This window comes from Ambystoma mexicanum, chromosome 7q, assembly GCF_040938575.1.
Source record: "Ambystoma mexicanum isolate Mex_15411 chromosome 7q, UKY_AmexF1_1, whole genome shotgun sequence".
NCBI classification, from domain to species: Eukaryota; Metazoa; Chordata; class Amphibia; order Caudata; family Ambystomatidae; genus Ambystoma; species Ambystoma mexicanum.
The window spans coordinates 36,478,275-37,631,707 of NC_090941.1; the positions used below are offsets into that span (position 1 = coordinate 36,478,275).

Consider the following 1,153,433-nt stretch of genomic DNA (forward strand, 5'->3'; position numbering starts at 1 on the left):
ATCACTTTCCAGAGCACTCCACTTCAAATATACCAGGACCTCTCACCACTTACTCTTCAGAAAAGAAGAGCACTCCGACCTCTGGCAGTATTCCTTCAGGAGCAACAGATCCGTTACAGGTGGCTGTTTCCGACGGCTCTCCAGTTTACATATAAAGGCACCCTACGCCGGATCAGCCACCTGGAAGACGCAGAGAGAATCTTACATCCAGCCTCGCCCCGAGATCCTTCCACGCCAAACCCGGAGAGGACCGAGGACTCTGGACCGACTCCCTCCCCAAAGCCCAAACGCACATCATGGTCATCAACCCAGCGACAGAAAGAGATGAACGAGGACGCTTCCACGGTCCCAGGTTCCGTCAGCAACTTAGCCTGGACGCAAGTGCCCTTACCTAAATTAAGACCCGCCACCTTTGTCTCGAACTGAGGAACCTTGAAGGCGGTGGCGGCGGGCCATACCCATGGTTCATACCCACTCCAAGGATACTTTCCAACCTTTGTTCCTTGGAAACCCACAGTACACAATACATTATGGGACAGTTGGCCCTGTTGGCCGAGGGTATGCCCGTACTTACAATGTCGGTCTACCCTCCAGTTAAAGTTGCGGCCCCCCGTTGGGGTTCCGCGTTAAAACCTCAAGTGCAGGATGATATTAAGGGATTCCCCAACAGACATGGCAGCTGAATCACCGGCCAACGACCCCCCCCTAACCCAAGGAAAGGAGAGTGAGACTCCAGCGGACCGCCAAACGCTTCGGGTCCTCTCCCTGAATGTTAATGGTCTGAACTCCCCTAACAAATGAAAGGCAATTCTACTGAAACTCCGGGACGAAGACGCAGCAATAGCCATGCTCCAAGAGACTCACTTGCTGCCGGTAGACGTGACCCGGCTTCGCTCCCGGTTATTCCCGCTCCAATTCTTTGCCTCTGGCACAAACAAAAAAGGAGGTACGGCGATCCTCTTCAGGAAAAACTTTAACCCACAGATTCTGGAAACGAAAATCTGCCCAGAAGGCTGATTTACAGCGGTCAAATGCCTCCTAATGGGAGATCTATATACTCTCGTCTCGGTGTACGCCCCTAACACTGGACAATCACACTTCTATGACGCCTTGGGCACATCTCTCGCTGGCTTTGTGGAGGGCCAAACAATAGTCGGTGGGGACTTCAATGGGGTTCCCGACCCCACCAAAGACAGGTCACACCCCCCGACTCCAAGCGACTTCACCCAAGCACTTAGCCTCCTCCAACTCTTCAGGTGCCTGGAGATAATAGACTCATGGCGGGTGTTCCACCCCGACGAAAAAGACTTCTCTTTTTACTCATTCGACCATCGCATCTTTTCAAGGATCGACCTGTTCCTGATCTCCCCGCAAACTTTCCCTTCAGTCAAAGAAGTCTCCATCAGCACAAGAGCGATATCCAACCACGCCCCAGTGCTCTTGGAACTCCTTGTTCAGAATCTCAACCTTAATAACCCACGTAAATGGACGTTGTACGACCCGATCCTGAACGATATGGCTACCAGAGACAAGATCGCAACAGGGATAAGAAATTTCTTTAACGAAAATCCAGCCTGGGACACCTCGTTAGCGAACAACTGGGACGCCATGAAGGCAGTAATCAGGGGCTCCCTAATTGCCCTAGGAGCGGCCTACCACCGAGACAGGCGTCAGACCCGGACGGCTCTAGAGGACGAACTAAGAGAGGCCGAGGCACTCCACAAGGAGAAAGGCTGGTCCCCCAAAACGCAACGGATCATTCGTACAGCAAGGAAAAAACTGGAAGCCCACTATGCGGAGCAAACCGCCCAACTAATGGCGAAGGCCAAACAGTCATACTACGCGAAGGGTAACAAGGCGAACAAGTTCCTGGTGGCCAAGCTAGCCAAGCTGAGACGTGTCAACACGATCACTGGTCTGCATGATCCCAACGGGGTCACACTATACTCAGAGCCCGAAAAGCAACGACTCGCAATAGATTATTTGACCCAAATCATGAAGGCAACCCCACGAAACTTATCACAACAGAAGGAATACCTGCAGCAGGCAGCAGTGCCCCGTCTCTCCGACACAGTGAGAGACGAACTGGAGGAGCTCATTACAGGGGAGGAAGTTGAGGAAGCCATCAAATTACTTAAAACACGGGCCCCCGGCCCAGACGTCTTTTCAACCAGATTTTACAAACTATTCAGAGCACAACTGACCCACCACCGGGTTCCCTATTCAATTCCTTCAGGGAAACGGGAGCAGTGACCCCATCGATGCAGGAATCAACCACCATCCTCCTGCCCAAACCTGGAAAAGATCCAAGAAGCTTAACGTCCTACAGACCGATTGCACTTTTAAACATCGATGCAAACATATACTCAAAAATTCTAGCAACCAGCTTAAATCGCATCTTGCCGAAGATCATTCACCCCGACCAGGCAGGTTTCATCCTACACCGGACAGCAGGTGACAACATCCGGAGAACCCTGAACCTGGTGGACCTTGCCTCCCGGAACTCCCAAAAACTAGTCTTAGTGGCTCTCGACGCAGCTAAGGCATTTGATAGGGTGGATTGGACATTCATGAGACACACCCTAGGGGCCTTCGACTTCGGATCAACTTTCCAAACGATGGTTCTAGCCAACTATAATAGCCCTAAAACTAGCCTGAGAATCAACGGACACTGCTCCGCTCCAATCCCTCTATCATGCGGAACCCGGCAAGGCTGTCTGCTGTCGCCCTTGCTTTTCGCACTCACCATGGAGCCCTTTGCACAAAAGATCAGGCGAAACGACCAAATCAAGGGTATAAAAAGTGGCCCCACACATCACAAAATCGCCCTATACGCGGACGACATTCTGCTCACGATCTCAGAGGCCCACTCATCTCTAAAACACGCGATACGAGAAATCGCCAGCTACGGGGAGGTCTCAGGCCTCACCATAAACTTTGATAAATCATCCGCCCTGGGCATTGGCCTCACCCCAGCAGAACGGGAACCACTGACTAAGATGTGCCCGATAACATGGGAAAAAAGAGCCATCCCCTACCTAGGGGTCCACATACCGGCTGACCCAAGAGACACCTCCAGAGCCAATTTCCCCCGACTCTTTAAAGAATTGGAAGGCGACTTGAAACGCTGGGAGACCCAAGAAATCTCATTGCTCGGGCGCATAACTGCATGCAAGATGAACCTCCTTCCGAGGTTCCTATACGCCTGTGCCTCCCTACCAGTAGCGATCCCCACACCAACTCTTCGAGGGATCCAGAGAAAAATGCTGAACTTTATTTGGAAAGGTAAGAAAGCGAGAATCCCTCTCAGAACTATGCTGGGGAGCTCCAAATTGGGAGGACTGGGGGTCCCAGACTTGCAGGCCTACAGAGTGGCAGCTCAATTGGCACAGGTCCAGGCTTGGCAAAATACAACAAACCGCCCTAGATGGGTAGAGTTGGAACAATCACAAGTGTCCCTACCCTTACGATTTCTACCACACATCCCGCCCCCCCTCAGGACACAATGGGGAGATCTCCTACTATCAACCAAAGACACCCTTAGCTCCTGGGACTGGGTGCTAAAACGAAAGGGAGTGCCAAGAGGACTAAGCCCACGCTCCCCGGTCTTCCATAATCCAACGTTCGCACCTGGAACGAATCCTCACAATTTTCGTAACTGGATTAAGGGCGGGCTGGAGACCATAGACCAGCTGTATATGGGGGGGAGACCTCTCACATTCGCCCAATGCAAAGAGAAATTCCAACTCCAGGAAAGGGACAGATTCACCTACATTAAACTACGCCACTGGTGCTCACACCCCCAAACTCTGCAAGCAGCGACACGCCCTCCTACTGCCCTAGAACTCACTCTGGGAGACCTTCCAACCCGCGGCAGAGTATCCACCCTATATAGGCGCTTCCTAAGTGACGTCCTAACCACAAAGACCCGCTGCATGGCCCAATGGGAGACGGACCTGGGTCATCCAATAGAGGATCAAACCTGGGTGGACATATGGTCCAGAACACACACCTCATCCACCTGCATTACCAATAGGGAATGTGCATACAAGATCCACGCTGCGGTGGTACTATCCGCCCTCCGACTTCACCATATGAACCCCCAGGTGGATCATTCTTGTTGGAGAGGATGGAGCCACCCAGGCTCTTTCTTCCACATGTGGTGGGCTTTCCCAAAGATCCAACAATTCTGGAAATCATGCCTGGGGTCCATCACACGAATTACCGGAACAACGATTCCCCTGGAACCAGAACCAGTCTTGCTGATCCAATCCCCGAGATCTACCCGCGCTCCGGGATCAGATCGAAACTACTAACTCACTGCCTACTAGCAGGGAAAACGGCGGTGGCGCGAGCTTGGAAAACCCCGGATGGCCCTCACATAGCCCAATGGTGGACTAAACTTTGGGACATTCTGGTAGCGGAGAAGGTGACGGCAGCACAAGCGGGAACGCTCCATCGTTTCCAGAATGTTTGGGCCCCAGTGCTGGAATACGACCAGCGCTTCCCCGCCCTGACCTATAAACCTATCTGGGCCCGCTGGATCCTGAAAAATCAAGAGACCCCCTGAGGAAGATACATAGACGATGAGGCGCAAACTGGACAGCCCAGGAGGGAAGATTCCGCCTACAATGCCTAAGAGACAGAGGGACCAAAGGGAGGTGGGAGGGAGGAAACTCAGGGGGGGATAAAGGACTGGGGATCAACATGCCTAAATAATCACTGCTTATAATGTTTGTAATTGTCATCCTGCCTTGATTTAAAATAAACAAATTTTGTCCTGCCCCTGGGCAGGACAAAGGCTGATATGCGGGGAAATTTCTTCTCTGTGAAAAGGACAGTGAGCTAAAGACTTGGTAGAGTCTCTCCCAGGGGTTATTCACCCAAGAACAGGTCATTGGGCTGTGTTCGTGCTGGTAGAGAGATTCCCAGACCCCCCTTTGTTTGCATACATTAACTTTGGGTTTCACCCTAAGTTAACAGGGCAATCCAGACGTGGACCCCTTGCTCACTGTTCTTAGAGAGGCAACAGTTTCACCTCACTGATGATGCCCAACAAGGCTGAAGCACGTGTATGGGGTTAATGATGGTACTCTTGTTCAGAGGAGAATTGCCTAGCATTTCGGTGCTGGACTGCCACTGGGCAGGACAAAGGCTGATATGCGGGGACATTTCTTCTCTGTGAAAAGGACAGTGAGCTAAAGACTTGGTAGAGTCTCTCCCAGGGGTTATTCACCCAAGAACAGGTCATTGGGCTGTGTTCGTGCTGGTAGAGAGATTCCCAGACCCCCCTTTGTTTGCATACATTAACCTTGGGTTTCACCCTAAGTTAACAGGGCAATCCAGACGTGGACCCCTTGCTCACTGTTCTTAGAGAGGCAACAGTTTCACCTCACTGGTGATGCCCAACAAGGCTGAAGCACGTGTATGGGGTTACTGATGGTACTCTTGTTCAGAGGAGAATTGCCTAGCATTTTGGCGCTGGACTGCCACTGGGCAGGACAAAGGCTGATATGCGGGGACATTTCTTCTCTGTGAAAAGGACAGTGAGCTAAAGACTTGGTAGAGTCTCTCCCAGGGGTTATTCACCCAAGAACAGGTCATTGGGCTGTGTTCGTGCTGGTAGAGAGATTCCCAGACCCCGCTTTGTTTGCATACATTAACTTTGGGTTTCACCCTAAGTTAACAGGGCAATCCAGACGTGGACCCCTTGCTCACTGTTCTTAGAGAGGCAACAGTTTCACCTCACTGATGATGCCCAACAAGGCTGAAACACGTGTATGGGGTTACTGATGGTACTCTTGTTCAGAGGAGAATTGCCTAGCATTTCGGCGCTGGACTGCCACTGGGCAGGACAAAGGCTGATATGCGGGGACATTTCTTCTCTGTGAAAAGGACAGTGAGCTAAAGACTTGGTAGAGTCTCTCCCAGGGGTTATTCACCCAGGAACAGGTCATTGGGCTGTGTTCGTGCTGGTAGAGAGATTCCCAGACCCCCCTTTGTTTGCATACATTAACTTTGGGTTTCACCCTAAGTTAACAGGGCAATCCAGACGTGGACCCCTTGCTCACTGTTCTTAGAGAGGCAACAGTTTCACCTCACTGATGATGCCCAACAAGGCTGAAACACGTGTATGGGGTTACTGATGGTACTCTTGTTCAGAGGAGAATTGCCTAGCATTTCGGCGCTGGACTGCCACTGGGCAGGACAAAGGCTGATATGCGGGGACATTTCTTCTCTGTGAAAAGGACAGTGAGCTAAAGACTTGGTAGAGTCTCTCCCAGGGGTTATTCACCCAAGAACAGGTCATTGGGCTGTGTTCGTGCTGGTAGAGAGATTCCCAGACCCCCCTTTGTTTGCATACATTAACATTGGGTTTCACCCTAAGTTAACAGGGCAATCCAGACGTGGACCCCTTGCTCACTGTTCTTAGAGAGGCAACAGTTTCACCTCACTGGTGATGCCCAACAAGGCTGAAGCACGTGTATGGCGTTACTGATGGTACTCTTGTTCAGAGGAGAATTGCCTAGCATTTCGGCGCTGGACTGCCACTGGGCAGGACAAAGGCTGATATGCGGGGACATTTCTTCTCTGTGAAAAGGACAGTGAGCTAAAGACTTGGTAGAGTCTCTCCCAGGGGTTATTCACCCAAGAACAGGTCATTGGGCTGTGTTCGTGCTGGTAGAGAGATTCCCAGACCCCCCTTTGTTTGCATACATTAACTTTGGGTTTCACCCTAAGTTAACAGGGCAATCCAGACGTGGACCCCTTGCTCACTGTTCTTAGAGAGGCAACTGTTTCACCTCACTGATGATGCCCAACAAGGCTAAAACACGTGTATGGGGTTACTGATGGTACTCTTGTTCAGAGGAGAATTGCCTAGCATTTCGGCGCTGGACTGCCACTGGGCAGGACAAAGGCTGATATGCGGGGACATTTCTTCTCTGTGAAAAGGACAGTGAGCTAAAGACTTAGTAGAGTCTCTCCCAGGGGTTATTCACCCAGGAACAGGTCATTGGGCTGTGTTCGTGCTGGTAGAGAGATTCCCAGACCCCCCTTTGTTTGCATACATTAACTTTGGGTTTCACCCTAAGTTAACAGGGCAATCCAGACGTGGACCCCTTGCTCACTGTTCCTAGAGAGGCAACAGTTTCACCTCACTGATGATGCCCAACAAGGCTGAAATACGTGTATGGGGTTACTGATGGTACTCTTGTTCAGAGGAGAATTGCCTAGCATTTCGGCGCTGGACTGCTACTGGGCAGGACAAAGGCTGATATGCGGGGACATTTCTTCTCTGTGAAAAGGACAGTGAGCTAAAGACTTGGTAGAGTCTGTCCCAGGGGTTATTCACCCAAGAACAGGTCATTGGGCTGTGTTCGTGCTGGTAGAGAGATTCCCAGACCCCCCCTTTGTCTGTTGAGTAAGTTGCTTGATGTTATTGTAAACATGAAATCAAGGTGGAAAAGTCAAATTGTGGACCTTGCTCTGTGGAGTAATTTACTTGATGTTATTGTCCAAATTTAAGGACAATGGGCCCCATTACGACCCAGGCGGTAAGGGGTTAACGGCAGCGTTAACAGCGCCGACCCTTACCGCCTGAGTACGAGGTCCCTTAGCGCCATGGCGCTTTTAACACCTGCTTTTAGCAGGTGTTAAAATCCATGGCGCTAAGGGACCATGGAGTTAATTACGCCACCGTAATTTACGGTGGCGTAATTAACGCCTTCCCCACTCCCATTATGCCCTATGGGGCAAAAATGGGAATGGGGAAGGGTAAATGGGGATTGGGGACTTACCGCCCCGCCAAGGTCGGAATGGGGCGGTAAGTCCGCCAACCACCATGGCGTAAACGTAGTTTACGCCATGGTGGTAAAGTCACGGCCCAGGCGGTAACTTACCGCCTGGGTCGTAATGAGGCCCATTACTACAGAAAAGTGTAACTGTAAGCATTGTTCCTCTTTTGTAAATCTTCCAGGAATATTGTCATTGTGGAATGGTTTCATTTATCTTTCTATTAAATAATGAACTCCATTATTTCCTAGCCTGGTGAGAACATCCCCGGGGACCTGAAAGGGAAGGAAGGAAAGAGGGTGCCACTCCATACCCTCCGACTGAAAGACGGAAGGAAATCCTGGAGTGTCGCTCCATGAGGAAGGAGGATTCCGCCAAATGAACCCCAATCTGCCCTACTCTCCTTCAACAAAAAGTCATGCCAGAACGGGGGGGGAGGGTGGTGGGATATGTGGGGTACATTTACCATCCCCAACAGAAATTCCCTTAATCACAAAACTGCATTTCAACATTCACCCAAAAACGGCTGTGCTTTTGTCTGCTTAGTACATGTGTGGCGAGATTTGAACACAGCCACCCCAAGAATGGCTGCATTTTGTTCTCCTTCACATGAATCCAGAGAAAATATCCTGAATTCAGAATGGCTCTACATTGCTGTTCTGTCATTTAAAGACTCAAGGCTGCACAAGAAAATTACCTGCATTCAAGACGGCATCGCACTTGTGCTTCCTTTCATTTTAAACATCACACAGTTTTGCTCCATTATAACACAGCCCTGCATGTGTATTTCATTTGATTGCCATAAAATAAGGCAATCCCTCCCAGAACAGCATTGTTTTCCTTAATAAAGTCCATGAAGATCAAAGAATTCTGTTTCAAGGCCGCACGGCTAGGATTTACTTTTGAAATGAACCAGCACATGCAAATCACTGCAAAGGAAAGCTATAGCGTGGCTCTTTCACTTGCCTCGTGTCAATAACAAAAGAAAACCTTTTGCAGCATATCTTTGTGTCCAGAAACTGACCATGGGCCTCATTACGACCCTGGCGGAGTGGGTTTACGCCAGCGGTATTCGCGGCGGACCCGTCCGCCCTACTACGAGTTCCCGTAGCGCCATGGAGCGTTTTCCGCCTGGTTTTTCCGGGCGGAGAAATCCATGGCGCTACGGGACCTTGTTGTTAATTACGCCACCGTATTTTACGGTGGCGTAATTAACGCCTTCCCCACTCCCATTATACCCTATGGGGCAAAAATGGGAATGGGGAAGGGTAAAATGGGGAATGGGGATTTACCGCCCCGCCAAGGTCGGAATGGGGCGGTAAATCCGCCAACCCCCATGGCGCTATCGGCAGCTTTCCGCCGTGCTCTATGGTGCATTTGGCGCCACGATTTCCGCCAGGGTCGTAATGAGGCCCCATATCTTTAGAAACCTTTCAGAAAGTTAATTCAAAGAAAACTGTGTGTGGCAGAAACCGCATTTGGTGAAATTAACATGAAAGAAAATGAACACGTGTAAATCTGCTTTTGTAAAGCAGGAAAATGCCTTTGAAAACTAAACTTGAAATAGTACTGTGGCTCGCACAGAAACACAATTGTATATGTGGGTAGAGGGGCTACAAAGCCATCTATATTATGCTCTTCTCCCCTTCCCCCACCAAATAAAAAGAATTCTGTCAGCTTGGCTGAGGCCCAGAAATTCCTGTCAAACTAGTTTGGCAGAAAGGCTAATTTTGCACCTACCAGTGAACTAATGCTGCAAGGGCATGTGCTCTGTTATTATGGGACTGATAGTGTGATAATTACAGGTTCTACCAGACTGGACAGCAGGACCGCCATCAAATACAAAGGAGGTGACTGGGCCCTGTGTGTTGAACTGGAGGTGTGATTTCCACTACATTCATTCCCAACACCCACTAGGGAGTCATGGAATCCCTTTGTTCAGGCTGACCTAGGAGGAAGACAGTTTAGCTGGGGGAGTGGATGGACCGCCCACACAAGGGACTAATCTGACCCACTGATTTTAAAAACTGTTGAACATCAAGACATTTTGCCCAGGACCCTAAATAAGCAAGAATTCAATATTATGCTGGTATTTTGTGGGGTTTTTGGACAAGCACAATGAGACCATATGCAACTTTCTGGCAACTGGGGAATGGGAATGGCAGACAAAATGCATTTCTGGGTGAAGCATACATGGCACAGACATTAAACTTGGGGAAAATATGCCAAATACTAGTATGCATATGTGTAGCCATTTTAGATATTATGTTTCTCCTGAAAATTGTGAAATTGTGCCAAAAGGCGATGCACCATCACACAGAATTGGCATTTGGACTGGCCAATTCCTTGTGAAATATGGGATTTGCATATCTGCTTTTTATGATGGTTACTAGTGCAAATTTGAAGTTGTGTTCCATAACTCATTTTTGTCAAATATAGGCTTGTGAGACAAAGGTAGTCATAAAATGCACACACATAAAATGAGGTCAATTCCCCTGAACCAATCAGCCTGGAGGGAGGAGGAGACAACAGTGGCCTTTCCTATCCCATTTGAGGGGTAAGGCCAGAGTACTTCCCCCAGATTGTAAAATTCTATGATGTCACTCTGGCTATATAGGCAGGAGACAGAGAGACACAAGAGATATTCAATATTCAAGATTCCATATACAAAGACTCCAAAACCAGATCCAGGGGCAGCTGACTCCATCCAGGCAGGACCATCCAGACCCAGGCATACACAATAATCCAGGGAGAAAGGAGGAAAGGCAGCTGGTCCTCTTTAGGAGAATCCAGTGACCAGACCCTTGGCCAGCTAACCCATCCCACTGTCCACAGTGACCAGACCTTGCCCATCTGTTCCCATCCAGGAGATCCCAGCTGTCCCAGTGAACAGGTCTCTTGACCCCACTGTCCCAGTGACCAGATCCTTGGCCCGCTCTCCAGAGACCTTGCTGGCTGTCCAAATTACCAAACTCAAGCGTACTTTGTGAGTATCACATCACCCAGTACCCAAAAACTGCATATCCCGCTCTTTTACCTTGAATCCTATTCAAATTCTTTGAAAATCCCATAAAACCCTAGTCATTTCCCAAATTTCCAGTATCCTCTGTTTACCCTTTCCTTAGAAGAATCTCTGTTAGCCTATATCTTTTAGCATATTTCTGTTCCAATTATTTCAGTTATCTGTGTAAGTCCCTAGTATCATTTAAAATAAATCAATTAATTCCCCCAGAAAGAGATTCACGGTGAACTGGTTGCAATTCGAACTCAACCACCTCATGACAAGTGTCTTTCTCTAATGATTATAGTCCTTAAAATATAGTCTCAGTAGAACTATTCACTGTGCCAACAAAACCGAATTTGCCTGTGTATTTTGCTCTTTTTTAAAAAAATCTGATGTGCATTTCCCATAGAAAAGCCTATACTATCATCCTATAAAGAGTCATCCCTTACCCTCAGTATCCTATCTGTTCTGTGCCTTTGTTCCTCATCCCAAAAACGGATTTCCGATTTTGACTGCTAAGGCCATTTTCTTAGCTGTTTGCCATTTTAAATCCTGTGTGAAATAAGAAATTGCAATCCTGCGCGTGTTCTTTCCTGTGCATTGTTTTTCTCCCAAAATCGATTTTCTCACCAGTGTTGACGTTGCTTTAGTGCCCTGATCAGTAGCCTGTAAGCTTCCTTGTCTCTTTAGTGCAGCCACACGAATGCCTGTCCTTGCTATCCTACCGCAAGTGTAAACTGACATATAAGTAACAAGTAAAATCTGAGTATGCCATTTTGCTCATTTTGAGGGTTTACATTTCGTTTCTGGCCTCCCATTCTGGGGTGGTGGGTTGAATTTGAATTTTCTGACTCCTTGCCACTGCTTTCCATCCACACAGAACTTAGTCAGCAGGTGTTTGGGGGAAGTGTTGCAGGGGGAGTGCTTAACATATGTGCCATCTGGGTTAGTGAAGAAAAGTGATTTTGTTTCCATTTCTATAAAAGATGTATGTATATTTTGTTAGAAGTTGAATTAACTGTGTTATAAGGTTTTGCATTTGTATTGCCACACCGTGGTGGCTGCTGCCCTAGATTTTGTTTTGCTCTGATATTTCATTGAAATTCTAAAAATAAATAAATATCTCATTGTTACACACCGGCCTGGTTCATGGTCCATTGCGACATGGGGTATGTGTTAAGGTGGGTGTGAGAAGGGTTAGGTGCCTTTCCAAGAAAGAACCCAGGGTTCACATAAAAAGAAAAAGGTGTTTTTTTTTGTGCACCACATTCATGGTCAGTGGAAGAAGTCCATGGCTGGAGTGTGCCGTGTCATAAAATCTGTTACACACTTGAATGACCTGTGATGGGTGGACTGCATGGTCCGACAACTGTGCCTAGGCTGAGAAGCCTAACCTGGGAAAGAGCCAAGAAGAGCCCAAAGACAATGACTGTGCAATGAAAAGGCTGAAGTGAAAGAGTGCATTTGTTTTATTACGAGTCAAAAGGACTACCCGTTCAAGCTGACAATATCAGAAAGAAACAAGAGACTTTAACTGTTTGAAACGGTGCTGACCTTGGGGAAGGGAACCCTTAGGTATATTCAAACTGTGTTTGATCTTGGAGATGGGAATTCTGCGATATCTTGGAACTGTGCATATGGGTGAAAACCAAGAGCCTTGAACCATTTGGAAGTTTTTTAATCTTCGGGAAAGAAACCTTAAGATATCCTGGAGCTGTGGTGAACTTGGGGGGGTGTATTTTTTGGAACTGTTTTTCACTTGGGAAAGGGAAGCCCAAGTCTTCTTTTTTGTGTAATTGTTTGAAATTGTGGAAGGGGAAGCTGAACCAAGCACGAGCTAGAAGAAGCTCAGAACTTTATTTTGAACACTGTTTCTTTTGGTGCCCCCATCCCTACACATTGGATGTCTTTAGTTGTGAGGGCTAGTATAGGTTTTGGACAAAGACAGACTTTTAAGTTGAACTCACTGACACAGACAATGCTTAGATTTTTTTAGCTAGGGGAATCCCACCTTAGTAAGTTAGGCCCTCATCTGAGTATTTACCTGGATTCCAAACCAATTACATTCGCTTTTTGTAACTGGTCAGTCTGATTGTCCTGTTATAAAATTCCAAACACAGATTGGCAAACACGATATGGTGAAGCTGGCCCCATAAGTAGTCCTGTAGGTTTGCTAAGATGGTCCACAAGCTAAATATTTCTAACAGAATCTATGCCACTTTTGGGGGAAAATGCTGGATGGAGTTCCACACGAACAAATGATTGCTAATCAGATCAGCACATGATTTTTGCACAGGTCTGATGCTTACTGGAGCAGCAGTTTTTCATGGAGGTGAAAGGAAAATCTAGCCTATGAGAGTTTGCATTTAAACTATTTTTGGGGCCACCCCTATATATGTGCCATGCTGAGTGAACCTTCACAAAACCTTCCTAGCAAACCAATTCACCTGCTGTGGCCACTGGGCATGGCCTGCACTGAGGCCCATTGACCACTTTGCCCAGGGCAGGGCCTTCGACATTGGGCACCCGAAGCCACCCCCTTTAGTCACTGAGCATGGCCTACAGCACATTCAGTAGCCTGTTGCCCTAGGTATGGACTTCATCCATGCTAAGGCACCCTAAAGCCATCCACTGTGGTTACTCGAATTCAATTATCCAACTATGGCCACTGGGCATGGCCAGTTCTAATGCCAGTTGGAGCTTTGCCTGGGGCACGGCCTTTAGCTTTGCTTGGGGCACGGCCTTTAGCTTTGCCCCAGGCATACAAAAGAACCCACTGTGGCCACAGGGAATTATCTGCCTCTGCACCCTCATGTCTCCCACTTGACCACTGGGTATTGCCTGCAGCGATTTCCAGTGCCCAGGTAGGTCCGCTGCTGTCCACACTATCAACCACCATCAGGATTACTAGGGTATTAAACGATTAAATGTGGCATGAGATGATGTGCTTGTATTCTAAACGTACAGATTAATTGGGGAAAATGACATTCAGTGCAAGAAAAGTTTGTTTTTCCCCCACAAAGATGGTGGCTGTCGTTAAGGTTGATGTTGCAGGGTTAGTTGCAAGAGAATTGTAAAATGATGAGTGGCAGATACGGTGTCCACTTACTGAACATAATTAACTAATTAGTACTTTATAACCGAAAGGTCTCTAAGGGACAGGGATTCGAACCTGTGATGCTATGCGTTTTCTTGTTTCCAAGACAAAAGTTGCCCCTGAGCTGTCCTCCTGGCCTAAGATAGAACACAAAGGTTGGCACATTTTTTGTTCACTGTACATTTCTTTCGACAACACCTTCTACAGAACATGCATTTAAGAGTTGTACAAAAATGTCTAAGTGACACTGGTTATTTTTGCAGAATGTTAGAATTGAGAGTGTATATTGTAGGATAGAAAATGATTAATGTAAGTAACATAGCAGAGTTACAGGGGTGTATGCATTTTTTGAGAGGTAATTATTTGAAAGACAATCATACATCGGCGGATTGTCTTTGAAATATTGTAGAACAAATAGGAATACTGTTAGATAATAAAAATAATATATATAGTGCTACGAACCCTCAGGTATCTGTGCTGCGTATTATTACCCATGGTGTGTGGTGATTATTTATCGACCTCGGAAGGATGAAAGACTGAGTTTGGCCCTGCCAGGATTCGAACCTGCGTCAGCAAGCTCTGTATGGATGTTAAAGAAAGTGCTCTACTCGCTGTGCTATTGGACAGGCTAGACGTATTTGTTTATGAAAGGCTAACTGCTGTATGTTGGCACAGAATGGGATTCTACCAGATGCAGAGCAAAAGTTATTTAATTTACATGTTAAACGGAAGCGCAACATCATTTTGGGGGAATAAATATGAAAGAGCTCATTGAATTGTTGCAAACATATGGTCAGCACAGAGATTACAGTTAGGAATGTTGCATATATTTTCATAGTACCTGTGTGTTGGACTCTCTCCTGACAGAACTCCCTATCAGAAAGTTCTGGAGCTTTTCAGTTGCCTACATCTGCATTTAATCGTTGTCGTAGTTACAGAATGTTGTGAAATAGAGAGAGGAATGTGAGGGTGAAACTAGAGCTGTGGCTCGTTGTCAGTTACAGGCTGGCAAGTAGGTGAGAAGCAGCTCAGCCGATAAGACCTGTCGGTTGTACCACCTTTAATAAACCACTGTTTGGTTCATCTGTGTGTCCCGTCTTCCTGACAGATCTCCATCACAACATTGGCAACAAGTGGTCTCAAGGCCAGAAAAGCAGTGGAATATCCTGTTAAAATGCAGAGACCAGTGGCAATCTTCCTGCTTTGGGATCACCAGCTGTGGGCCCACAGTAGTGGCAATCGGAAAAACATTGAGGGCTGTGAGTACAACATCTAAATAATATTGGAAAGGTAGTTCCTGCACACGGGAACAGAAAAAATGATCTGTTGAAGAAGACATTACATGACTGAGGGGTTTGGCTGGTAATTGTCATTTTAGATAAGGTCATGATGACCACATAAGAGATTCATTTCCATCATGTGCTCGAATGACAAAATCAATTTAGCATTATGGATGAAAAGGGGCGGCCCCCTAACCTTGCTATTGGCATTGTCAATAAAGTTGTGCTCAGGGTTCATTGTTTAAAAGAGCCTGAGAGGGCTGGGAGGGAAGGGCCCAGCAACTTTGCTCCATACATGAATGCCTTAGCCTGGGATCCTGTGTACGAAAAGAAAGTCCAACGAAGGTCACTAATATCAGGGCACAGAGGAACCAAGGTGCTAACACAGGCCCTGTTCCGAGGCATGTTTTAGCTTCAACATCACCAATCACATGGCACACGATAAAGACTGGTATGCACACAGGGTGCCCTGTCAATTTGCAGCTATTTCAGGTTTAAAGAACTTAGTGAGGTTGATGAAAGAGAGAGAACGATGTTGTTTTGTCCATCAGCAATGTTAGAAGTGCCAGGCTGAAAATTACACCATACACTATTGTCAAAATCAACAGAATTGATACCCACCTTCCTGTTGAAAGCAGGGCTGAGTATACACTCATCGGTCAGAAATGTTGGTGGTGAGGTAGTTCAGACAGTGCCCATTATGGCAAGCAAACATCATCACCAATGCATATGGTGATTCCGCCATTCACTTTCTGAGAGAACTTGATGTCTTCCTTGAATTTAAATGTGGGAAAGTGGATAGGTGCATGAAGGTGGTTGCCAATGGAGGTAACCTGTTTCATTATGTGTTCCCTGTTTCATTCTTTGGTCTCTGTTAGTCCCTTTTTGCCACTGGGTGCTACAAGCATGGCACAAACAAAGCTCACAAACAACATCCAAATAGACCTTGCATTGACACCCTCAGTCTATCTAGCTCACCAAAATCAACTCCTGCCTCTCATATGGTACTATCTCCTCTGTACTCAAAACTGGACAAATCTCACCCCCTCCCCAAATAACCACCTCTCAATGCCACTCTCCCCAACAACTACTGCCCAATTACTATCCTGCCATTTCACACCAGAATCATGGAATGCTTTGTCACGATCCAACTCCAACAGCATATCACCACAAACAACCTACTCAATCCCTACCAATCTGTCTTTCAACTTGGTCACATCACTGAGACTCCATACTTCACATCCTCAATGATCTCCACAACATCACTGACACAGGACACACAGTGGTAGTCATACTCCTCGACCTCTCTGCAGCATTGGACACCATCAAGCACACCATTCTACTCAACATCCTATCTCACAGGATGATAATCTCAGCACCATCCTCCACTTGTTCACCTCCTCCCTCACTTACAGAACACACTTTGCCCCATTCCCACTTATCAATCAGTCAAGTACAGGGTTATGTAAGGCTCCTCCCTGTCTCCACTCCTCTTCATCCTATATGTAGAATTCCTTGGACAAACTCTTAGCAAATGCAACATCAGTTTTCACCAATATGCAGACGAAACACAAATATACTTCCAAATCTCATCCCCTTCACAACTCCACACCCTCAAAAGCTGCCTCTCCACCATCATCACATGGAAGGCCACACACTTCCTCGAGCTCAACCCTTCCAAAACAGACTACCTCCTCATCAGCCCCACGGGCACCAACCCAACCTCTCCCCATTGACCAAAGAACTGACTACAGACAGCCCAAACATATCCCACTCCACACCTGTTAAATCCCTTCGCTTCAACATCGACCCCCACCTTTCCAATACACACAACTTATCTGCTGTCACCAAAACATGCAACCTACAGCTACACCTCCTATGAAAAATCTGAAATATTCTTCTCCTAATGACTTCCACAGTGCAGTCCAACCACTGGTTCTATCTAAGATGGACTCTGGTAATGTTCTTCTCACTTGATTCCTCACCAGCACAATCACCCCCATGCAAGCCATCCAAAATGAATCTACCACACTCATCCTCCCCCTACCCAAACATTTACAAATCACTTTAGCTCTCACCCAGCTCCACTGACTCCCGTAGCCCAGAGAAATGCCTTCAAAGGACTCTCCATTGTATTCAAACCCATCCACTTCTAAACTCCATCTTAACTTCATGACAAACTCAAATCCATCACCCACACAAACACCAGACAACAGTGTCACACTAAAACAAGAATGTACCCGTTGGGCACCCAGAGAATAGATTACCCAACAACTTCACATCTACTCTGCACCATATATGACCCCTTTCAAAAAGGGCCTCAAAACATACATGTTTCCCCATACGTAACCCTTCACATCCACTTCCACTGCTACCACTTTTCTATCCTAGTTTTCCTATCCTAGCCTAAAAACATTTTGTAACTTCTGTTTCACCTCCCATTTTTTTCAACCTTTGAGCCTTGTATGGCGCATCAAGACCCACTGGGTAGGCCTAGCACTGAACAAAAATTCAAATCAAATAATAAATGGATATTGGTGAAATTACCTAAGTGTAAGCAGACTGTTGTTCGTATGTGTTAGTAGCAGCCTCAGCATTTTGGGTGGGCAGCAGCCCTGGCAATGGACATCTGTTGTGATGAGCTCTCTGGTTGAAATTATGTTTTGGAGGTTAACGAGTAGAATTTGAATGTAGTTATGATGGATGCACACTTGTTTTAGATTGGGCAGATCGTGATGTGACGCCTGTAATAAGCTTGAGTGTGCATGCAAAGGATGCATGTTGTGACCTCTGTTAGGGGTTATAAGGCAACAGTGATATATGTGTAGACAGTGCACTAGGGTTTAATTTTGTGTAATTTAACTATGTCTTACACTACAGGTGCAACCTTAGTCGCAAACGTTAGGTGTCAACAATGGACTCATGAGAGCTAAAGAGAAGCCGATGTGTTCCATTGTACTATTTGCATCTACTTATTGTGCTAGAGTAGGTGGAGTACAAACTTGTGCAATGTAAACCTACGAGTGTGGTGTGAGAGGTGAAGTGAGGAATGGGTAGTTGGGGTATTGAACACCCGTACCATTTTTGGGTGTTGGACACCCAGCCATTTAAGGGTGTTGGACACCTGGCCCTTTTGGGGTGTTGGACACCACGCTACTTTAGGGGTGTCGGACACCCAGCCATTTTGGGGTGTTGGACACCCAGTCGCTTTAGTGGTATTTGGCACCCGGACATTTTGAGTTGTTGCACACCGAGTCACATTAGGGGTGTTGGACACCCGGCTACTTTGGGGTGTTGAACACCTGGTCATTTTTGGGGTGTTGGACACCCAGCCATTTTGGGGTGTTGGACACCCATTCACTTTAGGGGTGTTAGACACCAGGTCTTTTTAGGGGTGTTGGACACCAGTATCATTAGGGGGTTGTTATGGTTGGGCTCCTGTGTTGTTCTGGAGCTCTCCACAGGGATTTGAGAACGACACAGGAGAGCAGCTGCAGCAGAGATCTATGCGGGACTGCTTCCTTATGTATAAGTAAACGTACTCTAACTCCACTCCTGTGTCAGCCGCCTCATATCTTAACATTTGCCAATGAGCTGCAGTCAAAGGAGAACGGTGCGACACAGCACAGGACAACCCCCAAGCACCATCAGGATGGGTGTGGCTGACCCGATCACTGATGGGAGGTAGGAGCCGCTGCTATCCCTGAGTGGACAGGAATGACTTACACACATTTCTACATAGCTTGGGGGTGGTGGGGCTTGGAATCCCAAGTGAGGTTTAGTACTCCCCACAATGTTTCTCTGTGTTATAGTGAGGGCCAGGCGCCGCGGACAATACGTCTGGGGCGATCCTAGGGACCTGTGCCTTCCTCAGGGGTTTGGATGGAGGGGGGAGGAGGAGGGGAATTCAAGGTGAGTGTGTTATAGGTTTGTTGGGGGAAAGGGGAAGGGTAAAGGGAAGGGGGAGGTGTCAGAGTGAGAAGTACCAGGGTTACATGGTCAAGGGGTAGTGGGGAGATTTAGGGATCACAATGATGGCAAAGTCCTTTAATATATTGGTGTTTAATCTAAGGGGACTCAATACCCCAGTCAAGAGGAAGAAGCAAGAAGGCTGGGTGCAGGGAGAGAACCTGAGTATTATGTACCAAGAACCCCATTTACGCAAAAGGGACAGAGGGAAAATGAGGATCAAGGGGGTTTTCTCAGTTGCATCAGTTGAACTCTGGGGAAAAGAAAGCAGGGGTGCTAATAGCATTGCATGATAGGCTGGGGGGGGGGGGGGTTCTTGAAACCCGTTTAGATTAGGAGGTGAGATCTCTGTTTATGAACGTCATTTTGGATTCCTACAACATCACGCTGGCAACAATATATGCCCCTAATACGTATCAGTATGGATTCTTAAGTGGGGTGTTATCCAGACTGTAAGAATTTTCTAAGGGGGACATCATCTTGGCAGGGTATTTCAATATAGCGTGGGCGCCTCTAATAGACCGGAGCACCAGATGCAATGGTCCCTTCCAAGGCTCTTAAGCAAAAAATTAATACGATCGCCCTCCATGATGTGTGTAGAGCAGTAAAGGGACAGACACAGGGTTTCACATATTATTTGCATGTTTATTCATCACTTTCCAGGATAGACTATATTTGGTTTTCCACAGGTTTGGTGGGAAAAGTAAATAAAATGGTGGGTTCAATATCCCTGTTGGATCACGCCTCTGTGCCAATGTCTATTATATCAGGGATTTCCTGGGGGGGGGGGGGGGCTATGGAAGTGGAAGTTCCCATCAGAATTACTGCATGATTGAGTCCAGGCCGAGCTAAAAAAGAAAATTACTTTGGGAAGAATGAGACCCCAGATTCTACAGCAGAGATGGTATGAGACACATTCATGAGACGCATTTAAGGCAGTATTGAGGGGCCAGGTGACAGAAATCAAGGCAGCTACGGAAAAACAGAGATGGCAATGGGAGAAAGAGCTAGAGGGCAATCCAAAGGAGGTTCAAGAAGAAATAACCAAGGGCCCCAATAAAAGATTGGTGAGAGGATTGAGGCATATTCAGTGTCAATTAGAGACGCGTTCTACTAAGCATGCAGAAAAAACGTTATTACATACGAAACAAACGTGTTATAGTAAGGCCAACGAGTCAGATAAGCTTCTGGCGAGACAGTTGAGGGGTAAGGCCTGGTCTAGGACGATCATGAAACTTCTGGATGCAGTGGGGAAGATAGGACTACAAACGAGGAAATAGGATAAATATTTCGGGAGTACTACCAAACCTTGACAACACCTCGAGATCTATGCAGGGGGAATATTTTTCCAAGGTCTCACTTCTGCAACTCTCAGAGATAGTAAAAGAGGTACTAGACGAGGACATCACAGAAGAGGAGGTGAGAAAAGCGATTAGGTTCCTTCAAAAAAATAAAGCCCCCATGCCCGGATGGGTAACCGGAGTGCTTTTATAAACAGTATCAGGATATATTATCCCCTTGGCTTACAAGCATATTTAATACTTTCAAGTTAAGGGGACATATTATGCAGACTATGAATGAAGCCAAGATGATAGTGCTTCTTAAGCAGGCCAAGGACCCCACCCCTACAAGCTCTTACAGGCCAATAGCACTGATCAACCTGGATGCCAAATTGTATACCAAGACCATGGCAAGTAGATTGATGGAACTGTTGGCGAAACTAATAGTACAAGACCAATCAGGGTTCATACGCAGAGACAAACGCACGACAATATTCACAGGATTTGTCACTTGATGGAGAAAACATCCAAGACTCAGAAGTCAGCGCTATTGGTGTAATTAGATGCCGAAAAGGCGTTTGATAGAGTAGAATGGTCATTTCTATTCGGTACAATGAAGGCTACGGGGTTCGGTAGTGAATATATTCAAATGGTTAAAGCAAATTATATTTCCCCAACAATTTGCTTAGCAATTAATGGGACACTCTGAAATAGGGTCACTATTGGGCGGGGCACTAAACAAGGTTTTCCATTGTCTCCATTATTTTACACCAAATATTTAGAACCCTTGCTTGCCAGGGTCTGGGAAGCTGTTCAGGTGCATGGGATAGCTATGGCAGGAGAAGAGCATAAGGTAATAGCATTTGCCGATGACATGTTGATAGCACTAGAAAATCCGGAAACCTCTTTGCCAGCATTGAAGGAACTAGAGGGGTTTGGCTTAGTGTGAGGGGTAAAAATAAACAGACAGATGTCAGAAATGTTGATCTTATCGGTCAATCCGGATATGTTGACGAGGTTGAGTTCCAAAACGCAATTGAAGATTGCTGATAAGGGAATTTTGGATTTGGGAATAACCCTCACCAGAAGGATGGGACAGATGTACCGGGCAAATTACCCTCATTTACTGGGCAAGACTAAAACTGATTTTATGAAATGGAGTCCACTAACAATTTCCTAGTTTGGAAGACTGACTTCAATAAAGATGGTAGTGCTTCCGAGACTACTGTATTATTTTCAAGCATTGCCCTTTTTTGCAAGGTCTTTTTTGCTCACAGAAACTCTGACTTTTTATACATGGAGGAATAAACTACTCAGCATGGCTATGTCTACCTTGATGGCACAGATAAATCGAGGGGGCCTGAGATTTCCCCATTTTTATAGATATTTCGAGGCAGCTCAATTGAGAGTTACGCAGGTGTGGTTTGCAGACAGGCCACAGAAAATGTGGGCACGGCAGTATAGGGCAGCGGTGGGTTGATCACTATCGGGACATTTGTGGCTAAATAAAAAACACAGACATCCTAATGTCTTGGACAGCGAAATACTGGGTTTGGGGGTTGAGGTGTGGGGCTCAGCAGTAAAGCGGGGGCTCTCACAGATAACCCCTCCCTATTTTTCCCAATGTTTGAGAAGCTGGAATTCCCTCCGGCAATGGTAAAATGGGCATTTAAAGAGTGGAAAGGGGCTAGATGCCAAAACATTTGGGATATGTTTCAGGGACAGACCCTTCGTACATTTGAAGAGTGCAAGCGAGATCTGGGGTCAGGTGAAAGGGACAGGTTTCAGTTTAAACAATTGAAACATTGGCTGAACGATCCACGGATTAGGGATGCTGCTATAAAACAGCTGGCCCGTTTTGAGGGAGATGTTACGACCCACATGTTATCAAGAAAATTGGTGTCTACTCTTTATAGACATCTTAATGACAATGAAGAGATAGTTCGATGGAAATGTATGAAAACATTGGAAAAAACTCTGGTGAAGACTATGCCTGAAGAGTATAGGGGCTACCTATGGGGAGCTATTCCGAACATTAACGCGCTCTATCCAGATGAGCGAGATGTGGATTCAAGTTATATTTCCGTGGCACTACATGCCTTACAAGCTGCACGAAATGTACCCTTTGGTAACAGGAAATTGTTGGTGGGGATGTAGGGCTGTGGGGAACTGAGGGCACATTTGGTGGGACTGCACGGTATTGCAACCCTTCTGGGAGGAGGTGAAACAGCAGTTGCAGGGGATGTTTCAAGGGGTGAAGCGAATTGAAAAGAGGGTGTGGGTGTGTGGTATGTGGGACCCAAAGTCAAGGGTGTATACCAAATCCCAGAAACGTAGTTTCATGACCCTTATAATAGCAGCCTGGTTGGTAACAGCTCAACACTGGAAACAGCAACGGATCCCAACGAGTCAAGAGTGGCTTCAGAAAGTTTGGGTTTTGTGGCAGTGGAATGGGTTACTTAGAAGTTACAAGGGAATCAGGCTTTTAAACAGGATTGGGGTACGGTCCTGTCGTACTTACAAAGTGACTATATGCTGCAAATGTGCCCCCACAAAATCAGAATCCTGGACATTCTATGAACCCATGGTGATACTCTGGACTGAAAGAAGAAGAGGACTCTCTCTGAAAACAAGGAATGGGGTGGAGGGGGTAAGGTGTGGTGTTGTCATGATCTCTGCTTCCAAAAGGTCAGGGTTTTCCCAACTCCCTCGGAAGCAGATCCATAACCCAGGTTCTGAGTGCCAACCAGTCCCAATTGGGACCTTTTGGACCCAGTCCTGGCGCCAGTGGCACCAGGCTCATAAATATGCCCAGTCCCAGCGCTGGAAGCGCCGGGCTCATAATGCTTGGGTGGACTTACCTTCAGCAGACCATGCTGCTTACTTGCCTGCCAGTTGAGCCTCTGATCCTCTTCTGTTTGGAACTACTTTTCCTGTTGGGTGGGGCTGGAGCCACTCCCTAGATTCAGAACACTGGAACTCTTCTGGAAGGCAGGAACTCTTTTCTTACCAGGAACTCTTTTCTTACTTAGGCGTGGCTGTGGAAGGAGACACCTAAGCACTACAGGAGGCTATTTAAACCACACCCGGTGGATGAATCTTGCTTTGCGTTATTCTGCAACCTCTGCAGCAGAACGCTCATCGTGTCTTCTGCATCCGGTCCTGGGCTTACCATCCTGAATCCAGTCTTCAGCAACACCTATAAAGACAAGAAAGAACAGGTTAGCATTCCGGCATCTGAAAGGCAAAGGCTTACCATCCTGAATCCAGTCTTCAGCAACACCTATAAAGACAAGAAAGAACAGGTTAGCATTCCGGCATCTGAAAGGCAAAGGCTTACCTACTCTTCGTGCTCTCCGGAGGTCTTCACACTGCATTCCGGCATCTGAAAGACAAAAGTTTACCAACTCTTCGCACGCTCCAGAGGCCTTCGGCGCTGCATCCCGCATCTGAAAGACAAAACAAGGTGCGTTTAAAGACATTGGGGAACTTTAATACTCACGTGCCATTACTCCTTTCCACATCTAATCCAGTGGGTATTCCGGCACCCTGCAGCCGCTCCGAACTCGTACCTGCAAAATAAAAAGACAGTTAGAGCGCATAGTGAAGCAGGCAACAAGCGCTTACTTACGTGCTTCCAGGCGCTTCTATTCATCACACGGGCTCCATCTTCAACTCACTTCAGCCCGTCATCCGCCATCGCCGGAACCCTGCAAAACAAGAGACATCATTACTAAAGACTTTAAAGACATTTGAATGACTCGAAACTTACCGTTCGTGCAGTAAACGACGGACAGCAGTCCTCTGAAGTCAAGAGGCCTGCGCTACCTATCCAGTGAAGAAACTGGTTACAGCACCCTGCCCCGAGGCAGATGGAGAGCTCGGCATTCACTTACCTAAGGTGAGAGCGTTAACCTTTGGGGGTCTACAGGAGAGGAGAAGAGGAAAGAGATAGGGACACCCCAATAACCCCAGTTCATTAACCCCATATTTTCTATCTGCAGACATCTTACTCTACACGTCAGGCATACAGTGCACAGAGGTCCAGCCCAAAGAGCCAACCGGGTGCTACACATCACCTTTGAAGATACGGTAGTCGCCCAGTCAAGACCGGCGCCTCTGCGAGAATCAGGTGAGCGTTACAGGTGTTTATTGGTTTTTTTTGCTGATGACTAGAAAATCAATAAAAACACTATATAAAAGAAAAAAGGAATGGCCATGGGAATGCATAGAAGTTAATACCATTCTGATGGACAGCATAGTGGATACATGATGGTGGAAGTTCTTACTTATGAAAAAGAGTTGAAAGTACAGATCAGCAATCTGAGAATTACTAATGTTAGAGCCACATGTTATGACAAGAACCCCATTAACATCCTCAGGAACAAGTGGGTCCATCTCAAATTTAAATACAGAGAAACGTACTGTAAGCTATATGTAGCTGAAAATTGATCATCTGTTGTAGGTTGGGAGGAGCAATTAGCTCTTTTCGGATAAAATAACATTCAGGTGAGGTGACTCCAATTTTATGCATGACTAACCAGGATTTCAAATCCAGAGAGCATTTATCCAAATAATTTCCTCTAGTGTTCAATGAAAAAATAGGAATGCTGAAAGGGTTAGAGCATAGAATTGTACTGAAGAGAGGGGCTAGAGCAGTTACACATAAAGTAAGACATTTTTCCATTGGCACGAAGGATGCCTTGCAAAAGGAATTGTCAAAACTATTCGAACAGAGCATCATCATACCCATTGAATCTTCAGAATTACTTCCCCCTATTGTAAAAGTGCACAGGCCTGACAATTACATAATAATGTGCGTAGACCTCGGGGATTTCAACGCCAACATCTGGATAGACAGACATCAACTGACAAACATAAACAAGATGTTTGTTACTATGAAATCAGCCACATATTTTACTACATTAGGTCTATCTTTGCCATATCACCAGGTGGTGTTGGTTGAAGATTCAAATCATTTAACCTAATTTGTCACACCCCTCTGAGCATTCAGATATAGGCATATGGCGTTTGCTCTAGCGTCGATAGCAGCATTTTGGGGATGGGAGGATCGACCAGCGAAGAACGCCTATTTTGGACCAGAAAATTCACCCTTGATTGAGTATATCTCTGTTTAGGTAGGGATTGGGGCCTGGTAAAATATTTTGAGGTTGTGGAGAGGCACTAGAGCGAACAAAAGCCAACCCACATAACATTTGTGAATCCCTTTAAGCGAGTGTCCATTAACCCAATGAAAACACAGACTTTGTTGTTAACTGTAGTAGGCCAGGCACGTAAGGTGGTAAAGTGGGCTGATTTGAGTTTAACCATTATTAAATCTATCATCTATTTAACACTGCTACCCAACCTGAAATTCTGGTCGGGTTGGACCTGTTGGATTGTAAAGTCTTGGAGTTTTTTGATAAGATTATAGTAGTTCTCCAATAATTTGGGCTCAATGGGAATGGGGAGGTCGGATGCACCGGCACCATTCAGAATGGTGCCAGTGCATCCAACATGCTCTGCTTGCGGGTGCCTTTCTGCCTGGTGGGTGAAAAGGCACCCGCATGCAGAAATCGTAGTTTGCCGTCCGGTAACTACGGTACCGGCAACCTTACTGGTACCCTAGTTACTGGACCTGCAAACTTGTAATGAGGCCCATTGTATTCTACTCATGGCAGGGGAGCTAGCTCTCCGGGACTTTAGATCTACAGAACCCAAGTGAAATCTGCTGCTCTATATGGCTCTGACATCTGGGGCTACACAAATTGCGATAAAATTGCTAGGGCCGAAAAGGCCTTTTTGAAAACTTCCTTAACCTTCCCCCTAGTTGCCCAAATTCTCCACTCTTTTTGGAACTTGTTGTTAGACCAATTGTTGATGACTTAAACTTGAGCCAGTATTATATTGGCTCAGGATCTGGGCATGTTCAGACCTAATTGTTTATAGGGAATCAAACTCCCATGTTTTAAGTATTGAAGGAGGGAGGTCAATGCCCTGGTTTAGTCATGTAAAAGGATACCTGCCACGTTTGAAACTTGATTCTGTATCTATCACCAAGTCAAGTGTGATGATAGTGAAGAAATTGGCTGCTGAGCTGTCTGGGAGGAATCTGTTGAATGTATGTTATAGATTGACAATAGGGTCAACCTATATCTCAGGGAAGGCAAATGTGGGTTTTAAGACATATTTGGACAAGATACATCTGCCTTCTGCACATACATTCTTTTAAAAACTGAGATTCAACATCCTCAATACCGCGAGTGTTACTTGCAAATGGAACGAGGATGGAATTGATATCTGCCCAGCATATGGTTTGGGAAATTAAACACTAGTCCACTTGATGTTTTTATGTACTAGTTATAGGATACCATAGGTCAAATACCTGAGACCATTCCTCAATGCAATGAACAGGCCTTGACTCTGGTCAGGCAAACAGAGGATATGATCATTGCACATAATGTGGCAACATTTGTGAATAGTGCTTGGCGTATAAGAGCGAAAATTTGCCAAGCTCCATGATTTTATTGCCTATTCTTCATGTTTTGTACTTAATCATATTTTTTTTTGAATCAGGGGCCTTTTAGTAAAGGTATTGCATGGTTTTACTATGATTTTATTTCTCTTTATTTGGATAATTTCTTAAGTGGCATTTGTATAATGAGTTTTGATTGCTTATGATGTATATGTTTTTATGTATTTTTTATGTATGCCAAATGGCAATTTGTCAAGTAAAGTAAATATCTTGGAATTAGTTCTAATCACCATCAGTGTTGCAGGATCTTAACTCTGACTGCTGCAGGCCATGGGGCCAGTAGGAGTTATCACTTCAGCTACATCATGTGGAAACTGCTGCTGTCTGACCCAGATGTACCCCAAATATTTGCAGTCGTTGTCTCCCACACCCAGAAGGTTCCGTCCAGCCAAGGGCTCCAATGGGATCTGTGCCACATGTTTTCTGTACAATGTCTCATACACAATGGTCCCCTGTGATCCGCTATACAAAAGCACTTGTGCCTGTCGTCCAGCGATGGCAATTTTCATGGTGGGTGGGGGTCCTATGAGCTCATCAGGTATTGCCCATGATGTTCGGGTGCTGCACTTGCTGTAGTTTAACAACTTGCTTGTTCCCAGATGACTTGCCCGCCGGTGGTGCCACTCCAGCCTTGGGCCCGTCTGGTGACGGAGATGCGTTGATTGTCTCTACTCAATAGGAGCATAATAGTATTGAGGATTCAAGTGCTCTGCTTCTTAGTCCTTCTTGGCATTTCCCATCATCGTGTGTGCTGGAGTTTTCAAGGCCTGGAACCTCTCCACAACTCAGATGTAATCTGGTGGGTCCATGCACATACGGAAAGTGTGGTCCTTCTGTCACACCTGTGGCAGAACTGCAAAAGCTTGAGTGATGCAGTATGCCATTGGTTTAATTGGGGCGGCCGTGACTCTTGAGCACAGCAGAAGAGCTAGTGTTCTCACTATTGGGTGGCAATGTAGAGCCTCTTCCATGCTCTGGTGGCCTGGATTTCATTACAGGTGAAGGTTTGGCCATCACCCTCTGCGGCTGCATCACTTGGATGGTTTGGTGCAGCTCCTCCACTTGATGTCGCAGGCCATAATCCTAAGCAGTGTATGGCGACACCAGTTGACTCAGTAGACTGTACACTGCATCCTCCATCTCATCTTCCAGAGTACACACCTACCGGACCAGTTCGGCAAAGTGTGGTGGTTTCTGGGTCTGTTCCTGGAGTTATGGCTGCAGAGGCATCAGCAGCAGTGATATGACGACACGCACAACCAGTTCCATCCTGACCAGGTTCAGGATGTTCGGCTCAATCCCCTTCCATTTGAACTGGGGACCGACCCCGCCCTTTAAGACAAGGTAGCAATACATTGAGATGGTTGGAGATGCAAAATATACTCAAACATCAATAATCAAAGCTGACTCAGGAAGTTGGCAAAATATGACTGTTTTAATATCAATTGTCTAAAACAGGGAGTTACAACGAACTTCAAGGCATTCGCTCGATCTTCACACTCAATTCAACACATAAAAAAACAGGTTATGTACTACAAATTCGTCATCATTGACGTCTACCTACGTTGCAAATTAAAAAAAACTATTTGGCATGGTGTTAGGCTTACAAGAATCATCTAGGTATACGTTCCATACAGGTCAGAGAAAGTGATTGGGTATCTAACATCAGGTGGGCAATTAAGCCCTCCCCTAGTGCAGGTCATTCTGAACATCATCAAATACATGACGTCCCATTGGTTACACAAACTATAGGGCCCTCTATTATGTGTCCCTCTATATTTGGTTGGCACCCTTGTACCCCTCTGTAATATTCAACATGTGTAAGCAGCACACAGGCTGGCATCCAGGTACCAGTGGGCTGATCATAACCATAGCTTCCCACCAATTAATTTTTCTTCCATCATCACTCTTGCAGTTTGTCAGTCAATTAGCCCTTTGAAGATTGGCCTTGGAACTGTTCTCTGTGCTTGAGAATAAGAGGGAGTATAGCATACTGTGTGTTCTTGGTTTTCGATACAACGCATCCTCATGTTTATTTTCATCCAACCACATGACTGCAGACCACGATTTTGAGTCTTACTGCTTTTAAAATACTATTATTCGATGAACCTCTGACATCTTCAATGTTCTCGGCCCTCACTAGAAACATGAGTTCTGCTCTTTCACACATTCTGTAATTGTTTGCACGCATATCCAGGCCTAAGCTGGTTTGACTTCTTGGTGTTGATCCAGCCAAACTGTTCTTTGATTCACCTCTATGGTTCAGCTTTCAATTTCTTACTGCGACACACTGAAAAAGTATTTCTGTTCACGGAATCCAGCTCGGCTAAAAGTGTATTGTGGAATATCTGAAGTCTGTTTATTTCCGATACATACACGTTGGCGCATCGCTGCAATCTATTCGCTACATAGCCAGCCTTAAAGAATACTTTGTCTACTTGCGTTGCTGCTTCTGTACAATTGTGAAATTACTTAATATCTTCTTTATTTATTCTGTAGCATGAGCAGCTTCATCTCGATCCCGAAATGTTGCTAATCTTTGACATCTCTTCTTTAGAGCCTATAGAATGTCTACGTTCTCTCGCCTCTGCATTTCTTCTAGGTACGTTGACTCTGCTTCTCTGTGACATCACCAATCTGCTCTTTTGCTCGGTTTTACCACTTCCTCAGGATTTCATTCAAATGCCCAACTTATTGTCGTGTATGCATGTACGGCTTTCTCAATGGAAACCTTACTTCCAAGACTCTCTTTGGTATAGGTACCCTTACTGGTACTGCATGTGTCTCACACTCTGGCTCCCAATATATAGGCATCATGGAGGAGGAGCTTTAGGTGGGGGTACTTGGCTCCACCTCTACATTCGCCGTGTGGGCGATTCATCAACCACTCTCTCATCAGTCATTATATCTAGACATCCTTGTTTGAAGAAAGGCTTCTTTGGGACCCATATCTTTATGGCTCCCTTCAGGCATCCTGCTGATTTCACATGCTCATCCTTACTCGAGTACATAAGCATGCATTGTCCACTGGGACTGCAGTAAATCCATTTCCCCACATACTTCTTATGATTCTTTGGGTACAGGAACTTCGTTCCCTCAGGTGCATGGATGCAGGCCTTCATGTAGTCTCTGATTCCTTCATCTGTCAGCTCTTTAGTCTTCAATCCTGATTCAACATCAATCATGAGCTTCATTCCTATAGCTTGCTTTGCAGTCTTCTTGCATTGTGTGATTATTATCCTGATCACTCAGAATCCAAGCAATACCATCACTATCAGGGCTCCAAGGAACTTGAGCATGTCTGCCATCGTTTGAGGAGCCCACAAAAACATTGCCCCAAATGAACTGTTTTCAGCAACGTCTTCCTCTTTGTCTATCATTTGGACGTGTAAATTCCTCAGCATTTCTATGGCCTCTGTTAAGTGTCATTCTCATCATCATGAGCAGGTATGAACGTGCAACGTGATTCTCCGGTTTTGGCACAAACACCTCCATCCATAGCTGTGATCATGTCCAGGACATATTTATTCTGAAGAGTCATCAGTCATATGGCTCTCAGCTCTTCCTTGATAGCATTGAATCCCTTTATGGTAGTGTTGATCATCTGCAACAATTCCCATATGGTTATTTGCAACCACTTAGTATTTGCCTCCGTCTAGATCCTGGGAATGAAGATTATTGTGAATATTAATGAAGTCTTACTAAACAATCTATGCTCATATGGTATGGCATCAAAGGCTTCTATCGACTTGGCTGAGAAATTGCTTCTCTCTTCATTGAATTCAAGATTTCAGCAGATCTCTTCTTTCTCAAGTGAGCATCTGCTTTCGGGAACTCGCCAATATCCAGGTCACTCTTAGGAATCACCAATGCTGGAATATGGACATTTACTATAGAACATAGTCCTCCCCAATCTTTGGGCAGTTACATATAAGCTCTGGATCCACAAGCCCAGTAGTGATCTGTTACCACTGGTGTTCCAATGTTTATTCCTGGCATGTCAAAGATTCAACCACAATTCTAGTTTTCTCCAAGCTTTCTTGTGCCATTAATTCTGAAGCACAGCTATGCACTTTCTAGAAGCACTATCTGCAAGGGCCCTCCTTTGTCTTCGACCCAAGTGAGTTGTTTAGCAAGTTTCGACCATAGAGATTTGCATGCATTTTGTACAATGTCAATGGTTGGTTTGTAGTCTCCAATTATCACCCAAGCTCTGCAGATCACTACTCGTTCTTCCCATCCATCTGGAGGATGTACTGATCCCCAAATCTGCATTTGGCCTCAGTTTTTTTATCTTCAAATTTATTCTGCAGATTTTACTGGCCTCTCAAGTCTTTTATTCACTTCCAATTTGATTCCAGCTCCTTTTAATCCAGGTGCTTTGTATCTTATCACATGATTCTTGGTGTCGGATCTTGCTCTTGTCTCTTGCAAATAATCATCTTCATCTGGATCCGACCATCCTGTTGCCCACGCTAGATAGGCTGTTCAGCCCATAAATTAACCTTGTGTTCTATAGAGTGCCATGTGGATAAACAGTGGGATGCCCGAACATCTATTTCAATAGCTATGAATATCTTAGACTTCCCCATACCATAGGGCATGAGTGCAACTACATAGCATTCCTCCTTAGACGTTTGTTTGCCCACCTCGTTCATGTGCTGATACCACATGTTGTTTACCAAATGTTCTGTGCTGTCTAGATAATCATTCAAGTCATGATCATCTTCCCTTATATTTCTCTTAGGTCTCCTACTTGCCTCATGAGCTGCTATGATCATCTCATGAAGTATGGCTGCATAGTTCTTTCTTGATGGGGGAATCATAGAGACATGTATCAGTGGAACTGGTGTCATTACATGTGATACTGGTGTAGGATCAATCACAAAATGTGTCTTTCCTTTGGCATAATATGAGGGTACCCAAATATCCTGGAAAACCTGCAAGGCTGTCTTCCCCCAATAGGGAAGCTTTGACTTATCAGTCCCAGTACTACGCTCTTTCATATGCACTGTCGAAGTATGCACTTGCCATTTCTGTACCTTCCTGCTGCATAGGAAGATACACAGGAACTACTGCTTTGTTTGGTTCTACATAATAGACAGTATGTACTGTGAGAGAAAGTAGAATAATAATAAGCATGATACATGTATACATGAAATACCAATAGGTCCACCGGATGCAACAATAGCCTCTTGCACATTGTGGTGGTCTCTTGTTGTTTGCCACATTATTGTTACTATCAATGTTACTCATTTTCTATTTTTACTTTTAACGAAGGAGAAACCAAACTTTAATCTGGCAATCTCATAAAATATTCTCGCAATATCTGGATCTGCTCTACGAGCTCCACAAGCAACTGGCTCATGGCAGGACGGTTAATAGGGTTCCTGATTAATACAAAAGTGTTCTCTTTTCGCCAAACCAAATGAGGAGGTGCTTCCAGTAGATAATTAAAGGCTAGAGCAAGTAAGTTTTGAATGTCTTAATTCGTCAACACCATAGGATGCTCGCTGTGTTGTCTCAGAAAATAAACATACTTGTTCAATTATATCACGTAGCAATTGATTGATTGCCCGCTGATTCCTAGGAAATCTCAGAAATGTATGTGTATCGGTTTATCTTCCGACAAGGTGCGCAGGTTCTTCAATCAAGAAATAAAAGACCATTCCAACTAGTCTGTTAGCGTCTTCATCAGACAGGGGCATTTCTGTTTTCCATACAGTACTCAGGAATTTGGAGGATTTGCTCAATTATAGCTATGAGCAGTATTCTCACAATTGGGACATTTTTAGGACCTTGCACAAACAGGTGTATGTCAGCAGTTCTCCCAACCAACGCAGAATAAGCATGAAGTATGAAGAGGAAAACAGCAAAAATGATCTTATTAACATTGCCATTAGGCACCAGCATGGGCACCTCCAAAGAGAAACTCAGTGAGAAAGGAATAAGGATATTGCTCTCTCTTCCAATTGCTGACACGGAAATCCAATTTTGGCATTCTTTGCTTCAATCCAAAAGTCTCTGATCAACACATTTCTGTGGCTCAAGAATAATAGCCGTTTCACTCCTTGCTTAGCAGCTGCAAAGAGTGTCTCGACTGAACCACAGTCCAATTAACCCTTTATCTGTCTACTGGATAGTCTCTGCATCCTACTTCCTCGTCATTGATCTAGTCTGCACATGCTGAACTTCTTCTCTGTTGCTTGCTTCCAAATGGGGTGGGGTGTGGTGAACTCGCCGCTGTGGATCTTCACGTCTCCCAGGAATATCCAAGCGCATCTTCCTTGCAGCTTCACTGCTGATGGAGTAGCATCCTCCACAATGACATGGCCATCAAACTTGGGTTGATGCCATTTGCGGACGAAATTACGGATCAGTACCTTATCTCTGGGGAAACGTTTTGGCAGTAGAAGTTCATTTGATCCGGTTGCTGTATTGTCTTCATCTGTGTTCTGAAACCTACACCCCGTCCGCTTGACTTGTTCTGAAATGACAGAGATACTTGTAGTCATACATGTTAAGTAGGCACGTAGCTCATCTCCTAACAATTCTGCTGTTCTCTGGGCATCACTTCTAGCCCTTGTTGGAGGAGTGAGAGGCATTCTCATTCACCTCCCTGTTACTAGTTCATGGGGCGTAAGATGATGGTCAGAGCCGGGTTGATGCCTCAAAGCATATAATGCAAGAGGCAGGCCACGCAGGCATCATTTTTTCAACGTTAACTTAAGCTTGGCTATTCTTATTCTTACTTTAGACAGGCCATTGAGACTCTCACAGATCCTGTTGGCTTGCAGGTGATAAGCCGAAGAAAAGGTCTGCTTTATGCTGTCCAATAAACAAATCTGCTCGAACAATTCATTCACAAAATGGGGGCCATTATCTGATCTTAATACCTCACATATTCGCCATCTAGGAAATACTTCTCGAACTAAGAACTTTGCAGCGCATGTGTCTTCTGGATGTGTACATGGCCAGCTTCGACCCACCTTGAGGAAGGGCACACTACCAATATCCTATATCTGTAACCATTACAGACCTCCAGCATATCAACATAGTCAATATGTAAATGCTGAAAAGGACCATTTGGTCGAGGAATAACATCTCTGACTGTTCGCAGCGTGTTCCTCAGCAGAAATATTTGACATACGATGTAATTTACTACATAAAATGCAACGCGTTCTAACAAATCTGGTACGAACCACTCCTCCGCAATAGTTGCTCTGAGGCTTTCCCTAGTGACATGCGCAGAGTAGTGTAGCTGTTCCAACGCCACCCTTAATAAGGCTACAGGCATCACTGGTTTACCAGTGCTTTCCTGTCGCCACAATGCCTCAGAAAGGATAAGGAACATCCCCTCCGTGTCCACAGATCTTTCTCATCCTGTGGTGCTTCACCGTGAACTTCCATTAGTTGTTCTTCTCTTCTCGACAAGGTGTTAAAACTTTCATTTATTATCATCATCACCACCATTCTTTTATTCACATCAGGCATATCAAAACTCATAATCTCCTCTGAATATGCAACTCATTTTGATTCTTCGTCTGCTGCTTGGTTTCCGCGTGAAATAAAGTCTGGTATTTTAGTGTGTGCTGCCCACTTAACGATCATGATGGCTACTGGGAGCTGTAGTGCTTTAATAAATCTGTCCAATAAGCGGCATGTTGCACTGGAGTGCCGTCTGCTCGGAGGTAGCCCCTCCTTTTCCGATGTGCTAACCCTGCGTGCACTGTTGACGTAACATAGTCGGAGTCACTGTACACAGTTACTTCCTGGTCTGCATTATTCTCGAGCGCAATAATCAACGCCATTAATTCTGCCGTCTGTGCTGAAATGTGGGACAGTAGTCATGCACTTATCAATACTTCAAATTCCCCATTAGCGATGTACCTTACCACAGTGACACCTGAATATCTCCGCCCATCAGTTTGATCGATTTTCGAAGAACCATCAACAAAGAGAACCTCTCCAGCTGCTAGAGCATTTTCTTTCACTATCGGAATCTCATCATAAAACTCCTCATAGTTAGAGCAATCATGTACATGTTCGTTCTCTGCCAGTGGTTCGGCTACAAATGTGGCAGGATTCACTGTTTTACATCTGACTATTTTAATCACCGGATGTGATATGACCACCTCATAAGCAGAAGCTCTTTGAGACGTTAGTGTGCCCTTAGGCTTTTCCAAAACAGCAAATAATGCATGCTCACCAAACATTGTCATGGAACACCCCATTACTATGCTGGCAGCCTTCTCAGAGATTGTTCACAGTGGAAGTGACCCCTCATTACTGGGTCCAAAATTCCACTGTAATGCGCCAAAGGCTTGTACCCCAACGTAGTTCTCTGTGTGAGTACTGCCGTCATAACTGTTGCATTCGTGTGCGAAAACAAAAAGAATTCCACTGAATAATTAGGAATCCCTAGAACTATAGCCATACAAATTGCCTTTTTCAACTTGTCAAACCCTTCCTCCATTTCCTCAGTCCATACAATCTTTTCCTGACTTGCTTAAGCCTTTTTCCAGGGCTTGCAACAATGGCCTTGAGTATGAACAATAATCAAATACCCATGACCTCACATAATTGCACAGTCCCAAAAATTGCTGCATGTGCTTTATCGTGTGTGGTTTTGCTGTTTTCGAAATGGCCTCAGCCCTTTCAGGTATAACTTTCTTTCCTTCATGGGAAATTAACTGACCTATGCATAACACCTCTTTTTGGCAATACTGCAATTTTTCTTTGTCCACTTTATATCCTTTTTCTTCTAAAATAATCATTAGCTGAACTGAGTCACGTCTACACTATTCTTCTGACATGCTGCAGACCAAAATATCATCTACGTATTGCAACACAACACTCAGCAAAGCAATATTGCTTAAGCCCATGGGCAGGACTCTATTGAAAATTGATGGGGACTCACAGTACCCCTGAGTTAATCTTGTGCTTTTTGACTTTGTCTGTCTGAACGTAAATGCTTCTCACAGGCATTTGTTGTGGTACCCAGAATCTGTGTGGATGTGTGACTAAGCCCCAGGGAGACACTATTCTGTCAATATGAAATACCATGCTGCATAATTGGAATGCTTGTCAAAATTCATGAAGTTTTTCCAGTTACTTAAGAACTTCACCAATCCATACAAAAGGAGATGGATGCAGGTGTCTTTTCACTTTCATACCCCGGGATCAGTGGCATGATTAATGCATTGTGCACTGAGTTTCCATATAACGGGAACCACTCCTGATAACATTATTTAGGCCCCTGTCACTTGTAGCACAGAAAGGCTGAGGATTCAATCCTGTGCTGACATCACCCCAAGATATGTTGGGGCCAGATGACATCTTCCACCCTATAACTTCGGGCAGGCTTTATTCTTTGAACCTACCCGCATCCTGAAGAAGGTCGCATTATGTTTTTGGGCTCATTTGTAGCCTTTTACGATGACCGAAACATATGTCAATTTTGCCAAATAAGCAGAGCCCTATTTGATTTGTATATGAACATCAATGTTGAATGGAAATAGGTGTTAGGAATTGGTTTATTGTTTGAGTATTTTGGGGTTCTTGTAAAACCCATTTGTGTAGATACGTGTATGTGAATGAATGATCATATGAATGGTGGAATATAAACAGTAGATGTCCAAATATATGTTTTGTTATTGAAGTGAGATAGTGTATAAATCAATAGTGTGGATATTATATATAAATAAATATATTTTGTGATACTGATAAAATGAACAGTGTCTATATGAAGAAAGGTTTCAGTTTCATTTGCCGAGATCCACTTTTTCTTTGATTCATGAACATAAATGACGTCAGATCTTGAGAATTTTTATGCAACCGGATTGAGAAAAACACATTTTTCAAGTCAATCACATTTCTCGTCTCAATTCAGAGTCAGCTTGTCCAAAGGCAAAGCTCTATGCTCGAGGCTAAACAACCTTCCATTTTTGCCTTGTGACTGCATACTTTCAAATCAATCGGGTTTTCCCTTACCTTTTGATTCTTTTTTGGCCCTCATATCATGATAAACCTTATCGACTTTCTCTCCTATATCTCCCATATCAAAATTGTCCTCTCAGTCTGTTCTAGACGGCCCTGGCAATGGTTCATGTGTCAGGAAGAACTCTTCTAGGTCCTCCCATGCTACTACTGGATCAGGTTCCATTTACTCTTTCTCTAAGCGATCAATGTCGTGTGCCCTTTGCCTTCTTTTTTGTTCTATTTCCTCATCGACTTCTCTTCATTTCCTTGCTTCCTCCCTCATGCTTTCCTCTTCCTGTCTTTTCACCTCTCTTCTCTCATTTGCCCTCCACACCTCATCATCCCTTTGTCTTTGTATTCTTTTATCTCTTAATATTTGTTCTTCCTCTTCCTCTCTTTTCTTTTCTAGCTTATCTCATTCTTCAATGGCTCTCTGCCTATTGTCATACTTTCTTTGCTCCTCTGCTTTCACCTGCTTTCTCAACTGTTCATCTTGATACAGCTGTTCCCATCTCTGTCTACTCTTTCTTTTAACCTTGTCTTCTTTCAATCGTTTCTCTCTTTCTTTATCTTTTTCTCTTGCTCGTCCTGATCCTCCTTCTGCCTTACTTCCTCAATGCTCTTTCCATCAAGTTTGAGCAATATCTGACGGCCCATCCATTCGTTCTGTATGAGCGCTGCTTCGTCAGTTTTATCTTTCTCTCCTTTCCATATCTTGATTTCTCTCTCTATGTCCAAAGACATATTTGGTGTGTCACTTCTTCCCTTGTTCCTTTTCTCCTTGTCCCATGGGATTTTAGGAATCACATCTCTTTCCGGAGTCTTTTCTGGACTCTCGTCACTGCTACATGCAGGTGATTTATACGTTGGATTGATATATCCTGTCGCTGCCTTAAGCTCTCTTAAAAGATGTAATCCTTCATCTGTCGTATTATCGCCATTTACTTCAGGCACGGTAGGGGAGCGGAAGGCATCCAGTCTTCAGGGGGCGGGTCTTCCCGTTCCTCCTGGTACATTTTTCAGAGCTCTAAGTTTGCTAACTTTTTTTCTAACTTCTTTCCTGTGTATGCTGCGTGCAAATATGTTGTCATATGTTGCAGGACCGCTTTGGACAGCGATCCCCTTTGTGGACATGGCCGTTGCCATGTCATGAACATTTTGTCACCCGTACCCTTAACCCATCCTGCATTGTATTGCTTAAGCTTGAGTGTGTGTTTTGGCAGCTGTCTGCACAAGTGTGTAAGTGTAGTAATATCCTCCATCATGACTTAGTCACAATCGACTGTCACTACTTACCGTTATTTTTACACAGATTAAATACTTTCCAGAAAAATAACACAATATGAGCGTGCACCAATCGTCGCAGCTCCAAGCCTCTATATCCCTTTTACTTTAATCTACTTATTCACTGAACATCATTAGTTACTAAATAAATAAATAAATATTTTTTTCAAATCTAAACATTTTCACCGCAGTTTATTTCTTCCTTGCTTTTTAAATATTTCATTTCCTTACCACATATATCTCATGCAACATATAAACAGACAGACAATACTGACAGACTAGCTGGCTCACATATACTTTAGTACACGCTCCTCGTGACTATTTCTGCCCCTAAAAATGACTCAGATGGAGTATGAGCTGTCCTCTTTAACGACACCTTGGTCGTTCGTATCCTATCTATGACCACTTGGACTTTAGGACAAGCTCCTTCTAAACATCCTTGACGTAGGTTAACGGGCTTCCTTTGTCTCTATACCTTAAACTGTAATGCTCATCGTCTCACACTTATGACGCTGATCGTCTTAAACAAATAATAAAATACACCAACCAACCCTCCATTACTCATATCCCCATTATCACTCTTCCCCACTCAGTGCTCATTCAGTTTGCCACCTCACTCAGCCTACTCACCATTCGTTTTTTCAACTTCCGACCCTCGGGATCGTCTCCTCCTCAAACCAGCCACTTCAGCCTTCAGTTCGCTCAGCTTCCTGTAGATGTCAGGAAGGCATCTTCCACTTGAAAACGAGGGGGCCGTCCCACCTGTACTTGCAAGATTTATTTTCAACTAGTGGACGCTATCTACAAGGAGCTTTACGTTCTTTCAGCTAAATGGCGGAGGACGTCCAATATTATCCGGACCCCAAAACTTACTAGATTGACAGATTTTTAACCATCATCTCTCTGCTACCACGTGAAGTGGGGTAACCCACCCAGCCCTTTAAGACAAGGTAGCAATACTTTGAGATGGATGGAGATGCAGAATATACTCAAACATCAATAATCAAAACTGACTCAGGAAGTTGGCAAAATACGACTGTTCTAATATCAATTGTCTAAAACAGAGAGTTACAACGAACTTCAACGCGTTCGCTCAATCTTCACACTCAATTAAATACATTAAAAAAAGCAGGATATGTACTTCAAACTCGTCATCATTGACGTCTACCTACGTTGCAAACTACAAAAACCTATTTGGAATGGTGATAGGCTTATAAGGAACATTTAGGTATACGTCCCATACTGGTCAGAAAAAGTGACTGGGTATTTAACATCAGGTGGGCAACTAAGCCCTCCCTAGTGCAGGTCATTCTGAACGTCATCAAATATACAACATCGCATTAGTTACACAAACTATAGGGCCCTCTGTTACCTGTCCCTCTATAATTGGTTGGCACCCTTGTGCCCCTCTGTAATATTCCACATGCGTAAGCAGCATGCAGGCTGGCATACAGGTTCCAGTGGGCTGGTCATAACCATAGCTTCCCACCAATGAATTTGTCTTCCATCATCACTATTGCAGTTTGTCAGTCAATTAGCCCTTTGAAGATTGGCCTTGGAACTGTTCTCTGTGCTTGAGAATAAGAGGCAGTATAGCATACTCTATCTTCTTGGTTTCGATACAACTCGTCCTCGTGTCTATTTTCATCCAACCACGTGACTGCAGACCACAATTTCGAGTCTTACTGTTTTTAAAATACTATTATTCGATGAAACTCTGACGTCTTCAATGTTCTCGCCCTTCACTAGAAACAGGAGTTCTGCTCTTTCACACGTTCTGTAATTATTTGCACGCATGTCCAGGCCTAAGGTGGCCTTGACTACTTGGTGTTGATCCAGCCAAACCCTTCTTTGATTCACCTCCATGGTTCAGCTTTCAATTTCTTTTGTGGCACACTGAAAAAGTATTTCTGTTCACGGAATCCAGCTCTGCTAAAAGTGCATTGTGGAATATCTGACGACTATATATTTCCTATACATATGGGTTAGCGCATTGCTGCAATCTATTCACTACATAGCCAGCCTTAAAGAATACTTTGTCTACTTGCGTTGCTGCTTCAATACAATTGTGAAACAACCTAATATCTTCTTTATTTATTCTGTAGCATGAGCAGCTTTATCTCGAGCCCGAAATGTTGCTCATCTATGGCATCTCTTCTTTAGAGCCTATAGAATGTCTATGTTCTCTTGCCTCTGCATTTCTTCTAGGTGCGTCGACTCTGCTTCTCTGTGACGTCACCAATCTGCTCTTTTGCTCGTCTTTCCCACTTCCTCTGGGATTTCATTCAAATGGCCATCAAGTGTTTGGCTTTCTCAATGGAAACCTTACTTCCAAGACTCTCTTTAGTATAGGTATCCTTACTGGTACTGCACATGTCTCACACTCTGGCTTCCAACATATAGTCATCATGGGGAAGGAGCTTTGGGTGGGGATACTTGGCTCCCCCTCTACAATTGCAATGCCACTTGTAGAATCGGCTAATTCCTGGCCAGATATTCTGAGAGTTGCTCATGCTGTGGGAGGTAGGTGGTGTAGTATTTCACCATCAGATCTATGCAAGTCTCAGTAGCTCCAAACTCTCCATCCAGCATGTATATGATGTCCTTCCATGTGGGGTATGAATGCGTGGCAGAGAGCGCCTGGATGACTCTCCATGCAGGGATGTGCAGACTCTCAATGACGCAATGCCTGTTCTGCTGGTCTGAAGCTCTCCAGACATGTATCATCTGATTTGTCTGGTCTGCCTAAAGTTGGTATTCTTCTTCATTCCTCAGGGTTGGTTTCTCCCTGAAGAAGGGTGTCAGGCAGACATAGGGGCCATGCTCAGGTGGTGCTGTGATTGCCTTGTGTAACACATCCTTGAAGGCATCCACCATGGAGGAAGCAATCGGTTTGGCCCCTCTCTCCTCTGGTGTAGCACTGGCATGCATTCTAGACCCCGGTAAAATAGGGGTGCTTACAAGCGCAGCCATGATGGCACCTACACTTGGCAAGGCAAGATTTGGGCTGAGCATAGCTGGTATGACTCATACACTATCTTGCAACCCTGTCCATGTGTTCAATTTCCAAAGATTATATGACACCACAGGGTCCGCCCATTGATGGTAAGGGGCAATGTCTCAGGGTCGACCTCCTTAGGTCCTTCGAGGTCGAGAATACTGGTTCACGCTAGGTAAGGGGCATTACCCAGGCATTTGAGTTGACCAGTGAGGAACTCTAGAGACTCTGTCAACTTGAGTACCTATGACGCTGTCCTTCTTCAGACCATCTCTCTTCACGTTGAGACCTGCATGAGCAACAACAGGATGTGTTTTAATGGGGATAAGACTGAGCTGAAGTAAAAGGCTTACACTAAAAAAAAAGAAAATATTGCCAAATCCTTACAACTAATTACAGAAAGAGTGTGGGATAGAGTTTTCAATAAAGAAAAGAGTGTCCACAAACAATAAATCAGGATGTGATTGCCAGGGGTCTCCTTCCCCACATTTTGAGCATGGGACAAAGTGTACGTCCTGAGCACAGCACACGCTTGAGCTTTCTGAGCACAAGATGACAGTTTGGTGCCAGCTATCAGGTTCTCTGATGGTTAAGTCTCTTTTCAATACAAAGTATCTTGCCTTCAATGGACTGATGTATTCAACAACAAACAAACAAACAAACAAACAAAGAGTTCCTTTCCAAATGTACTTTGAGTGATAGCTTGTCACCCCTGGATCTCCCTCGGCCGGGCTTGGACCCAAAATACAAGGGGGACAATTTACTTCCCCTGGTCTTCCAATACTTCTTGCATTCACAAATCTTAATGGCTTTTCAAACAATTCACTGTGGACATCCGTCGATCGGGTTCACTCCTGTCAACACATTGCTCATGGGACTTCAGGCTTCGCCGCTTCTTGTTAGCATCCCTCTGCCGGGTTCTTCTTTCCAACCTTTGCAACACACTGTTCATGCGCTCATTTCACCAAGCAGGATTCATTCCCTTAGCTTTGCAATTATTTGTTGGTCAAAGACTTTCGACAGTAGAGAGGATTTTACAAGACCACTGTATGACCACTTTGACCTCTTTTCACCTCTTCCAAAGGGCTTCTGGTTATGGTAGTTTCTACCATCGGTTAATCGCCCAGAGATTCCTGCTTAAGCACCCACATGGTGATGGACTGGTTTTTCTCCTTTCATCAATAGTTTTTTTAAACCTTTCAAAGTTCAAATTAGCCGTTGGATACTTTCCACTCAACGCAGTTCTTTTTTTATCGACTCACAGGCTGTGATGAACCACTTGCCTTTCTTTCAACATGGAGTCAAGATTGCTACCACATCGACAAGCGTCTCTCCCCGGCTTGGTAATCAGCGGAGGAGGATATTGTGTACCATTGACATCCTCCGCAACACACGCTGGCTTATGTATGCAGTCTTATGATTCCTTCTGTGGAGGTTTCACAGGCCTTGGTCGGAAAGGGCAAGGTTGCTTCTCTCCTTGTCACCCTCTCGTTATGCGCCGTCTTTCTCCTCCTCTTGAACTGCCATGCTGAGTTAGCTCTCACATCGTGTGGTCTGCCTTGCTCGTCTTGTGCTCTTGTGCTCCACCTTTTATCCGAGTGGGGAAGGGAAAGGGCCATCAGGTGTGTGTGATTCTGGTCAATTGCCTGACTTTGCCTGACCCTTGTATTGGGACATATCAGGTAAATGGCTCAGGTATTAGTCCGTTGTCTCTCGTGCTGTGCTAAAGTGTTTGTGTGGGAAAAAGGGGGGCAGTGTTTTGGAATATCCAGCGTGGTAGGATGGGTAAAAGGTGTTGAAAGAAGGGGGATACCGTGTCTCACCCACTAGTCTCCCACTCCCCAAGGATCCCCCATCCAGGTGATCCTCCCTCACTGGTCCACCCGCAGGAACTGGATCCAATAGCGATGGCTGTGTCCTGGCCACCTGGATGACAGATCCCCGGGGACTAGTTAGGGAGACGCCTTCAGGTTTCTCACAATACCTGACATATCCCAACACCCTAGTCAGGCAAGATCAAGCAATTACTAATCATTGCACACACATGACTCCCATCACACTTCCCCACACGGCTCAAAGGTGGAACACAAGAACACACTCTGAGCAAGGTTGAGCACAGGAGAAAGCAGCAGTTCCAAGGTTGCAATTTAACACGAGGAGAAAGGCTGTGAGACCAGAGGATTGCAAGGAGGAAAGAACCCTTGACCCCTAGAAACCGCTATTATCACAACCCTTGAAAAAGTGAGAAGCCTAAGACAGGAAACTGAAGCTGAGCAGACCTACGCTGTGCATCAAAGGTATCCGGGTGCTCCCGTGTCGATAAGCCAGGCCGGGAGGAGCGATTCCCACTGTGGTACTGTCCTTGGCTCCTACAAGAAATCTGCACCAGTAAAAGCAGCACAGCTGGTGAGTCGGAGAAACCAATACAAAATCACCCTATGTTTGAATCAAGGTTACAAGCGTTGACATTGTATGAAGAATTCCACAAAGAACTGTGTTTGAAGAGCATGTGTTAAAGGGTGCAAACAGGTGCAAATTAAAGGAGTGAATGAACTGTTGAAAGCTAAAACAGATGCTGTATACAGAGTGGTCCGGCACCAAGGGGGTACTCATTCGAAGGTCTCTGTTGACTATCTCACTGAAAGGAAACTGCACTGTCAGAAAATAACTTTGAATTGAAGTGCTCCTGCAGCAGGTCAAACAGAAACCTGTGCACAATCGAAAGTCTTCGATATGTATAAAAGTGAATTACAATTGGTCCGAGCCCAGTTTAGGGAGACTAGTTGAAAGTGAAGAGGGATCTGAGCCTGGCTGATGGGGATTCAGGGTGAACCGTGAGTCACCCAAGAAGGAACAGTTTTGGAAATTATACAAGGAAAAGGGATCTGAGCCAGGCTGAGGGGGATCCAGGGAAACATCCAAGATTGTTTAGTTACAAGAAGAAAGGAACTTTCTACGTTTTTGTTTTGTATATAAGGCCCTCCGAAACAAGATACTTTGATGAAACAAGAGACTTGACCCTGGAAGGCCCTGATTCTTGAACTGCCCTTATATCCTCGTACTGCAGACGTCAGAGTGTGCACTTTGCTCAGAGTGAACCGCATTACCCCGTGATGAAAACGTGGGGAAGGGAAGCCAACAGCCTAAGTATCCTGATTATCATTTTTGAACACGTCCTTCTTTACATGAACTACACCCCACACTATTTGTAACTAGTAATAAGGATTGGCAACAGTTTTCTTTTAGTATAGGTCCTTTTATTTGACCAGACTCCCCTAGGACTGCCTTCTTTATTATTTTATGGTCGTAGCGCGATCCTATCTTGGATTTAAGTTTAGATAGGCATTTATCACCCCTCTTTGAGAGTTCAATAAACACCCTTGCATCTGTCTTACTTTGATACCATGCCTTCCTTAAACTATCAAATTGTTAGATTTTCATAACCCAAAAAGGTAAAAGCCACCTGTCATTTTTAGATGATGTATTGTTCCTCCTCCTTCAGCTTCCATACCCCATACTTCCCAACTCCTGCTCCTATTAGCAGCCGGTGGGCGTCTTGGTGGGAGGTGAAGAGAGAGTGCTAGCCAATCCTTACCGTGGGAATTATGAAAATTAGGAGTGTCATCAGCCCAATAAGAGGTCATTTTTGCATCATACCAGGGCTTTTCCACTTTATTCCTGGAGGTAGTGTCAGGCTTCAGGTCTAACTCCCCCTTCTCCTCACCTGATTCCTCAGAAGTGAGATCCTTAAGAACAGCTTCAGTCTTTCTACGGTCCTGATTCTTCTTTTTGGGAATCTGAACCTTGAGTTTCTGTACCTTTCGCTCGTGTAAATAAGGTCTGGCCCCTCCGGAGGCCACCTTGGCAGAAATGAGAACCTGCCCTCCGGGAACCCCGGGGGGGGCAGCCTTGCTCCCAGGGAAAAAGCCAGAAGGCAGAAAAAACCCTGGAGATGATAACGATACTCAGTGATAGTGCAGGTTTCCAAAGACCAATGTCCAGCAGAAAAAAAATACTTCCGTTCAACTGGAGGGCAAAACTCTTAATTATGTATAGAAGATCCAAGGTAAGAAGAAATAAAGGAGGATGTGCAGAAGGAAGAATATCTGAAGGAAGGAAACCCGAGAGCAGGTAGGAGAAAGCCTCAATGGAAAAGACAGCTGTTCAAGAAAAATAAAGTATACAAAGGCACAGTAACGTAAGATGAGTTAGAATAGAATGGATAGATGCAGTATAAGGAAAGTCAGAAATAGGAGAGTACAAGGCGAGTACAAGCTATAGAGCGAGACAATGGCAGGCGCCACAAATACAGATAGGAAAAATAAGGCAGGCATAGAGATTTCCGCTTGCGTCCTAGACGTTTGCAGGCGCCGCAAAAAAAGGTAAGTCTGAGTATACAGGAGGAACTATGTCGCCACTCACGTCCAAGGCGGGCGTGGGGAGCGGAGCAAGAACGGGCAGGCGCCGTGAAAAGGTAAGACAGAGTAAACAGGAGGAAAGATATCACTGCTTACGTCCAAGGTGGCCGTGGGCTGCGGAGCAAGAACGGCAGACTAGGATCAGGTAGAAAACAAGGAAGGACAAGTGAAGGAAACAAGACAAATGCTACTAGAGTAACGGAGCGTCATAACAGGAAGAAACAGATACAACGCATCGACTCGGGGGCGGAGTCGGAACTTATAGGGAACTACGCCATATTAGTTGAGGACTAGAACGTTACCATGAGTAAGTCAATGCCTCCAGCAGTTCCATATTTTCCACCCGCTGTTCCTGACAGGTAGTCTACTGCCGGACTCTTGCGAGGAACAACTAGCAGAGAGCCCTCCATCCTTGCATTGGAGAAAGAGGCAGGGAAAACTAGAAGCTAGCTGGGACCCCATCAGAGGAGCAAGAGGAAGTCTGGATGCAGGAGAAAATCCTTGACTGAAGTCCTTGACCAGATCTGCGCTGTCCTCATAGGAGCCCTGCTGTTTCCCTCAATGCCCCATAATCAAGGCCTCCCATGTAAGTAGATTACTCCAAAAGCAATCAATTGTGTGGGAGCTAACTGACTTTATCCCTTTCCATTAGTGGGATGGGGTGAAACTGGGTAGGCCCTTGGCACATTGTATTAAATACAATCCAAATTCATTCCACTGCTGTGGGGTACATTTTCCAGCCCCACAGCAACCCCCCTACAACAAAAACCACATTTCCACATTTCCCTTAAAAGCGGCTGTGCGTTCTTTCCCTGGCACAGGGGTGGCAAGCATTAAACACTCAAATTAACAAGGGGGGGTCCTGGGAGTCCCTCTGCCAGACATTAGTCCTGGTTACGAGAGACTTGCCCAGAGTCTTTAGCTCACTATCTTTCACAGAGAAGAAATATCCCAAACATATCAGTCTTTGTCCTGCCCTGGGGCAGTCCACCACCAAAATGCTAGGCAATTATCCTCTGAACAAGAGTACCATCAGCATCCCCAGACAAGTGTTTCGGTCTGGTTGGACCTCATCAGTAGGGAGGAGCTGTGCCTCTCTAAGAGTAGTGAGCAAGGGGTCCACGTCTGGATTCCCCTAGTAACTTAGGGTGAGACCCAAAGTTACTTAAATATGCAAATTAACAAGGGGGGGTCCTGGGAGTCCCTCTGCCAGGCATTAGTCCTGTTTACGAGAGACTTGCCCAGAGTTTTTAGCTCACTATCTTTCACAGAGAAGAAATATCCCAAACATATCAGTCTTTGTCCTGCTAAAGACTCTGGGTAAGTCTCTCGCAACCAAGACTACTGTCTGGCAGAGAGACTCCCAGGACATAAAATAATACTGAAGCACGCACTCAAGCACAACTGTACATTGGGGAAGAGGGGCTGCAAAGACATATGTATATTGTGCTATGTGTCCCCCCACCCAACCAAAAACAAATAAGAACTTCAACAGCCTGGCTGAGACTCAGGCATTCCTGTTAGACCAGTTTGATTTAAAGGCCAATGTCGCACCTCCCCGTGAACTGATACTGCCAGGGAAGGGGCCCTGTTCTCTGGACCTGACAAGTGTGATAATTACAGGGTGTCTCAGACTGCCTGGCAGAAATGCTCCCAAGGATAAAGGAAAAGTCCAGCCCTGTGTTTGCCTCAGAAGTGTGAGTTCCCCTGCCTTCAAATTGGAGGAATTCAAAGAGGTGAGTCATGGCAACCCCTGTGCAAGCTGACCAAGGGAAGTCATTTGACTGGGCGGTTGGAAGGACCGCTTACATTTGGGGACAAATCCAGCCCATTTGATGTAAATACTTTTTACATCAAGACATTTATTTCAGTAATCCGAGTAAGCAGTAATGTGAAATTATGACAGTTTTAATTTAATGTTTTCATAAGCAAAATAAGACTATTTGCATCTTCCTGGCATGTGGTGAACGTGAATGGCAGCAAAAAGGCTTTTCAGGGGAAAGCGTAAATGGCCCAGATAGTAAATTTGGAGAAAATCTGCCAGACACTATTATGCATATGCAGAACCATTTGTAGAATTTTAGGTAAGATGTTTCCTGTGAAAAACTGTGAAATGGTGCCCAAAGGGCAAAGCAGCATCACACAGACTTCGCGTTTGAAATGGCATATTCCTTGTGAAATGTGGCATCTGCCTATCTGATTTGTATGATGGTGATGATTGTACATGTAAGGGTTTTGTTCCATAACTTATTTTGGTAAAAGTAACTGGGGTGAAACAAAGCATGTCATAAAATGCACACACTAAAACTGATGTCACTTCCCTGGAACCAATCCGCCGGCAGGGGGTTGGTGACATCCATAGCCTGACCTATCCCATCCAAGAGGTTTGTCCAGGTAACTTCCGCCCACTTTGTAAAAATTCTCTGATGTCATCCGATCTATATAAGAGGGAGGCATAGGGCGATAGAGACATTCAACATTCAAAATCCACCCTGCAAGATTCCAAGACTCCAGAACCACCTATCCTGATCCAGAACTACCTATCCAGAACCTCCTATCCAGGAAGAACCACCTGTCCAGAACCACATACTATGAAAATCCCAATAATTCTGGAAAAAGGAGGAGAGTCTGCTGATCCCTTGGGGAGAATACAGCAACTAGTCCCTCTGCCCAGCTGATGCATCCCAATGTCCAGTCCCTTTTGCCCAGCTGTTCCCATAAAGGAGAGCTCAGCCGCTGCCCAGTGACCAGACCCTGGCTTCGCTGTCCAGAAACCCGGTTAGCTGTACAAATTACCCAACTCAAGTGCAATTTGTAAGTATCACCCTCCCCAGTACCAAAAAGCTGCACACAGCACTCTGTTACCTTGCATTCTGTTCAAATCCTATAAAAATCCTATAAGAATCCTAGTAATTTTCCAAATTCTCAGCATCCTATCTTTATTCTGTCCTGAGAATAATCTGTGTTAGTCTCCATGTTTTAGCGTAATTCTTATCAAATCATTTCAGCTATTTGTGTAATTCCTTAGTACCATTTTTTAAATTTAATGAATTCCTTTCCCATAAGGATGAACGTGGCACACATTGGTTAAAATTGCAAATTAAACTCCTTGCGTGCAGTGTCTTTCTTTAAGAAACTAGCCATTAAAATGCTGTTAAAACAATTTTTGCCCGTGTGATTGCTTTCACTATAAAATCTGATTTTCCTTTCCTATAAAGAAACCCATACAGCCACCCCATAAAAAGGCTTCTTTTCACTGCAGCAGCAAACCTCTTATGCGCCTTTGTACCTCATCAGAAAAAACGATTTCCGATTTTGACTGTTTAGCCCATTTCCTTAGCTGTTGGTTTATTTTGAATCTGTGAAAAATATGAAATTGCAATTCTGCAACGTGTGATTTTGGCTGCACTGCTTTCCTTCCCAAAGTTCACCTGCATGTATGTTGTTTTGAGTACCTTGCCTTGTAGCTTGTAAGCTTTCTTGCCTCTCTAGTACTGTCACCCAAATTCCTGTCCTATCCATTCTACTGCACATGTACACTAACCTCTAACTATTCAGTGAATTCCGAGTGCCATTTTGTTCCTTTTTCAAGGGTTCTCATTTCACTTTGGCCTCGCATTATGGGGTGGTAGGTCGGATTTCAAATCTGATTTTTGCCTCTTATTTCTGACTCCTTGCTATTCCTTTCCACTGACTCAAAACTTGGTAAGCAGGTGTTTGGGGAAGTGTAGCAGGGGGAGTGCATAACCCCAGTGCAATCTATAAGTATGACAAAAAGTGATCTTGCTGTTATCCCCATTTAAAACTTCTGTATCTGATGTTAGCAAGTTAAATTCATCGTATTATAACATTTTGCTGTATCTTATCATCCCACTGGTGATTGCTGCCCTAAATTTGATTTGTTTGATTTTGCATTTGATTTGAAAATTAAAATATCATTATTACACACCGGCCTGGTTCATGGTCCATTGTGACACGGGGTGTTTGTCAAGGGGTGTGTGCCTTCTCAAAGCAGAATCTGAAATTAATAAAATTAAAAGCATTTTTATTGTGCGCCACATTCCTTGCCAGTGGAAAGAGTCCTGGTTTGGAAGTTGCCACTTCTTTAAACACATGATACTGCCTTAATCCTTTTCATTAAATTGTGGGGAGGAGGGAAGCTGTGTAGATCCTTAGCGCATGGAAATTAATTTAAATCAATTATTTCCCATTTAGAAAATCACGGGATGGGTGTTGTTAGAGTTCAAAACTAACAAAGTTCATGCCCAGTCTGTTAGAGCCTGTATAGACAATAAAGACTTGGGTGAGTGTCCTTCTGAAACCCCTGACTCCTGTCCAGAAGAGGGGGGTCCGGAATCCCAAAAGAAGTAATCCTAAAATGCTACCTTTCAAGTGTATGCGGAGGGGGTCAAATGATATTTCGCTTTATTCCCTTGTATCCCAAACCAGAATTACCAGGCATTGCATGTCCTTTGAATGTGTGTTGAAAAACGATTTTCCAATTGAATTCCTTTTCCCCCAACCTTGCCTTTCAAATAAAAGCCTAAAAATGATTTCCCCATTTGAATTCCTTTTCCAGACCTTACTTTTGAAATAAAAGTCAAAACGATTTTCCCTTGGAGTTTCTTTCTCCAAATAAAGCTAGAACATTGTTTCCATTGTATTGTGAATGTTTTCTACTGTTTTTTTTTAAATATCTTTATTGGTTTTTCAACAATTAGTGACCGACAAGGATCATAGATAAATCAATGCAATATGCACAATCCAAAAAAAACCCCAACATAACATTCCCAACTTTCCCGCCCCACCCCCCTCCCTCCAAGACCTCCGGTACATCAGTTTTATCCTTCGCGTTGGGCCGGGACTGTCCATACTGACCGATGTGCTATCTGGAGCCACAGGGTGGAGCAGTGGCACTGTCAACGCCACCCAACGGAGTAGTTCATCACTGGAGTTCAGCCTCTGTACCTGAATCGCTGTCTCCCAAGCTGCGGTCTCAGTGGCAATCCATCTTTTGAGATCACCCCACCAAAGGGCCTCGCTTAGACCTCCGCCGCTGTTCCATCCCATGGCTATGCGTCTTTTCGCAGTGATGTATATCAACTCTTTGAGTTTATTTAGGGGCTTATTCTTACTGTCTCGTTTATACCTTCCCAGAATACAGGCTGCTGGTTCGTGAATTTCCAATTCAATCTCCGCGTATGCAACCCTCTCCATCACCTGGGCCCAGAACCTCTGGACCGTCGGGCAGCCCCAGAAGATGTGGGTCATTCCCGCCCTTGGCTCATTGCATTTGGGGCATATCTGGGTAGTGGCTCCTTTGAAGCTTGATATGGCATTAGGTGTGAGGTAGGCTATGTTGGTAATGTACAGTTGGATGAGTTGGAGGCGGGCATTTCTAGAAATGTTCTTATGGTAGAGTGTTACTCTCTCCCATGCTTTGTCCTCAAATTCAAGGCCCAATTCCCTCTCCCACCTCTCTCTGCATTTAAGTTCTTTTTTGGTGGTGCCCTGCAGTAGGGCTTCGTATAGTCTGGAGGTTGTGTGGCCCCCCTCAGCAGTGTCCAACATCGACTCAATGGTATCGTTCTCCATGATTTGGTCGGTGGCCTCCGGCCATCTGTCCTTCATGGCCTGTGTCACTGCTCTGTGGAGCAGAAACTGTCCTGTGGGCAGGCCTGTGGACTCGCAGAGGTCACTAAATGTCATGAGCTCCTGTTCGTTCATGAGGTCTCCTAATACTGCCACCCCATAGGGTTCCCACTGAGTGCGTATTTCTGTGTGTCCCCATGAGAGTTTAGCCATGATTGCCGCAATGGGGATCTGCGGGAAATATGGGTCTGTCGCCCCCACTGATTTACATGCCCGCCTCCAGAGCTGGGATCCAAGTCTAACCAGGTATGGGTAATGTCTCAGGGCCCCCTTGTAAACCCATAGTAAGTCTCGGAGCAACCGACGAGGCAGAGCTGGTTGGAGGAGTCGGGTGTCAGAAGTGGTTTCATCTGCCATCCAATGCGTCACATGCCTTAGTTGGCTAGCCAAGTAGTAAAGTTCAAAATCAGAGACCTTTAAACCCCCCCTCTCATATGGTCTATGGAGAATGTCCAGCGCCACCCTGTGCCTACCTCCCTGCCAAAGGAACCCCCTGCAGAGTTTGTTTATGTCTCTGAAAAAGGAGCAAGGGATGTTGAAGGGGACGTTGGAAAAGCAATGCAGTAATCGGGGGAGTGCCACCATTTTGAGGAGAGCTGCCCGCCCAGCCACCGAGAGAGGGAGCTTACCCCAGAATTCCATTGATTTTGCAAGGGCATATTTGGCCCTAACCGTGTTGAGAATGTGTTCGGTGCTAGGGTTACGGTGTATGGTAACACCCAAGTATCTGAACGATGTCACCTGCCATTGAAGGTCTAAAGGGGGCAGGGATCTATGATCCTCTCTGTACAGTGCGGCGAGGGGATAGAGACAGGACTTATCTTTATTGATCTGAATGCCCGTGTTTTTGTGGAAACCATCTAAAGTCTCTAAAATGTAGGCCAGGAGATGCTCCGGGTTGTGCAGGTACAGCAGCATGTTGTCTGCGTACATAGAGACGAGGTGTGTCTCCCCATCGAGTTCGATGCCTCCGTCTCCGTACTCCTGCCGGAGATACACAGCTACAGGCACCGCGGCAATAATGTATAGCATAGGGGACAGTGGACAACCCTGCCGTGTGCCTCTGTAGAGGGGCCATTTCTCTGAGTATGACTTATTGGTGCACACTCTGGCCATGGGATTGGTGTAGACCAATTGGGTCCATTTCAGGAAGGCGGGTCCGATCCCCATCCTGTCCATGGTGGCATATAACCATTCCCATCTCACCAAATCGAAAGGTCTTGGTGGCGTCTAGTGACACCACAGCATATTTCTGAGGCCCTCCCTCGGTGCTGTATATTATGTGGTGTAACCTGCGCAAGTTTTCGGTGATAGAGCGCCCAGGCACGTAGCCAGTTTGGTCCTGGTGAACCAACAGGGGGATCGCTCTACGTAATCTATTAGCAAGGAGTGCAGTCAGTATTTTGTTATCCACATTTAACATAGACAGTGGTCTGTATGACCCACAGTCCGTCCCATCGTTTCCCGGTTTCAGCAGGGGAATTATTATGGCTTCTCTCATGGAGTCGGGGAGGGTACCGCGCTTGTAAGCCTCGTTGTATACCTGTGCTAGCAGTGGGGCAAGGGTCTCCTCATATGTTTTATAGAATTCCCCAGGTAAGCCATCCATGCCCGGTGCTTTCCCAGATGTTAAGGATCTAATTATTGCTCTTACTTCGTCGGGGGTGATTGGGTCGTCTAGGGCTTCAGCCATCTGTGAATCTATTTTTGGTAGCTCTATGTTATCCAGGACGTCCTCTATCTTGGTGTCAGTGGGGGGCAGGGTCTTGGAGTATAGGTCACGATAGAACTTGGAAAAGACCGAGTTGATCTCTGCCTGGGTGTGCGCTGTGGTGCTGTCAGGTCTGAGTATGTGGCAAATGGGGGTCCTAGGGGTTTCCTTTTTGTAGAGCCAGGCTAAGAGTTTACTGGGTTTATCTCCCACCATGTGCGTTCTTTCAGTGTGCTTAGCGTAACTTAGTTTCCCCAAGGTTTCCCAGTGTGACAGGCAGGTCTGTCTCAGTTTGGTAATTTCCTGTAGATGTTCTGGAGTCGGATCTGTCCTGCTCTCCAGCTCCCTCAACTCCCCTTCTGCGCCCTCCAGGGAGTTAGTGATGGACCTCTGGGCACCCCCCACCGTGGCTATCATCTCCCCCCTCATGACTACTTTGTACGCCTCCCACGCGGTACCGACGCATTCAACACTGTCTAGGTTGTTTTGCCAGTATTCGTCGGTACTGTCTTTTATATGTTCGTGAAAGGCTGCATCGAGCAGGGCTTCGGCCCTAAGTCTCCACGTGGGAATCGGGGGTCTGGGTGGGTATACTTCCCAAGTGGCCAACATGGGGGAATGATCTGCCAACACCCTTGGCAAATACTGTGCTTCACTAAACGTGGCTTGCTGCCCCAGACTGACTAGAATATAGTCCAGCCTAGTGTGGACGTTGTGTGGCGGGGAGAAGAAGGAGAATTCTCTTCTCTCAGGGTCCTGTTCCCTCCACAGATCACATAGTGATAGCTGGCTTATTAACTTAGATAATATCTTGGCTGGGGGGATGGGCGGGAGTGTTTAGTATCGGACCTGTCTTTGAGGGGATCAAGTGTGCAATTATGGTCTCCCCCCCAAATCATGCAATTTATATAGGGGCTCAGTCGCGAAAACAGGGAGTGGAAGAAAGCGGTGGCATCATGATTAGGAGCATAAGTACTAACCAGGCATAGTTCCTTCCCTTCCATGGTACCTTGCACAAGTGCCATCCTGCCCTCGTCGTCCGTTCTGGTGCTCACCACTCTGAATGGGATGTTCGGTCGATCCAGATCAGGACCCCTTTTGCATAAGAGGAGTAGGAGGAACCGATCAGGGTTCCTCGCCATGGTTTGGCTAGCACCTTCAGTTTTTCCGTCGTCAGGTGTGTTTCTTGAAGCATAGCAATTCCGACCTTGCATCGTCGCAAATATGCGTGTATCCGGTGTTGTTTCACAAAGCTGTTCATGCCCGTGACGTTCCACGTCATTACTTTTATTTTTTCAGCCATAGGCGCCGTGGTGTCCGTTGCTCCTCCTCGGCCTCGGTCGAGGTCCTGTCGATGCTGTATCTGTCATGCAGTTATCCTGAGGCCTCGGTGTTCTTCGTCCAAACTTCCCAACGTGGGTGCTAACTCTACGTTTCTCCCTCCCATTAAATAAACTTCCCAAACGTAGAACTGGTCCAGCGAGGTGACCCTCGATCTGACTGTCCCGTTTCCGCTCCTTAGGACCAGGCATGGTCTTCGGGTGCCCTACGGGCGGATAAACGTACCCTGAAAAAGAAGCTCCTGGGGGCTTGGGGGAGCACTTGCTTCAGTTTCCGCAAGTAGGATCATATCAGCCGATTAATAGGCTAGGTCTTTCTGCTGATATGCAGTTGTATTAAGAAGAGTTCTCCTGCGGCTTTAGGGAGGTGGTTCGGTGCGGCTTCCGCCTATTGTCTTCGACGTTGGGTAGTTGCTGCCCGTCCATCCAGTCCCGTGCTTGTTTCGGGGTGTCCAACAGGAGGGCCCTGTTGTTGTGTATTACCTTTAGTCTTGCAGGGTATAGAAGCATGTACCGCAATCCTGCTGCTTTCAATCTGGCTTTCGTATATATGAACTGAGCTCTGCTCATCTGTACTTGGAAGGTGTAATCGGGATAAATCGCAATCTTGGCGGCATCCCTCTTGATCTGGTCACCTGATCGTGAATGTGCCAAAATGACCTCTCGGTCCCTGTAGTTCAGTACTTTCGCTATCATGGGCCTAGGTGGACCGCCTGGTGGTGGTATCTTGGCCAGTGACCTATGAGCCCTCTCTATGGAGAAGCCCTGCGACAGCTTTTCTGCGCCAATCTCCTGCAGCAGGAGGTTCTCCACGTAGTTGGTGGGATCTGGGCCTTCAATGCCCTCCGGCAGGCCGAGAAGCCGGATGTTGTTGCGGCGAGCCCTACCTTCTGCCTCCTCCGCTCTGTCCTCCGAGTTCTTGACTCTCTGCTGAGGGCCATCTACGTCGTGTAGGAGTTGTGTTTTTGCTTCCGTATTTTCGCGTACCTTGGTCTCCAGCGCTTCGGTCCTGCCAGCCAAGGAGCGGGCATCCTGACGCAGGAGGCCCAGATCTGTAGCCATGGTGTCAATTTTGTTCACCATTGTTCCTTGGAATGTCTTAATGGCCTCCAGTAGTTGGGTGTTGCTAGGTTCAGCCGCCGTTACAGTGGGGCCAGTTTCCGTCCCAACAGATGCTGTGTCCGAGGCCTCGGGGTCAGGGAGACCGTTGGCCGTGAAAGCGTCTATGGTGGTTTGGCGCTGCTTGGACCTAGCCCCCTTCAGCGTCGATTTGTTCGAGCGCGACATTCTCCTGGATCCGGCTACGTCTGTGGGCTACGGGCGCTGAGGGCTGTTGCGGTAATGTGCGCTTTCTTTTGTGGCATCGGGTGAGGCTCGCGGCTTCAAGGTGCAGAGGCCTGTGTCGGGCCTATCGTCCACGGTCACTCGGGTGTCTCGGTAGCCCATACAACGCCGCCGATGCTCCGTTTGGCAGCTGTGCCTCCCATTCGCTCTTCCTACTCCTCTCCTGAGCGGTTGTGCGGGTTTGTAGTCTTGCGGTCCGTTGGGATGGCGCTGGGTTCCCCGGGCTCAGTGTGTGAGAGACGCCATCTTGGTTCCTCGCCAAGCCGTAATCGGCGGGCGGCCAAAGCGAGTCTTTCGGGCTTACACCCTCAAGTATGGAGGGTCCTGGTGCTTTCTGTAGGCGTCCGCAACAATCGTGGTGCTTCGCAGGGTCTGTTGAATGTTTCAGAGCCGTAGAAAACAGCTTATAAATGGCACATCAAGCAGAGCTCGCCAAAGTCGCGTCCTCTCTACATGGCGGTTAGCCACGCCCCACGCGCAAAGAAACAAATGTACATATCTGCATACAGAACAAACGACAGTGACTGGAGAACATTACAACATAGACATGTATACCAAATGCAATGTGATGTCCAATTATATTCAATGTTAGGTTATGTTAACCTCTGGTCCATGTGCCTTCTCTTCTAATTCCACACCTTGGGTACATTCCTGATAACAGTTGCAAATGAAGAATTGATTTTAGTCGACGTTCCAGCATCCACCATTTGGATACTGGACGTGTCTGTGGTTTCGTCACTTGTCAGAGGCTGCGCTTCCATCAGTGTGCTACGTGCTTTGTAGTGCAGCAAAGATGCAAAGGGTTTTTCCCCCCACAAGGGTTTCCCTTACGCTCTCTCTTCATGCCAGACTTTCTGGTAAGGTGAGGCACAGTGAGGTGAATTACTCTATCCTCCAGGTCCAGGGCGAAGACAAGGTCGGTGCTCTGCCAATTATTTGACTGACGTGCTTTGTAGTACAGCAAAGATGCAAAGTGTTTTTCCCCCCACGAGGGTTTCCCTTACGCTCTCTCTTCATGCCAGACTTTCTGGAAAGGTGAGGCACAGTGAGGTGACTTACTCTATTCTTCAGGTCCAGGGCGAAGACAAGGTCAGTGCTCTGCCAATTTTTTGACTGCTCTTAAGGCACGTTGCTAAGTCACAGTGGGAAGGTCCTCTCTGCCTAATCTTCCTCTACACTGCAGACCAATTCCGATAAACAGAGGAGGTGAGTAGTGACTGCCACGCGGTAACAACTGTCAAGCCTTCTACTGGTTAATTTGCAATGAAATCTGATGTAAATTGTGGCTGACAAATTCGAAATTTTACCTGTGTCATATTGAAACTGTAATCCTTTAAACATGTGTTAGTCAATTGGTGCAAGAAATTTGAATTTGTTATATTGTGTAATGCTACAGTGGCTGATGTTTAATCGTTATTACATTTTGTCAAACCTTAAATAAATAAATATTCTTACTATACACCGGCCTTGTTCCTAGCTTATTTGTGGTACATGGGGTATTTGTTGCGGTTGGTGCGAGGCAGGTTGGAGGTCTCACTAAAGTTGAATCTGTATAAGCGCTTTGGGTGCGCACCACCTTGCTTGGGGGCAAAGGAACTCCCTGAGTTGAGTGTGACCACCTAATATAACGCAACAGGTCTAGGCCAAGTGTCAAGAGGTGGTGAGTTTGTAAAGGGTCCACAATGAGTACACACAATGGGAATCACAAATTACGCTTAGACAGTATGTTTACAAATGCAGTAATTTACTTATGGCCAAATATCACTATAAAAATGACTACTAACAGGTAGTAGTATCACACAACACTAATAATAGATTACATATATGCAGCCAATGAAGTAGGGCATAAAGCAAATAAAACCCCCGTAAAAGAAAGTGCAGATTATGTTATGTACTACAGGTCCACAGAGAATTAACCCTATGTTCAAAAGTCGTTCCCTCAGTTATCCCGAAAAGTTCAGGAAAGTTCCAACACACTTTGTGATGCAGGAACAAATGAAGGTAGTGTCTGTGGGGTGCAGTGAACAGTTCCAAGGGTTAAAGCACAATGGATTCTAACTAATAGAAGTGTCCCCAACTCCCCAACTTTCAGAATGCTTGCGCCAGCAAGCTATGGTAAAACCAAAGTATAGTAAAAGTTTTGTAAAAGTTAGGAACACTTTGAAATGGGAGCTTAGGGGCAGGTAAGAACCACGGTAACTTACCCCTGTACTCTGATTCTTCCCAGGACTTGGCAGTTCAATGGAAGAAGGTCTGAAGTTGCTTGAACCGCCATCAGTCTCAGTCATTGATTCGCAGGGGTTGCAGGATTGAGTTGATCTCCGGTCGGTGTCTTTCTCTGGTGCAAGCACTCTCAGATAAAGAAGGCAGAAAAACGCAATGCAGGACCCCTCTCAGGACTGGACTCGAGGCAGGTAAGCTGTTTCGGATGGTGGTCACTGCAGCACAGCGACGCAAAGGGCCTCACTTATCAAGGTTAGACTTTCTTCCCTATCTCAGGTCCCCTTGAAGCTAGGACTCCGAAATGTTGCTGATGTAAGACTTGTAGGACAAGCTGCAGATCCCCCAAGTTCCAGGTTGCAACTCAGACCAGCGACCCTGGGACACTTCCGAAGGCTCTTCTTTGCAGGGTACCAAGTAGACGTCAGGAATGGATGTTCTCTCCACTTCAAGGGTCGGAGCTTCCTCGCAGAACTGCTGAAAATCACAAACAAGACAAGGCTCCACCAGGACAGCAGCATACGTTGGTTGCCAGGCCTCCTTCAGTTGGGTCTCCGGTCTTCTCATGGATCTCACAGCTGGACAGGAGTCTTGGCTCCTTCAGGTTACTCCAGGATCTCTGAAGAGTGGGCTCAAGGGTCCTCTTATCCTAAAAGCCAGTTAAGAGCCAAAACTCCCACAAACCAATAGCAGGAGTAGCCACACACACACCCCAGTAGTGGTCTAATCAGGACCACTGGCAGAAATAGTGATTCATACCACTCAAGACACACTGAAACCAGTTGGTGGATTGGGACCAGACAGTACCAGTCCACATCCTGCCAGCAAAAACACATAGCCCTCCAGTAGCCTGCTTTTCTGGGCACTGGAAGTCCATATATGGATTTTCGTTGGCCTCACAGGCCAGGAAAAAGGCTAAATAACAAGATTGCCAAAGGACAAGCGAAAAACTCTGTGGCACAGCCATGTTTTGACACTAGCCACAGTTAGTAGCCAAACGCGGTAGGGTTAAAACAAAAAACACCAAAAAATTGTAAAAAGTGACTGCTGCCACCAGCTGGTTCATTTAGCACACCTAGAGTAACCAAAAATTATTTGAGTGTTAGTCTAGGGAAAAACAAAAAGTGTACACCAGTGTACTGCATTGTAAGATGCATTGTACAATGATAAAAGTTACCATAAGTGACAACAAGTTACTAAACGTAGTAACAAAGTTGCAAGACTAAGGGAAACAATGTTTCCCAGTACTGAAAGCCTGAAAGACATGTGAATTTCCCCCTAACCAATCTACCCCCACAGTTACTCCCACATGCTCCTGAACGTTCTCTAATTTAAGATGGTCAGAAAGATTAGGCCTTCTTTCAAACCACATCCAGCGATTATAGTCACCCTTTGGTGAACTGGGGAATGTTAACAGTGCCTCTTCATCATTTTCAGCTTCTCTGTATCCAGCCCACTTCTTCAATCACTCTGCAAGACCGCTGGAGGAAGCACACCTGCCTCTTCCATACGACTTTCCCATAGACCTTTGTCGTTTCCACCCAAGTTGTGAGTATACCCAGGCTTTTATAGTAGAACAGAAACATCATAGTGACTGGATGGTGCATGGAATATTTTTTTTAAAGTTAGGTTTATTGGTCAAATACCATTAACCTATAAAACATAAAATAAATAGTGCAAGGTAATGTTAAAGGAATAGAAAAAAAAATTGAGAGAGTTGGTCCACTGCATAGTTGCCAACACGACCCCTTCCAATTGGTAGGTTTGTATCTAGTCCTGGGGTTTTATTTGCATTTTGGGACTTGTAGGAAAGTGAACTACAAGTCCCAGAATGCAAAGTCAAAATACAGGACTGGATAAGCACCTACAGAGAATGTATCATTTGTATTTGTATTTGTATTTATTAATCTTATATAGCGCTTTATACCAAAGCGCTGTACAGTTACAACAACAGGGTACAGTTAACATAACAAAAATTGTAACAACAAAAGCAATTTACAAACATGAATCAGTCACCAAAAACAGAATGTAGAGCAATTATTCAGAGGGGGAAGGGGAGAGTAGGGGGGGGGCTAGGAAGAAGAGGGAGGGAAGGTAGGAGGAGGATGGAAGGAGGGGGTTGGGAGAGGATAAGGAGGGGAGGAGGGGAAAAGGGTAGGAGAGGGGAGTGAGAGGAGGGGGGTGTCATGGCAGGGAATGGAGAAAGAGAGATTTGAGGGAGGTGCAGAAAGAGGAAAGAGTAGGAGAAGAGCAGATAGAGAAAGGGAAGGAGTTCCAGTGGAGGGGGGCCAGGAGTTGGAAGGAGCGGAAACGGGAGGAGGCACAGGGGGAGGGAGGAACAGTGAGGAGGAAGTGGTCAGCGGAACGAAGGGGATGAGAGGGCATGTAGAATGAGAGAAGGGAAGAGAGATAAGGGTAGCAAGATCGTGGAGAGATTTGAAGACCAGACAGAGGAAGTGAAATTTAAGTTGAGAATGAAAGGGAAGCCAGCCAACGGAGGAAAGGGAAGCAGAGATGGAGTCACGGGGGGAGAGGAGACAGAGAGTACGGATGGCAGAGTGATAAATAGATTTGAGGGGGGCAAGATGTGAAGTAGGAAGGCCAAAAAGTAAGAAGGAGCAGTAGAAGAGGCGAGAAAAGACAAGGGAGGAGATTAAGAGTTTAGTAGCATGAAAAGTAAGAGAGGGGCGAACTTTGCAAATATTGTAGAGGTGGTAGCGACAAGCACGAGAGGTGAGTGAGATATGGTGGTAAAAAGTGAGAGAAGAGTCAAAGTGAAAGCCCAGGTTGCGAGCGTGGGGGGAGAAAGTGAGGTTAGAGGGAGGAAAATGAATGAAAGGGGGAGGAGAGAGAGGGGGAAGGGAGTTGGAAGGGAAGAAAACTAATTCGGTTTTGTCAGAGTTAAGGGAAAGAAAGCGGGAAGCCATCCGGTTTTTAATAGCAGTGAGACAGGATTAAAGTTTAAGGTGGAGGTCAGGAGAGGAGATCACAGGGGCAAGGAGGGAGGTGTAGAGTGAGCATAGGAAGGGACCAAGCACAGAGCCTTTGGGAACTCCGTATTCAAGAGGGTGGGAAGGAGAGGAGCGGCCACCCCAGGAAACAGTAAAAAAGCGGGAGGAGAGGTAGGAGGAAAGCCAATTGAGTACAGAGCCTTTGAAACCAAAAGAGGAGAGAGTGTTGAGGAGAAGGGGGTGATCAACAGTGTCGAAGGCAGCCGAGAGAAGAAGAAGAATAAGGACAGAGGATTGCTTAGAGTGTCGGGCAGAGAGGAGAGAGTTAAGGATGTAAGTGAGGGCTGTTTCAGGAGAGTGTTTCGGGTGAAATCCAGATTGAGAGGGGGGAAGGAGAGAGAGATTAGTGACAAAGGATGAGAGCTGCGAGTAGGCAAGGCGCTCAAGAAGTTTAGAGAGGAAAGGGAGAAGTGAGATAGGGCGGAAGTTCTAGGTGAGCAGGGGATCAGCGGTAGGTTTCTTCAGAATCAGAATGATAGTGGCATGTTTGAAAGCAGAGGGGAAGGAGGCCGAGGAAAGGCAGATATTGAAGAATGAGGTAAGGTAGGGAATAAGTAGTGGGAACATCTTATGAATAAGAAGGGAGGGGACAGGGTCAGATGGGGCAGACGAGGGATGGGCTTTGGAGAGGAGGATATTAACGTCAGAGGGGGCGACTGGGGTGAATTCAGTCATGCAAGTAGAGGGTGAAGAGGGAGAAGGGGGAGGAGGGAGAGTGAGGAGGAATTGATTGTCTGTCGAAGGGCAAGAATCTTTGTGGAGAAGAAGTTTGCAAAATCAGAGGGGAGAGGGTGGAGGAGGTTGAGGGATCAGGGGTAGGGGGAGGGAGAAGACGAGAGAGAGTTTGGAAGATACGACGGGGGTGGGAAGCTTGGGAATGAAGAAGGTTTGAGTAGTAGGATCGTTTAACTGAGGTGAGACAGGAGACATAGAGGGAGTGATAAGAGAAGTAGGAGCCAAGGTTGAGAGGGTTTCCAGATTGGATGGAAGAAGGAGATGGGGTGGAGGAGATCAAGAGAGGAGGAGATAGAAGAGGAAAGAGCAGAAAGTGCATCATTGGCTGAAAGAGAGGAGAAGTCGCAAAGAGAGGGGAGAAAAGAAGAGCAAGTTTCAAAAAAGAGAGAGAGATCAAAGTTACGAAGGTCACGGCGTGAGAAAAAAGAAGGGGAAGGTTTAGGGGAAGAAGGAAGGGGGAGGGGGTAAGAGAGAAGGAGGGTAAAGCATGATCAGAGAGGTGGAGAGGAAGTGTAGAGACAGAAGAAGAGGGATAGGAAGAGTTAAAGATAAGGTCAAGAGTGGAGCCAGAGGAGTGAGTAGGAGAGGAAGGAAGAGGGGAAAGGAGGTAGGAGGCAAGGATGGACGATAGGGGAGAGGGATGAGGGAAAGAAGGGACGTGAAGATTAAAGTCGCCGAGAACAGTAAGTGGGGAGGAAGGGGGAGAGGGAAGGGGGAGTGATGAGAGAAAGGAGGTGATCAAGGTCGTCATAGTAGGTAGAGAGAGGGCCAGGAGGGCGATATATAATTAGAAAGGAGATGGGGTGAGCAGTGGAGAAAGAATTGTAAAGAAACTCAAACGAGGGGAAAGAAGGAAGGGAAGGAGATGAAGGTGTAACGCTCACCTGTTATCCACGGGGATGTCACTCAGCCTGTTCTGACCTCTTACGACCTCAAACCCTTCCTTGGAGACTATTCGGCTGGAGACTGGGCCTGAAGCACAGGATTGGTAGAGTTTAATCCCTATTGTCTCTGTGTGCTTGAACCCCTTCTTCCGTGGGGTCCAACCCTTCCCTTTGATCCACAGCTCACCTTGTTTTCTTGGATAGTCTACTTTCCATCCTGCTTTCAGTGCAAGGACGCGTTGATTGATGCGGGCTCGTTGCTGCCTAGTTACTTCACTGGCAAGAGTCTGACAGGTAAGTATAATGCGTCTTTTGAACAGTTCTCTAACTTTGTTCCTTTCCTTCCTTAGATGATGGCCAGCGTCCGGGAATGGCGGCGTGCTGCTGAGATGAGTAGCGCTGAAGGTGAGTGAGAGCGTGATGCGCGATGCACCCCTTTCGTATTGGCATCTTTTTCTGTGTCTTTTAGGTGCCACGATGTTTTCAGCGTGGATGCCCGTTATGACGAACAAATGCAGTGGGTAAGCGCAGTATGCAGCGCCTCTAGATGTTTCCATGCTAACCTGGAGTGTCTTTTCCCTCTTGCAGATGGATGAGAAGTTCCGGAGACAGAGTTCCCCCAGAGAGGCTGGGATTCAGGTAAGCGTTTGAAGCTCGTACAGTATTTAAAAATAAGCGAAGATTTGCAGAATGCTTACTAATGCCTTTTTTCTGTTCTTTTCCCTTTTCCTTAGGAAGTGGCGTGCCGGGATGGGAATGACACCGCCGAAGATGCCCGCAGAACAGAAGGAGCAATGAATGATGGGCAGAAGCGCCGCAAGGTAATGCTGTTCCTAACGGTGTTCTTGTTCTTGCAGGAGCTGAGCGCAGAAGAAAGATGCGGGCCTACAGGAGACCTATCAGAACACGGTGAGTGTCACGCTGCAGGTGCAGAAAAAGCAAAGCATGTTTCTCAGCCTGGGTGTGGCTTAAATAATCTCTGGGTATCCCAGGTGTCTCTGGGCTGAACCACACCCAAAAGACTAGACCGCACATGCAGTTCTGGGAACCGAAATATGTGGGGGCATCCATCTTGTCCCCATCAATGCACTACAAGTCCAATCCCCAATGTTATCCTAAGGGAGTGAGTGAGTCTGGTGCCACAAGCGCCAAGTCTGACTCCAAGTGGGTCTTTGGAGGGATGGAGAGGCCCTTGAGGGCCATGTAGGTGATTGTGGTCTGGCTCCAGCCTGACATCTTGGAGGGCTGGGGACATGAGGGGCAGGAATCATGACAGCACTCCCCCCCCCAAGGCCCCTCTCAAGGTGGCTCTTCCAAGCGAGGTGCATGGATGTACTCACAAGGCTATCCTGTCTTGTGGACCATACCCCTTCCAGTCTACTAAGTAGTATAATTTGGATCTGACGTACTTTGAATCTGGGATGTCCTTGATTTTTTTGGCTCCCCAGCGACTACTACTGGCTGCGGTGGCGTTGCTACCCGGTCTCAGGTTGAAAGGTTTAAGGAGAGACACGTGGAACACAGGATGAATCTGCATGTTTGACGGCAAAGCTAGTCTGACTGCCACAGGATTTATCACGGAGGTGACGGTGAATGGACCCAGGTATCTTGGACGGAAAGTTCAGGCACCTTTAATGGACACGTGTTTAGATGCCAGCCAGACTTTGTCTCCCACTTGGTAGTCGGGGCCTTTGCTCGGTGTTGATCAGCAAACTTCTTTTGCAGATTCTTAGCTTGAAGTAGGTGTTCAGCTGCCCTTTTAAAGGTTTGAGAAATGGTCGTGTGCAAGGGTTTGACTGCTGGCATTTCGAGGGTTGTAGGAACGTCCAACTCAGAAGTACGTGGGTGCCTGCCATACATGGTATAAAAGGGTGTCTGCCCAGTGCTAGTGTGTAGGGAATTATTATAAGCATATTCAGCTATCCATAATAGGTCAAACCAGCTTCCTTCAGCTTGGTGTAACATGCAATGCAGATACTGCTCGAGCGTCTGATTTGTCCTCTCAGTTTGACCATCCGTTTGGGAATGGTGACTGGTGGCTAGCTGGATGTCGATCTGGGCCATAGAGCAGCATTTTCTCCACAAGTTAGATACGAATTGAGTACCTCGGTCTGAGACCAAAACTGAAGGAAACCAATGGAGCCGTATGATGCCTTCAAGAAATACCTTTGCCAGAGTGGAAGCATTTGGGAGCCCCTTAAGAAGAATGAAATGTGCCATTTTTGAAAATAGGTCCACGACCACAAGAATAGTGTTAAACCCTTGACTGGGTGGTAAGTCAGTAATAAAATTGAGGGACAACGTGTGCCAGGGTGCTGGTGGGATTTCCAATGATTGTAATAGCCCAGCCGGTTTCTGCTTGGATGACTTGTTTTGAGCACACACTCCACAAGATAGGATGAATTGGATAATGTCTTTACGCCACGTGGGCCACCAATAATTTAGTTTTACCTTAGCTAGGGTTTTACCGATTCCGGGGTGGCCCTCGATCAAGGAATCATGATAACCGGACAGGACTTGTTCTTGTAGTTCTTGGTTTGGTAAGAATAAACGATTCCTGAAGTAGGGCAACTGATCTTTTATCATGTTCTCCTTGTGCACTCCACGCTTGTAATTGCTCCGGACTCATCAGGTTTTGGATTTCTTCATGTAATTCTTTCTGAGTTATGGTTGCTGTGATTCCTAGGAGCTTGTCACTCGGGATGATTGCTATTGGGTCAAGGGTCTGATACCCTTGCTCTTCCACCCCGATAAGGGAAAGGGCATCGGCCTTCCTGTTTTTCACCCCTGGTCAAAATGTAATCACATAGTCATATTCAGCAAAGAAAAGAGCCCAACGTAGTTGTCGTGAGGATTGGGCCTTTGCCGTTTTTAGGTACTGGAGGTTCCGGTGGTCAGTTATTACGGTGATTGTGTGTCTGGCGCCCAAGAGGTAGTGCCGCTATGCCTTAAAGTCTGACCTAATGGCCAGGAGTTCTTTGTGATAGCGTAATTGAGTTCAGGAGGTGTGAATTTACGCGACCAGAAGGCAACAGGGTGTAACTGGCCCGTTTCGGGGTCCTTTTGTGAGAGGACGGCTCCCATAGCCATGCTTGAGGCGTCCGTTTCCACCAGGTATGGGAGATCAGGGCGAGGGTGGCGTAAGATTGGGGCAGATGTGAATCTTGCTTTGAATTCCTGGTAAGCCTCCTCGGCTTCTGTTGTCCACTGGAACTTTTTGTTGCTTTTCCTTAGTAATGACTTGATGCGATGCACGATTTGCGAAAATCCTGGGATGAACCGGCGGTAGATGTTTGCAAAACCCAGCATACTTTGAACCCCCTTGAATGAATTTGGGGATGGCCAGTTCAGGATAGCATCTACCTTGTGTACATTCATTCGGATTCCATTCGGGCTGAGAATAAAGCCCAGGAATTCCACCTCAGAGACGTGGAATGAGCACTTTTCGAGCTTGGCGTAGAGCTGGTGTTGACGGAGTTTCTCCAATACGGATCGGACGTGTTTAACGTGGTCCTGCTTTGATGTGGAATATACTAGGATATCGTCGATGTACACTAGAGCACAGACATCAATCAATTCCCGTAGGACATCGTTCATGAAGTATTGAAATGCAGCAGGCGCGTTGCAAAGGCCTTGTTACTTGATATTCGTACAAGCCGTATTTGGTGCGAAAAGCGGTTTTCCATTCGTCCCCCTGTTTTACGAGAACAAGGTGATATGTCCCCCTCAGGTCTAGTTTTGTGTAGATTTGGGCATCTTTGACTTGGTCAAGCAAATCAGGGATCAGTGGCAGGGGGTAGCGATTTTTTACGGTAATCTGGTTCAGTGCGCGATAGTCGATGCACGTTCTCAAGTCCCCCTCCTTTTTCGGTACGAAGAATAGAGGACTGGCTGCTGGAGACTTCGAGGGACGGATGAACTCCTTGGCCAGGTATTGGTCAAGATAGGCCTTCAGGTGCTGGTTTCCGGTTCCGTGAGTGCGTAAATTCGCCCACAAGGGATTTGTGCGCCGGGTATCAGGTCGATTTGGCAATCGTATGGCCTATGCGGTGGCAGGGTATTAGCCTGTTCTTTCTGAAAGACATCTTGAAAGTCCTGGTATTCACTTGGTAGGGTGCCGATTGCCACAGTCGCAAGCGTGGAGGTTCTGGAGTCTATTGTTTGTTTCTCTTGGTGATTACATGTGTGGACACAAGTCTCGGGAAAGGCCAATTCTTTTGCTCCCCAATCGATTCGAGGATTGTGAGCTACCAACCATGGCATTCCCAAAATCAACCGGAAATGTGGTGCCTTAATGAGGTTGAAAACGATAGATTCTTGGTGTCCATCCTGGCACAGAAGGGTTAAAGCTGCAGTGCATTGGGATACTGGACCGGAAGCTATTTCTGTGCCGTCGACAGTGGTAACAGTGTCGGTGGTTGATTTAGGGTGTAACGGAAGCCCCATCTTTGCCGCAAGATCCTGGTCTATGTAATTCCCAATGGCTCCACTGTCTATGTACGCTCTTACTGCGTGCATCCGAGATGGTTGTTGGTGATTGATCAAGACCACAGATAGTGCAAAATGGGAGGTCTGTAGTTCACTTTCTTCGCTCGACAAGTGGACTTGCCGGGCTGGGGAGTTTTCCGATTCATTAATGGTATCTTCCTTGTCTGTGGCCCCTACCGTCCTCCTCGGTGGCTTCACAGGGCACTCTTTAAGGAAATTACCTGACCTTCCACAGTACAGACATAACTGCTGCTGTCTCCTTTTATCCCTTTCCGCTTTAGTCAAGGGTGATCTGACCCCCGTGATTTGCATTGGTTCTCCTGAACCTTCCGTTGTTCGGGCAGTATTGTCCTTTGAACGCACATACATAGGGCGAGGGTTCGGTCTGGTTCGATCTGCTCTTCGGTCCTGCAACCTATGATCCAGTTGAACAACAAGGTCAATGAATTTTGAGCAGTCTTTCGGGGGGTTCACTACTTGTGCGAGAACATCCTTGAGCTCCCCCCGCAACCCCTGATGAAATCACGTGGTTCTCTTCTCCACTGGCCATTCTGCTTCAACTACGTGTCTATTGAACGTGGCTATGTATGTTAATAGGTCTTGATTCCCTTGGCGTAGGGACACAAGTTTGATGTCTAATGCCTGCCCATGAGTACAACGGGCGAACAGCTTTTCCTTCTGCTGAAAGCCCCTGAAGTCATGCAATAAAGGATCGTCTTGGGCCACAAAGGGTACAGACCAGTCCGCGGGGCTACCACTCAGGTAGGATAGCACAAAAGCGACCCGAGATTGGTCATTCGGAAAGGCCCCTGGCCTACAAAGGAAGTGCAGATGGCACTGGTTCATGAACATTGCAAACCTCTTGGGATCCCCCGTAAATCGTTCGGGTGGGGCCAAGGGAACTGCCCCAGGACGGGTTATCTGAACGGGATTGGCTGATGGCGCTGGCATCGAGGGCACGCTTCCCGGCAATGGTGCATGCCCTGCTTGCGACTGGAGAAGTTGCCGGCTTAAATCATCAGTGTGTTCTTTGGCTACTATCAGCTGTCTCCTCAGGGTGTTGGTCTCCTGCCTGGCTGCATGTACTTCGGAACGTAGCTGCCCCAACATGTGGGCTAACTGGTCAGTTTCTGACTTTTCCATGACGCCCAGGTGGATTTTGATATGAGGCTTTGTGTTCTGTAACGCTCACTTGGTATCCACGGGGACCTCACTCAGCCTGTTCTGACCTCTTACGACCTTGAACCCTTCCCTGGAGGCTATTCAACTGGAGACTGGGCCTGAAACACAGGATTGGTAGAGTTTAACTCCCTATTTTCTCTGTGTGCTTGAACCCCTTCTTCCCCGGGGTCCAACCCTTCCCTTTGATCCACAGCTCACCTTGTTTTCTTGGATAGTGTACTTTCCATCCTGCTTTCAGTGCCAGGGCGCGTTGATTGATGCGGTCCCGTTGCTGCCTAGTTACTTCACTGGCAAGAGTCCAACAGGTAAGTATAATGAGTCTTTGGAACAGTTCTCTAACTGCGTTTCCTTTCCTTCCTTAGATGATGGCTGGCGTCTGGGGATGGCGGCGTGCTGCTGAAATGAGTAGCGCTGAAGGTGAGTGAGAGCGCGATGCGCGATGCACCCCTTTCGTATTTGCATTGAACTGAGTTATTTTTCTGTGTCTTTTAGGTGCCGTGACGTTTTCAGCGTGGATGCCCGTTATGAAGAACATATGCGGTGGGTAAGCGCGGTATGCGGCGCCTCTAGATGTTTCCACGCTAACCTGGAGTGTCTTTTCCCTCTTGCAGATGGATGAGAAGTTCCGGAGACAGAGTTCCCCCAGAGTGGCTGGGATTCAGGTAAGCGTTTGAAGCTCGTACAGTATTTAAAAATAAGCGAAGATTTGCAGAATGCTTACTAATGCCTTTTTTTCTGTTCTTTTCCCTTTTCCTTAGGAAGCGGCGTGCTGGGATGGGAATGACACCGCCGATGATGCCCGCAGAACAGAAGGAGCAATGAATGATGGGCAGAAGCGCCGCAAGGTAAGGCTGTTCCTTACGGTGTTCTTGTTCTTTCAGGAGCTGAGTGCAGAAGAAAGATGCAGGCCTACTGGAGACCGATCCGAACACATTGAGTGTCACGCTGCAGGTGCAGAAAACGCAAAGCATGTTATTCAACCTGTGTGTGGCTTAAATAGTCTCTGGGTATCCCAGGTGTCTCTGGGCTGAACCACACCCAAAAGACTAGACCGCACATGCAGTTCTGGGAACCGAAATATGTGGGGGCATCCATCTTGTCCCCATCAATGCACTACAGTTCCAATCCACAATGTTATCCTACAGGAGTGAGTGAGTCTGGTGTCACAAGCGCCAAGTCTGACTCCAAGTGGGTCTTTGGAGGGATGGAGAGGCCCTTGAGGGCTATGTAGGTGATTGTGGACTGGCTCCAGCCTGACATCTTGGAGGGCTGGGGACATGAGGGGCAGGAATCATGACAGGAGAGGAAAGGTATTTAGGGTTGAAGAGGAGGCCATTCCCTCTGCCACGACCAGAGGCGCGAGGGTTGTGAGAGAAGCAGGAAGAAGAGGTGGTTAGGGAGGCTGGGACAGAGGTGTTGTGAGGAGGGATCCAGGTTTCAGTAAGACAGAGGAAATGAAGGTTGAAACGGAGGAACATGTCAAGAACAGCTGCAGTCTTGTAGCAGAGGGATCTAGCGTTCCAGAGAGCAATGTTACTGTGGGAGGAGGGTTGGATAATGGGGGGGTAGAGGAGGTTAGGGCGGTGGAAGAGAGAGGTCATAGTAGGGGAAGGGTGGGAGGGGGGTTAAAGATGGGAAAGGATAAGAGGAGGAGGGAGGAGTAGAATAGGAGAGGACAGGGGGTGCGGGGAGGGATGGGGAGGGGCAAAATAGGACGGATGGGGGAGATTTGGATAAGCGCATAACCGAGCGGGGGGGATATAGGAGGGGGGAATAAGGAGGTGGCTGGAGAGCTGGTGGCAGAGGAAGGAAGGAAGAGAAGGGGGGTGGGGTAAGGTATCAGGAGGGGGGAGCAGGTGAGGAGGAGTACTTAGAGCTGGAGGAAGAGTTAGGCAGGTGAGACTGAGGGTAGGGGAGAGTATATGAGGAGAGTTGGTGGGAACAGGAGATAAGTGGTGGAATCAAGACAGGACTGCTAGAAAGGTTGGGAAACAGGCCTGGGCAGACAGCAGTAACCGCAGCCGTACGGGAGTAGACCTTAACCAAGGCGAAGGACACTTGTCACTGTTGCAGATAGGAGGAGTGAGAAGGATAGTCAGGCAAAGTAGCCAAGCCGGGAGCCCATAGGTGGAAGGGGGCAGGCTGCGGGACTCAGGACAGATTGCAGCACCTCGCACAAGATCACTGGAGGCGTGGGTCGATCAGGGATCCACAGAGAGGAGCCTGCAGCGGGATGGAGGCGAGCAGCGGCTACGTAGGAGGACCCAGGGCCAGATGGAGTACCACCCAGCAAGGCCACTGGTGGTGTGGGCCTCTGATGAAAAGGGGCCACAATTGGATGGTGGCGGACGGGGCTTAGCTGAGAGGATCCAGATGAAGCAGCCCACACCGAGGCCAATGGAGGTGCAGGCCAGGTCGGGTGCTGGTGAAGAAGGAGCCAGCCGTAGGATGGAGGCGGGCAGCGGAGCCGAGATCCCCTGAGAGGGGCTGGGATCAGTAGTAGTGACTTGCTCCGAGGAGAGTGGATTTGCAAGGAGGGCCTGGGCTGCTGCTTTGCAAGGAGGGCCCTGGGCCGGTTGGATCACCACACGGCAAGGGCACTGGAGGCAAGGGCCTCTGATGAAGAGGGGGCCGCTAGTGGAAGAAGGCGGGCGGCGGCATAGCAGTGAGGATCCAGGACAGAATGGAGCAACCCATACAGGTCAATGGAGGCGCGGGCCGGGTCGGAGCTGATATAGGAGGAGCCAGTCGTAGGAAGGAGGCTGTGGTAGCTAAGCAGCAAGGGGCCGGGCTGGTTGGAAAACTCCTCAGCGGCCACTGGAGGTGCGGACCAGGTCAGGATCTGCCAGAAGGTGCCCGCAACAGGACGGAGGCGGGCAGCAGCGAAGTCGCTACGGCCCGGGCAAGAACACCACCACCAACGTCACTGGAGGCCCAGGTGGAGGATGAATCGGGGGCCGCCAGTGGATGAAGTCGGGCGGCGACGTGGCAGAGAGGATTGAGGACAGAGTGGAGCACCCCACACAGGCCAATGGAGGCAGGGGCCGGACCGGAGCTGCTGTAGGAGGAGCCAGCCATAGCAAGAGGCCAGGCTGGACGGCATACTCCTCGGTGGCCACTGGAGGTGAGGACCAGGTCAGGTCATGTCATGTTGGCAACTATGCACTGCAACCATGGGCGTAGGAAATGGGGTGACTGGGGGGGACAAATCCCCCCCACAATTTTAAGTGGAGGGGATATAATAGCTTTTATCCCCCCCAGAATGTGTGTCTCGAGAGCCTTCACCTCAAGGCCACGTGTGTGTGTTTCATTGCTGCGGCAGGGTTGGATTGGCCCCGCCACCTCTCGGCCCGTAGCCGGGCCAAAATCGTCCCTGGGGAGTGGGGACCGGTTTCTGCCAATGGCTGGGCCTGTTTGAAAAAAAAAAAAGTAAAATAAATATATATATTTGAACAAAAAAAATATTTTGCAGATGAACTTAACTGGTCTGCTGTTAAATTTCAGTTACCAGTTTAATGGTATCCACTAAAGAATAATTGCTCATTTTACTATAGCCAATATGATAGCTCAGTGGGTTGAGGGCTTGCTGCTGAGATGTGTGTGTGATCTGCAGGTTCGAATCCCAGCAAGGCCATCTCAGGCTTTCATCCTTCTTAGGTCGATAAATGAGTACCAACACATGTTGGGTGATATTGTATGCATATTTGTTCTATTTCTGACTTGAGTGTCGTGTACCCACTAGGCGAAGATGACGTGAAGACAACCAGACCCTAGAACCCACCACCAAAGGAGGAGCAGCCAGACGTTTGCCATCCACACGGGCCTTCATAGAAGCCTTTGCTTCAGTGAGATGGACCACAGTACTAGCATGTACAGCAGACAGATCCCTAAGACATGTCGTGGCCGCAGGATTCGAAGAAATAGAAGCATCAGGGACCGGCAAGACCTTGGGATGTTGGCCGTAGAGGGCGTAGAAAGGCGAATAACCCGTAGCTGAATGAGCCGCGTTATTGTATGGGAACTCCGCAAGCCGTAAAGCGGCCAACCAGGAGGTCTGGCGTTGCAAAATAAGGCAGCGAAGATACTGCTCCATGGATTGATTCGTCCTTTCAGTCTGCCCATCAGTCTCAGGATGATAGGCCGAAGAATACCTGGTATCAATGCCCAACAATTTAGTCAACGACCTCCAAAAACGAGAGGTGAACTGTGATCCCCGATCGGATATAATGACCGAAGGGAGTCCAAATAACATGAATACGTGTTCAAAAAACAAGTCCGCCAAGACCGGAGCCGAAGGAATACCTTTACAAGGAACAAAACGAGCCATTTTTGTGAACGTGTCCACCACTACCCAGATGGAGTCAAAACCTTGTGACTTAGGGAGATCGGTAACGAAATCCATAGACAGTGTATGCCAAGGTCTGGGAGGTACCGGAAGCGGAAGTAGTAACCCCACCGGTCGGCCTCTCCGATGTTTAGCCTGAGCACACACTGCGCACGAATTGACATAACACTCCACATCGCGCTTCATAGAGGGCCACCAACACCAGCGCTTGAGAAGATCTAAAGTGCGCTCCTGACCGGGATGGGCATTAAAAGGAGCATCATGAGACCACTCAAGAGCCAGATTACGAGTGTCAGGTGTGGGAAGAAACAGGCGTTCATGCACGAAAGGCAAACCATCAGAATACACGGGGTCCCATTCTCGCAACTGTTCGGAATGAATGCTAGTCCAGGATCGGACCGAGTCTAATAATGTCAATGAGGGCGTACAGAGACAAATTACATGACTCTTTCCGAGAACAGTGTCAGGGAAGGTTGGCAACTCGACCCCACGCGGGAAACGTGACAAGGCGTCTGCTTTACCATGTGATGTTCCCGGACGATGCATAATATGAAAATCAAATGAAGAAAAGAAAAGATGCCACCGAACCTGTCTGCTATTAATGCACTTCAATGAAGCCAGATCCTGTAAATTTCGATGGTCTGAGTATACAGTGATCGGATGTTTAGCCCCCAGAAGATGATGGCGCCAAACACGAAAGGCGTCCATGACAGCCGTTCCTTCTCCGTAACGGTGTAGTGAGTTTCAGTACTGGAGAACTTACGGGAATGGTATGCCACTGGGTGTAATTTGCCTGTTGTAGGACATGATTGAGACAATACCGCACCGAGAGCAAAAGAAGAGGCATCCGCCTCAACTATGAACGGGAGCTCAGGATTGGGGTGCTGGAGCACCGGTGCGGTAGTGAAAGCGGTTTTCCACTCATCCCCTTCGCGAACGCGCACTAGATTGTATGCGCCACGCAGATCAAGCTTGGTGAAAACAGAAGCATGTGATAAGTGGTCCAGAAGGGGTGTGATTAACGGAATTGGATACCTATCTTTTTTTGTGATGGCATTAAGACGCCGATAATCCACACAAGGACATAAATCCCCCTCTTTCTTAGGTACAAAAAATATAGGGCTTTCAGCTGGTGAAGTAGAGGGGCGGATATGTCCTAAACGAAGGGTGTTCTGTACATACTCTTTCAATGCTTGTTCCTCCAAAGGAGATAAAGAATAAATCCTGCCCGAAGGAATGGTGGAATCAGGGATTAATTCGATTGGGCAGTCGTATGGTCTATGTGGAGGAAGTACCTCGGAAGAGCCACGATCAAAAACTGATTCGAATGCTTTGTACTCGGATGGAATCCCAGACACCAACCCCCCAACGGTATGAGGATTCACAAGCTCAGATCCATCAACACTCAGCGTGAGTTGAGCTAAGGTTCCCAAGGCCCTAGAAGGGGTATCAGTCGTTTGATGGGTCGGGAGACAATAATTCTGACAGATCTCGGATTCGAAGAGCACAGTGCCTGATTGCCAATTAATCAGCGGATTGTGTTCACGTAACCATGGTATCCCTAATATGATACCGAATTGAGGTGTGGTGATTAAGTCAAAACTTAATGTCTCTGTGTGAATATCTTGTATGGTCAACAAGAGAGGTGCAGTTTGGTGTCTAACAGGACCAGAAACTAACGCAGAGCCATCTACGGCTTGAACTGGTTCAGGTCGGGATTTCACCACTAAAGGTAGATTGAGGGAATGGGCTAAAGCAATGTCTATGTAATTTCCAGTAGCACCTGAATCAATGATGATTGTGACTGCATGAAGAAGGCCTGTAGAGGGACACAGAGTAGCGTTTACAGAAACGGGTTGGACACGAGCAAAGGCAAGAGGGGTACCCGGAGATGGAGACGGAACACTCGACCTGTTCTCTGGATCTAAGGTCGAGCTGTCCGAAAAACCTGGCTCTTCTTGGGACGTCGAGGACAGTCTTTCACATAATGTCCCGTGGTGCCACAATAAAAGCATGCATCATCCACCCTTCTACGTTCCCTCTCTGATGTAGTAATAGGGCTACGTAAACCTCCCACTTGCATAGGTTCTTCCGTACTGGAAAGAGGAGTACTGGCAAGTGTAGGATGGGAAGAAACCCCCAACTCGGCTCTACGCTCCGATCGCCGTGCATCTACTTGCAGGGCAAGATCGACTAGTTCCTGATACTGAGTGGGCATAGAAGGGATCACTGCTAAAGCATCTTTCATTATGTTACTCAACCCTCTATAAAAGACAACTGCCCGCTTGCTTTCTGGCCATGATGTTTCAGCAACTAATTGATTGAACCGGGTGATGTATTCTATCAAAGTCCTTCTACCCTGAGTTAATTCTAACAACTCCAAATCCCTAGACTGTGCCTTGTGTCGGGTATCAAATACTCGAGACATTTCTAGAACCAACAGATCAAAGTCATAAAGGACTGGGTTATTATTCTCCAACAGAGGATTAGCCCAAGCGGCAGCTGTCCCGGCTAAGTGGGAAAGGGCAAAGGCGGCTTTAGCAGTGGATGTAGGAAAGGCCAAAGGTCTGCACAAGAAATGTAACTTGCACTGATTAATGAAGGTCCTGAATTTCTTGGGGTCACCTTGATAACGTTCAGGAGCGGCCAGGGGGGAAGGGGTTGGGAGGATCACTGGAGTTGGGACTGTAGTATAAACCAAGGGAGGAGGTGTGGTTGAGGAGCTAGCATCTCCGAACTCAGGGTCTGCAGGAAGGGAATGCTGAACACTCTGTATGGAGTCTAACCTTTGGTGGATCACCGTATTAGCGGCGGCCATGTCTGTCCTTAATACTGTAATCGCCTGGACTAAAGCAGCTATGGGTTCTTCCGTGGATCCCTGCATTGTCTAACACGACTATACGGCTTCTCAGTCTGTTCTGACTTGAGTGTCGTGTAGACCGATGAGACCTCCGTCCCCAAGTGACGCACAGGGGAACTAAAAAGAAACCCGTTGTGCGACCTTTGAGGCCACAGGTGGGAGATGACTTCCCAGATCCACGGAACCTCTGGAACACTGATGCTGCTGTCAAAGAGGAACGAGGTTAAGTACCAGGCAATCACAATACATATTAAGTAAACCAAAGGATCTAAAAGGTCTTACCTATCGGGTGTTAGGAAAACCCAGGAAACCTAGTAGAGGTTCGAGACTCAGATGATGCGGCGGTCCCTGAATGGTAGAACCGTAGGTCAGCGTGGATGTAGGATCAGCCACCTGTAGGAGAGAAGGCGTGACTTGAATTCCCAGAAGGGAAATGGCGTAGAAGTTCAGTGAGGTACCAAGGGATGATCCAAAGACAGGTCAGAATGTAGTCCAAAATCCGGCAACAGGTAAACAGTTCCAAGCAAAGGTACAAAGGGGTATCCGAAGGAGCCCGAGGTAGAGTTCCGTGATCAAAGGGTAACAGTGGAGCAATACGTAACGCCAAACAGAGTCTGAAGACAGCTGAGAAGCAATGAGTGTTCTGTCTCTCAGACCTTTATACTGTGCGTCTCTGGGTCATGTGACGTCTCTGGGTCATGTGACGTCCACCAAGGTCACGTGAGGAACGCCACTCTGGATCACGTGATCGACGTGGAGACGTAACACCGCCCCTTCTGCTGTATGCTCTCCAAGGCAATTGCCAATGCAGAAAGGGTTGCAATCGAGCCCGTACACCATAGCTGGTACGGAGTTTATGGTCCTTTGGGTTCACCGAATCAGTTGAGCCTCGAACCGTGGAGGGAGATGTTGGGGAAATGTGAGCAGTGTTCTGGTGTGAAGTGGACTGGTGTGCAGAGGATCGCCTAACAGTTCTATAAAAAAAGAGCTTAAGCGTAAGTGCTATCCAATAACATATTATCATTTGGCCTTGGACATCTGCTTGCATTCACAGTAATTTGACAATATGGATCTATACACACAGATATTAATGATACATATGGTTGTCCATTCTTGTATGAAATGTATATCATAACCATATTTTTCGTAGTGTATTTAAGAACAATGCTATTTGATGCCACTTCCTGTTTTGTCAAGGGGTGTCAAGGGGTGAAAGGTTGTGTTTCATCGCTTCCCGGGATGTCACTTTGGGGTTGGGTCAAGTGACATCCCTTCTGGTGATGTCATCAGCAGTCAAGGGTCGTGAGGCGAGGGGTGGAACACTTTGTTGAGGTGAGGAGTGGAACACTTTTTTTGGGTGTCTGGGCCTTTTTCTTGTCCCAGTCCGACCCTGTCCCGCGGTGCCATAAAACACCTCACTGGGTCCAGGACCAGAACTCCCCCACCCCTCACCCGCAGTGACAGAGCACGCTAGGTGTTCTCCCTGCTGCCCAGTACACACAGTGCCAGAGCACGCACACCTTTTCATCCAGTGTCTTTGTCGCTGTAGTCCTGGGTTAAGGGCTGTGGCCCCGTTCACAATCGCTCTATCTTCCTTGCTTGCATGCAGTGTCAGACCACACCATATTTTTACCACTGCATTCATTGCCCCAACAAAACCCATCTTTCTTTCCACAATGCATGCAGTGCCAGCACACACACCATATAACGTTCTTCCACCAATGCATTAATAGTTAGATCACCCGCACTCCCCAACATAATGCATGCAAGGCCTAAAGAAAGCACCCCAGAACACACGCACCCTAGCTCCCTTTAACACTTGAGAATGCAGTGACGAAACACAGCCCATCTATTTCACTGCACCCCCCACTACACGCAGTGTGTGAAGACACACCCTTTCTCTCCCCCATCAAGCGCATGTAATGCCAGAACACACACCCCTCCGACTCCTTTCACCCTAATGCGGCAATGCCCCATTGCTGGACCTGCCTCCTCCCTTCACCCCTTAGCCACGATGAATGCACTGCCACACGATGCCTCACCCACCGCTCCCTGCTCTATGTAGTGCCACAGTGGCACCTGTGCACCTTCCACCCCCCTTCTACTGCAGTGGTGCCACCCTTGGCCCACCCTGGGCGCTCCATCGCCTCTGCATGGAGAGCTGCGCATGCCAGTGCCACGGATGCCCCCACTCCCTCGGCCAGTCAATGCGAGAGTGCGCTTATGTTGCCAGGCCGCTGTGTCAGCGTTGCTGTCCCTTTTTGGCCACATCAGTCGCCATGCCGACACTTTGTGTCGCCTCCTGTGAGATATTTTTGGAAGCATTTTGATAACAAATTATTCACCTTAAAAGATGAGCCTAGTCCCAAAAGAAAGAAATGTCCCCTTGTGCCGATATTGTTGCGCTTTTGTATATTCCTGGCACTATACAATACTCAGATAGTCCAATATTTGGAGAACCATCATACGCTGCCTCGTACAAACAGGGGGCGATACACGGCTAGGAGAGAGAAGGGGGGAGGATATAATGGAACTGCAGCAGCACTGGTAGGTGGAGGGGGGTCGCATAATATTGAAATGCATGCATTTCTTAAGCTGTCATTGAAAGGTGGAGCTGGGGGAGTAGAGGCAGTCGCGTGTCAGGTCAGGTGGGTCAGGTGCATCCATGTATCTTTCTGCGGGCAGCAAAAGAAAAACTGATTTATAATATTCCAGAAGTATTATAGATGCTAGGGCTGTGGCAGCTACATGTTGGGTGTGCCTACATAACCTTCTGTTCTTCTGACGGCCATCAAATGTCTGCCACAGGATTGTGTAATGTATGAATGCATGGGTTTTATAAAGCATAAACCTATGTGGAAAGCAGCCCCTGTACATAGGTGATGCGCCCAGGTGGCCATTATTAAATAGGTCCCTCTGGAAGACCAGTAGAGAAGAGGAGGAGTCAATCACATGTCACATGTGCCCAAAGGATCCCTTTATCTCGCTTAGCTCAGTAAAATGAGAGACATTGAAATGGGGAAGATTAACATGTGCAGGCTTCCTACAAGGTAGTACTTAAGACCATTCTCAAATGGTGCTGACTAGAATGGCTTAATTGCGCCCATGACAAACAGGTCAAAATATAATAAAGATTTCTCCAAAATGTGTTTACGCAAAGCGCAAAATGTAAGCACCACACCTCTCACATCAACCTCGTTTCAGGAGTGCCACCAGCATCCTCCTTGGGATCAGCTTCACCCTCACGAAAAGCCAAAGGTTTTTCATAATCTAGAAAGGGGTGAGCGGACTAGTAATCCCTCATTACCGCGGGAATATATGTGATCTAATTTGCTTTTAACGGGATCACCACCACCAACATCTGAATTCGACCATCTTGAAGGGACAGGTGGTTTAGCTGGCCCTGGAACACCAGGCAAGTATCTGCAGTGTGTAAAATATGATGTCAGCTTGCAAAAGTTAAAAGTAGACTGTCTGCAACTTCTGCTGCGGTTCCCCGCGCCTGCGCATAATGAACATGCCCAGGCTGGAGAACAAGCTGCACGTGCACTGCCTGCGCAGTGCACTGCAGCGCAGCTTCAGCCTTTGTTTTTCCAGAATGAAGGAGAAGCCAGGCAGCGACAGGTGCGCCAGTGAATCTAGGACAGAGTGTGTTATCGAGGGAGACAGTGTGAGACAGACTCCGAGTCTGACTGCGATTCGACCTCCACCTGAGACCTCAGCTACTGTAAGGTAAGTCAAGTGGCGTGGCCCCCCTATCCTAGGTGCAGGGTGGCAATGGGAGGATTTATTAAAGGGAATGTGCCACTGTCAACGTCAGATATACAGATTCTAAACATGTGCGGCGCGTTGCGAAACTGATGGGAATCCTGGCCCCTTAATGTTTTATGATGAAACTTTAAGAGGCCAGGATTCCCTGATCAGTTTGCAATACACTGTGTGTGTTTATAAACTGTATATCTGAATTTTGGCGTCTTTAGTGAATTGAAAAACCTGAGGCCCTGCCGCCCTCACGTTTTTCGATTCTTGAAAGGGTGTCCCTGCCAAAGAGGAACATCACATTGGAACAGCTCTTTGTTCCTTACTGTTGGGCAGCCAGGGCTCACGTTTAAGGTCCAAGCATTGGCCAACATGGGCATGCAAGGCCGCACAAATAAAAAATACGGAGGCCATTCACTGATACAGCGGAGGATAAAGTGTGCACAATGGGAGCTGGTGTTTGTTAAGATGTATTTATGAACTCTGACCTGATGGGCAGAGGTTCAGAAGGCCAACATAGTTTCTTGGAACAGGGTAACCTTCTGGACAAGCCAGACCAATCAAGGTAGCTTGGCGGCGGTCAAGACTAGGTCTCAGGAGGGGTGAGGGTGACTGAAAGACCTCAATGAGCACACAGAGTAAAGGACACTTACAAATCACTCCCAGTCAGGTGAAGATATATTACAAATACATATACATGTATTTCAAGGCCTTTTAGTTTTAAACACACAATCAAATCACAGTAATACTATTTAGACCAACACAAAACTATCAAAATACATGTATACACTTGTGCGTAAAAATGGACGGAGGCGCTAGGGGCCACCAGTAAGGGCTGCGATTACTCACAACCCCCTGCGCACTCCGGACCAAACTTTGACAGTCGAGTCCACTTCGGTTGCAGGTTCAACAATTTGGCAGCTGTGCGGCTTTCAGCGACGAAGATACAGCGATGATTCCCAAACAGGACAGTGGCGATTTTTCCGATCCTGGTGGATGGATCAGGCCAGTTTCACTGCAGCAGGCTTCAGGGGCAAGAGGGGCACAAATGCAGTGCACCTGCAAAGATCGTCACCACGGCTGGGTAACACGCTAACTGCGTATGCTCCGGTTCTGGCGCACTCATCTCACTTCAGACATGGGAATGCCAAGTGTACGAAATTTGGTGTGAGGGTGCCGCGAACACAGAGCTAGCAGTATACCAAGTTTCGAGGGCCTCCTCAATACGGGTGTGGAGACAGAGCAAAGGTCCTGCGTTAGCTGGTCAGCCCACTGGTTGGCCCAGGGACACTTTAGAGAAGGCTTACTTACAGGTTTTGGTGAAGGTGCCGAGAATAGTGTGTCCCACTATTCCAATGGGTCGAAGCATCTTCACAGACCTTCTAGGACGACCAGATGCAGAGGGGTCCCACAGGACGACAGCGGGCTCAGGGTGCCAAACCTTCCAGCTGGTCACCGGAGGTTCCTCGACTCAGCTTCTTAGCTTCAGGATACTTGGATCCTATCCTTCATTCATTGGGAACTCCAAAGATCTTCATTGTATGGCTGTTTGGGGGCTTCTCTTATCCAGAATCTCCTTCGCGCCAAAATGAAGAGGACCCAATGGGAGATCTGCTCACATTCAGGCATACCATACGTGGACCAATCACGGACCATGGTGGTCCCAGGCATTCACAGCACTCCAGACTCTCTGGCACCCAGGATGTGTATTGGGGACAGACACCCCAGCCCACATCCTGGAGGCACACACAAGGCATGCAGAGGCCTGTGAAAGCTTGCCCAAATAAGGACTGACCCGGGTCGGCTCGACCTGGGGAAGGCGAAGGAATAAGATTGCCAAAGGACAGGACAAAGAACGTCGTGGCATGGCCATTTTGGAGCCAGGCCACCTATTCATGCTAAAGATGGTAATCGCGGTTTACCTGGCAGGAAAGGGTTACAATTATATGACACGATAAGTTGCCAGCAGCCCTGTCTGTGACACATCTGCACATCTCCTAAAAAATCCTTCAAGAGTATCTAGGGCCTTTGGAAATGACTAAGAGACCAATGTGTAATGTACTGGAAGGTGCATTGTGCACTTTTTACATGTTGCAGAAAGGTTGCAACAAGTCAGACTATGGTGTTAAACAGCAGCAACAAGTTGGGGGGTACACAACTGGAGGGAAAATTACACATAAATGGAAATCTTTCCTAACAGTATTGACATGTACATGCAGTTTCTATACAAATGCCAGGCACAACACTGTTTAATATATTATGTATTGCCTTTTTTAAGGAGAAGGGTGTGACAATAATTGTTGCTGCTTACACTAGTGCTCCTTAACTGTCAGGTTACTTTGAGATTTTTTCTAGTTTATTTCCTTAGAGTTGGATCACGCTGATTGCACCTGACATGTTTCTCTGCAAAAAAACATTACAAATTCTATGAATGTATCTATATCTGCTTCCCAAAATGAGACCCGGTCCCCCAGCTGGAGGTGACATCTATTGCTGTGACACTTTGTCCCTCTTCGTACTCACTCAACATGGTTAGCATACATGGAGCAACAAGAAACTCTGTTAGAACATTTACGAATTAGGCATTTCGTAATAGTGTACACTGCCAACTCAGTCACTTCTAGGTGATCCCAAGTAAACCTATAGAGACAATAATGCACAGTGGGATTTTCTCCAAGATGTTCCTGTACCCCAGGCCTGGTTTGCTAAGTGCAGACACAGCCTGAGATATGTTGGGTATTTTGTGTAGATTTGGGGCCTAACGGTATTTTCTTACCGCCAAAAATAAAAGTAATTTAGCAATAATCACCCCTTACATTTAGATTGGGTTGGTATTATGGTAGTATAGTGGTGAGCATTATTTCAGTACACAGATATATTTAGTTGGTGTGCATTTTCACTTGTGGGCATGATTTCTTTGTTTTATTTGTGGCCCCAACATCCAGATCCCCTTATTTTTGTTTAGATTGTTTGTGTGATCACTAGAGAGACCTCAGGCCTACATTTCAGAAACACCACATTTTCATATGGAGTGCCACCTTGGGCTATTCTCACTGATTTATCTACACCAGCGAGTTAAACATGTGGTATATTACTAATTTATTTACATTAGTGAACTATATCCAGAAGTCTCTCTTTCTGCTGACTCATTTACCTCCAGCAGACTATTCCATGATGTCCCACTCAAAGGCCACACACACATATACACTGAGTAGAACCATGCACACAGCTATTTCACTGCCAAGTCTGATTTTTAGCTACCTTGTTCTTTCTGTTTTATCTACATGAAAATTGACAAATGCACTGTCATCTTACCCATATTACCAGTGCTATAATGATAGATGCACCAAGAAAATAAAAACAAAATAAAAAAACACTACCCGTCTGTTTTCAGATATTTTAGTGTATTATAAACAATTGCATTTCAACACCATCTTACCCTTTTTACAGAAATAACTGGAAGTTTCACAGCAGTAGAAATATTCACTTTACTTTATCTGTAACAAAATGAAAAGGAATACAGCAAGAGAACACACAATTTGCAACATTAGACATGTTGATTAAATCCAGGAATTTCCTCTTCTACTCTGCCTGAATAGGTTTCGTACACACACACCGCCTCCGCACTCTGCAAGATATTTACCGAGCTTGTTCTGCATGCGAATTCCTTAGGCTGGTCGCCTTGTGGAAATGGCTCAGTGCCCTCTCTTAAATCACCCCAGCAAGGACGTGCAGCTGCCATCACTCAAGCCAGGGCTTATTGACTGGAATTTCCCAACCTGTGCAGCAGTGCACTGGGACCTTCTTCTCAATCAGGAAACTCCCCAGCCACACCAGCCAAGTCTTTCTCTGAGCTGTGCAAAATGTCTTCTCCCTTTCTTTCTCTCCGAGATTCTTCAAGAGACCTTTGTTACCGCCTACATGATGACATTCAACCAATAAAATTCTATCATGTCCTACCCTCCTTTTTAAAACAATGGCTTACTTTTACAGCAAGCAACTGTAACAAAACTGATTTCCTGCTTATTCGAGTTTTTGCTTCCTGCAAATACTGTGGACAGAGCACAGAGAGAAGCAAAAAGAAAAAGAATCAGGATGCACGTTTAAAATGAGCCTGTCTTTTCTGCCTCATTTTACACTGGAGAACACATTATGATGTTATTTGATTATTATTAGTGATTAGTATTTGTTAGTTGTATTAGTTCATTAATTATCTAATGTGTCTCCTGCAACAGAGGAGAAGGAAAAATGTGCTTTTAAAAGGAGAAAATGGTTTGCTTTTGACCTGTGCAGCCTGTCTTCATTTACATGTCCATATGTTACACTGGCAACACATGCCTTGAAACAATTGCATCATAGCAATACCTTGATCCCATGCAGTGGCGCTGCACTCCAAGAACACTCTATACATTGATTTTGTGTATTGGTGCTATGCTCCCAAAGCACGCTAAATAATCCTACATATCTCAGCCTGACATTGTATACGAAATCCTCATGAAACCATATAAAGTAAAATGAGGATGAGCCAATCTCAAGAAGGGCCCCTATGTGGGATGTGTGCTCTTTTCCATAGTAGTGTCTACGGTAGGCAAGGGAAAACACTTGGGGGCTGATTCATGGAATTTGTGCACTGAAAAACAGGGATTTGTGCGCCATTTTGCCCGCAAATCCCTGTTTAACACGTGGGGATTTGCGGGCAGAATGGCGCACAAATCCCTGTTTTTTTCGGCGCACAGATTCCGTGAATCAACCCCTATATGTATACTCTAATATCAGTAGGACTTAAGGCACACCCCTCAACCTCTTCCCACCAACTCACACCTGCTTGAGATTTGGATGGTACCACATCTAAAGCTTGGTCTCTGACATGAGGGCTACCTGCATTTCGCTAGTTCAAACCCAGCAGCAGCCGTGTCCACTTAACCTTTCATAAATTCAGTACCGTTCAAATGAGGGTAATAATACCTGCTATTACATTGCCTAGAAGCAGAAAGCATCTAGCATGAAGCGCTATGACCAAAGTGTTATTATATTCCATAAAACAAACTATTACCAGCCTAGACCTGAACTCTGTTCCTGCCCAAAATAAACCATTTGTTGGTGCCCATCCTGCGCATCTCTCAAAAGAAATCAAGCGCTAATCTTCTTATTCAGCGTGGCTGTTTCTGTCAGCGTACTTGAGTGGTTGCAGTGCGATCAGATTTTTGGGGTAGAGCCTCGGCAGTATGTGGATTTAATGACTTCTGTGTCTGTCCCCCCTTCCAAATATCCATGCTCCTAACTATTTCTTAAGAGTTAATGCTTGCAGGTATCAATGGGCCCTTTTAAGGTCATGGATCTGGCATGCCTGCTCCAGCTTATTCTGAGAAGCTATATGGAGTGGTTGGTTATGCAAGGCATGCAAGAGAAAACCTGTGAAATGCAAGCCAGGATATCGAGGGTCCTCTGAAGACTGAGGAGAAAGTGCTGAGTAAGTGTACAGATGAGAGTTGTGTTGGGTGCTGGCCATGGGGGAATGGGAAGCTAGGGGCCGGGGTGCAGTAGAGTGTGGGACTGCAAAGTGAAAAGGGTAGAAAGGGTGCAGAGGACAGAAAAAGAGAGGAGCAAGGGAGGGGAGAGATGGGAACAAGAACAGAGTGCAGATGAAAGATAGAGATGGTTTGCCACAGAGTGACCAGTGTGTGCTGGGGAGAGAGGGGTCCAGGAAACACCAGAACACAGGGAGAGTGGCTTAGGGCAGAAATGGCATAGGAGGTGCTTCGGGTTTTGCAAATGAGAGAAGTACAGACAAGTGAGAAAGTGCAGAGGGTATTGTGTCAGAGGAGTGACTTGGTGTGGGGTGCAGGGAAGGGACTTGGGAGAAAAGGGTGTACAGCAGACAAGAATGTGGAGTAGAGAAGGGCACAGAGGGGAGATTTGTACAAGGAAGAATGGTGGCTCGCCTCATTTTCCTAGATAAAGGGTGCAGTCAAAAATGCGTCTTCTTCTAACACTTGATCCATGCTCACGAGACCTGCACGAGGACGATTAGAAGTCGTTTGTTAAAATAATTGCAGATATATACACTAGACCATATCTGTCTGTGCATTGATTGGGCCTGATAATACACACAGTGGCCCCTCTCTCCCAGGTGCAGGCCGGCATGGGGAGGATTTATTAGAGGGAACGTGGGAGCTCAGACTCGGCGCTCTCCCACTGCCCCAGTGTCATCTGCATTCCTGTCTGGATCCTCTCCAGGAAGAGACAGTCACAGCAGGTTGTTGCTGCATCAACTCCCTTTTCACTCAACCCTACCTGCAGCCTAGGTCTGAAGTCAGGACTAACCTTAAATGAGGTATATATTCACCTCTGACCTGTCCTGTAGAGGGTGCTGGTGCCTGGGTGCGTGGCATCTTGCCTCGCGACACAGCATCGTGGTGTAATACAAATGTCTTATCCAGGGATGCCTTCAGCCACTCTATTAGCACTATGCATTTCCTTCACTGAAGTCCTGCTAAAAAACAGCAATGGTAAGCGTTTGCTTGTGTATACGTATTGGGCATCTGCCAGGCACTTCAATTACATGTCCAAGTACTTACAACATTTTGCAGCTGCCACCATCAGTGGGAACCAAATACCACTATGGCTGTGCTTGGCAAGTGCCTTTTCTATGCCTACATTGAAGCCCAAATGGTTGGCGTTGCCAACGCTTGTTTCTAAAATAGGGATGCAACTGCATTTTTGGTACCCACCACCAGCTGAATAATCAGTTGTAGACAAGTTTTCATAGAGGCCACCATAAGCCATCTGGGTGATCCAGAAAAAAATAAAGCAGAGCCTCGAGATTCAGAACAGCACTTGTTCCGCTATCCATGTAAATCTAGTTAATACCCTGGTGCCAACGTATGATTGCAGCCCATACACTGCTGTAAAGGCCATCATTGAGGGTGCAAGTGGAATAGGATAGGATGGGTTGGCCAAACTCCATAAAGCATCTGCACTTAAAGCGCAGGTGGGAGTATTATAAAAGATCTCTCTAAAGGTCCATCGCTAGGAGGATTTTATACTCTGAACTGCTTTTCTTTTTTTAAATTTTCTTCTGTTTCTTTTCTTTTTTTCTCTTGTTTTAAACAGTGATGATATATGTAATTTAATACGTACTGCTATTTTAATGTTGTGAAAAGTCAGGTTCTTTGACTAAAATACAATAAATACATTAAAAAGCAAAGTCCCTAAGATGTCCCCTGTCTCCCCCTAACTCCCAGAGTTTATGGGTCTCCTACGCCCCTGACTCCATCCCTCTCTTCTCAGACCTTGTGGATGACAGTGTCATAGGTCCCGTTATTGGAGGACTATAGAAAACAATCAACTCCAGCGCTTTCCAAAGAAAGGGGAACCACATACCTAGACACAGCAGGGCATTTCTTTAGGCTGGTAAAGGGAATGACCAACAGATACAGACTAAGTACACTTTGGGAAGGAGGTGAGGGCTCTTGGTTTACAAACTGCATACAATGCGGGACTGAGACTCGGCAAACATTACCCCCCTGTTCTGCACCTGGATTTCTTTAATGAAACAGGTTCACTTTCGTGAAGATGATGAACTTATAAAGTCAACAGGGGATTTTTTAAAACAAATGTTAGGTAGTTTAGAAGGATTCCGTGTAGACCTCAGTTGTCCTCTGGCAGGGGTTGTAAGGCGTGGTCTGTTTGCCCTTTATTGCATCATAACAGATCTGACACACGTTTGAGGTATGAATGCTTTTCTGTGTTGTCATGATGATGAAATGTGATGAGGTTCCACGGTGACACATTAAGGATATAAAAAGCGGCTATCCGGCCGGCTTCAGTATTAGAGAGCTGGACATCATGATGTGAACAGAGAGTGCGGGGGTGCAGGGAAAGAAGGTAAGCTAAACTTCCAAATGCCCCAAACTGGAAACCTATTTTAAAATTCAAACCTGTTCTAATACTTGAATCTTTCTACTTGCTGCCATAGCACTAAGCACACATACTATATCGCCCCTCAAACCCAACTTTTCTTCAAAAATCCTTTTTACCACACGGTGCCTCATTTCTCTTCCCCCATACAAATGCACTTCTTTACTCAAAATGATTTCCAACATCCTTTTCTTACCAAAAACCCTCCTATATTAGATACAAGTCTGCAAGCTTGACCCTTAAACCTACCCGCTACCGCCATTTTCCCAATATTACCCCAGTTTCCCCTCTTCATTATTCCAATGTTCCTATAATACCCACATCCTTTCGTTCTCTTGGCTCAGCATGTTCCCTGCTTCTCTTGCCAACCGTATAGTCCGCCTAGCCACCTGCATGCATAGAAAAAAAGTCCACACCTACCATTCACGTTAACCCTTTTCCCCCCAAATATGCTTCTATCACCCTTAGGGAATTCCACCATAATATCTTGAGTTTCTATGAACTGAAACCCTTACTCTCCCTTAAACGATAACCAGCCTTTCCTAAAATGACCATCCACCCCCCACCGATTGTATCATAACAAACGTATCTTAAAGCTAGGCCAGCACTTTCTTCAGAGTTCCAGCACTTTTTTTCATTTTCAGTGTTCCCTCACGTGCCCTGTTCAGCTGAACATCACATTTCCGGTATTACCAAAGCGTTCCCCTTCATCCCACTACCAGGGGCCTAAACAACCTCACACTTTGGCTTGTTTCAGTCAACTCCTGTGCACCGTTCTCAGTCATACCCACCTATTTCCCGACCACATCTCTCCACATGTCCTTCCAGTTGCTCCCTTAAAGCAGTGGCGTCTCTTGGGTGAGCCAGGGGAAGCACAGACCCCCCCCCCTTTCATAACGCCTGGCCACCCCTATCCCTCCCCACCCGCCTCCCCTTGCACTGAGCGGCATGAGGCCAGGTGCTGGGCACATGCAGCATACAGAAATGGTGACAAGCATCACATTGTGAGGAGTTGCCTTGTCCACTGAAATCGATGAAATGCGCACCTGGCAGATAATATGGGATGCGCGATGTCACTCCTACCACACTGCCCTTGCCAGAGCTCGAATGTGCTAGATTTGCAGGGGGACCGGTAGGGGGCAGTGCAGGAAGACTGCACGCTCCTGTCCTGGAGCTTCTTATCGAGGGCCCGCTTGTGAGTTTTCATAAATTCTGAACTGTGTGACGCTGTTAACATTTTCCAGAATCCCGCTGGAACAGTTCATAGGAACACATGTATGTATGGCCTTTCACGGCCCATTGCCCCCCCCCCCCCTGCGCCCCCCAATTCTAGGCTCTGCAACAAAAGATGTTATTACTTCCAAATGTAATAAGCAAGGTTTTGGCCTGAAGATGAATGGCTGCTTTGGTAATGCTGAGAGTTGAACTTTGGAAGTGCAACCTGACCCATGCCAGACCAGTTAAGTGTTTAATCCCTGAGCCATCCACTCGCACTCCAGTATGCTGTTTGATCACAAATCAGTAAGGAGACATTCCAAACCCAGGCTTCGAAGCATGTCAAAGCATTCAGTTCGTGTTTAAAGTGGGACATCTGCGTCTTTTATTCACCTTCAGACAGCGATATCCCGAGCTTTACTTTAAAGTACAATACAGTACTGTCCCCGTTTGAAGAGGAAACCACCTTTATTGCTATTCATCAGTCACCCTTTGGCAAATTGGGGGAATGTTAGCAGCCTCCATACATTTCAGCTACTCTGTCTCCACCCCCACTTCTTGAATCAACAGTAAGTCCACTAGAGGAAGCACCCTCCCCTCGCCCATCTGACCTGCTCTTTGCCCTTCCCTAGTTCGCGATCCACCTTTCTGTTTCCCTAGGAACAAGCCCTCCCCCATGCACCCACGGCGTAATGGAAACCTAAACATAAAAGTGATTCCCGTGCAGGAAAATGTCAAAGGAGCAGTATGAAAAAATGTGTCAGAGACGACCCCCTACACCTTTCCCTTCTCAGACCTTCAGAGGATGGCAGCATCTTATATAGCCTTGTATTTGCAAACTATAGAACACAATCGGTCTCCCAACTGTTTTCACAAACGGCGAATCACACAGGCAGAGCAGGATATTGTTTTGTGAACGTGGAGGCCCCATGTCCTTACCGCATACTAGAGTGGTGAAAGGAGATGAGGCCTCTACGTTCATAAACTGTATGAGCTGCAGGACTGAGAACTGGCAAACATAACTCATTCCCTCCACATGGTTTTCCTGAATGAAACGGATTCAGCTTCTTGAAGATGATGAACCCATGCAGAGCCAACAGAAACATTTGTGACGCAAAGGACACACTCTTGAAAATGATTTCAATGGAGTCCTCAAGTTGTCCTCGGCATATTTTATGCGTGTCCTTTATTTCATCACAACACATCCGACAAGCAGTTGAGTGCCCCAGTTGGGCCTGCTCTTCTGTGTTGTCATGATGATGAAATGTGATGACATTCAATTGTGACGCACTTACGATATAAAAAGCAGTTACCCAGCGCGTGCTTCAGCATTGGGGAGCCAGGCATCAGCTTGGTCAGACCACTGCCAGAGTCTGTAGCCAAGACAGCAAATGGGCCAGAAGTGGCATGATGTGAACAGGGGCAGACACGGAGGTGCAGGGGAACAAGCTAAGGTAACTATCAAATGCTCCAAATGTTAAAGTAATTTGAAAATCCAACCCAGTTCTTTTGCTTTAATGTCTGTTTGCTAAAATCTCACCACCAATGTTATCTCTTCCAAACCAACTTTCCTTCAAAAGCACGTTTTTTTTACCCCAGGTTGCCTCATCCCCTTATTTAAAAATACTTTAATCAAAATCATTCTTTCCAACACTCGTTCCTTACCATAACCCCTTTCAATTCAGATACAATTCAGAAACCTTGAGCCTCCTAATCCTGTTTTGTTACCAGCCATACAGGTAGCCCAATATTCTAACACTACCACATGCTCCCGTCGCCACCATTCCCATATTGTTATGATCCCCAAATCGTTCTTTTGCCTCAACATATGCTCCCTATTTCTCTTGCCAAAGGTATAAGAACGCATAGAATAAAATACTGTGCCACGCCACTCTGTTCCATTCCTATTCAAATACCTTTTTCCCTAACCGTGCCTCTATCTCCCACCATCACCCTGAAGTAATTGGACCATACCCTCCACAGAAATCATAAAGCTTTCCATAAAAAAATAACCACGCTTCCTTAAAATGGCCGACCAACCCACGCCTATTTCATTCTAACGAGCCTGCAGTTAAGCCAAGCCAGTACTTTCTTCAAAATGCCCATGCGTGCCCTGCTTTATTCATCCTTACGCGTCTCCTGTATTAACAAAACCTCCACTTCCTAACTTCCCCATTGACCCCCCTTGTGCATCTTTCCTGTTTCTCTAGGAAGGAACCCTCCCCAAAGCCTTACACAGGAACGCAAAGATAATCGAGACTCCCGTGCAAGCTACGATGACTACATTTCAGGTGAGCCCCCCCACCCCGACCGTCCCTTTGTGGACGACAGATTCTCCTGTCATATAACAATCAGCCTAAGCTCTTTCATAGAAAAGGCGACCCTCATCCCCATAGACAGTGCAGGATGCTGCCGAACACAGTACAGGGTGGAAAGGAGGCCCATAGATTTACAAACTGCACACATCTTTGCATGAATGGGATAGAGCAAACACAGCCCCCTTTCACTGCACCTGACTTTCAGGAATGCAACAAATATTTCTGGACACAAAATGCCATACAGTATCAAATGACTGCTGGCGTGAGTGGTAAGAGGTGTCATTTGCTTGTCCTTTATTGCATCTTAGCTGATGTTATCAAAGGAGTTGGGCATCAGCATGGTCAGATCACTTGGAGAGTCTGCAGTCAACAGGGGCCAGAAGCGGCATGATGGGAAAGTAGGGTAAGCCAAAAACCCAAAATGCCTGAATTCTTCAACCCAATTTGAAACCCCAAACTTATTATTCTAATTTGTGAATGTTCTGCTTGCTGCTACCTTACCAGGAGTGAAGACAGAAGACTCCTGCAGATCCAGCAAAGGGAGACGCACTGGCCCAGGGGCCAACCCCGATATACCAGGTAAGCAATGTTTCACTCCCCTTACGATGAGACTATGGAGGGTGGAAAGGAGCCCTCTAGATTTACAAACTGCACAAACTCCATGAATGGGGCCCATCAAACACTACCCCCTTTAACTGCACCTGACTTTCAGGAATGAAACAAATTCATCTGTTTGGACGTGCATTATAGAAAGCCAACACACATCTTTTAACACATGGCATGCAGTATCACATGATTTCTGGCCGGAGTTGTAAGACGTGTCATTTGCTTGTCCTTTATTGCATCTTAGCTGATGTCACAATGTTATGATGATGAAATGTGATTGGTTCCTTTGTGACAGTTATCTAGGGGCTTCAGTACTGGAGAGTTGGGCATCAGCTTGGTCAGATCACTTGAAGAGTCTGCAGTCAACAGGGGCCAGAAGCAGCATGATGGGAAAGTAGGGTAAGCCAAGAATCCAAAATGCCCGAATCGTTCAACCCAATTTGAAAATCCAGACTTAATTCTAATTTGTGAATTGTACTTGCTGCTACCTTACCAGGAGTGGAGACGGAAGTGCCCATACAGGGAGAAGACAATGAGAGTGGAACATATATGGCTCTGACGGCTCCTGAAGATGTAGCAAAGGGAGAAGCTCTGGCCAAGCGGCCAACCCTGAAATACCGGGAGAGCAATGTTTCACTCCCATTACGATGAAGAGATTATGGAGAGTGTACAGGAGAGGAGGCTTCTAGATCTACAAACTGCACAGAAAACCCTACCCCCTTTAACTGCAACTGACTTTCAAGAATGAAACAAATTCATCTGTTTGGACGTTAATTATAGAAAGCCAACGCACATCTTTTCACATACATGCCATGCAGTATCATATGATTTTTGGCCGGAGTTGTAAGACGTGTCATTTGCTTGTCCTTTATTGCATCTTAGCTGATGTCAAAGTGTCATGATGATGAGATGGGAACCTGATGTCACAATGTCATGATGAGATGTGATCAGGTGCCTTTTGGGCACAGTTATCTAGTGGCTTCATTACTGGAGAGTTGGGCATCAGCTTGGCCAGATCACTTGGAAGAGTCTGCAGTCAACAGGGGCCAGAAGCGGCATGATGGGAAAGTAGGGTAAGCCAAGAACCCAAAATGCCCGAATCGTTCAACCCAATTTGAAAATCCAGACGTATTCTAATTTGTGAATGTTCTGCTTGCTGCTACCATACCAGGAGTGAAGCCAGAAGTGCCCATACAGCGAGAAGATAATGAGTGGAACACATAGGGCTATGATGGCTCCTGCAGATCCAGCTAAGAGAGACGCTCTGGCCCAGCAGCCAACCCCGAAATACCAGGTAAGCAATGTTTCACTCCCCTTATGAGACTATGGAGGGTAGAAAGGAGGCCTCTAGATTTACAAACTGCACAAACTCCATGAATGGGGCCCAGCAAACACTACCCCCTTTAACTGCTGCACCTGACTTTCAGGAATGAAATGAATTCATCTGTTTGGACGTGCATTATAGAAAGCCAACACACATCTTTTAACACAAATGGCATGCAGTATCACATGATTTCTGGCGGAGTTGTAAGACGTGTCATTTGCTTGTCCTTTATTGCATCTAGCTGATGTCACAATGTTATGATGATGAAATGTGATTGGTTCCTTTGTGACACAGTTATCTAGGGGCTTCAGTACTGGAGAGTTGGGCATCAGCTTGGTCAGATCATTTGAAGAGTCTGCAGACCAACAGGGGCCAGAAGCGGCATGATGGGAAAGTAGGGTAAGCCAAGAACCCACAATGCCCGAATCGTTCAACCCAATTTGAAAATCCAGACTTAATTCTAATTTGTGAATGTTGTACTTGCTGCTACCTTACCAGGAGTGGAGACAGAAGTGGTCACACAGAGAGAAGACAATGAGAGTGGAACATATATGGCTCTGACGGCTCCTGCAGATCCATCAAAGGGAGCCAACCCCGAAATACCAGGTAAGCAATGTTTCACTCCCCTTATGAGACTATGGAGGGTAGAAAGGAGGCCTCTAGATTTACAAACTGCACAAACTCCATGAATGGGGCCCAGCAAACACTACCCCCTTTAACTGCTGCACCTGACTTTCAGGAATGAAACAAATTCATCTGTTTGGACGTGCATTATAGAAAGCCAACACACATCTTTTAACACAAATGGCATGCAGTATCACATGATTTCTGGCGGAGTTGTAAGACGTGTCATTTGCTTGTCCTTTATTGCATCTTAGCTGATGTCACAATGTTATGATGATGAAATGTGATTGGTTCCTTTGTGACACAGTTATCTAGGGGCTTCAGTACTGGAGAGTTGGGCATCAGCTTGGTCAGATCATTTGAAGAGTCTGCAGCCAACAGGGGCCAGAAGCGGCATGATGGGAAAGTAGGGTAAGCCAAGAACCCACAATGCCCGAATCGTTCAACCCAATTTGAAAATCCAGACTTAATTCTAATTTGTGAATGTTGTACTTGCTGCTACCTTACCAGGAGTGGAGACAGAAGTGGTCACACAGAGAGAAGACAATGAGAGTGGAACATATATGGCTCTGACGGCTCCTGCAGATCCATCAAAGGGAGCCAACCCCGAAATACCAGGTAAGCAATGTTTCACTCCCCTTATGATGAGACTGGAGGGTGGAAAGGAGGAGGCCTCTAAATTTACAACTGTACAAAATCCATGAATGGAGCCCAGCAAACACTACCCCCTTTAACTGCACCTGACTTTCAGCAATGAAACATTCATCTGTTTGGACGTGCATTATAGAAAGCCAACACACATCTTTTAACACAAATGGCATGCAGTATCATATGATTTCTGGCCGGAGTTGAATGACGTGTCATTTGGTTGTCCTTTATTGCATCTTAGCTGATGTCACAATGTCATGATGATGAGATGTGATCAGGTTCCTTTGGGACAGTTATCTAGTGGCTTCAGTACTGGAGAGTTGGGCATCAGCTTGGTCAGATCACTTGAAGAGTCTGCAGCCAACAGGGGCCAGAAACGGCATGATGGGAAAGGAGGATAGTCGAACCCAAAATGCCCGAATTGTTCAACCCAATTTGAACCTACCAGGAGTGAAGACAGAAGTGTCCATACAGCGAGAAGACAAATGAGAGTGGAACACATGGCTATGACAGCTCCTGCAGATCAGCAAAGGGAGAGGCTCTGGCCCAGTGGCCAACCCCGAAACACCATGTAAGCAATGTTTCACTCCCCTTATGATGAAGAGGCTATGGAGACTGGGCCCCACCAGCTCAAGATGCATTAGATTCTGACACCCCCTCTAGCCCTCCCACAGGGAAAGAAGGAACAAGATGGTTTGGTAGTGGCTCCTAGCTCTGCAAAAATTGTGGCCATTGTGCCCCTACGTGTCTGGAGGGAACGGCATGTACAGATGAACAAAAATGATGGACATTCTTAAATTTGTGAGGAGTAGGATGACATCCAGCCCAAGCTTCGAGAATTTTGAAGAGATTTGTGCATAGGCCAATGAAATTCAAGGGGAGAGAACATTGTTAACTAATGACACCTCCAAGCAGTAGTGCCAGCAGGATTTCCTACTGATTATTCCCCTTGAATGTCACCCGAAGACACTACTCAGCATTTCAAAGGACCTTTGTGATTCTCCAAACCCTATGTGCTAGGCTCCTTATCTTGCCAGTGCAGCTAGTGCAGACACCTGGAAGTCTTTTTTCTGCACACAGATGTTTCAGACATAGGCGTGAGACAGTGATCAGCTAGAAGAACAGTGCCAAGCCTTTGAGTACTACTCTACTTCCTATCATGAATGGAAGCTCGTGTGAGTTTCTGCATGGGCACACAAGTCGTTTTTTGCATTGAATAATCCTGACCTACTTGACCCTTTTAAGGATGGCCGCTACTGTCCAGAAGAGCCACAACTAAACGACATATGGCTAAAATAGTTTGGAGACACACGGGGACTCTTTTCGGTTGGATTACTGAGGTATTGATTCAGAGTTACCCTAGACACGCTGCAAGAACGCCAACCCTAAGGTCCATCCTTACTGCCGACTGGTGATGCAGGTTAGAGACCACTCGAGCTGCCTTGTTAGGCCCCATGATGGACTTGTGTACGAGGGAACCTGCACATCTCAATGACAAGGTAGGTGGCCTTGCTTTAATCTATCCCCTTTTAGAATTTATAAGCTCTCTGGGATATCTGGATGTGTCTGTGCATGGCGTTGACGATAGGTGGGAACAATTACACAGCAGTCTTGGTGGAAATCATGCCCGGGAGGAGGGGTGCCTTGAAATGTGTCTGGGAACTGATACCTGCCACTGGGAAGGCTCAACGGGGTACAGCAGACCCCTTGGTAGGTTTCTGTATGAGAGGATGTAAAAAGCCCAAAAAGCCATAAAATGCCAAAGCGCCTCTCCCCTGTCAGCCACAATTAGTGTTTTCCAGGGAATCCTACAGTGTTTTAGAAAGTCTTGATGTTTGCTTCTTTGCCTATCATACAAGGGTAGATAATAGACAGGACAGCACTGCAGTAGCTGGACAAGATATACTTTGAGCTTTCTCTTCTGAGTAAAAGCTGTACCTTGTGCAGCTGACCCTGGATAGGGTGCCAGGGACGCTGGAGAGAAAGACGAGAAATGTCCATTTGAAAGAGGCAACCTAACTGGAGCACATGTGTTTCTGTTGGGCTCCTTCCTTGGCTTGAAATAAGATACATATGTCCTTGTGTTTCTGTTGGGCTCCTTCATTGGCTTGAAATAAGATACATATGTCCAAAGCCTGCCTCCACCAGAGTGCACATCACTACACAGTGATAGGGTGTCGACCCTCAGGGGTCTGCCAGGGAAGACATTGGTGAATTAGCCCCCTGGCAGGTTTCTATTTTTTAAAGTCTGCTTGTGATGTCAACCTAATGGAAACTGCTTTGCTCCTTTAGGGGTGCTGTCCTGTTTGCCACTTAACACAGAGACAGCCACAGGCGAGGGGAAGAAACAGTGCTTCACACAGTAAGAAAATATTTATAAAAGGTGAGGGCCGCTTAGCTCCCTAAATCTCCTGCATATTTAGTCTGGGTATCGGGGTACGGGGTACATGGTGGGAGAAGGGGCCGGAAAAAGTGAGCTATCTTTTTATCTTTTAAATTGAAATAGAGCATGGGGTGAAGAAGCAAACCTAATGGACGCTCATTTTTCGCTCTAGGGCTCCTCTCCTGCCTGGATGCCACTTGAAAAGGACCCTGACTCCAGGGAGAACTTTAGCCATACAAGGTATGGAAGCATTCGCTTCTGTCAGATAGGCATATAGTATGTGGTGGATATTGGTCACCAAAGGTTTGTAACCTTCGAGGCACTGAAACCCACTGACCTGCATAGGGGAACATTTGGGAGACGAGACACTAGCGGTAGCCCAGGGGAAAACATAGGCGGATAGTTTCCTGAAAGCATAAAACGTGTCATCTATTTTGCCTTGTGTGTAACCTAACAACCTTTTATAAATCCAAGAGAATCGGGAATTAAGTACTACAGGCCCTTGTAGTTAGGTTGTGGATAGCAAATTCTGTTTTAAAACATTTTTCCTAACCAAGACACCTCTGTTCCCCTAGGGCTGCTTCCCTGCCTGCAACTCAACACTGAAGCGCACCACAGTGCAAGGAGTCCTGTGATGTTTCACAGTAAGCAAACTTAGGGGTTACTTTGTCTATTTTTCTAGGATAGCTAACACTCAGATTGGGGTGCCAGCACTGAGCTTGGGTTGAAAATATTCTCTAGGTCTGCTTTATAAGCATCTCTCGAGATGATTTTAAAACTAGGCTGGCCAGCCCCAGGAACTGCGGGGCAGGGAGTAAAGTATGGTGAGTAGCTAGATCTCCAGTTACGAAAATAATTTCCAAATTTTAAAACAAAGGGCCAACAAAACCTCCTCTGTTCCCATAGGTCCCCACCTGCCAGGATGCATCGTGACAACAGACCAGGCACTAGGGAGTCATCAGGTCATTCCAGGTAAAGAAACATTGTCCTAGGTGAGAGTAGCATCCTGGGGCTGTATTGGACGAACTAGGGGTGCAGTACTCTTGTGCTAGGGACACACAGACTACACCTTTGAATGCCCTGCTTCATTCAGCACACATTTCTCACAACCTTACGTCGCCTGCTTCACCCTGGGTGGGGGTGGGGGCATCACCAGGTGCTCTGTAGTGATGCATTTAACGTGTCCTTTTTCTGAGCTCCCCTGATTGCCCTTCTGGAGGTGAGGACCTGGCCCTAACCTAAACCCGATAGCCCCTAAACCCGATAGGTTCTGGTTTCATTTAGCAAACGTCATCTTTTAAGATTTGCAGCCTAAAGGAATCTTTTCTTGTCTTAGGCCTGCTGTCCAGAATGCCACTCTGTACTGGAGCCTGCCACATTGCAAGGAGTCAGTGTTTACCAGTAAGCATATATTGGATTTGATTTTGGTTTTCCTCAACTCTACCAAGAGCGGGAGGATTGCACTTGTGCTCTGGATGATGTACTTGCAAAAACATTCCCATCGCCCCCCCCCCACACTCCTGCCTACCTGCTATTCGAGACCCAAAGACCAAAACTATTGGTATAGTTACCCGAACTCAGATCTTTGCTCATTCACAGCATTTCCTCGAGTTCATTGGGGTCTCAACCCATCAAAGTGGGATTAGCGCTGTGGTTTCCCCTGAGTGATGTAATTGGCTAATACACTGGCTCATCCGTGCTTTGCTTCTCGGGCCCCCAACCCCTTCTCATAATTGGATATATCAAATGCCCTGGCCATAAGGGGTTGGGCACTTCTGGTCCACTGAGGCCCTGTACCAGGAAGTATGATAACACATCTCTTTTAAATGCTCTTTAGTTCCCTCAGGGCTGCTTCACTGCCTGAAACCAACACTGAAACTTGCCACCAGCCAAGGAGTTCTATTGTGGATCACAGTAAGTGGCATTAGGGGTTTCCTTGGTCTACCACGTGTTAGAACATTGACGGGGTCTCTGCCTGTTTAAGCATCTCAAGAGTGCACAGCTAGACTTACTAGATCTTGGATCCTAGGGGGTTGGGGGAGTTGGTACAGCTTGACCACAGACATTGACTTAAATTGAAGACATAGCATTTCCAAATATGTTAACAGGTCAACCTAACGCTCCCTCCTCTGTTCCTATAGGGCTCCTCTCCTGCCAGGATGCATCTTGACAACAGCGTAGACCCCAGAGAGGCATCGGATCATTCTTGGTAATGGGACATTACAATATGTTGGGTACCCTCTTAAGATTTGCAATTAGTGCACAAAAGCTGGTTGCATTGCTCTTGTGCTCGGGACAGCCCGAATATTTATCTGGGCCACTGCACAAGTGCCTCTAATGACATAAAAACCCGTTCGTGGCACGATTGTCCACGGTAGGGACTGTAAAGTAATGGGGGGAGACTGAAAAGTAATGCCATGGGCTTCAAAACAAAAGGTAGTCTAACAGACCTCTACTGCCCGGATGCAACTTGGCATCTATGACACTAGGGAGCACTTTCCATACGTCAGATTTACTTGCGTCACTTGGTACCTTTTGGAGTTGCTGCCCATGACATGTTGTTGTGGTCATAGTGCTTTGGAGGGTGTCCAGTCAAAGGATCGATTACAAAAGGCTCGAATGCAAAAGGTGAGAGTCAATAGGGTCGAAAACCAAAGGTTTGAAATTTTTTAAAATATATTTTTGGGTTTCCGTGTAGGTAAAAAATGTTTTATCACAAAAACGGGGTTTGGGGGGGACCCCCCAAAAAACAAAAAAAATATAAAATGTTTTTTTTAACCTTTTTTTCGAGACTATTGACTCGAACCTTTTGTCATTCGACCCTTTGCAGTGCATCCTTTGACCTATAACCCTTTGGAGTGGTGCATTTGACCCATCCTTTCTATGGGTTCCCCCGGGCCTGCCCCTTTTCCTAGTCTGTAAACACCGGCATAGCCAGAGAAGACAGACTCTGGTACAGCGCGTGTCCTGAGAGCTTGCCGTTAAGATGTCCTGCCTAACACAATTATTTGTTAAAAGTACTGTTGTCCTGACTCTTAACACTGAAGCCTGCCACCTTCCAGGGGAAGCCTAGCGTGGTTACGAGTTTGAAAATATTCTTTGGCTCCCCTCATCTAGGGATTCATACCAGTGCTCGAATCTCCGTGCCTTCTTGCACCCGTGTCATTTGAGACACTAATCCCCTGCATGCTTTGATGGGAGGTAGTGTTGGTTTTAGCTTCGGTCTACTTGAAATGGAGAAAAGTAAATGCAATGAACCTAACAGAAGCTCTTTGGTTTTTGCAGGGCTCATCTCCTTCCAGAAGAACACCTAGGAACAGCCCTGGTATCTGCAGAAAGGATCGAATACAAAAATTCCTAATGAGAAATGACGGAATTTCTTTGGTCGAATTGGTTTGGGATTTTGTTCATTTTTATCAAAAATAGATGAGGGATGGGTTAAGGGGATAAGCGGAAGGGGGGAGTGGCTCTGGGGGAGTCCCCCAACTTAACTAAAATGAAAATTCGATCAAAAAAATTTCGCACATTTCTATGTAGGTCTTTTTTTCTGATAATTTCATGGACAACCTCATTTCCTTCCCGGATGCAACAGTCAACAGCCCTTTTGGGAGACCTTAGTTTGTTCGAGGTATGGAAACATTAAAAATGATATCTGGTATAATACAAGGGTCTCACCCTGTCATCAAAGTGGAATGTGGCGCTCTGGGGCCCCTGGGTTATGAAATTGAGTAATTGAGTAATGCATGGGCTCTTCATGGGCTTGCCCTTATTGAGCCCCCAGTTGATCTACAGTTATTGAAAAATGTTATGTCCTTAAAAGTGTTGGCACTCAAGACTGATGCGGGAACGCTGGATCGTGAGAGGTTATGTAAGAGGGACGTTGATAACTAATGTAATTTGTTGTACTTCTTGCCTGACAGATTTCTGTTCCCATGGGGCTGCTGTCTGACTTGTCACGCAACACTGAAACATGCCGCCTTCAAGGTAAGAGAATATATGGTTTGCTTTTTTGTCGACTTCCTAGGACAGATAATAATCACCAACATTGTGATAGAGCAAAGAGATTAGGCTAGCCATGCACTTGTAAAAATATTCAGTATTCCTCATCTATACGTGCCTCCAAACTTTGGAAAATGACACTGGGCTAGATCTTAGAACTTAGTGGATCTTGGAACTTAGTGGGAGCAAATATTGGGTGCATCTGGTCCTAATTGCCAAATATTTTAAAACAAAAGGCCAACCTAACGCACAATCTTTTGTTCCCATAGGGATTTCCTCCTTCCTGGAAGGCATCTGGACAACAGCCCGGACGGACCCCAGGGACTCATATCATTCACGGTAAAGGAACAGAGAATTGGGGATTAAGTACTACAGGCCATTTTATGTAGGATGTGGATAGCGAATTCCCTCTGTTTTAAAACATGTTTCCTAACCGAGACAACTCTGTTCCCCTAGGGCTGCTTCCATGCCTGCAACTCAACACTGAAGCGCGTCACCGTGCAAGGAGTCCTGTGATATTTCACAGTAAGCAAATGTAGTGGTTACTTTGTCGATTTTCCTTGGATAGCTAACAATCAAATTGGGGGGTTGCCCGCACTGAGGATGGGTTGAAAATATTCTCTAGGTCTCCTTTATAAGCATTTCTGGAGACTTTAACACCCGTTTATAACTAGGCTGGCTAGGCCCCGGAACTGCAGGGGAAGGGAGAAAAGTATGGTGAGTAGCTAGATCTCCAGTTACTAAAAGAATTTCCAAATATTTTAAAACAAAAGGCCAACCTAACACAACCGCCTCTGTTCCCATAGGGCTCCTCCTGCCAGGATGCATCTTGACAACAGACCAGGCACGAGCAGGGGTGGACTGGGAACCAAAAGAGGCCCTGGAAATAATTACTGAGAACCAAAAGAGGCCATGGAAATAACTACTGAGAACCAAGAGGCCCTGGAAATAATTACTGAGAACCAAAAGAGGCCATGGAAATAATTACTGAGAACCAAGAGGCCCTAGAAATGATTTCCAAAGTGGCCCCATATTAACCATTTTCATAAAACCCAACTCTTTTCCTATAAGAACATTTGCAAATATCACACCAGAGGCCGAGGCTGAAGAGACCCACCGTGAAAATCTCCAGAGTTCCATATAGGCCAGTCCACCCCTGGGCACCAGGGAGTCACCAGGTCATTCCAGGTAAAGTAGCATCTTGGGGCTGTAGTGGCCGAAATAGGGGTGCAGTACTCTTCGACAAGGGACACACAGACTTCATCTTTGAATGCCCTGCTCCAGCACACATCTCTCTCTTCTGGAGGTGGGGACCTGGCCCTAAACCCGATAGCCCCTAAACCCGATAGGTTATGATTTCATTTAGCAAACGTCATCTTTTAACATTTGCAGCCTAAAGGAATCTTTTCTTGTCTTAGGCCTGCTGCCCAGAATGCCACTCTGCACTGGAGCCTGCCACATTGCAAGGAGTCAGTGTTTACCAGTAAGCATATATTGGATTTGATTTTTGTTTTCTTCAACTCTAGATAACGATCACTAAGAGCGGGAGGATTGCACTTGTGCTCTGGATGATGTACTTGCAAAAACATTTCCATCATTCAAAGCAATTCCTCGAGTTAACTGGGAATCATTCTGGGGTCTCAATCCATCAAAGTGGGGTTAGCACTGTGGTTGCCCCTGAGTGATGTAATTGGCTGATAGACGGGCGCATTCGTGCTTTGCTTCTCGGGCCCCCAACCCCTTCTCATCATTAGACATACCAAATGCCCTGGCCATAGAGAGAGGGTTGGGCACTTCTGGCCCACTGAGAGGCCCTGTAAGGGGAAGCATGATAACACATCTCTTAAATGCTCTTCAGTTCCCTCAGGGCTGCTTCACTGCCTGAAACCAACACTGAAACTTGCCACCAGGCAAGGAGTTCTATTGTGGATCACAGTAAGTGGCATTAGGGTTTCCTTTGCCTTTCCTACAAGGATAGATACACATAACCAACAGGGGTGTGCTTGACCAGAGACATTTACTTAAATATAAGACATAGAATTTCCAAATATGCTAACAGGTCAACCTGACGCTCCCTCCTCTGTTCCCATAGGGCTCCTCTCCCGCCAGGATGCATCTTGACAACAGCGCAGACCCCAGAGAGGCATCGGATCATTCTTGGTAATGGACATTACAATATGTTGGGTACCCTCTTCAGATAAGCTGGTTGCATTGCTCTTGAGCTCGAGACAGCCCGAATATTTATCTGGGCCACTGCACAAGCGCCTCTAACAACATAAAAACCCGTTCATGGCACAATTGTCTATGGTAGGGACTGAAAAGTAATGGGGGGGGGGAGAGACTGGAAAGAAATGCCATGGGTTTCAAAACACAAAGGTAATCCAACAGACCTCCTCTACTGCCCGGATGCAACTTGACAACATCTATAACACTAGGGAGCACTTGGTTCATTCATGGTATGAAAAGATGTCCATACGTCACTTAGGTACCTTTGGAGTTGCTGCCCATGACATGTGCTTGTGGTCACATAGTGCTTTGGAGTGGTGCATGTGACCTATCCTTTCTATGTGTTCCCCTGGGCAAGCCCCTATTGCTAGTCCCAAGAAACCTGCATAGCTTAACATTCACGGGCCTCGGTCTTGCAGAGAGGGTGAGGCACTGAAGATAGACTATGGTACAGCACGCGTCCTGAGAGCTTGCTGTTAAGATTTGCTGCCTAACATAACAATTATTTGTTAAAAGTACTGTGTGCATGGTTTAGAGCAAGGCAGGCAGGTCCCTGGGCCTCATAGTACTTGATGGGAGGTAGTGTTGGTTTTAGCTTTGGTCTACTTGAAATTGAGAAAAGTAAATGCAATCAACCTAACAGAAGTTCTTTGGTTTTTGCAGGGCTCATCTCCTTCCAGCAGAACACCTAGGAACAGCCCCGGTATCTGCAGAAAGGATCGAATACAAAAATTCCTAATGAGAATTGACGGAATTTCTTTGGTCGAATTCGTTAAGGATTATGTTCATTTTTATCAAAAATAGATGGGGGGTGCATTAAGGGGATAGGTCAAGGTAGGAGGAAGTGGGGGGAGAGGATGCAGGGGGTCTCTACCCACATTACTAAAAAGAAAATTCGATCAAAAAAAATTCGCTCATTTCTAAGTAGGTCTTTTTTTCCCGATCATTTCATGGACAACCTCATTTCCTTCCCGGATGCAACAGACATCTGCCCTTTTGGGAGACATTTCGTTGTTCAAGGTAAGTAAACATTTAATTTCCTTATATTTGGTATAATACAAGGGTCTCACTCTGTCATCAAAGTGGGATGTGGTGCTCTGGGCCCCCCCTCTGTGATGAAATTGAGTTAAATCGAGAAAAGTAAATGCAATCAACCTAACAGAAGCTCTTTGGTTTGTGCAGGGCTCATCTCCTTCCAGCACAACACCTAGGAACAGCTCTGGTATCTGCAGAAATGATCGAATACAAAAATTCCTAATGAGAAATGACAGAATTTCTTTGGTCGAATTCGTTAAGGATTTTGTTCATTTTTATAAAAAAATAGTTGGGGGGTTAGGTTAAGGGGATAGGTTAAGGTAGGAGGAAGTGGGTGCAGAGAGTGAGGGTGCAGGTGGTCTCTCCCCACATTACTAAAGAAAATTCGATCAAAAAAATTTTGCTCATTTCTAAGTAGGTCTTTTTTTCCTGATTTCATGGAGAACTTCATTTCCTTCCCGGATGCAACAGATAACAGCCCTTTTGGGAGAAATTTGGTTGTTCAAGGTACGGAAACATTTAATTTCTTTATTTGGTATAATACAAGGGTCTCACTCTGTCATCAAAGTGGGATGTGGCGCTCTGGGGCTCCTGGGTGATGAAATTGAGTAATAAATGGGCTCTTGATGCCTATATCTTAAAACTTAAGTGGGAGCAAATATGGGGTACATCTGGTCCTAACGGCAAAATATTTTAAAACAAAAGGCCAACCTAACGCTCAATCTTTTGTTCCCATAGGGATTTCCTTCTTCCTGGAAGGCATCTGGACAACAGCCCGGACGGACCCCAGGGATTCATATCATTCACGGTAAAGGAACATTTCCTGAAATGTATTGGCTAGTATCGCGGAGCTGCACTCAGTGCCTAAATGTGCGGTGAAGTGTTCTTGCTTTCGGGAAAGACAGCCTAAATATTCATGGGCCACTCGAGTGCACACAACTCTCATTGGCCTCTCTTGATAAAGATGTAGGAAATTGAGTAATAAATGGGCTCTTGATGCCTATATCTTAAAACTTAAGTGGGAGCAAATATGGGGTACATCTGGTCCTAACGGCAAAATATTTTAAAACAAAAGGCCAACCTAACGCTCAATCTTTTGTTCCCATAGGGATTTCCTCCTTCCTGGAAGGCATCTGGACAACAGCCCGGACGGACCCCAGGGATTCATATCATTCACGGTAAAGGAACATTTCCTGAAATGTATTGGCTAGTATCGCGGAGCTGCACTCAGTGCCTAAATGTGCGGTGAAGTGTTCTTGCTTTCGGGAAAGACAGCCTAAATATTCATGGGCCACTCGAGTGCACACAACTCTCATTGGCCTCTCTTGATAAAGATGTACTTGCAAACACATCTGTATGGATCCCCCTGCATTGTTAGGATGGAGCGTGTCTCTGGGCCTTACAGGAGACTCAGTGGGGGGTGGGGGTGCTGGTTTGAGCAAGGGCTACTTTGAATGAGGAGACAGAAAAAATGATTTGTTTCACAAGAAAATGTCAACCACAAGAAGCTCCTTGCTTTTTATAGGGCTCATCTCCTTCCAGCAAGACACCTTGGAACAGCCCTGTCGGGAGAACTTTGATCATTCATGGTATGGAAGCATTTCCTTAAATTTGGTATGATCCAAGGGTCTCAATCTGTCCTCAAAGTGTGGTGTAACGCTCGGTGCCTCTGAGTGAAGAAATTGATTGCCCAACCCATACACAGTTAGACATATCAAAATGTCAGGGCCCTAGAGGGTGAGGGTAAGGGCACTGCAGACAGATAATGGTACTGACGGATCCTGATGGGTTTTGGGAGATTAAAAACAAAAGTCATAGTTTTTTTTAAACGTGTTGCCTGATGTCCTGCCAGATACTAAACACTAAAGCATGCCACCTTACAAGGAGTCATGTGTTGGCTCAAAGAAATATGTGGTACACTTCCTTGTCTAGCTTATTATTCTAAAATAATAGTCAAGTGTGATAAACACAGGGCTTGAGAGACATACACTTGAGAATATTCTGTCATCTTGTGTGTAAGTGCCTCCCATACCATTGTGCAATGACTGGTCTAGGCCTTGGACTGCAGTGGGAGAAAGTATGGGTTACAGCTAGGCCTCATATTTGCTTTACTAGATGATACAAAAGAATTGCCAAATGTTTTAAAACCAAAGGAAAACCTAACACTCAATTTTTTACCATAGGGCTCCTCTCCTGCTTGGAGGCATCTTGACAACAACCCAGACCCCAGAGAGTCATAAGGTCATTTACGGTAAGGAACAATGTCCTTCTGTGTATTGGGTAGCATTCTGGGATTTCAATCAGTGTCTGAAAGTGGGGTGCAGCATTCTTGCAGTCTGCATGGACCATGTGGGTACCCTCTAATGAAAGATCTGTGGGTCTAGCCTTGGGTTACTATTACCTTGAAAGACAGATCCGAGCACAGCTGGAGCTTGGGGAGGAAATTCAAAAACAAATGTCAACTGTTTCAAGACAGAATGGCAACCCCCTCTTTTGATCTGTCCTGACTGCCACCCCTTTTCTGCCATACTTATGGGTTGTCACCCTCTTGATCGCTTAGGGTTTCTGTCCTGACTGCCACCCCTTTTATGCCATACATATGGGTTGTAAACCTCTTTTGATCTCTTAGGGTTGCTGTCCTGGCTGCCACCTTTCTCTGCCATACTTACGGGTTGTCACCCTCTTTTTGTCCTGACTGTCATCCCTTGTATGCCATACTTATGGGTTGTAACCCTCTTGCTTTTGATCCCTTAGGGTTGCTGTCTTGACTGCCATCCCTTCTCTGCCATAACTATGGGTTGTCACCCTCTTTTGATCCTTTAGGGTTGCTGTCCTGACTGCCACCCCTTCTCTGCCATACTTATGGGTTGTAACCCTCTTTTGCTTTTGATCCCTTTGGGTTGCTGTCCTGACTGCCACCCCTTCTCTGCCATACTTATGGGTTGTCACCCTCTTTTGATCTCTTTGGGTTGCTGTCCTGACTGTCACCCTCTTTTGATCCCTTGGGGTTTCTTTGCTGGCTGCCACCCCTTTTATGCCATACATATGGGTTGTCACCCACTTTTTATGCCTTGGGGTTGCTGTCCTGGCTGCCACCCCTTCTCTGCCATACTTATGGGTTGTCACCCTCTTTTGATCCCTTAAGGTTGCTGTCCTGACTGTCACCCCTTTTATGCCATACCTATGGGTTGTAACCCTCTTTTGCTTGTGATCCCTTAGGGTTGCTGTCCTGACTGCCACCCCTTCTCTGCCATACTTATGGGTTATCACCCTCTTTTGATCCCTTAGGGTTGCTGTCCTGACTGCCACCCCTTCTCTGCCATACTTATGGGTTGTCACCCTCTTTTGATCCCTTAGGGTTTCTTTCCTGACTGGCAGCCATTTTCTGCCATACTTATGGGTTGTCACCCTCTTTTGATCCCTTAGGGTTTCTTTCCTGGCTGCCACCCCTTTTATGCCATACTTATGGGTTGTCACCCTCTTTTGATCCCTTAGGGTTGCTGTCCTGACTGCCACCCCTTTTCTGCCATACTTCTGGGTTGTATCGAGGAAATGGGAATGGGACTAGATAGCAGAGATCCTGTTTTTCTCGCAATGTCTTTACGTGAGGGTTTGAAAAGAAGGCATTTGAAGCCATGGCTTCTGCCGACTTGCAGTGGGTCCCACTTAAGACATGCTTCTCCGTGGCATGGCATCGGCCCCCAGGGTTCCCTTAATGGCAGGCTAAAGAACACTTTTTAGACCTTCACAGGGAAAATCCGCTCAGCCCTTAGTAATATTTAAGGGTGTCTCTCTGGGTTCAGCCTCAACAGTTGTCGGCTGGCTAGTAGTAACCCTTTTAAGAGGCCATCAGGTTAAAGAATAAGACTCCTCAGTTGTCGGCTGGCTAGTAGTAACCCTTTTAAGAGGCCATCAGGTTAAAGAATAAGACTCCTCCAGTAAGACTTGAGGCCCGTTTCAAAACTTTCGAAAACGGCTTAAAGCCTCAGAACATTATTCAAATGAAACAACTTAATACAAGCATTTACAATGTCATTCTCATTCTAACAATCCGTTCATGCCTATAAGCAAATCAGGACTGCATAATAAATTCAAGGCATCCTGTGTTTATATTAGGTGTCATGGGACATGAACAATATGTGAATAATATCTCGAAGAGCCCCCTTACAACATACTTTCTCCATGGAGTAAGTTTTTCCAATCCACAATCATTGCCATAACGTTCAATTTGCCCATTTTACATTATGGAAAGAATCCTCCAACTTAATTCTCCAAGATGTAGGTATTTCCAGTGTCAGCACTGTCGAACAGACGCTTTCCAGATTTTGGCATGTCCTTCATGTTTACTGTTTTAGGGGAAAGGAGTCAATGGGTAATCCTAGTGTTATACCAATGTGGTAAAGAACTATGCTTCCTCAGATAAGATACCTAGGTTACTGGATGTAAATAAGCCAGTAATACAAGCCACATATTCCTCAGATAAGACACATAGGTTACTGGATGTAAATAAGCCAGTAATGCAAGCCACATTTTCCTCAGATAAGACACATAGGTTACTGGATGTAAATAAGCCAGTAATACAAGCCACATACAATAGGAATAAACTCACTGGGTTCCTTGAAAGTGTGATAGGTCTGGGGAGTTCTCTACAGGCGACCCAGAGGTATTCCAATAGAGAGGAAAGCTTTGTTTTATGATGGGGCAATAGTATAAAAAAATATGCTCACCACTATACGACAAAAATAAGGTAATTCTGAAAATACCACAAAAGCAAGATACCACTAATTACTGCCAACACAATGAAATCTCTTTGTGGCAGAGCATTCGTTTTGAAACCTCCCAACCTCCCCCGCTTAAAAGGTGACCAGGTCTGACCATTGAACAAGTCTCACTGGATAACGGGACTGACCATTGAGCCAGGCGCAAAGGGGAGGAGCTGAGCAGATCCTGTCCTTGTCATGTGTACATCCATGCAAGGACATTTCAAGGAAATAGGGAAAAGGTGACCAGGTCTGACCATTGAACAAGTCTGACTGGATAACGGGACTGACCATTGAGCCAGGCGCAAAGGGGAGGAGCTGAGCAGATCCTGTCCTTGTCTTGTGTACATCCATGCAAGGACATTTCAAGAAAATAGGGATCTCTGCTGCTTAGCAATAGGCTCTGATCCTGTCCCAGTTTCTCAAAAGTATGGAGAAAAGGGGAATATGAACTAAGAAGAGTAGACACTAACTATGGTGAGTACATTTTTATAATGTTATTGGGCTTCTTTGGCTATGGGGAGTTTGGCAGTGTATGTAGGGAGGAAAGTGTAATACGAGACACATGTTTGTGAAAAGGTTTGCATGTACGCCTCTTACTCAGCACCCTAAATCTACTTGGTTGCTAAATGTGCCTGGGACAGTGGTCCTTTCGGAACATGAAGGGGGTTCTTGGGATAGTCCTCAAACACGTTTATGTGTAAGGGAGACAGCAAGGAAATGTCAGTCAACTGGTTTGTGTGAAGTATACATTACATTACCTTTTTACACCAAAAGTAATGCACAAACCCCAGTCTGAACTTAAAAATGAACGTAATGATTGAGCTGTCTGCAGGGTCACCTGTGAGGAGGGGGGCGGTCGGTACTTTTGGGAGCAGAACTTGCACAATGCAGAAGGGGTTTGCGGGGGGGGGGCTCGGGATGACTGCAGCATCTGACCCTAAGTGTTTAACTTTGATTACAGGCTATAATACCTGCAAGGTAAGGTTGCAATGACTGGGAAAGTGATGGGACGACTTGACTTGGCTGTCCACTGACTGGTAGACTGTTAAAGACCAACACCCCACCAATAGTCAACTGCCTCCGGCAGGAGAAGCAAAGACATAGGGGATTTAACCTCATACAAAACAGTGATGATGTGTTTGACAGTTGGCAACATAACAATTCTTTTGGAGGAAAACAATGTTCAAAGTATCCTCTGCCTCAAAATCCAAGAACTGTGTCCTAGCTTTGGAGACGTGGATCCGACATTTTGAAACCTGAACCATCTTATAGAGATTGGAATGGCAGGATGCCCGAGCCCACTAATGGCTTTTTTATGAACTCCTGAACCAATCACTTGTCCCTTCCCTCCTACTCGAGTCAAGAACCTCAGGGTTCTTCTCAACAAAGGCTTTTCATTCACCCCAGAATAGCCAATTCGCAAAGACAGGTTTCCATCACTTGCTAAAGAAAACATTTGTCACTTACTCCAGCTTTCTTAATGCTGGTAATTGTTGCTTGGGTTCTAGTGCATTTGGATTATGCTAATGAAGTGTACTAATGTATACTTCATGCCGTGGGGAGAAAGCAGGTCCCCTTTCACTGTGAAAACAGATCTCATTTGGATGTCTAGGTCAGGCCCATCAGCGATCTGGTGCAACCGTTCTAGCTAATCTGCTTGCCCCGAATATTTCCCCAAAGAAACCTTGCATCTGTTGGACTAAAATTGCTAATGACCAGTTTTCCTGCTCCCTAATAGAAGGGCAAGCTTCTTCGAACAGTTGCCTCTGTAATAGGAGCACTGGAAGATCACAAAAGTGAGCTCCATAAATCTACAATTAACATACAAAGTAAAGACAACCAGAAGTTGTTTCCATACGGTACATTGTGATCCCTGTATTTGTAATAACCTCAAAGATGCATGTAAATGTGAGGTTCACTTGGTTCTCCAACATGGAGAGTTTGATGCTGGCTAACCCAGATGCTTAGGAGTATTCTGGCTGTTTTGTTGTCTCTAGCGGTACAAGACAATAAACAAGACAGGATTTTTGCAATAATGTGAAGTACCCGAAAATCAGCTGTGATTGAAAACCAGTCAGCAAATTATCAACTGATTGTTTTAAAAGCAGGCCACATAGTTGGGCTAATAAGGCAATCAGAAACAGACTGCGTCTGGTACACCAGTCTGCAGGCATTTAGTGGTTTAGCTTGGGTTCAAACCTGATTATCCAAAACTGCTTGTTAGGGCAGCTAAAGTAAGGCTGGGTGACTGTTGTCCTGTCTTTAAACCAATGCTTGAAGGAATGTGTTCTGCCTATAATTCATTTTTCTTTTCTCATGGAAAAATGTGCCTGAAACAGTGGTCAGGGCAGGGGTACTTTGCCAAGCAACAAGCAATAAAGGGGGGTATAGAGGGGCTGCTGGTAGCTGTTTGTTGCTCTTTTACTAATGCGCCAATAGCTGGGTGACTTTTAAAAGCAACCACCTGTTTAGCAAAGATCATTATTTTGTACTTTGGCATTCTGGAGACCCAGTGACAGACTGTGACAAATTGTGACTTGATCTAAAAAATTTAAACTCTTGACGCTATCACAGTTTTAAGGTTATAGACAAAGGGATGTGTAAGACTGTGGCTCGTAGAGGTCAGATAGAGGGAAGAACCGCAGCAAGGTGGCGGGGAGTGGGTGGGGGCTCTAACAATGCATCTGTCTTCGCCCTCGTCCAGGAAACTGTAGTACATCAAAGTCGAAGCCACCTGTCAACAGCAGGGCAGCAGGCAAAAAGGTACTGGGTAAGCATTCCAACACAACCTAAAAGGGGATTTGAGTTGACCAGGGCTAGAGGGAATTCTCAAGGCTAATCGTTCAGCCCCACTGATCCAAAAAGTGGTACTGGACACTATATACTGATGCTTGGGAGTGATGTACTTGACACATTGATTTTGCATGGGTCCCCTGGATTCACCCCTTGATGCATTCAGACTCCCTGCATCAGTATATGTTCCTGGTCTACATTCGAGGGCGAGATGAGAGAAGACATATCTTGAAACATCTAGCACGGAGCTCTATAGAGATATATTGGTGAAAGTGTTCACTTTATCCCCCTCTGCCAAACCCAACGTCATTACATAAATCGACTGGCCTAGACCATGACCCACAGAGGGGAAGTAGTACAGGGTACACCAGGGACCTTGAATATGTGAGATGGAGTAAGAATTTCCAAATGTTTAAAACAAGAGGTTAAACCGAGAACAACCTTTGTTCTCCTTGGATGGATCTTCATAACAGCTCTGACCCTACGAGGTCAGGTCATTTGGGTACAGTGCTCTTGTGCTAAATCTGACAAATGTGCCTTTGTTCCAACAGGAGTCCTCTGCTGCCCGGATCCATCTTCACAAGAAACCTGGCCCCAAGAATTCATAAGGCCATTCAAGGTAAAGCAGCATTCTCTTGAGTGTGTTGAGTAGCTTTCTGGGCTTGCTATCCATGACCATATCCATGTTGGGTAGCTTCCTGGGTGTCTTAACAGACTGAAACTGGGGTACAGTGCTCTTGTGCTTCTGCTACTGGTAAATCTGACAAATGTGCCTTTGTTCCAACAGGAGTCCTCTGCTGCCCGGATTCATCTTCACAACAAACCTGGCCCCAAGAAGTCATAAGGCCATTCAAGGTAAAGCAGCCTTCTCTTGAATGTGTTGAGTAGCTTTCTGGGCTTGCTATCCATGAGCATATCCATGTTGGGTAGCTTCCTGCGCGTCGTAACAGACTGAAACTGGGGTACAGTGCTTTTGTGCTTATGCTACTGGTAAATCTGACAAATGTTACTTTGTTCCAACAGGAGTCCTCTGCGGGCCGGATCCATCTTCACAACAAACCTGGCCCCAAGAAGTCATACGGCCATTCAAGGTAAAGCAGCATTCTCTTGAGTGTGTTGAGTAGCTTTCTGGGCTTGCTATCCATGACCATATCCATGTTGGATAGCTTCCTGGGTGTCCTAACAGACTGAAACTAGGGAACAGTGCACATGTGCTTCTGCTACTGGTAAATCTGACAAATGTGCCTTTGTTCCAACAGTCCTCTGCTGCCCGGATCCATCTTCACAACAAACCTGGCCCCAAGAAGTCATAAGGCCATTCAAGGTAAAGCAGCCTTCTCTTGAGTGTGTTGAGTAGCTTTCTGGGCTTGCTATCCATGAGCATATCCATGTTGGGTAGCTTTGTGCGCGTCCTAACAGACTAAAACTGGGGTAGAGTGCTCTTGTGCTTGTTACTGGTAAATCTGACAAATGTGCCTTTGTTCCAACAGGAGTCCTCTGCTGCCCGGATCCATCTTCACAACAAACCTGGCCCCAAGAAGTCATAAGGCCATTCAAGGTAAAGCAGCATTCTCTTGAGTGTGTTCAGTAGCTTTCTGGGCTTGCTATCCATGACCATATCCATGTTGGGTAGCTTCCTGGCTGTCCTAACAGACTGAAACTGGGGTACAGTGCTCTTGTGCTTCTGCTACTGGTAAATCTGACAAATGTGCCTTTGTTCCAACAGGAGTCCTCTGCTGCCCGGATCCATCTTCACAACAAACCTGGCCCCAAGAAGTCATAAGGCCATTCAAGGTAAAGCAGCCTTCTCTTGAGTGTGTTGAGTAGCTTCCTGGGCTTGCTATCCATGAGCATATCCATGTTGGGTAGCTTTGTGCGCGTACTAACAGACTGAAACTGGGGTAGAGTGCTCTTGTTTTTATGCTACTGATAAATCTGACAAATGTGCCTTTGTTCCAACAGGAGCCTCTGCTGCCCGGATCCATCTTCACAAGAAACCTGGCCCCAAGAATTCATAAGGCCATTCAAGGTAAAGCAGCATTCTCTTGAGTGTGTTGAGTAGCTTTCTGGGCTTGCTATCCATGACCATATCCATGTTGGGTAGCTTCCTGGGTGTCCTAACAGACTGAAACTGGGGTACAGTGCTCTTGTGCTTCTGCTACTGGTAAATCTGACAAATGTGCCTTTGTTCCAACAGGAGTCCTCTGCTGCCCGGATCCATCTTCACAACAAACCTGGCCCCAAGAAGTCATAAGGCCATTCAAGGTAAAGGAGCCTTCTCATGAATGTGTTGAGTAGCTTTCTGGGCTTGCTATCCATGAGCATATCCATGTTGGGTAGCTTCCTGCGTGTCGTAACAGACTGAAACTGGGGTACAGTGCTCTTGTGCTTATGCTACTGGTAAATCTGACAAATGTGCCTTTGTTCCAACAGGAGCCGATGCTGCCCGGATCCATCTTCACAAGAAACATGGCCCCAAGAATTCATAAGGCGATTCAAGGTAAAGCAGCCTTCTCTTGAGTGCGTTGAGTAGTTCTCTGGGCTTGCTATGCATGACCATATCCATGTTGGGTAGCTTCCTGCGCGTCGTAACAGATTGAAATTGGGGTACAGTGCTCTTGTGCTTATGTTACTGGTAAATCTGACAAATGTGCCTTTGTTCCAACAGGAGTCCTCTGCTGCCCGGATCCAACTTCACAACAAACCTGGCCCCAAGAAGTCATAAGGCCATTCAAGGTAAAGCAGCATTCTCTTGAGTGTGTTGAGTAGCTTTCTGGGCTTGCTATCCATGACCATATCCATGTTGGGTAGCTTCCTGGGTGTCCTAACAGACTGAAACTGGGGTACAGTGCTCTTGTGCTTCTGCTACTGGTAAATCTGACAAATGTGCCTTTGTTCCAACAGGAGTCCTCTGCTGCCCGGATTCATCTTCACAACAAACCTGGCCCCAAGAAGTCATAAGGCCATTCAAGGTAAAGCAGCCTTCTCTTGAGTGTGTTGAGTAGCTTTCTGGGCTTGCTATCCATGAGCATATCCATGTTGGGTAGCTTTGTGCGCGTCCTAACAGACTGAAACTGGGGTAGAGTGCTCTTGTGCTTATGCTACTGATAAATCTGACAAATGTGCCTTTGTTCCAACAGAAGCCTCTGCTGCCCGGATCCATCTTTACAAGAAACCTGGCCCCAAGAATTCATAAGGCCATTCAAGGTAAAGCAGCCTTCTCTTGAGTGCGTTGAGTAGTTCTCTGGGCTTGCTATACATGACCATATCCATGTTGGGTAGCTTCCTGGGTGTCCTAACAGACTGAAACTGGGGTACAGTGCTCTTGTGCTTCTGCTACTGGTAAATCTGACAAATGTGCCTTTGTTCCAACAGGAGTCCTCTGCTGCCCGGATCCATCTTCACAAGAAACCTGGCCCCAAGAAGTCATAAGGCCATTCAAGGTAAAGCAGCCTTCTCTTGAGTGTGTTGAGTAGCTTTCTGGGCTTGCTATCCATGAGCATATCCATGTTGGGTAGCTTTGTGCGCGTCCTAACAGACTGAAACTGGGGTAGAGTGCTCTTGTGCTTATGCTACTGATAAATCTGACAAATGTGCCTTTGTTCCAACAGGAGCCTCTGCTGCCTGGATCCATCTTCACAAGAAACCTGGCCCCAAGAATTCATAAGGCCATTCAAGGTAAAGCAGCCTTCTCTTGAGTACGTTGAGTAGTTCTCTGGGCTTGCTATCCATGACCATATCCATGTTGGGTAGCTTCCTGGGTGTTCGAACAGACTTAAACTGGGGTACAGTGCTCTTGTGCTTCTGCTACTGGTAAATCTGACAAATGTGCCTTTGTTCCAACAGGAGTCCTCTGCTGCCCGGATCCATCTTCACAACAAACCTGGCCCCAAGAAGTCACAAGGCCATTCAAGGTAAAGCAGCCTTCTCTTGAGTGTGTTGAGTAGCTGTCTGGGCTTGCTATCCATGAGCGTCTGGGCTTGCTATCCATGAGCATATCCATGTTGGGTAGCTTCCTGCGCGTCGTAACAGACTGAAACTGGGGTACAGTGCTCTTGTGCTTATGCTACTGGTAAATCTGACAAATGTTCCTTTGTTCCAACAGGAGTCCTCTGCTGCCAGGATCCATCTTCACAACAAACCTGGCCCCAAGAAGTCATACAGCCATTCAAGGTAAAGCAGCCTTCTCTTGAGTGCGTTGAGTAGTTCTCTGGGCTTGCTATCCATGAGCATATCCATGTTGGGTAGCTTTGTGCGCGTCCTAACAGACTGAAACTGGGTTAGAGTGCTCTTGTGCTTATGCTACTGATAAATCTGACAAATGTGCCTTTGTTCCAACAGGAGTCCTCTGCTGCCTGGATCCATCTTCACAAGAAACCTGGCCCCAAGAATTCATAAGGCCATTCAAGGTAAAGCAGCCTTCTCTTAATGTGTTGAGTAGCTTTCTGGGCTTGCTATCCATGACCATATCCATGTTGGGTAGCTTCCTGTGTGACCTAACAGACTGAAACTGGGGTACAGTGCTCTTGTGCTTCTGCTACTGGTAAATCTGACAAATGTGCCTTTGTTCCAAAAGGAGTCCTCTGCTGCCCGGATCCATCTTCACAACAAACCTGGCCCCAAGAAGTCATAAGGCCATTCAAGGTAAAGCAGCCTTCTCTTGAGTGTGTTGAGTAGCTTTCTGGGCTTGCTATCCATGAGCATATCCATGTTGGGTAGCTTCCTGCGCGTCGTAACAGACTGAAACTGGGGTACAGTGCTCTTGTGCTTATGCTACTGGTAAATCTGACAAATGTTCCTTTGTTCCAACAGGAGTCCTCTGCTGCCCGGATCCATCTTCACAACAAACCTGGCCCCAAGAAGTCATACAGCCATTCAAGGTAAAGCAGCCTTCTCTTGAGTGTGTTGAGTAGCTTTCTGGGCTTGCTATCCATGAGCATATCCATGTTGGGTAGCTTTGTGCGCGTCCTAACAGACTGAAACTGGGGTAGAGTGCTCTTGTGCTTATGCTACTGATAAATCTGACAAATGTGCCTTTGTTCCAACAGGAGCCTCTGCTGCCCGGATCCATCTTCACAAGAAACCTGGCCCCAAGAATTCATAAGGCCATTCAAGGTAAAGCAGCCTTCTCTTGAGTGCGTTGAGTAGTTCTCTGGGCTTGCTATACATGACCATATCCATGTTGGGTAGCTTCCTGGGTGTCCTAACAGACTGAAACTGGGGTACAGTGCTCTTGTGCTTCTGCTACTGGTAAATCTGACAAATGTGCCTTTGTTCCAACAGGAGTCCTCTGCTGCCCGGATCCATCTTCACAACAAACCTGGCCCCAAGAAGTCATAAGGCCATTCAAGGTAAAGCAGCCTTCTCTTGAGTGTGTTGAGTAGCTTTCTGGGCTTGCTATCCATGAGCATATCCATGTTGGGTAGCTTTGTGCGCGTCCTAACATACTGAAACTGGGGTAGAGTGCTCTTGTGCTTATGCTACTGATAAATCTGACAAATGTGCCTTTGTTCCAACAGGAGCCTCTGCTGCCCGGATCCATCTTCACAAGAAACCTGGCCCCAAGAATTCATAAGGCCATTCAAGGTAAAGCAGCCTTCTCTTGAGTGCGTTGAGTAGTTCTCTGGGCTTGCTATCCATGAGCATATCCATGTTGTTTAGCTTCCTGCACGTCGTAACAGACTGAAACTGGGGTACAGTGCTCTTGTGCTTATGTTACTGGTAAATCTGACAAATGTGCCTTTGTTCCAACAGGAGTCCTCTGCTGCCCGGATCCATCTTCACGAGAAACCTGGCCCCAAGAAGTCCTAAGGCCATTCAAGGTAAAGCAGCCTTCTCTTGAGTTAAATGTTTTGGGTAGGACTTGACAGGGCATCAGCAGGAGAATCAGCAGCCAGTGGGTTTGGTATAGGGTGGTATTGAGGTGTTGCATATACTCTAAGGTTGCCAAGGGCATCAGTGTTCAGATGCTTGAAACTGAAAATGTGTTTTCGGGTTAGTTGTATGCAGTGGTTGGTGTAAACATAAGACTGATGATGCTCTATTTTCTTTTTAGATGGAAGGTTGGAACCTGAATATGATTAACTCTATTGCACCTTTGACTTGGTGGGTATGTGGTAGGTATTGAGGAATATGGTAAAGTGTGGTACAAGAAGGCCACCTTGGGAAGAGACCAGATTAGTCAAGACGCGTGGTGAACACTGGGCCATGCAGTGGCAACTATTTATGCCCACCATGTATGACCCGAGAGTACTTAAAGTCAAGCTAAAATAAGTATCTTCACACTGATTATGCAACATGGTTGACAAATCAGTTCAGCCCCATTTTATTGTGGGCTCTTGTTAGTGTGGTTTAGGTCACGGTGCACCACCATCCACTCTTTCAGGATCAGGCTTAACTCGGGGTGGCTGGGAATGGGTGAGAGCATTATGAATATGGGGTGGTAGGGATAAAATAGTTTCAATCGCTATATGCACCCCTTGCTAGAGATTATGCAAGGATTCCCACCATCTGCCAGCGATTGACAAGAGCATGAACCTTGGGGATACTGGTTGCTATTAGGGGGCCCTGGGGGAATTCCCCCTCCACCTTTTCCACCAAGTGGTTTTTGGTGGAGGGGTTTTCGCCCCCAGCAAGGACATGCAGGAGAACGTTGGCGGATGGAAGGCAAATAGGACTGAGTGGGCCACGGGCATAATACGTTACAAGCTCCATTTGCTTTTTTCCCACCAAGTGGGTTTTTTTTTACTACAGAAAGAGCAAATAAGATTTGACAGAAGGTTGGTTCAAGGAGAATCAAGTTTGCAAGTGCTTCTGTGCATCCTTACAGGGGTGTATCATGAGACATAAGTTAGGAAGACATTTGTATCGACCTTTTTAATGGCATTCTATGGGGACACATGCCTGAGAAGGGATCAAAGACAGGGTGGTTCAAGTGAAATCTTGTTAAGTTGAGGTGGATAGATTGGGATATCTAAAATGGCTCTCTAAAATGGATCAGATTACTTTAGGGAAATCGTGAACACTGGGGCCATGCAACAGTAATCGTTTATGCCCATCCAGTATGACTCGGGAGTACTTAAAGTCAAGCTAATCAGAAGGAAGCTTGTTTCTGCACATTGGTGGAGTGTAATGGTTGGCAAATCAGTTCAGCGCCCTGTTAATGTGGCTCTCGTTAAGTGCAATTTAGGGCAAAGGTGCATCAGTACCCACTCTTTGAGGATTGGGGCTGTATCAGACTTAACTCAGGGGCAATAGGTGAGAGCATCATGAATGTGGGGTGTTGGGGATCAAATAGCTTAAAGCTCTATCAAGGATTCCCACCATCTGCCAACGATTGAAGAGGGCATGAACCTTGGGGATACCGGTCGCCATTAGGGGGCCCTGGGGGAATTCCCCCTCCACCTTTTCCACCAAGTGGTTTTTGGTGGAGGGGTTTTCGCCCCCAGCAAGGACGTGCAAGAGAACGTTGGTGAATGGAATGCAAGTAGGACTGAGTGGTCCACAAGGGCATAATAAGATACTACAAGCTCCATTTGCTTTTTTCCCACCAAGTGGGTTTTTTTTACAATAAAAGGAGCAAATAAGATTTTGACAGCCTGCTTTTACCCGTTAAAGGGTCGCTTTGGCTTGTCAGGATAGGAAGGGCGACAGTCAAGCTCCAACATGAGCAGGATGTTGTATGTGTGGTTAGTTTGCTAATCATTGGTTCTGCAAGAGTAAGTCTGACTCAGTCAGCTCTTGGTCAAACTGCCAAAAATAAATCTCAAGGCTTTTTCACCACCATTTAATCTTCTATCATAATAAATATTAGGTCGGATTCGGCCGATTTAAAATCTAAGCTAACGTGTAGCGTCTTTATTTTGTCTATTAAAGTGATTTTGTGTCTCCATGCTTCTGTGTGTGTTAATCATCTGGTTGTAGGCTAACAATTCAGGAAGGCCAAGCAGAAGGAACACTGCAGCCTTACAGCCTTCCCACAACTATGTTACAGGGCATGTCTATCCCATGGGAATTATGTGCAGGAGTGAACATGTTTTTCCCACTCAATGCCCCTTAGCACAAATTGTAGCTCAGCTGTGGCAATTATTTTGTCACTACCAGGATAAGGGGGAAATATACAGACTGTCATCTAGTGCGACCTAGGGATGGCACGGATCGGTGGAGGATCCAAACCAGTGGGGAATGATACCTTTAAGCTCCAACTTATCAAGCAAGCACTGGTGGTTGCATCATCCTTTCAGAGTGGTGCTAATGTTATAATGTGGCTTGTGAACAAAATACCTTGAGTTCTTGAGCCAGGAGTGCAAACAGGTAAACCAAACTTCAACATCAATTCGCATTGCAGCTGGTTCAAACGTTATTGGTCTGGCTGCTAGAGATGGGAGGCTTTCCAAGCCCCATGAGAGAACAAGACCAAGCAAGGGTGACGGACTCCGAGGGCTATCAGCAACTTAGAGGGCTCCCATGCAACATGGTTAGTAGCAAACATGCACTCTAAACAAAAAAGGTAAAGGTGACAAACAGTGCGAGAAAGGAGCCTCTTCCACGGATATCACTTCTGTCAAGCAACCTTAGTCACTAAAGGAAATGATGAATAGACAACAAGTAAAGAGCACCTGGGAGTCCCATCAAGATCTGCTGTGGAATGTGCTGCAGGGGAGCCTCCCACAAGTGGCCTTTATTGTCTCTTAAATGGAATGGTCGACACAAGACATCTTTGGTGTGGATAGCTGTGACTGAGGACCACCAGTGAAAATGTCCAATTGGTTATTCACCTTGGGCTTCAAAACATGTACTTGCTCCTTGGCCTAACTGACTCTCTTTGTGGGTTTGGTAACTTCATTAGCTTTGGGTTTTGTGAGCTCCCAGGCCTTTGGGTTAGTGTAGACAGACCTAAGCCCATGGAGCCCCACAAGGGGGGAGAATCATCAATGACCGAGTAAGGTATCTAGTTAGGCCAACCTTCTCCCTTGCTACCCCTTGTGGTCTCCCTTGCTATCCCTAAAAAAAGAAAATATATATTTCTTTTTTATTGAAGCTCATGGGCTGTGGCCAGTGCCATGTGGCTCTTTGTTTCTTGAATGGCTGGCTTTTTTTTGTTGAGGCCTCTTAAAAAAAACGGGGTTCCACAAGTAACGCTTTGAGCAGTGACCCTAAATAAGAAAGAATAGGAATAACAATGTGTCTTTCTGGAAGTCTATTTCAGACACACTTCAGGGGGTGAGTGACTGATTTAGTCTGTTCTTAATTAAACACCTCATATTCACAATGCAGACAAAAACGTCCAAAAAACATTTAGAGTAGAATAAGCATCCATAAGCATCCATTTCGGACAATGGCCCTCATTACGACCCTGGCGGAGAACCATGGTGCAATTTGCACCATGGTCCATGGCGCTAAGCTGCCAACTCCGCCATGGTGGTTGGCGGACTTACCGCCCCATTCCGACCTTGGCGGGGCGGTAAGTCCCCAATCCCCATTTACCCTTCCCCATTCCCATTTTTGCCCCATAGGGTATAATGGGAGTGGGGAAGGTGTTAATTACGCCACCGTAAATTACGGTGGCGTAATTAACAACAAGTCCCGTAGCGCCATGGATTTTTCCGCCTGCAAAAATCAGGCGTAAAAATCACCATGGCGCTACGGGAACTCGTACTCAGGCGGAAAGGGGCGCCATGGTTTACGCCGGCGTAAACCCCTTTCCGCCAGGGTCGTAATGAGGGCCAATGTATTTTGCAAGTTGCAGTTGTATCACTTTTGTCTGGTGTTGTCTCTGTTAAGACTATCACAAGACATTCAATCTCGGTGTCCTCGGTCACTTGACAAAATCCTTGTGCCTAAAAGCTTGTGTACAGTGTAGAATTGTTTGACCATTGCACATAAAGTGGCACTTGATTTCCTTGTGCCACAATTAAAGCCTTGTTGTAATGTGTCCATCTTGCCTATCTCCATGTCATGCTGTTCAGGATGTTTGTTTGCATGTATGAGGTAACGAATGCCCAGAGCACGGGATGCCATGTTAGTGTGCTGCTTCCAAGCGCTACTCTAATTTTTTTAATACACAGTTATGAACCCTCCCAATGGTATTGCCAACCTCTGTAGCCTGAAACGTAGATCTACGCAGGCTTGACATGTGGCCAACTTTGCACCAGACCTGCAGATGAACTGGCCAGCTGTTAAAGGGATGGTCTAGTAAAAAATTTTATTTAAAAAATAGATAGGCAACATAAAAAAAAATACTAGCATTCTCTGTTTTAAAACTTCCTATGTCAAATTTTGAGCTATTCATGCTCAAAATTCGCAAAAGCAAGCACATGGGCGCATCCATTTTGTGAAATGGAGGCCCTCCTGTGCTGGCTTTTGCTTTTGCGACACTAATGAAGGAAAAGCCAGCCAGCTGTAGTAAACAAAAGCTACCGCTGGGTGGCTTTCCCTTCATTAGTGCTGTAGGCAGAGGACGGGGACCGGAGACCAGAGCAGGAAAGTTGCAGCTAAATCTCGGTAAGTGCTATTTATTTTGGAGGAGCCAGGAAAACTTAGAAATAAAACCGCAGCTTTAAAAACGTATTTATGTTTGCGGTCACTTTTGAAGCAACCGCAAACATAAATACAACGTTATTGTGTTGGAAAACGTTGCGGTTTTTCTTTCCAAGTTTCTCAGGCTCCTCCGGCGCGGAGGAGCCTGAGAAACTCGGAAAGAAAAACCGCAGCGTTTTCCAACACAACCGCGTTGTTTCTGCCTGAATCTGCTTTCCCATTTGGGGCTCTCGGGCTCCCCACGGGGAGCCCGAGAGCCCCAAATGGGAAATCAGCTGTAGGTAGAAACACTACGCGGCATGTAAACATAACCACGTTGTGTTTCTGCCTGCTGTGGCTTTCACTTTGGGTCTCCGGTGCTCCCCTGGGAGCACCGGAGACCCAAAGTGATAGCCACAGCAGGCAGAAACACACGCGGTTGTGTTGGAAAACGCTGCGGTTTTTCTTTCCAAGTTTCTCAGGCTCCTCCGAGCCGGAGGAGCCTGAGAAACTTGGAAAGAAAAACCGCAGCGTTTTCCAACACAATAACGTTGTATTTATGTTTGCGGTCGCTTCAAAAGCGACCGCAAACATAAATACAACGTTCTTAAAGCTGCGGGGTTTTATTTCTAAGTTTTCCGGGCTCCTCCAGCCCGGAAAACTTAGAAAAAAAAACGCAGCTAGTGCTTATTTTTAAAAAAAAAATAAATAGCACTTACCGAGATTCAGCTGCAGCTTTCCTGCTCTGGTCTCCTGTCCCCGTCATCCGCCTACAGCACTAATGAAGGGAAAGCCACCCAGGGGTAGCTTTTGTTTACTACAGCTGGCTGGCTTTTCCTTCATTAGTGCCGCAAAAGCAAAAGCCAGCACAGGAGGGCCTCCATTTCACAAAATGGATGCGCCCATGTGCTTGCTTTTGCGAATTCTGAGCTTGAATAGCTCAAAATTTTACATAGGAAGTTTTAAAACAGAGAATGCTAGTATTTTTTTTATGTTGCCTATCTATTTTTTAAATAAAAATGTTTACTAGACCATCCGTTTAAATCTCAGTTACCAGTTTAATGGTATCCACTACAGAGTGTAATTTGCTTTCTGACTTTGAGAAAATTCAGACATGTAATTGCTCATTTTATTATAGCTGGTAAGATAGCTCAGTGGGTTGAGCACTCGCTGCTGGGAAGTGTGTGTGATCTGCAGGTTGCAGGTTAGAATTTGGGAAAGACCAACTCAGCCTTTCATCCTTCTGAGGTTGATAAATGAGTACCAACACAGGTTGGTAAGTGTAAGCTCCATATTATACTCCACTTGCATTCACAATAATTTGGTAATATTGGCCTATACATACTGATATTAACGATACATATGGTGATCAATTCATTCTTGTATGAAATGTATATCACGTTATGTGGTATCGTAACCATATTTTTCATAGTGTACTTAGGGACAATGCTACGTGTTGCCACTTCCTGTTTTGTCAAGGGGTGAAAGGTTGCATTCCATCACTTCCTGTGATGTCACTTTGGGGTGGGGTCAAATGACATCACTTCCTTTGATGTCATCATAGGTCAAGGGTCGTGTGATGTCACTTCTGCTACCCCAGGCATTTTGTTGAAATGACATCTCTGGCAAAGTGTAGGCCTCCAGTTGCTTATTGGGCATGACATTCAGGCATGTGACCCCACCATAGTCCAACAGCAAGACAGCCCCAATCAACTTTGGCCTCCATTCGACTTTCCAGATGCAGGAACCCCATCGATCCAAAGGGTGCAGATCATCACAGCAACAACTGGGGTCCCTGAGAGCCCTTCAACAGGAGTAGCCAGAGAAAGAGTGAAAAACCAATAGTTGTAGTTAGAAATTAGCTTCTTCATTGCAGGAGTACAAAGAAGAGCAGACAATAAAGCACAGACTCAGTCAGCCCTTGCACTTCTACAAACCAAGAGCCAACATAATCATAAAGGTAAAACTGGTACAGTTAAGAGATATACCTCCTTCACCTTGTGTGGTAACATGGGCCGAGAGTAGGCTACACTCTCAAGAGTTGTCTGAATATGGTACAGAAGCAACACAAATAGCGAAGTATAACACTCCACAGTGAATGAAATGTCAAGGTTTTATAAAAATGTATACTTTAAACACTATTTCCAATAATATCTAATGGGAAAACACTATGTAGAATAATATCTAATGGGAAAAAACACTACACAAAACCCACCCATGAGGAAAGCACAGAATAAGCAAAGATAGCAAGGTGCAGCACTCCAAGTAATGAATCATAATTAGTGTTTAAAAGGATATGGTCTTGGGTGCAAACGAGATAAAAGTGACCTAACCATTCTCTAGGGCCCAAAAATGAACTAAGGAGACAGCAGTAAATAGTCAATTTTTCCTGTTCTTGGTGGTCTGGCAGTGCCAAACCAGACTTCTTGGTGCCTTGCGAGCAATCCTTAGACCTGGAGAGTACAAAAGGCAGCAACAGTGGGTCTTGGTGGTTCAAATGTGTCAAATGGTTCTTGAAACACAGCTCCAAGTAGTTCCCAAACACAGAGGTGGCTGGCACACAACTGCAGGGATCCTTAAACACGGTGAGGTCGTCGGAACCTGTGTGGCTGGCAGAGGCAGGTCTTGCTCCAGCAGTAGGTCACTCATGTTGCTGCAAGTCCCACTTCAGGGACTCAGGGGCAAGATTGCCCCTTGCTCTCAGGCTCCCAAACATGGGGGAGACCACCACATACATTCAGAGGTCCCTAAATATGGTGAGATCCTGAGTACTGCTGTGGCTGGCAGAGAGGCAGGTCTTTTCCAGCAGATGGTTCACCCCCAATGGTCCCTGGAATGTTTAGGGACAGAGCACGTTTCTGCCTTGGAATACCTACATACACCGACACTGGAGGACTCTGGAAAGGACTGCTCTTGGAGCAGGGTTTAAATGAAATCTTCTTGATAGTCCAAAAGCTGATTTCAAGATGATTCAAAGAAGTGGTGTAAAAGGTAAAAGCCCACGTGTTTAGACTAAAGCTAGCCTGCCTTAGTGGTCCAATCCCTGTTCTTAAAAGAAATGGGCTTTGCACTTCTGACATCACACCCAAACGTCGATGTCAGGTTCCTGTCCTCTCACTTTGGCAGGATCAGCCTGACTGGTCAGAATATGTATCATCTTCTACAGTTGAGATGCCTCAGAGAAGCTGACACGTGTGATATCAAATTGGATATGGCAGCAATGATTATACGTACACCCATGCATCATGCTTTACCTCGGGCATGGCTTATTTTAGAGTTTACCCTGCTAACTCCATGGGCTAATCATGATCATCATAGCTTTGGTGCAGGGGTTCATATTTTAAATGCAGTCCCTGTGCTGCAGAGACTTAACTGTCACTGCCGTTGTCAAATGGGCACCTGTGGCCCCTGAACCTTCTCTGTGCCACTGGTAGATCAGGTGCTGAAAATCAGGATATTGATGCAGCACGGCAGAAGTACACCCTGTGCTTTTGGCATGTAGCTTTTGAGAGGGGAACCTGATCAGCAGATTACCCTTTCAGACATAGAATTACCTGCATCGTTTTATTAATAAAAAAAATTTAAAAAAAGCCAGGGCTTTCACTTGCCAGATGGCAGTTCATCACATGCCAACAGCCAAAAGGTATGAGAACCACCCTTTTAAGTCAGGAGTGACTCACCCGCAAGGTGAGAAAATAACTGGTTGCCACCTACACTAGCATGTTGAGATCCAGACTTAGGCAGCATATCCATTTTAACTCTGTAGAGATGTCCCAGTGCCCAAGCTCTGGACTTTTCTCAACCATGGGCCAGTTTTTTCTCTAATCCAATTAGCCACCTGTGAAGGCAGGTAATGGGCTGATCAGCAACATTTAGGTTCAGCTGCACTCAGCCCACTCCAATTCTTGTTTTACAAGTGCCGGGCTGGCTTTTATTTCCCTGCCAATAGTGTGAGAGTTCTACAACTGGAGCCCTGCTTATGGCAGCTTTCCAGTGCTGGAAAGTGGTTTGGCAGGCAGAGGCCTGTCGAGGTTGCAGTGGTGCCTGCAAAGCCACAAAGATGATATGGGGTCCCCTGTCAGCAATGAATCTTGGGGAGATCCCACCTGAGAGGAGTTACTTTTCTCTAACAAGACCACCCAACCACAGGTAGTGGATTTAACGGGGTCTGGTGTGCCTTTCCTGTTCTGTCAGTACCTAGGCTGGTCTGGACTGAGTGCACAGTTTCCCTTTCGGAATCTACGCCGGGATCACAGAAATGATCTGACAAGCTGTCAGATGTCTCAGCCACCTCAGGTTTGTCAAAAACCAAGTCTGGTGCGAAACACCTGGGGCCTGGGTGAACAACTACTGGCTGGGCCCTGCACCAGAATTCTTGGGATCCTTGTCTTTGAATAGCCCAGGGTTGTTGCTCTCCACCTGTTCCCTTTTTAGAAGTGGTTCAGGACCTGTGGCCCTCAACAGACTCGCAAGAGTGGGATATCCCCTCTGTTTCTGGTCCTGGCAAATGTCAACCTGTCCCAGGCCTCCATCTGAACACAACTACTCCACACTGGCAGGCCCTTTAGGTCTGAAGCTTTCCTGTCCACTATCTCAGGTATCTTCGCTATGCTCTCGATGACCCTGGGATCACAGAATTCTGTGCTAAATTAATGCTCACTTCAGTAGCTGCTTAGCCCTATCTCTCTGAAGTAGGAGTAGGAGCTTCAGGGGAATTCATGGATTGGGAGATACTGTTGAGACCAGTCTATTGCACTCTCCAGGTGAGGAAGCCTCTGGGATTCGGTCCTCAAGCGCAACCTCCTGTGCTGCTCTTCAAGCTTGCCTCAATCATGTGTGGTAAAAATGCAAGTTCAGTGCAGTAAAAATGTGCAAATGTATCAACTGCGAGAGTAGTGCTCTGAACAGGGAGGGGGCTTCCTTGATAGCTACACAGTAATTTGAAGTAAGCAGGAGAATCCCTAAATAACAGTGTCTCACATTAAAGAAACAGACAAAAAAGATGGCTCATAGGTAAGCATAACAAGGTGTAGCATTAGGCTGAGACGTGGTAAAAAGGCCGCTAACAATGCTTTTTTAGAAAAGTGTGCTTCTTTCATTAATTTGCGTAGAAGCCCCAGCTGCTGGTAGCACACTGCAAATCCCACAATCCCAGGATTGCATGGTAGGAAGCAAACTATGTTTGTTTCTAGGTCATAAACTAGAGCTCACGTGTTCCGCCAAAATGCTATGAATGCACAACCATTTTTTATAATTCGGCATATTTAGTTTACAAAGCCTGATCTATGGATGGTTTCAGATTGCCCCTGACTACATTTCTGCCTGGGAAGAAGGTCTAAGAGTTCTTAATGTGCTACATTTACACAGCAACTTGTTCTTTGTTCAAGAATCTGATAGTGTTTCATGGTAGAAGGCTTTCTCATGAGATGACCGGGACAGATGAAAAAAGTTCAGCTGGTCCTCTTAAATATTTCGATGAATTGGCATTATGATGTGGAAATTGGGGGTTGGATTGTGACGTCATGGGAGAAACAGGGGTGGTGTGGTAAAGTCTGCGGGACCCAATCATAGAAAGTAATGTATACCCCTCTATACGGGTTTGTTATGTAACTACCAACTAGCTACTCATTGAAGACTTTTATTTGTTGCAAGTGACTAATGTTAACTAGCTTAGATGATTATAAAAGCTTTTGATTTAGGGGTAGTTCCTTGACAGTGCCTTTTCATGCAGTTCTGTTCCGCATTCTGTTTGAATATTGCTGTCACAGCTGTGTCTGGAGCCCTGAATAAAACTGTGTTACTTCTAGCCTGGCGTACACTCCTTTTTGACTACTTCTGTAATTATTATTGGTGAGTTCCGAGGCGACCCCCTGAACACATGTCTGGGTAAATGAGGCTGTTTCCTAACAAACACCCTACTGGAATGGAGTCCTTGACTGCAACACAGTGCAGGAGGGAATACCCCTCCAACTAAGCTCGACCATTGCCAAGGGACCGTAAATCAGACCATCAAACCCTCTTACCAATTTGTTTGGTCCTGGAATGTACTGCCCTTCCTTCACCCATTGTCGCCTGACAGCTGTGATACTCACAGCAGCATTATGCAAATCGGTAGACTTCACCCCATTTGTGAACACACCTTCCAGGAATATCTGAGTATTGTCTGGAACTGAGCCCCCTCCACGGACCCGGTGTCGTTCCAACTTAGAATGAGGGAACTTTCAGCTACTCCCTGGCCAAGTGGGACTTTATCTGTTGAGATGCCCACATTAACTATGGCCTCCTCTCACAGGAGTCCAACCATTGCCATAGCTTGCTAAGGTCTTCCCTTGCAAGCTGGATCTCCCTTTCTGTGTGTCATATTTCCACAAAACAACCTCTGAGTGTTGAGGATAAGGGCACCTGAGTGTTAGAGGGGCCCTCATTCTTCTCTGTGGGCACTGGCCACCCATGGGACTGGGATTTCTTTCATGTTTTCAGGGGGCATTGCTTTGAACAGGGGTCATGTGTATGTTATCACTCCCCTTGTCATCTGATAAATTAGCCTGAGCCTTTTTTTGAACTCGAGCGCTCACTGTTAGGGAGAATTCTCCTATAAGGCTAATTTCCCAAACCTAGTGAGTCCCCCAGCAGCTTTGCTGGATTTTTGGTTTTTTTTTCTCCTGCTAAGAGTGAGACTCTTTTCCTCCCACTCTTAGGCATTATTTGAGGTATGTCTTTGACTTATTGTGTGCTTATGGGCTATGGGGTCTTTTACTCCATAGGGTATCATCTGTTTTAGTGTATGTGTTACACAGCACCCTCAGTGCAGTAACACAGGGGTGTCATAGTGACCCCCAAACATAGACTCCATACCCTGGGACTGACTACTGTCTCCCAGGGCATGTAAAGTCACCATTGACTTTACTAGTCCAAAATTGTGAACAGAACCAGTACAAACCATCATATTGTGGAACTACTGGAAGGGGTTAATTAGATTGCCCCTGGGTCTGTTTCCAAGGGGGCACTGTCCAGTCCCCCCTTGTCGAGTTTCTGACTGGTGGCAGTGGTTACCATGCAAAATATTCCACCAGAATATTTCCTATGGGATTTTCCCATTGATTTTAAACGCACCACTTTTTTGGTGCAATGTTAAAGATACCGCCGGTTTATTTATTTAATATAAAATCACTGGTTGGGTCTTTTCACCAGAACTCTTTTCCAAAATAGCGTTTGTGTCCGTCTCTGTAACTCCAACCAAGGTCGGGCCCTTTGTTCCACTTTTTGGCAGGATTCTCCACAGAAGCCGTCCAACTGGTGCCACTCTGTCTGGGTTCCACAGGATGTGTGGGTGGGGGAATTGGCACCCTGGACTGCGTTGCCTTAGCAAATCAAGTCACACTCTGTTCTGATTGGCCCAGTGGTGAGCCGCTGGGCCAATCAGACACACATGAGTGTGTCAGGACTGACTAGTTTCATAACAGGAAGAGTAACTAGATTAACATTGTGCCTTTAGAGCTGGCTGGGTTAGTTGTGCTTTCAGAACTGGCTAGTTTAGTAACAGGAAGAGTTTGTTCATAGAATTAACATTGTGCTTGCCCAAGTCAAGATGGAGTGAAAGAAACTTAATCTGATTGGTTAAAGAAACAATGATATGTTGGGTTGCCTGATTGGTGGAGAGGACAATGGGTTTGATTCTTGGGAGATGAGCAAGATTCTAAACTGCCTTTCATCCAGAGAAATTCAGTGGCTGGTTGTGTTTTAGTTAAGCTCCTTAAGTAAGGCCTTTTCAGAGCTCAGAAGATCAACTAAAGAAGTAAGAATTTCATTTGCTGATCCATTTGAAAGAAGAAGTCATCAGGTGGGATCGTTTCTTTAAAGATTTAAAATTGTCACAGTGAACTTTCATTTTTTTAAGAACATTTAAAAAGTTAACCAAATTTCAAAGTCATTTTGAGAAAAGAGACATTTACAGTAGAAGTTATTATTAAGGAAGACAAGTTTGAAGATATGCGTAGGAGTTAAAATGAAATTAATTGCGTGTAATGCTCTTAAAGACTGTTAAATGTGTGCGCGAGCTCGCAAGTTGTTGTTTACGTGTTTTTTGAAGACGCGCGGGTATTCGGAGCGATAGAGCGCGTGTCCAAAAGATTGCGCGAGTGAATTTTAGCGCGTGTCCATTTTAACGTAAATGACGTCTCATGGAAAATTGCGTGTGGGTTTGCGATAGAGCGCAAGTCCATTTTGGTGAAGCGCGAGTGGTTTTAAGCGCGTGAACTGTTTTACGTGAAATCCATTTCGTCTCTCCGCGTGAGTTCGGTAGCGATAGAGCGCGAGTCCATTTTTAACCAGCGCGCGTGATTTTTATCGCGTGTACGTATTTTTTCATGCGCGTGTGTTTGTTAAGAATCGCGTGTGGATTTTAAAAGCGTGCGCGTGTGTTTGTTAAGAATCGCGTGTGGATTTTAAACGCGAGCGCGTGTGTTGCTAGGAATCGCGTGTGTATTTTTAACGCGAGGACAATTCTTCACGTCTTCTGATTTTTACGTGTTTATCGCACACGCTATCTAAGGAAGAAACTATACGTTCTTATGTAAATAAAGAAAACTATTCACACGCATAAGGAAGCAATATTCCAGGAAGTTGAAGAATGCTTATTTTCTTAATGTAATTTATGCAAATGGACTTCAGTATTTCAGAGAAAGACTGCCACTATGAAAGCATTGAAAATTACATAAGGTTAAAGAAAACTCTGAAGCAAGAGGAAAGTTTAGTCCAGAAATGGTGTTTGCAAAAAACCATCACTTTAGAATTCTAGAGAGACTAAGTGGTTTGAACTCTATGCACAACACAGAGACATTTACAAGATATCACACACAGATTAATAGCCTCTAAGTCTTTTACTGAGGTTAAGAGGTAATGAGTTTAGAGTTTATTTAGAATACTTTTAGAAAATAGAATTTTCTTATTACATAAATAACCAGGTGTATTTGTTTACCACAGATACCAGAGCCTACCAGACGGTTGCAGGGCTGCAGTGTCTCCGTTGTTATTTTATCCAAATTCCCCTTTCCCTTTCTTGGGGTTTTCAGCTCAGCTTATAATTAAGGGTTGAGAGGTGAACTCCTGGTGAGGGACTGTGGGGCCAGCATCAGCTCCTGTGGAATTCAGTCAAGCCTGACCCTGACAGAGTGAATGGGGGTTTTTCCGCATAAAAGCAGGGCTTTTGGGACTGGAACTTCAGAAGTCACCACAGGACTTAAGAAATCCGAAGAGGGGAGAAGCTGAGCCATCTGCAACAATGACACCACCGGTGGAGCCCTGCTGCAACGACCTCACCACTTTCCCGACGACAAGAGAAGATCTTCGGCTGTAAGAGTCTTCTCCCTTTGAGATGGTGGGGACAACCAGTTCGCCATTCGCCTTCCAGGACGTCCCTTGGTCGAATCGCCCGTGCCAAGCACCCCGGCGGCCGGATAACCAAGCTTCACCACTGTGACCTCAAATAAAAGGAACGCACCTTTTAACCGACGAACTCCGCGGCTGGTCTCTTCCCTGGGCAGTGCAACGACTCCAAGTTTCCTCCTCGACGAGATCTTCTCTTCCCCTGGTCGACACCATGAACTGCACCCGCTGCCAGGAACACCTGCCACCGCTGGAGCTTCCTCACTCTTTAAGGTACTGTGTTCTTCCTGGCCTCCCTTTCTGCGGATTGCTAAAGGTGACCCTTAAATCCTTGGCTTTCCAACTGGGTTAGCCCCAGACCTTCTAACTTTATCTTTCCCATCAAACCAACCTCCTTTGAACATTTCTGCAAAGACTTGAGTGCTTTTTAAACTGTGTGATCTTGGGCACATTTCGCCTTGCTCCATTTAAAGTGGGCCTGGTCTATGAACTTTGGCTCTACAGTAGACTCTGCCTTCACTAACTTGCTGTGGTCTTAGAAAAGTGTTGGGAACTGTTTTATTTCATGACCTGCCTTTTACTCTCCCTTTAAACTAATTATTGGAGTGCCATCTAAGTTACTCGCTCACATCTGTTTTTACAAATAGTGGTGTTTGGACCCAGACTTGTCTAATAATTATTAAGGGAGGTGTGTATACTTTATCTGACTGTGTTTGAACTTGCTTTGATTTAGAGTGCTTAGTGTAGTTCCTAAAGTGTGTTTAAAAAAAATAATTATATACTTTTGATACCAATCTCTGGTCAGTGTTTGATTGCTCTCCTGTGTTTTTAGCCCTATTGTGTATCCTCTGTATACTGCCCTACTCATCTTGAGAGAAGTCTGACTGCTCAGCCACAGCTACCAGGTAAATCTGGGTGGTGCAGACTGCTAGCAATTGGGTTTACTGCTTACTCCTGTAATCTTAATCTTCTTGCAGTGTTCCCTAAGGGAACTGCACAGGATTTTGCCTAACACTCACATACCTGTCAGCAGCCTTGGCACGTTCCCTAAGGTCTGTGATATTCTCGTACACTGAATGCTGGAGTAACTCCCTCTCACATGTTTCGAGGATGCTCTCACATGCAATCAAATCAAACATCTCCTCAAATGTGTCACCCTTGTTATCTGTAACCCATCCGTTCAGACATTTTAGAGAATAATGCACAAATGCCTCAAATGATTGACCTCCTTTCTTTGTGAAGCTATCAAAGCATGCCGCGGGTACTGTTCCTGGGTCTTGCAGGACTTCCTGAGGATGGTAGCTTTCATATTGTTATAAAAGGTTATCTTTCCCATCACGAGTCAACTGAATAATTACACCAGGCCCATTCATCGGTAGGCGACTCATAAGGTTTGCACCCCACAACTCTTTCTCCACATACTGCATGTTTAACGAAAGTTCCAGTCCATCAAACCAATAAATGATGTCTTTCCCCACCTCATAAGGAGGCCTTAAGGGCTTTGGGCATGTGGCACCTAGTATGTCCTTGGCAACCACCATTATAGGTATTTCCTTCCCCACTGGAGGCCCTCCTCCCTCTGGTTCTCTAGTTCCTTTTGCACAGTAGCACAAAGTCATGCTCTGCTGCTCTTTTAGAAGAACAGCAGCCCTGTGCCTTTGCTCTTCTAAAGCAATATCAGCCTTATACTTCTGTTTATCCAGAGCGATAGCAGCCATGTGCTTCATTCTTTCCAAACAGTAGCATCCTTCTTCTGTACCTCTAAGGCTAGTCTCTCCTTTTCAAGAAGGAGTTCCCCATCAGTTAGGTCCTCCCTCAGTTGATTATACCGGGACCGAACAGAAAATATGGACTTTACTGAAGCATGGGACTTAACTGAGGCCTGTGACCAGTGGGACCTTAGGGAGACTATGCTAGCTTCTCTGTGGGGGAATGGTGGGAAGAGCTATCACTGTTGTTCTCCCCGTCCACTTCCACGTCTTCCATAGAAAGTGGCTATTGAGCTGGAGCTTAGCACTACTGCTGGCCTACAGGTCATCTTCAATCCCCGTGGCTTGCTCAAAAGCTTGGAGACTTTTCAGCGGTTTTCTTTACCTTACTGCCACAAGGGAGACCCCTGGCTTGATAAAGCTTTCGCAGTTCACCTACTGACAAGGTGGCTGTGGAGCTCATGTCAATATCCAATGAGCATTTAAAAATATGCCCTGACAGTAAAACTAACGTTAACTGTACACTCTTCATTTGGCCAACTATGCTGCAGGCACAGTCTGTTACAAATCCGACAGCGGCCACCAGTGTGAGGAATTGACTTCTGCCCTGCAGGAGTACAAGAATGACCAGGGGCTAAAGAGCCTTCTCAACCCTCACACTTCTACAAACCAAGAGCCAACACAATCATACATGTAAAACAGGTACAGTTAAGAGATATGCCTTCTTCGCCTTTTGTCGTAACGTGGGCCGAGGTAAGGTTATACTCTCAAGAGGTGTGTAAATGTGGTTCAGTATCAACTCAAAAAGCGGAATATAACAGCCCAAACTAAAGAAATGTATAATCAAGGTTCTATAAGAATATATATACTTAAAATTAAAACACACTATTTACAATAATAACTAACTAGAAAAACACTACACAAAACCCACCCTGAGGAAAGAACACAGAATAAGCGTAATGACTCATGGGTGTAAGGTAAGTAATAACCACAATGGGCCTCATTACAACATTCCCGGTGCGTAATTAACGTGCCTGTATTACTGTATACTGGCACATTTCTGTACCAACAAAGTACAAGTTTGCCAATGGGTTGGAGGCATTAGCTCCAGCTAAGAGCTAGAAGTAATTCCAACACTGTACCGGCACAAAATAGCTTGTATTAACGGCACCGTTATTGCCAGTGCCAGTAATACTGACAAACCCTGTGAAGTCCTATGGGTCTCTATGGAATAGGGATGTACCACCCTTACTGGCATTCATAATCAGGCAGTAATTCTGCCAGACTGAGTGCCGGCAACGGTAATACACTTTGTCGGTATCCTGATGGATTTACACCTAATGAGACCCAATGCACTTTAAAAGGATAAGGTATTGGGTGAAAAAGGGATACAAGTGACCTACCCAGTCTCTAGAGCCCAGAAATAGACCAAGGGGGCAACTAGCAGTCAATAGTACCTGTTTGCAGTTCTTGCTGCTCTGGCAGCACCAAACCAGACTTCTTGGTGCTATGCAAACAATTTGATTAGGATAGTGCAAAAGAAGGGTCCTGGTGGTTCAAATGTGTCAAACGGTTCTTGTAACACGGCTCCAACAGTGGAAAAACACTAGGACCCCAGCTTTCTTGGCTCTCAGGGTGCTGTGAGTACTAATACAGTACCAATACAGGGGCTCAGAGAGAAGGTGTAATTTTCTTGTGCTCCCAAACATGGGGGAGTCTGGCACCCCTGCAGTTGTTCTTCAACACAGTGAGGTCGCGGGTACCACTGTGGTTGGCAGAGAGACAGCTCTTGCTCCAGCAGCGGGTCATGCCTGAGGTTTCTCCCACTCCAGGGACTCTGGAAAAAATGTGTCCTTGTTCTCAGGATCCCAAACATGGGGAAGGTTGTCACACAACTGTAGGGATCCTTCAACTCAGTGAGGTCCTGGGTACCGCTGCAGCTGGCATAGGTAGGTCTTGTTCCAGCAGCAAGTTCACTGCCTCCCCCAATGGTCCCTGGGGATGGTTAGGCTTAGTGATTGCCTCAGCCATGGAACACCTCACAACTGAGTTAGCCATGGAATAACCAAGAAGGCATGCAGTTGAGGAGCATCAATCATTTAAAAAAGTATGTCTTCTCAATGGCCACCCTTGATTTCTATAACTAATGTCTTGGTCCCATGAGCCATGGGTCCCGATAACTGATTCCCAGTCACTGCTTTCACTTGCTCGCCTCTTTCTTTACAGCCAGCCGAAATACCCAGGCAGGAGTCATGGCACTCTCAACAGGGTTCAAAACTGCATTTTATTTGAGGCAGCTTGGAAACTGCTAATAATTGTGAATCTGCTGAAAAAAAAGGACTGATTTGAAAATAAATGTTGGTGGGTGCGCAGTGACTTGCATACTACAGAAACAAGATCTATTTGTTTAATAGAATTAGTTGCACATAGTGAGCAAATGGACTAAAGGTATCTGAGAACTAAAGTCAGTAAAAACCTTTGCTGGGCGCAGGCCTGTTAGGAAAGAGTAAGTGTTGGAGGGAGCACAGATGCAGTGCACGTGAGCAGTTGTGGGACCTATCGTTAATGCATTTTGGCCCACTAGGCTGTTACGCATGATTAGTAGTGAAATCTTTTTTGTCAGTGTAATTCAGTGGACTGATCTGGTGCGCATGAGCGAGTGATCAGATGCCGAATTCACTATCTTTGGATTGCACTCAAAACAATGCAGAGAGATTACCTCAACAAGTGAGACGTGTTCCCAAATGAGCTATGTGCCTTGAGGTTATCATCAGATAAATCCAGGTTAGCCTTTATGGTTGCATAAAAGGATCTCATTATTTTTGTCCTTCTTTCCAATCTTTAGATATCCACAAACTGTGGAGTCTCTGAGTTTATGTTATCCCATTCCCCTTTCTCCTGAGGGAGTTTAGAGTGGAGAAGGTAGTACAAATTCTGTTCCACGGTGGACACTGGCAGAGGTCTGTGGGGCCAGCGTCAGCTCCTGCAGAACACAAGTTACCAGATCCCGACAGTTCTCACCTCTTTATTCTATCTTGTTCTGCTTCCTTATCCACCCCTCCTGGTGTGATAACTCTTACTTTTGCTCCACTTCCAATAGCCTCTTACTCCATCTCTCTGGGTGGCTGTCCTCCCAGTTGTCAGGTCTCACAGACCCTGGCAGCAAGAAACTCCTGTAGCAAAGTAGCAGTACGTAAGGTGAGAGGTTATTTCACTTCTGTAAGGTTTTAGTCTGGATTCTAGTGTTTTTAAAGCAGTCAAAAGGGTTTCTGGTAAAAATTGTAATACAACGTTTTGCTTAAATGAGAATTCGTTTTTGTTCCTTAATTTTACTTACCCAGCAAATCAGGCCCTTCCCAAACGAAGATGGCGGTAACGGACCGGAGTGTTGTGACTTTGGAATGTGCTGACAGAGTAGAGCACTGGCAGGCATTCTATAGTTGCCTTCCACGCATGGCTTTCAGGAGGCAGGGCCTGCCCCTTTGGCCTTGTGTGGTAGGGCCTAACCTTCAGTTATATGGTTGTTAATCTCCATGATGTTTTCAAAGCTTTATGGGACAAGCTTTGGTTCTGCAAGGTGGGGTGCAGCAGTGTTGCAATTAGAGCTAGTCCTGAATCATGGAAGTGAGCCTTCATTGCCTCTCCTGAATACTCCGACTATTCACCTTCCAGCAGTCAAAACGAAATGCCTGAACCTATTCTCTTCTTTGATAAAGTTACCTGCTACAGAATCAGTGAAATTAAATGTGCTGCAGTGCTCTCAGGCAGACATGCAAGGTGTCCTATGTATGCTGTTCCCACTCTAAGATTAGTGCCCCTGCCTCCGTACAATAAATTATAGACTGAAGAAAAGATGCTACTTTTTTGAATTAGTATTTGTGAAGCCGCTTAGCTCTCATGCAAGTATCATGGTAGTAGGTCATAGAGGTAGCACTCCCCCGAATAAGTGAACAGTGCAAGATACTTTGAATATTTTATGTAGGAATAGGTATTTTGAGCAATGCACGCACCACACGATTTAAGTGACTGAAGGTGCGGGTAGGCATTTTAGTACAGTTAGCTCTGACCTAGTTAAGTAGAACACTTAAACAAAATGGCAAGAGTGCCCCAGCTGTAAACTCCATTGCTAAGTGTGTAATGGCACAGATCAAGAGGCAGCATTTCTCTGACAGTTCAGAAAAGCCATAACGTATTCGGACACAGATTCTCTTCAAGCTATCACATTAGGGCATGTATACATGACACCTGTAAAAGGATTTACCCAGGCAAGTTCTTAAAACATCTAAAAATGCCAATTCAAGGTTTTGACTAGTTCGATTTAGTAGTAAGCATAGTTAGTGATAGCTCAGTTAGAACACCTCACCTCAACGCATATAGTTACATTGTCAGGTATCTAGGAAGATAGTGAGCAATTATCGCCTCAATATTGAACAATTCTGCAAGTTCTTGATTCATCTGTTAGATTTATCTGTTAGCATATCATGAGAAGGTAACAGTAAGAGCCTGCCATAGCGCGTACCTCAATGAAACACTCTGCTCAAAAGCTGCAGCAGGACTCCTACAGGCTTGTGGCAGAGAACAGGTAAAGTGTGTTCCCAGACAGTGGTGGCAGTGAACAATAACCACCAGCTTAAACTCACCTAATGGTTGGTTCTTTTCTCTTTGCCTGAAGATTGCAGAATTAATTGAAGTGAGCTTCTTTTTTTAATTTAATCTAATGTCTGCTTCCCTCAGGGGTGTTTGAAATGCAGCAGTGAGATCCAATTACTTTGGGTGAGACACTCTCACGGTTTCGTTTCGCAGCTTCTGTGAAATGACAGGATGAAATGCCCACTGATCTCTTCTGCCTGAACTGTTTTGGACCCTAGCAATATTTCTCTAGGCTCTCTATGAGAGATCCTGTGAGAGATGAAAGGAGGAAAAAAATACTTACCTGTAACTCCTGTTCTCCAGCATGGGTCTTACGTGTTCATGAATATTGACTGTCGTCAGGCTGGGAATCCTCGGTAATATTAAAGCAGTTTTGCTTTAAAGTTAAAAACTGAACATCGCTTCTATAGCCTATTGCTGTCAGTTTGGGTCACACTGCCACCAGCCAATGACATACGTTCTACTAAGTTCCACCCCTGGTGGCCATCTTCAGATTTGTACTGCATGTTCTCATTTTGAGAGTCCCTTGTGTTTCGCACCTCGAAATTCGATCACTGTTCTGCCTATTTTTGTTATTTTTGCTAGAATTCATCAGATTTTGTCATGCATGCAGGAACCAAGAGGAGCCAGAGAGGGGAAGGAGGGAGGAGTTGCATGTGAATTCATGTAAAACCCATGCTGGAGAATAGTAGTTAAAGGTAAGTAACGTGTTCCTTCTCCAAAAAGGGGTCTTACATGGATTTGTATGCTCATGAATGCGATTACACAGCAGTACATATACACAACCAGGGGAGGTGACAAGGCTCAACACAAGCAATACACTTACCCCTGGAAAATACCTCATACAAACAGTGGTTACAAAGCACTACTTGGCTGACCAGGGACTCCTCCCTGGAATCCCTGTCGACACAGTCATGAAGGTGTTTGTAGACCTCCACGGAGCAGCCCTGTGGATTTCGAACAGGGTAACACCAGAGAGAAACGCTGTAGTCCCTGTAATGGCTCTGGTGGAATGGGCTCTCGACTGACCTGGTAGCGGTCTGTTGGCCAGATGATGGCAATGTGTGATACAGCCAGAGAGCCACCTGGAGATGGAAGCCTTAGACAGGGCCTTCCCATGTACCACAGGTCAAAAATTGACGAAAAGCTGAGAAGTCTTTAGAAAGTCTGTGAGTGCAACATAGAACCTCAAGGCATACGTAACTTCCAGTGAATGCAAAGATCTTGCAGCAGGTGAAAAAGAGTTTGTAAAGAAGACTGGTAGAACCAAACGCTTGTTTAGATGCAATTTCGACGGGACCTTTGGCATGAAGGAAGGATGAGTTTGCAGAATCACCTTAGCTGAATGGAATGACAAATATGGAGGATTACAGCAAACAGCCTGCATTTCCCCCAAACCGCATGGCTACCAGGAAGGTGGTCTTCATTGACCGAAACTTCAAGGAGGCCCGATGCATAGGTTCAAACGGAGGCCCCATTAGTTTTTGACAGTACCACATTCAGTTCCCACACAGAGGCGGGAGCCTTTACCGGAAGGGAATGTTCGGAACAGGCCCTTGAGGAACTCCTTAACGAGCCTCTGCGACCACAGGAAGAACTTGCCTGGAGCCTGGGTGTACCGGGATATGGTGGCCAGGTCAGGATCGAACTGGCCTATAGGGCACTAGGCCCATGGCCGAACCAAAAATGCTAAATGCTGACGTGGGCTGTTTTTTTGGTCAAAGTGGACCACTTTTTGGGCCAATGTGGACCAGTTTCATGCGTTACTTCACTATGCGGCTAGTAGTTTTGACGATTTTCTGCTATATAAATATTCTTTAAAATGCATAATTGACAACACATTTTATTTAAAAACATCCCTTGGGAACTATTCGAAAAGTGTCACAAAAGGAATGAATAACCATTTGCAACAGTGGGACACTTTTTCATTGGTGCCTGAGACAGTTGTATGGCCCAGTCCGTCCCTGGGCCAGGTTAACCTTGATAGATGCATGGGCAAGGCCAGACTTGCCAAGCGAGAGCAGGGATAGAAGAAGCTGTGCCGCCATCATGGGTAGTGAAGAAATCCTCTGTGGCCGGCACCACACTGTAAAGCATTTCCACTTGTGCTTGTAGCAGGCAAGTGTAGAGGGGACCCTGGCCTTGGCTAGAATGTTCCTGCATTCAAAAGCTACCAAGTAGTGTCCGAATTCTAGGGCTGCAGGAGCAAGGCCTAAGACTCAGGGACACTGGGTCATGATGCAGGATTGACCCTCCTTCTCTGGAGAGCCGGTCGGGGAGTGGAGGCATTTGGATGGCTGGAACCGCTGACATATGGAGAAGGTCTGGGTACCAGATCTGCCTGGGCCACACTGGAGTAATGAGGATCATCTCACAGTGGCAATGTCTGAGTGTGTTGATCACTCGTAGTAACAGAAGAATTAGAGGGATTGCATACAGGAAGAGGCCCCCCAAGGGAATACGAAGGCATTCCCCAGACTCCTTGGCTGAGGATATTGGCTAGAAAGCCTATGACACTTGGCGTTGGTAGCCATGCCAACCAGATCGATTCAAGGGGGACACCGCTCGTTGAAGGGACGAGACACTTGTGTCTGCTGGAGCTCCCATTTGGGGCAGGACCGCAGCTCTCACTGCTGAGAGAATCTGTTACGGTGTTCTGAATGCCTGCCAAGTGAAACGGGATGAGAAACATCTGCTGAGCAATGGTCCAGTGCCACAGATTCTGTGCTTCAAGAGAAAGAGCGGGGGAGCATGTCCTGCCCTGTTTCCTGATGTAAAACATTGTGGTGGTGTTGTCTGTGAAGTTCTGCACCACCTTCCCCTGGAGCTGAGGTTGAAAAGACTTGAGAGCCCAGAAAACTGCCAGCAGTTCCAGGACATTGATGTGCAACTCCTTCACTTCTGGGTGAGAGAGGCCTCAACACTCCAGAGAGGCATCGATCGTGACTGTCGCCCGATATGCAGAGGTCTGAAAGGGAACACCCTGCAAGAGATGTGGGCAAATTGACAACCATTGTAGGGTCTGACGGAATGCCAGATTGACTGCGATCTTTTCGTTTCATGCGCTAGAGACTTGCTGCCATCTGGCATCTAGGAACTGTAGCAGGGATCTCATCCTCAGTCTGCAAAAGGGATCCAAATGGATGCAGGAGGACATCATCCCCAGTAGGGACTGGATGGATCGGACTGTTGCAACGGAAGCTGTCAATAGCCATTAGACCTTTCCGAGGATGGCCCTCACTCTCTCTTCCCAAAGTCAGGAGAGTGTGTTGAGGCGTACATCCAGGAAAGGTGCATTCTGAGATGGTGCTACAAAGGACTTTTGATGATTGATCGAGAACCCTAGAGAAGTTAGGGCTTGGATGGTCTCTGTGGTGTGCTGGATTGCCAGTGCATGAAAGTGGGATCGGATCAGACAATCATCCAAGTAAGGATAGATGTGGATACCCTTACAAAGCAGATGCGCTGTCACCGGGCCAAGCATTTGGTGAACACCTTTGTGCTGATTTTAGTCCGAATGGTAGTGCCTTGAACTGGTCATGTCTTCTCTGAATGACAAAATGCAGGAACTGTGTGGAAGAAAACATCCTCTGAGTCAAGGGTCATCAGGAAATCTCCTTCTTCCAGTTAGTCAAGGACGTGCTGCCATGTGATCCTGAACTTTTGGGATTTGAGGAATTTGTTGAGGTGTTGCAAGTCTAGAATGGGCCTCCACCCTTTCGACTTCTTTCTCACCAGAACATATCTGAAGTACACTCAGGAGCTCTGGAGGCCCTGCAGCACAGGCTGTATTGCCCCCTTTCTTAGCATGGTTTGAAACTCCTTTAGCAGCTGTGCCATTTGTTGTTCTGGTCATGAGATGGTAGGAATGTTTGTCCTGGAATTCCAGAGCGTGACCATGTTCAAGAATATCAAGTATGCATTTGTCTGTGGATATTTTGCACCACTGGTCGACAAAATGTGATAACCATCCTCCCACTGGGGTGCCGAAGTGGGGGTATGGGCCCTGTACTGGTTCAGGCCTGCTTTGCCATCTGTGTCCTGGATGGGAGGTGACGCTCACTAACAATCCCATAAGGCTGCAAGCGCCCCTTATATGCTTTCTGGGTGGCTGAATGGGAGGGCTGACGATAGGGCGAGGTGTGCCCTTTGGAGGACGTTGAAACTTTCCCTTTAGAGCAGCGAAAGGATGGCCTCCTCTGCTGAAGAATGCCCAGAGAACAGACTGTCTCTGTGTCTGATGATTTTATGACCAGTAGGTTGTCGTTGACTGCCTTCACCATTGAATGGCATATCTACCACCTTTTTTTGCACATCCATGTGGAGGTTAGTGGCCTTAAACCAACCCTGGCGGCGGAGGGCCACTCCATTGTCCATCTGTCAAAAACCTGAATCAGCGATGTCCAGGGAGATGGTGATCGCATGGTTGCAGGCTACCTCCCCTTCGTGAAACAACGCCAAGGCCTCTGCCTTCTTGTCGTCCGGAAGTAAGTCTAGGATGGGTCCCAACTTGTACCATAGCTCTCTGTCATACTTTGAGAGAATGGCTAGTGCATTGGCGCCCTTGATTGTAGCTGCTGCTGTAGTGATGATGCACTTTCCAGTGCTATTCAGGCTCTTACCTACCACAAAAGAAGGAACCATAGCTGAGGAAGATGGGTTGGAGGACCTCTTTCTAGCTAGGGTTGTGCTAGGGGTCTTTATGACCAACAAGCCATCCTCCCAAATGTCATCCATCGGGGGAACTGAAATGATGGTCCTCTTGAAGGACTCCCGTCGCTCAAAAATGAAAGCTTCCTTCTTTTTCTCCTCAGGCATGAGGTTGAATAGCTTTGCTGCCCTTAATATCATGGAGTAAAATGACCCAATCTCGTCTGGTGGAGAGCCCTGAAGGGTACGGTGATGTCAGGAGGCTCCCCATCAGCTGAAACATAGTCTTGGAACTCATCCGTCTCTTGCATACCCTGCGTATTGACTGTATCAGTGTTCGTGTCCGCTGGACTGCTTTTTCCACTACAGGAGTGGGTGCCAGCTGCAATCGCTGAAGGGTAACAGGAGCTGGATGAGGCGGTTTCAGCTGAGCCCTGGGAGCCCTTGGAGGGCTCCTTGCTGGAGCAGGTATGGAGCAGCTTGTAGACGCTGCTGTATTTCAGAAATCAATGTCTGCAAAGGAATCTATGTGATCACTGCGCCACCCATAATGTCAACATTTTTTTTTCTTTATTGAATATAGCTAAAAAATTCAACTTTTCCAATATTTAAACAAAATTCATTTACATATTAGTTCATCAATATATTTCACAATAAAAATGGAATACAAATGGAATAAAATAAGAGAGAAAACGTATGAACAAGAGACAAACACGAAAACTTAATAGGCAAAAAAGAAAAGAAAAAAACATAAAATATGATAGACATTCGTATACCACATATTAGGATTATCTCTCATAATTATAAATTGTTTCCAATGAGCAAAAGACATAATGTAAGTCTCTTATTTATAGACCAAAAGTATATCATACGTTGTCTCTGTACAACCTTTACAATTTTTAAAACAGAATAATTCAAAGGAGATATTGCCTGTGCCGTCAGGAGAAGTTACAACTCTTGGAAACCCTTATTTTTCTAGTCCGGTCGGGGAAAGATGATTCGATTCCAATTTTATTGCTGCTAGAAAATTATGGGTGGCAATATGGATACTTATCGAATTAGTGGATAGTATTACCGACCAACAAGTGTTAGGGGGTATTGCACTAAAATAGGGCAAATGCTTCTCAAAGTATTTTCTTCTTAAAGCACTTACGGCCGGACATTCCGTTATAATGTGTTGAAGGGTTTCTTTGAAGGCCACATCCTGACAGAAGGTGCAGTAATTCTCCTTCTGAGGCAATAGCCTCCTTCTCGCTAGGATATCACGAGTCGGAAATAGAATAAACCGCAGGCGCAAGATGGATGTTCTCACTTGCGGGGAGGGAGATTGGTGTAAGTATGACACCAACACTCTAAAACGTTTGTGTTCGTAGGCCAATACTTGAAAGTCTTTGTACGAGAGACACTTAGTTCTTGTTTTAATCCAATCCGACCTAAACATTTTTACCTTTGCATGTGTTGGATTAGTAATAAGGGTTTCCAAGGTTATATCTGCATTAGCCATGATGCTATAGATATATACATCCCACGTTTTGACGAAAGAATGTTCAGAAGTCAAGATATACGAGGATAATGTTGCAAGTATTTTGTCAGTTCTTATGAAGGTTAAGCACTTGCGGAACAAGAAACAGAGCTTCCAGTGATATTCCGCATTCAAGGACGTCAGACCCAATTCATGTCTTAACCAAGGCCCAGGTATGCATTGAGGGAGATGTAGCACCCCTCTCCAAAATGTAGCCTCTAATTTGTGTAGGACTGTCGAGAGTACAATGTTTCTGGTCTCAAGGCCATACAATATGGTAGGCAACACTTTTTGTCTCCAGTAAGTGATCGCAGGCCTGATGGCGAATTTGCCGAATTTATACAAAATAATTCTTGTCTGGGAGATGGCAGTCACGATCTTGTGGTCTAAAGTTCTGGAATGTGAATCAATTGAGGGCGGGCCATCAAATTGAATTCCTAAGTAAAGATACGTAGGGACCACCTCCACTAACCTATTGTTAATTCTCCAATCAAATTGGGTTCTCCTGGAAGCTCTTGGAGCATAGATGACAACTTGCGTTTTGTTGAGATTGATTATTAACTCATTTATTTCCAAATATGTATTTAAAGCAGACCATAATTTCTGCAGGCCTACTGGGGTTTTGGAGATCAGCACCAGGTCGTTTGCGTACCAAAGGGCTTTGATGCTTAGACCATTAATTCTTGGTGAGTCAGAAACAATCTCAAGAAAGGACTGTCTCACATCGTGGATGAAAAAATTAAAAATGGCTGGAGCCAGGATACAGCCCTGTTTCAGCCCCCTAAATGTTGGTATCGCCGCTGATAGTAAGCCAAACATGGACAATCGCACCCTTATCGTAGTTGACGAGTGTAAGGCATAAATAATGTCACACAGGCTGGTTGGACAATTGTCAAATTGTAGCTTTTCCATCAATTTGATTCTGGAAACAGAATCAAAAGCTGAATGTAAATCAACAAACGCAAAATATAACGGTTGTTTTGTAGATTGTGCTTTGGCTTTTATTGCATTGACGGTCAATAAATTAACAGTGGTACCTAAACCAGCCACGAACCCAGTCTGACAAGGATCCCGTTGATTGCAGCTCTCGGTCCAACGGTAAAAGTCTCTCAACACCAGTCGAGCAAAAATCTTCCCTGGAGCATCCAACAATGCAATAGGGCGATAGCTTGCCGGCGACTCCCTGTCACCTTTCTTAAAGATCGGTACAAGTAGCGAAGACTGCCATGAAGTCGGAATGGTTTTGGAGAGAATAATGTTATGAAATACATTGTTCAAAATTGAGGCCCAAATTGATGGATTCTGTTTAAACATATAGTTGTTAAGACCAATGGGTCCAGCTGCACGCAAAGACAATGATTTCTTAATTAAATCTTCAATAATTTTTGGCGAGCATTCTAGACTCCAATGGTTCGGAGCCGATTTAGGATAGATAAACTCAGCATATTTGGGGTCTGCATATAGTTTTGAAAAATGTTCAAGCCATTGTATTTCCGATACACCACACAGTTGGAGATTGGCCTGCAATTGATTGGACCCGCTGTTAAGCAGGGACCACATTTGGGCAGAGTTTTTATTGTTTGCAGTGCACAAGAAGGCTTCTCTATCCTGCTGATAGAGAATAGCCTTTCTGGCCCTGCACCAATTTCGGTACTGACATTTGATCTTCTGGCGACTACACTCTTGCTCACTTAACGCAAGTTTGAGTGAGGCTCTTAATTATTTCCTGTAGATGCGTTTCACCTGTTGAAGGGTTTGATCATTTTGATGTTTATGATTTGATACAAGGGAGCGACTTCCACTATGTGAGGAACCAAAAGAGGGGAGTATGTCTGCATAGAAGTCAAGCTTCGAGAGATATAAACCTTGCGTAACAGAATTAAGAACATTTAATGATGCATTTGACCATTTAAATCGTGTCTTCGCATTGTTCATGGTTAGGGCTTGCTTAGACCAACGTTGTTTTGATAAAGTATGATCAGGAATTTCCTGCCACACAAAAGTCAGCATGTGATGATCACTTGCCAATTGGGTCAGAATTTCAAATTTGATGGCTTTATGGAAAAGTCTATCAGAGATAAAAACATAGTCAATTATTGAACTGGAGGTGCCTCTCGCCCAAGTCACTTTAGGGGGAATGTCACCCGCAATTGCGCCATTGGCCATATGTAGGCTATGTTCCTTAACAAAGTTAAGCCATCTCACACTCTCGAGCTTTTGACAAGTTTTGTTAGCACGTATGCAGTTAAGATTTAGATCTCCTACCATCATGGTGGCGTCAATAGACGGATCACAGGATATCAACTCTAATATCATGGATAAATCTTTATAGAAAATCTCATCGGTCAACCCAACAGGGTTCCGATATAAATTGATTAGCGCTAGTGTTTGAGAGGCATACGAGATTTTCACTAATTGTATGAATTTGTTAGGAGACGCCCACTTGGCAATTTTTAATCCTTCGCTAATTTTTACTGCCACTAGAAGGCCAGAAGTGGGTCTTCCTCTGGCCGCTGTTAATGCCGGTAGAAGAATGATATTGTGGTCGTCCCAAACAGGTGTCATCACAAGCCATGTCTCCTGTAGGGCCACTATATCCTAATTGTGGATATTTAAGGGTGAAGCCCATTGAAGATGAGAGTGACCTCTAGTGTTCCATGAAGCTAGTGAATAATTGACATGAGAACACTCTGTTGATGGTTATGTCTGAAGAGCGTTGGGTGTGGACTGGGGAGGAATTACAATCGGGGCACAAGTACACACAGCAGGACATTTTAAAATAGACCTCGGGGGTTGGGACTGTTCAATCAAGAAACCCATTTTGAACAATTCCATTTTTTCTTTCCATATTGAGTTCAGGACTAGCCTAGATTTGATCCACAAACGCACAATTGCAAGATTTTGATCACACACAAATTCGACTTGGTTAATATCACTCGAGGCAATGTCTTGCAAATTGCTCACATCTCCAAAGATGTTTAAAATGCTAGACCTGCACAAATCATATTTTTCATATGGGGCATCTCTACATTTAAGAATGAGTGAGTGGTAATTGCTAAAGGTGTTTCTACACACTTGTTGGCCACCTCTAGTAGACTCCTTGTTTGTAGGTTTTGATGGATGATTAGCACTTTTCAGAGCAGGACCTGAGCACGCAACCTTCCATTCACTCAGCAGTTCATTAGAGGAGTTGGAGTTAGACTTAACCCCCATTGTATTGATATTAGAGTTAACTAGAGTCTTTTTAGGCATAGGGTCAGGGTTGACCATGTTTAGTGAATTAACAGGAGGAATTAAGGCTGCTCGCTCGATTAAATAGGCATCTACTGCAGCCTTTATTGACTTCATACGCTCTTGTACACCCTCTTCATTTGAAGGAACCCCCACTTCAATAGAAGACGGAGAGACTTGGTTGTTTCTAGCATCACTCACACCAGACACTGGGGCCTGAACAGACGACAAGGCAGTTGGAATTACAGGAGTATCGATTAAGTCAATAATCTCTGTAAGAGGAGCGTACTCACTCGGACAGCCAGAAAAGGCGTTGTCCGTGGCTGTCACCAGCCTTTCAACAGACATGAAAAGAGAGCTCTGCGGATTCCCTGCAGGCAGAGTTGAGGGCATACAATGGGGAAAGAGAGAGGGGGTGGGGAGGGTTGTATGTTGTTGGGAGACCTGAGATTGGCATACAACACACGCTCTCTTTCTAGGTACAGATTTAGTTTTCGTCTTATTTACTCTTAAGCCTGGAGCGTTTGATGAACTTTGCGAGTCGGCAATTATAGTTCTCAATTGCCCACTCGAACAGATCTTTTTAGGATTTCTGTCCAGACTAATCCATGAGCGTTTATATTCATAGCATGTGGTGTGGGGGAGATGACTGGACGGATGATATTAGAAAAAGTAGGTAGTACTGGGTTTAGTCCAGACGCCCCCCCCAGCACCATTTACTTCGACTCAAGGATTGTCAGGGCCCACCGCAGCATCTACCATGTTTGCAGATTTTAGTTTACTCATGTCAGAGACTGATAATTTAACTATGCTTTCAGCAATTTGATTAATCTGACCTGCTTGAGTTGAGATTTTTGAGTCAAGGGATTCAAACAGTTTGTATAAACTGGCTACAGTAGTATTTACCGCTGCCAGCGTAATTTCAATCAAAGCAACATTTTCTAATGGATTTGCAAAGTTATCAATGGGCAAACAACATCGTGGCGTAGGCACTAGAAAGGAATCATGAATGGAATGAATGGTAGAACCCATGGAACTTTGAATGGCGTCTCCACATGGAAGATCCTCATGGGACCTACTCAAGTTCCCTTCACTGGCATGAATAGAGATGTTAGAGACATCCGCCGGAACGGGAATATGGAAACAGTCGCTAGAGTTTGAATAATAGGAGGAAGACTTCTTACATCAGGACACACAGAATCTGGCTGGACATTTGCCAGGATGGTTGTGTCAGAAACAATCGGCATACGACTTTAGTCATTCAAACCTACTGGTATGGACAAAGTTGGAACCTTCAAATGTGGCATAGACAAAGATTCGTCCATCATACACTCTTTACATTTAGCGCAAAAGGTGCGAATATCTTTGTTAGCCAAGGGAGTTCTTAAAATTGGCGTCAGAGTAATGGATCTCTTAGAGATACGCGAGAGTTTCTTTTGTTTAGGGGTAGCCAGAGAGGTGGTGAGGGAGGCACTCAAAGAATCAGGCATGTTTGTTTTCAAGGTGTAGGGACAAAAATGCATAAATAATACTTTCCTCAGAAGTGAGAAATACAACGATGAACTTAAGCCACAATACTGGGAGACATACAACCATTCCTCACTTGAAAGTAATTGCACGCCCCCAAAATAACAAAAATTACACTCCACTCGGCCTCTGCCCGCAGCGCCGCAGCGGAGCGGCAAAGCGGGACTTTACCGGGGCTTTCTCCGGTGCGCGTGCGTTCCAAATTTTATAGTCACGCCCACAGTATTAGACTCACAGCCTAAAGTAAAAGAAAAGAGCGTTATAAACGTTCATTCTTAAGTGATGGGAGATGAACTCCTTGCAAACAAAGTTCACCTTCTGGGAAGGAGAGTTTTAAAGTCCAAAACGATCCAGGTTGATGTATATCCGCTTTGCAAAATCGTCAGTGCACAGCCAAGGAAGCAGCGTTCAGCGGCAAAGCGGGACTTTAGCGGGGTTTTCTCCGGTGCACACGCGTTCCCAATTTTATAGTCACGCCCACAGTATTAGACTCACAGCCTAAAGTAAAAGAAAAGAGCGTTATAAACGTTTGTTCTTAAGTGATGGGAGATTAACTCCTTGCAAACAAAGTTCACCTTCTGGGAAGGAGAGTTTTAAAGTCCAAAACGATCCAGGTTGATGTATATCCGCGTTGCAAAATCGTCAGTGCACAGCTAAGGAAGCAGCGTTCAGCAGCAAAGCAGGACTTTACCGGGGCTTTCTCCGGTGCGCGCGCGTTCCCAATTTTATAGTACGCCCACAGTATTAGACTCACAGCCTTCTGGGAAGGAGAGTTTTAAAGTCCAAAACAATCCATGTTGATGTATATCTGCGTTGCAAAATCGTCAGTGCACAGCCAAAAAAGCAGCGTTCAGCTGCAAAGCAGGACTTTACCGGGGATTTCTCATTACTTAAACACACCATTAAAATAGTTTGTGGTCATCGTGACAGGTGCCCAGAATCAGGAAAACAATCCATTAGTCAGGCATTGGTTCTTTAAAAGGCAGGCAGCAAAGGTAACGTCGTTAAATGAATCCGGAAGTCAGAGCTTCAAAGACGAGTCAGGATACTCAGAGGAAAGCATTAATGAAGTTAATCATAAGCCGACAATTAATTTGCTGACCCCCATTATGGCACTGTGATCAGATAGATCACTTAGCCCTGCACATCCCCTGCAACTGCCTCCCCTTACCCACTTACCGTTACGTGGGTCTGAGGGGTTCTTTTTCTTTTTTTTTTTGTTTTCTTTATTGTCCCTCGCTCCCATCTAATGGAAGCAGGGAACACCCACATACCCCCCCAACCCCACTACACCAACAAAAGGGAGCGTGGGAGACCCCTGCAACCCCCGCTCCTATTTGTCAGTGTAGTGGGGGTCAGCATTTTATTACCACGCAAAGGCACGATATTGAAGGGGTCGACATTTTCATGTAGAAATGTTAGTATTTTTCCTGTGCAAAGTAGTCAAAATGCCCAATGACATATCCTTTGGTACAGGAGCCGGTTTTGGGCCATGAGGCCATGATGGACGATGAGATGGCGCCACCCTGAGGTGAAGCGCTAAAATGCTGGAGTGGCTGGCGAGATGGCGCCCCTGCAAAAATGGGATACAGGTCCCCTTGACCACCTTCCTGGTCTGAGTGCACACCCTCTGGCAGGTTCTCCTCAGAACCGGGAGAGTGCAGTATTGGTAATGGTGACATCCTGCGAGGTCCCAAATGAGCCAAGGTGAAAAGTGGTGCAGCGTTGGTGGGGCTAGGGAGAAAATCAAGGGCTGGAGGCAGCTCGCTATGCAAATCTGAGCCCTTGGGAAAATAGGTTATGACTGATGCCTGCGGAGCAGGGAAAGGTGCTGTCGTCAATGGGGGCTGTAGTCCGTACCGCAGACAGAGGCCTGGCCGGTAAGGCTACTCTGAGCATGCAAACCGTCATTGTGACAATGGTGATGCACGAGCCCCTTGACGGGATGGAAGTTGTCAATGTAAGACCAGTCTTCGTAGACGAAGTCCTTGAAGAGATTGAGAAGGCCTAGTATATTGAACATCCATCGGCATCATGGCCAGGATGTAGGCAGTAGATGCACTTGAGGTGCTGATCTTCGATGAAAATGTTCGTCAGGCTGCAGTCTTTGCAGGGCCCTGCAGAGGCTTTTCAATGATGCCAAGGTGCGAATAAAAAAGGCCCAAGCCTGGGCCTGCAGTGCCAACGGGTCAGAGATCCGACGATGTACAAGGATCTCCTCCGGCAATGGGTCCCTGCCACCGGTAGTCACAATGTGACTCGAAGATGGAAGAAATCGGGACAAATTCTTGCAAAAAAGTGATTGAATTTCAAGGAGCGAAATACGAGCACTCCAAAATGAGAATGTGCAGTAAAGATCTGAAGATGGCGACCAGAGGTGCAGTTTAGGAGGACGTATGTCATTGGATGGGGCAGTGTGACCCAAACTGACAGCAATAGGCTATAGAAGCGACACACAGTTTTTAGTTATAAAGTTACTGCCTTAATATTACTGAGCATTCCCAGCCTGACAATGGGGAATATTCATGAGCATGTGAATCCAGTTAAGATCCCATCCTGCAGAAGTTGAAAGCTTCCCAAAGGGAAAATGTTACCTTGAGAAAGAGTGTAGGAGACTCTGTGTCTGCCAGTGACATACATGTTACCGGAAATTGTCCAGATTTTAGCCCCAGGACAGAACCCTTAGAGATATTTCAGGAAGACTCGGAGGTGTATTCTGATAAAAGGGTGACAGGTGATTCTGCAAACAGGTCAGCTTGTTACTTGAGGCAGCGTCCTGCACCCATTTCAATTGCAGCCCCCCGAGTACTACAAGGGAATCCCAAAACGTTCCAGGTGTTCCTGACCCAGCACGTGTTGCACTTCATGCTTTGCCCAGAAGCTTTCTAAATGCTGGCATCCAAAATAGGTTTTATTCTTTATTATTTCAATCAGGATGCTATGGCATGGTCTGTCCTTTCAGTAGAAAAGAAAAATCCTGTATTGAAGGATCCTATGCTCTTTAATTCAGAATTTAAGAAAATATTTGAAAGGCGAATCATGTTGCAGAAGATAGATGAGGAATAACTTGCTCTAAAAACGGGGGCAAAGAAGTGGTCTCTTATATTACTTTGGTTAAGTCTTTCATTTTGGAAACCAAATGGCCAAAAGCCCCTCTGGCTTCCCCTCCTCACATTTCTCTCTCAGGGCTTCTCCCGTGGGTTGTCTCTGGTCTTCTGTAGTTTCCACGTACTCCCGGATTGCCCCTTTGATATCCTCCTCAGTGACCAGTAGCGTTGGCCCATATACTCAAAGGAGAGCAAGAAGGGGTAGCCCCTTCGGTACCTAATGCCCTTCTCCATTTTGCATTGCGTCAGGGGGCCGCACATCCATCGGCTGGCCAAAGTGAACGCTGAGGGTCCTGAAAAATTGTGATTGTCGCATTCTTGTATGTGATCGTGGAGGCTCTCCTAGCCTTCTCCAAGTTTTTCACCTTTTGGGCATAGTAATGGAAGCTGACTAGGATCCAGTGCGGGCCCCCAGCCCGCCCTCCTGCCCTATGCGCCCTGTCAATGGTGGGGTTGGTTGTTGTTTCACTCCCAAACAGGAGGCGAATCACACCTTGACCACTTGGCATATGTCCCTCTCTGTCTCCCCTTCTGCCTCTGGTATGCCAAAAAAACTAAGTTGTTTCTCTGTTCCCTGTTCTCAAAGTTGTCCATTTGCAGGGCTCCCTCCTCGTCCTTTTTCTTTAGGGAAGACAACCTGGTGTCGATTTGTGTTTCAAGGATTGGCCACCAGTCCCTGGAGCATGTCTTCAATTTTGTCCACTCCCTGATCCATCTTTTCGATCCTTTGTCCGATATCCGCTCGCATGTGTCTGATTTTTTGCAGTATGGCTGCAATGTTTCTTTGCGTGGACATAGCGTCCTCTGTTCGGTCTGCCATTCGGTCTGTCTTTTCATCTGGGGCCGGTGCGCCTTGGTTTCCTGTGGTGTCTTGGTAGCAGAATTCTTGGAGGGTCTCCCTCCAGTTCATTTACGCTCGTCTCGCTGGGGGCTTGGATCTTCTTTCTATGAGGGTAGGTAGCGGGCTGTTTTTACCTTCAGGGGATCCGAGAGATTGGGATTCTCACCTTTCCCTGTTCTTTTTCACTGGTTGCCTGTGTGTTAGATCCGCTCTCTCGGTCCTGGGCGCAGATAAGAGTTTTGCTGTAGGGCCGGCACATGCCCCAGGGGGAAGTCCTGGGGGCCCACACCCCAGCTGGTTCCATCCGAACCCTTCGGGCCCTCAGTCCCTTCCTTTTATGATGTCCTCTCTTTTCTTATTGCGCACGGGTGAGTCTTGTACTGGAGGTATAGGTTGTAAGGCTGGTCTTGGGGATGCTCCACCCACAACTGTTGGGATCTCAGGTCTCCTTCTCCTTAGCCAGACCCACGATTCAGTCCCACCCCCAGCTCGTACTTCAGTAGCTTTATCCCGTTGCCCTGGTTTCATCTGGGGGTCCTAGGTCACTTCACGTAACGCCTGGCAATGCTCAAAATATCTGCCCCGGGCCGGGGGAAATTCTTGACCCCTTCTTTGTAGCCAGTATGGGGGGATACCCCTTGCCTCTGTGTCTCGGTGTCCGTTGATCGGGTTGATCTCTTTCCCCGAAGGTCGGTCCGGAGTTCGTTTTCCCCCAGTTTGGGTGCAGAGCGTTTCTTTGCCCTACTCCCTCCATTTGGCTCGCCCAGCTGGTGGGCTTTCGTGAGCCCTCTGGGGGCTCTTTATCCTCTGTGCGCATTGCTGCGGCGCGGGTGGGGGTGATTGATCTATCTTGCACTGTTAGGGAGAATTTTCTGTTAAGGTTAATTTCCCAAACCTAGTGAGTCCCCCAGCAGCTTTGCTGGATTTTTGGGGTTTATTTTTTTCTGCTGCTAAAAGTGAGACTCTTTTTCTCCCACTCTTAGGCATGATTTGAGAATGTCCTTTGACTGTAAATGTGTTTTATGGGCTATGGGGTCATTTACTCCATAGGGCTTCATGTGTTTTTGGTATGTGTGTTACACAGCACCCTCAGTGCAGTAACACAGGGTGTCATAAGTGACCCCAAAACATAGACTCCATACCCTGGGACTGACTACTGTCTCCCAGGGTATGTAAAGTAACCATTGGCTTTACTAGTCTCAACTTGTGAACAGAACCAGTACAAACCATCATATTGTGGAAATACTGACAGGGGTAATTCGATTGCCCCTGGGTCTGTTTTCCAAGGGGGCACTGTCCAGTCGCCCCTTGTCGAGTTTCTGGCTGGTGGCAGTGGATACCACACGAAATATTCCACCGGAATATTTCTTAGGGGATTTTCCCATTGATTTTAAACGCACCACTTTTTGGTGCAATGTTAAAGATACCGCTGGGTTATTTATTTAATATTTATTCCCCGGTTGGGTCTTTTTGCCAGGACTCGGTTTTAAAATGGTGTTTGTGTTCGCCTCTGAAACTCTAACCCAAGTCGAGCCCTTTGTTCCACTTTTTGGCGGGCTTCTGCACAGAAGCCCGCCAAATGGTGCCACTCTGTCTGGGGTCTACAGGATGTGTGGGAGGGGAATTAGGCACCCTGGACTGAGTAGCCTTGGCAACTGAAGTCGCACTCTTGTGTGATTGGCCCAGTGGTGAGCCTCCCGCGCACCACTTAGCATGTTTGAGTGACAGCTAGGCTGTTGAATGGGGGTTTTTCTGCATAAAAGCAGAGCTTTGGGGACTGGAACTTCAGAAGTCGCCACAGGACCTAAAGAATCCAAAGAGGGGAGAAGCTGAGCCATCTACAACGACGACACCATTGGTGGAACCCTGATGTAAAGAACTCACCACTTCCCCGACGACAGAGGAGATCTTCTTCCCGGAGAGTCTTCTTCCCTTTGACCTGGTGGGACCAACCAGTTCGCCTTTTTCGCCTTCCAGGACGTTTCATGGTCGAATCACCCGTGCCAAGCACCCCGGCGGCCGGATAGCCGCGCTTCACCACTGACCGTGAATAAAAGGGTCGTACCTTTTAATCGGGAACTCCGCGGCTGGTTTCTTCCCTGGCAGTGCAACGACCTCCAGCTTTCTTCCTCGTCGAGATCATCTCTTCCTCTGGTCAAAGCCACTACTTGCACCCACTGCCAGGAACAACTGCCCCCGCTGGAGCTTTCTCACCATTTCAGGTACTGTGTCCCGCCTGGCCTCCCGTGCAACGGACTGTCCAAGGTGTCCCGTAAATCCTTGACTTTCCAACTGGGTTGGCCTCCAAATCTTCTAACTTTATCTTTCTGAACTGATCCAACCTCTTTTGACATTTTCTGCAAAGACTTTGAGTGCATTTCAACTGTGTGATCTTGGGCACATTCCGCCTTGCTCTCTCCAAGAGTGGGCCTGGCCTATGAACTTTGGCTCTACAGTAGACCCTGCCTTTCTTGACTTGCTGTGGTTTCTTAAAAGTGTTGGTACCGTGTTATTTCCATACTCTGCCTTTTTCTCTCCCATTTTAACGAATTATTGGAGTGCCATCTAAGGTTACATGCTCACCTCTGTTTTGCTAATAAGTGGTGTCTTAACCCAGACTTGTCGAATAATTAACTAGGGAGGTGTATATACTTATAGTGACTGTGTTTGAACTTGCTTGATATATTAGTGCCAGTGTATTTTCATAAGTGTGTTTTAAATAAATAATTCTATACTTTTAATACCAAAGCTCTGGTCAGTGTTTGCTTGTTCTACTGTATTTTTGGCCCTATTGTGTATACTCTATATACTGCCTAACTCTTCTTGAGAGAAGTCTGACTGCTCAGCCACAGCTACCAGGTAAATCTGGGTGGTGCAGACTGCTACCAATTGGGTTTACTGCTTACTCCTGTGGTCTTAAACATTTTGCAGTGGTCCCTAAGGGAACTGCACAGGTTTCTGCCGAACATGCACCAGCTATGGGGGGCTTGTTTGTACCTTGGGCCACTATGTTTTCTTCCCCTTCTCCCCTCTGGGTCCAGTGCTTGATCCTGGCCTCCTCCCCCTGGGAGGAGGGGAGTGCTGTCTAGGCTAGAGGGGGGTCCCACTCCTTCCAATCTCTCTGGGTTTCACCTCTGTGGTGCTCATCTTCTATGTCACGCTGTGGGTTCCAACCCGCGTACTCTTCGTCCCCCTGGTGGCCTCAGGAAAGCTCTTTTAGTCTCACGCTACTGGCGGTACCTTGTTTTTGGGTCTCAGACCCCTGTCGCTGGTGGTGTTGTTCTTATTGCAGGCCCTCTGCCTGGCAAAGGGGACCCCCTGATGGTCGGGGTACGGGGGGTCAGGGCATGCCAGGGGCTACCAGCAGGCTCACTCAGGGTTGTGTACCCCGTCTGCAGTTGTGTCTGACGAGGCAGACAAGTGGGGGTTGGAGTTAGATGTTCGGCGAGTGATGGGGGCAGGGAGCTCCCCCGCCATCCTGCTCTCCACCTTCTCACCTTCTGGGCTCCCGGGGGTGGGGGGAGCCTCCCCTCTTCTGGGGCTCTGCGGGCTTCACTTGCGTATCTTCCTCGACGATTGAGAGGCAGTCACCTCTGGAAAAATGAGGAGGTACCGGGACGCCACCCGCCGTTCTACAGCAGCCTCCTGTGAGTTGCCAAGGTCATGGGGTTTCTGTTTCGTGGACATTCTGCTGGCCACAACCCTGGGCACCCTTGCTGAGAGCGGCCTCCCTCTGCACTCCCAGCTGTAGGCAGGCCGCCATGTCCCCTCTTCCGTTGTCCTCTGCGTTGTGGCCTCAGTGCTTTGGCTGTGCCTCCTGCAGGGGTTTCTTTTGTCTGAGGGGGCCACACAACCCACCAGGACACCCTGGTATGCGAGGGGTAGCGGACCCTCCATGCACCGCACCTCTGATGTGGCTACTATGCTGGCTTGCAGCCAGATGCCGCCAGCACCGCGGCTCCTCCCTATCCACGTCGCTCGGCGTGCCGAGAACACCCACTTGCAGGGGGCCCCGGGCGGTCCGGGTAGCATCTGCAGTGGGTCTTCCCCACCTGAATCCGCCAACTTTTCACCAGAGGGGGGCTCAGGTCCCATAAAGCTCTGGTGGGCGCGGGAGCGGTACACTCAGGCTACCATTATCTGTGCGCCCCCTGGTGTCCTCTTTAAAAATAATTTTAATGGGTATTTTTTTCACCTACAAGAATGGAAAAGTCATTCTTTGAATTAATAGGCTTTGATTATACTATGAAGGTTAATGTCTGTGGTGGAGAAGAATATAAAGAAATAAGCTAAGATCTGTGACAGAAATAATAACGTATCCATTCTTTCAAAAAACAAAATGTTCCACCTATGTGATGCAGGTTTCCGATTGAGACTCTGTGCACCTATTTAAAGAATTTGTAAAATAAAAAGGTGAGAAGATTTATTATTCAGCTGAGATTAGAACTCCACCCTGCTTTTTCAAAACTTGGTGCATGGACTGCTATTGCGTATCAGGAAAGACGGCCGAATTTGCAAGTAGGAGGTTGAGACGCAGAGATATTTATTGAGTGACTGTCCGGGAATATATGACCTTTATGTCAAAGCCTATTTTAATTTGAGACATTGTTTGGAAAATTTCAATTTGGATCAAATATGTATTTTTAAATATTCTGCTCCTAGTACACTTTTGAATTTTTAATTTTTTTAAAAAACTTTTATTTATCATAGAGAGTTACATCATAGCGGAGCCATAATATCGACATTTCAAGGAGCACCAGACATAATTACATTATACATTTAAATATATGGTGACAGGTACGTTGAATTATGGAGAAGTTGGAGGTGTTGTATTTACTTCGGGTAGCAGATTACATAAATATAGCCGATACAGCGTCCATATGTCCTTGGGTCAACAGGTTGGTGGGACAGTCAATACAAAGTGTTCCTCATTCTTGTTCACCATTGACAAGTCTTTAAGAAAGTCAGCTCGATTAGGTCTCGCTGAGGACTTCCAGCATTTCAAAATACATCATTTTGCAACGCCACATGAGATGGTAAACAGTCGCCTTGTGGTTTCTGCCACCTTACCAATATACCCAAATAGGTATTTTAGGGGAGACAGGGATGCTGAGATCGACGTGATTTCCTCCAGGAGCTCTGCAACTTCCCCCCAGAATTCCAAAACTAAAGGACATGCCCAGTACATGTGGTAAGCATCTGCATTTGGTGCATTGCATTTCGGGCACTTCCCCGTACAGCACTCCACAAATTTAGTTAATTTGGCTGGAGTATGGTGCAGTTGATTTAATATTTTAAATTGTATCAGTCGTAGCCCCGAGTTCATGGACACAGTTTTGTTGAGTTGGCAGCAGCGCAGCCACATGTTTTCGTCTATCTCAATGCCCATATCCCGTTCCCAAACCCCTTTGATGGTGTTGCATGAGGTAGAGTGTGCCTGTGCTAGAGAGTATAACATCGAGACCCCTCTCCTCTGCCCCCCTACCGTCACCATGGCTCTTATACATTCATGTGTTGGATGTTCCAAGGGAAATTATGGCCATCTAGCGGCAAATGCAGCTTTCATTCGGTGGAATTGAAAGCGTTTGAGATGCCCATCCTCCACTGTCTCGACAAAGTCTGTAAGCTTGCAGTATGTACCATCAGGGAACATATCCCGCATTTTAAAGAGTTTGTTCGGGTCCGATGATTCCTGGAGTGCCCTATCAAATGTAGGAGCAATATTTGGGAAATTCCATAGGGGAATCTCTGGGTCATATGGGGTCTCCAGCCCAATCCTCTTATATATATTGGACCATGCCTTTATGGTGATGTTTACCGGGTCAAATGCGCAGGTGTCTTTGTATTCGAAAATAACAGATCATATATCCATGGGAAGAGCCGCATGTTTCTCTAAGGGTATGTGGGTGGCTGTATCCTCCGGGTCGAACCAGTGTTTTGCGAACTGCGCCTGAGATGTTAGGTAGTATAGTTCAAAATCGGGGGCCGAGATGCCGCCGTGCGAGAACGGTTTCATCATTTTGGCCCACCCTAACCTAGCTGTCTTTCCGCCCCACACAAAGGAGAGGAGGTGGCAAGCGACTGGAGTTTTGCAAAGAAGGTCTTTCTGGGCCAGATCAGGATATTATTAAAGTAATATAGTAGCTTGGGGAGCACTACCATCTTAAGAAGGGCCACTCGACTATACATGGATAGTGGGAGGATGGCCCATAATTGGAATTTGACCATCAGGTTTTGAAGGAGTTCCCCATGGTTTTGCATATAAATTGTTTGTTTATCCCTGGATACCATTACTCCTAAATAGCGAACCTGTGTAGGGCCAAATTTAAACCTGCTTATCCCAGATATATCTCCGGTAATAGGGGTCAGTGGGAATAATTCGGATTTTGACACGTTAATTTTGTATCCAGAGTAGTTTGAGAATGTGTGTATGTCAGTCACGATAGGTTGCATGTTCTCTTGTGGATTTCGGATGTACAGCAGGGTGTCATGGGCGTATAGTGATATAATCTGCAGGTGTCCTGTCATCCTGAGCCCTCTGTGTGAATGGTTCTTCCGGACATATTCTGCCATTGGTGCTATTGTGAGTGCAAATAGGATGGGAGAGAAGGGGCAGCCCTGTCGGGTGCCTCTGTTTAACATGAATGTGGGTGACATGGTATTGTTGGTTAGCTGACAGTTCTGCGTACAGTAAACACACGCACTTGACAAAATACCGACCCAGCCCGAACCGCTCAAGGACCAGGAATATGTATGACCAGGAGACCGAATCAAAGGCCTTTTCAGCGTCTTATGCTGCGATGGCTGCATTTGCCCCTGGGTCGATCTGTGCCATCACACCAAAGAGGCGTCTTAGATTTAGGGCCGTGATTCGAGTTGGGATAAAGCCGGCCTGGTCGGGGTGTACCAGGATGGGCATATAAGGCATAAAGTCTAGTGGCGAGTACCTTGGCAAAAATCTTTGCGTCAGTGTTTATCAGGGAAGGAGGTCTATAAGAGGCATTGGGCCTCATTACGAGTCACCGGGTATGGAAATAACGGTGGCCGGAAACCCGCCGCCACTGTTGTTTCCATACCGGGTGATCTCGAGTCCTGCAGGCGTAGGTGTCACTCCCGCCAGGTCTAACCTGGCGGGTTTAACACCACCCGCCTGCAGGCGGACGTGGAAACACCGGCACAACCACAAGATGGTGCCGGTGTTTCATGGTCCCCATACCCATTGAAGCCTATGGGACTCAATTGGAATGGGGATTTATCGAATTCCGACCTCTGGAATTCCCGGGTCACTGGGGTTGTAATGCCCTGGTAATTCTGGGAATCATGGAGGCGGAATGGTAATATGAGTCCGGCGGTAACCGAGCCGGAAAAACCGGCAGGTTACCGCCGGACTCGTAAAGAGGCCCATTGTCTTGTGCCGGTCGGCAGGGTTTAAGAAGGACTGTGATTACTGCCTCACGCATAGATTCAGGGAGAGTGCCATGGTCCATCGCTTCTTCCCATACCTTTAGTAGTGCAGGGGCTAATTTGCCATGGAATTCTTTGTATAATTTGGCTCCTAGGCCGTCGGGCCCGACCTGAGGTTAATGCTTTGATCACTGTGGTGAGTTCCTCAAGCGTGATGGGTAAGTCTAGTATACTGCGCATTTCAGGTGTTAAAGTTGGGAGATCTAGGTCATCTAGGTACTTAGTTGTGTCTTCCCTGGATTTCAGATTGTGGTTGGAGTAAAGGGAAGCATAGAAATCGGCAAATGTGGCATTAATATCTTGCTCTCTGTTGACTATCGTCCCCTGAGGTGTCTGAATGCTGGGGATGGGAGCGTGGTGCCTATAGCTCTGAGCATGTTGGCTAAAAACTTGCCACTTTATTGCGTCCAGGATAGTAGTTTAATTTTTAGCCCCCCACTGGCCTGTGTCATAGCCATAACTGGATTTGTCTGCATGTCCCATATGGTGATGTGCCTCTGTCCACTGCACGGCGTCTGCCACATTTTAAACTTGTAACAACCCCAAACAGGCCTGGCCAACTGCCAGGGGTAACCATTCCCCGATTTCCCCCCTCCCCCACCCGCACCATCAACCCCAACAAGATGATGTATCCCATTTCCCATAACTTGTGGAATTCTCCTGAGGGTGCACGTTGCATTCACTCCACCTTAAACAAGTGATGGTCGGGGCCACCCTTCCTACCCTCGGATATCAAACTTTATAAAAGGATATGATTTGAATGTCTTTTCAGATGGCAGGGACGTTTCTCTCCTCGCCAGGTCATGGCTGCATGTTTTGGTCCATTGCCCGGTCTCTCGGGGGCAAGGGGATGGAGGCCTCAATATATGCCATGGCTTCCATAGGATTTTCAAAAAAGTCTGCCCTGCCCCATGGTGAATTCTCATTTTTGCCGGGAAGATAAGAGCATAGGGGACGTGGCGTAGTCTGAGTTGTCACTTGACTAGTTCATAGGATCTCCTTAGTGTTTCACATTGGTTGAAAAGTCTGGGTAAATGTGTATTCTGCTTTCCTCATAGTGTAAGGTGCCTTTTCCCTGGATATCCTCAGAATCCTGTCTCTGTCTCTATAGTTGAGGAGACAGGCTATTATCGTGCAGGGCGGTGCTCCGGGTCTGGGGATTGGTGCCAGGGTGCGGTGGGCCCTTTCAGCGAGAAAATGATCTGAAAAGGATTCCGTGCCTAGGAGTGTTTTCAGGAGGTTTTCCACCTGACGTCCCATGGAGCCTTTACCAAAGGTTTCTGAGATCCCGACTATCCAGATGTTATTTCTTCTGGATCTCGATCCGAGATCTTCACATTTATTTTGAGTCTTTTGGAGTTCCCCTTTCACTTGCGCAATGTCTCGGCTGTGCTGTGTTATCGTGTCCTCATTTGTACTGATCCTATTTTCTGCGTCAGTAATTCGTGTGCTCTCCTTGTCTACCCTTGCCTTCAGGGAGCTGATTGTTGCCACAATGTCATCTAATTTGACATTCACTGATACGAAGCCGGTTTGAACAATTGTCATTAGTCGGTCCTCCCTCTCATCTGTAGGGGTCTCGGGTTGGCTAACCATCGTCATTTGCGGTGTTCGGGTCGACCCATGAGGTTGGGGGCTGGCAAAGGAGTCCATTGGGCTGGTTTTCTTGGCTCCTAAACCCCTCTTCTCGTGACAACCCATATGTCATAGAGTGGGTTGTGTTCTCCCACGTCTCTCGGCTCTATGAGATAGTGTTATTTTAGCGGTCTCAGGACGGATTGGAATGCTCTCGTTCATGGTGTCAGTGCTCCTTTCTGCCGCACCTGTACGACTTGCTAAGGTCAATCTCAGTGGCACGGTCTTGTCTGGGTTCCCCCGGGGTGCCAGCTGTAATCACTGGGATGGACTGGACTAGTCTGTATCTATAGGGCCACTTGCAGTTGTAATTATTTGGGCTCTGCTGGGTTTTTAGTCACTGTTTGATTCAGGTCTCAATATGTGGCATTACTCCCCTGTGTCCTGCGTTACTGAAGCAGAGGGTTCTTCCGGGGTTTGGGTCTCGTTGTGCTCAGTGCCCACTGGTAGCTCGAGGTAAGTATACTGTGTGCTTGTTATGTTATAGGATTGCTTACAGCCGGGGGGGGCGTGCCGACCCGTATACATACAATGGAATCAGATGTCTTCCCTTAGTGGTGCAGGAGCGTGGTTTATCACATAGGGGTAGATAAGGCGATAGCAGGCCTCGCGCCGCGTGTCTTCTCGACTCTAGTTTGGGAGGGTGCCCTCTGGTGTATGTCAGCTCCCCCAGGTATGTCTGGTGCCTGGTCCGTTTGTCCTGGCTCCGAGAGTTTAAGCTCCTTCTATGTACTGTGGATGTTCCATGGCTAATGTGTCCTGAGCATGAGGCCGGTTTGCCGATGCAGGAGTCCTCCGAGGCACTTGGCGGCGGCCCAGAGGTATTGGGGAGCAAAGGCACCCTGGCAGCATCCGTTTTCCTGTATGGTTTGAAACAAATTTTAAAGGGCTCCTCGGGTATGATGGGTCGTACTGGCCTTATTAATCTAGTTTGACCCCAATTTCTTTCCTAGGGTAATGTTACCAGTGGTCAGTGCAGATTTTTGCAGTACATGTATTAGTTCCCGCTGTGATTCTTCTGCAATCACACTTCAGGTGTTAGAACCCCCCTTCCACCTGTGTATTCGGCGCTCAGTGCGCAGGAGGCCCCAGGGGTGTCTCTGCAAACTTGCCCAATGTGGATAGTTTATATTTGGAGTTTTGGCTTACCAGGGTAATGCGGCCAAGGTTCTCCACTCAGTCTCTCCCTGGGCTGCCTCACACCGTACACCAGGTGCCACACAGATCGTGTCCGATTACCATCCCCCTGAGCCAGCACGTGTGGGACAGCTCACATCAAGCCTCAAGCGACTGCTATGTGTGGTTTGTAGGGGTTCCCCAACCCCAACGTGGATCCACACAGTCGAGGGATTATTGCTTAAAGATGCGCGGAAATACACTAACATGGGTCCATACAAGATAAGGGGTTATTTTCTGACAATACGCGGCACGACACCAATGTGGAGCTGCACAGTTGCAAGGATTACTGTTCGAAGACATGCAGTACGACACCAACGTGGATCCGCTCGATTCCAGGGGTTATTATACATAGATACGCGGTATGACACCAACATGACAGCACACCTCCCGGGATCCCCGCGAGACCACAGGCGTTCACCGCAGGGGCTGCAGCAATGTGGCAGGGGCTCACATTTTGGTTGGCCGTGCGGCCGCCTGTAGGGAGTTCAAGCTTCTGCTCTCCGATTCTGTCTCACCGAGCACGCAACTTAATTTGTCCTGGTCGCTTACGTCTGAGGTCCCTTCCTTTCGGTGTGGTGTGATGAGAGGAACTTTCACCTCCTCACTGTACTTGGCGCCTCAGTATCGTGGCGTTGTTGTGTAGCCCTTTCCCCACTTGGCCTTTAGAGTGGGTTCCGCCTCCGATTTATCGCAGGTTTCCCGTGGAACTCCCACACGGCTGCCACCTCACCGCTTACATGCCGTAGATTCCAATTGCAATATCTTCAGTATTACGGGGCAGTTTTCGACCGCGACTTGACGGATCAGCACTGTAGATCTTCTGCTGCTACCTGCATGTTTTTTCCGGTGGCAGGGTGGCCCCTGACAGGATTAATTTCAAAAAGGATGTTGTACGGGCCAGAGCTCTCATCTCAGGTAGCCATCCACTTCGTGTACAACAGCGCCCCTGTCCACTTTTGAATTTTAATATATACCATACTTGGTTAATGATAGAGAAACAATTGAGTGATATGGCATTGGTATGTTTAAATGGGGTTGAATTTTATTGGGCCTCCTGTGTATTGCCTCTTGGCTTTAAGATGGAGGAAAATCTCTGATTTTTAGAGAAGTTATTTTAATTTTTATTTTTTCTTGTAAGGAAATTGGTATTTGGGTTGTTTGACCCAAGTGTAAAGATTCACAGCAAAATTTACTGTAGTCAATTTTGCTGCAAATCTGTTTTCTCTTGAGCCAAACAAATCAAACATGCCATACCCCGAAACCTCACCCCATACCACTACTTACCTTTTTTCTCCCTGCCGCCTCCACCGCTTCTCCTGCATCCCTGCAGCGTCGGATCCGTCCCTCTAACAAATGGTCCCACTATTGAACAGGTGAAACCTCCCGGTTACGTTTTCTTCGGTAAACACAGAGAGGAGGGCCCTGGAGGTGGCATAGCAGTTATATGCAAAAAATAATTCAGAATATATCAAAGAAAAACAGAATGTGCAGGCTATGATCTTTTACTTATCAAACTGCTCTCCGATTTTAATCATAGCATCAACCTAATTCTAATTTACTACCCTCCAGGTGAATCCCCCAAATGTAATGATGATTTTGTAGATATTATTGCACCTCTGTTGACTACTAATTCTGGTGTGGTGATTTTAGGAGATTTCAACTTGTGGAATGGACATGCTAAAGATAGCAGAGCGTGATCTTGAGAAATCCTTAAATAATCACCACATAACAATTCATAATAATGAACCTACGCACACAAAAGGACACATTCTGTATTGGGTGTGAAGTGGAAATATTTCAATTGATAACGTAATTACCACACTATGGGCCTCATTACACGGATGGCGGTAAGGATTTACCGGTACCGGTAAAATACCGGTACCAGTAAATCCTTACCGCCTTACTACGAGGTCCCTTTGCGGGTTGGGGGATTTAACGCCTGCTTTTTGCAGGTACTGCAATTTGCGGTACCGTAATTAGTGCCTTCCCCATTCCTATTGAGCCCTATGGGCCAAAAATGGGAATGGGGAAGGGCAATGGTGGAAGGGGGAATTACCGCCCCGCCAACCTTGGAATGGGGCGGTAATTCCCCTTTCCGCCAAGGCGGTGCCGGTATTTTACCGGCATGAACCATGGCGCTAATAGCGCCATGGTTCTCCGCCATCTGTGTAATGAGGCCCTATGTGTCTGGTTGGATCACTTCTCCATCCATTTCCAGTTGATACTCCAGTTACCCATCCTAGAAAACACAAACCTATGCATAAAGTGCTTGGTAGGAATATGAAGGCTATTACTTCACCTATCCTCTCAACATGCCTAGAGGTCATAATGAATAAAACTAAGAATTCTGATAGCCCGGAAGTCCTTATTAAAACTTATAACGATGAAATTCTAAGGATGTTCGATCAGGTTGCCCCTCTGAAAATTAGAACTGTCAGAGATACTCCAAACCATTACAAATGGTTCACTCCAACGCTGGCAGAACTAAAAACAACAAAAAGACAGGCGGAACATATCTGGCTAAAAGACAACACCCCGGAATATTTTGAAATCTGGAAACTCAAGGCAAAAGAATATATAATGAAAATTGTAGAAGCTAAGCATAACTTCTACAACAATCAAATCACCCAGGCTGGAAACCAAACTAAAGAGCTCTTTGGTCTTCTGAGGTCTTGGGAGAAGCCCATTACATAAGTCCTGTTATTAAACCTACTAATGATGACTGCAAAAGAGTGCAGAAGGCCTTTGCTGATAAACTAAAAACTGCCCAAAAGAAAATTCTTCAAGAATTAGCTAGGACAACCCCCACCGTTACCTACAGGGAACTCAGTCGTAATAGTACTGAAGAGGCACAGATTAATCTTAAAACTGCCTTAAAACCTCTGGCTGATGGAGAGCAATCTCTTCAATAATCTCAGGTCGAGTTTAACTTCAGGGAACACACTACGACTGATTTTTGTAACATTATGCGACCCATGCACCATACAAGCTGTCCGGATGAACTTCTAACATTATACTTGAACATAAAGATGTGTTTGCCCCTTTTCTCTGCGGATTTGTTAATTCCTCTTTCCGCACTAGTCACATCCCTTCTTCTATAAAACATGTAGCAGTCACCCTGCTGTTAAAAAAGGCCGGCTTAGATCCAAATGATGCGGTCAATCTTAGCCAATCACCAATAATCTCTTTTTTTTTTTAACTTGTGGATAAGGTAGCCACACTACAACTACAAGCACACGTGTCAGAAGGGGGTATCTTTCATAAAAGACAATCAGGGTTTTGCAGCTTTTATGGCACAGAGAGTGCCTTGTTAGACTTACAAACACATATGCTTATAGGGTTGGAGTATGGCAAGGCGGGGCTGCTGATGTTATTATATCTATCGGCAGCCTTCGACTTGCTAGACCATGGGATCCTGTTGGGCCGGATGGCTACTGTTGGAGGTCTTTCAGGGGAGGCAATAACTTGGCTCAAATCTTTTCTTGAGGGACATAGTTACCCAGTACACTGGGGCGACAGTGCATCTGATGCCGAGATTGCTGTCTGTGGAGTTCACAAGGGGGCCTGTCTTTCCCCCTGCTCTTTAGCATTTATATTATTACATTATCTAGGGATCTTGAAAACTCTGACCTCTTCTTCTGCAACTATGCAGATGATTTTCAGTTGGCACTGGAGATCTGTGGAGACCATAACAAAGACTAACAGACATTGGACCTGGTCTATTTGATGGTGAAAGGCTGGATGTCGACTAACTGGCTTTGCATTAACGCCACAATGATGGAGCTAGTGTTATACGCCCCAGACAAGCCAGAGAGAAGCTGTGTTCTCTGTATAGCAGTTTCCTGGTTGATGGACGCCAGATTCCAGTGGTACACAAGGTGAAGACACTCGGTACTTATTTGGAGGCCAACGTGTAAAGCAATGCCCATGTTGATGCAATTGTAAAAAGCACTAACTACCATTTGAAAGTGCTTTGCCAAGTGGCCCCTCTGGTTTCAGAGGATAACCGCAAGAAATTGGTTTGAGCTGTAATACTACCAAGAGTGGATTATTGCAATGTTCTCTTGGGAGAAGCCAAGAAGGCAGACCTTCAAAAACTCAAATAAATTCAGAATGCTGCGGTACGTATTGTTTTTCAGATGAACTGCCTGGAGTCCACATCAGCAGCCAGGAGGACTCTCCACTGGCTGCCAGTCTCGACTAGAGTACAGTTTAAGCTACTGACCATCTGTCACAAGTGTGTCTATGGTTACGCCCCTATATACCTTAAGAACAGGTTGAGACTATATATACCTAGTAGAACCCTTCGATCAGCTAAGGCCTGTTTTCTACAAGTAGACCGAGTCAAAAGAGCATGTGGAAATGGTCGTGCTTTCCATGTACAGGCCGCACGGGCCTGGAATGCCCTGCCTAAATCCTTGCGCAACAAAGCCGATCTTTTGGTTTTCCAGAAACAGTTAAAGACTATTCTGTTTTCGTAATCCTGACTTGGCTGGCAGCTTTTATTAGATAGGGCTCAGTTTTTCTTCCAGCTTTATGGCACCTTGACGCCTTCAGGCTTTGGCACCTTACAAATAAAATAACATAATGTAATGCGGGTCGGATCAGATGCTGCAGGGTTCCTTTTTCATTTTTCTGTTAAATCTTTAAGCAGTCAGATGCGGGGGTACGCTCCTGCACCCCCCACTGACATTATAGAGAACAAGGGTATGGGGGACGCCCGGCAGCCCCCACCCCTTTGTTCACTATAATGCCGTTCGAATGGGAGATTTAATCGTAATTATATTATTCGATCAAATCTGCGATCAAATCTCCCATTCAAACAATTATCTTCGGTCAGAATGGTGTAAGGAAGACATGGTATCAAACAGGGAATACAGACACAAGTGATCACAGTTCAAGGGTGTTTATTGAACTTCAATGGGTTGGTTGAACGCTGATCTAACCCTAAATCTAAGAATGGGAGCAAGCTACTACGATCAAATAATAATAACGCAGTCCTAGTGGAGTCTCTGTCAAAATGAAAGGCCTATACAAAAACACCTATTGCCAATCCTTACGTCTAAATACAAAGGGTGTGGGAAAATTATGTATGCGGTCGGTCATTAAGATCCGAAAACAAAGGACCAATCAAGGCGGACACATAAATAAAGCCAACGGTCTAGGTTGAGCATTCCCTAGTAGAGCCACTACCAAATGGAGCAGACTCCCACTCCACCTTAGACTTGAATCCAACTATCTGAAATTCAGAAAAAACCTAAAAACCACATTGTTCAGATGAAGTAACCATGACTAGACTGCCAAACTAAGACTGACTGTATGTATTAACATGTCCTGTCTCCCTTATGTCGTCCATGTCTCTTTGTCAGCGCCCTCATGCTTATGGGCTGCAGCGCTTTATAAACATTTAAATAAAATAAATAAAAAGAAAGAGTGGTCAAGAAACAATATGTCAGGACAGCCAGACAATTAGCTTCCCTTTTCCACGTTTTTAGCACAGGGCAAGCTGGCACACTCGAGCGTAGCACACACTCTGGCTTCTCCAGCCATGAGGATGCAGTTCAGGATATAAACCAGGGCCTTCTGCGACAAAGTCTCTTTCTGTTCAAATGTCTGTAATTCGTAGAATGCCTTAGATACAAAACACAACACCAAAGTTCCTTTCCCCTCAGGAGTCTCACGCTTACCAAGTCTCGGGGGCACTGTTCACCTTGGGTCTTCCTAACCCAGGCTCAGACCCTTTTATACACAAATACACAATAGGTCTCCCTCGTCCGGGCTCGGACCATGATGCATTTATTCATAATTGAAGACTTTTGACTGTGCAATGGATTTTACATTCACATATTACAGTTCCTTTTGCCACTTCGTGTGAGATACATCTGTCGGAGACCTTCGATTGGACACACACGCAGTGCTATCTTGCATCTTATTTCACGTTTAATGTACAAACAATTCATCAAATGCTTCAAGGCTCGTTCTTTTGTGTAACAATGTTGCCGCTTTCAAACTTCGCTTCAACATAGACCGGCCTCATACAATTTCCTTCAACTCACCGGCTGTGTTGATTTCTCTGCTTGCGGCTTTGATCTTGGAGCCAAGGACGATACGGTTAGGAACGTTTTCCACTTATGTGTAATTTTCCCTCCAGTTGTAAGCCCCCAAACTGTTTGCTGTTGTCTGACCATCCTAGGCGGACTTTTGCCACTGGAGTCCAGCCTTCTGCTGTACTCAGCTGGGTTTTTGCTCACTTTGTTATGGGGAAATTGACATGCCCTAAAAGACAGTGGGCCTCATTACGACCCTGGCGCTAATGGGTTAACAGCGCCATAAAAGGCTGCGGCGCCGTTAATCCATTAGCGCCTGATTAGGAGGTCCCTTTGCGGGACCCGACCTTAACGGCTGGTCTATACCAGCTGTTAAAGTAGGGACCCGCAAAGGGACCTTGGTGCTAAGTACGGTACCGCAATTTGCAGTACCGTACTTAGCACCTTCCCCATTCTCATAGAGCCCTATGGGGCGAAAATGGGAATGGGGAAGGGCAATGGTTCAATGGGGAATTACCGCCCCACCAACCTTGGAATGGGGTGGTAATTCCCCATTGAACCATGGCGGACCCGTTACAACACCGGCACCAACCATGGTGCTAATAGCGCCATGGTTTAGCGCCGGTGTTGTAATGAGGGCCAGTCAATACTAGGAGACATTGTTTCCCTTAGTCTTTAACTTTGTTGATAGTTTTTAGCAACATGTTACCAGTGCACAAAGTACCTTAAAGTGCGCTGGGGTCTCCCTTTCATTTTTAAGGGCCTAGACACCCTCAAAGGATTTTTCAGTAGAAGTACAAATGTGCCATGGACAGAGCTGGTGGCAGCTGTTATTTTTCATAGATTTTTAACCCTTTCTTTTGGTTCATATCGCGTTTACCGCGTTTGGACCAGGACAGAGGCTTGTCCCCAAAATGGCCATTCCACAAGGTCCTTTGTTTTGTTCTTTGGCCATCTTGTCCCTTTGCCTTCCCCAGGTCGAGCAGCCTCGGGAAAACCCTTATTTGGGCAGGCAGATCCCTGCGCAAACTGAAGCTTTCGCGGGCTTCTGAATGACTTGTGTGTGTGCCTCCAGGATGTGGGCTGGACTGTCTAGTTCCAATACACTTCCAGGGTGCCAGAGAGTTTGGTGTGCTGGGAATGACTGGGACCACTGTGGTCTGTGATTGGTCCACGCCTAGGATGGCTGTATGTGAGCACATCTCTCAGTGGATCCTCTTCGTTTTGGCGCTTAAGAAGATTCTGCATAAGAGAAGGGCCCAAACACCCATTCCAGGTCGATCTCTTGAATTTTCACCGAACTTAGGATCAGATCCAAGTATCCTAAAACCAAGAAGCTGAGTCAAGGAACCACTGGTGACTCGCTGGAAGGTTTGGCACCCTGAGCCTGCTGCTGTCGCGCTGGAGCCCCCTGCTTCTGATCAAACTTAGAAGGTCTGCAAAGGCGCTTCGACCCATTAGAATAGTGGGACTATCTATGCTCGGCACCTCCAACTTACCCCGCAAGTAAGCTTCTAGGGAAGTGTTCCTGGGTCAACCAGTGAACTGACTAGCTTGCACGGGACCTTTGCTCTGGAACCGCCGCCGTCTCAAGTTGACACTTGAGATTTTGGACATCGTAAGCACTGGGTAAACGGCATACACCAGCCTAATTTTTCGTACACCTAGGCAACATAGGTCTGGATTTAGGAGAGTACGCCTGAACCGGAGTGCACACGGTCACTGTGTCGCCCAGCCGTGGTGACAAACTTCGAGGGTGTGATGATGCAGTGGATTCAAGATGATCCCTTCATCAAAGGCCGGAGAAATCCCCACTGTCCTGCCATGGAATCATCCCAGGAACTCAGCCGCTGAAAGCCGCAGAACCGCACAATTGCAGCATTTGAACCAACAACCGAAGTGGTCTTGACTGCCGAAGTTTGGTCCGGAGTGTGCCTTGGGTCGGTGAGTACTTGCAACCCTTACCGGTGGCCCCTGGCGCATCCATCCATTTCTATGCACAAGTGTCCCCTGAGGGCCAATCTTCTTTATCGAGGTTGCCTATGCTACCGAGCTATTCCGAACTCTTGGATCCTGTTCTGCCTTCTTGGGGAGACCCTCCTCGAATAGTGGGAACTTATTCTTCACTGCCTCATCCGCCTCCCTGAGTTGCTACAGCCCCTACAAGAGATCTTGTTTTTGCCTAACCGCACGATCGCATGCACCTGCATCCAAAAGTACTTTTGAGCATAAGGCTCCTCTCATCATAGGGATTGGATTACTTCTCAGTTAGGGTTTGATAAGTGAAGGACCGCCTAAAGTATATTTGCACTGTTTGCTCCCTCTCTTGGCAGGTTGTGGACCCTTACTGTGCACTATTGCTTTAGGCCTTTGGCATCTGTACATGTGTGTGATAGTAGTATTGTGTTCGTTTAAGTTGTTACTGCTGATATTTGCTTTGTGTTTGATTTAAAAGGCCTTTAATAAATGTATAGGTATTTTTTATATGTACACCTGACAGATTAATTTGTAGTGTTGTTTACTGTGTGTGCTTATTGTGGGCTTTCCATCACGCTCACCCCTCCTGAAACCTAGTCTTGACCGCCGCCAATGCTAGCTTGATTGGTCTGGCTTGTCTAGAAGGTTATCCTGTTCCAAGAAACTAGGCTGGCCTTCTGAACCACTGCTCCCAAGGTCAGAGTTCAGAAATCCATCTTAACAGATACCACAGCGGCTGCTGCTCCACCCCAACTAAGCCAGTCATGCAGGAGGGCCCGGATAGCTCAGTCTTGGCCTTACACGTGCTGCATTCAAGTTCCTAGGAGTATAACGATCACTTATCGAATAGGTCAAGGGTATCTCCTTCCTTGTTCTCCTTTCTCAGTCTGCCGTCTCCCTCCATCGGCTCAGCTGCTGCCTGGGAAGAACTGCTCCTTCATATGCTTTGACTCGCTCAAAGAGTGCTCTCGTGCTCTGCCTTTTATCCATGTGGAGAAGTTCAATTGAAGTCAGGTGTGTTTTATCAAAGGTAATTGCCTGACTCTGCTTGATCATGGCAGTGGGACAGTTCAGGTACATTGCTCAGGTACAAGTCTGTTTTCTCCCAGAGCGGGCTGTCTGTGTAACAGTGTTCGTGTGGGGAAATTAAAGTCCCCGGTATCTTACCTGGTAGGAGTGGTTAAAGGTGTTAGAGGGAAAGGGATACCGCATCTCGCAATCAGGTGTCCCACTGCCCAAGGACCCCTCACCCAGGTGATTCTGCAGCACTGGTCCAGCTGAGAGATCCCCGGGGAGTAGCAGGTGAGAGACCCTCTGGTTTTTCACATTTGGTATTACCAGAAATTGTAATATCAAATAGGTTTTGAGTGATTTAAGTGTTGAATATGAATTGTATATGAATTATTTTAAATTTTGATTATTATTGTAATTTAAATTTTAGTTTTTAAAAGGTTTATTTAACCATACAACACTTTAATAAAACATTTTTAAAATATGAAAACAAAATAAAGATTCAATGCATTCAGCCTTTATGGATCTCTCTGCTGCTTTCAATATGGTGAATAGGGCTAGGCTCTTGCCGGTGCTAGAAGATACTGCCCCACCTTTTATTGCTATTAAAGCTCATGCATCATGACACTCACGGCGGCCTACACAATGGATTGGGTGGCAACTGTACGGTTTACTTCATAAAAAGTAGGGTAGTGAAACACTGGTCTGTCTCTTGTGTAAGGAAGGCATGGTATCATAGTAAGACAGACACAAGTGATCACAGTTCAAGGGTGTTTATTGAACTTTGTCAAGGGTGCGATAAACACCTATCTAAACCTAAATCTACAGATGTGAACAAGCAACGACCATCAAATAATAATAATGCAGTCCTAGTGGAGAATTATCAAAATAAAAGGGCCTATACTAAAAAAAAAAAAAAAACACTACTGCCAATCCTTACCGCTAAATACAAGTAGTGTGGGGTAATGTTCATAAAAATGAGAGAAGTGTTCACAAAATGTCAGAATGTTCAGGCCGTTGGACTCACTTCCCCATGTTTTCAGTATGGGGCAAGGCAGTTCACTCGAGCATAGCATACTCTTGAGCTTCTTCTTCGGCACAAGGACACAGTTCCATTACCAACATCAGGGCCTTCTGTGCCCAGGTCTCTTAAGATATTACAGTCTCTTGATTCAGAGGGGCTGATGTACCATAACAAAGAAATTCTTCCTTTACAAATATTCAAGTTGGGTGATTCACTCTTCACCCTGGATCCCCCTCTGCCAAGCTCAGATCCCTTTTCTACCACAATCTTTAGTTTGGATCCCCCTCTTCCGGGCTGAGATCCTCTTCTCCAATGCTTATAGAATATCTTTTCTCAAGTGACTGACAGTTCACCCCATATACCCCTCATCCGGGCTCAGATCCCTTTTACACAATTGGTCTCCCTCAGGCTGGCTCGGAACAATTACAGTTCGTATCAGCTATCAAATACTTTTGAATGTGCACAGGGTTTAGCTTGACCCGTTGCAGGACCACTTCAATTTCACAGTTCACATTTTTACACTCTAAGTTGGATACCTAACAGAGACCTTTCGAATGAGCACTCTGGTGGTGCCAGACCACTCTGTATATGGTATCTGTCTTGGTTTCAAAAGTTCAGTCACTCCTTCATACAATGTTGCCGCTTACAACCTTGGTTCAAACGCAGACTGGTCTGCTATCAGTCTCTCCGACTCACCGGGTGTGCTGACTTCACTGGCGCTGCTTTGTTGTAGGAGCCAAGGACAGTACCACAGCAGCAATTGTTCATCCTCGGCTATTGATGCAGCAAATCCCCGGGTTCCTTTGACACACAATGCACCAATTCCCGGTCTTATGTTTCTTATTCTCGAGGGCTTGTGAAAGTAGCGGTTTTACTCCGAAAAGGACAAGGGCAATTCCCTCCTTTCCACCCTTTCTGGTCTTGCTGTCTTCGTGTGTTGCTTCCTCGTGTGTTTTGCCTTGCTCAGAGCATGCTTTCATGCTCTGCCTTTTAATCAGTATCTTAAATTGTATGAGCCGAAATCTCACGTTGAGCAAGAACTCTCTTGTAAGGAGACAGTGTCTATGACACTGTGTTTCTTCAATTTCCAATGCCAGGTTCTCACTCCCATTTAGCTTTCGCTGTGTTCTGGGGTGGTTGGCCAGCCTGCATCAGTTAGTAGAGCCTGGACACCAGTCTCCTGGGATCTCCATTGGATACTATCACGTCAGTACATCCAAGGGGGGCTGGCTCATGATGGAACGATGGCCATCTGCGGTGTACAGCCATCCTCATCTGGAAAAATTGCAAGGCTTTAGTGGGGTGGTTGTCCAGTTTCGCAGTGAATTTGTCTAATGTCGCACACCTCCCTTCCGGATAAAAGTCTCCCAGGACCATTTCCTCACCCGCATCCCAGGATGTCTGCCCGTCTGGAACATATGTGAGGTGCGGGGGGTGTGGTGGGGGTATTCTGGGGCAGTTCCACAGGAGGGATCGCACTGCTATAAGGTGTTTTCCCTAATCTTTTGAACAGACAGGACCACGCATTTACGGTTGTGCGGACCGGATCAAAAGTGCAAGAATCAGCATATCGATCATCAGGACGTACTGTCTTAAGATCCGCTGGTGGCGCCCCATGTCGCTCGAGTGCTCAATGTACAGGACCCGGATCCGGGGAATACCAGTGACTGGCATACTGCGCCTGTGAAGCAATATAGTATAATTCGAAATCTGGGGCAGCTAGCACCCCATGTTCGTTGGATTCTGCCAGCTCTTCACAACTCATCTGAGAAACCCCCCTTTGTTAGACCAGAAAAGCAACACTATAGTAGAGTTATATGTATAATATGTTGGCCAGAAGCCAATCGTATCATGTGACAAACATCGCAATCTAAGAATCGTCAAATTAACCAAAGGGCGTCCATTTTGTGAAATGTCGGCCATTTGCTTTTTTGGTTATCTGTCAAAATGCTTTGCAAATGTATTCTATGCTTTAGACTCGTACACCGGGCGAGGCCATGGCTTGAACGCTGAAATACAAACACAGACAGGAATGTCAAACTGTGCAGAAATACATTGTTTTTCTCTTTCACTATGTCCTTGAAGTCGAGCAGAAGCAACATCTAATCAGTAGTCTAAGTGCCGGTTTGTCTTGCAAGCGCTGTTGTAAAAGGCAGTTAAACATGAATTATATTCTCCTAGCGGTGCTCCACAGAGAGTGGTATTTTCTGCTTCAGAACTATCTGACCCTTAGCTCATGAGCCGAAACACACAGTTAACGTAGTAAGGAATGTTTCCCTGTTAAGAACACAATATCCTTGCCCAGCCAGAGCTCCATGTTCCCCATAACAGAAAGCTGTCCCTGCTGCCTTTGCTAAAATAACTATGTTTAGGCTGAATGAAAACTTGTCATAACATGTCATAATTGTCAATCACTGCATCCTAGCCTGTATGACATGTATGAGGGCGGGTCGAATTGCCTTAGCAAAGGATATATCTAATGTATATATTGCTGCTTGAGCGCTGCTCACTCTCTCTCGCATCTCAGGTGTTTGGGAACACATGTCGTGAGGCGGTGAGACCCAGTCGGCTGACTGAGAATACTTTCAAATAAGCCAGACTTGTTTGGAAAACTAACCTCGCGTCTGACGTGTCATTTTAGTATATGGTTATCGTGCCTTAGTTTCCATGTGCGGTCTTTATGGCCTAGCAAATATGGTGCCCGAATAGGGACCCTCCCACTAATGCTCCATTGTATATGTTGAAGTTGAAGGAAGGCAAAAGTAAAACGAGTCAAGGACGAAGCCGTCGAACTGGGATCGGAAGGAGTTTGGGCGCCCCTGTAGAAGTGATGAGACTCCTCCGCCGATCTGTACAAAGACGATCCCTGATTGACGAGCAGCGCCCAGAGAGCATCAAGGCGAGGGTCCTGGAACAAGGCAGATTGAGCCAGACACGCAGTCACAACGATTCTTGGTTGCGTCTGTATACGGGGGAATTGCGTCCTGAGTGACGAATTGGTTGATCAGGTGAGTCGTGCCCCGATTCTTAAATGTCCTGATATTGGTAGAGAGTTGTACTTGCAAGTTCAAACGCCCAGGGTAATAAAGGGGTAAGGAAAAACCATGCCTGTGAAATTGTGTTCCTGTTTAGTGAGTTTTTTTCACGGCGGTAGACAATCTTTGGAAACTGGCCAGGTCGCCGGCACATGAAATGTATATCAAGTATGGTATAGGGGCAATAGTGTTTAATGGGATTTGGCATAGGCAAACCAGACGTGTATCAGACCTTCAGTGGCCTAATAATGGGAGCTTTGAATTAGCATGTATAGAACACCTAGAATCAGTATTGCTACGGAAAAAGGCCCGACCTGCAGCGTTCGACGTTGTAAGAGACTGGAGGAAGGAAGCTAATCTCCGTTTGAGAAGTAGACAGAAACACGCGCATAGACATAAAAGAAATGTAGAGAAAGCGCTAGAGCATGATCAGCATCAGCAGACAGAAGCCATTAGCAACATGGGCAGAGCTTTGCAATTAGATGTACAGAGAATATATCCCCAGCAAGATTTGCATACATCATATTAAATGAGCGAAGAAATGAACATCAAAATACTGGCCCAGTTGCACCTCCTCCTTATGTACCTCCCATTCCCGTTATTCCATCTGCACCTGCAGTAAGCACTTCCTCTCCCCCAGTGCCTGTGACATCATTCCCTCCACCGCCTCCAGAGCATGAGTTAGCCTCTTTAGCAGGTAGTTCTACAGAGATGGGGCCTGCGCAAGGAAGCATTAGACAGACTCGTAACATGATTAGCAAAGTAATGAAAGAAGAACTGAAACAATGGACCGAAACGTATATTGATGATGACAATGAAGTGGCTGTGCAAAGTTCTATATCTGATCATAGAGGCCTTGGCGAACAGCAGGTATTGTTAGAATGCAAGGGGAATTACCTTGTGAAAATATGGAGTGATTATACCGATACAGTGGTACCGCAAGAGTTGCGTGATTTGGTTGTTCTTTCGAATCTGCGAGATAATGCGGCAAAAGTACAAGAACATGTAGGCCGAATATTTGTGTTTAAGTGAGAACTTGATCAATTGCATAAAGAATTATTGAAAAAAGATACACTGCATATGTTGTATGTCCAGCAACGGGTTTTACCACCGTTGAAACCTGTTAGTGAAGAGACGCAAATGTGTACGCGAGATGCGCTTAGATGGATTACGGATGCCTCCATTTCCCCAATTGAAGTGCATGATACGTTTAGTCAGTATACACCAGAAATGCAGAGAAAGGTATTACAGGTTATGGTAGAGTACCTACAAGATGAATCTATGAAGAATAAGGTATGTTGTACCCCTGATCTAATGACAATTTATAAAAGAGCATTTTTGCCTGAAACTGGAACGACTGCCTTTTCACTTGATTTAGCTTTGTTGCTTAATAGACGAACAAATGTAGAATCGCCTAGTTTGCAATTACCCATGGGGGAGGTGCCTCCCACGTTTGTCCGAAAAGTAGAGGTTGCTGCCGCTGGAGGAGCTCCAGCGCGAACGATAGAGCTCATTATATCGCACAGTTTGTGCATGTCCCTTTTTCTAGGCAAAAGGTAAATACTATAAAGCAGACGATCCCTGATATTAGGAAAAACCCAGCAGGATTCTATAAGGAAATTGAATCTGTTTTGAATTCATCTGTTTTTACATTAAGTGACATTGATTTACTGTTTCCTGTGATTCTTCCTGTAGACATATGGAAACAGGTTAGAAATATAAATGATGCGCCGATATTAGGCGAAACATGGGAGAATTTGATTAAAATTGATAGTGAGAGAAAGGCTGGAGAAAAGCCACCGCAAGTAATGTTGGCTTTACCATCGCGAATAGTAGAGACATTGAAAACTTTAGTGCCCGAAAAGAGAATAGTTTGGGATAAATTGACTGCCTGTTTACAGGGCAAAGAGGGAGGAGCGACAAATTATTTTAATCTCGTTTGAAGAAGTATTTGCAGATTTCAGTGGTCAAGATCTACGTACTGAACCCGGGAAGAGATTGTTTGTTGATAGGTTTGTTCGAGGGTTGTTACCAAAAAATTCAAAGTTTAATAATTACTTCTGAAAGTGCATAGCAAGCAAAAACACAAAGTGAAGCATTATGAGAACAGAATAAATTCAGAAAAGAATAAGGAACTAAGGGACAAAGAGAATTTGAAAACAAGAGTATTGTTACAGCAAGTAGCGAACAATAATAGAAATGGTGGGAACGCACCAGAGTCCAATTTGCATTAACATCCAATATGCAACGGGGGTCCAATAGGGATTAATCAATGTGCCTATTATAGACAAGAAGGCCATTGGTGAGCATAGTGCCCGCATATACAGAATAGAAATGGGACTTTTCCAAGAAGGCAGAATAGAGGTCGTCCGGGAATACAAGGACAGAATAGAAACCAAAAGGCGTCACAATTTCAGGAAAATGAGGGTAACCAGAATCAACAAATAAACAACACAAATGGTGTGAATGTTTTTGGTAATCAGTCAAATGCATATTACTCTGGCGACTTTACATCTGACGATGTACTGTTCTACTAGGGCAGCCCGAGACAGAGGTTGGAACCAGTATCTATTCCCATTGACCAGAAAGGGCCCTACGTATAAATGAAGGTTGGGAATAGGGAGCACATTTTTTAGTGGACACAGGTGCACACAAATGTTCAATTGACCATCAGCGGGTTCCAGAAATACCACTGTAAGGGCATAAAAATGTCTCAGTAGGGTTCTCAGGTATGCCAGTAATTAGTCCAGTGTCACAACCAGTACCTATAACACTAGGTCCATTCACAGAGTCTTGCCCATTTCTTTTGACGAAAAATTGCGGCAAAAATGTGTTGGGATTAAATTTGTTGAAGACATTGAATGCAGTCATTTTTTGTTCTCCTAATGGGTGTATTTGACAATTTCACCACAAAAGACTCCTGTATCACAATTTGTATCTATGCCACTACCGACTGAATTGAGTAAAGTACCAGTTTGTATATGGGCAGTAAACAACAAAGATTTTGGTTGTTTGAAGGTAGAGCCAGTAAAAATTGTTCTGAAAGAAGGAATTACATTGCCGCATATTCTGCAATATAAAAGTTCGACTGAGGGAGAAAAAGCGTTGAAATGCATTGTACCAGATTTAATTAAAAGAAACGTAATTGAAGAAACTTCTGGTAGTATTTTCAATAGTTCGATTCTTCCGGTTTACAAGAAAGGAGGTAAATATATACCTTACCGTTTTACAATTGATTTACGCAGAGTGAATAAAGTGGTTGATCCGCAATTTCCATTAGTCCCGGATGTGACTACAATTTTGACTATGATTCCAGCTTCTGCATCATATCTTAGTGTAATTGATTTGAAAAATGATTTTTTTAGTATCCCAGTGCATCCGGATAGTAGATATTTGTTTGCTTTTACAGTAGGAGGACGTTCAATTACATGCACACGAATTCCACAGGGCTACACTGAGAGTCCAAGTACTTACAGTAGAGCATTGAAGGAACAACTAAATATGCTTGAACTACCAACAGGTTGCGTGTTACTAGAATACATAGATGATTTAATGGCAGCAGACACAAAAGAAATTTGTAAAGAAAGCACAGTTGCATTATTGACACATTTAGCAGCGCATGGACATAAAGCTTCTCTAAAAAAATTCCAGTATTGTCGAAAGGAAGTGGCCTACTTGGGCTACCTCCTTTCGAAGGAGGGAAGAAGATTGACACCAGAAAAAAAAGAAAGCATCTCTGATATGCCTATTCCAAATACATATAAAGACGTGAGGGCTTTAATTGGCATGGTTTCATATTGTAGGCACTGGATCGCTAATTTTTCAATGATCGTGAAACCGATAATGGCATTGATAAGGAAGGATGTTACCTTACCTTTGCCATGGAACACGGAATGTCAAGAAGTATTTGACCTGCTCAAAGCTGCATTGTGTTCAGCTCCAGTTTTGGGCACGCCAAATTACAAGAGTTTTAAGTTATTTGTGCATGAAAACAATGGATGTGCTTTGGCTGTTTTGACTCAGGAACACGGGGGGAGGAGAAATAGACCATGCGGCTACTTCTCTTCCACGTTGGATCCTGTTGCATGTGCTTTGCCGCGTTGTTTGTGAGCTGTTGCTGCAGCTGCTGCGTCAGTAAAACAAACCGAGGGAATGGTTTTAGGTCACGCTTTAACCGTAATGGTACCTCATTCAGTGGACGTTCTTTTCAATAGAACGTAGCCGCAACATCTTACATCAGCCAGATTAACAAGGTATGAAATTGTTCTATTTGCACCGCATATCCAAATTAAGACATGTTGCGCTTTAAATCCGGCCGACTTAATGCCGCCTCCAAATGAGAAAGGGGGTGAAATACGATTCCCCCATGATTGCTTAATGGTTACTGAACAAGAGACAAAAGGAAGAATTGACCTAACTGACACCCCACAGAAAGAGCCAGATGGAGAACTGTTTTGTGACGGTTCTTGTTTTAAATTACCAGATGGCACATCAACTGCTGCTTATGCCATCACTACACTGAAAACTATTATAGAAAGCAAACAAATCCCATATAACTTAGCACAAGCTGCAGAAATAATAGCATTAACAAGAGCATGTGAAATTCCTGCAAACCTCAATGTAAACATATATATTGACAGTCAGTATGCCTTTGGGGTGGTACACAATTTTGGTTGATTATGGGCTGAAAGGGGTTTCCTGACATCACACGGAACCAAAATCCAACATGACCTTTTGATAGTGAAACTGTTGTCAGCATTTGCGCTTCCAAACGATTAGCGATAACGAAATGTGAAGCACATAAAAAAGTAACATGTAATGTAGGAAAGGGAAACGCATTTTCAGACAAAATTGCGAAACAAACTGCCACTGATTTACACATAAAAATGTATGTCGAAAAAAATAGAAGTACCCTGTATGATAGAAAATGGAATTGCAACAGTTAAGGAAATCCAAGCAGAAACTACTGTAGATGAAATTAAAAATTGGTCTGAGCGTCCAGCAGAATTAGATTCTGAGGGTTGCTGGGTGGACAAGCAAAATAACCGATGGATGTTGCCAAATGCCTATGTAATGGCCATGGTCACTATGGCCCATAGTCCGAGACAAATGTGCCAGAAAAATTATTCAACACCTGGATTCTGTATGGCAGAATCCACATATTAGAAAAACTGCTAAAAGATTGGTTCAGAATTGCATGACTTGTTTACAACATAACATTGAAAAGGGAACAGTGACATCAGTAGGAATTTTGGCCCACCGTCCATGCCATTTGAAGTCATCCATTTTGATTTCATAGAAGTGGAGAGGTGCCAAAACTATAAGTATGTCCTCGTGGTGGTCTGCATATTCAGCAAATGGGTAGAGGCCTATCCCCTGAAAGATTGTACAGCTATGTCCACAGCTAAAGCCATGCTAAAAGAATATTTTTCCAGATTCGGGCTACCCCGTGGCATATAGTCAGACTATGGCCCGCACTTTATTGCGGCCGTGATATTGCAAATTTGCGCAGGTCTCCAAATTGATAAATGATTCCATTCGGCCAGACACCTGATGAGTGCCGGTTTGGTAGAACACCAAAGTGGTCTCTTGAAAAACAAGCTAAGTAAAATCTGCACAGGGAGCAATTTGAAATGGCCCGATGCACTACCCCTAGCTTTACTTTGTATGCAAACAGCTGTACAGGCAAGGACTGGTCTCTCCCCATATGAAATCATCATGGGGAGACCAGCAAATGTCTGGAACGGGCCTCGACCAAAACAGTTGAGGGATATTGAATACCCATTACTTATTGATTACTGCCAACAGTTGTCTCAAAACTTGCATTTGATTCATCAGCAGGTGCACGAGGCTCTTCCTGTCAGATATACCAGCCCAGGACATTGTCTGCAGCCTGGAGACTGGACTCTTGTGAACATTTTTGAAAGAAAATCTTTGCTTGCACCGCACTGGACGGGACTCTTCCAGGTGCTACTGGCTACGCAGACTGCAGTCCGAGTGAATGGCCGCAAGCACTGGATTCCTGCAACACCCACAAAAAGAGTTCAGTTTCCTTTGCCACATGAGAAAGAGATTGATGATCCTGACGTCGAAAGAAATCAGCTGCACTTGATCACAAAGATATCATTGCAAGTTCTCTGTCAGAAGTACTTCCTAAGCCCGAGAAAGGGCCTGAGGAGATTGCAACGAAGTCCTAAGTTGCCTCAACTTTGTCCGACTGCTGCCTTATCATCATCACGCAGTGCATCACATGTTGGCACTGATCCTGCATTTGGAAATGAGAGCGCATTGTTTATTGATCATACTCTACCTGGAACTGTAAGGTACAATCTACGTTCACAAAATCGGAAGTGATCAGCTTTTGTTTAGCCTTTGTTCCTAGCTCACGGATGAAGCTGGGAACAGAGGCCGAGGGAAAAGGAGCGTATGAGCTGTAACAAGTTGAAAGCTCCGACACGTGGTTTCCCGGTGCTACCATTGAAAGTGAAGGACTGTTGCAACCTAGCACGGACAAGCGGGGGCAAATGGTAACAACACTATAAAATTGATACTTGCTCCTGCCTTTTTGGAGCTCTGTGAAGATTAACATCAGCTTGCTATCATCTATAAGCAGGCTAGCCTGGTCTGGCCTGAACGTTTGTTGCTAACGTGTGTTGCTGTGGAGAACTTTCCCAGACGGACACTGAAAACATTTCCTGAGATAAACATTACAGACAATACCTATATTCGCTCCTGTTCCCTCCTGCACAGATGCTGTTGATGATATAGAGAGAGAGAGATTAAGCCTACTCCAAGAAAGTCTTGGTTCGGAAAGAATAATATGCTAATGATTATGATGCTGCTTTGCATTTTGATTACACTGATCCCAATGTTTTGGTATCTAGAGGCTGTGCATCCTTTGAACTCTCTCTTAACTGCTACCAATGCTCCTACTATGAGCAGCCAAGTACATGTGCTCTCTTATACTCTCCCCTCACAAGAAGTGAAACATAGAAAATTGTATGATAATAATACATTGCTACTGATTATGAATATGACCCATTCTATCTTGAATAGGCCCAATTGTTGGGTTTGTTCCCATTTACCTCAGCACAGAGAAAGAGGAATGGGTTGGTATGTACATTCTTTTCCACTTAATACCGCCTGTTATGCATCATTAAGACAACTATTTTTGGAAAATTGAATGATAGTGTCACTGGTCAGTTTGATGGAACAAACATAAATGAATTTGAAAGAGGGTTGTTCCGTATTTACAAGCGGAAGCAAAATAAAACCGGTAACAACAAGCCCAGTAGATAGGCTTTCTAGGCCTTACCAGTCCCTAATCACTTTTAAAATGGCTCCGGTAGGAAATAACGATGCTGTGCCTCCCTCTTATACTATTAATCAGAGTCCACATTCTGTCCCATTTTGCTTACGGAAAAAGGGTTCCCACCCAGTGGGAACATTCACTAGATGCAATAATACTGCTGTACTTGAACGAGAAGAAAAACCATTATATATAGGAGGTTCTGTCTATTTTATATGTGGAGATCAGGCCTATCCATGGTTACCTAGAACTTGGGAAGGGACCTGTTATTTAGGTATACTTTTACCTGGTGTATTTCTTTCCAAAATCTCGGCCACAATGAGATGATACCGCAGGACAGTTCGTAGGGGATATAGCAAAATCATTTATACCATTTTGGGGACAAGCAATAAACTCATGGAATATAAGAAAACTGTCCAGGGTGTTAGAAAAAATGTCAAATGGGACAACAGATATACTCTATAATATGACATTGGAACAAAAAGCAATCAGATTAATTGCACTTCAAAATAGAATGGTGCTTGATGTAATTTTGGCTGATCGTGGAGGAGTATGCAAATTGGTGGGGTCAGCGTGCTGTGTATTCGTAAGTTACTCCTCCCCCACGATATTTGATGCAATTAAGAAATTGCATGTCCTAAATTCTGAAATTCATGTCCCCACATGAGGTTGGAATCTGAATATAAATTTATGGTTTTGGGAATTGCTACGATCATGGGGATGGAAACTAATTGCAATTTTGGTTATGATATTTGGAATCCTCATATTCTGCTGCTGTTGCATACAATGCCTGCCAGTCCTCTGCTCCCAAATTTCAAATGAGTGTGTTCATGCAATTAGAACGAAACCTCCTTGCATGTTAAGGGAAGGTGCACAACATGAAAATGAAATAATTAAAGAATTTATGGCAATTAATATTTCTGATGACGATTATAGCAGCATGGGTAGTTCGGAATTGGACACGTGGTCCGATGAAGACACGATGTATGGATGATGCTATTGGCTTGAGGCCAGAAGGAGGGTTTGTTAGACCATAAAAGCAACCCTATAGTCGAATTATATGTATAATATGTTGGCCAGAAGCAAATCGCATCATGTGACAAACATCGCAATCTAAGAATCGTCAATGTAACCAAAGGGCGGCCACTTTGTGAAATGTCGGCCATTTGCTTTTTTGGTTTTCTGTCAAAACGCTTTGCAAATGTATTCTATGCTTTAGACTCGCACACCGGGCGAGGCCACGGCTTGAACGCTGAAATACGAACACAGACAGGAATGTCAAACTGTGCAGAAATACATTGTTTTTCTCTTTCACTAAGTCCTTGAAGTCGAGCAGAAGCCACATCTAATCAGTAGTCCAGGTGCCGGTTTGTCTTGTAAGCATTGTTCTAAAAGGCAGTTAAACATGAATTATGTTCTCCTAGCGATGCTCCTTTGCGGAGAGTGGTATTTTCTGCTACAGAACTATCTGACCCTTAGCTCATGAGCCGAAACACACAGAAAACGTAGTAAGGAATGTTTCCCTGCTAAGAACACAATATCCTTGCCGAGCCAGAGCTCCATGTTCCCCATAACAGAAAGCTGTCCCTGCTGCCTTTGCTAAAATAACTTTGTTTAGGCTGAATGAAGACTTGTCATAACATGTCATAATTGTCAATCAATGAACCCTAGCCTGTATGACGTGTATGAGGGTGGGTCGAATTGCCTTAGCAAAGGATATGTCTAATGTATATATATTGCTGCTTGAGCGCTGTTCGCTCTCTCGCATCTCACAGTGTTTGGGAACACACGTCATGAGGCGGTGAGACCCAGTCGGCCGACTGAGAATACTTTGATATAAACCACACTTGTTTGGAAAATGAACCTTGCGTCCGACATGTCATTTTAGTATATGGTTTTTGTGCCTTAGTTTCCATATGCAGTCTTTATGGCCTAGCAAATTCGACTGCCAAAGATCGCAGCTTGGAAAAGGACGCATGCCCGGGTCACATCAGGATTAGACTGAAATAATATAGTAGTTTGGGGACCACCACCATTTTGAACAGGGACAGCCGCCCTTATCGGGACATGGGGAACCTGGCCAATAACCGCACCTTGACAACCAGGAAATGTAGATATGCCTCGTGATTGTTCGCATATGATGAATGATGTGACCAAGGCACCAAAATACCTAGGTATTTGCAACTAGTTGTGGCCCATCTGAATCCCATAAGGTCACCTGGTCTCGATTTATTGTCCATAAAAGGAAACAACTCTGATGTCATGCTGTTTATTCTATAACCGGAATAATACGTGAACCTAGTAACTTCCTCCATTATCAGTCCCATGTTTCGTTCAGGGTCCCGTATTTACAACAGGGTATCATCCGCATATAGTGAGATGATGTTATGTTATGTACACAAAGCCCTCAGGCATCTAAGTGCTCCTTCACAAGCAGAAAGGGTCAGTGAGGATGAACCGAAGATTAGATAAAGAGTACTGTTTTCAAAAGCTTTCGAAAAGCCAGATGATTGCTTTCTTTTCTGAACACCAAAGGAAGATTATTCCATGCCTTAGACACAAGCACTGGAAAGGAACGTCCATTTCCACGAGCTCTCTTTGTCCTTGCCACCTGTAAGAGTTGGGTGGATGTGGAGCGAAGGCTTTTTGGGGGTTGTTATATAGCGATTTTGTCCTTTAGGTAGCTCAGAGCTGTACCATTGACGCATTTATGACACAGGGTGAGCATTTTGAAGGAGATCCTGGCTGATATAGGTAGCAAGTGTGACTATTTTCTGGCAGAAGAAGTGGGTTCATACCTTTTCATGCCATAAATTATGCGCACAGATGCGTTCTGGATTTTCTGCAATCTGAGAAAATCTTCTCTACTAGCAACCCCCAATGAGGCATTGCAGTAATCCAGGCGTGGTAGAATAACGTCCCTAACTAGTTTGACTCGATTATTTTTGAGATTAGTGGGGCGACCTGTCTCAGTACTCGCAGATGGTATTGGGTATTCTTTTCAATGGCATCTACTTGAGCTCCTGCGTCCAAGGAGGCCTCCAGGTATGCGCCCAGAGTCTTCACCTTATCGACCACTTCAATGAGGCTATCCTCAACCAAAAAGCTAGAAAAAGCAGGGACTAAGGCCTTTCTAAATTTCTTGGACCCATAAATCATATGTTCCGTTTTCCCAGCATTTAGGCATAGCCAGTTTGTAGTCATCCAGTTCTTTATAACTCTATAGACTTCATCAAGTTTGTACTGATCTTCCTGATGGTCTCCTGATAGCTCCATTGACAGCTGGAAATCATCAGCGTCATTTGTAAAAAAGAAGCCCAACTTTTCCAGTTATCTACAAAGAGGAACTATATAAATGTTAAAGAGCAGGGGTGACAGACATGCTCCCTGAGGGACACCACACATAATGGTTTCTACTTCAGAGAACGCGTCTCCCCAGTGTACCCTGGATCTTCTACCCTCCAGAAAAGATCTGACCCAATTTATAGGCTCGGTAGCCAGTCCACCCGGATCTAGCAGCCTATTCAGTAATATCCTATGGTCTAAAAGATCAAATGCTGCACTAAGATCTAACAATATTACCAGGCCCGGTCTACTTCTCTCCACTAAATGGGTCTGGAGGTCCACCAGAGCACTCTCTGTACCGTGAAAGCGACAGAAACCTGATTGTCTCTCATGTAACCAACCTGTATTTTCAATATAGAGTTGAAGGTGGGTTGTGGCAACCTTATCTACCAGCTTTAAAAAGAAAAGAGTGTTCATAACAGGCCGAAAATTGGTGGCGTCTTTAGGGTCTAAGCCTGCCTTTTTTAAAAGGGGGGTGACTGCCACTGGTTTGATGGCCTGTGGAACAGTGCAGTGCCTAAAACATTAACGAATCTACATAGAAATGGGGCAAAAATGCCCAAGTGGTCCAGGATTATCTTTGAAGGGATGAGATCCCCCGGACAGCTAGTCGGGTTCATGGCACTCATAATATTTTCAATCTCAGTGATTGAAATCTCTGGGAATTTGAATCCTATTTGTGTTGATTTCAGCTCTTCCTTTTTGGGTGCTGTATGATCGGTCAAATGATTTATTTCTCCATTCTCTGAGATGGAAGGATTTACACCTGGAGTTTGGTTCTGTAATTCTCTCCTAATTTTATCTTGGGCACATAACAGTTTATTAGCAAAAGCTTTCTGTGTTCGAACACAGTCCTCTTCAGTGGGTGTAATCGTGTGACTTCTGGTTTCTCCCAGGACCTAAAGAGACGAAAAAGCTCCTTTGTATCATTGTCTGCCAATTCAATTTGATCATTATAATAGGTCCGCTTGGCTTCCATGATTGTTTCTTTATATGCTTTCTCATGTAGTTTCCAGGCGGCCTTGTAAGTGCCTCATAATTCCTATGTATAGTTTTACACAGTGGCTCATGTTTAGGCCTGTTAGAAGGTGGAAGCAATATTTGACTAGAAACAAACAGGTGGCCGGACCATATACATGGTGTAGTAGTGATCTCTGATAGTACGATATTATAGCTAGCCATCCAATCCAAAGTATTCCCTTTGATATGTGTTGGATCGTTATTATGCACCAGGATGTTATTTTCTTTAACAACTTTTCCAGTTCCTTAGCTTTTTTGTCCTTGGTATTTCCTTTCCATACGTTCAAATCCCCTACTGGTATAATGGCAGAATTTGTAGTCTGAATAGCATTAAACACATTAGTGAGTTCCTCATTGAAGTTATGTAGGACTCCTGGTGGTCTATATACTGTTATCAGATGTATGCTAAAGTTAGGATTAGGAATACATTTAGTGTGTAAAATGTTGCATCCTTCACAATCAATTTTAGTTTCGTACATTTTCAAACCTCCTTACAAATTACTGCAGCACCACCCCCATGACCATCTTTACGGTGTTTAACGAAGAATGTATAGCCTGGAGAGGGCCCGCTATGCTAATTCCTCTATGCCCATGCCGCTCCCTCATCAGTCGTGCAAGTGTCTCTATTGTCAAGGCGAACAACAGATGGGACAGAGAGTGGACACCCCTGTCATGTCCCGCAACCCAATTTGAAAGTCTGTGACAACACGCTGTTAGTGCAGACCCTGTTAACTGGGGTAGCATACAACAACTGCACACAATCCACAAAGTATTCTCCAAACATTTTCTGCATCCAGGGAGGCGGCTATTGCCCTAGCCTGTGGGTTAATCTGTGGTAAGATGCAGAAGAGATGTCTTAGAATTAAAGCAGTAGATCAAGTGGCAATAAAGCCTGACTGGTCCGGGTGTACCAATAATGACATATATGGAAGCAATCGAGTGGCCAGTACTTTCGCAAACACCTTAGCGTCTTCATTAATCAGTGACAGCGGCTGATAGGAGGCTGTTGTGATTTACCATTCCTATTTATGTGGCTATTCCCTGTATGAGTGAGTGTTTGAGTCTGGAATGTTTGGTGTGGTGTGTTCCACTTAGAATGTTATTGTGTGAGTGCCAAGGTTCTCTCTGTGTCAGTTGGAAACTGAGCTGGGCACAGGGGGACCGGTGGATGTTCTTCCCCTTAAGAACTTGTCTTATTTGTAACCTTAATTACCTACCTGTATACGTCGAACACACTAAAGTTACATAACTTAACTAAGGCTCCCGAGTCATTATTCCAGCCCATAACTGCTACTTCAACACTGGCGACGAGGATTTTAGGTGACAGTGGAACCAGGAACAGGAAAAGAGCAAGGAGCATACAGGACAGTAAGGGACTTGGACCTGAAGACAAGGCTGGCAAAGAGGTAGGTTGCCCACCTGGAAGAAGCAGGGACCCAGAAGCATCCACCGCCCCCCCCCACCCCTTGGCCCCAAGGTAAGCGCGCCCTGTGCCTGCATTGGTAGTGGCAGTCTCAACTCTGAGCTAAGAAGCGCAGCACACCTAGATTGAAGCTGCTGCAGAGCTACTAGTAAATGCTCTCTGCAAAAGTGTCATGGAAAGTATGTTCAGAGCTGACAGTGCATGATTAAATAGTTTGGCAGTTTGCAGCCCAGCTTCAAAGTGACAGCACGCACAGGAGCCGGGGAACATTGGATAAATGTTGTTTGGACAGTCAAATTTAAAAGCAGGACATGAGCAAAGTGTGCGTTATTACGTAAAAAGGACCTCATGTTTACCGGAGTGCTGGAGGTGCCACAGTGTGTTTTTTTCATGTGGTCTTGAACGAGTGCCTGGCTGTTGCACAGTCGCTCTATCAAGCGACGGTTGGTCCGCAGAGCACTTCACTCCACGGTTGCTTTGCGGAGAATGGTGATGTCATGAGGATACCTGTGGCATCGGCGAATTTTGCTCAGGTGGAATCCTTATGCCAGCGTTCCATGAACCTACAACAAACAGCACCACGTCACAGCAGAGTATCAGAACTTTGGAAAAAAGCACCTTTCAATGTGCTTGCAGCGTGCCCTATTTCCGGTTCTGACAGAGGAATTCAACTGAAAAGAATGAGGGACCTGGTAGAACATGTACTGCAATTTGCCCTGAACGTCAGATGGCAAGTGTTGGACTGTCGTAGCGTGGGAAAACAATTTGGATCAAAGCTTTTTTTTTGATTTGTCCAACAAAAGAGAAACTACATGATGTGGAACAAAGGAGCAGACAGTCATTGTGGACGTGTTTGTTTTTTTGTTTTGGTTTTGGCTTAATACAACTCGGCTGTTGCCGTTTCGGAGACATGAGGTACTGTTTCAATGTTTATTATGAAGGAGCTGAAAGCTGATTTTGTGGTGGGATGGTCACTACATCCTATTTAACTTTTAATGTATGGTGGCACTATGATAGATTTTGTTGTCACACAGTGGTGTTGTGGGTAATGCTGCACTTGTGGTATGGTCACAGTGATTGTGCTGTGAGTGATCGAATACATTAATTTGCAATGTGTTTAAGAGGTTTTTAGTACGTGGTTCCAAAGTTTGGTAGTTGATAATGCAAATTGGTTTTGGTTTCATTTGGTGTTGTGGGAATGGTTCCCAAATTAGCTAGTGCCTTAGCATGAGGTATGGGACAGCTCTTGCTTGTGCAGGTTTATGGATGGTATTGGAGCCATATGCTGGCAATGTGCCTACATAAGTGGCTTTTATACTAAAATAGTTGGCATGTGTTATGCTCAGGTGTGGGCATTTTGCTGGAGCCATATGGTGGCATGGTGCCACTGCAAGTGGTGTTTTGGCAAGTTTTATCTGGAAATTGCATGGTTCTAAGGTTATGGTGCCAATGTGGTTTTTGGCACTTTTGAACCAACCAAAATGAAAAAATGTAAAAATATTAAACCTTTCAAAACAAATACAAGTACAAGAACAAAATCACTTTGATTTTCAACGATTTGATTAACACACATTAATATTCTTCTTTGCTGAGTCACATTGGATCATCAGTACTGGATAAAACATATAAACTACATAAAATTCAATACATAAAAGTTGAAAGAGGATAAAACCAAAAAAAAAGAAAAATACATGATCTATTAGTCAGTTTTAAATAGTGCATTCTGGTATTGTACAATTGCAATTCGAACTGACAGTTTTGTGTTGGTAAATAACCATTGCCACGCTTGCATATGGTTCATAGGAAGTAATAAAAATGTCACCCTAGCAAAATGTTTTCTCCTCAAATCTACTAGGTCTGGACATTCAGTTAAACAATGTTGCAGCGTTTCTTTCTGAGATGGTAGTTTACACCATCTACAGAAATTCTGATTTTGTGAAATCACCTTCCTTTTAGCTAGAACATCTCGAGTGTGCCAAAGATTAAATCTAAAGCGTAGATATTCACAGCGCGTTTGAGGAGACGGCCACTTATGAAGATAATCGGCCATGAGTCCCAATTTTTTGTGGCCAAATAACATTATGTCAAAATCCTTTGCACGTGAGCATTGGTTGATGGTATGTATCAAATCCATTTGGAACAATTTTATTTTGGCTCTATCGGGATTGTATAAGAGTGTATCCAATGGGATGCTAGCGTCGGCGAGGATATTTAGAGTGTGCTGAAGCCATTTACTTGGAAACAAGTCCTCAAAAGATGTTAAGTAACGAGCTAGCACACCTACTACATTTGGTGAAGTAAGTTTTATTAAACATTTTCTAAAGAGTGCACATCTTAACCACTGGACTTGGGAGAATAATGAAGGCAAGCCAACTTCGAAGCGTATCATTGCTCGAGGCGTACACTTGGGGAAACTGTTAGGATCAATGTTACATATATAGATGGAAACAAGTTGCCCAGAGTTATTGCATATTATAATATTAGTATGTTGCAGTTTGTCCGTGCGCTTGGAATGTGGATTCTCAATCCCAGAGGTTCCAGGTTCCGAGCACAAGGAGAGAGGGCAGAGAAGACAAGGCTGTGGACGTTGGTTGAGTCCCTCCCGGGGGTCGTCCCACAGACTTAAATAAAAGACTTCTTGATGGTACACTACTGAGTTCCTGGTGATTATTGAACATAACAGCTGGCGACGAGGATAAAGGATTTTTCAGACGACCCCCGGCACGATACCAGCTAGAAAGGCTACGGATCGTAAAATAAAAGTGAGCGGCCACGCATCGACATACGCTCGGGAGCCACAGGATAAGAACTGTTTGAAATACAGGTACCGGCGATAATTATATTAATCACAGAAAATGACATTTTGAAGGAGCGGTAGAAAAGAAGCCAGCACGCGTAGTGTTTACATTTAAAGTTGAAATACCTGCGCGCGTATTCCAACGCGACTTCGCTATTCGCACCGATAGCGTTCCAAAGCAGGACCCAGTGACGTGACAGAGTCAGCTGAAAAGAGGACCCTACGGCATGATGGACGCCGTGATCGACGTCTACACGCAACAAAAGAGAATGCACATACGGAGCGGTAGCCAAATGTAAACAAACGTAGAACAACTCAGCACAGCGGAGCGCTCATCGACGCATTGCGAGACGATTGACAGAGAGTGGCAACCAGCTGGACGCCGGGCGAGTTTGCGCTCCAACGAACTTTGCAAGGCTGGCAGAACAAGCGGACAGCCCCACATACTATAACCTAGCTGGTGAGTTACAAATAACACAGTTATTTACATGAGTAATTGAGGGAAATTTGGCAAATAAATAAACCAATCGTACCACAGCGTAGTAACCACAGCCACTGGCATCAACATAATGGCAAATGTTCCAGCTCCAGTGTTTTTCTTACCTTCACCGGGAGAACCCAGAGTACGATGGATAGATTGGAAAGAAGGTTTCCACAAATATGCGTTAGCAGTATTTGGCCCTAATTATTCTAATGAACGGAAAGAAGCCTTGTTATTTCATTGTCTTGGGACAGCAGGTCAGGAAGTTCTAAGAAAATTACCAGAACCTATAGATACACCAGACACAGGCCCATATGAGAAGGCATTAGCCAAGTTGGACAAACATTATAAAGTAAAGGAAAACATCATTCTAGAGAGGTACAAATTTGCTACCAGGGGGCAAAAGATTGGAGAGAGCATAGAAGATTTTATTACGGCTCTGAGGGGATTGGCGGTGAAATGTAGATTCAATCACTGTCAGGAAGAACATATATACGTGATCAATTAATGATCAAATGCAACAACGACAACATTAGGAAAGAACTATGGAATGAGAAAGATCCCACATTGGATAGAGCTATAGAGATTGCAAAGATGGTGGAACACACTGATAAATGTATAAAGTTACTCCAAGCAGACAATCATTCAAACATTGAGAAACCCAAGTTGGAGGAAAATGAGGGTGCAGTTCAGAAAGTATCAAAAGTTAATCCGAGGATGGGCTCAGGTTTTCCAAAGAGACAGTTGCAGTTTGGGAAAAAAGGCGAAGATCGACAAGAGAGTAGACCTTCAGTGGGGAAAAGTTGGAATCGCCAAGGGTTAGTAAAAGACAACAGGAATGTTTCCAGAGAGCCTAATTTCTCCAGAGGTTTTAGAGAGGCAATGACAAACAGAGATTCCACGACAAGAAGGTGTTTCCGGTGTGGGAGTTTCTCACATGTAGCATCGGACAAGGAGTGTTTTGCAGTGCACATTATATGCAACAATTGTGGCATACGTGGACACATTGCCAGATGTTGTAAAAATTTTAATTCCAATTCAGGTCAAGTTTTTGATGTTAGTGTAAATAATGAGGAAGATGATTATATTGAAAGTGGTAGAGAAGTGGTGTTTATGGTGAACGCCATTGATGGGAAAGTGAAGAAGAAAAAGCCTTATGCCATAGTATTGGTTAATGGGATACAAATATCGATGCTTATGGATAGTGGGGCAGATTATACATTAATAGGAGTGCAGGTATGGAAAGAGAGATTTAATTGCTGTACATTACGAGAAAACAAAATTAAGGCGAATGCATATGGTGACAAACCAATAGAGATAATAGGATATTTTCACGCTAAACTGCAGTTTAAAGATAGGAAAGCCACCACTACTATATATGTTGCCAACAAACGGGGAGAGTTACTCTCGTGGAGCGATCAAGCTGAGCTAAAAATCAGACTTGAAGCAGGTCATCCTGAACAGGTCTTAACAGTGAGTGGTGAGAGACTGATTGAAGAGGAACATAAGCTTGGATGTTTGAAAGGATTTGTTCATAAGATACGACTAAAAAAGGGGGCGGTTCCCAAGATTGCGAAATTGCGCACCATTCCCCTGGCATTCAAGGAGGGTGTAGAAGATGAATTAAAGAGAATGGAGAATGAAGGGGTTATTGAGAGAATAGATTCTTCAGAATGGGTGAGTCCCATTGTGGTAGTCAGAAAATCCTCTGGATCTTTGAGGATATGCATTGACTTAAGACATCTTAACAGTATGGTGGTGGCAGATAGATTTCCATTACCCAGGATAGATGACTTACTGGTGGGTGTCTCTGGATCCAAAATATTTTCAATTTTAGACCTCAAGTCTGCTTATCACCAGATTGAGTTACATCCGGATTCTAGAGATTTAACAGCATTTATCACTCCTAACGGTTTATTTAGATGTGTACGCATGCCGTTTGGCTTGGTGTCGGCTGCGAGTGTATTTCAGAGTATTATGTACAGGTTACTAGGTGGAGAAAAAGGGGTGATGTACTACCAAGATGATGTTTTAATAGGTGGCAGTGATGAGGTGGAACATGATAGACGGTTAAAAAGGGTGCTAGACATATTAGGAGAAGCTGGTCTAACAATAGCATCAGAGAAGTGTACATTCAAAGCAAGTAAAGTGGTTTATTTAGGTCACGAGATCACCGCTGAGGGAGTCAAACCCAAAGAGGACGCCATTGAAGCGATAAGGAAAATGGAAGATCCCAAATCAAAAGCAGAAATGTTGTCGTTTTTGGGGTTAGTTGAATTCTATGGCAAATTCATCAAGAATTTGTCAGGCATGTCAAGACACATGAGAAGACTCACTCGCAAAGGCGTGATATTTAAATGGAGTGAAGACTGTAAGTTGGAGTTTGAAATGATAAAAAAGTCCATAATCAATGCTCCCATTCTAAAGACATTTGAAGAAGGGAAACCCACATTACTTTTTGTAGATGCTAGTGATTATGGCATAGGTGCGGTTCTTATGCAAGAAGATTCAGAAGGTCTGCACACTATAGCATTTGCCTCAAGGTCTCTTAAAGATCCTGAAATTAGATATTCAGTAGTTGAGAAAGAAGCTCTTGCTTGCATCTGGGGAGTTGAAAAATTCAAAAGGTTTCTGTGGGGAAGGAAATTTGAGATTTGCACTGATCATAAACCATTAGTTAGTATTTTTACAAAAGGTGGGCTGGAAGGAGTATCGAGACGCATTATGAAGTGGGTCACAGCTCTTCAAGGTTTGCAATTTACCATGATTCACATTAGTGGTGAAGTCAATGTAGTAGCAGATGCCTTGTCAAGATCTGTTCACAGAGAAGGCCATATCAGTATAGATCAATCAGATCAGGAAGAAACATTTGAGATTTTCCAAGTACATGATTCCCTAAAAAAAGACGAGTGGGATAAAGCTAGTAGTGAAGATTTAATGTACCAGAAAACACTAACATTGGTTAAAGAAAACAGAATAATGAACTATAAAGGTGACATGGGTGGATTTGCCAGAGTTAAAGGGGATTTATGGATCAATGACAAACATTTACATAGAGGGCATCAGATGATAGTTCCTCAGGGTATGAGGAAACAGGTAATGGAACTAGCCCATGAGGGACATTTAGGTCTAGCTAGGACTAAAGGTATAATAAGATCTGAGTTCTGGTGGCCTGGAATTGATAAAGATATTGAAGAGCAAGTTAAGGAGTGTCCAGAGTGCCTGGAGGGAAACAAGGGTTTGAGCGTACAAAAAGTGCCTATGGTTATCAGGGAAAGTCCGCGGATACCATGGGATAAGATTGCAATAGATCTTTTAGGACCATTTAACATAGGAGGGACCAGAGATAGTTATCTGCTGGTGGTCATAGATTTATTGTCCAAATGGCCTGAGATATGTCTACTTAGAGATATTTCCAGCAGCAGTATTACGAAATTCTTAGAACAATTATTTTGGAGAGAGGGTTTTCCTAGAAAATGTTTGTCGGATAATGGATCCCAATTAGTATCCAAGGAATTTAGAGAATTTTTGGATAAGAATGGAATTGAACAGGCAAACACCTCTCTCTATCATCCCCAAAGTAATGGTTGCGTTGAACGCTTCAATAGGACATTGATGGAAGCCATAAGGATTGCGGTAGCAACTGGTGGGGATTGGTTCAGGACAGCGATGGAAAGGACATTCCAGTATAGGATAACACCCCATAGTGTCACAGGATTAACGCCATTTGAGATTTTGAGAGGTAGGAAACCTAATTCACATTTATGTCCTGGATGGATGGGAAAATCCAAGATGGTTGGTGTGGATGTGGAAAAAGTGAGGAGTAGAATGTTTGAAGCAGGGGTTAAATCTAAGGAAAGATATGATCAAAAAAATTGTTGTAAGGAATTTAAGATTAATGAAGGTGATTGGATCAAAATCAAATTACCTACCAAAGTTCGTAAAGGAGCATCTTTATATTCTGAGCCTAAACAAGTGGTAAAAGACTTAGGTTCATCGGTATTGGTCAGAGGTGGTGGTATTTGGAACAAGGAGAGAGTAGCAATTGCCAAGTTCGTCAATGGAAGGGAGTGATGGACTCGCATATAGGGCCACGGATACCACCATCACCGATAGACATATAATATTATCAGTACAATGTAAGACATTTCACTTAGTCAGAGTTCTACTTTATCTTAAGTTTATAGCACATGTTTCAAGCAAATATGTTTAGACATTGTTTTCAATTATTAGTTCAAGGAAAGGAAGGAGGTGTTAGGATCAATGTTACATATATAGATGGAAACAAGTTGCCCAGAGTTATTGCATATTATAATATTAGTATGTTGCAGTTTGTCCGTGCGCTTGGAATGTGGATTCTCAATCCCAGAGGTTCCAGGTTCCGAGCACAAGGAGAGAGGGCAGAGAAGACAAGGCTGTGGACGTTGGTTGAGTCCCTCCCGGGGGTCGTCCCACAGACTTAAATAAAAGACTTCTTGATGGTACACTACTGAGTTCCTGGTGATTATTGAACATAACAGAAACACAAAACATTTCTCCAAAATTTGGCTTCGATGAAATCGCAAAATGCACGTTCTCGAGGTAATGAAGTCTCCTTACCATACGTTAGTATGGGTACTACTTTCTGTTTATAAAACATTACGATGAGATTGTATGAGAATTTTGCAAATTTATACGTTAGTAACTTTGCTTGGTTGGTTGGTTAATGATTGCAACTTTTGTTGAAGTTCTATTGTACCATTATCTATTCTCAACATGTTTGTAATCGAGACTCCCAAGTACTTATAAGTTGAAACTTTTTCAAGTTTGTCTAATCCCAAGTGCAAGTCCAAAGATTTGGTGGTCGTCTTAGATATGCAATCTTGCACGAGGACTTGCATTTTCAAGGTGTTTATGACCATATTATTTAAAGAAGCATAGACATCCAACTTATTCAACATGGTTTGCAGACCACTGGGAGTTTGTGATAACAGGATTAAGTCGTCTGCATATAGTAGATAGTTAATTAGTTGTACACCTAATTTTGGGGCGTCACAGATGGTATCTTGAAAGGCATTTCTTATATCCAATATAAAGAGATTAAATAAAGTTGATGCCAGGATGCACCCCTGCTTAAGCCCTCTTTGAGTTCGAGTATGTGAGGATAATAGCCCATCCAACGTTAACCTTACTTGCATGGAAGTGTGGGTGTGCAAAAGCATAATTAAGGCTAGTAATGAGTGGGGACAGTTGTACTTGCTTAGCTTCAGATATAAGAATAGCCGGTCGATAAAGTCAAAAGCAACTCTAAAATCTACAAATGCCAGGAACAAATTTTGGCCACGCTTTGCATATTTTGCTTTGATAAGATTTAGAATCATGACATTCAGAATAGTGCCCACTCCTGTTACAAATCCCGCTTGTAAAGGATCAAGCAAGTTTGAATTGGAGATCCATCTATTGAGCTCTTTAAGAAGGATGCGAGCAAAGATCTTACCTGGTGCATCCAAAAGGGCTATTGGACGATAGCTGCTTTGAGCTTGACGGCCTCCTTTTTTATATATGGGTACAGTTACCGAATTTCACCAGGATTGGGGGGATAATTTGGTATTTATTCACTAGAGCAAAGATATTGTAAAGGATTTGGGTCCACAGAATTGGATTTTGTTTAAATATGAAGTTAGAGAGGCCATCTGGTCCGCAAGCTCTCGATCGCTAATTGTTTTGATGCATAATTGAATGTCCAAAAGATCGAATTTAAGATGGAACTTAGAAGGGCAAGACAATTCATCAAGACTCACATTGTTTATAGGAGGGGCATGTAGAGTAGTAAAATGACTAATCCAATTACTTTCTGTTACGCTATTGGCTTGGACGATTGCCTGCGGTCCAGTATGACTACCATTTATAATGGCCCATGCTCTTGAAGAATTTTTGGCTTGTATCAGAATTTGCATATTGAGACCATCTTCTTGATATAAGAACGCCCGTCTCGCTCTTAACCAATTTTTGTATCTGGTTTTGATATTGTCAAGAGCCAGACTTCTTATACCTATATGAAGTTGGATGATGGTTCTTTTCTCTGCCCTAAACTCCGATTTCATCACTTTTAGCTCACTATCATATTGATGCAACAGATGTCTCAGGTGTGTGAAATTTTTGGACTTGCCAGTCAGAAAGAGTGGCATCTTCGTGTAATATGATGTGTCTAAAGTAGAGTAGTGATCTATTGGAAAAAGATTCTGTTCCAAAAACTTGTTCTAATTCTGCAGATGTTGCTCCGAGCATCATAGTCTATTGCCTCTTGCACTGGCACACAAGTTCGAGTAATGTAGCCTTCTCAACATTCCTAAATCCTGTACCAGGTCGCCATTTGGCAGTCAACAATTTATGATCACTATAATGAGAGTTTATCATCTGAAACACATCCACTGCAGGAAACAGGGTGGCACTCACAACAATATAGTCAATCCACGCAACAGATCCCCCCCGACGCCATGTCGGGTTGGCGGGCATATCAGACGAACAAGATTCATTGAGCATCACCATATTATGAGATGTAATAAATTTGTTCCAGAGTCTCAGTCTCAAGGTAGATTTCAGTGTGTCTTTGCCTAGACAGTTAAAATTTAGGTACAAGTTGATAAATGCATAAGCATACGATATGGTTGTAACCTTTAACATTTGTACAAAACCATTGGCCATTGTTCAGAGGTGGTTCCCGTTTAAGTTTTAATGGCCATAAGAAGGCCTGATGTAGGGCGACCATTGGATGATTTGGAAGCAGCGTTGAGGAAGACATCAAAGCCATCCAACAGTGGGGGATTCATAAGCCAGGTTTCTTGGAGCATTATAAAGTCATCATTCATAAGATCCTTAAAACTCACTGCCAGATGCTTGAAGCCCCTCGTGTTCCAGCTGACCAACGCACATATATCCCCTGAATCGAATTGTGTTAGCTACTTTTGAGCCTGTAATCAAGTGCATACCGCTAATTTTTTTTTTAACATTAGCGCCACCATTGACAATAAATTTGGGTGACTTTCCACTAGAAGGCTCCTGCTTTGGGTTCAATTGCTGATTTTGAACATCAACCACTGCAATTACGAAGCCTAAATTGTAAAGGGATTCTTTAGCTAGCCACATAGTGTTTTGTACAACTCTGGAATTCATCCAGAGTTTTATGGCCAAAATCGCTTTGTTTTTAGGGAATTCGACACGTGCAATCTCAGACGACCTGATGTCTTCCAATTGGGGCAAGTCGGAAAGAATTGCCAAAGCCGCACGTCGATTCAAGACATATTGTGGCAATGGTGCTGGACGACATGTTAAGGTCAATGCATAGGTCGCTGGTCGCTTTGTTACTAAAGGAAACAGCGCTTCTTTGGATTCACAAGCCAAATTTTCTTTACTTTTGTTACACCCCTCTATTTCGGCTGGATTCAATAGCCCTGCCAATGCAGACTGGAGCAATTGAATCACTTGGGTCAAGCTTATTGTGACCGACTCACCAATTTGAGGTTCCATTGAAATAGCGGGGGTAGCTTCACAATTAGTATGCTTGGGATCTTGTTTGCTAGATTTAGGCACTTCCATTATCGTAGAAGACGCCAGAATCGTTTTCTCACAATTTCTTTCGGCTTGGGTATAATTGGGCTCTGATTGCTTAATTGGAACGGCAGAATTACAACCACTCACAGATTTTAGAGCTTTCACCTTTGAATCCAATGTGATATCAGATATTCTCTTGGAGGGGAGGTGTTCCGACATAAGCGTCCACAGCTTTGCGAATCTCTCGACGCTGCAGCGCTTGCGAGTCACTAGCCTGGGATCGGGTGTTTAATTCGGCGTACCTCACAAGATTGTTGCTTTGTGACAGCATTCACCAGACTATCTAGTGGGGCATAAGGTATAACTTCTTTATTTACTGCCTTGTTGGAAAAGAAGGTCACCTTTTTAGCCACATAAGTCCTTGATACTTTTTGGAAATTGCTTTGGAGGTCAAAAGAGAGTTCTTCATTATTTGGCATTGATAATGCTTTAATAAATTGCTTAGTTTTCGCTCAACTAGTTTTTGATTGAGACTTCTGATTTTTTGAAAGTTTTGAGCACTGGGGAGAATCTAAAGGTGTTACCTTAGCTTTATTAAAAATAGTATACGCAGTTTTTTTATTTATTAGGAGTTTTGCTGGCAACTGCTGAGAGTCAGGCGACGGTTGGGATTCTGTCCCTTGCAAGTTAGTGGGTATAATCAGAGGGGAGTTAGCACGGTTAGCAGCTACCTCCAATGGTTTTGTGTTAGCGCAGACTTCTGTTATAGGATCCCGGAACGCAGGGAGTACAGTCTGCATCCCTAATTCAGATGCTGGTTCACAGATCGTCTGCGAAGAGCGCAATATCAGTGATGGAGACATTTTTGGATTTGATGTGTGTGACAACCGGTTCCTTTGCAGAAGGACTGATGTTTCTCGTTGCCACTGCAAAATTTGTTCTATTTGAGTGTGTTGTAGAAACATTTTCCCCTTCTAGGGTTTCAAAGAGTTTGGTCATAGTTTGGAGGGCTAAATTCATGGTGGTAAAAGTGATTTCAAGCAATTTTGCAATGGAGTCAGGGGGAGACGCTCTAGGGGCTTCTGATAAATCCCGTACTTTGCGCGGGGTTTGCGCAGTATAAGATGCTATAGAGCTGATAGAAGCATGACTTGAATCTAAAAACAACACCGTAGACCTTGATAACATATGAGGAGTCACGTCATTGTTAGCCCTCGATGTTTGGTCATCAATGTTGATTACATTTAACTCACTTCCTTGATACAACACCTCCAATACCGGACCTGTAAAATAAGGCACATTAGTTATGAAGTCCAAAAGAATACTATCAGAGGGCGCGAGGTGAGATAAGAAAACCACTGACTTGGTTGGCTCATGTGGTAAACAATTGGTCTCACATAATTTCGCATGCGGTATCGGCGGGGTCAACACGCCCGCAGGACTCACCGCCTGTACCGCTTGTTGGTCGGCTAAGGCAACCGACTCCGAATATCCGAAAGTACCTCAGGCTTGGATGCAGTTTATTTTCCTTTAGTCATCGAGAACAGTTTCGCAGGGGTAAAACTCCTTACAACTGTAGTTCGCTTCATGCTTTTTGTGATAGATGAGCCCGAGTTCGAAGGATTAGAGAGCGTGTGGGCAGTCACAGGCATGCCTGTTTTTAAGGATTGCAGTCTAGGCTGCAAAATTAAAGATGTATTCAGTAGCGCAGGTAAAAAATCCTACGTTGGCATGCGCCAAGCCGGCCCGCTAAATGACTCCTCGCCCTCACGCACTCGGCAAAGAGGCACTCTGCAGGGACTCTGCTTGGTGCGCATGCGCTGGTGTGCGCGGGTGCCCGCTTTAAAGTTCTTCCCTGAAAAGGGGGACGTGGCCAAAATGACACCGGCACAGTACAACTTAAAACAAAGAAAGAAAGCTGTAATCTTGTATTACAGAAAATCTGATGGACTCTAACTGTTCACAGTACAAAGTACCATATATACCGTGCTGAAATAGTCCACTGGATTCACTTGGAAGTAGAAAGCACACAGAGTAGCAGAACACACTGGAGCAGCCGGGAAGGCAAAGAGGCACTCAGCAGGCACTCTAACTAGCAAGTTATTAGGGAATTGTATGGAATTTATACAACCAAAAAGAAATGTCAGTCAATGAATGGAATGTACAGTGTTGTTTGCACTAACTCAACCTTTTATCCACAGTTACTTCTCAACAAAGACTCTGCAGGCAAGGATATACTGTGGGACTTTTATGTGGCGCACTCAAATTCGGATAACCACAATTATTTCTGCTGAAATCATCTGGTTGTTTTTGTGTGGACACTAGGTGTGAGGGTGAAAGTACCAGAATTATAGTAACAGTATTGTGTATTTTAGACCTACTGCATTTCTAGGATATGTTCACTCATGCAATGATTTATATTAACCTAATATTTATCCACAGGTACATTACATAATTGAACTCTGCAAGCATGATATTTGGGACTCGTTCTAGTGGTGTAATTTAAAATGTGTTATATTCTCAAATTTCAAGCTGAATGTGTTCATTTGTTTTGCTTAAAGGATATTTTGTGGGTAATGATTTAAGGCCAGTAGTGAGATTGTGTGTGAACGTTCTGAGTGCCTGTATGAGTGTGGCTGCTTTATGGTGGGCATTAATGCTCAGTGTCCAATATTTAGTTGTTCAGGTATGAACCTGCAGTGGTGCCAATGTTAATGTGCTCAGTGTTGAGCATTTGTTTTCTCAAGGTTGGTGCCTAGGTTAGAGACCTGGCATTATGTTGGCACACTATTAGTGTCAATGTGTTGGTACTATAACATTGACGATTTTATTTGCTATCAATGTTGGTGTAGGTGACACTGACATTGTGGTTGGTGTCCAAGAGGGTGTTTAGTAGGTGCCTATTGGCTCTCAAGATGTATATGCGTTAGGCAGATAGTGGGGTTTAACCCTGTGTTTTGGTCAGGAAATCTTGATGTTGGTGTTTGTTGATACAGGGTCAAAGCTGTGATGTAGGTGGTAACGATTGTCTATGAGATTGTGGGCTGGTCCCCTGTAGCAGAGTTCCATAATTGGCCATTATGGTTCTGGTGATTGTATTGAAGTGGATTAGCAGTTTGATAGCCATACTATGGACGTTGAAGGGAATAGCATTTTGCACTTAGTAGTTTGCTGGAAGGGTTTCTGGAAGGTTATTTGTTTGAGATATATATTTGTTTAGTAATGACTTCTACTTCTGTTTCCTTCCCTTATTGCATTGTTATGTAAGGGGGGAGATGTGTTGTGATTTACCTTTCCTATTTGTGTGGCTATTCGATGTATGAGTGAGTGTTTGAGTCTGGAACGTTTGGTGTGGTGTATTCCACTTAGAATGTTATTGTGTGAGTGCCAAGGTTCTCTCTGTGTCAGTTGGAAACTGAGCTGGGCACAGGGGGACCAGTGGATGTATCTTCCCCTTAAGAACTTGTCTTATTTGTACCCCTAATTACCTACCTGTATACTTCGAACCCACTAAAGTTACATAACTTAAGGCTCCTGAGTCCTTATTCCAGCCCATAACTGCTACTTCAACAGAGGCCATCACATGTGGGGGCCTGCCCGGCTTTAGCATCACTGAGATAATAGCTTCTGAAAGTGAAGACGGCAGCTGTCCCAGTTCCAATGACTCCTCCCATAGTACGGCCAGGGTCTGACGGAACTCTTTGTAAAGTTCTATCCCTAAGCTGTCGGATCCCTGGGCCTTCCCGGACGGCAGGAAGTTGATTGCCTCAATCACCTCCTCTATCGTCAGAAGCCGCTGAAGCACCTCACGAGCTTCCAAAGGTAAGCTCGGGAGGGCCATTTCCCCCATGTACCGGTCCATCTCCTTGTCCGTGCATGTATTCAAATTACCATATAATGTCATATAGTAATGTAGGAATTCCTCATTAGTCGACTCAGCCGTAGTCAGGACCTCCCCTGTATGCCCCTTGATCCCAGTAATGGGCTAGATCTGTACCTCGTGCCCCTCACCACTCAGGCCACAAAACCTCTGGATCTGTCTGTCTCTCCATATCTGCGTGCCTGGGTGGGTTTAACTATGCATTGTACCGCCTTGTCTGCCAGCTCCTGAAATTTGAGTATATTCCCCTTGATGACCCCCAGCAACATCTTACTATGGGATGTACCATATTCGTTCTTGAGGTGGCCCAGCTGTGCCTCCACCTGTCGCAACTCACGCTGGTTCTCTTTCAATACTCCAGTGGTAACTGACATCAATTCCCCCAGCAACCACACTTTGAACGTTTCCCACACTGTAGCACATTGAGGTACTGTGCCCTCATTCATTTCGAAAAACCAGTCTATCGTCTCCTGTAGGGATGACATAAGCAACCAGAAATCTATCCTGGATAGTGTATTGTGGACCGACGAGTTAGTAGTATATTCCCATACCCATAGTTGTTTATCTCTCCACGCATCCATCAGTCTCAACTGGGCCATTATCTGCCTAATCATTTGCGCTGCACCGGATAACCCGCGTTCTGTAGATTTTGAACGGTCCATCCCAACATCGAGGATAGTGTTAAAATCACCCACCATATAATAGGGTTGTTGGCTGCTTTCAGAAGATTCTCAGCATCGTGACCATAAAAATTTGTATCGTCCACATTCAGACCATAAGTATTGATCAGCACTACTTCCGTGCCAGAGACCCTGCCCCAGTAAACTATGCATTGCCTGTCGGGGTCTACATGACTTTCATTGGCCAGGAAGCATAATGACTGGTGCACTAGAGTGAGCTTGTGACAAGTAGGCCATATAGAACAGTTGCTTACCCCACTTAGGTGCAAACCATTTCTGTAGCGGTCCAAGTGCATGCGTCTCCTGCAACATAATCTTAGGGACAATGAGGGTCAAGATGCGCCTGGATCTTCTTGGCTTTAATGGGATTGTTAAGGCTACATACATTCCATGACAGAAAAGCAACCAGTTCGCTCATACACTCCCATTAAGCGATAAATTGCATATGCATTTGACTCAAGACTCACTTGTCCGTAACTTGTCACGTAGCTGTCAAACAACATCTGCCAACTTTCGCAACTAAACTTCCCTGTCACCCCCCATGCCCAGCCAACAACAGCCAGCCTGCCCTGTCCCTAACATGTGGTTTAACCGACCCCTGACAGAACCTACCCCATACCCCCCCTTGCCTCGCCATCGCCTCCAACTTGATGTAGCCCCATAACGTAAATTGAAACATCCTGTGGTGCATTGCAAACAGCAACGGCATTCATAAGATGACCTTGTGCCCCGGCTTTGACAAAACTGCAGTTATGTGTGCCACTGTGTGGGTCTGTCCTAATTCAGAGCATAGTTGCTAGGATTTCCTGCTCAATCCCCCAAGTCGTTCGGCGTGCCATCTGACACTTTATTGGGACTTGTTCCTGCGCTTCCCTGGTGGCAGCGGAACTGATGCCTCCACATAGGCGATAGAGTCAGCGAGGTTGTCGAAGAAGTGTGCCCGCCCTGCATGTTGTATGTTCAGTTTGGCAGGGAATGTAAGGGCATATAGGAGGGCAAATCTGGATGTATATGAACGCTACTGTCCTCATAACTGAGCCTAACCTGCTCTCTAGACAATTTCAGGGAAAGGGCTCTGTCTCCGTAATTTAGCAGCTTTGCAATGATAGTGCGCGGATGGGCCCCATCCTTGGCACAGGAGCAAGTGCGAGGTGGGCACGCTCAACTAGAGAGTGCGGAGAGAACTTTGCCACCCCAAGCAGGTTTCTAAGCAACTCCTCCACAAATGGTTCCATAGGCCCTTTGAATGCTGTTTCAGGCACTCCAACTATCCGGACATTATTGCGTCGCGAGTAATTCTGAGTATGTAAAACAAATTCAACTGCTTCACCAGAAGGCAAGGTACAAAGATGCAATCTGACACACTGAAGAGCACCACTAAGCGTTCCCTTTACAGTCTGGAAACTTGTCACTGGCTATAAATGCTTGTGAAGCTGTACAAAGTAGATGTGGTATCAGATATGGTGATGCGGTATCCAGGCATTTTACTGAATATTTTCACTGCAGTATTTAACTACCAATTATTTTGCCACATACTGCAGGGGCGGTGTTTGGGTACGGGATATGGGGTGGGAGTAGGTGAGGGAGTAAAAGTGGGCTGTGTGCAGGTCTTTCCGTTGCATTTTGCTAAAAAGAATTGGGGAAAAAGAGGCACAAAATATGCAGTGAAAATTGAGCACCCAGCGCTTTGAGGTCATACCAATGACACATAAGGCGCTATATAAATGCCAAGTAACATAACATAACACTAAAAACACACAAAACTGACAGCGAGAGTAAACGTGGCTGCAGTGGTGGTATTTGTAACATCCTTCAAGTCGTTGGTGCTGCCACCAAACCCATCATTCAATGTTCCAGCAGATGCTGAGGAAACAGAGTATAAAATTAAAATCTGCAAAAGAATAAATGTGTAATGTATGCATTACACTTTGCCATTTGGGTAGCTCTTGCGAGTCCTGCATGACATTTTTCATTACACCATGCAGGGGTTGTGTGAGGCTACTATGGCTGTGGTAAATATGTTACACAACAAAGGGGCATGGTGCGATAACATGGGGTAAGGCTCTTCTGTTGGTTTCACTTCATGGAATTTTGAGAGGTATGTGTAAACGTAGATGGAGGCCCATGTGGGCTATCTTGCTTATGACACATTTTGCACTCCACATATCTTATGTTCATCTCCACAGTTCAGCATGCTTTGGGCACACACACACACAGCATCAATATGTTCTATGTGCTTAATGTAGATGCTCCTGCTTACAGTTCCGGACTGCCCAAACTTGAAAGACCACCGAGGTCCAATTTTGACGTTACCTCCTCCTTGCACAAGCGCATGACAGAGGGAGGCACACCTGTACCTCCTGTGACCATGGTCTTCTGCAGTGCTCAGTCACGATCCCTTGAACTCTCCCCTCTGGGACATTTCTTCACTTCGTGACAGCCTTCAGAGTCTGAGCAGGTGCAGACAGCAATGATTCGACTCCAGGTGTAACTTCGCAGGGTTGTCTTCTTGAGAGGAACCATGTATTGGGATGACCCAAATTGCTGTGGTGCTGACTTTGCAATCTCACCCAACAGGACCTGCAACGCTTGGTCAGTAAACGGGACCTTTCGTTGTCCAACACCCTGTACAACGTCGCTTGCAATGGTCACTGCTGCTGGATGGATATTTAGGTTGCTTGATTCAGAATGGATTGTGCTATTATATTTTAAAATGGAAGCAGCCACTTTTCCTGCATTGTGTATATTTTGGAAATGCGGATTACTGCATGTAGCCTTTCTGATTTTCCACGTGTGCACTCTTCTTTTAGCCACATACTATGATGGTTATTTCTTTAAAATCATTGGTAAAATCATAATGACCCCTGAAAGGTTCACAGCAGTGGCCATGCTGCTCTTCTATTTGATTTGGTGAGTAGTACTCGGTGTCTCCTCTCTGATGCCATTACGCCAACTTGAGAGTGAACACACATAGAAAGTGACCCAGGCGAGTGAACATCAACATAAGGAAAAAGCACTAGGAAGTAAAATCCTCAACATGAACAGGCCTGAGGCAAATCCAGCGCTAGCCCAGCGAAATTACAGATTGGATCCAAGAATCCCCTGAAAAGGCATAAGAGGCTACCAGGTAATGGGATAGTCTGCCGTTGAAGAGGAAGCTGTGGGTCTGGACGAGCACAACATTGTTTCATGGGGTCCGACGTAGAAGGTGCTCAAGAAGTGAAGCAGCCCTTATTGGATATATATTACTCTTTTCACTACTGGGAGACCTCGGGGCTAACTGCTTTTCACTGCTGAGCAACCTGGAGGCTGTCTGATGTATAGAGTCACTTACTCGTGCGTGCGCGCGCGCGTGCTTGCTTGTGTGTGTGTGTGTGTGAGAGAGAGCGACTCATGGTGACAACAAGCAAGACAGACACAAGTGATCCCAGTTCAAGGGAGTTTATTGGACATTGTGTATGCAGTTCGGAAAAACGCCTAATCTAAACCTATATCTGAGATGGGAACAAGCGTCGACCATCAAGTAAAAATAAAGCCGTCCTAGTGGCGTTGTGTCAAAAATAAAAGGTTCTATACTAAGAAACCTATTTCCAAGCCTCACAACTAATACAAAAAAGGGTGTGGGATATTTCTCAAGAAAAGAAAGAAGGGTTCTCAAATAATATGTCAGGATGCAGTAGCCTGGGTCTTCCTTCCCCACGTTTCGAGCACAGGGTGATATGGGAGTTTGGAGCACGGTAGAGTCTCAGGCTTCTCCAGCACGAGACGACAGTTCCAAAAGAAGTACTCTGGTGCGTTGATGGCCAAGTCTCGTTACCTTAGAAAGTCTCTCGCCTCTGGGGCCTGATGTGTTCAAATAACACAAATAAAAGTTCCTTTAACCAAATAAAAGTTTGTTAGGGTTAGATTCACCCCTGCGCCCCCCTCTTCTGGGTGTTGCCCCTTCTTAACTGTAATCCACAGTTCAGATAGAGTGATGGTTTCACCCCAGGGTCCCCCCTCTTCTGGGCACTGACCCTTTATGTATCGTATTTCAAAATATATCACAGTTCCTTTATCAATCAACTTTGGGTGACTGCTTCACCCCTGGATCTCCCTCGGTCAAGCTCAGATCCCTCTTGTCTTTTGCAGGGTGTCTCCTCCCTCAATTTCTCAATGTCTTTTGTTTGGGTGAAGGCTTCACCACTGGATCTTCCTGGGTCGGGCTCGGACCTCTCTTGACTTTAACAGGATTCAATTCCCTTGGTTTCTCAATATTCACTTTCACTGTGGGATTCACTTCCCTTTCTCTCGCACTGCTTGTAGATCAAAGTCTTTCGATTGTACATGGATTTTGCTTGACCCTTTGTATGACCACTTTGACCTATTTTTCTGGCCCTCCTACGGCTTTCTGATAACTATAGTTTCTCTCATATGGGGCTCGACCAGAGTCTTTTGCTTTATCGACAACGTGGTGCCGGTTTCCCTCTGCAGCTGGTCTCCCCTTCACACTTTTCCCAGTTCATTCAAAGTTCATCTGCTTTGGTTCAAAACTCGCCACTTTGCGATTCTCACTCAAAACAGCCTGGTTCTTATCGCTGCTCCGCTCGGCTCACTGGCTGTGATGAAGCGCTTGGCTTTTGGGTTCTCTGGAGTCAAGGCAAGTTCCAGGGGCACGGGAGCTTCCCTCGCTCATGCTTATCGACATAGGGCTTTCCCAGTGTACCGACATCTGCTGCAGGACACTTGTGCTACTGTTCGCAGTCTTAGGCTCTCGTCCATGAAGGGTCTGCGGGCCTGGGACGAAAAGGGCAAGGTCACTTCTTTCCTTGCCACCCTCTCGATTCCTGCCGCCTTTCTCCTTCTCTTGAACTGCTGCAGCCGTCGCCTCGTGCTGTCTGATGTACTCGCCTTGCTCGTACTGTGCTCTCTGGCTCCACCTTTTATCCCTGTGGGAGAAGGGAAAGGGCTGTCAGGTGTGTGTAATTCTGATCAATTATGTGACTTTGCCCAACCCTTGTATTGGGACATGTCAGGTAAGGAACAAGTTACTTACCTGCAACTGTTGTTCTCCAGCATGGGTCTGGCATGGATTCACATGCTCATGAATATTCCCCGTCGTCAGGCTGGGAATCCTCGGTAAAGAAAAAAATCAGTATCAGTTTCGTTTCTGATCTGTCTTTCTTAGTAGTAACCAATCACTGATCTCTGGGTCATACTGCCCCCAGCCAATGACTGCCCTCTCCCTAAGCCCCGCCTCTGGCAGCCATCCTCAGATTTGGTAGCACGCAAAGTGGCAGTATGACCAAGTGAAGAGCCGCAGAGGGGTAGGCGGGAGGTTTCTCATGTGAATCCATGCCAGACCCATGCTGGAGAACAACAGTTACAGGAAAGTAACTTGTTCCTTCTCCAGCATGGGGTCTGGCATGGATTGACATGCTCATGAATAAAAGAATATATAGCAGTACACACATGCACAACCACGGGAGGTGGCAAAGGCTCAACATTAAGCATTACATCCAAAACTCAACATTAAGCAATTCTTACCTCCTCACCAGGCTCACCTTAGGCGAACAGGTTGCGCAGCACTGCTTGGCTGACCCTGGACTCCCGATCAACGCAGTAGAATCTTGTGAAGGTGTGCGTCGACCTCCATGTAGTAGCCCTGCAGATGTCCAGCAGGGGCACACCAGACAGGAACGCTGTGGTAGCAGCGATCGCTCTGGTCGAATGGGCTCTCGGACAGCCGGGCAGCGGTCGGTTTGCCAACCGGTGACAGTGCATGATGCAGCCGGAGAGCCATCTGGAAATGGAAGTCTTCGAGAGAGCCTTCCCTTGATTCACAGACCCAAAGTTCACAAAAAGCTGTGACGTCTTCCGAAAACTCTTTGTGCGGTCCACATAGAACTTCAGCGCTCTAGCTACATCCAGCGAGTGCAAAGTCCTCTCGGCCGGCGTCGAAGGCGACGGGAAGAAAACCGGTAACACCAAGGGCTCGTTGAGGTGGAAGTCCGACGGCACCTTGGGCATGAAGGAGGGGTGCGTCCTCAGCACCACCCTTGTGTCATGAAAAGTCAAGTATGGAGGCTTGCAAGATAGGGCTTGGATCTCTCCCACTCGTCGTGCGGAGGTGATGGCCACGAGGAACGCTGTCTTCCATGACAGGATCTTCAAAGGCGCCAAATGCATAGGCTCGAATGGGGCCCCCCATGAGCCTGGTCAGCACCACGTTAAGCTCCCACGCCGGGGCAGGAGCCTTCACCGGCGGGAACGATCGGAATAGTCCCTTCATAAATTCCTTCACCAGGCGATGAGACCACAAGGACGCCCGTCCCGTAGTCCTGGTATATCGGGAGATGGCAGCCAGATGTATTTTGATGGAGGCGTGAGCCAGTCCAGCTTTGGCCAGCGACAGTAGGTACGGCAGTACTTGAGGGGCCGTAATCCGCAGAGGGTTAATCTTCTGTGCACGGCCCCAGACAGAGAACCTCTTCCACTTATGACCGTAACACTTGAGAGTTGAGGACGCCCTGGCTTTTGCAAGAACCTCTCTGCAGTCAGCCGGGATATCGTACCCTCCAAACTCTAGTGCTGCAGGAGCCAGGCCTGCAAGTTAAGCGACTATGGGTCGTGATGAAGAATGGCGCCTCCTTCTCTGGAGAGAAGATCCGCGTCTGCCGGCAGCTTGACTGGTGGGGACGTTAACAAATCCAGAAGGTCCGGGAACCAGATCTGCCTCGGCCACGCCGGTGCGACGAGGATCATTCTGCACCTGGACTTCTTGAGCTGGTTGATGAGACGGAGCAGCAACGGCAACGGAGGGAACACGTATAGAAACAGGCCGTCCCAAGGGAACGAGAAAGCATCGCCCATGCTCCTCGGCTGCGGGAACCTGCTGGCGAACCTCTGGCACTTGGAGTTTGTGCCGTCGCGAAAAGGTCGATCCGGGGTTTGCCCCATCATCGAAAGAGCCGATCCACCTGGTCCTGACATAGTTCCCACTCGTGGAACGAGCGCAGCTCCCTGCTGAGTGAGTCGGCAATGGTGTTTTTTATTCCTGCCAAGTGGAAGGAAACCAGACACATCCCTTGGGCGACGGCCCAGTGCCACAGATCCTGGGCCTTCTTGGATAGGGCTGGGGATCTGGTGCCTCCCTGCTTCCATATGTAGAACATTGTGGTGGTGTTGTCGGTGAAGATCCTCACCACTTTATCCTTGAGTGACGGAAGGAACGACTTGAGCGCCCAGAACACTGCTCGGAGCTCCAGAATGTTGATGTGGAGAGACCTCTCCTCCGGGAGCCAAAGGCCTCTTGCGTGGAGATCTCCGGTGTGGGCCCCCAACCCTCCAGAGAGGCGTCCGTCGTCACCGTCTCCTGAAACGCCAGGGTCTGAAAGTCTGTGCCTGTAGTGAGGTGCGCACGAGTATCCCACCATAGGATCGCCCGACGGAACTCCTCGTCAAGAGGGATCCTGTCTTTGAAGCAGCCCGTCGCCTGAAACCAGCGGTCATCGAGGAACTTCTGTAGCGGACGCATCCGAAGTCTGCAAAGGGGTACAAGGTAGATGCATGAGGACATCATCCCGAGGAGGGACTTGATGGACCTCACCCTGGCCATGTCCGTGGCTAGCAGGCGCCGCACCATGCCCAGAATGGCCTTCGTCCTCTCCTCCGATGGGGAGGCAAATTGCCCCACTGTATAGAGCTTTGCTCCCAGAAACAGTGCTACTTGCGACGGAACCAGGTGGGGTAGTTGATGGCGAATCCCAGTTCCGTGAGCAGCTGGACGGTCCTCGCTGTGTGTTCGACGGCGAGTTCTATTGTCCTTGCCCGGATAAGCCAGTCGTCCAGGTAGGGGTAGACGTGGATCCCCTGCAGGCGCAGCCACACCGCCACTGGTGCCAGGCACTTGGTGAATACCCTGGGTGCCGACTTTAATCCGAACGGCAGGGCTCTGAATTGGTAGTGGCGTTCCTGAACCACAAACCTGAGAAACTTTCTGTGTCCTTTTAGAATGGGGATGTGGAAGTAAGCATCCTCCAGGTCCAACGACGATAGGAAGTCGCCCTCCTCCAGCTGTCCCAGCAGGTGCTGGAGGGTGACCATCCTGAATTTCTGCGCCTTGATGTACTTGTTTAACCGACGCAGGTCCAGGATGGGGCGCCAACCGCCTGTCTTCTTTCTGACGAGGAAGTACCTTGAGTACACTCCGGAGCCCTGGAGCCTCCTGGGGACGAGCTCGATGGCACCTTTCTTGAGCATTGCCCTTACCTCCAACAGCAGTTGAGGGACGCGATTCTCCTTCCTGGCCACGGGAGGAATGCAAGGACACTTTTGGAATTCCAGCAAGTGCCCGTTGGCCAGGGTGTCCAGCACCCAACGGTCAGTGGAGATGGACTCCCACACGCTGACGAACTTCGTCAGCTGGCCTCCCACCGGGGTGCTTCGGTGGGGGCCCGACACCACGGCCGGTTCAGTCTTGCTTGGCGGAGGCCTTGCCGCTCTGGCCTCCTTGACGAGGACGGCGGGATCCTCCTTGCTTGCTGCGACCTCTGTAGGCCTCCTGGGACGAGGAGCGGGCCGCCTGGCGGTATGTAGAAGAGCCACCGCTGGATCCCTTGGAGGCACCCGGTCTGCCTCCGGAGCCCCGAAAGGGCCGTCGTTGTTGAAGAACCCCTAGGGCCCGGGCCGTCTCCGAGTCGGTCTTGATGGCCTGGAGCGACTCGTCCACCGTCTTCCCAAAAAGGTTGTTGCCGTCGAACGTCATATCCAACACTCCGGTCTGGACGTCCTGGCGAAGGTCCGTCGCCTTGAGCCATTCTCGTTGTCGGAGGCAAACCCCGTTGCCCAGTTGGCCAAATCCGGTATCGGCAATGTCTGTTGCCACCGTTATGGCGTGATCCGACACCACCTCTCCTTCCTGCAGAATTTGTAGGGCCTCCACCCTCTTGTCGTCCGGTAGGAAGTCTAGCAGGGGAGCTATCTTGAACCAAAGCTCCCAGTCGTAGCGGGCCACGATCGCTAAGGCATTGGCCGCCTTAATCGTCGTCGCCGCCGCCGAGATGACTCGTCCCATGGAGTCCAACTTCTTGCCCTCGCTGTCCGGCGGGGAAGTGGAAGTTGAAGCAGGCGCACCCACTGCTTTCTTCTTGGCCGCTGCCGAGACGACAGAGTCTGGCGTGGGCTGGGCCCCGAGGCACAAGGGGGCGGCATCGGGGACTCGGTACTTCTTCTCGTACCTGTCCTTCTTGGCGGGTGTCGAGGAAGGGTTCTTGAGGATAGCCAGCCCCTCGTCCCAGATGTCGTCGAGCAACGGCACCGCGAGGACCGTCTTCCTCTTGGCCTCTCGTCGTTGGTAAAGAAACCCTTCCTTTTTCTGTTCCTCAGGGCAGAGCTGGAAGAGCTCGGATGCCCTTGTTATCATGGCGTGAAAGGAGCCAATTTCGTCGGGTGGAGAAGCCCGAGGGGGGGGGGTGATGACGGGTCGTCGGTCCCCGTCGCTGTATCCGTCGCCGTATCCTCTCTAGGGTCTGCTGAGGGGGGATGAGGGGTCCACAGGCCTCGCGGGCACTAAGGGAGGAGCGGGGTGGACTTTCCTCCGCTTGTTCGGAGGGCTTCCCGACGGTCCTGGTTCTGGATCCTCCGTCGGGGTTCGTGGTAACCTCGTCCTCATCTCAGTACATAAAGATTGGATCGCCAACAAAATGGCCGCCGAGCTATCCTGGGGCTTGGGTAATGGCTGCGACGGATGGGATGGCTGCTCCACTGGGCCCTCTTCATTGCCATCGTCGCTATCTTCGATCACATCAGCGGGAACCGTCCCCTGGGATCGAACCTTCTCTAACTTCTCGTTGAGGCCTATGAACCTCTCGTTGAGGCCCTTCCCGGTTTCCACCAGATCCTCCACAGAGGCTGATTCCGAGTCTGTAATGGCCACCGGCACCACCCCTCTTTTTCCGCCGGGGTCTTCACGGGGGTCTTAACAATGGTATACTCTGGGCCCAGAGGCCGTTTCCACTGCCGTAGTCTCAGCCGGCTTCGCCAGGGTCGCAGCAACCACTTCGACAGAGGCCTTTGCCGGCTGGATCAAAGCCCTCACCACCTTAGTTGCGTCCTGGGCCTTCGCCTTTTCAGCGCCTCGCTCCCCCTCGAGTCCCTTCGAGATCGACCGGGGCTGCTCCAGCAGCTTACCCGGGTATTAGGACTTCCTCCTCCCCGAACCAGAGCGCTGGCTCGTGGTTGAACGTGCCGGGGAAGACGCGCCCTGCCTGGCAGCCGAAGAGCCCGACCTTTCGGTGCTCCTGGTGCCCGCGGACTCGCGGTGCTTGGCCTTCTGTTGGGCCCCTGTCGCCGGGGCGCCCTCACAGGACTTAGAAGCCCGCTCAGACTTTTTCCTCGCCTTCTCACCTGCTGTGCCCTTCTCCAGCCAGGAGGCGAGGCGGGAACGACGATCTTGTTTGGTCCGTTCCGAAAGGTTCTTGCAGAACGCAGTCCTTCTCCACGTGCGTCTTGTCCTCATGAAGGCAGTAGAGACATTGCGAATGCTCGTCCTCCGTGAAAACATTTTGTAATCCGCATCCAGGGCAGCACCTGAACAGCTTGGATCCGGGCGTCGAGCTTCCATTGTCCTGGGCAATGTCCGTTGAGGTAGGCCGCAGATCTTCTGGAATCCTCCAAGAAGCGTAAACTCAACAAAAACTTCACCCTTGGGGGGGGGGGGGGGGAGTAGAAGAATTCCGATAACGGGTCCCCGTTATCGGAAGTAGAAACGGTGGAGCTTGAGGCTCGATTAAACCGAAAAAATGAGGAAATCTCCTGAAAAAGCACAAAAACGCAGCAAAAACTCGAGAGCTAAAGCACGAGGACTCCCAACAATTGAACGTGCGGTAAAAATCTGAGGATGGCTGCCAGAGATGGGCTTAGGGAGAGGGCAGTCATTGGCTGGGGGCAGTATGACCCAGAGATCAGTGATTGGGTACTACTAAGAAAGACAGATCAGAAACGAAACTGATACTGATTTTTTTCTTTACCGAGGATTCCCAGCCTGACGGGGAATATTCATGAGCATGTGAACCCATGCCAGACCCCATGCTGGAGAAGCAGCTCTGTCCTTTGTGTTGTGCGAAAGTGTTCGAGTAAGACGGGGGGCAGTGGTTTGGAAGGTCCTCCATGAGAGGATGGGGAAAAGGTGCAACAGGAAGGGGGATACTGTGTCTCACCCGTTGGTGTCACACTCCACGAGGACCCCCCCATTCAGGTGATCCTCCTTCACTGGTCCATCCCCAGTAACTGGATCCGACAGTGATGGCCGTGTCCTGGCCACCTGGATGACAGATCCTCAAGGTTTAGACAGGGAGATACATTCAGATTTCTCTCACAGCGAGTGCGTACCTGTCTGTGCAGGAGAGGAGAGGGTGTGTGTGTTGGGCTGGGTAGGAGGGTGGTGAATGTGAGAAACCTGAGGGTATTCTCCCAAGAAGATTCCAGGAATTCCTTATTCAGGTGGCCAGGGACGAACTTGCCCTCTCGGAACCCAACCCTAGGTGTCTACGAGCAATGGAGGATCACCTGGGTAGGGAAACCCAGGGTTATGCTCAAGGGAATGCCAAAAGGGAGACACAGGGCCTCATTACACGGACGACGGTAAGGGTTAACCGGTACCGATAAGGATACCAGTGCCGGTAAACCCTTACTGCCTTACTACGAGGTCCCTTTGTGGGACCCTACCTTAACGGCTGGTTTTACCAGGCATTAAGGACGGGACCCGCAAAGGGACCTAGGAGGTAATTATGGTACCGCAATTTGCGGTACCGTAATTACCGCCTTCCCCATTCCCATTGAGCCCTATGGGGGCAAAAATGGGAATGGGGAAGGGCCATGGTGAATGGGGAATTACTGCCCCGACACACCTTGGAATAGGGCGGTAATTCCACCATTCACCATGGCGGACTCCGTAAAATACCGGCGGCAACCATGGCGCTAATAGCGCCATGTTTACCGCCGTCCGTGTAATGAGGTCCACAGTATTATATAGAGGAAGAAGGTGGGGGGGGCGACGAAGTCCCGGAGTTTTTTTTGGGTTATTCCACTTCTACCTCCCTTCCACACAAAGAAGCCCTCTTAATAAAATCCAATCACCCCTATACCTCTGGTAAATCAACCAGAAGCCCAAACCTCGTTACCCTCAGAAACTACCTCTCCCAGAATCCCTTTTTTCCTATGTCCTATCCGAATAATCCAAGTCATTCTCCTTCCCGTCCCTCTGATTATTATCTCCCGCACTCCCAACCTGCTCAAATAAAACACTACCGTTCCCACAATTCCCCTTGTTTAGTTCATGATAATACTCCTGGTCATTCCCGTTTGCTTCACAAACCCTACCAATCTCACCCCTCCGAGTTTACTAAGCACCCAAGGACGAAGAATATCCTTTTTTATGACAAAACACCCCCTTTTGACACAAACACTTTCTTACCCCATGGAAAACAGCAGACTAACCCTAAAGCGGTTTACTTGACATGTCCCAGCACAAAGGCAATTGACCAGAATCGCACACAGCTGATGGCCCTTTCCCTTCCCCACAGGGATAAAAGGTGGAGCAGGAGAGCACAATACGAGCAAGGCAGACCGCACAATGAGAGAGCTAACTCAGTACAGCAGTTCAAGAGGAGGAGAAAGACGGCAGGAACCGAGAGGGTGACATGGAGAGAAGCAACTTTTCCCTTTCTGACCAAGGCCCGTGCAACCTCTGCAGAAGGAATTGTAAGACCGCGAACAATAACCAGCATGTGTTGCAGCCAATGTCAACGGTACACATGCCCTCTTCTGTGGATAACCAAGCCGGGGGGAGACGCTTGTCTCCGTGTTATCAACTTTGACTCCAGAGAGAAGAAAAGCCAAGCGGTTCATCACACCCAGTGAGTCGAGGGGGGAACCGACCAGAAACCGAATTGTGTTGAATGAAAGTAGCAAACAGCTAATTGAACTGTGAAAGTCCAAAAGAACAAGCAACAGAGGAGTCGGGCACCAGGCCGGTGCTCACTCTGGAAACTCTGGGTGATTACCAGATTGTGGAAACTACCGTAACCAGAAGACCTTGGGAAAGGGGGGAAAGGGGTCAAAGTGGTCATGCAGGGGACAAGTAAAATCCTCTGTACAGTCGAATGTCTTCGACCGATAGATGATTGTAAAGCTAAGGGAAGTGAATCCCATCTCTTAAAGCTGATGACAAAGTTGGCAAGAGTGAACCCGAAGGAGGGATGCCGATAAACAGGGGGCAAAGATTAAAGTCCTGATATACAGTGTATTGACAAGAGTGAACCCGGCAGAGGGATGCCCACAGTGAACTGTATAAAAATACATTACGATTCGTGAATGTCTGAGACAAAGTTGCATTGAAAGCCATAGTGAGCCCGAAAGAGGGAGACAGTCAAGCGAGATTTGAGCCCGTAAGAGGGGGATCCAAGGTCAGAAGCCAACACCCACCAACCCGTGAAAAGGACAGAGAAAGGTGTAACAGAGAAAGTCTTTTGAATGCTTGTCAGAGAGAATACGACAGAGGGAAGCTGATAGTTTAAGAGAGGTCTGAACCCAGATGAGGGGGTGCCAGGGGTGAAGAGCCATCACCCAAGTACAACCACAGAAGGACTTTAGAACTTTTTGTTAACCTTTTGTTTGTTATGTTGAATCGGTTAGACCCTCAGAAATAAGAAAGGTAACTATTGAAAGTCCTGATCTCGCTAAGAAAATTTGGTGGGTTTGAGGCCGGAAGAGGGGGTTCCTGGGATGAAAGGCATCACTCATTCTTCAAGCAGAAAGGAACTTTGTTTATTATTTATGGGAAGACATCAGGTCCTTAGTGACAAGAGACTTTTTGTAGAAAAGAAACTTAACCACCGAAGGCCCCGATAGCTGAGAGGGGAACTGTTAGCTCGGGCAGAAAAAGCTCGAACATGAGCTGTGCTTCAGAATCCTACCTTGCGCTGTGCTGAAAACCTGGGGAAGGGAGACCCTGACTACTGTATCCCGACTTATTTTTTGTGAACACTTCCTTCTTTCTGATTAACATTATCCCACACTTCTTTTTGTTATTTAGTTTAAGGTTTGACAATAGGATTTCTTTTTGTATAGGCCCTTTTATTTAACAAAGACGCCACTCGGAGGGGGGCGTGGCTTGGCAGCCATGGAATAGGCTGGAACTCCTGCGAGCTCTGTGATCCGACAACTTGATCGACCAAGAAACGCATATTTTTTATATCAGTGGCGGCCTAAAAAGGATGTGCTGGCGTGGGAAGGTACAGAGCAGAGCATGAGCAGGTTGACTGCAAAATTACGGCGGAGGAACGACCGCTTTGTCACTTTGTTCTGAGAGGCTGGCCGCGTAGAGGGCATGAAAATGGCCGCGGACGAGAACAAAGAGATCCTTAGGGGTGCACCCCTAAGACGGAGAAACTGTCTCCGTTCGACGGCAGCAGAGAAAGATCGCTAGGGATACGAAATATTTATCACATTGCCCAGTCCGGGTGGCCGCGGAGAAAGAAAAGCAAAAGGAAAAACACTGGTGGAGTGCTTCGAACGAAGAGTGGACGAGTGAAGGAACTAGCAGATATCACCGGCCCTTAGAGGACAGTGAGAACCCACCATTGCTGGGACTGAGGACCACGGGTGAAGGCGCTGATCCAAGACTCATAGACACTGCGCCATGTCTTACAAACCTCCAAGGCTGAAGAGTAAGCAACCCACATTAGAGGAATACACAAAGACGCCACCAGGCCCGGAGGGAGCCAGGAGCAAAGACAAAGCCCCAGTTGGGAGCAGTGCCACCATGGGCGCGAATCAGGAGGTCCTCGAAGCGATCGCCGATTTGAAGGCGGCTTGGGAGACCAAGCTCGAACTGGCGGTGGCAGAACTAAAAACAGCAAAGGAGCTCCAGGTCGAGGCAGTGCAGGAGGATGTGAATCTGCTACGGCAAGACGTAAGGTCTCTGGCGGAGCGCACAGAGAACCACGAGAAGGAGGTGGGCCCTAATACGGTGGACTGTGCTTCTCACCGGTCGGAGCTCCACGCCCTGGTACAACGAGTGGGTAATCTGGAGAGTAGAGCGGAGGAGGCAGAAGGACGGGCCCAGAGGAATTAAATCTGTATTGTTGGACTACCAGAAGGAGAGGAAGGCCATCCATTACCCCACGGACTTCGTTGAAACAATGTTGCTACAAGAAATCACTGGAGGAGTGCTGTCTCGGGTTTGCGGTGGAAAGGGCACACAGGGCCCTAACGAGGAGACCGCCACCAGGAGGCCCACCTAGGCCGGTGATCGCTAAAATACTTAATTACAGGGATCGAGAAAGGATCCTGGAACATTTCCGCAAAGGTGGGACAATACAAAGAGGTTCGGCAAGCATAACGGCTTACCCGGATTACACCCTGACGGTGCAGCGGAGCAGAATTAATTTTGCGGCAGTCAAAAGGAGATTGCGAGAAGCGGGTCATAAATACATGCTGCTTTACCCGGCCAAACTGAAGGTTTTTCATAAGCACAGAACCTTGTTTTTTTGAAACTCCGGAAGAAGCCATGGGATGGCTCGACACGCAGGGATGCCCCCAGGAGTCGGACATCCGGACAGGAGAAGGAGGTGATGTGGATAAGTAATGAACGAGAGGGGCACCATGGGGTCTCAGAACTTAAGACTATGGGACTTGAATACAGTCACTCATGATTCGTAAATGTTGCGATTTAGACTTTAATTAGGGGCCTTGCAGGACCAACCTGTACATCCCCCATTTAGGTTTAGTTAGGTCGCCGATAGTGCGGTGATGCCCTGCTGGGGTCTTGCCCGGGATACGAGGGTAGACCCAAAAGCGGGGGAGCCTGAGATCCAGGGATGGAGCTGGGCAACAGTTGGGGTTGGGGTAGGGTGGGGAGGAGGGAGGGAAGGGGTTGTGTGCTGTGGTTTGTTATAGTTGGGGGAAAAATTATAATAGGTAATGATGTATCTACGCAGACAGAAAGTGGACATAACCCTGTTACAAGAAACTCATTTAATGAAAGATAAACTGGAAGTGATACCGAAAAAATGGAGGGGGACAATGGTGGGGGCAACATACTCCGCCTATGCAAGAGGGGTGATCACATGGGTAGCCCCGCATGTTCCGTTTCAGTTGCTGAGCTCGCAAGTAGAGTTGGATGGTAGGATGATGATTATAAGGGGGATGGTGGAAAACAGAGATTTGCATTGTGGATACTTATGCTCCAAACCAAGATACAGCTGCGTATTTTAGGACCCTGTATAGTAAACTCAGTGGCAGCGTGGGGGGGGGCATACTGTGGGGGGGGTGGGACTTCAACTGTGTATTGGACCCCACCGTCGATAGATCAGACACTAAAATAGTTAGACCCACCCCGGCTGCAAAGGCACTACATGCATTATTTGTGGAGTTTGAGATTACAGACGCATGGAGAACATGCCATCCGCAGGATAGAAACTATTCACATTACGCGGCCCCACAGGGCCTACATAGAAGATTGGACTATATATTTGTCACGCAGGAGTTGCTGACCGAAATACCGCAGGCGGAATATAAAGCTAGAGTCTTCTCAGAGCACTCGCCGTTGTTGCTATCATGGCAATACCGACCCCCTAGGGGAAGGATACCCACATGGCGATTGCGCGCAGAGGCTCTTAAAGACAGCGTATTTAGGGAGGATATGCGAGAGGAAATATTAAGTTATTTCGAGATTAATACTGGCAGTGTTAAGACAGCGGGCACACTCTGTAAAGCCTTTAAAGTGGTGGTGAGAGGAATAGCCATAGCCAAGTCTAAAGGACTGCAGGATGGGATTCTGACAGAATTACAGGACTCTGAGAAGGAATTGGAGAGGGTATTGGAACGGGGCAGTAACACTAAGGCAGATATAGAAAAGGCTCTGGGCCTGCAGCAGAAATGTGCAGGATATTGGGATAGATTATGCAATCTTAATTATAAAAAATACATAGAAAGACAACATGCTGGAGGCGACAAACCAGGCTTTACAAAAACAAGACTCCTAGGCCCCCAATCAGAACAATGGTGAGAGATAATGGCGATGTAGTGGATACACAGGAGGGGGTTAACCAAGAATTTGTAGACTATTATAGACGCTTGTACGGAGACCAGGCGGGAGACAAGGAGGGGGAAATAGAGAACATATTGGAAGACATTGGGCTATGCCAAATTAGTGTAGAAGAGAGAGAGGAGCTAGATGCCCCGATCACTCTAGAAGAGTTAGAGGAAGTGGTGAGGAAGCTGCCCGCGTGTAAAACCCCGGGAACTGACGGACTCCCGAGTGAATTTTACCAGGCATATAAAGCAGAGATTCTCCCCCCACTGCTGGAAATGCTTAACGAAGCATATGAAGTTGGGAGACTGCCGGAATCACTGCGCGAAACGGTCATTGTGCCACTCCCCAAGCCTGACAGGCCTGGTAGTGACTGTAGTTCCTATAGACCCCTATCGATGTTAAAGCAGGATAGTAAGATCTTAACAGCGGTGTTAGCAAACAGATTGAAAAAGGTCATAACCAAATTAATTCACACTGATCAAACAGGATATGTCCCAAACTGGAATATTTCGAATAATTTGAGGCGACTCCACCGAGTGATTGAACATACTTAAGGGGACACTAGCGAAATGGCGATAGTGTTGCTGGATGCGATCAAAGCATTTGATTCGGTCCGGTGGCCCTGGCTGAAGGCAGCCCTAGCTAGCTATGGTATGGGACCAGGATATCCCCACTGGGTAGAACTCCTATATAGCGAGCCATTAGCGAAAGTGAAGACAGGAACTGTGATTTCTGAAAGGTGGCGGCTTTGTAGAGGGACCCTGGTCTCCTATGTTGTACATTCTGGCTTTGGAAACTCATCTAAGGCAGCAATATGACGAAATAGGCATTGTAGTTGGGGAAACATCACACTTAATTTCGCTATACGCAGACGATATGTTATTGTATTTGCGGTACCCAGAGGAAAATCTGCAGTATGTATTAGAAGTAGTAGAAAGGTTTGCGGAACTCTCAGGTATAGCCGTGAACCCAAGCAAATCCTGTGTGTTTCCGCTGGACAGATAGAGGGCTCATGGCTGAGAATTTGCCGGTTCTTCAGATACCGTGGGAGACCACAACCTTTAGGTATCTTGGGATAGGTATCCATCACACAGCAGAAGACGAACATAGGCATAATACAGTTAGAACGGTTCGGAAACTGGAAAATAGCATGAAGTTCTGGGCGAAACTCCCCCTGGCAATGATGGGAAGGGGGGGATGCTCAAGATGGTGGCATTGCCCAGACTGTTGGATTGCTTTGTGAACATCCCATACTCCATACCACGGCAATTCTTTACTAAGATGGATAGCATATGCAGGGAATTCCTATGGCACGGGATGAGGAACAGGGTAGCCTTATGGAAACTCCAAAACCCGCATGAGAAAGGAGGCATCAAATTACCCAACTGGGAAGTATATTATGTAGCGAGCCAGTTGCAACATGTAGCCAAATGGCTCTCTGCGGAGTCCACCTTAGAACATAAGCTGCTTCAGGGGGATTGCTCCCCATACTTTTTGAGAGAAATGATATGGTTACCCAGGAAGGAGCTGAGAGGCCGCCCAGGGATGTTGGGTCTTGGGTGGGGGATGTGGCAGAGGGCGTGCCGGTTGATGGACAAGCCGGCCCTGTGCTCGCCGCAAATCCCACTGGTTACAATGATGGGAACAGATGTGCAACTTAGATAATTGATTAGGAAGTATTGGGAACCGGTGGGAATAGCAACATTGGGGGATGTGTGGCAAGAGGGGAAAATACTGGAATTTGAGGAGCTGGTAGAGAAAACGGGGTTGAGCACTGGGCAATATATTACATACCATGGGATGGTGCAATGAATTAAAGATACCTGGTCCGAAGTGGAACTTGCAGAGGAACCGGGTACCACATTAGATGTGATATATGATATAGCGGAAGGTGGGCATGAAACGTCTAGAGTGTATGAGATGATGATGACTCCGGTGGGCAAGGAGGTGACGCCCCTTAGACTGGCCTGGGAGGAGGAAGTAGGAGATGTCATGAGTGAAGGGATGTGGGAAAAGGCTCAAGGGTATCACAAGAAAGTGTTGAGGAATGCTAGGCTGCAACAAATACAGTTGTATATAACGCACAGAGCATATCTGACGCCACTGAAGGTTGCTAAATTTAAGAATGCTGGGAGCCAGGTGTGTCCCAAATCCAATGAGGAAAGCGCAGGAATGGTGCATATGTTCTGGGCATGTCTGCAGATAGCGGAATATTGGAGAGATATAGCACAGAAAATGGAAGGCAAGGGAATCCGCATGAAGGTGGATACGGCATGGGCTTGTTTGTTGGGAGGGTTCCCCAGACCGCGGAAGCTTAAACATGTGAGCAAATTAAAAGATTTGGCATATATATTGGCGAAAAGAAGGATTGCAATGGGATGTAAAGCGTGCCACAAGCCCAAAGTGGAGACGTGGTGGAAGGACTTGCAGAAGTGGGCGGAGGCAGAAATAGTGGCATGGCAGGAAGTGTGCAAAGGGGACATAGAAAGTGAAGCCGGAGCCCTAGAGGGTTGGAGACAGCTAATAGCAGAGCTATTTGGGCCCACGTATAATGGACCAAGTGATGATGATTCAACAAGCATGACGGGAGAGGTCTCCCCACCACGAGTGGTGGAGACTAACGATGGGAGAAAGTAGGCTTGGGTAGGGGGTGGGACGGGAAATACAGTGGGCGGAAAATAACAATGTATGTGTATTTACGAGCAAGATATGTAACCACTGTAAGTTGAGTTGGGTTTGTTAATTGTTTGAATAAAATCAATAAAAATTGTTTTAAAAAAAAAAAAAGACGCCACTCGGACTGCCTTATTATTGTTTGATGGTCGAAGCATGCTCCCATCTTAGATTTAGGTCTAAAATAGGCATTTTTCCAACCTACCTATACAGTTTAATAAACACCCTTGAACTGTGATCGCTTGTGTCTGTCTTTATTGTTGCCACCATGAGTTCCTTACATGAATGATGAAAGGGGAGGGGTTTGGGAGTTAAAAAAAAACTATTTCCAGGAAATTCAGCAGGAGACAGTGGGGGTGGGGTCGCCTTCCTCGATGTTAAGGGGTTCTGAATGTAATCTTCCAGCATTTTAAACGCCACGCAAAATCGGATGGAAAAAAAATCTGTCTTTTTTGTGTTCAGCCTTTAAAATGCGGTAGTATCACATAGAACCCTGCTTTTATGTTCATGATGGGCACGAAAATCTGAAGTTCTTGAACATGGAATCAGGATTGGGTTAATGCTGTGAATGAGAACATCTGTGTAACGGCTTGGTAAGGACAGTCAAAAATGTGGCTGTGCTGTCTTTCCTCAGTTGCTCATCAGTGCAGGAGTAAAAGAGTTCCCCAACTTCGAAGTACAGCGCCAAGGTTTGTTCCACAACTTATACAAGCAAACGGCACATGTCGGCACTCGATCAAACGCTCTAGGTGTGCTGTTAAGATGAAAAGTGGAAGAATCCATGAAGTTATGGGAAATCTGTTTAGCCTTTAAAAGATAATTTCCCTCCAAAGGAGACGATTGGCAATCACAAGCACGACATGAGAGTTTGTCTGATGCAGACTGAGAGCCCATTACAATAGACCTTTTTGCCCTTTCCTCTAAAAACTTATCCTTCTTCGACAGATGAATTGTGGAATGTTTAGATGATGTTGAAACTGTTTAGAAAACAAGGTGGAAGCAGTCACAACTGAAGAATGTGTATTCAACTGAGATGCTAGACATATTTTTTCCAAAGGAAGGAGGCAATAATGATCCTCATTTCTACTGCTCCTGGCCAGCAAAGAGTAAGGATTTTTCCAAATTGTACATGCGTTGACCAGCACATTCTTCTGTAGTGCAATTCCAGATTTCTCTGCACATTTCTGGTAAAGAGTCCCATAGAGAACACCATGCTCAGTTGGAGATTCCTCAGGATGCAAAGCCCCAAAAACTCCGTTATACCCAGATCATAAAAAAGCCTTCGTTCAAGAGAGAGTTCCTTTTCATTATCTGCATGGTCTCCTGTATCAATTGAAGGCTCAACTGGTCCAGAAGAATCTAATGTGTTGTCTGGTCCCAATTAATGGGTAGGAGCAGGCCGATCTTTGTCAACTTGTGAAAGGTTTGGTTCTGAAGCCCCTGGGGTAGGCAATAGAGGAATACATCTTACTGAGGAAACCATATGTAAGGCACATGCACCAACACTGGTAACAAGAAAGCTAAGATTACAAAGTATCTATCCCCATGCCAGAGGGGATTGCCATGACACTACCATGGGGGCTGAAGGATGAGAACATCGTATCGGTTATAGCGATTTAGCCCAATCCTCCAACAATCACCACAGATGCCAGCTACATGGATTGGGAGCAACATTAGGTACAAACTCTATTCAAAGCATCTGTTCTCAAACAGAAGAAAACTTCATAAATGTGCAGGACTTCTACAAACAAAACCAGGGATGTGGTGCAAATGAAAGAGGGAGACAAGGAAATTAAAAGACCTCAATATTAAAAAAGGATATTTTTTGAGATTGCAAACAGGGATTCAAATGACATAGCCATTCTCTAGGGCCCAAAGATGGAACAAGGGGGCAGATATCAGTTAGCAATACTCCTGCAAATGTCTTGGTGGTTCAATGGTGTCAAAACTGTTAATGGGTTATTTTCAGTTCGAGGATGCAGCACTCCCGGTGGTACAAATAAAAAAAAGTCAAGGCTTTGATACCCTTGGCAGATTGCAATTCATTAAATTGTAATTTTCAAGATTGTGTCAGAAGATGAGAATCCCTCTGTTAACATGTGACTCTCTCTGATCCTGGAATTCATAAAATGTCTTTGAGATGGGTTTAGGGGGTCTCGCCTCCTTGTGCTGCTAATTGACAGTTGTGAGAGCTGTCGGGAAAACCGAGGCCGGTATATCACAAATGGAGACTTCCGTTGCATGCATGTATGCTTTAAGGTTTCCTATGCAGACATCCCTCCTTCTTAGGTATTTCTTCTTCTGTGGGATCTTCCCCAGGTCATATCCACCTTGCAAAGGCTCCATTTGTTCCCATGGAAGCCATTTCTATGAAATTGTTGCCATTTAAAGTTTGTTTTATAGCAGTGTTTACAGCAGATATAAGGATCGGGGGAATTAGCGACTTGCTAACTTTCTCCATACCGACAGTTCTACTTACAAGACTGTGGCTAAAACACCTCACCCTTTCTTTAATACAAAGGTTTCTACAACTTTTCATAGAGAATAAATCGTGTTTTGCATTTTGCTTTCTGAGAAGTGTAGTCTTCATCCCCGGATGGAAGCGGGCTCTACAAATAAACATGAAATCATGTGACTAATACTGGCATGTACAATTCACTGTTTGCAGCCTTCTGTCAAAGGTATCAAGGGGAAATACCCCTTAAAAGGTGCATAAGACAACCCATATCCTTGGCCATTGACCTGGACAAAACTCAATTTCCCCTACGGGCCAACGCATATCAATAAGCAGGGTGACTGCTTCCTTCGCCGTGATCAAGAGTATCTTCATGTTTGAAATCTGCTGTGTTACTACCTGGGCCTCTCCCTCAGCATGTGTACCGCGCTACAACCTACAAGCAGCAGGGGGATTTCCATTGCCACGTTCTTAAGTAACTTCTGTCCATTTTACTCAATTCAAAGGGGCTCATTTTGGCAACATGAGAAAGTTGGAGTGCAGGAATTGTAACCTATGTTTCGTTATAATCACATCTCTTCCACAGGCACATTTCCCACTGAACCATCTTACTTGCTTTATAACCTTGGCCTGCAGGCTGAATACAGTTCTTTGCTGCAGGCAAACTACCCCCGGAGCATTTTAATTCACGTTTTGGAACTTACTGAAATCTCTGCAACAGCTATATTAATCCACTAAAAAAATAGTATTTGAATTGGGAAATTGTGGATTGGAACCTGTAACTTTCAGATTCCTCACACAGGACATCAGCAAATCAATTGGCGCCTACAGAAAACACCATTTTCCAAAGAGGCTTCATGAGCTACTGTTCCAGCTCAGTGGTTTTTATCTGAAAAATACAGGAGAGATCAGAGATGCATTCAAAATATTGAGGGCCTGATTCATGGAAGTGATTTATAATGTCACAATCTCATAGGAAAACATTCCATCAATCAGGCCCTGAGAGTTTTGCAAATCACCAGATGAAAGACTGTCTGTCCAACATGTGAAGGGCAGCAACTTTGTTTGCACTATCACACCTCTGGCCTGCCTGTACTCAATCAAAAAAGTGCCAGCAGCATTTGTTTAATGATCCTTTAAAAAGAATAAACATGACATGCCTGAATGATTCCAGGCACACAGTTAAAGCAGCACTTAATGTATTGTGTAGGGGAATCTATTCGGCTTTGAGTGATCAGTAATAAAGTATTCATACTGACAACGGACGAGCCACTGAAGCAACCTCATGCGCAGCTGGGCTTCTGAGACCACCAGAATCCAGGAGGCCATGATACCCAGGAAGTATGAGGCCGGAATCTGTTCCCAAGATTGGAGGACTTGGGCCATCTGAGAGATACTCACCACTTAGTCCTCGGGCCGAAATTCTCTGTCCACACGAGTGTCCAGGACCACCCAGATTAATCGGAGGGACTAGGATGAAGATACCTGAAACTTTGCATTTCAGGGAAAACCCCAAGCTGTGCATTATGTGTGGAAGAGGTGTGCGGATGCGTGGTCGGTGGCGCAAGCTCGGACAAGTCCATCACCCAAGTAGGGAAAAACATGAATGCCATCCTCTGTCAGAATGCACCTGAAGATTTCCATATGCGGCTGCAATGCGCCACAGTGACCTTCCAAAGATGGCAGCAGCGCGCTTCCACTTCTGGACACTGCTCACGGATGCAGAGGCATTGCACGGCAGTCGGGCTACAAGAGAGCTGCCTCCCGGTAAGATAGGGCATCACAACTCATCCTTCTGTCGCCCCTGACACTGGTTTCTCCTAAGCCTTTCCTCCTAGTACCTTGCTTCTCTCCTTTCTCCTTGGAGTCCTTAGCCCTCCTGCTTTGCTCTGTATTGATTCTTTTCTACCTAACTCGCTTGGAACATTCCCTTGCGTGCTGTTCTGACGAACTACCATTCTCCTGGCCCTGATCTTCATATCCCTCACCTGATTGCTGAAGCTGATGACAACTTCCTGCTAGAGTACAAGTTGACTTATTTGGGGTCCCTCCCAACCCCTGACTTCAGTGTTCGTCCTTAGGTGCGGTCCCCTTCCCTTCCTGTGTCTTCATGGGGGTATGTGACCTCCCGACAGAATAGACCTTATCTCTTCCCTGAGCATAAGCGTCAAACGACTCGGGTAAGGCACGCCCCTTAGATGCTCCTGAGGCGAGCCGCCACCACTGCCGGTAGCTTGGTGAAAACGCTGGGTGCCAAAGAAAGACCCAACGGCAGGACTTTAAACTGGCAGTGATGTTGGCTTACCAAGAATCTCAGGTACCTCCTGTGCTTCAGATGGAAGGAGGCATACTGAAGATCCAGTGAAATCTGCCCATCCTGTCATTCAAGGGCTTGCTTGATCTGAGCTAGTGACCATCTTGAATGTGTCCTTGTGCAGGAACAGATTCAGAAGTCTAAGATCCAGGATGAGATACAAGCCATGTCTTTCTTCGGAACCAAAAAATAAGTTGGAGTACCATCCTTTGCCTCATTCTGAGTCTGGCACCAGTTTGATTGCATCCTTTGTAGGAAGCAGACAGGCTTCCTCCAGAAGAAGGGGGCTTGGAGGCAAGGCAATGTTGAGAAAAGGATGGTCTGGGGGATGTTAAATGTAATGGAGACAATAAACCTGATGCAAAACCGGTAAGGACTTCGCATTGGACATGGTACAGAACAATCCCATGCTGAAATGGGAAATTCGTGCTCCCACTTCAGACTTGGGGAAGAAGATCCCTTTCATGGGGTTTTTGCAGCTGAGGCAGCTGAGAAGACTGAGGAGTGGCCATCCTGCCCTCAGACCTCCTCTACACTTACCCCTGAGGAAACTGCGAGTTTGCTGCCTACCTGGGGGGAGCTTGACCTCTCCAACATGGGCAAAGGAGGCAGAGGGTCAAAATGAGCAACACCTGCTGGATGTAATGGACGGTTGTTGGACAGCCAGACTCAAAGATTTGGAAGTCACCTTAGATAATTTAAATCTCTGCAAGGACTTGGTGGCTTTGGCACGAAAGAGGTTGGGCCCTTCAAAGGGCTTGTACAGGAGCTTTACATTTACATCCTGTGCGACGCTCAAGTCCTCATCTAAGAATGTTACCTCACCACTGCGCCTCTAGCAATAGCATGCCCAACAAAGTCGGCCGTGTCTAGTACTGACTGCCAAGTCTGTCAGGAATCTTCCTTGCCATCATAAATGAGGTCCTGGAAGTCCGCTCGCATCACCCTGTCGGGAAGGTATTCAGCTGCACCACTCACCGCTGACCAGAGGCCAAAAGAAAATGTGGCCAGGACACAGCAGGTGTTTTATCACTCTGAGGGCAAGGCCGTCTGAGGGGAAACTTTCTTCTCCAATGTGTCCAATCTCTTGAGTTCCCTGTTCGGGAGCAGAGGGGAAAAGTGAACGTCTGCAGGTTGGCGGTAGCCACCTAAACAACCAAGCGCTCACTGGTGGATAGGAAGGTTGGGTCCGAAGGAGCTGGACTATGTTTCATTGCCAATTCTCGATCCACTGCTGGAACAGAGGGAGGTTTCTCCCAGGCCTCCAGCACTAGGGCTTTAACTTCCACACTGAAGGTCACTAAGGTTTCCCTCTTGGGTCCATCATCCAGGATATCCATCAGTTTAAATTGAACTGTATGCCTGGATTGGGCTGATAACATTAGGGTATGCACCACTTTGGCCATGAAGTGTTGGAAAGAGGCATGGGGTATAACCAGAGGTGAGCCTGATATTCTATCCATGATATGGAGAAGTATCAAGGCCACTGGCTTCCTGAAGTCAGTTCCAACACATTCTCTCACTCACCACTAAACTCCTCTGGGAAGTCCATTTCCTCTCTCTGGCATAGGATTTCTATTCCAAAGGGAATTGGATCACCTTCCTTGTCAAAGATTTGGCCCATATTAGACACAAATGTCCTCATATAGAGTGGGAAATATTCGAGATGAGTTTGGCACTGAAGTTGAGGGACGAAGTGCTGGCACCAAGACATTGATGCCCAAGGGCAGAGTGTATCGACACTTTGATGGACCTTCAGCTATTGGAGTCAGGACCACATGCCTTCACAGGATCCCGGACGGCCTGTTCTGGTACAGTGGGTTCCGACAGCGCTGTAGGCGGCCGGGCCGAGGCAGTCAGTGCCTTGTTAAAGTATCTTTACCCAAAAGGCTTGCTATTTCTCCAGGGTGGAGGACTGGGTGGGAAATGGAACCTGATGTGCCAGTTCCAGGAAGTCCTTGGGTCAGTGGCTCTTCTTCAAAGATTAAGAAGGATGATGCCAAAGAGACCTGCTCGGGTTGCGAGACCTCTTATGGTGCTTCTTCCACTCCTTGCAGGTTGCTGACCTGTCTCCAGACCTATGTTCCGCACCCTACAACAGAGATCTCTCATCACCTTTTTCCTTGTGGAAATAGTTAAAAAGCTTTGTGCCCGCTCCCAAAGGGCCTCAGAGGACATGGATGGGCAGAAATCGCAGACCTAGGTGTCGTGATCCTCCAAGAGGCAGTGTAACAGATCCTAAGGTGGTCGGATACAAACATTTGATGGCCACATCCTGCACAGGGCTTGTAGCCGAAAGCCTCTGCATGGTTGGTCATGTAGTTGAAAAATTATTTCGAATGAAGTAGCGCGTTTCCGAAATGAACAAAGTGCATGGAAAAAAGGAACCAAGTTAACACAGAGAGATGCCTTAATATATAATTGCCCCAACGTTAAATCCAGCGCAGGCTGTGTAGTGTCATTGTAGAAGCAGTGGTGCGTTCTGTGATCAACTGCGCTGGGGATAGGATATCATGGATGAGGAATCCATAGGAGAAAGGAATCCATTGGAAAGTAGAGTCATCAACACAGAGGCATTGTTTCCATTGAATTTAAAGGGATGAAACCCATTCTGAACGAGAGGAAGGAGGCAGAGGTACTCCAAATAGAATATAAACTAGGAAGTAGTTTAGATAAGAGGGGAAGAAGGGACACTGTATGAAAAACAGCAGGACGTGATGTGTCAAGAGAAGGTTTTTTCAAGATAGTAAAAGTTGAGCAGGAAAAATAGAACTAGAGATGGAGATATTGCAGAGAGAGATGCAAGAAAGGCAGAAGTAGAGGACACAACTTGGCAATAAGAGAGGAGGTTTAGGGAATCAAGTGGTGAGGCGGGAAAATGGGAATGATTTAAAGAGGACGCAATGCCAGATTCAGAGAGAATTGACAAATAAGAAAATAAATCAGAACAGGAAGTAATTAATATACTGAAGAGGCTGGGGGGACGGGTGAGGAGGGAGAAGAGCACATAAGAGCCCTTAGTAGTGAAGTAGTTAGAAAAATCAAAACATGTAAGAGTAGAAGTTTAGGAAGGCTCATGAGGGGGTAGAAGATGAGATTAAGAAGTTGAAATGTCCGGCCCGACAAATAGAAGCATGAACGCCAATTGTACTATGGTTTAAGTTACTTACTTGTAGCTATTGTTCTACAGCATGGGTCTGGCATGGATTCACATGCTCATGAATATTACCTGTCAGGCTGGGAATCCTCAGTAAAAGAAAAACCAGTTTCACTTTAAAACTGTTTTTCTCATCGAAACCAATCACTGTCCTCTGGATCATACTGCCCCCATCCAATGACAGTCCTCTCTACGCTCCATCTTGGTGGCCATCTTCAGATTTGATAAGCAAGTAAAGCGTAAGTATGAATCCCTGTCGACGCAGTAGAACCTTGTGAAGGTGTGCGTGGTCCTCCACGTAGCAGCCCAGCAAATATCGAGCAGGGGTACACCATAGAGAAACGCTGTTGTTTTTTGCAATTGCTCTGGTGAAGTGAGCTCTCAGCCGGCATAGTAGCGGCCTGCTCGCCAGTCGATGACAGTGCATGATGCAGCCAGAGAGCCACCCGGAGTTGGAACTCTTCGGTAAGGCTGCTCCGTGATTTATAGGCCCAAAGTTGACAAACAACTGAGAAGTCTTCTGAAAATTCTTTGTACGTGCCACGTATAACTTCAAGACATGAGCAACGTCCAGAGAATGAAAGGGCCTCTCTGCTGGCTATGACGGATTCGGGAAGAAGACGGGTAACGCCAAAGGTTCATTGAGGTGGAATTCTGATGGTCTATTTGGCATAAAGGTGGGGTGTGTACGCAGTACCACGTTTGAAGCATGGAAAGACAAGTCAAGCTGCTTGCACAACAGGGCCTGAAACTCCCCGACCCTCCTGGCTGAGGTGATAGCCACGAGGAAAGCCGTCTTCCACAAGACGAACTTGAGCAGGACTTGATGCATAGGTTCAAAAGGACCTCCCATGAGCTTAGTCAGTACTACATTGAGTTCCCAAGCCAGTGCTGGAGCCTTTACCGGCATACAAGTCCTGATTAGCCCCTTGAGGAACTGTTTGACAAGTCTGTGCGGCCACAGGTAGGGTCTACCCAGAGACTTGGTGTACCGGGATATGGCAGCGAGGTGCACCTTGATAGAGGTGTGTGCCAACCCCGCCATGGCCAAGGAAAGCAAATAGGGTAGGAGTTGAGAGGCTGTGACCCACAGAGGGGTAACAGACCTCACATCACCCAATAACTACAGGCCCATCACCACCGTCCCCTTCTTACTTAAGATACTGGACAAAGCTGCGTATTTGCAAGTGCAACACTTCATAGAAGAAAAACTCGTAGGGCTACGACAATGCAGCTTTCGCCCCAGGCATGGGACAGAGACCGCATTACTTGATCTCAAAAACCAGATGGACGATGCTAGACACCAACTGGCTCCTACTTCTGGACCTCTCTGCGGCATCTGACCTTATAGACCATAATGTGCTATGCCACCACCTCACCTCCACAGCCAAATTCTCCCCTGACGCCACTGCATGGATTACCTCCTTCTTACAAGGTAGGACCATGCAAGTTTTCTCTGATCTAGCCTCGGCCTCACCCACCATCATGCTCTGTCGAGTGCCCCAAGGCTCCTGCCTCTCCCCTACTCTCTACAACATCTTTACACGCCCTCTCTTTCTCATCCTTGACGCCATGGGTATCTCCTACACCAACTACGCTGACGATACTCAGATCCTCCTCACACGCACAGGCAACTACGACACGGACTCCACGACTCTTAACAACATCTACAGCACCATCCAAACGTGGATGGCTGTCAACGGACTCTACCTCAACTCTGACAAGACAGAACTCCTGCTGTTAGGATCCACTGATATGCTAAAAAATCTTGACAACCAGTTCAGCCACTTCACCATTGACTCCATCAAAATCCAAGTATCTGACACAGTGAAAACCCTTGGAGTCTATCTGGATTCCATTCTTTCCATGACTAGACAAGTCAATGCAATTGCCTCTTCTGCAGCCTACCATGCAAAACTCATTAACGCTGCCAAGCCCTTTCTCTCTAAAGAGAACTGCACCAACATAGCCAGAGCTATCACCGGCTCTAGGTTGGATTGCTGTAACATGCTCTTCCTAGGGACCTCCACTAAAAATCTAGAAAAACGGCAAGTAATCCAGAACAATGCTCTGCGTGCAGCCCAAGGTATCTCTAAAAGAGAACACATCTCGGCCGCCAGAAAATCAGCCCACTGGCTCCCTAAAAGGAGAGAGTTATCTTCAAAGCCCCGACTCTTACCCATAAATGCATCCACCTCGCCACATCTGCAAGACCAACCAGAACACCCTACACAAACATGCTCACTGTGCCCAGGGTAAAAAGAGCCAGGGCAGGAGGCGCTAGCTTCCCCTACCTTGCTTCCCTAAACTGGAATGCCCTTCCCATGACGCTTCGTGCCGAAGCCTCACTTCTTGTCTTCCGCAAAGCCATGAAAACCGCCACCTCTCCCTATAAACCTGCAAATGTTTCTGCAACTAGCTGACTGCATTAATGTGTTACCAATGTAAATTATGTAAAATGTAAAATATGTATATTGTACCTCCCTTATTTATATTGCACCTCCCTGTAACTAAGCTCCCTGCAAGTAACAGCGCCGCGATGCCCATTGGCTGTTTGTGCGCTATACAAATATAAACAATAAAATAAGTAATCTTCTGAGTCCGGCACCACGCAGAGAAGCGCTTCCATTTATGCCCGTAGTATTTGAACATTGACGAGGCTCTGGCTCTGGCTAGAATCTCCTTACATTCCGCTGGTAAAGCGTAACCCCCAAACTCTAGGGCTGCAGGAGCCATGCCCTCAGGTTCAGCGACCCCGGGTCGTGGTGCAGAATCGCCCTTCCTTCTCTGTTGAGAAGGTCTGGGAACAGCGGTAGACTGATTGACGGGGCCACCAACAGGCGCAGCAGGTCCGGATACCAGATCTGCCTCGGCCACGTTGGGGCAACAAGTATTATCTTGCAGTTGTATTGTCTGAGTGTGTTGATCATACATAGCATGAGTGGAAACTGAGGAAAAGCCTATCAGAACCATCCCTCCCACGGGAACGAGAATGAGTCCCCCATACTCCTCAGCTGAGGGAACCTGCTGGCGCACTTGGCATTCGTCACTGTCGCAAAGAGATTGATCTGGGATTTGCCATAAAGAAGGTCCACCTGGTCCTGGCGTTGATGTGGAGGCCCTTCTCCTCCGGCTGCCAGAGGCCTCTGTCGTGCAACTGTCCGGTGTGGGCTCCCAATTCTTCTAGAGAGGCGTCTGTGGTGACTGTCTCCTGGTAAAGCAGAACTTGAAACCGAGTCCCCTAGAAGAGATGCAGTCTTACACCCCACCACTGTATCGTCCGACGGAACTCCTCGTTGAGGGATATCTTGTCCATAAAGGTCCCTATTGCATTCACTAAGCATCCAGGAACTCCTGGAGAGGTCTCATGTAAAGTCTGCAGAGGCAGACGAGGCCAATGCAGGAGGAAATCATGCCCAGCAGCGACTTGGACTGCACCGTCCCTAGCGGTGCCAATGACAGGTGCTGGACTTTGGCTTGTATGGCTCCTACCCTCTCCTCCGAGGGAGATGCCAAAAACATCACTGTGTTGAGTCTGGCACCTATGAATGGTGCACCCTAAGACGGTGTCAAGCAGGACTTTGCATAGTTCATGGAAAACCCCAACTCTGTCAGCAGATGTTACGGTCCTCGATGTGTGCTTGCTTGCCAGAGCGTGTGAGGCAGAACGCACCAGCCAGTCGTGGAGGTAAGAGTATATGTGGATGCCTTGTAGACAAACATGCGCCGTCACTGGGGCCATGCACTTTGTAAAGACACTCTGGCTGACTTCAGGCCGAAGGGCAGAGGCTTGAACTGGCAGTGCTAGCCCCGAACTACGAATCATAGGAACTTGCAGTGTTTCTTGTGAATGAGGATGCGGAAGTAGGTGTCCCCCATATCCAACAACATCAGAAAATCCCCTTCCTCCAGTTGGCTGAGCATGTGCTGCAACGTGACTATCCAAAGGTATTTGTTGAGACGACGCAGTTGTAGCATTGGCCTCTAACTCCCCATTTTCTTTTGAAATAGAAAGTATCTGGAATATACTCTTGAGCCCCAGAGACGAAGGTGGACTTTTTTTTTGCCCCTTTCGTAACGGGGTCCGCACCTCTTGCAGACGCTGTGGTGGGGTTCTTGTTGCGGTATCGGCAGAATACGAAGACACCTGCGTTGGAACTCCAAGGTAAGCCCCTGTCCGAGAGCATCCAGAACCCATCTGTTTGTGGTGATCTTTTTCCACATGCTGATGAACTTTGCCAGTTGTCCCCCCTCTGGGGTGCATAAGTGGGGGCCCGAGGCCACGTCCGGTTCAGGCCTGCTGGGGGGGTCGGAGCCCTGTGGGCGGTGCCGGTGCTGTCCTCTGCTGCCTTAAGAGCGACCCCTGTACGCTTCTTGTGTGGAGGAGCCAGAAGGCTGCCGGTATGGGGTAGTATAACCCTTGGAAGATCTGTCGGGTTTTCCTCGGGATGAATGAAAGGATGACAGCTGTCATTGTTTTAAGGTTCCCAGGGAGTGCACCATTTCTGTGTTGCTTTTTATTGCCTGCAAAGACTCTTCGACTGCCTTGCCGAACAGGGGTTTTCCCTGTCAAAAGGCATATCCAGCACCTTAGCCTGAACGTCCTGGCGGACGTTTGTTGCCTTCAACCAACCTTGCTGATGCAGGGACAGCCCGTTCCCCATCTGGCGGCAACCCGTGTCTGCTATGTCCACTGCAACTGTGATGGCGTGGTTCGAGGCCACTTTCCTTTCTTGAAAAAGTTCTAGTTCCTCAACCTTCTTGTCCTCTGGCAGGAAGTCTAGAATAGGGCTCAGCTTGTACCATAGTTCCTGGTCATATAAGGACAAAATGGCTAGGGCGTTAGCTGCCTTGATGGTAGAGGCTGCTGTACAAATTATTCTCTTGCCCATTGCATCCAGCTTCTTCCCCTCCTCGTCCAGAGGTATCATGACAGCGGGTGACAGATTCGCTGAGTGCTTCCTGAGACCTTAAGCACCTGGGCGCTGAATCTGGTACCCTGTACTTTTTCTCCACTCTGTCACGCTTGGGCAGGGCCGTATTCGGGTTCTTCTTTAACGCCAGGCCTTCCTCCCAGATGTCGTTCAGGAAGGAAACAGACATGATGGTCTTTCTTCTTGACTTGTGCCGCTGGTGTAGGAAACCCTTCTTTTTTAGTCTCCTCAGGCACCAACTGAACCAGCTCGGAGGCCCATTTACATCATGGAATGAAAGGATCCAACTTCGTCCGGTGGGGAGGCCCCATGAGGTTTGTCTGCGTGTGGTGTTTCTCCATTAGCCGGGACAAAGTCGTCATCCTCGTCGGTGCCCGTAGCTGTGGTAGCCATGTCCGTGCTTGTGTTTGTGTGTGGAGCCAGGACTCCGGGTGGGGTCGCAACGAGGTGGTGCGGGTGGAGGGGTCGGATTACTCCGAGGACCAGCGTCCCCCTTAGACTTTCTCTTCCACTGCAGCAGGCTCAACCTCAGAGACTCTTGCGGGTCCTCTGGAGGTGTAGGCCCCAATGCTGCAGACATCCTCGGCTGGAGTTCTGTGACCAGTGTGTGCAGAGTCATTAGAATATCCAGCGACACATCCCTAGGTCTAGGGGTGAAAGGAGCCAGTGGCGTAGGGTCTGGACTGACGCATCTCCTCTTGCGACCAGGAGACTCAAGCCCAGCGCCCCTAGATCCTCCCCTTTCGTGATCTGTGTAGTAATCGTCAGGGAGATTATCTTCTCCCTCAATCGAAACTTGAGTAAATCTGCTAAGGTCTATCTGGAGCAGCTCGTGGGTTGACGTACTGAAGAGGTTCCAATGGTGGGCCTACTTTACTTTAGTCAATTTATAATGCGCAGGCATGATGATGTGAACACAGAAGACAGTAACAACAAGTCTCTAGAGGGTCAGACCGAGGGAAAAAGGTGAGAAAGGCTAGCTTAATCAATCTCTCCCTCTCCCTCAGGCGGCGGATGGGTCAATGCGTTCGCCGGGTCTTTACCCGACCCCCGAGTGGCCGCTTTCTTCGTCACTGCCTATGCATTCGTATCTCGCCTCAGGGGTAAGGACACCCATGGGGTTGTCGTGGCAGACACTTCCTTTGCAGATTCACTCTCCTTCAACGCTGTTGTGGTGGACATCGACTTTTGTCGGCGATGTGCTTGTCGAGGCCCTCACTGACGGCGCCGTTGTTGAGTCAGTTGACCTTGCAGGCTATGAGGTCTAAGTTGGCTTTGACGAGCCCTCTCCAGACTTGTCCCTCATCAGATTATCGACTGACACAGTGTTTGGACGTGGTTAGGGACTTTCTCTTAGAAGAGGACCCTTTCGTCAGCAGATTCACTGTGGAGGCTGATGGCAATCGCACTCTTCCCGATGCAGAACCCGCATCAGAGAGCTTGACCTTCTCTTGGACCCCTGCGAGCGGGGCGTCCTCAAAGGATCTCGACCTCCTCCCAGAGGGAGTTCGCTCCTCGGACCGGACGGTCCTAGTAGAGGCCTGACCCTGCCCAGAGGCCTTGCTCGACTTGAGCCATGCTGACAGTCTGCTATAGCAGTCTTTTTTTGTTTTCTATGAGAAACCACGGCACACCTTGTATTGCACCTCATTGTGGTCTGGATGCAGAAAATATAAGCATTTATGATGCCGATCCGCCACGAATACGTTCCTTAATCCACACTTCACACAGAGTTTGAAGAGGCTTCTACCGTTCTTCTTCTCCTTAGACATGGCTTAAAGGCGTGAAGTAGGCCCAAGGTCAGCCTTCATGAAACTTCAATGACGATCCGACGGTGGATGAAGATCTTCGCGGGCCGCGGATCCCCACTGCTGGTATCTGCAATTCGTCGAAGACGATCAAGCAAAAGTCATTAAAAAAATCTAAAATCTTTTATGAGAAAAAATCGAAATGCCACAAAAATAGCTCGGAGAGCAACTTGAGAACTCCCAACACTGAAGCGTGTGGGAAAAATCTGAAGATGGCCCCCAGGGGTGGAGCTCAGGGAGAGGACTGTCATTGGATGGGGGCAGTATGACCCAGAGGACAGTGATTTAGAGGAGAAATGGTTTTAAAGGGAAAGTTAAACTGTTTTTTCTTTTACAGAGGATTCCAACCCTGATGACAGGGCATATTCATGAGCATGTGAATCCATGCCAGACCCCATGCTGGAGAAGAACACAACCAACAAGCCCATTCCTATCTGTTTGTGAATGTTCATATTGTAACAATGTGATTAAAGATCATCATTATTTGCACCCATGATCACGTAATTGATTAAACAAAATGCTTGACAGACCAAGTTCTATACTTACTCAAACGTCCTGGTGACAATATTTATATAGGTCAAACAGCAAGTAGTATGAAGTAAAGATTTCTTGAGTTAAAGTCCAATGTAGGAAACAAGAATTACAAATTCATTTGCACAAACTTCAAAGAGAAGGAAATCGTATAGAATGTTTTAACACACCCATGTCGTAAGAACTATCAAACAAAATTGCCACAAAGTCAATTCTACTGGATTTTTGTATAGTGTGTATAATGGTTTTTAATGAATGGCCATATTTGCTGAAATGTTTCTATTATGGATTTTTCAGCTGTTGTCAAGTTTAGCGAGGCGTAAAGAAACTATGTATTTTTCACTATTTATTACTCTTTACCACATAGGTTGAGTAGTATTTTCTTCTCGTCGGTTTTGGTTCCCCATCATTGTTTGGCATTCCAGGAGTAGGAAACGTCCAAAAAGCCTGTAAATAAAAGCCTGAATGGGAGATTTGTCGGAATTTCGACCGTTCGAAAATTCTGAACGGCCGAAAAGTTCGACCAAATCCCCCATTTGGTGCTAAGGATTGCAGGGGTGTTCCCAGCATCAGTGATCACTATATTATGAACAGGGATTGCAGGGGTATCCCCCGCAGTCAATCCCAAAAAAGTAAAACATTTAAAAAAGGAAAGGACCCTGCAGCGCCGGTTCCTGATCACGGAAGTGAAAGGGAACAGGCGTTGCAGGGACACAGCGAGCAGGTAAGTAGGGGTGTGAGCCAAGTCGGAAATGTTCAGGGGAGAAAAGACCGAAGGGTATTTTCAGAACAATAATCTTTCGTCTTTTCTCCCTTGAACATTTCCATCACGGGATTCCAACCGCGATCCCAGGGAGTACACATGCCATGCTTTGTTCATGCTAGGCACAAGTTAAAGAAATGGAAATTTAGCATTTGTATGTTTATAACCTCAAAACATATCTTTTTTATTATGTGTTTAGTATTTGATAAAGACGAAGGACATCCTCAAAACATGTTGACAATCCCATTGGTTGTGGGGAGTCAAACTGATTAATAAACTTTTTAGTCTGAAAAAAATATTATTGCATAATTGAACACGAATAAAGAAATATCCTGTTGATGATCTAGTGTGCACACTAAGAAATTCGACATTCCATTGATTGTCAATTGTGTGGAGACGACAGCAACTTTCATTAATAATGCATCTGCTAAAGGGATTTTGATGTATTCATTTTACCAGCAGAGATCGATCTGGCCCGACACACCTATCTTTGAATATGATTCTAATGTCGAAGATAGGGACAGTTTAATGAATATTACTGCTAAGTAAACTGGTGTTCTGGCCATAGGAAGGAAAACAATGTTGGAAGTGGGCGTCATCAAACTCCCCTAGCGGCAACAAGTAAACATATCAGGTAGACTAACAAGTAAAGCATTGCCAAAAACCACTAAGCTGAGCAGTTTCATTTTTATAGGCTATGTTTTTCAAAGCTGGCGTTCCAGTTCTTGTGAGCAGCATAGGGAAAAGAATTAGAAAGACTCTAGGATTAGAAAGACTTTCGTTTTGGATGATAAGGTAACTGAATTACTATATGATGCTGAAATCAAGCATCGCTTAGAGATGCTTCAGTGTGTCAAGGATCCTTGAAGACCAAATCAAGTCAAATACAATACAAGTATTAAGAGCGTACCTTTATTCAAACATAGGTACTGCACTAGTGCAGTAGATACAATGCCAACAGTCTCCTTACAGCAAGTCAAATTACTAGCAATACAAATTTAAATTATCACATTTTTCGATGGAAGCAGCATTTAGTGCAAAGAATCACAAAAACATGCCAATCAGCAGTTGGTATCAGTTTGTGTGTGCAATTTAGAACGTATTGTGTGCTGCTGTCCAAGACACAACGGAATTTCTTTCATCTTTTTTCAGTGGACATTTCTCTGAATCTCAGATTTTCTTTTCTTTTTAAATGTATTCTACAGCAGAACAAACTTAAAATGGATGACAGTGCTATATTTTCAAACACCATTAAAATTGTAATCAACAGTAAATACGAAATAAAAAGGCCAGTGTTAAGGATGGCTTGTTTTTTTTTCAGAGACCAAATGGTAGCAAGTAAAAAAGAGAAAAATGTGGGTTGAAAATGGTAAAAACATAACAGGAATTAGGCGCAAATGTATCTTTCACAAGAAATAGGGGAGAAGAATGTTAGTGCAAGCTACAAGGAGAAATTATCTGACAAAAGAGTGGTGGAGGGCCAGCTAGGACTAGGAGCACATCTTTCCGTGCAGCACTGTGGCCTCATTTCACTGTTTGGTACAAAATAAACATTGCACAGTGTGCGCTCTATGGTGTACAATATTCTGAAAGCAAGGGAAAAAGCGAACAATCTCAAAACATACGTGTTCCCTCAAGTCAGACTCAATTGAAACTACCCGTAAAAGAGATGAACATATAAGGAACTCCTAATGACTAAAAGTTGTATTTTTTCAACATAGTGAACTTGGTGTTTTGTTAATGTTGACTGGAAGCACTATCTCATTTACTGCGAAAATATACAAGGCTAGCACACAGCAGCCATGCCGCTGCAAACCACTGCTTTCGTTCAGGTTATTTGATGGGCTACTCCAAACATTGTGCAAGAAAAACAAAATAGTATTTCCAAAAGCACACAATCAATCCGGAAGCATGGATACAATTCAGACACGTCATCGTTTTTTTTTTTAAGTTCACTGTGCCTCACAAACATGGTTGTTTGTAACGTATTCAAAACAACTTGTTTCTGTCATTATAAAAGAACATGGCCAGTCAGAACTTGTGCACAACTTTCTCAAACCACAGTTTTGACTATTGCGTAGTGGTAAAATAGCTTGCTTTAAAGCACTGTGCCATGGTAAAGGGCCCCTCCTTGCTTGCATACGTTGGTTGGTTGATGCTTTGCTGCATTGGAGTCAGAAAGGAAAACATTTGGACAAAAAGATGCCACCTGCGACCACACAACTATTAACTGTTGCAGGGCCAGACCTGTAAAAGTACATTTTGGTAAATCTATCAAAAGGTGTAAAATGCAAGGGAAGCCTCTCGAAAGCAAACAGTACCTACATGTTCGCGCTCCCACACGCTTCAATCTAAGGGAAAAAGCCATGTGCTTGTCAGGCTTCACGTGATAGTACCCACGCTGTTTGTATTTGACGTAAACAACCACCCCTAGCCTTTAAATACGCCACAATAGGCTGGTATAAACCTAATCATTAGACACTAACATTCCAAATAACTGACCAATATTGGTAATTAAAACATTTTAAAATGTTTAGTGAAATGTACAATCAACACTTTAGAATGGAATGAATACAGGAATGGGGGTGCAGGTAAATCATTTAGTCTCTGGAAAAATTCGAGAAAAACAAGTCCTTATTTTTATTTGTATGAACTATACTACTGCATACTAAACATATATTACTGGCTGTATGACAGAAAATATTTCAGAACATTAAGGGCCTGGTCACTGCTATATGGAAGCATAATTTATACAATTCTCTGTCTACCAGGATTACCATCAAAGTGTATTAAAATAACTGCATTCTAAAACGTGAAAAATGCCTGAGGTACTAAAGTTACCTTCAATGAATCAATAAGAAAACCAGGTAAACCAGTGTGACAGAGGGCAACACAGACGTGGTGATCAGCCAGACTCCTTTCCACATCTTCGCTGCCTCCCACCAATCCTTTTTGCCAACCCAACATAGGGAAAAAAGCAGTGCATCAAGAAAACCCAAACTCCAAACAGAAAACCTGCAGTAGGTGTGACCTAGTAGAACATGGACAAATGCAACCTGTTCTCACACTTTATACTGAAATGGAAGCACTATTTGTTCAATACGAAAAAATACCTAGTCCTTTAAAAGCACAATAGTTCTGCAAACGAAGATCAGAATGAAGCTACTACAGAAACAGCAGATGAAAGCCGAAGTCCTCCCTGAGGGATTAATTTCTCAAGGAGACCTGCTTTCCAGGATTATGCGAAGACCTACAATAAAAGCCATAACCATGTAATAAAAGGATCACATTCTAGAGGTCCAGTGCATTCAGCAGCTCTAGTGGTGCTGCCAAGGTCGTCCTTGAGTTCACTTTTTGAAAAACAAAATGGAAAAAAAAGTCCCTACCCATCAAAGTTTACATTTTCCTTTTCACTTTTCTATTTTTAAATTAAAACCATAAAAAAACTATTCATAAAAAAGGCAAGGAATTCACAATCAAAAAAGCAATGTTAGTTTTCAGGATCATCTACAGCATATATTTTCAGAAGTTTCAAGATGCACACATGCAGCAGATGGCAAAAGTGTACTACTACGCGTGTTCATTCCGCATATTCCCATCTTCAGGAATCACACTGCTTCTTCCAAACAGTGTAAAACACCCATCTGAAGCAAAATGTCAAGGGAAATCAAAATAATGCAAGACTAAAGCATTAAAGAGAAAGGAGAAAATCTAAAAATACAAAAATGAGCAAGTGAATGTCAACAATATTAGACAGTGTTTTGAGCTCCTTGTCTGTACATTCACTGAGCACCAATCCAAATATACTGAAGTATTTGTAGTCAGATAAACAAAGATCGACATGCGAGCCTTAATAATTGAATGGGCTTTAGGGACATTTTTTCAAAAGTACAGTAGAAGCTTTCTTATCAAGAACTGCATTAACCACAATACTCTATTAACCCACACCTTGCTTTGGTAAATGAAATGCTGGAAAACAAGGACGGATAATAAAGGTTTCGGATGTTAGTGTCCCAATAAACAAAGTATAGGTATATGAAAAACAAAAATATCCATTTTCCAACAGTGTTAATACTGTACATGGAATAAGTTAATTACCTGTAACTGCTGTTCTCCAGCATTGGAATCTTTCATATATTCACATAATGTTAAAATGTTCCCCATCGTCAGGGTGGGAATCCTCAGTACATTGCATTTCTTCATTTCATATGAAACTACTTTAATCACGTTAGTGTTCTCTCAGTGTTGTTTTGGGTCAGTTATCCATCAACCAATAGGCGGTGCTTCCCATTGTTTCTTCAGATTCTTACTGCACTTTCAAGTGTTGGGAGTCCTCTTCAAGTTCTCTACATTTATTCAACAATTTTTTAATTAATTTTATTACACTCAAGACTGGAAATCTGAGATCAGTACCTTTGTCTTCTGGGGTTTGGAAGTTCTACACCCATTTGGCGCTCCCCTACTGGGCACAGACCTCTGTGTTCTCCTCAGGGTTGAGTCATGTGGAGTGTTTCTTCTTGCGCCAGCATGACTGATACGAAGACTATAAGAAGTCTTTTTAAGGCATTTTCTACCTGCCACCAGGAAAATATATAAATCGAAGATCAGCATGAGAAGTGTTTGTATTGTCTGTATTCAGACCATGAGGGATACATAGCACCTTGAAACACTTGCGTTATAAATGCCTTATCATATCATGCAACCCCTCCTGCTCTATATACCAAACCTTTTCAAATAAGACCTTAAAAGAGCACCATAGGAGGCTTGTGTCCTGGCTGGATGAGGGGACTGTCGCCTCAGACTCGACATCATTGAGAAGCCTTGCCTCACTTCGCCATAGCAGGCGCCATGAACCTGCTCCCTCTTCAAAGAGGTTGAGTTCCCACAAAGAGTCTTCCTTTCAGAATAAAGGGTGAGGAATGGCGATTCCACCAATGCTCTTTCTGCCCCAGATAAGGCGGCCTAACTGCGTAAATCCTCATGACAAACAGTCAACTTTGACAACTAAGTCCACAATGATGGCATCGTCATCGACTCAGTCCCCTGCGCGTTAACAGTCGACAACCCAATCAACGCCTTGCTTGTCTACAATCGACGAATCTGCCTCTTCTGCAATTCAGACTACGACTACAAAAAACCTATTGATGACTGTACCTTGGGCAACCATTCCGTCGACAACTATGAAGCCTCTAGCACAGATCACTTCATCAACGACATCTGCACATCCACAGACAGTGCCTACTGCTCTCGGGTCTTGTCTTGAGGGTGAAGAGACAAAAATAGCTGCTCTTCATTCTCAAGCCCTATGTTCCCCAAGTCTTGCTCGTACCTCCAAATGTGCCTCCAGAGGACATTTTGCAGCACGTGATTGACAGACATTGCAGGCCTAAAAGGGGGTTTTCTCTGAAGAGAAATATGACTTCTACATCTTGCTTCCAGCAAAGCCACCTTGTGCGACGCCTTTAACTGCACAACATGTGCCTTCACCCGGTTTTTCAAGAGGCTACCTCTCCATTTACATTTTGTCCACTTTGCAAACACTGGTATGGTAGCTGCAGAAACAAGTTCCCTAAATTCTTCCTGTGGAGGAACAGACTCCTGTTCCACCTAGGCACAATCCTCGCACCCTTCCATCCACATCCACTCTCCTAGGATCTTTCGGTCTCTGATTCACGACTCTGACAACCTTGATTTAATTCCAGCGGGCAGCATGCCTGAGGACCTTCCATTCAGGGACTGTCCTCCCAATGAAATTGGGACATATCACAACATGCCCAAAGCGGCCAAAATGTTTAACCTTCTCCCAATGGAACAGAGTAAGGAGGATTTCCTCTAGCAATTCAGGGAGCAAGCTAGGATGACTGTGGTGTCTATTCCTGTTCTGCATGAGATCGCGGAGGACGTTTATTCCTCATGAAAACATTTCTACTGCACTTTCAAAAAACGACAGATTTCACACATTTTGCACTGTCCCCAAATATCTCTGTACTCACCCCAGTCCTGATTCAGAGAGATCGCTCAATCCCTCTTCTATGTGTGCTGGACCGCCGGACAGCGAAGGGAGGCAACTGATGCCCATGGCGAACAAATCATATCTACTGCTGCTACCACCATCAAGGCCACAAGTACCCTTGCCATTTTGTCTATATACAATCAGAGATAAATCAAATATGGGACCCATCTCTGGCCTGATAAGAAGGAAGAAGTCTGTGTCGCTCCACAAGGGTGAGGTTCAGTCCAACAATGCCATATCAGTGGTGGTTGTCATCGCTGATACACCAAGGGTTGCTCAAAGCCACAAGCTTCCTTCCGGGCGTCCAGTCCAACGTCGTTGATGGTGGTGAAGACCTCTTTGGTGAAAAAGGTTAGACTATACCCTTCATGCCATCAAGACGGACACCGATACAACTCAGACCTTGCGCATCTTGCAATCATGTCGGCCATGCCAAACCTTTTGGTCGAGCAAGTCCCTGTTTCCCAGTCTGGGCGGTGTTTATCAGCCAGTCCTTCATTCCCAATCATATAAAATGAATACATATGCTTCCGGTGATCACTTCAAGGCCAGTTCCCAGTCGTGAAGAGGCAACCAACAGTGCTGTGGAACCCCCTCTCCCCAAGCGATATGCCAGTCCAGTAAGAAAGCCTGACCACAAAACAGCCCTGTTCCTCCACTTCCACACACCAGTGGGAGGGTGCCTTTCCAGCTTTCCCAATCATAGCAACGAATTACCATAGACAAGGGCTTTCTCTACTACAACAAAACCATACTCGGGATAATAGCTCATGGGCAATGAGCTTGCCTTGGAAGCAAGACGACGCAGAGCAACACAGGTTCGATCCCTGGGTCCCTGCTTAGAAACCTGGGTATTAAGCGTGTCATAACCAATTATTATTATAATAACTCTGGAGTTTGTACAAACCCCTCCCCACACCACCTGCAAAGGCAGAAAAACAGTTTTGTACAGAACAGCAGAAGGTTTGTGCTCTCCTTTCAAAAGGAGCAATAGAATGCCTCTCGCATGGTCAGATGGGTCATGAAATGTACTCCTTTTCTTCTTGACAAAGTAATGAACAGGCGACTGGAGACCCATTCTGGACCTCTGTTTTCTGAACGAATTCATTTGATCACAAACCTTTTGGACAGTCATGCTGCAACACATCCGCAGTCAGTTAAAAAAGGGGATTTCGTATCTTTAGACTTGGAGGATGCATCCCCATCCATTACTGCCACCGGAAGTTCCTCCGATTTACCGTGGCTGGATTTCACTACCAGTTCAAAAACCTGTCCTTGGGCCTCAAATCTGCCCCAAGGGTGTTCACAAAATGTCTGGCACCAGCAGCAGCTCACCACCCGAAGCCTGGTATATAAGCCTACCCATACCTGGACAACTGGTTGGTCAGAGCTACGTCTCTTCCCCTAGTTCACAAACGCACAAAGGTCACTATGACCTGCCTCTCCTTGTTGGGTTTCTCTGTCAACTACAGCATGTCCTTTTTGATGCCCTCCTCCCTACAAATGTTTTTCCTGAGAGCGCAGTTAAACACAGTCTCAGGCACCGCTAACTCGGGTCAAGGCCATTCTCTCCAAGGGACACTCACTGTCACATCAGTCCAGACTCTTGTTATCCCTCCTAGGGAAGATGTCCTCTTGTATTGCGCTCATTCAGCACTGCGGGTTTCACCTGAGGCGTCTGACCAGGAGTTCCTGGATGCCTATTGGCAACAAGTCACTGGCCAATGGAACGGCACATTGTTCCTCATGTGTCCGTTTCACAACGCTCTTCGTTGGTTGTTAGAAGGATCCAATCTCACATAAGGGGCTCAGTTTGTGACATTCAGACACCAGGTAACAGTTACAACAGATTTGTCCACGCAGGGTTCAGGGAGCCCATAACAACAATCGCATCTGGGCAATCTCGTCAGAATAAGAAAAGTCCCTTATATATCAACATCCTGGAGTTGATTGCAGCGTTCTGGTTCTGAAATACTTTTGCTTCCATTTTTAAGTGAAAGTGATTCTGGTGTTCACAGACAAAACTACCCATATCTTTTATGCGTTCTATATTCGGAAACAGGGCAGCACCACATCTCCTATTTGCCGAAGCATAGTTCCTTTGGAAATAATAGGCTCTTTCTAACGGTATGTTCTTGTCTCCTTTCCACATTCCAAGCATCCACAACTCCATATCAGATTCCCTCTGCAGGGAATTATGTTCCTGGCATGAGTGGGAACTCCTCCACAGTCGAGCTCTGCGCATATTCCCGACATGGGAAACACGGGACACCAACCTCCTTGTGCTGCACTAGTGGTGTCTGAAGGAAGGTTCTGAACAGTACCCCAGTATTGTTGGATAGTACTTTGTGGCACCTCATATACTGTTTGCCTGTCTGAAGAACGGCCTCAGCCTCTGCCCCTAAACAAAGGAGCATAAACGTGAAGGTAAATGGACTTCGGCACCAACAATGAGAAGTCAATGGGTTTGCCTTACTGAGGTATGTAACAAGAGGAAAGAGAGAGAGAGGAAAGAGAGAGTCACGATTATGCTGGTGACGCGAAAAAGTAAGGCTTCTAGAAGTGGTACTAGGATAATGACTGTGCAGGAGGCAGCAAAATTGCAGGGATAATTGCAAACATTACTTTGTATACAACTTGCCAATGCAAAAAAGCAACCAAGCTTTACAGATAAGGAATATCAATAAAGATTTACAAACATGAAGTACCAACTCACACTCATTAAGGATACAGTTCCATGTAAGACGGAACACAAACAGTCTCCTTTGTAAATTCCACAGGACAATAAAGTCTGGTTAGCTCTTCTTCATATAGTGTCAAAGCTTCAGTCAGGTTCACACAGTTTCCCTGTAAGAAAAGCAAAAAAAGAGTATTGGCTGAAGAATGGTTTGTAGCCATAGATCAAATGTTATTGTGCATAAAAAGTAAATGAATTTCACATTATCATCTATGGCTTACTTAAATAGGAATAAATACTGTGTACTATGTGTACTACTGTGTACCGTATAACTATAAGATACAACATTCCTAATCCCACAACAAAACCGGTTTACCACCCGGCCTGATTGCACCACAGCAAATACTCCGACCCAGCTCTTTAGAAAAATAAAGCTTTTAATAAGAACCAAATATGATAAAAACAATGCATACTCTGGTCTCCAGGACTCAATCTCCTCTTGTTAAACAACACAAAGAATACTTAAATACATACAAATATCGAAATCTGATATGTGGGGGTTAGTATGTGAGTCTACTGTGTCACTCCCAGTTTTAGAAAGACACAACTGGTTATCTCACTTATTATGTAGCATTGGACAAATATGTCGTCTTCCACAGCTAGTTATGCTCAATTTTCAGATACAACTGAACAACCTTTTTTACTCCTTAGATCATCAATCCTTTACAGTTGCTTGGTGAGAGCTAAACCTGAGAAAAGCAAAGACAAATGTGGGGTCTCCGACCAATGCTGAGAAACTGCAGATGCGGGGGTTGCTCGGTGTGTGACCTCACTGGAAATATGACAGAAAATGAAATTAATGGCACTAATTGGAAATTAAAAGCATGGTCGAATTGCAAGAGTAAATGGCTCATTTAAGGCATACAATGTCCATGCAAACTTGTGTACCTAGCAAAGACCAAAAGGGAAGTGAGGCAAAGGATTTGCAAGCACCGCTCTTGCTTAAAAGATCAAATACCGGAAAAACCATTGGTAGAGCATTGGGTCAGCAAGCGACACAAAGTAGAAGACCTTTTATGGTTTGTTGTCACACAAATCCAGACAAAATCTGGCCTCCATGAGGCAGAAACAACATCTGCACAGAACGGAACAGAGGCTTATTAAACAATTTGATACTGTGAAGAAAGGTCTGAATGTGACTTCAACTTCTATGCCAGTCGAGTTCAATACTAGAGATACTAGCTACAAGTTGACAGAATTTCTAGAGACACAAGATGTGACCAGTGATCCAAGAGAGTGCCTAATCACAAAGGCACTGTTGACATTTTGGTTATAATGAACAGGATCAGCACTTTAGCAGAAGAATTGTGTTTTAACAGAGAAAAAGTGTATTGGAAATATGCTTTTGTGCCTTGAAAGAAATATGGGTGTTTGAGTAAAGCAAAATTTTATGCAAGTACTTTTTAAATGTTTCTTTGGCTACAGTGAGACTATCATTCCGATAACCTGGTTTTCACTCGGATAAAGAAATGGCAATACAAATCCAGAGGTTATTATAAAGAAATGACTTCCATTAATATTCAGGTAGCCCGCCCATTAAACAAATTAGATTCTTTACCTCGATCAAGTGTTCATGTGAGCCAGAGGTTGGAAAGCTAAGAGAGATCTTTTGAAACCTTAATGGGTCTGCCACTTATAAGGACCATCTATAAGATGGCCACCGTGTTCACCCTCAATTCCCTGAAACTAGAGGCATTGCTCCGGTCGGAGCCAACGTTACTTAGGTAACGCGGACCACGCCGGCAAGCGAGTGAACAGTTTCCATGGTGAGCAAAAGCACTCAGTAACAGCCGAGACGGACACAGGAGCGCTGCCAAGTTGAAAAATATCAGCGTTGCACGTAAGGATGCCTCGAGATGCGCCGGGCAGGCACATGTAGTAATGACTATCCTCCCCTGCACGAGCTGTTTTGTTGCAGGTTGATTGACATATCTATTATCTCACCGGCATAGTGGAACAGCATTTAAGCTGGATTTTGAATTAACTCAGTATAAAAGGGAGTGCTAGGAGTGGGAATCCTTAATGAGACCACAGCGATTTGGAGGCTTGTTGAGATCACGCACAAGTCAAAATATAGTAAGTGCACTGGCATTGAGGCTTAGGCACGAGAGACAAAACTTGTATCGGTATGGCTATCACAAAGTATTTAGATTAAGCACTTTAGCAGTACTAATGAGGTGCAAAGCCTCTGTTTCTGCTGAACAGAGAATGTAACACCTAGGCCCACGATATCGCCAACAGTCCTGGGTCACGCAGTATAGATGGGCACGAGCCGGAGAATAATCCTCACTTATCCATATAAAAAGTGCACTTAAACGACCCTTACACTTTGCGAATTTTGGGCTGCTCTGAGAGTATCAGGATGGACATTTTAAAATAGGAAATTTTTTTAATTTTTTTTTATTTGAAAAAACTGCAGTTTTTACATAAAACAGAAAAAACTTTTGTTTCAAAAAGAGAGTCGAACAGGAAGTTCCAAGTCTTCACAGTATATAATCAGAATTTCTTTTTATAATAGGAAATTGACCTGACATAACACATACAGCGTATCTTTCTGTGACAGATTTGAGTGTATATGTTTTTGCCACAAGAGGAGAGGAAGCCGGTCCATGATATGCTCCTTCAATAAGTGATTTTTCAATTTAAAAAAGTGTTGAGTAATTTTCGGCCGATTAACACAGCAGCAGTAAGAAATAAATGATGCAATCAAGCATTTCACTATGCCTTTTCTTTCATGAATTCAGGATGCAGAGTATGTTAAACATCTTGATAGACTTGTGGCTTACAAAAATGAAAGAAGAAGGCATTTGAAACCAAAGTTTTTTTAATTGGATATTTTCCAGACGTGGAGTCAGTAAGAGGTTCTGAGTAAGTGACATTACTTTTCTGGGGTGAAGGGAACACAGCAGTGATCTATCACTAGTTCCAGTTTAGACACACATTAATATACCCTATTTGGGCTTGATTGTAGGCATTTTCAATGGTACAGTGTAAAAGTATGTAGTGTCTATGGTGTACCACACAGCTGCTAAGAAACCTAAGAAAACAAAGCAGGGGATACAGTGTTTTTTTATTGTCCTGATGAAGGCCCAATTGCAGTAGACCCACAAAATATTTGGGCCGAAACACAGCAGTGCTGATATTTTTGTTTCTAACATTGTACGAGATGACATTTAATGATATCAGAAGTTTGTAGGTGTATGCAAGAGCAGTATAGGATTGAAGAATGTTCTGATGCAAACTCAGCTTTACAACTAACGGATTGATGATCTGAGCAAAAAAGGTTGCTCAGTTGCTTATCAAAATTGAGCATAACGAGCTGTGGAAGACCACTTATGTGTACATGCCATGACCCTTGCCCCTGGCCCTCACTGGCAAGTCAGCCTTCCAATTAGGGCCAGGTCAAAGGCCTTAAAACCTCATCCAAGACTCTCTTGGAGTCAGTCCTGGCGCCTCTGGGGTTCAGCCAACATGGAGGCACACACATAGCTCAGTTACAAGGAACTGAGCTATGTGGTCTAGTCTTTTGGGTGGCAGGCCTGGGACTACTTTACCTGCACTACTTTGGGTGTGGCAGGCCTGGGACTATTTTACCTGGACTACTTTACCGGAGACTATTTAAACCACACCCAAACAGCAGAACATGCTTTGTGTTATTCTGCTGGGGGCAGTGTAATGCTCACCGTGTCCAGTTCTTTGATGCCAGCTTAACTGAAACCAAGGACCTGCAGAGAAAGAAAAAACAATATGAAACTTACCTGGAACAGTATCCCGTTTTCAATCCATCGCTGACTTCAGTTCCACTCACCTGAAGGTACGAATTCCATCATCCGGCACCGCATGCATCCTGGAAAGAGGAGAAAGAAAGACACCATTAGTAAGCGTTTACTCACGTTTCCTCCCGAAAGAAGAAAGCCACACAATTCTTACCTGGGTAGTCATCTCCCGGTCAGTATCATTGCTTGAACATTACCGCGCTCGGCGAGCAACATCGTAACCTGCAAGGAGAGAAAAGACACAGGTTAGCAATATAAAAAGCGAAACTGCGTCGCGCATCGTGCATTACTCACCGGACAGCATCACGCACACCGCGCTTTCGCCTACCGGCCCATGCTCATCTTCAAACTGCATGATAACACCAAAATACCTTTCCATAGCTAAAAGGAAAGAAGCAAGACATTATTGTTCGAACTAAACGGAACATAAGAACTGCATATAAAGACAGTAAAGCAGCAAACCTACGGGGTCGCAGCAGACCTGGATTCCCACAGGGAGGCTTTCACCAGTGAAGCAACTTGGTTGCTGCTCGCCCCCACACCTACGCACCCCTGCCATGAGGAGCAGGACAGAGAATCCACCTTTTACAATGTTAAGGTGAGGAGAAGGCCCAAGGGGGAGGAAGGAGTTGAGGCCAAGAGAGGTAGGAAAACAAAGACAATCTGGTATTGAATCCAGCTCTCCTATATTGCAGACCCATCTGTAACCAGTGGCATTACCAAGGGACCAGGAGAGGGTTCGAGAGTGCAAATCATCCAACCAGGGCTGGGTGGCGTCCCCGTGGATACCAGGTGAGCGTAACAGTACAATGCTACATAATAATTGAGATACCCAGTTTTGTCTTTATAAAACTGGGAGTGAGGCAGTAGACTCATGTACTAACCCCCACATATCAGATTGCGGTATTTATGTATTCTTTGTGTTGTTTAACAAGTGGAGATGGAGTCCTGGAGACCACAGTATGTCGTTTGATCATATTTGGTTCTTATTAAAAGCTTTATTTTCTAAAGTGCTGGGTCAGAGTATTAGCTGTGGTGCAATAAGGGCGATAAAAAGGTTTTGTTGTGCGATTAGGAACAATCCAACAGTAGTACGTAGTATTGTTTCTGATAGAGTGGTGGGAGTGCATCACTCGATTCCCACAGATATTCTGAATTACTTCAATAGGATACTGAACACCACACCATCTTTAAGGCTTAATGGTAAAGCTCCAAAATATCATAAAAGCAATGATTATGCAAACCAAATATGCACTTATATCAGAGACTCCGGCAGAGGTCTCCAGCAGCCGCAACACAAGGCCTGCAAGAAGTAAGCAGACAATAACCCACTGCATACTCTTTAAAATCCTTTCTGGTTTGCAAACCCATATTCAAATGATAACTGGGAAACTAATACTAGTGCCTCCAAAAATAAATGCAGCAGCATTAGAGGGGCACAGACAAACATCAGATACACAAATTGGATAGTTTTCAATTTGGAGCAAACATGTACAGTAAGGAGCCTATTTGGCACTAAGGAGTTGCAGCTTGTTATCTGAGCAATGGAAAGACACTACATGTTAATGAAATCAATGCTCTTAAGAGTGTGGCTTGATGGAGAAAACATGAGACAAAAAGGAACCCAATCATTTGTTTAGGTAGTGTTATGTGGCGGAGTGTGGTCCACAATGAATCCAAATTCAATCTTAGGCAAAATAGATTTTATTTCCATTAACAACTCTTTTTCGAGGTTAAACTCTGAAATTAAGTGTCAGGACAGATCCACCAATTAAAGGGTCTCCATCCAAAATTCACAAGATTTCAGGGCACCTCTCCAACACTCACAGTCACTAGGCATCACTCTCCAAAAGTCCCCTGGCTTGTCCGCTGCTGATAGAAGAATACAACCACCTTGGCTCTGTCTCCATCATGAGCCAAAGATGAAGTTTGACCTTCTCTTACACATACAAAGAGCCGGCTGAGTTTGCCAGCCCCAGTTTCATAAAAGGAGCTTAAGAATGCCTTCCTGACCTCCCTTTCCTAGAGTCTTGATTTCTTCCATCCTCACAACCTCTACTCCTTCTCTGGTCCTCCTCGAAATCACATGCTTATTCCTCCTCCCACTGTGTTTTCAACCCCTCCTGAATGGGGTCTCATCCCTATCCTGTGTCCTTAGGCTAAGCATGTCTTCCTGTTCCTTACTGCACCTGCTAACTACTGCATCTGTAACCCTTGGTACTTTCTCTTGGCTCCAAACCTCCCGCTGATGTCCTTCTCATACCACTGCCTACTGTAACCATCCTGCCAAATCCAGATGTCCTCCTTCTAACCACCAGATGCTGTCTTTCTCCGGTAACCGACTGTGACCCTCCTACCACCTCTTAATGGCTCTTCTACCCTTCTTGTATCCAGCCACCTTCACAGTCTTTCTCTAAATTCCCTCCACAGCCTTTTTCCTGGATTTATCAACTCAATCCTAACTCTGCTGAAACCTTCTCCAAATATAGACCCCTCCCCTTCCCAGGACATCACTTTTGTACTTTAATGGGCCCATGGGATTGGTCTTGGTGTTATGGGCTGCAAGTGTGTATCCTTATTAGTGGTGCTGTGAAACTGCCCCCGCACCCCCCAGGTGCAGCGTATATCTTAGCAAGTGCTTTGACAAGCGGCTGGACGATGGCTTTAAGCATATTTGGAGCCACATCTGCATAGGGACCATCATGAACACTGTCAGTGTTATAATTGCTATGGTAAATTCTGGTGAGGTTAGGCAGGTATCTAGGTGAGCCTCAGTCGGGAAGGGGGTGCACTGCCCCGCATGAGGATGCAGATCTCCTGCTAAGGCCTTTAAAGGGACAGTAAGACTTTTATGGCATGTGACTGTCTCCTGCCAAGTGAGAGGGGCTACATGAGGATAACAAGGGGATCCCCCGCCATACCGTCTCACATACTGAAGGCAGCATGCAAAAAAACCACACGTTTTTGCAGATTTTGTGCAAACATCACTGTGGGATTGGGACGACTTTGAGGAGCCCCTTCCCCAACCGTCCCACCAGCCGAACCCCTGCAAGCCCCAACCCTCACCCGCTCCTGTGATGGAATGATTTCTTTTAAATTAAGGGCGTTTTAGCCATGAGCTCCTCTTCGTGCACCCAAAACTCTTCCTTCGTCTCCACAAAACATTCCCCCTGTAGCCGCTTACACGTACCTGCTCCCCATCCCCTCGAACACCCCTTTGTTTCCCCACCCCCTCCTTTCCACGCTACAGGAATTCCACCACTCCCAACCTTCCATGCTTCAAACATTCCCCCTCAACCGCCAGACACAAATTTACACTTACCTTTCACACCCGCGACCTCCGTCTTCCAGCTCAATCACACCTTTCTTGCCACTGTGCACACTTGTGTGCGGCAAAGGGTGTAGGCGGGCAATTTAGAAAGACTGCTTTTTTAAAATGGTCTGTCTAAATCACCCTTTTTTATGCGCGAAATAAATAATTTGATTTTGATACTCAATATTACCCTTCCCCAGGGCCATCATCCACCAGCTCAGGGGGCGTGGGTGTCCTAGCCCCCTTGGTCACCCCACAAAGGTCCCCAGAATAAGGCAAAGGACTTTGTCACAGAAACTACCTCAAATGATCCATACACTGAGTTTACAGGCTACCAGATACAGCACCTAAGAACCCTTTCAGAGCCCAATTTCTGAAAATGAAGCTGGATGGTACTGCCACAACCCAATTCTGTATATTTTGCTGTCTTTGAAGCCTTGCCCACATAAATCTAGTTTTTGACACCTTGGCAATTATAGTGCAGGTCTTTATTCAGTAGGTCAATTTATCTTCTACTGCTCTACTCTCTACTAGGCTTATACAAAATGTAAAGCAGTAATGGAAGGTATCCATTGAACGAATGTAATGCCTTCTATAAATGATGGGAATTCAGAACTATATTCTCTAGTGAAATAGCAATATTTCAAACGCAGGAATTTTAAAACCAAAAATAATATGTGACTTGTTTGAACAGAAGAAATGTTTTTTAAATTAACATAAGCGATTGGTGAACATGGCCTATTGTTGCATTAACATTCACAATGTTTGATTTTCCACACATGCCACGTCTTCATTATTTTACATAAAACAGAAACACTATGTTAGGACGTGAGCAATAACAATGTTAAACTGTGGCATGTATTATCTCGAATCAAGAGACTAAGTCCTCAAACCAACAAACGATTGCCCAAGGAACAAAACAGATGTTAATCTGCCAGACACGGATTTATTTAGCTAGAAATTCCAAGATATCCGGTAGTCCCTTGAAGGAAGAGTGGGAGACCTCCGATTGTTGATTAGTTATTTGGATACCGACGCAGTGGTAACAGGCAAGTTATAATAATGCCTTGGGACCAGATGTCATCACAAAATACACACAAATAAGGGAAATTCAATCCAAAATTAAGTCAGATCATTGGCAAGATTTTTGGTCTGCTCTCATCTAATGAGTAATCACTCCAAAGTTGCAATAATTAGAGCCTGCCATTTCCTTGGGAAGGTGATACATGTGTATTATCTCACTTAGGGTTACAAGGTCAGATGATGGGTGCATACCTTCCTACCTGCCAGACTGAAAACGCTAAAAAAAAATAATAATCTGAAGCTTCCAAGAGTATATTATTACAACTTTGAAGTTTGAGGGAGTCTGCCATTAGCCCTTAATATCTGAAGATAGAGGGGCAAAAGAGCCTTCCTTACCAGAAGAATGACTGATTATTATCTTCAGAGAATCAGACTTGTAATCTGTATATGCAACAATGCATTCCAGCCTTGAAGCTGAAACACGATTAAAAGACGAAATAAGGAATGCATGGCACTTTAAAAGCAAACGCCTGATAAATTTGATATTTACAGGAGAATAATCGAAGATATGACTGATCTGCAGAAACAGGTCTTAACAACAGCCCACGTTGAAAAGTCCAATGCTGTTACTGTTCAAAGTGTCACGTTTTTGCAAATACCCATTTAGTAACTGCAGACTTACTTGTAACATTGTGTGCTTGGAGATGTCCGTTTGCTGAGAGGAGGGATGAAATGGAACGTGTGATCTCCATTCCAGTAGAGAGGAGGTAGAAACCTGAAAATAATCCTCACAAACCAAATGATTCTCATGCTCCTAGCAACTCAGAGCTAAGGGGTGTAGTTTTTTGATGTGTCATAACAATCCAAGCATCCACACGAAATAGAGAACCAATAGAAAATAACTTCATCACAGATGTGGGTGATGCTCTTCATAGATAACACTTGCAGAGAAAAAGGAAAATAAGAAATTTGAGAAACAGCCAGGGCAGAAAGAAATAGGATCCAGAAAGAGAAAGACCGATTATAACAGAAGATAGAAAGGAACCTGTTCGGAAAAGGGGTTCCTGAGAATAGTTGAAGGCAATGCTGCTACAGGGAGTGAGAAGGGATTGTCCAGAAGGAGCCAATAGTGTGACTGGCCTGTAGATGATCCTCCGAATGTTCTTTTGTTGTATGGTTTTGGTTCTAGGCGTATGTCATTGCTTGATCAAAGTGGGCTTGCCGGGTGGTAAACATTTAGTTTTTCTTTTAGGAATTCTGCTCCTTGGCCGTGGATTGCCCTTTGCTTAATGCACATCGATTTTACCTTTATTCACTGTTTTATTGGTAGCCAGTGTAGCATGTTCAGTGCTGGGGTAATGTGTTCTCTTCGTGGTCATTTGAGCAGGAGTCTGGCTGCAGCATTTTCGATGCACTAGAGTTTCTTTAACAGTCGTTCTGGTATTCCTAGGTATAGGCTGTAGCCGTAGTCTACTCTGGACACGAGTGTGATGATGGTGAGTGTTTTGTGGGTGAAAGAGGAATATTAGGATCCTTTTTACTGCATGGAGCAGGAAGAAACATTTCTTGATTAAATAATTTACTTGTGGCTCAAGTGTTAGTTTGTTGCCCATCAGAACTCCCAAGTTTGTTTACCATCGTTGATGGAGCTGCCGCTGTACCAAGTGCTGTCGGCCATGGGATGCAGTGTTTGTTTTCTCTGCTTTTGGTTGAGTTTGAGGTTGTTTGAGTTCATCCAGCTGTAGAGTTCTAGTAGGTAACGTTCCAGCGTTGTGTTTTCTTCATGTGTCCCTTGTATTTTGTAGACTATTTGTGTGTTGCCTGTGTAGTTGTAGCATGTGAGCCTGTGTCTTTTAATGAGCTTGATTAGTGGTGCGAGTTATATGTTGAAAAGTAGTAGGGAAAAAGATGATCCTTGTGGTACGCCACAGGTGGGTTCCCTTGGGGTGGATTTGAAAGGTTTGATCCATATTGTTTCTGTTCTGTTTGTTAGGAAGAGTTTAATCCATAGTAAGGCTAGGATGATGATTACTATTTCTTCCAATTTCCCAATAGGGATGTCGTGGTTGACTATCAAATGCTGCGGACAGATCCAGATGTATTAGCGCTGTGATTTTGTCGGAGTCTGCATTCGCCTTTAGATCATCCCAGATTGAGAGCAGTGCCATTTCCATTCCTCTCACAGGTCTGAAGCCTACTTGTGCCTGATCCAGCAGTAGGTTTTCTTCAATGAATTGTTGTTTTATTCTATAGACGTATGTTTCTAGCAGTTTCGCTAGGTACAGGATGTTGGAGATGAGTCTGTAGTTGGAAAGGTCCTCCATGTTCCCTGATGTGTCCTTGCGGAGCAGCTTGATGTATGCTGATTTGAAAGATTGTGGTACTTTCCCTGTTGAAATTGATTGGTTGCAAAGGTTTCTGAAGTATTCAATGGGTGATTGTTGTGTGAGGACTGATTTGCGTATGTCGGGGGGGGAGGCAGGGATCCATGGGGAGCCTGCTTTTTTGCTATTGTTTACCAGCTTGACGAATGTCTCAGCTCATATTTGGGGGAAGTTTCAGAGTTTGTTCTGGCGATCCTCGGATGGCTGGGTTGCATGTTGAGGTTGTTGGTCTGCTTTGTATGATCTGTTGAATGGTGCCGATTTTATTTTTGAAGTGGTGTGCGAGGTCGTTGTAAATGTTTCATACCTATAAAATGTAATATAGTGCAGGGTATTTTGGCATCAGTCAATAAGAAATTAATATCCCTGACATTTGCAGAAGCAACATTATATCTGAGTCTATGATTTACAGCATAACAGATTTTACATATTACCAGTGATTTAAAGGTAACACCTAATTAGATCAGAAAAAAACAGACTGTATGGCCGTTTGGATCTAATTAGGTGTTGCCGTTTTGCTTGAATACAAAAACACTGAACATGATGAGCGGGGGCTGTGGGGGTGTCCCCTGCATATGTAAAATTGGCGGCAGGGGACGCAAATTGCGCAGTCCACCCGCAAACAAAACATTCGCGGACAGACAACCCAGATCCAATTTAAAGACCTTTTGGCTGTGTGAGGACCATAGCATTTCAGACTTATAGGGTGCAAGGAGGAAAGTGCAAAGTTCAAAAGGAGGATACGAAAAAGGATGCAGGCATGGAAGAAAATGAGAAGGAAGGAGAACAGAGCAAGGGCGAAAATGATTAAGAGAGGGTGCTATCGGTGATGAGCAAGAGGTTGGTCCTTCTCCCATCAGGCCCCGCTGTGATGGAACTTCATCCCCCCAACATTTTAGGGACATCAGCTGGCATCTAGCTTTTAAGAAAACCTTGAAGAATTGACTTCCCTGTCACCTCCCATTCCTTGCTCTTATTCTGTTTTATGTCTGAGCTGCCAACACCACAAAGCCACATTGTTAAAAAATGGTGCAAGTGTTTTTAACATAGCATAACACAACATAGCAAGGGTGATGATGTAAGACTGTAGGAGCTGAATTCGGACATGTAGAAATAGTGATCGATACATTATGAACGGGCCATGCCATTTAACTGGCGTCAACAGTTATATGAAGGCTTTTGGTAGTGGAAGCTTGCAATGTCCAACTAAATAGCAAGCAGGGGTCTGCAAACTGTGGCGCGCGAGATGTGTTGGACTACAACTCCCATGCTCCCTCACCATTGACTCTGCTGGCAAGGACTGATGGGAATTAAAGTCCTAAACATCTGGAGAGCAAAGCTTTGCCGACGCTTAGAATAAAATGTACGTTTCTCCTGGAACCGCTGTCAGGGCCAGTGCTGCCCAAAGTAATGTGCCAGTTTAACCCCTCCCACATACATTGAAAATGGGGGTGTTTTAAAAGTTACTTATCACAAAACCCAATAAAGCAAAATAATGTCCGATTGTCGACCAACCTGGAGAAATGTCTGCCCCCCATACAATTATTTATGCCAAATGTCTAATGAACATTTCGAAAAAGACACAGGGAGAACATTCTGCTTATTACTAGGAACCCTTCCCATCTTCACAATGCACTGGTTGGTCTAATCTATAAGGTAGTGCAGGTCTACGTACCACTCCCCTAAGCAGTCTGCTGAAAGGTCTATAGCTTACAGTAGAGGTACTCTTGCATGTAGGTACCGATCCACAGTTTTCTCCCCAATATGTTCACTGCAGACCTCACTCATGCATTGGCACAGTAGTGTGTGTGACACGGTAGAAGTAGATTGCTTTTTAGCCAATTGAGTTTGCATAACAGGACTTTTAGATGCTCAAATTAAGGAAGAAAGGTTAAACTAAAAATCCCAGAATGCAAATTGGAATAAAATACTGGACTGGTTATAGGTGTCAACATGACCGCACCAGCAAAAGGGAGGTTAGTGACTGCATGTGACAGCCACCTAGCAAAATTAGGTGGAGATAAAAGCATGAAATATAAGTACAACAATGCAGGATTGCAGTGGGTATGTGTGCCGTTCAGCCTTCATTGGAGTGTACCTAGAGTATACCGCCAAGTACGGCGGTGTAGGTTGTTGGGATGAACTGTTCGTGTGTCTGTGTCCTGTGTCTATTTAATCGCTAACAGGTGAGTTTGGGGTAGACTGGATAAGTATGTGGTGTGTTACAGAGGCTGCTGATGTGGCATAAAGATTTCCCTGGAATTGGGCTAAGGGATTGTTGGGAATAGCAATTGAACCCAAACCAACCCAGGGGAGGGGAGGTGCAGTGGGGTGTGGTAGTTGGTGTGCATAGAAGATTATATGCAGGAGCACTTGTGATGTCACACATTTCCCACTTATAGCCCCCCCCTACTTTTGTCTGTCACCCACCCTCTCCCCCCTAAAGTTGATTCCCGACGATGTCACTAGGTACACTACAGTATTTACTGGGACAACAGATGACCTTTTTGCAAAGACAATATGACTGTTTTTTGGCCGGATCACTGCCTCCTGCAAAGATGCAAAGATGTTAAATCGGAAGTAATTTGTGCAAGGATCACAGCAGAGTATCTGTAGATACTGTGGCACCTGCACATTCCAATGGGTAGATCTTGCTCCAACGATTTAGACTCACTCTAGTCCCCAGGTGCTTTTGTTCAAATTCTTCGTTCGATTGTAAGTTACCATGTTTGCAATCCCCAGAATGTACACGTAAGTTAAGCGTGAGCCCAGTACTGGTAAAATGCTGTGCTGTTGACACAGAGTGAACTGGTCATCCAGTGAATCAGACAGTAAAAACCTAAGGCTTCTGAGTCCAAGGTATTGCTCTTTAATCAAGGGTGTGCTTTCCACTCAACCCAAGCACCCCCCCCTTTGAATGACACGAATAACTACATTGTGGCAGAATACAAAACTCACAGTCGATACAGGTACAGAAAGTAACAGAACTCTGTCCGGCCCTCACCTTCTGTAAAAAGCTCAGCCTGTCCATCACCGCCATCACTAACGGGGGGGGTGGGGGGTGGGGAGGATCACTCCTCCAATCAGAGAAAGGGCTAGTTACTGCTGCAGCAAATCCCGAGAACCACGTCACCGGAATATGGAAACGCAGCTGTCCAATCACAGGAATATAAATAAGGAGCAAGCCAATTAAATCTACTGCTCCATTCTTTGTTTTCTGTACAAATTGGAATCGTTATTGGCCAAGCGTGGACATGCTCACAATTTATGAAAAGGTACTAGCCCAATACGACAAAAACAAATCCAACTTCAGTGCCGAATAACTAGCATTATGAGTGATATGTCTGAGAGCGCCATCAAACATGTTAATGCAATTACAATCACAAAGGCAGAAGCCGATCTTCCAGTAACAGCTGTGCTGGCAAACGAAAATACAATATTCAGATACTCGTGCTGTTATGAATGTGCTATCGACGTGTACAATCTTGCAAGGGAGTGTTGTGATATATTTACATTTTTAGAATTATGGAAGCAACTTGGCGGTAAACAGCACAGATTGAGACTTGACTGGTCCTTGTCGCTTCCAGCGAGGCTTTGTGTATCAAGCTGTTTTTGAGACCGAGGCTTGCACGGCATTACGTTCCTCATCAGTGCAAGTTTTGGTCATCGGAATCAATGTGGGACGGTACCTAACTGTGTCCTCGCGAGCAAGGAGGCCTGCATCAGAGTATGTCTTAAAAAGATATCACTGCGCCAGAGGTCCGAGGCTTGCGACATAAGAACTCATTAAAGCACGCAACAAGGAGAAAAATATACGCGGACGATGTGATTCTCATCGACCAGACCAAAGTGGGATTACAACGGAAATTAACAAATCTGAAAAAATACACAGAAGAAAACCGCTTGGAGATAAACAAAAATAAAACAAAAATCATGATCCTTGAGAAACATCGAAAGAATCCAACAACAACGGAGTCATGGTATCTGGATGACATAAAAATTGAAAAAGTAAAAAACATCAGATATTTGGAGTTTGAACTAGACAACACAACAACAGACAAAGCTATGCCAACAGGACTCGGGGACAAAGCGAAGAGCCTGATAGCGCAAATGAGAACACTAGACAAGAAATTTGGCAAATTCACCCTAACTCCGGCAATCAATTTCTATAAAATGAAATTAGTGCCCTCGCTGACAAGCGGAATGGAAGCCTCTCTATGTATTCCGGAGAACATATGGAACAAAATAGAAGGTACGGTTTGGAGATCAGTTTTGGGGCTGCCCAAATCAACTGCAATTGCGGCCATTAGAAGGGAACTTGGGCTAACATCTCTGGCCTCGATAGTCGACGTCAGCGCAATGAGGTTATTTAGAAAAATCATTCTGGCAGACTCCCTTCCAATCTATGCTGTAGTCAAAGAAGAAATGGTAAACGGAAATTGCACCGTATTCAAAAAGTGGGCCGAAACCAGAAAAGAAAGATTGTCGCAAATAATGTGCACGGAAACAGACTTAAAAGAAAACCCCGACAAAATCAAGCGGAAACTGCAGGAAATGGACTGGATTAGAACCATAGAGGTAGCAGCAGACAACAAATTGTTACAACATCTTCCGCCCACGTTCAATAAACCAAAGGTGCCTATAAAATATGTCAGCAAATTCCCAGAAAAGAAAAAAAGACACTTATTTATGAAAGCGAGACTAAATATACTTCCCACAAAACAAATACTCGCCATCCGAGGTATGGCGGAAAATCAAGTATGTAGGTTTTGTAAAAACGTGGACACTGTGGAAACGATCAGGCACCTGGTTCTAATCTGTCCACACGCCAAACAGAACAGAATTACCTACCTATCGCCGCTGATCACAAATCCCTGGATGTTCGAAGAGGACAACATATGGAATAGACTAATCTCAGGTGAAGCCACCCCGTGGACCATGGCCATGGCAAACCTCATTGGATTGGCTTTCAAACAGATAAACGAAGCTCTTCCCACTGAAGCTATTTCATCACTACCAGCTTAAGGAGCTCCTGGACAATCACACTTGAAACGCACCTACAGTCTGTGAAAGGACGTACTTCGATCTGTAGAAAAGTCAATTTTCGAAGATTTTCGAAGAATCTCGGAGGGTTAAATCTGCCGATCTTTTTGACAAAATTACAGGTTCAGCCTGAAATAGAAGTCAAAAGAATAAAAAAAAATTTAAAAAAAAGGAAACAAATGCCAGTGCCAGTGCCAATGCCAGTGCCAGTGCCTGGCCGTTCATGGCCAAGCACTGGCAATGCTATACACTGCTCCTGAACTCCCATGTTCCTTTTCTCATACAATATCAATGTTTTTGGTGATATTTTGGTGGCTACACCACCCAAAATGCCCCAAAACCAAAAAGGGGATGGTGGTAGATTCCCCCCTCCATTTTTGCCTAGGAAAAGGGTACTTTTAAAACTACTAATTTCAACTGCATTGCAAGGTCTTTTGCCTTAAGTGAACTTGTCACTATTTTACTTCCCTAGTCCAGTGATTGTGCAACATTTCAAAAGTGATTACCCTTTTTGTACAATTATTTAAAAGGAAACCGTTTGAAATGACACGTGTCCTTTTACACACAAGGCTAAGCAATGTATTATTCAGAATACATTTCACCTATTGACCAAAGGGTGTGTATTTGTACTAAATAAGTATCACAAATTGCATTGTTAATTATTCATAGAGAGATAGGACCAGGCAAACTGTAGCATTTTGGCATTGTGATTTATTCTGCTTGCCTATGTCAACAGTGTTAAAGTTGATTTTCCTTTGCCTCAAGAATAGGGAGCCACCTGTCAATTACTTTGCAATCTATTTTAAATGAAAGAAATTGATGTCACAATAAAGATTGTTTCTTGTCCCAGAGGATGTGAATGAGGTAATTAAACTCAGGCTTAGACCTCTGTCTGGAAAAAAGGACCTAGAGAAATAATTGTCTGAATGTTGTTTGGGTGTGGATGTGCAATTTTCACTGAATATGATCCTACTCAATTGACATTGTTACAAAACATGGGGGCTGCATTGTTCAAACAGAAAACACTGTTTAATACAGATATGTGTATGTAATTATAAGGTATGTAAGAGTTTTGTTTTTTTGTGGAGAATTAGATGGTTTAAAGACACAGACTCCAAGGATACAAGATCTGTAAGAAAAGAAAGCATCAGATAAGCAACTGTATTGGCTATAGATTAATTTCAAATCAAATTAACGAAATGTATCAGAAGTAATTTTGGTGCGCGATTGTGTGGAAATATTTTATGTTGTGCTAAATGGTTGTTACCAATAGTAAAAGAGAATGATCAAGTTAGACTGTATTTATGTTCCGGCTAAGGTATTATATTAGTTATTTCTTCTAATCCATAATAACATATTTCATAAAACTATGGTTCAACTCAGGGTTTTCACAGAGATGATACAAAATCTGCCCTGTCCACATTAGATCTTCACGAGGGAGCAGACAACACAAGATCTAGGCCTCAGGAAGGACCAAATGAATGGCAGAGCAGCATATCTGCGAGGAAAATGAGCCATTAAATCAATCACTACAGAAATTATATATGGCCACTACAAAACACACCATAGTGCTGCAAGAGGCAAAGGAAGCACATCACACATACATCTAATCCATTGATTCAAAATACACCTAAAGATCAAACAAAGTCTTGATGTTTGGATTTTGAGCCCCCAGTGTGATTATAATCAGTTTGTATAGACACAGGATCATTTACAAAGTGGCCTAAAGAACTGAATGGCCATACTGCATGCACTCATAGCTTACCTGATAAAGGTGTGACTCTGAAATTACTATTTAAAGCCAATCAAACAACTGCAAAACTACTTGTTAGAGAAGTCAACTCAAAGTCTGAGTTTGATCAGCAGTAACACAATTTAAAGTTGAACAGCAGAGAACTCAACTGGCCATTGAAAGGGGTGCTTCTTATCAAGAAGGCCATCAACTAAATTTACAATTGAGAGACACACACACACACACACACACACACACACAAAAACAAAACAGGGTGTCTGAAAAGTTGGAGATACAAATGTGCGATTAAAGGAGCGATTAAAAACCTGGCTGACCTTGCACATGGAGTTCACCCAAAAATGGCAACTGAGCCCAGAATTAATCAGCAGGAAGTCTAAAAATATCAAGAATCAGTAAATGACTTCATCAAGCAGAAAACCTACAGAAGGCCTTACAAAGTAAAATAGAATCACTGGCCTCAAGGAATAAAGCATAGGAGTCCAGTCAGGCCATTCTCCATGAATCAAGAGAACAACTAGTGTAGAGTAAACAACAAATAATGAATTATTGGTACGGAACAGGATGCTAAATTGTGACAGGAAATAAAAGAACATATGTACATTTCAGGGAAGTAAAAGTGTTTCTAAGAAGAGAATCAGTGAATAAATACACGACAGCGAGTTAAGGCAGCAGAGGGTGCAACACATGATTCAACAAAAACTATTTAGGGCAGATGCCAGACAGCTGTCTGAAAGACAAGGGATGCAGCCCAGGAAAGGCACTTTGAAAAGCTCTTCCTGTTTGAGAGACCAGGAGGGGCATTTAGAACAACACATTTAACATCAAAAGGAAGAAATGACATGTCGCAACCCTTCAAAAGGGACTTTGGGCTTATACCGCAGGAGAGCACAGGAGAAAAGACAAGAAAGGGGAACCCCTTATACCATGCATGTGAAAAGCCATGTCCATGGTAAACTACAGAGTGAGTAGATCTGCTAGCGGGGAAGGGGGTTCAAGTAGCAGCTTTGACTCTAATGAGGGAACCTGGACCCAAGTTAAAAGACAAAAGCACAATAAACAACAAATTCAATTAGTAAAAGAGCCATTTAAACACATTTGGACTGAAAAGTGATTGAAACATGAATTAATGGTATGGTTCTTTCTATGGATTCTCCTCACACAGATTCCTCATCTTGATAGATGTCGCCCAGCGCCAGCTGTTTTCAGGAAGGGGGTGTAGAGTAGCTCATCTTCAAAGACCAGCTTTGTCGACTCAGGACATGAAATCGCCAAAGGATAAACGGAGCACACTACACCCCATTGCCTCAGTTCACACCTTTTATTCTTTCGCACTCAGCAGCCGAAGGAACCTCTGCATGAGAAGAATTGAGGGAAGCACAAGCTTTGAAAAATCTCTATCAAATTAAGGAACATGAAAACTGCCGGTCTTCTAATTTTTTTGATCCTTTTTTTGTGTTGCTTTTAGAATCGAGGCATGATGATAAATCTGTGGCAGGTAAATCCCATAAAGAATATTACCAGTGAGCATTTTTCCCTCCTAATGGATCGCATTCCTCCATGAATTACTCATCTTGATAAGACTCCTGAAGAAGTGCAGACAGCAGGAGGAGGTCCGATTGTGAACATTTTCAACAAAGAAGTTCTGTAAAACAACTCCACTAAAACTGACTGCTCTACCTGCCAACAACTCCAGACAGTAGAGTCTGGCAACTGTATGCAGTGGAAGGGTGTGGAAGGAGGAGACTATCACACAGGTGGCATGGTTTTGGGCAAAGACTTTTATTCTCAAAGAAATCAAGAGGAAACTCTATATTTACCTAACTCTAAGAGGGTGTTTCTCTGCCTAACTAAGTGTAAAACCCCATCTATTTCAGCGTGGGAGTTTATTTATATAGAAAGAAGGTGGATTCATAAGTGAAAGGTCAGTCCTGTTTTTATGTCTACTGCCTTTCTCTTCCTTGGCCCGGGGGATGACTTGGTATGAGCCGTAGATGAGGAGATCCTGTCCAGAAAAATCCTGTCACTGTCTCCCCGCTCTGGGGAACAGGACCATTGTTGTACAAAACAGCAACCCAACGCAGGCTGCAGGGAGAGAGAGGCTTCCTGAGAAGCAGGCAGAGCGTCCATGATCTCCGTGCCTACAAGGTCCATGGAGGGCAGCAGCATGCCGGGCTGCGCTCTTAACCTCCATCAGGGTTGAGGCAGCGTGCACCGGAGTGCTTGTGTGCAGCCCAGCTCGGGCTGGTAGAACCTGTGGGTTCGTGCAGTCTTTGGGTCTGTCGTAGCTGACGGTAGTGTTCCCGTCCCCTCGCAGTGACTGGAGGTAGGAGAGGAAAAGTATACCGAGCCGGTCGATTAGTAGCCATCTGCTGGAACTATAAAAGCTGTGTGTGTGTGTCCTGGCTCTTGCAGCCGCATTGGTGGACTATGTCAATTTCTTGTTTGCTTCATAACTTAAGAGAAACGTCAGAGACTGTAACGGGTATGGTGGGTAGCAAGGTATTGTGGAGACTTCAGTCCGCAACAGGCTCCCGGTTAGACAGAGTTAGAGATTGGGGGTTAAATTAGAATAGACTGATGGGGCTAGGGTTGCAGGATTAGGCCCTCTCTGTCTTACTGCGGTTCAGTAGAAGAGAGATTAGATTGGCAGCTCCTGACATCTAAGAGCGCGCTCGAGGCATCCTGACTGTCTTGGCACCGCAGGAGGGGGTCTAGATGTTCGCCAGCATTTGAGGGGAAGTGTCCTGACGTAAAAAGTGTTTATCTAGCAAATGTGACGAAATCACACTTGCATATGTCATTCATGAAGTAACAAGTGTTTATTTAACAAATGTGACCAAGTAATGCCCTCAGGTGCCGCTCATGATTTAAAAAGTGTTTATCTAGCAAATGTGACCAAATCACGCTCACATATGCCACTTAAAAAATAACGGTACCGTGTGTTAATATCCCCGCAAAAATATCACAATATTTGTGCGGGAAATATTGAGGCATGGACCCTGCAGGGGACACCCCTGCAACACCAGCATTATTTTTAAATGTCTGGGGGACACCCCCGCTTCCACAAATTACCCCCCCCCCCCAAATTATCGCCTAAGGTGTTCCCGACGACCATATATACAGCGATATTTTTGGTGGTGATATTACCTGATACCGAAATAACAAGTGATTATTTAACAACTGCAACCAAGGCACGCTCACAGTTGGGCCCAATGTGCGCCAAAGTACCCCATGAAGTGAAAGAGGGCTAAATGGTCTATTGTTTAATAGCACACTCACCCATGTTCCCCAAGAAGTAAAGAAGGGTTATTTATTTAAGTGGCAAGTCTTTCCAGCAAGTACCTCACAAGTAGTAAAAAGGGGTTGGTCAGGTACCGTATTAGAGTGATCCCTGGTATCACTGCAACACAGATGTGAATGAGTGTTGAGGTAATTCGTATTGACATATTATGCTCTCACCAAACAGGCTACCAGTAATGTAAAGTGTTCAGGTCCTGACAGAAGTACGTTTACGTGCTAGCCCAAGTTATTATTGGTTGCAAAGCAGATGGTCACTAACCAAATTTGCTGGTTTTCCCCCATCTGAAGGGTGCCCATTATGAGTTTTATACAAATGAAACTGTAGTTAAGTCATTTGTTATCCTATTGTGAAGGGTATTGCATCCTCCAGTGTCATACTGGTATAAATGAGAAGTACACCCATAGGAGACGAAATTAAGAATAAAAAGAAATTATAAGACCGTTCCTCCATTTTAATACTGTGTAAAGTATCCACTATGTAACCTGTGAATCCTGACAGGTAGCTTCTCTCGCCATTACCCTTTTTCCCTTGGGAAAACCACCTTACAACCTTTGGAGGCATTGCTGAGATCCCAGGGAAGGGGGAGAGTGGAGGGGGCAGCAACATTATAAGAGAACCGCTGTGTATTCTATTCCGTTTACCAAACAGGAGAACTGGGTCATATTAGTAGTAATTACCTGTAAACCAGTGATACTCAAGAAAAAAAAAAACGAGAATGGGGCATGATGTGTTACACTAGGTAAAAGCTGAGGGGCTTAGCCCAGAGACTTGTGTTATAATAGGGGAGGTCCCGTTACATATTACAACCGATGAGATCCTAGCCATAACTGGTGCCTTGGAACCCATCACGGGTAAAAAGCATAGGCCGTATACCTGGCCAAGATACTAAATGTTATATGCTATGTTATGGTACAGGTTCTCTTGCCCATGGAAATCCAAAGCGGGGAACCTTTAATCACCTGCCCGGTTTGCAAATTAGATCCATGCCCCGTGATTCCTCATAGACCAGAGTTTCCCGCCACCACTAAAGACCCAATAGTCATTGCCGCAACAGTGGCTGAAGCCACTACAGAAACTATGGCGAGACAAGCCCCGCCACCAGCACTCAGTGGACAAGGAGCCTACACATGACTACGGCCCTTTTCAGGTGAACAGCCAGTGCCCAAAGGGGAAGAAATGGGTCGATCTCACTCAGCTTATGCTCCAGGATTGGAAAACGTCAGACCAAGAAAAGAGAAGGCGGGTGTAGAAGCCTTACGAGGTCCTGCATTACAGACGTTACAGTCCCTGTGCACCATGACCCCACCTCCATGCAAGTGATGGGTGCACTAGAAGGAGCATTTGGCACCAACGAACCAGGGGAGGATTTGCTGATGAAGTTCCATGCCACTTCATTGAAGCAGGGGGAGAAGTTATCTGAATTTGTAATACAAATTGAACAGATATTGCGTTTGACCCACCAGAGAGGAGGAGTAGAGACTTCCCAGTTGAACCGGTGTCGTTTGAAGTGGTTACTTCGAGGGGCCAAAGATGCCACCATACCCATCTTGCAGTTGAGGCTACAGGAGAAGCTAAACATCCCGCCGTCCTATGAGGAATTGCTAAGATCAATAAGGGCGCTGGAGGAAACAAGTGATGTCAATGTCGAGAGCCACCCTATGCAATGGGTGACTCGGGTGCTAAATCATACCTTGGCCCAACAGAGACAGATTGAAGAGTTGTAACGATTAGTGAAGGATTTGCTACTAATAAGTGAAAGTTCCAATGCGCAGCCGCGGCGAGCCAGAGAGGCGTTTCCTCCATCATGTGAAAGAGAACAGCAGACCTTTCGAAGGGCACACAAGCCACGAGAACATGTTGCCTCCTCTTCTCCGTTGCCCCCATGGAAATTCTGCCATAGATGTGGAGATGACACACACTACACCCGGCTGTCTGACCAAGACGAGAACTATGCCCGAGTGGCGGCCCGTTTTAATGCACTGAAACCAACTCCAGCCCGAACAATGTCGGGAAACGCCCAGGAGGTTGTAGCGGGGGACCAGCTAGAACCTCGACCACAGGAATAAGCTCCACTGAAACCCAGAACCACTGATCTCTCCATATACAGCATTGATTTTGAATATTTCTAAGGCGCACCAAACAGATTAGGAACAAGTTACTTACCTGTAACTGTTGTTCTCCAGCATTGGTCTGGCATGGATTCACATGCTCATGAATATTCCCCGTCGTCAGGCCGGGAATCCTCGGTATAGAAAAAATCAGTATCAGTTTCGTTTCTGATCTGTCTTTCTCAGTAGTAACCAATCACTGGTCTCTGGGTCATACTGCCCCCAGCCAATGACTGCCCTCTCCCTAAGCCCCACCCCTGGCAGCCATCCTCAGATTTGGTAGCACGTGAAGTGGCAGTATGACCAAGTGAAGAGCCGCAGAGGGGTAGGCGGGAGGGTTTGCATGTGAATCCATGCCAGACCCATGCTGGAGAACAACAGTTACAGGTAAGTAACTTGTTCCTTCTCCAGCATGGGGCCTGGCATGGATTCACATGCTCATGAATATAAGAATACATAGCAGTATACACATGCACAACCATGGGAGGTGGCACAAGGCTCAATATCAAGCAATACAACAACTCAACATTAAGCAACTCTTACCTCCTCACCAGGCTCACCTTAGGCGAACAGGTTGCGCAGCACTGCCTGGCCGACTCTGGACTCCTCCCTGGAATCCCCGTCGACGCAGTAGAATCTCGTGAAGGTGTGCGTCGACCTCCACGTAGCAGCCCTGCAGATGTCGAGCAGGGGCACACCAGACAGGAACGCCGTAGTAGCAGCGATCGCTCTGGTCGAATGGGCTCTCGGACGGCCGGGCAGCGGTCGGTTTGCCAACCGGTGACAGTGCATGATGCAGCCGGAGAGCCATCTGGAAATGGAATTCTTCGAGAGAGCCTTCCCTTGATTCACAGGTCCAAAGTTCACAAACAGCTGTGATGTCTTCCGGAAACTCTTCGTGCGGTCCACGTAGAACTTCAGCGCTCTAGCTACATCTAGCGAGTGCAGAGTCCTCTCAGCCGGCGACGAAAGCGACGGGAAGAAAACTGGCAACACCAAGGGCTCGTTGAGGTGGAAGTCCGACGGCACCTTGGGCATCAAGGAGGGGTGCGTCCTCAGCACCACCCTCGTGTCGTGAAAAGTCAAGTATGGAGGCTTGCAAGACAGGGCCTTGATCTCTGCCACTCGTCGTGCAGAGGTGATGGCCACGAGGAATGCTGTCTTCCACGACAGAAACTTCAACGGCACTGAATGCATAGGCTCGAATGGGGCCCCCATGAGCCTAGTTAGTACCACGTTGAGCTCCCACGCCGGGGCAGGGGCCTTCACCGGCGGGAATGATAGGAACAGTCCTTTCATAAATTCCTTCACCAGACGATGAGACCACAAGGACGCCCGTCCTGTAGTTCTGGTGTAACGTGAGACGGCAGCCAGATGTACCTTGATGGAAGCATGAGATAGGCCAGCCTTGGCCAAAGACAGTAGGTACGGCAATACTTGAGGGGCCGTAATCCGCAGAGGGTTAATCTTCTGTGCCCGGCACCAGACAGAGAACCTCTTCCATTTGTGTCCGTAGCACTTGAGAGTTGAGGATGCCCTGGCCTTTGCAAGAACCTCTCTGCAGTCGGCCGGGATGTCGTATCCTCCAAACTCTAGTGCTGCAGGAGCCAGGCCTGCAAGTTCAGCGACTCTGGTTCGTGATGAAGAATGGCGCCTCCTTCTCTGGAGAGAAGATCCGCGTCCGTCGGTAGCTTGACTGGTGTGGACGCTGACAAGTCCAGAAGGTCCGGGAACCAGATCTGCCTCGGCCACGCCGGTGTGACGAGGATCATCCTGCACCGGGACCTCTTGAGCTGGTTAACGAGCCGGAGTAGCAATGGCAACGGCGGGAATGCATAAAGGAACAGGCCGTCCCAGGGGAACGAGAAAGCATCGCCCATGCTCCTCGGTTGAGGAAACCTGCTGTCGAACCTCCGGCACTTGGAGTTCGCCGCCGCCGTCGCAAAGAGATCGATCTGGGGTTCGCCCCATCGTCGGTCCACTGGATCCTGGCGCAGTTCCCACTCGTGGCACGAGCGCAGCTCCCTGCTGAGTGAGTCGGCGATGGTGTTTTTATCCCTGCCAGATAAAAGGGTACCAGGAACATCCCTTGTGCGATGGCCCAATGTCACAGATCCTGGGCTTCCTTAGACACGGCAGGGGATCTGGTTCCGCCCTGCTTCCGAATGTAAAACATTGTGGTGTTGTTGTCGGTGAAGATCCTCACCACCTTGCCCTTGAGGGACGGAAGGAAGGACCTGAGGGCCCAGAACACTGCGCGGAGCTCCAAGATGTTGATGTGGAGAGTCTTCTCCTCCGAGCACCAAAGGCCTCTCGCGTGGAGGCCCCCGTGTGTGCTCCCCAACCTTCCAGGGAGGCATCCGTCGTCACCGTCACCTGGTGGGCCAGGGCTAGGAAGCCTGTTCCCGCTGTCTGATGAGCGCAGACACCCCACCATCGTATCGCCTGACGGAACGTTTCGTCGAGCGAGATCCTGTCCTCGAAGCTGCCCGTCGTCTGGATCCAGTGGGTGTCGAGGAATTCTTGCAAGGGCCGCATCCGAAGTCTGCAATGGGGCACCAGATAAATGCAGGAGGACATCATTCCGAGGAGGGACTTGATAGACCTCACTCTGGCCACGTCCGTGGCCAGTAGACGTTGCACCTTTCCTAGGATGGTCCTTATCCTTTCCTCCGACGGAGAGGCCCGCTGCGCCACTGTGTCGAGCTGGGCTCCCAGAAACAGGGCGACTTGCGACGGGACCAGGTGGGATTTGGAAAGTTGATGGAGAACCCCAGGTCCGTGAGCAGCTGGACGGACTTCGCAGTGTGTTCCACGGCGAGCTCCCTTGTCCTTGCCCGTATGAGCCAGTCGTCCAGGTAGGGGTAGACGTGGATCCCCTGCAGGCGCAGCCGCGCCGCCACCAGTGCTAGGCACTTGGTGAACACCATGGGCGCCGATTTTAATCCGAACGGGAGGGCCTTGAACTGGTAGTGCCGCCCTTTGACCACGAAACTGAGGAACTTTCGGTGCCTCTTTAGAATAGGGATGTGGAAGTAAGCATCCTCCAAATCCAACGACGACAGGAAATCGCCCTCCTCCAGCTGTCCCAGCACGTGCTGGAGGGTGACCATCCGGAACTTCTGTGCCTTGATGTATTTGTTCAGTCGTCGCAGGTCCAGGATGGGACGCCATCCTACTGTCTTCTTCCTCACGAGGAAGTATCTTGAGTAAACTCCGGAGCCCCGAAGCCTCTTCGGGACGAGCTTGATGGCACCTTTTCTGAGCATCGCCCTTACTTCCAACAGCAGTTGAGGGACGTGATTTTCCTTCCTGGCCACGGGAGGAATGCGGGGGCACTTCTTCTGGAACTCGAGGGCGTGCCCCAGGGCCAGGGCGTCCAGCACCCAACGGTCGGTGGAGATGGACTCCCACACGCCGACGAACTTCGTCAGCCGGCCTTCCACCGGGGTGCTTCGGCGGGGGCCCGACCCGACAGACGGTTCAATCTTGCTTGGAGGCCGCTTTGCCTCCTTGACCACCTTGGCGACGACGGCGGGAACCACCTGACTTGCCGCGTCCCCTGAAGGCCTCCTGCGACGAAGACCTTGCCGCTTGACGGTAAGTAGAGGAGCTGCTGCCGGCTCCCTTGGAGGCACCCTGTCTGCCTCCGGAGCTCCGAAAGGACGGCCGTCGCTGTTGGAGCACACCCAGTGCACGGGCCGTCTCCGTGTCCGTCTTGATCGCCTGAAGGGATTCATCAACCGCCTTGCCAAAAAGGTTGTTCCCATCGAAGGGCATGTCCAAAACCTTGGTCTGAACGTCCTGGCGGAAATCCGTCGCCCTGAGCCATCCTCGTCGTCTCAGGCAAATGCCGTTGCCCAACTGACGGAAACCGGTGTCGGCGATGTCCGTAGCCACCGTAATGGCGTGGTCCGAGGCAATCTCACCTTCCTGCAAGATTTCCAGGGCCTCAGCCCTCTTGGCATCCAAAGTCCAACAGAGGGGCGATCTTGAACCACAACTCCTTGTCGTAGCGGGCTACGATGGCCAGGGCGTTGGCCGCCTTGATGGTCGTCGCTGCAGATGAGATGACCCGTCGTCGCATCGCATCCAGTTTCCTACCCTCGCCGTCCGGAGGGGAGGTTGAGGCCGATGCCCCCCCCCCCCCGCTTTCTTCTTGGCCGCCGCTGAAACGACCGAGTCCGGGGTAGGTTGCGCCCTAAGGCACAAGGGGGCAGCGTCGGGGACCCGGTACTTCTTCTCGTACCGGTCCCTCTTCGCAGGAGCCATGGCAGGGTTCTTGAGGAGGGCAAGCCCCTCATCCCAGATGTCATCAAGAAGCAGTACGGCGAGGACCGTCTTCCTTTTAGCCTCACGCCGCTGGTAAAGGAACCCTTCCTTCTTTTCCTCGGGGCAGAGCTGGAAGAGCTCGGATGCCCTGGAGATCATTGCATGGAAGGATCCAATCTCGTCTGGCGGGGACGCCCGGCAGGGGACGACGGGGGACACGTCCCGTCGTCGCCTCCGTCGTCATCCGTCCCTGTCGTAGTCGTGTCCATGCCTGTATCATCCCTGTGGGTAGTGGACCGGGGGGAAGGCAGAGAAGGCCGCAGAGGCGGGAGAGGAGGCCTAGGATGCTGCGTCCTCCTCTTAAGCGGTGGGCTCCCCGAAGGTCCTGGCTCCGGATCCTCCGTCGGGTCTGGCTCAGGCTCCTCCGTCAGGGAAGGGGCAACCTAGTCCTTATCTCCGAGCATAAGGACTGGATGGCTGACAAAATGGCCGCCGAGGTGTCCTGCGGCGCCGGAAACAACGGGAGCGAGGGCTCTTGAGGAGCCTCGTCTGCGTCACCGTCGCCCTCGTCGGGATCCCTCCCGATGGGCTGGGTCTCCTCCACGACTTGGATGAGCTCCTCTTCAGAGGTCGTGTCCGTATCCACGACGGCCACCACCCCCCGCCCCCCTTTCCAACGAGGACTTCGTGGGGGTCTTCTCGATGGGCCTGAAAGACGACTCCCTCCGCGGTGGCAGGGAGACTGGTACCTGAGGGCACCTCCACAGGCTGAGCCAGGGCCGCGGCGACATCCTCAATCGAGGTCCTAGCAGGGTGAATCACGGCCAACGTCACCTTCTGTGCGCCTGGGGCCTTCACCTTCGGGGGAGGGTCCGAGCCTCGCTCCCCCTCTGCCGGAGTCTTCGAGATCGACCGGGGCCTCTCCAGAAGCTTAGCCGGGTTCTCGGACTTCCTCTTACCCGAGCCAGAGCGTTGGCTCGTGGTCGATGGCGCGGGGAGGATGCGCCCTGCCTGGCAGCCAAGGAGCCCGACCGTTCGGCGCTCCCGGTGCCCGCGGACTCGCGGTGCTTAGCCTTATGTTGGGCCCCCGTCGCCGGAGCATCCTCACAGGACTTAGAAGACCGCTCAGACTTCTTCTTCTTCTTCTCGCCTGGCGGGCTCTTACCTTCCAGCCAGTTGGCGAGACAGAGGTGGCGATCCTTCATGGTCCGCTCCGACATGTTTCCACAAAACGCGCAGTCCTTCTCCTTGTGCGTCTTGTCCTCATGGAGACAGTAGCGGCATAACGAATGCTCGTCCTCCTTGAAAATGTTCTGAAGCTGGCATCCAGGGCAGGTCCTGAATAGCTTCCCGGGCGTCGAGCTCCCTTTCTCCTGGGCCAAGTCCGGGGTAGGCCTCGGAACTTCTGGAATCCTCCAAAAGCGTAACCCGACGAAATCTTCACCCTTGAGGGGCGTAGAAAACTCTGAAACAGATCCCCGTTGATCGGAAGTAGAAACGGTGGAGCCTGAGGCTCTTTTAACCGAAAAAATGAGAAAATCTCCTGAAAAAAGCGCAAAAACGCAGCAAAAGCTCGAGAGCTAAGCACGAGGACGCCCAACACTTGAACGTGCGGTAAAAATCTGAGGATGGCTGCCAGGGGTGGGGCTTAGGGAGAGGGCAGTCATTGGCTGGAGGCAGTATGACCCAGAGACCAGTGATTGGTTACTACTGAGAAAGACAGATCAGAAACGAAACTGATACTGATGTTTTCTATACCGAGGATTCCCTGCCTGACGACGGGGAATATTCATGAGCATGTGAATCCATGCCAGACCCCATGCTGGAGAAATCTAGATACGGGCACAGATGTCAACTATTAGATACAATTTCATAGTATGAATTCATTATGTATTCTGTATAGACAGTAGACTATTTAAATAGAAAGGTTTTCAAACTCTTTCTGGACAATATTAGGTATTTGCAAGACCTAATCTCTAATGGTAGTTGGTTCCATAATTTCAGGCCAAACACTCCAAATCTTCTGTCTCCCCTGGAGACCAAATTGGACCTTGGCACAAAAATCAGGAGTTTATCTCCTGAGCGGAGATCTCTGCGTGGACAGTATCGAGTGATCTTATCCACCAGATATTCAGGGGCAAGTCCATTCAAACACTTATAGGTCAGACACGCCACTTTAAATTTTATTCTGTTCTCTACCTTGAGCCAATGTAGGGATCTCCGTAAGGCAGATACATGGTCCCTTTTCCAAATGCGTCCAATTAGCCTAATTGCAGCATTTTGAGCCCTGTGCAATCTGGCAATCTGTTTGGCTGGGACTCCTGCCGGCATAGTCCAGGTGGGGGTTGGTCAAGCCTCCCACCACTACTGCATGATCTTCCGCCTGGATAAAAGGAAGTACATTCCTCAACACTCAGAGTGCATAGAAGACAGCTTTGACCTTAGCCTCCACGTGGGCTTCACTGCCAAGGTTTGCATGCCATATACAGCCCAAATTCCTAATTTTGTTGACATATTGGAGTTGTTCCCTCAGGATCAGCAGTGGTAACATCTGTCGCTCCAATAACATTTTCCCTTTTTGGGCTGAACAGTATCACCTCGGTCTTAGCAGCATTCAGCTGTAGTTGATTATCTGCCATCCAACCATTAAGCTCATTCATAGACATATTCAATTTCTAAAACGCTTCCTCCATATGACATGTGAACTTCCAGGATCCGTCAACTTAGCCCCTGCATCTAGGTCACCCCTTCCTCCTCAGCTCACAGGTGTGGTAACAGTCCTAACCTCTTGGAGAAACGAGGATACCATCCCCACGATTCTGTTCCGAGGAAACAAGTGGACACTGGTGGGAGCGGAATGAAACTCAGAAGTGTCACGCCTGGACAGGGCATCTGCCAGACTATTTTGAGTACCTGGTATGTAGGTTATCGTAAAGTCGTACTGGTTGAAGAAATGGGCCCAACGGGCCTGCCTTGAATTTACACATTCCATGTTTCTGAGGATCTTCAGGTTCTTGTGATCAGTACGTAGCGTGAATGGGTAAGAATGTCCTTGCAGCAAATGTCTCCACTCTTCAAATGCAACTTTGAGAGCCAATAGTTCCTTTTCTATAACTGAGTAACTCCATTGGCTTGTAGTCAGGGTCTTCGAGAGGTATGCTACCGGATGCTCCTTGCCGTTCTTAAGTTGAAGGAGTACAGCTCCTAATGCACTGGCAGAGGCATCAGCCTCAACAATGAAGGGTTGGTCTTGATCCGGTTGGGACAGAACAGGAGCGTTGCAGAATCTCTTTTTAAGTTCAACAAAAGCTTGATTTGCCGGTTCCGTTCACTGGAAAGGTCTGGCCCCTTTCTTAAGGAGAGCTGTAATGGGCAATACAATCTGAGAAAATTGTCTGATAAATTTCCTATAAATGTTGGCGAGACCCAGGAATCGTTGAACATCCTTCAAAGATGCAGGTGTTGGCCAGTCCAGGATGGCCGATACTTTCCTTGGGTCCATGGTGATACCCTCCTGAGACAGGATATATTCCAGATAAGGAACTGAGGAAGTATAGAAGAGTCACTTCTCAGGTATCACCAATAGGTGTTGTGACTGTCCAAAGATGTTGAGTATGTTCAGATGTAGACTTGGAAAAAACTAAGATGTCATCCAGGTATACTATAGTACTGATGAACAGTAAGTCTGAGAACAAGCGGTCCATAAACTGCTGGAATATGGCAGGAGCGTTGACCAAGCCAGACGGCATAACCCGATACTCAAATAGACCAAACGGGGTCCGGAAGGCTGTCTTCCATTCATCTCCGTCTCGAATACGGAGGAGGTGGTAAGCACTCCGTAGATCTAACTTGGAGAAAATGGTTGCGCCCTGAACCGCTTCCAGTATGTCAGCAATTAGAGGCATCGGGTAACGGTCTCGAACCGTGACCTTGTTTAAGCCTCTGTAATCTATACAGGGTCTTACCTCAGAGGAATCACGTTTAGGTATAAAGAATAGTGAAGCCCCGGCAGGGGATCTTGAAGGTCGGATGAGGCCGTTTGTCAGATGAGAGTCCAAATAAGCTTGGAGGGCTCTTTTTTCCGGCAGAGACAAGGGAAACATGCGACTAAATGGCACTAGTGCTTCTGACACCAGCTCAATGGCGCAGTCTTCTGGCCGATGCGGAGGTAGATCCAGGACGGGGTTGTCTCTGAAGACTTCCTTGAATTCCGCTAATTCTGGAGGAACACAACAAACCTCATTGACTCCCTCTTGTTCAGGAGTAAGGACCCGTACAGAATCTTCTGAAGGTTGGCTCAGACAATTCTGCTTGCAAAAGGGCGAGGCAAAGGCCAAGGTATTCTGGGCCCAATCGATGAGTGATTTGTGTCTTCTCAGCCAGGGAATCCCGAGGATGATCGGAAAGTGAGCCGCTCGAATTAGATCAAATTGCAATCGTTCTGAGTGCTGGAGAATCTGGACATTTATGGGTTCGGTGGAATGGGTGATAGGGCCAGAAGAAAGGGGGGAGCCGTCTACTCCTTCCACCTTCTGGACGTCTTCTCTTTTCAACAGGGGGAGACGCTGTTTATGAGCCCACAGTGTGTCCATAAACACCCCTGCTGTACCACAATCCAGAAGAGCCATAGTTGTAAGTACTGATGTCAGCGTTTCCAACTGAATCGGAACCGCCATAAGGCGTGAGTCCATGGTTGTGGGGTGTGAAGCTACGGTCACAGTGACATAGGGACTAGGGTTTAAACCTCGGAAACTCGTCCGCATTAGGTCCGAGGTCGATCATTTCCCGCTCGCCTAGGCGGGACCTCCGGACAATTACGGAGTAGATGGGAGTCTAAACCACAATACATACAGAGCCCTGCGTCGTCTTCTTTCTTCAGGCGTCAATGGTGCTCTCATGGATCCTACTTGCATAGGTTCTTCCTTGCTGCTTAGGGGAGTCGGAGGAGGCACTGAGGGGGTACCCGGTAGATGGACGACAGGGGTCTTATGTCTCTGTCTTTCCGCTCTGCGTTCGCTGAGACGGTAGTCAATCTGTGTTACTATCAAGAATAAAACAGACAGGGTAGTAGGGCGGGCTATCCTTGCAAGTTCGTCATTTATCTCCTCCTTTAGCCCTCGGCGAAATATCGTATATTGGGCATGTTCTGGCCACCCCGCTTCCGTAGCCAACCGTTTGAAGGTGGAGATGTATGTCAGTAGGTCACTGGATGCCTGCTGTACATCCAACAGCTCCTCAGCGGCTACATGTGTTATTTCAGGTTGTTCAAAGGTCTGACGCAGTAAGGCCAGAAAGGCCCCATGATCTCGGATCACCGGATTGTTATCAGTTACCAGTGGGGTAGCCCAGGCTAGGGCATTTCCTATCATGTTCGACAGAATGAACCACACCTTTGTGTGATCGTTAGAAAACATTTGAGGTCGAAAGGCAAAATAAATTGAGCAGGCTTCTAGGAACTCTTTGAGATGCTTTGGGGTACCATCAAACTTGCCTGAGGACAAAGCCATGGGAGGCAAGTCAGTATCCCTGGTTTCGCGAGTAGTCACCATCTGTCTCAAGACGGCATTGTCTGCCTTCACATTCTGTAATTCCACATTCATGGCTTGGACTGCCGCTGCTAGTTCTTGTATCTGTTCGGGGGTGGCTATTGTTACCTCTAGGCGTTGCAAACTGACATGCAAACCTCCAGGATCCTTCAACTTAGCCCCTGCATCCAGGTCACCCCACTCCCCTTCCTCCTCACCTGTGGTTTCTTGCTCAGGATCGACTCAGAATCTCTTCTTCCAAAGGGCCTTCTCTCTTGAATGAAGATAAGGTCTTCCTCGGAAGGAAACACCCTGCCCCTCAGGCCCAGGGTCAAGGGGGGCCCCCGTACTGGAGCAGAGCAGACCAGGGGAAAAAGCCGTTAGGCAAAAAGAATCTTCCTGGGCTGGGTCTGGACAGTCTGGTACCACAATGAAGAGCCGAATCATATGCAGTGAAATGTCCCAGAGGCTTGCAGAGTCGGAGTAGATCTGGTGCTCCAACCTTCTTCGGAGCTGACGAGTACAACCCAGGTAAGGGAAAATACCCCCAAGGGTAAGCAAAGGATGGCCAGGTAAGCGGGTAGGATAATAGGGCGAGACCACTGGAGTACAAGCTGCAGGCAAACATACACCGGAGAAGGCGTAGCGTTAAGAGCACAGGTATATACGGAGCACAAACAAGGGAAATTCAGAGGGCTGGGTAAATCAGAAGAGGGAGAAATCAAGTGGCGTACAGCCGAGAAGGGAGAGAAAACACAGGGTACCAACCCGGAAGCCTAACGCGAATAGGTTGCAACGCGCGGGCTTCCGGGTTGGGCCACGTAAAAGGACTGCCGATGAGCCGAACGCCAAAAAGACTAGACCGCAGGCGTGGGAAGTGGGGAAGCGCGACGGCCCCGTCTAATGGCCGCCCAGATGCCAACGGCTCCACACACGCCAGCAGTCCCTGCGTGTGACACCATATTCTTTACGATGTATTTCTGTGTGATAAACGAGGGAATAAATCATTTCCTCATCTACATTCTGAATTACCTACCACTAAGTACCCCAATCAAAGCTCAGTGGGGTCCCACAGCTGATCATATCCGCCTAGTCCAGGAGCACTGAAACTTTAAGAAAGGGACAACAGCGACCTGCCACAAACTCTGACCCCAAGAGAAAAATGTTCCCAAAGGCATTCCGACTGGCCTTATTGGTCCCACGATGATCATCCCTCTAGATCTGGAAGGGCAAAGAACTGTTGCAGTGGCTCACAGGTCACCATAGTGTATGTGCCAAACTATTACCAACATATGTCTCACTTGCCGCTGCACCCTTTGGAGGGGTTAAATCTAATGGGGGTCAGAGATGCGATTTGCCGGTATCTAGGGTATGTCAGAGTAAAGATCCACTTGAATCAGGATGTGGCTGGGGTGAGTACAACATTGTCCACACTAGCGTCGTTCTGCACCAACAAGAACCCGAATCCAGAGGTCCCCCTGGTTTTAGGCACCAACTCTGCTTTGTTTAGTACACTCGCCAAGATGTGCATGGAGATGGCCGGGCCCACTTTTACACAACATTGAACATGCATCCAGCTTGACAACAGGCATATCCCAATCGAAGTCAAGAGAAAAAAAAACTGACGGACCGGTGGGAGATGTAGCCACCACCAACCAGAGTCAGCTGGACATACTGCCTGGTCAGACGATGATGGTGCTGGCCTAGTACAGCTTCAAGAGGTTTACCGGTGCCGGAGAATGGTGATGGAGGCGCCGGAAAGGAGAAGAACTGCCGGGAGGACTGATAGTCCTGCAAAACTTAGTTTGTGATACTAAGAAGGGGGTGACTCACATGCGAGTCCCTATAACTAACAGCACTGAAAAAAACAGTACACCTCCCAGGGGGGCAGACAATCGCCCAACTTGACCTGGCTGAATCGGTGGCACAGGCCGCCAGAATCAGGGGCCTAGACCCTCCTTTGGAAAGAAGTGCCGTAAACATTGGTAACTCACCATTGTCTCAGAGGGAAAAGCATCATCTACGAGACCAATTGACTCTGCGGGCCGATGTGCTTTCGACCAGGGGCTGGGACCTGGGAAAAGCCAAGGGAGTGCAACACCAAATACGAAATGAATAATACCACCCCTTTTCGAGAAAGGTCATGAAGACTAGCTCCGGCTGATGTGGAGGACGTGCAGCGCCATCTTTAAGAGTTATTGCAAGCAGGGGTTATCCAGGAGTCTAGGAGCCCATACATGTCACCAATTGTGGTAGCCAGGAAAAGGAACAGCAATGTGTGTCTATGCATCGACTACCGACGATTGAACAGCAGGACGGTGCCAGATCAATAAACTACTCGCAGGGTGGATGAGGCCCTGGATTGTTTGGTTGGGAGCAAGTGGTTCTCGGTTTTGGACCTAAGGAGTGGATGTTACCAGATTCCCATGCTACCTGAGGATAAAGAGAAGACCGCTTTCATCTGGCCCTTGGGGTTTTACCAGTTCAGTCGTATGCCTCAAGGTATATCCGGGGCGACTGCCACAGTTCGACGCCTAATGGAGAAGACAATAAGAGATATGCATTTACTTGAAGTACTGCTCTACCTAGACAATGTGATTGTGTTTGGTAGGACTTTAGAAGAGCATCATCAACGGATACTGAAAGTTTTGGACCGTCGACAACAGCAAGGGCTAAAAGTTTCATTGGAAAGATGCCAGTTCTGCCGCACCAGTGTGAAATACATTGGCCATGTGGTGTCCGAGGCAGGAGTGCAAGTGGATCCTGCTAAGATGGAAGCCCTTGAAACTTGGTCTAGGCCGCATAACCTATGAGAACTGAGAAGCTTCTTGGGTTTTTGTAATTACTACCGCAGGTTCGTGCCCAGATTCGCCAAAATAGCCCAACCTCTCACTGAATTGACAAAGGGTTATCCTGCCCCAAGGAAGAGGGAGGCAAATAGGGAAAGCCGTCCACCCCCCCCCCCAACACCATCCCAACGATAGCTTTGGCTCACGCTGGAGTGAGAAGTGTCAGCAGGCCTTTGTTCAGGTAAAACAAACTCCTATGGGTGCGCCCGTACTGGCATATGCAGACCACCAACTGCCCTACATTTTACACGTGGATGCCAGCTTGGATGGGTTGGGAGCCATACTTTATCAAGAACAGCAAGGTACCACCCGGCCTGTGGCTTTTGCCAGTCGTCGACTGAGCTCGTCTGAAATTAATTACCCTGCTCACATACTGGAGTTTCTAGCCCTGAAATGGGCCATATTCGAAAAATTGCATAACTATCTTTATGGAGCTACTTTCATAGCGAGGACGGATAACAATCCTCTCACATATATCCTCAAAACCGTCAAATTAGATGCTACTGGCCATTGCAGGCTGGCCGCACTGTCTACATACAACTTCCGGTTAGAATATTGCCCTGTAGTCAGTCATGTGCATGCAGATGCCTTGTCCAGAAGACCCCCAGCTGATGATCCCTCAGAGTACATCCCTTTTGAGACAGCCTCAGTAGCCACGGTGAAGGCCATTTGCCAGAAGGGGATGTGTCCGACAACCGAATCCGACCGCCACATTGATTGCCTAGGAGGAACAGAACAGAACAGAATCCCTGTCAGTTACTGCAACGCAACCAGCCTATCAGCCCACTAAATGCCGCACATGAACCTGACAGAACTTAGACAAAGTCAAATGCAAGATACAGAGATACGTGAAGTGATGCAGAGAGGCCGGTGCCCCAGGGCCGCCGGCCAGAAAATAACTAGCATAATCACTCGATATATAGCAAGGAATGGAGGATTCTAGTGCTAAAGGGAGGTGTATAATATAAGGAGAGCATTGATTCAAGGGAAACTCATACACTGACTTGTGCTACCCCAACTCACTACGCGCCCAGGTTTTGCGTTCTCTCCATGATCAGCATGGACATCTGGGAAGTGAGCGGACACTCGAACTAGTACGCAGTCGATTCTACTGGCCACGCTTGGGCTCCGAAGTAGAGGAGTATTGCTACACCTGTGCAAGATGCATCGCTAAAAAAACATTGAGTTTTCCTGCAGCTGCACTACAACATTTACAGAGCTCTGGACCCATGGACTTAGTTTGTATGGACTTCCTGAGCCTTGAAATTGATAACAGTGGGATTCAGAACATTCTAGTGGTGACTGACCACTTCACCTGCTATGCCTAGGAGTATCGCACCAGGGATCAGAAACCGACAATAGCAACTCTACTCTGGGATACATTTTTTGTGCATTGGGGCTGGCCGGCTCGGTTGCATTCCAGTGGGGTGAGACTTTGAATCCAAAATAATTAAATAACTCATGTTGTTGATAGGGGTGAAAAAGAGGACATCTCCCTACCATTCTTTCCAAAGCCCTCTGTGAAACAATTGCCATGGATCAGCTCGGAGGCTGAGATTGAACTGCCTGAGTCAATATAACTCCCCGAGGATACATCTGAATATCATTCGGAGGGACCTTGTGAACTGTGGCGATCTCAACGAGAATTAAGGCCGGTGAGAATGCTGAGTTACGATGCGCCAGGAGAACAATCGGAAGCTATCAGAAGAGGATTTCAGGTGTCCTCTAATAAATTTACAGGGTTATTAATTAATCCAAGGTGTTATTCACAACATTGGTGGAGTGTACCACTTTTATGGAATGATACATGCCATATGCTACTGTATGCACCCAAAGAGGAGGTAAACCCTTAGGGACAAGGGTTTTGAAGGACCGGGGGCAGAGTGTAAAACCCCACCCATTTCAGCATGGGAGTTTATTTATATAGAAAGAAGGGGGAGTCCTGTTTTTATGTCTGCTGCCTTTCTCTTCCTTGGCCAGGGGAGGACTTGGTATGAGCCGCCCGCAGGGGGAATGGGAGCGTAGCTGAGGAGATCCTGGCAAAAATCCTGTCACCATTTCCCCGCTCTGGGGAACAGGTGGACAGGACCATCGTTGTACAAAACAGCAGCCCAGCCCAGGCTGGAGGGAGAAAGAGGGGTCCTGAGAAGCAGGCAGAGCATCCAGGACCTCGTGCCTACAAGGTCCATGGAAGGCAGCACCGTTCCGGACCGTGCTCTTACAGAGGCAGCGTGCACCGGAATTGCGGTGTGTAGCCCAGATCGGGCTGGTAGCGGACATAGGTTTGTGCAGTCTATATGTCAGTAGTAGCTGACGGTAGTGTTCTCGTCCCCTCGCAGTGACTGGAGGTAGGAGAGGAAAAGTATACTGAGCTGGCTACTTAGTAACCGCCCACTGGAACTATAAAAACTCTGCGTGTGTTGCACCTCTTGCAGCCGCGTTGGTGGACTTTGTCAATTTCTTGTTTACTTTATAATTGAAGAGAAATGCCAGAGAGTGTAACGGGTATAGCAAGGTATTGTGGAGACTTCATTCCGCAACAGGCTCCCAGTTAGAGAGTGGGGGTTAAATTACAATAGACTGGTGAGGCTAAGGTGGCAGGTATAGGCCCTCTTGGTCTTACTGCGGTTCAGTGGAAGAGAGATTAGACGGGCAGCTCTTGTCATCTAAGAGCGCGCCCCAGGCATCCCGCCAGTCTTGGCACCTCAGGAGGGGGCTTAGATGTTCGCCGGCATTTGAGGGGAAGTGTCCTGACGTAAAAAGTGTTTATCTAGCAAATGTGACCAAATCACGCAGCATTTTCCATTTATGAAATAACAACTGTTTATTTAAAAAATTTGACCAAGTCACGCTCACAGGTGGGCCCAATGTGTGCCAAATCAACCCATCAAGTGAAAGAGGGCTAAATGGTGTATTGTGTAATACCACGCTCACCCAAGTTCCCCAAGAAGTAAAGAAGGGTTATTTATTTAAGTGGCTAATCATTCCAACAAGTACCTCTCAAGTAGTAAAAAGAGGTTGGCCAGGTACCGTATTAGAGTGATCCCAGTTATCATTGCAACACAGATGTGAATGAGTGTTGAGGTAATTAGTATTGACATATTATGCTCTCGCCAAACAGGCTACCAGTAATGTAAAGTGTTAGGGTCCTGACACGTACGTTTAAGTGCTAGCCCAAGTTATTATTGATTGCAAAGCAGATAGTCACTAACTAAATGTTCTACAGAATGTGCTGGGGTTCTCCCATCTGAAGAGCCCATTATGAGTTTAATACAAATGAAACTGTAGTTAAATCATTAGTTACCCTATTGTGAAGGGTATTGCATTGCATCCTCCAGTGTCATGCTGGTATACATGTGAATGTAAAGTACCCCCATAGGAGACCAAATTAAGAATGTAAACAAAAAATTATAAGACAGTTCCTCCATTTTAATACTGTATAAAGTATCCACTATATAACCTGTGAATCCTGAATTGTGTTTCTTGTTCTTTGAGATGGTTATATAAAGAAGGAGTTGAAGGCCATCCAAATTTTACCAGGCTGTGACTGTTCATTTGACCTGGTGCTAAACATAGGGCAGTTGCCCATGTGGCTGGACAGCCCATAAAGCAATTATTAGACCATCTCCCCCCCAAACACCCACTCCCCTCCCGGGTTCACATTCGGTAAGGTGTAGTATCCCTCTCTCAGGACTCCTACACATAGCTACTCTCGCCATTCCACTTTTTCCATTGGGAGAACCACCTTACATAAATAATAAGGAAAAATGTCACAATGTCCAAAAAGAAAGAGTCCACCATCCAGCGTCAGAATCCTACTTCTATCCCTTACACTCGAAAGGAAACTAAATTTGTTTGCTGTCCACTGGGTCCAGGAGAATGACACCCTTCTTCTGGGCAGGCACAGTTCTGTATACCTGGGGCAAAGTATCCTTCCCCTGTTTGTCTCGATCTTCTGGTCCTCGGCAGAGCAGTTAGGAATGTTGCATTACCACCATCTGTGTCACGGTCAGCTGTTTCTCTCCCAGCCTCCCAGTTTGCGATGTTGGGACTTCGCCGTGGTGCCTCCAGGGGAGGGACTGACCATTTTATACATGTTTCTTCCATCTATAACCTGCTTGAGGTCGGACGTCTAGAATGTCCAATCCAGTTCTCAGAGCGTTTGGTTCAGGTCTCCATGCCTCTTCTTCGCCACAGTACCATGACATATATATTCGGAATAGTCAACCCTGCTGTTCTTTGTCCCAGTACTATAGGTAATAAATGTTTGGCCTAAGTACATTGGGAAGATGGTAGAAGTAGCGGAAGGTACGGGAGGAGGTGGGAAAGAGGTCAGTGAGTGATGTGAATACCGCGTTGGTCCAAAATGTCCTCCCTATATCCCACAGAGGGAATCCCTCCCCATGAGATCCTCCCACCAATTACCAGCCACAGGGGGAATATCTGGTAGCGGTGCAACTCCCTGGCATCATGGAAACAGTCTCCCCCTCGGGCAGAAGGGACGAAATCATGGGATTTGTCACAGTAGGCAGAACAAAGTATCCCCCTGGCAAATCGCTACCAGTGGCACCCCGCCCTCTCCCTACCCCAACCAAGGGCTGATGTAATTGCCACTCCTCTGTTGAAATGATCCCTCAGTCCCAAAGACACTTCCCACCTGATTTATTATAACAATCAGAAATATAAAGCACTATCCAGTGCAAAAGAATGTGCTTTCCTCATAGCCCTGCCCGTCCGGGCATGAGAGAAGGGCACAGAGCTGGTCATCCCATAAAAAGAAGCTGTCCTAGTCACATAGAAACCTGTGCAGCCTTTTCTTCTTCTGCAAAGCATATGGGGGAGGGGAAAAAACTGGTTGCTGAATTTTTGGATTAACATGGAAGTCTGAAGTCTGAAACAACCTTTGGCAAAACTAAGCTGGGGCAATAAGAATCATAAGGACCCAAGCTGCATCAACCTCCCGAGAACTAAGGAAATGACGGGAAAAGTTGAGAACATATAGTGGAGCCTAAAGACCGCTCCACTAGAAGCTCATCCCCCAGCTCTCCCTAGAGGAAATTCCCTCCAACAGAAAAACAGATGCATCCTGCTTTCCTTTGTTACAAAAGGAATGACTGGAGGGGTTTCGCACAGGTCAAAGGTCTCTGAAAGGACTGTCGGGCAATGCTCCTACTTTTGGTAGCTTAGCAGGCATCCACCACCTCAATCTCAGTTTCGGACAGATGGCCGCCAAGAACAGGATGTTGTGTCACCAGAACCAAATCTGCATGGCCTCTCAGCACAGGGGCAATGCCCACGCAGTCCCCTCCCAGAATGGAAAGCATGAACGCCATCAGCACCAGTCTGATGACTGGCAACTTCAAAAGAATGATGTGCCAAGACCAAAGTATGCTCACGCGAGATCCTGAAGGTAAACATTCTAGCCTTTCAGCAATGCGTTCATGACAATCTTGGTCTCCTGCAATCATAGCTAGGACGGTCTTCAAACCACCACTAAAAATTCTTGGCGACCCTCTCCAAAATGCCATTAAATTGAGACCGCAGAGCAGCTGCTGCAGAGCGCATATTATCAACTATACCTTTAGCACAATGAAAATACAGGATGCCATGAGACCCAGAAGGTGAAGAAATGCACAGACTGGAAGTATGCACGAGTTCTTGAATAAGGTGACCATCTGAAAAATGCAGTTGACATTTTGGGGGAAAAGCCTTCCCCACCCAAGTTTCCAGGACTGCCACGATGAACTGAAGCCAGTGGCTAGGTGTCAGCTGAGAGTTCTCAAAATTCAAGGAGAAGCCCAAGTCATACAGCAGTCTTGGCCTCAAAAGAATGAACACTATCAAATGACACAGCCGACAATTTAGGCTGGACATCAACATCGAAGTGTTTTAATGAGTGAACCTAGAATGAGGCAGTCGTCTATGTAATGTGAAGACGTAAATCGTATCCCACCCGAGACGAGCCACCACTACCGCTATCAGCTTGGTGACCACCGTGGGGACAAAGGTAATCCTGAAGGCAAGCATCTTGAACTGATAACGGGTAATGCCTATCACAAACCTCAGTAACCTCCTGTGCTTCAGGTGGGCATGAACGTCCTGGAGGTACAGCTACACAAACCATTCATCATCCCAAGCTGTCCTTTAACGTTAATCTGTTCATGCCCCTGAGGTCCAGAATCAGACACAGTGCTTCATTCTTCTTCCGAACTTGAATGTACTGGGGGTACCAATCACACCATTCCTCAGAGCCCAGTACCAGTTCCACAGTCCCCTTGGCCAGAAGAGAGTTCAGTTACTCCAAGAGCGCTGGCTTTGGATGCACAAAAGAAATAAAAGACTCCCAAAGAGACCAAAATAAAGGGAGGAAACCTCAAAGAGGCTTTGAAGCTGATGGCACTGAAAGCACAAATGCTAATACTGGCCTCTAGATGCCCCATGCCGGGATGGGAGTACCTCATCTGAGTAGGCTTGACGGAAGAGGCCTGAGTCTTTCTATCGTGAACAAAGTAAAATGCTGAAAACCTTGATCTCCTGAACTTTAAACAAACGGGGTGGCAAAAGAAGGTGGCTGTAGGACTGCCTAAGTGAATAAGCCACGACTTTGTACTACTTGCATCTCAGAAGAGATTCATTAATCTTGGCCTCAAACAAATTAACACTATCAAATGGCACAGCCAACAATTTAGGCTGTACATCTGCAGCAAATCCCAATAGTTCAAGGTAAGAACATATCTGTTTTACGAAAACTATCATCATGGATCGGGTGACATAATCCACTACATCCAGACTGACCTGCAACTCTGTCCAGTCAGCAACAAGGTCTAAAGCCCCATCCCTTATCACTCCCTCGAAAAAGAGGGCTAAAGCGTCCAAAATGACATCTGACAGTACATGCAAATCTTTGGTTTTGGAAGCAGGAGGTATTCACACATTTTAGAGCCATGCCCATAAAGGGATGCTTGATGCATCGGCAAGTTGGTTTAAGTGTCAAGGTCATTGGCCGATCTGCATCCAAATCCAAAATATCCCACTCATCAGACAGGAATTCTGGCAGAGTGTCCCGCACTGAAAGGGGCTCCCCAGATGTTTTGGACTACAGCTCCCATGAGTTCTAGCCATCATATTAAATGGAGAGGGATTGTAGTCCAAACCATCTGGAGATCCGCAGGTTGCAGACCTCTGCCATACGGGAAAATGTCCCCTATCATAGATGATGGTCTTCCTGGACCAAAAAAATGTTGCCCTATATTCTTGATCATAACTGCTAATTGGTTGCAATCTACTGAGCAAAACCATTTCAGTCTATTGCCTTCAGCACAAATGTCTGACAGGTTAAAGGTCGACTGGTGGATAAATAAGGAAACAATTGCTTTTCTTTTTGGTTTGCAGTTGGAGCCGATACTGTTTTTTTTTTATCATATTTTTGCCTTATTAATTGTTAGTCATTTTAGTTTTTTGTACCTTTGTTTGCGCTCGGAGGCCTTTCTCATACAAAAATGTGCCTAATGCGTCTTCTAAATTGAAACCAGTGCTTTTTAATGTTGTGAACTCAGATGGTATGCTGATGCTGCAGTCTTGATTTCTCTTTTTACTGTGCCTTTTATGCCTTCTGCGTTTTACTTGTATCTGCTTTTAAAGTCCAATAGTTAGGTTGTGTTGCATTTAATGGTGTTTGTTTTTGTTTTATTCTGTGTGTGTTTTTTGTTTGCCTTATTTATTGCTTGTATTGTTTTTTTAACGTTCGTTAGTGCCCGGATGCCTATGGGCTAGCTATGGCGCTATATACATAGCAAAACTAAATTCTTACATGTTTTATCTCTCGTGTTTTAGTATTCCCCCACCCCCGAGCTTGTTCTTCTTTAATGTGTACAATTTACTCAATAAAAGCATCTCAATTCATATGACTATTGTTATGACTTTGTGCATAATAACACAATGGGCCTCATTCAGAGTTCGGCGGTAGCTGTGCGGGGAAAAAACGTCAGGCTGCCGCCGGACCAGGAATGAATTACCGCCTCCGGACTTGCCGGATTTAGCGGGGCATTACAGCCCTGGTAGCCCGGTAATTCCAGAGGCGGCATAACGTTACTCCCCATTAACATGGAGTCAGGGATGGGGACCATGGAAACACTGGCACCATAATTAACGGTGCTGGTGTTTCCATTTCCGTCTGCAGTCGGGTGGCGTTACTCTCGCCAGGTCAGACCTGGCGGGAGTAACACCACCCGACTGCAGAACTCGTAGTTGCCGGTCCGGAAACAACGGTGGGAGTGGGTTTACTGCCACCGTTGTTTCAGGACATGCAGGGTCATAATGAGGCCCAATGTGTTAAGTCAGAAATTCATTTTTTAAAAAAAGAGTATTCATTACGAGAACTATTGTAGCCTTGAGAACTCAGAGGGAGGGTGAATCATGTGTTGGCTTAGAATCATAATGATTGGTTGTTCTCGGCTTTGAATTATAACTATTGGTCATGGAGCCAATCAGCGGAGAGAGTTTTCTTATTCCTAGGGTGCAACATTGTAACGTGTCCTTGCTGATGTCCGCGGGGCACATCAGTGGTCAGACTCGGGGAGAAGGTCTTGCTCTGTGCCAACTCAAGATGTCATGTCCAATCAGTATGCAGCAGGTTATCCATTTGTATATTGAACAGTGCCAACCAATAACCATTAAGTGTTTTTTGACCGATCAGCACAATGTAATTGCAGGGCTGTGTGGGAAGGTTAGCAATGTCACAAGGCTAGCATTTTTTCCCAGCATGCATCGCCCTTTCACTTCTTGTGTATTGTCTTTAAATGTGTTCAGGGCCTTGCTCCTTTGGATCTTTCCTTATTCCCCACTAGTCCTCTTCGGTCCTCACCTCTAACTCTTTGACTGGTCCTCGGCCGCTGTGTTCAATCCTGTTTTCGTGCATTCTCCCTTCTCGCCCCCAAACTATGGAATGCTCTTCCCTACACGAGATACTCTGTATCTTTCTTTTAGAGTAGCTCTTGAAACTTAACTTCTCATTTTTCTTCCACTGCTCGGAATGTAGCATCATGTGTACACCCTTTTTGCACACATATTTTTGTTACTACTTCTTTGAATTATGTACAGTACTTTGGTGTAAACCCTGTATACATTTAAATACATTCTGGGGAAAAACGAGTTTGTTTATGCAATATTTTGACTGCAAGACCTACAAAGTAGATGACATTGGAGAAAGTGGAAGAGGTGATAGAACAGTGCCTAATTCTTTGCCAGCTGGGAATGGACTTTGTCAGCAAACAATGTCTCGAATGGTGTTACTGGCACGGTACAATGCAAATGCCTTCAATTTATACCGCTACAGTGATCGATGAATGTGCTTGAGCCCAAACTCAAACTGGGAGACCCTATGGGTAGTATTTTTTTAACAATATGTTAGTTCTTCTTTGATAGAGCAGAAGAATACAAACCATGATGTGTACATCTGTCTTTCCCGTGCACCCAGAGGAAACAGTCCAGTCGGAACTGCTAGGCCATCATGACCATCTGCACAGTACTTTACATGTGTTCTACAACTTAAGGCTACACGTTCCATCAGCAAATGATGACTAAAGCTTTCCGAGATGAACACAATCTGCATACAGTTCAATAAATTGCACAGAGCCAGAAATAAAATGCAAGGATTACGGATACACCAAACCACGTCAAACGCCAGATGAAAGGTTTTGGTACTAACCTGCTGGAATGCCATTTTACATAGGTTATCAATGCAATTCTATGACTATATTCACAGTTATGGCCAAGAACCGAAAGAATCTCTCACCAGCTCAGTGGAAGCTGAGGTGAAAAATTGCCCTTTGAGGAGGCCACCAACCATATGAGGCAGAGTGCTTCGTCACTTGTTGAGGTAAAGTCACAGATATACAAGCTGGATATGAACTTTGCCAGATTGAAAGCCGGTCATGCCAATTTTAAGTAATCATGGAATGGCGTTGATGGTTAGACAACTAGTGTAAGCCTTTGGTGACAATACAAGAATTGAAGAGATTAAACAAAACACTGAAATCTCTCTTAAGTGGCTTTCCTTCATCCCGAGTTTAAAGTGAATGTTTGTGGTCCAAGTGTCAGGTAGGAAGAAGTCTTCTGAAGACAGAGTTATAATGTTCAGGGACGCCCTGTAGAACTGTTTGGAACAGCAGAGGTAGAAAGGAGAAGCACCATTTACTGAGCAGCAACCCAGCACTTAAGGAAGCATAGGCGGCTGCTCTCTCCTCACCTCCTACTGTGCAACACTAGGGGTAAACGCATGTGCAGCTGTCTGGCAAATTTCCCTGCAGGATTTGCAACTACCAGAGTCTGGACAGCGCTATGTACCTGGTCAACACAATACAATAGCTGTTTAGCGTAAAGCTGCAGACAGTGGAGTAACTTTGCAGAAAATGTTGGGGGGGGACAGGGGTGGAGTGGGGGGAGGGGAGGGTGGATGGTGGCTCTTAGGGATCATTTCAGTGAAATGGTTTTAAATAATTTGGCCGAATGGTAGATTTGATTGAATTCGGTCACCACCATTGGTTCGAAGCCAAAGATACCGAACATGAAGAGCTGAGGTTGCGGGTGTCCCCCCCGCTCACCATGGTCGGTATTTTTGGCTTCGGTGGTTGCGGGGGTGTCCCCCACTTCCTCAGCATTGGTGGCAGGGCACCCAACAAAAAAAAAAGACGAAAAAGGGATCCTGCAGCATCAGATCCGACCCACGTTAGATGGATGGCTCTGACGCTGCAGAGTACAGGAGAGGCGGCGGATGGAGAAAAGGTAGTTAGGGGGGGGGTTGTGGTTGTACTGGTGGTTTGAGGGGGCATGGGATTGGTTTTTTGTACCGAGGTAAAAACGTATTCGCAGTGAAAAGGACTATGGTCTATTAGGCAGTGATTTTGTACCTCGGTCAAACAACCAAAATCCCTGAAGGATAACACTAGACTACTACACCACAAGAGTCCATTGCTGACGCTCTGTTATAACTTTCATAAGACTGGTGGCCTATCTTTAAAATTCAATTGGGCCCCCACACATCTTCAGCCGACCTGCCATGCACCCAGTGACCCAACTTAACATTCACAAACTTAATTCCAATAGAACATACAAACAATGCATTATTTATCATTCATTCAACAAAACAGTCAACACATATGCTTGCATACACTCTGACTCACATACAAATGCACCAGGCACCTCCATTGACATACACTGTGTGCACACAAGATTCATATGTACATATACAATAACACATGGAAACAGTGGTGCAACGTCCATTGAGAAGACCAGACTTAATCACCCCCTTATCCCTGAAATGTTGGGCTAAGTTGACTTGACCTAGCCCAACTATAAAGCCATGGCTTAACCAAGTGGGTGATCCTGAGCAAATCATTTAATCACATTGTGCCTTATCTGCAGCTATGCAAGTGACTCTGAATCACTTCAAAGCTTATGTTAATGTATCATGGTATTATAACGGAAAAGCCTAATGACTATAGAATTGCTCCACATATAACAATAGTCCAATTTAGGTATTTTGCACCACAAAGTTATTTGTCACTTGGCTTATTTATGGCAACTTATTTTAAAGTCACTTCCATGGTGCCTCCAAGTATCAAAGTCTGATGATGCACTTTGCAATGTCTTTTTCTGTGAAGTCACTTCTGTTGGTGCAATCCATATAATAATTAGGAAGTTTGCATGTATTGGACAGAGCTCTAATAGGTGGGTTTCTTGCATCTGGAATGATCCTGCAGTTTCAGAATGTTTGTTGTGTGTTAAAATGCCATCTTCCACTAATGTTAACAAAAAAGTAGATTGGGGCAGGCGGTTTGGGGGCGTCAATGAGACCACAGGGAATTCCACACACTGCATTTCGTTGCTCCCCCCCCCAATCTTACAATGCTGGATACTCCCCTCCTTAGTTTGGTAAGTGAAGCAGTTTGTGGTGGCCTGTAACCTGAACCATGACACCCATTTACTAATTTGCACCAAACCATCCTGAAAAAGTGTCTGCAAAACTCAAAATACTTTTTGCCAGTTTGGTGTAGATGATTTTTGGCAGCAGGGGGAAAAGTTATACAGGGCCCCTTCTAGGCACCTAGAGCAAAAACTGCTTAGCAAAAGTTCACCATGTTTGGAAGGTGTATAGCACTTAAATTAATTTCACAGAATTTGCAGAGTACGACAGTTTTGCCTCACAGGATCTTGACTCTTTCCACTCTACTTGGAGGGCACACCTTCTGCCAACTTAATTTTGTAATTAGGATGGTGATGCTTTAGTAGCATCTGAAAAGTGGCAAGACTAATTTTAGAGGCGTTGCAGAGCTGTGGCTTGTCACAGAGAATGCACCATTTGTTATTGTTAGTGTGTCTTCATACCTGGGGCCTTAATGTGTACTCTGAGCTCTACTCACATTTTCCAAATGTGACATGCGGCCTCACAGCCCGCAGCCCAGCCCCCCAACAAACATACACATATACAAACACTTTAAAATTATTATTTATTTTAAAAGTACCAGTGCTCTGCTTTGAAATGCCGCCCGGGCAACCTCTAATGTTACACCGACCTAACCTCTTCGCACTCACGCACCTCCAGACAGAAACCAGCAAGCTGAATGAGCTTTCAAGTTCCTATCTGTATGTCGCACGAACACAAAGCCGGAAAGCGATTCTCTGCGTCGCGGCCCCTGAAAGTGCTGCTGCTAGCGTGGCAGCACAGGCGCCAGTCCCTGCAACACCCAGTTCAGCACCCTGGCTGCTGACTTTGAGTCAGGCCAGCCAGGGTGAGGGACTGAGGCATGCAGGGCATCCCGGCCCTGAATTTGTTGCAGCGTGGCTGCCAGGCATCTCATCATTATGTAATGAGACAGCGCAAGCCTTGCTGGGCACCCCAGACGGGCTTGCGCTGTCCCAATTCCATAATTGATGATTTCAGCCCCCCTGCCCTCCCTCCAAAAGATGGGGGGGACAAAAAGGCATACCACAGAAGTTGGGGGGTAACAAAACCCCCTGTCCCCCCCTATAATTACGCCCATGGCTGCAGAGATACAATGGCGATATATGCCAGACACACATCAGCAAGGAAAGTATGATTGTCCACTGTATTATGGCTTTTCCAAATAGTTTGTGAAGCTAACGGCACTTGTCTATTTAACCAAAGTCACTGAAACAATGTATTCCTAGTGCTAGTGCGAAATCGGAGAGTCAATTATGGCTAAAGTAACTGTTTCTAAACACAGTAGAAGCCTACCTTTGGTTTGGGTAGAACAACTCTCAAACATTGAACAGCATGAGCACTGCCAGCAGATCACCGGCCACAACATTACCCTCAGATTTTGAATACTTCTAATGCAGAGGATAGCTTTTTTTCCATGCGGTCAGATAAGCCAGAGTATTTAAGCACAGGACTTGGGAAGCAGTGTTGTCAGTGATCGCATTTACTCTGATGCTACAGTTTTGCTGATAATAGTTGTGACTTTGGCAACAACTCTGAGTTTTCAAATAGGAGTGTGCTACATTTTGTGTCAATGATTAAGAAGGATTCCACAGTACGTTGAAGTAATCCTACACAAAACTTTGACAGAATGGAAGGTTGATCTTATTGCTGTGATGGAGATTCTTGGAAGAACTATTCTGCCCATCCGGCACTTTACGCAGAATTGGTACCTTCCATCTCCTCCACTAACTGCAATTGGTTGGAGGTCCCCACCAGACCCCATTGGGGCCAGCATCAGCCCTTTACTATCCACACCAAAGCAAGAACCAACAGCCCCTTTTCAATTCTCACCCACAGGTTGACTCACACGCTAAAATGCCTGCTGCACCAGAAAGATACATATCAACATCACTCAATTCACTAAAACAGGCTTTTTAGAGGACCCTCGTGCTTTCTACTTCTGTCCCCCCTTTAAAAATAATATGCAAACAACCAAAAACTGGCAGAAAACAGGGACCATAAAAAACCCAATAAAATAAATCAACAAATGCAAATCAAACTGAAGCCTCTAAAAAGCAAGCCATCCATTGCTAGTCAAACATAAAAGGCTAAAACTGACTGCAGCCTCCTCTATCATTATGTTCCTCTAACATTCTCCAGCTGTAAACCATCCTTCTCACCCTTTTACAGCCTAATCGAATCCCCAAAGCAAAAGGAAGTTGCTGTTTTATTTTTAAATAATTGAATTCTGGTTCGAATCTGAGTTTACCCAATGTGTACACAAACATCTTGCTCTCGGATAAGTGCCTGCTCTGCCCATGGATCCACAATAGATTGAGCCCTCTTGAGCAGAGTATTGCTAATCCTGCTTGACTCTCCATAGGAAGTGCATCAATTAGCTTGTTTTACAAATTGATTTAAATCTCAATCACGCAAGCAACGTTTTGAAACGTTTGCACAGGCTTGGTTTTAGAAATACGCCTATGCTACTGGTTTGCCGCAAATGGGAAAACTTGCCAATTCCATTTTGTCAACCTCTTGACCTTTGAAAGTGGCAACCCTTCAGATATTGTGGAATCTGGTTATTCACAACACTCCTGTCTTACACAAATGGTTTGCATACACACCCTTGGTGGTCACAACCAATGTATATTGTCACAACAGGCATACTTATGATCGTGAAAAGGAGGGCGATGCTTAATATGCGTAAATACCAGGGGCGCTATACAAGTGCGTTTTTAAACAAGCAAACTCTTTAATGGGTGTACGATCCTGCACGTGAAACTAATTATCCACAAGTTGAACATAAACACGATCTAAAAATGTTGATCAAAACCAAAAACATACTGCGGCCCCGTGACATCAAATGAGTTTACTACGCTAATAGACTGGACTATAAAAGTTAATCAAGTAAAGATTCAAGTATGGAACAGAATGAACATATTTACCAGCTTCACATGGCCAATTACTACAGTTGGTACAAGGCATTCCTTGGTGTAAAAACTGTTTCCGAATAAAGTATAAACATGAAATCGATCTCTCAAGGAATGGCAGCCGCTTTAGTAGACTGCAAAAGCACATTCTAAAGAAATCATCTTCCAGCAGAAGCTCAAAATGCTGACATCGCTCAGCAGACTATGGACAATATAAAAAAGGACATATGATCACCAATTGTGAAACAAATAACCATGGATTATCAATGACAACATAAGATATATAGCCCAAATATTGCTCAATGGGTAATTTGAACATTGGTTATCACAATCTGGCATCTCTGGGTAATAGGGCTGTATAAAAAAATCAATTACTATCAATAGCGGAACTAACGGTGACAGACATACCAGAGCACTGCCAATATTAGGAGCATTGTAACTTTATTCACACCGTCCAAGTAGCTACCACTTTCGGGGTCGCTATTTGTCTTGTGAAAATGAAAGCCCCACCTGGAGTGGTGCCCATTCATGTTCGCTTTTTACGACTGGTTCCATGCACTTGCCCTTTGAGCATCTTTTTGCATGGCTGGCTCTGAAGGCGTCACTTGTTGGTGTCAAGCTTTTGTGATTCTAGAGGGTAAAGCTTGTGTCAATTTGCCATTGCGAGCAAGGATTGCAGCTGGCGGGCCCAGCATTGAATGGCCAGTCTGTGAATGGTTTCTTAAACAGAACGTTGAAGTCACACCTGAGAAAAAGCTCAGGAAAGAAGCCAACTAAAGTTGAATCGGATGCCCCCACCCGACTTAGTCAACAAAATGTTTCAATGGATGCTACCTTGTGATATTGGATGGATTTTGACAGAAAGACTGGGTTGTTAGGCAGCCTTGTCTGAAACTGCAAACTACAAAATGTTTGCTTAATGAGAAGGACTGCTCTGGTACTGGCTGCACCAGATATCCTTTTCCAAAAGCTAAGCAAAGTCTCGTGCTCTCTTCCACTGACCAATTAGCACCAGTCTAGTCACTGATTTTTAAGCCTACTGCCTATGCGGACACCAATGGCCTAGCACCAGAAAACAATCACAGCAACCACCAGTGTCTGAGGTTTCCAGCTGCTAATGACAATGATCTGAAATAAGCAGTGTTGGTACTTTTGAGGAACACCTCTACTTGAAATGCAGTTGCTGAAGCATGTTGGCACCTTCTGCCACCGGATCTGCACCACCCCAGGATCTGATGGTCCCTCACAATTACCAAGCTTGCGTACTCTTCTTCAATGTCGCAATATATGTCCTTGCATAAATGATGTACCATCACTGTTACACCACTGCCATTGGATACCAGAACACTGAGAACTGCTGCTGCTTATCTCAGACTGCCACCAGACATAAAAACTGACTGGCCCTGGTCAGAAACTACCAAAGATATTAGATACACGACCCGCGGGATCCCGGAGGTATCTGACAATAAAACATATATTCCAAGGCCCTGGCTGAACTTGGACTTTCTCTGACCCTACTTGAGAGAGCAAGAAGAAAAGAATGCACACCCCTATAACTTGCTTAAACCTACTTTACTCAGCTGCAATGGTGTATGCAAATTCATACATACCTCCCATTAAGCTAGGAAATACATTGATCACATACCTCTGTATGGCCATCTCTTTATTCAAAGTAATACTGTCCATACTGGTATTCTGGTCTACCTTGCATCGAACCAAAGAGCTAGTCTTTATCACTCAACAGCGGCTATCCTGGGTAAAGGAAGCTAATGGACAATCAGATTTCCAAGATATAAGAAGGTCATGACTTTAAACCAACATTGGACTTATGTAATCCAATTATTATCTCACTTTAATACTTTCTTTCTGAACATACTTAAGCTAAAGCGGGCCATACAAAGGGCCACTAGTATATTTGTGATGGAGCCACCCTTTGATCCCGACCATCGCTCTATTTAGAAAAAAAACGTGCATCCTTTAACACACAGCACATGGCATTATACCCAACTTGCCTGCTATCTATTTAGTAACCTATAATTACGCAAAGGTCTGAAGCTGCTTTTTCCTTCTAATTCCCCTTTGGCAAACCTGTAATTTCCTTCCGCTGCCAAGTTGATTGTGACAGTACATAAACAAGCTCTGTGTGTAATTTCAGATTCATAAATAGAGAACTGCAGTATGTAATTTATAGCGCACACCACCGATTCAACACAGCCCAGCATGGCGCAGGGTTCACAGCCAATTTCACCTTCCTCCCATGAAAGGGAGAAAATCCCTTGTTGGCGAAAGCAGGACAAGAGACAGTATCCACACAGACCAGAGGGAGAGCCTGTCAGTTTGCGAGCTAGGTATAACAACATGATGGCTTGCAAAACTGTAAGGAACTTGAAAGGTGGAAGAACACAAAATAAACCCAAAAAAATTCAGAGCCGATTTTTGTCCATAACAAACCAAACAAATGCATTAAAAGGACAAACGGATCCTTAAAAGAAGATTTTCGACCCGTGCTTTGGATCTAAACGAACGTGACCGAAAAGGTCAAATTTGCCATGAAGCAGTTTTAAACAAGGCATTCATCATCAAAAATAAGATTACTTAAAAATTACATACCTACCAAAATATCTCAGCAATAGGAACTTGTGCAAAATGGCTATTATAAAAACAGCCGGGCAAGATTATTTGCACATTTATTCCACGGTTTGCCAGCCATGAAAAATTCGAGTCAGATCCTTCGTAACAATGTCCTGTATGTAATGCACTCAGAAGAAAATGTATACCAACCAAAAGATTCCACTGGCATATCATAAATCCCATCATTTCACGGATGATGAAAAAAGGAAATGACAATGGGCAACAAGATTTTAGTCCGGGCTCCCAACTAAACTCCTCATTTAGACCTTGGCGGACTTCTGTGAAAGACGTATAATCGGAATCAGTGCATCCGAGGTACACATTTCAGTGTAAATCCAAAGAGTGATGTGGAGAAAGCACAGGAAATACCTATCACCAGGAATTGTTGCATGAGGAAATACTAATTGCGGTGACCATTCATGAGAAATGACGCAGTATTAAAACTTGGAAAACACCACGAAAACACGCATTCACCATTTGTAGATGAGAGAACAAATAGAAGAACATATAGAAGTTCACTAATCAGTTACTGTGTCTGTCTCTTATTTATGGCCACGCAGGTATGGATTTCGTGGCAATGAGGTTATCGCCCTTGAAGGTAGTCCGACAGCACACGCGTGCCCTGCATTGCTTCATTTTACTTGGTCTGGGAGCTCATTGGTGTTTGTGAGGTGGGTGCATGTCACATCTGACTCCTGTGATCGTGCATCATGACGTTCTGAAATCACGGAGGGGGAAAGTGAATTGAAGACCATCTTCCTACCGGCCTTTGCAGATCAGAAAAGATCCTACACTCGCACAGCCCTGTGAGAGAAAATCCCTCATTACCCCATACCTTCCAACTCAGTCATGCTGTGTCTCTACGGCAGGCACTGTCCTTGTACAGAGTGCAAGGACCTACGCCTTTTGACAGGAATGAAAAGACTGGCCTAGGATCCAGATTGGGTAGATGGATGCGTGATTTTGAAGTGTATCTAGATCCCCTTGGATTACAAGATGACTGATGGAAAAAAGGCCTCAACACTTTCCGCTGTCGCATCAGTTAGAGACACCATCTACAAACCACCAGAGGAAACAATTGCCTCAGTTGACCATTTGAAGAAATGGCTAATTAAATCACTTCAAACTACACAAAAACGTGGTCTGTGAATGATATGTACTCCATACTAACATGTAAACAAAGATGAAACCATGCACAATTTTGTAACACGCTTAAGCACTCAGGTCAAACTCTGTGATTTCCACCTCTGCTCGAATGAAGATCCTCTGAAAACTCAGGTGGATGCAGGATGCGAGCCTTTCTCATGGTCACAGGTGGCATATTAATCACTCCCAAGTTTCAGAGGTAGTTTAAGGGTTCTTATTGAATCAACAATGGGCCCAATGCTTGTCTGTCTCTCGTCTCTCTCTCTCTCATCTCAATGCACCTCCTACTTAGCCTAGCTGTCCTAAGCCCTAGAGTAGTCAATAGTGATCGTTTCACCATTAGTATGCTAACCAGCTACATAAACTGCGATAACCTAAATGCCAAAGGCACTATCTCAATAAACTCCCTCAGGGAATTCCTAGCTTTCCCTAATCTAGCCAGTTGTTAGTTATCTAATCAGTATGGGATCTGTAACTTGCTGACACCAAGCTTGATTCGATATTGTCCTCAAGTGCTCACTTTCTCCTCACCCTCTCTTTGCCTCTTTCCTACACTCCTCCCAGGTCACCCTGCTCTACTCTGTTCCCCGTTGGTCCCTCAAATGTTTCTTGTACCTTCTAGGCCTCACCTGCACCCCATGAGGTTATTTATCCCTCCTCTTACTACTCCCTCCGCTATCCTATACCAGCCTACTCACTACTGCTTCCTCCTCCACACCACTCCTCCCTCCACACTGCTACTCTTTCCTCTTCTCCAATCTACAACTCCCTCCCCACACTACTCCTCCTTCCTCACATTCCTCCTCCCTCCTCCCACAATACTACCACCTCCTCCCACACTACTACTCCCTCCTCTAACTCAGACACCCGTCTTTCACTCACAGACTCACTTCACATTCCCCCTCCTCTCCTTCTCCTAACCACACTTTCACACATACTCACAACAGTACCACTTTCCCTAATTTGCAAATATCTCACCTTATCAAGAAATCACCTACACACTCTGCAGCTCCCTCCTCCTCCCTCCTGCCTCCTGCCTGTCTCTCGGTCTTCCACCTCTTCTTCTTCTGACCTCACTGTAATAACCAACACTTTCTACTTCCTGTGTCTCCTCTTAACCCCTATCCCTGGATTGGTCCTCGGCCCCTGGCTAACCTAGGCCTGTCTAACCTGCTGGGACATGCTGAAGGAAGCAAAGTTTAGAAGTAATGACTAAGCCCCGACCACTTCATCAAAGCGGTTCTGCCACGAAATAGCAATGGTGGCCCCAGAAGTTGAATGGCCTGTATAGGGGACCCCGTTTCAGATGCCCCTAAAGTACATTTCATAATTGTGAGGGTTTAGGTCGCTCGGTTTAGTCTAGGGTATTCATAGGGGCTGTACATGCTCACCACTATTATTTGGCAGCACTGTCTGTTTTCTCTATCCACTGCATATGGATGCAATTGCTGCTTGCCTCTCTTTTGCCTCCATTGGAGACCGGCCCTTGGCCGCAATATTCCATGTTATTAAGATAACAAAAGCATCGCTTTCCTCCCTAACAATAATAGCTGAGGGTTCCTGTTCTTTCTTTCCCAACAGTAATATCAGTCATGAGAGTTCACAATATTTAAGCTTGTAGTCAGTCTTCCACCTCTAGTCCATCCGTGCAATGCCTTACACTTCCCTTTGGCGATATTTGTACATTTATACCTAACCCTCTTCACCTCCTTCAGCCCGTGAAATCTTCACCATCAATTTTTTCCCCTGTTTGTGCAGACCCAACGCTCATTGTTGCCAGTTGTATAGTAAGATGTACAGTGGGATCGGCTCTCAGTGTTACATTTGAGCACAACCTATGATCTCTTAGCTCTGTAGAGACGGTTCTTCAATGGCCCCCTGGGGTCTCGCCAGCCTGCTGCAATAAACAATATCCTACCTGATTATCAATCAGCAACCTCTTGTTTTCCTAATCCAATATATACATGTATTCGTTAGGGCTTCATTTCTCTCTCTTGCCCCAGGAACTAATCCAGGCACAGTATGCATGTATACCTTATTCTTCACAGTGGGGCTTCTCCATTTGCCAATATGTTCCTGTAATATGCTAGTTGCTCGGTAATCATTTTGTCCGGGTATAGGAACTCAGAGGGCGGGTTAGCATATGTATGATTCTCTATGACTTGGTGCAATGAAGGCAAACCACCATGTCCAGTTTCAATGCGCTTCCACATTACTTTACCTAATTCTACCTTAGTGTTTTCTTCCCTATTTGATTTTGCTGCAGACTTGATGTCTAATCCCTTACTTTTAGGCAGAAAAATGCTGCAAGTTAAATGCTGTTGGGATGCCAGTTGATGGCATGTGCTTACTCCATTCCATGTCCCCCACTCGGTCTTCACTCAATATGCTCATTTTAATATGTTTTACGTCTTTGGATAGTTCCATAACCATGTCTGGAACTATCCAAACTATCCAAATGAATTCCTTCACTGGTTACATCACCAAGCAAAGTTCTGTTACTGAACAGCTGAAGAAAAAGGGAAAAGGGTTATTATTGACTACCCATTTTCCCCACCTTTAAGTTGCCCATTGAAAATGACAAGGATACACGTTTACACATTAATACAATAGAAACACCATTTAAGGGAATCCAGCAAAAATACAAGATAAACAAGCTATTTACATGCAGGAATATCAGGTAGCCGGTCCTCAAATTGAGTTTACTAGGATGCTGTTTGAGATGCTCACATATACATTGCGTAAAGAGGAGGTGTTTATACCAAACTAACAGCGAGATTCAGATTGGCCATGATATTCAAATTTGATTTTGCTTTGATCAAATGAAAGCTTTATCCTGAACCCTCATACACTTTTCTACTAATGGTGCATGTGCACTCAGTGGATACCAAATGTGCACATGGTGAGGTGTGTTTTTACTAAAGTCCATATTCAAGTAAATGTAGCACTGACAATTGAATTGACCAGAGTATTGATCATTCTGCATTGTAATATCCATTGACATTGGAATTTCATAGATGTACAGTGTGTTCATATTTAAATTGATTTCATTATTTCTCTTGTAAACGAATAGACCTTTGGTGCAAACCAGTGTGTTTCCTGTGAGGCTGTAGAGCATCAATACTATTAAACTGTCTTATCTCAGGTTTACAAAAAACAACTTAAATAAAAATTGTGCGTGCCTGGTTTGGGATGGGTGGAAAATTCCCCCAACTAGTTGGTGCCCGATTAAAACATCCTAAAGCAGAAAAGCTGGAAGCCTATTAATCCACCATTTTGAAACTGATATAAGACACATGATGAAGGCAAAGTAGTTCAGACGCTCCAAATACAACAAATACTTAATTGAAAAGAGAATTAAGATTGGTGTTGCAGAAGAACCTTTTCATTATAGCAGATGCCTCTTTATAAGTATCCAAATACACTAAAAGAAAGCCATGCCCTCAGATGACGAAAAAGGTTTTCTTTGGGACGGACTAAAGGGATATTGGTGGTGTCTTCCTGGAACCTTAACAGCCAGAGGACACGGCCTTCTGGCAGGCTGAAAGATAAAGAACATCGATTTCAGGATAAAGCATTGACAAGTCCAACATGTCTTGCTGCCTTACCAGCTGCAACATCTTCCTTTTCTTCAAAAGTACAAGCCCTCCTATATTCAACTTACACAGGTGGTCAGTGGCCTAATTCCATTCATCCCGATTGCCCTCTTTCATTAATAACACCCAAAATGTGGATGACTTGGTGCAGTGTTTCAGGTTCTCTAGAGCCAGCAAAATTGCTTGTTGCCCAATGTTTTTTCAAATAAGTATAAACCAGCACTTTCCAAATCTGTTTACTTCCCACGATTCTCTTGAACCCTCTGCATTGTCCACAAGGCTTTCTGGGGCCTGGGTCCAAAATACCTTCAGCTATCCCTCCGCAAATACCTCCCCTCTCGAGCTCTTTGCTCCTCTACCTCCAACTCCCTCAGGGTTAGTCGTTTTTCAAAGAAACGAGTTGGGCGTAGATCTTTGTCTTCGGCTGGGGCCTCTCTCTGGAACACCCTCCCTGCCACTCTAAAACTTAAGTAGAACCATCTCTGGTTCCAGAAGCACCTCAAGACCTTCCTCTTTTCTTCTGTCTTCGCTCCCCCTCTCCCCTGCTAATCTGTTCTCTCTTGGCACCGTGCACCTGGCCACCCTCTGTCCTCAGGGCCCAGGTACCTGCTCACCCTGCCCGGCCACCCCTTGCACTCGGGTCTGTATCTGTACCCATACAGCCTCCTCTTTTTCTTCCTGCACTTGTCAGACCTACCCTGTCTGCTGTGTTAAACCTAGCACTTGCAAATTGCTGGCTGCACTACCATTGTTTGTTGCCTTTATTATTTATGTATTTATTATCATCCGTTTCTCCTCTGCTTCGCACTTTCCAGTTCTCCCCCCTTCCATGCACTTTTGCCCTCCCCGTCCCATGCACTTGCGTGTTCTCAAAGTCACTGGGCCTAGTAAGATTTTGTTCTGCCCTGGTCATCTCCCTTGCCTTGTCACACTCTGAAACACTTGTGTACGAGCACGATAGAAATAACATATCAATATCAATAGAGGATTTAAATGACTTATCAAATATTTCAGCCACTTTTAATGTACTAGATCGTGCCATTGGTATGTTGATAGCTGACCCTTGGCAAGTAATACATTATGTTGTGTGTGCATGTGGATAACCGAGGGAGAAGAACAAGTTACCCATGGTAACGTTCTTTCAACTGGATGTTCCTCCCACGTAGTCCTCATCTTTGATACTTCAAGTCTGCGTGTAGCTTGCTTAGGATTTTTTTTCTTCATAGAATCGGCAGATGTGCAGTGTCGTCGCACTAGATGACCAGCGTCCTGTCTTCAGCCGTGACGTTGAGGCTCATAAGTAGCACACACAGCAACCGTTGCCTCAGTTCTAGTTGTTTTCTTTCTGCGTGCTTTTCCATAGGTGGGAGACAAATATGTCTTTGCGAGAAAGCAAGGTGTAACATCAAGGAAACTATTGGTAAGCAAGAGGGGAAGGATGGGAGGGTGATGCGGAATGCGTGGGAGGAACATCTAGTGGAAAGAACGTTACCACGGGTAAGTAACTTGTTCTTCGAATGGATTGTGTACTCCGATGTATTCCTCATCTTTGATACACTCCGACAGCAGGTTGTATGTACAGGTGGGTGCATAGAATTTCTATTTATTGATGCTGTGGAGAATAGCTTTGCCAAATTTGGCCTCCTTCCCTGACAGAGTAGAGGCAATAGAATCTGCTGAAGGTATGAAGAGACGACCAAGTAGCCGCTTTGCAGATGTCCTGCACTGGCACTTCTCTTCCCAGAGCCGAAGAAGTAGCCACTCCTCTAGTGGAATGTGCCGTCAAACCATCGGGCGAGTATTTCCCTGCCAGAGAGTAGCATTCAGTAATACACAGAACTATCCAGTGCCAAATAGTTTGCTTTGTCACAGCCAAACCTAATCTACGTCCTGAGAAACCACCAAAACATTGGTCATCTTGCCAGATACTTGCCATCCTTGAATGTAATAACTTAATACCTTTCTTATGTCTAACCAGCACTTCTCCTCTTTGGACGGATGAGGCTGTCGGTAGAAAGTCAGCATTACTATCCTTTGTGCAAGGCTGAACTGCGAAACCACTTTAAGGAGAAAGGAAGAACGCACCTGTAACACTACTTTGTCCTCTAAAAAGGTTGTAAAAGTGGTTTTTGATGACAGGGCCTGCAGTTCACTCACCCTGCGGGCAGAAGTGATAGCCAAGAGCGTTACTATCCTTAAAGGGCACAATTGTAAAGGCTCAAAAGGAACTCAGATTAGCTGCTTTAACACAAGGTTCAAATCCAGGTCAGAACAATGAAGGGAACTGGCAAATCCAGGTCAGAACAAGGAAGGGAACTGGCATAGGCAGGTTTGTCAGACCTTTTAAGAATTAACACAATCGGTACCTTAAAATAAGATCCTGCATCCGGTGATTTCTTAATGATTGAAAGTGCTGTTACCTAGACCTTGATTGTGGCTACTTGCAGTCCCAAATGGGCCAAAGAGAGACAAAAAGAAAAAATAGAAACTTTACACACAAAAAGGTCAAATTGATTCTCCCTGCACCAACTGCAAAACTTGTTCTAACAGCAGGGATTTTGTTGCTGGCCTTCTGGCCGAGAGCAACAAATTCATCACGTCTTCCTGAAGGTCCCAATCTTTGCATCTCATCGTCTCAGAAACCAGGCATGGAGGTTCAGAGTACTGATTTCTGGATGAAGGAGGAGACCCTCCTCTTGCGAGAGCAAGTCCTCTCTTTGGGGAAGACTAATCAGAGGGAAGATGGACATTTCTAGAAGGTCTGGGTAACACGTTCTCTTAGCCCAATCCGGAGCAATCAGGATTATGGATTTGCTTTCTCAACCTCCTGATGACATGAGGAATGACGGGGACGGGTGGGAACGCGTACATGAGTGGTCATTCTCAGTTCACCACAAAACCGTCCCCTAGAGCTCCTCTTTGAGGAAATTCCCTGGAGCAGAACTGCTCGCACATTCGATTGACACAGAGCACAAACAGATCTACCTGAGGGGTTCCCAAAAAGGCAAAGATCTCTAGAAGGACTTCCTGAGCTAACTCCCCACTCATGGCAGATTGTGCTCTGCCTGCTCAGAGCGTAAGCCGCTGTGTTCTCTTCTCTGGATGCTATGAGGCCGAGCAACCTTAGGAAGTCGAAGGCAAGGAGATGTAGGGCACTCGGACATTTCTGGACCATCTGTGAGAGATGTTGAGCCCTCAAGTCGGGTGGCGAGGCTCCCCCCCTCATTATCCCCCTGAGGATGAATCCAGGACTGCTCCAATAAACTGGAGCTTCTGAGATGGCGTCAATTGGGGCTTCTTGAAGTTCAAGGAGAAGCCCAGCTCATGGAGGAAGTGGCAAGTGTGACTGAGGTGACTGAGCCTGTTTCGGGGAACAAGCACTTATCAACTAGTCGTCTAGGTAGGGGTAGATGTGAATCGCCTCCCTCCTTAGACTTGCTGCCACCACTGCCATCAGCTTGGTGAAGACCCTCAGGGCGGAGGTGTGCACGAATGGCAGAACCTGAAACTGATAATGAGAGCCGCCAACTGCGCACCTAAGGTACTTCCTGTGTTTCTGATAAATGGGCACATGAAAGTAAGCATTTTGAAGGTCCAATGACACCAACCAATCCTGGAGACGAAGGGCCTGAAGGATCTGCAAAAGAGTTAACATCTTGAACTTGTCCTTTCTGAGGAACTTATTCAAGCATCTCAAGTCCAAGATGGGTCGCACTCCTCCTTCCGTCTTAGGGATTAGGAAATAGGGAGAATACCAACCCTTGTTACTCTCCGCTGCAGGTACCAATTCTATTGGACCTTTCTCCAGCAGGATGAGAATTCCCTGTTGGAGGAGCAGATCTGTATCCAATAAAGATCGGCCTCTTGGGGGGCAATCCATGGACTTTGTTATGAATGGAAGGCAGTAACCGTAGGCCACCATTTGTAGCACTGATGCATCTGAGGTTATGGCCCGACAACTCTGAAGATGTTGTGACATCCTGCCTCCTACCACAAACATGTCAGTGACTCAAAGAGGTTTTGCTGACCCAGACGCAGCTGGGGCAAGTCGGAAGAAGCTGTGTGGGGAGTTCTACCCCCCTCTACTTGCGGACCCATGTGGTGTCCTCATCTGACCTATCAAAGTATTGTCCTCTCGCCCTTGGGATCGAAGAGTAGTAACGAAAAGGACATCTTTTCCATCCGTATGCAGACGATTGTGAAGGTTGTCTTATTGATGCCTCCAGAGATTTTCCTGCTGCCCTAGAAGCCTGCAGCTTCTCCAAACTACGATTAGCTTTTTAACCGAACACCATCAAAAGGCATCTGAAACAACCGTGCTTGGACATCAGGTGCAAAGCCTGATTTTCTGAGCCACATCAGGCATCTTAACACCGTGCTGGCTGCCATTGCCCTGATCACTGAATCAACTGTGTCAAGGCTGGATTATAAGGATTGTCTAAGGGCCTCTTTGCCATCTTGAATTAGATTAAAAGATACTTCTCTTTCTCACCTTCCAGTATGTGTTCTGCAGTCAAAGCTGCAACTTCCCATAGGGTATAGGTGTATTTGGCCAGAGCACTGGTGACATTGGCAGATTTAAGTGCCATGCTGCCAGCACTGAACATTCTTTTTCCCCAGGGCGTCTATCTTTATATGATCCTTGCCTGCAGGAGCAGAAGGGTATGCTGAAGACCTAGATGAAGATGTCACTGCCATACTTGTACCCAAAGGGACCCTCCTCTTCCTTCTCCATCCTCGAAGATCGAACCCATGGATCTAAAGAAATCTGGCCATGGCAAGGGTTTAAACGTCTTTGTAGGGTCCACTGGAGGCTATAAAGGCTTTGAGGGTACTGAAGGCGCCAGTGGCATCCAGGGCGCTGAAGCCTTCTGTAACGCTCACCTGATTCCCGTAGAGGCGCCGGTCTTGACTGGGCTTATACCGTATCTTCAAAGGTGATGGTAACACCCGGCTGGCTCTTTGGACTGGACCTCTGTGCACTGTATGTCTGACTCGAAGGGTAAGATGTCTTAGGTAAGTGAACGCCGTGCTCTCCATCTGCCTCGGGGCAGGGTGCTGTAACCAGTTTCTTCACTGGATAAGGGGAGCAGGCCTCTTGACTTCAGAGGACTGCTGTCCGTCGTTTACTGCACGAACGGTAAGTTTCGAGTAATTCCAATGTCTTTAAAAGTCTTTAGTAATGATGTCTCTTGTTTTGCAGGGTTCCGGCGATGGCGGATGACGGGCTGAAGTGAGTTGAAGATGGAGCCCGTGTGATGAATAGAAGCGCCTGGAAGCACGTAAGTAAGCGCTTGTTGCCTGCTTCACGATGCGCTCTAACTGTATTTTTATTTTGCAGGTACAAGTTCGGAGCGGCTGCAGGGTGCCGGAATACCCACTGGGTTAGATGTGGAAAGGAGTAATGGCACGTGAGTATTAAAGTTCCCCAATGTCTTTAAACGCACCTTGTTTTGTCTTTCAGATGCGGGATGCAGCGCCGAAGACCTCCGGAGCGTGCGAAGAGTTGGTAAGCTTTTGTCTTTCAGATGCCGGAATGCAGTGCGAAGACCTCCGGAGCGCACGAAGAGTAGCTAAGCCTTTGTCTTTCAGATGCCGGAATGCAGCGCGAGGCGTTGGTGACAGCCGATGGACCAGGTAAGTGAAGCGCTGTCACTGAAGACCGTAATGCTAACCTGTTCTTTCTTGTCTTTATAGGTGTTGCTGAAGACTGGATTCAGGATGGTAAGCCTTTTTCCTTAGGCCCAGGATCAGATGCAGAAGACACGATGAGCGTTCTGCTGCAGAGGATGCAGAATAACGCAAAGCAAGATTCATCCATCGGGTGTGGTTTAAATAGCCTCCTGTAGTGCTTAGAGGTCTCCTTCCACAGCCACGCCTAGGTAAGAAAAGAGTTCCTGCTTTCCAGAAGAGTTCCAGTGTTCTGAACCTAGGGAGTGGCTCCTGCCCCACCCAACAGGAAAAGTAGTTCCAAACAGAAGAGGATCAGAGGCTCAACTGGCAGGCAAGTAAGCAGCATGGTCTGCTGCAGGTAAGTCCACCCAAGCATTATGAGCCCGGCGCTTCCAGCGCTGGGACTGGGCATATTTATGAGCCTGGTGCCACTGGCGCCAGGACTGGGTCCAAAAGGTCCCAATTGGGACTGGTTCGCACTCGGAACCTGGGTTATGAATCTGCTTCCAAGGGAGTTGGGAAAACCCTGACCTTTTGGAAGCAGAGATCATGACACCTTCAGAGGTAAATGTCTCACAGGTTTAGGTGAATGCCTCTGTGGCATACTCGGCTTAGGTGAAAGCCTCGAAACTGGTGTCGAGGAACCTGAACCTTCGAAGAGGAGGTTGGTGACTTAACTCTGTGCATCAAGGAAGATTCCTTTAATTTATGTCGAGAAACCTCTCTTCCCAGGCTCTTAGGTGCTCAAGAAGGCGACGCATCAGAAGCCCTGCTGGCCTTGTGAGATGTGGAGGGGCGGTCAAACTTTTTTTGACTCCTTCAGAGGGCCACTCAGAGGAGCCGCGCTCTAGAAAATATCTAACATTTTCAAACGAAGTCGACGACTTAGTAAGGGAAGAGACACTGTCAGGAGAAGAGGAAGACGACGACTATCTGTAGCATCTCTTCTTGCTCTTCTTATAGGACGATGGTGAGCGTTGAGACCTCGACCTTGAGAGCTTCAGATGTCTAGAGCGCTTTCTCTCATGGGACACGTCCCTGAAGTCATCCGAAGATTTTCTTTTAAAAGGGGTAATGGAGGAGTATTTAGGAGAAAAGCTTACCTGCTTCGAGTTTCACCTTCCTTTGACGCAAGGCCTTGACCATCAGATTGGCAAGAACTGCAGTTCTCGACTTTGTGGCCTACCCGCTGGCACCACAGACAGAGTCAGTGTGGATCTGTAATGGATATTTTTGCCCCACAATCAGCACACCACTTAAAAGCGGTCTTCATTGTCGATGACATTGTCGAAAAGATGAAATCTCGACAGTAAAATGAAGTACGTAGATGACGATTTGCTGAGTCAACGTCGCTCCGAAGCACACTAAAATGCAGAAAAAACTGAACTGAGACAACGGTCGCTGCGCATGCTACTTATATCAGCATCAACGTCACGGCCAAAGACAGGATGGAGGCCGTTCAGGGCCACGACTCAACACCGCACAGCGCCCGATTCTATGAAAGATAAGGAATGCGTGGGAGGACACAATCCATGCGAAAGTGACTTTTATGCCTCACTAGTAGCTTGCAATTTGAAATGCTTATCTCTGGACTAAATAATACATTTTCAATGAAGATGTACGATAAATGTGCATGATACATTTTGATTTTTTTTCCCAATAACTTTATACCCTGCGTTTTCCTATCATATCTTACACATTTTTCCTTTCATTGTTTATTACTACATTTCATCTATACACTCCACTTGCTCTTAAGATCCTTTCAATTAATTTGCCGTATTTTAAATAGATTTCCAATTTTAACCCAGCCCTACATAACTTACAAGTGTGACAGCAGTGACAGTTGCAACCTGACCCTGACCAGAGTAGCCACTGGTGCTAGTCTATGCTCTGTCATTGTCAAACTCTTTTAAAGACTGAACCAAACCAAATTCATAAAAAATCGCCTAACTCTAAAATTCACCGTCAACTAGCAGTGTGAAAAAGAGGCATCTGTCTCATTACTATTCCGAAAAATTCAGACAATGCATGACGCATCGGTGGGTGAGTTGAGGTGCAAACTATGACGAATGTTCCTGTGTTTCCATTTTTGGCAGTTATTTTCCACCAGTGCAGAGCTTGGAAAGAATGGTCTCTCTACAGCCTTTTATGTGTTGTACACAAAGACAACAATCTCCTTCTGCACTTGTACTAGTTAGCGTGTTTTGTTTGCCATAAAAGTAAATTGCTGTCAGTGTTTGCATGAAACATCTTAATGGCGTAGTTTCTTCATCCCTTTAACAAAGGGAATCATTGGGCCTCATTACAAGTGTGCGGTCCGGTAACAACAGTGCCGGTAAGCCTACCAGCACTGCTGTTACCGGACTGGCACACTATGGGTCTGCCTGCCGGAGTTGCTGTGCCCGGCAGGTCTGACCCTGCCAGGCACAGCGGCCACGGTAGGCAAACCGTAATGGAAGCAGTGGCACCGTTAGCAATGGTGCTGGTGCTTCCGTGGTCCACACTTGGACTCTATGGGAACGGGGATGAACAGAATTACCGGCGCCTGACTTCCTGGCCGCCGGGGTTGTAATACCCCGGTGTTACCGGGAAGTCAGGCGGCTGAATTGTTTTCAGGTCTGGCGGCAACCCGCCTGTATCACCGGCAGCGTTACTCCCAGACCCGTAATGAGGCCCATTTTTTTTAAATCATGTTAGGCTGCATAGAAAAAGGCTAGGATTTGGCAACATTAAAGACCACAGAAAAGGTGTTCCTGGTGGGGTTAACATAGGCACCCTCAACTTTATGATCTATTAAGTTTGGGTACCACCTGTGGCTGGGCCGCCTGGGTTCTGTTTCCATAGTGTATGTCCTCCAACAGAGAACTGGGACTGCATAGAGCCAAGTATATCCAATATGCAAACCTCCGGCATCAGACCTGCCAGATCCAAATCCCCAAAGTGTTTTTCCTCCGCGATTGTTTGTCACTTGCAAAAGCAGATTACCTACTTTGCAATGTAGAATGGTGTGACGCTTTGCCTGATGAGTGGGCTGAGTTTGAAACTCTCTAGAGAGCAAGGCACAGGACCTAAGAGGGGGGCATTTCTTCTCTTTCTTGGGCCACCTACTTTGTTTTTAGAAGGTCTCTTCACCATCTCAGTATCAGAATGCCACACAATTTAGGACTGGTGAGAGCTGAATGCAAAAGCATGTGCTGTGTTTTGTGTTCTGTCTCCCAGGCTGGTGAAATCTTTGCAAAGTATAGACTTCATATTACAAGGAGAACAGGGAGATCTAAAAGAGATCACCAAACTTAGTGAATGAAATTAAATGTAGCAATTAATCAGTGAAATGCTTTATGAAGGGAAGACACAAAAGGACATTATACCAAGCTGCACACAAATCACATACAGCAGTTACCAGAGTTCACATGATCAGTGGCACTGATCGACAAAAATGACAGAGCCTAGAAAAAAAAGATGCTTGGAGGCCTGAAATGCTCATGCCCTTGAGGCATCCTATACCATAATGAAATTGCTAAAGTTAGAATTGTATTGCCCTCTCATCTACTGCCTGAAATAGACACTTCCACTTCCACTGATTAACTGTGTAAAGAGATGGGCAGCAAGAATTTCTTACTGAGGAGAGCTTTTATGGAAGCAGGCCACAGGTCAGCAAATAAAAACAGAAACCGAATTACACTACAGCTATTTGTTGAAATCCCCACCTGCATCGTTCGGTACATCGTGAAGCATTGAGCAGAAAATCACAGGTTTGCTTCAAGACCAAAATATGCTTGCAGAGTAAATAAGGAAAGCACCACAGCAATTTGGGGACCTATTATTACTCCATTCTTTCTGGATTTAAAGGACCCGAAATAACAGCAATTCAGGGATGAATGCTTGGCACTCTCGAATTAAGGCATGCTTGGTCACCCGCTAGGTATACAATTTATTGTGTTTGAAAAAATATATAGCTGGGTGGAGACACCGACAATGAAGGGGAAGAGAAGCTGGTCAGTTAAGGATGAGCAAATAGAATTTTGCCAGATGGCTTCTGAACACTAAATATATCCAAATGAAATAGAAAAACAGGATGTGCGCTTGCCACAAATTTTCCTTAAACACTAAATTAACCCTTTGCCTGCCTCTAGGACTACGACTACACCTACACCTACACACCTACACACTACACACACCCCCCCCCCCCCGCGCGGAATCCTCACCAAACTTGGCAAAAAAAGTATATGGCCGGCTCTGAATTATTTCGCCAAGTTGGGTGAGGTTTCGTACAGGGGGGGGGGCAAAGTTATAGGAGGGGTCCCAATAAATAATAATGATTATTTCCATAGACTGAATGGGGCTACACCCCGAATGGCTGGACGGATTTTCACCAAATTTGCGGCATGAGCGGGGGCTTGAGTCAGAAAGTGTGCATGTGTGTGTTTGGTGGTAATCCGACTGATAATTCTTTTGCAAAATACTGAAATGTAGATCCCAAAAAATGTGTGATATCTGGGTCCGCTCCACGGACCGGAGTCTCATTGGCCTGCGGTACGACGTGCTGTCAGCGAACAGTGGACGCGGCCGGTGATTGGCTGGAGGGAAGCATGCTGTGCGTCAAAGGTTTCGGGAAACGCCGCCATGGTATATCGGAGGATAGTGTTGTGGTGTGTGTGCCAAGGCTCTAAGCTGTTGTGTGCATGGCTGGGCCTATTGTACGTAGCACTGTGCGTACTAAAATTTGTCATATCTGGCCCCGATCCGGCGTCCCATTTTCCTGTTCGCAGCGTTTCCAAAACTTTGATTGAACTGCAGTGTGTGGTGACGGGATGTGTGAAGTGTTTCATGACGCCAGTATGTTGTATCGGCGGACAATGCAGCGGCAAAAGGATCTGACAGTGTACAGCATCTGGTGGTTGGAAGAAGGGATGGAAAGGGTGCAGGAGAAGAGCTTCACGTGATATGACAATGCATTACTTACCGTAAAAGCATTTCTGATGGTTGTATCTGCTTAGATTCACATGCTGTGCATAGGTCCGACATCCAGTGGTCACTGCGGAGTATTGCATTTTGTTTTTCGTAGTCGAAAAGGGGACGTCGACAAGGCGTGTCTGTAACACTATCCCTATAGTGACGTGCGTTGTACCCACAATCCCTCACGCGTCGAGGTCCCTCTGTTTGTATTTTTCTGCCCTGAGGGAGCCTTATAGACGTGAGTGAGTACAGAAAAGAGAGAAATATATGAAAGGATGTCTATGTTCCTTCCATCCGAGCGGGGAGGAAGGGCGGGCGCATGTGAATCTAAGCAGATACAACCATCAGAAATGCTTTTACGGTAAGTAATGCATTGTCTTCTGATGTTTGTTAATCTGCTTAGAATCACATGCTGTGCATAGACTAGCGAGCAGTACCCGGAGTTGGCGGTGGGTTATGAGAAGGAACAGTAGAGAAAAGATGTCTTAATACTGCCTGTCCCACCTGGGAGTCAGATCTAGAGTGTGCATCTAGACAGTAGTGTTTTGTAAAGGTGTGCACAGAACTCCAGGTAGCCGCTTTGCAGATGGACTCAAGGGGAACATTTGCAATGAATGCTATGGAAGCCCCAGTGCCTCGAGTGGAATGTGCTCTTGGCTTGAAGGGTAGTTCTCTCTTAGCAAGAGTGTAACAGAGAGTGATGCATTGTACAATCCATCTAGATATAGTGGACTTAGAGATTGCATCTCCTTCTCTTCCTGCTGCCACCGAGACAAAGAACTGATTAGTCTTTCTCAGTGTTCTGGTTCTTTCCATGTAGAACATGACAGCTCTGCGTACATCTAGTGTATGCAGACTTTTTTCTCCCAAGCTGGAAGGGTTTTGAAAGAACGTTGGTAGTTCTATAGATTGGTTTACATGAAATTTCGAGATGAATTTTGGTGCAAACCTTGGGTGTGTGCGAAGAACCACCTTATCCTTGTGAACTGTTACGAAGGGGTCTAGTACAGAAAGAGCCTGTAGTTCACTTACTCTCCTAATGGAGGTGATAGCTATTAGGAAAGCAGTCTTAAGAGTGAGGTATTTAAGAGTTGCCTTGTGCATGGGTTCGAAAGGAGTGCCCATGAGTCTAGAAAGTACCACGTTTAAGTCCCATCCGGGAGCTGGGTTAGCTATCGGGGGGTGTATTCTCTTTACCCCTTCCATGAAGGCCTTGATAACTGGTATCTTCCACCACAACACTTTAAGTTGGGAAGTGGTGTATGCAGAAAGTGCCGCTAGGTGGACTTTAATGGAATTAAACACTAGACCTGAATCCAGTAAATGGGTCAAGTACAGAATAATGTTAGTGGCAGAGCAGTCAACCGGGTTGATGTTCTTACTTCTACACCAGATGACAAATCTTTTCCACTTGCTAGAATAGCAGTGGCGAGTATTAGGTTTTCTGGCTTCCCTGAGGATGTCCATACATCTCTGAGGGAGATGTAAATGTCCAAACTCTATGATCTCAGGAGCCAGGCTGCTAAGTTCGTGGTCTGAGGGCATGGATGCAGTGTCCTGCCCTTGTCTTGTGACAGCATGTTGTACGGGCAGGGAAGTTTCATTGGGGGGGTAGGGACATCTCCATCAAGTGAGCGAACCATGGCTGCCGGGCCCACATTGGGGCCACTAGTATCATGGTAACCTGCTCCTGGTGCATCTTGTGCACCACTTTGTTGAGGAGGGGAGTCGGGGGAAAGGCGTAATCAAATTTCCCTGACCATTGAATCGACAGACCGTTCCCCTTGGACTGGTTCTGGGGGTACCTGGAGGCGTAACTTTGGCATTGTGAGTTCTCCAGTGTTGCGAACAGGTCTATTTCCGGGAATCCCCATTGCGTGAAGACGTCTAAGACGATGTCTTCGTGCAATTGCCATTCGTACTCTTTGGGCAGGGGGAAGTCTCTGCTGAGTTTGTCTGCTAGCAGATTGAGTTCCCCTGGTACATGTTGTGATAGTAGAAACATGTTGTGTTTGAGAGCCCACTTCCATATATTCTGGGACAGTTTGGACAGTCCTGGAGAGTGAGTGCCCCCTTGCTTGTTGAGGTAGTACATGGCTGTGGTGCTGTCTGTGAGGACCTTCACTGTCTTTCCTTGTAAGTGTTCCTGAAAGGCTTTCAGTGCTTTGAACACCGCTAGTAGTTCCAGCAGGTTTATATGCTTGGATGCTAAACTCGGAGTCCACACTCCGTGAGCAGTCTGATGGGATAGGTGAGCCCCCCATCCTGTAAGGGATGAGTCTGTGGTTAGAGTGGCTTCCACTGCGGGTGTGGCAAAAGTTTTCCCTAATAACAGGTTTTCCTTTGTCCACCACCGTAGCGAGAGAACCAAGGCCTGCGAGACCACCACTAGATCGTCCCATTGTCCGCTGGCCTGACACCACTGGCTGTAAAGCCACTCTTGCATTGGGCGCATGCGCAAGCGCGCGTGAGGTACCAAATAAATACATGACGCCATCATCCCTAGCAAGCGCATTGCTTTGCGTACCGTCACCTCTCGACCTGCCACATAACAGGGGATCTGAAACAGCATGTTTTGGACCCTCTCGTTGGAGGGGAAGACGAGGCCGTCCTTTGTTCGAATTAGAGCCCCTACGAATTGTTTGATTTGGCTGGGGTCTAAGCTGGACTTCTTTTCGTTGATGGAGAAGCCCAGTTGGGACAAAAGGTCTACGGTCTTTTGGGTATTGGAGAAGCATGTTTCGTAAGAATCCCCTGTTATGAGCCAGTCGTCGAGGTATGGGTATACCGGGATGGATAACCTGCGCAGGTGGGCCGCTGCCACTGCCAGTACTTTCGTAAATACCCTTGGTGCAGATGCTATCCCGAAGGGTAGTACTCTGAACTGGTAGTGTTTGTTCTCTATCTTGAACCTGAGGTATTTTCTGTGCGCTGGCAACATTAAAATATGAAAGTATGCATCTTTCATGTCTAGTGTTGTCATGTAATCCCCCTGTGATAACAGTGGGATTACTTCCTGCAAGGTCACCATACGAAACCTTTGGGGTTTGACAAACTTGTTCGCTGGACGCAGATCTAATACAGGGCGCATGGTTAAATCCTTTTTGGGTACAAGGAAGTACACTGAATAAATACCTTCTGTTACCTGAGATAGAGGGACAGCCTCTATAGCTTCTTTTTTCAGTAGCTCTTCTACTTCTTGAAGAAGAATAGTGAGGTGTTCCGGTGTCATGCGTCGGTTCCGTGGGGGTCTGTATTTCGGGGAACCGTTGAATTCGATGCAGTATCTGTGGGCTATGGTGGATAATACCCAGCGGTCTGACGTTATTCCCTCCCATGCTGAAAGGAACGATGTTAGCCGGCCCCCGACCGGTGATGCATGGGAGGGGACCCGAATCTTCGGGTCATTTGTTGGTATTGGGCGTGGGGCCTTTGGGACTGGAGCCGCGCCCTCTTCCTTTGCCACGACGTTGGCCTCTTTGGCTGAACTGGGTGCTTTGGTTAGAGGGCCAGTTGGTAGCAGAGTAAAATTGCTGTTGGCTTTGCTGCTGGCGTTGGCCACGAAAGGAGCGTCTATTGCCATAGCTGCGTCTGTTTTGGTTTGGTTTGATGGTATCAAACTCTTTCTTCGCATGTTCTAGGGCCTCATCAACTGCTTTTCCAAACAGATGTGTTTGTTCTATGGGCTTATTTATCAGGGAAGCCTGGGTTTCCGGCTTAAATCCCGAATTGCGCAGCCAGACATGGCGTTTGAGAAGTATTCCCTGAACCAGGGAATGGCCAGCTGTCTCTGCGGCATCTAAGGAGTTCTTTACGATGCCCTGGTTTACAAGAGTTCCCTCTGATATTATAGCTAACAGGCGTGAACGCAGGGGTTCTGGTGCGTCCGCTGCTTCGCTGCGCAGCTTGCTCCACTGTGCATCTGCGTAGCTAGCTAGTAGGGAATTGTTATTTGCAATCCTGGTTGAGAAGGCGGCGGAGGTCGTGATTCTCTTCCCAAGTGCATAGAGCTTCTTGCCCTCTTTGTCAGGTGGTGCCTCACTAGTAGATAGTGGTACCCCCGCTCTTTTTCTTGTATTAGTAACTACAAGGGAGTCCGGAATAGAATGTCCCCTGATGTACAAAGGGTCAGAGGACGAAGGGCTGAAGAGCTTTTCTATCCGAGGGTTGACCCCTCTGACTAAGGCCGGATTGGAAAGGGAAGGAGTTATTCTTCTCCTTATAGAAGCCAGGAGCGGAATAGACTGACTGACCGGGGCTTTTTCTTTAATAACTTTTTCTACAAAGTCTATGTCCGGAAGAGTCTCCCCTGTGTCTATTTCAAAATGTGCTGCTGCCTTACGCAATAGTGCATTAAGTGAAGGTTGGTCATCTATGGGGGAGGTGTTTCCAATAGGTGAGTCCTTGGGAGGAGAAGGGTGAAAGACATCAGGGTCTGAGTGCACTGACGGGGATTGACAAGGCTGCACTGATGGGGAGTGCCAGGGCTGTGAGGTAGCTGTATCTTCTTCAAAAGCTCCTGCACTAGTGTAAGGGTCTTCTTCAAACCTCTCTTCCTCATGTTCTTCCTCTCCACCCAAACACTCCTCATCTTCCTGGAGGTATTGCTCCTCTTCAGTGAGGTCATATGCGTCTGTAGAAGGGGGAAACAGCCTAGGAATCTTGACCCTAGGGTCATCCTGGGTCCATTCTCTTGGTCTTTTGGGTGTGGGTGGGTTTTGGCTACCCAAAAACCTTTCCATTTTTTCCATACAAGAATGGAGTCTTTCAAGGGTCTCATGGGGAACCCCTGAATAGTCTAGAGGGGGGAAATCAGTGTTTTCACCTTCCAAACGCTTAGAACGCTCCCACAACGTCGACGAAAGGTTTCCGTCGCCCTCAGAAAAGCCCTCCGGTAGTTCAGAAGTGCCTTTAGATGAAAGGGGCAGTTCCTGGCTACTTTTGTGCTTTTCCGGCGTTTCTATATCTTTTGGTGCGGTATTCGACGTCTGTTTCGTCGTCCGCTTACGTTTGTCCTCGGAAACAATTCTCGCCAGGCTCTCGACGACGAGTTCGTCAGTAGAGGGTTCTGGAGTCGGCGTTGTCTGCGTTACGCGTTGTTTCTCGACGGCCGCTCTATGGAGCGTTACGTCGGATGTTTTTGAGGTAGCGCCCGTGTTAGATGAAAGCCCAATCGCTGGTCGCGGCTGCGTTTGCGCGTGGGGCTAAAGACCCTTACGGTCTGAGGTCAACGCCGGAGTGCCCTGCGTCCCCTTCGGCACTGATGGATCCTTCGTCCTCGACGAAGAAGAGCCGTGGGTTGTGTGCTTAGGCCTATGGGGTCTGTGTGCGTCCTTGTCGCCGGGGTGTTCATCCCCATAAGCAGGGCGTGAGCCGAGCCCGTCGGGGCCGGGAACGGACGTCGAGGAGCGCGAGCGCTCCTTCTGGGGTTTAATGACTTCCGTAACGGACGTCGAGTTATCACCCTCCTCGTCACTTTCTGTAACAGCTGCGGCGGGTGAGGAAACTGACTTCGACCTCTTAACTTTCCGTTCTTTAAGAGTTCTTGGTTTCAAGAGCTTACAGGCTGTGCAGCTGTCCTCTTTATGATCGAGGGGCAAGCAACGATTACAGAGCTTGTGTTTGTCCTTCCAAGTGTATTTGCCCCTACAGCGTGGGCAAAACTTAAAAGGTGTCCTCTCCATAGCTGAGGCAATAAAAACTGGTGATAACAACCCCAAGGGAAAGATAGGGGTGAAAGAAAGACATTCTCGACGAGAGAATAAAAGTTCGAACCCCCACTCTCCCTACTGTATGTTGGCCGGCGAGGCCTGGCCACGTGTTCGGCAGCGCCGAAGGATCTCCTCCGTCTCTTCCCCCTCCATCGAAAACTTGCTCGGCGGAGAAACAGCTTCACAGCTAACGTCGAGGGGAGGGATCTTTAACAATAAGTATATATTAAGGACCGAGGTCCGTAGTAAGTGTTTTGCAATGTCTCTCTAGGAGCTCCGCGTAAGGCGACCATAAGCTGGGCGGAAAAAAACAATCTGAGGGACCTCGACGCGTGAGGGATTGTGGGTACAACGCACGTCACTATAGGGATAGTGTTACAGACACGCCTTGTCGACGTCCCCTTTTCGACTACGAAAAACAAAATGCAATACTCCACAGTGACCACTGGATGTCGGACCTATGCACAGCATGTGATTCTAAGCAGATTAACAAACATCAGAAATAGCATTATGCAAGAAGACAGAGGTCTGCCAGCGCCATCTGTGCATGCTCCGCCAATGCGCAGATACCTCAACAGGCAACTATCTTGTGTGGTCATTGTAGGCAGCCTGTGTTATGGCATGCGAGCTACAGCGGCAATGTCTTTCTGTCATGGGTGGCGGCAGGCATATTTGCAGAAGGGGAGTGCATGCCATGACACATGAGGATTTAAACATAGCGTGTACTATGGTGTGCTGTGTGAGTTAAGTCCGTAGCCCCTTGGATGCATGGCTGCAGCCCTAGCACATATAATTATGTGCAGTGCTTGAAAAGATATGTCCACTGGTTGAAAGTAGGTGCCACATTGTTGCTTATTGTGTACGATTTGGCTGCAGTGCACACAATGGTGGTTGCATGTGTGTGGTGATTGGTAGAATTGGTGATTGCTACGGTTGTCAGTGTATGGGTGGAAATGGTGCAGTGACCAGTCGTGCAGTGTGTCCAATGGGTGTATTAACGTAATAGCGTACACATGGAAGAGATCCTGGTGCAAATGTTTGTTCTATGTGCTTGCGTAGTGTCCATTGCGCAGATTAGTAAGTGTTGCAGTGCAGTACGTACCATTGGTTCTATGCACGTACTAGAGTGGTGGGAGCAGGCTCAATGTTGTGAAGATTGTCTTGTTTGGTTGGCATGCCTATAATGCCTTGTGATTGGAAGTGGGTAGCGGTATCAAGCACAGCGAGATGTTTCTGCATTACGGTAGGTGGAACATGTGTTTTTGTGTCCCTGCTTTATAGTGTGGCGGTTGGGAGGAAGTGCTGGTGTGTATGTTGCCTTTGTGATTCATGGCACATGCGTAGCTGGTCACCTGCATGCTCTGTTATGTTGTGGTGAGTGTGTACTAGGCCTAGACTGTTGGGTGCATTGCCGAAGGCTGTAGGCCATGCACCCAACAGCCTAGGCCTTCATCATAGACTCCACAAAACAATGCAGTGATGTAGTTGTTAATGTGCATGCTTTTGGAGTTGGCGAGTAGATCACAATGGTTGCGGAGGACATTGTGCACTTGGTGGAACAGAAGAAGTGAACTGCTATACATACATTACCATATGGTGTACATCATTGCCCCTGTTGCACAATAGGGAGCCACATGTCACCATGTGCATTTGCTATGGGTAGGCCCTTATACAACCCTTGCTTGAGGAACTTTTTTACCACAGCCTAGGCCTTCATCACAGCCTCCCCAATATATAATGCAGCAATGCAGTTGTTATTATGCATGTATTTGGAGTTGAGGAGTAGCACACAATGGTTGCAGAGGACATTGTGAACTTGGTGGAACAGCACAAATGAGCTGCTATGCGTACATTACCATATGGTGTACATCATTTCCCCTGTTGCACAATAGGGAGCCACATGTCACCATGTGCGTTTGCTATGGGTAGGCCGTTATAAGACCCTTGCTTGAGGAAGAGTTTTACCCCATTGCCCCATGAAAGGAAGTCAACAGCATTAGAAAGTTGCAATATGGACACTCACGTACCGTTCTGCACAGGCAACGCAATGTAATTGAGCCATGTATGTAAAGTTATGGCCAGTGTGAAAGTTGGCAGGCTCATTTGCAGATGGGGCCTGCATCACATATGACATGAGAAGTAAAACATAGGTTGTACTAGGGTGTGCAGTGTGTGCTGAGGCCCAGCGGTCAGTGATGGTAGAGCAATGGCAGGAGGGGAGAACAATGGAGAACACATCAAACTTGCAACGTACACTGCAGTACGGTGTGTTGCGTGTGCTAAAATGTTGCTTTTATGGTTGTGGGGATTGGTTGAACTTCTTACACTGTGTAGTATATGCCTGGACCTGATGGAGCGACGACTTCTCCAGTGTGTCCTGTGGGAGAAGTGGTGAAGTAGAGGATGCTTAGCAGTGGCTAGGGGTGACCTGCATGTATCTGGCCACTTGATCACCTGCATAACTCTGTTATATTGAGCTGGGTGTGGCCAATGGCTACACTGTTGGGTGTATGGCAAGAGCCGGTAGACCGTAGTCCAGTGATCGAAGAGGCTAGGCCTGCTCCATGGAACGCCACCGTAACGCAGACATGCACTTTTGAGTATGCAAGTCTCCGATGGTGGCGACGTTGAAAACATGGTTGTGCAGGACCTTGTAGACGTGATTGAACAGCACAAGTGACCTGATACGAGTCCAGTACCATATGGTACCCATTATGCGACCACCTTGGACACTAAGGAGTCACATGGTGCTATTTGCGGTTGCTGTGAGTTGCACTTTGCACCACCCATCATATGTTACGTTTCTGGATTGTGGTATGTGGGAAATGTTCCCTTTCATGAGGCTATTATGTTGTGCTGGGTGTAGGTAAGGCCTACAGTATTGGGTACATGGCCAAGGTCTATAGGCCGTTGGTTATGCACCCAAGAGCCTCTTGCTGACAGCCAGCACACCATACTGCAGCCATGTAGAGTTGCATCCGTTTCTCTCCGCGGATGGTGACCTTGGAATAATGGGTGCAGAAAGCATTTTACACTTGGTGGAACAACCAAAGTGAGGAGCTATGCGTTCGCGAGCACATGGTGTAGGTAAGTGCACGTGTTGCACATTAGGGTGTCATTTGCCCACAGCTAGAGGTCGGGAGGTGTTTTATAAACAGAAGCATGTGTGCCTTTATTTGCAGTGCTGGGAAGTTCATCACCGACTATGACAGCATTAAGGAGCAACATTTGCAGTGGGTCCAAGGAAATGGAATTTGTTTGACCTCCATGGGCAATGCTGTTTTGTTTGCCACTCTGCACGCAGCATTAAATACAATCCTGAAGAACTGTAAGAGAAGCGTTGACGTTCAGTTTCAGTAAAAATGTGAGGAGGAGAAGGGAACAGAGACACATCAAAAGACAAAGAACAAAATATTGTGTAAGCAAGTATGTACATAACAAAAACAGGACAAAAAAAACCCCAGAACATTTATTTTCTGAGACAGTACTACAGACCCAATGCCTTATCTTGAAAGTAGATTTGCACAAATAAGTGCAGAAGGCTATGGTGTAAGTGAGCAATGTAAGGAGCAGGCACCCTAGGTGTATGCATCAACTGTATGCATTTCTTTGCAGTTAGTAACATGCAAGGTGTGCTGCTTGTGCCCAATATTTTGTGCATTAAGTGGGGTAGTGCAGAAAACAAAAAACTACTTTGGAGTGTACACGGTGAGTGGCAGGCATCCTACTGTTGTGCATGCATTGTATGTATGATATCATATGATGTGCAATTGTATGCTACGGCATTCGTAATGCGCCTACACACGTCTAGCAAAGCACAACGAGGCAAAGGAGGGCAAACAGAGGGGAGACAGAGACAAAGAACCTAGTGAGACAGGTGTGACTTAGATCAGCCAAGTGCATGAGTGGAGGGAGGGGAAGGTACAGTGCATGGGAAGAAGAACAAATGACAATAAGTAAAAATACGGGCCAATTGTGCCACACGCACGGATAAGTTACAGGAAGATACAGGAAACGGTCCTCAAGTGCGGGGTTTGCTAGAAAGCCAGCATAGGGGTTCGCCTGGCAGGGGGAGGTGACATGGGTCCAACATCACAGAGTCTTCAGGTAAGTAGTGCACATTAAGTTTACGTCATGCAGTTAGCCGGGGAGATGAGCAGAAACAGCAGACGCAAAGAGGAAGACTTTGAGGTGCTTCCAGAACCGGCTATGATTCCCCTCAAGTGTCAGGGAGGCAGCGAGCCTGTTGCAGAGGGAGGTCGCAGGCGAAAAAGCACATCTACCTACAACTGTTTTTTTGCAGAAGCGGATGACCCTGAGGGAGTTAGAGACGGATGAGGGAAGAGCTTGCGCACACAGATATATAGGGAGTTAGATTTGAAGGTATTGTGGTCCCAGGGGCCAGAAGGCCTTCTGCATAATGCAGAGTCTTCTCACTTTATTCCTCGCAGCCACTGGGAGCTATTGGCGACATTTCAGTGCAGGAGAGATACCATCCCAAGCTGCGCATTCCTCTTGTGGATGCGTTGCAGAGGGCGGAGAGTAGAAGGGGGCAGATTTAAAAAGAACCTGCTGTAATAGTGCACCCTACACAGAAGTACAGCTGTGCAGAGAATGATCTTTTGGAAAGCTGCCTTCACTTTGTACAATACATTCAATACTGCTATTGATGTCAATTTTGTACGATTTATGTAGGAGGTGGGTTAGTGGGGAAAACATTTTGCGTCATTGTCGGAAGGAAAGCAGGGAGTTCCTGTGTCGATATTACAATGTTTGATATAGGGCAATGAGAATGTTGCAAGCACATATTACCAACGTGCCACTTCATGGTAGGGGATGGGAAAAAAAACAATATACTTTCAAAGAACGTAATGGCCGCTCAGTGGCAGATACTGTGCGCAGAGGCACTTATAACACAGTAATACGCATAGTGCAGAAAATGTTTTGGTACCTTACATTTGTGGTAGTGGGTGCGTAAGTGGATGAATGTGTATGCACACATTTTGCAATCTATTACTGAAATTTGTAGTGGACGTGCTGGCAAGCGACAGTACACCAAAACAGGCTGATTTTCTAATGGTACCTATGAAGTGCTGTGCAGCACAGACAGTGTTAGATGGTAACATCTTGGATGGTATTGTGGAATCGTGTGTGCCCATTTACCCGTACTCAATGAGGTAGTGGTGGACAAAAAGTAGTGGAATCGGAAGAAGGACTGCTCCTGCTTTACTGGGGTGCAGCCCTTGCGGTACTTTGGGCACTGCACATGCCACAATCTGTGCTTTTTACGTTGCTGTCCAATGCACATGGGACTTTCAGGATTATCCTATCAGGTACTGTGGGTGTGGTTCACAGGAACGGGCGTTCAAACTGCTGTACATTACACTCTGCGTGAGGCTGGCTGACATGGTGAAACCCATTGTGTTGCCATTCTACTCGATCTGCACAAGTATGCCCTGGAAAGAAACTTTGATGGCAATTTCGGGCTGGAAGGAGTGGTCGCATTGTGGAACGGTGTGTACGAGCACAGTTTCACCGACATGGATGCACTTTGCAAAGACCTGGCGACTTTCGGTAGAGGCGATGTTATCGTCATCCATTACGGCGGTATGCATATGGGTTACATATCTTGTTTAGGCTTGTTCCGTCGACTAAAGAGGTTGCTAAAGCTAGTGAAGAGGCGTTTTCGCACTGCCAAGGTGCTGTTGTCATCGATAAGACCACAAAGAGTGTGGGCCACTGCTCATGGATGTTGTTCCGAGCCAGACGCAGGAAGGTGTCTCATCAACAGAAGCATGAATACTTTTTTGTTCGCTGCTGGGATGTTCTTCTGCAACAATGACCTCATTAGTTGTGAAAATGCAATTTTATTCCAACCAGATGGCATTTCTTTGTCGCCCATTGGTAATGCTGTTTTGTTTGCCCGTATACAAGATGCGGTGAAGAGTTTAATGTAACAATGTCCGCACAATAAAACACAAAATCAAATAAAAAATGAAAAGATGTTCCTCTAGAAGCATCGACAAACCCCCCCCCCCAAATAAAGCTCTCTTAAGAGCTGCCCGTTATAACAGACTTCCCGTACCCTGGTTGCACGTTGTGCCCCCACGCTCGCACGCAGCACGAAAGCCACATCCACGGATTTTCAGGATGGTGGAGATGGAAATGGAACTGTGGAGCCACAGGGATTGCGCAATAACGTTTCTGGACGGGGTGTGTATGCAGAGGAGTGTTGTACAGAACTGATATTTTTATATGGAGAGCTCTTCAATGTTATTGGTGGAAGCGTGTGTAACTTTTTAACAGTATGCAATGACAGCGTGCTGCAAAGAAGAAACTGGAAAGGGAAGAAGGAATGTGTCTGCTTCATCGGGACACGGCCCTCACCGTCCTTGGGGAAACACATGTGCGCTTACTCTCCTTTGCCGCTAGCTACCTGCGATTATTGCAGCTGCGGTTGCGTGTGGCACAGCAAGGTCCGTTCATAACTTTGTCTATTACTGTGCATACTCAGCCAGACTAACATGATTGGTATTAGTTGCAGACGCACTGTAGCACATCAGATTTGGTGCAGCATTACTTAAAAGGGCAAACCTATTTGGCCTGCTACTTTGTTCAGCAAAGCTGCAAACTGACTGCTCAGCACCTCTGGGGTGTGCCCTTTTGTAGAGTTGCTCTGGACAACTTTCACCCGGAAAGCAGGCCTACATTGTTCCAAACCATCCATACATGTTGAACGGCACATTGTGGTGTGTCTGTAAGCGTGTACTTTTCGAAAAACACTCCGTATTTGCCCAACCCTGCACTTGCCCGCTGTTCAATTCTGGCTCCTGTCCCCGAAATAAGGGCTCACGCCCACAGTGGATGCGGTCGCATGGGGATGCCGCCACTGTTCTCCTTTGGGATGGCTGTCTGCTGCACGCATTTTGGGCACAATACGTTGTGCGCACGTTCATGAGTGTCCTATGCACACCATTGCCTTTTCTTTACTGACTAAAACTGCGCCACACATGCGCCAACAATTTAGGGAGACATGGGGAATATATAGAGTACAGCAGTGGGATGTTTATCTGCATAGCTACCTGTAGGACGTGGGTGGACGCCCCAACCTAATTAACATTCCTTCGCATATGCTGCACAGTGGCGATGTCCGCAGGACACAGATGCGTGTACTTGCACTACGCATAAACATCCGGGCGTACACGCATTGATTGCTGGTGGACAACATGCAGACGTGCAGAGCATGCTGGTGGCGTATGAATACCTCCATTGTCCTTGCAAATAGGCCGGACAGCTGCAGTGTACGTAGGACACCTACCTTTTTCTTACTTGCGGTCATTGCAACAAGGACTGTGTGCAGCTGAGTCAGAAACCCATTTCAGGTACAAAAAAAATGACCAATCAAACAGTCAGCAACATTCTCATTATCGTTTCCTTGTACACATGCATACAATCCATTTGGAAAGGAAGGGGTAGCTGAACTACTTATTGTGGGGAAATGGGGATTTGCACAAGTTGCGAGGGGAGGAAGAGATTGATGTATTCCTGTAACGTCTCCCATGAAACGGTTTTTGAGGGAATGAAGGGCTCCGACAAGGGGAAGGAGTACACATGCAGGTGTGCCAGTGTTGTGTTATTTTGTCCCAATGATATCCTTGTACGCAACCTTTAAGGCGGCACAATTGTTCACCAATTTACCCACTTTGACTTCAACGCTGTCCATTTCCCTATGCACAGTTTCTTTCCTTTCCTATGCCCGTATGCTGTTGTGCAAGGGTTGCCGCTTGTACTGCCTTGCTTTCCTTTCCAATATGTTGTCTTACCAAAAAGAAAATTTGTTTGATGTACATGCAGCAATATATATACATTTTTTACTGTTCACAGCACTGTGTGTACCAATGGGGTTACTACAGAAAGTACTTGCGTCATGAGGGAAATGTTCTTCCTGCCACTGTAAGGTGCTTGCCATTGCAGCATTACACCAAGACACGTTATGCTTCCGTACTATTGCATATTGCAGCACCGGTACAATTATTTTACATACTTTAGGGTCCTTACTACATTGTACTGACGTTCAGGTCTTTGCATTTTCCATTAGTTACTCTGGCAGTTCGTTCTTTCTTCCCCTTTAAAGTAGCAGTACGGTAGGATTGGTGAAGGCAGACGTCCCTTCTGTTGTTACTGTTTTCCATTATGGTGTACTCTCTATACCTTTGTCCTGTTTGCTTTATAAGTGCACAATTTGGAAATCTTCTCTATTTTCCCTGCCAATTTGTGCCCATGGTGCTGTTTGTCTATGTTATTTGCGTTTGGTGATTGGTACCACTATGTAAGAGAGCACCTGCCTTACTCAGCCAATTGGATGCCACACGATCTCTGCAAAGAGACGTATAGTTTGCGACTGCTGTCCGCATTAACATGGTGCCAGCAGTTGCACTATGTTGAACAGTTCTTGTTTACACACTAAGGGCATCCTGCTAGAAACCAATGAAATTCACGTAAAAAAACATTGTTAAAAGGGATGTTATGGTTAAGTTGCACTAGTAAAAACCTATACAATTCAATGGAAAAACGTTGTTACAGGGACGTTATGGTTACAAGTAAAACCGAAAAAACCTCAGAAATTCGCCAGTTATGGTTCTTAATCTCCATTTGCTTTAATATTCTTCATCCTTGGCCTGTTTGAGTTATTTTACACCGTATCCCTTTTTTTTGGTGTCTTTGCATTTATTTTTTCTTATATTAGACTTGTGCATGTTTATTTGTCTATCTGCTGCAGCACGATTTGATTGGATTCAAGCACCATTTTGTCTTGTTCCTACTATCATTATTAGTTGTCCTTTTATTTTTCCCATTCTTGTGGTTCCACCTTCTCCTTGATGCAGCTTCACAGTCGTTGATCTTTTTTTATTTTGTACTTCTGTATTTAGTATATTTTTGCTAACATCAGATTATTCCGCCTTTCCACCACTCTACTAGGATCTGTGACTCCGGGCATCATTTATTTTCTCCTTTCTTGGTCAGCCATATACTGTGTGATTTTATATGTGTTCTTTGCTATCATTCCGGCTCTTGTTTATTACATCTTTCGAGGTTGCGATAATTTCTTTTAATGGTGCAGACAGTTTGCAATTGTTAAAATTCCTGATTTTGCATTAATGGCCCCGTATATTTGCACACTAGTATGCTGCTTGCACTTGCACTTTACTACCATTTTAAATAGGGCCATTTTGCTGTCTCTTGCATTGTCTTAGATTTGCATATTGCTACCTCGTTGCAGCGCACCTGCGCTCCATACCTATGCTGCTATTATTATATGCATTTGCACTTTATTCCATTTGCTCGAATGCTACTATCTGCTTTGTTGACACATACTGCCATTGTCACTTTTGTTTTGCATTTTTGCACATTAATTGGCTGCTAGAATTGCTTTTAATATCATGCTCATCTCATCGGCATTTGTTATGTACATCTATGTCTTGATGCTCCAAATTGATTTCACTGTTCCTTTGATGTGGTTGCTAGACGTCATGTTTACTTCCATTCTATTTTATATAATGGTTTTATTCAATAGTACTGTGTATTTAATACTTCCTCGACTGTGTTTGTGCATCTTTGATTATAATTTTGTACTATTATATTTGGTGGTACCCTGGAACCTTGGTCCTGCCCTACATGGAAGGCGCGCTCTAGTGTCTATTTTATCATCTATCCACTATCCTTTGATTCATATGTAATTTGCGCTCGCTTTATTGTAGCGCCACTTGGCCATTATTTTCGCTCATTTTTTGCCATTACATTCCAATATGGCCACCGCCTTCCCCGTCTGTGCAGGTACCTATGCTGTTCCAGGGAAATAGAAAAGGGACTATTTTTGGTTAAACTATAAAAGTGCTTTAGTCCTTCTTCTCTTCACGTGAACAAGCACTCAGTTGAGTGTGAAACGCATTGTGTGTGGGTCGTGCATACTGGCGTCCTGCCTCTGTTTTTGTTGCTGCTTCCCAGCCGTTTTTTATGTATTTTTTGTCCATTTCTTTGGTCATATTAAAGTATTTCAAGACCTTAAATTTCTTTTGCGAGCTGTGCTAATTTTGTGTCTTTCCATGGATTTTTTGTCTCCTAGCTGACCGCGGAGAACATTTTGTTAAAGGGACATTGCGGTTGAGTTGCCCTAACAAAAACCTATCAAATTCAGTGCAAAAACTTTGCTAAAGGGACGTCATAGTTACTGTACACTAATAACAACCTATCCATATTATGGTTACAAGTAAACCGAAAAACCCCAGTAATTCACCAGTTATGGTTAGCTAAGCAGCCATAACTCGCGCCACCACCGTGCACTGCTAAGGCTAACACCCATGACATCAAAGATGTGTCCTCATATGACTTGTTCCTTGCAGGAAAATGCTGCTTCCGTTTTTGCGTGTTCGTTTTAAATTAATTTCCGCACATCTCTATATACGACGTCCAAGGATTCCGTATTTTCCTTTTCGCTAAAGAAAATCGAAAGGTCTTGTTGTCATTGAGCTGTTTGAATTTGGTTTTACACAAGTGTCACCAGTCTGATGTTCAGGGTGGAGAGAGGGGTAATCAGTTTCCTTGTTCTACATTGCACAGTCCTTATTTGCGGACAGGGTCCGGGCCATAGGATACCAAAAAAAGTGCTTTGTTGGGCAATCCAAGGTGTTTTACTGTGAAACGTCATCCTTGCAGAGGTCCCAGACAATGCCCCTGCCAATCTAGATACTTTTTGAAACTTTTTGAACCCTAGGTTGGGTTATGTAGTGTTGGCGGAGCACACGACTGTCCGCAGAGCGCTCCCCAGCATCCCTATAAAAGGCCACACCCCAGTGCTGCTCCTCATTCTGTTTTTGGATTTCCAAGACAGAGCACTTAGCAGTCATTGGCTTCTATTGCTGGATTGCTGATCAGAGCACTTGGCTGTAATTGGCATTGCTGTTTTTGCCTCACCAGGACTACTGCTGCAGGTTGCTGTCCAACTATTTGACACATTGCTGTGTTCCTGGTTCCAGGCTACTATTTGCTGAAAATGGCATCCATGGCTACCTCTCCTGCTGCATCCGCCTCAGCAGCATCCCCACCACCACCTACTGCCCAAGGGCCTGGAAAGGGGAGCAGGCATGACAATGCACAGGAGGAAGAAGAGAATGATGTAATTGAAGTCCCCACTACCAGCTGTCCACGTGAGTCTTGGGTGTGGAGGCTTTTTACCACCATTGGAATTAAGCCCAAGGCTAATGCGGCCAAGGTTTGCTGCAATGAGTGTGGCATCGTACTCAGTCACGGCAAACCTGGACTGTACAGTTATGGGACTACTTCAATGAGGCAACACCTAAGATCCAACCACAAGGCAGCAGTTCGAAGGGTCATCCCCTTCCAAAAGGGTAGTACAGCATCCTCAAGATCCACTCCTGTCACCACAAGGGACACTCTTGTGGGACAGAGGATTCCTCAAGCAGCCTCGCAGGCCATACGCACCGCAGTGGATCCTTATCTTTCAAAAGTCACTGTTTTGTGTATGTACTGCAGCACAGTACTCTGCAGGGTCGAGCAGTTCGGGAGTGGTTTTGAGGCTGCGGTCCAGGACCACAAAGGAAAGTGCCCCCTACCTCCATGAGGCACACCCAACATCTTCTCTCCATCTGCCCTTTCTTATCCCTGTGGTCGGTGCCCCTTCCCTACCCTGCCTACCATTCCTCTGTGTCGTGTGTAAAAACAAATACCAAAAAAACACAAAACTTGAAAATAAAAAGGCTCTTTTCAGTGTCACCTTTCACAGTTTAAAAATAGAAGTGCCAATGAAATGGTGCACGGCCCCGGGCATTCTGAGAAGTCAGCAGACAGCGTGGTAGTCAGCGGACTTAAAAAGAAAATGTGAAAGGGGGTGGGGCTGTGCTATCAAAAACATTGCATTCTTTTCCGGGAGAAAGTGGTGGCTCTGAAAAGAGCGTTTTGGGGGTTTCTTTGTTGTTTGTGAAAGGTTTAAAGTGGACAACACCAACTGCAAAAATGTGTGCTACAGTTGCAAAAAGGGCTGCAATGCCTTTTGGATATTTTGCAAAAAAAGCTGATTACCAGCATCTGTAAGATGGACTCCATCTCTGTGAAAGATGTTGCTGCTACGAAATGTAATATTTTCATTGTGGAAGGAGGACAATCTTTCAAAGGCGCAAACAGCCTTGTTCATTTGGCGCCTTGCTTTCTTCATTTGCGGACCAAATGAAGAAGAGCTCACCACATCTGTCTCTGGGCAATGCGAGAGAAAATGACTCGGGAGTTTGGAAGCATGTCCATGTCTTTCCCAAGTGCCTCCTTCATCGCAAACTGCATTGAGATTCCCGTAACATGTCCTAAACTGTTCCCTCCACAATGAACAGTAATAATGTCTGGATGATGCTGCATCACCAAAGTGGCACATAAAGGAAGAAAATCCAGCCACCTCATTCCACATACTCCATACCAGTGCACATCCACGTGTAGAGAATCCAAGATGTGCAGCCATTCCACAGTGCTCTGCATGCACCTCCAACCAATGTATCCACGAGTCCCCCAAAATCCATAAATCTTGAAAGACACAGCCATAGCCATCTGCGCTCTTCTCAGCAAACAGACCTTCTGCCACGCTCCCTCCTTTCACACCACACCCAGGAAACATTATTGACCAATCCCCTGGCCTCCACAGTCTCATTTCCATGCCTTCCTTCCATCCTCAAAAGCCCTGGATGTCGCACGTGCGATCCACAAACTACCAGTGTCCGCAGACCTATCGTGCAATGCACGGGGGGAGGGGAAAGACATTTTAACCACGGTAGGAGATTTCCTCTTTAGTGGTGGCTCTGAAAAGAGCATTTTTTTAAAAGGTGCTTCAAAAAAACGTTTATTTTGTATTTTTTTATCTTCCTTTCCTCCTTATATCAGCTTCTCAACAGCATCCCTCAGATTCTGGAAAAAAACAAGCATTCCCAAGAATGGAAAACAAAACTCCATCGGCATTAAAATACTGCACACTAATGGAGTCAATTTTGTCATTGGAGGAAATAAACATAAGCACGCCGCATGACTACACCCATGACTCTATTGACAAGGCATCTTCCAACATTTTGCTGGGGATTGAACACATTTGTTGGTTGGTTCCGTTTTACTCTTGGTAACATTTGAGAAAAAAAACACCTTTGCACATGGGGAAATTACCATTAGTCTGTCCACCAAGGACTTCAACACAGGAATCAAACTTGGGGTACTGATGTACCCCAAATACTCTCCTCCACAGTGCACCAGCAAGATATCTGGACTACCAAATTTGTCTACAAAGAGAAACCAGTGCCTCCAAATTGCGTCCAGGTACACTCCACCACAAAGCCTCCATGCCTGGAAACCCAAGATCTGTAGAAACACCTCTTCACTTTGCATATGTCTCCAGATCTGAAAGAAAACTATCTCCAACTATCCAGACACAAACTTCTGGCATCTTCACAATACAACCAACACAGCAATGAAAAAACTATTACCCTCCCTTCCTGTAAAGCACACCCTTCACACCTGATTGGATAATCCCCATAGTACACTCCCAATTCCATGCTAAGCATGCTGACAAGCATCGGATGAAGCATCGGATGAAGCATGTGTGAGCCACGGACTACCGCGGTGTCCGTGAACCCTTTAACAGAGGCAGCCCTTTTCCCCTTTCCACTTCACACTTTGCAGCACTCTCTAATTAGCTACTGGTAAGCAGTCCCACAACCATCCATCAATCACATCCAAGATCTCTACATCTAACTCCAGCAACTCAGTACAACACTGCAGATGTACTGCTGAACACTCAGAGCACAGGTCTCCTATGATTACCAAGCACCTGCATCCAAAAGTACTGTAAAACTCTCCAAGAGTTCTACTTCCAGATTCATCCACAACTACATCCAGCAACACAAATTACAAGTATGCATATGTTTTGTAATGCACATAGAAAATGAAAACTGCATGTATGTTACCAAAGCATAGCAAGTACATATATTGCATGTTTATGACAGGGTGCGTGCCACTTGCCCTGCATAATCTACCAAATAATCATACTGTCATGTGTACCATCTCCTCACATCAACTGACAGTTACTTACAATGCTGTTTGCTTTCACAGTTTTCTTGTATTGCCCACTAGCATAACAGCTACAAACCATATATTTCAATTTCAGCACCACTATCTGATTTCTTTTATACAAAACCACATTGGGAACATTTTCACAGCACATGCAAGTGCTAGATCCTATGTGAAATGCTCAGAATGCACACAAAAAATGGAAACTGCAAGTATATTATGAAAGCATGCCAAACACATGCATTGCACAATTGGCAAAATGCACCATTGGAGGAAAGCAAAGAAATGCCTGTGTACATTGGAAACAGTGCCATCTGTAAATTTGAATCAATGTAGTGAGCATCTATGTGTGAGAAACTTGACACAGTTCCACACACGGTAGCATTCTCCATTCCAATCTCTACATCTGTCTGCCCTTTTTCTTGCTCTACTATGACTTCCACTAATCCATTTCCAAAACAGATAGTGCACAAACATCTCACACACTTCAAAGCTGCAGCCCCATAGGGCACAGTTATCACTGCAGCACTGGCCCCCATACCAACAATGCTAATACTCCCAAGTCCCCACTCGTATGCAGTGTTGTACAATTGCGCATGCACACTACTGTTCCTGCCAACTAATCCTCCTACAATCTAAAACAATGTGTTATCCTACTGCTGTTTTTGTACCATTAACACACATACCCACTAATTTCCTTCTTTTGCAATTACAGTGAAGAACAGCCACCTAAAAGCCAGTGCGGTCTCTGCTGGAAGATAAAACCCAGAAGAAACATACTCTTCACATCCAAAAAAGTACACACATGGGATTCCAAGATGGCCGCCGGGGTGAGGAGTCGCAAATGAGCTGCGCTCCGCCCGGTTCGCCAGACAATTCAGCACAATGAAGAAGCGGTTGTTGGCAGATAAGGTGGATTGACCTCGTCGCCACTACAGTCCCGCCGCTCGGGGAAACACCGGAGCGGAGGTACTACGAGAGCGGCTCATCCCCCTTGGTGGGAAACCGAACCCGGCGAGGAGAGAGCGGGGGGAATGGGGGAGAGTGGAGGCACTGAAGGGGGTGCATGGACCCAGCCCTCCCCGCCCCCCACCCACAGCACTAGAATCAGTGAGCCCCGCAATCCGGGGACGGCGCGGGCCCCCGCGCCGAGATGCGCCCCTCCCCCTCCGTCAAGAGCTGCAGACGGCAGGAAGAGAGGAGTGTGGAACGCCCGTAATCCAGGCCGGAGGCGAGGAGGGCCCGCACAGGAAAGAGACGTCAGCCGACGGCAGGCGGGGCGGACCGCTTTAATCCTGGAGCGGGGGCTGCCCTGCACCCACCACAAGCACAAGCAAAGGAGGTGAGTCGGGTCAGGTGGAGCCTCGGAGCAGGCCCGGCGGCAGAGGTGGAGGAGGGGCGTAGAGAACGGACGAGGCGGGCCCCCGGTGGGCTCCAACGCACCCAAATCATATAGAGAACCCCCGAGGGGGGGGGGGGGGGAATCACGCAAGAAGTTAATCAAGGGACACTATATAAAGCCGGACAACCCTGGCCAACTCGCTGCATAAAGATCACTAGGGAAGACAGTCCATGCATCGAGGGTGGAGGGGGAACAGACCCACAAGCTGGGCGGCACGCTACGAAATCAGATAACCCACCCCAATAAAATAACGGGCAAGGAGGAACGCCGGAGTTGGGAGGACGACCCTCCCCCACCCCCCCAGGTAAAGCACGATCTGGAACACCCCAGCGTATGCAGGCCTAAAAGATACGAGAAGACAAGTTGAAGTCTGAAAGGTCAGGATTTGCAACCTGGGACTCCTAAGGGGATAGGAAAGAACACCTAGCCCCGAGGGAACAAAACAGCGGACAGTTAATAAGTACCCACTGGTCAGCAGATTGACCGGAAAACCCACGGGACGCCACAGACAGGCATTGAAATATGTCAAGAGCCAAGGGGAAAAACAGCGTCACGCAGCAAACACCACAATCCACAAAACAAGACGCAAATATCCTACAAATGTGGTCGACGGAAGGAGCGGCACAACATAAAGGAAGATCACAAGAGGACTCCCAAAGAGAGGGCGAAGACCCACCCACCACCAACAGCCTCTAACGAGAGAAGATATGCAGACATGGTTTCAGGACCTGCAGGAAAAGTTCATGTCCATGGTGCAGGAACAATTCACAACGATGAAGAATGACATGAAGCAGGCAGTGCAGGATATCAAAATAGACATGGCCAAGCTAGAGGAAAGAACGGATATCGTTGAGAGGACAATTCAGCAGGTCGAGGAAGAGGTGCTGCGACTAGTGAAACACAAGAACACCTAGTGAGACTAACCCACAACCTGGAAATACAATGTGAAGATCTAGAAAATCGCTCCAGACGGTCCAACATTCGCATTAAAAATATGGCAAAATCCGTTCCTGACAAAGACCTGAAGCAGGCAGTGAAGGAGGTCTTTAGAGATGTCCTGGGTGCTCAAGAGACGGAGGAAATTGAAATCGACAGGGTCCATAGGGTAGGACCAAAAAGGACAGGAGCACCGGGAGAAAGACCAAGGGATGTCCTGGCGGCTCTCTCATCATATCCACAGAAAGAACAGATTCTGAGGAGGGCAAGAGAAATGGAACACATAAGAATGAATGGACAAGATATACAGCTCTATCAGGACCTGGCGCTGGTGACCCTACAAAAGAGAAGAGCAATGGCCCCTCTGGTCAAAGCCCTGGTTGCGAAACAAATCCGCTATAAGTGGACCTTCCCATTTGGGCTGTTATTCACCTGGGAAGGAAAGCAGAGAAGGGTTACCATGTGGGAAGAAGGCCCCAGCACGATGGGACTACAAGAAGAGGAAGTGGACTCGGAGGAAGCTAATGCAAGGGGAGACCAATCAAGAAAGCCGAGAGGCTGGGAAACGGTCAGACCGAGAAGAACAAAAGCAGGAAGGGAAGATCGTAGGAAACACCGATGACGGAATTGTGATGTAAAGGACTAGAATAGACAGAAATATACATGAGGGCAATTCACGTACCAGTAGAAGGTGAGCGGAGAGATACAGATCAGCCGCACACTACTTATTGATGGCGGTCCGGGAGGGACCCACCATCTTGGAATGGATCCCCTACAAATTCTACCCCGAGGGTAAGATGGGCAGGGAGCATCGGGCGCAACACCCTAGCGACAATAGGAACCCTCGCCCAACTCGGGGTAAATTGTTTGGTTTGATGTTTTTGGTTGGGGGGGGGGGCAGTTAATGGGGAGGGGAGGGAGGGATAGGGAAAGGAACCATACGTTCCGGGCAACCAGGGGGACTCAAAAGCTATGCATGAACACGTAACAAATGGGAAAGATCCGTATTCTGAGCTATAACATAAGGGGCATGAACCATCCAACGAAAAGGGTGAAGCTGGAGAAGCAGCTTAAAAGGGAGGAGGCAGATGTACTATTGCTTCAAGAAACCCATATTAGGACAAGGGACAAGTGGAAAACACGCATCAGAGGGAATAAAATATGGGCACAGGCAACCTCAACAGAGAAAAAAGGGGGGGTGCTGATAGCAATACGGGAGGGGAGTGGGGCCAACCTGGTAGAGGCATGTACGGATAAAGAAGGGAGATACGCATTCGTTAATGCAGAGCTTGCGGGATATCGCATTACCCTCGCATCGATATATGCACCAAATTTGGGACAAGAGGGCTTCCTCAGAGATGCATTGGGGAAACTTGAAAGCTTCGCAAAGGGGGAGGTGATGATTGGAGGCGATTTCAACATGGCTTGGAATCCTTTACTAGACAGAAGTGCAGGCAACGCCCAGGGCCAGGGTGCACCATCTAAACGCCTCAGACAACAGATGGATCACATGGCCCTTAATGATGTGTGGAGGGAACTGAAAGGGGAACAAAGGGGTTATACATACTTCTCGCACGTTCATAATTCTATGTCAAGAATAGATTATTTCTGGGCATCAGTGGGCCTGTTGGAAAAGATTCAGGGGATAGAACTAGGAACGATAGCGCTTTCAGACCATGCACCGCTTTGGCTTGACCTAACCCTACTGGGGAAGACAAACAATCTGTAGAGATGGAGATTACCCCTAGACGTAATCCAAGACCCGATTACAGGGGAGACCATAAAAGAAATGATAGAAGAATATTTCGCGCAAAACGATACTGGGGAGGTTTCCATGGCTACGATATGGGATGCTTTTAAAGCAGTTATGAGAGGGAAGATCATAGCATTAAAAATCACGAAGGAAAAACAAAGATATATGTGGGAAAAGGAAATGGAAAAGTCTATAACAGAATTGCACGAGAAAATCTTGGCCCACCCCACTAAGGCATTAAAAAAAGCACTGAAACACACACAGGGCCAACTGGAACTGTTGCACACAAAAGGAGCAGAAAGAAACTTACTCTACCTCAGGCAGAGATATTACATAAAAGCAAATCAGGCGGACAGACTCCTAGCGAGACAACTCCGCTCAAAGCAGAAAGATATAACGATTAAGGCCATGCGAACCTCGAAAGGGGAATTACAGACGGGCACACAAGAGATGGGGGAAGTCATTTAGGGAATACTACCAAAAACGATACACCTCGGGCCTACCAGATGTAGTAGCACAAGACACATATCTGAATGCCCTCCCCATCCCGCGAATATCAGAAGAAGATAGACAAACCCTACAGAACCCAATCAGGGAAGAGGAAGTTAAAAAAGCAATCGCAGAACTCCCAGTAAATAAAGCACCTGGGCCAGATGGCTTCACAGCCCCTTTCTATAAAAAGTACACAGATCAGATAATCCCACCTCTCACAAGGCTTCTAAATTCATTCAAAGATAGCGGCAACGTGACTCCCACTATGAATGAGGCGAAGGTCTTAGTCTTTCATAAAATAGGGAAGGATCCAACACTCCCTGAGGCATGTAGGCCTATTTCCCTGATCAATTTGGATGCAAAAATATATACAAAGATCCTAGCAGCAAGGCTATCCCCGCTCCCAAAGCTAATTCACCTAGATCAATCAGGCTTCATCCCGGGAAGACAAACCCACGACAATCTAAGAAGGCTCATCCACTTAGTGGAAAAAATGGGTATAACACAGACCCCTGCGCTATTACTCTCAGTGGACGCCGAGAAAGCGTTTGACCGGGTAGAATGGTCAATGCTATTTAAAGTCCTATCCTGCATGGGATTTGGGGAACAATATATAGCCAGGATCATGGCGAACTATAACTCCCCCTCTAGCAGGGTGGCCATCAATGGAGAAGTCACAGACAAGATAACAATTTCCAGGGGTATGAAACAGGGTTGCCCGTTCTCCCCACTTTTGTACGCTATCTTTTTGGAACCCTTTTTAATAAAAATTAGGGAGGCTACCCACATTAAGGGGATCGAAATGGCAGGCACACAGCACAAAGTAATAGCGTACGCAGACGATATGCTGATAACCTTAGAAAACCCAGAGTCATCTCTACAGACGGTGGTTAGGGAATTAGAAGAGTTTGGGACCATATCAGGACTGAAAATCAATAGAAAAAGTCAGAAATTCTAATCCTGGCAGGCGATAGGGGACAGATAGAAAGGGAAGCTAATCTTCTGGATCTTAAAATTGGTGGGAAGGGCATTAAATAACTGGGAATAAGAATAACCCAAAGGATAGAGCAGCTGTATGGAAAATTACCCGCAACTCTTAGCAGACGTAAGTAAAGACCTAGAAAGATGGAAGCCACTACTGATCTCCTGGTGGGGTAGAATACAATCGGTCAAGATGATCATTCTCCAAAAAGTTCTATTTAATTTCAAGGCTCTCCCGGTGGGTGTCCCCCACACCTTCTTTAAAACATTATCTAAAACGATTTCCTCATTTATCTGGAGAGGAAAGACCCCGAGAATCTCTAGGGCTACCCTCACAGCTCCAACCAGGGAGGGGGGTTGGCGCCCCCCCACTTTAAGAAGTATTACCAGGCGGCGCAACTAAAGGTCCTGCGGGAATGGATGGGGGAAGATCCACAGCCGATCTGGGCGAAACAAGATTGTGCAGTGGCAAGGACACCTTTGGTGGAACTGCTCTGGAAACAGAAACAACATAGACACCCTAGTATAGGCATAAGCGAAATTATGAGGACCACGTTGGAGGCATGGGACTCCCAAACACGGATAGGCATAATGACCACGGCGCTAGGCCCCTTCACACCCATATGCCGAAATCCCCAATTCCCACCAGGTATGGCGCAAGGGGCATATGAGAAATGGGAAGAGGCGGGCATAGCGAAAATAGGGGAAATATTTATTGACAATGAAATTAGGTCACATGAATCATGCTATTCAACTGCATCTCGCTCCCGACGAGATAAATACAAATATGAGCAACTTAAACATTGGCTGAAATCCCTGGATATTACCAAAGCAGCAACGAGGGACCTCACGCCTTTTGAGACCTATGTTCTCTCCAACACGGGGGCAAAAAAGTGGGTAACAACACTCTATTCATTTATAAACTCACAAGATAAGGAAATAAAGTGGTAGTACATGATCAGATGGGGCAGAACTCTGGGGGACGAACCTACAAAAACCCAATGGGAGGACCTTTGGAAATTAATCCCCAAGTTGACTCGTTCTGCACAGACAAGAGAAATGTGGACCAAAATAGTAGTTCAGTGGCACTACACTCCAGAAAGATTGCAAACCATGTTCCCCAAAACGTCAAACAAATGCTGGAGAGGATGTGAGGAGGTGGGATCGTGGAGGCACATTTGGTGGGACTGTAAAGGAATAAAACCATTCTGGGAAGAAGTAAAGGGAGAGATGGGAAAGATGTTTCCGAATGTGGCGCTATTGGGAGACTGGGTGTGGCTATGCGGCATGATCGACCATACTGAAGCGCAGTGGAGAGGCTTCATGGGGCTCCTCATAGGGGCTCCTCATAGCGGCATGGGCAACCATCGCCCAGAATTGGAAAAATAAGGACACCCCATTGACTTTCACATGGTTGCAAAAGGTATGGGCCCAAATAACGATGGAAAAAGTCACCCACACGATTCAGGGTACGAGAGACATATTCGTAAAGGAATGGGAAGGAGTACTTTAATATCTCCAGTCGGACTTCATGGAACAGTGGTGCCCCCACAACATAAAAGTATCGGACATTTTCAATGCATAAAGCCCCAAAAAACTGGACATAAGCGCCCCGATGAGGAGGGAGGGGGGAGGATTACTGTTTGATTATGTTGATGTTTGACATGGAAATTTAATGAAAACAAGTTTTAAAAAAAAAAGTACACACACAGTGCACTTTTGTTGTATTGTAGCCTAAACAATGTTATCCAAGCCCAAAGCACTTGCTTCAACCTTACTCATTGCACCTTGCCAGGTACACAGTTCTATTGTCATCAGGACACCAGTATGTTCACACCCACTAGTTTTATGAAAACATTGCAATGTCCTTACTTTTTCAAGTACATTACACTGTCATGCACACTGAAGCAAACCTTTCCCACAGCAACACACACCCAGCAGTACAACCTTCCCATCCAAAACTAACAGCCCTTTACATTGAACGACTTCCAAACCCACACTATCCTTTTTTCTCCAACAGACACAAGACAATGCCTACCAAAAAGCAACTCCATAGAAAACAACGCAAAAATACAGCAGATAAAACTCAAGCCATGCAAAATGCCATCTACCTGTAGCAGACTGTCTACAAAAAGTTAAACCAAAACTGCAAATACAGTCGCAAAACAGAACCAGGTAGCAGGGAAAAAAGTGTGACTTCTCCTTCAAAATGTAAAACTAAAAGTAATCGTATTAAGCAGACTGCAACTACCAGAAGTGCAAACACTAACGTTAACATAGCCACAAGCATTCCGAAAAATTTATTTGACAAGAAATGTTCCACCATATCCTTCAAAACCTAATAAAAACAAGGGGGAAATCACACTCCACCCTTAAAACTTACAGAAAACCGATCCTGAAAGCTCTCAGACAGTACAATGCTCCTCAAAAGGAAATTATTTACATTACTTTTAAACAGAATGAAACCACTAACAAAATGAATTAGTAAACTACAGGAAGTACTTTGCAACAGACAAAATATCAGCATAGATACCTTTGCAAACGTCTGTGCAGGTGAGTGGATTCACACCACCAGCACAGAGCCATATTTCAATGAAGGGGCATACAACCAATAGCAAACAAACCCAATTGCCATACATAGTAGTGGGCGAGGGTATGGAAAGGTAGACAATACCATTATGGAAATAGAAACACTGATTGCAAGAATATCCCCAGAAAACTTACAGTCCACTCTCCATTCCACCGAACCAATACGTCCTGTCTAAAAATGGCCGTGCACATTAATGTGTAACGTGCGAAAACAATCTTTCAAATCTTTGCAGCAATTCCTCAATCAATATGTGAAAGCCAAAGATAAATAAAAAAAATGTAAATATTACAAACTATGGACTCCTGCCCAGTATACAAATACACAGGATTACGAGGACATTCACTAGACTGCATTTCTGAACCTGCTTGCGAAACCACCTTCCACCACATCAAAATGTTAGCTACACACCATTCTACTGTAAGAAATCTCGTTCAAAGACTAAACTATGCAAAAAGTCCTCTTTAGCACTGGAGCAGTTAAATGACATTCTCCTACATGGCTAAAGAAATGCTCGAAGAAATAGACCACATCCAAAGCAAACATTTTGGAGCTGAACAGCACTTACAAAATCCAGTAACTTTAGAAGAGAGTAGCAACAACCTTCCATATGTCAACCTTCTATTACACACATACAAAAAAGAAATCGAAAAGTTTAAAAACACATCTGCTGAAGTACCAAACCAAGTATGTGTGTGTTGCTGCAGAACATCTTATACAAAGAGCACCAAAACTGTAGATATAACGTACAAAATCGAAGACAATGAGAAATCCCAATGGTACCAATTAGCTCTCTATCTTAACCCAGAAAACAAATACGAAATTACAAACCCATCAATACTTTGCACATAACGCACTGCAAAACTTGACAATAACCAAATGCATTCACGGGCTATCACTAATAACTTGTAAATATTCCCATTGCCAAAACCAATCCAACAGTTCAATTTGTATGAGAGCATTATAATCCAAACAGTGCAACTATTTCAAGCAATAATACGCCTTGAACCGAAAACAGCAAAGTTGCCTCCCTCTGAATTACTGAAAGGCATTTGTGGCAAAGTAGCTTATTTGCCATTAGATATCAATGAAAATGTAGACTCTCTAGGAGTGCAACGACCAATAGATCAAGCTTCGATTATCCTAGTGAATAGTGTATCTACAAAAGACAAAATATTTTGGCAGCAACTAGTAGACTTAAACAAAGTGAGAGAAGCCCTGCAATTTCTTAAAGACAACAATGAATGCTACAAAGAAATAAACATTGAAGAAAACCTGAGAGAAACCACCAAAGTAATTCAGAATTCCTCGTCAACTGGCCAATTTGAACTTCTAGATCCTACTACAGCCTCCAATAGTTTAGACCAGTATACAATTCATCCACTGCACTCCAAAGACATCATAGACGATGCACTAGAAACATATCAAATGCGGCAAGCCAAAGGATCTCCAATCAGCATATGGAAAAAAGTGTGAAGCACAAGCCTTTCCTCTACTGTTTCCTACTGGAAAAGGTAGAAGGTACGATAAAAGATGCACACAAATAACAGCGTCAGAATACTGCTCTTTACGAATGTATTCTGAAGACCCCAGATTCAGACAAAACGTTGAATACGTATTCCACCTACTCTTTGAAAGTGAACTAGCAACTATATGTTACGGAGTTGCACACACAATGAAAACAGGTTCCAATTTTCTAAACATGTCTGCTACGCAAAAGGTGCAAGAGAAAGATGAAGTTTAACAGTCAAGTATTACAAATCTCTTGGCCAATATGCGTGGTACAAAAGAATACTGGTTCCGACGTCACATAGATGTACGGTGCATGCTACGCAACTTTGGCCCACCCACATGGTTTGTCACTTTAAGCTGTGCAGAGTATGCATGGGAAGTATTGCACAATTGCCTACGCATAGCATAGCATACAAAAACAAAGTTGGGATAAACATAAAAACACGAGGAAAACGCTGCTCTCTTGACTGTGTAAATGTGTCAAGGTACTTCCATCATCGTTATTTATTGCCATGCTGCACTTAATTTGTAATAAAACAATTCGTCCCCTCAGAGAAGTGGAACACTTCTTTTGGAGAGAGGCACATCAAGCCAGAGGAGAACCATACATCCACATGCTTTTGTGGATTAAAGAGGCTCTTAAATTTGGTCAGGACAGTGATGCCACCGTTTTGCAGTTCATTCACAAATATGTCACTTACGAAATCCCTTCAGAAAGTGCACATAGTGACTTACATGCACACATTTGGCAGTTTCAAAGACACAAGTGTGGCAAGTATTGTCGGCACAAACATAAAAACAAAGGCAAATACTACACCAAAGGCGAATACTACACCAAAGGCAAATGCTGCTTTGGTTTCCCTAGACCGGTTTCAGCAAAAGGACAAGTAAACAGCTTCATATCTTCTGTTAGACACAGTGTGAAAGGCAAATCACCTAAGAACACATACTGCACAAAAAGAACAGAAGCATCAAAGTACATCAATGATTACAATGCAATAATTGCCCTCTTATGCAATGCAAACAGACTTGCAGTACATTGCACACAATTCTACTGCAGTTGCACGATATGTAACAGCCTACTTAACCAAAGCAGAGAAAACAGAGCGGAAACATTTCTGGGATGACATATCTACTGACAAAACACGGTCACAAAAATTGTACAGGTTTGGCAACAAAATGCTCTCCCATAGAGAATGTGGCTGCCACGAAGCCGCAGACATTTTAACCGGCACCGCCTTGTATGGGAAATCGGAAAACAGTCTGGCTAAGCCTTGGTCCTGCTGTATCCAGAAAAAGAGTTCTGAATTCCTACCAAGACATAGAAACAATAGCTAAAAACACAGCCAGGACATTTTGAGAAACAACTTACTGGACACATACTACCCAAACAGGAGTACACCTTTGGAAACCATGTGCCTACACCACATAGCCCAAAACTTCTCATACAAAAATAATATTAAACCAGATGAGAAACAAGATAAATACATTGTCAAAAGTTGTCAGGGCAGCCTGGTGAAACTTACCAGACGCAGCCCAATTAATCACATGAAGCTATCATTAAAAACTCCTCAACATAGAGAACTGTACTACATGTCCCCACTGCAACTTTTTAAACCATGGAGAAAAGAAGAAGATTTATTGGACACCTATGCCTCCTATGAAGATGCTTTCAATGCAAGTGGAAGCACTAGAACAGATTAACAAGTTACTTTCTTACCTGGTAACGTTCTTTCGATGGGATGTTCCGATGATGTATTCCACATCTATGACGGGTAATCACCACAGCTGTGCTGCTTCGTAAAATGTTCTCGGTGTCTGCGTCCTGCGTCAATGACGTCGATACGCTGTCCTCGAGGGCCTCCATCGAGCTGATGTCACTGGATGTTATAAGTAGGACGCACGTAGCCTCAGTTGTCGTTTTTTCCCAGAACGTGTGGCACCAATCTTCTGCCAGAATTATTACAGAAAGCCTTGCAGAAACGGAAGATGCAATCGCATAAGAAATTCTGTAGAGGGGCAGGAGGTAGGGAGCGATGTGGAATACGTCGTCGGAACATCCCATCGAAAGAACGTTACCAGGTAAGAAATTAACTTGTTCGAGGGGATTGGTTCCTCTGACATATTTCACATCTATGACAGTCTCCCAAAGTAGTACCAACGTAAGGAGGTGGGAAAAGGAATTTCGAATTTTAGAATGCCCAATCAAATTGCAGAATAGAGGACTGGCTTACCAAATGCCAAATCTTGCCCAGGGATAGAATCCAGAGAGTAGTGTTTGACGAAAGTATGGACAGAGGCCCATGTGGCTGCTTCACAAATGTTACGAATAGGAACACACCTCTGCAGTGCAGTGGTGGTAGCCACACCCCTAGTAGAAAGGGCCCTCAAGCCTGGCGGAGGGTCCTTACCCGCCAGACGATAGCATTCCGAGATGGCCAAGATAATCCATCTGGACAAGGTCTGCTTAGTAACAGCTTGACCCAAACGCCTTCCAGCGTATCCTACAAAGAGCTGATCGTCCACTCTGACCCGGGACATGCGTGAGATGTAGAAGCTTAACGCTCTCCTAGGATCCAACCTATGGAGCCTCTCCTCTTCCGTACCAGGATGCAGAGGAGGATAGAACGCCAGAAGAATGACCTTCTGGCTTAAATGAAATTCCGACACAACCTTCGGAAGAAAAGAAGGACGTACCCTAAGGACAACCCTGTCCTTATGGAACATTGTGAAGGGTGGCTTAGCGGATAGTGCCTGCAACTCACTCAATCTGCGAGTGGAAGTAACCGCAACTAAAAATACAGTTTTAAAGGTCAACAGTCTCAAAGGGCAAGAATGTAAGGGCTCACACGGAGCCCCCATTAGGAATTTCAGAACCAGATTCAAATCCCAACCGGGCACCTGGAAAGGTGACGGTGGGAACACATTAGTTAGCCCTTTAAGAAACTGAGAAATCAAAGGAATCTTAAAATAAGAACACTACTCAGACGAGTGCTTAAATATGGACAGCGCCGCCAGGTAACCTTTAATGGTACCCACTTGCAGGCCCTTGTGGGCTAACGAAAGCAAAAAAGACAGAACCACAGGAATGGCACATGAAAAAGGATCCACATTCTTAAACCTGCACCAGTCTCAGAACTTTCTCCAACGGCAACGGTAAGGGACTTTGTTGTGGGCCTTCTCGCCGAAAGCAACACCTCCATCACGTCTTCAGGGAGGTCCCAATCCTTATACCTCAACCTTTCAGAAGCCAAGCATGAAGGTTGAGGGACTTGACCTCTGGATGGAGAACCTGACCCCCCTCCCGTGACAGCAGATCGTCTCGGTAGGGAAGACGGCGTGGAGGGCAGATGGACATGTCAAGAAGGTCCGGGTACCACATTCTCCTGGCCAATGCCGGGGCAATGAGAATCATTGGGGAACCGAACCTCCGCAGCACCTGCAGAATGATGGGGACCGGAGGAAACACGTACAGCAGTGGGAAGGTCCACTCCACTACGAAGGCATTCCCTAAGGCTCCTCTTGGAGGAAATTCCCGCGAGCAGAATCTTTCGCACTTCCGGTTGACACTGGTGGCGAAGAGATCCACTTGTGGGGTCCCCCAAAGGGAGAAGATCTCCTGGAGAATCTCCTGAGCCAGCTCCCACTTGTGAGAGACCGTGCGCTGCCTGCTCAGAGCGTCCGCCGCCACGTTTTCATCTCCGGCCAGATGAACTGCTGAGATCGAAATTTCCTGCTGGATGGCCCAGAACCAGAGCTACATCGCCTCTCTGCACATAGGGAGAGACCCCCCCCCGTTTTTGTTGAGGTAGTGCATGGCCACTGTATTGCCCATCAGAATCAGGACAGTCTTCCCCCGCACAGCCAGCAGAAAAGCCTTTAGGGCTAGCCTGACGGCCCAACAACGACTGCTGACTGTCAACTCGTTGGCATGAGCTCCCCATCCTGTGAGGGATGCATCCGTCACGATCGTCAGGGGTAGCCAAAATGGAAGATCCTGGGCGACCGGGGCGGCACCTGAAAGGGATCCGACATCCTGCCGGAGGACTGCGACCACTGGAGCTTGAGAGCCCATTGCAGAGATCTCATCCGCAACCTGGCCTCTGGCACCCGAAGAATGCAGGATGCCATGAGGCCGAGCAACCTCAAGAACTCGAACGCCGGGAGACTCTGGGCATGTTGAAACTTGTGCACCATCTGCAGAATGTGATAAGCCCTCACCTGGGGAGGCGAACACTGCCCCAGAGATGTGTCGAGCACTGCTCCGATGTACTGGAGCTGCTGGGTAGGTGTCAAGTGGGACTTCTTTAAGTTGAGGGAGAAGCCCAGCTTGTGAAGGGAGTGGCAGGTGACGGACAGATGATCCAGGACTTGCTCGGGAGAGCGCACCCTGATCAACCAATCGTCCAGGTAGGGGTAGACGTGAATCCCCCCTTTCCTGAGATACACTGCCCCCACCACCATGAGCTTGGTGAAGACCCTCAGGGCGGAGGTCAATCCGAACGGCAGGACCCGAAACTGAAAATGTGAGTCGCCAACTGCGAACCTCAGGTACTTCTTGTGCTTGGGATAAATCGGTACATGAAAGTAAGCATCCTGGAGGTCAAGGGACACCAACCAGCCCTGAAGTTGAAGGGCCTGGAGGACTTGAGAGAGTAACCATCTTGAACTTGTCCTTCCTGAGGAGCTTGTTCAAACCATGCAAGTCCATGATGGGTCTCAATCCCCGTCTTTGTTCGGGATCAAAAAATATGGGGAATTCCATCCCTTGTTCCTCTCCGCTAAAGGCACCAGTTCTATGGATTTGATTTCCTGCGCAAGGTGCGGATTCGGACTCTTCAAAGAGATTCCCTGGTGGATTGTCATGAGGCCTCTGCCGGAAAGGAAGACAGTAGCCGTGGGCTATGATCTCCAGAACCCACACATCTGAAGAAATGGCATGCCATTCTACAAGATGTTGCACCCCTCAACCGGCGAACCATGGGACATGGCCTCATGACAGAGCTGAAGCGGCTGCAGCAATGTCTGAGGGCAAAGAGGCAACTGCCCGAGCGGCCTTGGCAACTAGAGTATCTTGTTTTCCACCTCTGGTACTCCTACGGTGGCCCCTTTGACTTGCAGCTCCCCTCGATCTACCAAAGGAAGAGTAGTATCGAAAGGAACTTCCCCTCCATTGCTGTCCCCTAGGACGAAAAGGCGGAGTTTGGCGAACTGCAGCGCTCAACGACTTTGCTGCAGCTTTGGAGGTCTGCAATCTCTCAAGGCTCTAGTCAGTCTTGCTACCAAAAAGAAGTTCACCATCAAAGGGCATGTTGAGAAGCCGGGCTTGTACGTCAGGAGCAAACCCCAACTTCTGCAACCACGCAAATCTGTGCATCACAGTGCTCGCCACCATTGACCGGCTGACACAGTCTGCCACGTCCAGACCCGACTGAACGGATTCACACATGGCATCCTTGCCATCCTGAATGAGTGCAAGAAAACCATCCCGTTCCTCCCCTTCGGGAATATGTTCAGCCGCCAAAGAGACACAATTCCACAGAGTGTGAGTGAAACGTGCTAGGGCACACACAGAGTTGGCTGCCTGTAAAGCCATACCCCCTGAAGAAAACACTTTCTTCGCCCAGCTATCAAAACGTGTGTCGTCCCCATCAGGAGGGATGGTAGGGTACGACACCTGCTTTGCTGGGGCCGCAGCCACCTGCACCACCAACTCTCCGGAGTGGGGTGCGTAGTCAAGTAGCAGGGATCGCTACTGGCTGGACCGTATTTTTTCAGCAACGACTTGCTCACTGCTGGGAGACTCTCCGAAGCAGTCCAAGCCGCCGCCACCCTTCTCTGTAAAGCCATATGAAATGGCAGCAACGGGTCAGTGGGTGGACCTTGGTCAATGATATCTGTCAGGTCATCCTGCAGAAAATGCACCTGTACAAAGATTCAGCATGTGTACCAGGCTCAGGCCTGCCAAACTCAACCTCCGGGGAGGTGTCAAGACCACTGGCGTCGTGCAAAGACTGACGCAGGTCTTCCAACTGGCTATGACCAGATAACAGGTCGTCAGGAACCTCATCAGGAACCAAATCTTCCTCAGATCCTTCATCCACCTCAGAGATTTAATCCAGAGGCTGGAATAACTCCCTGGATGAGGGCACAGAAAAAGGTTCAAAGACAGGCCTCACTGACTTCTTCAGAGCCTTCCTCGGAGTCTCCACCAATGCACAGGGTACCTCCGGTACAGCCTCCATAAAAGGCGTTGACGAAATCGGCATTGACATTGAGCGTGGTGCCGATGGCTTCGACACAGGCCTCGAGGGCGGTGCCCCGAGCATGTACTTCGACGGCCTCTGCGCCGATGACTTCCTCAGAGGCGGAGCTTCGAACGAGTCCCTTGACGGACATGGCGCTGATGGCATTGACGCCTTCTTAGACGACCTCACAGGCTCCACTGGTCTCGAGGGCGTCGAGGACCGGGAGCTGGAGCAGGCATACCTAGAGCGATCCACCTTGTCCGACCGGGACCTTGAAGGTTCCCGGTGATCGCGCTGACCGCCCGAGCCCGAAGGTGTCCGAACGGTGGCTCTAGCGCGTTCCTTGCCGGCTTCTCTCGAAGGCGCGGCCGGAACGGAGCCCTGCGACTCGAAAATCGCCATCATTTCCTTACGAAATGCGTCCCATTCCGCAGGAGAAGAATGCTTGGTAGGGCAAGCTACCCGCCGTCTGGCGGAGTCCTCGGACGAGGACGGGGAAGGCGACCTGTGACGGCGCTTCCGCAAGTGCCTTGAGGAGGCAGAGGAATGGCTTGAACCACTCCAGTACCGAGACCCCCTGGACTTACGAAGCGGACAGTCGCCCCTCGAATCGTCGGTCGAAAGCCCCGCGGATTTCGACTTTCGGGGTTTGGAAACCCTACCTACAGAAAGCTTCTTCTTCCGCTCCTGCAAGGCCTTCAACGTTAACGACTGGCAATCATCACAGTCATCAGTGGCGGGTCCGTAAATGACATCTTGGAACCACAGTCCCGACACTTCTTGAATCCCGACCGCGGGGTAGAAGACGACGAAGACATGATATCTTCACAAAACACCAAGTTTGAAGAACCGATAGAACAGAAGAACCGAGGCGCGTTGAGATCTCCGAAGCGAACACGTGACGTCGGCTCGACGGAGGCCCTCGAGGACAGCGTATCGACGTCATCGACGCAGGAGCCGAGAAACTTTTCCAAAGCAGCAGAGCTGTGGTGATTACCTGTCATAGATGTGGAATACGTCGGAGGAACCAATCCCCTCGAAATAAACTTTACAGTGGTTATTTTATATAATTTTCAGCAAAACTTTAAATGAACAATGTGTATTTCAATAGAACCAGTGTGCAAGTCAATATTTAGAGAATCAGTTCATTTTAATTCTCCAACCTTAAGCAATATCAAATTTCCAACAAGATTGCCCATTTACACAACACATCTAATATAAAGTAAGCATGACAGTGAATACACAATTATTTTTGGTGTTAACAAAAAATTCCTTAGAGACATTTGTCTCATGGAGTGGTCAATTCCCTCCAGGGAAGCCCTTTGTGAATTTTAAAAATAACCAACGCGTTTCGGATCAAATATCCATCTTCAGGGTAGGGGCTTCACTGTTCCTATGCATGGTCAGCTAATATAGTGGATAGTTTCCTTAATTCCTTTCCTGTGGGAAATTCAAATGGACATTCTTTAGTAATAGCTTTTAATATAGTGAGGCTTAAAGAAAGGCATAGGGAGGCAAATGCCACTAACCTCTCCCAGGGGGCTGGTGAGGTCCAAATTTTGACCTATCAGAAATAAAGGAGAAAGTAAACCAGGTAAGTACCTTCTAATCTATGTACAAGCCGCTCAAATTGACTAGCATGATGTAAATGACACCCGTACACTCACCCAGTCTTCTGGTAACAGTCACTGGAGACTGAGAGGCGACAAAGCACGATCGGCAAAAACCCTACAAAGAGTAAGTACACTAAGCATATTGTTCATAGTAAACCTTCATGGGGATAGCCCTAACTTAGTCAGTTCACTCATTAAATTCTGTAAGATAGATATCCTGAAGTCTGGTTATTCCAAAATTACGCATATTACCCTATTAAGAAATAGCTGTGCACTGCTACACCCCAATTCAGCATGAAATTAAAACATGTACCTGTAAAAACTATAAAACTGTATTCCTGTATGTAAGTGGTCAAGCTGGTTCAGGCAAAACATTCTTAATAAAAATCATCAGAAAGTACCTCCAACAATTGACAAACAACAAGCTTTCAGCTGTTGTAACTGCCCCCACAGGTTAAGCTGCCTACAACATAGGTGGTGTTACTTTACACCGATTGCTACTGCTTCCAGTAGAACACCAAAACAAATTAGACTACTACAAACTTTCAGCGGAAGCTGCTATGGGGCTACACAAGAGTTTTGAAACAAATGAAAATGCTCCAAATAGATGAGGTGAGCATGGCCTCCAAACTAATGTTGACTTTGGTTCACCTCAGATTGCAAGAGGTCCTTAAGAGATAACAAAACACGTCATTGTTTTCGGAGATCTTCTTCAATTAACGCAAGTGAAAGGTGAACATATTTTTAAAACCTTAGGGCACAAACTGTGCCGTAAAACACTTGGCAGCATAGGAAATGTAAATCTCTGGAAACATTTCAAATACAGAGAACTAACCGAAAACATGTGTCAGTCTGCAGACCTCAACTATGCCAACATTTTGAAAAGTATTCGGATTGGCGTGCTTTCTAAGGAAGCACAGTCCATCTTAAATAGCAGACGCATCCATGAGCTGTACAGGCATAACCCATGTGCTACTGATGTCATGGAACAATTAGCACACAAAAATATAAACTGTATGTCCTTAAAGCCAAACCTAGCAATCTGTGCACAACTCAATGAAACAATGCTGAAAAAATAAATGTAAGCACTAGTGCAAATTTACTCCAGACAAACTGGACGTGCACGGTATGACACTACCCATGTGTCAACAAGTGACAGCACAACTAAATAACTTAGGAAACTATCTCTAACACAGCTGGTTTGGAGAAAATGTTAACATTGTGTTTAAACTGTAGAGTAATGCTAAAGCCTAACCTTGACGTGGAGCAAGGTTTAGTTAATGGAGCACTTGGTACAGTTTTTGGGTTCCAGACATACCCACGTGACAACAGCATTCAGTTTGTCAATATTCACTTTGACAAACCTTCAGAAGTTAAAAGGATAAGACAGCCCGATTCCTTCTTTTCAAAGACAAGTATATACATAGAGAACAGTTTTCTCTGTCTCTAGCACATGCAGTCACTATACATAAATCGCAAGCTCCAACCCTAGATCAAGCATTGATTGACATTGGCAGTACAGTATTTAAAGAAGGCATGAGTTACGTAGCACTGTCACTCCTACGTACACTTGAAGGACTATTTCTAGTCAATTGTGATGCAAGTAAAGTCAAGACTGGCATTCCTTGCATCGTACAGTACAACAGACTATGTGCACTCTACACACACTTTCTCAAAATGTGCCCTGTTCCTCAAAAAGGCAAACTTTGTAAAAGATAAGTAGTGCAAACACAACTTACACATGATCTCCCAATAGTACCACCAAAGAAATTGAAAGCAGCTGGTACTCCATCAATTACCACAACCACAGAAGGATGTAGTGAAAAGGCAAATGCATACCAAACTGCACAAACACACAGAACTACCTCTTAAAAAAAACAAAAAGAACTGTTTGTCCATTCAAATTTTCCAATACAACTGGTGTAAATTGCTATCCAAATGTAGCAATCAATGTTATATTCCAATTGCCATCAATTGTTGAAAACATTTACTTAAACGGCGCGGACCAGTTGTGTTTGCAAATACTACTCCTTCCCAGAAATGCAACAAACAATCCTGGCAACACTTCCAGTGTCTCATGAATAAGGCAGGAATTGGACTAGTGTGCAGGAATGGTGAGATTCACTATAAACACACAAGAGGATCCACAAGAATTTCTAATGTACTTACTGCAAGTACTGGAAAGCAAAAACATACCTATAAATCAACTCTTCCAGATTTCATACATGTGGAACCATACATGCCCTCTCTGCAGCCATGTGGTGCAGGAACAAGTCCCTAACAAGTGCTTTGTGTATGTATCTGGTGGTACCAAAAACAGCAAGCTTACTAGCTTCACACGAGTGAAAAAAATGTAAATCCACCAACAAGAATGAACCTTCTTGAAGACAAACCCTGCAAAACAGAAACAGTTAGAATACGCCAACTGGTATCTAACTGCAACCATAATCAGTGCTCCAGATAAGGCGAGTACTAGGCCTTTTTACGCATGAAAATCTTGTAAATACGCCAGCTTTATTATTTTCCTGGGTACATTTAAATACAGGTTTAGAGCAGAGGGCAGTGCAAAGGTCAGGCTACTTGACGGAAACCAGAAGGCTGCTTGTGATTTATATCTACATGGATGTAATTGCAAGCCACCTCTGAATCAGAATGTATTTTTCTGAAGCCTTTCAAAAAAATAAACTGCACACTGATAAAAGGAATGGTTTCTTTCCATTCAGCTTTAGAAGCACTGTACATGTTTTCTTAGAATTTTAGGATTGTATAATTAATAAGATGGAAAACAAAGTTGCAATTGAGAATTTTCTTTTTTTTTTTTTTTTTTTTTTACAATTATGCTTTTTTTCCCCAGTGAAAGCAAACCAGTATTGCAGAATTGTATTTTTCAGAGTTCCGGTGCTGTGTGCATAATCATGCAGAGGCAGATCATTTTTACACTTCTAACTTAATTTACAGTCTAATTATAAAAACAGTGTGTAAAATGATGACTATGCACAGTCCAGTTTACATCCATTCAAACTTGCAGTCAATGGCGTACATTACTATAAATGGTCAGTGGCAGCAGAGTCTTTGCTCAAGGGTGAGTAATTGTCATTACACTGATCACAGGTTTTCTAGCTTCTCAAATCTTCAAGATTACAAATAAAACATCCAAAACCTGACTCTCAAGAAAGTGCAAGCGCTGTTCAAAAACAAACCAATGAAACTTACATTGGTAATTAAAATAGAATTCAGCAAAACCTGTCCCTGTGATAATCCAGATAGGTATTTAACTTTATGTAGCACTTCATAAATGGTTCGTCATACATCTAGGTACTGTGATAATTATACCTCAGTCGATACTCAGTTAACCAACCTCTGAAGGATGTTAGCCAATGATACAGCTGAGCCGGTTGAGCACTCGTTTCTGCAATCTCTGCATGATCTGTGGGTTGCGGGTTCGAATCCCGGCAAGTCCAACTCAGCCTTTCATCCTTTCGAGGTCAATAAAGGAGTACAGACTTTGGTTTGGTGGTAACTGTGATAAATATGTTCTGTGTACAGCGCTTTGCCAAAAGAGCTATATAAATAACCATTTCACCACTAGATTAGATATAGAATTTAGCATGGAGTCTTTGCCTCTCTGCACTGTTGTATCATAACATTGACATACCATTCGGTAGTAATAGCTCCAGGAAATTCGGACTTTCATTAAACATCAAAAGACAATTCTGCTATCGAACCTCAAAACACGCAATACAAATTCATGTATGCTTTACTATATAATTGACTAGGTTTTTGTGATTTCAACATTTAAATATATACAGGAGAGATCAAATGGTCAGAAATAATGAAAGGTGTACTCTGTCACAAAGCAGAAAGCTGCCGCATAGTAATGATTTCCATACAGTTTTTTCACACGTCAGCTGGATGTTGCATACATTTTACTCTCTTGCGAAGGAGAAAAGTCATTTTTACTCTCTTAAAATCACATTTACTAGAGAGTAAAATACTACCACCTCAAAATCTTATCTGGAGCACTGAACATAATACTACAATATTACTTCCCATTACTACACAATTTGAAATCCACCAACAAAAATAGAAGATCTTCTGAGGAAACCCTTCAACACTTAACCAACATATATAAATATAAACAACCAGAATATACCAACTGGTATCTTACTGAACCTGGAGTACCACAATATTACTTCCAGTGTCAAACTACCAAAATCAACCTTCAACAATTACAGTGCTACAAACATACCCTCAAACTACCAAGAGTTAGAATACGCAAACAGGTATCCAACTACCCCCACACTCCTCCAATATTAGTGTGCAATACCACAGTACTTAGAAAACCTAAACAGCCAGCAAAAGCATAAACAAATACTGGTAAAAAGAAGAAAAAGATAAAGAGTTAGAATGCGCCAACTGGTATCTAACTGCAACCACAGTACCACCACTTCCAAAAGGAAAATCATACACCATTTCAATTCATCCTACTGCAGCAGTGCTTATAAGCAGAATACCACATAGATGTGCACCTTAAACATTGCTGTAAGTAGTGCAGACGTCACTGAAACAGAGTGTGCCAGATAACAACAAATGAACGTAGAAGTTTTTTTTTTTAGCCTGCATGGATTTTTTCCCCCACAGACCCAATGATTATGCAAACAAACACAGGAAATGAGCACATTGCACAGTACACTTGTTTAAAGTATAGTGCTTGTGAAGTACTAATTATGAGGGTCCACAAAGTACACAAATGTCTGCAATGCAAGGCAATACGACATTACAAAGTACCTACCCTCACATGTTCTGTTTTCTTTTATCACAGAGAAAAACTACGATTTCTCCTGCATTTCCACATACCAAAATAGTCAAATTCTGCAGTGCATGCAAAAAAAGGTGCACAGGGTCACAACAATACATACAGTGAGTATACAAGTATTGGTGTAGTAGCTGGACACAATTACTTCCCACTGCATAGACTATTTAATACCCAATAATCTCAAGGCAGTCCAACAAGCCACCTACCACACACCCTGTCCACTTCTGTACACAAAATATTACACTACATGCAGCCAATCTGCAGACTCTTGGGTGCATGGCCTCTGGCCATGAATCCAAGACTCCACTAGCTCACCACAATTACTACAACATAATACAGCCATGCACCCAACAATATCTACATTGGCCACAAACCACAACGCACACACATAAGCCAGCCACCTGAAGCCCTGTCCACTTCTGTACACATACTATTGCAGTACTGCAACCAGTCAGCAGACTCTTGGGTGTAATCCATATTCCACTGTCACATTCTTGAGTGCATGGGCGTATTATGCTGCAATAGTTCTGGCCAGGCCCTAGACTCTTGGGTGTATGGCCTACAGCCTCAGGCCATGCACCCATGAGTCTAGGGCCTGGCCACAACCACTGCAGCATAATACAGCCATGCACCCAAAAATCTGCCCAGTGGCCACAACGCACACACGCAAGGCAGCCGTCAGAGGCCCTATCCATTTCAGTTCACATACAACTACACCACTTGCACCCACTGCACAGACTCTCATACACTCAAGAATCTCAGGGCAGTCCAATAACCCAGCTGCCAAACGCCCTATGCACTTCTCCACACATACTATTACAGTACTTCAACCAGTGGGCAGACTCTTGGGTGCATGGCCTGAGGCCATGCACCCAAGCATGTAGTAGCTGGTCACAAACATCACAGCATAATACCTCCTATACAAACATCCTCTTATCATCTAGATTCCACTCCCCTACCCTAATAAAGCCTGCCTGCAGTCACCACATAACCTGCTCGTCTGAAGACCTACCTGCAAACTGCTGCGGTGTCCGCGGACACAACACTGTCTTCTTCCACCTAAACAACTACATCATATGAACCATCTTTCAATACCCCACCCTTTGCAGACCTGAACGTAAGAGGATCACTGGGAAGATCATTAGCACCAGAGAAACCATAGATGAGTTCATCAACTCACAACGCAAGGACATTTGTGGCTGCTGCTAACTGCACAAACAACATGTAAAGCACAGGAATCGAGCTATAGGGAGGTGCAAACCATCCCATGATGCAGTGGAATGTGTGGGCAAAAAGGGAAGAACCTCACAAGGCATAACACCTTAGCTTGCTGTGTGGTGCAAAAACAGGGCATTCCGTCCATAATGGACGATGGAGCACTGATCCGCCACTTCTTTTGGGGAGTGCAGCTGACAGTGCACTCCTAGGCTGGCTGTGTTGAGATGGAAACAAGGTTTTTCTTTCCATGGAGCACCCCCACTTGGCATTCCTAATGAGCCATGCAGGCCTGTAGGTGTGGTGTATTGGCCATACAGACAATGACACTGCACGCTTGAAAATGTAGAGGGGGCACTCCTGCACCTTCTTGTGATTTCTGTCTATCTCGGTTGGAGAGACCCTGACACTCAATGCTTACATCAGGAGCCAAGATTCTGTAAAAGGTGCTTCACTCTTCATCCTGCCTCCTAGCTCATGACTTAGGTGCACGGGGCAGGCCATGTAGAGGAGCTATGGTGGCATGAGGGAGCCTGAAGCTGCAGTGACCATGAGACAAGTAAAAGAAAAAAACCTGTGTGTATATATTCACGCATGCCGTGTGAAACTGCATCTTGCCTAAGAGTGCACTATGGATATGGTGGGGAGGCAAAACGGTGAACGGAAATTAGAATTAATGTGTGTGAATACATGTGTGCAAATGAATGCGATTGAAAGAGATGGAGAAAGGAGTCAGTAAGTTTAGGTGAGGATGAATGTGTGGGAATGAATGCATGTGTAGGTACAACGTCCTTTCATCGTGGGATGTTATGTCGCTGGGTTGTTTGCCGCAGATTTTTTTCAAAAAAACCCATCGAAGTTTTTAGGAGGGGGTTAGTAAATTATATATATGGGGTGTGGGTGTTTGGGAATAAATACAAATGAAAGAAAATGTGGGGATGGGGGGTGAACCCCCAAAAATAATTAAAATAAATTTGATGGATTTCTTTGTAAAAAAAATGTGCAGTAAAAAACCCTGCGAAAAAACATCCCGCAATGAAATGACATGGAACCCATGTGTATGAGAGGGTGCTCTGATGAGATCAGAAGAGACAGTGCAGGGGTGTCCGTAGGGGGTGTAGGCTTGATACACGCTTGGCATGGCATATATTCTGCCATTATGAACAAAGTCGTGGCATAACACTTACTGGCATTAAGGGAAAAGCCAACAGGATGACTATTTTTAAGTGGGGTTACTGGCCCACATTGCATTGGTTCAGCTACTATGGGCATATTTTGTTATGATAGCATAACATTTGTTACTGATATTATGAGCAAAGTCAACACATGACTGCCCTTAAGTGGGGTTATTGGACTACATTGGTTCGTTTACTATGGACACATTTTATCAGATTGGCATGACATTTTAGACTAGCAATATGGGAAATGTCAACATGATGTGTGTCAAACATGGGCATATTGGACCTACAAAGGTGCAACCAGTATGGACATTACTTTTTCTACAGTGGCTTGTCATTGTTTAGTGATAAGGGGAAAGGCAACATGAGTGTTCTTACACAGGGATCCTTGCATATATTGGCAGAGACAAAACTGACAGGTTTTCTTGTAGTATTCTTATTGTTATTGTTATTATGGACAAAGCAAACATGAGCATGTTCTTACATGGGAATACTGGCATGTATTGGTGCAGCCAACAACCATAAAAATGTTTTTACACTGGAAAAATGCTGGCCTATATTGTAAGCAAAGACATCACTGGGGATTAAAATAAATAGAAATCAGTTAAAGCAGCTCTCACTGCTGATGGAGACTATTGCCAATGCTACAGCCTGGTCTTTGCTGTCCCGGCAAAAGGTGGCCCTCCGAACCATGGTTCTTCGGAATCGTATGGTGTTACACACGGTTCTGGCCTCCCAGAGAGGAGTCTGTGCAGTCGTAAAGAGTGAGTGCTGCACTTTTTTCCAGATTACGCAAGCAAAATCTCCGAAATCTCTGGACGACCCCACTCGGAAAAGAGACTGAGAACTTGGCCATGGTGAAGTTCCCATTTGTGGCCGGATCGGAGTTCCCTGCTGAGTGAATCCACTATGGTAATGTGGGTCCCTGGCAGATGGAAGGGAACTAGGAGCATGCTATGTGCCAGTTCCCACGTCCACATTGCCTTTGCCTCTGCAGACAGAATCGGAGAGCATGTCCCACCTTCCTTGAGCATGTAGTGGTGGTGTTGCCCGTGACGTACCCACAGGCCTCTGGCATGGAATTCTCCGGTGTGAGATCCCCACCCTTCCAGGGAGGCATTCGTAGTAACTGTGACTTGATATGCTGAAAGGCAGAAGGGGGCTTCCTGCATGAGGTTGAGGCACCACCACTGGAGGGCTTGTCGAAAGGAGGGTGTGAGATGAAGTTTGTCCTCCCAAGATCACGATATTTGCTGCGAATGGGCATCTAAGAACTCCTAGGTGATCTCATTTGGAGTCGGCAGTGTGGGATTCATTTGATGCATGAGGACATCCTTTTAAGGAGGGACTTCAGGGAGCGGAGTGATGCATCAGCAGGCATGATAGCTGCTGAACCTTCTTCAGGAGGGTATTCACCCTCTCCTCTGAAGGCATGGTGACACAGGCAACAGGACATTTTGAGCAGCATGCAAGCAAGACTTTGCAAAGTTCACAGAGAACCCCAGTGATGTTAGGCACAGGATCGTATCCTTGAAGTGTTGTGTCGCTAGTGGAAGCGATGGGGACTGCACCGACCAGTCGTCCAGATACAGGCAAACATAAATGCCTGAATGCCAGAGGTGGGGTGCTACTGGAGCCAGGCATTTGGTGAACACCCGTGGCACTGATTTTAGGCTGAAAGGCAGAGCCTTGAATTGGTAGTGTTTTCCTGCCACCGTGAATCGAGGCAACCCCTGGTACCACCAATAAATGGGGATATAAAAGTATGCATCCTCTAGGCCTAGAGAGTAAGTCCCCTTCTTTCAGCTGGATTCAAGATGTGCTGCAGCGTTATCATAAGAACAGTCTGAAACTTGAGGTTTTTATTTTTTTAGGTCTAGTATGGGTCGCAAAAAAAGTCAGGAGATTGGAGTATACTCCTGCGCGCTGCTACCACTTTGATTGCCCCTTTTGTTATCTAGTCCTCTGTGACATTTTAAGTTTTATTTATTGTGTGTTGGTTTTATTACATTTAATCTTACACAACATTGTATAAGACAACAGAAAGCAAAAGTAGTGTGTGAAGTACCCTATTTATCAACATCAGACAAATACAAAATACAATTGATAGCAGCAATAGTGGTGGTGTAGCTTTCAGTGGGAGACTGTGATGGTTTGCCATCTGGCAAGGGTGTAGATGGTTTAAGTTACTTACCTGTAACTATTGTTCTCCAGCAAGGGTCTAGCTTGGATTCACACGCTCATGAACATTTCCTGTAGTCAGGCTGGGTTACCCTCAGTAAAAGAAAAAACAGTTTCACTTTCGCTTTAAAACTGTATTTCTCCTCTAAACCAGTCACTGTCCTCTGGGTCATACTGCCCCATCCAATGACAGTCCTTTCCCTAAGCTCCACCTCGTGCAGCCATCTTCAGATTTGGTAGCACGTAAAGTGGCAGCATGACCATGATGAGCTGCAGAGGGGCCGGAGGAAGGGTTTGCATGTGAATCAAGGCCAGACCCATGCTGGAGAAAAATAGTTGCAGGTAAGTAACTTAAACCTTCTCCAGCATGGGGTCTGGCATGGATTCACATGCTCATGAATAACAAATACACAGCAGTGCAACATCACACAACCACGGGAGGTGGAAATGCTCAACAGAAGCAATAAACTCTTACCTCTGGAACAGACTCACCTCAAGCGAACAGGTTGCATAGCAGTGTTTGGCCGACTCTGGACTCTTCTCTGGAATCCCTGTCGACGCAGTAGAACTTCGTGAAGGTGTGCGTGGGTGGACCTGTATGTCGCAGCTCTGCAGATGTCCAGCAGGGGCACACCAGAAAGGAACACCGTCATCACAGCAATCGCTCCGGTGGAGTGGGCTCTTGGACGGCCGGGCAGCGGTGACAGTGCGTGATGCAGCTGGAGGGCCACCTTGAAATGGAAGTCTTGGACAAGGCAGTTCCATGGTTCACAGGACCAACGTTCACGAACAGTTGAGAAGTCTTCCGAAAACTCTGTGTGTGTCACGTAGAACTTCAGGGCATGAGCAACGTCTAGCAAGGCAATCTCCGCCGGTGATGAGGTTTTCGGGAAGAAAACAGATAACACTAACGGCTAATTGAGGTGGAATTCCGACTGAACCTTCGGCATGACATAGGGGTGTGCACGTAGTATCACCCTCGAATCATGGAAAGTCAGGTACGGTTGCTTGCAGAATAAGAACTGCATCTCACACACACGTCTGGCAGAGGTGATGGCCACAAGGAGAGCCGTCCTCCACGAGAGAAACTTGAGTGGGGTCTGGTGCATTGGCTCAAAGGGATCCCCATGAGCCTCGTCAGAACCACATTGGAGTTCCCACGCCGGGCAGGAGCTTCCACCCCGCAGGAAGAATCGGAAAAGACCTTTGAGAAACTCCTCGACGAGTCTGTGGGACCACAGCGAAGATCTCCCTGGGGACCTGGTGTAGCGGAAGATAGCCGCCAGATGCACCTTGATGGATGCATGAGCCAGTACAGCTTTTGTCAAGGACAGCAGGTATGGAAGGATCTGTGGAGCCATGCCGCTCAGAGGGTTAATCTTCCACGTAGAAAAATGCTTCCACTTATGGCCGTAGCACTTCAAAGTCGACGACGCCCTAGCCTTGGTGAGGACCTCCATGCAGTCCGCTGGCAACTCAACCTCCAAACCCTAAGGCTGCAGGAGCCAAGCCTTCAGGTTCAGCGATTCCGGTTTGTGATGAAGGATTGCAACTCTCTGGAGAGAAAATCCGGAACAACCAGCAACTTGACTGGAGGCGACGCGGATAGGCTGTGAAGGTCTGGATACCAAATCTGCCTTGCCCACGCCGAGGCGATGAGTATAATTCTTCATTGACACCGTCTCAGTGTGTTGATGACTCGTAGTAGGAGAGGGACCGGAGGGTACGCATATAGAAACAGCCCTTCCCATGGGAAGGAGAACACGTCCCTCAGGCTCCTCGGCTGGTAGAATCTGCGGGCAAAATTCTGGCATTTGGAGTACGCCGCTGTCGCAAACAGATCGAACTGGGGTCTGCCCCATTCAATGAACAGGAGGTCCACCAGATCCTGATGAAGCTCCCACTCGTGGCAGGAGCACAGTTCCTTGCTGAGGGAGCCTGTGATGGTGTTCTTGACTCCTGGCAGGTGAAGAGGGACTAGAAACATCCTGTGCCCGATGGCCCAGTGCCACAAGTCCTGGGCTTCCTTGTAAAGCGTTGGGGTTCGAGTGCCCCCCTGCTTCCTGATGTAGAACATGGTGGTGGTGTTGTCCGTAAAGATCCTCACCACCTTGCCTTTCAGAGATGACAGGAACGACTTGAGGGCCCAGAACACTGGCCATAGCTGTTGATGTTGATGGAACAAGTTACTTACCTGTAACTGTTGTTCTCCAGCATGGGTCTGGCATGGATTCACATGCTCATGAATATTCCCCGTCGTCAGGCTGGGAATCCTCGGTAAAGAAAAAACCAGTATCAGTTTCGTTTCTGATCTGTCTTTCGTAGTAATAACCAATCACTGGTCTCTGCGTCATACTGACCACAGCCAATGACTGCCCTCTACCTAAGCACCGCCTCTGGCAGCCATCTTCAGATTTGGAAGCACGTGAAGTGGCAGTATGACCAAGTGAAGAGCCGCAGAGGGGTAGGCGGGAGGGTTCGCATGTGAATCCATGCCAGACCCATGCTGGAGAACAACAGTTACAGGTAAGTAACTTGTTCCTTCTCCAGCATGGGGTCTGGCATGGATTCACATGCTCATGAATAAAGAATACATAGCAGTACACACATGCACAACCACGGGAGGTGGCAAAGGCTCAACATTAAGCATCTTACCTCCTCACCAGGCTCACCTCAGGCGAACAGGTTGCGCAGCACTGCTTGGCCGACCCTGGACTCCTCCCTGGAATCCCGGTCGACGCAGTAGAATTTCGTGAAGGTGTGCGTCGACCTCCACGTAGCAGCCCTGCATATGTCCAGCAGGGGCACACCAGATAGGAACGCCGTGGTAGCTGCGATCGCTCTGGTGGAATGGGCTCTCGGACGGCCAGGCAGCGGTCGGTTTGCCAACCGGTGACAGTACATGATACAGCCGGAGAGCCATCTGGAGATGGAAGCCTTCGAGAGAGCCTTCCCCTGATTGACAGGTCCAAAGTTCACAAAGAGTTGTGACGTCTTCCGAAAACCTTTCGTGCGGTCCACGTAGAACTTCAGCGCTCTAGCTACATCCAGCGAGTGCAAAGTCCTCTCAGCCGGCGACGAAGGCGACGGGAAGAACACAGGTAACACCAAGGGTTCGTTGAGATGAAAGTCCGACGGTACCTTGGGCATGAAGGAGGGGTGCGTCCTGAGCACTACCCTCGTGTCGTGGAAGGTCAAGTACGGGGCCTTGCAGGAAAGGGCCTGGATCTCTCCCACTCGTCGTGCGGAGGTGATGGCCACGAGAAAAGCTGTTTTCCACGATAGAAACTTCAACGGGGCCGAGTGCAGAGGCTCGAACGGAGGTCCCATGAGTTTGGTCAGTACCACGTTGAGCTCCCACGCCGGGGCCGGAGCCTTCACCGGCGGGAACGATCTGAACAGTCCCTTCATGAACTCTTTCACCAGACGATGAGACCACAAGGACGTCCGGCCCGTGGTTCTGGTGTATCGGGAGATCGCAGCAAGATGAATCTTGATGGACGCGTGTGCCAGACCAGCTTTGGCCAGCGTCAGCAGGTACGGCAGCACTTGGGGAGCCGTAATCCGTAGAGGGTTAATCTTCTGTGCGTGGCACCAGACAGAGAACCTCTTCCATTTGTGTCCGTAGCATTTAAGAGTCGAGGACGCCCTGGCCTTTGCAAGAACCTCTCTGCAGTCGGCCGGTATGTCGTATCCTCCAAACTCTAGCGTTGCAGGAGCCAGGCCTGCAAGTTCAGCGACTTCGGGTCGTGGTGGAGGATGGCGCCTCCTTCCCTGGAGAGTAGATCCGCGTCCGCCGGCAGCTTGATTGGCGGGGACGCCGACAAGTCCAGAAGGTCCGGGAACCATATCTGCCTCGGCCACGCAGGTGCGACGAGGATCATCCTGCACCGTGACCTCTTGAGCTGGTTGACGAGCCGGATTAGCAGAGGCAAGGGAGGGAACGCGTAGAGGAACAGGCCCTCCCAGGGGAACGAGAAAGCATCGCCCATGCTCCTCGTCTGGGGAAACCTGCTGGCGAACCTCCGGCACTTGGTGTTCGTCGCCATCGCGAACAGGTCGATCTGGGGTGTGCCCCACCGTCGGAAGAGGCGATCCACCAGATCCTGCCGTAGTTCCCACTCGTGGCACGAGCGCAGCTCCCTGCTGAGTGAGTCGGCGATGGTGTTTTTTATCCCTGCCAGATGAAACGGCACCAGAAGAATCCCTTGGGCGACGGCCCAATGCCACAGGTCCTGCGCCTCCTTGGACAGCGCTGGGGACCTGGTTCCGCCCTGTTTCCTGATGTAAAACATGGTGGTGGTGTTGTCGGTGAAGATCCTCACCACCTTGCCCTTGAGGGACGGAAGGAAGGACCTGAGGGCCCAAAACACTGCACGGAGCTCCAGGACGTTGATATGCAGGGACTTCTCCGTCGGGAGCCAGAGTCCCCTTGCGTGCAGATTTTCGGTGTGCGCTCCCCACCCTTCTAGGGAGGCATCCGTGGTCACAGTCACCTGGTGGGCTGGGGTCTGGAAGTCCATGCCCGCCGTCAGATGCGCGCGGGTGCCCCACCACCGTATCGCTCGTCGGAAACTCTCGTCGAGCTTGATCCTTTCCTCGAAGCTGCCCGTCGTCTGGATCCAGCGCGCATCCAGGAACTCTTGCAACGGGCGCATCCGGAGCCTGCACATGGGAATGAGGTAGATGCAGGAAGACATCATCCCGAGGAGGGACTTGATGGACCTCACCTTGGCCGCGTCGGCCACCAACATCCGTTGCACCTTGCCCAAGATGGTCCTAGTCCTCTCCTCCGACGGGGAGGCCAGAAGGGACACTGTGTCGAGCCTCGCTCCCAGAAACAGTGCGACTTGCGCGGGCACCAGGTGGGATTTGGCGTAGTTCACGGAGAATCCCAGGTCCGTGAGGAGTTGGACGGTCCTTGCCGTGTGGACCACGGCGAGCTCCCTCGTCTTGGCGCGGATGAGCCAGTCGTCCAGGTAGGGGTAGACGTGAATCCCCTCGCGGCGCAGCTGCGCCGCCACCGGTGCGAGGCACTTGGTGAAAACCCTGGGTGCCGACCGCAGTCCGAAGGGAAGGGCTTTGAACTGGTAATGACGCCCTTGGACCACGAATCTGAGGAATTTTCGGTGCCCCTTTAGGATGGGAATGTGGAAGTAGGCATCCTCCAAATCCAACGACGATAGGAAGTCTCCTTCCTCCAGCTGACCCAGGACGTGCTGGAGGGTGACCATCCGGAACTTCTGCGCCTTGATGAACTTGTTCAGGCGTCGCAGGTCCAGGATGGGGCGCCATCCTCCCGTCTTCTTCTTCACGAGGAAGTAACGCGAGTAGACTCCGGAGCCCCGAAGCCTCTTTGGGACGAGTTCGATGGCGCCCTTTCTGAGCATCGCCTTTACCTCCAGGAGAAGTTGAGGGACGTGAAGTTCTTTCCTGGACGCGGCCTTGCCGCCTTGGCCTCCTTGGCGACGACGGCGGGGGCCGCCAGACTTGCCTCGTCCTCTGTAGGCCTCTTGCGACGACGAGCGGGCCGCTTGACGGTAGGAAGCGAAACCGCCGCCGGAACCTTTGGAGGCGCCCTTGCCTCCGCCGCTCCGAAAGGGCGTCCGCCGTTGCTGCAGTACTCCAAGGGCCCGGGCCGTCTCAGTATCCGCCTTGATGGCCTGAAGGGAATCGTCCACTGTCTTCCCAAACAGGTTGTTCCCGTCGAAGGGCATGTCCAGGACCCTGGTCTGGACGTCCTGCCGAAAGTCCGTAGCCTTGAGCCATCCGCGACGTCGAAGGCAAACGCCGCTGCCCATCTGGCGGAACCCAGTGTCGGCGACGTCCGTCGCCACGGTGATGGCGTGGTCCGAGGCCACCTCACCTTCCTGCAGGATCTCAAGGGCCTCCGCCCTCTTGTCGTCCGGCAGAAAATCCAGCAGGGGAGCTATCTTGTACCAGAGTTCCCTGTCGTAGCGGGCCACGATAGCCAAGGCGTTGGCCGCTTTAATCGTCGTCGCCGCCGACGAGATGACTCTGCGTCCCATGGCATCCAATTTCTTTCCCTCGCCGTCCGGCGGGGAAGTCGACGTGGAGGCCGCACCCCCCCCCGCTTTCTTCCTGGCTGCCGCGGAGACGACGGAGTCCGGGGTAGGCTGCGCCCGGAGGCATAGGGGGGCCGAGTCCGGGACCCGGTACTTTTTCTCGTACCGGTCTCTTTTCGCTGGCGTCGTGGAAGGGTTCTTGAGGAGGGAAAGGCCCTCATCCCAAATGTCGTCCAACAGAGGCACTGCGAGGACCGTCTTCCTCTTGGTCTCGCGCCGTTGGTAAAGGAAGCCTTCCTTTTTCTTCTCCTCAGGGCAGAGTTGGAAAAGCTCGGATGCCCTGGCGATCATTGAGTGGAACGATCCAATCTCGTCGGGCGGAGAAGCCCTGGTGGGAGGCGACGACGGAAAATCCTCGTCGTATGCCTCGTCGTCCGTACCCGTCGCTGCCGTGTCAGTCCCCGTATCATCCCCTCGGGTGGACGGGGAGGAGGGCTGGACGGGGCGCGACGGTTGAAAAGGAGGCGGTGGATGGATCCTTCTTTTCTTGGTAGGGGGAACACCAGAAGGTCCCGGTTCTGGATCCCCCGACGGGAGAGGTTCCTCCGTCGGTAACGGTAGTCTCGTCCTTATCTCGGAGCATAAGGACTGTATAGCCAACAAAATGGCCGCTGAGTTGTCTTGCGGCGCTGGCAGAGGGGAATCCGACGGGCGAGCAGGGGCCCCGTCGGTATCCTCGACGATGTCGTCGTCGTCACCTGCGTCGGGGCCCATTCCGACGGGCTGGTCTTGTTCCACGCCTAGGCCGTGGCTTAAGACCTCGATCAGTTCCTCTTCTGAGGTTGAGGCCGAATCTACGACGACGCCCTGCCCCCCCTTCTTCCCCACGGAGGGTTTCACGGGGGTCCTATCGATGGGCACGAAAGAAGACTCCCTCCGAGGAGGCAGGGAGATTCTGGGCCCCGAGGCCGCCACCACTGGTGCAGCCTCCACAGGCTGGGCCAGGGCCGCCGCGACCGTTTCGATAGAGGGCTTGGTCGAATGGATCAAGGCCTTCACCACCTTAGGTGCGCTCACCGCCTTATCCTTGAGGGAGGGGGCACTGCCACGCTCCTCCTCTGCCTTAGAGCTCGACCGGGGTCTCTCCAGGAGCTTCGCCGGGTGCTCGGCCTTCCTCTTACCCGACCCAGAGCGTTGGCTCGTGGTTGATGGTGCCGGGGAGGGTGCGCCCTGCCTGGCGCCCGTAGAGCCCGACCGTTCGGCGCTCCCGGTGCCAGCGGACTCCCGGTGCTTGGCCTTATGTTGGGCCCCCGTCGCCGGGGCGCCCTCAAAGGTCTTAGAAGACCGCTCAGATTTCTTCTTCTTCTCGCCAGACGGGCTCTTACCCTCCAGCCAGCTGGCGAGACGTTGATGGCGGTCCTTCATGGTCCGTTCCGACATGTTGCCGCAAAACGCACAGTCCTTCTCCACGTGCGTCTTGTCCCCATGAAGGCAGTAAAGGCAGAAAGAGTGTTCGTCCTCCTTGAAGACGTTCTGCAGCTGGCATCCAGGGCAGGCCCTGAACAGCTTTCCGGGCGTCGAGCTTCCCTTCTCCTGGGCCATCTCCGAGACCGGGCCTGAGAAGCTTCTGGAGTCCTCCGAAGTGTAGCTCGACGAAATCTTCACCCTTGAGGGGCACAGATGAATCCGACACGGGTCCCCGTTGATCGGATGTAGGATCGGTGGAGCTTGAGGCTCTTTTGACCGAAAGAATCGAAGTTTTGTGAAAAAGCGCGAAAAAATAGCACTAACGCTCGAGAGCAATAGCACGAGGATCCCAACACATGAACGTGCGGTAAAAATCTGAAGATGGCTGCCAGAGGCGGTGCTTAGGTAGAGGGCAGTCATTGGCTGTGGTCAGTATGACGCAGAGACCAGTGATTGGTTATTACTACGAAAGACAGATCAGAAACGAAACTGATACTGGTTTTTTCTTTACCGAGGATTCCCAGCCTGACGACGGGGAATATTCATGAGCATGTGAATCCATGCCAGACCCCATGCTGGAGAAATGTAGATACTTCTCCTCCGGCAACCAAATGCCTCTGGCGTGCAGACGTCCGGTGTGCGCTCCCCAACCTTCCAGGGAGGTGTCCGTGGTAAACGTCTGCTGGATGCAGGGTTTTGAAATCCTGTGCCCTGGGCGACGTGGGAGCAGAGCCCCCACTACTCTATTACCCGGCAGAACTCCTTGTTGAGAGGGATCTTGTCCGTGAAACTTTCAGACACCTGTATCCACTGGGAATCCTGAAATTCCTGTAGGGGTCACATCTGCAGGCTGCAGTGATGGACAAGGTAGATGCAGGATGACATAATTCCCAGTGACGACTTGATGGCCCGCATCATGGCCGTCTTCGCCGATGACAGCCGCTGCACCTTTCCTTGAATGTCTGCTAGCTTCTCTTCCGAGGGGGACGCCAGGCAACACACTGTTGAGTCTGGCACCTAGGAACAGCGCGTTCTGCAATGGTGTTAAGCAGGCCTTCAGATAGTTGATAGAAAATCCCAGATCCGGAGTTAGTCGGACGGTCGCGTTCGTGTGTTCGTCAGCCAGCTCCCGCGAGCGGGCACGAAACAGCCAGTCATCCAGGTACGAGTATACATGCATGCCCTGTAGACGTAGATGGGCCGCCACTGGTGCCAGGCACTTTGTGAAGACTCTTGGGGCCAACTGCAGGTCGAATGGTAGGGCCCTGAACTGGTAGTGCTGGCCCTGCACCACAAAACAAACATTTCCAATGTTTCTTGTGAATGGGGACATGGAAATATGCATCCTCCAGATCCATCGACGTCAAGAAGTCTCCTTTTTCCAGTTGGCCAAGCATGTGCTGCAACGTGACTATACTGAATTTTTGAGACCAAGACATCACAGGTTCAGGACGGGTCTTGTAGGGAACTGTCACGACCCTCGTCCAAAACCCCCTCTGGCTAACCCATTGGCCAGGTGGAGTCAGGACTCGGGCCTCTAGAGCCTGGCATCCTCTTCAAAAGCCCTCATGGGGCCAGTCCTGGCGCCTATGGCGCCAGGCTCATACACCATAAAAAACAATGTGCTTGGGAACTACTTTATTGTATTGTCAGCCAACATGGAAGCATCCACATAGCTTGGTTCCTAAGAACCAAGCTATGCAGTCTAGTGTTTTGGATGTGGTAGCCTAGGGACTACTTTACCTGGACTATTTTGTTGGGGCCATTTAAACCACACCTGAGCAAGACAACACGCTTCGCGTTACTTTGCAACTTGCAACGTGCCGCTTACCGTGTCCTGCTATTTCCTTCCGGAGAAACACAACCTGCAAGGAGACAAAAGGAACATCATTAGCAACAGCATCTTACCTGCAGTCTTCATCTTTAAACACTCGCAGCTACTGAGAACAGCTTCCTCGAATCTGCACGCCTCCCGGACAGAACGACCTGAAAGAGGAAGATAGAGGCAACATTAAAGAAAGCAGTAGAGACATTTACAAATTACGAACTGCTCAAAAGGCTTACCTGGCTGGTCGCCTCTCGGCTGGCACCACTCCAGACATTCCACTTGCGCTGAAGAACACTGCGACCTACCCGGAAGGAAAACACAGGTTAGCAAAGGCAAGACTTCGCAGCGCTGCGCATAGCGCTTACTTACCGCATCACAGCGCTCTTAATGCGCCATCATTTACCAGCAGGGCTCAACCAAGCCAGTTTGCGGTGCTGAAGCTCTGCATACCTAAGGGAGAAAAAAGACATTTTAAACAAAGAAAGGCATGCAGGAAAGCAACAAAACTAAAGAACAGCAATAAGACCTACCTGAACAATATCAAACAGGCCAGCGTCAGTGAAGTAACTGGACGCACTTGCCCATGAAAGACAACGCGCCCCTGCAAAGAAGGCAGGACGGAGAGCACGCCTAATTCTACCACAAGGTGAGGAGAGGGCGCCAGAGGGACTGAAATCATACGGGGGTGGAGGGAGGATACTTACCCCAGTCGGTCAGTCTTGAACACAGTCCTCCTGTATTTTCAGGCAGAACCTTTCCCGCAGACCACATCAGGGCAAAGCTGAGAAGCATACCAGCGAGTAACCCGGCTGGGTGGCGTCCGTGTGGATACCAGGTGAGCGTAATAGGAACTCATGGTGGCAACGGTAAAGACAGACACACAGTTCAAGGGTGTTTATTGAACAATGCATGCAGGGTGGAAAAACAGAACCTAAACCTAAAGCGTAGACCATCAAATGAAAAATAAGGCACTCCTAGTGGTGTGTCAAATAAAAGGGGCTATACTAAGAAAAAAACTATTGCTAAATCCTTACAACTAATTACAGAAATAGTGTAGGATAGGGTATCAATAAAGAAAAAAGTGTTCTTAAATTATAAATCAGGATGTGATTGCCAGGGGTCTCCTTCCCGATGTTTTTAGCACGGGATAAGGTGGATTTCCTGAGCACAGCACACACTCAAGCCTTCTCAGCACGAGCCAACAGTTCTGTATCAGCTATCAGGTTCTTTGAGGGAAAAGTCTCTTTCAATAAAAGTCGCTTGCATTTGAGGCCTGATATTCTTAAACACAAAGTTCTGTTCCACAAATACATTGGGTGATGGCTTCACCTCTGGGTGCCCATCTTCCGGGCGCAAACTTCTCCCAAATCGCTTTCAACAAAACAACTAAACCGTTCCTTTCTCAATGAACTTTTGGATGATGACTTTTCACCCCAGGATCTCCCTCGGCAGGTGCTTGGACCCCAAATGACAAGCGAGACAGTTCACTTTCCTCGTCTTGCAATACTTCCTTGTTCCATAAATCTTAACGTCTTTTTAAACAGCTCTTCCGCTTTCATGCGTTCACTTCATCAAGCGGAATTCATTTCCCTTTCGCTTCACAGTCACCTGTCGATCAAAGACTTTTGACGATAGAGGATTTTGCAAGGTCCCTGTATGACCACTTTGACCCTCTTTTCGCCTTCTGCTTGTCGCAGTTTCAACAACCGGGTAATCACCAGCGCTTCCTACGTGAGCACCCACGTGCTGCCAGACCTGTCTGAAGCTGGTTTCACCCTCTTTTTCAACAGTATCCTTTTTGCCTTTCAAAGTTCATATTAGCCATTGGGTACGGTTCGTTTGAAAACACAGTTCTGTTTCTTATCGATACTCCCCTCAACTCACCGGCTGCGAGGAACCGCTCTGCTCTCCTTATCCTTCGAGTCACAGCGTCTGTCTCCGGCTTGGTGATCGGCAGAGGAGGGTCTCGCGTACCAGTGACATCTGGGGCAAAACACTCTGGCTATTGTTTGCAGCCTTATTATTCCTTCTGCAGAGGTTTCACAGGTCTTGGTCAGAAAGGGCAAGGTCAATTCTCTCCTTGTCACCCTCCCGGTCTGCACCGTCTTTCTCCTCCTCTTGAACTTCCGTGCCGAGTTAGCTCTTATGTCATGCGGTTTGCCTTGCTCTTCTTGTGCTCGTGTGCTCCAGCTTTTATCCCTGTGGGGAAGAGAAAGGCCCGTCAGGTGTGTGTGATTCTGGTGAATTGCCTGACCCTTGTATTGGGACATGTTAGGAAAATGGCTCTGGTGTTAGTCCGTTGTCTTTAGTGTCGTGCGAAAGTGTTTGTGTGTGGGGGGGTGGAGGGGGAGTGTGTTTTGGAATATCCTACGTGGTAGGATGGGGAAACGGTGTTGAAAGAAGGGGGATACCATGTCTCACCCGTCGGTGTCCCACTCCCACTTCCCAAGGAACCCCCATCCAGGTGATCCTCCCTCACTGGTCCACCCCCAGGAACTGTATCCAATAGTGATGTCTGTGTCCTGGCCACCTGAATGACAGATCCCCGGGGACTAATTAAGGAGACACCTTCACATTTCTCACAGTCTCCAGCCCCCTGTCTTATTTCTGACTAGAAAGTATCTCGAACAGACTCTGGAGTCCCGGAGCCGTTGGGAAACTAGCTCTATCGCCACTTTTCATAGCATGGCTCATATCTCTTCCAGAAGATGAGGGATGTGCTGTTCCTATTTGGAACTGGCAGAATACGAGGACACCTGTACTGGAACTCCAAGGTGTGCCCCTGGGCGAGAGCATCCAGTAACCATCTGTTGGTGGTGATCTTTCTCCACTCGCTGATGAACCTCGTCAGCCGGCCTCCCACTGGGGTGCATGAGTTGGGGCCCAACTTTTTGGGCGGTTGAGGCGTGCTTGGGCATCAGCGTCCTGCTCTGCGGGCGACGTTGACGCTGTCCTCTGCTACTGTAGGCCTGGGAGCGGCCTCTGTAGGCTTCTTGTATTGGGGATCAGGTGGCTGTCTGTAAGACGTGGAGGACCCTTTTGAGGATCTGCTCGATTTTCCCCTGGAGGAGCCAAAAGAAGGCAAGCGGTGCTGCTGGAGAGTGCCGAAGGAGCGTGCTGTCTCCATATCCGCTTTGATGGCACTCCTCCTTCCTGGAAGAGGGCGAGGGCCTCCATCTTCTTATCGTCGGGGAGGAACTCCAGGATCGGTCCTAGTTTCTACCACAACTCCCAGTCGTACCTGACTAGGATCGCCATAGTGTTGGCCACCTTGATTGTGGACATTGCAGTGTAAATCACCTTCTTCCCTATGGCAACCATTCTTTTCCCTTCGCTGTCTGCAAGGACCGTGTACCCAAAACAACGAATCCGGCGATAGTTGCAGAGTCTGACACCCTATACTTCTTTTCCAGCCTATCCCGCTTGGCTGGAGCTGTGCAGGGGTTCTTCATGAGGGCTAGGCCCTCTTCCCAAATATCTTCCAGAAAAGGCACCACCATGATCGTCTTCCTCTTGGCCTCTCGCCTTTGATACAAGAAACCCTCCTTCTCGGTTTCCTCGGGCACCAGCTGGAATAGCTCAGAGTCCCTGTCAATCATGAAGTGGAACAAACCAACCTCAACCGGTGGGGAAACCCTATGTGGGGCATCCAAATGTAGCGACTCACCATCCACTGCGACGATGTCTTTCGTCATCAACCGTCATCGTGGCTGTATCCGCTCCCGTACCTGTGTCTGCTGGGGGTGCTGTGTCCCGACATGGTGGAGGAGGTTGACATGGGGGCGTCAGATGATGCATCCTCCTCTTTGTCGGAGACTGATCGGGGCCCTGGGGGACCACAGGTACCGGTGCCAGAGGCATTCTCATCTGGATCTCGACACCAAGGTGTGGAGAGTCGATAGAATATCCAAGGAAATGTCCCTCAGCTGAGAAGGCAAAATAGGAAAACTAGGCCCTGAGCCCTCGTTGTTGCCGTCCTTCTAGTCATCATCCTTGTGGACAGTATGCATGGACTCCTGATCTTCGTCTGTGGACGAGACCTCCATGGCTTGGGCGACAACCTCTGAGGGCTGTTTGTGGGACCTCCTCGACCCCCCTTTCTTCCTCCATGAGGATTTTGAAGCGGGACCTAGGCCGGTATCGTCACCCCTTCCGTTGTGCCTGTAGACTTTGCCAAAGTCTCTTGGGCGGTGTCCTGCCATGGGGGCAGGGCCACTTTCTGCGCTGTGGGAGCCACCCTCGTAGGAATAGTGCCTGTAGCTGCCATGGTAGTAGTAGCCGTTGACAGTCGCTGACAAGGTCCTTCAGCAGTTGGTTTCACAAGCACACAATGTCGTTTTGTTTATCATTGTGATTTAACGATGAAGCTCCTGTGTAGGCTTTTGTATGTTGTGTAAGAATAAAATTGTTTTTGGTACACAAAAACAACCGAGTAAAGTGATACTCGCTCTGAAACCATAAGCATTATATAATAGCTGATGGTTAGGCAATCTAATAAGGGAAAGCATTGAGTGCCTTGTAGCCAACACGACTGAGCAGGGGCTGGCCTTGGAAACAGGAATCAAAAGGTCACACCCATCCCAAAAGCACTAGCCTCACACCAGGGTGCTGCATACCAAAGGGTCATTGATGCTATTAACAAGGAAAGGGGGTAGAATTAGTGTAGCGAGTGAGAGCCCAGACCAGCTGGAGTAAGACTTCACCTTTTTTTCTCTACATATTTCCCTTCCTGCCCCCTCCACTTCCTTTAACACAAAGCACGTTGGGTATGATGTCAGAAGGCAAAGTCCACTTGTCCTAAGGACAGTGATTGGACCCCTAAAGCAGGCTTGCTTTAGTCTAATCACCTTTAGATGTTTGCCTTTACATGAAGGGTTCTCCCGCTGCTTCACAGATTATCCGTTGAGAGGGTTGATTCTCCAAAGCCCTCCAACAGCAAAGTGAAGACCAAGTGTTCAAGGGAGAGGTAAGCTCTATTCCCTATCAATCCGCAGGGCACAGTTGGGGTGGCCTGATATTGGAACAAGACCTGCATTTCTAGCAGTAACACTGCTGGCCAGGACCTCATGTTGGTGAAGGACTCCTGGAAGTGTGCACCAGACTTCCTTGCATTGGGAGCCCAAAAACGTCTGTCCCTGTCCCGGAGAGCCAAGAGCGTGACTCTCCGCACCTGGAACCCAAGTTTGCTATATTTTTGACCCTGCAAATGCTGCAAGCTGTGACTCAAGCCTGTTCGACCCAGTTTCAACCAGCAGGACCCTCCAAAGCAGCCTTTGACACTCGACCGATCTTGGAGCCACTTCAGTACTAGTTTGCTGCAGCACCGAGCCAGCTGTTGTTGCCTCGGTTCGAACTCAAAGTCCATCATTGGACCCACTGCATTTGAACCATCAACATCTTTGCTGCTGATCTACATTGCCAGTTGAACCGACCCTAGTGGCTTCACCGGACCACGCCCATCGAACGATGCATCAAATCACCAGACTCAAACTACCATCCAGTCACCAGCATCTTTGAAGTCGAACCGACCGTCAAACCAAACCTGATGTCCCTCATGTGCCGCCCTTCCAGCATTACTTCGAACCGCAACCAGAACCTGGGCATCACGGAACAGGCCCTGGTTTGGTTGACCTCCTTTATCCTGGACTAACCCTTCCATGGCCAAATTGGGTCTTTTCTCTCCACCACCTCTCCCTCCATATGTGGTGTTCCCCAGGGTTCTAACCTTTCATCCTGGCTTTCCAACGTCTACTTGGCCCACCTCTTCTCTACCTTCTCCTCTAACTTTTAGTGTTATGAGGATGACACTCAGCTCTCCTTCATGCTACCCTCAGCCTCCTCTCCTCTCTTGCTCATTCCTGACGGTCTATCCGCGATTCAGGAGTGGTGCACCTCCAACGATCAGACTGAGATCCTTCTCATTGGGACCCCTACTCCCTCTTTCACTCTGGCAACCCTCATTGGGCCCTTTTCCTGTGAGGCAAAAATCCTTGGTGTCATCTTCGACTCCACTCTCTCCTTCTCTCCTCACATCACAGACCTTGCTAAGAAGGCCCACTACCAGCTGCACCTCCCCAGAGGTATTCTTCCTTTTCTCACTTTGTCCCAGAAGCTCAATGTCTCCAGAGCCCTGGTTCTCTCTGTGCTGGACTACTGCAACAGTCTCTTTCTCAATCTGCCTTCGTCTACTCTCCGCCCTCTGCAACTAATCCAGAACAGGACGGTGAGACTTGTCCTTAGCCTCAAGCCCAGGGATTGTATCTCTCCTTCCCTGAAATCTCTCCACTGGCTCCCGGTGGCTGCAAGGATCACGTTCAAGACCATCTGCATCATCCACAAGGCTTTCTGGGGCCTGGGACAACACTACATCCAACTCTCACTCCCTAAATGACTGCCTTCTCGAGCCTTTCGCTCAGCCACCTCCAACTCTGAGGGTGAGATGATTGTGCAGGCAGATAGTGGGTGGTAGATCTCTCTCCTCTGCATGTGCCTCCCCCTGGAATGGCCTCCCTGCTCCTTTCAAACTTGAGCCAGACCACCTAAGGTTACAGAAGCAGCTCAAGGCCTTCCTTTTCGCTTCTGCTTTCTCTCTCTCTCTCTATTTTTCGTTTTCTATTTCTAACTCTCTTTCTACCCTGCTGACCTACCTGTCTGCTGTGCTGACTGGTTGCCAGGCTACCCTAAGAATCTCAACAGGGAACAGGCTCCTCCATGACTATTAGCCCTCTGCACTGCCTCGAGGCCTACAGCACACGCAGGGGCGGTATCTGTAACACTACAGTCCCCTGCCTCCTTGCACTTACCCAGAGCGGTGGTGCCCTGGCTGCACGTACTTTGAGCAATCCTGCCCTGATTACACTTCCCTGTTCCCTCCCCCGGCACTTCTCCTCTCCCTCGCCCCCCTGCACTTGCATGATCTGAATGACACAAGGCCTAGTAAGATTGCCTGTTTTGTCCTCCCTCTCTTCCCTACCTTGTCTTGTTGCGCCTAGAAACACTTGCGTACAGGCGCGTTATAAATTACTCATATCTTATCAACCAACTTCATCTCAACCCCTGCTCAACAATGAACAGCCTCGGGAACAATGCAACACTACAGTCGAGCAGCACCCAAAAGCCTGGTTTGGCATTGTCAAACTGCCAAGACATACAAAAGGTAATACTGACTGGTAACTGCCACCTTGATCCGCCTTTGGCCCTGGAGACTGGCTAGGTTTCCATTCATCCCTTTTCGTACCAGAACATATCCTTTTTGAGCCCCTTTTTCATTACCCAAAGTGCTACATCTGGTTATCTGTGCATATTCTCTGTTCTTTCCACAGCAGTGGGTTTTGTACTGTGTTTTTCTATATAGGTATTATTGCAGATGGTGGGTTTAATTAAAGTGTATATATTTTTAGTAGCACCTTGATTTTCACATTCACTTTATTTTGGATGGAGATATTTCGGTTTTTGGGCTGCTATTGGATCACATGTACACCCCTCTTGAGAGTATAGCCTTTCCTGCCTGTTTTATCTTTATGATTGGGTTCACTCTTGTTTTGTAATAATTTAAGGGCTGAGTCGGCGGGATAGCCTCTACTCATCCTTGCACTCCTGCGGGTTAGAAGTCAATTTGTCACAGAGAGTGTACCGGAGAGTGAGCGTGGCAGGAAAATGTGAGATGAGGTAAGTGCTGAGTGGGTGAAAGAGAAGGGAGGGAGGGAGGGAGTAGAGAAGGGAGGGGAGAGTGAAGAGGAGAAGAGTGGGGAAAGGAGAGGGGTGAATAGAGAGAAAGAGAGAGGAGGGGAGTGTGAAAAGACTGGAGGGACAGAGGAAGTGAAAAGGAGAGAGTCTAGCGAGAGCCGAGACCTAGAAAGATTAGAGGTGGGAAGTGAGGGAGAGAGAGGAGGAAAAAGGGAGGGGGAGAACAGGATATGGAGCGAAGAGTGGTAAGATCAGGGAGAGGAGTGAGAGAGTGCAAGTGGGACAGAAATAGAGACAGAGCAGCTGATAGAGGCACAATCTGAAATCATCCAATCTAACATCTGGGAAGAATCTACAGATTAGGGAACCCTTAGAAAATCCCTCAGGGATTAAGGTGCAGAAGGCCTTTAGGCCCTCGCCTAGGTGGACCAAGTCCATAATTGTAGGACTCTTCCTCCTCTCCCAATGCTCGAGAAAGCTTCGCTTGGGCTGCTGGTGCCTCCCACATATCTGCCTGATGCTGACATGGATTTCTTCAACAACAGTTGGTGAGACCCACCGCTTGGGGCCTCTACATCCCGCACATACGATTGCGCTTATTTTGGGACCTAAATTGAAAAATCCTGTGCACATTATGCTGCGCTTCATTCTGAAGCATTTTATGTGTTGTGTTACTCTCGGATTCTCCTCATTCCAATGCTTCCTTTGTTGGGCTGCCATTCCAAGATAGCTGCCTGCCCCCTAAGCACTGGAGTACCTAGGGCTCTGGCCTTCTCCGGCCCGGATTCGCTGATGCACACACCTTAACCAGCCTATCAGAAGCTGGCAGGCTTGGCCGGCCTTTCCTCCAAAGGCCCATTCCTAAGGCCCCTGTCAGCTACAGGTACGCTCTGCTCACCTGTGTGCTTAATGCCCCCCTTCCCTCTCCCCCTGGTCGCCTGTGTGCTGAATGCCCACCCTCCCTCTCCCCCTGGTCGCCTGTGTGCTGAATACCCCCCTCCCACTCCCTCTGGTCGCCTGTCCTTAGGCACTCTATGTACCTGCCACCCTTTTGAGACAGGGCTGCGCATCAAATATTGACTTTCTGCATTGTATGCTGATGCCATCCTTCAAGATGGGGCTGTGCATCATGTCTGTGCCACAAATATTGACTTTCTGCATTGTATGCTGGTGCCACCCTTCAAGATGGGTTGCGCATCATGTCTGACACAAATATTGACTTTCTGCATTGTATGCTGGTGCCACCCTTCAAGATGGGGCTGTGCATCATGTCTGTGCCACAAATATTGACTTTCTGCATTGTATGCTGATGCCACCCTTCAAGATGGGTTGCGCATCATGTCTGACACAAATATTGACTTTCTGCATTGTATGCCGATGCCACCCTTCAAGATGGGGCTGTGCATCACGTCTGTGCCACAAATATAGACTCTCTGCATTGTATGCGGGTGTCTTCTCTAATCAAAGGAGGCCAGGCAAACTGTATGTCTTTGCTAGCACTGATGTAACCAAGATTTCACATGCAATATGTAACCAAGTAAGCCTTCTTAACAGCGCCACGATGCCCGAGGGCAGTTGTGCGCTGTACAAATGCAAATAAATCAAATAAATAGGAGTTACCAATGTTTAGTCGTGAAGCAGCACATTGGGGTTGGTTAGGGAAGACTGGGCTGGAGCCGGGGGAGCCCATGAGATAAAGAGGGGTGATCATGAGTCTGGAAAGCTCGACAAGCACCTTAGGAAACAAAAAACGCATTCTTTGTTGAACGACAATGGAACCCCGAGTATGTATTATGCCATCTATCCGTCACAAGTCAATCTTTCGGGGAGAAATGTCAACAGCGACAAAAAGTTTGCTGGCGCAAATAAAAGAACTGCTCGAATCATGACTAGTTTTGGATTCGTCAATCAAAAACTCCCATAAGCAAACTAACCGTAGCTAACGTTGGAGGAATAGCTTTCCTCAGTGTTGCAAGTCTATAATCCGTAGACGAGTGAAAAAAGGACCATCGTATTTAGCCTCATTTTACAGTCTCCCATCTCCCTCTGGTGGCCATAGTTCATAATCATAATGCTTTAAGCAAATAAATTGAACAGATCACTTCGCTACTATAATGAAAGGTTATATCAGGGTTTCCTGGAATTAGGGTACGGCTAAAAGGCTAGTTTTTTATACAAAATAAAAAAGTCTTAGCTCACACACAAAAGGTGTATTCTTGCGATTGTATGGCTCAATTATGCATAAAAAGATGGGCTTAGGAGTAGCTAGCTGTCTCTAATGAGGACAGAGATGTGTACAAACAATCTGGTGAGAAGATAAGGCTTGGGCCCCTGCCCTCCCCCTGCAATTCCACCACTGGGTATCGATACTTTGTCAAATGAACGTTTGAAATTAAGTGTATCGATTTTTAAAAAACATCTGTAAAGTTGCTGTTTCACAACTTACAAACTCTTAGTACCCTGGTAATGGCCCGGGACTTCATTAACTATGGCACCGGGGCATTAGCTGGCCCAGTAATGCCCCCCCCCCCCCCCCGCCTCGTGTAATATTGCTTAAAGGTGATCTTACAGATATTGAATAAGTGCGGGAAAGGATGATCCACTTGATAGTACTCCACATGAAATGAGGAATTGGCAAATTACAAAATCACTCCTTGATATACCTGTTCTTTAGTTGCAAGGACAAATGGAACCATTTAATTGCTGTTGGGGAAGCTTAGTCAACGAAAAGGGTTTTAGCCTGAATGGCCATGGTATTCATGGAGGCTGATAAAACTACTTCTCGCCAGGATAACATTTTTGTGTTTCATTAATTTGAGGTTAGAGGTTTTACCCTCCATAGAGCCAGGTTATACCCACTTAGATTCAGCCATTCAATTGGGCTGTGTGGTGACATGTGTCTCCATCTTAAACACGCGCACAGATGGTGACGGTTTCCTTAATTGGGAAGATAAGTTGTCTTTTAAAGCGCCATACTGCCAATAACGTTGGCCCTGCCACATGTGGCTCTGTAAAAGAAAGTGGGTGGGGTAAGCGAGTTGTAAATCGAATAGTAAGGAATAAAGATACAGAAAAATCAGTGCTGTTGATTAGTGCAGGTCAAATGCACCCATTACATATGTGCTGGTATGGATGTTATCCAAAAGGGCAGTCCTAAGGTTAGGCGTGTTGCGATGGGTGCACTGGATGATGACAGCACGCACAGGGGGTAGGAGTCTATTTGGTATGCTGGACATTTTGGGTCATCAGATTGGGAGCAAATGTAGTGTTAGGTTGAAATGCTTTTAGCAGTGAGGAGATGTAGTTAAAACAAATAAAATGGGGACAATTTGGCAAGGAGGGGGCACACCAGCGCTAGGCACTTTAAATGGTGTTTTGGCTGGGTCTTTCCTTCATTTGTGGATTGTGGACTGATTTTGAATGCTATAGAAGAGCAGATGGGTATCCAGACGGGTACTCTTGAATAAGATTCTGTTGCTTTGGCAGACCTGTATGCACTGTATAGTGTTACTGTTTGGTGATCTATGAACTTGGCTCTAGGCCGAGCTGAGACAAAAGGAGCAATTCAGTTAATTGAAGAGCCAAGGTATGAGCTGTTTTCTGAAAGTTAGGTGGTTCACTTCCAGGCGGTGGTGAATAGGTAGAGGTCCATAGTTTGACAGCCAGTAGGGAGAACGAGGACCCTCCTTGTCTCATGTTCAAGTTTGAGACTAGGACTAGAGAAGCGTTGCTGGATATGAAGTGTCCTGTAAAGTATGTAGTGCTGGAATTTTAATTGTGAAGGAAGATGGGTCCATCTTCCTAATAAGCGTGGTAGGTAATGCAGAGGGTTTGGAAATGTATTCAATAGCCTAGCCACTGCATTTTGTACTCTTTGTATTTTTTGCATGAGATATTCTGGGGGGGCAGAGGGATGGGCTGCTTGCGTAGTCCAGTATTGACGGTACTAGTGATATCACAGCCGTGGTTCCTGCAGGAAAAGGAAAAATAAGGTATGACTGATCAGAGTGCAGACTAGGAAAATCCAACTTCCGAATTAATTGCAGTTCGAGTTTGAGGTTCCAGTATTGGGGTAATGTGGATTTTACTTTAGAAAATGTAAACACATAATAATGATAATTCTCATTTATATAGCACTACGAACCCTCAGGCCTGGAGCACTGCTCATTATTACCCACGGTGGGTGGCGCTCATTTATCGACCTCTGAAGGATGAAAGGCTGAGTTTGGCCCTGCCGGGATGCGAACCTGCGTCCGCAGGCTCTGCACAGACGTCATAGCAAGCGCTCTACTCACTGTGCTATCTGACCGGCTATATAGAGCATGTTCTAATATACTCTGTCCTGAAGATAGAATTGCAAGACATCGGCCAAGCATTCCAGTGAATTGTATTCCCATGTGATTAATTGATTAGGAGTAATTCACCGTTTAGGACGGTCTTTGCTGTATTAATGGGGCATGTTCAGCTGACATTGTGACCCCCCAATAGCTTGAAAAGTTGATCTCCAAAGAGATCAGATCAAATAGATGGCGAGACAGCTGCGAGGCTGATGTTGCAATGGGTGTTGCCAAGGACCTCTTTTGTATGTCCTTTTGTCTTCCATGGGACTAAAAGTAGCTGCACAATGAAGACTGCACAGAATTGTGAAATTCAGAGGATAGATTGTCAGAGGGTGAATTAACAACGATCTCCTCGAGTTGACAAAGTAAGGAATTGCACCACAAGTGCAGGAATCGCATTTAATGGCCCCTGTATACGATGGGTGTTGTGCACCCAGAGGGGTCTGTGGTAGAGTAGCCATGCAGTGTTTTGTTTAGTGAAGGGGATGGTGCGTTGAATGCCTTCTAAACCTCCCTGTAGCATGCGAAGGGCGACGGCTTCTTGTGTAATGCCCGCTATCTGCAGACGTGCATATTGTGATACCTGGAGAAACTTACTGGGCAATGGTTAAGTTGGAGGGAAACCAGGTTTCTGTTAGTCACACAATATCTAAGCGTGAAAGCTCGAAGTGATCCATGAGGTTATATGCAGAACATGGACTTAAGCGTGTGCACGAGAACAAGATAGATGGAGTGCATTGTAAAGTATATAAGCCATGATGAAATGTGGGGCATGCAAGTCACATAAAAGCTAAGCCGAAATTGGGGTTAAAGGCCTTCTGGTGAGTATGCTAGACAGGTGCTTGAAGGCGTACACACCCAACATGCTTTTGCGGGGCAAAAAAACGAGCAGCATCTTGCTTCGAACCGTCACTAATGGCCCATGATCCGTAGCTTCAATTCTTGGCTGCACAGAGGGCAACACATCCCCAGCCACAGCAATCAATATGCAGTGTCAAGAGGTCCACACATGATGCACAAAGGACTGGACTCGGGAAGGGATTTATGTCTTTCGGCTGAATCCAGGCCAACAATGACCCTCTTTGGATACCCCTTTCACCGATATCGTTCACCTCCTTTCAACCGCATACATCTTGACTTTTGCTTTTGCCTCGCTTCTACTTCGCTGCACATCCGTTCGGCCAGCTGCCCCTGTAAACATCACCCCTCACCTAAATGGGGTTTTAGACACCCACACTCTATATACCTTTAAAAAACGGCAGTCCCTCTCTGTTCTCTCCACACACGGTCTACTCCTGCTTTCTTACCTGGAACCACTCTCACATGTCTGTAGGACCCAGGTCTCCTATTGCCCCATGCTGGAAACATTCTTGGTAAGGCTTCGAAACCCTCTGAATGCATAGTGAAGGTTGGTTCTCAGTAAATGTTCAACAGTGTATGTTTGGCGAGGGAATGCTCCACCAAGAGACAAAGAATTGCCAACTTTATATAATTTTCGGGTAATCTTGGAGTCAGAATATCTCAAACTGAAAACACTGCATAAATCATGGGTAAACCTAGAGTTGCACCACTGCAAACTTGCAGAGTTATCAAGAGTGTGTTCCCGGAGCCCCAGAGCTCCCAGAGCTTCTCGCCAGAGCATTGAAGTTTGAAGTGACTTCCCTGGTACCGTGCATTGAATTGTAGCAATATCAGGACACCATTCATATTGTGTGAATGACATTGACCCCGATTAATGTGAAATATTTCTTTGTCCCCTTTAAGACTTTAAGGCTGTCTAGAGAATGTCAGTCTCTCAGTTGGAGAGATGGTCCTCAATAGTATGTTCTGTGACTGCCCCCTGCCATGCGACAGGGGCCATGGGAGGGTGACCAGGGGAATCCTGCACAAATATCCCGGGGCCAATCATCCACTAGCTCAAAGAGGCACACAGCCTTCTGAGTCACCCCCCTAGGTGGCTTCCAGAACCAGGCATGGACCGCCTCATACCAGGTAGAAGCAGGAAGAAAGGCAGCCCAGCAAGGGGCTAGGCAACCTACAATTCCCCAGTGAAGGAGGAGAGTGGGCACCTGAATATTTCTGGAGGGGAAGACGTCAGAAAGAGTGAGCCCAATCCGAAGGAGCCGCATAAGAGACTCGCTCAATATCTCAGAGTTGAAGATTCCTCAAGAAATGGGGCTTTGGGGGGTGGGGTGAAGATACCCAAAGAGAGGGGGGAATGAAGATACCCAAAGAGAGGGGAATAGAGTGAAGATAACGCTAGAGTAAGAGGGAGAGAGTGAAGACAACCCAGAACAAGGAATCCTAAAAGAAAGCACTTGAGAGAAAGACTGAGAAGGTAACCCAGAGCAGGGGAAAAAAGTGAGAAACCTGTGAGAAAATACCCAGAGGGGAGAGAAAGATTATGTGAAATCCTCGCGTGGAAGCGAAACCTGGAGTGGTGTAAGCAAGTGAAAAAAATATCCAGGATTGGCAAGGAAGAAAGACTGAAATAACCAAGTGGGATTTTTTTTTTTTTTTTTTTAACAGTGTTTGGAACACTTCGCCTCTTTACTGGCACTGGATGAACTTTATTTTTGTTTTGCCCAGGCAGGCCAGAGTGTTAGAAATACAGGTCTGAACCAGTCACTCATCTTTTTACTTATTCAGCCCTTTAGGTCCATTGAGAACTAGGTTTGTTAGATTTTCTAGGGAAAGGTGTAGGCTAGGATAGGGTTTGAACTAGGGACTTTATGGTCGATCCATCCAGACCAATAGTGCCCTTTCCATGAACTTTGGGTTTTATGATAGGGAGTAGAGCTCTTAGACTTAAGAGTTAGGGAACGGTTTATTATGTTAGTTTGTTTTTTTATTTTAAGCTGGGCAGGAGGTCAGGCTAACTAGAAGAAAACTAAAAGATCATGTAACTTGACGTCCCAATGTCCGAGTCGTAATTCTGATTCACCCCAATTAACAGAATGAATTGAAACACACATCAAAAAGGAGTTGCTTAAAGATAATGGCCCTCATTACGACCCTTGCGGAAATTGACTGACCGGACCGCAACAGCGTAAATAGCGTTTCCGCCATTGCACGAAGGAGCAAAGTGCGGCCAATCACGACCCATCGGGCACGAGCATTACGCCATGGCGGAATCCGAAAGGCTGCGATGGCGGAAATGACCCCAAAACGGCCCTTACCGCCGCCGTACGCTGCACCAGGTGCAATACCGCCACCCATCTTAGCGGTCACCGTAATGAGCGGTCACCGTAACGAGCGTGCACCGCAAATTACGGCCACCGTAAATATACGGAAACGGAAGTAAAAGCATGTGGCCGGAACGGGAAACAGCACGCCGCACAACTATAAAATCCGAATCCCAACACAACCATAAAAAATCCGACCCTGACACACATCCCAACCCGTTAGCAACCCCAGTTAAAAAAATAAATATGGGAAAGGTAGCCAAGAAAGCGTGTGACCGCAAGCGGCAGGTACACTTCTCCCGAGAGGAACTGACCGTGCTCACCGAGACCCTACAGGAAAATTCCGCCGTCGTCTTCTCCAGTCAAATGACCAGGACGGCCCTTGCCAACAAGAAGGCCATATGGGTCCTGGTGGCACAGCGCGTAAGTGCGGTGGGGACAACACCCCGCACGCCACAGCAATGTCGCAAGCGGTGGGACGACCTGCGGATCCGCGTACGCAGCATACTTTCTGCGAACAGGAACATCGCCACAGCTACCGGGGGGGGTTCAGAGTCGCCCATCAAGTTGACCCCCTGGGAGGAAATCTGCGCCTCCACCATAGGAATGGAGAGCATAGAGGGAGTCGGAGGGATGGAGAAAGGAGTGCCGACATCCGGAGAATCAGGTAGGTTGGCCAAGAGAAACAATGCGAAATCCACAAACCACGAACATGTGCAGTACCATGTGACCCCATAGTGCAATACATACTTAGCCCTGACAGCGCCCTCTAAAAGTCAGAATGAACAAACAAATCAATCAAGAAGCCATAAACAACCCCTACATGTGCAGCATGCACCCCCTAACTGCAGGCAGCCAAATGAATGCATCCTCAATCCACACGGAAATGAGACCACCTCCAAGGCCCAGTCCCAAATCAGCCTCATGTACCACCCCAATGCATTTGATACGTTGCCATTCCAAATCCGACAGACCCATAACTAACGCTCGCCCCTCTTTACTCCACCACAGGGTCCGATACCAACGACGAGCTGCAGGACACCCCTACCAGCACGCCTGCAAAGAGGGCCAGGACCAACGTCCCAAGAGCCTCCACCTCAGGTGCAAGGATCAAGACACGGCAGCAGCAGGAATCAAGTGGCAGCACACTGGAGGGGACTGCAACAGGCACCCCAGCAGCCAGCAAGTCCACAACCCCAGCACCACAGGTCCCCCCAAAGAACGTATCTGATGGCACCGCCTCTGGTGGTAGCAGCACCATAGGGGACACAGCTGTCATGCCAGCATGCTCCGACACGGAAAACAGTGCTGGCGACGTAGGTACCATCCATGACCTTTCCCAATCCCCCTGCATGTCCCATCCCCTACACCATGACGAAACCACGCAGGGGCACCCTGAAGACGACGACTGGCCAACCCCCACAAGTCCTGTGCCAAGGCAACATGTGTTGAGCAGCCCCCCTGTCACACCACCGCAAATGTCCATGGCCCAGCAGAGGCAACAGTCCCTCGACCTGCTGATCGAGCAACAGCAGGAAGCGTCCACGCTACTCAAGGACCATGCAAATGAATGCGGGGGTTCCAGGGCAGCCATGGAAACATCCACCGAGACACTCAGGGCACAAATAGAGAAAAGTAGTGAGAGCCTCAGGGGAGAAATGGAGAGAAGCACCGAGAGCCTGAGAGCACAAATGGAGAAAAGCACCGAGAGCCTGAGGGGGGAACTGCATGCGACGTCCAAAGACGTCTGTGCTGAACTTGCTGCTGTGCGCCGTGTGCTCTCGGAGCTCTCACAAACCCTCAGAGACATGCATGGACGCGAGCAGGCAGAGACCTCATCCGTGGCAAGTTCCGTCCAGGGCAGCCCCCAACGCAGATCTGGCAGGAACCTGCGCTCCACGGGCAGGGGTGCCCCTGATACCCGTAGAGGGGGCTTGCAATAGCGTCTACCCACGGACAGCATGCATATTTGGACACTGGTGTTGGGGGGGGAGGTAGTAGGGTGGAGGGGGTGTGTTGGGCTTCACTGGGTGGCGGGTCCATAGGGTGTATAAATCAAATCACATTAACAATACAGCACCTCATTATCATCCAATGACATGTGTGGACATTGATATTTGCGTACGAGGCCTTCATAGGCGTACAGTCCACAATGTGCCTGTACTACACACACACAGTGCCACAGGTCCCCTTTCCGTGTAATAGGCACCATGCGTGGTTGCTAGAAGCATGCATCTATGATGCTCTGTCGGATTGCACGTGCATCCTGTGCCTCATGGACTCCTTGAGGTGCCTCCACATCCCCACCCTCATCATCATCATCATCTTCAGGTGCATGCAGTACAGCGTCAGGGGGCATGGGCACATTCCTACGTATGCACATGTTGTGCAGCATGACACATGCCATGACCATCTTAGAAACCTTCTCATGGCTGTATATGAGTGCCCCGCCAGACCTGCTGAGGCTGCGGAAACGAGCCTTCAGTAGGCCGAATGCCTGTTCAATGACCACACGGGTACGTGAGTGGGCATGGTTGTAGTCCTCCTCATGCTCGTTCTGTGGGTTCCGGATTGGTGTAAGGAGCCATCTCTTCAGTGGATACCCGGCATCACCTGTATGAGACGAATAAAGGGTGTCAGTGGAATGATAGTGCTAAGTAGCCCCCCCCCCCCTGCAAGGTCATTGACGCATCAAATGGGCCACGATGTCATGCATGAAATGAGACTCACCGAGTAGCCAGGATCTGTGCCCTGCGTGTCGCTCCATGTAGCGTGGTATTCTTGTGTTCCTCAGGACCATAGAATCATGGGTAGATCCTGGAAATCTGGCACAACAATGCGTAAATATCTTGTTGGAGTCACACACCATTTGCACATTGATTGAATGAAATTGTTTCCGGTTGCGGTACTGGACCTCCATGGCATGTGGGACAACCAATTCAACATGGGTGCAGTCGATGGCACCAATGCAACCCGGGATGCCGCCAAGTGCATGGAATCCCACTTTAGCGTTGGTAATCTCCTGGTACGTGCGTGGTAGTGTGATGTGGTCGTCGGCGTGCTTCAGGAGGGCATCGTGCACTTGGAAGAGTGTCCGTGAGAACAGTGGCTGTGAAATGCCATGCAACTGTCCCACTGTGTGCTGGTAGGTGCCTGTGGCCAGGAAGTGGAGTGCAGACACCACCTTCAGTAGGGGTGGGATGGCGGTTGGGCTATCTATCATGCTCACGAGGTCAGCATGTGTCATGTCCACAATGGCGATTATGGTGTCCCGGTCCAAACGGTAGAGGGTGTGGATCTGCTCAGCAGTGAGGTTGAACGGATCGGCTCGGAGGCGTGGGATTGCGGGCCGCCTGCGTGGTGGTGGTGGCAGTGCTTGTGGGCCTTGCTGACCCTGCCTTGCCCTCCTCCTCCTCCTCCTCCTCCGTCTCCCCTGTGCGCCCGGTTGTTGTACCTGTTGTTGTTCGTCGTCTTCTTGTAGTTGTAGCACTTGCAGTGCTATCTGGTACCCCAGGCCCAACATCGCTAGTCCTGCCGGTAGCATTTTGGAGTGGGAGTGGTTGTGGGAGGGGTTTGGGTCTGCAATATATGTGCTGTCGGCCTGTATGGCCTCCACCTGTGCTGATTGAATGAATCTGTGGCAGATGCAATCCCTTCTGGTCGAGCACGGCCCGCACGTAAGGCTGCATTTGGCCGCATGGCATCTTGGGATTGGAATCATGTATCAAATCCCGATGGCAGTGTGATGTACTTTGACTGATTTTCATGCTATGCTCCCATTGTTACACATGCTATGATTGCAGCCGCTTACATACCTGTGAAGAGTCAGTGGTATGTAGGGCTCGATCGATGGCCGACCCTCATGCAGCACAGTAACGTACTTCACCGACGGGCGTGGCGTCCCATTTGTGATTGCAGCCAGTTAGCATCATGACACACAGCCGCACTACATTGATGTAATTGTGAATGCAAGCGTTCACAGAAGCCTTTTCGACGTAATGTTGCAAGTGAGGAATTCGAAGGCCAGCATTTTTGGTTTTGAAGTAGCGGCGAGGATACGCCCACAGGTCTGGCTGGAAATGTAACGTTCTATTGTAGAATGTCCTTGGGACATGGCCCATAACGAGCAGGCAATGAATGATATGAATTGAATGGGATGCGCAATAGCGTAGTGGACGATAAGGCAGGACGTTCCCAAATCCATCTTGCTTCACAACACTACAGATCCGGCCAGGGGCACAGTGGTTTTTGCGGACTGCATTACGCACAGACGCGATGGAAGTTTCACATATTATGTGAGTGAATATTCATGCGTTTTCATTGCGGGATGAGGGAATGATGTGTGGATGCATGGACTGATGAATCCGTTCAGGGTCTGCCATGTACATGGGTTTCTTGGTTCACTCCCCTTCCCCTGCGTTATGTGATGCAAGGCTGCCATAGTGGGACATACGTCTCTCTGCCCTTGTCGGATCCTCCCTGTCTCGACGCGCCTTCATACACTTGTGTCTAGGCACGTTACTAATCCCATGTCATGGGTTCTATCTTGACGGACGCATGCACAGTAACCGACGTTGCCAATGGTGTATTTAGCTCGATTGGTTTCGTTGTGATTCGATACTGGATTATGGGTGTGTATATTCCTTTGGAGTGGGCTAGCATGCATATGGGTGTGGATTTGGTGTGTTGAATGAAGATTGTAATGCATCATGAGTCCCGTAATGCAATCGGTTGATTTGTGTTTCTTTTGGGTGACAGGTATCTCCTGCCCTATTGCAGATGCCATCTCTACGCCACTCCTCCAGATGGTATTTACTCTCGACTCCTGCAGCTTCGGGTGAATCAGTGGAGCACCATTTCGATCATATGGGACGATCGCCAATGGGCCACATGCCCTTACGCTGTACTGGTGGCTAGGTGCAACATTTCGGCCTTTCAGCTCGACTAGTGCCTGCCTCATGGGACGGACCTGCGGTTCTTGCCGCTTCCATGTTGCCTTTTGGAACGTTGATGTAAGCCCTGTGTGCCATGATGGTACAGGGCGTCACACAAGTGGAAGCCGGTCAATTATTGCAGATGCAGCCCTCGGTGATGATGGTTGTTTTGGTGGGATTTTGCAATTTGATGTGGGGCCTTTGTCATTTGGATGTGCATTTAAATTGTATTCCGATATTTGTCGTGTTGCGTTGTTCTTTGCAGGTGATGTGGCGATTTTCGCTTTGTGGCGGTATGTATTGCATGATGATCTGCTTTGTGTTCCGCCTTCTGAGTTGAGTTGTGTGGTACAGTACTGGCCGCGTTTGCCTACGTAGCACAGTATGGTCACGGATAGAGGCTGCCATTGTGTCTGTTTACATGATGTGCTGTTCAGGGGCGGGGGATTGGCTTTTGGCCGACTGGTGCCTGTCAGCCAGGTCGATTGGTGGAATGATGGGTTGTTCAGAATGTGGCTGGTCACAGGTGACTGTGTTTGCGTGCGTTTGTTGGAGGGGGACTGGGGTCATGTCCATTGGAATAGCTTCTGTATTGATGCCATCTGTGCCCTGCAGCTCCCATCGGCCCCTCTTGGGATGGGCCTGGCTGCTCAGTCACTCTGCCGACTTGTGTGGTACATGCTTCTGCTGATGGTTGGTTTGTTTACTGGCATGAGTACAGGGCTGGTGCAATCCCCCTCAGGATGCTGTTGTGGATGTTGCCTTGCGCTGGTGGCAAGCGATGGGGGACTACTGTTGTTTTGTGTCATGTGTTCTTGATTTTCATTTTGATGTGTTGTACCTTCACATGCCTGTGCTGCGTCAGTACGGCTATGGTGACATGCCGTACATGGATGCCCACTCACGGGGCGCTTTGAGCCCCTGCATGCTTTTCTACGTTGGCATGCATGGGTGAATAGTGGATTTCACTGGTTGCATAGTGTGTGTACATTGCGCCTGCCAGGAGTTGTGCAATGAGGCCAGGGAGTGGAGTACAGGCACTCAGTGGGCCATTTACGGTTGGTTCGCGTTGCCGTATTTCTCGCCATGGCGGAATGGTACTTTACGACGTGCTTGATGGCGTTCAGTACATGTCCGCTAGGGTCAGAATTCGCGTACCGTTGCGCCATGGCGGTGATTCCGGTTTTGCAAGGCGCGCGTGCGCGTACTTGGTGCAGTTAGCGTTGCCGTTCACTGCGGTGTCGCTAATGGCATCGTACTTTACGGTGACGGGTCATGATCGCAACGAGCGGTGTTCGATGGCGGTATTGCATTTCCGCCATCATTTTTCCATTTCCGCAAGGGTCGTAATGAGGCCCAATGTATTTTGCTGCAGCATTCAAGAATTTTTCCCAACCTTCCTGAAACTCCCGGTTACAAAAATGCCACTCTAAAAAACGGACCTGCTTCACAAGCGAATGGCTCCTCAATCACTCGACACTCAAACCCCTCACTCAAAAGTCTAGCAGAGCTCCTAGCATTCAGCACCCTTACTACCATATCAACAAAACCAACTCCGCCATTTCAAACCTCTCACATATCAAATGAAAATAAATGATCGAGACCTGTAGGAAGCTTGCAGTACCGACCTACCTCTACACTCTTCCTATTCCTTTTCAATTCGTACCTGGAGTCAGGGAAGGTGAAGCCAGAAGGCAAACGCAACATGTAAAGCCAATGCTGAAAAGATTCTCCTAAGAGCCACAAATTGCACATCCATCTTCAGCGCGCATTTCTCTGGAAAATCCTGGCGTGTATTCTCCATGTACACATCCTGTGGGATGTTTTTACCTATGCATCCAAGCCCTACCATACAACTGTGCAGTACTGGCATGGAAAACATGATGGCCAGAACTCCCCAGAGAGTGCACAGGGAAAACATGAAGAATAGGCTGCCACCCATTTTTGCCTATGTTGTGAGCACAGGAGGGCACTGCCTAAAACCACCAGTGGGCTACACACACAGTAGCCTGAAACCATTGGGAATGGCAATGCTGATTGCCAAAAAGCAACTCAGAACTGTGGGGAATTCATTTTCTTAATCCCAAAAATGGTTGCAATACCGGTACTCACCACTATCAGAAAGCCGGCGTTTTAAAACCACCAGACTTTTGTGTAAAACTGAACAAATGAAACAAAACCAGGCCAAGGAAAGACTTGCTAAGAGGTGGATACAATGTAAAACTATATTCTGAAATGACTTGAAGGAAGTAATTATTTAATGTATATGTAAAAATTGTAAGTTTGATTTAAACTGGGAACAAAAAGTGACATTTAGCTGAAACCTGGCTTAATGAAACTGGATTCTGCCTGACAACTACCCCTGACAGGAGTTGAAACCTGCTCAGCCACTCTTCCCAGGCCTAGCTGCATCCTGCTGCCCCTTGCCAAAAGGAGCTGACACCTCTCTGATTAGATTAGGGGTGGAGCACCTGGGAACTGAAAGGGACAGAACAATGCAACTTCCTTGACTCAGGCAAATGTTATATTGGGGGCGTCGTAAAATAGCTTCCTCTTGGGGGAAACTGGGAGGGGCAGTGCCTCTGCTAGCAGCTGAGCTTGGGGGAAGTGGATAAACCAGTTCTTCCACCATGTGATGTGGGAAGCCACACCCTTTTTTTGACCAGGGCATAAGTTAAAAAGATAGATAACTCATAGTGCGGACTGGTCAAAATTATATAAGTAATATCATTATTCTTGTGATTTTTCTGTGCACGTTTTAAGAGGCGTTAGGACCCTGTGGTGTATTCTGGGGGGTTGCTAGCAGAAAATAGGGTCTTACTCCAAATGTATGCATGTTAAAAATCTGACACTATCATCTGAAACCCATCTCCCTGGTGCACATTTGTGTAAAATCTGGAAAGGTTTAGAGGTCGTTATCTGGATGAAAAGGGGAGAATTCTGTCATCAGTGGACACTACATCGTACAAAGACAGGGATCGGATGGTTTGGTGCTACAGAAAATATGTTAGCTGGACCTATAATATGAGAGAAATGGTACATAGATAAATATGTATTTGGATCAGAAATAGATTTGTGTGCAATTTGACAAGGGGAGGTTCCTCTGACCATAAAACCTACAGCATCACTCTGACACTCCATTTCCTCCCCCAATCAAGGGAGAGAGGACAGTTGGGCCAATGACAGGTAGAGAGGGGCAGGCTTAGCTAGGCCCAGGCACACACCCATTTTCAAAACACATAAAAAGAGACTGCTGGGACAGGTAGAGACATTCAATTCGATTTTCTGCGGGACGCTCTCCATCAATCTCCAAAGACCAGAACTTTACTTCAGAACTTAAAGCAAGGGCCTAAACCCACAAACTGAGAACTCTTCTCATCAGGCCCCAGCATCTTTAAAATCAAATGCAAAATATTCCACAGCCGGGCGAGCTGTCTGAATTGTTTTGCCAAGAACAATTGCCAGAGACCAGACAAGAGATCCAGAGAACCACAGGCCGCTGTATCCAGAGAGCTGACAGTGACCGCTGTGAGCAGAACCAGAGATCCAGACCGCTGTGAGCAGAACCAGTGCCTGATTGACCCGCCGAGCAGAGAGAACCGAAGTCCAGTCCAGTTGACCAGATCCGTGACGAGGCCCATTCCTGCCCAAAATATATTGTGAGTACCGCCAGAACTGTGCAGAACCCACTCTTAGTTAAAATAATCTAATCCAAACTATTTTAACCTAATTAGAACAGCCTCCTAGAAATCGTGTCATCTGTCATTTTTAAAGCTGCACAACTGTCACCTGTCAATTCTGCAGCTGCAAGCTGTCACCTGTCATTTTGAGTTTTACTTTAAATCCGAAAATCTACCTTTATTAAATCGTCCGTATCTCCGGAACCACTTTTTCCGTAATCGCAAGACATGCACTCGCGAAATTTACAGCGATTTGGCACGATTTCTTCATCTGTAGAAATCAGCAGCTTTTTGCTTCTCTTTGCTAAAATTCGTTTGCAATCTGCTAATCATTCATAGAGTATTGTTAAAGTGAGCCTGAACTAATATAAAGTAGCCATCACCTAGCCTGAACCTCTAGAGGGAATTAAAAGCAATTTTAGCACCTTTTCACTTCCTTGCAAACCACATTAAAGTAATTCGCCTGTGTTTAAAACTCATCCCTGTTTTCCCTAAGCTTGCTGGGAGAACTGGAACTGTGTATTGCATTATAAAGTGTGATTTGTTGGGATTCTTGAAGACTGTGTGCTCTCCTTCCATTTCTTGTATTGCATAGGGGGGGAGTGAATTGTCAAAAGAAAAAGTGATCATGTTACCTTTTGCTAAAATCATAAGTTATTTCTGTACTGCATTTTATTCCACCTTGCGTTTCCTTGAACCATATAAAGCATTCTTTCCCACCTTATTCTTCTGTTCCTATTCATAAGTTACCTCTTGCTGACTACTGCTCATATTCACAAGTGTAATATCCATTATCAATTTATTTATAGCAGTGTGATATATATATATTGTGTAAATTTTCAAATAAACCTTTTAATTTGCAAAACAAACCTACTTCTTGGCTCAGTGGGGTCAGGGGGATTCTAAGAGGGGGGTGTTATACAAGGGTTGTCATCCAGAGTACTGAACTGGATATAAAAATACATCAATAAGGGTTTTCCTCAGCATCCCAGACTAGGCATTGACTTAGCTGTAGTGTTGATTGAATATCGCTTACAATCCACACCATACCACTCGGGTGTGCACTTGCAACACAAATGTACACACTGCTTCAACAGCAATATGTACCATTCTCTCTAAAAAAAAAAAAACATTTCATATCTAGTCAGTCCAAATTACCTAGTTCACATGATGAAGAGGATAAACAGATGCTAGCAAACCAGATGCTAGCAAACTACTACTGCATCAAAGCCAGAAAGACCACTTCTCACTTGCCTTCCCGTACTTACACGGGATCCCTTCGGAACAACAGGTAGCGTGTATTCCTCTGAATCACTAACAGTTTCTCTCATGGAAGAGGCCCAGAGTTCGTCCGAGAGAAGGTGACCCAATGCCCCTTAAATTACAGCTCATATTAAGGTTTGCCCAACTCCTGGACATCCGAGGCTGTAAATATCACTTCCTCTTTTGAAATGTCTTAAAGACCAGGACCTTTCCAGTGCAGCAATCGCACCCATCCAAATATCAGACAAATCCAAATATACCGCATCATGTAATCCTAAGTAATGGACCCCCAACAGCCTTAGGCATACTTGATACAATACGTCTCACTGCTTTCCCAAAACAATCGCCACATACCATACACCACACTAGCCCCACTTGCCCCCAACCTTCACTTAATTCCCCCAGTCCAACTCCACACACACAGGCCCCACCATCTTGCACTACCATCGGCCGTCCCTCTGCCTGCCAGCATCATTACCAACCGCTACAGTGCCTTCTGCCTCGTCCTCCAGCCCTTTGGTACCCCCTCACAGATCCTCGTTATCTCCTTCACCCCCATAGTCGACCCAGTTATTGACCCTGCTTGTTCCCCCAAGTCAGCCTCCCGAAAACCAGAGATGATCCATCTTACCCCATCTGGATCATACCAACATCGACCTCTGACACAAAGTACACCCCCATACATCACATAGATCTCCTAATCGTCCTACATGTACTCACCTAACTCTTTCCCTTTCGCATTCCTGATCCTACCAACCCACTTCAACATCCAGCACCACAGCATCACCTTCCAAATCACTATCTCACACATCACTTAACATTATACCCTCTCCACCAGCCTCTGGTATCTCTCCCAATCCCTTCCCATACAAAGCCTCATACTAAGCTTTTTCGAAAACCAGATTGCATCCATGCACTCACTCTCTCCTACCTTTGTTATCAACAGCCCACTAATTCCATCTTCCTCTATCCTTTCCACCTCACAGAAAGCCTCAATTTCTCATCTTCCAACCACCATTTCATCTCCTTACCTCAATGCTCTGCTCTGAACACACCCCTCTCGGACCAAACCTTTCAGTTCTCCAACCTCTCCTAACAGAAACTCAGACTCATATCATGGAAGATGCTTCCATACTATTTAACTAGAAAGCTTAGTTGACAGATTAAATCCTCTAAGTGTGGCCATTCTAGTGAGAACTGATCAGGGTTTCTGCCAAAATTTCCAGATGTGGTGGACTGTTTCTGTTGCATTAATTGGTGAAATTGCACAATGTGTTCTATATAGCTGGCATCGATCCCGTCAACAGGTTATCTTACAGTGATTATACCATACACTGCTGCAATTTGCATGATCTCCAGACACCCTTAGTGCGCCTAAGTGAAAACTATGCCCCTGATTTGAATTATTTTAATAATCTGACCATTTCTTTTTAGTTTAACCAGTGAAACATTGCATGTGTTTCGACAAAACCATGAACGACACGCACAAACTAAGGACTCATAGGTGTCATTGTGTTCACGCAGAGGATGCAAACACATCATACCAAACGCCGAAACAGACAATGTCCAAACAGGTCCTAGAGACAGACAGGTAAGGTGCAAACCAAATCACTGCAAGAAACTACACACACATTCACATTACTGTATTTTTAAAAGTTCAGATGACCATTATTTGACAAAGAGACACTCATTTGCATTTGCCCTCAGGTGTGACAGAAGGATGGAACGCTGAGCAATCTGCATGAACAGAAATACCAAGGTTACTTAGAACCAACCAAAAACAAACACACACCCACAGAGAACCCAACAACCCCATAAACATATTTCCATGGTTTGCCACACAAGCACAGTGTGATAGCAGACACTAGTTGAGACTCTTCAATAGAAGTAGATATATTCATGCGATTCTTGACCACCAAAGAATAATGCAGCCACGGCCCAAGAAATGTCAGTTAAAAGACTTTAGGTAGACGCTGGCCCCAGGAAACAGCAAAGGCCCCTACAATTGTAACCACTGGCTTGTCATTGTCCTGGGTTACCGTCGCAAAGAAGAGATGTGAGGCAAACTTGTTTGCTTTCCACAAGGAAGAAAGGCTGACTCCACATCAGGTTCAGAAAAAAAGCATTCACAATCCAGTGAGTGAGTGGAACACTTCGTATTGTGAATCATTAGGGGAAGGGAAAGAAGCTCGGCAAGCAAGTCACACAGGCAAGGCTACAAGACCAAGTCAAGAATTCCAACACTAAAGGAGCGAAAAACTTGGTAAAAACCCAGAAAGCAGTTATTAGACCACAGGAAAAATGCAACCTGGTAATGCCAATCCCAAACCGCGAATCAATGTGTCTCTAATGGATGAGAATATGCAGGTTGAGATCTTGGAGGTCAATTAAGATGACACATTCCCTTGGATGAAACAAGAGACAGATTGTGGACTGATTCCATCATGAAACAAATATCTCTAAAAACCTTGATGTCATAATCCTTAGGTGATAAACCGGGCAGTTGTCAACAGATGTTTTCTGTTGAAGAAACCAAGAAATAAAAATAATAGCATGGATATGATCTTCAGAGGAAACTTGGCCAACTGCACCCACTAGCAAAAGTATCTGAATATGGCTGAGTAAAGGTCTTCTCAGTATTCCTTGCCCACTACATGAGAACTCAATCACCTATCAATTTTGAACTATATGGAAGACCCACGGTTAGGAAATACATCTTTCCTGCTTGCCAGAAATAGTGTTCGATTAACTGCCCTGTGGGGAGCACATTTCAGATCGGGCCTGGATTTCTTAGCCTTGAGCAGCACTGCTGATCTGGAGAAATTGGGAGAAACATGGAAAAGATGAATCCTTAGCTAGTCATTCAGGTGATCTCTTCCAGACACACGTGAAGAGCAACACTTCACTAATCTCAATGGATGCTTAGAATGGGAACGCGTTCTTGAATATCATTAAAGGCCATCAAAACAATGACAGGGCTGCAAGCTTGTTACGACAATTACAACATCATTAAAGCTTATTTCTGTATGCTGTTGGTCCAGCATTTCCATGTGCAGTAATATTTCTTAGCTCCCATTGAAGTCACAAAAGCCAAAACCATAGTCCTCTTGAACTGCTTTAAAAATAGGAATTCAAATCTTCGCTGGAGACTTGGATTCAGGAGCAGAAAATGGCAGTGTGCAGATGGCGAAATGATGTTTTTTGAAGTTCTTTAAGGCGGCCTCAGCCTGTGAAATCTACTGCATCACTACGGAAGAGATCCTTGGAGGCTACAGAGGAATGAGTACAGATAGTGCACAGAAATTAGTCCAAACTTAGGGGTTTCTGGTGGATTTACCGAGTTTCTTCCAAAGCATACACTCTTAAAGGTGAATTTGTTGGGGTATGATGAAGAAAACTTGGCATCTTCATTAACAAACTTGCACAATGTTGTTCCTTTATTCTCCTTTATCATCATTAGTAAATGTGCACATTAGCACTAATGGGCCCATCTCTCAACTAGTTTCCTTAATGAGCTTCGGACAAAAACATGGAAAAGACCCAGGATTGTTGCCCAGGATTGTTGCAAAATAAAACATTTTGGGCACACCCACCACAGTTCACACAACTGTGAGAAAACCATCCAGTTGCACTTGACAGCAGTGAACTCATGGTAGGAAACTACCTGCGAGAAGAAAGCATGCACATGATTCAGACATCACAACGCACTCTTATACTTCTGGTAGCTCGAAGCCCCCATGTCACAACAACATTTCATTTCCTTTGCTTTGCTACCTTTTGCTTACACAACAAACACACACCATTTTCAAACTGGCTATAGACCACACAGTCTCCAGGGCAAAGTATCAGAGGGCACATATCCAGAAAGTCTCTGTGTATAGATACGAGACCTACAGAGTTGCTGTGCTTTCCAGATCCACAGGCATATGAAATCTTGTGAATCTGTAATGCAAGCACATCTAAAAGGAAAACCACTAAAGGAGAGGGGAGATGATCACTTCACGCTATGAGCGCAATAGGGTGGATATTCCACTGGGATGAGTCCATCCGGAGGTGTAGACAGACCAAATAACAGAAAGGGACAGTCACATTTAAAGAATACACACTGAATGGTAGCATAATAAGCAGACGCAGAGCTGTGCGCTGATGTGAGCGCAGTCGTCGGCAGTCAGCACCCCAGGCTCTTCACACTGTGTTTTCCCTTGTTGGGAAGTCTTTCTACACTTCCTACTGTGCGGGTGGACTTTAAGAACCCACTTTAAGAACCCACTGGTACGGCAAAGCGCAGTCGTCAGCAGTCTGTGGCAGCTGCTGAGCCATCCACCCTGAGATCCCCGCCACCCCCGAAGGATAAGGCCGGGACGCAGAATATGGATCTGGACTCGGAAGCAGGGAAGACTCTTATGAATGATGCTGTTGCGGTGGGTAAGCGGCGCCTGAGAAGCTGCAAAAGTAATCCTGAAAACAGCTTACCGACTGGAGGTAAGACCATGACAGTGGTAGTAGCACATGAAGCTCCGTCCACAAACACTGTGGCCGGGCTTGCATCCATTCCTACCGGCACCCCCTCCATCTACGCCCCCTCCATCTACGTGGCTGGTGGTGGAGCCGAATCAGCTAATAAGTCTGCAGTGCACCAACCAATGGTTTCCTCCCCAGTGGAGCCTGCCGGAAGCCCTGAGTTCTCCCCTGCACAAACCAGCCACCCGACTACCACTGAGGCGAGTGACGTGCCAGCGGGGACTACCGGACGGTGGTCCCAGCTGGCCTCCGAGCGGGTTCCTGGCAACGATGCAGGGGGGCGGAGCCGAGATTCCCCAAACTCTAACCCTTGAGCAGGAACAAGGACCTGGACCCAGCGATGCAAGTTCTGATTCTAAAAACGCAAGTATGATTGAACTGAAAAAGACATGCAATCCCATTCAAGAGGAAGGGTTTTCTCTAAATCAGGAAGCAGAAAAGGCTAAGGGCTCACCAGGCTCACCGGTTGAGGCCACAAAAAAAATAACGGCTCTGATCCACGCTCCCCCGTCAGGGGCGGGGGGGGAGCCTCTCGAGAGACAAGTCCCATCAGCACCGAGACAGACCACTTACCCAACGCCCCTCATCTACACCCAGCTGTGGCGACACGTGACCCAGAAGAGGTGGTCCAAAGCGATCCCGACAAGAGTGGTGCCACCCACAAGCTGCCAGTGGTGGACCAACTCGCCGTGAGAGCAAAGTCTCAGAAACTTTTGTCCCAGCACAAAGGAACATGCAAACCAACATCTAAAGAGAAATTTAACGTATAACAAACCTCTGAAAAACGCGGATTACAAGAAATTAAACCTGTTTCCCACAAAATGATAAGAAAAAAACTGTAGGTTGATTAGGAAATCTGCCTTGGTCTCCAAATTCCTGCCCAATCCTCTGATGTCCTGTTCACTAAAAGACTTCTTCACAAAGCTAGCACAAACTCGACACAGATATAGAACTGTCCAAAACCGAAATACTCTAGGCCACACAAAACCAGCTGCCAGCAAACAAATCATGCAAAACAGATAGAACTTCAGAAGATTGCGATGGGTCTCCCTTGAAGTTGTTGACTGCAAGTCTAGTACCACCTGATCTACCAGTTAATCAACCCATGGAAAACGACCTGGAGATCACCGTTCCTGTACAGTCCTTTTCTCAGTTTGACAAAGCGCCAACAAGCACACTGAACAGAGATCTTGAAACTGTAGTCATCGAATCTGACGGCCGACTCCTCCTGTCTGGCGAGATTAATAAGTCCACTAATAAACAACCAAGTGGCAATCTACCAGACCCAGTAACGCCTGTAAGGCCAATCAGCGTACATTTGGAGAGAAACTCCAGATATTCTTGGACAAAAGCACACCTTCAGGCAGGACGAGAATCCAAATTATATCAAGGGGACGTTACAGGCCACACTCCGGAGATCCTAAGATCTACGAAAGTCCCCCCCCCCCCAATTACATCAGACCCAGAGATCAGCCACCTAGATGATGCACCAACTCCCGACTCGCCTTCAATAAATCAGTGCCCAGCCACCATCCAGACTCCTCCAAAGAACAGAAGATTTAGTGAAATATCGCTAGCGACCCAAAAGGACCCCCCAAACAAAAAAACAGACCTCCTAACGATCATGTCTGCTGTCACAATTGCCTTAGTGCGGTTCTGCAAACTATATGGGACAATAAATGACTCGCTTCAAGAAAACACAACATTAATTGCGACCATGAATACCAAACTTGCATATCTAGAAGGCTATATAACATCAATGGAGTCAAGAAAAATTGATCAGCAAAGGTCAGGGGAACTCAAATTCGTTGCATTAGAAGACATGCTACTCTCAGCAAGAACGGAGGCCGTAGCTCAAACAAAGAGTGTGGCGAAAGAAATACACAAATGTCGAATGAGAGTAGCTATCGCGAATTTGCAATTTTCACCTAAGCAAACTTGGTGCAGGGCACAACGACAAGCCCAGCTTCAACTGCAATCATAGTCGAACCAAAAATACTCCTGAAACAGGACGCTAAGAAAAAACAGACAACCACACTGAAATTAGCTGCTTCAACCGCTGTGGATACGGTCAAACATGGCAGCTTGTCTGAGCTACCGCAGATCAAACCTCCAAGCTCAAAAATCACCACATATTGCGAAGGGACACGTGAGGCTGCCCACACGCCCCAAAACACAGTAGACCTCACCAGATCTCCCAGAACCGTCGATGAATTCATGGCAACCGCTGCCCTGATGGACACAACCCAGCATTGGGAATCAGGGGCCAGATTAGTCGAAAGCTCTGAATCACATCCTCAGATGGAAAAGGAAGTAGTGATTTCAAAGACTCCGATGCAGCCACGTCAAACTGAAAACAAACCCTTACTAGGACCAGTCAACAACGAAAGGGCCAGAAAAAAAATCAATCAGGGATGCAATACCGTCCCTCCAATCGAGTAAGAATGGGGATTCTCCTATTACATCACACCACGGAACAGCAGAAAACACAGACAAACGTCCAGTGCCAGAAGTCTTCGCTGAAACCCTCCTGCATCAGCCTCGAGTAGAAAAGGGTGACAAGAGCTCCGGAAGAACGCAGATCTTTAAACTGCAACAAGTATCAAATAAAGACGGATACATGGTCCTAAACAGAAACGCAGTTCTGAAAATAATGAGCAAAACTCATACGTTACAAGCACTTAAAACAGAAGACCTTGCACTAATTGAGCCATACCACAGAGAGCAAGAAGCTAAAGCGTACGTTCATATGAAATCGTACACACTACATGACATCCCGTTAGCAGCATCCAGAGAAATCGAATATTTGGGCTTTCTTCTTTCGGAATTACGAGGGCCTCTTACAAAATCTGTCAAATCAGGCAGAGATAAAGAAAACCGCCCTAGCAAGCCTCATTACATATCACGAACAGAGGATCTTTAGACACAAGCGGAGAGGTAACAGTCCCAGATCCACTGTCGGCAACCGTTTCAGACCGTACACGGTGCAAGAGGACAGGCCAAATCGACGTACCCAGTACTCTTACGATGAGTTGGGACACAGAAGAACCGTCGGGGCCAGGAGACACAAGACCCTCCGCGCTCGTGCTCTACTAGCTCTAGAGCCCCTGCATTGCAGCAATGTCCGGCAACTTCCCCAATACTCTCGGTGGTGGAGGATGGAAACAAGAAAATGCACGTAGAAGCGCATAGCGGGTCCTCTGATGAAACAACGCCCACAGAGCCTTGGAAGTGGATCAAAGCAGCTCTCCACCCTAAATCAGGGAGATAGCCACGACCTTCGTCCGCCACCCCTGTTCTGGTTCGACATCCACAAACATCGTAAACATCACTTAAGAAAGCGATTAAGATGGGGTCCTGGAACACCAGAGGATACACTCATCTAACCATCTCAGGTGATATGGATTTGGGGGTCTACGACATCTTGTGCCTCCAAGAGACGTGGCTGGTGTACAAGCCTTCCCTTGACGGCTTTACCGTGGAGATATCACCTGCCTCAAAGGGCTTGCTGGGCCATCCATCCTCGGACCTACTAACAGCGGTCCGAGTAGGCTCAGTATCACGACAAAAGAAAAAATAGTTGAATCATATGAAATGCTGGCCATTCTAACATCATGGTTCCACCAAGTGCCAGGATCGGAACTATGGACGACCACGCAGACAGTGGTCATCAATCTTTACTGGAACCCCCAACGAACAACGACAAATAACTTTTGCGCGACAGTCACCGAAATGATTGACAACATCTACGTCGAATACGAGAACAATGACATCATATGCGGCAACCTAAATGCCAAATGTGTGGAACACCATGCCAACTCTTCCCGACACGTACCACACTGTTCAACAGAGGAGAGAGGTAAAGCATGGATGAGTTTAATGAACTTCCAAAACTTACACAACTCAGCACTCTTGTATCCTCATCAGTCCATGATTCCAACCTGGGAACGTCTAAATTCTAAAGCAACACTCAACTACATATTTGTAAGCCATGGACTGCTATCACACATTACGTCTTTCTACATACAAAGAACCATACAGAGCGACCATAGTTTGCTGATTATGACATGGCTTGGAAGCCGCCCGGAAAAAAATACATACAATTCAAATGTCAAGTCAATAACCAGCAAACGCGCCTGTGCTTGACAGCAGCTGACGTGATGGAGCTGAACACAAAATACAATCCACACTTTGCAAGCGACTTAGCGCAAAAAACGCCAGTAAGACCGAACTATCTACCTCTGCTGTTGGCTTACAGAGTGGGGCCCCCAGGACGTAAAAAACAGCTAGACAATTCAGGCATGTGTACAACATGACAGTGGTCCTGAAAAGAAGGCTCCTGCGGAAACTGAAAAGAACAACTATAACCACAAATAAAGCAGACTCATGGCTGGCCTTTCGAAAATTAGTCGAAGATCTATACTGCATGGCTAAAACATCAGAGAACCACACTGTACCAAAAAGATTCAGAGGAAATGCTAAGGACGCTGAGCACTAAGAAATCTTTTTGGACTTTAATCAAAAGAACTGATAGCCAAAATATGAACCAGCTTTCCAACTCTGTCTCAGAAGCAAACTGGATAAGCTATTTCTCGTCACTGTTTGCTTTCCCTACAGCCACAACTCAAAGCCTTGACCAGGACTCTTCAACAACATGGGCAGATCTTACAGATGTAGAGGATATCAAAAGAGTCATAATTAAACTAAAATCTTCTATAGCACCGGGCCCAGACTTAAAGCAACATCCAGATGAATGGGCAGCCCTGATCAGTAAAATCTTCGCTCATAGTGGGATGGTAAAGATAATTCCAGATTCTTGGCTCCAAGCAGTGGTTGTGCCAATCTACAAAAAGGAATGCAGAGAAGACCCGGAGAATTACAGACCAATTGCACTCCTAGACATCATCGGTAAGATCTACGTGACCCTACTACTTGCGGTATTCCAGAAATGGGCCAGAAACTCGCCCAGAGTAGACCACTTTCAAATGGGCTTCCAAAAAAATGCACGCACAGCGATAAACATCTTGCTTCTGAACCTACTAAAATCTAATGTCAAGTCGGGGGCACCTTAAGTCTACTTGGCCTTCGTCGACTTATCACAAGCTTTCAACAAAGTAGACCGTACAAAGTTATGGTCTAAACTGGAAAACTGGGATTGTCCAAAACCAATTATGGAGCCAGCGATTGCTCTTCATACAAACACGAAGCTAAGCGTCTGCTTACATCGGCAAGGAGTGCTCTCTGACGAAATACCTTCCTAAAGAGGAGTAAAACAAGGTTGCCCTTTAGCACCTGCTCTCTTTATTGCCTTTTTAGGGGACTACAAAATCTCTGAAGCAAAGATAAGATCTTTTCCTCCCAAAATCAGCAAAGTGGCGGTCTCGCGTATCCTGTACGCTCACAATTTGATCTTAGTAGATCAAACCCAAATCTGGCTAGAGTGCAAACTCACAAATCTAGCACGATACATGGAAGACAACAACCTGGAAATCAGCAAAACTAAAATTCTGATCATGGAAAAATCTCAGGGGAAAAACTCAAAAAGCAAAAAGACACTAAACAGCAATTTAAACTGGTTTTTAGACAACACCAAAATTGAAGTTGTGACCCACTTTAAATACCTAGGAGTGCTGATCGAGGGGTGCGCAAGGGAGATCACAATGCAGAAGGCGATGTGGGAAAAGGCAAAACACCTTACTGCACAAACAAGAGCCATTGACACCAAATCGGCAGTTTCGCACTTCTCCCAGCCATTCAGTTTTATAAGACCAAAGTAGTTACCTCTCTCATATATGGAATGGACGCCACCTTAAACATGCCAACTTCAATATGGCCGAAATTGGAAGGACTTCTATGGAAATCAGTCTTGGGGGTTCCCAAGTCGACTTCTATGGCAGCAATTAGGTGTGAGCTGGGGCTCCTATCCCTGTGCTCAAATGTGGAACAGAGCCAAATGCAACTGTTTAGGAAAACTCTGTAGACGGACAACCTGCCAATCTACGCACTGATTGCTGAAGAAATCAAAGGTGAGAAGTGCAAAGCGCTGAACGCATGGGTGACAACTCAAAAAGCCAAACTAAAAGAGGTAGCATGCACAGAAGAGGATCTGAAATCTAACCCTCAAATAGTAAAAGTCAAAATGGAAAACCAAGACTGGATTGTTACAAATGAGAAAGCAAAAGGAAATAAACTGTTAAACCATCTACCTTCAACTTTCAACAAGGTGAAAGCCCCACTGAATTACTCTGTAAAAATTCCTGATAAAGACCTGAGGAAAAGCTTCATGAGAGCTTGGTTGAACTTGCTAATGACCCACGAAATTTTGGGCATCAGATCATCTAGTGGCCTAAACAGAGGCAGTCTGTGCAAGAGCCCTGATCAAACTGAAACTTTAAAAGACACCTGGTGATGACATGCGCGCAGTCGTCTTAACTTCACAGATTTTAACAACTTTTTCTAGTCCTCTTCTTCTACTTCTACTTCTTCTTCCTTTCTTTTGCTATCTGCACTCTTGTAAAAATCTTATTGATTTCCTTTCTTTTCTTATCTGCACTCTTGTAAAAATCTTATTGATTAAATACAAGTACATTAAAAAAAAAAAAGCAGAGTGGTGCATGCTTCTGACAAAGATATCTGTGCCAGTGGTGTCAGCTCACCCTTAAGGATCAATTACTATGACTAAGAAGAGGGATGATACGGTAGACATTCTAAATGTGTTGTGAACAATGGAAGGTAAACCTCTCATAGCCTTGTTTAGTGGTGGGATAAAATCAGATCTGTAGGAGATTACGTTGTGTATTAGGAGGCCACAGTAAACACTACCTTAGTCAAAATGAAAGTTATTTCGCTAAACACTGATCAAGCAACTAAACTGCTTTCCAAATGCCTTATTTACCATGTACTAAGCCCTACCCAAGCATATATAAGGATATGATCAATGTAAATTGGATGAATAAACAGTCAGAAAATAATTTCTAAGAGGCTTACCCGATCCTTAGAGCTCAAACAAACATCTTGCAGGAGAGAAATGCTTATTACTGTTTTGGAACCTTTATTTAAAAATACCAAATTCTTGAAAAGTGCTTGGGAAAGTTTAGCACACATTTATGTTTACTTAGGATGATGGTACAATTCTAACGAGCCTGGGAAATCTTACTGACAAGCCTTGCAAATTGTGCATCTGCATGCTCAGGATTTTGGACAAGGATTCTGACCAGCCCCTGTATTATTATTATAATATTATTATTATGGTATTTATTGAGCGAAGATGTACTAGAGTGGGCTCTCGGCCGGCCTGGTAGCGGCCTGTTAGACAGTTGATGACAGTGCATGATGCAGCCAGAGAGCCACCTGGAGAAGGAAGCCTTCGACAAGGCCTTTCCTTGATTTACTAGTCCAAAGCTGATGAACAACTGAGAAGTCTTCCGAAAGTTCTTCGTAAGCACCACGTAGAACCTCAAGGCACAAGCAACGTCCAGCGAATGCAAGGCCCTTTCCACTGTCAACGATGGATTCGGGAAAAAGGTTCCTTGAGGTGGAATTCTGTTGGTACCTTTGGCATAAAGGTGAGGTGTGTACACAGTACCACCCCTGAAGCGTGGAAAGACCAGTAAGGCTGCTTGCTAGACAGGGCCTGGATCTGCCCGACCCACCTGGCCGAGCTGATAATCAAGAGGAAGACCGTCTTTCACGAGTGAAACTTGAGCAGGACCTGATGCATAGGTTTCGAAGGGAGCTCCCATGAGCTTAGTTAGCACTACATGGAGCTTCCAAGCCGGGGCAGGAGCCTTCACTGGCAGAGAAATCCTGAAGAGTACCTTGAGGAACTCCTTGACGAGTCTGTGTGACCGCAGCAAAGGTCTACCCTGAGACCTAGTGTACTTGGATAGGGCGGCGAGATGCACCTTGGAGGCGTGAGCCCGTCCCGCTTTGGCCAAGGAAATCAAGTATGGTAGAAGTTGCAGGGCTGTGACACGCAGAAGGGTAATCTTTTGAGTCTGGCGCCACACAAAGAAGCACTTCCATTTATGTCCGTAGCACTTCAATGTTGTCATGGCTCTGGCCCTGGCCAGGATTTCCTTGCATTCTGCTGATAAAAGCATAACCTCCAAACTCTAGGGCTGTAGGAGCCAAGCCCTCAGGGTCAGAGACTCCGGGTAGTGGTGCAGAATCGCCCCCCACCCCTTCTCTGGTGTGAAGGCCAGAGAACAGTGGCAGCATGATGGATGGGGCCACCGACAGGAGCAGCAGGTCCGGATTCAAGATTTGTCACAGTCACGCTGGGCAAGTATTATCCTGCAGTGGCACTGTGTGTGTTGATCACACGTAGGAGGAGTGGAAATGGAGGAAAAGCGTACAGGAATCCTCCCTCCCACGGGAACAAGAACCGCTCCCCATGCTCCTCGGTTGGGGGAACCTGCTGGTGATTCTCAGGCACTTTTATTTTTTATGGTTTCATCTGTGTATGCAACTTTTCAATATTAAAACTTGTTAATAATTACATTCAATTCTTGATATTTACGTAGATCAATATTATTTGGTATATTACACATACATTGAATGAGAATTGAAAAAAAAAAAGAAAGGAGATTCGGTACATTCCTGAAATTAATTAAAAAGGAAGAGAAGAAAAAAAAAGAGAGATGTCTTGCATATTTATTTTGATTTTGTTAGAAAAGAAGGAAGATATATACAATGATGAATTTTGGTTTGTGACTAATTGACCAGATCTAAATTCAAGAAAGCAAGAAATTGAATAGTGGCTATTCGTACAGAGTTCAAATTAGTTGCAAAAATCCTGAGCCACAGCTCCAAAGTATGCAGAATTTCAAAATCAATGAAATGTCGTTTGAAGCAGTTAATGCGTTTTTTCTATAAGTTTCGGGCAGACAGCAAACAAGTGTTGTAAAGTTTTTGGTTGTTTTTTGTCCCTGCAATATCGACACAAATTCAGTTGCTTAGCAATAACGCCTTGGCGAGCCAAGCTATCTCTAGTATATAAAAGATTTAGTCTAAATCTGAGATATACACTTCTGGATCTAGCTGACGGAAATTTTATAAGATAAACTTCCATAGTATTCAGCTTCTTAATTTGGAACCTTGGGCACTTGGAGTTTGGCGCCGTCGCGAAGAGATCGATCTGGGGTAGGCCCCATTTGCCGAACAGAAGATCCACCTGGTCCTGGTGAAGTTCCCACTGGTAGCAAGAATGCAGCTCCCTGCTGAGCGAGTCCGTGATGGTGTTCTTGATGCCCGCCAGGTGAAAAGAGACGAGGAACATGTCTTGAAAAATGGCCAGGTGCCACAAGTTCTGGGCTTCCTAGGAGAGTGCCGGCGAGCGGGTCCCCGCCTTGTTTCCAGATGTAGAACATGGTGGTGGTGTTGTCTGTGAAGAACCTCACCACCTTGCCCTTTTACAATGGCAGAAAAGACTTGAGGGCCCAGAATACAGCCCAAATTTCCAGCATGATGATGTGGAGGTCCTTCTCTTCCGGTATCCAGCAGCCTATGGCGTACAACTGTTCGGTGTGGCTCCCCAGCCCTCTAGAGAGGCGTCCTGGATGACTGTCTCTTGGTAAGGCAGAACTTGAAACCGAGTCCCCTGGATGAGATGTGGCAGTACACACCACCACAGTATCTCCCGACGGAACTCCTCGTTGAGGGAGATCTTGTCCACAAAGTTCTCTGATACTTGCATCCACCTTGCATCAGGAACTCCTGGAGAGGCCTCATGTGAAGTCTGCAGGGACGGACGAGGCTTATGCAGGAGGACATCATGCCCAGCAGCGACTTGATGGCCCGCACTGTTGCTGTATGCGTCTATGACAAATGCTATACATTCTCTAGTATGGCCACTACCCTCTCTTCTGAGGGCGACGCCAAGCTTGTCACCGTATTTAGCCGACTACCCAGAAACAGCACGTTTCCAGATGGCATTAAGCAGGACTTTGGATGGTTTATGAAAACCCCAGCTCTGTCAGCAGACCTACAGTCCTTGATGTGTGCTTGCTCGCCAGCGCATGTGAGCGGGATCGTACTAGCCAATAGTCAAGGTAAAGGTATGTGTGAATGCCCTGTATGATATGATATGATATATTTGATTTGTATCGCGCTCATACACAAGCGTTTCTGTAACGCTCACCTGGTATCCACGGGGACGTCACTCAGCCTGTTCTGACCTCTTACGACCTCGAACCCCTTCCTGGAGGCTATTCGAATGGAGACTGGGCCTGAAACACAGGATTGGTAGAGTTTAACTCCCTATTGTCTCTGTGTGCTTGAACCCCTTCTTCCCCGGGGTCCAACCCTTCCCTTTGATCCACAGCTCACCTTGTTTTCTTGGATACTGTGCTCTCCGTCCTGCCTTCAGCGCATGGGCGCGTTGATTGATGCGGGCTTGTTGCTGCCTAGTTACTTCACTGGCAAGAGTCCGACAGGTAAGTATAATGAGTCTTTTGAACAGTTCTCTAACTTCGTTCCTTTCCTTCCTTAGATGGCCGGCGTCCAGGAACGGCAGCGTGCTGCTGAGATGAGTAGCGCTGAAGGTGAGTGAGAGCGCGATGCGTGATGCACCCCTTTCGTATCTGCATTGAACTGAGTTCTTTTTCTGTGTCTTTTAGGTGCCGCGACGTTTTCAGCGTGGATGCCGGTTATGAAGAACAAATGCGGTGGGTAAGCGCGGAATGCAGCGCCTCTAGATGTTTCCACGCTAACCTGGAGTGTCTTTTCCCTCTTGCAGATGGATGAGAAGTTCCAGAGACAGAGTTCCCCCAGAGTGGCTGGGATTCAGGTAAGCGTTTGAAGCTCGCACAGTATTTAAAAATAAGCGAAGATTTGCAGAATGCTTACTAATGCCTTTTTTCTGTTCTTTTCCCTTTTCCTTAGGAAGCGGCGTGCCGGGATGTGAATGACACCGCCGAAGATGCCTGCAGAACAGAAGGAGCGATGACTGATGGGCAGAAGCACCGCAAGGTAAGGCTGTTCCTAACTGTGTTCTTGTTCTTGTAGGAGCTGAGCGCAGAAGAAAGATGCAGGCCTACTGGAGACCGATCCGAACACTGTGTCACGCTGCAGGTGCAGAAAACGCAAAGCATGTTTCTCAGCCTGAGTGTGGCTTAAATGGTCTCTGGGTATCCGAGGTGCCTCTGGGCTGAACCACACCCAAAAGAATAGACCGCACATGCAGTTCTGGGAACCAAAATATGTGGGAGCATCCATCTTGTCGCCATCAATGCACTACAAGTCCAATCCCCAATGTTATCCTATGGGAGGGAGTGAGTCTGGTGCCACAAGCACCAAGTCTGACTCCAAGTGGGTCTTTGGAGGGATGGAGAGGCCCTTGAGGGCCATGTAGGTGATCGTGGCCTGGCTCCAGCCTGACATCTTGGAGGGCTGGGGACATGAGGGTCAGGAATCATGACAGCACCCCCCTCCCCCTCTCACAAGGCCCCTCTCAAGGTGGCTCTTCTGTCTGGTCCTGGTTTGGTTGGATGGTTTTGATGAAATCGTCTAAGCAAGCGAGGTGCATGGATGTACTCACAAGGCTCCCATGTCCTGTCTTGTGGACCATACCCCTTCCAGTCTACTATGTAGTATAATTTGGATCTGACGTACTTTGAATCTAGGATGTCGTTGACTTCGAATTCTAGCTCCCCGGCGACTACTACTGGCTGTGGTGGCGTTGCTACCCGGGTCCCAGGTTGAACAGGTTTAAGGAGAGACACGTGGAACACAGGATGAATTTTCATGTTTGACGGCAAAGCTAGTCTGACCGCCACAGGATTTATCACGGAAGTGACGGTGAATGGACCCAGGTATCTTGGACGGAAAGTGTGGGCTCCTTTAATGGACACGTGTTTAGACGCCAGCCAGACTTTGTCTCCCACTTGGTAGTTGGGGGCCTTTGCTCGGTGTTGATCAGCAAACTTCTTTTGGCGATTCTTAGCTTGAAGTAGGTGTTCAGCTGCCCTTTTAAAGGTTTGAGAAATGGTTGTGTGCAAGGTATTGAGTGCTGGCATTTCCAGGGTTGTACGAACGTCCAACTCAGAAGTACGTGGGTGCCTGCCATACATGGTATAAAAGGGTGTCTGCCCAGTGCTGGTGTGTAGGGAATTATTATAAGCATATTCAGCTATCCATAATAGGTTGAACCAGCTTCCTTCTGCTTGGTGTAACATGCAACGCAGATACTGCTCGAGCGTCTGATTTGTCCTCTCAGTTTGACCATTCGTTTGGGGATGGTGACTGGTGGATAGCTGGATGTCGATCTGGGCCATAGAGCAGCATTTTCTCCAGAAGTTAGATACGAATTGAGTACCTCGGTCTGAGACCAAAACTGAAGGAAACCCATGGAGCCGTACGATGCCTTCAAGAAATACCTTTGCCAAAGTGGAAGCATTTGGGACCCCCTTAAGAGGAATGAAATGTGCTATTTTTGAAAATAGGTCCACGACCACAAGAATAGTGTTAAACCCTTGACTGGGTGGTAAGTCAGTAATAAAATCGAGGGACAACGTGTGCCAGGGTACTGGTGGGATTTCCAACGGTTGTAATAGCCCAGCCGATTTCTGCTTGGATGACTTGTTTTGAGCACACACTCCACAAGATAGGATGAATTGGATAATGTCTTTACGTCACGTGGGCAGACAATTTCGTTTTACCTTGGCTAGGGTTTTAGCGGTTCCAGGGTAGCCCTCGATCAAGGAATCACGATAACCGGACATGACTTGTTCTCATAGTTCTTGGTTTGGTAAGAATAAACGATTCCTGAAGTAGGGCAACTGATCTTTTATCATGTAATATTCTCCTTGTGCACTCCACACTTGTAATTGCTCCGGACTCATCAGGTTTTGGGTTTCTCCATGTAATTCTTTCAGAGTTATGGTTGCTGTGATTCCTAAGAGCTTGTCACTCGGGATGATTGCTATTGGGTCAGGGGTCTGATACCCTTGCTCTTCCATCCCCATACGGGAAAGGGCATCAGCCTTCCCGTTTTTCACCCCTGGTCGAAATGTAATCACGTAGTCATATTCAGCAACAAAAAAAAAGAGCCCAACGTAGTTGTCGTGAGGATTGGGCCTTTGCCGTTTTTAGGTACTGGAGGTTCCGGTGGTCAGTTATTACGGTGATTGTGTGTCTGGCTCCCAAGAGGTAGTGCCGCCATGCCTTAAAGGCTGACTTAATGGCCAGGAGTTCTTTGTCTGTGATAGCGTAATTGAGTTCAGGGGGGGGTGAATTTACACGACCAGAAGGCAACAGGGTGTAACTGGCCTGTTTTGGGGTCCTTTTGTGAGAGGACGGCTCCCATAGCCATGCTTGAGGCATCCGTTTCCACCAGGTATGGGAGATCAGGGCAAGGGTGGCGTAAGATGGGGCAGATGTGAATCTTGCTTTGAGTTCCTGGAAAGCCTCTTCAGCTTCTGTTGTCCACTGGAACTTTTTGTTGCTTTTCCTTAGTAATGACGTGATGGGATGCATGATTTGCGAAAATCCTGGGATGAACCGGCGGTAGAAGTTTGCAAAACCCAGCATACTTTGAACCCCCTTGAATGAATTTGGGTATGGCCAGTTCAGGATAGCATCTACCTTGTGTACATCCATTCGGATTCCATTCGGGCTGAGAATAAAGCCCTGGAATTCCACCCCAGAGACTTGGAATGAGCACTTTGAGCTTGGCGTAGAGCCGGTGTTGACAGAGTTTCTCCAATACGGATCGGACGTGTTTAACGTGGTCCTGCTTTGATGCGGAATATACTAGGATATCGTCGATATACACTAGAGCACAGACATCAATCAATTCCCATAGGACATCGTTCATGAAGTATTGAAATGCAGCAGGCGCATTGCAAAGGCCAAAGGGCATTACTTGATATTCGTACAAGCCGTATTTGGTGCGAAAAGCAGTTTTCCATTCGTCCCCATGTTTTAAGCGAACAAGGTGATATGCCCCCCCTCAGGTCTAGTTTTGTGTAGATTTGGGCATCTTTGACTTGATCAAGAAATTCAGGGATCAGTGGCAGGGGGTAGCGATTTTTTACGGTAATCTGGTTCAGTGCGCGATAGTCGATGCACGTTCTCAAGTCCCCCTCCTTTTTCGGTATGAAGAATAGAGGACTGGCTGCTGGAGACTTCGAGGGACGGATGAACCCGTTGGCCAGGTATTGGTCAAGATAGGCCTTCAGGTGCTGGTTTTCTGGTTCTGAGAGTGCATAAATTCGCCCACAAGGGATTTGTGCGCCGGGTATCAGGTCGATTTGGCAATCGTATGGTCTATGCGGTGGCAGGGTATTAGCCTGTTCTTTCTGAAAGACATCTTGAAAGTCCTGGTATTAACTTGGTAGGGTGCCGATTGCCACAGTCGCAAGCGTGGAGGTTCTGGTGTCTATTGGTTGTTTCTCTTGGTGATAACATGTGTGGGCGCAAGTCTTGAGAAAGGCCAATTCTTTTGCTCGCCAATCGATTCGAGGATTGTGAGTTAACAACCATGGCATTCCCAAAATCAACCGGAACTGTGGTGCTTTAATGAGGTCGAAAACGATAGATTCTTGGTGTCCATCCTGGCACAGAAGGGTTAAAGCTGCAGTGCATTGGGATACTGGACCAGAAGCTATTTCCGTGCCGTCGACTGTGGTAACAGTGTCGGTGGTTGATTTAGGGCGTAACGGAAGCCCCATCTTTGCCGCAAGATCCTGGTCGATGTAATTCCCAACGGCTTCACTGTCTATGTACGCTCTTACTGCGTGCATCCGAGATGGTTGTTGGTGATTGATCAAGACCACAGATAGTGCAAAATGGGAGGTCTGTAGTTCACTTTCTTCGCTCGACAAGTGGACCCCTACACTTGCCGGGCTGGGGAGTTTTCCGATTCCTTGATGGTATCTTCCTTGTCCGTGGCTCCTACCGTCCTCCTCCGTGGCTTCACAGGGCATTCTTTAAGGAAATGACCCGACCTTCCACAGTACAGACATACCTGCTGCTGTCTCTTTTTATCCCTTTCCGCTTTAGTCAAGGGGGATCTGACCCCTCGATTTGCATTGGTTCTCCTGAAGCTAGCGTTGTTCGGGCAGTATTGTCCTTTGAACGCACATACATAGGGCGAGGGTCCGGTCTGGTTCGATCTGCTCTTCGGTCCTGCAACCTATGATCCAGTTGAACAACAAGGTCAATAAATTCTGAGCAGTCTCTCGGGGGGTACACTACTTGTGCGAGAACATCCTTGAGCTCCCCCCGTAACCCCTGATGAAATAACGTGGTTCTCTTCTCCACTGGCCATTCTGCTTCAACTACGAGTCTATTGAACGTGGCTATGTATGTTAATAGGTCTTGATTCCCTTGGCGTAGGGACAGAAGTTCGTTGTCTAATGCCTGCCCATGAGTACGAAGGGCGAACAACTTTTCCATTCCCTGCTGAAAGCCCCTGAAGTCATGCAGCAAAGGATCGTCTTGGGCCACAAAGGGTACAGACCATTCCGCAGCGCTACCACTCAGGTAGGATAGCACAAAAGCGACCCGTGATTGGTCATTCGGAAAGCCCCCTGGCCTACAAAGGAAGTGCAGGCGGCACTGGTTCATGGATGTTGCAAACCTCTTGGGATCCCCCGTAAATCGTTCGGGCGGGGCCAAGGGAACTGCCCCAGGAAGGTTTATCTAAACGGGATTGGCTGATGGCGCTGGCATTGAGGGCACGCTTCCCGGCAATGGTGCATGCCCTGCTTGTGACTGGAGAAGTTGCCGGCTTAAATCATCAGTGCGTTCTTTGGCTACTATCAGCTCTCTCATGAGGGTGTTGGTCTCCTGCCTGGCTGCATGTACTTCGGAACGTAGCTTTCCCAACATGTGGGCTAACTGGTCGGTTTCTGACGTTTCCATGACGCCCAGGTGGATTTTGATGTGAGGCTTTGCATTCTATAACGCTCACCTGGTATCCACGGGAACGTCACTCAGCCTGTTCTGACCTCTTACGACCTTGAACCCTTCCCTGTAGGCTATTCGACTGGAGACAGCCTGAAACACAGGATTGGTAGAGTTTAACTCCCTATTGTCTCTGTGTGCTTGAACCCCTTCTTCCCCGGGGTCCAACCATTCCCTTTGATCCACAGCTCACCTTCTTTTCTTGGATAGTGTGCTCTCCGTCCTGCCTTCAGCGCAGGGGCGCGTTGATTGATGCAGGCTCGTTGCTGCCTAGTTACTTCAATGGCAAGAGTCCGACAGGTAAGTATAATGAGTCTTTTGAACAGTTCTCGAACTTCGTTCCTTTCCTTCCTTAGATGATGGCCGGCGTCCGGGAATGGCGGCGTGCTGCTGAGAGGAGTAGCGCTGAAGGTGTGTGAGAGCGCGATGCGCGATGCACCCCTTTCGTATTTGCATTGAACGGAGTTCTTTTTCTGTGTCTTTTAGGTGCCGCAACATTTTCAGCGTGGATGCCGGTTATGAAGAACAAATGCGGTGGGTAAGCGCGGTATGCAGCGCCTCTAGATGTTTCCACGCAAACCTGGAGTGTCTTTTCCCTCTTGCAGATGGATGAGAAGTTCCAGAGACAGAGTTCCCCCAGAGTGGCTGGGATTCAGGTAAGCGTTTGAAGCTCGTACAGTATTTAAAAATAAGCGAAAATTTGCAGAATGCTTACGAATGCCTTTTTTCTGTTCTTTTCCCTTTTCCTTAGGAAGCGGCGTGCCGGAATGGGAATGACACCGCCGAAGATGCCCGCAGAACAGAAGGAGCGATGACTGATGGGCAGAAGCGCCGCAAGGTAAGGCTGTTCCTAACGGTGTTCTTGTTCTTGCAGGATCTGAGCGCAGAAGAAAGATGCAGGCCTACTGGAGACCGATCCGAACACGGTGAGTGTCACACGCTGCAGGTGCAGAAAACGCAAAGCATGTTTCTCAGCCTGGGTGTGGCTTATATAGTCTCTGGGTATCCCAGGTGCCTATGGGCTGAACCACACCCAAAAGACTAGACCGCACATGCAGTTCTGGGAACCGAAATATGTGGGGGCATCCATCTTGTCCCCATCAATGCACTACAAGTCCAATCCCCAATGTTATCCTATGGGAGTGAGTGAGTCTGGTGCCACAAGCGCCAAGTCTGACTCCAAGTGGGTCTTTGGAGGGATGAAGAAGCCCTTGAGTGCCATGTAGGTGATTGTGGCCTGGCTCCAGCCTGACATCTTAGGGCTAGGGACATGAGGGGCAGGAATCATGACAGATTCAGAGCGCGAAGATGAAGATGCGCCACTAGTAGGTCCAGACACTTTGTAAAGACTCTCTGAGATGATTTTAGGCCGAAGGGCAGGGCCTTGAACTGGTAGTGCTGACCCTGGACCACAAATCGCAGGAATTTGCAGTTTATTTTGTGGATGGGGATGTGGAAGTAGGCATCCTCCAGATCCAGCAAAATAAGAAAATCCCCTTCATCCACCTGGCCGAGCACGTGTTGTAACGTGACCATGTGGAATTTTTGGGACTTTAAATACATGTTGGGTCGACGCAGATCGAGGATTGGCCTCCAACCCCCCTTTTCTTTCTTTCGAGGCAGAAACTATCTGGAGTATACTCCAGCAAAGCACACAAAGCAAGAGCAGTTTCTAGTCAGCAGCTGAACGAGAGGAGAAAGACGACCAATCGAGAAGGGTTTGCAAGGAGGGAAATACCCATGACCTTTTTGGCAAGAAACCATTACTTTCAAGAAACCCTGTAATCAGAAAGTGTAAGGCCAGGAAACCAAACTGAAGAATCCTGCATTATGTATCAGAGGTACTGAAGGCCCTCCCGCGCAACCGACCAAGATGGGGAGGAGCAGCACCCGCTGAGGTATCGTCCTTGACTCCAAGAACAAAGAAGCGCCAGGGAGATCAACACAGCTGGTGGCTTGGGGGGAGACTGATGCAATACCGATCTGTGTTGAAGTCAAGGTTGCAAGCTAACGAGCACTAGAATGAATATTGTGAAACGCATGTGATGAAAGATGCGAATAAAGCTAAACTACTGATGACTGTTTGAACTTGAGAAGGAAAGATACGATACCATTGACAGGGTGGTCGGGCAACATGCATGTGCTCAATCGAAGGTATCTGTAAGATATCCCGCCAAGAGAAACAAAAGTAGAAGATTGATGAGAACATTGTGTGAAGTAAATCGAAGTGGTCCTACAACGGTTTAAGCAAAACCCATTGCACATTCAAAAGTCTTCGATTTTGATATCAAGAGGATCCGAGCCGGAACGAGGGCGGTCCAAGCCTGAAGGAGGGAGACCCATGATAAACACTGAAAGCAAGAACTTGTGCATGTGAAGAACATGATAGGAATCTAACTTTGATGCCTGTTTGTTACGACAGGCCCTCTGCAGTAAGAGACTGTTATTGAAAAAGAGACTTTGGCATAAAGCCACGATATATATGCTTTGAACTGCATCCTCGTGGCAGAGAAGCCAGAGTGTGTACAGAGCTCGAACGTGCTGCCTTTCCCTGTGACGAAAACATGGGGAAGGGAAATCAGCTCCTCAACCGTCCTAACATATTATTTCTTGAACACTTTTCTTTTTGCATACACTATTGTTCCGCAGTCTTTCGTAATTAGAAGTAATGATTGGCAATAGGTTTATTAGTATAGGATCTTTTATTTTGACAGAGACTCGAATAGGACTGCGTTATTATTTGATGTTCATAGCTTGCTCCCATCCTTAGATTTAGGGTCATATAGGCATTCAACCAACCCATTTAAGTTCAATAAACACCCTTGAAGTATGATCACTTGTGTCCATCTTCACTGTTTCATGCCATGGCCTTCCTTAAACCAGGCTTAACCTCATGCAGATGTGTTTCCAGATCCTGCACATGAATGATGAAAATGGACAAAAGATGGGCATATAAGGGACATTGGACATAGAACGGACATTGAAGCAAAAAGAGATACTGTGGATATATCTTCTTGATTCGTTATAGCCTTCAGGAATGAATGAAGAACAGGAGTTCTTCTATCTTATTTGAGTGACACGTTTAAGATGCAGCGTTTATGCAATTGGAGTTGTGACCTTGCACACAACATTATGACAAAGATTTCTGTGATAGAGCTCCCACTTGCTTCATGTGAAACTGTTTGAGTGGTTGCGGGCTATGTTAACATAAGAGGTTACTGATGCAGAATCTGTAGCCTTAAGATTGTGATATTTAAAGGAGATGGTCTTCAACTTGTGAACTGTAACTTAGTACTAGACAAGAGGGGCATTGCTTACACTTTTTTTTATGGTATTTTATTCTTTCACTTCTTTGAATTATACTTATTTTACTTGTTATTAGTAGTTATGAATCTGACATTGAATAGTCCTGTACGATTTTTCCACTTTTTTCAAAAACTCAAACTTTCCTAACACTTTGTAGACCATAGAGTATTTGTATTTGTATTTATTTATTTATAACGCGCAAACCAGCAGGCCCGGAGGCATCAGGGCGCAATTTGTAAAAGGTTACAGATATGCAGGTATAACAGAGAATCATAAACATTTACACATGGGATCCGATATGCAGGTATAACAAAGAATCATTATATACATTTACAAGAGGATCTTATATACATATGTACAGTAGTTTCAGTGCCAATAGGTGATAGTAGCGGTCGGCAAGTCAGGGTAGGTCAGGAAGAAACGCGAAGCCGGCCTTAAAGCTGGTTGAAAAACCAAGATCTAGTATTGGCTTTGAAGGTATTGAAAGAGTCTTCCGCTCTAATTGAAACAGGGAGGGAGTTCCATAACTTGGAAGCTAAGACGGGGAAACTTGAGCCCCCTGCTTTTTGCAATTTAAATCTGGGGATCGCTAGACAGTGGGATTGGGCTGTTCTTAGAGGTCGGGAGGTAGAGTGGCGCGACAGTCGATTACCAAGATAGATCGGGGCTTTGTTGGCTAGGCATTTGTGCGTAAGGGCGAGTGTTTTGAGTGAAATTCTCTGTTTGACAGGTAGCCAATTTAACTTACTTCTGGTTTCTGTGATGTGGTGGTGTCGGGGAATGTTTAAAGCGGCACGAATGGCGTTGTTTTGTGTCGTTTGAAGTCTGTTCAGGTTCTCTTGGCTGGTGCCAAGATAAAGAGCACTGCAATAATCAATTTTAGCCATAATAAGGGTTCTCGCTAGCGTAACGCCGTTAGACGTAGTGAGGAATGGTCTGCAAGCTGCGATAAGTTTGCATGTGTATGCAGACGCAGATCTGACAGCATTAGTTTGTCGGGTTAATGAGAGTGTGGCATCAAGGAAGAAACCTAACGTTTTGGTATCTTTTGAGACACGAATGATATTACCATCTATGTTGAATGACTGATAGGACGGCTCTAGTCTGCTCAGGCGTTGTGCAGTGCCCAAGATCAGGAGCTCCGTCTTGTCATCATTCAAGCACAACTGATGTTGGGCCATCCAGGCTTGGATGACCAAGTAGACGTCGTTAAGGGCCTTGGTGTCGCCTAGATAATCACCAGTGATGGGGATGAGTATCTGGGTGTCGTCCGCATAGTTAGTATAGGAGACACCCAGATAGTCAAGCACATCAAAGAGTGGTTTCGTGAAAATGTTATAGAGTGTAGGTGACACACAAGATCCCTGAGGAACGCCACAGTGAATCGGGGAAGGGTCCGCGGCTGCGGATGGGGCAAAGACTCTCATGGATCTGTTGCTCAGGAAAGATTTGATCCAAGCCGCAGCCGAGGAAGAGAAGTTGGCAGCTGAATGGAGGTGCTCGCACAGGATCTGATGGTTGACCAGATCGAATGCGGCTGAAAGGTCGAGAAGTAGTAGCATTGCTAGTTTGCCTTGATCCTTAAGATCCTCGATTTGAGTTTTAAGGTCTAATAATGCGGTCTCTGTCCCGTGTCTGGGGCGGAAACCAGATTGTCGTAGACCTAGCACGTTATTAGTTTCCAAGTAATTTTGGATCTGAAAGTATGCGGCACGGTCTAGGATCTTGAGCAGAAATGGTACAGTGGTGATAGGTCGGAAGTTAGTGGGAATGTTAGGGTCTAGGGAAGGTTTTTTTAAGCAGTGGGATAACCCAAGCGTCCTTCAGATTGTCCGGGACAATACCTGTTTGAAAGGAAGAGTTGATGAAGGCCGTGATGAATGGGGCCAACTCATGCGCCGAGTCCTTGATAGTAGGGGCTGGGCACGGGTCACCTTGGCAGTTAGTTGGCTTAAGAGTGCACATATCACACATTTGAACCTGGTTATGGATCAGGTATAACAAGTATTTTTTATTTATGTAGCCGGATTTTGGGCATGATTTCACACGAGAGTGGTTCACCAGTGTGCGGATTCTTGTTTTGTGTATGCCGGGTGTCGATTTGGTGAAGGGGTTAGCTGGGCATTGCACTGTGCTTTTTGCAAACAATTTATTTTAAACTTTTTTGCTGTGAGTTTGCTATGAGTTTGAGAGGCACGGTACAATATTAGGAATCTGATCTGTAGATTTATATTTATTTTCCATATAGGAATGGAAAGTGTTGCTTCCGCTTGCTTCTTTGACATGGATTAAGGAGAAGGCTAATGTTATTTCTACATAACTAAGAGAATGGCAATTGTGCAGCCTAGATGGCATCTTTCATATTTTGACTCTAACCTTTCTTTTTATTTTGTTTTCGGTTTTTTTTTTTTATTGATTTGTGCTGTTGGACATCTGTGTTTCATGTTATACCTATTGTACTTTCCATTACAATACAATGTTGTTATCGAAGACGTAGTAGCTGACGAAGGACTTGTTTTAGTCGTTAATGCATTGGAATTGTTTTCATTTTGTCTCCTAAATTAAAGATTTAAGAAAGATTGTTATTCGAAAAGATTACTAATATTCGTGAATCAAGCTACACATGTTTACATAGCAGCGAAACATCTTCTTTGCAAAGGATAAGGTAGCACTGTGGTGCTCTATCCCCTTGGTCTGAGGTGTTACTGTGTATTGTTTCAGGGCTAACCAAATAGATACATTCAATAACCTTAATGGGGGAAATAAGAACACCTCTTAATACATTGCTTGGAAGCTGGAGGAATTATTATTATTAGGGTATTTATTGAGCAGAGACCTAGCTTTGGGAAACAACTGAGTGCTTTACATATGTACATTTGCATAAAGGGGGAAGTGCACAGCAAGGGAAGCAGAGATTGAAGGGAGATGAAGGTAACATGGGGAGGGAAGGTAGGCAGGCATTTTGGCAGCAAGGGATCAATAAGCAATTAGGGGAGAAAACGTGCGGAGCAGATCACCCAGTCTCGGAGTAGGTGGGGGGTGTGTGTGGACCTATGTGTTTGGGAGGATCCATTCCATGAAGAGGAGATCTAGATAAATACTTCATTTCGGTTTCTCGCCATTTACAAACAAAATTAAACAGCATTCTAAACACACTACTAAAACTTACTTGAAAACAATCATATTCAAATATACAATACAAACTATTATGGTCGAAACTGATAAAAAATTAAGTTAACATTTTTTGCCATACGCTTAAAAGAGGCAGTGATGTACTCGCATAAATCGTTAACAAAGCATACATCAACGCAAGACAAGACAAAATTAATTGCATCAAGAACAAACCTAATATTACCAATAAAATATCTTCTCAACCATTGCCGCTGCAAATCTAAAAGTCTTGTGCAGATAAAAATAAAAATGAGTTAAATCCTCTACAGCCCCACTGCCACAAGTACAAAACTAAGAATGAAATTGCCACGGCATCCGGGCCCTTAATGGTAAAATGTTCCATCTCACCATAGCCATGATATGTCTTTGAAATTCTCATAATGAATGTGACGTGCCATCATTAGGTGTCCCAATGAACATAGATTTTTCATGCTATTTATAACCTGATCAAATTCTTTCTTTCTAGATTTCTTTTTAAGCAGTTTAGTCATCAAGCCCCCCCCCCTCAACTCATCCAAATCTATCCCCCACTTTCTACACAATAGGTAGCTTTTCTTGTACCAAAGGTATAGAACATGGGTGCCAGCTTTTGCTACCTCTTCCATTATCTTCGTGATGTTCGGGATCTCCGAGGCGCAAGTGTAATTTCCGAAAATACTTCAGCCCGAACACCAATATTTAAAACCCCAGCTTCAAAGGCAGGAGAAAGCCCTGGGGTGCAAGAACTCAGGCCCAGCAGCTTCCTCAAATGGATATGCAAAATGCGATCCAGGGCCATACAGCTCGTACTGCCCCAAATTTCGCTGCCATGAAAAACAGAATAATAAACCGTTGCTTCCAACACCTGGATACATTTATCTAGGCGGAAAACCACCATATTTATGATGAAATCTTTTTAAGACACCCTGGCTTGTATGTAGGCGATTTTCTAATAGCTCTAAATGAGCAGACCACAAGCGCTTACTAGAAATCGGAGCGCCTAAAAAGCAATATGATTCGACCACATTAATATTAACATTATTTAAAGACCAGTTAGTTGTGCTTCCATTTGTTAGTGCCGAAAACCAACATCTTTGTTTCATTAAAATTCACGTTTAAGCCATTAGCTTCAAAATAGCCAGCTGTATCGCTCAAACGATTGGTTAAACCCTTTAGCGTCAAATCCAATAGGATGGCATTGTCTGCATATGAAAGGGTAGGGTACATGGCCCCATTAAGGCATGGAGGAATTAAACCTGACTGGAGTGAGCCTGTCATAAAATCTGCTAAAAAAATTATAAACAGCAGCTGAGCCATGGGCAACCCTGGCACACGCCTTTATTGTTCAAAAACTCACTAGTAGGCCTATCCCTAGAATGGCCAATGACAGAATCCCTAGTGTTAGAATATAGACAAACAATCATTTGCAGAGGGGGAATTGGAATGCCCATTGTTTGGAGTTTTTACACAGAAGAGGGCGATCAATAAAATCTAAGGCCTTTGCTAAATCCAAAAAGCCTGCATACACTACACCCCCTCTTAGCCTCACATATTTGTCTATAAGGATTCATAGCACAAAAACATGGTCAAATGAAGTAAAACCTTTTTTGAACCCTACCTGATAGGTAGATAATATATTATTTTCCACCGCCCACAACTCAAGCCTAGCCAGCAAGCAATTAGCAGAAATTGTTGACATACTGTCCAGCAATGATACAGAACAGTAACAGTGGGGGTCCGAACGTGAGCTCTTTTTAAAGATCGGTTTAATTAGGCTCATTGTCCAGGACATTGGAATAGTCAAGGATGCAGCAATTAAGTTAAACACTCTTAACAAAACCGATGCCCACCATTGAGGAAACCACTGATCTGTTTCTGGTCTGATGCCATCCGGGACTGTTGCCTTGCCTGGCTTAGTACCTGTAATAGCCGTCAACACCTCATCGGCTGAGAAGATGATGCGTATACAATCGCTAGAAAGGTTCTGGAATAAAATCGTAGATGGTACGCCATCTTCAAACAAAATAAACTTAAAGTGCGACACCCACTTGTGTTCCGATATTGGGTAGGCAACATGTGCCGCTTACGGAATCCACTTGCAACCAGATTCCAAAAGCCTTGCACATCCCTACCTCGAATGGTCTCTTGCAACGTCTCCCACTGCAATTCAATAAGCAATCTTTTCTTCAACTTCAAAAGTTTTTTTATAGTCGCGCTTAAGATTATGCCTAATCCCAGCTGTATTTGTTTTATTCCTAGCAGCAGACCATAAGCCACATTTTGCTCTACGACATTCAGCATCAAACCACGGGCATCATTTCGCACTCCTGTACAACTATCAGGAAGTAATGCTAGGATACACTCACATTTTCGGAAATGAAGCCAATTAGTTTCTTGCATGCCATTAACATGGCCCCTGGATCTTCTGCAAGTGCCTGCACCTAAATATCTGCTCTTGCAATCTCCTCGTTTGCCAAAATTTCAACCAGCTTGTCTTTAGGCAACTTTCTCGAACAGGATACTATAGACTATCACAATTTGTGAAATACATTAAACCAGTATATAAAAAAATCTGTATTCCAAGATATGATTAGAGGATTATGGTTGCTCTCGGTTTGGGGGCCATCCTTCAAAATTTTCCGCCCTCCAATAAGAGTAGCAATCAACCAGACAGTAGTTGATCAAAGAACTTCTGCCAGCTAGACTATAGGTACATTTTGGAGGATCACTGCCCAGACACCATTCAACTCAATGAGAGAAGAAGCATGCAAAAAGGAATCCAATAGAGCCCCATGTGGATCCCCCAAAAGGCATGCTTTGATTTCTCTTGAGACTACCACATGCTGCTTCGAGAAGGAGCCTGTCAAAGGGCACCTTATGGTCTGGCAGTTTGGCATTAAAGTCACCCACAATGCCAATGCTCGACTCACTCTAAGTTATTAAAAGATCTGCTAGCCACCCATTTGGAGTTAATATGTTTTTGCCATCCTCTTTTGGATGCAAGTAAATATCACCTATAAGGAGCCTGCAATTGGGCTTGTTGCACTGAGTGATAGAAGTTAATAAGACTTGGTTCGATGGGCAAGCGATACAACTTAGACTCCGATCACAAGTCGTACAGACCAAGGCTGCATGATGCTTGCGTGGCCTACCACCCCCATCCCGGATAGCCGGGCAGAGAGTTACCCAATATTCAGGGAAGGGCTTCACCTACAGAGGATCGTCACACAGCCACATCTCTTGAAAACATATTTTAACTATTTTTCTTACCCAGTTCAACCAATCCGGATCATCCAATTTATTACAGACCCCTGCCGCATTCCAGAGGAGGGTCTTGAGCTACTTCCTGAAATGTAGACACAAAGGGGCGAGTCTTGTGTTGAGGGGGAGGAGTTTCCAGATTCTGAAGGTGTAGACAAAGAAGGCCCGTCTTCTGCTTCTTTCCTTCCTGCACCGATGGAGTGAAAGTATGAACATTGCCTTACTTCTGGTGGTTTGTAGGCCCCAGGAGATGCAGAGCAAGTCAGTGGGGTAGCTTAGGGACTTATGGGCGGCAGCCTTGTAGATGATGCAGCAGGATTTTAAGGCGATATGTTCTTGCAGCGAGACAAGTTTGATGATGGTAGGCATGAAGCAGCATTCAAGAACACAAAATGATTACATGTAAATCTTTCTCCCCCAACAGCACTAGGGGCTTTATAGGTGGCCTCTTTACCAAAGGAGAGTAGAGCCTCTTCACTGAGAAATAGAAAGAGGCGCGTGGGCCTATCCCCAAGAGGTTTTTGAGAAAAAGATGTACACATGGAGCCTTTGTCAGGGTTGTCACCAGGATGCAAGATGTAAATGCAGTCCTTAGTTTTTAAATGGGTGCTTAAGAAAAATAACTTGAGCCTTCCCATTCAACGTTCTTAAGCATTTACATTATTTACAAAACGTATAAAAGCCTAGTCTAGATTCAGGTGACACTGGACACCGCCAAAGGAAAAATTGGTTTCAACCACCAGTTTAACAATGTAAATATAGCGTTCTCAATATATAAATACATTTTCATTTTATATAGAAATGGTTCATTAACAGATAAGGAACAAGTTACTTACCTGTAACTGTTGTTCTCCGGCATGGGTCTGGCATGGATTCACATGCTCATGAATATTCCCCGTCGTCAGGCTGGGAATCCTCGGTAAAGAAAAAACCAGTATCAGTTTCGTTTCTGATCTGTCTTTCGTAGTAATAACCAATCACTGGTCTCTGCGTCATACTGACCACAGCCAATGACTGCCCTCTACCTAAGCACCGCCTCTGGCAGCCATCTTCAGATTTGGAAGCACGTGAAGTGGCAGTATGACCAAGTGAAGAGCCGCAGAGGGGTAGGCGGGAGGGTTTGCATGTGAATCCATGCCAGACCCATGCTGGAGAACAACAGTTACAGGTAAGTAACTTGTTCCTTCTCCAGCATGGGGTCTGGCATGGATTCACATGCTCATGAATAAAGAATACATAGCAGTACACACATGCACAACCACGGGAGGTGGCAAAGGCTCAACATTAAGCAGTACATCAAACTCAACATTAAGCATCTTACCTCCTCACCAGGCTCACCTCAGGCGAACAGGTTGCGCAGCACTGCTTGGCCGACCCTGGACTCCTCCCTGGAATCCCGATCGACGCAGTATAATTTCGTGAAGGTGTGCGTCGACCTCCACGTAGCAGCCCTGCATATGTCCAGCAGGGGCACACCAGAAAGGAACGCCGTAGTAGCTGCGATCGCTCCGGTGGAATGGGCTCTCGGACGGCCAGGCAGCGGTCGGTTTGCCAACCGATGACCGTACATGATACAGCCGGAGAGCCATCTGGAAATGGAAGCCTTCGAGAGAGCCTTCCCCTGATTGACAGGTCCAAAGTTCACAAAGAGTTGTGACGTCTTCCGAAAACACTTCGTGCGGTCCACGTAGAACTTCAGCGCTCTAGCCACATCCAGCGAGTGCAAAGTCCTCTCAGCCGGCGACGAAGGCGACGGGAAGAACACAGGCAACACCAAGGGTTCGTTGAGATGGAAGTCCGACGGTACCTTGGGCATGAAGGAGGGGTGCGTCCTGAGCACTACCCTCGTGTCGTGAAAAGTCAAGTACGGGGCCTTGCAGGAAAGGGCCTGGATCTCTCCCACCCGTCGTGCGGAGGTGATGGCCACAAGAAACGCTGTTTTCCACGACAGAAACTTCAACGGGGCCGAGTGCAGAGGCTCGAACGGAGGTCCCATGAGCTTGGTCAGCACCACGTTGAGCTCCCACGCCGGGGCCGGAGCCTTCACCGGCGGGAACGATCTGAACAGTCCCTTCATGAACTCTTTCACCAGACGATGAGACCACAAGGACGTCCGGCCCGTGGTTCTGGTGTATCGGGAGATCGCAGCAAGATGAATCTTGATGGACGCGTGTGCCAGTCCAGCTTTGGCCAGCGTCAGCAGGTACGGCAGTACCTGGGGAGCCGTAATCCGTAGAGGGTTAATCTTCTGTGCGTGGCACCAGACAGAGAACCTCTTCCATTTGTGTCCGTAGCATTTAAGAGTCGAGGACGCCCTGGCCTTTGCAAGAACCTCTCTGCAGTCGGCCGGTATGTCGTATCCCCCAAACTCTAGCGCTGCAGGAGCCAGGCCTGCAAGTTCAGCGATTTCGGGTCGTGGTGGAGGATGGCGCCTCCTTCCCTGGAGAGTAGATCCGCGTCCACCGGCAGCTTGATTGGCGGTGACGCTGACAAGTCCAGAAGGTCCGGGAACCATATCTGCCTCGGCCACGCAGGTGCGACGAGGATCATCCTGCACCGTGACCTCTTGAGCTGGTTGACGAGCCGGATTAGCAGTGGCAAAGGAGGGAACGCGTAGAGGAACAGGCCCTCCCAGGGGAACGAGAAAGCATCGCCCATGCTCCTCGCCTGGGGAAACCTGCTGGCGAACCTCCGGCACTTGGAGTTCGTCGCCGTCGCGAACAGGTCGATCTGGGGTCTGCCCCACCGTCGGAAGAGGCGATCCACTAGATCCTGCCGTAGTTCCCACTCGTGGCACGAGCGCAGCTCCCTGCTGAGTGAGTCGGCGATGGTGTTTTTTATCCCTGCCAGATGAAACGGCACCAGAAACATCCTTTGGGCGACGGCCCAATGCCACAGGTCCTGCGCCTCCTTGGACAGTGCTGGGGACCTGGTTCTGCCCCGTTTCCTGATGTAAAACATGGTGGTGGTGTTGTCGGTGAAGATCCTCACCACCTTGCCCTTGAGGGATGGAAGGAAGGACCTGAGGGCCCAGAACACTGCACGGAGCTCCAGGACGTTGATATGGAGGTACTTCTCCGTCGGGAGCCAAAGGCCTCTCGCGTGCAGATTTTCGGTGTGCGCTCCCCACCCTTCCAGGGAGGCATCCGTGGTCACTGTCTCCTGGTGGTCTGGGGTCTGGAAGTCCATGCCCGCCGTCAGATGCGCGCGGGTGCCCCACCACCGGACCGCTCGGCGGAAACTCTCGTCGAGTGTGATCCTCTCCTCGAAGCCGCCCGTCGTTTGGATCCAGCGCGCGTCCAGGAACTCCTGCAACGGGCGCATCCGGAGCCTGCACATGGGAATGAGGTAGATGCAAGAAGACATCATTCCGAGGAGGGACTTGATGGACCTCACCTTGGCCGCGTCGGAAACCAACATCCGCTGTACCTTGCCCAGGATGGACCTGGTCCTTTCCTCCGACGGGGAGGCCAGAAGGGACACTGTGTCGAGCTTCGGTCCCAGAAACAGTGCGTTTTGCGCGGGTACCAGGTGGGACTTGGCGTAGTTCACGGAGAATCCCAGGTCCGTGAGAAGTTGGACGGTCCTTGCCGTGTGCTCCACGGCGAGCTCCCTCGTCTTGGCTCGGATGAGCCAGTCGTCCAGGTAGGGGTAGACGTGGATCCCCTCGCGGCGCAGCTGCGCCGCCACCGGTGCAAGGCACTTGGTGAATACCCTGGGTGCCGACCGTAGTCCGAAGGGGAGGGCTTTGAACTGGTAGTGACGCCCTTGGACCACAAACCTGAGGAATTTTCGGTGCCCCTTTAGGATGGGAATATGGAAGTAGGCATCCTCCAAATCCAACGACGACAGGAAGTCTCCTTCCTCCAGCTGACCCAGGACGTGCTGGAGGGTGACCATCCGGAACTTCTGCGCCTTGATAAACTTGTTCAGACGTCGCAGGTCTAGGATGGGGCGCCATCCTCCCGTCTTCTTCTTCACGAGGAAGTATCTCGAGTAAACTCCGGAGCCCCGAAGCCTCTTTGGGACGAGTTCGATGGCGCCCTTCCTGAGCATCGCCTTTACCTCCAGGAGAAGCTGAGGGACGTGAAGCTCTTTCCTGGCCACGGGGGGGACGCGCGGGCACCTTCTTTGAAACTCGAGCGCGTGGCCCCGGGCTAAGGCGTCCAGCACCCAACGGTCGGTGGAGATGGACTCCCACACGCTGACCAAGCTCGCCAGCCGGCCTCCCACCGGGGTGCTTCGGTGGGGGCCCGACCCCACGGCCGGTTCAATCCTGTTTCGACGAGGCTTTGCCGCCTTGACCTCCTTGGCGACGACGGCGGGGTCCGCCAGACTTGCCTCGTCCTCTGTAGGCCTCCTGAGACGACGAGCGGGCCGCTTGACGGTAGGTGGAGAAACCCGTGCCGGAACCTTTGGAGGCGCCCTTGCCTCCGCTGCTCCGAAAGGGCGTCCGTCGTTGCTGCAGAACCCCCAGGGCCCGGGCCGTCTCAGTGTCCGCTTTAATGGCCTGAAGGGAATCGTCCACTGTTTTCCCAAACAGGTTGTTCCCATCGAACGGCATGTCCAGGACTCTGGTCTGTACGTCTTGACGGAAGTCCGTAGCCTTGAGCCATCCACGCCGCCTAAGGCACACGCCGTTGCCCAACTGGCGAAACCCAGTGTCGGCGATGTCCGTCGCAATAGTGATGGCGTGGTCCGACGCCACCTCACCTTCCTGTAGAATCTCCAGGGCATCCGCCCTCTTGTCGTCCGGTAGGAAGTCCAGCAGGGGAGCCAGTTTGTACCATAGCTCCCTGTCATAGCGGGCCACGATAGCCAAGGCGTTGGCCGCTTTAATCGTCGTCGCTGCAGACGAGATGACCCTGCGTCCCATAGCGTCCAATTTCTTTCCCTCGCCGTCCGATGGGGAAGTCGATGTGGAGGCCGCACCCCCCCCCGCTTTCTTCCTGGCCGCCGCGGAGAAGACGGAGTCCGGGGTAGGCTGCGCCCGGAGGCACAGGGGGGCCGCGTCCGGGACCCGGTACTTCTTCTCGTACCGGTCTCTTCTAGCTGGCGTCGTGGAAGGGTTCTTGAGGAGGGCGAGGCCCTCATCCCAAATGTCATCCAGCAGAGGCACCGCGAGGACCGTCTTCCTCTTGGCCTAGCGCCGTTGATAAAGGAATCCTTCCTTTTTCTTCTCCTCAGGGCAGAGTTGGAAAAGCTCGGATGCCCTGGTGATCATGGAGTGGAACGATCCAATCTCGTCGGGCGGAGAAGCCCTGGTGGGAGGTGACGACGGTAGATCCTCGTATACCTCGTCGTCCGTACCCGTCGCTGCCGTGTCAGTCCCCGTATCATCCCCTCGGGTGGACGGGGAGGAGGGCTGGACGGGGCGCGACGGCTGAAAAGGAGGTGGAGGGTGAATCCTTCTTTTCTTGGGCGGGGGAACACCCGAAGATCCTGGTTCAGGATCCCCCGACGTGAGAGGTTCCTCCGTCGGCAACGGTAGTCTCGTCCTTATCTCTGAGCATAAGGACTGTATAGCCAACAAAATGGCCGCCGAGTTGTCTCGCGGCGCTGGCAGAGGGGAATCCGACGGGCGATCAGGGGCCCCGTCGACACCCTCGACGATGTCGTCGTCACCTGCGTCGGGATCCATCCCGACGGGCCGGTCTTCATCCACGCCAAGGCCGTGGCTTAAGACCTCGATCAGCTCTTCCTCCGAGGTTGAAGCCGAATCTACGACGACGCCCTGCCCCCCCTTTTTCTTCCCCGCCGGGGATTTCACGGGGGTCCTATCGATGGGCACAAAAGAGGACTCCCTCCGAGGTGGCAGGGAGACTATGAGCCCCGAGATCGCCACCACTGGTGTAGCCTCCACAGGCTGAGCCAGGGCCGCCGCGACAGTATCGATAGAGGGCTTGGCCGGATGGATTAAGGCCTTCACCACCTTAGGTGCGCTGACCGCCTTATCCTTGAGGGGGGGAAACTGCCTCGCTCCCCCTCCGATGGGGCCTTCGAGCTCGACCGGGGCCTCTCCAGGAGCTTCGCCGGGTGCTCGCCCTTCCTCTTACCCGACCCAGAGCGTTGGCTCGTGGCTGAAGGTGCCGAGGAGGGTGCGCCCTGCCTGGCGCCCGTAGAGCCCGACCGTTCGGCACTCCCGGTGCCAGCGGACTCGCGGTGCTTGCCTTGTGTTGGACCCCCGTCGCCGGGGCGTCCTCAAAGGTCTTAGAAGACCGCTCGGATTTCTTCCTCTTCTTCTCGCCTGACGGGCTCTTCCCTTGCAGCCAGTTGGCGAGGCGTTGATGGCGGTCCTTCATGGTCCGCTCCGACATATTGCCGCAAAACGCACAGTCCTTCTCCACGTGCGTTTTGTCCTCATGTAAGCAGTAGAGACAAAAGGAGTGTTCGTCCTCCTTAAAGACGTTCTGCAGCTGGCATCCAGGGCAGACCCTGAACAGCTTTCCGGGCGTCGAGCTTCCCTTCTCCTGGGCCATGTCCGGGCCTGAGAAGCTTCTGGAGTCCTCCAAAAACGTAGCTCGACGAAATCTTCACCCTTGAGGGGCGCAGACGAATCTGACACGGGTCCCCGTTGATCGGATGGAGAGTCGGTGGAGCTTGAGGCTCTTTTGACCGAAAAAAACAAAGTTTTTGAGAAAAAACGTGAAAAAATAGCACTAACGCTCGAGAGCAATAGCACGAGGATCCCAACACATGAACGTGCGGTAAAAATCTGAAGATGGCTGCCAGAGGCGGTGCTTAGGTAGAGGGCAGTCATTGGCTGTGGTCAGTATGACGCAGAGACCAGTGATTGGTTATTACTACGAAAGACAGATCAGAAACGAAACTGATACTGGTTTTTTCTTTACCGAGGACTCCCAGCCTGACGACGGGGAATATTCATGAGCATGTGAATCCATGCCAGACCCCATGCTGGAGAAGTAGAGTTATAGGTTTCAATCGTCTGAGCCAGTAAGAGAATGCTCAAAACGCTCCATTTTTCAGTTTGCATTGCCTCCAATCTCAGCAAACTACTTTAATTTGTAATAGTTTATTTTGTATACATAACATACACACGGTTTTGAAATTAGGATTTACTGTTGCAAACAGGATTTACTGTTGCAAACTAACAAATTCAATTATTTTGTAATCTATGCATGTTTTGTAGCATTGTCACTTAGTTGATCACTTTTAATAAAAGCAAGAACAGAACAAAACATCTCCTTTTAAGAAGAATCAATACATTATTTCCAGTGTTCTCATGGTTTAATGCCGTTTCCATTTCCTATCTAACACATCACAATCCTTATTCCTTTTTGCCAATGAGGTCAGATTGAATAACTTAATGCATCATAGAATGAAAAAGAAAAATCTACTGTGACACTTTACCTGAGTGAAATATTTTCCATCATGTTTCAGAACTTTCATCGAAAGAACAAGAATTAGACTCAAAAATTCCCAAGTAGAATCTGCAATAGAACCATACATGGAAATTCTAAGACAAGTGTACGCAGAAGGTAGAGCAAATATTGGAAGAAAGAGGTTCTCACCAGCATCAACAAATTCACGCAATCCAAAGCGATGTCACAAGCAGAGGTTCTTCAGCTTGGGATATCTATGTTCACATCTGACCTCATCCCCAAACATCGACATTGCTCGTGATCTTCTATTGTTCAGGGACATGTCACACTCCTGACCAATTGTAAGCATTGTATGTCAGAACCTGTAGCAGCTGATCAAATAACCCACCTCTTCATCCACCCCTTTGCTTTGATCCTTCTCCCATTCGTCCTATTCCTTCCATTGTTCCTAACCCACTGTTTTCCACACACCCTCTCGCCTATTAAGTTATTCCTACCCTCCTGCTCACCCTGTCAATTATTCTGATCTCTTTGGGTTAGGCCTGTGCTAAAGAATTGTTCTAGAAATAAATATGCGCGAGAACTGGAGCAAGATAAAACACAGGCGGACAACAACAGGTCAGGCTTTTTTATAGTGAAAGGTTTTTGCGTTTTGTATGGCAAGATTTCTTTTTTTATCTATCATTTTGAAAGACTGTGGGGGGGACAACACTTGCTAAGTGTGTGACATTTGTTCGGGAAAAGGAGTCATTGAGTTTCTATAACTGTGGATTTTGTGAAAGGGACCTTCCAGTGTAACATGCTAAATTACATAATTATTCTTTGAAGAGCCATGAGAAGGGTCCTTCGTAGGCCTGTTTTTGCCAGTATTCAACTGATTTCTTTTTGACAGATATGGGCGCAGAAGCACTAGGAGGTGAAGCACATGATAACAAAATGTGGTCAAGTGGGAAAGCAGGGAAAGAACCATGCAAGGCATTATGTCTAGCTTGTGTGTGTTACAGGCTTCCCCTGAAGAGATCAAATAAAAACATATATTTGATAAGAAGACTCAAGTTCGCTAAGCACCGAAGCATGTTTGGACCTGCACGTCGAGACCTGCCCATCTACGGGCAATTACAAGTGTGCTGGGGCTCCTGGCCAATTTAGCTTGTGCCAACAACATTCAGTATACTTTTAAGGGCTTTCCCAGTGTTGACACATGAGACACCAGAGGCACTGGGAGATAGTGATTTCAACAAGCAACGTAGACTGATCTGCCAAGAGCTTAACATATAAAATACATAAGGATGGTTGCAAAAAAAGCAATAAGGAATTAAACTGGGATTGGAAACGGCAAAATGTGCGGAGAGAGCTCAGAATCAAGTGCATTAACCTAAAGCACTACTTACTGAGATTAGGACGTGGAATACACAGATCTCTGAAAAAGGCGGGATTTACTTTTTTGATAGCACTGCTTACCTTCAGGATATTGTGACAAAAGTGCAACGCTGAAACTAGGGGATGAGACTGGGGTGACCCTGCGGGCCGTGGACCACCACTCACACTGTGAATGGGGTATATGGTGGATGTGCCAGGCTCACTAGTATGATCCTGGTCTCGTTCCTGTCAAATAGATTAGTGGGAGGTCGAGCTCACGGATCCGCCGCTAGCAGCGTCTGCACGTCACTCAATGAAACTATGGAAGCCTGGTACATTAAGAGTCAGAAGCTCGTATGTGATGCTCGCAGACTAACCGTGCACTCTCAACCCCCCCTTTTTTGATCAGCACGCCCTGAACATCTCAGAGCAAGAATGTTTTGCAGTAGAGTAGCAGAGACACAGCCCTCCATCCTCACCCCAATTGCTACAGGAACAACACTCGCTCCTACACTTGCCAAGATAACAGCCAAATCTCTTGTAGCCTCAGCTAGTGGAAAGGTTCTTGCCACCTGGGGAAACTGTTACTCGATTAGCCGGCATCCTAATCCTGATGCATGCACACTCAGCAATCGCATACAATTCCTCTTGAGAAATTGCCCGGGTCAGGCCCAATCGCGTGATTAGATAAAGGCTTTGGGCCAATAGGAAGTGTGGCAGTTCGGTGTAAAATGCAATTTGAACCTTGGCAGTGTGTTGAGGCAGAGTCAGAAAGTGGTGCGGAGGAAAAGAGAAAGCAGAGAGAATAAAGTGAGGAGAACTTTGGCTGAGCATTTGCAGGGTGTCTAGTCAAATGGTCGACAGACAAATGGTTGACACAATTTGGTCGACAGGACAAATTATCTAATTTTTTTTTTTAGTTGTATTTTTTTAGGTTTTCGTTTAGGCGGTCCCCCCCCCAAAAAAAAAAAAAAAAAACAAAAGAAATTCGATCATTTGACCTGTCGACCTTTTGGTGTCGACCATTTGTCCTGTCGACCATTTAGATTCGACCAGTTGACCTGCAACCCATTTGCACAGTGAAGTTATGCATAAGGGCGATGTTGAACGTTCATGGGTGGAAAACAACACAGTTTCTCTTAACTGTGCAGAGCAGGCAGCTTTTATAACAAATTAAGTGATATCATTGCTGGCTGTGCTACTTGCCAAAGCACCAAAAAACCCAAGAGTGACAGCTGAAGTCACAGCTAAAGTCACTGCAGCACAGGGATGACATTGAAGATATGCACACCTGTTAGAAAACATCATGATTATAAGCAGCTCATGCTGGTGCCAGGGTAAACTAACTATATGCTAGGCCTGAGTTAGGGCGTGATGCATGGCACTGTTCATAATCATTGCAACCACATCCAATTTGATATCACACATGTGTCAGCTCCTGAGAGCCAGCCCAGCGGTGGAAGATGATGTGTATTCTGGCCATACAGGCTGGTCATACCAAGTGATAGGAATGGAACCTCAATGGGGAGGCCTTTTCTTTGATCCCTTTGTGACAGAAGGTAAAACCCTCCTCCTGAGATAGCCACTCAACAGAAAGTGGTCATGGGCTGAGGCATTATATGAATACACCCATTCAAATGGAGTATCCTCACAGCAGAGTGCTGCATACCATAGAGCTCCTCGATCCGATTGCAGTCGGAAGAGGGTGGATTTAGTCTAGACAGGGAGAATTCTGAATATTTAGGATAGGAATCCAGCATCTTGTTTCTCCCTACCTCTTTCTCTCTCCTTCCTGTACTCGCCTCTCGTGCAAGACACTTTGGATGTGATGTTGGAAGGGCAAATCACCAGCAACACTGGTGGTAACACCTTGGCAGCTGCAACCCCATTTTCTCAGACTGTTCGTTTGGCACGGAGCCAGGTAAACCACTATATAATCATGGAAAATGTGCTCCTTCAACCTTGTTGAGTGCACGATTCTTCACAGACGAGGTTCACTCCTGTGCCGAATCTAGAAACATCGTCACTGATTCTCTTGTGAGAGGTTTTTCTTACGTGACCAGGGAAAGGCAGAAGCTACCTAACTCTAAGCCTGGGGGTGGCTATCTGCTCGAGGACTACGTAGGGGAGGACAAACCCCAGATAGGTAGCAAAACACTGAATCAAAATAAACCTTCAGATGTTATTCTTAATGACACCCATGCGCCTTTGCAACATGCCTGTATGGCTTATTGTGAAGCACAAAGAATTCCAAACTTTTCCTGACCAACAACCTTATTTAGCACCCCCCCCCCTTTAACTACTGAGATGTGGAAGAGGGGTGGAAGAATGAGGATGACCAGAAGTGGTAAGCAAATGCCATGTTCTAGTCTCTGTAAAGTGTTAACTAATGCTGGGAAGTTTAAAACATGCACAGCTGAACAGAATTCAAGTGAGAGGCAGAGACTGCAGCAGAACGCAGCTTGAGTGGATGCTGGTTGGAACGCCAGAGGCAACAACACTTTGGAAGGCAGCACAGAGGCTGACGAGAACGACATGCAGAGGGACCAGGCCAAGAGAAGCTCACCACTTTATTGCTATCGGAAGTTGGAGCCATCCAGAATCAAAGGAAGATAAAGCGGGCGTCAAATGGCTAACGGGGAAAACACCAATCAGCTAACCGAAGGAGAAGATGGAAGGATGCGAGTAAGGCCACAGCTTCCCGGTAAGCACACAGAGAGCAAGTGGGTTATCGGGGCTCTTGTGACCAAGTGTCACATATCATTAACAGAACAAAAAAGCCCAATTAGTAATTGGGGGAACTGATACAAATATTAACAGTTTTAAGAAAGAGTCAGTGACACAAATCTTGGAACAAAAGATTGATACAAATACATTGTTAAGAAAGGTTTGGTGACCCAATACATGGAAAAGAGAGATTGATACAAAAACAAACGGTATTAAGAAGGGCTCAGTGACCCAATGCTTGGAAAAGGATATTAATATGAATACGACCAGTATTAATAAAGGGTCGGTGACCCAATATTTGAAAAGAGGAGTTGATATCAATCAGAAGTTTGCTGAGAAAGGGTTGGTGACCCAATACTGGAAAATAATTATTTCATGAATGAGAGAAAGAGTGAGAGGAGAAAGGAAAATCCTTGGCAGGATAGTGAACCATGCAAACGGTGAGTCTGGGACTCATACCCATTAAAGGATATAAAGCCCTGGCAGGAGAGTAAACCAGGCACTGTGCAAGGGTGGGATGGTACACAAGAAAAAACATTGTGATATCCTAGCAGGAGAGTAAACCAAGAGTAAAAAGAGAATTAAACCTGAAAACACGAAAGAGTGAGAATGAATACAAAAAGGGAAGACCCATACCCTTTTTAAGGATCTGTAATAAAGTCACAATACCTTGGCACACCAGGGATAAAAAGAGGAACAGTCAAAGGAAAAGGAAAATGAAAGAACCATACCCCTTTAAGGTTAATTGAGATAAACTGAAGATTCAAGAAAACTAAGCGTTTAAAAGAGACTCAAGAGAAGGCCTATTCCCACTGGAATATATTGGATGGTGAAAACCAAAATGAATAATGTGAAAGAGTTATTTTCCTTAAAACTGTGGAAGCATATTAAGTGAAGAAACTCAAGGGAGAAGTCCCGCCCCTTGAAACTGTGAAGTGAAATACTGTAGAAAGAGACACAATGTGAGAGCCCTTTGAAATAGTGGAACATTATTTGACCTTTTTTTCCAGAAGTACCGGACAGACAGTGAAAGACCAGAAGAAATATAGGGGAAGGGAGGAGCCCTTCCGATCATTGTAACTTTAATTCCATTTTGTTTTCGGCACCATAGAACATTAGGTTTGTCTCTCTGAAAGAAAGCTACAAGTGCATAGCTTGCAGAAATCCCCTTGTACACATTGTTCGAAGTTTAGTGTGTAAGGGTCAGTTTAGGGTTTTTGGATGGAGGACGCTCTTTGGTTTAACATCCTAACACAGACGTTCATTAGTTTTGTTGAGGCAGGGTAACCCCTCAAACACAGGGACAGGTAGGATTTCCCCAACCCCTCATTATTTTTCACAATAAAGGTCATATTCCATACTGAAACTTGCTACTATGTCTGACTCTTACTCTTAATTCCTTACACTACCTATATGTGAAACTTACAGGCATTTCAGTAGGGTGTAACAGGATGCATGCTGCCAGGGAACAGGGCCCCTGAGAATCAGCTCTGCACTATAGGCTAGCAAACCAGGCCCCAAAATTCTACACATTTATTTTGGGATCAGCATTTATTTCTCACTATTACGTAATTCTTTTAACAAACTTCATGCCCAGGTAGAATTAGGCAATACCCACTAATGAGATCAAACAAATGTGTGGCTCTTTTAAAAAAAGGTATTAATTCTGGTTGATCTCAATTTATATCAATATTACACTTTATTCCATATATACTGCACTCCAGAATGTTTTAAACAATGAAATGAAATGCATTACTTACCGTAATAGCATTTCTGATGATTGATTCTGCTTGGATTCACATGCAGTGCATATAGTCCAACATTAATGGTAATCGCAGAGTACTGCATCGTGTCTTTCAAGGATCAAAAGGGGACGTCAACATGGGAGTGCTTGTAACACTATCCCTAACGTAACGTGTAGTGTACCCAAAATACCTCACGGGTCGAGGTCCCTCTGTGTTTTTTCTTCCGTGAGGGGGCCTTATGACTATTGTGAGTAAAGATAGAAAGAGTATTAAGATGTCTATGTTCCTTCTACTCCGAGCAGGGAGGAAGGGTGGGCGCATGTGAATCTAAGAAGATAGAATCATCAGAAATGCTATTACGGTATGTAATGCATGTCTTCTGATGCTTGGGAATCTGCTTCAAGTCACATGCTGTGCATAGACTAGCAAGCAGTACCCAGAGTTGGTGGTGGGATGTCAGAAGGAACAGTAATAAAGATATGTCTTAGTATCGCTTGTCCAACCTGGGAGTCAGACCTAAAGTGAGTATCTAGGCAGTAGTGTTTTGTAAAGGTGTGTACAGAATTCTAGGTTGCCGCTTTGCAAATGGACTGGAGAGGAACATTTGCAATGAATGCTGTGGAAGCCCCTGTGCCCCGAGTAGAGTGTGCTCTAGGCTTGAAGAGCAGGCCTCTCTTGGCAAGAGTGTAGCAGAGTGTGATGCATTTTACAATCCACTTTGAGATGGCTGATTTAGAGACAGGGTCCTCTTCTCTACCAGCTGCCACTGAAACGAAAAACTGGTTTGTTTTACTTAGTGGTTTAGTCTTTTCCAGATAATATATGACTGCCCTGTGCACATCAAGTGTTTGTAGGCTTCTTTCTGCCACGTTAGTGGTGTTCTGGAAGAAGGTGGGTAGTTCTATAGATTGGTTCACATGGAACTTTGAAATTAATTTAGGCGCAAACCATGGGTGAGTGCGCAGAACCACCTTGTCTTTGTGAATTCTGACAAATGGGTCTTGAACTGAAAGGGCCGTAGTTCACTAACTCTTCTTATGGAAGTGACTGCCACTAGGAAGGCGGTCTTGTAAGTGAGTGCGTTAAGGCTAGCCTTATGCATAGGTTCAAAAGGAGATCTCATTAGTCTAGTTAATATCACATTTAGGTCCCATCCGGGAGCTGGGTTTGAAATAGGGGGGGGTTTGCGTCTTTTAACCCCTTTTTTATAAAAGTCTTGATGACTGGGATCTTCCACCACAACACCTGTTTCTGGGACTTAGTATAAGCTGTAAGTGCAGCTAGGTGTACCTTCAGGGAATTAAAAACCAGACCAGAGTCAAGTAGATGAGTCAGGTATAAGACAACATTTGTTGGAGCAGTCTATGGGGTTGATACTCCTGGAATTACACCAGATAACAAAGTATTTCCATTTATTGGAGTAGCAATGACTGGTGTTAGGCTTTCTTGCTTCTCCAAGTATGTCCATGCATCTCTGAGGAAGTTGGAGGTGCCCGAACTCGGACTTCAGGAGCCAGGGCGCTAAATTGAGAGTTTGCGGGTATGGATGGAGTTTTTCCCCACGTCTTGTGATAGCATGTTGTTTGGGAAAGGTAGCTTCATAGGAGGAGAGAGTGACATCGCCATCAGATGTGAGAACCATGGTTGGCGGGCCCACAATGGGCCACCAGAATCACTGTGCATGTTGTTGAGTAGGGGAGTCGGGGGGAAAAGCGTAGACACACTTCCCTCACCACGTAATCCAGAAACTGTTCCCCTTGGAGCGGCTCTGGTGGTACCTGGAGTCGTAATCTGGGCATTGTGTGTTCTCCAGAGTTGTGAACAAGTCGATCTCTGCGAAAACGTTGGAGACAATGTCTTTGTGTAATCGCCATTCGTACTCTGTGGGTAGTGGAAAGTCTCAGCTGAGCACGTTTGCCAGAAGATCGAGTTCCCCTGGAACATGTTGAGACAGGAGAAAATCTTGTGTTTGAGAGCCCACTACCATATGTTCGAGGACAGTTTGGATAGCCCTGGAGTGTGCGTGCCACTGGGTTTGTTCAGGTAATACACGGCTGTGGCACTGTCCGTGAGGACTAGTACTGTCTTTCCCTGTAGTAGTGTCTGAAAAGCCTTCAGGGCTTTGAACACTGCTAACAATTCCAACAGGTTTATGTGGATGGATGCTACTGCTGGGGACCAAATGATGTTCGCCATGTTATGAAGGAGGTGAGCCCTCCTCCCGTGAGAGGTGTGTCTGTGGTGAGAGTGGCTTCTTCTGCGGGGGTGATGAAGGTTTTTCCCTGTAAGAGGTTTTCCCTCGACCACCACTGCAGAGAGAGAATGAGGGCTGCCGAGACAACCACTAGATCGTCCCATTGTCCGCTGGCCTGACACCATTGGCTGTTGAGCCACTCTTGCATGGGGCGCATGCGCAAACGTGCATGTGGGACTAAGTAAATGCAGGAGGCCATCATCCCTAACAGTCGCATTACTTTGTGTACAGTCACCTCGCGATTGGCTATATAATGAGGGATCTGGAACAGCATGTTTTGAACCCTCTTCTTATAGGGGAAGACAAGGCTGTCATCTGTCCGAATTAGAGCCCCCAGAAATTGTTTGACTTGGCTGGGGTCTAGGCTGGACTTTTTCTCGTTGATGGAGAATCCCAGACCGAAGAGTAGATCTACCGTCTTCTGGGTGTTTGATAGGCATGTTCCGTACGAGTTCCCTGTTATTAGCCAATCGTGGAGTTAAGGATAGACTTGAATGGACTGCCTGCGCAGGTAAGCCGCAACTACCGCCAGTACCTTTGTAAATACCCTTGGGGTTGAGGCAATGCCAAAGGGAAGGACCTTGTACTGATAGTGCATGTCTTCTATCATGAACCTTAGGTATTTTCTGTGCACTGGCAGCATTGAAATATGAAAGTATGCATCTTTCATGTCCAATGTTGACACTGTACTCCCCCTGTGTTAGTAGAGGGATTCCCTCTTGCAATGTTGTCATTCTGAACTTTTGTGGCTTGACAAATTTGTTCGCTGGGCGCAAGTCTAGCACAGGGCACATGTGAGTTCCTTTTTGGGTACGAGGAAGTACACTGAATAAATACCTTTGTTTACCTCTAGCATAGGGACGACTTCTATCGCGCCCTTTTCTTGCAGGATCTCCACCTCTTGCAGCAGGATCTTGAGGTATTCTGGCGATATGCGTCTTGACGTTGGGGTTTGGTATCAAGGTGGTCGGCTGAACTCGATACAGTAACCGTGGATGACGGTCTTGAGCACCCATTGGTCTGTGGTGATTCCCTCCCATGCATGAAAGAAAGATGTTTTCGTCTCTCGACCGGGGAGGCATGAGAGGGGAACCAGACCGGTAAGTCATTTTTGAGTGGAGGCCGGGGAGACTATTGGGGTGGAGTTTCTACCCCTCCCTTGCAACGGTGCTGCCCTCTTTGCTGATATTGGCCTGTGGCAGTTGCCCCTTGTGTATTTCCTGTTCCGTATTGATTGTTTGGGGAACGTGGGAAGGATTGTCCCTGAAAGGATATCGGCGAGAGCTACCCCCTTACTGCTGGTGGGGTCTTTGAGTAATTTGGCTCAGAGACTTTAAGGTTCCGTGTTCCTTTTTAGCTGTTTCAAAGGCTTCCTCCACTGCCTTCCCAAACAGGTTAGTCTCTTCCACTGGCTTATTTATTAGGGATGCCTGGGTTTCAGGTTTAAATCCCGAATTATTTAGCCATGCGTGCCTTTTAAGCATGGTACCATGGGCCAGTGTTCGTCCCACTGTTTCTGCAGCATCCAGGGTGTTTTTGAGGATGTTTGGATTAACCTGCCTCCCTTCCGACACAACCGCCAGAAGGTGTGATCGTGTTGGCTCTGTTACTTCTTGCAGGCCTTCCTGGAGCAAATTCCATTGGACATCGCTATAACTAGTCAGCAATGTGGTGTTAGCTATTCTAGTGGAGTAGGCTGCTGATGTTGTAATGCGCTTCCCTAGGGCATATAACTTCTTGCAATCCTTGTCTGGAGGTGCCTCGCAGTAGACAAGGGTACTCCGGCTCTCTTTATTGTAGTTGCGACTACATGGGAGTCAGGAGTGGCATGTCCCTGGATATATAGCAGGTCTGTTCGAGAGGGGCGAAAGAGCTTTTCAACTCGTGGATTTACTGTTTGAGATGGCGTTAGCAAAGATGGAACGATGCGCTTTTTGATAGAATTTAAAAGTGTTATCGCTTAGGTGGTTTTTCCTTTAATATGTCCTCCACAAAGTCGGTGTCATGTACCGCCTCTTGAGTGGCAATCTGAAAATGTTCAGCTGGTCCTTTAAGAATAGCATTGAATGCCATCTGGTCATCAACAGGAGAGGCCTGTATTTGGGAGGATCTATACACATGGTGTCTGGATCCGGGGTACTGGCCAGTGACCGCCATGTAGCCTCGCCTACTGGTTGTTCATCAACCCAGTCTGGAGACTGGTCTATAGTCTTGTCGAAGGGATTCTCTCACTGATCATAGGGGTCCTGATGGATTACTCTGGTTCAGTTAGGTCAAACACCTCATCATGAGGGAAGTGACTGGAAGTCCTTTGAACTTTTGACAAAGTAGGGTAAGAGTCTTCCTCTCTTGGCCTCTTTGGGGTGATACATTTTTCAGAAAAATCTACAATCTTGGAAAGCTTGTTCATGTATCCCTCAAAACTATCTCTAGTCCAAAAAGATGAACCAGAGGGGTTTGTAGGGGGAAAGGGATCTTCTTGAGGACTTGGGTCTCTAGGCGGTTGAGATTTGTCAGCCAGTGGACTAGGGTCTCTAGGCGGTCAGGATGTGTCTGCCAGTGTCTTAGATGGGTGCTGGGACCCATACGAATATTCTTCTCTACCTTGCGGATCTCTGGCATTTCTGGGAGGGATTTCGATGGGCCCAACGGCTTTGATGCGGTTTTCGACAGTGCCAAAACCTTTGGCGCTGACGCGCTCTTAAGAGGCATGGCGGCGCTCTTATGATGTTTGGTGCTGACGCCCTTTTGGCTTGCATGCCTGGATGCATGCTGTAGCGACGTTTGCAGGGAGGGCGGCCAATCGGGGGTTTCGGCATCCCCGTTGGCGTCTCTGGCCTTCCCGACAAGTCCATCGAAGAGGCTTGGGTGGTTGTGTATGTCCTTGTCACCTGTGTGTTGTCTCCCCATAGCAGAACCGGTGGCCTGCCTGCTGGGAACAAACATCTCAGAACTTGCCTGTTCCGCAGCGAGGTCAATGTCCTCTGCATCAGAGCCATGGTTGTCGCTTACATCCTCGTCACTCGAGGCGCCTGCGCCAACGGAGGAGCTACCGTCGGGCTGCTGCATGGCGTAGGCCGCCCATCGCTTTGTCCCCCGTTACTTTATCGTCTTCGGACGTAAAAGTTGGCAGGACTTGCAGGACTGCTTGTTATGATCTCGAGGTAGACACTTATTACACCTCTGGTGTATGTCTTTCCATGGATATTTGCCGTTGCAAGAAGGGCAACATTTAAAAGGAGTCCTGTCCATAGCTCATGTTAAAAGCGACAGCGAAACCAGATGGGAAAAGTGAGGGGAGAAGGAAATGCATTCTACAAAAGAAACAGAACCCCGGTCCCCACTCGCCCTACTGTGTAGACCTGACCGGAGCACGGGGCCACGCAGTAGGCAGCGTCGACCGAAGCACTAGCCGTCAAAATCTGCAGTCTTCAGCGTTGGTTCAGGAGTAGTCATCGACAATGAACTAGAAACTTAGCAATTTACGAGCTCCGCATAAGCGACCAGCTAGCTGGGCAGGAAAATCTGAGAGACCTCGACGAGCGAGGGATTTTGGGTACACTACACTTCACGTTAGGGATAGTGTTACAAGCACGCCCATGTCGACGTCCCCTTTTGAAAAGCACAGGCATTGCGGGCATGCAAACTGTGTACAGTGTGTAAGGTAACATTTTTTAAAAAGCTCATCTTCCAGTTCCTAGGCTAAATGTGCATGTTTTTGGCATGTGCGTGAAGAGCCAGTCCAAAGCCAAAAATTGGAGCTACAAGGGATGATGAGCATGCCAGCAACTTAGAATGCATGCTTTCATCTGTAGATAAAGCCTGTATTCCATGTAAGCGCATTGGCTGACTGGCATTCCCCGGTTGCTTTTCTAGTTTCATGCCCCTCCCTGTATAAGTGGACAGACTGACAGGGTCGTTTTTTTTTTTTCCTTGCGACTTTGGTAGACTTCATTTCTAGGGTGTGGAATACATCTACCTCTCTGACAGTGGATGTGTAGTTCCAGAAGCTAAGATACTTTTTCTTTTTTTAAAGGAATTAATATTTTTCTGCATAAGGATAAGTCACTTTGTATTTGGTCAGAAATTATGATTATGTTTTTGTACACGATTAATTTGCATTGAGACTAGCATCTAGAAATTAAATATGAAAAATCTGTGTTGGGTGATGAGGATGAATTCATGTAGGAAATTCCTATTGAATGTTGTTCAACTACTGTGTACTGTGTATAAAATACGGAAGCCTCATCACTTTGCTGAACTAAATTTTCGTCAAGTACCAAAATGCATCTGTGATGGATTGCAATCTGTCATGGGTAAAGAAACCCAGGCTTTTTTTATTTTTATGTAATAAACAAAGATGAGGGTAATTCCAGGACAAGGTGCTCTGCTGCCCAGACCTCTGTGACGAATCCAGGGAATTCATCCCCACTCACTGCAGTGCGGGAGGGGGATCCATTGGGGCAGGGGGGTCCCCCTTGGACTAGTGAGGTGGGCCCACTAAACACCCCCTAGGGGACAGAGCAAGCAGGATCCCACTGGGAGTGACATCCCACACCCCCTTTGAGAATAGGTAGGAGATTCCCTGAAAGAGATCAGTAATCCTTCCTATTCTCAAGACCCCAACATCATTGTTGGCTATATGGTTCTTGTACTGTGTGATGACTTAAAACCTTCTGTAAGAATGGCTGGTAGGTTTTCTGACCCTCTATATCGACAGTATTTGGTAGGGACGTGGGAATGCAGAAGAGGAGGCGATAAAGAGCTAATCAGTATTGGAGATGGAGAGAAGAGTAGTCCACAGAGCCAGCGAAGTGCAGGGGAGGTGTGGCAGGAAGAGGAGGAGCATACACCAGGCTGACCATGAGGAATGCTAACGACGGCCGACCATGTGGAATGCTCACATCCCTGTGTAAGAATGCAGAAGTAGGAGACTGGTACACGGGTGGCATGCTTTTAGCTATAGACTTATTTAAACCAAAATGAAAAGGGAAACACGACCTGTCCCCAATTCCTAGAGGGGTTTTCCCTGCTTCAAACAAACTAAGGATTCTGTCAGGAGGTCGTGTGAAAAGCAAATAGTCCACCGCTGTGTCAAAAACCTATTTCCTTCCCTTAAACTCTAAACCAACTAAGGAAAAAAGGGGTTGATCTTCTTCATCCAGATGAGTGGTTTCCTTCTTCGGGACAATGCTCCAATGTTCACTTGTAGAAAGGGGAATTTTACTTTTTCAAAAGCACAACTTAAAAGTCTCCACAAAAGGGTTCCATCGAATGACTCTCCACCAAGGCACATAAAAAAAATGTATTCCTGTAACTTCAGAATAGGGGGGATTGCTTCTCCCTTTAATCTTCCTCAGATTTCTCACAAGGTCAAGAGAATAATTGCCTTCCCTTGGTCTCTTTTAGACTTCTCACAATGTTCATAAACGCCAGGGGGAATGACTCCCTTCCTTTGACCTTTCTTAGGCTTTTCACAATGTTCATTAACACCAGGGGGGAAAAACTCCCTTCCCCTAGCCTTTCTTAGGTTTATTACAATGTTCATAAGACGGTGGTAAGGGTAGTATTTTCCTTCCCTTTAATTTATATTCACAGTCAACCTGACTCTCCTCTCTGTCAGGTACTGTGACTATGAAGATCAATAAAGATCCACTGGGCTGTTATGGGTGTGGGTTCCAGACTCACACTGCATCTCCTATATGTACAGCCCGCCTGGTATACTCTGCTGCCAGGTACTGTGACTATGAGGAATGATGAGGATGATTTATGGGTGCGGGTCCCAGAACTGCATGCACAGTCCATGTCAGGGCTAGGGGCAAAACTACATGCAGAAAGGGCACAGCATTAACAATACATGGCATTAGCCATGTCATAGACCATGCAGAAAAGGCCAGAACCATACAAAACTGTACTGTAACTAGAATAGGGCCATTCAGCCTTATAAAAGGCTTATTTGCCCTTACTGCAGGAAAAAGACCAACAAAACTACATTACCCAGCATCCCCTACACTCCACACATCAGAAAAGCCACGCTGGGAGTGAAACATCCACGTGCCTGGACAGAATCCAAGGCACAGGGCTTGTGCTCGAGTCGCCATGGCATGAAGACGTGTTTCCAAGCCACTCCAGCCTCTTAAGCTAACGTAAGGGGCCACACCCCACCAGACTTCATCCCAGTCCCTCGCCTACATCAGATAAGTGCAGCAGCGCCCTGGGAGCCTACGGGGAGCAGGCGGGGGTGCACAGGAGGCCCAACCCCACCAGACAACTGGCCCCTGCTTCCCACAAAGCTAAGTCTGCATACGCAGCATATCACGTAACGAAGTGCTCACTAATCAGCACTGGTTAACCCTCGCAGCACCATAGACAGCGGATCACGAGTCGCTGACCCCTGCATGGTACATACGCTACGGAATAGGATTCCACCGAGTTTACTAACTGGGAATTGGGGCATCTATGTGCTATATTTAGAAAACCCATTTTTGGAAATGAGCAGGTCACCTTTTTCTAAAAAGTTCTGATAATTGATGGAGAACCCCAGATCTGTCAGCAGCCGGACGGTCGTCTCTATGTGTCTGGCGGCCAACTCCTGCGAACTAGCCCGTCGAGGTATGGGTACACGTGTATATTTTGTACCTTCTTGGGCCAGTCGGCGGCCTTTCCTCCGTCTTGGGCTTCTCTGGCTTCTCTCGCAGCTAAGCCGGGTTGGACAATTTCCTCTTTGAGGAGTAGCTCGATGGCTGGAGATGGAGGCAGATGGAGACGTTGATCGAGACCAGCCCATTGAGGGACCAGTTGACGCACGACCCTGACGGAAACAGACTTGCGATGCTTGGCCTTGTCTTGAACCCCCACAGATGGGGTAACCTCAAAGGACTTAGAAGCTCGCTCCTCAGACCGGCCGGTCCTGGGTGAGGCATGACTCTGTTTGGGGCACAGGGCAAAGGCCTTGGCGTTTAGCCACAATGCCAGTATACTGTGGCGATCCTTCATCGCTTTCTTGGAGAAGCCAAGGCAGATCTCGCACTCTCCTTCTTTGTGGTCTGGGTGAAGGCAGTAGAGGCAATGAAGGTGTTTGTCCTCCACAAACACGTTCCGCAGTCCGCAGCTGGTGCAGAGCTTGAAAAGGGACCTTCCTTTCTTCTACTCCGTCAAGGCCAGAGGTGTGGAGTAGGCATGATGGCATTGTGGAAACTTCATAGAAACTTTGACGATCCTTGCCATTGAGAGGCAGTGGAATTCACTGAGAGACAGATCCCCTGCTGTCGGCAGATGGAGAGAAGAGCACTTGGGCTCTTTTTGGCAAAAATATAAACTTTTTCCATCGTAAAATGCAAAACTGTAGAAGTAGCTCACGAAGGAAAACTCGAGGACCAACAATTGAATGTGCGGTAATAATCTGAAGATATGAGATGATAGGTTATTAATAATGTGCTTAATATCCAGAGGTTTCTAAGCGCGGACCCGGGGATCGAACCTGTGGTGCTGAGTGCCGTTTTGCTTCCAAGGCGAGCGCGTTGCCCCTGAGATATCCTCCCAAGATGGCTGCCAGAGGAGGGGCTTAGGGAGAAGACTAATTGACTAGAGGCAGTATGACCCAGTACAGTGAATGATTTGGAAGAGAAATACAGTTTGTAAGTGAAAGTGAAACTGGTTTATCTTTTACCGAGGATTCCCGGCCTGGTGACAGGGAATATTCATGAGCATGTGAATCCATAACAGAACCCATGCTGGGGAACCAAAGAATTCGGCTTTGCACAAGCCAAAAAACGTGTTTTTTCTTTTGAGGAACAGTCACCATACTGCGAGCAACAGGCTGACAGTACACAATCGGCAAAGCACTGAACGGGATGAACTTTCCAAACATCACAACCTTAAGTACTCATCCCCACCAGTGAAAAGAACCAGAAAGGGCAACAGACCACTTTCATAGCGGAGCAGGATGGGAGGGCGATGAGGAATCTGCAGGCAAAGAATCCAAAGAAACAACATAACTGGTAAGTTATTCATCCTTACATTAATTGCTTCTCATGCACATTCCTCATATGATATACTCCCAAATCAGTACAGAGTGCGGAGGCGGGATGAAAGTCTAACAAGAAAACACTGCAATAACACACTGCCAAATCTAGCATCAGCGCCACGTCCAAACAGAAGTGGTTACTTAACGTGTGGAGCAAACCAAGTCACTGCCCGACAGATCTCTCTCCTTGGCACTCTACGTACAGCAGAGGATGTTGCCAAACCACTGGTGTAATGCGCTCCGATGCCTGAATGCAATTCTTTTCCAGTTTTTTTTGTTGGTAGCATTCTGCAAGGCAGAGAATTATCTTCAGGGAAATCATCTGTTTAGACACTGCCAGAGACTTCCCAGATAGTGAGAAGGCCACAAAAAGCTTGTCATTACATCTAAAATATGTTGTCTTGGCCACACAGAAGTGGAGTGCCCTCTTCGAGTCAAGCCGGTGCAGCCTTTCCTCATCCTTGGAGGGGTGAGCTGGAGGGTGTATACCAGCAGGACAATGTTTTGAGAATGTGAAACTCTGATACCAACTTAGGAAGGAATTTAGGTTGGACTTTAATAGAAGCCTTCTCTTTCAAAAAACACAGAAAGGGTGGCTTGCTAGAGAGCCTGAAGCTCACATGCCTTGCTGACGTGAGTGCCACCAGAAAATCTGTCTTAAGGGTGAGCAGTCTAATAGAACAAAAATGCATAAGCTCGAATGGAGCCTTCATCAAAGGTTCAGCATCAAGTTCAGGCCCCAATCTGGAACGAGTATTGGTGTAGGCGGAAACCTATTTACATGGCCCTTCAGAAAATGGGACATTACAGTGATAATAAATAAAAAAGGATCCTTGATCCGGAGACCTCTTGAACAGGGACAAAGCTACAAATTAACCCTTTATCTGAAAGCCCAATGAGGTCAGTGAAAGAAGGAATTAATTCACTGTGGTGGTGGGGCTTGCAATGGGGTCTCTACCCTGTGCTCCTTACAGAACCTCAAATATCCTCTACCTGCATGCATACAATGGTCTAATAGGTCTTCATGCAGCCATTAACACTTCAAGTCCCTCTTCTGAGAGGTTCCATTCATCATACCTCATCCCCAAGAGCCACACATGTAGGTTGAGAGACTCTGGATTCAGGTGAAGTGCCTGATCTTCCAACTGAGATAGGCGGTCCGGCCTCTGAGTAACTCGGAGAGGCACGCAGATGTTCATATCCAGGAGCTCAGAGTACTATGTTTTCCTCACCCAGTCTGGGGAGATCAAGATCATGGTGGCTTGGAACCTCCTCAACCTCATGAGAAACCACGGAATGACAGGTATCTGCAACAAAATGTAATAGAGGCCAAAGACCCAGTCCACCAGAAACGTGTCCGCTAATGCACCCCTCACCGGGAATTCCCTCGAGTAGAACTGCCGGAACTTCGCTGCAAACAGAGCCACCATTGCGGTTCCCCACAGATGGATGAGCTTTTCCGGCACACTTGCCACTCGTGTGAGACCGCATGCTCAGAGCGTGCGCCAGCCCGTTTTTTGGTCCTGCAAGGTGGGCTGCGAAAGCGGACATCTTGTTCTCCTGTAACCAGAACCACAGATGCAATGCCTCCTTGAATAAGGGTAGGGACCACACACTGCCTTGTTTGTTGAGGTAATGCATGGCCAGTGTGTTGTCCATCAGAATCAGGACATGTTTCCCCTTGAGTAAAAGTGCAAAAGCCATCAAGGCTAGCCTGATCACTCGCAATTCCAGCTTGTTGATGTGCCACTGGCATTCCACAGGGGACCAAACACTGTTCACCTGCAGATCCCTACAGTGAGTGCCCCACCCCTTCAGCAACGCATCCGTGACCACGTGGGCCTGGGGCTGCAGTGGCCAAAAAAGGATTCCCCCCACCATCATGCTCTCCATGCTGGTCCACCATGAGAGGTTGTTGGACTCTGACCTCGATACATTGAGAATGTCCTTCATGGTGTTGAAGTACTGGGACCATTGATCCCTCAAATACCACTGGAGGGCTCGCATCTGAAGTCTGCCCCATCCGAGGTGCGGAAAAAGTCTCTGGCCATGCAACAGCTGTATTTTCCTTCCAAAAGGACCATAACCGCCTTTAGCCCTACCTTTAGAGGTAAAACATTAAGGACGGCTTGGAGGGTTGCTGCACCGCTAATCCTAGAATCTTAGCAGCCAGAGTCGATTATTTAAGCTTCTCCAGCGATTAATCTACCTTTGGCCCAAACAGATGCTCGCCGTCAAACGTCTGGCTTGCACATTGGGCGAAAAACCTGAACTGTGGAGGTACACTACCCTCCTCAGCACTGTGGATGTTCCCATAGCCCGGTCTATGCAGTCTGTGATGTTAAGTCCCACCTACAGAGCCTGAAAGGTCACCTCCTTGCCATCGTTCACCATGTTTAAAGAACTGTCTCACCTCGACCAGCCACCTCAGCAATTGTCCTCCAAAGTATCTATGAATACTTAGTTAAGGAACAGCTAGCGTAGACAGGTTTTAGAGCCATGGTCCCTGACACAAAACATTTCTTAGCTGGGGCGTCAGTCTTTTTGGATTCTCGTCTGTGAACAGGTTTGAAGTGGACGTGGCAGGTCGTGAACTCACGTTCACGGCTTAAATCACCAACCCTTCAGGGGTAGGTTGCACTTAAAGGAAAGGCAAGTTTTCCAAGGCTGGTTTGTAATTCTTCATTCGCTCAGGGCCTATGGCTGGCATGGAACAAGGCTTCTGCCACAATGCAGCCAAATCAGTCCTATTTCCACTTATGGGGAAGATGCACAAATACGCAGATGGGTAGGGGTTTCAATGGCATATGGACCAGACCCGATACTTAGGGGTCAACATCGCCTGGGACCCAGCTATCCTATACAAATGTAACTAGCACAAGGTACTATAACAAGCAAGATCTAAATTGCTTCAGTGGGAGAACCTGCCTCTTAACCTCTACAGTAGAAACGCTGTGATTAAAATGGTGCTGTTACACCGGTTCTTATATAGCTTCCCAAATGTCCCGCTGACATTACCTGGAGAGTATTTCCGTGATCTTCGATCAGCAATACTAACGTTTATTTGGGCAGGGAAACAGGTCAGAATATCATGGTACAAACTGACAGCGCCAATACATTGGGGGTGGGGGGGGCTACCTCTACCAGAGTTTGAAACCTACTGTAACACAGCCTAAGCCAGCTTTCTCCTTCACTGGTTTGGGGAGCGAGGAAACAGAACACATGTGGAGGTGGAGTAAGCAAGAGCGGCACCTTATTTGCTACAATCAATTATCCTCACCGCACCTGATAGAACAGTACGTGAAGGGAACATGGTGGAACGGACTTGTAGGGCATGGTCACGTATCGAACATAAATGTAAGGGCGATGTCTTATATTGCCTGGAGCTACCGGTCATGCATACACCTGGGATCCACCTTTCTAGTAACAAAGTTATGTCACTTTTGTGAAACGACTATAGATAACCTGTTACAGGGATCTGATCTCTTCCCAGGTGGGCAAATTCATAACGTTAGAAGAGCTCAGAGGGAGAGGGGTACTCAACGCCCTAGATGTGTTTACGTACTACAGACTGAAAAACTACGGCAAATATTCAACCTTCCCTAAACAACAGGAGGTGGCCGACATACTTGATAAAGTGATCCGGGGTGGGGGCGGGTTACGGTAGCAGAGTGGTCTCAGCTATATACGCCATGTGCATCAAACTCCAGGTGGAGCCGACTGCCTCCTCCAGTGAAAAATGGGATCTATCACTGGGGCGTGAGATACATGGCAAAACATGGGGTTATTGTTGCGAAGGAAGGGGGCTATTAACGCAAAATTCAAACTAATCCACAATAAATACCTGCACCAATTTTACTATACACCTGATCAACTCCAGAGGTTTTTTCCGGAAACCCTAAGGGTTGTGTAAGATGTCATAACTCTACAGTGAACTTTCTGCACGCAGCACGGGAATGTCCTCCAATCTCTTCCTTCTGGGGTCAAATCTTTGTACTGGGATGTTCTGGGAGAGATAACAGGTGTAAGAGTGGAACAGGATCCGCTGGTGGCACTGCTGGGGTACACAAATCTCATCCCTGAAGGGCTGAGGAAACTGATTGGGCTACTTCTGCTACTAGCCAAGAGACAGGTGGCAATGGTGCGGGGATGTGGGGGGACAAAATCCCCAAAGATGGATCAATGGAGGGCTGATGTTCTAAACAGTAACAAAGCTGAAACAGAATACAGTATCCTAATAACCAAGCCAGAACGAAAGACTTTTGGGGCCCGTACATAAACCATGTGATGCCACAAACACAGGAGGCACATGAAGATACCTCAATGGCACTGGGAAACTAGAGACTTTAATAAGGACACAGGGGCAGTGCACCCCCAACAAAACGCAATGGGATCATATTCAAAATGATGGCAACGGACACAAGTCCTGTCAACGAAAAACAAATTGTAATATCAAAAGGAATGTGTAGCGGTAGCTCAAAAGACTAAGCGTAATGTGCAACTAGGATGTGATATACTTGAGTCATGTGAAGGGGTTGGGGTGTTGTTAATGGTAGCATTGGCTGCTGGTTATGTTTGAAAATGCTAATAAAAAGAGTTTTAAAAAAAAAGTCAAAATGCAATCAAAGATGGAAAGTCGTTCATCACAGCAGTAATAATGTCCATTGAATTATTTAAGCTAGACAATTCTGAATTAGGGGGTCCCTATGCAATAAATATTGCAAATATTATATTTTTGTAGGTGACGTTATAAAAATGGCCAGTAGCATTTTCTGGCCTTCTGAGACCAAACACGGTAGAACAGATGTTATTCAAGTGTTTTTGCAAATAATAGCACCACATGTTTCTGTCAATCTTTTGTAGAGATCTTATATCTGGTTTTAAGATCAGAGTTTAAATGGTAGAAGTCTACTCTGGAGAGTTCCGCAATAGCCAGAGATTAATGTGTGGAGGAAGGGTTCCACTAGGGACAGGGCTGGTCCGTCTGCTACCCTATGTACCAATCAGAAGGAGAATGAATAGGGATCCCATTGGATTGCTAGCCTCATGACAAACAGTAATCTCTCCCCCAAGGCAGTTCTTCATGTTTCAGTTTATTGCGGCTTAATGTACCAGAATGCATGGCAGGAAGTCAAACAGGTTCCAGAAAAGGAGCTGCTAAATTAAGACCAAGTGTGACTCTACACACCTGCAGAAGAAGCATTCATTTCTTACAAGACTGAGGCAAGACACCAAAGATCCGAAGAGCAGCAAGAATTCATGCAGCCCCATGCCTTGCCATTTGCATATGGGACACCATTTAGAAAGCAACAAACCTGCGTCCCACAATAGGACCGAATCAAGATGCCTCCACATGCGGCAGATGCCTATGAAGCTGCATGTTCCTAAGTTAACCGATTGTTTGCCCCTTGGTTAATAGACAAATGCTTGTCTTCAACTTATAACAATGCTATGAGTAATTACAAATCCCCAACAGAACAAGCAAAAACAAGGAGGAATTTAACAAAGCATGGGGAATAACTTATCAGGTGAAGACTCATGAAACCATCCTTACCTCAGGGTGTATAAAAAGGCTGGGAAAGGAACAGTTGGTGAGAGAATCCCTGAGCAAGCAGACATGCAGACCACCAGTCCCGTGCCACAAAGCGTGTAAATTGGAGAAAGACCAACAAAGAAGCCTCGGGAAAGACTGAAGTCTGGAGAGACCTCAAGGTCACAAAAGCTGGAGGAAGGTGTTCCTTACACTTGAAGGTCTTCAGAGTGTATCTGGGGATGGTTAAGACCTAGGGGCATGGAGGAGGGAGTCTTGTCTGAAGCTGTACTTAAGCACCTCAGAGAATTGTAGGGAAATTGACAAGCTAATCTCTACAGCTTGCCATCGGTAAGCCCAGGGAAGAGGTTGAAAGCAACCCAAGAAATAAGGCTTACCACCAGCAACCCCAGGAAGGAGGGTGAACACGAGCCTAGCTCCAAGGCTTACACCAGCAACCCCACGGATCAGAGTAAACACTGAACTTTGGCAGGAGGATGACATAATATAGGCCATCACATACCATAAAAGAGCTTGGTTTGTTGTCCCTCAAAGGACAGGCTATAATGAAGCCCCTTCGAGGAATGGATGCACGCGATTGAACGCATAATGAGAATCATTGAAGGGATTGAACCCAGATACTGACGAGCAGCCACAAGATAATACATAGGGGCAGGCAAGAAATAAGATTGCATTAATAATCAGTAAAAAGGCCCTGATTTGAAAAAGGCTTTAAGGATAGCCGAAACACGTGTCATCAACAAGGGCAAATTTGTTATAATAAAAGAATCAATTGGTTTTGAAACCTATACCTGGTGCTGTATTCTATCTGGGTTTCTTTTTTAATAACTATAATGAAGCATTTTGTACTCTATTTGCAAATAAATGCTCAACCACAGTGCCCAAAAAAATTGTAATTTGATTGCTGGATACTAAAATTTTTGATACAATTGCATTGGACTCCTGATTTTGGGCGGGGTACTTGTTTTAATATATTGAAACTGATATACAAAACGAAGGTGTGTCTATGGAACTGGTCTGCAAACAACAATCATTTGTACAGCCTTCGGTCGCATGTTGAGGTGCAAAAAGTTGCATTCAAGAACCTAAAGGCACAAAGATATATAATTTGTTGCCCACACCCATCCCTCAGAAAGTTTTTACTGAGACTCAGGATAAACCAGCTACCGTTACTAATAAACTTTGGGATCAGATACAATATCCTGCATGATAAGTGAATATGACGAATATGTATGAGAGATAAAATGCTCGAAACGGCTAGACATCTGTTCACCGAGTGTACAGAGATTAAGAAGGAACAAGTTACTTACCTGTAACTGTTGTTCTCCAGCATGGGTCTGGCATGGATTCACATGCTCATGAATATTCCCCGTCGTCAGGCTGGGAATCCTCGGTAAAGAAAAAACCAGTATCAGTTTCGTTTCTGATCTGTCTTTCGTAGTAATAACCAATCACTGGTCTCTGCGTCATACTGACCACAGCCAATGACTGCCCTCTACCTAAGCACCGCCTCTGGCAGCCATCTTCAGATTTGGAAGCACGTGAAGTGGCAGTATGACCAAGTGAAGAGCCGCAGAGGGGTAGGCGGGAGGGTTCGCATGTGAATCCATGCCAGACCCATGCTGGAGAACAACAGTTACAGGTAAGTAACTTGTTCCTTCTCCAGCATGGGGTCTGGCATGGATTCACATGCTCATGAATAAAGAATACATAGCAGTACACACATGCACAACCACGGGAGGTGGCAAAGGCTCAACATTAAGCATTACATCAAACTCAACATTAAGCATCTTACCTCCTCACCAGGCTCACCTCAGGCGAACAGGTTGCGCAGCACTGCTTGGCCGACCCTGGACTCCTCCCTGGAATCCCGGTCGACGCAGTAGAATTTCGTGAAGGTGTGCGTCGACCTCCACGTAGCAGCCCTGCATATGTCCAGCAGGGGCACACCAGAAAGGAACGCCGTGGTAGCTGCGATCGCTCTGGTGGAATGGGCTCTCGGACGGCCAGGCAGCGGTCGGTTTGCCAACCGATGACAGTACATGATACAGCCGGAGAGCCATCTGGAAATGGAAGCCTTCGAGAGAGCCTTCCCCTGATTGACAGGTCCAAAGTTCACAAAGAGTTGTGACGTCTTCCGAAAACACTTCGTGCGGTCCACGTAGAACTTCAGCGCTCTAGCCACATCCAGCGAGTGCAAAGTCCTCTCAGCCGGCGACGAAGGCGACGGGAAGAACACAGGCAACACCAACGGTTCGTTGAGATGGAAGTCCGACGGTACCTTGGGCATGAAGGAGGGGTGCGTCCTGAGCACTACCCTCGTGTCGTGAAAAGTCAAGTACGGGGCCTTGCAGGAAAGGGCCTGGATCTCTCCCACCCGTCGTGCGGAGGTGATGGCCACAAGAAACGCTGTTTTCCACGACAGAAACTTCAATGGGGCCGAGTGCAGAGGCTCGAAAGGAGGTCCCATGAGCTTGGTCAGCACCACGTTGAGCTCCCACGCCGGGGCCGGAGCCTTCACCGGCGGGAACGATCTAAACAGTCCCTTCATGAACTCTTTCACCAGACGATGAGACCACAAGGACGTCCGGCCCGTGGTTCTGGTGTATCGGGAGATCGCAGCAAGATGAATCTTGATGGACGCGTGTGCCAGTCCAGCTTTGGCCAGCGTCAGCAGGTACGGCAGTACCTGGGGAGCCGTAATCCGTAGAGGGTTAATCTTCTGTGCGTGGCACCAGACAGAGAACCTCTTCCATTTGTGTCCGTAGCATTTAAGAGTCGAGGACGCCCTGGCCTTTGCAAGAACCTCTCTGCAGTCGGCCGGTATGTCGTATCCTCCAAACTCTAGCGCTGCAGGAGCCAGGCCTGCAAGTTCAGCGATTTCGGGTCGTGGTGGAGGATGGCGCCTCCTTCCCTGGAGAGTAGATCCGCGTCCACCGGGAGCTTGATTGGCGGGGACGCTGACAAGTCCAGAAGGTCCGGGAACCATATCTGCCTCGGCCACGCAGGTGCGACGAGGATCATCCTGCACCGTGACCTCTTGAGCTGGTTGACGAGCTGGATTAGCAGTGGCAAAGGAGGGAACGCGTAGAGGAACAGGCCCTCCCAGGGGAACGAGAAAGCATCGCCCATGCTCCTCGCCTGGGGAAACCTGCTGGCGAACCTCTGGCATTTGGAGTTCGTCGCCGTCGCGAACAGGTCGATCTGGGGTGTGCCCCACCGTCGGAAGAGGCGATCCACTAGATCCTGCCGTAGTTCCCACTCGTGGCACGAGCGCAGCTCCCTGCTGAGTGAGTCGGCGATGGTGTTTTTTATCCCTGCCAGATGAAACGGCACCAGAAACATCCTTTGGGCGACGGCCCAATGCCACAGGTCCTGCGCCTCCTTGGACAGTGCTGGGGACCTGGTTCCGCCCTGTTTCCTGATGTAAAAATGGTGGTGGTGTTGTCGGTGAAGATCCTCACCACCTTGCCCTTGAGGGACGGAAGGAAGGACCTGAGGGCCCAGAACACTGCACGGAGCTCCAGGACGTTGATATGGAGGGACTTCTCCGTCGGGAGCCAAAGGCCTCTCGCGTGCAGATTTTCAGTGTGCGCTCCCCACCCTTCCAGGGAGGCATCCGTGGTCACTGTCTCCTGGTGGTCTGGGGTCTGGAAGTCCATGCCCGCCGTCAGATGCGCGCGGATGCCCCACCACCGGACCGCTCGGCGGAAACTCTCGTCGAGTGTGATCCTCTCCTCGAAGCCGCCCGTCGTTTGGATCCAGCGCGCGTCCAGGAACTCCTGCAACGGGCGCATCCGGAGCATGCACAAGGGGATGAGGTAGATGCAAGAAGACATCATTCCGAGGAGGGACTTGATGGACCTCACCTTGGCCGCGTCGGAAACCAACATCCGCTGTACCTTGCCCAGGATGGACCTGGTCCTTTCCTCCGACGGGGAGGCCAGAAGGGACACTGTGTCGAGCTTCGCTCCCAGAAACAGTGCGTTTTGCGCGGGTACCAGGTGGGACTTGGCGTAGTTCACGGAGAATCCCAGGTCCGTGAGAAGTTGGATGGTCCTTGCCGTGTGATCCACGGCGAGCTCCCTCGTCTTGGCTCGGATGAGCCAGTCGTCCAGGTAGGGGTAGACGTGGATCCCCTCGCGGCGCAGCTGCGCCGCCACCGGTGCAAGGCACTTGGTGAATACCCTGGGTGCCGACCGTAGTCCGAAGGGGAGGGCTTTGAACTGGTAGTGACGCCCTTGGACCACAAACCTGAGGAATTTTCGGTGCCCCTTTAGGATGGGAATATGGAAGTAGGCATCCTCCAAATCCAACGACGACAGGAAGTCTCCTTCCTCCAGCTGACCCAGGACGTGCTGGAGGGTGACCATCCGGAACTTTTGCGCCTTGATGAACTTGTTCAGACGTCGCAGGTCCAGGATGAGGCGCCATCCCCCCGTCTTCTTCTTCACGAGGAAGTATCTCGAGTAAACTCCGGAGCCCCGAAGCCTCTTTGGGACGAGTTCGATGGCGCCCTTCCTGAGCATCGCTTTTACCTCCAGGAGAAGTTGAGGGACGTGAAGTTCTTTCCTGGCCACGGGGGGGACGCGCGGGCACCTTCTCTGGAACTCGAGCGCGTGGCCCCGGGCCAAGGGGTCCAGCACCCAACGGTCGGTGGAGATGGACTCCCACACGCTGACGAAGCTCGCCAGCCGGCCTCCCACCGGGGTGCTTCGGTGGGGGCCCGACCCCACGGCCGGTTCAATCCTGCTTGGACGAGGCTTTGCCGCCTTGACCTCCTTGGCGACGACGGCGGGGTCCGCCAGACTTGCCTCGTCCTCTGTAGGCCTCCTGAGCCGACGAGCGGGCCGCTTGACGGTAGGTGGAGAAACCGCCGCCGGAACCTTTGGAGGCGCCCTTGCCTCCGCTGCTCCGAAAGGGCGTCCGTCGTTGTTGCAGAACTCCCAGGGCCCGGGCCGTCTCAGTGTCCGCTTTAATGGCCTGAAGGGAATCGTCCACTGTTTTGCCAAACGGGTTGTTCCCATCGAAGGGCATGTCCAGGACCCTGGTCTGAACGTCTTGACGGAAGTCCGTAGCCTTGAGCCATCCACGCCGCCTAAGGCAAACGCTGTTGCCCAACTGGCGGAACCCAGTGTCGGCGATGTCCGTCGCAACGGTAATGGCGTGGTCCGAAGCCACCTCACCTTCCTGCAGGATCTCCAGGGCCTCTGTCCTCTTGTCGTCCGGCAGGAAGTCCAGCAGGGGAGCCAGTTTGTACCAGAGCTCCCTGTCGTAGCGGGCCACGATAGCCAAGGCGTTGGCCGCTTTAATCGTCGTCGCTGCCGACGAGATGACTCTGTGTCCCATAGCGTCCAATTTCTTTCCCTCACCGTCCGGTGGGGAAGTCGATGTGGAGGCCGCACCCCCCCCCGCTTTCTTCCTGGCTGCCGCGGAGACGACGGAGTCCGGGGTAGGCTGCGCCCGGAGGCACAGGGGGGGGCGTGTCCGGGACCCGGTACTTCTTCTCGTACCGGTCTCTTCTAGCTGGCGTCGTGGAAGGGTTCTTGAGGAGGGTGAGGCCCTCATCCCAAATGTCGTCCAATAGAGGCACTGAGAGGACCGTCTTCCTCTTGGCCTCGCGCCGCTGATAAAGGAACCCTTCCTTCTTCTTCTCCTCAGGGCAGAGTTGAAAAAGCTCGGATGCCCTGGTGATCATGGAGTGGAACGATCCAATCTCGTCGGGCGGAGAAGCCCTGGTGGGAGGCGACGACGGTACATCCTCGTCGTATACCTCGTCGTCCGTACCCGTCGCTGCCGTGTCAGTCCCCGTATCATCCCCTCGGGTGGACGGGGATGAGGGCTGGAAGGGGCGCGACGGCTGAAAAGGAGGCGGAGGGTGGATCCTTCTTTTCTTGGTAGGGGGAACCCCAGAAGGTCCTGGTTCTGGGTCCCCCGACGGGAGAGGTTCCGTCGGCAACGGTAGTCTCGTCCTTATCTCTGAGCATAAGGACTGTATAGCCAACAAAATGGCCGCCGAGTTGTCTCGCGGCGCTGGCAGAGGGGAATCCGACGGGCGATCAGGGGCCCCGTCGGTACCCTCGACGATGTCGTCACCTGCGTCGGGATCCATCCCGACGGGTCGGTCTTCTTCCACGCCGAGGCCGTGGCTTAAGACTTCGACCAGCTCCTCCTCCGAGGTTGAGGCCGAATCTACGACGACGCCCTGCCCCTTTTTCTTCCCCACGGGGGATTTCACGGGGGTCCTATCGATGGGCACAAAAGATGACTCCCTCCGAGGTGGCAGGGAGACTCTAAGCCCCAAGGTCGCCACCACTGGTGTAGCCTGCACAGGCTGAGCCAGGGCCGCCGCGACAGTTTCGATAGAGGGCTTGGCCGGATGGATTAAGGCCTTCACCACCTTAGGTGCGCTCACCGCCTTATCCTTGAGGGGGGGGGACACCGCCTCGCTCCCCCTCCGATGGGGCCTTCGAGCTCGACCGGGGCCTCTCCAGGAGCTTCGCCGGGTGCTCGGCCTTCCTCTTACCCGACCCAGAGCGTTGGCTCATGGTTGATGGTGCCGGGGAGGGTGCGCCCTGCCTGGCGCCCGTAGAGCCCGACCGTTCGGCGCTCCCGGTGCTTGGCCTTATGTTGGACCCCCGTCGCCGGGGCGTCCTCAAAGGTCTTAGAAGACCGCTCAGATTTCTTCTTCTTCTTCTTCTCGCCGGACGGGCTCTTCCCTTCTAGCCAGTTGGCGAGACGTTGATGGCGGTCCTTCATGGTCCGCTCCGACATGTTGCCGCAAAACGCACAGTCCTTCTCCACGTGCGTCTTGTCCTCATGTAGGCAGTAGAGACAAAAAGAGTGTTCGTCCTCCTTGAAGACGTTCTGCAGCTGGCATCCAGGGCAGACCCTGAACAGCTTTCCGGGCGTCGAGCTTCCCTTCTCCTGGGCCATGACCGGGCCTGAGAAACTTCTGGAGTCCTCCAAAAGCGTAGCTCGACGAATCTTCACCCTTGAGGGGCGCAGACGAATCCGACACGGGTCCCCGTTGATCGGATAGAGAGTCGGTGGAGCTTGAGGCTCTTTTGACCGAAAAAACGTGAAAAAAAAAAAATAGCACTAACGCTCGAGAGCAATAGCACGAGGATCCCAACACATGAACGTGCGGTAAAAATCTGAAGATGGCTGCCAGAGGCGGTGCTTAGGTAGAGGGCAGTCATTGGCTGTGGTCAGTATGACGCAGAGACCAGTGATTGGTTATTACTACGAAAGACAGATCAGAAACGAAACTGATACTGGTTTTTTCTTTACCGAGGATTCCCAGCCTGACGACGGGGAATATTCATGAGCATGTGAATCCATGCCAGACCCCATGCTGGAGAAAGATATTATTCGATTTTTTTGTAATTTTGTATACGATATTGAGTCAATTAAATCGGACTCATTTTGGATATACTGTCTTAACTCTGAAAATTGAAGAATGCACTTTGCACTGTTTAGGTTATGGAAAATAATTGTGAAACTTCTCCCCAACAAAATTAAATAGACGACTGAGTTTTATGTTCCCCTCTTCCATTTTAGATATCTATTTAGAAATGTATGTGCAAGTTTTAATTTAATATTAATTCTAAATCTAACTATTAAGGTTGGACGTAATTATGAATTTATGCCTGTGAATATCTGGTGTTAGATGATACACCATGCTGTATATAGAAGTAATTGTGATGAGATCTTACAGTGTTAATATTGTCATATTAATATAGTGAATATGATGATTTTAATGATTATAATGACCGTTGTGTTTTTTAATTATTTGTAAAAGTGTAATTACTAAATACAAATAAATAAATAATACCATAAATGGAGGGGGGCTAGGGGATTAACCATTAAAGCTATTGTGAAAAACAAGAAAGCCATGGTCCAGGGGGCACCTGCTGTGAAGCCTAAGAATGACTTGGTTCAGATGGGACATGTCGTAAAGCCTGAGAAAAGGACCAAGCAGGACCTGTTGTGAAAAGCTGGGCATGTCAAGGTTCAGGGCAGACTGGTTGTGTAACCGAAACAGTCATGATCCAGGAAGGGATGCGTTTGGTGAATCCTGAAACTCAATGTAGGAAGAAGCTCACCAACAAAAGGTTGACAGGCCCTGGTCCGGCCTAGGAAGCAGAGATGTTGAGACCTGTGAGAAACCAGAAGGTGTCTCACCCACTAGTCACCAGGGATCTATCATCCAGGTGGCCAGGACACAGCCATTACTTTTGGATCCAGTTCCTGGGGGTGGACCAGTGCGGGAGGATGACCTGCGCGAGGGGAGTACAGGGAGTGGGAGAGAGACACTGGATGGTAAGTGGTATCCCCTTCCCTGTAACACCTTGACCCCATCTTACCAGGTAGGATATTTAGCAATTCTACCCCTCCCCCCTTTTACAACACAAACACTTTCTCACGGACAGCCAGTTATGAGAGAAAAAAGACTAACACCTGAGTAGTATACCCGACATGTCCCAATACAATGGTCAGGCGAGGTCAGGCAATTACTGACCATCACACACATCTGACTTCCATTAAGCTTCCTCACACGGATAAAAGGCACAGCACCAGAGCACACCCTGAGTGAGGCAAAGCACACGAGGAAACAGCAGTTTCGAGACGGCAGCTGGACGAGAAAGGAAAGAAGGCAAAACAGAAGGGGATCACAAGGAGGGAAGTTTCCTTGACCTTTTCGACAAGAAACCAATACTTTCCAGAAACCTTGAGAATTGAAAGCGTAAAACCAGGAAACCAGGCTGAAGAATCCTGCATTGTGTGTCGGAGACACCCAGGCCCTCCTGTGTCGGTCAATGCGGGGAGAATCACCAGCTCCCGTGGCACGGTCCTTGGCTCCAAGAACAAAGCAGAGTAGGGCGAAATCAACACAGCCAGTGAGTTGGGGAGACCAATACAAGATCGGTCTGTGCTGAAGCCAAGGTTGCAAGCAGCAACATTGTATGGCGAGCATTGGAATGAACATTGTTGAAACGTGTGTGGTAAGAGACGCAAGTAAAGTTGAACTGCTGATGAGTGACTGAACTTTAAAAGCAAGATACAATACCTTTGACAGAGTGGTCCGGCACCACGTGGGTACTCAATCAAAATTCTCTGTAAGGCATCGAGCTGAGAAGTGGCAAAAGTGACAGTGAGGAAAAGGTTATATCAAGAAGAGAGTGAAAAATTGATTGTGAATTGAAGTTGTCCTGTGACGGGTCAAGCAAAACCCTGCGCACAGTCAAAAGTCTTCAATTTTGATGAATTAGAGAAATGTGGTGCGAGCCCGGCAGAGGGAGACCAACTAAAGATTTTGTGTCAAAGTGGGTCTGAGCCGGGCAGAGGGGGACCCGGGGTGAACAGTAAATCACCAGAGAAGTTGTATATGTGAAATCCTAAGAAAAAGGAACTTTAATGTTTGTTGTGTTGCATCAGGCCCACTGAAATAAGAGACTTTGAATGGCGCAGAGACATTTCCACAGAAGGCCCTGATGTTAAAAGTTTTCAACTGCATCCTCGTTCTTAAGAAGCCAAAGAGTGTGCTAAGCTCGAGTCTGCCGCATTGTCCCGGGATGAAAACGTGGAGAAGGGAAGCCAAAGGATTGAAAATCCTGACATATCATTTCTTGAACACTTATCTTTTGCATAACATTGTTTCCCAGACTATTTGTATTTAAAAGTAAGGATTGGCAATAGGTTTATTAGTATAGGCCCTTTTATTTTGACAGACTCGACTAGGACTGCGTTATTATTTGATGGTCGTAGCTTGCTCCCATCTTTAGATTTAGGATTAAAAAGGCATTTTTCAAACCCAATTGCAGTTCAATAAACACGCTTCAACTGTGATCACTTGTGTGTCTTACTGTTTGATACCATGCTTTCCTTACAGACCACATACATCGGAAAGGTCACGGAGTGCTCAAGTGAATGCAAAGAGCCAGTAAACATCAATACAAAGTAGCTCTGGATGGAGCCTTACCTGGGACAGGTTCATGTTTTGTTCTTGTTGGGCTAGCTTGGCCATGGACTCTTATGGCTATGTTTAAGACATTTGTATTGCCCAAAAGTCAGACATTTGGCCACTTCATTTGGGGGTTTGGTTTGCAGATTAGGGCGTATGGGGAGAGGGCAAGGATTCTTAAGGTTAAGAATTCGGAGCATTTTTATTTTCAGAACACTATGGTGTAGAACACAAGCTGAAACACTCTTTGCTTTAACCCACCCTGGCCTCTTCCCTGAGTCGAACAATGCTGATGGCCTTACATCTGGCACACTGTTGGCGGGCTGCTGGCACCCCAACAGCGCTCGTCCTCTAGAATTGGAAGAAAGAACTCCGATAGTTACATCAGTATTGCTACCGGGTAAACGTAAAATCAAATGTTAACAAGAGACATGAAAAGAGAATTATATAACTTGCTCAGTGAAAGAACCATCCATGAAAACTACCTGAGCAATTGGGTCAAAATATCCTTAGCAAAAGAAAGAAGCAATAGTGGTGTCCCTGCTAAAAAAAAATCATTTAGGACCCAATTGACTGGAGCAATTCTGGTCTAATCACACGTTTCTGAAAATCTTGTAACACACAGTGATGTTATGGATTTCACTTTGCATCAAAGACAACCATCTCCCCTAAAGAATACTGGGGATGACTGGGGTGTTGGTGCATTCGGGTTATTAGATCTAAGTGTATTATGTGTGATTATTTACTATTACTTCGATTTAATTATGTAGCATGATGTTGGTATTTATATACAATAATATGAAGAGTTTAATTTAACTGTGAGACACAAATAAAACAGTTATTAAATCGTTTTGCAGACTTTGACACTGTCCACAACAAGGTACTCTTGTTGCATACGAAACAGGCTGGCCTAGGAAGCTCAGTCTATATGTGATTTCTTGGTTTTTGGAAGACAAATTCTAGATGGTGTCTATTCCACCTTCTACCTATGAATCCAGAGCCCTTGATTAAGGGGTACCCCAAGGCTCAGCCATAACCCAATTTTATTTGGTCCTTACTTAGGACTCTGACGCCGCTCATACGCACTTAGTGACTTGATTTATAAAAATATGCAGATGAGCAGGTTATTTTCCAGTTAAATCATTCCAACTCCTCATAACAAGACTGTTTTTCCAGAGTTCCTACTTGCAATTGATACCCGGGTGGCTAAGAACGGATTGTAGGGGAAAACTCCCTATTAAGCCCTTAGTCTTTCTGGCAATCTGCCTTAGGAACATTCTCGAAAGCGTTAACCTGTGTCAGAACTTAATCAGAAATCAGAATTATTGATAATTGTTACTTCAATCCACAAATTAATAAAGTGGTACAGTCTGCATTCCTTTCACCTTCAGGTCAACAGAATAATTTCACATTACCTCTCTTTCCCTCAGATAGCCCATATGATTATAGCCATCATCCAGTCAAGATGGATACTTAAATTGATTTGAAATAAGGTTTCCCAAATAGCAAGCCTATAGACTACAACAGGGCCAGGATGCAGCTGCACACCTTCAACAAGAATTCTCTGAGGCTGTCACACCTCTCATGCACTAAAACAGCATTTCTTATGTCCAGGGTTTATAAAACCAATGAAGTGTAAAATGGCATTCCTTGCTCACAGAGATTTTTACAGACGTGGGTAAAAATTATGTCCAAATGTCGGAAACACTTTCAACCTTCTTGTACTGTATAATCAAGCAACTCCCATAACCGAAATCACAAAATGTTCAGCATTATTTCTCTGTCCAGATCCTTCTTATCCAGATTACCCATCTCAAGAGAACTGCACACACCTAGGAACCCTCTTATCTGCAGATGAAAACTTAAATTATGGTTTTTCTAACAAGGATATATATATATATATATATATATATATATATATATATATATATATATCTCCACTATGTGCATCACTCAAGCTGAAAGCAAGTGTCACGTCTTTGAAATGGGGTTGCAAAGCAAAAATAGGTGAGTTTTAAAGTTAGATTTCTGGGAAGCATTCTTTGTAGACATTGTAAGGGTTCAGAAGTAAGGCTCGGATACAAAGGTGGCATAGTTTTGGTTATACACTTTTATTAACCAGTAAAAGGGTAGGGAGCAAGGCCTCTCTGTACCTAAAGCTAAGAATGGTTTCCCTGCCTCAAAGAAAGCTAGTGAAATTGTCAGGAGGTCAAATAAATAGTCAGTCACTCTTTTACATTATCCCCAAGATCCACAAAGACATATCTAACCCTCCGGGCCGTCCAATTGTCTCGGGCTGTGGCTCCATTTTAGAGCCCTTGTCTAAATATATAGACGTGTTCATCAAACCCTTAGCAATGGCTACCCCTACATTCCTGCTAGACTCCAGGGATGTGATTAACCTTGTTGAAGGCCTTCCTTTTGATGTGACACAACAAATTCTGGTATCTTTGGATATAGAGGCCCTATACACTAATATTCCTCAAGATCAGGCGATTCTAAGTCTACGGGCCATGCTAGACAGACGCACTCTTCCACACACAGTCCCAACTGAATTTTTGATAACATGTGCCGACCTGGTTTTGTCCAACAGCTTTTTCAAATTCAAAGACACTTTCTTTCTACAAACTAAAGGAACGGCTATGGGCTGTTTTGCGCCGAATTTGGCCATTCTCTTCATGGCTTTATTTGAAGAAAATGTTGTGCTTAATGTCACTAATCCGTTCATCAGTAACATTAAGTTATACCGGCGCTATATTGATGACATTTTCCTATTATGGGAACGGGATTCAGACACTTTGGTACAGTTTGTAGACTGGCTTAATCAAGTCGACGCCAACATTAAGTTCACCTTTGAATATTCGAACTCGCGAATAGCCTTCCTCGATCTATCCATTTATAATGAAGACGGTTTCCTGAAGACCGAACTCTACAGAAAAATGACGGAAAGGAATACTACTTTGCAGTTCGAGAGTCAACATCCTAAAAGCCTTTTGCAGAATCTTCCATATGTAATGTTCTTACGGCTGCGCCGTAATTGTTCTAATATCATGCAATTTAATGCACATGTGCTACAGGCTAGGCTGCTAAATCGAGGTTATCCTCATAAATTGATTAAACATTCCAGAAAAAGGGTACGATATACTAATCGAGAAGCCTTACTTACTGCTAAATCTAAAAATACAGAGAAAGAACAACTTGTCTGCGTATCTACCTTTTGTCAACATAGTGAGGCCATTAAAGGTAACATTCTGAAGAACTGGCGCATTCTCAATTCTATGGACATCAAGCTTCAGAAACCATTATTTGTCTTTTAAAAAAGCAAAAATTTGGGGCAGAAACTTACACGTGCGAGTAGATTACCTCTTCGAGTGAACCAGGTTAGAGATTCTTTTCTTAACCAAGTCAAAGGCCATTACCCATGCACCTCATGTGCAGCTTGTAAATACTCTAAAAAAACTATGAACTTTTTTAATGACGGTAAGACTTGGGAATTGCGCACATTTACCATCTGTAAAAGCAAGAATATGGTATATGCCATTCAATGCCCGTGCCAACTGTATTATGTTGGTAAAACCTCCAGAGAAGTACACTTGCGAATCAACGAACATCGTTCGAAAATTAGAACGCACAATCTTTCGGCCCCCTTGGTCACTCATTTTGTGGAAATGGGAAATGATGCAGAATCACTTACATGGTTCTGCATCGAAAAAGTCTTTGCCAATGGTCCAGTCCAAATTGCAAATAAATTGTCCTACAAAGAACAAATGTGTATTTTTAATTTAAAAACACTGACTAAAGGCTTCAACACTCTGGAATCATGGGATTTCAATGTGAGTTAGTCCTTTAAATTTAAATTAGAAATACCACCTATTGCCTACCAGCTCTAGTGCCTTTGTGGTGCTTCTGTATAGTCATGGTTGTAGCATCTATGAGAGTTTTAATTTTATATGCATAAACTCGTTTATGGATATATTTTCTCGCACTTTAATTTGCATCTTCTGGACATCTCTGGCCATTATCTGCCCTTTTCACTTCTTGTGCTTCCAACATTTGTATTTGTGCCGGCAACAGAGGTGGCTAACAGGGTCCTTACTGTTGTTTATTCCTCTTTGGCTTTCAAGGTGGCTAATTAGCAAATTGGTTTTTCAAGCTCAATTTTGAAACCCTTGTGTGTCACGAGTGCTATAATTGTTTATTTTTTTTTTCTTCTCTCTGTGCTGCAGTCACGTGAGCGCTATACATGTAAATAGAATTGCGCTCTATTCGCCTTTGGCAGCTGAGTTAATTCTTGCCATTTGCAGGTTCCTTCCCCCTTCCTCCCCTTTCTTCTAAATGCCTGGCGGTCATGGGCACATTCAATTTGTCTCTTTGCATTTTTCTCCAGCCCTGCAGTCACGTGCAGAGCAGCCACATGTTGCGTAGTGACGACCATGGGCTTCCAGGGCTATTTATAAAGCCGGAGCTCCAGCTGTAGGTTGAGGCCGTTATGCGCATGTGTGGTGTTTTTATGGGAGTCTTAGCTGCCGTGGGGTGAAAGATTAATCACTTTCTGCCTTTCAGCTGAAGTTTTGCGGTGCAAGAGGTAAGCATTCTAATATTTAGAGACTTTGTGGTTCAGGCTGAGTCTGTTACTATATTGTTATCATCTTGGTTCTTTTTCTGTAATGACTTAGTTCAGGCACTTCGTTCGAGTGGTATTTGAAGTTGCACAGCTCTTGGTTGCAAAAAAAGCTAAGGCAACTTATGTGGCTAATGGACAGGGCCCTAACATTATTGATTGCAATACTCCCAAGATTTTCAGCAGCAATACTGCTGTTCGGTGGTTCTTCTTGGGCACTTGGGTTTAATTTGAATTTTAAACTTCACACTACATTCATTTTTTCATTTCTGCCTGTGTTAGCCTCATAATTGTCAGTTTTTGACCAAGTGACATTCCTGGACGTATGTTATATTTTCAGCTTGTCTACCTGACCATCCTAGCAGGCAACGCCTATCCAGCTTCCATGAAGCAGTAGCCACCCCTTGTCTTCGCTATAATAAGCCGGGATTCTTGAAGGTGAGCCTTTGCTGGTGCTTCATTTTCTCTCTTCATAGTGGACTAGGACCTTGTTTACTAACTTTACCTTTCGGTTCATATAGATCTTGGGACAAAATCAGGCCACATGGTAAAGGACCATGGGACATCCTTCCACTCTTATTTGTCTAAAACAGCAGCTGCTGTATTCCAGGTCAGTTATTCCAGCATGGTCCTCAGCTTTTTAAAGTTTCCTCTTTGGGCGTTTTGTTCGGACTGGCTATTGGCGGACCTTGCCGCCAGCACTCAGCATGGGTTCACATTGGGTTTCACTCGCCCTAAGCTCTGGGTTTCAACTCCAGTTTGGTCTGATGTCACTATACTTATTCGATTTTGGTATATTTGACATTCTTTTAATCACTGTTTATTTTTTAGTTTAATTAATTGCGGTGTACATGCAGCTTACTGTTAAATAGGATTTTAAATGTAATAGTATGTGTACATCATCCTCCTGATGAAGACGTTGTATAAATTAACATTACACGTCGAAACCGGTTGAGAAAAACTGAAAGGGATGTGATCTGAACTGTAGCTGTGATCCACCTTTCCAATAGATTTGTTTAATAATTTCTATTGTTTTCTGTACAAACTATTAATGTTTTCTTGGGGAGAAATCATGAACTGCGCTCCTCCTATGTTTATAATTCTATTTGTCTGGTTTTTAACAATTTGTATGAATGTCACTGATTGCTGAGGTGCGTTTGAATGCTGCACTATGAATGGAAAGTGGGTGTGATTTTTACTAGCCTTTTCTAGGCAAAACAATGTTGCTACGCTGCTGTGTTTTCGAAAAATTATGTAGTATTTAATAATTTGTGATTCACTCACTTTTTCAAATTTTTGTATCATTTGAAATACATTTTGATATAATTTTGTTAACAAATTTCTCTGGACAATTTTTTCTGGTCTACTGGTATAATAATACTCTGGTCCAGAGGTTAGAGTCTTCTTGCGTTTTCAGTTTGTTCATGCCCCAAAACTCTACTGCTGGGCCGAACACTAATAACCTAAATCTAATGTGCAAGGGTGTGCACTTCCAAACTAAAGTGGTAATGACAGTTCTTGTCAACAGACAAGTTTTCAATGTGTCAGGTGGTCAAAATGAGAAAATAAATGTTCCACAATGCATTACTCAAGGGGTCAGGGCTTGGCTCCTTTCACCTGGCTTCCTTCTGGCTTATCTCCTTAGGTCCCAGACCCTGTATCTTCTTGGATGCCATTCACTGTACTCTTATATTTTCATATGGGTGCGAGTCTCAGACTCGCAGTTCTGTTTGATACCAGCCTGGGGTACTCTTCTGGCAAGCATAGATTTTCTTCTGATCTGTCCATTTTGCTTTCACGGTCCAACGCCCTCTTATTCTCACATTCTCATGTGGGTGCGGGTCCCAGACTCGCAATGTTCGGTTGTAATAGCTTGGTTTACTCTCCTACCAAGCAAATGCGTCCTTCTGTCCCTTATCTGTTTCTCTCAAGGTCCCAGACCCTCTCATACTTTGGCACTTATGTTGGGGCTGGCCCAGATCCTCTCATCTCGAGTTCTGCAGTTGTTCACTTCTTCCTCCCGGACCTCCTGCACTTCTCGGCCTGCCCGTGTACCTGTTTCTGCGGTTCGTGTCTTCCAAACACTGTTGCTTGCCTATGAGGCTCCAGCAGCATTGGAGCGTTCTCTGCGGTCGTCATGGTCCCCGCTGGTCAATTTGCATGTGGGTTCCTCTTCTCGTTTGCGGACGCTCTGCAGTCTCTGCTCCATTCTCCAGCAGCTTACCAGACTTAGGGGCATCAGGTGGTTTGTTCAGACAGTGAGCAAAGTGAACAAGTTACTTACCTGTGGTAACATTCTTTTGACTAGACGTTCCTTCCAAGTATTCGTCATCTTATGATATCTCCATAGCTAGCTTTTAGCTGGTTTGGAAAGGTTTTCCAGCATGGAGCGTTGCGTGTCCATGCCCGTCGACTCGATGTCCCTCGAGGGCTTCCTCCTCGGTGTTGACGTCATCGATGGCATATAGCGCGCGCAGCAACCGTTGGGCTTCAGTCCCGATTTTTACATGTATGGGTTTATCCTACGCCGAACAGCTACTCACCTTGAAAGAGCGTAAACTGTAATAACATGGACATTCAACTGCGGGATAGGCTGGGAGAGGCAATGAAGAAAACGTGGGAGGAACATCCAGTCGAAAGAACGGTACCACGGGTAAGTAACTTGTTCTTAGAATAGATTGTGTCCTCCGTCATCTTATGACAATAGTGCTTGGTGAATGTATGGAATGAGGACCATGTGGCCGTCGCACAAATATCCTGCATTGGGACTCCGCTCTGTAAGGCAGAGGAAGTAGCCATGGTCCTGGTCGAATGTGCTCTGAGACCCTCAGGAGGATCTTTTCCAGCTAACCTATAGCATTCAGAGATTGCAAGGATGATCCTCCTAGATAAGGTTTGTTTTGAGACCGGCAGGCCCAATTTATGGCTCGTATAGCCAAAAACAAGTTGATCGTCCTGTCTTAATTTAGACATCCTGGAAATATAAAAGCTAAGTGCACGTTTTGGGGCAAGCCTGTGTAGCCTCTCCTCTTCCTTTGCAGGATGAGATGGGAGATAAAAAGAAGGTAGAATGATGTTTTCAGTTAAATGAGTCAAGTAGAGTTTGCCGGAGAGCTTTGCTGTTGGAGTTGTTGCTGTAAAAGCGTGCACCGTGCTGGAGTGCTGAGCTCCTCCCTGCCCTGCTGACTCACCTGCTGTCGATACAAAAACTCCTTCCTCCGTGAAATGGAGCGAAGTGGTATCAAGTGGAGTTTGCTGGAGTTTGGTGAAGGCTTGGTGGCCGGAGGTTGGAGGTGCCCGTCAAGTCTCAAGGTTTGAGCTATCTGCTGTGAATGATCACCGCTACGAGTCCCACGGGTGCCCGCACACGCCTCCAGGTAAGACGGGGAGTGAACAGTATACTTGTAAACGACCCGGGGAGAGTGGAATCCCCAGGCGGAAACTGGCTAGTTGATATGCCAAATGCTTTACCCGATATGGATGGTACACTTAATATTTAAGTTTTGGTCGATAAAGGGAAGGGGAATGAGGAGAGAAAAAAGAGCCCGATCCATTGTTGCAATCTGCGGCTATGAAACTAATCGGTGTGGGAGATCAGGAGGGAGAGTTGAGCGCACCCGACAGATTGCTTTTGAATAACCCGCTCAGTAGTCTGCCGATGATGCAATCAGTTAAAACGATGCGGGAGAGGGACTCAAATTCAGATAATGTGCAAGGAGGTTGGTTTACAACTATAAGGCTGCCCATGGAACTAGAGGCAGCATTGTTTGATCAAGATTCAAGCCCGCCCATCCTATTGGGAGCATTGGTGGGACAAAAAAATATCCAGATTTGTCTGGAGATGATGCCCCTAGGCAAACTGAAAAATCGCCATGAAAACCAGGTTGAGGCCGATCAATCTATGAAAGTGTCTTCAGGCGTAATGGAGAGAGGGGATGAGCCAATTTCGTTGCCTGCATGTGGACGAAATGCTGATCTGGCAGCCCACCTAGCCAGAGAGATAACAGATTTAACTATACAAATTCTGAAACTGAAAAGAATCAACCTGTCCTGTGTGAAGGAGCGGTTTTTGGCACTGGACAAATCTCTAAAGCAGGCAGATGAGTGTCGAGCTACGCAGGCAGATGAGAGTGTCGAGCTACAGGAGTTGGGAAAGGGGTTGGAAGCCCCAGCCTTGAGAGTTAAGAAGAGACTTGTGGAGTTGAAATCGGTCCAGCAACAAACAGACCAAGATTCCTGAGAACTGCAGAAGGAGCATAGTAGGGAAGAGGCATTGACTACATCGGAAGACTCCTGCCTCAACAGGGATATCTCGTCAAGGGAAAGGGGAGCTTGTTGGGAGTCTATTGTTGATAGTAAGTCCCGAAATGAGACGGAGGCAAGTGAGAAGGACAGCTCTTCTCCCTCATCAGCCTCCTTCCATTCAAATTTTCGAGAGATCACGATGGAATAGAGAGCAAAGTGAGGGGCCATTGTGTTTTGAGGATCGGGCCTATTTCCAGGAGACAGTGATGGCAGCATCTTTAACGCCATTCATAAAGCTATACGAGGCATTGTGTAGCTCCCTGCAGGATCAATCGACCATTTTTGTTGTCATGTCTAGTATAATGGCGGTGCTGGAAACTCTGGCGACTAAGGTGAATTCTCGCCTGGACAGAGAGGCGGAAAACTTGGCAAATTGGCAAAACCACCTGTACGATCTAGCTAGGTGGGAATCGGTGGATAAATCTTTGTTGATGGATGCATTATTAGCGGATTGCAGATGGATGAGAGCCCCCTGCAAACAACCAAAATCAGTGGAAAGAGCTCCTCCAGCCCAGCTATCATTAGAAAAGGAGAAAAGCTTGGTTATGGAGGTGATTTGGATTACACCCAACATATCAGAACACCAGAAATCTACCAGTGAGGAAAACATCTTCTCAATGTTTAAATCAAATACGGCGACAAAAGCCTAAAAAAATACTACAAGTGGTAATAAGAAAAATCTGTCATCTATGACTAAGCTCGAGAGCCTTTTTAAGAAATGTGCGCTCTCCTTCCCCAAAGAACAATAGGCCTACATCTAAACGTGCAAGAAAGGAACTTATGTTGCCGTTGGTGGAAGGGGCATGTGATCCGGCGGCAAGCCAGGTGACGGAGAGTCATGGGGAAGTAGTTGATTTGTCGGACACTTGCCTAAGTGATTTAATAGAAGAAATTGGGAAGAGAGAAGAGGATGATAATTGGAATAATATGAGCAGTTCAGAATGGGCTGAAATTGAGAGCCAAATGGCTTTAGCTACTCAACCACAAAGCATATTGAAGCAAAACACTAACACTAAACAAACGCTATCCCCAGTACTGAAAGCCACAGTGAGATTCAGGACGTTCGAAGAAAAGCGAAAGAATAACACTCTAGGAGCATGTCCAAGTTCGAGTACTGGGGCCAGGGGTGTCAAACTCCAAAGAGAAGCGGGAGTCTTTGGGTCATTACGAAAGATCGAATAAAAGTCAATAAGTCCACAAAAATGCAGCATCATCGGCGAATCCGAAGATTTATCTTGACAGAATTATTAAGGGCCCAAATAATCTGATTCTAAATAGAAGGAACATTTTGAGATTGTTCCATTGTATCCTCCCACAAAGACAGATACCTATAGCGGATATTTAGATTGTGAAATTTGTTCTGGCTAAGCGGACTGATTGGGTGTTTTTGCATCTTAACTCCCAGTCCAAGAAAGATTTCTTGTGGACACTAAACGAGAAATGTCTTCCCTCTAGGGTACAACATCAGTGACCATCAGGAGAGAATCAGAGCGAACTAGAAGGAGGCGAAAGACCATAAGGCAAAATCTAAGATGGCCACAAGTGCAATTGCTCCTAAAAAAGGGGACAAAAAACCAAGGAAGCCTTTAAATGTGATCAAGAACCTGGCCCCTTGTGTTTCAAAATAAATCTTATAAATAAGAATTCACAGTAGAAAATCAGAAAAAAGCTAAATCCCAACGGAGAGGAATCAGTGGATGCAAGAAAGGATGCAAGTGCTTGGAATTGGCTGGCGGGGACTCTAGGAAACTCCGGACAGGAATAGACTAATATCCTGGATAAACTGCAGACCCTTCGAGTCACCTCATGGAACACGAGAGGCTTTCAGGCTCTGTTTATAGAAAAATCCTCTCTATTGGAACAATTCCAAGAGACATGATTAAGAGCTGTACCCTTATGTGAAGGCATTGTTGCCTACTTGAATCCCGGTCCAAAAGGAATCACTGGTCGCCCATTCTCAGGACTTCTGACTCTGATAAAAATGGTGTCGGGCCTAAATGTTATTAGCAGGGAGTTGCAATGTTCCCTATGTTCAAATTGTAACTTTAACAAGAACATCTGATAAGCAATGTGTCTCCTATCTCCTAATTAACATCTATTGGTGATTTAATATGGCCAAAGAATTTACATTCGTAGAATCTATCATGAGTGTGGTGGATGAGGTTATGAGGGAATGGGATGATGCAAGGATTATTCTTTGTGGGGACTTAAATATCAAACTCCTTAATAAAGAAGGAATCCCTTTGCAAGATTGTGAATGGGACGAGAGAGCGCTTAGTGGATGACAGGGATGCGATTGAGAGCTATGTTTATGCTTAACGCGCAAACTGAGGGTGAGATCCCAGGTGGGTGTACTTTGAGATGTGGGGTACAAAAGTCTTGTATTGATTATTGCTTTGTATCTGACAAGTTGAGGGAGAGGGTCAAACGATGTGAGATATTGCAACAGAGGTCCAGTGACCACGACCTATTGGCAATCTCGTTATCTTTGCTGGAACCAATAAAGTGTTTGGAGAAAATGGGGGAGGTGGAATTGGAATGGGTTAAGAATTGTCTAAAGGTGAGACCTAAATACATTACCTAAATTACTAGTCAGTACAAAGCCTTTACACAAGTAGACCCAAATAAATTGAACTATCTGGGAATCCTAAAGGTATTTTCTCAGAAGTCCAGTATAGGGGCAAAAGTGAATGGGTTTGGAAACATGTATACGATCAAGACCTGGTGATGGCCAGACTTGAAATGAAAGCCTCGATTAGAGCGATCCAGAGAGATGGAGCTATGCTAAAGAAAGAAAGGTTGCAGAAAGCGAGACAAAAATATTGAAATTGTTTGATTGCCTCTAGAATTGGGAGACCTCAGAGGGACGCCAAGCACATGCTGAAAATGGTTTATGCAAAGGACACGCAAAATCTCTGGGAGTTGATAAACAATAGGGGCAATTTTAGAGCGGGTAATTCCATAAGTATGGTTCCAGAAGAATCCTGGGTTTCCCACTATACCTCCCTATTTGCAGATCCAGGATGGGTGGAGAGGGAGAGAGGGGGGCGCCAAGCTGGAACTTTTTGTATGATGAGGACGAAGCCCTGAGGATGATTGGCAGCCTAAGTTCATCCAGGGCTGCCGGACCTGATGGGTTATCGAATAAAGAACTGAAAAAAAGGGGCAGTGGGGAAAACTGCTAGTTGTTATGTTTTATCAGATTATGCTAAACAAGGAGGTTCTGTCCACTTGGAGAGAGGCAAACAGAGTCCTTATCTTTAAGAAAGGAGATAGGGTGGATCCCAAGAACTACCACCCTATTGCACTCCTAGATTCAGTGGGGAAACCGTTAGTTTCTGTACTGCTAAGAGGTTTAAAGCCATGGGCAGCTAAAAGTGGAATCCTGGACACAAGACAAACAGGGTTTGTCAAGGGTGTAGGGACCACGCTTGACCTCCTTATCAATATTCTTAGAGAGGGCCTTGAATTCTAAAACGTGCTTATACCTAGCATTCATGGACCTAGAACAGGCTTTCAACAGTGTAATTAGAGAAAAGCTGTGGTCCATGTTGAGAGCTTGCCAATGTCCCGTCGACCTGGTCGAGGCCATGGAGGCTCTGTATTCTAACACATCAGTAAGGATAAGATTATCAGAAAAAGAGCATCTGACTAAGAAGATTCCTACCTTTCGAGAGTTGAAACAGGGGTGTGCATTAGCCCCACAGTTATTTTGCCTCTACATTGTACACCTGGGTTCCTCACAGAAAGATTTGGTATCTTTCCCGCCAAGAATAAATCTGGTTGAAGTTCCTTGGATATTATTTGCGGATGCTTTGGTCTGCTTGGACTTGACGACCATTGGCCTCCAGAGGCGATCGAGTCATTTGAACATTTTCTATCAGAAAATGGTATGAAGGTTAATGTGGCGAAGTCCAAGATATTGACTATGAGGTTGGCCTGCAAAAAGAAGGGTTGTGGCTTCACGTGGAGAGTGGGAGGAAAACCCCTTGAAATAGTGGACTCCATGATGTACCTAGGGGTTATAGTAAATTGGAACTTGGGCGAAAAAAAGCCAATACAATCTCTTAAGGTCCAAGTTAACCTCATTAACCAACCAGGGAAGGGCTCTGCACCTTAGACATAGTAGGTTCTCGATGGTGCCGATCGTCTCGTTCGACAAACAAAAGGTAGCCCAGATTCTCACTCACGGGGCAGAGGCCATCTTACATCTACCATGGCAAATCTGGGAGAGGCTAGAAGCCTACTTCTGGCAGCGAGTATTAAGACTTCCAAATGCGTTGCCTATGTCTTCAATCAGGCATAAATTGAGATTACAATCGCTTGAATCTCTGGTGCTATGGAAAACAGTAGCCCTTTATAGAAAATGCACATAGGAACAGGCAGTTATCGTGTTTGCCATCTTCGATCCGAGTAAAGAAAGATGGAATCAGTATTTAAACCAATGGAGAAAAAAGTTGGAAATGATCCTGGAAAGTAAGGGGATTGAAATGAGTGATTTGGAGGTAAATCCAGTTAAGGTAAAAAAGAAACTCCAAACTCTAGATTGGATGATAACTGTAGAGAAATTGAGTCAATAAAAACTGAGATAGCCCCTAGAGCAAAAAGGATTACATTGTCTTCCTGTATACCTTCAAAAATTCCCTTCACCAGTACATCGAGACCTCCTTTATTAGATGTCGATTGAACATCCTTAACACAAGAGAGGTACAGTGGGCCAGGAAAATACCAGGGGTTAGGAATGCTCAATGCAGATTTATTTAATGAGCACGGAGATGTAGAAACATTACTCATCTGGTAACTGCCTGCAAGTCACTAAGGGAAGTGAGATCTAAATTCCTAGAGGGGAAGATAAATTCCTTTGGGCTAGGGGGGCCCGCACAATGGTGGGAATGGATTCTTTTGGGAGAACGAACTAGCCTTGTGATTGCAGTCATGAAGATGGTGGAGTTTGTGTTAAAAAAAGCAGGGAAGTAGGGATTGAGGGAACTGTTAATTGAGTGAATGCAAATTCTACCCAAGGTGGATTTCTCCTTTTTCTTTTTGTAAATCTCCCCTGGTACTCAACTTCTAGATGCTTTCAATGTTCGATTTAAATTTATTTTAATGAAATAAGGAAGTATGGCCTTCTGAGGGGCATTTTCATTTTATTTATTGAAAGTACTGTGGTTAATGAGTTGATGTGATTAGGAAGGAGTTATATCATATATGTTAAAGTTTTAAATTGTGTTTTTTTCTGCTTTTTTCTTTTAAACCAATAAAACATTAATAAAATTAAAAATTAAAAAATAAAAACACAAAACAGACAATTTTTGGTAGAAAGGTAGATTTCACCCTAAGAACCACCCTATCCTCAAAGAAGACTGTGTACAGAGGCTTGCAAGACAAGGCTTGCAGTTCACTCACCCTACAAGCTGATGTAAGAGCCACTAAAAGAATGGACATTAAAGTCAACAATCTTAATGGGCAGGAGTGGATAGACTTGAATGGAGCACACATTATGCATTTTAGAACTAGGTTGAGAAGTGTCACGCCACTTACCCGGAGACCGGGGTTGTCTGTCCCCACCCGACCTGTCTTCTCTTGGCGGGTTTATCCGCACTTCTGCGCTTGGGGCTTCGCTCACCGGGTTGCATCCGGTTTTCGCGGCTTCCTTCCCCAGTGAATGCGCGGGAGACTGTGTTCCTCGCTCCACGCTTGCGCGGTGCGTCGGACACTCGGGACCAGTTAAGCTTCCGCTTCAAGCCTCGTCCTCAGGACGCCAGCGCCTGGGAACGGCCTGGCTTGCGTTTCAAGCCTCCCAGGTGCTCGTAGTCCTATAAAAGGAGGCAGCGGTCTTGCTTTAGTCGCGTCTCAACGAGGTTAGCGCCCTGACCGTGTCTTCGCTTCAGAATTCTGCTTACCTGATTCCCGCTTCTGTGCCAGTTCCTGCCTTGTGCCCTGGGGACCCGTTCTTGGGGTGGTTCCTGCTCCTTGGAGGCTGCCCCTTCCTTCCTTGTCCTCCCTCTCTGGGTAGGGCTCTCCCCCTTCAGCTACCTTGGGTTGGTTCACATGGTTCCTTACCTCCCCTTTCTACTACCTTGCTCATTCGTAGTATTCCCTTCCCAGTGCCTCAGCCTGTCAGCCTGTTACTTAAGTGCCTCCCTCCTCGCCTGCCAGCCTGGTTATCTGGGTCCTTCCTTCCTGTGCCACCTTCCTTGCCTGTCAGCCTGGTTATCAAAGAGTCTCCGGACCTGCAGTTCCTCACACCGGCTATCCACAAGATTTGCACTGGGCTATTCATCCAGAGTCTTCACCTCCTTCATCTTCTGGAACTGCAGATTGATAACCCTGCCAGTGCTTGCACTGTCCTGACGTCACGTAAATCAGGGGTTAGCACCTTGTGATGTTGGGAGCGGGTTCAACTTCGACTCGTTCCCCATCCCGGGTTGGAGGCGGGCCGGTTTCCCGCGTTACAATCCATCGGAGTATCAGCAGACAGTCTGGCAGCCAATCCAAGACCATCAGCCAAGCCAACAGGTACGCAGCACCCCCAAGACACGTACCTTAACAAGATCCCAAACCGGGACTTGAAAAGGGACCGGAGGAAAGACATGCGTCAATCCTTTCAAGAATTGTATAACCAGTGAAATTGTGAAGAAAGATACCTCTTCAGAGGAGCGCTTAAAAATAGGTAGCGCTGCCAGATACCCTTGAATTGTACCAACCGGGAACCCCAGATTAGCCAGGTGTAACAAGAACGATAACACCATCGGTGTACTGCATGTAAAAGGGTCCACATCCCTATCCCTGCATCAGCTGCAGAACGTGTTCCAATGGCAGCGGAACAAGGACTTTGTTGCTGGCCTTCTGGCCGAAAGCAAAATCTCCATTATGTCGTCTGGGAGGTCCCAATCCTTATATTTTAACCTCTCAGAAACCATGCGTGAAGGTTGAGTTTCTGGATATTCATCCAGAGTCTTCACCTCCTTCATCTTCTGGAACTGCAGATTGCTACCCCTGCCACGTAAATCAGGGGTTAGCACCTTGTGATGTTGGGAGCGGGTTCAACTTCAACCCGGTCCCCATCCCTGGTTGGGGCTGGGCCTGTTTCCCGCATTACAATCCATCGGAGTATCAACAGACAGTCTGGCAGCCAATCCAAGACCATCAACCAAGCCAACAGGTACGCAGCACCCCCGAGACACGTACCTTAACAGATTGAGATGCCTGCCTTCAGATTCTGAAATGGAGGAAGAGCAAGATCTCAGGAATGAGCTACGGGCTCTTAGGGCTGAGATGACAGCGTTACACCAGGAAAATCAAGCATTACGACAATTGGTGACGCAGGGGGCTGGTGTGCCCACATCGGCAGAAGGCTCAATGTCACATAGTGCTCCAATCAAGTTTGATGGGGATCCAAGACGAGTGGCAGAGTTTTGTAATCATTGCCGTATCCACTTTCTCTTCAGGTACTCCTCTTTTAACAACGATAAGGCTAAGATTGGATACATTCTGGGCAACCTAGCCGGAAACGCTTTAGCATGGGCAACACCCCTAATGGCGACCAATAGTCCCATTCTGAATGATTTTGTGGCATTCGAAAAGGCGTTCTTGGAAGTCTTTCAAACCCCCAACCTGGCCTTGGCAGCTCAGAATCAGCTAATGGACATTAAACAAGGAAACACAGACATAATCTCCTACATCAGCCATTTCCACCAGTTAGCTACAGACTCACAATGGCCAGAAATAACTCAGAAGACTCTTTTTCAATGTGGTTTGAGAGAAGAGTATAAAGATGAGCTGTTACATATACCAGAACCAGAAACCCTGCAACGTCTAATTGAACAGGTACTTCGGATTGATCAGAGATTGGCCGAACGGCGAGCCGAGAGGCATCGACATGAGCGATCAAATCCTATAATTCCCAGTCTACCTGTCAGCACGTTTGGACCCACTGATCCAGGCCCCGAACCCATGCAGCTGGGAGCAATCCGGGGTCCCTTGCCTAAAGAAGGGAAGAAACGCAGAGGAGACCAACGGTTGTGTCGGTATTGCAGGGGTGCAGGTCACTATCTAGGTACCTGTCCCTTAAAGGAATGGTTCGGTCAAAAAATGTTATTGACCCTACGGGTTGGCCATGTGTTTTTAAGCCTAAGTCGCACAATTTTAGAAAATTTTCCGATTCCATTCTTCTCTCTGTGTTACTTTGAGTATTCTGTGACTCGTTTCTGTGCTCTGGTCAGCTACCTTTGCAGCTTGTAGCCCGTGTGAGCACCTGTACCATCGCTATAAATTATTTTAGTTTGTTTACCACACAATGGCTAAAATAATGCCCTACATGTACGAGCCCGAGTATACAGAGGAGGAACTACTGGAAAGGGAAACACGCGAAAACGATGGGGCTTCGGACGGCAGTTGGCAGGACGAATCAACGGATGAAGACACTGGACCTAGTCGCATGGACGGTGTTTCCACCTGGTACACATGCTATCGGTGCGAGCTAATGCCAACCGAGGAGGAGAACTGCTGCTGCTGTGAAAACTCGGGATGCGTGGCTTACATCTCGGAAGGCGAGCCACGACCGCAATGCATCACCGAGCTGCCAGAATTCAGGGCAGCCTGCCTCACACGGTCCGTGTTGAGGATAATGATGGTGCTTATCCACGAACTTCGCGCAACTGTTCGTCCTCGTAATCCGAGTAACGAGTAAGTATACTCTGCTTGTGATGCAACTCCTATTTCATGGTCTTCTACTATATCCAAAATTACATATACATATCATGTTAACGCATGAAAGTCGTTCAATAGTGTGCAGTCTCTAGATAGCATTTGTCCAAGCAGAATGCCATTAGTTACAATTGTCATTGACAACAAACATTTAATAAACTTATCTTGTTCATTTAAAAACAGTTTGTATCATTCTTTTTCACAGGTGGTACTGGCTGGTGGCCTATCGTTCCTTTACATGGTGGCTTCACGGGAGGCTTGGACACCGCGTTCGAAGAGTAATTCCCGCCTGTGCCGTTCGTGCCATAAGAGAAACTTTCCCGAGTGACAGCGGTCAGTACAGGGGATTTTCCCTCGCTGTGCTGCAACCTGAACTGTACAATGTGTAAAGTCTTGTATTTTTGTGCCATCAAAATAAGATCCAAAATAAAACACCACATATATTTCAACAATGGTTGTTTTGATTTTTTAAATGAATGAAGTGTGTCTCCATTCAAGGATGGACGTCAGACATCTGTGCTCCGAATGGTTGAAGGTCAGGTCGCTGTGAAGCGGGCTGGTCACTATCTAAGCTAACATAATATATTCTCAATAATGCATGCACTAAATAACACTTGTTCAAAGTCTTTCAGTAGGTTATGTCTCTATAAAAGTCACACATGGGATACATTACTCACCGTAATCGTATTTCTGATGCTTGTATCTGCTTAGATTCACATGCTGTGCATAGGCCGACATCTAGTGGAAGCGGCGGAATTTTACAGTTTGTTTTTTGAAACTCGAAAATGGGCGTCGACACAGGGCGTGCCAGTAATACTATCCCTAGTGTGACGTCCACTGTACCCAAGATCCCTCACGCGTCTAGGATCCTCAGATTGTATTTTTTCTGACATGAGGTAGCATGAGGAGTAGCGTGAGTACAGATAATCCAAGCAGATAGATAGAAAGGTAAGACTACAAGCAACCATGTGCCTTCTCTCAGAGGGGAGGAAGGGTGGGTCGCATGTGAATCTAAGCAGATACAAGCATCAGAAATACGATTACGGTGAGTAATGTATCCCTTCTGAGGCGTGTGGAATCTGCTTAGATCACATGCTGTGCATAGATTAGCGAGCAGTACCTGAAGAAGGAGGTGGGATGTGAGAAGGGTCATGAGCAAATAAGTGTCTTAGAACTGCTTGTCCCACTTGTGTATCTGCCTTGGAATGGGTGTCAATGCAGTAATGCTGAGTAAAAGTGTGAATAGAGCTCCAAGTAGCTGCTTTGCAAATGGTGTCAAGGGGTACATTTGCAATGAAAGCCAGAGTGGACCCAATGCCTCTAGTAGAGTGGGCTCTTGGCGTGAAAGGCAGAGTTCTTTCAGAGAGTGAGTAACACAGCTGGATACAGTTAATAATCCACTTTGAGATGGCACCTTTAGAGACGCAATCCCCCTCTCTGCCTGTAGCTACGGAGACAAACAGTTGATCTATTTTCCTTAGCGGTCTGGTTTTATTTACATAGTAGAGGACCGCCCTACGCACATCTAGGGTGTGTAGTTTCACCTCAGCCGAGCTTTGAGGGTCCTGGAAGAAAGCTGGAAGCTCAATGGACTGGTTTACGTGAAATTTAGATTTAAACTTAGGTGAGAACCTAGGGTGTGTGCGTAAAACCAGTTTGTCTTTATGGACAGTAAAGAAGGGATCCTGCACTGACAGAGCCTGAATTTCACCGACCCTTCTTATAGAAGTAATAGCTACTAAGAAGCCAGTTTTATAAGTCAGGTGTTTGAGACTGCTTTTATGCATGGGCTCGAAAGGGGGGCCCATGAGCTTAGATAGCACCACATTAAGGTCCCACCGTGGTGGTGGGTTTGAAATAGGAGGGTGAAGTCTCTTTACTCCTTCCATGAAGGCTTTAACTACTGGTATTTTCCACCACAAGACCTTGTTATGGGAAGTGGTGTATGCCGACAGGGCTGCCAGGTGTACTTTCAGTGAGTTAAAAACCAATCCTGCATCTAGCAGGTGGAGCATGTATGTAACAATAGTGGAAGGAGTGCAATCAACTGGGTTGATTTGTCTACTCTGGCACCAGATAACGAATCTCTTCCACTTAAGTAGCAGTGCCTTGTGTTTGGTTTCCTAGATTCCTTTAGGATGTCCATACACCTCTGTGGTAAATTGAGATGTCCAAACTCTATGACCTCAGGAGCCATGCTGCCAGGTTCATTGAGTTGGGTTGCTGATGCACTGTTTGACCTTGGTGCTGGGACAGTAGGTTGTACCAGGCTGGAAGTTTGATGGGCTCGCACACCGCCATCCTGCGTAGGTGTGGGAACCACGGTTGTCTTGCCCACATGGGAGCAACTAGGACGAGCGTCATCGACTCTGTTCATCTTGTTGACCACCTTCCTGATGAGGAGTTGGTGGGAAAGCGTACGCAAACATCCCTGACCAGTTCATCCACAGGGCGTTCCCCTGGGAGTCTGGTTGGGGGAACCTGGATGCAAATCCTGGGCATTGTCTGTTTTCGCTTGTGGCGAATAAGTCTATAGTGGGGAAACCCCACTGAGAGAAGATATCTTCTACGACCTCTCTGTGTAGAACCCATTCGTGTTCCTCTGGGAGGGAGTCTCTGCTCAGAGCATCCGCTAGGGAATTGAGCTCCACTGGAACATGTTGTGATGACAGGAAGATGTTCCGTCTGAGTGCCCATATCCAGATTTTCTGGGCAAGCTTGGACAGATTTGACAAACAAGTCCCTCCTTGCTTGTTCAGGTAGAACATGGCTGTCGTGCTGTCCGTCCGGATTTGCACCGACAGGTTTAGTAGGTAGGGCTCGAACGCTTGAAGCGCTATGAATACTGCCAGAAACTCTAGCAGGTTGATGTGGTTCTTGGCCACTGAGGGAGACCAGAGACCCTGAGCTGTGTGGTGGAGATGGTGAGCTCCCCACCCCGTCAGACATGCATCGGTAGTGACTACTGCCTGTACTTCGGGATCGTAAAAGGGTTTCCCCTGTGCAAGATTCTCTCTTGTCCATCAGTGAAGGCTTTGTACTAGTGTTGGCGAAACGACCACTAGATCGTCCCACTGACCACTTGCCTGAGACCACTGTTTCGCCAACCATTCCTGCATGGGACGCATGCGCAGGCGCGTGTGGTGGACCAGGTAAATACATGACGCCATCATGCCCAGCAAACGCATTGCTTTGCATACCGTTATTTGGTGACCGGACTGATATTGCGGGATTTGCAGTAGTATATTCCGAATTCTTTCCTCTGAAGGAAATGTCAACCCCTCTTGAGTATCTAGGATTGCTCCTAGGAACTGTTTGGAGGTGCTTGGCACCAGGCTTGACTTTTTCTCGTTGATTGAGAAGCCTAATTCGTGGAGGAGGTTGATAGTCCTTTGAATGTTTGTTCTGCAAATTACTGGGGTTTCCCCCGTTATGAGCCAGTCGTCCAGATAAGGGTACACCGGGATTGCCTCCCTGCGTAGGTGTGCAGCTGCCACCGCCAGTACCTTGGTGAATACCCTTGGTGCCGAAGCTATCCCGAAGGGCAGTACCTTGAACTGGTAGTGCCGACTGTCCACCTTGAAGCGCAAGTACCTTCTGTGCGCTGGGAACATGGAAATATGAAATAGGCATCTTTCATATCCAAGGTTGCCATGTAATCCCCCTTTTTAGGAGGGGGATTACCTCTTGTAGAATAGTCATTCGAAACTTTTGGGGCTTGACATACTTGTTGGCAGGCCGTAAGTCCAATACTGGGCGCATTGTCAAATCTTTTTTTGGCACAAGGAAGAAAGTTGAATAAATACCCTTGTTTACCTGGTGTCCCGGGACGAGTTCTATCGCGTCCTTTGCTAGCAGATTGGCGATCTCCTCGAGGAGAATCTTCTGATGTTCTAAAGAGTGTACTCTTTGTCGTGGAGGATGGTTCCGGGGACGCTGCAGTAGTTCTATACAGTACCCTGCTGATACTGTTGACAGCAGCCATCTGTCTGATGTGATCCCTTCCCAAGCCTGGGTGAAGTTGGAAATGCGTCCCCCTACTGGGGTTGCGTGAGAAGGGACCCTGAACTGAGCGTCACTGCTTTGGTGGAGGCGTGCCGCCTCCTCTACTGGGGCTGCCTCTGCCTTTACCACATCCTCTCCTATTACCCCTGCCGTAACCCTGGGTAGACTGTTGGCTGTTGTTGCTCCATTGTGTACCCTGCCCCAGGGAATAGTTTGATCCTCTCTGGGAATTTTGGCCGCATGGGAGACGAAAATTACCATTCCCTCTCTGGTTAGGGAGTTTATTGGTTAACTGGCCAAGGGACTTGAGTGTCTCATATTCGTCCTTGGCATTCTTGAGCGCGTCCTCGACCGCCTTACCAAACAACAGATCGGCTTCCACCGGTTTGTCCAACAATGATGCCTGGGTTTCTGCCTTAAAACCAGACTGCCGTAACCACGCATTTCTCTTGATAACAGTACCTTCTGCTATCAATCTGCCTGCGTTGTCCACGGCGTCAAAAGTTGCTTTTAAAATGCAACCAGACACGGCTCTACCCTCTGCGGAAATTCGTGCTAACTGGCCCTTTAAGGGTTCTGGTGCAGAGGCTATGAGTGCCGCGACTTCTTCCCACTGATGGCAGTTGTAGCTGGCCAACACGGTGGTGGAGTTTGCAATCCTTGCCTGATAGGCGGACGTTGAGGCTACTTTCCTGCCGAAACCATATAGTTTTTTGCTCTCCTTGTCTGGAGGAGCTTCGGACGATGACAAGGGTGTTCCAGCCCTCTTACGAGTGTTAGTGACAACCAGGGAGTCTGGCTTCAGATGTCCTCTTATATAGAGAGGGTCAGACTGGGCTGCCCTGAAAAGTTTTTCAACTCTGGGATTGATTGCTCTGGTGAGGTTCGGGTTCACCAGGGACGGGTCTATTCTTCGCTGAATAGACTTAAGGATAGGGATGGTCTGGGCAACAGGCCTCCTTTCTCCCACTAACTCCTCGGCAAGGTCCCTCTCTTCCTGGACACCGTGGGTGTCAATATGGAAATGTTCTGCTGCTCGTGCGAGAACCTCGTTCAGGAGGGGTTGGTTATCGACAGGGGAGTCGGTAACCGGGGCTTCCTTCTCTACCGGGGAATCTACTCTGTAGGTTTCAGGGTCTTCCTCTTCTTGGTCCTCATCATCCCCATAGTAGCCCGTCCCGGTTTGCTCTTCTACCATGCCAAATTCTTGGTCCTCACAAAAGGAAGTCTCTCCTTGATACTGAGAGTATGGCCGTGAGTATGGTTGTACATCGAAGGGGTCCGCAGACCTCATAGGTTTCTCAAACCGGGGCTTCTTACTCGGGGGAATAGGATCATTAGAGCCTGATGGTGTAGCCCCTTGTGGATTATATGAAAGGAAATGGTCTGGATTTTTATCATAAAAGTCTGCCAAAGAAGACATCCTTGACATGACCCTATCTATGTCATCACTCGCCCATTCTTTGGAACTGGGAATGACTCTCTCAGAAAGTCTAGGAGACTTATCCTGAGTAGATTTGCTGGTTTTAGAAATAGCAGCAGACTTGGACTTGTCTGTCTGCTTAGGAGGAGTGGAGTGTTTCACAGGTGTGGAAGAGTGCAGTGGCTACTTCTTCTACTGTTTTCCCCCCTCCCCGTGAGTGGAAAAGTGTTTTCCCTGTCCCTTTGTGGCTCCGGAGGTTTTCGACGCCTAGCGTCGAGGATCGGGGAGTAGAGTCCCTGTCCTTCGAACGTGGTGCCGCGCTGATCTTGTCTGCGGGCTCCGACTCCTGGAGAGCGGCCTGGGGGTGGAAGTCGTCTACGTCCTCCAACGATCGAACTTCTGTTAGCTTAGGGAGCGAGGCACTCTTGGCAAGAGTGGATGATTGACTGGAGTCATGCGGCGATCTCGATCGAGAACGCCCAGAGGACACCGATTCGGACCGTTCTGTATGTGCCTCTTTCCGAGAACTCGACGTCGTTGAGTCTCGGTTGGATTTCGTGTGTTTTGTGTGAGTGGTGTGTGAAGCGCTTGTGTCGCCGGGGATCTTCCCCATAGCCGCCCTGTCGGACGACCTTCCGAGGTCGGGGACCTGCGCTCGGCTGTCTTTCGACGCCATAATGCCCTCGCCGTCCGAAAGCACGGTGTCGCTGCCATTGCTGAAGGCGTCCTCCGCTGCCATGGCCGCCTGCCTGGCGTGGTGGGCCCAACGCTTCGTCGAACGGTCCTTAAGTGTCTTAGGTTCCTTCCGAGGCCCAAATCCGTCATGCAGCAGCCGACGGTCGAATTCTTCTCCAAGCCGGCGTCGAGTGTCGAAGTTCGACGTTGGGATGGGGAAAGGATGTAAATTAATCGATATTTTAGCAAAAGTATGGCTAAGGCCAGGGGACTCCGCAAAATGCTTCCGACCAGTATGGCGGAAAAAAACAATCTGAGGATCCTAGACGCGCGAGGGATCTTGGGTACAGTGGACGTCGCACTAGGGATAGTATTACTGGCACGCCCTGTGTCGACGCCCATTTTCAAGTTTCGAAAAACAAACTGTAATACTCCGCAGCTTCCACTAGATATCGGCCTATGCACAGCATGTGATCTAAGCAGATTCCACAAGCCTCAGAAATATCTATACTATCAATTAACACACTGGTTGAAGTGTGGGTCTGTGCTCACAAGAATCTCCGGTATGTGTCATTTGTTATTGATAGGCAACGATATACTGTGGTAGGGGTTTAATGTTAGTTGGGGATCTGCTAGGTGGGCATCATGGTGTGGTCAGTGGTCTGGCACATGAAGAGAATACCTTGCAGGGACACAGGGTCAGAATGGCAGTAAGTTTCCACTGGCGAGGGTGCGTGGGCAAGGACACGTTTGTGGAGATGAACGAGCTATGTGCTTAGTTCAGGATGGTTCACATGCAGGACAGTGATCTCACAGGAAGATTGATGTGTTACATTTATTAGCTGTTGTAAATACCTCGGGAGTTTTCCAGTCAGAGTGGGAACGAGGGTGGGGGCCATGTGCTCTGCACGCTGTACTATCGCAGTGATGCCTGGTCACCAAGATGGAGTCGAAAAGGAGTACCAAAAAGGAATCCCTGTATCCTGCTCAGTGGTCCCATCTATGCGAATGTCAACCAAAGTTAACATCACATAAGGGCAAGGGGCGAACCCACTACTGGAGGCACTTGGTCAGAGTTTCTACTGAGAAGTAAAGGATGAGAGGGGCCTGATGGCCCCTCGCTCCCACACACTTGCCTGCACGCCCACCAGCCCATCCATCCACCCCCCTCCCATATCAAAGGCATTTCGCACCCGAGGACGAGCGCTGCCATGGTGTGCTATCAGGGGCGATAACGGCCAAGGTGCCAAACACCATGTGCACTTCAAAAGGTCTCCCACGCCAAAGGGGCAATTGCTCACATGGCCTCCTCAGACCCTGTCTGCAGGCAGGCCGCCCCCCTGCATTCCACATGTGTGTCTCCATTCAGCAGTCTTCCTGTGCCTTGTCTGCACGCTCACCGGCCCATCCATTCACCCCCCCCCCCCATCAATGGCATTTCGCACCCGTGCATTAGCGCTGCCATGGTGTGCTGTCAGGGGCGATAACGGCCAAGGTGCCAAACACCATGTACACTTCAAAAGGTATCCCACGCCAAAGGAGCAATCGCTCACATGGCCTCCTCAGACCCCGTGTCTGCAGGCAGGCCTCCCCTGAAGCAGGCCGCCCCCCTGCAATCCACATAAGTGTGTCTCCATTCAGCAGTCTTCCTGTGCCTTGTCTGCATGCCCACTGGCCCATCAATCCACCCCCCCTCCCCTATCAAAGGCATTTAGCACCCGTGCATGAGCGCTGCCATGGTGTGCTGTCAGGGGCGATAACGGCCAAGGTGCCAAACACCATGTACACTTCAAAAGGTATACCACGCCAAAGGGGCAATCGCTCACATGGCCTCCTCAGACCCCGTGTCTGCAGGCAGGCCTCCCCTGAAACAGGCCGCCCCCCTGCAAACCACATAATACCACGACATACACACGTCATTCATTCACAAACACACCCCTGTTTCTAATACTTTATTAACCACTGGATATGTCTCATGAGAACATCTTTGTGCTTTGCAAGTCAACTCCTGAACGTTCTACCTGAGAAGCACTGAGATCTATGCTAATCTGCTCGTCGTCGTGCAATCTGTGACCGCTTTGAGCAAACTAGTCAGTGTGCTACCTGTGGCCATCTACCTGTTCTCCTGCAACATACTGCTCGGCCTGCTGAATCCAACTGTTTGTTGGTCAAGGTAAGGCCATGTATCCTAGTCATATTTCGGTCATTTTTAAATTTTTATCTATTTGCGATTAGAGTACCCAATAGTGCTATGTTCATTTGGCTCATTGCTATTGACTTGAGTTTCAATTGTTATGCTATCGATAGATCTATTTATTTTCATCTGTGTCAATTGTCATTGAATTGCATCCTTCGGTGGTCCAGTCTATAATGTAAGCATGTTTCCTTCTCGTGCAAGACAGAACATCCAAGGGACGAGTCACATGTTCAGAGTTTAGTCACATCATTTACTAATTTCTGCAACTTATGCAAACACTAAGCCGTGATGAACGGGTATAGTTACGGCGAGTAAAACAAACTTTGCATTGAACATTGTATGGTTCATTTACTTTTGTATCATATTTTTATTCATCAAGATTGTTTAATAATGTCGATATTTACTTTTCAGATTTTCAAAAATGCCTGCCTGTTCGATTAGCGGTTGCCCTTCAAAGACCCATGCTAAATGTGAAGGCACTATAATGCATGTATTCCTGAAAACTGTTGATCGAATAAGAGAATGGGTCAGACATTGCGGATCTCCACTGCATGAGCTTGAAAGTAGAGTCCAACAAGTCTTTGAGGACAAGAGGGGTGATCGATACCGCATCTGCAGCCGGCACTTTCCCTCGAACATGTACGCCACATCTTGGGTAACAAAGAAGAATAAACGGCGAACAACACGAAAATTGCTCGCAAACGCTATTCCCACTCTATTCGTCCACATTCCGTCACTGGTGAGTCAGTCAAGTGTCCGTTTTTAGCTTTAGGCCTTGCGGTAGTGTGTAGGTAGCCGAATGGATTCATTGATATTTTAGTTGTTTTTTCCAATTTGTAATACTTTCGACATTGATATGAGTTTATAGCTTTTTGAATAATGACATTTATTAATATATTATTTTTTGATTTCATAACCCACAAAAGAAATCTATATATGGGCACAGGGAACTGTGCGCTATTGCGCATTTTCAAATGCATTACTCAAGTATTCTGTCTCCTTACATGGCAATTTTAAATATTGGCATTTCATTATCAAACAATAATTTACCTTTACAACTGCTTGACTATCCCTTGAATCTGAAGCAAGAACATTCTACTTCCGTGACATGCTCGCAGTTATCAACCACTTCTAGCGCTTATCAGGTAATCTTACTTGGCTATTCCGCTACAGACTTGTTTTATGCATGTCAAGTAATAGTTTTTATGTATCGTGTCCTTATTTTACCAATTGTTTGGTTAGTGCTTTCCAATTGATATACAACTTAGTTGTCGTCCCCTGGTGTTTTGTTTTCAGTTATAATTAGTGTTATCCATACTAATGCAAGTACTGTCTTTCAGGGAGATGCTGAAGCGTCCACCACATTGACAACAGCCCTAGATGTTCTTCAACAGCACCGACAGCTCCATCGACCGTGATCATCAGGACTGGAACACTTGTTTGTTCTACACCATGTTTCATTCGTGGTTAGCCATTGATATGTACCTTTGCGGTCGACCCCAAGTGTGTGTTATGTTTTCAATATTGTAATCCTTACTAATGCAAATACTATGTTTCAGGCAGTTGTTGAAGCGTCAACCCCCGCACTTGATGCGGAGCCTGACATTCAAGTAATTCCAGGGGAAGTGGAAGCGGGACCATGCGGATACGAATCGGCGCAACAGCTTTCGGAAGTGCGCACTACATTTACAACATCCCTAGATATTCTTCAGCAGCACGAGGTATGGATACTGACAGCTCCATCGAGCGTGATCATATAATGTGATTCCATTTGCTATACTTTCTTCCCTATTAACGCAAGTACTGTGTTTCAGGGAGACGATGGAACTTCCACTACAATCACAACATCCCATTTAGATGATGCAGATGTAAAGAAATCGGAGAAATAAGTCGATTAAATCTGATCATATTTAAATATTCCTTATTCTTTTCGACAAAGCATCATTTGTGGTTATCTCTTTATATGTACCTGTGCCGTCGACCCTGTGATGCTGGAAATGCATCAGAGGGACAAGGCCTCTGAATCCTTGTCCTTTACTGCTTTTTATCGTGTGTTCTGTCATGTTTTCTGCCCAGGAGTCCATGTGGGACTCCTGACAGTGCAGCTCTCTCTTTTGGTTTGGTGAACAGACCCATGGGATACCCTTATGGCACCCATGGGTAGGGGTACAACCCTGTGCCCCTAGTGTATGTTTTTGGGCACCTGTGGGTGGCCCACAGAGCAGGGTATGGGCTGGTGGCAGCTCCATGCTGAATTTGACAGGTGCTCTGAGTGTCCTCCATTTTGGGATACCCAGGCCCTGCAATTGGGATCAGTTGATTCCTGATAGGAAACAAGATGGCCCCTGTGGCCTCTTGCTTTCTATTGCCTGTTACCTTGTTTCCCAAAGTCCTGGGAAGCCCTGACTCTGTCCCTTCCCCCTGACTGGCTGTTGGGTGGAAGTTCCATACATGGTGTTGTTGTGAAGGCCCAGCTAGACTGACTGGAGCCTTCCCAGTGACTGTATGTTGTGGGTACCTCCTGTGGGTGGGACCTGGGTGAATGGAGTGTGTGGCCAATATACACTCCTTGTTGTGGTTGTCTGGTTTCTGGCATGAGAGACAAAGACTGAGACAGCCCTGCCCGAAACTGGCCTGAATGCAGTGTGTAGTGTTGAATGGCGGGGTACTTGTCCCAATCCACATTCCTTGTTGTGAGTGTCTGAAAGGGAGGAGTGTGGCCTGGATGCACTGTGTGCCTGATTGGCTGACTGACTGCATGAATGCCCTTCTGTATGATTGGCTGCTGAGTGTGTGCCAGCAGTGTGGATGAGAGACAGAATAGTATATCTGGGGACCTCTCACCACTGGTAATTGTTCAGAAGCGTTCAGAAGCTGAGTCTTCACTCTAAGAGTAACTGGAACTGCTGATCCTCGACGCCCAGCTGGAAGAAGAAGACTTGCTGCTGCATTTGCTTCGACCGATCCGACGGCTGCCGAAATCGTCGAAGACTGACCCGAGAGAGGACCTGGTAAGGCGCCCTCTTCCCGTGCTCCGAGGGACCATCGAGCACCGCTCCACCTTCGCTGAAGCGCCCTGGAAGTCAGACCCTCGAAAGGCTGCCGACCCGAGACGGGACTGCCAAGGAGATCGAAGTGAAGCACCCGGACATCGCCGCCGTCGAAGTCCATTGCCGTCGACCAGGGTTCGCAGGTCTGTGTAACCACTGGAGGCCAGTCGAAGTTGTGTTGCCCAGCCGTGGGAACCACTTGACGCCGTGCCGCCGACGACCGGAGCCGTCCGCTCCTTGCCTAAGAACATTTGAATCGAAGGACTCCCTCTTCCGCACCGTCGACCGCTTTATCCTGCCGGAGAAAGTCGAGGACGACCAACGCGCCGAGGAGAAACCTGCCGGTGGGTTTCCCGCCACCCGAAGACCACAAAGACTCGAACGACTCGACGTCCTTGCTGGGCCTCCGTCTCCACAATCTTTGCGGTCCAGAACTATTGTCATCGAGGTGCCCCGCACGCCTCTGCCTTGCAGGACGCCAACGCTCCGTCGTCGACGAGCACCGTTTGGATCGAAGCTGCCGCCTCATCGACGCCGTTCTACCCTGTTTGTTGTCGGACGTTCGACGCCCCGTGTCTCCCGCTTGAAAGGGAAGGCATTCAAGAAGGGCCGTCGATTCCCCGACGCCGAACGCCGAGTTCCTCGACGCTTCTCGACGCCTCTCGACGATCCGTGACTCCCGCTTGAAAGGGGGTCGTTCAAGAAGGATCTGTCGACACCTCTTCGAAGAACTCGACTCCACCAGGTACATTGGGGGGGTAAAAACATTATAGGAGGGAATAAGACTTGCAGAACAATATATGGACTGGGCTTGTGCTATATCTTTATTTTACAGGTTTCCCAGGTGGGGGGATCTCCACACAGAACTGTGTCTAGTGGTAGGGGACAGTATTCTGCCTATTGCTCAACCATCTTATTTTCTCTCCTCTCTCTATTGCTGGTTTCACTCTATTGATCTGTGTGACATTGTTACAGTATTGTTGATGCACTTTAATGAGATCTAATACAAAGGGTGGTACCACTTTAGAATTGTATATATTTGCCATTGTTGATTTTCCTAAGTACAAAGTGAGTTATTATGATAAGTGTACATAACTTTGAATATTGATTATATAAAGAAGGTGTTCTAACCAATACAGTGTGTGGACATTCCTTTGTGGGGGCTTGGGGACTACACTGTACTTAAGAACCAGCCTGCATCACCTCCTGAGAAGCTAGGCCTTGATTGCTCGTCCATTGCTACCGTAATAGGGAATCTTGGCTGGGGTCTTCTGTGACTCTCTTCTACCATATAGAGAGCAGAAGTACAGACACCCCCTACCGGTCCTTTACAGACCCCAAGTGTGTGCGTTTACATTATTGAAAACCATACTAACGCAAGTACTGTGTTTCAGGGAGTTGCTGATGCATCCTCTACAATACAATCATTCATGGCAGTCCATGCAGAGCCAGAGGTATGGATACTGACAGTTCCATCGAACTAGGTCATCAGAGCTCGAATACTTGTCGTTTGATTGTTCTACACAATGTTTAAATCGTGTTTAGCTATTGAGATGTACCTGTGTGTTCGTCCTCACGTGTGTTTTATGCTAACAATATTGTGATACATAGTAATGAAAGTACTGTGTTTCAGGGAGTCGATGGAGCCTCAATCCGTGCTGTCTATGCGGATACAGAAAATATAGTCGTTGCAGCGCAACAGGAAGGGAAGAGATGCGGAAACTAATCAGAGCTACAGCGTGCAGATGTTGAAGGTCGAGTCAAAAAAGTTGCAAAGAAAAGAAACAAAAATAAGGTTAGTTACAATCAGTTCATAACTTTAGAATTTTTTTTGTGCTGGGGACTATTTTATGTTTTTTTCCAGTCAATTGTACTATACTTTATCTTGTGTTTAAACTGAACATCCCTTCTCCAGTCTGTCCTCTAGTTACCCGTGGGTGTACGAACTATTCATACATAGACAGTGAAGCGAATGAGAGATGTTGCTTGCCAGACCATTTACACTATGGAGGAACTATTAATTCAGACGCCGCGTGTTGAGGCTAGAGATGCTCATGTCCAATGGCCAGAACATGAAATTAATGTGTCCGGAGAATCCAGTAAAGTTGTAATGGACCATTGCTACAGTGCGACTGCAACACCACAAGAAGATGATACTGAATGTGTGTGAATTGATCTGCGACTACTTCAGAGCTATCTTCAATGATCTACACCCGCCAAAAAAATGCCACCCAAAAAGCTGTCGACAATGTGGTGTTCTCCCATCAATGTTGAATTAACAGATGTTGAAATGACAGAGAATGAACCAGCAGCAGCATTCACCGACGCACCAGGACCTGATATCGGCGATATTTCTTTCAATGCTGCTGATATGTCCTCAACGATGCAGTCCGAAACAAGTGTGATGCCGGATGACAGTCTAATGAAAGAGGGCAAATACATAGTATTCAACAGTCGTTTGATGGATATTATAAGTATGCTGAAATGTGGGCATTCTGTCAGAGGGAAAGTATGTCGGAAGCCATTGATTCATGTGACTCGTCAAAAACAAGGCAGTAACGTCACAATACATGCCGCCTGTAGATTAAATCATATGTTCTCATGGTCTGCACAACCGATGCGGGGGAAACTGCCAGTAGGCAATCTACTGTGTGCAGCTGCATCACTTTTTAGTGGCTCCAGTTTTAGAAAGTTAAAGTCTTTCTTTCAGTTTGTGGGATTCCATTTCATTTCGAAAACACAGTACTACAGATACCAACGTGATTATCTATTTCCAACCATTAGTGATGCTTGGAAAATTCAACAATTGTCTCTAGCAAGTACATTCGAAACAAACGATTCATGCTAGCCGGCAATGGACAGTGCGACAGCCCTGGATTTTCTGCCAAGTACTGCACCTACCACTTTCAGGAAATGTATACTAAGAAAATTGTGAGTTCGGTGGTCGTGCAGGTGTCCCAATGTAAATCCTCAGTGGCCATGGAGAAACTAGGATTTATAAAATCAGTGGAATATCTACAATCGAGGGGAATGCACATCGACCTCATAGCCACAGACAGACACGTTTCAATTGCCAAGACAATGAGAGAGCAGTTCCCACATATTAAACATCAATTTGATGTATGGCATCTTTCTAAATCAATCAATAAGAAAATCTCGGCTGCAGCGAAAAAAAAGGTTTGGAAAGTATTTCACACTGGTCCCAGTCTATCAGCAACCATCTTTGGTGGAGCTCCAAAACTTGTGAAGGGTCAGTGGAAATCCTACTTGAAAAATGGCGGTCACTGATGCACCACAGTACCAACGTTCACCGCTGGACAGAAAACCTACATTTCCACCAATGTGAACATGGCCCTTTGTCCCCAGAGGAGGCACGGAAGAAGAAGTGGTTGGTTCCATCTTCACCCACACACAAAGCCATTAAGAAGATTGTTTTCGATAAAACTCCATCAAGAGATTTGAGGGGGCTGACAGAATTCTGTCACACAGGAGGTTTGGAAGTGTTCCACAATATGTGCCTAAAGTACAGGCCAAAGCGCTTGCATTTCAGCATGCAGGGCATGAAATATAGGACTCTACTTGCGGTCTTGGCCCATAACAAGAATGTATGCCGTGAACAATCTAGAACTACAGGTAATGTAGGGATGCTTCGCTACACTACGGCCTTTGTAAAAACAAGTAAGCAATGGGTGATCAAACAAGTCTATGAGGAAATGGAGTTCGACTTGTTAAAGGCCTTATTGTTGCTCTACTCGAGAAGCACAGATATGGAATTTTGAGCGTTTCTGTGCAGAGCACTGATGCATTGCCACCAAACATTGCCACTGTGCTTTGTCCACCCAAAGAAGAACTCGTTGAGAAGTACAAAATCCCGGTTTAAATCATTATAATCTGATTGTCTTTTTGTAAAAAAATGTTATTGTACAGTGTACATACAAAGTATGCAAACCGTAACCCCTCCCTTCACCATCCTGGGTGGCAAACAACCTGGGTGTCATCTTTGACTTCTCTCTCTATTCACCTCATATCGCTGATCTTGTCAATTTGTGTATGTATACATTTTTGTTGATGTAACTAAATTTCGCAATCTCATGTAAATGTTTCGCACTGTTAACCAAGGGGAGGCTTGCGTATTGCAAATAATAAAACAAACAAACAAATCTCACTTTCAACTCAACTCCTCGGGTACTTTATACTTTCCCTGACCTTCCCCCAAAAAGTCAATATCCCCATAGTTATGGTTCTCTACTGCTACAAAGCTCGCGGACAACGAGGACAAAATTGGGGGCCTTAGAACGCGCCAAGTGAGATGTTGCAGATGGGAGAGAAGCCAGTTCGCATTTGCACATTGAGGCCCAGTACATAGATGGATTCGAAAATTCAAGTTCTCACAGATGGCTTGACTACGGGATGTTGCAAAGTAAGAATGTATGCTCATTTCGAGTGAAGGTCAGTGGCTTTGATTTTCAGCTCGCGGCCTGAAGAGGCCCACAACTCGCACTGGCAGTATAAGGTTCTATTGTTTTTTGACCTTGAGAGACAGGGACCATGCCGAAAGGACTTCATTTGAAGGAGGTGGGCAATAACGTAAGAGACGATAAGGCAGAAAATTCGGAAACTAGACCGAGTTTCATGTTAGTTCAGTATACGAAAAATCGTTGTCACAAGCACAGTGGGATTTACGGACTGCATTATGCAGAGACACAATGGAAATTGCAAATATAATGTAAGTAACTCTTTAGACGCTATTATACCGGAATGAAGAATTAATGAATGGATGAATGAATGAACGAAGAGCAAGTAAAACGTTTGTAGGATCATCTTTGTACCGGGCACATGGGCATGCAGGTCCAAATTCCACACGCATGTAGACAAACAGTCGTTTCTCATTGTGTGTTAACCTCGATTTATTTCGTTAGTTTTCGCATTGATTTTAGAGCCCAACATTCTCCATTGCACTATCCTTGCAAGCAAATAGTTTCTGATCGGCCGTAATAAATAAAGTGAATAATAGTAATAAAGATCGGCTGGTGAGACTATTTATAATTTTTATGTTTTCAAAACAGGTATACCCTACCCTACTGCTACTGCCACCAGTTTCAGACCCCGGCAGATGATTTTTTTCAACCGCCAGCTGCAGCTTCTCGTAAACAACTGCACCACTTTGACGATCTTAAGGGACGATCGCCAAGGGTGCATATGCCCTTACACGGTATTAGCGGCTATAAGCAACATATCAACCTTTACGCTGGCCTAGTGCCTAGTTGATGGAACAGCCTTGCGGTTCACCGTGCAAAAAAAGTGCTTCTTTTAACGAAAACCAACGCCCTGTGTACCATAAAGGAACAGCGCGTGACTCACGATAAAACGGAACAGCATTTGCGGATAGAGAGAAAAGAAAAAAAAAAATCACATTCCAATTTAATATGCCAATTGATGAATATTCTATAATCATTTAATGTCAAATAAATGTACTTTACCAAATGTACTGTGTTGCGGTTTGATTTTAAAGTACAGTTTCATATTCCGAATTGTGGCGTGCTGTGTTGTGAGTTGATCTGTGTTGGTTTCTGGGTGAAGTCGGGTAGAAGATGACTGGGCACGTTTGCCTACGCAGCACAGTAGCGTCACGGAGAGAGGCGGGTAATATGAATGTTTTGATAATGTCACGCTCAGGGGCGGGGGATATGATTTAGTGCCGCAAAAGCAGGTCAGCCAGGGCAATGGGGCAAGTGATAGGATTATCACAAAATGGCAGCTCCCTGGTGCCTGTTTTCGCGTGCGTTTAATGGACGAAAACTCGGGTAAGGTCCATAGCAAATTTTTCTAAAATCGTGCGACTTAGGCTTAAAAACACATGGACGACCCGTAGGGACAATAACATTTTTTGACCGAACCATTCCTTTAAGACCTCCTAAAAAAGGCGGGAAACTAGAGGACCTGTCATGTATTGGAAGGGCAACGACAGGTCCTACTCAACTTCCAGATCCTTCCATTTCCTGTTCAATACATTATCCCATGCAACCAGCTGTTCTGATGAGACTGAAGATTATATTAAGCTGGCAGGGAAAATCACTGGTTGTTCCAGCTCTGTTGGATTGCGGGGCCTCAGGAAACTATATTGATGAAGGATTTGCTGTTGCAAATGCAGTACCATTGGTTTCCAGAAGTACTGTAATACCTGTGGAGGTCATCAATGGGACATCTTTATCCTCGGCCCCCATTTGTTTGCACTCAATGGGAGTGAATCTTCAGGTTGCGGAACATAAGGAACAAATTGTTTTTTACGTGATTTAATCTCCAACATATCAGGTGGTTTTGGGTTTGCCTTGGCTTTTGTGTCATAACCCATCTATTAACTGTGAAAATCGTACCCTGACGTTTGCGTCTCCATTTTGTCAGAAGCATTGTGGAATGTCTGACTCAGTGAGTGGTTCCAGTGTCTCAACCTTTCTCGAATCCAGCAGCAATCGATCAGTCCTATGTTCAGTGTCCCAAATTCCGCAAGATTATACAGATTATCTACACATCTTTTCTGAACCTGGGACGATACTTTTGCCACCACACCGTTCTTTTGACTGTGCAATAGATTTGGTCTCTGGAGCTGTGATTCGACATGGGAAGGTATACGCCTTGACGCAGACCGAAAAGCAAGTATTACGGGAATATCTGGATGATTGTCTCACGAAAGGGTATATTGCACCTTCCAAGTCTCCTGAAGGATTCCCATTGTTTTTCGTTAAGAAGAAAGAAGGATCTTTACATCCTTGTATTGATTATCAGCAACTAAACAAAATCACTCTGAAGGATCGGATCCATTGCCTTTTATTCGAAGTATCCTGGAAACCCTCCATGCAGCCCGCATTTTTACCAAGCTTGATCTTCGTGGAGCCTACCATCTGGTCAGAATCAAGCAGGGTGATGAATGGAAAACGGCTTTCAAAACACCTTTTGGGCACTATGAATACAGAGTAATGCCGTTTGGCTTATGCAACGCTCCAGCCGTCTTCCAACGCCTGATGGATAGGATTTTTGGTGATTTGATTGGCATCTCGGTCTGGGTCTACTTGGATGACATACTGATCTTTTCCAGTACCCTCTAGGAACATATCAAGCATGTTCGTGAAGTACTTCGTCGACTATCCCAAAATCAGTTATTCGCCAAGGCCGAAAAAATGTCTCTCCATCAGGAAAACATGGAATTTCTAGGTTACATGATCAGCAGCTCTGGTATTCAGATGGACTCCGGAAAGGTACAAGCAATCCGTAATTGGAAACAACCTCACGATATGAAATCTCTTCAGCGATTTCTGGGTTTCACAAATTTCTATAGGCGCTTTATTCCCAGCTTTTCTCATGTTGTGGCTCCTCTCACAAGATTGACCAGTAACAAGGTGTCATTTGTTTGGGACTCACAGGCCTCTTTGGCTTTTGGAGCTTTGAAGACCGCATTCAGTACAGCTCCAATACTATGTCACCCACGCAATGAGTTGCCCTATATCGTCGAGGCCGACGATTCAGATTATGCCATTGGAGCCGTCCTCTTGCAAAAGGACCCTGAGTCATCCGTTGAACATCCAGTAACCTACTTTTCCCGCAAGCTTTCTTCTAGCGAAAAGAACTATGCGGTTATTGAAAGCGTTGTTAGCCATAAAGACTGCATTTGAGGAATGGAGGCATCATCTACTTGGAGGACGTTTTTCCGTAGAGGTTCGCACCGACCACCGTAACCTACAGTACCTGCGGTCCCTTACAGTGCCGAACCACTCGCAATGCCAGATGGGCCTTCTTTTCTCACTATGACTTTCACATAACATACAATCTAAAAGCTGACGCTTTGTCCCGCTCTTTGAATAAAGAGGAGGAAGAGACTAAGACTGAAAGGCCGTTGATCTCACCCAAGCATTTTTTGGCTACATTGACTCCACATCTCTAGACCATTCTGAAAGAGACCTCGTCAGATCCAGAACGCTCAAACCTCCTCAAACGAGCATTTGTCACCGAAACGCAATGGTTTCCTCTTCTTTCAAAACAAGGTGTACATTCCTAAGGGAGCACTCTGCGCTAATATCCTCCATGGATTTCATGACTCCATGATCAGTGGTCATCGGGGTGTCAAAGCCACTCAGGAACTGGTGTCCAGACAGTTTTGGTGGCCTGGTTGGGCAAGAGACATAAAATCATACGTAGAGAGCTGTCCCGTCTGCGCCCAGACCAAGGTACCCAGGAGAAGGCCCTTGGGGTTGCTGCGACCTACTGAAATACCTCCTTATCCATGGCACACCATCGCCACTGATTTCATTGTCGATTTACCACCTTCGGAAGGACATACTTGTATAATGGTCGTAGTGGATTGTTTTACTAAGACTGCGCATTTCCACAAGATTCCTACCGCAACCCAGATGGCTTCAGCCTTTTTGCACAATGTATGCCGGCTTCATGGACTGTTAGAAAAGATCACTTCTGATCGGGGATCACAGTTCCTGTCTTCCTTTTGGAGTCAATTTTGTAATCATCTAGGCATTCACAGAGCCCTAAGTTTGGGCTATCATCCGCACACCAACGGCCAAACCGAAAGGGCGAATCAAACCTTGGAGGACTATCTGAGATGTTACACAAACGCTACTCAATCCACCTGGATAAGACATCTGGATCTAGCAGAAGCTTCTTATAACACCGCCTCCATCAGGCTCAGCCCGTTTTTTTGTTCGTCAGCTCAACATCCCAAGATGATACCTTTTCGTCCTGTGTTACCCAGAGCAGTTCCGTCTGCAGATCAGTTGGTTACCACCATCCAGAAGCAACATGAGTTAGCACGTAAGGTCCTGGCGGCGACACAGGAGCGCATGAAGAGGCAGGCAGACAAAGCTCAGACCCCAGAACCCGATTTCCAGGTGGGAGACCAGGTCTGGTTTTCCTCCAGAAACTTACCTGTACGAAATCTTCCTGTCAAACTGGCTCCCTGCTATTTTGGTCCCTTTAGGATCCTGAAATGTTTGTCTGCAGTAGTTTACCGTCTACAGCTCCCTCCTACCTGGCGAATTCACATGGTCTTTCATGTTTCCCTCCTGAAGCCTTTTGTAGTTGACAGATTCGGACGTTCTTGCCCCCGTCCGGCTTCTGTTCAGGTACGAGGGGTTCCGGAGTTTGAGGTACAGGGGATATGTGACTCTCGTGTACGTCGAGGTGTCCTTCAATTCCTGGTTGATTGGAAGGGGTACCCGGCTTGTGTCCCTGGGTCTTTCTGGGAGGGGTCATAGTGTCACGCCACTTACCCGGAGACCGGGGTTGTCTGTCCCCACCTGGCCTGTCTTCTCTTGGTGGGTTTATCCGCGCTTCCACACTTGGGGCTCCCACTCACCGGTTTGCTTCCGGGTTTCGCGGCTCATTTCCCCCGCGCGTGCGCAGGGGACCGTGTTCTTCGCTCCGCGCATGCGCGGTGCGTCGGACACTCGGGACCAGTGAAGCTTGTGCTTCAAGCCTCGTCCTCAGGACGCCAGCGCCTGGGAACGGCCCGGCTTGCGTTTCAAGCCTCCCAGGTGCTGGTAGTCCTATAAAAAGGAGGCAGCAGTCTTGCTCTAGTCGCATCTGAACGCGGTTAGTGCCTTGACCGTGTCTTCGCTCCAGAATTCTGCTTACCCGATTCCTGCTTCTGTGCTAGTTCCTGCCTTGTTCCCTGGGGACCCGTTCTTGGGGTGGTTCCTGCTCCTTGGAGGCTGCCCCTTCCTTCCTTGTCCTCCTCTCTGGGTAGGGCTCTCCCCCTTCAGCTACCTTGGGTTGGTTCACTTGGTTCCTTACCTCCCCTTTCTACTACATTGCTCATTGGTAGTATTCCCTTCCCAGTGCCTCAGCCTGTTACCCAAGTGCCTCCCTCCTCGCCTGCCAGCCTGGTTATCTGGGTCCTTCCTTCCTGTGCCACCTTCCTTGCCTGTCAGCCTGGTTATCAAAGAGTCTCCGGACCTGCAGTTCCTCACACCGGCTATCCACAAGATCTGCACTGGGATATTTATCCAGAGTCTTCACCTCCTTCATCTTCTGGAACTGTAGATTGCTAGCCCAGCCAGTGCTTGCACTGTCCTGACGTCACGTAAATCAGGGGTTAGCACCGCTTGACGTTGGGAGCGGGTTCAACTTCGACCCGGTCCCCATCCCGGGTTGGAGCCGGGCCACTTTCCCGCGTTACAATCCATCGGAGTATCAGCAGACAGTCTGGCAGCCAATCCAAGACCATCAACCAAGCCAACAGGTACGCAGCACCCCCGAGACACGTACCTTAACAAGATCCCAAACCGGGACTTGAAAAGGGACCGGAGGAAAGACATGTGTCAATCCTTTCAAGAATTGTATAACCAGTAAAATTGTGAAGAAAGATACCTCTTCAGAGGAGCGTTTTGTCATGATGCCCGCTCCCGGGGAGCCTGTTCAAGCCCTGCGTCCCCGAAAGCGGACATCCAGTCCCCAAGGAAAGACCGAGCAACCCCATGTAGGGGCCCTTTAGACAGTATCCTGGCGCCTATGGCGCCAGGCTCATAAAAGACATCAGTCCTGGCGCCATAGGCGCCAGGCTCATTATGGGAGTGCTTGGGTGCACTTACCTGATGCAGACCATGCTGCAGGATCCCGGCCTCCTTGAGGCCTGAAGGGAACTACTTTACCTGTGGGACTAATTTACCATCCGGGCGTGGTCGGGGAAGGATACATACCTGATTGGAGGAAGGATACATACCTGGAACTTCTTCCAAGGCTATTTAAACCCCACCCGAACAGCCACACGTGCTTCGCGTTGTTCTGCATCTAGCAGCTGGACACTCACCGTGTCTGCTCCTGCATCCTGACTTCTGCCACGCCTGCCAGCATCCTGGATCACCTGCAAAGGAAGAGAAGAAGAGAACAGAAGAAGGAAAAGTCCTTACCTGCTAAATCCGCATCCCAGAGACATCTCGCCAACAATCCTGAAAAGGAAGACTTATTTAAAAGCTCATTGCGACGATCGCTGCAGCGCCGCTTTCCACTCACCTTTACAGGGCGCCTCCATGTTCAGCAGCGACCATCCGGATTCGCAGTCACGCCCCAGCACCTAGGGAAAAAAAGGCAAGAACAAAAGGTGAGAGAGAGAAGGGAATAAGGAAAGCTAAATCTCCATGTTAAGACTTACCTGTTGATTCATTCCCTCTTAATTTCGGGTCCGCGCCGCATCCTGGCATTTCCAGACCCCGGCCCCTAAGGGGAAAAAGGAAATCAGCGTTAATGAACGAATAAAAAGACATTACCAAAAAACGCTCATTAAAGACTTACCTGATTTCTACAAGGATTTCACCTCTCATCTCGGGTCGGTGCCTGTTCCCCGGCATTCCATACCCCGGCCCCTATGGGGAAAAAGACACTAGCATTAGTACATTAATGCATGGACACAAGGGGAACCTCTTATCAAAAAACTTACCTGGAAGCCAAGCAAGTTTGGTTCTCACCAATCCGAAAATCCAGTGAAGTAACTGGATACCAACGCGCCCCTGCATCAGAAGCAGGATGGAGAGCTCGTCCTTCCAGACCCTAAGGTGAGACGCTACGGGGAATCAGAAGGGTTTCGAGGAGGGTGAGAGGGGAAAGTGGGAGGCCGATTGCATTACCCCGCAGACAGTTAATCCCCTATTTTCGCCTACAGAAGGATACTTCTGCGAGCCAGACAAGCCAGATTTGGGGGCCCGGTCCAGACCGTCTTCCGAACCCTGCGCATCACCTTAGAAGAGGTCACAGCAACCCAGACTATACCAGCGCCTCCGTGGGAGCCAGGTGAGCGTTACAGAACGCAAAGCCATCCTACAAATTCCCACCCAGGCGCTATGGAAACTTCTGAGACTGATCAGTTGGCCCAATTACTGGGGGAATTACGGGCCGAAGTACATGCCGCTCGTCAAGAGACTAATGCCCTCAGGAGGGAATTAATAATATCAAAGGAAAGAACGGATGACCTGGCCAGACAGCTTCTGCAAGGTCAAGCTGGGCAAACTCCTCTACCCGGTTCCGGAGAAAACCCGCTCCTGTGGTTTCCAGTAACCCTGTGCAGATTAATCTACCCGGAAACATGCCGCTGGCCCCACCCGAACGCTTTGCTGGGGACCCCAAACGATTTGCCGTATTCATGAATCAGTGTCGTTTGCACTTCCTTTGCAGACCTGGGGCCTTCCCTAATGATCAGACCAAGGTAGCCTTTGTATTGTCATATCTCAGCGGCTGCGCTGCCGATTGGTCAGTTCCACTGGTTACTCAAGAAGACCCGATTCTCTGTGATTTTCAAGGGTTTCAAGCAAGCATGGAAAGGTTATTTGCTCGACACTCTCAGGGGCAGGCTCTGGATGACGAACTTCTATCCCTGCGACAGGGCAATCAGGACCTCCTATCCTATATTGCAACCTTTAATAGACTAATTGTGGAAACGGGATGGGCAGAGGATAAAAGAGTCACGTTGTTTTATCGAGGCCTACGCGGAGAACTTAAAGATGTCTTGGCCCAAGTTGTAAATCCGCCCCAAGAATGCACAGAGTATATAGACTTAGTGGTCCAATTGGATCACAGACTTCAAAACAGAAAAGCAGATCGGTCCAGGTTTGAGACCCGGGTGTTGGTCAAGACCCATGCTAATCCCAAGGGAGTTGATGTCTCTAAGCCTATGCAAATTGGAGGGGTTAAAGGACCCTTAACTCAAAAGGAACGTGAAAGGAGGCGGCAGTTAAAATTATGTCTTTATTGTGGGAATTCTGGACACTTTCTACGAGATTGCCCGGCAAAACCGCCCCGAAAGGCGGCAGGAGCCGCTGATAAAAACCATGAAGACTCTGTTTCGGGAAACTACTCTGCCCGACAAGCGTAGGGGTCCGCTTGGCGAGCTTGAAAACTAACTCTCAGACCTCGCATTTCATTGTGCCAATGGTTCTCGTAGATCCAGAACAGCCTAAGCGGTTACATGCAATAAAGGCATACATCGATAGTGGGGCTATTGGAAACTATGTGGATCGTGAATTGGTCTCTAGGATTAACCTCCCTCTCCGTCCTAAAACCAGCAAAGATGTCATCACCACAGTCGATGGAACTGAAATTGCCTCTGGACCGGTAACACATTCCACTACTGAGGTGACTCTTATTGGTCCCGACGGCCATTGGGAGGGTGTTGTGTTTGATGTAATCAAGGCTCCACAGTTTCAGGTTATTCTTGGAATCCCTTGGTTAGAGACACATAACCCTCGAATTGATTGGCGAGCTAAGAGAATAACCTTCCCGGATTGTACACAATCCTGCTACCCAAAAAACCTGAAGATTAATCTAGCATCTGTAACCTCTGCCTCCATGCAACTACCTCCGGAATACCAAGACTTTCAGGACGTCTTCCAAAAGGAACAGGCCAACACGTTACCTCCTCACAGATCGTACGATTGCCAAATCGATCTGGTGCCCGGTACACAACCCCCTTGTAGCAGGATTTATGCCCTTACCGAACCTGAGAACCTGCATTTGAGACAATATTTGGATCAATACCTAGCTAATGGTTTTATTCGCCCGTCAAAGTCCCCGGCATCCTCGGCTTTGTTCTTCGTGCCCAAAAAAGAAGGCGACCTTAGAACTTGTATCGATTACCGCGCATTGAATCAGATAACGGTTAAAAACCGTTATCCTCTGCCTCTGATCCCTGAACTCCTTGACCAGGTGAAGGACACTTGCATATACACCAAGTTAGATCTCCGGGGGGCTTATCATCTGGTACGAGTTAAAGAAGGCGACGAATGGAAAACTGCCTTCCATACTAAATACAGATTATTCGAGTACCAGGTGATGCCTTTCGGATTGTGTAACGCGCCGGCTGCCTGCCAATACTTCATGAATGATGTCCTTCGGGAACTCATCGATGTTTGTGTTGTCGTATATATCGATGACATTCTGGTGTACTCCTCTTCGGAATCTGATCACAGAAAACACGTCAGAGCAGTACTTGAAAAACTACGCCAACACAAACTATTTGCTAAATTGGAGAAATGTGTTTTCCATACCACAGAAGTCGAGTTTCTAGGTTTCATCCTGACACCCAAAGGAGTCCGAATGGACTCAAGAAAAGTGGATGCCATCCTCAAATGGCCATCACCTAGCTCTGTAAAAGGGGTTCAAAGTATGCTCGGCTTTGCCAATTTCTATCGCAGGTTTATCCCGGAATTTTCACGCGTGGTACAACCCATTACTGCACTCTTGAGGAAAAATAAACGTTTTGAATGGTCTGAAGAAGCCGAGCAGGCCTTTCAGGATTTAAAAGCTAAGTTTACCTCCGCACCTATATTGAAACACCCGCATCCAGATCTCCCTTATGTCGTCGAGACTGACGCATCCAGCCTAGCAATGGGAGCTGTCCTGTCCCAAAGAGATCCTGAAACCAACCAACTGCATCCCGTAGCATTTTGGTCCAGAAAATTTTCGGCACCCGAGGTTAATTATGCAATCACTGACAAAGAACTGTTAGCCATTAAGTCCGCTTTTAAAGCCTGGCGGCATTATCTGCTTGGCGCTCGACATACCATCACAGTGATCACTCATCACCGGAATTTACAGTATTTGAAAACCGCCAAGGCTCAGTCATCACGGCAGCTCCAATGGGCTTTGTTTTTCGCTGAATTTGATTTCGCGATTACCTATCGACCTGGCTGCAAGAATGGCAAAGCAGACGCTTTATCCCGAATTGGAATGGGAGAATCTGATACAAACTCAGAACCAGTACCAATAATTCCCGAACAGAGGATTCTAGGCATGACTTTGTTACAGACGCTAGAAGACATTCAAGCCAGAGTGAAACAACTCCTGGACCCTACAACTTTACAGGATTGGATACAAAAGGGATCAGACTTTACCATAGATAATGGTTTACCTTATTTCCGAGGACGCTTATTCCTGCCACATAAGGAATTACACGAACAAGTTATTTCCGGTTATCATGATACATTAATAGAGGGACACCCCGGTATTGCCAAGACAGAGGAAAAGGTGAAACGAAAATTTTGGTCGCCCTCTTGGCGAAAAGATGTTAAATCTTTTGTGATGTCCTGTGGTGTTTGCGCCCAAAATAAAAGTCAAAAGAAAAGACCAGCCGGTCTCCTTCAACCTCTAGACATACCGCCAGCACCCTGGCACACCCTATCAATGGATTTTATTACGGACCTGCCTCCTTGTTCGGGGTACAGTACTATTCTGGTAATTGTGGATTTGTTTTCCAAAATGGCCCACTTTATTCCTTTGAAAGGTTTACCTTCAGCTTCTGTCCTAGCCAAAGAATTCCTCGAAAATATTGTTCGGCTACATGGATTCCCATCTGTACTAATCTCTGACCGGGGAAGCCAATTCATTTCCCACTTCTGGCGCAAATGTTGTAAAATGGCGCAGATCGACGTAAGATTATCGACCAGTCACCACCCTCAGACCGATGGTCAGACCGAGAGGACAAATCAGACCCTTCAGCAGTCCTTACGGTGTATGTTGCAGCAATCTGAAAGCAACTGGAAAGACATTCTTTGGATAGCTGAATACGCATATAATAATTTGGTACACTCTGGAACTGGCCACAGTCCTTTTTATACTTTGTTTGGGCATCACCCTCGAACCTCAAACCTTGACTCACCTCAGAACCTCGGAATGCCTGCAGTAGAACATCTGCATTCTACAATTACCCAAGCCTTCAAAGAGGTAACTACGCATTTACAACAAGCCAAGAGAAAATACAAGGAGAATGCTGATCTACATCGGAGTGAAGCACCTCAGTATCAGATTGGGGATCAAGTGTGGTTAGCTACCAGACATTTACCACTCAAAGGGCCTCGAACTTTTAACCCGAAATATCTGGGACCTTATTCTATTACGGCAATAATTAACCCAGTGGCTGTTAAACTTGTTTTACCAGCTAGTATGCGAATTCACCCTGTTTTTCATGTGTCACTTCTAAAACCAGTGGTACCTGGAACCCGACTACTCAAACCTCCAGAACCTATTCTAATAGATGGGGAGCCCGAATTCGAAGTGAAGAACAATTTAGACTCAAAAATCTTTAGGTCAAAACTGTTCTACCTAATTGATTGGAAGAGGTACGGACCTCAGGAGAGGTCGTGGGAACCCAGCGACCATGTGCATGCACCTCGATTAGTCAGGAAATTCCACTGACTCTTCCCAGACAAACCAAAACCCCCGGAGGGAACAACCTTGGGAGGGGCCTTGGGGGGGAGTGCTGTCATGATGCCCGCTCCCGGGGAGCCGGTTCAAGCCCTGCGTCCCCGAAAGCGGACATCCAGTCCCCAAGGAAAGACCCAGCAACCCCATGTAGGGGCCCTTTGGACAGTATCCTGGCGCCTATGGCGCTAGGCTCATAAAAGACATCAGTCCTGGCGCCACAGGCGCCAGGCTCATTATGGGAGTGCTTGGGTGCACTTACCTGATGCAGACCATGCTGCAGGATCCCGGCCTCCTTGAGGCCTGAAGGGAACTACTTTACCTGTGGGACTAATTTACCATCCGGGCGTGGTCGGGGAAGGATACATACCTGGAACTTCTTCCAAGGCTATTTAAACCCCACCCGAACAGCCACACGTGCTTCGCGTTGTTCTGCATCTAGCAGCTGGACGCTCACCGTGTCTGTTCCTGCATCCTGACTTCTGCCACGCCTGCCAGCATCCTGGATCACCTGCAAAGGAAGAGAAGAAGAGAACAGAAGAAGGAAAAGTCCTAACTGCTAAATCCGCATCCCGGAGACATCTCGCCGACAATCCTGAAAAGGAAGACTTATTTAAAAGCTCATTGCGACGATCGCTGCAGCGCCGCTTTCCACTCACCTTTACAGGGCGCCTCCATATTCAGCAGCGACCATCCGGATTCGCAGTCACGCCCCAGCACCTAGGGAAAAAAAGGCAAGAACAAAAGGTGAGAGAGAGAAGGGAATAAGGAAAGCTAAATCTCCATGTTAAGACTTACCTGTTGATTCATTCCCTCTTAATTTCGGGTCCGCGCCGCATCCTGGCATTTCCGGACCCCGGCCCCTAAGGGGAAAAAGGAAATCAGCGTTAATGAACGAATAAAAAGACATTACCAAAAAACGCTCATTAAAGACTTACCTGATTTCTACAAGGATTTCACCTCTCATCTCGGGTCGGTGCCTGTTCCCCGGCATTCCGTACCCCGGCCCCTATGGGGAAAAAGACACTAGCATTAGTACATTAATGCATGGACACAAGGGGAACCTCTTATCAAAAAACTTACCTGGAAGCCAAGCAAGTTTGGTTCTCACCAATCTGAAAATCCAGTGAAGTAACTGGATACCAACGCGCCCCTGCATCAGAAGCAGGATGGAGAGCTCGTCCTTCCAGACCCTAAGGTGAGACACTACGGGGAATCACAGAAGGGTTTCGAGGAGGGTGAGAGGGGAAAGTGGGAGGCCGATTGCATTACCCCGCAGACAGTTAATCCCCTATTTTCGCCTACAGAAGGATACTTCTGCGAGCCAGACAAGCCAGATTTGGGGGCCCGGTCCAGACCGTCTTCCGAACCCTGCGCATCACCTTAGAAGAGGTCACAGCAACCCAGACCAGACCAGCGCCTCCGTGGGAGCCAGGTGAGCGTTACACGTTTAAAAATAGCCAGCGCTGCCAGATACCCTTGAATGGTTACAACCGGAAACCCCAGATTAGCCAGGCGTAACAAGAACGATAACACCATCGGTGTACTGCATGTAAAAGGGTCCACATCCCTATCCCTGCATCAGCTGCAGAACGTGTTCCAATGGCAGCCGAACAAGGACTTTGTTGCTGGCCTTCCGGCTGAAAGCGAAATCTCCATTATGTCGTCTGGGATGTCCCAATCTTTATATTTCAACCTCTCAGAAACCATGCGTGAAGGTCGAGTTTCTTGACCTCTGGATGGCGAACTCGAACCTCCTCTCGCGGGATAAGGTCCTCTTTTTGTGGCAGACGTATTGGAGGCCAGATGGACATGTCCAGAAGGTCTGGATACCACGTCCTCCTGGCCCAATCCGGAGCAATTAGGATCACATGAGGAATTACGGTGATTGGAGGAAATGCGTACAGGAGTTGAAACTCCCAATCCACTATGAACACATCCCCTAAAGCTCCTCTTGGGGGGAATTCCCTGGGGCAGTACAGTTCGCACTTCCTGTTGGCACTGGTCGTGAAGAGACGCACTTGAGGGGTTCCCATAAAGGGCGAACATTTCTTGAAGGACTTCCTGAACTAGTTCCCACTCGTGGGAGACTCTGCTCTGCCTGCTCAGAGCGTCCGCCGCTGTGTTCTCCTTTAGGTGAACTGCTGATAAGAGAGATTCCTTCTTAAATGGCCCAGAACCAGAGCTGCATTGCGTCTCTGCAAGGTGGCAGTGACCCTACGCCTCCTCTCTTGTCAGACCCTGCAGCTTATAGCAATTTTGCGATCCGGCAAAATGCAGCGAAAACGGCTGTTTTGTGCAAAAAACGCATCTTTTAAAAAAAAAAAAAACATTTTTAAAAGTAATCTGCAAAAATTACTGTTTAAAAAAAAATTACTCAGGGTGCCAGGTTCTCAACTTTTTCTTTTACGCAAGAAATGAAATGCGCCAACACAACTCCTTGCTTGCGCCCAAAAAAAGAGCAGCCCAATCCACAAGGGACACATGAATGGGCCATTTTATATGCGCGCCCATTCAGATGGCTTTTTTCACCTCCTTGATCAAATAAAGTGGCGTTTCTGCATATTTAAAATCGCATCACTCATTTGCAAGCAAGATGCACTTTTAAAAGTGCAGAAATTGTAGGCAACCCTACGCGTACGGAATGTGGGGGTGCTACTGCATGGCAGGGTCTTTCCTGACCCTATCATGCATTTCTTTTAAGGTATGAACCGCTGCTTTGTCGCTTGCATTTCTGTTCCTCAAACAGGATAAAAATGCATTTTTTGGGTCGCATTTTACAGTGGCAGGCCCCTGAAGGGCCTGTCCCTGTGAAAGGTGCTGGGAGCTTGCAGAACACTGTCGGGAGAGCAATTCTATTCAAGATACTACCCATTTTGATGACAAAAAATCGATCGAATGGTACAATTTGACCTGTTTCGTCCAGTACTATTCGATCGATTTTTATAAATACCGAACATGTGTTGCGGGGGTATCACCCGCTCCCCAAGTTCAGTATTTTTGGGTTAAGGGGTTGCAGGGGTGTTCCCCACTTCCTCAAGATTGGAGGCGGGGACAGAAAAATAAAGAAAATAACAAAAAAGGGACCCTGCAGAGTCGGAGATGACCCGTGTTAGAGGGACAGATCTGACAAAGCAGGGTTGCAGGGGAAGCGGCAGCGACCAAGCAGTTAAGTAGGGGTGGGGGTGGTGGTGAAAGGTACATTTTGGGTTGTTTGGCTGAAGTGAAAATCAATTTGCGGCGAAATGGACTATGGTAAATTCTGCCACAAATAATGACACTTTGGTCAAACAACCCAGAACACCATTCAAAGCAGCTGGCCAGAACAATAAAGGCTAGGGTAGCCCCAATACCCCGTGTGGAGAGGGCTCTTGGTGTAAAAGGCAATGTCTTGTCTGATAGTGAATAGCATCATTGTATACATTTGACCATCCATTTAGAGACGGCCCTCTTGGAAACATGATCTCCTGGTCTGCCTGCAGCCATGGAGACGAACAGTTGATCAGTCTTCCTAAGCAGTTTGGTCTTGTCTACATAGTAGAGAACCGTCCTCCTTACATCTAATGTGTGGAGTTTGACTCCACCTGAGCTAGTTGGTTTCTAAAAGAAAGCCGGAAGCTCAATTGACTGGTTTACATGGAACTTGGAAACGAATTTAGGGGAGAACCTAGGGCGAGTCCGTAAAACCAACTTGTCTTTATGGATGATAAAGAAAGGGTCCTGCACTGACAAGGCTTGGAGTTCGCCGACTCTTCTTGTGGAGGTAATAGCCACTAAGAAGGCAGTCTTGTAGGTAATGTGTTTAAGGGTAGCCTGATGCAAATGCTCGAAGGGAGGTCCCATGAGTTTTGCTAGTACCACATTTAGGTCCCAACCAGGCGGGGATTAGAGATTGGGGGTGTAGTCTTGTTAATCCCTCCATGAATGATTTAATGACTGGCACTTTCCATCATGAGACTTTACTTTGAGAGGTGGTATAGGCTGATAAAGCTGCTCGGTGGACTTTTAAAGAATTAAAGACCAACCCTGAATCCAACAAGTGGAGCATATAGGTTAGAATGTGTGATTGAGTACATTCTATGAGTTGATCTGTTTAGATTGGCACCAAATGACGTGGAAATAACAGTGTCTGGTATTTGGTTTCCGTGCTTCTTTCAGGATCTCTGTACACCGTTGTGAAGGATTAAGGTGACCGAACTCCATGACTTCAGGAGCCATGCTGCTAGGTTCAAAGTGTGAGGTTGTGGGTGTATCGTTGTTCCCCTGTGCTGAGTCAATAGGTTGACCTGGTACGGGAGCTTAATGGGATCGCATATCGCCAGCTTGCACAGATGTGGATACCACGGTTGTCTCGCCCACATAGGAGCAACTAGGATGAGTGTCATCTGATCCTTGTGTAGCTTGTTCACTATTCTGCTGATTAATGAAGTCGGGGGGGAAAAGCATAAGCAAATTTCCCTGACCAGCTCATCCATAGGGAGTTCCCCTTGGTGTCTGGTTGGGGGAACCTGGACGGGACGTCTGGGCATACCTTGTTTTCTATTGTAGCAAACAAGTCTAGAGACGGGTAGCCCCAAAGAGAGAAGATGTGGTCTACCACATCCGTGTGTAATTGTCACTCGTGTTCTTCTGGCAGAGGATCTCTGCTAAGAGAGTTCGCTAGAGTGTGGAGTACTCCTGGAACATGTTGGGAGGACAGGGACATCCCTTGTCTGAGTGCCTACTTCCATAATTTCTGAGCCAGTTTGGACAGATTTGGAGAGTGTGTGCCTCCCTGCTTGTTGATATAGAACATTGCAGCGGTGATGTCTGTCAGCACTTGTACTGACTGGTTTGTTAGGTGGTTTTCGAAAGCTTGTAGTGCCTTAAAAAATGCCAATAATTCCAGTAGATTGATGCGTTTCTGTGCAGTCACTTGTGACCACAGGCCGTGTGCTGTGTGGTGAAGGTAGGGGGCCCTCCACCCGGAAAGTGACGCGTCTGTTGTGACGACCGATTGTGCTTCCAGTTCGTGGAAGGGCTTCTCTTTGAGCAGATGTTCCCTTGACCACCAGCGTAAGTTCTGAACTAGTGTAGGCGAAACAATCACTAGATCGTCCCACTGACCACTTCCCTGAGACCATTGTTTCGCCAACCATTCCTGCATTGGTCGCAGGCGCGCATGGGGGACCAGGTAAATGCACAATGCCATCAAACCTAGCAGACGCATTGCTTGGCGTACGTTTATCCGAAGACCGGCTTGATACTGGGGTATTTGCCGAAGCATGTTTTGTACTCTTTCCATGGATGGGAAGGTTAAGCCTGTATTTGTATCTAATACAGCTCCTAGGAACTGTTTCGATCTGTCTGGTATAAGACTTGACTTTTTCCTCATTTATTGAGAAGCCCAATTTGAAAAAAAGGTTTATTGTTCTTTGCGTTTTTAGCTTGCATAGTTGGAAGGTTTCTCCCATGATCAGCCAGTCGTCCAGGTAAGGGTACACTGGGATTGACTCCCTGCGCAGGTGCGCTGCCAGTACCTTGGTGAATACCCTTGGAGCCGTGGCTATACTGAAGTGCAGCACTTTGAACTGGTAATGCTGGTCTGCTACTTTGAATCACAAGAATCTTCTGAGCGCTGGGAACATTGAAATTTGAAAATGAGCATCTTTCATGTCCAATGTTGCCATGTAATCCCCCCCGCTTTATCAAAGGGATTAATTCTTATAGCGTTGTCATGCAAAATATTTGTGGCTTGACAAACTTGTTTGCAGGGTCCAGGTCTAGTACTGGGCGCATGGTCAGATCTTTCTTTGGAACAAGGAAGTACGTTGAATAAATGCCCTTGTTTACCTCTTTGTATGGCATGATCTCTATGGCGTCCTTGAGGAAAGGGCCTTGAATTCCTCCACCAGGATGAGTTGTTCTTCCTGTGATGGTCTTTCCTGTCGCAGGGGGAGGTTTGATGGTCTTCCTTGTAGTTCTATACAATAACCTCCTGTTACCCTTGACAACACCCACTTGTCTGATGTTATCCCCTCCCATGCATGGGTGAAATTAGATATACGTCCCCCGACTGGGGAAGGATGGGAGGGGACCCGTAGCGGGGCGTCATTGTTTGGAGAGTGTTCCTCCACCTCTGGTGGGGGAACCTCTCCCTCTTGCGCGGCCCCTGCGCTGACCCCTGGAATAACCCTGGGACGTCTGTTGATTAGTGTTCCACGAGGAACCTTGGCTTTGACTGTATCCGGAGCCTCTTTGAGGATTTTGGCCACGAAAACACTGAAAATTATTGCCACCCCTTTGGTTGGGTTGTTGGTCAGTTGGCCAAGGGATTTGAGTGTCTCGTATTCGTACTTGGCGGAATTTAGAGCGCCATCAACCACCTTACCAAACAACACATGCGCCTCAAAGGGCATGTTGAATAAGGTGGCTTGTGTTTCTAGTTTCAACCCGGACTGCCTATGCCAGGCGTGGTGTTTCAGGATGGTGGCTTCAGCGATAATGCATACAGCGTTATCCGCTGCATCAATGTTGTACGACTTTAGGAGGACTCCGGCTGTTGCTCTGCCTTCGGCTGCCAGAATGGAGAGTTTAGCCTAAAGTGGCTCTGGTGCTGACTCAGCAAAGGTCGTAACCTCATCCCCAAGGGTGTTGCTAGGTCTGGAAAAGACCCGGGGCTACGCTGATGTCGGAACTGTCGGGACTGGGGGCTAGCTAGCCTTTTGGTTGTAGCTCCTGAAATTCTATCCGGGGCTACAACCAAAAGATCAGGGGCTATAGCCCCCTTAGCCCCCAGCAGCAACGCCTCTGCTCATCCCACTTTGTGCAGTTGTAGCTAGCTACTAAGGTGGAGTTGTTAGCTATTCGTGCCTGGTACGCTGCAGAAGATGCTATCTTCCTTCCCAGTGTATACAGATTTTTGCTCTCTTTATCCGGAGGAGCTTCGGATGAGGCCAAAGGGGTACCTGATCTCTTCCGTGTAGTGGTTGTTACCAGAGAGTCTGGTCGAAGCTGGCCACGTATGTACAAAGGCTCGGAAGGCGCTGGGCGAAAGAGTTTTTCAATTCTTAGGTTTACCGCCCTGGTCTGATTCGGCATCTCTAAAGAGGGCTCAATCCTTCTTTGGACTGACTTGAGTAGTGGGATAAACTGGGTAGCCGGTCTCATCACCCAAGATATTTTCAGCGAAATCCTTCTCCTGTTGGATTTCCTGAGTTTCAATCCCAAAATGTTCAGCAGCCCTTAGTACTATGTCATTGAAAAGGGGCTGGTTGTCCATTGGGGAGTTGGGTAGGGGAGGGTCTCGCGAGACTGGAGAGTCCATTGCAAAGACTACTGACTCAGTGTCGTCTTGATCAGTCTCTCAACCCACGTCGTAACCCTCAACATCATCAAAGAGGTTGTCCTTGTCTATATATTCATCTTCTCCCGCATCAGGGTCGTACAGATCCGAGGCGAGGCGTTTTGTAGGGTGGTATATCATACAGTTCCTCTGTGGGGAGAGACCTTTTCTTTGGTGGTAGAGCAGACAAATTTAGACCGAGAGGGCACATGTGGTCTCCTAGACCTAGACGCCCGGGCAGTAGGCGGAGTGTTCGCCAGACTTGACAGAGCACGTGGGTGCTCTTCGAAAAAATTCCCAAGGCATGCCCTGCGTCCCATAACCCTATCTATCTCTTGTGCAGTCCATGTAGCTGAACTGGGGATAATTCCTGGGTAGGTAGGGGCAGGTGCAGGGGTAGAGGGAGTAGGGAGCCCACTATCTACCTCTTCTCCATCCAGATTGATAGGATCAGGCTGGTCAGGCTCTTCTGTAATGTTTTGAACAGGGATACTATCAGGTTCTGGGGTAGTAGACTGTTCCCTAGGCTTGTCCCTTCTGTCCCCTGTGTCCCTGTCTTTATGAGAGGAAATGGACTTGTCTTTATAATCCCTGCTCTTGGAAGAGGATTTGTTAGAGCTAGGGGTCGAAGTAGGGGACCTGGGGGTCTGTTTTTCAATAAAACGGGAAATTCCTGACTTTTTACCCTTTCCCCCGGATGTAGTTCGAATTTCGACTACGTGAACGGCCTCGGTGGCGTCTCTCGATGACGCCAGGCCCGGCGAGGGAGTTTTGAGTCTGGCGTCCTTTGTCTTTACGGGCTTATCATGAGACGGCCGCTCGGGGTGCTCAGAGGACTAGGAATCCGAAGATTTGCCCTTCGCCGTCGACTCTCGGCATGCGATTCCAGACGCATCGACATGGGGAGTGTGTTTAGTGTGTGGGAGTGTGGTGTGCTTGCCGCCGGGTGTCTTCCCCATAACAGGACCGCCGGCCTATCTATCAAGGTCGGAGGCTGGCACTGGGGAACGGCGAGGTTCCCCGTCACCCTTGCCGTCCAAAAGAACGGTGTTGCTGCCGTCGCTGGGTGCCCATTCATCCATGGCGGCCTCGGCCTGCATGGCATGATGGGCCCAACGTTTTGTCCGCCTGTCCTTGAGGGTCTTGGGTCGGAGCAGCTTACAGGCCCGACAATGAGCCTCGTCGTGGTCTCTATGTAAGCAAAGGTTGCACACCCTGTGCTTATCGACCCACATGTATTTTTTATTACAAGAGGGGCAGAATTTAAACAGAGTGCGCTCCCTATTGGGGGAAGGCAGCTGGGCAAACCAGGGAAGGGGTTGGAAAATACATGGTGTTATGACCACCCCCCACTCTCTATCTACTGTTAAGCCGAGGTTGAATGGGCCTTCCAAGGCCGGGTGTCGCTGCTGAAATGTCCGTCCAACGGTCCATCTCGTAGTCTTCCAGAAGTCTTGACCGCATCGAGGCACGGCGTCGGTAAAGGACAGAAAGATATACTATCTTAATGGCGTAAGCCGAAATTGCATTCCACTTTTATGCGACCACTCACGATGGTGGAAAAAAACTATCTGAGGGACCTACACGCGTGAGGGATCATGGGTACAGGGGACGTCACAATAGGGATAGTATTGCTGGCACGCCCTATTCGATGTCCATTTTCGTGTTTCAAAAACAACTAATACTCCGCAACTTCCACCAGATGTCGGCCTATGCATAGCATGCGATCTAAGCAGATTTCACAAGCATCAGGAACGAGGTTACAGCCACTCTTACCTTTAGTGTGAGCAGATGCGAGGTGATACCGGTTTGGTTGATAGGTAGCCAAGGGTAGAAAGGGAGAAGAGAGGGGCCTTAAACACAGGCCTTTAATACCGGACCCGACTTCACCTAACGGCTCCGCTGGGTCTCGGCATTTGTTGAATAAGAAGGCCAATCAGGCAGCTTCATGCTGTCGGGTCCATGTCAGACAGGCATTTCAGGCAGCCAGGAACAAAGCCAAAAGGCGGTGTCCATTTTAACAGGGTTTGGAGGTCTGTAGTAGGAAGATGAAATAAGCTGTGTCCTACAATGTTAGGGGGGACATCCTTCATGCGCAGTAGTTGAACGGATCTTGGAATTAGGAAGTAAGGGGAGTACCAACCCTTGTTCCTCTCTGCTACAGGTACCGGCTCTATAGCAGCTTTCTCTAGCAGGGTCTAGATATCCTGCATAAGAAGCGGATCTGGAACTCTGAAAGAGTAGTTCCCCGTTAGATTATCCCGAGGCCTTTTCAGAAAATGAAGGCAGTAACCGTGGCCCACTGTTTCCAATGCCCATTCATCTGAAGTAATACCCCGCCATTCTTTCAGATGCTGTGAGAGACTGCCTCCCACCGGGGTCTTGTGGGCCAAGGCCTCAGAGAGTTTTTGAGGCAGCTGATGCAGTGGCTGATGGTAAAGGAGCTCCTGCTTCGGCGGTCTTAGCACCTCTTCCCTGTCCACCATGGGGAATCGTTTCTGACTTCTTTGATTCGACAGTCCTCTCCCTCTTGAACTACCAAGCTTTCAGGAGTTGGATGTTTTGATAGATAGTACGGGTCACTACTTGACACACAGTACTTGCTTGTCAGTTTTTTGTTCACAGCTGGAATTAACTCTGGCGTCTCTCAGTTGACATTAACTCTCTTTTGCAGAGCTACATGGAATGGTAGAATACGGGCCCCTTGTCTAAAATATCAGTCAGGTCGTCCTGATCAAATTGCGGTGTAGGCCTACTCCTTCCCAGTTATTATTTGACTCTAGACATCAGTTGTCTGTAAGATCCATCAGCAGGGTCTGAGAGATCTGTTCTGCCAAACTCTATTTCTGTGGAAGTGCGCAACCCAATTGCAGGGTGTCATGTAGGTCTCTTATTCCGGAGTCCTCTGACATTAAGGCCTATGGAACATTTTGTGTCCCATACTGCAATCCAAATGGACGCGTTTCATCTGAAGATGGTTCATCATCCTCATAAATTGAGGAAAGGGACTTGAAAAAATCGTTCCTTGGCAGTGGAGTGAATGTTTTCTTGACATCCTTCAAGGATTTTAGGACTTGCGTCGACAATGGTGTCGAAGTCGTCGATGACATCAAGGGATTCTACGGCTGTGGCGTCTAGGGTTTTTTAGGCATTGTCGCAGAGACTTTCGGCGCCAATGGTGTTGATTTTGACTTCGAAGGAGTCTTTTCTCTACTCGAGGGAACCTCTGAGGGTTCTCAAGGAGTTTTCTCCTGAACACCTGGGCCAAAGGGTGCACAGGTTTTGTCCCTTGCCTTCTTTTTGTCGTGTTTGTCAACACTGGCAAGGCTCTCATCTTTCTGAGAGGGGGTCTAGGCCGCTTTCTCGAATACTTTGAGCATCTTTAGTCTGATCTTCTCCCACTCAGCCGGTGAGGCTTATTTGTTCAGGCATGAGACCCGTTCCGGGGAGCAACTCGACAATGAAGATGACAATCTGTGGTGCCTTTTCTTCGAATGCTGCGAGGAAGGTGACGAGTGTTGGGAGTCACTGAATGATCGGGACTTTTTAGCTTTCTTCCGACGAGGAGAGTCAAATCTCGACTCGCCGGAGCATTGCCTTTTCGACAGAGTTGTCGAAGGGAATTTATGGGACTTACCTGCAGATAGCTTCCTTTTATGCTCGTTCAGGGCCTTCATTGTCATTGATATGCAGGATCCCACACTCCAAAGTTGAATGAGTGGATCCGAGGGACCATCGGCACACCTGATGGGTATCTGTAAGGGACATTTTCGCCCCACATTTTTTGACCCCGATCTCAGAGTTGAGGATGCCGACGATGATGCCATTTTCACAAAACAAAAATGTTTCTTAGTAAAGGAACCATAGTTTGCCGATAATCCGAAGCATTAGCTTTCGTGGAAAAATGGAACTGAAACAAATGGTCGGTGCACGCGCGTGGGAAGACAAAATCCATTCTAAAGCTCCTTTTCCTTGGGCTATCTTTGCGCTTCCATTCGCCTCTGTGCACAATGTCTCCTGCTGCGGTACCCCGTTTGCCGGTCAGTGCTCCCGGGCTTCCTCGTCGGAGGATGGATCTCTCTATGTTGGTTTCCCTCTGCTGGTTTGTATTTCCTTGACCAATCAAATGATGTGAGAAACTGCACTGTTCACTTTGGTTCTCTAGAGTGATCTGCATACTCCTGGTCATCATCATCTTCACAGGAATTGTATAGGAACTATATGGAAGGCGATTGGTATTGTATTTTCAGGGCCACTAGTCTGGTCTAACATATTAGGTTGGTTAATGCTGCAATAGCAGACATTGGCACTGGTGGAATAGAGGGAAGCAGAGTTTGTCAAGGGAGGGTCTGACAAAGCAGTGGTATACCAAGTTCTCAAGGGATGGTCTTCCCAATCCCCAACAGGGCTTCATCTCCTATGTGATCCTCCCCCGGAGTACCACCCCCTGGAGGACTATAGTACTGTTGACGCACCACCATGGCCCCATGGAAAGGGTCTCCTCTTAGGGGAAAAGGGACCACATACACAGATTCGTCACATAATGAAAAAGAGAAGGACAAAATCATAAAATACCTAAAGTCAAACACAAGGAAAAATAAGGAAAAATACAAGAGACTCAGAGCAGCAGAAAAACTGGACAGCAACAAGAGTGAAAAACCACCACCAATCTGTAGATTTACAAATCGAAAAAATAAGAAATCATAAGTGTTTGAAGAAAGGCATAAAAAACAGACTAGTTGCTATAATTCCACTCGAGTGACTTTAAGATTAACAGAACAAAGCAACTGCTGTAGATCATTGTGAGGCTATACATTGGGTATTTCTAGTGTACGTTATGCAAGAGAAGCAGTCCAGATGGTGTGGGCCCACACAAGCAATATAATAACGCTGATGCAGGTAATTTGCTGTAGTCGCAGTCTAGTAATAAGTTATCTTTACATGTGCTGTCAACAATTAGGTCTTCTGCTTTCATCACAACATGGTGCATACAACATCAACTCCAACCAAAGTTTTTTTGACAGTAAAGATATAACGAATGTGATTATTGAAAAAAACTAATTGGTATAATACAGCAAAATAGAGATTGCTTCACCATCAGAAAGAAACAGATCATATTACAGGTCAAAAATGTTAACTCTAACCTTCTTCAGGAGATGTTGAGATAGGAACAGCAGTCAGATCATTAATTACAAAATCAAACATCCGTCCTTCTTTGGCATACCTCTTCAAAACCGGAATACAGTCTTCCACTAAAACCTGAGGTTGAAAATAAAAACACCAGTATAATGAATGGTCAAATAACACAATTAGCAGAATAAAACACATACTCCTAACCACTGAAACTAGCCCCCACCCCCCAAAAAAAACATTCCATTCCAGCAGAGTGAAGCTGAGTGTTACCAGTGTTCCTTGGACTGTGGATTGTGCATGCTATCTACCTCTTTGTGCCCGGAAGGTCCACTTTCCTGCTAAATACTCAGCCCCGGTCGCGGAGCGACACGGAGTGAAGCTGAGTGTTACCAGTGTTTCCAGTGTAGCCAGTGTGGCTGTGGGTGCACACGACTCCTTCTGACCAAGAACTATGTCCTTAATGGATAGGCTGGAGCCTGGACCCTCAGCGCTCCATATGACTGAAGCCGTTGTGCACCCCCAGACCAGCGGTGAAGACGGAGGAGCGCATCCGCTCACTCGATGGCAGCGACGTTTTCTGGCCGCCGGACAGATCGAGCCCGTCGAACTTTTGACAACATCTCTGGTAAGTGGCTGCAGGCCTCGTAAAAGAACCTGTACTTCAATTTCATCCTCTAGCTCTGATAACTTTTTTGACTGCCAGGCCATAAATTCACCTACATTTAATGTCACTCTGACACCGGCAACAGGACTTGTATCCTGCCTTCCTTATGGTACGATTCGAGAAGAAGTGAATGTAAAGAACAGAAGTCATGCTGAGGTGCTTCTGGAGGCTCAACCGGCGGCATCCTCGGAAAATGACTTACCTGTCATTGAGTGTGACACAAACTCAAACCCAAACAGCCATCAAACGACCGACCCCCATCAATATGGAGCTGCAGAGCTGCTGTTGACTGAATCTTTACTAGCCTCAGCGGGCTGCATGTTGGAGCAGGACAATGTCCACATGAAATCAAAAGAGAGCAATCTCCCTGACATTGTGGGCACCCCGGTTCGGCTATCCAGCAGCTACAATTTATACCTGTGTAATAACAGCTTCTTGGCTCAAGTCGAGAAAAACGCTCTGGCAGAAGTCAAGGGAAATACGTTAGCCGACGTTGTGATCGACAGCAGAAACAACGACGGGAATAACATAGATGAAACTCTAATACAGGAATCGCAAGCCGCTACTGCAAAGGATACAAGAAGTCCTAACCGGCGGAGCTCGCTTGCCATAGCGGACCAAGTACTTAAACACTTAACTAAAATAAATACGATACTAGCAAGCCAGCAAACCTCTTATAACGAGGCGGATGTACTGTCCATGGAATTGCCACCGGCACAGGTGCCGGTTGCAGATGCAAACATGTCTCTACCCTGGAATACCCCAAAGCAGCTACCAGAAACATGGGAGTTTGCCGAAAAACAAAAACCATGGCTAAACCCTATGGTGAAAAGGAAAAGAACCAACTCCATAAATGAGGACTCTATTGATCTAATGTTCGTATCTCAAAAAAGACATACTAAAGAAGGATGTGTAATCGGTCGTGATGAAAATAAGGATGAGTCAGCACTACTGAAAGTTGGTTCAAACAGAGATAAAATACGTACCAAAGAAAACAACCCATGGAAACCTAAGTTAACAACATATAGTATATCATCAAAGATCGCCAAGAAAAGAAAACCTCAAACTCAAAGTATGGCAGAATGCTTATCAAAGGAAATCACCAGTGAACTAAACACACTAATAATGGCTGCTCATACGATTTCGATGTCACCATACATGAAATTATATGAACAGCTGAACGACAATATAAAGGATCAAACAACACTTTTGGCAATGTTGAATACCAAAATGAGAACTGTAGAGCAAGAGCTGACGAGAACTCAAATTCTGTCAAATGAAAACCTAAAATCTGAGACAAATGTGAAGATCATTCTAGAGCACACTATGAACAGCGCGATTGATAAACGTCTGTTTGAAGAAGTAGCTCGAGAAGCGATTGCTCTGCTAAAACACCAAAAGTCGAACTTCAACTCCATGGAACAGCCAGTAAAACTGAATGGCGAGTGCCTTGACAGACGTGATGAGATAATACCTGTAACTAACGCACCACAGCATACTTGAACAAACTGTGGAACCTCTGACCGACAAAGAACTCTGACCGACAAAGAACTAAATTCAAACACTCAAAAAACACATCATGGCAGCGGATGTACGAATGATCTTCCGTCCAAATGCAAACAAAAACTGAAAAGAACAAAAGAAGCTCAGGAATGTAGTATTACTAGCGGTAACCGCTAATTACATCCAGTTCACATTCCTGTAGCCATGCTGGAAAATGCGCTGAATGCCACATTGGATCAATCAGTGTGTGTTAGCTCCACTGTGAAAATGGACCAGACTCCGTCTAATAAAGGCCCATCACCTGCAAAATTGCAGAACCCTAAAGATGCCTTGACGGACCATGATCACCGAAAACCAGTTACTGGTGGTGATCTAAATGACACTGAAGTAGCCTTGAAAAAGCAGGCCACATCTACTTCAAAGGACGTGTTTTCAATTTTTGAACCTAAAAAATCGGAGATTAAAAAAAAATATAATAACCAAGAGGTGCTGATAGCCTTGAAAAAAACCAAGAACATGAGAAAGAGTAAAGACCAAAAAAGATCTAGTGTGCGTTCTTTTCTAAGAAATATAAAAGGCTTCAGCATTACAACAACTACTAAGCAACTCTCTGAAGTCATCACTAATGACCACCCCAGCACACAAACGTCAAATCAACCAGCTGGGCAACAGACTAGTCATGAAGTTGAAAAAGGCACAATTATCAGAAAGGAGAGCTCTCTAGAAGATCTATTAGATCTCTCGACATACGAGCAGAGCGAAAGCGACAAAAGCGGCTGGACCGAGACTCCAGATCCAACAACGAATGAAGAGAGTCTATCGGCAGAAGCTGTAATCAGTATTGACCTCAGATCCCCCTTGCATGAAGCGAAATTATCTGAGGTCAAGAAAACTCACAAGAAGCAGCCTATCCTTCAAAATATTCCATCTGGTAAAATCAGTTGGTAACTAAAGAACCCGAGCATCAGCAACGATGCATCACCATGGAGCAATCAAGGCAAGACAGTCCCTTCCCAAAACCGGCAGTCAAAACTCCAACGACCTGTATAACGCTAGAGGAGAAAAGAGCGTTAACAATAGCTAGTAAGAATCGCGAACACTCCAATGCTAAATTTACATCTCGAAACCTGGATCTGTGGAAGTACGAACAAGAATTTGAGGCTCTGGAAGCCAAAATGGCCCTGATGGATGTCGGACTAATCCCAGCCAAGATCCTTGAGGAAACAGAAGTCCAGAAATGAAGATGATAATCTAACTGAGTTAACTCCTTTGCAACAAACCCATGGACAGATGACGCAATCAAAGATATCGCCTGACTTACATCAAGTAATGTCTGAAAAATTCAAATCTAATGTAAAAACAACTACAACCGACAGTAAAAAGTCTGGTCTCCAAATCCGGAATTCCACGAAACCAGGGAAATATCTCCTGTGTGTGGAGCGAATAGTGAGAGAAAAAGATGGCCTCTTATTAAACAGGAAAAACGTGATGAGACTAATACATCACATCCCGCAACTTAGAACAGTGGTTTCTGAAGACATTCAAGTAGTCGAATTTGAAGATGAAAAAAACAACGACTGTGTGATACTTCACATAGCCTCGAAACTCATTCGAGACTCCCTCTTACAGACTGGCTCAACTTTTAACTCCCTAGGGTTCGACATAAATGAGATCCGATATACAAAGGAGAAACAACCATCAAAGGAAACAAGATCATTCTATGATTCAAAATCAACGTATAACAAAAGATCCGCAAAGGAGATAGAAGCAAATACCCTGAAGAACAAACACGCCTCGCCCGAGAGAGAAATCTCTGGGAATAAAGAAACGAAGATAGCTTCAACTGCAACTAGGACAGGAAAATCTGACACCAAAGGCCAGAGGAACTCCTCCTCGAGTAATGAAGATCTTGACTGGACATGGGTTGCGAAAACCATCAACAACACTAACAATAGCTAATGCCAAAAGGCCGATGAGTCCGGCAAGATATGCATAGCCTCATGGAATACAAGAGGCTATATGCATCTGCTTGGAGAGATCCCAAATGAACTAAAGGATATTGACTTATAATGCCTACAAGAGACATGGTTAATAGACACCCCAATCGCAGATGGGTTTGAGATTGCATTCAACCAGGCACTAAAAGGGAAAAAGGGACGTCCCATGTCAGGAATGTTGACCCTTGCAAAAATTAAAAGTGGCATACGCATCTTATCTTCAATTAATGTTTCATCGTACATACAAGTTTCCAAGATCAAACTATCGATGAGTACAAGGAAAAACGAGAACCTATTAATGTTGATAAATATCTATTGGCAACATGCTGCAACTAAAGCAGAGAAGTTTATTGAAACCATCTCAGAAATGATCTGCAACATTAAGAGGACGGAAAAAAATGTAAACATCTTAATATGTGGCGACCTTAGTAAAAACTGTCTACCAAGTGGACAGGACGAGAAGGAAAAAGAAGGAGAACAAGCGGTCAAGCTATGGTTGAATGAAATGAAATCCTGGAATCTACAGATGATGAATGGGGAAGTCATGGGAGACATCTCCCCTCAACCAACATGGCGGAGTAATGCGTTAAGATCAACCATAGATTATATGTTTGCAAACGAAAAACTGAAAAGTGAAGCTACACAGTTAAAAATTATCGAAATGAAACATAGTGACCACAGTCTAGTAAAACTGTACTGGAAGTCAGAACATATGGAAAGCCGAGCTGAAATTGTCAAAAATGATTTAGCGATAGAACCTGGTCGCAATCGATTACGTCTAAATGCGACCAAAGTGAACTCACTGCTAAAATCCTTGGAAGAAACATCAGAGGTAGACAAAATTGAATATATAACCCTTCTAGAGATATATTGAGAGAAGAAATCCTGTAAAGCCAACATGTATGGGATGAGGAACTTAATGAAAAGAAAAAAAAACTGAACAAGGAACTAAGAATGCTCAAAAAGAAACCGGATCTGAGCAACAAAAGTACAGTAAAACATCTTAAACAAACCTATAAGAACTGGCTCCTCAGCCACAAACATATAATGCTGCAACGGGATGCGGAAAGCATGATGAAAACATTAGCTAAAAGAAATACAAGTGAGTTTTGGTCCTACCTGAATAACATCTCAACTCCCCAAGGTGCCATAATAAAAAATACAATACCAGAAGAACTATGGGTGAAACATTATGCGGGAACATTCTATAATAACGACATCAAAATAGAAGAGTCCACCACATTAGAGAGTGAGTGGTCAATCGTTATAGAAAACATTAGCTAAAAGAAATACAAGTGAGTTTTGGTCCTACCTGAATAACATCTCAACCCCCCAAGGTGCCATAATAAAAAATACAATACCAGAAGAACTATGGGTGAAACATTATGCGGGAACATTCTATAATAACAACATCAAAATAGAAGAGTCCACCACATTAGAGAGTGAGTGGTCAATCGTTATAAAGAAAGAAGATATCTCTCAAAATATCATGAGACTAAGTACATCAAGAGCCCCAGGACCTGATGGGTTAATTAATCACCTGTTAAAACAACAGCCTGAACTATAGACAGAATTCTGTTATCTGCTGTTCTAAATTATCCTAGACAACTGAAAAATCCCTACATCTTGGAAGAGCGCTATTGTTATACCGATCTTTAAAAAGGGGAAGCGTGCCGACCCAAGCAATTGGATTAATGACTCCAAACGATATGATCCTCGGCAATCAGGATTTGTAAAAGGGGTCGGATGTGGCCTGAACTTAAAGATCCTGAACTTCTTAAAAATGGAAGCCATCCGCCAAAATAGGAAAATCTATGTAGCGCTTGTGGATCTATCCAGTGCTTTTGACACAACTGATCGAGAGCTACTGTGGAGTAAGATGAAGAAATGGAAATGTTCCGAAAATCTACTTCAACCAATAAAAGAACTGCACACAGATACAGAAATTAAGGTCAGACTGGACTCCAACAGAACTTTAAGTAAGGCAATACGAACAAACCAAGGCGTGAAACAAGGCTGTCCCTTAGCAGCCACGCTGTTCGCCCTGTTCCTGTCTGATATTGGAGAAAGTCTAGAATCCATAATCTCCTTTCCACCCAAAATTAATGGATCACGGTTAAATTGGATGCTCTACGCTGATGACATCGCTCTACTAGACTTAACTCCAATTGGCCTGACAAGAAAATTAAGACCTCTAGAAAGCTACGTGGAGAAAAATAAACTAAAAATTAACTCTGCAAAATCGGAAATAATAATCTTTCAAGACCTTACAAGAAATAACGAGCAAAATAAAAATCGTGCACCTAAATGGAGCTTACACAAAGACAACTTGAGATTTGTGAAAAAAGCAAAATATTTAGGAATGTGGACATAAATGATGCACCATGGGCAGAGAACGCAAAACAGAAATGTAGACATTTAGCATGTCAAGGAGTGATTATAAACAAAAAGTTTGTGAAATTTTCTCTCCTACCTGTTCTAGCCCATTATAACCAGAAAGTTATACCAACACTGATATATAGTGCGGAAAGCGCACTGGGAGTATCTGCAACCCAATGGCCAGAACTGGAAAACCAATACTGGAGGCGAGTTCTACACCTACAAAAGGGAATCTCGAGTGCCTGCATTCGATATGAACTTAATCTAATATCTATGCAAGCCCGAGTCCTATGGAACATGCTATCCATATACAGGAAGATAACTATATCTGACTGCACCCCCCAGAATAAAATACTACAGGATGCCCTGAAGGGAAACTCGGAAACAGTCCTATCTAAATGGCCAATCGGATGCAAAAACAAGCTAGCGGAGCTAGGCACTGATCAAAAAACCCTGGAAACCAATCCGAACTCTGTCATGCAAAAGTTATGGGAGTTGGATTGGTGTCTGACAGTTGATGATCGAAATCGGCATAAATTAATGAAAGATGCCGCAATAGAGGCCAAAGATCGGAACGTAATGTTACAATACCTGACGAAATCACTGAGTACCAGACACCAAGTGACGTATATGAAATTCCGAATGAATCTATATAATACAAGAGTAAGTTATGCCATAAGAACTCGGAATGCGTCAGCACCACTAAGTTGTTGATTCTGTACTAAACAGCAGGAGACGCTCAAACATCTTGTATTGTATTGTGAAAACCTGAAAGACATGTGATCTGTGCATTTAGGAAACTTAGTAAAACAATACTCTACCTTGTGCGGAGATGAGTTGTGGTGTACATTTTTCAACCCGCGAGAAAAGGACATTATTGGGTTGACTAATTTCCTACAAAACCTGGAGATCGTGCTAAAAATTTAAACTATACGTGTCATGGAAGCAGAGTCCAAATAGGTGGGAATAAGGAAGACCGGATGACCTACTCATGGAAAGAAACAGAATCCGCAAATTAAAATATGGACAGGAAATGAGGAGCTGGAAGGCGGGTGGGAGGGGGAGAGACACACGGGGCAAAAGCGGGGGTGGGCGGGAGGGGGAGAGACACACGGGGCATGAGCGGGGGTGGGAGGGGGAAAGACACACGGGGCAAGAGCAGGGGTGGGAGGGAGGGAGAGAGAGACACACGAGGCATGAGCGGGGGGTGGGGGGGAAGGGGAGAGAGACACGGGGCATGAGCGGGGGTGGAGGGGAGGGGGAGAGATACACGGGGCATGAGCGGGGGTGGGTGGGAGGGGGAGAGAGACACGGGGCATGAGCGGGGGTGGGCGGGAGTTTGGGGGAGAGACACACGGGGCATGAGCGGGGGTGGGGGGGGGAGAGAGACACGGGGCATGAGCGGGGGTGGGGGGAGGGAGAGAGACACGGGGCATGAGCGGGGTGGGGGGGAGGGAGAGACACACGGGGCATGAGCGGGGGTGGGGGGAAGGGGAGAGAGACACGGGGCATGAGCAGGGGTGGGGGGAGAGAGACAAAGGGCATGAGCGGGGGTGGGGGGGAGGGAGAGACACACGGGGCATGAGCGGGGGTGGGGGGAAGGGGAGAGAGACACGGGGCATGAGCGGGGGTGGGGGGAGGGAGAGACACGGGGCATGAGCAGGGGTGGGGGGAGGGAGAGAGACAGGGCATGAGTGGGGGGAGGGAGAGAGACACACGGGGCATGAGCGGGGGGTGGGGGAAGGGGAGAGACACGGGGCATGAGCGGGGGTGGCGGGAAGGGGAGAGACACACGGGGCATGAGCGGGGGGTGGGGAGGGAGAGACACACACGGGGGAAGAGCGGAGGATGGGGGGGGGAGAGACACATGGGGCATGAGCGGGGGTGGGGGGAAGGTGAGAGAGACACACGGGGCATGAGCGGGGGTGGGGGAGGGAGAGAGACACACAGCATTCGTGTGCAGGCGGCAGATCCCGCTCCTCGGCCCTCAGCTGGCCACCGTGTGCCGATGGCGTGAGCGGGGGGCTGGAGGAACAGGGGAGACACGGAGCATGAGTGGGGGTGGGGAGGACAAGAAGGACACATGGGGCATGAGCGGGGGTGGGAGGAACAGGAGACAGACACAAGACTTACTGTGCAGGCGGCGAGGAACAAAGATGGCGGGCGTCTCTGAAGCCAGACGCACTGCACGCTTTCACCGCATCCAATGAGAGAGCACGTCAGATGTCCGCGGACATCACGCAAGCTGCTGGCCTAATCACCGTCCTGTCCGCGGAGCGAACAGGGAAGTGTGTCCGCGAAGCGAACACATATCACTAATTTTTTTCACTTACATTTTTGTCATTTTTTTAAAAACTACTGGACGGATTTACACCAAATTAAGCAAAGCACGCTTTCGGGACCAAGCCGCCGCTCCTGCCGCAAATTTGGTGTAAATCCGTCCAGCGGTTTGGGCTGTAGGCGTGAGCAAAGTTTTTCCCATTATGTCTATGGGAAAAAAAAAAGTTTTGGGACCCCCCCTATAACTTTGCCCCCCTGGACGAATCCTCACCAAACTTTGCAAAAAAAATCAGAGTGACCCAAATACTTTTTTTGCAAAGTTTGGTGAGGATTCGTCCAGGGAGAGCGAAGTTATAAGCCGTCCAAAAAGTGTTCTTCCTATGGAAACACCAACTTAACCATAACTACATGGCCACTACCGTGCCCATGTAATATATATAGACTGGGAAGAGGAAGAGTGTGACTAGATGTTATGTAGATTACCAGGAAGTAAATGGACCATTCTCGGCTATCAACCCAGGAAAAAGAATGTAATTAAGAACATTTTGCTTACTTGTACACATCCCATGTCCTCCGATTAGCATATTTATTAAGCTGTTCGTGAAAATATGTGGGAAAAGTCAATATATATAAACGAAGGCTTGTAGCGTGCTTATTAATTAAAGTATGAAGACTAGTAATCATAAACAAAGGATTTGCGAGTATGCATTTAATTTCCTTAAAAGCGTTGCCGGACAACTACCGACTGCCTAATCTCGCCACTTGATGGCACCATTGCTTCATCTTAAAGTTACAGTGCAACAGTAAACCGCAATGGGAAACAGAGAACGAAGAAGCAAACTAATGCAAATAGCTGGCTATTTTACAGCTATGCGACCAACGTCAATGGATAAAGGTTCTTTAGAAGGACCTACTGGGGGAGCATATAAATTATGAAAGAGATTGCACGGGCAATACAACTACTTTGTCAACAAATATTAGTTAAAAACTAGAAACGTAGACGCGGCTTATATGATTCCAACCAATACGCTGCCTACCCAGGATACCATATCCTGCAGAAAGACCTCGTAAATTGATGAAAAGCTATGACTGAAGCCCTTGCACTCAATGCATGTGCATGAATCCCTGCTGTGGGAAGTGGGCCTTATCCTGCAGCTTGTAGGCTTTTGTGATCTCTGACACCATACAGACTGAGGAGCTCGACCCCATTGAAGGGTAAGTCCGAAAACCTCTCTTGAATGGCTGAAACTTGATGGCCTTCAGGAACGCTGGTCTGTGAAGAGCCGCACCCATGGCTATACCTGGAGCAGCCTTGTCCGGATCATGGTAGGACGCCTCCATCTTGTCTCAGTCAACCCAGAGCGAAAACCGAGCCGATACTCAACTGGAAGCAGGGTATCTTATCCCCCCACTCCTTCCAGAATTAAGTTGGTGGCTGCCCTCAATGCCTCCGCGTTAGCTTGACTGAAACGGAGAGAAATTATGGCAGAATGGCCTGTGGGCTGCCCCAGCATACACAGTTTCTCACCATGGCCAAACTGAAGCTGGATTCTGCCAAGGTGTTACTGGTTCTCCTACCAGATGAGGTTGCAGATGGACTCCTGGCACCAACTGCAAAACTCTCTGGCCCACCTACCTGAGGAATCTCAGGCACAGGGAGCCCAAAATACTCTGCAAGATCCAGAACTCTCATGGAAGGTTTAAGCCGACGTTGGAGACTCCTCTTCAACTTCCCCTGAAACATCTCGGGCCCCAGATCATTCCCTGGAGGTCCAGGAGGCAGGGGAGGCAATGGTGGAGGAGGATTCTTTGGTAATGAAGGCTTCAAAGGCATTGGCAGAGGGACGGTAAGAGGCAGCAGTGGCTGCAAAGGGGTCAGCTCTGCCAGCGTTGGCAGTAGTTGTCGAACAAAGGTTGTGTGTGGTGTTTTGAGCCCCGAGACCGATGCCAGTCCGGAACCCTGAGGATTGTCTCACTAGACCTCGGGCGTGGGTGTATCTGGCAACAGCATCTCGTGCATAATGTAATGTTATTTTATAGCGCCTTTTCCCATTGGTATGGTCTCAAATCGCTGTAGGTGAACGCCCTTGGCGGACCGAAGTCCAAAGTATGGGAAGATTCGTCAGAGGAGTTTAGAATGCATGTTTGCATTTTAGTCAATACGAAGGTAGATAGGAGTGGCCAAGTCCCTGCTGCCGACCCATGTCGAGCTCACTTGTGGGTATGTGCTGTGAGGTTGTCAGCAGAGTATGAGAGTGCAGGAGACCAATTAAGTGTCCAGCTAGACCACATTTTTGTTGTGGGACATAGCTGCATTCTAATGGCTGAGTTGTTGTGCAATGTGTATTCAAGTAGTGTATGATAGCAGATGCGTGCGTGTGGGTGGCTGTCACTATCTTCGTTCGACATGGAGTGCAATACATATCCGTGTATCCTGGCTGAGTTTGAAATACACCTAGATTCAATAAATTACAATACATACTCGCCTGCAAGGACTAAAAAAACTCCTAACACTACTACAAGTACTTCTGTGGTAAATTTAGCTTCTAACAACTTCGTAAAGTCTTTTGATTTCCAACTACTTCAATATTGACTACTTCTTTTGTGAAGCCATGAAACACATCGTTGCTGTTTGTTCCACACTTATGATTGCCACATGCAAAGCAGGTTATGCCCCTCTCTCTCCTTGTGAAAAGAAGGGCTGCTCTCCTGCCATCCTTTGGTTCCCACTCTATCAACCAAATGCTGAAAATGGATTTCTCTCACACTTGCACTTTGTGGGCTTAGGCAATGCTTGTTTGGTTCTTTTACAACTATTGCCTCTTTCTCAGACTGACCATAGGGTTTACAATCAGCTTGCTTCTTTATTGCCCTCTCTTAAGCTTTGTTAATGATGGTTCTTGGCTTGTTCCAGTATTGCCCTCTCTTGGCTTTGGCAATACTGGTTCTTGTTAATTGGCTTTAGTATTGCTCTCTCTTGGCTATGGTAATAATAGTTTGTGCCAGCTTCTTTTAATATTGCTCTGTCTTTGTCATGAGAGGACAAAGGCAGTGAATATAGCAAGGGAAATGTGCACAAGATCACATCGTGAATAGCTTTGAGTCAAACAACATGCACTCGGGAAACAAGACACATGTACACTAAAACCCAGGATGTGCAACTAGAGCATGATAAGAATAAAAATATACAAAAAGGAATGTGGGGTAAGCGCTAAGAAGTTCCTAATGATTACAAAGTCTCTGAAGTCAAACTATCAGCTGCACCTCCTCAGAGGTATCACTTTCCCCCAGAAGCTCACTGTTTCCAGACCTCTGGTCCGCTCTCGGCTGGACTATTGCAACAGCCTCTTTCTAAATCTTTCTGCCTCTATTCTTTGACCTTTACAACTTATCCAGAACAGGACTGTGAGATGTGTGCTTGGCATGAAGCCCAGGGATCATCTCTCTGCAGCTCTGAAATCTCTTCACTGGTTCCCCGTGGCTGCAAGGATCAACTTCAAGACCCTTTGCATGGTCCACAAGGTTTTCTGGGGCTTGGGACCGCTCTACCTCCAACTTTCTCTTCCAAAACATCCTTCTCGAGTTCCCCGCTCATCCACCTCCAACTATGAGGGTCAGATGCTTCTCCAAGCAGAGAGTTTGGGGCAGATCTATCTCCTCAGCTGGAGCCTCCCTCTGGAACAGCCTCCCTGCCTCTCTCATACTTGAGCAGAACCACCTCCGGTCCGGAAGCAACTCAAGACCTTTCTTTTCGCTTCTGCTTTCTCTCTTCCTCTCCCCTGCTGATGCACCTGACTGCTCCGCGCACTGGTCACCCTCTGAACTCGGGCCCAGTCTCCTGCAAATCCAGTTGCCTTTGCACTGCCTCCGGGCTCCCCAGCACTTAAGGGTCTGCATTTGCAATCCTACAGTCCCTTCCCTCTGCACTTATGAGGCACCCGCTGGCTGCACCTCCCCACTTCCACTTCCCTCTGGCACTTCTCCCCATCCCTTTTCCCTGCACTTGCACGATCCAACTGACACAAAGCCTAGTAAGATCGTTATTTTTGTCCTCCCTGTGTTTCCCCCTCGTCTTGTCACGCCTAGAAAGACTTGTGTATAGGCGCGTTTTAAATGCCACATCATATATCATATCATACAGTGGCTAAAGTCAAAAGTGCTGCTAGATTTGAGACAGAAGCAAGGTTCAAGATAGACCTGGATTCAATACAGTGGTTAAAGTCAAAAGCGCAGCTAGATTCAAAATAGTGGCGGGGTTCAAAATGCATCTAGATTCAATACAGCATTACTGGAGGTAAAAACCTGTCGGAGTCACCCGCGGGTTTACATCAGGGCCATCAGAAAAGGGTCTCTGGTGACTAACACGGATTACTGCCGGGGACCGTAATCAGAAAGGATGGTGTGCCATTGTTATCCACTGCTGAGGTTTAGAAATGTAAACTACAGAAGCAGAGGCACATCCTAAAGGCGATCGATGTGCACAACATGCTGTTACAACAGGCCCTTTATTTTATTGTTTAAAGTGTGAACCTAGCTCGAGAGCAGCGCAGCACTGTAAGGAGTGAGTAGCCAGCGTTTGGGCTGGCATCTTTTAACAGTAGCGCAGTACTGGGAGTTGAGGTCTGTGCATCAGTATGTCCATCCATTGGAATTAGTCCTTGGTCAGGTGGTGTTGAAAAACACATTTTGTGAGAGATACGCAAAATTGGATAATTGTGGGGGCATTTCGAGCAGACAGGGATAGAGTTCTAGAGGGTGCTATGTGATAAGAGAAGGATTGTTTGCGGGTCCTCCCTCTGTGGATGAGTTGTGATTCAAGACATGAGGGACCTCTGAAACCTGGTAAGTGGGGCGTTGCAGGCCTCAAAAAGACTCTCTTTAGGAGACATGACACCCTCTGGGACAGGGCCCATGGTACAAGTCCTTACAGAGACCGAAGTCCCCTTAATCCAAAGCCTGGCGACAGACACCGGTAGGTCCTCAGTGCACACTGGTGGCAACCTCTACGGATGCCTTGGGCAGACCCCAGTAATACAGATGCTACCAGTTTCAGGCCCGGAGTGAGTCCTCCTAACCAGGTCAACCCTTGGAAGGAATAAACTGGCTAGTTTGCCGATGTAAAGTGAGGTTTACTCACCTTCTTGGAAGGCATTCTTTAAGGTTATCCGGTGTATCCGCTTTCAAAATCCTTTCTGACCGCAACAGGCAATGTTTCAGTGACTTCTGTGAAAGTCTGTCACAGTGCACAGGTGTCCCAGCAGTGCAGAGGCCCCACACTTTACAAACAGAAAGTGTGAGGGTCTTCCAATGAGAAGGACTTGCAATACCCTGTGCACAAAATACGGTGGGGAAGTGGCAAAACAATAAAGAAAGCTGCATCAGGCATCTGATCCGGAGAAATGGACGCAGTGTAAGGAGCGGGGAGAGGAGAAATGGTTGTGGCTGCGAACCAGACACGCAGTTTGAATCCATGTGAACATTGTTAAAGAGGGAGAGTCCAGTTCCTGTGCTCCAAAACCTCCCTGCTAGTTGGGAACTCCCATAAATAGGAAAGGGGAAGGGATGTGGGAATGTGCAATTAATTTCAGCAGCTGTTCTAAATTATCCATCGGAAGACCTTAACTCTACATTTTATAAATGTGATACGAGATCAGAGCTTTGGTGTACAGCATTATATAAATAAAAATCAAATATCTCTCGATCACTCATAGCTGTAGTATATCAGGGCTCGCAAAATGTACTAGCCCACTAGCATTGGCTGGCAGTTATTAGGCAGGGCGTGTAGCATTTGCATGATATTGCACTGGTAATTAGGAACAGTGGAACTGCGGGACCCCACCGCTTTTAGGTGAGATTGTTTCGTGTCCTGCTGCGTATGGATGTGAGCTACTAATGATTATTCGAAGTTTGGTGTTAGACCAGCTACATTTGCGGCACTAATAAAGCCAGGGAATTCTGATTATCAGGTGTTTATTAGTCATCAGGCAATACTACATTTTGCAGTGCCTTCGCGGTTCGACACCTACAAACCACGCTTCTCAACGCTGTTATGGGATTCGTGTTAGTTTGAGATGCAGCAGTAGCAGTGTTCCAGCGTTGAAAAAAGATACCGTGTCAGGATCGGGATGGGCTGGAAGAAGTCTGTGGTTCAAACCGGGCTTCAGCGACGCCGATCACTGGTGTCAGCAGGTTCAGATCGACACTCGAGGTTCGACGGCAGACTGGCGGACATGGGGAAATGCAGGCAAGCAGGTTCTATGCAGGGGCTCCAAGGATGCAGTTCAGGAAGAAGAACCAGGGTCAGTTTGATTGCCAGCAATGAAGAGTCTGGTGGTCCAAATGGCAGTTCAAGCAATGCAGGAGCAGTGGCACTTGTTGGTTCGAGCCGAGGCAACAAAGCACTACAGTTGGCACAGTTCAGTGGCAAACTGGTTAGAACGGGAGTAATTGTGGTTCGAATTTCTTGAGCTGTCATGGCAGCTCCAGAGGGTCCTGTTGGTTCAAAATAGGTCACTCTCATATCACGGCTCGCATCTGTTCAATGGCGAAATGCCAGGGTTCCTTGCTGCCTTGACTCTCAGGAGCTGTACGTCCGACTCCAGGGTCTCAAGGACAAGAGGAGTCCTTTTCTCCTGCTCCCAACATAGGGAGGCTAGCACACACCTTCAGAGGTTCATCAGCACAGTGAAATCGTGGGCAGCATTGTGGCTGGAAAAGATGCAGATCTTGATCCAGAAGCATATTCACCCCCAATGGTTCCTGGGGATGGTTAGGGGACAGAGCTTGCCTCTGCCATGGAACACCTGCTTTCACATCACAACAGGAGTACTTTGTAAAGGACTGCTCTCCCAATAGGGTTCAACAAAATCTTCTTGAAAGTTTGAAGTCCAGAGATGCAATGAAGGACTGGAAGCCCCCTTCATTTAAAGGCAAAGGTCTACAGGTGATTGGTCAAAAGCATGCCTACTATAATGGTCCAATCCCCATTCTTAAATCAAGTGAACATAGCCTTCTGACATCACACCCAAAGTGCTTTGTGCGGCAGGAAGGAAACCTTCCTTCCAAGATGGTGGAACTTTCCTCCAGCTGTAAAGCACTCCCTTGGTCTACATTAACACCACCCCTTCCATTCTCAATAGAATCAAAGGCCCCTTTGGCATGCAGCAAATGGGTGTAAGGCTACTCCTTTTGTGAACCGGTCTAGCCTTAGATTCCCGTTCTCAGGACAGCTTCCTGTGGTGTGGCTGTCTCTCTGTAGAGGGTGTTTACTTGTCTACAGAAAGGAACTATCAGGCTTTGGTGGTAATCTTTCTGATACTGTATTCTTAACCCCACCTCCTCCTCCTCCTCCTCACCTGTAGACAAATCCTCAGAAGATCCTTCTGTCGTTATTTCCCTTCTCTCTCTCCAGGCAGAATCAGGCTTCGTTCTGTGGAATTTGGGATTAGCCTTTTTGGAGGCCACCTTGCCTAAAAGCAAATTGCCCGGCAGCGGGGACCCCCAGTGAGCCGAACCCCACAATCAGGGAAAAAGCCTGATATAGATGAGGTGGTCCGTGGGAGACGAGATGTTACTTGGCGTGGGTTGTGTATGAATACAACTTCCAGAACGAAACAGCAGAGCAAGGTCAGAGAGAATGATGAAGTGCTGGTTCCAGGATAAACTCTCTGCATATGCTGGTGTACCCAAGTAGACACTGATGGACAGTGGCGTAGGACGAGGAAGGAGGGAAGTATGCAAACAAACCTTCGTTTCTTAAGCGGAGGAGCCAGAAAGGACAGGACCTGGAAAAAAATGAAGGAGAGGAGGTAAGGGAGCGAGACGAACAAAGTGGAAGGCAAAAACAGGAAGAAAAACAGAAAAGAAAAGGAGGAACAGGTAACTGCAGACGGCAGAAACACTCGGTAAGCGTGTAAACCCGAAGAACGCTGGGTTTCAACGCGACGAGTGTCACCTGACGGCAGGTATTTCAATAAGTCAGGTTGAAAGAAAAACACTAGACAGCTGCGTACACTTCCACCTATCGGCTCAATGCTGCCTCCATTGAGTCCATAACTTCCAGGGACGATGGATCATGACAGGAACAAAGAAAGGAAACCCCACAAGGCTACAGTCCTCCTGGCAGCAGTAAGGACAGCCCCACCAGGGAGAATACACATAAACCTTCCACAACTAACTGGGCCCACAGGGATGACACATGTGTGACATTAAATTGATGTGGCTTAGATAATTAGGAGCGATGCTGGCCACCATACCCTAACTCTGGTATGACTTCTGGATACAGTTTAACGTGCCACCAGGGCAGCATTCTCATAGTTAAGTTGTTTTGGAACATGTGTGCATATCTTAAATAAATATCTGTGGCCACTGAACCTGCGATGTGTCACTTGAGAGCAAACACTGCAGATCAGGCTACTGGCGCAGCTGGGCACAGGTGTATCCTTTGCGTTTGGCAAGGAGCTTTGGAAAAGAGGGGGCCTGGCTAGCAGCCACCCTTTCTGAGATGGAATTACCTGCATCGTGTTATTAATGAATACATCAAAAAAACAAATCCAGGGCCTCTACGCCCTTGCCAGATGGCAATTCCTCACAGTGGCCCCTATGTCCAGCACTGTGTTGCTTGCGAGCTAGGCGTGGCCTTTAAAAATCACATACATACAGATCAATTGCTTGATTGCCTTTCCTAATGTAGCCCAAAGGCAAAAGCGTTGGTCCACCAATTTGAGGTCACGAAGCAATGAGCTGCTCTACATCCTGCCTCAAACATCAGGGTTATTTATCTGGGCTTGCTGTGGAGTAATACCCCCAACATGAGCTGTTGACTTATTTCTCTGTTATGGTAGCCTGAACCATATTTGCCACATACCTATACAGTTATGCTCTGTTCCAGCCATATAACGTGAACTATGCTTCCCTAGGGAGGTGGTCTGAGTGGGTGCCAGCGCTAAATAGTAAAGGATGGATAAGACAAATGTTCAGCACCAACAAGGTTTTCTGACATACAGTGGCAGGCTGTCCCTGCATTCCATACTGCAGGAGATAGTCTGACAGAGGAGGTTGGGAAGAGGAGAGAGACCCTGGAACAGCCTCATTTGGTAACCTCAGCATAGCTCTTTACAGTGATCATGGGAGTTCTGGGCCTCAGAGTTTCACAATCATGACCATATGGTCCTCCTAAATGTGAGTGTAACTGCTGGCTCCAATTCCATCACTTCCCAGGGTATTTTCTGCTGTGAAGCAGCCACAGAGTTTCAGCACTTTGGTTTCCACTAGCTCCTCGACTTCATAAAAGATTTTAGGATTGCCAAAGCTCTCACAAGCTTCCTTTGAGATTTAACTAAAAACAACGATTCAAACTCAAATTGTTAAGTACATAGAATGTTAAAAAAAATCTACAAATCAGAGTAATAACTGTAAGGAAGGCAGGTCATCAAAGCAAGACAGACACAAATGACCACAGTTCAAGGGAGTTTATTAAACTGTAAAATGGTATCTCCCTTCTTGATGATATTAGCACCGGAAAAGGCAGGACTCGAGCACAGCACACTCTTGGGCTTCTTCAGCACAAGCTTACAGTTCCCTTTCTCAGTATCGGCGCCTTCTGTGCCCAAGTCTCTTGTCATGCAAAGTCTCTTGCTTCAGAGGGCCGGATATGCCAAAACAAAAGTTCCTTCTGTTAACCTTTACGTTGGGTGATTACCCTTCAGCCTTGGATCCCCCTCAGCTGGGCTCCGATCCTTCTCTCAGTCGTCAGCCTCCATCAATCGGGCTCAGACTGACCAGAGCACTTGCCAATTTAAACAGAGACCTCCAAAGGGCAATCTTGTCTTACTCGGTCACTCTGTTTACCTATGGCAAGCACAGGATTCATACCATCACAGTTCACACAGCATTCCCCACAGTCAGGGGTGCAAATGTGTGGTTCACAATATCCAAAAACCTCTGCAATGTGTCAAGGACTTTCGATTGTACAAGGGATTTGGCTTGATCCTTGTATGACCACCTTAACACCGTATATCTGCTTTCCCTATGGCCTATTGGTACTTGTAGTTTCTTTACTTACAATGATCAACACAATCTCTTTCATCAGGAGAGGGGTACCAGCCAGAGACCTTCGACTGAGCGCCCACTAGGCGCGACCACTCTATCTCTGGTACCAAGTTTGTTCACAAAAGACCTCTTTGCTACTTATCTTCCGAATGCTGCCACTGCAACCTTGAGCCTCACACAGTCCGGTCGTCTATCAGGTTCTTCCAACTCACTGGCTGAGCTGAACTCGTTGGCAGTTCCTTTGCCACTGGAATCAATGTCGGTACCACAATGGCAACCACGTCTCCCTGCCCTGGCTATCAGTGCGGAAGGGTACCATGTAGCGCTGACATCCGTTACACCATTTGCTAGTTGCAATTCACAGTCTTATGTTGCTTTTATCAAAGGCTTTGCGGGTCTGGGTCGAAAAGGGCAAGGGCAACTCACTCCTTGACGTCCTTTCAGGTCTTGCCGCCTTTCTCCTCTGTTTGAACTGCCAGCCTGGAATGGCTGCTTCCTCATGCGTTCGGCCTTGCTCCGTGTGCGCTCTTGTGCTCGGTCTTTTATCCCTATGGGGAAGGGAAAGGGTAGTCCGTTGTGTGTAGTTGTCAGCAATTGCCTGACTCTGACCCTTGTGTTGGGACAAGTTAGATAAACTGCTCGGGTATTAGTCCGTTGTCGTTCACGCTGTGAGAAAGGTGTCGTGTTGGAAACGGGGGTTGTAGAGTTTCTGAGTATCCTACTGGGCAGGATGGGGGAAAGGTGTCATAAGGAAGGGGATGCTGCATCTCACCCTTCAGTCTCCCACTTCCCGAAGACCCCCCATTCAGGTGATCCCCACCCCCACACTAGTCCACCCCCAAGAACTGGATGCAATAGCGATGGCCGTATCCTGGCCACCTGGAGGTTTCTCACATAACCAAGAATTTAACAAGGAGTTTTCAACTGTACCAGCTGTGATACTCTGAAAACCCCATGACATTATCAACTATGACATTTCGGGGGGGGGGGGGGGGGTTAGGGGGTGTGCGCTGTTGACAAGCGAGCTGAGATTGCGCACCATGATTGAGCTCTGAGCAGTAAGGTAACATCTTGATAGCTCTCTCTCTTGCAAGAGCAAGTGCTGGCTCTCCCTCGATCAAGAATCCTGGCAGTAAATGACCGGTGCAACTAATGGTGCCTTGGCTGGAGTGGCGATCCGATCTTAGCTGAGAAATTAGCATTAATACAGGAGGCCGCAGCGAGGTGGAGCGAACTGCAGGCTCTGTGCGGTGTGGAGGCGAATAAGAGGGCGGAGGCAGCTGGGGACATAACAGAAGCAACCCGGTGCAGGCGGTGGACCAGAGCTGTGGGGACCGGTGGGCTTGACTGACTATCCCTACCCCCGGGGTCTGTACTGCCATGTGCCAACCCCCGTGTAGCAGACCAGTTCTGGGTGAGTGCTGACATGGTTGCAGTGCAGCGCCAGACTGACCCGCGAGGAAGGCGAGGGTGGAGCGGGTCTGTAGGGATCAGTGCGCTCTGGAGCCGGTTAAGCCGGCAGGCGTGCAGTGACCCGCATTTTAAATCCTAGCAGTGGAGACTGGCTAATAGGAGGAAGAGAAGACCCTGCGGAAAGCGTCCCGGCCGGCGCTCAGACTGCAGCATAAGCAGGACTTGCTGACTCCCTAGCTGTCGGTATCAGCTGAGGAGCCGCTGGATCTTGGAAGGTGGAGCCCGCAACTGCCTGCCCCTGGCATACTGGGAAATATAAAGAATACAGCCAAGTTGGACAGAGCCACTCTGCAATGAAGTGGGAGAGGTGCCCCTGAAGATGAGGACTGCTGTGGTGTGTGGCACGGAGAGGGAATTGGAAGTGCCTCAGGTTCAACTGTAATGCAAAGGGATGTGGCAGTGCAATAGGACTCGGCTCTACTGTGCGAAGAGACGACGGCAACTTAAGGTGGTGGTGAGCCTAAAGGAGACCTTGAATGTGAGAACTGCTGGGGTGGGAGGCATAGAGTGAGACACAAAAGCGCTTCGGATTCCGCTGCATCATGAACTATAGAGGGAACATAACTGGGCACGGGATCGCTGCAAGGACAGACACAAGCCAGCTGAGACAGTGGGAAACCTGGAAGGGGCCCGCCAGAAGCACAAGTAACAGGGGATGTACTCACCTGATCTGGTGGGGCATGACAACGGAAGGCTTGGGTGCAAAGAAAGAAGGTGCAATGGACTGGTTTGCTAAACGTACCCCGAAGGATGCAGCAAGTACAAATGAGGCCCCTCATATCAGGGAATCAGGTGAAGCACCTCAGGGGGCAGCTCCGGTTGACCTGTACCAGATGATGGAGACAATGCAACATGGGTTTGCGTTGATTAATAGCAAGTTGGACAGCATTACTGTCAATGTCTCGTCCATTAGGGCGTCATTGGAGAAGGAAACACTGCACATAACCAAAGCCCAACACCGGCTAGGCACCACAGAGGAGATTCTGGTCACACTACAGGCAGCAGTCTCAACACTGACTCAGGATATGAGAAAGGTCAAGGCGAAACGTGAGGACCTCGAATCTAGGTCTTGCAGGAACAATGTATGTATTATCGGAGTGCCAGAGGACGCACTAAAAGGCAACATGAAAGTGGTGGTAGAAAATCTATCGCTGGACTCTAAACCGGATGAGGGTGGGTGGTTTGTGACGGTGCATGGTATATTTTGTGGGCAGGACGTTCTAATTAATATTTATGGCCCTAACATAGATGGCTCAGACTTATATGATGTCGTTTTTAACCGGTGCGCTCAATACCCATTGGCATCAGTGATCTGTGGCGGGGACTTTAATACTACATTGCATCTGGAATTGGACCAAACCTCGACGGCGGCTAGGGCTCTTTCAAGCGCAGCCCACACCATTTTATTACATATTGAAGATTTAGATTTGGTACATGACATGCACTAGCGTATAGATCTGTGGTTGGTCATGGGGATGCTGCTTAACAGGGTGGAAGGTTGCACTATTCTTCCCCGCACAATTTTCGATCATATATCAGTGCTGTTGAGCTTGCGGCTGACTAATGGAGGGAGGAGGGGGGGCCGTGGTGGCGCTTCAAGCCTACAGCGATGCAAGACCTTGCCTTTTATAACAAATTTTGCAAGAACATGTGGCGCTGTTTTTTTAGACAAATACAGGCTCAGTAACCTCCCCGGCGAATCTATGGCAGGTGATAAAGCATACATAAGGGGGATAGCGATGTCAACTGAATTTGGGGTGTTGAAGTGTATCTGGACGGAGCTGGGATGCTATGAAAAAGAATTGTCAGGCTTGCAGCAGCGGTATGCGAATTAACCCTTGCCTGCATTATGGTGGGATATGAAGGGTGCACTGGATGCGTTTAGAGATACGCCAGTAAATAATTGCGGTACTTTGATAGGCCGGCAGCAGCTAGGCGCTACAGGGAGGCCGACAGGCCCAGTAGGATCCTGGCACGAGTGGTTAGCACTAAAAGAGGCACCACCCATATCGCCTGTGTCACAAGACAGGATGGTTCGGTGGTGCATATGGATGTGGACATTAATAAAGTCTTTTTTTACTTCTACGCTGCACAATACACCCCGAAAGGGACGCCACCAACGCCGATATAGATCGGTACCTGAGCCAGATACCGACAAGGTTGCTATCTTGCGGGGCTAGAGTGGCCCTGCACGAACCTGTTGCTGTGGAAGAAATAATAAAGTCTATAAAAAACCTAGCTACCGGGAAGGCGCCAGGGTCGGATGGTTTCTGTTCAGAGTTTTATAAAGAGTTTGCTGGGAAGCTGGCTCCCAATTTGCTATTAGTGGGGGAAGAGGTGATTTTGACAAGCATGCTACCAGACATTCTGCAGGAGGCTGTAATTCTTCTTCTTCTTGAGCCGGATAAAGATGCGGGTGAGTGTAGTTCATACAGGCCATCTTTTACACTCACCTGGTCTCCACGGGGACGCCACCCAGCCCTGGTTGGATGATTTGCACTCTCGAACCCTCTCCTGGTCCCTTGGTAAGGCCTCTGGTTAAAGATGGGTCTGCAATATAGGAGAGCTGGATTCAATACCAGGATTGTCTTTATGTTTTCCCACCTCCCTTGGCCTCAACTCCTTCCTCCCCTTTGGGCCTTCTCCTCACCTTAATATTGTAAAAGGTGGATTCTCCGTCCTGCTCCTCGTGGCAGGGGCGCGTAGATGTGGGGGGCGAGCAGCGACCAAGTTACTTCACTGGTGCAAGCCCCCCTGTGGGAATCCAGGCCTGCTGCGACTCTGTAGATTTGCTGCTTTACAGTCTTTATATGCAGTTCTTATGTTCCTCTTAGTTCGAATAATAATGTCTTGCTTCTTTCCTTTTAGGTATGGAAAGGTATTTTGGTGTTGTCATGCAGTTTGACGATGAGCATGGGCTGGTAGACGAAAGCGCGGTGTGCGCGATGCTGTCCAGTGAGTAATGCGCGATGCGCTTCGCTGTTTCGCCTTTTATATTGCTAACCTGTGTCTTTTCTCTCCTTGCAGGTCGCGATGTTCCTCGCTGAGCGCCGTAATTTTCCAGCGATGATACTGACCAGGAGATGACTACCCAGGTAAGAATTGTGTGGCTTTCTTCGATCGGGAGGAAACTTGAGTAAACGCTTACTAATGCTGTCTTTCTTTCTCCTCTTTCCAGGTTATGGTATTCCAGGATGCATGCTGTGCCAGATGATGGACTTCGTACCTTCAGGTGAGTGGAACTGAAGTCGGCGATGGATTGAAGACAGGATACTGTTCCAGGTAGGTTTCGTAGTGTTCTCTCTCTCGCTCTGCAGGTCCTTGGTTTCAGGTAAGCTGGCATCAAAGAATTGGACACGGTGAGCGTTACGCTGCCCACAGCAGAATAACGCGAAGCATGTTCTGCTGTTTGGGTGCGGTTTAAATAGTGTCAGGTAAAGTAGTCCAGGTAAAATAGTCCCAGGCCTGCCACACCCAAAGTAGTCCAGGTAAAGTAGTCCCAGGCCTGCCACACCCAAAAGACTAGACCGCATAGCTCAGTTACTTGTAACTGAGCTATGTGTGTGCCTCCATGTTGGCTGAACCCCCCAAGTTAAATAGTCCCAAGTAAATAGTCCAATTCTTATGTTGGTCTTCATGATGGTTATGAGCCTGGCGCCAAAGAAGCCAGTACTGACTCCAAGAGTCTTGGATGAGGCTTTAAGGCCTCTGACCTGGCACTAACTGGAAGGTTGACTTGCCAGTGAGGGCCAGGGGTAAGGGTCATGACACCACCGTCCCTAATCAATATTGATGCCAATATGTTTGCCAACATTCTGGCGTCCCGACTTGCACCGTTAATGCAAAATATGGTCCATGAGGACCAAGAAGGGATTATACCTGGGAGGTGTAAAGGAACCGATGGTGGCAACAGTAAAGACGGGCACAAGTGATCACAGTTCAAGGGTATTTATTAAACTGTAAATTCAGGGTGGAAAAATGCCTAACCTAAACCTAAATCTAAGATGGGAGCAAGCTTTGCCCATCAAATGAAACATAAGGCAGACCTTGTGGCGCCTTGTCAAAATAAAAAAGCCTATACTAAAAAAAAAAAACAATTGCCAAATCCTTACAACTAATTACAGAAAGAGTGCGGGATAGGGTTTTCAATAAAGAAAGAAGTGTTCACAAATAATAACTCAGGATGTGATTGCCAGGGGACTCCCTTCCCCACGTTTTCAGCACGGGACAAGGTGGGACCTTGGAGCACAGCACACGCTCGAGCTTTCTCAGCACAAGCCGACAGTTCCAACTATCAGTTTCTTCGATGGTTAAGTCTCTTTTCAATAAAAAGTCTCTTGCCTTCTAGGGCCTGATGTAGTCAACAACAGAATTCCTTTATAAAAGGACTTTGGCTGAGGAATTGTCACCCTTGGGTCTCCCTCGACTGGGCTCAGAACCACTTGACAAGGGGGACAAATCAATTCCCCTGGTCTTCCAATACTTCTTACTTTCATGATTCTTAATGTCTTCTTAAACAGTTCTTCAGGTTTCGCCCCATCGTGTTGGCTTCCCTCTGTGCCGGGTTCACTCTTGCCAACTTTTACCAAACAGTTCACAATGGGACTTTAGACTTAGCCCCTTCTCATTACCATCCCTCCACCGGGTTCACTCTTGCCAACTTTTTCAACACAGTGTTCAAGCGCTCAATTCACCAAGCAGGATTAATTTCCCTTTCTTTCACAATCATCTGTCGTTCAAAGACTTTTGATGGTACTGAGGATTTTATAAGACCCCTGTATGACCACTTTGACTTCTCGCCTTTTCCCAAGCCCTTCTGGTTACGGTAGTCTCCATCATCGGGTAATTGCCGAGAGTTTTATGCGTGAGCACCCACGTGGTGCCGGAGTCCTCTGTTGCTGGTTTTCCCCCTCTTTTCTCAATAGTTCCTTTAAAACTTTCAAAGTTTAAATTAGCTGCTTGCTACTTTTCGTTCAACACAGTTAGGTTTCTTATCGACTCTCCCCTCGACTCACCGGCTGTGATAAACCGCTTGGCTTTCTTCTCCTTGGAGTCGAGGTTGGTACCACAGATACCAGTCTCTCTCCCCGGCTTGGTTATCATCGGAGGAGGGTCTTCTGTAGCGTAGACATCTGCTGCAACACATGCTGGTTATTGTTTGCTGTCTTAGGATTTCTTCTGTGGAGGATTCACAGGCCTCGGTTGAAAAGAACAAGGTCGCTTCTCTCATCCCCTCAATATGCACTGTCTTTATCCTCCTCTTGAACTGCCGTGCTGAGTTAGCTCTCACGTTGTGCGGTCTGCCCTGCTCGTCCTGTGCTCTTGGGCTCCACCTTTTATCCCTGTGGGGAAGGGAAAGGGACGTCAGGGGTTTGTGATTCTGGTCAATTGCCTGTCTTTGCCTGACCCATATATTAGGACATGTCAGGTAAACAGCTCTAGTGTTAGTCCGTTGTCTTTCGTGCTGTGCGAAAATGTTTGTGTTGGAAAAGGGGGTAGGGAGGACAGTGTTTTGGAATAGCCTACGTGATAGGGTGGGGAAAAGGTATTGAAAGAAGGGGGAGACTGTGTCGCACCCGTCGTTGTCCCACTCCCCAAGGACCCCCCCATCCAGGTGATCCTCCCTCACTGGTCCACCCCAGGAACTGGATCCAATAGCCATGGCCATGTCCTGGCCATCTGGATGACTGTTCCCCAGGGACTAGCTAGAGAGACACCTTCAGATTTCTAACAGAGGTCAATGGCGCAGACTATACAACGTACTCGCACAGGTGCTGTAAAACAGCAGTGCTGTGGCAGTGGCACTAGATATGCAAAAGGCCTTTGACATAGTGTCTTGGCGTATTCGTTCCATGTCTTGAGTATCTATGGGTTTGGCCCGGATGTTATCTTGTGGGTAAGACTTATATACACATCCGTTTGTGCGGGTATATACACTAATGGCATGCCATCAGCTGTTTTCGGGCACGGGACTAGGTACTAGGCAAGGGTGTCCCTTACCACCCCTACCGTTTACATTAATAATTGAGCTGCTGCAGATTTAAGAAGCATGGGGCAGTGTTGGACTTTGGCAGGTACTCTGGCCTTCAGCTTAATGGTAACAAGTCAGAAATATTTCCCTTAATGGGTTACATTGGGCATCCTATGATTTTAGGTATTTAGGGATAAGAGTTTTGCATGGACACAGGCTCTGACGTTCCCGATTTACAACTCCATTATTTGACTGCGCAAATATTGTTGCCTCTTTTTGGCTGTCGGTGCACCCTACTGCCCCTCATGCGTGCCTGGAAAGACTGCAGGGAGGGGTTGCTTCCATGATATTGTTATTAGCGGGCAATGGGTACCGTCATTCACATTGTTTGGATCCGGTGGGTGCGACATATGAAGAATAAACGTACAAATGCGGTCACGCTTTATGATAATAAATGACCGCTGTGGGAAATGGCGGCGGTGAAACCCACCATGGATGGGGTGGTGGGGAAGGATTGGGGTAGGGTGGAAATCCGGATGGTGGGAGACCTATGTGTGACCGGTAAGTTAATTACCTGGGAGGCGCTGAAGTCGCAGGTGGGAGACTCTGTACTGCAAATGTTTCAATATCACCGACGTGAAGTGGCTATTGCAGCTAGATGGCCAATGTTCCCCTCAGAACCAACGGAGCACCCCTGCTTGACATATCTACTGGCCCAGGCAGTGGAGAAGAAGTCGATATTGTTTCTTTGTTTCTTTTTTTTGTTGTTGAGAGAATTAAAGATCTTGTTTTATTATCGTTGGTAGAGATTCTGAGTTTCAGCCATCTCTGGTGCCTTTTGTTAGCTTGTCATTCCCTAACCACCTCTCCCACACTAACCTCAGTACCCACCTACTTGTTTGATGGAGGGTGGGAAGGCAATACGTGCCATTGTAACAAAATACACCTGTAGGGTTAGCTTAATTTACAATAGGATAGTGTAGGGAAAGGGATGTGATGAAGTTCTCGTTACATTCAGGGAATGAGGAGGGCCTTGGGTAAAACCCACACACCTGTAAACACCTTCCCTTTAACCTGCCCAAAAGGAAAAGGAAGCAATAGTTCAAACGGAGGGAAGAGAGGAGGCAGTGCAATGATTCAACAATTTCCAAGTTACACTTGAAAGTTACAGCGGGCTTTCATCAGTCTATTAAAACACAAGTGGCAAAGTTCTTCTGGGTTACTCATTTTTTCCTCTGGCTTTGAAATTCTCTTTACTTGTTCAATTTATCACCTTAGAGAACTAGAAGAAAAGCTTGCTTTGTCCTTTGGGGAAAATGTTGAGTTACTGAATTCCACAACTGATGCTATGAGGAGCAGAAGAAAGATTGGCTCTTGGGGGTTGGTGGCGGCAAGGTGGAAGGGGGAGGGGTTAGTCCTCCTTAGGACCCCACTCCCATATGGCTCATAGGATGACACACTTCCTCTTGCTTGATTTTTTCTTCTTTTTCCCATTGCTGGCCTTCTCTTTGTGTTTTTGGATCTCTCGGACCAGTGTGTAGAAACATCTTCCACTCCCTGTCTAGTTTTGGCAGAAGTCTCAATGAAAGGAATCCCATAGCTCTTTGCCAGCTCCTGTGCCTGCTTTGTGTCAACGGTCCGTGAGGGAAGGTCACACTTGTTGCCCACTAACACCAGTGGTACATCATCCGAGTCCTTTACTCTGTTGATCTGCTCCCTGTAGTGATGGACGTCCTCTATATAAGCAGACTCAAGTATTATGTATTACGCAGGGTATGAATGCTAGGGCAAAATGGGAGAGCTGTCTGGGACTGGAGTTCACGGACACGCAATGGGGGAATGTATGTAGGTTGACCAAGAGTGTGTCGATCAAAACCAGATATCGCCTGTTACAATTCAAAGTGCTAAATAGGTTGCTCTATACACCAACGAGACTCATGAAGTTCCAACCTAATGAAGGGCAAAAATGTCCTAGGTGCAGGGAGGTGGAAGCGCACTTGTTGCACATGCGTGGAATTGGCCTGTATTGGTCAGCTACTGGGAAAGTGTACATCAGGCACTGAATGCTATACTGGGGAGGCAGCTGGGTCTTGTGGTGGCCAATTTAATGCTGGGGTATATTGGTAAGATGGCCGCAAGGCAGCACACATTTTTGAACTTCGGACTGCTGCTGGCTAAAAGGGCCATTTTGATGCGCTGGACATGGAACTGCCCTCCTACACTGTCAGACTGGCTGCATGATATGATGTGGGCAAACAACACACAGGATGCATAAGCAGTAATAATGGACTTACGCTGTCGGAAGCGGCCAGATTACGGAAGCTCTCCTTGGCGAACGTGAGCTCCGGTCAGGTGCGGCTTGACGCGTAGGAGAGGTCCCGCCTAGGATCTAGGACCTTTCCTCTAATCGAGCAAATCGTGCGCCGGAGAAGGCTCGGCTGTGAATCCGCCCGACGAGCCTGACGAGCCGTGTGGAGACCGCTACCTGGCGGGTAAGAGGCGAGTGCCGCGGCCTTTAGTACTGATTGGCAAGCGTGGGAGACGCAACCTGGTACAGCCGCAGCCAGCCTTTTTCTGCCTTGCCCCGCCCGCCTGCCGGCGCCTCTACAAACAGGATCGAGTGCTGCCGTATCCTGAGACAGTCATTTACTGTAAATCAGGTAATGGGCATCTGACAATTGTCTGCGGGCAGAGCAAGGGTATAGCAGGTATGCTGGTCCAGGAAGAGGAGGTATAATAGAGGACAGCAGTCTGAAAAGGGGGAAGGAGGCTTCCTGCCCGCCTCTATATTGAAATTGCTGCATTACCTCCACTGCTCCCATTGGCAGAATTAGGTAGCAGAGTACAGACTAACCTTGCATGAGTACTCATCTTATGCTGGCATAGGAAGCGCCCCCTGCATAGTACGACAGCAGTTAGCCATACGGTAGCCACCTGAGCTGTGGCTTGAGGCTAGGACCTTTCTTTCGACCGGACCTGCATCCGTAATCTGTCTCAATTATATCTATTGACCCTACATAGTGTCTAAACCCTTGAACTGATGGCACCCTCTAAAAAACCTCCCACTTCCAAATACAATCTAAGGGAAAAGAAACAGGAGGCTGCCCTAGGATCTATAGTGGAAGAAAATAAAAGCAAGAGAAATAAAGGCAAGAAGGGTATCCCTGCTGACCAGGGAATGATCACGGGCTTTTTCCCGTTAAATGTGCCAGTGGACATTAACTCCACTACTCTGGAGACACCCATGGAACCAGTGGTCAACATCTCTAATCTGGGCAGTTCACTTAACTTTGAAGACATCGACAATAACTCTCTTCTAGACTTGTGTCTGAATATCCAGAGAGGTATGACTCCTCAGATAATAACCCCACCGGACAAAGGGAATCTCCCAAAGCCTGAGAGCCCAGACAAAGAAGATGGCAAACTGCCACCTCATGATGGATCACTGATGAGATTATCAGCCTCACCTAACCTAGTTATAGATACATCATTGGTATCTGGCACAGAGAAAACCAACAGTAATTCCCTATTAGTGCCAGAAATTGCTGAACTACAGGCATCAGTGGCATCTTTACAATTTGCATTAAAAATATTGCTACGGATGTCTGGGCGAATATTGGCAAATACCGATGTTCTGATCAGTCACCTAGAGCATAGACAGAATCTGGCCGAGGAGGCGGAAAACAATTTAACTGAAGCCATCTCAATGGCAAACGAATTGCATGAGCCACAAACCATAGCTCCAAGCATAGAAACAACTGAATATCCAGAGATACTGCCAGAGACACTGCCTCCTCGTAAGCAGCGTAAACAACGCAAGAGGGCTAAGGTAGCATCCTGCGGAGCTAGAACCAGCAGCCAGGGGGCGTCACCTCCTGAGACGGGGAAGCCCATCCATCGCTCAAGAAAAGCAAAAAAAAGAGCTGCTCGGGCAAAGAAACGGAAAGATCTAGGCAATGGACGCCTAACGAGCTGGTTGATCGCCGGGGATACTGAAGCCCTGGACAAGGTAGACGAACGTGAAAATACAATGAACGAGTCCTTATTTGAGGACGACATCGTCCCAATAAATACTCCAAAAACAGCTAGTAAACATGGAAGTCCAGATTGCTCTGTATTCTCAATATCGGATCCCATAAAAGAAAATGATACCGTCTGGGGCAACCGTACCTGTATTATAAAAAATCTGTATCAACCTGACAAATGTTCTTGGCTCTCACGCTCGGAATTTCTGAAGAGATTGTTTTCTGTTCCTCAATTGAGAGTCTTACAATCCGAGGACTTTCAATTTTTAGAACCATTGACGGGTACTTACCCCAAGGTATCTGCTCTACATTGTAAATTTTTATCCACTGCACAATTGTTAAGGACATTTAAAAAAGAATTGTCAATGGTGGATATCGAGATAGATGCTGAACCGTTATATAATGAGCCAGGTGGCTCCGAATTGGAAGCTGCGATCGATAGATCGACCGTTGCCTGTCTTAATATACCAATTGGAAAGAAGGTGGACATGACAGAAGTACAGTCTGTTTTGAGGTGGTTGACAGAGGCTCTTCCCAAGGTCACAGCCGGACATTGAAAATTACTGCTGGCTTCATGGAACTGCAGGGGCTTTGCCCATCTCCTAAATGAAGATGGACCGATTACACAACTATCTCATTACAATTGTATCTGTCTCCAAGAGACTTTGGCAATGAATCCTCTATACCTGGATGGTTACAATGGCCATCAGGTATCTGCCAAAAGAGGAGAAAGAGGACGCCCCTATGGAGGGTTATGGATTGGGGTAGCTAACTGGCTTGGTTCTAGAAAACTGAACGTGAACCAAGAAGATCAATTGCTTGCAGTTGAAATAGTAAAAAATAAGGAGAATTCTGGTAAACTGCTAGTTGTCTGTTTGTATAACCCTCCGGGGGCAGTGTATAGAGAGTCCTTACAGGAAGCATTGCATGAGCTATTAGCCAGCTGGCTCACTATTGAAGGAAATGTGGATGTTTGTGTGGTAGGAGATTTTAATACCCATATGTTAGGAGGTGAACAGAGAACGGCTAATCCAAAGATATATCCTAAATGTGCCATGGAACATCAGAAAGTTGAGAGCGAAGGATTAGATTGGGTATATTTTTTCCGCAAATGGGAGCTGGAGATGATAAATGGTCGTACCAAAAGTGATCATCCGGGTAGACATACTTGGAGGAACGGAGCAATGGTTAGTACATTGGACTATGTTTTCGTCTCTCCAAGCATGCTTCTATCAGTCGAAGATATGATAGTAATCCCCAATAATTGGAGTGACCATGCAGTTTTAGCATGCTCTTTTGACAATATAAAAGTTCGTACTCAATCTTGTATGGTAGGGGATTTAAAAATTAATCATGCTGGGACCTGCATTCGCTGGTCGGACAGGAATGTATCACTGGCTACAGATTCTCTAAATAAAAACTGCTACCCCAACATAGAAGAATTTACAAAAATGTCTATTGATGATGTAGAGAACTGGATATACCAGTTTTCGGATAAACATGCTGCAACGCCTACCGGAAGCATGATCAGTGATCAAACGAAATATCCCATTTACGACAGATACATTCGAGATACCAAAAGAACATTAAGAGCTAATTTAAGACGAGCCAAGAAAACTAGTTTAACTTGGGAGATATATACTCTAACATCTAAGAAACTGAGGAACAAATACAGGGCCGACATCAAGGCAAAGAGAAGCCTTGATAGAAATAGATCTTGGCAAAGGCTGGTGCAGACTATTTGCTCTCGGAAATCCAGTAGCATATGGTCTCTCCTTAATGAAGCCAGGGGAAACAAGGCGACAGTTAGCAAACACAATATCTAGTGCTGAGTGGACCAGGTTCCTGGAAAAACGTAATATAGATTCTAAATATGACGAGATGACTGAGATTGGTAATACTCCAACTGACCCTTCCATAGACATCTCCTATGAATCCATCTTCTTTACGATTAAAGCACTGAAATCTTCCAGAGCACCTGGACCTAATGGTCTGGCCAATATTGTAATAAAAAGCAACCCGGAGTTTTGGTCTGTAGTAATGAATATCTTGTTCACAAAAATTTTGAGCACAGGAAAAATCCCAAGCTCTTGGCAATCGGCCATTCTAATTCCTATATTCAAAAAAGGAAATAGACTCGATCCCAACAACTACAGATTACTTTCCATGTTAGATAGTACAAGCAAAATTTTCGCCTCACTCCTATTGGGAAAACTCCAGAAATGGGTTGACCAGGCCAATATATTGTGTAAATTCCAATGCGGCTTTAGAACGGCGTGCTCCACTACCCACAACCTATTGGCTGTGGACTATATGCGTAGTAGGGCCCTACAAGGTGGGCAACCCCCCCTCTACGCTCTCTTTGTAGATTTCAAAGCCGCATTTGATTCCATCCCACGAGAAAAACTCTGGACGAAGCTTCGAAAATTAGGCTGTCCAGCTGATCTGCTGTATTACCTTAGGCTGCCACATCAGAACACTAAGGTGAAACTAAAATTAGACCAGGACGGTCATATGTCGGAGGAAGTACTACAGAATAGAGGGGTGAAGCAGGGATGCGTGACTGCTCCACTTGTATACAATCTATATGTCCACGACATCCCTTTGAAAATAGCTACTGCAAAAAATTGCCCTCCTAGCATAGGTAAAACCCCTTGTCTGGTGCTTGCATATGCAGATGATATAGTTATATTTGATCATACTTTCAGTGGATTACGGCGTTCGGCAATTGCCCTTTGGGAATATTCAGCTCATAACGGGCTCACTATTAATGCGGAGAAGACACAAGTGATGAGATACACAAGTAAAAGATCTGCACGTGTACTGCTTCGCATGGATAGTGTTGTAATCACATATGCCCCGGTATATAAATATCTTGGGATAGAGCTAGAACCCAAAGGTGACTATAACACATGTAAACATCACCGGAAAACAAGAGCAGCACAAATTACTGCCCTCTTCAAAAGCTTCACAACTAAACAGGGAGGTTTTACTCTATGGGGAACCCGCCATCTTTATATCCAGGTTTTTTCCCCCATGATAATCTATGGCCTTGAATCCCTGATTAAAATGGATCTAGACTGGCTACAAATTGTGGAGGGAAAATTCTGGCGAAGGATCCTGGGACTCCCGGCTTGTATACCCATGTCGCTATTGAGACTGGAGCTGGGGCTTATATCGTTAAAAGCGCAGGTACTAAAAAAAAGGATGGGATTCTATTTAAAAATGGTGTACGGCAAGGGTAATGCCTTACTAATGTCATTCCCTTTGAAAAGTAACACTGAGGGTCCCATTAGAGAATTTAAAGACCAAATGGAACATTTACTCAATGACATCTGTTGGAGACATCGTGAAGGATCATATACTGAAGCGATGCAATCTCTTATGGGGAGAAGGCTAGAGCTGTGGGACTGGCTTGAAAATTTTGACCATTTAAGCAAGCTAAAAAGATATAGCTTTGTGCAAAATAGACTATACACTTATAAGAAACCGCAGACATATCTGTTGCTATGCCCATCCCTTAGGCTCAGGAGATTTATATTGCTATTAAGAATTGAATATCTTCCCATAAGGATGAACACAGGGGTAATAGATAAGCTACCCAAAGATCAACGCTACTGCCGTCTCTGCAGGAATTTGGACCATCTTGAGACAGCTAAGCATGTACTCACAGAATGTTTGGCAATGACAGATGATATAATTAGGCATCTGGGAAAGCATGTACATAACATGGAAACCATAGGTGACATGCTTTTCTGGAATCATTGTATCAACACCAACAGCATAAGATTGTTAAAAACACTCTACTCTATCTGGCTACGGGTAGAAGCTAAGTTGGGCATATCTATATAATGCTTGTTGGGAATTGGTCAGGTTGCGCTCCTATATGGAAACTGAGATATTGTTAAGGGTAGCATAAAATAGTTGATCATATACATGACTAGGAGGCAAAAGATTAGTACCTATGGTTTATTTGGCAGACGATGAATTACAGAGACAGTGAACAAATCATTATAACTTTGCATTATTTGAAGTTGAATTTTTTAATGTATATATATTGTATTGTATTGGAATTTTACTCAATGTATGGTTTTGGTATATTGATGAATATGTGTAAAGTTTATTATTTAAACTATGTCACATTAAAATTATTATTATTATTATAATGGAGGCCAAAAGACGTGTGGCAAGAATTCTGCCAATACCTGGCTGAGTTGGCAGATTAGGGTGGGTGCCTGGTATTTTATAGTTATCTTTTTTCTATATTTCGTTATCAGGAGCATGGATATTGCACTGGTGGTAGCATTCGATTCAGATGGCACTGTACTAAGATGGGTCTGCAACACTGTATTGAATGTTAAAGTAACCTGTTCACCAAGTGTGAATAAATAAAGTTGTTAAAAAAAATATATGAACATTCTCCATCACCTAATTAGCAGGACTTTGAACTACGCCAGTGGAATTAGAAGAAGCTAACGCTATGGGATGCAAGGTAAGAAAGACCGTTGTGCATGCACTGAGTGATCACGTTATTTCCAAAAGCAGTCGATCAGAGGAACAGTATGACTTGGAATGAGATGGAAAAGATGGGTGCTAGGTATGAGCAAAATACGGCATGAGGACTAATTGTACAGGATTTACTACACATAAGTAAATGATCTGTTTCCAACCATCAGAATACATTACCAGGCAGGAATAATCAATTGGCACACGCAGCTAACACTGTCCTTGCATCAGGCATAAGGAAAAGACATTTTGCAGGGCTCGATGGTCAAACTGAGCATAAGGTACCAAACCTCATCCAGAGGGATACATTACTTACCTGTAAATCTAGTTCAGAATGAGGTGGGAGCTTTGTTCAAATGCCGGTAAACTGTGACAAATAAGCGTAGCCATTTCTAATATAATTTATGATGACGAACAGCAGATAGAGCACATGTAGGACACAGAGGAGTTTCTGCACTCTTGTCATGAAGAGGAAATTCTGCTTTCTGGTGTATTCCAAGGAGAACATGTCTGATATTCAAGAAGCCATCTGTCTCACACATCCTCACTTTAGCCCAAATGGATAGGATGGTACTGAAGATTGTTCCGAATAAGAGTACAACACATTGAGTAAGCAGCTTGACGACTCGGCACTCCAAGAGAAAATTACCTACTAAGTGCGATGTTGGCACTATATTGTCCAGTATTAAAGATAATTTTAAAAGTTAAGTGGGCAATTTCTAAACTCGACAATTCCCATACCACCATCAGCCCACTCAGCAGAAAGCAGTTGCATTACCCTTCCGGTACTCAGAAGGGGAATTATTGAACATTTATGATCAAAACAAACAGGGGCTGCCACTTAGGGGGCAATTCTAGAGATACACGGTGTAAAAGCCACTATTACTTGCTAAGAAAAGGCATGCTACTATTCGTCTAAAGGGCATTTTTGTTATTCTCATACAATATGTTCATTGATTTATATGTCTAACACGTGATGTATAGGGAAAGAAAACACAAAGCAACACAAACATATTTACCTGATAGCAGTCGCCCTTAAGATTGTCTAAAACATCACCACATGTTTTACGCATGAAGTTTTTACACCCGTCAATCACCATCTGATCAATGTTTGAAATTAGTTAAGGATCACAATTTTAGTAAACTCTTAAGTACAGTTATCCAAAATCAGCATGCATGCAAAGTTGGTGCAATAGTTGTGGTACAATAAATCCCAGCCGTTTGAAAAACACTGAACATATAAAATGACTTAATACAACTGAAATGTGTTCATTTGTTCTTGTGTAGTAGGGAACATATAGTGCATCCAAAGTTCAGAAGGAACAAGTTACCTGTAACTGTTGTTCTCCAGCATGGGTCTGGCATGGATTCACATGCTCATGAATATTCACCGTCGTCAGGCAGGGAATTCTCGGAAAAGAAAAAATCAGTATCAGTTTTGTTTCTGATCTGTCTTTCTTAGTAGTAACCAATCACTGATCTCTCGGTCATACTGCCCCCAGCCAATGACTGCCCTCTCCCTAAGAGCAGCAGAGGGGCAGGTGGGAGGGTTCGCATGTGAATCCATGCCAGACCCATGCTGGAGAACAACAGTTACAGGTAAGTAACTTGTTCCTTCTCCAGCATGGGGTCTGGCATGGATTCACATCCTCATGAATAAAATACATAGCAGTATACACATGCACAACCACGGGCGGTGGCAACAGGCTCAACATTAAGCAATACAACAATTCAACATTAAGCATCTCTTACCTCCTCACCAGGCTCACCTTAAGCAAACAGGTTGCGCAGCACTGCTTGGCCGACCCTGGACTCCTCCCTGGAGTCCCGATCGACGCAGTAGAATCTTGTGAAGGTGTGCGTCGACCTCCATGTAGCAGCCCTGCAGATGTCCAGCAGGGGCACACCAGACAGGAACACCGTAGTAGCAGCGATTGCTCTGGTCGAATGGGCTCTCGGACGGCCGGGCAGCAGTCGGTTTGCCAACCGGTGACAATGCATAATGCAGCCGGAGAGCCATCTGGAAATGGAAGTCTTCGAGAGAGCCTTCCCTTGATTCACAGACCCAAAGTTCACAAACAGTTGTGACGTCTTCCGAAAACTCTTTGTGCGGTCCACGTAGAACTTCAGCGCTCTAGCTACATCCAGCGAGTGCAAAGGCCTCTCGGCCGGCGTCGAAGGCGACGGAAAGAAAACTGGTAACACCAAGGGCTCGTTGAGGTGGAAGTCCGACGGCACCTTGGGCATGAAGGAGGGGTGCGTCCTCAGCACCACCCTCGTGTCATGAAAAGTCAAGTATGGAGGCTTGCAAGATAGGGCCTGAATCTCTCCCACTCGTCGTGCAGAGGTGATGGCCACGAGGAACGCTGTCTTCCATGACAGGAACTTCAAAGGCGCCGAATGCATAGGCTCGAATGGGGCCCCCATGAGCCTGGTCAGCACCACATTAAGTTCCCACGCCGGGGCAGGGGCCTTCACTGGTGGGAATGATCGGAATAGTCCCTTCATAAATTCCTTTACCAGGCGATGAGACCACAAGGACGCCCGTCCCGTAGTCCTGGTATATCGGGAGATGGCAGCCAGATGTATTTTTATGGAGGCGTGAGCCAGTCCAGCTTTAGCCAGCGACAGTAAGTACGGCAGCACTTGAGGGGCCGTAATCCGCAGAGGGTTAATCTTCTATGCACGGCACCAGACAGAGAACCTCTTCCATTTATGACCGTAACACTTGAGAGTTGAGGACGCCCTGGCCTTTGCAAGAACCTCTCTGCAATCAGCCGGGATATTATATACCCTCCGAACTCTAGTGCTGCAGGAGCCAAGCCTGCAAGTTCAGCGACTGTGGGTCGTGGTGTAGAATGGCGCCTCCTTCACTGGAGAGAAGATCAGCGTCCGCCGGCAGCCTGACTGGCGGGGCCGTTGACAAGTCCAGAAGGTCCGGGAACCAGATCTGCCTCGGCCACGCCAGTGCGACGAGGATCATCCTGCACCTGGACTTCTTGAGCTGGTTGATGAGGCGGAGCAGCAACGGCAATGGAGGGAACGCGTATAGAAACAGGCCGTCCCAAGGGAACGAGAAAGCATCGCCCATGCTCCTCGGCTGGGGTAACCTGCTAGCGAACCTCTGGCACTTGGAGTTCGTCGCCTTCGGAACAGGTCGATCTGGGGTTTGCCCCATCGTTGGAAGAGTCGATCCACTCGATCCTGGCGCAGTTCCCACTCGTGGCATGAGCGTAGCTCCCTGCTGAGTGAGTCGGCGATGGTGTTTTTTATTCCTGCCAGGTGGAAGGGAACCAGAAACATCCCCTGGGCGACGGCCCAGTGCCACAGATCCTGGGCCTCCTTGGATAGGGCTGGGGATCTGGTGCCCCCCTGCTTCCATATGTAGAACATCGTGGTGGTGTTGTCGGTGAAGATCCTCACCACTTTGTCCTTGAGGGACGGGAGTAACGACTTGAGCACCCAGAACACTGCACGGAGCTCCAAGATGTTGATGTGAAGAGACCTCTCCTCCGGGAGCCAAAGGCCTCTTGCGTGGAGATCTCCGGTGTGGGCCCCCCAACCCTCCAGAGAGGCGTCCGTAGTCACCGTCTCCTGAAACGCCGGGGTTTGAAAGTCTGTGCCCGTCGTGAGGTGAGCCCGGGTGCCCCACTATAGGATCGCCCGACGGAACTCCTCGTCGAGGGGGATCCTGTCCTCAAAGCAGCCCCCCGCCTGAAACCAGCGGGCGTCGAGGAACTCCTGTAGCGGACGCATCCGAAGTCTGCAAAGGGGTACAAGGTAGATGCATGAGGACATCATCCCGAGAAGGGACTTGATGAACCTCACCCTGGCCACATCCGTGGCTAACAGTCGCCGTACCTTGCCCAGGATGGTTTTGGTCCTCTCCTCTGAAGGGGAGGCCAACTGCTCTACTGTATCGAGCTTCGCCCCCAAAAACAGTGCTACTTGCGACGGAACCAGGTGGGATTTGGGGTAGTTGATGGAGAACCCCAGCTCCGGGAGCAACCGGACGGTCCTTGCTGTATGATCGGCGGCGAGTTCCCTTGACCTTGCCCGGATTAGCCAGTCGTCCAGGTAGGGGTAGACGTGGATCCCCTGCAGGCGCAGCCGCGCCGCCACTGGTGCCTGGCACTTGGTGAAAACCCTGGGTGCCGACTTTAATCCGAACGGTAGGGCTCTGAATTGGTAGTGGCATCCTTGAACCACGAACCTGAGGAACTTCCTGTGCCTTCTTAGAATGGGGATGTGGAAGTAAGCATCCTCCAGGTCCAGCTACGATAGGAAGTCGCCTTCCTCCAGCTGTCCCAGCACGTGCTGGAGGGTGACCATCCTGAATTTCTGCGCCTTGATGTACTTGTTTAAGCGGCGCAGGTCCAGGATGGGGTGCCAACCGCCTGTCTTCTTCCTGACGAGGAAGTACCTCGAGTACACTCCGGAGCCCCGGAGCCTTCTGGGGACGAGCTCAATGGCACCTTTCTTGAGTATCGCCCTTACCTCCAACAGCAGTTGAGGGACGTGATTTTCCTTTCTGGCCACGGGAGGAATGCGAGGGCACTTCTTTTGGAATTCCAGCGAGTGCCCGTTGGCCAGGGTGTCTAACACCCAATGGTCAGTGGAGATGGACTCCCACACGCCGACGAACTTCATCAGCCGGCCTCCCACAGGGTGCTTCGGTGGGGGCCCCGACAACACGGCCGGGTCAGTCTTGCTTGGAGGCGGCCTTGCCGCCTTGGCCTCCTTGGCGACGACGGCGGGAACCCCTTTGTTTGCCGCGACCTCTGTAGGCCTCCTGGGAAGAGGAGCGGGCCGCCTGGCGGTAGGTGGAGGAGCCACCGCTGGATCCTTTGGAGGCACCCTGTCTGCCTCCAGAGCTCCGAAAGGGCCGTCGCTGCTGAAGCACCCCAAGGGCCCGGGCCGTCTCTGAGTCGGTCATGATGGCCTGTAGAGACTCATCCACTGCCTTACCAAAGAGGTTGTTGCCATCGAACGGCAAGTCCAACACTCTGGTCCGAGCCATCCTCGTCGTCGGAGGCAAACTCCGTTGCCCAGTTGGCGAAATCCGGTATCGGGAATGTCCGTTGCCACCGTAATGGCGTGATCCAACGCCACCTCGCCCTCCTGCAGAATCTCTAGGGCCTCCGCCCTTTTGTCATCAGGCAGGAAATCTAGCAGGGGAGCTATCTTGAACCAGAGCTCCCTGTCGTAGCGGGCCACGATCGCTAAGGCATTGGCCGCCTTAATCGTCGTCGCCGCCGAGATGACTTGTCGTCCCATAGAGTCCAACTTCTTACCCTCGCTGTCCGGCGGGGAGGTGGAATTTAAGCCGCCGCGCCCGCTGCCCTCTTCTTAGCCGCTGCCGAGACGACTGAGTCTGGCATGGGCTGGGCCCTGAGGCACAAGGGGGCGGCATCAGGGACTCAGTACTTCTTCTCGTACCTGTCCCTCTTGGCAGGTGTCGTGGCAGGGTTCTTGAGGACAGCAAGCCACTCGTCCCAGATGTCGTCGAGTAAAGGCACCGCGAGGACCGTCTTCCTCTTAGCCTCTCGTCGCTGGTACAGAAACCCCTCCTTTTTCTGTTCTTCAGGGCAGAGCTGGAAGAGCTCGGATGCCCTGGTTATCATGGCGTGGAAAGAGACAACCTCGTCGGCTGGGGACGCCCGCATGGGGAGGTGACGACGGGATGTCCGCTGTGTCATTGCCGCCGTCGTCGTCCGTCCCCGTCGCCATATCCTCTCCCGGCGAGGGGGATGAGGGGCCCGCCGGTCTCGCAGGCACGAAGGGCGGAGCAGGGTGGACTCTCCTCCGCTTGTTCGGAGAGCTTCCCGACGGGCCTGGTTCTGGCTCCTCCGTCGGGGTGCGTGGTAATCCCGTCCTTATCTCGGTACATAAGGATTGGATTGCCAACGAAATGGCCGCCGAGCTATCCTGGGGCTCGGGCAATGGCTGCTGCGGACGGGATGGCCGCTCCAGTGGGCCCTGTTCGTCGTCCTCGTCGCTATCATCGATCACGTCAGCAGGGACCGTCCCCTGGGATCGAACCTTCTGGAACCTCTCGTTGAGGTTTATGAACCTCTCGTTGAGGCCTATGGACCTTTCGTTGAGGCCCCTCTCGGTCTCCACCAGTTCCTCCTCAGAGGCTGATTCCGAGTATGTAACGGCCACCGCCCCCCCCTCTTTTTCAGACGGGGGCTTCACGAGGGTCTTAGCGATGGGCTGGAAAGAGGATTCCCTCCGTGGCAGCAGGGATACTCTGGGCCCAGAGGCCGTTTCCATTGGCGTAGTCTCAGCAGGCTCCGCCAGGGTCGCAGAGACCACTTCGGTAGAGGCCTTAGCCAGGTGGATCAAGGCCCTCACCACCTTAGGTGCGTCCTGGGCCTTCGCCTTGGGGGGAGGATCAACGCCTCGCTCCCCCTTCGAGATCCACCGGGTCCGCTCCAGCGGCCTACCCGGGTTCTCGGACTTCCTCTTCCCCAACCCAGAGCGCTGGCTCGTGGTCGAACGTGCCGGGGAAGTAGCGCCCTGATTGGCAACCGAAGAGCCCGACCTTTCGGCGATCGCAGAGCCCGCGGACTCGCGGTGCTTGGCCTTCTGTTGGGCCCCCGTCGCTGGGGCGCCCCTCAAAGGACTCAGAAGCCCACTCAGACTACTTCTTCGCCTTCTCACTTGCTGTGCCCTTCTCCAGCCAGGTGGCAAGGCGGGAACGACGATCTTGTTTGGTCCGTTCCAAAAGGTTCTTGCAGAACGCACAGTCCTTCTCCACGTGCGTCTTGTCCCCACGGAGGCAGTAGAGACATCGCGAATGCTCGTCCTCCTTGAAAACGTTATATAATCCGCATCCAGGGCAGTTCCTGAACAGCTTGGATCCGGGCGTCGAGCTCCCTTTGTCCTGGGCCATGTCTTGAGGTAGGCCGCAGATCTTCCGGAATCCTCCAAGAAGTGTAAACTCGACAAAAACTTCACCCTTGAGGGGTGTAGAAGAATTCCGAAACAGGTCCCCGTTATCGGAAGTAGAAACGGTGGAGCTTGAGGCTCGATTAAACCGAAAAAATGAGAATTCTCCTGAAAAAACGTGAAAACACAGTAAAAAACTTGAGAGCTAAACATGAGGACTCAACACTTGAGCGTGCAGTAAAAATCTGAGGATGGCTGCCAGAGGCGGGGCTTAGGGAGAGGGCAGTCATTGGCTGGGGGCAGTATGACCCAGAGATCAGTGATTGGTTACTACTAAGAAAGACAGATCAGAAACGAAACTGATACTGATTTTTTCTTTACCGAGGATTCCCAGCCTGACAACGGGGAATATTCATGAGCATGTCCATCCATGCAAGACCCCGTGCTGGAAAAACTCCTTTATGTTTAAGGAAGGTTTGGGGGAACCGGATAGTGCTGTGGATAGGGCCCACAATTCAGGTCAAAACGTGCGGGAGGAAGATATAGGTGAGGCTAGAGCATTCACTATCCAAACAAAGAGTTGCTATTGATCTTTCCCCAGATATTGGGGGTGCTTTGCAGGATATTACTTCTAGAATGACCGCTCAGACAATAAGGAGTGGAATGTCTCAATCAGACAAGGAGAATATGTTGAGAAACCCTACTTGTGAGATAATTACTGAACATAGGCCATTGACAGGGTCACAGGGGGGTCTCCTGAGAAAGGGTGACAATTTGTTTAAGGCCCAAGAGAGTCAGTGCAAGTCCTTGGTCTGGGGCATTACACAAAGCCCAGAAGTAATCTACGTAAGGTCGTTGAGGTGGAAATTGCTAATCAGGGCCTAATCAGCGAAATTTTTATTAAGAATAAAAACACTACCTCACAGACACTGACCCAGCCTCCTTCAAACAAACAGTGGATTTTAGGAGCCTAACACTTGCAGTTTTTTACATCACTGACAAGGGACTTTTGGAACAAATACCTCTGGCCCCAGTTTATGGTCCAACTCAAGGGAACACTTGGGGACAATTTTCTTCAAATGTGAATAAAGAATTTACAGTGCTGTACGAGCAGCAATAATTGGTTTCTAGTGCTGTAAGGTCAAACACTGCTATACAGAATGTACTAAATGAGAAACTGTCTTTTGTGATTTATTTTAGGGGTATTTCATCCAGAGAGTCGATTAACTTGGAATCTGCTTTTTGTGCCCCTAAATATGGGGCTGAGGGGGTCACTATGTTGCTTGCGGCCACTTTGTGGGACTGGGTAGTCCCCACATGGTCTGTTGACCCTCCAGTTATAGACATCACTGGGTCTCTAGACTCACCGTCACCTTTGGTGGATTGCACTGTAACTTCTTCTATGTTAGTGCCCATGAGGGATTTTTCCCTCAGAGGATGTGTTAAGGGATGAGGATGGTGACACGCTTGGGGGCACTGTGGAACCTCTCGCTGTGAACCACTCCCCACCTATGTCTACAAACCAGACTAATGGGTCTAAAGGGATTGGGGTGGCCACCATAGATAATAGAAATGTGATTCCGGAAAACTGTAATGCTGTTGAGCTATCTCAGGAATGTGTGCAGGACAACGCCTCTCCACCTTTTTTTACAACAGTGAACTAGGAAAAAGAAGGAGGGCAACTAAGGGAAAGAAGACAAAAAAATCAGCCTGTTCCCAGACCGAGATCGGGGAATATTTCCAAAAAAGATGCAAACCCGTGAAAAAAAGATGCAACCTTCCCGTGATTACCAGGGGTCATCACGGGAAGGTTGAGTCACTTCCTAAATTGGTGGAACAAGCTTGCATTTTAGTGCCCAGGTGCAGAGAGATGGGCACAGATCCCATCATTATAAATCCTAACATGGGGGATTCCCTGCCTGTGAGTAACAATTATGTGGAGGGATCAACCTCCTCCTCTTCTTCAAAAGCACATTGAAGTATTGGTTAGAGGACAACAATCTAAATGTACCTCGTTCTGGGCGTCTAAGCAAACCAAAGTTAAACCAACCAATTATTTTGTAGGCGCACAGTCCCAGGGGTACCCCCTCCTTGGCGGGTCGGGCTCCCGATCTTATTAATGCAGATCCTTCGACAATTCCATCAATTAGGGCTTCTGGGGCGATGACTTCCAAATCTTTATTGCAAAATCTATCATCTACTAATGGTTTGTTTCAAGCTAGTGGTCTTCTATCCTCTGCACAAAGCAACGTGATTGAATCTACCAGGGGACAGCCAATTGTAGAATATTCTATTGCTGCATGCTCTACAAAAAGTTTTGGATTGGGAGGTAAACAAACAAAAACATGGCCTTGTACGCCTGAATAGGTCGAAGGTATTGGAACTATTTTCTTTAATTCCACTGCGAGATCTTTACATTCAGGGACCATCGAATTTATTTCCTTTTCTTTGCCGAGTAATAATCATATGGTGTCTCATTTTTATTTGGACATTGTGGCAAACCTCGTCTGGGGACAGAAGGAGAGATTTCAAGTTTTGGGGTACAACTTGTACCACTTTGAGTTCAGTGACGCTGCTAAGATGTTTTTGGCACCACCTATTAGTGCACCAATTCCACCGGTGAATCTGGAGGGGATTACTTCACAGGTTTTAGCTTCTATTCAATAGGAGCTTTCTACTATTGTGAAGACAAAGGAAGGCCAAGACTGGTCATGGTTGGAATCTGCCATCAAAACCTTTGCATCACTCACGACGGGTCTCAATCAATCCTAGCCTGTCTAAAATTAGGTTTGCTTCTTGGAATGTGTGTGGCTGGAATAACTTCTTGCATGCTTGGTATGGTTCTTTGGAGTTAAGCAATTATGATGTGTTCTTTATTCAGCCAAAAATGCATGCAGGTAATTTAACTCTGGAAGGGTATTGTATCTTCTATATTCCGGCTATGTTGGGGCCTAAGGGAAGACCTAGTGGTTGTATTGCAATAGCCATCGACAACAAGCTTAATGTAACATTCATTCATGGTTTGTTGTGGAGGATATTTTGGCAGTGCAGGTGACCTTTTCTGAAGCTCTTATCGAGGTTCTCTTGGTAAATGTGTACTGGAAACCTGCTAAGCAATCTATTGAGTGGTTTCACTTTCGATTGACAGATCTTTTTGATTCCTCGCTGATTGAGGGTCACCAGTATGCATTGATTATTGTGGGGGGGGAGGAGGGGGGGGCAGAAGGGGGATTTCAATGCCAATTGTGCTGAAGGCCATGGATACAATTCACTCTCCTGTTCCCCCCCTGGTCTCTTCCAAAAATCTTAAGGGGGGATACTCTGGGACACCTTTTTGGCTTGTTGGGATCTGCACCAGCTGAAGGGCAACCTAAACAGTGGTCAACCTATTTATACTTGGCATAGGGGGACTTGGATTCATGGATAGATTACTTCTTTGTTTGTCCAACTATCAAACGTTTATGTAGTAATCTGGGTTTCCAAGATCCCAGAGTTAGTGATCACTTGATAATGCACTTCAGCTTGAACTTTCCAGTACACACCCATAAGGTCTGTCCCATGCTGGTTCCGGTTATTCCGAACAGTAATGGCCTAACTTGTCGCTGGGATGCTAAGTTGTATGCTAAATTTACTGAGCATTTATTTCACAAAGATATGCTCTCAAAAAGTAGAAGTCTCAACCTTAGGCACAATGACCTGACTAGTTAGTCCACCCCTAGACATACTTATCATGGAATGCAAACAAAAGATTTCTTTCGAGCCTGAACCTGCATAAAAAATACATATCCTCATTATTTCAATTCCATAATAAAAAATTCCAAGGCCCAAAAACATTGTATGATCAGGGCACTGACCAAAAAAAAGAGTTAAACATCTAAGAGTGCCAACGCCATAAACATGTGGTCAAATCCCTTAGGTGTGCGTTCTCGCTGAGAGACAACCAAGTCATGCGACAGACTCTTTTAAACGCCAATTTCAGAGATTTCGTTAATGAAAAGTCCAAGACAGGGGTTTGTGGTATGGGGAATGTTATTCAAGAAGACACCTGGGTCTCATTTTATACCAAAAAAATGTATATTCCGGTGGAGCCTCTCCAGGTTTCAGACTAGGTTGACAATTTGGTAACATTTGGTTTGTGTCCATGGGAAGTGGCTGTAAAGACTGGTAGGGGTGTCTGTACTTCCGCTCTCTATATGGTAGAGGAGAGGCACAGAGGACCCCAGCCAAGATTCTCTATTATTGGTACGTGGTCGAGCAATCAAGGCCTAGCTTCTCAGGAGGTGATGCAGGCTGGTTCTTAAGTACAGTGTAGTCCCCGAACCCCCACAAAGGAATGTCCACACACTGTATTACTGAAAACACAGGCTTTATATAATATTCAAAGGTATGTACATGATCACAATAACGCACTTTGTACTCGGAAGTCAATAATGATAAATATATACAATTCTAAAGTGGTACCACCAATGTTATCGAATCTCATTAAAGTGCATCAACTGCACGGTTAAAATGTCACACAGATCAACAACGAGTAAACCAGCAATAGAGATAGGAAGGAACGCAAGATGGTTGAAACAATAGGCAGAATACTGACCCCTACCACGAGGCACAGTTCTGTGTGGTGATCCCCCCCACCCGGGCAAACTGTAAATAAAGATATATAGCACAAGCCCAGTCCATATAATGTTGGATAGTCTTACTTCTTCCTATTAAGGTTTTACCCCCCAATGTACCTGGTGGAGTAGAGTTCTCGGACGATGAGTCGACCGATCCTTCTTGAGTGACTCCCTTTCAGGCGGGAGCCACGGATCGTCGAGAGTTGTCGGGGAACTTGGCGTTCGGTGTCGGGGAATCGACGGCCCTTCTTGAGTGCCCTCCCTTTAAGGCAGGAGTCACGGGTCGTTGAACGTCCGACAGTGAACAGGTTGAACTACGGCAGTGAAGTGGCAGCTTAGTTCCTAGCGGTGCTCGTCGACGACAGAGCGTTGGCGTCCTGCAAGGAAGAGGCGTGCGGGGCACCTCGGTGACAATAGTTCTGGAACGCAAAGAGATGATGAAGAACTGTGGCCCAACAAGGGCGTCGAGTCGTTGGCGTCTCTGTGGTCCTTAGGTGGCGGGAAAACCACTGGTGGATGCTCCTCGGCGCGTCGACGGTCAGGCCTTCTCCAGCGGGAGACAAGCGGGTGACGATGCAGACGAGAGCGTCCGATGATCAATGGAAGTTCTTAGGCAAACGGTAGCGCGGCGGCTCCGGTCGGCGACGACAGTCGTCGACAGTGGCGGACAACAGTCCGAGTGCTTCTCCTTGGAGTTCCGCAGCAGTTCCCGTCTCGGGTCGGCAGCCTGTCGAAAGTCTGTCTACCAGGGGCTTTGGCAAAGATCAGCTGTGCACGATGGTCCCTCATAGCTCGGGAAGAGGGCACCTTACCAGGTCCTCTCTGGGTCTGTCCTTGGAAACACAGCAGCTTTCAGATTGTGAAGGAGAGCAACAGCACTCCTTCTCGTCCAGCGGGGCTTCAAGGTCAAGCGTCAGTTACTCCAGTTACTTGTCGTAGTGGACTTCAGCTTCTGAACACGATTCCTAGCAGTGAGAGGTCCCCAGATATACTGTTGATCTCCCATTCATTCCGCTGGGTCACACTCAAGCATCCAATCACGACTACGGGCATTCATGCAGGCAGGCAGCCAATCAGGCACACAAGGTATTCAGGACATTCATTTTTCTCCAGACACTCACAACAAGTTATGTGTATTGGGACAAGTACCGAGCCATTCAACACTCCAAGCTGCATTCATACCGGTTTTGGTCAGGGTTGTCTCAGTCATTGTGTCAACCACCAGATACTAGACACCCACAACACAGAATGCATATTCGTCACACACTCTATTCACCCAGGTCCCACCCACAGGAGGTACCCACAACATACATCACCGGGAAGGCTCCAGCTAGTCTGGCCGGGCCTTCACAACAACACCGTATATGGCATTTCCACCCAACAGCCAGTCAGGGGGAAGGGAGAGAGTCAGGGCTTCCCAGGACTTTGAGAAAACAAGGTAATGGGTAATAGAAAGCAAGAGGCCACCAGGGCCATCTTGTTTTCCATCAGGAATCGACTGATCCCAATGGCAGGGCCGGGGTATCCCAAAATGGAGGATACTCCGCGCACCTGTCAAATTCAGCATGGAGTTGCCACCAGCCCATACCCTGCTCTGTGGGCCACCCACAGGTGCCCAAAAACATACACTAGGGGCACAGGGTTGTACCCCCACCCATGGGTGCCATAAGGGTATCCCACGGGTCCGTTCACCAAACCAAAAGAAAGAGCTGCACCACCAGGAGTCCCACATGAACTCCTGCGTGGAAAACACGACAGAACACACCATAAAAAGCAGTAAAGGACAAGGATACGGAGGCCCTATCCCTCCGATGCATTTCCAGCATCACAGTGGCAGACATAATATGGGCCATAAACAAATTGAAACCTACTAGGGCCCCTGGTCTTGATGGCTGCATAGGCATGAAGCTCCCGCTCTCTCCAGCAAAACGGCGACGATACGGAGCAGAACTACCCTGTATAGGTGTACCCAAATGTAGCTGTGAGGAGGCGACGACGTGAGGAGTCGGTTGTTGTCAAAAGGAAGCAATGAACACGGACGGCAGAGGAGAATCGAACACAGTGTCGGCGGAGCTCGCCTAACATGAAAGCGGGGAGGCTACCTCGTATTTACAGCCGACCAGTGAGGCCCAGTGCTAACCTCAGCACGCAGAAGAGTCACGGATGACGCGGGAAAGGCAAGGCAACGACCCCTGAAGTAACTTGAGGAGCCAGAGAGGTCATGTGTCCCAAGAACTGACACGGACAGCAGGCCCCCCAACGTAAACCAGGAGGTGCAATTTGTGAGGAGGAGCCCCATGAGGGACACAGGAGAATGTTGTGTGCCGACCGGAAGCAGCCGCAGCAAAGAGGCGGTGACACAGAGGGAGTAGTTGGACGGCGGGTAAGGAGCGGTTCACCCCGTTGGAGAAGCATTACCCGACTGCGGCAGGCACAGGGGAAGAGGACCGGAGCACAGATGGTGAAGCCGGCATGCGATTAAGGTAGGCCTGCCCCCTCCTGCAACCCACATAGAGGTGCCAGAAGCGGAGGCCTGTTAAACAAGACCCTGTGAAGGGAGGCAACCAGTGGAAGCCATGGATAGACTTGAGAGCGAACAATTGCCCATTGAAAGAGTGGACTACCCCGACACAGGAGGAAGAAACAAACATTAGGGGAACACAAGTACCCTAACCCGACCCGGGAGACAAGATATAAGCAGGCAAAAGCTGTGTCGTCTGTGGTGGGGCCACTGGCCTCAGAAAGGAGGGGATGCCTTCCCACGGTGGGTGAATAAGCTATACTTGAAGGGTGACCACTTCACAGAGGACCAACTGAACTAGGAGGAGCTGCACAGGTGCACTACGGCTGCCGAAGCGGTAGGAGGTCCACAAGTGCAAGACGACAGCGAAGTGGGGACCCTGCAGTGAAGGCAGGAGGCTACCGGTGCAGAGAGACAGGAGAAACCCACTAGTGGCAAAGCCGGCCCCAAGAAGAAGATAGGAAAGGGTGGACAGACGAAGAGGGACAGAAGGAGACCCCCCAATATGGGCTTCAAACACCCCGGGCAGGCAGCCAAATCAGAGGAACAGGAGAACGAAGGTCGCGTGTGCCTAAGGGTTCAAGCAAAGGAAATACAGTGGAAGGCGCCACCGGACCAAAGAGGAGTGAGGCCCGAAAAGGGGCTCACGGCAGAAACAGAAACTTAGAAGTATCCGGAAAACACGAACCCCACTGGTCATATGAGGTACGAAACTAGTGAAGGGGGAAGAAAGCGGGCACTCGGTGAGGACAGATACCCGATGTTCATTGTGTAAAGTGCAGGGGAGACAGACAGCAGAGACCACGGATTGAAGTCGTGGGCAGAGGGTACATCGCCTGTAAAACCTAAGGACACGCAGGAGAACACCGACAAGTGAGGAGGTGAAGAAGGGAGGAAACAGAACGCTTGTGGAGCACTGAGTGAATATACTGTCACAAAAAGGAGAGAGAGAGGACAGCCGCAGCGGGAAAAGGGCGCTGAGACTCGATACCTGGAAAGTGAGGAGAGTGGCCATATCAAACTCGAGGAGAAGATTATGTCAATTGACAGGAGATAAGGAGGAAGATCCAGAGGGAAGGGAATGAGGTGCCACGGACCATTGGAAAGTTAAAGGTGACACCCACACCGGAGGGCAGGGGAGAAATGGATAGCATGATGTCTCTACCGGGGAAGCATGGGGGGGCCAAAAACTACATCGGAAGGGGGCTTGTCCATGTTTTCAACAAAGTAGGACTCAAGACACATCCTGGCCGAAATTAAGGCTATCAGAGGGGACATAAAAGCCTCACTAGGCGATCTTTATGGCAGAATGACCACAGTGGAAAGCAAAGTTGAGGGGCTTGAACATAACCAACTCCATGCAGACATAGTTGAAATGAGACTGGATGCCAGGATGACAGAGTTGGAACTTCGGGAAGAGGAGGTGATGCTTAAAATGGATGACTTAGAAAACAGAGAAAGACGCAACAACATAAGGATACTTGGATTGAAAGAAGCAGCCAGAGAAACCCTGAGGCAGGTGGAGAAGAAGGTCCAGGCCTTAGTGCACCAACTCCTTAAAGCAGAAGGGGGCAAGACAAAGGAACGTGAAAGGGCGCACAGAGTGGGTAAACCCTGCAGAAATGGCCCACACTCCATAGTGGCCAAATTCCTGAGTTATAAAGATAGAACAGATATCCTGAATAGGGCTAAACAATAACTAGTGATTGACTTCGAGGGCTCTAAGGTCACAATATATCAAGATCTCTCAAACCTCCCGCTCACCAGGCGGAGAGCCAGCAGGTCCCTCACGACATGGGTAAAAGAAAAGCAGATCAGATAAAGGTGGGCTGTCCTTTCTCACTGCAGTTCGAGGTGGAGGGGGTGGACTATTGTATAATATCAGCAGAAGAAAAGGAGCAGGCCCTGGGCCACCTCACAGCGGATATTGAGGCCACACCGATGAGTCTCCAAGGACCATCCACGATTAGGGAATGTACAAGGCCAGCACCGGGCCCACAAAGGAGGCGAAGAGGACCAACTTGGAGGAAATATATATGACTAATCGGAGCCTCGCCTCGCAAGGTGCCCACACCATTGGAATAGTGACCAGAACCAGACTGTGCAAAGGAGGGAGTGAAAACTGAAGGAAAAATACCATACAGGGTGGATGAACAAAGAAGTGCGGACGAACTGCTGGAGGGAGTTAAAAGAACTCGCTCCAAAGTGGCCCTCTGCGAGAGAGCGAGGGTGTCTCAGAGACCTGTACTCTACGCGACAAGTTGGAGTTGTTAACTGTTATAAAGTATGTTGGGGGTTAGGAAAAGGGGTTAGCTCTGGGGAAGCAAATTTCAGCCAAAAGGAAAGTGGAATCCATGTGAGAAGAGATGAAAACATGGGATTGTCCTTAACCAATCGTAGGTGGAAAAGGTGGGCAGGGGGCTACGACCACAATGGGGAGAGGTGAAGCTAAGAAGGGTCTAGTGGTGGGCACGCTCAACGTGAAAGGCCTCAACTCCCCAACGAAAAGATCCATGGTTGTGCGGGAGTTCAGCAAAGCCTCACTCGATGTACTCTTCCTGGAGGAAACCCACCTAATACAGGGAGAGGAACCCAATTAAGGGGTGAGGGGGGATTGGACAGGTCCATTGGGCATCTTCCACTAGAACCGCCTCCCCCTTCACATCCGCTCTTCTCCCTCCTACCCTTCCTTTCGCTCTTCTCTAAAATCTTATCTTTTCCATTCCCCTCCCTAACACCTTTCGCTTCCTCTCCTACTTCTCCCACCGCCTCATGCCTTACCTTTTACTCCTGTACTTCCTTACCCTCTCCATCCTCTCTTCTCCCTTCTACCCCACCTCCGGCTCTTATCTAGTCTTATTCTTTCCTCTCTTCCTCACACCTTCTCGCCTTCCCTCTTACTTCTGCTTCTACCTCCACTAATCCCTCCCATTTCATCTCACACCTCTGTCCCTCTCCAATCCCTCATCACCTCAGCAATATTGTAAATTGTCCCTTATACTGTTCGAGTTGTGATTCAATTGCCATCTTATGCTTGTTGTATTTTTTCTTGTTCTCATGTAAAGCACTTTGGATTAAAGGGCTATATAAATTCAATAAAATACAAAATACAAATCTGGGAGCACCCAGAAGGGAGGTGTTGGTATAGTCCTACACAAGCAGTGCAGGCTACGAGAGTGTGTGGCCACAAACTTGCTGGGGGCAGACTGTTGACATTGCAGTCAAATTGGCGACAATTTACGCTCCCAACCAGGGACAAGAAGAATTCCTCCTTAGAGCATTCAATACAAAGTCGTGAGGCGGACCTATATATCATAGGAGGGGACCTCAACTCATGGGCGAACGAAACCTGGGACAGGAAGCAAAGGGGCAAGGGCCGAAACAAGTTGGGACACTTGGGAAGGGCAATGGAGACACAGGGCCTGGTGGAAGTGTGGAGAAGTCGGGACCCGCGAGACGAGGGCTTCACCTTCTTCTCGCCGCCACACAAAACGTACACAAGGATTGATTACCTACTCATGAATAAGGAACAGGGTGTGAGAGTGGCTAGCAGTACAATCAAGCCAATGGGATTGACAGATCACAAAATGCTGATTATGACCCTAAATGTGGAGGGGCTGCATAGTCAGATAGTACTTGGCGATGTAAAGAAACACTCTGGGGAGACCAACTAGCCAAAGCTATAGCGGAATACTTTGAACTAAATGATACCGGGTAAGTGCGCACAGGGATGGTCTGGGAAGCAGGGAAGGTGACTTGGAGGGGCCTCCTGATCAGGGAGGGGGCTAGGAAGAAGAGTGAGGGGACTGAGGGAAGAAAGACTGAGGAAAGCGATCCCATAGGGGAAGGAAAGGATGCACGCTACCGACGGAAATGTAGATGAGATTAGGGAAGAGCTGCTATCAAAAGAGGGCGGAACTGAAAGCACTGGGGATGGATGAAACCCTAAGGAAACTGAGATATCTTAAACAAAAATTCTATGAAAAGGCAGACGCATTATTGGCAACAAGGCTCCGGGTGCAGAAAGCGGAGAGATGGGTGTCCAAATTGGTGGGCCCCAAAGGGGGAGACCGAGCCTCGTCTAAGGCCATTGCTGAAGGCTTTGCCCGACACTATGAAACACTGTTTAGATCCGTAGCCACTGGGGAGGAGAATGAAGTGGGAGAATGCCTAAAGGGAGCGAACATGATCAAACTCACAAGCCCAGAGGTGGAGCACTTCGAATGTCCCATAACAGAGGAAGAGGTGCACGATGCGATTTCGTGCCTCCCTAACGGAAAGGGCCCAGGGGCTGGGGTGGGGGTGGGTATACCACAGGGTTTTATAAAAAAGTATGCTGGGTTCTATCACTGCACATGGTGAAGCTATAGAATCATATTCTGGACACAGGGGAAGCACTGCCAACGTTTAGTAAAGCCCTAATATCAGTAAACCCGAAGGAAGGGAGAGACCCGACCCAATGCTCATCGTACCGCCATATCTCGCTCTTAAATGTCGACAAAAAAATATTTACGAGAGTCCTGGCGACACGATCTGAAGAGAAGCTACCCTGCATAGTGCACCCAGATCAGATGGGGTTTATAGCGGGTAGACAGGGCCCTGGCGCGATTCGGAAGACGATGTAAAGAAACACTCATGGAACATATAAAGGGATACTCGAGGAACAAGCATTATTAAGTTTGGATGCGGTGAATGTTAGCAAATCAATTCTCCTCCCTCTAAAGGTACAAACAGAAGAGCAAAACAGGGAATGGTCAGAGCTAGGGAGAATGGTGGAAAAGGACAGCATAAAATACCTAGGAGTGAGGATACCCAGAGATCTGGATAACGTATACGAGATTAACTTTCCTCCGTTACTCCATAGACTTTTTAGTGAGCTTGAAACCTGGTCCAAATTGACTATCTCCTGGCTGGGAAGGCTAAACGCCCTAAATATTATGCTTCTCCCCAAGGTATTACATCTACATAAGGCATTACCAATTGAGCTGCCGGATTCGCATTTTGCAGAATTAAAAAAAAAGAGAATGGTAAGGTTCTTGTGGCAAGGAAAGAAACAAAGGGTGGCCTACAGGCTACTTGTCCAAGAGAAGAGTGGAGTGGGAGTACCTGAGATGGACACCTATTACAGAGCAGCCCAATTTAGAGCCCTGATTCCTCATCTGCTAATGGACAGAGACAAGCAGTGGGTAGGCATAGAGAACCACTTATTTAGACCAGTAACATTGGGAGAATGGCCCTGGGCACCAGCAAAGGCGGCCCCTAAAAGAGTTCACTTGCATCAGATTCTAGGCCCACTTTGGAGGTTGTGGAGAGTCAAAAGGGAGATGGTGGGAGTTACAACCTGGCTGTCGCTGCTGAGTCACATATGGGCACTAGAACATATACAGGGCCATGGGAGAATTGGTTTGATGTGGTTTGGAGAGAATAGGCCAGGTATTAAGGAAAGACACATTCATAGACATAGGGGAACTGGAGGAGACCCTGGGTACAGGGAAAATGTCAGTGTTCCAATACTTACAGCTAAAAGGGGTACTAATGTCGGAGGCATGGAAGGTAGAGCTGCAGAGACTGCTGCGCGCACAGAGGATACTAGACACAGAGAGGGCAACGAGGGGACTCATTTCCAGAATGTATCAGGCATTATTGAAGGAACGGGTGGTGGGTACTGGATACATTTAAGAGGAAATGGGAGGGTGACCTGAGGATGCCAATGGAGATAGAACAATGGGAGAGATTATGTGTAAGTGCACACCGTACCTCTGTGGCATGTCAATATAAGTTATAGATTCTATATAGGTGGCAGTGGGACCCGGTGAGGATATCAAAGATGTACCGAGGGGTAGACACCCACTGCTGGAGGAAATGCGGGCAAGTGGATGGTGGACTATGGGCACATGTGGTGGGGGTGCGAGGAAGTCCATAAGTATGGGAAGGAAATCCTGGGGTAGATAAAGGGTATGGAGGAAGCAGAGAGGAGGCTGGACCCCCTACTGCTGTGTTTGGCATGGACACCATAGAAGGGGATTGGGTAAAACAACTGCATATGCCACACTACCTATTGCTGGCAGTCAGAGCTTGCCTTGCAGGAGGATGAAGAGAGAAGGGCTTCCGAGTGAAAGAGAATGGGCCTCGAAGGTCCTAGACCTGTATAGAATGGAGGAACTAACAAGAAAAATAGACAACCTGGCCAGACAAGGGCAATGGAATGGGCAGCATTCCTCCAAAAATATGACCCAAGAGGCCGCATAGGGAAAGCAGAAGAGAGGACGGAAGCGAAGGGTGGAGGGCAGGGGAACAAGAGTGACTAGAGCAATCTGGTGGAGGATGGGCAGATTGAGGTTGGGATGGAAGGCCACGCACTTGATAATAGGGGAAATGTGTAGGAGCAATATGGACGCGCCCCAATCTGGGCCCCGAGGAGAGGGCACGGACCCCACGAAAGGTCATGGTTGGCAGACTCTCAACCAAAGACAAAACGGATGGATGCAGGGGTCAAATTATGGGCCCCAAATGCATCTCTGAAGTGACAATCCCGGAACTACACAGGTCTTAAAGATTTATGAGGTAGAGGGTAGAGGGTGGGAGGGGAGGGTGGGAAGAGCAAGTTAAAAGTTACCATTGAAAAAGGGAAAAATTGAAAACCTGAATGGTGAATGTTTATTCAAAGTGCGAAATATTGACCATGCATGTTGTACCACTGCACATTCACCAATAAAGCATATTTGAAAGAGATAAAAAAAAAGGGATCCTATTGCCTGGGCACATTTTTTGAAACCCCACTTTGATGCCATCTATGCATTCCACATATTCCCTGCTTCTTGAGCTGAGTCTATCATCATCCCTATTTTCAAAAAGGTCGACCCCAGCAATCCGGTGAACTATAGACTGATCGCCCTGATTGATATTTTTAGCAAGGTTTTTTCGATCTTGCTTTTAAGAGATCTCAACAATATCCTGAAAAAAAATTACACTGTCATGTTTCCAGGTCTATTTTCACAGTCAGATGGACATGTTGCTTAATGAAACTTTACTGAAACATCTGTGGCACAAAGTTAAGGGACAACAGGGCAGCAATATTTATATGGCCTCCATGGATTTGTTTTCAGCCTTCGACTCTGTCAACAGACAGTTGCAATAGGATAAATTGTTGAAACTCAATGTACCTAGAAAATTGGTGCAATTGATTGCTTCACTGCATAAAACCCTAGGCTGAGGATTCGCCTGAATAAGGAATGTGCAGTATCTAGGCTCATTCCGACCACTTTGAGGCTCAGATAAGGCTGCACCCTTGCACCTACTCTTTTCAATCTTTATTTAAGGGACATTGAGGACTTATGGTCCAGTTATGAGGTGATACCTGTTAAACTGGGCCTTACGAAACTCCATTGGTTGGCGATGGCAGACGATATAATGATCTTTTATAGGACTCAGCGGGGGCTCCAATTCAAATTGAATATTTTCTACCTATATACCTTAAAAACAACTTGATGGCAAATGGGTGTAAATCTAAGGTGGTGGTCTTCTCCTCTATTAGGAAGCCTAAAACCATGCAGTGGACCTTGGGGATTGGTAGGGTTGAACACGTGGGCGCACTTCGTTACTTGGGCTACAATTTAACAAATACCTCATCCATACATGAATGGAAAAACATGCAGATAAACACAATATCCCCCCTGGTGTCCCACATGAAGAGGATTTTTAGGAAACTATTTGGTTTTTCTTGTCTCCCGGTTATAAAATATTATTTGGGAAAAATCGAGCCTGTAATATTGTATGGTCTGGACATTGCATATCCAACTCTTGGCCCGTTATTTATTTATTTTCTTTATAACGCACATCAACGAGGCCCAAGGGCAAAGAAGTGCAGACAAACAGAACAACATAACATAAGAATATCAGCAGGACACAGATTGCAAGGAAAGAGAATTCAAGGCTTATTCAAACAGAACAGTCTTGAGTCGGTGTCTGAAGGAAGCCAGTGAGTGATAGGATCTGAGATAAGGGGCATGGCATTCCAAAGACAGGGAGCGCTCATGGGAAAGAAGCCTTCCAGAACAAGTAATATCGCTTTGGGGGCCATCAGCAGGCTGGCATTGTTAGATTTAAGCATGCGCCCGAGTGGGAGCAGTCAAGCAGGGATGAAAGATAGGCTGGACTTTTTCCACAGAGACAGTTATGGACGATGCAAAGTGTGCGAAACACTGCACGCTTCCTAATCAGAAGCCAGTGTAAAGATTTCCTGCCTGAAGATATGTGCTCATGTCTCTGCAGCCCACAAACAACCCGGACTACATAGTTCTGAACCACCTGAAGACGATTAAGTTCTCCTTGTCCCACGCCCTGTAGTCCAGGTGTGACCCAATGATGGCCCGAGAAACCGTGGCACAGCTATTAGGAAGGAGAAACACGTGAATGAGAGCTAGAAGTTTAAACTGGTAGGATGAACAAGAGATAAGATGACTAACATGAGCTTTTATATTTAACTCTTGATCTAGTATAACACCTTGAATTTTTACTTTGGGTAAGGTCTTATGTGAGCAGTCTGCACTTTAAAGGATTTGTACAAGGAGTCAAGTTTGCGAAGCCTGTGTGAGATGCCCACAATCATTAATTCAGTTTTTGTGTTTTTAGGGCAAGTCCATTTGACAACATCCAGCTGTATATATAGTTGTAGATGGCAGTGATGAGAATCAAAACACTGAGTGTCATCGGCATAGTTGACGTATATCACTCCTTTGGCATCCAACATTTTGAACAGACATAGGGTGAAAATATTGAAGAGTGTAGGAGACATACACAAACCCTGTGGAACGCCACAGGGCAGTATGAAACCTTCTGCTACTGCTTCCTCGCTATACACTCTAACTGTACAATCCGAGAGGAATGACATGACCCAGTTTGAAGCATCAGAAAGGCAGTCTGACCCCTACCGAGAAGTTTAAAGATGTTTGTCTTCAGGTCCGGCAAGGAGGATTCTGTGCTGTGGTGACTTCTGAAACCGACTGTTTTGGGTCTAGAATGTTCCTTCTATTTAGAAAGGCCTGGATTTGTTGGTGAGCAATTTGTCCATGATTTTTTGCAGGAATGGTGTGTTTGTTGTTGGCCGATAGTTGCCAGCCACTGAAGGATACAGAGCAGGTTTCTTATTTTTTTTAACATGGGGACAATCCACCCGTTTAATAACTTTAGCAACATGGCATTCTCTGAATGAGAGGTTAACGCATTTGGTGATCATGGGAACAAAGGGAGTGGCACAAGATTTGACAATTGAAGCTGGGCAGACGTCACCCTTGCAATTGGTTGGCTTCAGTCTTTCCAGCGGATCCAAGACCACTGCCTCCGTTTCTTCAGTGAATACAAAAACAAGATGTGGATGCAGTGGGGGAGTTCTATGCTGTTCTCTGGGATGGTATTCGATAGGGAGGTTGAGTTAGCGGCATTATCAGCTTTGATATTTTCCACTTTGTTATGCATAGAGTTCTGTATTTTCACCATTGTACATCTTTCTTAGGGGTGTTAGGGAGAGGGCAAGGATTTTTTAATTCATTCACGATCTTAAAAAGTTCGCTAGAATTGGACGAGGCATCGTTAATCCTGTTCTCATAGAACATTTCTTTTGCTTCACAGATGGCCAATTTATGCAATTTGACAGCTCCTGAGTATATTGACCAGTCCTCTGTGGACAGAGATTTTTGCCAGTTTTTAAATGCTTTGTCTTTTGCAAATTTCAATTTGTGGATGTCCTCTGAATACCAGGGCTTGGATGTGTGAGAAACCAAAGGGTATCTCACCCGCTAGTCCTCTAGGACTTGTCAGCCATGTGGCCAGGACACGGCCATCGCTTTTGGATCTAGTTCCTGGGGGTGGACCAGTGCGTGGGATCACCTCGGTGAGGGGTCTTCAGTGAATGGGGCGAGATAGCTGATGGTGAGATGCGGTATTCCCCCATCATTGTAAGGTGTTTAGACTGTTCCCTAAGTCTAAACACCTGATACCAAATAGCTCTCCCCTCCCGAATAAAAGGCAACACTTAAAGACACACTCTGAGTAAGGCGGAACACGAGAACGAGTAGAACTTCCAGGGCGAAGGCACACCTACTGGAGCAGGGCAACGTACCAAGGCACAAAAGCAGCACGCCGAAAACCCCAATGCTTCACTACTGGAGGTAATTGCCACAGAAAGAACATGTAAGACAGGTGGAGCAGACCAGATCCCACATGTGAGATTGCATTGTTTTTCAAGGACGCCATCAACAGCCGGTGAGTTGGCAAGCGACCTGAGAGACCGGTGTGTGTTAAAGTGAATGAAGTAGCAACATCATATCACAAGTGAAGGCTGCACGTGTGTGGATGAGACGTGAAGAAAGGCAAACCCGTGAATGAACTTTAAAGTAAAATACAGCTGCATGATCAGTGATACTAATTAATGGAGTGGTACGGTGAAAGGAAGTAGCCCATTCGAAAGTCTCAGTCAAAGGTGCATTGTTTGAAGTTAAAGGGCGAACAAGCAGCAAGAGTGAAAGTAAATAGTGAACGTTGAGTCGAATTGGTCCTGCGGTGGTCTAACAAAACCCATGCACATTCGAAAGACTTCCAACATCCGAAAGTGGTCCAAGCCCAATTGAGGGAGACCCAAAGGGTTTTAAGCTTGGGGAATGGAGCCCCCTTGCAACTTTGTGTGAACTGTATCGTGAGGTGTGAGCCCGGCGGGGGGGTGGACCTACGAGAACTGTGTGGTGAAAGGTCTAACCTTTGTGAACGTTTTGGTTGAAACATTTTGGAAGTCAAAGAAAGGAACTTTAAACGTGGAAGGCCAGGCGGGCCTCGATCCACGGTTTTGAACTATGTACTGTGTTGGGAAGTCGAGCCAGAGTGCGTCATTCTGTCTACAAGGATCGCTTTACCCCATGAGGCCTAACTTGGGGAGGAGAGCTGGTTAAGCCACATTATCATTTGAACACTGACTTTTCCTTTTGCATACATTTTCTCCTTTTTACACATTTTGTACAAGAGATAGGGCAGGCATTAGGTTTTGTTAGCATAGGCCATTTTGATTTGACAGACTCCACTAGGACTGTTTTGTTTATTGTTTGATGGACAAGACTACTCCCATCTTAGTTATAGGGCAGAATAGGAGCATCTCCAACCCCAACATTTTCAATAAAGGTTTTACACATTGTATCCATTGTGTCAGTGTCAATACTTGTGATGCCATGTCTTCCCTACAGATGGCTGAGATTTTACCAGTCTTTGTTTTAATGGAGCCAGGCTGTTCACTGCCTGTGACAAAAAATGTTCATATGCGATTGCCAGTTTTGTTGCAGAGTCAAAACGAGAAAGGTTATCTACCATTGGAGAAATGAAGGGATGCAATGTGGTGGGTGTCAGTTTGCGCAGATTCCAGCACATTGATTTTTGAGTTGTGCATCTTTTCTTTACAAAAGGAGAAACGCTGGGAAGTAAATAAAAGGATGAAGCAATGATCCGACTACGGGCATGGGGTGACGGTAGCATTGTTCACTTCCAGGCAATCGGAGGCCACCCAGTCAAGGATTCTACCACCTTCATGAGTTGGCTTCTGAATATGTTGTTGAAAGTTCAGCCCCTCTTGATTGCTTGCATGGCTTTATAAGGCATCATCAGGGTCATTAAAGCCCATATTCATATCTCCTAGCACAAGCACCTTAGACTGAGGTTTTATAGAGGCTGAGATCCATTCGCTAAATTGGATAAGGAATTCCGACATATTATGTGGAGGACGATAGATCAAAAAGATGTTTAGTGTGGTGTTGGGGTCCAATAGCAATAATGCGTGCAAGGTCTTGCAGTCCTCAATAGCAGCCATGGTGCTCACAAGATAACCATTTAAGGATTTATGAGCAATAAACGGCACCCCGCCAATGTTTCCCTGGATTCCATAAAGGGCATGATCTGGAAAAAGGTGTTGGGGCTTTCCAGTTCTATCCCAAATGCAATCATCCTCCATGAGTTGAATTTGATTTCACTTAATGCCAGATTTCAGTGTAAACAGCTGTTAATCTTTCATGAGATGTTGTCTCCCCACACAACAATCTTCTGTGACATCCGTTACTACATTTAGGGGTGTGATGTGCAACCTGCTATATCGAATTGCGTCAACCGAGTTGGAATTGGAGGGAAATCCAGAAGCAGTGAACCGTAAATTGTTCAGGAATGACTGGAGACTGACTTTGTAATCTTTGGGGCCATATTCTTCCTACCAGGAATATTCCAGGTTGCCCAGAAGGTTTGGAAACCTTCCTACATACCTTAAATGTTTTCCATGTAAATGGTAATGCAGAACATTCTTGCGATTAAGGTTGAACCAAATCAAGTCCAAAGAACAGATTAAATATTGGGTTACTGCCACCATAGGAGATGAGCCGTCTCTGGCTTGTCGCCTTTGTAATTCGATCAACGATACAGTAAAACATTGGATTATGGATTGGCACTCCCTAACCTTGTTTAGGTCGAGTTCCTTTGTTAAAGAAGGAGATAGTTTCTCCTTAGACAATTCAAAGGAGACTATGTGGTGTAGACTAATGTGGAGTGAAAACCTGTCCCCTGTTCTCCCACTTGTTCGCTTTTTAAATATGATTTACTTGATCTGTACTATAATCATCTTTTTATTGTATATGCGATGTATAAATTGATGCATGTGAATGTATTTTGAGATTAATGTTGTGTAAGATTTTTTGTAAACTAAATCACAACAAAAAAACTGTTGCAGTGGCTTGTTCCACAATTCAAAAGTTGCATGATCGCTCTAACAACAGTTTTATTAACAGATTTATTAACTAAGACAAAAGATAGGAAAATAAACTCAATACCCGGAAAGATTACATGGAAAAATCTGCATATTCTGTAAAGGATATCTCCACCATAGTGACCATTTTTGGTTTCAGTTTCACTATTTCGTACAGAATACCTCCATCTCCGCCTCCGAGAATGAGTACTTCCTTCCCTCTGTAGTCTTCCTTGCCACTGCCCATTATGGCTTGTGTGTATGCCAAGTCACTCTCAGCTAAATCTGTGTAGGTAAGAAATGATGGAAAACATTATATAAGGGACTTTATTTTTAGTAACACAATGAAGTAATGGCAAGACAAGAACCTTTGGTATTTGAACAGTGACAAGGTTCAGAGTAGGCTGAAAAAACTGCTAATATGTTTTAGCATATCAGTTTTTATTTATTGATATTTGCATATACCAAACCAGTTGTTTCACAAATGAAAATGCACGTATGGTTCTTCTGTCAATTAAGGTATTCAATAGGTGCGATAAACATTCACAAACTAACACCCACATTGCAAAACTATACCATGAGAATATCATTGTAAGGGATCACTATGAGCAGGAGTTAGGTTAACAAAAATGTGTCTTTATTGACTTCAAAAATGATAACAAAAGAAAATTAAGTTGGGTAAGAACCCCTGTTTAGAGTCCAAAATTCGTTATCAGCAGGCTTGGTTAGAGTATAAGGAAAAAAACGTAGTTTAGTCTTCGTATGCCCACTGGAACCTCTCGGCTGCTTCCTCACCCTCTGCTGACCTCTGCAACAGAAAGGAAACGAATCCGTCAGTTTTTCCTTATCTCCTCCCTTATATAGGGGCTTGAACAATTCCACCCAATCAGGATGCTTCCCCGCACGAAAGCTTGAAAAGCCCCTCCAAGCCCCACCCCCTTCCTTGGAGGATCCTGGTCGCCATAATGGAGCCCGCACTGGTGCCTCGTGGAGGACGCTGGTTTTCATTGTAAAAGTACACGGTAAGTTCTGTGATTCAATAATGCTGTCTTCTACAGTTTTCTATGGCGCATTCTTTTGTTTACTAACACGCTCGTATGGTTTTCTGTTCCAGTCATTATAACTGCGGTTTGACTTCGAAAGGTACTTGCTGCCCTTAATCTGAAAACAGCTTAAACAAGTTTTTCCCTCGGCTGCCTGAGGCGGCGCTGACTTCAGAGGGAACGTGTTGCCTTTGATGTGTAAAGACTTTACATGAGTCCCGTCTTTTCCCGCGGCTGCCTGAGCCGGTGCTTTTATGAAGTCTGTATTTGTACGGCCGCAGCCGTGAATATCAGGGTATGGGTGTGTTTCGTTTTCATGATCCAGCACTGTTTTATTTTCTGTCTCTTGTCCCCACCAACCCTCCTTTGGGTTTTCCGTGCCTGGAGCTTCTGTCAGGTTGTCACATACACCCCCTCAGGTATAAAGCCGATCGGGCTGCTCTAGACTCCGTGACAAATAGTCAGGGACAACCTGAAACACAGCTGGTTTGTGTACAGTTTTGAAACAGTAAGCTTGGAGTGTCAGAAACCATCTCAGAACCCTCTGATTTGAATCCTTATGTACGGCTAGCCATTGCAAGGGGCATGGTCTGTGAACACTGTGAAGTGTCTTCCCAGAAGATGATAGCGTAGACTTTCAATTGCCCATTTTATGGCTAGACATTCCTTTTCCAGTGTTGAATATGCCATTTCGTGTGGTAACAGTTTACGACTAATAAACGCTGCCGGAAACAAATCATCTTCGGTCCCTTGAGAGTACGCCCCACAAACCTGTTCCTGATGCATCTGTTTGTATGTAGAATTCCTTCTCAAAATCAGGACATCTCAAGACCGGGAGTGAGGCTATGTGTTTTTTTAAGTTCCAGAAGGCCATTTTTGCAGATGAATTCTGTGATACATCTTCTTTATAAGAAGACTTCAGGGCCTCTGTTAATGGACTGGCGATGCTGGAGAACAATGGGATAAACCTTCGATAATAAACCACGAAACCCAAGATGGCCCTTATCTGCTTACGGTTGCAGGGCATGGGTAGTCTCATGATGGCCTTCACTTTTTCGATTTGTGGTTTGATGAACCCTTGTCCAACAAGGTACCCCAAGTATTTTGTTTCCTTGGCCGCCAAAATGGTTTTCTTTGGATTTATATGTAAACCTGCTTTTCCCAACGCGGTGATCACTGCTGTTAGGTGACTTAGATGTTCTTCCCATGTTTTACTAAATACAATGATGTCATCCAGGTACGCTGAACTGAATTCCTTGTGGGGAGCTAAGACCCGGTTCATCAAGGCTTGGAAGGTAGCAGGGGCCCGGTGCAACCCAAAAGGTAATACCGTAAATTGGTACAATCCTGAAGGTGTAGAAAATGCGGTTTTAATTTTGCCTCTTCGCGTAGTGGGATCTGCCAATAACCTTTGGTTAAATCAATGGTACTGATGTAGTGGGCTGTGCTTAGTTGGTCTATTAGTTTGCCGATTCTGGGCATGGGAAAAGCTTGATAGGTTGAAATTGCATTCAATTTTCTATAATCCAGGCAGAACCGGATGCTTCCATCCAGTTTAGGCACCAAGACGATGGGTGATGACCAGTGACTGTCCGAGGGTTCGATTACCCCCAATCGTAACATCTCTTCCACCTCCTTTTTAACTGCTGCCCTCTTTGCCTCAGGTAGTCTATAGGGTCTCACTCTCAGTTTGAGAGGGGTCCGTGTTGATGACATGTTCTACTAGATGTGTTTTTCCTGGAAAGAACGAGAAAACGTTTTCTAATGGTTGTAGCTGGTCCTCCAGCTCTTTCTTCTGTTTTGGACTGATTTGGGTTCCCCATTGAACTGCCTGCATGGCTGAGTCTGTTCCAGTAACCTTTAGGGTATTCATGTTGGCTGTCTCGGCCCCCTTCCATTCTTTCAAGAGATTTACATGATACTTTTGCTGTTTCTCTCTTCTGTCTGGTTGCTCCACCAAATAATTCACGGGACCCAGAACTCGTATGATTTTTGTAAGGTCCCCTCCACTGTGCCAACATCTTATTGGATGACTTGGGCAGCAAAACCAACATCATATCACCCTCTTGGAACTTCCTAGTTCTAGAGTTATGGTTGTAGTAATGAGCTTGGGAGGTTTGGGCTCTCCCCAGATTTTCTCTGGCCATCTCCCTTAGTTTGTTTAGATGTTCTCTCATATCCAGAACATAGTCAGTAAGGTGGGTTTCCTTCTCTTGTTCTTCCCATTCTTTCTTGGCTATATCCAGGACTGTTTTAGGTTTATGACAAAATAACTCAAAGGGAGAAAATCCCGTAGATGATTGAGGTGTGTCCCTCAGTATCATTAATACCCATGGTAAGACTCTGTCCCAATTTTTGCCTGTTGGTGCCGTGACTCTTTTGAGCATCATTTTGAGGGTTTTATTACATTGCTCCACCAACCCATCGGTTTGAGGGTGGTATATTGAAGTACGCATCTATCGGATATTTAGCTCTTGGCAAACTTTCTTCATCACTCCTGAGATAAAGTTGCGTCCCTGGTCCGTTACTATTTCTGTGGGCAAGCCAACTCTTGGAAAAAAAATGGAACTAATTGGTTGCATACCTGTGTAGCGCTAATGCCCTTCATAGGAAATGCCTCAGGGTATCTTGTGGTGTAGTCTACTATCACCATGATGTAGGAATATCCATGACTACCGGGTTCTAATGGTCCAACCAGATCTATCCCAATTCTGGAAAAAGGCTCCTTTATAAGTGGCATGGGTTGTAACTGAGTTTTTTTTTGTGGGTTGGTTTTTTGACACATAGGACAGTCTTCGCAATATTTGGCCACTTCTCGGTATATTCCGGGCCAAAAGAATCTCTTTAGTAATTTCTCCTGCGTTTTCTCCTTCCCCAAGTGTCCTCCTACAGCATCATCATGTGCTATTCGTAGTACAGTCTCTCTAAAGACCAGGGGTACTAGTAACTGTTCTAATTCGTCCTTCTTTTGATTCAAAGTTACTCGATATACCAGATCATTCTTTGACTTGAACCACGGATAGACTCCTTCCGTGTTATCTGATGTTGCTTGATCTCGAGCATGTTTTAAAGTCGGGTCTAACAACAGTTCACTACGGAAGGACCTGGTCTCTGATTCTGGTAACCAGTCGATTATTCCTACATATCTACGACTTTCATGCCACAATTTTTGTTTCTCTCTGACTTCTCTTTTTGTCTTCTTAGGTCTGGGATGTGACTTATATTCGATCTCAGTTTGATCATAGGGCGCGGTATGCAGCCACTCTTGATCACGTAGACATTCCTCAAATAAAGGTAGGTCTTTACCTACTAGCACTTGTGCCGGTAAATGGGGCATTATGGCGACCTTCATCCTTGTACTAACCCCCTTTACCTCAAGATCTACTTCCTGGGAGGGATATGCCTTGGTGTCCCCATGCACACAGGTAATAGGAATAGTTCCTCTACCCTTCCCCGCCAACCCACTTACTTCCGGTATTATGGCGGTCTGCTCACTTCCTGAATCCAGCAGGGCTTGTCTCGGTTTTCCATCCAGTCGTACTTCCATCAGATACGGATCCTTCCTTCTTCGGTATTCTTGCTTTTGAGCATATCCGATTTCCATTGGCTCTGGCTTTGGTTTTCGTGGACAATACCGGGCAATATGTCCCCATTCGCCACAGTCAAAACATTGTGGTTGTCTGGTCATCGTGTTCCAACCATTTCCTTGGCCTGGTTGACTGCTCTTTACCTCGGTAAGGGCTGTTCTTTTGGGCACCAGTTTGTTGGGGTCTACCGACGGTGATCGGGTAGCTCCTGCTTTTTGAAATGCTGTTGCGATATCAATGGCCTCTGCTAGGGTGGGCCTATGGTGTTGACGTACCCATCTTTGCATCGCAGAGGGTAAAGCCTCTATGAATTGTTCGAGTTTAACCTTCTCCATTATTTCCTGTACTGATCCGGAGGCTGCTTTTAACCATTTGTCACAGAGATCGCGTATCCGGTAATACAGTTGCCTAGGGGTCTCACCGGTTCTTAGGCGGGTATCCCTTAGTCTGGCTCTGTAGGCCTCGTCGTCGACCTCCATTCGTTCTAATATGGTTTTCTTGATCTCCGCGTAAGTAACATCTCCAGTTGGATTAGCTGCCTGATATGCTCCTTGTAGGGGACCAGTCAATAATGGAGCAATGAAGTGGCCCCATTTCTCCACCGGCCACTGCAAATTTCTTGCCACTCTCTCGAAGTTGGTAAAAAAATACCCTGGATCTTCACCTTGCTGATATTTTTGTAGTACATTGGTTGGGGCTATGGAGTTACCCCTTGTAGCTGTCATAGTCTCTGATGTGCTTGATGGCATCTTGCGTGGCTGCCTGTATCTGTAGAGCCTGCTGTAATGCCTGCCGGTCCGTTTGCGCTTGATGTGACTACACCTGCATTGCCTGTTGCAGCTTTTGCTGACCATCTGTAAGTGCTTTGATTATGGCCTTCATAGCGTTCTCGATCCCACCGCTGCCACCACTGGATGTAAGGGATCACTATGAGCAGGAGTTAGGTTAACAAAAATGTGTCTTTATTGACTTCAAAAATGGTAACAAAAGAAAATTAAGTTAGGTAAGAACCCCTGTTTAGAGTCCAAAATTCGTTATCAGCAGGCTTGGTTAGAGTATAAGGAAAAAAACGTAGTTTAGTCTTCGTATGCCCACTGAAACCTCTCGGCTGCTTCCTCACCCTCTGCTGACCTCTGCAACAGAAAGGAAACAAATCTCAGTTTTTCCTTATCTCCTCCCTTATATAGGGACTTGGACAATTCCACCCAATCAGGATGCTTCCCCGCCCGAAAGCTTGAAAAGCCCCTCCATGCCCCGCCCCCTTCCTTGGAGGATCCTGGTCGCCATAATGGAGCCCGCACTGGTGCCTCGTGGACAACGCTGGTTTTCATTGTAAAAGTACACGGTAAGTTCTGTGATACAATAATGCTGTCTTCTACAGTTTTCTGTGGCGCATTCTTTTGTTTACTAACACGCTTGTATGTTTTTCTGTTCCGGTCATTATAACTGCGGTTTGACTTCGAAAGGTACTTGCTGCCCTTCATCTGAAAACAGCTTAAACAAGTTTTTCCCTCGGCTGCCTGAGACTTCCGAGGGAACGTGTTGCCTTTGATGGGTAAACTATTTACATGAGTCCTGCCTTTTCCCGTGGCTGCCTGAGCCGGTGCTTTTATGAAGTCTGTACTTGTACGGCCGCGGCCGTGAATATCATGGTTTGGGTGTGTTTTGTTTTCATGATCCAGCACTGTTTTATTTTCTGTCTCTTGTCCCCACCAACCCTCCTTTGGGTTTTCCGTGCCTGGAGCTTCGGTCAGGTTGTCACAATCATGATTCTCATTTTCTGATTCATTCTACATTGTTGTTGCTTAATGCCCTAATTTTCTAATCTAAAATTAGGATCTTTCAACCTACCACTGTAATGCATTGAAGAGAAATGTTTCAGAGGGCAGGAAGCTAAGCTGTGTGGTACAGAGTTTTAGGATGTGGCAAAGCACACCAAGTACATGCATTATCTGATGCCCTCACCTGTAGTACAGGGCTAGTCTTCTATGGAACGTTCCCTTCGAGTTGTATTCTTTTTTTTCAACTTCCTTCTAAGACATTTGTTGAAGTGGTAGAGTCTGTCCCCTCCAGCCGCCACACCGTCCACCTGAGGTGACAGGTCAGGACAACTGGGGTGGTCTGAGGGAACACACCTATAAGGGGGAAAAGCTGGTAATGGCACAACCCCCCCCCCAGAGGATAACACAGGAGGTGGTCACAAGAGTTACTAAGGACTGCAGATAAGCCAGGCAACAAGGAGTGTCCACTGAGGGCAGGCAGAAACGGGCAAGGGAACTGGAGAGAAGGCAGAACGGAGGAATTGCCAAGTAAGCAAAACCAAAACCAGGGCAAGAGACCGGAGATGAGTAAAACAGCTGGGAGAACAAAGCAGGAAGAAACTAGTGTCTTACCCCAAAGAGAAGAAGCTGGGTTGTATAATACCCCTTTCCCCCCCGACAGGGTTATTCGTTATTTCTTTAAAACTCCAATTATACAGTTGTAGTCTTATTTTCTCATCCTTAAGGCTGGGACGAGTTTTCTATAATGATGCCGAGCGACTTTCCGCTTCTCCCAGTACCACTTTCTCTGCTAGGGATGGTGGCAGGCTTGGTTCTCGCTCGAGTGTGATTTCTCGTTCCTCTCGCTCATCGGATTCTTGTTCCCGGGTCCTCGTCTGGTTACTGCTCTGCACTCGTGCTGGCAGTAAGAAGCTTTTCACACTTCCCGTATCGGTGATCTCCGGTGTCGTGCCCATAACGTTGTACCTGCGGTCACGCCACCATAGCTCATTCCACTTTTCTTCCTCAGGGTGCAATTCTCGCATGTACACATGCCGGGCCTCTGGTGTCTCGTACTGGCATTCTCTGCCTTGTTGAAGTCACAGGCTCCAACAGGTAGTCACTTGTATGAGGCTATGGTAGATGACCCAGGAAGTTCTCTCACAGGAACGGAAGTCCTTGTCCCCAAAGGCAGAGTCTCTAGCAGTGGGGTTCCACTTTCCTGGACCCTTAGGGAGGGTCTTGTGAAGCAGGCTAATCTCCTAGACTCACACGGGGGGCTCTCCCATGGGGAGAAGGGACGAATACCTGCAATTCGTCACATGAGGTAAAAAGAAAATGAAATAGGTTTTAGGCCTGCGGAAGTGCAGCCATCGCACAGCGCAAAGGGCTGACTGTAAGAGTGGGAATCATGAGAGAGGGAGGTCGCTAGCGGGGTTGTGGCCCATGGATATATTTAGCCCTGTTTGTGCCAGTGCATCTTATGCTCCGGTGTTATCCTCTCTCATGGAGTATCCTCTCTCATGGACATCTCTTAAGTATAGATGAATTAGACGAAATGTAGGTGTAGCACACAATCAGGAATGCATAGGGAGCTAGAAAAAAAAAGAGTGACCCTAGAATTGGATATTGCGAGAGAAAGACAAAGATGACGTGCAGGAGTGAAAAAGAGCACAAGTGTGCAAAAATTGCGAGAGGAGGAAGAGGCTGGGCACAAACGGTTATCAAAAAAGAGTGCCAGATCAGAAAAGGAGGGTGGTCAGGAATAAGAAACGCTGGGAGAAAAGGAGGGAGGGATCTCAGATGTTAAGAGGCAGAGGAGACAGATAAAATGGTGAAAAAGCAAGAAGAGAAGAAGTGTATGAACAGAGATTCTAAGAAGTGATTATATACAAATACTCTGATGAGTCCAAATCAAAAACGCACGTTCTTGGCAGAATTCTGTTCAAGTTTTTGGGTGAAGTATGTAATATGAAAACCTGTATAATCCTGCCAGAAAGGTGGATTTCTTTAAAAATATTTGAAAGATGCACAACTTTTAATTTAAAAAACAGCAATGATTTAAGAAGTGAAATTTCAAAGAGGACCCAGCACTCTAAGATCAAATGCAAGTAGTTGGATTGAACAAAACTGACTGGGTATGATAGGCTATGATATGTTATTTATAATGCGCTTAATTCCGAGAAGTTTCTATGCGCGGACCCGGAGATCAAACCTGTGGTGCTCCATGTCGTCTTGCTCCCAAGGTAAGCATGTTGCCCCTGAGCTATCCTCCAGAGGTAGTGCAAATTAAATGGGAAGTTCTCTTAGGAATATTATTGCCATGTATTTTTGAGCATATATCGATTGATCAGAATTTGTTGTCCAATGCACCTTACCTTCGATTTTTCTAACATTTTGACATATGAACCTCACAGGTTGTACACCACAATCTTTTGATAATCTTATCTGTTAATCAAACACCCTATATTCAAGTTCCCATGCAGCAGTCAATCTTAAACCTGCCCTACAAGCCAAAATCACAAAAGACTTGCCGAACTTGCATGGAGCGTGCAAGTGAGTCTCCTTCAGTTTATATAGTGCTGACAGGCTGCAGGTGTGCTTATAATATAGCAATCCAAGGCACGAGTAGAACCGCAGAGAGAGTCCTGCCAAACTATATTAAAAAAAGACTTGCCGGACTTGCACGGAGCATCAGCAGATGCCAACTTCAAGCTTACGCCCCTTGTAACCATGCCAGTGCATGTCCCAATAAAACATCCTCTGTGCACAATCTATTGACGTGGCTCCCTGGCAATTCCAAGACGCCTCTTTGCTCGATAAATATCAATACACCTTTTCTGATCAGACAGCATTAGAGTTTCTACTGCCTTTGCGTTTGTCTATTTCATTCAAAGCCTTCACAACTCTATTTTGCTCTGTTCAGCTACCCAACTACGATGAATAGAAGGAAAAAGGTACTTGAACTAGCTCAAAGGGAGTAGTTTCTTACCTGTAACTCCATTTGTCCAACGTTGGTATCTTTCATGGATTCACATGCTGTGAATATTTCCCGTCATCAGGCTGGGAAACCTCGGTAACTTTAACCTAGCGTTTTCCTATGGAAAACTTTGACACCTTAGTGTCCTATCGAATTGGGTGCTTTAGGCTACCCTATAGGACGTTTGGTATAAATAGTCCCGCCCCCGCGGCTTCCCTTCAGATTTTCACCTCCAAAGTAGAGTTAACCCGAATTATGGTTTGCCTGCAGGGGGAGGCCGGCGGGCGTTTGTGAATCCATGAAAGATACCAACGTTGGAGAAATGGAGTTACAGGTAAGAAACTACTCCCTTCTCCAGCCTTGGATCTTTCATGGATTCACATGCTGTGACTAGATTACACAGCAGTACGAACAACCCTTGGAGGTGCATGACTGACAAACCAACCCCATGCCCCCAGGCCATAACCACGAACATAACTAGTAACATCCAACATCATGTATGATAACAGAACCAGCAAGTGATAGAGTAAAACACAAACCCCGGAAGCTGCAGGGCTTCCCCAATTGAAACAGGCGTTGCCCATCCCACCTGCACATTTTCCACATATTAATGACCCAGACAATAGTGTATGCAGCACCGCCCAAGAAGCTGCCTGGCAAATGTCAATGAGCGGGATTCCAGACCAGAGCGCCGACGATGACGCTGTGGACCTTGTAGAATGGGCTTTAGGAGTCCCCCTCAAGAGCTTGCCAGTCTTTTCGTGACAAAATGAAATAGTGGACGAGACCCAACGGGAAAGTCCTAGCTTGGAAATGGATTGTCCCTTGCTTGAGGGACCAAACGCCACAAACCAGCTGTTTAGACTGCCTGAAGTCCTGAGTACGGGTTAGATAAAACTTTAGCGCACTTTTGGTATGAATACGGTGGGTTAATGACCAGTGCCTGAAGTTCCAAAATCCTCCTGGCAGAGGTGATTGCCACTAGAAACGCAACTTTCCAGAGTTCAGAGGAACTTCAAGGACGCCGATGACATGGGCTCAAACGGTGGTTTCATGAGAGTAACGAGAACCACATTAAGACTCCATGCCGGAGCAAACCTTTTCTCCGGGGGTGGGGGGGGGGGAAATGTCCAAAAAAGCCCTTCCAGAAAATGCTTAACCAATCTGTCACTAAACAGAGGAGTAGCATGGAAATGGCTGCCAAATGCACCTTGACTGAAGACAACGCCAGGCCCACCTGCACCAGATGCAGCAATTATGGGAGAGCCTGGGCCGGTGTAACCTCCAATGGCTGCCCTCCCGGCTGCTGTTCACATCAGGCACAGAATCTTGCCCATTTTCTACTGTAAGAGACATTTGTGGAAGGTGCCCTTGACGCCTCCAGGATCCAACGGCATTCCCGCGAAATACCTAAATGACCAAACTCGGAGTGGTCAGGAGCCAGGCTCAGCGATGCCAGATCATGATGCCACACTCTCCCTTTGTCCTGCAATAGGAGATCCTGCTCTGCCCCCAGACAAAGCGGTTCTTCCACCGCTAGATGAAGGAGATCTGAGAACCACGCCTGTCTGGGCCAGAATGGGGCGACCAAGATCCTTCTGCACAGGTATCTGAGCACCTACTGGATCGTCCGCCGAAGCAGCGGAAACGGAGGGACGCATACCCGAAGAGGCCCGTCCATGGGAATGAGAATGCGTCCCCTTTTGACCCTGGATGAGCCATTCTGCTGGCAAACAATGGACACTGCCTGTTCTCTGGCGTGGTGAACAAGTCGAGAGGAGGAAACCCCCACTTCCTGAAGATCTTCATCCCCTGCTCCTTATTCAGCGTCCACTTGTGCAACTGCCCCCGTCTCTGCTGAGAGCTTCTGCCGGCACATTCTGGACCACCGGCAGATGGTAAGCCATAATGTGAATTCCCTGAGCAATGGCCCAATGCCACACCTCCTGAGCCTCTCTTGACAGGAGCCGATAATGGGTGCCCCCTGCTTCCTCACGGATGCGAGGGAGAAACAATTTTAGGGCCCAGTGCACCGCTGGCAACTCCAGTACGTTGATGTGCAATCCTGCTTCCTCCCGAGATCACAGGCCCTGGACCTGCAACTGGTCGAGATGCGCCCCCCAACCCACCTGGGAGGCGCCTGCCGCTATCGTGAATTGAAAATCCGGCTGCAGCAGGGGCATGCCTCGTACCAAATTGTCTGTGCACCATCGCAGGGCTTCCACCAGCCCCTTGGAGAGGACCAACTTGTCCGACCAGGACCCTCGACTTTGTGACCACCTGTCTGCGAGAAATTCCTGTACCGGTCTCATGAACAAGCAACAGTTTGGGATAAGGGGGATGCAGGACGCCATGGACCCCAGCAGTGACCTGTAACTGCGGACCGAGATAACCGCTCCTCGGCCCCATTTGGCCGCTCTGGACTGCAACTTCACCACTCTCTATTCTGACGGCTTCACCAGATTGTCCTGTGTGAGAAACTGGGCACCGAGAAAAACCAACTCCCTGGATGGAGTCAGAAAGGATTTTGCAAAGTTTACTGCGAGGCCCAGCCGTTGTAACAGTTGCATAGACGCCTGTGGAGACTTCAACGCCCTTTCTGGTGACAGCCCCCGTACCAACCAGTTGTCCAGATACGGGTACACATGATGCCCCTCCTTGTGGTGGAAGGCAGCCACTGCAGCCAGGCATTTTGTGACTGTTCTGGGTGCCGACTTCAGCCCTAACCGGAGGACACAGAACTGGTAATGGTCGTCCCCGACCAGAAAGCGCAGGAACATGCAATGGTTTGCCCTCATCGGGATGTGGAATTAAGCGTCCACCAAATCTAACGACGCCAGGAACTCCCCCAGCTGCACCAGGCCTGGATGATATTCTGCAGCGTCAGCATCTTGAACTTCAGCATTGCAGATTCTTGTTCAACAGCCGAAGATCTAGAAATCGGCCTCCGCTTTCCATTGGACTTTTTGATGACAGAATACCGGGAGTACACCCCTTTCCCCGGTTCCGACACCGGGACTGGTTCTATCGCTCCTTTCGCCAGCATGAGTTCGACCTCATGCCGCAAGACAGGCAAGTGCAGCTGCACCACGGGCACAGGTGGAATTGGGAGTTGAGAATGCCGAAACTCCAACAAGTGGCCAAGACATACCGAATCCAGTAACCAGCAGGCCATAGTAATAAGATTCCATTCGTCGACATGTCGCGACACTCTGCCCACAGGTTGACTGCCCGCATGGCAGTCATTGGTGAGACTTAGATTGGCGTCCCTTGGCCGCTGAGGAGGCAGGGCCCTTCTTACGTTGTGCCTGTAGTCTTTGCATTTCTGCGCTGCTTGGAACGAGCGCCTGAAACCTTGAGAAGAGTAGCCTGGGCGACTGCAACCTCGGTCGCGGGAGGTGGCAAATCTGGCATTACCAGAAGTCCCTCGAAACGCCCAAAAGGGGCGAAAAGAACAGCCCGTTTGCAGAGCCCCCAGGGACTTCGCCGCCTCAGTGTCTTCGTTCATACCTTTGAGTGCCTCATCGATCTCTCCAAAGAGCTGCTCCCCCTCACAGGGCATATTCACGACTTTATGCTGGACTTCTGGATGAAAAGTCTGTGCAGCGCAACCACGCCTGCCTCCGGAGAACAACACTGTTATTTATTTGTTTGAAGCCCGACTCCGCCAAGTCCACTGCAATGTTAATGCTGTGATTGGAGGCCGCCTCCCCCTCTCAAACCAGCATCATAGCTTCCTTGCGTTGTTCCGGGAGATGTTACAAGAGCGGGGCCAACCACACCGTCAACAATGTGTCACAAGGCCTGCTCTTGACCAGCTCTCCTTCCTCTGGATGACTTCTAGGAAGATCCAACCCCACCGGTGATGGCAACGTCAGCCGCACGGGAGGTAAATTCCTGGGGAGACTCGGGCAAGGGGCCTCAACAGGTACACTACGCACTACTGGAGGCACTGGGCTCGGAGCAGCTGAAAGTCTTGCATCCAATTGTCCCAACATAGAATGGAGCGTACTTAACACCTGCATAGACAGCAGAGAATGAGGGTTCACCCACGAGTACAGAGGCGCCCCGGCCCCACTCGACGTAGACGGACCTGCCTCTCGCAGACCCAGCGCCGATGGATGGAAACCTGGTCCATGCTCCTCCTCCAGACCCGAGGAGACTGAATACGAATACGTATCCTGTTGGAGAATGTCCACGGGGAGCAATGGTCCGAAGCCGGCCCCAGACTGCCACGGATCTCCCGTCAGCAACAAATCACCATCCGCCTCCAGCAGCGTCGTCGACAGCAATTGCAGACCACTGTCAATCAAAGCCATAGACTGAGCTGATGACACCCCCGTCACCGAAGGGAGTGAGGATTGTACCACAATCGTCGACGACGGAACCTCCGTCGATGACACAAAGGCCTCCACCAGCCTGGCCTTCTCCGGCGACGCCGGCAGCGTGGTCGAAGAGCCAGAACGGTGCTTAGATGAGTCTCGGCTGGAAGTGGACCTATGCCGGTCCTTAGATGACGAGTGCTTTGAAGAGGACTCTCTCACCTTCTCCTTCTCCCCCGACGCAGACTTATGCGCCGACTTCTCAGGCCTATCACTCGACCCCTTGGACTTGTCCGGTCTTGACGACCTGGAGAGCAAAGAGCTACTGGCACCTCTAGACCGATGCGACTTGGATTCAGAGGAACCACCTTTCCCCATCTCCGATGCCGGCACCTCCGTGCGTTGCTTCTTGGCAGGGGGTTCCGCAGACTATGTCTTCACCACCGGAGCTGAGGACTTACTCTTCCCTGGGACGAAACCTCCGAACCCGGGTAAGTGCCCTCGTTTGTTAAGACGGATTTCTGAACTCTGTCCTGGTGGCGCAGAAGTTCAGAAGGCCAACCTAATTACTTGGAACAGGGTAACCTCTGGACAAGCCAGACCAATCAAGGTAGCGATCGCGGCGGTCAAGACTAGGTCTCAAGAGGGGTGAGGGTGACTGAAAGCCCGCAGTGAGCACACAAAGCAAGAGCGCTGACAAACTACTCCAAACAGTTGTTATATCAAAAATATAAACACATTTATTTTAATGCCTTTAAAACAACGACCGTAGCGAGAAAATCACAATAACACAGTATTAAGCCAACACATACCAAATCAACACAATATATATACAAATACACAGTCGCAAGCGTTTAAAGCACGAAATATATAGTCCACCTGAAAGGAAAGGAAAACAGGCAGTGCGATAACGCTTTAGACTCAGTTCGCCTTTAGAGGCACCTAACTAGATGGAAGTCCGAGCCCTGCGAAGAGTGGAGCCTTGTGCTCAAAGTACCTGCCACGCCGGTGCCAACGGGCAAAAGGGGAAGCTCTTCGGAGGAAGTCAGGCAGTTCGGGTTTGTGCACAGCAGAAGGAGAACAGGTTCCGCAACTCAAGCGCAGCCTCCACAGCGAGCAGAAGCAGAGCGCGAGTACGGCAAAAGGGTGCTGTTTTTACACAGCAGGGAAAAGCAATGGGATACTGCAGGAGGGCGACCAGATCCTAGATATACTACTCACCGGTCCCCGAAGCAAGCAGACCCAGGCTTCTCCACGATAGTTTCAGCAGCTGGCAGGTTCAGAAGAGCAGGAGACGCTTTGTAGTCGTGTAGAGCAAAAAGACGTCCCAATCGACGAAACCAGCACAGTTTTGTTGCCGCACAGGACAACGGAGCGGCCGTGTGTATTCGAGCCAAATGAACCCTCCTCCCTTCAGACCTGGGAACGCCAAGCGTACGAAGCGTGGGAGAGGGTCAAGGACTCGCAATACAACACAACCTGGCGGCGGTTGCAGAGCCAAACTCCTTTGTAAGCTGGTCAGTCAACTGGATGGCCCAGAGACGCTTCCGAAGGCTTACTTGGCAGGAGATGGTTGAAGATTTCGGGAATAGCTGTTCCTGCTATTCCAAAGGTCGAAGCACCAGTACAGGCCTTCTGGTTCGATCAAAAGAGGACAGGGGCTCTCCGGACGACAGCAGTGCAAAGGAGGATTCCTTCAGCGGGTCACCAGCGATTCCTCGGTCCAGCCTCGTAGTTGCAGGATACTTGGCTCCTGTTTTCCTTCGTTCGTGAGAACTCAGGAGATCGACCTGGCAGTGGTGTTTCCAGCTCCCTCTTATCCACGGTTCCTTTCGCGCCAAAACGGAGGGGAGCCAATGGGAGATCCGCACATCAACACACATACCATACGTGGACCAATCACGGAGGTCCCAGGCATTCACACCACCCCAGAATCTCTGGCACCCAGGATGTGTATTGGGACCAGACATCCCAGCCCACACCCTGGAGGCACGCAAACGACATGTAGAAGCCCGCGAAAGCAACCACGTTTCGCGGGAAAGTACATGCCCAAATAAGGAAGGCCCCGGGTCGTCTGACCTGGGGAAGGTGAAGGGAGCAAGCCGGTCAGTGGACAAGACAAAGGAGCCTCGCGGCCTGGCCATTTTGGGAGCCAGGCCACCATTTTGGGTTCAGTGCAAAAACGTGCTCAGAACGCCAAAAGGAGCTCAAAATAAACAATACGATCGCTGCCACCATTCGAGTCCCTGAATGACTTGCACCGATCAAATACCATCCTAAAAGAGTATCCAGGGCCTGTAGAAGGCTAGAGACCCAAGAGAGCTGTAACTTAGCTTACAGTGCCCTCTTGTGTCGTGTTGCACTAAAGCTGCGACACGATAAAAGAAACTACGGGAAACCACGTTCCCCGGTACTGACTGTCTTAAGGGCATGTCAGTTTCCCCGTAAGAAAGGAGCGAAAGCCCAGAGAAGTGCGGCAGAAGGCTGTACTTCTCTGGCAAAGTCAACAACAAGGTTAAAAACAATAGCAAAAAGTTTAGGGGTTGCCACATGGAAGGAAAATTCCCTACAATTACGAAATCTTTCCTAACACTCGCCCCTCCCAGACTATGGACAGGGGGAACTAATCCACCCCTGGATGAGTCTCTTGTTCAGGTCGGTTAAACATTCTGGACAACCCATCAGCATTGCTATGTTGGACACCTGGCCTATGCTCAATAGTGAAGTCGAAGCCTTGTAGACTTATGGACCACCTAAGCAACTTTGGATTCTCCCCCTTCATGTTCATTAGCCACTTTAACGGCTTATGGTCAGTCTGCACAGTGAAGTGGGTCCCATAGAGGTAGGGCCTCAGCTTCCTTAGGGCCCACACAACAGAGAAACATTCTTTCTCTACCGTGGACCATCTGAGCTCTCTGTCCTTAAGCTGGCGACTAATAAAACCGATAGGGTGTTCCTTACCCTTCTCATCTACTTGTGATAGTACAGCTCCTATCCCAGTGTCAGAGGCATCCGTCTGCACGATAAAAGGTCTTTGATAATCAGGGGCCCTGAGCACAGGGGCCTGGCACAAGGAGTCTTTTAAGCCATTGAAGGCCTTCTCACACTCGTCGGTCCAAGTTACCTTCTTGGGTTTCTTCGGAGTTGTGAGGGCAGTCAGAGGAGCAGCTATGGTGCCATAGTCTGCTACAAAATTGCGGTAATAACCCGTGAGTCCTAAGAAGGCTCTCACTTGGGTTTGCGTAGTGGGGGTAGGCCAGTCTTGTACTGCTTGTACCTGACTGAGTAGAGGCTGTCTCCTCCGTCCAACTACTTCATGTCCAAGGTAAACCACTGAGCCTTGTCCATTTTGGTGAGGGGCCACTCGGACACCCTCAAAAGAGCTATCTGAAGGACTGCTCGGGAACAGGTCGGGGAGAGGTTCAGACTCCTCTCCCGCAACGTCTGAAGCCAATAGCAGTGCTGCGATTTCGCCGCTTGGGACGAAAGCCTTCAGCCTATTCACGTGAAACACTTTTGGAGCCTGTCCAGGCCTTCCAAGGTCCACTGAATAGTTAACCTCACCCAGGGGCTCCACCACTGGGCAAGGGCCTGACCATTTGTCCTGTAAAGCTCGAGGCCTTATGAGATTCATGATCAGGACTTGCTGACCAAGTGTAAAGTTGATGAGGGAAGCTTTCTGGTCGTACCAATGTTTCACCAGCGCTTGCCCTGCCTTCAATTTATCACTGGCCAAGCCCATCAGAAGTACCATCCGTTTTCTGAGCCCTAGCACATAATCAACTACATTGGTAGTAACAGGGGGAGTGGGCATCTCCCATCCCTCTTTGACGATGGCTAAGGGTCCCCGTACGGGATGACCGAACAGAAGTTCGAAGGGGCTGAAGCCAACACCCTCCTGTGGTACCTCTCGGTAGGCAAACAGTAAGCATGAAACAAGAAGATCCCATTTTCTTCTCTGAGGCTCCTCCAGAGCCCCAATCATGCTCGTTAACGTCCTGTTGAAACGCCCCCCCAGACCATCGGTCTGGGGGCGGTATGCAGAAGAGAACCTGTAAGTGACCCCACATTCTGTCCACATAGCCTGCCTATACTTCGACATAAAGTTGCTGCCATCATCCGGCACAACTTCTTTAGGGAAGCCAACCCTAGTAAACATGCCGAGTAAACTTCTGCAACTGGCTTGGCAGTTACAGTTGTAAATGGGACGGCCTCAGGATACCGGGTTGCATGGTCGACCAGCACCAGGATAAACCTATTGCCTGAGGATGTTTGCGGGTCAAGGGGACCAACCATGTCGATCCCTACCCTTTCAAATGGTACCCCCACAACTGGGAGCGGTACCAACGGAGCTTGGATTGTCGCGCCAACCTTACCAGACAACTGGCAGGAGGCACAACTCCTGCAGTGACTTTCTACTTGCACCCCCATCTTGGGCCAGTAGAAGTGCATGGATAACCTTTGCTTGGTCCTCTTCATACCAAGGTGACCAGCAAGGGGAACTTCATGCGCCAACTGCAGGAGGAAGGGCCTAACAGCAAGGGGAACCACCAACCTCCTATGGTCTCCTTCTGTAGACTCTGTGGGCTCACTATACAGGAGTCCACCTTCCCAATAAATCCTATGCTTCCCAGGAGGTTCACCCTCAAGCTGGGAGCAGGCCTGTCTCCTTAGGCCTTCCAGAGATGGGCACTCACGTTGGCCTTTACTGAATTCGTCCCTATCAGGACCTCCTTCAACTAACAAGTCTTTTAGTTCAGGATGATCGTTGGGGTTGAATACTTCAGGCATCGCCACCTCCTCGTCAGGCTCGGGCGATTGACCAACTTCCTCCACCGCAGTGGTAGGCGAGCTCGGGGGAATATTCTCTTTCCCCCGTCTTGACTTGTAGACTCCTTTCGCCTTGGGTTTCCCCTTTGGCTGGGGCGGCGTATTGGACTTGGCCAATGCTGCCCGTGCTTGAGACCGTGTGTAGGGTCTTTCGGCAGTGTCTCCTACGAGCAGTAAAAGCTCTGAGATCATTGCCCAACAAGACCTTTCCCGGGACGTTTCTCTGAATGCTCACTGGAATCCTGACTGCTGTACCATTTAAAGTAAGATTTACAGGGATCACGGGAAACATACGGAGGGGGCCGCCAGCCAACTTAGTGGGCATCAGAGTAGCTCTGGCAACTTCCTCTGAGTCTACCAAGGTAGAATCCACTACAGTTCGACTGCACCCACTATCCCTAAGAGCTGGAGTATCCACTCCATTGATCAGCACACTGTCTTTAAAGTAGTGCTTGGTATTATCCGGAGTCCTAGCATACGCCTCTGCGACTTTAGGCTCCCAGGAACCCAGGGACACTAAAACTACCTCGGCCTCTATTCCGCTGGGAAACGAGTCCGAGGAGAAGGATGCTCCTGTAATCTCTTCTTCCTCGTAGGAGGAGAAGGCCAGATTAGCGGAGTGGACCCCCAAAGGTCTAACCTTACAACGGGGATCCCCCTTCACATGGTCAGTTGCTCCACAAGAAAAACAAGCCCCAGTGGGTCTGTTTACGTAGGGAGGCTTATTGTAACCAGAGTTCTGTTTCGGAGGCGCACCTCCACTACCCTGTGAGTTCTCTTGTGTCGTACCCTTGTTTTTCTTTTTGTGGCCCTTTTGGGAAGAAGATTTTGCAGATTCCCCACCCTCCATATCTTTGGACTTTTTCCCCTCCTCCTGCTTACCAGGATGAGTTTTGTCCTTATGGGACACTCGATGTGACACCCATAAGTCTGCTGCAATGGCCAGCTTCTTAGGATCTATCTCCTTCGAATCGGCCAAATGCTGCTTAAGCTCCGGGGAAGAAGAAGCAAAAATGTGTTCCAGCATGACAAGATTTATCATGCCGTCGAAGGTAGAAACCTTATAGCCTTCGACCCAGCCAGTTAAGTTTTTCAAAGATTCAGCGACATAAGATACCCAAGTACCACCTTCCTTTTTCTTATACTCTCGAAAACGCTTTAAATATTGGGCCGGAGTCTTCCCAAACTTTAAAATGAGAGTCTGCTTTAACATTGCGAAATCAGCCCGCTCAGCCTTCGACATTTCCATAATGGCACTACAGCCAGAATGGGGCAGTCTACTGAGCAACCACGCAATCTTATCAGCATTGTCAACTTCCTGGACCTCGCATGCATACTCAAACGCATTCAGCCAGTCCATAATGTCATTCCTCTCTTCATACACACTGAGCAGATCTTTCGGAAACCGTGGATGAGAGGAAGCCCCAGACCCATGTCCAGGACCCTTGGATCCATTTGCAACCTGAAGCTTGGCCAGTTCCAACTGGTGATCCCTGTCTTTCTGTTTTTCTGCCTGTTCGATTTTTAGCTTGGCTATGCTGAATTCAAGCTCCTGCTGCCTAAACCGCAGCTCTTGCTTCTTGAATTCAAGCATAGCCTCCCCATCAACACTGGCAGAGGAAACATTAGACATTACATCCTCCCTGTCCTCGTGGTCGCGATGGATCAGTGCAGCGGCAGAACCGTCGGTTCTGCCAGTGAGAGCAGCCCCACCACCTTCTGCACTGTCCTCGGAAGTTATAGCGTCAAGCTGCGCTTCTTGCCACGCCACGATTCTCTGGATCATTTCCAATTTTGTGCCTTGAGAGGAAACACCTCTCTCCGCACACATCTTTTTCAGCGTTTCTGATTTGGAAGCATTTAAAGTTAACAAGGTATTTGCTTCCATACTGTTTGATAGGACTATGGCCTTTTTAAAGTTATATTATAACAATTCACTACGTGTACTGTTTGGAATAACCTGAAATGCCTTAGTTCGAGCGCTGGATACCTTCAGTCGTATCCCACCGCTGCCACCAATTTGTTAAGACGGATTTCTGAACTCTGTCCTGGTGGCGCAGAAGTTCAGAAGGCCAACCTAATTACTTGGAACAGGGTAACCTCTGGACAAGCCAGACCAATCAAGGTAGCGATCGCGGCGGTCAAGACTAGGTCTCAAGAGGGGTGAGGGTGACTGAAAGCCCGCAGTGAGCACACAAAGCAAGAGCGCTGACAAACTACCCCAAACAGTTGTTATATCAAAAATATAAACACATTTATTTTAAGGCCTTTAAAACAACGACCGTAGCGAGACAATCACAATAACACAGTATTAAGCCAACACATACCAAATCAACACAATATATATACAAATACACAGTCGCAAGCGTTTAAAGCACGAAATATGTAGTCCACCTGAAAGGAAAGGAAAACAGGCAGTGCGATAACGCTTTAGACTCAGTTCGCCTTTAGAGGCACCTAACTAGATGGAAGTCCGAGCCCTGCGAAGAGTGGAGCCTTGTGCTCAAAGTACCTGCCACGCCGGTGCCAACGGGCAAAAGGGGAAGCTCTTCGGAGGAAGTCAGGCAGTTCGGGTTAGTGCACAGCAGAAGGAGAACAGGTTCCGCAACTCAAGCGCAGCCTCCACAGCGAGCAGAAGCAGTGCGCGAGTACGGCAAAAGGGTGCTGTTTTTACACAGCAGGGAAAAGCAATGGGATACTGCAGGAGGGCGACCAGATCCTAGATGTACTACTCACCGGTCCCCGAAGCAAGCAGACCCAGGCTTCTCCACGATAGTTTCAGCAGCTGGCAGGTTCAGAAGAGCAGGAGACGCTTTGTAGTCGTGTAGAGCAAAAAGACGTCCCAATCGACGAAACCAGCACAGTTTTGTTGCCGCACAGGACAACGGAGCGGCCGTGTGTATTCGAGCCAAATGAACCCTCCTCCCTTCAGACCTGGGAACGCCAAGCGTACGAAGCGTGGGAGAGGGTCAAGGACTCGCAATACAACACAACCTGGCGGCGGTTGCAGAGCCAAACTCCTTTGTAAGCTGGTCAGTCAACTGGATGGCCCAGAGACGCTTCCGAAGGCTTACTTGGCAGGAGATGGTTGAAGATGCCGGGAATAGCTGTTCCTGCTATTCCAAAGGTCGAAGCACCAGTACAGGCCTTCTGGTTCGATCAAAAGAGGACAGGGGCTCTCCGGACGACAGCAGTGCAAAGGAGGATTCCTTCAGCGGGTCACCAGCGATTCCTCGGTCCAGCCTCGTAGTTGCAGGATACTTGGCTCCTGTATTCCTTCGTTCGTGAGAACTCAGGAGATCGACCTGGCAGTGGTGTTTCCAGCTCCCTCTTATCCACGGCTCCTTTCGCGCCAAAACGGAGGGGAGCCAATGGGAGATCCGCACATCAACACACATACCATACGTGGACCAATCACGGACCACGGTGGTCCCAGGCATTCACACCACCCCAGACTCTCTGGCACCCAGGATGTGTATTGGGACCAGACATCCCAGCCCACACCCTGGAGGCACGCAAACGACATGTAGAAGCCCGCGAAAGCAACCACGTTTCGCGGGAAAGTACATGCCCAAATAAGGAAGGCCCCGGGTCGTCTGACCTGGGGAAGGTGAAGGGAGCAAGCCGGTCAGTGGACAAGACAAAGGAGCCTCGCGGCCTGGCCATTTTGGGAGCCAGGCCACCATTTTGGGTTCAGTGCAAAAACGTGCTCAGAACGCCAAAAGGAGCTCAAAATAAACAATACGATCGCTGCCACCATTCGAGTCCCTGAATGACTTGCACCGATCAAATACCATCCTAAAAGAGTATCTAGGGCCTGTAGAAGGCTAGAGACCCAAGAGAGCTGTAACTTAGCTTACAGTGCCCTCTTGTGTCGTGTTGCACTAAAGCTGCGACACGATAAAAGAAACTACGGGAAACCACGTTCCCCGGTACTGACTGTCTTAAGGGCATGTCAGTTTCCCCGTAAGAAAGGAGCGAAAGCCCAGAGAAGTGCGGCAGAAGGCTGTACTTCTCTGGCAAAGTCAACAACAAGGTTAAAAACAATAGCAAAAAGTTTAGGGGTTGCCACATGGAAGGAAAATTCCCTACAATTACGAAATCTTTCCTAACAGTTAAGCCAAGCAATCAGCCGGCGGTTGCAGTCTTTCAGCATTTTCTGAGAAAACCCACGACAGATCTCACAGTCATCCGCCGAATGACTGGGGTAAAGTCAATAAAGGCAATCTGTATGGCCGTCCCCCTCGAAGACCTTCTTTAGGCCGCAGGTAGCACAAGGCCTAAACAGCGATTCTGTCTGGCCCACAGATGACATACTGGCCGATAGAACGAAAAGTAGAGTAGACACAAGGTGATCCCAACTGTTTGGAGACGGTTGGAATCTGAAGGGAAGCCACAGGGGCGGGGCTATTTATACCGAACGCCCTATTGGGTAGCCTAAAGCACCCAAAAGGACGTCGATAGGACACTAAGGTGTCGAAGTTTTCCATAGGAAAACGCTAGGTTAAATTTACAGAGGTTTCCCAGCCTGACGACGGGAAATATTCACAGCATGTGAATCCATGAAAGATCCAAGGCTGGAGAATGACTTTTCTCTAAGCGCTTTCAATTTCAATAACTATTACTAAACCAGGTTTAAATTGTATATTTACATCAGTTGTTTTGTTCATGTGCCAATGAGAACTTTCCAACTTTGGGCCTATTCCTTTTGTCTTTGCACTATGTATTTTTATAACATGTCTGTTTCTTCTCATACATTTATCATACATGCCATTTTAAAATAGTACATCAATGCATTATTTTATCCAAAGTACTTAATATTTTTCTTTTCTCACAGTTGATTTTCTACTTCTTCAATCCTCAATAAAGATGGCCTCTATTCAACCACACCTTTGCGAGCCAGAGTATACCGAAGAAGAAATGTGTGAGAGAAAGTAGCCGAAAATATGATGAATCGAGTGAAAGTCATGACGATCACTTGAAGAATCCTGATCCTCGTTGCATAGTAGATTTTTTCACTTGGTGTACGTGCCATCGTTGTGAGCTAATACCAATATTGGTGGAAAACAGTTGTTCCTGAGAAAACTCTGGCTGCTTGGCCAACTTAGTCAAAGAAGAGCCTCCACTACTATGCGTTACCCAGCTGCATGACTTCAGGGCAGCCTGCCTTATAAGATCCATGTTGAGAATGCTGATGGTGCAGAAGCACAAACTTATGACAACTGTTCGCCCTCATGCTCCTAGTAATGAGTAAGTATTGTGTCTATAAGTTTTATCTGCGACAACCTTGCACTATAACATTTTATGTTGTTCTCCTAGTCCATTGTGATATCATGGATTCACTTAAGGTACATAATTTGATATACTGAAAAATGTTTTAATGTATTATTTGTTCATGCTAAATGATTCCACCTTCTATTCTGAGAGTCAACAATATAATTTTTGTCACTTACAATCTATGGCCAAATGATCGTCCTCTTTTTTTTTTTTCCCAAAGCGTGTATACATTATTATCATAACAACCATTTTTCACAAATATTGCACTTGTTAACTCACAATTTGTTTCTCCGAATTCCTACCAATGCCTTATTTGTTTTACAAGGTAGGCCAAAACAGATTAATGCAAATATTGGATTCATTCAAAAAAACTATTGCTCTATCTTTTACACAGACGGTACAGGCTTGTGGCCTATCGAGGGTTTACCTGATGGATACACGGAAGACTGAGATTTTGTGCTCGACGTGTCATACCTGCCTGTGTGGTTCGAGCCATCCGTGAACAATATCCTGGTGTCTCCACACAATTCGAGTGATTTTTACAGACAGTGCCACTAGCAGATTATAATTTGAAGTTTGTACCATCAATCTTTTTTTTTTAAATGTACATTTTATTTAAATATTTTACTTTTAATACAAAACATATGTATCTAATAATTTGCAATTGTTTATTTTCTAATTATTTCAAGTTAGTGTATTTCATTTCAAATGTCTAGTTTTCCTTGGGAATTTCAGGTTTTCTCATATGTTTCCCAACAACATACAACTAGGCACTAACCCTAAAGTCAAAATGCTCAGTACTTGCATTATAAGGGGCACTGAATTTTTTTGTTTTGTTATTTCTTCACGTTACTTCTTTATTTCAAGTACTCTAAATTTCATTTGATTCTATTTCGGAATACACAGGTCTTTTATTAAATGTTAACAATCATCAGACTCTGACAGTCGAAAGAAAGTGATTGTTCGAGTCACCAACACCACCAAGTACACTGATAAAAACAGTATGCTATACCATCAAGATCAACAAAGCTTATTGTTACTGCCATCAATACGTTTCCAATATCAATCACTCGATCATAATCAATCCAAACACTTCTCCCTTATCAAAGCACTGTTATCATTTTTCCATGCCTTTTTGTTTGGTTTGTGTTTTGGGCCAGCGGGTTAAACAGAGTAAGTGAATGTATAACTGAACAGGTTCTTGAGTCTATTGACAACTGTCCCCCCCTAAAACCTGGTGTCTCCATACTCCCCATTGACGGCCCGCCCCAGAAATCAACATATCTGTGTCCTTTGATAATGTGCCGGGCATATTGCACTTGCTACCTCCACATTTATTCCTCTACGTTATCAGAGGCAGTTCTCACTTGGGCCATGTGCCCATAATATGGACGGGTGGATGGAAACGCATAAGGTGCCGAATACCATGTACAACTCAAAGGGGTCTTGCCACCACAGACCCGGTGTCTCCATTCTCCCCTGTGAAGCCCCCTTCCAAGCAATAAAGATATGAATTTGACCATTCACAAGGACGTGGGCTCTTCCACTCGTTTCATTCTTATCCATCCCCCACCCTTATCAAAGTCAGTTCTCACTTAAGCCATGGGCTTGCAATGAGGCTGGGTGGATGGTAGAGCGGAAGGTGGCAAATACCACATACAACTCAAAGGGGTCCTGCCACTAGGGACCAATGGCCACCCCAGACCCGGTGTCTCCCTACTCCCCTTTGAAGACCCCGCCCCAGCAACCAAGGTATGTGTGTGAAGCAACAAATCAAGGGAATTTGTCTCTTCTCCCCAAGGGGGAGTCCCTTCCTGTGAGGCTAGAGGTGAGCCCACTCTGCAATACCCTCCCGTAGGGGTAGAGGCAAGTGGGACCTTACCAGGAGAGACTCCTACCTAGGGGACAAGGACTCCCGTTCCCAAGAGAAACTCCCTCAGCATATATATACCATGCTCTACATGGCATGTGTTACAACACAAGAACACATGACCTGTTACAACTGGGACGAAGAAACTACTAGAGGATATCATTATCCTATGGAAAAGGATTATGTCACTTTATTTCATGACGTTCACCATCATGAGACAGGTACGTTAATAGACATACGTCCTGAGAATGAGGAGAGAGCATCAGCTGATGCAGAGAGAGAGAGAGAGAGAGAGAGAGAGAGAGAGAGAGAGAGTTGCAGACGCAAGCTGAACACATGTGTTTGAGGAATTGCCAATGTTACAAAGGAAATTCAAGCGCATCGATCCTAGCCTTGAAAATGACAAATGGTCGAAACACGTGTCGGCTACAAGCTGTTATATATCACTTGATTTTGAATAAATCGCAACGTTGACAAAAATCGAGCTCTTTATGGATGAATTTAAATAGTTAACGAGGATACTCAATAATCCTTTTGGAACATAATGACTGTTGGCCCTGTGTGATTTGCCAATTCAATACTAATTAACTTATTTCTTCATGTAAGCTTTGGGTAGAGCCTCTAGGCATTGGTGATGCTGCGGGCGAGGATATGTATATTTACAATATACCTTAGAGAGCCAGAGCGCACCCACCAGCATTTATATCCCACCCAGTATTTACATATCCTATGTGAATCAACACCTGGCAGGAGAATACACCAGGTCTGTTCAGTGGGACATTAAGCAAAGCCGGGTAGAGAACCCGCAAACAATATCCCAAGGGGCAGAGATGGATAATGAACAAACTATAGAAGCTGGACAAAGTGTTGCAAAATATCCTATTTGGAACAGTACCTGGCAGGAAAGTACACCCGGTCTGTTCAATGGGACAGTGAATAAAAAGTAGAAGAAGCTGGAACTATTGTTGCAAAGTGTCCTAGGTGGAACAGTATAGGGCAGGAGGGGGGGTAAGGGGGGGCGGGGGGGGGAACGCCAGGTCTATTCAATGGAACATTAAGCAAAACAGGGGTAGCGAACCCGCAGACAATAGCCTGAGGGGCAGAAAGGGTTAACCAACAAACTGTGGAAGCTGGAACGAAGGGTGCAAACTATCCTGTCTGGAACAGCAGTTGGCAGGAGAGTACACCAGGTCTATTCAGTCCGCCATTGGGTGAAGCAAGGGGAGAAAACCCACAACCACAGCACCACAGTATCTGGAACCCATATGAGGTCGGGCAACAGAAGGAAACCACATGGTTCAAGACCAATACGAGAGCGCAAGAATCCACAGTCAATGGGCTGGGGTCCAAAGAAAGTTGGGGAGAGCCGGAGAGAAGATATAGGGATCAGAGACCCACAGATTACAGAAAGAAGATCTAGAACAAGTGGAGAAGACCAAGAGACAACCCAGGGGGACCTGGGACGCAATTAAGAGAGAAAGGATTACAAGGAGTTGAACCAAGGGGTCAAGGACCCACTACCAAAAAAGAAACATATTTTGGTACTCAAAGATATATAGTCCTGGCAGGATAGTGTACCAGATTTGATGCCACATTCTTGGAGCTGTAGAAATAACAAGGGGAAGGGACTTACCCCCTTGATACTTGGGCAATATATTCGTTAAGAGGATACACCACAGTTAAGTTGGGCAGGATAGCGAACCAGACTTTTTTTTTAAACAATTTGTATTAAGTTTTACCACAACCAATCAACAAAATAAAGGAACAAACCGAACAGTGCATATCATATAAAGCAAGCATCATATACAATATCGTGAAGTGTCCACGGTCTCCCCATTATCCTTCCCCCCAAACACGAGCCTACTCCACTTCGCCAACTTCCATTGTTTCCTCTAGGGGTACCTCCCCCTCTGTATTTCCAGAGGAATTATGTTCACCTAGGCAGGCTTGGGTGGACCCAGACAGTGTGGCCACTAAGTGTCTCCCGGCCATCAGAGTTTCTGCTTCCTCATCCCCCCCCACTCTATTGGCCGCTTCATTCCATACCACTGTTTCTGCTTCTGCCTACTTCTGGAGATAGTGCCACCAAACATCCACTTTTGTTTGCTTTCCAACCCATGTCAATTCTGCGCTTGTCCGGTATATAGGCCAAGTCCTTGAGTTTACTCACGTGTTTCAGTTTGCGCGGTCTAGAAAACCCCCCTACCATGCATGCCCACACAGATTTCACATCTAGTGTGATCCCTTTCTCAGTTAAGCAGTGGGCTGCTTCTTCCCAGAATTTTCCAATTTCCGGGCATGCCCAGAACATATGTATCATCCCTGCATTAACTTTCCCACATTTGGGACATGTTTTTATTACTGCGTTCCTGAATTGAGCAATCCTCTGGGGGGGGGTCATCTACTCTCCGCGAGTAACATATAGCTGGATCTGTTGCAGCCTCGCATTCCTGGACACTTTTTTGTGGTAACTCTGAACCTTCACCCACTACCCATCATTCATGGGTTCTCCAACTTCCTCTTCCCAATCCCGTCTCAGCTGTGTCACCTCCTTTCCCACCCTGGGCATTAGCAGTTGATAGATTCGAGAGACCTTGTGCCCTCCCTCTGAGATATTGTAAATGGTTTATATTGCCGTGTCAGGTTGACCTTCCAGCACTATTTTTGACCATGTCCCTTTCACCCGCCGCACCGATCTGGTGTAAGTAATATACTGCCCTGAGTGTAGACCAGTTTCTTCTACCAATACATTAAATTCCATTACCTTCCCATCTTGCCATTTATCTCCCAGCGTTGTAATGCCCACTGGTTCCCAATGCTTACGAATTGTCTTCCTCAGTTGCTCGTCCACTCCGGTCAATGCCACTAGCGGCACCTGCAGAGAACACAGGGTCAGGTTCTCCATGACCTGGCAGGCCTTGCGCCACATCTTCCATCCCAGGTCTAACATCCTCGTGCCCGCCTTTAGCTTTGGTTTTGGCAGCCTAACTCATTCTATCAACAACAAAAAAAATAACACATTCAGACCTCAACAATCTAGACTCCGATGTTGAGTCTTCCGTTAACCACTTAGCCACATATTGTAGTTGACTGGACAAATAATAAACCTCAGGATAGCGAACCAGACTTAACACAATGTTTAGAAGTTGAAGAAAAGAATAAGGGGAAGAGACTCCCCCTTTACTGTTTTTAAAATAACTAATCATTGTGTTTTCTCATTAAGAATGGAAGATTATAAGTCCACATCCAGAACGTGAGAAGCCTCCCTCTGGATCGGAAAGACACTGAGTTTTCCTTAGTTAGTTTAGTGTAAGAGAAGGAAATAGGTTTGGACACAGGCCAATGGACATTTTACTTTACCCGACATCCTGACCAAGTCCTTAGTGTTTTTGTTGAGGCAGGGCAACCCCTAATGGAAATAAAGCAAGATCGGTTTTTCCTTTTCTTTATAATAAAAGTCTTTGCCAACAAGCATGCCCCCACTGTGTCAGACTCGTACTTCTGCACCCTTACAGAATGCAGAAGTTGCCGAATACCATGTACAACTCAAAAGGTGTCTTTTGCATGGTGATCGACCATTGGCCACATGGCGACCCTGACCTGGTGTCTCCATACTGCCTTTTGAAGACCCTGTCCCTGTAATCAATATATGTTTATGACCATTCACGAGGCCATGGACCTTTTCCACTCACATCCTTCTTTGCCCCCTCCCTTATCAATGGCCGTTCTCACTTGGGCCATATACTTGCAATGGTTGTTGGTATGTGCCCATGTTCCTTAATGAAATTTGCCGTCATCTATCCTTCAACAACCTCCATCTTCACACATACTCCAAATATGGCTATGTCAAAATTGTATATCATGCCCATAAAATAAAAACGACCAGCGACATTTAAGGGCAGCCCTTCCATGCAACAAATTCAAACACAAAACCACTTTTCAAAGTGTTTATAAAATACTACAAATGTTTAGCAAGAAAACATCTCTGCAGTCTACTACAGATATCAGCGTCACGCAGCTTGTTATCTTTGTTGCTGAATCTCTTCATAGATTTTTCCAAACTACAGGTAATTGGTTATTACAGTACACTCGTTTTCAACTTGTCATATTTGTAGTGCTTTTTACTCAATAGTCATTCAAATTTTCACTGCATATTTCTGGTGTAAATAATTGATTCTCTATTTTTTAAGGATAACATAATTGTGCAAACGCGAATGCCAATTCCCTGTGACACCAGTGAAGTTCCATAGGCATTTTTCCAAATAAATCATTGTTAAAAATGTTGGTTCATTATAATGGTCTACTTTCTCTTCATAAAATATGTTTTTTCAATGATAAAAAAAAGTAACTTTCAATATATTTACCTTTTCTTTGGCGTTTGCATCGCTTGTTGAAATTCGACAAGAATACAAGGTAGGTTATCAAGATGTAATCTTTGTTCTCAAACAAGTTGGCATTGCATTGTCTAATTATTCTCCTATGTTTATTGCATGTTAACAAAGAGTCTTCTACTTAACCTGTTGAGATTTAAGACACATGGACCACAGGTATACAAATAATAGTGACAGTTATCATTTATCATCTATTGGACTTTTAATGTTGTGTTCCTTGTGTAAAGTGTTTTCATAGTGAAATAGTGTAGTTGTAATTGTATTTATGTTTCTTGGTACTCAAGATATGTACAGTCGTTTACGACTTTTTGTGAATGTTCTGTTACAAATAGGGGATGAACTAGGCACATCAAGATTGACTGTGTCAAACGTACTCTGGGGGGAAAAAAAGGGTAAATACGTTGCAGGTGTTTACATTTACAAGTGGGAGGTGGCGAGGTTTATTGCAGTGCAGTCCTGTGATATTATTTAGCATGAGGGCATTTACACGTGGCTGCAATGTCAGCCACGTCCAAACATCCCTCAAAATAATGGAATTAGCCTATATGACCTAAAACATTTAATGATCAAATTAACCTTTTTTGTGTCGTCCAAATTGACCTTTTTGGGGTGGTCCAAATTGACATTCTTTGCCACGTCATTAATTGATAAAGGAAGCTCTGACAAATTGTAATTAACTTTAAACAAATAATTTGTTTCTGCAACTTAATGAAGTTCACTTAGGTTTTGCATGATAGCCATGATGCCACACCTCAAGTTTATTGTTCGTTTTCGTTGATCCATTTATTATTGCTGAAAAAACAAAGGATTCAAAAAAATAATCTTTTTTTTAGCTGCAAACTTCCGCACTTTCAAGTCACCTCTGTCAACATATTAACTAGCTTTCAGCTTCTAACACACTCCATTATGTGTTTAAAGTAAATCTTGCCAGATTTAAATTGTACATTCATTCCTCTAATCAATCCTTCTCTTCCTGCATTACAAACACTATCAGTATCATTCCTTGTTTTCCTAGCGTGGCTCGCAGCAAAGGTATCTATCAATACTTTAACCACGGATTTCATTCATTGAGAAAAAAAGCAGTCCCATACTAGCTGGCAAAGTGCTGGAAAATAGAGAGGTCCTTTGATGTAAGTTAAAACCAACAAACATTATTTAACTGTGATTGCAGGACCGAAGGGGGTGAGAGATGTTATATATTATAGTTTATGTAGACTAGATATACTGGCATTATATAGACAACGCTTGTTGTGTACCTTGCGATCCAATGTAACTTGTAAATGCTCAGGCGGTCAGGTTTTTTCGGTCCCATTTCCGCGAGCAGTTTACTTTCGATCAAACAACACCAATCCAACATAACCGTGCCGGAATGGCTTTCAAGCCAAAAAGGGCATGCCGAAATGAGCGCTGCAGCAGAATAGACGGGTCAAATCAGCCCGAGCCAAAATGATGGCCCCGAAAAGGGGTGTACTGCTTGGAGAACGCTACTTAACCAAAGTGTGTGCTCCATGGCAAATAATGTAATTTCACTGTGCATTGCATAAAAACATTGAGTTCTCAAAGTTTTAAATATCTCATAACACACAGCATCCGCATAATTATTTAGTAAACCGTGCTACTGTCAGTCCTTGAAAGATTTGCACTCAGACAATTGTTTTTCTTTTTGCAGAATTGCATTCTGGTATTTGTAGTCTCACAGTCAAGATGGGGTGGAATAATGTCACAATTTTACACTTTTGCCTAACATAGTTCTATAAGGATTTTTATATTTGAGTGACACTATGGTATGTGTACATTTGAAGTTACCTTTATAAAGCTGAGTATTGTTGCAAGACAGATATGGGGGTGAGGAGGGGGAAATGATGAGAGGGCAAGCAAGTCATGAGTATTTGCCCACAATGTGGCAAGTGAGTTTGCAAACCTGGACACTGGTGCAGTTATTTTCCCCTGATTGTGGTTGCTTTTCAGGGCACCAGTAAAAGACATGTGGATGGACAGCCTAACTTTTTTTCAGAGGGCGGATGCATACCCTTGGGTTTTTCTGAGGTTTGTAAGCTTGTAAGCTTGCTCAAGTATTGGGATACCAGGATTTTACTCAGGTTGTCATGTTGCCAGTGCAGACACTTACCCACAAGACCACAAGCACTTGTTTCATATTGGGATTTTGTTTTCCATGGAATATTTCACTACAGATTGCTGGGTTTAAAAGGGGAGCACCTTTTATACTTTGCTAGCATATTTATTGAACGATTTCCTCTCGGGTTATTTTTCTGGTGTTCATTACTTTTTTTAAATGTCCAATGCTATTTTGTCTTGCACACTTTCTTCTAAGGAGAAGGTCAATTGAACTACATGTGTATATTTCACTTTAAAATATGTGACCACTTACTGTGCGTATATTCATGGGTGCCAGCTTTTGATTTTCGGTATGGGGGCAAAAGAACCTGGGCATATGTTATTCATGCAGCCGATCATTTTTGACCCTTTTCTGTGCTGCTTACATGTGGGTAATTGGGGTCATGCGATGTATCACAAGTCACCAAGAGACCGGCTATAAAACAAGGGGCTTGTAGCATGCTGCTTAACCAAAGTGTGTGATCGGATATAATTTAATCGCACATGGCATTAACTAAAATCATTGGGAGTTCTCAAAGCCTGCAGTGTTTTATACGTAATAAAAAAATATATATATTTTGACAGCTACAGTGACATCGAGGGTAAAAAAAAAAAAATCACTGGTGACCCAGAACTCCCATCCATGCAGTAACCAGGACTGGCCCTGCTTAGCTTCAAACTGAGGAAAAGGCCAGCGCTCTCAGGCCATGCTGCCTAATAAATGAGGCAAAGTTACAAGACCACTTAGAGCAACATGGCCTGAGGGGGTTGACGCCTTCCTCACTTTGAAACTAAGCAGTACTGTTCGTATATTCATGGGTGCCAGCTTTTGATTTTCGCTATCGGTGCAGATAGTACCTGGGCATATGTTATTCTTGAAACCGGTCATTTTCCCCCCAGTTTCCGTGCTGTTTAAATATGTTTAGTTGGGGCCTTGCGATGTATCACAACGGTCACCAAGAGTCCGGCCATAAAACAAGGGGTTTGGGGCACGGGACAGGATATTTTATCATGGCCAATTAGATGCACGCTGTTATGGCATGAATGTTTCGCCGCAGGTTGTGTTTGGATGCGCCCAGTTAGAAGCAGCCAGTTGGGCCAGGGAGCTCTCAGCAAAAGGATGTTTTGGCGCCTGAGGTTGCAATTTGCACGGCATGAACCTACAGGCACTTTGCATTTTGTATCTATTGGCGCAAGGATGTGTAGGCGCGAGAGGTCGCAATTGACATGAATCTGCAGGCACTTTGCATTTTGTGATATGGATCAAAGTGAAAGATTTATTTACTGCAACATTATAAAATAGGATGGAACATGTATTACACCGTCATTGCATAATTGAACATGTATTAAACATGAAACACATTTATTTACGGCCACATTATAAACTGCATGCAACTATCCCTCACAAACAACTTCACACCAGGCACACACACATGCTCACATCAAACACACACATATTGCATGCACACCGTCTGAGATGACATGCACACCCTCACATCACACATTTCCCCTTAGACTGCACATATATTCAAAAAGTGGACTACGCAGTCTCTGGGCAACGTTATAAAACAGAACAAATGAAATTCATTTTCTTTTCTTTTTTTAAAAATTACATTTATGCTGAACACTGCTATCAGAGAACCCAGGCCTTAAAGAGTTTGAGATGTCTCACTTAACCATTATGCTACAAAGATGTTATTGTTTGGACTTTGACAAGTTTCATACTTAGCCTTTTATCATTGAACATATTAAATTATAGGCGAAGTATGAAATGTATGCCCCGTGAAGCACCAAGCCATTGTGGCCTAGTGGTTAAATGCTGGGCCTCGAACTCTGGCAGACCAGGGTTCAAAGCTGTATGTTTTTTATTTATTTAACTCATTTAATTAAAAGAAAAGCCAGGTCTTGCCTGTTTGCTTAAATAAAGTGTTTTAAAAAAAAGCAACGCAAGTGAGAAGTGGCGAGGTTTGTTGCGTTGCAGTCCTTTGATCTTATTTAGAATGAGGGCAGTTAGACGTGGCTGCAATGTCTGCCACGTCCAAACAACCCTCATGCCAAAATAATGTCGCCAGAATAGCTTTTGCACTGAAAAAGGCACACCGAAATGGGTGCTGCAGCGGAATGGGCTTGCCAAATCGGCCCACGCCAAAATGAGAAGGGGTGTACCGCTTGAAGAACGCTGACTAACCAAAGTGTGTGCTCCATGGCAAATCATTTTATCTCACTGCGCATTGCTTGAAAACATTACGAGTTCTCTCTCAAAGCCTGCAATCCGAAGGCCATGGCTTGTGGTCTGGTAGCGCTTTAAAATGGACAGTGGGCACGGCCAAAGGCCATGCCCACTGACCATGGCTGAAGACCATGCTATTGGTCCGGAAGTGTTCTAAAAATATATGGAATAACAAAACCCTTGAAATTCAAGTAAAAAACTTTAGTTGCATGGACATTAAGGTGAGAACTTAATGCAACAAAACAATGGAAATTCAGCTAAAGCCACCTTAACGTTGCGCCCCCTGTTGCGCAGACTATGACCACAATAATAACATCAAGGATCACATCACTGATGACATCACTAATTACATTACAACAGTAACTGCATTAAGCAGGGCCTTCATCCCTGGTCAGTGTGCATGGCCAAATATATTTTAACATATGAACGGGTACTAGTCATGGCCTTCAGTTATGGACAGTTGTCACAACTTTCACCCATGTGCACTTAATATTTTTAAACAGTAACAAGCTACCTACCATAGATTTTGGCCTTTACCAGCGGATGCAGCTTTCAACAGTGTCCACAGTATATTATAGTCCCTGAACAGGCACTAGCCAAGGACTTTAGCACAATACTGGTTAGCGGCCACAATCTTTGACTGTGCTCACTATATATTCTAAGATATAAATAGGCGACTAGCCATGGCCTTTGACCTTGATCAATTTGTACATCTTTTAGCCATGTCCACTGTCAGTTTTAAAGTAATAATATGTAATAAGCGATGGCCTTCGACCGTGCCCACTGTATATTATATACACTAACCAGCCACTAGCCATGGTTTTCAACACAATACTAGCCAGTGGCCATGGCCTTTGGCTGTGCTGACTGTATATTTTGGCATATTAATGGACGGTAGCTATGGCCTTTAGCCATGGCCACTGACTACAGCTTTCAACGTTGCCCACAGTATATTTTAAAACAGTGATAGGCTACTAGGCATGGCTTTTAACCAAGCACATTGGTATTTTTGAACACCATCCGACCACTAGCTATGGCCTTTGGTGCTGGCCAGTGACCCCAGCCTTTGTCATGACTAAGTCCACGGCCTAAATGATTATTAAGGTAATCAAAGTTTTTATGAGCTAACTTATAAATGATAGGTCTAATTCCGTTACTGATGTAATCAGTAATATACAATGCAAATAGTGTTGTCACCAGTGATGGCATCAGTGATGTGATCTGTGATGTCATCATTGCGGTCATATTCTGCGCAACAGGGGTGTGAAGTTAAGGTGGCTCTAGCTGAATTTCAAGGGTTTTGTTGCATTAAGTTCTCACCTTAACGTCCCCGCAACCAAAGGTTTTTCCTTGAAAATATATATATATATAATACATTACTCGCCGTAATCGTATTTCTGATGCTTGTATCTGCTTAGATTCACATACTCTGCATAGGCCGACATCTAGTGGATGCTGCACAGTATTACAGTTGTTTTCAAAACTCGAAAAGAGACGTCGACAGGGCATGCCAGTAATACTATCCGTAGTGTGACGTCCACTGTACCCATGATCCCTCACACGTCGAGGTCCCTCAGATTGTTATATTTCTGACATGAGGTAGCATGAGGTGTAGCGCGGGTACAGTTGTATCCAAGCAGATACGTATCAGACAAGCTCATAAGCATCTATGCGCCTTCTCTCCGAGGGGAGGAAGGGTGTGTCGCATGTGAATCTAAGCAGATACAAGCATCATAAAGACGATTACGGTGAGTAATATATCCCTTCTGAGGCTTGTGTATATCTGCTTAGATCACATGCTGTGCATAGATTAGTGAGCAGTGGTAGAAGGAGGAGGTGGGATTTGAGAAGGTTCATGAGCAAATAAATGTCTTAGAACCGCTTGTCCCAGTTGTGTATCTGTCTTGGAATGAGTGTCAATGCAGTAGTGCTGAGTGAAAGTATGTACTCAGCTCCATGTAGCTGCTTTGCAAATACTGTCTAAGGGGACATCTGCAATGAAAGCCAGAGTGGCTCCAGTACTTCTTGTGCAGTGGGCCCTTGGCGTAAAAGGCAGTGTTTTATCTGATAGGGAATAGCACAGGGGGATACATCTGACTATCCACCTAGAGATGGCATTCTTAGAGATGCGATCTCCTTCTCTGCTTGGCGCTATGGAGACAAACAGTTGATCTGTCTTTCTTAGCAGTCTGCTTTTCTCTACATAGTAGAGGACCGCTCTCCTCACATCTAGTTTGTGGAGTTTTACCTCAGCAGAGCTTTTGGGTTCCTGAAAGAAAGCCGGTAGCTCAATAGACTGGTTTACATGGAATTTGGAGATTAATTTAGGTGAGAACCTAGGGTGAGTGTGTCCTTATGTATAGTAAAGAAAGGATCCGTGTAACGCTCACCTGATATCCATGGGGACGCCACTCAGCCGGTCCGGACTTCCGACCACTTCGAACCCTTCCCTGGACTTGCTCAACCAAGCACTGGGCCTGAAACACAGTATTATGAAAGGTCAATTCCCTATTGGTCTTGCTTGTCTGGCCCCCCTTTTCTTTCCTGGGTCCCAACCTTCCCCCGGACCTCTCCTCACCTTGTTTTTTGATGTGGGGCGCTCTCCGTCCTGCCTTCGATGCAGGGGTGCATTGGGTGATGCGGGCTGGAGGGTGCCTAGTTGCTTCACTGGCACAGGCCCGGCGGACAGGGCTTGCTGTGGCTTCAGCCCTACCAGTAATTGGAATGAGTCCTACAAACGTTCCGATGGCTCTAGTCCCTCTAATACTGTGTCTTTCTTTCCTTAGGTGATGCAGGTCTTGAGGATGGTGATGCGCTGCTGAAGTAAGTAGGAATGCGAAGCGTGATGCTTATTGGCTTCCTTGGCACTAACCAATGTTCGTCTTTTCCGTGTCCTTTTAGGTGCCGCAGTAACCCAGCATGGAAGCGAGCTGAGGAGATGAGCTGCGATGAGAAAGCGCGATGTGCGGCGCCTCTTAAATGTTTTGCGCTAGACTGATGTGTCTTTTCCCCTTTTTCAGATCGGCGGGATGCTTCGGAGCAGAAGTTGTCCGATCGACGGGCGTTCAGGTAAGGATTAAACTCTATTTGCAAATTCGAGAGAGCTAAGTATTGCAACATGCTTACTACCGTCTTTTCTTCTATTCTTCTCCCCTGTGGTAGGGCGCGGCGTGCCGAGATGGAGAGGTCTCTTCCGTAGGAATCCGCAAGACTGGGAAGAGCTGGACAGAAGTTGGATGCTCTTCGAGGTGATTATTGGCAACAAAGTTCTTATTCTTGCAGGTGCGCTGGCGCTGAAGAAAGAAGTGGGCCTCTTCAAGAGATCCGAGCACGGTGAGTGTCACGCTGCAGGTGCAGAGAAATGCAAAGCATGTTTCTCAGGCCGGGTGTGGTTTAAATAGTCTGTAGGTATCCCTGGTATCCCTGGGCTGAGCCACACCCGAAAGACTAGACCGCTCATCCAGTTCAAGGAACTGAATTACATGGGGGCATCCATTGTCCCATAATACATTGCAAGTCCAATACTAAGTGGATCTCAGGACTGTGTGTGAGCTTGGCGCCAAGTCTGAGTCCAAGAAGGTGTCTGGGGAGATAGAAAGGCCCTTAGGGGCCGACTAGGTGGCCGTGACCTGGCTCCAGCCTGATATGCCGTGTGGTCGAGGGCAGGAATCGTGACAGACCTCCCCCCCCCCCCCCACAAGACCCCTCTCAAGGTAGCTTTGCCCTCAGGTCCCAGCTTGTTTGGGTGGTTTTGGTGGAACCTCCTATGCAGACGAGGTGCGTGGATGTATTCACAGGGTTCCCATGTTCTGTCCTGTCCACTAGATAGTATAGTTTGGATCTGACATACTTGGAATCCAGGATGTCCTTGACCTCGAATTCTGCTCTTCTGCGATCTCTATTGGCTTCGGTGCTGGTGTCACACGGGTCCCAGGTTGAACAGGCTTTAAAAGAGACAAGTGGAACACAGGATGAATTAGCATATTGGCTGGTAAGGCTAGTTTGAGAGCTATTGGATTTATCACAGAGGTGATAGTGTATGCGCCTAGGTATCTTGGACGGAAGGTTCGGGTCCCTTTAATGGGTGCATGCTTGGATACCAGCCAGACTTTGTCTCCCACTTGGTAGTTAGGGGCTTCGATTCGGTGTTGGTCTGCAAATTTCTTCTGACGATCCTTAGCTTGGAGTAGGTGTTCTACTGCCATTTTGAAGGTTTGTGAAATGGTTGTATGTAAGGTTTTAATTGCTGGCATTTCTAAGGTCGTAGGGGTGTCAACTCAGAAGTGCGTGGGTGTTGACCATATATGGTATAGAAGGGTGTCTGCCCAGTACTGGTGTGTAGGGAGTTGTTATAGGCATATTCAGCAATCCATAATATATCTGACCAGCTCTCCTCAGCTTGATGGAGCATACAGCGTAGATACTGTTCGAGCGTCTGATTTGTCCGCTCAGTTTGACCATCCGTTTGGGGATGGTGACTGGTGGATAGTCGGATGTCAATGTGAGCCAAAGAGCAGCACTTCCTCCAGAAATTGGACACAAACTGAGTACCACGATCCGAAACCAGTACCGAGGGGAAACCATGGAGCCGTACGATGCATTCCAGAAATACTTTTGCTAGAGTGGAAGCGTTTGGGAGCCCCTTTAGAGGGATGAAGTGTGCCATTTTTGAAAAGAGGTCCACAACTACTAGAATGGTGTTGAATCCCTGACTGGATGGTAGGTCAGTAATGAAGTCGAGGGATAACGTGTGCCAGGGTGCTGGTGGGATATCCAACGGTTGCAAGAGTCCTGCCGGTTTCTGTTTGGATGATTTGTTTTGAGCGCATACTCCACAAGATCAGATAAATTGAACAATGTCTTTACGCCACGTGGGCCACCAATAATTCCGTTTTACTTTGGCTAAAGTTTTTGCGATCCTCGGGTGGCCTTCGATTAAGGAATCATGATAGCTGGACATGACTTGTTCTCGTAGTTCCTGATTTGGTAAGAACTGGTTTCTGAAGTAGGGCAACTGGTCCCTTATCGTGTAATGTTCCCCTTGTGTGCACCACTCTTGTGATTGCTTAGGACTCATCAAGTTTTGGATTTTTTCGTGCAGTTCTTTCTGAGTGATGGTTGCTGTAATTCCCAGGAGTTTATCACATGGGATAATAAGTATCCGGTCCGGTGGTTTGTAGTCCTGTTCTTCAATACCCATCCGGGAAAGGGCATCGGCCTTCCCGTTTTTGACTCCAGGTCGAAATGTAATCATGTAGTCACATTCAGCGAAGAATAGGGCCCAACGTAACTGTCGTGAAGATTGCGCTTTAGCAGTTTTTAGATACTGGAGATTTCGGTGATCTGTTATGACAGCGATGGTGTGTCTTGCACCCACAAGGTAATGGCGCCAGGCCTTAAAGGCAGACTTGATGGCTAGGAGCTCTTTATCTGTGATGGCGTAATTGAGCTCGGGGGGTGTAAATGTACGTGACCAGAAGGCAACCGGGTGTAACTGACCCGTTTCAGAATCCTTTTGCGAGAGGACGGCTCCCATGGCCATGTTTGATGCATCAGTTTCCACCACGTATGGGAGTTCTGGCCGAGGATGGCATAGAATAGGGGCCGAAGTGAATCGAACCTTAAGTTCCTGGAAAGCTCTTTCTGCTTCCTCTGTCCATTGAAATTTTTTATTGCTCTTTTTTAGTAACGATGTGATGGGATGTACTATCTGTGAGAATTCCGGGATGAACCGGCGATAGAAGTTTGCGAAACCTAACATGCTCTGTACTCCCTTGAACGAATTTGGTGATGGCCAGTTTAGGATCGCATCTACCTTGTGTACATCCATACGGATACCCTTCGGACTAAGAATGAAACCAAGGAACTCCACCTCGGAAACATGGAATGAACACTTTTCAAGCTTGGCATAGAGCTGATGCTGGCGGAGTTTTGCCAGTACAGATCGAGCGTGTTGGACGTGGTCTTGTTTTGATGCGGAGTACACTAGGATGTCGTCAATGTATATTAAAGCACAGACCTCAATTAATTCCCTTAAAACATCGTTCATGAAATATTGAAATGCAGCTGGCGCGTTGCAAAGGCCAAAGGGCATTACTTGATATTCGTACAGGCCAAACTTGGTTCGAAAGGCTGTTTTCCATCCGTCGCCCTTTTTAACTCGGACAAGGTGATCTGCTCCTCTTAGATCTAGTTTTGTGTAGATTTGGGCGTCTTTGACTTGGTGAAGCAGTTCAGGAATCAATGGCAGAGGGTAACGGTTTTTGACGGTAATCTGGTTCAATGCGCGATAGTCGATGCACGTTCTTAGGTCCCCTTCCTTTTTCGGTATGAAGAACAGAGGACTGGCCGCCGGGGACTTCGAGGGACGGATGAACCAGTTTGCCAGGTATTGGAAGAGATAGGACTTCAGGTGCTGGTTTTCTAGTTCTGTGAGTGGATAGATTCGTCCACAAGGGATCTGGGCGCCGGGTATCAGTTCAATTTGGCAATCGTATGGTCTGTGTGGAGGTAGGGTATTAGCTTGTTCCTTCTGAAACACGTCTTGAAAATCCTGGTACTCTCTTGGTAGGGTCCCAGCCGCCACTGTTCCCAGCATAGAGGTTCTGGCGTCAATTGATTGTTTCTCTTGACGATAGCACGTTTGAGCACAGGTCTCGGAGAAGGCCAGCTCCTTTGCTCGCCAATCTATCCGAGGATTATGAGCTACCATCCAGGGCATCCCTAAGATCAGTCGAAACTGAGGTGCCTTGATGAGGTCGAAAGCGATAGATTCTTGATGCCCATCCTGGCACAGAAGGGTTAATGTTGCAGTGCATTGGGATACTGGACCGGAGGCTATTTCCGTGCCATCGACTGTGGTAACAGTGTCTGTGGTTAACTTTGGACATAAAGGAAGTCCCATCTTTGCTGCGAGATCTTGGTCTATGTAATTCCCAACAGCTCCACTGTCTATGTATGCTCTTGCTGCGTGCATCCGCGATGGTTATTGGTGATCAATCAGGATCACAGGTAGTGCAAAATGGGAGGTCTGTAGTTCACTTTCTTCGCTTGACAAGTGGACCCCTACACTTGCCAGGCTGGGCAGTTTTCCGACTCTTTGGTGGGGTCTTCCTTGTCCGTAGCTCCTACTATCCTTCTCGGTGGCTTCACTGGGCACTCCTTTAGAAAAAGACCCGATTTTCCACAGTACAAACATAATTGCTGTTGCCTCCTCCTACTCCTCCTATCTCTTTCCGCCTTAGTCAAGGGTGACCTGACGCCTCCAATCTGCATTGGTTTCCCTGAGCCTTCTATTGATCGAGAAACATTGTCCCTTGAACGCACATAAATAGGGCAAGAGTCTGGTCTGATCCGATCTGCTCTTTGGTCTTGCAATCTTTGATCTAGCTGAACCACAAGGTTAATAAATTCTGCACAATCTTGAGGGGGGTCCACTACTTGTGCAAGGACATCCTTTAGCTCTCCCCGCAGTCCCCCATGAAATAACGTGGTTCTCTTCTCTGCAGGCCATTCAGCTTCAACCACAAGTCTATTGAACGTGGTGATGTATGTCAATAGGTCTTGGGTCCCTTGACGAAGTGATAGAAGTTTGTTGTCTAGAGCCTGTCCATGAGTATGACGGGCAAAAAGTTTTTCCATTTCCTGTTGAAAACCCCTGAAATCACGTAACAGAGGATCGTCTTGAGTCACAAATGGTACTGACCAGTCTGCAGCACTTCCTCTCCAATAAGATAGCACAAATGCAACCCGTGATTGGTCATTTGGAAAGGCCCCGGGCCTGCAAAATGCAGATGGCACTGGTTCATAAAAGTGGCATATTTCTTAGGATCCCCAGTGAATCGCTCCGGTGGCGCCAAGGGAACTGCCCCAGGAAGGGTTATCTGAACAGGGCTGGCTGATGGTACTGGCATTGTAGGCACGTTTCCCGGCAATGGTGCATATCCCGCTTGCGACTGGAGACGTTGTCGGCTTAGGTCATCTGTTCGTTCCTTAGCAACTATCAACTCCCTCCTCAGGGTGTTGGTCTCCTGCCGGGCTGCGTGTACTTCGGAGCGTAACTGTCCCAACATTTGGGCTAACTGGTCGGTTTCTGACATTTCCATGACGCCCAGGTGGATTTTTGGTGTGAGGCTTTGCGTTCTGTAACGCTTACCTGATATCCACGGGGACGCCACTCAGCCGGTCCGGACTTCCGACCACTTAGAACCCTTCCCTGGACTTGCTCAACCAAGCACTGGGACTAAAACACAGTATTATCAAAGGTCAATTCCCTATTGGTCTTGCTTGTCTGGCCCCCCTTTTCTTCCCTGGGTCCCAACCTTCCCCCGGACCTCTCCTCACCTTGTTTTTTGATGTGGGGCGCTCTCCATCCTGCCTTCGATGCAGGGGTGCGTTGGGTGATGCGGGCTGGAGGGTGCCTAGTTGCTTCACTGGCACGGGCCCGGGGGACGGGGCTTGCTGCGGCTTCAGCCCGACCAGTAATTGGAATGAGTCTTACAAACGTTCTGATGGCTCTAGTCCCTTTAATACTGTGTCTTTCTTTCCTTAGGTGATGAAGGTCTTGAGGATGGTGATGCGCTGCTGAAGTAAGTAGGAATGCGGAGCGTGATGCTTATTGGCTTCCTTGGCACTAACCAATGTTCGTCTTTTCCATGTTCTTTTAGGTGCCGCAGTAACCCAGCATGGAAGCGAGCAGATGAGATGAGCTGTGGTGAGAAAGCGCGATGTGCGGCGCCTCTTAAATGTTTTGCGCTAACCTGATGTGTCTTTTCCCCTTTTTCAGATCGGCAGGATGCTCAGTTGTCCGATCGACAGGAGTTCAGGTAAGGATTAAACTCTATTTGCAAATTCGAGAGAGCTAAGTATTGCAGAATGCTTACCAACTTCTTTTCTTCTATTCTTCTCCCCTTTGGTAGGGTGCGGCGTGCCGAGATGGAGATGACTCTGCCGTAGGAATCCCAAGACTGGGAAGAGCTGGATAGAAGTTGGATGCTCTTCGAGGTGAGTATTGGCAACAAAGTTCTTATTCTTGCAGGTGCGCTGGCGCTGAAGAAAGAAGTGGGCCTCTTCAGGAGATCCGAGCACGGTGAGCGTCACGCTGAAGGTGCAGAGAAACGCAAAGCATGTTTCTCAGGCCGCGTGTGGTTTAAATAGTCTGTAGGTATCCCAGGTATCCCTGGGCTGAGCCACACCCGAAAGACTAGACCGCTCATCCAGTTCAAGGAACTGAATTGCACGGGGGCATCCGTTGTCCCATAATACATTGCACGTCCAATACTAAGTGGATCTCAGGACTGTGTGTGAGCTTGATGCCAAAGGTGCCAAGTCTGAGTCCAAGTAGGTATCTGGGATATGGAGAGGCCCTTAGGGGCCGACTAGGTGGCCGTGATCTGGCTCCAGACTGATATGCCAGGGGGTTGGGGGCAGGAATCGTGACAATCCGGCACTGACAGAGCTTGGATTTCACCGACCCTTCTTATGGAATTGATGGCTACTTAGAAGGCAGTTTTATAAGTCAGGTGTTTGAGACTAGACTTGTGCATAGGCACGAATGGGGGTCCCATGAGCTTAGCGATTACCACATTAAGGTCCCAACCTGGCGGTGAGTTAGAGATTGGAGGGTGGAGTCTCTACCCCTTCCATAAATGCTTTGATGACTGGTACCTTCCACCAGGAGACCTTATTATGGGAAGTGGTGTAGGCTGACAAAGCCGCCAGTTGGACTTTTAGGGAGTTGAACACTAACCCTGCATCTAGTAAGTGTAGCATATAGGTTAGAATGTTAGATGGAGTACAATCAATGGGGTTGATTTGCTTATTCTGGCACCAAATTACGAATCGTTTCCATTTATCATGGTAACAGTGCCTAGTGTTTGGTTTTCTTGATTCTTTCAAGATATCCATGCATCTCTGTGGTAGACGGAGATGTCCGAACTCTAGGACTTCAGGAGCCATGCTGCCAAGTTCATGGAGTGCGGCTGTGGGTGCACTGTTAGTCCCCCGTGCTGGGTGAGTAGGTTGTACTGGCACGGGAGTTTGATGGGATCGCACATCGCCAGTTTGCGCAGATGTGGATACCACGGTTGTCTTGCCCACAAAGGAGCAACTAGGATTAGCATAATCGGTTCCTTGTGTAACTTGTTCACCACCTTCCTCATGAGAGGAGTCGGGGGGAAAAGCGTATGCAAACTTCCCTGACCAGTTCATCTATAGGGCGTTCCCCTTGGAGCCTGGCTGGGGGAACCTGGACGCGAAGACTGGGCATTGACGATTTTCACTTGTGGCGAATGTCTATAGTTGGGAAACCCCATTGAGAGAAGAGGTGTTCTATGACTTTTGTGTAGATGCCACTCGTGTTCCTCTGGTAGGGGATCTCTGCTCAATGAGTCTGCTAGAGTGTTGAGTTCACCTGGAACATGTTGTGATGACAGGAACATTTTCCATCTGAGTGCCCATTTCCAGATTTTCTGTGCAAGTCTGGATAGATTTGGAGAGCGTGTACCCCCGTTTGTTGATATAAAACATTGCTGTGGTGCTGTCTGTTAGGATCTGCACCAACAGGTTTGTTAAATGGGGTTCAAAAGCCTGAAGGGCTTTCAATACTGCCAGAAATTCCAGCACATTGATGTGGTTCTGAGCATCAGTGTAAGACCACAGACCCTGAGCTGTGTGGTGAAGGTAGTGAGCCTCCCACCATGCCAGTGAGGCATCCGTTGTGACCACTGCCTGCATCTGTGGGTCGTAGAAGGGTTTCCCTCTAGTCAGGTTTTCGAAACGACCACTAGATCGTCCCACGAAGCGCTTGCCTGAGACCATTGTTTCGCCAACCACTCCTGTATGGGGCGCAGGCGCGCGTGAGGAACCAGCTATATGCAAGATTCCATCATGCTAATTAAATGCATTGCTTTGCGCACCCTTATCTGGCGGCCGGCCTGATAATGTGGTATTTGAAGTAACAAATGCTTTCCTCTTTCCTTTTAGGGAAAGACCAATCCTTCCTGTGTTTAGGATAGCTCCTAGGAACTGTTTGGAAGCGCTTGGCACTAGGCTTGATTTTTTCTCGTTGATTGAGAAGTCCAATTGAATGAGGAGGTGGATTGTTGTTTGGAGGTTTTATCTGCAAATCAGAGGCGATTCCCCTGTTATGAGCCAGTCATCCAAGTAAGGGTACACTGGGATTCCTCCCCTGCGCAGGTGCGCTGCCACTACCGCCAGTACCTTTGTGAATACCCTTAGAGCCGAGGCTATTCCAAAGGGCAGTACCTTGAATTGGTAGTGCTTGTTCGCTATCTTGAAACGCAAGAATCTTCTGTGTGCTCCGAACGTAGAAATATGAAAATACACCTCTTTCAAATTTAGTGTTGCCATGTAATCCCCCTTTTTTAGTAGGGGGATTACCTCTTGTAGCGTAATCATGCAGAACTTTTGTGGGTTGACATACTAGTTTGCAGGGTGCAAATCCAATACAGGGCGCATTGTTAGATTTTTTTTTGGCACAAGGAAGTAAGTTGAATAAATACCCCGGTTTACCTGGTTGATTGGGACCACTTCTATGGCGTCCTTTAATAGAAGCGCTGTTATTTCTTCTAGAAGGATCCGCTGATGGTCCTCTGAGTGGGCTTTCTGTCGAGGGGGTGGTCGTGAGGACGTTGAAGTAGTTCTATGCAGTAGCCCCCTGCTACCATGGACAGCACCCATCTGACCGAGGTGGTACCCTCCCATGTGTGTGTGAAGTTGGAAATGCATCCTCCAACTGGAGATGCAAGGGAGGGTACCTGGAGCGGAATGTCACTTGCTCTGAGGTGGGGTGCCACCTCAAGCTCGGCCTCTGCCGAGACCACTACGACCTCTGCGTTGTCCTCGTGGATAGCCTTGAAAGGCTTGTCCTTGATTGTTGCCACAGGAACCTTGGCCTTGATTGTAGCCGGATCTCCTCTGTGACTTTTAGCCCCGAAAACGGCGAAAATTACCATTACCCCTTTGACCAGTAGGCTTGTTTGTTAGCTGACCTAAAGATTTTAGAGCGTCATACTCATCCTTTGCGGTCGTCTTCTACAGCCTTGCCGAAGAGAACATTAGGTTCCACTGGCATATTTATCAGAGTGGCTTGTGTTTCTGGCCTAAAGCCTTACTGGCGAAGCCATGCATGCCTCTTTATAATAGTCCCCTCTGCAATGACTCTCCCGGCATTGTCAGCTGCATCGAAATTTTACTTGAGGAGACAAGCAGACACGGCCCTTCCGTCTGCTGCCACCTGCGCTAGTGTCACGATCCATGCCCCTGACCCTCCTCAGGTATAACAGCCCCCCTGGCAGCAATGGGGCTAAAGCCCTTCACACTGGCCCCAAGGACCTTAAAGCTCCATCAGAAACATACATGGAGTCAGTGCTGGCGCCTTTGGCACCAGGCTCATTATCAGGAATAAAATAATACCAGTTTTGGACCTTAATCCAACATGGAGGCCTATTACACAGCTCATTTCTTTAGAACCAAGCCATGCGGTCTAGTGTTTTGGATGTGGCTGGGCCTGGAACTACTTGGCCTGGAACTACTTTGCCTGGGCTATTTAAACCACACCCAAACAACAGAACACGCTTTGCGTTATTCTGCACTCCTGCAGCATAACGCTCACCGTGTCCAGCTCCTGCTCATCTGCTTCTCCGGCGGCCCGATACTGAAGCCCTAGATCCAGATTCCATTAATAACCTGTAAGAACAAGAACAGCATTAGCGGGCAAGAACACTTACCTATGAAGTAACCGGCCTTCAATCCATCCTGCGCTTCGCTTACCTCGCCCATCTCCGGAGTTCACCGCAACCTGCAAAGGTAAAGAAACAAGGACAGCATTAATAACAATTCTTACTTGGGCAAGCAGCAAGTCCTGGCAGCACCCTGCGCTTCTCTTACCTCGTCCATCTCCGGGTTTCATCGCAACCTGCAAGGGAGAAGGAACAAGGTCAGCATTAACAAAGCACTTACCTGGGCAAGCAGAGCTTCGATCGCTCATCACTCCGGAACATCACCACAACCTGTACAAAGAAGAGAAGAGAACACAGGTTAGCAATTAACGCCAATAAACAGCGCAGCACTCTGCGCATCAATAACTCATCATGGTCTTCGCCATCGGCACGGCAACTCCGAGATCGTAACCATCCCTGTGAAAACAAAAGAGACATTGTTAGGGAACAGCGTAGTGGAGCAAGACGCAGAGAAGACAGAGAAAACGAAGGGAAAGAAAGAGACAGAATAAAGACGGAAAAGACATTATAACTCACCTGGAAGACAGCAAACAGAGCCGGAGTCACAGCCGGTCTGGACCCGACATAAGGGCACACGGACCAGTGAAGCAACTAGGTCCACGGAACGCCCGCACCAACCACGCGCCCCTGCACAGAGACGCAGGACGGAGAGTTCAATGCACGAAAACTAGCCAACGTCTGGCACATAAAGCAGAGAGGGGTCCTGGATAGCGCTTAGACCTCCATCCCGTATCGTGTGGCGCCCCTGTGGATAATGGTGAGCCTAACAGCTAGTTGCGATTTAAGTGGCTCCGGGGCGGACGAAAGTAACGCAGAAACCTCCTCCCACTTATGGCAGTTATAACTTGCCAAAAGGGTAGCAGTGTTGGCTATCCTCGTCTGGTAGGCCACAGAAGAGACGACCTTCCTACCCATTGCATATATCTTCTTGCTTTCCTTATCCGGTGGTGCCTGGGAGGACACAAGGTGTGTGCCTGCTCTTTTTCTTGTGGTGGTGACAACCAATGAGTCTGGTTTCAATTGGCCTTCTCCCTATAAGGGGTCTGAAGGTGGAGGCCTAAACAGTTTCTCCACACGTGGGTTAACGGCCCGTGTGAGATTGACAGCCTCTAAGGAAGGTTGTATTCTGCTTTGTACCGATTTTAGCAGTGGGATAAACTGACCTACTGCCTTTTTGTCCCTCAATATTTGCTCAGCAAATAGTCTCCATCTTCCTGTACCTCCTGTGCATCAATACGGAAGTGTTCCGCCGCTTTGGCTAAGTCTTCATTGAGAAGGGGTTGATTGTCGACAGGGGAATCTACCACTGGGGGGTCTTGATTAATAGGAGAATGTATGGAGTACATGTTTGCCTCCTGGTCTTCATCTACGTCTTCATCGTCCCCATAATAAAGTTCATCTGTTTCCTCTTCAATAAGTTGAGGGTCAGATGTTTCCACAAATGAAAGGTCATCTTGGTCTTCTGGATCTATTTCAGGGTCATATAGATCTATAACCTTGCTTTGTATGGGGACATTAATGCAAGACCTCTTAGCAGGGGGTTGAGAGGGTAAGGCAGAGGCTTGAGAGCCGAAAGAAGCTGAGGTGGGAGCAGTGGAGTGAAAACTTTGAAAGTAATCTGGATTCTTTTCATAAAGATTCGCCATAAAGGTCCTTCTTCGCATAACCCTATCGATATCTTGCGAAGACCATTCCTTCAAACTTGGGATTACAATGGGTTGCGTGGAAATACCCATATCCTCATCGGGGGGGGGGGGGTATAATCTTTGGCCTAGAGTCTTTAGGTTTCTCTATTGGCTTGGACAGTATACCCTTTTGTGATGACTTGTCCCTAGTAGGACTCGTGTCCCTATGAGGGGTCTTAGTTTACTTTTTATGAGTTTTTCCCCACCCTGGGGCCCAGATGAGTGTTTAACAGATTTCTTGGGGCCTGCCGTTTTGTCAGACGAACGTTGAACTTCGGGTGTGGGAGCCGAGGCTTCGTCCGTGGACGATCGGCCTTCGGAGGGAGTTTTTTAATGCAACCACCTTGCCGTCTTTCAATGGTTAAACCCTGTCGTGTTGCGATCTTGAACGAGATTGGCCAGAGGACCGGGACTCAGTGGACCTTTCACGGGTGTCGAACGTTGTCGAGTTTTTGACTAATCTGCCGAATGTCGACTGGGGCTTATGTGCGTGGTGGTGTGTGCTTTTGTAGCGCTGCTGCCGCCGGGTGTAGTCCCCACAACATGGCTGCCGGCCTGTCCAACGTGGTCGGCGGTCTGCACTCGAGTAGCTGAAGATACTCCGATGCCCTCGCCGTCCAAAAGTGCGGCGTCATTGCCATTGCTAAAGGCTCCCTCTACTTCCATGGCCTCGAGTTGCCTGGCTTAGTGGGCCCAGTGTTTGGTGGAGCAGTCCTTCAACGTCTTAGGCTTGAAGAGCCTGCATGCTCGACAAGACGTTTCAATATAGTCTCTCGGGCGACACAAATTGCAAACTAAGTGTTTGTCGACCCAGGGGAATTTGCGATTATACTTAGGGCAAAATTTAAATGGTGTATTTTCCATAATTATGGGTTATGGAAATGGCAGCTCGGTGAACAAAGTGTAGGAAGGGGAGAATATGCATTCTAAAATGGCCTCCCCCCTCTCTCCCTACTGTCCGGGCCGAGGCCCGGGGCGGCCTTCCAAGGCTGTACGTTCCGTCGCGATGGTCTCTGGCAGGCAGTATTCTTTCTCTGTCCTCGGCGTGGGATTGTGCTCGTGTGCCTTCTGCGCTTGGACCCTTGGAACCTTGGACTGTGACGACTCGGCGTGCCGAAATTGCTCTAGTCGGCAAGAGGAAGGCTGCCGTGTGTCAAAACACGCGGATGTGGACTCAAGTTTAAAAAAGTAACTTTTGGTGTTTTCCCTTGGTTATATTAGCACTAGTGCAAATGCACTGGTGCAATTGCTGCGACCTCTGTTGCCCAATCTAAACTAGTCTTCCACATCTTTTTCTTCTCGTCCCTCTCTTAGACACCTTCCCACACCGTCATCAGCCCCCGCCTCCCTGTTTGAATCTGATTGGTGCGTTGTTTCTCAAATCTCCCGATCACGCGCACCGCGCGCGCACCGGAAGTGCAATAGAAGTGTACTGTTGTACTGTTTGACGGTCTGGCGGGTGTCGGGGGTCTATTTTTGCAATATAGGTAAGCTTTTCCTAAACAAAACAAAAAAAAAAAATATCTTGGATATTATGCTATAAGGCGGACCATAAATCTCTTTATAGCCTTACCCTGAATAAGATTTAGATCGAGTAGGTCTTTACGGTATTCTGGTATAAATATAATTAGTACAATTTATACTTTGATCATGGTCGGCAGCTTACGCAGCGGTAAAAGCGTAACTAAAGTGAAATCTGATTCAGCGTTGAACGGCACAGCGCCGTTACAGCTTCACGATTCAACACTTAAGGAAGCAGCACCATTTCCAAGTGCGCTGCCTGTTCTAGAACGCGAGATGGATGGTAATACTGTACCCTATAGTCTGCAATCGCTTTCAGTTGAACCAAACGATGATATTGGTATGATTATAGCCCCACAGTGCGAGTCATTTTTGGGCAAGCAATTTATACAAAATGACTCCAAAATAGCTAACTTTATGACCCCCTATAAATATGGACAAGCATCGGTTTCTGATATCAACCCCCACAAAAATGAACTATCTGACGTTTCCATAATGGCCCCTGCTCTTATTAATGTATGGGAAAAACATGTTCGGATTTCATTAGGGCCTAGCTCACCTGCTATACTCCATCCTGCCCAAATTGAAAGCATATACTTACATAATCTTGAAGGTGCCGCACAGGAAACCACTGAAATAGGGTATCCACTCCCACAAAGCCCATTACTACTGGGGCCCTCAACAAGTTCCCCTTCTAATGATATCATGGGGAAGATTGGAGGGTCGGTGGAAGTTATTAATCACGATGTGTGCGCAGATAATTATATTATGTGTGAAAATGTTGAGATACAAATATCAAGTGACAAACTGCCTTCAAACAATAACTCTGTCATAGAAGAGATGCATGGGCTTAGCTCGATAAACAGTGCACAAGAAAATGTTCCCTTTCCTGTAATTACATCAATTCTTAACTTATTGGATAAGGGTCACGATCTTACACATGTTTATTTGAAAACGATTGAGGACAATATTTCTGATCTCTCAAGTAAAATGTCAAAAATGGAGGGGTTTATGTTAGCCTATGCCTCTAGCCATGCAGAAAAAATAACTATGTTAGATGCTCACATTACACAACACGTTCAGAATAAAAATATACTGAAATTGGATGCGTGTACTCAGACTGAAGAGCGCTCATATGCGAATGCTTTGAATACTGGCTCTCTTAATCATAAACCTGCTCCAATTACATCCTCTGGCGTTTTGCTAAAATTAATCCAAGCGAATTCTGATAAAATTGATGAGGTACTGTATCGTATGACGGTACAACAGACTCTTCATAAATGTATAACTCCAACAGCATCTCACGAGGCAATTTCTAGTCTCGTGTCCACGACCACTGCTCAACTTCCTTTAGACAGCCCTACTCCACTCTTGGATGCGATGTCAAATCAACAGGAAATACTCGACAAACGTCTATGTAGTAACATGGCAAACATTATTGATGAAAAAACTAATTTCAATAATGAGGTCGAGGTGACAGAAGATGAAAATTCTAAGGATATGAGTGGAGGGTTTATGTCGCGAAAAATGAAACGTGCACAAGCGAAAGCCTTAAAAAAGATAACTAAAAAAAATAATAACAAAAAAAAACTTAGTCAATTGCCAAAAGAGGCAATAAAACCAAAAAAGAGTAAAAAAAGGGGCACCAGTTTCTTACCACCACTAATCAGGAAACTAACAATATAGGCGATCCAAATGACACAAGTAATGAACTAGTGATTAATTTATCACAATTAAACGAGGAATCCAAAGCATTGTTGAACCTGGCATTACCATATGACAACAAATTGAAAACGCTTCAATCAAAAGCACAAAGAGAACTTAATCATTAGAGGGAAAAAGTGGACTCAGTACCTTGAAGACTGGAATCTCATTCAGGTGGATTTTGACGCCACCGCTCATAATGGAACTTGGAGAAGAGGAACAGCAACCTCTTATCTAGACTATTTTTTTGTTTCTGAATGGCTAATGGGCCACATTCACAGGGTAACCATATCAGACATTAAATACGGTGACCATGCCATGCCAACATATCCTTGATAATAAAAATCTCTGTTCCACCCTTAGAAGTACGTCCACTTCTTAAAATGATACAAATGAAATGTTCTCACGGTTCTGTCGGGTGGTCGCTATCTATGTGCAGACAACTAAATTATTTGATTAATAAGGATCTATGGAAAACACCAGGGGATGACTATTCTCCTTGTAATGCTCAATTACGCGAAACTTGGAACACATTGATAATAAATAAGCATCTCATGACCATAACATCTACTGCACAACCTACCCAACCTCAACATTTGCATGTCTTTGTGCATGAAATAAATAGGCTAAAACAAGAAAAAAATGCATGTTTGAGAAAACTGAGAAAAAGTTCTCTAAATTGTGAGATTTACCTGCAATGCAAAACCAAGATCATACAGAAATATAAGAATATGCTAAACTACGTACGATACAGATTGAAATTAAGTGACAATCAGCAGACAATAAAAGCGTTATTAGCTAAAGACACTCGCCGCATATGGTCTATAATTAATAACACTAAGAAAATAGACCAAAATGAATTAAGCTCATCCGTGTCTGCAGATACGTGGATCTTATATATTTCCAATAAATTCAAACTTCCCGCAAAAGTTTCTGACGTAAATTCTGGTATTCTTAACAAAACTATCACGGATAAATTGTGTTTTACTATGGAAGAAATAGTTGACGCTATTAAATCCTTGAAAGCTTCAAAAGCGGCCGGGCCAGACGGGGTGCCGCCATGTTTGTTAAAAGATGATCCGATCTTCTGGGCAGCAATTCTTTATTCTAAATTTAAGACGATCATTAATACAAATTCCATTCCTCCATCCTGGCGGAATGCGATTATTATTCCAATCTATAAAAAAGGCGACAGCAACAATCCGGCTAATTTTCGGCCGATCGCCCTTATGGACGCCTCTGCCAAAGTCTTTGCTATTCTCCTGGTAAAGAAACTTCATTCCTTCATTGATGATAATAACATTTATTCGAAATACCAAATTGGCTTCAGAAGGAATATCGGAACTTCTCTTAACGCAACTATATTAGCTCATGTCTTTGCTAAATCCAAAATACCAGACACAGGATCCATATATCTTGCCTCCTTGGATCTAACAAATGCTTTCGACTGCGTTATACAAGAACTTTTATGGGCAAAATTATTGATCTTGGGCTTTCCGAAAAATCTTATCCATATTATAGCTATGTTACATACCAAGACCTCTTTTCAAATCAGAATATGCAGGGCAGGCTATGTAACCCCCTGTATCCCAACTGAGACGGGTGTTAAACAGGGTTGTAATTTGGCCGCAACCTTGTTCAATCTGTACTTAACTGATATGGACACCCTGTGGTCCGATAACGGTATGTTTCCACCAAAACTAGATACTCTAAAAATAAATTGTTTATGTTTCGCTGATGATATTGTTATACTCCACAAGACGCCGTCTGGGCTGCAGTTGAAGCTTGATTCATTCCAACTGTATGCACAGAAATATAACCTTGATGTGAACTTAAACAAATCGCACATTATCATCTTTCAGAATGGGAAAAAAAAGAAAAAAGTATATTTTTGGACACTAAATCGGGGAAGATTGGTAACCTCACTAAAGTACCTAGGATATGCTCTAGCCAATAACTACTCTATTAAATTCTGGCAAGACTGCCTAGCATCGAAAGCACGTATGCTACAATCGATGATGAAGATCATTTACAGAAGATACTGTATGTTTTCACTTCTCCCGCTGCTGGAATTTTACCTACAAAAAGCTGTACCCATTTTGCTATACGGGTTGGACATTTGTTTGATAAATGTTGAGGTGATCTTAAATAAAATTCAGGGTATACTGTGGAAAAAAACTCTAGGACTGTCTTTGGCTTTACCCAATTCCATCATTCGACAGGAACTGGGTATAACAGCGCTAGCGACTAACTGGAAATGGCGTAAATTATCCTGTTATTCAAAAATGTTACTGCTCTCCAAGTAATACACTTTACCAGGACCTGAACACTTTATTAATGAATAGATCTGTTACTTCTGTAGAAGAGTTCAAAAATTAAATGAATTTGTTATTGAAAACTATCGATGTCACGATTGATGACTTTATCCTAGGACTCCCAAAAAACAAACGAAAGTTATATGATTGGGATTGGCTGCTAACCTTAGATCAAAATAAACAATACACCCTTTTTAATGAATATTCCTTAAGACCTAGAAAGTTGGGCACTTGCCCCCTTTATCTTAAAATATGTCCTTGTAACAAAGCCATAAATATTTTCATGAGATTTAAATTCAACCAGTTTCCGACTCTGGAACGTATGCAGAAATGAGTATATATAAGAGATCGAAATTTGACTCTGAATTGTCGCTATTGTAATTCGATTCAGAAAGAGACTATAAAACATCTATTGGTCTATTGTCCATATTTCGAACAACTTAGAATTACTACATTGGGCGAATACGCTGCTAGTCTGACGCTCATTGCAAGGATCTCCTTCTGGGAACGTTGCATGCAGGGCGACAGCATGCGTATGGTCCTTGCTCTAACAACACTATTATATAAAATAAATGAACAACTGGAAATTAAAAACCTCATTTTTGGCTAACTTATGCTGTTATGAAACTATCTGGACTTCCATGATTATCGTACTTAATGTTACATCCATATAATATGAATTACATGACATTAATGAAGTCTACGAAACATATCTAATGCGTTGGTCTCGAAATGAAACAAATGTATTTTTATCATGTAATCAAGGTACATTGACAAACTGTGACTATATGCAGGTACTTATGATGCTTTTATTTGTAAATAGAAAAAGAAAAATGTTCTTATCCCTTGTATTTGTACGTAAATGTAAAAGTGATAATTTTTGTCTAAATTGTGTGAAAAACCTGAATTGTGATAGTGTTGTGAAAAGTTTATTATAAAATGTAAACTAAAAACAACTTTTAAATAAAAAATAAAAAAAACTATCGGAATTGTATAAAGTCAATGGCTTATCGCCGAAAGGAACTCTGCTATACGCGTCCGTCTAGCATGGCAGAAAAAAACAATCTGAGGGACCTCGATGCGTGAGCGATCATGGGTACAGTGAACGTCATACTAGGAATAGTGTACTGGCATGCCCTGTCGATGTCCCTTTTTCGAGTTTCGAAAACAACAACTGTAATACTCCCACTAGATGTCGGCCTATGCACAGCATGTGATCTAAGCAGATTCCACAAACCTCAGATAGATATATATGGGATACATTACTCACTGTAATCGTATTTCTGATGCTTGTATCTGCTTAGATTCACATGCTGTGCATAGGCCGACATCTAGTGGAAGCTGCAAAGTATTACAGTTTGTTTTTCTAAACTCGAAAATGGGCGTCGACACAGGGCGTGCCAGTAATGCTATCCCTAGTGTGACGTCCACTGTACCCAAGATCCCTCACGCGTCTAGGATCCCCAGATTGTTTTTTTTTCTGACATGAGGTAGCATGAGGAGTAGCGTGAGTACAGATAATCCAAGCAGATAGATAGAAAGGTAAGACTACAAGCAACCATGCGCCTTCTCTCAGAGGGGAGGAAGGGTGGGTCGCATGTGAATCTAAGCAGATACAAGCATCAGAAATACGATTATGGTGAGTAATATATCCCTTCTGAGGCTTGTGGAATCTGCTTAGATCACATGCTGTGCATAGATTAGCGAGCAGTGTTAGAAGGAGGTGGGATTTGAGAAGGGTCATGAGCAAATAAATGTCTTAGAACCGCTTGTCCCGCTTGAGTATCTGTCTTGGAATGGGTGTCAATGCAGTAGTGCTGAGTAAAAGTGTGGATAGAGCTCCAAGTAGCTGCTTTGCAAATGGTGTCAAGGGGAACATTTGCAATGAAAGCCAGAGTGGCCCCAATGCCTCTTGTCGAGTGGGCTCTGGGTGTAAAAGGCAAAGTTTTGTCAGAAAGAGAGTAACACAACTGGATACAGTTGACAATCCACTTAGAGATGGCACCCTTAGAGACGCGATCTCCCTCTTTGCCTGTGGCTACGGAGACAAACAGTTGATCTGTTTTCCTAAGCGGTCTGGTCTTGTTTACGTAGTAAAGGACCGCCCTACGCACATCTAGGGTGTGTAGTTTAACCTCAGCCGAGCTTTGTGGGTTTTGGAAGAAAGCCGGAAGCTCGATGGACTGGTTTACATGGAATTTAGAAATAAACTTAGATGAGAACCTAGGTGTGTCCGTAAAACCAGCTTATCCTTATGAATAGTAAAGAAAGGATCCTGCACTGACAGAGCTTGAATTTCACTGACCCTTCTAATGGATCTAATGGCTACCAAGAAGGCAGTCTTATAGGTCAGGTGTTTGGGACTTGTCTTTTGCATGGGCTCGAATGGGGGGCCCATGCGTTTAGATAGCACCACGTTCAGGTCCCATCCTGGTGGTGGGTTAGATATAGGAGGATGAAGTCGCTTTACTCCCTCCATGAAGGCTTTAACCACGGGTACTTTCCACCACGACACCTTGCTATGTGAGGTGGTGTACGCTGACAGTGCTGCCAGGTGTACCTTTAGTGAGTTGAAAACCAACCCTGCGTCCAGCAGGTGGAGCATGTATGTCACGATTGTGGAAGGAGTGTAATCAAATGGGTCGATTTGTTTATACTGGCACCAGATAACAAATCTCTTCCATTTGTCGAAGCAGCAATGCCTCGTGTTCGGTTTCCTAGACTCTTTTAGGATGTCCATACACATCTGTGGTAAATTGAGATGTCCAAACTCTATGACCTCAGGAGCCATGCTGCTAGGTTCATGAAGTTCGGTTGAGGATGCACCTTCTGACCTTGGTGCTGAGACAAAAGGTTGTACCAGCCCGGGAGTTTGATGGGATCGCACACCGAGAGTCTGCGTAGGTGTGGAAACCACGGTTGTCTCGCCCACATGGGAGCAACTAGGACGAGCGTCATCGACTCTCTGTTCATCTTGTTCACCACCTTCCTGATGAGAGGAGTTGGAGGAAAAGCGTACGCAAACATCCCTGACCAGTTCATCCACAGGGCGTTCCCCAGGGAGTCTGGTTGGGGAAACCTGGATGCGAATCCTGGGCACCGTCTGTTTTCGCTTGTGGCGAATAGGTCTATAGCGGGGAAACCCCACTGAGAGAAGAGATCTTCTACGATATCTCTGTGTAGACACCATTCATGTTCCTCCGGAAGGGGATCTCTGCTCAAAGCGTCCGCTAGAGAATTGAGATCCCCTGGAACATGTTGAGATGACAGAAAGATGTTCCGTCTGAGTGCCCATATCCAAATTTTCTGGGCAAGTCTGGACAGATTTGGCGAACAAGTCCCTCCTTGCTTGTTCAGGCAGAACATGGCTGTCGTGCTGTCCGTCCGGATCTGCACCGACAGGTTCAATGGGTGGGGCTCGAACGCTTGAAGTGCTCTGAAAACTGCCAGAAGCTCTAGCAGGTTGATGTGATTCTTGGCCACTGTGTGAGACCAGAGACCCTGAGCTGTGTGGTGGAGATGGTGAGCTCCCCATCCTGTCAGGCATGCTTCCGTCGTGACTACCGCCTGTATCTCGGGATCGTAAAAGTGTTTCCCCTTGGATAGATTGTCTCTTGTCCACCAGTGGAGGCTTTGTACAAGTGTTTTGGCAAAACGACCACTAGATTGTACCCCTGACCACTTGCCCGAGACCACAGTTTCGCCAACCATTCTTGCATGAGACGCATGCGCAGGCGCGCGTGGGGGACCAGGTAAATAAATGACGCCATCATGCCCAGCAAACGCATTGCTTTGCGTACTGTTATCTGGCGACCGGTTTGATATTGCGGAATTTGCAGTAGTATATTCCGAATTCTTTCCTCTGAAGGAAAAGCCAACCCCTCTTGAGTATTTAGAACAGCTCCTAGGAACTGCTTGGAGGTGCTGGGCACCAGGCTTGATTTTTTCTCATTTATGGAGAAGCCCAATTCGAAGAGGAGGTCGATAGTTCTTTGAATGTTTGTCCTGCAAATTACTGGGGTCTCCCCCGTGAAAAGCCAGTCGTCCAGATAAGGGTACACTGGGATTGCCTCCCTGCGTAGGTGTGCCGCCGCCACCGCCAGTACCTTGGTGAATACCCTTGGAGCCGAGGCTATCCCGAAGGGCAGTACCTTGAGCTGGTAGTGCTGACTGTCCACCTTGAAGCGCAGATATTTTCTGTGCGCTGGGAACATGGAAATATGAAAATAGGCATCTTTCATATCCAATGTTGCCATGTAATCCCCCTTTTTTAGGAGGGGAATTACCTCTTGGAGAGTAGTCATGTGAAATTTTTGGTGCTTGACATACTTGTTTGCAGGCCGTAAGTCCAATACTGGGCGCATTGTCAAATCTTTTTTTTTCGGCACAAGGAAGTAAAATAAATACCCTTGTTTACCTGGTGTCCTGGGACGAGTTCTATCGCGTCCTTTGCGAGAAGATTTTCGATCTCTTCGAGTAGGATCTTCTGGTGGTCTAAGGAGTGTATTCTTGTCGTGGAGGGTGGTTTCGGGGACGCTCTAGGAGTTCTATGCAGTATCCTGCGGACACTGTGGACAGCACCCATCTGTCTGATGTGATCCCTTCCCAAGCTTGGGTGAAGATGGAAATGCGTCCCCCTACTGGGGATGCGTGAGAAGGGATCCTGAACGGAGCATCACTCTTTTGGTGGAGGCGTGCTCCCTCCTTTATTGGGACTGCCTCTACCCCTGCGGACACTGTGGACAGCACCCATCTGTCTGATGTGATCCCTTCCCAAGCTTGGGTGAAGATGGAAATGCGTCCCCCTACTGGGGATGCGTGAGAAGGGATCCTGAACGGAGCATCACTCTTTTGGTGGAGGCGTGCTCCCTCCTTTATTGGGACTGCCTCTACCCCTACCACGACCTCTTTTGTTACCCCTGCCATAATTCTGGGGAGACTGCTGGTTAGTGTTCCATGTCGTACCCTGGCCTTGGGAATAGTTAGAGCCTCTAGAGTTTTGTCCGCGAGGCCGACGAAAATTGCCATTCCCTCTCTGGTTAGGGGGTTTGTTGGTTAGTTGCCCTAGGGACTTGAGTGTCTCGTACTCGTCCTTAGCATTCTTTAGTGCGTCCTCGACCGCCTTTCCAAACAATAGATCCGGCTCCACCGGCTTATCTATCAATGATGCTTGGGTCTCGGCCTTAAAACCAGACTGCCGTAGCCAAGCATGCCTCTTGATGACCGTGCTTTCAGCAATTAATCTGCCGGCGTGATCCGCGGCATCAAAGGTTGATTTTAAAATGCAACCTGATACGGCTCTCCCCTAGGCCGAAACTCGTGCCAATTGGCTTTTTAAGGGTTCTGGGGCGGAGTCTATGAGAGCCGCGACTTCTTCCCATTGATGGCAGTTGTAACTAGCCAGCAGGGTGGTGGAGTTTGCAATCCTTGCGTGGTAGGCGGAAGTGGAGGCTACTTTCCTGCCCAAGCCATAAATCTTCTTGCTCTCCTTGTCGGGGGGGAGCTTCGGACGATGACAAGGTGTTCCCGCCCTCTTAAGGGTGTTTGTAACAACCGGGGAGTCCGGTTTGAGATGTCCCCTTATGTATAGTGGGTCCGATAGGGCTGCCCTGAAAAGCTTTTCAATTCTGGGGTTTACTGCCCTAGTGAGATTGGGGTTAACAAGGGAAGGGTCTATCCTCCTTTGTATTGACTTAAGGATAGGGATGGCCTGAGCAACAGGTCTCCTCTCTCCCACCAGTTCCTCTGCAAAGTCCCTCTCTTCCTGAGCACCTTGGGTGTCAGTGTGGAAGTGCTGTGCCGCTCTGGACAGGACCTCATTCAGGAGAGGTTGGTTGTCGACCGGGGAGTCGGTAACCGCGGGCTCTTTCTCTACTGGGAAATCTACCCTGTATGTATCTGGGTCGTCCTCTTCCTCCTCCTCCTCCTCCTCCTCCTCTTGGTCCTCATCATCCCCGTAATAGCCTGTCCCAGTTTGTTCTTAGAACATGCCCACGTCTGGATCCTCAACAAAGGATGGATCTTCCTGGTATTGAGAATAGGGCTGTATATAGAAGGGGTTTGAAGCTAGAGTTGGTGCTTCACCCCGGGACTTCCTACTTGGGGGTATTGGATCCTTTGAGCCTGAGGGAGTTGACCCTTCTGGTGTATAAGAGAGAAAGTTTTCCGGGTTCTTGGCATAGAAATCTGCCAATGATGACATCCTTGACATTACTCTGTCTATGTCCTCATTGGACCATTCCTTTGAACTGGGAATAACTCTTTCCTGGAGTGCTTTCTCCGTTTTATCCTGACTAGACCTACTGGTTTGAACAGGGGTCTTAGGGACAACAGATCGAGATTTGTCCTGGCTAGACCTACTGGCCTGAACAGGGGCCTTAAGGACAGGGGTCTGAGACTTGTCCGTCTGTTTAGGTGGAGTAGAATGTAGTTTAGGAGAGGAAGTAGGCTGGGACTGCTTACTTTGTTGTTTTCCCCCCTCCCCGTGGGTGGAAGAGTGCTTCCCCGACTTTTGGGCCCTATCAGAGCTTTTCGATGCCTGGCTTCGAAATTCGGGGGTAGAGTCCCTGTCTCTGGAGAGTGTAAGGGATTCGGTAGCAGCCTTGCCGCTGCCTGTAGACGCCGACTCCTGGAGTGCGGCTTGGGGGTAGAGGTCAGCGTTGTCCTCCGACGACCGAACCTCAGTCACTAAGGGGAGCAAGGCACTTTTAGCAACAGTGGAGGGTTGCTTTGTGTCATGAGGCGATCTCGAACGCGAACGCCCAGAAGACACCGACTCGGTGGACCGTTCTCTATGTGCCTCTTGCCGAGAACTCGACGTGCGCGTCGAGTCTCGGTTGGACTTCCGTTTGCTGGAAGTGGTGTGGGTAGCGCTCGTGTCGCCGGGGGTCTTCCCCATAGCTGCCCTACCGGACAACCTTCCGAGGTCGCGGACTTGCGCTTGGCTGTCCATCGATGCCACATTGCCCTCGCCGTCCGAAAGTACGGCGTCGCTGCCATCGCTGAAGGCACCCTCCGTGGCCATGGCCTCTTGTCGCCTGGCGTGGTGGGCCCAACGCTTTGTCGAACGGTCCTTAAGGGTCTTCGGTTTAAACCGACTGCATGCTCTGCAATTCGCCTTGGGGTGGTCCCTCGGCAAGCAGAGGTTACACGTGGCGTGTCTGTCAACCCAAGTATACTTGCGGTTGCACTTGGGGCAAAATTGAAAGGGGGTACCCTCCACACGCACCCTATGGCAGCGGGCTGGGAGTGTAGGAATATAAGTAATGTACCTATATTAAACAGAGTGTAGGATATGTGCCACCCCCCACTCTCCCTACTTGCAGGGCCGAGTCCAGAGGGCTTCCGAGGCCCGGGCCGAGGCCAGAGGCCTTCCGAGGCCCAAATCCGTCGCTGTAGTCAGACGGTTGAATTTCCTCCGATCCGGCGTCGAGTGTCGATGTTCGGAGACTCGACGTAGAGGTGGAATAAACGGGGAAATATATAACAATATTAGCAAAATCTGACTAAGTCAGGGAACTCGGCACAGTGCTTCCAACCAGCATGACGGAAAAAAACAATCTGAGGGTCCTAGACACGTGAGGGATCAGGGGTACAGTGGACGTCACACTAGGGATAGTATTACTGGCACGCCCTGTGTCGACGCCCAATTTTCGAGTTTCGAAAAACAAACTAATACTCTGCAGCTTCCACTAGATGTCGGCCTATGCACAGCATGTGATCTAAGCAGATTCCACAAGCCTCAGAAACATATATACACACACACACCAATACGTAAATCTTATACCACATACACAAGGGAGAACTTTTGGCTTTGGGGACTAGTAGAAGATAGTACAGTGGCATATGGTTCCCTATGATTGAATCCCTATCCCAACCACCTCCCAAAACCTTTTATCCCCCCCATATTTTTCAAAGATTTTTTTCAATGTATGTTTTCATAAATAATTACATTGAAAAAAACTGGCAGAAAAACAACTGTATACCATCTTTTTGTGGGGACATAAGACGTTCTGGACGAGACATTAAATATAACGCTTTGGTAGTTACTCAGAATTTGGTGGTAATGTTTAAATGATTTGAATTTGGATAAGAAATGAATTTTTGCAGTATGAAAAATTCTGCGTTTATCAGAAAACACTGACTGTATTACATGGAAATCCTTGGAGCCGTAGTATATGATGACTTTCTGCTTCAAATCTGCTTGTTTTTCACTACATCCAACGATAGGAGGAATACAAATCGAAATCTCACAGAATTTATTTAGCTGGAACGTAACATGAATATATTAAAAAACAGTTTTCTACAGGAATATTAAAGTAGCATGTCTGGGTCATATTGAAGATTATATTTGAATCAGTAATGAAGACAAGATTGTGAAGGAAAAGCAATCTCGTCCTTTCAACAACTTACATTTGGGGCGTGGATCGCCCTCCCCCAGGGAGCGCAGATGGACTTCCCCTTCCGTGCATGGTGGTCAGGTTGAAGCTGTGATGACTGACGTCATCAGGAAGTGATATTTAAATGCTGTAGCCAAAAGGCTTCAGCATTTAAATGAAGCAGACAAGCTTTTGCGTGCTGCTTGGGCAGTTTCTGCCCGATTTGATTGTGGGAGAGATCGCTGGAAAAGGGAGACTCGCCCCAGCCCTCCCACAAATCCCCTCAAGGAGGTGCAAACCTTGCTGCTTTCCTGGGGGAGCGGAATTGTGGTTTAGGTCCCATTTTGCCACCCAGGGAAGCAGCAAGGACCCCAGCTCACCAGGAAAATGATTTTGGAGGTGAAGGGCCCCCAGGGGGTAAACAGCCCTCTACCCCACCCTGGAGAATTGCCACAAAGGTGGCACAATGTGGTTCTGTCTTCTTTGAGGGCAGATGGGTGGTGGTTCTGTCTTCTTTGAGGGCAGATGGGTGCTGTTTTGCACCAATTTGCCCCCCCAAGGATGGCAAAACAACATACCACTGTATACATATGGGAAAGAAAACATGGGCGTAGCAGGTGCCTGGGCCTGTGCTTGTGCTTGTGCTTGTGGGCCAGCCCTCCCAGATATCCCCCCCCCCCAAGGAGGTGCATATCCTTGCTGTATTCCTGGGTCGGGACAATTGGGGTTATTTCCATCATTTTGCCACCCCCTGTGAGGAGCAATGGTCACTTGACCACCAGAGATTCCTTTTAGGGGAGGGGCCACTTAGCAGATATGCAGCCATCTCCCCCTCTGGGCTCAAAAAGGATGGGGCATCAATTGTTGCCCTCCCTGGTGGAAGATCGGCAGCACAACGTGCCAATCTGCCACAGGAGAGGATAACATTTGATATGGGTTTTTTCATTTTGTTGGTGCATGGGCAGTGCTGTAAAAAATGTACTGGGGAAGTCCCCTCAAACCCCTCCCCGATTCCCCTCATTGCCCGAGAGGAGGGCGTATTGTCAGTTGGGTGGGCGGGTCAGAGCTAAGTGTTAAATGATATGCCCTCACTATAGGATGCTGGCTGCTTTGCATAAAAACAATGGGCATGCTGGGAACGTAAGATTGACCACAAATGTATCAAACATGCCTGTGCTAGTAATTCAATCGTTCATTCCTACTGTGCATGCAATGCACACTTGGTATGGTGCTCATTTACTCTGCAGAATAATCCCCCTGACAGTAAAATGTGTGCAATGCCTGAGACATATATACAGCTTTGGGCGGTTTCATTGTTTGAGTTTGGGCTGTTAAGCAAAGCACAACTTTCAGATGCAGTATGTGAAGTCCTTGCATATCGCGGATCAGCTGCACGCATAGACACTGTGCCTGTGTCTCTATGTCTGCAGCTGAGCAATGATATGCAATAGAGTGCCATAAACACACTCCCGCCCCCCAATGTTGAGGAACCTCTCTGCCGCACATGGCCTCTTGCGTTCATGGAACGGAGCTCCGGCAAGACAGTTTTTGTCAGAGCACAGCTCCATCTTGTTCCGGCCCAATTCCTCCCCTGTGTCGGGGCAGGGGGTGGTATTTCAATGGGCTGGCCCACATGTGATGGCTGGGTTCGGAGAGCATCCATCTGGAAGTGCAAAGCATTCCAATGGCCCTGGGTGGGAAGGGCCTTTGGCCCCCTGGCAAGGGACCGGTAGGACTCGCTAGGCTTCAGGACAGATGACCCACGTGGGAGACAGGCGCCCAAGGCCGGGGGCAACACCGCTGGCCATCCTGGAGATCTTACAGGGCAACATTACAACGTTTTGGGATGGGGACCTCACTGGTGCTCCCCGGGGCCGCTGCTAGGCTGGCGGCTGGCGGCCGATGTCCAAAGCCGGAGGCAGCACCCCCAGCTGTCCTAGAGCTCTGTTGGGGCCACAATAGAGCTTTTAATTCCAGGGAGGGGCGAGGACCTCGCCGGGCCTCTCCAGGACCGCCGCGGGGCCACTGCAAGACAGTTTTTGCCGTAGCACAGCTCCATCTCGTTCCGGCCCAATTCCTCCCCTGTGTATGGGGGGGTATTTTAGTGGGCTGGCCCATATTTGCAGGGTCAGCCCATGAAATGTCCCCCAAGCCATCAAAACATTGCTGCTCACCTGGGGGGACAATTTGGGTGTATTTTCCGCCATTTTGCCACCCCCGGAGAGCAGCAATGGCCACTAGATCCCAGGGATTACTTTTAAGGGTGGGTGGAGGGGGCCACTTAGCATGTAAGCGGCCCTCTCCCCTCTGGACCCAAACGGGGTGGGGCATGCACATTTTGCAGATCTGCCCATAGGGAGGGTAGCATTTGATGTGTTTTTTTTCTTGGTGCATGGGCAGTGCTGGAAACTGACAAAATGCTCAGGGGGAACTCTCACCCCGACCCCCCCGAACCTCCCTAGATGGACCAAGTGTGTCAAATAAATCCAGTGGAATGCGTGGAGGCAGGCGGACAGGCGGCCCTGTTCTCCATGTGCAAGTCAGCTGAGGTTCTCTTGTCGGCCAGGCACTGTACTGGCCAGAAAAATAAAAGCTAGCCTCTCAAAAGAGCGCCACCAGCAGGCCAAGCTCTGCTGGGACATTGCTGGGGCACGGCCCATAGCTGGCGTGAGGAGGTGCTGTGATTCTGCCACAGAGCCCGGCTGGGGTAGCGCAAACCAAGTGGTGTGCAGACAGGACCAATACACTGTCTACAGCAATCTGGGGGAAGGTGACTAAGCTTTCTTGTAATCGGTGTACCCTGGGTGAGAGAGTGGAAGGTCTGAGCAAAAGCGTCCAGGCTCCTTGTAGACCCAACTGGAGAAAATGTCAAACTGACGTCTATTCATACTTCCATAGCAGCGTAGCCATTTAGTCCTGCTATTCGTTCCAATGAAGAAATACCAGATGGTTGGGCTCGAAGAGCAGGCCTCTGGTAGTGCAATGTTTTCCAATGGGCCTGGGCAGGAAGGACCTTTGGCCCTTAGGCAAAGGACCAGCAGGCCTACCCGGGCTTCAGGACAGTTGACCAACGTGGGAGACAGGTGCCCAAGGCCTGGGGCAGCACCGCCGGCCGTCCTGGAGATCTGGATGGCCGCATTACAGGTTTTCTCTGTGTAGGAATGAGGACATCACTGGGGCTCCCCGGAAGCACCGCTAGGCTGGAGGGTGATGCCCAAGGCGTGGAGCAGCACATCCGGCTGTCCTAAAGCTCTGGCCGGGCCACGTTTGAGCTTTTCATTCGAGGGAAGGACAGGGACCTCGCTGGGGCTCCCCGGGACTGCCGACGGGCTTGGGGACAGTCGACCCATGTGCAAGGCAGATGGCTGGGACAATACCCGAGATGCCCGAGTGTGTGCTGTTTCGATCTGCGCCGAAGTCTACCTGGGGAGAGGTTGCCCGCCAGATGCAGTCGCAAGGCCTACGCTACCGTGGGCCACCACAGAGAGCCACACGCAGCACAGCCAGTTGCCCTGAGGCAGGTGCATCAAATGTTTACGCCATCATCATCACCGCCACCGGGGAACGCTGGATGCATTCTCATACCCCACGAGGTGGGGAAAAGGGGAGGCCAGGATGCACCGGCAACAAGCCTCTACACCAGGTACAGGGATCCTGCGACAGTGCTTATCAGGGTCTCACCTTAGGGGGATGAAGAGAACAGGGGCCCTGCGAAGGCCTCAGCAGCACCCTGGCGAGAGTCCCCCAAGGTGATTGATGTTCAAGCGACGCTCTGACAGGCGTAGCCCCAGGAAAAGCGTGGGGTGGCGCAAGGTGCATTCGTAGTGTCGATCAATGTGTCCTACAATTCACATCAATTCTGGTCTTCCCAGAGGAGTGGGCTTACGATTTACCCTTTTCCATCCAGGTAAGCGTGCCCACGCATGTGAGGTCTGGTTTTCATCGGCACATCTGTGTGAGTGTGGGAAGTTAGGACATGTGGTGTTTTGCGTCTATTTCTTGTCACACTAACAACTTTGCAGTACATTCTGGTTAGGAAACTCTAGTGCGATTCACGTACGTGCTGACTCGTTGGAATCCCACGGGTGTCTTCTTTCCAGAAATGCAGGGGATTCCCTGGCTTCCTTTGTGGCTATGGCGCACCCCGGGACCAAATGTGTGGAGTACCTACAAAGCAAAGGTAGGATGACTCTTGCGTTTTCAGGTTGACATACCAATGGTTTACCCTTTTTCTTTTTCATCCAGGGGAGCACACGCACACACGTGCACTTGCACAATCTGAACGTCCCATGCCTTGAGGATCGTCTATCTTTTCCTCCCTGTTTCCCCTCATGCATGGTGGCACCTATATGCTCTTGGAAAAACTGCAGGATCATTGTCAGACCCATTTGCTATTATCTACACTGTTACAGAGTATGCACTTACTCTGCCTGGGCAGACTGGTATCGTTCAGAAACTCAAGGGCTCTGAATGACTGTTTTTCTCCCCTTGTTCCCTCCCTCCTTGAGCGCTTTGAAACACTTGCCTTGTGTATAGGTGCTTTACAAATAAACATTACCATACCATGTGAGGTCTGCTTTTCGTCAGGACATCTGTGTGAAAGTGGGAAGGTAGGACATGCAGTGTTATGCAAGCATTTCAGTCATTTCTCAATGGGAAATGTGAGAAAAAAAATTATATTTTCTGCCACATGCACAAGTTTGTGGTATATTCTGGATAGACAATTCTAGCGCAATTCACGCTAGTGAGACATTTTTGGATTACCACAGTGTGTTCTTTTCAGAAATGCAAGGGGTTCCCTCTTATCTTTGTGTTGTCCATAGATCCAAATAAGTGTACAGATTTGGTCTTCCCAGGGAGTTTGGTGACAGTGTTTTAGCCTTTCCCTGGTACACCCAGATCAGTGCACCTTTTCATCGGGACACCTGTGGGAACATGGAAAGGTAGGACATGCGTTGTTGCCTACATGTTTCGGTGGTTTCCCCGGTGGGAAATGTGGGAAAATAGTGCATTTTTGGTAACATTTGCAACTTTGCAGTACATTCTGGTTAAGAAATGATTCCCTGACTCACGCAAGTGAGGCGTCTTTGGATTCCCACCGTTGTCTTTTCAGAAATGCATGGGGTCTCTGTTTTCCTTGGTGGCTGTGACACCGCAGACTCAAATCTATCGGTTGTCCATAAGGCCAAATACAGTATGGATTTGATCTTCCCGGGGCGTTTGGTGTACCAGTGGCTTAGCCTTTTCCCTTTGCGCCCAAGTCAGTGCACCCACACATGCGAGGTACTGTTTTCATCAACACCTGTGGGAACATGGGAAGGTAGGACATGTGTTGTTGCCGTGTGTTTTGGTTATTTGCTAGTTGCAAATATCTAAAAATCGTTTTTCCCCCTACATTTTGGAATTTGCAGTGCATTTGAGGTAAGAAATGATTCCCTGACCCACGCAAGCGAGGCGTCTTTGGATTCCCACCGGTATCTTCGTTTCATAAATGCATGGGGTTCCATATTTTCCTTGGTGGCTGTGACACTCCAGGGCCGAATCTGGGGGTTTTCCACAAGGCCAAATACAGTATGGATTTGGTTTTACTACAGCGTTTTATGTACCAGTGGTTTAGCCTTTTCCCCTTGTGCCCAGGTCAGTGCACCCACACATGTAAGGCAACGTTTTCATCTGGACACCTCAAAACCTTCCTCTTTGCCTCTGCTTTCTCTCCCCCTCTCCTCTGCTAAATTCCTGGCAGAAACGGCACTGATTACCTGGCCACCCTTTCTGATTCTCGGGCCCATGCCCCGCCAGTTGCCCACCTGCACTGCCTCCCTGTCAACCCCTGCACCTGGGGACTGTTTTCTGTATCCCTACAGTCCCCCTACCAGCACTTATGGCTGCACTTACCTTGCCACCAGTGGCCATCTCTATTTTATTTTTATTCTACTATCCCATGTACTGCACTTTCCCCTCCGCCTTCCCCACGCACTTTTCCCTTTCCCCCTCACCAAGCACTTGCGCGATCTGAATGATTCCTGGCCTAGTAAGATAGTTGTTCTGTCTTCCCTTTGTTTCCCCCTCCCTTGCCTCATCGCACCTTGAAACACTTGTGTATAGGCGCGTTATAAATGCTGTATCATATCATATCACCTGTGCTAACATGGGAAGGTAGGACGTGTGTCGTTGCCCACATGTTTCACTGCTTTCCTGTTTGCAAATCTCTCCAAAGTGCATTTTATCTGAAATTTTGGGTAAGAAATTCGACGGCGATTCACGAGAGTGCGACATCTTTAGATTCAAACAGGTGTCTTTTCAGAAATGCATGGGGTTCCCCGTTTTCCTTGGTGGCTGTGACACCCCAGGGCCAAATCTGTGGGTTGTCCACAAGGCCAAATACAGTATGGATTTGATCTTCCCGGGGCGTTTGGTGTACCAGTGGTTTAGCCTTTTTTTCCGTGCACCCAGGTCAGTGCACCAACACATGTGAGGCATTGTTTACAACAGGGATCCTGTGGGAACGTGGCCAGGACAAAATATTTTGTTCGCCATTCATTTCTGTGGCAAATTCATCAAAATATTTTACTTTTACAACTTTGCCCATTTGCCGTGCATTCTGGATTCCCCTGGGTTTCTCCTTTTTAAAACTGCATGGGGTTCCCACCTTTCCCTGGTGGCTGTGATTCTAGAGCCCTCAATGCATGTGTTTGCCGAAAGGTCAAATATGCTCTTAAATGCTGGAGGTTTAGAACTTTTCCTTTCGGAGCAGGCCAGTGGTGAGTTATCATTTTTACCGGGACACCTGTGGCATTGTGTGAGGGTAGATCATGAGGCATTTGCTGAGAATTTCAGTATTTATTCAGTAGCAAATATCTCAGAATAATGTACTTTTTCCACTTTTTCACCTTTGCTGTGAATTCTGGCTAAGACATTCTTGTGCGATCAATCTACGCTGGGTGCATTTGAATTCCCACTTGTGTCTTATTTGATATGTATGTGGTTCCTTGTTTTCTTTTGTGGGAGTGATGCCCCAGCCCTAAAGCTATGGCCCAATATACTCATCCCAGAGAGTTTGCCATACCCGTGGTTTAGCCATTTCCTTTAAAGCCAGGGACAGTGCACCTGAACATGTGAGTTACCATTTTTATCGGGACAGCTGTGGGAATGTGGTAAGGTAGGACATTTGTTGTTTTCTCTTGATTCGGAGAATGTTTAAATAAATACTTTTGCTACTGCAATTTGTTACACAATCCTTTAACTTCCTAAATGTGCCCTACATTCAGTCGCTGCTTTAGGCACTAAGCGCTTTTGTGACCAGCGCACGTCACCTATACTTCAAAGGGTCTGCCTGTGTTCTTTCAAAAAATATATGCTTGGGATTCATAACCACATTGGTTTTCGTTCTTTTCAAATGCCAGGTTTTTCACTTTAGGCCATCGGCATAAAAATACTGTGTACCATGTCTTGGTTTTTTACTCAAGGTATAACTTGTTTTTAGAAACAACATGAAACTTTTTTTTTTGTTTTCGTAACAAGAAGTCGGGTAATATAGTGGCACATTGCTTTTCTTAATATTTATGGAAGGCCATTTTTGGGAAAATTAGGGCATTGTGGCTAAATAGCTCTTGCCAGATCTGCGCAAATGACCCCTTACGGAACATGGAATTTTGTATACTTTTCAGAAATGTATGCCTTTCTGTGTCCCCATTTAGCTTTCCGACCCTCCTCATCCATTACATGAAAGCATGTCCTATTGAAAAAAAAAAAAGGGAAAATTGCCTATCTCTCACAAAACTGAATATAATTTAAGCGGTCATGAGTAAGACTCAGACCCAATGGTGTTGGCTATAGACTTTAATTAAAGTAAAAGAAGGGTTGGAGAAAAGTCCCATCTCGCCCAAACCCTATGAGGGGTTTCCCTACCTCAACGAAACTAAAGGATGTCTGTGTCAGAATGCCCAAAATGACAATGCATTACTTACCGTAAAAGCATTTCTGATGGTTGTATCTGCTTAGATTCACATGCTGTGCATAGGTCCGACATCCAGTGGTCACTGCGGAGTATTGCATTTTGTTTTTCGTAGTCGAAAAGGGGACGTCGACAAGGCGTGTCTGTAACACTATCCCTATAGTGACGTGCGTTGTACCCACAATCCCTCACGCGTCGAGGTCCCTCTGTTTGTATTTTTTCTGCCCTGAGGGAGCCTTCTATACGTGAGTGAGTACAGAAAAGAGAGAGAGATGTAGAAAGGTGTCTATGTTCCTTCCATCCGAGCGGGGAGGAAGGGTGGGCGCATGTGAATCTAAGCAGATACAACCATCAGAAATGCTTTTACGGTAAGTAATGCATTGTCTTCTGATGTTTGTTAATCTGCTTAGAATCACATGCTGTGCATAGACTAGCGAGCAGTACCCGGAGTTGGCGGTGGGTTATGAGAAGGAACAGTAGAGAAAAGATGTCTTAATACTGCCTGTCCCACCTGGGAGTCAGATCTAGAGTGTGCATCTAGACAGTAGTGTTTTGTAAAGGTGTTCACAGAACTCCAGGTAGCCGCTTTGCAGATGGACTCAAGGGGAACATTTGCAATGAACGCTATGGAAGCCCCAGTGCCTAGAGTAGAATGTGCTCTTGGCTTGAAGGGTAGTTCTCTCTTAGCAAGAGTGTAACAGAGAGTGATGCATTGAACAATCCATCTAGATATAGTGGACCTTGAGACTGCATCTCCTTCTCTTCCTGCTGCCACCGAGACAAAAAACTGATTAGTCTTTCTCAGTGGCCTGGTTCTTTCCATGTAGAACATGACAGCTCTGCGTACATCTAGTGTATGCAGACTTTTTTCTCCCAAGCTGGAAGGGTTTTGAAAGAACGTTGGTAGTTCTATTGACTGGTTTACATGGAATTTCGAGATGAATTTTGGTGCAAACCTTGGGTGTGTGCGTAGAACCACCTTATCCTTGTGAACTGTTACGAAGGGGTCTAGAACAGAAAGAGCCTGTAGTTCACTTACTCTCCTAATGGAGGTGATAGCTATTAGGAAAGCAGTCTTAAGAGTGAGGTCTTTAAGAGTTGCCTTGTGCATGGGTTCAAAAGGCGAGCCCATGAGTCTAGAAAGTACCACATTTAAGTCCCATCCGGGAGCTGGGTTAGCTATCGGAGGGTGTATTCTCTTTACCCCCTCCATGAAGGCCTTAATAACTGGGATCTTCAACCACAACACTTTAAGTTGGGAAGTGGTGTATGCAGAAAGTGCCGCCAGGTGGACTTTAATGGAATTGAACACTAGACCTGAATCCAATAAATGGGTCAAGTACAGAACAATATGTGTGGGAGAGCAGTCAACCGGGTTGATGCTCTTTCCTTTACACCAGATGACAAATCTTCTCCACCTGCTAGACTAGCAGTGGCGAGTATTAGGTTTTCTGGCTTCCCTGAGGATGTCCATACATCTCTGCGGGAGTTGTAGATGTCCAAATTCTATGATCTCAGGAGCCAGGCTGCTAAGTTCATGGTCTGAGGGCATGGATGCAGTGTCCTGCCCTGTCTTGTGACAGCATGTTGTACGGGCAGGGAAGTTTCACTGGGGGAGAGAGGGACATCTCCATCAAGTGTGCGAACCATGGCTGCCGGGCCCACATTGGGGCCACTAGTATCATGGTAACTTTCTCTTGGTGCATCTTGTGCACCACTTTGTTGAGAAGGGGAGTCGGGGGAAAGGCGTAAACAAATTTCCCTGACCATTGAATCGACAGACTGTTCCCCTTGGACTGGTTCTGGGGGTACCTGGAGGCGTAACTTTGGCATTGTGAGTTCTCCAGAGTTGCGAACAGGTCTATTTCCGGGAATCCCCATTGCGTGAAGACGTCCAAGACGATGTCTTCGTGCAATCGCCATTCGTACTCTTCGGGCAGGGGGAAGTCTCTGCTGAGTTTGTCTGCTAGCAGATTGAGTTCCCCTGGTACGTGTTGTGACAGTAGGAACATGTTGTGTTTGAGAGCCCACTTCCATATATTCTGGGACAGCTTGGACAGTCCTGGAGAGTGGGTGCCCCCCTGCTTGTTGATGTACATGGCTGTGGTGCTGTCTGTAAAGACCTTCACTGTCTTCCCTTGTAGGTGTTCCTGGAAGGCTTTTAGTGCTTTGAACACCGCCAGTAGCTCCAGTAGGTTTATGTGCTTGGATGCTACATTCGGAGTCCACACTCCGTGAGCAGTCTGATGGGATAGGTGAGCCCCCATCCTGTGAGGGATGCGTCCGTGGTTAGGGTGGCCTCCACCGCGGGTGTGGCAAAGGGTTTCCCTATTATCAGGTTTTCCTTTGTCCACCACCGTAGCGAGAGAACCAAGGCTTGCGAGACCACCACTAGATCGTCCCATTGTCCGCTGGCCTGACACCACTGGCTGTTGAGCCACTCTTGCATTGGGCGCATGCGCAGGGCGCGTGAGGTACCAAATAAATACACGACGCCATCATACCTAGCAATCGCATCGCTTTGCGCACCGTCACCTCTCGACCTGCCACATATTGGGGGATCTGAAACAGCATGTTTTGGACCCTCTCGTTGGAGGGGAAGACGAGGCCGTCCTTTGTTCGAATTAGAGCCCCTAGGAATTGTTTGACTTGGCTGGGGTCTAAGCTGGACTTCTTCTCGTTGATGGAGAAGCCCAGTTGGAACAAAAGGTCTACAGTCTTTTGGGTGTTTGAGAAGCACGTCTCGTAAGAATCCCCTGTTATGAGCCAGTCGTCGAGGTAAAGGTATACTGGGATGGATAATCTGCGCAGGTGGGCCGCTGCCACTGCCAGTACTTTCGTGAATACCCTTGGTGCAGATGCTATGCCGAAGGGTAGCACTCTGAACTGGTAGTGTTTGTCCTCCATCATGAACCTGAGGTATTTTCTGTGCGCTGGCAACATTACAATATGAAAGTATGCATCTTTCATGTCCAGTGTTGTCATGTAATCTCCCTGTGATAGCAGTGGGATCACTTCCTGTAAGGTCACCATACAAAACTTTTGGGGTTTGACAAACTTGTTCGCTGGGCGCAGATCTAATACAGGGCGCATGGTTAGATCCTTTTTGGGTACAAGGAAGTACACTGAATAAATACCTTCCATTACCTGAGATAGAGGCACGACCTCTATGGCTCCTTTTCCCAGCAGTTGGTCCACTTCTTGGAGAAGGATGGCGAGGTGTTCTGGTGTCATGCGGCGTCCCCTCGGGGGTCTGTATGTTGGGGAACTGTTAAACTCTATACAGTAGCTGCGGGCTATGGTGGAAAGTACCCAGCGGTCTGATGTTATTCCCTCCCATGCTGGAAGGAAGGATGTTAACCGGCCCCCGACCGGCGTTGCATGGGAGGGGACGTGAATCTTCACATCACTTGGTGGTGTTGTTGGCTTGGGAGCCTCTGGGGGTGGAACCCCGGCCTCTTTTCCCTTGCCACGGCGTTGACCCCTCTGATTGTACTGGCCGCTATTACCCTGGTAGTTGCTGGCAGAATACTGTTGTTGTTGGTTTTGTTGCTGGCGTTGTCCACGAAAAAAGCGCTTATTACCAAATCCCCGCCTGTTAGGGGGTTTTGAAATTTGGTCTAAGGTCTTTATTGTATCAAATTCTTTCTTCGCGTTCTCCAGCGCGTCATCCACTGCTCTCCCAAAGAGGTTGGACTCCTCTATGGGTTTATTAATAAGGGACGCTTGTGTTCCCGCCTTAAAACCGGAATTGGGAAGCCAGACGTGACGCTTCAGTAAAATTCCTTGTACCAAAGTGCGGCCAGCCGTCTCTGCTGCATCGAGGGTATTCTTGACGATGCTTTGATTGACCAGAGAGCCCTCGTTAACTGTAGCCAGTAAACAAGTCCTTAGGGGTTCGGGAACTTCTTCGATGTCCTGTTTGAGCTTAGCCCATTGAGCATCGGCGTAGCTTGCCAATAGTGTGTTATTATTGGCGATTCTGGTAGAGAATGCTGCAGAGGTGGTGATTCTCTTGGCTAGGGCATAAAGCTTCTTCCCCTCTTTATCTGGGGGTGCCTCGCTGGTAGATAGTGGGACACCGGCCCTTTTCCTGGTGTTGGTCACGACCAGGGAGTCCGGGATTGAGTGACCCTTAATATATAATGGGTCTGATTGAGAGGGAGAGAACAGTTTCGCAATCCTCGGATTGACCCCTCTCACCAATGCAGGAGTGGAAAGAGAAGGTGTAATACGTCTCTTAACTGAGGCGAGAATGGGTATAATCTGGCTAGTGGGGGGTTTTTCTTTGATAATCCTCTCCACAAAATCGGTGTCTGGGGTGACCTCCCCAGTTTCGATTTCGAAATGTGCTGCTGCCTTCTTCAGCAGTGCATTGAAGGTGGGTTGATCATCGAAAGGCGAAGGGTTCCTGACTGGTGTAGTTTCAGTAGACCTGATGACTATACTGCTACTGCCTGTGTCCGTCGACCTAGCCGGTGACTGCCAGGGATTTGGGTCGCCCTCGCCTGTGTCTTCCTGGAATCCCTCCTCACCTAGGTTAGTTTCCTCGTGAAAACCTTCCTCTTCTTGTTGGTCTTCAACATAGGTGAACTCATCTTCCTCCTGGAAGAAGGTGTCTTCCTCAGTGGGATTATAAGAGTATATGTCCTCCTGTGTGGGGTTATAAAACTTCTGGTATTTAGCTCTTGGACTCTCCAGGGGTGCCTCCCTTGGTCTCTTGGGTGCCCTGTCTTCTGGGATGGACATGAACCTGTCTAGTTTGTCCATACAGGTCTGGAATCTTTCAAAGGTCCACTGAGGTCGGCCAGGACGGTCTGGGAAAGAAAAAGGAGTTTCTTCCTCCTGTAATTGTCGGGTTCTGTCCCATAACGTCGAAGAAAGTGAGCCTTCTCCTTCCGAGTAGCCTTCTTGCTGGCTAGGGCCTTCTGTCGGCGTCGGGAACTGGCCTGATCTGTTTTCCGGCGCTTTCGGCATATCTTTGGCCTTGTGCGCGGTTTTCGGCGTTTCACTCGCCGTACGTCTCTGGCCGTCCTTAGATGCTATGCGCGCGAGGCTTTCGGCGATCATTCTCTCTTCCGAGGGATCGGTCGCCGTCGCGCTATGGAACGTCGAGCCTTTGCTCGTTGAGTCCTTGCCCGTCGAGTCCTTGCCCGTCGAGTCCTTGCCCGTCGAGTCCTTGCCCGTCGAGTCCTTGCCCGTCGAGTCCTTGCCCGTCGAGTCCTTGCCCGTCGAGTCCTTGCCCGTCGAGTCCTTGCCCGTCGAGTCCTTGCCCGTCGAGTCCTTGCCCGTCGAGTCCTTGCCCGTCGAGTCCTTGGTGGCAACGTGAGCGCTCTTACGGTGCGTGTCGCCGGAGGTTTTGGTGTTAGCGCCCTTATTTTTAGAATGCCCGGTCGCCTGTCGCGGAAACGGTGGCGGAGAGGGCTGACGACCCTTACGGTCGGCGGAAGACGCCGGTGGGCCCGGCGTCCCCGTTGGCGCTATGGCTGCCTTCGTCTTCGACGAATGCGTGCCGGGGGGTATGTGCTTTGGTGTTTTCCCGTGTGCGTCCTTGTCGCCGGGGTGTACATCCCCATAAGCTGGGCGTGAGCCGGGCTTGTCGGGGCCGCGAGAAGCGTGCATGCTCCTTTGAGAGGTCTACAGCCTCCGTTACGGGGGCCGTGTAGTCACTGTCCTCGTCACACTCGGCGGCGGCGGCAGCGGTCGAGGAGTCAGGCCTAGACATGGCGTAGGCCGCCCACCTTTTGACCGTGCGGTCTTTTAGAGATTTGGGCTTTAGTAACTTACAGGCCGCACAGCCGTCCTCCTGGTGATCGAGGGGTAAGCAACGGTTGCACCGTTTGTGCTTATCCTTCCAGGTATATTTACCCTTGCAAAGCGGGCAAAACCTAAATGGCGTCCTCTGCATAGCTGAGGGTAATAAGTGTGACTACGACCTCGAAAGAGAGGGAGGGGAAAGAGAAAAGGCATTCTTAAAGAGAAGAAAGAAAGACCACAAAACCCCACTCTCCCTACTGTGTATGGCTGGCGAGGCCAGGCCACGTGTTCGGCAGCGCCGAAGGATCCCCTCCGCTCGTCCTTCTGTCGAAGATCTTGCTCGGCGGAGAAACGGCTCTGCGTCGAGGGAGCGATCTACGTTATCAATCTTAATAACAAACGACCAAGGGTCGAAGAAACTATTTGGCAATGTCTCTCGAGGAGCTCCGCATAAAGGCGACCAGTAGCTGGGCGGAAAAAAACAATCTGAGGGACCTCGACGCGTGAGGGATTGTGGGTACAACGCACGTCACTATAGGGATAGTGTTACAGACACGCCTTGTCGACGTCCCCTTTTCGACTACGAAAAACAAAATGCAATACTCCGCAGTGACCACTGGATGTCGGACCTATGCACAGCATGTGATTCTAAGCAGATTAACAAACATCGGAAAATAAAGATTTCTCCGTCCTGTGACCAAAATCCTATCCTGACCCTTACAAACTAGACCTAAGAAAATGTGCAAAGGGGTAAAATCTTTCAACTGGCCACCTGTAGTTTTCTTCAAGGTTTCAACATAAAGTTCCAAATGGTGCACCAATAAACAATTAAAGTTCCACAAGGTTTCACAAGCCTCAGAACGAGGGGGGAATTTCTCCATTTATCCCTTCCCCCGAGGTTTCAGCTTCTCTTCAGCTCTCAACCAGTGTCCAAAAACCTAAGTGCCAGAAAGAAAAGGAATACAGTTCCGACTAGGAAAGGGGGATACCCTGACCCTAGATTTCCTTCAGTGGTTTTGAAAATATTTTATCACAATTTCAAGTTGTTAAGAGGAGAAAACGTTTCTCTTGAGCCACTTCAAAAGTTCAACGTTCTCTTGAATCAAAACAGTTTTCTTGAATCCTTAAAGGGGTAGGAGTCTTCCCTTTTCTGTTACACTTTCTCAATCCTTCTTCCTTTCCGTGGTATAGTCTCCTGCCATTGTAATGTACATTGTTTCTAAAAAAGGGGGTATGGACCTTCCCTTTTTATACTTTATCTTCTTACCCCTGGTGAACTTGCCTGCCACGCTATCAGCAGTTTCTTGCTCGGGTGTGAGTCCCAGACTCACTGTTTGCCTGGGTCGCTATCCTGCCAGGCCTTCTACACTCTGTTCACTTTCTCTTTTATCCAGCTCAAAACGCTTTTCCAGTATTGGGTCAGAGACCCTTTCTTATGAACTACACTGCATTTATTTTGGCTCCTCCTCAACAATGTTGTCTGCAATAGTTCCACTGACTTTACATATGCTCTCTCAACAACGTTCATACTTTCAATAATTCCACTACCTTTACTAAGGCTCTTTCTCTCAACAATGCTTGTATTGGTCACTGCCTTTACTTAGGCCTTTACTTGCAACAATGTTCATATCAGTAATAATTGTACTGCCTTTACTTAAGCTCTTTCTTTCAACAATGTTTGTATCGTTATAAATTCCACTTTCTTTACTTAGGCTCTTTCGCGTCGCAAATCAGTACACCGCGTTCTCCCATAATGCCCTGGTAACCAGATAACTCTCCCTGAACTTACTGTCTGTTGGTGGCGTCTTCAGCATTCTTACAAGAAAAGAAACACAGGTTTCTTAGTATATCATTTTACTGGCATTTTCTGAAAAAAATACTACATTTTGTTATTTTCACATCCCATTACTGCAAACGAATCCTTGGTGGCGTTATGACCACCTATATGTGGGAGGAAAAGGGTGTACATTTGGCCAGGATGTCACTTGTAACAAAAAAGGTACAAGTGATTGAATGCCAACATATATAAATTAAAGAAAAAAGCCTCAGCACTGGGAGGAAAAACCCTCAACAGTTAAGGGGTTACATTTAAATATAAGGATAAATAAAAAGTTAGGTTTTATTTAAATGTAGTTAATGGAGTTATTTCTTTTACAATGGGTACTAAAATATATTTTCCTTTTTCCAATCTACATTATTAAGTCATAAAGATGTATGTATGTCATGGCAACCATCTGCCAAGGGATAGGTTCTTCAACCAGAAATGGGGCATCGCCATCATGAATGGAACAATGATATCCATCTTCTGGGACGATCGTGCCTCCCCAGTTTGCCCATTTGTGGTGCCAGTCATCCAGACGAACATGTCATTGGGCCTCATTACAAGGTTGCCGGTCCGGTAACAACGGTTCCAGTAATCTTGCTGGTACCGTTGTTACCGGACCGGCAAACTACCAGTTCTGTTTCGCAGGTGCCTTACCGCCCGCCATGTCTGACCTGGTGTGCGTACCGGCACCCGCGAGCAGACCTCAACGGATGCACCAGCACCATTCATGAATGGTACCAGTGCATCCGGCCTCCCCATTCCCCTCGAGTCCAATGGGACTCAAATGGGAATGGGGGGTAATAATTACAGGCACCTGGCAATGGGGATTTTCCTGGGTCCGCTGGGGCTGAAATGCCCCGGTAAGTCCCCATTGCCGGGTGCCGGTAAATTCATGACTCCTGCGGCAGCCGTGCCGGTATTTACCGGCATGGCTACCGCCGGACTCATAATGAGGCCCATTGTTAATTTAATTTAGATTTGTGGATAGCAACCTTTTGTTGCCTTTGTGTAACTAAACCTTCTTTCTCCCAAGCAGAACACCATGTGCTTCAATATAAAATAGATGATAGAACTGAACGGAATTCTATTTTACTCCACAAAGCTTTCACTTTCACGATTCAAATACTGGGATTAGCACCTCGAAGAATGGAATAAGAAAGATTGCATGGAATGTGACCGTCGATCTAAACATGATTACTATGGCTTGGAGTAAACAAATCTGTTCTTCCATTGATTATGTGCAACAAACCTTTAATGTTTCAGTTGTATTGTTCTACTTTTTCTGTTGGATTTAGAAACATAATGGCTAGGTATATTCCTGACTGAGTATTTATTGAAAAGTGTACGTTGTTTTCTTCTTTTTGTGAAAAGCAAATAAACTTTTACTGTATGTGTGTATGCGTGTCCATCTTCTGCTTCTTGCGTTAGGTAACGTGATGATGTAGTTGATTACAGTGGACCTACGTTGTGAGAAGCGGCGTAGCATATCGGTTTGACATGTCGATCTCAGCTTAAGGGGCAGGTGTTAAGATTTACTGCTGCCAGGGCACTTGAACTTAGGGCAATTGATCAATGGATACGATTATCACAAGATGGCAGTGTATGACCTATGAGGTTCGCATGTCTAAATATCAGAAACTGTAAGGTTATTTTGATCGATCGATATATATGCTCAAATATACATGCCTTAGCCATTGGGCCCATAACATTCCTGAGAGAACTTCTCCATTCAAATTGCTGTGTTAAACTGCATATCTTTGTTACTATGCTGCAATCCCCATGTTTGTGAAATGGGATTAGAGTAACCCTGGGAACTGGGGGAGACCACCTGTTCCATGATGTAAACACTAGGGGTTTTTATGCAGGGTATGTTGGCAGGGCCGGCCTTAAGGCAAGTAGCGCCCTGCGCGAACTGGCGCCCCCCCTCGCCCACCGCGACCCCTGGCTAACAGGGGGCGGGGCAGAAGGGGGCGGGGCCAGGATGGGCAACTTTTTTTAAAAAAAATGTTAACCTCCTCGCTCCGGCGAGGAGGTTAAATAGGTGCCGTTAGCACCCCATTGTCATTGAATGAGCCCGCCATCGCGGGTTCATTCAATGACAATGTGGCGCCTGCCACACCTTCTGCCACCACGCCAGCTCGGGGGAGCGCTTGAAAGACTCCCCGGAGCTGGCGTGGTGGGGGGCTAATGGCGCCTTTTCTTGTGAAAAGTGTCGACGGCGGAGGGGCGCATTTAAATGCACCCACCGCCGCGGGCACCTTTTACAGTAAGAGGCCGCCTGCGGCGCCGTGTCCCACAACGCCAGCTCAGGGGAGCTCTTGAAAGACTACCCCGAGCTGGCGTGGCAGGGGCAAAAGGCGCCCTGGGGGGCGTGGCGCCCCGGGCAGTCGCCCGGTTCGTCCCCCCCCTAAGGCCGGCTCTGTCTGTTGGGTTTCTCCCCAATCTCTGCCTCTGTTTTAATGCTGGTAATATGGCCCCAAGAAAGGAAGAAACCCAGAATGTACATGTGGGTTCAGTTTGAGATTATGACAAGTGGGTAAAAGAAAGAAGAAAAATACAACAGAAACAACCCACCCCTGTACTGAGATGCACAGAGAATGCAGACTGTGTAGGGAAGGTCACTCAGGGCATCAAAGAGGGGTCTGCAGGTAAATATTCTTGAAGATAAGTCACACATATGTTTTTAAAGTATAAAAGCGCCCATAAAACCAGCTTTATACTACTGAGATGCTGAAATAAGCTAAAAAGGTATAAAGAATTGGTTCTGTCCCCTGTTCTAGTGGCATTTAGGACCCCATATTATGACAGTGTGGTGGCAGATCAGTCCATCAATGCATTACAGGAGGAGAGGAGTACACACACACATACACACACACACACACACACACACCCACCCACCCCTCCCCCAACGGCTGAATCAGCCAGTCAGTGTGATTGATTTCAATACGGCCATCCAACGTCCATATTTGTCTCCCACTGATAAGGACTCAAACAGTAGCAGCAGTGTTGTGGGCATGGCCAAACACCACAGTCTGATCCCTGAGCCCTAATTAACAGCTGGTACAGGTGCCCCCCCGTCCCCGTTCATTATTGTTACCACTATCCAAAGGTTGAGGCTATAAGGAGCCGGCCTTTGGTGAAGAGGGCAAGAATACATGGGGCCCAAGTTAAGAAGACTGTTGAGTGCCTTAAGGAATTGGAACCAGACTGTTCGGCCCCAAGGCCACAAACCCCTGAGAAGCTGGTAAAAAGGAGATTGACAACCTGAGAGCGATAACTTGGATCTTGTGGAATCGGCATGACCACCAAAGACATTAAAGAACCCCTCTCCAGCATAAGATGAGACGGAAAACAGTTAAGCAGATAGCCATACTCAAGACCTGGTGTCAAGCCACCCAAACAGAATTAAGAAGACGTGACCACAGTTGAGAGCGAAGAAGGCTGAAATATCAAGCGCACCCTGGGATCTTAAGACTAAAGAGTAGTGCCCAAGGTCTGAGTTCAAGGTGAGAACCCTTGGAGGGAAGCTGAGCTTCTGTGGGGCTGCATAGCTCAAGGAGAGGGTTATTGAGAGCAGGCTAGTGGCCAAAATAACCCAAGAGAGATTGCGCCTTAGTGGAGGTTGGGGGGGCCATAATGACAATGGCCTGTAAATCTACCCATGGCAGGGTGGCAACAGACAATGCCATACGGACGACCACGGCTGAGGAGAGAGAGCCTTTAGCAGGGAGAGTTTGTGTTGCACCCGAGGGTCTCAGAAGTCGAGACCCAAAGAACTGTAGGAGACTATATACTTGACGACCTCTGGACATGAGACCCAGAGAATTGTAAGACACTTTGTTACACTGGTGTCTCAGGAAACCAGACCCAGGGAACTGTGGAACGCAGTATTCACTAATTGTGAGCAGTTAAAGAACTTTGCCCTTAGAGGTGTGAACAGATAAGCCTGGCACTGTGTTTTATAAACATTCTCCTGCACTTGTTTAGGTCTCCTCATATCCTCACTGAATTCAAAGAGGACATGTCCATTTTGATGTCACCTTTCTTCCAACCCACAGCACTTTGTGTTATAATAAACGTTTTCTGTTTAACACCGCTTCTTGCCACAAGTCCTCGGACTGATCCTGTGGTGCGCGAAGGATCTTAAGTTGCATATGATGATATTGCACTTAGTTTTGGCAGGCTACACTGGATGAACTTTCTCTTCCCATTCACTTTTTTGTTATTTTCTTATTAAATAGAGTATCAATAGATTTTTCATTGTTGTGTCTTATGGACAGAGAAATGGGAAGCGACTCATCAATGCTACATAGTTCTGTACATTGGAACTGTCCCACCTCCTCCATGCATAAAATAGGCGGCCATGGATATCTTCAGCAAATTAAGCAGTGTGGAAGGCTGAACCTTGTCAAGAGTGTTTGGGGATCCCTCTGAGCCTGGGTTGTAAGGTGGAGGTCAGAGCCCTTCCTACGCCAGAGGGGGAAGGTGGCAATTCGGAGGGACCCAGTTCCGGTCCCCTCTAAAAGCGCTGTATGTGTTTGGGAAGTACCACTATTCACTACCCCATACCTCTGTATGAATTTCAGGCAACTACACATGCCAGTATTCCCAGCGGATCAACCACAACCTGACAACCCATCAGAGCCTCCTGCAAGACCTCTCCTGTCAAGAGCCCCCCCCCACCCCACTGGCACCAGACACAAGGGGGAGGGAGAACCGCTTAGCAACATGGCAGAAACTGTACACAGTAGCGAGGATCAAAACGCACAGCCAGCCGACCCAACTGTGCACACGATAGAGCAGTAGTTGCGCAACACCCGGAAATGGATTGCAACATACGGTTTACAGCAAATTCAGCTGCTGAGCAGCTTCCTATACCTCGAGCAGGACTCAACAACTTACCTGCAGTCTCACTGCAGCGCGACTCCTAGACACGAACTAGAACATTGCTCTACGCAGGCTGCAATTGACCTGGATCTGCGAGACAGAAAGGGGCAGGGGCTTAGCCCCCTTTTTGTGTGTTCTCCCGTCTGCAACACATCTCGGGCAGGGAAGAGGAGGCAGGATTAGTAGTGAGAGAAGAAGGTTGTGGATAAAGCTGGGGACAGGATACAGGAAGTTATGTATTGTTAGGATGAGGTCGCAGGAGGAGGAGGTGGCAGACCAAGACACCAAATGAGGAAGGACAGTGTACAGGTGTGTGGGGGCGGTTTTCAAAACAAATGAGGTGTTGGTTGGTGAGAGAAAGTGGCACTGTGCTGTGAATGTGTGTACAATGTTTGTGAGAGTGCTCATGAAAGAGTAGAGAGTGAGTGGAAACCGAGTAGAAGGTGGGGGTGGCATAGTAATCGTTTGGAGGGGGAACGTAGTAGTGGTATGGAGTGGGGAGGGTAGAAGTAGTGTGGACAGGGGAGAGTAGTACTGGTGTGAAGAGAGGAGACTAGTACTGGTGTGGAGAGCAGTAGGAGAGAGATCAGAGGGTGGAGGTAGATTGAGGGAGAGAGAGAGAGAAAAAAAGAGAGAGACAGAGAGAGACAGAGAGAGAGAAAAGAGAGAGAGAGGAGAGAGACAGTGAGTGGAGTAGGAGTGGGGGTGTAGGAAGGAGAGAGATACAGAGCAAAATCAATCAGGGTGCAAAAGGGAGAACATAAGAGTGGGGCTAGAGTGCCTGAAAGACATTCTCAACAATCCCTTGAAATAACCCAGGAATAGAGAAGGTCAAATCTAGAAAGTACCAGGATCAGTTAAGGCAGTTGCTTTTAGGTCCTCAGGACTAGCCAGTAAGAACATAGATAGTAAGGAGTCAATAATGAGTAGCTACTAACCTGGGGAGTAGGGATGCTAGGGGCCTAACGTGCCTACTGGGTTATCTTTTAATTTTTAGCTCATTTGGTGGCAAAACTACATGTGAGCCAAAAAGTGTTGCTACTGATGTGCAGAAACGAGGGCTTGGATTTTGGAGGAAGATGTAGATCGAGGTGGTGTTCGAATGCATTGCCAATTACTCCATTAGAAGCCTTTTCAGAGTCTGGCGTCATTCGTTCTTGTAATGCACATTTTGGCTGGTCCTCGTATCAGATAGTAAGTATCCCCACAGTGGTCCATAGTCTTTTTTACGATTTCCATTATTAATGATGAGTGAGTAAACGCTAGTTTGAACACATTTGTGGGCTTTTCATTAATTTCTAGTTATGTAAGGCAATACACTTAAGTAACTAAGGCGCATTTAAAAAACGGGATAATGCCTTCTCAAAACGGTTTGTAGGTTTATAATTTGAAGGAAATGGGGAAGAAAATATATCTAAAAGGATCGATCGTTACATCGATAATGCTGGGAAGGGTCGAGTAAGCACACTTACTTTTTTACCTTTTAAAGAGGGTTCTGGCACCACCACTGAAGGAAAACAAATATAGAGAACCCCATTAGCCAGATGCTTGGTCTTGAGATTTAGTACCAAAAGGCTACAGTTTTCGACGCCCTGAAGAAACTCCACCTGCATCTGATGAGCGGTGTTTGGTGGGAAACTAGAGATCAAATAACTCCACAACTGTCCAAAGCAATCAGACAAACATTTGCCAAATGTTTAAAATCATCATACTTACTGACATCACCGTTAAGAATGAGAATATTGCCAAACTGATTTGAATGCAGAATCTTGATGTTCTGGAAAGGCGACTCTTCATCAAAGAGAACCTTGTCTATGTCATACTCAACTAGCCGTCCATCCGCGGCGGGCCAGTATCGATCAACCTCGCCTCCTCTAACTATGGCTGGTAAGCTGCAAAGGAAAGACAATCCGCCAGTCATGTAGGAAACAAATTGAAAGTCAGTGGCTTTTGCCAAACTTCATAGCGCTCTCCGCTAAAAAGCATATTCTCCAAGACTATACTCTATGACTGGAAACCTCTTCATTTTAGAGCACTACAAGCATGAGTTCATCATAGAGGCAATAGCAGGTTCCTTCATTCACAAGTGGGATGCAAGTCCTGTCATTCTAGGAATCTATAGCACTCGCTGAGCAACAAAACAACGGAATAGCAGTTTCGCAGTATGAGCTCTTGATAAAACAATCACTACTACGATATGATGGGGCGGCCAATGGAAACTAATCACTAGCACGTTTTCAAAAGAAAGAACAGGATTTATTATTACATGGCAACCATCCAAACTGTGAAAATGACTTTTCGCTAAAGCGTTCCCTGCTCATCCAGATGTATGAAGGAATATTCACAATCTTTCCCACCAATAAATAGTACCCTGCCTCAACTCCTATCCAGCTTCAGTTGCCAAAACTGTTTAGAGTCTTGGAAACCAATTTGTAATAGCCTATTTCACGATAACAAATGGATTTTTTAATTTTTTTTTTTAATTTTTTTTTTAAATCCAGCTTGCATCTCTGTTTTTGTAAATAGAATGGTTTGGTGACTGAGCTGTTTTTAACTGTGTGGCTCTTCCCACTGTCATAGGGTTGTAGAAGGGGTGTTTGCCAGGTGACTTAACAGCTGCTAAGCCTCTTCAAGCACCCACAACATTGCAGAGTTTTCTGATAGTGGGGAGAAGGTTACAAACCGTATATGCTACTGCTCCTCCCCATTCCTACAAGCCACAGACCTGGGTGCAGTGTGAGGTGGAGACCAGCAGTGGCTTGTATTCTCTGGCACAACACTGTATTCCAAGCTGGCTGGTGGTCCCTATTGTAGTTTCCTCCAGCACTGCCCCCAAAAAAGTTAAATCCAAAAACCTGCTGCGTTTGCCCCTTCAACCCCTTGCTCCCAGCCACACCGCTTCAAACTTCAGAGCTATGGAATAAAAAAGAAGGTCTTTTTTGGTTAAAAAGGTTGCAGTCCACATGTGATCCTCATAAGCAAAAAATAAAAACTCTCCTCCACCATTAGCACCCTAGATGTTTTCCTGTGGTGCCAGTGATGATAATGATACTTCAGGAGAGGGCAGGATGTCATACCGGCTAGTAATGACACTGTTGCACTTGACAATGGACATTCCTTTCCTCAGCCGTTGCCTCAAGCTAGAAGGATGTTACCAGCTGGTATGTCTTGACTACAAGATTATTAATACCCAAGTAAATCCCAGGAAACTGAGCAGAACATGTCACGAATTGGGAGATTCAGTCACTTCTCCCCTGGGGGGAGTCTCTTCTTGTGAGAGTAGGTAGGTGATCCTGCCTCGCAATATTCCCACTAGGGTTGTCAGAAAGCAGGATTTCACAGGGAGAGGCTCCCCTCTTGGGGATAGGAACCCCATTCCGAGAAGGAACTCCCTTTGCGTTTCATTCAAGACAAAGAAGGAAACATCTACCTCCACAGAATCCTTCTACAACTATTATTGTGGTATCTCTACTAAGTGGTGTCCAGATGGTACTGACAGAAGTAAGCCCCAGAGAGTAATAAAGAATGAGCAACTGCCTGACACTGAGACGAGGAGGCCCAATGGAGTGAAACAGATTGTGGTGCAAACACAAAGGAAGGACAATGGCTGAAGCTTGGGGAAGCCTCAATGTGGTCTTATAAAGATGGTAGGAGCAAAGATAAGATGGAGAGAGACCCGGGAACTTCAAAAAGGTTATGCAGAGCCAGAGAAGCTGGTCTCCTGTCTATCAAGCAGAACGGAAGAACGGGCATCTGAGAAACACCAGAGAGCAGAGAGCCTACTGAGAGGCTCTGCCACGGACTGGCATCCCAGAAGGGATTCACTCATAAGAGGACCCAGTCAGAGGTTGGAGGGAAAGGAGACACCTCTCCAAACCAACGCTGTCTGCATGTAGGTGCCCCTGGTACGACCGACGAAGGAAACAAACTAGAGAAGCACTGTGTACCTGACACACAGTGAACAAGGGAGAGGTGGGGGGGAAGCCACAAGCACCATCCAAGAAGTATGCCAAACCGTACTGTGGAGCAGACCGAAGGAAATCATGGAAGCCATCCTACACCGAAGAAACAAAGTATTGAGACAAGATGGCAAACCGGTGGTGCAAACCCAGGAAGGTAACTAGAAGTGCAGGATACACAGGGAGAGGGGAGGCTATACAGAGTGGCTATACATTAATTGGCAAGACGATAAGAAAAGTGAGACCAACTACGGGACCCCCTCATACTCGTCCCACTAGTGCTGAGAAACCCAAGTAGTATGTAAATAACTAAGGGACTCTTTATACTCGTCCCCATAATATCGAATAGCATGAAAAGAGTGAATCCAAGCCCTGGGTACGTTACACAGATCTCAAGGGAGTGCGAAAAATCCTACTGAGTCCTCACAAAAACCCTAAAACCCTAGCTAGGTCTCAGGAGGATAGCTCAGGGGCAACGTGCACTTCATGGGATAATGACAGTATTGACTTTCTCAAGGAAGGGAATATCTGTAATGTCGGAATATGTAATGGCTTGCTCTCAGAAAGAGTTTTAATTTTCCCAAACTGACTGTCAGACTATAGATGAAGATATCCACAAGCAGATATATTCTGAAAGTCAGAAAAACCCTCTTAAAATCACGGACATGTATAAACATAAAAACTTGTTTGAGTCCCAGAGAAATAAGGAAGAAGAGTCTTTAAATGTTGCCAATATAATTCCTGAAAAACTATACTCTTCTGTAAAGTCAAATAATACTTGCAATCCTCATAGTACTTTGGGGAATAGGTATAAAATGAAAAGTGAATATGATAATGATAATTTCATGGAGAAAGGTGACTTCTATATCATAGACTACAAGTACTGGGATGAAGAAGACGACTGAGGAGGCACAGGAACGCAGGTGGCAATCAATTGGGAATAATGACCCACACCTGAGGAGGACTGGGAGGCATATAAATCCCCCTAAGGTGTAGGCCATAGGAAATAGTAGCAGTAGAAGTTTATTTTCCTACCTCCACGTGGAAGCAGCAGAAGTAGAGGTTGTGTGGGAGCAGAGACGCCAGGACCACGCGGGCGTGCAAGGTCGATGCTGGTTCTGAGAGAGTTCTGATCGCACCCAACTGTAACTACAGAGCTGGCGCAGTGGGAAGTGTCGGGAGAGACGACTCTTCCTCTGAGGAACGCAGCTACAGAGGTCGCACAGTAGAAAGCGCACCTTGTGAAAACATTCCCCCTTGTTTTGCAAGTACCAGTGGCAGGTGAGCACTGATGTGTTGTTGGAGTCAGGAGAGCCCTGCTGACAGTAAACACGAGTCGCGGAGGACTGTGGAGAATAGATTCCCGGACGTGTGGGAAAGGTGAAGCAGAGAACCTGGAGGTAGCGAGGTGAACAGACGCGCACACAAGACCCGGTGAGTTCACTGGTAGATAGTGACCCAGGAGTGCTCCGTATCCGCCCATTGGCCAAGTCCAGCAGCCTCAACTATAGTAAAGTAATAAGTGAAGTGAAACCAGAGGAAAAGGACCCTTTTGAATACTGAACTAATAGAAAACAAGTTAACTCCTACATTAACAACCACACTGATTTAAAAGGGCACACATGGGAACCTAAGAATCTGATTGCCATATCAGAAGCAGGTGATTGTGACATTTTGGTGCATACAAAAGATAAACACTCATTGCCAAAGCCAAAAGAGAAACATACCAAAGCAAGTAAGAAAGAACCATATTTGCCTAAGCCAAAAGAAAACAGTTGGCATTTTCAATGTTGATAAAAAATGATTGCCCATATGTAAAGAAGGTCCTAAGAGAGAAGGACTTAAACCAACATGACCAAAGCCAAAGAAGTGTGAAGTTGAATCAAAAACTTTTTCAGTGGTTGGTTAGTGGAAAAGGGAAGAAACAAGAGTGTCATGAGGCTGCCATTCTGAGGGAAGACGTTCAGAGGGACTTGAGCATAACCTGCAGAGAATATGGCAACCACACAGGTGTAACAAATTTCATCAGTATGGTTCTCATTTCCTTCGAAGTTGTTCTGATATTTGAAGCTGTGGAGCAAAAAGATATTGCTAATTTGTTTTGTTTACGTTCAAACTTTACCACTGAAGTACTGACAAGTAGAAGGGTACTCACGCCTGGCAGGAGAGTACACAAGGACAGAGACTGTTGTAGCAGTTGGATCTGTTCTAGCAGGAGAGTACACCAGAGCAGAGAACTTTGTATCAATAAGCCTAGCAGGTGAATGGGCCAGGTGGAAGCCTTTGAAGTACTGTGGTATGGTTAAACGTCCTGAAGAAGAAGTTGAAGAACCACTAAAGTATTTTGTTGATTGAATCATCCTGACAAACTAATAACATTGAAGGAAGTGTTATGTGAACTGATGCTAAAACCTTTAATATTGTCAAACAAATGGTTTTGTGAACTGGTGCAGCAACATACTAACAAATACCTTTTTGTTGAAATAAATGAAGTAAGGAAATATTTTGAGCTGTTGAACAGAAGTTATTTCAAGAACTTGGTGTTATCAACTGTGTGTTATGTAAGGAAACCTGAGGGTGTCTTCCTCTCAGGTGGCCAGGGAAGGGCCATTGCTTTTTGATCCCAACCCTAGGGGTGGATATGCAAGGGAAGATCACCTAGGTGCCGGGTCCTTGGGGATTGGAAGGAGAACGTCATCAGGTGAGACACAGTACACCCAGTTTTCATTCCATAATGAACCCTCACTCCCTGAGGCTTTTAAAGGGTATTGTTAAAACTCGTCAAACCAGCCCCTGCATAAAACCCCAGTATCAAGGAGCTAAGAAGAAAACCACAATAAGCACACCTTATTATATGTAACGAATACTCCCACATTCTCCAAGTTATCAGAATACCCTCTGCCCACCATCTACTTTTGGAGGGTATTATCTTCTCCATTATCACACACTCCAGCTGTCCCATATATACATCACTATAGTAATGGGACGAAGAAGAGGTGCCTAGGAGTGGTACACACTAACATGTCATTTCACCACTCTGGTACCTAGACGAGGAAGAGGTCTGAATGCTGTGAGGGTCAGGAATGTCCAAAGAATGCCAGTAACTATGGTCAGGCAAATGGGCTTAAGGGCTCACACCTGCAACCTGTTAAGTGGTTGCAGGTGCATAAAAGGTGGAGCCGACAATCAGAGAGAGAGACCAGCAGGAGAGAAGGCGGGTCGTGTGTGTGAGTCGGGCCTGCAAGGAGAGAAATCCTGTCAAGAAGGACGCTGCAGAGGAGGTTCCTGCCTCGAGGTCAGGACGCCAGCAAATATCCAAAAGAGACTGCGGCTCCGAGACTGGGGCGGGCCTTGGGAGGGTCACAGCTGTTACAGCCTCTTTGGACGGGTGCCCACAGCCAGAGTTATGAGCACGGAAGAGACCACAGAGCTGCAAGCTAACGGCAGCGTCCGCTAGTTTTAAGCAGAGCTGCCGGCAACCCACAGAGAGTTTTCCAAAGTGCGACCGTGGCTTGCATTGTTATGGAGAGGTAGCAGCGGAGGCGAGCGCCAGGAATGAAGACAAACGGAGGATCTGCCAGGGTCCGGTTTGTGAACAAAAGGTAACACTCGTACCAGGGCACTCCTGCGGCTATTGTAAGGCACATGTGATTGCTGGATGAATGAAAAGAGATGTGCAAGCAAAAGTGAAGCCAAAGTGAGGGGTTAAACGAACATGTTGAACTATAAGAGACAGATTCATGAATTCCGAATTATTGAATACTGAGCTAAACGAAAGCTTTCAGACACTTATGAATGTAAAGAAAGCAGGTGTGAAACACAATAAGTACTGAAAGGCAATGAACAAATCCTATGAGATAAAGTGGAAAAGCAACTGATGAACATTATGGAAGAGTGTGAAAGTAACATGGTGAAGGAAGGTAGAAATCACAGAGTGAACTGTGTGAAAACAACACATTGCGGCAAAGCCAAGAGACTGGCAAGGAGAAAACACATTGTGGCAAAGCTAGGAGACTGGCAAGTATGAATAAAAGTGAAGGTGAATCAAAACACAGGAGCAGTGACAAGGAAACCTGTGTGGGCAAGAAAGACAAGGGTTATCGGTTGCGTGACACATAATGGGTGGACCGTGTGGTCAGACATCTTCACCTACCCCGATGGTACCCTGTTGGTGAAAGTCAAGGAAACAAAGATACGCAGAAAAGATATTGCTGAAGTGAAAGCAGAAGAAAGCAATCTGTGTAAATCATAAAGGAATTGAAAGGGGTGTAATGTTAACCTGGAACTGGTTTTGAGTATCGAAAGACGTGATGGAAACTTAAGACGTTGTTGCTATTTTAGGGAAGGGAACCCAAAGGCCTTTGTGTAACTGTCTTGAACTTGGGGAAGGAGAGCTGGAAAGTAAGCCAAGAGCTGGAAGAAGCTCAGAACTTTATTTTGGAACACTGCTTAGTTTGTGGTCGACATCACTACACATTTGGTTACCTTTAGTTGTGAGGGCAAGTATAGGTTTTGGACACAGACAGACTTAAGTTGAACTTTACAGACAAAGACTGTTCTTAGTTTCTTTAGATAGGGAAATCCCACCTTAGCATAGGGCAAGTTAGGCATTGACCATCCTGACATTTAAGTTAATAAAAGTATTTTATTTGAACTTTGAATCTGTTGTCTGTGTCTTGCTTCATGATGCCTTCACAGTTCTTAAAGTTGGAACCAAAGAGAACTTTCGTACTATACAAGATTTCCTTAACCTTTTTGGAACTGTTGAACACAAGCCTACTTGAATCTGAGGAAAGGGAAGGGAAATTCACCTGGATTAGAAGGAGAAATATTTATTGTGATTTGAATGTAAATGTTATATTTGTTGCTGTTGAATTGCCATATATATGCCTTGTTAAATTGTGTATGATTAAGTGTGAGGGTTCAGAATCCTTTTGATAGTGTTTCCTTTAGTTTATTTTAGGCTGGGAAATCCATTTCAGGGTAAGGATAGTGAGGCATTTATCCAACCTTTTGAGTTAATAAAATGGCATCTTTTGAAAAACCTTCACAAAGTTGTCCGCCTCACATTTCAGACCCCTCACAGGACAAATCGAAAAACCAGGAGACATAAGATTTTTTTTCTTAGAGCATGAAACCATACTATTAGGAGAAAATGTGACAAAGGGCCTCATTCCGAGGTCAGCGGTATCCCGGTGGTGCTACCGGCGGGTTGCCGCCGACCTCAAAACACTGAATCCACTGCCTGACTTCCCGGTGCCACTGGGACATTAGAAGTACCAGCAAACCGGGAAGTCGGGCAGAGATTCTCTAAGTCCCCTTTCCTGTGGAGTACCATAGGACTCCATGGGAAAGTGGACTCGGTAGCACTGGCACCGTTGCTAACAGTGCCAGTGCTTCCAAGACAACTCAGCCTACCGGGGCCAATGCGTCCGGCAGGGTCAGACCTGCCGGGCACAACGGCGTGGGCGCGACGGCGTGGGCGCAACAGCGTAGGCAGACTTTTAGTGTGGTGGTCCAGAAACGAGGGTGCCGGTATGCTTACAAGCACCCTTGTTTCTGGACCGCCACACTCGTAATGTGGCCCAAAGACTGCTTGTCAACATGCTTGTCTTGCATGGGACGCATGTGCAGGCGCGCGTGGGGGACCAGGTAAATACATGACGCCATCATACCCAGCAAACGCATTGCTTTGCGTACATGACGCCATCATACCCAGCAAACGCATTGCTTTGCGTATGGTTAACTGGCGACCGGTTTGATATTGCGGAATTTGCAGTAGTATATTCCGAATTCTTTCCTCTGAAGGAAAAGCCAACCCCTCTTGAGTATTTAGAACAGCTCTCCTAGGAACTGCTTGGAGGTGCTGGGCACCAGACTTGATTTTTTCTCGTTTATGGAGAAGCCCAATTCGAAGAGGAGGTCGATAGTTCTTTGAATGTTTGTCCTGCAAATTACTGGGGTCTCCCCCTTGATGAGCCAGTCGTCCAGATAAGGGTACACTGGGATTGACTCCCTGCGTAGGTGTGCCGACGCCACCGCCAGTACCTTGGTGAATACCCTTGGAGCCGAGGCTATCCCGAAGGGCAGTACCTTAAACTGGTAGTGCTGACTGTCCACCTTGAAGCGCAGATATTTTCTGTGCGCTGGGAACATGGAAATATGAAAATAGGCATCTTTCTTATCCAATGTTGCTGTGTAATACCCCCTTTTTTTTTAGGAGGGGAATTACCTCTTGGAGAGTAGTTATGCGAAATGTTTGGGGCTTGACATACTTGTTTGCAGGCTGTAAATTCAATACTGGGCGCATTGTCAAATATTTTTTTGGCACAAGGAAGTAAGTTGAATAAATACCCTTGTTTACCTGGTGTCCCGGGACGAGTTCTATCGCGTCCTTTGCGAGAAGATTTTCGATCTCTTCGAGTAGGATCTTCTGGTGGTCTAAGGAGTGTATTCTTTGTCGTGGAGGGTGGTTTCGGGGACGCTCTAGTAGTTCTATGCAGTATCTTGCGGACACTGTGGACAGCACCCATCTGTCTGATGTGGTCCCTTCCTAAGCTTGGGTGAAGATGGAAATGCGTCCCCCTACTGGGGATGTGTGAGAAGGGACCCTGAACGGAGCGTCACTGTTTTGGTGGAGGCGTGCCCCCTCCTTTATTGGGACTGCCTCTACCCCTACCACGACCTCTTTTGTTACCCCTGCCATAACTCTGGGTAGACTGCTGGTTAGTGTTCCATGGAGTACCCTGGCCTTGGGAATAGTTTGAGCCCCTTTGGGAGTTTTGTCCGTGAGGCCGACGAAAATTGCCATTCCCTCTCTGGTTAGGGGGTTTGTTGGTTAGTTGCCCTAGGGACTTGAGTGTCTCGTACTCGTCCTTGGCATTCTTCAGTGCATCTTCGACCGCCTTACCAAACAACAGATCGGCTTCCACCGGTTTGTCCAACATTGATGCCTGGGTTTCTGCCTTAAAACCAGACTGCCGTAACCACGCATGTCGCTTGATAACAGTGCCTTCTGCTATCAATCTGCCTGCGTTGTCCGTGGCGTCAAAGGTTGCTTTCAAAATGCAACCAGACACGGCTCTACCCTCTGCGGAAATCCGAGCTAACTGGCCCTTTAAAGGTTCAGGAGCAGAGGCTACGAGTGCCGCAACTTCTTCCCACTGATGGCAGTTGTAGCTGGCCAACAGGGTGGTGGAGTTTGCAATCCTTGCTTGATAGGCGGACATTGAGGCTACTTTCCTGCCGAAACCATATCGTTTTTTGCTCTCCTTGTCGGGAGGAGCTTCGGATGATGACAAGGGTGTTCCAGCCCTCTTACGAGTGTTAGTGACAATTAGGGCGTCTGGCTTCAGATTTCCTCTTATATAGAGAGGGTCAGACTGGGCTGCCCTGCAAAGTTTTTCAACCCTGGGATTGACTGCTCTGGTGAGGTTCGGGTTCACCAGGGACGGGTCTATTCTTCGCTGAATGGACTTAAGGATAGGGATGGTCTGGGCAACAGGCCTCCTTTCTCCCACTAACTCCTCTGCGAAGTCCCTCTCCTCCTGGACACCTTGGGTGTCAATATGGAAATGTTCTGCTGCACGTGCGAGAACCTCGTTTAGGAGGGGTTGGTTATCGACAGGGGAGTCGGTAACCGGGGCTTCGTTTTCTACCGGGGAATCTACTCTGTATGTTTCCGGGTCTTCCTCTTCCTCTTCTTGGTCCTCATCATCCCCATAGTAGCCCGTCCCGGTTTGGTCTTCTACCATGCCAAATTCTTGGTCCTCACCAAAGGAAGCCTCTCCTTGATACATTGAGTATGGTCTTGAGTATGGTTGTACCTCGAAGGGGTCTGTAGACCTCATCGGTGTTTCAAACCCGGGCTTCTTACTCGGGGGGGATAGGATCATTAGAGCCTGAGGGTGTCGCCCCTTGTGGATCATACGAAAGGAAATGTTCTGGATTTTTATCGTAAAAATCAGCCAAAGAAGACATCCTTGACATGACCCTATCTATGTCTTCACTCGACCATTTTTTGGAACTGGGAATGACTCTCTCAGCAAGTCTCTGGGATTTATCTTGAGAAGATTTGCTGGTTTTAGACATATCAGCAGACCTGGTTTTGTCTGTCTGTTTAGGGGGAGTGGTGTGTTTCACAGGTGTGGAAGAGTGCAAAGGCTGCTTCTTCTGCTGTTTTCCCCCCTCCCCGTGAGTGGAAAAATGTTTTCCCTGTCCTTTTGTGGCTCCGGAGGTTTTCGATGCCTGGCGTCGAGGATCGGGGTTAGGGTCCCTGTCCTTCGAGCGTGGGGCCTCGCTGATTTTGACTGCGGGCTCCGACTCCTGGAGCGCGGCCTGGGGGCGGAAGTCGTCTTCGTCTTCCGACGATCGAACTTCTGTTAGCCTAGGGAGTGAGGCACTCTTGGCAAGTGTGGATGATTGTCTGGAGTCATGCGGCGATCTCGATCGAGAGCGCCCAGAGGGCACCGAATCGGACCGTTCTGTTTGTGCCTCTTTCCGAGAACTCGACGTCGTCGAGTCTCGGTTGGACTTCGTGTGTTTAGTGTGTGTGGTGTGTGAAGCGCTTGTGTCGCCGGGGGTCTTCCCCATAGCCGCCCTGCCGGACGACCTTCCGAGGTCGGGGACTTGCGCTCGGCTGCCTTTCGACGCCGTAATGCCCTCGCCGTCCGAAAGTACGGCGTCGCTGCCGTCGCTGAAGGCGCCCTCCGCTGCCATGGACGTCTGCCTGGCGTGGTGAGCCCAAAGCTTCGTCGAACGGTCCTTAAGTGTCTTAGGTTTAAACCTACTACACGCTCTGCAGTTCGCTTCGGGGTGGTCCCTCGGCAAGCAGAGATTGCACGTGCCGTGCCTGTCGACCCAAGGGTATTTGCGATTGCACTTGGGGCAGAATTGAAAAGGAGTACCCTCCATACGCACCTTGAGGCAGCGGGCTGTTAAGTGTAGGAAATGTATAAGGTGTACCTATATACCAAGAGTGTAGAGTATGTACAACCCCCCACTCTCCCTACTTGCAGGGCCGAGGCCAGAGGCCTTCCAAGGCCCGGGTCGAGGCCAGAGGCCTTCCGAGGCCCAAATCAGTCGTGCAGCAGCCGACGGTCGATTTCTTCTCCAGCCGGCGTCGAGTGTCGAAGTTCGACATTGGGAAGGGGAAGGATGTAAATAAATTAATATTTTAGCAAAAGTATGGCTAAGGCCAGGGGACTCCGCAAAATGCTTCCGACCAATATGGCGGAAAAAAACAATCTGAGGATCCTAGACGCGTGAGGGATCTTGGGTACAGTGGACGTCACACTAGGGATAGTATTACTGGCACGCCCTGTGTCGACGCCCATTTTCGAGTTTCGAAAAACAAACTGTAATACTCCGCAGCTTCCACTAATGTCGGCCTATGCACAGCATGTGATCTAAGCAGATTCCACAAGCCTCAGAAATATATGACAATGCATTACTTACCGTAAAATCATTTCTGATGGTTGTATCTGCTTAGATTCACATGCTGTGCATAGGTCCGACATCCAGTGGTCACTGCGGAGTATTGCATTTTGTTTTTCGTAGTCGAAAAGGGGACGTCGACAAGGCGTGTCTGTAACACTATCCCTATAGTGACGTGCGTTATACCCATAATCCCTCACGCGTCGAGGTCCCTCTGTTTGTATTTTTCTGCCCTGAGGGAGCCTTCTAGACGTGAGTGAGTACAGAAAAGAGAGATATAGAAAAGGATATCTATGTTCCTTCCATCCGAGCGGGGAGGAAGGGTGGGCGCATGTGAATCTAAGCAGATACAACCATCAGAAATGCTTTTACGGTAAGTAATCCATTGTCTTCTGATGTTTGTTAATCTGCTTAGAATCACATGCTGTGCATAGACTAGCGAGCAGTACCCGGAGTTGGAGGTGGGTTGTGAGAAGGAACAGTAGAGAAAAGATGTCTTAATACTGCTTGTCCCACCTGGGAATCAGATCTAGAGTGGGCATCTAGACAGTAGTGTTTTGTAAAGGTGTGTACAGAACTCCAGGTTGCCGCTTTGCAGATGGACTCAAGGGGAACATTTGCAATGAATGCTATGGATGCCCCAGTGCCTCGAGTAGTGTGCTCTTGACTTGAAGGGTAGTTCTCTCTTAGCAAGAGTGTAACAGAGAGTGATGCATTGTACAATCCATCTAGATATAGTGGATTTTGAAACTGCATCTCCTTCTCTTCCTGCTGCCACCGAGACAAAGAACTGATTAGTCTTTCTCAGTGGCCTGGTTCTTTCCATGTAGAACATGACAGCTCTGCGTAAATCTAGTGTATGCAGACTTTTTTCTCCCAAGCTGGAAGGGTTTTGAAAGAACGTTGGTAGTTCTATTGACTGGTTTACATGGAATTTCTAGATGAATTTTGGTGCAAACCTTGGGTGTGTGCGTAGAACCACCTTATCCTTGTGAACTGTTACGAAGGGGTCTAGAACAGAAAGAGCCTGTAGTTCACTTAATCTCCTTATGGAGGTAATAGCGATTAGGAAAGCAGTCTTAAGAGTGAGATCTTTAAGAGTTGCCTTGTGCATGGGTTCAAAGGGTGACCCCATGAGCCTGGTGAGTACCACATTTAGATCCCAGCCAGGAGCTGGGTTTGCTATTGGAGGGTGTATTCTCTTTACCCCTTCCATGAAGGCTTTGATTACTGGGATCTTCCACCACGATACTTTGAGTTGTGAAGTGGTGTAAGCCGAAAGCGCTGCCAGGTGTACTTTAATAGAATTGAATACTAGACCCGAGTCCAGTAAATGGGTCAGGTACAGAATAATTTGTGTGGGAGAGCAGTCAACGGGGTTGATACTCTTCCCTCTACACCAGATGACAAATCTTTTCCATTTGCTAGAATAGCAGTGACGAGTGTTAGGCTTTCTGGCCTCTCTGAGGATGTCCATGCACCTCTGTGGAAGTTGTAAATGTCCAAATTCTATGACCTCAGGAGCCAGGCTGCTAAGTTCATGGTCTGAGGGCATGGGTGCAGTGTCCTGCCCCTGTCTTGTGACAGCATGTTGTACGGGCAGGGCAGTCTCACTGGAGGAGATAGAGACATCTTCAACAAGTGAGCAAACCATGGCTGTCGGGGCCCACATAGGGGCCACCAGTATCATGGTAACTTGTTCCTGGTGCATCTTGTGCACCATCTTGTTGAGAAGGGGAGTCGGGGGGAAAAGCGTAAACAAATTTCCCTGACCATGGAATCGATAGACCGTTCCCCTTGGACTGGTTCTGGGGGTACCTGGAGGCGTAATCTTGGCATTGAGAGTTTTCCAGAGTTGCGAACATGTCTATTTCTGGGGAACCCCACTGTGTGAAGACGTCGAAGATGATGTCTTCTTGTAACCGCCATTCGTACTCTACGGCCAGGGGGAAGTCTCTGCTGAGTTTGTCTGCTAGCAGATTGAGTTCCCCTGGAACATGTTGTGATAGTAGGAACATGTTGCGTTTGAGAGCCCACTTCCAGATGTTCTGGGACAGCTTGGACAGTCCTGGAGAGTGAGTGCCCCCTTGCTTGTTGAGGTAGTACATGGCTGTGGTGCTGTCTGTGAGGACCATCACTGTCTTTCCTTGTAGGTGTTCCTGAAAGGCTTGCAGTGCTTTGAACACCGCTAGTAGTTCCAGCAGGTTTATATGCTTGGATGCTAAGCTCGGAGTCCACGCTCCGTGAGCAGTCTGATGGGATAGGTGAGCCCCCCATCCTGTAAGGGATGCGTCTGTGGTTAGAGTGGCTTCCACTGCGGGTGTGGCAAAAGTTTTCCCTAATAACAGGTTTTCTTTTGTCCACCACCGCAGCGAGAGAACCAAGGCCTGCGAGACCACCACTAGATCGTCCCATTGTCCGCTGGCCTGACACCACTGGCTGTTGAGCCACTCTTGCATTGGCGCATGCGCAGGCGCGCGTGAGGTACCAAATAAATACATGACGCCATCATCCCTAGCAAGCGCATTGCTTTGCGTACCGTCACCTCTCGACCTGCCACATAATGGGGGATCTGAAACAGCATGTTTTGGACCCTCTCGTTGGAGGGGAAGACGAGGCCGTCCTTTGTTCAAATTAGAGCCCCTACGAATTGTTTGATTTGACTGGGGTCTAAGCTGGACTTCTTTTCGTTGATGGATAAGCCCAGTTGGAACAAAAGGTCTACAGTCTTTTGGGTATTGCAGAAGCATGTTTCGTAAGAATCCCCTGTTATGAGCCAGTCGTCGAGGTAAGGGTATACCGGGATGGATAACCTGCGCAGGTGGGCCGCTGCCACTGCCAGTACTTTCGTGAATACCCTTGGTGCAGATGCTATCCCGAAGGATAGTACTCTGAACTGGTAGTGTTTGTTCTCTATCTTGAACCTGAGGTATTTTCTGTGCGCTGGCAACATTAAAATATGAAAGTATGCATCTTTCATGTCTAGTGTTGTCATGTAATCCCCTTGTGATAACAGTGGGATTACTTCCTGCAAGGTCACCATACGAAACCTTTGGGGTTTGACAAACTTGTTCGCTGGGCGCAGATCTAATACAGGGCGCATGGTTAAGTCCTTTTTGGGTACAAGGAAGTACACTGAATAAATACCTTCTGTTACCTGAGATAGGGGGACAGCCTCTATAGCTTCTTTTTTCAGTAGCTCTTCTACTTCTTGAAGAAGAATGGTGAGGTGTTCCGGTGTCATGCGTCGGTTCCGTGGGGTTCTGTACTTCGGGGAACCGTTGAATTCGATGCAGTATCCGTGGGCTATGGTGGATAATACCCAGCGGTCTGACGATATTCCCTCCCATGCTGAAAGGAACGATGTTAGCCGGCCCCCGACCGGTGATGCATGGGAGGGGACCCGAATCTTCGGGTCATTTGTTGGTATTGGGCGTGGAACCTTTGGGGCTGGAGCCGCAACCTCTTCCTCTGCCACGGCGTTGGCCTCTTTGACTGAACTGGGTGTTGTTACCCTGGTTAGAGGGCCAGTTGGTAGCAGAGTAAAATTGCTGTTGGTTTTGCTGCTGGCGTTAGCCACGAAAGGAGCGTCTATTGCCATAGCCGCGTCTGTTAGGGGGCCTAGAAATTTGGTCAAGAGATTTGATGGTTTCAAACTCTTTCTTCGCATGTTCTAGGGCCTCATCAACTGCTTTCCCAAACAGATGTGTTTGTTCTATGGGCTTATTTATCAGGGAAGCCTGGGTTTCCGGCTTAAATCCCGAATTGCGCAGCCAGACTCGGCGTTTGAGAAGTATTCCCTGAACCAGGGAACGGCCAGCCGTCTCTGCGGCATCTCTGCGGCATCTAAGGAGTTCTTCACGATGCCCTGGTTTACAAGAGTTCCCTCTGAGATTGTAGCTAACAGGCGTGAACGCAGGGGTTCTGGTGCGTCCTCTGCTTCGCTGCGCAGCTTGCTCCACTGTGCATCTGCGTAGCTTGCTAGTAAGGAATTGTTATTTGCAATCCTAGTTGAAAAGGCGGCGGACGTCGTGATTCTCTTCCCAAGTGCATAGAGCTTTTTGCCCTCTTTGTCAGGTGGTGCCTCACTAGTGGATAGTGGTACCCCTGCTCTTTTCCTTGTATTAGTAACTACGAGGGAGTCCGGAATAGAATGGCCTCTGATGTACAAAGGGTCAGAGGATGAAGGGCTGAAGAGCTTTTCTATCCGAGGGTCGACCCCTCTGACTAAGGCAGGATTGGAAAGGGAAGGAGTTATTCTTCTCTTTATAGAAGCCAGGAGCGGAATAGACTGACTAACATGGGCTTTTTCTTTAATAACTTTCTCTACAAAGTCTATGTCAGGAAGAGTCTCCCCTGTGTCTATTTCAAAATGCGCTGCTGCCTTGCGCAATAGTGCATTAAGTGAAGGTTGGCCATCTATGGGAGAGGTGTTTCCAATAGGTGAATCCTTGGGAGGAGAAGGGTGAAAGACATCAGGGTCTGAGTGCACTGATGGGGATTGCCAAGGCTGCACTGATGGGGATTGCCAGGGCTGCGAGGTAGCTGTATCTTCTTCGAAAGCTCCTGCACTAGTGTAAGGATCTTCTTCAAACCCCTCTTCCTCATGTTCTTCCTCTCCACCAAAACACTCATCTTCCTGGAGGTATTGCTCCTCTTCAGTGAGGTCATATACGTCTGTAGAAGGGGGAAACAGCCTAGGAATCTTGACCCTAGGGTCATCCTGGGGCCATTCTCTTGGTCTTTTGGGTGTGGGTGGGTTTTGGTTTCCCAAAAACCTTTCCATTTTCTCCATACAAGAATGGAGTCTTTCAAGGGTCTCATGGGGGACCCCTGAATAGTCTAGAGGGGGGAAATCAGTGTTTTCACCTTCAAAACGCTTAGAACGCTCCCACAACGTCGAAGAAAGGTTTCCGTCGCCCTCTGAAAAGCCCTCCGGTAGTTCAGAAGTGCCCTTAGATGAAGGGGGCAGTTCCTGGCTACTCTTGTGCTTTTCGGCGTTTCCATAGCTTTTTGTGCGGTATTCGACGTTTCTTTCGTCGTCCGCTTACGTTTGTCTTCGGAAACAATTCTCGCCAGGCTCTCGACAACAAGGTTGTCTGGTGTCGACGTTGCCTGCGTTACGCGTTGTTCCTCGACGGCCGCTCTATGGAGCGTTACGTCGGATGATTTTGGGGTAGCGCCCGTGTTTGATGAAAGCCAATCGCTGGTCGCGACTGCGTTTGCGGGTGGGGCTTGAGACCCTTATGGTCTGAGGTAGACGCCGGAGTACCCTGCGTCCCCTTCGGAGCAGATGGATCCTTCGTCTTCGACGAAGAAGAGCCGTGGGATGTGTGCTTAGGCCTATGGGGTCTGTGTGCGTCCTTGTCGCCGGGGTGGTCATCCCCATGAGCAGGGCGTGAGCCGAGCCCGTCGAGGCCGGGGACGGACGTCGAGGAGCGCGAGCGCTCCTTCTGGGGGTTAATGACTTCCGTAACGGACGTCGAGTTATCACCCTTCTCGTCACTTTCTGTAACAGCGGCGGCGGGTGAGGAAACTGACTTCGACATAGCGTAGTCCGCCCACCTTTTACTTTGCGTTCTTTAAGAGTTCTTGGTTTCAAGAGTTTACAGGCCGCGCAGCTGTCCTCCTTATGATCGAGGGGCAAGCAACGATTACAGAGCTTGTGTTTGTCCTTCCAAGTGTATTTGCCCCTACAGCGTGGGCAAAACTTAAAAGGTGTCCTCTCCATAGCTCAGGGAATAATAACTGGTGATAACAACCCCAAGGGAAAGATAGGGGAGAAAGAAAGACATTCTCAAAGAGAAGATAAAAGTTCGAACCCCCACTCTCCCTACTGTATGTTGGCCGGCGAGGCCAGGCCACGTATTCGGCAGCGCCGAAGGATCTCCTCCGTCTCTTCCCCTCCGTCGAAAACTTGCTTGGCGGAGGAACAGCTTCTCAGCTAACGTCGAGGGGAGGGATCTTTAACAATATAATAAGTAAAATTAAGGACCGCGGTCCGTAGTAAGTATTTGCAATGTCTCTCTAGGAGCTCCGCGTAAGGCGACCAGAAGCTCGGCGGAAAAAAACAATCTGAGGGACCTCGACGCGTGAGGGATTATGGGTACAACGCACGTCACTATAGGGATAGTGTTACAGACACGCCTTGTCGACGTCCCCTTTTCGACTACGAAAAACAAAATGCAATACTCCGCAGTGACCACTGGATGTCGGACCTATGCACAGCATGTGATTCTAAGCAGATTAACAAACATCAGAAATATATATACACACACACATTACTCACCGTAATCGTATTTCTGATGCTTGTATCTGCTTAGATTCACATGCTGTGCATAGGCCGACATCTAGTGGAAGCTGCGGAGTATTACAGTTTGTTTTTTGAAACTCGAAAAGGGGCGTCGAACTACGGCGTGTCAGTAATACTATCCCTAGTGTGACGTCCACTGTACCCATGATCCCTCACGCGTGTAGGAACCTCAGATTGTATTTTTTCTGACATGAGGTAGCATGAGGAGTAGCGTGAGTACTGAGTATCCAAGCAGATAAGATAGATAAGACTACAAGCATCATGCGCCTTCTCTCAGAGGGGAGGAAGGGCGGGCGCATGTGAATCTAAGCAGATACAAGCATCAGAAATACGATTACGGTGAAGTGTGAGTAGAGCTCCATGTAGCTGCTTTGCAAATGGTGTCAAGGGGTACATTTGCAATGAAAGCCAGAGTGGCCCCAGTACCTTTTGCACTTGACGTAAAAGGCAGTGTCTTTTCTGAAAGGGAGTAACACAGTTGGATACATTTGCTTATCCATTTAGAGATGGCACCCTTAGAGACGCGATCTCCTTCTCTGCCTGTAGCTACGGAGACGAACAGTTGATCTGTCTTTCTTAGCGGTCTGGTCTTGTCTACGTAGTAGAGGACCGCTCTTCTCACATCTAGTGTGTGTAGTTTCACCTCAGCACAGCGTTTGGGTTCTTAGAAAAAGGCCGGTAGCTCAATGGACTGGTTAACATGGAATTTAGAAATAAACTTAGGTGAGAACCTAGGGTGAGTTCGCAGTTTATCCTTATGAACAGTAAAGAAAGGATCCTCCACTGACAGAGGTTGAATTTCACTGACTCTTCTTATGAATGTAATGGCTACTAAGAAGGCAGTTTTATAAGTCAGGTGTTTGAGACTAGCTTTATGCATGGGATCAAATGGGGGGCCCATGAGTTTAGCAAGCACCACATTAAGATCCCACCCTGGTGGTGGGTTAGAAATTGGAGGGTGGAGTCTCTTTACCCCTTCCATAAAGTCTTTGACAACTGGCACTTTCCACCATGACACCTTGTTATGGGAGGTGGTGTATGCTGACAGCGCCGACAAGTGTACCTTGAATGAATTGAATACCAATCCTGTGTCCAGAAGGTGGAGCATGTAGGTGACAATATTGGAAGGTGCACAATCAATTGGGTTGATGTGTTTATTCTGGCACCAAATAACAAATCTTTTCCATTTATCAAAATAACAGTGCCTTGTGTTAGGTTTCCTTGATTCTTTTAAGATATCCATACATCTCTGGGGCAAATTGAGATGGCCGAACTCTATGACTTCAGGAGCCATGCTGCCAAGTTCAACGAGTTCGGTTGAGGATGCACCGTTTGTCCTTCGTGCTGGAGAGTAGGTTGTACCAGCACGGGAGTCTGATGGGGTTGCATACTGCCAGTCTGCGTAGGTGTGGGAACCATGGTTGTCTCGCCCACATAGGAGCAACTAGGATGAGCGTCATCGATTCCCTGTGTATCTTGTTCACCACCTTCCTCATCAGAGGGGTTGGTGGAAAAGCATAGGCAAACATCCCTGACCAATTCATCCATAGAGCGTTCCTCTTGGAGCCTGGCTGGGGGAACCTGGATGCAAATTCTGGGCATTGTCTGTTTTCGCTTGTGGCAAATAGGTCTATAGTGGGGAAACCCCACTGAGAGAAGGGATCTTCTACGACTTCTTCGTGTAGATGCCATTCATGTTCCTCTGGGAGGGGATCTCTGCTCAAAGCGTCCGCTAATGAATTGAGATCCCCTGGAACATGTTGAGATGAAAGGTAAATGTTCCGTCTGAGTGCCCATAGCCACATTTTCTGGGCAAGCCTGGACAGATTTGGCGAACAACTGCCCCCTTGTTTGTTTATGTAAAACATTGCCGTTGTGCTGTCTGTTAGGATCTGCACTGACAGGTTGGATAGATGGGGTTCGAACGCCCGAAGCGCTCTGAAGACTGCCAGAAGTTCTAGCAGGTTGATGTGATTCTGAGCCACTGTGTGAGACCAGAGACCCTGAGCTGTGTGGTGAAGGAGGTGTGCTCCTGACCCTGACAGGGACGCGTCTGTTTTGTATCTACGGCCTGTATTTCTGGATCGTAAAAGGGTTTCCACTCTGAAAGATTTTCTCTTGTCCACCAGCAAGGACTCTGTATTAGTGTTGGCGAAACGACCACTAGATCGTCCCACTGACCACTTGCCTGAGACCACTGTTTCGCCAACCATTCCTGCATGGGTTGCATGCGCAGGCGAGCGTGGGGAACCAGGTAAATGCATGATGCCATCATGTCTAGCAAACACATCGCTTTACGCACCCTTATCTGGCGACCGGAATGATATTGAGGAATTTGCAGTAACAGATCCCAAATTCTTTCCTCTGATTGAAAGGCCAACTCCTCTTTGGTGTCTAGGACAGCTCCTAGGAACTGTTTGGCGGTGCTTGGCACCAGGCTTGATTTTTTCTCGTTGATTGAGAAGCCCAATTGGAAGAGGAGGTTGATTGTTCTTTGAATGATCGATCTGCAAATTACTGGGGTTTCTCCTGTGATGAGCCAGTCGTCCAGGTAAGGGTACACTGGGATTGCCTCCCTGCATAGGTGCACCGCCACCACCGCCAGTACCTTGGTGAATACCCTTGGAGCCGAGGCTATACCGAAGGGCAGCACCTTGAACTGGTAGAGCTGGCTGTCTACCTTGAAACGCAAGAATCTTCTGTGCGCTGGGAGCATGGAAATATGAAAATAATCATCTTTCATATTCAATGTTGCCATGTAATCTCTTTTTAGTAGCGGGATTCCTTCCTGGAGTGTAATCATGTGAAATGTTTGTTGCTTGACATATTTGTTTGCAGAGCGTAAGTCTAATACTGGGCGCATTGTTAGATCTTCTTTTGGCACAAGGAAGTAAGTTGAATAAATACCCTTGTTTACCTGGTTGCCCGGGATGAGTTCTATTGCGTCCTTTGCAAGAAGAATGACGATCTCCTCGAGGAGGATTCTTTGGTGCTCCAAGGAGTGTATCTTCTGTCTTGGAGGATGGTCACGGGGGCGTTTCAGTAGTTCTATACAGTATCCCGCGGACATTGTGGACAGCACCCATCTGTCCGAAGTGATCCCTTCCCATGCGTGGGTGAAGATGGGAATGCGCCCCCCTACTGGGGATGCATGGAAAGGGACTCTGAGCGGAGCATCACTGTTTGTTGAGAGGCGTACTGTCTCTACCTGGGATGCCTCTCCCTTTACCATGGCCCCTTTTTTGCCCTCTGGCGAAACTCTGAGTAGCCTGTTGGTTGCCTCCCCACGATGTCCCTTGTCCTTGAAAGTAATTAGACCCTCTCTGGGAATTTTGGCCGCGAGAGCGACGAAAATTGTTATTCCCTCGTTGGTTCGTGGGTTTCTTGGTTAGTTGTCCAAGGGACCTTAGGGTCTCATATTAGTCTTTGGCTGTTTTGAGTGCATCTTCCACCGCTTTCCCAAACAGGACATTTGGTTCCACCGGCATGTCAATGAGTGTGGCTTGGGTCTCGGATTTGAACCCCGACTGCCTCAGCCAAGCGTGTCTCTTGATGACTGTGCTCTCAGCGATGAGCCGGCCTGCATTATCTGCTGCGTCAAAGGTCGCCTTGAGAATGCATTCGAACACCGATCTCCCTTCTGACGCAATTTGGGCCAACTGGCCCTTTAGAGGTTCAGGCGCGGAGGCAATGAGGCCAGCCACCTGCTCCCATTGGTGACAATTGTAACTTGCCAGAAGAGTGGTGGTATTAGCAATTCTTGCCTGGTAAGCGGAGGTGGAAGCAACTTTCCTTCCTAGCCTATACATCTTTTTGCTCTCCTTGTCTGGGGGAGCTTCAGAGGATGCTAGAGGTGTCCCCGCTCTTTTCCTGGTGGTTGTGACCACCAATGAGTCGGGTTTAAGCTGACCCCTTATATAAAGTGGGTCGGAGGGGGCGGCCCTGAATAATTTTTCTATTCTTGTGTTGACTGCCCGGGTACGGTTAGGGGTGAGAAGTGAGGGGTCAATTCTGTGTTGAATGGTTTCAGAATTGGCATGGCTTGGGCAATGGATTTCCTATCCCCCATAATTTGCTCTGCAAAGTCCCTCTCTTCTTGAGCCCCTTGAGTGTCTATCTGAAAGTGCTCTGCAGCTTTAGCTAAGACCTCATTCAGTAAAGGCTGATTACCCAGAGGTGAGTCATTGGCCAGTGGATCCTTGGGAATAGGGGAGTCGAGACTATAAGCTTCTGCCTCGTCTTCCTCCTCCTCCTCCTGGTCCTCATCGTCCCCATAATATTCGACCCCTGTCTGGTCATCCAGTATTTGTATGTCTGGATCTTCAGCATACTGATGAGGTTGAATAATGAGTGGGTCTGAAATCAGGCCCTCAACTGGAGTCTCAGTACGAGGTCTCTTACTAGAGGGCTGAGGGTCTTTGGATCCGGAAGGAGTAGAGGTAGCAGGTGTGTTCTGATAGCTCAGGAAGTAATCAGGGTTTTTCTCGTAAAAATTAGCCATAAAAGACATTCTCCTCATCACTCTGTCGATGTCTTCAGAGCTCCATTCCCCGGAACTGGGAATGAAGACCTCCTGCTGAGGTTCCTCTTCCATTCCCATATCCAGTGGAGTGGGCGGGACAACTTTAGGCCTAGTGACAGGGTCAGGGGTCTTGGACTTATCAGAAGATTTATGTTTGTCCTTCTGAACCTGATGTTCAGAGGCTTTTTTCTGTTGTTTCTGCCCTTTGCCATGTGTAGAGGCATGTTTCCCTGACGCTTTGGCTTTTCCTGAATGTTTCGACGCCTGGCGTTGAGATTCGGGGGATGGGTTCACTAGGTTCTGAAGTTTTGGAGGGAGGGCGTCGAGACTCGGAGGCAGACGTGGAAAGAACTGCTGGAGTCGACTTTGAACATGCTGCTTGGGGGTGGAGGTCGGACCCGTCTTCTGATGACCATACCTCCGTGACTTTAGAAAGAGTGGCACTCTTAGCAATCGTAGACGGTTGCTGTGTGTCATGCGGCGATCGAGATCTGGAACGCCCAGAGGACACCGATTCTGCGGACTGCTCTCTTTGTGCATTTTTCTGCCGATCACTCGACACGCATGTCTCAGGTCGGGGGCTCGTGCTTGGGTGTCTAACGACACTCCTGTGCCCTCACCGTCCGATACGGCAGCGTTGCTGCCATCAACGAAGGAACCCACAGCATCCATGGCCTTTAGTTGCCTGGCGTAATGGGCCCAATGTTTAGTGGAGCGGTCCTTAAGTGTTTTAGCTTTAAAGAGCTTACACGCTCTACAATTGGCTTCGGGGTGGTCCCTAGGCAAACAGAGATTACAGGTGTTATGCTTGTCTACCCAAGGGAACTTACGGTTGCACTTGGGGCAGAATTTAAATGGAGTACTCTCCATATGTTAATATATGGCAGCAGGCGAGTGTATGTAGGAAAATAAATGAGTGTGAGTATGTCCACCCCCCACTCTCCCTACTTGCAGCGCCGAGGCCAGAGGCCTTCCGATGCCCAAAGTCCGTTGTGCAGTCTCGACGGCTGTTCGTTCTTCAGCACCGGCGTCGATTTTCAGAGTCTCGACGTGGGATAAGAGGAACAGGGAATTTTTGAATAATTAATGACAAATGGCTGAAAAGCCAGGGAACTCCGCAACTATGCTTCCGACAAGTATGGCGGAAAAAAACAATCTGAGGGTCCTACACGCGTGGGTACAGTGGACGTCACACTATGGATAGAATTACCTGCACGCCCTAGGTCAACGCCCATTTTCGAGTTTTGACTAGATGTCGGCCTATGTACAGCATGTGATCTAAGCAGATTCCACAAGCCTCAGAAATATATTTACAGCTACAGTGAGGTAGGGGGTGAAAAATCACTAGCTGGTGGCTTGGTAGTGTTTGAAACAATATAGTGGGCATGGGCGAAAGCCAGCAGTTTTGTGAATTATACCATGGGCACAGCCGAATACCATGGCTAGTAATGTTGTAAAATATACAGTGGGCATGGCCGAATGCTGTGCTCACTAGTCAGGGCCGAAGGGCATGGCTGGTCGGCCCGATACCCATGAATAGTGGCCATGGCCGAAGGCCAATGCTAGTGGCTTGGTAGTATGCTAAAAGATACAATGGGCACGGCGCTTCGGACATGACCAGTGACATGGAAAAAAACGATGGTATAATTATGGTATAACAAAACCCTTGAAAGTCACTGAAAAAACGTTAATCAAAGTTTAGTTAAGGTGCCCACATTTATTGCAACAAAACCCCCTGAAATTAAGTGCATTTGAGACGTCATAAATGGCTTAACTGGGTGCGTTCCCATTGCAAAGCCCATGAGCATATACATATTATATGATTATAAGGGATTCACATTAACATACAAAATGTCATTATAGAGGACATCAACGGGAGCGCTGAATTTCAGGGGGTTTTCCTGCGATAAATTTGGGCACCTTAACTAAACTAACTTTTTTCAGAGAATATATATGGGATACATTACTCACCGTAATCGTATTTCTGATGCTTGTATCTGCTTAGATTCACATGCTGTGCATAGGCCGACATCTAGTGGAAGCTGCGGAGTATTACAGTTTGTTTTTCGAAACTCGAAAATGGGCGTCGACACAGGCGTGCCAGTAATACTATCCCTAGTGTGACGTCCACTGTACCCAAGATCCCTCACGCGTCTAGGATCCTCAGATTGTATTTTTTCTGGCATGAGGAGTAGCGTGAGTACTGATAATCCAAGCAGATAGACAGAAAGGTAAGACTACCAGCAATCATGCGCCTTCTCTCGGAGGGGAGGAAGGGTGGGTCGCATGTGAATCTAAGCAGATACAAGCATCAGGAATACGATTACGGTGAGTAATGTATCCCTTCTGAGGCTTGTGGAATCTGCTTAGATCACATGCTGTGCATAGATTAGCGAGCAGTACCAGAAGAAGGAGGTGGGATGTGAGAAGAGTCATGAGCAAACAGGTGTCTCAGAACCGCTTGTCCCACTTGTGTATCTGTCTTGGAATGAGTGTCAATGCAGTAATGCTGAGTAAAAGTGTGAATAGAGCTCCAAGTAGCTGCTTTGCAAATGGTGTCGAGGGGAACATTTGCAATGAAAGCCAGAGTGGCCCCAATGCCTCTAGTAGAGTGGGCTCTTGGCGTAAAAGGCAGAGTTTTTTCAGAAAGAGAGTAACACAGCTGTATACAGTTGATAATCCACTTCGAGATAGCGCCCTTAGAGACGCGATCTCCCTCTCTGCCTGTAGCTACGGAGACAAACAGTTGATCTGTTTTCCTTAGCGGTCTGGTTTTGTTTACATAGTAGAGGACCGCCCTACGCACATCTAGGGTGTGTAGTTTCACCTCAGCCGAGCTTTGCGGGTTCTGGAAGAAAGCCGGAAGCTCGATGGACTGGTTTACATGGAATTTAGATATAAATTTAGGTGAGAACCTAGGGTGTGTGCGTAAAACCAGTTTGTCTTTGTGGATAGTAAAGAAAGGATCCTGCACTGACAGAGCCTGAATTTCACTGACCCTTCTTATAGAGGTAATGGCTACTAAGAAGGCCGTTTTATAAGTCAGGTGTTTGAGACTACTTTTATGCATGGGTTCGAAAGGGGGGCCCATGAGCTTAGCTAGCACCACATTGAGGTCCCATCCTGGCGGTGGGTTCGAAATAGGAGGGTGAAGTCTCTTTACTCCTTCCATGAAGGCTTTAACTACTGGTACTTTCCACCACGATACCTTGTTATGGGATGTGGTGTAAGCCGAGAGGGCTGCCAGGTGTACTTTCAGAGAGTTAAAAACCAAACCTGCGTCCAGCAGGTGGAGCATGTATGTTACAACGTTGGAAGGAGTGCAATCAACTGGGTTGATTTGTTTATTCTGGCACCAAATAACGAATCTCTTCCACTTGTCAAAGTAACAGTGCCTTGTGTTTGGTTTCCTGGATTCTTTTAGGATGTCCATACACCTCTGTGGTAATTTGAGATGGCCAAACTCTATGACTTCAGGAGCCATGCTGCCAGGTTCATTGAGTTGGGTTCCTGGTGCACTGTTTGACCTTGTTGCTGGGACAGTAGGTTGTACCAGGCTGGGAGTTTGATGGGCTCGCACACCGCCATCCTGCGTAGGTGTGGAAACCATGGTTGTCTCGCCCACATGGGAGCAACTAGGATGAGCGTCATCGATTCCTTGTTCATCTTGTACACCACCTTCCTGATGAGAGGAGTTGGTGGAAAAGCGTACGCAAACATCCCTGACCAGTTCATCCACAGGGCGTTCCCTTGGGAGTCTGGCTGGGGGAACCTGGATGCAAATCCTGGGCATTGTTTGTTTTCGCTTGTGGCGAATAGGTCTATAGTGGGGAAACCCCACTGAGAGAAGAGATCCTCTACGATATCTCTGTGAAGGACCCATTCGTGTTCTTCTGGGAGGGAGTCTCTGCTTAGGGCATCCGCTAGGGAATTGAGCTCCCCTGGAACATGTTGTGATGACAGGAAGATGTTCCGTCTGAGTGCCCATATCCAGATTTTCTGGGCAAGCTTGGACAGATTTGACGAACGAGTCCCTCCTTGTTTGTTCAGATAGAACATGGCTGTCGTGCTGTCCGTCCGGATCTGCACTGACAAGTTTAGCAGATGGGGCTCGAACGCCCGAAGCGCTCGGAATACTGCCAGAAGTTCCAGCAGGTTGATGTGGTTCTTGGCTACTGAGTGAGACCAGAGACCCTGAGCTGTGTGGTGGAGATGGTGAGCTCCCCACCCAGTCAGGCATGCATCTTTAGTCACCACTGCTTGTACTTCGGGATCGTAAAAGGGTTTTCCCCTTGCGAGATTCTCTCTTGTCCACCAGTGTAAGCTCTGTACGAGTGTTGGCGAAACGACCACTAGATCGTCCCACTGACCACTTGCCTGAGACCACTGTTTCGCCAACCATTCCTGCATGGGACGCATGCGCAGACGCGCGTGGGGGACCAGGTAAATGCATGACGCCATCATGCCCAGTAACCGCATTGCTTTGCGTACCGTTATTTGTTGACCTGACTGATAATGTGGAATCTGCAGTAGTATATTCCGAATTCTCTCTTCCGAAGGGAAGGTCAACCCTTTCTGAGTATCTAGGATTGCTCCTAGGAACTGTTTTGAGGTGCTTGGTACCAGACTTGACTTCTTCTCGTTGATAGAGAAGCCTAATTCGTGGAGGAGGTCGATAGTCCTCTGAATGTTTGACCTGCAAATTCCTGGGGTTTCCCCCGTTATGAGCCAGTCGTCCAGATAAGGGTACACTGGGATTGCCTCCCTGCGTAGGTGTGCAGCTGCCACCGCCAGTACCTTGGTGAATACCCTTGGTGCTGAAGCTATCCCGAAGGGCAGTACCTTGAATTGGTAGTGGCGACTGTCTACCTTGAAGCGCAAGTATTTTCTGTGGGCTGGGAGCATGGAAATATGAAAATAAGCATCTTTCATATCCAAGGTTGCCATGTACTCCCCCTTTTTTAGGAGGGGGATTACCTCTTGTAGCGTGGTCATACGGAATTTTTGGGGCTTGACATACTTGTTGGCAGGCCGTAAGTCCAATACTGGGCGCATTGTCAAATCTTTCTTTGGCACAAGGAAGTAAGTTGAATAGATACCCTTGTTTACCTGGTGTCCTGGGACGAGTTCTATCGCGTCCTTTTCTAGCAGAATGGCGATCTCCTCGAGAAGGATCTTCTGATGTTCTAAGGAGTGTATTCTTTGTCGTGGAGGGTGGTTCCGGGGACGCTGCAGTAATTCTATACAATATCCTGTGGACACTGTTGACAGCACCCATCTGTCTGAGGTGATCCCTTCCCAAGCCTGGGTGGAGTTGGAAATGCGTCCCCCTACTGGGGATGCGTGAGAAGGGACCCTGAACTGAGCGTCACTGCTTTGGTGGAGGCGTGCCCCCTCCCTTGTTGGGGCTGCCTCTGCCTCTTCCACGACCTCTCTTGTTACCCCTGCCGTAACTTTGGGTAGACTGCTGGTTGTTGTTCCATTGTGTACCCTGTCCTTGGGCATAGTTGCCTCTTTGTGAATTTTGGCCGCGTGGGCGACGAAAATTACTATTCCCCCTCTGGTTAGGGGGTTTGTTGGTAAGCTGGCCAAGGGATTTGAGAGTCTCGTACTCGTCCTTGGCATTCTTAAGTGCGTCTTCGACCGCTTTCCCAAACAATAGATCGGGTTCCACCGGCTTGTCTATTAATGAAGCCTGGGTTTCTGTCTTGAACCCCGACTGCCGTAACCACGCATGTCTCTTGATAACAGTACCTTCTGCTATCAATCTTCCTGCGTTGTCCGCGGCGTCGAAAGTTGCTTTTAATATGCAACCAGACACGGCTCTCCCTTCTGCCGAGATCCGAGCCAACTGGCCCTTTAACGGTTCAGGAGCAGAGGCTATGAGCGCCGCGACCTCTTCCCATTGATGGCAGTTGTAACTTGCCAACAGGGTGGTGGAGTTTGCGATCCTTGCTTGGTAGGCGGACGTTGAGGCTACCTTCCTGCCAAACCCGTACAGTCTTTTGCTCTCCTTGTCGGGAGGAGCTTCTGACGACGATAAGGGTGTCCCAGCCCTCTTCCGAGTGTTGGTAACCACTAGGGAGTCTGGTTTAAGATGTCCTCTTATATAAAGAGGGTCAGACTGGGCTGCCCGAAAAAGTTTTTCGATTCTGGGGTTGACGGCTCTGGTGAGGTTAGGATTCACCAGGGATGGATCTATTCTACGTTGGATGGATTTAAGGATAGGGATGGTCTGAGCGACCGGCCTCCTCTCTCCCACCAACTCTTCTGCGAAGTCCCTTTCCTCCTGTACACCGTGGGTGTCGATGTGAAAATGTTCTGCTGCGCGAGCGAGAACTTCATTAAGGAGGGGCTGGTTATCAACTGGCGAGTCGGTAACTGGGGCTTCGCTCTCTACCGGGGAATCTACTCTGTAAATTTCCTGCTCATCTTCTACCTCCTCCAGGTCCTCATCATCCGCATAGTATTCAGTCCCGGTTTGGTCCTCCATAATTGTAAACTCCTGGTCCCCTTCAGGGAAAGGCTGTCCTTGGTATCTGGGGTGTGAAGTAGAGTATGGAGTAGAGTAAGGCTGCACCTCGAAGGGTTCAGGTCTTTCGAACCGGGCCTTTTTACTTAGGGGGATAGGATCAGAGGAGCCTGAGGGTGTGGCCCCTTGAGGGTCATACGAAAGGAAATGTTCTGGGTTTTTGTCATAAAAATCAGATAAGGAAGACATCCTTGACATGACCCTGTCTATGTCTTCACTGGACCATTCTTTGGAACAGGGTATGACTTTAGTAGGCAACTTAGAGGATTTATCAAGGGTACCCTTGCTGGATGTTGATGTCCCAGTAGATTTATGTGTGTCTGTCTGCTTAGGGTGGAAGGATGGTCTTACAGGAGTGGAAGGCTGTGCTTTCCGCTGTTTCCCCCCCTCCCCGTGCGTGGAAAAATGTTTTCCCTGCCCCTTGGAGGCCCCAGAGACTTTCGACGCCTGGCGTCGAGGGTCGGGAGAGGTAATTTGTTTCGAGCGTGGGGCCTCGCTGGTGTTAACTGCGGCCTCGGTCTCCTGGAGCGCGGCCTGGGGGTGGAAGTCGTCTTCGTCTTCCGACTATCAAAATTCTGTTAATCTAGGGAGCGAGGCACTCTTGGCAAGAGTGGATGATTGCCTTGCGTCATGAGGCGATCTCGATCGAGAGCGCCCAGAGGACACCGAGTCGGACCGTTCTATCTGTGCCTCTTTCCGAGAAATCGACGTCGTCTAGGTTCGGTTGGGTTTAGTGTGTTTAGTGTGTGTAGGGTGTGTAGCGCTTGCGTCGCCGGGGGTCTTCCCCATAGCCGCCCTGCCGGACAACCTTCCGAGGTCGGGGACCTGCGCTCGGCAGTCTTTCGACGCCGTAATGCCCTCGCCGTCCGAAAGTACGGCGTCGCTGCCATCGCTGAAGGCGCCCTCCGCTGCCATGGCCGCCTGCCTGGCGTGGTGGGCCCAACGCTTTGTCGAACGGTCCTTAAGTGTCTTAGGCTTAAACCTACTACACGCTCTGCAGTTCGCTTCGGGGTGGTCCCTTGGCAAGCAGAGATTGCACGTGGCGTGCCTGTCGACCCAAGGGTATTTGCGGTTGCACTTGGGGCAGAATTGGAAAGGGGTACCCTCCATACGCACCTTGAGGCAGCGGGCTGGTAAGTGTAGGAAATATATAAGGTGTACCTATATACCAAGAGTGAAGAGTATGTACCACCCCCCACTCTCCCTACTTGCAGGGCCGAGGCCAGCGGCCTACTAGGCCCGGGCCGAGGCCAGAGGCCTTCCGAGGCCCAGATCCGTCGTGCAGCAGCCGACGGTCGATGTCTTCTCCAGCCGTCGTCGAGTGTCGAGGGTCGACGTTGGGGTGGGGAAGGATGTCAATAAATAATTTTAAACTTCAATAATTAGCAAAAGTATGGCTAAGGCCAGGGGACTCCGCAAGATGCTTCCGACCAGTATGGCGGAAAAAAACAATCTGAGGATCCTAGACGCGTGAGGGATCTTGGGTACAGTGGACGTCACACTAGGGATAGTATTACTGGCACGCCTGTGTCGACGCCCATTTTCGAGTTTCGAAAAACAAACTGTAATACTCCGCAGCTTCCACTAGATGTCGGCCTATGCACAGCATGTGATCTAATCAGATTCCACAAGCCTCAGAAATATATATATATAAAGTTTCTAATTACCAACAAGAGTAAAGTACATATAGAACTGCAAACGTGAGGACATTCCTTTATTTTTAACAAAACTGGGTGCTGAACCGTGCAAAGGCAAGTGAACGAGGGACACTTTGAAAGCTCAGCAAGCTTGTTTAGATCAGGGTGATAACCTGGGGGCTTGAGCACAGGCATCTGAAGATTATTTCTGCCATTAAGTAAGCCTGGGGTGGATGGTATGCAAGGAAAACGAGCAGTACATATTGATAACAGAGGCAGCTTATCGGTATGGCTGGCTTGTGCCCCATTAGCCCCACATTACACAGGCGGCATTCAGAAGTAATTTCTTCTGAAATGTGGGTCAATGTTTGCCGTTTTCTTTTTTGGGGTCAAACAAGGCTCAGCACCCAGCAGGTTTAGTATTTTCCCACTGCACAGTGACGATGGCAAATCAGAGTATGTAAGTATTTTACTAAACATCAGATCATATTGGGGATTTTATCAGACAACCAATTATGCTATTAAAAGAAAACACAGTGATGACACGGTTTTCCAATTTGTACTTCTGGTGAAAAGCAAAAGAGTTTTTATAAATGTCCCTCTAGCCAATGGATATCCATTAAGACGGTCCATGGTCTACAATTCATGAGCATTGTAAAGGAAAGGAGAACAAAAAGGAGGGGGCTTTCGTAAATTAAGATGGGAAGAAAACTAGAATCAATAAAACACAGATCGGCATTATCACTGCTTTGCTACAGTACATCTGTGGAGGTGATCCATAAACAGATCAGAGTCAACCACAGGAGCTGTCCCATTTTAAAACACAAATTAAGCCCTTCCCTTACACGGTGTAGAACAAGTCAGGCAAATCACCCATAAGTCTGTGTTTATGTCCTCCTCCCATCCGATGCAGACACCATTGCTGGAGGGTGGCTGATGCTCTGCATCTGCTCAAGTTTGCCCAAGTACACTTATTTGTTATTTTATTTTGCCGATTGGTGCCGACGTGCAAGAGGGATGCTTCTTCAGTCTTCTCAAATATAAGACATTTTAGCTGCAGTGCTTTTTATTTATTTTAAGGCTTGGACTCACAATGCAGACCGATACAATGGAAGCCTTACACTCAACCGTGTTTGAGGTATACAAGGCCAGGAGCTCCAAACTGTACAATTACAACGGTTCCCTTTTTATAATCGAGTCTACAATTAATGCACAATGTTTCTGTTTCTGGGGTGGAGTCCGACAGCTGCAAGGATGTGGGTTCCAAACGTGTTGTGTCATTCTTTCTCTTGCTGATATGCTCTCCATGACCTAATCGCTGTAATGTAACATGATTGGGCAAAGTTCATTTCCTTCTATTATTTAAGGTTTTAAAGAACTGAACATATTGTTTTGACATTAACTAAACATGGTTTCAATGGAGACTTTGACAGTGTTCTGAAACTGCCGACATCTATTGTCCTCATGGAATATGAGAAGACATCCTCTGGACGTTTGAGTTCTTGCTCATCGAGCATATCTGAGGAAACAATGCTGTCGTATGAGGCTTCAGGCTTCGATCTTCCCTTGATATTTTAAGTCACGTGTGCCTTGTTTCCTAATAAGTGAAACATTAATGTTCTATCTCATGAGCTAACTAGTGTGGTTCATTTGCAGGATTGATCAGCCATGACTTTGTTTCACAGGAGTACATGTTAGGAGTCACTACAATTTCTATGACTTGTCTTCAGTGGAGAGAGGACAGAATATCACATTGAATTGCATTTTAACTTTCAGTTTTAAGTGCTACTTTTATTCTTTGATTGTCTACTAAAATGATGCAGTGTTTGGCCTTGTGTGCAGGGTTCTTGGTACACATGGAGGTGGTCCATTCCTAGGGCAGTAGGAATGACCACCTACTTTCTACACTAGTGGGGGAGACCCTGTTCCATTTCACAGTTGTTTGCTTTCTAAATAACTGGTTTTACTTTGTTCCTTTCCAGAGGACACATTGCATCCAACATTTTGATTCGCTGTCATATATGGTGGCTTTCTTTTACAGGACTATGATCCTTCTGTGCAACTGTAGAGGGGTTATTTTCTAAGGGTTTGGAACAGGCCGCCACATGACTGTTGATATTGCTGGCAGAGCATGGCACATAATTTTTTCCATTTCATGTCTGTTCAAACATTTTTTATAGGTTATGTTTTCCTGTTGTCATCTTATATCGGGCTTGTTCACACGGCTGCAGAGGACATTCCCTCAGTGTCCCTCCTCTTCTTCCTATCCAAGAGACTTACTTAATTTGGTGAATTCATTGCTGCTTTCTCGACGTTTCATTTCAAGGGGCTTTGATCGGAAAGTAATTTTGCTGTTCGCCGTGATTCAGCGTTTGTCTTATTTGAGTGCTTCATCTTCTTTCATGTGGATTCATGTCAATTGTTGGTGCTATTGTTGCGGCCTGTGGTGCATGGATCCACCATTTGGGTTAACCGTAGCGCAGCTCTTCTGTGAGGGTTGATGGATATGGTTGTTATGCCAGTCCCACCTTTCCGTTTTGTGTGTTGAACTCTGCATCTCCTTATGGGTCATAGCTGTTGCCAGACTCACGTGTGGGTAACGATGGGTGTAATGCAAAGACTGGACACTGTTGCTATAGCATTAAAGATTAAGCACTATGATTATATAGGTGAAGGAAATGGTAATCCCAACATTACTTACCAGGGACAATCTTTTCACTGACCCCTACTCACCCTCATCACAGTCCCGGTTAACTGACTCCCACGCACCAATTGGTGTGAAGTAGATTTTTGATATTGTGTTGCCTCACATGAAGAACCGAGAAGAGGAAAAGTAGGACTCCGTGTAAAGAAAGTTACTGGCAATGTAAACCAAACATTAGTACCGAATGTTATCCAATGTGCTGCTGAATTTTCATCACTGGCAGAGCCATAACACTGACTAGCTAACTGCACTAAGTAAATGAAACATTGTTCTCTCGTAATGATCCTGTGCGCCCTCCCCCCTACACCCCCGATACCTTCACTGAGCATCAATAGGAGATGAGACCCCCGGCCATGAGGCACGGAAGGCCTAGGAGCCGAGAGCTAACTCGGTGCCCAGCGAAAGGTTGCCATCAGTCGGCAGGTGCCAAGGAGAGAGCCCATGGGGATAAGTCCCGCCCACAGAAGCGGGAGACGAGAGGCCGAGCAAGGCGCCCCGGCGAATAATAGGACAAACATGGGTAAGAGACGACCCGATGGCTGTGGGAGACTGAGAGGAAGCCCTGACTTGCTCGGGTCCGCAGCAGGAGATTGGAGGCAGGTGGTAAGCAACATCACCCTTTAAACAAGCCTAATAAAGAGAAGGTGGTGGAGACCACCCGGCTTTGCTACTGAAACCGGAGAGGGTGGGGAATATTGTCCCGCACCCCTCATGGCCTCTGACACTTGACAGGCGTGCTGGGGGTGAGCATGAGGAGACATCACTGTGCGACCTGGGAGGAGTCAGTGGGAGTTCCAGTCCGAAGACAGAGCTGAAGAGCCCCCACCCTGTCCCATTGCCAAAATCAGCTAGAGGACACAAGACACGGATGTTGTAATAAGCCTTTTAGTGGTGGTTAACGTGTAGGCAGCTGGGTGCACAACCCTGGTGCTGGAGTACGAGATTCAGGGCAGGACTTTGATGCCCCTGCAAGGAGTTTCAAAATTAGAGAAAATTATTTCCAGCAATATCAGGGCGTGAAGAAGACACAGCCGGCAACGCTTGAATCTATTGTCAGGTGACCTTGAGGATAGCCCTCTGGAGGGCATACCAAAAACTGTGGCAGAGAGCCAGAGGTGTGTAGTAGTGAGGGCCTTCAAGGCCTATGTGTCAGCGGTGCAACACTCAGGGTTTTATCTTCACATTCATGATTGTGATCCTGCACAGACTACTGTGGCCATGTCAGACCTGTGACTATGTGTGACAACATCCTTACCATCAGATACCATGTCCAACTGAGGCTTCTTTCACGCCTCATGAATATACCCCACTGCCTTACAAACCACAAGCTAGAACGTTTGGGATTATCTGGTTGGAGTACAGGAAGCAATAATAATAATAACAATAGCGCCTCCAAGGGAGAGGCTCCATGAGAAATGCAAAAACCTTCATCCCGATGAGTACAGCCAATTGGAGTCCCTGTCTGGGGGCAGGTTTGCAAATGCATTAGGGTTTGAACAGGAACTGGATGCCAAACTGCCAAGAACTCAGGAATAGGGTGCATAGTTAAGAACACAGGATCTTCAAAAGCAGGCTGATGCTTCTTTGCCATCTTCGTGCAGATGAAAGCATCTCTCTGAGAGATACCATGCCACTGCAATGTCAGCAGCTTAGCATCTGACTGAAATAGGACTTTTTGCATGTCGTCACAACCACCTGAGCAGACAAACCAAAACACTGACCAGCCCTGAAAATGAAAATATGAAAAGGACCCAACCTCATCTCAAGGATCTGCATACATGCTTTCAAAGTACAGTTTAGGCAATCTGCTGGGCAAGGACATGCTCCTCCACAGTAGGGATCATGCAAACTCCAAGATGTCAGATACCAATGTTCCTCCTCATCCTCTGCATACCAGTCAGGGTATGTAGATGTTGATTCCTTATAATAAAAAAAACAACTGCTTAAAGTGGGCTACGGTCTGTTGCTTTGTTGTCTTTACCAGAGAAGAAATAAGTGGGAAGATAGTCGGCATGGGCATAATAAGGAATGCAAGTGATGCCTCTGCGTGATCTAACACAAGCTGCAGAGGTCTGCCACGGAGGCCTGGGTGTTAGAAGTTTCGGAAGGAGATTTGAGGGAGGATAAGGAAACCAAGCAGACACAGAACAGCAAGCGGACATGCTTGAATCATTTATGGTTGGGATATTGGTTTAGAGGGAATTATTCGATTTTCAGTTCGGAGGCCTAACTTTTATGTGACTTGAGAGTTGGCTTACCTCACAATAAAGAAACCTTTAATCAACCCACTCACTGGATCTGTGCTCATTTGCACAAAATAGAGTACACATTAAGGCAAAGAGAAAGAATTATGAAAAATAAAACATATTTACATGTTTACACATTGGCAGCCCAGATTGAAATGTTCAACCTGTCAACTTTGCACTTACCGCTTCACCCTCTTGATCCCACTATGATAAAGAGCCTTCATTTTTTCTTCCACCTTGTTGAATAGCTGTAAAAATAAAACAAACTGTGAAAAACATTAACCACCCTACTTTTTCCAACAATGGGTTTAATAGGTCTATATGTGAGGGCTGGGAGGGCTGGCAAACTGCTTACACCTTTTTTCAACTCACTGAAGGCCAGAGCGTTTGGAATATAAAAATAATGAAATCCTGTCAGGGAATTGGACTCAAATGATAGTTATGATGGAACCTGATCTCTGTAGCAATTTCCATTTTAGATGAACAGTGTCACAAAAACAAGCCCCATTAGCATTGCAATATTATAGACATAGTTGCCAAAGAAAACAGACTTACTTGTCACAGACAGTCAAGTATAACTTTATTTTGCAAACTAGTCCAATACATGTTTGTACAAAACAAAGTGACCAGATACAAATAAAATATGAGCAATAATGGACACATCCCATTTTGGGATTTACAAAAGTATTACCAAATAATCATATTGTACTCTTAGTAAAATATTGATTGGACAGAGATGGAAAAATATGCAACAATCTGAAAATGTCAATAAAGATCACTGCTCAATTATCACAAGAAGAATCAGTCAAAGGGCAATTGTCAAGTATGACAGTTCTATAATCAGTGGAGAGATTGGAAGATGTTAGCACAACATCAACTGGCTGGGTTAACCTATTTGTGGCTCTGCTTCCATTCCTAGTCTCACTGAAATGTGGGAAGGTTATTACCATAGCGAAAACACCTCTTCTACCGTCCAACGTGAACGTTATTGAATATTGGTACTAGCCATTTCCTTTTAATGTGAAGATATAATGGGCCTGAAACAAACCACCATTTCAATTTCAAAAAGTAACTATTGGATGTAGCTGCTACTGTCCAACTAGCAGTATCCTCTGTTTGATGAAGGCCCTCTTTTCTAAAAAGTGATTAAGATTCAAATAGGGATCACCATGCATGGAATCTCTAAAGATCAGATAGCTTGCAAATCTATTTAAACACATAGATTTGTCGATCAATCTAAATTTCCTGATCATCTTTCACTGGTCCAATAATCTGATGAAAAACTACAGTGTCTCATTCACTAGATCAGGACACTCCATGTCTTTCACAGATACAAATGTTTATTGCCAAATTCTCCAAGATGACATGACATCAAATAGGAGGGAAACTGGGTTAAGAAGTCACTCCCATTAGACGGCCCCCTTCATTAATATCCCCAATGAATATGAAGGGGTTGGTTTAGTGTGATGTTACTTTTGGAACAATATTCAATCACATATATGACCAATTAGATTGTAGAAATAATACACACCTTTAAGGGGTGTAGTTTCTATGCTATAAAAGCCCAAACCCATAGATTCAGAGTAGACACTCACTCGCTCACAGACTGGCTGGCTGATTGGAAGGGGAGAAATGAGTTAACAGAAAGGAGATGGAATACATTTCTTTCCTTTTGAACCAATTTCTGGGTTATGAGCAGTAAGGGGGGCATTCCTTGAGTTAAAGTACCAGTCCTTCTCCACTGTAAGGGACAGCAAATAAGGTGTGAAGGAAAATTGATATGATATGACATGATAGGTTATTTATAACGCGCTTAATACCCAGAGGTTTCTTAGCGCGGACCCAGGGATCGAACCTATGGTGCTCCGTATCTTCTTGCTTCCCAGGCGAGCACGTTGCCTACTGAGCTATGCTCCTGCTATCCTCTTGCTGACTGATGCACACCTGTTCTTGAAGGGGGTTTCAAACAGTCCCTAAAACGGTGCACAACTTTCTGTGAGACAGCCAAAAGAAAAGTATATGCAAGTATAATACCAACTGGAAATAATCCTGAGGGGGCCATACTATACAGGGAAATAGAATAAGCCCCATCACTTTTTGAGTACTGAGGGGTTGGAGTATGTAAATTGATTGTACATCCAGAGAAGAATATTTCAGAAGTGTATGCGCTTCTGGAATTATATATTTGCTAGAATGGTGTGAATACAAGGAGATCCCCTCATTGCTCCTCTGTGAAGGCGGTGTCTCACTCACTAGTCCCCGGGATCTGTCATCCAGGTGGCCAGGACACAGCCATCGCTTTTGCATCCAGTCCCTGGGGGTGGACCAGTGTGGGAGGATCACCCGGGTGAGGGGTGTTCGGGGAGTGGGACACTGGATGGTGAGATACAGTATCCCCTTCCCTGTAACACCTTTACCCCCCTGCTCCCTTTCACAACACGAACGCTTTCTCACGGACAGCCCGCTATGAGAGAAAACAGACTAAAACCTGAGCAGTATACCTGACGTGTCCCAATACAATGGCCAAGCGAGGTCAGGCAATTACTGACCATTACACACACCGGACTTCCATTACACTTCCCCACACAAATAAAAGGCGGAGCATGAGAGCACACTCTGAGCGAAGGCAAAGTACACGTGGAAACAGCAGTTTCGAGGTGGCAGTTGAGCAAGAGGGGAAAGACGGAAAAACTAAGGGGCTCACAAGGAGGGAAATTCCCTTTACCTTTTCGACACAAAACTGCTACTTTCCAGAGACCTCGAGAATAGAAAGCATAAGGCCAGGAAACTAGGCTGAAGAATCCTGCATTGTGTGTCGGAGATACCTGGGGCCCTCCTGCATCAATAATCAAGGCAGGGGGAATCATCAGCCGCCGTGCTTCCATTCTTGGCTCCAAGAACAAAGCAGCTTCAGTGAAGTCAACACAGCCGGTGAGTTGGGGAGACCGATACAAGACGGGTCTGTGTTGAAGCCAAGGTTGCAAGCAGCAACATTGCATGGTGAGCGCTGGAACGCATGTGATAAGAGCCACAAGTGAAGTTAAACTGCTGATGAGTGATTGAACTTTAAAGTAAGCTACAATACTTATAACAGAGTGGTCCGGCACTGCGTGGGTGCTCAATCGAAGGTCTCTGCAAGGTATCTGTCATGATGCCTACCTCCAAGGAGCCAGGTCCGACCCAGCAACCCCAGAGGCAGGCATCATTCCCCCCAGGGAAGTGCCAGCGGGACCAAGCTGGGGCCCTTTGGACAGAGTCCTGGCGCCTTAGGCGCCAGGCTCATGTTAGACCCCTGTCCTGGCGCCTTAGGCGCCAGGCTCATATAGCTAGACATGTGTTCAAGTGTTTTAATGTGCACTTACCTGATGCAGACCATGCTGCTACATCCAGGCCCTCTTGAGGCCTGAATGGAACTACTTTACCTGTGGGACTACTTTCCACCTGGGTGTGGTCAGGGAAGGATACATACCTGATCGGTGGAAGGATACATATCTGGAACTTCTTCCAAAGCTATTTAAACCACGCCCGATCAGCAACTCACGCTTCGCGTTGTTCTGCTCCTCGCCGCTGGACGCTCACCGTGTCAGCTCCTGCATCTGGACTTAAGCCACGCCTGTCAGCATCCTGGGTCGCCTGCAAGGGGGGATACGAGAGAATTGGAGAGAAAGAAGACCTTACCTGCTAAAGCTGCATCACGGAGACATCACACCCGACGATCCTGAAAGGGAAGACATAATTTTAAAAGCATTTCGCTTTGATCGCTGCAGCGCTGCATTTCACTCACCTTTCCTGGGCGCCTCCATCTTCAGCAGCGATCATCCGGATCCGCACCCACTTCCCTGAGCCTAGAGAGAAAAAGACAAGAAAACAAGGTGAGAGAAGGAAGGGAATAGGAAAGGCTCAGTTTCCTTCTAAGACTTACTTGTTGGGTCATTCCCATTTCATTTCGGGTCCTGCCGCTTCCTGGCATTCCGGACCCCGGCCCCTATGGGGAAAAAAGACAAAGACATTGAATGAGCGAATGCAAAGACATTAACTGAACGCTCATCCAGAACTTACCTGTCATTTACTGGAACTGCACGTTTCACTTCGGGTCGGCGCCACATCTCCGGCATTCCGAACCCCGGCCCCTAAGGGGAAAAAGACATAAGCATTAGCGCTTGCTGCAAAAAGACAATGAACATTATTATTAAGCTTGAACTTTTGAACTTGCAACAGAACTTTTACAACGCCTCACCTGAATAGTCAAGCTTATTTTGAACTCCCATCAAACCTCAATCCAGTGAAGTAACTGGGTTTCAAAGCGCCCCTGCATCAGAAGCAGGATGGAGAACTCATCCTTCCAGACCCTAAGGTGAGACTTCACGGGGAATCGTGGAAGGGTATCGTGGAGGGTTGGAAGGGAGTGGGAGGCTTGAGCATTATTCCGTTAGTAGGTAATACTCCCTTTTCACGCACAGGGGAATATTCCTGCGAGCCAGGAAAGCCAGAGTAGAGGGGCCATTACTGTCCATCTTCAGAGTCCTGCACTTCACAATTGAAGAAGCATCAGCACTCGAAGCCAGACCTGCGCCTCCGTGGGAATCAGGTGAGCGTTACAGTATCCAGCTGAGAAGTGACAAAAGTAGATAAAGTTGGACCGAGCCCAACGGAGGGAGGTCAACTGAAAGAGAACAAATAAATGTGAATCGAAGTGGTCCTGCGACGGGTCTAACAAAATCCTGTGCACAGTTGAAAGTCTTCAATTTTGTTTGATGAAGTAGAGAAAGTTTGAAAATCCTGATGAATGTGGTCCGAGCCCGGCAGAGGGAGACCAATTGAAGTTTTTGTGTTAAAGTGGGTCTGAGCCCAGTGGACGGGGACCCGGGTGAGTAATAAATCACCCAAGAAGGTGTATAAGTGAAAATCCTGAGAAGAAAGGCACTTTAATGTATTGTCATGTTGCATCAAGCCCTCTGAAATAAGAGACTTTGAATGGCAAAGAGTCTTTGGCACAGAAGGCCCTGATGTTGAAGTTTTCAACTGCATCCTTGTGCTAGAGAAGCCAGAGAGTGTGCTAAGCTCAAGTGTGCCACTTTGTCCCATGCTGAAAATGTGGGGAAGGGAAGCCAACGGCTTGAATATCCTGACAATTAATTTCGTGAACACTTTTCTTTTGCATAACATTGTTTCCCACACTATTTGTATTTAGAAGTAAGGATTGGCAATATGTGTATTGGTATAGGCACTTTTATTTTGACAGACTCTACTAGGACTGAGTTATTATTATTTGATGGTCGTAGCTTCCTCCCATCTTCAGGTTTAGGATTAGATGGGCATTTTTCAAACCCAATTGAAGTTCATTAAACACCCTTGAACTGTGATCACTTGTGTCCGTCTTACTCTTTGATACCATGCCTTCCTTACAAGGTGCTGTGGTGAATCTGGGCAATTTGACCCTTCTTCTGGGGGAGCCACCCTCTTTGAGGTGAGGGAAGTGAGCCTGCTAAGCAAGACCCTCCCTAGGGGTCTGGGAAAGTTAACCCTCAATAGGAGTGACTCCCCTCTAGGGACAAAGACTCAATGTGCGGTTTCCGAATTTTAGGTGGAATATTTGGTGCCGATGATAGACAGTCATGTAGTGAAGAAGGATAGCTCAGGGGCAACGCGTTTGTCTTGGAAGCGAGACAACGCAGCGCTCACAGGTTTGAATCCTGATACCATGCTTATAAACCACTCACTGGTATTTAGCGTGTTATAAAAGAACAATTATAATCTGATGGGAATTAATTGAAAAGCATTAGCGCTAAGACACAGCCCTGTTGTACCCCTTTATGTGTTGCAAATTCCCATGATAGTAAGCCATGACTGCTCAATTTTACCTGCACTCTGGTATCCATGTGCAGTTGGATTAGAAAATAAAAGAAATGATCTGGGATGCCCTCGAGTCTAAGCCTCTCTCATAGTCTTGCTCCGTTAACAGTATCAAATGCTGTATGGAAGTTGACAAACAAGAAGTATAGGGGAGATTTACGGCTCACAAGGGCTTCCCATATTAAAGTATTCAGTATTAGTATATTATGAACCGTCAAGCTCCCTGCCCTAAATCCAGTCTGCAAGGGTCTTGGAAGCTTCTCTTTTTCGACCCAGATCTTTGAGTTTTTTTTTTTTTAACAAGAACGTTGACATTTATTTACTAGAGATGTCCAGTAAGTTCAACAGGCCGGATCATTCCTCTTATCCATATTAAAAACTGGAATTCAGGTGGCTTTCTTCGATGAATCTGGTATAATATTAGAGGTTGTTATTGCCTCAAATAAGGAGTAAAAGGAAGTAGCCTAGTATTCTGGGTTTCTCTTAATAGCCACGCTTGGCAATCCATCAGGTCCTGGTGCTCTCAAGTTGTTCAACCAAAGTATGGCATCTAGTATGTCCTCCAAGTATGCTCATGTGGCTAATTCCAGTATGTTTCAACATGATCTCCTGCCCACACACTACAAATCCAAACATAATTGCCTGTCCATACCTGTCCCCTTACTTCAGATTAATGAATCCGCCCACACTTCTTCCCCGATGGCTTTTACGAGCATGCATGCATTGTTATCTTTAATACTATTGAACATAGTCCAACATTTTTAGTATAAGCCGTTCTTAATACCTTCAGCAGTGTCTGCCATTCAGCGTTCATGGTCATGTATCTGTAGCTCTTTAACCAGTTGTTATATTGATTTTTTAATTGTCTATTTTGTCTCTGTCCGGTCCAACACATCATTTTATGTACCCGTTTTAGTTGTGGTCTCAGCAGCCTCTTAGCATCCCTGGTGGCCACATCATATAACCCAGTGCAAGTATTCCCTTCCTTAATCATATGATTATTTCCTGAGGGGAGGGACTTTGACATTAGACCAGTAATTCGGAAGACCATTTCATTGGGGTAATTTGAGCTATACACATACTGATAATCTACAGGAATGTCCTCATTAAACATACTCCTTGCTTTTAAGTGTCTCTCCATCCAACCAATACGGTTGCCGTTATTGTTTACCTCCACTTCACCTACTTCAATGCTGTGTGTATCCACACTATGCATCCCCATATTTAATGCCAGCGTTGCATGGTCGCTGTAAACATTAAATGTACTCTCTAATGAATTTATTAGTGGAAATGTGGTTATATTAGTAAAAAGGTTATTTGTGGTGGCTTTACTATTCCCCATGCGCCACATGCATTTGCCAGGAATGTCACCCTTCACTCTGCCGTTCAATAATACGAGGTCCTAATCATGCAGGAATTTCACCCATGTCATACCCTGCCCGTTTATCTTCTTTAATAACATATCACTCTTCGGCATCAAATGCTCATATTTGCCAAGCACTTGCTTATAGATGCAGTGACAATTCAAGTCCTCGCCAATCACATCTGTATCATTAGCCCAGACATTTTGTTCGTAATCAGGAGCTCATATTAGTTAAACATAATGTTTTCAGTCTCTTTCCCACCTAGGGGGGCGTAAATGTTACACAAAAACAGCCACTTTTTTATAAACTCTTCTAACAGTTTCATCTCTACAGCCTGTAACAATGGAAAATCGGGGCTAACTATTTCAGCGAACAGCCGTGAGCACGTGTTCACCAGGAGACCCCCTGGCGGGTGCCCTCTGGGCCCTTTGGTGCCACTTTTGTGATAAGCTCTTACAAATCTAGCAAGGTTGTCACTACTTCTCCGGGGTGAAATCTCCCCTCCATGTGGCCAGGGAAAGGCAGAAGCTCCCCGACTCTGACTCTGGGGGTGGCTATCTGTGGGAGGACCACATGGGTGGAGACAACTATTGGGGAGGCAAAGTGGTCAGAACAGCCCTTTACCTGCATTCCTTGGTAACACGTATTTACCTTTCCCCGATTCCTGTATGGCATATTGTAGTGTGGATAGAGAATCTCCACTGTTTACTGATCACACGATTATGTACGCCCCCCCCTTTAATAATACGGAGACGAGGGGTGATGAAGATCACTAGAAGCGACAAACCTACACCGTGTTTTCGTCGTTAAAGGATGTTAACAGGTCCCAGGACATTTAAATATGGCACACCTGAGCAGAACGGGATGCTGGTTGGGACACGAGAGGAAGCAGGCTGCAGACCAGAGCAAAAAACTGGCGATAACGACATGCAGGGAAGTTGGCAGAAGAGTGTTTCCAGCACTGTCACTACGAACAGCAGCATCTGCCGAGCGAAGTAGTAGGCAAGGTGGGAAATGAGAAGCCGACGTAACATGCTCCCAGTCAGCAAACAGGCAGTGGAGGAAGCAGTGAGACGCGAGAGAAGCCGAAGCAGCCAAAGAAGACTGGTAAGCCGAGAGAAGGAGAGTGGGATACTGGGGCGCTTCAGGTCAGATGCTGTGCACCGTTAATAAAGAGTATAAGCCCTAGTTAGGGATCTGGGACATTTAATATAGTTAGCAAAGGATCAGTAACCTGACATATAAAGATAATTACCTGGATAGAGAAGAGAGTGAATGCTGATGTAGAGTGTAAACCTGGGATTTGCACTCAAATATTGAACAGGCTCAAAAGCCCTGGCAGGAGAGTAAACCAGGCCCTCAGCGGGTCTGCGACACGCACACAAGGGATAAGACAAAAAGCCCTAGCAGGATAGTAAACCAGGCAAACAGTGAGCCTGGGACCCACACCCAAGTAGCAAGATAATAGAAAACCTCTCTGTGCTCTAATGGAGCGATTATTTGCATTTTTTCAGGGTAAGTGCCATCACAGTCTTGTGAATTTTACCACACTATTTTAACATGATTTTTAGTGCAAACTGCGTGATCTTGAGGCTGACGGCATTGAGCGATGTATTGTCATTGAAGGACCCCAGGGTCGAGTCGTCTCCCTTCTCCTTGAACAGTTCTGGTGTTCCAGTAAATCCAGTTGTATCCACATGAACCACCCCTTGATCAGCTTCGTCCATTAGCGGTTCTGCCGCTGGGTTTAAAACCGCGGGCTCCACCACATTAAAAACCTCATTTTGTAGAGAGTAGCAGAGATTCAGGAATTAATTGTTATCAATAAGCAAAGTCTTCATGCCATCAAAAATATTAGTTTCCTGCTGCTCACTACCTTCCCCCGTCCAAGGCCTATCAGAATTAGCGAGCGGCACAGCTGGGGGAAAAAAGAGGTTATCTTGCTGCTTGTTTTAGTGAGGCAGTTCCCATTAAGCGAGTCAGTATTCCCACCGTTTGTCGTAATGTTGGTTTCCTTATCCCTGCTACGTAGCTTAAAACCAGCTTTTTTATTAACCATCATTTGCTCAATGTGTGCGCACACCAATAGCGATTGCACTTAAATGCTCAATTTACAAACACACTGCAAACACACTTCAGGCTTTTTCGGCTTAGTTTTCACAGTAAGCGCCTCACGCCAAGCAAGCTTATCAGATGCAGCATGGAATCGTTCTAGCTGCTATGTAACGTAGTGTACTATACACCTGTGCCAGCTATGCACTATAGTGTATATGCTTCATCTTCTCCAGGCGTTTTGGGCACACAATTGTCCAACTAGACTATTAGTGTTGGCCACAAGCACTACTTGCTCCCACAGTGACACCAGATCCACTATTTTGTGAAGGGCCCGAGGGAGGCATCCTCGCAGTACAAGCGAGAACCTATTGACACCCCATCCACCCCCACACCTCTCAAATCCTTCCCTCAGTACCAAGGATAAATGGCGGAGTGGTGAGAACAAGGGAGCAAAGTTAACAAGAGTACAGGTCATAGCTGGTACCAATATATGAAAAAAGATAGGAATACTTGTGATCTCTAATGCATTACCAAGGGAAGGAACATCCTACTACATATACATTAAGGGTTGGAGTTACAACACAATCAGGAGGAGAATTACCTAGCATTTCGGTGCTGGACTGCCCCAGGGCTCTAGGTAAGGCTCTTGTAACCAGGACTAATGACTGGTAGAGAAACTTCCAGGACCCCCCCCCCCTGGTTATTTTAATATTTAAGTAACTTTAGGTCTCACGCTTAGTTACTAGGGGAATCCAGACGTGGACCCATTGCTCACTATTCTTAGAGAGGCACAGCTCCACCCTACTGATGAGGTCCAACCAGACCGAAACACGTGTCTGGGGTTGCTGTTGGTACTCTTGTTCAGAGGAGAATTGCCTAGCATTTCGGTGCTAGACTGCCCCAGGGCAGGACAAAGACTGATATGTTTTGGATATTTCTCCTCTGTGAAAGATAGTGAGCTAAAGACTCTGGGTAAGGCTCTTGTAACTAGGACTAATGTCTGGTAGAGAGACTGCCAGGACCCCCCCCCTTGTTATTTTCAATTTTTATTACATACTCACACAAAACATGATATGAATTAATTCCACATAAAAACAAGTTTAAAATTGACAAATTACATATACAGCAACACCTAAAAAAGTATTTAAGTGATTCAGTGACTTTTCTCACCCCTATCCAACCTCTATCACAAAATACAGATTAGATCTCTCCAATAGGGTGCAAACCTATAGCTTAATTATCAGTCCTCTCTATTGCTCAACATGTTTCTGTTCTTAAACTCTCAATGTGGTGAACATTCTTCAGGAGCTGAAATCTATGTCACTATTTGTCTTTTACAGTTCTTGAATTGAAAAGACAATTCTAAAAACGTATTTCTCTAGATATCTTCCCTTGCACTAAATGGGAATCTTTGGCGGTGCATTCCAGAGTGTGGTGTATAAATCACTGTACCGTCTACTCAGGAAATCTTCCCCCCAATATCATTAATGGGCAGTTAATCTTCAATCACTTAATCTCTTCTTTCCAAACACCTACAGGATTTTATTAGGTTGGAAGTCGACAAAAGACTATCTTGATGGCCATGTACACTACATATCACTTTACTGTGTTTTTATGCTGTACCACTGTGTCAGCCCTGTTCATAAACCTCCTGGGGGCGATGGGGGTGGTTCATTCCATTCCTCAGATCGTCTTTGTCAAGAATCAAGGCAGTAAGGTTACGAGTCGCACAATAAAACGTAAACCCCGATTCTTCATGTGCGATACGCTTGGACCCTGGTTCCTTGATACAGCCCCAACGCTTTTCCAGCACTCTACATCGAGTCTACGTCACCAGGAAGACGCGGTTGCTGGAACGTTGGAGGTTACCCTGGAAACAATGGCATCCCTTCCACGTGTACTGTCACGTGACACGCCTCGGCAGGATCATGTGATCTGGTGCATTTGAACCTTCCTTGTACCTGTTGCAGCGCTTCTAATTCGTTTCATGTTAGCCTGTTTTTGTCTCTTGTTTGGAATGTGCATTTGTTTGCTGACCCCTGCTTTGTCCCCATATTTCCTCTGCCTCGACCTCTGAATTGCTAACTGTCTCGTTGCTGACCATACTTTCTTTTCCATGGCTATTCTTTGCTTCACGACTGCAACTACTATCCTTTGTTCGTCTCCGACCCGGATTGTTACACGGATTGCCTCACATCATGTTTGGATTTGGAACACTGCCCACAAGTTGCTGACTTCAATTCTGCTCTTTGGTTTGCTTCTACAACCGCCTATTACGCACAGACTAGAGACTGCCTTTTGTGCGTTGTTGCAAGTGAATTAGCCGTCCGCGCGCCGTTGGGTCCTGGTGGACTTTGGGACTTATCCGCCACCCTAGATTAGGCGTCCTCATTTTGGCAGTCTATGTGTTTATTGACTCTTGAATTGCTTGGGACATTTGGAATTTTGACTTTGCCATAGTTCACTCGTGGATCACGGTAAGCTTCACGCTGTTCTGAACCTGGTTTACTGTATGTTTTTCAGGGCTGTTCATAACCACCTAGACTGAAAAGTTATCACTGGTCCTGGACCTTTGAACGTTCCATTCAGGTTAGTTCTCGGGGGTACTTCTAGAAACAATATTAGTTGACTGTTGTGCATACATTGATCAACTCTTATTCCCTTAAAGTCACACTCTACGGCTGGTGTCCATCTCACAGAGGTTCTCGCTGGTGATCCATCTTCCTAGTAATAGATTCCTTTGTGTGTGTTTTATTGTACTCAGAGGAATACATTATATAGAAGAATTCATAGGGGTAACCGCTTGGTCTGGAGCGGAAATTAATTCTAGACTCAAGGATCTTGTAGTGGTTACCTTCTCCCTATGCAGACGTGCATAGGGGCCCACTGCTTCCTTGTTGGTCCCTAGCGCTTGATTGACAGCAACAAGAGTGGATTTTGGGTCCTTGAATGAAATCCACCCGCCCCCCCCGCCAAGATATTTATGATCAGATCTGACACGGTGGTACAGCATAAAACAGGTTTTCAGGGTGTGTCAAAAGGACAAATGGTCAGAGATCTCACAAAGGGACAACAGGCTAGAGTTCCATATCTGGGCAGCGGCCACTATAAAAGAGCGACCCCCCCCCTCCACACAAGAGTACTTAAAACGTGGAAAAAGAATGCGCTGGGCAGTAGAGGGACACAGACGATGGGCAGGGATATACAGACAGACTTTTACTTGACGATATTCAGGCCCAGTTTTGAGTGAAGTGGATCTCAATACACAGATGGTTTGTTGATTACTTACGTGGTCAACCTCATCCTTAGGATCACTGCTGATGCTCTGTAAATCCACCAAAACTAAGCCATGAGGGTATATTCGCAAGGTTGCAAAACTACAAAAAAAAAAGGAAAATTCAGCACTTTTGCATATTACACAATAACCATCAATAACAAAATCAAACATTGGAAAAGCCAATCATTTTGGCGTTTGCTGGTGTTCATTACAGTTTGCATTTAAGACAGGAGGTCGACAAGGGGGGGAAGAGTGCGAGGGAGGATGCAAGAAGTGATGCAGAGGCAAGAGGGTAAGAGATACAGATAAGCTGCCTGCAGGGAGAGGAAGATAGTGAGAGATAAAGAGGTGTCAGTGAGAGAGGCTGATAGTGGGAAGGTAAGAAAGAGAGCAAGGGTGAGAGATGAAGAATGGGTGAGAACGTAAGGGAGCAAGCAAAGGTGAGAGCAAGATAAATTGTGATGGGGATGCAAGAGTGGATACAAACAAGGGTGCCAATGAAAGTGTGAGAGATTGTGAGGGCGCAAGCAAGGGAGAGAGAACGACAGATGTGGTGAGAGGATATCGAGAGACTAAGTGAGAGTGGGACAGAGAAACAGTGAGGGATTTGAGGGGAGAGAAAGGCCGATTGAGGCTGTGAAAGGAGAGAGAGGACGCAAGAGAGACTGAGTGATGATGTGAAGGGTGAGTTAGGAAGCCCAAGTGGGGTATGATGACAGAGTGAAAGAGTGAGAGACAGAGAGAAATACTTCCTATATTCTGTTTGCTAACTGGATTGACATGTTAATTCGTACTGTTCGGATGTCAAAATAAAGCCTTCCTATTTTCCTCCATAGGGCAATAGGAGTGTTCGTGTGTTCTTCCCACCCAAGGATTGCCCTTCACACCACTGATTCTTCACACACAAGGAAAGGGCCCCACACTGGCTGAACTACTCTGCTACCCTAGTCAGACTATTGGTAACCTCCAAGTCATTTTGGATGGCTTATTTCACTCCTGGGCCCTTCTTGTATCGCTGACTCCCCAAAATTGTTTGTGGGGTGGCCAAGGGCAGGATGTAGGGTTTACGAGTTCATCACATTTACATTGTTTTGGTATTGTCAGCCTAAGGTCATTGTAAATGCTGTTCTATGTTCAATTTGATGATGTTCTACAAGCCTGAATTTTTGGGCGACAAGTTAAATGCCCATTTGTCATAGAGCCCTTTGCCAGTATGCTAAGCAACTTGTGATGTAATAGGCTACGTCATCACGTGTTCTGCTTTTAGAATGGTTTTTCAATAACTAAGAAGGGCCCAACAACAAGCACATAATTCGCTGTAACTGTATTATCAGCAGTACAGAAGGTCTCAGCTGGCATTCTGAATAAGAAACTCCATTCAATGGCTGAGATGAGCAGGATTTTAATTTAAGAAAATATTAAAACTTGGTCTTGGTGATTTTTAATATATCCAGGCCAGCGGGGCGGCTCTTGCTCTTGATCCTGCGTTCCGCGGTGGGGTAGTGGGCAGGGACAAGGCGGCACCACAGAGAGGAAGTGTATTACCTCAAAAACCGAGGGTCGGACCTCCTTTCGCCTCCTGGAGCTGGATATGCGGCACGAAGGAGGTGGCAGAGTCCGTCTGTAGGGCATACACCCCTTGGGAGGGAGTGGGTTGTGCCCACAGACACTAGTGGTGCCATAGCTGGGGCATCGAGACACTAACGGCCTGTGTGAGCCGTAATCCGGATTGCAGTCAGGTATACGACGACACTAGCACGGCTGACACCAACTCGGCCTGTAAACCCTGCCGTCCAAAGAAAACTAGCTATCCAATTTACGACATACTGTGCGGCCGCTATGGACATTCATTCACAGACTTTGCGGAACCTGAACGAAGAGCCTCCATGTAAACGCCTGTACACCCTGAAGAACAGGACTCGCATTTGGCATAGTACGAACCCACGAAAAAGTTTTGGCGCGTGCCTCTTTATTGCGGTATGTTTGAGAGAAGTTGCAAAATTGTGCGGCGCATGAGGATTTGAACGGACTGGAGCCTGCCCCAGTGCAGCTGTGTGTGCATTGGTAACGACATATAGTCCGATCACCCCTAGGTCACGTCTCCCAATATTGTTACTCTGGTGACAAGCCATAGATTAAATTGAAATGCATGTAACTGCAATGCTTCAATGATCCCTTAAGAAGCCACACACAAACCTGTGATTAGTTGGAAGACAACTCGGGAAATAGGAAAAACTGTCAAGGGCCGCAGCGGCATCGCCCCTATGAGATCCAGGCCCAGAACTGGAAGACACACATAGCGTACTGTGGAATCACCTCATTGAGATTTGTTTTAACACCCAGGACAAATTGCTGGAGTGCAAGAAATGCCCGAAACACTATTACTGTGCCCAATAGAGTGGAGCTGTTCTCAAAGGAGTGTCCTGGGATCAAAAGTGAGTTAAAGAGCGGGACCCTATTCCACAGCAAGATCGGCGTCTATCTGGCAAAACTCACATAGATCGGCCGCAACACCAGATCCCGCGAGCCCACCGCTGAGACAGAAACACCAATAAAGCCTGGGCGCCAACAAGCTGCTAAACAAGAACCAGGGTGTGCCCACAAGAAATCCCCTGTACCAACACATGTAAAGCAAGAAATGCATGTTGGCAAGGACAACACAGAACTGCACACCTTAAGATACCAAATATAGTACTCCTTTGGGGAGACGGGCCAATATAGCCAGCAACAACATACACCACACATCGACAGCAACCAAAAGACCCCTATACCTAAATGTGAGTAAAGAACGTTGGCAACTTGGAATGTCCTTTAAGAACTAATAACCAGTTTACAGGCAACAACTGCGTGAAAGGAGTGCACAACTCTCACGCTGAAGGGGGACGATCGCCTGTTTCTCCCACTTGAACAAAGTGGACCCAGAGCCTGTACATGAGCCATTATATCACTGTTGGAAACAAAACACGAGCACCCACAGATACGAACACCACGTTTATATGCCCATCAGAGAGCATCCAACCGGGGTACGAGCATATGTGACTGGCACCCTATGGTATCTATGAAACACCAACAATCCATATACAGGCAAATCGCATAAACAAAGGAAAAGATCTGCAAGCTGGAAGCACTTTCAGCCTGCACGTTGATACATTACCGACCCATTACCACGCAATACAATACAGAAGCGCTCACTCCTCTACCATGCAATACAAACCCTCTGGCAACAGCCCTGATCCTGTGCTGCATGTCACATGACCGACCGCAGGGGTGAGACAGGTCAAATACAGAGCATCCACTACAACTCCTGGCATGGGTAAAGATAAACCCAGGAAGACTACCACACAGAGCAAGATGGAGCAATACACGACACCAACTCAAGCCCTCCCACTGGAACAAGCCCAATCTAGTGAACCAGTGAGCAATGAAGACAATCTCTCTCTCAAGGACATGATGGGAGCTATAGCTAGTTCTCGAATGTCTATGGAGAATAAAATTGATAATATCAGCAAGGAAGTGTCCCTACTGCATCATGATCTACAGAAACATACCTCCCGCACAGGAGAAGCGGAAAACCGCATATCGGAGACAGAAGACGGCTTACGAAGCATGAGTCAACATATGACAGGTGTATTGGAGCGCATCAAAACTTTGGAAGAGCCAGTGGAAGAAGGTGAAGGAAGATCGAGGCGCAACAATATTCGAATTCTCGGCCTGCCTGAAAAAACCGAAGGACCGTGCATGGAACTATTCCTTGAACAATGGCTAGCCGACCTGTTTGAGCTTAAGACTTTCTCAAAATTCTTCTCTATCGAATGGGCACATCGTGTACCAACTGGCAGACCTACACCTGGAGCACCACCATGCACTGTAATAGCAAAAATCCTAAAATACAGAGATCGGGACACAGTGCTCCAGATGGCTTGGAAAAAAGGGTCCATAACATACAACGGGCCTCATTGCGAGGTTGGAGGTAGCCATGGTGCTATTAGTGCCATGGCTGCCGCCAAAATCGTTCCGACTCCGGTCTGGTGGATGGAGCAATTACGGTTCCATTCCGAGGGACCCGTAATTCCCCATTCATCAGAGCCATTCCCCATTCCCATTTGAGCCCCCATAGGGTTCAATGGGAAAGGGGAAGGCGGCAATAACGGTACCGCAAATTGCAGTACCGTTATTGACCCCGGTATCCCTTTGCGAGTGCCATCCTTAACACCTGGTAAAACCAGGCATTAAGGAAGGACCCCCAAAGCGAACTCGTAGTAGGGCGGTAAGGGATTACCGGCACCGGTTCCCTTACCAGTGCCGGTAATGCCTTACCGCCCACCTCGGAATGAGGCCCAATGCCTCCAAAATCGCATTCTTCCTAGACTTCACTCAGGAAGTACAAAAGGCACGACAATCCTTCGACCCGCTCAAAGAACGTTTGCAAACACTGAACATTAAATATGGGCTGCTATTCCCTGCACAACTCAAAATATACCACAAATGGCACGACTGTGCACTTCACGGACCCCAGGGAGGCATGGAACTGTGCGGAACGACATGTGGACGGAGACTGGAAACCACAAGGGAGGCAAGAAAACAGGCAGACAGCCCAAGTCCGGAAAGGTCACCACATGCCAGACCACAGCAACAACTGGAAGCAATGCCGCAGAACGATAATGAGTAATGGGGACTGCCGACCTACGAACTGTTATATCCTCTTTCAGCGAAGTGGGCAATAGAAGCCACCTCCAAATCCGCACTGGAACACTGAACCGCTGGTGCCCATGACGGCTGGTGGCCCACCATGAGCCTCCCCGGCTGCTTACCTGAGAGATAAGAGAACAATTGAAGCTTGGTCCCTCCCGACTGAAATACATCAAGTGGCTGGGGTAATTAGTACTCATTAATGTTTGTTTGACAACTGTCTGATTTGACAGCTGTCCTTTGTTGTTCGGGCGATAGATACTTCAGGTTGGGTGGAGTATAGGGTGGGGTGAACAAAGTTCGAATGTTTGGGTTCACACCGGGTCTAAGAGTTACAGTACACAAACATTGTCAACAAGATATAACACAACAAGTGGCCATGGTCCTCCCACAGGTCACACTGCCTGAAAATGCAGCATACCTCCCGACAATATGGCAGAACGCAATATAGCATCACGCAAACCAACATGCTATGACACACTCCACTCCTACCTCAGATGACGATGATCTCTAATCGGAATGACACCAGAACCATTAAAATCATGACCTGGAACGTAAACGTGTTCGGTAGCGGCCTTAAAAGGCGCCTAGTATTACAGTTGTTAAACCGTCACTCCCCGGACGCTGTATTCCTAATCAAAACCCACTTGGCGGGTACAAACTGCACCTTATTTAAACGCACTAATTACCGCATAGCGATACATGCTGGGTTCACCATGGGCGCCCGTGGGGTACTAATCTTAACACATAAGAGGCTTCCCTTTACTCTTTCTACTGTCACCCAAGACACAGGGAGTAGATTTGTATACATAACAGCGACTCTCTGGGAGCGTACCATCACTATGCTGGCGGTCTATGCACCCCCAAATCTACTGGCTTCCCTAACCAAGGACATTACCCCCATAATCACTGGATACTCTTCAGACCTTATGCTAACGGGAGGAGACTTCAACGAAATTATGAATGCAGAACTTGACCGTACACACCTCCGCAACAGAAACCCTTCCACACACACCAACCTTGCTACGTTCACTGATGCTTTGGGACTACAAGATGTATGGAGGAATGTACACCCTGATATAAGGGAATACTCATACCACTCTGGAGCTCACGTCTCGCTCTCGAGGCTAGACTATTTCTTTCTCCCATCAGTTGATCTGCACTTAATAAGCGAAGCACAATTGCTTCCCAGGGGTATCTCGGACCACTGCCCCCGTGATAATAGGGCTTAGAACCAACAAACCAATCCCCCCGCTCCTCTGGCAACTGAATAACTACTACCTAGGCTTTCCAGACCTGGTGGAACAAATCCAAAATGCCACAAAAACATACTTCGAATTAAACACAGGCTCTGTAGACAATCCGGAGACGCTGTGGGAGGCTTTCAAAACAGTGCTTAGAGGAGAAATTATCTTCTGGACCACGGCCCACATGAAGAAACACCTCAAAGCACTACACAACGCTGAAACACGTGTACAACGTGCGGAGGCAGCACATCTAACCCTTGACCGACCAGAAGCACACCGCGCGCTACAGTTGGCGCAGAAACAATGTTAATGTTAAATGACATTTGTACCACGCACTATCAGCACCGGAGTGGTCCCCTGGCGCTCTGGCGGCTCTGAAAGAGGAGGGGAGGTTGAGTTAGTGGGAGGAAGCAGGAAAAGTGCAAAAGAGCAGTGATGTGCTGTTGGCGGCCTCAGCCCGGTGGGTCCGTTGGCTGGGCCTGTGGGGTTTGCGGCCGGTAGTCGTTGTGTACTGTTGTGCAAGACTATGTGTGTTTTTGTTTTGTTGTTGCAATGTAGTGAAGTTTGTGCGGTTTGTTGTGCTGTAGGTTTTGGTTGCGTTTGGTTTGGAGTTTGAGGTGTATGCAGAAAGGGAAATTGTTAGTAGGGTTGTTTAGTTTGCGTCTCTATCCTAAATTGAGGCGCTCGGCTTGCGTAGTCTCCCCTGATGCGTCTCTGTCCTGATATGGGTCCGACTAGTATACAAGGTTCCTTACTCCTCTGGCCCCCACCTCTAACATGCTCTCTCATAGCTCCCCTTATCCTCCCTTCATACTCCTGTGGCCAGGGCACCCGCCAATGTCAACCTCTCAGGTAGTGTGGTGATTGCCAATTTCTCGAAAATTCCACAACAACTACAAAACATAGCTCTAGATAATGCTAAGCAGGCTCATAAAGCAATGCAAGCCAGGGTGTATAAAACGGGGGACAAGGCGGGTAAGATGTTGGCGTGGCTGAAACGCAGGGATGAGGGTTTTAGCCAGGTAAGGATGCTCACACCCGAAGATTCTGAACCACTAGTGACAGACCGAGACATTGCAGAAGGCTTTGCAGCCTATTACGCTGAGTGTATATAAAGCACCATCCTCTCCCATTGACGTCTCCATCTTGGCAGACGTCACCCTTCCAACCCTCAAGTCTGAGCAGTTACTAGAAAAAGACATCACGGTGGATGAGCTAACCACAGCTATGTCGGAACTTCAGTCCGGCAAAACCCTGCAACCAAACGGCTTTCCGATCGAAGTGTGGAAAATGATAGGTGCGAACGAGATAACCCTGCACCTGTTGAGACTGTACAAGAAGTCACGCACACAGGGTTGTCTACCCCTAGACCTTAGGAAAGCTACTATAATAGTGATACCGAAACCAGACAAACCGCCGGGTAAGTGCAGCTCATACAGGCCCATCTCTCTCATAAATAGCGAAGCCAAACTGCTTGCAAAGGTGCTGGCCAACCGATTACAACAGGTCAAATCTACACTGATCCACACCGATCAATGCGGATTCATGCCGCAGAGATCCACCCGGATGAATATACATAGGTTACACTCAGCGCTAGAGAGGATACCTGTTCTCCAAGGCCTTGCTTGCAATAGACTTTGAAAAGGCCTTTGACTCGGTTTATTGGGAGGCGATATGGGAGATGATGCATCGCATGGGCTTTGGCCCGCAGTTCATGGGTTGGGTTAAGCTCCTTTACAAATCCCCGGAGGCAGTGACTAGAGTAAACGGATACGTATCAGGTCCCTTTGAACTAGGAAAAGGGACAGGACCGGGCTGTCCCCTATCGGCCATGATCTTTGCACTGGCAATAGAACCTCTAGCTGAATTATTGAGATCCACAGAGACATGGAACGGCTTCGGCTGGGCAGACGGATGGGAGGACAAAGTGTCCTTGTATGCGGATGACCTGCTGATATACTTAAAAGACCCGATCAGGTCCTGCAACACTGACACACCAGCTAGAGAGGTACAGTACTTTTAGTGGTCTGCAGGTCAATTGGACGACGTCCACACTGTTTCCACTGGGAGAAGAGGAGGACATAGTGCCAGCTGACTGCCCCTATAGAGTGGAAAGGGAACAATTTAGATACCTCGGGATACAAGTCACAAATAACCTCAACGATTATGTGACTAAAAATGTACACCCTGTGTCGAAGAGATTCACGGAGGATGTCTGACACTGGACATCCCCGTCACTGACACTGCTAGGCAGGACAGCCCTTTTTAAAACGATAGCCCTGCCCACTTCCTGTATATACTACAAAATGCTCCTCTATATATTCCGCAAAGTGAGTGTCACAAAATTGGCCAAACACTTAGAAAACTGTTGTGGTGTGGGGGCCACCCACGCCTGGCACTTGCAACCCTTCAAAGATCCATATTGAGGGCAGGATTGGACTTCCCCGTCTACAGACATACTATTGGGCCAGTCAAATGGTAGTTGTAAACGACTAACTCCACAGGGATACTTCACTACCGCATAATAGACTACCTGAACCCGATGCATTGGAAAGACCCATTATGAGGTACCTCTATCGTGAAAAAAACTGAACGGCCGCCCAAATTATTGATATCACACATTACGCAAATATGGGACGACACACAAATACGTCAAATGGGACAAAAAACGGACTCTGTACAACCATTAAGGAACAATAGGAATCTCCCGGGGGTGAACAAAAACTCCCTAAATGGCCCCCATGGTCAAACCAAGGGATACTAAATGTTGGGGATGTTGTGAGGGAAGGTAACGTAATCCCGTTTGCAGATCTCGCCTCCCATTTCAATCTCCCCCAGACCGAACAATACCATTACATGCAGTTGAAGCATGCAATGCTGGTTCACCTCCCTGCCCTGATCGACATGCCAGAATATACGCCAATGGAAGTTCATTTATTCCCTGAGCTGACCAAGCACAAGGTAACATCGGTGTTCTACAGCGCCATTACCTCCTTTGCCACAAATGAATTGAGTTTAAATGCCAAATGGGAAAGGGGTGTGGGGGCCATACTCCCGGAGGAATGGGTCTCTTCGCTGATGTTCCGCCAGAAGATAGCCATTTCATCCAGACTCAGGCTAATCCAATTAAAAATACTGCACCGGGTATACTACCCAAGAGTGGCGCTATTCAGATGGGGCAAGATTGCAGATCCAACTTTTTTGCCTTGTAAAAATGAGGAAGGCAACTTCTTCCATATCCTGTGGGAGTGTACTCACATCCAACAATACTGGCAAGCGTGTTGTAACGAATTGTCAAATGTCTTGGGTAGAACGATCCCCAGGGATCCAAAACTGCCATTACTAGGGTTGGAGGATGATGGTGAATTATCACGGTACGAGAAGCTGTTTTTATCTGCCACCACCGCGCTGATTAAAAGAAACATAGCGCAACTTTGGGGATCTGCTGTAACACCAAGCTATGAACAATGGACTACTGACGTAGATATCTGTGTCGCAATGGAGCATAGAGTATATACTGCTAGGGGCTGCCCCGAGAAGGTGAAAAGAATATGGCAGAAATGGGAGGACGCCTATTTACTCGCTACTTGCCTTGGAGGGCCGGTTTAGCTTGTGATAATATACTGTGGACACCATGTGCATATTAGATTGTTGTGCAAGAATGTAACCAGATAAGACAAAAGAACCCTGTTATTTCAATAAAAGTGTGATTTTTAACAGTTAGCGGGGATTGGCAGGGATGCATGTTCCGCTAACAGTTGATTTGTTTTCATGTTTTGTTTCAAAATCAAAGTGTTTTATCAACAAAAAGAACAATGTCTTTCATCCACTCACAAACCCCATAAAGAAGGTGCATTAGAGATCCCTCTCTTGAACTCCTGGAAGGCTTCCATACATTCATCTAACCAGACAAAGGTAACCCCCTTTTTCAGCAACGCTCTCAACGGAGTCGAGATGGGGCCAAAGTTATTAACAAACTTGTGAAAAAACTCTGCCATGTCCATAAATGATCTCAACTGATCCTTATCCTGTGATGCCGGGGCCTTACTTATTGCTTCTACCAAATTGTGCTTGGGAGATATTCCTTGAGCCGAAATCCTGTGCCCTACTCTGCTTCACATACCCCAATTTTACATTTACTGCACTGCACTATTGAACCAGCCTCACACAACCTCTTCAGCACACTTAACACCTTGTCATATTGCTTGATACAATCAGCAAAAATGAAAATAAGCCTACCGGCACAGTTGTTTCCGAACTGGCACACTACAACTCTGCGGCCGGGTGCCGTACCACCCGTCAGGTCAGACCTGCCAGGCAGGATGGCACCCGCTCGCAGAGTTCTCACATAAGCACTGGTTCCATTGCTAAGGGTGCGGTGCTCCAGTGTCCTCATTCCCATGGAGACCTATGGGACTCCATGGGAATGGGGACTAACAAAATTACCGGCGCCTGACTTTCCGGCACTCCGAATAGCCCGGGTGACACTGGGAAGTCAGGTGCCGGTAATTTTTTTCAGGTCAGGCGGCAACCCGACGATTTTACCAGCAGGGTTACTACCAGAACCGTAAAGAGGCCCAATGTCATCTTGAAAACAATCATGTTATTAACACCCTCCAAAATCTTCTCCATAGCACGTTGAAAGACAGCTGCAGCTGAAGCCAATCCAAAAGCCATCCTAAGGTACTTGAATGTTCCTTCCCTGGTGATGAACGCTGTAACGTCTTGACACTCTAGTGACAACGGCACCTGGTGGTAAGCATCAGACAAATCCATAACCGTGAACCAACTCGAGTCAGCCAGCACAGCCAGAACCTCTGATATGACCGGCAAGGGATGTCTCTCCACCAAAATGTTATTGCTCAGGTCTCTCAAATCAACACGTAACCGGTTCTTCCCATTGCTCTTTGCCACTAGGACCACCGGGGACAACCAATCAGTCCCATGCACAGATTCTATCACTCCTATGTAGCTGCTCCTTGATGTGGTGAGGAACAGGTCGCACCTTATGCACCACTGGCTGTCTGCTTCTCTTCATCTTGATACAGTGTTCAAAGTCCCTGAGCTTCCCTAGACTTTCCGTGAACACCATTGGAAATTCCAATGGCCCATCTATTGTCCACCTCTGCAATGGTCACTGGAACAGGTGCACTTGCTTGAATGCAAACTCCCAGGTTGCTCTGTTCCTCCCATTCCAGTAAGGATGATCCTTTCTTTGCCAACAAGATTTCTGCACTGCATTCCCTGCCCTTGTAGCCAATGACTCCTTGAAATTTCCCCACCAGCTGAATCACTGTCTCACCATAGCCACACGGCTGGATGTGGGGCAGTACCAACTCTTGCACTTCCCTGGAAAATGTTCCTGTGAACATATCCTTAGAAATAATAGTCCAAGGGGAAGCACTGTCCACCTGCATTGAGAGGTATGAGCCATCAATGCGGAACGTGTCCACACGGCCTCCCATGCCTCCCGACACTGCTGAGATTTCAAATATATGGCAAGGTTTACTCTCACCGCTCTAAGGAGTCTGAACACTTTCTTGCTTACACTGGACTCCACAGCATTGATGGTGTTCTCCTTACACATGCGTACAAAGTGACCCTCATGCTTGCATCCGATTCATTCTGCATTCCTTGCTGGACAAAACACACTGGCCGCTCCATGTCTTGGATTCGACATCTAAAGCATTTGGGTTGTCTTCTCGCCACAGTGTTTCTTATCTGAATTACTGCACACTCTTCCTGGCTGTGCTTTTCTATTTTCATCTTGATGTACTGAGTTGTCTGCTCAATGCTCTGTGAGTTCCACAGCCTAAGGTCAAGTCTTTTGCCAACAACTTTACCTGCACCCTGGCATTATTGGTGCATTTTACCAGTTGATCTCTAATGAGAGAATTTGTCAAAGCACCTAACTCACAGCTATGACTCGGCGTCTTCAGCACAGCCACATACCCTTCCACTGGCTCCATTGGACCTTGCATTCTCTGCTCAAGGTGCACGTATGGTTCATTCTTTGAACCGCCAACACTGTGGCACATTGGTGTCCTGGTACTGGAGTAATCCGTTGGATTGGCAATGGACACCTGCAGTATTCTGCGATATCCTCCGGCTTGGGGCCTTCTTCACATCGATCGGTTTGCTTCACGCCACAATACCAAACTCCTGCTGCTCTTCAGTTGGAAACCCATCACAGGGGCTCTGGCGATGTACGCATTCTCTCAGAACTGGGGCCCGGACACAGTTTACACTTTTCTGCTGTTCAACCTCTTCCCCAGAGTGTTAGTGCATGCCCAGACCCAGGGGGACACTGTTGTATTGATAACTCCATGGTTTCCAACCCAGGCTCTGTGTCCAATAGTCCTGACAACTACTTGTGTGTTCCCAAGCTATTACCAGCCTTTCCCAGAATACTCCAGGGTCCACAGAGAGATGCACATCCGTTGTTTCAGAAGGAGTCCCATCCAGATTATGGCTGGCTGATATTGGGGAACGTTGGGCCATGCAGGGCATTTCAGGCACAGCTTCAGGCCTCATTACAGCCTCTTGGGCAGCCAACACATTGTGATCCTGTAAGTCAGCCTGGTCGACCTGTGTGCTGGTACATTGGAAGTTATCTTGATCCCTGTCTGTCCCTACTGCCTTCCATTGTGAATTTCCTCGTAGAAACGGCATCCTTCGCTTCATATCTGTCGGTGAATCTATACGGTTCGGCTATTTCAACTTATCACTATCTAGCAGGGGGCTTCCCTGAGTAAACATCCCCTGGTTTGCCAGCTCCTAAAAGGGGGTCCGGATCCAGGCACGGCCGGTGCCAGGGTACTCTCAGTTATGGAGTGTTAATCTCATTCGCGGTTTATAACCAAGCAATGGCAGCCCAATACGCGACTTTCTCCGAAACCGCTTTCCGCCACGCTATTCACCTTGATGTACTTGTAGCATTTCTCAGGGTGGCAGGCATCCGGGCTTTGGAGCTTAAAGGTGGAGTATTTACCACATCTGGTGTTTCCTTTTCTTTATATGAATGTACTAAACCTGCATCTAAATACATGGAGTTCCTGGATTTTCTGGGTAATCCTAACCCTGTGTGTGGTACAATTAATGATGCACTATGAATAGGTTACAGCTGCTGTGACGAGCTATGGGGCTGCTATTTTTATAATTCCGAAAAACTTGTTCTCCAGTTTCTTCTCCTACATTGGGTAGATCGGTGAGGGAGGCAGGTGTGGATATGGAGTTGTCTAGGCACATTTGATTAGAGGGGCCATGGCATCTAAGGCCTTTTGGTCAGGTGCATGGCTGCAGGATATTGTGAGGGCAGCTGACTGGGCAAATGCTTCCATGCTCTGGACTTGCTAGTTGTAACGCTTACCTTATCTCCGCAGGAGCGTAAATGGTCTGGGTACCCTCGTGATCTGCCAATACTGGTTAAACAGGAATTTCTCCTGTCAAAGGAGAGAAAACAGGAGGGGAATTGGAATTAATATAATGTGGGTCACTATACTATGGCTCACCCCATCCAGCCCTGCTGAGTGCCCTTATAATATCTATGTGCCCCGTTCTCCTCCTCACCTGTTTTTATGTTAGGGAGCTCTCCATCCTGCTTTCGTGCATGGGTGTTTTGATGATGAAAGTCTAAAAACTCGCTCTTTCTTTTGCAGGTTAAATGAAGAGAGAATCACACTCGAGGAAAAACGGGCGTCGAAGTAAAAACATGAAGTCTTCTCTTGAGGTAAGCATGCGCGCCTAATTGGCAAAGGCGCGCAGTGATACATGCCTTCGTTACCAAGCTAATGGTTCTCTCTCTGTGAGGCCTGGCTTTGGAATACTTGGAAGAGTTCGTAGGAACTTCGGCTACATAAGCGCATATGATAGTTTGATATGATAGTTTATTTATATAGCGCCTATACACAATGCGTTTCAAAACGCTTCAAGGCAAGGAAGGGAACAAGGGAAAATACAACGACATTCTTACAGGCCATGACCAGTAAGGATGTGAAATTAACTATCGTACTTGGCCTGACGACATTTCAGATAGTGCAAGTGCTAAGACATATATAAGGAAGGGAGGGGGAGAGTGGGAAGGAAATGGAAACAGAAAGGCGACTACCGTACTAGGCCTGACGGCATTTCAGGTAGAGCTGGAGGAAAACAAAAGGTGAGGGAGAGGGGTGCAAAAAGGGAGGGGAGGAACAAAACAAGTGACTATCGTACTAGGCCTGACAACGTTTCAGATAGTGCTGGAGGGAGGGGGGACAACAGTAAGGGGATAGGGGAGCGACAGACGAGGTTGCTATCATAGTAGGTGCAGGGACAATTCTGATAGAGTAAGTGCATAGAAGAAAGTAAGGGGAGGAGGGGTGGAGATAGGAAAAGGGAGAGGGGAGGGGAGGAGAGAACAGAGAGTAAGCAGTCAAAAAGAGTGGAGAAGCAAGAGAGGAGAGTGAATACAATTGGAGAAGTCAGTAGTAACACATAATGTTGCAAGCCAGGATACAAGATGAAGATGCAACTGCATGATTCAGGGCCACCATGAGTACAAGATGCAAAGGAAGTCCAGCATGAGAGTTGAGAAAGGGTGACGCACTGTGAATCAACAAAGTCCATAAAAGTAAAATCCAGCAGACGGTGATGGTGAAACCAGAATGTATCAGGACAGGCTCCTGTTTGCAGGAAGGGGGTGGGGGGATGCACAAGGGAACAACACGGGCGGTCCAGAGAGGGTGGGGTTGGCTTGTTGGGACAGAGGGTGTAAACACATGTTGGTGCATGCTTACCTGCTGTTTTAGCACACACGCTGAGGTGAGGGGGGTATGCGCGCCTGCCCTGCCTGGCACTATGCGGGAAGGCTATGTGTGAGTGACAGGTGCTCCTGTGTCACTGCCCCTGATTAATGCATGACTGGTGCTGTGCTAAGTGGTGTGGCTTCTGTGTCAGTGCCAGGCAATGTACAGCACACACGCTGAGTTGAGGGGGGTACGCGCGCCTGCCCTTCCTGGCACTATGGGGGAAGGCTATGTGTGAGTGACAGGTGCTCCTGTGTCTCTGCCGCCGATTAATGCGTGACACATACGCACAGTTTATGTTCACTCACTACAAATGTTTTAAATGTTCTTTCTTTAACTATTGTACCTTGTCTTGCAAGTTTTCGTAGGTCGGAGGAAGAAAGTTGCGGACTGAACCGCGGAACTTGGAGGAAGATTTCACCTGCTAGAGGACTGCTGCTACGGAAATTCTTGACAGATACGTTGAACCTTCGCTCGGTGGATTTTCTGTATAGATCATAACATGACTTTTCTATTGTCTTTACAGGTCTGTGAGCAGAGCGCCGGTAGTGTTACACCGCTGTCAGCGGAATTAACGCAAAGCGCGTGTTACTGCGTGGGTGGGGCTTTTATAGTCCTCCATGCCCAACTACAAGTTCTCTATTGCTACCTAGTCTGCGACCCACAGGGCGGCCATCTTAAGGGAAATTGTTAACCATTAGATCTCTATAGGAGCACACTAATTCTGGTACTGAGGATTGCAAGAACGCCGGGTACGCCATGCTAGCACCCATCTAGACCCCACAGATATACACAAAGAACCCTTTCTGGCCTGACTACCTGATCCCAAACCTACAACCCTGGACGTGATCATGACACTAGTGTAAACCACTTGTGCACGCTTCAGCTGTGGTTCTGTTATGGTTTTGAACTGTCCATAAGAGCCCCGTGCCAGGCCTTAGAATTCCATTTAGTACTTGGAGTTGATGGACAGTGGTGATTCTAATAATGTCACAGAGGTGAATATTAACCCTCTTTTTACCCCCGCCCCCATTCATTCTTTTTCTTTTCTCTCTGTAGCCCCCAAAGACCACGAGGGCTAGACCTACTGACGGATGTTAAGTCTCCTTTCCTCGCCACCTGGTTCATTGGAGGGTCTTTACGTCGTGTTGTCTTCCAGTCCTTGCTTTGTTAATGGGGGGGTTGTAGCCACGAAAGAGGACATGAATAGGGCATTTTTTTTTATAGCCCAGCACTGAATGGATGACGAAGAAGAAAGGGTATGTGCATTATTGGAGCACTAGTCTTAATTCTGTTACTGCTGTAATGAAATAAAAGATAGGAGAAGCGCATAATGCTCACCTGCGTGCTATTAATAGAATCACGACTGTCCTTTGACTCTTAGGGCTATACAGAATTATAGTAAAAATGTGAATGGACATGAAGCATAAACTAGTAACAAAGACGCCATTTGAAGCATTAGTCTAACCCTTCCCGCCCCAAAGTTTCAGTGTAGTTGCATCCCTGGTAAAAGACATTCCACACAATGCTTGGGTAGCCCCTTTCCTCTCAAAAATCCTTAAGTGTTACAGAGAATAGTTGGATGTGCAAATGTTGTGTACATAATGCATACCATTGTCAAACGATGACTACAAGCAAATTGGTTTATCTCAAACGCTCTTCTGCCAGGGCCCAAGCTTTAAACCAATTAAGACCAATGGAACAGTTTTAACAAGTTATCAAGTTTTCCAATGTCATGTGTGAAATAATTAACCATTCGTGGCTTTTAGACTCGTGACAAAGAAAAAAGGTATGTTTAAAAGTTGTGTGCATGTGGGTTTATGAAAATGTGCTGGTGAGCATATTTGTATGCGTGTGCCTGTATGGGCCAAAGGTTCCATGTGGGTCAACGTGGGCATATGTTAAGATACACTGCAGAATATGATGTGGGCACTAGCAGCATGAAAGGTGGGCAATGCAAGCACGTATCGTTGAGACAGACCCTTTTTTGGGCCACTAGCAGCATGAAAATGCGTTTTACGAGGGCCAGGCTTGCATGTATTATGAAGACCAGCCACATTACTTCTTCGGACCAAAACGCCATGAAAGGGGGACAGACCTGGTTTGGGGATAACTTTCTTAAAAGTGTGGCAATGATGGCATATAATGTGGAAGAGGCCTTCAGAATTTATTTTGGGGGCAGCCAGCATCATCACCCACTAATAGATGCTCATCAGTACTATTTGTTACCTGGCATTTGTTGGAGTGTATCAAGTGTTCCATGCGGTTGCCAGACATTTGGTCGAAAAAATTTGGTCGACTGGACAAATGGTCGAACCAATTTGGTCGAAAGCCAAATGGTCGATTTTTTTTTTTTTTTATTTTCACCGCTTTTTTTTTTGGGGGGGGTTCCCTCCTAACCCCCTTTTTTTTCTAAAAAAACCCTTTTTTTCCCCTAAACGAAAACCAAAAAAATGCATATATAAATTGAAAAAAAAATTCGACCATTTGTCTTTCGACCAATTTACAGTCGACCACTTGTCTGGACAGCGTTCCATGCAGAGCAGAGTGTACATTCTACATTGTCACCCAATTATTCTGCCATTTTTGCTGTGAAAGAAATGCATGATTTGAACCCATTATATTAAGAAATGTAAAGGGAAACACTGGCCAAAAGCTTACTGGTTTAGCTCACATACATTTACTCGGTTGAATTCAGGAAAATAGTCTATAGCCATCCCTTTTATAAATTAACCAGCTGCAACTGCTCCAGAGTGTAGTGTTTTGGGAGTGGGGCATGAAAGCACATTAAGAAGGCTAGTAACGTATTGCTACGTTCTTCGACCACACATTGGGACAAGCAATGCCAACAGTTTGGGCTTTTGTGTCGGCATGGGAAAGGCACTTGCCAGGCACTGCCATAGTGGTATTAACTGGCTATTGGTGGTAGCAGCTGCACAATGGTTTGAGTACCTGGGTATCTAATAGCAGTGCCTGGATGGCCTAATACGTGTACACAAGCCAAAAATGTTGTTTTAAACAGGACTTCAGTAAAGGACATGCATAATGCTTATAAATCAAGTGGTTGAAGGTTCACCTGGTTAAGAAATGTTTACTACAGTAGTCTGTTTACAACTTCAAGTAAGTCATTGGGCCTCATGCTGAGTTTGCCGGTCTGGAAATAAGGGTGCCGGTAAGCACACCGGCACCCTTGTTTCCGGACCAGCAAACTACGGGTTTGCCTGCCAGAGCCGCTATGCCGGGCACAGAGGTCACGGTAGGCAAAGCCGCCAGGGAAGCACCGGCACCATTAACAACGGTGCCAGTGCTTACGTGTCCCTACTCACAGACTCTATGGGAATGGGGATTAGTGAAATTACCGGCGCCTGACTTCCCAGCTGCCGAGCTTGGAATAGTCTGGTGGCAAAGGGAAGTCAGGTGCCAGTAAATTTTTACTGGTCCGGCGCCAACCCGCTGGTAGCACTGGCAGGGTTACCACCGGACCTGTAATGAGCCTCATTGACTCTCAGAAGACTACTTTCAGAAAACACTGGCAGGCACTTTTAGTGCAAAGGGGGATGGGAAAGCTTGATTAAAGTGCTCATGAGGAGGTGTTTTGATGGGGAGGGACAAGAACTGGGTGAGAATGGCCAAAGGGATTAGCATGGCCATGGCAGTCAATGAATGGCCAAATAACCAAGCAAACCACACACGCTTTGTGTGCCTTCTCCTATTTCATTACTCCCTATTTGTACTCTAATGTGTTTTGGCTTGTAGGCAGCGGTCGAAGTGAGCGGGAGCAGTGCTCCTCTACTTTTTTAAATTAGCTTTTACAGCGCCTATACTATTTTAAAAAGAAACCGGTCCGGAATGGTTTCGTTTTAAAATAAAAGTGTATGAAGAAGTTGAAACTTGCACTCTCAGTGCACTGCACTGAACGTTCCCTAAACAGCAGGTGCAAGTGTTTGGGTGTGTGTATTGTGTGTGGGAGGGGTCCTGGTGATGGGGTTTGTGGGGAGTGGGTGCAGGCCAGCAGGGAACACAGTTCCACTACTTCTTTTCGTACACTTCGACCACTGCTTGTAGGCGTTTCTAAAGCGCCACCTCATAGCTCAAACTAAAAAGGACTTTTTCCATAGTTTACCTCCTCTACTCCTGCCACGCTGGATACTCCCGTGCTCTAATGGCATTTCCAAAACAGTGATGTTTAGACAGTAAATGGCATTCCATTCACCGGACAACAGCAACAATAGTGCAGCACAAGCACCACTTATGCGCGTTATGTTCACTGCTGCAGGATGTCCCACCATCCTCTGGAACAATATCACACAAGGTCACAATGTGCACGATAATCACATTCTCGGGATTGTTGCCACTATGCCACGCCTAAATCCAGTTAATTAAGTCAGATGCCAATAAAAATCACAAAGGGAATGGGGACATTTGCAAGTGAAGGTCACCAATGTATTCACAACCTGGAACGCGCAGCACAGGGCTCGCCTTTACAATCCCACTGACAACAAAAAAGAGGCACAAAATGAGCGCCAACAAGGGAGGCCACCAACGTGTCCACTTACAGTCTGTCGCGCGTGTTGCTGAGGTGCCTCGGCACCGTCCTAGTGTAAAGCAAACTACAACACATTTCAAAGCAAGATGTAAAAAATCGCCACTGCCATTTAAAAACGTCACGCCGTCTTGTGGTCTTTATTTATTTTACATCATTTTGAGAAAAAATGTTTTGATGCCGGACATAAAAATTAACAAGAAACAGCAAATGCAAAATAATCACTGGATTCAAAGCGGAAATTATACATGGGGCTCTTATTCACGATCGTGTTTGGCTTTGTTTGTTCAACGCCCTGAGAGAAAACGTTTTCACGCCACTCCATGCCCGAGAACCGATTGGTTCAAGTGGTTGTTCGTGACCCGCTGCAATAGCTCTTACATCGGCTGATCTTTACTTCCAACTGGATGAGAGGGAAGTAGTTCAATTGCGCGCTAGTCAATTAAGTCCTTTGTGAGGACAAATCGCACATGAAAAACGACATTACAAGCTTTACTTTGCACAAAAGGAGAACGTGGCTCTGTGGTTTTGACAAATGACAACAGGAAAGCGGTCTTAATCCCTTGTATACACTCCAATTCATGTAACCCTGTAAGTGCTTCGGGCGAGATTTCTCGTCCTGGCTGCACGGGAATGCCCATTGCGATCAATTTTCTTAGAAGTTAAGTGCTGCTATCCAAAGTTCTCCTCGCACATTGGACACAGAGGTGTACTCAATATGACAACAGCACTGGTTAGCAGCTGAAAACGGAGAGCTTACATTAAATATTTAAAACCCGACATTGCAAGCTACCCAAAGCAAACGCTTAGCAACAGTCTATTTTGTGTAGGGGCTCGTAGGAAAAATGATCACACAGCTGCGATTCATTGAAATATGTAAACATATGAGAATAGGAGTAGGCTTGGAGACTGAAAGCATTCCAAAACAACGATTAGCAAAGGCAATATTTTGGCTTTTGCAGTTCACGGCATTGTTTATTTAGCAGCATGAATTAGTGCTGGCTCATCAAACAACATACACGCTGAAGGGCCTGTCGTCACGTGGCTATTATTATGTGAGCAGCTAGCCTGTGCTGGCTGATTAAATACTTCAAATATTTTAAATTGGACACGGAGGCATGAATCCAGCAGCTCGCACAGCAAGCTACGGCTGACCCTGAAAACCCTTTCATCTCTGTATCATCCAAGAAGGCACTATCAATAATGTTAAAAGCACAACTTGTAGCACATATTAACTACGATCATAAACAATGTCCAACTGAACAGAATAACCTCCTAACGACCCATTTTCTACAGGGCTGATAAGTAGGTCTGTACTACTCCCAACTAGACTGCAGACATACATGATCTAATAGACCCTATAGGAGAGCATCTACTGTTTGGCACCTATTGTTTACAGAAAGAGGAAAATATTGTGTTTTATCACCAAGAACCAGCAAAGGTTCACAAGTAAAATCCATCCAGGAAATCAATATTCGTGTAAACATGATCCATAAACAATGTCCACTTGACATTACCACACTCCTCTCTCGGCTCATCGTGTGAGGACTCAATACATGGACGGGAGGATAGCTCTGTGGCAACGCGCGGGTCTCGGAAGCAAGACCATGCTGAGCAAACACGTTCGAATCGCGGACCCGCGCTTGAAAGAAAAAAAAAAGTGAGTTATAAATAACCTACCCGTACACAATGAAACTAGCGCCTAGATACCTACGGGTTATGTGCGCTGTAAATAAATACAAACAAACATGACGCCAAGAAGCACTATTTCCCGATTATCACCCTCTCCTTGTCACACTAGCCTCGTCGTCTCCTCACAACTTCTCAATACTATTCTTTCCCCTGGATCCTGATCCCACAATATCATTTTCCCCATTATCTTCTTCTGACTTTGCTGCTTATTTTACTTTTAAGATTTCATCTATACCTTCTTCTTTCCCTTGTGCACTCTCTCTCACACCCATTTGCCCCATCTGTGCATCATCTCTTTCACCCCTCTAACAGATTTAGACATTGGTCTCCTAGCTTATGCTCACCTTGCTGCCTACCCCTCTATAAACCCTACCCCTCTGGCTGACTCACATCCTGGCACAGCCCTTTCCATGCTCTTAATGTTCTTGCCCCTGAGGTGAGGATCCGCTTTAAACCCAAAGCCAAGTGCAACTCTTAGTAAGACTCTGACCTAGTCACTCTTAAACGCAATTGTAGGGTGGCTGAGAAGAAATGGCAGGCTTCTTGAGCATCCTCTGACAAACTGCCACACCACCTGCTCCAAAGGCAATACCAGCTCCTTGTCCGCACCAAGAAGAGAGCCCATATCCAAGTCCGCCTCTCTGCGGCATCTAACAACTCGGCTGAACTCTTTAAAATATGCAAGGAGCTGGCCAACCCTGCTTCAGTCTCTACCTCTCCTGTCGCCTCCCCGGCCCTCTGCACGGCCCTTGCCTCTCATTTCATCTCAAAATTCCAGGACATCCTGCCCACCCTCTCGTCCTCTCCGCTTCCTACTTCTCCTTCTCCTTCTCTCTTCGCTACCTCTGGCACCCCTGCAGCTGCCTCTCCTCCCTCTTTCTCATCTTTTCCTCTGTTCTCCCCTGACGAGATTTCCAGACGAGTCCGATCTATGAACATCTCGTTAAAACACGTTATTCCTTGTTCGTCCAAAACCATCAAGGACCACACTGACACTCTTGCTCCTGCTCTGGCCGACTTCTGCAACCACTCCTTTGCCTCTGGAGCCTTCCCCTCCCTTCTGAAGCACTCTCCTGTGCACCATCTTCTCAAGAAACCCACAGCCGACCCCTCTTGCACGGGTAATCATTGCCCCAATCTCTATCACTCCTTTCCTGGGCAAACTCCTGGAAAAGCTGGCCATCTCACAGCTTAATCTTCGCACAGACTCTGTTGGTTGTCTCCATGACCAGCAGTCTGGCTTCAGAGCTGCCAGAAGCACAGAAACTGCTCTCCTGAACATCCATGAAGACCTGCTCTCCAACCTGGATTCTCATATCCCATCTGTCCTCATCCTACTCGATATTTCTTCTGCCTTTGATACGGTTAACCATGTCATCCTGCTCAACCGCCTCTGTGATAATCTGGGTGTCACTGATCAGGCCCTGGCCCGGCAGACCTTCCTCTCCAACCGGCCTTCCCAGGTCCAACTTGGGTCCATCCTTTCCTCTATCTCACTTTCTACCTGTGGTGTTCCTCAGGGGTCTAACCTCTCTCTCTGGCTTTTCAGCCTATACCTGGCACCGCTCGCCCACTGCATTGCTGCTCTCTGCTCAAACTTTCAGCGCTATGCAGATGACACCCAACTTGTTTTCAGGCTCCCCTCTGCCACCTCTTCTCCCTCCCTCATCTCCGACTGTCTGCTGCAATCCAGTAGTGGTGCGCCGCCAACAACCTCTGCCTTAATGCCCATAAGACAGATATCCTCCTCATCGGCACACCTGCACCTTCCTTTCCTGTCACTCTCTGGCGGCCTCACTTAGGCCTCTCCCTGCTCCCACTTGCGACGCTAAGAACCTCAGGGTCATCTTCGACTCCACACTTTCCTTTTCTCCTCACATCTCAAAAAAGTCTAACTACTAATTGCACATCCTCTGAGGTATTCTTCCTTTCCTCTCCTCCCCCCCCCAGAAGCTCACTGTCTCCAGAGCTCTGGTTCTCTCTAGGCTTGACTATTGCAACAGCCTCTTTCTAAATCTGCCTGCAATCACTCTCCGCCCTATGCAGCTCATTCAGAACAGGACTGCAAGACTTGTCCGTGGCCTGATGCCCTGGGATCGTATCTCTCCAGCCCTGAATTCTCTTCATTGGCTGCCTGTGGCTGTAAGGGTTAAATTCAAGACCCTTTGAATTGTCCACAAGGCTTTCTCAGGCCTGGGTCCACAATACCTCCCACTGTCCCTCCGTAAATACATTCCTACTCAAGCTCTTTGCTCCTACACCTCCAACTCCCTCAGGGTCAGTCGCTTCTCCCAACAACAAGTTGGGGGTAGATCCCTTTCCTCGGCTAGGGCCTCCCTCTGGAACTTTAGGAGAACCATCTTCGGTTCCGGAAGCACCTCAAGACTGTCCACTTTGCTTCTGCCTTCGCTCTTCCTCTCCCCTTCTAATCTGTCTGCTTTGGCACCGGGCACCAGGTTACCCTCTGATTTTGAGCCCAGATCCCTGCCCTCCCAGCCACACATCCGCACTGCCTCCTGGCAAGCCCTGCACTTGGGTTTGTATCTGCAACCCTACAGTCCCCTTCCAGCACTTATCAGACACCCGTTGTCTACACCTCATTCTCGCACTTACCACCTGCTGGCCGCACTACATGTTATTCTATCATGTGTTCAGCACTTTCCACTACCCCCTGACCCTCGCACTTTCCCCCTTGCCTCTACCATGCACTAGGCCTAGTAAGATTGCTGTTTTGTCCTCCCTTGCCTCGTTGCGCTCCGAATCACTGGTTTATGGGTGCGATACAAATAGAATATCATATCATATATAAAACCCTTCCCTCAATCCATCCATCCATTTATTGCCATCTTATTCCGTATCTCACCCGTCTTTTGAACATTTCTCTTACTACTGCTTCTTTCCCATCGTCTTCAAACATGCAATTAATATACCCACTTTCAAAAAACCTACCCTTGATACCACTGGTCCTGGATACATCTGTCCTATTGCTATTCTCCCTTTCCTCCCCAAAATCTTTGTGTGTGCTGTCCATTTGCAGGTTTACTTATATTCTCCCTCACATCTTTCTTACATATCTACAATCTAGCATTCATACCTCTCAATTCACAGACTGCTCTTCTTCATGTTGCTAACTCTCCTTTCTGCTTGTTACTCTAAACAATCCTCTATACTTATTCTTCTGGATTTGTCTGCAGCATTTGACACTGCCAACCACACACTCCTTTTATCCTCACTCTGCTCTATTAGCTTTTCTGATTCGGTCCTGAAGTAGTTTCAGTCCTACCTGTTGGACTGCTTCTACTCGGTTTCTTTATCTGGTTCTACTTCTTCTCCCCACCTTTTACTCCATGGAGTGCCCCAAGGCTCTGTCCTTGGTCCACTGCTCTCTCTTTAGGCCATTCCCCCCTATCTGAGCTAATTTCTTCCTATAATCCATCATGTCGTTTTTATGCTGAGGACACCCAAGTCATCTTCTCTTTTTCTTCCTTTTTTGACTCCCTCTATACTATTGTTTCCAATTGCCTCTCTGCCATCCAATCCCGGATGGCCTCCTATTCCTCATATTTCTCCACCTCAACTATGCTCAAACTGAGCTACTTTTTTTTCCTGCAAATACTCAACCTCCACCACCACCCTCTCTTATTTCTCCCGTTATCCATAGCCTTCTCGCCGTCTGCAAAAAAATCTAGCTGTTCTCTTCAAGCCCTCCCTTTCCTTTTTTCCCACATGTCGAACAATGCTCGGGTTTGTCAATTTCATCCCTTTAATGTTCAATGCACTCACCTCTTTCTATCTTTTTCTGCTACTAAAGTAATCATTGTTTCTCTCATCTTTTCTCACCATTGACTATTGTTCCACCCTGCTGACTGGTCTTCCTAGCTCTGCTATCACTCCTCTGTGCTCACTTGTAATGCTTCAATGTGTCTCCCCAACACATACTCATCTCTTAATTTCCATTTTTCCTTATAATCTCCACTCCTTTTTCACTTTGTCATTCTCTTTAAATATATCCATGGTCTTGCTTCTCTCTACCTTTCATACATTATTTCATTTTACACTCCTTCCTGTGCACTCTACTCACTCAAATTACGAGTTTTCTTGCTTACTGTCCAACCGCCTCGCACTTCCACCCCTTTTAACTTCTCGCACCTAAACATTGGAACAGTCTCCCTCTTTCCATCCACTATGCTCCATTTTTTCCGCACTTGCCAAAAAGCCCATCTTCTCTCTTCACTTTCAAATGGATTTCTTTAACCTTGGACTAAAAAAAGGTATGAATACCACTTGTATTTTGTTACCATCTTGTTTAAGTTATACAGCGCTTTAGCAAAAAATACAAAATAAATACAAATGACACATTCTAAATGATGCAAGAATAAGATAACGTGAAGGCCATATGCCCATTTCTGGCTGAGAAAATTCGGAGTAGAATTCACGGCTTACCATTAACCGCTGGGATAACTGAATCAGGTGCTCTGAATTTCCCTACAAGTGTCGAGCTTTACTGCAAAGCCTAAGTTCTATGAATGCCTCAAACTCTCCTACCAATCGAGGCCAACATTGCTTCAACATAACAATGCAAAATTCTCAAACTGTCATGAACTACAGAACACATCCCTTTTGGACTTCCTGGTCCTTGTCACAACGGGGCGTGCACTCCATAATACTGCCAATATGGTCGTCCAGCGTGAAACCCCTTTCTCGCTCCACGCGCTGGACGTAACGTATTCTATTAATAGACCACGCCTTCCGTGGCTCCACGCACATCTCAATGCTATTGCAAAGTAGCAATCCGACGTGTATCCCATAGCTCGCGGTATTGTTTCCTTGTACTTGTCTATCTACCCGTTCCTTGCCCCTTCCTTTCCTGCTTTTTCCTGGACTTGTGTGCTAGTTGCACCTTTCCTAGTTCCCTGGATTCCTGGATCCGCGTCCCGGAAACTGAACGCACTCTGGAGTCGGAAGAGACTCGGGCAGCCTAGTTCAAAACCAGGTCCATCCGCAAGAAGGCAGCGACCAAGGACTCCAGCAAAGAACGGACCCAGGTGAGAAGAGGGGAACTCCTTGACAGTTTGAGACGCCACCCGACCGAACTCGATAGCGACATGGAAGCCGCCGTTCAGGACCTGATGCGTCACATGCAAGAACTATCAACCGAGGTCCAAAATCTAAAGGTGGAAAACGCAGCACTCAAACAATTGGTCCTATCCTGGGATCCGGCCACAAAAGAAAGCGTCTCGTTGGACGGCATTGTTGACAAATACGATGGGTCGGCAAAAACCCTTCGTGGATTCCTGGATTCATGTTTGGTCCACTTTACATTTAAGCCTTATTACTTTTCGACTCCGAGGGCTAAGGTGGGTGTCATAATTTCCCACCTTTCCGGGAATGCCTTAACCTGAGCTACACCCCTCGTTAACTCCGGCTATGCCCTCCTAGATGACTATGATGGGTTCATACGGGCCCTTAAAAACATGTTTGATCGCCCTGAGCAGGTCTATAGTGCCCAGGAACGTCTGTTAGACTTTCAGCAGGGTTCCCAGGATATGCTCACTTATGTGACCCGATTCAAACAATTGGCCAAGGGAGCGGATTGGTCCTCTGAGGCGAGTTTCAGCCTGTTCAGGAGAGGACTGAATGATGAGATTAAGGATGAGATTAAGGATGAGTTGGCCAGAGTGGCTCGACCAAACTCATTCCAGGCACTAATGGACCTTGCCATGCAAATAGACTTCCGTATCCAGGAAAGAAAGGCTGAAATGAAGAAATCCAGGGGAAATTCTTCCAAGGTGTCCTTTGAGAGCACCGTCAGAACGGACACAAACCCAGGGTCAGTCACAGAACCAGGACCCATGCAGATAGGAGCCTTCCGTGGACCCATATCCCCGCAAGAAAGGATGAGAAGGATTCACACGGGGTTGTGTATGTATTGTGCTTCGTACAAACATTTGGTTAGGGAATGTCCTCTAGCCCCCCCTCGGCGTTCCGGAAACGCCAGCTCCCGATCCTAGATGGAGCAGAGCTTCAGGAGGGAGATATTTGCTCCACATCAATTCCATCCTTGAACTCTCCTGGACAAAACAAATTGGTCATACTACAGGCATTTCTATCACCCTCCAAGAGCAAGACCTATCCCATTTTGGCCTTGGTAGACTGCAGAGCTATGGGGATCTTCATTGATCATGATTGGGTTGCTAGTCACCAGATTCCGTACGAAACACGAAGTACCTTGCAGCCTGTGGAAGCCATCGACGGAAGACCCCTCACTTCAGGGCCCATACGCCCAGACCAAGGAGCTCGAGCTCTCAATAAATCATCATCAAGAGCCGATTAGGTTCGACATCATTAAGTCAGCCCACTACCCCATGGTATTGGGTATGCCCTGGTTACAAAAACACAATCCGTATATCAACTGGACAGCAGGATCACTATTCCTAGGCTCAGAGTTTTGTATGTCTCACTGTCTATTCCTGGAACCTTCATTAACACCCCCTAAAGAACTGCATAAAGACCAAGAAACACCACTCATGGTTTCCAATATCATACAAGTCCCTGAGGCCTACCAAGGTTACGGTGATGTGTTTTCGACTGCCATAGTCCAGGCCTTACCCCCACACAGGCCTGAAGACTGCGCAATAGAAACTGAACCCTCAGCAGTGATTCCCTTCGGCAGGATGTTCATCCTTTTTAAACCCGAGAAAAAGGCCCTCAAAGAATACCTGTATACCAACCTTGAAAATAGCACCATAAGACCGTCAAAATCTCCAGCAGGTGCTTCGTTATTCTTTGTTCCCAAAAAGGATACCCAGGGATTCAGACCCAGCCTCGATTATCGTGGCCTAAATCAATGCACCCTCAAAGACCGATACCCACTACCCTTGATTTCGGATATCCTGGAAGCCGTAAGAGGAGCGGTAATATTCACCAAGTTGGATCTCCAGGGTGCCTATCATTTGATCCGGATCCGGGAAGGGGACGAGTGGAAAAACGCCTTTAGAACACCCTTTGGCCATTACGAATACCTGGTCATGCCCTTTGGACTAGCTAATGCCCCAGCAGTCTTCCAACGTTTTATGGATAGGGTGTTCTCCGACATGTTGTTCCTCTTCGTCACTGTATATCTGGATGACATATTGATCTTTTCCAAGGACCCTCAAAAGCATGCTACAAAGACTCAGTGAACACCAACTATTAGCCAAACCCGAAAAATGCTTGTTTCACGTTACCTCTGTTCACTACCTAGGATTTATCCTTCGTCCAGAGGGAATTGGTATGGACCCTTCAAAGGTAAAGGCTATTCTGGCATGGCCTGCTCCCACGTCCGTGAAACAAGTTCAATCCTTCCTGGGGCTTGCCAATTTCTACCGAAAGTTCATATCCACCTTTTCCAAGATTGTTCAACCGATCGTTGCTCTCTTAAAGAAGGTCACCCCTTTTATCTGGTCCACACAGCAAGACACAGCGTTCCAGCATTTGAAGACCGAGTTTACACAAACTCCTATTTTAGCCCAACCCGACATAAGCCGACCATTTCTAGTGGAAACGGATGCCTCTAATTACGCCATAGGAGCAGTGTTGAAACAGAAATTAGAAGATAAGCTGGAACACTCCATTTGCTTATCTTTCACGAACCCTGACTCCGAGTGAAACACACTACTCCGTCCTGGAAAAGGAATTGTTAGCCATCCGCCAAGCCTTCACTGAATGGCGGCATCTACTTCTGGGAGCTAGACATCCAGTCCAAGTCCGTACGGACCATCGGAATCTTCAGATTCTACAGTCATTGGAATGTAGAAATAGTCGTCAGGTGCGTTGGGCCTACTTTTTTGCCCAGTACCAGTTCCACATCACTCATATTCCCGGATCACATAACCTGATTGCAGACGCCTTGTCTTGACTACCTGACTACGTAACCACTGAAGATAAGGCATATGCTAAGATGTTTTCCACCATGATCTTCGTAGCTCAAGCAGTCAACCTCCTGGAAGACATTCGAGTGCAAACCCAATCCTCTGAGTTATGGAAGGATATGTCAAGGAAAAATCAATGGAATCTAAGAGCCAAGGAAGGATATTTATTCAAGGACAATGCACTGCTCATTCCTACACAGAAATTACAACAGAAAACAATACATCTCTGTCATGACACTTCACTCCGGGCATCGTGGCATCACCAATACCCTCCATTTTATACAGAGACAGTTCTGGTGGCCTAACATGAAGACTGACGTACAGCAGTACGTCCAAGCTTGTGTTATCTGTGCTCAAAATAAGCATGATAACAAGAGACCGGCGGGTCTTCTACTGCAACCAACACTGCCAACTAGGCCATGGGAATTCATCGCTACAGACATCATTGTGGAACTACCACCATCTCGAGGATACACTACTATCATGGTTACCATAGACTTGTTCACTCATATGGCTCATTTTACATCCCTCAGTAAACTACCATCCTCCTCCGAACTAGCTGGAATCTTTCTGGAACACATATTCCGCCTGCATGGACTTCCTTCCAAGATCATATCTGATAGAGGACCTCAATACGTCTCACAATTCTGGAAACATCTCTGTCGAATTCTGGGAATTCAACGTGCCCTCTCTTCAGGGTATCACCCCCAAACCAACGGAGCCACAGAACGTGCGAATCAAACCCTGGAACAGTATCTTCGATGTTTCTCCACCAAGGTCCAGGATGACTGGTCACTCCTGATACCCGTTGCTGAATTCGCCTACAACTCCGAACATTCAGCGCTCAAAACCAGTCCTTTTTATTGTAGTCAAGGGTTCCATCCATCGGTTTTACCCTCTGTTCTTCCTCATTCTACACCGGTACCTACTGTTGACTCCTGGATCTAAACCCTCGTCAACATACACCAGGAGGCCAAGGAATACGTAGAGAAGGCCAGAACGCAGACCAAGAGATATGCGGATTCCAAAAGAAGACCAGGCCCCTCTTATGCAGTCGGTGACCAAGTATGGTTGTCATCAAGATTACTACCCCGACATCTACGACCAAACAAATTGGCTCCCCGGTACTATGGTCCATTTCCCATCAAGGAAATTATTAACCCGGTCTCATACCGGATCAAACTACCAGACTCCTGGAAGAAAATTCATCCAGTTTTTCATACCTCCTTATTGAAACCCTACATTCCATCCTCCCGGAAATCCTGTAGACCTCCTCCTCTGCTGGTCGACAACCAACTGGAATATGAGGTATCCCGGATTTGCGATTCCAGGTATAAACGGGGCCAGCTTCAATACCTGGTTGAATGGAAAGGATACCCTCCTAGTGAAAGAACCTGAGAACCTATTTCTAATATCAAGGCCCCTCGGTTGCTCAGAAGATTTCACCTCATACACCCGGGCAAACCTGGAGGAAAGGGTCTTCGAAGGAGGCAGGCTGTCATGAACTACAGAACACGTCCCTTTTGGACTTCCTGGTCCTTGTCACAACGGGGCGTGCACTCCATAATACTCCCAACATGGTCGTCCAGCGTGAAACCCCTTTCTCGCTCCACGCGCTGGACGTAACGTATTCTATTAATAGACCACGCCTTCCGCGGCTCCGCGCGTCTCAATGCTATTGCAAAGTAGCGATCTGACGTGTGTCCCGTAGCTCGCGGTATTGTTTCCTTGTACCGGTCTATCTACCCGTTCCTTGCCCCTTCCTTTCCTCCTATTTCCTGGACTTGTGCGCTAGTTGCACCTTTCCTAGTTCCCCAGATTCCTGGATCCGAGTCCCGGAAACTGAACACACTTTGGAATCGGAAGAGACTCGGGCAGCCTTGTTCAAAACCAGGTCCGTCCGCAAGAAGGCAGCGACCAAGGACTCCAGCAAAGAACGGACCCAGGTGAGAAGGGGGGGAAACTCCTTGAAACAAACATTATATCCCATCTCCATACCCCTTAACTCCCCATGCAGCCTATGATTATTTCTTAGCCTTCTCTTTCGCCGTTCCAATCTCGACGAACATCACAATGCTTAATGAGAGGGAGGGAAAGAAAGAGAGAGAGAGAGCAAGAAAGACATATGAAGAGACAAGATAAGAAAAGGCAGATTAATCAATACAGAGGCAGAAGGGGGAAGAGGAGAGTGGGAGGCAAAATATAATGGATTGTATTATACTTCACTTGAACAACAAACAGTTAATCAATGCCACTGCAGCTATAACAGCGGCCACCAATGTGAAAATTCCTCCACCAAGAGCATACACAACTTACAATAGCTTATTCAATGATTTGTAACTCAGACGACGCTCAGGCAAGTTTCAGCTCTCTCAATGTTGACACACAACAGCTTTATGGATGGTCTAAATAGTGTCTCCTATACGCAGCATAAGTAGTATTTTGAGAAATCAATTACAGTCACTGGCGATCTGGGTCACTGGTGTGGGCTGAATGCAAATGAGTCTGTATCCTTCTGCCATCTGCTCTATAGTATTTGTCATATCCACTTACAAGGCAGGAGCAAATCCAACATGAACATCTGGACAAAGGGAATGCCATTCCTGTGTTATAGATTCAGAACCAACACTGAATGGGTCAAAACAAATTCATATTTCAAACAAAACCGGGCTAGTTGCAAACAATTGTACAATCCAGGCAAACTGCAATGCTAACCTGAAAGAATGGATCATTGTAATCCTTTGGACAGGTCTTCTAGTACCAAAATATGAAACACAAAAGGAACTTGCCGCTTTACAGATATTACATTGAACATGGACGAGCTTCCGATCTGGCTGCTGCAAATACATAGTGAGAAATAGGATATTAATGTTGCAGCTGTTGTATCCTCCACTTCCAACTCCATATTCAGCACTGTCTAGGTCAAGGCAAACACTATTTGCCTCATCAAAGGACTGTTGTCAATCCATGGTGGTAGAAAGCTGATTGGATCTAGGACGAGACACGGCAGAGAAGAAATCAGACGCTTGAGTCAGCCATTCCAAGCATCTATTCAACATTCATTTTTGGTGGTAATAAAACGGAAATTCATTTTGCCCACAACTACGCCTGTGTGAATAGATTTCGCTGAACCATGAATCATTCAAATGTTCACTGCATTCGAGATTTGAGGGTTCCTTACATTTTTAAGAGATTCAGTAACAGTTTGGGTTAAACTCATGACAACTTCATGCTGATGTAATGTTACTGTATAAACAGTGGGTTCAAGAGTTAAGGTTTTTAGCCACAACCACATGGTCTAAGCAAACATGTGAATGACGCTTCCCCTGGTCTACCCGCATACCCGCCTATCCAAGGTTATGACTTGCTGCCGTGGACTCTCCACATTATAAAATATTTTAAGTTTTTTTAAATGTTATTGCGCATTTAGTTAAATTAAACTTTAAGCACATTTTATTACGTACATGTTTTTAAAATGAATATAAAATACCATTTGGATTGGATAAAACACATAAAAAATATACTTAAAAATTCATGGATAACATCGCTAAACATTCCATGATTCCATGGTTAGCAGCTGGCCTCAATTATTTCACCTGCATATACCAGAATTGTTTCCCCCTTGGTCATTATATGCAGCTATGGAGAGGCAGTTAGAACATCTGCTCTGCTACCTTCCAAATATGATGGGCGGAAGCAGCTAATATCATTGAAGCTGCCCCGTTAATGCTGGACCAAAATGTGCCTGTTTCTTTATAATCCATGTTTGGTACTGCATATGCGTATCCCTTCAAATAATGAGGCTTTAGCACTGTACAGGAGGTCAGAACATGGTGTGGGGTTCTCCATTTCTTTATCGCATAATCGGCACTTCTGATCCTCATACGACGTATCTGGCGATACTCCTGTATATTCTCTAGTGGGAAGTAGGTTTAGCCAGAGATACAGTATGAAGCGTTTGAATTCAACAGAGCTGTGTTTCGTTAAATATCCACAAGGAGCCTTAGCTAAGAAGCTTTGGTGTGAATATTCTCTATATCTGGTTGTCATGGTTAACTTGTCAATGTTGTAGGACGTGTCCCATCCCTTTGCCTTTTCTTTTATCAGCGTTTCAAAATGAAGCTTTACCATGAGAGTGCCCATATCAAGATCTAGCAGGGTGTCCATATCGTGTGTGTCCTGTCTTAGATATGGCAGATTTGTGTTTTTGTCACCTGATAGCATCTTATCACCCAGTAATTTCGATATATAGTTTGTATTGCAGTATATAGGCATACGTTTAATATACAGTAATAAGGGCTGTATCCCCAAGATATGATGCAAGTGTTGGCCAAATTCGAGTATAAGCGCTTCAACTGGGATGCAGGATGGAAGGTTAATTACAGTTCAAAGTATTTCTGCCTCCATCTTATCGAGGCCTGCAACAGATCGATATGGGAGGGCAAGGAGTCTGTATGTTATTCTCAGGACTAAGCTGGCACGTTATATATCTCCAGTAAACCTTGCACATTGTGTCCTCCTCTTCACTATGAACTGTTTTGCCACAATCCATTTTTTCTACGCCTTGCTTAGGGTGGAATCCACTTAATCGTTTTTCTCGTAGGTTCCAATTTGATAGAAAAACCCAAATAGTTATATTCCATCACCGTCTCCAGTCTTTGGCTGCAGAGCCTCCAGACCAATGGGGTTTTCCTGTTACTTTTTCCCCCAGATGCATTATTTTCGTTTTTCCCATATTTATTTGCATTTGATTTGTTCTTGCATAATCTAGAAGGGTGCTTATGGAGCGCTGTAGTCCTATCAGGGTCTTATCTAGTAGGATTGTATCGTCTGCATACGTAATACAGGCAATTGTCTCTCCCATTTATTTTCGGTTGGAAGTTTCCGGCCATTCCTATTCGGCATTGTATATCTGAGGTGTATACATTGTACAATATGTGGGCTAGTGGGCAGCCCTGCTTTAAACCCCTCGTAGTCAGAATGTATCCAGAGTATATTCCCGATTAGCTCAAGCGAATCGACAAGGTAGTGTCGGTGTAAAACTGTTGTATATGATGTGTAAGAGAGGATTGATCCCCCATTTTTGCAGTTTGTCCCACAATAGAGGGTGCAAAATCATATCAAAGGCCTTACTGAAGTCGACAACAGCAGGTTAGGTGTTTATTATTTCCCGTTTTAGTTTCTGCCATTAGATATTGTATTAGGCATATATTTGTGATAGAATTGTACCCTTTCCAAAATCCCATGTGTTTTGGGCCCATTATATTTTCAATGTTAGCCCATCTAGTGAGTTTTTGTCGCAAGGCTGTGGCGAAGATTTTTTGGCTGGAGTCCATCATGGCGAATAATCAGTAATTAGATGGCTCCAGTCCATCTCCCTTTTTATTAATTGGTACCAGTAAGGACTTTTGTCAACTCACCGGTATCAGTCCACTTTCCTCAAAGAGGTTCAACAGAACTTTAGTCCAGGCCAGAGGGTGCTCTTCAAGACTGCATTTGATATACCGTCCGGACCGGAAGCAGATTTCAGTTTTGTTATTATATAAAGCATATTGTCTTGTTCTATTCCTAGTGATTTCCCTTTGATCTTTGAGTATAAGGGTTGGGGTATTTGGTTCCAATCTCCAACTTCGGTGCAGAGATCACCAATATGGGTTTCCCAAAGGGTCTCCGACACCGGATTCATTTCCATCACCTTAGGGGCCTTAGAGAATTAGTTAAATTTAGAGCAGAAACCTTTGCTGTCATTTGCTCTTAGCCAACCTGCCAAGAGTTTCCAATTTGTGTTATTTAACGAGGATTTATGCAGTCTTATCCACATTCTTTTTTGCTGTGGCCAGCCTTATATACCCCTTCATTTTCCCTACTTCATTTAGGTCGGTGTTTGCCCTTATTTCAGCCTTGGCTCTACTAAATTCATTTTTCTTCCTACTAATCATTATATCGAAAGGGCCATTGTGGGCGGTTACTCGTTTTTTGGGTGGAGCGTTGCTCATCTAGGCAAGTTCTTTTTGTTAAGTTCTTTACCATAGTTTCTAAATCCCAGTTACTCGTTTCTAGCCATTGTTGGAGCATATCCTGGTTTTCCCTTAGGAGGTTTCACAGTTCTCTCATTTGTCCTGTCCTCCATTATGCAATGTTGGGATATCAACCGTCCAGGAGAGAATTTGGTGGTCACTAAGGTCGGTGGCACATACTTCTATCATTCCACACCTGAGGACCATATCCGCATTGGTGATCAAGTAATCAATATGCAACCTGGCCTTCCCGTTAGTCCAGGTATAGCTGAGGGCCCCCTGGGCTGCCGTATTAAAAATTGGATATAGTCCAGATTGTACATGTTCACGAAAGCCTTCCATTTATGATCTAAATAGTTTGGCTGCTCTGATTGTAGTTTCCTAACATTTAGGTCCCCCAATATTATAACAGAGCCCCTAGGGTGGGATTCCTGCCAGGTAATGATACTCTTGCCTACAGATTTATGTATGGAGAGAGTATATTTTCCATTTGGGGGCTCATACAAGTTAATAATTAGGATCTCATCACCATTGTTCTTCAGGGGGGAAAATATTGCAGACATTGCATATTGTGGGATGTATTTACCCATGCATCCGAGCCGTACCTCAAAACTGTGCAGTACTGACATGGAAAACATCATGATGGCCAGAGCTTCCCAGAAAATGCACAGGGAAATGCATGAAGAATAGGCTGCCACTCATTTTTGCCGATGTTATGGGCACAGAAGGAAACTGCCTAAAACCACCATTGGACTACCCGCACAGTAGTCTGAAACCATTGGGAATGGCAATGCTGATTGCCAAATGCAACCTAGAATTGTGGGGAATTCATTTCTTAAATCCCAAAAATGGGTGCAGTACCAGTACTCACCACTATCCAAAAGCCGGCAGTTTAAAACCACCCTGTGTTTCTCTGAAGGCAAGCCAAAGTGCCTATTTCAAACATTGCAATATGTGCAAAATATTCACTGAACACCAGCAGACATTTGGTAGAATGGAGTTTTGTGTGCCTACAAAATCTGGGAAATGAAGAGCCCAGAACAATGCTTATAACAAAACTGGCTGAGCTATGGAGTCAGCAGTTTAAGTTGCACTGGATTTAAAGACACTAACATCGAAAATGTTTAGATTAAATGAGTGACCTATGTTTGGTGTCACATGCCTTTGTAATTGTTTAAATGTCATAGTTTTAAACTTAGAATCAGCCTTCTAGCTGCATATGTAAAAATGTTTAGTTTTATTTGAATGCAGGAACTGGGGAACAAAAAGTGACATTTTATCTGAAACCTGGCTTAAGGAACTGAATTCTGCCTGGCAACTACCCCCATCAGGAGTGAAACTTGAGTCACAGCTGTGTTCCCAGGCCTAGCTGCCCTTTTGCTGCTCACACTAAGGATATGCCATCTATCTGATAATTGAATTACCTGTGCTCTGCAGGAAAGTGAACAAAGCCCTGTCCTGGCTCAGGCAAAGGTTTTATTGGCAGGAGTCGTAAGTGGTCGTAAAAAGTGGCTTCCTCCTGAGGAAAGGGGAGGGGCACTGCCTGTGAGAGCAAGCTGGCTTGGCAGAACTGGAAAAACCAGAAATTCAACCTTGTGCTGAGGGTAAACCACACCCCTTTGGAGCCAGAACATAACTTTAAAAAGATGAATAACTCATAGAGCGGACATGTGAAAATTTTATAAATGATACCATAATTCTTGTGATTTTTCTGCCCACAGTTTAAGAGGTTTTTCGACCCGGTGGCGTGTTCAGGGGGGTTTTAGCGGAAAAGTGGATATTACTCTAAATGTATGCATGTTAAAAATCTGAAACTTCATCAGTTAATGTCCCTACTCCCTGCGCACATGTATGTAAAGTTGGGTCAATGTCAGAAATTGCAAAACCAGTTAAAAAGTGAAATATGTGCCATTTCTGAATGCAAGCTCTTAGAAACAGCAGATTTGGACAGAGACATGGCTAAATTCAGCCACACCATGTATATGTAATTTCAAGCAACTGTGTAACTGTAAAATATGTCTTTTATTATCAAATATAGAATGTGTGCAATCTGACAGAGGAGTGTCCTATCTGCAAGCCATAAAATGACATCCCTCTGACTCACAGTTCATTCCCCAATCAAATGATAAATGGAAGTTTGACCAATTAGAAGCTGAGAGAGAGGTAGGGTCAGTGATGCTAGAACACACCCACATTCTAAACACATAAAAGCAGACAGACAGGACAGATAGGGACTGTCAATTCCATCTGCAGCGGGACGCTCTGCCGGAAAAATCCATACTTTACCTCCATCAAACCTCCAGAGAGCCAAACTAGAGACTTCAATCTATCCAGAACTAGAGACCCAGACCAGAGAACCAGAGAGAGCTGACCCAGATCACTGTGAAGTGCAGAGACCAGAGGCGAATTTAAAACCCTGACCAGATCCGTGATGAGGCTCATTTCACTCAAGAATATAGTGTGAGTACCCAGAAAACTGTGCAGAACCAATCTCCTAGTTAAAATCATATAATTCAATCTATTTAACCTAAGTAGAACTGCCTCCTAGCTGTCACCTGTCATTTTAGCTGCAAAATCTGCCACTTGTCATTTTGAACTTTAAAATTTGCAAAACCAAAAACGACCTTTATTTAATCGCTCATATCTCCGTAACCGTTTGTGCTAGAGACTTGCAGTAACTTTCATTTGGAAGCTGAGATCCTAGGCTTTCCTAGGACCCCAAAACGATAGAGATAGTGGTTCCTCTGTAATAGCGCTCGGCGCATCCGCGAATTTTACCGCGATTTGCAAATTTCTCCACATGTAAAATCAGCTGCTGCTTGCCTTCCATTTGCCAGAAATTCGTTTAACCTGCTAACTATCCCTGCCTCATTGCTAGTGTGAGCCTGGACTAATATTAACTAGATACCACTCACCCTGAACCTCTGAAAGGGAATTAAAAAGCATTTCCAGCATATTTCTCATCCATTGCTAGCACATATCAAAGCATTGGGCCTGTGTTTTCAAACTTCTGTAGTCTAAGCTTGCTGGGGTGAACTGATTTACATTGATTGCATTTCTGAGAACTGTGTGTTTTCCTTCCATTTCCTTGCCTTGCATCAAGGGGGGGAGGGGATTGCCAGAGAAAAGTGATTACATTGTTTGGTTGAAATCATATGGAGTATTTTCTGTACTGCATTCATTGAATATTGCATCCACCTGAGCTTACATAAAGCATCCTCTACCACATTATACTTTTGTTCCTATTTACCAGTGTGCTACCTTATCCATTTCATGTCAACTCATTAGTGATTATAAGAAGTGTGCTAGTGCCAGATTCTCCGTTGTTGATCTTTATCATATCAGATTAAGTGTGCTATTCAATTATTAATTTATTATAAAGTGTGATATATATATATTTTAAATTATCAAATAAACCTTTTAAACTTGCAAAACAGAACTACTTCTTGGCTCAGTGGGGTCAGGGGGATTCCAAGAGAGGGGTGTTATATAGGGGTAGTCATCCAGAACGCATGAACTGGACCTAAAGATATATCAATAAGGGTTTTCATTCAGTATTATAGACTAGGCGTTGACTTAGCTGTAGTGTTGAATTGAATCCTCTTACAAATTGGGGGCTCGAGCCGAGACGTTGGGTTAGATTTACCACTTGTGCAGCTTAATACAGTGTGCTAACTGACGGGATACATACATCCGGTCGGATCACCACGCTGCATTACGCTGTGAAGCATTCCTCAAAAGGGACACTCCAAGAAAAGTTCTGTTCTGCAAAAATAAAATACAAACTTCTGTAAGTCAGGACAGAGACCAATCTCTAGAATGACGACCTTGGTAGATATGAAAATAGCCAGAGAGCACTTCTTACATAAACTATTTGTGAGAGGTGAATGGGCTGAGCAGGGTCAGGATGCCTGGTTGCAGGCCATCACACGACAGGTCACTGAAACAGGGTCAGACTTATGGAGAGATCAGGGTCCATTACATGTGGCCCTGAGTGAACTACATATGGCTCCTAAAGCCAAAGAGGAACACAATAAGATTGCCAGGATAGCAGCATACCTGTACCTATATATGGGAGACATGCAGGATGGATGTGCTGAAAGCCAAAATCTGGCAAATAGGCAACAGATGGTGTTAGAGAAGGTCCAATCTGACCTGGTCTCTTCTGAGCAGAGGCTGCAGAGGAGCCAGGAGTCAGAAAATGACAGCAGACTGTACATCACTAAAATAAAGGAGGATATGGATGTGCTGCAAAAGGAAAAGTCAGAACAGGATACCAGATTTCTGGCCTTGCAGAAGGAACACCAAGAAGGTTTGGACTCCCTACTGCAAAGCCAGAAAAAGCTGGAGCAACAACTGGACTTCAACAGGGTATGTGCTGAGCAGGTAGTCACCCTGCAAGGCCACCTAGATAGAGTGAAGGCAGAGAGCAACAAACTAATTCTGAAAGACCTGGATACCCAGGCAGAGTTTGATCAGGAGCGCCAGAATGCTGGTGCCTTCCAAAGGCAAAGGGACGACCTGGCAGCACAGATGCAGGCTCTCAGTCAGGAAAGGGATACCTTAGGCCAGGAAGTCTGCCATTTAAAAAGAAAAATGGAAGAAAATCACCTGGCCCACCAGGGACTGGGTGACCTCCAAAAAGAACACCAGAACTTGCTAGAGCACACCCGGAGGGTGGAGGATGCTCTAGCAAGAAAGGAGCAGGCCAATAGGGACACAGCTCAGGAGGTAACCCTCCTGCAGCAAAGACTGGCCCAGTTCTCCAGGACCAACCAGGAAGCACAGAGGGAAAATGAGGCCCTCTGTCAACACAATGATAGGCTCCAACAACAGGTAGCGATGCAGGAGAGACTGATAGAGTCGAGTAAGGCCTTAACAGAGGAACTGAAAGCACAAATGCAGGCTCTTGCATTGCAACAGGGAGCAGGGGCGGATAGAGATGAGGTCCGCTGGGAAAGAGAGACTCCTGACCATAACCGCAGGAGCCCTAACACCAGGGGCCTTCATCTCCCCCAGTCCCTGGACTCTACCACCCCCATGTCCCCTGGCGCACATGAGCACAGGGCCGCAGGGATGGCAGATTACTATCCAGCTAAGAGTATGGGGCTCATAGGCCAGTACCACTCAGGAATGGAGGGGTGGGCATCCGGGTATGGGCACCCAAGTACAGTACAGTTCAATGGGGAACCCCAGGAGAGTAGGCCCATTAAGGGCATCCTGAAAACCTCTGCCCAGTTAGGTCAGTGGAGGGGGTACCCATCAAATCCTGGCAGCAAGGAGGAATCTGAAGACTCCTCTGAACTGCGCACGACACAGGAGACCAGGTCCCCACATTCTGCCAGCCATTCCCAGGCTCGCAGAATCCGGGAAAACCTGGAAGATCAGACGGGAACCTCTGGGAGCAGTGCCTCTGAGTCCGAGGATGAATGGACAAGGGTAACCCGAACCAAAAAGGCCAATAAGGCAAAAAGGGCCTTGCTTAAGGACCCCTTAAAGCAGATTAAGGCGATCAGGAGCGTCATCACGCCTTACCATAAGAACGCTAAGTATTCTGTTTGGGAGCACTTAGAGTTGTTTGAACAAATGATGGAGACTTTCCATTTGAAGGACAGCCAAAGCTGTATTCAATATGTAAAGTGGACATTCTCCCCGGAATACTCCAGTTTCTTTGCGGGGCTGGAGGATCAAAATCATTTAAGATGGTCCACATATAAGGCGGCCATCCTGAAACATTTTTCTGTTCACAGAAATCCTCAAGAGGCTCGCAAGGCAGCCTACAATTTGCAATGTGGGGAGGATCAGGCCCCACAAGAATTTGTGCAGGAGTTAAAGCGTGCTTTTGCACAGACCACAAGAAGGGTGCGCACAGATAGTAGAGAGTTCATAAATACGTTTTTCCATGCCTTGCCCAAATACATCATGACCCAGCTCGTGAGGGATTTTCAAGAGAAAAGATCCTTAGATTGGGTCATTGAACAGGCTACCCGGATCTATGAGGTGCAGAAACCGATAGATAGCAAAAGTAATGCCCAGAAAAACCCCAAAGCCAACAGCACCCCTGCTGCTGCCAAGGTGGCAGAGGTAAAGGTCACCCCCGTTTTGGATTTGGAGATGGGGGGGCCTAAAAACCTACCTGCACCTAATAATGCTAGGCCCAGGAGGTCCTCGGGTCAGTCACAGACCGGGAGCCAAGGAGGCAGCCCCACAAATGGGGTCCCTCGCTCTCCTGATTATGTAAGTCCCCGTTACAAGGGAAACAGACCCATCCTGGGTTATGTGTGGACTCCTCCAGCCCAAGGGGGGGGATCCAGCCAAGCACCTAACCCAGGGAACTTCCCTCCTAACTTCCCACCGGAGGGCAGAAACTCTCCAAATCCTGGGCAGAACTTTTTCCCCAGGTACCCACCCAACTTTCAGCCCCAAAACCATCCATCCTTCTTTCCCCAATTCCCTGAGCCCAGACCACTGAATCCAGGAGAGGGGAGGCCAAGGGTGGAGGGGTACCCAAATCTTCCCAACCCGGGGTATTACCAGAGGAGGGACAGCTACCCTTCCCGGGATCAGCCCAGGGGAGAAAACAGGGCCCCGGATCAGCCTGAGCGGGTTTCCCAGTTAGAGCGCCAGGTTCAAAACATGCCGCGGGATCTGGGTCACATACTTAGGGCTCAGCAGAACCCTCAGATGGGCGTGCCGGCGCAGAACGCACCCAACTCTGGACCTGGTGCTCCAGAACAATGACGGGGGCAGCACCCCGATAACTCACCGGTTCCCAGGGAGGAGGCACAAAGGGAAGGGGGGTGTAAAGCCTTGGAGGAAGCTTCCTTGCTCACTTGTAAACAGCCCCTGGAAACCCAGGAACCGGAAACAAAATCTCTTGCCCCTGAAAGTCTGCCTCCTAAGGAGCAGAGGGGGGGTAGGAGAAACCAAAGACCCAAACAGACTCAGTTTGAGGAGGAGGTACAGATCTTCCAATTTGAGGGAGAGGGATCCCCAGAGGATCCTGGGAAAAGGATCTTCTCCTTCAGAGAGGGGGGAACTCCTCCCAAAGAAAAATGGGTCCCTAGGGATGCAAATCCAGACTGGGGAGATGTGGAGACTGAGCTACCGCCGCCCACCATCTCATCCCAGAACCAACAGCAAGAAAATCCCCTGGTTCAAACCCATCCTGGTGACTGCCTCCAAAAAGGGGGGGGCGGCCCAGAACCGGAGCCAGGGGAACCCACAATGGCTCTGATCTCCAGTTGCCAACTTTTTCTTTCAGATTCCCAAGGCTCTCCACAGAATTCTGCCCAAATTTCTTCTCTTGCAATGTCCAAAACCAGAAAATTTGCCCACCAGTTGTCCAAAAATGTACATTATCTGTGCCCCCTTGAGGAGAAGGAGGGAAGATATTATGCCCCGGTACAAGTACAGGGGCAGGGTACAATCTCGGCACTGGTGGACACTGGATCTCAAGCTACCCTTCTGTCCCGAAGGGCCTTTGACGAACTGAATGCAGGAAGGGGAGAGAATTACCAAATTCCTCTCACCTCTCTTCCTGGACAACTGCAGAACTTTGACGGGAAGGAAATTCCCGTTGAGGGGACCGCAGATTTGGACATAAAAATTGGGCGACATAAGTTGAAGCACCCGGTCATAGTTGTGACCCCAGAGGGCACCCCTTGTTTACTAGGGAATGACCTCCTGAGAAGGTTGTCACCCCTAATAGATTGCGTAAACAAGGTCCTCTGGACCCAGACTAGCCGACCAATAAAATTAAAACAGAGTGTCAACCATGTTAGTTTAAACGGCACCTGCCACATGGTTGAACAAAAATCTGACCAAGTAGAATTTCACTTCCAGAACAACCAAATTCCAGACGTGACAGTAATAGCAGTAGGACAACAGACTGGTGATGGGGGGTCCTCTCTATTTCTGAAAATCAACCTTCCTTCCAGTCTAAAGTGGTATTCCACGCTGGAAGGAAACACTTTGAAATTCTATACCAATCCACAATCTGAAACTCCCACTCCTATAGTCCAGAAAGATGTGAAATCAGCTCAAAGCCTGGCTGATATTCAGCAAATTGGAGAGCAGTTGTTCATCCCTGTTCAGTTAAATGATGGGAAGGACTCTGTTCTCGCTCGAGTGTGTGTGAACAACGGTAAGAGCTTCATCAGCGAAGCCATGTTTCGCCAACTTCCAAAAGATCCAGCCATTCCCACCTTCAAATTGATAGACAAATGGGAAATGGACCTGGAAGCACCCAATTCAAAACATCTCCTGCCAAGCAGGTGTATGCTCAAAATCTCCATTGGCAACAAGAGCATAGTCCATAATTGTTGGGTCGTGCAAGACGTCCCTGCCGCCTTTTACTTAGGCAGTGACATTCTCAATCGCTTTGCCATTAGTTTGGACCTAATAAACTTCAAAGCTTGGTCCCGATTAGCGGATAATCCCATGGGCTTTGATGGTCCAGAAAAAGCATTTAGGTCAGCTCAATTGCTACCTTATGCAGTTGAAATTCAGGTTAAAGAGGAAGTCACCATCCCAGAAAGGACCCGACAATTCTCCCTGGAAGTGAAAGTTAAAAGGGGACAAGAGTTGAAAAACCCTGATGCTTACATACATCTAAATGCTTCTCTCCAACAGCAAGGGTTGGGGGTAAACCCAACACCATTAGTCAACATAGAACATGACGCCATTCCAATAGAGGTGGATAACAGCGACTTAAAGAGTATTACTCTAGCCGCAGGCACCATTATTGGAATGGCGGTTGATGACCGACATTTTTCCATTGATTTAGGTAACGAACTGTTAGGGCCAATCCCCAAGGACTGCGTTGACAGTGACAGTGATGACAATACAACACCAGACAGGATTTTTACCCGGCATGGGGGGAACTTCCTGGTGTACACTTCCTGCCCCTATGGTAAGGAAGATGTGACTTGTGACTTCAGGAGGGATGAGGTGATTTTCCAGGTTCATGAAGGCTGCCTTGCCCACCTGAAGCCTCCGGTCCAAATCAGCACTCTGACCAGGGACTTCTCCACCCAGCTGGAGGAGGCCGCGGAGATAGCCAAACCAGAAGTCTTTCCAGGCTTCAGGCAGATGGTGGAAGAGAGAGTCAATCTAGCTGATGCCTGTGTGACTCTGGAACAAAAGCAAAAGTTGAAACAAGTTTTCTTGGATTTCCAAGATCTCTTTGCGGTAGACTCATATGACTGTGGTCGCACCGACATCCACACAACAACAATCCCCACGGACCCTGGCATGACTCCAGTGTTTGTGAAGCAATATCGCTTGCCTCTCGCATCAATGGAGTCCCTTACTGAAATAATTAAGAACCTTGAGTCCCGGGGAATAATCCGTCCAGTCCACAGCACCTTCAATAATCCGGTGCTGGGAATATTGAAGCCAAACGGCCAGTGGAGACTCTGTGCCGACCTCAGGGAGCTCAACAAACGAGTCCATACTTCCCGATGGCCTCTGCCCTACATTGACCAAGGGCTGGCCCAGATTCAGGGGTCACAGGTATTCACTGCAATAGACCTGACCAATGGATACTGGACCGTGCCTGTCAGCAGGGAGGACCAATACAAACTGGCTTTTACCTTTGGGGGCCAGCAGTATACATGGACCCGGACTCCCTTCGGATACCTCAACTCCGGCAATGAATTCAACATTTTCCTACATAAGGCCATGCCCGACCTGGGTGCGAGGGGTAACCTGGCTTATGTAGATGATGTCCTCATCAAAAGTTCATCTGTGGAGGAACACATAGCGGAGATCCGTTATGTTCTGACACAGTTGAGGGCCGCCGGAGCAAAACTTTCCTTTCAGAAAGCACAGTGGTGTAAAACCCGTGTTAACTTCTTGGGGCATGAGATTACTCCTCAGGGTCTTTGTCCCCAGGAAAAGAAAGTGGAAGCACTTCAGAAACTGAAAGACCCCACAACTCTGCGGGAACTAAGGAGCCTCCTTGGACTGACTAATTACAGCAGAAAGTTCATTGAGGGCTACGCAGAGATCACCAGACCCCTGATTCATCTCCTGAAGGGGGGGGTCAAGTGGGAATGGGGTCCAGAACAAGCCGAGGCAGTAAAACAACTCAAAAGAAGCCTCTCACAAGCGCCTTGCCTAGCTTACCCTGTCAGAAACAAGGAGTTCTTCCTGGAGACGGGGTTCTCTAATACGTGCTTGACGGCAGTATTATACCAAAAGCATGACAAGGTCAATAAAGTAATCTCATATGCGAGCAAAACTTTATCCTCTGTGGAGGAGAAATTCAACGATTGTGAGAAGGCACTCCTGGCGACGGTGTGGGCATTGAAGAATTACCGCCCGTTTATCCAGGGGGAGCACATCATAGTGGAGACTCCACACCAGCCTCTGCAATATCTCCAAAGTGACAGAATCCGGGCCGGAAATGTGAGTAATTCCCGAATTACTTCCTGGATTCTGTCAATGCAAGGCTTTCCTGTGGAAGTCAGATATGGCCAAAACAAGAAGAGTCCCCTCGCGCAAGGTCTGGCTGACTTGCATGATTGTGCCAGAGAAAACTGTCTCGAGGACGAGAGTCTAAAAATAAAGGACAACACGGAGGCATACCTTAATTCCCCCCACAAAGTCTTTGAAGAGGACAAGTGTGAGGGAATGCCCACTGTCTATGTGGACGGATGCTCTTACCATGTTGACAACAACGGGGAGAAAGAACTGGTGGCCGGCGTAGGGAATGCATGGGTGAATGAGTCCCCAGAACCCTCCGCTGGATACAAAATTGGTCCCCGAAGTAGTCAGGTGGCAGAATTGATGGCTGTGCATCAGGCCATCCTCACTGCTGTCCAGCATCAACTCCACAAACTGGTCATAATCACAGATTCGGATTATGTACGGAACAGGTTCGTGGAGCACCTGGTTAATTGGAAAACCAGAGGCATGTTATGTGCTAACAACAAACCCTTGAAACATGGGAAGTTGATCCAAAACATAGATGATCTGGTCACATCGAATGGGATGACCATCTACTGGAAAAAGATCAAGGGTCATTCCAAAGTAGAGGGACCAGACAAAACTGGAAATGACTTAGCTGATCAGCTGGCCAAAACCGGAGCCATCCAAGGGGATCTAATTGAGATTGAGTCCCTGTTGGGGGAAATCCAGGTCACTGCCATCACTAGGTCCCAGACAAATGCTCACAACGACCTTTTAATTGTACAATGGAGTAAGGAGACCCCTGATGCTGATTTGATTACCGCTCAGAAGGGGGATCCAATTATTGGTACATTTTACCAGCACCTTGAGGACCCTGAGAACTTTCCCCTGACGGATACCGATTACATTGGGAAAGAGGACCTAAGAGTGTTGATGAAATGTCCAAAAATGTTCCGGATCCAAGACGGTTTGCTGGTAAGGAAATCCAAAGCTGGCCACGATCAGTGGGTGGTTCCTACCTCATTCCGAAGCCTGATGTTAAGTCACGCCCATGATGCGGCCACTGCCGGTCATAGGGGGTTTCACACAACATTGGAAATCTTAAGAGAGGTTGCATACTGGCCACACATGGGGCAGGACCTCGACCAATACTTGAAGGGGTGTCTTGTGTGTGCACAATTTCAGCCATCATCCCTCACGCACCGGGCGCCTTTACAAAAGAGGGGAATGACACTGCCATGGTCAGATTTACAAATCGACTTTGTAGGCCCTGTGATTCGCTCGGCTAGGGGGAATAAGTACATGTTGACTGTGACATGCTTGTTTACCAAGTGGGTGGAATGTCTCCCAGCCCCAAACTGCAAGGCAGAAACGGCAGCTGCCTTGATGATTAACCACATCTTTTCCCGTTTTGGTCTACGTCAAAGGATTGAGTCAGACAGAGGTAGCCACTTCACCAGTGAAGTAATGACAAAGATGTGGGAGATACTGGGGGTCAAGAGAAAGCTGCATATTGCTTATAGACCAGCTTCTTCTGGGGCAGTGGAGAGATATAACCGAACCATTGTGAGCATCTTAAAGAAGTTTGTGGCAGATTCTGGGCCAAGTTAGGATATCCGATTACCTCTGGTCCTAATGGCTATCAGATCTACCCCTTCATCTGCAACCAAAATGTCACCATTTGAGTTGATGACTGGGCGCAAGATGGTGCTTCCGCAGCATTTGCTCTACAGGACCCAAGAGCAGACACTGATAAATGCCTCCACTACTCATGAGTATGTGGAGAATTTAAGGAAACACCTCCAACATGCTTTTGCTTATGCTCAGCGGAATCTAGAAAGATCAGCTGATAGCATGAAGACCCATTATGACCTGAAAACTTCCAGGAAGGAATATCAGGTGGGAGACCGGGTCTATCTATACAACTTCCAAAGGAACCAGGCCAAGCAGCGCAAATTTTTGCCTACATGGAAGGGACCATTCGAGATCATAGACAAAACCTCCCCTGTGGCCTACAAAATCCACATCCCCAAAGGTCCTTTGGCAGCGGGGGAAGACAAGTGGGTCCACATAAACCAGTTGAAATGTTGCCATCCCAGGCACACTCTGCAACAACTGGAGGAATCCTCTGGAATCCTAGCGGGTACTGTCTCAGACTAATTCAGTTCCAATCATAAAACATACCACATCTAGTCTCTAAAATATTGTGATTTGCATGAAACTGTCTCTTAGTTATACTGTTTTTTTTTCAAAATAAGAATGTAATGTTTCGTGATGATGAAATGCATATGCTGCCCCACTATCTCAACGGTGGTGGAAAAACGTCTATGAATAGGTATTGCCGCTCTTCCTTTGTCGTCCTAGGAGAAAGAAAATCTGAAGACGGGCCAAGGAGGGCGATCCGGAGACCAGGAACGAAGATCCAATGGGCCCAGTGGACCGCCCAATATTCCCATCAGGACCGGCGAGGAGAACCGATCGATCAGTACCGGATGGAGGAAAAGATGCTGAACTGTGCCATCTATTGGAAGAAGATGAGGAAACATCCCAGGTCTTGCGAGTCCCATTCATGAAATAGAATGGACATCGCAAGAGGGGGGCTTGTGGGATGTATTTACCCATGCATCCGAGCCGTACCTCAAAACTGTGCAGTACTGACATGGAAAACATCATGATGGCCAGAGCTTCCCAGAAAATGCACAGGGAAATGCATGAAGAATAGGCTGCCACTCATTTTTGCCGATGTTATGGGCACAGAAGGAAACTGCCTAAAACCACCATTGGACTACCCGCACAGTAGTCTGAAACCATTGGGAATGGCAATGCTGATTGCCAAATGCAACCTAGAATTGTGGGGAATTCATTTCTTAAATCCCAAAAATGGGTGCAGTACCAGTACTCACCACTATCCAAAAGCCGGCAGTTTAAAACCACCCTGTGTTTCTCTGAAGGCAAGCCAAAGTGCCTATTTCAAACATTGCAATATGTGCAAAATATTCACTGAACACCAGCAGACATTTGGTAGAATGGAGTTTTGTGTGCCTACAAAATCTGGGAAATGAAGAGCCCAGAACAATGCTTATAACAAAACTGGCTGAGCTATGGAGTCAGCAGTTTAAGTTGCACTGGATTTAAAGACACTAACATCGAAAATGTTTAGATTAAATGAGTGACCTATGTTTGGTGTCACATGCCTTTGTAATTGTTTAAATGTCATAGTTTTAAACTTAGAATCAGCCTTCTAGCTGCATATGTAAAAATGTTTAGTTTTATTTGAATGCAGGAACTGGGGAACAAAAAGTGACATTTTATCTGAAACCTGGCTTAAGGAACTGAATTCTGCCTGGCAACTACCCCCATCAGGAGTGAAACGTGAGTCACAGCTGTGTTCCCAGGCCTAGCTGCCCTTTTGCTGCTCACACTAAGGATATGCCATCTATCTGATAATTGAATTACCTGTGCTCTGCAGGAAAGTGAACAAAGCCCTGTCCTGGCTCAGGCAAAGGTTTTATTGGCAGGAGTCGTAAGTGGTCGTAAAAAGTGGCTTCCTCCTGAGGAAAGGGGAGGGGCACTGCCTGTGAGAGCAAGCTGGCTTGGCAGAACTGGAAAAACCAGAAATTCAACCTTGTGCTGAGGGTAAACCACACCCCTTTGGAGCCAGAACATAACTTTAAAAAGATGAATAACTCATAGAGCGGACATGTGAAAATTTTATAAATGATACCATAATTCTTGTGATTTTTCTGCCCACAGTTTAAGAGGTTTTTCGACCCGGTGGCGTGTTCAGGGGGGTTTTAGCGGAAAAGTGGATATTACTCTAAATGTATGCATGTTAAAAATCTGAAACTTCATCAGTTAATGTCCCTACTCCCTGCGCACATGTATGTAAAGTTGGGTCAATGTCAGAAATTGCAAAACCAGTTAAAAAGTGAAATATGTGCCATTTCTGAATGCAAGCTCTTAGAAACAGCAGATTTGGACAGAGACATGGCTAAATTCTGCCACACCATGTATATGTAATTTCAAGCAACTGTGTAACTGTAAAATATGTCTTTTATTATCAAATATAGAATGTGTGCAATCTGACAGAGGAGTGTCCTATCTGCAAGCCATAAAATGACATCCCTCTGACTCACAGTTCATTCCCCAATCAAATGATAAATGGAAGTTTGACCAATTAGAAGCTGAGAGAGAGGTAGGGTCAGTGATGCTAGAACACACCCACATTCTAAACACATAAAAGCAGACAGACAGGACAGATAGGGACTGTCAATTCCATCTGCAGCGGGACGCTCTGCCGGAAAAATCCATACTTTACCTCCATCAAACCTCCAGAGAGCCAAACTAGAGACTTCAATCTATCCAGAACTAGAGACCCAGACCAGAGAACCAGAGAGAGCTGACCCAGATCACTGTGAAGTGCAGAGACCAGAGGCGAATTTAAAACCCTGACCAGATCCGTGATGAGGCTCATTTCACTCAAGAATATAGTGTGAGTACCCAGAAAACTGTGCAGAACCAATCTCCTAGTTAAAATCATATAATTCAATCTATTTAACCTAAGTAGAACTGCCTCCTAGCTGTCACCTGTCATTTTAGCTGCAAAATCTGCCACTTGTCATTTTGAACTTTAAAATTTGCAAAACCAAAAACGACCTTTATTTAATCGCTCATATCTCCGTAACCGTTTGTGCTAGAGACTTGCAGTAACTTTCATTTGGAAGCTGAGATCCTAGGCTTTCCTAGGACCCCAAAACGATAGAGATAGTGGTTCCTCTGTAATAGCGCTCGGCGCATCCGCGAATTTTACCGCGATTTGCAAATTTCTCCACATGTAAAATCAGCTGCTGCTTGCCTTCCATTTGCCAGAAATTCGTTTAACCTGCTAACTATCCCTGCCTCATTGCTAGTGTGAGCCTGGACTAATATTAACTAGATACCACTCACCCTGAACCTCTGAAAGGGAATTAAAAAGCATTTCCAGCATATTTCTCATCCATTGCTAGCACATATCAAAGCATTGGGCCTGTGTTTTCAAACTTCTGTAGTCTAAGCTTGCTGGGGTGAACTGATTTACATTGATTGCATTTCTGAGAACTGTGTGTTTTCCTTCCATTTCCTTGCCTTGCATCAAGGGGGGGAGGGGATTGCCAGAGAAAAGTGATTACATTGTTTGGTTGAAATCATATTGAGTATTTTCTGTACTGCATTCATTGAATATTGCATCCACCTGAGCTTACATAAAGCATCCTCTACCACATTATACTTTTGTTCCTATTTACCAGTGTGCTACCTTATCCATTTCATGTCAACTCATTAGTGATTATAAGAAGTGTGCTAGTGCCAGATTCTCCGTTGTTGATCTTTATCATATCAGATTAAGTGTGCTATTCAATTATTAATTTGTTATAAAGTGTGATATATATATATATTTTAAATTATCAAATAAACCTTTTAAACTTGCAAAACAGAACTACTTCTTGACTCAGTGGGGTCAGGGGGATTCCAAGAGAGGGGTGTTATATAGGGGTAGTCATCCAGAACGCATGAACTGGACCTAAAGATATATCAATAAGGGTTTTCATTCAGTATTATAGACTAGGCGTTGACTTAGCTGTAGCGTTGAATTGAATCCTCTTACAATATGGCATAAATCTTTTACTGAAGTAGGGGATTAGTGTATGGTATGACCTTCCCCTATGGCCAGTCCTCCACTTGGTCTCCCTATTGCTGTAGGGGCAGCCAAACTATGGAGTATCTTATAGCCATCAATAACAAAACTTTGGGTGGCCCAGGTATCTTGTAATATGAATATGTCCTGCTCAAGAAGCGTGGCCACCCCCTTTGGTTGAATCAGGAAGGAGTGGTGGCCTCTTGTATTCCATGAAATCTATTTCATCTGGTGTGAGGCAAAGAGTGTCCATTTTTTATTTAACACAGTTTGTTCTGGCACCCAGCTTTCTAAAAATTGTGGATTTAGGCCTTGTTGGAGATTTGCCTGCTGGTATGCTCGCAGCGTTGAAAGCACAGAGCACTCTGCATCTTTAAAGCCATCTTCCCTTTTCGTCAATGTTTTTACCTCCTGTTGAGGAACCCGTTTCTTGGTTTTTCTGCAGGTGGTACCCGTTTCTTGGTTTTTCTGCCTAACATTTCCCTTTTTCTTCACCTTGCGTCGTGGTTTCAGAATGCCCAGTGTTTCAGGGTTTTTCAGCCCTCCGGTTCCTAGTGCTGTTTTGCTTCATAAGGCATATTTGTGGGCACTTCTTCATGTCATTTGGTTGGTTGTTAGGTGCTTACCTTCTGGGCCTGGGATGACCAGTTCCAGCAACATTAGACACCAGACACTGTCACACTCCGTCCCGCAAACGTGCACATCTTTTATCCAAGGTCGGCTGTTCCTGTTGCTCGTTGAGCCCACGATCACACCAGCCCCAATTAGTGGATGACAGATGTATGAGGGATAGCAAATCAATTTCAAAAGTCTTCGGGATAAAGACTTTCATAGGCAGTCTTCCGATTCTATAGTGACACCAGACACTCTGTCACAATACGTCCCACCAATTAACTTTAGGTTCCTCATAGCACCACCAACAGCCGGGTTCGATATTAAGAGACAAGGGGACCTACTTAACGCCCAGCTAATTAGCTCCTGTTTGTAGCCTAGAAGAGTCTGGTTAGCTTGACAAAAACAGCTATCAGGAGATTTTGTTTTTGCTCCCCATGCCAACTGATTGCGAACAAACACACCCATGTGACTTTAACTCTGTTTGTAGATTGTCCAAAATGCATAAATATTAATCTATACAACATTTAAAAGCATAAGGGGTCATAAATAATGGGCAAAATGATACATTTGCATCTTATATGGAAGTAAGATTTGCGTAACTATGTACTAGCTTCTTGTTCCCCAGTAGTTGCTCCTAATTTATGATGGATAACCAGGAGCTGTTTTTAGCTCCCGCTTATCCAATCTTAATTTCGACCCCTGGAACAGGATGAAACTTCATGTACACCTAATGCATGATTGACTCTTCCCTATTCCTACAGTCTTTTCAGAAGTCAGTGCCTGTTATTAAGTCCATAGGTTGCTGTATTATAAACCTCAATAATATATACTGTATAAATGTACGATGAAAAGAAAACCAATGCCCAACATGACAGATTCTGTTGGTCTGACATGAAAATGCCCAATCGCCCACTGGGACTGTATTATTTTTATCAACTTCAGAAGGATCAACGGCTGTGATGCTCTTACCCAGAATCAAACCTGGGAGCTGCAGGTTGCAAATAGATCTTTTCTGTAAAATACATCAGTAGGATAATGCGTTTGCGGCAAAGTTGAATGCGCTGCCCTACGAGGACAAAATTCATGAATGCACATGACTCAATTCCCTCTTGCTAAAGCCAGATTCTCGACACCACCCCTACTTGTCCCCCAACCTTTAACTCCCTTCCTACAATATTTGAAGTTATTTTATGCATGTCCCATCCCAACCCACGTTCTGCCCAAAGAAAGAACCAACCTTAACCTGCTAGAATTTATAATGAACTTCCCAGAAAACCTTGTGCAGATTTGCTGTGGAGAAAAACCTGCGAAAACCTACCAGACTCACTTTTGAAAGTTCTCCCAGGCAGAGTCGCAATGTATACTTCATTGAGAGCACTGTGCTTTCAAAGAACATGATTCTAACACTTCCATAGCCCATCTGTGTCTTCTGGGAAGACTCTGTCCCATGGAACACATTCATCATGAGATACCAATGTTTATTTCAAGGAGTTGGGGTGCCTTTTGCTTGAAAATATGCCCCCCTTTTGTTGGTGCACATGGCTAAAACACAAACACTGCAATCTGTGTTTACACCATAATTTCAAGTTTGCAAGTCTGACTACTCCGCACTATACACTCTTTTGTAATGAATAGCAGAAATTTTGAGCTTCTACCAAATTAATGCGGCTAGGGAAAAATACGGTCAAAAATAAGGTTTACGGAGTTCTTTGGTTTGAATAAAAACTTAATGCAAAAACGAAAATGAAGGACTATGCCACATGCCAACATATCCAATTTCACCGATTGGACAGACCAGTCTCTGCAATGAAGAGCACCATTCCCAAGAAGGTGGTATGCTTTTCTTCTCCCTATCATTTTTTTGCTGAGAACAGACTATCAGAGTCTGTTGGAGCCAAACCTAGTCAGGACACTTAGGACAAGGGCAGAGGCAGAGCTCAGTTGAAAGATAATTCCTTTGTCAACTTCACGCTGGGTACAAGGACACAATACACTATGAGCATCTATAAAGAGATCTTTAGCCAGATCCAACAATACACATTTTGCACTACAATAGAGTCAACGAGGAATTATTTTGTGGTCTAAATGTCTTAAGAAAACGAAATGTCAAGCCTGTTTATGCTTTATTGCAGTCACAGCAGGAGGAGTGTGCTCCTCTCTATGGCACTGGCTCCTCGAGTAGATCCATTATTTACATGGAGCATAATGCCGCTGCCTGAGGACTACTTGCAGGCTTTTAGCATCAGGTGCTGAATAGTGCGTTTGTAATTTCATTAAGTGCTGGATTTAAACAGCAAATACGCACTTGGTAAACACAACCCGCACTGTGAAGAAAGTTCGAGTTATACTGCGGCTGGATTATGTTTCAACAGGATTGTGCAATAGCCATCCAGGTTCCCTTTTTCACTATATGGAAATGTTCTTGGGAGGCAACTGTGGTGTGCCACCCCTTAAAAAAACACGAGTCCCTGCCAGGGCTTGAGCTGGTGTCCCGTGTTGTGCAACGGGTGACAACGTCAATAAAAGGGAAGAGCGGTTTCGCGCTGTCAGTCGATATCAACTGACTCCTGCCTGCTGTGTTGTCCTTTCTGCCTGCTGTGTTTGCAGCGTGATGCTGGCGGTGTGTAGCAGGCAGTGAGCCTGCCCTGCAGGCCCCCTGCCAGGCCACCACTCTGCAGCTGGTGCCCCTGCCGGGCAACTCCGGCTGTGTTGGCCTGGATGCCCCCAGGCCAGGGTCACGGCGTGTGACCACGACTGTGCTGTGAATCCGTGTGGTCACGGACAACATGGTGAACCCTGCGACTAAGTTGTCAGCTGGGTGCCCCCAGCAAGTCCTCGGGCTGGCCCGTGTGCCCGTGACACGCCCGCAGCCGCTCATGGCAACGTGCGTGCTGGGTGCTCTCAGCGATAGTCTGCCTGGCCTGCGTGATCCAGTCGCAGGTCCAGGACACAACAGCAAGAAAATCACAATTCCAAATACATTACAATGCAGGGAACGATGACAGCACTGCACATACCAATTTCCAAACCAGCCAAAGCCACTACCTATAAGCCAAAAAGTAACAGGAGAGGGAGGAAACTGATCTACAAACTTGGCATTTGATGAGACGGCTGAATAAAGATAACGTACTTAGTAATATATGTATTTAGATAATCCCAGGGGATACCTATGAGATAAAGCGACCACCTCATACACACAGTAAAAAGTGTGCTGTACACAATTAGTCAAATCGTTAATAATGACTATAATAATATATAATATATAATATAATAATATATATAATATATATATAATATATATATAATATATATATATATAATATAATAATAATAAAAAAGGACTTAATAATGATCAGCAGGGGAATGTTTCACGTGTAATACCGTAAAGGTTGACTGGGTTTACTTGTGGTCTCGGTGGCACTTTGGGCTGAACTGGTCCTTTTGGGGTGGTATAAGCCTTGTTTGCAAAGGTTCTTCCCCCTGTAATGGTACAGCATGCCAAACAGTGTACAACAACGTCTCAATGTACAAACTCAACGTATGGTTGCTTCACCTTCCATTTTTGTTGATGTACGTTGCTAAGCATCCATGGTCTTCCCAGTTGTGTAGTGCTTCTGTCATTCCCTGCTCTTGAAAAATGGGTTGTAGACTTTCAAGGATCGCCTGGCCATCGGCTGAAAGAAAAACAAACGATTTTTAATGGATAACGGCACTCAAAAACTCACATCAAATCTGCCTTATCAAATGGTTCAGGGCATAACATTGTGGTCAGAAGTGTGCGACTCCTTAAACGACAACACAAATTCATCATTTCACAGAAATCAAAGGCAATCCTCACCTCCCACTTGCATCAAGAAATATACGAGTCACGCGATGAGGACAGCTTCCACAGAACCTGATCGGGAGAGCTCTGCTGCTATTTTTAACATCAATAAAATGTAACATTTTGGGAGGTGCTTTTAACCGAGCTTAAAGAGGTGGAATGAAAGTATGAAGACATATCAGACACAGCGGCATTAGATGAAGAGTTTGCCGCGGAAAGAGTCGCCTCCTAATCGGGACTGGACCGGGAAGGACGGCCGAGACTGCGGAGCGACCAGCAGCGGGGACTACCAATCGTTTACGTCTCGGGAAAGGTCAGTGGTCTTCAAAGCCATGAAAAAACAAATGAGGAGCTCCAACCAAATTGATGCGGTGGTAGTAAAGATGGACCTGCTCCAGCAACGACTTGAGATGTTTGCTGGCAGAACCACAGAACTGGAGCACCACATGAAGTACTGGAGAGAGCTTGCATAGTCCTTCATTTTCGTTTTTGCATTAAGTTTTTATTCAAACCAAAGAACTCCGTAAACGTTATTTTTGACCGTATTTTGCCCTAGCCGCATTAGTTTGGTAGAAGCTCAAAATTTCTGCTATTCATTACAAAAGAGTGTATAGTGCGGAGTAGTCAGACTTGCAAACATGAAATTATGGTGTAAACACAGATTGCAGTGTTTGTGTTTTAGCCATGTGCACCAACAAAAGGGGGAGAGCTTGCTCTCTCCAGTACTTCATGATTGGCTTTGTACCTTTCTCTGACAGACTGCCAAATACCATTGGAGAAGGCCAGATCCAACAAGTGAAGATTGCATTGTGTTTCAAGGACGACAGCAACCCTGCCGGGTGAACCGGGTGGCGAGGCAAAGCCTGTGGTACTAACCTTGACTCGTAAACTGAAAATCGCAAAATAAGAAATAAGCACACACAGCCGGTGAGTTGGCAAGCAACCTGAGAAACCGGTGTGTGTTAAAGCGAATTAAGTAGCAACATTATATCACAAGTGAAGGCTGCACGCGTGTGGATGAGACGCAAAGAAAGGCAGACCTGTGAATGAACTTTTAAGGAAATGGAAGCTGTGAGACCAGCGATACTAAGTAACAGAGTGGTCTGGCGAAATGAGCAGCCCATTCGAAAGTCTCTGTGAAAGGTACATTGTTTGAAGCTAAAAGACGAACAAATGCCAAAAGTGAATTAAGTGAGAGAAAACGTGAACTTTGAATCAAAGTGGTCCTGCAGTGGTCTGTAAAGCAAGCCACACACATTCGAAAGCGTTCACCATCCAAAAGGGGTCTTAGTCCGGCAGAGGGAGACCCTAAGTACAATAAGCTTGGGGAAAGGAGCCCCCTTTCAAGTGTATGGGGAACTGTGACGCGAGAGGTCTGAGCCCGGCATAGGGGGCCCTACGTGAACTGTGTGCTTTAAGGTCTGAGCCCAGCAGAGGGGGATATTTCTGAACTTTACGTTGGAATACAATTGTGAAAGTCAAGAAAGAAACTTCAAGGTAGAAGGCCAGACAGGCCTCAATCCACGGTTTGGAACTGCTTGGAGTGTTAGAAACCAAGCCAGAGTGTGTCATCATGCCTACACAGCCTTACTCCTTGAGGTTTAACGTGAGGCGGAGAGTTGGTTCAACTACGTCTATTCTTTTGAACACTGGTTTTTCCTTTACATACATTTCCTTCTTGTTACACTTTTTTGTAGAAGAGATAGGGCAGGCATTAGCTTCTGTAAGCATAGGACATTTTGATTTGAGACTCCACTAGGACTGTTTTGTTTATCGTTTGATGGTTGAGACTACTCCCATCTTAGTTATAAGGCCAAATAGGAGTTTCTCCAACCCCAACATTTTCAATAAAGGTTTTACAAATTGTATCCATTGTGCAAGTGTCAATACTCGTGATACCATGTCTTCCCTACAATACATACCAGTGGGGTTCTGACCTAAATAGTATGCATCTTTGTCTGTGTGGAAGCCTAGCCTGCCTGGCCAGAACGTTTCATAAAATTAACAGATGAGTACTGCCTTGATAACATCATACTGTTGGAGTAACCATTAACAATGTTTGTATGCAAACAGAATACATCATGTGTATTGTGGGTCTGGTTTGAAAAGTAAAAGTGTGAGAGTCCGAGAAAAAAACCCCAAATGTGGGTTGTTGCGCACAACTTCAGCTGTGCATTTGAGTATAGGTTATTCTAAAGGGTTTGCTGCAGTAGTGGGGCAAGGAAGGGTAGTTTTCTCGGTATCCCTTCCAAAAAATATGTGCTAGTTTAGGGAGATGCCTCACAAGCTACGCTATCCAACGTGGTTATTTGAATGGATACATGTGCCCACGGTTTCTGTTAGCAAATTAATGTGACCAGTGGTATCTCTGTCTTATGATTATAGGAGTTTGTTTGCAAACATTACATAACATGCCACGCCAACACGTGTTTCAGCCCTCTCTGGGCCGTCCTCAGGGCGTTCAGAAAAGTATTATACATTAATCACTGTTAGGGTGAGCCCTGCATCGTGTGCATTTCTTTGCTGAGTGGCTTTTCCAAAGCTTTCTATGCATTTTCAGCCTCTGCATAAAATATTCGCGTTAATGCGCTTTCGTGCTTTTTAATCGTCTGTTATCATTCTCCGCTTGAATGCGTCGCTGAGTGCTGTTTCCAGCCTGCTCCCCGGTCGTCCTAAAGGAAGGTTCCTTTAAATAACCACGTTGGGTAGCGTAGCTTGTGAGGCATCTCCCTAAACTAGCACATATTGTTTGAAAAGTATGATATAGCTGCTGAGTATTTAGGCAGGGCCAAACATGGTTATGTACTGTGGTATCGCACCAGTGACAAAGCAGGGGATATGGGGGTGTCGGGACTGGAGGATTGCCCCCTCTCAATAAACATTTGCCTCGCAGAAGATTGATTATGAAATCTTAAAAATAACAAGAAAAGAGCATTTCCTATTATGTTTCTGGCAAAGTATAAACAGTGCACATCTGTCAAACCTAAACAAAGGTATTGAAAATATTACCTGGAGAGTGCAATCAGAGGTGGATCCCCATGGGGCACCCTTGCTCTGCCGTTCTCCTCTTAAAGTCAGCCAGTGTTGCACAGGATCTTCCAGTGAGGCCTTATCTTTTTAATATGTGTAAGCAGCAGATTATTTAAAACGGGAAGTGATTAGTGCCATTCAGAAAAAAAACCTAAAGACCTGGCTGTTCATTTAAAGCACCACACTCCTAGACCCAATCAACCACCATCTTCATCTCAGTGTACTGGAACTATTATACTTGTCCCTCCATGTACCACCCAACTTCTCTCCCATCATCTCCCTCTTCTTCTGCCGTTCTTTCTCCTGATCTATCAATGTTACAAGCGCCCAGATACCCAAGGGTTCTGCGCACTGTAACAAATGCAAACATAAATAAATAGTGATGGCAAAAGGTACTTTTTTCTTTAAATTATATAAGCTTTTAATAAGTTATTAAAGTGTGATTCTTGGGTGATGAGACATTATGGGGATACAAAACAAGCTGTGTGAAACAATGACTTTGTAATGCATTTCATTTCACTTTGTGTCTGTATGAGTTTTTTGTAAGTTCTCATTAATGTGCATTCTGGAGCTTGTAGGCTTCCATTCAGGATGGGGGAAAATGCCACTTTTTCCACTCTGCAGAACTTGGAAAATGACTACCTATGATTGTAGCTTCATTGGTAAAAGCAAGCGGATTCCAAATCGTTATTTGTGGGTGAGATTTAAAATGTTTGCGCCACGTAGTGTAAAAGTGAAGAGAAAAGGCAATTTTGCCTATATTTTGCTATTAACTTTTCCAGTACTTTGTGGAAACCATTTAGGGGCCCTTTGCAAAGAAGTGCAAACAGGAGCGGTTCCCTCCATGCAATTTAGGATTCAAAACAAAATCACCCCAATACTCTTGTTCATCAACCGGATTCTACAATGATGGTCACATTGTCCGGTTGTTTTATCATGTGACTTGTGCATTTTTAAAGTAATCAGTATCAAATAGAGTTTTTTTTTTTTTTTTACTCTTTATGGCTTATTACAAACATTTTCAAAAGACGTTAGAAGATAAATAAATGGGGGGGTGCTGTTGTGCGCCGATGAAAATGGCTGCCTGATTGTCGAGCTACGCACTATATAATATCCTGTTGCCTAAATCCTGTGAATTAGAGGACCGCAGAACTTGAGTGATTGCTGCTGGTGGCTGTCGGAATATCATTGCTTTAATCGTTCCAACTTAAGAAGCGCACCGTACCCCAGAACGCAGTAAACAGCCCCATCAGATTGCCTCCCGCGCAGCAGCCGCGTGCCAGTGGGAAACAGTCAATCCCGGACGGCGCAGGAGGTGCTGTGCTCTGCGCCGAAACATTGAACGTGGAGGGACGGCTGCAGGTGGACCCACACAGGACACGCGACTCTCCAGCGGTTACCTGGGTCGCGAGAAGAGCTCCGTCCAACATGCTTGCCACCATTTTCGCCTGCCTCCAGCGGATGACCAGAAGGAGGCAGCAGCCCCCTGCAGGCTGGGGAGGGCTCCGGCAGGTACATGTCTCAGCCCCCTAGCATAAAACCGCCATGGAACCGAGCGGGCTCAACGTGGGGAGTGCCCAACTGCCCATTCTAGGCTGCAGGCACCAGTGGCTGGAGCCTGCACCAGGAGGGGGCCCACACTGGTTGCCTGAAGCACCACTATAACATGCGGTTCAGAGCACAAGCAGGCACCGAGAAGGGGAGAATAGTCTATCCCGGTAAAGGCACCACATACAGGAGAAAGGGAGACAATCCGGAGAAGTGAAATGGATAGACTCCATAACTGAAAGGGCGCTATACGCACAAGGCATAAACAGAACCACAGCTTCTACATTGGAAAACTGCAATTAACCGCCAGAGGTACTCCCTAACCTCAAGATATGACCCGCAAAGGCCCAAAAGTTGGTAAAAAGGGGCCCATAGACGCATTCACCAACATGCCATGGCCTGATGAGGATGCTACTTGCGCTCCCAGAACCCCTCCACGAGGACACTGGCACTTACCGGCAAGGACATGGATCCTTATATGGTGGCAAAGCAGGCTGGGTTTGCGGCAGTGAACACTAAGCTAATTGGCATAGGCACAATCATATCCTCATTAAGATCATATCTACAGAAAGAAAGCAGCTGGATCAGCACAGCAGAAAATCGGGTGGGAGTTCTCGAAGACACAGTAACTATGCACAGAAAAGACATTGAAGAGGTAAGTTTGAGGACTTGGAGTCCCGATCCCGCCGAAACAATATAAGGGTGGTGGGTATGGCTGAGAGAGCCCTCAACGTCCTTATGGAAACATTTCTGGAGAAAGCACTGCATACAATATTCCTGGAAGCACCATTTTTGGCCCAGTTCCTCGTGGAGAGAGCGCATAGATCCCTGGCCTCGCCGCCCAAACCCGGGGCCCGCCGTGAACAATCATCGCCCGACTACTCAACTACCGGGACCAAATACTCCAGCTGGCACGCAAAAAAGGCACACTGCAATATGATTCGGCCAGTATCCACATATACCCGGACTTCCAGGCACAATTTCGACCAAGTCAAGAAAGCCCTCAGGCAGCGAAAAAAACTCCATATGCCATGATGTTTCCAGCCAAGCTGAGGGTGCAACAAGCCGGCAGCGCCCACTTTTGGAATCCCCAGAAGATGCCATTTCCTACATTGAACAGAATATTCTTATTCCGCCTGGCAAACGCTGACACAGCCGTTGACCATTTACACAGTTTCAATGCCCACTGCGCGACAACGTCCTCAGAAATAACTTGAGAAGGTTCTCTAAGCTCAACTGAGCCATACAGTGCAGCTCAAACCTGCTAAACGTTTGATGCTATTGGTTGGGGTTACACATTGCCTCCTACTGTTTAAGAACTGGTTATTTAAGAAGGGGTCTACACTGTCAGGTTTGGGGGACGGTGGGGGGGGGGGAGTTGGAGGTTTGAAAAATGGAAAATATGACTGTCGGACATGGAAGGCTACACTCTTTTGGAACTTGATTGGACCTGCACTGCAATACTGGACTCACGGAAGTGATGGCTGGGCCTGACCACACAATTAGACTGCTCACATGGAATGTTCAGGGACTGAGCAACCCTATTAAGGCACGGAAAATACAAGCCTATGCTAAAAGACACAACAATTGGATCCTGATGCTACAGGTAACCCATGCCCAACATAAAGTGGAAGACTCCTTCGCCCGTAGCTGGGGACCTCAGAGACTAGGTACCATCTACTTGACGCAATCAAGAGGTGTTATGACCCTCATACATTATACCCTGGGCTTCCAAATAACCAGGTCCAAGATTGACACACTGCATTAAGCCAAGTTGAAGGTAAAGTTGACTAACTGACCTAAAGTAATTACTGTGCACAACATGCTACACCAACCTCTGAGCATTCTATTAAGAAAATAAACTGATGATGCAGATGTTGGCCCTGCTAATTATAAAGACATCTATATTGAGATAGGAGAAGGAAAATGTTGCTTGATTTATCTTCTTTTCACAATAAAGAAATGGGTAAAGTTCAGACGCTGGATCAGCAAGAGTTGGAGGGAGCAGGTATCTAAGCCAAGGTATTCACAGTGGTCTTGGGATGAAAAGGGTTCAATGCCTTAAGTGCTTGGAAGGCACTGGCCTACTTGAAAGAGGTCCGAGGCTTGGTAACATTTGTCTGGATGGCACAGAAATATAGACACATCCCTGCTGATGTTCTACCGTTGTAGGTGTTCATCCCAAGGATCAAACAGGTTTTTCCCATGAAACCATTGGGCATTAACTTTATTTTGTTTAAGATCAGAGGACTTCAGACAAACCCTTCATCTCGTGGAGAGCCCATTGAGCAAGATGCTTTGCCTATGATTTGTTTGCACGGAGGAACGTTTATTGTGCCATTTCCTATGTCAAGCGCAGCAGGAACTCTTTTGGAAGAAAAGCAACTTAGTCAAATTTCTGCCAGCGGTGAATGCCATAGATGGCCAGAAGGACACTGGTAACAAACAGACTGGTAAACCGAGACGTATTTTAGGCTGTTAGTCATTCTACTCTGACAGCTAAAGTCTTCGCAGGCCAAACTTGAATATATGCTTGATATTTACAAAAGCTTTATTGTTTTAGTGACTTTTGTTTATGTAAAACAAAATAAGGAAATGCGGACAAACCTATCCTGCATTAGGTAATTAGTGATTCAGTCATACAACTCTCACAGCTATATGAGAGATATAAAGCTTTTTTGTCATTCTTATGTTCCCAAAATGCTCTTTAATTTGCAAAACAGCCAGAACCTCATTGGGTTTATTTGTGCAAATCCCTATTATCATTGGAGTTCAGCACACACATACACTGGGTTAAGCAAACATTTATGTTCAAATACACATGGCATTCATGTTTTAAACCACTGCAAAAATTAGGGGTTTCCCTAAAAAAAAATAAAGATTAAAAATGGAACATCATTTTACATTATTAAATGCATTCCTATGCTTTAGACAAGCACAGGTCTCCCACAAGTGGGAACTAAAATGATGTTCAGAAGCAAGCACTCATTTCCGTCCCACATTTCGGAGGTGTGTTGCCAAAAAGGTGCACGCATAAAGAGATTGTACAGAAGTTAAAATGACGAAGAGTACATCTAAATACGCATGTGCACCAATAAACCTGTGAAAGAACACCCAAAGACACAGTTGAAAACTTTCACTTGTGATTTTGTCACCTTTTAATGGAGTTCGAACCCAAGGGATTGGAGGGAAACGGGCTGCAGCATTAGGTAACGTGTCTTATTTCCATTTTGCCCCCTGCTAACACCAGAGATGTAACCACGAGAAGGAGGTGCAGTTATTTGTATTCAACATATTTAAGTGGAAACCATTGCATTAAAGTACAGCTAGGAAGAAATGGCAAATAAGGGACAGAAAACCTCTAGGTGGGGTTTGGTTATTTACTAATCCCTATGGCCTTTCTCACTCACTTTCTGCCCCTCTCTGCCTAAAGCACATCCTCTTGGGATCTCTGTGGTAGCTTTATCAAGCCTAGCCATCAAACTTTGGGCTCAAAGTGCCTGTCAATGTTTTCTTTTAAAGAAGTCTTCTGAGAGCTAATTACCTAATTGCAGCTCTAAACCTGCTGCTGGTGTAATAGAAATATCATCCAGGTCTGCCTTCAGCCACTATTTACAAGCACAATGAATGCCTTTCACTGAAGTCCTGTTGAAAACAAGTATTGGCAAAGACAACAATTTTGGCTTGTGTATAAGTATTAGGCATTTGCCAGGCACTGCTATTACATGCTCAGTATCATTTTACAGCCCCTACCGTCAATGGCCAGTTAATACCACTCCAGCAGTGCCTGGCAGATACCTTTCTCATGCCCACACAAAAGCCAAAACAGTTAGCATTGCCAATGCTTTTTATAAATTAAACCTGTATAACTTGCATATAGTGTGGGAAACCAGGTGTCTCACCCGCTAGTCGCCCGGGGTCTCTCGCTCAGATGGCCAGGGCATGGCCATCGCCTCTGGATCCAAACCCTGGTGGTGGACCGGCGTGGGAGGATCACCAGGGTGAGGGGTCTTCGGGGAGTGGGACACCTGATGGCGAGATACGGTATCCCCCTCCCTGTAACACCTTTACCCCATCATAATTAGGAACTCTTCCCCCCCCCTTTCCATTTTCACTTTCACATGGACCGCCTGCTCCGGGAAAAAACAGACTCAGTCCCGAGCATTGTACCAGACATGTCCCACTACTATGGTCAGGCAATTACTGGTAACCACTCACACCCGACTTCCATTAAGTTTCACCACATGGATAAAAGGCGGAGCATGAGAGCACACTCTGAGCAAGGTTAGGCACACAAAGGAACAGTATTTTCCCAGCAGCAGCTGAACCAGGGAACAAAAACGGAAAACCAAGAAGGGTGCGCAAGGAGGGAAATGCCTCTGACCTTTCTGGTGAAAAACCGTGACTTTAAAAAACCATTTACATTAAAAAGCATAAGGCTAGGAAACCATACTGAAGAATCATGTGTCGGAGATACCCGGGGACCTCCTGCACAGCTCACCGAGTCGGGAAGGAACAGCAGCTGCGGCGGAACAGTCCTTGGCTCCAAGATCAACACAGCCAGTGAGTTGGGGAGAGCGATGCAAAATCGGTCTGTGTTGAAGTCAAGGTTGCAAGCAACAATATTGTATAACAAGTGCAAGAATGAAGATGGATAACGTGTGTGATAAAAGACGCGAGGAAAGCATAATTGCTGAAGGATGTTTGAAAGATACAATACCAGTGACCGTGTGGTCCGGCAGCAGGATGGTGCTGAATCGAAGGTCTCTATAAGGTATCAATTTAAGAAGTGGCAGAAACCAAAGTAGAAGATGGGTAAGAATGAGAAGTGAATCTAAGTGGTGCTGCAACGGTTTAAGCGAAACCCATCGCACATTCGAAAGTCTTCGATTTTTGATACAAAGAGGAAAAATTAGTAAGTGAGATTACATGGTCCAAGCCCGATCGAGGGAGATCCATGGTTCGAGCCCGATCGAGGGCGACCAATTATCAACATTGTGAGACCCATGATGAACACTGAGATCTAGAACTTGTGAATGTGAAAACCCTGATAACAAACAAGCACCAGTTCCTTTCTAACAGGCCCTCTGCAATAAGAGAACGCTATTGGGAAAGAGGCTTTGGCAGAAGGCCCCGATACCTATGCTTTGAACTGGATCCTCGTGTCAGAGAAGCCAGAGTGTGTGCGAAGCTTGAACGTGCCGCCTTGCCCCATGCTGAACATGTGGGGAAGGGAAGCCAACTGCTCAACTATCCTCAACTATCCTGATTTGCTTCCGAGTTGAACAAGCTAAAAAGAGAGTTGAGGGACTTGATTTCTGGTAGAGTGGATAAGAAGTATTTCCACCAAAAATGCTCTTATTTTGAACATGGGGAGAAATGAGATCGCTGGTTGGCGTATAGATTGAGGCTGAGAGAGTCTGAGCGTTCGATTCTGTCTATTGCTGATTCTGATGGTCAAGTCACTTTCACTCCGGATGGTATTAATGAAGTATTCAGAAAGTTTTATGTGGATTTATATAAGAATGAGTCACATATTGATGCGGATAATGGAGATTTCCTGGATGAGATTCAGGTCCCTGGAATTTCAGGGGAGGATTCTACTTTATTGGAGGAAGATATCTCGGTGGACGAAGTCAAGTTTGCGATATCAAAATTGAATGTTGGTAGGTCTCCAGGGCCTGATGGACTGCCAGTTGAATTCTGTAGATGGTTGCCTAATTCGGCGTTGACACTTTTGACGGAAGTGTATAAGACTTCAAAGGCTAGGGGCATACTTCCGGACTCTACTAGACATGCAACTATCTCTGTCTTTCTGAAGAAAGGCGGGGATGAAACAATGGGTCCAGCTACAGACCGATTAGTTTGATCAATGTGGACAATAAGATTTTGGCCAAGATTCTGGCTCTGCGAATGGAGAATCTTTTGCCGGGGTTGATAGATCGCAACCAATCTGGTTTTGTTAAAGGTAGGATGACGTCCAGTAACATGAGAACATTGCTGTGTACGATCATGAAGGCGTCAGAGTTGTCTGAGGACTCAGCTGTCCTATCACTCGATGCAGAAAAGGCATTCGATAGAGTTGACTGGCGATTTATGTTTAAAGTATTGGAAAAGATGGGTTTTGGAATTCAGTTTTGTTCATGGATTAGACTACAGTATACCAGGCCGACGGCTGATGTCAAAACTAATGGTCAGAGGTCGGCACCTTTTGATTTGGATCGTGGCACGAGACAAGGTTGCCCATTGTCTTCTTTGTTATTCGTACTTAGTATTGAACCCTTGGCTATAGCATTGAGAAATGAGGAGGGTTTACAAGGAATAAGTTGTTGGGGGATGTTGCAAAAAATGTGGTTATACGCAGATGACTTGTTATTGGTCCTCAAGAATCTTGGTGAGTCAGTACCGGTTCTTATGAACATTCTCGAAGCCTTTCACCAGTGTTCTGGTTATAAGATTAATTGGGCAAAATCAGAGGTTTTACCGTTAGTGCCGCAGTGTGACAAACAATTTATAACCCGGTTGGGATTCAAGTGGTGTGCTGAAAAACTACTGTACTTGGGGGTATGGCTTTTGCCTAATGTTGCTGATTTTGTGAGAGAAAATATAATGATGGTGTGTACTAACCTCAAATCAGACTTGAAGAGATGGAATGTTTTGCACCTTTCCCTTTGGGGGAAGGTGAATGCTTTGAAAATGGTGTCGACTCCACGCGTGAATTTTGTTCCGAGTATGATCCCTTTAGATATTGAAAAGCATTTTTGGCGTGAGTTAGATAGCCTCATGCAGGAATTTTTGTGGGATAATAAACCTCCTCGCCTGAAGATTAGCAAATTGCAATTGCCTTTGTCTAAGGGTGGGCTGGGGGTCCCTAATTTTAAGGCATACCATCTGGTGTTTATGTCGCGGAATATTTTTGATTTTCTAAAATCGGAACATGAGGACTGGATGTGTGCAGAGTCTAGCCATGTCGGCCCTTTGTCGCCTAGGGCCATTTTGACCAGTAAGCCATCGCGAACAAGCGTGGAAGGCCTGCTAACTAGGAGTTTACGGAACTCTTGGGTGGCCTTGTGTGAGTGTCTGGGTTTCAATGCTTTGAGAGATCCGAGTGCTTCAATTTGGATGAATCCATGTATTACGCTTGAAGGGAAAACTTTGTTCTGGCAGGATTGGTATCTAGCCGGGGTGCATTGGATTAGTGATTTGTTCAATGGTTTGCGTTGGATGACGGCTAGGGAATTTCGGTTGAAGTTTAAAATTCCTACTTTTTGTTTGTCGGACTATCGGAAGATCAGGAGGGCGGTGGGGGAGGTGGACTTGGAAAAGAGAATCAACATAGACATGCTTGGATGGATACCTGGAGTGAGTGGATGTGGCCTGGTTAGTTATGTCTATAGACTGGTTGTGTCGAACTATCGGGCTAATGATGCTTTGAGATTGGATTGGAATCGGAGAATTGGTGAGGATATTACTGAGGAGGATTGGACAAGTATTTGTGAGAATGTGAAATTGTGTTCTTTGAATCTTGCTGATAGGTCGCGTCAAATACAGATTTTGAATAGAACATACTGGACACCTGAGAGAATGATGAAAAGAGGGATGAGTGACAGCTCGGAATGTTGGGCGTGTACACATGAGGAGGGCACCTTGGAGCATATGTTGTGGGGATGTTCGAGGGTGAGAGGTTTGTGGTTCGAGTTTGATCAGATCTGTGAAAAGATTTTGGAGGAGACGGTTCATATGGATTTTAAGACAAATGTACTAGGCTGTGGGGATTTATTGGAGGACCTGACTACTTCCCAGAAGAAATGGATCTTTCGTGGGGCAATGGTGGGGAAGAAACTAATTTTGAGACATTGGAAAACGTATAACCCTATTACTATTGAGGAATGGATTTCAGAAATGCATTCTCTAGCGGATATGGAGAGAGTGTTATATTAGAGAGAGAAGAAAACTACATTATTTAACAAGATTTGGGGTAAATTTCTGCTATTATATTAGACCAGTTCATTGATTGTTTTGTGACTCCTGGGGGGAGGGGTTTTTTTCAGCGGTATATAGTTTTGTTGGCTTTGTTGTCATTACTTTATGATGTAATTTTGTGTACATATTATTTCTATGTTGTGGTATTCTTGAAAATAAATAATAAAAAAAAAAAACTATCCTGACATATTATTTCTTGAACACTTTTCTTTTTGAATACATTATTGTCCCACATCATTTGTAGTAAGAAGTAAGGATTGGCAATAGGTTTAATAATACAGGCCCTTTTATTTTGACAGCGACTCCACTAGGACTGCGTTATTATCCGATGGTCGTAGCTTGCTCCCATACTTGATTTAGGCTTAGATAGGCGTTCAACCAACCCAATGAAGTTCAATAGACACACTTGAACTGTGATCACTTGTGTCTGTCTTCACTGTTTGATACCATGCCTTCCTTACAATAGTTCGTATGCAACTTTACCATTTGACAAGGCCGTATGAAGAAATTTTGTTATGTTGCCTGAAACATTCATATTACAGACCAGTCTAGATGCTTATCATGGGCTGACAGCAGGCATCTCGCAAGAAAGCAGACTTTAGAAATTAAAACAAAATTCCTTGCCCCAAACTCCCTCACTCCAGTTGGCAGACAGCCTATGGTCTGATCGCTTCCTCTCAAAGATTGCTTTCTGACCTAACCGAAAGTAGACAATTGGCCTGAACAACTAACTTTCCTGCACTCAACTGTGCACTCAACTGTAGAACACACTACCTTTCTCCAATCTTGGGAAGCAGAGATCTGAAAACTCTTTCATAGAAGATAAAAGGCTTGAAATAATATAGTTGAAGCAATAATGTTCTAATCCCAGCAGTCTTAAAAACGTCCTTATGTTATGGAATCAAAATGGAGGACAAAACTGGGGTTAAGGAACATAGTTTTGCCAAGGCGGACAGATTCTGTTGAAGGGGCAAAATCTGGTGAGGTGGAGTAAACTTGGGGAGGAGGCCGCATTTACTTAGTAGCGCCTACGGCAGCAGAAAGCCTAAATGCACCACTGCTGGTAAGCTTATTTGTTGGGGCTTAAATTCTCTGGTCATGTAGGATGAGACTTTGCCTTTGAGGAAAGTCACCATAACAATTGAATGGGTTGGAGTACTGCCTGTCATAAATGTGATTCTTTGAATGCCCTGCACTTATTTTCTACAGATACAGACATTGCATGCTCAAAATTAGACTTTAACATTCCAGCATTTATCAGTGATAGCACTGAGAAGTCTATGGACAAGGTTTACTTCCAATACTTTTGAAAAGAATGCAAATTAACTTTTTGTGGGGCATGTGTCTTCAGACTTCAAATCATCATCAGTGCCAATGTCAAGAGTAGAAATAGGATCGAAAGTCATCAGGCTATTTTAAAGAAGCTCCTGCAGGAGAGCACCATCCTTTGGATGTGGTAATGGTAATGGGATGGCAAGGGCAATATAGAGGCAGAGGGCTGGATGTAGCTCCTAAACGGTTGCAGTACAGTTTTCCTCTGGTTCTTCAAATTTACCTTGCAAGAAGAAATGAGACCCTCCAGAGTCAGATGGAAGGCTACAATTCTCTACAGAACTTTCTGGTTCTGTGATGGGGTGCAAAAGATCATTTTTAGGACCTACTGTTCTCACTGGAGGAACCACCGGGGCAACTACAATTCTGGTAAAGTCTGATGCAGCTGGTTTGATCAACGAAAAGGCCAGCTGGAGCATTCTGGACATGAGTTAGTTGGGGATACTTGTGCGCTCTCCTAATTACCTTACGTAGGTGTACGGATGAATCCAATGGCTTTTTGATATACTAAGTCTGGAGAACTGCCTAGAGAGGGTCCGACAGGCCAAAAGGACCATTTTGCTCCTGTGCATTTTGGATTCAAGAGATGTTGCAAGTAAAGTTTGATAGGGGACCGTGAACGTGTAGTTCAACATTGAGAGCCAACAAATTGGGGATTTTTAAGGTTCCTTTATTCTGGGAAAATTGATTGTGCTATTGGAGAACATTTTTCCTGGATTCGTTTAGCGGGTGTGTATACCTGCCGCCGACTGCAAAAGTGCTTTAAAAGTGGATTTAGGGTTAAACAAGAATATGCTAGATATTAATTATTACATTTGTGGCACTGCTTCAAAAGTAAAAGGCACTATGTCTGAAGCCATTAAATATAAAAATGTCAAGGGGAGGGACATCAATGTTTCAATGTCAGGATTCGCCTAAGGATGATCTAGACGTCAGTGCAAATTAAAATGTTTTCTACCAAGCAGTCCCAGAGCAGCCTTTTTTTCCAGTTGAGGTACCCCACATAATTTATGATGCGAGGAAAACAAAGTGCTTTGCTTCTAACCGAGGCTTCCTAAATCAGCAGCACTCATATTTTACAAAACAAAGACATTTTATGTTCTGAAGATGAAAAATGTACTACGGAAGATGTATTAAATCTTGAGGGGTAAAGGGTAGGCAGGTTTTTTGGTATGTTTACTATGTCTTGATATTTGGGGCAAATGCTACACTCATGCTCAATTGCATCAAAATGTTACATTGTCTTTGGTTTAGACCACACTTTTGATAATTAGAATTGGTTTGCTTTGGATTTTCATATGTTAACAATTCACCACATTACTATACTGCCTCCGTTGGGACCAAATCTAAGAAATATATTTGGTAGCAAGTAGCAACCTCTGTGCTTGGTTTCTTCAAGAAGCAGGTGCGTTCCTGCAAACTCTGCACCATCTCTTGAACATGCTGGGCACACGTGGTGTTGTAAAATATGTGCACTCCTTTACTTTGGCATAAGAAGGACTGTGGCCGACGAAAGACTACTTAAGCAATATGACCCGAGCTGGGGCACATTACTGCTTCAGGTAATGCCCCGGGCCCATAGTTACAGGCCCGAGCGAAGCGAGCAAACAAAAAAGTAAACATAAACAAAAAAGATTGCCGTCAGGGAACAGGGAGAAGGGACATGTAGTCCCTTCTCCCTTTTTGCATGGTGGATAGGATGTGGCCGGTCGGGCTGGTAACGACCCAGCGAGGGCCAATGAGCTTGCTTGTTACAAGCTCATTGTCCCTTGCCAGGTACTAATATGCACTGGGACCCTGGCCTTGTCTTCCCACTTTCTCTGCTAGACCTCGGTGTACTGGAGATCAATGCAATGGGGACAAGGGATTCCGTTGTACTGTGGCTGCCCGGCACAATCAAACCATGTTTTGAACAAACATGACATGTCATGGAACCAACAGCAATATCAGTCCAAATTACTATGGATCAATTTTGTGCTTAATATATATGTAACATATATGTAAGCAGTTATCTTCTGTGTAGTCTATTTAAAGAATACTTTTCGATGGATATGTGCCACCCATTGCTTATACTCTAGGACCATAATGTTTCACGTTTACAGGCCATGTTGTAATAACTAAATTGTTGCATTCCCTCTCATGTTGTGTTTCCACTACATGCGCCATTTGGACAAAGGAATATCGTTGATTACAATATTTACTGAACGTGACATCTGTAAAAAGCCTAATCATTAAAAGGCACCTGTTTAGAGAGTTTTGTCTTGCTCATGAGATATGTACTCGAGCTCCGTCTAGTTAAAGAACTCTTGGTATGCTCAATATCTAAAATTATCAATGAAGGATTTTGTTAATTATTTTGTTACCAAACCAAAGAACAACGTTATGAGACACAGGGACATGCTGATGGATATGTCACTCTCTCTCATTTAGATCTCCATACACCATCATTACTTCATGGCTCACATGTTTATGCTAATACGTCACAGATTTTATTGTGAATTGAGAAAAAGCTTACAAGGAATGATCATGATAAATGTAATGATGTGTGAAGCATCTCACATATGTGATTCATGAAGCTTATGTTTTTTAGACAATTACCGATATTGCATCATTTAGGACTTATTCTTTACCAATCGTTTATATTTATTGCACGTCACGATTGTGACAGCTCTCTTGTTTCAGGTATGCCTAATGGAGAATATAAACATCACAATGTTGTCATGTAATCACGTTGATGTTGTCACATGTGCGCGGTTTTATCCTCGATTTACAAAAAAGAATAAATATAGGATATCACAGTATCCACAAAGGTTTGCTTTTACTCTTTAGCAATGAGAATGTTTCGAACACACTATGGTGAGTTGATCGTACAAGTCTAGGCTTAGTATTTATATAAAATTACTTACAGTAACAGAAGATTTCAGTATTGCATGAGACAACATTATTTTGCACTCTTTTATGGCAACGGTCTCCTTGTGAGAGGTCTTGCCTGTGATGACGTTCGGTTTAAGAAGACAAGGTAGCTAGATACAACCATTTTTTTTCATTCTGTCCTTTGCAATAATGTGGGATTGAAAATGAGTTTTCATTATTGTACACTCTTTCTCTGGTTAGGGTATGTACCATTTTCTTTAATAGGTTTTATGGGGCAATTCTCAGCTTCTTTTGTATGCAGGTATGTACTGTTACAATATTAACTTCTAATAATAATTATTCAGTTTACCTACTGATGTTTAATTCTATATTATTCATAGAGTCGGCCCTAATGATCGACAGAGCAGTCTGAAATGTACTGGCCATATATTCGGCCTCTAAATTACTCATTACGAATAAAAGACTAGACAATTTCACAGTAAAGCTTTGTTATTTATTGATATGACAGGACGTATGTATTAATATTTGTAATAGTTACTACTGAGGTGCAGCCAAACACTGGAGGGGATCCACCAGATTCTTTGTGTGAGAAATTGAGCAACCCAGAGAGGATTGAGAATCACATTAATTTGCAAGGGGCAATAGAATCAGAAGGTTCGGGCTGGACCAAGAAAACAAACCAGATCAGGAATACTGAGATGCCCTGGAGCGGTGAGCAAGAGAAACCAGTTAAACAGAGCTTTAAGTCTTGTTAAACGACACAAGTGATTGAACTACAGAAACAAGTATCACAGTTGAAATTTGATCTTTTTGAGTTAAACAGAACATTGGTGAGAGGGTCCGGAGTCCGCTTCTATAAAGAACCCGGTAGAATACACAACTTGTTTTGGACTGTGCAAGCAGGCTGAGGTCTGAACCGGAAGGAAAGCACTTGAGATACAATTGGGTGCAGGGTCACCTCTAGCCAACACAAGCCAAGAGGGGAGTAAACTACTTCTGTGGGCTAATTTTGTTATTAGTGGTAGTGTCAGACAGTAGGCTAGAATAGGCTTGGAACTACAATTATTTTGCAAGACATCCTGACGAGCACCAGTTTGTTCTTTTGTAGAATAGGGAACCATCATCACAGAGATAGGGTTAAGACAGGCATTTCTTTACTTTAATAAACATGAACCAACTGAGAACATGTCTTCGTGCTTGTCTCCTATGTCTGATTTACCAAATAAAATAAAGGCCTAGTCTGACCCCTAAAATCCAGGGCAAGCTCAGATGAACCTATGACTGGTAGCCAATCCAATCCCCTCACCAATTTTAGGCTGACTATAGCTTAAGCCACAACCCTTCCCCCTCTTAAGGTTTTTGGCCAGGCCGTTGTCACTTTACCCACGTGGGATCCTACCCTCCTCCCCTCTTCAGAGCTTTTTACGCCTCCTCTGATCTACATGCCACAAGCCTGTTCTCCTTGTCACGCTCTCGCACCTGCCTTGAACCAACCAGGCCTCCTTGCACCTTCCTGATCTGTCTGACTACCGTGTCCCTAGGCTCTGCCTCTCTTTGGTGTCTCCAACTCTCCTCCCGATGGTCTTCCACCTCGCCTGGGTTATCAACAATCTCCTCCTAATGTACTCTCCCAGCCTCCACCTTACCTTTTCCAATCACCTCTTGCAGCTTTCCAACCTCTTCCTGACTATCACCAACCTTCTTCTCTCCATTCTGTCCTCGAACCTCCTCTCCAAACTCTCTTCAACAACCTTCATTACACTTTCAAACACACTCCCTCTGACTGCTCCAACCTCCTCTAAAGTTCCATAGCACCAAATTGGGCTTGCATACTTTTATAGACCTTTTTTCCGTCCCCCTGGGCTTGGCTCTTTGTGAGGGCCCGTTTCCTAAAATTGGAAAGGGGCTCGGATTGGCTCGAGAAACATGGACGATTACTATAATGTACCTGCAAGGTATCTGAAAACCTGACCGGTTAATCTGGTAATTCTCTTGAACTCAGAATTGCACACTCACAGGTTTCATCGGGAACAGAAGAAAAGCGCATTTCAATGGACTGCAACACTCAAAATGCCATGTCATTACTGTGGTTTTGTTTCTATACAAAATCTCCTGGAGTTTATCAACAGTCCCCTCTCCCAAAGTTCATGTCAGTGAATGCCACTAACCACACCTGTCGCAGCTTTGAGCATCCCAAGCACACTGCTCCACCCTGGCTTCCATCCCTGCTAGTGTTACTTATAAGCCACCATACTCTAAAGATTCCTGTTCATGTACTGAGCTCTGAACCTCGTGCAGCTGGAACCACTTTGGAATTCCTTTGCTTTCAAATCATTCTGTTTGTACTTTGCCTGATAACCCTGCTCCTGCGCTGGTTTGCTCCAGTTCCCACAGTCCTGCCTTGCTGGCTCAGTCCTGACAGTGTGCTTTCCACCTTTTCTTTGTGCGGATTTCCTGCAGCACCCAGCCTCTGCTTATTGTACTGTGTACCTGCAGCTTGCAGCCTCTGCTACTTGTGCTGCTTCCGTTCAGTCTCTTCCTTGCTCCCTGCGCTGCCAGTCTCCTGCTCGCACAGGTTTTATAGTCTCCACCTTTACCCCATTTAGTTATTGTTTTCCCTTGCTTCGGTTTGTATATTTACACTTCGCTCTAGTCCTGAGTCATCCACGCCAATGATTTCTACAGCTTGTGCGTTTCTAATTCAGTTTTACAGCCTACTTCTGTTATCTTGTTCCAGTCCCTTGCTAGGAATTATTGTGGCAGTAAGACCCGAGGCGGCGGGCCTATAACGCACCAGGTAATGCCCGGGGCCGTAGTTATAGACCCGAGCGTAGCAAGGGCCTTAACGAAGCCCCGGGCATTACTGTGGGCGGTATTGGCCCACCGCTGAGGGTCTTATTGTCATTAGTACCCCGGCCCGTTAAACCGGGGTACTAATTGTTATTTTTTTTTCTGTTCCAAAACGTTTTGGAACAAAAAAAAAAACGACCAGGAAAATGGCTGCCGCCATGGAAAGGGAAAAGGGAGTCAGTTTTCCCTTTCCATGGCGGCCATCGGGAGCGGACACGCTAGGAACACAAGTGTTCCCAGCACGTCTGCTCCCGAAAAAGGATTAAAAAAAAAAGTAAGTGGGGTTGGGAGGGCGGGGGGAAAAAAAAGAAAAAAAAAAAAAACGTACCTGCGTCCCCAGCAGGGGGGGGGAGGGGGCGAAGGCAGCCTCTAAGCCACGGGGAGGCTCGGAGCGGGGATGGCCCCGTTTCGAGCCTCCTCATTGGCTGAGGGGCTGCCACGCCCCTCGCTGGGAACAGAGTAGCCGGCACGCACAGCGTAACTGGGAATGCCGTGTGGTATGGCTCGCAAATGAGCCAGTCACCACACAGTATTCCCTTTGCGCCGCGCGTGCCGGGTACTAATGTTCTTTATCCTCAAGCCACAGTTACACTGTTCTAGTACATTGCCACAGTTTTCTGCTTTTCTAATTCCTGTTCTAAAGTCTTGTTTCCCCTTTTTTTTTGTTAAGCGTTCTACAGTGTCCTCACCTATTTCTCTGTATTCATTTGTACATTGTTTAGCTCCTATATCACTGAGGCAATCTCTTCCCTTTTCTTTTACCTGCAGTGTATAGTGTATTTCAAACAGTGGGTCAATATGCGTTCCCACAGAAGGCATCCACTGTATGTTCCGGCTGGAGCCACATAGCCTTGTCTATAGAAGACACTCTTTCTGCCCCCTTGCAATGGCCTTGCAGGGTGACTTAGCGTAACTGTTAAGACGGATTTCTGAACTCTGTCCTGGTGGCGCAGAAGTTCAGAAGGACAACCTAATTACTTGGAACAGGGTAACCTCTGGACAAGCCAGACCAATCAGGGTAGCGATCGCGGCGGTCAAGACTAGGTCTGAAGAGGGGTGAGGGTGACTGAAAGCCCGCAATGAGCACACAAAACAAGGACACTTACAAACTACTCCAAACAGGTGTTATATTAAAAATATATACACATTTATTCCAAGGCCTTTAAAACAATGACTGTAGCGAGAAATCACAATAAAACTCTAGTAAACCAACACATACCAAACCAATACAATATATATATATACAAATACAAACAAGTCTAAAGCGTTAGATGCACGAAATGTGTAGTCCACCTAGAAGGGAAGGAAAACAGGCAGTGCGAAATAATGCTTAGACCCAGTCCGCCTTCAGAGGCACCTAGCTAAAAGGAAGTCCGAGCCCTACGAAGAGTGGAGCCTTGTGCTCAAAAGTACCTGCACACGCTGGTGCCAACGGGCAAAAAGGGGAGTCTCTTCGAGGGAATCAGGCAGTTCAGTTTAGTGCACAAATGAAGAAGAACAGAGTTCCACGACTCAAGCGCACCTCCACTGTGGGCAGAAGCAGAGCACGAGTACGGAAAGGCGTGCTGTTTTGACACAGCGGGGAAAAGCTATGGGCTCCTGCAGGAGGCCGACCAGTTCCTAGCTATGCTACTCACCGGTCCCCGATGCAAGCAGACCCAGGCTTCTCCAAGTCAGTTTCAGTGCTGGCAGGTTCAGGAGAGCAGGGGACGTCTCGTCGTTGTGTAGATTCTGCAGCAGCAGAATTGAGTTAAAAGATGTCCCAAACGAAGTGAACCCACACAGTTTATTACCACAGCAGGGCAACGGAGCGGCCGTGTGCATCTCAGCCAAATGTACCCTACTCACTTCAGACCTGGGAACGCCAAGTGTACGAATCGTGTGAGAGTGACAAGGACTAGAAATACTACACAACCTGGCTGCAGTTACAGAGCAAGACTCCTGGGTAGGCTGGTCAGTCTGCTGGATGGCCCAGAGACACTTCCGAAGGCTTACGTGCAGGAGATGGTGAAGATGCCGAGAATAGCTGTCCCCGCTATTCCAAGGGTCGAAGTACCAGTACAGGCCTTCTGGTTCGATCAGAGGTAAAAAGGGTTTCACAAAGCGACAGCAGTGCAGAGGAGCAGTCCTTCAGCGAGTCACCAGCGATTCCTCGGTTCAGCCTCGTGGTTGCAGGATACTTGACTCCTGTGTTCCTTCGTTCTTGAGAACTCAGGAGATCGACATGGTAGTGGCGTTTCCAGCCCCCTCTTATCCACGATTCCCTTCGCGCCAAAACGGAGGGGACCCAATGGGAGATCCGCTCATCAACACTCACACCATACGTGAACCTATCACGCACCACGGTGGTCCCAGGCATTCACACCACCCTAGACTCTCTGGCACCCAGGATGTGTATTGGGACCGGACATCCCTGCACACATCCTGGAGGCACACACAAGGCCTGTAGAAGCCTGCGAAAGCATCTGTGTTTCGCGGGAAAGTACATGCCCAAATAAGGAAGGCCCCGGGTCGGCTCGACCTGGGGAAGGTGAAGGGAGCAAGACGGTCAGCGGACAGGACAAAGGAGCCTCGTGATCTGGCCATTTTGGGAGCCAGGCCACCATTTTGGGCTAAGCGCGAGAAACGCGCTTAAAACGCCAAAAGGAGCTCAAAACACAAGAAACGATCGCTGCCACCATGCCCGTCTGTGATTCACTTGCACCGATCAGTTACAATCCAAAAAGAGTATCTAGGGTCTGTAGAAGGCTAGAGACCCAAAAGAGGAGTAACTTAGCTTACAGTGCCCTCTTGTGTCATGTTGCACGAAAGCCGCAACATGATAAAGAAACTACGGAAAACAGTGTTTCCCGGTACTGACTGTCGTAAGGGCATGTCAGTTTCCCCGTAAGAATGGAGCGAAAGCCCAGAGGAGTGCGGCAGAAGGCTGCACTTCTCTGGCAAAGTCTAGATCATGGTGAAAACAACAGCAAAAAGTTTAGGGGTTGCCACATGGAAGGAAAATTACCCACAAATACGAAATCTTTCCTAACAGTAACGTCCACAGAAGCAATGGCCTTCCCCTACGTCTGTGGCCAGTCCAAAGTTTGACCAGTGTACACCCATAGTAGGATTCCACATCGTCTGTCCAGTATATTGTTCCCAACTGTGCTCGTTCACCATCGTTGTCTGCCTTCCTGTTGCATTGTTTTTATTTACCTTGGCTGTTCTTCCTTCTTGTTCGCCCCCTTCTGCTGTATGCGCTTCACTCTCTGTTAGACAAAGTTCGATTGCAGTACCCTCTGGGAACACTACAAGCAACTATGACTACAGGTGTAAGCAAACCAACCTTTGGTATAAGTCTGTACTACACAGTTTTGATAGCGTGTTGAGCAGCCAGGCTCATTTCAAGAGGGGAAATGTGAGCAGTAATGATGTTACACAGAGGTCTATAATCACAGGTGTCCAAATAAACTCTTACACTCGAGGTTTCTTGGTTAAATACTTATTAATTTATTAATCTTCAGTTATAAAACATTCAATAGAAGGAGGCAATCATATAATAACAGACAAATATACTTCAATGCTGTACACTCTAAATTTCTGAATCAGATAAGACCCTTTAGGGATGGCCTGCAGACACAACCTACAATCACAGGTAACTTTAGTAACAAGGGTGCTGGGGACATGAATATCTTACTGTTGGCATTCAGAATACTTTTCAAGGGGAGTAAAAGGCAAAGGTTATTAGAACATGAAAAGGTTACAATTATTCTTAGACAGCGCAAATACTTTGAGTTCACCAGAAGATTCAATTCAATTCAATAGGCTAGGCCAAAGTCAATGGGCTAAAGTCTTGGATAGGATAAAGCAGTTCTGGTAGTTAAACGGAAAAGTTTCTGCACAAGTTCTTAGAAGTAGTTTGTAGAAAGAAGTATCATAAATTGGGTCACAAGCTGATTAGGCCTGTGAGTTGCAAAAGTTCCAAGCACTTTCACGGCGAGAGGCAAGTACTCTCAGTCTTGTTTCACACTACCTTACAATGAAGAAAAAGAGGCAGCCTATGACTTCTGTTCCTGGCAGTTCCTGCAGATCTCGCTGTTCCTGGGCCTCAGTCGTGGGGACAAGAGGGACGACGTCAGGGAACTCCTGCACTGCACTGGAACAGTCAAAAGCTTGCAAGTGGCAACCTCAATTCCCGTGGCTGTAAGTAATGCACACAAACTGGTGTCCCTCTCCCTGGTTCTACGGTTTCCTGCAGCAACTCTGAGGAAATTCAACCAGCTCCGTGATTGTGTGTCCAGGTGGCTTACTTTTGAGTTGGTGGGACCAATCAACTCCAAGGGAGAAGTCACCCTTGCAGAGGCTTCCCCGTCGATGCGAACTTGGCGATTCGGACCTGCAGCAGGGCTTCACCGGGCAAACCAACAGTCCAGGAGTTGCAGCAGCTGTGTTCTTCAAGCTCTTCTTCGGTTCCTTCGTTCCAGTGGCCAACTCTGCCTTCCAAGCCAAGAGACTCGCCTTTTATTCAGTTCTCTCCATTCATTCCAGCCTAGCTGTTACTCACCCTTGCCGGACAGTCAGCCAGCCAATCACCACAGAGTGCATTTGGGTCTCCTAGGACACTAAGCACAGGGAGTTTCGGGTACCTCCCTCACTTCCTGCCCACCCAAGACACTCGGGCGCCAGAGGCAGTCTTCACTCCTGAAGCCCCCCAAAGGCGAATGAACAGAGACCAAACCTGGTTTGGCGCACAGAGAAAAACTCTACAAGGACCCTTCCAAAAAGAAATGGCGAAAAAAGAAGACCAGGACCTGTTTTAACAAAGGGGGCTCAGACACCATCTTGAAAAACAGTTTGCGGTCGGGAAAAATCATGGTAGTTTGTTGTAAAACCACTGCCACCCACCATTCGGAGAGGAAAGGTTAGCATTTGATTGCTACATGAGTATCTAGACATAGGGGATACTAAGTAGCCCCTCCAGCACTCTATTGTAAGATAGGGTGTGCTGGGTGTAGGAATTTAAAACGACTAGTAAAGTCAATTTCACTTTACTTACTCTGGGAAACAGTAGTTTATCCCAGAGAAGGTAGTTAAACCTTGGGAAAGCCTGAAAAGGTTTCCCTGTGCCACTGCACTGAGGGTGCGATGTCACACAAATAAACAGATGATGCCTATGGAGTTGGTTAGACTCCATAACCAAAAAGAACACAGAGGTAAAACACATATCAAAATATATGAGAGAGTGAGAAAAAGGCTCGCACACTCTCCAGGTTAAAAAAATCAAGTCCTCAAAATCCCGCAATATTGCTGGGGGTCTCTAAGGTGAAGGGAATTAGCACATTTTTGAGAATTCTCCCTAACACTTTCCCTTTACATTAGCAGTTCCCACACCTACACAGGGTACCATGTGCAAATTCTGGCACCATGAGACATACATTTACCACGCTGAACAGCAGCTTGATCAACACTAAACCATTGCTCATTGACCCACATTCAGATTCTGCTTTTAGTATAGGAGTATGCAAGCAAAGTGAGGAGGTTGTGTTGCCTACGTTCAACAATGCCCTTTGTCATGGCTACTCTTAGGATTCTCTACTTGCTTCTAATCTACCACCTTAAAAAGAAGGGTCTAACCATTTTCCTCTTCACTCCCAGCATTCTTTTTACCATCGGCACTCTATATAAAATGGCAGTAAATACAGGATTGTTTTCCACATTCAAATCACACTTGCTTGAGATTCATGTGGAAATAAAATAAGCAGGATAATATCCCTCAGTTTGACGCCCAGGATTCTCGCCACATTTAATCTAACTCTACTATCAAGTATTTAGGTCCATATACTGTGGTGGATGGCCAAAAAACAGGACACAAAGTCCGATTTTACTTTTTGTCACAATTAGAGGTTGGTTGGGATTAACGATATACAACACAACAGGAAATTCCTCCCCAGAAACAATCTAAGCAAATGGTAATAGGATGGGTAGAACTTAAAAGTATCGGGGTCCCTAGTAAGGTAAACACCTGATGTAATACCGATCTCCTCGAGAAGTGAGATCCCTGGGATTCTTCAGTTTGCTGCCCCGAGCCAAAAAGGGAAGATGTTATTGGGAAAAAGCGAATGGGACCTATTGTTTTTACAAAAAGGAGGAGCCCCATCCTGTGGAGGCTAGGGAGGTGAGTCCGCTCTGCAATACCTTCCCTAGGGGTAGAGACAAGTGGGACCTCACCAGGAGAGACTCCCCCTTTGGGAACGACTCCCATTCCCATGAGGAACTCCCTGAGGATGGACGTTCCTTCACCTACATAGGACCCATATGAATTCTGAAGACTGCAACAAAGAAACTCCAAAGGGATATCATTATCATGGGAGAAAAGGTAATTTTTCTTTAAATCAGGACGTCCACTTAACTGGGACGAGGATGTTAAAGGACGTGCTGCCAAGGAGTAAGAGTGAAGCAGGAGACGCAAGAGAGAAAACTAAGTGTAGGCTGTGGGAGGCCCCAAGCTATGCTACACCGGTCTAGAGTGAAGAGGGAGAGACCCGTGAGTTTCAAATTCACTTGCAGGAGTTGTTTGAGATGCCAGAGTCGTGGCAATCCCTGAAATGCAAGAAGTCAAGAACCCAAGCCAGAGGTGGTGGTGAGAACACAAGGGCAAATCTATGGTGGACCCTTGGTCCGAAGAACATTGCAGAGAACCCCGACCGCAGAGAAGAACACTGTGTTCATGAGTGTAGTCTAGGACGACAGTGCTACAAAAAAGTGAGACAGCGAAAACGCGAATGCCCGAGAGAAGACGGCATCTGTGACACCCAGTAAGAAGGAGAGACCCTTACAGCAAAATCCTCTGATGATATTCCCCACTAGGAAGGAAGGTAACCAGTCAAACGAGAGGTACAGGGAGGCTGCAGTGAATCAGTATGTCATTCATTAAACTCGTCCCAGTATAAGACCTGGAAGAGAGTTCTTTGAACATAAATGGATACAAAGACTAAGCATCATGAGACAATTATTGTAATACACAGCCACCTCATCACAGTACAAGATATGAAGTAGATTTTACTGTGAAAACAACTGAACACAAAGAGTGTAAATCTATAGAGAAACATGACCGAAAGTTAACTTGTCACAGTAGAAGATATGAAACAGAGTTAACCTCTGAAACAAGTAGAACAAATGCCACGAGTTAAGAGGAAACCTTAATGAGAAACTGGATAATAAGAAAGAGAAACAGTGGGACAAAATACCCTGGAAAAGGGGGAAAACAAAAGGTTATCCTGAAACAGAACACAATACTGCTAAATAGAAAGAGAGAGAGAGGGCTCAGAGCCTACAGATATTTACCAGACACAAACCAGAGGAATCCACGAAAACGATATTCCCTTAGAAGGATACCAAAAGGTTTATGACCAAAAGTGTAAACCAACCAAGAAAGAGCCAAAAGGGAAACAAGGTGAAGAAAGGAAGTACAACATCTCGCAAGGGGAATTAAAGAGTCTAATACAAGATGTCAGAAGAGACTGTTTGCGAATTGCATACTAGGACTGGTACTAGCAGTAGCCTCAGGAGAAGGGAGACATTCTCCTCACACAAGTTAGTTTTCTTAGTGGTAGGATGAGTTAAGTTAGTTTTGGGCAGTGGACTTGTTTCTTTTGGACATTCACGACTGAAAGTGAAGTACCTTAGTTATTAAGATAGGTAGGGGCCACCCATAGACCTAGGGAAAGGTAGGCCTTCTATTTCATATTAATAAACAAAAGCCTATCATGTCCTCTGAGAGTGTGTGTCCTTCTGAGGACTGGTCTACACAAAAAGGTGCCCGGATTGATCCAACTATAAGGTGCTATGTATCTTTCTCTAGTGGGGATAACAATCTCCCCCATATTCTCCAATGTCAATACAATCTCAGGAATATAGCACAGCGCTGCTTCTAGGATCATTTCACTCTCTGGGAAAGAGCACCCAGCCGCTTCATTGCTCTCTTCACAGTCACACGGATCTAGCGCCAAGCCGCTTCTTTGACAATTCACCTTCACAGGATATATAGCTCATAGCTTGCTATTTGTAATCCAGCCAGGAGGATAGTGCCTGGCCCACCTCTTCCTGGTGCAGTGTAATAGTTGGCCAGTTTACTCAAAAATGAAAATTGTGCCCTCCCCACTCCTAAGGGACGTAGTGACCTTCCAATAACAAGCAGTCTGATCCATTTAAGATAGTCAGGGGGTCCAATTCCTAGGACCTTTCTCCGTTCAGCATCAAGAGTTTGGCCAACCTCTCCAGTTGACCCAGGACTTTCAAAACAGGTATGTGGTGCTCTGTGATGCTCTCATGAGGTACCCCTGGAATCTGGCTCTCACTTCCTCTCTTTGCTGGTTGGCTCCTCAAGAAATGCTTCTTTTGCCTGTTCTCTCCGGTCATTTAAAGGCCCTGCCTTAGAGTTCACGCTCTAATCTCCCTTCTGATTAGTTTGCTAATTTTCCCATTAGTTGGCGCTATGGGATTCGTTCATTTGCTTAATTACTTTATTTTCCCCAGCTGTTGCAAGTCTGCAGCTTCCCAAGCATATACAAAGCTTGGCGGCCATCATAGGGTGACAAGAACTCTCACATTTACGCTTGCTCCATGTTGCTCCACTGCGGCTCTCTACTTTGGCTCTCCACGGCGCACCTGCTTCCAAGGTGCTTTGATCTGCTTTGTGGTCTCTTACAACCAAATTGGACTTGCAGTCCAGACATTGTGATGACCATGTTGCTTAAAGCTTTGGGGCACACTTTTTTGCAGTATGATAAGAAAGCTGGATGTGTGTCAGACGGTTGGCAGATGATTAATGGGAAGATGCCGTGTTCATCCTAGACAAGCCTATCACAGGAGAGACAGGCCAAGAAGAGAAGACAGTCTTTCTCCACTGTGTGAAGCAGCTGGAATATGGTTCTATGAGTGGGTTGGTCCCCCAGGAACATGACCGAGAGAAAGGGTGGTTGGTTTGTGAATGCTACATGTCACATTTGGGGACATCATAGAGTGAGATAAATAAAGCCGATCTTATATAACTGTATGCTGCAAGGAAGAGCAAGTATTCTTCGTTCAGTTTGTCTTTGTGGTGAGGTAGTATTCTCTGTGTGAAGCCCAGAGGCCTTGCCCATTGAGTGTTGCTTGAGAGGTGGACGAAGTGGGGAAAGGTCACTAGATCCCTTTGAGCCCCAAGATGGCTCAGAAACGTTGAAGTTACCGTCAAGAGTTCAGATGCATACAGGCAGCTCACATCAGAGGAAGGAAAATGCCCTTGTGAAGCACACAGGGTCAGAGGACAAAATATGGTGGAACACAGGATAAGGTATGATGTTGGACCACTGGCGAGAGATGTCATTATGGGCATGTTGTAAGAGTGTAGATCAGCCCAAGGAGTAGGGGCACTAGGAAGTTGGGTTCCTTATCAGATCCTATGGAGGACGTTACCCACATTGCCAGAGGCCAGAATTGCTGAATACTGCATCTTTGACCATCGCTGATTGAAGATTCCGATTATATAGGGGCCCTACTGAGAGTGCCTGCTACCACAGTCCATCCTTTGTTTTTAATAGCCTTTCCTGTGTTTTGACTGTATAGGTGAAGAAAGTATTTTCTGGGATCAAACAAGCGAGCAGAGGACAGGTACGGTGCCACACACCAATCGTGAGGCAGAGAAGAGATGTATGTTAACATTGGTAGACGTGGACAGCATTCAAGGGAGTATAAATTGCCTCCGCCCCCATGTTAAACACGACTGTAGCGTCCAGGGGAAAGGCAGAAATTGTAGGTGTAAGTGGGGTATAGAGGCATCCCCAGGCGAAACAGAAATGAAGATTTCGGCAGGAGGGAAGAGGGGGTGCCACCAGTTGGGGCCCATAGGCGACATGCAGCTGAGTTGGTGCCACAGGGAAAAGGACATCAATTCAACAGGACTGTATTGGGAAACAGGGACATTGTTTTCTGGGGGGTTTTTTCCTCCATTTTTGTACAAATATTTTATCATTTTCAATCCATCAAATACAAGCAGTATACAACAGTGTTGACAACATATAATACAAGTAAAAAACAAAGACAACATAAGTAATCCGATGAGAGATCTTGCAAAAGCAGAACATATGAAATGATATAACGCGCCTATACACAAGTGTTTCAATGTGCGACGAGGCAAGGAAGGGGGAACAGAGGGAGGACAGAGACAACAATCTTACTAGGCCAAGTGACATTGAGATTGTGCAAGTGCAAGAGAGGGGGGAGGGGGAAAAGTGCCTGTGGAAAGGGGAGGGGGCAGTGCTGTACATGGGATCAAATCAATAAGAAGTGCAGCCAGCAGATGGCAGTTGAAAGGGTAAGTGCAGACAGCAGGTGTCCAAAAGTGCAGGTAGGGGGACTGTAGGGTTACAGATAAAGACCCAAGTGCAAGGGTTAGCAGGAGGCAGTGCGGGTGTGCAACTGTGCGGGTAGGGCCTTGGGCCCAAAATCAGAGGGTAGCCAGGTGACCAGTGCAGTATCAGACAGGAAATTAGCAGGGGAGATGAAGAGAGAAGGCAAAAGCAAAGAGGAAGGTCTTGAGGTGCTTCCGGAACCGGAGATGGTTCTCCTCAAGTTTCAGAGGGACAGGGAGGCTGATCCAGACGGATGCCCCAGCTGATGAGAGATCTACCACCAACTCGTTGCTTGGAGAAGCGACTGACCCTGCGGGAGGTGGAGGGAGGATGGGCTCGAGTAGGAAGGTATTTTTGAAGAGAGAGTTGGAGGTATTGAGGACCCAGGCCCCAGGCCCCAGAACGCCTTGTAGACAATGCATAGGTTCTTGAACAAAATCCTTGCAGCCACTGGGAGCCAATCCAGAGATTTCAGTGCTGGAGATATATAGGATCCCTAGGCTGGAGGCCAAGGACAAGTCTTGCAGTCCTGTTCTGGATGAGTTGCAGAGGGCAGAGAGTAGCAGCAGGCAGATTAAAAAAGAGGCTGTTGCAGTAGTCCAGCCTAGAGAGAACCAAAGCTCTAGAGACAGTGAGCTTTTGGGGGAAGGAGAGGAAAGGAAGAATACCTCTGAGGAGGTGCAGTTGGTAGTTTGACTTCCACCTTCCTCTTTGCTTCTGACTTCTCTCTTCCTCACCCCTGCTGATTTCCTGTCCCATACTGCACTGGTCACCTGGCTATCCTCTGAGTTCGGGTCCAAGACCAACATAGTAAACAAATCAAAACATCTCAAATTGTTGTAATAATACAGACTATCCCAACCCCACTTTACACACTAGTCTCCGAACACAACAATACACAAACACACTACACAAGAAAAGACAGGACAAACAACGTGAGCAAACACTAGGTGCAAAAAGGGACGAGAGTGAGCCAAACCAGCAGATCATTATTCATACACACATTATAGGATTCCATAACAGTGATATTTTAAGCATACAAGTCAATGAAAAAAAAACAAATTAATTAATAGTCTTCAGCCATATTTTTATTTGCATATGAAGCTTTTTCCCCTAGCAGCCAACAGCAACATACTCTGAAACCAGTCCTCATGTTTGGGTTTCCCATTAGGATTCCATTACCTCAAAATCTGTTTCATAGCCAGCGACAATGCTTTGTATGTCCAACTTTTAACTCCAGCTGATAACTTCAAACCACTTGGGAATACGCCCAGAACACAGATTACTGGAGTTGGGGGCAGTACTGACTGGGTTAGAAACTCCACTGTTGCCAGCATTGAAATACTTGCACACAAGACCAAAACATATAGGTATTGGTTCCAATTTCTTTTTTTCAGTTCCAGAAAATATCAGATTGGGAAAGTTTACATACTTTCATCCCCCATGGTGACCGATACAGACAGGCTATAACCTTCTGTTATGTATAGCGTAAATCCAGGTCCAGTTTGAAATTCTTCAGTCTTACATAGTATTGACTAGATGCACATGCATTTCAAACTCCCACATTTTTCGCTCTGGGCATTCCAGGGGCACTTTAGAGGTCACAGAGAGTAGGCGGTAGGCCACAAATAGATGCAGAGAGAGGGCAGTTCTTCAACATGACATATAGGCCAGGAGGGACATGGATCTTGGCATTTAATGGAGAGAAAGGGGACGGCAAATTCCCTTGCAGCAGTATATACTTTGATCTTTCAGAATTACGTAATTTATGTTTAAATTTCAAGAAGTCAAAATCTAATGTGCCATTCTCTAGAACATGTTTCAGCTTCTAAATACCTGCACGCTGCCATGTGTGCCAATTTAGCATCTTATTGTCAACCGTACTTGCTGGATTCTTCAAGACACATGACTCCAAAGATAGCAGGACTTTTGGCTCAGTTATGTGATTTGCAACGTTTCCATTCAGCAACCATATGTCGTACTGTAGAGAAAGTTTTTTCATGGCGAAGTCGATAATCCATTTGTAAAACAATCCAAGAGTATAGGTGATAGACTCCTTTTCCATGCCTACCCACATAGGGGCTGACTCAATCGTCATTAAGCCAGTGATATAGATTCCTCAAGGAGAAAGCAGTGTGATATTTCCTCACATCTGGAAAACCAAAGCCCCCTTCCTCCACTGAGCGCAAAAGAATTGACATTGGAATTTTCAGGTGAACTCCAATCCCCCATAAAAAGTCTATAAATACCTTCTTAATTTCTCCCAACAAAGACTGAGAAAGAGGAAGCTGCAACATACTGAACCGATATAAAGTCTTAGGAAACATGGTCATCTTAATCGTGCCAATTTTCCCCCATATTGTAAGGTTGATTCTAGACCATCTTTTACAGTCTGAAATTATGTCCCTGAGTTTAAGACGTATATTATTCTCCAGCATATGAGTGATATTCCTAGATACATGAATGCCTAAATTTACAAATCCTTCTCCAGTCCATCGGAACTAATTTCCAAGAACACAACTTTTTTAAATGAGTACTCTGAATTTGAAAGAAACAGGAGGAGATCTGCATATAAGCCCTTTAGACATTTAAGTGCCACATTTAATAACTTGGATGTTATCATTCAATCCAAGTGCTGCTAAAGGTTCTATAAATATATTAAACAAAAGAGGCATACCTGACGGGTTCCACGCTGCACATTAAAGACAGTCGATTTAACCCCGTTCACAAACATCTGAGCTTTTGCCCTACTACACAGCGCATGAAGGAACTGCATACAGACAGGGCAAAGAGAAGAGGCTTCAATATAAACCTTAAATAAGCCCAGTTTACACGATCAAACGCCTTCTCTGCGTCCAAACTCGCTGCCATAAGCGTTCATGCTTATCCTTATTAAAATTAAGACCATTCATAACATCTTGCATGTTATCGTAGTAACGGCCCTGCATAAAACCAGACTGATTTCCATGAATTATTCGAGATAATATTAGACCCAGTCTGCTTGGATATATTTTTGCCAAAAGCTTAACATCCACATTAAGCAGACATTTAATGTGCCTATAAAATTGCGCACTTAGTACCATCCCTTCCTGGTTTAGGGATTACAATGATTAAAGCCAATTTCAATTTTATTAATATACTTACAGCAAAATTGCTTTGTATATACAACACAAAATAGACAACACCAAAACACATTAAACAATTCATCCAGTTAAAAACAAAGGATTTGTTAAGAAGAGTAAAATTCTACATATAAACATTCACATCAGCTTTCAGATACTACTGGATATAGAGCTATGTACGAGACAGATGTATATTTCATAAATTTCAAATATTTCAATACGTTTTCTATAAAATCTGATCATATAATACATAAAATTCACATCATTACCATCCATAAACATTTTCCACAATAGTTTGGGATCACCACAGTTAAAACTGTTACAGTAGGTTTTCATGCATTGATTCTAATGGGATGCAAGCTAGAGCATTCAGTCATTATATGCTCAAGAGATTCACATGTGTTTTCTTCACATAGCCTGCAATTACATCTATTATGAGGCCGGTGGGTAGTGGCACCAAAACTAAACTATTCAACAACTTACTTTGGTTAAATTTCAGTAATAGATATTCTCTGACCACCCAAGCCTCAGGAAACGCCACAATATTTTCCGCCAAGCAATTTCTTGCCATAATATATTCAATAAAGGAGCCACTTTGGGAATTCGTGATAAGGAGGACTGTGTTGTTTTCACGGTCATACAATTTGATCTTCTTTTTCAACCAATATCTTATTCGATTGATGTTATTTGGAAGTAGATTAAGAACACATCCTTGTTTCCATTTATTGAAAGCGGTGAATATTTTCCCCCATATGCCAAATTGGATGAAGTTGTCAATGTCAAGGCTTAGAAATGCTTTTGCATAGTCACCAGTGATGGTATTATTATCCAGAGTCATCAGATTGACTGCACACATGAAGGATCTATTGATTACAATAGACTGAATACATGTGAGCTCAAACTCAATATAAAGAAATTCTACGGAGACAGCTTGGGGCATGCGAAACAATTTCCTGAGCATTTTTGCCTGAAATATTTTCAGTTCTTTAATGAAACCATGCCCCCAAATCTCAATCCCACCTGTCAACACAGGTACAATTTTCATAGTATAGAGCAACAAGACAGTTTTTACCGCTAGTCTGCCATTCTTCCAATAAAACCACTGACTAAACCAACTAAATTCCAACACTTGATCTTTGTTCTTTCCCAATGGGCCTTCCAATTCAAGTTCTCATCAATGAGCAGTCCCAGATACACAACTGTTAACACGCTCCAATTTCTTCGTAGCCGAGGTCCAGCTCAGGGACTTGTTAAATTTGGTTTTACCTGCAAATCATCATTATTTTACTTTTTTCAGTGTTTTAAAGCCAATTGCATGGACTCTGGTAGGAGACCCACTCCACAATTGCTAAATAGAAATCTAACAAAATAGGGAATAGTAGGTCACTAAATACGCTGTAAAATCCAACCAGGAAACGGTCAGGACCAGGACTTTTATTCTTAGGGGTATTCTTAATTGCCATTAACAGTTCTTCTTTGGTAGGCTTTGCATCTAAGGATTCAATTTAATTATCCTGCAATACCGGCAAATTAATTCCTTGTATAAACTCAAATTTTTTAGCTTCTATACAGATTCCTCAGCCCTATACAATTCCTTATAAAAGGCTCTGAATGCTTCCATAATATCCTCATTTTTTTGACATCCCTGACAATGGACATAATATTCTTACTCTCCTCTAATTTTTTAGCCAGTCAGCCAATAACGACCCCGCTTTCTCCCCATGCTCCCAGTTGAATTGCCTTCAGGCTTTTGTTTTTATCAAGCAACCATCTAATCGTTGCCTGGCCCGGAGTACTCTCTCCCTTTGATCATCTAATGGAGTTTCCCAGTAGTCTTTTTCTGCTTCCTTTAGGGCTCTTACTAAAAAATGGGAAGAAAGGCTAATCACTTTCCCTCTGGTGGAGGCCTTTAGCGCCTCCCAAAAAACAAACATATCCTACACTGAGTTTTTATTTTCATTTATGTAATTAGTAAGTTCCTCTCTAATGGATTCTCTGATCACTATGTCAGAAAGCAACCTAGTATTGAATCTGCAACCAATATGTTTCTTCTTATTCACTAACGAATAAGGCATAGCCAGTCTAACATCTGCGTGATCAGAAATGGCTATTCTACCAGTAGAAGAAACCAGTACATATTGGAATAGTCTCTTAGAAACCAAAATAAAGTCAATACGAGAGGAGGTGTTGTGCGGACTGGAATAAAAACTAAACTCCCTTGTGCTAGGATTCAACAGCCGCCATGGATGAACCGAGTCCCAAGCTTGCAGCAAATCTTTAAGTTCCTGGAGCGACGGCCCTATTCGTCCAGATGTGGACAACCTATCCAACAGTACCTGAATAAAGTCACCACCTAAAATAATACTCTCTCCCTGGAGTGACCCTAATACATTATCTACTTCTAAATAAAAACTTCCCTGATCCACATTTGTAGCATACATATTTATCAGGATGGGATGAGTCCCCTCCAAGTTGGCCTCGGATGCAACATCTCTGCCTAGAGGATCCACAACTTTTCTACCCAAGGGCATTCATGCGGGATGCCTGAAAAGCGCAGAAACCCCTCAGCATGTTTGATGGTAACAGCTGTACACTTCCAACTTATACTTTATATTTAATATGTACTCCTTATCAACTTCTAACACATGGGTTTCTTGTAAACAAACAACATGAGCTTCCATCTTGTTCAAGTGTGTCAGAATTGTTCTTCTTTTGACAGGGCTATTCACATCTTTAACACACAAAAGGAAATCACAATAGGGTAAACAAACACATATAATAACTAAACAAACACATATACTAACTAATCAGGGTGCCAATACTCAACCTGAACATACACCTAAATAATAGTAAAACAGCATATTCAAAAATCGCATGTCATGCTAGAACTAATTAAGTGCTAACGATACATCAACTTCACTATCAGCAGTAGTCTCAAGCATCAGCCCATGTCCCACCAGTCAGTCTAATACACATCTACACATCTAATGCATCACATAATAACTGCCCGACACATTCACTCGGAATAGTCAGTGCAATGATAAATTCCAAAGCTAGTGAAATAAAACACTATTTCTTTCCTATACAGTTCCTTAACTCTTAATACACATGGCAATATATAAAAGTGTATCACTGCACCCTTAACTGCGTCCAAACTCTGCAACCCAAATAGGGATCCGATAATACCATTGTTAACTAACCTGAACAGGTAAGTAGTATCAAGTACTGTAGCCCACCGCAAACAGAAGGAATATATCCTCCACATCTACCACAGATATATCATTCCATACAGAAAAGTACGCAGGAGTCAGGAAGCCCAAAAGAAAAAGAGTAGCTATGTTTGCAGCTACAGCATTCTAACTGCACCAGACATCAAGCATTTCACAAGCAGTGTGGCACATGCACCACAACCATAGTAGCATGTGAAAACATATAGAGCCACCCAGCAGCATCTACAATGTGTAAGCAGAAAGCATTTAAAGCTGTATTTTCAGACAAACCTTCGTATATTACATGTCATACAACAGTGAGAGAGGCTGCCGCTAGGAATCTTGGTTATTGCTATACTTATGCTAACCATACAGCATGCACCAATACTACAGTTCTCTTCCCATCTAAGCAATAATACTTGCCATTTGAATCGTCTTGAAGTCAACGTTTTGTGAGCACTACCAAGCTGCCCAAGTCAAGCCAACTCTGCATGATTGCATATCAATAAAAATAGAAAAAAACAGGTGCCATCTTGTGGAATAATATACTATCTACCAAATCTATTAAAATATGTATAACTACACCGTACCCACACAATTAACACAGACAAAGAAATATCAAATTATCCAAAACAGCATTGGACATTAACATTTAGCAATTAGAACAGATCCCATTTAACTCCATAATCAGAACTTAAACAGCATTTAGTTGCAACCTTAAACAGCAATAATTCAATGTTTAACCATATGTACAGAGTCATAAGCATATCTTATCTTATCCAGATGTTTCCCAGCCTTCTCGTGATCAGTGAAGGTGTGTGTCTCACCCTCTACTACAAGTTTAAATGTAGCTGGGTACAACATATAATAATGCAGGTTAATTTTTCGTGCTATATATTTAACATCATTGAATGTTTTCCTCTGGTCCATTACAGTCTTCCCATAGTCAGTAAAAAACATTCTCTGGTTGTCACCCCACATTACTTTATGAATTTCTCTAGCTCACCCGATAACCATTTCTTTAACTGCATATCGCACAAAATGCACATTAAAAGCCCTAGGAACTTGACCCGATTATGGTTTAAGAGCCAAAGTCATATGAGCCCGTTTGATTTCTGAATGTTTTCTAGGAGGCAAAACTTTCTGAAGAAATTCACGTGGTCTCCCTTTTTCTACATCTTCTGGGAGCCCAGCTATTCTTGTGTTAGATTTCCTGTTATAATTTTACTGATCATTTATTATTTTGTTTGCCAGATCCAATTGCAACGTCAGGGAGGCTCCTTTTGGAGGTACCACCAAAGTATCATCAGCACTGGACACCCTCTCCTCCAGATGATCAGTTCTCTGTTTAGCCAAGTCATGTTTTCTTTTCATATCCATCACACTCTGTCTTATTTTTCCAATAGAAAGGACCCCATTATCCATAATCTCCAGTGGGTAATCTTCATTGGATTGACCCTCTGCCCTAGCTTTAGGGGCTGCCACCAGCTCATCCTTCACCCTTTTATTTGGTTGTTTTTCACCATCAGAGTTTGGTGAGGTCAGTCCATCCTCCGGCTCTCTGCTTTTCCTGGCAGAGGCTGGGTCTCCCATTTCTACGGATTCAGATTCAACCATGTATACTTCCAATACAGGAGTTGCCAGGAGCTGAGCTCCTAAGCTCTTGCTGTCTCAACCGCCAGTTTTAGAATCTCCACGGAGGCATTGTTAAGTTGAGTATTTGGATAAAACAAATTTGGGAAGGTGGATTCTCACACTTTGCATTATCAGTGAACACAAATATGCCAGAAAACAGATACATTGTAGGTAGGTAGTCAACCACTTCCTTTTGTAGGGAACCGCATAGGGCTCCTCTAAAGACGTGACATTGTTTTTCTAAACTAGAATGAACAGGATAAGCACCATGGTTTGGCTGGAATCAACGGAATGTGTGAATGGGGGGAGGGCTGGGCAGAAGATTGCAGAAATCCAAACTTCTGTGAGCCATTTAGCACCTGCTTCCAGGGGATACTTTGGTCTCCCCACAATCCACTCATGCCATACATATATAAATATGAGACATTAACTCTGTGCATAAAAGACAATTAGGACACATTGAAAAGTCATTTAAAGCATGATGGTCATACATAATGAAAGAAAAGTTTTAGTTTGCATCTCCCCTAGAAGTTGGATTTGCAGCACTATATGTACCAGATCCTCATTCTCCAGAGGTAGCTTCTGCTTAATGGGTGATGCCAGATACCAAGGAGCTGCTTTTAACTCCCGCTCACAAAATATTTACTTTGATCCCTGAGTCAGGATCCAAGCTTTTAACTTCAGAGAGAACACATAGCGAGATTGGAGGTGGCCAAGAGACAGAGATGTGTTTGGAGAAAGAGTTTCAAGGGGAAAGTCACTGGAAATCCCTTTTGTGGGAGAATCACATCTTCCCATGGGTGGGTGAGCAATGTGTGATTCGGCAATCTGTGAGCGATGTGTGATTCGGCAACGGTCTAGTAAAGTGATCCGCACTATAGTAATCTCAGAGATGGGCCTAGATAAAAGAAGAAAGTTCATTATGAAATTGAGCAGGTCCTAAGACGGGCCAGTTACGTTTGCCTGCAGCCCGCATGCTGTATTAAATTACCTTTTTTATAAAACGTTCTTGGCTTGGTTCTCGAGAATTGCATTCACAGTCAGTTTTTGGTTTAGGAGTTTCTTTGAGTCAGCGGGGTGCACCCCCACTATACATAGAGTTGATGCACACACCTCTGATGCTTTGCAGAGTGGAACTGAAGACACTTAAACTCCACTAAACCACCATTTAGGGTACCACATACTCCATTCGGACTCTGGTCCCAATGGACCTGCCAGCCAGTAAGGCACAGCCTAAAGCCCTGATGTTACTTCCCCTAGTAGAAGTAGCAAAGATCACTGACACAGTATCGAGAAATAGAAGTGCTATGAAATTCAGGCGAACACCTACCAAAGGATAGACAACACTTTACAGCTATGGGACTCAAATTATGCAACAGCATCCTTTTAGACATAGGCACTGAGAAAGAAAAACTGGCTTTAACCAACTCAAATGGCATCATTTCAACCCCCTGTGCCATCACTTCCTCAGCTACTAAGTGCCTACATTCGACTCGGGTCATCACGAACGGGTTTTAAAAATAAATCATACAATTACCTTGCATAATAAAAAAAACAGTTTCACAATAATACATATAAAATCATAGGTGACCGTCCCACCTAGTAAAACATAAAATATCTTGCTAAACGTGCATTTGCTGCTACTCTAAACAGTAATGTTTTGCTGCCTTTAAAACAGTACAGACATTTAAAGCGAGCCTCATTTTTTTGTTACACAGTCCAAATTCAATAACTAGCCCGCAAATGAAAACGAAAACTTCGGCAATGGTAAGCTGTGTCCATTTTTTAGCTTCCAGTCTATACACAAGAGAGCAACAACAGCCAAGAATGTAGTTTCTTTGTACGTATGTCCAAGTGTTGTACATTACTATTCGGAAAAAGCCTGGGATGTAAGGCCACTACAGCATAGTATAAATGCTACGTAACATAACCCAAGCCCACAACAGCCTTTCTTACACTTTCTGAAAGGCAGACAGTATTTTAAGCACAACCATGCACGGTGCACTATCTGGCCCCTTGTGCAAGTACTGAAGGGCAACTTTGGCTCTATACAAGTCATGCTTGACGCACACAAAAGCCTTTTGCAGGGTAGTAATATATGTACTCAGACTCAATGCGTGTACCGGAGAAGCAACATAACTAACCCCCTTCTCTTTTAGGACGCTGCACTATTAACATTTCCTTACTCATTGCTAAGATTTAATTTCACCTGTGACGTTTTCTACACCTCGCCTGAAATCCTTCAACTCTCGAGCTGCTCTCTATATCTGGGGGAAGAATCCGCCCTCTGGTCGATGTAATAGCAGTTCTCAGCGTCTAGTGATTAGCAGAGCTATTCGACAACAGAGTGCCTTAGGTCTAGGACCAAGAATGTACAAGGTCACCTACCTATTGTACAGCCAAAGCCCAAACACAGCAATATTGTTTCGATATAATTACTGAATATGCGCAGTCACCACTACATGCCGATTGCTGGAAATGGCTTCCTGCACCGCAGTGATCCTACGGCCATAAATGAGGCGAAAAAAAACAATGGTTGGCTAAATGCCCAAGCGAGTTCACAGATGGCCTTAAACTACAACAGTATACGCTCAGCCGTTAGTTAAAATTCTGTGGGAAGTCAATCTGAGCCAACTAAAGCAAACAATGTCTCCTGTATTTCTTCCACGTGGCCAGGGAATGCACTAGCTGGGCTTATTAAAGAGCTTCAATGCCACCGTGTTTGCACTATAGTTACAGCGAAAGGACACAATGCTGTAGTGCAAAAATATACCTGTTATTGTTTGATTGGATCTCACCATATATGATCATGCACAACGAACCACCTTATACAATCACAACTAACCCACCTTCATGCCTATGCCTCTTTGGTTGGATTTAGTGTCCCTGCTTTTTCCCCGAACTCCCTCTCAGCCCACCCCGCCTTATGTGTCTTTATTAGACTAAGCTGTCTGGGCATCTTGTGTGCACTGTACAGAACACTTTATTCAATTGTTCAAGCCTCAGCACTGATAGAGCTATGGTGAAACGAGTGCAGTATAAATACTTACTTTTTTTTATTTTTATTTTGTTTGCTTACTAAATTATATTTTAAAGAGAATTATAGATGACACCAGTCTTTCTGCCTTACGTAAACAATGGGTGCCTAAACTGAATATCTGTACCAGAGATGTATTTTATCCACCTCTTCGAAAGGCCATCCAACATGGAGAGTTTAAGAACAAATTCAGAGCTGTGCCATATTTACCTTTGATGTAGTCTCACATGTAGTGGTAATGGCATTTATTCAAACATCATAGTCCCACATCAACTGGCCCCATGCACGGCTTGACGATCGTGCTCAATGTACACAGCCAGAGTACAGGCCTAGTGCACATTTCTCAGGGCTTGGCCATCGGGCATGCCCCAGCACTCCCACCCACCACATGAGCAGCAGGAATAGACGACACCCATGCCTAGTGGCCACATTGTCATGGCCTGCAGACATACAGCAGGGGGCAACAATTCAAGTTGCAAGCGACTATTCAGCCTTCAAAATGTCACGTGTCACCTCAATTATACACATACACACGGCACACATTTTTTTACTTGCCAAGAGTCAAATCTCACTAGCTAGTGCAAATTTTGCGCACTGATTTACAGACATGCCTAGTGGCCATTGTGCCGGGGGGCTTGGCCTGCAGCCACATCCCTGGCGCTACCAAACACCAGAGTAGGCCACTGGGCGTGCCAGCTCCACTAGCCCTTTCAACACCAAGAGTTTTTTTATTTTCTAATACATGAACAAAACTCTAAAAGCACTGAAGATGTGTAAATCAGGTCTACAAAAGCAAGGCAACAAGGCAAATAAATACATCAATGAAAATGTATCTGCCCCGTACAAAATATACACTGCATTACGAATCAGGGAATAATTAGGAAGGATTTTAAAAAGCTGTTTACCTATAGCAGAAGGTTGCCATAAGACTGTGCCATTTTAGGGAAAGATAGAACAAAGGAAGCATTTCCAGGGAAGATGTCTACCCATACTCAAAGGCTGCCGGCTTCTCAGTATAAAATATGTTCCTTTCAATGTACGCCAGATCAGATATCACGCTGCAAAACAACACACCATGTTTTGCAAATAAAAGATGTGAGAAAAATAGCAGAAACTGAGAAAAACAGGAAGATGTACTTTTTTCTTGCCCAACAAGCAACACGTATTTTTCCTGTTAGTGAGCATTTCCTCACAAACTTAGGTAAGGGTTTTCGATCCAAAAAGGTAACCTACAACTATTTATTAACAATAATCTATGTTTAAATAGCCTATTTAGTTTTTAGCACTTTTTAGACAAATCAACAAACTCTTTAACGGTGGGAGAAGCAGAGTCTGTTTAGGGCCAGGAGGAAGGTAGGTCATCTTTCCTGACCTAATGACGCAGCACTCCACATACTCAGACATTTGTTTCAAATTCAACACTCACATTGCTTCGATTTTGTGCATGCTATTTTAATCAGTCTGCAAGCCATGTTGTGGTCAAACATGCTAGGTGTTCACTCCTTGCGGTCCTCAAATTTCAACCTGCCATTTCTCTGAAACAAAAGTTCTCGTCATCCATATACCTTAGCATATACTAGGGGTTTTCAGACTGCCCCTTTCCCTCATTTGTCAACTCACAGATGCTTGTTGTTTTGTTGTACATGGGATGCACTATATGGGTGTGAGAGAGACAGAGAAAGAGAGACGCAGGCATTGGCAATTTGAGCTAGTGAAATTGGACTGGTCTGCAAGAGACCAGTGGTAGGGTGTTTTGCCTTGTATGGTCTACGCACCCTTCCCTCAACTAACCGACTCCCCTCTAAGATACCCTACCATATTACACTGTATACACAAACCCAGGAGTGTTGCTAGGTCTTTAAAAGATCTGGGGCTATGCTAATGTCGGGACTGTCCAGACCTGGGGCTAGCTAGCCTTTTGGTTGTATCCCCTGAGCTTCTATACAGGGCTACAACCAAAAGACCTGGGGATATAACCCTTTAACCCCCCCTTAGCAATGCCTCTGACCCAAACCTACCACCAGACAGCCGCTACAGGCCTAGCCATTAACATGTTAACACTACCCGAAACACAACAAATCTCTTGTCTTTAGCCCTATTACACTCTCCCACATCAGCGCCGACCCAAATCCAAAGTGCTGTAGCCTATGCGATGTTGGGCTCTTCCCTACGGTTAGCATACTCCCCAAGTTTCTTCACCAAACTCACAGAAAGCAAACTGCACAAAGGAACCAGGTAGTTCCAAACTCCACCCATCAAAACTACCCTGTTTCCGCATCTGCTACCCCGCTATTGACCCTTTTTCTTGCAGTCATGCTTTTAACAAAACTTGAAGTCCATACTTATGAAACATTTTAGAGGAACGTAATCAAGAATTAGGCACTGTAATGCTGTGTATCAATTCCATTACCAGGACATCAAATGCGGATTTGGCTGAATACCTTTTGCAGGTGGTTACGAGTAGTTGTTTTGTGCAATGTATCTTCATTGATCAGTTAAACATACAGCAAGCAATTGTTTGTCTACCCGCATTCATGTCCTCCATATCCATTTTAATATTTTTGTAAATCAACTGCTTTGAGCCCTAGCAAGAAGTTTGTAAATATGGCCATCATGTCTCAGCAGCAGTGCCAGTGTACTTTTGTGTCACTCCATTTCTATCCCTCTATCTCTCTTTCTATCTCTATCCATTTCCATCTCTCTATCTAACACACACACACACTACAAAAAGTGATGTGATTTATATGACCTCAGTATAGAGAGGTTTCTCCCAAAGTGCTGAAAGTCTGCACATTATTTTGCATTCTGGGAGTTTTCACTGATGCAGCTCCAGGTAAATCTATCTGATCTATATCATGTTATTTGCCTGGTATGCAGCTCTAGATTGTTTCTTTCCTCCTTTGATGTGATGCTTTGCGTTTCTGTAACTTATGTTCTGTAAAGCACACACTTAATGTCCTAATTCAAAGAAGATGTTGCTGTGCCATAACACTGCCAACACAGGGGCAGCTTCTGAGCTCCCTCCGAGGCTTGGGCCTATTTCAACCGAAATGGTTGAAAAGCACAGATGCCATCCCTTGGCCAAAACAAAAATATGTGGTTTTGGGTAGGTATGTGATCAGCATTTCCCAGCCAATGCAATAGTGGCATAACCAGGCCATGAAGTGGCAACATCTGGCAAATGATGAAAGCATCTGATGGTAGTGCCTGGCAAATGGCGATCTAATGCTTATACGAGAGAGTAAGGGAGTTTAGGTACAGCTATTCTGCAGCCCACATAGTCTGAAGGTAGATAATGTAGAATCTTTTTTAGCCGGCCACATACCACTTTGTCTGGATTAGATTTAGGTGGCTGTGTGGGGTTGGGGTTATTACGCTCATGGTGGTGGCTGCTAACAAGCAATCAGATACTGACTGACTGTGCATTAACTGAAACTCTCCTGTGCATACAAGCCTCCTGGGCTAAATACCAACTGCAGGATGATTTGTGCTACTGCCTTTGTTGTGTTTTGTGGAGAGTTTGCTGGTGAATTCTGCACCTCCAGTAAATGATGTGGTTTACTGCTGATACTAGAAATAGCTGGCCACTTGTGTCAGGGTCATCAGAGTTGCTGTGGATGGAGACGATCATCATCAGGATTTCTGTGGTCAGTATACATGATGGTGTTTGATTCTGAGATGTTGCTGTAGTTACATTTTATACTGGTCTGTGCGAAATAAGGTGTACAGTGTTTTAGTAAGATGTGGGCCTTGATTTTACTTATAAGTTGGATTCCTGGTTTTTTAGTTTTGGCTATTGGGGGCCAATAAAAGGGCCACTGATAAGCCAAAACTATTGCATTAGAGCACAGCTGGGGAGAAATGGCATATGAGGAGAGACACAAAGCTTGTAAGTATGGTTTGGTTATTTACCGACCCATTGACTGCCCATGGCCATGCTAAACTCTACAGCCATTCCTACCCACTTCATGCCCCTGCATGCTCAAAACGCATTCTCCTGGGACCTCTTTGAACTACCTTCATCAAACGTGTGTTCAAAGTTCCTGGTAGTGTTTTTCGAAGCAGTCTTCTGAGAGTTAATGACTTAATTGGAGCTGTAAACTAGCTACTGGTGCTATACAAATGTTTTTACAAGGTCTGCCTTCAGCGACATGATATATAAGCACTGTGTCCCCTTCACTGACGTCCTGTTAAAAAACAAGCATCGACAAAGCCAACAGTTGTGGCTTAAGTATAAGTATTAGGCATTTGCCAGGCCCTGCTATTATATGCAGAGGTACTCGCACCATTTTGCAGCTGCTACCGTTGATGGCCAGTTAATACCACGAAGGCAGTGCCTTTTCCATATCTACACAAAAGCCAAAACTGTTTGCATGGTCAATGCTCGTTTTCAATTTAGGAACCTGAAGGGAAATGAATAGATGTGGCTTAGAATAAATAGAGATCAGGCTGGGGAGCAGCCAGACTTGCTATAATGTGGAAGGGGAAGGAACACGGGGCACAGTCAATAAAAACAGTGGGGGTAGGATAGGATACAGCCACTAACCTACTCTACTTAAAAAAAGAAATGGAAAAAGAATCACCCTTCTGCATACACTACTCAAACTCTGAACTAAGCCCAACCACATCTCTACAGCACAACAAACCACACACATTTTACCACAACAACTAAACAAACCACACATAGCCTTGTACAACAGCACATACCTGCTAGTAACCAAAAAGCACACCTACACTCAGCGAACGGTGTAAACTGAAATGAAGCTACAAACAGCACATCACGGCTCCCTTGCTCCTTCTCCCGCTTAGTCCTACTAACTTACACCCCCTTACGCTCTTGCCTTACAAATCTGCTAAAGTGCCCAGGCACCAAGCAGGTGGTGACAGTGCGCGCTATAAGAACCTTTAACATAATGTATTTTTCCACCTTAAAAATGCGAAATGAATCATTTGCTGTGACAGAAAAGGCACTCGAAATTGGAGAGCTGGCAGGCACGGTTTTTGCTCGTCAACTATGATGCATCCTAAATGTGATGCATTCTAAAACAGCCACTTCGAAGGGATTGTGTGCTCCGACGTAATCCTTATCTTTGATAATACGTTTCCAACTTGCTGGCCTTGGACATTTTTTCTGTAGAGGGCGCTGCGCATTAACGTCCGCCGAGTCGATGTCCTTCGACGGCCACCGTATCGGCGCCAACGTCACCATGCCCATAAATAGCCACGCGCTGCGTCCGTTGCTCAGTTCCGTTTTTCCGCGCTTCGTGGGGCCTCGGAACGTCGTTGCTCAGTTCAGTCAGGTTAACTATCTATTTCTACTCGAATATACCTTATCGTTCTCGATGGCTTCTTCATCAGAGCCGACGACGCCGCGATCCGGCTTCAAGAAATGTCGAGACTGCGGTAAAAAAAAATGTCAATAACGGATCCACACAGGATCTGCTTATGGTGCTTGGGATCCGAGCACCATTGTTCGGAGTGTGAGGACTGCATGTCCATGACGGCGAAAGCCTTGAAGGAGCGCAAGGGGAAGCTCGAGAGAGGTAAGTCAGCCAAAACCTCCTCGAAAGTTTCGTCGGCTGAGTCGAGGCATTCGTCTCCTCGCCGTCGAAAAAATTCCCATTCTAGATCTCGAAGCAGCTCCCACCATTCGTCGAGATCAAGACACTCAAAAAAGAGACGTCGAAGGTCCCATTCCTCGTCGTCTTCTGTGTCCCTAGAAAGGGTCTCCTGTCCCACTAAACACAGTTCTCAAGCTGAGTGGGAGGAATTCAAGAAGAAAATGTTAAGCGTCTTCGAGAACGCGGCCTCGACCCCCTCGAAGACAGCTGAGGGTGATACCCGGGTGAAAAACCCAAAAAAATCGAAACGCCGTGAGTCGCAGCACCCGGCGAAACATTCCACCCGAGAGCGCCATGAGCCATCGGGTAAGAAGGCACCGTCTTCGACGCAGTCGTCGAAGATTCCTTCGACGCACGGATCGGCGCCATCGACGCTGTTGTCGAAGGGTTCCTCGACGCATCGGTCGATCGACTCGACGCCATCGTCGACGAAAGAGAGGACCAAGGCCACTCCACAGCCAACGGTGATTTCAAGGGCCTCCGGCACGACGCCGAGACCGTCGTCGATGCCCTCGAGTAGGATCCCGATCCTCTCGAGTTCTTCGAGACCCCTTCCAGTTTTTTTCGACGCCATTTTCGGCGCCTTCGAAGCCCGTTACATCGGCGTCGACGACATCGATGTTTTCTCGTCCAATAACGACGAGTTTGGCTCCTTCTGCCTTAGAGATGGGTTTTACTCCATTTCAGAGGTCTGAGTACCCTGGACTTTCTTCAATTTATGAAGAGGGGGAAGATTCTGACCAGGAAACATTCGGGTTACAGAGGACCACACTGCCTATTGCAGAGGATTTCACCTCTGAGGAAAGAAGGCTGAAGGACCTACAGGAGTCACTACATGAGGCAAGTGGGCTGGACACTTCCCCAGAAGTGGAATTTGTTAAGCCAGACCCAGGGGAACATGCCGAAACACCCTATAGAACCCTGATGGCAAGAATTATTGAGTTTATGGGTTGGTCTGCGCCTTCACCTGTTTTTCAACAGGACGACCTAACAGATATATTAGACAAAGGCCCACAGGAGGACCCAGTGGTCCCCTTCCATGCAGCGTTACAAAGGAAAATTGCATCAAATTGGGAAACTCCCGAAGTTATCCCTGCAGTCAATAAAAGATTGTCAACCAAGTATAGGGTAGCGGTGCTGACCCTGAATACTTATCAAAACACCCGACTCCAGAGAGCCTGGTGGTTGAAGCGGCAACTTCATCTAGCAGTAGGGCCGCTTACCCTACTGTCCCACAGGATAGAGATGACAAGAGGTACGACTCTATGGCGAAGAAAGTTTTCTCTGCCTGTAGTATGGCGTTGAAGTCCATCAACGCCACCTGTACGCTCGCCAGGTTCAGTCACACACTATGGGAGTGTGCTTCATCAGCGGCTGACTGCATACCCGAAGGAGAGGAAAAGGAAGCCTTCCTTAACATTATTAAAGATGGCAAGGATGCCATGTGCGAATCACTTCAAACTGGCATCGATTCCGCTGACAGTATCAGCAGGGCCATGGCGGCAAGTACAACAATCCGCAGGCATGCGTGGTTGCGAAAGTCGGGCTTTGCTCCAGATGTACAGGCCAGACTTTTGAATATGCCCTTTGACGGCTCTTCATTATTCGGGAAAAAGGCTGATGACAGTCTGGAAAAGTTACAGACTTCTAAAGCAGCAGCAAAATCTTTAGGAGCTGCTATCCGCCAAACTTCTTTTCGCCCCTCAGGAACCTCTGGAAGAGGAAAGTCCTTTCGCTATTATTCCGCATTCGGGAAAGGCAGAGGACAGCCAGCTCAAAGAGGCCAAAGGAGATCCACCCGAGGTGGATGGGTCAAAAGTACCAAGGCCGCAGCAGCAGCAGGTGCCTCTTTACCCTCTGCATCTGCATCAGCCGCCCCTAAACCACTCTGAGGCCTTTCCATACAATACACCTGTAGGGGGCAGGTTAACTCACCATCTGACGGAATGGCAGGCTATAACGTCAGATGCTTGGGCATTGGAAACAGTTGCCCAAGGTTACTGCCTACCCTTTCTACACATTCCTCAGAGTCATCCACAGGGGAACAGCTCTCTGAAAGTTTCAGATCCGCTCCTCTTGCAGGAAATTATAGACCTGCTAGAGAAAGGTGCCATAGAACCGGTACCTGTAGCGGAAAGGAACAAGGGCTGGTACTCCCCCTACTTTCTCATACCAAAGAAGGACGGAGGACTGAGACCCATCCTGGACTTCCGAGAATTGAACAAGTTCCTCAGGAAGGACAAGTTCAAGATGGTAACTCTCTCTCAGATCCTTCAGGCCCTCCAGCTCCAGGACTGGCTGGTATCTCTGGACCTTCAGGATGCTTATTTCCATGTGCCAATCCATCTCAAACACAGGAAATACCTGAGGTTCGCAATTGGCGACTCTCATTATCAATTTCAAGTTCTGCCATTTGGGCTGACCTCCGCCCAGAGGGTCTTCACCAAGTTGATGTCGGTAGTGGCGGCGAGTCTAAGGAGGGAAGGGATCCACGTCTACCCCTACCTGGACGGCTGGCTGATCAGGGCTGTATCTTCAGAACAGGCCCAGGCCCAGCTAGATTATGTCTGCCACTTCCTTCACAGACTGGGCTTCTCCCTCAATTTAAATAAGTCACAGATGATCCCATCACAGAGACTCCAGTTCATTGGAGCGGTCCTGGACACTTCCTTGGGAAAAGCCTCGTCACCAGAGGTGAGGGCTCAAGATATTCTACAGATGGTCACCAAGTTTCAAAATGCCCAACGTCTCCCAGCCTTCGACTTTGTGAGGTTGCTAGGCCTCATGGCATCCTGCATCTTCCTTGTGCCAGAGGCTCGCCTGAGAATGAGATCTCTTCAGTGGGCACTGAGAAGTCAGTGGTCGCAATTCTCAGGGAGAATGACAGATCTCCTCCGGATTCCGGACAAGGTAGCCCGCGACCTTCAATGGTGGGCCTATCCAGAGAACATCTTGAAAGGAGAACTGTTTTGGCAACCATGGCCGGAGATAACAGTAGTCACAGACGCCTCACTCACAGGGTGGGGAGCCCATGCCAATGACTTGACCATCAGCGGTCGTTGGTCTCCATCGGAGTCCAGACTACACATCAACCTATTAGAGCTGAGAGCAATCAGACTAGCGCTGAAAGCTTCCTGCCATCAGTACAGGGGAGAAATGTCCTGATAATGACGAACAACACGGTGGCCATGCACTACCTCAACAAAAGAGGAGGCGTAGGATCACTGCCACTGTGCAGAGAGGCGATGCAGCTCTGGTTTTGGGCAATCCAAGAAGGAATCTCTCTATCGGCTGTCCACCTAGCCGGAGAGAAGAACTTGACAGCGGACGCTCTGAGCAGGCAGAGCACAGTCTCCCACGAGTGGGAGCTAGCTCAGGAAGTCCTTCAAGAGATCTTCCCCCTTTGGGGAACTCCTCAGGTGGATCTGTTCGCCACAAGCAACAACAAGAAGTACGATCTGTCATATGTTTAGCAAACATTATCCATTAAAAATATATAAACTCCAAAGCCGCCATCCCAAAGTAAACCCTTTTCCTTCTTGGCACTGTATTTATTCTTCCCATTGCTAACATATTGATTTTATGTCAGGCACGTGTAGTTTATAGAATGGCATTAAAAACTGCTCCAACTGAAACTACTTGGCAGACGGCACATCCAACAGTGCAAGACCAAGACAGTGCAGCACTTGCTTACTGCAGCCTTTCCAAATCAGATTGAAAAGCACACTTAACGGTATAAACAATGTGACGGTTATTATTGTTCAATTAAGTGGTTCACGGTATCTTTAACAGTATACCATTACATCCCTAATAGACTAGCAGGGAAAGAGCCACCCCAAAATCTCAGGGCTCATTCAACCAGGGGTATCGCAGCCTCTTCGGCTCTCCAAAGAGGTGTACCGGTCCGGGACATATGTGCAGCTGCCATATGGCCGTCCGCACATACATTCACTACATTTTACAATCTGGATTCCTCCACTGCTCAAGAGACCAGATTTGGCAAGGCCGTATTACATTCGGTCCATCCCTAGAGGGATACATAACACTCTCACTCCCGCCTCCAATTACATGCCACTGCTATGGGAGTCTATCAAAAATAAGGAATACGTCGGAGGACACAATCCCTTCGAAGAACAAGTTACTTCTTACCTGGTAACGTTCTTTCGACGGGATGTTCCTCTGACGTATTCCTTATCGCCCCTCCCAACCATCCCCGCAGTGATAACTTCCCTTGTGGTTGCAGTTTACGCTCCTTCAAGATCCCTAACCAATTCAGGCATGACTTTTCTTATGTTACAAAACGGAACTGAGCAACGGACGCAGCGCGTGACTATTTATGGGCATGGTGACGTCGGCGCCGATACGGTGGCCGTCGAAGGACATCGACTATGCGGACGTCGACGCGCAGCGCCCTCTACAGAAAACATTTCCGAGGACAGCAAGCTGGAAACATATTATCAAAGATAAGGAATACGTCGGAGGAACATCCCGTCGAAAGAACGTTACCAGGTAAGAAGTAACTTGTTCTTTTCTGAGAACTGCTCCTTCTGTACAAATGTAAATGGAAAATAGGGGATGCTTAACTGGGATGATCCTTCAGAAAATCATGTTTCGATTTAAACATGGGCCAGCAGCCACGAGGCATACTGCAATTACCTTTGGGCTACCATACAGTGCTAGGAAGTTGTTTGCGGGGCCAACGCAATGTGCCTGAAGGCAAGAAAAGTCCCACAATGGCAATTTCAAAGAATCCTGCAGCTGCTTCTCCGATCCCACCGAGTGGCAGAAGGACAGGCAGTTTCAACTAGCAGTATAAAGAGTTTAGTCCCCCATTATCTTGCATAGTGGACTATTGGATAATTAACACCCAAACAGAGCCAATGTTAGCTTATCGTTCAGCATTTTCTCATAGTTGATTAAACTTTGTTGTGGGAGGCCCATCCATTCGGTTTTCCCTTTTAAGGAATAGAGCAGAGATGGGGATTTCAGAGATCTTTCTATTCGTCCTTATTGCATAGTGGGTGCATTAATGGGAAAGTGTTGTTGTTGTACATCACTGAAGGAGATCAGTGAGATTTGTCTTGACTAGTCAGACAAGCATTGGACAGCACTATTAAGAGCTGCTAGACAGCCTTTCCCCAAACACAGACCTATGTGCAAACGAATTCGGCAGACCTTAAATACAAGGAGTTTAAGTTATTTGCCAAAGATAAGTGGGAATGTCAAGATTAACCATTTGGTTTTAAAGTAGGACATTAGGCTACTAGAACTTGTCTTTTTTTCTTCTCCCATCCATTTCTTGAATTCAGTCTCCTGCTGCTTCCTTTCTTCATGCCTCTTTCCCTCCATTGCTCCCTTTCTTATGCCCCACATCCAGTCCACCGTTTCCCCCCTTTACGCCATTTCTGCATTTGCCATTTCCCCCCTTTGCTCCCAACACCAACTCCCCATATGCCTCCTCTCCCTTCCCCCAGCCATCATTCCTATTGTATCCTGTCCTTAACCCCTTTCTCCTTCCTATCCTGATTCCTTTCTTTTGTATTCCTGATCTGTATACACTACACTTCTTTCCTTCACCCCTTTTCTCCGATCTTACCCTGCCCACACCTCTTCTTCCCACACCTCCCTCTCCCTACATTTATCATTCATTTCAGCTCTCCTTGCTCCTTTTATTCACCGCCACCCCTCCCTTCCAATGCTCCCCTGTTACCTCTCTTGCGCTATATTCTTTCCTCTCTCGTTCCCTTACTTCTACCTAGTCTGTCCCCCCTCGTCTATGCAATCTGCCCTCTCTCCCTTTCCATCCTTCAATCCTCTGATGCCACACTTTCATTTCGTCCCTTTGTTTCTTGCCTGGACAGAAACCTAATTGTTAAATGCTAAAATTAAGAGATTTTGTATTAGGTGGTTGATTGTTATAGTTCAGAAATACATTCTGGCCTGTTACATTGCTGAATTTTCAAAGGGCCACTCTCATTACAACCAGAATTACTTCTATTCAATGTAATCATTAAACAAAACAGATTTTACGAAACGAGCAAGTGGAATGCTCGTCATACTTGTGATCTTGAGCCAGAACCGAAAAAAGTCAAGGCTCACCCTTCAATCGACATTATTAATTTTTTCTTTTATGACAGAATTACAATTAAACTTTGCACACAAATACATACAACATCTCAATACACTCTAAATTCATCAAATAAATACATTTAATTAAAAGAAGAAATCATCATCGATACCAAAACCCTTCTGTTGTTAGATGGTCCAAATTCAACACAAATATCCCAAACAGTTGTGTGCAATAGTCTATCAATATAGTGCTGAAGTGGTTCAACTACAGCCTTACAAAAGTGACACACTCTCCCATTAGGTACCTTGTTTCTTGCCCCAGAGCATCATTTGTAGTGAATAGAGTAAATTTCATTCTTAATATGACATTCCTTGCGAGAAGGGTGCTTTAACATATATAATGGAATTGTGTTGAAATATGTAATATATTTAAAATGGTAAAGAACCTAAAATTAAACAGCTGCCTATTTTCAATCCAATCCCTTTCAACTTTTTTTTGGTTTTATGTAGACGGATAGACAGTTCCTCTTCTGACAAACTAATAGAATCTATGTGAATGGACGACCTATTTTTAAAGGTCTCGGGAGAAAAAGACCGATTTTGTTTTGATCGGAAACCCGGCATTGTAAAGGTCTTTTTCTCTTGAGACCTTTAAAATGGGGGTTTCCTTTTTTAAAAAAAAGAAAATATTCAGGGGGTTTCACCCGCCGAACACCCCCATTGTTCCTCACCAAACACACCCCAACACACACGCACGCACCTTGCACTTACCCATTTTACTGGTCCTGCGCTTCCGAGTCCCAACGTGCCCGTCAGCCCCTGCGCACACTCGTCTGTGGCAGGGGCATGACAGTTCGATTTAGAAATATCTAAATCAGTCTTTAATGAAAAGATCTTTTTAAAAAGATCTTTTCGCTTAGGACCGAACTAATAGCTATTAGAAGAGAGAGACAAGAATCTTCCTTATATTTTAAAATTGTACAGGAGTGCTTTTACATCTCAACCAATCCTCCGGTTCACAAACAAACTGCTTGCCAGGGCCACAAGGAAGCCTCTATATAACTGAAGAACCCTCCAATAACGGCCGCAAAGAGACCAGTCCTAATTCCTGTCTAATAGCGGGCAATGGGACCCCTTGAGGAATGGACATGACCCTCTTCCACAATTTGGCCTCTCATTTGAACCAGTCAAAATTGATGTCAACTGTCTCTGCGCCATAAAGTAATTTGGGGACAATTTTTTGGTGGTATTAGCGCAGGGTGGAAGTAATAGAGAAACACCCAAACATTTTATCCAGCTGACGAAGTTGAACAGCAGCAGCCAAAATCAAAGCTTTTGCAGATATATTCAGGAGATGTTTCACTTTGTGAGAGCGATTAGGCACTCCCAAGTATCTAAATTCACTAACTATCTCCAATTTATGTCCCTGAATGAACCAATTAAAGGATGTCATCATCACCCTTTTCCACCGAGGGTTCATAATTAAAATCTTCGATTTACTAATATTTAAATCTAGTTCTAAACCCTTAAAGTATTAATTTAAAGCAGTTAATGAGCGCTGAAAACCTATTTGTGCATAGTGAAATAACGTGATGTCCTCAGGCTATAACAAGTATTGAATAAGGAACTTTCCCAATTTCGGGGTATTAGCTGTAACTTTCTGAAGAGCAGTACCCAAATCGGAAATATAAAAATTAAATAAAAATGGGGCCAAAACACAACCCTGCCGAGGGCCCCGGTGAGTCAACACAATTTGAGAAAGTGCCACGGTGGTCTAGTCTTACCTTAAGTCTGGTATCTGTGTGCAAGACTTCTAAAATACTCAACAATGGCATGGACATCCATGCGCTTGCATCTTTTGCCAAAGGTTGGCTGCGATAACACAGTCAAAAGCCTTTGAAAAATTAAGGAACGGCAAGTGCTAACTTTGGAAAGGGCGGCAGGGAAGATGACAAAATTCTTCTTACCGTTTTCGCCTGCCTCCTCAATAATTGAATCACCAGGCAATTTAATTAAGTGCCTATGGCCTTCTTGAAACCAGATTGATGCCCGACTAACCAATCTGCAGTAGATGCCCTTCCTTCAGAAGGAACATGGCAAATATTTTATAGAGGTGTATAACACGGGTATAGGTCTATAACTTGATGGATTAGACCTAACACCATTCTTAAAAATTACTATGACCCGGGCATCTCTCCAAGTCGCAGGAATTATCTGCATTTGTAGATATTGGAGTGGCGATAACAAGCCGTCCAGGCCACAAGCATTAGGAATCTTGCACCTCCTAATAGCCAACTGCATATCATCTGCATCAAGGGTAAGACAATCCCGCCACAAACTGTCCTGGGCGGGTATTATCCTATTTGTATTAGACAATTTGGGGCCTGAATAAAGAGTAGCAAAACAAAGCTCCCAATCCCCACCTGATATTGGTTGAGGCTGCAAAGAATTTTGAAACCCAGGTGACTTAAGAGTCCAAAAAAAAGCTGCATCTCTACGCTCTAAGCAGGCCAACATATTTTCAACATCCCTTAGACTCATCAGATATCTGTGTGATTTTAATCAAAGTACTCCTATTTGAATTTATTCACCAACTCAAAACCTAGTGAACCCTTTTTCTTTGCTACCCTTATGTTCTTCCACAAATCTTTTTATTTTCTGATGAACAAACTCATCAAAGTTATGGGAATGGAATTTTTTTTACACATTACCAAATTCAGTTGCTTTTCCGAAGTAAGGCCTCTTAAGAGCCTTTCTTAACAAATGTTCAAATTCCACCAGGTTAACTAGGGTAAATCAACCTAACCAATAACCATCTTCTACATGTAAATTAAAATGCGTAGCCATCGACGGTATGCAGATAATGGTGTGATCTCGCTCTCTAATCTATACATTTAAGGGAGCTGCATACTTCACATTTAAATTAGTATATCAAACTACTGTTAAAACCATTAATCTATGACCACTTCCCGGTTGATCACTCACCTCCAATTTTGAACAAAGTTTAATCAAATAATTTGACACAAAAATATAATCCGAAATCGATTTACCAAAATCATACACCATGTAAAACCAGGGTGAACATCACCACTGGTACTGCCATTGAACAATACCATGTCCCACGCAAGATCTGAGCACTGATTATTTTATTTTGTTCTCTAGAACAGTTTGAAGAGTGCCGTTCATCTCCCAGAGTATAATGAACATGATCTAAACATTCACTATTACAATCTCCAACCAAAATAATAAATTCCCCCTCCACTAGTAATCCAGTTATTAACAGGCCAGATACAGCTTTTAAAAAATTAGCCAAATCAGTAGAAATAAGATTCAAATATACATTAATCAGAGACACAGAACATTACAGGCCCAAGATTCAACTTCGCCATTAGAATGTCCTTTTTATCTGTGACAAGTTTCTCCATTTAAATGCCAATGTCTTCTCTAATTGCACATAGGAGATCCCTGAATGGTCTCCCTCTGTCGCCCCTACTCGCTGGTTCATAGCAAATACTGAAGTCAGCAATAATTGGCATGTCAATAAGCCAAGTCTCCTGAAAACAAATTATAACATTGTTACGAAACAATTCGTACTTAGTGAGAAGATGCATAAAACCACGCATATTCCATGAAGCCAACAATAATGTGGTGTTTCAGTTAATTACCTTCCTCGCAGCAACAGTTTCATTAACAGTGTTTAAAATATGAAACCAGTCTTACACTACCGTTCTCAGATTGCCAGCTGTTAATGTATTTGCCCTACAGTGGCCAGTTTCCTCCCCCATTCTTACACTAATAAATAAAAAAGTCATTGTGTGGTATCGGCATCTCCTCACTTAACACCTTAGAAGGTAAATCTTGTCAAGACTTCAGGGAATCACATTTCGTAGCCCAGTCTCGTCAATGCCGGGGCTACAGGCAAAATTACGTTTCTGATCTTTTATGAGTAAAAACCCATTTTGACAATGTCAACACGTGAATTGTCAAAGTCAACTTGTGCCAAATCAGTTGTAGTAGAAATAAGCCTCAAATTCGGTACTTCTAACAAAACGCTGCTCTAAATAAAAAGAAAATATTGCTGCCAACTATTAACAGCAATTTTAGTATCACATTTCCTACAGGGGCATGAGCAAACACACCTGTAGCTTTAAGCAACCTAAAAGGCTGCGTCACTTTGCTGTCCTTCAATAAATGAGCACTTGACTTTTCAGAGGTTATGAATTTTGAATAAGCAATGAGATGGTTTCTTTTTTCCTCCAAAGTTGCAAAAATGGGAGTGTTCCAAATCGATAGTTTTGTGAGCGGCAGGTATGAAAATTGGAGCCATTGGAACTAAAGGGGTTTCTCCCCTTCCAACTGAATGGGGCGAGGATCCCCCCTCGCCCTCATGTCTGCGCATATCAGCAATACATGAAGCTCCTTTTTTCAAATTGCCTCGAAACACCCCTTGCTTTCGTGCTCCTAGTCCTCTCCATCTGAGTTGATTGTCAATATACTTAAATCGAATAGACTTGCATTCTCTTGCACAGAATCCAAAAAATGTGCAATAGCTCCTTTGCCATTTACTGGAAGAATATGATTTTTCTTAGATTTCGATTTTGACAATTTCGATGAGGCCTGGTTCTGAATCTGTAACGAGATCACTGGCGCAGATACCAGCTCCATTTTGCTAGAAGCTGTAGAAGATTTAAAATCCATAGTTGAAGGCCCCAAATCATCTTACTCCAACTCGCTCGAGTTGTCTGAAGTTTCAAATTACGCAGAAAACTCTGTGGGCCTTTAATTAGTGCATTGTTTAGGCACATTTTATGACTAACTTTTTTTGGCCTACACACCTGAAAACTGACGCCCACCGCCGTCTCTAGTGATGGACCAGCATCAAGGATAGAATTGGGGGCTTTTTGGCATTGAGGTGAGTCACTGAGCAGATTCCTGCACCACCATTGGCAGGGTCTGCGCTATATTCGCTTGAAATGGGCACAACACATCCCCAGGCACCACTGGATTAGACTCCTCCACCTTCACCATTAGTTTATATTTGCTTGTAGGTACAAGCCATATCAAACAAGTACACAGCGGCCCTAGAGCACCTACAGGATAAGCTGATCTGGCATCATGCCAATTAATAAGAAGCTTGTCGCACGCTATAATAAAACCCTCTAGGAAACTCATTTGTTTACACAACTCCTTCCCGTAAAGTTTCCTACCTCATTTCTGCTCCTTCAGAGTTTACCTTACTTCCCGTATCGCATAACGTAATGCATCAAATCCTCTGTCCATTGTATTCAGTATACGCGAGAGTCCCGGAAAGGAGAAGGCATCCACAAGTTGCTCAGCAGAGTTTAAATATGAGTAGCTGTTAAAGTTCTTAACCTCACTTTTTTTCAAGAGTGGTTGCGCCTCTGCCGATGGATAAATGGGGGAACGGGAACAGGCTGTGTCTGCAACTACACACTGCGACACCGATCCCGACACAGCTTTACTCTACAAAGGTTTCTCAAACAGCTGCAGAGAGGATTCCAGTGACTGTGCAGTTGTGACCCTATACAGTTTTACCTCCTCCCTCTCATCCGGGACAGGAGTGCACATAGGACGCAAGTCCAATGATCGTCACACTCCCTTCACAAGTTTCTGCAAGATAATGAGTGCTAAGATCGAAACGTCCGATATCAGATTCAGGTTTTAACAATCAACCAAGTTCTCCAAATCAATGTGGTCCAGGGAGCAAGCAGTCGCTGAGACCTCCTTGTTATCGGTAAAACTTTCAAACTGCTCCTTCATAAACATAAGGACCTCTTTATCAGGCTCTGAACCTATTGCCGAAAACCTGGAGTGGGCATTATCCATGTGTATTGGAGGACTTGCCATTGCCACCAATGTTATTACCTGTACCACAGTCTACAAACTCAGGGGGGGATACGTTGACGCCATGCAGGAGGAAGAGGATAAAGCAGGACTTGTAGAAGGCATACTTCCGTCTTTCTACATGGCTTCGCTCCTTAGGGATCAACCAGAGCGTAAAAGAAATGATCACTGCCCTAGTGATTGAGCCCAAACAAGCACACCAAGCTAAAGTCACTCGCTCCCGTGCACCCACCAGAATGCCGGTCCGCCGAACTGCCAGACTGCACACTTACTCCATGCGCATGAAAGTCCTCTGGACAAACAATACAGCAGCGAGACAGCAGGCACACTCAAACGATCTCTGCACAAGCAGCCTGGGCCTCTGCTAAACGACACACTTCCTCTGCGCGGCAAAGAGAGTTTTTGAGTCCTCGGGACAAAAAATAGCAATCAGCATTAAGCTGTTGCAAATATCAATGATAGGCCTAGAGACAAATAGAGTGAGTGAAGAAGAGGACAAAGGACTAAAAGTGTAAGAATGTGAGGGCAACATGTGTAGAACCACTGCTTGATTCGCACTGTAACGCAATGGTGTGGTTCCTTCAACTTAATGTGCCCAACAAAGAACAGTCATTGAACCCTAAACCACTCCAACGCGATTCTTCAATAAGACATATTTTGAGTAAAAAAGGAGCAGTCGTTCAATCTGAGATGCCTTCTGTGCCAAAAAAATCTTTGGTTTCAAATGAATATTAATCTAACATTAACAGTGACTTGTGAACAATTCAATGGAAGGCATTACCCATTCTAAAACAATACTCCATCTATCTCAGTAAGATGGAAGATGTGCCCCAGCTGGGACACAGCTACGAAAACATAGGTTACACCTAAATGTATCAGTTGGTGTGGCCTGCATACAGAAGATAAAATTATGATGCAGAGAGTGTACTCATATGTTCATCATTCAACACACTACACATGGCTCACACACATCTATGTTTTACTATTAGCAACCTTCACATCCCAAGGCTCTCTTCGAATTACCTGCTTCTGCTCCCCACTCTTCCTGCTTCCCTTTACCCTAGCCTTATCCTTCTCCCACCAGACACATGTAACCCCTGGCTTATTTGCGACAAGCCTTTCCAGTGTTTGATGTGCATGGCAAACACACCTTCATCTGCAATTTAACTGCGATGGTATTTATGCAGGGACATTCGTCTTTACTTAATGCGTGGTTTACAGACCTTGGTGTGCGAGAAATGGACAAGACTCAAAGTTGGCTCTTTGGATAATGAATTGGCCCCCCACAGATGCGTAGAAGATATGACTTGTGCAGCCAGACCATCAGAGGAGAGGAGAGGAAGAGAGAGAGGGAGGGAGGGAGGGAGAGAGGGAGCGAGAGAGGGAGCGAGAGAGGGGGAGCGGGAGAGAGAAAGAGAAAGAAAGAGAGAACGCGTGCGTGTGTGCGGGGGTTGGGGGTCCTGCATGGATGACACCTCGACAGGCATCCTTACCTCGGAGAGACAAGCCCATGCCTGAGCGACACAGTGACAAGGGGGTTGCAGACAGTGCTGTTGTGTCAGGGCCGCTTCATGACGAGTCTTTTTGGGGAACACCCAGACTGTGATGGCAGTCCTGCAGCCTAAGTGAAAATGCAGTTCTGAGCTGCAGTGTCAGCAGGGTGGCCTAGGAGAGATGCAGCCGTATCATACAAGGAGGTTTGGTTGGAGGGAGTGATGTAGGCATCCATGAAGAGTGTAACTATTACATCATGACAAATATTTATACAGTTTTACGCTACTGGTATTTATATGAATCAGAATTGAAATATTAAGTTGGATATGGGGAAAATGACTGAGGGTGTTCAGATCCTTACCATTAGGAGTCACGACAGTGTATTGCTTCATCAGTCTAGGCAGGTGTGTCCAACTTCTGTCCTCGAGGGCTGGAATCTGTCAGGTTTTCAGGATATACCTCATTAATATTCATGAGACAAAATGTGCATATATTAAGAATCATCGTATGCAAATCTATCTCATGAATATTAATGAGGGGTATCCTGAAAATCCCCAACATGTTTCCGGCCCTTGCCTGGAGTGGGACAACCTTTGTTGTCCTTCATGCTCACTCACATCTGCAAGTAAGTGATTCATTGTGGCACTTCGAAACATACTGCCAACACCATGATTGTTCTAAATACTGGAGAGTCGTTTTTACACTCCTAAATATGAGGACACCCTGATCTATTTCATAGCGAATGGAGGACATGTACCCACCAATTGCCCTGCTGGAGGTTGCGTTGTTATGGTTTTGGAAAGAAATAGAAATACTCTTTCCAGGGGACAAAAGGCTTCGAGTGTAGTGTGTCTTATTTAATAGTGAGAACGAATCGCATTGCAGTCTACAGGGGTGGGGTGTTTGGCAAAAACAGATTTGTATTCCAAAGGTGCTGCATGTGTAAAGGGTACTACATTTGGGGTTAGCTCTGTTGCCCCTTTACCAGTTGTTACAGAGGTTAGTTTTAGAGAGGATGCCAAATCTCCCCAACGGACTCGGGGATGTAGCTAACCCCCGTTCATGTGCGCCCATTTCAGGAAACTGGGTAGGATTGCATGTTTCTACGCTGCTGGACAGCCCACCCGATTTATCCATTACAGCCGGTTACTTTAGGTTTTGGTTAGCCCTCACGTTCAGCAGGTTTGTGGAGTGGGTTGGCCAGCTCATTCCCAGACCCACCGTCCCCTCCACCCCTGGTGGCAAAGGCCATTCAGCAGCCCAAAGTAAAAGGACCTGGGCTACACTCCGGTCTGGACAACCTAGACGTGGGCCTACGTGTGCATGTACTCTGAAAAGCCTCAGTGCTGGGAGACCATTATGTGGTAGAGGATCCAGTAGTTGAAATGTATTGCATGATATAAGATACATCATTTATAATGCGCCTGTACACAAGTGTTTCTAGGCGCGACAAAACAAGGAAGGAGAACCAAAGGAGGACAAAATAACAATTTCACTAGCCCTTTTGTCATTCAGATTGTGCAAGTACGGGGGGGGGCGGAATGGGGGGGAGTGCAAAGTAACTTGTAAGTACAGCCGGGAGGTGGCTCATACGTGCAGAGAGTCAGGGGACTGTAGGGATGCAGATACAGCCCCTTAGGTGGTTGGAAGGCCCAGAGACAGTGCAAGGGCAACCAGTTGTGCAGGAGCCTGGTCCCGTAAGTTCAGTGGCTGGCCAGGTAACCAGTATGCACAGCAGACAGGGACATCAGCAAGAGGGAGGGAGAGAGAAAGCGGAAGCGAAAAGGAAGGTCTTGTGTTGCTTCCGGAACCTTAGGTGGTCCTGCTCAAGTTTGAGAGAGGCAGGGAGGTTGTTCCAGAGGGAGGCCCCAGCCAAGGACAGAGATCCACTCCCCACGCTCTGGCCTGGAGAAGCATCTGACCCTCAGAGAGATGGCGGTGGATGAGCGGAGGGCTCGAGAAGGAAGATGCTTAGGAAGAGAAAGTTGGATGTAGTGTTGTCCCAGACCCCAGAAAGCATTGTGGACTATGCAGAGGGTTGTGAACTTGATCCTCGCAGCCACAGGGAGCCAGTGAAGAGATGTCAGGGCTGTAGAGCTACGATCACTGGGCTTGAGGCCAAGGACAAGTCTTGCAGTGCTGTTCTGGATAAGTTGTAGAGGGTGAAGAGTAGAGGCAGGCAGATTTAGAAAGAGGCTGTTGCAGTAATCCAGCCTAGAGTGGACCAGGGCTCTGGAGACAGTGAGCTCCTGGGGGAAAGTAAAAAAAAAAGAATACCTCTGAGGAGGTGCAGCTGATAGTGTAACTTCTTAGAGATGTCAATGAGATGTAAAGGAGAAAAGGAGAGGGTGGAGTCGAAGATGATCCCAAGGTTCTTAGCCTCACTGGAAGGAGCAGGTAGAGGGCCCAGGGTGGGCGGCCAGAGTGAGAGAGGGAAGGCAGGAGCAGAAGTCCAATGCGGAGGATCTCAGTCTTAATGGCATGAATTGTTGGAAGCACACCATTCCTGAAAAGCGGACAGTCTGGTATGAGAGAAGGAGCAGTAGTAGAGCCTGAAGGGAGCCTAAACGAGAACTCAGTCTCATCCGCATAACACTGACAGTTAGAGCAGAAGGTAGAGATGCAGTGGGCCAGAGGTGTCAGGTAATGGTTAAATAGCCAGGGAGAGGAGGTTAGACCCTTGGGGAACACCACAAGTAGAGAGAGAGAATGAAGAGAGGAAAGAGCCAAGTTGGACCTGGGAGGGTCAATCAGTGAGAAAGGAGGTCAACCAGGCAAGGACCTGACCAGAGATACCCAGGTTGTCTCAGAAATGATTGAGCAGGATGGCGTGGTTGACCCTGTCGAAAGCAAAAGATAGGTCAAGGAGAATAAGGACAGAAGGAAGGTTAAAGTCAAGATTAGAGAGCAAGTCTTCACAGGTGTTCAGGAAAGCAGTTTTCCATGCTTCTGGCTGCTCTGAAGCCAGACTGGTGATCAAGGAGACAACCAACAAATTCAGTATGTAGATTATGCTGGGAGATGGCCAGCTTTTCCAGGGGTTTGCCCAGGAAAGGAGCGATGGAGATCAGCAAAAGTTTATCGGCGAGGAAGGATCGGCAGAAGGCTCCTCAAGAAGGGGGTGCACAAGAGAGTGAGGGAAGGGAAGGTTCCAGTGGCAAAAAGGAGTGATTGCAGAAATCGAGCAAGGGTGTCGGTGTGGTCCTATGAATGCAGACAGTCTTTTATACTGTGCCAGTTAACTCCATAGCACCATTGTGATAGTCCTGCAGAACGTTTTGTCAGCAGGTTGGCAAATTGCACCTTTCCCAGGGTTATGAAAAGGAGAGGAGTGGGACGAATGAAGGGGAAATGTGGGAGCAATTAAATGTGAATGTACCTCCTTACATTGCACATGGGGAGGTTTACAGTTAAGCTAAACCACTAATCAGTGAACAGGGCTGCAACGTAATGTATTACGTTTTAACAGAGGTTTCCCTTTTAAACTTTATGTTCATTTCAAGACAAGAGCATTCAATGTCATACTTTTTAGCAACCGGGCTGACAAATGATACTCAATTTGTATATCACTAGTAGGGTAACGCGAGAATCCCTGCCACTTGATAATAATACAAAACTTTAAAACAAGCTGATCAGAGCATTATTTGGAGCTGCCTATGAAAACCCCATGCACCCTCTAGCTCAGACCTTGTAAACATTTTAGGCAGATGGCTGTAATTGTGAGTGGCGCAGGGAGAACTTTTGCTTTAAACAATATAATCGGTGAGCACATATATGTTTAAAATACTCAACCGCTGGGGACCTGTTATCCCCACAGCACAGCGGAGATGCTGCACTGCAGTTTGGGCATAGTTGCTATAGAAGGTAGTGTGGCTGAACACCAGCATCCTCCCTACCCATTGGCACCACTACTGTAGCACCATTAGTGCATTACTCAAAATTAGGTCTCGAGCGAGGTTAACTCCTGATAATGACTGGCGCAATTTGTGGCGCCTGGAAACACCCGTGTATAGGCGCCATACACATGCCCAATAAATAAACAAACATCTGTATTCAGCAGTTCAAAACGAACCGGACTACCTCGATTTTAAAATCACCATACACAAGGTTCTCAATGCAGAACTGTGCACAATGATTTGAAAAGTAGGTGCACAATATCAGCATAAAATAAATTTTGCCCATTTAAAAAAAAAATAAAAAAATGGGGAGCGCTCTCAGAACACCCCAGGTTTCCGGTGTCTTGTGTGATTCTGTGTATTTAAAATGCAGAAACCCATTCAATTGAAACCCGTAGGCACTGCCCTTACTACTGCACATATTTCATTGACATAATGGTAGCTCACATTGAATAGCGTGATACTTACATTGATACGAAGCAGTTAAATATCCTGAATGTATTCGTTTTGAATGGTTAATCAGTGTTCAGAGGCCATCTAAAACACAGGTCTTGGTTTATGATTTATGTACAATGCTCTTCGTCTTCAGTTACGACATTTATTTGGACTACTTCCAATTTGTATATTTAACACTCATTACTATTTTGTACATGAATGTACTTTTTCGATTGGGAATTTTTGTTCTACTTTGGAATCAAATGATCTCTACAAAAATGTAAGAGCTACTTTGTAGCAGTTGTAATTTTGCATATTCTAGTTGTGTTTATCATATCGGGTTAATATATGCATTTACATATCAGAAATGCACTGAATTGTAATTATCCTGTATGGTGACATTCATGGCTGGTCAGCCAGCCTGATACTGAAGACAGACTTGTTAAGTGAAAAACTTGCATCCTCCAACACAGAGGTTAGCACATGGGAGATTTTAACTGTGCATCGTTTAAGGGGAATTAGAGGAAAGTAACCAACTGGCTGAGGGTGCTATGATGAATCCGATAAGGTCATCACTTCTTTTCCAGGGATGGCCTGTCCCCATGTGCCCAGGGGACTACCTGATCCTGACCCTGGGGGCAGCTATATGAGAGAGGACACATGGGGGGAGGCAACCCTCAGAGGGATGATATGGCATTGTCAGATAAAAGCACATACCCCCTTTTCCTTTTAGGGATGGCCCCTCCGTACCTCAAGCATTTATGGCTTATTGTGATTGTTCTCCTCAAGTCTCCACCACATCTACTTATGACAGTGTTCAGTATCCAACGAATAAGCCTCAAGAACTACCTATCAATCCCATATGGATAGAAATACTCGGACGAGGAGGCTGGACAGAGTAATGAAGATCAATACATTCGAGAAGACCATAACATGCTCTAGTGTTTGCAAACCTATGATAGGTGCCGTGACATTTAAATATCCCAACCCGTATGGTGAAAGAAGACGCTGCCTGGGAAAGCTTAGTCCTCTTGGTGAGGACCGAGCGACTATTGAGTCACAATGAAGACCATGGAGCCAGTGGGCTCAGAGGGACACAAAAGGAAGGAAGACTGAAGATGTTGGTTCCCCGTGCCAGAGCCGCGACAGGAAGAAGGAAGTCTCCCTGGTGACCACGGAAGTCGAACTGCAGCACCAAATCTACCTGAACATGGAAAAGAGATCCACAGCAAGGCGGGAACCGCAGAAGAGGCAGGAGCAGCTGAATGAAACCAGCAAGACCGTGCAGAAGAGGCGTGACCCTGGAGCGCTGTGACCCATTTACCACAGAAGAGCTGGAGAACACCAAGGAAAGCCAGCGAGTCCCGAGAAATGAAACTCGGACACCGGGGCACTCAAGAAATATTGTAAAGGACGGAAAACAGCAAGCAAAGTGATAGTAAGGTAATTTAAGACCTGATGTCTCCAATAAAATGTGAATGCAAGAAATATACAATAAGGTGAATGTGAGGCAATGGGACAATGTACAGGAGCAACTCAGTAAGGTGCATAGGAGGAGAACACTATGGGGGGATAGGTGCGAGTGGGGGGGTAACATGCAGACATAATTGGTGTTACTGATGCAAAAGTATTTACAAGCCTGTACGTTTTTGTGTGTATGAAACAATACAAATGGTTTTTTTAAAAAGGCGAATGCGGGGCAAAGACAAGTTTGCAAGTGGGTAAAGTCAGCCACACGAGAAAAGTCCTGTCAGAAGAGTATAGCAGGCAAAGTCAGGGTTCCAAGTGTGTAAAAGGAAGTCACGTGAGAAAGCCCTGGCAGGGAAGCACTCCAGGCAAAGCCAAGACTACGTTGTTTTGTTGAACATAGAACCCAAAGAACACTCATGTACTTACGAGTTTCTAAATGTTTTACAGAGACCTGGGGAAGGGAGAAAGCTCCACAGAAGTGAACAGCAACGCCAAAGGGAAGGAAGTATCCTTTGAGCCATAAAGAACTTTGGTTGTGCAATTGATTCATTGTGTTGCTGAAGGGAGCCATCCCCTAGAACTGTGAAATTTTGTGTTTGAGTTACATTTTTCATTTGATCTTGAACAGTTGTGCACTTTCAAGCCCAAAGGCCTTATCCTTATCACATTAATATTCCATTTAGAGTGTGAGGGCTAGGATAGGATTTCAGACACAGGACAGTTTGCTTTGGACATATTGACATGAGACAGGCCCTTCGTTTTTGGCTGAGGTAGAGAAATACCTCTTAGGGTAAGGATAGTAAGGTCGTTTCCAACCCTTTTTATTTTGAATACAAGTTTATAATCAAAACTATGAGCTCTCTGTGCCGACGTCTCATTCCTTGCTCTTCATAGTGCACATAATAAACGGGATGCACTTAGACAAGTTCAAAGGAGCTAACAAACGAGGACCAGAGGGGATGGACCCATTTGCTGCATTGTCTGACCAGAACTTACAATTGGAATGAGCCACCAAAGGAATGCAAAAACAGTTTATATAAATTAGCAAGAGAGGTTGCATTGCTGTTCTTTGAAAACACACCTTCCCAAAACAATAATTGTCCAGAATTCCGGGAGAAGCCAAGTGGCTTCTACAAATTCACACGAGGGAGAACGTACTGAGGACGAGATACTTTAACTGGATAACGGGCACACTTCTAAACAGGTCCACAGCAATCTAGAGTGGTCTAAAATGAGCACACATTCCTGGAACCTATGCATGGAGTAGGACACTGCAGAAATAGGGCAGAAGTTGCATGCAAACAAATTGGCATATTAAGTATTTCATGCCTTCTTCACTAGGAAAGATGTGATGTTTTTTGATGAGCAAGAAATATATTGCAACTTAAAGAGCTATGGGATATATTCCAGGGTGGTGATCTGAACCCATTAAAAGATCTGTGTTATAAAACTGATAGACGTTGCAAGTATACCCAAAATGTTGCTCTAAATGCTAGTTTTAAAGTAATACAGTATAAGGTTTTGACTCTAGCATATCTATCCCCCTCAAGACATGTGAAGTTTGACAGTTCAGTAGATGGCAGATGCCCCAGATATTAGGAGATGGATGCAGGTTTCCTACACATGATCAGGGCTTGCCCAAATCTATAGGACTTCTGGGAGCGGGTGGCAGGTGCGACAGGCCAAATGCTGGGGCAAGAGGTTCAGCAATACTTGTTGTGCTGTTTGTTTGGGTGGCTTCCCAGTCTTTCTAAAGGGGCCAGGAAATGACTATCAATATACATGTTGTTGGCCAAAAGTGTATTTTGATGCTTTGATCTAGCCCAACTTCGCTGATCGTCAATAAATGGTTAGTGGGCATGGCATGGTGCTGGGATGCAAAGTTGGGCTACTGCTCCTTTTTGATGGCGAAATCGAGGCCTGCTGATATTTGGGAACAATTCAGGGATTACCTTCTGAGAAGGGAACCCCCGCAGAGGCCTCAGCAGAAGATAGCGGGGTACCGCAAATGGAAACCAGGCCTACCTCCCTCGGTCCAGAAGTTATGACTTGCTTGTTAGAGCGTATATTTAAGGCACTAGTGTAGTCTTTATGTAATGTTTTCCTTAAACTGGAATGTTTCAACCAATACTTATGAATGCAAATCGCGTAGGTCTGATGCTCCAAATTGTTGCGTCATGGCCTTGAAGATAACCAAGTGGATATGCAATGATGTGAGTTCTGTTCTCCTTTGTCTTACCTTTATGCCACTTGTTCATGATGTAAGCCTTTATAAATAAAGTTTGAAATAAATGCTTAGGGGTTTGAGTTTCCTCTTATCTGGCCCGTGCCGCTCGGGTATCCCATGTTCAGAGAAAGATGGGATATCATCTGGTGGCACCTTCTCCTTGCTTAAGAAAATGGGGAGCGTGTCCTGTAGACCGGCTCCAAAATCAAATAATGTCAAATATGTGTCCCATGTTTTATATGGTGTGGGGCTTTAAACCGATTGAAAATAATTTCTTAAAATCAATAATTGGGCCAGGGTCAGCCCTTCTCTACCAAAGTCGAAATAAATCACTGCTAATAGGACACTCAGGGCGACATAAATAGGCCTGTCTTTCTACCTTCATGCCAACGAGACCAACAAGTGCTTTCAAGCAGTCATAATGTGTGTGAGGGGTCAGAAATGAAAGCCGGACACAAAATTGTCATGTTTTTGGCTAAAGACATTTATTAAATAAAAACGATCTGGGGAAATGCCTCTCTGACCCCCATTTCTAAAGAGGAACTTCCCTACCTAGAAACCAAAATCTAAGGATCTGTCTGTGTCAGGATGTCAGTAACTGAAAAGCCGTCCTTATGTCCAAAACGTCCCACCCGGACCCTCACACTATAAACAAAACAAATGGGTGCAAGGAAATGTCTTTAACTTGATGTTGGTAAAAGTGTTCAAACCAAAAGTGTAAGAAGGTTTAAGTTACTTACCTGTAACTATTGTTCTCCAGCATGGGTCTGGCATGAATTCACATGCTCATGAATATTCCCCGTCGTCAAACTGGGCATCCTCAGTAAACAAAAAACAGTTTAACTTTCACTTACAAACTGTACTTTTCCTTTAAGCCAATCACTGTCCTCTGGGTCACACTGCCCCCATCCAATGACAGTCCTCTCCCTAAGCCCCTCCTCTGGCAGTCATCTTCAGATTTGGTAAGCACGTAGAGTGGCAGTATGACCAAGAAGTGCCACAGAGGGGTCAGTAGGAGGGTTCGCACGTGAATCCATGCCAGATCCATGCTGGAGAACAATAGTTACAGGTATGTAACTTAAACCTTCTTCAGCATGGGGTCTGCCATATATTCACATACTCATGAATAACAAATACATAGCAGTACAAAATTACACAACCACAGGAAGTGGCAGGCCTCAACAGAAGCAATTACACTTACCACTGGAACAGACTCACCTCAAGCAAACAGGTTGCTTAGCACTGCTTGGCACACTCTGGACTCCTCCCTGGAATCCCTGTCGACGCAGTAGAATTTTGTGAAGGTGTGAGTGGACCTTCATGTAGCAGCCCTGCAGATGCCGAGCAGGGGCACACCAGACAGGAACGCCGTCGTTGCTGCGATTGCTCTAGTGGAGTGGGCTCTCGCACGGTCGGTTAGCCAACCAATGACATTGCGTGATACAGCCGGAAAGCCATCTTGATATGGAAACGCTGAACAAGGCATTCTCAGGGTTCACAGGACCAAAGTTCCCGAACAGCCGTGAAGTCATCCGAAAACTCTTTGTGCGTGTTACATAGAACGAGCAACGTCCAGCGAGTGCAAATCCCTTTCCGCCGGCTATGAAGGCTTCTGGAAAAAAACAGGTAACACCAAAGGCTAGTTGAGGTGGAACTCCGCAGAACCTTCGGCATGAATGCAGCACCACTCTCGATTCCTGGAAAGTCAGGTACGGATGTTTGCAGGATAGGGCCTGAATCTCACCTACCCTTCTGGCAGAGGTGATGGCCACCAGGAAAGCGGTTTTCTACGAGAGAAACTTGAGCGGGGCTTGATGCAGAGGCTCGAAGAGGACCCCCATGATACTCGTCAAAACCACGTTGAGTTCCCACGCTGGGGCAGGAGCCTTCACCGGTAGGGAAGACCTGAAAAGTCCTTTGATAAACTCCTTGACGAGTTGGTGGGACCAAAGTGAAGATCTTACTGGTGACCTAGTGTAGCGGGAGATACCTGCCAGATGTAACTTGATGGAGGCATGCGCCAGTCCGGCATTGGATAAGTATAGCAAGTATGGCAGGATGTGTGGGGCCGTGACCCTGAAAGGGGTAATCTTCGGTGACCAGCACCATGTAGCGAAACGCTTCCACTTGTGACCGTAGCACTTCAAGGTAGACAACGCCCTGGCTTTGGCGAGGACCTCCCTGCAGTCCGCAGGCAAAACATATCCTCCTGTCATGATGCCTGCCCCCGGAAGACCAGACCAGGCCCAGCAGCCCCGGAAGCAGGCATCATGCCACTTGGAGCATGCCCAAAAGCCCCAGTTAGGGGCTGTTCAGGTGCAGTCCTGGCGCCTATGGCGCCAGGCTCAAAGATAAAGTCAGTCCTGGCGCCATGGGCGCCAGGCTCATTATTGATAACTTACCTGAAGCAGACCATGCTGCATACTCACCTGAGGCAGACCATGCTGCATGAAGACTCAAGCCAAATGAGGCTTAGGAGGGACTATTTTACTGAAGGGACTATTTTGTTACTTGGGTGGGGCTGTGGAAGAATACTTACCTGGATCTTCTTCCAAGGCTATTTAAACCATGCCCGGACAGCCACACGTGCTTCGCGTTATTCTGCTTGCTGCAGCGTAACGCTCACCGTGTTTTCAGCAGCTCCAGTCTTCAGCCACGCCCGCTTCCGTCCTGGGACTCCTGAAACAAGAAGAAAAGAAGGATAAAAGTTAGAACAGGAGTTTTAACTTTAATCCTTACCTGAATCCTGATCCATTTCGCCACAGAACTGAAAGACAGAAGTCTTTGAAGCATCGCTTCGCATTCCTACGGCGCCACGCTGAACTCACCTGCTTGGCGGTACTTCAGCATTCCATCACGCTCTCTCCATCTCGCGGCCGCCCTCCGACACCTAAGGAGACAAAGACAGCAAGGTGAGAAAGGGGTCTCTCTAAGGCTATACAAGCTACCCCCAAGGACTTACCTGATTTACCACGGGAGGTACTCACCTCATCTCGGGTCGGCGCAGTCAACTCTGCTTCATCGCCGTACCCCCGCCCCTAAGGGGAGAAAGCAAAGACAATACCAGTTACCCCCCACAAAACTTACCTGATTTACCACGGGGGTCTCACCTCATCTCGGGTCGGCACAGTCAACTCTGCTTCATCGCCGTACCCCGGCCCCTAAGGGGAAAACCACAATAGACTTACCTGAATCTTACCAAGTGCCATTTGGAAATCTTCGAGTGGATTAATCGGCAACCTGCAAGGAATCGGACAGAGTGAAGATCAGACATTTGAACTCTTATGAACAATTGGACTTTAGAGTCAATACTGGAACTCACCAATTCCTCTACGCCAGTGAAGTAACTGGTCATCAACGCGCCCCTGCGGTCGACGCAGGATGGAGAGCTCATCCTTCCAAACCATCAGGTGAGACTAAGGAGGGGACATCAAGAGTGATCTGTGGGAAGACAGCGGGAGTGGGGAAGGTGGGTTGACACTCAATTCCACGGGTGGTTAATTCCTCTTCTCCTTTGCAGAAGAATATTCTTGCGAGCCAGACAAACTAGGCTGAGCGGGCCAGTCCAGTCAGTCATCTCAGCGCTACACGTCACGCTGGTGGAAACAGCGGCCCAGTTCCGGTCAATGCCCCCGTGGGAACCAGGTGAGCGTAACACCTCCAAACTCTAGGTCTGAAGGAGCCAAGCCCTCAGGTTCAGCGATACTGGGTCGTAATGCAGGATTGCACCTCCTTCTCTGGTGAGAAGATCCGGAACCACTGGCAGCTTGACCGGAGGAGACGCTGACAGGCTGAGAAGGTCCGGGTATGAGATCTGTCTCGGCTACGCCAGGGGGATGAGTATCATCCTGCATTGACAATGTCGGAGTGTGTTGATGACTCGTAGCAGGAGAGGGAAAGGAGGAAACACATACAGAAACAGCCCTTCCCACAAGAAGGAGAACGTGTCCCACAGGCTCCTCGGCTGGTGGAATCTGACGGCAAACTTATGGCATTTGGAGTTTGCCGCTGTCGCAAATAGATCGATCTGGGGCCTGCAAAAATGCAGTTCAAGTTCCCACTCATGGCAGGAGGGCAATTCCCTGCTGAGGGAGTCTGCAATGGTGTTCTTGACTTTCACTAGGTGACGAGGGACAGGGAACATCACTTGTCCGATGGCCCAGCACCACAAGTCCTGTGCTTCCTTGGAGACCACTGGGGATAGAGTGCCCCCCTGTTTCCTGATGTAGAACATGGTGCTGGTGTTGTCTGTGAAGATCCTCACCACCTTCCCCTTCAGAGACAGAAGAAATGACTTGAGGACCCAGAACACTGCCCGTAGTTCCAGGATGTTGATATGGAGATCCTGCTCCTCTGGCGTGCAGACGTCCAGTGTGTGCTCCCCAGCCTTCCAGGGAAGCGTTCGTGGTGACCGTCTCCTGGTACGGAGGGTTTTGAAATCCCGTGCCCTGGGCAATGTTGGAGTGGACGCCCCACCATCCTATCGCCCAACGTAACTCGTCGTCGAGGGGGATCTTGTCTGTGAAGCTTGCGGACACCTGTATCCAGCAAGCATCCAGGAACTCCTGAAGGGGTCGCATTTGCAACCTGCAGAGCTGAATGAGGTAGGTGCAGGACGACATCATGCAGAGTAACGACTTGATGGCCCGCACTGTGGCTGTCTTCGTCAACGACAGTCACTGCAACTTTCCTCAAATGGCTGCTACCCTCTCTTCCAAGGGCAATGCCAGGCAAAACACCGTATTGAGTCTGGCGACTAGGAACAGCGCATTCTGCAAATGGTGTTAAGCAGGACTTTGGAAAGTTGATGGAGAATCCCAGATCCGTCAGTAGCTGGACGGTCGTCTCTGTGTGTCCGACGGCCAGCTCCTGCGAGTGGGCTTGAATGATCCAGTCGTCCAGGTAATCGTATACATGTATGCCCCGCAGACATAGATGGGCAGCCACCGGTGCCAGGCATTTTGTGAACACTCTGGGGGCCGACTTCAAGCCAAAAGGTAGAGCCTTGAACTGGTAGTGCTGCACCTGCACTACGAAATGTAGAAACTTTCAATGTTTCTTGTGAATGGGGATGTAGAAGTAGGCATCCTCCATGTCCAACAACGTCAAGAAGTCCCCTTTTTCCAGCTGGCCGAGCACGTGCTGCAGCAACGTGACCATCCTAAACTTTTAGGACGTTGTTCAGATGTCGTAGGTCTAGGATAGGCCTCCAGCCCCCTGTCTTCTTTCTGAACAGAAAGTATCTGGAATATAGTCTGGAGCCCCGGAGACATTGGGGAACCAGCTCTATGGCACCCCCTTTTTCGCATCATGACCGTACCTCTTCCAGGAGCTGAGGGATGTGCTGCTCCTGACGGGTAACCAGAGAGATCTGCATTGAAACTCGAGGCTGTGTCTCTGGGCGAGAGCATTCAGCACCCACCGGTCGGTGGTGATCTTCGACTCGCTGACTAACTTCGTCAGCTGGCCTCCCACCGGGGTGCACGAGTGGGGGCCCGACATCCCGGCAGGTTCAGGCTTGCTTCGGTGCCGGCATCCTGCCTTGCGGGCAACGGCAACGCTGTCCTCCACTACTGTAGGCCTGGGAACGGCCTTTGTAGGCTTCCAGAGTCGTGGATCTGGAAAGCTGACAGTACGAAGTGGGAAAACCTTTGGAAGCCCTTCTCGACTTTCCCCTGGAGGAGCGAAAAGAAGAGCGATGCTTCTGGAGAGTGCACAGGGAACAGGCCATCTCCATATCCGCTTTGATGGCCTCGTCGACAACCTTCCCAAATAAATTCTCTCACCTTTGCCTGGACCGCCTAATGATAATTCGTCGCCTTCATCCAGCCCCTCCCCACCTCCACCCCCCCCCCCCCCATCTGCCGGAACCCTATCTCTGACGTCCCACGCCACTGTGATGGCGTGATCCAATGCTACATCCCCCTTCCTGGAAGATTTCCTTCATTCACTTATGGTCAGGGAGGAACTAGGCCCCAGCTTGTACCACAGCTTCCTATCGTACCTGGCTAGGATCGCCAGTGCGTTAGCCGCCTTGATAGTGAACACTGCAATGTAAATCACCTTCCTCCCTATGGCGTCCATCCTCTTCACCTCACTGTCTGGATGGACCAAAGATGACGAGGACGAGTTGGTCAACCATTTCCTCGCGGCCGCCGATACCACCGAATTCGACTATGGCTGCAACAGCAGGCACTTAGGTGCGGAGTCCGGCACTCAATACTTCTTCTCCAGCCTATCCCGTTTGGCTGGAGCCGTGCAAGTGTTCTTCATGAGGCCCAGGCCCTCTTCCCACATGTTGTCCAGAAGGGGCACCACCATGATAGTCTTCCTCTTGGCCTCGCGCCTCTGGTAGAAGAAACCCTCCTTCTTGGAACAATCCCACCCATCCGGTGGGGACACCCTATGTGGAGCATCTAAATGCAGAGATTTGCCGTCTGCTGTGACAACATCCTTGTCATCCATAGTCATGGCCGTATCCGTCCCCATACCGGTGTCTGGGTCTGCTGGGGGAGAAGGGGCCCAACGTGGAGGTTGAAAAGGAGGCGTCTGATGACGCTTCCTCTTCTTTGCTGGAGGCTGATCAGGGATCTGGGGGACCACCGCAGTTGGGTCCGGGAGCATTCTCCTCTGGATCTCTGACAGACAGAATGTCCAAAGAAATGTGTCTCGGCTGAGATGGCAGAACCGGAAAACTAGGCCCTGCGCCATCGTCGTCCTCTTCCACGTCCTCGTGGACCATGTGTAAGGACTCCTGGTCGTCGTCGTCCATGGACAAGACCTCCATGGCTTGACCCACAGTTTGGAAGGGCTGTTTCGGGGGCCTCCTCGCCCCCCCTTTCCCACCTCCACCGAGGGTCTTGAACCGGGGCCTGAGCCGGTTTCCCCCCTTCTGGCGTGTCAGGAGACTTTGCCAAAGTTACTGCAGCGTTGTTGCACCTTGATATGATATCATCTGATAGTTTATTTATATAGCGCCTAAACACAATGTGTTTCAAAGCAATTCAGGGCAAGGGAGGAAACACGGGAAAATACAAGGATACAAGGACACTCTTACAGGCCATGAACAGTAAGGATGTGAAATTAACTATCATACTCGGCCTGACGACATTTCAGATAGTGCAAGAGCTAAGACATAGATAAGGAAGGGAGGTGGGAGAGTGGGAAGGACATGGGTACAGACAGGTGACTACTGTACTAGGCCAAACAACATTTCTGGTAGAGCCGGAGAAAAACAAAAGGTGAGGGAGAGGGGTGCAGAAAGGGAGGGGAGGAACAAAATAAGCGACTATCGTTCTAGGCCTGACAACATTTCAGATAGACACAAGGGAGTTGTCCTGACGTCTGGGATCGAGGGTTTACTCTTTAATTTCTGTAAACACAATGTTATTCTGTCATGTTAAACACAATCCAACTAATTCTGTGTGCAATGGAACTCAAGTGACTAATCAGACACTAATATTCAGCAAAAACAGTATTTAATTGTTTATCTGCTTCATTTGCTTTTTTTAGGAATACATACTTCTGTATCTTTTCTTATTTTTTTATTTCTTCAATTTTTTACACATTATTTTTTGAAAAGAATCATAAAAACTTTTTTAGACTTTTTTTACACAATGGTGCACTGAAAATTGTATGCTATCACCACCTATAGTGACTTGTGATATAGAATATATAAATTTCATCCATAAAAGCCAACTAAATTGCAATGCCAGGCAAGAGGGTGACATAACACGTGGTCAGCGCCCTTAGCCGTCGTAGCAGCCTCCAACTCTGTCGCCGACAAAGTCTTAGCCTGTGCCCATTGTGCCTGCTTGGGGTGTTCGGCCTTCTCCTCCATCCGCGGCTTCTCAAATTTCTCTTGCAGTTTAGCCGGGGTAAATGATTTCCTTTTTGGAGGCTGAGGCTGATGTCAATTGCACCCTATCCACCTTGGGACCCGCTTCCGCGGCAAACCCGGTGGACTCGGGCTTGCGGTTCTTGGCCTTGTCTTGGACCCCCACAGAGGAGGCACCCTCAAAAGGAATTAGAAGACCGCTCCTCGGACCAGCCGGTTCTGGGTGAGGCATGACCCTGCTTGGAGCACGCATCCGGCGTGGCTTAAACCACGCCACCAGTCTACTGTGCCTGTCCCTCGTCATCTTCTTGAAGAACCTGAGGCATATCTCGAACTCCACTTCCTTGTGGTACGGATGCAGGTAGCAGGCAGTAGAGGCATTGCAGGTGCTTGTTTTCTACAAACACATTCCGTAGCCCGCATTTGGTGCAGGGCTTGAATAGAGACCTACACTCCTTCTCCTCCGTCATGGTCGAAGGGCGCGAAGTAGGCCTGATGGCCTTCTAGAATTTTCAACGATCTCCGCCCTTGAGGCGGGCTGAAATTCACCGACAATGTGTCCCTGCTGTCAGCAGATGGAGAAAAGAGCACACAGACTCCTTTGGAACAAAAATAGTACCTTTTTCTGTCAAAAAACATAGAAATAGCTCAAAGAGCAAACTCGAGGACTCCCAACACTGAAGCATGTGATAAAAATCAGACGATGGCTGCCAGAGGAGGGTCATGGGGAGAGGACTGTCATTGAATGGGGGCAGTATGACCCAGAGGACAGTGATTGGTTTAAAGGCGAAATACAGTTAGTAAGTGAAAGTAAAACAGTTTTTCTTTCACCAAGGATTCTCAGCCTGATGACAGGGAATATTCATGAGCATGTGAACCCGTGCCAGACCCCATGCTGGAGAATGACTCCAGCGAAAATGTTCTCCAAGGTAAAGACCCTTGGATCCAGAGGGTGGTTCCCTTCCCCTACCCTAGATTCTTAAATAGGATGGCAATAAATCTCTCTTTAGTTAACAGTTCCTTTGTGTCTTCACTGGACTCACAAAGTTCTTGTTTAAGCAAAAGGTTCTGTAACAGTCTTTCTGTAGAATTTCTTGTAACTTTGCAGATCACCTGGTATACTCCCCTGCCAGGAATCTTTATACAAGTTCAGCTGCCTGGTGTACTCGACTGCCAGGACTTCTTATGCATTTCACAGTTCTTTGGCTACACCACAATAACATATACCACGAGGTGCTTGGTATATCTGTCTATGGTAACATTTGCTGAACCTTTTCTCCCACACTGGCAACTCATGCATCTGTATTTGATTGGCGTTTGCCTTTGTACTTTGCATTGTCTGCATTGAAACAAACTTTGGGTATTTTCTGCATCAGCAATTTCGTACCATTCAAACATTTGTTATTGCACTTGTCGGAACTACCCTGGGGTCCTCAGCTGATTTGGGCAGACTCACTGGTTCCTTCTAGCAGCTCTGATTCTGCTTGCGCCTCTGCAGTGGGGTTCCTTCACCCGCTTTCCACTGTGGATTGTGTGGACGTTCTTCCAGCATTCTGCGCGGCTCCACGATCACAGGCTGGCTTTTCCCTCTGGCCCAGGCTGGAGAACGCTGTCTCTTTGAGCGACCCAACTTTCATGAGCTTCTGCGCGGCTCCCAGCGTCTCCACAGCCCGTCTTACTTGCATGCAGCATTTCTCCTCCTGTCCCGGCAGCCTTCTCCGTTCCACCATACTTGTCAGTGTGCCTTGCGTTAGTGAGCCTCAGCATGGGGTTCAATGTCTTCTCCTGCACTGCTCGATATAATAGTGTGGTTGCCATCTTTAAATGTCCTGTGCACTGAAGATTTGGAAAAACAACTAGCCTGTATGTTGTAGTTCGAGCTCCTGTCACTTTGCACCATCTTCCTCAACCTCCTCCTCATCTCAGTACCAGAGTGGTTATGGGAGTTGGAGTCCATGGATGACATTGGACTTTTAACTCTTAGATGCTTTTTCCCAGTGATTTCACATAAAGGCACATCGCAAACAAAAGGTGTTGTGTGAGTTGTGGGTGTTTGGGTCAAAGGTGACGGGTCCTGACCAGAATGACAATAGGCCATTAAGAACTATGGTATTAGAGGGTCTTTTCCTCATGGGAAAGGGGAAAATACTGCGTCCTGTCCAATTAAGTCAATACATCTCCCCGGTAGTCAGTGCTCCAGATAAGATTTTGAGGTGGGAGCATTTTACTCTCTATTTTTAAACTTTGAGAGTAAATGTGATTTTAAGGAGTAGAAAAATGCGACATCCAGCCAACGTGTGAAAAAAACTATGGAAATCATTACTATGCGACAGCTTTCTGCATTGTGACAGAATACACCTTTCATTATTTCTGGCCATTTAATCTCTCCTGTATATATTTAAATATTGAAATTACAAAAACCTAGCCAATTAAGCATACATGAATTTGTATTGTGTGTTTTGAGATTCGATACCAGAATTGTCTTTTGATGTTTAATGAAAGTCCTAATTTCCTGGAGCTATTACTACATAATGGTATGCCAATGTTATGATACAACAGTGCAGAGAGGCAAGGACTCCATGCTAATATATATATCTAATCTAGTGGTCAAATGGTTATTTATATAGCTCTTTTGGCAAAGCGCTGTACATAGAACATATTTATCACAATTACCACCAAACCGAAATCGGTACTTCTTTATCGACCTCGAAAGGAGGAAATGCTGAGTTGGACTTGCCGCGATTCGAACCTGCAACCCACCGATCACGCAGAGATTGCAGCAACGAGTGCTCAACCAGCTGAGCTATCTTATTGGCTAACATCCTTCAGAGGTTGGTTAACTGAGTATCGACTGAGGTATAATGATCACAGTACCTAGATGTATGACGAACCATTTATGAAGCGCTATATAAAGTTAAATACCTATCTGGATTATCACAGGGACAGGTTTTGCTGAGTTTCTATTTCAATTACCAACGTAACTTCATTTGTTTGTTTTTGAACAGCGCTTTCATTTTCTTGAGAGTCAGGTTTTGGATGTTTTATTTGTAGTCTTTAAGATTTAAGAGGCTAGAACACCTGTGATCAGTGTAATGACAATTACTTACCCTTGATCAAAGACTCTGCTGCCACTGACCATTTATAGTAATGTATCCCATTGACTGCAAGGTTGAATGGATGTAAACTAGACTGTGCATAGTCATAATTTTACACACTGTTTTTATAATTAGACATTAAATTAGAAGTGTAAAAATGATCTGCCTCTGCATGATTATGCACACAGCACCGTAACTCTGAAAAATACAATTGTGCAATACTGGTTTGCTTTCACTGGAAAAAAAAAAGCATAACTTGTAAAAATAAAAAAGAAATCTGTATTGCAACTTAGTTTTCCATCTTATTAATTATACAATCCTAAAATTCTGGGAAAGCATGCACAGTCCTTCTGAAGCGGAATGGAAAGAAACCATTCCTTTTATCAGTGTGCAGTTTATTTTTTGAAAGGCTTCAGAGAAATACATTCTGTTTCAGAGGTGGCTTGCAATTACATCCATGTAGATAAAAATCACAAGCAGCCTTCTGGTTTCCGTCAAGTAACCTGACCTTTGCACTGCCCTCTGCTCTAAACCTGTGTGTAAATGTACCCAGGAAAATAATAAAGCTGGCTATTTTGCAAGATTTCCATGCGTAAAAAGACCTAGTACTCGCCTTATCTGGAGCCCTGCCGCTAGTTGTCTCCTCCTTTGTGATCCTCCCTCATATAACCGCCCCCAGGGTCAGGATCAGGATCAGGAAGCTGCTGCCGTCCCACTGGACACATGGGAGGAGGTCACCGTCGGGGAATCCATGAGTACTCCATTGGATTAATCACATGTGACACGTAGAGAACCACAACAAGAAATAAACGGGCATTTGGAAGTGCTTAGAAGTGTGCTGTTGGGCTATTCAGCTGGTGGGGGCTGGGACTGGGGTCCAGGCCACGCTGAATTAGAGTTACTCTGTGCCGACAGGTGTGTTTTAGGCACTATTTGCACTTTAAATAAGCCCTGTGAGACTTGCTGATATTTTTCAGGAAGTGCCAGGTGGTACACACTTGGTCCTGCGCCTACTCTTACATCTGACCTATCGTAAGTGTTTTGTTACTTTTGCAACAGCATCTTGGATGCGCTCGTCTTCTATTGTATTGTGTTTAATTGTTTATTTTGGTTGTGCTGAGGCTCCAAGACATAATCAGTCGTTGCGATGTCTCGTGTTGCATACACTCTAAAATCTGGTATGCCTAATCTGCCGACTCAAACTTTGAATGAAAATAATACGAGTGAGTCGCCTGTTACCAACTCTTTGGTTAAACCGTGTGACAAACCCAAACGGGCAACTCGCACATCTAAAAAAAGCATTACTCTTACTCCTGTGACTCAAACTCCTCTGCAAAATCGAGACATTCGCAAATTCTATGAAAAAAATGTCACCCACTGGTCAACCCACTCTGGCATCAGAGCCTGTTGTTCCTACTTTATATTCTGTATTACCACCTGAAAGTGTGAATGTAGATGTCTCTGAATCTAGAGTGGGTAATCCTAGCACCATTATCTCTGATCAAACTATTCTAACGATTCCACAGACCCCTCTGAAAATTATACACCGCAAAAGAACTTTCTCTATAGTTCAAGAGGAAACTTTGACTGAAGCAGAAGTTTGTGTTAGTTCTGAGGATGTGGTGATGTCTCCGATGAAAGCGTGAGTGGCTCCTCCTCAGGCGTCATATCCCTGCATGCAAGTATTAGGGATCTTGAAAGGGATCTTGAAAGTTCTAGATGTTCGAATGTTACGGATTACAACCTCCCATGTTCCATGGACTCAACTAGACAAGCAATAGTTGAGTCCTACATACAGCCAACCCCTAGACGTTGTCTGTCATCTGCTCGATCAGTTGGCCAAAGTGGTAACTCGGTTGATAACCGAGCACTTCCTGAAATCACTGTGGGGGCTGTAAACACCACCATTGCCAGCCTTTATAAGCTTTTTGAAGCAATGGATACTAAGATCTCGCTTCAATCTGCAAAACTAGACCAACTTGGGGAATGGATGAAAGGTGTTTCATGTGAGAAAGGTGTACCATGTGACCCTCTGAATACAGAAGTGTTTGCAAACATGGCTAAGCGTTTGACAATCTTGGAGTTCAATTACATGAGCACCAAGACACTGACTCTTGAGCCTTTGACATCGGTTCTGCCCAAGTTTCCCTGGATTATTCGTTCTGTGGAATGTGTGGAGGAAGCCGAGGCCAAAAAGAATGACTCATGGATAAGTGCTGACTCTCCACTGCAAACAGATTTCAATGATGATGTTCAATATATTCAAACCATTTCTGGTGAAACGTCCAGCCAGCAGACCCACAAAAAAAAAACAGAAAATATTGGTAGGAAAAAAAAAAAAACAGTCATAAAACATTGCCTGTGGTAAAGGCAAGGTTGAAAAAGAAAATAAGTTCACAACCTCAAGTGAAAACTTCGTCAAAAACAACTCAAGCAGATGATGTAATCCACGTCCCAACTGAATCAGAAGGAGGGATTGCTTCACCTGTGTCGGCTAAGGTTGTCTCTGTGGCCACAAATTTAACTTTGGCGCCATCTTTAACTAACCCTGCACATACACATGGTCCCTCTATTCTTGGTTTTTCAGCAGGGCATGAACCACTGAGTGAACTTGTGGCATTACTTGAAAATAAGCCATCTAATTCTCATTCACTGAAACATTTTGTCCCTGCTAATGCCAATCTAATTAATCCAACCATTAAGGTGTGTGAAGACTCATCTGGTCGAGATAACAATTCTATCTCTGCAGTTGATTGCGAGTCAGGTTTTGATGGAACGCATGGCCGTACTCAAATCCACATTGGACTCTTACATACAGACAAGAATGACTGAGGCGTTACCGAGGGCTAACCCCATAAGCAGTAACCCACGGTCTTTACAGATAAATGATGCACAATCAGCTCAGGCATGTTATGCAGGCAAAGAAATACAGACCGAATGCTTGCAAAATTGCATTGAGTCAGAGCATAGAAACCCTGCCCATGGCAGAACCGATAATGCGGCCCCAGTGTTGGGAGTTGGAAATATTTCAAATTCTAAACATGGTCAAAATGAGCAGAGAAACTCCAACAAAAATAGATTTGAGTCCTTCCATACACTGATACTCAAGTGCCGTGATAGACCATATGAGAAATATGATCTTTGTTGTTCGAGTGTCCTAAACATCTTCGGAGACATTCCGGCGTTAGATGATCTTTCCTCAAGTGATTTTGATCAAATTGAGTTTCTATGTGACAGAAATCTGTCCATAGTGCGATTGTGGATCAAATCGGGGTTGGTAAGAAATATGCTCTGGAAAGCTAAAATGGATCTTTTCAACATGGGATTCTTGTTGGCCCTCGATCCCGCACGACAAACTCACAATTTGGGCGAACAAAGCTTGCCCAAACTAAGTCATTACAGGAGCCAGATTGTTTATGCCCATTTTGCACGAGAGACAACAGCTTGAAACAGGTTTCATCCTCTAAAGGTCAATCATAACCACCAACTAGTGATAAGGATGAGGAATTCTCATTAGCAAATTGGAACACAAGGGAGTTCCAGCATCTCAAATGGGCTACAAATGATCAGTTAAATTGTTTTGATATTGTAGCATTACAAGAAACCTGGATGTCGCAAAATCCAGTCTGGGATGAGCATGATCTTGTTTTGTTACCAGAGATGACATTAGGCAAAGGCAGACCCACGTCAGGCTTGCTGGTTGCAGTAAAATCGAGTAGGGGTTTCCAAATTTCTGCTTGGTTGTCCCCGAATAATTATATGCAACTAGTGAGGATCACTCACACAACACACACCTATACTTTAATCAATTTATACCGTAATCCAGTTGGGATCACAGACGATGCTTTTTATCGTGATTTCTCAATCCCTTTGAAAGAAATTGCTAAAATACTAACATTTCTGGTATATTGGTGGTGGGGGATTTAAACCTCGTGTGTAATCAGATAGAAAACAAGAACGTTACCAAAGAAGGTCAGAGAAGGACTAGGTTTATGAATGATTCAAATCTCTGAATGGCCAATGGAGCCATTCAGGGAGATATACCACCGAACCATACATGGGAGAGAGGTGAATCTAGATCCATAATTGATTACATTTTCTTGAGCAATAGCATTTCCGTGACCACCAACAAATGTATAATTATTAAACAAAATAAAAGTGATCATCACTTACTATCACTGAGCTGGACTGTCATAGTCCAGCTAATTGATAAATCACAGAAGTGGCACAAACAAATGCTAGTGGTCAACAATGCCAAAAACCGCTTCAGATGGTCAGAAAACAAACTGACATCATTGAATTACTCGATCATAAATAGCCAAAAAACAAATGGGTTTGAATCATACGTAGATGTTCTGGATACATTTAGAAACATTCTTCCGAATATCATTAGACCATCAAACATGCATATTCATGGATTTGATATGATCCTCCAACAAAGGAAAACTGATCATAGAAGAAATTTGTGAAATTTGCGTAAACTGCCACTGGCAGAAAGAGAGAAGGCATTCAAAGCGGCCAAGTGCATATATCGTAATTGGGTACGTTCTAGAAAGGCTCATCTCTTTCAGAATGATGGTGAGCTCTTTCTGACAGCCTGCTATAAGAAATCATCAGCACAAGTTTGGGCATTGCTAAATAAATGCAACTCCACTTCTCAAGTAGATCATCAAATTAATGGAGTTGCGAAGTACAATGGCTTAAACATTTCTCTGAACTTTATGCTGATGAGACCATGGATGATTACAAATATATAAATCGATCTACCCCATGCTGGCAATTAACCTGTTCTGAAGACATTATTAAAAATGTTATTAATAAATCATCTTCCTCCAGAGCAGCAGGCCTGGATGGGCTTTCGAACTACATGTTCAAATAAAATTCGCAACAGTGGGCAACTATCCTCAATAATACCTTCAATTATATTTTGTCATCTAGAAAGATACCAAAGTCCTGGCGTTCTTCCTTGATTGTTCCAATATATAAAAAAGGAGATCACAAGGACCCAAAATGTTACCGCCCAATTGCCTTGTTAGATGCTCCTGGAAAAATATTTTCACGCTTAGTTTTAAGAGATTTTGACACATGGACTGCCAGGATGCATCAGCGTGATCCAAGGCAAACGGGGTTTGTAGCAGGCTAAGGGACCGCCGTAAATGTGATTACTTTAAATGCCATTAAAACACAGGCACAAATAACAAAACAACCAATTTATTTTACCTTTGTTGATTTACATTCCGCCTTTGATTCGGTCTCTCGATCCAAATTAATGAACTCATCAAGGCCGAATGCCCACCCACGTTAAGTGATATTATTTTTGCCCTCCATTCAGATACTACCGTACATATAAGACTGAATTTTGGGGGCTTGTTATCAGCGGCAATAACAACAAAACTAGGGCTGAAGCAGGGATGTATTCTTGCTTCAGCTCTCTTTAATTTTTTCATCAATGATATAAGATGGATCTTTGACAATGTAATTGCAGATGCTCTGAAATTGAATGGTGTTGAAGTAAAAGCAATGTGGTATGCCGACGATCTTGTACTAATCTCGAAAACACCGGTTGGATTACATAATTTGTTGACTGCCCTATGCAATTACTTTAGTATTAATGAATTGGTGGTTAACAGCAAAAAGACTCAAATTGTTATGTATGCACCAACTGGTTCAAGGAGAAACACTAGAATGGAAAATTAAGAGCACAACAATTGAGGTCGTACCAAACTATGTCTATCTGGGTGTTATCTTTGATGGTCTCCCTTCTGCTCGCTCTCAAATGTCTAAAATTGAACAAAAATTAACATCGGCGATTTGTCAGTCAAAACTAATTTTGTTTAAGTACGGCAAATTTTCTATTAAGTCGGCTGTTATATTTTGGACCTAAAATGTGGTAGCTACCATACTGTATGGTTTAGAAACTCAAAGAATTTAACCAACAGTTCTGAATCAATTGGAGGCAAAATTCTGGCGGGAAGTCCTTCATTTACCTCAGTGCATCCCAGGTCCCTGGATGCGCTATGAGCTAGGGTTATCATCTCTAACGGCCATGTACAACTGGCGATTATGCAGTCTTTTCCGAAAATGCTTACTTTCTGCTATGAATGAATCTACATTGGCAATTGTATCGAGTTATTTGTTGTCCTCTTCACATGAATTTCCGAAACAGTGGTCCAAGAAGATCATGATGGTGATGAATAACGCAGACATTACAATTGATACTCTTGTGTTCAATCCAAACCGAACTAAGAAAAAACTTTACATGACGGACTGGATTGACACAAGAGATGCAGGTTTAAAATATAAAGATTTTAACCCTTACCTATTTGGCCCAAAAAAATGTAGACAGATTGAACCTTATCTTTGCAAGGTCCCCTCTACTTCAATAAGAAATGCCATTTTACGTTACCGATTCAATCTATGGCCGACTCGTGACGTACAAACAAGTAGAAAGCTGATCAGTAATGAGAACAATTGGTGTCGCTTTTGTAACAACCATAACATCAAGGAAACCCTGGAACATGTAATTGTTGACTGCCCAGAACTTAAGTATTTGAGACAAATACACTTTTCCGATCACATCACTTATTTTGCACAAATGAAGCATGAAAATCGATGGGTTGCTATAATAGCCACCAATAACATGAGCATTGGAACAGCCACATTGAACTTTTTAAAAGTTTTAAAATTGGAGTAAAAGTTGTAAATCTGCTATAGTAAATACTGATTTTTAAAACGACATAACATGTTTAATATTTTGTATGATTTCACACGGAGAGAAATGTTATCGCATCTTATGTGAAATAATTGTTGATTGTATTTCAAGAGAATATCACCATGCGTGTGTTTTAGGTATATTTTATTGTTTTCTCTTTTTGACATTTAGCTTGTGTGTTATTGTTTTAATATTGTCTTCTATTTTAGATGGACTTCGAGATTCATTTTTTTCATACTCTGTCTCAAATGAATGTGGCATTTCTGTTGTATTTGTTGTTTAATATGTTTGCTAATTCTTTTCTTTTTTCTATTCTGTAATGAATTGAAAAAGTTGATTCATTTCAGCTGAATTCAAAAATAAATAAATAAATAAACGGGCACAGTGCTCAGCTCCAGAAAAGGGACAATGCTCAAGTTAGAATTGCAAATATAAGCTCAAACCCAAGATCACCCTCTTAATAGGCTAAGGTAACTGGACCCTAGGACAGGAATGCACATAAAACACCGGATTATGCATATTCACTCCAAGAAGAGCCCAGCCTCAGCAAATTCAATCTCACAAACCATTATAATCGTCCCCACAAAGCTTATAGTAGGCCTCAACAACTTCCAGGCAGCCCAGTTCGGGGCGTTGCTCCCAGAAGAGCTGCAATTCAAAGCCAACCCTTAACCAAGTGTTCACGAAGTCCCACAAAGTTTCCTGCCTATAGGTCATTACTGTTGAGACTAGAGAGTAGGGACTTGCTCTCCTGACTCTTGTGTACTATTTCAACACACCCATTCTAACAACGGCACCCAGGTGTCGAAAAGACCTCCAACTTGGACCACTGCTGAGCAAAATACTTTGGGGCAATCTTCCAAGGGTAGACCAGTCCTGATGAAACAGACCCTTGCCTAAAGCAACAGCCCTCAGAGCCAATAATCCATGTAAATAGTGAAAGTTGCGTTTTGCAATTATAGCTTAACATAAGTAAACATACACACTTCCCTGTATAGCCAATTGTCTACAAACACAAACACCTTCATGTAGCTATACTCCTTCAAAGTACTTCTTATTGTGCAGTATTGTTCTTATGTCACACACACCTTTGCAGAAACATTTCTACGAACCACACAAGCTGGGCATTGCCTCTCCTAGGATTCGTTAAATTCAACAGCAAGTTGAAACTGCTGTGATCCGTATAACTAACATTGTCCCTCTGGGAAACTTTCAGAGTTCACCCTACTGGCACCTTTATTCCAAGGAGATAACTGCAGCCCAAGTAGAGGGCATGAAGGGCGGGATTTATCAGGCAGGTGAATCAACTGGGAACATCAGGTAACTTCTGAGTCTGAGTCCAAATAAGCTTACAAATTTCCACGGATTGACAAACGAAGGACTGGTGGGTATAGTGGGAAAACCTAAGTGCATCCAATCCAAAAGGGCTCCAAACGACATTGGACTCCTTGAGCGACTTGCAAGCCCATCAAGTTATCAACCACACTCTTGGAATACACCTAACTAGTAGTAGCAGGTATGTCAGCTAAAATACACCTCGTCAACTCTACCATAAACAGCTAATTTTCTTCACTTACTCTCACTCGAACTAGAGACGTTGAGTCCACATGTATTCACAACCCCACCGCCTGTCCTTCTACCTCTACTGTGTGCTTATTGATGCAGGTTTCTCAAGCTCCCCGTCAGCCAACCCCTCATATTTCCATCACATACTAATGCCTCGAAATCCAGGCATGGACACAGTACACAACGCCCACTCGGACAAGCCTCACTGCTGGGGGACCTCTACGGTGTGAACGGATACAGTATGAATGCCTATTACATTTCCAAGATCTGAATATTTGAACTCGCCACTAACCATTCACTGTAGGCAATGGTGTGCTGTGTGCATGTGGTGAACTAGTATTCGTGCCAGTGGGCGAGTGACATTTAAGCATGCCCGTCAGCTTGCAAATTTAAATTTTTACCCTTACACTACATTGTGTAAAAACTGCATGATGCACTTTGCATTGTCAGTGAGGTCATATTTGGTGGCCTAAAGAACACATTAAACGTGTGTTTGCGAGTGAGACTCATTACAGAATTATACAAATATAACCCCAAGATGGCACACTGCTGCCTACAAATCAATGTAATGTAATCACATATTAATTAGTTCTTGATTACTATGGAATGCATCTGTCCCTGAACACCTCCGCATTGAACTGTAGCAGCTGCAAAGTAGGCGGGAACCAGTTCTGCCTACGCGTTTACATAACAAACTTTAAGGCATTCAGGCACTGTGAAAGGAATTTGCCACCTGCAAAACAGCTGCGATTAACATAGATGTGAAGATACAGTAAATATAAGATAATGTTTTGGAAAAACGTCTGACATGCAGGGATTGTGATTAAGCCAATTGAAAAACATTATGTGTAAATAATACAGTCTGCACCACACTTCCAATGGCTCCGCCCAGTAACCACTATCTTTTTCGCAATTATTTCTAGAGGTGTCCAAGAGATTTGTGGCCCGCCTAACTCTATGTAGCACTGATTGGAACAAGTGACTTTTGAAGTGAATTCAAAAACCTATTTGTTCATAATTGTAGCAAACCCACCCACGAAACGCTTAAAAAAATATAAACCAAATGTACTATCTATATACAATTGGAATTCCAACTTTAGGGTTGAAATTATTATTAATCACGTAGCATAAAGCATCATCAACATTAAGGAATACACTCCATGCTGTTGAAACCTTAATTGTTTTGCTTGGAATGTGGGGGGACGGGGAGGCATGCTCCAGATATGAGAAGTTGTTCATAGCGGTGTCATGGACCATTGCTAAGAATGATACTGCGCAGAAATCGGGGTGCAGTTGCCGCCAGTTTTGGAGTGGAGGATTGGTCTGGGCAGGTCAATGGAACTGGAAAAAACTAATTTACAAAGAGGGTGCCTTGGCAAACATGAGAAAGTCTGGTGCAAATACAAGTTGGCATTTGAATAAACTGCTAATGGTGAAGAGCTGAATGAGAAATACTAAAGGTGATATCTATTCTCTCGGAGGAGCCATAGAACTGATCCTCGAATAATACCAGTGTTTCTGCTGGGGGCAAAGGGGACGATGGAACAAGTCCATATTGGCTAATTTTCCAGCTCTCCAACTGTCTCTACTATCTTTTCAATTATCCCTAATAAGTGTATTGTTGCCAGAGACACAGTTACATTTGGTGTTGGATATGTTGATTAGTTCTTTTTTTAAAAAGCTTTTTCGCACTAGTTCTGAATTAAAAGCTTGTTAAAGTGCAGACTCGTGGTTTACAGCATACAGTACAATGAGTATAATACACAGAAATCAGAAGAAGGTGCAGTAACACAGAATACATGTCAACATTCAGTGCAGTTAAAACCACATACATAGAGCTGACCCCACCAAGCAAAATAAGACTTGCCCCAAAGAGGGCGCTAAACAAATTCAAAACACTACTATTCAGGCCAGAGCAAATTACTTAGCCATCTGCGTAAATCTAAATCTTTTCTTCCACACAGCCAACATGAAATAAGCCACAACATTTTCGGCGTCAGGAACATTTAGAGATCTACATAACGCAAGTGCCTCCAATATATTACAAATGCCTTTAGCTAATAACAGAGGTTTCAGCCAGCGAGGCCTTAATGATTTGTACAGTGGGCAAATAAAAAAAGAAGTGTAGTAATGTTTCATCTTGTGAGGAACAATAACAGCATTTGGCCGAACAGTAATTTCCTCATTTAAAGGTCAGTGTGTTAAGAGGCAATATTCCCAGTCGCAACTTAACCAGAAGGGTGCGGAAGGCCATCTTATGTCCGTCAAGGTAGGTTTTGAAAGTACCATGGGTTTTAACACTAAGCCTCTACCCACTTGATAAGCGACCACACTCACTCACTGGTGCGTACCAATTCATATCATTCCATATCATTCCATATGGTATGCTGTGGTCAGAAAGTCAGAAAAAGGATTCAAACAAAGTGCAAAGTGACAGCATTTTATACACAAGTTTTATTGAAATAATAAGAAAAAAGCACCCATATTTCCCTTTCAAGTAAAGGGTATTCCCTACATGACACTAGGGTGCTCATCGTCAGGGTGGTTTGTCCAAAGCAAAAAAAACTCTGTCCTCTGTCCAAATACTAACCTATTTATGACTATACCACTAATCAAAAAGGTTCCAGAAAACAAAAAGGAGCTCAAGAGAATGACTACCTTATCCTCGCCCAGCTAGCTCAGTCTTGGTGACTGATCTTATAGTCTCTTGTAACAGTTATGATTAGACTCTGCAGCTCCTCAAAATGGGTTTATTTGGTCTTTCTCAAGTGTCCAATGACTAGTGACTCTCAATGTCCAAAACGGTTCTTTCCTTAACCGTTGTTCATATAATCTCTCTTCTGGTTTTAGTTTTGGTTCAACAAACTATTATTCCCGCTATTGGGACAACGGAGGTTGGTCCCGTAGTACTCTTGGTTTTTCTTAGGGTTCCCACAGTCACTATGACAAGGGTGATTACACCCGTACCACTCTAGCCTTTTTCTTATGGCCTTCACGATTACGGGGACCAGGGGGATAACTGCCATAATACTCTTGGCTTTTCTTATGATCTTCACAATTAATGTGACGATGGAGATCACTATCGTAGCAATCTTTACTTCTGTTCAGGGCTGACGTGGAGGGTACACGCTGCTGGACGGAGTCCACCCACTTTTTTCAGAGGGTGGGCGCAGTACCCCCTGGGTATTTTATAGGTTGTGTGTAAAATGAAAACATTTAACTGATTTCTTTGAATTTATGCCGACCTGGTGATTCGAACCACAGTCGCCAGGGTCACAGGCCAGGCACTTCCCCCCCATTGCACAATATAATCTGATGAAAAGTAAAATATAACTAACATTGAAATGACATTTTGGGACTGCATGTTCCAGGGCAAACATTGGTATTGATTCTTGGAGTTAAAAAAAATACACAGCTTTTAACATTTTCAAACAAAATTAGAAGAAAATATCCTCTCTTCTTTTTTTTGGTGGGTGTTGATTTTATGAAAGGCAAATACCATTCATTCTGTGCAATATGTATGGTTATGAAAGCCAATTGAACGAAATGTGCATATGTCACCTTGATACAGGTGGGATATGCACATTTCTGGTGACATCACACCCAACTGCGAATGTTAAAGAGTCCCCCAAGTATTATTTTTAGGACTCAACCTCTGCTTCTGTTGTGGTTCTCACAAATACTGTGACGAGGGAGATTACTCCCATAGCAATCTTTACTTCTGTTATGGTTCTCAGAATCACTGTGACTTTGCCCTGAGCTACTCCTGGGTCTCCTGCCGATACCGTTTTGTAACGGTATGAGAACCCACCCTCAACACGGCGAGTTGCTTCCGTCCCCACTCAAGTGGTTATGCAACAAACTGTTTAGCAGATTCTTTTTTATCCCTATCTCAGACACATATCATGCCCCTTGGATCCCTCTCCACTGAGCCAACAATGAGCCAAGAACCAGGTCAGTGTACGGGAAATATATTGGGATTTATTTCAATTAAAGTTAACAGAAATTAGCACGACAATGTCAAACACCATTTTATCCGTGGCGCAACACAATCAACTTCTCTCAGCATATATAAATCACAAAAGTGAGTGAAAAAGAACACAATAACAATTCTTCACTTTCTTCAAATTGCACTACATGAAATAATTACACTGATCAAAAACGAAGGCACTTATGTAATGTTGTGTGATTTTGATTTGCCTGCAGGCTTAAAAGGCTAACAGTAGGATTTCAAGATTGAGAATTATGATTTCCCCCACACTTTTGGTTTAAAATAAACACAGGATGATTTATCGGTTTGTTTTTCAGAACCTCCCCTCTTCCCCCTTTGCTTTGGTCTATGTTGCGAAGTCAGACAGAAAAATTGGAATGCTTTGGGAAATGTGGGATTTCAGACCCCCCCCTCCACTGAAAGGCCAGTGTTAGGGAAGCTGGATAAAAAGATTGGACTGATTTAAGAACAAAGACACTCCTCTTCCTTAAAGAAGTCGGGGTCAGCTGGACAACAAGGATTACCCAATTAATTGACAGGCTATAGTTTTCGGCACACACTGGTAAGTGAGATTTGTTAATTTGAATTTTTAACAAAATTCACCCTGTAGTGTTCTGCCAAATAGGGAAATCATGAAATTAATATTTTTGGTTAAATAGGCTAAGGATCTACACAGTTTTGCCACTGCCACTCACTATAAAATGGAAAGGGATTCAAGGCAAGCAGACCCCCCTACCTTTTGTTTCCCAGGGCTCAGTTCTATTTACATAGCAAGCCTCTGTTTAATGTTCAGGAAAGCTAGCTGCATCTCAGGACACTCTGGAAAGATAGAGCAGGTGTTTGGTCACTCCACTCTCAAAGATGGCATCCTGCTCTCCACCATAGGACCCAGTCAGCTTTGAGGCCTTCCAAGGAATAGACGTCTCCACCCAGATGCACCCTCAGAAATCTCCTCTGGTGTCTCCTAACAGCTGTCAGATGGTAAGTTTCAGCAGCCTTCCGGATGGTCTGTCTCTTGTCTGTCTGTTTTCCCTGTCCCAGTGCAGTCCCCCTTATATAGCAGTGATGAAACCACCAATTTTACAATCTTGGGGATGTACATTGCAATAATTCCTGCCACTAGGATTGGACAGTTACCCTTCTCTCTCATCACAAACCCAGCCTCCAAGTCAGGATTGGTTTAGGGGTCTCGAGCAACATATGGAATTTCCCATTTGTAATCGCCCTTTGTTCTCCTTTCAACTTTTTGGCAAAAACTAGTTATGTATCACAACTTTATAATTTTACTAGCAACTGCCATAATAAACATATTTTCTGATTTGGCTTATCATGAAGAATTAGATAAGCCGACCACCAAATACATACCATGTAGCATGGCCATGTGGCACCTTTCTACTTTCCATAAAAAGCAGAACAGTTATGAATATGTAAGTTATTAAGCATATCCCTTATTTTATTTTCCACCCGCACACCAACTCAGATTTGGAACACGTTCAGATCAGCCAGAAACCTAGTTTAACTGGCCATTAACAGTTCCCAAGTCACAGGTAGATGAATTTTATATCCCCAAAATCACCTAGAAATTACACTAAAAAAAGGAACATAGATGAAATCCATCTGCCTTATGATGGCTGAGAAAAAGGCCAACATGATAATAGTCCTTTTAAATTAATTGTGAATCTTCATTTGAGACAAATGGCACTCCTCCTGCCTTCCAGCCATTTGTTTTCACTGGGTCCGCCTGTACACAGAGTTGTTTTTTTTTTAATCAGTCTCCTTTGTGTTGGACGCTTGCTCTTTGAAGTGGGTGCCCCCATTTTCACACATTAGCCATGCTCCAGCCAAGGGTAACTTTTCTTGAAGTCAATGCTTTCAGAGCCAGCAGTTCTGGAGAACACTAAATTTCAAAACCTTTAACAGGACATTTTATTGCTGTTGGTCATTATATGGGAGATGTGACATCCAGGCTGGGAGTGGGAGATCTCCTTCTGAGGTTTTGCCCACAGCCAGCAAAAGGGTCTTCCTGGGGCTGACATTTTCCATGAAGACAAAGTGGCTTTTCCAAATGTCACTGGAGTTTTGTAGGTGAACCATAATATACATTGGTTTTTTGTCAACCCGCATATCATCTTTTGTTTTCCTGACATTTTTTCTGCAAGCAGTGATACTTTTTTTCCCCTCACTTTTTCAAACTGCTTCTATTGCACACACCTATGCAGCCCATTTTTGTTTTAAATTTTTAAAAATCCTGTTTTACACGTCACCGGGATCTTTGATTCCTCCTTCTTTTGTAAATTAAAATGCTGTTTATCCATTGGTAATGTCAGGTAGGCCCCTTTCCACATGGCTTGTTCTCTGTAAGCGCTACCCACATTTCGCTCTCCACTTTATAGTATGTTATATGCCTCTATTGCACTCAATAGAGCTTGGCCATTGCTGCACTTAGAAAATGTAAGCACAGCTTCCCCTCTTCTGCTCAACTTCAACTTTTGACAATATGGGGATACAAGCTGATAACATTATTGATTCTGATGCCCAGGTAATACAACTCTTCGACAATGTCCACCAGGTTGCCGTCTAGGGTGAATCGCAAGCTATGTGGCTTCTTGCCCCTGACTGGGTGACAAATTAAAATATTTGTTTTAGCAATATTTACTTTAAGTATCTTTATATGTTGTGGACGTGCACAGTAAAGATGCACCTATGTGGTGATGTAATTTTTGTACTTTTCATTTAGGCGGGTCGGTTAAGGTTCCCACACTGTTGATTTAATTTTATGTTATGGTTAGTGATGATTAAATAATAGGTTAAACCTTGACATTAGCATTCCCAACATGTATAGATTGCAAATATCTATAGAGATAGTAACCTCAACTTTTTAAAATGTGTCTTTTGAAAAAAGGTATTATTGTAAGATTTGTATGCAACTTTTGTTGACTGATATGTTTCCAGTGAGGCAGGTCATTGTGTGCATTTTGGGGTAAGTGCTTTATTTCATAGTACATTGTAAATTTCATTTGGAACCTACTAGGCATGCATTGCACCCTAATTTGTGTTGTGTATGGCTGATCAGCTGGGGTGTATCGCAGAATTTCATTTTTCACTTTGCGGTAGTATTTTCATTTTGTTGGGTCCTTCTGATCCTACAGTGCATGACTGAACAGAGGGTGTATGTTGGGCTGCCGATGTTTTTGTAGATTTCTTTTTGGCCATATTCTTTTTATTTGTCCCAACATTGGTCACGTGGATGAATGAATTGTTATTGTGATTTTCCTTAATATATATGCACGGTAACACATTTAAAGTATTTCAAACCAACAAAAGGGAGGATACAAAACAAACTGCTTCCCTGGATGGCACGATGGACTACACAATAACAGGATGGCTCTTAAGTGTTAGATAAGGAGAGGCCTTCAACTGAATGTAAGGAATAAAGGTCAGTCGCTGATTCTCCAGTTCGGTTTCTGGGGGACTCAGGAGGTTTGATCAGTGCACTCTGAGAAACCTGAGGGTGTTCTCCCAAGAAGATCCAGGGAACCCCTTATTCAGATGGCCACAAAAGGACTGGCCCTCGCTTATCCCAACCCTGAAGGCAAACGAGTAGGGATAGATCACCTGGGTAGAGGGACCCAGTGTTACGCTCAGGAGAATACTCAAAGGGAGACGCGGTACTGTGCAGAGGAAGGAGAGACAAATGATATTTCTGAGGACTCACCTCCTCCCATTAAATCTCTTCTACTTGGATCCAATGACAGCTCTGTACAGAAACAATCCCCCCCAAGATATCAAACCCGTTTGCACCCGAAGATTATACATCCCAGAATCCTTGTTAGTCTGTTCCCTACCCGAATACTCCCGGTCATTGCCCTTCCCATTCTTCTTCATGTCCCTCTAATTATTCTTTCCCAAAAGCCCAGTATACTGTATTTATGGAACACTACATTCCCACAATCCCCTCTGTTCACTCCACAATCCCAGTTACTCATTTGCTTCACAAACTCTACCAATCCCGTCTCTCTGATTGTCATCCTTCGAAACCCCAATCTACTACGACAGAATACTACCGTTCCCACAATCCCCTATGTTCCGTTCTCCATCCCGGTCATTCTTGTCCATTTCGTAAACCTTCCCCATCATTTCCCATAGGACAATACGACAACCTTTCTCCATCCTACCACGTACGATACTCAGGAACTCTACCACCCTCCTTTTCCACCCTAAACTCTTCCCTCACATTCTAACAGACAACAGACTTATAATGAGACGGTTTACCTGACATGTCCCGACACAACGGTCAGGCAGTCAGGCAATTAATCAGAATCACACACACTCGACGGCCCTTTCCTTTCCCCATAGGGATAAAAGGTGGAGCAAAAGAGCACAATACGAGCACCGCAGACAGCACAACAAGACAGCTAATACGGCATGGCAGTTCAAAAGGAGGAAAAAGGCGGCAAGAATTGAGAGGATGGCGAGGGGAGAAGTGACCTTGCCCTTTTCATCCCAGACGCGCAGAACTTTCGAGGAAGAAAGCCTAAGACTGCGAACAATAGCACAAGTGTCTTGCAGCAGATGTCAGCGGTACACAGAGCAAGGGTACACGGGGTAAGCCTATGCCGATAAGCAGGAGCGAGGGAAGCTCCCCTCACTGTGGTACTGGCCTGGACTCCAATGAAGAGGAAAGCCAAGAACTGTAATAAGTGTTAAAGGGGAAACCAGTTGCAGGGGGAAACGGGCACCCCGTGGGTGCTAACTCAAGAGACTCTGGTCGAGCCCCATATGAGAGAAACTACTGATACCAGGAGGCAATAAGAGAGCCAGCAGAATAGGTCAAAGGGGTCATAGTGAGGGTCAAGCAAAATACCGGTACAATCGAAAGACTTTGAGCTACAAACTAAGTGAAAGAAAGGGAAGTGAATCCTGCAGTGAAAGGAAAGACACTAAAGCAAGAGAAATCCCGCTAAAGAGAAGAGAGGGTTCCGACCCCGACCGAGGGAGATCCAGGGGTGAAGCCATCACCCTACGTGAAACTGTGGTAACAACTGAGAAGTGTCCGCGCCCAGAAGAGGGGGACCCTAGGGTGAACCCATCTACCAGCGAACATTGGAAACAAACTTCCATTTGTTAAAAGAACTTTTGGTTTTGTGAGTTGAAGACATCAAGTCCTCCAAGGCAAGAGACTTTCAAGTGAAACGAGACTTGGCCACAGACAGTCCTGAAAGCTGCCACTAGAACTGTTGTCTCGTGCTGGAGAAGCCTGAGACTTCACTGTGCTCCAAGATCCCTACCTTACCCCGTGAACAAAACATAGGGAAGGGAGACCCAGGCTACTGCATCCTGACATATTATGAGAACACTTCTTTCTTTTCTTGAGAACTATCCCACACCCTTTTTTGTATTAGCTGTAAGGTTTGGCTATAGGTTTCTAACTATAGGCACTTTTATTTGACACAACGCCACTAGGACTGCCTGATTATTTCATTTGATGGTCAACGCTTGCTCCCATCTTAGATTAGGTTTAGAATAGACGTCTTTCCAACCTGCATACAGCATTCATTGTTCAATAAACACCCTTGAACTGTGATCATTTGTGTCCGTCTTACTTGTTGTCACCATGAGTTTGTCACAATTCTTTCTTGGTGTTTTCAGTAGCCCAGGTCTTGTCCAAAATGAATCGTTGCAAGGTTTCTTGGATCCCATACCCCACAGCTACACAAACACACCAAAGTCCACAGAAGGGCTCTTAATGCGATGAACAGCTGTTTCACTGAATCACAAAGATATTACTACACTCTCTTTGGCTGGCCCCTGAAGTTGGAGGTTCTGCAATGTAGATGGAGGAGTACAGCTGTATCCTCCCTCTAGAAACCCTTCTCCCTCTATAGCATCTCGAGCTGGAACTCGCTCTGTCCTCTACTCTTATCATGACCTCCCTCACTTTTGGTGTAGCAGCATCAACTCATTCCTCCTCCTGCCTTCTTTGCCTGCCTTGGAATGACTTGGGTCTGCCGGAACATACCAGGATGAATAACTAGACAACTGTTCACTGGCTGACTTAGCATCTGTGAACGGAGGATAGCACCGCATGCTGGTCTTGGAAGCAAGACCAAGCAGAGCAACAGCGGTTCGAATCCCGGATCGCGCTTAGAAACCAAACTCCGGTATTAAGTGTGTTATAAAAAATAACTAAAAAAGAAAAAACAAATCTCCTCCCTCTGTCGTGGTTCCCTTCTGCACTTCAGTCTCTCCCAGCCTCTCTGGATGTTCACCCTCCAACCTCCAAATTCTCCCTCCAATACCTTGTCCACCCCTTTGGGCACTACTGGTTCCAATCTCCCAATCTCCTTACCACAGGCTTCACCCTTTTGGGCACTCTGCTCTTAACTGACTTCATCTCAGTGACACTGCACCCTGTTCTCACTGTCTCTGGGGGTGTCCAGTTAATATGTCGAACCCATAATGCCGAATGACAAATGTAAAAAAAAAAATTGGGCTAATTTTTTTTTCTCTAATATGTCATTTTTTAATTTACATGTTTTTTTTTGCTTTCGTGCGTTCAAAAAAAGGGTTAAGAATAAATAAATAATGGGGTTAGGGGGGAACCCCCCCCATTTCGAACAGAAAATAAAAAGAAAAAGACAAAAAAAAAATGTTCAGCCATTTTATTTCGACATTTTTGCATTCGACATTATGTAATTTGAAAATGTCACTAGAAAACGTCTCTCGGTGACCTTTGCACCCTCTCCTCAATATCTTGTCCTCCTGCTCCTCCAGTCTCATGCTGGACTGTCTTCTTAACTTTAGTTCCATCTCAAATTCCTTTCTCCAGATCACTCTATAACAAACCCCTTTACCAGTGACTTTCTCCAAAGAAACATCACTGTCACACTGAGTTGCTTGACATATATACTGTGTTTTCCTCTCTTCCTAGGTGGGACTCTATCTGAGGGTCTACACTTGTGTGATCCCGGGTTGAGCTGTGCTCAATTGGTTAGTGTGACCTGGGCAGATGGGCTGTAGCGTAGGGGTGCTGGGTCCTTCCTATACTAGGGTCTAGTGCCATGGTGGATTTTATTTTACCCCATGACCATCTCTTCTGTTGCCTGTACCAAGGTGGAATCCCCTGTACTCTCAAGGTATTAATTAGCCATCCAGAAAACCTTTGTTAAGTATGTAAAACGTTTCCTTAGAAAAGGCTCTCTGAGCAAAGATATTGAAACACTGTCACGAGCTCATAAATCCTTCAACAGAGAACAATGCTTTAATTACTTTGGTCAAGTAGCCACAGATCTGAAACAACATATTTGGAGAACTTCCACATTCATTGTGTACTCTTTAATGGGAAAGGACTTCACTTTGAACTGTGTTGAAAATGTAACTGTATCAAATCTGTCTACTCTTGCCAAGTGTCTGGAACCGATTTTCCTTAAATGAAAGGGAATCTAGTTATGATTTTGGGTCTGATATTGGTTGCAGTAGCTCTCCTAGGGGAAAACAGACGTATCGGATTCCTCAAAGAGTGTTGGGTTTTGAATTGCAATTGCCCTGTACTTTATAGCAGGGGACATCTTAACATTACCTACTGCACATGTGAGAGAGAAAGATGAGAGAGAAAGATGAGAGAGAAAAAGAGAGAAAGAGAGAGAAAAAGAAAGGGAGTGAGTGTTTTTTTTATTTTGTTTTGGCCCTCCAACCTTAATGCACATGACTGATTAAGGTGCACGTGTGAGGCATTAAGCTTTAGATTTGCCAATGCTTGTGGGTTACTTGTGAGTAAGGGGTGCCTGTTATGTGGGGCATAAATGTCAAAATCAAGCTAGTCACAAATGTTGCAAGTGGGTTGTTCATTCACAATAACTAGAACAAAGTAAGTACACATCAGATCACCTTTAGCTTATGTTCCCAATTACATTACAAGATAAGAAGGGAGACTTGGGCCACCCCTGAGGAGACATGAGAGCTCCCCCAAGACCGGGTATAGCCAGGATCCTGAACTATAAAGGCAGAGAACGGTGCACAGCCCCTCTAGGAAAGGTGGCACCATCATGAGAGGATCCTCAAAATTAGCAATATACCCCAATTACATGGCCCTGCTCCAGAGACAGAGGGCAATGTTTGGCCCCAACCAAGGAACGGCTGAGGAGAACGAACCTACGTTACATGCTGATCTACCCAGCCAAACTAAAGATACCGCATAACGGAAGATCACACTTCTTCGACAGCACAGGGGAAGCGCAAGCTTGGATGGACGCACAGGGAATACCGCAGATTCCGCATAGAAACAACAAAGCACCTCAGTGGGAGGACACAGAGCCTTGTGTCGAACCGTCCCAGGGTACTACTGCACTACAACAGACTGAAACATGAGTGCAAGAATAGAGGGAAGGAATGCGGGAGCACAAGCACTGGGACACCCCAACAACATCCAAATGCCCAGCAAAAGACTGACCTGGAAGTAGCCACAAGCCCCAGTTGAAACTTTAAATGCCAGTTTTAAGGCGTCAAGCTGCTGTACGCTGCCCGATGGAGAAGAGCCGGGAGCGGGAGAAGCAGCCGGGCCTGAGCCTGGACATTACTGCTGAGCCATTGTTTGGTTTGTTACAATTATTTTGGGTTATCGCAGAAGCAGGGGGGGGGGACATGAAGGAGAGGGGCCGACAATGGGAGACATTGGGAGGAACTGTTGGGTTAATAAGCAAGTGCAACTACAAGCCGCTGGTAAGGCGGGAGGAAAATGTTGGGTTAAGGGACAGGTTGCAGTATGACGACCATGGTTGGGACAGACAATACGCAGTAGTGGGCAGGATTAGAGGTTTGGACTCCCTTCATGGTGTGGTGGTGGGGCAATGGGAAACGGGTGGCCCCGGTTTTGAGAATTGTTACAACAACTAACGGGCTGCGAGTGATCACCTGGAATGTAAGGGGTCTTAATAATTATGTCAAGAGACAGAGGGTGCACACATACCTGATCAGGAAAGGCATTTGAGTGGCAATGCTGCAGGAAACGCACCTCACCACAGACAGACAAGCGGTACTGGCCAAGAAATGGGGAGGCAAAATGTATGGCTCACCATACTTAGCGTATGCTAGGGGAGTCCTTATCTGGGTGGTGCTTACTGTCCCCTTCCCGCCACTAGAACATAAAAAAAGGTGATGAGGGGAGATTGGTCCTAGTACATGGGCTACTGCAAAAGAGAGATGTTTGCCTCATTAACCCCTATGCCCCGAACCATGATGCCACAACATTCTTTAAATCACTATACACCAAGCTCCCTGCATACAGAGCATCCACATGGGTTTGGGGCGAGACTTCAACTGTACTCTAGACCCTATCCTAGATAGGTCAGATGGGAAATTCAAGAAGCCAGCGCCGCCAGCCAAAACCCTTGGCGCCCTTCTGCGAGACCCCAGACTGGTAGATGTCTGGAGAGAAACAAATGGAGAAACACAGGGTTACTCACACTTTTCGGCTCCACACGGGATACATACCCAAATCAATGACATTTTCACCGGACGAGAATAACTTTGGAGAGTTTGCACAAACAGAGTACATGGGTGCTCTCTGATCATGCACCCCTAACAATAACCGCAGGGCACACAGCAGAGACCTAGAATACCCTGCTGGGACCCGAGGGCGGAGGCGCTACTGGACGAAGCCGTCAATCAATACCTGGGCTACCAGGTCATAGATTACTTTGCCTCTAACACGGGCAGTGTGGCACAGGCAAGCACCCTATGGGATGCGTTTAAGATACTCATATGAGAGGCGGTGATAGGGAAGACGGGGGCCTTAGGAAAGGAATGTTAGACAGTTGGAAGCAATTGAGGATGACATAGCGCTGACGGAAAACATTGGAGAGGTAGCAGGGTGAGAACCAGTGTAGTTGATAAAACCGAGGCAAAAGTGCATTGGTGAATGGGAAAGAATAGGCAGACTGGACTTTGCGAAATACACACAGAGACTGCAAGCAGAGGGGGACAAACGAGGGATACTACTCACTTGGTTATGTAAACGAGAGAACCAAGAGATATAAGTGCCATAACGGACGAAGCCATACTCCTAGGCTAAAAGCAAGAGCTAAATAGCTCCCAGCAATTTCAAACCCTAGTACAGCACTGTTGGTTGATGCATATTACATTTTTTTTAATATTGATTTCAAACAATCTACATATACGTTTCCCATGATGTTTAACGGTGGCCACACAAGGGTGCTTTACAATGCGGAAGACATGTTTCCAGTTAGTGTACGGAAAGGATGAGTGGAGGGTGTTGGGTGACATTCAACGTGGAATGGCAGGGTTACCGGACTTGGCTAGAACTAACCTGTCTAGTATACTGTGGTATGTCTTCATGGAGGCAACACCTGCTCATTTGCTCTCTTTGTTGTGACTGAGGGAGGAAACATGGCATTTATAAATTGTCTGTCTATTTGCCCAGAAGCGAAATGGAAATTGTACTAGGGGTGAGGAGTATGTCAATCATTCTTATTTTAAGACAAGGAAAATAAGGATATCAGGTCAAGATCAGACCACTTAATCCTTTGCATAGATTGTCCTTGAATTTGAACTGTGTTACTAGAATTACTCTGGTAGGCCCTCTCTTGCATGCCCATGTGTATTAGCTTTAGGGAAAATAGCCAATGATCGCTTCCCTGTTTTTCTAAAACCTCAAAGGCCTTTGCATGTATCCACATCCTTACAGACAAGAGGATGTAGACAATATGCAAGTCAACATTATTCCCCTGGTAAGTGGACTTGGCTGGCTGGTCTTCCACAAAACGCCCATTGCAACCCCTTAAATCCATGCCAAGGAGGGAAGCAGCGCAGCCAAGTGCTTGCGGGTGCATGGCAGATTCCAATGGGGGGGAGGGGGATGTCCCACACCTCATCATAATCATCCCAACCCCCCTCCATATCGGGCAAGGGTTCTATTTGCAGGTTCAGGTCACCAACCAGTATGATCTGGGGGTCCATTCCCTCTTTTACTTCTCTGGGTTCTGCGAGTCTTCCTTCCTGAAGTCTCAAGTTATTTTGTGTATGTTTTTTCTCCACAAATCAGCCCGTACCTGCACGACCTTCTCCCACACATCCCTGTAGATTTCTAACTCTTGAAGGAGATTCGGCAGATGTGGGCTGGAAGAAAAGCCTGCCGGGACCTGCACATCTACACACATTTTGTGATTTGTGGGAGCCCTCAGATCACTTATTATAAAGGTCACCCAGGCTTATTAGCCCGCATAGACAGTGTCAAGGGATCACGGGGGTCAGTCCAAACCCTCTGGAAAGCTACAGGTTCCAGGCCCCCGATTTATGTGGAGAAGCATGTTTGAAGATAAAGCGACACGAAGCACACTATTCATGGCACCGGTACAGGTAATACTTTCTCAATTTCCAGATTTGTATTGTATTCATGTGCTACTGCACCAATGTGCAGGAGCATATTCAATAAATGTTATAACTTGCAATTTATCAAAGAGTCCCTTTAATATGGCGAACGACTAAAAGCTGATCCAGTTTTTAGGCGTTAAGTACTATTTTCCATAGCACATCATTTGTGCCCCCTAGCTCGGAGGTGATGGACTCTGGTAACATGATCAACGGCAATAATGAATGTCTAATGCTTTGTACAAGTGACCATTGTAGGTTCATTATACTGTTTAATCAGTTATGCATTTTTTATGTTACATGATACATACAGGAGTGGCTGCAGGGAATTGAAAACAATTGAGAAAAAATTCATGAGTGCTATGAATATCTACACATATATGAACATGGCATGTTTAAAAATCAGATGTCATGGAATGGTGAAAGTAAAAAACACATTGCCTTCAAGTTAGGTCAGCTGTTTTATTTGTGTTCTACAATCCAACCTAATATCAAGAATCGTTGCCAGAGCAAAACATGGGGCATAGCAGTGCTCCAGATAAGATTCTGAAGTCAGAGTATTTTACTGCCTAATTTTTAAAGTTAGGAGTAACTTGATTTTTTAGAGAGTAAAAAAGTGAGTGCCATTTTCAATGGGAGTATTTTAAAAACAAGTCAAATATTTGTATATGCAAGTAAAAGTATTTTTTATACGGAAGACAAACGGTTTGTAATCATTGTTTCTTTGCACCTAGTTATTCATGAGCATTGAAAGATACAAGTCTAGGTCCTTCTATCAGGCAACAATAATAGTTTCTTCCTGTGGTACTACGTGTACTACTGTTGCAAACATATCCATGGAACAGTGGATGCGAGTGAAAACTGGGGTACAAGGTCCTAGATGTCAGTTTCCTATTTTTAATAGAGTATTATCACTTAGTTTTTTTTAAAAAAAATGTGGAGTATCTGCCTATATTTACAGAGTAAAAGCGGTCAATACATCCCGTATCTGTAGGGCTGGGGCACAGTAAAAGATGCATTCTAAAAATCCTACACACAAAGTAAGTATCGCAAAAATCTACTAGCCCACTTGCATTTGCGAGGATATTTTATGAAGAGCCAGTAACATTTTGTTGTGATTGACCTTTCTTCCTGTGTATTCATCCTGCCTGGATGAGGTATGTATGGAGTGACGCCACTTGTGGAATGTTTTCTGTGAGCTTGGAATGTTTGAGTATGAATGAGTTCCACCCCAGACAGTTGAAAGTTACTAGCCATGTTTCAAACTCAGTAGGGGGCAAACCTTGTGCTTGGTTAGAGCACAATAGAGCGAGTCTAAATAGTCCGGATCAGGTGGTCCTTTACTGGAATACAAAAACTGGAATCAACGCAGTGAAGAATTCCGTGCCAATGTTTACTGAAAAGCATTCCTTTAGCTAAGCGCTGTACCCATCCGTTTAAAATTAGGCAAGTCGTCGCGTATAAGGTGTTGGAAGTCACAGATAGCCTAGCATCTGTGCCTCCTTTCCGGCTGTTTTGATGTATTTACATCAGAGAAATCAGCATGGAAAGCCATAGAGCATGGCATGAATGAGCTTTCGAAAAATGATTAGCAGTTTGCTAATCATAATTCTCTTGATTAGCAAACAAACTAATTTGATTAGAAACTTTGCAATATTTTTTATGTCAGCAGAAGATAATTATACACAAGATATTAAATGAGCAATGATACAGCATTTTTGTGTACAATTGAGGATATTAATAAGATAAGTGTCTTTTAAATGCAAAGGTTAGCTGCATGAATGAATAAAAATAAATCGGTATGATAAAAAGGCTCTGAATGAAAACAGTTTAATTTTCAATGCAAGGCTCTGAGCAGCGGGGGTCAGTTGGTGTTCCACGGGAGAGTGTCCTATATATTGTCATGCATGACCCATCATTTACTGTGTAAGTAGAAGTTCAGAAGTGTAATAAAACAGAAAGTTCACAGTGTTAAAGGAAAAGTAATAGCATGAGGCTAAGTACATAGTATGATGTTGTGGCAGCCAAGGTCATTGTCAACTTCAGGTGGCCCTTGCCGGTCATTTCATATCAATGTTTTCAATGTAGCGTTAAAACTACTTCTGGCTGAGTGCAGGGCCGGTAACGGTCCTCAAGCCCAAGACAAGTGTGCCCAATGCCCATCATTCCTGCCCTGCCCACCAATTAAAACAGTATTTACAACAATTGGTACTCTGAGCCATCATCTGGGGTGCTGATACTTTTGCATTTGTTTTTAAGGGAAACAGGCTTTGCACAACTCGTGCTTCTCTTAAAAAGATGAGACACATATGTCTGCGAATGGCAGGTGAACCAAGTGGTGCGCGGGTGAGTGGGTCGGGGCGGAGGGGAAGTGGTGTGGCACTCCATTGAAGACTCAGCCTGGATAACCACCTCCAAGGACAGGATGAAGACGGGACAGAGGCGCAGGTGCCTGGCATGAAATAAGGGCAGCTACTTGCAGATTCTGCTTGCTTTCCTGGCTTCCAGATTGACCAGCTCTCCCCCGGAGACTGCTAATACATAATGCAATCATAATCGTAGAGCAAAGCAAGCTTGGGAGGCTAACTACAGTGTATGGTATTTGTCAAGGGTTTTGACCAATGTTGAATCAATGGACTGGGTAGATGTGGGGATGAGCTGTCGCCGCCCATTATTCTATCCCAGAACAAACTAAATCAATAGACTGGGTGGATGTGGGGATGAGCTGTCGCCGCCCACATTCACGCCAGAATCCAGGAGATCTGCGCAGTTGGCACAAGACCACTCCAAATATACAACCTTCTTGTGGGGGGTTCCACATCACCACTCTACTGTAAGGATGCCATCAAAACAATGTTAAGCAAGGGTCCTATTCTATCAAGCAAAAGACCACTCTATTGAAATGCAGTAATTCAAGACAGATCCCAAAAATGGGTGGAGTACCAGCTTTGTCCACAAACCGGCGCTAGCGGTCTAAACTCTGACAGGGAAACTGTATTTAGGAGTTGCAAGAGGGGCAGGGACTTCAAAGCCTGTTGGTTAATTGAAAATCTTAGCCACCTGCTGTTCCCAGAGACCAAGAGGCTGAGAACTCTTAACACCCCAGAGACTCACAACAGGAGGCAGGATATCACATGGCCCTTCTGAGTGAGAGGGAGGGGGTTTCCCCTTCAGCCTGGAGGAAAGAGACAATAGCCCCTTTCAGTTGAATGGGGTATGTTAATTTTGAATATTGACAGTAAACAGAGAGCTGCCTGTGAGCAGAGACATGTGGTCCCTGGCCCACCCAGCTTCAAGGGGCGGGCCAGACTTGAGTGTGGATTCCTATTGCAGAAAATATATATTTTATAGAAACATTGATAACTTATTGTAACCAAATAACAGGAATGTACAACTTTGAGAGTCGTAGTATGAAAAATGCCCTCACGATTTGAGTCCAAACTCCAATTTCTACGGTGTTCTAGGACCAAACCCCGCTATTTATTGATATTACAGACACCGGGTTTATGCTAGAAACCTAGTAAATAGCTGGAATGTGTGGAGAAGGAGGGTGTACAGTTGTGTTATTTTTGATGAAAATCCAATATTTCAAAACCAGTCAAAAAGCGCAAAATGTCATTTTTGAATGCAAGCCCCCAGGAAGATCAGAGGCGGACAAGCATGGACCATAAGGAATATATAATGTGTACATGTAATTTCAACAAATTGTGTATCTGGGAAATATGTATTTGAATCAAATATAGATTTGTGGGCAAATTGACCAGGGGAGGATCCTCTGACCCATAAACAGACCTCATCATGATGACAATCCATTTCCTTCCCCCAATCATGGCAGAGGGGAGAATTGGGCCAATAACAAGTAGAGAGGGGCAGGCTCAGTTATGCCACGCACACACCCACTTCCAAAACACATAAAAAGAGACTGATGGGACAGGTAGAGAGATTCACTTTCCACTTTCTTGCGGGACGCTTTGCCGGGAGACTTCAGACTTCACATCCAGAGATCCAGACTTCAAATCCATCAATCTCCAGAACCTGTAGCAGAAATTAACTCCAGCATTTGTAGCAGAGAGGCCTGAATCCACAAGCTGTATCCTCTTCAGCAGGCCTCAAAACCAAGCAAACTATTCAACAGCCGGGCGAGCTGTTTGAATTTTTTTGCCAAGAACTTTTGCGAGAACCTGTAGCAGTATCCAGAAAGCAGGGCTCAGTAGATCTGTGGATGGACCTATTGATAATTACTTTGGATAAACATCTTGTTAGCTTTGGTATTCATTATGTAAAAGAAAAAAGTGAGAAACTGTCATGCCTGCGCCATGGGCGCATCCATTTACGCTCAATTTGGACTATATGTTTATCATTTATTTACAACAGACTCTTGGATCTATCTATATTTACTTTGGAAACTTTATTTCCCATTTGCGAGACTTTGCTGCTTAATTATTATTTCCAACAAACTACGCATACCATAATGCACCTGGCTACAAGCATTGATTCCTGGCTGTTCCTATTGGTTATCAATGGAACTACACCCCCCAGAAGCCCTAGAGACTTGCCCTGCTTCCACCAGCCCAGGAACAGAAAGGGAGGTGGCCGATTGCCTGCAGGTGTGTTTAGCCAGGTGCAACCAATTAGCCTGCCTCTGTGCTGGGCTAGGCAGTATAAAGGCTGCTGCCTGCAGTGGCTCAGCGTCTTGCATCTGAGAGTTCTTCCTCCACCTTTTGCTTCTTTCTACGGATCTTGTATGCTGCTTAGCTTCACTCCTGCCTTGTTGCTTGCTCCACCCTGCTGCCTCCAGCCATAGCCTTCCAGGCTCCCTGCCTCACAGCCCTGCTCCTCTGGGCTCTCCACACTGCAGCTGATCACGCTCTGCTGCCTTCCAGTCTCCGCCCTTGCCCTGCCAGGCTCTCCACATTACAGCGGATCACGCTCTGCTGCCTTCCAGTCTCCGCCCTTGCCCTGCCGGGCTCTCCACATTACAGCGGATCACGCTCTGCTGCCTTCCAGTCTCCGCCCTTGCCCTGCCGGGCTCTCCACATTACAGCGGATCACGCTCTGCTGCCTTCCAGTCTCCGCCCTTGCCCTGCCGGGCTCTCCACATTACAGCGGATCACGCTCTGCTGCCTTCCAGCCTTCGCCCTTGCCCTGCCGGGCTCTCCACATTGCAGCGGATCACGCTCTGCTGCCTTCCAGCCTTCGCCCTGCCGGGCTCTCCACATTGCAGCCGATCACGCTCTGCTGCCTTCCAGCCTTCGCCCTTGCCCTGCTGGGCTCTCCACATTGCAGCCGATCACGCTCTGCTGCCTTCCAGCCTCCGCCCTTGCCCTGCCGGGCTCTCCACATTGCAGCGATCACGCTCTGCTGCCTTCCAGCCTCCGCCCTTACCCTGCCGGGCTCTCCACATTGCAACCGATCACGCTCTGCTGCCTTCCATCCTCTGCCCTTGCCCTGCGTACCCTCTACATTGCAGCTGATCACGCTCTGCTGCTTTCCTGCCTCAGCCCTTGTCCTCTGGGCTCCCTGCCCTGCAGCCTGCCTCACTCCGGCTGCCTTCAGCCCTTGTCCTCTGGGGCTCCCTGCTCTGCAGCCTACCTCTCTCTGGCTACCTACAGCCCTTGTCCTCTGGGCCTTCCTACTTTGCAGCTTATCCCGCTTCGCTGCCTACTACCTACCTTTTCCGCTGGGTTCTCGGCCTAGCAGCTCTCTACCTTACAGTCCTACCCCTGTGGGCTTACTCATTGCTTTCCTGCTCCTCTGAGCTCTCAACCTTGTTCCTTACTGTCCTCTGCTATCCTATCCTGTTACACGACTTTCCTTTCATTTCATTTCCTTCTGCTAGTTTGCTATCACCTCCTTTCCTGGATTTGTCTGTAGTATCTTCTCTTGTACTGTTTGTAGACCCTTTTGTACAGAGCTTGTCTGTTGGTTCCCTTCAGTCAACCTCTGCCCCTTCGTTTGTCCTGTTTCTACATTACAGACACCCAGAGCTGCTGTTCCAAGTCATGAGCAAACAGCGTGGGCCTCTGTTATAGCAAACTGTGCAGAAGGCTAGAGTATTTCCAAGGTTCGTGGAATACTCTTTTCCTATATCTGCATACACCCCAAGAGGGTATTCATTCTGTATCTTTTCCCTTGCTACTCTTGCTTACTCTTCGTTCTCCTTCCTTTCCGCTGTGTGTGTTCTTATCTGTCCACTTTATTTGGCACAACCACCCAAACCCTTTCTGGGTGTCCTGTGCCACTCTTAATAGAGTGCCACTCCTGACAGAAACTAAGAAGAAGTGATGGAATAGCAAGCAGAGAACTTGGCAAAAATGGTGGAATATTGTAGTTTGCAGCCATCTCAGTTTTAGAGTAGCTAGCATAAAGCAACAGGATGATCATATGAATTTTCATGGTGTTTTGAGACGAGCTCATGGATTGTGCACCAATTGCACAGGGGAATGCAACCAGCAGGTCACATAACTTGGTTTGCCATCAAATGTATTTGGCCATGTGATAATGGACAATTTGAAAATGTTCCAATTGTCAATATGCTGCACCTTCTCCCAAAACACACACTAATATATATATATATCTCAAAAACATGTGCACTATATTGCGTGGTTGTAGTACTGCAAAAAACCACACAAAACGTACACCAAAATGTCCAAGCACATAAGACCCTGCTACCAATGGGTTAAAACTCCAAAATCTTTATTTTAACCTTTACATGCAAACAAAAAAAAAAAGAGTGTGTGCAATATGCTCTTATTCACACGACAGACCAAGTACAAATAGGTGTCTCACCCTCCTGGGTGGACTCGCGCCACACGTTCCGCCCTTCTCTCGGACTTCGTCAGGCTTTTTACACATCCACATTGTGATTCAACACTCACTGATATAAGTAAACTGTCGCGCTACCAAGCGAGGCAAGCTCCTCCATTTTTTTCCTTTAACCTTTAACTCTAATGATTATGTGATCGCCGTGTGTCGGACTCACAACGGAGATGGTCATCCATCTTGGAGCAGTATGATTTTCTACTCATAACTATAGTATGAAATATATATTTATACTCATAAATTACAATAATGCCAGACATAAGCAGCTGGCTATTATGGGGTGAGTTTGCCTTGGCTTAATCACTCGATGTCACTTTACTAAATATTTATTGAAAAATAATAGTGTTCCTTGCGCCCGTGCGCTCTTTGTTTTAAAGGAACAGATTCTACACTATAAACTGTGCAGATTCGTCCCCTCAACCGAGAAGTGACACCTAATGAAGCTAAGTGGGCGGCTCACCAGTCCTATATCTGTTAATATAGTATCATCTATATCAACTTAAACCAAAACGTATGACAAAACGTACTAAAGTGAATAATTAAAAAACAAACAGAGACTCAACTATCGTGTCTCTAGAATACGCAGCATTTTCTCATATTAAAACAACATCACAATATTAAAGAACAATGGTGGCAAAAAACAGTATAACCAGACTGTTGTAAAAATGAAACAAGTGTCTCTCAATTAATGTATCCAAACAATCAGGACTACTCTGTAAACTTCCTACATCCCTCATCATTTGTAAGCAAATTTGTGGACCATAATGCTGTATACGGATCACTAATAATGACATTTTCAAATATATGAATTGACAACTCTAATGAAGTGCAAATGCATTCCAAATAAAGTGCAAATGCAGGTCATTCTTGTTTGTAAAGTGCAAATTCATATAAAGTATCTAATTTCATAAAGTGCAAATGCTAGAAATTGCTAATATTGAACAATATGTATATGTAATTGTTCCAGTGTCCCACAGTCTATTTTAAGGTCTGACTCATGTTCCTAACAGATAGATACACTCTTACTGTAGGAACACATACATTTCCGAGTCGATGTTAAGACCCTTTGGCCTCAAAGTGTCAAATTTGCAGATGAGTGAGGCTTCCAGTTGCCTCAACTTAAGTTCTCTGTTGTCCAATCTTTTGTGTTGAGGCACATGGGCTAAACCTAAAAATGACATTTTTTTAATGTTACTTTGATTTTGTTCTAGAAAATGTCCTATTAAAGGATAATTTAGATCTCTATTTTTGATCGCCCTGTAGTGTTGCAGGATGCGCAGTTTCAATGGTCCTATCGTAGAACCTGTATAATGTAGGTCACATTTGCATGTAATCACGTATACCACAAATCTAGTAAGACACGTAATGTGATGTTTATATTTCAATGTCATACCATTCCGACTGGTGAATGGCTTCTGTGATATGAAACTGCACATCTTGCTGTTGGCACATTTTCGAAAGCCTGGTTTCAGTGTCGGCTGCAATATATTTTTTCTCCCCAAACTGACCATACTGGGGGAGATAATGTGTTTTTCAGCGTCGGAGCTTTCCGAAATGTAACACTCGGTCTTAACTTCAGTATCTTAGACAGGTCTGGATCAGTGTGTAATACATTCCAATGTTTTTTCATTATGTGTTGGATGTTTTTGGCTTGATGGTTGAATCCTGTTATCAAGCTAATGACATTGTCATTTTTACTATTCTTCGGGTTCAACAGGCTCAATCTTTCTACCGTCTCTGCTTTTTTGAAGCTTTGTGTCACAGTGCCTCTGTTGTATCCTCTAGCAATAAGCCTCTGGCCTATGTGTTTTGCTTCTCCCTGGTAATCCAAATCATCACTACAAGCTCTTTTAGCTCGAAGAAATTCTCCATAGGGTACTGAATTAATAAGAGGTTTGGGGCGATGGCTCATGGCATGGAGGGTTGAGGTCGAGCTTGTGGTCTTTCTATACAGTTTAGATGTTAATACATTATTCTCCATCTTGAATTCAACATCAAGAAAGACTAACTTGGTTTTGCTCGCTACAATAGTTAACTATTAAGTTGAGATCATTGTTGTTTAGAATTTCAACATATCTATTTAACTCCATCACTGTACCGTCCCATATAATGAACAAATCATCAACGACACAGTACCATGTGATGACATGTTGAGTAAATGATTCCAACTCTTCCGTCCATGCTCTGAGTTTCCCACCACCCCATATAGAGGTTTGCATATGTGGGGGCCATACAGGACCCCATCGCAGTACCTTGAGTCTGTATGAACATTTGGGCCCTCATTCCGAGTATGGAGGTAGTCATGGCGCTATTTGCGCCATGACTACCTCCCATACCGGTACCGACTCAGACTTGGTTCAATGGGGACTTTTCGGTGTAGTCCGACCTTTGCGGGACCGGTAAGTCCCCATTGAAAAATCCATTCCCATTGAGCCCCCATAGGGCTCAATGGGAATGGGGAAGTAGCTAATAACGGTACCGCAATTTGCGATACCGTTATTAGCTCCGAAGTCCCTTAACGGGTCCCGTCCATAACGCCTGGTCAGACCAGGCGTTAAAGGAGGGACCTGCTAAGGGACCTCGAAATAGCGCGCAAAGGGTTTACTGGCACCGGTGTCCTTACCGGTGCCGGTAATCCCTTTGCGCCCAACTCGGAATGAGGCCCTTGGTCACCATTGAGAAAGTAATTATGCTCCAAGCAAAATGTTTACATTTCTAAGAGCATCACATTATGTTCTCGGAAAACTGATGGATCTCTCCTCCAAGAAGAACTTACATGCAGCAATACCTGATGAATGTTTCATGGAAGTATACAAAGAAACAACATCAAGGGATACCAACATGTAATTCGGTTCCCAATTGATGTTATTAATTTTAGTTAATAAGTCTGATGTATATTGTAAAAAAGAACTCAAGCTTAAGACAAATGGTTGTAAAAAAAGTCTAAATATTCTGAAGTGTTTTCCAATAAACTGCCAATAGAAGAAACTATACATATGTATATATTCAACACTAAGGGATTTAGATACACTAACCGAAACTACTGAAAAACATTGACATGATGCAATGTTTTACAGTAGTAATACTGTAATCATGCTTCATGTAACAATTTACATTTTCTGGAATGGAATTCCAGGACCGTCATTCAAAAAAAGTTAACATACTGGTTTTTGCCAGACAGGATATAGTTAGCTTAATAATAAAATCATCATCCTGATTACTTCTGGTTTGTAATTATTTGAAAAACCTTCTTGCCAAGCACATGCACACAGGCCTTTGCCATATTTCAGAGTGAAGAAGCTGATCCATTGGCCCCTTTGTACTTGCAGCAAACAGAGAAAAGAGGGTGGAGAGAGCCCCTAGTGCAAGAGAGGAATGCAAATGCAGGGTGAGATGTGCTTTCATTGAACAGGGTCATTTAAATAGCTGGCTGTGCTGCACAAGTGTCAATTTAATTAGCAAACCTACAGAATTGCATAGCAAATTCTATGCAAAAATAGGAGAAAAAAGTAAACAAAAGAAATGGCCAACATGGAAATGGGAAAAGGGACTACACATAGCCCCTTCTTCCTTTCTATGGTAGTGTGTCGTAGATGGGGAGCAGACATGCTGGGGACAGAAGTGTTTTGATTCTGTGTGAAAATGTCCCCAGTAAAATATAGTCATGTGAAAATATAATCAGCTAAATTTGTTTTAAAAATGTAGTCATTCAGTACAAGCAATGCAAAGCATGAACATTTTTCCAGTAACAAGGCCGCCTAACAAGCCATTTTTAAATACAAAAAAAGTGCAAGGCTGACACCCTAAATATGACCAAAACCTCTACCAAAACCTCCACAACCACCCTAATTCTATTCCTAAACCCTATCTTAACTCGAATTACAACTCTTATTCTACCCTGAACTCTTACAGAACACTAACCCCTTCAGCCCACTAAGGCATTTTATGCGCATGTTACTCTATACAAAATAAATTGAAAAAGAACAGTGAACCTATCTCCGATCCCATCAACAGCTCGCCATAAAGTAAATACCATAGCCCTTGCCTTAATCCAAAGCCCTGCTCCAATACTAATCTTAGCCTTGCTACAACTTCAACTCTACCACGTACCCTAAAGCTTACTTTACCCTAACCACTAGGTGTATCCTAACCACTATCCTACACCACCATCACCAGCATTTTCCAAACTCCCACTTACCCAAACCATTACTCCATTAGCCCAAGCCTTACAATAACCTCTTCCCTAGAACTAACCCTCATATTTTCTCAACCCTAACCACTAACCAAATCACAACCTCTTTACTCTATCCCCTTTCCTTGCCCCAAACCCTATCCTAAACCAGGCAACCTTAACCGTAACAATTACCCTAACAGCACTACATGCTTGGCTACTTTGCATCTGCATTTATTTACTACTTTTTGCTTGGTAACTTTTTACGGGAGAGGTATTGTAGCCAAGACATTTTCATGGACTACATTTTTGTTGGCTACATTTTTACTGGATACCCTTATTTTATGCCTTGCATACAGCCAAGCTCTATTATGTGTTGTCTGTTCTGAAGAGGGCCTAGACTATATGAAATAAAAAGTATTTGTGACACAAAACCTTGACAGATAAGCCCCCCATCCCCACTTTGTTCCACTCCCTTTACCGTGCAGTGCTCCATTGATTTCTAGCTGGGTTAGCGCTTTATAAAAATCACACGCACACAAAAATACCTATATTTTTAAAATACTGCATTCGAGAAGCAGAACTACTTTATAAATTCCTAACAAAGCCTTAAGTAGTAAAGTACTCCCACCTCAAAATCTTATTTGGAAACTGGAGAAGAAAGCTCCTTTGCGAATGGCACTTCTCTTGAACCCTTTGAGCGCTCTTAAGACCAGGGTCTGCGACCTCTGTTCCTCTAGATACTTTGGACTACAACTCCTATCAGTTCTAGCTAGCATAGTCAATGTGAGGGATAATAGGAGTTGTAGTGCAAAACATCAGGACAGCCACAGATTGCACAACCCTGCCATACGACATAAATCAGAGATTTGTTGCCCCAACATATAGTTAAGGTTAAATTGTAAGTTACATTTCAAAATAGAATAAAACTTTCACCAATAACTATTGAACCCTTAGATGGATCTGCAAATTTGACAAGCTACTAAAAATGCCAATTTTGCACAGTATCCTTGCACCTGATCAAAAGTTATAAGAAGTTGAAAGAAAGTAATTTCTTCACTTTCTTTTAAGTGCTAAGGGTGAGTATTTTTGTCCTGAATTTCCATAGGAAATCATTGTGTGCTCTGCCCACTCTCACAGTTAAGTTGAAAGCTCTCCAAAGGAAAATTGATAGTTTAGAACAAGATTTCTCTATAATGGCCACTAGGCTTTTCGAGATTTGTGTCACAAATGTACAGTATACTATGACAGAACCATATTGAAAATCGCAGACAACATGCAATATTAAGTTGTGGGAAAAAAAGGATTAATCTATGTTTTTGACATGCACAAATGTTTGCATGGCAGCCTGCAATTGCATATTAAAGCCTTTTAATTATTTATAAGCTAGTTGTGACATCACTGCTGTTTTGTAATAAAGAAATTACATCACTATTGCACTGTAATCTGTTTTTGACATTAACATGTCTGCTGCTTGGGCCAGCACAGTGAAGAATTACAGCCGTCACTGCAGCACTGTACGCTGTGACAAGCTTTTCGAATTCCTTTTTGTATATGGCTTTCTATAATACTTTAGCCCCATTAATTGATAAGGAACTGTCTGTGACATCAAGGTGGCAAGCTACATATTAGGTTGCGTTTTTTAATCCAAACAGCTTCTTCATTGATATAATGTTCCATTGACTGAAAGCGCTCTAAGATTAGATGAAGCGTGAAGCCAGATATAAATAAGGGGACACTGTTCGAATAGAAGAAATAAAATCCATAAAAATGTATCGACAGTCATCTTGAATTTCCGTGACCTTATGTAGTATCGAGCAATTACGCCGTCAGCAGCGGAACGTAGGAGATAGTTTGCTGATGGAACGGGGAGCGAGCGAGGACGACGGTTGGAGAAGGTGGACGAGAGAAGAAGCTGCTGATGACCATGTTCATGTCCCCAATGCCCATTATTTCTTAAGAGTATAATATAATTGCATGTTTATCATTTCCTGTTAATAAACCCGTTATCACGTTTCCTGCATCCGCCCATACTTCAGTGGCAACGAGGATTCGCTCGAGGCAGTTGAAAGGGATCTCCGGCCAAGTCCATTTGAGGGCACAGCAGCAGTGGGCCCACCGTATTAGAAGGGCGGTGCAACGACTAACCAAGCGACTGACGCTAGTACAACTGTAACTAAACAAAATAACGTTCCGCCGCACGTGCGCGCACACAGAAAATCATCAAACATTAGAAGCAAGGATGCAACAAGGTTATTTTTTCACGCAACGTGCCGACAACCATGATTTAAGGTCAGGCTTCGTCAGATCATCATTTATTCACTGTCTTCATCGTCACTGTTTTTTTTTTTTATTGTCAACCATTTGGGGGTTTCACTGATCCCAAGAAATAGATGCACTTGAGACTATAGGTGCATTTGGGGTAACCACAGAACAGTAAGGAAAAGCAGAGAGCTTCTATTGTGCCACATTAATGTAAATGAACCAGTACACTTCATTGTCAAAGCCACATAACTAAGTGCTACAGTCAAATTACTACGGCTCACAGAGGTGCTGGAGACATGTCGATACACAGTGTCCCAGCTCCCCAAATGTTTTTGCTAGAGATTGGAGAACCTATACTACCATGGAAGAGATTGCTCAAGACGTTTGAACATTACGCCAGTGTGGTGTGTGGAACTAACTACAGTGTGGAGAGAAAGAGATCCTTGCTACTACATTGTTTGGGACCGGCTGGTCAAGAGAAATATGAGGATTTGCCAGACCTTCCAGAAGGAGAAAGTGGGGACATGAACGAGTATGAGAAGGCTATTCGCAAGATGAACAAACACTATGAAAAGAAAATTAGCACCATATTAGACAGGTATACATTCGGAAAAAGAGTGCAAGAGGAAGGAGAAACCGTCGAGCAGCACATCACAGCATTGAGAAAATTGGCCAGAATGTATCAATTTGACCAGCAATTGGAGGAGAGAACAAGGGCTCAATTTATGTTGGAGTGTAGCAGTAGCAAGGTTAGAGAAAAACTATGGACGGAGTATGACCCATCATTGGATGTGGTATTGAAAATGGCCAAGGAGGTGGAGCACACTGAAAAATGTGTGAAAACGTTGGATAGCAGAGTGAAGGACATCTCAGTCAAAGCAGCTGTGAATGTCATACAACCGGGTCCTGAGGAGACCATAGCAACCAAGAAAGGAGAACAGGTAGCAGCAACCAAATGGATGGGAGAACAAAGTATGATGGAAGATCCAACACTGAAAGAAGGGACATCCGAGAAGGGGTATACAGAAATAGGAGACAGGATTGGGAGAACCAGAACCGAGGCAGGGGTGCACAGAGAGGAAGAGGACGAACAGTGTTTAGGACATGTTACAGATGTGGGAGTCCATCACATTGGGCGAGCAGCCCTATTTGTCCAGCTTTAAAGATCATATGGAGAAATTATAATGGAAGAGGACATCTTGCCAGGTGCTGTACAAGCAAGAGTGAAGGCTCCGGCACGAATTGGATCGGAAGTGGGGAAAGTGATGAAGGAGAAGAATGTGTATTCATGGTATCAGATTATGGTAAAGGGGTTGACAGCCCAAGAATGACAATTGTGATTAATGGACATCCGATCATCATGATGGTAAATTCAGGAGCCAGATATACACTTATCCCAGAGAGAGTATGGAAGAGTTGTGGACCAGAGTTTCTACATGAAGTGGACATTACACCAAAAGCATATGAGGGAGCCAAGATTGAGTTTATAGGATGGTTCAGCGCTATATTGATGTTCAAAGAAAGACAAGCTGAAGGTCGTATTTATGTTTCGAAAAGTGGAAGATCCTCACTTCTCAGTTGGACTCAACAGAAGTTACTGAAAGTCCGGCTAGATCCGAATGCAAGTGAATCAGTGTTTCTAGTAGAAGGTTCAAAAGCAAACACCGAAAAGATACGTGTGGAAATATTCAAGGAGGATGCCATAGGATGCGTGAAAGGTTTCACTCATCGCATTCTACTCAAACGGGATGCAAAGCCAGTTGCACCGAAGTTACACAATATACCATTAGCACTTGGAGAAGAAGTAAAACTGGAACTTAAAAAGCTAAAAGAACAGGGGATTATTGAAAGTATAGACGCGTCTGAATGGGTATCCCCGTTGGTTGTGGTCAGGAAGAGCTCGGGAAAAGTTAGAGTGTGCATTGATCTGAGAGAACTGAATAAGTGCATTATTCCTGAGAGGCACCCATTACCAAACATACAGAGGTTGATCTCAACGATGGGTTCAGCAAAAATATTCTCGAATATTGGACCCGACTGCTGCTTACCATCAAGCGAAATTGCATAAGGAATCAAGGCAGTTTGATGACGTTCATCACACAGGAAGGACTGTATCAGTATTGAAGGATGCCGTTTGGACTAATCTCTGCGGCTTCTCTGTTCCAGAAAATCATGTACCGTATTTTGGATGGAGAAACAGGGGTAATTTTCTTTCAGGATGATATTTTAATCAATGCAGAGAATGAGAAGGAACACAATAGAAGATTGGAAAGAGCATTTAAGAAACCGCATGAGGTAGGAATGGTACTCAGTAAAGAAAAATCAAAAATGAACAGGAAAGAGATTGAGTATTTGGGGCATGTGATTTCCAGAGAAGGGATCTCACAAAAAAAAGAGCGCGCAGACTCATGGTGACACCCAGTAGCAAGGAGCAACTCAGGACTTTTCTAGGCATGGCTGAGTACTATGCTAAATTCATTAGAGGATTTTCAGATCACACAGCTGTTTTCAGGAGTACGTTGAAGAACTTTAGTAGTGAAAGTATGCTTTGTGCAATACTGGGAACTACCACAAACATAATAATAAGCAGACCTTCTGCAATTGTTATTACAAACAGAAATGGCCAAACAAATGAGAAACACTCCTAAATGTGCAATATATCAAACATATATATTAATAAGTAGAGAAATCATAATGTGTACCATTACGAACCAGCAGAATCCACAAATAGGCAAAACACTCATAACGTGTACTGCCATACAGAAATACAAAAAGTTTACCAAAAAAGGGTAAGTACCCTTACCAGGGCATCCCCACTCCTCGTCACTGTATCTCATTATCCTTTTCTCAGCATCTCTCATCCTCGTCAGTTCCTCGTTACCTTTGCATTACCCAACCTCAAAATCTCTCAATCATGCATCCTCTATCCTCGTCACAGTCCCTAATTAACCCTGCAACTCTCATCCTCGTCACAGTTTCTCTTACCCCAACAGCATAGGCAGAACAATCTTAATGTGTAATATTACGGGCAAGCATGAGAACATTTGTAAAGTTTAATCATACGAACATAAATGGGCAAACAAATAATCGTAATAACCAAATAGGCACAAGCCTACCAGTGAGCAGAAAACTTGAATTGTGTATTATTTCGAAAAAGCAGAAATATAATCAAACATACAAAGGACACCTTGTCTATGGCAGTAAATGCCCATAGCTTCCTACCGTGAGGTTGTCCCCCTGCACTACCATTACATTCCAGCAACACATTGTTATTGAATCCTGACCCATTGGTATAGTTCTCCTTAGCACGTTTTAGTTGGAACCACATTATGTTACTTGCTACTATAGGTGTTGAACTGCATTTGTAACTTTTGTTTTCCTGATCCTACATCACACCTAGTACATTTAGACTGGCATTGTTGCACCTGCTACTGCCATTGCAGCAATGACCACCAGCATTGCCGAGATCTCACTGGATGTACTCCTTGCACAGCTGTTGAGGGGCATGAAGACGAGATCATTAAAAAAGATCTGCTAGGTCCTATGAGCTGAAAAAGTAAGAAATGGTATGCAGCCTCACCGTGGATGAATGTTTCTTAATCAGTCTGATCTAGCACAAACATGCATCACTACGGCAACTTCAATTTTATAATCATTATTTATAAATAAAAAAAACCTCTGGCCAGTTCTGGAAAACAAGTCCACACAAGAAAGAGTTCTGGAGCTGGTGCGTTCAATGTGTACATTTCTGAGATGTGCATGGAATTGCACTAGTGCCAAGAACTTCATTTTTCTGAGCATCGCACCCAAGGACTCACTGGAATACTGTGCCTCTTAACACGGCTTCACATGCTCACTTGCCCACACTTGAGGGGGACGTGATGGAGTATTCGTAAAGTAATCTGCCTTTAAATCCCTTGCATTCACTTAAACTTCAAAAAGAGTAGGTACTTGACGGTCAGATCAGATCGACGCAGCCAATCATGAGAGTGGATAAGAATACATTACACATATTCCTGGAAGAGGTACGATACATCAGTGCTGTTGGCTGCCACATAATACATAGGCATTAAAGTTTGCAATTAACGCTGAAGGTGACATGCGGGTGGTTTCTAATGACTATGCTTTATTTCTATTCAAAATGTCTGCAAGAAGGGGGCGAGGAGGGTGTTGGCTGAACTTTAGGCAGGAAGGGCAGGTTCACAAGAATTAACTAGAATTAGACAGTCCGGTATATTTACTATGTCCGAGTTTGAGGCAACACATGGTTATTAGCTACCTTTGTTGTATCTGTGACTGGAGGCGTGCCATTTATAAATCGTGGGTCTATTTGTCCTGAAGCAGAGTGGAGTGATGGAGATGGGGTGAGAAGCATGTCAAACCTACGAATTTTGAGACAAAAGGTATTTCCTGGTTTGCAATTATGCAATCCTCTAGTCTGAATGACAGGACTGCAAAACACCTTCTGCAAAACAAGGCAGACCACCTCACTTGAGAATCATAAACTTTAGCCTACAAGCAGTAACCAAGCCAACGATTACGGCTGATGTGTTGGCAATGTATAAGCTTGCGTCAAGCAACAGCATGATATTCCCAGGCACCAACTCCTTTCACTATCTATAGCCAACATGTGTCCTCAGTGTACCACAATTCCTCATGTATTGCCAATACATGCTATAGTACTCAATAATATGCCAGGTATCGTCATCAAAACCCCTTATACTCACAGCACTGGCAGGTATTGCCATGGAAAATTGGGTCCTCCTTTGTTGCTATATAAAACCCGGGTACTAACAGCAACGTCAATATATGTGCAGTTGCCACAGCAGAGCTATATTCCATCGTGCCAAGTTACCATACTGTTAAGCACAATTAAGAGAGTTAGGTTTCATTATGCCCATGGTGACCCTGCTGCCCTGCTGAACAGTTTCAGAGGGGTACTTCCTGAACAACAAAAATGCTGGTACTAAAGTAAAAATGCATTCCATCTGAAACGGGTGATTTACAAAGAAACATGAAGTTGTAGGTCAGTTACAAAGTGGGTCTTCTATGAGTGGCACGCAAAGTACTGTACTTGCTTTCCAAAATAACGGTTTGGTATTTGGTTGCAAACAAGGACTGCGTGCAAAGGCATAGTATATTAGGAAGGTCCCCCACCACCTCCTCCTTTACAGGGTGGTCATCAAGGCTGTCATGATAGACTGGAAGTACAAAATCCTGAATTGTAAAGTACAAAATGTAAAAAGCAACTTTCACAATTAGGAAATACTGCTCCGCAGAGACATTTTCCTTTGAATTGTATACCACAAATATATGTGGCAGAACCACTCCTCAAAAGAACATGTACAGAAACAATAAGAGCTCTGTGGTCAATTCTTTAAATGATGACAGTATGATTGACACATTTTATAGAAACAAAAAAAGATGGAAATGCTTTAGTAAAGCACTGCAGAGCGGAAGGAGGTTGAGGTCTTGCAGAACACAGACTAGTTGAGCTCTGACGCGGAGCCAAAGACGCTAGGAGACCGGTGTATGAGAACGGAAGAAAACACAAGACGATTGAAGAGAGTTTGGTCATGTCGTGACCACACAGCGATGGTGGTAGGCAGTCCTCCTGCAGAACAGCACTGATACCACCGACGTGGGAAACCCACTCTCGAGCCGAGATACAGTGCAAGCTCAATTCGGAAGACGAGAACGAAACACGCGTGAAACAGACAGCATGGAAAGCGAGCTGCAGATCCAAGAAGAAGCAGAAAGAGAGTCCAAGACCTTACCGTATCAGTGACGTTACCCATTGGAATAAAAGGTAATACAGGGAACGGAATAACCAGACAGTCCAGAGGGACTCATAATTCTAAAAAAAAAACTCGACCCAGTGTTAATGAAAACACTATTGGAAATAAGCTGAGGAATTAAAACATGCTCATGAAAGGCAGGGCTACATGAAATGCACAAGGTGGGAGGTGAGTAGAAATGAAAATTCGTTGCCTTGTGAAAAGGGAACAGTCAACCCAGATCACAAAGATGAGAAAGAGTATATCATATATAAAGACATTTGGGAAAAACACATGCAGGGGGCCAGGAAGACAATGCTCATACATGAAACAGCACTCTGGAAAGAGAGGTTATAACCTACAAGAAAGAGAAGGAACTTACACAAAAGTAAGATTATTTGCATAAAAGGGGAGAGAAAAACCATCAGTCTCCTAAGAGTTCCAGAACTTAATCCAAAAGATCACAACAGGCTATTTGTGTATTGGTCTATCTATTGAGTGAAACGACGGAACATAGAAAACCCTGTGACAACACACAGCAACCAGGAGAAGGGAGTCATTGTCCTGTCCTTAGTTACAACAGGTGGTAGTGTCAGATAGGTTATATTTGGACAGTGGGTGGACTTGTTTTTGGACATTCATCTTGCCTTACGAGCACCTTAGTTAATAAAATAGGGAGGCAAATATATATATATATAGATATATAGATATAGAGAGAGAGAGAGAGAGAGAGAGAGAGAGAGAGAGAGAGAGAGAGAGAGAGAGAGAGAGAGAGAGACACTGCAGTTGGCCAGTTCTTCTAGCTAAAGTGATGGTAAGAAAGAAGGCCACCATGCAGGTGAGGAATTCGAGATCCACAGTCGTCATGGGTTCGAACGGCTTATGACAAAGCGCGTTGAGCACCACATTGAGGTCCCATTTCACCTGAGGAGGCTTGCTAGGAGGAAAAAGGTGTAGCAGGCCCCTGAAATGTCTTTTAATCACTGGATTTGTGAGGGTGAACGAAGAACAATCTGTGTTCAGGTATGCACTGATAGCCGACAGGTATGTACATATCAATGCCTGTGGATTCAGGTTGAAGATAAAGGGAAGGACACTATTCGCTGATGCCTGACCAGGCTCTTTCTTTTTGTTTAGACACCAGTGACAGAAGCGGGACATTTGCTCATGTATTGTATGTGTGTAGGTTTGCGCACAGCCTGTATATTATCATCAGATAGATTGTACTGCGCTAGTGACCCGATATAAGGAACCAGGCCGCTAAATTGAGAGATTGTGGGGAGGAATGCTGCAATTGTTGATTGTATTGATGGAGATTGGGAAACCCAGACAACTGAATTTGAGGAGAGATTGACAGGGCCTTCAGCTGTGAAAACCAGAACCTGGCTGGCCACCAAGATGTGATAAACACCACTTTGCAGTCTTTCGCTCCCCCAGTTTCAGCAAAGCGTGATGCATCAAAAGAAGAGGTGGGAAAACCAACGCCGTCACTCCGTCCCAAGAGATCTCCAGGGCATCTCCCAGGGAGTCTAAGCCCAGACCCTCTCTGGAGGCATACAGCAGAAGTTTCTTGTTGCTGTTGGTGGCAAACCATGTCTATATTTGGGGTCTCCCGCACTCTGATGGGAGAGAACTTGATGTTTAATTCCCATTCGTGGTTTGCCAAAGACCAGCGGCTGAGGGAAATGGCTGCTATGTTTTCTTGGCCAGGGTAATGCATTACTTGAAATCAAATTCCATTCTGTAAAGCCAATTCCCATATCTGTAGCGATAGCTCGATTAAGGAAAGGGACCTGGTCCCCCTTACTTGTTTACATAAAACATTAAGACTAAATTGTCTGTCCTGATGCAAACTACTTTGTTGGTAATGCTGGATTAGAAAGCTTTCAGGGCCAGAAAAATGGCTAATAATTTGAGGTAATGGATATGGTGTTCACTGTTTGAGGGAGACCATAGGTCGAACACCTCCAGGTGGCCCAAAGTAGCTCCCCAACCCAGTACAGAGGAATCCGTCATTAAAGTGACATGATGGGATGGCTCCGAAAAGGGTGTCCCCTCTGAGAGGTTGGAGTAATCCAACCACCACTTGAGGTTGGGTATCATCTCCAGAGTTACTAGAATCAATTGAGAGTCTGGGTCGGTCGCCTGGGACAAGTTCGGTCTTGGGGCTAACTGTGTTGTCTTATTTTTAACCTTTCTAGGGAAAGAACACACACACAGCAGGCCATCAAGCCTAGAAGACTCTGAAGCCACCACGCTGACATGCGAGTGGAATTTAGAAAAGAGTACATGTTTGAATTAGATCCCTTATCCTTTCTTCAGTTAGAAAAATCCTGGCCATCGTTATCGTTTTTTTCCAGAGGAAACCTTAGGAAGTCAGATCTCTACAGACCATCATGGAAGATTTCCCGCCAGTTTACTGATAACCGCAGGTTGAACAGACGCTGTGGTAACATTCGCAGTTGGGAAGCCGCTTTCTGGGGTCAGCAACATTTGAGGAGCCAGTAAGGATAGACATGGACACCCAAAGCCTGAGAAAAGCTGCTGTTACCACAATCAATTTGGTATAGTCTCTTGGCGCTGAGCTCATTCGAAAAGGAAGGACTTAGTACTGGAAATGTTTGCTCCCAAATTAAAAACGGAGGTATTTGCTGTGCTGTGGCCATAATGGGATGTGAAGGAACGCATCCGGAAGATCCACTGCACAGAGCCAAATCATCTTTTACCAAAGTCGAACAGATCAGTGCAGACGTGATCATCTTGAAGTTTTCCTGGAGAATGAATTTCGACAGGTCCAAAATAGTGCAGAGGTCAGCCTGGTTGGATTTCGGCACAGTAAAAATATTGGAATAGAAGCCCCCGACCACTTCCGCTGGAAGGTATGGTTCTATGGCCCTTAAGTCAAACAGTTTCTGAACTTCCTAACAGAGCGAAGGATATTCTGTCTGTGTCATAGGAGGGCGTGATGGGGTAGTTGGTGAGAAAGGGAGACGGAACCCTGAATGGATTACCAACAGGACGCAAGGATCCTTTGCGATGGGCTGCCAAGCCTCCAGATGTAGAGCCATGAGCCCCCTTCATGTGAGACTATTCCCAACCATAATTTGGGGTTTTTAGCCAAAGAGGATGAATTAGCCCCTGAGCTGGAGGCTGAGGAGTGGGAGAAAAACCCTCAACTACTCATTCTCTGCTGTTTGTGGCGAAGGCCTCTAGGGAAGCGGTCTGGCTGTTGCGACGTCCGGTCCTGAAACCCGCAAGGGATCTGGAACGGATCTGGAACGAAAGTCCAACTAGAAGCTTTTGCTGCTGCTGCTTTTGTGAGGAGTGAGAGCGATATTGCCGTCCCAGTACTTTCCTTAGTCTTAGCAAGCTCATCATCGGTAGAGCTGTTGAAAAGCTCTTTAACTTCAAAAGGAAGGTCAACAACCTTCTCCTGGACTTCCTTTATGAACTTGGTCGCATGGAGCCAAGCATATCAGGTGACATCAACGTCAAGAATAAGGCCATGCGCTGAAGTACCCACGTGATGGGCTGAGGCTTCTAATAAATCTTGAGCCTTGACCGTGGCATCAGGTATACCTGTCTTGAAATTGTCAAGTTAGTTAACTGTTCAAACTCGCCCTTCCAAAGATTTAGGTTGGCTTCCACCAGGACCGCTGCTGTATTTGCCTGATGGAGTTGGAGGGCTGCGTTTGCAAACACTTTCTTCCCAACGGCCTCCAAAATCTTGTCATCTTTTGACAAGACTTGTGATGCAGAAGAGGAAGATGCCAAAGTTGAGTGAAGTGTAGCTGCTGCCACCACCATAGAAGAAGGAAGTGGATAGTGGTTACAGGAATTTCCTCAGACGCTTCAACCATGTAGCAAGCGTCTATTTTTTTATGTGTTGGCCCATGAGCAGTTTTTCCCCACACTTTTCTGGCACCAGCCTAGATATTGTTCTGAGGGAGAAGGCCTGAACGACCCTCTGTTTTCAGAATATGTGACCCTGACAAAACCCTGGTCTGTGAGGTAGGAGGTTCTGGTGTTGGGATGGCTAAATAAGACATAAGATCAATCACCCGGTCATGAAACAACCAGATTGATGCAGGCAGTGTCTCCTCTTCCTCATGCACCTCCGCCATACCCTTATCAGTGAAACTGAGCAGGAGGCGCCAAGCGCGGAGCATGTGGCACAGGGTTTGGCTCAGCAGGTCACTCCACGGATGGTTGAGGAGGCGGAGGTGGTACTTCCACTGGCCTTGGAGATTCCGGTGGCCTGGGGAAAACTTCCCAAAAGAGGTCCTTGAAGTAGGTCTTCATCGGGTCTGAGTGCATGAGGGTTTGGAAACAGCTGAAAAATGCATCCTTCGAGGATTGCCTTGGTTGTGGAGTCGGTATCGGTCTGCTGAACGGATTCTGCCTCCATGATTCAGGTGACACTGGCTGCCAAGAAGGTCCCCCCAACCGCGTGTCCACGTAATGCAACAGTGCTGAGTAAGAGAGACTGTTGGCAGTAATGGCATTCTTGTATGAGGAGTGCAATCCACTCTCGTACTGTAACTCACCCCAAAGATGCAGTTGGCAAAGACTTGGGCCTGGCATCAGAACCTGATGCAGCTGAAGGTGGCGACAAACTTTCTGTGGTAATGTGCAGCACAGATTTGTCAGTGGTCATGGTGGATTTGACTGTTATTTCAGGAGGTTTTGATGTTCCTTAACCCTTTTTGAGGGATCCTTGGCTGAGCCAGCAGATGTGGACTTTGGGCAAGCCTCCATCCGTTTTGCTTTCTCAGCATGGCTGCTACAATGTTTAGCCCCTTATAGGGGAACCTCTGATGGTAATCCGATTTTATTAGCCTTGGAACAAGATCCTAGGCCTTGCCGGTAGACATTTTAGCCTCTTTCTGGGGAACTTCGGGGTGACCCAGTACTTTTAGCCCCCAAAGGGGGAACCTCAGAGGAGACTCCGGTATTCAGTTTAGTCCCCGGGTAGAGCTAGGGTAGAGCCCTGGTGACGCTATAGACAGCACGACTCCTGCTTTAACAGGATGACTCTAGGAAAATGTGATCTAGAAGGGTTGCTCTGAAAAGAAGGGTACTCACAGGGAGGTTTCTTTTCTCATCCATGATTTCCCTTTTGTGGAATGGATGAAAGCTGTGGAAGCCTCCTCTCACCCGATGAGTTTTTCCCCCCGAGTGCCCGGACTGAGAAGGAATCGCAATAGAAGCACGAGTTCCACCGATGATCTGGGCCTAAACACTCGAGGCAAAGGTTGGGAGGGTCCGCCGCCATGTATTGGTGTCCAAGGAAGACACACAACGCCAAGCCCTTAAGTTCTGCCAGAGGCAGAGAAAAAGAAAATGATTGCGGAACCGAGGCAGGAGGACAAACTGAAGAACAACAGCAAAGTGTAGAAATAAATCATGCGTGGATGCTAAGCGCTCCCGATCCGGACCACGTGGAAAAAAGGAGTGAAGGGCAATGCACTGGGTGGGCTCATGAAGGCGAGTACATATGCATACGCACGCTGGCCCCGCATAAAAATAAAAAGGACAATGTTATTGGATGCTTCCAAAAAGTGCTCCCTCCGGTCTTGTCTCGAAGGACGGAATATCCCACAAGTATGGAGTAAAGTGGACAGAACATAGGAGTAGGATAAAGAACAAAAATCAAAGTCCAATGCATTGTATATGTCATCAAAGCTCAAGATAATATTGCAGGCCCATACTACTGTAATGCTTTTTTATATTACATGATGAATTTAGAATTGACCCAAGCAAATTAAGTCATACCTGTAAGTGGAATTGTGAATGTGAAATCAAGCACATAAATCCTAAATGTGTGATGTGTGCCCGTGTGGCTAGCTCACAAGGTAATGGCTAGCCTCAGGCATGGGACCAGCCTAAACTTCACAAGTTTGAATCCCGCAGCAGAGACTACTCAGCCCTTCAATGTTCAGAGGTCCACAAAGAAAGTACCATTGAATTGAGTCAAATGTATTGTTACGTCACTGCAAGGGCGTCACTATGCCACCCTTGCAGTGAACATCATACACAATGTTCACTGCAAGGGTGGCATAGTGCCTGCAGTGGGCAGAAATTCTGGTTACATGCTACTAACCAGCCATAAAAGTTACACGCCACCTCAATTCTATACATACACACAGGACACCATTTCTTATTCACCAAAAATCAAATATAACTAGTCAATGGCTAGTAATGAGTGCATATTTTTCAACCAGGTAAGGGATACTAAAACGGCACCTGTAACATCAGGTCTACCAGAAATGTCGAAGTAAAACAACATTCCCTTAATCACTTAACATACTTCTGTACCGCCAGCCCACAATGTAAACTCATAGCAACAAGATAAAGGGCTTGCTTAGTCAGGTTAGGTTGTGTATCTAATAGCGGGCACACGTGAATAGAAAAGAATCTTGGCATAATCATATAAAGAGACAAAGAGTACAAGCATCAACATCATACCCAAAGAAAAAATGGACTGGTCAAAACAAGTAGATAGTTTGCAATTCTTGTAGGGGGGTTGGAGAGTGGCTAAAAAACATGCACGTTGAAAAAAAGCTTTGTCAATAGCTTCAAAGTTCCGACAGATAATATATTTATAGTTCTGTCCAAGGAGCATGAGAGAAAACAGTGCTTGTTCTGTCAGTATGGACTACCCCTAGTGCAGAAATGAGTAACAGTGGTTTGAGGTGAAATACACTTTACACCTTTACACGAAATAAGAGACCAGGGTCCGCAGTGTTCAGCCTAACGTCATGATGTTCACCCGGTGAGGATGTGGAAAAGCTGCTTGCCATCATCAGAGTCAATGATAAAGGACAGCTGTCCTTGAATCCTATAGGCAGAGGAATCCCAATTGTGAGAAGGCCGTCACACATGATGGCGATACATGTTATGAGCTGCTGCCTGGCAAAAAGATGAATATGGGGGCAACCAATGGGTGCCGGGGGGGGGGGGGGGGAGGGGTCATATGTCTTTTTCCACATAAGTATGTTGTAAGCGACTGGAGTAACTGCGAATCCCGCCCCTACGTTTCGAGCTTTGGGCATGCAGGATTGTCATTGCTTGCGGGTGGATACCGCACAGATACAGAGGCTGCATTCGATGTTTTGGATTTTTGATCATTTGTTGGGGGGGGCTGGAGCTCCTTGATCCCTTTGGGTTTAGCCTCGTTTACTTGAGCAACACTTCCCTGCTGTGAGGGAGTGCACCGGAGAACAGGCTTTTTGACCTGGGCAGGAGATGGTTAGGCTATTGACACATATTTATTTATTTTGAAGCTTATATAGTGCGCCAAGCCCAAAGGCATCTCAGCGCTTTCTTACAGAGTGTAGAGGTTACAGTTGTTGCACAAGCAAGTACAGGACAGACACAGCAAGAGTAATGGGGGGGGGGGGTCTTTAGGGAGGAGGGATAGGGAACGCTGAGTATTCGGTTAGGGAGGAAAGTGGGAGGGGGTGCCAGGTGCTATGGGTGCAAGCACGTATCCTCCTTTAATCAGTGGTCGACCACTTTGTTTGCAAGGTAGCATAACACTTATTCCTTTTTTGCTTCCTTACTTGTTAACACAGGGTGTAGTAGAGCTGGCATAGTCTAGGGGTGCAAACATGGACTGAAGTAGCCATGGAGGAGGTGGGAAAGGTGAGAGACGAGAATGGGAGGGCTACATTGGGGGACATGAGGGATGGTACGAAATCACAACAGGGAAAGGGACACTGGCAGGCCTGTCTGATTTTTTTTTCGGTTCAAAGTTTGTCCTATTTTGTTCTCCCTGGCCAGCAATCATGATCCGGGAATTGGTGGGTTCGGTGCCTGGTGCCTCCTATAGGACTGTAAGAGGGGGGAATAGATGCATTGTGGACCGGTGCTCTAAAAGGGGTTAGGTGTGGTGGGATCTCAGGTGTGCAAGGGCCACTGTAGGAAAAGCAAGGGAGGTAAGAGTAGATTGTGATGGGTTCAGTGGAGTTTTCTTTGGAAATTGCCAACCATCATGGTTAGCTATCGCATGCATCTTTTCAAGACCCCTGGTTAATTATTGTCTCCGACCCATTTCTTGACAAAGGAGTGAAAAGAAAAGTATCCCTACAATCTGAATTGTCTCATTTGACGATTCTAAGGTTTAAGCCATACCTCTCTTCACAATTCCTTCTCCCCAGATCCCTACCTGCAATAGATTGCTCGACCTCAACTCTACCTTTGTAAGCATTGCTTTGATTTTGACCACAACATTCCTCGAGAATTTGTATTGAAATAAAATTGTCAATCGTAGTCATCATCATAAAAATGTAATAATGGCTATAATCAGACTACTATACAATGACTCCCTCCCCTTTCCGCCCAAGAGCTTGGGACTGGGGCATAGACCTCTTCAGACTCCCCGCTCTATCCCACCCACGTTGAACAGTCCCCATCTCCTATTCTCTTTCCTATCTGATCTCTGTCATGTCCAGCATTCTACATGGATGGATGTTTTGCACACACCTGTTAGAACCCCTAACTTAAGGAATGCAGATTAGGAATAGTTTAGGTGTACTACTTTCTATTTGTTCCATATAACCTTCTTCATGACTCCTACATGCCCTGGCCCCTCGCTATCTTTATACGGCTACTATTAATAAGATTAGAAATCCTGCTGATCATTTAATCATTGGGCCAACTTTAGCAATCATCATCAGCAACAGTCAATAACCCCTCTGCCTGCAGGGGCAGGCCATAGGCATGGGCTGTCTGTGCCGTCACCCAGGGCCCCGCAATTATTTGCATTTCAATAAAGCGTGTCAATCGTAGTCATTAAAAAAACTAAAAAAAAAAAAGACCAGTCCTAACTACTATACAATGCCTCCCACCACTTTCTGCCCACAAGCGTTGGGGTGGGGCATAGACCTTGCCGAACTATTCAATGCCAGCAAGCCCTTTCTCACCACAACCAAACTGCCTCACCATAGTCAGAGCCATCAGTGTAGCCAAACTGGACTAGAAACACTTGTGTACAGTCGCGTTATTACTGCAACGGCCTCTTTGCAGGGACCTCTCAGCAAAACTTGTGCAAGCTATAAACTATTCAAAATTATGCCCACCGGACCGCCATAGGCTTGTCCAAGCACGACCATGTCTCCGAAGCCAGAAAAGAGGCCCACTGGCTTACAATCCGTGAGTGAATCAAATTCAAGACTCTGTCCATCGCAACCCTGCCCTGGCTTACCTCTCACATTGTGTGGAATACAACACCCCACAGGCCTACTAAGATCCATGAACTGCCACTTCATCAGAGTATCCAACTTTACTCAAAAGACTGCAGGAGGATCAAGCTTTCCCGTCATTGTTGCAAAGCTCTGGAACAATCTCCTGATCGCCCTGAGAAACGAACCTTCCTACTGGACCGTTAAGATAAACCTGAAAACCTGGCTTTTCACCTACTGCACCCTGCTCTAAGGCAATTTGCTCCTGCAACCTCTCCCAAACGGACAAACCACCACCCTTATTTGTATCCATGTCTGTTGGTACCGTCCAATACCCCTTTTCCCCCTCCCCACTGTACTTTATTTGTCTCCTCACCCAATGTAACTAGCGGCCAGATACCCCTGGATTCAGTGCGCTGCAACGAATGCAGAAATAAATAAATAAATCATCCCTCGTCCTGGACGCAGCCTCCCACAAACGCCCCACCAATTTCCAGGTGCCACTTGTACACCAAGTAATACAGCTTGTATTCTGGAGGGGCTGCGCTGCTGCCATCTGGTTTTTATGATTTTCCCAGCCAAGCCAACCCCCTGTAACGCTCTGGAGACAAATACTCTACTACTTATCATTCTTTGTTTGGCAGACTATTTAATGTGTGAACTATTTATAAGTGATGGTTCATTTAAGTAACCACCTATTTGGGCAATGCATTCATATTGTTTTGCAATAAAAACTGAAAAATTGGCATTTCATTCTGAAAGAACACTGGAAGCACCAGTTAGTTGCCCAAATCTATGCCTTCTTCCAAGACAAATAAAAAGTCACAAAGTTTTTTTTCCATCTTATTTTGACACACCAAAAAAGCATGTTTTTGTAGAATGTCACATTTTCCTCACATCATATTTGAAGCATGACTTTGTCAAACAACAGGTTTCCTTTTCACAAACTATCTTTTTTATGTATATACGTCTTGAAAACACTCGGGATATGTTTAGCCTTCCACTGAATTTCATTTTGGTATTTGTAGTCTTCAATTGTAAAAATTGTGGAAAACACTACAAATCATACTCTTGTTGCTTAACTTCTTTTTTGAAGGATCTATTTACATATTTTTCTGAGTACTGTATAATGTGTGCACCTTTCACGTCCTCTTTATAAAACAGAGTATTGTTGAAAGCCAAACATTGGGTTAAGGAGGGCAAAAAGGAGGAGAAAGCAAGAGAGTAGTTACGATTTGCCAGGAACGTGGCAAGAGAGTTTGCTGGCGTGGAGACTGGAACTGGCGTTTTCCCTGTGATGATTTTGTTATCATTTGAAGAAATAAGGCCTTCCTCAATCAAACAGTAAAGCAATCCAGCAGTAGAGGCACTTTGGCCTGTGTTCCGCAGCCACAATCTCTGCACTGACGGAACTGGCAGTAACAACAAGAGACATTCCTTAAGTATGTAGCTCGATTTATGTTTTACTAATAATAAAATAATTGCTTGGAAACGCATTTCTTTGAAAAGGTCAAAATAATCTTTATCTGATGTTTCTGAAATAAAATATATTGCTATTTGACAAACCATAAAAGCAATCATAAATCTGCTGCAAAAAAACCTCTTACTTCAGTTAGTAAGCCACAGTTGCAAATTTCTCCCACCGCATTCCACAATCAGATGGTATTTTCAAACCATGGTGGCAAAAAATACCTTTTACAAACAATATTTCTACCAACAATAGCTCAGAAGATGTGTGTTCAAGTGCCTGCATTGCAGACTAGTATCTAATCCCAGCTTCACCACAACCAAAGTGTGTGCTCCAGGGCAAATCCATTGATCACACCATGCATGATCTGCGAAAATTAGAAGTCTTTAAAAGTGATCATGCCCGGTGACGGTCACTCAGCCAATCAGGTGGCTGGAAAAGCAGGCGAGAGCACACTGTGTACTGCTTTTTTTTCTCAGCTACCTGAGAGCCTTCACGGGGTGGCGCCATTTTGATTGTGAGGAGGCAACAGGATGCCTCTGCCTGTTGCTTCCCCACATTCCCATCTGCTCCCCCACCCCAAACACATCTCACACCCTTCCCACTTAACTGCTGGATCAGAGCTTTGTGCTCTGGGTCCGGCGTTCCCACCAGCAGCGCTGCCATGGAATAAAAAAGGGACCAAGCCCCTTTTCCTTTGGCGGCGGCCACCTTGTTGTTGTTTTCCTTTTTTTTTCTTTTATGGGAGATTGGGCTCGTGCAATACTCGTGAAGCCCATCTCCCATGAAAAAAAACTGTTTGCATCCGGGGTGCGAATAGCTATCACCCCCTTGTCGGGAGTTCGTACATGGCAGATAGCCCACAGCCTTTTCCGAGGCCCGAGCGAGGCCATATACGCCCCCCAACGCAAGGGTGATTGCTACATTCAACTCACACCTGCCGCAGCGCCAAAAAAAGCCTTGCTCTACTGTTCCCACATATGTAATAAGTGTGAACATTCATATACTGCACAACACAGAGTGTGTCTCTTGGCTTATTCCTGGCAACTTCTTTTAATGTAGCTTCCAAGGTTTCCCACGAGTATTACAAACGCACTGTGACGTCATGGTCTGTGATGTCACTATATATGCAGATTGGGGCCCGTTGAATCTTTGCCGCACCGCGCAAATCCTAGGGCCAGCCCTGCTGCCTACATACACCTCATCTCTCACTGGAGAGGGAGTCCATGCTGCTACTAAATCAACGTTTCTTGAACTAGCCCCCGTCATATTCACCAACATTTGACAATACCTCAGAGATACTGTTGCAACTACCAGTCACAGACATATGATACGGATTATGAGCAGTATGTACAATCTGCAGTTTAATTCTCTGGTGTTGCTTAAGAGAAACCACAGCCTTGCATTGGCATTTACAGAGCTCACACTGCATGGGCAACTAAGGAGTACACCAGATCTATTGCCAAGACGCCATCTTCCCTGGAGCTTACTAGAATAGATGTTGTGTGGATCAGTCTTGCAACACCATTTGCAATTCTGGAATTATTTTGCTTGTTGGGCGCACAACATTTGCAGAGTATTAGGTCGTCACTTCCAGCACATGTTCAACGAACTAAATCTTTAAATCCTAGAACTCCTAGATTTACAAATTACTTGCCTACCATTTGCAAGCTCTTGCACCCATTCACTTAATAGTACTTACCACTTCCACTGGCATTTCGTCACACACTATTAATAGTGGTGGAAATTTAAGACTGACTGGGTACATTGCATGTACATTTTTATATTCGGCTGACCATCTCACACCGAGTATACAGGGGGGATTCTAGAAGCATAGTGCTCAAGGGAGGCGTCAGGGTTCTCCTGCCCATGCTACAGGGGGCCTAGACCGAGCACACTGCTTCCTAGCAATACGGGAATGTGTGTTGCATCAGTTCTGGGCATCTGCTCGTCACAGACACCAGCGTGCTGTTCTTTGCCAGACTAAGTGGCTAGGGCTATTGGACTCAGGTGCCATTGTCACTCGTGAGATAGAGAAAAATGGGCCAACTAGACCAAAGATGACGGCTATCTATTGTTTAAATTATAGTAGCTTTCTGTTTATTGTACAAATACAAACAATATTATACAAACTTTTATGCAGTGATCATATTCATATAAAATTTAACTCCAGATACCCAACAACACATCCCTCCATACACAACTCATTCACAACTTCTTCATGCATTCATCATATTCACAAAGGATAGAAAGAACAGAAGTGATATCTTATTCATATCACAGTGGTAGAACAAACAATTGTAAATTAGACACTCAATTATTTTACAATGAGTCCCTCTGTCTGTATTCAGAGGGTTGGAAAACTGTTGTCAACATGTTTCGGTTGAGTTCCCTTGGCAAGGAAAACCGATCTCCTCAACAAATGACTTAATATTCAACCTTCTTCAGGACAGGAGAGCAATCGCTGAATCCGCGTTGCCTCTTGATGGAAACGAAAGTGGGGGGTGTGTGGCAAGGGAGCCTTTGATCTCCTCTGAGACTTTCAGGGAAAGGTGAGCCGGTGGGGTGGAGTGGATCCCTTCGTGAATGCTTCCAAGAAATGGCGCTTCACGTTGTGTTCAGTGTCTGTTATTTAGAGTCTTGTGGCCCAGTGTCATGCAGGCCTATCAATAGGGGCAGATGCGTGCTTTAGACGCTTATTTATTGCGGCCACTTGCTGGGTCTTGGATGCCGCTAGCTAAATGCTAGATGCCTTTAATGGTTTCTATGAGGCCGTGGAATGCAGGGCCCTCATCAAAGCCGTGGCTCTTGTCATTTATGCAATAAATCAGGCAATGATTCCCGAAGAAGCAAGGTCATGGTGTCTGCTGTGTCTGCTTTCGTCTGCCAGTGTCACTCGTCCTCTGCCAACCAATCATTGGTCGTTCACCCAGACGAACCCTAAAATGTCCCCTTCTATGGAAGAGAACGAATATTTCAACCATGTTTGGAAAGTAAACTGTTCAACACAAGATAGAGACTTTACTGTTACTGAGTAGCAGATTGTCTCTCCAGTGTTTAAATTTGTGGGTCTTAGGGTGGCTGCTCCCAACTGCATTAAACAATCATCACGTGACCCCAGCGCTGCAGAAGAGGAAGCTCCTCTCGTCCATCCCTAGGCATGAGGCGCCTGGCCTCAATCATTGCTGCGTCTGGGTGCTTGGTTACCCCACTTCTCCCCTCAGACTACAGCTTGTTATCGTGCGTTGGTCTTAGTATGGCCCCACCTAAGGAACAAGTTACTTACCTGTAACTGTTGTTCTCCAGCATGGGTCTGGCATGGATTCACATGCTCATGAATATTCCCCGTCGTCAGGCTGGGAATCCTCGGTAAAGAAAAAACCAGTATCAGTTTCGTTTCTGATCTGTCTTTCGTAGTAATAACCAATCACTGGTCTCTGCGTCATACTGACCACAGCCAATGACTGCCCTCTACCTAAGCACCGCCTCTGGCAGCCATCTTCAGATTTGGAAGCACGTGAAGTGGCAGTATGACCAAGTGAAGAGCCGCAGAGGGGTAGGCGGGAGGGTTCGCATGTGAATCCATGCCAGACCCATGCTGGAGAACAACAGTTACAGGTAAGTAACTTGTTCCTTCTCCAGCATGGGGTCTGGCATGGATTCACATGCTCATGAATAAAGAATACATAGCAGTACACACATGCACAACCACGGGAGGTGGCAAAGGCTCAACATTAAGCATCACATCAACTCAACATTAAGCATCTTACCTCCTCACCAGGCTCACCTCAGGCGAACAGGTTGCGCAGCACTGCTTGGCCGACCCTGGACTCCTCCCTGGAATCCCGGTCGACGCAGTAGAATTTCGTGAAGGTGTGCGTCGACCTCCACGTAGCAGCCCTGCATATGTCCAGCAGGGGCACACCAGATAGGAACGCCGTGGTAGCTGCGATCGCTCTGGTGGAATGGGCTCTCGGACGGCCAGGCAGCGGTCGGTTTGCCAACCGATGACAGCACATGATACAGCCGGAGAGCCATCTGGAGATGGAAGCCTTCGAGAGAGCCTTCCCCTGATTGACAGGTCCAAAGTTCACAAAGAGTTGTGACGTCTTCCGAAAACCCTTCGTGCGGTCCACGTAGAACTTCAGCGCTCTAGCTACATCCAGCGAGTGCAAAGTCCTCTCAGCCGGCGACGAAGGCGACGGGAAGAACACAGGTAACACCAAGGGTTCGTTGAGATGGAAGTCCGACGGTACCTTGGGCATGAAGGAGGGGTGCGTCCTGAGCACTACCCTCGTGTCGTGGAAAGTCAAGTACGGGGCCTTGCAGGAAAGGGCCTGGATCTCTCCCACTCGTCGTGCGGAGGTGATGGCCACAAGAAAAGCTGTTTTCCACAATAGAAACTTCAACGGGGCCGAGTGCAGAGGCTCGAACGGAGGCCCCATGAGCTTGGTCAGCACCACGTTGAGCTCCCACGCCGGGGCCGGAGCCTTCACCGGCAGGAACGATCTGAACAGTCCCTTCATGAACTCTTTCACCAGACGATGAGACCACAAGGACGCCCGCCCCGTGGTTCTGGTGTATCGGGAGATCGCTGCAAGATGAATCTTGATGGACGCGTGTGCCAGACCAGCTTTGGCCAGCGTCAGCAGGTACGGCAGTACTTGGGGAGCCGTAATCCGTAGAGGGTTAATCTTCTGTGCGTGGCACCAGACAGAGAACCTCTTCCATTTGTGTCCGTAGCATTTAAGAGTCGAGGACGCCCTGGCCTTTGCAAGAACCTCTCTGCAATCGGCCGGTATGTCGTATCCTCCAAACTCTAGCGCTGCAGGAGCCAGGCCTGCAAGTTCAGCGACTTCGGGTCGTGGTGGAGGATGGCGCCTCCTTCCCTGGAGAGTAGATCTGCGTCCGCCGGCAGCTTGATCGGCGGGGACGCTGACAAGTCCAGAAGGTCCGGGAACCATATCTGCCTCGGCCACGCAGGTGCGACGAGGATCATCCTGCACCGTGACCTCTTGAGCTGGTTGACGAGCCGGATTAGCAGAGGCAAGGGAGGGAACGCGTAGAGGAACAGGCCCTCCCAGGGGAACGAGAAAGCATCGCCCATGCTCCTCGTCTGGGGAAACCTGCTGGCGAACCTCCGGCACTTGGTGTTCGTCGCCGTCGCGAACAGGTCGATCTGGGGTGTGCCCCACCGTCGGAAGAGCCGATCCACCAGATCCTGCCGTAGTTCCCACTCGTGGCACGAGCGCAGCTCCCTGCTGAGTGAGTCGGCGATGGTGTTTTTTATCCCTGCCAGATGAAACGGCACCAGAAAAATCCCTTGGGCGACGGCCCAATGCCACAGGTCCTGCGCCTCCTTGGACAGCGCTGGGGACCTGGTTCCGCCCTGTTTCCTGATGTAAAACATGGTGGTGGTGTTGTCGGTGAAGATCCTCACCACCTTGCCCTTGAGGGACGGAAGGAAGGACCTGAGGGCCCAAAACACTGCACGGAGCTCCAGGACGTTGATATGCAGGGACTTCTCCGTCGGGAGCCAGAGTCCCCTTGCGTGCAGATTTTCGGTGTGCGCTCCCCACCCTTCCAGGGAGGCATCCGTGGTCACAGTCTCCTGGTGGGCTGGGGTCTGGAAGTCCATGCCCGCCGTCAGATGCGCGCGGGTGCCCCACCACCGTATCGCTCGTCGGAAACTCTCGTCGAGCTTGATCCTTTCCTCGAAGCTGCCCGTCGTCTGGATCCAGCGCGCATCCAGGTATTCTTGCAACGGGCGCATCCGGAGCCTGCACATGGGAATGAGGTAGATGCAGGAAGACATCATCCCGAGGAGGGACTTGATGGACCTCACTTTGGCCGCGTCGGCCACCAACATCCGCTGCACCTTGCCCAAGATGGTCCTGGTCCTCTCCTCCGACGGGGAGGCCAGAAGGGACACTGTGTCGAGCATCGCTCCCAGAAACAGTGCGACTTGCGCGGGCACCAGGTGGGATTTGGCGTAGTTCACGGAGAATCCCAGGTCCGTGAGGAGTTGGACGGTCCTTGCCGTGTGGACCACGGCGAGCTCCCTCGTCTTGGCGCGGATGAGCCAGTCGTCCAGGTAGGGGTAGACGTGAATCCCCTCGCGGCGCAGCTGCGCCGCCACCGGTGCGAGGCACTTGGTGAATACCCTGGGTGCCGACCGTAGTCCGAAGGGAAGGGCTTTGAACTGGTAATGACGCCCTTGGACCACGAATCTGAGGAATTTTCGGTGCCCCTTTAGGATGGGAATGTGGAAGTAGGCATCCTCCAAATCCAACGACGATAGGAAGTCTCCTTCCTCCAGCTGACCCAGGACGTGCTGGAGGGTGACCATCCGGAACTTCTGCGCCTTGATGAACTTGTTCAGACGTCGCAGGTCTAGGATGGGGCGCCATCCTCCCGTCTTCTTCTTCACGAGGAAGTATCTCGAGTAGACTCCGGAGCCCCGAAGCCTCTTTGGGACGAGTTCGATGGCGCCCTTTCTGAGCATCGCCTTTACCTCCAGGAGAAGTTGAGGGACGTGAAGTTCTTTCCTGGCCACGGGGGGGACGCGCGGGCACCTTCTTTGAAACTCGAGCGCGTGGCCCCGGGCCAGGGCGTCCAGCACCCAACGGTCGGTGGAGATGGACTCCCACACGCTGACGAAGCCCGCCAGCCGGCCTCCCACCGGGGTGCTTCGGTGGGGGCCCGACCCCACGGCCGGTTCAATCCTGCTTGGACGCGGCCTTGCCGCCTTGACCTCCTTGGCGACGACAGCGGGGTCCGCTAGACTTGCCTCGTCCTCTGTAGGCCTCTTGCGACGACGAGCGGGCCGCTTGACGGTAGGAAGCGAAACCGCCGCCGGAACCTTTGGAGGCGCCCTTGCCTCCGCCGCTCCGAAAGGGCATCCGCCGTTGCTGCAGGACTCCAAGGGCCCGGGCCGTCTCAGTATCCGCCTTGATGGCCTGAAGGGAATCGTCCACTGTCTTCCCAAACAGGTTGTTCCCGTCGAAGGGCATGTCCAGGACTCTGGTCTGGACGTCCTGCCGGAAGTCCGTAGCTTTGAGCCATCCACGACGTCGAAGGCAAACGCCGGTGCCCAGCTGGCGGAACCCAGTGTCGGCGATGTCCGTCGCCACGGTGATGGCGTGGTCCGAGGCCACCTCACCTTCCTGCAGGATCTCCAGGGCCTCCGCCCTCTTGTCGTCCGGCAGAAAATCCAGCAGGGGAGCTATCTTGTACCAGAGCTCCCTGTCGTAGCGGGCCACGATAGCCAAGGCGTTGGCCGCTTTAATCGTCGTCGCTGCCGACGAGATGACTCTACGTCCCATAGCATCCAATTTCTTTCCCTCGCCGTCCGGCGGGGAAGTCGATGTGGAGGCCGCACCCCCCCCGCTTTCTTCCTGGCTGCCGCGGAGACGACGGAATCCGGGGTAGGCTGCGCCCGGAGGCATAGGGGGGCCGTGTCCGGGACCCGGTACTTTTTCTCGTACCGGTCTCTTCTAGCTGGCGTCGTGGAAGGGTTCTTGAGGAGGGAAAGGCCCTCATCCCAAATGTCGTCCAATAGAGGCACTGCGAGGACCGTCTTCCTCTTGGCCTCGCGCCGCTGATAAAGGAAGCCTTCCTTTTTCTTCTCCTCAGGGCAGAGTTGGAAAAGCTCGGAAGCCCTGGAGATCATGGAGTGGAAAGATCCGATCTCGTCGGGCGGAGAAGCCCTGGTGGGAGGCGACGACGGAATATCCTCGTCGTATGCCTCGTCGTCCGTACCCGTCGCTGCCGTGTCAGTCCCCGTATCATCCCCTCGGGTGGACGGGGAGGAGGGCTGGACGGGGCGCGACGGTTGAAAAGGAGGTGGTGGATGGATCCTTCTTTTCTTGGTAGGGGGAACACCAGAAGGTCCCGGTTCTGGATCCCCCGACGGGAGAGGTTCCTCCGTCGGTAACGGTAGCCTCGTCCTTATCTCGGAGCATAAGGACTGTATGGCCAACAAAATGGCCGCCGAGTTGTCTTGCGGCGCTGGCAGAGGGGAATCCGACGGGCGAGCAGGGGCCCCGTCGGTATCCTGCGTCGGGGTCCATTCCGACGGGCTGGCCTTCTTCCACGCCTAGGCCGTGGCTTAAGACCTCGATCAGCTCCTCTTCTGAGGTTGAGGCCGAATCTACGACGACGCCCTGCCCCCCCTTCTTCTTCCCCACGGAGGGTTTCACGGGGGTCCTATCGATGGGCACAAAAGAAGACTCCCTCCGAGGAGGCAGGGAGATTCTGGGCCCTGAGGTCACCACCACTGGTGCAGCCTCCACAGGCTGAGCCAGGGCCGCCGCGACCGTTTCGATAGAGGGCTTGGTCGGATGGATCAAGGCCTTCACCACCTTAGGTGCGCTCACCGCCTTATCCTTGAGGGAGGGGGCACTGCCACGCTCCTCCTCTGCCTTAGAGCTCGACCGGGGCCTCTCCAGGAGCTTCGCCGGGTGCTCGGCCTTCCTCTTACCCAACCCAGAGCGTTGGCTCGTGGTTGATGGTGCCGGGGAGGGTGCGCCCTGCCTGGCGCCCGTAGAGCCCGACCGTTCGGCGCTCCCGGTGCCAGCGGACTCGCGGTGCTTGGCCTTATGTTGGGCCCCCGTCGCCGGGGCGCCCTCAAAGGTCTTAGAAGACCGCTCGGATTTCTTCTTCTTCTCGCCAGACGGGCTCTTACCCTCCAGCCAGTTGGCGAGACGTTGATGGCGGTCCTTCATGGTCCGTTCCGACATGTTGCCGCAAAACGCACAGTCCTTCTCCACGTGCGTCTTGTCCTCATGAAGGCAGTAAAGGCAGAAAGAGTGTTCGTCCTCCTTAAAGACGTTCTGCAGCTGACATCCAGGGCAGACCCTGAACAGCTTTCCGGGCGTCGAGCTTCCCTTCTCCTGGGCCATCTCCGAGACCGGGCCTGAGAAGCTTCTGGAGTCCTCCGAAGTGTAGCTCGACGAAATCTTCACCCTTGAGGGGCACAGACGAATCCGACACGGGTCCCCGTTGATCGGATGTAGGATCGGTGGAGCTTGAGGCTCTTTTGACCGAAAGAATCGAAGTTTTTTGTGAAAAAAGCGCGAAAAATAGCACTAACGCTCGAGAGCAATAGCACGAGGATCCCAACACATGAACGTGCGGTAAAAATCTGAAGATGGCTGCCAGAGGCGGTGCTTAGGTAGAGGGCAGTCATTGGCTGTGGTCAGTATGACGCAGAGACCAGTGATTGGTTATTACTACGAAAGACAGATCAGAAACGAAACTGATACTGGTTTTTTCTTTACCGAGGATTCCCAGCCTGACGACGGGGAATATTCATGAGCATGTGAATCCATGCCAGACCCCATGCTGGAGAACTTGACACCAGAGCTCCATTTCCTGCTAGCTCCCGGCACAACCTTGCCCTGGGCATCCTCTTTAATGATCAGCAGTTCCTAAGGGCAAGAGTACCTGCTGTTTGAGACTGCTTGATCTGCTAAGTAACATTCTTGCAGCCTTCTGACTGTCTCTGTGCCCCTATGCTACATCTGATGTGGTACATTTGCCTTCAGCGCCAATCATCCTGCTCCTTGGATGGCTATCTATTCCATGACGGTTCATTCTATTCTATTACAGTGGTGTAAAAAACATAACTCTGGAGACCTCAAAAATCTCAAAACTTTCAGCGCAATCCGTAGGATTCTGATTACTGAGGCCAAAGTTGCTTACTACTCCACAACTATTGCAGCAGCCTCTAATAGGAGCAAAGCCCTCTGAAGTAGTGAGGCACTGTACCAATCCCTCACCGACCCATAGGTACCAGCAAATCAGGAATAATGTGACAGAATAAATAAAAAAAAAAAGATATTGAAAAAATAGAGACAATCGAATCAACCTCTCACAGCATTAGCATCCCCTGCACCCTGCCACACACACTGCCCTTCCGGACCAAATTCGCTCCTCTCTTTAACCTGGACCTTTCCCAGACACACTTAAGACTGGTCTCATATGACCTCTTTTGAAACAAATAACCCTAGATCCAGACAACCTGGCCAGCTACAGACCCGTTACGAACCTCCCTTTTATTGTCAAAATCTTGGAAAAAGCTGTTGCTAGACAACTACTCGCCATAATTGAACAACTCCACCTCCTAAATGACCATCAGTCAGGGTTCCCCCCCAGGTGCAGCATAGAGACAGCCACCATACAGGTGGTTGATGCACTCAAAATCATGGATAAGGCGACTCACGCCTCCTCATCCTCCTTGACCTCTCGGAACAAGAAGAACTTGGAAGAGAAGCTTGCTGCAACTCCTGGACTGTTGGTTTGCCTGGTGAAGCCCTGCTGCAGGGCTGAAGCTTTGAATTCCCATAGACTAGAGAAGCCCTGCAAAGGACGACTTCTCCTCTTGGGTTGGTGGGACCAATTGACCAGAAGACAAACTCAACTGAAACCCCTCTCTGTGCTGGCTGTACTTCCATTGCTGCTGCAGAAACCGAGTGCCAGGGGACAGGAACACCAGAATCGAGTGCATTGTTTTTAAGCCAGACTCGAGCTCCAGGAAGATCCTCCGGACTCCCTTGAAGCAGGGCTGACCAAGTCTGAGCCACCTCAACACAGTGCCGGACCCTAGAAGCAAGGAAAGTCCACAAGGTGTGCAAGAACCACAGTGGTTCTATTTGCGAGTAGCTGAAACCGTGAAGTGCCGCTGATCTGAACTTTGCCCATTGCTGCCGCCGACCTTCGAATCGTAGTGCAGGAGTCCCCAGACATCCTCCCTCTTTTCCCCACAATGAGGCCCAGGAACAACATGATCTGCCAGACTACAACAGCAGCAGAAGCCAACTGAAACCATTTCTTCTGACCTAAAGTACTGTGAGCAAAGGGGTACTTACCTCATGTTGTGTAGCTTGCTTGCTCTCAGCTGAGACTTGCATTTGCTATTGCAGCTTTGTCCTTCACAAGTCTCCGAGCTTGTGGCCCAACAGTGATCTCTTTTTCAACAAAACTCTCTATAACAACATTGTGCAAGACTTTTTACTTACCTTCAAGAAGAGCCTATGCTCCCCTAGACTTTGTTCAATTGACATTGGCGGTCCTAGCTGACTGAAGACTCTTCTAACCTCTGACTTTGTGTTTAACTATCCCTCCAAAAAGTCATACATACCTTACTTGTATAGCTGCAAAAGGGTTAATCTACATTGCATTGGGGGGTGTGGGGAGGTGTGTGATTCAAAAGTGCTTACCTGTTTGAGAAGATTGTTAACCATTGTTTCCTTCCCTAACCTTTTTCCTTTTTGCCACAACTTCAGTATTACCAATTAAGTGTGCAAAAGCGATATATTAATGTCCACAGTGTCCTAGCTATTGAAGTCATCTGAGGGTGTAGGAATATCTGTGTGCTATCCCAAAAGGGTATTTACTTGCTTTATTGAACTGAAGGAGTGTATTTTGAAGTGTATTTTTATTGTTGCCAATTGCTCCTTTCTAAAGAAGGCTTATTTTTGGGGTGCGTGGCTTGGCGCCATGGTGAACAGTCGGGTCCGGTGAGAGCTCCTGGTCACGACCACGTGTTTACCAGTAATGCCCCAGTAAAATTCAGGTTTCTGAGAACAAAGTCGGCGCCGTGCAGAGCCGGGAGGCTTCTGCAGCCCATGCCTCAATTCTGCTGTCCTAATCCAAAGAGGGACCGAGTTTGAGGCGAATCCCTCCGGCGAGATGTCTCGGCGTTGGCGGCATTCCAAGATAGCGGACTGCTGTGTGGCGTAATCCGGCCCCCTCTCTGGCGTCCGAACCGTGTGGGAACTGCGAGCGCTCACTCTGGAGCTGGTCGGAATCTTTCTTCCCGAATCTGCAAGAGACGGAGCTTCCAGCTCCCCCGCCTGAGGTCGCATCCGTGCCGGCGCAGCGCCCAACCACAAAAGCAGCGGGCCCCTCTTCCAGACGAGGCCCTTTGAGCCCTCCTGTCCCGGCGTGGGAAGACCGAAGCACTGGGTTCGGAGACCAGCAGCGACGGCAGGGCGATTTCCGCCACACAGTGCGGCAGCGCGGGGCTTCTCCTCCCGACGTCTCTGAGGTCTGTGACGCCTCAATACCAAAGGCCTGGGGGAGCATCAGTATCCGCGGCGCCTGCAGCAACTGCATCCGTAGGGCCCGTCACTGAAAACAGCGGGCCCTACCTTCAGACGGGGCCCAATGAACCCTCCCGCTCTGGTGCGGGGGAGCTTCCAGCTATCATCCGTGGCATTAGGGCAGGTTTGCCCCTGGAGGTTTACGGCACAGAGCCCTACCTCCTTCTCCGAACCCACCAGCTCCCCTTCCACTGTGGCTGGGCCCCCGACCACACAAAGCAGCAAACAAGGCCGCTCCTCTGGCAGAGTCCGGTGAGCCCCCCGCTCGGGTGCGAGAGGGTCGGCGCACCGGGACTTGGAGTCATCAGCAGCGGTGGAGCGAGTCTTGCCACGGAAGAGTGTGGCTCGGGGCCCCCCCATCCCGGACCCATCTGCTCACTGTCGCCGTTAGCCCACGGAGGTCCGCGGGTGATCCAGAGCCCTCTGTGACCCAGCTGGAGCTGGGGGCACGAGGGAGCGCCCTCGATTAGTCCGTCACCAGCAGTGCCTGAAGCCGGGGAGAGAGAGGGCCCCTCAACGGTCCTGTTGGCGCGAACTCCGGTGCCCGCTCTCAGAGGAAGCTAGGGCGGCACCTGCCGCACCAAGTAGAAGCTTCCTGAGTCAGCAAGCCATCCTCCCCAAACCGGCTCTGGGCAAATAGGGGGAGGTGCCCGCTCGACTGCAGACCCCTCCTAGAGTGAGACAGGGGCACGAACTGGGAAGGCAGGCCGCATCCTTCCCCACCCACTGAGTCCCTCGGCCCTGAGGGTCCCTCCGCGCCCTCCTCCAGAGTCTACATCAAGCCCCCGGAGAAGCGATCTGCCCGAGGACAGCCCATGGCCTTGCTGCCCTCCACCAGAACCCCAAGACTCTGAAAGAACACAGTAACTGACTATTCGAGTCGCCCCGCAGCAGAGACAATACACAAACCTGCCCAGCCGGGGGGGGGGGGGTCGGGGTCACGGGGGGGGGGCAGGTGTCCTAAAACAACCCAACTCGGGTGAGGGACGGACAAGCTCCTGCTTAACTCACAAGGAGTAATGTCCAGGAATCTGAAATCATCCAAGCAAACCTACTATCCACCACCATGGCCGAACTAAGAAAGGGGAGCGTAACAACACTGTGGGTGCATCCCCTGACCCCAACAACGAGCCACCAACCCAAGGAGCGACGAAAGCTGACCTCCAAGAGCTCCTATCTGCCATAACTAGGGAGTATGAAGAAGAACTGAAAAGCAAAATTGCGTCCCTGGACAAAAGAGTGGGGGAAGTCGAAACCAGAACAGAAAGAAATTGAAACCACCTTGTTTGAGCAAAACTTCGAGATCGGGGAAGGGGCTGATAGACTCACCTCACCTCACTTGAGGCCAGATGTGAAGCCCTCGAGAACAAACAAGAAGAAGCCGAAAACAGGTCCAGGCGCTCTGTCCCCGACGAAGAACTCAACTTCTAGGGCAATTACCTATTTCGCTTCATCCTAACGCTCCCAAACGGAGCCCCCCTGGAACTGGATAGGGTTCACAGGGTTAGTGCCAGGCAAAACACAAATTATGTGCCGGACGTTTTAGCGATAGTCCACTTCTACAAAGTAAAGGAAGAAATCATGCATGAAGCCAGAAGCTCGGCCCGAATTAGCTTCCGAGATGCCGAAATATCCCTGTATCAGGACCTGGCAGCGTCTACTCTCGCAAAAAGGAAAGCCCTTAGGCCCCTTGCCGAATGGCTGCGTGAGAGGAAAACAACCTACCCCTGGGGCTTCCCTACAGCTCTAATCTTCAATTGGGAGGGCAGGTCTTGGATAATCCCCTCTCCTAGAGAAGCCGAGCGATTCATGAATCCGGATGACGAGGTGGGGTCCCCCGGTGAAGCTGCGGAGGCCCCCGGGAGATCCCGTGGAGACCCTCACTAGAGCCTTGACCAAGATAACGGGGCGCCACAGACCTCGAAGCCCACCGGGCAAGTCTAAAAGGGATAACAACCGTTGAGCAGGATGCCGAAGGTCCTTAAACTGACTCCATCAAACGAATTCTTTAGCCTCAACCTGAACTTTACTGGTCAACAGAAGAGGCAATGCTTGCCTCCAAGCAGAGTTATTACACCGGTCCGGCCGGATGCCCCCTTGGTCGAAGGCTGGTCCGGAAACCTGGTTATTGTTGGGGGTAGGAGAGGAGGGGAGGGGGACGAGGAGGGGGGGTGATCCTCATAATTTGATTTTGATTTTATTTTTTACATTTGCAAAGCGCACCAAACGAAATTAACCGTATATCGGCGCAGATGACACAACTAAAAGGTAGATGCAAAAATAGAAAAGGATCTCAGATGAAATAGGACCATCTACCTAAAAAGGAAGGTCTTCAGTGCCTGGCGAAATTGAAGAAGTGAGCTCATAGTTCTTAGTGATAGCGGCAAAGAATTCCACAACCTGGGACCAAATACGGAGAATCTTCTGTCACCTCTGGTTCTAAAAGCCAAATGAGGGATGGTTAAGAGGTGTCTATCGCAAGATCGCAGTTGTCTCGTGGGTTGATATGGCTGTATTAGCTCTTGTAAGTACAAGGGAGCAATGCCATTAACTCATTTATAGACAATACAGGCTGTCTTGAATTTGATGCGATCATCGACTGATAGCCAGTGCAGCTTTCGGCGAAAAGGTGAAACATGTTCAGTTTTCCTCAGCCTAAATATCAGTCTGATGGCCGCATTTTGCGCCCTCTGAAGCCGCTGAAGCTGTTTGGTAGGAATACCCAACAATTGACTATTGCAATAGTCTAAGTGGGCACTGGTAAGAGCTCCTACCACAGATGTGTGATGTTTGGTTGGTATGTGGGGAAGTGCTTGACGTAGCATTCGGAGGACGAAGTGTACTGCTTTGGTCTTAGCTCCCGCCTGAGCTTCACAGCCCAGGTCTTCTTGCCACATACAACCCAAATTTTTTACTTTGGATACAAATTCTAAACTCTTGCCCAAAAGTGATGGAATAGGCAGCTTCTTAGCTGCTAACAACTGTTTTTTTGGTCCAAATAGAATCAATTCAGTTTTAGCAGCATTGAGTTGCAAGTAATTCTTGGACATCCAGCTGCCTATTTCCTCCAGGCAAACCCCCAGTTTGTTAAAAGCTTCCTGAAATTTGCCAATTCGTATGAAGATCTGAGTGTCATCAGCATATGAGTGAAAATTCAACCCATAGCGTCTCAGAATTTCTAGTAGTGGCCGAATATACAGATTAAACAACAGTGGGGACAGGGAGGATCCCTGTGGGACCCCACAGTTCAAGCAAATAAGGTCCGACAGGAACTCCCCCATTCTCACCCGCTGTTGGCGGTTGGTCAAAAAAGACGTAAACCAATTCAGTGCCGATACTCTTCCAACCTCCTGTAGTCGTTCCAGAAGAATTTGATGATTTACTGTATCAAAGGCTGCGGACAAGTCTAACATGACCAGGAGGGTAAGCTCCCCTTGGTCCGCAGCTTTTAACAGTTCATCCTGTAGTACTAACAGGGCAGTCTCAGTTCCATATTTTGGATGAAAACCAGACTGAAATTTGTCCAACAGTAGTTCATGTTCGACAAATTTCTGGAGCTGGTTGGTAACAACCTTTTCGAGTACCTTAGCTGGCCATGGTAAGCCTGCAATAGGACGGTAATTTTGCAACACCGCAACATCCAATGAAGGCTTCTTCAGTAAAGGTGAGACAATTGATAATTTCAAGCTCTCTGGGATGATCCCTTCCCGTAATGACTTATTAACAAAGGTGGTAATGAATGGGGTGAGATCATATGCCAGCTTCTTTGCTACATAAGCTGGCAAAGGAGAGAGAGAGAATCAATTGTAGGTTTAAGGGCACTAATAAGTGGGAAAATATCTTCTTCAGTGACTGGATGAAAATCAAAAATAGATGGTAAAATCTGATTTGGTGAGATGTTTACTTCAGTCCCTTGTGGTTTAACATATGCCGATGAATTTGCAGGAGCTGTTTGTTCGATTTCTAACCTTCTTCACTCGATATTGTCTATAAAGAAAGAGTTAAAGAGATTAGCTTGTGCTGCAGAGGAATCAGACACTGCATTTTTACAAATAGGATTACAAAAATTTGATATAATAGAGAATAGTTCTCTCGGTTGGTTGTTAGCAGATTGTAGTTTTTTTCCAGGAAGTCTTTCTTGGCCAAAAAAATGGCAAGCTTACATTCTGACAAGGCATTTTTGGCCAGAATTTTATTCTCCGGGATTGGCCTTTTAAGCCAGGTCTGGTTGGACCTGCCAGTTAATTTGCGTAAATGTTGCAGATCAGCAGAAAACCAAGGTTGAGAAATCTTCTTAGACTGGTTTTAAGGGAGCTATTTTATTACATAAAGTACTTAAGGCTGAAAAGCCTGTTGAGAGAAAGTCCTCACAGGATGCTGTGGGGTCCTTGGACGCCAGAAGCCTAGAGAATTCAGTGCCAATGATTTTGTCTAAATCTCTGGCTTTCCGCGATTGGAGGGCCTGTCTATTTTTGCTGCTGGTTTTGACCTGCGTAGGTATACTCAACGTAAAGAATTTAAGGACATGGTCTGACCAGTAAATTGGCACAATCTCCTTCAGAGTAGTGCATCTGCCTCGTGATATAACTACATCTAAGCAATGACCCTTTATATTTGAGGGTTGGACTCCCAACAGGTGAAGATCATGGATGTTTGACAGCTCCCAGGGTTCCATAGAGTCTGGTTTCGTTCTGTCATCAAGCCATATGTTCCAATCACCTACGAGGATCAATTCCTTATATTTCGCCCCTTCAGTACTAAGAAAAAAATCCAAGTTCCCTAAAAATTGTTGGCAAGGGACAGGGGGTCTGTAAGCCAGTATTATATGAATACTGTATTTTGGGGAGACCTGAAATGTCAATTGTCCAACTTGCGAGCCGTCACCCCAATCTAGCATATGTAGATGTGAAATGACTAGCGTGGCTTTATGGATAAGAGCAATGCCTCCTCCCTTTTTCAAGGTCCTATTGATATGTTTAATCAAGTAGCCATCTGGAACCAACTCATGAAATATACTGGGGGAAGAGTCAGTGAACCATGTTTCAGTGACTAAAAGTATGTCTAAATCATAAGAAAGGATAAGTTCAGCAATTTCTGTAGTATGTGCCCCAGCTGATCTAGCATTTAGTAGTGCTGCTTGATAGCTTTCTATCCTTGCAGCATTCATTTTGCAAGTTTGCATGGGGGGGTTTATAGATTTGTGCAGTCCTCATTTTATTTAGTGCTCTTAGAGTAATAGAGCCATGAGAGTTATCAACATATTTCAGCTCAGCACTGCTATAAACAAAACAGCTCATTATATGTAATCTAGGTAGGTATGCTCCTAAAAATGCTACAGTTGAAAACCAGGACAGCCTCTCTAGAGGGAACTTACCAAGCGTAAGCTGCAACCAGCAGCATTTCCCGCCGAACGCAGAACAGGCTAAAAGAGGTTTTGCGTCAGCGCGGGGTCCAGTTATAGCCTGTGTCGCAACCCGATGACACCACGGGTACGCAACACGAGAGGCTGATGGGAATTGCAGTCCCCACGCGGCTAGCCTGTGTTGGAAGGTAAGCTTGTGATCACAATGATCACTACGAAGTGCAAGAAAATGCCAATACTGCATTCACGGAGCTAAGGGCTCACTAGACTTACTACTCCCTTAATTCCAACAATTTATAAAACACCCGTAAATAAATTCTACGTGATGCCCGATATGAAATTTAAGTTAAATCGCTCCTAGTCTCTTTCACTATATTAAAATTCACACAAACACTTTAACAATTTAAAAGCACAGAAATAAACTCAATGTTCTTAAAAAAGCATGCGCTGAAGAATGATTACAAATATCTTTAAAATAGCTTTGCGCTGACGCGGTCCAGTTATAACCTGTGTCGCGTCCCGATGACACCACGGGTACGCGAGACGAGAGGCTGCTGGAAATTGCATTCCCTACACGGCTAGCCTGTGTTGGAAGGTAAGCTTGTGATCACAACGATCACTACGAAGTGCAAGAAAGTGCCGTTACTGCATTCACGGAGCTAAGGGCTCACTAGACTTACTACTCCCTTAAGAGGGGAGCATGGCGGAACACAACACCGGAAGACATGGAACAAGAAATCTTTAAGGAAGACTACGAAGCGTCCTACTTAGGACTTAAAGGATGGGTTCGCTAGACAAAACACTTACTATTACGACTTGGAATGTGCAGGGGCTCAACGCATCAAGAAAGCGGAAGTCAGTGGAACACAAACTAGTCCAATTAGCAGCTGACATTGTCTTCATCCAGGAAACCCACTTGATTGCGGAAGATGAAAAGCAAATACGTTTCCGCCGCTACCCAAAATGCTACTTCGCCTCAGCTACATAGAAAAAGAGAGTCGCCGCTATCTTACTAGGCCAAAATCTCCCATTAATGCAGATCACCATCAAAAGAGATCCGGAAGGTAGATTCCTGCTCCTGAAAGGACTATCGAACTACCGATTACCTTGGTGGCAATCTACGGGCCAAACAAAGAGCAAGACCAATTCCTTCGGAGGCTTCTTCCAACCATCACGGCCTTCTCCGCAAGCCACTTGCTAATCGGAGGGGATTTCAACATCCCCCCAGACCCGAGGGTAGATAAGACGCTTCCAGCCTCGAGGGAAGACTTCGGCAAATCCCTGGCCCTGGCTGAATTCCTGCAGGAAACCGAGACCATAGACATATGGAGACTACGCAACCAGGGAGTAAGAGATTACACTTTCTTTTCACACGTACACAGAGGCTATTCGCAGATTGACCTCCTGCTTGCCGCCAACACCATGGCCCCCTGCGTGGAGAACATCCAAATCGGACCCATTGCAATCTCGGACCACGCGCCAGTCACGATGACGCTGCTTCTTCACAGAGCTCCTGAACCTACTCAGAGGCAATGGAAGCTGCAAGACTACATCCTTACCAATTTAGTGGCCAGATCCGACCTTGCGGAGGCGATTCAGAATTATTTCACCGAGAACACAACCCCAGACGCCTCAATAGCAACAGAGTGGGAAGTCATGAAGCCGGTAATCCAAGGGTTGGCGATGGATTCAACAGCTAGACTCAAGCGCCATAATCTGATGAAGCAACGAAAGCTAGAGGAAAGTCTTGCAGAACTAGAAAACAAGCTCAAACAACGTTATGTGAAAACAACGCACCGAGAACTAAAAAGAGCAAAAAGAGAGCTGGAGATCCGCTTGGAAGACTGGGCTGCCAGAGCACTAACCTATACTAAACAGTACTACTACCTTAACAGCAACAAAGCGAACCGGCTCCTAGTACACAAACTGAAAAAGCTTCAAACCAGGAACCACATCCAAGCCCTGCTGGACAAAAACGGCTCCTTACACCATCTGGACCCTGAAAAGCTTGAGATAATGGTGCAGCACCACAAGGAAATCATGGCAGGACCACCGACATTAACCCCAGCCATTACTCAATTCTTGGCCCCCATCCCAAAGCCACAGCCATCGCCCTCACTCTCGGACTTGGAGAGCCTAATCTGAGCGGAAGAAGTTAGCGAAACGATCCGCCACCTGAAAAACACAACGCCCGGGCCAGACGGACTATCCTCAAAATTCTACAAGAAGTTTGCTCACTTGCTAGCACCGCAGCTGGCAAATCTATTCAACTCATTTCTCTCCACTGGCTACATGACAGCGTCTATGAACGAATCAATAACAGTACTGACCCCAAAACCGGGGAAAGGCCAAACGCTATGTGCATCATACAGACCCATAACGCTCCTAAACAACGATGCGAAAATATTCGCCAAAATTCTGGCAAACCGGCTGGCCCCCTCCCTCCCAGAGATCATTCATCCAGACCAAGCAGGCTTCATCCCGGGATGGGGCACCCAAGAAAATATCAGCAGAACCATCAACATCATAGAGTCAGCAAACAGATTGTGCTCAAGGCTAGCAGTCCTCTCCTTAGATGCGCATAAGGCATTTCATATGCTCAATTGGGGCTACGTGGAGGAAATCCTACGGCATTTTGGCTTCGGCCCAAACTTCGTAAAATGGGACCTAGGCATCTATCAAAGACCTTCTACGAGCCTACGCCTTAGCGGGGCCAAATCCTGCAGTATAAATATAACCAGGGGCATGAGACAAGGATGCCCACTCTCCCCACTTATCTTCGACCTATCAATGGAGCAATTTGCGGACAGGGTCCGCCGAAATCCATCAATACACGGCCTCACGCTCAAAAGAGAAGCCTACAAAATCGCCCTATACACGGACGACATGCTCCTCACACTCACCCGACCAGCAGAATCAATAAGAGCACTATGGCAAACTCTCGAAGAGAATTCAGGGCAGCCTCAGGGTTTACTATAAACATCTCCAAATCAGTAGCACTGGGCATCAACATCCTAAGTAAGCCCAAATCCAATCTCGAAGAGGAGTTCCGGATCCCTTGGGCATCAGCTACCTAGGAGTTGAGATACCCAACAAAACTGAGAAGCTATATAAGACAAACTTCCCGGCTCTCTTCAGGGACCTGAAAAATGCAATCAACCGATGGAAAAAACAAGATCTCCCCTGGTTTGGCCCAATTACAGCGATAAAAATGAATCTAACCCCACGGCTGCTATATTACGCACAAGCACTGCCTGTGGCGATCCGGGAAAAGGCCCTGCGAAGGCTGCAAGGAGAGATCTTGAACCTCGTCTGGGAAGGAAAGAAGTCTCGTATCCCGAAACGCATCATGCTCAGAAGCGCCGCCCTGGGTGGACATTGGGGTCCCAGACGTAGCAAGGTACGGTCTAGCAGCCCAGCTAGCCCCGGCTTTTGCCTGGAAGCTCAGCGTTAACCGCCCCAGGTGGTTACAATTGGAAGAAGATTGGAGTAAGGCCCCGCTAGAATCTCTGCCCCACTCCAAAGAATCTAAAGGGACCCAAGACTTGGGCCCCCTACCAGCAACAAGGAACATGGTTGCTAGCTGGAAAACGGCAGCCCGCCGGTGGAAATGTAGGGGCACAATGGGTCCCCTCACACCAACCTGGGAGAACCCAGACTTCTCCCCGGGAGTCTCACCAAACCAGTTCACGGAGTAGAGCCGGAGGCTTAGAAACTATGGCAGATTTCTTCGAGAATGGCCGTCCCTTAAACTTTGAGAAATGCAAAGCAAAATTCAAGATCCCGGAAACTGAAAGGTTTCGCCACACGCAACTGAGGCACTGGCTGTCGAACCCGCAGGTCAGGAAACAGGGCAGCAGAGAGCTAACAGCATTAGAACTCACCCTCTCAGCAAATTCTCCGAAAGGGAAAATCTCTGCACTGTAGAAAATGTTAGACAGAGCAGACCCCACTAAAAAAAAAACATGTATGCTGAAATGGGAAGAAGACATCGGAAGACCGATTGAACCAGAGGAATGGCACCATATATGGTCCCGAGCACAAAAAAGTTCAAAATTTGTGACAAAGAAAGTGCGTTTAAAGTTTGCTACAGATGGTACCGAACCCCTGTCATTCTAAACAAGTGTAACCCAACGATCCCTGCCCAGTGCTGGAGGGGTGCTCAGAATGAGGAACCCTGTTCCACCTCTTCTGGTCTTGCCCAAAAGCCGCCCTATTCTGGAAGAATATTTTGGAACAGATTAAAGCAATCACCGGGCTTAACATCCCATGGGATCCAGGAATCGTGCTGCTAGGGGCGACAGGAGACGGCCAATTCCCCCTTACAGGCTGCCTGGCGGACCTATGCTCCCATCACCTAACAGCCGCCAAAATTGCCATTGCCAGACTCTGGAAAAACCCAGAGGGCCCGTCCACGCACATGTGGTGGTTCAAATGCTGGGAAATTGTGGCAGCCGAGAAAGTCACGGCCATCAGACTAGGCAATAAGCCCAAATTCGAACACATATGGGCCCCCTTCCTGGACTATGTGCAACAATTCCCGAGGGTGGCAAGACAGCCTCCAACTCTGCGCTGGATGGAAACCCAGGACTGAAAAGAACAAGACTAAAACTAGGCTCGAGGCGCGATTGGGTGCCTCCACACTGCTGAGCCACTGATAGCCAATCAATCTAGCCTCCCTAACCTTGCAGTGCTTGCTTCGAAGAACCTGCCCTTAACCCAGCTGGAGAGTCACCCTGATCCTCTGAAATGACCCCACCGTTGAACTAAGTAGTCTTCTGTTCCTATTGTGTATAGAGCTCCATGTCCCCCATTCCCCTTCCCCCCTCCTCAGTTGTTATTAACAATTTTGTTTTTGAAGAAAATGCAGTTTGTTAAGACTCAGTTACATCCAGTGTTGTTTTCCTCTCTCTAATGCTATAACAAGCTTACTAAGCATGTAACACTCAGAGAACCTGTATGACTTGTTATGCCAAAAATAATAAAAATTATGTTGAAAAAAAAAGAAGGCTTATTTTAAAACTCATTACTTAATCAAGAAACCTGAAGAATAAGTGTTATTTGGATATGTGTCACTGTGACACTCTATGTTGCAACCGTACAGCTCAGATTGACCCCTCTTGAGATAAGCCTGGCTGCTCAGTCACACTACCAGCTTGTGTTGTACAGGCCTATACCAAAGGTTGGGATACCTATTGCCAAGGGGACAAGGCTGGTGTAGTCTCCCACAGGGTTACTACATACAATCTTGCCTAACACCATCCAAGACGTCAACTTGCTAAATAACTTATCCAACAATGGTTCAATGATATGCGCCTAGAAGGATTTTATCCACAACTCTCAAACTCAGCAAAATTCTTAGGCTTCACCATTGGGAGCAGCTTGTCCTTCCAGAAACAAATAGCAAGGGAAGCTGAAATAGCCTGGCTCAGAATATCTACCCTTTGAACAAAATCAAACCCTTCATCCCTCTACAGGACTTCCGGACCGTAGTGAAGGCTCACACATGTATGGGTGAAATGCTCTCCTGACAGGGCTCGCAGCTGCTCACTTGGCTCCCCTAAAGCAGTTCATCACACTGCAGTACATCTTATTAAGGGAGCACAGAACTTTGACTGAATTTCCCCCATTCTACACAAGCTACATTGGCTTCTACTGCAAGCCAGGATGCTGTTCAAGACTGCATGTATCATCTACAAAGCTGTCACGAGTAGCACACCAGTATACCTGGTGGCTAAGCTCCACATATCTGGTAGCCCACCCTCCTCGTGCAGCAAATTAGCCAACCGGCTTGAATCGCAACTTGTCCTCAAAGATGACCTGCAAAAAATCCTTCTCTGGTCATGCACCCCTGCCTCTGGAACGCAATCCAAGCGTCTGGTCAGAATGCCCCCACAAGTTTCCAATTTCACAAATCTCTCAAAACATGGCTCTAAGCAGCAGGAGACCCATGCAGAGCGGCAACCGTGCTAGTCTAGGAGGAAGAACCAAGATGCCGGCAAGAGACCCAGCAGACTCACGGGACCCGAAGTGGATGTGCTCTGTCATTTCCCCGAGCCTGGAAACCTGCAAAGCTCAGGACAAGCAGCAGGAGCGTCTGTAAGGGCACGAAACCCAGAGGACGCGGATCGCATGTGAGAACAAGCGTCAGAGGTGCCGGTGAGAAGGAGAAGCTGTGCGGTGAGCGAGTGAAGCTCACACCAGTGTGTTTCCCTGCTACTGGAACAGAAGGGAAGTTGCAGGAACCATTGGACAACTTAAAGAAGGCTGGTTAGGGTCAAAGGGACGCTCCACTGTCAGGAAGCTGCTGACCGACCTCCAGCGAGTTGCAATCCATGAAATCTAACAATTGAACACAGATTGAATACCGAACTATACGAAACTTTAGCTTTGAAACAAAACAATATGTTTTGAATGCCAAACTATATGTAAACTTAACATTGAGTCAAGCAAAGTATTGAACATCAAACTTAGTCAAAGTTTGGCTTTGAAGCAAACAAGTTTACAATTCAAGCCGAATATCTTTAAGCAATATGAAACCACTCTGAACTGAAATTCAACAGTAATGAATCTAGGTTACACTTAACATACAAGTTGAATATATTAAAAGCTGAGGGAAGCCGAAATACTTAATGATAAGAAGTGAATGCAGTGTGGCAAATTGACAACTTGACAAGGGGTGTGTGATACATGGTGGTAGAGTCACGGGGCAACCAAGGAGAAGTCAGGAATAAAAGAAGGCACCTAAAGCCAAGAGGTCAATACAAGGAGTCAAGTGAAAGTGACTTGGTGCACAGGAGTCAGCGCCAAGAAACCTGCGTATGGGCCAAGGAATCTAGGGATCCTGGTTGCGCGACCTGTGATGGGTGGGCCGTGCGAATAAATGGCTGATTCGTTGCAGTATTTCTCCTACTAGACCTGGAATTCATTTTCGTCAAGTATTTTTGATGTATTCTTTCTTTGAGGGTACTGGATTTGTTAGGTACTCTTTATATGTTTGTTCAGCTCACGTGTCCTCCTGTGTATGTATGCAAAAAACAACCAGGCTAAGAGGTTAACCCTCCCAATGACAGTGGATAATTCAGATATGTTCAGATTAATATATTTCAATGTCAATGTCTTAACTCTCCTATCAAGTTGAAATCTATTCTTCACAGGCTACTAACCATGGATGCGTCAGTGGCGTTTCTACAAGAAACTCATTTGCTTTTAAGAAAAGCATTCACTGCACATTATTATGCCTCTAGCGGTGCTGAAAAGAGGCGGGGAGGGAGTAGCTATCCTCATTAAGAAAGGGGCCCTGAACATGAAAGCTGCTGTCTTTACAGATTCGGGCGGCAGGCTACTAAGGGTCAAGGGAACTATAAGAGCCAATGTGCAAATGTATATCTCTTTATGCGCCCAATGAAAAATCAAGAATCATTTTTACTGACATGATTCCTATGTGGGGCAGTTTGTTGAGGGAGACATTATAATAGGCAGGGACTCCAATTGTGTTTTTGATCAAATGTTGGATAAGACTTGACTCCCCTTTTTAGGCTGATGGGAGAAACTTTTTCAGGTGATAGCAAAGGTGCTTAGAGATTTCTCACTGATAGAATAGATATGTTTGTGGTGTCTTCCACAGTGATACCCAAAACCCTGGCTGTAAAAACATCGGGCAGAGGGTGCTATCCAAGCACACCCCAGCCATCCTAGATTTAGAATTTGGCATTCCTCCTAACCCTGCACGCACAATTACTCTATATGCTTTATACTAGGAGATCATATGATTAAGCTCCACATATAGAATACCACAAATAACTATGTTAGAGAGCATGATAATGTGAATTTGGGGACAGAGACCATTTGGGATGCAGGGAAGTCAGTCTTCACAGCTGAAATGACGACTACAATTTTGGCGTTTGTTACAGCTAGGGAAAGACAAAGGCAGATCTTTGAAAAGTTGGTCACACATCGAGAGACAGAACACAAACCGAGGCAGTCACTTATGAGCTTGAGAGAATTTAAATTAGCTAGAATCCTACTTAACATATTATACTGCAAGATCCCTTCTACATACAAAACAATTCTATCACCCTAGAGGTAATAAAGTAAACAAATGATAGGTTACTCAGTGAAGGAATATATTGTCTTGTAACGTTATACCAAGCCTTAAGGGTTATCTGGGACATAGAATCTAAGAGGATAAAAGAAAGGTAGCTATAATGGAGGGTTACTATCAAACGTTATTGTCAGGGGTTCCAGCAGAGCAGAGTAAATTGTTTTTTTTGTCCCCAGTCTCCCTCCTGCAATTGCCCAAAACTGAAAGGGAAACACTTAAGAAACCCATTTCAACTAAAGACATAGAGAAAGCAATGATGTTCCTCCCACCAGGACCAGATGGATATTCCAACTTATTTTATCAGACCTTCAAATCGATCCTGACGCCCCATCTTACTAAATTATGTAACTAATTTCTTATCTCTGGCTCAGTAATCCCCTCTATGGCCGATTCTACTACCGTTCTTCTATTAAAAGCAGGCTCCCCATCTCTCTTCTCAATGGAGACACAAAGATCTGTGCAAAAATTATAGCGACACGCTTAATGACAGTGTTACCCTTGTTGGTGAACTCAAATCAAGCTGGCTTCATATCTGGCTGGGGACCACATGACAACATTAGGGGGTTAGGGGTTGATCGATCTGATCCATTTAGGCTTGTTATTGGGTCAACGATTTTTAGTCTTAACACTTGATAGCTCAATTTGGATCACACCTTGACAGCTTTTGCACAACATTTCTCTAACTGGTAATGGCGAATATTCTAATCCCACACATAAATGTGAAGTGAAAATTAATGGGGCATGGTTTAACACTGAGGATACAAAGAGGCATTCATCAAGGTTATCCTCTCTATCCCTTAATATTTGTCTTGACATTAGAACCGTTGGCCTAATGCATCCGCAACATTATTGAGAGTAAAGGGATCTCATCTCAGGGAATCCTCTATAAATTGTCACTATTTGCAGACGATATAATTTTGTTTTAGTGAGATTTCTCCCAACTGACTGTGATGTCCATTCTTTAATGTTTTGGAGAACTTTCTAGCTTCAAGATTAATAATATTAAATCGGTCAGTATGAATATCAATGAACCCAAAGTAATAAAACAGCTTTAGTGCAGGAGAGGTTCCAATTCAGATAGACCAAAAATGGCTTAAATGGCTTAAATTACCCTTGCCTAAAAAGTGCACTAAAATATCACAACCTATATAACCCTGGACTATGGACAAAGCCCATGGAGTACTTCAAGACAGAAACTTAAGGAAATCTCATGCATGGCTAGGGTGCATAGCGACAATAAAGATGACCTTGTTAACAAAACTGCTATATATATTCCTAGAGTTAAATATACTGATTCCAATTAAGATGGTTAAATGATTACAAGGAGCAGTCTACAAACGTATCTGGGAAAATAAATTCTGTATGATTTCCAGCACAATCCTCCAGTGTTCTACTTCCCAAGAATGACTGGGGGTTCCAAGCATACTACACTATGATTGCTGCTCAGATTAGTCATACATTTGATTGGCAAACAGCGCGGGGTGACAAAAAGTGCAAAGCATTTGAGCAGGAAATGGTTACCGTCCCACTCACATTTTCCATTCTTATTCAGAGGTGCAGAGTCATTGGTAGGGAAATTATTGTCATCTACTCCTTGCTCACTGGAATACATTTATAAAGGATGCAGACAATTACAAATAATAGCTGACCTGGGCCCACTCAAGCCAATATTGCAAAACCCTGAATGTTGAAACAGGCCTGGTTAAAAATATCATATGGGAAATGGTGGAACCCTTGAACCTGGGAAAACTATTTATTGTTTGCATTTTTAAAGCGCTCACACAGGCCGCGGACAACGAGGCTCTGTTACATGAATGGTTTGTTTTTTAGTTGCGTAATTGTTTTTTTTTTTTTTTGGCTTAGTTGCCTATACACACCTCCGATTTGCAAATAGCATTTTCTAATACCAGAAACTGAATGATTTAGATATTTACAATGGAGACACTGCGTAACTTATAGTTCTGGACTTTGCCATCCTTACAGAATGCCTAAAGGTCTCAAAATACTGTCATCCAGGGTCACTGGATCTAAGAAAATGTCCTAATTTTACAAAGGGCTAGACTCAGAAGATATTACTACAGTCCGTCCGTATAGGGCCAGAAGGGGAACCGTGAGTCGGGTATATCGATCCCAATAGAGACAGGCTATCATATATGGGACCGGGTGCAAAAAAAAAAAGCTCTAAGTGCATGACTGTAAAATAATCTGCATACGTAGTGTGTTATTGCTGGTATATGACACCACAGATGCTACGCAACATTTTTCAAACTCATCAGAAACCTGCAGGCTGAGATGCAGTGAGACAGGTGATATGAGATATATGCGATGACTTTGCCCGATGATGCAAACATATTTTAAGGAAATCCTTGCAAGAATTAAAGCCATCCTATTGACACAACTTTCTTTAATCCCACTTATGATTGTTCTAGGTATTAATGACGAGGAGGGTCAGTATCCACTAACTGGGCATCGATAAGTATTAATTACATAACTGATAAATGCGGCTTGCCCAACAGCACAATTTTGGAATACTCCCAATAGGCCCACCTATAGGTTGTTGGCGGAACAAAGGTATAGGAACTCCTCTCCATGGAAATGATATGAATTGGTCCCCATTCATTGACTGTCAGGGCTCGAGATCACATGTACCACTGACTGCAGATTCTTACAAATTTTTATCTGCTAGAATAGGAGGCTAGGAATGTTGGAGTGATCTGTTAAAAAATGGTTGGACCCAAAGACTAGGCGTATCCCAATTGAAATGTGATGAGGTTTCCAGTCATGGGGCTTTGCAGGGTGGCATTCGCAATCATGGTATCTGTTGGTCCTCCAACTCCAACAACGAATCTCTATTTGGCCCTTCACGCCCAAACGTTTCTTTTACTTATTATTGCTAATGATTTCTGGGAACATGCGGCCTCCTGCGGGCCTAGAATAATCACTCTACCAACACTAAATCACAATCTTACATTGGTGACGTTGAATTTAAGGGGACTGAACTCCCCTAACAATAGGGTACAGCTCAGGGTTCGAAATTGCTGTGAACTGGGAGCTATTTAGCTCCTGCTTCTAGGAGAGCCAGATTAGCTTGAAACCAACAACTACCAGAGCTACTTTTGCCTCCCAGGACCAACTGGTGCATTATAAACATAAATATGGGACATTTACAAGGAGAAGCGTGGCCAGGCGCCATGTGGTGAACACGCTGAACCTGTGAGCTCCCGCTTGATCCGCCAATATGATATGACTGAAACCGAGTTCCAAGGCTGAACAATGGCTTTGAAGCACTGCGACACGACATTAGGGTGCTGCCGTTGTCTGGACATCTGTGCAGTGTGGAGAACGCGCACACGCAGAGGCTGCCGGCGAGGAGACAAAATGGCGGCTGTTCCCCGGAGAACAGAAGAGTGAGGCACTGAGGCACCTGAAGAGCTGAGGAAGGTGAGGCCGTCAGTGCTGGGCCCGTCATACCCGAGTTGGGGTCCTCCCTTCCTGGTGGCTAGCCGATCTGGAAGATTGTGAGGCAGTGAGCGGTGGAGCGAGAGACATAAGGCACAGGAGTGGAGTGTGGACTGAGACGGAAGTGGAGAGCCCAGCTGAAGAGGGGTCGTGGTGGCGGACCAGCGAATAGATGGCCTGAGCTGCATACACATAGCGCCTGATTGGGGGCAAGACTGGAGAAGGATCCTGCAGGGTTCCTGTGTCGCTTGTTGCCTCCCCCCTTGCAAGTGACGGGACTGTGTGTCTGCTGGGGCCTCCCTGGGGACATTGGAGCCGGCCGCTCTGTGGGACTGAGCACCACAAAGCCTGCCATCCTTATTCGGGTGCAATGGAGCCGGCACGTTGCGACTCCAAAGCGGGTGACCGGGAATGAAACAGTGGCCACAAGTGACCGCGGTGATACCAGGGAGGCGAACTAACTGAAGGTCCAGAATGCACATTTCCTGCGGTGAGACAACCCAAGGGCAGTTGGATAAGTGTGAGGGAAACCGCTAAAACGCTGGAGCCGGTAGATTAAACCACCCTGTGAGATGAAAATATTGAAGGGCAGAAGGAGTTGAGCATTGGCTTGAGATTGTGAACAGGGCAGATAACCTGTGCAGGTGAGGAGGCGGCAGGGGTAGCGGATTGTGGGGCGTTGGAGAAGACCACCGCAGGGAAACAACAAAGTGGTTACTGGATCAGAAAGCGGGCTGAGGGAGCTGGAAACGTTGCAGTACGGGGAGATAGGACCCTGAGGGTTGATATAGCAGACCGCAGTGACACTGCTGCACAAGGGTCCTGGAGGAGCAGGTCCTCTGCGATTTAGCACCTATGCATGCATAGGCAGTAGGCATGGCCTTGATTGCAGAGGTGCAGACTGGGAAATATTTGACCAAGCGTAAGAATGTGCTCGGAGACACGCAAGAGGGCAACCTGGGCTGGAAACGCACATCAGAGGCCCCGAAAGAAGAGGGACTAAAGTACCCACTTGATCCTGTGAAAGTGGAGAAACGACAGGGGACGCCTACGACAAACCCTCCACATCACTACTTTAGTACAATAGAAGAACCGCTGGGGTGAAAGCAGGGACACCGGGGGCACCACAAGTCACAATACATTGTATGCGCTGACATACAGGTGTCTGTGATCCACCCTCCGATATCTGGGAACCACCTTCTCTGCAAACTGGTGAGAGGCATTGGGCAATCAAGCTACTGGAGAGACCTGTATTACCCACATACTGAGAATTTGAGCTTCAATGCCGGATAAAAAGCGAAAAAATGTAAGATCAGACAGTCATGGAGGCCTACACCAGAAAGGAGGGGGGCAGTTTGAGTCAAAAAGAGGCCGTGACTCACTTTCTCCATGCCCCAACGGCTCACTGTCTCCAGAGCCCTGGTTCTCTCCAGGCTGGACTATTGCAACAGCCTCTTCCTCAACCTCCCTTTTTCTGCCCTGCACCCTCTGCAACTCATCCAGAACAGAACTGCAAGACTTATCCTTAGCCTCAAGCCCAGGGACCGCATCTCTCTGGCACTGAAATCCCTTCACTGGCTCCCCGTGGCTGCAAAGATCAAATTCAAGAACCTTTGCATTGTTCACAAGGCTTTCGGAGGCCTGAGACCTACGTACCTGCAGCACTGCCAACCTAAATACTGTCCCTCATGAGCCCTCCGCTCATCTACCTTCAACCTTCTGTGAGTGAGCAGGTTCTCCGAGCAGAGATTTGGAGGGAGATCCTTATCCTCAGCAGGTGCCTCCCTCTGGAATAGCCACCCTGCCACCCTCAGTCTTGAGCCAGTTCTGCTTAAATTCCTGAAACTCCTCATGGCTTTCCTCTTCTCCTCTTCCTTTTGGCTCCCTCTACCCTGTTAACCTATTTCTGAGTTTTCTCCCTCCTATTACTTACAGCATGCTGACTGGACGCTAGGTGTACCTCAGAGTCTCACTGGTCCCCGGCACCCCTGCCAGTCCTCTCTCGCACTTGCCTCAGGGCCCTTCAACCCACCCAACATCAATGCACTTGAGAAATTAACCCAAGAGAGTATCTCTCTCTGCACGTACCCCAGTCTCAAGCGACAGGGTGCACTTCACCCACCCCCCCCCCCCGCCTCTGGGCACCGCGCCTGAAGATCGTCTGTCAGTTCTCCCTGGTCTTCACTCCTTAATTGCACAGTTAAAACTGCAGAATTGCCGCCAGGCCCATTTGCTGTCTCTCAAACTATTACATTTATTTTTTACGCACTTACTCTGCCTGTGCAGACTATTATTGTCTCAGAATTTCAAGGGCTCTGAGCAACTGTTTGTTTCCCCCCTGACCCATGTTCTCACCCTCCTTGAGCACTTTGAAACACTTGCCTGTGTATAGGTGCTATATAAATAAACAATACCATACCACAGAGGAAGCAGCCCCGTCGAGAGTGGACCCACTAGAGGAAGGCCCCATTTTAGAAGCAATTGTAGACCTAACAGCAGTCCTGGAGCACAAGATTGATGCAGTTACTGCGGATGTCAGTTTGCTGAGAGAGTATGTTAGGGGATTAGCAGAGCCCCTGGGATAACATGGCGGACATTGCAGGGAACCGGACCCAGGTAGACGAACTGCCAAATAAATGAGAACGCTGAAGCAGCGTGGAGAGGACGCGAAAGGGAGGGTCAGCGGAAACAACGTGTGGATCCTTGGTCTTCCGTAGGGGAAAAAGGCAGAGATGCCACAGCGTATGTGGAAACCCTGCTTCTGCAGGCGGTAGGTCTCGGCACACTGACACAGGGATTCACAGTGGAACGTGCACACAGGTCCCTGACGAAGAGACCCCCACCTGGTGCATGCACCAAAGTCGATAATTGCAAATATAATTAACTATAAGGACAGGGAGAGAATAGGCTCTTCAAAGTTAGCGATATACCCAGACTATACTGCTTTGGTGCAGCGCCGCAGAGCAACGTTTGGACCCAGCAAAGGAAGCTTACAGAGAGATCATTTGAGATATATGTTAATCTACCCTGCTCAATTGAAGAATTTACATAATGGCAGAGCACACTTCTTCGAGAGTACTGTGTAAGCACAGACTTGGATGGACGCACAGGGGATCCTGCAGCTTCCGAATAGAAACAATAACGCTCCGCGACTCTGTAAGGCACAGTCAATATGGAGAAAACGCCTTCAGTCAGGAAATTATGGACATGTAAATAAGTGCTGGGGTAAGTGGGACTGGAGTAGCACCAGCACCCTGACAGCAGTCATGCTAGTTTTAGAGCATCAAGCTGCTGCGCGCTGCCCAGAAGCAAGGAGGTGGGGGCAGGAAAGGTGGCTGGGACTGAGCAGGTATTCTGCTGCCGGGCTGTTGTTGTATATTCAGGGGGAAGGTAGTGGGGGGGGCAGTTGTTTTTATAGTTAGGCTAGTTAACAGGTTGCGACAAGGGCAGGCGGGGCACTCAAGGTCCAGATGCAGAGGAATGAAGAAAGGGGTAGTGGGACAGAAGGAAACCCCCATGGGCGGGATACAAGTTGGCTGAGGACCTGAAAGTAATTACCTGGAATGTGAGGGGCCTCAACACATACCTCAAAAGGTTGAGTTTGCAAGTGTATTTGAAAAGGATGGGGATACAGGTTGCGTTATTACAGGAGACACATCTAACGGCTGACAGGCAATCTACGATTGCCAGGAAATGGGGAGGGAAACTGTTTGGCTCTACTTTTTCAGCGTATGCTAAGGGGGTCTTGATATGGGTGGCGCCTACGGTCCCCTTTCATCTACTTGAGCCCAAGGATGATGACTAGGGCATAATGGCCTTGGTGTATGGGCTCCAGGTGCACAGGGTGGAGTGCTCCGTGAACACGCATGCCTCGAACCACAAAGCCACAGTGTTTTCAGTCCATGGATGCGCGGTTGGTTGTTTTTAGGTGTGCAACGTGGATCTGGGGAGGGGACTTTCACTGTACCCTCAACCCTAGCCTGGATAGATAAGATGGGAAACATTGTAATCTGGCACCACAGGCCAGGGCCTTAAAATCATTGGTGCAGCACTGGGCGCTGGTGGGTATTTGGAGGGAAAAACATGGTGGGGAGCATGGTTATTCCCATTTTTTCGGCCCCACATAATGTGCACACGCGCATTTACCATTTGTTTACTGGAAATGAGACGCTGGGAGAGTTTGTGGCAATAAACTACAAGGCCAGGGTCCTCTCGGACCATGCCCCACTGACCTTAACGTGGGGAAGGCGCAAGCTGAGACCCTGCATTCCCACTTGGCGAGGGTCGCGGCTTTACAGGATGAGGTGTTTAGTGGATACCTTGAAGATAGGATTGGGGAGTATTTTGACACGAATGAGGATAGTGTTGCGACAGTGAGCACCTTATGGAATGCCTTTAAACGGTTATGCAGGGGGCGGCAATATGAAAGATGGGCGGCCTCCGGAAGGAAATTATGCAGAACCTAACACATATTGAGGAAGTCATAGCCGTAGCAGAAAGAGCCGCTGATCAAGGGAGGCAACGGCCTTGCGCCTGAAATGAATAGCAGAGTGGGAAAGACTGGGCAAAATGGATTATACAAAATACACACAGAGATTACATGTCGAGGGAGACAAGCTGGGGAGATTATTAGCATGGCTGTGTCAGAAAGAGGAGCCGAGGGACATGATCAGCGCCATTTCTGATGAGAAAGGGGACATATTGAAAACACAGGATTGGATAAATGGTGTCTTCTGAAGGTTGTATGAGACTCTATACGCAGACGAACCAACTGATGGACTCCCGGAGGAATATTATAAGGAGTATTTCGACATACTGGAACCTAGGCTCTTGGAAATCTTAACAGAAGCATATACAGTGAGAATATTGCCAGTAAATATGAGGGAATTCACTCACTATAGTAAACCTGAAAAGTCTCAGCTGAGCTGCAGCTCATAAAGACCCTTATCTGTGGGTAATAAGGACTGTAAGATCCTGACAGCGGCCCTAACCAGCAGGCTCCAGATGGTGATTGGGACATGCAGATCAGACGGGGTATGTCCCGGGGCGCAGCACCTCATGGAACCCGAGTAGTCTGCATCATGTTATAGATAGCACTGACCTACTCCAGGTGGATTGTGCCTTGGTCTCGCTGGACACGGTCAAGGCCTTCGACTCTGTTAGATGGGATTTGCTGCCGAGTGTCATTAAACGGTTTGGGATGGGGCCTGCTTTTACTAGATGGGTTAAGCTGATCTACACAAGACCCAGGGCAAGAGTAAAAATGGGGAAACAGATCTCTGAAGCATGGGAAGTACATAGGAGGTACAAAACAAGGGAGCCCACTGTCCCCTATGCTATTCATTCTCACATTGATACCACTGGCGGTTTTGTTACGATCAGAATATGCAGAGGCAGGCATAGCGATTGACCGGCTACAACATCTGATATCTCTATACTCAGATGATATGTTGATGTACATCCACCAACCAGAGACTAATTTTCCATATATACTTGACATATTGGATAGGTTTGCAGAAATCTCTGGCATCAGGATGAATCTGGAAAAATCCTGCTTGTTCCCGCTGGCGGAACTCAAGGGACTCTCACTAGAACAGTTGCCTAATTTGGGTCTGCGGTGGGTAACAGACACTTTCCGCTATCTGGGTATTGGAATATGTCATGACCCAACCCGAGAGCACCAACATAACACTCAGAGGCCGCTGGAAGGTGTGGAGAACAGCATGAAGTTTTGGAAAAAGTTACCTCTGGCAATGCCGGAAAGGGCGGCGCAGCTGAAAACGGTAATGCTCCTACACCTTTTGGACCATTTCATCAACATACCTCACAATATACCCAGGGTCTTTTAAGGCAATTTGACTCGTTGATTCACGATTTCCTGTGGGGAGGGGGAGGAATTAGGGTACCCCACTTTCAGTTGTATTATCTGGAAGGAGAGCTACAGTTCACAGTGCAATGGTTGGGAGATGAGATCTCACAGGATACCCTGCTGTTACAACCGATGTTGGGACATTACTTCCTGAAGGAAGTGTTGTAGATGAGAAGGTTTTACTTCTGCTCCCCTCTAGGCTTTTAATGCTAGGGAGGATACTGTGGCGTAGTGCCTGGAGAATCATGGAAATATCGGACCCTTATTCTCTGAGCAGTTCATTAGCAGGTATAATGGCAGGATGAACAGAAAGTATCACACAATATACGAGATACTGGGAAGATTGTGGCATAGCAGTGGTGGGAGACCTCTTACAAGACGGAAGGGTAATCGACTTCCCAACCCTTGTCAGAGACCTTGGCATACAGAGGAGGTCAGTTCCTGTTTCATCGGAGCTGGCTGAGAAGGGTAACAGACAGGTGTCTGGGTTTCCGAGAGGGTATTGAGGCTAATTTGGTGCTCAGCCCCATGTATGATGTAACGGAAGGGGGACACATGGTCTCTAGACTGTATGACTTGTTCGCTGGAAGTGTGAGGAGGACTTGGGGATAACCTTCACAGATGAGGAATGAACTAGAGTACACAAAGGGAGTCTCCAGAAACTCTAGATTTAAATTACTTCAATTATACATTACACATAGGGCATATCTGACCCCCTACAGAGTGTTGTGTTTCTGGACCCAAGAGTCTCAGCGGTGCCCAAGACGTGAACATGATACAAATGTTAAGGGCTTGCCCAGTGATAGAGAGGTTCTGGCAGGGGATGGCAGAGAGAGTAGCCAGAGGGGGAATTCAAATGTATTCGTGGCACCCAGAGTTTTGTTTGTTGAGGATGTTTCTGAGGGGGAGGAGACACACAAGGCACCTTTCTAAGATGAAAGATTTGAGCGTTAGCCAAATGCAGAATGGCAATGGTCTGGAAATCAGCAGAAGATCCTAGGAATGAGGCATGGTGGGCAGATTTGAAGTGCTAGTCAATGGCCGAAACAACGGTGTGGTACAGGGCGATGAGGAAAGGGGACAGTGAGGGAAGTATAGAGGTGGGGCTTGGAATGTGCCAACGCAAACAATGTTTGTATCTCAGGAAGAGGAACCTAGGCAGCAAGCATGTGAAGGAGTGTGTTGAAGTAAGGGGAGGAGACTTTGTAAACAATGGATCACTTAAGGTGATTTGAGAAACGGGGCGAAGGAAGGTGAGCGAGTCAGGTCATGGGGGGAGGAGGGATAAGGGACGCTAATGGAACAGCTGGTCTAGAGCCTGCAATGGATGGATGGGTGCGGCTGACTTGTGGTTAACCTGTCTGTTGTGTACGTTTGAAAACTTAATAAAATCTGTTACAAAAAAAAAACAAAATGGGATATTTACTTTGAGCATTTGAGAATATTAATAAAGAGCAATTGGGACACGATTAAACATAATGGATCATACATAATGTGAAAAAAGTTAAGATTTGCCTCTTCTGTAGAAGTTAGATTTGCTATGTGCTGGGTACTCGTTCCTGGTTCCGTAGAAGTAGCTCCTGCCTACTGGGCGATGCCCGACACCCAGGATCTGATTTTAGCTCCTGCTCACTGAATCTCAACTTCGATCCCTGCAGCTACTACAGCAGCTGAAACGCAATGGGGTGGGTGTGGAAACTCATCACCTTTAAGTAGATAACGCACATCTCTGCCCAGATCAATTCCCAATCCAGTTATTTGCACCACAGTTACAGAAAAAGCGAAGAGTATCAATTCCTATCCACTGGAACATCCACTTTACACCTCAGAAACGATTGGCAAGTGAGGAAGGAAGGAACCGGTTTATCAAGAGGGAGCTTTACAGTACCCCCCCCCCATCTACTATCGCCTACATTTATAGCCCCAATTCCAGACAAAACACCTTCATCCCCACTGTTCTTGGAAAGCTGGTGCCCTTTGCAGAGGGTCACCTAATAGTACCAGGATATCTTAATTTGATTATGGACCCAGTACTGGATAGCTACAAAGGCCCACACTCTGGTCCATGTCAGGCGTCCAATGACAGTCATGCCTTGCTTGGTGAGACCGGCTTGATTGAGTGTAGCTTTTTATAATCAGGACACAGTGTGAACTGCAACCTTCTTTCAATTGAATACTGTGCTATAGGGCTCGTCTGTTTGTCAGACCATGCCCCTATGCAAGTAGTTTTTGAGTGGGGACAACTCGCACCTAAATCCAGGTACTGAAAGTTAAACCCCATCCTTTTACAAGATACTATCATCAAAAGCCAAAATAGCTCCAAAATCCTACAGCTTTTCCAGGAAATCCAACCCGAGGACATTGGCATACTCACTAGATGGGATAACATCAACTTGTATGTCAGCAGAAACGTATTTGTCGGTTCAAGGGGACCCATGCGCTTAAACAGGTTTTCGAATGCATCTAAAAGGAGACGCGTGTTGGTGGACAATCGTATGGTTGAAACATTCTTACTACTTGCCATCTTAAACGGTCAGCCTGGTGTGAAGCAAGGGGCTAACCATTTTAATTTGTGTCTGTTGTGAGTAACTAACCCCATTGTAAAACGAGTTACTTTAGATTTAAATTTCAGACCCACCCAAAACAAAGCTCATATGAAATACCAAGGAATTAGGGTCACTTTTTGGACGGTCTACAACCCCAATATCCTCCAGCATACTCCAGTCCTTAATCTAGCACAAAAAAATAATGCACAATCCTGCTTTTCTGCAAACCCCCCTTAGAAGTTCCCTTCCTCTGGCATCCGAAAGCTTGCTACAATGTATCATCCTCATCCCCATTTCACATTGGTATGCCAAAAACCTATTATTCGAAGCATGCCTCCTTGGGTCTTCAAGCAAAGTTTGTTGTCCTTTAAAATGAATTTCCGCCACCCCAAAAAGGTCATGTTCTCTATGCAAACCGATTTTGAGATAAAAATCACCCCAATCAATATCCTCTCTCCTTTTTTCAATGTGATTATTTGTAAATATCTGGAAGATAGCAAGAGACGTTGTATGTCTCTAGCCTTTTGTGGCATTATAGAAACTAACTATTACCAATGACCAGCTCCCTTTTAATTTGATCCTCACTGCCAGGATGAATTCTGCATCTACGAAAGGTACTATCAGGGGTAACATTGTCAATTCTAAACATACAAACATCACACCATTTCTTATTCACCAAGAGTCAATTAGAACTAGCCATTGGCTAGTGGCAAGTGCAAATCTTGCACCCCAGTACCATTGTGGCTATCTGCAGGTCCACAGAGATCCAGATAATTATCAACTCCCTTATTCCTCCGCCTTACAGATATTCCCTTAGAAAATAGAAAAGCAAAAACATCTAACTCTACCGGGCAGTCTGCCCATGTTTCGTGTAGTAGCAAAATATCAAACCTTATTTCAAAAGTAATGTTCCATGTGCGAGGCTAGCCCAACACCTGATTCGTAATGACCATGATTTCTCCCCAACCTTTGCATCACTCAAATGGTTGTCTATTCCCACAATTTCGGTTGGTAGCTAAAGTCAATCAATCTTGTCAAAACACTTAACATTTTAAACCTGTTTGACCTGGTAATGGCATACAACATGCTCTTTCCCAAGGTCTAAACCGGTCACTCGCCTGAGTCATTACACCCCTTCCTTCCTCCCCCTAATCCGGACTCTTCACCTTTGCCACTTTCCTGATGGAACTGCTTGGCAATGTAATGGAGCATGAGCTTTGATTGCGGGTGGACCATTGATTAATTGGCCTGTGATACTGTCCTCCCACTTTTGCAGTAAGGTGACCTCTCTTCTAACTGTTGATAGTTCACATTAGTCAAGCATGACATCCTCTGTTGGATAGATTTAAGTTAGGTCCCTTGATCCCCTTGAGTATTTCACATACATGCGTTTTCATCTACTAGCCAACTGTGCTTCATAAGTAAATATTTGCCAGCATTGTGAACGTATATACTACTCAACCGTGGGAAAGCATTGTGATCTAAGAATGTGTGACTATTTTGGTCTCCAAACCTTTTTTTTTTTTTGTTTTTTTTTTTTAACAAGTCCAACCCTGCCTAAAAATAAGCAATTCAACCACAGTAGCCAAAAAGGCAACAGAACAACATTTAATGGTTCCATGTGTTAAAATGCCTGCAAAAAAACTCCATATTTCTGCTGCAATAATAAGGCATGGAACCTGCGGGGGACACTCCCGCAACCCCTGCATTATTTTTAAATGAGCGGGGGACACTCCTGCAACCCCTGCTCCCAAAAACCCACCAAAAATATCACTTATGGCCGTTCCAGACAACCATATATACGCAATATTTTTGGTGGGGATAATATGTTGCGATACCCATTTAATGTATATAAAGCTACAAGGATGTTTTCCCCAATGATCTGAGTAATGACCTTCATAAACATACTAAATTTCCTTAAGAGTTCCTGTAGCAAAAATCATATTGGTGCATCTTCTGGGTCTGTTTGCAGTGACAATTGGACAATCTGTGAGCTACACCAACAAGTACAACTCGCAGATAGCATCAAGCATCAGAGCGACGCACACCGTGAAGCCACGGGTAGAGCTCTCACTCTCCTCAAAGGCACACCCCGCTGAGAGCAGCCCAGCCGCCTGCACCTCTTGCCTCCTTGCACCTAAAAGATGTGGCCCGGGCACTAGAAAACCCCAACACAACCTTTTGTCACTGCTCCATACCTTCAGGCCAATGGCCCCTGGCCTTACAATCTTCGCCAGGCCACACCCAGCATGTTTACAAAACCCTGTCTCCTCCTCCCTACGTATGATGTGCTCATTAGCTTAGTTTGTAAAACACAACATAGTGGAGTAGTTATAATCCGAAGGCAGCAATGAAGAGTTAAAAAAATAAAAACATTTTTTAAAAAAAATAGTACTGGTCAAAAGTAGATGCAGTAATAGCTTTAAAGATCACGCCCTTGTGCCATATCAATATTTATGAACCCATAGTCCTCGTTGAACGCCTTTCTGCGCTCAGGCCTTTTGCTTTGTTTTCAGGGACCATAACTCACTTATAACGCTTAAATAAATATCCTGTTAAAGTGAAAGGGAAAAAAAGGGGTGTGGTAACCAAACAACTCATACACACAAACCTTTCAATGGTCAACATGTACTGCATATGCAAAGGGACACCCACAAGATTGTAGTCAGACTCGGGTGAATTTCTATGGATGTTCAGCCTTTTACTAGGAAAATATGTAGTCAATGTCAGCACTGATTAACGGGAAAGCAATACAGCCCTTACACATGAAAACCCGCCTTTCAAAATATGTTTGAGATCTTGAGGAATGAAATAACATGAAATTAAACAGAAACCCTGACACTCTAGATAGACTGGGTCGGTGGTCAAAAGCAGGTAGGGTAACCATCCGTGTATTATAATTTTGAGAAGTTTTCAGGGCAAAATGCAGTTGTCGATGGACAGACTTACTGACAGGTTACTGAGGAGTACAGGTGAGCAAAGGCACCTGTACTGGATGCTGATGAGCAAGCGTTTTGGCAAAACAGTACTATTTCTACTTAGGACTCCTCCCTATAGATCGCTCAATAGCATTTTACAAACCTTAAACTGCTGCCTTTGTAAATAAATTTGGGACAAAACGTTCCCTCAATGCATTCTCAAAACGTGGCCACACAAGAAGAGATGGGAACACAAGAGTTCACTGACAGAGTTGATACAAACACTGCCTGATTTAAATGCAGGGACTGTAGGGGATGAAACGCAAGGGACAGCAGTGCTTTGCGCACAGATCCGTGCTGCTTCTCCCCTGGCCTGACACAAGGTCACATGCTGCCGCAGAAAGATGGAAACCATAACCTCTCCAGAGTACAACATAACACAAATAATAATGACAACAATGATAACGGACTAGTATTGGCTGTGCAGCCAGTGAATGGCCACCCACCTCCGCGAACAGGCCCTCGGTAGGCCGGTAGGTGACTCTGCAGTTACTGCACTGGCGCCTGTGGCCTGCAGAGACAGGGAAAGGTGCGGACGGGCGCCGGAAGATAATAATAATAAGTCGTACGCTGTTGGCCTGAGCACTACAGCGAGCCGGTGAGCGGCGCTGGCGGGCATATTGTTGCCAGGAGCGTGCGCGAAGTCTACTGCAGCGGGGCCGACCTGTGTTTTGCAATACAGTTTCCAGTCCGCCCTGCTCTGGGCCCTAGTCTCCACCCGCTGCCCAACAGAGCTGCGGATAATGGTTACCTGCGGCTGCTGCAGTGAGCTGGATGTCGAGGGTGTTGTGTCGCACTGCTGCTGCCATAGTGAGGCGGAGCCCTGTGCCATGCCTGGTAGCGGCGGCCGCTGCTGGCTGAGAGCTAGTGCCCGAGTGTGCTGCAGGAGGAGGGAGGGCGGCGTGGGAAGGCAATAGTCGGAGTGGGGAGGGGGGGGGGCAGAAGCGAAAGGGGTGGGAGTGGGCAGGGTAGGGTTCCCGCAGGAATACAGAAGCGGCGAGGCACCGGTCGCCGCTAAGATCACGGGAGGGAGGACAGCAGCGCTCGCTAGCCCGTTGCTCCTCTGCTATGCTCCTAGCACATTGACAGGGGGCTGGAACTTAGGGGCGGGAAGAGCTAGAAAGTGGGGGGAGCCTGCCTCCTGCAGAGCGTTCAGAGGCACAGACCTAAACGTGCTGACAGAGACGCTGGTGTACAGTCAGAAAGCAAAACAGAGGAAATACATAAGAGAGACGTGCAGACAAATATAGGTTTACTTGCCAGTGGATACAGATTTCATCACCGAACCTGAACACCTGGCGGATGGGACAGGCAATATGTTCTCACACACATATTATTTTTATTTTTTTAGTGTGTTTTTGCTCCCATCAAAAAACTGCCAGTTTAGGAAATGAATCAATAAAGATAAAATGTGTTAAACCAGCTAAAACTAACATTTACTATAATAGTTCCTTTCGTAGTGACGAAATATGTTTCCAAAAGTCCAATGCCGCCTAAGTCAATGAAAGCTTCCTTCCTTATACGATTCTTTTCTTTATAAATCTATCTTACTTCCATAAGCAGATATTGGCAATTTTATGAAGGATATTTTTTCATGCATCAGTGGCCTATTAAAACGGAATATGATGAATTCCCTCCTCTTGTTTCTACCCTGAAACAATTGAAGATCATTCTTATTATATGTTGGAAGAACTTTTACATTCTCAACTGCCAATGCTTTAGTTTCATGGTGCTGTACATTATTTGACAATCATGATTTATAGCTTTCTTCAAAATAATTCTTTCCTTCTCAAATTAGGCTGTAGTGATCAATCAATCTTCATCCCAAGAACTCCTAAAGAACGTTCATTTCCAATTTAAAAATCATTAAGTTCCTTCTCATTGGCCTTCTTAAATTCTTCTGGATATACTACCAACAGTGTGTGTGGCAAGGCTAACTGGATGTAGTGCAAATCTACTAATTTTACAAAAAATAATGTAGCTACTAAAGTCACTCACAATTCTATGTCAAGACCAGAGGCTCGGTTTATGCTCACTTTCAATTTACTACTCAAGCAGCAATGAAAAACCAATGATATATATGGTAACAGAGATCCAGAAAACTACAACATCCATTGGATATAGTGTCTTTGATAGTCCTAATATTATTGGTCTCTTAAATGACCACGTGAACAAAATAACCAATCAGTCCAGTCCGTAACCATGATCACACTGAACATCCTCTTCCACTCCCTCTTTCTTTCTTGCTAAGCAGCGAGTTAAGTACACTTTCCTTACTTCTTAGTGTGTTAATAAATTGTTGAACGGTATCTTTGTTTATGGTTATTAGCGCGCACGTCGCGTAGGTGTTTGGCGGAGCATATCCGCATCTAGTAGGGGCAGGAGAAGTTGCAGTCGCAACAGGGTTAGGGCTCCGGTGACCACACCTATACGGTGAGCCCCACAGAGGGCAGCACGGTCACGGAAGAAGGAGCGCGATGGGACTGCATAGTTCCGGTGCTTCCTTCGTTCCGGCGACAGTAATGAAGGCAGAGAGAAGTGTGTAGGAATAAACACTCCTGCTGTGGATTATATATATATATATATATATATTCTTAGAGCGAAGGAACGCTCGATATCTAAAGATCACAGTGATCTCTGGGACACGATCGCGACCCGCCATTACTGAAAACAGGGCCCCTGCAGGCCTCAGAGAGCCATCGCAGCTCTCATTTCTTAACTAGCACAGTCCCAGGTAAAACATGATAGCATATTTGTTTATACATATCTATATCACTAACAAAAAACATTGTTAATGGGACATTATGTTTAAGTTGCACTACTACAAACCTATCCCCTTTACTGAAAAAACAATGCTAAAGGAAGGGTCTGGTTACAGTGCCCTACTAAAAACCTATCAAATTCAGCGAAAAAACGTTGGTAAAGGGACGTTATGCTTCAGTTGCCCTAAGAACAAACTAGCAATTTCAATGCAAAAACTTTTGTTACAGGGACGTCTAACAACAACCTATACATACTATGGTTACAAGTAAAACCGATAAACCCTAGAAATTCACATCTTCACAATGTACTATGCTTTCTCCATTTGTGGACCAAATGAAAAATAACGCAGTCACATCATTTTCTGCGTAATGCGATAGAAACTTATGCAGGAGATCGGAAACAGATACATGACCTGGGCAAGTGCCTCCTTCATCTCAAACGGCACTGAAACTCGTGTAACATGCTGTGCAATTTTCCCTCCACAATGAAGAACAATAATGTCCGCATGATCGCGTGCACCAAAGTCTCACACAGACAAACCAAAATCAGTCACTTCATTGTAGGTACTCCATAGCAGTACACATCCACATGATAGAATCAAAAATGAGCAGCCGCTGCACTGTGTTTTCCATTCACTTTCAATCAATGTATTTAGAACTCCCCCAAAAACCGTACGCTGTGGCTCATGAAACACACAGCCATAACTGCACCCTCTGCATTTCAGTCGACAGGTACACCGTGTACCACAGTCTGTGCGTACAAACCACACCCAGAAACCTCATTGACCAATCCCGTAGCCTCCACAGGACCATTTCTATGGCTGCCATCTGCAAAAGGGGCGTATGTGACACGTGCAACCCTGCAACTATCGCAATGTCTGCTTACTTTTCATGCTGTGCACACACGGGAGTGGGGGAATACATTTCACCCAGGGTAGGGGACTTCGTTAGTAGTGGCTGCTCTGAAAAGAGCCTTTTTTTTTTAAAGGTCCTTCCATAGAAACACCTTTTTGAGGTTTTTATAAGTATTTTTGTGTTTTGTAGGTCAGCTCACATTCTTACAATAGGGTCTTCAGTGCAGCCTGGAGATTGTGAAATAAAATATCATTGCCACTGGTCGACAAAGACATGCCATTTGCTTTGAAAAGGTGTATATATCGAGAACCAATGTTGTCATTTTCACAGGAGAACATCCCAGCAGCACTCAAAAAGTCACACATGCTTCTGTTGATGAGACCCCTCTGACCTCTGGTTGGCAAGAGCAATCATTGGAATAGTCCCATACTATTCTCAGTGGTATACATGAAAAAAGCACCTTGGCAGTGGGAAAAATGTGCTTCACTGCTTTCATCAACTTCTTCAGTTGACGGTACACACGGGAACAAGCCATGGAACCCAAATGCAATGCTCCATAGTTCACAACCACACCATGTACAGTTGCAAAAGTGGCCACTCAGCGACATTCTTCAAGCAGTCCACCAAAACTGCACACATCGCCACAGCACCACAAAGCCTCCACTCCCTCCAAATCGACATTGCCATAAAATCCTTTTTCGATGGCATACTGGAACAAATCTTCCACAAAGGCTTCACCGACTATCAAAACATTGTGTCTCTCCATCTCTGCCTGACACCCTCACTACACAGAGTAAGGAATGAAAAAAAATGTTGCCGCACTTTCCCGTGATGCACACCCTGAGCATCTACACTTCCCCAAGTACCGTGAGGGCTGCACTCCAGTACAGCAAGAGCAGTTCTTCTTCCCTTTCTACTATTTTTTGTCCATCGCTACCTCATTGGGTACTGTTAAATAGTCACCCACACATCCACCAATGGCATCCAGGATGTTAGCATCTAACACTGTCATTTCTGTACGACACTGCATATGTACCGTTGCACATTGAGCCTCCAAGTATCGTGTCATTGTAAAACACTTCCAGTGAAAAGTTCAATAAAAGAATGCAAGATTTGTGCAGCAACATTCATCCACATGAGTACCCATAACCACAAAGTTGAGGTATGAAAACTCTTTCTGCAGTATGTTTACAACTCCGTCATAAGTGCCTGTGCACACAGTAGCTGCCAGTGAGTGTCCATTATGTTCTTAAAAAGGTTGCTGTTTTTTCTCCCATCCACTATCCTCAAGTGGCACTTCAATTGTATATGCTTGCAATGTTTCCATTTACTCGTATCACCCATTGTAATAGCGAAATAGGAACCCTCTTCTTTCCTTCTGACAATACTACGAATGTGTTTCCCCACTAATGCATCTCCTACATAAATCGTATAAATATGCCACCAAAACCACCACTGAATGTATGTTACCAACCTAAAGCAACGTCCGAAAAGCTCACTTTCTCCACAGCTGTGGATTGCTCTAGGCTAGATTATTGCAACAGCCTTGTTCTAAATCTGCCTGCTTGTACTCTCTGTCCTCTGCAACTCATCCAGAAGAAGACTGTGTGCCTTGTGCTTGGCCTCAAGCCCAGGGATCGTATCTCTCTTGGACTGAAATGTCTGCATTGGCTCCCAGTAGCAGCAAAGAATAAGGTCATAATTGTCTGCATTATTCACAAGGCCTTCTGCGTTCTGGGGCCTCAATACCTCCAACTCTCACTTACTAAATTTCTCCGTGCTCTACCTCTTCCCTCATCTGCCTCCAACTCCCTCAGGGTCACTCACTTCAGCAAGCAATCATTTGGTGGTAGATCTCTTTCTTCGGCTGGGGCCTCCCTCTGCAACAGCCTCCCTGCATCCCTGAAACGTTACAAGAACCATTGGCGGTTCCAGAAGCACCTCAAAAGCTTTCTCTTTGCCTCTGGTTTTTCTCCTCCTATCCCCTGCTGACTTCCCAGCTGAAACAGATTCTACACTCGTTACCTGGCCACCCTCTGATCTCGGGCCCAGGCAAACTCCCTCCGCCATTTGCACCCCTGCACTGCCTTTCTGGCAAACCCCGCACTTGGGGACTATTTCTGTATCAGACCACCACCTGATGTCTGCACTTATCCTTGCAATTGCCACCATCGGGCCGTACTTTTACGTATTGTCATTGTTTCTTCTTCCCATGTACTACACTTTTTCCTCCCCCTCCCTATGCACTTGGGCGATCTGAGTGACATCTGGTGTAGTAGGTTTGTTGTGTCTGTCTCCCCTCTGTTCTCCTGCCCTTGCCTCAGCGCGCCTTCAAAAAAGTGTGTATATCCGCAGTACAAATGGCATATCATACAATATCACATCGCATGATATTATACACACATTGCATGCATAACAACAGGATGCCTGCCACTTAACTTGTACATGTCACAAAAATGTTTTCCGCAGCACCCCACTTACTGCAAACTTATGACAACTTATCATAGAAAAGCAGCACTAAGTGTATGTTAGCAACTGCAAACAAGTACATACAGTGCATGCATACAAACAGGATGCCTTCCTCTTAGCTTGCGCACTTCCACCATAGTCTTTTGCATTTCTCTGTACAAAGAGACCTTCTGCCAGAGTTATTCCATACACACCACAACCAGAAACCTTATTGAGCAATCCCTTTGCCATCACAGTCCCATTTCCATGGCTACCATTCTGAAAAGTAGCGGAAGTGGCACGTTTAATCCTGAAACTACCGCGGAATCCACAGAGTTATCGTGCTAGGAAGGGGGGTTAGCTGGGGGGAAGCAGTGTGAAACAGGTTAGGGGATTTGGTCTTTATTGCTCCGTTGGAAAATAAGTTATTTTTGTTGTTTTTTTTTATGTGCATACAAAGATTTTTTTTTTGTTTTTGCTCTTTATTTGAGTTTCTCTTTTGGTTGTCTCCTTACATTGTTAAAGGATTGTCTTCAAAACTTTTTGCACAGTGTAAAACAAAACAGCATTGCAAATGTTGGTAAAAAATGCCATTTGCATGGAACCAGTGCAAACTTCGCTCATTAATGATGTCATAGTTGGTGGAGAACACCCCAGCAGTGAACATAAATTGACACATGCTTCTGTTAATGACACAACTTCTGACCTCTGACACCCTCGACATCTGATTGGCTAATTCCCACAGTTCCAGTTCCATGCCCACCATGCTTAAAAGGGCTGGATGTGGCACTTGCACTTTCTCAGCTACAGTGTGGGCCACGACCCACGTAAAGCAGGGACAGTTCTTCTTCCCTGTCCACTCCAGGCATGCATCCAAGGCGCTAGGTCCTCACCACAGAGAACACATCATAGTACACCTTATGTTTAAATTCTCATGACATGTGCAATTCACTCCCCATCTGCAATTGAGCTTGCCAGCTTTCACCCATGCCACATGTTTGCATGCATGGCTGCATGACGTTGCGTCAGGTGTGCTGAACGGTATGTAGGTGCCTGTGTACATTGGCCATATTTTACATGTGTGGTGCTAAGCACTTCCTTTCATGTTGCAATATCTTACAGCTCTTCCTAAAGCAAAGGTCTTATAAGGGACTAAACACAGCAAACGCAAATGGTCACATGTGGCTCCCTATTGTGCAACAGGTGCAATGATGTACACCAAGTGCTAATCTACACATAGCAGCTCACTTCTGCTGTTCTAACAAGTCTATAATGTCCTCCACAACTGTTAAGATGGATTTCTGAACTCTGTCCTGGAGGGGCAGAGGTTCAGAAGGCCAGCCTAGTTTCTTGGAACAGGGAAACCTCTGGACGAGCCAGACCAATCAGGGTAGCGATCGCGGCGGTCAAGACTAGGTCTCAAGAGGTCACCCTGTTCCAAGAAATTAGGCTGGTCTTCTGAACCTCTGCCCCTCCTGGACAGAGTTCAGAAATCCATCTTAACAAATTGGTGTACAGCGGTGGGATACGACTCAAGGTATCCAGTGTTGCGCACGAGTGAAGGCATTTCAAGTTATTCTTACCAGGACACGCAGTGAATTGTCGTAGTATAGCTTTTAAAAGGCCATAGTCCTATCGTACAGTATGGAAACAAACATCTTGTTAACTTTAAATGCTTCTAAATCTGAAACATTGAAAAAGATGTGTGCAGAGAGAGGTGTCTCCTCTCAAGGCACCAAAATGGATATGATCCAAAGAATCGTCGCGTGGCAAGAAGCGCAGCTTGACGCTATAACTTCTGAGGACAGTGCGGAAGGAGGTGGGGCTGCTCTCACTGGTAGAACCGACGGTTCTGCAGCTGCACTGGTCCACCGCGACCAGGAGGAAAGGGAGGATGAGATGTCTAATGTTTCCGCTGCCAGTGTTGATGGGGAGGCCATGCTTGAATTCAAGAAGCAAGAACTGCTGTTTAGGCAGAAGGAGCTTGATTTCAACATGACCAAACTAAAAATTGAACAGGCAGAAAAACAGAAAGACAGGGATCACCAGTTGGAACTGGCCAAGCTTCAGGTTGCAAATGGATCCAAGGGTCCTGGACATGGGTCTGGGGCCTCCTCTCATCCACGGTTTCCAAAAGATCTGCTCAGTGTGTATGAGGAAAGAATGACATTACGGACTGGCTGAATACATTTGAGTATGCATGCGAAGTTCAACAAGTTGACAATGCTGATAAGATTGCCTGGTTACTCAGCAGACTGCCCCATTCTGGCTGTAGTGCCATTATGGAAATGTCGAAGGCTGAGCGAGTGGATTTCGCAATGTTAAAGCAAACTCTCATTTTAAAGTTTGGAAAGACTCCTGCCCAATATTTAAAACGATTCCGAGAGTATAAGAAGAAAGAAGGTGGTACTTGGGTATTTTATGTAACCGAATCCTTAAAAAATCTTACTGGCTGGCTCGAAGGTTATAAGGTTTCTACCTTTGAAGGCATGATAAGTCTTGTCATGATGGAACATATTTTTGCATCTTCTTCACTGGGGCTTAAGCAGCATTTGGCCGATTTGATGGAGATAGATCCTAAGAAGCTGGCCATTGCCGCAGATTTATGGGTGTCACATCGAGTGTCCCATAAGGACAAAACTCATCCTGTAAAGCAGGAGGAAGGGAAAAAGTCCAAAGATAAGGAGGGTGGAGACTCTGATAAATCTTCTTCTCAAAAGGGCCACAAAAAGAAAAATAAGGGTAAGACACAAGAGAACTCACAGGGTAGTGGAGGTCAGCCTCCGAAACAGAACTCTGGTTACAATAAGCCTCCCTATGTAAACAGACCCAATGGATCTTGTTTTGCTTGTGGAGCAACTGACCACGTGAAGGGGGATCCCCGGTGTAAGGTTAAACCTTTGGGGATCCACTCCGCTAATCTGGCCTTCTCCTCCTACGAGGAAGAAGAGATTACAGGAGCATCCTTCTCCTCAGACTCCTTCCCCAGCGGGATAGAAGCTGAGGTAGTTTTAGTTTCCCTGGGTTCCTGGGAGCCTAAAGTCACAGAGGTTTATACTAGGATTCCAGATAATACCAAGCACTACTTTAAAGACAGTGGGCCTCGTTATGACCCTGGCGGAATGGGTTAAACGGCGCCGTAAAAGGCTGCGGTGCCGTTCAACCCGTTCCGCCACATTACGAGGTCCCCTCGCGGGACACGTTAAGCACGCCTGGGAAAACCAGGCCTGCATACCTGGTCCCGCGAGGGGAAGAGGGAGCAAACAACGGGCCATCTCGTAATGGCCCGTTGTTTACTCCCTCTCCCATTCCCATTTCAGCCCCATAGGGCTGCTGCGGAATCTACACGACGCCAAGACGTCCCCTGCTAGTATCTGAACCTGCCAGCACTGAAACTGACGCGGACAAGCCTGGGTCTGCTTGCATCGGGGACCGGTGAGTAGCATCGCTAAGAACTGGTCGCCCTCCTGTAGAAGCCCATAGCTTTTCCCCGCTGTGTCTAACAGCACGCCTTTCCATACTCGCGCTCTGCTTCTGCCCATAGTGGAGGCGGTGCTTGAGTCGCGGAGCTCTGTTCATCTTCATTTGTTCACCAACTAAACTGCCTGATTCCCTCGAAGAGACTCCCCTTTTTGCCCATTGGCACTAGCGTGTGCAGGTACTTTTGAGCACAAGGCTCCACTCTTCGTAGGGCTTGGACTTCCTTTTAGTTAGGTGCCTCTGAAGGCGGACTGGGTCTAATTATTATTCGCACTGCCTGGTTTCCTCCCCATCTAGGTGGTCTACACATTTCGTGCGTCTAACTCGTTAGACTCATTTGTATTTGTATATATATTGTATTAGATTTGTATGTGTTGGTTTACTTGAGTTTTATTGTGATCTCTCGCTACGGTCAATGTTACAAAGGCCTTCTAATAAATGTGTATATATTTTTAATATAACACCTGCTTGGAGTAATTTGTAAGTGTCCTTGCTTTGTGTGCTCATTGCGGGCTTTCAGTCACCCTCACTCCTCTTGAGACCTAGTCTTGACCGCCGCGATCGCTACCCTGATTGGTCTGGCTCGTCCAGAGGTTACCCTGTTCCAAGAAACTATGCTGGCCTTCTGAACCTCTGCCCCTCCAGGACAGAGTTCAGAAATCCATCTTAACAACAACCATTGTGTAAAAGACACCAACTTCAAATGCATGCAGAGTTACAACTGCATTCCTGCATTGTGTTGTGGCGGCTGTGATGAAGGACCAGACTGTTGGGTGCATGGCCTATGTCCTACGGCCTTTGGCCATGCACCGAACAGTCTAGGCCTTGGCAACACCCACCGCAACATAACAGAGCCATGCAGGCGAACATGTAGCCAGGTTGCAGAATTCACAAAGGCAACATAGGCACTGGCACTTCTACCAAACTGCTGCCCCATAACACAGTGATGAATGCTAACATGTTCTAGTTACCATAATCCACACGCATACCACACTGGTTGGCTCCTCTACCCACTTCCATTCACAAAGCATTCTATTAGTGCCAACCAAACAACACATTCTTGACAACATTGGTCCTGCTCCCAACACTCTAGTAAGTGCATAGAACCAATACTGAATAGAGCACAACAACACTTACTAATCTGCACAAGGCAGACTACAGAAGCACATATAAGAACCAGTTCACCTGTACTCTCTTCTATATGGACACTAATCCAACACTGCAACCTGTGGACACGGTACACCACTGCTCATTGCAGCATCTCCACCCATGCAGCCACAACTGTAAGAAGTAACTGCATAGAAACAATAGTGCAGAGTGCAGTACAACACTTACTAATCTGCTCAATGCAAACTACCCAAGCACATATTGCATACACTTCAACCATACCCTCTTCTATACGGACAGTATTCCAACGCTGCACCCACTAGACATGCTGCAGCACTGCTCACTGTAAGATGTTCTAACAAACACCACACCCATGGAACCAACAATGTATGCAATGTAGCCAAACCACACAAACAAAGCAACAATGGCAAACCTACTTGCAACCAGTCGACATACTTGTCGGTGCAAGGGCTCCAGCCGTGCATGCAATGCAACATTTGAAGGCTCTTATAAAGTGGAAACCCTAGCAAACACAAATGGTCACATGTGCCGCCCTAATGTGCAACACATGCAATGACCTACGCCTTAAGCTAATGTATGCATAGCAGCTCCCTTCTGCTGTTCTTCCAAGTCTACAATGTCCTCCACAACCATTGTGTAAAGGTCCCCACCTTCGAAGACATACAGAGTTACAACTGCATTCCTGCATTGTGTTGTGGCGGCTGTGATGAAGGACCAGGCTGTTGGGTGCATGGCCTATGTCCTACGGCCTTTGGCCATGCACCGAACAGTCTAGGCCTTGGCAACACCCACCGCAACATAACAGAGCCATGCAGGCGAACATGTAGCCAGGTTGCAGAATTCACAAAGGCAACATAGGCACTGGCACTTCTACCAAACTGCTGCCCCATAACACAGTGATGAATGCTAACATGTTCTAGTTACCATAATCCACACGCATACCACACTGGTTGGCTCCTCTACCCACTTCCATTCACAAAGCATTCTATTAGTGCCAACCAAACAACACATTCTTGACAACATTGGTCCTGCTCCCAACACTCTAGTAAGTGCATAGAACCAATACTGAATAGAGCACAACAACACTTACTAATCTGCACAAGGCAGACTACAGAAGCACATATAAGAACCAGTTCACCTGTACTCTCTTCTATATGGACACTAATCCAACACTGCAACCTGTGGACACGGTACACCACTGCTCATTGCAGCATCTCCACCCATGCAGCCACAACTGTAAGAAGTAACTGCATAGAAACAATAGTGCAGAGTGCAGTACAACACTTACTAATCTGCTCAATGCAAACTACCCAAGCACATATTGCATACACTTCAACCATACCCTCTTCTATACGGACAGTATTCCAACACTGCACCCACTAGACATGCTGCAGCACTGCTCACTGTAAGATGTTCTAACAAACACCACACCCATGGAACCAACAATGTATGCAATGTAGCCAAACCACACAAACAAAGCAACAATGGCAAACCTACTTGCAACCAGTCGACATACTTGTCGGTGCAAGGGCTCCAGCCGTGCATGCAACGCAACATTTGAAGGCTCTTATAAAGTGGAAACCCTAGCAAACACAAATGGTCACATGTGCCGCCCTAATGTGCAACACGTGCAATGACCTACGCCTTAAGCTAATGTATGCATAGCAGCTCCCTTCTGCTGTTCTTCCAAGTCTACAATGTCCTCCACAACCATTGTGTAAAGGTCCCCACCTTCGAAGACATACAGAGGTACAACTGCAATGCTGTATTATGTTGTGGTTGGTGTGGGCAAGGCCTAGACTGTTGGGTGCATGGCCTATGGCCTTCGGCCATGCACCCAACACTCTAGGCCTTGCCCACACACACCACAACATAACAGAGCCATGCAGGCGAACATGTAGCCATGTGCTAGAATTCAGAAAGGCAATATAGGGACCAGCACTTCTACCCAACCGCCGCACCATAAAGCAGGGATGCACGCACACATGTTCCACTTACCATAATACAGACACATACCACAGTGTTTTGGCACCGCTACCCACTTCCATTCACAAAGCAGTGTATTAATGCCAGCCAAACAACAAATCTTCACAACATTTGTTCTGCTCCCAACACTGTACTACATGCATAGAACCAATACTGCATAGTGACCTACAACACCAAGTAATCTGCGCAATGCAGACTACCCAAGCACAAGTAAGAACCAGTTTAACTGTGCCCTCTCCTATATGTACACTATTCCAACACTGCACCCAGTGGACAGACTGCAGGACTGCTCACTGCAGCATCTCCACCCATACACCGACAACTGTGTGACGGTCTCATAATCCCCACACCCATGCAAACAACAATGTGTGCGATGCAGCCAAACCACACACACACAAAGCAACATTGTCCCACCTACTTGTAACCAGTGGACATACATTTTCAACCAGTGGGCATATTCTTCCGTGCAAGGGCTCCAGTCATGCATCGAAGGGACTACGGACTTATCACACACAACACACCACATAGTACACGCTATGTTTTAATGTTCTTGTCATGTGGAATGCACTCCCCTTCTGCAATTCAGCCTGTCACTACTCATCGCAGAAAGAGATTGCAGCTGGAACTGTCATGCCATAATGAAGGCTGCCTGCAATCACCACACAAGGTTGTTGCCTGTTGAGGTAACCGCAAATTGGCATAATATGCATGGATACCGCTGATAAACCACTGTCTTCTTCTAATGAGATAAATCAGATGAAGCACTTCTCACTCCCCCACTCTTTCCATCTCTTCTTCCCACCACCAGATGTGTAAAGTATGTTTTCCAAGCTCTTTCGCCACCGCATTGTCCTCGTACACAACATCCTGGCGGTATGGAAAACCTATGACGCACATCACGTCACCCCACAAATGTTTGACAGCTCAGTGACCAGGGAAATGGGATGCTCGAACGGAGCCAGATATGATTAACTTTAGTGGGCACACTGTTACGTACAAGAGCCCCAGCCATGCACACAATGCCGTAGGGGATTTGCACACATACCGCAACATTCTCCTCCGATACACTATGGTTACGTTTCTCAAAAACTTTGACGCACAGCACGCTTTCATCCAGCCAACCACCAGCCGTGTCCAAAGTTCACCGACAGCATGCCGTACTGCAAGCCAATGAGACTTCTGTCTGCAGAGAGAACAGGGAAATTGGTTTGCAGAGTGCAGCCAGATATTACTAATTTTTTTAGACGTATATTTTAGTTCTTTACAACAAAAGTACTGGGCAGATTTCCATCAAAGCCACAAAAGCACGCTTTCTGCCCCAAGCCTCGTCTCCTGCCGCAAATGTGGTGCAAATCCGTCCAGCCGTTCGGCCTGTAGCCGTGCACAAAGACTTTCCCCATTCAGTCTATGGAAAAAAAAACTTTTGGGTGCCCCCCCTATAACTTTGCCCCCCCTGCACGAAACCTCACCAAACTAGCCGAAAATATTCAGATGGGGTCATATACGATTTTTTGCAAAGTTTGGTGAGGATTCCTCCAGGGAGAGCGAAGTTATAAGCCACAGAAAAAGTGGTCTTCCTATGGGTTTAGCAACTTAACCTTAACTATATATATTACATGGACGCGGTAGTGTCCATATAGTTCTGGTTAAGTTGGTGTTTCCATAGGAAGAGCACTTTTTGGGTGGCTTATAACTTCGCTCCCTCTGGACGAATCCTCACCAAACTTTGCAAAAAAAGTATATGGCCCAGTCTGAATAAAGTTTGGAGAGGTTTGGTCCGGGGGGCAAAGTTATAGGGGGGTTCCCAAAACTTTTGTTTTTTCCTATAGACATAATGGGAAAAAACTTTGCGCACGGCTACAGCCCGAACCGCTGGACAGATTTACACCAAATTTGCGGCAGGAGTGGCGGCTTGGTCCTGAAAGCGTGCTTTTGCAAATTTGGTGTACCAGTAGTTTTTTAAAAAATGACCAAAATGTAAGGCAATAAAATTAGTGATATCTGTGTTCGCTTCGCGAACGGACTTCCCTGTTCGCTCCGCGAACAGCACCCCGATTGGCCCATGGGCTTGCGTCATGTCCGCGGACATGCGACGTGTTCGCTGATTGGACGGCGTGGGGCGTGGAGCGCGTCAGATTTTCTATGGTGAAACTTGGATTAAAAATTGTATTTAGTGGAGTGTGTTGGTATGTAAGAGTGTTTGGGGAGGGTGGGGGAGTATGAGATAGGTTCAATGTTTTGTTTTTTTATGTGCTATATGCTTTTGTTGTGTTCGATTTGTCTGCGGAGAACATGGCTGTTCTGACATTTTGTAAATAAACGAAATGGTGGGGTGTTCAGAGGACAGAGTATGTGTCATTTTTGTTCGCAAGGAAGGTAAAATTGAGCTAAAACACTTGCGGTGTATTTAAATGTTCGTAAATACACAAACTGGGGGTGTCCTGAGGACGCTGTCCGTATTGTAATCTGTCAAGTTGAATGTGTTCTAAGAACACTCGCAGTGTCCCAAAATGGTTGCAATTACACAAAATGGGGGTGTTCTGAGAACGTTGTTTGTATTGTTCGTTGTCAGGTTGAAAGTATTCTACGAACCCTCCTTTTGTCCGCTGATAGTACAATTTCCTATGGGCCTCACCCGACTTTTTGTCCACTAAAGAAACGATAAATCAGGCTGGTGTGCGCCGACATTATGTGATAATCCTATGACTGGCGCTATTGACCTGGCTGACCTGCTTTTGCAACAGTAAATCATATCTCCCGCCCCTAAGCCTGACATTATGAAAGCATTCATATTCCCCGCCTCTCTCCGTGACGTTACACGGTGCGTCATCAAACGCTCCCAGTCGTCTCCAGTCCTACGTGACTTTACACAGAACCCGGAAGACAACACACATTATGTCACAACACAGCGCGCCACAATTCGGAATATGAAACTGTGATTTAAAAGCAAACAGCAAGATTGTAAATTTTGTAAAGTACATTCATTTGACATCAAATGTTTAGAGAATATTCAGCAATTTGCATTTGTCTTTGTTGTCGATCCGCGAAGGTTCATGTTGAGCCACGCGATGTTCCTTTGCGGTACAGAGGGTGTTACATCAGCTTAGAACACAGTGCGCCACAATTCGAAATATGAAACTGTGGTTCAAAAGTAAACAGCAGGATTGTACATTTGGTAAAGTACATTTATTTCACATGAAATGTTTAGTGAATATTCAGCGATTTGCAATTGTCTCTGCTGTCGATCAGCAAAAGTTTATTTTGAGCCACGCGCTGTTCCTTTGCGGTAGATAGGCTGTTGGTTTTTGATAAAAGCAGTAAATGGTCGAACTGATAATCGGAAGGTTGCTCCAACAACGAAGCATTAGACCACCATAATGGTTGGTATGTTGCTTCTAGCCGCTAGTACTGCGTAAGGGCATATTGGTCCTTGGCGATTGTCCCATAAAATGGTGGGGGTCATGAAGTTGCTTACATGGAGCTGCACCTGGCAGTTGAAAAATCCATCCGCTGGAGTCCGAAAATCGTGACATTGGCAAAATGGGGCAACATACCTGTTTTAAAAAACATAAATTAGTCTCACCAGCCGATCTTTATTAAAAATATTCATTTTATTCATTAGGGCGTGAAACTATTTGCTAGCGAAGATAGTGCAACGGAGTATGTTAATAATAAAATAATAATATTTTCACATTTATATAGCGCTAAGAACCGTCAGGTATCTCAGCGCTGCTTATTACCCACGGTGTGTGGTGCTCATTTATCGACCACGGAAGGATGAAAGGCTGAGTTTGGCCGTGCCGGGATTCAAACCTGCGTTAGCAAGCTGTGCACGTATGTCAAAGCGAGCGCTCTACTCGCTGTGCCACTTGACCAGCTACAGTGAAGTGGCACAGCGAGTAGAGCGCTTGACCGGCTACAGACCGGTTAAATTATTTCTATTAACCCACCCTGTGTCGTCTGCCTTTTTCAGAGCCATCTAAACGACAGGGGATCAATTCGGTGGTGATAGTGCGCGGTAGAAAACAATATGCCACATTGAACGAACAAGTACAACTTGACCTGGCTTTAATGCGACACTATTGTTGTTATATTCCAGTATAAAATAATCTAAAGGGTTACTTACATTATAATTGCATTTTCCATTGTCCAAGTGTAGTGCAGTCCCAAAATACGACTCCGCATGTGCCAACGATCTTTCTCAAAGTGATATAATATACAAAAGTGGTTTCGTTTCAGAAATTTCATCTTTATCGTGTCTTACGTTTTTGCTACACTTCTTCAAAAGAAGTCTTTCAGCACAATCTCTGTCTGTCAAGGTAAAAAAAAAATAGAACCTTATACTGGGAGTCGTGGGACTCTCCGGGCCGCGAGAAAAAAATGGAAGCAGCTAACCTTCACTGTGAACGAGCATAAATGCTTACTTTGCAACATTCTGTGTAAAGCCATCTGTGAGAACTTACTGTTTACACTACATCTTTGTATATTGTTTGCGTGCTAATAAAAAAAGTTTGTTTAAGAGACGTTATGGTTCCAAGTAAAGCCGAAAAACCCCTGAAATTCGCCAGTTATGGTAAGCTAAGCAACCATAACTCACGCCACCACCGTGCACTGCTAAGACTAACACCCAGGACATCAAAGATGACATCGCAATTGTCATTGATGACATCACTGATGACATCACATGTGCATTTACTTTTCATGAAATTTGTGTACTAGAGATTTTTATTATAATGTTGTGAAAAAAGTCTCAAGGATCATTGCAATAAATATCATACCGTAATTAGTGCTTTGAAAGATGTATTGATATAAATAGCATTGTATTATGGGGTTCTATCTAGTATACTGAGCTACTAATGGAGAAACATAGCATTGTGTGCAGCATACAAGATGAAAGTATAATATTTGTAATGTTAATATTTTGAATAATGAAATGATAATTGTCCTGAAATGTTCGAAAATAAACAAAATGGGGGTGTTCTGAGGACGTTCTTCGTATTGTGTGACTGCTTAGCTGTATGCAATGAGGGAATGGCACAGAGAGTAAAGTGGAAATGGTAGAAGAGGTGTCGAAGAGTTACGCGGTCTGCGGACACCGCGGCTGTCCGTGGACAGGGCGTGCTACATCCGGGGTTTCCCGGCAAATCCAACATGGAAAGAAGACTGTACGGATTAGCCAATCAGATGTCGAGGTTGTGGATTTGTGTTGAAAGAGACTGTGTGTGGTGAAGATGGCAGAAGTAGAGAAAGTCAGGGTGTTGGTGCTTGGAGATATGTTTGTGCATGGTTTACAACAGTACGCTCGATGCAGGCATGTTGAAAAGAACTTTGATGTGAAAGGAGTGGAGGTGGTGTTGAGCACTGTGCCTGATTGCAATATACGGGGAATTGTCCAAGTTTGTGAGGATATGGCTACGATTTTTGCACTATGGTGCTTTCCATTTGGGCAACGTCAGTGCCCCTACTTTGTTGGCTGATTTGGAACGCTTGGTTCAAGCCGTAATGAAGATCCTTCCAAATGCGAAAGTCATTTTTTCTGGATTACTACCTAGGGCAATATGGGACAATAGTTCAGTTTTTTGTCCTCAGCAAAACATTGCTAGGTGTGTCATCAACCGAGGCATGTGTGCCTTCATGCTTAGAGCTGGTATTTTCTTCTGTAATAATGAGAATATTGATGCCAGTAATACTGTTAATTTTAAAGAAGATGGCATCTCTTTATCTTTTACGGGAAATGCCTTTCTATTTTGGAATGTAAGGGTTGCTTTGGAGAAGGTTATGTGAAGATTTTAGGAGTAAAGTAAAAAAAAAAACAAGAACAAAAATACAAAATAACAGGTGTCTGTCAAGCATCTGTAAAAAAAACAAAAAAAACGTCTCTTTTCAGTCCCAACTTCAAAGGGGAAATGGGGCACACTATTTAAATTTACATTCACCACGCTCAGATTCTCAGTATGTCCGCGGACATCAAAATCACTATGTGGGGGTTCAGTATGTTCTATGTTACATGTATATGAAGTCAGGGATATTATGGTTAAGTTGTGCTACTAAAAACCTATGAAATTCAGTGAAAAAACTTTGTTAAAAGGACGTTATGGTTAAGTTGCGCTACTAAAAACCTATGAAATTCAGTGAAAAAACTTTGTTAAAGGGACGTTATGGTTCAAAGTAAAACCGAAAAACACCTGAAATTTGGCAGTTATGGTAAGATAAGCAACCATAACTCGCGCCACCGTGCACTGCTAACACTAACACCCAGGACATCAAAGATGACATCACAAATGTCATTGATGACATCACTGATGACATCACATGTCTGGCTCCACCTTTTTTTCCTTTACTGACATATCTAGGCCACATGGTTTCCAGTGCAGGAATGGGGAAGGGTTTTTTCAATGGGGACTTACCGGTCCCGCAAATAGCGCCATGACTACCTCCAATCTCGGAATGAGGCCCACAGTATTGCACATTTTTCTATCATGGGCGGACAACCAGGAATTATCCAGGAGCACCATTTCAGCCAAACTATCCATGCTTTTATGTCTGTTGTCTTGTAAGAGATCTTCAGACATTAGAGCGCTAGAGATCGACAACAAAAGGTATATCACCGAATGGGGGGACCTTCTTCATAACAAGGACCAACACAGGATTTAAATCGATATCATATGACTCATTCCCAAAGCAGCCTAAATTATGCCCGATTAGATGTTTGACAGCATACAAAGATATTACGAGAGAAGTGAGACCACCAGGGGTATACAAAATATTGATAGCATTATGCAAACCATACAAGGCTGTAACACCGCCTACAATAGACAGATGGCTGAGATGGGTGATGGAACAGGCAGGCACTGACATAGTAAGATACAGTACTCCTTCACAGAGGGGAGCAATGGCCACCAAAGTATTTAACATAGGAGCCAGAGTAGAAGGCATCATACGATTGTCAGATTGGTCAAATTAATCGACTTTTAAGGCTTTCTATTTTAAATCAATGGAGAGTATGCCATTGTTAGTGGTGAGTAAACTTTGAACAATCATAATCTGAACCTCCGGTCATAACATAGAATTCAGATTTTCAACACATTTGTTCCAGAAAGTCATAATTCTATTAAAGACAAAGAGGCGAAGGATTATCCCACCCTGTGTCATGCCTGCTGGTTTGTCCCCTAGCTCATCTGCCCTTGCCAATACTGGACTCCCTGCCAACTCATGGTCTATACATATGTCATCTGCATTAAGAACGGCTGCTAGACTGTTTTCTACACGATGGAGTCTTGCAGGGAAGTTGCCATGGTGACGTTGTGGGTTCCCGGCACGCTGCGCAGCAATCATGCGCTCCATGGCTCAAGGTCACATGACACGGAGCACCACACATCTCGCATCAGGGCTGTGTCCTAATAGACGCTATTTTAACTTTTGGCGTTTGGCACTCCGGTGCTTCAGGTTGTGATTTCTTCCTGAAGCTTGCCCGTGAGAACCACGCCATTCCAGTGTTCTACTTAGTTTTCTGCTGCCGACTCGGAATAGTATTATGGACTTCTTTGCCTCCATCCGCTGTTATTGTGATTGCTAACTCTCCTTTGGCCTCGGCCTGTTAATGAACTTCCTTGCTCAAGTCGAATTCATTATGTCTGGTCCGCACGTTAACAACTGGCCCTCCTCACGGATTCCTTACCTTTATTCACGCATCAAGGCTTTATTGAGCAATTAATTGCATGGACTTTTGATTCTCTTATTCTCAACCATTCCCGTTTCCATCTCGAGGATCCATTTCAAAGAGAGTCTTCTTCCTCCTGTTATTAAGCCAATCGGGGGTCGGGCAGGCTGTATCAGGCCCCCCTTTCCATGGCCCATTGATTTTCCCTGCTTTCAGCCTTCTACATCCTATGGAGCTCGAGATCTTCCTGAAGCTCCCACTCTTCCATCTGCTTTAAGTTTCTCTATCTGCCGGGCCCACTGACTCATTCTGCACCAGGTAGGTGCATTGCCATTGTCCCTGCAGCACCAGAAATGAAAAAATAAGCTTTTAAAAAGAAAACAAAATTTCTGAAAGAAAGCATTTTTTTAGCTTTGCAAATCATTTCAATTTCGGAAATTACACTGCGGCAGTGTGTTCTACCCTTCTGCTGCCTATATTTTCACAGCCTATATTTTCACAGACTCATTTAAATGTCATGGATTTCTCCTGCTGCCTCAAAGTGTGTTTGAGGTTTTCCATCATGGCTGCCTAGCCTCCTTGTTTGCATGAGGCTGTGTATCTAACGTGTTTCCCTCCATCGTCTGCAGTGTTTGGCTGTTTGCTTTGTTTTCAAACCAATCGGGGGACCGGCAGGCTTCAGCCGGCCCTTGTTTCAAAGGTCCACTTTCTAAGGTCCCTGTCAGCTTCCCTGTCTGCTTTATAGGCTGCAACATGAGATTTCTGCAACAGACAAACCCTCACTGTCACTGAGGCTGCTATCCCTGGACTATTGCACTGCCATGACTCTCTTACCATATTCAGTTTGGGTTAGTTCCGTCCTTCTTGATTTACCTGATTTCCTTCCTTCTCTCCCTGTTATGTACTCATTTTAAGCTGTATCTATTCTCACCTCTAAATTCCTTAACTACTGGTCTCCCAGTTAAAAACTGAGTGTATTTTTGCATTTACTTGAAAGTCGCACTTGGGTGTATTTTTGCATTTACTTGAATGTTAAACTTCAGTGTATTTTTGCACCTAACATTTGCCCATTGATTGTAACCTGCTAGCCCAGTGACTGTTCAATACTGCTTTTCTTTCTTACTCCTACCTCTGCCTCTTCTCTTTTCTACTCATGGCGCTTTCTGTTTCTCCCATCTATTCCAACTGCTTCTCTATCAACTATCCTTCCCTTCTCACTAAGTCTGGAAAAAATAAATTTAAAAAGGATATCTTGGCCTCCAACCCTGGTCTCCCTATTGCTGATACCTATACCATCGCCTCTTCCAGACAGACCCTCACCGACATCCTCTTTGTTGTTCCTTCGCCAGATCTATGGACCCCCCCCATATGATCTCTGTGCTTTCTCCTGTCTCCTCCTCTCCCATTAATGGTGGCACTCGATGGGATGTCCTCATGGCTTTTTTCGACTCCTCCAGAGTCATCCTTAATGTCTACATAAATGGCACTGTCATGGTCCAAGGTCCTAAGGCCAATCTCCTTCTCTTCGATGGGCGTTTCCCTCGCCTCATCAACTTCCTCTCATCTCATCTCCAGCTGCCCCCTCCTCTCACTCCTTGGCTGCCTTGCCCACTTTTTCCTCCTCCTCTGCCACTCTGCAGGCTACCTCCACAACTCTGCATGGCGTACCTCTGATTTGTACCCCTCCCCGGAAGGTCTTTAAGGCAGGCAACCTTCTTCATCTTGCCACTCTTAACTCTCACTCTGCTGTCAAACACTCCTCTGACATCTGCCACCTCCTTGAAGAACTGGACCTTGATGTTCTCGGTTTTATGAAGACATGGTTCAGGGCCAGCTCTGTCACAAGCTTTGACACTCTGCTCCCTGAGGGCTACAAGATCCTCTCTGCAACTAGATCCACTTGAGCTGGAGGGGGTGTGGCCCTGATCTTTCCTGAGTGGATTACTGCCACTATCATTCCCATTCAGATTTACTCCTCTTTTGAATGCCTTGTCTGCAGGCTTTCAATCTCTCCTAGCCACTCTCTTACGGTTGCTACTCTCTACTGGCCCCCCAGACAAATCACCTCTTTTCTCTCTGAGTGGGCTGACCTCTCCTCCTCCCTCCTGGCCTCAACCACTCAAATCCTCCTCCTTGGTGACCTCAACATTCACCTCGATTCTCCCTGTCCCTCATCTCTGCTCTTTCGCAACCTCTGTGATTCCCTCTCCCTTTCTATCCTCCCCTCTGGCCCGACGCACTCTGCAGGACACACACTTGATGTCTTGATCTCCCCTGGCCTCCCCCTCTCTATCCGTCTGACCACTCCTCTCTCCTGGAGTGACCACTGCCTCCCTCCCTCTTCCCATCTCTCACTCTCTTCCCCCCAAGCAAACCCCACCCCAACTTACTTTCTCGGACATCCGACCTATGAAGCGTGTGTCAGCTGAGGCTTTCGCTGCCACCTTATCTCTCCCTCCTCCTCCTCTGGCTGACTCACACCCAGATACAACCCTTTCCCTTCTATACTCTTCTATCTCTGATACTCTTGATGCTCTTGCCCCCGTCATGAGGATCCGCTTGAAGTCCAAAGCCAAGTGCAATTCCTGGTATGACTGCGACCTAGCTACACTTAAACGTGTAGGGCGGCTGAGACGAATTGGAGTGCTTCTTGCTCATCCTCTGACAAACTGGCCTGTCGCCTGCTCCAAAGGCAATAACAACTCTCTGGCCATACTAAGACGAGAGCCCACATTCAAGCCCGTGTCTCTGCGGCATCCAAAAACTCGGCCAAACTCTTTCAAATCTGCAAGGAGCTTGCCAACCCTGCTGCAGTCTCTACCCCTCCTCTTTCCTCCCAGGCTCTCTGCAATGCCCTTACCTCGCACTTTATCTCTAAAACCCAGGACATCCTGTCCACCATCTCCTCTCCTGCCCCTCCTATTCCCTCTCAGTCTGTGGTTGCAGGCCCCCCTTTAACCACTCCCCACCGTCCTTCTATTCCTTTCCTATTTTCTCCCCTGACAAGGTCGCTAGACAAATCCGATCTATGAAAGCCTTGTCAAAACAGGTTCATTCCTTTTCCTCCAAAACCATCAAGGACCACATTGACACCCTCGCTCCGGCCCTTGCTGATTTTTACAACAACTCCTTTGCCTCAGGATCCTTCCCCTCCCCTCTGAATCACTCCCTTGTGCATCCTCTTCTCAAGAAACCCACAGCTGATCCTTCCTGTCTGGCTAGCTATCACCCAATTTCCATTACCCTCTTTCTGGGCACACTCCTGGAAAATCTGGCCATCTCTCATCTTAAGCTTCATTCAGATTCTGTTGGTTGTCTCCATGACCACCAGTCTGGCTTCAGAGCGGCCAGAAGCACTGAAACTGCTCTCCTGAATATCCGTGAAGATCTGCTCTCCAACCGGGACTCTAACATTCCCTCTGTCCTCATCCTTCTTGATCTCTCTCTGCCTTCGACACGGTCAACCACACCATCCTGCTCAACCGCCTCCATGATAACCTGGGTATCACTGATCAGGCTTTGGCCTGGCTGACCTCTTTCCTCTCTGATCGACCCTCCCAGGTCCAACTGGGGTCCTTCCTATTATCTATCTTCCTCTCTACCTGTGGGGTTCCCCAGGGGTCTAACCTCCCACCCTGGCTCTTCAACCAATACCTGGCAACTCTCGCTCACTGCATTGCCATTTTCTGCTCAAATTTCCAGTGCTACGCTGATGACACTCAACTAATTTTCCGGCTGCCCTCAGCCACCTCCTCTCCCTCTCTCATCTCTGACTGCCTAACTGCCATTCAAGATTGGTATGCCGCCAATGATCTTTGTCTGAATGTCAGCAAGACGGAGATACTCCTCATTAGCACACCATCTCCATCCTTTTCCCTCAATCTCTGGCCGGCCTCCCTTGGCCCTCCACCTACCCCTACCAGCGAGGCTAAGAACCTTGGGGTCATCTTTGACTCCATACTTTCCTTCTCGGCCCACATCTCTGAGGTCTCTAAAAAGTTAAACTTCCTACTGCACCTCCCCAGAGGAACTCTGCCTTTCCTCTCCTTCCCTCAGAAGCTCACTGTCTCCCAAGCTCTGGTTCTCTCTAGGTTGGACTATTGTAACAGCCTCTTTCTAAATCTACCTGCCTCTACTCTCCGCCCTCTACAATTTATCCAGAACAGGACTGCAAGACATGTCCTTGGCCTCAAGCCCTGGGATTGTATCTCTCCAGCTCTGAAATCTCTCCTTTGGCTCCCAGTGGATGTAAGGATTCAATTCAAAACCCTCTGCATTGTCCACAAGGCTTTCTGGGGCCTGGGTCCAAAATACCTTCAGCTATCCCTCAGCAAATACCTCCCTTCTCGAGCTCTTCGCTCCTCTACCTCTAACTCCCTCAGGGTCAATCGTTTTTCAAAGAAGCAAACTGGGGGTAGATCTCTTTCTTCGGCTGGGGCCTCCCTCTAGAACAGCCTCCCTGCCACTCTAAAACTTGAGGAGAACCATCTCGGGTGCCGGAAGCACCTCAAGACCTTCCTCTTTGCTTCTGCCTTCGCTCCCCTTCTCACCTGCTGATCTGCTCTCTATTGGCACTGTGCACCTGGCCACCCTCTGTCCCCTGGGCCCAGGTATCTGCTTACCCTGCCACCTTCCTGCACTGCCTCCTGGCCGCCCCTTGCACTGGCGACTGTATCTCTACCCCTACAGCCCCCCCATTTTTCTTCTTTTTCCGCACTTAGCAGACTTACCCAGTCTGCGGCCTTAAACACAGCACTTGCCACTTGCTGACTGCACTACTACTGTTTATTGACTCCATGTTCTATTTATTTTTATTCATTATTATTTATCTGTGCTCCTCTGCTCTGCACTTTCCACTCTCCCCCTTCCATGCACTTTTTCCCTTTTCCCTTTCCCATGCACTTGCACGTTCTCAATGTCACTGGGCCTAGTAAGATCGCTGTTGTGTTGTGCTGTGTTCTCCCCCATTCCCCTCCCTTGCCTAGTCGCGCTCTAAAACACTTGTGTACAAGCGTCATACAAATAAAATATCATATCATATATTACCATCATACCTGCATCACCGTGAAAACGTACACAGAACTTTATGGATGCTCTGCTGCATACAAGTGCACGAACCCGACACTAGTGCGTCCCTCGTGCCGCCCGGGTTCTAGTCCCTGACTAATCTTCCCTTCCTCATTTCTACTTTGTTACCATCCTCTGGATTACTATTCTGGACCACCATAAAATATCCCTTATGGTAAGAGAATTGACTGGAAGAATATCAACCTAGGGGAAAGGCAAAGGAGTGGTGGGCATTGGACTGTTGATTCCTGTATTCACTCCAGAATTAACTTGTCTTCCTAGGAGGAGTTAAGGAGAAGGTACACTGTCCACCAGGAAGGTCGGGATTTCTTACACTCAGGTTAGTCCAGTTTATCTCTGGCTCTGTTTAAATCTCCTTAAGAGGATGGACACTAAATTGTGCCTCTTTAATTCCAGCCTCGTGTGTATCCACTTCTTGCAGATTCCTCGCCGTTTCAAATGATTAACTCCTCTAGTTTTTCTTATTGTTAGTAGCTAGTAAGGTGCATCATTGGGGAGGTCTTAATTGAGTTACTAGATTCCAGAGCCTATTCATCCCTCTTCAGGGACAGGGTGGCGATCAGTGGCCGGCTAGAGGTATCTTCCTTATTCTTGGTGAGTTATTTCTTATTCCTTGCCTTGAGATTTGTGGCTAACTGCAACACCTTGTCAATTGTATAATCAATGAGGAATGTTGAATATGTATTAAACTGTTTTAAAGGTTAATAACTGCATACATGGATATGAAGTTATAACAACATTTTAACTGTCAGAAGCATACGATTGTCCCACCCTCTTTCGACTTACAGTCACTGAATATATTTTGTTTAACTAGGTACGGTGGTGGATTCCAAGGAATCGGGGAACTGAAGAAAGACTCTGATCATACAACGGGATTGTGGTTAACAGTGGATGCAATTTCGATCAAGCAAAGAAAGAAGAGGAAGAGGATGTTCATTGTGGTCATGGTTATGGACTGGACCGATGTTTTTTTTTGTTCACGTAGTCAGTTAAAAGACCAATAATATTAGGACTAGCAAAGACACTATCTCCAATGGATGTTGTAGTTTTTTTGGATCTTTTTTACCATATATATTATTGGTTTGTCATTGTTGTTTGAGTAGTAAATTGAAAGAGAAGCATAATCCTTTGCCTCCGTGTCTTTAATAGAATTATGACTTCCTGGAACGAATGTGTTGAACATCTGAATTCTTCCCTTACCAAATGAATCAGGAGGTTTGTATATAGTACTAACATTTTCCCCTTTAACCCGTCCACACAGAAAACGGATAAGAGAAATATACCCAACCATATATATCACTGTTGGTACTATCATTTGATGGTAAGTCTTAACAAAAGGTACTAAGGAAAAGCCACCAAATTCATTATCAAAACATTTCAAGGACCCCATTAAAATCAACACGTTGGGCTCTTTTTTTTTTGCATATTTTTTATAATTTTCATTTACTTGATTTGGTTTATAAAACCTTCCACATGGAATATGAAACAAACACATTTTTAAACAAAACCAACATTAATCACAGTTCATATATATATATATATATATACAGGAGGATCTCATTATGTGATAGATACTTAAATGCAAATTGCAGACGCTAGCCACCATTTCCAAAGGGACAGCATCTAAATCCTTTACTAAATTGGCAGTCTTTCAAGTAGATGTAAAACACACGACTTTGGTGTTCCCAAAGTTTATTTAATTTATTTTAGCATTTATATAGTGCACTAGGCCCGGGGGCATCAAGGCTCAAAGATCGCTGCAAACAGATATGAATTTCTGCGCCCATGTGCATATTTTGCTAATAAATTGAGACATGGACAATCTCTATGCATTTCCATAGTACATCTGGAGCCAGCCTGACAGAATGGTAAACGTTCCTGCACATTTGCCCATTTATTTAATGGCTTCAGCAGCATCATAGCAAATATTTTGTTTTTTTGCTCGACATGTCAAGAAGGGCAATGAGGAAATAATTCTGAGGGTCCTCCTGCTGATCTTTCCTAAAGATGGGAACTAAGAATGCTTCAGCCCAAGTGCAAGCAAAGACAGAGGTTTCCTTATATCAAGAATTAACACAGTTAATATAAGAGCCCAAAGATCAGGGCATATTTGACCATGTTAGGAAGATCATCTGGGCCTGTGGTTTGTGATAGGTTCCTTTTATTAAATCTCTAATTGTTGACACTGTGAACTTCCTGTCTGAATGTGCAATCCAATCAAAGGTTCTGCACTGGCGCTGCTCTGGCTTACGCGGGTTCTTACGTTCTGCAACAGCTGTGCCACGTCCACTCTGTCACATGCTCAGGGTTTCCCCTGGTATTCTCTGCTGTCTGCCCTCTCACAGCTTTCTGCCTCCTCTCACTGGTTCTTTGGCTTGTCATTTATTTTCAGCGTCCTCAGCACAGTCCATTGGAGACTCTGATTTAAAGGAATTTCCTCAGTTTCTTGTTGATAATATAGGTTCATTGTATCTTCATGAAAATGATAACATTCTGAAGTAGTAGGACATTTCTTCAACAACCACCATTTGTGAGCCCAGAATCCCTTAGAATGATAACATCCAATAATAACTAACAATAAGATACAATTAAGCATATACAGAATTATGTTTAACATTATTAATCATGTACCAAAAGGTTCTGGAATCATTATGATCTAAGGCCCAAAGCAACACACTCCGTTGTTGGTGTACCCTCATCTCTTTATAAACTTTAAGCCAATTCTTATATGCATTTTGCTGGAGGTTTTTAATCCACCACACTGCCAAAACCATAGTTGGGTGCAATAATGAGTTTTGCTGCACCGCCCACTTGTAAAGAGGCCTATTATCTTGATTGCACTACACGGTTTTACTAATGCCTCTGGTATTCCACAATGCAGCTCATTTGTTTAATAATTATCTCATCCAAGAGGAACATGTTAGGGCAACTAAAAGCCTTATCTTCTTTATATCCAGAGGCCATCATAACTACATCATCATTACACAGGAAATTGTACATCCTTTTGATATTTCTTTCTGACCCGCTGATTTGATTTCCCTGAGCATTGGCTTCTGTTCATATCATTCATTATCTCTGGGTTTTGACTCCTCTTTCCTAATTCAGGTACACAGTTAGCATTCTATGACTACTGGCATCTGTAGGTGTTTTGGCCAAGGCTTTAATCGCACACAAGTGGAAGGACAATAGGTGCACATAGTCTAACGTGAACCCCCTACCCAACGACACCTAACATATTGATCTGGTATATGACCTGGGATTCTCCTTTTTACCATAACCATATACCTACTACCTAATAAAGCATTCCATATCCTTCTCGATGTTCTGACAGAGATTTTCAAAAGCAATGGCTCAGGAATAAACACTGTGGGTGACAGTTTCAACTCACCAAGAATGAACTGCTGTGGCCCACACACTGCATTTAAATCCTTTCCTAAAATACTTGGCTAAACATGTTCTATTCCACCAATCTTCTACCACCACCTTAGCATCCCAACCGTTTCTCGGGTATCACATACGTTTAACATTAGAACGTTGGATTTATGTTTTCCATCATCTAAAGATATGCAGGCACCAGTAAACTCAATTCTGTTATATTAAACATATTCTTTACCCCGATAATAAATCCCCCACTTAGTTGATCCTTTGATCCCTTCCTGTCAGGATTAAGTTTGATCTTCATACCATCAATAAGCAGAGGATCACACAGCCTCCTGCAGGATGAAACTATCATGTGTTAGTAAATACTGTAACATTTTTCCTTGATTTTAAAATTTTTATGCCTCCATGTATTCTAGGATCGAAGCAAAGTAATCTTGTAGAGGATAGGAGCCGCATAATGTCCCCAACTGAAGGACCCCTCCAAGCCACGTCCAATTCCCACCCAGTTTACCCTTAGTTTCAAACACTTTATTCAGTTGAGAAACTTTTCGTACTATTTCTGGACCTACATTGCAGCTTATTGTGAACAAATTCTTACTTTTATTATCACACCCAATTGTTCTTTATTACACTGAAGAAGAGTCTAAAATCCCAACAATTGCTTATTCTTTAAGAGATACAAATTGAATATCAAAACTTAAACACAGAATACCTTGTAAGTCTTTGAAATTACCATTGATTTACAAAAAAGCTTTGCTTGAGAAATGTGAGAATGACCAGTGAATTCTAATACATCAAAATCAGTTGTTTTAATGGCCCTCATTGCAGGAATTGATGCAAGATTCTTAGGATTGTAAATGTGCATATCCTCACTATAGAAGTTATATTACAGTGGACTTTTTCCATTGAGGGAATAGAATTGAATGTGGGGGGGGATGTTAAAACTGGAGGGGATGATTCATAAGTTCTTTTATATATGAAATATTTATTTTCCCTTGTGATCCCTTCACCACACCCATATTCTACCTGCCCTAGCATTTATTATTTTACTTTAAATCACAGTGAACTCTGTCAAGGGTTGCCCCCTGTTTTGTTGGCTGAAGGTAGTGCTTGCACATGATATGACAGACTGGGCATGCGTGCCGTGGGAACTGCCGAATTCCATTGGTATACATAAGGTGGGAATATAATCGCCTCTTAGTCAGGCCTAGCCTGGCGCTATGGCTTATATGTATTGGAGGGAGTAATTCATCCTGACTCTAAGAGAGGTATACAAATATTGATACAAAATAATGGGACAAAACCATATCAAATCAAAGCAGGAGAAATAATAGCTTGAGGAATATTGGACAAGGCTCTATTTCCAAAACCCCAAGAAGTTAAGAACAGTAACCCAACTGAGTGAGTAACTCAGAGTTTTAGGGAAGCAGATGTAGAACCTCCCTGTGAGCCAATAACAAAACCTAATGTTGAAGAAGAGGAAGAGATTATTCCTGATTTAGGTTTTACTCAAAGAAATTATCCTTTGTTAGCAGAATCCTTCATTCAGGTAATGTCAGGGGATGAAGGCAGGGTAAAGACGGGACCATTTATTTTCCTAAAGTTTGGGATGTTATATAGAGGAAATGTGGGACCGGCAGGTATACCCCAGTCACAAATTGTAGTACCTAAAAGACCTAAAAAAATATTGTCCGGAAATAGTTCTTTCTCATTTGACAGGCAGCCATTTAGGAACTGCAAAAATAAAATTCCGGCACAAATTGCCAATAGATTCTATTGGCCTGGGATCTATGCTGACATAAATAATTTTGTCAATACATGTGCCTTATGTCAGAAAAACAGTACTGAGATTCCTCCTCCAGTTCCATTACAACCATTTCCTATTAAATACATCCACTTTTCACATATAGGAATGGATATAGTGGGTCCTTTAGAAACCTCAAAGCTAGGGAACCCATATATAATGGTAATTCTAGATTATGCAACATGTTACCCTGAGGCTTTTCCTCCAAGAAATTACACTTCACAACAAATCTTGAAACATTTACTCCCTTTCTTCTCTAGAACTGATTTCCAAAATACATTTTGACAGATTAAGGATCCACATGTAAGAGTCGACTCATGGCAGAAGTTAAGGAGATTCTGAAGATTAAAACTTTACCTACATCATCCCCCAAACTGATGGATTAGTGGAAAGAATTAATCAGACTTTAAAACACAGCCTAAAGAAATTAGTAGAAGCAGATGGGAATAAATGGGACATTATGATACCTTGGGCCTTGTTTCCTCAGCCTTCCACAGGAGTTTCCCCGTTTGAACTATTATATGGAAGAGAACCAAGAGATGCGTTAGATATTTTATGTGAAACATGATAAGAGAAAGCTACCATACCCTTATCTCAAACAGCTAAAAGACTGAAACAACATATGACAGCAGTTCAAAATATAGTTCCAAATAATATGACCCAAACTCAAGAACATCAAAAAGAATACTATATCAAGAAAGAAGTGATGCGTTATTTTTCTGTAGGTCAAAAGGTTTTGGTGTTACTTCCATTTTATGAAAACAAGATGCTTTCCAGGTGGCATGACCCTTATGAAATCTTAGAACAGATAGGACCTTTCAGATATAAAGTCTCTCAACAGGATAGACACATCAAAACCCATATTTATCACATTAATCAACTTAAAGAGTGGAAAGAGGACCCTATTAAAACACATCAGTAATATTAACTGAAGAAAATCATACCAACAAATGATTTCCTCCTGACTTACCACAAAATCAAAAACAAGACATAACAGACCTCCTACAACAGTTCCCTGGTGTATTTAGAACTGAACCAGGTAGAGTTAAAGGGATTTATCATCATATTCATACTCCTCCGAGTAAGGTTATTCATCAGAAACCTTATAGAATACCTGAGAGTAAATAACAGATTATTCAAGAGCGGATATTATTGAACCCTCTCAAAGCCCTTGGTCTTCCCCTATTCTGCTGGTTGCTAAGCCTGATAATTCATGGAGGTTCTGTATTGACTTCCGAAAGGTTCATGAATTATAACCATTTGATAGCTACCCTATGCCCAGGATAGACAATCTTATTGATGGGTTGGGAGATGCAGTATATCTTTCTGCTATTGATTTAACAAAAGGATATTGGCAAGTACCTTTTAATCCCACAGACAAACCAAAGACAGCCTTATTTACTCCAATAGGCCTATTTCAATTTAATGTTTTACCCTTTGGGTTGCATGATGCCCTAGCTACCTTCCAAAGACTAATGGACCAAGTTCTTAGCTCATATACTTCATTTTGTGAAGCCTATAGTGATGATATCATCATTCATACTAAGTCATGGCCACAACATATGTCACATTTATATATGGTTACTCGGGCTCTAAGAACAATTGGATTTACTGCCAATCCGAAGAAGTGTCATCTTGTTAGATCTGCAGTAAAATATCTAGGCTTCTTTGTGGGAAATGGATTGGTTCAGCCTAAAACTGAAAAGGTTAGAGCAGTTGAGGAAACTCAGGCTCCCAAGACCAAGAAAGAACTACAGGCCTTCCTGGTCCTAGTTGGTTATTACAGATAATTAATCCCTAACTTTACTTCCATCACTTCCCTTCTCATAAACAAGCTTAGAAATGCGCAACCTTAAAAACTTAAATGGCGCCCGAAGACCAAGTATGTTTTGATAAATTAAAACATATCTTATGTGCTGAATCTGTCTTGAAGGTAGCCGACTTCCATAGACCATTTATCCTGCAAACAGATGGATCAGATACTGGTCTTGGGGTTCAATTGTCACAAATACATGATGGTATAGACCAGGTTTATCCTACCTTTTTGAATGTGGGGCCGAAGCATTAACTTTTTGTCACCCGGTGGGCCGACGAACCAAAAGTCAACACCCTCACACAAAGCAGTATATTCAAAAGCGTCAGTGTGTGACCTTTGACACAATTGCATCACAGGCAGTGATAGCGATGCAGTCCCAAAGATAGCTTTTGGTGTCAGGGGCAGTGATCAAAGGTAGGTTTCTTGTGATTTCTTCCAGTGTGTATGTGTTCATATTTTTCTGAAATAGTGGGGGCGACCAAGCGTAGCGAGGGAGATATAACAATCTAGGGAGGGGTTTTTTTTCTCTTCAAAATATGGGGCTGAAATGGTGCATTTTACAGCAGGAAAAGTGACCAAAAAGCCATAAGTTTACAATCAGTTCTAAAGGGAAAAATGTACATTCCATGTCACCAACAGCAGACAAGAACATTGTAGAACACAACACATTTTAATGATCAATGTGTCCACAGTGCAAGACGGCACTGTCACTGATGTAACACATTGGCATGCTGGTTGTGCCCAAAATATGCCTCTGTAGCAACATGTCTATGCTGGCTGTTCCCGATTTAGGCCAGCATTGTCCTGTAGAAAGCATGATTGATGCTGCCTGAGCATGTGCAGTGTGCCCAATACATATACCAGCTTATCTCTCTAATACACATTCATTACCTCTGTGTTAATGATTGATGCTGCCTGTGCAGTGTGCCCAATACATTTGGGAGCAGGTGGAGGGGTCTTCGACTGAGCATTGGAGCTGGTGGAGGGGTCTTGGATCAGGAATTGGGACCCGGTGGAGGGTTCTTGGACCGGGCATTCAGTGTTCTCTACTAAAGTGTCCGAGGAGAAGCTTTGCTGGTGTGTTCCTGAGGTATTGAAGTTTCTAAGTAAGGTAATCTGGTATGCCGAGGTATATGTTGTTGGCACAGTTGATAAGATGGAGATCTTTTTAGGTAAGGTGAGGAAAGACATTGGGCCTCATTACGAGTATGGTGGTAAGGCAACAACAGCGCCGGTATCGCTACCGGCACCGTTGATACCATACCACCATACTATGAGTTCTGCTTGCGGGTGCCCTTGCAGCCACCTGGTTTTACTGGGTGGCCGTACCGGCACGCGCGAGCAGAACTTGATGGTAGTAACGGTACCGTTGCTACCACCCTCCGCATTCCCATGGAGCCCATTGGGGCTCAAATGGGAATGGGGAATAATTTTACTGGCACCCAGAAAAGGGCAATTACTGGGTCCGGCGCGGACGTAATGACTCGGTAATTGCACTTTTCTGGGCGCCGGATAAAAATCAATACCGACGGCAGCAGTGCCTGTACTACAGGCACCGCTACCGCCAGCCTCGTAATGAGGCCCATTATCTGCTTAAACAACACCTGAACTTAATGGGTGGGTAAAAAATAAACAAAGCCCACAGGCTATGTGTCCCTCCTCACATCCCATCTCTCCAGTATAATAGGTAATTAGATTGACCAACTATGGGGATTCATGAGGAGCAGGAGGCACAATTAGTGATTTGCAACTAGATCCATTGCAGCCTGGTCCCTGCCCAGCCAATCATGTTTTTAGTTTTGGCTATTAAGCGCCACCTGTAAGCTACAAGGATTGAATTGGAATACGGGTAGGAGAGAGATGAAATGTGAGGAGGGGCACACAGCTAGGGGGTGCTTGGTAATACATGGGTGGGTAACCCTCATTCAGTTCCTATGGTCATGCAACCCTTCTCACCCACTTCCTGGCCCTCCCCTCCCAAAACCCATCCTCCTGGGATCTGTTTAAGTCAGCTCTAGCCAGCGGTAACATCAAATATTAGCATGCCAGAGTTATGTCTTAGAAAACTGCTGACAGTTAAAGCCAGTGCCCGGCAAATGCCTACACCTACACCATGCCTAAACTTTTTTTTATGTGTATTCTGTGATTTATAATCTTGCACTTAAAATGTGAAATGGAAGATTCCAGCTATCAGAAGTCAAGGAAGAAAAGTAGAACTGGACCCCCTTGACCTGGACATGTAAAAATAAGCATTGGGAGAGGAAGATGGGCTTAGGCGACAGGAGGGATGGATGGTAAAGGGGTTACAGTGTGATCTGACTGACGCAGCCTATCTGGATGTAGGGAGCGTGGGACTGAATTTTGTCAAATATGTACACAGCCTGTATAGACATGTTTTCTTACATTAATGGCATTATGGGTAATGCCAATATATGGGTATACTTATGTGGGACTTTTGCCTTATATGTAATTGTAATAGGTTATTTATAACACGCTTAATACCCAGAGGTTTCTAAGCGGGCATGTGGGGATCAAACCTGTGTTGCTCTGCATAGTTTTGTTTCCAATGGCGAGCGCGTTGCCCCTGAGCTATCCTCTCGGCCCCCTCTAGCATAGACATGCTCTTTCTACACTGGTATTACTGGCCACATGGGGAAAACCAGCATGACTGTGTTCTTAGGATGGGAGCACTGGCATATAAGGACACAGACAGCATGAACACATCTTCCCACAGTGATATTATGGGCAATGCCAACATGAGCAGACATGGACTAACTGGCATATTTAGGCCAAACCAGCTGGACTCCATTTCTTGCAGTGCCTTATGTAACGTTATGTTCAAAGCCAACACAAGTTAGTATTCTTACAGTGCCAGTGACTTATGAGCAAAGCCAACATGAGTGCATGCTTACATGGAAATGCTGGCATATACTGGCACAGTCAGCATGGACTAGTCTTTTTACATAGGAAACAGTTACTTTATTAGGCACCGTCAGAAGTAATACAAAATAGCAGACTACTGGTATTTATTTCTGAACAATTCCTGATGAAAATTAGGTGGGAAGAGCTCCGGTGCACCGCTGGTGGCCCATTGGAGCTTTTTCATGTCCTACCCTTTAAATCTGATTGTAATTATATGCGTGTTATGCTTGAACTAAAATGGCGCTGGTGCACAGTGTATTCTGGGAGCGCTCGGAGCCATGATGGATATTTACTTCATTCCGCAGTGAAAAGCTGCACACATTTTGCTGAGTGTTAGATTCACGATGCTGAGGAAAACATGCTTTCCAAACCTGGTATGAGGTCAAGGACATTTCTGCTGGGAAAGCTAACTTTGTTATGGTTTGTTACTGTTCTCCGCGGAGCGTTTTTTTAGAGGAGGGAGGCACTCTGCTCCTTGAGGGTAGCTCTCGATTGACCCAGCTGGCAACCGACAGCGGCTCATCAACTGCGCAAGTGCCATTTCCAGAAGGTTTGAGAACTGCCACCCCTTTGCGGAGTGTGTATATATGCGGAAACCCGGAGGTGGTAAGGTGAGACTTCAGCCGGAGGAGGACGCTTACGTCCGGCACTCCTGTGAGCTGTGGTGCTCTTGGACTAGCTGTTCCCGGGGTCTTCCTGCCGCTTCTGGGCGAGATGAGGAGTCCTGTTACGCTCACGGTGATGTATTTCCTTTTAAATTCTTTGCTTCTTCTGTGATTTATGTCTATGTTATTTCTGTGAGTTATTTCTATGTTATTACTGGTTGCTTCTAAACTTTGAATAAATAGCCATATAAGAGTTGATTATCTTCTAGGAGTGTGTGGTTGTGAGTCATTGAGTATTTCTGCGTTCAAAGTATTTGCTCTATAATTGCATTGGTGATTTATGTTTTTCCGTGCACTCTGGGGAGAGCAATACATTTTTGGCGTCACGAACAGGATACTTGTGATGAGTTGTTCTGAGTATTCAAGAATCTGTTGGAACGTAGATAGGATTCGGTTGTCTTGCAAGTGAAGTTTTTGAGTAGTGAAGTTTTTTTTTTCTTTTGCCGGTGTGTGCGTGGCTGTGGGAGTGATTGCAGTGTGAAGAGAAAAAACATATAGACATAAAGAGGTTTTGTTTTGTTTGCGATAATGAGTAGTTTGTTCAGGAAGAAGAGCGTTACCGCTGGCGGTGACTGTTCTGATGTTGTTATTCCAGGCTGGACTAAGAGTCCATATGATAAATTGGCCCAGGCGTGGGCATGTGGTGCAGGTCTAAGTGAAACATGGGATCAAGGATTGGGAGATGCCGATCCGGTTGATGTAATGGCATGCTTGCAACAAGTTCCAGTAGAATGTGGCAAAGAATGTGCAGCATTAGGTAGGCAAGGTTGGGTTCTTTTGCATGCTTATGGGAAAATACATCAACTGAAGGTGGAAATGAAAAATGAGGTTTTGCGATTAGAGAGAGAGCTGGCTGCAGAACGGCAGACTGCGTTAATGCAGCAGATTCAAATGAAACTGTTTAAAGATAAGGTTGACACATATCTGGTGGTGGCCGAGAGGGCAGCAGTCAGAGTAGCCCGGTATAAGTATAGGAAAAGACGGGGAGGGGTCAACAAAAGAAAGGTGGCAACTGTAATTGCTACCGCTGGTGTGGACTGGGATCCGGATAAGTGGGATGGTGATATTTTTGATTCAACCAGTCTAGAAAGTAGTTCTGCAAATGAGTCTGACCCCAAAATTGAAGCGAAACAGAAACAGTTTCCCGTTTGAGGCAAAAATCAGGGGAAGCTTTATTGACATGGATGGTGAGATTACTAGATGGGAGTGCTGCAGGGTTGTTGGTAGATTCTACGGATTCACCGCGTTTTTACCCCTGTCAATTGACACCAATTTACAGGAGTTCTTAAGGGCAGACCACCCCCTGATGCAAATGGTTAAGATACACAGGTGTCTTTGTTGCACCTGGTAGCCCAAGCATGTAACCGTAAATACCCCATTACCACAGATAGGCCTAGTGAAGAAACGAAGTGGTATACGTTGAGAGAAGCGATTCAAAAAGTCAGAGAGCATGCTATGAAAGAGGCTATTCACATAGATGCTCCTGATCACATGGGAGCCGTGCCTCCCAACTCAACTTGAAACATGGTGATTAGAACCATGCCACCCGCATACAAAAGTGTCATTATGACTTTGCTCGTAGGTATGACGGGCAAAGCTACAGATGAGGTAGCGGATGCCATTTGGCAACTTGCAGATTTAGAGGAGTGCGATAAGAGTGATAACAGGCCACGGGAGAGAGAGGGGCGTAGTGAGAGAAGAACCGAAGGCAGGTGGCAAGATAGCAGAGACTCCGAGTGTCCCAAAAAGACATGTTTTTGGCTTTGTTAAAAGATGATGTGCCACACGAAGAAATTGATGGCATTGAAACCAGAGTAATGTATGAATTATACAAAAAACGAGGACTTGCAGCCAAAGAGTGCTATAAACAGGTTAAGAAACAGGTAGTCACCACGCCAAAGGGGGACACCTCACCTTCTGCTCCCCCTGCGGAAGAACAAGATGAAGGGTCTATGGGGACACCTTCCCCGTACCAGCCAACATACGCTGATTTGAGAAAGGTGGTGAGTGTGATGTTAGAGGCGGAGTCGAGTCACACTCCTTCGAAGTTTGACTAGGGCTTCGGCCAAGCTCCAGCAGCGTCTGCCCGCATAAAAGTTGATAGGCGGCCTCATGTTGATGTTAAGATTTTTTGGGGACCAGGAAATACACTGGGGGTGCGAGCATTGATAGACACCGGGGCGGAGGCCTCTTTGATTTATGGCAATCCAACACGATTTAAAGGCAAACAGTTTATTATTACAGGTTTAGGGGGAAAGGAGACCCCCGCAGTACAAACGAAAGTGGAGATGAAAATAGGCAATTTGAATAGGCAGAAATATCAAGTGTTGATTGTCCCGATACCTGAATATATAATTGGCTTTGACATTTTGGAAGGGTTAACCTTGGGACTTGGCAGTAAAACGTACCAGTTTGGGGTGAGTGCATTGATCTGTACACCCATTACCGTAGGCAAATTGAAGATGCCCCCTGTGCAAGTGCCAGTGGCAACCAAGCGGGTAGCAATGAATCAATACCGCATTCCTGGGGGGCACAAGGAGATTTCAGACACCATCAAAGAGTACGTGGAGGCGGGTGTATTACGCCCTATCTACTACCACCGCATGGAACAATCCTCTCTGGCCTATTAAAAAGGGAGATGGGTCGTGGAGGATGACGGTGGATTACAGGGAGTTGAATAAACACACTCCTCCCTTAGTGCCCGCAGTCCCAGATGCCATTACCTTGATTGAGAATGTCCAAAAGTTTGAGGGGACTTGGTATGCAGTAATCGATTTAGCCAATGCATTTTTCTCCGTGCCAATTGCTGAAGAGTGTCAAGAGCAGTTTGCATTTTCGTGGAGTGGACGTCAGTACACTTTCACGAGGCTACCTATGGGGTACATACACAGCCCGACTATTTGTCACCGGCTCGTGGCAGAGCACTTAGACAAGATACCGTGTAAACCTGATATACAAATCTCTCATTACATTGATGATATTTTGATTCAGGGCAAGGATGAGCACAGTGTGCAAAGTCAGTTAGATGTCATTATGGAAGGATTGAAGAAGGAAGGGTGGGAGATTAACCCAAGTAAAATTCAAGGTCCAGCTGAAACAGTGATATTCCTAGGGATTCAGTGGCATCATGGGCATCGAGAAATGGTGCCAAAAACCCAACAGAAAATACTTGAATTCACCACTCCAATGAACAAAAAGCAAGCTCAGCAGTTTATAGGGCTGTTTGGGTTTTGGAGACAGCACATTCCCCATTTAGGGCAGATATTGGCCCCCCTCTACAAGGTGACACGAAAGAAATATGAGTTTCAGTGGGGGGAGGAGCAGCAGAAAGCCTTTGAGATGGCGAAAGACACCGTGCAGCAGGTGCTTGATTTATGGCCATTGAAGGAAGGCGAAGTGGAATTAAATGTGTCTGTACAAGACAATTATGCTAACTGGAGTGTGTGGCAGAAACAAGACAGGAAACGTGTGCCATTGGGGTTTTGGAGTCGTAAGTTGCCCGATGCTGGTAACTCATACACTCTGTTTGAGAAGCAATTGCTGGCGTGTTATTGGGCACTTGTTGATACTGAGCAGATGATGGTGGGCCATGATGTATTCATGAGACCAGAAATACCAATCATGCAATGGGTACTGAGCTCTCCTAAAATGCATAGAATAGGACATGCTCAAGAAGCCAGCATAATTAAATGGAAATGGTATATTCAAGAAAGAGCCAAATCAGGAAAGGGTGGAGTGGCAAAATTACATGAGCAAGTACCCAACATATCGCCCTCAGATTACATACCACCGGAAGTGCCTGAAAAACGTGAGTCTCCCGTGAAATGGGGAGTACCTTACAGCGATTTGACCGTGGAGCAAACAGAGCATGCTTGGTTCACGGTTGGTTCAGCCCGATATGTGGGAACTGAGCGGTACTGGAAAGCAGTGTCGTACAATCCCAAGACAAAAAAGATGTTCACAACGACAGGGAAAGGGAAGAGCAGTCAGTTTGCAGAGCTTTACGCAGTTTACCAAGCATTGAAACAAGAGACCCCTGGTCAATGTTATGTGTACACAGATTCGTGGTCAGTGGCGAATGGATTGGCAGTATGGTTGCCAACTTGGCAAAAGAATGGGTGGAAAATTCATTCAAAAGAGTTGTGGGGAAAAGAATTGTGGCAAGATATTGCAGAAATGTTATTACAAAGTGAAGTCACTGTATATCATGTGGACGCGCATTGTGCCACAGACTCATTAGAATGTTGGTTTAATTCTGTTGCAGACGAACACACCAAGATTTCATCTGTGGATGCAGAGGCTCAGGAAGACGATTTGGAGGGTTTGGCCAAATGGGCCCATCAGAAATGTGGGCACCTTGGAGATAAGGCTGCTATCGGGTGGGCAGAAGCTCGAGGAATCAGTCTTCCTTTAGAAGTAGTGAAAACGATCATTTTGCAATGTCCAGTGTGCCAACACCAACTGCATAGACCTATCCCTCAGATTGTTCGAGGCACATTGAGAAGAGGAAAATTACCAGGTCAAATTTGGCAGATTGATTATATCTGTTATATAAAAGAGCATTGAGTGGTTGTACCACATACCCTATTACCCAGCTGCTTCAGGGTTAATTGAACGAATGAATGGGTTATTGAAAGAACAGTTGCGCAAATCTGGAGACGGCAGTTTGGCAGGCTGGCGTGATCGTGTGTTTGATGCGGTGCAAGTATTAAACAATAGGCCTGTGTATGAACATGAAACTCCTTAGATGCGATTAATGACTCCTACTTTACAGGTTCAACCCAATTCAGTCAGAGAAACACTATTGTACTGGGAAATTACTCCAGATTCTTTAGCTCCCTATCGAGCAACTCCAGAGTCAGCAGGGGTAGACTTGCATTCCCATGAAGAAATCAGATTAGACCCGATGGATGGTTGTAATTGAAACAGGGATTGGAGTACAAATTCCCCCAGAGCATATGAGATGGATTGCCCCTAGATCTGGCCTAGCATTGAAGGGAGTTCAAGTGTTGGGAGGGGTAATTGATGCTGATTACCAAGGCGAGATTAAAGTCTTCCAAATGAATAGTGGGGACCAATTGTTATCAATCCACAAGGGTGATCGAGTGGCCCAATTGATCATTATTCCCGTTAAGTTGTCCATGATTAAGAAGGGGGAGCCTCCTACAGTGTTAACTACCCGTGGGGATCGCGGTTTTGGCTCTTCAGGCAGTATGGTACCAGGTGCAAATGTGTGGTTGGAAAAGCCAAGTGGCCTACCAGTGCCCGCAGATGTCATTGCATCAAACAAAGATCAAGTAGTTTTAGTCATGGAACCTGGTAGAAAGAAATGGCAATATGTGCCCGCAGACATATGTTACCCGAGAGAGTGATGAGCAACACTGATATCTATTTTCTGGGTTTGCCTTGTAGATCCTGTGTCTGGCTGGTGTAATTGTGGTACTAAATGGACTCCATTTGGGAGAGTTAAACAGCCTGCTGCTACCAACGAAAAATGTCACATCTGTGCCAGTGATCAAGGGGATACTGATAGTGATGAATAATGTTGTCCCAAAGCAGCCTTATGCCGATGCCGAAAAGCTAGCCAGACCGAAGACATGGATTCGTGAAATGCGGCAAACACATCAGGAGCAAGTGAAAACAACCTTGATGCTAGTCATGCGAGACGCATTTTCAGGATGGCGAAAACATTCTCCTATGATCACCCAGATGGAGAATATGTGGATATATCTGGCACAGCAGGTGCTCAACATATCACACTTTTGTCTTACTTATGTGCCCAATGCTGAAGCTTTATTGACTACGTGTTTAGTAGCAGTGCCGACGCCTGTTCCAGTTTTAAAGCATATCTTCGGCGTCACACACAATGATTCTTTGGTTCAAGATTCGGATATTAGGCAATCTTTTTCCGTTTATGAGTATTGTAGGTTCTGCCAAGAAACCGATCGTAAATGGAGAAATTTGACACGTGTTATTACTTATAATATAACCCAAGGTGATGTATGTTTTTTTATGACCTGCAATGCACAAGAAATTGGCAAATGCCAACAGATCGATTTAACCAAAACAACACAATCATACAAGGTTTGAGCAGCGACTGTGTTCGCGAGTGCCACGCAAATGCACCAGTGTAAATAATACTATGGGCCTCATTACACAATAGGCGGTAGGGGGTTACCGGTACCGGTAAGGGCACCGGTACCGGTAAACCCCTACCGCCTTACTACGAGTTCTCTTTGCGTGACCCGAATTTAACGCCTGGTTTTTCCAGGCGTTAAGGACGGGACCCGCAAAGGGACCTCGGAGCTAATTTACGGTACCGCAATTTGCGGTACCGTAATTAGCACCTTCCCCATTCCCATTATGCCTTATGGGGGCAAAAATGGGAATGGGGAAGGGCCTTGGTGAATTGGGAATTACCGCCCCCGCTCACCTTGGAGTAGGGCGGTAATTCCCCCATCCACCAAGGCGGACTCGGTACGGTACCGGCGGCAACCATGGCGCTAATAGCACCATGGTTACCGGCTACCGTGTAATGAGGCCCTATGTCTTGTAATCATACAGTAATAGCTTCCAGTCATTTGAATCATGTGAAACTTCCAACAGGATGGCTCTTTTCATGTGGTAACATCACATACACTTATATTCCAGCTAACATTTCCGGAGGTCCATGTGCTTTAACTCGATTAGGACTAATGAGGTTTCCTTCACACCCAGCGATAACTCGAGGTCAAAGGTCAACTTTCGAATCTATGGGTCTATCTCCTGATTGTGATTCACATGTACATTTGTTATCAGAAGCTGAGGTTCTAGCATTAACCCTTTCATTAGTGGGAGTTTGGGGTTTAGCTGCTGGAGGTTACAAATATTTGATGAAATTAGCATGTTTAGTAGTCAAAAGACTTAATCATACTTCTCAGGCATTAGAGGAATTACTCCTTGATAGTCAAGATATTAGAAAAGCAACTTTGCAGAACAGAGCTGCTGTTGATTATCTATTGCTAAAGCATAATTTAGGGTGTAACGAATTTGAAGGTATGTGTTTCAATTTAAAAGTCATATTCGAGGTTTGAGGGATCTCATTTCTCAAGGGTCTCAAGATCGTACTGGGAATTGGTGGGATTGGTTATTTTCATGGATACCTGATATTGGCAAAGTATTGCCAATTTAGTTTTAATGTTTCGTAGGTTTCAGAGACCGGCTCCTTTGCCACCGGGCTATGGAAGGTAAATATCCAAGGGTGGAATTGTTATGCTTGAACTAAAATGGCGCTGGTGCGCAGTGTATTTCTGGGAGCGCTCGGATATTTACTTCATGCCGCAGTGAAAAGCTGCACACATTTTGCTGAGTGTTAGATTCACAATGCCGAGGAAAACATGCTTTCCAAACCTGGTATGCGGTCAAGGACATTTCTGCTGGGAAAGCTAACTTTGTTATGGTTTGTTACTGTTCTCCGCGGAGCGTGTTTTTAGAAGAGGGAGGCACTCTGCTCCTTGAGGGTAGCTCTCGATTGACCCAGCTGGCAACCGACGGCTGCTCATCAACTGCGCAAGTGCCATTTCCAGAAGGTTCGAGAAATGCCACCCCTTTGCGGAGTGTATATATATGCGGAAACCCGGAGGTGGTCAGGTGAGACTTCAGCCGAAGGAGGACGCGTGCGTCTGGCACTCCTGTGAACTGTGGTGCTCTCGGCCTGGCTGTTCCCGGGGTCTTCCAGCCACTTCTGGGCGAGATGAGGAATCCTATTACGCTCACGGTGATGTATTTCGAAGAAAACCCATTGTGGCTGTTGAGAAGGATCTCCGGCCGCACGATAGGTAGGAGCGGCTACCGTGCATCATTTTAAACGTGTCGCCGACGCTAACTCTGCCCTTAATTCATGTCACTTTTAACGGATTGTTCCAACTCACTGCTGCCTACAAATTACAGCCGTTGACTTCCTATTAGTTCACCTTTTGGAAGCCCATTGGCCGTCCGAGACCCCCATCCGTCCGTTTACCCTATCACGGACATTGAGGAAGGAGGGAGGCGGGTCTAGCCTCACGTTGTGTATTCCCACAGACTTGGGTACGCCTGCCGTACATCAAGATACACGCACGTACCAAATCTTCGTTACAGAGGAGTGACGTGACCATGCTAAGCTAATCAACAATAGACACTGGTAATCCTCACTGTGTTCACTGCTCTTCCTCTTCCCAGTGATTTCAACAGTGAGTTCTATAAATACCGGAAAACACCCAAAACAACATGGCGATGCAAAGGGTCCAACCTCCTCATATGTTCCTGCCAGGAGAACCTACACTTTTGTGGAAACGTTGGCTTAAAGCCTTTGAGCACTATGCACGTGTGGTGTGTGGAGCAAACTACAGTACAGAAAAGAAGACATCTTTACCATTGCATTGTTTAGGTCCTGCTGGACAAGAGAAATTTGAAGACTTACTTGATCTAACGGAGGATGAGATAGGGGACATGAACGAGTTTGAAGTTGCCATTGCTAAGCTCAATAAACACTATGATAAGAAGATGAGCACCATTCTAGAAAGATATAAATTTGGAAAACGAGTTCAAGAGAAAGATGAGTCTGTAGAGCAATATGTCACTGCTTTGAGGAATTTGGCCCGAAATTGCAAATTTAATCAACAACTTGACGAAAGGATCAGGGACCAATTTATGCTTGAGTGTAGGAGCAGCAAGGTTAGGGAAAGGCTATGGTCTGAGAACGATCCCACCCTTGATACTGTGCTGAGACTAGCCAAAGAAGTGGAGCACACCGAGACTTGTGTGTCCACTTTGGAAAACAGACTGAAGGATGTGTCAGTAAAATCATCGATCAGTGTCATACAATCTGATCAGGATGAAGACATAAGAGCAATTAGAGGAAATAGGAAGAAGAAAGAGACTCCATATTACAGTGGGATCGCGTCTAATGCCAGTAATCCTCAGCACAGAATTTCCGGTAGTGGGGAGTTGTACAAGAATCACATGATGGTGAGGAGACCTGACAGAGCAGAAGTCAGAAGGAATAATAGAATCGAGACGACCAGAATGCCCATGTCTGGAGGACAGCATCAGAACAAAGAACAGTTTCCTCAGAGTGGAAGAGGAAGAACCAGAGAAAGAGGGTGTTATAGATGTGGTAGTCCCGGTCACTGGGCAAACAATAAAGGGTGTCCTGCTTTCAAAATGATTTGCAGGAGATGTGGAGGTAAAGGACATTTGGACAAATGTTGCAGGAGCAACCCGAGTGAAGAACATAATTCGAACTGGATTGGAGATGATGATGAAGAGGAAGAGTGTGTATTCATGGTAACTGATGAAGATATACATGTTGAAAGTCCCAGGACAAAAATTGCTGTGAATGGATTTCCTGTCACTATGATGGTGGACTCGGGGGCCAAGTATACACTTATATCAGAGGAAATGTGGAGAAAATGTGGGCCGGAATATCTACATGAAGTGGATGTAAGACCCAAAGCTTATGGTGGAGCCAGGAAAGATTTAATTGGGTGGTTTATTGCCATTTTGGAATTCAAAGGCAGACAGGCGAGTGGTCGCATTTATGCCTCAAAGAAAGGGGAGACTGCCTTGCTTAGCTGGACCCATCAGAAACTGTTCAAGGTGCGATTAGATCCCAATGCCGATGAAGCAGTTTACCAAGTTGGCGGAACTCACATTGAAGATATGCAGAAGATCAAGAATGAAATATTCAGAGATGATGTAATTGGATGTCTAAAAGGTTTTTCACATCGCATACTACTAAAGACGGGTTCAAGGCCCATAGCCCAGAAACTCAGGAATGTACCGTTAGCCCTCAGGACGGAAGTCAAGGATGAATTGAACAAATTGGAGACGCAGGGCATTATAGAGAAGGTCGATGAGGCACAATGGGTCTCACCTTTAGTCATAGTGAGGAAACCTACAGGAAAGGTGAGATTGTGCGTCGACATGAGGGAATTGAACAAGTGTGTAATTCCAGACAGGCACCCATTGCCCAACATACAGGAATTGATATCCACTCTAGGACCTGCAAAAGTTTTCTCCACCCTGGATCTCACGGCAGCATATCACCAAGTCAAGTTACATGAGGATTCCAAGTGCCTAACTGCTTTCATCACGCCAGAAGGACCCTACCAATTTCGGAGAATGCCGTTTGGTCTGATCTCGGCAGCTTCAGTTTTTCAAAGAGTTATGCAAAAGATCCTCGGAGACTTGGAAGGAGTGGTGTTCTTTCAAGGCGATGTATTAATTTACGCTGATGATCAAGATGAGCATGACATGAGGTTGAATAAAGTTCTACGAGAATTATATCAAGCAGGAATGGTATGGAGTAAAGCTAAATCTAAGATAAATAGAAAGGAAATAGAATACCTAGGACATGTGATAACTGGAGAAGGTATTAAACCAAAGAAGGACCTGGCAGACTCCATCAAATTTATGATTACACCTAATAACAGAGAACAACTCAGAACGTTCCTTGGGATGGCAGAATACTATGCTAAATTCATAGAACATTTTTCGGACCACACAGTTGAGTTGAGAAGTCTACTGAAGATGAACAAGAGATTTACATGGAACAAGAGGAGTGAGAAGGAATTTCATTTAATTAAAGAAGCTTTAGTCCGTGCCCCAGCACTGCAGAGCTATGTTAGAGGTAGAAAAACCATAATAACAACAGACACAAGTGAAGTAGGTCTGGGTGCATCTCTATCGCAATATCACAATGGACAAGAATCAGTGATTGCTTTTGCCTCCAGGTTGCTGAAGGGGGCGGAAAAGAACTATGCCACGATTGAAAAGGAGGCTTTAGCAATTAAATGGGCCACAGAGAAGTTTCGATCTTTTGTGTGGGGAGTGCAATTTACTATTCACACAGACCACAAGCCTCTAGTGGAGACTTTCAGCACCAAAGGTCTTGATAGAGGATCTAGTAGAATGAGGCTATGGGTCACGAGATTACAAGAATTTGACTTCAAAATTGTATATATTCCTGGTTCAAAAAATGTCACAGCGGATTGTCTGTCACGACTGACTGGTTTGGATGGTGATGAAGATGCTGCTGGTGAACTAGAAACAGTTTGTGTTGTGTCAGGCCAAGCTTTATCTGAACAGGAATGGAGTGACGAAATGGAGAAGGATGACATTTTACTGGAAGTTGTGAAAAATGTCAAGGAATGAAGGTGGAGGAAAAATGAGATGAATTGCACAGGTGTCAAGGCATTCTGGGATGTATGGGAAGATTTATATCTTCAAAGTGGATATTTGATGAAAGGTGATAAAGTAGTACCTCCTACCAATTTGAGAGAGAAGATTATGGAGATGGGCCATGAGGGACACCAAGGCATTGTAAAGACAAAGAGAAGGATTAGGAATACCTATTGGTGGCCCGGATGTGATCGCCAGATTGAAGACCAAGTCAGAAAATGTATCCTTTGTTCCAAAAGTGATAAAGTATGCAGGGGTGCTAGTTACCCAATGGTGGTGAGAGAGATTCCAGGAAACCCATGGAGTGTGATTGCCATGGATGTGGTTGGCCCAGTTTGGAGTGATGGTTGTTCAACTTATTGTTTAGTGGTCATTGACATGCTAATCCGATGGGTTGAGATTACTTTTTTGCCACAGGTTACTACACGTGATGTTATAGATTTCCTGGAAGAGTTGTGTGAGAGAGAGGGGTATCTGAAAGAGGTACTCAGAGACAATGGATCCCAGTTTAAATCCAGAGAAATGGAGAAATATTTGAGTGACAGGGCCATCAATCATAAATTCTGTGCCATTTACCACCCACAGGCAAATGGAGTTGTAGAGCGATTCAACAGGGTGATAAAAGATGCCATCAAATTGGCGTGGGCAAATGGGAGAGAGTGGAAAGGAGTAGTCAAAGAAACCTTGGTGGCTCACAGATTCATGCCTCACAGCTCTACAGTTGTTACCCCCTTTGAACTGAGTAGGGGGAGGAAAGGCTATACAAAAATGTTCCCAGGGTGGATGAGTGATCTGATGAGGAATGAGGTTAATATAGAAGGGGCGAGAGAGAGTATTATGTAGAGACAATTGAATAATAAAAGATTGAATGACAGAAGGTGTTTCAGGAAAAAGCCTGAGTTTAAAGTGGGGAATTGGGTCAGGATAAAACTTCCTGTAGATCTGAGACAAGATGGATGTCATTGGTCCAAACCATTTAGAGTAGTAGAAGTTTATTCCCATGCTATTAAGACACAAGATGGCAGAGTCTGGAATAATGAGAGAGTAATGATATCAAGAGATGAAGGTTTGGAGAATAATTCTGATGGAATGGTGGGAGTGAGCAGAGAGCGAAGGAGAGAGAGTGAAGTTATAAACAGTGATGATGGAAGTGTATGGAGAGGAAATGGCGGTAGATGTAGGATTTTCTCGAGTATATCTTTCTTGGCAACCTGTTCAGATAACCGCCCAGAAGAAGGAGGCAAGATGAAATCTAGAACAGGAAGGAACTACAGACCACCGAAATATCTTTCTGACTATGTAGACTAAACAAATGTAAACAAGTTCAAGTTTCCTTGTTATATAAAGGAGGGGGATGTGTAGTGTCCTGATATTATAATAGAATGTGCATTCAGCACGAGATGTGCGCACGAGCTGTGAGGAACGAGGACGCGAAGGAGGGATGGAACTTGGAATGTGGAGAGGTTGTCGGTTGAAGAAAAGAGAGGAGAGAAGAAGCGTTCCAGTTCATGTCCCTTTTTATATACCAGTAAACTCATTAGTTATTAATGTTAATCATATATGTAACTGAAATAAATTCATACGTTTCAACCCTACTCGCCCCATTCTTCATCCCTCTTGAAAACATTGCCAAAATAAATAAATAAACCGGGCCGTGGCTGGGCACCAGAGGCAGTTCATTTATTTGGACATTTTTTGTCGGGTCCATGGACCCGATTAATTAATTTATTTCTGCAATGTTGGTCGGACCCGACATCGCAGGAATAAATAAATTAATCGGGTCCACGGACCCGAGAAAAATTGACCAAATAAATAAATAAACTGGGCCTTGGCCTGTATCTTTTTGAGCTAGTTACAGGCAACGGCCCGGTTTATTTATTTATTTGGGCAATATTTGTCGGGTCCGTGGACCCGATTTAATTTATTTATTTCTGCAATGTTGGTCGGACCCAACATTGCAGAAATAAATAAATTAATTTGGGTCCGTGGACCCGACAAACATTGACCAAATACAGTCCTCCGCCACGGCCCAGTTTATTTATTTATTTGGGCATTGTTTGTCGGGTCCGTGGACCCGTAAATTTATTTATTTCTGCAATGTTGGTATCCCACATTGTAGAAATAAATAAATTAATCGGGTCAACAGACCCGACAAACATTGACCAAATAAATAAATAAACCGGGCCGTGGCCTGTAACTGGCTCAAAAAGATTGAAAAAAACACACCAGGTGCAGGGTGAAGGCCTCGGTCACTGTGATGCTGGGCTGCTGGATCACATGCATTCTGCAACAGAAGTGTGAAGGTGGCGCAGTATGCCTTCACTCCACCCATACACATTACGTGTTGTGATTTCCATTGGGTGAGAAACAGCCAATGGAAATACTGTGACCATGCAAGGTTTTTTTTTTTTCACTATGACGTGCCTTGCATGGCAACAGTATTTCCATTGGCTGTTTCTCAGCCAATGGAAATCACAACCCAATGCCGGCTTGTTGCTGTATTATTCCTTTGTTTGTCTGTTCAGCCTCGTGGGCCACATGAAATGGCTTGGAGGGGCGCATTGTGGCCCGTGGGCTTTATGTTGGACAACCTTGGTATAGACCATCCCATTCTTTACATTAGCAGGAAACTATTTCCGTGAGATAATAATTATGCCACCCTGGAACTTGAAGCCCTAGCCATTAAACAGGCTATAACTTATTTAAAATACTATCTGACAGGTAGAACATTTTGCCTGGTTACCAATCATGCTCCCCTTAAGTGGATAGGTCTAAGAAAAGATACCAATGCCAGAGTTATGCGCTGTTTTTTTTGGATTTACAGCCCTATTTCTTTTCTGTTGAACATCGGAAAGGCAAGGAACAGGATAATATTGATTTCCTTTTTACGATTTTCAATAGTGACTGTGAAAACCAGTGACATTAGGGGAAGGGGAAGTGATGAAATGGAGGTGATCTTCCCAAAGACCCTGTCCTTGGACCCTTCAAATGTGGCCAGGGAAAGGCAGCTGCTATCTGATCCTGAACATGGGGGTGGTGTTCTGTGGAAGGATCACATGGGAGGGGTCTCAGGTCAGGAGGAATGGGGGAACCCTCTAACCAACTTCCCTAAAGAGCCCTCAGCCCTGATGGCTTATTGCAAAATTGAATACCTAGATGTAAAAATGAATAAAAACATTAGGAACTTTTAGTCCCATCGTGTCTTTAGTAATGAGATGAGCAAGAGGGACTCAGAGCTGCAGAACTGTAGTGTGCAGTCTCATGATTTTAATGACCCACAACTGAGCAGGACTATTAAACATTTAAAGCCCCTTTAGGTGTGGCCATTAAGGAAAAGCAGTGGGAGCAGCAGAGGCAGGAGGAAGAAGTAGGAGAGAGAGCCGCCACTGTAGTGGAAACAGGACTCTGTGTTGCGGAAGTGGCAGAGGTCGGAAGCATTGTAGAATGCAGAGGACACAGAGCGAGAAGCGGTATGAAGACAAGCTGTCCTGAGTGAGAGATGAGCTCTCCTGGTCCTGTATGCAGCTCCGGTGTGTGGCGATCACGTGAGCGCAAACAGAGCAGAAAATCTCCAACTACAGGAGGCGCTAGAAATGAAAATGTTACCGCAGCTGTTAGACGCCTGTGGGTACCTGACAAAAAAGAGGAAACATAGGCAGCAGTCCAGTCCAGTGGAAACACACAGAAAGACCGGTGAGTTGGCCTTTGTCAGGTAACACTGGTGCGCTCCGAAACAGACTGCTGGATCCAGATAAAGATCTTTAATACTAAACAATTGGATTGAAGCAAAGTGGGCACACATATTATCTTAAGAGAGATCAAGTTGAGGAGCATTGTTACCACCATTGCCAAAGCCAAAAGAGGATAACATTTAACCAAAGTGTAAAAGAATATTGTAAGCACCCTTGCCAAAGCCAAAAGGGAAGAATATTCAAACAAAGTGGATGTGGGTTAAAAGAAAGATCACTTGTAAAAGAAGATTATAACCAACATTGCCTGAGCCAAGGAAAGCCAATTAAAGAAAACCAAAGATGGCAGAATTAAAGCCCTCATTGTAACAATCATCAAGGGGGAGAGAAATATAATCTGCATTGCCTGGGGCAAATTAAATAGTGTGAGATACATTGTCAATATGTACTGTATCCCTGTAGAAGAAGTTACAAACCCTTTGTGGCTGTTGGAAAGCATAATACTTATTCAAGAAACAGTTGGTAATTTGACCTTTTCCCATTGAATATTGTAGAGTGGAAAGTTTCAAGGATGCCTCACCAGAGAGTACTGATAGTAGTGGTAGGAGTTTTACCCTGGCAGGCGAGTATACCAGGAAAGGGACCATTAGTGGTTAGTCCTGGCAGGTTAGTGGATCAGGAAGACGATAATTGAAGTACTGCAATGTGGTAGAAGTTGTGCTGGAAAGAAAGTGGCAAGTCCACTAATGTGTTATGATGAACTGTGGAAAGACCATCCTGACAAAGTGTTATTGTTTATGAAGAAGTAATGTAAAAGTGGTTGTTTTTCAAATAAGATAAAGTGTATTTAATATGGACTGAAAGTGTTAAGACAAAGGGCCCCTTCAGAAGTCTGGCAGTAAACCTTAAAAGTGACAGTAACGGAATTAGCGCTGAGAATACAAACAACTCTGCCGGATCACGAGCCGGCACAAATACCGCTGACTGTAAAATAAGCTGGAAGTTATCACAGCTGGCACAATTACAGCTGGTGTTATTACAGCCGGTCAAATGAGCCACAAAAACAGCAGCATCACAAGGCCATGTTCGATGCTAATACTGCTGAAAACACAGTGCAGTTTCTCCAGCTTGTAGCTGGAGATAAATGAACAAAGGTGCCTGAAATTAAGCCACAGGTGATCTCAATACATCCCAGAGGGCTACCCCAAACACTGTTTCCAACACGATGTTGCCGCTAGCCACTGTGAGCTGGGACAGGCAGCTGAGTATGCTGAGCTTGGAAGTAGAGAGGCTGGACAACCATGACAGGGCACAAGGAGTACATGGGGGGTGGGCAGGAGGAGCAGTAGAGGCCAAGCAAGGCTTGCCCCAATCTCCAGGGTCAGGCCCTTCCCTTGGATCCTCACTGACAGCCAGTTGATCACCCTGTACCACCTCAAAAGGGAGACCATAACAGAGCTGCTCAACACAATACAGGACGACATACGGAGCAGGATCAACATCCGGACAGCGGTGCCCCCACTGCTGAAACTAGTGTGTGTCCTATAATTCGTTGAAATTGTAACCTTCCAGCACTCCATGGCCATGATGCACAGCATGGCACAGCCCACGTTCGGTGCAGTACTGTCTCAGTGCTTGAAGCCCTCCAGCGGCAAGTGCAATGCCACATGTCACTTCCCACCACCCCACCACAGGTCAATGCCATTAAGGTACATTTCTTTTTTTTTTTACAAACTTTATTTTCTTTTCAAGAGCACATGTTACAATTACACATAAGAGAGACAGAATACAGTTTTGCCTTTGTTGAGTTTTCTTTCAGTACTCTTCACAATCGTCTAAAGGCTCTCGAGTTAAACATGTATAACTCCCCCCTGCCCCCTCCTCCCTTCTACATTTAATTTATCGGTATTTGGTTGAACATGAATCACTTTACTTACGAACATATAAATGTAATGCAGGAAACTTTTACTCTAACAGGGCTTATTTGATCATTTGATGGCTACGTTTCGCAGGGTGCTTAAAGTACATCTGTTCCCGGTCCCCCATAAACTCGTGGAGGGGCATCCATATATTCAGGTATGTTTGATATGAACTGTATGCCAATGCTGTCACCTTTTCCATAGCCGTGAAACCCCATAATCTCACCCACCACATAGCCACCACTGGTTCTTTTTTGTTTTTCCATGTGTGTGCTAGGTTAATTCTGGCCGCACTCAGCATATATGTGGTGAGGGTGGCTCTACTTCCAGTATTTGCATAGCATCCCTCTACCGCCTCTCACAACAGGACCACTGCTAGGTCAAAAGGTAGCTGTATCCCTATCACATCTTTAATATGACTCAAAATTTCTTTCCAGTAGGTCGCTGCCACCGGACAATTCCACCACATATGGATTAGGTCCCCGGTTTGTCCACAACCCCGCAAGCATGTTGGAGGGTAGCTTGTATGGATGGAGTTGATGCGCTGTGTTGTCATATACTATCGCAGACATAATTTATATGCTGCCCGTTTCATCGAAACACACTTTGAGCTTTTGGAGACTCTGCACCATATTTGGCTCCAAGTCTCCCCTGTTATTGGTTTCCCCACATCTAACTCCCATTTCTGCTTATATGGTACGATTTCGTCCAGGTCCGACCTGTATATCAATCGGTAGAGCCTCGACTCCCCCTTCTCTGGTGCCCCATCCTTTATAGTAAGTTCTAGTCCCACTGGGTCACGGTATTCCCCCTATCTTACTTTTGTGTTTGTCATCCAGTGCCTGATTTGGGCATATCGGAATAGTTCACTCTCGGGTGTCTGGAATTTTTCTTTGCATCCTTCAAAAGTTAAAGGTGTCCCTTCTGTATAGAAGTCCCCCAATGTCAGGAGCCGCCCTCCTCCCCAATTTAGCCAGGAGTTGGGTTGCATGCCTGGAGTGGAGTCCGGGTTGTGGGCCATTGGTGAGAGCGGGCCTGTCCTTATTTTATTCCTCTTTCCTTGCACTGTTTTATCCCAGTATCATAGAGTGGCCTTCGTTGTTTCCAATAGCGCAACCTCTCTCCCCCTGTGCCTTGCGTTTGGAATCCTAGGTTTTCCAGGGGAGTCTTGGTCGCCTCCTTTTCCAGGGTTGCCCATCGGTTTTGGTTTTCCTGAGGAGCCCATTGTAGCATTGGTGCCACCTGTGTCGCCCACAGGTATCTGCGGAAATCTGGTACCCCTAGCCCACCAAGTGCTTGTGGTCGGAACAAGACCTTTCTAGGGACCCTGGGCTTTTTCTTTTTCCAGATGAAGGACATTACTTCCTTTTGTAGATTTTTGATTGCTGAGCGCGGGATCTGTATTGGGAGTACTCCCACCACATATAGAAACCTGGGGAGGATGGACATTGTGACAGCCGTTATACGCGCGAACCAGGAGAGCTCTTGCATGTCCCGTCTTTTGAGATCCTCTATCAGAGTTTTCAACATTTCCGGGATAATTGCCCCATAAAGCCTCCCATAAGTGGATATTTGGTTTATCCCCAGATATGCAACAGACCTTTGCTCCCATTTTAATGGATAACGCCTTCCCCATTCTACCACCCGTTCTGGGTCTTCTGTGATGTTAAGTGCTTTGGATTTAGGATAATTAATGTGAAACCCAGAGACCCCTGCAAATCTATCCAACAGCTTGAGGGTTTTGGGGAGTGATTGTGTTGTATCCTTTAAAAACAATAGGATATCATCTGCGTATAGGGCTATTATTTGGGGACTGCTTGTTCCCACTACCACCCTCTGCATTCCCTGTTTTTTTGCAGATCATCTGTGCCAAGGGTTCAATGGCCATGGCAAAGATTAGTGGGCACAGTGGGCACCCTTGCCTCGTTCCTTTATGGATCAGGATGCTCTCTGTGAGCTGCCCTTTGATCATTAGTCTGGTGGACGGGTTCCCATAGTTAGCCAGGATCATTCGGGAGAAAATAGGCCCACATCAAAAAAATGTAAGGGTCAGTTGTAAGACGGTCCAGTTTAGGCTGTCAAGGGCCCTTGAGGCATCCAACGCCACCAGATATGTTGCACTGTCCTCCATCCCCATTCAATAGTATTTATTGCTCTACGGATGTTGTCCTATGTGTGACGCCCTTTTACAAAAACCTGCCTGGTCCGGATGGATTATCTTCGGGAGGACATCAGCCAACCTATGTGCCATGATTGTGGAATAGATTTTTGCATCCTCATGTAATAATGAGATAGGGCGGTAACCTGTACAGTCAGACCGGTCTTTATTCGGTTTCGGCAGTAGAATTGTAGTAACTGGGTCCATATCACCAGAGATTTGTCCAGAATCCCTTAAATGATTAAAGAGCTTTGTCAGGGGGCCTACCAGAGTAGTCCTGAACGTTTTTTAGTATGCATTACGGAGACCGTCAGGGCCTGGTGTTTTGTTCCATTTCAGCGCCTTTATAGCACCCCTACCTCTCCTCTGTTATCGGGGCTTCTAGTATCTGTCTGTCCGCTTCAGTGATTTGCAGTAAATCTCCTTGCCTCAGGAAGGCTTCCTGTGCTTCTTTTCCTAGGTTATCCCCTTTCAGATGAGTACTATAGCATGAGTGCATAATTTCAGCTATCTCTCTTTCCCCTCTCTTCAGTTCCCCCAAAGGGTGTTTAAGTTGACTAATATGGTTACAGGTTTTCTGCTTCCTTAGTTTGGCTGCCAGAAACCGATTGGCCTTGTCCCCTTTCATACAGTACGTTTGTTTGGTCTGGACAAGGAGTTGCGCTGATTCATCTGCAAGGTGTGTCTGTAGGGTAGCTCTAGTTTTTAAAGTTCCCTCCAAGCATTTTGTGTCCCTTTGTCTCTGTAATGCACTTCTGCCGTCCCTACTTCTACTTCCAATTTTTGCCTCACCCTCTTTTTCCTTTCCATAAAGTTTGCCGTGTGTGCGATGAACTCACCCGTACCACTGCTTTACTGGCATGCCAAATCGTTCCCCAGTCAACTCCCGGTGTGGTGTTTTCTTTGAAGTAGTTTCTCAGGGCCGATTCAATATCTGACCTAAGGGCCTGATCTTTTAGGATGATTTCATTTAGGCGCCATGGCTTCCTAACCCGTGGAAGTGGGACCATCGGCTCCAACTTTAAGCAGATGGGAGCATTGTCGAACAGGCATCAAACCCCTATATCTAGGCCCGTAATCTGTGGGACAAGGGTATCCGAGATCAGAATCATATCATTCCGGGAGAAGGCCATATGTGCAGCTGAGTATTATGTGTAGGCCCTTTCTTGTGGGCAGAAAATTGCCAAGTTTCGATTAAGTGCAGGAAGCGGACCAGGGCTTGTCTACATATGTAATTGTTTGGGGTATCAGGGAGGGTTTTGTCCATTGTAGCGTCCATTACGCAATTGAAATCTCCCCCTATTAGGATCTGGCCCATCCCCCATTCTGCAATTTTAGACCGCAACCCCAGCAGGAACCAGTCCTGCTTTTGATTAGGAGCGTAGATTGCTACCATGGTGACCGGCCCATCAGTATCCCTTCCAAAACCAGATATCGGCCCTCTGGGTCTCTTTTTATGAACCGCTTCTTAAAGTGTACTCCCTTAGCCAATAGTATACCCACTCCTCTTTTTTTGTCCTGCTAGATGCTAGGTATTGTGTGGGGAAGGCCCTGTGTTTAGTCTGTGCTCATCCTCAGGGAGTAAGTGTGTTTCTTGCACCCACACCACCGATGCGTGAAGCTCAGGGAGCCTTCTCATGATTGACTTCCTTTTTACTGAGGGGTTCAGCCCTTGCACATTTAATGTTACAAATGTTAGTTCAGCCACATTTAGAATTGTGTAGCTTCCCCTCTATCCAGTCACTAGTCCCTTCGGACTCTTTATGTGTTTCGCCTGCATTGTATGTTCCCTCAACCGTGACGACACTTGTTAGTGTCGCCCACCCAACAACCCAGCTTTCAACATTCCCGTAAACTTCAACAACATTTTTCACCATGGTTGTACCACAGTGAATCACCGGGTTTATATTACACCTGGGAAATTAGGGATCCAAGACCCCCCTCCCCCACATTCAACCCCCTCATGCTCTCCTCTTGCAGATCAATTCATTCTCCCCCCAGTCCTGATTAGCCCAATTTTTAGGAGGACGAACCAGAGCACAACCTGGCCCCTCTCTTACATAAGACCACCCTCTTACACTCAGGATATGGGATTATCAGCGGACATGCCATGATCCCCAGTTTGCTCACACGTTCAGGCCATTCATGTGGGGTCTGCCGTTTTGCTCTCCTTGTTGCGACTTTTCAGGCAAGGCCGTGCCAGCTGCCATTTTCCTTTTTTTGCCAATCCATCCTCTTCCCTTATATTTCCAGTCAGGGTTATCTCCCTGTCGCTGCCTTCGGCGTCCCTGTCTTCTCTCATGATGTCATCCATGTCCTCTTCTTTTGAGATAGTGAATTGTTGTCCTTTCCCTTTAAATCGGAGGCTGCACGGGAATGCCCATAGGTAACACACTCCTTTGGATCTCAGCCAATCCATGACAACCCTCAGCCGTTTCCTCTTCATTAGAGTGGCTTGGGCTAAGTCCTGATAGAGTTGGATGGATGCCGATTGAAAGCATATAGGTTCCATTTTACGGGCTGCCTGCATGCTGTCTTCCTTCAGCTGGAATAGATATATCCAGGTTAGAACATCAGGAGTCAGATTTTTGTTAAGCTGATAGGCCGAGTATACCCTATGTGTCCGATCTAAGATAATGTCTCTGTTGCCCGCCGGGCCCAGGATCTGCCGGAATAATTCCATCACATATTGTTGTAGGTCAGTCACGGATTTTCGGACCTCCCAAATCCGTTAATTGTTTCGCCTCAGTCTATTTTTGGCATCTTCTTGCTTGCTTTGGACCCGTTCCATCTGCTGTTCCAGCTCCTGCCCCCCTCTGGCTAATTCGTCATGCTCCTGCCCTTGATCAGCCACTGTAGTTTCCACTTCGTCGACTCTCTTCTCTACAGCCACGACTTCCTTGTTGAGATCTGCAATAGACTTGGCTAGGTTGGAGGCGCTCTCTCTGATATCCTTTTTCAATTCTTGCAACATAGCCAACAGGTCCGATTTTCTTATCGCTGGATCTTCTGACTCCCTCAAACCTTCTGGAGGTGGTGAGTGTACCTGGGTGGCAGTTTGTTGCTGATTGTGTTTATGTGCCTCTGCAACCTGCATCAGGGCTTTAATGTCTCCAGAGGCTGTCCCTTTCGTTTTCGCTGCCTGCTTGGCCATTCCTTTTCTTATTCAGGAGGTGTGGGGCATCCACAGCCTTTTCTTTGACTCTGAGCGGTGTGCCTTTTGATGCATCCCGCAATTTCACCTGTTGCTCTTCCTCGGATTTGCTACATATGGGATGACCTGCAGATTATAAGGGCATCCGTGCTCCTCTGTCAGGGCCACTCCTACTGTCGGTTACAGGTTTCACCCAGGTTCCTGCAGATCTGGGGTTGCAGGAACACATCCTCGGGTTATGCATGTTGAGCCCCACCTGTTTTAGGGGATCCGAGCGAATCTTGGGTTAGCACCCTTAAGCGGTTATAGCGGCTTAGTAGGACCGCCGCTGGGTCTCCCTGTCCATACTGTCGCAGCATATGAGGGGCCCCCAATCCTGTCTGCGGTGGGTCTCCAGGGCAGCTACCATGTGTTATTGTCCAAGGTGTTCCCAGTTCTCAGACAGTATGTCCAGTGCTCGCCTCAGTGCCTCTTTATATCATTGTGCACTCGCTATTATGCAACGACATGCAAGAGTTTGGGGGTAGCTGCTGTGCTTTGCTTACATTGTGTTTTACGCTTTGTGTCTATAACTGCAGGTGTTAAGGGCTGCTGCCATGTATTGCTGCCTTCATGCTTTCAACACAACAACCTTGGAGCAATTAGCCTATCATGTTTTTTCTTGCTCCTTTCAAGAGCGGGTAACATCCTTGCTGTTGCTGTTCTCACGGCATCCCGCCTGGGGGTTAGTGTGCCACGTGCAATCCGCTACTCCCCCTGCACCATGCCTCGTTCATTGCCTGCGGCCGCCCCCGGCGTCTCCTTACTGTGGCTAAGGCTTCTGTAAGTATCGTCTGTCACCGCTCTTGCCCGGAATTGGGCCCCCTCTCCTTCTCTCAGAACTCTGGCGCGGTATGCAGGGGGAAAGGCTCCTCCGCACAACAGTCTCCACCGGAGCCCTCACAGCTCTGCTCACGCTACTGCGGTAGTTGTCGGGTTGCTCTCATAGGGGAGTGATCTCATCGTTATGAAGCTGGCTCATGCTGACTGCCTCCCAGCACCACCATTTCTCGGATGCAGAGCATAAGTGCAGCTCCGCGTCCCGGCTGGCATTTTGTCCGGTTCGCTGCGCACAGAAAAGTTCCCCTTTAACTTGGCCCAGCAGACATCTTACGGCTACAGCTTTGCCCTCAGGTCCCCTGAGTATTCCAACGCACTCAGAGTTTATCTCAGGCAGTCAGCCGCATTCTGGAGAGGGATTCAGGGCCCAGAGCAAGGAAGGGACTCAGAGCATATTGTGGATGCATCTGTCGGCCATGAAGGTACATTTCTATACCGTTGCCCAAATGCCAAATGTTATAGTTGCCCTGGACTGTACCAATGTTGCGCTGGTGTGCCCCCATGCCCATGAAGCAGTGTATCGAAACAGCAAGCACTACCACTCTCTAAATGGGCAGGTGACTGCAACCCCAACCTCCCCATCACCAACTGCTGTGCCCACTACACTGGTTCCATCCACTATGCAATGGTCCTATGGAAAAGCACTCTGCCAGGATACATGGAGAGGCATGGAGGACAATGGATATGGATAGTGGGTGAGTAGAAAAAGCTGGCACACATGCGTTGTGGGTCACATGCCCAAATGGGGGGGTTCTGTGACCACACAAAGGCTGGCATGACAAGCAAATATGAAATCTGCACTTGACCACCTCCTGCACCAACATCACAGTACAGACCAGGGAGCATGCACATGTCGGACTTACCTGCATGGGGAAGCAGTAGTACATATACATTATCAACCAACTACACCAACATGACTACATGTACCGCAATGAAAGATGCACCCACTAAAGCAATGCAGACAAATGGCCAAAATCCCATAAAGCACAACATCCCTGCCAGTTCCACATCAATGCACCCATGTGCAGCCAGCCCACAATGCCCCCCTGTTGCCACCAGACGCCCAGGGAGGAACCATTTGGAACCCAGCATCATGCCCCATGCACGGTTTGAAACAACGTCCACATCACAGCCACCATGTCCACTGGGCATGCCATCAACAGACAACCTACATAACATTTGCTGCAAGGGAACAGGGTGCATTTGAAGCACAAACCATTCAGTGAATTGAAGGCCGATCTGCATGCACAAGTAGTCCATGACCTGACATTGTGTAAGTCCACCCCCACACCTCACACTGTGACTAATGCCTGTGCTTCCACCCATGCAGGTGACTCCAGATATCCACAGCTGCCCTGGCTAATGACCCTTGTGTATGATCCACAAAGACCTGAAGAGAATGCCTACAACCATGTGCACAGCCGGACCCATGTGTGCATTGAGCGTAGCTTCAGCCTCCTGAAGGCACGTTTCCACTGCCTTGACTGTACCAGTGGAGCCCTGATGTATGCTCCAGAGAAATCCAGCAAAATGATGCTTGATTGTGCAATATTGCACAATATCTGCCTGAAGATAAAAGTTCTGATATCCCCTGAGGTGGACATGCCACCCCCAGAGGATGAAGATGCAGTGCCTGTGGCTGAGGCAAATGCATGCATTTGGCAAAGATGATGTGAGAGATGAGAGAATGGCACACCAGGGACTGATAGAACATTTCTTTTGACACTTTCCCCTGGCACAAGCCGTGCACCACTGTGTGACACCACCTAATCAATAAACACGATAAAGACACAATCATGAATGTCCTCGCATTGATAATATTTTACGATTTTATGGAATTAAGTGTCCCAACAATCCTTCCTCCAACCTCCCACCACCAACTCCCAGGCACATTATCCCCTGTCCCCCACCACTAACTCCCCAGCACACTATCTACCCTCCACCCTCCCACCACCAGCTCCACAGCACACTAACCTCTCTCCCCCTCCCACCACCAACTCCCTAGCATACTATCTCCCCCCCCCACCACCAACTTCTCAGCATGGCCTCTCATGACAGCCAATGTCCCAGAGTCATTCACAGTTGGGGCCACTACCCCCCTCCGCCCCCTGCCTACCCCTGGTGACTTTTAACGAAGATGGTGCTGGGACTCTTGTTGCAGCGTGCCCTGATGTGACCCCTCCGTGGGTGTTATGGAGCCTGTTACCAGGTTTTGCCTCTGCTGCAACTCATTGCCCTGTCGGATAGCTTCCGCCAGGGCAGAGACACCCTGCATCGTCTCTCGGACACATTCTGCATATAGTGTCAGGGCGGAGGTGTTGGCACTCATCTCGGTCCTATTCCACACCATTTGCGCTGGTTGGCGTGGAGGGCTTCCTGGGGAGTGTAGGCCTTGGGCAGATGTAGACTCTGGGCTGTTGGCCCACTGTGACTACTCAGTGGCACTGGCAGCAGGTGTTGGCTCTGTGTCCATGCATTCGGCTGCAGGTGTGGGTGCAGCTTGGCCTGCACTGCTCCTGGTGGCTGCTAGTATTGTTGCAGATGTCAGCTGGAGAACGTGCAGAAATACTGCAACTAACCCACCAGGTAAATTAAAAATAAATAAAAGACCCTGGGACGTGGGGGGGGGGCAGATCTTCACTAACCCACCATGGATATGCTAATTAATAAATAAAGGCCCATGGAGGCCTTATCCACTATGCCACCAGGGATTACAATAATGATATGTTAAAGGGCTTGCAGCCCTTAATGAATCCAGCTTCCCAGGACCTCAGAGGGTCCATGTTGGAAGAGGTGTGGGGCTTATCAGCCCTTTTTAAGCCTTCCCCTCTCCTTCCCCGTCACAACCCCTGGAGCCAAGTTATATGATATGGTATATGGCATTTATAACGCGCCTATACACAAGTGTTTCAAGGCGCTATTGGTTAAGGTAAGTGGCTAATCCTGGGAGTGGGTGGAGTATTCAAGGAAGTGTGTGTCAATGTGTAAATGTGGGTTAGTTGGTTGAGGACAGGTCGAGGTGGAGGGCGTCCGAGAGACCAGTGCGGATGAGAGCATTTTGGAGTACAGAGGTTATTGTTAAGGAGGGGGTCTGCAGAGTGTTTGTGTGTGAGAGAGAATAGTGTAAGTATTAGAGGTAGAGTAAGAGTAGTGGCGTGGGTAGTAGTGTCAGAGGAGGTGGTGGTTGGGAGTAGAGGTAGTAGGGGTGGGAGTAGCGACCAAATAGACATAAGTGGTAGAGTGGGAGTTAGCAGGAGAAGGTTGAGCAGGGCACCATATTCCTGGAGCTCCCTGGGGGTTGCACAGGGGTTAGTAGAGGGTGAGCAGGGCACCATATCCCTGGGTGTCTATAATAGTGAGAGTGGTGTGCAGGGCACTATATCCCTGAGTAACTGGAAAGGTAATAGAGAGAGGTAGTGGTAGCAGCAGATTTGGGAATGGTAGTTGGTAGTGAGAGGAACAACAGTGAGTGGGAGAATAGGAGAAGATATTGGTATAGAGTAAAATAGGAGGTAGTATTAGATGAAAAGTAGGAGGCGGAGAGTGAGAGGGAGAGAGGAAGGAACAGAGATAGCTGGATAGTTGCAGATATAAGTGGCAATAAGAACAGGAGTGGGAAATGGAAGTAAGATCGAAGGGTGGAGGTGGAAAGGGCGGGAGTGTGAGATTTTAGGGACATTGACGTGGTGAGAGGAGAACAATACATAAAAAGGTGCAGTATAGAAAAGTGTCAGGAGTTAGAGGCTGTGAAAGGTGTGAGCGTGACGCTGGGTGAACAATGGAACCATTCCCAATTTTCCTAGCAACTAGCCAACGATAGGAGAGCGAGTGTTAGAAATTCCCTAGGGAGTTAGATAGCCAAAGACTTAGGGAGAACACCATTAGTTTTAATGAGAAGTGAGACAGCTAGGGGTTACCGATCCATAGTGACTAACTGCCCGGTAAGGACATCTGGGGCTGAGAGGTGGGTCCCAAGCGGGGGGAAGTCGAGAGATAAAAGGAACGGCCCTAGAGCCAACTATTCCCCAGTCTCTTAGACCCCGAAAAGGAATCAAGAAACAGCTATTCTGACAAAGTATTTCAATAAACACGCTTGGATTTTATTCAAAGAGTCAGAATGGTTATTTGTGGCGGGACGCCCCGTCACAGCAGGCAGCTGTACAAAGATGGTGGCCATGTTATGTAAAATGCTATTAGAGCACATTCCACCAGGGGCATCCAAACAGCGTGAGAAATGGCTAGCGATCTGAATACTGACACAAGGGATGACATGTAGCTGGAAATGTGTAGTGTGTATGAGGGGTCAGAAATGAGAGGCAGACACAGAGTTGTAACGTTTTCAACATCAGCCATCTTTGTTCAAATAAAAGGGTTGGATAAAGGCCTTTCTGTCCCTTTCCTAAAGAGAGTTTCCCTGCCTAGGAAACTAAAACTAAAGATCAGTCTGTGTCTTATCCTCAAAATTATACTAATCGTCCTAGTGGCCAAAAGGTATCTGACCCTCACGCTATATTTTAAAGCAGTGAGGGAACCCCGCCTCACACGCACAAACAACGTGCAGGACTCCTGACTCCTGTGCCTGGTGGCCACACAAACAACAGGAACCTACGTTCACCACCCAGCCATCACGACCTAGACACCGGTGAGTGAAACAACCACCCCATACAGTGAGGCCGCGCAGGGACACGCTCTTCCACTAGGCCCCATTCTACCTAGTGAGAAGTTCACTGCCCCAACAACATGTCGAGCTCCGAAAGCAGCCCTTTAAGAACCAACACTGGCTCCTCCATCAGAAAGAGCCTCACCACAGACCACCCGGACCCAGCACTCACGACGCTCATGCCACCATTTGACCCATTTACCACAGGGGCTGCCATCAGATGGGAAATCTGGCTACAACAATTTGAAATGCACCTTGACGCCAGGGACATCACCATAGCGAGAAAGAAGCGCACGTTTCTCCTACTCAATGTCGGAGCGGACACCCTACGCCTCTTCAACGCTACCCCTGATCGCGCAGACCACAACAACTATGACTCAGCCAAAGCAATTCTCACGAACATGTTCAAACCTGACCTCAACCCTGATTATGAACGCTTCCATTTTTGCATGGCCAGACAGCGTGAGAAGGAAACAGTAGAGAAATTTCACGCTCGTCTTCGCGAGATGGCAGTTGGCTGTGAGTTCCCGGACGAAGAGTTCGCAATCCGCCTCCAAATAATCAACGGCATATCCTCTGAAAAGCTGAGAAGAGCAATACTCTCGGAAAGGAACATACGGCTATCCTGCATTCTAGAAATGGCGCGCCTTCGCGAGCAAACTGAAGACCAGGTAGCGGTGATTGAAGCAGTGATCCAAAGGCTCCCGTTAGACAACCACAAGCCATCAGAAGAGGTAGCAGCTGTATCTACACATCAAAACACTCCCATGAAGCACGGCCAAAGAACACAGATGCCGCAAGAACGGAATAAATCCTGCACATGGTGCGGTGGCCCGTGGCACAAAGGAGAATCGTGCCCGGCATGGGGATCCACGTGCAGGAAATGCAACTGCCTCAATCACTATGCAGCGGTCTGCATGAACCCGCCAAACCGTAGCGACAGAGAAACGGCGTCACAACCTCAACCTGAGCGATGTAAAAAGTTCGCCCCGAGGGAATACTCACACCAACAAGACCGGAAAGGAAAGAGCTGTCGACCACTCTCAAAGGTCCCCAGACACGAGCGACAGCGACGACAGCGATGACAGTGTATCCCCTGAGAGAAAAGAGAGACGGAAGAAAGGAGGCAAACGGATACACCGAGTACACCTTATATCGGCCGTCGAACCACACCGATCAGGAAGAAGAAAGAGACCATTGCGTACCGTAATCGCCAACGGCGAACCACTGAAAGTAGTCATCGACACTGGCGCAACAGTGAATGTGATGCCAGCGACTGCGTTCAGCAAGCTTTGCCCGAAACCCACGCTCCACAAGAGGAAAGTCAGACTATACGCGTATGGATGTAAGAGACCCTTACCTGTACAAGGGTCTTTCAAGTCTGATTTCGCCCACAATAACACTAGCTGCAGGGCGTGCATCTATGTAGTGGATGCTGGCTGTGAAACACTGCTCAGCTGCAAGACTGCTGAGAAACTAAAGCTGATTCATTTTGCATTTAGCCTCCAACACAACGAACTTGACGATCTACTACAGCGACACAAGAAACTGTTCCAAGGAATCGGGTGTCTAAAAGGCCGCACTATCAAACTCCACATATACCCCACAATTGAGCCGAAAGCAGTGCGGCACCGGCGGATACCATTCCATCTGCGTGATGCCGTAGAGGAAGAACTAACCAAACTCGAAGAAGCAGGGATAATCGAAAAAACATCAGGTCCTACCCTGTGGGTGTCACCAATGGTGGTGGCCCAAAAACCGAAACAGCCCAATGCCGTGAGAATTTGTATAGATATGAGGCTCCCCAACGCGGCGATCGTAAGAGAACGCCACATCACCCCAACGATAGACGAGCTCATTGTAGATCTCACGGGAGCGACTATCTTCAGCAAACTAGACCTAAGATCGGGCTATCACCAGCTCAAACTAGCCAGAGACTCAAGGTACATCACCACATTCTCCTCTCACCTTGGGCTAATGAGGTACAAGCGACTTAATTTTGGAATATCGTCGGCAGCTGAGGTTTTCCAGCACGAAATCCGCAAGGTCATCACAGGCCTAGATGGCACCACGAATATCAGCGCCGACATTCTCGTGTACGCCTCAGACGAGAAAGAGCACCACAAACGCCTGGCAGCAGTCCTAAGCAGGCTAGAAACAGCAGGCCTAACGCTGAATGCAGAGAAATGCGAATTCGCAAAAGAAGAACTATGCTTCTTTGGATATATTTTCAGTGCCAAAGGCGTATCCCCTGACCCATCAAAGGTAAACGACATTAAGAACACCAAAGCACCTCAATCAGCCACGGAGGTGAGAAGCTTTATGGGGATGGCGACATACTGTGCGCGTTTCATTCCAGACCTTGCTAACATCGCAAGCCCACTACGTGAACTGACCAAAAAAGACCAGAAGTGGGAGTGGACATCGATCCACCAACAAGCTTTCCATCAGATTAAGGACACATTGTCAGCATTAACAACCATGGCCTTCTTCAACGTAGACAGGCACACCGAACTACTGGTAGATGCCAGCCCAGTAGGCCTAGGGGCTGTCCTAACCCAAACGGACAACGAGGGTAATGTGTTCCCTATTGCGTTTGCCAGTCGGGCGCTCACCAAACCAGAGCAAAACTATGCTCACATTGAGAAGGAAGCCCTTGCCATCCTGTGGGGATGTCGTCATTTCAAGGTATACTTGCTCGGAAAACAAGCAAAAGTTTACTCCAATCATAAGCCACTGATCCCGATATTCCGAGGCTATGCTCCCCACCCCCCGGCAAGCATTGAGAAATGGATGCTACAACTACAGCCCTATAACATAGAGGTCGACTACCGCCCAGGGACAGACAACCCAGCAGACTACTTGTCCCGCCACCCGAGACCTGCCACCAGAGGAGAACAACATCACTCGAAAGAAACGGACGAACACGTATGCCACGTGGTCGCCTGCGCCCGACCACGCGCCCTCACCATAAAGGAAATAGCCGATGAAACAGAAGCAGACACCATCCTGCAACACACTACAACTGCCATCCAATCAGGCAACTGGAAGACATACCTCACATCCATAGCCCAGCGCACCACATCAGCCCAAACCAAACTCCGGGCACTGTTCGGGATACGACACGAACTCTACGTTGCTCCTGAAGGAGTGATCCTCAAAGGTCACCGCATCGTGTTACCTGAGTCATTAGAGGAGAGAGCCCTACGGCTAGCCCACAGCGGCCACCAAGGCATCCTCAAGACCACTGCATACCTCAAATCTAGAATGTGGATGCCCAACATGCAACAAAGGGTAATGGAGCTGGTGGAATCATGTGCCGCTTGCCAAACATCCAGGAGACCGGAGAACCCGGAACCCATCAGCAGCGCTCCAAGAAGCAGCAAGCGGTTGGATGCAGTCAGCATGGATCATTGCACAATCGCAGGCGAGGGATACCTACTCGTAGTAATCGACGAGTTCAACAGATACCCTGAGGTGGAGCACGTCGCATCCACAAACGCAGAGACCACGATCCTCACGCTGGAGAAGATATTCGTGACACACGGAATTCCGAGAAAGGTGAAGAGTGACAACGGCCCATCTTTCACCAGCCAAGAACTGCGCGAATTCTTCAAAGAAGTGAATGTCAAACACCAGCGCATCACCCCCAGATGGCCCCAGGCGAATGGCGACACAGAAAGATTTATGGGGTCGCTGAACAAAATCATTTGCATCGCCAAAGGAAAAGGACACCCATGGCTGAAAGCTGTCTATCGATTCCTAAGAACACACAGGCAAACCCCTCATTCATCCACCGGGGTCAGCCCTGCCGCCCTCATGCTCGGGGTACCGATACAGGCAGAGCTCCCCATACACCCTCGATGGGTAGCCCCCGAACCGGACATCCCAGCCATAGAAGAAACGCGACTGAGGCGGAACGAACAAGAAAGCACTGCCCGGCGAGCCCGCCACAGAGAACTAAGACCAGGTGATACAGTGATTGTCAGAAACCGAGAAACACCCAAGAAGATGTCCCTTAACTTCGAGCCACAACCATCGACAGTTAGCGCGACAAACCACAGCATGGTCACCGCCACACGAGGAAACGAGACTGTGACAAGAAATGTGCCGCATTTCAGGAGAGTACAAGCTGAATTGTGGGAAGAACAACTAGTATCTCCACAGAGCAAGACAACAGCACCACTCACGCCCCAGAACCACACACTGTCAAGAGCCCGCGCCACAACACCCACCTTCGAGACACCGCTCCAGCAAGAGGACCCAGCCATGCTGGCAGCCCTGAGAACAGACACACCGGAGAGAAGCAGCACTCGGTACATTCTAAGAGAAAGACCCAGACCGTCATCCCATCTTCAAGGATACGTGGTGGACGGAATATACAGGAAACCCTGCCAAGACAGACTCTAAAACAGCGGAGCTAATAATATTTTGCCAAATTCACGTATGTTAAACAGTTGGTTGAACACCTCCAAGTTGGGGAGGAATGTGGTGTCACGTGACCCGTTAGTCCGGGGCATGTGACGAGAAGGAAATAAAGGAATCACCGGAACTGGTGTCAGCGCGCCAGTCCGGGTTTATGCACCTCAGCGAGTGGTCGTGTCTTCCTTGCCGCGCTGCGCCCTCGCCGCGCTGCGCACTGGGGTAGGCCTCTGTCAGGGCCCGCTCCATGATCCCGCCGCCGCCTGCATCACCGGCGGCAGCCAACATCACAGAAGGGAATGGATGAAACGCTCCAGAGAGAAACAAGTCATCATAAAAAAGAAGAAACTCACCCATGATGGCGGGCGGCATTTAGGAGAGGAGAATGAGTTAGCGAAAAGGCTCAACACCCCGCCGATCAATGTAAGGGCAAGGGGCACACCGAGTCGGAATGGAAGGCTGCTCTGCAAAGTGAATATCAAAGGCCACCGGAGGAAAAGAAACGTTTGTGGGAGGAAACGCACCTCCCGTATAAGGATTAAGAAACTTGTTGGCTAATCAGAATGAACCAGGGGCTTACACTGTTGGGGACCCACTGCTGGGCATAGTCGTGTGGAACCCACCCCTAGGAAGAACCCTCAGTGAAAGAATGAGGTGGTCCGCAGGCGAGAAAAGACAGATGGTGAGAGCGGCGCAAGGGGCGGGGGCACACAGAGGAATCCATGCAGCAAAGCAATAAGTGGCCTCAAAACTTAATGACGGTCCTGGGCGTTCGAAAACCTCCAGACCTGGGAGACAGCCAAACTACAGAGTGGAGGAGCCAATAAGCGACCCCGGAGATGGGAAGATAAGAAACGCAGCGCAGTCAGTAAACAGATACAAAAGAACAATAAAGTTGCCACAGGACCCACTGAGAGAACACTCTACAACAGCACAACATGGTACAGTAAAATATAACTCATAAGGTGGTAGAAAGACATGAAACTCGGTGAAACCCTAAAACAATCGGGGAGATCCACCAGGCAGAAATCCACCCAAGGGGGAAAAGAACACACAAAATACACACAGAAAGGAGAGGAGCCGAGGAACTGAAACCAGAGGTTTGAACCTGCTACAGACCCCTATTATAACAGAGTAAAGAAGCAAAATAAAACACTAGTTAAAAGAGGGCCACGAGGAGTGGCACGATCTGCAAGGTCAGAATGGCAAAGAACTTGAACAAAGGGAAAGGCCCTAACTCGGGTGACAATAAAGCTAATGTAAGGAAAAAGGGTCCGCTGGGCCCGAAAGGGCATTCGTTAGGGGTGTTTTGTGCAAGACAGGGGAAAAAACTACAATCCCCATGAGCCTTTGGGGCGGCAGTTGGCTGGAATGAGGCAGGTGCAACCAACTTCTATTTAAGAGCTCCTTCTGCCTGTGCTGCCTGTTGGTGATTGTTGGCGTGGCAGACACGGCCGGAGGGAGCAGGTGTTCAGTCAGAGCATGTGAGGAACCTTTCCATGTAGAACCAGGGTCCGGCAGTGATTTCATGAGACCCGGGCTCGGCGGTGAAACACTGTGAGGCAAGGCAGCTTTCCCCTGGGAGTGGAGAAGAGAACAGCAGGAGTCCGTACAATGCGGGAGAGTCACTGCCTAGGGAAGTGCCGGCCAGCCACCCCAGGTCTCAATCAAGTGCTGTCATGAATGTTTATGGTGTTTGATGCTGATTCTCTAGTGAGGAGTCATGTGAGTCATGTGAGGAATGTTGTCACCCTATAGAAAAACTCTTTCAATGAACTAACGCACCACTGTGCCGATTTACGTGTGTCATGAACTAGAGAACACGCCCCATTTGGACTTCAAGTTCCTTGTCTCAACGGGGCTTACACTCCCTTGTACTTTCCAACATGGACGTCCACTGTGAAACACATTCCTCGCTCTATACCTTGGACATAGCGTGTTCTAATAATATGCCACGCCTCCTGCGGCTCCGCACATCTCAATGCTATTGCGAAGTAGCGACTAGACGTGTGCTCCGTAGCTCGCGGTATTGTTTCCTTGCTTCTTCCAACCAACCCCATTCCTAGTCCCTTTCCTTCCTTTCTTGATTCCTGGACTCGTGTGCTAGTAGCGCACTCTGTAAATTTCCCGGATTCCTGCATCCTTGCATCCCGGAACTTTGAATGCATGCTGGAGTCGGAAGAGACTTGTGCAGCCTTATTCAAGACTCGATCCGTCCGCAAGAAGGCATCGATCAAGAAATCCAGCAAAGATCGAACTCAGGTGAGAAGGGGGGAACTCCTTGACAGTTTGAGACGCCCCCTAAAGAACCACTAAGAGACCAGCAAACATCACTCATGGTTTCCAATATCATACAAGTCCCAGAGGCCTATCAGGGATATGCTGATGTATTTTCAACTGCCATAGTCCACCTCCTCACAGACCTGAAGACTGTGCCATAGATACAGATCCCTCAGCAGTGATTCCCTTCGGCAGAATGTTCATCCTTTCTGAACCTGAGAAAAAGGCCCTCCGAGAATACCTGGATACCAACCTTGAAAACGGCACCATAAGACCCTCAAAATCTCCAGCGGGTGCTTTGTTGTTCTTTGTTCGCAAGAAGGACACCAAGGAACTCAGACCTTGCCTCGACTATCGTGGCTTAAATCAATGCACCCTCAAAGATCGGTACCCACTGCCCCTGATCTCGGATATCCTGGAAGCTGTGAGAGGCGCCATAATATTCACGAAGTTGGATCTCTGGGGTGCCTATCATTTGATCCGTGTACGGGAAGGAGACGAATGGAAAACAGCCTTTAGAAAACCCTTTGGTCACAATGAATATCTAGTCATGCCCTTTGGACTAGCTAATGCCCCCGCAGCTTTTCAACGTTTTATGGATAGGGTGTTTTCTGACATGTTATTCCTCTTCGTCATTGTCTATCTGGATGACATATTGATCTTTTCCAAGGATCCTCTAAAGCATGAAGCACATGTAAAGGCAGTATTACAACGACTCTGTGAACACAAACTTTTAGCCAAACCCGAAAAATGCTTGTTTCACGTTACTTCTGTTCACTACCTAGGATTCATCCTTAGACCAGAAGGAATTGGTATGGACCCTTCAAAGGTAAAGGCCATACTGGCATGGCCCACTCCCACGTCCGTGAAACAAGTTCAATCCTTCCAGGGGCTTGCCAACTTCCACCGGAAGTTCATTTCTACCTTTTCCGAGATCGTTCAGCCAATCGTTGCCCTCTTGAAGAAAGACACTCCCTTTACCTGGTCTACACAGCAAGATAAGGCATTCCAATGTTTAAAGACAGAGTTCACGCAAGCCCCCATCCTGGCCCAACGCGACATAAATCGGCCATTCCTAGTGGAAACGGATGCCTCTAACTATGCCATAGGAGCGGTCTTGAAGCAGGAACTTGAGGATAAACTGGAAAACCCCATTGCTTACCTCTCACGAACCCTGACTCCCAGTGAGACACATTACTCCGTCCTGGAAAAGGAACTGTTAGCCATCCGCCAAGACTTCACTGAATGGCGACATCTACTTCTGGGTGCTAGATATCCAGTTCAGGTCCGCACGGGCCATCGGAATCTTCAAATTCTACAGTCGTTGGAGTGCAGGAACAGTCGTCAGGCGCGTTGGGCCTACTTCTTTGACCCGTACCAATACCAAATCACTCATGTTCCCGGATCACAAAACATGATTGCTGACGCCTTATCTCGATGTCCTGACTATGTAACTACTGAAGACAGGGCCTATCCTAAGATGTTTCCCCACACGATCTTTGTAGCTCAAGCAGTCAACCTCCTGGAAGAAATTCAAGTGCAAACCCAATCCTCTGACCTCTGGAAGGATATTTCAAGAAAGAATCCATGGAACCTAAGAGTTAAGGAAGGATATTTATTCAAGGGCAATGCACTGGTCATTCCTACACAGAAATTACAACAAAGAATAATAAACCTCTGTCATCATACCCTTCACTCCGGACATCGTGGCATAACCAAGACCCTCCGTCTCATACAAGGACAGTTTTGGTGGCCTGGAATGAACACCAACGTACAGCAGTACATCAAAGCTTGTACTATCTGCAGTCAAAATAAACATGATAATAAGAGACCGGCAGGTCTTCTACTGCAACCTACACTGCCAACAAGGCCATGGGAATTCATTGCTACAGACTTCATTGTGGAATTACCACCATCCCGAGGAAACACGACCATCATGGTTACCATAGACTTGTTCACTCATATGGCTCATTTTACACCCCTGTGTAAGCTACCATCCTTGTCCGAGCTTGCTGGAATCTTCCTGGAACACATATTCCATTTACATGGACTTCCTTCCAAGATCATATCTGATCGAGGACCTCAATACGTCTCTCAATTCTGGAAACATCTCTGTCGTATTTTGGGAATCCAACGCGCCCTCTCATCTGGTTATCATCCCCAAACCAACGGGGCCACAGAACGTGCTAATCAGACCCTGGAGCAGTATCTTCGATGTTTTGCCACCAAGGTTCAGGATGACTGGTCGCTCCCGATATCCGTGGCTGAATTCGCCTACAACAATTCCAATCATTCAGCACTTAAGACCAGTCCCGTTTATTGTAGCCAAGGTTTTCTTCCATCGGTTCTACCCTCTGTTCTCCCTCATCCTACACCAGTACCTACTGTCGACTCCTGGATAGAAACCCTCATCAATGTACACCAGGAGGACAAAGAAAACTTAGAGAGGGCCAGAACACAGACTAAGAGGAATGCAGATTCCAAAAGAAGACCAGGTCCTTCTTATGTAATTGGTGATCAAGTCTGGTTGTCCTCGAAATTACTACCCCGACATCTACGGCCAAACAAGTTGGCCCCTCGGTACTATGGTCCATTTCCCATCAAGGAAATTATTAATCCAGTTTCATACCGGATCAGACTGCCAGACTCCTGGAAGAAAATTCACCCAGTATTTCACACATCCTTATTAAAACCTTACACCCAATCCTCCCGGAAATCCTGCCGACCTCCTCCTCTGCTGGTTGACAACCAATTGGAATACGAAGTATCCCGAATATGTGACTCCAGGTATAAACGGGGTCAACGTCAATACCTGGTTGAATGGAAAGGATATCCTCCTAGTGAAAGAACCTGGGAACCACTTTCTAATGTCAAGGCCCCTCGACTGCTCAGAAGATTTCACCTTATACACCCGGGCAAACCCGGAGGAACGGGTCTTCGGAGGAGGCATGCTGTCATGAACTACAGAACATGCCCCTTTTGGACTTCCTGGTCCTTCTCTCAACGGGGCTTACACTCCCTTGTACTTCCAACATGGCCATCCACTGTGAAACACCTTCCTCGCTCTACACCTTGGACGTAGCATGTTCTATTAATGTACCACGCCTCCCGCGGCTCCGAGCGTCTCAATGCTATTGCGAAGTAGCGACCAGACATGTGCTCCGTAGCTCGCGGTATTGTTTTTCTTGCTTCTTTCAGCCAACCCCATTCCTAGTCCCTTTCCTTCCTTTCTTGATTCCTGGACTCGTGTGCTTGTAGCGCACTCTGTAAATTTCCCGGATTCCTGGATCCTTGCATCCCGGAACTTTGAACGCACGCTGGAGTCGGAAGAGACGCCTCAGACGAGAAAGAGCACCACAAACGCCTGGCAGCAGTCCTAAGCAGGCTAGAAACAGCAGGCCTAACGCTGAATGCAGAGAAATGCGAATTCGCAAAAGAAGAACTATGCTTCTTTGGATATATTTTCAGTGCCAAAGGCGTATCCCCTGACCCATCAAAGGTAAACGACATTAAGAACACCAAAGCACCTCAATCAGCCACGGAGGTGAGAAGCTTTATGGGGATGGCGACATACTGTGCGCGTTTCATTCCAGACCTTGCTAACATCGCAAGCCCACTACGTGAACTGACCAAAAAAGACCAGAAGTGGGAGTGGACATCGATCCACCAACAAGCTTTCCATCAGATTAAGGACACATTGTCAGCATTAACAACCATGGCCTTCTTCAACGTAGACAGGCACACCGAACTACTGGTAGATGCCAGCCCAGTAGGCCTAGGGGCTGTCCTAACCCAAACGGACAACGAGGGTAATGTGTTCCCTATTGCGTTTGCCAGTCGGGCGCTCACCAAACCAGAGCAAAACTATGCTCACATTGAGAAGGAAGCCCTTGCCATCCTGTGGGGATGTCGTCATTTCAAGGTATACTTGCTCGGAAAACAAGCAAAAGTTTACTCCAATCATAAGCCACTGATCCCGATATTCCGAGGCTATGCTCCCCACCCCCCGGCAAGCATTGAGAAATGGATGCTACAACTACAGCCCTATAACATAGAGGTCGACTACCGCCCAGGGACAGACAACCCAGCAGACTACTTGTCCCGCCACCCGAGACCTGCCACCAGAGGAGAACAACATCACTCGAAAGAAACGGACGAACACGTATTCCACGTGGTCGCCTGCGCCCGACCACGCGCCCTCACCATAAAGGAAATAGCCGATGAAACAGAAGCAGACACCATCCTGCAACACACTACAACTGCCATCCAATCAGGCAACTGGAAGACATACCTCACATCCATAGCCCAGCGCACCACATCAGCCCAAACCAAACTCCGGGCACTGTTCGGGATACGACACGAACTCTACGTTGCTCCTGAAGGAGTGATCCTCAAAGGTCACCGCATCGTGTTACCTGAGTCATTAGAGGAGAGAGCCCTACGGCTAGCCCACAGCGGCCACCAAGGCATCCTCAAGACCACTGCATACCTCAAATCTAGAATGTGGATGCCCAACATGCAACAAAGGGTAATGGAGCTGGTGGAATCATGTGCCGCTTGCCAAACATCCAGGAGACCGGAGAACCCGGAACCCATCAGCAGCGCTCCAAGAAGCAGCAAGCGGTTGGATGCAGTCAGCATGGATCATTGCACAATCGCAGGCGAGGGATACCTACTCGTAGTAATCGACGAGTTCAACAGATACCCTGAGGTGGAGCACGTCGCATCCACAAACGCAGAGACCACGATCCTCACGCTGGAGAAGATATTCGTGACACACGGAATTCCGAGAAAGGTGAAGAGTGACAACGGCCCATCTTTCACCAGCCAAGAACTGCGCGAATTCTTCAAAGAAGTGAATGTCAAACACCAGCGCATCACCCCCAGATGGCCCCAGGCGAATGGCGACACAGAAAGATTTATGGGGTCGCTGAACAAAATCATTTGCATCGCCAAAGGAAAAGGACACCCATGGCTGAAAGCTGTCTATCGATTCCTAAGAACACACAGGCAAACCCCTCATTCATCCACCGGGGTCAGCCCTGCCGCCCTCATGCTCGGGGTACCGATACAGGCAGAGCTCCCCATACACCCTCGATGGGTAGCCCCCGAACCGGACATCCCAGCCATAGAAGAAACGCGACTGAGGCGGAACGAACAAGAAAGCACTGCCCGGCGAGCCCGCCACAGAGAACTAAGACCAGGTGATACAGTGATTGTCAGAAACCGAGAAACACCCAAGAAGATGTCCCTTAACTTCGAGCCACAACCATCGACAGTTAGCGCGACAAACCACAGCATGGTCACCGCCACACGAGGAAACGAGACTGTGACAAGAAATGTGCCGCATTTCAGGAGAGTACAAGCTGAATTGTGGGAAGAACAACTAGTATCTCCACAGAGCAAGACAACAGCACCACTCACGCCCCAGAACCACACACTGTCAAGAGCCCGCGCCACAACACCCACCTTCGAGACACCGCTCCAGCAAGAGGACCCAGCCATGCTGGCAGCCCTGAGAACAGACACACCGGAGAGAAGCAGCACTCGGTACATTCTAAGAGAAAGACCCAGACCGTCATCCCATCTTCAAGGATACGTGGTGGACGGAATATACAGGAAACCCCGCCAAGACAGACTCTAAAACAGCGGAGCTAATAATATTTTGCCAAATTCACGTATGTTAAACAGTTGGTTGAACACCTCCAAGTTGGGGAGGAATGTGGTGTCACGTGACCCGTTAGTCCGGGGCATGTGACGAGAAGGAAATAAAGGAATCACCGGAACTGGTGTCAGCGCGCCAGTCCGGGTTTATGCACCTCAGCGAGTGGTCGTGTCTTCCTTGCCGCGCTGCGCCCTCGCCGCGCTGCGCACTGGGGTAGGCCTCTGTCAGGGCCCGCTCCATGATCCCGCCGCCGCCTGCATCACCGGCGGCAGCCAACATCACAGAAGGGAATGGATGAAACGCTCCAGAGAGAAACAAGTCATCATAAAAAAGAAGAAACTCACCCATGATGGCGGGCGGCATTTAGGAGAGGAGAATGAGTTAGCGAAAAGGCTCAACACCCCGCCGATCAATGTAAGGGCAAGGGGCACACCGAGTCGGAATGGAAGGCTGCTCTGCAAAGTGAATATCAAAGGCCACCGGAGGAAAAGAAACGTTTGTGGGAGGAAACGCACCTCCCGTATAAGGATTAAGAAACTTGTTGGCTAATCAGAATGAACCAGGGGCTTACACTGTTGGGGACCCACTGCTGGGCATAGTCGTGTGGAACCCACCCCTAGGAAGAACCCTCAGTGAAAGAATGAGGTGGTCCGCAGGCGAGAAAAGACAGATGGTGAGAGCGGCGCAAGGGGCGGGGGCACACAGAGGAATCCATGCAGCAAAGCAATAAGTGGCCTCAAAACTTAATGACGGTCCTGGGCGTTCGAAAACCTCCAGACCTGGGAGACAGCCAAACTACAGAGTGGAGGAGCCAATAAGCGACCCCGGAGATGGGAAGATAAGAAACGCAGCGCAGTCAGTAAACAGATACAAAAGAACAATAAAGTTGCCACAGGACCCACTGAGAGAACACTCTACAACAGCACAACATGGTACAGTAAAATATAACTCATAAGGTGGTAGAAAGACATGAAACTCGGTGAAACCCTAAAACAATCGGGGAGATCCACCAGGCAGAAATCCACCCAAGGGGGAAAAGAACACACAAAATACACACAGAAAGGAGAGGAGCCGAGGAACTGAAACCAGAGGTTTGAACCTGCTACAGACCCCTATTATAACAGAGTAAAGAAGCAAAATAAAACACTAGTTAAAAGAGGGCCACGAGGAGTGGCACGATCTGCAAGGTCAGAATGGCAAAGAACTTGAACAAAGGGAAAGGCCCTAACTCGGGTGACAATGAAGCTAATGTAAGGAAAAAGGGTCCGCTGGGCCCGAAAGGGCATTCGTTAGGGGTGTTTTGTGCAAGACAGGGGAAAAAACTACAATCCCCATGAGCCTTTGGGGCGGCAGTTGGCTGGAATGAGGCAGGTGCAACCAACTTCTATTTAAGAGCTCCTTCTGCCTGTGCTGCCTGTTGGTGATTGTTGGCGTGGCAGACACGGCCGGAGGGAGCAGGTGTTCAGTCAGAGCATGTGAGGAACCTTTCCATGTAGAACCAGGGTCCGGCAGTGATTTCATGAGACCCGGGCTCGGCGGTGAAACACTGTGAGGCAAGGCAGCTTTCCCCTGGGAGTGGAGAAGAGAACAGCAGGAGTCCGTACAATGCGGGAGAGTCACTGCCTAGGGAAGTGCCGGCCAGCCACCCCAGGTCTCAATCAAGTGCTGTCATGAATGTTTATGGTGTTTGATGCTGATTCTCTAGTGAGGAGTCATGTGAGTCATGTGAGGAATGTTGTCACCCTATAGAAAAACTCTTTCAATGAACTAACGCACCACTGTGCCGATTTACGTGTGTCATGAACTAGAGAACACGCCCCATTTGGACTTCAAGTTCCTTGTCTCAACGGGGCTTACACTCCCTTGTACTTTCCAACATGGACGTCCACTGTGAAACACATTCCTCGCTCTATACCTTGGACATAGCGTGTTCTAATAATATGCCACGCCTCCTGCGGCTCCGCACATCTCAATGCTATTGCGAAGTAGCGACTAGACGTGTGCTCCGTAGCTCGCGGTATTGTTTCCTTGCTTCTTCCAACCAACCCCATTCCTAGTCCCTTTCCTTCCTTTCTTGATTCCTGGACTCGTGTGCTAGTAGCGCACTCTGTAAATTTCCCGGATTCCTGCATCCTTGCATCCCGGAACTTTGAATGCATGCTGGAGTCGGAAGAGACTTGTGCAGCCTTATTCAAGACTCGATCCGTCCGCAAGAAGGCATCGATCAAGAAATCCAGCAAAGATCGAACTCAGGTGAGAAGGGGGGAACTCCTTGACAGTTTGAGACGCCCCCTAAAGAACCACTAAGAGACCAGCAAACATCACTCATGGTTTCCAATATCATACAAGTCCCAGAGGCCTATCAGGGATATGCTGATGTATTTTCAACTGCCATAGTCCACCTCCTCACAGACCTGAAGACTGTGCCATAGATACAGATCCCTCAGCAGTGATTCCCTTCGGCAGAATGTTCATCCTTTCTGAACCTGAGAAAAAGGCCCTCCGAGAATACCTGGATACCAACCTTGAAAACGGCACCATAAGACCCTCAAAATCTCCAGCGGGTGCTTTGTTGTTCTTTGTTCGCAAGAAGGACACCAAGGAACTCAGACCTTGCCTCGACTATCGTGGCTTAAATCAATGCACCCTCAAAGATCGGTACCCACTGCCCCTGATCTCGGATATCCTGGAAGCTGTGAGAGGCGCCATAATATTCACGAAGTTGGATCTCTGGGGTGCCTATCATTTGATCCGTGTACGGGAAGGAGACGAATGGAAAACAGCCTTTAGAAAACCCTTTGGTCACAATGAATATCTAGTCATGCCCTTTGGACTAGCTAATGCCCCCGCAGCTTTTCAACGTTTTATGGATAGGGTGTTTTCTGACATGTTATTCCTCTTCGTCATTGTCTATCTGGATGACATATTGATCTTTTCCAAGGATCCTCTAAAGCATGAAGCACATGTAAAGGCAGTATTACAACGACTCTGTGAACACAAACTTTTAGCCAAACCCGAAAAATGCTTGTTTCACGTTACTTCTGTTCACTACCTAGGATTCATCCTTAGACCAGAAGGAATTGGTATGGACCCTTCAAAGGTAAAGGCCATACTGGCATGGCCCACTCCCACGTCCGTGAAACAAGTTCAATCCTTCCAGGGGCTTGCCAACTTCCACCGGAAGTTCATTTCTACCTTTTCCGAGATCGTTCAGCCAATCGTTGCCCTCTTGAAGAAAGACACTCCCTTTACCTGGTCTACACAGCAAGATAAGGCATTCCAATGTTTAAAGACAGAGTTCACGCAAGCCCCCATCCTGGCCCAACGCGACATAAATCGGCCATTCCTAGTGGAAACGGATGCCTCTAACTATGCCATAGGAGCGGTCTTGAAGCAGGAACTTGAGGATAAACTGGAAAACCCCATTGCTTACCTCTCACGAACCCTGACTCCCAGTGAGACACATTACTCCGTCCTGGAAAAGGAACTGTTAGCCATCCGCCAAGACTTCACTGAATGGCGACATCTACTTCTGGGTGCTAGATATCCAGTTCAGGTCCGCACGGGCCATCGGAATCTTCAAATTCTACAGTCGTTGGAGTGCAGGAACAGTCGTCAGGCGCGTTGGGCCTACTTCTTTGCCCCGTACCAATACCAAATCACTCATGTTCCCGGATCACAAAACATGATTGCTGACGCCTTATCTCGATGTCCTGACTATGTAACTACTGAAGACAGGGCCTATCCTAAGATGTTTCCCCACACGATCTTTGTAGCTCAAGCAGTCAACCTCCTGGAAGAAATTCAAGTGCAAACCCAATCCTCTGACCTCTGGAAGGATATTTCAAGAAAGAATCCATGGAACCTAAGAGTTAAGGAAGGATATTTATTCAAGGGCAATGCACTGGTCATTCCTACACAGAAATTACAACAAAGAATAATAAACCTCTGTCATCATACCCTTCACTCCGGACATCGTGGCATAACCAAGACCCTCCGTCTCATACAAGGACAGTTTTGGTGGCCTGGAATGAACACCAACGTACAGCAGTACATCAAAGCTTGTACTATCTGCAGTCAAAATAAACATGATAATAAGAGACCGGCAGGTCTTCTACTGCAACCTACACTGCCAACAAGGCCATGGGAATTCATTGCTACAGACTTCATTGTGGAATTACCACCATCCCGAGGAAACACGACCATCATGGTTACCATAGACTTGTTCACTCATATGGCTCATTTTACACCCCTGTGTAAGCTACCATCCTTGTCCGAGCTTGCTGGAATCTTCCTGGAACACATATTCCATTTACATGGACTTCCTTCCAAGATCATATCTGATCGAGGACCTCAATACGTCTCTCAATTCTGGAAACATCTCTGTCGTATTTTGGGAATCCAACGCGCCCTCTCATCTGGTTATCATCCCCAAACCAACGGGGCCACAGAACGTGCTAATCAGACCCTGGAGCAGTATCTTCGATGTTTTGCCACCAAGGTTCAGGATGACTGGTCGCTCCCGATATCCGTGGCTGAATTCGCCTACAACAATTCCAATCATTCAGCACTTAAGACCAGTCCCGTTTATTGTAGCCAAGGTTTTCTTCCATCGGTTCTACCCTCTGTTCTCCCTCATCCTACACCAGTACCTACTGTCGACTCCTGGATAGAAACCCTCATCAATGTACACCAGGAGGACAAAGAAAACTTAGAGAGGGCCAGAACACAGACTAAGAGGAATGCAGATTCCAAAAGAAGACCAGGTCCTTCTTATGTAATTGGTGATCAAGTCTGGTTGTCCTCGAAATTACTACCCCGACATCTACGGCCAAACAAGTTGGCCCCTCGGTACTATGGTCCATTTCCCATCAAGGAAATTATTAATCCAGTTTCATACCGGATCAGACTGCCAGACTCCTGGAAGAAAATTCACCCAGTATTTCACACATCCTTATTAAAACCTTACACCCAATCCTCCCGGAAATCCTGCCGACCTCCTCCTCTGCTGGTTGACAACCAATTGGAATACGAAGTATCCCGAATATGTGACTCCAGGTATAAACGGGGTCAACGTCAATACCTGGTTGAATGGAAAGGATATCCTCCTAGTGAAAGAACCTGGGAACCACTTTCTAATGTCAAGGCCCCTCGACTGCTCAGAAGATTTCACCTTATACACCCGGGCAAACCCGGAGGAACGGGTCTTCGGAGGAGGCATGCTGTCATGAACTACAGAACATGCCCCTTTTGGACTTCCTGGTCCTTCTCTCAACGGGGCTTACACTCCCTTGTACTTCCAACATGGCCATCCACTGTGAAACACCTTCCTCGCTCTACACCTTGGACGTAGCATGTTCTATTAATGTACCACGCCTCCCGCGGCTCCGAGCGTCTCAATGCTATTGCGAAGTAGCGACCAGACATGTGCTCCGTAGCTCGCGGTATTGTTTTTCTTGCTTCTTTCAGCCAACCCCATTCCTAGTCCCTTTCCTTCCTTTCTTGATTCCTGGACTTGTGTGCTTGTAGCGCACTCTGTAAATTTCCCGGATTCCTGGATCCTTGCATCCCGGAACTTTGAACGCACGCTGGAGTCGGAAGAGACTCTTGCAGCCTTATTCATGACTCGATCCGTCTGCAAGAAGGCATCGATCAAGAAATCCAGCAAGGATCGAACTCAGGTGAGAAGGGGGAACTCCTTGACAACGTGCAGTTAAGAAGACGCACATGGGTTATATTTTCAGCAATATGCACACGTGTTAGGATAATGCGGGTGTACGTAGAACTGTTAAGGACACTTGTTAGCGTGAAGGCAGCGGTCTGTGCATATTGTGCAGTAACGCTATATTTTTTTGTGGCTACTCACGGTTTCATTTACATATTGTGCCAATTCATCATGTTTCAAGTCATGTTCTGTGTCAACAAGATGTTTAGGTGCCGCCGTAGGAGCAGAAATATCCTTCTTGGTACAGGAGTGTATAAGTGTTAGGTTCCATTCATCCATGCTGCATGTGCTTATGTTTGTCGCTATCTCATGGAAACCTACACAAGGGCAGGGTGGAGAATTGGTATTCTAATTAAGAAGGATACTGACATTAGGAGATAGGAAGTGAGACAAGTATGCTACATGTTCTTTTTTGGTTATGTTATCCAATTCCCCTTTTCCGTTTACCCTAAACATCCCCTCCCTAACCACAACCTCTTCCTAACCCAGTGACCCCCTTTAGACTGTCTTGGGGTGCCTGTGTGTATAACAATCATGAGCCCATGCAAACCAAGGCAGGAGGGGTCACAACATTTGGCTTCCATGGCTAGGAAGGAGTTGTGTATACTCCAGGGGTGTGACAGCTATGATGCTGAATCAGGAACCAGTAAAGAAACAGCAACAAACCGCTGCGCTCAGATCTGCAAGATATGTTACCAGAAATAAAGAAGGAGATAAAAGACTGTGCTATCAGCCTCACAAAATCAATAACAGAACTGAAAAGGCAAGTGTCGGCAATCGAGAACAGGGTGGAAGAAACTGAGACGACACTATGTGAACAAGGATATGAGCAAGAAGAACTAGCCAAGAAAATGGGTTCACTAGAGCAACAAATGGAATGGGTTGTGGCAAGACAAGAAGACAGTGAGAACAGGTCTTGGAGGAACAAGGTTAGAATTAACCAGCACAGGACATTGCAAACCTCACGCTGAAATCCGAAGACTCACACACGGGCCTGTATAAATCCCGGACCGTGCGAAAGAAGGAAGTCACTTCCAAGAAAGTCGCAAGTAAAGAAAAACAGGTCAGAAGGGGAGAGACTTGTGACAGTGTGAGGGACAAGTAGTAAATGGAGGTGACTTTGATTGTGTAATGGACCCCACCCGAGATAAAACACTCCTTCCCACAAACAACGATAATAAAATCCGACAAACTCTGGGGAAATCGTTTGGAAGCCTAGACCTAATCGAAGCCTGGAGATTCTTCCATAATACTGAAAGGGATTATACACATTATTCGGCAGTACACAAGGGATACTCGAGGATAGATATGATCCTACTTTCAGAAACACTAATCCCTCAAGTAATAGCAATAGATATTGGAGTCAAATATCTCACAGATCATGCTCCGTTGATACTACAAATGGAGATCCGAGAAAATAAACAGGTGGGCAGAAAACCATGGAAGCTGAACAATCTTTTCCCAAAGGCCATCACACTTAGGGCACACATGGAGAAGGTGATCACTAACTATTTTAAAGAAAATGATACTGGGGAAACAGATTGGATGGTATGGGACGCTGGGAAAGCAGTGATAAGGGGGGAATTCATCTCACAAACTACGTCCTAAATAAAAGGGAGAGAAGCCATGAGAAAGGAATTGGAAAGGGAGGTCCAAACAGCAGAAACACAACATAAAAACAAACAGACACAGAGCTGACTACGTACACTGCAAAAGCATAGAGCGCAACTGGAGACACATAGGGCAGACCGATCAGTGCAGACGATGCTGAATGCCAAACAAACATATTATACTCAAGGGGGGAAGACTAGTCGGCTATTAGCAGCCAAGCTGTGGAAACAAAAAACATGTAATTATATTGCAAGGTTACCTGATGACACTCTACAAGTTGCAGAGGCAGATAAAATAAGGATCATGGCGCAATACCATGCTGCCCTGTTAAAACAGGAAGGAATAGACCTAGGCCCCCAATCGGCCGGCTTACATGGGGAAGGTTTAATTACCCTGACTAAAAGTAGAAGAAAAGGAAGATCTAGAAAAGCCCATTACGGCGGGAGAAATCGGGGAGGCTATATCTTCACTACCGGGTGATAAAACACCTGGCCCAGATGGGTTTGGGAATGGGTACTATAAGACCTTCCGAACTCAACTAATAGCGCCCATGATACGCCTATTTAATAAAATCAGAGAGGAAGGAACTGTCACAGAAGACATGGGTAGATCCACCACCGTGTTGATCCCCAAACCAGGAAAAGATAGAACCAAATGTGCCAAATATCGACCTATATCCCTACTGAATAACTATGCAAAAATATACGCAAAGGTCCTGGCAGGGAGATTAACGAAAGTCCTACCAGGGATAATACATGAAGATCAAGCGAGATTTATAATGGGGAGGCACACACAAGATAACATAAGAAGGGCAATAGACATAATACAACTGGGCACAAGAACCAAACAGAAATGTTCTATAGTGGCATTAGTGGTGAGAAGAGCATTTGATAGCCTAGAATGGGGATTTTTGGAACAGGTGTTGGGGACATTCAGATGCGGACCAGCATTTAGACGAATGGTGCTTGCTAACTTCCAACTGCCGTCAACAAGATTTCTGGTGAATGGGCAATTTACGAAACAGGTTTGGATCCAGAGGGGCACAAGGCAAGGCTGCACACTGTTGCTCTTAATTTTTGCAATGGCAATGGAACCACTGGCGGCCATGATTAGACAGGATCAAGACATCTTGGGAATAGAAAGTACAGGAGGGATACACAAAATAGCTTTGTATGCCAATGGCATTCTCTTATTTCTGAGAGACACAAAACGAACCTTGCCGCAAGTAATGGCTAGACTACAAGAATTTACAACAGTCTCAGGATTCACTATTAATTTCGGGAAATCCAAAGCCCTTAGCATAACAGATAACCAGAATGAAATAAAGGAACTGAGCAGGGTGCGCCCACTGACCTGGGAAGAGAAGGGCATAGAATATCTGCGAATAACATTTACAAAAGGTCACAAAGAACTATATCGAGCAAATATCCTGACCCTGTGGAACCAGTTAATAGAGGATCTGCATAGATGCGACACGCAGGAACATTCATGGTTCGCCAGAATAGCGGCGGTTAAAATGACAATTATACCTCGAATACTGTATGTAACTAGTTCATTCCCCATACGCATACCAATCCAGATGATTAGGATTTGAGGAGGGAGATATTGGGAGATATTCTCCTTTATATGGCATAAAAAGAAACCAACGATACAGAGATTGGTTCTCCTCTGCCCGACATGGATGGGGAACTGGGGGTTCCGGCTGTGAAAAGATATATTGTAGCAGCACAAATAGTGCTCATGTTACTATGGTCAGAATACGAACCAGAAAAAAAGCTGGAGCAAACTTGAGCAGGAAGGGACCACCGGCAAAGGTATATCGAGAATATACAAGCTACTAGATAGAACACAATATACAGGTGACCTCCCCTAAATGTCTATATGGGAAAAAGATTTGGGGGTTACAATCTCAGAGGAATAATGGGGACAAATTTGGAGAAGAGCCCACAACATTTCTAAATGTACGGCTATAAAGAGGCAGCAGCAGTGTGCCACAGATGGTACCTGACACCCCAAACGCTAAACAGAATGAATACAAATTACTCCCCCTTATATTGGAGACAATGTGGGGACACAGGAACCCTGGGGCATATGTGGCAGACATGCCCCAAAGGCAGAATATATTGGAAAGAAGTTCTTGGACACATTAAACAGATCACAGGGGCCCAATTACCAGACTCACTGGCGGTGATATTGCTGGGTGCAGAAGTAGAGGGAACCTACGCTGCAAGTGGGGCAACAGCTGCACTCATCACACACCTACTGTTGACGGCCCGAATGACCTTGGCCCAGAATTGGAAGGCAATAGAAGGTCCTATATTGGCAGGTCAAAATCTGGGGCGTATTAGCAATGGAGAAGGTTTGTGTGATTAAAACAGGGAGCTATGAGACGTTTTTGAAGAAGTGGCTCCTGTTTTATGAACATGTCACAGATAAAGAGCATCACTTTCATAGGCCGAGACTGCTTAAAGGCGTGAGTGTACTATAGGATCGAGATGGAACTACCCTAAGGACTTCTGCTTGGTCAAGGATTGTATGTCAGACAAAAGATCTGTGTAAAGACATATTACTAAGTTATGGGGGCAAGAGAGGGGGGGGGGTTGATAAGTTACTACATGGTTTTACGTTGGGCTCTCAGCCCAGTTTGGTTATATAAATACAACAAGAACTCAATGAACCTATTACAAATAGATATAACCAGGACAGGAAACGAACTCAGAAAACAGAAATGTATGAAATAAAACATATGATTACACTGTATGTAATGAATAAATGTGTTGGTGCTGAGTTACACAACTAAAGTCTTTATTAAAAAAATGTGTGTTAAGTGTTTCTGTTTGAGTAAGTTCAAATGTGTGAAAATCAAATAGGAACATCTAACAGTCTCTGAATACGGGGTCTGGTTTCCCTTTCCCAGGATTATTTCAGGTGGAATAGCAAGGGTGTTTCTTTCAAACAATGTGTATTTAAGTGTCAATGAAATGGCTTTTTTCTCAATGAGTCTTTTAAGAATATGTGAAATGTCTTTTTCTCACAATATTCGGTTCAGGATCGAAATAAGTATCTTTTCTTCTTCAATACAGGTTTAGATCTCTTGGTGTACTCTCCTGCCAGGTATCTCTTCCATAAAGTATTTTCCTTTCACAGGGTCTATAGGATTTACCTGGTATACTCCGTTGCCAGGAATCCTCACCTCTGGGTCTCACAGATCCTCTGGTGTACTCTCCTGCCAGGTATCTTTTCCCAAAACAACCAACTGTCTGATGGTTTCCCTAAAGGTCTTCTTGTAATGTTCACAACGTTCTCTTCCTCATTAGCTGAAAGTTTTCTTGTATCTTGTGCGCCCTGATACTCTTGGGTCTGGTGCGCATTACAAATTAATAAACAAGCAAACAAACAAACGAACAGTATAACACAGTTGTACCTTTTCACTGTTTATATTCCTTTAGCTTCAATTACTACTTGCTCCAACTTCCCCCATATTGACATCTAATATGTGGGGTCTGACTTTCTTCAGTAGTATGCTTTTGCTTGTGGCAATGCATTTTCCAACTTTCCCCAAATTGACTTCTCAAGGAGACTTGTACAAACGTGCCTTTCAATTTCTTCCTTAATGTTAATTTGCTGAGGGTAACATTTACTCCAGCTTTCCCCATATTGTCCTCTCTCACATGAGGACTTGCATAAATTCTGTCTTTTCAGTTTACTTGGTCGGTATTCTAATGACTTATTCTTTTTATCCAAATGCCTGTCCGCACGCCGTGTGGTCCCCAATATTCAATGGCAGACTCAACAGTGTTTTCTGGCGACAATTGCATGCTGCTGCAGGGAAGCTGCAGCTTCTGGAAAGCTTCTCCAGCTTCACTGACCCTCACTTGGCTCCAGCGTCGGCTCTGCATTCGTGGGCCGGTGAAATTGCAGTGCTCTCACTGGACCGTGGGGTCCAACAGCCTTGCCATGGATGTTGACCCTCTAATGGTCCCTCCGAAGCAACAGCAGCACCTTTCCCGGTCTGCCATATATCCGGGTAGGTGTGCCTCCAAGCAGATGCTCATAAGCATCTGCTTCGCCCAGCACGGTTCAACTCCTCACGTTTACTTCTGACATCAGTGCCACTTCCTTCTTTGTAAGAATAAAAGCCATCAGAACCAGAGATGTAGAAGGTGTTTTTTGTATATATGAGGTGTGAATGGTGTCCTTACTAGGGTGATTGATACAAAGGGGTTTCAAGGTTTTACAAATGAAGGGATCTGTAAAATGACAACAAGCCATTCGGAACTCAGGAATTATATGGTCTTCTTCACTCCAGAGGGAGGAATAATGCGTCCCTCCTGATGGAGTCCCCGCATCTCCCTGACAGCCTCCCTTGTGATCGCCCTCTGAATACCACCCCCAGGGTCAGGATCAGGTAGCTGCTGACTCCCCTTGGCCACATGGGAGGAGACTTTAGGCTCAGGATCAGTGATGACTCCATAGGATTCATCATATACCCTTCCCCTAAAGATCCAGATTGGTCTGAGGAAGAGAAATCTGAGTTTGAATTTCCCAATCCCAAAAGGGTCTGTCCATGGGATTCCTTCACTCTCCCATGAATTAATTGGGGAACATGGAAGGAATTTTTTACTAGAATACATTTGGAGCCTCTCAAAATTGGGGAAGTCTGTACCTATAATGGTTTCTTTAGGTAACCCTGGAATGATGGCAGCATGTATCTTAGTGGCCTTAACTTGACCATTAATAGTTAATGGGATTCTATGATAGATTTCTTCATCCCCTTGTACACAGGCAACTTTAATTGGGGTTCACTATTCCCAATCTCTGGGAGATATTAAATTAGATCTTATAGCTGTTTGTTTACTTCAGTAATCAATCAAGGCTCTGACTGAGATACTGTTAATTATTGCAGTGATGTGATTTTTATCACCCCAAACTCCAGAGCCTTGCCTCCACCCCAAGGGGAGTGTCCAAGACCAGCCCAGCAGGGGTTCCGGTAGGTGTACGGGTAGGGAAAAGCATGTACCTGTCACTGTGCAACAGTAATGAGAGTGGGCAACAGCCACTGCAGTAGGCTGCTCCTCTTAATTGCCAACAGAGGAGAGGTTTACCAATGTCTCATATATTTATATTGATAGTTCACTGCTCACACCATCCATTAACCCTTGGTGTGTATAACACATCAACACACAGTAGTTCAAATAGATGTCCCACACTTAATATTCATGTTCAAATTCATCGGATAACCCTCAGTAAAGAGCACTCAATGAATGTGTCTTACACTCTCATGTAAAAAATACATCTTTTAATTATTAGACTTGTGTAATAAAGAAATATTACCATTATAATCATCACTATACTCAACACACTTGAAAATACAATGCATCATTAATGGAAAAGCTGAACCATTGTCATTTGCCTTTATCTCAGGTCAAGCGTAAGACTGAACATTCCAAGATGGCAGCGCTCGGGTGATCAGCACGTTCCCCGAGCTCCTGCACTGAAACAGAGAAAAGTGCACAAAAAAGCAGTGAATTAGCCCTCCCCAGGACATACTGCTGGCAACGACTGCGGGAGAACGCAGAGAGAAGCGGAAGAACGCAGCACTGGCCTGCCAAAGATGAGCCCTGTCATTATACGCGGCCAAGACGGACCCTGAGCCGCCCTGCGGTGGGGAACTCAGTGATAAGAGTGGTAGGGCTATAGCACCTCAGAGCAGCTCCTGGGACACTGCAGCGGAACCAGAAGCCCTCCCCCTGCCAACGAGTGCTGCCCGAAATCAGGAAAGACCCTGGGAGGGATGCCGGACCCGGGACACAGCTGGCATGTGGGGGTCTGTTGTGGGCAGAGGTCGAGAGGCCGCGCAGGCCTGGTTGGCGGACCTGGCAGGCGAAGTGGGCCCCCCTCTTGGCCTTCCCCGAGCGCTTATCATCTGCCGGGGCAAAGGGGGCCTGCGACAGAGCACGGCCCATCCAAAGCTCGGAGGCAAGCAGCACACCTGCCGAGCCTGGAAATAGCAGTACTCACCACACATTGCAGAGAAGAGCCTGGGAGCAAGCCGTCAGCAGATCTCACCGCACACCTCCGAGAGGAGACCGGGAGCAAACCGGGACCAACAGCACCCAGCCCACTCCAACAGAAGGAGGCCCCTCATATGACTGGAGCACCATTCACTGCAGGGGAGTTCCGCAGTACACCCAGGCATGGAACCCATCACCTGCACCAAAGGGCAATCTGACAACCGCGAGGATATCCGTACGGGCACCGGGACCACGTGAGAGTGCCTGTAGTCACCCGCACGCCACATAGAGATCACAGAGACCACCAGTGGTGTCCTCCACGACTGGGCGGCAGGGGAGCAGGATTTTGGGGATGGGGCCCCACCTACCCTCTGACAGCACCAGGCGGGGAGCGGCCTCGAGAGGATCCGAACTGCGGTGGGCCCTGCTTCTGCCAGGCACTTCTCCTGCCAGAACATCGAGGCCTGCAGCAGATCACCAGGGCACACGTGGAAGGTGCCGGCCGGTGGAACCAGCATTCCAAGTAAATGCGAGGGGGAGCCCCGAGGGAGCACTGGGAAGGCCCACCTTGGCGGGGAACTCACAGACCAGACATCGGGACAGGACGCCTGGCCCCCCTGCATAGCTGGTGCCATTTCCCACAACCCGGAACCCACAGGATAGGTCCGGACTGAGCGGTCTTTGGTTCTGGGATCACCAACGGACTCCACTAGCCCGGCCAGGCCCCGCGGCCAGGAGGGAGAGGAGAGGCGCACCAGCATGCTGGTCTGGGACCCGAGGGCCGATCCAACCCCTGGAGATCTATGGAGAGCCTACCCTCCGGTGGAGATACCCTATCCCCCCCACCAGGAGACTGGCCCATGGCTCTGTTACTTCAGATTCGACAGAGGAGGGGGCAGCATACCAAGAAACCATCTAGGGATACCTCCATAGCAGAGAATCAACCTCCACAACCTCGGATAGGAGACTCGGAAGGCTCTCCAACAATGCTGATGCCAAGAGCATACCCAACGCCTTTTCCCCCTCAGTGGGAACATGAGAGCAGACCCCTCGAGGGCACATTCATTAGGAACTAGGGGTTCCCCCGTTCAGTACCGCCTACAAGGCAACGACACCAAGGAGTGTGCCAGCGCGGGAAGGCCCGCCTCAGGAATCATCCGCAGAGCGCCCACCGGAGAGATGTCCAGAAACAGGAACAAGGAAACCCCAATACCCTCCAAGATAGCAAAGAAGGCACAGGAAGGAACGCTGGCACAGATTTTGGCCAGAGAAAAAGACTCCATGTGGGCTCAAAATATCAACGAATGGGGAACTGAAGCGGGCATGGACGGCGGACGGGGAGACCAGGAAAGGCTCATGACTCATTCCTCGCTTAAAACACTGCTAGGAGAGGTAGTAGAGAAAATTACCAAGGCAGGTCAAAAGCAAATGGACACCTTAAGAGAAGACCTGGACGAAGGAATACAGGAGATCAGAAGGGACATTGACAAGGTTGAGGAAAGAGTAGACACGAAAGAAAGGGCAATACAAGAACTAACAGAAGACACAGGGAAGGCAGATGTTCTCCTGGAGACCCTAACAGTGGCAACCCGCAACCTCAAGCTCAGGGCTGAAGACTTAGAAAACAGATTCAGACGCTCCAACATAAGGGTCAAATGCCTCACGGAGGACATCCAGGATCAATAGCTGTCATAAACCATGAGATCCATCTTTGGAGATCTGTTGGAGGAGGAACAAGGAGCGGGGATCCAGTTTGAAAGAATACATAGAGTGGGCCCCGAAACATCAAGAACCAGTGGCAAGACCGAGGGATGTCTTGATGGCATTCCATAGCTACATCCTGAAGGGAAAAATCCTAGAAAAGGCTAGAAAAGCAAACCAAATTACATACAATGGCGCTGTACCAGGAACTTTCACAGACTACCCTAAACAGAAGAAAGCGTATGGCCCCGGTATTGGCTCACCTGAGAGACAAACAAGTGCGCTACTGGTGGCTACACCCATTCGCGCTAAGTTTCACCCGGCAGGGCAAACACCAAGAAAGTAACAACGTGCGAGCAGGGGGCAGCTATTCTGGGGCTCGAAGAAGACAGCAGACAGCCCAACACCTTGCCGTCCGACCAACCCTCCGACCGGAAGCCCTGGGAATGGACAACAGTGGAGACCAGGAATTCCAAGAAAGGGGGGAAACATCCCCCCCCCGGAGCTCAGCCCTCCGAGGCAGTCCACACCCAAAAGGAATGTCCAGAGGGAAAGGACAAATGACCCGAAAACAAGGACTTGGTCACTACAACCACAGCAACCTGGGGAGGGCACGCGACATGACAAATCAGGTGCACATTGGATGACCACTAGTAGACACTAGTCACTTTTGCGGGGTGGGGGAATCAGCTTATTGGAATTGACAAGGGAGTGCCCGCGTGCATTGGGGGAGGCTGGGCATACACTAGGGTCTAGCTCTCGTAAGCACAAAACGGGGGGGCTGAGAGCCAGCTGGACCCACCCAGCAAGGGGAAGGGGAGGGGAGAGCCAAGGGGGAGGGGGACAAAGGAGGGGAAGGAGCAGACTGATTGAGATGGTGCATTTAGAGGGGGAGATTGGCCCTGTAGACAAGCAGCAGGCAAAGGGTAGGACACAACAGGGGTACTCGGACCTGCTCATCCAATCAGCAAACCCTAAAAGAGACCGATCATGGGTAGACCAGACCACCTAAAGATCCTATCGCTAAACATAAATGGCCTCACCACCCCACTCAAAAGGAAAAATGTGGAAAGATACCTTAAAAGGGAGGACCCTCACATAGTCACGATGCAAGAGACCCACATACAGATGCTGGGCACTCACAGGGTCAAAGTCTGGGGCTACAGGAGAATATTTCAGGCCTCTCAAGCATGCAAGAAAGGGGGGGTGCTTATAGCACTGAGAGAGATTGGCTTGACTTGTCGGTTAAGGGCACCGACAAGGACGACCAGGGCAGATACCTCGCAGTCGCGCTAGAGGGAAGAGGGGAAGCCTACACAGTTGCGACCCTTTATGCACCAAATACGGGCCAAATCCTGTTGTCATGATGCCTACCTCTAAGGAGCCAGGCCGGGCCCAGCAACCCCAGAGGCAGACATCATTTCCCCCAGGAAAGTCTCAGCGGGCCCTTTGGACTCAGTCCTTGCGCCTTAGGCGCCAGGCTCATATTGGACCCTTAGGCGCCAGGCTCATAAAAGAAGACCTGTGTTTAAGTGCTTGGGTGCACACTTACCTGATGCAGACCTTGCTGCTACATCCAGGCCCTCTTGAGGCCTGAATGGGACTACTTTACCTGTGGGACTACTTCACCACCCGGGTGTGGTCGGGGAAGGATACATACCTGATTGGTGGAAGGATACATACCAGGAACTTCTTCCAAGGCTATTTAAGCCCCACCCGAACAGCCACACGTGCTTCGCGTTGTCTTGCACCTAGCAGCTGGACGCTCACCGTGTCTGCTCCTGCATCCTGACTTCAGCCACGCCTGCCAGCATCCTGGGTCACCTGCAAAGGGAGAAAGGAAGAGAATAGGAGAAGAAAAGACCTTACCTGCTAAATCTGCATTCAGGAGTCATTTTGCCTACGATCCTGAAAAGGAAGACTTCATTTTAAAAGCACATCGCTTCGATCGCTGCAGCGCTGCATTTTACTCACCTTTTCAGGGCATCCCAGCGCCTAGGGAGAAAAAGACAAGAACAAAAGGTGAGAGGGAGAAAAGGAATAAGGAAAGCTCAGTTTCCTTTTAAGACTTACCTTTTGGGTTATTCCCACTTCATTTCGGGTCCTGCCGCTTCCTGGCATTTCCGGACCCCGGCCCCTATGGGGAAAAAGGACAAAGACATTGAATGAGCGAATGCAAAGACATTACCCGAGCGCTCATCCAGAACTTACCTGTCATTTACTGGATTGCACGTTTCACTTCGGGTTGGCGGCATATCTCCGGTATGCCGAACCCCGGCCCCTAAGGGGAAAAGACATAAGCATTAGCGCTTGCTGCAATAAGACAACAAACATTAGTATTAAGCTTGAACTTTGGAACTTGCAACAGAACTTTTACAGCGCCTTACCCGAACAGTCAAGCTTACTTGAACTCCCATCAAACCTCAATCCAGTGAAGTAACTGGGTTTCAACGCGCCCCTGCATCAGAAGCAGGATGGAGAGCTCATCCTTCCAGACCCTAAGGTGAGACTTCACGGGGAATCGTGGAAGGGTATCGTGGAGGGTTGGAAGGGAGTGGGAGGCTTGAGCACTATTCCGTCAGTAGGTAATATTCCCTTTTCACGCACAGGGGGGTATTCCTGCGAGCCAGAGAAGCCAGAGTAGAGGGGCCCTTCCTGTCCATCTTCAGAGTCCTGCGCTTCACCTTTGAAGAAGCATCAGCACTCGAAGCCAGGCCTGCGCCTCCGTGGGAATCAGGTGAGCGTTACAGAACGCGAAGCCTACCCACAATTTCCCACCCGGGCGCTATGGAGACTTCCGAGACAGATCAGCTGGCCCAGCTTTTGGGGGAATTACGGGCAGAGGTGCACTCAGCCCGCCAGGAGACTAACGCTCTCAAAAGGGAAATGATTCTATCCAAGGAAAGAACGGAAGACCTGGCCAAAAGGTTATTGCAGGGCCAGGCAGGGCACACTCCTTTACCTAACTCCGGAGGAACTTCCACATCTATGGGTTCGAATAACCCGGTACAAATCAATCTACCTGGACACATGCCTTTGGCCCCGCCTGAACGTTTTGCGGGGGATCCCAAGAAATATGCCGTTTTTATGAACCAATGCCGTTTACACTTTTTATGCAGACCCGGGGCCTTCCCCAACGACCAGACCAAAGTAGCCTTTGTACTATCTTACCTCAGTGGCTGTGCTGCCGATTGGTCTATTCCATTGGTAAATCAGGATGATCCCATTCTCCAGGATTTTCAGGGCTTCCAGGCCAGCATGGAAAGATTGTTCGCTCGACACTCTCAGGGACAGGCCCTTGACAACGAACTGCTATCCTTACGACAAGGTAATCAGGATCTTTTGTCCTATATCGCCACCTTTAATCGACTGGTTGTGGAAACTGGGTGGCCAGAAAAGAAAAGGATCACATTGTTTCATCGAGGCCTGCGCGGAGAACTTAAAGATGTTCTAGCTCAAATAGTGAATCTACCCCAAGGTTGCGCAGAATATATTGACTTTGTGGTACAACTGGATCACAGACTTCAGAATAGGAAAGCAGATCGGTCCAAGTTTGAAACCTGAGTACCGATCAGAACCCTCGTTAACCCCAGGAATACCGAAGTTTCAGAACCCATGCAAATCGGCGGGGTTAAGGTGCCCTTAACCCAGAAGGAACGAGAGAGAAGGCGGCAAAAACAACTATGCCTCTATTGCGGGGCTTCCGGTCACTTTCTTCGTGATTGTCCAGTAAAACCACCTAGGAAGGTGGTTGGGGTCACTGACAACAATTTAATGGAACCTGCTTCGGGAAACGACCTAGCTCGACAAGCGTAGAGGTCCGCTTGCCGAGCTTGAAAACAAACTCTTTGACCTCGCATTTTGTCTTGCCAATGGTGCTCGTGGACCCAAAACAGCCTCAGCGGTTGCATGCTATAAAAGCATAAATCGACAGTGGAGCTATTGGAAACTACGTTGACCGTGAATTGGCTTCCAGGATTAAGCTCCCTCTCCGCCCGAAAGTAACCCATGATGTCATTACTACAGTTGATGGAACCGAAATAGCCTCAGGGCCGGTAACGCATTCCACTGCTGAAATGACACTAGTGGGTCAGGATGGACATCGGGAAGCAATCGTGTTTGATGTGATCAAGGCCCCACAATTTCAAGTAATTCTTGGAATCCCTTGGTTAGAAGCACATAATCCTCGAATAGACTGGCGAGCAAAGAAGATAACTTTTCCTGATTGCGAACCAACTTGTTATCCAAGAAATCCAGCTATGGGTCTAGCCTCAGCAATTTCCACCCCTGTACAACTACCGGCTGAATACCAAGAATTCCAAGACGTTTTTCAGAAAGAACAGGCTAACACGTTACCTCCCCATCGGTCTTACGATTGTCAAATCGATCTGGTACCCAATGCTCAACTGCCTTGTAGTAGGATTTATGCTCTTACTGAACCTGAGAACCTGCATTTACGTCAGTATTTAGATCAGTACCTTGCCAATGGTTTTATTCGCCCGTCAAAGTCTCCTGTCTCCTCAGCTCTGTTCTTCGTGCCGAAAAAAGAAGGCGACCTTAGAACATGTATAGACTATCGCGCCCTGAATCAAATAACGATTAAGAATCGTTATCCTCTGCCCCTGATCCCTGAGCTTATCGACCAGGTAAAAGATGCTTGTGTGTACACCAAGTTAGATCTCAGAGGAGCTTATCACCTGGTGCGTATAAAAGAAGGCGACGAGTGGAAGACTGCATTCCGCACCAAATATGGGCTCTTTGAATATCAGGTAATGCCCTTCGGTTTGTGCAATGCACCCACCGCCTTTCAATACTTTACGAATGATGTTCTTCGGGAACTTATTGATGTTTGTGTCATTGTCTATATCAACGACATCCTGGTGTACTCTTCTTCAGAATCCGATCATAGAAAACATGTTAGGGCAGTTCTCGAGAAATTGCGCCAGCACAAACTATTTGCAAAGCTCGAAAAATGCGTTTTTCATACCACAGAAGTTGAGTTTCTCGGATTCATCCTGACACCTAAAGGAGTCCGAATGGACTCGCGAAAGGTGGACGCCATCCTCAAATGGCCATCTCCTAGCTCTGTGAAGGGGGTTCAGAGCATGCTTGGCTTTGCCAATTTCTATCGAAGATTCATCCCGTAATTTTCTCGAACAGTCCAACCCATCACAGCTCTCTTAAGGAAGAATTAACGCTTCGAATGGACTCATGAGGCCGAACAGGCCTTTCAGGACCTAAAGTCCAAATTCACCTCCGCACCTGTATTGAAGCACCCGCACCCAGATCTCCCTTACATTGTGTAAACCGACGCATCTAGTTCAGCCATGGGAGCGGTTCTGTCACAAAGAGACCCAGAAACTAACCAACTACACCCTGTAGCCTTTTGGTCTAGGAAATTCTCGCCTCCTGAAATTAATTACGCAATTACCGACAAAGAGTTACTGGCTATTAAGTCTGCTTTCAAGGCTTGGCGTCATTACCTTCTCGGTGCAAGACACACCATCACCGTGATTACGGACCACAGAAACTTACAGTATTTAAAGACGGCCAAAGCTCAATCTTCACGACAACTCCGATGGGCTCTATTCTTTGCGGAATTTGATTTTGTAATTACCTATCGCCCTGGCTGCAAGAATGGTAAAGCGGACGCCTTATCTCGGATTGGCATGGAGGAACCCAACTCGAGTGTAGAACCTGTGCCAATTATACCTGAACAAAGAATCCTAGGCTTGACTTCATTGCAAACTATTGAGGACATCCAAACTCAAGAACAACAACTCTTAGACTCTTCAGCCTTACAGGAATGGAGTCAAAAGGGTCCTCATTACACCGTTAAGGATAATTTACCTTACTTCCAGGAGCGGTTATTTCTGCCAAGTAAAGAATTGCAAGAACTTGTTATTGCCCATCATCATGAATCATTAATGGAAGGACATCCTGGTATCGCTAAAACGGAAGAAAAAATCAAACGCCATTTCTGGTGGCCTTCTTGGAGAAAAGACATAAAGTCTTTTGTGATGTCTTGCGGAATTTGCGCCCAAAACAAGGGTCAAAAGAAAAGGCCAGCCGGCCTACTTCAACCCCTGGATATTCCACCAGCACCATGGCACACCTTATCTATGGACTTCATTACGGATCTGCCTCCTTGTTGTGGTTACAACACTATACTAGTAATCGTGGATCTATTCTCCAAAATGGCCCACTTCATTCCTCTAAAATGATTGCCTTCAGCTTCCATCTTGGCCAAGGAATTTCTGGAGAACATAGTCCGCATACATGGTTTCCCTTCCATACTAGTCTCGGATCGAGGAAGCCAATTTATTTCCCATTTTTGGAAGAAATGTTGCCAACTGGCTCAAATCGATGTGCGGTTATCCACCAGCCATCACCCCCAGACTGACGGACAAACCGAGAGAACAAATCAGACTCTCGAACAGTATCTTCGGTGTATGTTACACCAATCTGAGTTCAACTGGAAAGACATTCTTTGGATCGCAGAATACGCCTACAATAACTCTGTGCATTCTGGAACCGGACAAACCCCTTTTTACACGTTGCATGGCCATCACCCTCGAACCTCAGACCTAGACCCTCCTCCTACCCTGGAAATGCCAGCAGTAACTCATCTGCATACCACAATTATCCGAGCCTTCAAGGAGGCTACTGCTCATTTACAGCAAGCCAAGAAGAGATAGAAGGAAAATGCAGATTTATATCTTAGTAAAACACCTCCTTACCAAATAGGAGACCAGGTGTGGCTAGCAACTAGACATTTACCTCTCAAAGGACCTCGAACTTTCAACCCCAGATTCATTGGACCTTACCCCATCAAAGCTATAATCAACCCAGTGGCCTTTAAACTCTATTTACCATCCAACATGCGGATTCATCCCGTTTTTCACGCATCACTTCTAAAACCAGTACAACCTGGAACCAGACTGTCTGAGCCTCCAGAGCCTGTCCAAATTGATGGGGAATTAGAATTCGAAGTGAAAGACATTTTAGATTCCAAGATAGTTAAGTCGAAACTCTTCTATCTTGTTGATTGGAAAGGATATGGACCTCAGGAAAGATCTTGGGAACCCAGTAACTATGTTCACGCACCACGATTAATACAAAGATTCCATCGAAGATTCCCGCACAAACCAAAACCCCCGGAGGAAAAAACCTTGGGAGGGGCCTTGAGGGGGGTACTGTCATGATGCCTACCTCTAAGGAGCCAGGCCGGGCCCAGCAACCCCAGAGGCAGACATAATTTCCCCCAGGAAAGTCTCAGCGGGCCCAAGTCGGGGCCCTTTGGACTCAGTCCTGGCGCCTTAGGCGCCAGGCTCATATTGGACCCCAGTCCTGGCGCCTTAGGCGCCAGGCTCATAAAAGAAGACCTGTGTTTAAGTGCTTGGGTGCACACTTACCTGATGCAGACCTTGCTGCTACATCCAGGCCCTCTTGAGGCCTGAATGGGACTACTTTACCTGTGGGACTACTTCACCACCCGGGTGTGGTCGGGGAAGGATACATACCTGATTGGTGGAAGGATACATACCAGGAACTTCTTCCAAGGCTATTTAAGCCCCACCCGAACAGCCACACGTGCTTCGCGTTGTTCTGCACCTAGCAGCTGGACGCTCACCGTGTCTGCTCCTGCATCCTGACTTCAGCCACGCCTGCCAGCATCCTGGGTCACCTGCAAAGGGAGAAAGGAAGAGAATAGGAGAAGAAAAGACCTTACCTGCTAAATCTGCATTCAGGAGTCATTTTGCCTACGATCCTGAAAAGGAAGACTTCATTTTAAAAGCACATCGCTTCGATCGCTGCAGCGCTGCATTTTACTCACCTTTTCAGGGCGCCTCCATCTTCAGCAGCGATCATCCGGATTCAGCCACATCCCAGCGCCTAGGGAGAAAAAGACAAGAACAAAAGGTGAGAGGGAGAAAAGGAATAAGGAAAGCTCAGTTTCCTTTTAAGACTTACCTATTGGGTTATTCCCACTTCATTTCGGGTCTTGCCGCTTCCTGGCATTTCCGGACCCCGGCCCCTATGGGGAAAAAGGACAAAGACATTGAATGAGCGAATGCAAAGACATTACCCGAGCGCTCATCCAGAACTTACCTGTCATTTACTGGATTGCACGTTTCACTTCCGGTTGGCGCCATATCTCCGGTATGCCGAACCCCGGCCCCTAAGGGGAAAAGACATAAGCATTAGCGCTTGCTGCAATAAGACAACAAACATTAGTATTAAGCTTGAACTTTGGAACTTGCAACAGAACTTTTACAGCGCCTTACCTGAACAGTCAAGCTTACTTGAACTCCCATCAAACCTCAATCCAGTGAAGTAACTGGGTTACGACGCGCCCCTGCATCAGAAGCAGGATGGAGAGCTCATCCTTCCAGACCCTAAGGTGAGACTTCACGGGGAATCGTGGAAGGGTATCGTGGAGGGTTGGAAGGGAGTGGGAGGCTTGAGCACTATTCCGTCAGTAGGTAATATTCCCTTTTCACGCACAGGAGGGTATTCCTGTGAGCCAGAGAAGCCAGAGTAGAGGGGCCCTTCCTGTCCATTTTCAGAGTCCTGCGCTTCACCTTTGAAGAAGCATCAGCACTCGAAGCCAGGCCTGCGCCTCCGTGGGAATCAGGTGAGCGTTACACCCGTTCATACAGAAGATACTCAATCGGCTAGGTAATTTTGCGAAATCCCCCATCATTCTGACGGGAGACTTCAATGTTGCCTGGGACCCCATCAGAGATAGATAAACGAGACCACATGGCCCTCCGCTACTGCCCTCCAGGGACCTCGAAAAAAAAATAGAAGACCTGGACAGGGTGGACACATGGAGGCAAATGAAGGGAGACACTGAAGGATACACCTTTTATTTCTACGCCCACAGATCACACTCTAGGATCGATTATATTTGGATGTTCAGGCCTCTGTTGGGCAAGGCTACGGATTTAACTCTGGGAGCTATAACCCTTTCCGATCACACACCGATGACCCTAGAACTAAAAAGTAATAGGGGCCCGCCAGGGCTCTGGAAGTGGAGATACCCAATGTACCTTTTCAGGGACATCACATTAGCAGGGGAGGTGTCGGAGTAAATTGAAAGATTTGCCGAGACTAACAAAATAGGGGCGACTACATGGCAGACCTGGTGGGATGCACTCAAAGCCACACTCAGGGGCAAAATCATAGCCATTAAAGCAAGACGTAAAAGGGAATTGAGAATGGAGGAATCCCGGCTAGAAACAAAATTAAAAGAGGTGTTGAACAAGATGGGGACGAAACAGATGCCCACTCTCAAAAGAGAATTCAGGTTCATAAGGGGGCAATTGGACACCATAGAAAACTAGGGCGGCGGAGCGTAATTTGTTGCGCCTTAGACAAAAATACTACGTTAGGGCCAACAAATCCGACCGTCTCCTAGCCAAAATGTTGAGGAAAGAGGAAGGGGACAGAACAATCCTGAAAATTAAGCAGCAGGGAGACCAGACGTTCTCTAGAACAGAAGACATCACAAGGGCATTTGAGGATTTCTACTCCAAACTGTATAGCTCCGACTCCCCGTCCATAGAATCCCAAGCTGATTATCTAAAGGAGATAACTCTACACTGCTTAACGGTTGAGGAAAGGGAAACGTTGGAAGGGGAAATCACAAGGGACGAGGTCAGGCTAGCTATAAATTCACTGTCAATCAACAGATCCCCGGGCCCTGATGGATATGTAGCCGAGTTCTACAAACTACACAAGGAAGTCCTAGTCCCACACCTCACAAACCTCTTTAATCAAGTTGAGCAGTCCCAGACACTACCAAAATCCATGGAAGAGGCCAAGGTGATATTGATCCCGAAAAAGGGCAAGGACCAGACAGAATGTGGGTCATACCAACCGATTGCACTCATAAATGTTGACGTGAAAATTCACACCAAAATATTGGCTACCAGACTTCAGGCGAGCCTACCCGGACTTGTCCACGCAGACCAATCAGGCTTCATCAAGGGAAGACAAACGGGGGATAACACAAGAAGATAACCCACCTAATTGAGAAAGCGCAGAAAAGGGGAATCCCCAGCAATCTCCTGGCAGTTAATGTCGAGAAAGCCTTCGATCGAGTGGAGTGGGGATTACACAATACCTACAAAGAGTCCAGGCTAACTATCAGCATCCTCTCCTTAGGCTAGCGATCAATGGACACATCTCTAACCCGATCCAGGTGGAAAGTGGCACAAAACAGGGCTGTCCACTGTCCCCCATCTTATATGCTCTCCACTTGGAACCATTCCTGGCGGCCATAAGGGGGGAATGAAAAGATAGCAGGGATTCCATTTGGGGGCGCTGAACACAAAATTGCTGCCTTTGCAGACGACATGATACTGTCAATAACCTAGCCTGACTCCTCTTTAAGGGCAGTTCACGAGGAACTGAGCCGCTTTGGGTCTGTAGCAGGACTAAAAGTAAATATAAATAAGTCCGAAATACTCAACCTCTCGCTTTCCCAGCTAGACGAACAAACCCTCAGAAGCACATTCCATTATAGATGGGTGGATAAGTACATTACTTACCTAGGGGTAAAGCTGACCAAATCTGTGAACGACCTTTATCAAACCAACTACCCACCCCTTCTAGAGAAACTTAAAACAAAACTGATAGATTGGGGCCCGCTAGTGATATCCTGGCTGGGGCACGTCAACTAACTAAAAATGGCAGTCCTACCACGAATTCTCTACCACTTCACATCTTTACCGGTCTATAAACCACCCGCTTCTTTAAAAATCTCTGAAAAGAAAAGCAACAGACAAATTCACCTGGAACAATAAACCACAGAGAATGGCAGCTAGGGTAACGAGGGCTCCTGTGGCGTCTGGGGAATTAGGGGCACCAGACTTCAGAGCATACTATCTCGCTGCCCAGCTAAGGGTTATCAGAGACTGGCAAGTAGACAATAGAGTTCAAATCTGGAGGACTATGGACAGGGCGGTCGCAGGGGTAATGCTGGAGGAGAATCCTGTGGGTGCCAAGGGTAGACAGACCAGTCCAAGTGCGCGCCAGTCTAATCACAGAAACAGTAAGTAAAGCATGGGAATCGGCAGGGAAAAGGGCGCAGATCACCTCCTTCCCTTCACCCTACACACCAATATTTGACAATCCTCCGTTCACTCCGGGTCTCAAGACAACCAAGTTCCAGGTTTGGCAGCTAGGGGGATGCCAGAGAATAAGGGACATGTTCGTAGGGACCCAAATCTAAACCTTCGAGGATTGTAAAGCGGATTTCAACTTGGGGGCGAATGACAGGTTCCCGTACGCCTAGCTTAGATATTGGCTGACACAATTGACTGTGAAAAATGCAGGGGCCCGGCACCTCAAGCCCTTCGAGAAGTACCTGAACACTGATGCAGGGGAGAAGAGGGTGGTAGCGAACGTGTACAAGCTTATCAAAGAAGGGGAAGAGGCCCTGATCAGACTTCATATAGAGAAATGGGAAGCCGACACGGAGTCCACGATTGGAATGACTGAATGGACAAAACTCTGGGAACAGATCTCAAAACTGACAAGGTCAATACAAATCAGGGAGATCTGGATGAAGCTAATGATGCAGTGGCATCTAACCCGGTCAGGCTTCATAAAATGTACCCAATGGTGTCACAACAGTGCTGGAAGAACTGTGGACAAACAGGCACCTGGGCCCATATTTGGTGGAACTGTCCGAAGCTAGATGAATACTGGGGGGCCATCCACGCAGCAATTGAGCAGGTGTTGGGGGTACAACTTGGAGGGAATAAGGGGTTAGCCATGATGGATCCGAATGGAGTCCTAGGGGACATACAGTCAACAGCACATCGGAAGCTCCACGTCATAATGATGATGGCGGCTGCCCTAGTAATAGCATGCAAATGGAAAAATGCTCAACCTCCCCTGGACCACGAATGGACTGCAAAATTTGGTCACTCCTCGACATGGAGTGGCTAACTTACTCGCTACAAGGAAAACACTCCAAATTCAGCACAGAGTGGGCTGCACTACTGACATTCCTTAAAGACGGCGCACACTGGGCATGGTGCCCCAGAGCCATGTCCCTCCTGGGCATCATTCCCAAACAGGAAGAGCAAGAGTTGTAAAGGATACACAATTATGGCCTCCGCCAAGTCTAGTCGGGAAGCCTAATAACTATCAGCCTAATAACCATTTACCCAACCCTGCACCAATGCCAAGACTTACGGGGACTGCTCCGGACCAAAGAGAGGGGAGGAAGGGGTGAAGGGGGTGGAGGGGTGCGATTGAATTTGTTAAAATTTGGAAACTGTTAATAAAAAAGTTATTGGAAAAAAAGACTAAGACTAAACAACCTTCTCCAAGAAGTCACCCCAGGTTGTGATGGGAACCTAACAAACCATGCTAGTGAATCGAGAACCTGCCTCACCAAATCATGCTAGGCAATCTCATAGAGGCTCCTGCCTCAATCAATAATCAATAATCAATACTTATACATTTCTCAATGTGATATCAAATCTTTTCTTCTATAGGAAGGTGTAGCTCAGAAACGGCATAAACATATGAATGGTATGCTATGGACTTTGCCTCTCCATTATTACATATTACATATGTAAGAATTATTGGACCTGGAAATTGCGTAATTTCTAAGTCCTTGATTGTGTTCCTGTCCTGAAGAGAACTACTTTGAGTCTGTTGGAAGACTTGGTGTAAGTTGTGTGTGTGCTCTCTGTCCCAGTTCTGTTAGACAGAAGCCATGCTTCAACTAGTCATATACTGGTTTCGTAAATGCTGCATAGTCTGCCAAATATGATAAACCAAAATTAAAAAAGCCCAGTATGGCATTTGATTGCTTAAGCGCATGTGGGTTTTGCAATTGTGCATCTTTCTCTAGGAATTGTGGAGCACGTCCCCTTCCCTCATTAGATAATGAAAGCCCCAGAATGATGATTCCTCTATGGGCTACCTAAGACGTCTTGTAATTGACAGATGTAGCTTTTGGCTGCTAGTGTTGTAATGCACAAGTCCGCTTTCCCTAAATGTTTATGTAAATCATCATCTGAACAGTATATGTCTTCTACATATGTCCAGCGTGTCCATATGCCTTCTAGGAGGGATTGTATTGTATAGAGAGTAGCCAGGGGTATTTTGTAACCCTGTGGGAATCTAGCGATGCATGCTATTTCCCCCTAAAGGTTATATCTGTGCATGTAAAGCTCTCTGAAATCAAAGGTTATGTTGTATTAGCATTTAAGAGTATACCATCTATTTACAATCAATATGAAACATCTGGTGTGTATTATGGGATTAATGCTGTATTGTAGGGACTTGACTGTTGTATCAGAACTCCTTGTTCCAATAACTCATTCACAATTACTTTTAAATGTAATATAGCCTCTGCTTTGATTGGATATTTTGTCTGAGGCTTTGGTGTTGCAAACACTTGGCTTTGTATGTGAAGGGTAATCCTTGCATGTCCTACATGATTCTTGTATCACTGTGCTGCACCTAAAACAGCTCATGAGGCTGCATTTGAGTCGCTACATTTATTTCTCCAACTTCCTATGAAAAAGCTAGTTTAATTACCTCTTCCCCAGTGTCGTAACACAAACTTTGGGGGGCACCCCGCGAGCCATGCTGAGGGGGCCCTCCCAACTTAGCAACAAATAACGGGTCACGCCACACTCTGGACCAGCCTAGATTACCACACTTGCAACCCATTCCTGATCTATGAAGATTCCCACAGCTCCACAGTCAACCAAGGCCAGAATGGGGCAGATCTTACTCTTCAAGGGTGAAAGAAATGCCTGGAGAATGACCAGTTTGTTTTGTCCAGGAGAGTTCAAGGATGGAATTGATGTGGAGCAAACAACTCTCTCCCGAATCTCTGCTCCATTTAAGATCGGGAGCTGGCTTTCCCGAACGCTGAGGAGGTGCCAGAGGTAATTCCCTGACCAAATGTTTGTCTGAAGCACAATACATACATAAACCCATATGAATCCTTCTCAACCTTTCTTGAGGTGATATGGGTCCACGAAAGGCTCCAATTTGCATGGGTTCTGGTTCTGGGGCTGGGCTTGGGTTTGCATCCGTTCTGGCTGTGCTCTCAAAGGACGTCTTGGGTGGGTTTCCCCTGGATCTCTTCATTTCAGCCTTCCTTTTCTGGATGTGAAAGTCTATTTGCAAGGCAAGGTCCATTAGTGCTAGGAATTAATTTGGTCGAGCCACCCTGGCCAGTTCATCCTTGATCTCATTGTTCAGGCCTCTCCTGAACTGGGTAAAACTAGCCTCAGAGGACCAGTCTGCTTCCTTAGCCAATTGTTTAAATCTGGTCACATAAGTGAGCATATCTTGGGAGCCCTGTTGAAAGTCCAGCAAGCGTTCTTGGGCAGAATAGACCTGCTCTGGACGGTCAAACATGCCTTTAAGGGCCTTTATGAACCCATCATAGTCATCTAGGGGGGCATCACCGGAGTTAACAAGGGGTGTTGCCCAAGTTAAGGCATTGCTGGAAAGGTGGGATATGATGAAACCCACCTTAGCCCTAGGAGTCAAGAAATAATAAGGCTTAAAGGTAAAGTGGACCAGGCGTGAATCCAGGAATCCGCAAAGTGTTTTTGCCGAACCATCATACTTGTCAACAATACCGCCCAACAGGGCACCCTCCTTTGTAGCAGAATCCCGGGATAACACCAATTGTTTGAGCGCAGCGTTTTCCGCCTTAAGATTTTGGACCTCGGTTGATAATTCTTGCATGCGTCGCATTAGGTCCTGCACGGCGGCTTTCATCTCGTTTTTAGGTTCGATCGGGTGGCTCTCAAACTGTCAAGGAGTTCCCCCTTCTCACCTGGGTCCGGTGTTTGCCGGTGTCTTCGATCGCTGCCTTCTTGCGAACGCTCCTGGTCTTGAACAGAGCTGCTCGAGTCTCGTCTGGTTCCAGGTTGCGTTTAGTTCCGGGAACGCGGAGTCCAGGAATCCAGGAGTCTGGGAAATGCTAGTAATGCTCGGAATCAGGAAGGGGGAAAGGGTCAGGAGCGGATAATAGCACTGGGACAAAGGAAACAATACCGCAAGCTACGAACACACGTCTGAGGCTACTTTGCAATAGCATTGAGACGCGCGGAGCCGCGGAAGGCGTGGTCTATAAACAGATCACACCGCGTTCAGCGCATGGAGCGAGCAAGGACTTCAGGTATGGACGGCCATGTTGGAAGTAGTACTGAATGTAAGCCCCGTCGAGACAAGGACCAGGTTGTCCAAAAGGGGCGTGATCTGAAGTTCATGACAGCCAGTAGTTGTTCATCATGTCTAATGTCTTTATATAATTATCTTCATATGGTTCCTTTGGACATCCATCTCAATGTAACTGTCCTCCCTTGGAATCTTCCTTGTGTTTGCAGCATTGCAGATCCATCAGGCACTGGGCCCTTGCTGCTGGTATTTCAGTTGCTATTAACATTCTGGAGGCACTCATGGCATAGGGCATTAATGAGCAGACATAACACCTCTCCCTGGTGGTTTCCTTATCTACTTTGTCATGTGTTTGTACCACATGTTTTTACATACCCATGCTGAGTGAGTGAGATACATGCCAGCTCCCTTCATGTCTGTGTCAACACTGTGCTTACCTCTTCTTACCTTAACAGCAGTGTCTTCTCATCCACCTGACATGGTAGTGCTAACAGCAAAATATAACTGCCAAAATACAAATTCCATTAAGCCACTGGGAATTCTAGACACAACATGATAATAATGTTATTTACTGGAGGCATAGGGAGGCATTACCGTGTTAGCATTTGTCAGTACCCTCAAGCCTGCGAACCAAATAGTCAATAATGGCGAAGGCAAACACCTCCTACCAGACCTTTCTTACAGAGGGGTCTCTCAATGTGGCCAAAACTGGGAATTCACTGTGTTCGAGTTGTGGGTATGCTTGGGCCAAATACTCTACAAAAAGGAGATAACATACTGCAGGGGATCATGCTCTGAATCGTCTGGGTCTCCTTATGTAGTGCACAAACTGGTTAGAGAATGTTTCAGGGTGATGGATGGGAGATAACATCAAGGTAATAAAATATACAACCCTCACGACATTCACGTAGACCTGCATATGCGGAAAGAAAAATAGCAGAAACAGACAGTGTTTCATTCATCAATCTGTGCAAGTTTTTCAGTGGCCACTTCTGCTGCTTGGGATCGTCTAACCATGGCGTGACCTGGGCTCCCTAACTCAGTGAGGTATGCACGCGCTTGTAGTTCATTGAGGTCTTGACCACTGGCCCTGTCGGTCACAGAAACTCTGTTGCCAGGTGAGCACACTGCTTTGTAGGGCTTGAAGTTTTGAAGATGATTCCAAACTGTCTTCCCTGCTAACTTAACAGCTCTGTCTGCTACGGCCTCAACCATATGAGGGCCGGTGAATCAAGGCGCATTACAGCACCTCACAAAGTTGCGCAGGAGAAAAATATCTCCTACTTTCACTGAGTGCTTTAGTTAATTGTCTTGTGGTGTGTCGTCACTGTCAATGGGCCTCATTACAACCCAGGCGGTAAGTTCCCAACTTTACCACCATGGTGTAAACTCTGTTTACAACATGGTGGATGGCGGATTTACCGCCCCATTCCAAGGTGAGTGGGGCGATAAATCCCCATTCCCCATTTACCCTTCCCCATTCCCATTTTTGCCCCATATGGCATAATGGCAGTGGGGAAGGCTCTAATTACTGCACCGTAAATTACGGTGCCGTAATTAGCACCAAGGCGGGTTAGCGCCTTGCATTTTAACGCCTGCTGAAAGCAGGCGTTAAAATGGTAATCAGGCGTGAAGGGTTAACGGCGCCGACGGCGCCGTTAAACCCTTAACACCTGGGTTGTAATGAGGCCCAATGTCTTCACTGTCTTCTGGAACCCCCTTGGATATGCTGTATCTGACAAGAGATAAAAGAAGCACCATAAACCAGAGCAGTAATATACTCATACATTTCCTGTCCTAACACATCTGCTCTGTTTTCACAATCCTTCAATGCCCTTGTGGGAGGAGCCAGGGGAAGATGCATCCGCCGTCCTGTTACCACCTTGTGGGGAGTTAAATGGTGGTCAGACCCTGGCTTATTGCGCAATTAAAACAAGGATATGCACTCCTTTAGAAGTCCATTCAGGCATTCACATACTCCATTTGCTTGTGGTTGGTATGCACAGGCAAATGTATGCTTGATGCCTATCAGAGTCGTGATGTGTTGAAACAGCTCATTGGCAAAGTGAGGGCCATTGTCAGACCACAGAACCTCACCCATGCCCCATCTCAGGAAAACCTCCCTGACTAGAAACTTAGCTGCTCTAAGGGCATCGGCGTGGGAACAGGGCCCAGCCTCTATCCACCAAGAGAATGGGCAGACAACCACTATCATATAGCGGTAGCCTTGACACACTTGAACCATGTCCACGTAGTCCACATGAAGATGCAGAAATGGACCTACGGGTCTTGGTATGGCTCCTCTCACAACTCTAAAAGTATGTCCCGCTGTAAACTGCTGGCAGGTCAAGCAATTGCTAATAAAATCAGCTACATGTTCGTTCAAATTTGGGCAAAACCACCTTTCTCTACTGCGAGCAGCAATGACCTTCCCTATGTGTGTTGGATAATGCAATTTTGCTAATGCTGTTTTCAGCAACACCAGTGGCATGACCACTTTCCCTGTGTTATTCTGACACCATAAGGCGTCTGTTGGAGACATGGAGCATCATCTCTTTATCCAAAGCTCTTTCTCCTCCTAGGGTGCAGCTCCCTGCAGTTCCATAATCTGTGTCTCTGGTAGTACATTGCAACCTTCCCTCACCACCATGTTCCTCACCCTTCCCTGAGCCTTTAGTCTCTCTTCTAGCTCCCACAGTTGTCCAAAATATGCTGCACACTTTGCCTCATATTCTGCTGCTTCGTTCCCTCTTGAGATAGGGTCTTCCCCTTTTATGCGGGCCAGGCACTTCACTAGTGCTACCTGTTTTGGATATGCAGTCACCTCGATCAATTTGCCCAATAAAATTGCATGGTGCACTGGGGTCCCATCTGCTCTTCGGAACCCTCTCCTGAGCCATTGTTCCAGTCCTGAGTGTGCTGTTGATGTCACGTAGGTGGAGTCAAAATAAATTGTCACATATCTATCTACGCTGTGCTTAGTGCTAATATAAGAGCCACTAGTTCTGCTGCTTGCGCTGAATAATGGGACGGTAGTCGCACACTTACAACCACTTTGCTGTTCCCAGCCTATTTGTTACTCACCACTCCGAATAGGCCGAAGATGCAGAGAAAATGACCTTGGAGATGTTGGTGGTATAAGATTCCGAATTCAGCCTTCCATCCCAGCTCCCCTGAGTACAAGACTCAGGCTTCCTCAAAGAGGGGCTCTTTTCCACAATGTACCTCTCTGCTGTTTCAGTTAGAACAGACAGAGATGTCAATTGAGTAAAAGAGCGGGGAGAACACACACTGCCAAAACCAATGCTGCAAACGAATACCAAGATATTAGACAGTGTTGATATTATACAAGTGATTAGAACAGTTGAAATGATTGGACAACTACCTAGATAGATATTGGAGTGGAGTTGAGTTTCCCCGGGATGATCTACAAAGAATAACACAAATGAGTGAATTTGAACTAAATCAGTATCGGTTCCCACTATTGCTATAGAATTGATAACAACTGACCCGAATAAAGATAATGGAGTAAGAGGAGTCCAGGATACTGAAGACAACGACAGGAGAAAATAACAAACAGGGAAGTTAGTACAGGTAAGTAACCCCGAACGGCAGGTTGGTGCAGTTCAGGAGGGCGTTCATATGCACTTATGCACTTAAGAGCAATCTCACAGGAAAGTCACTCAATGTCCCAGAATCCAACAGAAGACAATATCCATGGAAGACAATAGGTATGCACCTGAGTACACGAGTATAGTTGAGTAGCTGTTGAGATGATCCGGATAGTAGACAGAAAATTGATGTGCAGAGCGGCAACCAGGAAAGAACCACAAGACACAGAAGAGAGCCGTATCCAGTAGCGTTCCGAGTCCAACAACCAGACGTGCATGACAGGAATAAAGGAGGAGACGAGGCAATCCAAAAGTCAGGCAAAAGGTCAAAACCAGGAGTTCAGATAAGGATTTGTCTAGGGAGACACAAAGAGGAAACGGACGAAACCGTGTGGAGCTGGTAACGCTAATTACCAGCAACTAGCCCCTTGGAAGACGGTGGTTTTATAGTCGTAAGAGGGGCGTGGCTCGCTGTACGTCTTCCACGTACAAGACGTGTCAGGTGACTGGAGTGCGTCGACGTTTGTACAGACGCCATGGTAGCTTGTACGTGGACCATAGAGGAGCCTGTAAAGAAGTTGTATTCTGCAAGGATGCCCGCGGGGAAGCCTGAAGTGTAACACTATTTCAGTCTTACTACTACAGTCCCAGTATGTCTGATTCCATCAGTTTGATCAATTGTCGAAGAACCGTCAATGTACAGTATTTCTCCCCACTCAAGTGCATCCTCCTCCAACATGCGTGTCTCACTGAACATCTCTATGTTCTTTGTGCAGTCATGTGCGTAGTCTCCTGCCTTGAGAACATTTGCCAAGAATAGTGCTGGGTTTACATGCTTGCATCTTACTATCTTCAATCCTACATTCGATAGTATCACTTCATATCCTGATGCTCTCTGTGTGGCCAGTGTGCTCTTTGGCTTATGCAGTATTGCACAGAGGGCGTGCTCCACGTAAAGAGTGGCGGTGCACCCCATTGGCATTGCTGATCACTTTACTGTTGCGAATTCTGCACCTGCCAATGATTGTTTGCACGTATAATGTCCTCTCATCACTGGGTCAAGTTGTCCACTGTAATAAGCAATTGGTTTATGGCCCATGCTTGTCTTCTGAGTCAGTACCACCTTCATTACTACACCATCAGTGTGTGAAAATAAGAAAAACTCATATTTATAGTCAGGGGTCCCTAACACTGGAGCAGTGCTTATGGCTTCCTTCAGTTCTTCAAAAGCCTCAGTAATTTCTGTGGTCCATGTCAGTGCCTTTGTTCTCCTTTGTGCTTCTTTCAGCGCACCCAATAGAGACCTTTTGTATGTGCTGTAGTAAAAGACCCATTTGTACACGGCAGCAGGAGCAGCCCCAGGAAAGTATTGAGTTCCCACTGGACAATCAGGAACCCATTATTAATATATTTTCCAACCAGAAAGGGGGAGGTAATCTGGGCAACGTTGGAAAAAGTGAAAGAATCAAAGGTCCTTAAGCAGATCCTCTGTGTTTGGCTCCATAAAATGTCCACAGGCATTATCCCTAAGACCCGTAAATAAGTTAGTCAGAAAAAGAACCAGAAGTCGGTAAAGATAGTGGAAGAGGTCATTATGAATAATTCAATAACAATTCATAACCAAGAAGAATCAATAGCTATATTGCAGATGAATTTGACCTACTCAATCTTTCAAAACACTCAATGATATACGAGTCAAACAACAAGAGCCTTGTTATCAAAGGCCAACAGTTGGGAAATCTTACAAATAGGTAATAGGCAAGGGCAATTAAAATCCCAACTGCCTCTGACATTTCAGACATTGGAGCAAAAGAGAATCAGTTCCGGTAATGCACAGGCAGGCACATAGCAGGCATAATAGAAGGTATTCTATTCATATAGGCCAGGATAAATTCCCTCCAAAGCTGGATGGTCAGAGAATGATGGGGAGATTGCTGAGGGGGGTACTCATATAAATCATCAATCCTGGAAAAGAAGGGTGGACTCTGCATCTTCAAGAAGACACTCAGTATCAGCCCCAGCTCGCCCTTTGAACAAGTCTAATTGAAATCGGTCTTTATACCTGGAGAGTAGGGGAAGACCGATGGAGGATATGATTTTAAATAGAACTGATATCCTGAGATTAATAGACAACATTCCAGGATTAGCAGCGCTCCAATCATGTGGCATTGTGCAGCCTGAATTCATTAACGATTATGACCTAGACAGGGTGAGGATGGACGTTCCCTCGCAACTGGTCCGGGATATTCTTTTGGGAGCAAAGAAGCATTTTAATTATTTAGGCTATACATTGGGAGAAGTCAATAAACCCCCCCTTCCAGCTATATGGGGTCTAAAGCCGACATCACCAAGATAGAATATAAGGAGGCTTCCTTTTCATTCATTGAGAGTTTCCTGTCGCCAGGGGCAACAGAACACGGGTCGAGACATTGAGATTCTAGAGACTTCCCTACATCATGAGGAAACAGATTTCTTGTGGCTTCTGGGAACATTGGCAGGCAATAATCAACAGAGAGAAAATTAATTCCCAGCCAAGAAGGTCACCAGAATTTTGAAGATGGGCTCCTGGAATACCTAGGGCTTTAAACATCTGTTATCTGACAAGAGCAATCCTTTAGGTACTGTTGGCATTTTTATGCTCCAGGAAACATGGCTTCTGAAGGCTCCTGTTTGGGATGGATATGTTCTCTGCTTAGTAGAGGCGGCTACGGCCGCAAAGGGGAGGGCCTCATCAGGATTATTAACAGCTTGCAAAATGGGTATTGGTTTGGCTTTAGAGGCTTTGGGCCTCATTACGAGGCCGGCGGTAAGGGGTTAACGGCACCGGTAAGGATGGTTTTACCAGCCGCCCTTAGCGGGAGCCTCCAAGGGACCAGGGAGCTAATAATGGGTCTGCTATTTGCGGGCCCCTTATTAGCTCCTTCCCCATTCCCATTGAGCCCTACGGGGGCTCGAATGGGAATGGGGAATGGTTTTCAGAATGGAGACTTACCGGGTTCTCCACGGTTGGAATGACCCGGTAAGTCCCCATTACGACTACCCGGACACAGGTTTGGAGGCAGCCATGGTGCTGATAGCACAATGGCTACCTCCAACCTCGTAATGAGGCCCTTTGTCTTCCCCTAATGTTTTTATCATTTAACTAAGCTTCTCTGCCCCTTGGTCATTAATCGATCGGTTTGGCTTTAGAGGCTTTGTCTTCCCCTAATGTTTTTATCAGTTAACTGCCCCTTGGTCATTAATCGACCGTGAGCTCACGCTGCGGTTTTAAATTTGTATTGGACTCTGGCAGGGATTTCGAATGATGCCTTTCTGGTGGGGGTTAAAGCAATGTTGGATTTAACTTTGAGTGATTCGAATACCATTGCTACTTTTATTGAAGGAGATTTCAACATTCAATGGGGGTCATTACCAGGTTGGAGGTAGCCATGGCGCTATTAGTGTCATGGCTGCCGGTGTCCAGTTAAAGGGTGGACAGTTAAAGGATCAACAGTCATAGGGTCGACTTAATTTGGTCGAATTGCAATACAGTTGAATGGTCAAAGGGTGGAAATTGGTCGAAATGTATTAAAAAATAAACTTTACAATGGTTTTTATTTGATATATTTTTATTATTATTGTTCAATAAATATTACTTTTGTTATTCATTTTCTCCAATGTTTAATATGTATTTGTTGTAATATTTTGAACATTATAAATATGGAAGCAGGCAACTTTCATAAATAAATAAATATATAACTGCTTTTATTTACTAAATAATAAATATATGAATTGCTTTTCACATGCATAGTAATGTATATTTGTTATCTGTTTGTAACGTATGACGTATTACGTTGCGTGCGTCGACGTAGACGCCATTTTTGAAGTCTTTTGATCGCAGTTCGGATGCCTGTTGCTCGCGCTCCCATTTTTAATGGATTTTCGGATGTATTTTTTTTTTTGTGGATTTTTTCTTCTGCCTGGATGCTTTTTTTACTGGATCGTGTCTTGGATTTTTTGGCTTGGATAACGTGCTCATGGATTTTGGTTTTCGACTTCAATGGATGATGGATTTACCTTGGCAAGGATTTTTGTTTTTCCTGGTTTTTTCCTGCATGGATGGATTTTACTTTTATGGATTTTTTGGCTTGGAGTACGAGTTTTTGGATTTGGGTTTTTTTCTCCAACGGATGGATTCAGCATGGAGTCGCTATTTGGATATGGTTTCCAGCATTTGGTGTGTGTTTTCGGTGTCCGGAGCTGGTGTTTTTTTGGTGAGTTTGCTTTTATTTGTTATTAACATTTTAAATTGTATGCTATTGCTTCTAGGAATTGCATTGGTTCTGTACTTTCAAAATTGTTTACAATACTTGTGTTTCTTTCTTCATAGTCCCTGTATTTTTTTTGGTTGTTGGTTGGTTTTCCAGCGATATTGTTTGTGATAGTTTTATTTCTTGTCTATTTTGTTCAGATTTTAGATTGTTGATGAAGTGCCATAAGTTCGGGTTGTTGGTGTTGGATTCCTTATTTATTTTGCTGTGCCACCCCTCCTGTACATTGTTTGTTCTAGGCCAGTTTTCTTTTACTGATGTATAGCAATTCCATATGTGTATTTTATATTTTCCCTTTCTTCTGGTTCCATGTCTTGTTAGTTGCCCAATCCACGTGCACTCCATACAGTCCATTAAATTAATGTGGAAAGTTATAATATGGAATACTTTAATGTCGAAAAAAGAATCAAATTTCTTATTTTTTTATTTATATATTTTTTGTGGGGGGTTTCGCATTTATAAAAAAGGTTAAAAATAAATAAATAAATAAAAAAGGGAGGTTGAAAACTGTGTGAACGACTTTCTCATTCGCTTATTTAGTGTGTGTAACTTACCGTTTTTCCAGTCACGTACACGCTATTCACTCGGTTGTTTTGGTCAGCTGCTCTCTCTGACACTTTCCTAATGCACTGACAGTTTGTTTTCAACCGTCAGATTTGCTTATTGTTCTAAAACAAGGTGCTTTACTCTTCATTTACTATCATGTCCTTTAACCCTTTTTTTATTTTCATTGCTATTTCAATGGGCTAGCCCTTTGTTTCGATCAAATGACCCGTGTATATTATGTGTGTGGTTTGTCGACCTTTTGACTTTCGATCCTTTTGTTTCGATCGAATGACCTGTTTACATTATGTGAATGGGTTGTCGATCCTTTGACTTTCGATCCTTTGGTTTCAACCCTTTTGTGTTTTGATCCTTTGTTTTCGATCGTTTGATCTATAACCATGGCTGCCTCCAAAATCGTTCCGACTCCGGTCTGGTGGATGGAGCAATTACCGGTCCATTCCGAGGTCGGCGGGACCGGTAATTCCCCATTCACCAGAGCCATTCCCCATTCCCATTTGAGCCCTCATAGGGCTCAATGGGAAGGGGGAAGGCGGCAATAACGGTACCACAAATTGCCGTACCGTTATTGACCCCGGTATCCCTTTGCGGGTCCCATCCTTAACACCTGGTTTTGGACCCACAAAGGGAACTCGTAGTAGGGCGGTACGGGATTACCAGCACCGGTGCCCTTACCGGTGCCGGTAATCCCTTACCGCCCACCTCGTAATGAGGCCCAATGACTCCAAACAAAGGGTCAGATACCTAATACTAGAGCAAAGAAATGGTTGAAATTTACGAAAAACAGAGGGTTTCTCATGTTGAACAGTGCTCTAAGGAGAGACATCGCCCTCCCCCGTCGGACGTGGGGATGTACTACACAGACTGCTAACATTCACTATTTCTTTGATTCAAGAAAGATGCTTATGAGTGTGATGGATTTCCAAGTGATAACACAACTAAACAGTGATCATGATCTTCTTCTTAGCTCGCGGTATTGTTTCCTTTGTCCCAGTGCTATTACCCGCTCCTGTCCCTTCCCCCTTCCTGATTCCGAGCATTACTAGTTTTTCCATGACTCCCGGATTCCTGGACTCTGCGTTCCCGGAACTAAACGTAACCTGGAACCAGACGAGACTCGAGCAGCACTGTTCAAGACCAGGAGCGTTCGTAAGAAGGCAGCGATCGAAGACACCAGCAAACACCGGACCCAGGTGAGAAGGGGGAACTCCTTGACAGTTTGAGACGCCACCCGATCGAACCTAAAAAATGAGATGGAAGCCGCTGTGCAGGACTTAATGCGATGCATGCAAGAATTATCAACCAAGGTCCAAAATCTTAAGGCGGAAAACGCTGCGCTCAAACAATTGGTCTTATCCCAGGATTCTGCTACAAAGGAGAGTGCCCTGTTGGGCGGTATTGTTGACAAGTATGATGGTTCGGCAAAAACACTTTGCGGATTCCTGGATTCGTGCCTGGTCCACTTTACCTTTAAGCCCTATTATTTCTCGACTCCTAGGGCTAAGGTGGGTTTCATCATATCCCACCTTTCCGGCAACGCCTTAACTTGGGCAACACCCCTTGTTAACTTCTGGCGATGCCCTCCTAGACAACTATGATGGGTTCATACAGGCCCTTAAAGGCATGTTTGACCGTCCAGAGCAGGTCTATATTGCCCAAGAACGCTTGCTGGACTTTCAACAGGGCTCCGAAGATATGCTCACTTATGTGACCAGATTTAAACAATTGGCTAAGGAAGCAGACTGGTCCTCTGAGGCTAGTTTTACCCTGTTCAGGAGAGGCCTGAACGATGAGGTCAAGGATGAACTGGCCAGGGTGGCCCGACCAAATTAATTCCAAGCACTAATGGACCTGGCCTTGCAAATACACTTTCGCATCCAGGAAAGGAAGGCTGAAAAGAAGAAATCCAAGGGAAACCCACCCAAGATGTCCTTTGAGAGCACAGCCAGAACAAACGCAAACCCAAGTCCAGCTCCAGAACCTGAACCCATGCAAATTGGAGCCTTTCGTGGACCCATATCACCTCAAGAAAGGTTGAGAAGGATCCATACGGGTTTGTGTATGTATTGTGCTATAGACAAACATTTGGTCAGGGAATGTCCTCTGGCACCTCCTCTGCGTTCGGGAAACGCCAGCTCCCGATCTTAAATGGAGCAGAGATTTGGGAGAGAGATGTTTGCTCCACATCAATTCCATCCTTGAACTCTCCTGGACAAAACAGACTAGTCATTCTCCAGGCATTTCTTTCACCCTCGAAGAGTAAGATCTGCCCCATTCTGGCCTTGGTTGACTGTGGAGCTATGGGAACCTTCATAGATCAGGAATGGGTTGTCAGTCATCAAATTCCATATGAGGCATGAAGCACCATGCATCCTGTGGAAGCCATCGATGGAAGACCCCTCAGTTCAGGGCCCATAGGCCTACAGACCAAGGAAATCCAGCTCTCAATAAACCACCATCAAGAGCTACTCAGATTCGATATCATTAAGTCCGCCCACTACCCCGTGGTATTGGGTATGCCCTGGTTACAAAAACACAATCCGTATATAAACTGGACAGCAGGATCATTATTCTTAGGCTCTGAGGTTTGTATGTCTCATTGTCTATCCCTGGAACTTCCTTTAACACCCCCTTAGGAACCACCTAAGGAGCAAGAAACTCCACTCATGGTTTCCAATACAGGTTCCGGAGGCCTACCAAGGATTTGCCGATGTCTTTTCCACTGCCATAGTCCAGGCTTTACCTCCACACAGACCCGAAGACTGCGCAATTGAAACAGAACCCTCGGCAGTGATCCCTTTCGGTAGGATGTTTATCCTTTCCGAACCTGAGAAAAAGGCCCTCAAAGAATATCTGGATACAAACCTTGAAAACGGTACCATAAGACCTTCAAAGTCACCAGCAGGCACATCATTATTCTTTGCTCCTAAGAAAGACACCCAGGAACTTAGACGTTGCCTCGATTATCGTGGCCTAAATCAATGTACTCTTAAGGACCGATACCCACTACGCTTGATATCGGATATCCTGGAGGCAGTGAGAGGTGCAGTAATATTCACCAAATTGGATCTCAGGGGTGCCTACCATTTGATCCGCATCCGGGAAGGAGACGAGTGGAAGACCGCCTTTAGAACACCCTTTGGCCACTAAGAGTACCTGGTCATGCCCTTTGGACTAGCCAATGCCCCAGCAGTATTCCAACGTTTTATGGATAGGGTGTTCTCTGACACGTTGTTTCTCTTCGTCATTGTCTATCTGGACGACATATTGATTTTTTCCAAGGACCCTCTGAAGCATGAAGGACATGTTAAGGCAGTTCTACAAAGACTCTGGGAACATCACCTCTTAGCCAAGCCTGAAAAATGTTTGTTTCACGTTACATCTGTGCACTATCTGGGATGTATCCTTAGTCCAGAGGGGATTGGCATGGACCCTTCAAAAGTAAAGGCCATTCTCGCCTGGCCTACTCCCACGTCCGTGAAACAAATCCAATCCTTCCTACGACTAGCCAATTTCTACTGAAAGTTCATAGCCACCTTTTCCGAGATTGTACAACCTACAGTGGCTCTGCTAAAGAAGGATACCCCATTTGTCTGGTCAACATTACAAGAAACTGCATTCCAGCGTTTGAAGACCGAGTTCACACAAGCTCCCATTTTGGCTCAACCCGATAAAAGTCGACCCTTTTTGGTGGGAACGGATGCCTCTAATTACGCTATAGGAGCAGTGTTGAAGCAGAACATGGAGGACGATTTGGAACACCCCGTTGCTTATCTTTCAAGAACCTTAACTCAGAGTGAAACACACTACTCCGTCCTGGAAAAGGAACTGTTAGCCATTTGCCAAGCCTTCACTGAATGGCGACACCTACTTCTGGGTGCCAGACATCCTGTCCAAGTCCATACTGATCATCGAAACCTTCAGATTCTACAGTCACTGGAGTGCAGGAACAGTCGTCAGGCACGTTGGGCCTACTTTTTTGCCCAGTATCAGTTCCACATTACTCATGTCCCTGGATCACAGAACCTGATCGCTGACGCCTTGTCTCGCCATCCTGACTATGTGACCACTGAAGATAAGGCATTTCCTGAAATGTTTTCTCCCACGATCTTAGTAGCCCAAGCAGTTGATCTCCTGGAAGAAGTCTGATCGCAAACCCAATCCTCGGAAATATGAAAGGACATTTAAAAAAAAAATCACTGGAAATTAAGAGCCAAGGAAGGCTACTCATTCAAGGACAATGCACTACTCATTCCTACACGGAAGTTACAGCAAAAAATAATAAACCTTTGTCATGACACACTCCATTCCGGGCAGTGAGGTATCACCAAAACCCTCCGTCTTGTACAGAGACAGAACTCGTGGCCTAAAATGAAGTCTGACGTACAGCAATACATCCAGGATTGTATAACCGGTGCCCAAAATAAACATGATAACAAAAGACCGGTGGGTCTTCTTCTGCAGCCCACTCTACCCTCTAAACCATGGGAAATCATCGCTACAGACTTCATAGTGGAGTTACCACCTTCCCGAGGATATACTACCATCATGGTCACCATAGAATTTTTTACCCATATGGCCCATTTTACGCCACTGATGAAACTACCCTCCTCATCAGAACTAGCTGGAATATTTCTGGAACACATATTCCGACTACATGGGCTTCCTTCCAAGATCATATCTGACCGGGGTCCTCAATACATTTCACAATTCTGGAAACACCTCTGTCGAGTTCTAGGAATCCAACGTGCCCTCTCTTCAGGATATCACCCCCAAACCAACGGAGCCACAGAACGTGCAAACCAGACCCTGGAACAATATCTCCGATGTTTTGCCACCAAGGTTCAGGATGACTGGTCCCTCCTGATACCCGTTGCGGAATTCGCTTACAACAACTCAGAACACTCAGCGCTACAGACCAGCCCCTTTTATTGTAGTCAGGGGTTCCATCCATCGGTTTTACCCTCGGTTCTTCCTCACCCTACACCAGTACCTACTGTGGACTCCTGGATCGAAACTCTTATCAACATTCACTGGGAGGCTAAAGAACACTTGGAGAAAGCCAGATTACAGACCAAGAGGTATGCGAATTCCAAGAGAAGACCAGGTCCTTCCTATACGGTCGGTGACCGAGTGTGGTTGTCATCAAAACTACTTCCCCGACACTTGCGACCAAACAAGCTGGCTCCCCGCTACTATGGTCCATTTCCCATTAAGGAGATTATCAATCCTGTCTCATATCGAATCAAGCTACCTGACTCCTGGAAAAGAATTCATCCGGTCTTTCACACATCCCTATTGAAGCCCTACATCCAATCCTCTCGAAAATCCAGTAGACCTCCACCTCTACTGGCTGACAACCAACTAGAATATGAGGTGTCCCGGATTTGTGACTCCAGGTATAAGTGGGGCCATCTTCAATACCTAGTGGAGTGGAAAGGATATCCTCCTAGCGAAAGGACCTGGGAATCTGTTTCAAATATCAAGGCTCCTCGGTTGCTCAGAAGATTTAACCTAATACACGCGGGCAAACCTGGAGGAAAAGGCCTTCGGAGGAGGCATGCTGTCATGAACTTCAGATCACGCCCCTTTTGGTCCTTGTCTCAATGGGGCTTACATTCCGTACTACTTCCAACATGGCCGTCCAGAGCTGAAGCCCTTGCTAGCTCCATGCGCTGAACGCGTCATGATCTATTTATAGACCACACCTTCTGCGGATCTGCGCGTCTCAATGCTATTGCAGAGTAGCCTCAGACGTGTGTTCGTAGCTCGCGGTATTGTTTCCTTTGTCCCAGTGCTATTACCCGCTCCTGTCCCTTCCCCCTTCCTGATTCCGAGCATTACTAGTTTTTCCAAGACTCCCGGATTCCTGAACTCCGCGTTCCCGGAACTAAACGCAACCTGGAACCAGACGAGACTCTAGCAGCGTTATTCAAGACCAGGAGCGTTCACAAGAAGGCAGCGATCGAAGACACCGGCAAACACCGAACCCAGTTGAGAAGGGGGAACTCTTTGACAGTACATGGCTTTCATAGATTTTTACACTGGCGTTTGGTTATGTTTCGAGAGATAGATTATTTTAAAAAATGAAAGAGGGGGAATGTCTGCCTGGGTTATATCTTGGCGATAATCTTTCAGTTGTATTCACAAACATCTATCCAAGTCAAATTGAACCAACAGGGGCTTGTATCAGAACCAATTTCTACATATTGAGGTCTGACGCAAGGGTGTATCCTTGCCGCTGCTCTTTTTAATTTGTACATTTCTGACATTGGAGAACATTTGAGAAAGGCTAATTCTTATTCTCCAAAACTAGGGAAGACCCCAATTGCGTGGCTTCTTTATGCAGACGATCTGGCCCTTTTAGACAAGACGCTGTAGGCCTGCAGAGACAATTATTGGTTTTGAAGTAGTGCACAGATTAGAATCAACTACATATTAATGTGGATAGGTCAAATGTTGTTGTTTTAACTCTGAAGATGGTCAATAAGAAACCTGTTGTAAATTGGTTCCTGTATAAGCTTCCCTTAACTGTACGGTGAATATAGATACTTGGTAATGAACACAAATAGTCAAAACAAAGAAGCCCAATACAAAGATGGTATTAGACAGAAAACTGACATAGCGGTTGCTCACGCTATGATTACTCATAGAAAGTATGGAAAATATTCTTGTCTCCCCATTACCACCTTTTGCATGCAAAAGGTGGTAACTACACTAATTTATGGGGCAGAGATGAAAATGACAGGTTGTATACCCCGTATTGGAACAAAATAGATGGCTTGTTTTGGACGATTTGAACTGGGATTATTATCTAGAATTATTATCATTAAAAGTCATAAGCAAGTAGCAATCTTTGGCATTGTTGAGAAAATGTATTTTAAAACAGCATGCTAATAACTCAATAATTCCTTTGATTGCACAATTCCAAGACGATCACTACGATAAATCTTTAGTCTTGGAAGTCAGACTGTTTGGAAATAACATCTGCAGCTGACATTACAGTAGATTTACTGTTGACAGATCCTGATCGCGCAAAAACGAAATTGTGGGCTTATGATTGGAGGAGAACGTGGAAGGAATGTAACTCTTATAAATTGTTTAAAGATGTCAATTTGAAAGGAAGTTGATGAATCAAATCCTTTTATATTTAACTAAATTTCCATGTCCTAAATTTTGAGCATGGTTATTAAGATTCCGTTTTAATTAATGGTCAACTAGGGAGATTTTAGGCGTAAGATTGAAGTGGCCAGTGGAGCAGAGAACATGTTGATTCTGCAAAAAACAAAATGAAATTAAAATGCTGAAGGATATTGTTGTATCTTGCCCAAAACATTTAGATCAGAGGAAAATGTTTTTACAACACTATTTTAAGGAACATAGGTCTTTAACAGAGGATCATTCAAGGATGATGATTTTTAGATAACAGCACATTTCATTAATTTTAGCAACAGTTAGATTTTTACTATTTGTAAAGAGTGTATTAACTGAGGTAAACTTATAGAGTTGCGACTGCAGGGTGTTTTAATGAGTGAATTATCATTGCTTAAAGAGGGAAATATGGAATTATATGTATGTTTATTTTGTAAAAACGATTTTCTTTCTTGTAAAGAAATGGATTTGGGATTGAATTAATTAAATGTTTTGATGTGTATTGAAAGGCTGAAATGTATTCAGCCCGACAATACATTTAAAAAAAGGGATACAGGAACTGGCCACCAGGGGGCACACAGACAATCATGCTCTCCATGTGAGCTCCACTACTACGGCTCAAAAAGAGGATTGAGCCCCTACTTTTGGACCCCCCAGTGGATAGACATTGAGCGGCAGCAGTGGGAACATCTCCCCCCACCCCACCAGCAGAAATCCCGGGGAAAATCGTCCTGCAATTCTCCAAGAAATCATCAGCCGAAGAACACGGCCTGCCGGACCCGGGCAGGTGAAAATGAAAGTAAAGCATGCGCACGTGAGTTAGCTGACTTTGTGCTGCTGAATGATCATCCTGCAATGCTGTGGATAGCTTGCCGGCTTGTGAACCCCCACTCCAACACTGAAATGATACACGGCTGGTGGGACGCAAGCAGGCGATCAGGCGCCAAACAAGGTGGACGAACCCAGTAGAGAGGAGAGCAACCTTCCAGAGCCCGCGACCCGCTCCTCCCTACAACTACACCGACGGAGCACAACAAAACCATCTCCAACGGTGAGCGTGCCCTTGCCCTGTGTCCCGGAGCCCGGGGCACGGAGCGGGAGATTGGGCCGCACTGTAGGAGAGGCCGGAGACCCCCACCCACGACTAGAAGTGAAAGTATGCGGGACGCATTCAGCGCCACCCTGGGTATCTTCCTGCTCGTGCCGCAGCCCAGAAGATCCCGATTATGCTGCCCTGAAGTGCACTGGGAGCCGTAGGGATGGGCAGACCACCACGACAACGGACATCTCCAAGAGGAATCCCGCAAGCGCAGCGGACATTTGTCAGAGTGAGTAAAAGATAACACACCTTTCTCATCCCTACACCCCCAGAGCCCTGTGGCATCCAGGAATAGATAAACCTGCGCACTCCTACAACAACCACTGGAGCGGCACAAAAACGGTTGGGCACACCTAATGGTAGTGACTGCATAAGTGAACAGCGGGCCCTGAACCAAAACAGGGAGCATAGAGCGGGGCAGAGAATGTACTAAGGACAAACTGCCCAACCACATGAAGCCAGTTTGTGATGTCGTCACATTGACTCTCTGGTCACGTGGAGAGGAACACGGGGCCGCGGGAAGGGGAGGGACAGGAGATGACCTGGGTTGGGCAGTTCTCTAATATGATGTGAGGAATAAAGATGTGTTTCTGAAGACTCCGCGTCCGCTCCTCATTTCAGAGAGTAAGAGATGCGTGTTTGAAGTCCAGGCATATCTCGACACTGGCGACGAGTAAATCCACGCAGCAGGATCACTTTCCGGCGTCTCAGACGCGACGGCAGAGTACGGCGGGTGGGAGTGAGTATACTCCCCGCCAGCTGAACCTCCATCTAGAGCCCGAGCGGGGTTGTTGCAAATACCAGCCAACGGTGACAGGAAGACTCGCAGGTGAAGAGCGTCGGCTCCCTGCAATTCTACACCTCTGTATCGTAGGTGGAGCGCATTGGCTCCCTGCGACTGATTCGCAGATTCGTAAAGGCGCATTCGCGTGTGAGTGGAGCGCGTCGGCTCCTCACAGCGTTTTCCCGCCGACGGCGGGCAGGAGATTTGCGGGTGGAGCGCATCGGCTCCCCGCGACGGCTCACTACAGCAAAAGGGATTTGCTCGTGAGTGGAGCGCATCGGCTCCTCACGCAGAAGCGGGTGAGTGGAGCGCGTCGGCTCCTCACGGCATTTTCCCGCCAGAGGAAGTGGCACCAGTGGGTGGAGCGCATCGGCTCCCCACACACATAAAAGGTACGCGAACTACAAGTAACACACGCAAGTGGAGCACATCCGCTCCACACAGAGACTTTTCTTTTCTTTGCCCCTTGTTTTCTCGCTCAGCTTCGTGCGAAGACTGGGAAGTTTCTCCTTCTCTCCAATTGTGAGGAAGCCACGTGGGTAGAACGCGTCGGCTCCCCACACACATACGTTTCGTGTCACACACAGACTATCCACCATTTTCAAGCCAAATCTTGACAGGAAACACGTAAATGTTGTCATCCAAGTTTACACGCCCAGTCAGTGCACTGTCATGCTTGATGATTCATCTGAGGAATCACTAACTGTACAAGTAACCCCTGCCAAATCAACACACAGAAGCATGACGGACGGCCTAATTACGCAGCTACCCCCCAATTTTGACTTGAGTGACACCAGCACACTAGGACCAAGGTGGAAGAAGTGGTTGAGAGACTTTGAAGTGTGTCTCAAGGCGGTAGGCCCTTTGGAGGATGAAAGAAAACACAGCCTACTCACCCATGCCATAGGATCAAATGTGAGAGACATTCTGGATGAAATTCCTGAAGATGACATAGACACCTACACCAAACTGAAGACAACGTTAACCAACTATTTCACGCCACACACAAACGTGGACTATGAACGTCATATCTTCCACACCACTAAACAACTGAAAGGTGAAACAATGGATGCGTTTGTGATGAGATTAAGAATAAAAATGAAACACTGTGATTTTAACAACTACTCAAATGAGGAAGCACTTCGCTCACAGATAATAGTAGGGTGTGAGAGCAGTGACTTCAGAAAACGACTTCTGCAAAAACCTCGAAACCTGGAAGAAATTCTACGCCTGGCTCGATCCGATGCAGCGTTGGCAGCACAGGTCGAAGGTCTTGATGGCATCACCATCATTCATGGGAAGCATGAGAATCTACATAGGCTTGAGAGCACCACCAAAGGAAACGCAGATCCATTTTGCTATCATTGCGGACATGAATATCCTCATGAAGGCACATGCCCTGCCATGGGTCAAGTGTGTTCTGCCTGCGGGGGAGAGAATCATTACAAGGCCGTGTGCCTCATATATTGTAGCAAAATGCGAGGAGGTGGAAAGAATAGACGCTCCACACCAGAAAGAGAGCCAAGACGTTTGAGCCCTGGTCGTGACTCGCACTATCAGAATGACGCAACACGCCGCAGACAACAGGAAGAGCTCTCGGATCGAAGACAATCAAGGAGCTCACAGGAATGGCGAGACAACAAACCTGCGTCCTCAGGACGAAGAAGGCGTCCTCGGAGATATGTCAGGTGTCTGGTAGAACAATCACACTCTGACAGCATCTCCAGCACCTCCTCAGAGGACAAACCCAAGAAGGAATCAAATGTACGGAGAGGAGATCCACGAATAAAAGGCTACCTGTACGCACTTGGAAACACCACCGCAAAAGAAAACAGCCCCACTCTCATCATCAATGTCAACCAGGTGGCTGCCGAATTTCTAGTGGACACTGGAGCCACGGTAAATGTGGTGAGTGAGGAAGTGTACAACAACATGCCAAATGCGCCACGCTTACAACCAGCCAGAGCACTCATTTTTCCATATGGTTCCAAAACGCCATTACCGTGTAAAGGCTTTTTCACGGCATCATGTCGGTACAAAGATCACATAAAAGAAAGACCCAGGCATGCTCTTGAAGCTGCCACCGACAGCGGATGCATTCTCAGTTACAAATCGGCAGTTGACATGGGGCTGATTCATGTTCTGTATAGACTCATGATGCATAAACATCTGGACCCCACCGCCAACATTGACAAAATCTTCCCCGCATTGTTCAAAGGACTAGGAAAATTGAAGAACAGACAAATTGAACTGCATATAGACAACAGCATTCCTCCGGTAGCGCAGCATTACCGCGGTATTCCCGTTAACATACAAAAGCAAGTAGAAACCGAACTAATGAAACTTTTAGAGGCAGACATAATTGAACCGGCTGAAGGCCCCACCCCCTGGGTGTCTCCCATAGTACCAGTCCCCAAAAAGGACTCCGCTGACATTCGCATTTGTGTGGACATGCGAAGACCAAATGAAGCAATCTTGAGAGAACGTCATCAATCTCCTAGGATAACAGACATGGTGCATCTGCTCAATGGAGCCACTGTATTTTCAAAACTGGACCTCAATAAGGGGTACCATCAATTAGAACTCCACACAAGGTCAAGATACATCACCACTTTTGCTACGCACCTGGGTCTCTATAGATACAAGCGGCTCAGTTTTGGAGTCTCGTCAGCAGCAGAAATCTTCCAATCGGAAATTCACAACATAATTAAACATGTGCCAAATTGTTTGAACTACAGTGACGACATCTTAGTATTTGGACAAAATTAAGAACAACACGATGACACTCTTATGCGTGTGTGCATGGCACTGGAGGAAGCACACCTCACCCTAAACAAGGACAAATGCGAATTTAGAAAGTCAACCCTACGCTTCTTCGGCCACATTTTCTCCAAAAATGGAATGACACCGGATCCTGAGAAGGTCAGTGCACTCACGAGCATGACTCCACCAACCTCCGTCACTGATCTGCGATCGTTTCTAGGCCTGGCAAGCTACTGTACAAGATACATAAAGGACTTTGCATCGGTCAGCGCACCCTTGAGAGCCCTCACTAAGCTCAACGCCGAGTTCCGATGGACAGATGAATGCCAACAAGCGTTCCAAATCATCAAAGATCGCATAGCTGATGCCAAAAATATGGCCTATTTTGATCCACGGAAGCACACAGAATTAATAGTGGATGCTAGCCCGGTCGGCCTAGGGGCCATTCTAACTCAACTTGATCACAAAGACGGCAAGGCCATACATGTAGTGTCCTATGCCAGCCGCAGCCTCTCAAAAACTGAACAAGCATACTCACAAGCCGAGAAGGAAGGTCTGGCTGTTGTGTGGGCATGCAAGCATTTTCATCTCTTCCTTTATGGGAAACCTTTCACAATAGTGACAGACCATCAGGCATTACTATTCATCTATGGAAATGCTCAAGCTAAGATGCCTCCCAGAATAGCTCGATGGGCCCTAAGGCTACAAGACTACCAATTCAACATCATTCATCGACCGGGAAAAGAACAAAATCCAGCAGATTTCCTTTCGCGTCATCCCAATCAAGATTGCAACACCGATTCGTCCATTGCAGACCAATACATCATGTACGTGGTCCAAGAAAGTACCCCACAAGGTTTGGACATGGAACAAATAGTCAGAGAAACCAACTCAGACCCCGCAATGCAGATCATCATGAGGTGCCTTGAGACAGGTCACTGGAAACAGGCAAGGCAACTGAAAGAAGACGTCGGAGAGGAAACTAAACAAGACATCTCATGTCTACTTACAGTAAAGGAAGAGCTCGCTGAAACAGAAGGACTCCTGCTAAAAGGAACAAAACTTGTGATTCCTCGTTCGTTGAGAAAAAGGGTCCTTGAACTTGCGCATGAAGGACGCCGAGGAATTATGTCCACCAAGAGGATGTTGCGACAAAGAGTATGGTTCCCTCAATTGGACACACAGGTGGAAGAGATGCTCAAATGCTGTCCCACATGTGTGGTTCTTAACCCTCAAACCAGACCGGAACCGCTCAGAATGACTGAATTGCCCAACGGAACCTGGGAAGAGATTGCGGTAGATCACTATGGTCCTCTGGAAGGGGGAGAATATGTCCTTGTAGCAATCGATGAATACTCAAGATTCCGAGACGTACAAATTGTACCGTCAACAGCGGCATATCACACCATCCCGGCACTGGATAGGATGTTTGCCACATACGGAATTCCAAAAGTAGTGAAATCAGATAATGGACCTCCATTTACCGGACAAGACTTCAAAACCTTTGCGGAATATATGGGTTTCCATCACAGAAAAGTAACACCGATATGGCCTCAAGCGAATGGTACAGTTGAGCGTTTCATGGGGAGTGTCAAACGCACCACACAGATAGCTCGCCTAACGGGAGAACCAGTGGAGAAATTACTGTGTAAGCTAATGAGAGACTATCGAAATACCCCACACAGCACCACTGGCAAATCACCATCAGAAGTCATGTTTGGAAGAAATGTGCGAACCAGAATACCCCACGTAGAATTAGAAGAAGAGAGGTACAAAGGTGATGCTGAAATGAGACGACAAGACGCATCTCAGAAAGCAAACATGAAAGAGACAGCAGATAAGAAGAGAAGGGCTGAAGAGAATACCTTGGAAACAGGAGACATCGTTGTTGCGAGACAGCCACAAAACCGCAAAAACATGGCAGCGTTCAATGAAGAACCCCTCACCATCACGCATAGGAAAGGCTCTCTCATCACAGCTGAAGGAACTGCGCGTGTATTAACAAGAAACAGTTCCCACTTCAGAAGAATGCCAGGGATCATACCCCTAGTCGACCATCACATGCCAAGCGACGTGTTGGTGCAGGATGCACCGTATGAAGGAGATCAGGAGGATTCCGACACTGATGAAACCTGTTTGCTACCTCAGGAATCAAATGAAAGAAACAATTGGAGACCTCAGAGGACTCGAAGAAGACCACCTCGTCTCATTGAAGAGATGCCCTAATAACGAACTAAATGTTTAGTATCGGGGGGGTGTGATGTCGTCACATTGACTCTCTGGTCACGTGGAGAGGAACACGGGGCCGCGGGAAGGGGAGGGACAGGAGATGACGTGGGTTGGGCAGTTCTCTAATATGATGTGAGGAATAAAGATGTGTTTCTGAAGACTCCGCGTCCGCTCCTCATTTCAGAGAGTAAGAGATGCGTGTTTGAAGTCCAGGCATATCTCGACACAGTTGAAAATTGAATGTCAAAACGTAAGTGCAGAGGCACTAATGCACTGAATTGAACAATTGCAACTTCTAATCTCACGGCAATAAGAGAAAGTGACCTTGAGAACCCTGCCAACATGTTATTAGTGTGCCCAATCTATCCCCAGCCCACCCTACATCTGTATCTCAGCGAGCAATATGCAGGGCTAATGCCACCAATTTGGCTCGATCGGACTCCACCAACTGGGTAATGCGAGGGATGGGGAGGGAAGAAGGTAGGGGAGGGGGTAAACGGAGGGACAGGGCCGAAGCAGCATCTGTACTGGTTCAAAAAGCAAGATATAGTGTGATCCTTTATTATGTGCTTTGATGGCCTTTTCATCCCCCCACAATCAAAGTTTAAAGGGCCCAGGCATAACCAACTTCCCTATATAGGGCTGTATTAATATCGGTTACATGGTTGCCTGTGTGAATGCAATATTTCAAAATGTGTTGGGAGACCACCAGGGGGCACAAGCAAGATGGCTGTCTATACGCCATGCTCATCCTTCAAGCCCCGGAAAAAATGGACTGCAGGTAAGGACACCGAAAAGAAGCCTCAATAATAACTTGCTCCCAAGCTTGACCATTGTCCCTGGAATGTGCAGAACGCAGCCTGGGGATTAGTAAGAGATGGAAAAAGCAACGCCAAGCTTGGTAGTGAGTGGTTACATGGAGCAAATAAGGAAGTCCCAGAGAGATGTGGGGGAAGCCAGCCCACAGCTAGAGGAAGTGCTGAGCAGGAGCCCCAGGGAAGGAGCAGTCACGCTCCATCCCCGGTTTGTGTGGAGGCTGAAACAGAACAAAGGTGGATGGCAGAGATGCAAGGAGAGTGAGGCTCTGAGGCTCGCCTACCTGATACGCACCTTTGGGGGGCCTATTGCTCCTGCAGCGGAGGTGGGAGTGGCCCAGACACGGGAAGACAGGAATGGTGGTAGGGAGAACTTCCACAGAAATGAGGCCCAAAAAAGCAGAAAGGGAAGCCGTCACAAAACCAAAGAAAGAGCTGAGAAGTGCCAGAGAAGATGCAGTCAAGCCCAAGCCCCAATATGTGGGGAGGCTGAAATAGCGCATCAGCGGATGGCGAGGAGGTGTGAAGAGGGAGGCTCACCTGCCCGATATTAGCGGTTGATGGGGAGAGTGTTGCTGGAGTGGAGGTAGGTGATGCCAAGACATGGGGAGATGGTTACTGTGGCAAGGTGACGCTCGGTTGGAGGACAGTGAGAGAGCAGTGTGAGGAGAAATGAGGCAGGTTGGTCCTTGCAGTGAGGTTGCATAGGACTGCTGAGATGACCTTCTGATGACCAGATGGGGTAGTGGTGTGACACCCACTGGAAGGATAGAGCACATAGACGGGAAAGGGAGAAAGCCCCCAGAAGAGAGCGAAGTGAGGACTAACATGTGGGAGGGAGCTACGGAAATAGCAGGGTGTATTTGGTCGTTAGACTGAGGTAGGGTCAATGCACATGCACGACCTGCTGGAGTAGGGGAAAGACACACAATAGAGTGGAAAATAAATGTGGATCACTCACCATCCAAGTAGTGGATCTGGAGTTTACAAGAGTCGCTGCAGCTAGGTAAGTCTCATGGTTGTACATCCACGTGGTCCTGAGAGGGTGTTCCTTCCCCCCAAGGTCTCCAGATACAACCCCATTAGGGTGCATGAGCTATGATGCAGGTGCCATAGGTATGTGATGACTGTAGTGACTTAGGGGTGCCAAGAGTTATCCACCTCAGTATCGGGAATAGAGAAGTGGAACGCCGGTCGGATGACGAGGTTGAGTACATTGGAATGACTACTGAGATTCTGAAGAGAGGTGGATCTGGAGGAGGCAATGCTAGTGGCAACTTGTGCAGCAGGCCAAAAACAACGAGCGCTGGCCCACCTCAGCGAAAGTGTAAAGGAGGTGACCCCCAGCCAAGGGGGAAATAACTGGTACCCGTAGGCTCTTGGGGCCAAGAGGTTTTGATGGAAGGGGGAAGGTTCAGGAGGCTGAACACCCTGTCACCAAAAACATGAGGGAATTGCTAATGTCTGTGGGGGAGAGAGAAGTTATAAGGATGTACATCTAAGGGGTTGATGGCGCATGGGGCATGCTACAGTGGAGGACTGTATGGAGGATCAAATGGGGAAACAATACCTATGGTTGTGCTGGAGGTGTACAGTGTGCGTTGCAGAAGGAGGGAAGTAGAGAGGGGCAAAGAGGGGAAGAATGGTACCTGAGTGGCTCTTATCTTAGGTAAGGGCATCTCGAAAATGGGGGGAGAAAGCAATATGGTGGAGGTGTCAGAGGAGAGCGGGCACAAGAGGAAGGAAGGGGACGAGGGGAGGAAGGAAGGGGAAAGGGAAAGAGGGGGTTTGCGACAAGGGCAACATTCATTTTCACATTATCTTAATGGTTACCTAAACACACTAAGAAAGGTTATCGTAGCTCATGAGTGAGGATTTTCCGGCAGTTAGATGATTGGTGAGGAAGTGAGAATTGTTGAACGTGAAAGGGCTGAACTCACCGGGAAAGAGGGCCATGTTGAGGAGGCTGTTACAGCAGGAGGGGTTGGACGTTGTCTTTGTGCAAAAAACAAGATATAAAACGGGAAAAGGTTGAAGTTAAATGTCGCTAGATAGGGGGAGCTATATGGGCCTCAGGGGCAAGTAAAAAGGGTGGAGTGGGTTTACTATATAGAATATCCTTGGGGCTAGAGGTGCACCAGGTGAAGAGGGTTATGGACGGTAGATGGGTAGTGGTGAATTGCAGAAGGACGTATCAGGCTTTGACGATGTGCGAAGTGTACGCTCCAAACACAGGGCAGATGGAATTCTGTTTGGATGCACTACTGACATTGATGTTGTGATGAAGTGAAGGTGGGAGCGCTGATATGTGGTAGAGATTTAAACATGGTGATGGATCCTGTAGTACACTGGTGTTCAGTTAGGGAAGGGGCCCGACACTCAGAGGTTAGCAACACCTGGAGGATTGCAAACCCGGAGAAGAGGGAATATATGTTTTATTCCATTCCCCATAAAACATATACGCGCATTGACCATATCTTGATGGAACTAAGTCAGGAGCATACAGTGAGAGGAGCTTCTGTACATACAGTTGGATGGTCGGACAATGATTTGGTGAAAACCACGGTCATAATGGGGGACAGAATAAAGGGGGTCAGGAGATGGATATGAAACTATACGCTGTTGAAGGAGAAGGTGAGATGAAGGCACACCTTAGAAAGTACCTTTGAGCGAATGACACAAGGGAGGTAGGGTTGAATATGATGTGGGAGACAGGGAAAGTCACCTTTAGAGGATTGGTAGTGGCTGAAGGGGTGGCTAAGAAAAGGGAAGGGGCACTGATGCAAGAGAGGTTGAAGGTGGAGAAACCTGTGAGCTTGAGAAGCATATAAGGGGTCAGGAAGTGGATAAAAAACTCTTAATCCAAGATAAATTGGCAAACACGGAAGACTCTGAATATGCTATGGAGAGACAAGGTTTTGCACAGCTCCAATTTTGTAAGCAGGTGAGTGAAAAGGGATAAGGTGAATGCAATTCACAGATTGAAGGTGCAACAGGCTGAGGGAAGGGTGAATGTGATATAAGATGAAAAATGGGGAATGTTGACAGCAGTTCCAGAGGAAATGGCACATAGATTCTGCTTTTATTACCAGGACCTGTATAGAGCAGATGATGGAGTATGAGAGAGGGAGGAGATGCCCTTCTTAGATAAATATGTGATTCCAGCGTTCAGTGGGAGGAGTGGGCAGAACTAGAAGACCCAGTAATGTTGATGGATGGGTTGAATTATCCATCATGAAAGCTGGGAGGGCCCTGGGTAGTGATATATTTACCTCCAATTTCCATAAATGATATGCAGATGTTTTGGCAACATTTGTACAAAAGCTGCCTGCCTTTATATTAGGGTGTGTGTGTGAGAAACCTGAGGGTATTCTCCCAGTAGAACCCCTGGAATCCCTTATTCACGTGGCCAGGACACGGCCATCGCTGTTGGATTCAGTTCCTGGGGGTGGACAAGTGGGGGAGGATCACCTGGATAGGGGAACCCAGGGTTATTCTCGGGGGATGTCCCAGTTGAGACGCTGTATTGTGCAAGAGACGGAGAGAAGGGCAAGGTGTCTGAGGCTTTCGTGGGCTGTATTGCATCTGCCTCCCTTCCTGCTGTTAAATCTCTCGGGCCCACATCCAACACCCCTCCACACAAACTCAATCTTCTAAGGTCCCAAACCCAGTTACACCCAAAAACCATAACTCCCAGAATCCTTGTTTCACCGGTCTTCATTTAAATACTCCCAGTCATTCTTCCTCCTGTCCCTCTGACTGCTATCTTCTTCACTCCCATCCCACTCAGGTAAAATACTACGAATCCCACAATCCCTCTTGTTTATTTCACGTATTCCCGTATGCCCTAAAAACCCTACCACTCCTGCCCCTCTGCTTGTTATTTTCCGAATAACCAAACCACCAAAACAAAACACTACCGTTCCCACCATCCCCTTTGTTCTGTTTTCCACCCCAGTTATTCTCGTCCATTTTGTCCTTCTCAATCTAACAACCGATCCCCTGCTTATAATAGCACTGTTTCCCCATCCTATCCCGTAGGACATTCCAACACTCCAACCCCTTCCTTTCCCGAAAGAAACACTGTTTACGAAATTGTAATAAAACTGTTTACCTGACATGTCCCGACACGAAGGTCAGGCAAAGGCAGGCCATTAACTTGAACCACACACACCTGACGGCCTCTTCTTTTCCGCACAGGGATAAAAGGTGGAGCAACAAAGAACAAGGCGAGCAAGGTGTAGGCGAGTACAGCAGACAGCACGACAAGACGGCTACCAAGCGGCAGTTCAAACAAAGGAGAAAGTCTGTGGAAGTCGAGAGGGTTGCAAGGAGAGATATGACCTTGCCCTTTTCGTCTCAGGCCCGCAGAACCTTCATCAAGGAAAGACCGCAAACAATAGCATCACTTTCCTGCAGCAAATGTGTGCGGTACTCGGGGCAAGCTTATGCTGACAAGGCACAGCAGAGGAGACTTCCGCACCTGTAGTACCGGCCTTGACTCCAGAGAAGCCGAAAGACAAGTGGTTCATCACAGCCAGTGAGTCGAGGGGAGAATTGATAAGCACCGGTCTGTGTTGAGCGAGAATCGCAAAATGGCAAGTTTTTGAACTAAGGCTAATGAACTTTAACAGGAACTGTTAAAAGTGTGAGGGGAAGACCATCTGCAAAATAGAAAGCGGCACGCCGTGGGTGCTAACTTGAGAGACTCTGGTCGAACCCCATAATGAGAACCTACAGAAAACAGAAGGCAATAGGAAGGCCACCAAAGGAATGCAAACTGGTCATACGTGAGGGTCGAGCAAAAGCCCTGTACATTTACAAGACTTTGATTCGTGAATTGGTATGAAATAAAGGGAAGTGAATCCTGAAAATCTTTGAACAGTATAAAAGCTTAAAGAAAGAGAACATTGAAAGTAAAGATGGGTCAGCCCAGAAGAGAGCACTATCACACTGCTCGAGACCCATAGTAAACCGAATGAAGAAAGGCCAAGAATCGAGAGGGGTCGGAGCCCAGTGGAGCGGGATCCGAGGGTGAAAAGTCATCACCCCAAAGAAGAAGTTAAGACGGCAAGAGTGAACCCGAAAGAGGGATGCCAGGGAGGAAGCTATCACCCAAGTACTGTCAGTCAAGAGAGGTCGATCCCGGCCAAGGAAAATCCAAGGGCGAAGCTTTCATCAGAACTGTATGTGGAAAATTATATGTGAAGGGTCAGCCCAGAAGAGGGGGACACGGGTGAAGCCATCACCCTAACTGAACTTTGGATTACAATTAAAAAGGGTCAGCCCAGAAGAGGGGAGCAGAGGGGTGAAGCCGTCACCCTACTGGAAATTGTAAAATACGATACGAGAAAGGTCAGCCCAGAAGAGGGTCTATTTAGGAGACCTACTCAAGTGGTTTCCCTGAACGGGGTAGTGTCAAAAAGGTTCCATCTAGGGAGAGGGATGAGACAGGGGTGTCCAGTTTCACCCCTATAGTTGACCCTCTCGATAGAACGGCTGGCAATAGCAATCAGAGAAGGAGGAGTCATTGTATCAAATGAAAGATTCACAGTAGAGCGGAAAATGTATAAGTTGGTCTTATACGCCGATGACCTATTGGCATAATTGGTGAAACCTGAAGAATCTCTGCTGAGGCTGATTAGGTTGCTGGAGTCATATGGGGCTATCTCAGGTTTCAGGATTAATCTAAGTAAATTGGTGGCCTTGCCACTTGGGGAATGTTCTGGGGAAGTTCGCCAGGCACTAGTGGGATTGCATATCAAAATTGATGATGTTAGTATTAAGTAGTTGGGGCTTCATATTATGCAGTTTAATAATTATGGAGATAATATTTTTATGAAGCTAATTTCCCACCCCTGCTAATGAAGACTTGAGGTGATGAGGGAAGTTGACCATGTCCTGGGGAGGGAGGGTGATCACGATTGAGATTAACCTGCTTCCCATCCTGTTATTTTTGTTTCAGATTTTGTTGGTGGAGGTCCTGCACACCTTTTTTAAGGATGTTAAGAGAGTGTAAATGAAGATTTTATGACAGGGTAAGAAAGTGAGAGTTTCCTATGTCAACCTAACTCGCAGTAAAGAGGAGTGGGACTTATAAAACCTATAAACTTATAAAACATGCCACACTTATAAAACTATTATAGGGAAGCACAAATGAGAGTCCTGGTGGACCACCTTGGGAATACCACAAGGGAGTAATGGGTGCTTTGGAGAATGTAGATTTGGCACCAATAACTCTGGGGGAATGGTTAAGGGTCCTGCAGGACAGAATCGTGGTGAGAATCCGCTGCCACTCTGTATTAAAAGTGCTTTTGGGAGTGTGGAGAAAACAGAGGGCTAAGAAGGGGTAACAACTTGGTCATCTCTTCTTAGCTCTGTATGGGAACCTCCACTGAGGGACTTGATTCCCAAGCCCCCACACTTCCTACCAATTTTATGAGAAAGGGCTGGTGAGAGCAGGACAACTGTGGAAAGATGGGAAAATACTTTAAATTAATCAGTTACATTAGATATTGAACTTGAACCCTCTTTCCCCTTTCACGTATATGCAGTTGAAAGGGGTGCTGATGGATCTGAGGAGGAGGGGGAAATTGGATAGACCACTGACTGGCTTCTAACAAGTGATGGATAGGCAGATATCCACGAAGAGCTTGGTATCCAACTTATATCGGGCACAGAAAGCCTCTTTGTCAATGCAGTACAAGATGCATACTTACAGGCTACTCAACGGGTGGCAATATCACCCCAGAAATTGGCTTAAATGTATAAAGGGAATAGTCCAAAGTGTTGGAGAGGCTGCAAGGAGGTAGAGTCATATTGCATTGGAACTGCCCGAAAGTACAATCATCCTGGAATGTGGTGTTGGTATGGATAAGGTATGTAGCAGGGAATACGAGAGCTTTAGTGCCGTTGCTGGTATTTGTGGGTTGGAGGAGGATGGGGAATACCTAAGTAGTATTGCACACATGCCCATGAATTTGTTGCTAGCAGCGAGAACATGCCTTGCCATCTACTAGAAGCAGTGGCGTATTTAAGCTTTCTGCTGCCCTAGGCCCAAATAAGTGCATGCACCCCCCAACTTCACTCCTGCTCTGACAGACTCTGCACCGTCACCAGATTCTGCCCCTTCAACAAGCTCTGTCTGTGTTGTCCAAACTACACCCCTTCACCCTCATTTTATCCCCCATTTTGGCTCCATAACATTGTAGGGATGTTTTTAAGGTTGCACGGATTAGAAAGTTATTGCGCTCTCTCTATTCATTCAAGCCTGTCGTCTTTTATGTTATGTAAATTGAAAGAGGGTTTTCCCATCTCTGCTGTCCCCAAGATTTGAAGAAGACAGTGTGGTATACATATGAGTGCACGAGAGGTAATTGTTACGGCTCATTGTCTACTTTCGGTAAAGTCCAAAAACAATCTTTTAGAAGAAGTGATGAGAACATAAGCTGTCTGCCAACTGGACACAAGTGAGAGAAGATTGGAATGTGGAATTTTGGTTTCAATGCTAATATGTGGTTTCTCTCACACACTGCCTGCTGTCACTCTATGAGAGTCACCTAGACTGGTCTGTAATATTAATGCAGCTTACATTTCAACATCCGGTCTTGTCAAACGGTAAAGTTTAAACATTAAATATATGCAAGTTGTACCGGCACATCTTATAAAGATATTGAATAAAAATAACTCAGCCCCCTTCTCATGGTTAAAGTTCTGGTGTTAGCAGGGGGCTAAATGGAAATAAGACAAGTTACCTGCTGCTAGCGGTGTACCTCCAATCCTGTGGGCTGGAACGCCATATATGGCAAAATCACAAGTGAAATTTGTAAACTGTTCCTGGGCATAAACACCGCAGTAGAGTTAAGACAGTTGGAGAAAGTTCTCGGAATCTTTGGCTGTGCATTCTCATGGTGGAGTAATGGATAAGGGCAACCCTGAACATTCATATGTGAGAAACAACAGCATTCCTCATAGCTGCACAACGCAGGCACCTTTTACAACAATGAAGTGGTACATAATGTTTACACCATTGCTGTTTGTGCAATTGTTCAAAAAACCCAATACTCCAAGAGTAAAATTGAGCAATGGATCGGGCATTCCAGCACAATATTACCTTTGTGGGTGTGGTTTGGGCCATGGGTCTTGCAATCATGTGTTTAAGGTAATTTAAAATGTTAGTTAACTCTGTAGAGTTGGTTGCACTGTACAATTCATAGGAACATTTTGAGATATGTGGGTATATATATAGATGTCCTGCTGTCATTTGAAGTACAGTTTCACATTAAAAGTCCTATCGTGTATTTAAAATATAATTAATTAAAAATTGCTTTTAAGCATCCCAGTTATGCATTGTGTGACATACTTTGCAGTTGGTTCTCCTGGTAGTACTGGGTGTGCAGCAGAATGTCATCAAAGACACATGATAAGCCCAGCAGGGATGCCATTTGCCTGCTTAGCACTGAGCAGCTTCTGCAAGGATGGCTAAATGTAAATCTTTTGTGACACCTTAACAGCTGTGAAACAGTGTGTACCTTTGGCATACAGTTTTTGTTCTCAGCCTTCTATGGCTTTGGGTGTCCTTTCACATGTTTCTTGATGTACTTGCGCATTCTGATTTACTCTTCGCCATTTTAACTTTTCTATGATCTATTTAATACTTGTACCTTTTGGGAGGCCACAGACCTTTGAAATGTGGGGCCCGGGAGGGAAATTAATGGTTGCTTCTGAACATCATTTTAGTGCCACCTGTGGAAACTCTGAACTTGACTTAAACATAGGCATGTGTTTGATATTGTAAAATGATGCATCATTTTTAACCTTTACTTTTCTGATGGGAAAACCCTAATTTTTGAATCGGTGTAAAAGAATGTATGTTGTGTATTTAAATATAAAGGGGATTGCTCAAACAGCGTATGTGTGTATTGATTTGAAAGAACTTCAAAGATAATGTGAATTGGCACCAATTAAAAACAATGAGGTTTTGGCTGTTTTGCATATCAAAGAGCATGTTGGGAGGATAAGAATGACCAAAGAGCTTTATATCTGTCATATATGTCTGTGAGAATTGTATGGCTGAATCACTAAATACTTAAAGAACAATGGGTTTGGTACGCATTTCCTTGTTTTTAAAAAACAAAAGTCACCCTAACAATAAAGCATTTGCAAATACCAAGCATTTATACAAGTTTGGTCACAAACTACTTGAGCAGTCAGAGTGAAATGACCGCTAATAGCTCAAAAAAATGGGATATAAGTTTAAAAAATGACAACAGTAAATTTAAAATAAACTGCAGTAAAATGTGGCGCCTCTGGCATTCTGCAGCCCTAGGCCTGGGCCTTATTATAAATATATCTATTATTAGAAAAGGTCAAGACTGCCCACTGGGTAGGAAAAACATAGGAGATTCATGAGATGGAGAATCTCACAGGTGTGCGAGAGGGCCTTGAAAATGGAAAGGCTGGCCTTACTAGAAAAAACACCTAATGATGATGGGGGAAGTGGAGTTGTCAGTGAAGGGGAACTGGAGAATGTGCTGTGAGGGAACATTATTGTGTAATTGTTGACTTTTTGTATAGAGTGGGATGTTTATGGGTGGGGGTGAGGAACCATTGAAGTGGGCATAAACGTTGGCAGTAAAAGATAGAGGCAGACAGGAGTTGTAGGGTGGGAAGGTTAAGCCAATGGGCCTCACTACGAGTCTGGCAGAAAAAGTTTGGTTTTACCGTGATGGCGGTCCCACCGGTTCCGCCAACGCTCTCCGCCGGAAACAAGGTTGTTTTACACCTTGTCGGTCGCATGCTGTTAAGACGGATTTCTGAACTCTGTCCTGGTGGCGCAGAAGTTCAGAAGGCCAACCTAATTACTTGGAACAGGGTAACCTCTGGACGAGCCAGACCAATCAAGGTAGCGATCGCGGCAGTCAAGACTAGGTCTCAAGAGGGGTGAGGGTGACTGAAAGCCCGCAATGAGCACACAAAGCAAGATCACTTACAAACTACTCCAAACAGTTGTTATATTAAAAATATATACACATTTATTTCAAGGCCTTTAAAACAATGACCGTAGCGAGAAAATCACAATATAACATTATTAAACCAACACATACCATATCAACACAATATATATACAAATACAACAGTCGCAAGCGTTATATGCACGAAATGTGTAGTCCACCTAAAAGGGAGGGAAAACAGTCAATGCGAAATAATGCTTGGACCCAGTTCACCTTCAGAGGCACCTAACTAGATGGAAGTCCGAGCCCTGCGAAGAATGGAGCCTTGTGCTCAAAAGTACATGCACGCGCTGGTGCCAACGGGCAAAAGGAGAAGCTCTTCGAGGGAAATCAGGCAGTTCAGTTTAGTGCACAAAAGAAGAAGAACAAGTTCCGCGACTCAAGCGCAGCCTCCACAGTGGGCAGAAGCAGAGCGCGAGTACGGAAAAGGGTGCTGTTTTACACAGCAGGGAAAAGCAATGGGCTCCTGCAGGAGGGCGACCAGATCCTAGCTATGTTACTCGCCGGTCCCCGATGCAAGCAGACCCAGGCTTCTCCGCGTCAGTTTCAGCAGCTGGCAGGTTCAGAAGAGCAGGGAACGCCTCGTCGTCGTGTTGAGAAAAAAGACGTCCCAATCGAAGAAACCCGCACAGTTTGTTACCACAGCAGGGCAACGGAGTGGCCGTGTGTATCTGAGCCAAATGTACACTACTCACTTCAGACTTGGGAACGCCAAGTGTACGAAGCGTGTGAGAGTGACAAGGACTCGAAATACTACACAACCTGGCGGCGGTTACAGAGCAAGACTCCCGTGTAAGCTGGTCAGTCAGCTGGATGGCCCAGAGACGCTTCCGAAGGCTTACTGGCAGGAGATGGTGAAGATGCCGAGAATAGCTGTTCCCGCTATTCCAAAGGGTCGAAGTACCAGTACAGGCCTTCTGGTTCGATCAAAGGTGAAAAGGGTTTCACAAGGCGACAGCAGTGCAGAGGAGAAGTCCTTCAGCGGGTCACCAGCGATTCCTCGGTCCAGCCTCTTGGTTGCAGGATACTAGGCTCCTATATTCCTTCGTTCGTGAGAACTCAGGAGATCGACATGGTAGTGGTGTTTCCAGCCCCCTCTTATCCACGGTTCCCTTCGCGCCAAAACGGAGGGGACCCAATGGGAGATCCGCTCATCAACACTCACACCATTGGTGGACCAATCACAGACCACGGTGGTCCCAGGCATTCACACCACCCTAGACTCTCTGGCACCCAGGATGTGTATTGGGACCAGACATCCCAGCCCACATCCTGGAGGCACACACAGGACATGTAGAAGCCCGCGAAAGCATCTGTGTTTCGCGGGAAAGTACATGCCCAAATAAGGAAGGCCCCGGGTCGGCTCGACCTGGGGAAGGTGAAGGGAGCAAAACGTCAGCGGACAGGACAAAGGAGCCTCGTGGTCTGGCCATTTTGGGAGCCAGGCCACCATTTTGGGTTAAGCGCGAGAAACGCGCTTAGAACGCCAAAAGGAGCTCAAAACACAAGAAACGATCGCTGCCACCTTTCCCGTCCCTGAATCACTTGCACCGATCAGATACAATCCTAAACGCGTATCTAGGGCCTGTAGAAGGCTAGAGACCCAAGAGAGCTGTAACTTAGCTTACAGTGCCCTCTTGTGTCATGTTGCACGAAAGCCGCAACATGATAAAAGAAACTACGGGAAACAGCGTTCCCCGGTACTGACTGTCTTAAGGGCATGTCAGTTTCCCCGTAAGAAAGGAGCGAAAGCCCAGAGGAGTGCGGCAGAAGGCTGCACTTCTCTGGCAAAGTCGAGAACAAGGTGAAAAACAACAGCAAAACGTTTAGGGGTTGCCACATGGAAGGAAAATTACCTACAATTACGAAATCTTTCCCAACACTCGCCCCTCCCAGAGTATGGACAGGGGGAACTAATCCACCCCTGGATGAGTCTCTTGTTCAGGTCGGTTAAACATTCTGGACAACCCATCAGCATTGCTATGTTGGACACCTGGCCTATGCTCAATAGTGAAGTCGAAGCCTTGTAGACTTATGGACCGTTTGCACAGTGAAGTGGGTCCCATAGAGGTAGGGCCTCAGCTTCCTTAGGGCCCACACAACAGAGAAACATTCTTTCTCTACCGTGGACCATCTGAGCTCTCTGTCCTTAAGCTGGCGGCTAATAAAACCAATAGGGTGTTCCTTACCCTTCTCATCTACTTGTGATAGTACAGCTCCGATCCCAGTGTCAGAGGCGTCCGTCTGCACGATAAAAGGTCTTTGATAATCAGGGGCCCTGAGGACAGGGGCCTGGCACAAGGAGTCTTTTAAGCCATTGAAGGACTTCTCACACTCGTCGGTCCAAGTTACCTTCTTGGGTTTCTTCAGAGTTGTGAGGGCAGTCAGAGGGGCAGCTATGGTGCCATAGTCTGCCACAAAATTGCGGTAATACCCCGTCTGTCCTAAGAAGGCTCTGACTTGGGTTTGCGTAGTGGGGGTAGGCCAGTCTTGTACTACTTGTACTTTACTGGGAAGAGGCTGTATCCTCCCTCCACCTACTTCATGTCCAAGGTAAACCACTGAGCCTTGTCCAATCTGGCATTTACTAGCCTTTATGGTCAGGTGTGCTTTCTGAAGAGCCTGGAGCACAATCCCGAGGTGTTTCACATGGTCTTTCCAGGTGGCACTGAAAACTGCTATATCGTCCAGATATGCAAGACAGAATTCGTCCAACCCATTCAACACATGATTCACAAGCCTCTGGAAAGTGGCAGGTGCATTCTTCAACCCGAACGGCATTACCCGGAATTGGTAAAGGCCGTCTGGAGTAGAAAATGCTGTCTTCTCCTTGGCATGTTCTGCTAAAGCTATTTGCCAATAGCCAGCAGTGAGGTCAAACATGCTGAGGTACTTGGAGGCACCCAAAGTATCCACCAGCTCATCTGTTCGAGGCAAGGGGTGTGCATCTGTCTTGGTGACAGCATTCAGAGCCCTGTAATCCACGCAGAACCTCAATTCAGAAGTGCCTGCCTTTGGAACAAAAACCACTGGGCTGGACCAAGGACTACTAGAGGGTTCAATCACCCCAAGGTCTAACATCTTGTTGACCTCGGTCTTAATATAAGACCGTACTTTGTCTGACATCCTGTATCCCCTACTTTTGGTAGGTACACTGTCTCCTGTGTCAATGTTATGTTTGCACCAAGGTGTCAAACCAGGCGACTGTGAAAACAGGGGGGAAAATTGCCTAAGCAAACTTTTCACCTCAGCCTGCTGATCAGAAGTCAGGTGAGGGGCCACTCGGACACCCTCAAAGGAGCTATCTGAAGGACCGCTTTGGAGCAGGTCGGGGAGAGGTTCAGACTCCTCTTCCTCAACGTCTGAAGCCAGTAGCAGTGCTGCGATTTCGACTCTTGGGACGAAAGCCTTCAGCCTATTCACGTGAAACACTTTTGGAGCCTGTCCAGGCCTTCCAAGGTCCACTAAATAGTTAACCTCACCCAGGGGCTCCACCACTGTGTAAGGGCCGGACCATTTGTCCTGTAAAGCTCGAGGCCCTATGGGATTCATGATCAGGACTTGCTGACCAGGTGTAAAGTTGATGAGGGAAGCTTTCTGGTTGTACCAATGTTTCACCAGCGCTTGTCCTGCCTTCAATTTATCACTAGCCAAGCCCATCAGAAGTACCATCCGTTTTCTGAGCCCTAGCACATAATCAACTACGTTGGTAGTAACAGGGGGAGTGGGCATCTCCCATCCCTCTTTGACGATGGCTAAGGTTCCCCGTACGGGATGACCGAACAGAAGTTCGAAGGGGCTGAAGCCAACACCCTCCTGTGGTACCTCTCGGTAGGCAAACAGTAAGCATGGTAAAAGAAGATCCCATTTTCTTCTCTGAGGTTCCTCCAGAGCCCCAATCATGCTCTTTAACTTTCTGTTGAAACGTTCCACCAGACCATTGGTCTGGGGGTGGTATGCAGAAGAGAACTTGTAGGTGACCCCACATTCTTTCCACATAGCCTGCATATACTTCAACATAAAGTTGCTGCCACGATCTGACAAAACTTCTTTAGGGAAGCCAACCCTAGTAAATATGCCGAGTTAAGCTTTTGCAACTGACTTGGCAGTTACAGTTTTCAATGGGATGGCCTCAGGATACCTGGTTGCATGGTCGACCAGCACCAGGATAAACCTATTGCCCGAGGATGTTTGCGGGTCAAGGGGACCAACGATGTCGATCTCTACCCTTTCAAATGGTACCCCCACAACTGGGAGCGGTACCAACGGAGCTTGGATTGTCTCGCCAACCTTACCAGACAACTGGCAGGAGGCACAACTCCTGCAGTGACTTTCTACTTGCACCCCCATCTTGGGAAAGTAGAAGTGCATGAATAACCTTTGCTTGGTCCTCTTCATACCAAGGTGACCAGCAAGGGGAACTTCATGCGCCAACTGCAGGAGGAAGGGCCTAACAGCAAGGGGAACCACCAACCTCCTATGGTCTCCTTCTGTAGACTCTGTGGGCTCACTATACAGGAGTCCACCTTCCCAATAAATCCTATGCGTCCCAGGAGGTTCACCCTCAAGCTGGGAGCAGGCCTGTCTCCTTAGGCCTTCCAGAGATGGGCACTCACGTTGGCCTTTACTGAATTCGTCCCTATCAGGACCTCCTTCAACTAACAAGTCTTTTAGTTCAGGATGATCGTTGGGGTCAAATACTTCAGGCATCGCCACCTCCTCGTCAGGCCCGGGCGATTGACCAACTTCCTCCACCGCAGTGGTAGGCGAGCTCGGGGGAATATTCTCTTTCCCTCGTCTTGACTTGTCGACTCCTTTCGCCTTGGGTTTCCCCTTCGGCTGGGGCGGCGTATTGGTCTTGCCCAATGCTGCCCGTGTTTGAGACCGTGTGTAGGGTCTTTCGGCAGTGTCTCCTACGAGCCCTAAAGCTCTGAGATCATTACCTAACAAGAACTTTCCCGGGACGTTTCTCTGAATGCTCACTGGAATCCTGACTGCTGTACCATTTAAAGTAAGATTTACAGGTATTACTGGGAACATACGGAGTGGGCCGTCAGCCAACTTAGTGGGCATCAGAGTAGCTCTGGCAACTTCCTCTGAGTCTACCAACGTAGAATCCACTACAGTGCGACTGCACCCACTATCCCTAAGAGCTGGAGTATCTACTCCATTGATCAGCACACTGTCTTTAAAGTAGTGCTTGGTATTATCCGGAATCCTAGCATAAGCCTCTGCGACTTTAGGCTCCCAGGAACCCAGGGAAACTAAAACTACCTCAGCCTCTATCCCGCTGGGAAATGAGTCTGAGGAGAAGGATGCTCCTGTAATCTCTTCTTCCTCGTAGGAGGAGAAGGCCAGATTAGCGGAGTGGACCCCCAAAGGTCTAACCTTACACCGGGGATCCCCCTTCACGTGGTCAGTTGCTCCACAAGCAAAAAAAGATCCATTGGGTCTGTTTACATAGGGAGGCTTATTGTAACCAGAGTTCTGTTTCGGAGGCTGACCTCCACCACCCTGTGAGTTCTCTTGTGTCTTACCCTTATTTTTCTTTTTGTGGCCCTTATGAGAAGAAGATTTATCAGATTCTCCACCCTCCATATCTTTGGACTTTTTCCCTTCCTCCTGCTTACCAGGATGAGTTTTGTCCTTATGGGACACTCGATGTGACACCCATAAGTCTGCTGCAATGGCCAGCTTCTTAGGATCTATCTCCTTCGAATCGGCCAAATGCTGCTTAAGCTCCGGGGAAGAAGATGCAAAAATGTGTTCCAGCCTGACAAGATTTATCATGCCTTCGAAGGTAGAAACCTTATAACCTTCGACCCAGCCAGTTAAGTTTTTCAAGGATTCAGTGACATAAGATACCCAAGTACCACCTTCCTTTTTCTTATACTCTCTGAAACGTTTCAAATATTGGGCCGGAGTCTTCCCAAACCTTAAAATGAGAGTTTGCTTTAACATTGCGAAATCAGCTCGCTCAGCCTTTGACATTTCCATAATGGCACTACAGCCAGAATGGGGCAGTCTGCTGAGTAACCAGGCAATCTTATCAGCATTGTCAACTTGTTGAACTTTGCATGCATACTCAAACGCATTCAGCCAGTCCATAATGTCATTCCTTTCCTCATATACAATGAGAAGATCTTTCGGAAACCGTGGATGAGAGGAAGCCCCAGACCCATGTCCAGGACCCTTGGACCCATTTGCAAACTGAAGCTTGGCCAGTTCCAACTGGTGATCCCTGTCTTTTTGTTTTTCTGCCTGTTCGATTTTTAGTTTGGCTATGCTGAATTCAAGCTCCTGCTGCCTAAACCGCAGCTCTTGCTTCTTGAATTCAAGCATAGCCTCCCCATCAGCACTGGCAGAGGAAACATTAGACATCTCGTCCTCCCTGTCCTCGTGGTCGCGATAGATCATTACAGCGGCAGAACCGTCGGTTCTACCAGTGAGAGCAGCTCCACCACCTTCCGCACTGTCCTCAGAAGTTATAGCGTCAAGCTGCGCTTCTTGCCACGCCACGATTCTTTGGATCATTTCCAATTTCGTGCCTTGAGAGGAAACACCTCTCTCCGCACACATCTTTTTCAATGTTTCTGATTTGGAAGCATTTAAAGTTAACAAGGTATTTGTTTCCATACTGTTAGATAGGACTATGGCCTTTTTAAAGTTATACTACAACAATTCACTACGTGTCCTGGTTGGAATAACCTGAAATGCCTTAGTTCGTGCGCAACACTGGATACCTTCAGTCGTATCCCACCGCTGTACACCAATTTGTAAAGACGGATTTCTGAACTCTGTCCTGGTGGCGCAGAAGTTCAGAAGGCCAACCTAATTACTTGGAACAGGGTAACCTCTGGACGAGCCAGACCAATCAAGGTAGCGATCGCGGCGGTCAAGACTAGGTCTCAAGAGGGGTGAGGGTGACTGAAAGCCCGCAATGAGCACACAAAGCAAGATCACTTACAAACTACTCCAAACAGTTGTTATATTAAAAATATATACACATTTATTTCAAGGCCTTTAAAACAATGACAGTAGCGAGAAAATCACAATATAACAATATTAAACCAACACATACCATATCAACACAATATATATACAAATACGACAGTCGCAAGCGTTATATGCACGAAATGTGTAGTCCACCTAAAAGGGAGGGAAAACAGGCAGTGCGAAATAATGCTTAGACCCAGTTCACCTTCAGAGGCACCTAACTAGATGGAAGTCCGAGCCCTGCGAAGAGTGGAGCCTTGTGCTCAAAAGTACCTGCACGCGCTGGTGCCACCGGGCAAAAGGAGAAGCTCTTCGAGGGAAATCAGGCAGTTCAGTTTAGTGCACAAAAGAAGAAGAACAAGTTCCGCGACTCAAGCGCAGCCTCCACAGTGGGCAGAAACACAGCGCGAGTACGGAAAAGGGTGCTGTTTTACACAGCGGGGAAAAGCAATGGGCTCCTGCAGGAGGGCGACCAGATCCTAGCTATGCTACTCACCGGTCCCCGATGCAAGCAGACCCAGGCTTCTCCGAGTCAGTTTCAGCAGCTGGCAGGTTCAGAAGAGCAGGGAACGCCTCGTCGTCGTGTTGAGAAAAAAGACGTCCCAATCGAAGAAACCTGCACAGTTTGTTACCACAGCAGGGCAACGGTGCGGCCGTGTGTATCTGAGCCAAATGTACACTACTCACTTCAGACTTGGGAACGCCAAGTGTACGAAGCGTGTGAGAGTGACAAGGACTCGAAATACTACACAACCTGGCGGCGGTTACAGAGCAAGACTCCCGTGTAAGCTGGTCAGTCAGCTGGATGGCCCAGAGACGCTTCCGAAGGCTTACTGGCAGGAGATGGTGAAGATGCCGAGAATAGCTGTTCCCGCTATTCTAAAGGGTCGAAGTACCAGTACAGGCCTTCTGGTTCGATCAAAGGTGAAAAGGATTTCACAAGGCTACAGCAGTGCAGAGGAGAAGTCCTTCAGCGGGTCACCAGCGATTCCTCGGTCCAGCCTCTTGGTTGCAGGATACTTGGCTCCTGTATTCCTTTGTTCGTGAGAACTCAGGTGATCGACATGGTAGTGGTGTTTCCTGCCCCCTCTTATCCATGGTTCCCTTCGCGCCAAAACGGAGGGGACCCAATGGGAGATCCGCTCATCAACACTCACACCATTCGTGGACCAATCACAGACCACGGTGGTCCCAGGCATTCACACCACCCTAGACTCTCTGGCACCCAGGATGTGTATTGGGACCAGACATCCCAGCCGACATCCTGGAGGCACACACAAGACATGTAGAAGCCCGCGAAAGCATCCGTGTTTCGCGGGAAAGTACATGCCCAAATAAGGAAGGCCCCGGGTCAGCTCGACCTGGGGAAGGTGAAGGGAGCAAGACGGTCAGCGGACAGGACAAAGGAGCCTCGTGGTCTGGCCATTTTGGGAGCCAGGCCACCATTTTGGGTTAAGCGCGAGAAACGCGCTTAGAACGCCAAAAGGAGCTCAAAACACAAGAAACGATCGCTGCCACCATTCCCGTCCCTGAATCACTTGCACCGATCAGATACAATCCTAAACGAGTATCTAGGGCCTGTAGAAGGCTAGAGACCCAAGAGAGCTGTAACTTAGCTTACAGTGCCCTCTTGTGTCATGTTGCACGAAAGCCGCAACATGATAAAAAAAACTATGGGAAACAGTGTTCCCCGGTACTGACTGTCTTAAGGGCATGTCAGTTTCCCCGTAAGAAAGGAGCGAAAGCCCAGAGGAGTGCGGCAGAAGGCTGCACTTCTCTGGCAAAGTCGAGAACAAGGTGAAAAACAACAGCAAAAAGTTTAGGGGTTGCCACATGGAAGGAAAATTACCTACAATTACGAAATCTTTCCTAACACATGCAACCCGTATATTTGGAACCAGTGGCACCGCCATCATGATAACACCAGCCGAGATGTGTGCACCACTACCAAGGTGGGGAGTGCATCCGCCTCTGCCGCATGCTTGCCGGACACAGCGGCACAGCAGAATTGGAGGTAGAAACACTGGAACCGGAAATAACTGGATTGCTGTAACCAGAAAGAGGCCGGCGGCCATTCCAAAAATCACAATCCACTGCAATCTGCCTGTTCTGGGACCCATCCACCCCTTCTGAGTGCCAGAACCAGTCAAGGAACAGCAAGGATCCCGCAAACTCGCCAGCACAAGCCACGCTTTGGTGAGGCTGAGCTCAACATGCTTGCTGACATCATCATGGAGCATGCCGGGGAGCTATTTTTTGCCAACCAGTGCTGCAGCACACAGCTCCAGAGGAAGGGAATCTGGGAGGAAGTTGCCTGGAAGATGACTGCTGTGGGGGTGACACCACGCAGTGTCAAGGACTGTCACAAGCGCTGGGACGACCTGCGCCTGAGGGTGCACAACCTCCCTGTTGCACACCGCAGGCACTGCACGGGTACAGGTGGCGGACCATCCTCCTCCATCAAGCTGCTTCCCTGGGAGGAGAAGTGCAGCAGTGTGCTGCATATGGAGGGGTTTGAGGGAGTCGGTGCAGTGGAGGCGGGAGCCTGGACACCAGTTGAGACCGGTGAGTATGCAAAGTGCCCCAATGTAAACTGCACACCTGCCACCCTTGATCCCCCGTGTACCACCACTGCACTGAAATGGCTGTAGCACTGACCACATCCCCCAGACCCGACCCATCACTAGCATTGCTCCCCACCTAGTCAATGTGGCGCAAAGCAAGTCACATGCCCTGCATCCCATGCATGTCCCATACCCAACCACATGACAAGGCACCACACAGTGGACCACATCCTAAGTGTGGCTGTCCCGAAACAAGGGTGTCTGTAAGGTCACCGGCACACATGTCAATTTACCGGCACACACATGATGATGCCCCTTTACACTGGTTGACAGGGCTGCAGCGCCCAACTGGCCTGTCCCTGATCGCTACTGTGGCCGTGTCAGGCTGAGTTGCCATGGAAGCACCGACACCGCTAGCAAAGGTGCTGCTGCTTAAAAGTCACCATCACCATGGAGTCCAATGGGACTCCATGGGAATGGTGACTGCCCCAATACGCCACCTGAACACCCGCTTTGCAGGGACTTGCAATGTCCCTGCTACACCAGTGAGTCAGGCAGCGGATCGAGCGGCACAGGGTCAGTCACACCCCACCAGATGCACCAGCGGAATATGACCAACCACACAATGATGCCCAGTGTCACCTGCACACTGCATCATACCCATTCCCTGCAGGGACACCCATACACACCTGCATGGACAACATGGGTATGGCCTCGACCATGCACCCAGGCCCCCCCCCTCCACAATAACTAGCACCTGAGAACCCTGATTAACACCTCATAGGCAGCCTTTACTGCCAAGTGAAAAAACATAATCCCCGACGCAGATATTGGGCACCCTGGCAACAAGTACTGCATGCGTGCCTGCCATGCTGCCACTGCCAGCACAGCACAACACTGGTAGCCCTCACCTGCACGCACACATGGGCTCAAAAACATCTAATGGGGAGTGCATGTTCCTTCCATGACCTTGCCAGCCCTACCATGAAAATCTCACACATATACTGGACATGCAACCGGGTCACCCATCGACTACAGGCACTCACACCCCAAACACCTCCCTCAACACCCCCCTCATCACATCCCAATGACCTGCACACAAGCAGACCGGCATGCCACTACCCACAGCCAAATGCGCGTGTACATGGCATCAATTCCAGTACAGCTGTGTTGCATGTGCCGCCTGCACAGTGGTTGCAGCTGTGGCCACACATCACATGCATGAGTTTGGCATACCATGCAGCACTGCATGCCACCACAATGTTTTGCTGCACGATCACCATGTTGCATGTAACTGGACAATTGTTAGCCAGGCTGGTCACTGATGTCATGCCTTTCATTGACCCACAGGCACATTATCTGACACGGCCAACCAGATACATCAAGGGGCACCAGACATGCAAGGCAGCCCCTATGGAGGACACCCTAGCTGCCACTGTGCACCAGGCAGCCCATGTGTAGGATACCCCAGCTGCCCCTGTGCAACAGGCAACCCCTGTGGAGGACACCCCAGCTGCCACGGACCACCTGGCAGTAGCATCTGTGGCACACGCACCCACAAGGGGAACCGAATGGGGATGGGCATCACCCCCACCCCAGCAGCCCGACTACCATGGCACTGACACCAGTGATGGGGATGCAGCTGGAGACGCTGGACTTGACACAGGGGATGACACTAATCACACCCTGGATGTGGGGAAGCCATTCAGCCCCATGGGTGTATGAAGCCCACAGCACTCACCCTACCCCTCTGTCAGGCAAATGAATGTGTGTCTCAGACACATGGAAGAGCGTCGGACACCCTCACTGCCCTGGTGCAGCAGCACCTGGGGGAGTCCCGCCTCATGAGGGAAAGCAACCAGGCCATTGGATATTGATGTGCCCGTGCACTTGGCCGGTCAACTGTGGCCACTGTACATTTGTCCAGGAGGGTGCGTGAGGGGAACAGCGTCCAGTCCACAATAGCAGAGACAATGGCACTGGCCATCCACACACTGCTGGCCTCCACCAGCTTCACGCCTGCAAACTCCTAACCATGCAGCCCTAGGAGGCGATCCTTGCACCTGTCTGGCATGGCACACAAGTCCACACATGGTACCAAGCATGGGCGCAAGTGGGGCGTAACCATGGACATGCACAGGATCACACATGGACATTGAACACTTGCACCACGTGTGACTAGTTGTGGAGTGGGAGGAGTGAGGGAAAGTTGGGGGTGATAGTTTGGGGTGATAGTTGGGAGTGATAGTTGGGGAGAGGGGAGTGATAGTTGGGAGTGATAGTTGAGGAGGGGGAGGGGCGAGAGAAAGTTGGGAGGGGGAGGGGAGTGATAGTTGGGAGTGATATTTGGGGAGGGAGAGGTGTTAATGGGTCTCCTGATGTTACAATACTTCATGTACAATGCACTTGGTTCTACATATAAAACACGACTGGAGATTCCATTTTTGCGTGTGTATAAAGTGTTCAATTTTGTGTGCTCAAAAGTATGTGCCAACAGTTGTGCACCATGTGGTTGTAAATAGTGTTCAGAAGAAGTTGTACATTAGTGCATCACGTGCATGTTGTCCATCCATGGCTTCCCGGCGGGATCGCAATGGCATCCCGTCATCATCATCATCGCCATCCTCCTCCTCAGCAGGGTCCATGTCTGGAGGCAGTGCAATGTTGTGTCTAATACACATATTGTGCAGCATTGCACAGGCCAGGATGAACATGCCCACCTTTATGGGGCTATACATGAGGGCACAGCCGGAACTGCTTAGGCAGAGGAACCTTGCCTTGAGCAGTCTAAATGGAAGTTCTATAGTGCCCCGGGTACGGATATGTGCACAGTTGTAGGCCTCTTTGTGCATGTCCCATGGATGTCTAACGGGTGTCATTACCTCCTGGTGATATGGGTACATGTGTGCAGTGATACGTTTATCGTTCATCACACATGATGTAGCATGGGTGTGGTTGTCATTCATTGTCAGAATTGGGTACTGTTAGTGGTGGGTGTATCCAATGTAATTGCAATCGGTGCTTGCTGCACAATTGTGTACGGGATGGTGGATTGTCGATTGGCATGGCGACAATTGCCTTGGTCCCCATGCTGGGTTGTTGTCGGGGTGGTTTGGAGTCACTTTTCCATCACTGATTCTCACACACCATGCCATGTTGCCTATGCCTCCATGCCCTCCTTCTATACCCATTGTGTCAGCCCATACTGTGTCCATTGATATGTCATACATTGCTCATCACTGCCATTCAGTCCTGTCTGCCACATTCAGGTTCAAATACATGTCACATGCATATGGGTATGTGCTCCTGTGACAGGCATGTGTACTGGCTACCTGCTGTGTGAATCACTGCTGGTGGTGTGTATGATTACATTCAGTTGACTTGTCTATGATGAAGATGGTGGGGGATGTGCGCAGTCTTATTGCCAGGATTTTTGTAAATGGTGTGATGCATTCTGGTACAGGTGGTACTTGTTTGTTGCCTCTATGACTTCAAAATTATTGGGATTGGGTGTGATCTGTATGCCCATTTGGTACATGTGTTCCATGCCTTAGAAATCAGGGATGCAATTTAGGTGTGTTACGTTGCATTTGGCACATGCTCTGCTCACCGTGCATCTACCCCCCGCCCCCACCCCACTACACTCACTGGTCATTCTACTCACCCAACAGCTAGGTGCACTCTGGTGAGTACCTATTTACCCCCAAACTACACAGAGGGATTGCCTTGGTCATTCTACTCACCCAACACCCAGGGTTACTCTGGTGAGTGCCTATTTAACCCCCCCACTATATAGAGGTCATGCATTGGTCATTCTACTCACCCAACAGCCAGGTGCACTCTGGTGAGTGCCTATTTACCCCCACCCCACTACACAGAGGTCATGCATTGGTCATTCTACTCACCCAACAGCCAGGTGCGCTCTCTGCTGTGCCGTGATATGTATTGTACCATGACAGCGTGGAGTTCCTCAGTACCATTGAGTCGTGGGTGGATCCTGGAAACCGGGCGCAACCATGGGTGATGAGCTGTTCAGCATCACAGACCCTCTGCACATTGAGGGGGTGGAATTGTTCACAGTTTCAATACACTGCCTCAATGGCATGTCTGGCCACCAGTTCCACATGGGTGCAATTGAACGCATCAATTCAATTGGGCATGCCTGCCAGGGCACGGAAGGCCACTTTGGTGGGATTCACCTGAGCAAGTGTTCAGGGTAGGGCGATGTGGTCTGCCACATGGCACAGCAGTGCATCCAGGACCTGGAACAGGACCCTTGAGAAATAGGGTTGTGACAGCCTGTGCAGCTCACCTACAGTGTGTTGGTATGTGCCGTTGCCAGGAAGTGCATTACCGATACTACCTTCAGAATTGCAGTCTGTATATTTATCAGGCTGCTGATGTTGTCATGAATCAGGGTGACACTTGATGTAATTGCCTCCCTGCCAAGCCGGTACAGGGTGTGGATTTGGTTTGGGTTCAGGTTCCAGGGCATGACCCTGAGGCGGGGTATTGGTGCCTGCGGGATGCTACCTGCTGGCCATTGATGTTCTGCATGGCCAACTGGTTCCTCATTTGCCTCCTGATACTCTGCCACCTCCTCTGCCTCTCTGCTGCTTCAGCCTCAATCCCTCCTTGCAGGTTCCCCAGCCCAATTGCTGCTACAGCGACTGCCAGCATGGTTGTGCTGGGAGGGTGGAGGTGGGGTTTTGGTGTGGGTGTGGTCCTTTTTTTACATTCCCAGTGGTCAATGGTGTGCAGCTGGGTTGATTTTGGACACCTGAGGCCAGTTTGCCAGCCTGGTTGTGTTGGGAGGGGAGTTTGGTGTGGGTGTGGTCCTTTTGTACATTAGCAGTGGTCAATGGTGTGCAGCTGGGCAGATTTTGGACACCTGGTGCCTGTTGCTGCTCACCTGGAACTGTTTAACTCCTGGTCCGCGGTGCCGGTATTACAGGTGTGGTATTCACAGTACCACTGCCATTTTAATAGCAGTGTTTCCCTGTAGGCTGTACTCAGAATGTGCCCGTACTAACGCTGTGCTGGTAATTCAGGCACACCCAGCAACTCATTCCGCAGGTTACCGTCACTGTGCTGCTGGATGGGGTGGCACTGTGGGTGTGACTGTGGTAACGGTGTTTCCGCATTTGCAAATCTGAATGTGCCGGTCTGGAAAACGGTGCCGGTACGGTGCTACTTGGCACCTCTCTTTCCAGACCGGCATACTTGTAATGAGGCTCAAAGTTTGTTCTTTGTAATCTTATGTTGCACTGAATGTCAATTGAAGATACCAAGTTTATGAGTGGTGGAAACGCCACGTGTTAAAAACAAATAAAAAGAAGTTTAAAAAAAAATGTTTTGCCTTTCATAAAATGATGCCAAGCGCGTTGTTGCACTCTAAGCTAGGAGAAGTAGGTATTGAGTATGAGGTCTTATTAAAATCATTACTGTATCAGGTGAGACTCTGGAATTCAGTCTCTCACCAAATAAAACGTTGCCCTGTTGGATGCGCCTGGTATCCCAGAGGCAGCCCCTTTGACATGGATTGAAAGTGTTAGAATGCAAAGGATATTAATGTACTGTTGTTATGTGGCAAATTATGCAAACTAGTGAGTTTAACTCCCCCAAAGTCAAAAGGAGTTGGTTGATTACGCACATGCACAATCTCTAAGAGAATGGGTTAAATAAACGTCCTTGAAACTGCAGATACATTACAGTGTATGCCCAAATCCGCGCAGTAAATACTACCCAGAGATTGGCTCCATTTGCCGCATAAAAAGGAACAAACTCCCTGGAACAGTGCTTTGCTACAGTGGTATCCCGAACGTGTGCTGTCCCCCATGACTTCCACAATATTCCTTGGAGTCCTGTCTAATCTCATACTCTGCTTCCTTCATGGATCTCTTGTATGGGTGCTGCTCCTTACACAGATCATCACTCTTTGCCTCCCCATAACCCTTTTTACTTTGCTCAGAGCAGTAAAATTACAGGCAATATTCATTGTCCTTTCTGTTTCTTGTCAGAACTTGATACCAAGTATGCAGCAGTTTCTCCGTGTAGTGTCTCCAACTCACAGTGGAAACTCAGGCTCAGTGTTCCCATATGTGCAACTTCTCAGAATGTTGACTTCTTCCAAATGATGATATCTCACTTCAGCTCATTCTCCAAGTTGTTCCCTTGCTGATCACCAGCTTTTTTCTCTTTGGACCTCTCAATCCCTGTGGATTCCCTTTGCAGCTCTCCCCTGTGCTGTTCTGTGTCTGTCTGAAGGCTTTCTGTGTCCTCATCCCTTTGCAGACTGTGGTCTCACTCACTCTGCTTGTCAATCCTGCCATTCAGGTCAGTGCCTTCCTCGCATAGCAGTGGTTCTTGACCCTATTTCTAACTCAGCTCTTGGTGGACAGCAGTGCTTTCACCTTAGCTGGGGTGCCTTCTCTCTCTTCTTAAGACTCGTCCAGGTCAGTGCCCGGCATCAAATGCAGCTGCTGGTCTCAGCATGGTCTGTTAGGCCTATCCCAGGATTGGAGGACACAGGACAGCTGGCCTTGGTTTTCCTCTCATCTTTCTCACAGTCCTTGCAGAAGATCTCCAGATCTGCACAGTTATTTTCCGACAGCAACATGATTCCCTACAGTCTGATGGTGACACCACCACTTACTCAAGTCGCTGCGGTACTGCTGCAGAGACCACATGACTATCACCATACTAAACCTTACTCTGCAAATAGTTAAAAACAAACAGAAAACGAATTTCTGATTTAAATTGAGATTCATAAATGGTTTGCAAACAGTTTTGACCAAAAACATTTATTTGCAGTTTTAAAAGGGTCCCTTGGATTCAGTAAACTAACGGAGTGTCTTAGAGCCTGTTTTACAATGACAGCTGCAGCATGTGCAACTAAACTTTGCTCACACCCTCCATGCCTATGTTGCTCCGGAATATTTTCCTAATTTAAAATAATTCATCCCTGTTTCGTCAGCACTAGGATAAGCAGTCAAGTTATGCAGATGACAGTGTACATTTTCCTAATCCCATTAAGCACATTTTAAAATTCAAAGGCCTGTATATATTACTCAAATTATCACTACATCGATTGTGGGATGTTATAGAACCATCAATGTCAGACAGATTTACACAGAAGGAAACTGATTTTATAGTGGGTTTATTACGTGTGTGTTTGGATGATTTAAAGAACTAGGTAATGATGTTTTTCTGCTTCTGTTTTCTCCTCCTGTTCTGGGGTGGGCTGACTAAAATGGTGCATGCCAGAGCCAATCCTACCCCAGTGGTTGAATGAAGGACTGGGGTGGCGGGGGGGGGGGGGCGGTCAATCCCTGCCTCCTACAATATTAATGGTATATGTCTGCTGGTACCGCTGCCCGTTTCACAATGCCTCTTAGCCTCTTTTCTGGCCAGAGTTCTCTTTTGTCTTTTTCAGGACAGCCACTCCCAGAATGCACCTGGGTGCAACCAAGAAAATACTAGAACCCTACACTAAGTTTGTTTCTTGAATAGTAGTTGTTGTAGTTAAGAATCACAGATTATGGATTCAGGGGGGAGACTGTGTCTTGATGAATACCCCCCAAATTACACTTGAAGGGGTAGCAATATGCTTGTAGACTCTGTGTAGATGTAGTATCTTTATCCAAGAATCATTGTAACTCAAAAATATCCATGCTTTTTAACTGTTTAATATTGGTGTTTGATGCTATTTATTATATTATTTATTATATATTCCTGGCACTTAGTCAAGGAGCTATATAGGCACAGCACTTCACCCTTTTTCACACATCTTCTCTACGCCCCTGAGTTTGTATAAATTGATATATTTTGTAATAAGTTTACGATTTTTTTTAAATGATGGTGAACAATAAATTATCAAAATAAATGAACAAATGTTTTTTTTTCCTATCCGACTGGATTGTCTTGATTGATTGAGTCATTATATATTGTGAGCTATAAAAGTGCAGTCTGTATGATAAGCTCGCCTTTGTTTTGAAATACTTTCAGCTGAGGCTGTTGGTTTATAGTATCCATTAGGTGGACATAATGTTAGAGGAACATTTTCTATCAGCCATATTCAGAACAGTATTTACAGATAATTAACCGGCCCTCGCCTTTTGAGCATTAAGGCTCTATAACAAAGTCTACAGACGAGTGGGAACTACTTGCACAAAAGTAGAAAAAGAGTCGCACTGTGCAACACAGGAATTTAATGTTAATCTATTTCAAAGCAAAAAAGATCCCTGATGGTTTGCAGGCATGCAATATTCCAAGGGTTTTTATTGATGATCTGGACTTTATCAACTCCTTTAGTCACGTAAGCAATAAATGCTCACAGGACTGGGTGATATTAATCATAGAGACAGAAAGAATAGGTGAAGCATTATAACGTGGTATAGATTCATAAGAATAAGCTCCATTATTCATGATGCTAAAATATGTTAGAAAAAAAATAAAACTGAAATGAAGACATTCAGAATTGCAAGCATGAACAAAAATTTGGCAAAATTACAAAAAGATTGTAGAACCTTTACCAGGGAGTTTGTCTACCCTTAGCTGCAACCAAAAAACCCAGAATGCAACGAGGGGAATGGAGTCGAGAACCGAAAGGGAATGGACTGGGAATTGTCTTTCCAAACAGAGTTGAGACACCCAACACCTGACTCACCAAACCCAGGCTGATCACAGGTCAATGGTGGGCACAACAGAAGAAGAACCAAGAGTGGAAATGGACTGCCAGGAGAGTAGAAGAGACACAGACATCCTCCCCAAACTGATTTGGAAGTAAAACTCACCAGCCCATGAAGAAAATCATATGTAAACATGCAGCATAATCACATGGCTGCTACCCTGCAAAAAGAGATTAACAAGGGAGCGGGCCACAACCCTTTTTGAAGCTTTCCAGGAATAGAGATGTGCAAGTGGAGCATGTGACCAAGGGGAGCAATGTGAGTCGGAGGAGTGTTGGAAGGCTGAAGGCTGGGCTATAGAAACCCAGCCAGCACGGAGGAGACTGAGTACAATTGTGGCTCTAAATGGCCGCATTGTTTGTCAAAAAGACTCCTTGCAATTGCTGCAGTTAAACTTCCTGGAGCCTTAGCACAGGCCTCTTAGATTTTGGACTGGTGCTTGCAGTAGGAACAGTCCTATCCCAATTGTACACTTACCGCACTCTTACACCAGTCAACCTTTTGCTTTGCAAAGGCAGGTAAAAAAAGAGGATTTTGTTTTTGTGGGTGAGTGCTTCATTGACGATTAAGGACGGGTAGGGGGATTGGTGGGTGAGTAAACCGATTCTATGGAAGATGTTGGTAGCTGTGTTGATAGGTATGCACTCATTGTGGGTGGTGACAGAAGAAAGTGGACACTTGGAGGGAAGTGGCAACAGCAATGGGGGGGCTATTGGGAACCGTGCCTCTGATGCTATTAGTTTCTGGAGCTATATCAGAAGCACTGCTGCAGGATATGCCCAATAGCACAGCGACACACGCCCTCGGTGACACCCTTCACACCCCATATGACATATGCAGTAAGAATATATTGCTCCAATGACTCCAGTACATTTCCATTGTCAAAGACTCGGAGGGCAGCATTACATGCCTGCTCATGACCTGCTTGCTTGTGCTTGTCCCATAGAAGGTGAATGTGGTGGGCTGAGGGAGAAATGCCTAGGGGTTCCTGTCCAAGGCTCCATGGAAATCTTCCACTTCATGCTGATTATAATGATTCGTTGATCAGGCAGCCAATGCATTAACACTGCATTCGATGCAGCCACTTATGCACACATCGACGTTGACATTAATTCATGCATTGAATCGCATATCCACCCACCAACCCACTTGCACACCGAGCCATCTACTTACTCATCCATCTATTCACTCACGCATCCTTGTACTCACCCGTCAGCATATACGATATACCACTCACACATTACTTCACCGTCTCACAAATGTACCCCCTTGCTCAGCCAGTCACACACCCAACTCGCCCATTTATCCTGCAACCCACACAACTAAGTGCACGCAGCCTATGGGACTGCAAGACTTTGAGGGTTATTTGAATGCAGTTCAATTGTGCATTTAAAGTTTTATCTGGTAGCTACAATCAGGCGCGCAATTTAGCACTATGCATGGTACAATATGTTTTTGAAATGCTGGTATGTTCTTGACAGTGCTAGTCATGTCCGACATGTGGCATTTTGTTCAAAGAGCTCTTTGTTCACCATGCACTATGCACCATATCTGCTAAAAAATAAAACAAGTAAGTTTATATTCCATGGCCTTTCAGTCTTTGTAATATCTGCTGTTTTTCGAAAATTGCTTAGAAGGTTATAGGGCGAGTTAAAATTGCATTGCTATTAATTGCTAAAACTACCAATTTATAACAGTATCTTCTATTCACAATATCAAATCATGCAGCATTTCTTCATACTCAACACACTAAAGCGTTTCGTTGTAAACAAAAAGGGAGACATGTTGGCTTTGCCATTACTTTTTCCATTTATGCCAATGTCAAAATGTTCACAATGGAACAGTTTGTTACATAAATGCACATTTTTAATTTTACCGCTGAAGAACAAAAACGGTCTTCATCGCCCTATTTCGCCATGTCTACAGTATCCAACATGATGAGCACACAGCAACAAAAATGGAGGTTGGGTGGCACTTATCTATAAGACCGCCCAGCCCTGCACAGTAATGCCAACCCCCACACACAGCTCCTCCGAATTCCTCTTTTCCTGGTTTTCCATTTCAAACAACCTGATTGTATTCCATCTTATTTACAGGCCCAGGAGAGTAGTAACATCATCAATCATCTCTCCAACCTTCTCTCCTTGGCTACAGTCTTCTACTCTCATAACATCATCATCAGAGACTTCAACGCCTCTCAGTCCCAACAAGCAAAATGCCTACATGGCTCTCTATTCTCCCTGACCGACACCATGGACCCTAAGCCGATCATAATGTCCCCCACGCATTTCAAAGATTACATGCTCTACCCTTCTTCCCCTCCTACCTGCACCTCTCGTGCTCGAATCCCTTCTTCCTCGAATGGACCGACCACGCCGCTATCATCCTCCTCATTTCACAAACAAAGCAACCCCACATAAGCCAGGATAAACACTTTGTGTTTGAATGACCCTCTCCTTCAAGAATTTCCCTTTAGACGCAGTAGCAGCAACCACTGCAATGTTTCACACCCCAGGGAAGGCCACTGTCCTTCTGGATATAGTCAACCACTACGCCAAAGAACTAGTGTTTGCCCATGCATCCCTAAAGTGTAGTCATGCCAGAGTCAGCCCGTCCGCACCCTGCTATACACCCAAATTTGTCACTGAAAATGCTTGATGATATTCCTTGAAAAGCGGTGGCACAAGGACCACAGCTAAAAGGATCTTTCAGTCCTGAAATCCGTGTGCAATCAATTCAGACATATGAGTTCTGAGACTAAGTCAGCTTACTAGAACTCCACCACTGAGACCGCATTCAACAGGTACAACGCCTTATTTTAAGTAGTTAAGCACTGCATCAAACTCACACCCGTCTTTTAGGTGCTGACATTACAAGAGAAACGTGACAGAATGAATACCATCCTCATTAACAAAATTAATAAGATCAGAAGTCTCACTGATGCCTCACAACCAGATGAGGCCCAGCTATCCATCCCCAGGGCTCTGTCCTCCTGGACTGACTTGAGCCTCTTCTCCCCTAAGGATCCCTCAGAAGCACTGCTTCCCTCAAACCCACCACTTACATGGACAACTTCCTCTGAGCCTTCCTCATTTAGCAACTCTCCGGCCAAGCGTTCAGCGGCATTGTGAATGCCTCCCTCAGCAAAGTGCATTTCTGGGCACACTGAACGCAGGTTTCTTATTACCCCTTCTCAGAAAAACCTTGGTTGACCAAGAGGACCTAGCCAACTACAGACCCACCACAAGTCTCCTGTTCATTGGTACTCTTATGGAGAAATTAGTTGTGACACAACTACTTGACATGATTTACCAGCTTGGCCTGGTCCATGATTACCAGTCTGACTTCCACCCCAAATGCAGAATCGAGACTAAAACCATCTAAGTGGTGGATGAAGCGCTTAAAATCACCAACATGGAGGACTCATGCCTCCTTGTCCTCTTAGAGCTCTTGTCTACCTATAAGACAGTCGGCCACCTAACACTCCCCTCCCTCCTCACTGACAGGGTGGGCTTCACTGGAACCATCCTAAATTGGTTTGCAGCCTACCTATCCGTCAGATACCAGGCTGTACAGATGGGCTCCTTCAGATCCAACTAACTCCTAGTAAAGTGTGGGATCCCTCAAGGTTCCACCCTCTACCCAATCATCTTCACCCTATACATGGATCCCTTGGGAACTCTCCTAAATGATCCCAACATAGCCATTCATCAATATGCTGATGACACTCCGCAGTAGCTTAAGATCAGTAGCCTCAAGGACATAACTCACCTCTGCAAATGTCTGGCACCATGAAAACATGGATGTCAAACGACTCCCTCAAAATGTAGCACACAAAGACTGAATATGTCCTTATCTGCCCCTCTCTTCCTACACCAAACAACAACTCATGCAATAATGGCTAGATGACATGCACCTGGAAGGATTCACCCTGCAGCTGTCAAACTCAGCCTAATATCTGGGCTTCATTATTAATAGCAGTCTTTCTTTCCAAAAGCACGTAGTGAAAAAGGTGAAAACCATGTGGCTACAGACCCCCACACTATGCTAAATCAAGCCCTCATGATTTCACATTGAAAGAGGAAACAGCCTCCTTACTTGATTCCCGTCATGCACCTGTCCCCCTTCAAGGTAGCCCACCACAGACTTGGCCAGAAAAACTCTACACCTCTGAAGGCAAAGTCGCCTAAGATAGCAAAACTATTAAACAGTTGGAGTCTAAGCCAGCCCATAAATAGACAAATCACAAGAAGAACTTCTCCTGCCATGCCCGACCAACTGGAACTCAATCCTGGCAAAGCTCAAAAGGACCCCATCATCCTCCAGTTCCATACAGCACTAAAAACATGGCTCTTTGAACACTATTTGCTAAATGAATCAAAATCCCACCCTCCTTCCACAAACAGTACTGTGCTATTGTTTAAAATGCCAAATCCAATGCTCTAACCCTCCCACTGTAATGCGCTCTGATGGTCTCGAGCTAGGTGCGCGCAGTACCCAAAGAAATGAATGAGCTTCAATCCCTAATTAGGAAACAATACATTTTGGAGTTGGGCTGTTCCCGCTGTTGGTGTCATCTTCCTACACCCTTTGATACTGTGCTCTCATGCCCACTGAAGGACCTGTTTATAAACGTCCCTGAAAACCAAAGCAGAGCAGAGGGGTTAGGTGACGCAGGTTGTTCTCGCTGTGGGTGTCACCTTCCTATGCCCTATGCTATGGCATTCCCACTCCCACTGCAGTGCCTGTTTGAAAAGGTCTCTGATGATGGAAGCGGAGCAGGCCTGTGGCACAGGCTTTTCCCACTGTGGGTGTCACCTTCCTACGCCCTATGCTACTGCGTTCTCCGGTCCACTGCACCGCCTATTTGAAAAGATCCCTGCGGACTGAAGCTGAGCGGGCAGGCAGCGCGGGCTATAGCCGCTGCTCCCCGTTGGGAGCTGAATAGGGCAGTTTGGAGCGGGTGTTCCTAAGTAATATCTAAGATTCCTTTCTTATCTTCTCTACCGTGCCACTGCTATCCCAGCATCCTTTAAGTTCTGTGTGCATTTGGAAAATCCCTGCTGTGGAACCTTTGGCACAGATCCGCTGCACCTGAAGATTTTATGAGTCGGTGACTGCAGGGATGCATATTGCCTATGCCTATATGCATATATAAGTTGATTGTTTACTTGCTGGGAGAGGCAGGTCTTAAAGGAATCCTAAACAGCTCTGCACTGGAGGAATTAAGCTCCTAGCTCTATTAGCTGCTGTGATCCTGTGTCATTGTAATTTTTGTTTGTTCTTCTTTACTTGTGTCCCTCTTGTGTCTCCAAAGTGAACCTGCAATTGCAATTACATTAGGCTATAGGCTATATGACTACACGGTTGACTGGGCTTTATGATCCTCACACCACAGCCCCTTTTGAATCCTCAAAGGGACTGTGGATGAAGTCTAGTCTTGGACCCGATAAAGAAGAGGTCAGTTCTGAAAGTGGCCTCTCTCACGCCAGATTTTATCATCTTTCAATGAGTGGTTAAAAAAATGTGTAACTTACCTATTAATTGCTATCTATGGTTAAGATTTATATTCCCTCTTGGTTTTCTACATGCTCTGTATTTTAATATTTTGAACCTTGTAGTTTGCACTTCGCACTTTTGATATTATTGAAAACTCTGATTAATTCTAATTGCAACTAGGACGGCTAAATGGTAAAGCTTGTGATCAGACGGGACCGACCCAGGATTACAAGTCAAAAAAGACCAGCAAAAAATTTCCCAATTCTTGGGGGCACCAGGGGGAGCAAAAGGGGATTGGGGTAAAGAGCAGTAAGAACAATAAGAAATGAGAAAATGGTCGGGTACTTTGGAACTTTACCAAAGGAAGGCCGTAGGGGTCTTGGAGGAAAAGATTATGTTAGATGAAAAACGATTGGCATTAAGGATAGTCGGGGAACTATTCCTGATGATTTGGGAGACATCCTCTGCCAGCCAGTTGAAATTCCAATCAGTAATATCTCAGTGATCCCTGAATGTCGGTAGGAGGGGGCAGAGAGAGGAGAAGCAGTAGGACGTGTTTGCGCCCAGACTAATTTGCAAGCAACTAGCAGTCAGTTCCAATGCAAACCTCACACAAACATATAATCTGAAAGAGACCTATCATGAATATACTTTTGGGAAACAGCTAGCTTTCATGGAAAGTCAGGTCCTAAATATCTAGGATGCATTACTAAGATTGGAAACAAAATTGGATATGCTTCCAGGCGTGTTAAGGGGTTTACAGCTGGATAATTTCCCAAGCGTCCACAAAATGCACCACTCAGGCTCCGCACATGTGAGGGGGGACGTGAGCTTGAAACAAATGCTTTAAACAGCTAGCTATAATGGAAAATCAGGCCCTAAATATCCAGGGCATGGCATCATATCAGAGTGTCCCCACATTTCTGCCCCATACATGGCTACAGCCCTAGCCTGAGCTAGATACATTGCAACTACTGGCGTAATTAGGCCTTGCCCATGTGAATAGAAAAACCTTAGAATGCCCCCCCTCCAATATTTTTCCAATGTCAGGCTGGATTTGGACATCTACAGGTCCAATCCTGTAGATGTCCAAAAAACAGATGTTTTTAATGTGCGAACATCATGTACAAAGGGGCACAAGTTATTCAAGCCGTTTCTCATTTACTTTAGGCTAATAGATTAAAATATGTTTGATGTGTATTATTGCTGTTAAGGCATAAACGACAAGCTCTATTTTCCCTAGTTATGTTCCGATGTGGGTCAATTACTGCCAGGCAACAAAGCTTATTAAACCTGGCTAGCATGTAGAACATCTTAACTTGCAGACCCGGCCATTCGACCAGGTAGGGATGTGGTTTACCTGAGGTATATGTTTCCAGCACACCCTACTGTATGGAGCAGTATCCTTTTGCCAATTCAAGATTGGTGCAGAAGCGCCAACAGAAATCCTTCTTACGCAGTCGGGAGATCAATGAATATAATTCCAGATTCCAATCAATGGATCACTGAATTTTCGCTGCATATTTAATGCTACATTTATTAGGACCCTGTAATTTCTTTTTCCCCTCACCTCGATCTGTAGATAGTAATGTGTAAATCGGAATAGTAAACTGCTTCATGATTTTTAGCCACATGGTCACTTTTCTGATGTCTACCAGGGTGGCCAAAGAAACAAGTCCCAATTGCAGTCTTATAAGGCCTACTGTCACACAATTAGGGAGACCCTCTCAATAGGGTTCCTTCTAGATATCTAAGTCATGTGTAATTCGGCAGGGCCAATGATTCAAATTCATATAAGATGGCAGGCATCAAGATCAGCCTATACCCCAAAATTAAGCAATAGTGCTAAATCCGCGATGTGCATACGATTATGGATCCTCATTTTCTATGTGCTTTAATTCAATGGATCCCATCAGGTTCTTCACAGATTTTTTTATATGCTTTCAAAGAACCCAAATAAGAGTAATTAGCTTTTTATTCAATTATTTTTTCACACATAAATTCATTATCGGGGTGCATTTCTTTGATCCAAAATACATCAATTGCATCTTATTTGAATTAACCATTAAATCATTTGCCTCAGAATGTTCAACCAATGCGGAGATCGCCCTTTTAAGGCCTATCTCTGTGTGGTCCATGATGATTATATCATCCGTGTATGAAAGCAAAGGTAAATGGTCAGTGCCCCATTTAGGAGGAAATGTCCTACATCTACTTAATAGCCCAGGTAAATCCACCATGTAGAGGTTAAAAAGAAGGGGTGCCAATACGCACCCCTGTTTTAATTCTCTATTTGTTTTTTTTTTAATGAAACTCGTAGTTTGTCCCATACCATTCAGACGCACCCTGAACTCTGTGTTAGTATATAACTGATCAATCATGTTGAGTTGGCACTTTTCAATGCCCAATTTTGCAGCTTTACCCAAAGTTGAACTCTGTTGATACAGTCTAACGTCCGGCTGTAATCCCCAAATACAACATACAACGTAGGGCTGTAGCTCGCTTTTGCGCGATTCACAAATGCACACAGTATCAACAAATTGTGGACAGTCGAGCAATGGCTTCAAAAACTTGTCTGTGTGACGTGTGATAAATCCTTTTCATGCACCCACTTTCTTAAAGATCTTAACAATAAAGTAGTGAAGATCTTACTTAAGACATTCGACAAAGCCAAGATGCAATAGTTGGCCGGATTGTCTCTAGGGCTTGTCTTGTGTATGGGAATTACTAATGCATTTTTCCAGGATTTATACAAGATAAAGGCCCAAGTTTCAGGATCCTGCTTGAGAATCATGTTGGCGGTGCCATCTGGCCCTGCAGCACCTGACTTCTTAAGAGTCTTTATCGGGATTTCAACTTCCTCAACTTCATAATCCAAAATATCATATCTATCCGCAGGCACCTTGAACTGTATGTCTATTGGTGTGCGATAAAACTTTGTAACGTGTTCCTTCCATTTATCAGCTGAGACAATGTTTATCATAGAAGTGTTAGCCCCACTTACGCATCCCAAAAAGTGTACAATTGACGCTAATACTCGAAGTATGTTGTGCCATTTTTTTGTTCTAACTGAGCTCCTATTTTCTAGTTATATTACAGCTGTATGCCATTCATCATAGCATAGAGGTCTCATAGACTCCCGCACAGCCCCCTTGCATTCCTGCAAGCCATGCAAAATGCAACAGCCTATTTTAATCCTCTATTTGTGTTTCATCAAACTCGTAGTTTGTCCCATACCATTCAGACGCACCCTGACCTCCATGTCAGTATATAACTGATAGATCATGTTGTGTAGGCCCTTTTCAATGCCCCAATTGTGCAGCTTTATCCAAAGTTGAACTCTGTTGATGCAGTCTAACACCCAATTGAACCCCTGCAAGCCATATAAAATGCAGCAACCAGACTCATTTATTTATTTATTTATTGTTTGCTTGTTAGACGCTTATACAGGAAGTAAATACTGTTTCAAAGCGCCCACAGGGCAACAGGGAGGGGACAAGGTGTTGAGAAACTATTAAAATTCATAACAAAACAAAAATGAAATACAGTTGGAGCAGAAGAAGCTACTGTTAAGATGAATTTCTGAATTCTGACCTGGTGGGCAGAGGTTCAGAAGGCCTGTCTAGTTTCTTGGAACAGAGTAACCTTCTGGACAAGACAGACCAATCAAGGTAGCATTGGCGGAGGTCAAGACTGGTTCTCAGGAGGGCTGAGGTTGACTGAAAGACTGCAATAAGTACGCAGAGTAAAGGACACTTACAAATCACTCCCAGTCAGGAGTATATATATTAAAAATACAAATACATTTATTCAAGGCCTTTGAGTTTCAACACAATAGTTATTAACAGTAACACTTTTAAACCAACACAATCCTACTAAAATGCATATATACACAATCAAGGGTCTTAAAGCGTTAATGCACGAAATGGGTCCAGTAACTAGAAAAGGGATGGAAGCAGGTAGTGCAAAGTGTCTTTAGGCAGTGCTGCAGTAATCACAATCCTAACTGAAAGGCAGTCCAGTGCCCAAGAAGAGGGGAGCCTATTGCTCAAATGTTCTTGCAATGTTGGCACACGCAGTAGTGCAGATGGGCGAAAACAGGGTCTCTTGTAGGGTCTGTAGCAGCTCAGGAAGGTGGGTGAGGTGAAGCAGAATAAGTTCCCACTATTTGTGGAGGGTCTCCCTGTGAGGGCAGAGCAGGTTCCAGGAGTTGGGAATAGTTTGCTAACTCAGGCTAGCTGTAGAAAGGAGAGGGGCCCTCTGGGGCCACTCATGCATAAAAATTGATGGATGCACTAGGGGCCACCTTTTAGGGTTGCAATTACTCACGACCCCCGGCGCACTCCGGACCAAACTTCGGAGGTCGAGTCCAATTCGGTTGCAGGTTCAAGCGCGGCAGTCTCGCAACTCTGTGGCTTTCAGCAACAAAATTACAGCGTTGATTCCCAAATGGGACAATGGCGATTTCTCTGCTCCTGGTGGATGGATCAGGCCAGTTTCACTGTAGCCGGCTTCAGGGCACAGGGGGTCACAACTGTAATGCTCTTGCAAAGTTCGTCACCACGGCTGGGCGACATGGTAACTGTGTGTACTCCGTTTCAGTGCTCTCTCTTTACTCCAGACCTGGGAATGCCAAGTGTACGAAATTCGGTGTGAGAGTGCCGTGAACAAAGAGCTTGCGATGTACCAAGTTTTGCGGGCCTCCTCAAAACGGCGGCGTTGACAGAGGAAAGAGCCTGTGCAAACTTGTCAGCCCACTGGTTGGCCCAGCTTGCAGGGTTTGATGAAGGTGCCGAGAATAGTCTCACTATTTTAATGGGTCAAAGCATCTTCGCAGACCTTCTAGTTCGATCAGATGCAGAGGGGTCCAGCGGGACAACTGCGGGTTCAGGGTGCCAAACCTTGAAGCGGGTCACCAGCGGTTCCTCGACTCGGCTTCTTAGTTTCAGGATACTTGGATCCTATCCTTCGTTCAGTGAGAACTCCAGAAATTAACATTGTATGGGTGTTTGGAGCCTTCTCTTATCCAGAATCTCCTTTGTGCCAAAATGAAGAGGACCCAATGGGAGATCTGCTCACATCGGGCACACCATACGTGAACCAATCATGGACCACAGTGGTCCCAGGCATATACATCACACCAGTCTGTCTTGCACCCAGGATGTGTATAGGAACCAGACAGTCCAGCCACATCCTGGAAGCACACACACGAGGCATGCAAAAGCCTGCGAAAGCTTGGTGTTTTGCAGGAGAATGCATGCCCAAATAAGGACTGACACAGGACTGCTCGACCTGGGGAAGGTGACCAATGGTCAGGACAAAGAACCTTGTGGCATGGCCATTTTGGAGCCAGACCACCTATTTGTGCCAAATGCGGTTAACACGGTTTACCTGGCAGGAAAGAGTTAAAAAAAAACATGAATCGATAAGCTGCTGCCAGCCCTGTCCAAGGCACATCTGTATTTCTCCTAATAAATCCTTCGAGAGTATCTAGGGCCTTTAGAAGTGACAGGAAGACCCAAGTGCACTATACTGGAAGGTACATTGTGCACTTGCAACATGTTGCAGAAAAGTTGAAACATTGACAATGAATAAGGGAAACAAAGTCTCCCAGTTCTGACTGTCTTTAAGGGCATGTCAGTTTCCTCATAATAAAGTGAGCGAAAAGCCCAGGTGAGTGCAGCGGAAGGTTGTGCTCGCTTGGCAAAGTCAGACTATGGTGTATAACAGCAGCAAAAAGTTGGGGGGTACACAACTGGAGGGAAAATTACACATGAAATGGAAATCTTTCCTAACACCTACTATGCCTTGTGAGTGTTTAGAACGTGCAAGTGCAGAAGGGAGGGGGAATGGGATAAGTGCTGGAGTGCTCAAGGCAGAGCAACAGGTGAAGTGCAATGCAAGGTAAGTGCTAGCCTCCAGGATGGAGGATGAGCTGTGGCAAGTGCTGAGGATAGACAGAAGCTGGTGGCGATTCGGTGTGGAGGTCAGGGCCCTGAGTATGTGTAAGGGCCCTGAACACCACACAAGCAACTGTGAGATTAGCAGAGGAGAGAGGGAGGGAAGGAGGAGGTCAAGAGGAAAGTCTTGAGAAGCTTCTGGAATTTAAGAAAGTCCTGCTCAAGACGAGTCCTGCTGTAATTTTCTCCTCCACTACTTTCCCCACTCTCGCGGGGTGTTCCGTTCCCTCTGAGTCGCTGCTTACTTTCCGGCACCGGCTGCGCCCCCTCTCCTGGTTGGTGCGGCGTAGCTCCGCGCCAGGTCTGTCTCAGCTCCATGGCAAGTCTGTTTACTTCTTACCTCATCCACCTGATTGAATTCCTGGATCCTGTTCTTTCCTTCGGTCCCTTTTGCTGCCTTATCCGTTGCCACAGCGCTGAACAGTAACGGAAGAGCATACAATACCCTTATCTCATCGGAACCTTCTACTACGACTTCTATTCAATATTGTTGGGAGCCTCAAACTACCTACCGCTGCTGCAACTCTTCTTGGGGTTTTTTCAGCCTTTCGGCTTTTTCCCCATAGCGGTTTGTTTTGGTGGAGGTGCCACCTGGTGGCCACTGTGGCTTCCCACCGAGACAGATCACCTCAACGGAAGGAAGAAGAAAGACACAGGTACTGACAAAAGCGGGACGTCTACAGATCAGACTCCAGCAGTACAGGTGAGGAGATAGAGGAGGGCAGTGGGACAGAGGAACCAGAACAGGTGTGTGAGAGAACATAGCAGATGTTTGACAGAAGGTGAGAAAAGGTTGGATTCCTTTGAGAAAGAAGAGTTGAAAGTGGGACTTCTTGGCAATGTCATGTGAGGGATGAAGGAGAGAGAGGGGTCGAAGATGACTCAGAGGTTTCTGGCTTCAGAAGAGGGAGCTGGGAGAGAGCCTATGGAAGAAGGCCAGAGTGAGGGGAAGAAGTCGAGGGCAGGGATCCCAATGAGAAGGATCTCCGTTATGCTGGCAGAGATCATTGGAAGTGCACCAGGCCTGGATGGCAGTAGGCAGTCAGGGGTGATGGAAGGTGCAAGAAGGTCAGCAGGACATTTGTAGAAGAGTTGTGCGTCGTCAGCATAACACTGGAAGTTGGGGGAGAAGGAGGAGATGAGGAGTGCCAGCTGAGTAAGGTAGATGTTAAAGAGCCAAGGCGAGAGGATAGAGCCCCGGGGGCCACCACAGGTGGAGCAGGAAGTCGGAGAGGAGAAGGAGCCCAGATAGCCCACCTACTCAAACATTCACACATTACCCCTGTTCTTGCCCAGCTCCACTGGCTCCCTGCACTCCAGATAATTGCTTTCAAGGGACTCTCCACTGTATTCAAAGCCACCCACCTAAGAAATTCCATTTTACCTTCATGACAAACTCAAACCCATCACCCACACAAACACCAGACAAGCCAGCCGATACATTCTACATATTCCACTCTGCAAAATCACATGCACACAGAAACAAGCATTTACCCTCTGGGCACCCAGAGCATGGAACACCCTACCTCTTCACATACGCGCTGCATCCTCTATCACCACTTTCAGAAAGAGCCTCAAAACATACCTTGCTCCCCACAGATAACCCTGCCCTCCTCCAGTGCTATCACTTGTCTATCCTAATCTTTCTATCCTTTCCGGAAAATATTTTGTATTTCTTTTCAGCTCCCCCCTTTTCAAACTTTGAACCATTTATGGTGCAACAAACAAAACATCCAAATAAAATAAAATAACTACATAGAGCAATTATAGCAGAAAGAAAAAAGATGACATCTCAGAATATGACACATTTTGTAGGTTTTAGTACCTTTGTCAAAAACAAACGTTTACCTATGCATGTAGCCCTGGATAAAACACACAAAGCACATTTCAAAATAAATGTTGCGCTGCACAGTTTTTAATTCATGGTGCACTGTAGGCTTTTCATTACAATAGCTTGCATTTTGTAGAGTTAAGTATAACAAACTGTTAAAGGTGAATTGCATATTTGTTTGGTTTTATTTGTGAAGTGTAGTCATTATTTACAGTTTGGTGAAATCCGACACGTTGCACTCATGACACAATACTGCATGGAGCAATGTACAAAACTAAGAGGGCTGCCAGAAAATAATTCTGACCTGGAGAAGACATATTTCTGATATTTGAGAAAGGGCTTCTATGCTAAGTAACAGCTTCATGAATTTGTTTTGTCTGTGGTCTGTTTCCTCCCATTGTAATATACTTTGCTCTCTAACTTCAAGCTGGTGTCAACGCACGCAGGTCTCGTGACCTCTTTTGTCTGCAAAAATTCAAGCAGTTAAGATGCACCTTTTGAAGATAATGATATGGTATTTCAGCAATACGTGTTTGACGTGTGTGCTTCCCTGACCATTGTAGGTTAAAGTTCTGCTAAATTGGATGAAAGTCGAGTTTTTCTTGTTATGTTACAATTGTATAGGATGTTGTGCAATAAAGTGGTCACGTAATTATTTCCCACTAAATTTTGACATGTCATAGCGACTGAAGAGAGGGAGAAGTTAATTTATTTTCTTTCTTTCTTTCTTTCTTTCTTTCTTTCTTTCTTTCTTTCTTTCTTTCTTTCTTTCTTTCTTTCTTTCTTTCTTTCTTTCTTTCTTTCTTTCTTTCGTATGTTTATTTCTCTATTACCTGTTTCCTGGGTTGTGTGAAGGATGCTTTAATTGTCTTTAATTTGGCCTTCTGGCTAGTCAATATAGAATTACATAGATAAAAAATAGTTACAAAATTATGAGAGCCACTCTACTGAGAACGAACATGGTTTAAATAACCTGTTCTGTACAATGTAGCTCTCTCACGAGAGTCTACAACCACGTTTTCCCTCACTATATCCATCACAGAGGAGAAATACCCATTTGCACGCCTGTTTGGTCACCTACCCACAAAGGCTGTCCAGTACCGAAATGCCAGGCAATTCTCCTCCGAACAAGAGTGCCATCAGTACCATCAGCAACCCCAGACATGTGTTTCCGTTTTGTTGAGCTTCACCAGCGAGGTTAGGCCAAGCCTCTCTAAGACAAATTGAGCAAGGGAAACACGTCTGGATTCTGTTGTTGACTTAGGGTATGTCGTGATAAGCTTCTAGGCGCTTGCAGTAACCTGCACTTGCACTAACCTATTGAGCTATCTTGAGTATATTAGAGCTTATTCGAAGCGTGGAGGAAAATGCTGAAATCAGCCAGGCCTCTCGGAAGACGTAAACATCTAGCCTTTGCAAGAAGCTCTACGCAGCCCTTGGGAGCCAGGCACAGCTTTGCACAGCTTTGCTCGTCTTCGCTCTGCGAGTCAGGTGCACTGATAACGCAGAAATGCCAGACCTTCCCCAAAACAACGTGCACAAAGCCTGGGAGCCAAGACTGGCTGTTTCCAGTCTTGTAACTTTCCAGGCGAAAACATGTTTACTGCCCGGAAGGATGAGCCCAGAAGCTTCTTGAAGAGCTGGTACGTCATAGTGATTGACGTGCAGCCCCTAATAAGAGAACCATACCTGGGCCAGTAAGGGAGGCACTCATCCTGGGCTGTTTGGTGAAACACGCGCACGAAGAGGAACAGCGCCTGGACGACCAGCCGTGCACTATCTGGGCCGAGACTCCTAGCATCACATCCCCACTCTGGTGTAGGACTGTGGGGGCCTTGGCCAGTCCTCCCCTCCTCTCTCGAGGAGTGCCAGGCACCTGTAGCGGCGAGGGTCCCGGGTGTGATCTGACCTGATCATCTACATTTTCTAGGAGCGTAAGATAAATAATTGCATATTCATCTGTGACTGATAATTGGCATTATTCAGCTTGCACTTTTATTCCCATATTATTGTAAATTGCTTCTTAGTTCTCACTAGACATTATAGAAATAAATACAAGCATCGTATATTCTGTGTGATTGGGTTTCTTCCAGACTGAGCTCATTGTGCTTCGTATAAACTTACTTGTGTGGGAAGGTGATTAGGAGTGATTATAGCACCAAGGGCTGGCCCCAAGGGAGGGTGCGGGATTCCCCTTTTCACTACATTTGGCGTAGTCGGCAGGATTTACGAGCACAATGCCTTTCTGGAAAAGACAAGCAAAAGATGAATGCAATGTGGGAGATAGTGCACTTTGTCACATTCCGGATTGGCCGGCATCAAATGCTTGATCGGGTGTGGCAGACATTTTGCATCGGTACTCGGCACAGAGGGCATGGGACATGCTTAAATGATGTTTCCCCGGCGGTAATTAGTGAGTGCTTGGAGAGTTTGCCGCTTGGGAAATGCAGACGGGAGCTAAAAGCAGCAGGAAATATAGGCTGGTTATTCCTGCAGGCGCTCAGAAAGTTGCATGAGAATGAATTGCTTAAAGATGCGCAGATTCACAAATTAACTGATGAGATTTCCGTGCTCCAGGAGCAACAAATAATTATGAGAGAGACCCTTGAATCATCCGTTAAGCGGGCCGATCAGATGGAGGACAGGTGTGCCTCTTTAGCTGTGCGTGTAGCCACGCACAAGCGCAGACAGCGGCGGGGCAATCCGTCAAAGATAAGGATTCGCGCACTAATTAAGAAAGATAACTGGGACCCAAATTTATGGTCGGGTAAAGTCAGTGACAGCGAAACTGAACAAACATTTGACTGGGATGAATCTGGTGAAGTCAGGCTTGCAGAGTTAAACTGCTCTGACGAAGAGGAGCTGGAATGTGCTCCAAAGAAATGTGTTTATCCAGCGCGGCCGTTAATCAATATCAAGTCAAAAGGCCAAGCTGGCGGTGCAAACATTCAGAATACTAGGATTGTCCGCGATTATACACAGACTGAACTTTTAGATGTTGCCAAATTATTCAGACAGAAGACAGGTGAAGCACTTCTGAAGTGGTATCTTCGTTTGTGGGATACGTGTGCCGATGCGATCTTCTTAACTACAGAAGAACTGTTAAAGATGGGTTCACTCACTGCTAATGTAATGTTGGGGCAGATAGTGTGCGGTGCACTCGGGCAGCAAGGCTTGCATTCCTTGTTTAATTGGCTTCAGACTGCCCTACTGAATTTGTATGGGAGTCCGATGGACATGGAAGAGAATTGGGGCATTTGGGGATCAATAACAGAAGCAACAGACCATCTTAGAGAGATGGGTTTACAGTGTGTACTGTACAGCGCAAATTTTGCAGGGCCTGACATGGAGTTATTTACAGCTGGAATGTGCGCTCGCTTCCTGAGAAACGCTCAGAACCATATGAAGGGAGCATTTCTTTCATTGCTGGGTCCAGCGCAAGGCAAACCCATTGGTGAAGTGGCACTTCTGTTAGGGCAATTAGAAGGGCTTCATGTGCGCAAAGCGGCGCGCCTAGTGGCTACGAGTAATGACTCAGACAAAAAAGCGTGGCAAAAATGTTAAGTCAATAGAGAAAACTGACACTATCGAGGTCACATGCAGACAAATGTGGGTGGACCTGCTAAAAGCGGGAATTCAAAGGGAAGAGATAGACAGTAAACCCACACCTGTGCTGCTTGAGAAATGGAAGAAATTGAGAAAACAGGGATCAGGAAAAACTAAGCCCTCTGCACCCTCTGAAGAAGAGGTGTTGAAGCCCAAAGTGCAAGCAAAAGGTTACCCTGATTTAGCAAAGGACAAGTGGGAGGTCCCAGACCCCATTTTTGATTGAAGGCCTGCTCTGTCTTTGAGGTACGATTAATAAAAAGAACCCGTCCCAGAGACAGACGCCCTTTTGTGCCACTTACATTGTATTTGGATGAGAAAGTAAAACACGTCTTGGCTCTATTAGACACGGGAGCTGAGGTAATCATTTTGAATTGCAATCCCAGTAAATTATCTGGTCCCAGAGTCCTAGTCAATGGGTATGGGGGAGCAGAAACTGTTGCAAAAGCATCCCGGATGAAATCCAATCAGACCAAGGCAGCCATTTTGCTGGACACAATGTGCAAGACTGGGCGTTAGAACAAGGCATCAAATGGACACTGCACATCAGCCGGTACCCAGAATCCTCTGCTCTGGTGGAACGCAGCAATGGGCTGCTCAAGCAACATAAATAAAGAAGTTGACAAAGACTCACACTCTCAAGGGGTGGTCCAAACACCTGGCACAAGCGCTTTTTGAACTGAACAATCGTCCGCTCGGAAACCGCCAGACACCCTTTGTGAGACTGACAAGTGAGAAAGTGGAATCCACAAAGACTCTTGTTGTGTGGAAAACCGACAAAGAAGCAAAGCTGTCTGTGCAAGCTAATGCAGGCAGCATTGGGCTTGATCTATCTATCTGTGAGGATGATGTTATACCAGCGGGGCAAACCAAATCCATATCACTGGGTATTGGCATCAAATTGCCAGCTGGCACTTATGGACGCATTGCGGCACGTTCCAGCCTGGCAAAAAAAGGCATTGATATTTTGGGAGGTCTGATTGATCCTGACTATAGAGGGACTGTTTCGGTACTCTTACATAACACTGGTGCATCTTCAGTACCATTAACCAAATATGACCGAATTGCACAATTGATTTGTGAGCCAGCAGTTGTTCCCCTAGTGGTTGAAAATAAGCAAGCCCCAGACACTACACCGAGGGGGGAAGGAGGCTTCGGTAGCACGGGGAAAAAGGTGTGGGTTCACCATCCAAACAAAAAAAACTGAGGCTGGGGAAGTGTTAAGTCAAGGTGTTGGAAGTACTTATGTTGTACTTCTGCAAGATTCTGACATGCCTGTTTATATTCCCGCTAATAGGCTCACAGCACGAACGTAGAGCAGTATGCAGGGGATGGGATTTACCTTGCTGTGGGTGCTCCTGGCCTGCCAAGCAAATGCTTTCTCTGTAAAGAATGGGTTGATGCAAGATGCTACATGGACTCTTAGAATCACATGCACTGCACCTGATGCTCCAGTCCTGCGTGATAACTACAACCGCACCGTAACCTGTGAGAAAAGCGCTACAAATGAGTATCCACATGGAACTGCGAAAGTGATAAATTGGCATATTGTTGGACACCTTTTGTCACGGACTCATATGACTGGTGCTTATGAAATCTTAGGCCCAAACGTTTCAGTGAATGGATCCAATAATTTGTTTGATGTTTCATGTTTCTTCTGTCCCAAGAACTGCAGCCAGCGTACTTGCCAAGATTTTTTGGACTATAACTTGACCAAATGCATTTCATACAATGAAACAGCCACTGCCAGATGGTAGTATGGTGTTTGTATCTAAAACTGATATTGTATATGGCAGGGATCCCACTTGGAGAATGGTTTTCTTCAAGTCACACAAAGTAGAAACTGGAAACATGCTAGATTTTCCCGTAGTTAGACAACACTTAAACTGCAGACACGTGATGCACGTGTCTATCATTACAGAGGTGCACTTAGACATAGATTTATCATGAGGCAATGTTTCCTCAGTACTACTAAGCTGCTACAAATGGAGTCAATTTCTATAGCCCATTGCCAAATTGCACGTAGCTAGGGGGTTAGATTAATTGATTGCGGGGGCAGCAGGGGTGGGGACAGGAGTTTTAAATGCTTTTGACATAGAAACTCTGCGCAATAAGTTAGCCACTATGAGTTCTGATGCCAGCGCCGCTATAAAACTCCTGGCCCAGTGGGGCCCATTGATAAGCCCTACCCGGCACAACACTGCTACAAGCATTGGCAACCAATGGAAATGGCAGAATTTTAGCTATAAAGACATATTTTCTGCCATAGGGCAGGTCAACAAGACTGCTAAAGACACACGATGCATTTTATGCATACTTTGTTAAATCAGCAAGTGTTGGCTTTCCGCTCCGAATGGGGGCGACTATCCTCAACCCACTGGCACATAGAGCTACAGTTACCAACAAACATATGGATTAAACCGCTTGCTTTTGATTGCATGAATAACACATGCCATGCTTTAATGCAAGTTAGTAGAACCGCTTATGCTTTAGAAATATGGTGTCCTTTTATAGTATTGCCTATGAAAATCAATGGTTCTTGGTGGGCGCCGCAAATACGAAGGGAATGGTTAGACAGCCAAAACCACACCATCCACAGTCACACCTGCATGCCCTGGCATCAGGGGTGGGTGTGTCCCCAAACAGGGAGGATTCCTGACCCATGCATGCATCCCGTAGCAGGGGAGTTCATCTGGATGCAATACCACATTAATGGGACTGACATTTTACAAACAGATCAGCATAAAGCTTGCGTAGTTACTAATCATTCCTTGCTTATTAACAATTACAGGTTATTAGGGAATCCTCAAGTATTTTGCGTAGATCAGGTTGTAACTATCTTAGAGATTGTTACTCACACCTTATATTCATTAACCCAGTGGTCTCACACTACTTTGCATGCCGAACTCACGCATTTGCTTAACTGGACTGTACCCTATGGGGTAATTACTGCCCGACTTCAAGCTATTAGACAATTTGCCCAAACTGCTTGGAAAGATTTCCAGACACTAGCTACCTCAGTTATTTCTGCAGAGTGCAAGCTGATAATAGACAGGAACCAATTAATCAAAACCGCCGACCATCTGCAATCAGTTACTACTCACCACTGGTGGGATGTATTCACTGGATGGTCTCCCTCCTCCACTAAACTGCTTATTATAATGCTGCATCCATTGCTGTGGCTGCTGATTTCCCTAATATTCATTCTTATCATTTTCATTGGGCTCTTGCGCAGAATGTCTTTCCTTTATATTAGAATGACTGCGCTAGAAAAACGCTTAATTGGCCTACAGCACACCGTACATGCTTCTAAATCATGGAACTGAGTCAGCATGTTCAGGCCTCACTTCGAAAGGGGTGGAATGTCTTGATAAGCTTCTACGAGCTTGCAGTAACCTGCACTTGCACTAACCTACTGAGCTATCTTGAGTATATTAGAGCTTATTCGAAGCGTGGAGGAAAATGCTGAAATCAGCCAGGCCTCTCGAACTGGGTGAAGCCCACATGCTTGTAAGGGGTTAACTGAAAAGGCCCTTCATGAAGACATAAACATCTAGCCTTTGCAAGAAGCTCTACGCAGCCCTTCGGTGCCAGGCCCAGCTTTGCACAGCTTTGCTCGTCTTCCCTCTGCGAGTCAGGTGCACTGATAACGCAGAAATGCCAGACATTCCCCAAAACAACGTGCACGAAGCCTGGGAGCCATTCGAAAACATGTTTACTGCCCGGAAGGATGAGCCCAGAAGCTTCTCGAAGAGCTGGTACGTCATAGTGATTGAAGTGCAGCCCCTAATAAGAGTACTATACCTAGGAGTGCCGGGCACCTGTAGCGGCGAGGGTCCTGGGTGTGATCTAACCTGATCATCTACATTTTCTAGGAGCGTAAGATAAATAATTGCATATTCATCTGTGACTGATAATTGGCATTATTCAGCTTGCACTTTTATTCCCATATTATAGTAAATTGCTGCTAAATTCTCACTAGACATTATAGAAATAAATGCAAGCATTGTATATTCTATGTGATTCGATTTCTTCCAGACTGAGCTCATTGCGCTTCGTATAAACTTACTTGTGTGTGAAGGTGATTAGGAGTGATTACAGCACCAAGGGCTGGCCCCAAGGGAGGGTGCGGGATTCCCCTTTTCACTACAGGGTACAAGACCAAGTTTTATAAAATGTACAAAATGAGTGGTTGTTAACCCTTCTGAGTGGAATACATCCCTCAGAACAGGTCATTATAACCAAGATTGTTCTCGGTAGAAGGTCTACGACACTTTTTAGCTCACCAGTTCTCACTTAGACCCACTCTTCAAAATGATGTATCAAGCATTGTGGAGCATGCTGAGTTTGGCAGCCTTGCACTCAACAACACTACACAAGACCTACAGTGGTGCTGCTCCTGCCCTACAGGCGCGACACAAGGCATGCCAACTTAGACAGCCTTCCGCTCAGACACAAACAGCAGCCCAGACTAGTGCAACTACCCCACCAGACAATATTGCACTGCACACCAAGTACTCATATGCCACCTAAACTGACACTCAATTCACTGACATGCACCCATATATACGTACAGTTCACCAAGCATATAACGACCAGGCAAGCAAAACAGAGCACATGCATCCATGCAAAACACACTCATTGACTCAGAGACACCACCTTTGCAAGGAGTGTTTCATGAGAAGTAAACTAAGACCTCATGGGTGGATTACACTGCATAATGTTCTGCTCTGTGGGATGTTTTAATTGGACAACATCTATCTTCGGGAATATTCCAACTATCCCAAATCATAATAAAGTTCATTTTTTGAACCTCTGACTCCCAATTTAACACTATTTACTCCCTGCAGCCTACCTCCCCTTTTGGGGTAAGAAACACACAGGGTTGCACAGGAGGACTATTTATTAATCAATATAAATAATTGAATCCATTTAAATATAAACAAATTATGCATCTATGAAATTCCACTTTCTTTGGTAACTACAATGAAGAAAGGTCAATACACTGGTTGCATCCCTTTTCTATGCTGCAGTTACTTGAATGAACTTTCGTAAACACGTACATCACCATCTATACATTTAGTTTACCCTGAGAACCCATCCACTATGAACTGAAAAATGATTGATGACTCTGGATAAAGCTTTCATTTGATAAAGCAAAATTGAATCAGCATATCCTTGCCTATCTAAGTCTCTCTACTTCCCCTTTATTGAAAATTGATGTATCAACAACGTACTTAATCGGCATGTCAGCATTTCAAACAGTGTTCTAGAAAGCTTGATTGAAATACAAGTTACTTGACATTCCTGCATATAAATCGCTTGTAAAAAGAACAAAAAGTCTGTTTAACATACCTGTATACTAGATTCTCTTCAGTGTTGTGTCTATTGAATTATGGGTTAAAGATGTGCCTTTCTTATTTTCAATGGACAGTTCAAATGACCTTAATACCCTTTAATTTCTATCTTAAGCAGGTCAGCACTTATAACATGATTATGCATAAAGTTGCAAAAGGTTTAAAAAGAAATAAACAATCAAACTTTCACAAGACTCGGGAGATGATTTGCTTGCCCTACTTTCTAAGGCTCTTTACAGTTCATAGTTTCAAAGGGCATGGTTCTTCCCTTGATCTCTTTCTCACTTTCACATTTCACAATGCCAAGAAGCTATTTCTCTTCTCTTGGCTCCTCAGAGTTCCAACTCCAGAGGGAATGACTCCCTTCCCCTGCATCTCACACACTCAAGAGGATGACTCCCTCCTCTTGATCTCCTCAGTTTATATGCAGATTCATGGCAAGAATGGAAGTGAGTCCCAGACCCCCCTCTGTCAGTCTGGTACACTATCCTCCTTTGCTTCCAAACACTTGCCTTAACACAATTGAGTGTGGATTCCAGACTCACAATCAGTTTGCCTGGTGTTCTTTCCTGTCAGGACTTTCTTAACTTGTTCACTTGTATTTGATTGCAGGTCCCAGACTCACAATCAGAGTGACTGATGTACTCTGCTGCCAGGACATTCTTAATGTGTAACAGTGCCATGCTTTCCCAGCGGCTCGCTTCCTCCTCTTGCAGCCGTCTCATTGGCTCTCTGGTACCCACGATGCCTCGCCTTCATTCCACAGCTTCCTCTGCTCTCGGTCTCTACTTTGCAAACCTCTGGCTTACGAGCCTCTCATAACAGCGCCTTTAGGAGCTTTCTTTCTCCCTGCTGTAACTTGCTTCATCTCGATTTTCCAACATGCGTCAGGAGTAGTGGTTCTCCATGTTTCTTGACGCTTGATGTTTTTAAATGTACTGGCACCTATTGGATCCTTCCAACAACTAGAGCGCATCTCTGGCTTCCTGGCTTCAGCGCTCTGCATTGCTCTAGTGCTCTTCTTTGTCTCAGTCATTCTACTACAAGGATATGAAAGAGCCTTGTTAGTCCAGGCTGGATGTTCTGGTTATATATTACAGTATGCCGTATTGAATTGGAAAATTAAAGGGTCAGCCCCATACCTTGAGTGGAAAGGGAGATACCTTGTTCCAGCTAGCAAGTCCACCTCACTCCCATGAGGGTTGTCCACCCCATATGGTCCTCCCACAGACAGTCACCCCAGGGTCAGGATCAGGTAGCGGCTGCCTTTCCCTGGCCATATCGTGAGAGAGTTCCCCAGGGAGGCAGTGACAACACTGCTAGATTCATCACAGTATGCACACAGTATGCACACAGTGGGGTATCATTTTACTCTCAGAATACTTGGTATGTGCTTGATCATCACACAGGAGGAGGAGGCAAGGGATTTCCCAATATAAAAACCAAAGGAACTATTCTACCAAATATGTAATTCCAGAAGCACATACACTTTTGAAATATTAATTAAATGGTCTGGGTGCATAGCCAATGGATCCCACCCCTCAGTCTTTTCACTGATAGAAAGAGCTGTGATTTAATCTATTCCCCTTTAAAGTAACACTGTCCTCAGTATTATTTCCTGTCAATATTATACTTGCATATTCATTTGTTTTGGCTGTCTCACAGACAGGTGGGCATTCTCTTTGGGAATGGTTCAATTCTCCTTCTTTATGAACAGGTGGATAACAGCCTGCAAGAGAGTGTCAACTTCCCTCCATAGTCTGGTTCCCTTTTGCTGTTTTGGATATGGTTGCAAACCAGAAGAAGGAGCCGAACAACGTTGTGACATTTTCAAGGGTGTTTATTTAAAGACTAATGAAAGCGTCTATCTTGCCCTACCACTAAGAGGGAAGTTCTCTGCCTAACAAATTAAAAGTAAGGGTGCGTTTCAAAGTCCAAAAGAAATAGTACTTTGTCAAAATCCTAATAGCTAACTAGTCCTACCACTTAGGAAAACGTAAAGAAAAGGAGGCCGGAGCAATCGCCTCTGTCCTTGGCTTTTGCCTGGCACAACACTTGGATCGCTTTTACAAGAAGAAGGTTTTAAAAGTTTGTCAGGTTCTGTATTTCTTTGCACAAAGATCATCATTTTCTTGCAGTACAGTCCTCGGCCTCTCTACAGGTTCTGTCTGCCAATTTTTAAGTCTTTACATGTTTCCACATGTTTCCCTTTTCTCAGGATAGACAAGGTTGAACTTGCGTACCCATCACAAGGCCCTTTAAGACGAGGTACCAATACTTTGAGATGTGGGGGTGCAGAATATACTCAAAGTTGGCAAAGTAAGTCTGTTTTATTATCTGTTTTAGTGATCATAAACAACTCTTAGCGGTCTGGCAGTATAATAGCAGTTGCAGTTTGCAAAGAGACAGAATGCTGCAAAGTCAATTTTGTGTGAACAATGCTGGTAATAGACTGCGATGGACTGAGAAGTCAGTTGAGGCCTTTCACTCTCATTTGACACAGGCAGTTGCTGCCACATCCATCATTGCTAGTTCTCCAACTATCTGCTACTCTGACATGCTACAAGTGTTACGGCTCCAAGGCCCTAGGTGCTCATCCAAACAATCATCGAAACAATTTACTGGTGCTCAATTTTCACACGTCTTTGATAAAGAAACGAGAGATTATAAACGCCTCTTTAGACAACAGAAGAGAAATGTATTGAACCTCCCAATCAATATTCGTCAGAAACATCTTTCCAATATTAAAACTAAGTATAGAAATTGGGTGAAGGCAAGGCGTGCGAAACTTTATCATATTGATAGCCAGTTTCTTTTTGCTGCTGTCCAAGGTAAGAATATTTCTAAAACCTGGTCGTATCTCAATCAAGTGACCTCAGGCTATCAATCAATAATCCAAGCAAATGAAGTACCAGAGCATGCCTGGATTGCTTATTTTGCTAATTTGTATAAATTACCTGTTCAGGATATATGCTTAGATAGTCTTCACTCTCTTCCTAGATTTCATATAGATTTTGATCTTGAAGACATTCTGTTTTATATTAAGAAGGCTAGCAATTCAGGCGCATGTGGTCCTGATGGTTTGTCTAACAAGATGTTTAAAGCCCACCCACAAGTGTGGAGTCGTATCCTGTTTACCATCTTTAGTCTTATCTTGAAGTCTCAAAAATTACCGTCGACATGGACACATTCTATTATTGTTCCTATTTATAAAAAAGGAGATAGGAAAGAGACATGCAGCTATCGCCCCATAGCACTTTTAGATGCGCCAGGTAAAATTTTTTCTCGACTGATCCTAAGAGACTTCAAGAGGTGGATCTCGCAGGCTCAGCTTAATGATCCATTTCAATCAGGCTTTGTGACTGGCTTAGGTACCATTCCTAACATCATTACGCTTCAAATGCTCCTTTCTGATCTCGCAGCTCAAAAGCAGACCGTGTATCTAGCCTTTGTCGATTTTCGGGTGGCGTTTGATTCAATTGATCGTTCACTGTTACAGCACAAGTTGATTGGGCATAATTGTCCTTCTTCTCTATTGTCTTTAATTAGTTTATTACACTCTAATACTACCATGCAGGTTCGTCTCAACTTGAATGGTGATCTGACTTCAACATTTCGAACATATAGAGGGCTTAAACAAGGGTGTATCTTGGCGTCGTCCATTTTTAATTTTTTTATCTATGACTTGGGCGTAACTTTGAGTCAAATTGAGAGTGATGCACCTCGACTAGGACGGCATAATGTTCCTTATCTATTCTATGCCGATGATTTGATTCTCTTCTCAAAAACCCATACAGGTCTGCAGAAACTCTTACATAGCCTGGAAACATATGTAGATACAAACCATTTGACGATTAACACTAAGAAAACTCAAATAATGGTTTGCAAAAGGCATGAAAAGTGTAAAGTTAAAACCTTCTGCTGGCGTTTACACAATGTTCCATTGGAACAAGTAACCAACTACAAGTATTTGGGCACCTTGGTAGTGGATACTCTATCAAGTGTTGACTTTGACATAGAGATCCAGGGCAAATTACGGTCCTTAATTGCACAAGCAAAGATACTTATGGCCAAGTTTGGTAAATTTACGTGTAAACACATTCTCACCTTCTTCTTACAGAAGGTAATACCAATCTTGACCTATGGGTCTGAGGCTCGCAGTCCCAAACCGGTGGAGTGGTGGGATAGAATTGAATCTTTGTTTTGGAAACAGGTATTACATCTGCCCATTTGTACACCTTTACCATTGATTCGATTTGAATTGGGATCCCTCTCATTGTTTTCTTTTGTAATTTGGAAATATTGTGCCTTTTTTCGTAAATGTCTTTGGTCCTTAGAGCGAGCAGACATTTTGGGAAAGGTAGCTTGTCACCTTCTAGAACAAAAGCAGACCTTTTCAAAACAATGGTGCACTTTTACTATGAATGCAATGTCTGATGCCTCAGTTGACTTGGAGCTTCTCTTGAACAATGAAGCTCGTGCCAAAAAGAAAATTCAGCAATACGATTGGATCCTGACCCAAAATAAATGCCTCAACTACAAGGACTTTAATCGAGCGTTATTTGGCCCAAGCAATGTAGAACAATGTCTGATTATTTGGCTAAATTTCCATGCTCAAAAACTCGACAGAAATTTCTCCGTTTTCGACTGAACCTTTGGCCGACATTAGATGTTCAGGCACGAAGAAATCAAATCACGCAATCCGAAAATGTATGTCGCTTTTGCAAGGTTACTGATAAAAGAGAGACGCTGGAGCATTGCCTAGTGTTCTGCACAAACTTGGCCTCTGTTCGACAAAAATGCTTTGGCAACTTCTTTGAAGACCAAAATGCTCATGTTAACAAGAACTTATGGCACTGCATTTTCTCTGCAACCGCCCTAAAAACCAAAATAGCAATTGTGCGATTTCTAGATGAAATATTTAATGTACACCCAAGCTAGTGTAAGTGAGACACACTAAATTTGATTTTTAACTGCAGAGAATGAACGAGTTGTAAAAAATGTTTTATGAATTCTAGTGTTTTGTGATACTGTGATAATTGATATTGCAACCGCCCTAAAAACCAAAATAGCAATGGTGCGATCCTTAGATGAAATGTACACCTAAGCTAGTGTAATTGAGACACACTAAACTTGATTCTCAACTGCAGAGAATGAACAATTTGTAAAAATGCTTTATGAATTTTAATGTTTTTTTTGATACTGTGATAATTGATATTTGAAAGGTTGATTTTATTAACCAAATAAATAAAAAAAAAAAAAAAGTCTGTTTTATTTGCAATTGCCTAAAACAGTGAGTACAACAAACATCAATGGACGTGCGCTAGATTTGTTCACTCAGCTAGTTTCATAAAAAATACAGTTTATAGTAAAAACTCATCATCACTGACTTTAATCTACGTGTCAAACTGCAAAAACCTACTTGGGAAAGTGATAGGCTTAGAGGGAACATCTAGGTATATGTTCCATACTTGTCAGGGAAAGTGATTGGGTCTCTAACATCAGGTGGGCAACTAAGCCCTCCTCTAGTGCAAGTCACTATAAACATCATCAAATACAAAACGTCCTATTGGTTATACAAACTATAGGGCTTGCTATTACGTGGCCCTCTATACGCAGGCTGGCACCCAGCTGCTGGTGAGTTTGTCTTGACCATAGCTTCCCACCCAATCAGCCTGGCATCCATCATCGCTCTTGCTGTCTGCCAGTCAATTATCCTTTGAACATTGGCCTTGTAAAGGTGCTCTGTGCCTAAGAATAAAAGGGAGTAAAGGCATACTTTGTCTCTTGGTTTCAATGTAGCTCAACCCAGTATCTATTTTCACCCGACCATGTGACTGGAGACCAAGTTTCAGCACTTTTGCTGTATTAAAATACTATTAAATGATGAACCTCTGATGTCTTCAATGTTCTTGCCCCTGACCTCAGACAGAAGTTTGTTCTTTTCAGATGTTTTGTAGCTACTGCATGAACACACAGGCTCACGGTGGCCTTGACTTCCTGGTGCTGGGACGGCCAAGCCTTTCTTGAATTCACCTCCGCCATTAACTATTTTTCCAACTGCGCCACACTTACAAAGACTTTCTATTCAAAAGGTGCAGACTCTGCTAAAGTGCATTGTGGGACATCCATATTCCATACATTCCTATGCATATACATTGGCACATCGCCGTAATCTATTTACTAAGTAGCCAGTCTTAAGTATACTTTGTCTGCTTGTGTTACTGCATCTGTAGAGCTGTAATTATTTCTGTAGCATGATCATCTTCATCTTGAGCCCGAAATGTTGCTCATATTTAACACCGCCTCTTCAGATTTCATTAGACAGACCTTCCAGGATTTTGCAGCATGAAATGGCAAATTTTGCGGCATGAAATGGCAAATTTTGCGGCACAAAACTTTATTTATTGTGGTATTTTTGCGGAACATTTTGTATTAACTGGAGGGTGTAAGATTGCCACATTGCATGAAATAGGCAGAGTGCAAGGCAACAAGAGAGCCAGGTTATCATTATTATGTATCTTTTGTATTAATTTAATAGGAAGAGTCCCAGGTGTCTCTGGCTTGGCAGAACAGTGTTTGATTTGGCTACATTTTTGGTTTAATGTGCATGCCTATTTAAAAGTATTAACTAAATTGATCATTATCAGTTGTAATGCTGAACATATTCCCCTTCTATGTTCTCCAAACCCCCAAACACCCACACACCTCTCACCAACACACATCACACATCTCACCAACGCCCCATCACAACTTGCCTTCCTGAACCTCTCACTCTGTCATACAAATACTCACGTGCTATGTCACACTGTCCAGTCACAATTTGCACTGCCCATCCCCTGCCACACCCCAAATCATACTCCCAACTCACATTTTACACTCAATTCCTCCCGCAATATACAGTCTTCATTCTTTTGTGCTGATACTGCATCTTGCATCCTTTCTCCCATTCTATTGCACTCTTCCCTCATCTGTTTTCCCAATCTGCAGCTTACTGCCTCTTTCCGGCCAACCGCTTCCTCTCTGCTTTCTGGCGCACTGACCACACGCTCCCTCTACTTTCTGTACCTCGGCTCGCTCTCAGATTTTGGGCCCACCGCATCACTGCTTCCTCTGCTCTCTTGTGCACCGCTTCCTCCTCTGACCCACTGCTCTCCCTCTGCTTTCTTGCCTATCACTTCACATCTCACCCATCACTCTCCCTCTCTCTCCTTTCCCTCTCATAGTGGAACATTTTTTAAATTTTTTTTAAATGTAGAATTTGACCCAGATCCTCCAAAAATGGGGCATTTAAAAATAGAGACGAGGATATGCTATTTTTAGACAACCCATTTTTGGAAATGAGGAGGTCAACTTATTCTCAAAGGTGACCGTCGCATTGCAACAGGCTTGAGCTGTAGCGCAAATTGTGCGCTGGCCAGCTGCCTTGAATGGTGTTCTGGGTTGTTTGACCGAAGTGTAATTATTTGCGGTGGAATTGACTGTAGTCCATTTCGCCACAAATTGATTTGCACTTCAACCAAACACCCCAAAATGTACCTTTCCCCACCATCCCCTCCCCTACTTAACTGCTTGGTCGCTGCCGCTTCCCCTGCAACCCTGCATTGTCAGATCTGTCCCTCTAACGCGGGTCGGATCCAACTCCGCAGGGTCTCTTTTTCGTTATTTTCTTTTTTTTTCTGTCCCCGCCTCCAATTTTGAGGAAGTGGGGAACACCCCTGCAACCTTCTAACCCAAATAATACTGAACATGGGGAGCGGGTGACACCCCCGCAACACATGTTCGGTATTTATAAAAATCGATCGAATAGTACTGGACGAAATCGGTGAAATTGTACCATTCGATCGATTTTTGTCATCAAAATGGGTAGTAACTTGTATGGAATCACTCTCCCGTCAGTGTTCTGCAAGCTCCCAGCGCCTTTCACAGGGACATGCCCTTCAGGGGCCTACCACTGTAAAATGTGACCCAAAAAATGCATTTTTTTCCTGTTTGAGGAACAGAAATGGAAGCGACACAGCAGCGGTTCATACCTTAAAGAAATGCATGATACGGTCAGGAAATACCTTGTCATGCAGTGGCACCCCCACATCCCGTGCGTGTAGGGTTGCCTACAATTTCTGCACATTTAAAAGTGCATCTTGCTTGGAAATGAGTGATGCGATTTTAAATTTCCACAAACGCCACTTTATTTGAACAAGGAGGTGAAAAAGGCCATCTGAATGGGCGCGCATATAAAATGGCCCATTCATGTGTCCCTTGTGGATTGGGCTGCTCTTTTTTTGGGCGCAAGAGATGAGATGTGTTGGCGCATTTCATTTCTTACGGAAAAAAAGTTGAGATCCTGGCACCCTGAGTAATTTTTTTTTAAACAGTAATTTTTGCAGATACATTTTTTTTCTTTTTTTTTTCTTTTGTTTTTAAATGTGCTGTTTTTGTACATAACGGCAGTTTTCGCTGCATTTTGTGCAAAACAGCCGTTTTCGCAGAATTTTGCGGGATCACAAAATCGCTATAAGCTGGAGGGTCTGATTAGAATGTTTACATTCTTTAGCCTACAGCTTCTTTTCTGGATGCATCAACTCTGCTTTTCATGACATCACCAGTCTCCTTTCTCGCTTATTTTCACATTTCCTCTGGAATTTTATTCAAATGGCCATCATATTTTCATGAATGCATATATGGTTTCCTCAATGGGTACCTTACTTCCATGATTCTTTGCAGTACAGGCATTTTCACTGGTACTGCACGTGTCTCACACTTTGGCTCCCAGCATATAGGCAACAAGGGAGCGGAGCTTTGGGTGGGGGTACTTGGATCCTTCTCTACACTCCCCCTCTGGGCAATTCATCGACCACTCTCACTTTTCACATCTAGACATCCTCGTCCGAAGAAGTGCTTCTTTATGACTCCTTTCAGGCATCCTGCTGATTTCACATGCTCATCTTTATTCCACGACATAAGCATGCATTGCCCATTGGGATTACAGTAGATCCATTTCCCCACATACTTCTTGTATTTCTTTGGGTACAGGAACTTCGTTCCCTCAGGTGCATGGATTCTGGCCGTCACATAGTTTCTGATTCCATCATCTGTCAGCTCATTAGGCTTGAATCCTGACTCAACATCAATCACAATCTTCATTCCTACTGCCTTCTTTGCAGTCTTCTTGCATTGTGTGATTACTATTCTGATCACACAAAAATCCAAACATGATCATCACTAACAGGGCTTCCAGGAACTTAAAAATGTTTGCCATCCACTGTGGAACCCATGAAAAGATTGATCCAAACCACTGTCATCAGCTATGTCTTCTACTTCATCTTCCATCTTGGTGTGTAATTTCGTCAGTAACGTTATGGCCTCTGTCAAGGTGCCATTCTCGTCATCATGAGAAGATATGGATGTGTAACATGATTGTCTGATTTTGTCACAAACACCTCCATCCATAGCTGTGATCATGTCCAGGACATATCTATTCTGAAGAGTCATCAGTCGTATGGCTCTCAGCTCTTCCTTGATAGCATTGAATCCCTTTATGGTAGCGTTAATCATCTGCAACAATTCCCACCTCGTTACCTATAACCATTTGGTATTTGCTGCCGCCTGGATCCCAGGCATGAAGATTATTGTAAATATTGATGAAGTCTGACTGAACAATCTGTTTTCATATGGAATGGAATCAGAACATTCTATTGACTTGGCTGAGAAATAGTTCTCCCTCTTCATTTGATTCCATAGCTCAGTAGATCTCTTCTTTCTCAGGTGAGCATCTGCTTTTGGAAATTCGCCAATGTTGAAGTCACTTGTAGGAATCACCAACGCTGGAACATGGACGATCACTATAGAACACAGTCCTCCCCAATCTCATGGCAGCTTCATATACGCTCTGGATCCACAGGCCAAGTAGTGATCCATTATCACTGCTGTCCCAATGTTCATTCCTGGCAATCAAAGACTTGACCACAATTTTGATTATCTCCAATTTTTCTTGTATCATTGTTTCTGAAACATAGCTTTGCATTGTCCAGAAGGATTATCTGTAAGGCCCTCCTTTGTCTTCGACTCATATCAGTAGTTTTGCAGGTTTTGGCCATAAAGGTTTGCATCCTTTTCCACAATGTCAATGGTTGGGTTGCGGTAACCAATTACTACCCAAGCTCTGCAGATAACCACACCTTTCTCCCAGCCATCTGGAGAAAGCACGGATCCCCAGATTTGCATCTGGCCTCTTTCCTTCCATCTTCAAATTTTTCTGCAGTTTTGGGCTTTCAAGTCTTCTGTTTACTTCCCATCTGATTCCAGCTCCTTTCTCTCCAGGCTGGTCATATCTTATCACATGATTTCTGGTGAATTTGCTTGCCCTTGTCTTTAAGTCTTGAACATAATCATCTTTGTCTGGAGCTGACCATTCTGTTGCCCATACCAAAGATGCTGTTCGTCCCATGAACTGACCTCTTGCCCGGAAGAGTACTATGTGAGATAGGCAATGTGCTGTCTGAACATCTATTTCAATGGCTATGGCTATCTTAGACTTTCCCATAGTGTAAGGCAGGAGTGCACACACATAGCATTCCTCCTCCGAGGCTCTCCTTCCCACCTCTTTCATGTGCTGATACCACATGTTGTTCCCCTAGTGCACTGTGGTATCTAGGTAGTCATTCAATTAATGATCATCCTCCCTTATACTTCTCTTAGGTCTCTTTCTTATCATGTGAGCATAAAGCCTGTCAAACAAAGACCTCCTTTCAATGGGACCTACAGAAACATGTGTCACAGTGCTAGGTGACTTCACATGAACTACTATTATTGGAACAATCACATAAGGCCTTGGCTGTTGTACAATTGCTATATCTGTACCTTTCTTCTGCATAGGAAGATACATGGGAACCACTGCTCTCTTTGGACCGACAAAATAAACAGTGTGTATCACGAGAAACAGAAAATAATGATGAATATGATACACTTATATATTATGTACCAATACATCCAACTCCAACAGCAATGACTTCTCGAACATCGTTGTGCTCTCTTGTTGTTCACTACATTAATATTGCCATCAATATTCCCCATCTTGCCTGTGATTACTTTTAAGGAAGGAAAAAAAACTTTAATCAAGCAAGTTTATCAGATGCTCAGGTAGTAGACAAATCTGCTCGATTATCTCGTGTAGCAGCCAATTCATTGCAGGTTGATTCCTGGGATCTCTCAGAAATACATGAGTATTGGTCTGTCGTCCAACAAGATAACGATGATCTTGAAGCAGAAGCAGAAAATAAAAGATCATTCCAAGTGGTTTGTGAGCGTCTTTGTCAGATAGGACCTTCTGTATTTTCCGTACAATACTCAGGTAGTTGATGGATTTGCTCAATTATGGCTGAGAGCAGTCTCCTCACGATGGGACCATTTTTCAGAACTTGCAGAAACATATGAATGTCACAAGTTCTCCCAACCAGTGCAGGACATGCATGAAGAATGAAGAGGAAAACAGCAAAAACGAGCCAATAAGTGTTGCCATCAGACACCAATATGGGTGCCTCCAAAGAGAAATTCAGTAAGAAAGCAATCAGGAAATTGCTCACTCTTCCAGTCATCAGAAATTAATTCAAGATCTGGCATTTTTCTTCTTCAGGATCTCAATGCTCCACAGTCCAATGTTAGCAAACTCCTGGGGCCCAAGAACAATAACTTTTTCACTCCTTGCTTAGCAGCTACAAAGAGTGTCTCGGGTGAACCACAGTCCTTGTGTACACTTTGCCTCTACTGGACAGTCTCTGCATCCTTCTTCCTCGTCATCGATCTAGTCTGCACGTGCTGAACTTCTTCTCTGTGGCGACCGAATGGGGTGGGGGTGTGGTGACCTCTCCAGTGTAGACTTTTACATCTCCCAGGTGTATCCAAGCGCATCTCCCTAGGACCTTTACTGCTGATGGAGTAACGTCCTCCACTATGAAAGGGCGTTAAATCTGGGCTCGTGCCACTTTCGCATGAAGTTCCTGATTAAGATTTTATTACCTGGGAAAAGTCTTGGAAGACGTAGTTCTTCAGGTCTGGTTGCTGTATGATCTTCATCTGGGTCCTGAGACTGATACCATGTCCGTTTGACTTGATCTGAAATGACAGAGATACTTGTGGTCATACATGTTAATTAAGCACGTAGCTCATTTCCTAACAATTCTGCAGTTATCTGGGCATCACTTCTAGTCCTCGATGGAGGGGTTAGAGGCATTCTCATTCGCCTCCCAGTAACTAGTTCATGGGGTGTGAGGTGATGGTCAGACCCTGGCTGATTCCTCAATGCATATCATGCTAGAGGCAGGAAATGTAGCCATCCCTTTTCCAACATTAGTTTTAACTTGGCTATCCTCTCCTTGAACAGACCGTTGAGTCTCTCACATATTCCATTGGCTTGCAGGCGATAAGCAGAAGAAAACATATGTTTTATGCTGAAACACCTCATTCACAAAATGGGGGCCATTATCTGATCTCAACACCTCACATATTCACCATCTAGGAAATACTTCTCAGACTAAGTACTTAGCAGCGTAAGTGGCATCGGGGTGTGGGCATGGACTGGCCTCGATCCACCTAGAGAAGGGGCACACCACCACTATCATATACCTATATCCATTACAGACCTGAAGCATATCAACATAATCAATAAGTAAATGCTGAAAAGGACTATTTGGTCGAGGAATAACTCCCCTAACTGTTCACAGCGTGTGCCCAGCAGTGAACTTTTGACATGCAATGCAATTTACTACATAAAAAGCAACGTGTTTTAACAGGTTCCGTACGAACCAGTCCTCCACAGTGGTTGCTGCGAGGCTCTCCCTAGTGGCATGCGCAGGGTAGTTTAGCTGTTCCAATGCCACCCTTAATAAGGCTACAGGCATTACCGGTTTACCAGTGCTGTCTTGTCACCACAGTGCCTCGGAAGGGGATGAAGAACACCCCATCTGCATCTAGAGGTCTTTCTCATCCTGTGGGCCTCCACCTTGAACTTCCATCAAATGCATTCTAGATAAATGGTTAAAGCTTTCATTCACAATCATCATCACCGCCATTCTAACTTTCACACCAGGTGTATCAAAGCTCATTATATTAGGTGAGTATGCAACTCTTTTTGCCCCTTCGTCCACGGCTTGCAAAGTCTGTTCTCTTAGTGTGTGCTGCGCACTTAACTATTGTAATGGCTACTGGAAATTGTAGTAATAAGTCTGTCCAATAAGGCAGCCCGTTGCACCAGAGTGCCGTCCGCTCTGAGGTAGCCACTCCTTTTCCAGCATGCTAAACCTGCATGTACAGTTGACGTCACATAGGCGGAGTCACTGTACACTGTTACTTGCTGGTCTGCGTGTTTCTCGAGCGTGACAATTAGCGCCACTAATTCTGCAGCCTGTGCTGAAAAGTGAGACGGTAGTCGTACACTTGCCATTACTTTGAATTCCCTGTTAGCTCTGTGTTTTACCACAGCGGCACTTGAATACCTTTGTCCATCAGTTTGATCGATATTCAAAGAAGCATCAATAAAGAGAACTGCAGTTTCCTTCACCCTTCGGATCTCATCATGAAATTCCTCATAATTCGAACAATCATGTGCCTGCTCGTCCTCTGCCAGTGGTTCAGCTACAAACATGGCAGGGTTCACCGTTTTACATCTAACTATTTTAATTACTCAATTCAATATAACCACCTCATAAGCTGAAGCTCTTTGAGATGTCAGCGTACCTTTAGGTTTTTCCAAAAGCGCAAACAAAGCACGTTCAACAAATAACATCATGAACACCCCATTACTATGCTGGCAGACTTCTTAATAGCGAACGTGGCGGCTGCTAACGATTGTTCACAAGGCACTGGGTCCAAAATCCCTCTCTAATATGCTAGAGGCTTGTACCCCAAAGTAGTTCTCTGCATAAGCACTACTGTCATGACTGTTCTATTTGTGTGCGAAAATAAAAAGAATTCCTCAGAATAATTGGGAATCCCTAAAACTGGAGCTTTGCAAATTGCCTTTTTTAACTCATCAAACCCCTCCTCCATTTCCTCAGTCCATACCATCTTTTCCTGATTTACACCTGTGCTTTTTTCAGGGCCTGCAAATATGGTCTTGTGTATGAACTTTAATTAAATACCCATGCTCTGACATAATTGCACAATCCTAAAACATGTTGCATTTGCTTGATCGTGTGCAGTTTTGATGTTTTCAAAATCACCTCAGCCCTTTCAGGTGTAACATTCTTTCCCTCATGCAAGATTAGCTGTCCTATGCATAACACCTCTTCTTGGCAAAATTGCAATTTCTCTTTGTCCACCCTATATCCTTTCTCTGCTAGAATAATCTTTAGCTGAACTGAGTCACGTCTGCACTCTTCTTCTGATGTGCTGCAGACCAAAATATCATCTACATATTGCAACACAACACTCGGCAAATCAACATTGCTTAAGTCCATCTGCAGGACCCTATTGAAAATCGATGGAGACTCACAATACCATTTGGGCAATCTTGTGCTTTTCAGCTTAGTCTGACGCAATGTAAATGACGTCAAATCCTGAGAATCTTTATGAAACGGGATTGAGAAAAATGCATTTTTCAAATCAATCAAAGTGAAATATCGCACCTCAACAGGGATACTACATCAGATCGTTGCTGGGTTAGGAACTAGAGGAAACTCGGCCTCTAAAATCTGGTTAATCAGCCACTCTTTCGAATTAAATGGTTAATCAGCCACTCTTTCGAATTAAATGTCACAACCCCCCCTTAGATTTTTTGATAGGGTACACAGCAGTATTGCATGTTGACTCTGACGTCACTAAAATGCCCTGATCCATCATGGCTAATATCGTCTTAAAAATACCCTTGTCTGCCTCTCAATACATGGGATACTGCCTTGCTCGAGGTAATATTGCTCCTGGCTTCATTTTAATCTTGAGTTCTCCAACCCTTTTAATAGGCTTATGTCACAGGAGCCCGAAGTCCATAAAGAAATGGGCCCTTTCGCCATATCTTCATAAAAAATGCAGGACGCTGTCGCACTATCATCATTCTCTGTGGAACCTTGCATCTTTCTGCCTCAACCCAATACCCAACATGCAATGTTCATCTCTAATACTACCTCGTCATCTGATGGGTCATCTCTAAATATGTCCTCATCAGTGACGTCAGTCAATCTGTAACCCTCTCCAATATCAATCACTGTGCTCCAAGATCTGCCGTCATCGCCAATTCCTATGAGCATGGCCAATTCTCCTTGCACCACAGCTGCTTGCAACTCTAAGGGAAAACCCTGTCCCCCCTCTTTGTCCATGGGAATCTATGGCCTAAAGAGAAATTCATCAGGTATTCTCATATTCTGAAAGCCTCCTCTTCCGCTGAAGTTTCCCCTACCTCTTGGCATATATCTGTTCCCTCCTTGATCGAACTGCTGTTGGTTATTCACCTGCGGCATGCCTGCTGCATGCCTGGCCCTTCTCCACTAGATAACATCGTCCCTTCTATGGCATACTTCGATAGCTTCTTCTGCACCAGCTTAGCCTCCTCAATCATCCTAACATTGTCTCTCTTTTGATTTTTCTCCTGCAACAGTTGGCAATGATGCACAATGGTCAACTGTATTTCTGGGCATGGATTCGCCTCCATGCCCACCAGCTTCTTGAGCTGTTTCCGTACCTTATCTGGTAGCTCCTGACATAATATATGATAGAATACAGCTCTATATTTTCCCCATGTTTCCCACGTTTCCACTGCTCTTGAAAATTCTGAATGTAAATACGCGGATCCTCCGCTTCCTGCATCTTACATGCCATTATAGCACCCATATCTGAAGTATCAGGATATTGTACACGAAGCGTTTTCCAGACTGCCGCTCTACAATTATTAAACTGCACTCCATCATGCGCTGTGTTCTGTGCAGTGACACTCGCGTATCCTGCTCTCGGCTAAATGTCATCAGCCCTCTCCCCAAGGATAGCGGCTAGAAGACCTTTGATGTCCCCTATAACTAGCGTATTTCCTCCTGTCATTTTCTCTAATTCATAGATCCATTTTCTGGTACCTGATGTCAGAATCAGGAGTTTACACCTCAAATTATCCTTATCCATCTGGGGCCATGGAATATACTGTGGTCTGGGCTCTCCTTTTCCTAACAAGAGGAACAGCGAAATCCCAAAATCGCACTTGTTTCCCATCATCTTCCTGTCCATAGTAGGGACAATGGTTCCACACTGTCTTCTTCCTGGTAATGATCTTAGCCTGCTCACATAGGGTGGCGAGTCCCCCTCTCACTAAGAGGTCACCTTTTAGGTTGATCTGGCTTCGCCAGATGCTCTGGCGTCCTCAATTTAGGTAGGTCCAGATCCAGCCACCTCACTTCCTTATCTGTCAGTGAACAACCCCCCCAGGAGCACATGCACTAGCGCCCTCCTCCCCACAGAAGGTTTCTCTTTCTTGTCTGACAAGTCTTGTCCCCAACTAGTGTGGCTGCCATCTTTCTCGTCCCTGTTTAATGTTAATTTGTCCAAAGACAAGGCTCTATGATCGAGGTTGAACAGACTGCCCTCTTTGCCTCTCGACTGAGTGCCTTCAACTCAATCCTCTTTCCCTTTATTTTTCTATTCACTTTTTGTCCTCATCTCCTGATAAGTCTTCTTGATTCTGTCTCCAATAGCTCCCATATCAAAATTATCTTCTAAATCTACTATAGAGGGTCCTGGCATTGGTTCTTGTGCCAGGAAGAACTCCTCTATGCCATCCCATGCCGCTACTGGACCAGGTTCCATTAGCGATCAATGTCGCATGCCCTCTGCCTTCTCTTTCGTTCTAATTCTTCATCAAATTCTCTTTGTTTATTTGCTTCCTACCTAACCCTTTCCTCTTCCTGTCTTTTCACCTCTCTTCTCTTGTTTGCTCTACACACGTCTTCATCTCTGCATCTTTGCACTATTTTGTTTCTTAATGTCTGTTCTTCCTCTTCTTCTCTTCTCTTTTCTAGCTTGTCTTGCTCTCTGTTTATTATCATATTTTCTCTGCTCTTCTGCTCTCTCATGCTTTCTCAACTGTTCATCTTGATACAGTTGTTCCTGCCTCTGTCTACCTTCTTCTAGCCTCGTCCTCTTTCAATCGTTCCTCTAGTTTCCTGTCGTTTTCATCTGGCCCGTCCTGATCTTCCGTTTGCCTTACTTCCTCATTTCTCTTCCCATCAAGTTTGAGCAATATCTGACCACCCATCCATTTGTTCTGTATGAGCGCTACCTCGTCAGCTTTGCCTTTCTCTCCTTTCCATCTCTTTATTTCCTTTCCTTTATCTAAAGATATACCTGGTCAGTTACTTCTCTTCTTGCCCTGTGGGACTCTAGGGATCTTCTGAAGTCTTTTCTGGACTCTCGTCGCTGCTATACACAGGTGGCTTATGTATCAGATTGCTATACCCTGCCGCTGCCTTAAGCTCTCTTAATGAACATAATCCTTCATCTTTTGTACTATCGCCATTTATTTCAGGCATGGTAGGGGGAGCAGAAGGCTCAACACCCCCCTCTTTACACTGGTTAAGCATCCAGTGTTCAGGAGGTGGGTCTTCCCTTTCCTCCTGGTACATCTTCCAAAGCTCCAAGCTAGCTAACCTCTTTTCTGGCTTTTTTCCCTGTGTACGCTGTGTGCAAGTATGTCATCATGGGTTGCAAAATTGCTTTGGCAGTGATCCCCCTTGTGGCCATGGCATGAACATTTTATCTGATGTGCCCTTAACCCATTCTGCACTGTACTGCTTAAGCTTCAGTGCATGTTTTGGCAGCTGTTTGCACAAATGTAGCAGAGTATTAATAGGGCCTATAAAAGAGCAAAACACGCAAATAGGACCTTATGTCTTCACCCTGAGTCTAAAATCACGGAGGAAAGGATTACGTGCGTAAGTAACTTTAGTCCTATTAGCAACTCCCTACGTAGAACCATCAAAAAACAGTGGCCTATCTTATCCACCGACCATTTTCGCCCTGCTCAACCCAGATTCGCTTTCAGACGTCAGAAAAATGTCAGAGACCACCTGGTCCACACATATCCAACAACACCTAGTCCCCTGCCTCAAACCACACTTTGGAATCTTCCACCCGTCCTGGGCCATTATAAATGTGGTCATTGTTCAGTTTGCTCGTTGACCACCAATTGTAAAACAGTAAATCTCAATGGGAAAATATGGAATCTTCGCTTCTTTTCCAATTGTGCATCTGACTGGCTGATTTATGGTATCAAATGCCCATGTAATTCATTGTATATAGGCAAAACCAGCAGAGCCATACAACAAAGAATATGTGAGCACCGCTTTTGTTTGAAAAATAAAACAGAGAAAAAACCAATGGTGGCCCACTATAACACTGTCAACCACAAATACACAGATCTTCATTGGTTTGTGATTCAAAAAAGATGGATTTATAATCTTAACACAGTAAACCAGGGCTTAAACTCTTCTGTGGAATGGAATAGTCTGGTCACCTAACTTCGTCCTTTTGGCTATTTCGCAGTTCCATCCATATTCCTTATGTAGTAACAACTTGAAGTCTCCTCATGTGGCGTTTGTATGGTGCCCACTTGTTATTCTGATTTTTTTGCAAGGTAGTTGTTTTGTCCCTTTAGTGTTTTGAGTCTTAATATTGAAGATTCTTACACAATCTGCAACCACGGCTCACCACATACCACCAGTTTGGAGTTATATGTAATATCAAAATAACATGATTCCAAACACCTTTGTTGCGGATTATTTACCTTCCTCACGATATTTAGTTAGACACTAATTAGTGTTTTGATCACATTAATGCTCATATGATGGTCGTGCCGTGTCCAGTGTTCAAATAATATACTGCCCCTTTAAGATCAACACTGACTGCTGCAATCATGTGACTTCTAGACGTTTTCAACATCGCAGTATATTTACATACTCACTTCTCGTGATCTTTCTTACATCCAGATCCGAGCCGTGAGAGTAAGCTGACTTACACTCCAGTCTACGCCGCTGAGGTAAGCCAAGTGCCTTCTGTCCATTAATGTCCACGAATACAAGAAAATCCGTCCTTGTATTGCGCCGTATACCTGTGATTACCTTATGTAATCCGTAACATCGATTCTAGGATACATGCAATTCACTATCTATTTGTGTTCTCTTTACACGTTTTAGATTGGTAAAACTCGCACCCTGAAGCTACGACTTCCGCCCTTCTATTCAGGCTCGCATTTAAGTCGAACCATCCCGTTATGAAGAATACGGGATAGTGTGAGTCACTCGCCTTCCGATGCGAAGATCGGATTGTATTTTAGAAGGCATACCCTTCCACGTCGCGCATCCAGTCCCATAAGGTATTAATCTTGGGACATCTATCGTATCTCCTTGTTATTATACGACTGTAACAGTATGTTTACCCAATCTTTTCTCTATTAAAATATATAGACTGATCCTCGCAGTAGTACTGGCGCCTGGCGATGCCCATCAAATAAACATAGTATTTTCTCAGCAACTCAGTACCAGCCTCTAACAATCAGTGATGCCTGAGTTATGTAAGTATTTTTTCGAAATTTCACATCTTCAGTATTTGGCCTGATGTTGCGTCACGTATACCTAACTTTCTTGCCAGATAGGGCCAAAATTTAGCTGCCCTCATCTATATGAAATTAGGGTGAAGTTTGTCCCTTGGAAGATAATATACACTAATAGTCTACCAAATAGATTTAAACATGGGTGTAGTCCTTTTGAGATGTAAGGTGATGAACACACCTGATTGTGAATAATCTATAATATTTCACTTGATCTATTAAATGATCTTCTGTCTTTGATCACTTGATACTAATTTTTAGAGTGACAACGTTTGCCCATCTGGAAAAAATTAATTTCGCCAATGTGCTTTCAGATGCAACCTTTACAAGCCAATTAACGGCTTCTACTACATTACACCCGATCCAGTGATAATAAGTAAGATTTTGAATTTTTCTATGTGTCACTCTTTGTTATGTCATCTGTCTGGTTTGTAAATGTGGTTTAGTAAAAAATAACCACTTGTCAACAACGCTGTTTTTCTCCATCAAGCCACCCTTTTTAACAAATTTTATAATACCATGTGAGGCTTAAACAACTTATATGTCAAAGTTTTTGAATGGATCTGTAATTATGTCTACAGTTAAGCTGTGCCTGTTTCATTTGGTAATCATGTGTATAAACATCTTTTCAGATCCGTGATGTTATTACCCAATGACCGATAAGGCCCACCTTGAAGAAATGTCCTGTCGTGATGATGGCCGTGATATTTACCTTTGTATAGACACCTGAGAGAATGTCCAATCCATCTTGCCGAAACATGTCGACACTGTATATATCACAACAAATGTCTAAAAATTAGGCTTTTTGTGAAATTACTATATAGGACAATAGGGCCCATTTATTCACCCATTCTTTCCTTTCTTTTCTTTGCCTTTTTTTCTCCACTGTAGCCCTTTATCTGTCTTCTGACATAAGGACTAGACAGGTTCTTTTGATGCCTCTGATCATCTTTTAGATGGATTAAATTGTTTTAACATTTTTTTATATTTTTGATACATTAATGATTAAATATTTTGAACTCATGCATTTGGCAGTGTTTGGTTGTTATGTTTTGTTAACTTTCTGGAAAAATGTGTAGACGTAGACTTTTGTGCATGTCACCATAGAATCTTCAATCTCTTCCTAAAGATCGGAGTAGTAAGGGGTAATCAATTCTCAGTGCCACCTTTGGTACCCCTGTTTTTGCATATATTTACTGATCCCTTCTTGAGAATTGCTCCCCCGTAAAAAAAAAATTCTGGGATTTGGCCTCTTTTTCTTAGTACACGTGGAGTAATATCCTCCATCATGACTAGTAACACTTGACTGTCAATACTTACCGTTATTTTACACAGATAAATACTTTCAGAAAAATAATACAATGAGCATGTACCAATCGTCGCAGCTCGAAACCTCTATGTTTTACTTTACTACATTCTACCTATTCAATGAACACCATCAGTCAATTAAATAAATAAATAATCAAAATTCAGCCTTTTACCACAATCTGTTACTTTTTGTTCTTCAATATTTCATAATTTCTTTACTCTTTCCCCATTATCACTCTCCCCACTCAGTGCTCATTCATTGTTTGCCACCTCTCTCAATCTACTCACCATTTGCGTTTTTAGCTTCTGACCCTCGGGATCGCCTCCTCCTCAACCAGCCGCTTCAGCTTTCGGTCCGCTCAGCTTCCTGTAAAAATCGGGAGAGGAATTCCATGAAAGAGGGACCTGTTCAACCTATCTTTTAGTGACTTGCAAACCGCTATGTACAGGGAGCTTCATGTTCCTCCAGCTAAATGGCGGAGGACATCAGATTTTCAGAGACCCTTAAAAGCCTACTAGGTCGATGGGTCTTTCACCATCCTCTCTCTGCTACCACCTGAATCTGTGTACCCAACACAAGGCCCATTAAGACGAGGTAGCAATACTTTGAGATAGATGGGGATGCAGAATATACTCAAACATCAATAATCAGACTGACTCAGTAAGTTGGCAAAGTAAGTCTGTTTTATTTGCAATTGTCTAAAACAGAGTACAACAAACATCAACGGACGTGCACTTGATTTTATCACTTCGCGAGTTTCATAAAAAATACAGCTTAGATAGTAAAATCTCATCATCACTGACGTCAATCTACATGCAAACTACAAAATCCTACTTGGGAAAGTACATTCCATACTTATCAGGGAAAGTGATTGGGTCACTAACATCAGGCGGGCAACTAAGCCTGCCTCTACTACAAGTCACTATAAACATCATCAAATACACAACATCCTCTTGGTAAAACAAACTATAGGGTTCTCTATTACGTGGCCCTCTATAATCGGTTGGCACCCATGTACCCATATGTAATATTAAATACACGCTAGCAGCACACAGGCTGGCACCCAGGTGCTGGTGGGCTGTTCTTGACCATGGCTTCCCACCCAATTAGCCTGGCATCCATCATCACTATTGCCGTCTGCCAGGCAATTAGCCTTTGAACACTGGCCTTGTAAATTTTCTCTGTGCCAGAGAATAATAGGAAGTATAGGCATACTTTGTCTCCTGGTTTTGATATAGCTCAACCCAGTTGAATCTATTTTCATCCGGCCATGTGACTGTTGACCATGTTTCTGTGCTTTTGCTGTTTTAAAATACTATTAAATGATGAACCTCTGACGTCTTCAATGTTCTTGCACCTCAACCCAGACAGGAGTTTGTTCTTTTCATGCATTTTGTAGCTACTGCATGAACACACAGGCTCACGGAGGCCTTGACTTCCTGGTGCTGGGCCAGCCAAGTCTTTCTTGAATTCACCTGCGACATTAGCTATTTTTCCAACTGCGCCACACTCAAACAGCCTTTCTATTCAAGGGGTCCAGACTCTGCTAAAGTGCGTTGTGGAACAACCATATTCCATACATTCCTATGCATTGGCGCAATCTATTTACTACGTGGCCAGCCTTAAGAATACTTTGTCTGCTTGCGTTAGTGCATCTGTACAATTGTAAAATGACTTGGTATTTTCTTAATTATTTCTGTAACATGTGCATCTTCATCTTGAGCCCGAAATGTTGCTCATCTTCATCACCTCCTCTTCAGATCTCATTAGAATGTTTACATTTTTCAGCCTCCTGCCTCTTTTCTGGATGCGTAAACTCTGTTTTTCATGACGTCACCAGTCTCCTTTCTCGCTTATTTTTACACTTCCTCTGGAATTTTATTCAAATGGCCATCATATTTTCGTGAATGTATACATGCTTTCCTCAATGGGTACCTTACTTTCATGATTCTTTGCGGTAGAGGCATTTTCACTAGTACTGCACATGTCTCACACTTTGGCTCCCAGCATATAGGCAACAAGGGAGCAGAGCTTTGGGTGGGGGTACTTGGCTTCTTCTCTACAAGGTTTAATTAACACAATTTCACCACTTCTCACTTGGTGCTTGACACTGTCCTTGTCTTGTTTTTAAACACTGGCACCCTCCAGTGTCTCTCTGCTCCTAGTTCTGTTCACTATGTTTTTGTGTTTCCAGGACCCCCCAAAGTCCTCTGTCCCTCTGATTGACTTGCTCTATCGGGGCCTCAGTGGGGGTTGGCCCGTTCAGGTTTTCCTGGCTCCCATAACCCTTGTGGCTCTCCCAGCCTCGAATGTTAATATCTCTTGTGTTCTCGGACTCCTTGTGGCTTCTCTCGCCTTGAAGCCTAATGTCTCCCGGTTTTCCAAGGTTCCCGAAAGCCCTCTGGCCCTCTGATTGGGTTGCTTTAGCAGGGCCTGGGTATGGCGTCTGCCTGTTTGGGTTTTCTTGGCTCCCGTAACCCGTATAGCTTTGCCTGATTCTGATAACATGGTTTGCCCCGTTGAGTGGCGCTACCCCTTCTGGATCAGTCGCTTCCCTTACTCTGCCAGGCTCAGCAGCAGCTGGACTTCTTATGCAAAGATCGGAGATCCAACTTCTATGCTGCAGTCTGGTCTCAGCATCAGTTAACGGGCTCCAGGCCCACTACGGCTTCCATGTGGTTTCACCACCAGGCGAGACAGTCGCTTTACCGTCCCTGCTTCTCCCAACCTTGGCTCCTTGGTCGGTCAGGACGCCAGTATTCTGGCATCTTGCTAGCGATTCTTTTGCTGTCCACGCTACTGCCGCCACTGCGGTCTAGCATGACTTCACCCCTGCAGGACCTATCTATTGATATCTATGCTTAAAACTTGTATTCCATCTTGGTTTTATGAATGCTATGTATTTTAAGATTTTGATCCTTGCACTTTGCACTTTTGATATTATTGATAACTCTGATTAATTCTAATTCCAACTAGGATGGCTAAATGGTAAAGCTTATGACCAGGCAGGGCCAAACGAGGGTTATAAGTAAAAAAAGAAACCTAAAGTGACATAGGCAGCAACAAATGGCCCAACTCTTTGGGGCAGAAAGGGGTGAAAGGGTACTGAGGTAAAGAGCAGTACAGTAAGAAATTAGTGAATGTTCAGGTACTTTGGGACTTTATCTAAAGAAGACCATAGGGGTCTTGGAGGAAAAGATATGTTAGATGAAAAAACAATTGGCACTAATGATAGTCGGGAAACTAAGGAATCCTAAACAGCGCTGCACTGGAGGAATGAAGCTCCTAGCTCTTTTAACTGCTGTGATCATGTGTCTTTGTAATTTTAGTTTATTCTTTACTTGTGTCCCACTTGTATTTCCAAAGTGAAACTGCAATTGCAATTATATTAGGCTATAGGCTATATGACTACACGGTTGACTGGGCTTTATGATCCTCACACCACAGCCCCTTTTGAATCCTCAAAGGGACTGTGGATGAAGTCTGGTCTTGGGCCCGATAATGAAGAGGACTGTTCTGAAAGTGGCCCTCTCTCACGCCACATTTTATCATCTTTCAATGAGTGGTTAAAGATATTTGTAATTTACCTATTTATTGCTATCTATGATTAATACTTATATGCCATTTTAGCTTTCAGCATGCTCTGTATTTTAATATTTTGAACCTTGCACTTTGCACTTCTGATATTATTGATAACTCTGATTAATTATAATTCCACTAGAACGGCTAAATGGTAAAGCTTGTGATCAGACGGGACCAACCCAGGATTACAAGTAAAAAAAGACCAGCAAAAATGGCCCAATTCTTTTGGGGCATTAGGTGGAGCAAAAAGGGATTGGGGTAAAGAGCAGTAAGAACCATAAGAAATGAGAAAATGGTCGGGTACTTTGAAATTTTACCGAAAGAAGGCCATAGGGGTCTTGGAGGATAAGATTATGTTAGATGAAAAAACGATTGGCAGTAAGGATAGTCGGGGAACTATTCCTGATGATTTGGGAGACATCCTCTGCCAGGCTGAACATCCAATTAGTAATATCTCCGTGATCCCTGAATGTAGGTAGGAGGGACCTATTGGTATTAGGAATACATGAAGGGGGAGGGGCAGTATGACGTGTTTGCGCCCAGACTAATTTGCAAGCGACTAGCAGTCAGTTCCAAGGCAAATCTCACACAATTATCTAATCTGAAAGAAACCAATTGTGAATATAATTTTGGAAAACAGCTAGCTATCATGGAAAATCAGTTCCTAAATATCGAGGATGCATTACTAAGATTGGAAACAAAATTGGATATGCTTACGGGGGTGTTAAAGGGGTTTACAGCTGGATAATTTCTCAAGCGTCCACAAAGTGCACCGCTCATAATCCACACATGTGAGGGGGGACTTAAGCTAGACACAAATGCTTTATACAGCTAGCTATAATGGAAAATCAGGTCAAAAATATCCATGAGGCATTACTAAGATTGGAAATGAAATTGGATACACTTACTGGGATGTTAAAGGAGTTCCAGCTGGAGAATTTTCCATGCGTCCACAAAATGCAACGCTCACACTCAGCACACCAGGCTAGAGACAAATGCTTTAAAAGTTGAAAAAGCAAACTAATTCTTTGGTGTTGCCAAGAAAAAGTGCAGAGATGCTAAGAATGGGTGTACAAAAGGCAAGGGTGTACGCGTTGGGGGACAAGGGCCAATGAGAAATAGTAACGCTGATTTTGGATTAAATGGGCAATGGGCAAAAAATTGTTGCGGTGTCACTAATGACTGCAGGGATATGGGCTGATATTCTGGATATCATGGCTCTCACAATATAGTGACACCCTGAGGCATAGTGGAGGACGTGAAGAAAGGAGGAAGAGGGTACTGCTTGCGGGGGAAAGGACTTAGGTCTGACATGGCCTCCGGAGGAGTAGGAAGCTATTTTAGTCTGGATTTACCTCCCCAAGCTATTCCTATACTGATAA

The 1,153,433-nt window shown here is 46.4% G+C and overlaps 2 protein-coding genes across 28 annotated transcripts; one reads left to right on the forward strand and one right to left on the reverse strand.

The window, feature by feature from the left end:
- The first annotated feature begins 91,870 nt into the window (after positions 1 to 91,870).
- LOC138528500 (uncharacterized) lies at positions 91,871 to 118,865 on the forward strand. Of its 26 annotated transcripts, XM_069640182.1 has the most exons (43): positions 91,871 to 92,303; positions 92,402 to 92,524; positions 92,849 to 92,953; positions 93,053 to 93,160; positions 93,486 to 93,589; positions 93,689 to 93,796; positions 94,068 to 95,325; positions 96,119 to 96,209; positions 96,382 to 96,449; positions 96,785 to 96,853; positions 97,116 to 97,181; positions 97,546 to 97,610; positions 98,047 to 98,123; positions 98,351 to 98,418; positions 99,495 to 99,837; positions 100,130 to 100,193; positions 100,478 to 100,547; positions 100,665 to 100,733; positions 101,015 to 101,396; positions 101,627 to 101,691; positions 102,301 to 102,368; positions 103,098 to 103,454; positions 103,617 to 103,976; positions 104,578 to 104,647; positions 104,995 to 105,058; positions 105,653 to 105,720; positions 111,577 to 111,644; positions 112,988 to 113,054; positions 113,223 to 113,290; positions 113,459 to 113,525; positions 113,694 to 113,761; positions 114,166 to 114,232; positions 114,401 to 114,468; positions 114,637 to 114,703; positions 114,872 to 114,939; positions 115,131 to 115,198; positions 115,367 to 115,434; positions 115,602 to 115,669; positions 116,074 to 116,140; positions 116,309 to 116,376; positions 116,545 to 116,611; positions 116,780 to 116,847; positions 117,081 to 118,865. In XM_069640182.1, the coding sequence occupies exons 23-43, from the start codon at positions 103,932 to 103,934 to the stop codon at positions 117,150 to 117,152; spliced, it is 1,401 nt and encodes a 466-aa protein (XP_069496283.1). In that variant the 5' UTR covers positions 91,871 to 92,303; positions 92,402 to 92,524; positions 92,849 to 92,953; positions 93,053 to 93,160; positions 93,486 to 93,589; positions 93,689 to 93,796; positions 94,068 to 95,325; positions 96,119 to 96,209; positions 96,382 to 96,449; positions 96,785 to 96,853; positions 97,116 to 97,181; positions 97,546 to 97,610; positions 98,047 to 98,123; positions 98,351 to 98,418; positions 99,495 to 99,837; positions 100,130 to 100,193; positions 100,478 to 100,547; positions 100,665 to 100,733; positions 101,015 to 101,396; positions 101,627 to 101,691; positions 102,301 to 102,368; positions 103,098 to 103,454; positions 103,617 to 103,931; the 3' UTR covers positions 117,153 to 118,865. The 26 variants fall into 26 exon arrangements, with proteins under 26 accessions (XP_069496283.1, XP_069496291.1, XP_069496275.1 ...); XM_069640190.1 differs by lacking the exon at positions 104,578 to 104,647; XM_069640174.1 differs by lacking the exons at positions 97,546 to 97,610; positions 98,047 to 98,123; positions 98,351 to 98,418; ... (7 more) ...; positions 103,098 to 103,454; positions 116,309 to 116,376 and adding an exon at positions 115,838 to 115,905 and having other exon boundaries at positions 103,885 to 103,976.
- Positions 118,866 to 240,609: 121,744 nt separating this feature from the next.
- SMS (spermine synthase) lies at positions 240,610 to 948,587 on the reverse strand. 2 transcript variants are annotated; one of them, XM_069639097.1, is made up of 11 exons: positions 948,242 to 948,587; positions 774,452 to 774,572; positions 719,328 to 719,415; positions 706,950 to 707,014; positions 671,135 to 671,310; positions 586,355 to 586,511; positions 560,452 to 560,539; positions 524,596 to 524,710; positions 435,351 to 435,430; positions 248,458 to 248,573; positions 240,610 to 243,357 (listed from the first exon to the last, which is right to left on the reverse strand). In XM_069639097.1, exons 1-11 carry the CDS (start codon positions 948,297 to 948,299, stop codon positions 243,315 to 243,317), a joined length of 1,107 nt encoding a protein of 368 aa, XP_069495198.1. In that variant the 5' UTR covers positions 948,300 to 948,587; the 3' UTR covers positions 240,610 to 243,314. The 2 variants fall into 2 exon arrangements, with proteins under 2 accessions (XP_069495198.1, XP_069495197.1); XM_069639096.1 differs by lacking the exon at positions 948,242 to 948,587 and adding an exon at positions 947,937 to 948,019.
- Positions 948,588 to 1,153,433: the final 204,846 nt, after the last annotated feature.

Coding starts and splice junctions, on each gene's coding strand:
- LOC138528500 (XM_069640174.1), top strand. Junction 114,233..114,400: donor AATTCATAAGGCCATTCAAG/GTAAAGCAGCCT, acceptor TTGTTCCAACAG/GAGTCCTCTGCTGCCCGGAT. Junction 116,612..116,779: donor AATTCATAAGGCCATTCAAG/GTAAAGCAGCCT, acceptor TTGTTCCAACAG/GAGTCCTCTGCTGCCCGGAT.
- SMS (XM_069639097.1), bottom strand. CDS start 948,299: ATGGCAGCAGCAGTGCGACACAACACCCTCGACATCCAGCTCACTGCA. Junction 774,573..948,241: donor GCTCACTGCAGCAGCCGCAG/GTAACCATTATC, acceptor TTTTTCTTTCAG/CCGATGGCCAGGCGATCCTT. Junction 586,512..671,134: donor CATTCTTAACGGTGATGTCA/GTAAGTATGATG, acceptor TTACCTACACAG/ATTTAGCTGAGAGTGACTTG.